This window comes from Mesoplodon bidens (assembly GCF_964165515.1).
Source record: "Mesoplodon bidens genome assembly, chromosome: 9".
NCBI classification, from domain to species: Eukaryota; Metazoa; Chordata; class Mammalia; order Artiodactyla; family Ziphiidae; genus Mesoplodon; species Mesoplodon bidens.
In genome coordinates, this window is record NC_138166.1 from 47,044,394 (window position 1) to 48,061,764 (window position 1,017,371).

Below are 1,017,371 nucleotides of genomic sequence, written 5' to 3' on the forward strand. Positions count from 1 at the left end.
ATGAGGAAGAGAAGATATGATAGGCTTCCCAGGTTGTTTTTGTTTCTTACAACAACACTGCTGGCTTCTTCTTGTGTATGACACAAGTTCTCTTTTAAACACAAAGTGTGGTTTGGGGAGCTGTTAGCATACCACCCGCCCACAAACTCTGCCGCTCAGTCCTTGATGTAACACACTTACCTTATACTTGCTTTGAGTTTCACTGAACTCCCATGCTGCATGAGTGCACCAGAGTTCTGTGCCCACGGGGCATTGTGAACACTGCCTACAAATGGGACAGCTAGGAAGGGTGGGACTTACACTGCACATACCCCCTCTGCTCAAATGCATGCTTTATTGTCCCATCAGACTTCATGCATGAAACACAAGTTCAAAGATAAAATTAAGAATTTCAAAACAGAGACAACAGAGAAATAAAACAAGTGTGGGGCACTTTTGGGCACAGGGCCATGTGCAGTGGCACAGGTCACATGCCCATGAAGCCAGCCCTGGAGAGAAGGTTGGACCTAAGGGAATTCAGGCCACAGATTAGCAGCAAGGAAGGCTGAATTCCAGGATAGTGGTCTGAAAGGGAGGGACAAGTGGTGGAACAACTCCTTATTGTTGTTTTAAGCAACTACTCTCACTTTTGCCAGGATGTTAGAGTACCAACGATAAATGGGCCTTGTACCAACACAACACCAGGCTGGCAAGGGTGTTAGAGGTGACTTACTCCTCTATAAATATGAAGTAATTCTTCTCAAGTTGTTACTCAGAGTTGTATGGACCCAATTTAGCCTTTGTGCTAAATTACGTTCCATTATGCACAAAAGTAGTTGAGTTTTTGCTACATCTTTGTGGGCATTTGGCAATAACCAGTCTGGTTAAATAAAAGTTTATTATAATTTCTCAACTGATTTAGTAAAATTGGTATAAATGTGTAGCTTTGGTAAATTAAACAGCTTTCAAAGACCTTTAAATTCATTACCTTTAGAGTTTACAAAGTGCTTTTACCTACCAAATCCCCCATTTAACCCCCATAATAACACTGTGAGGTAGAATATGCAGACATTTTTATCACTGTGTGTGGGTGTGTTTACCAGAACTATCAATTGGATTACATGAACCTACATCCCTCCATGGTCTCACCTGATTGGAAAGGTGGAAGCACTTAATGGAAGGAAACCAGACGATAAGCTAGACAATGAATGACCTAAGTTCTAAGAGGGAAGTTTATAGCAATACAATCCTACCTCAAGAAACAAGAAACATCTCAAATAAACAACCCAACCTTACACCTAAAGCAATTAGAGAAAGAAGAACAAAAAAACCCCAAAGTTAGCAGAAGGAAAGAAATCACAAAGATCAGATCAGAAATAAATGAAAAAGAAATGAAGGAAATGACACCAAAGATCAACAAAACTAAAAGTTGGTTCTTTGAGAAGATAGACAAAACTGATAAACCATTAGCCAGATTCATCAAGGAAAAAAGGAAGAAGACTCAAATCAATAGAATTAGAAATGAAAAAGGAGAAGTAACAACTGACACTGCAGAAATACAAAGGATCATGAGAGATTACTACAAGTACTTATATGCCAATAAAATGGACAACCTTGCCCAGGAAGAAATGGGCAAATTCTTAGAAAAGCACAACTTTCCAAGACTGAACCAGGAAGAAATAGAAAATATAAACAGACCAATCACAAGCACTGAAATTGAAACTGTGATTAAAAATCTTCCAACAAACAAAAGCCCAGGACTAGATGGCTTCACAGGTGAATTCTATCACACATTTAGAGAAGAGCTAACTTCTATCCTTCTCAAACTCTTCCAAAGTAAGGAGAGGGAGGAACACTCCCAAACTCATTCTACAAGGCCACCATCACCCTGATACCAAAACCAGAGAAAGATGTCACAAAGAAAGAAAACTACAGGCCAATAACACTAATGGACATAGATGCAAAAATCCTCAAAATACTAGCAAACAGAATCCAACAGCACATTAAAAGGATCATACACCATGATCAAGTGGGGTTTATCCCAGTAATGCAAGGATTCTTCAGTATACGCAAATCAATCAATGTGATAAACCATAGTAACAAACTGAAGGAGAAAAACAATATGATCATCTCAATAGATGCAGAAAAAGCTTTTGACAAAATTCAATACCCATTTATGATAAAAACCCTCCAGAAAGTAGGTATAGAGGGAACTTACCTCAACATAATAAAGGCCATATATGACAAAGCCATAGCCAACATCGTTCTCAATGGGGAAAAACTGAAAGCATTTCCACTAAGATCAGGAACAAGACATGGTTGCCCACTCTCGCCACTCTTATTCAACATAGTTTTGGAAGTTTTACCCATAGCAATCAGAGAAGAAAAAGAAATAAAATGAATACAAATTGAAAAAGAAGTAAAACTGTCACTGTTTGCAGATGACATGATACTATACATAGAGACTCCTAAAGAAGCTACCAGAAAACTATTAGAGCTAATCAATGAATTTGGTAAAATTGCAGGATACAAAATTAATGCACAGAAATCTCTTGCATTCCTATACACTAATAATGAAAAATCTGAAAGAGAAATTCAGGAAACACTCCCATTTACCACTGCAACGAAAAGAATAAAATACCTAGGAATATATCTACCTAAGGAGAGAAAAGACCTGTATGCAGAAAACTATGACATTGATGAAAGAAATTAAAAATGATACCAACAGATGGAGAGATATATCATGTTCTTGGATTGGAAGAATCAACATTGTGAAAATGACTATACTACCCAAAGCAATCTACAGAGTCAATGCAATCCCTATCAAACTACCAATGGCATTTTTCACAGAACTAGAACAAAAATTTGCACAATTGGTATGGAAACATAAAAGACCCCGAATAGCCAAAGCAATATTGAGAAAGAAAAAGGAAGCTGGAGGAATCAAGCTCCCTGACTTCAGACTATACTACAAAGCTACAGTAATCAAGACAGTATGGTACTGGCACAAAAACAGAAAGATAGATCAATGGAACAGGATAGAAAGCCCAGAGATAAACCCACACACATATGGTCACCTTATCTTTGATAAAGGAGGCAAGAATATACAATGGAGAAAAGACAGCCTCCTCAATAAGTGGTGCTGAGAAAACTGGACAGCTACATGTAAAAGAATGAAATTAGGACACTCCCTAACACCATACACAAAAATAAACTCAAAATGGATTAAAGACCTAAATGTAAGGCCAGACACTATCAGACTCTTAGAGGAAAACATAGGCAGAACACTCTATGACATAAATCACAGCAAGATCCTTTTTGACCCACCTCTTAGAGAAATGGAAATAAAAACAAAAATAAATAAATGGGACCTAATGAAACTGAAAAGCTTTTGCACAGCTAAGGAAACCATAAACAAGACGAAAGGACAACCCTCAGAATGGGAGAAAATATTTGCAAATGAAGCAACTGACAAAGGCTTAATCTCCAAAATTTACCTGACTCATACCAATCCCTTTAGCCACACTGACCTTCTGTTAGTGCTTGGAGCCCATCAAGTTCTCTCTGTCTCAGGGACTTTGCACTTGCTAGTCCCTCTGGCTGGAATATTCTGCCTTCAATTCTTTGCAATGCTTATTTTGAAATCACTTTTAATTTAAATGTCACCTTTACAGGAAGGGCCTTCACTGATCGTCCATCAGAAGTGATTTCCACCCCCATTTATTCTCTATTCAGTTCCTATTATTTCCCATCATAGGCCTTATCACAATCTATCTTATTTACTAGTGTCTTTGCTTGCTTATTGACCTTTTCTGCCATCACAAAGTACATTTCATTAGGGCAAGGACCTTGCCTATATTGTTTATCACTGTATGCCTAGCACATGGAACAGTACCTGGCACATAATAGGGGCTTGATAATGTTTTATTTAAATGAAGAGTAGAGAGGAAGTCAGATGGACATATTAAAGTTGCTGATGCACTTGTATTTGGGGCAACATTATGTATACTGAAGACTATGTACAAGCAGAGGAAATAAAAATTATGTATAAGCAAAGGAGAATGGGGACATGGAAAGGATTTCAGAAATAAGCCAAAATCTGAAAAAGAATGAATATAGACCCCAGAGGTGTCTTCAGTGAGAACAATGTCCCAGTTATTAACTCAGGACAGCGGTGTCCTGACAATAAACTGCTTTTGTCAGATACCAACCAATGTCCCAAAGTTTTTAAATTAGAAAACTGAAGGTAATTCTGTAGTCTTGTCTTCTACAACTGTGGTTTTCATCAGAAGTCTTTTAGCTACAAATAACAGATACATAATTTAAGCTATCAAGAATAAAAAGGGGACTTTTATTGATTCATAAATCTAGGAAACCTGCAGCCATGGATGATTTCATCTTGGCTGGACCCAGAAGCTCAACTTATGTCATTTTCTCTCTCTCTCTGTCCTTTCTCTCTCTCTCTCTCTGGATGGATAGATAATAGATAGAACATACAGACACACACACAGATAGACAGAGATATAAATATCCGTCCCTATTTCTTAAACTTCCTTCTTTCAGTGCTATGATTAATTCTCCAACAAGTTCTCACCTTTCAGATGAAAACACAACCATAGTCCCACCCAAACTCACATTCTTACAACTCTTCATCAGAAGGAAGAGATACTCTCCCCCAGTGTCCTTAAGTGAATTTCACAGGGCTGTTACACCTGACAACAAATATTCTGAAAAAAAAAAAGAAACTTTGTTTACAATAGCATCAAAAACAATAAAATACTTAGGAATAACTTTAAATAAGAAGATGAAAGATCTCTACTCTGAAAACTACAAGACATTAATGAAAGAAATTGAAGAAGACAAATAAATGGAAAGGTATTTCATGTTCATGGATTGGAAGAATGAATGTTGTTAAAATATCAATACTACCAGAAGCCATCAATGCAATCCCTATCAAGACTTCAGTTGGTATTGTTTATAGAAGTAGGGAAAAAAACACTCCAAAAATTTATATGGAACCACAAAAGACTCCAAATAACCAAGAAATCCTGAGGAGGAAGAACGAAGCAGGAGGCACCACACTTCCTGATTTCAAACTATACTATAAAGTTATAGTCATCAAAACAATATGGTACTGGCATAAAAACAGGTCAGTAGACCAATAGAACAGAATTGAGAGCCCAGAAATAAACCCAAGTTGACTGTATGGTCAACTAATATGTGACAAAGGAGCCAGGGATACGCAATGGAGAAAAGACAGTCTTTTCAATAATAGTGCCGGGATAATTGAATATCCATATATGAAAGAATGAAAATTGACCCCTATCTTATACCACTCATAAAAATTAACCCAAAATGGATTAAAGACTTAAATGTAAGACTTACAACCATGAAAGACCTAGAAGGAAACATGGAACGAAAGCTCCTCAACATGGGTCTTGGTAATAATTTTTTGGATCTGACACATAAAGCACAAGCAACAAAATAAAAAAATAAACAGATGGGACTATATCAGATTAAAAAGCTTCAGCCCAGCAAAAGAAGCCAATGACAAAGTGAAAAGACAATGTACAGGGAAAAAATATTTGCAAACCATATATCTGATAAGGGGTTAATATCAAAAATATATAAAGAACTCATTCAGGGACTTCCCTGGTGGTCCAGTGGTTAAGACTTTGCCTTCCAATTCTGGGGGTGTGAGTTCAATCCCTGATTGGGGAGCTAAGATCCCACATGCCTCGGGGCCAAAAAACCAAAACATAAAATGAAACAATATTGTAACAAATTCAATAAAGACTTTAAAAATGATCCACATAAAAAAAATCTTTAAAAAAAAAAAAACTCATTCAGCTCAATAACAACATCAACAAAAAACCAAACAGCCCAATTTTTAAAATGGACAAGGGACCTGAATTGCCATTTCTCCAAAAAAGATATACAAAAGGCCCACAAGTAATTGAAAAGATGCTTAACATCACTAGTCATTAGGGAAATGCAAATTAAAGCCATAATAACACCTCACTCCTGTTAGAATGGCCATCATCAAAAAGACAAGAGATAACAGATGCTGGCATGAATGTTGAGAAAAGGGGACTCTTGTGCACTGTTGATGGGAATGTATCTTGGTACAGCCACTATGGAAAATGGTATGAAGAATTCTAAAAAAATTAAAAATAGAACCACTGTGTGATCCAGAAACTCCAGTTCTGGGACTATATCGGAAGGAAATGAAAACTCTAACTTGAAAAGATATCTGCACCCCCATGTTCATAGCAGCATCGCTTGCAATAGCTAAGACATGGAAACAACCTAAGTGTCCATTGACGGATAAATGGGTAAAGAAGTTGGCGTATATACATACAATGGAATATTATTCAGCTATAAAAAATGACAATATGGATGGATCTTGAAGGCATTATGCTAAGTGAAATAAGTCAGATAGAGAAAGATAAATACTATATAATCTCACTTATACGTGGAATCTAAAAAAAGAAACTAAACAAAAAACCAAACCAAACAAACAAACAAAAAAACGGACACCAAATTTATAGAAAAGAGATCAGATTTGTGGTTACAGAGGCAGAGGGTGGGAGCAGGGGAAATTGGAGGAAGGTGGTCAAAAAGTACAAATTTCCGGTTATAAGTTAAAGAAGTACTAGGAGTGTAATGTACAACATGATGACAATAGCTAAGGCTGCTCTGTGATATATAGGAAAGTTGTTAGAGGGTAAATCCTACGAGTTCTTATCACAAGGAGAACATTTTTTTCCTTTTATCTTTTCTTCTTTTTATTGTATCTATATGAGAAGATGGATGTAAGCTGACACTATTGTGGCAATCATTTCACAATATATGTAAATCAAACCATCACTCTATATGCCCTAAATGTATACAGTGGTATAAGTCAATTATTTCTCAATAAAACTGAGGGGAAAATTGCCTGGGTCCAGGAGGCTAAGTCACTATGAATGGTCATCCTAGATGACCTGTCCAATCCTGTGGCCAGCAAGCCTGGCACAGTGACAACACACGAACCTGGCACAGTGACAAAAAAACACACAAAGCTCACTTGGAATGGGTAAGGTGTGACTTCCCTAAGAGATGCTGGCAGAGAAAAGTGACCTATCCTCTGATACTCTATTCCAGCCCCCTCCCAAATGCCTTTCAATTCCCTGCACACACCATGTTCTTCTATATGATCAGCAATTTGCACATGCCCCTGCCTTGGATTCCCTTCTCTCTTAGCTTCCTGGTGAACTTGAGATGAGATAGTTAATCTCAAAGCACTCCATGCATACCTCCACCACAGCCAGCTCACTGCCCTGGGTTCTTTATTTTTGTTTACATCTGTCTTGTTCAATCTGTGAGCGTCTTGACTTCAAGGACAGTGAGTGGGTGCTCAACAAATAGGTGTTTCACAAACAAATGGATGTGTGACTATTTCACATTCAAAGGTCCCACTGCTAATGAATTACAGAGCCAAGATTAGAACCCAGTGTATTTCCCTCGGCCCAGTATTCAAAACTTGTGTAGCATTATAATTATATAAGACTCTTATGAAGAAAAGCTGTAACTTTCTCAGCTATTGCAGGAAAAGCCTTAGTTTGGGCATTAATATTGAGAAAAAGAAAAACAACTCTCCACTGAATAAATAAATACAAAAGGCCTTAGAATGTTTTGCTGAAGTAAATTGTATTATTGGAGTTGTGATAACTCAGGAAACTTTTCTATTTTAAGCTCTTTTCATTTCTTGTAAACGTTTATCCAGTGAGCACTTATTTAATGGATGCTAAATAGGACTCTGATTGTACTAGTGACTGGGGACAAAAAGATAAGCGAGGCATCCCCTGCCATTGAGGAGACACAGTCAATGAAGAAATCAGACACAGCAGCCTATATGATCCTTTAACATCAGGTAAATCGTGTCACTCTTCTGTTCAAAACCGCCCCCTAGTTTTCCTGCTCATTTGTGGTTATCTCCAGACTCCTTACCACGACCTATAAGACCCTCACAGCATGGCCTCCCCCTACCTTTCTGACCTCATCTCCCACCACTCTAGCACAACCAGCTTTCTGCCTCAAGCCCGTGAACTCTTTCTCTGCCTGAAATGTCCTTCCCCAGGTATCCACAGTTAAGTCCCTTACTTCCTTTATAGTTCTCAAATGTCTTCTTATCAAAAAGGGCTTTCCTGACCAGACTCCCCATCACCCAGTTCCCAACATCATTCTCTAACCCTGAACCTGGTTTTCTTTATATTCAAGCACTTACTACTAACTGACATATGTTTATTTTTTTATATTAGCTCTCTCTCTCTCTCTCTCTCTCACACACACACACACACACACACGATTGTAAGCTTCATTAAATAGGAATTTGCTGTTTTATTCATATTCAACAAATAGTTGGGTGACAATGAATACCGAATATTTTTTATTTTATTGAAGTATAGTTGATTTACAATGTTGTGTTAATTTCTGTTGTACAGAAAAGTATTCAGTTATACATATATATATATTCTTTTTCATATTCTTCTCCATTATGATTTATTACAGGATATTGAATATAGGTCCCTGTGCCATACAGTAGGACCTTGTTGTTTATCCATTCTATATATAATAGTTTGTATCTGCTAATCCAAACTCCCAAACCATCCCTCTCCTAACCCCCTCCCCCTTGGCATCCACAAATCTGTTCTCTATGTCTGTGAGTCTGTTTCTGTTTCATAGATAAGTTCACTTGTGTTGTATTTTAGATTTCATGTATGTGATATCATATGGTATTTGTCTTTCTCTTTCTGACTTACTTCACTCAGTATGACAATCTCTAGGTCCATCCATTAGCTGCAAATGGCATTTATTCTTTTTTATGGCTGAGTAATATTCCATTATACACACACACACACACACACACACAAACACACATACATATATCACATCTTCTTTATCCATTCATCTGTTGATGGACATGTAGGTTGCTTCCATGTCTTGGCTATTGTAAATAGTGCTGCTATGAACATAAGGGTACCTATATGTTTTTGAATTATAGTTTTTTCCAGATATATGCCCAGCAGTGGGATTGCTAGATCATATGGCAACTCTATTTTTAGTTTTTTGAGGAACCTCCTTACTGTTTTCCATAGTGGCTGTAGCAATTTCCATTCCTACCAACAGTGAAGGAGGGTTCCCTTTTCTCCACACCCTCTCCAGCGTTTGTTATTTGTAGACTTTTTAATGATGGCCATTCTGACCGGTGTGAGGTGATACCTCATTGTAGTTTTGATTTACATTTCTTTAATAATTAGCGGTGATGAGCATCTTGTCATGTGCCTATTGACCATCTGTATGTCTTCTTTGGAGAAATGTCTATTTAGGTCTTCTGCTTATTTTTGATTGGGTTTTTTTTGTTGTTATTGAGTTGTATGAGCTGTTTGTACAATTTATTTTGGAAGTTAAGCCCTTGTTGGTCATATCATTTGCAAATATTTTCTCCCAGTCTGTAGGTAGTCTTTTCATTTTGTTTATGGTTTCCTTTACTGCACAAAAGTTTATAAATTTGATTAGATTGCATTTGTTTCTTTCTGCTTTTATTTCTATTGCCTTGGGAGACTGACCTAAGAAAACATGGGTACGATTTATGTCAGAGAATGTTTTGCCTATGTTCTCTTCTAGCTTTATGGTTTCATGTCTTATATTTAAGTCTTTAAGCCATTTTTGAGTTTATTTTTGCATATGGTTTGAGGGTATGTTCTAACTTCATTGATTTACATGCAGCTGTCAAGCTTTCCCAACACCACTTGCTGAAGAGACTATCTTTTCCCTATTGTATATTCTTGTCTCCTTTGTTGAAGATTAACTGACCATAGGTGTGCTCTCTATTGTGTTCCATTGATCCATATGTCTGTTTTTGTGCCAATACCATGCTGTTTTAATTACTGTAACTTTGTAGTATTGTCTGAAGTCTGGAATACCCAGTTTTTTAATACAAACATTTTCAAAATACACTGTACTCAATTATAACAATCATTCTCTTAAACTGCACTGATGATAGCTCTTACTAATGAGAACTGAATTCCAATGTTTAGGCTAGGGCCTGGCTCCAGTTGATGAGGTATTTCTTATTTCTAGTGAACCATTAAAGGCAAGACACTGGATCAGATGTTGAGAAGGGCACCAATGGGGTTAAAATAGGATTCAGAATTTAGGAGACTTTGGTCCAGTAGAAAAGAGAAAATCCACCTCTGATCATACAAATGCAGTCAGTAATAGGAGTCTAAAGACAGAGCATGTCATGAAGTCTCAGAAGAGAGAAAGAGAATTCTTGTTGGGAGCATCACAGAAGACCTGAAGGATGAACTGATGTTTCACTTAGGCACTGAAGAATGGGTAGACACACGAGAATGACAACTGCCCACAGAAGAGACACAGAAAACAAAGCCATGGGAGCATAAGAGAAAGTCTAGTCTCTTCCTTGACTCATGCTAATGGGAGTAGAGGATATAAAGATACAATGATCCTTTGAGATCATAGAAACCTGTGAATATGCTGAATAGTTTGGAGAGATGGGCCTCGTGGACAAATCTAACATTTTAAAAACTGGTTCTTCAGCAAAATTGAAATATCAATACTTATCAGAGTTCTAACAAAATAACTTTTTTTTTTTTTTTTTGCGGTACATGGGCCTCTCACTGCTGTGGCCTCTCCCGTTGCGGAGCACAGGCTCTGGACGCGCAGGCTCAGTGACCATGGCTCACGGGCCCAGCCGCTCCGTGGCATGTGGGATCTTCCTGGACCAGGGCATGAACCCGTGTCCCCTGCATCGGCAGGCAGACTCTCAACCACTGCACCACCAGGGAAGCCCCAAAATAACATATTTGAAAGCACTGCCACATACTATATTTCATTAATCCTGGTTTTTGTTTGCTTATTATTCAGAAGACATTGTCTATTTATGGAAACAATTTGAACAAAGAAATGACATAATCAGAGCTTTTTCTTACTAACAAATTACCTGAGAGATCTGGTATGATTTGGTCCTCCCTTGATCAGATGTTTTTGAAATGCCAAACTCAATTTCCTATTCCCCTACATGTCAACCAAAGACATAATGATAACATTAACCTCTTCTCCATATGCAAATGGACATTCAAAACTTTTTTAAAAAAAGTTATGAGGTGGTAAAACCAAACTGCCTGGGTTTGATGCTGCCTCTTCCATGCAATAACTGTGTGACCTTGCCCAGGACACTTGACTTCTCCATGCCTAGTGGTTGGTGCTGTGAGAATTAAATACGATACTGTGTATCAAGTACTTAGCACAGAGCCTGGCATATAGCAAATGGTCAATAAATATTAGTTATTGTGATGCCATTGATGTTCTCTTAGATCCTAACTAGATAAGGATATAAAATTTAGTAATTTGGTTTTTATGATTTTTATTAATAACTTAAGCTATAAAAATTGGAGATTTGAACAGTAGGATGCACCTAAGTTTGAAAGATATGAAAAATTGGACTTCATCAAAAGTAAAGACCTTTGTGTATCAAAGGACATTATCAAGAAAATGAAAAGACAACCTATAGAATGGGAGAAGATATTTGCAAACCATATATCTGATAAGGGTCTAATATCCAGAATATATAAAGAACTCTTACAACTCAACAACAAAAAGATAAACAATTCAATTTTTAAATGGACATTAAAAATTGACATTAACAGACATTACTCCAAAGAAGATATACAAATGGCCAATAAGCACGTGAAAAGATGATCAACATCATTAATCATTAGAGAAATGCAAGTCAAAACCATAATGAGATACTGCTTCACAGCCACTAGGATGGCTATAATTTAAAAAAAAAACAGAAATAACAAGTGTTAGTGAGGATGTACCTTGCTGGGGGTGATATAAAATGGTTCAACTGCTGTGGAAAACAATTTGATAATAAAGTTTAACTCATAAAGTTAAACACAGAATTACTATATGATCAATCAATTCTACTCCTGGGTAAATATCCCCCCAAAATTGAAATTAGGTACTCAAACAAATACATGTACAAACTTGTTCATAGCAGCATTATTCAAACTAACTAAAATGTGGAAACAGCCCAAATATCCATCAACTGATGAATGGATAAACAAGTCATGATACATACAGGCAGTGGAATATCATTCAGTCATAAAAAATGAAGTACTGATATATGCATGCTACAATGTGGATAAACCTAGAAAGGCTAAAGAAGCCAGACACAAAAGATCACATATTGTATGATTCCATGTGTATGAAATATCCAGAACAGGTAAATCCATAGAGACAGAGAGCAGATTGGTGGTTGCCAGGGGCTGGGAGAAGAGAGGAATGAGGAGCAGCTGCTTAATGGGGACAGGGATTCCTTTTGGGGTGAAGAAATTTTGGAACTATATAGAGGTGGCAGTTGCACAACACTGTGGATATTCTAAATGCCACTCAATTGTTAATTTCTAAGAAGTTAATTTTACCTTATGTAAACCTCATTTCAAAGAAATATGAAAGCAAAATGATTATTTCCATAAAAATATTAGAATTACAGTCTTTTCTAATTAATTTGTCCCATTTTGTAGTCCCGTAGCATATGTTTCCTCCATCATAGCATACACTAGTATTCCCTGTATTCTATTTTATTTTGTATACACATCTACTACAGGGCTCAGTAAACTATGGCCCACAGGCCAAATTTGGCCCACTGCCTATTTTTGTGTGGCCCACAAACTAAAAATAGTTTTCACATTTTTAAATGGTTGAAAAAAACCAAAGCAAGAATAATATTTTGTAACACATGAAAATAAAATACAAAATTCAAATATGTGTCCATTTATAAAGTTTTATTAGAACATGGTGACTCTCATCTTTTGTGTATTGTCAATGGCTACTTTCATTCTACAGTAGTTGACAACAGAGATTATATGGCCTGCAAAGCCAAAAATATTTACCATCTGCCCCTTTACAGAAAATGTTTTTGACCCTTGATCTATATTAGATGATAAACTTTTAAGGGGAAGACGTAGCTCAAGTTCCTAGCCTAATGATTTGTATATTGCAGAGTTTTGATAAATGCCTCTTACTTTAACACCACTGTAAATTTTTTAGTATTCAAATGTGTGCCACAGGATTCCTGCTTCTATGTGCTAATAAAATTGAAAGCACTAATTTCCTTATATTTCTACAAAGTTTGACACTTACCTAGTTTGATATTTAGCATATGAATTCTACAAACGATTTTTTAACAGAAATTCCATGCTGCAATAGGAATTTATCATACCCAAAAAGAGAAGTAATTTTGCAGTCTTTCTAAAAAAATATAAAATAGATGTTCATGTTGAAATCTTGAAAAGTATGCTTATGTGCCATTCAAACTTTAGATGTCAGTACATAAAACTATGTTAGTTTTCTAGCACAAAAATAAATTAAGGATTAAAAAGTTCTGATCCCTGGCATTCCACTCTTGAGAATAAATTCAAAACTGGTATAACACTTGTTTAAAAAAAACTTCTATATTTAACATTTAATTTATTAGGAGATATAGAATTCTGTTATTGGTTTTACAAAGTGAGACACCACATATGTTCAGGAGAATATAGGTAAAGACGTAAACACTAAACATTCCAACAGTAGATTTGAAGGAAAAAAGAAGCAAAAATAACATAGAGACTAGATCTTTTTCCTTGATTGTAGGTGACAAATGAGCCAAAATCTTTGTAAGATAAAATGATACTAAGCAGAAATCACTTAAGTTTCTCAGACATTTTTCTAGCAAAATTTCTTCCTTCTCTGACTTTTAATATCTTTCACTACTTATATGTCTCTGTTTTGCTCAGAAGATTGTCTGAGTTGCATGGGACTGTTGGTATAATCAATTTAGCAATCAATTCAGTGACATTGATGTTGAGTAAAGAATAGCCTATTGGAAGTTCAGAGATCTCAACCAGAAGCCAAGTGACCTTGAGCCTGTTCTTTTACTTTTCATCATCTATGATAAAGAAGGTGACTCTGTGGTTTCTGAGCGTCCTCCATTCTAACATCCTGGGTAGCTAAATAATAAGTTAAATTTATTTTTGACATTGTGATTGACAAGTTACTCAACAGATTTAGGTGCATCACATTTTTTATAGTAATATATAGATTTGGGCCTTTGTATTTCTTCTTTCTCAAATAATTTATGTGCACCTACTAGTGTAGTAGCCCTATATTTAATAGGTCAATGTAAAAGAGTTTTCAAAGGGTGAAAAATCTATACATGTAAATTATTATTATTAAATAAAATCATACAATATTAGGGTTAGGCAGTTATGAAGTTCACCTACATGACTTTTTCACTTCACAGATGAGAAAACTGGATAAGATTTGGAGTAAGCGCTAGAGATTTGAGATTTTCCATTATTCTATGTTGCCCTAGTTACAGCTAAAAAGTGCATTCCAAATCCTTGCTGTTCCTGCAGTATTTGCCTGTATTGGCTTCCTCAATCATAATGTTTTTCAGGCAATATTCTATTTTCTCACACTCTTACTTTTTTATTCCCATGGCTTGATTTCAACCTAGTCTCTGTGTCTGCAAAACATTGCATTCCCTGGTTGGGTTTATCAAACAGTTATATCTAAGTAGTGTATTTATATTTCATCCAAGCATAAGAAGTATATGGCTCATTAGAATTCAGGGATAATAACATAAGGTGAAGAAAAATAAACAAAGATGAAATAAGGGGGAAATTTTTGTCTTATCTCAACCATTTTGAGTCAGATTCTTCTTCAAAACTATGGTTTTATAAAAGAGAATAAATTAATCTGGCAAATTATATCTAGGTAACCAGAAAGTCAGCAACAGTAGCAAGATACTTCTGGCAAGAGTCCATTCACTCAGTCATGTTCAGCAAACATTTATGGAGCCCTATAAATAGCAAGCCATTGTAGGAGATCCTGACTGAAATGAACTGATTAATGAGTCCCTTCCTTTCTAGGAAAAAAGTTAAGAAATAATCATTATAACTCAAATTTATTGACTCCTTACTATGTGCCAGGCTGTGTGCTGAGTATCTTACATGAATTATCCCTTTTGATATTTACAGCAATATGTTATATATTATATTGATATCAAGATTAAATGAGATCCTTGATTAAGCTTCTCGACCAAGCCTGGAGCATTTTTGATTCTCACAAAATATTAATTTCCTCTCTGTCCTCCTTTTATTTCACAGGAGACGTCACTATCTTTCCTTCTAGAAAATATCTCCCAGATAGAAGTGGATTTCCAGAGCTAAATGAATAATACAACCAAAAGTACCTGCTGACTGAACATAAGAAATATCCCTGAATCCAAAGGGCAGCTTAGATAGAGAAGTGAAATGAAGCTCAGCTGAAGGCAGAAATGGAACAAATGCTCATCTGAGGCACCAGGGATGGATTAACACAAGAGATGCCTGGAGATGGGAGGTAAACAGAGAGATTCTACCATAAAGTGCTGAGACAAGAAGAGGTCTGGGCTCTGCTTAGTCATGAAAAGGCTCATACAGTTGAGGAGGCCTGGCTCCAGGGAACACACTGAAGGAAGCGTGGGCAGAGGCACAAATGACAGATTTTGGAGCCTGTCTCATGATGCCCCAGCCTAGAGCCTTCAGAGCATGGCTTCCAGAACCACAGCAGACCAACACTTTCCACAGAGATGGGGAGGAAGTTGCTAGAACAAACACTGTCCTGAAACTTGCCCCAAATCTGAACCTAATCAAACCCCAATGTTTTCTTGAGGTTAGAAAAGGCCTGGCTTAGCATTTTTAAAACAATATCTATTTGCCTTTTGTCTCCCATTTGTAGCCAGAAGTGGAAGTTCTAAAAACCCATTAAAAACTTTGGGTTTTATTTTGTATTTATTTCTTTACTATATGCTTTCCCAGCCAAAACCAGAAAATGCTGGGACGGCACAAGCTCGTTCTCCTGAGATATCCAGATCAAAGTTGTTTGGAACTGCCTTGGCTAAGCAACTGAATTTTTCCATTCTTATCCAAACCAATGCTTCAAACCCTTGCAATTTACTCATATGCATCCACCTTCTCAAGTGTTCTGAGGCATTTCTTTCAGCACACATGTTGGCCTTCAAAGGGTAATAAGCAATTGTGTGCTGGCAAAAGTTGCATTTTCAAGTTTGTACCCCCGTACCATCATCCAACAAAGTGAACAAGAACTTCTGGCAACTTTGTCCACTCTCTATATATTCCATACAGAGTCAAAGTATAGGAAAATATAGGAAAAGCAACATTAAAGACCCTCTTGCAGAGAAATGAATTATTTTCAGAGTATTTTGCACTGCTAAATTATCCTCTTCCTTAAGTATAGAACTCACTTTGGCCAAGTAAAATTGTAAGACAACTCATGTCATTCAACCTGCAAATTTACTGGAAAACTGGTTTCATTCCTCTCTTAAGGCCTTAGAGAGATGTCCCTTGGCAGGGGGCAGTCACCCAAATTTGCCCTATCAGAAAATTTGCATGTTGTTGAATAACCCATAGTTTACATTTATTACTCTATAAGTCATCCTTATTCTAAATGACTTTGATCCATAGGTACGTTACCTTTCGGGAAATTGTTGAGTACAATGTGTCGCATGCCACAATCTTAATTTTGTCTTCACAAAAAATACAGTTTATCTATAGTGATTTTGCTATGGCAATTCTTACCTTGATTTTCTTTTTTCCATGAGATACAAGAGCAAACTAGAGTTTGTATTACCAAAAAATCAACTCTCAGGGTACTCCACATTTTCAATAGGATGAAGAAAATGTATGATGCTGCCCTACTCAAAGCTGCTGAGAAAACATCACAGTAATGCCCATCCTTGCCTGTGACCTGTTTTAGCCTCAGCTTCTCTTTGGATACAAAGGTATTTCTTCACGGATTTTACACAGCCTTGGCTATTCCGGGCTCTGTATTTGAAGCCTTGTTCATTATCACAGTGTTTTTTAATGCCAAATGAAAACCATTTTTATGATCAGATAGATGAACTTCTAAGGTCAGCATCCCTGTCTCAATTACTGATGTTTCCAAAATATACAAGTGATTCTTTAGTTTTATAAACCTGCACCTGCTTCTTCCTTTCATGTAATTCACCTTTGTTCAGTTATTTTGCACCACCCCTGCAGTGTTTTCAAATATATTTCAAATCCCCCAAGCAAGCCTATTTCAGTTGATTGGCTTCAGAGAACTCTAATGCTGGCCAGGCATTTTGCTGCAACCCCATTTAGACTCAGCAGGAAGAGAAGATTTAAAAGGCAGATTACGTTTTTAGCTTTTTAAAACCTGCGTTATTAGAGAGGCTAAAAGCCACAGTGGTGGTAAGCTGAATTCTTTTGAAATACAAGCAACTTCAAGACATCTAGAGAGCAGTTCCTTGCCTGTGGGGCTCCTCCCTTTGGGTTTCAGTGATGGCAGGGACCAGCTGGCTCCAGGCATTATTCTTAAGGGTCTTTGTGGGTCCAACAACAGAATCCATAAAAGCACCAAAGAGGTTTCATTTAAGGGTCAGAGGTCTTTTAAAAGCAGCTCACCAAGATTCCCACCCCTGGACTTCTAGTGGGCCATTTTGTGTGAAAGGTTTGGTTAGGTACTGACCTCCATTAATTGTAGAGGTTGGCCAAGGGACAGTAGATAGAGAGCCATGGTGAGGATGTGAAAAGCCACTTAGAGAAGAAGAGAGAATACCTGCAGGCCAGACTCCTATGGCAGGCAGCTGGGATTCTAAATGGATGGATAGATAGATAGATAGATAGATAGGCAGTTAGATAAATAGAAGCCATAGCACATATCACCTTAAAACAAGTTATCAGTGTTTTCTCTTTCACTTATTTGGAGCTCTTTTTGAATTATACCAGGAGCTGCTTGTAAAGTGGCTGAGGGCCTATGAAAGGAGGTGGGAATAATGAGATTTCAAGAGAGTCAATGAGATTCCATAAGGTTTTGTTTAGAGGTTTTGAGATGAGATGAACACTACTGGGTTTCAAGAATGTTTATGGAGAGAGTGCACTGAGAAGCAGCCTGGGTCCTATTTAAAGTCAAGATACAGGCTTAAACCAGAGATGTAGCTAATCAGAGAGGACAAATACATGGCATCTGTGCTGCCACCCACTCCCTCTGTGGCCAAAGAGAATATCAACAACTAATGATAACTCCTGTGCCAAGCCCAGCCGGCCTTAGAATCCTTATTAGCAGGCTGCTGCGGTCCTGGATTAGACTGCGGATACTCCTAAAAATGTCTATGGATAAGTTTAGAACCCAACACAAGTTTCCGTGGGTGGGGCAAACAGGTGACAGAACTGAGTAGAGCCAGCACAATGGAGACTATCAGGGTGTCCTGTGGAGGCTCCATGTGAGCAGGGGCAGCAGGTATTCAGCTTCAGATGTTACCCCACAGGAATCTGGGACCCGTGTGACCAGATTTTTCAAGAGTAAATAGAAATCCAATTTTGACTTGGAATCTCTTGATTTTTGAATGTTGGATCCAAAAAGAGGGAAAAATGAGTGCTGTGTGGGCCAAACCGAATACATATGCAGAAAAAAATAAAATTAAAATACACCAATGGGCTAGCGTAGCTTCCAGGCTTAGATGAACTGAAGAAAGATTCCAGTTTGCTCTTATCTTGCCTGAATTACCTTGCTACCATTTGCAGCTTAAAAACAAAAGAAAACCATCTCACCAGGGCTTGAAGAGGGCATGTGACAAATTGCAGAAAATTATAGCCAGCGCTTTGTGGTTGCTGAGCTCCCCCAGGTTGCACACTAGCAGAGTCCTGAAAAAGTAGGCAAACTTCAAAGATCAAACTTGCCTCGGCTTCAGAAGGGACCTTTCAACCAGCTTGCTTTTGTCCGGATCCTCCCTTACCCCAACTCTTTTTTTTCAATCACAAAGCAGTTGTCTCAAAGCTCAGATTCTGATATTGTCAGAGGCTAATGACAATGTCAGAGGCGTTTGCTCGTTGCTTATTTCAGTATTCCAGCCCTCTCAGTCTTGGTCTCCCTTTGGGCTGTTTACATACAATTTCCTTCTGGGTGGAACTTTGTTTTTCCTTTCCTTCTTTTGAGGCTGTTGTTTTTTCTTAAAATAGGAGGTCATTTCAGGCAGAAATGTGTTTTCGTCTCCTTGCTTCCTCTATGGCTGGGACTGGGGCCTTTTTGGAAAGAAGGAAATTTCCACTTTGTTTACAAGGAGGGATTGGTTTTCTTTGGATATCCCATTAATTTGCTGGGTAGGGAGTTTGGAGTTCGTAGCATTATCTAAGGAGATCAGGAAAGTTATTTTAAAGGCATTTCTTTGAATTTTTTTAATGTTATACACTCTGCTTTTCTTATTCTTTTTCTCAAACCAGTTCATGTTTTTCCAATGAATCTAAGCTTCCCATGTGTCTGTCCCTGCATTTCAGCTCTCTACGTTGTCTTCCCAAGATCTTTAAGCTTTAGTTGTCAATCTGGATAATTTGACCAACATTCTGGAACAATTCCAGCATGAGTCATAGTTTTATACTCTGGGTTGGAAAAGTAATTTTCCCTTTCCCTTCAAAATGCAGCCATGACCCATTACTGTTACTGGAAAAGACAGACTTGATCATGCATACCTTTCTTCACCCCATCCTCGCATCTTCACAGGCTACATCTGTCAAGCAATCTATCGCCCACGTCAAATAATGTAAATATGCACCCAAGTGGGTGTTCTAGGCACCATTAAGAGTTTAACCTGGACCTCTGGAAGAATACATTCTAAGACAGAACATTAACTGAAAAAAATTTTCCAAGCATCCCAAAGCCAAACAGAATAAAATTGCTCTAGGTGAATCTTGTGATGACTTTAGTAGGTTTGATGAAAAAGAAATATTAATTTTAAAATAATTTATTCAAGGCGACTCCCAATATGTGATTTATTTAAAGGACCATGTTCACTAACAAATGCCCAAAAACCTCATTAAATGCAGGCAAACTATCGGATCTCAATTTTGATTTTTCAGTGCCATTCCATTTCATAAATGCTTTGTTTATTCTAACCCTGAGAACAAAGGTAAATAACGAAAACTAGGATAGGTGATAAGAAGGATTGAAATCAGGAAATATGTGACCAAAGTGGCTAAGGATGGAGGTTAGGACCATGGATTTGGAGCCAGACAGGTGTGGGATGGGTTCTCAGCCACATTGGTACTAGCTAAGTGGCCTTAGGCAAGTTACTCATTTTGTCTATTTAATTTTCTCGTCTGTAAAATAAAGATAATAATAGTACCTGCTTCACAGAGTTGTTGTGGATTAGTATGTTAAAGACATAGTTAAGTGCTCATCACCACCAACACAGAAATAATTCTAACCTTTATAGGGCACTTACTATGCATCAGGTGCTGCCTTTACTTGAATAACTCTATGAAGTAGGTATTATTATTATTATCCTAATTTTACAGATGAGAACATTAGGGATCCAGAGAAGTTAAGTAACTTATCCAGAGCCACAGAGCTACTAAGTAACCAAGCCAGGATTCCAACCCAAGTGGACTGGCATTGAGCCTAAGCCCTTAACCACTATGTAGATTTTATTATTAATGTCTTTTTAATTTGTAATGAGTCTTCATTATTCTAAGTGATGTTCTAAAGGTTATTTCTTCATTAATTCAATTTCTTATGTTGCCTGTGACTGTATATATAGTGTTGTACACTGAACAGAGAAGTTCAAAGTGTCAATTCTGTTCTCCAAAATATAATAATAATCTCTTTCTCTCTCTCCCCACCCCCTGCCTTCACACGCATGCAAGCACACACACATATACACACAGAGATTTGGTTATCCTCATTGGGCTCTACTTCCTAAATCAGAGAAGTAAATAATGTATTTCAAAAATATTGTCTATAGTATAAAAAAAGAAAGGGGTTTCTAATGCATTTTTGCCTTTTAGTTAACCAGGAATAAGTTATTTAAAACCTCTTAATCCTCTTAGCATTCGGGTTAACAGAGATTTTCTGTACAACAAAATAAATACCCATGTCTGATATTACAGAGTCAAATAGCTTCAATTCCAAAAGGTACAAACTGCTCTAATTTTTAGTTTTTAAAGAAGCGAACATTTTAAAGTAAATTGTTGGTGAAAGTCCAATTTTCATTGTTCTGAGCAATGAAATTTGAAGAATTGGAAGGAGTGGTAAAGTATGACATCAGAAACAGAAATATGAAAAAAGGCCAGAAGTTTGTCCCAGTAACATATTCTAATAATGAAGAAATTAAACATCACAGGATGTGTTTGCATATGTATAACAATATGCTGTCCTCGAATAAAGCGTACATTTTACTTTACCATGTGTGACCTCATTTAATTTCTACAGGAGAAATAATATTTAATATCAGGTGAGAAGAGAGTAGAAATAGTACAAATTCATTTTATGTAGGAGGAAACTGAGGCTCAGAGATCCAGTTGCTTGACCTAGGTCACACAGCTGGTTACTTACAAAGCCAAGACTTATCATTTGCTGCTATTTCTGCTAAATCACAATTCCCACTGGCACTTTTGCTGAACTTAGTCTGACAGTTTATACTAAGACCAGGATGGCTGTTTCCCAAGGTGTGGGAACCAGGAATAATTTCTGTGTGGAAACGTCCAGAAAAAGAGGTGGTAATGCATATGGGTACACCACTCCCAAACCAGTTCAGAAGGCCCAAGGCAGTGTTGGAAGAAAAGAGGTCACTGGCAGGAGAGAGAGACATTACAAAGGGCAAGTGTCCCAATTTTCCCACATCTGGCTATGCTCATCCCACATTTTATTTTATTTTAAAACTACTGTCTCTCCAGTCAAACTGCAGGGATTGAATCCTGTCTCCACTATTCACTAACCTCTTTTTGCTTCATTTCTTTGTTGGTAGAATAGGATCCATAATAGTACTGATTTTGTGGGGTTGATGTGAGAATTCAACAGGAAAGCTTATGTAAAAGGTTTAGCATTGTAACTGATGTGTGGTGAGTACTTAAAGAACACCAACAATTGTCATCATAATTATTTCATGCAGAGATATAAGTGGAGGAGCCAGAATTTGAACCTAGTCAACCAAACTCCAGAGACCATTTTCTTAACCACAGTCCTATACCACCTTCGTACTTGCTCTGTCCCTCCATCTGGAAAGCACTTTTCCTAGATACACATCGACATGGCTCCCTTCCTTTCTCCATTCAGGCCCCTGCTCAAATGTCACTTCCTCTGAATGACCTTTCCTGGCTGCCTGATCTAAAACAGTATTCCTTGTGACTCTCTATGCCTTTAATCTGCTTCGTTTTTTTTATCACACTCATAGCAACCTGATACAAGATTAAATATTAATTTGATTGTTCATGGAAGGCTTTCTCCACCATTAGAAAGCAAACTCCATGAAGGTAGGGAGCTTGGTTTGGCTCACATCCATAGCCTTATTGCCTAGAATATGTCCAATTATTTGTTGCATACATGTATACATTAATAAGGAAAACACTCATTAGCAGCAGCAGCTAACACATTGAAACACTATCAACAGATGAACCAAAATATGGGTAAGATCTGGTTTCTACTCTTAAGGGACTTGCACTTCAGCTGGGAAGGGGATGTGGAAAGGTGAACAGAAACACGCCTAGCCACTATAATAGGGCATGCCAGGCTGGTGAGTGGTGCCAGAACTCTGGGCACTTACATCCTGAGTCTTATCTTCTTGCTAAGGTGCTGACTTCTCCACCAAGTCAGTCTGATAGTCTAACCTTCCCAAATGAAAAGTTCTGGAAGCAAATCTCATAAAATCAAATGAGATAATTTCAGAAAGCCATTTCAAAAGAGTTTAAGTTCTCAACCCCACTGTCTCTATGAAATCAGACATATCATTCTCTTGGGGGTGACATTCCCCAGAGAGCTGCAGATAAGGTACATTGAAGTCTACTCAAAATACATTTCTTCTGGGTCTAATCTACCCCCAAGAGTAAACTGGGGAAGTAGATACTTTACAGTTGCTAAAGGTCCTGGGAGAGTGAAAAGCAAAATAGGCACTCAGCCTCATTCAGCCCAAACTACTGGACCTTGTCTCCCGTGTGTGAGTCATTAATCAATCCCATTAAGTTCTAATCCTTTGCCAAGCTAAGAAAACACAACCCAAACAGTAGCGAACATTTCCTCCCCTTGCCACTTACCCCTAAATAGGAAGAGCAGCCTTCTAAAAACTTCAGTCTTCCTGAGATAAGCAGGTCTGCAAAATGTCCATAGGATTTTCCGGAGAGAATATGTGCCACATTCGATGAAGTGAGAGAACACTGCTTGATTCTGACCACTCACACTCGAAACTATTTCCATAGCCCAGATAAAGCAATGCAGAACTACACAGGATGACATGACTAAAATAAAACAAATCATTTAAAGCATGATTTCCCGCTGAGTGGTATTGTTAGCCGTCCCATGGTGGATAACTGTTAGCTAACACAGAACAGACCCCAGGCTCTTGAATAGCAAATCCTTTTATATGACAAATGACACTGTGTTGATGAATAGTGACCACAGGAAAACAGCATGATATAATGGAAGACTACACTGTAAAAAAAAAAAAAAAAAAGACTACACTGTACTTCATCAGAGAAGATCACCTTGATCAGGTGTGATGGACCAAAGGGATAAATAGCCACTGGGACAGTCAAATCCACACTCCCAGGCAAGGGCATAGCGGGGGCCTGATGTGGTTTATTTAAAGGGCAACACAACACAATGGAACATAATTGGTCAAGGGTCTGGTATATGCAACGTTAAGGGTTAGGGGTTAAAGAGATAAAGATGCACACAACACATGCCTGCTATTAAGGAAGACGAAAGTACTAACTTAAAACCTTATTTAATTTGGTTTTTATAAGAATCTAGTAGGGTAGACAGAGCAGTTCTATAAACCCCATTTACAGATAATGAAGCTAAAGCTCAAAGTGATAAGTGATGTGATCGAGTCTTACCCTGAGTGAGGTCTGGAGCTGGAACTTGGCTCTGAGTCCTGGGCTCTTACTACTAAATCACCCTGCATCTGGCTCCATCTTTAGACAACTGAAAAAAAGGAAGCCTTCCTACAAACCTAATCCTGAGGTATGTTAGAATTTGACAACTCTAAACTTTTAACCACTTCAATACATCATTACAAAGATTAATAACTTTCTTTCATAAAACTGTAGTATGCTCACATGATCAAAATAGCCAGATGATCTCAAAGCAGAAGCTCTGGGCTTCCCTGGTGGCACAGTGGTTAAGAATCTGCCTGCCAATGCAGGGGACACAGGTTCGAGCCCTGGCCCGGGAAGATCCCACATGCCGCGGAGCAACTAAGCCCATGCACCACAACTACCGAACTTGCGCTCTAGAGCCTGTGAGCCACAACTACTGAGCCCGAGTGCCACAACTACTGAAGCTTGTGTGCCTAGAGCCCAAGCTCTGTAACAAGAGAAGCCACCCAATGAGAAGCCCACGCACCACAAGGAAGAGTAGCCCCCGCTCGCTGCAGCTAGAGAAAAGCCTGCACGCAGCAATAAAGACCCAAGGCAGCCAAAAATAAAAATAAATTAATTTAAAAAAACAAAACAAACCAAAAAAAACAAACAGAAGCTCTGCTTCCATTCACAGTACAGTTCAGGATCCAAGGATGGCAGGCTGGATCCAAGGTGCCAGGGAGATCAGAGGGTTCCTGCCCTGGGTTAGATCCTAAACAGTTATAAGTGGCCCAGAATTAGTCTGTTTACTCTCTATGGTGTATAGTTGCATCTGTCTTTCACCTCCTTTACCTAGATTCCTTTCAGTGAGCTTTTATTGCACTTTTGGTTCAAATGCCATTTCCTGACATCTTTGATCATCAGAAGGTGTTGTGCCTTCATCATTGTGATCATAGTGACACTTTTATCTTTACTTCTATTTCTAGTGAAACAATGTTTTCTACCCCGTATTACTGTTATTTATGTATATTTTTATGTCACCTCTGAACATAAAAGTCCTTGAAAACAGTATCTGTAATCGAATATTATGTCTTAACTAACCAGCACAGAGTCTTGAATTTGGTAAGTATCCAGTTTGTTGAATAAATGAAAGAATCCTTCTCTGGTTTCCACTCACCCCTATATCTTCTTCCAAGGACTTCTGCCTGACTTGAGTCCAGTCTTATCTATAGAAGGTCTCTTTTTACTAGTTGTCCTTTTTATTTCTCCAGCTCCATGATATTTGTTTATTTTAAGCATTTCTTGAGCCCATCTTGAGGAAAAGCTTATAAAATTTCCAATTCTCTCAAAATGTTACTGATGATCCAATCAAACCAGGATCGTCATGAGTAAAGAAAAATTGCCTATCAGTATTTGAAGCAGAGATGCTTTTCCCCAGAGCCTTGAAATGCCCCAGTGAGCAAAGGTTTTAGATTTCCCTCAGTCCTGAATCTTTGGATCTACTGGAAAACTAGGAATTCCTGGCAAAATACAACATAAGAAGAGAGATGGGAGTTGAGAGAGATAGTAGATCATGTAATTCAATTTCATCATTTTACATATGAAAAATAGAAGTCCAAAATGGTCATGTAATTTATACAAACTTACCCACCTCCTTAGTAAAAAGGCCCAGAACTAAAACCCAGTTGTCCTACCCACTGGTCCTCTGGGGTATTTTTTTTTTTAATCTACCATCTCATACTAATATTTTACTTCCTGTTTTTATTGGATTGGCTTGGTTCCTTGAATCCTCCTCCTGTTCTCATGCCTATCCAAAGCACTAGGCCACTAAACTAATAGCCCAGTCCTCATGGCTCCAAGAAGCCCCATCTAGCGAGAAGGCACTCACCTCACTCCTTTGAGCAGTACCATTTTCCCTACTTAGACAGGAGATCCCTGTTTTAATCTGTCAGCCTGGAGTCCTACAATAACTAGCAGAGATAAGAAATCATGCCCAGACTTATGTTGGCCAGGTAGAAACTAATCTACAACCTGTGGGTCAGGTAACATTACACTCACTCTGGCATACCTTGATTTAAGAATCAAATAGTTTTATCAGAGTCCTTTGTGATTATATTACCATCTTAGCTACCTCATTTTTCTAGCCCTACTATCTATTTTTAAATAGAAATATGCCTTTCTCACATGTAGTTTTATATTTATTCACTTTGAGATATGATTATTTTGTGGAATATTACTTGAATTTAAAAGAAAAACCTATTTATGTAAAAAGGATGAATTTATCAAATTCAATATATTAGAGCAAGCTCTGATCAAAAGAGCCTTAGATCTGAAATCAGAAGACTGGAGTTAAAATCCAGCCTCTCACCAGCTCTGTGACTTATGTCGATGACTGAACCTCTCTGAGCCCCAGTGTGCCCATTTGTAGAATGGAGCAAATAATCCAATGGCATAGAGTCTGGGAAGTTGAGTGAAAAGTCTTTCAGTGGGTCAGGTGTGGTGCCTGTTATGGTACATAGGCTCTCACTACATTTTGACTCAATTTGAAACTGCAGGATTTTCAGGAACATAAGAGAAATTTATCAGTTTCTTTCACCGTTGCTCTACTTTCTCTCTTCATCAGCACTTTCCATAGTGTTTTAGAAATGCCAATTAATTTTTAAAAATCAAATTTAAATGAAATGGAAAGATATCATGATGCATATTACCAAAAAACTTATTACATATGTACCTCTTAAGAGCTTAGTAAAGTATTTATTCAAGAGAAATAGATTAAATAGTTGTTAAATTCAGGCAAGACTTCCCTGGTGACAGAGTGGTTAAGAATCCACCTGCCAATGCAGGGGACACAGCTTCTGGTCTGGGACGATCCCACATGCCACAGAGCAACTAAGCCTGTGCGCCACAACTACTGAGCCTGCGCTCTAGAGCCCTCAAGCCACAACTACTGAGCCTGCGTGCTGCAACTACTGAAGCTGGCATGCCTAGAGTCCACGCTCCGCAACAGGAGAAGCCACTGCATTGAGAAGCCTGCGCAGCACAACGAAGAGTAGCTCCTGCTCTCCGCAACTAGTTTAGACATCATTCAGAGAAAAACATTAAACAGCGTGAATACAAAATCTTTCAGAGTGTATTAGAAAATAAAAAATCTACACTAAATTGAACGTTGAAGAGGTCCTGGATTATTCTTCTTTTTTATGGGGATCAAAATGGCAGCTGAACAACCATTTTTCAGACTGAAAAAAAAGCAACAATGTTTTTCAATGCAATTCCAAAATAGTATTAAAGGTAATGTTATCAGCAAGCACATGACCACAATCCCCATATGTTACTACAGTTTACCTTCTGCTTGTGCATAGATTTTAGATGTTTAATCATATTTTGAATTATACTAACTCTCCCTTACATTTTATTACAAATATTTTTCATTTATTTAAATGACTGCATAATATAGTTCATCATGCTGCTGAGTCTAAATTTAAGTAACTCTTCCCCTAATCCTAGACATTTATTTGAAAGTTCAATTAAATTGGGTGATTAAGAGTTGTATAAATAGTTCTTATAGATTTCATTTCAGAATTCCCCTGCATTCCCAGTCCCAGTGGCCATTTCAGTTATGCAGAGTATGACAGTGACGCATAAAACAAAGAGAAGTAGAAGATAAGCCCCTAAAACTACTATTATGGTGTGTGGGTGGGTGGGGGGCAGTGAAGAGCAATAGAGGTACAACAACAAACCAAAAAAGCACCTTCTTTTAATGTTTGTCTTCAGTTATTGGACTAAATGATTATTTGGTTCCCTTGTGGAGATTTATTTCACCAGCCACTTTTTCTAATTCTGTATTCCTTTTGGCCAGGTAGAAATAGACTAAAAATATGTGCAGGGAAGAATTCTGGACATATTTTAATGTGTGTCTATCTGCATTGGTTTATGTTCTGTCTTGTTATAAAAAGGATTTAAGGCAGCTCTGAAGGACTTAAGGTCTTTAACAATGCAGTTTTCTCTGTTTTTTTCTATTCCTAGAGCATTTCCATCAGTAATAGAAGTTGAATTATACTTCTTAGAGTCTTACCTCATATTACTAGTACATAATATTTTGATTCCTTTTTATTTTACTCTCTATAGAAATCAGCAGAACGTGAACAGTTTCATATCAACATTCAGAGGTTATTACAAATGGTCCACATTTGTCTTTGTTATATCTCTTGTGTAATTACAGCCTGGATGGAGTATTATTTGTTCAAACTTCTGAGGTCACAGAGTAGTCTTTTCTGGTTTATGTCTGTGCTAATCAGCTAAGAAGCAGTGGGTTAAGTTATAAAAAAAAATAATAAAATAAGGGTAAATGTTGAAGTTTTCTGAATGCAGGCCTTGACAATAACATGCAATTAGCTGGGCTTTGGAACTCCAACTGTATAGGACAAGGACTGTCCCATTGTTTGTTGCAATGTGAGATCATTCCATCACAATATTTGCTCTATAACTGCATGATTTTTTTTGTTTCTTTGTTTTAGTATTTACTGTGAGTCAACCTTTTGTATTCTGTGCAGTGGCAGAGTGGCGTTTAGGAAATGGGAGGAAAGGTATCTGATCTCTAGCAAATATAAATCTTTGCACTTGTATGGAACTTTAGAATTGAAAGGATGTTTTCCACCTATGGCCTTCACAACAACACTGTGAGAGACATAGGAAAGGAATGATTATCCTCATTTTATAGGAATGAAACTGAAACTCAGGTTTTGTGACTTACTCAAATCCATCACAACTAGAAAATGGAAGACAATGGGCTCCATCCCAGATATTCCTGTTCCTAATCCAACCTGCTGGATTCCACCATTCACAGCTGTAATTAAGACTTTACTAAGTAATTTCCCTCTTTGAGAGTTTTCTGTAATTTCTAGTTGCAAATTACTTTTACAACAATCCAAGTCAAGGACAAATCTGTGTGCTTATGAAATGACTTCTTCCTTTGATGTACTTTGACTCTCCATGGAATGGACCCAACAATTAGTTCTGTCCCCGACTAAAGACCTCATGTTGTTTGTTGAGATGGTACCCAATAGAGAGTGAGACTTCTCAAAGCAGCTAATAGATTGGGGCTTCCTAAACCACATCTTGAGGGTCAAGAAACATTACCCTCCCTGGCTGGTGGTAAATCTTCAACAAATTCAGGTGGCTTTTCTCCTAGGTTCCCATATTTCCTCTCTTCACTCAGCCAAAGTCCACATTCCTTTCCCTGTCACCACACACAGTTTGACCCCCAGATCAGCGTGGCAGTTTCCTCCATCCCTTTGAGGTCACAGCCAGTGCTGCTCTGTGGACTCCCTGGCAGTGGGTATTTGGGGACAGCCACTGCCCAAGCCTTAAGCAGCAGCCCCTGAACCTTATTGACAATGATCTTGTGTTCTCCTTGGCTCCCTGGGGGGAAGACATCCTGCTCAGCCCAGGCCTCCCACCAAGTGTGTTACTTGAGGCCCTCAACCCAAACAGGATGGTGGTTGAGTGCTGGAAGTTACTTGACCACCATTACCTCCTCCTTGCCCCCGCACTGCTCAGTTCAGCCAAAGATGTCAGGAACCCACATCAGAAAGGTTTGAGTTTACTGTGAAAAATTGTGAATATCTTCTAAGTCTTTTTCCCCCCCATGCTGCTTTGAAAAGACATATGAGATAGGCCCAGTGCAAAGAGGTATTTTTGCATCTAGTCTGGGAAAAAAATGTACTTGCCCAAATAGCTGAGAACATTTTTATTATGAAAACCTGGCAGGAACAACTATGAGGAAGATTGATGTCCCCATCAGCAAGGTATACTGGACAGAGGACTGAGTTCCTTGGTGGTGGTCTGTGCAGTGGCCCTGAGGAAAATACGGCTGACACTGTGGGCTAATATACAGAAAGAGAGGCCATAAAAGAGGACTCTGCTACTTCTACCTTCAGAAAATCCCACAAGAGGCAACTGCTATGGGGGACTGTTCCCAAAACAAATTCCAGATCTTGAGAGGCACCCTTAAAAAAATTAAATTTATTCCCTATATATCCATACCACGCCCATCTAGGTACTCTCACTTTTATGAGGCCGCCTCCACGATCAACACTTATTAAACACCCTTTCACCTTGACACCCACATATTCATTCCTTTATTTATTCATTCAGCACCAGACTCTTTGCTAGACAGTGGGGCCAAGTAAGACCTAACATCAAGCCTTTCTGTGGGCATCCAGGATTGGGCTTGGGCAGGAACCTCTGTTCCCACAGTTACACTATCAACTTCCTTTCAATTCTTGTCTTTGCCTTCATTTTCCCTCTGAGATCTGTTCTCTGCCTAGTGGAATATTGGGGTGACCACATAAATTAACCAGGCTGCTATATTAACCAAGTAGTATATTTCTTCTCCCACGTAAATTCAAACTCTTGGGTCCTTAAGAAGGCCATTCAAGAGTTATCCTAATGTTAAGATCGTCAGGCAATTTGACAAATACAGGGAGGATAAGGGTATAACGTGTTGGATCTATGTCCCTCAACCAATCATTGTAGTCAGTGGCTGCCTTTTTAGTTCATGCAAATGGCCAGCTCTGGTCAACAGGTTAAAACACACAAAAAAGCTCAAATTTCCTTAGGCAGAATTACTTGGTATGAATGTATCTTTTTTTATTTTCCATTATTAATGAGTGTGTGTGTAAAAATGTATAACCAAATCTTTAAAATCAAGTAGGCTACAATGATATCATCAGGAAAAGAAAGTAAATAATAATACTGAGGCAGAATACCTCTCTGTAGATGTTGAGGAAATGAAGGGAAATAAACATCTGAGCTATATCCACACATTATTAGAATAAACTTTCTCCCAAATAGAGATTATTTGCAGAATCATAGAGGGTAATTGCCCAGGACTTCCTAACACTCAGTTGAGGCAGAGTCCAAAGTATGGTATAGACTCAAGGAACTGAAAAGTTTTCAGGATCTCCTCTTTTCATGTCTCTCCAAGAGCCAAACCAACCCAGACCAATAATAGCAACTTTATTATTAAACATTTTCTAGGGAAATTGATTTTATATGTTGTTTTATAGTCCCATTGCAGTAGTTAAAATATATGCATCATCAAAAATATTTCTAACATCTAATTTAAAGCTCTAGATTAAATTTAAACCTGTATTCTAGGGGGGAAGGGGACTGAGAAGAGGTAGAATAAAGATGGAGAGAAACAATCAGTTAGCCTCTTCTTTGTTATAGCACTGGTATTCTTAAAGCCTGTGTCTAATTCCATTTATGAAAATTTCTTTTCCATCATAAGTAATTCTAGATTAATAGGTTGGTTCAAATTAGCCATTGTCTCTTCAACTTTTCTTTAAATGTGTTAATAATAACTCACAGTAGTATGGCAAATTCTAGTCACAAAGCACCTTCTTAGGCTTTATCTGTTGTCCTTTCCATTTATTCAGAAGAGACTGATGGGGGCTTTGAATATTTGTGGACATCTGTTAATTAATCCTCCCACTAACTTCTCTGATTAAGAGTCACGGGTTTCATAATTTGAAAAGATACATGCATCCCAATGTTCATTGCAACACTGTTTACCATAGCCAAGACATGGAAGCAACCTAAATGTCCATTGACAGATGAATGGATAAAGAAGATGTGGTACATATATACAATGGAATACTCAGCCATAAAAAAAAGAATGAAATAATGCCATTTGCAGTGACATGGATAGACCTAGAGATTGTCATACTGAGTGAAGTAAGTCAGACAAAGACAAATATCATATGATATCACTTATATGTGGAATATTTAAAAATGGCACAAATGAACTTATTTACAAAACAGAGATATAGTCACAGATGTAGAAAAGAAACTTATCATTACCAAGGGGGAAAGGAGATTGGGGATAAGTTGGGAGGTTGGGATTGACATATACACACTATTACATATAAAATAGATAACTAATAAGGACCTGCTGAATAGCACAGGGAACTCTACTCAATACACTGTAACGACCTATATGGGAAAAGAATCTAAAAAAGAGTGGATATATGTATATGTATAACATATTCACTTTGCTGTACAGCAGAAACTAACAAAAAATTGTAAATCAACTATACTCCAATAAAAATTAATTTAAAAAAAGAAGGGGGGCTTCCCTGGTGGCACAGTGGTTGAGAGTCTGCCTGCCAATGCAGAGGACACAAGTTTGTGCCCTGGTCTCAGAAAGATCCCACATGCCGCGGAGCGGTTGGGCCCGTGAGCCATGGCCACTGAGCCAGCGCATCCGTAGCCTGTGCTCCGCAACGGGAGAGGCCACAACAGTGAGAGGCCCGCGTACTGCAAAAAAAAAAAAAAAAAGGAGGGCTTCCCTGGTGGCGCAGTGGTTGGGATTCCACCTGCTGATGCAGGGGACGCAGCTTCATGCCCTGGCCCGGGAGGATCCCACATGCCACGGAGCAGCTGGGCCCGTGAGCCATGGCCGCTGAGCCTGCGTATCCAGAGCCTGTGCTCCACAATGGGAGAGGCCACAGCAGTGGGGTCCCGTGTACCTCAAAAAAATAAATAAATAAAATAAAAAATAAAAAAAGGAGTCACAGGTTTCAAATTAAGCCAGTTGACTTATATTTCTAATGTCTGAAAAAGATGTGGAATTTGGAGATGATGGCAGTTGTGTTGCTAGAAATAAGATTCTCCAGTTGTCTACATATTTTGAAAGGTGTTTATTACATAGAGGGGCAGTTTCTGTTGAAGGTAACTCTCCCATTTGTTATAGGGTGGGTTTTCCTCCTGTCCTGGAGTTTCTGTGTTTGAGACTCTGGAACAGGAAGTCTATCATCCACACTGATTCCTGCCTGCAGCTTTAACTTTCTAGAGATCAAAGTGGATCTCTTTTCTATGTTGTCAAGAGTGACAGGCCAGAGTTCAGCACCACCAAACCAGCTTTACAACAAATGCTAAAGGAACTTCTCTAGGCAAGAAACACAAGAGAAGGAAAAGACCTACAATAACAAACCCAAAACAATTAAGAAAATGAGAATAGGGACATACATATCGATAATTACCTTAAATGTAAATGGATTAAATGCTCCCACCAAAAGACACAGACTGGCTGAATGGATACAAAAACAAGACCCGTATATATGCTGCCTACAAGAGACCCACTTCAGACCTAAGGACATATACAGACTGAAGGTGAGGGGATAGAAAAAGATATTCCATGCAAATGGAAATCAGAAGCAAGCTGGAGTAGCAATTCTCATATGAGACAAAATAGACTTTAAAATAAAGACTATCACAAGAGACAAAGAAGGACACTACATAACGATCAAGGGGTTGATACAAGAAGAAGATATAACAATTGTAACTATTTATGCACCCAATATAGGAGCACCTCAATACATAGGGCAAATACTAACAGCCATAAAAGAGGAAATCGACAGTAACACAATCAGTGTAGGGGACTTTAACACCCCACTTTCACCAATGGACAGATCATCCAAAATAAAAATAAATAAGGAAACACAAGCGTTAAATGACACATTAAACAAGATGGACTTAATTGATATTTATAGGACATTCCATCCAAAAACAACAAAATAGACATTTTTCTCAAGTGCTCATGGAACATTCTCCAGGATAGATCATATCTTGGGTCACAAATCTAGCCTTGATAAATTTAAGAAAATTGAAATTGTATCAGGTATCTTTTCCAACCACAACACTATAAGACTAGATATCAATTACAGGAAAAGATCTGTAAAAAATACAAACACATGGAGGCTAAACAATACACTGCTTAATAACGAAGTGATCACTGAAGAAATAAAGAGGAAATCAAAAAATACCTAGAAACAAATGACAAGGAAACACGACGATCCAAAATGTATGGGATGCAGCAAAAGCAGTTCTAAGAGGGAAGTTTACAGCAATACAATCCTACCTTAAGAAACAGGAAACATCTTAAATAAACAACCTAACCTTGCACCTAAAGCAATTAGAGAAGGAAGAACAAAAAAACCCCAAAGTTAGCAGAAGGAAAGAAATCATAAAGATCAGATTAGAAATAAATGAAAAAGAAATGAAGGAAACAATAGCAAAGACCAATAAAACTAAAAGCTGGTTCTTTGAGAAGATAAACAAAATTGATAAACCATTAGCCAGACTCATCAAGAAAAAAAGGGAGAAGACTCAAATCAAGAGAATTAGAAATGAAAAAGGAGAAGTAACAACTGACACTGCAGAAATACAAAAGATCATGAGAGATTACTATAAGCAACTCTATGTCAATAAAATGGACAACCTGGAAGAAATGCACAAATTCTTAGAAATGCACAACCTGCCGAGACTGAACAAGGAAGAAATAGAAAATGTAAACAGACCAATCACAAGCACTGAAATTGAAACTGTGATTAAAAATCTTCCAACAAACAAAAGCGCAGGACCAGATGGCTTCACAGGCGAATTCTATCAAACATTTAGAGAAGAGCTAACACCTATCCTTCTCAAACTCTTCCACAATATAGCAGAGGGAGGAACACTCCCAATCTCATTCTACAAGGCCACCATCACCCTGATACCAAAACCAGACAAAGATGTCACAAAGAAAGAAAACTACAGGCCAATATCACTGATGAACATAGATGCAAAAATCCTCAGCAAAATACTAGCAAACAGAATCCAACAGCACATTAAAAGGATCATACACCATGATCAAGTGGGGTTTATTCCAGGAATGCAAAGATTCTTCAATATATGCAAATCAATCAACATGATACACCATATTAACAAATTGAAGGAAAAAAAACATATGATCATCTCAATAGATGCAGAGAAAGCTTTCGATAAAATTCAACACCCATTTATGATAAAAACCCTGCAGAAAGTAGGCATAGAGGGAACATTCCTCAACATAATAAAGGCCATATATGACAAACCCACAGCCAACATCATCCTCAATGGTGAAAAACTGAAACCATTTCCGCTAAGATCAGGAACAAGACAAGGTTGCCCACGCTCACCACTATTATTCAACATAGTTTTGGAAGTTCTAGCCACAGCAATCAGAGAAGAAAAAGAAATAAAAGGAATCCAAATCGGAAAAAAAGAAGTAAAGCTGTCACTGTTTGCAGATGACACGATCCTATACATAGAGAATCCTAAAGATGCTACCAGAAAACTACTAGAGCTAATCGATGAATTTGGTAAAGTAGCAGGATACAAAATTAATGCACAGAAATCTCTGGCATTCCCATACATTAATGATGAAAAATCTGAAAGTGAAATTAAGAAAACACTCCCATTTACCACTGCAACAAAAGGAATAAAATATCTAGGAATAAACCTCCCTAAGGAGACAAAAGACCTGTATGCAGAAAATTATAAGACACTGATGAAAGAAATTAAAGATGATACAAATAGATGGAGAGATATACCATGTTCTTGGATTGGAAGAATCAACATTGTGAAAATGACTCTACTACCCAAAGCAATCTACAGATTCAATGCAATCCCTATCAAACTACCACTGGCATTTTTCACAGAACTAGAACAAAAAATTTCACAATTTGTATGGAAACACAAAAGACCCCTAATAGCCAAAGCTTTCTTGAGAGCTAAAAATGGAGCTAGAGGAATCAGGCTCCCTGACTTCAGACTATACTACAAAGCTACAGTAATCAAGACAGTATGGTACTGGCACAAAAACAGAAAGATAGATCAATGGAACAGGATAGAAAGCCCAGAGATAAACCCACACACATATGGTCACCTTATCTTTGATAAAGGAGGCAAGAATATACAGTGGAGAAAAGAGAGCCTCTTCAATAAGTGGTGCTGGGAAAACTGGACAGGGACATGTAAAAGTATGAGATTAGATCACTCCCTAACACCATACACAAAAATAAGCTCAAAATGGATTAAAGACCTAAATGTAAGGCCAGACACTATCAGACTCTTAGAGGAAAACATAGGTAGAACACTCTGTGACATAAATCACAGCAAGATCCTTTTTGGCCCACCTCCTAGAGAAATGGAAATAAAAACAAAAATAAACAAATGGGACCTAATGAAACTTCAAAGCTTTTGCACAGCAAAGGAAACTATAAACAAGACCAAAAGACAACCCTCAGAATGGGAGAAAATATTTGCAAACGAAGCAACTGACAAAGGATTAATCTCCAAAATTTACGAGCAGCTCATGCAGCTCAATATCAAAAAAACAAACAACTCAATCCAAAAATGGGCAGAAGACCTAAATAGACATTTCTCCAAAGAAGATATACAGATTGCCAAGAAACACATGAAAGAATGCTCAGCATCATTAATCATTAGAGAAATGCAAATCAAATCTACAATGAGATATCATCTCATACCGGTCAGAATGGCCATCATCAAAAAATCTACAAACAATAAATGCTGGAGAGGGTGTGGTGAAAAGGGAACCCTCTTGCACTGTTGGTGGGAATGTAAATTGATACAGCCACTATGGAGAACAGTATGGAGGTTCCTTAAAAACCTAGAAATAGAAGTACCATACCACCCAGCAATCCCACTACTGGGCATATACACTGAGAAAACCATAATTCAAAAAGAATCATGTTCCAAAATGTTCAGTGCAGTTCTATTTACAATAGCCAGGACATCGAAGCAACCTAAGTGTCCATCGACAGATGAATGGATAAAGAAGATGTGGCACATATATACAATGGAATATTACTCAGCCATAAAAAGAAACGAAATTGAGTTATTTGTAGTGAGGTGGATGGACCTAGAGTCTGTCATACAGAGTGAAGTAAGTCAGATAGAGAAAAACAAATACCGTATGCTAACACATATATATGGAATCTAAGGGGAAAAAAAGGTCATGAAGAACCTAGGGGTAAGACGGGAATAAAGACCCAGACCTACTAGAGAATGGACTTGAGGATATGGGGAGGGGGAAGGGTAAGTTGTGACAAAGTGAGAGAGTGGCATGGACATATATACACTACCAAACGTAAAATAGATAGCTAATGGGAAGCAGCTGCATAGCACAGGGAGATCAGCTAGGTGGTTTGTGACCACTTAGAGGGGTGGGATAGGGAGGGTGGGAGCGAGGGAGATGCAAGAGGGAAGAGATATGGGAACATATGTTTATGGATAATTGATTCACCTTGTTATAAAGCAGAAACTAACACACCATTGTGAAGCAATTATACTCCAATAAAGATGTTAAAAAAAAAAGAGTGACAGGCCATCATTGTACAGCACAGTAGATGAATTCATAACACAAAAATAATAGTACGTCTTCCTTAACTTGTTCAATAATATCAAAGTGATGGTCTCAAACAATTTAATTTCATCCTTCATGGGCAAGTCATTCTTGAGCCTAAAATTACTTAAGAGAGGGATATGTTGTGGTATAATTGCTTCTGGATTAAATATTTTCCCCGTTATCCATCAATTTAACCCTATTTTTGTCTGAATCTAATCATCATTTGAAAATATCCGTCATGTGAATATTTAAAAAATTAAAAAATGAAGGAGGGAATTATTCTGAATGAACAAGGATAAGGTATTTGTATTCCTTAAGTTTAAAAATAGTTGTGAGCCTTAGAAATCCACTAAGTATTCCAGCTAGGGACCCAATCATATAGTTGTGTAACCATTTTTCTTAAGTGAACTTTTCTGGTCAGTTATTACCACTTTCAGAGCATTCAGTTTGGTCCTTAACCAACAAAGACCAAGCATTTTAAAGTCAATAAAAAAACATTTTCAAGAAACAATGTCATTCTTTTTTCTAATAAAATCCAAACCTTTCAGTATTTCCATACCAGATGCCACATTTTACTGCTATAGATTGTACCAACTTTTCTCATAGCCAATATTAAAACTGCACATGTGTGTACAGTTTGAGTTCCACTTTAAGAAATATATTCAATAGAAATAATTGGGCACTACACAAAAATATATGTACAAAAATGTTCATCACACTATTGTTTATAAAGGTAAATATTGGAAAAATTAAATGTCCTTCAGTGAAAAAAACTGATGATACATTCATGAATTGAAATACTGTATAACCACTGAAGATGATGAAATCTATCTCTATAGACAATGAAATATGTATATATGTGTGTGTCTATGTATTTTTTTCAAGATATGTATGTATCCAGGATATCTATAGTTGCATAAATAAAGTATGAGGTTATTTTTTTGCTTTTCTCAAAACATGTTTTACATGATATGTAGCAGAGTGTGTGCATAGAAAAATACTTCAAAGAAATATGTGGAAATGTTAACAGCAATTGTACCTGATGTACACCAGCAGTTGTACCTGGGATCACAGGTAAATTTATTCTTCTACTTTATATGCTATATAATTTTTTTTAATATCTTTAAAAACTATGAAAGATGGCATGTATATCTTCAGTAGTTTTTTTTTTTTTTTTTTGCGGTACGCGGGCCTCTCACTGTTGTGGCCTCTCCCGTTGCGGAGCACAGGCTCTGGACACGCAGGCTCAGCGGCCATGGCTCACGGGCCCAGCCGCTCCGCAGCATGTGGGATCTTCCTGGACCGGGGCACGAACCCGCGTCCCCTGCATTGGCAGGCGGACTCTCAACCACTGTGCCACCAGGGAAGCCCTCTTCAGTAGTTTTGAAAGCTATTTTTATTTTGGAGGAAAAAGAAGCTCTTAAGAGAAAATATTTTATGAGGGTTTTGTTTCTTTAAAGGAAACCACTCAAGTCAGGAAAATATTCTATGCACAAAATACAGTGAATTTTATTCATCAGGAGTGATTAAAGAATGGGGCATTATCGTTAAATGATAGTAACTACATGTACTTTATGTGAGTATAGGTCATGGGCATATCAAAAAGGGCACTACAAAGTGGATTTCATCCAAACTTTTAAAACCTTCTTTTTGAAATTTCAGCTTACTTTGTTTTATCCGAAAGTTTCTTTTTTTTTATTGAAGTATAGTTGATTTACAATACTGTGTTAGTTTCAGGTTTACAGCAAAGTGATTCAGTTATATATACATATTTTTTTCAGATTATTTTCCATTATAGATTATTATAAGATACTGAATATAGTTCCTTGTACTATACAGTAGGATGTTGTTGTTTATTTTATATATAGTAGTGTGTATCTATTAATCCCATACTCCTAACTTATCCCTCCCCTCTTTTCCCTTTGGTAACCATACATTTGTTTTCTATGTCTGTGAGTCTGTTTCTGTTTTGTAAATAAATTCATTGGTATTATTTTTTAGATTCCACATATAAGTGATATCATATAATATTTGTCTTTGTCTGACTAACTTCACTTAGTCTGATAATCTCTAGGTCCATCCATGTTGCTGCAAATGGCATTATTTCATTATTTTTTATGGCTGAGTAATATTCCACTGTATATGTGTACCACATCTTCTTTATCCATTCATCTATAGATGGACATTTATGTTGCTCTTGGCTGTTGTAAATAGTGCCATTATGAACATTGCGGTGCATGTATCTTTTTGAATTAGTTTTCATCTTTTCCAGATATATGCCCAGGAGTGGGATTGCTGGATCATATGGTAACTCTATTTTTAGTTATTTAAGGAATCTCCATACTGTTTTCTATAGCAGCTGCAGCAATTTATATTCCCACCAACAGTGTAAAGGGTTCTCTTTTCTCCACACCCTCTCCAGCATTCATTATTTGTAGACTTTTTGATGATGGCCATTCTGACCAGTGTGAGGTGATACCGCATTGTGGTTTTGATTTGGATTTCTCTAATAACTAGTGATGTTGATCATCTTTCCATGTGCCTATTGGCTATCTTTATGTCTTCTTTGGAGAAATGTCTATGTAGATCTTCTGCCCATTTTTGTTTGGGTTGTTTGGTTTTATGGCATTAAGTTGTATAAGCTATTTGTATATTTTGGAAATCAACCCCTTATCAGTTGCATCATTTACAAATACTTTCTCCCAGTCCATAGGTTTTCTTTTCATTTTGTTTACGATTTCCTCTGTTGTGCAAAAGCTTTTAAGTTTGATTAGGCCCCATTTGTTTATTTTTGCTTTTATTTCTTTTGCCTTGGGAGATGGGTTTAAGAAAATACTACTACGATTTATGTCAGAGAATGTTTTGCGTATGTTCTCTTGTAGTTTTATGGTGTCATATTTTATATTTAGGATTTTAAACCATTTTGAGTTTATTTTTGTGTGTGGTGTAAGTGAGTGTTCTAATTTCATTGGTTTACATGAGGCTGTCCAGCTTTCCCAACACCACTTGCTGAAGGGACTGTCTTTTCTCCATTGTATATTCTTGCCTACTTTTTTGAAGACTAATTGACTGTAGGTGTGTGGGTTTATTTCTGGGCTATCTTTTCTGTTCCATTGATCTATATGTCTGTTTTTGTGCTAATACCATGCTACTTTGATTCCTTTAGCTTTGTAGTATTGTCTGAAGTCTGGGAGGGTTATGCCTCCAGCTGTGTTCTGTTTTCCTCAGTGTTGCTTTGGCAATTCTGGGTCTTTTGTGGTTCCATATAAATTTTAGGATTATTTGTTCTAGTTCTGTGAAAAATGTCATAGGTAATTTGACAGCGATCACATTAGATCTGTAGAAAACCTTCTATTTTTAATGACTGGACCAAAACCAAAAATAGGCATCTTTGGATTCAGCAGTTGTCACTAACGTGAATTGATTGGCTGTAAACATACCCAATTCCTCCTCTCTCTTCTCACCCACAGATTCTCATATATGAAAATGACTTGAAGGACTCTAGCCAGTGGTATTCATGCTGGGTTTCACAAAGTTGCTGACCTGGGCTTGTCATCAGAGCAGAGAAGGGCTGAGGTCCCTCTTTTCCATCTTTTTAATCCTAGAACGATGCATAATGCTTCTTTTGAAAGAAGGGGTCTATGGCAACAGCAAAAACAGAAAGCTTTGAGACACACCTTCATACTACAAACAGGGAAACTGATGCCTAGATGGACTAAGTTACTTATTCACCAGAACAGAAATACCAGGACAAGAATGCAGGATTCCTGACACTTGTTCTGTTGGTTACTATTTTCACAGCACTAGTTAGGCTCCTCACAAGAAAGAATCTCTATAGGACAAGCAACGAACAGAGCCAGTGAAAGAGGAGTGTCTCTGTCCCAAATCTGAGGTATTCATATTCTGGCTGAAAATAATTAGCAGTGTTTCAAACTATTAAGATTCCTATGGAAGGCAGCAAACCAAAATATGAAAGTCTTTAAAATATCTAATGCAAGACCTCTGAACAGCCATTGTGTTAAATGTCACAAGAGATTTTCATCTTAGTATTTAGTGGCTGGCAGGAGATGACTCAGTGCCATGGAATTTAATTTTAAATTGTTTTCAAATAAATTCACAGAGTCCAATAGCATGAAACCTTGGAAGGTGACGGGGTGGCTTTAAAGATTTGAGAGTTTTTAAAGCCATGTATCAAAGGTTACCTCTGACAGTTATGGGGATTTATCGTGTTCTCAACCTCAATTGTTTCTATAAGCTCTCAACCATGATTCCCTATGCAAGAAAATTAAGTTTGGATATCTTGCCATCTTCGCCTGCCTGGGACCTCAAAATATCTAACCCCATGTACCTAGAAACTGCTCAAACATTCCTTTCTAGGGGCTGTCATTAAATCCCCATTTTCTGGATGGGGACACAGAGGGTGCAACCATTGGTCAAGGTTACCCAGTGAGTCAGCGGCAAAGCTGGGAATGCAACCCAGACTTTCTGACTCCCTTGCCCGTCCTCTGACCATCAAACCACATGCTCCTGACCAGGATGAAACAAGCTTGTCTGTCTCAGCATTTGGAGGGAGCTGAGTCAAACTGCAGTTTATCCATTTCCCTTTCGAACATTCATATGCCATTTATTTCATCGGCTAATGGGCAAATGGCTCCAGATCATTTTTCATTCTAAAACACTTATTTTTTATTAATTTTTCAAGGAAAGGCTATCTTAATTTGGAAAAGCAAGAAAGACTGCTTTTTCCCCCCCATCGTATCACATTGTGTAACACTGGCAGTGTGGCTGCTTCGAAAACCCACAGAAGCTGCTTCCTTTGCCCTGCCGATGGCCAGTTCCTTTGCCAGCTTCTCCATGTGGCCTTCCTTGTACTGGGGTCGGGCGTCCCGTGGTTCCTGGCAAAAGCAGGTCCCATGGACAAATCAGGCCTTGACGTGGCTGTTCCTTCTCCTGCTCTTTTTTTTTAAATCTCTGGCTGCATTGGGTCTTCGTTGCTGTGTGCGGGCTTTCTCTAGTTGCGGTTCACGGGGGCTACTCTTTCTTGCGATGCACAGGCTTCTCATTGCAGTGGCTTCTCTCGTTGCAGAGCACGGGCTCCAGGCGTGCAGGCTTCAGTAGTTGTGGCGCACGGGCTTACTTGCTCCGCAGCATGTGGGATCTCCCGGACCAGGGCTCGAACCCTTGTCCCCTGCATTGGCAGGTGGATTCTTAACCACTGAGCCACCAGGGAAGTCCTCTCCTGCTCTTTTAAATGTTCCTTGACCACAAGAGAACCCAGTTCTTCCACCAGCTACACCCCACGTGCCACTCGAAATGTAGTCAGTGGTGACGATCCAAAAGGGCGCCAGCCAGAGTCCAGAGAAACTTTACTAGGGACTAGGGAAAAGCAATACCAGGTCTCCTGCCAGTGAGTACCATCTGCTGCCAAAGACCACAGCGGGGAGAACGGTTTTTAACACTCTGAGCAGTGGAAAGTGCTCTCTCTTTTTCTTGCAGCCCATACAATTGTTTCTCCCAGCGTTTTATACCTGTCATGTTTAATCATAAATATTTCTTCCTCGAAATGAACTAAATTGTTTACTCCCAAAGACCTGTTGCCATTTGGGGGACAACTTTCCAAACTCTGGGTTAGGGTTTTTGACCAGCCCGCTCCATGCCCTCTCCTTCTGTTGGCAGCTCGTCATCATACTCTGCAACGACTTTGCTCCAGAGGCTGTCAGCAGAAGCATGGAGCAGCAGAGAAATGGAATCAGGGGAGGAGAGAGGTGTGTCATTATGGTGCTATCTAGGCTGCTCTTTCTCCTCCCTTGCCTTTGTTAAACCTGTCTAGTCCAGGCCAAGCAGGCCGTGGTCCGGTGAGATTCCCTGAAGTCTCCTCAAAATGTAGTGCTGTGCCCTAGTGAAGTGCCACGCCTTCCTCTGTGCCCAGCCGCCTGTCCTCTGACTGCAAGAGACTTGAGGGCTGAAGGCTATCTCACTACATTTCAGAACAAAGTCCCCACAGACACACAGGGTGGCCTGAAGTCAGTCTCCCTAAAGGTCTTAAAATTGTAAACACTTAAAAAGCTGATTCTGCTTGTCATTCCCATCACACATGGCTCCAAATGCACCATATCCTCCTATTCTCTAGCTCTTTCTGCACAAGCCATCAGGCACTGGGGTCCCATGAGAAGAAATAAGTTTGCTTAATGTGACAGCACTGGGATGTTCTCCAGGGAGAGTGACAACATAATTTTGTTTACTATTCACTCCAAGTTCTAAAGAAGTAAACTTCATTAACTTTTCTGATAAAGCACAAAGACTCTATTATTTGCCTTACCCACAAAATTAAAAAAGGAAAAAAAAAACTTTGATGTCTCCAAGAAGGCAGGCTTTTTTTGAAGTTTCTATTGCTCTGCCCAGGTGATCTAGAGGCTGATATTGCTTCAGTTGGCCTCTGACCTGTGATGGAAACGCCCAGGTCGGGGATTCTGTGCAGTGCTCAGCCGAAGCCTGTCTGCCTACCCATGTAGATTTAATGGTCCACCTGGCATGGCAGCTCGACTGCTGGAACAAAGAGGTTTTACATCTCTGGCTAACATTATGTATATATTTATGTATAGAGAGATATAGAGATATGCATTTAGATAGATAGAGATTTTTCATTCATAGGGTAACAAAACTATGCAGATAGGTATTCAAAGCAGCCTCCCAATCAGAAAATAAGGGACTTAAAAATATAACATGGCCCATGGAAGCCTGACTTAAGTCATAGACAGGCCTAGAGAGACTGAAGCCCCACGAGGGGAGAGTGGGGAGGACAAATCAGCCTGGCCCTCCACCTTCCAAATGTGATAGAAGAACTTATGGGCCCTGTTTAGGCTTGTGTCTTCTTGATTCTCTGTCCACAGTTGGAAATCTGCTCTTACGATAAAAGATCATGAGAAAAACTATCTGGAAAAATGATAATTTTTAGAAAACTGCTTTCAGTTAAAAAAAATTAGCTAGAAAACCAAACCAAACCCCCAAATTAGATATTGGATCAGATTACTGTATTTTTTTATACCCTTTTTTCTTTCTGCTGAAAGGAAACGATCGTGTGTATGAGTGTGTCAGCAAGCACAGGCCCCAGCCTCTGACTGCTCAGAGAAATTAAACTGCTTTCAAAGGGAGTAGCACGCAAGACAGCCCAAGAAAAGGAGTTTAAGGACTTTTGCATTCATTAAAATTTATTTGGAGCATGACAGATCTCCCATATACGTCAAACAGTCATGTTTTCTCCTTTATTTTAAAAGCGGCATTTGAAGATCTGAGAGTAAAGAACAATGTGGAAGTTTCCTTCACAGAACTTGTTCTTTTTCTTCCCCCAGCCCCCCAATAAAATGGTGTTTATGGCTTAATATTACAGAGTTGGAAAGAAAGGATGTGAGTGGGAAGACATGGGATTTAAAAATCTACAAACTGTAGAAATAGAACTATATTTGGAGGTCGAACTTTTTTTTAAAAAGGCAAACTTTGTTTTTTGATTTAATTTTTTTACTGTGGTAAAAATATATATATAACATAGTATTCATCATTTTAGCCATTCATAAGTGTACAATTCAGTGGCATTAAATTCATTCACAATGTTATATAACCATCACCACTATCTATACCCAAAATTTTTTTACCATCTCCAGTAAAAAAATATCTATGCTCTGGGAATTCCCTGGCAGTCCAGTTGTTAAGACTCAGCGCTTTCACTGCTGTAGGCCCAGGTTTCATCCCTGGTCAGAAACTAAGATCCCACAAGCCGCGTGGCACAGCCAGAAAAGGAGAAAAAAAAAAAAACCTCTGCTCCTAGTTATTATTTAACTAGCCCAATGCCCCTGGTAACACCTCTATTCTTTCTTTCTCTATGAATTTGTGTATTGTAGGTATCTCATATAAGTTGGAATCATACAATATTTGTTCTGTGTCTGATTTATTTCACCAAGCATAATGTTTTCTAGGTCCATCCATATAGTAGCATGTATCAAAATGTCATTTCTAAGAAAAGCAAACTTTCACCTGTAAAGAGTCAGAATTTTGATCTATTTTCTTCTTATTTGCAGCCCTTGTTCTCTGGAGCTTGTTAATGCTCCATAAAGGAAAGCAGAGGTCTTTGATCTTATAGGGCTTTGCTTTACTTACAGTCTTCTGAGCACTTGCAAGTCTTTCCTTGTTGACTGAGAAGCCGAAGAGGTTCTGGATTTTGTTTTTATTTTGCTTTCAGATCTTCTGGTACTGTGAACCGACAAACTCCTGTCTTAAAACCAAACGACTGAAAAATCTGACACTGAGGCACTTACGGTCAACCTCAAAAGCACATTTTTTGACCCTCCTTGACCTGAATACTTGTAATTTTCCTTCAGTTAAACTGAGGAGGGGTACAATGTGTAGGCAATGGGCATTTTGCACAACCCACATTCATGACTCTCCCTTTTTTAATCACCTAGTGATAAAAAAAAAAAGTCTAGTGTTTCTCAATCCCAATGGGACAAATGCCACCTTTTCCAAATATTTTGTTAATCCCCCTTTAAAATCGTAAAATGAAATTCATAGGCAATATAACCTATATACACCCATTACTTTTTTTTAAAATCAAGACAATGCCTTAAGCATGATATAAATTAGAAATAAAAGAACAATAATTTCTAATAAAATGATATATATTCCAGTAATACGTTTCCCAATTTGCTTGGGAATAACTACATTGAAAGACATAATGAAGTAGTCAGAAGCTGGCATTTAGAGGGAGAGTCGCTCTTGAATTCAACAACTACAGCTACAAACAAAGACAAATGTGTTATATAGACAACTAAATCCCTTGAAAAATGTTGCAATTTTCCAACAGTTATGCAAATTTCCAAATCAATGAACAACTTAGAAAAAAGTTCTGGACAGAGTATAAAGTTTTATTCTTAGAAAGTTTAGGATATGTTAAAGCTGTAATAAAATATTTTGTGCTTGTATGTAAAATGGAGTTAGATTTTCAGTTCAAATAATGCACAAGTTTGTCCACATTCATGACTGTCCAGCTGGACATACGAAAGTCATATATGGAATGCAGAACAATTCTTTGTGTAGGACTGCCCCAAACATGCATAACATTGACATCCCTAACATTTGCCCAGTAAATATGAATGGCCCCCAATCAGTGTGACAGTCAAAAAACCCACAATTAAAAAAATAATAACCCAGAGGTAGAAGTATAACTGGTCTAGTCTTTTTAGAGGTGGGAAGCCAGCAGATAATTTTAAGTGCCTCTAAGAATTCCCAAGTATGTTTACATGCCCCATTTCCAGAGTGGGGTCTGGAGAGAGAAATGCTCCAGGGACAAATTCGGCAGGGAGGCTATTTGGGTGGTTGCCGTTTTTGGAGTGATTTTCTCATGTCCTTGCCCATGCCGTGGGCCTAAGAGCTTACCCTTTGCCTTTCTCTTTAGACGCTCTGTCCACCACCACCTTTGCCAAGCTTCATAAATGTAGGAAAGTACATAAACAATTTTACTGTGGCATGGTGGAAGCTCTGGGGTTGAACATGCAAATTATGTCGTTACAGCTTGAAAAAAGGTTCAGGCTCTTTCCTCCATTTCATTTTCCCTTCTAAGTTCACCCTTAATTGCAGACTCCAGACCAAAGCTGCAAGTCTTGGCATAGCTCCCATACTATTAAAAACTCTAAGAATTCCTTTCTATATGTGTCTCCAATCCTACCTCCAACTTGGTTCCGTGCCCACACTAGTAGTTTGTCTGAACCAAACTTGGTGGCTTCCTGCATTCTGTGCTACAGTCACCCTGGAAACTGTAGTTTGCACTCTCCAACAGGACATCCCTGGGCATCTCTCAAACAACCTTGCCACATTTCAAAAATATGTTCCAAAAGAGCCAGATTCCTTCTATGCCTCCACAGAATCTAAAATGTTTCTCCATCCCCCATCACTTATGTTGTCTGCTCAGATCCTCAAGATAATCCTGTAAAGTAGATCAGGGAGATAGCATCTTATCACTGAGGTCACTGAGGTACAGATTCATTGATTTGCCAAAGTTACACAGCTAATAAGTAGCAGAACTGGGAAAATAACATAGTTTTGGGGTTGCTTATTTGTTTTTGTCTTTATTTTTTTACATTCAATTCAGTAGGATTTTCAGGGATTATTTCACTAACTCCATTAAAATAAAAAACTCTTTGGTGAACTATGTCATATTTACCCTTTCCATATTCATTTGAAATTTTGAAAATCTCTCCAAAAGCTTTCTTGCTTTTCTTGCTGTCAGTACAGTTGGAAAACCCCTCATTTTCTAGTCTATCATCATATCCCCAGAAGTGCCTCTGCCCTTCAGATGGTTTAAGGTGCCCTTCCTTTGACCCTTTTCACCATTGTTATTTTTTCTGGATACACAGAAACCAGAATTGCCACACTGAAAGATATGTATGGCCTACATTTTGGTGATAGAGGAGTGATAGTATTTTCTTTTTTATTTCTGAAGCATACTGTAGGCAGAAGAATACTCTGAACTTGAAACTTCTCAGAACGGCAATTACTCTGTTCACCATTCACTGAGGCCCCAACTTCCCATGCATTTCACTCTGTTCCTAAAGCCCTGACTGCTCTTCAGCCTTCTCCTGTCCTAAAATCCCACACAGACTTCAAGGCCTAGTTTGCATGCTGTAGCCTCTATGAAGCTTTCTTTAAACTTCCAAGACAATCCTTCTATTTCTCCCATAGCACATCGTCTAAAACTTGTTTAGCAGTTATTTAATTCTACAGGATATTATAATTAAATGCTCACAAAGGTTTGTTTTATATTCATTCTTATTTATGCTTTGCATTAAATTTCACACATTTCCCTGCTCATCATTGTGATTGTATCTCATTGCTTCTTCCTGACTTCATGTTTCTTCTTCCTGGTATAAACTGTCTCTGAGAGGATCTGTAAATGGTAAATTTCTTGAATTCTATGTTTCAATTAGGAAATTTTTGGCTGCAAGTAACAAAAATCCCTACTCGAATTGTTTAAAAACATAAAGGAATTCAATTATCTCACTTACCACCAGGTCCTGAGATAAGTGCAGCTTCACAAGCAAAGACATCACATAAAGGAAGTTTCTTCTTGCCATCCCACTCCGCCATCCTCCGCCTTTCTATTCTGCTCTGGGGTTGACACCCTTCTTGACAATGGCTGCCACAATCCCAGGAATCACTGGCAAACATGACAATGTCCAAGGGAAGAGCACTCTGCCTCTTTTCCCTATGATCTCTTGAAAGGAAAAGAGACCTTTCATATAAGCCCCCTGGCAGATTTATCCTCACATCTTATTGGCCAGGACTGAGTCACCCAGCCCTTTCTATATGTACTAACCACTGTCAAAGGGAATGGGATTACTGTGATAAGTATAGACTAATTAAGATTTACCCTTTGTCAGGCCAGAAGGTAGGGTAAACAACACTATCAACTTGGGACATAGATAACACTTGGCTTTTGGACAACACTTACAGGAAGAACTTTCCAGAATGCACTTAGTCCCCATAAGAGAGTTCTTGAACCAGGCAAAGCAGGATGCACCATGGGTAGTGCCCTGGGGCAGAGAGCTGGTGCCTGTGCTGCTTTAGCACGTATAAAGAAGCGAGGGCAGGAATACCTAACCAATCCTATAGCAACAGGAGTTTTCAGTCAGAGCACTGGTCTTGATGGTGAGAATATGTGGAAGCAGGACAACAGCCACGTGGAGGAGTTTTCTTTCCAGTTCTGGTGTCAGCTAGAGATCTCATAGTTCTCCTCACTGAGCTAGCTTTTTGCTTGGTTACCTAAGGAAACAGGGTGAGAGAATTTGTCTTGCCTCATCCCTGAATCACATGGAGGAAGAATGTACACCTCAGTAGAAAAAAAAAAGGGCTCTACCAGCAAGAGAGAAAGCTCTTTTTAGTAGTCTATTGATGTGCCTTATACCTTGAATGCTTGAAACCCTTACCGACTATGGTTAAATCTTAACTTTAGAGTCAAAAGTTCTTTTCCTTCAATTCTCTGATGATTTTGCTTCAGTGTCTTCTCTTACCCAGTACTGCAGATGAGAAATCTGTGGGTTATCTGTTTTGATTCTCTGGAGGAGCTTTTGCAACTTTTTAAAATCTTTTAAGTATGAAAATGTCATAATTTTGTGCGAATTTGTGAGGTTGTTCATCCTGTTTGGCACACGGTGTTATCTTTCGATCTGAGAGCTCTTTTCTTTCAGGTGTTATTTATTTGTCATTTACTTGAAGATTTCCTTCGTTATCTCTATTTTATTCCTTCAGACTGGCCCAGGGGAACCATGCATCATTAAACAGCCTTTAGAATTTGCAGATATCTCATCCAAGTCTCCCAACTTCTCTTGCACATTTTTACCTATTTGTTGCTTATGCTCTCTTCTGTAAGGACAGTTGACCCAGTTTTTAGCTTATTATTTAGCTCTTTAGTTTTTCTTTTCTGCTGTTCAGTCCTCCATTTAGTTTTTCTAATAAACCTCATTATTGAATATAACATACATAAAGAAAAGTGAATAAATCCTAGGTATACAGGTTGATGAAGAATCACTAAGTGAACACACATGTGTAACCCTCACAGGTGAAGAAAGAAGACAGCACCAAGAATGCTGTCTTTGCTTCATTTTTTCTTTTTAAAATTAATTAATTAATTGATTGATTTTTGGCTGCGTTGGGTCTTCGTTGCTGCGCGCAGGCTTTCTCTACTTGCAGTGAGCGGGGGTTAGTCTTCGTTCTGGTGCATGGGCTTCTCATTGCGGTGGCTTCTCTTGTTGCAGAGCACAGGCTCTAGCATGCAGGCTTCAGTAGTTGTGGCACGAGAGCTCAGTAGTTGTGGCACACGGGCTCTAGAGTACAGGCTCAGTAGTTGTGGCAGACAGGCTTAGCTGCTCTGCGGCATGTGGGATCTTCCCGGACCAGGGCTCAAACCCATGTCCCCTTCATTGGCAGGCGGCTTATTAACCACTGCGCCACCAGGGAAGTCCTGTCTTTGCTTCTTTAATATATAGGGTATATATTTCTGATATGGAAACTTAGTAAAGTGAAAAAATAAAGAGACAGTGGAAAGTACTGCTAGAATCAACTTTAACTTAGTTTGCAGTTCAAGCCAAGTGTTCATTCTGTAAGTACAGCCATTCTGGTCCTGAGACAAAGTAGGGTTTTTGTTCAAATGAGAAAAATGTGAGATCCTCCATCTCTATAATGATCCAGTTCACAATGATATTGCCGACAAATTTTCTAATTATTCCATCTTGCTCATATGATTATTTTCTCACTCATCTTCCCTCTCTATAATATTAGTTCATGATTTTTTTATGGCCAAACCAAAGAAAGTGGAAGTTTTTCTGACCACACCCTCTCCTAAAAATCTAAGGATGGATTATTGTGCAAGGACCCTGCTGTGGCTAAGCTCCAGCCTGAAAAGGGGAGTTGGGAAGGTTAAAAGAAAATGACTATCTCCTCTCAGTAAGAGATACATGGAAGTGTCCACTCTCCCTAGACCATCAAGTAAACTAGCTCGCCCATGCCCTCAGGAGTAATCTGGGAGGAAATGGTAGAGAGGTATACTCTCTTCCTAGTCTAATGCTCTGCTTGCTGCCCCCAAAGTTATCGTCATTCATTCTTCTTGTTGAGGACTGACCGTCTCAAGAGAAGAAAGATCTCAAGGAATTGATCACAACTTGCAGCTCTTATGTGGATTCAGTGAAGTCTCAACAAATATCCAGGTCATTCAGTGGCTGGAAATCTATGTGATTAGTTCAATTCAACAGATGCTTTTGGAACACCTGTCATTTTTTTTTATTCATTCAACAAATATTTGTCAGTCACCTACTCTGCACCAGACTCTGTTTTAGGAGCCATATAATGAGTACAATAAATAAGATGAGACCTTGCTTTGAAGGAATTCCAATTTAGTTGGAAGGAAAAGGCACACAGAAATAATGAAAACCAATAACAGGAAAAGGCATGTACCCTGGAGCAGTATAAACAAATGACACTGGGGGCAGGATGAGGGAGGTCAAGAAAGGGAGATCATAATCAGATCAGTAAACCAGGATGGCTTCATAACCTTGAAGCTAGGTAGGAATTTGACAGAGATGCAGGAAAGAAGAGCGTTCCAAGAGAGAAAACTGCATAAAGAAAGGCATGGAGCTGAAGGTAGGCAAAATAGTTGGGTGTGGCTGGAATGAGAATAGAGACAAATAAGCAGAGGTAGATTGTTTTTTAAAAAAGAGAAAAAGTTGGTCTATGTGCACCATACGTATAGATCACAGTCCTAACCAATAGTCAGTGGAAGCTGTAACATCCAAAACAAACTATTTTATAGAAGATATAGAGCTCCTGGTTAAAAGTAAATGATATTTTTGTTAATCCAATATAACCTGGGTTAAATGCAAAGTGCTAAGATGAACGCTTTCCTCAAGGAATCCTCTTTTTAATAAATGAGTTAGAGGAACCAAAAACTTGCCCAGTTTTCCTAGATAAAAATATGGATAAGTTAAAGTAAACATTAATGATTGAAGAGTTAGTTCTCGCTGAAAGGAACATGGAAGGCTCTGTGGAAAATGCATATTTAAGCATGGTTTTGAATGATGGGCCAGGAGCTAGAGAAGACGGAAGTGAAATCAAGCTCCTGGTTCTATTTGTAATGCTCATGGACAACAAGCATGGAGCTTGTGGAATCACTTGGAATCACATAGACATAGCTACAGAAGCACTCTGACCCAGCCAGTAACTGTGGGTATCTAATGAACGTTTCATTAGCATAAATTGCTATGATGGATAGAAACTTTATGAATCCTATGCAGCTCTCTAGGCATTTAAATAGGGGCTTTGTTTGTCTTCTGAAATCATTATTACAAAATAGAGGAATATTTATAATGCAATAGTAGAGGAAGGCTAAAGGGGGGTAGTGACCATAGATGAGGTATGAGCAACATGTTCTAAGGCCTTAAATGCCATCTTAAAAAGTTTAGCTCTTATTCTAAAGACAATGGGAGTCATCAAAGCATTTTGAACCAGGAGCAGGCTTTCACTTTAGAAAAGTCACTCTGGCAGTTGGAAGAAAGAAATGAGTGGTAGGTGGACTGAAGACCTAGCACCCAGTCAATATTCCACTATAGCTGGGCAGCCAGGGCAGGGTGGGCTCGTAACATGGCATAGTAACTAAGACTGGTTTCAGAGATGGAGAAAGCACTTACTGCGAACCGTCTGGTTACGTCGTTAAGGTCCCTCACCACCCCCTGTTTGTCAGAACACTGCTCAAGCCAATTTTTTAAACCAAAAAGCTTAGGAATAAGAATATCATATACACTGAGGAAATTTTAATTTAACTTTCCTGAGAGTGGGAAACCAACCTCTTGCAAAGTTCAGCACATTCCTCAAAGCTGCTCTCACTTTCCTGCCTCGCTGAGTCAGGCAGCAAAAGGGCTTCGTTGCTAAGACAACTCCATACAAGGCCCTCCATGCCGAGCTGCCCTCTGCAGCCATCTCTGGCCAAACCCTTTGGGGTTGCTTGGAAAATTACAAACCAAAACTGGCAAGCCTACTTCTTCACATATCTTTTACAGAAATCCCACTCAGATATCCCTTTCTATCAACCACTTTATTTCTGTTGTCAGTCTCTGCAGCCCCAAACTCTTCCTTCTTTGAAAGGAAACATGGGCTTTCCAGGCAAATAAGATTTTATTTCCTGATATCTTCAGACCTCATTTCCTATTCTTCCGTTTGTTTGAAACTTATCTAAGGAAGGAGTAGAAAGCGAGGGAGAGAAGCTACATCTGATCTACTATACGTCACTCAGGGCTGGGTGTTCTGATGCATGAAAGTACCACATTTAAATGCATTTCCTTGTTGAAACATATGACGTCATATATTGAATAAGAGCAATATAGAGCATCTGGCTTTCAAAAAGGTACCTGGCAAAGTTTCAGGATAAGGAACAAGGTGAAGAAATGGGGACTGGATAAGGTTATGTGGTTAGAATGATTCAAATCTGATAATACCCAGAGGATGTTGATTAATGAACTACTGACATTTTGTAAGAAGGGCTCTATTCTTAACCCCCTCCTGTTCATCAAATTCATAATCACTTGTATAGCAACACATGCTATTAATTTTGCAGATGACTGAATACATTTAGTGCAATGCTAAGCACTTAGTAATTGCTCAATAAATGTTTGTTGAATTTAATCGAGAGGAAACTGTTGATACTTTACATGACAGAATCACAATTCTAAATTAGTTCATCAGGCTGAAAGAAAGTAAAAATACAAATACAATAATATTGAAAAGGGATGGATGAATTTTGTGCTCTTGGGCTCAAATAATCAATGGTACAACTGTAGGACTGAGAAAGCCCAATTTAACATATGAAAAAAAAGTTAGAATTTAGTTGATGATAAGCCAAATATGAATTAATAGGCTGATTTCCTCTCCTTACAAAAGTAATACAGGCTACGTAGCATCATGGACAAATCAAGGGAGATAACAGGGTTTGCCATTGCACTATTTAGACAACATCTGGAAACTGTGTTTCATATTAGGCACTGTGTTTTAAGAGGATCATTAATCAAGAAACTGTGTCCAGATGAGAATGGGCATAATGGAAAGGGGCTCCCATGAGAAAAATGTAAAGACATTTGGATTATTTGTCCAAATTATAAAACAAAATGTATGCAGGTGTAGGGGTAATAATAGGAGTCTTCATGATAGCTACTTTCACATGTTGAAAGGCTATCATATACAAGCAAGATTCACATTATTCTTGGTTGCTCCAGAGGGCTTAGCTTAACTAAGCTAAGATTAACATAGCTTAACTAGGACCTTGAAAAGAGTGAAAACAAAGCAAAGTTTGGCTGTAGATAAGAAATAATCCTTTACCAAATAAAATAGTCAACAAATGAAACAGTGAGTGCTACAAAGTAATATTGAAAAGCAGGTTACTTTTAGAGAGAAGTATCACATAAAGTAGTTTGTTGGATTTTTAAAAGGACTCTATATTTTGAAGTCCCTTCCGTCTCTAAAACTGCCTGATTGTGATTATAATTATATTGTCTGAAAGCAAAAAACAAATAGTGGTAAACCACCATCAATCAACTAATCATCATGCAGATCAATATGACACATGAAATACTCATTCAGCTGAATTCCACAAGTAATTTTTGACTGCTTCTTTTGTACTAAGCACTTTGTAGGTACTAATTTTTTAATTGAATAAGACTTAGTGATTTACCACAGGAAGCTTACAATCTTGTGGTGAAGAATGACCTAAATAGATAATTTCAATATGTTTCTTAGGCACTTGCACTAGTTTCCAACTGCTACTGTAATACATTACCAAAACTTAGTAGCTTAAAACATCACAATTTTATTGTCTTACAGTTCTGAAGGTCAGAAGTCTGAAATGGGTGTCACTACGTTAGAATCAAAATGTCAGCAGGGCTGGTTCCTTCTGGAGGCTCTAGGGGAGAGTCTGTTTCCTTGCCTTTTCCAGATTCTAGAGGTCACCCATATTCCTTGGCTTGTGGCCCTATTCCCCCAAGTTCAAAGCCAGAAATGTCAGGCATAGTCATTCTCACATTGCCATCTGTCTGGTTCTCTATATTCTGCCTCCCTCTTCAGAATTTAAGGACACGTGATTATGTTGGGCCCACCCAGGTAATCCAGGATAATCCCCGCATCACAAGGTCAGCTGAATAGCCATGTAGTATTTAACTCAGTATTGTCACATACTCTAGTTTTTCAAGGGAAGCTGCAGATTTGGATAGTTATATATAAAATACCAGAAAATTTTACACTGCAAGATATGGCCCATAGGCTACTAGTTTGCAACCTCTAGTCTAAGATGAAGAAAGTTTTTGACTGATTAACCAGCAGTTCTTAACCTGGAGGCCAGGATAGAATTCAGGAGGCCAGGAGCCTGAATGTGGAAAAAATATATCTCCATTTTTATTTATATAACACGACTTACATATCTTTTAAATATCTGTTTAAATATCTTTATATTAAATAATAGAAAATAAATTATATGCTTTAGTTTTTACTAACCTCTAATAGAAATTTAGCATCTCCTTTTTTATGAATATCAGCAACAAACCACAGTAGTATTAGGAATACCTGTAGCTATCACCCATGGAAATTACAAACACTTTTATGTTACATTACAGTGTTGCAACATCTCAAAATATCTTCTGCGCTCACCACTACTTTGAAATTATGGCAATTTGTAGATCCATCCTAGATCTACTTGTTTAATGTATTAATAAAGCAGCACATATAATACACATATAATACCACATCACAAATTTGCTTTTATTTAAATATTTTGATAACTGTATTTCATCATATTTGGTTACTTTTACCATGCTGTTTTATTTTATATATTTAGGAAGATTATTCTGAGAAGAGTTCCATATGCTTCACCAGACTGCAAAGGAGTCCATGGCACGTGCAACACACACACACACAAACACACACACACACACACACACCCTTGAGCCAAATGAGGGGAATGAAGGAAAAAGGCAAGGAGAAATACGACTCAAAGCCAACACTCACAACTGTCCAGCTTAGTTTACACTTTGATAAAATGCTGGTATGTGCCCAGGGGGCACTTGTCAATCTCTGTCACTGAGGCAGTGACATTAACTCTTTCAGGCTTCGCAGGTACTGCAGTTAAGTCTAATTTCAGCTACCAGGAGTGACTTGAGTCTTGGTGGAAACTGAAGCCTGCTGTTGTTAAGCTCTATTATTAAAGTAATAGCATCTTGTTCAGTTAATAGGTTGCACAGGAACGTCATGTAGTTAGACATGAAGATTTTTTGTTTAGGGCTTGCTGGGCTGAGGAGCTACTGAGTGTTTGCTTGCATCCCGTTTAACCAAAGCCTCTCTATGCTGGTGGATGATGGCTGGCTGCTTTGCAGGTCTGGGAAATGTGTTTGGCCTACTCCATTCTGGGCTGTCTGCTCTGCTTGCTTTGGTTTTGCAAATCTGAGCTCAGCTGTGGGTTTATTTAGTTCCAGGAGACTGGCGTTGGCTTTTCACATTCCTAGGTCTCGTGTGTCTGAAGACCTTCAGTTTGGCTTTACAAATGATCCTATGGTGTAACATTAGCTCCTGAATGGTAACATAAGTTTGGTAATAATAATAAAACAGAAATAGGGAGCTATCAGAGATTATTAGTACTGGCATGTGAATTAAACCATATTGCAACAAATCTGTTTCAAGGGTAATAATCTTAGTTTGGACAGAATTGAATTCAAGACCTCAGCCTCGCTGGCATTTCCCACATCCACTTCCTCTAACTTTGAAGCTTTCCAGATCACTTAAATGGTGTACGCTCTCCGCTAGTCTCCAATAGTCCTCTAAAAGGAAGTCATTCCTATCAACCTCTGTTTGCAAATGTCTTGACATTTTTTGTTGCAGGTAGCTGAATGCTCCCAAAGTTATAAACAAGAGGGTCTCCATACCTGTCTGTGGTTCCTAAAGGCAGATATTTGTCTCCTTTGTTCATTGTGGCATCTCTGCCTGGCACACTGATAGGTGTTCAAAAAGTATTAGTTTAGTAAATAAATGAATCAATGCAACACAAATACTTATAGTTACAATGCTTCCTTCAGAGGTTATTGAAAGGATTATTTAAGATACCATGTTAAAACCTTCATAAACTCCTAAGTCCTATATAAGTGAGTAAATTGAATTCACTAGTGCCATAAACCATGGTTAACCTCATCCCCTCCTTTCATGTTAAGTCCAACGAGAAATGCAGAAAATACATTTATACTAACTTTTGGTTGTATAAGAGTCTTTTGGTTATATAAAAGTCTGTCCCTAAGCAAAACTGTATAATGGCATGCTGCCATTCCAGTCTCCTTTTATCAAGACTTTGGGGGAGCCCCCAACTTCCAGGGGTACAGGGACTCCCAAAACCTTGTGCATTTGACATAATTAGTTTTGAAGATACTTCTATCCTTATAACAGGCACAACATTTCTTAGCATCGCCGCATCACCATCAAAACTTTTGTTTCCATGTGCTATTCTTTCTCAGCATTACAAAGCTAACCTGAAATCCTTAATGTGTATCAGTGTGTCATCAGCAGGTTTCTGTTCAATGTGATATCTTGGGTGGTGCACATGTCTTTCATTAGGATCAGATACTTCAGCTATCCTGGCAAAATGGTGGGAGAATATTGGCTTTTCAAGATCATTTAATGTTATACTGCATTGGCCCACATTGTTATACCTATTTTATCTGTGCATAGATCCAACTGGGTAACACACATTGAGGCTTATTTTGCCTCTGCTCTGCCCTGGTACACTGGGAGACTTGGGCAAATTGCCCCCCTCTCTCTCTGCCTGAGCTACTTCACCTAGAAATTGAAAAGGGAGGAGGGGAGTGCCCCAGATAATCTAGTCCTGTCTGCACCTAAAGGAGCAATAATTCTGGGGTTATCTGTACTATGCTTCAGATGAAATAAATCAGGTTAAAAGAGAAATTTATAAGAGATGCTGCTGTTTTTCTCACCTTCACTTGGCATCACACCCTTAATGAAATAGAGTAATTCAGGAGCCAAAGATATGATACATATACACACACACACACATACATATATCAAAGTGATAAGAAGACAAAAAATGATTTTTGATTTTTGAACAATGACCAAACTCACATTCTGCAAAGAGAACAATATAAATTTACTGAACTAGAAAGTATATACCTCACATTGTGTTCTCATAACTGTTTTTACTTCCCCCACTTTCAGAATCTTGTGACACTCAGAACGGTTCTTCAGGCCAATTACTACTGGTCACATAGTTCTGTGCAGGTTTCAGTATGTCTAGCCTGAGCTGTCTGAGTCTTCAGTCTCATCAGGATTATCATCTTCACTACCCATCAATGGGACAGAAAGGTCTAAATTCACATTTGTTGTGGAGGAATTACTTTCTACTTGAGATTCCTTCAATATGCAAAAGCATGGATAGCACCATACTTCCTGTTTAATATCATTAAATATGCCTGTCATATTTTATGCCTGAAGAGCTTGGAATGCTATTATTCAGTTGCTTTGTGTCCTGCCTAGTGTAGGCACATATACACATTTATGTTAGTGAGAGTAAGGCTAAATTTCTGCATCAAAGAGACCCACACACACACACAAAAAAAGAATTAGTGGCTTAAAGAAACAAATTGCCTTCTCGATCATGTACCAGCCTGAAGTAAGTATTGCCAGCTGGTGAATTTGCTTACATGATGATCATTCAGAAACCCAGGCTAACAGTGACTCAGCTATCTTCAGTATTTGCCTCCAAGTAACACCCCAAATTCCATTTATGAGCTTAAAAATAGACCACAAACTGATAATTTTATCACTTTGTAGTTTAAAATGTGACACATAAATCTACTTATCTCCACCTAAAATTTGCCTTTTTAAAAAAAAATTATTTATTTATTTTTGGCTGCATTGGGTCTTCATTGTTGGGTCTTCGTTGCTGCACACGGTCTTTCTCTAGTTGCGGTGAGCAGGGGCTACTCTTCGTTGTGGTGCGTGGGCTTCTCATTGCAGTGGCTTCTCTTGTTGCAGAGCTCGGGCTCTAGGCACACGGGCTTCAGTAGTCGTGGCACACGGGCTTCAGTAGTTGTGGCACATGGGCTCAGTAGTTGTGGCTCGCAGGCTCTAGAGCGCAGGCTCAGTAGTTGTGGCGCACGGGCTTAGTTGTTCCGCAGCATGTGGGATTTTCCCGGACCAGGGCTCGAACCTGTGTCCCCTGCATTGGCAGGCGGATTCTCAACCACTGTGCCACTAGAGAAGTCCCTAAAATTTGCCTCTTTTTAAAAAAAAAATCATGGCATAGTGACTAATTTAACGCTTCAGGTGTAGCAGGCAAACTGTTGATAAAACATAGAGAATTTCCATTTTTATTAGCTCCATTGACAACCAAATAAATGAATCTGGAGGCTTATTTATTATATATATGATTCTTCTTTATTATATATACGATTCTTCTTCTGTTCAATAAAAAATGTCAAAACTGGTAATAAAGTCTGTGTTTTTTAATGTCTGTTTTTGCAATCATGTTAATATGCCAATGTCAGGCTGTCCTTTCTATAGAAGGAACTAAACGTCAAAATGTAAACAAAGGAGTGAGTTCCTTTGTATTCCATTTTTGTTGACACTGAATTTTCCTTCTGAACAAAAATAAAGCCCTTTTTTTCTCATAAGTAGTGACTTTAAATTGACCAGAAAGGAAAAATAAAAAGACAGCAATGTGTTGGCAAATGCCAGGAGAGAGTGGTGACTGTTTGTATTTTTATAGTGCATTGTGAAAGACATTTAACAAAAAAAATTTGAAAGAATACTAAGAATAAATACTTCTAAAGGTCTCTGGCTCCCTTTTAAAGAATGACTTGAAGGATGATCAGCATTCATCTCTGATAAACAGATAGTCAAGATAAATAGGGATAAATAGAAAGTCAAGAAAATAAATCAGCTTATAAATGAGCATATTTACCAAAACCCAGAAAATTAAAAAAGTTATGCTATTCACATTGATAGAATACAAGTTTGTTTACTGCCATGGAGAGACAAGATATTTTATTGGATACAACTGCCATATGGTTTCCCTGCTGGCCTAGATCTCTTAGGCAAGTACACCCACAGCAGCTGAGCAAACACTCTGGAGCTTTATGTCGCTCAAGATCACCGCAAGGGCTGCTGGAGGAGTGGAAGGCAGCCACCCTGTGGAATCTGAGGGAGAGGTTTCTGAGAATGAGGTGGTCTTGGGGCATCAGAAGCCTGCTCTGGACTGAATGCCAAGGTGTTGAGATTCCCAGATCAGCAAGGTCCCATTCTCACAGACCCCTGAGATCAGATAAAGTCTGGGGACCCCTGCTTGCCTGTGTCAGACAGCCAACGGCACTTGGTGCTAAGTCCCAGCAAACTGCTTCTCCGCCCTCCCACGGCTGTCCCACAGTAGTTTTGGCCCAGATTTGTTCCTGCTACATTTCCTTTCTCCACTGCCATGTAGAAAATTGTGATGGGGCATGAAAAATAGTATTGAAAGCCAAATAATATACTCTATTTGAAATGACTGGCCTGGTATCCTTAAATAAAAAATAATTTTGCTTCTAATCTCAAATGCCAGTCTACAAACTTGCAAGAAACCCAAAAGACCACAGGATGAGGTGGTATAGACTACAGTGAGGTAGAGAACAGAAAAGGGAGATATCATAAGAGCCTGAGGAAAATGTGGATAATTAGAAAATGTGGCTGCTGTGTTGGGCTTTGAAGGCATTCAGCTGTAACCAAGGCCTTCCCATGACACAAAAGTGTGAGACAAAGTTAGTTATACATATAATCTTCTATTAAATTCGTGAAAGTTAATTATACCAGTGTAGCTTTTAATCTTTTTTTTAAAGTTTATTTATTTATTTATTTATTTACTTACTTACTTACTTATTTTGGCTGTACTGGGTCTTAGTTGCGGCATACAAGATCTTCGTTGCGGCGTGCATGATCTGTAGTTGCGGCATGTGGACTCTTAGTTGCAGCACGCATGGGGGATCTAATTCCCTGACCACAGATAGAACCTGGGCCCCCTGTATTGGGAGCATGGAGTCTTACCCACTGGACCACCAGGGAAGTTCCCTAGTTTGTATTATTAAAGACAGTGATGATGCAGCCTGAAATCTTGTAGTGAATCCAATATTAATAGAAATAGTTACAAACTAAGGTTATCTAATATATGAATATACAATCAAAGCAAAATATTCTTTTTAAAAAAATTTATTTACTTTATTTATTTTTGGCTGGGTTGGGTCTTCGTTGCTGCACGCAGGCTTTCTCTAGTTGTGGAGAGCAGGGGCTACTCTTCGTTGCGGTGTGCGGGCTTCTTGTTGCTGTGGCTTCTCTTGTTGTGGAGCACAGGCCCTAGGCACGCAGGCTTCAGTAGTTGCAGCACGTGGTCTCAGTAGTTGTGGCTCACATGCTCTAGAGCACAGGCTCAGTAGTTGTGGCACACAGGCTTAGTTGCTCCGTGGCATGTGGGATCTTCCCAGACCAGGGCTCGAACCCGGGTCCCCTGCATTGGCAAGCAGATTCTTAACCACTGCACCACCAGGGAAGCCCAATGCAAAATATTCTTGTCAGGTAATTCAGTTGGAAAGCAGTCACTCTTCTTCTGTAACCTGTGCCCACATGTGCACTAGCGTGTGTACACACATGCAGAATGCTCAAGGAAGGACTGAAAAGAGAAAGATGAGTATAGAAAAACAACTAAGGAAAATGTGAGGCAGAATTAGAATCAAAACAAACTTACATCTGAAATGATGTGATTAATTAAATGATGTGGCCCTCAAACATCAAAGTAATGCAAGAACAGGGATGTTTTCCAAAGCTCCTTTGTTGAATAAGGGAATCATTTCACTGTATGAATTACAATATACACGACACTGGTCCTCCTTACTAGTCATAACAAAAATTACCTGAAACATATACAGAGTGAAGGAAAGAATTTCGGTTTTGAATACTGAGAATTCAAGAAGAGAGAAGTTATTTCCTCTAAAGGCTGAAAATTTACCATATATATATATATATATTCTGTGACTATAAGTAAAATCTTTTTCTCCTTTCCCTTGAGAGTCTGAAATAGTTTAATCTTTTTGTAATTTTTTTTTTAGAAAACAGACTGTAAACATTCACATTATTAAATATATATTTAGTGGATAGAAAAGAACAAAAATTTCAGCTGAGGAATTTCTGGCAAGAAAATATCTGATTGAATTTTCATGACGCTTAGAAAAATAGAGTATGCTGTATTCTGTACATTAATGCTCTTTGGAAAGTTATAGGCTGGATTTTAAATCCATTTTATGATAATAATAAGTCACTTTAAGTATTGTCATTATATGCTGTTAAGTTAAACATAATTATTTAAATTAAATCGTAAACTGAAGTTTCCTTCTTTTAAAATAGGAAAATCTAGGGCTTCCCTGGTGGCGCAGTGGTTGAGAATCTGCCTGCTAATGCAGGGGACACGGATTCGAGCCCTGGTCTGGGAAAATCCCACATGCCATGGAGCAACTAGGCCCGTGAGCCACAACTACTGAGCCTGCGCATCTGGAGCATGTGCTCCGCAACAAGAGAGGCTGCCATAGTGAGAGGCCCACGCACCGTGTTGAAGAGTGGCCCCCGCTTGCCACAACTGGAGAAAGCCCTTGCACAGAAACAAAGATGCAACACAGCAAAAATAAATAAATTAATTAATAAACTCCTACCCCCAACATCTTACAATAGGAAAATCTAGCAGTTACCCCTTAACAAAGTGGTCAAATGTAGCATCCCTAGTAATGGGACAAATCGTCATGATGTTACTCTTGATGGGATGCTATTGGAAGTACATAATACAACCTACATGGTATTCTCACCAAAATGTTTAACCTGAACATATTCACAAGAAAACAACCAAATCTAGACTACAGGACATTCTCTAAAAGAATTGGCTCTGACCCTTAAAAAAAAGTTAATGCCATAAAAGACAAACAGGAGACGGGACTATTCTAGATTAAAGGAAACTAAAGTGATATGGCAACCATATGTAAATGCATAATCATTGACTGGATCCCGGATCAAAAATAACTACAATAAAGATTATTTTGTAAACAACTGGAGAAATTTGAATATGGACTCTATATTGTATAGATCGTTATTAAATATCTTGGGTGGTTTTGTAGAAGAAATAAGAAATACATTCTTAAGAAATACATGTTGAAGTGTTTGGGGTAAAGGGTCATGTCTGCAAGTTGCTTTCAAGTGTATATACAGATGTGTGTGTGTGTGTGTGTGTGTGTGGAGAGAGAGTGAGGTAAAAGCAAATGTTGTAAAATATTAAGAATTAGTGAATCCAAGTAAAGAGTATATTGTACTATTCTTTCAGTTCTTTCAAATTCAGTGGATTTGAAATTGCTTAAAGACACTGGGTTACTAAATCATAGATGAAGGCTATTTCTCTTTAGAAAGCTTTCAGGTAATAAATGAAGAAATGATAGAATTAGACTGTCTCCATTTTGTAATATTTAATACACTCATATATCTAAGCATTGAGCATCAATGGTCATAAAAGGAAAAGCAATCAGATATTAAATGCCTTTTAAAAGAACCACAATTTATAAAGTGGCTTTGAGAAAAAATATCAAACCTGAAACTGACTAACCCTCTAGGTCAGCTGGTCTAAAACAGCAGCAGAATCAGAATCACCTGAAACGCTTGTTAAGCCCTGACTGTGGGATTGAAAGCCCAGGGTTTCTGATTCTGTGGGCCTGGGGTAAAGTTCAATAATTTGCAGTTCTAACAGGTCACTGGGTAAAGCTGAGGCTGTGGTCCAAGACCACCCTTTGAGAAGAACCTCTCTAGATCAACATACTAATTTACAGGAGCTACAAATGACAGAGGAACATGTCAAATAATATCATGGAGATGCTATCAACAAAACCAGACTGTGGGTAAGTAAAGGAAAAAACACTGTTTCTTAAATAAATCAATTGCAATTTAAATAAAGATGAAGGGGAACGTACAGGTTAAAAGATATACCAATCAATTGCAATATGTAAATTTTTACTTGGATTCTTATTTAACTGCATTTTTAAGTATTTATTACATTTATGATGTTTAAAAATTTGACTATTGACTGAATGAATTATGGTTAATGTTTTAGGTGTATTATTGGTATTTTTTTAGAAGAGAGTTCTTATTTCTCAGATATACATATTAAAATATTCACGAATGAAAAAGTTAGAGGGGAAAAAAGTTTAAAAACATAAATAAAGGGAACAAATCTATAATTCTCAGTAACTTCACTGATTTTTATTCTCCGCCAAGAGTATTTTTACCCTGCTTGTTTCATCTTTAATATTCCTATTTAGCCCTTTTCTATCTTCCTTTCCCCTGCTGGTGACTCAGCTCTTGGAAATCTGAGATAGCCATCACAATTATTTTCACAGCTAAATTCTCTTTGCTAATCTATGGTACACATGTATTGATTTCCTCATAATTTTGACATTCTTAAATGTCAAAATACTAAAACAACAAGTACACCCATAATCAATATAAGTTCTATTTTAATTACAAGCAAAAATATCAAAAATTAAATTTAGTTTTATTGTGAAAATATCAAATATAAAGCGTGTATGATGAACATAGAGCTTAAAGGATAACAAATGAAAACCTGTGCATCAACCACCCAGCTTAAGAAATAGGATATTATCAGTACCCCTAGAAGATCCCTGTGTGCCCCCATCTAAATCACCTCCCCTGAAAGTAACCACTATGCTGAATTTTGTGCTAATTATTCCTTTGCTGTATTACATAATTTTGCTGCCTAACACAATAGTTTTGTCTATTTTGATATTTATATAAGCAGACTCATACCATAGTCATTCTTCTGTGTAGTTGTTGTTGCTGCTTACAACTTTATGTTTTTGAGATTCAGCCAGAAAGATAGGTACAGCAGTAATCCATTCATTTTCACTGCTGGATTAGTATTCATTTGTACAGATACTCCAAGATTTATTTATCACTTCTTGTGTCGATGGATATTTTATCTCTCTCTTTCCAAATTTTGCACCTCCTTATTTGATTGTACTATTACCTCCATTACAAGGTTACCCTAAAATGATGATGCAGAGCTGACTTTTTAAAGTCAGTTCTTCCTAACTTGAGTAGCATGGCTGCAGTGTTTCCCCTTAATTGTGGTGCTGGCTTTGGGGCTCAAATATATATTTATATCATGTTAAGGAAATATTCGTCTATTCTTAATTGAATGTTTTTGTCAAAAATCATTGCTGGATTCTGTCAGGTACCTGTTGAATATTTATGGAGATGCTCATGTGATATTTCTAATTAGTTCTTTCAATTTAATAGTTTTTTAATATATAAATGTTATTGATTCATGAAATAAACTCCCCTTGTTAATGATGTTTTAATCTTAAATTTTGTTGCTAGAGTTTATTTTAGAGTTTAGTACAATATTTATAAGTGAAATTGGTTAATAGGCCTTTTTTTATATAATCTGTCAGATTTTGGAATCAGTATCACTTCGTAAAAATAATTTGGAATAGAGCTTTTTTTTTTCTTAATGTTGTGGCTATCTAAATAGCACTGTTACTGTATTTCCTTTAAAGTTTTGGTATAACTTTCCATAGAGTCAAATGGCCCAGGAGTTTTTCTTAGTTGATTTTCTCTATTTCTTCTAAGGCATCATTTTTTTTTTAGGTTTTTCTATATCTTCTGATCAGTTTTGCTATTATATTTTCCTTAGAGTCAAATGGCCCAGGAGTTTTTCTTAGTTGATTTTCTCTATTTCTTCTAAGGCATCATTTTTTTTTTTAGGTTTTTCTATATCTTCTGATCAGTTTTGCTATTATATTTTCCTAAATGAAAGTTATTCTGTTCATCCAAATTTGCAAATATATTTTCACAGAGCTGAGTGTTCTCTTATTTTTCTTTTAATTTCCTCTGTTTCTGCCATGATTTCTCTATTACCATTTCCTTTTTATTATACAATACTCTGTTAGTTCTTGGTATACAACATAGTGATTTGATATGTCTATACATTTCAAAATGATCACCATGGTAAGTCTAGTTATAATATGTCACCATACAAACATATTACATAGTTATAGACTATATTTCCCACAATGTACACTTCATCCCTATGACTCATTTATTTTGTAACTGGAAGTTTGTACCTCTTAATCTCCCTCACCTATTTCTCTCCTCTTCCTACTCCCCTCCCCTCTGGCAACTGCCTGCTTGTTCTCTGTATCTATGACTCTGTTTCTGTTCAATTATATTTGTTCATTTGTTTTGTCTTTTAGATTCCACATATAAGTGAAATCATACAGTATTTGTCTTTCTCTGTCTGACTTATTTCATTTAGCAGAATACCCTCTAGGTCCATCCATGAGGTCACAAATGGCAAGATTCCATTATTTTTTATGGCTGAGTAATAGTCCATTGTATACATATATACCACATCTTCTTTATCCGTTCATTTATTGGTGGGCACTTATGTTGTTTCCATATCTTGGCTATTGTAAATAATGCTGCTAAAAACATTGGGGTGCATGTATCTTTCTTATATAGTGTTTTCATTTTGTTTGGATAAATGCCTAGGAGTGTAATTCCTGGGACATATGGTAGTTCTATTTTTAATTTTTTGAGGAATTTCCATACTGTTTTCCAGAGTGGCTACACCAATTTACATTGCCACCAACAGTGTACAAGGGTACCCTTTCCTCCACATCCTTGCCAAAACTTGTTATTTGTTGTCTTTTGGGTAATAGACATCTGACAGATGTGAGGTGATATCTTATTGTGGTTTTAATTTGTATTTCCCTGATGATTAATGATGTCGAACATCCTTTCATATGCCTGTTGACCATCTGTATGTCTTCTTTGGAAAAATGTCTATTCAGGTCTTCTGCCCATTTTTTAATTGGGTTGTTTGGGGGTTTTTTGTTTGTTTTTTGATGTTAAGTTGTATGAGTTCTTTGTATATTTTGGATATTAACCCCTTATTGGATATATCATTTTGCATCTCTATACACTAACAATGAGCTATCAAAAAGATTAAAAAAGAAAACAATCCCATTTACAATCTCATCAGAAAGAATAAAATACCTAGGAATAAATCTAACTGAGAAGGTAAAAGACATGTACTCAGAAAACTGTTAAGACACTGGTGAAAGAAACTGAAGATGACACAAACAGATGGAAAGATATATCATGTTCCTGGATTGGAAGAATTCATATTGTTAAAATGATTATACTACCCAAGGCAATCTACAGATTCAGTACAATCCCTATCAAAATACCAGTGGCATTCTTCACAGAAGTAGAACAAATAATTCCAAAATTTATATGGTAACACAAAAGACCTTGAATAGCCAAAACAATTTTGAGAAAGAAGAAAAAAGCTGGAGGTATCATGCTCCTTGATTTCAAACTATATTACAAAGCTGCAATTATCAAAACAGTATAGTACTGGCATAAAAACAGACACATAGATCCATGGAACAGAATAGAGAGCCCAGAAATGAACCCATACTTACATGGGTAATTAATCTATGACAAAGGAGGCAAAAATATACAATGGAGAAAAGACAGACTCTTCAATAAATGGTGTTGGGAAAACTGGACAGCTACATGCAAAAGAATGAAACTAGACTACTTTTTCACACCATGCACAAAAATAAATTCAAAATGTCATAAAGACTTAAATGTAAGACCTGAAACCATAAAACTCCTAGAAAAAAACATAGGCAGTAAGCTCTTTGACATCAGTCTTAGTAATATTTTTTTTTGATATGTCTCCTCAGGTAAGGGAAACAAAAGCAAAACTAAAACAAATGAGACTACATCAAACTAAAAAACTTTTGCACAGCAAAGGAAACTATCAACAAAATGAAAAGGGCACCAACTGCATAGGACAAAATACATTCTTATGCCTTTTATTTATAAAAATGTCCACTTACATGTTCTCAGTAGAAACAGAGAAAAGGTAAAAATATGTAAAATTTTAACCTAGGGTAAGCAATGATCTGAGTGTAATTGCATATTGCCTAAGAAAGGCAACAAATATTACTTTAACCAAGTTTCCCATGCTTTTTGACAACTCAGCTAATTTTGGTTCTTTTGTTTTACTTGGCTAAAATATTTATTCTTGTCCAGACATTAATCAATTACTATGTATGTTATCTCCTTGTCAGATATTGCTCCTGCTCAATTTATTTATTTGTAACAATAGGTAGATGATGTAAAGATACTGAGTAGTTTTCATAAGTTAATGATCCTAGATTTCAATTTGCTTTAAAAATAATTAGTTAAAAATTATTTAAATTTTTAAACAAATTAGTTGAAAATATTTATTCTGTTATCTAAAGTGTAGTGTAGTTTTAAAGCCACAGTATCTGGTCTTCTGACTAAGGCTCAAGAAATACTTGTTTATAATATGATGTAATGAGGAATAAGCAAAGTGATTTCCTTAATTTTGTGGGGTTACAGATATTTCATAGACTTTCACATAAGAGAATAAATGACCATTGAAAATAACAGAATAAATACCACCAGCAGGAATTTGTGAGGAAAAAAGAGAGTAGTTTGAAAAAATGATGTTTTCCAAATGTTCCCCATATTTAATTCAAGGCTCATCTCTCATTCACATTACCTTATTGTTTTTAAAAATGTTTTGTGCTTTTTTGTATGTGATATACTGAAGGTTACTGGGTGATGAATTGTTTTTGCAAATCAAATGTTCCTTTAAAATTCAACAAATTTTCAATGAGGGTTAATTAGGCAGAGAAATGGTTCGGAACTCATTTTAAAATATGCATGATAATTAGGGAACATCAAAACGTATTGTTAAATTCTAAACAGTAAACAACATACTGTTAATGATTTAACAAATTCCAAACACTAACCCACAGAGCAGAGAACTGACCTTGTTTTTTTAAGGCAAGTATAGATTAAGCTAATGATTTACTCAATTCCTCTTCTCAAAAAGTAGGTTCACCAAAGGCTACATTTATCATTGCAAGGGTCAAAGTTCATGCAATTTTGGAGCTGAGAGAGACATTAGGTATCTCCCCATCCATCAGCAAATCCACCAGCAGCTGAGAAAACTGACATGGCCAATTCATATTTGGTTACCAACAGGCTGAACTAGGATACAGTTTTCCTGGCTCTCAACCTAGGTTACTTTCTACTATATTTTGCTGTGTCTGTATTAATATATGTAAAAGCACTCACAACACTAGCTAATAAGTTTACTATGGTGTATTATTTTTTTAATTGACATTTAAAAAATCTTTTATTTTGAGAATCACTGTGATAAATAACAGGGATACACCAATGAATGAGGGGGAAAGTTTCTCTCTTTCAGGAGTCCATGTTCTGGTGGGAAAAACACATATGCTTGATTAGAAAAGCATTAGAGCAAGAATGGGGAATCTTGCTAGGACTGATTAGTTTTCTCCCCGGGCCTGTTAGGAGTGGTGGAATGTCTGGCTCATGTCGTTTTTGCCCCAAGATCTACCACATTTTTTTTTTTTACCACATTTTAATTACAATTATAATCCCTTAAACTTCTGTGGCCCTTTTCAGGTTTAAAAATATGTCTCCATTACTGTATCTGATTCTTACAGTAAAATGTGACACAGAGATTATTATCTCCATTTTCTAATTTAAAATCTGTAGCTAAGACTGGGTGACTTACCCAAAGCCTCACAGCCAGAAAGTTGTAGAACCGGTTCTAGAATCCCAGGCTTCTGGCCTTTAGTCCAATGAGTTGGTCGTAATATTAATCAACCTGAATTTCCAAAATTCCAAACATTTAGTTTACCGGGAATTCTGAGGTTACTTTAGAAGGGAGATCCTTCAGTGGAAGTTTGGGTAACCTAAATATCCAAATAATAGCATGCTTTCTTGGAAAAGGAAAATAGTAGCACCCAAAAATTCCATGGAAGTACTTGTGGCTCTTAATGAACTGTGAGGATGGCGTTTTGCTAGAAGCATGAAACCACAGTCAGCTTTGAGTTCCTCGGTTTGTTTGTTCCATTTCTTGTCATGGGGATAAGGAAACTTGAAAATAAAATATCACTGAAATTAAATGTGTCTGGAAAGAAGTTTACCAAAATGTTACCAGTCTCTGGGTGGTTGGATTACAAGTTAATTTCATTTTCTTTTTCTGCATTTTCCACATTTCCTACAATAATTGTAACTTTTATAATCAGAAATTATATAATTCATCTATAGCTATATATGATTCCCAACCTATTCAAAAAGGGAAAGAAATTTAAACTTTCTTAAGCTGGATACTTGGATGGACAGACATTTGGAAACTCTCCCAACGAATGAACACCCTTTAAAAAAAAAAATCAATCTGTGAGTAAGCTAAAGAATTCATTCAGGCATTCATTCATTCTTATCTAAAAGATATTTATTGAGCACTACAATGTGCCTAGCATATGGCACATTGTAGTGGGACTGGGAATATAGCACTGAACAAAACGGATAAAAATTCTTGCCTTCAAGGACCTTCCATTTTAGAGGGAGAGACAGACACCCCCAAAAAAGATGAGTTTCATAGAATATGTTAAATGGTGCTAAATGATTAGAAGAAAAATTAAGCAGGAAAGGAGAATGGAGTACTTGGGGTAAGGGCATTTTGGATAAGGGTATTCATGGAAGGTGTGACTGAGAAGGTGACCTGAAAGAGATGAGGTAGTGAGCCAATGGGTTTCTGGAGGGAGAGAAATCCAGGTCGAGAGAGCAGCAAGTACAAAGGCACAGCGCAGGACTGTGCTTAGCATGTTCTAGAAACAGCAAGGTAGCCAGAGTGTCTGGAAGACCATGAGCAACAGGGAGAAGAGTAGGAGATGCCATCAGCAGGAAAGGAATGTGATCTGACCTATGTTTTTGGATCACTTTGGCTGTTGCGGTAAGCATAGATTAAAGGCAAGCAAAAACAGGCAGGGGGAGACAGACTGAGGACCACTGCAAGACCTCCGCAAGTGGTGTTGGTGGCTTGAACCAGGATGGCAAGAATGAAGGTAGTGAGAAGTAGATAACCTCTGGATATATTTTGAAGGTGGGGCAAACAGGATTTGCTTATGGATTGAATGAGGGTTTTAAGAGAAAGAGTCGACAGTGACTCAAAATTTCCAATTGAGCAACTAGAAAATTGGAGTTGTCATTTTCTAAAATAAGGAACACTATGGGAAAAGAAGATTTGAGGTAGACAGAATTGAGAGCTCATTTTTCACTATGCTAAGTCTGAGGTGCCTATCCTCTACCAAAGTAGAAATGTTGATTTGACACTGAATATACTCGTTGGGAGTTCAAGGGAGTAGTATGAGCTAGAGATAAAAAGTTGGGGAGTTGGGAGCACAGAGATGACATGTAAATCCAAGAGGCCAGGTAGGAGCAACAAGGAGCAAGTGACACTAGGTAAAAGCAGAGACCCAAGGAGAGCCCTGGGTCCCATGTACATACAGGGAAATGGGGAAAACCAAGAGAGAGCACATTCCTGGAAACCAAGTGAATAACAAGTTTCAAGAAAAAGGACATGATCAGTTTGTGATAAGTCAAATGCAGCTGAGAATGATTGTGCTTGAGGCCAGTTATTTCTCAGAAAAAAATGGATAGTGTCTGTTCCAGGGATTAACGATCCATAACAGTTATGCCAGAAGAAAAGCATTTTAGAGACTATGGTATCACTTCTTGACCTTCTGACTAAGATCAAGTGTAGAGGCCATGGTATAATGGAAGGATGAAAGATGGAAACATGGATTTGAGGACCAGCTTCACCACTTATTGGCTGTGTGATCTGGAAAAGTCATCTAAACATTTCAATCCCAGGTTCCTGCGACTATAAGGTAGAAGCAATACTAGCTATCTCATTCTGTTGCTATGAGGAATAATGGAAATAAAACTCCTATCACTGTTCCTAACAAACAGTAGGCACTCAATAAATGTTAGCTTTCTCTTTGTTATTAAATGGCATAGTTGTTGAGGTCAATGTAATGGGTAGGAATATGGACAGAGCCTATAATATATTTTGGACTCTATGAAATTCATCCTTGGTGATCCAACTCCGCATTTCTCCCTCTTTCTAATTATTCAGGTCCCAACCATGTGTCCCTTGCTAAACTTTTAACTTGGCTTCTAAAACCAAAAATTCCCAACTGAGGAATATTCACAAAATAATTGCCTAATGTTCTCCATGTTCTTCATTTCATGAAAACAAAGAAAGGCTTAGAAACTGTTCTAGATTAAAGGAGAATAAACAGACATGACAAATAAATATGATATGTGACCCTGGACTGGATCCTGGAGTGCTATTGGAGAAAAGGAGGCTGCTCTGAAGGACATAATAGGGACAAAAATGAAATATGGACTATATATTTGAATATGTATTTTTAATATGTTAATAATGTTAAATGCCCTGAATTTGATAATTGTGCATGGATGTCTATGAGAATATCCTTGATTTAGGAAATAGCACTAAGGCACATCAGAGTAACAATCATTAAAAGTAATTATATATAGAATGGAGAGAGAGAAAACGAAAAACAAAAGTGACAAAATGTTAAAAGTTGGATAAGGGGTATTTCTGTATTATTCTTGCAACTTTTTAATTTTGAAATGTTTTCAAAATAGAAAGTTAAAAATATCCCTGGAATATGCTGTTAATCACTTCATGCAAAAAGCTTCTTTCGCAGATCAGTTTTGGGACAATTTTTCTTTCACATACATTTTATATATTCTTTTATATATGTGGCAAATTTCACAACAACAAAATAAAAAATAATGAGGAATGTGTAAATGTCTGAATTTACATGGAAATGTTGTTAGGTGACACAGGAAATTGTAGATCCTTGACTTGAACCCCTTTGGTTAAAAAAAACATCACACAGGGCTTCCCCGGTGGCGCAGTGGTTGGGAGTCCGCCTGCCAATGCAGGGGACACGGGTTCGTGCCCCGGTCCGGGAAGATCCCACGTGCCACGGAGCGGCTGGGCCCGTGAGCCATGACCGCTGAGCCTGCGTGTCTGGAGCCTGTGCTCCGTGAGGGGAGAGGCCACAACAGTGAGAGGCCCGTGTACTGCAAAAAAAAAAAAAAAATCACACAGATACACACACACACACACACACACTAGTTATGCTCAGTTAATGTCTGAAAAGATACAAAAATAATTTAAACAGTGATTACCTCTGAAGAGTCCAATTGTAATTTTCTCTCCAAAACTTTCTTTCCCCTTTGAATTTTTAAAATGATGATTGCTTTTCTAATTGAATATTTAATTTAAGGTGGTTAATAAATGATACTATTAAAATTTGAAAGCCAAATATCACTGTTAGAATTTGTGACCCAATAAGAAAGGAGTGGTTTTGAAAGAGAGAAGCAGAGCATTTTTCCTGCTGCAAATACAAAAATAAGAAAAACTAGAATTTGTCAGTCTTTGCCTTTTGCCTAGTATCTCACTGTGGCAGGAAGCAGAATTATCACCAATCATTGACAAAGCAACTGTTATTTAGGACTTCAAATGTTTAGGTAAATTATTCTGTACCCACAATTTTCTGGCTTCTGAAAATCCAAGCTTCCCCATGATTTCTACTAATTCCCGACCTTCAGATCCTGTTTTTCTCTGCTCCTCCATCAAGAGCCACCTTGTTGCTGCCTAGAGTTGCTCTGCTGCCTTTTATGAGGAATCCTGGCACATTCATGGTTTAGAATTGAGTCACTTGAGTAAAGGCTTGAAGAGTGGTGGAACCACCTTCACTGGGCATTGCCAAGCCTTCCACTGTCCTCCTCTTTCACATTTCACTGATTTCCAAAAATGTGTGTCCCCACCCTGTGACACTGCAGATGTGTGCTTACATTCAGAAGTGCAGTCAAATTCTAGGCTTCAATTGTATCTCTCTAGTGGACCAGCCAGGCCCAGCCAACCTCCCAGTCCCAACTCCCCTTGGAATTCTGGTGAATAAAGTGCTTGTCAATGAAAGTTTATGATTATGGTTTGTAAATGAAGCATTTGATCAGGCACAATTGTAGCAGGAAGGGGAACTAATTCATGGAAGCCAACAGGTCTTTGAGTCATCTAAACACTCTTCCTGAAATGCCCTGTATCTCCTCTTCCCTGACCTCAACCCTCCTCATTCTTTAGGACATGAGCCTGGGCTCACTTTTTGCTGGAAGCTTTTTGTAACTGTCTCCCCCTTCTTCAGGCCCATCATCTTTAGACACACATATTAGTTGAAATCATGCAGTTAAATGGGATGGTCCAAATGGTCCATGAAATACAAAAAAACAACAACAATAATAAAAATAAGTAACTTTGAGATTAGAGATGCAGGCTATAGAGCCGAGCTGCTAGAATTCACTTCTGGATCCCCTACTGAATAGTTTCATCACTCAGACTTTTGCTAGACTAAGAAGAGGTAAAAGAGTATTATACATATTCCTTTAAAGATTGTGAGGAATTCATTTTATTTATTTTCATGAAAATGAGGATATGTAGGGAGTTGGCAGAAGTTTATAAGGATATGTACTGACAATGTTTAATAAGTCTTCCAATGAATTGCTGGCCTTGTTTCTCATCCTTAAGTATTCCATACCTATACATTCTTTTCACAGTTATGGTCCTTGACCAAAACATCTGTGTTTGTCTCTCACCAGACCAGGAAAAAAAGTCATGAAAGGTCTTTAAAGATCTGTCTTAGTAGGAGTCTTGTAGCTAATTAAAATCCAAAATAGAAGAGTAATATTTGCCTCCAAGTTAACATCTGTCCTATCCATCTCAACTATGAAACTCCTCACCAAGTACGGTAGGCAGAATAATGGCTCCCCAAACATGTCCTCATCCAAATCCCTGACCTTACATGGCAAAAAGGAATTTGCAGATGTGATTAAATTAAGGAGATGGAGCGATTATCCTGGATTACCCAGGATAATCATGAAGTCCTTATAAGTGGAGGTAAGAGAGTGAGAGTCAGGGAAGAGATTTGAAGCTGCTGTGCTGCTGGTTTAAAAAATATCAGAAAAAGGAACTATGAGCCAAGGAACACAGATGGCCTCTAGAAGCTGGAAAAGGCAAAGAAACAGGTTCTCTGCTGGAGCCTCCAGAAGGAACACAGTCCTGCCAACACCTTGATTTTAGCCCAGCAAGATCCAGTTTGGGTTCTTCTGAATTCCAGAACTGAGTGATGATAACTTTGTGTTGTTTTATGTTACTAAATATGTGGTAATTTCTTATAGCAGCAGTTAGAAACTAATACACCAATTCACTTATGTTATTTCCTTCTCATACTTCTCCCTAGCTGAAACTTTGTTGTGCAGTTGATTGGTTTGTTAGTTGTTTCCACATCACTCCACTCCCTCAGGAATATAAACGCCACAAGGTGAGGAGGGGTAGCCCTCAGACTGAGCCCACTGCCTGTCCCACTGAGTCAAAGGATTATTAATGATGTCAAAATTGTTTGACATTACTTACTAACACCAGAGACCAGGAACATGGTATTCATTCTGATGTGTTCTTGGGAATCTACTGTGTCCAGGGACATGGGAAGCATCCAGATGAAGAGAGATATAAACAGCTCCTGATACCCAGGAGATACCAGTCCAATCACATGAAGTAACAAGGTAATAGTGATGTAGGATTTGTTTGAGCAACTAAAATGCAAATAGAATAGCAATATTTTAGAAGTCTGTGGTTTAAAAGAAAGGCATGATGGGGCATAGTGGTGAAGAGCAGTGGCTTTAGACTCCAGGCATTTAGTTGAGAATCCTGTCACTTCTTTCCCCAGGGTGACCTGGGGTACTTAATTTCTCCAGCCTGATATCCTTGTTAGTAAAGTCGGGACGATGAGATCCATGCCACAGGTTGTTGCGATAATTATTATAAATGAGAAAATGTATAAAAGAGTCTTTAGTGTAATGCCTGGCATAAAATAATAGCTCAATAAATCATAACTTAAAAGTCTGATTCATTTCTCAATATTCAAGAGCAATTTTTACGGAACTAGATGGTTTCTCAACATTTCCTCATCAGGATCCTCTAGAGCTGAGTTATCTTATTTTGAAGAGCTCTCCTTCCTTCCCACATCTCCCCACTCCTCTCCCCACTCCTAAATCCATAATTTCTGCTCAGTGCTGAAATGATTTGCCAAACCAGATTCTGTCAGTTAGAGTTTCCCTTTGCCTATTTTCCTTCAAGAGATGGACTCCAGCCAGAAAAAGGGTTTTGGAGGTTAGTTAGGAGACTCTCCAACTAAAAACACAAATGTGGTTTGGGGAGGGTACCATAAGAAGGCAGAAATATATGACACAATGATTCTTTCTTTGTGGTCAAGATGGATGAGCTATATTTGTTAGGGCAATTTTGTTTGCCTATGTTCTTTTTTTTATGCTGTATATCAGTATAATATCCCTCATTGTTCATTTTCTACTGGACCTTTCTCAATATAACTTTCACTGTTTTCTTTCCAACCCCTCACTGCCAAGATGATTAGAAAGGCAGCTGATTCTACCTCTCAAAGGTTAAACTGTACAGTTAAACAGTTTTTAACTGCACAAGATTTTCTCTTTAACACATATATGCAAGATTTTCTCTTTAACACATAAAAATGCCTTGTTTTATTTCTCTTCCATCCAACCCAACACATAAAAATACTCAATCTCATATTCTGAATTCTCACCAGCTAATGAAAGGAATAATTAGGAATGATCAACAGACAAATAGACCTATGGAACAGAATCAAGAGCCCAGAAATAAACCCAAGCATATATGGTCAACTAATATTTGACAAGGAAGCCAAAATACTGAATGGAGAAAAGACAGTCTCTTCAAAACATGATGCTAGGAAAATTGGATATTCACACGTAAAAGAATGAAACTTAACCCCTATCTTACACCACTCACAAAAACTAACTTAAGTGGATTAAAGACATAGATGTTAAGACCTGAGACCATGAAACTCCTAGAAGAAAACATAGGAAAAATCTCCTTGACATCGGTCTTGGTAATGATTTTTTTGGAAATCACACCTAAAGCACAAGCAACAAAATAAAAAATAAATAGATGGAGCTACATGAAACTAAAAAGCTTCTGCATAGCAAAAGAAACCATCAACAAAGTGAAAAAACAACCTGTGAAATATGAAAAAATATTTGCAAACCATGTGTCTGATAAGGGGTCAATATCCAAAATATATAAACAATTCACATCTCAATGGCAAAAAAATCAAATAATCCAATTAAAAAATGGGCAAAGGACTTGAATAGACATTTCTCCAAAGAAGATATAAAAATGACCAACAGATACATCAAAAGATTCTCAACATCATTTGTCATTAGGGAAATGCAAATTAAAACCACAATGAGATATCACCTCATGCCTGTTAGAATGGCCATCATAAAAAGATGAGATAACAAATGCTGGTGTGGATGTGGAGAAAAGGGAACCATTGTGCACTGTTGGTGGGATTGTAATTTGTACAGCCACTAGGGAAACAGTATGGAGTTTCCTCAAAAAATTAAATATAGATCTACCCTATGATCCAGCAATTCCAGCTCTGGGAATATATTCAAAGGAAATGAAAACACTAACATGAAAAGATATCTGCATCCCCATATTCATAGCAGCATTATTTACAATAGCCAAGATGTGGAAACAACCTAAGTGTCCATTGATGGATGAATGGATAAAGAAATTGTAGTGTGTGTACATACACACACACACACAATGGAATATTATTCAACCATAAAGAGAGAGGCAATCCTGCCATTTGACAACATGGATGGACCTTGACAGCATTACGCTAAGTGGAATAAGTCAACAGAGAAAGACAAACACTGTAAGATCTTACCTACATGTGGAATCTAAATAAAACAAAACAAACAAGCAAAAATGAACAAACAAGAAAAACTCACACCAAACTCAGAGAAAAAGAAATCAGATTTGTCGTTATCAGAGGTGAGGGTCAGGGAGGGGGAATTGAAGGAAGGTGGTCAAAAGGTACAAACTTCCAGTTATAATATAAATAAGTACTAGGAATGTGATGTACAACATGATAAATATAATTAACACTGCTGTATGAACATAGGAAAGTTGTTAAGAGAGTATATCTTGAGTTCTCATCACAACATTTTTTTATTTTCTTTTTATTGTATCTATATGAGATGATGGATGTTAACTAAACCTACTGTAATCATTTCATAATATATGTAAATCAAAATGATCATGTATGCCTTACATTTATACAGTGATGTATGTCAGTTATTTCTTAATAAAACTGAGGGGAAAAAGAATGATCAAATCCTTTGATTCTTAGAGGGTTTAAACGCTGTTTTTACATGTGGGGGCAGATGTATCTCCTTTTGTTTGTTTCCCAAATATGAAGAAATCAGGTAGCAGTCCCAGTCCTAAAGCCAGAGCTGTGCAATGGGAGTTATCATCTGTAATCTCCTCATATGCTGGAGTCTTTCAGAAAATCCAACCTTCCCATTGAGTGAAGGGTCTCAGTAAATATGGCATATCTCCCCCATTTATTTTGGCAGCTACCCAGAAATCTATAATAGGGTCATTTTCCTTTTGGAGAGGTGGGAAATTTGAGGAGAGTAGTCTGTGGATTCATGCTTGGAAGGATAGACCCCTTGAAGAGCTCTCGTAATTTATGATGGGCAGTGGCCGGGGGCTATGGTTAACCGTGGCACAGCCACCCCCGGAGAACACAGTGACTCTTCAGTCAGCCTTTCTGGCTCGCCTGCTGAGACCCACGTGGAACCTCAGTAGGCGCAGTAGGTGGTATGTAATTCCTGGTCTCTCAGAAGGCAATGGAAACCAACTTCAAACGCTTGCAAAAGAATTCAGGCTGTTTAACAGTGGGGATCTTCCAATGGAGGAGGGTGAATGAATGTCAGCCTCTCTCATTTAGAAATATAAACTGTGGTATATATTTTGCCAAGTGTGTAAGTGTGTGTGAAGACTGGAATCTGTTCCTATCTCAGGCTACTAAATTCAATTCAATTCATCATAACTGTGTATTGAAAGCTTTTCGTGTGTATAGCTCTGCACATTATTTTGTGGCAAATACAGAAATGAGTAATGAAGACAGAACGAAAGGAAAGTCATATTTACAGAGTTCATTCTATGTATCTGCTTTAATTAAAAAGAATTTTTCTCACAACAACAGTGAAAGGCTGGGCAGTTTAGATGAAAAGTCCAGACTCATGTAATAGAGGGTCAAAATTACAGGGAGTTAAATAAAGTAGATATTTCTCTTTTTTCAATGTCAGAGTCCAGAAGTAGGTGCTCCAGCACTGGTATGATGGTTCTGTTCCAGGGACCCAGACACTTTCTACTTGTTGCTCAGCCATCTCTAGGGTGTTACTTTCATCCATGGTCCAAAATGGATGTCCACCCCATCTACATTCCCACCCCTCGCATACATCGGTTCTGCTCACAGCCTGTTTGCCAAAGATTAGCCTCATGGCTAAATCTACCTGTGTAATATAGACTTCATTATGGGCAGTCTCAGGCCAGGCTAAAAAGCAGAAATTCATTTACATGAGAGAAAAGGCAAAAGATATTGTGGAACATAGGTAATTATGATGATTCTCATTTTACAGTTATGAAGCTGAGATTCATACGGGTCAAATAACCTTCCTAAGATCCACGACTTCACTATACTATACTGCCTCTCTGCTGTGCTGCACCATAGTCGCTTTAGGCTTTTGGTTAAGCTATTCCTGCAAGAATAGAGCCCTGAAATGCCAGAAGTATGCCTTTCCACAATAAGTTCTGTATCCTTTATGTAAAGGGAAATAACGTTGCGATGGAAATCATTTATGGTAGAGATTTAAGATGCTCAAGATCTCTCACTTAGCAAAGGAAAATAAGATTTTAAGTAAATGGAAATTCCACTGAACTATGGGAAGAAGTCCAACAAACCAAGCAGCCAGGGCAGCAAGGTGGGTGAGACTTTTCTGGGAGAAGTCAAGGCAGGGCCCTCCCTCTCTATGGTTTTATAACCTCATCATGACAGTGGTCACTGTCACGACTACTCAACTCTGCCATTGTAACATGAAACCAGCCATAAATTAGACAATACAAAAGCGAATGGGTGTGGATATGAGTATAAGGATGTTCATTATAGTATAGTTGGTTTTTTAAAAAGGAAACTTTATTGAGCTATAATTTATGTACCATAAAATCAGCTCGTTTAAAATATACAAGTCAGTGATTTTTTAGTAATTTACAGAGTCATACAACCATAACTAAAATCCAATTTTAGAACATTTCTATCACCCCTGAAAGATACCTCCTGCCCATTTTTAGTAGCTCCCTGTTTCCACCCCTAGCCCTAGGTAACCACTAATGTACTTTTGTCTCTATAGATTTGTCTTTCCTGGATATTTCATTTAAGTAACAAATTTTAGCTTTAATTGGGACATGCTCAATACCCAACAATACAAAGTTTCTTTCACTAATGCTCTAGTACCAGCTATGGACATGATTTTAAATCATGCTTAAATTTAGCTTAAAGGCATCAAGAAAACAGTTTCAATAAGGAGAAGATTAAAGGATATTAACACCATGTAAGAGAAATTGGTATTAACACATTTGCATGTATACTGTCTTCCTTTAGAATTTGATAAGCAAAATCAGTTAAACTTTGTCCTAGAGAAACATCATGAAGCTGTTATACTGTTCCCCATTCATAAGGGTTGCAAAATTGATCTGTGTATTTTCAATGTGGGAGGCATTGGTACTTTGACAGAGTTCTGCTACAGTGACAGTGTTCTGATTATGCCAAATGTCTAATGTACACCTAATGATTGTATTATACACAGAAAGCTGCTATGCACTGATTACCAACTGCTGTTTATAATTTTTTGAATACATTTTTCTGATGCTGAAAAAAGGATGGAAAAAGTCACAAGAGGGAGAAAATGGAAAAGAAAGTGATCCATAAACAATGGGGCTTCATATAGCTCCATGTGGCTACATCCAGACTCATGATGTCTGAGAGTCTCTGACAAGTTTTAAGAGCATGATAAATGTCTAGGTTTAATAGCAATAAGCAAATAGTAGCCTCATATTTAATATGTACATGGGTGTCAAGCTTGTTGTAACACTTGATATCATGAATCCTTGGCGACTTAGGCCTGCCGGCAACTGCTGAGCCTACTATGCCCCAACCATAAATCAACAGTCAACATAATCAATAAGAGATCAATTTTTTTCCTGTAAGGAAACTGCTTATTTAAATGTTCAGGGCTACTTTATATGTTTGTTATGATCCAATTATATTTTCAAATATTTGAGATGCTCAGTAGAGAGGGAAAAAAAAGGACTTGGTTCCTTTGAGCAGGGTAGGTGTAATCAATACTGCAAATTAAGCCATCATGTGAGGAAAGCAAGAAACAAAGAGTAGTCCCAAGTGGGACTAGATTCTGAAACTCTACTATCTCCTTTCCATGTGGCATTAGAAGGCAATCATTTTAGAAGAAAGTGAAAGAGTAGTAAGATAGAGGAACATCTTCCCCATGATGTGAAGAACATCTTCCCCGTGGTAAGAACCAAGGCAAGAGAGTGGGGGAAGAGTTTAAGAAACTGAAATTAGTTCAGCTTGACTAAAGCAGAGGTTGCAGTAAGGAAAGTGGCAAAAGATGAGGCTGAAGTGGTAGCCAGGAGCCAGTAAGCTGCGTTAAGGTCCTAGGAATTTATTTGAGGACATTGGGGAACTGTTAAAAAATTCTGAGTAAAGGAGTGGCCTGATGAGGTTTGGATTTTTAGGTTTCCCTTTGGGCACAGGGTGGAGAACAGTGTAGAGGAGAGTGAAGTTGGAGGCAGGGAGCCCAGATAAGAGATTCTGTAGAAATTCCCTGGAAGAGGTGGTCTTGCTCGCACTACCACAGTGGTGGTGTAGAGAGCAGAGGTAATTACATGAAGGAATCTACAGCACTTGAACCTACAGTGGCTGAACGGGTGCAGAGGGTGAGGGAAGGAGAGGAGTCACAGATGACCTCCATTTTTCTGGCTTGGGGAGTAAGGTGGCTGATGGTGCCATTCATTGAGGCAGAGATCAGAGGGGAGGAATTGGTTGGGGTAGTGTCCAATTTGGACATATTGAAGTATTAATGACCAGAAGGCAAATACATAAGTAATTATTATGAGTCTGAGGCTCAGGAAGAGAGATAAAGAAAGAGGTAAAGATTTGAGAATCAGACGTCGAAGCTACAGAGGTAAATGAGATGAGACAAGACTGTAGGGAATCTGGGACCTAAAGAGGGTAAAAATGTCACAGAGATAACATTATAGGACCTGGGATCACAGCCCGGGTCTTCGGACTCCCAGTAGAGTGGTCTTGCCTAAGAACCAGGTGGGAGAACAGCCCGACATGGTAGTTGAGAGCCCCAAGTCAGGAAGCAGAGAGAGTAGTTTGAATCCCAGCCTGGCTACACATAAACCAAATGATATTAGGCAAGTGACCTAGTCTCTTTAAACCTTACTTTCTTAAGTTATGGTCAGGAGATAATAATAATATCAGCCACAAAGGTGCTGGAGATTAAAGGAAAAAGCATTTCTAAAGCATCTATCTCAGTGTTTGACATATAGTAGGGAATCAACAAATAATCTTACTATCATGTCCAATAAACAGAAGGAAAAGGTTGGTATTATATATAAAAACAGTAAATTTCTCTAGAAAGAATAGGGTCTATATCTGGAGGGCAAAGTTCCAACAGCATGGCAGTACTGTTTGATATATTTTGGGGAGGAATAGGCCCATCCAGAAAGAAAATGATAAATATGCTAAGTTTATACAATATGTACTCAGTGATAAATATTCTAAGCATGTACTTCAATAATTCTCTCATCAGAGCAGCCTTGTTACCCCCACCAGATACTGATAATTAATCAACTGAAATGAATCTTTACAGAATAAACAAATCTGCTATACATGAATGATGATTATGTCTCTCTCAGTTGTGAAGGCTTTTCATAACTTATTCATGCCAATGTTATGAAGAGTTTTCCCTTAGGGAACAAAATCTTTTTGGTGAGACCTTCTTTTAGACTGTTTCTGCTGATCATTTCAGCCATATCCACAGGATGTAGGTAACTGTAAGGATCATAAGGGGGTTCTGGGGTGCTAGTCCACTCTGTTCTCCAGGAGGCAGAGAGTGGGCCCCTTAATATGTTTCACAAACTCTTGAAGTCCTGCTGACAGAGCTGGGATGGTTTGCCCTAACTGCACTCATGGACGTGGACACCACAACTATTGTATCCAGATGCAAGCAGATGGCCCTACTGAGAAATCTCTGCATAAGCTGCAAAGGCATTCACTTCTGTGGCTAAGGAATATGGAAAGAAAGTAGATTGTGCCAGACAAAAAGAGACCTCAGCCTGGTCCTGAAGAAAATAACAACAGCCCCATGAATTAAATGTACACATACACTCTAACTAGTTCCTAATACCATCTTCTTGCTCATTTTAAAGAACATTCTCCACAGGTCTCTTGCATTTTTGCACATCTTATGAGCAGAGGCTCTGATGGCCTTGCTCCAAATTATCTTATCAGGACATTTGTTTAACAAAGGGCCTTGGAAGCTCCTGGACACCGAACAGCATACTTACTGTCCCTTATAAAAAGAGTCAATTTCCCTAACTAGGGTTCCCCTCCTGTAATGCAACCCTCTGCTTGTGCAGGTATCATGTAGCCTCTTTGCATTGCCCTGTGGGAGTTCAGGTATAGGGAAACCAAAGCTGATATTCTGGCTGTTGCTTTACTGTGAGTAATAAACTGCTCTTTGTCTCTGACCCAGGAGTCTCATGTCTTCTGCCAGCATCCATGAAACTTGCTAGCTTGCAAGCAGACTAAAATCTCAGACACTTTACAGTTCTTAACACTAGATTTCACCATGTCTAATATTTAATATGAGTCATTTTCAGTTTTAATGTACCTTAAAATTTTGCCTTTGTGTGTTCCAGTCCTTCTAAAATGAAATTTAGGACACCAAGGATCGATCTGAAGGCAGTAGAAAGGAAAGATATTTCTGAAAGAGACGTGGAAAGCCAAATAGTCAAAGTATGTTCTAAGTCATCCACAGTAGAGAAAATTAGAAATGCTTGTCTATATTGTCTTTGACAAAAAAAAAAAAAACCCAAAGAATGAAAAAAATAGACGAATATTTTTCTAAAGAGTCAGCCATAAAAGTTCAGAGTAGGAAAAGAACTTACAAAGTTGATTCACTGATGCCCTGCATTTAAAAACAAAAAGACTAACTCTCATTTTCTTCCTTTGCATTCTCCATAATGGCTTTTATAAACTTCCTCAATTTTCCTTAGAAACTTAAAAATTTGATGTACAAATGTATTTATCACATTCTACTTATGCTAGATAAAAGTGATAAATGACTTAAAACACCCACCCATTAGAGAGTGGTTGAGATGCTGGTAAATTCTTATGATATAATAATAGGGAGCCATTCATAATTATGTTTTTCGAGAATACTTAATAGCATGATAAAGTTTTTATGACATATTGTTAAGTGAGACAGTAAGATGCACAAATTATGTTACCCCAGTAACACAACACATCGTTATAACACACACTCATGCATACAAAGAAAATAATGGGAAGAAAATTACTTTAAAATATTAAAGTAGTTAAAACTGGGTTAGGGGAACATGGATGATTTTTTTTCTTTGTTGTCTTCTATGTTGTCAAAAATCCCTTATAGTCTAATCAAATATATTTTTTAAAATTTCCCTTATACAATAGAATCAAAATCAGAATCTTATTCTGGGATAAATAACTTACACTAAAGTTCAATCTTTGTTTAATCCACCATGGGGCTCATTGTAGCCTTTCTCCTTTCCATTTGTAACTCTCCTCACAGTGTGAAGTGCACTGGGCAGTGCAGTTTTTAGGGGTGTGGGGGGAGTAACACCATCTAACTGATTCCTTGGCCTCCTACTCCAGCCTGCCCCTCCTACCCAATTCATCATACCCTACCCTCATGTGAAGTCATATATATGGAAAATCCCTGGAATTCCTACCCCTGGGACCTCCAGCCTGTGCCCTGGCATTGCCAAATTTTTCTAAGCTGGCTGCCTAATGGTGCAAATGAGTGCAAATTGGGGGTATACTAGGCAAAATGTCTTTGTGACTCACTCCCATCTCCTCCATCAATCTTTGCTGCATCAACTCCTCCACCTTCTCTCTCTCTCTCCACACACACACACACACACACACACACACACACACACACACGTAACTCTAGCTCTAGAACAGCACGATTCAAGAGCAATATAATGCGAGCCCCTAACTAATTAAAATTTATCTATTAGCCACATTAAAGATATCAAAAGAAACATATGAAATGAATCTTAAGAATATATTTTATTTAACCCAACATGTCTAAATTATTACTATTTCAACATGTCATAAATTTAAAAATTATTTAATGAGACATTTTATATCTGCTTTTCCATACTCAAATCTCTGCAATCCAATGTGTATTTTATATTTTCAGCACATCTCAGTTCACACCAGCCATGTCTCAAGTGCTCAGTAGCCACATGTGTCTTGTGGTTATAGTATTGGACAGCAAAGATCTGGAGAGATCTTTTCCCTCTACAACTTCTGTCCCATGTCCCTTAGCCGGGGGCTTCCAAAAGTGTAAATGCCTCGTGGTAGCTTTTGGGACTGGCTCCACTAGGACAGCTATCTACAGTTAACCTGGGGCTTTAGAGGAAATTTCCTGTCACAGATTGTGACACACACCCCGAGGGAAATTGGGGCCTTTTGTGGTTCTGCCACCCAGAGTAGGCAGTCACCTATCTGACCTATGAATCTTGCCAGGGTGGGGAATGGATCAAGTGGAGGTCTGTTCCCTTATTAAGGGACACTTTGGAACTTAAGTACAGAGGCCATCACTGTTCTTAATCGATACCACCCATCCCACCCTCTCCAGAGTAAGAAGATTCCTCTTCTACCTCATGCCTGAGCTTGGCTGGCTGGCTGACTGGCTGGCTGTCGAAGCAGATCAGGACAAGGAGAATGTTAATTGATTGAACCTCTTCAAAATCAAGTGAGCTCATTTCATTGGTGAAGCAACTGAGTCCTGGAGAGGAGAAGTGATTTGCCCACGGTGGCACGGCTGCTAAGTGGCAGAATTGGATGGGAACTACAGATCTCCTGACACTCAGTCCATTACATCAGGCCTCAGGTCACTTGTTTGCACAATGTTGATAGAACTAATGAATAAGGTCACTTACTAGCAGAAATTCGAGGATCTACCCCAGAACTATAGGCCATTTACCTGTCCCATCTAGGTCAGTTTCCCTTTCCCAAGTCAGCTTTTCACACCAAAGTTAAGAAAACAAACAAACAAACAGAAATAATTACTCACTGTGATAAGTGCCAAAAGGGCCAGAAACAGGATGCAGAGATAGAGAATAACAAGGCGTTTCCTGCTTCAGAAGGGAGGTCAGGGCAGGTCCCTAAGGACCTGAGGGATGAGAAAGAAGGCCTGGAAGAAGGGCTGGCAGAGCTCCAGACAGAGGGAAAAGCAAGTGCAGAGGCCCTGGGGCAAGAAAACAGCCTGTAGAGGAACCAATGGCAGTCAGGAAGTGAGGGATGGGAGGACCTAGGAGGAAGGGCGGGGGGGCTGTGTTACATGGAGTCTTACACAGAAAAGCTAGACATTCAGTTAAAATTGGATTTTCCTGCCTCTTTTGATATACGGTGAGTTTCATTTTAATTTTAAATGTTGATGTTTAAAGATCTTCTTTGCTGCATTATGACCTTAAGAGAATTATCTCTGCCACCTGCAAGAATCCTTGGGGGCTGAATGTGAGGGCCTCTGTTTCTAGCAGTGGATCCCTAATGGATTCAGGCGGTAGTGGCAGGAAAGAAGAAAAAGCACCACAAAGGCTAGTGGCCCTGAAGCTGGACTTGTGATTGTGTCCAACTGACAAACAAGTTCAGACATGAACGATTTGATCCAATCTCTTCAAATTGGAAACTGAGAACTAACACTAATAGGTTGTTCTTAAATACTCAAGTGCTTTCATGTTCTCTGCCTCACTGGAGTTTCAATCTCCAGCTTCGAAAGTAGATTTTCCAATCTTTGTAAATTGATTTACCTCCCTCTTTTCCCCCACCTCTATACTTCCCTACCTTTAAAAGATTCTGAGACAGTGAGCCTAGGCATAAATAGTCTTCATTTGTGTGATAGAATGCTCTTAGAAGGAGTAACATACAATAGAATTATAGAATACCGGAGTTAGAAGGAATCTCAGAGGACAGCTGCTCTGACCCTCTCATTCTATTATTGTTATTATTTGTAACATATTCCTATGTGCCATATGATTTATATACATTCAATTCAATATCTTAGCAACCTTGCAAAATGGGTGTTTTTATTTCTCTTTTACAGATCAGGAGACTGAGTCTCAGAGAGGTTGATAACTGACCAAGTGTTGCACGGCCACAAGTGGCAGAGCTGGGACTCAAATAGTCTGTCTGATTTCTTTTTTTTTTTTAATGTATTTATTTATTTATTTTTGGCTGTGTTGGGTCTTCATTGCTGCACGCAAGCTTTCTGTAGTTGTGGCAAGCGGGGGCTACTCTTTGTTGCAGTGCATGGGCTTCTCATTGTGGTGGCTTCTCTTGTTGCGGAGCACAGTCTCTAGGTGCGCGGGCTTCAGTAGTTGGTTCATGCGGACTCAGTAGTTGTGGCTCACGGGCTCTAGAGCGCAGGCTCAGTAGTTGTGGTACACGGGCTTTGTTGCTCCGTGGCATGTGGGATCTTCCCAGACTAGGGCTCAAACACGTGTCCCCTGCACTGGCAGGTGGATTCTTACCCACTGCACCACCAGGGAAGCCCCATCTATCTGATTTCTAACTCACCATGCTAGCTGAAGCTAGTTAGACAAACAGATAGAGAGAGAGTTTGATAAGGAAATAATAATAAGAGCCAGTGGTAGAATCTACATACTCCAACTTTTTTACATTGTGATTAGCTGTAAAGAAGAATACAAAAGAGAAATAACATCTGTATAGAGTTTTACTGTTATTGCTGTTGCTTTATTTTTTAAATAAAAACATAGGTCTCATTAAACCAGTTTTGGTAAGATTGTCTTACTGAGCATCTGATTTCTTCAAAAATTATAGAGCTCTTGATAGTTTCAGGAATTCTTGCAAAAGAAACTGCTGCACTGGAAGCAATGCTGCAGGTGGCCAGGCCCGAAGAACTCATTGTATGAATCGCTGGCTGTTGCTCCTTCCTGCTGGTCAGACACTGGCAGACTGAAGCACCTGCCTCTTCTGATACGTCCCTCCTGAATACACTGAGGGGCCAAGGCGGCCTAAGCTTGATTCACCACTACTTTGAGTGGATTGCTGGGCCCAGAGAACCTCAGCCAGATTCACAAACACAGACTTGGACTTGGTGTAAGACCCTGAGGTTTTCTGCTTCTGCGCCATAGAAACTGGGCTCATCCTCTTTAAAGACTTTTGATGTAAATCCCCCTGAGTAGTCAGTTTTGCTTTACTGGGATTGTGTGGGACTATGATAAAAGGTACCAAATATTCTACTCTAAGAACTCTCATTTCTCTAGATTTGCTACACCAGTGAGAGCATTATCAGAACAAGGTGTGTTAGGCAGAATCATGGCTCCCCAAAGATGTTCACATCTCTAACCCCAGAACCTGTGAATATGTTACATTACATGGCAAAGGAGACTTAAGGTAGCAGACAGAATTAAAGTTGATAATTGCTGTGGGCTAAATTGTCTCCCCCTTAAAAGTCATATGTTGAAATACTAACCTCTAGTGCCTCAGAATGTGGCTATATTTGGAAATAACCACATTCTGAGGCTAAGTGTGGCATTTACATAGGTAATTAACGTTAAGTGAGGTCATTAGGGTGGGCCCTAATCCAATATGACTGGTGTTGTTATAAGAAGAGAAGATTAGGACAAAGATATGCACACAGGGAAGAGCATATGAACACACAGGCAGAAGATGGCCATCTACAGCCAAGGAAAGATGCCTCGGAAGAAATAGACCCTGCTGATACCTTGATCTCAGACTTCCAGCCTCCAGGACTGTGAGAAAATAAGTTTCTGTTGTTTAAGCCACCCAGTCTGTGGTACTTTGTTATGGCAGCCTCAACAAGCTAATTAATTGACCTTAACATTGGAAGGTTATCCTGGATTATCTGGGTAAACCTGATGTAATTACAAGGGCCCTTAAATGTAAAAAAGCAAAGCGGAAGAGGAAATCAGAGTGATGTGACATGAGAATGAAACAGGAGGGAAGTGGTCAGGGCACAACTTTTAAAAGAATGACATAGGGACTTCCATGGTGGTGCCATGGTTAAGAATCTGCCTGCCAATGCAGGGGACATGGGTTCGATCCCTGGTCCGAGAAGATCCCACATGCCGCACAGCAACTAAGCCCAGGTGCCACAACTACTGAGCCCTCATGTCACAATTACTGAAGTCCATGTGCCTAGAGCCCATGCTTTGCAACAAGAGAAGCCACCGCAATGAGAAGCCCACGCACCGCAACAAAGAGTAACCCCTGCTCACTGCAACTAGAGAAAGCCTGTGCACAGCAATGAAGACCCAACGCAGCCAAAAAAAAAAAAAAAAAAAAAAAAAGAATGACATAGCCATAAGACATGACTAAAACTGATTAAAACTAACTAGATCCAAAATGGTGGAAAATTTGAATTCCAGTGGACCTTGAGCCTTATTATACACTCATTGTAATACATTAGCATCTAAATTACACACCTACCAGTGCCATGACAGTTCTGAGGCTGACCATCAAAGATCAAAAAGTGGGTGGTGGCCCAATTTCTGGAAATCTCTGCCCCTTCCCCAAAATAACTGGAATACTCCTCTCATTCATTAGCCTATGAAATTACCCACCCCTATAAAAACTGACAGCCCCATACCCTGGGGCCGCTCTCGCCTTCTGAGATGGCCCACACTCTGTCTGTGGAGTGTGTTTCTCTCTAAATAAATCCACTTCTTATCTATCAATTTGTCCCTCACTGAATTCTTTCTATGACAAGACATCAAGAACCTGAGCTTCATGGACTTCCCTGGTGGTCCAGTGGTTAAGAATCTGCCTGCCAATGCAAGGGACATGGGTTCAATCCTTGGTCTGGGAAGATCCCACATGCTGCAGAGCAACTAAGCCTGTGCGCCACAACTACTGAGCCTGCACTCTAGGGCTCACGTGCCACAACTACTGAGCCCGTGTGCTGCAACTACTGAAGCCCACATGCCTAGAGCCCGTGCTCTGCGACAAGAGAAACCACCACAGTGAGAAGCGCATGCACCTCAACGAAGAGTAGCCCCTGCTGCCCACAACTAGAGAAAGCCCACATGTAGTAATGAAGACCCAACACAGCCAAAAATAAATAAATACATACATACATACATACATACATAAATAAAAATTAAAAAATAAAAGAAAGAAGGAAACTGAGCTTCGTTAAGTCCTGAGACCAGGTGTGTGATCTTAGTTAAAAGACTGTGGTTCAAGTCCCAATCTGGGTTCTGGCTGGGTTCAAGTCCTGGCCCATGGGTTCAAGTCCCAATCTGGGTTTTGGCTGGATTTGAGTCCTGGCCCTGGGTTCAGGTCTCAATCTGAGTTGCAAGGTTTCAAGAAGAGTTGGACCTGCTGTTGCCGGTTTTGCAGATGGTGAAGGAAGGTCATGAGCCAAGAAACATAGGTGACTTCTAGAAGCTGAAGCAGCAAGGAAATGGATTCTCTCCTATAGTCTCCAGAAAGCAACATAGCCCTGCTGATACCTAAATTTTACCCTTTTTGGGCTTGTGAAATATAGACTGTAAGATAATAAATTTATGTTGTTGTGTTTTTTTTTAAAATTGAGTTTTGTTTATTTACAATGTTGTATTAATTACTCCTGTACAGCAAAGTGATTCAGGTACATATATATATATATATATATATATATATATATATATATATATATATTTCTTTTTTTAAAATATACTTTTCCATTATGGTTTATCATAGAATATTGAATATAGTTCTCTGTGCTATACAGTAAGACCTTGTTGTTTAAACACTGAGTTTGTGGTAACTTATTATATCAGCAATAGGAGACTAATACTGTTACTGAATACAAGTTCATGTGCCTGATGCACAGTGAGGCCAAACAAACCAAAACATTGGTGTTTGGAGCAGAGAAAGGTTTATTGCAGGGCCAAGGAAGGAGAATGGGTGGCTCATGCTCAAAAACCCCTAACTCCCTGATGGTTTTGTGGGAGACGTTTTTAAAGGCAAATTTGGGGTGAGGGCCGCAGGGTATGTAACTTTCTTCTGACTGGTTGATGGTGAGGTAACAGGGAGGTGCTCCAGGAATCTTGTGGTGAGCCTGAAGTTACCATCTTCCACCTGGGTGGAAGCCTTAGTTCCTACAGGAGAACTCAAAGATATTGTTATGTATATTCCTTCAGGAAGAACTAGGACTGTGTTCCAAAGCTGTATGTACTATTGTTTCTTGACTGCTCCTCCCTTGTTTCTGCATTCCCTCCCTTCTCTGATGAACAACTGTTTATTTTTTTAATAAATAAATAAATTTGTTTATTTTTTAAATTTATTTATTTATTTATTTATTTATTTATTTATTTATTTATTTTTGGCTGTGTTGGGTCTTCATTGCTCTGCATGGACTTTCTCTAGCTGTGGGGGGCAGGGGCTACTCTTTGTTGTGGTGCGCAGGCTTCTCATTGCAGTGGCTTTCCTTTTTGCGGAGCACGGGCTCTAGGCACGCAGCCTTCAGTAGATGTGGCTCGCGGGCTCTAGAGTGCAGGCTCAGTAGCTGTGGTGCCCCGGCCTAGATGCTCCATGGTATGTGGGATCTTCCCAGACCAGGGCTCAAACTGGTGTCCCCTGCATTGGCAGGCGTATTCTTAACCACTGCACCACCAGGGAAGCCCATTAAATTTTTTTTTTTTTTTTTTGGCTGTATTGGGTCTTCCTTGCTGTGCATGAGCTTTCTCTCTAGTTGCGGTGAGTGGGGGCTGCTCTTTGTTGCGGTGTGTGGGCTTCTCACTGCGATGGCTTCTCTTGTTGGGACTTCCATCGTGGCACAGTGGTTAAGAATCCTTCTTAGCTTCTGGTGGTACCTGTTGACCCTTGGTGTCCTTTGGTTTGCAGCTATGTCACTCTAATCACTGCCTTTATTGTGTGGCTTCTCCTGGTGTGTTTCTGTGTCTTCTTATAGGGACACCAGTCATAGTGGATTAAGGGCCCATTCTACTCCAGTATGACCTCATCTTAACTAATTACATCTTCAATCTCCAAATAAGTCACATTCTGAGGTCATGGGGATGTGTTTGGGGGGGGACACAACCCATAACATGGCCCCTTCAGTCAAAATTCAGTGCCAGCTACTTTTAAATGGTAGGGAAGAGGGTGGTCTGGGGACAGACAGGAGGGACAAGTATGACATAAGTCACTTATTAGGAGGGCACCTAAGCCTGTCAGGACAAGACAAAGTAGCAGGTGCCCAGCCAACTTATACTTTATCCTTTCAGATGATGTTTCACATTGTTTATAGGTCATGTGGAAGTCAAGGAGCATCCTTCCTATTTCAGAGCTTGTGACAGTTTAACTTTTCAAAAATTTCACATTTTGAGGAATTCTAGAAGGAAGAAGAAAGCTTAACTGAGTCTGACTCCAAATGTAGGTTGAAATACACTTTTATTCATATGTGGTTACATTTGCATCCATAGTTTGGTAGGTTTGGTGGGTGGACTAATGGCTCCCCCCAGATGTCCACATCCTAATCCCTAGAGCCTATGAATGTTACCTTATATGGCAGAAATTTTTTTGCAGATGTGAATATGTTGAGGATATGGAGGTGGAGGGATTATCCTGGCTTATCTGGGTGGACCCTAAATGCCATCGTAAGTGTCCTTATGAGAAGGAGGCAGAGGGCTATCACAGACAGAAGAGGCAATGTGAGCGAAGCAGAGTCAGAGAGAGAAGTTGTTATGTATGCTGGCCTTGAAGATGGAGGAGGGGGCCATGAGCCTCTGGAAAAGGCAAAGAAACAGATACTCCCCTAAACCTTCTGGAGGGAGCACAGCCCTGCTGACACCTTGGGTTTAGCCTCTTAAGACTCACTCTGAAATTCTGACCTCCATAATTGGAAGAGAATAAATTTCTGTTTTTGTAAGCCACCAAGTACGTGGTCACTTTGTTGAAGCAGCCATAAAAAACTTACATACAGAATGTGATTCCTTGTATTTAAATTCAAATATGACTCTCTCTACATACACACATAAAGACATCAAGACTTGAAGAAAACAACAGTAAAATGTTAACAGTAGCTAACTGGTGGAAGAAATGTGAGTGATTTTCTTGTCATTGCTATGATTTCCTGAATTTTCCAAGATTTCTAGAAAACATCTACAGATTCTTGATTCTTTTTCTAATTTTTTCTTTAAAAGTTAAGGGAATATTATTCAGTCTTTAAGAGTCTTGCAATTCTGACACATGCTAAAAACAGATGAACCTTGAGGACACTATGCTAAATGAAATAAGCCAGTCACAAAAAGACAAATACTATATGATTCCATTTTTATGAGGTACCCAGAGTAGTCAAATTTATAGAGACAGAAACTAAAATGGTGGCTGCCAGGGGCTGGGGGGAGGGAGGAATGACAGTGGTTGTTTAATAGGCTTAAAGTGTTAGTTTTGCAAGATGAAGAGTTTTCGAGATTGTCTGTACTACAGTGTGAATGTGCTTAACACTACTGAACTGTACACTTAAAACTGGCTAAGATAGTAGATTTTATGTCATGTATAAGTTTATCAACATTCAAAGTTTTTTTTAAAGTTCATTGATATTACAAAAGGAGAGCTTCAGTGATACCCTTAAAAATAGATATGCAGTATACGATGTGATCTTGGTTGCATGAGGTTGTATTTTCTCTGCACCTTTTAAAATCCTTTACAGCAGCCAGGGCTACCCTGTAAGTGAGCTTTAGACTTGTCCCGCGCTATCCTTTTATCAGTTCTCCTGTTTTTGCTTTTGTCTTTATTCTTTCCCTCCTTTCATGGTCTTTCTCTGCTGCCTGTGAACACATTTGAGGCTTTTGGGTCTTTGTTAGACTTCCTGAGAGTATGTTAATAAATCACTCCTTTTTGAAATGCTTATTTCTTTGGCTTTTGCAACGTCATTTGTATATTTCACATACACTCTCCTTACAGAGAAGAGGCACACACTTCAAAACACTCCTCCTGTATTACTGACGGCTGGAGTCTTTCTAACATCTACACCAGAGGCCACTGTGCAAGACTGGGTGAGTTCCTTTCTCTCTCCCACCCCCACATATAATCAGGTACCACGCTAATTTTACCTCTTATGTGTTCCTCTAACCCTATCCCATCTCTGGTTTCAGGCCCTCGGCCTGTCTTATCTGAATATTCCAATAGTTTGGTCTTACCCCATCCTCTACACTGTAAGCAGAGGGATCCATCTATACTGTAACCCTGGCTACACCACCTCCCTTAAAGCCCTTCAGTTAAGGTGCACACCCTTCAACATGGCACCCAACATCCTCCAAGACATGGTCCCAACCTGCTTGCTCAGACTCTACTTCCACCAGTTCCACAGCCTGTTACCTTTCATGACCAATCACTTTCATAACTTGCTGTGTTTCCTCAGCAATTTCTGGACCTCCTGCTTCTCCTCCTTATTTTCTCTGGCTGGAAAACCATTCCCCTCCACTTCACTGGACTGATGCCCATCCACAGCTTAGGCATCATGTACTCTAAGAGGCTTCCCCAGTCCTCAGCGTTCCCATAGTGCCCTGGGAAAAGGTTGTTGCCTTAACAGTTTATATGGACATTAACTGTTTGTGTGCTTGCTTTCCCACTAGCTCTTTAAGGGCTGGGACCATCTCTCAAGTCATTCTGGGGTTCCAAATCCTAACACAGTGCCTCGCATATAGTAGGCACTCAGTCAGTGTTAATTAATTAAAATGATTAGTAACAAACACTTTTGTTGATAGGTTATATCCATATCCATAATCCACAAAACATTTAAAGCCCTTTTCACTGACCACCATTGCCTTAATTATAAATTTTGGTAGCAGGGACAAATGAATGAAATTCTTATAAAGAGGAAGAAGACCTCTGGGGATTATACATTCGATTTTTCGATTAAAATTTTGACGTGTTTATTTTAGTAGGGCCTATTTTGGGGCGTGTGTCTTTGACTTCTACAGCCCTACTATGCACGTCTGAAATGAAGTAGCTCCATGTTCTTCACTACATACAGCTGTTTGGTCCTTCGAGTTTGCCAGATCTGACCTAAAAGTAGACTTGCCAGAGCCATTATTTTGCTATTTCCGATAGACTAGTCAATGCTTCGGGATTCCTTATAGCAGAGAGGAGCCCCTTTGAAAGGGAACACCTGGCTACACACGGCACCAAGTGTAGTTCTCAACTTCCCCAGGCTGTGTGCCCCGCCTGTGGGTCTCGAGGGCCCTGGAGCAGCCCCTAAAAGCAGCCGAAGCCAACAGCTTCCCTCTTGAGGCCACCTGATCCCAAGAAACAGGCTTGCACCCCGCCACCCGCCCTCGGCCCCGCCGCAGAAGTCGCAGCTGCTGGACAGCGGAGCCGGGGTCACGTGCGCGGGTCCAGTCCACCGCCCCCAGACCCGGGCCCGCCCCGGCAGAAGGGCAGAGGCCATCCGGATCACGCGCGCCCCGGCGGCCCGGGCCGGGCCCAGCCAATGGGCTGGCGGCGCCCGCATGACCCGCGCCGGCGGGAGGGCGTGGGGAGGCAGGCCGGGCGCGCACGCTGCCAGGCTGTATCGCCGCTCCCGCCGCCGTCGGGACTGGAAGTGAGCGGCCCGGGCCCGCAGCGCCAGCGAGCCGGTGAGAGCGTCCCGCAGCCTTCCGCACCCGGTGCAAAGCATGGCGGCCTCCAAGGTAAGCGTCGGCCCGTTGGCCGGCTGCCCCGGGGGGCGCGAGGGGCCCGGGCGTTCACGTGCCGGGCTGGTGCAACCGGGAAAGCAGATAGAAAGGGGCGCGGGGCAGCTGTTCCACCTTGCAGCAGAGGGAGGAGGGAGGTGCCCGCCCCTCCCGGGCAGCACAGACGGCCGGTGCGGAGAACGGGGACCGGGGCCCGACCTTGCAGCAGAAACTTTGCTGGCTGGACCCTCCCACTTGGCCCGGGCGGGGAGTCAGTGCCTGGCCTGCGCCCGGCGGGCCGAGCCAAAACCGGTGAGGAGGAGCGGGCACGATTGCGTCCCGGGGCGGGGGAGTGCTCGGGGTCTGCAGGTCCGCTCTGCCACCCCAGCGCACTCCAGCTCTTGACCCTGATAGTTGTTGACCCGAGCTGCTTCCTGGGGTTCACAGCCCGCGCAGAAGCCTAATCCCATTCGGTTTCAGAGGCTCCGCCCTCCCACGGGTGGGGAAGTCACCTTGACTTCCGTTTTGGAGACTGCTTGAGAGAGTTGGCCTGCGCGTGTGTGCGTAAAAACTCCAAAGCACCCCCATCCCCCCAAGCCCCCCGGTTCTCGTCCTTCTCTCCGCATCTGACAACACTTACGTACCGGCCTCTAAGCGTTTGAGAGGCTTCTTTTTAGAAATGACAAAACAGATTGACTTGGGAGCCTGTAACTCCTGTGAAGTTCTACTTAAAAGGAATTCTGCGTAAGGTGACTCATTCACTAACCCAGAGGAAAGGCAGCTCCGACAGCTTGACCTTTCCTCTTTTTCCATTTCTTGAAACCTGGACACCATTTCAGCTTCTTTGGACTCCATTTCAACTTTTCTGGCAGAATACCATATTTAGTCCCAATCACTTGAATCATTGGAATTTATTGCTTTTAATTTTAAGTTCATGAAGGCAGCCCTTTAATCAAGCCTATACAACTTCTTAGCTCATTTTAAGCGCAGTGAACTTAAATATACCCAACATTTCAAACATTTGTCCTTAATCAAAACTCTGTGATAACCCTCAAGAGCAAAATATGGCCAACACATCATATTCCTATTTATTTGAGCAAACTAATCACATTTGCAATGGAAATTGTAAGCAGACAGATAGATTTAAATGCTGTTCTATGACTTAAGTTTCTCTAAGCTTCCCGAAATCTGCAGGCTTTTCAGTGTTCCTAGATGATGTGGCCTAAGTGGCCTTTCTCTTTTCCTTAATGACTCTGAGTTCCATCCTAAGGAGTGTGCTCTGGGTATGCATGTGCAGACACATGGGTGTGTATATAACTGTTTTAGTTAGATTCTCTGAGGATCACTGGGATTCATTTTTGGAACCTACATTATCCCTTTCAAACCCAATAGCCCTTGACCTTTTCTTTGCATTGAATTTGCATGCAATCAGAGTACAAGGCATGAATTATGTTCCCTGAAGGTGACTTCTTCCAGGAGAGTAGGTGGGAGTAGATACCCATACTTTACTGTCACTTTTATGTCTGTAGATGAGTTAAATAATTTTACTTAATTTGGAGATAAAGTGAGGAACTTAAATTGAGGAGTATGCATGTAAATGGAGTATAAGACTGATTAACTAGTTTGAAATAAAATAAATGGCATGGAAGGAGGTTTAACTTGTTGGTTGTAGTTTTATTAAACTGTCACTTCATATCAATAAGTGCAGTTGAATTTTAGCCAAGTAGTGAGAGTCAGGGAAAATGAAACATTTCATTTTTACTCTTTGGGAACTTGTGTTTTTGTTTATTTATTCATTTAAACTTGCCTCTTTTCAGGATTTCTGATGGCTCATGTCATATATACATATATTTATAAACCAACAAGACATACCAAAATCAAGTCAAAGTAGATGAGAAAAACAGGATAAAGGGAAAATAAGATGAAGCCAGGACTAAGGTTAGTGGAAAATCAGGATGTATGTACTTGCTAGAGGTGACTGGATTTTCTAGCAGCCAAAGCAAAGAGGAAGCGATCATTGAGGTCAGTTACTTGGGAGAGAGGTCTCCTTTTTCTGCTATCTGAGGGCAGTTTCTCCCCATCTGGTTTTTTTTTTTTTTCGGTACGCGGGCCTCTCACCGTTTGTGGCCTCTCCCGTTGCGGAGCACAGGCTCTGGATGCGCGGGCCCAGCGGCCATGGCTCACGGGCCCAGCCGCTCCGCGGCATGTGGGACCCTCCCAGACCGGGCACGAACCCGTGTCCCCCGCATCGGCAGGCGGACTCTTCAACCACTGCGCCACGAGGGAAGCCCCCCATCTCTTTTTCTATGCAGTGAGCAAACTGCATTCAAAACTACCTCATGACCACAAATGTATGTTTGTGGATTCCATAAGGCCATTTCTTACAGTGTTTCTCATTTTAGCTCAAGGGCGGTAAATGTAGGTCCCCAAATGGGCTGTACTGGTCCACCTTAGTCCAAGAATACCCCTTATTTAGTTGCCTTTGGACTCTTATTAGGGTGAGGTGATTCTGTCCTCTATTAGGCAGTGCTGGGCAGCCCCAATTAAAGGCCACGCTCTTTGCTTTTTCCTAGAGCACAGATATTCCATATTGAACACAGAGCCATAGGTTTAGCAATCTTAATCTGGGGGTAGGATTGACATCCCCTCTTAAAACTTGAGGAGCCTGACTAGAAGAGAATCCCATCTCAGTGGAATGTCTAAGATTCTGGAGTGCCCAGAATCAGAAACTGGTCTTTTATTTATTCTTTTTTTTTTGGCCACACTGGGTGGCTTACGAAATCTTAGTTCCCTGATCAGGGATTGAACCCAGGCCCTCGGCAGTGAAAGCGCAGAGTCCTAACCACTGGACCTCCAGGGAATTCCCTTTTATTTATTCAAATGTAACTAATTTTTCATGTCCCTCTTCCTTTAAATAGTATAAATAAGAAGGCTGAGAATCTGTTCTTTGGTCTGCTTTTATTTTGATTTCTGCTTGATGGTTACTACTTAATGCAAAAGGTATTTGTTTTTTCATGAAATAACATTGATCTGAAACTTGGTCTTTTGAGATGAACTCAGAAAACTTCAATTTTCTTGCTGCCGCCTTTTGTAGGAATAATCATTATGGGTTCCTTTGGTAGATGGTAGATGATAAGTGGTCTGCCTGTACTACTAGTGTTATTTTGAGTATTTCTTTAAAAAACTTCCAAGCACTGCCCTACATGTATTGAAATGAAAATGAGTTTTTAAAATTCTATTTTATATATTTCCATAAAAAATTCATTTTTAAAAAGTAGTATTAGAGAGGTTATCCTTTTCTTGTAGTTGTAGTCAACATTCCCTTTTCATCACTGGTTGAGTTTATCCATTAAGAATGACGAAATTAAACTAGGCAAAACTGTTAAAAGTTGGAGATTGCTCACTGGAGTTCAGGTGTGAGAGATGTTCAGGTATAAAACTGGACTCCAATAATTTGGGTGAAATTAGCCTAGAACTAAAAGAAGAACATTTGGAGACAAGCTAAAGCATTCATAATCATGAAAATTTGGTCTGTAGTGCTAGTACACTTAGTATTGCTATTCCATTGTTGGCTGAGTTGTTGCCATGATCGTTGAGTCATTTAGAATTGTGTGTATTGTGTTCTTTCTAATGTTGCAAACGGGAATAAACTAAGGATATGAAAATGAACTGGACTCCGTTTGGACCTTCAAGAAAACCACAACCATACCACAGGCTAAACCCTCTCATGGAAGTGCCCCAAGTAGGGTTAGTGCCATAACAAGGGCTTATGGGAGCATCAGGGAAGGAGCCCGTTTCTGTCAGGGGAGGGGAGGGAACGTCTGAAAGGTAGTGGTATTTCAAAAGGAATAGTCGGAGGAAGAGGGAAGACCATTCCAGTGATAGGAAACAGCAAATGAAAGAAAGAGAGGTGAGAGCACCTGCTGCGTTCAGGGGATAGCAGGTAATTAAATAAATAGGAGAGTAGCTAACACTTATTGTTTACTAGATGTGAGATTCAGTTCTAAATGCTTTTCATTATTAACTCGCCTAATGCCCCTAACAGTCCTGTGAGTTACATACTATCATTTCTGGTTTATAGATGAAGACTGAGACACCAAGGGGTGATGTAAGTGGCCTAAGATCTGATAATTAAAAAGTGAAGAAGCTGGGTTTCAAATCAGCCAGTCTGGCTCCAGGGTCTGTGCTCTTACCCTGTCCACCATATTGTCTGCCTGGTAGTTTAGCATAATGGAGAGTAGAGTTTATGGGAGAAGGGGGAGATGGCTCGGGAGGGGAAATTAGATGCCTCTTATTTAAGACTTTTATTTAGGTCTTGTAACTGTAAACCAGACTTTTATTTTTGAGAACCACTTACACAGTGCTTACTGTGTGCCAGGCACTTTCCCAAGTGCTTTACAAATAATAACTCCTTTATTGTTTATAATACCAAAAGTAGGTGTGGTCTGTTTTTGTCCTCATTTTACAGGTGAGAAAACTGAGGTCTGGAGAGGTTAAGTAATTTCCTCACGGTTATACAGAGAATAAGCAGTACAGCTTGGATTTGAACCCTGCCAGTCTGTGCTCAGAGTCTCTGCCTCACCTGCCCAGGCCTTAAAAAGGAATTCCATTTGCAGAGGTGCATGTGAGAATTCACATGTTATCCGTTATGGGCATGTGTATTTCCTGATCATTCCAGTCCAGTAGTTTGTATCTGTAGAATGCTTTGGCACTCAGTATATGCTTCATTGTTAAGTGGTTTTTGAACCAGATTGAACAGGCCAGAAATTGTCATATACTTTTTTTTAGACAACTTTATTGAGATATAGGTCATATGCCATACAAGTCACCCATTTAAAGTGTACACCTCAGTGGTTTTTTGCATATTCACAGAGTTGTGCGACTATCATCACCTTTGTAAACATTTTAACCCAGTGTTCACTAATTAGGACTTGGGCTATATATTTAACTTCCATGTTTTTCATGCTTCTCATCAATAAAATACCCTCTTCAGAGGTTTGTTACTGAGGATACAATGTGATTGAGTTTATTAAGGATATTCTTCAGGTTGAAGGTTTTCTCTCCCATATGGTAAAAACTGCTAGGTATTTGATGGTATAATACTAGTATAATCAAACAGATCAGTTTTTTGTACTGGACAGGAAGGAAAGAATGTTTGAGTTGTTTTTATGCAGCCATGATGCTGGTAAGTTTCTGTGCTACTACTGATGTTTGGATTTAGGGTTTCTTAAATTGGTGGTGCTGGATAGGCCTTGGGGTTTACATAACACAATGTTCCTCACTCCTCCCTTCGTTAATCTTGTTCCCTTTTACCAGGTGAAGAAATGGAGTCCTAGAAAAGTTTGTAATTGGTCCAAGTTCCCTTGAAACCCGTTTGCTTTTTGCTCTGTTGTAGTCCAGGGGTTCTCAGCACATTATAGTCCTCTGGACTGGTATAAAAGTGCTGATGCCTGGGTCTCACCCAGAGGTTCTGATTAGGTTGGACTTAGGTGTGGCCTGAGCCTCAAGGTTTTTGAAAGCTCCCCAAGCGAATCAGATCTGCTTCTGAGGTTGCCAGCCACTGCTCTAGGCGGTTTTCCTGCTCTTTGCTTCAGCTGATCCTCTGATGGTTCCTTTTTGGAATAAGGAAGGAATGCAGTGAGATAAATGCAAGTCTCTGGTGTGTCAATTCAAAGGAAGGATACATACGGGTCCCTACAAGTTCTCTTCTTTCTTGACAATTTCTTTTCAGTCCTTCTGCCCTGTTTCACCTTCGTGCTTAGGCATCAAGTTTATATAGTTTTGTAGTTATCCTAGAATGTGGGTTTTATCACCAAATTGATTGAAAGCTCCTTTTGTCTCCTGTAAGTCTGAGTGGTTTTCTCTATCAGTGTAGGTGCTTGAGGGGGGAAGTGTTGCAAAGAGCAAGGTATCCCTGGTCTTGCAGCCTTTTCCCTGGCTAAGCTAGTTGGGTGCCCACGTGTTGTCAATGTTCCCCAGTTGGGTCACAGGGCTTTACAAGTGTTGTTTAGCAAATAGAGAACTGGGGGTGGGGAGAGGGATGGGAAGGGTTGAAAGCCCTGTAGGGTAAGAAAATCGGGGAGCCGGTCTTCTTGGATATCGAGTTCTTTTATAATTGCTGGAGTTGCTCAGACTCCTTCTGCCTCTTTGACCTTTTGTCCTACGACTGGTCTCTGCTTTTTTTTTTTTTTTTTTAATGGAAACACATTTTTAAAAATTTTTATTTATTTATTTATTTATTTTTGGCTGCGTTTGGGTCTTCGTTGCTGCATGCGGGCTTTCTCTAGTTGCGGCGAGCAGGGGCTATTCTTCATTGCAGTGCGTGGGCTTCTCATTGCAGTGGCTTCTCTTTTTGCGGAGCATGGGCTCTAGGCACGTGGGCTTCAGTAGTTGTGTCGCGTGGGCTCAGTAGTTGTGGCTTGCAGGCTCTAGAGCGCAGGCTCAGTAGTTGTGGTGCATGGGCTTAGTTGCTCCGCAGCATGTGGGATCTTCCCGGACCAGGGCTCGAACCCGTGTCTCCTGCATTGGCTGGTGGATTCTTAACCACTGCACGACCAGGAAAGCCCCAGCCTCTGCTTTTGTTGAGTTCTTAGATGGAGGCATTCCTTCCTGTGTTCTCCACTGTCTGTGAGTATTAGCTCTGCTGAGCATGGTCCATTCCTACTCACCCTGCTCATCATTTGCTGCTTCATAGCACTTATCCTTCCCACCATGTTTCCTTGGATCCCTTTGTGTGAATCTGCTGATGTGGTTGCTTCTGCTTGGGATGTGCCCTTGTCACAGTGATGTAATTCCCTTGGCAAAGTACTTAATAGCAACTGAGCAAACCTTTTTTTCATGGCCTATTTAACCAGACCCTCTTGTTAGGTCAAGTCAAGCCCATCAATGGTGGCTCTGGTCTCTTAGCTCAGAATTATTCCCAGTGGCTGATTTGTAGAGTGGTGGTCTGGTTTGTTGGTTGGAAACGTTTAAAAGATAGTGTACTCATACTCACCATTTCCTTTGGAAATTTGCTGTGTAGTTGCATGAGTGAATATAGGCCTGGTGATTTCTTTTGACTTTAGGTGCTGACAACATAGCAAAATTGGCAGTGTAGAAATTCTTAGCAATTCACGTAAATAAACCACTCTATTTAATGGCTGTTATTAGGCTGGTAGCTTTGTCTTGATTTCCACATGTAGTCACAGTTTCCACATGTTTTCCATGAAAACTGTTGACTTGATATGAAAGTCAGATATTTCAATATACGCTTACTGTTTTATGGTAAAATGTCTTTTGCATAAGACATAAGATAGTAACATTTGTAAGAAAATTGTCTAAGTAAGTGTAGGGGAGGAAAAAGTTTCCCTCAACTCTCTTAGGGTCCCTGGCTGGGTCTGAAAATTAAAATGACAAAGACAGATTAACAAAAGAAAAGTATACAATTTTTGCTGAATTTTTATGTGTACATGAGAACCTTCGCAAGAGAATGAAAGTGACCAGAGCAGAAAGCTTTAAAACGTTTTGGACAATGAAAAATAAATTTGTAAAGAATTGACAAGACAAAGGGGTTTGGGTTAGGGAAGTAAATGGTGAAGAAGTAACTAGGAAGATAAGGGTGGGTTTAACAAGGTTTGTGTGTGCAGGTTTTTCGGCCCCAACTTCCCCATCTTTGGTGATAAGATTGTCTCCTCTCCTCCTGGAACAGGGACGGTACCCTTTGTAGGGGAGTTTATGACCTGTTTCAGGAAAGAAGGTTGGGGTTGTGGGTGGGGATGGTCAGAGTGACTTTCCTGTTTCTGCTGTTTTCTTAAACTCCTTCAACTTAAGATACTGAATATGCCAAGGTGCCGCGTTTTGGGGTAGCATGTCCTGAACCTCGTCGTAAGCCTGATTTGAACAGGTTTTTAGACCTGGGCGCATATTTAGTAGTTTTTCTGAGTTAGACGTGATTTGTGTCTGTCTGATCCCAGCCACAGTTGTAGTCTGAGATGTAGAGGACACCCAACTGCTCAGTCAGCACCACTTTCTCATGTGGGAAAATGCTTCAAGAACTTTTTTTTTTTTAATTTTAAATTAGTAGCTCTGGTTTAGTGAAAGAGCCCTGGACTAGAAGGCAGGAGAATACAGGTCCATTGCTTCCACTGATGGTGAGAACGTGGACAAGTCTGACTTCTCTGGGTGCTCAGTATCCCCCTGCAGCAAACACGGCCTATCTGTGATGTCTGTGATGAGCAAATGAGGTATAACATGGGAAAGCACTTTGGGGATTATGAAGTGCTATAGGGACTGTCAAGTGATGTCTGTTGGAGACTGTGGGACATTTCTACCCAACTGAAAACTAGGGACATAGGTATTATTTGACCTACCTGAACAAAAGATGGTGTGCTTTTCTTAAGCTCATGATCTACTAAATAGTCACCATAATGGCTAGCCAGTCTGGCTGTTTCAGTAATCAGATTCTCTGAGTGGTCCCTTCCTGGAGCCTTGCTATTAGAAGTTTATGGTCCAAGGACCAGGAGCATTGGTTTTACTCGGGAGCTTGTTAGAATTGCAGCATCTGTGGACTCATCCCAAATATTCTGTTGCATCAGAATCTGCATTTTAAATAGATCCCCAGGGGATTGTATACACATTAAAGTTTAAAGAATATTGGTCTGGAACTCTCATTACTGTGTAATTAAATGTAGCTGCCTTTCTAAACTAAGGGTACAGTACTTTTTGATTTGTTTGTAAGTCAGTCCAACTTTTTGCAGAATTAAATACATAGTGATAAAACCCAGTATAAATTTTAGGATTCTTTGGGTTACTTTTGATTCCATTGGGGCCAGGGTATTATTTTGGATGGCGTCTCTGAATTATTATTATTATTATTTTTTTAATTTTGGCCGTGTTGGGTCTTCGTTTCTGTGCGTGGGCTTTCTCTTGTTGCAGCGAGCGGGGGCCACTCTTCATCGCGGTGCGCGGGCCTCTCACTGTCGCGGCGTCTCTTGTTGTGGAGCACAAGCTCCAGACGCGCAGGCTCAGTAGTTGTGGCTCACGGGCCTAGTTGCTCCGCGGCATGAGGGATCTTCCCAGACCAGGGCTCAAACCCGTGTACCCTGCACTGGTAGGCAGATTCTCAACCACTGCGCCACCAGGGAAGACCCTGAATTATTAGTTAAGGGTTGTACTCTTCTCCATTTCTTTACTACCCACCTGTACTTAAAATTCCTGAAAATGAACTTATGCCTATTCTGTTTTTTGACATTCTCTCCTTTGGGTCACCAGTGACCTCTGTTCTAAAACTGTTGGCCTGTCCTCCTTATCTCTGGCCTCACAGGACCCCGTGTCCCACTCCTTCCTTCCTGGAGCACCTTCTGTCAGCTTTCATGATGTGCCCTCTCCTGCTTGGTCCCTTAACTCCCTTATTCTCCTTGGCCGGCTTCTTGTTGTCCTTTTGCTCTCCCCTGAAATGTTGGTGTTCCCCAGGCCTCTGCCTCAGATCCTTTTCCTTCTGACAGGTGATACTTCATGGTACTCCCCATGGGGCAGCTCTCTCAAGCACTGGCCTTGCGTTTTTGACTTTTTGTTGGAAATCTCAACTGGTTTGTCTCAAGGATATTTCCAAACTCTATTTACTAGAATTGAATTCATCTTCTTGGTCTTTCCTTACTTTTAGCTGCAGTTTAACTTTCCTACTAGTTAAAGTTTCTGGTTAGTTCGCTAAGTACTTGGGTGGGCAACCAGGAGAGACACCATTGGCAGGAACTTGGATATGGGCAAAGAGATGGGTCAGTCAAACCCTTCTCATTCCCTGGAGCAGGTGTGTCCCATCTCCTCCATTTATGTTCAGGTCCTCATTCCTTTTTTTTTTTTTTTTTTTTTTTTTTGTGGTACGCGGGCCTCTCACTGCTGTGGCCTCTCCCGTTGCGGAGCACAGGCTCCGGACACACAGGCTCCGCGGCCATGGCTCGCGGGCCCAGCCGCTCCGCGGCATGTGGGATCTTCCGGGATCGGGGCACGAACCCGTGTCCCCTGCATCGGCAGGCGGACTCTCAACCACTGCGCCACCAGGGAAGCCCCTCATTCCTTTTTAGGTCCAGCATTGCCATAGCTCCAAGCTGGTTTTGCCTTTGGTCTCTTCTCTGCACTTTCCTCTCCATTCTGCCCAGAACTGTCAAAGGAAGCTTGTAAGATTGGCCCTTGTGTCCCTGTTAAGAGCAGTCCTTTGTTCATGAGCACAGCACTGAACAGTTTTTAAAAAGTGCATTCAAGTGTGTTATTGATTCCAACTATATGCCAGCTCCTATGCTGAGTGCTGGGCTTCCCCAAATGAGTAAGCTATTGGACTTGTTTTCAGGAAATTACAGTCTACAGTGATTAAAATGACCAGATAATGTGAAGACCCAAGCTTCATTATTTGATCTTTATAATCATCTACAAGATAGCAGGGAAGGTGTCATAACCTCATTTGACAGAGAAACTTAAGGTTCAGAAAGGTTATGCAAATAACAGTGACAACAGCAGCTGACACAAGCCAGATACTGTTCTAGGCACTCTGTATGTGAAGTAATTTAATCTTCACAACAGTCCCACGGCATGTAAGCGCTATTATTGTCTCCATTATACAGATGGGGAAACTCATCTGTACAGAGTGGTAAGTCTCTTGAGGCACAGAGAGATTACATGACTTGCCCAAGGTCACACACCTTTCAAGTGGCAGAGCTATGACTGGAACACAAGCAGCCTGGCTGCAGAGTCCATGAACATAACCACTGTACTACATTGCCCTCTTTAATTTACCTTGCTGCACAGTGTGGCTTCATTATGCCTAAAGAATAATATTTAATCTCATTAGTCAGTTTATTCCTCCTTGGTCTTGGCTCTTGTCTAACTTTTCCAGTATTACCTCATGCGCATTCCCTTCTCATATCCTTCATAGAGGTTTGTAAATGTGACATGTCCAACCCCTGTTCAGATTCCGTGCCATAAGTCTATGGCAACAGTGTAGCAGGAAAAAAGAGAGCCTGTTTGTTTGTTTCACTTAGAGCTCAGTCAGAGACAAGGATGTTTCTTGTCATTCCTGTATATTGGTGGGCAGATTTTGTTTGTTTTTTTAGTATTTTCCTTCAGTTTTAGGGAAAGAGGTCTTAGTTTTATTTCCTCATTCCTTGAAGTATCTGTAAGGATGTTAAATCCCATGTCCTAGGTTTTATAGTTGGTTTGTTCTAATCAAGATTCAGACACAGTCTGCACATGGCATTTGGTCGATATGTCTTTTAACTCTTGTTAATCTATAGGTTTGACTACCCATCTTTTTTTGTGTTTCCTTGCAGTTTATTTGATGATTGAATTGGGTCATCTTTCCTGTAGTTTCCCACAATTTGGAATTTGCTGATTGCACCCCCCTGATGTTCGTCTGTCCCTAGTGTTTCCTGACAATTGATAGTTAGGTCTGGATGCTTGATCAAGTTTAAGGTTTTATTTATTTTTATTTTTTGTTTTTGGATAGAATACTTCCTAGGTAGTTGCTGGCTTCCTCTCTCAGGTCACTGGATCCTTGGTACTGGATACGCCCATCAGGAGGCACGTAATTCCTGGTTGTTTCCTACGTTGTTATGTTTGGTGAGTGGGTTTGGATGTTGCCTTCCTGCTCCACCAGCATTTTGCATAATGGTTTATTTTAGTTGGGTAAGTTTTCATATTCACAATTGTTCTTTGTGGTGCATTGTGATGTTCATCCTTTAAAAACACACACGTGTGCCTGTGTGTATACACATATGTATGTATATATACATATATATTACAATGAGTGTATATCACAGTTACAACAAATGGTGGCTATTAAAATCAACTGGATATTAATTAATGGGTACAGAGTTTGTGTTTGGGATGATGAAGTGGATAGTGCTCCTGGTTGTACAACATTGTGAATGTCCTCAATGCCATTGAATTGTACACTTAAAAATGGTTAAAATGTTAAATTTTATGTGTTTTATCACAATAAAAACAAATCAATTGAAACTGGATTGTAACATACTGAATTTTTTTAAAAAATTAATCATTCCATGACTATTATTCTTTCCCAAAAAGAGTCAAAGTGAGATGGAGGTGGGGAGGTAAAATTCTTATTGACTGAAGAATGCCAACTAATCAGGTAGAAGGTATGATAGAATTAGAAAAAGAAGACAGATTATTTGGCAACCTGCAGGTAATTGATTCAGGCACGTGTCCTCAGTAGATGCTAAAACCTTCAGTAAAAGATTGTTGGAATTCTCCCTGTCTCAAAGTATCTCCCTATAAATTACTAACTATAAAGAGGAAAAAGTACCGTTATAAGGGAGGGCTCGGCCTCAATCCGTGATCCAATTTAACATCATCAGAAGGAGGGAAAAGCTAGCATGGCGCACCCACTGGTGTGATGCGATGAGAAGTATACAACGTGACCTTTAGAGATTTCTTGCCCAAAATGTTGAATCTGAATCTAATCATGAGGAAACAATTAGACAAATCCGGAAAATAGGACGTTCTGTTAGACCTCTGGTCTGACTTTAAAAATGCCAATGTTATGAATGAAAAGGCTAGATTAAAGGAGGCTCCCAAAGAGACATGACAACCAAATGCAGTGCTTGAACGTGGATACAAAATAAATAAAACAATGGCCCTGTTGGAGCAACTTGAATAAGGAGTTTATATTAAATTATACTGTAATAGTTGGCTAGGGCTGCCATAACAAAGTACCACAGAATGAGTGGCCTAAACAACAGAAATTTATTTTCACGCAAATCTAGAGGCTAAAAGTCCAAGATCAAGGTGTTGAGAAGGTTGGTTTCTTCTGAGGCCTCTCTCCTTGGCTCATAGATGGCCTTTGTCTCCTTGTGTCTTTACATGGTCTTCCCTCTGTGTCTGTGTCCTAATTTCCTCCTCTTATAAGGACACCAGTCTTAAGGGATTAAGGCCCACCTTAATGACCTCATTTTACCTTAATTACTACTTTCAATATCCTATCTCCAAATACAGATTCATTCTGAGGTACTGGGGTGTCAGGGCTTCAACACATGAATTTTGTGGGGACACAGTTCAGCCCATAACAGATATTAAATCATTTTTAAGGTGTCTTGGGTGAGATAGTGATATTGATGTTCTGAAGGAAAATGGTCCTTGCTGTTTCATATATTTTATGTTTTCCACTAGATTTTAAACTGATGACAGGGACCTCAAAGTACCTGTTACATAACATTCAGACACCGTTTGTTGAATTGTTCGCTTACTTGGGGGTGCCACCCATGGCAAAGTGAAGGGGAACAGGAGATTTCTGCTGCATGCGTGTGGTTTGTTGGAAACTTCTCTTTTTCTAATAAACCATTTTCTCAAGCCCCTCCATCCCTCACTAAACTAAAAAAACTAATAATTTGGAATACTTGAGGAGTTGTGCATGGGTAGCCTCCAGGAGAGCGCATGGTGGAGAATCATAGCTACAGAGTAAACCTCAGCAGGGGTTGGGCTGTTCAAGGTAGATGAATCTCCATGACTACAGAGAAGCTGCTTCAGAAGGAGGCTCCTGGAGAAATGTGCTTCCTTTTGACTAAGGAGGTCCAGCTGCATTATAGCGAGACATTCCCAGCAGATCCAAACAGTATGTCTGCTGATTCAGACCAGCTGGTCCCAATAGCCTACTTCACCCTCCAGGTGGCTTGACAGGAAAGGCTGGTGATATATCCGGTCTCTTATCTGACTCTGCCAGGCCCACTGGCAAGGACTTTCATTCCTTGTGGGTCTTCACGAACTTACTTTATTGCAGGTTGATGTTGACTCTGCATTCAAGATTCCACTTTCTGTTCATTGTGAACTGAGATGGGCATCTCAGTTCCAAAGTAAAAGCTCAGCTCCTGGTTTCCTTATGGTGCTTCTTGGAGGTTTTTGTTAGCCCATTTTGGTGTCCACCAGCAGTTTAAGAAGAGCCTGGTCTTGACCTTTGCCCAGCTTTCCATTGGGTTATTTGCCTTCTCATATTGACTTGTTCTAAGAGCGCTTTTAAATTAATAACCTTGGCCTTTTTGTCCTGTTACACGTTATTTATGTTTATTTTTTGCAGTTGTTTGATGTTTAATGGGTTCATACACACTTTTGATTTTTAAAACTTTTTATGTTACATATTTATTAATCTTTTCCTATGGTTTCTGCATTCTGGTTTGTCTGTCATGTTTAAACACAGCTTTCCCACTTAGTATTACATAAGAAACCACTTATGTTTGATGTCAGATGAAAGGTAGGAAACCAGTTTAATTTTTGTTGTTGTTGTTCAATCCCAGGAGGTCATGAACCTTCACTAGTGCCACTTCATCAGCCAGCATGACCTACTGCCAACTCAGCCCAGACCCTCTGCTGGCTCAGATTCTTAAGAGGAACTCTGACTAGTTCAGAAAGCCAAGAGAGCCTTCCCTTAGGGCTCAGCTGTCCACTGATGACTCAGTCAGCTGGGCCGCTATGAATATGGAAAGGATACAACAAACTGGCAAGCAAGGCACTGCTAGATTCTGTCCCAGCGTATGCTACTCTCATTCAATCCTGATTCTCACTCACTCTCTCTCTAACAGGTGAGAAAATAGGAAGTCATATTGCTGGTTAGCAATAGAGTCAGAATTCAGACGTCCATTTGCAAAGTCCATAAAAGTAAGTGTAAATAGCATTCTATGAGGGAGATCTGGTTAGAGAATCTGGAAAATCTTCCAGGAGGAATTGGCATTTGACTTAAGCCTTAAAAAAATAGTAGCATTTTTTAAACTTCTCATTATGGAAATTTTCCATAAAAAATTAGAACAGCGTAACAAACTCCCATGTCCCTTTTTTTTTTTTTTTTTTTTAATTTTTTTTTTTTTTTTTTAAACCCACATTTGTTTACTTATTTATTTTTGGCTATGTTGGTTCTTCACTTCTGTGCGAGGGCTTTCTCTAGCTGTGGCAAGCGGGCACTCTTCATCGCGGTGCGCGGGCCTCTCACCATCGAGGCCTCTTTTGTTGCTGGAGCACAGGCTCCAGATGCGCAAGCTCAGTAGCTGTGGCTCACAGGCCCAGTTGCTCCGTGGCATGTGGGATCCTCCCAGACCAGGGCTCGAACCCGTGTCCCCTGCATTAGCAGGCAGACTCTCAACCACTGCGCCACCAGGGAAGCCCCCCATGTCCCTTTCTAACCAGTTTCAGTAATTATCAGTTTTTGGCAGATGTTGTTTAATTTATACTACACCCTCTCATGTCCTCTCATCCCTCTGAGTTTTTCAGAGCAGATCCCCAACATCATATCTGTAAATATCACTGTGTATCTCTAAAAAAGATTTTTAAAATGCACAACCAAAATATCATTGTCACATCTAAAAAAATTTTAGTGCTTCCTCAATATGATCAAATATCTATTCTGTATACATTTTACATATTTCCCCTATTGTCTTACAATTTTTTAAAATTGTTTTTTGAATTGTCATCTAAATAAGGCCCAGGCATTGCAATTGGTTGATATGACCTAATTTTCTTTAATCTCTAGGTTCTCTGCTTTCTTAATCTCCTGTTCTCTCTTTTTTCCTTCTGAAAGTCATTATCACATATGATTAAAATCATGGACTCTGTTCAAATTATGGCTCTGGGCAAGTTACTCTACCTCTCTGTACCTCAGTTTCCTCATCTGTAAACGGGGCATGGTTGTTTTTACTTCCTGGGTTATTGGGAGGGTCAATATGCTCTTGTTTCTAAAGCTCAGAGCCAGGCCTGGACATAGTAAGCTTTACAGAAGTGTGGGCTTTCAGAGGGGTTTGGAACCAGAGCACTTGCTCAGAGTCATGTTGAAAATCGTGGGAGAGGAAAGAGGAGGGGTTGCTCCAGTGAAATTGTGCCCAGTCTTTGGGACGAAGATCCCGGCTGTGCAGAGGGCTCCTGTTCATTTTCTTTTAACTTCCTCCTGGGTTCTTGACTGTTCTTCAATTATATGATGTTGATGCACAGCAGAATTTTGAACAGGTAAGGTATTATTTAGTGGAAGCAACTTTCTGTTGTCCTTTGATTTGCTGCTCTCTCTTCTCTGTGTCTAATAAGTTAGCTATTCTCTCAGCCATTTTACCTTTCTGTGGCATTATCTGGGCTCCAGCAACTTGTGATCTCCTAAGTAGAACCTTTCAGCACTTTATAAATACGTCATATACTTTTTATATTCCTTTGTTCCCCATCAGGAACATACACTCCAGTCTTCAGAACAGCACAATCAGTTTTTATTCATTTAAGGAGCAGTAGTAATTTGACAGTTGCTAATATGTAACAAATTATATTGGGAGTGGTAATTACAATTGCAGCTGGTTGCTAATTACACTGTAACCTTGATGCTTTAAAAAAAAATTGAGACTGAGTTCAGCACATAATACTGAGAATAATATTCTCCATTAGGTAAATCTGGCTTCCACTGAACCACAGGTATTTATGTACGATAATGCCAAATCAGAAAGACTTATTTTAAGTGGCTTTCACCTGTAATGTTGTCCAGTAGCACCATTCATAAGGATAGCTTAAAGTCCCCATCTTTGATTGCCAAATTCCTGGCACATCCTCCAGGTAGTATAATTAGTATGAAGATGACCTGGGCTCTAGGGTCATTTTTGGCTCCGTGATTGTGATTTACTACTACTCATTTAAGACTAAGTGTCTTACATGCCGCAGCTTCCTCATCTGGAGACTGGGATGTTAATGACTTTTCACCTTGAATAGTTTTAGTAATGTTTTAAGTGAGAGCAGGCATAAAGCCTTTAGCACATGCCTAGCATAGAGTTAAGGGCCCAGTAAAAGTTAACTGGTCAGTGTGAACTGCTGTAATCAGTAATAAATAACCCAGCTCCAGGACCTTACCTCTGCCCCCCCTGACTCCAAGAGTTACCAGAGTTAGCACTCTGATTTGTGATAGCATGTAGCATCACACACTTTGTACCAACCACTCGTTGATAAGTCTGTCGTTCCCCCTCAGGGGGCAGGGTCTCTGGTTATTTGGCGTTGTCCCCTAGTGCCCAGTACATGGGAGCCTTCCCATAGGCGATCGTGTTGCATGAACGAACAAGTGGAGTGGCGCTGTCTCAGGCCGTGGTTCTCCTCTGGGGGCAGGGTAGTTTTGCCCCCAGGGGAGATTTGGTAATGTCTGGAGACGCTGTTGGTTGTCACATCTGGGAGAAGGGGTTGCTACTGGCATCTAGTGATTACAGACCAGGGATGTTGCTAAACATCCTACGATGCGCCCGACAGCCCTCTATAACAAAGAATGATCTGACCCAAAACAGTATGGCCAAGGTTGAGAAGCCCTGGTCTAAGGCAACTTGACTGTATTAGGTTGTGGCTCTGGGGGAAAGTCGTGGGGCCTGGGGCCCATCAGCTGTTTGACCTGCAGTTTTCTCAACTACAAAGGAAAAGAATCCAACCTACTTCAAGGATTCAAAGACAGGGAGATCATACAGATGTGTGCCTAGTGACCCTGCCTGCTTAGTTTCATCTTGATGGTCCTGGCTACCCATGATCTTTTTTTTTTTTTTTTTTTTTGCGGTACGCGGACCTCTCACTGTTGTGGCCTCTCCTGTTGGGGAGCACAGGCTCTGGATGCACAGGCTCAGCGGCCATGGCTCACAGGCCCAGCCGCTCCACGGCATGTGGGATCTTCCCGGACCGAGGCACGAACCCATGTCCCCTGCATCGGCAGGCGGACTCTCAACCACTGCGCCACCAGGGAAGCTCTACCCATGATCTTTTTTAAAAATAGACTTTATTATTGTTGTTTTGGAGTGGTTTTAGGTTCATAGCAAAATTTAAAGAAAGGTTCAGAGATTTCCTGTACTCCTCCTGGCCGCCCCCCGCACATGCATAACCTCTCCCGCATTACCGTCATCCCCCCATCAGAATGGTACATTTGTTACAATTGATGAACCTACAGTGACATATCATTATCACCCAAAGTCCGTGGTTTACATTAAAGTTGACTCTTGATGTTGAACAGTCTGTGAACACATTTTATAATGATATGTATCCATCATTATAGTTTCATACAGAGTCTTTTCACTGCTCCAAAAGTCTGTGCTCTGCCTGTTTTCCTTCCCTATTTGGCAACCCCTGGCAACTACTGATCTTTTTACTGTCTCCATAGTTTTTCCTGTTCCAGAATGTCATATAGTTGGAATCATACAGTATGTAGCCTTTTCAGATTGGCTTCTTTCACTTAGTAATGTGCATTTAAGTTTCCTTCATGTCTTGTCATGGGTTGATAGCTCATTTTTTAGTGCTTAATGATATTCCATTGTCTCGGTATACCACAGTTTATCTGTTCACTGACTGAAAGACATCTTGGTTGCTTCCAGCTTTTGACAGTTAGGAATAGAGCTGCTGTAAACATCCATCCATCCAGGTTTTTGTGTGGATGTAGTTTTAAACACCTTTGGGTGAATACTTAGCAGCATGAATGCTGGATCGTATGGTAAGAGTATGTTTAGTTTTGTAAGAAACCTCCAATTTGTCTTCCAAAGTGGTTGTGCCATTTTGCATTCTCATCAGCAAACAATGCAAGTTCCTTTTGCTGCACATCTTCACCAGCATTTGATATTGTCAGTGTTCTGGACTTTGGCCATTCTAGTGGGTATGTAGTGGTATTTCATTGTTGTTTTAATTTGTATTTTCCTGATGACTAAAGATGTGGAGCATCTTTTCATATGCTCATTTGGTATCTGTAGAACTTCTTTGGTGAGGTGTCTGTTAAGGTCTTTGGCCCATATTTTAATCTTAATTGAGTTGTTTGTTTTCTGATTGTTGAGTTTTAACAGTTCTTTATATATCTTGGGTAACAGTCATTTATTGGCTATTCTTGTGCAAATACTTTATCCAAGTGTTGGCTTATCTTTACATTCTCTTGACAGTGTCTTTCACAGAGTGGAAATGTCCATTTTATTGAAGTCCAGCCTATCATGGATCATGCCTTTGCTGTTATATCCAAAAAGTCATCATCAAGCCCCAAGGCCATCTAAGTTTTCTCCTTTGTTGTCTTCTAAGAGTTTTACATTTAGGTCTGTGATCCGTTTTGAGTTAATTTTTGTTAACGGTGTAAGGTCTGTGTCTAGAATCATTTTTTGCATATCGATGTACAGTACCATTTGTTGAAGAGACTATCTTTGATCCTTTGTCAAAGATCAGTTGACTATATTTATGAAGGTCTAGTTCTAGGCTTTTTATTCTGTTAGATTGAGGATTATTATGTCTTTTTGGAGACTTGACCCTTTTATCATTATATAATGTCCCTGTTTATCCCTGTTAACTTTCCTTGCTTTGACATGGGCTCTGTCTGAAAGTAATATAATTCCTCTGCTCTCGTTTGATTAGTGTGTGCATGGTGTATCTTCCTCTGTTCATTTATTTTGATCTATATGTGTCTTTATATTTAAAATGTTTTTTTTGTAGATGGCATATAGTTGGGTCTTATTTTTTGACGCATTCTAACAATCTGTCTTTTAATTAATTGGTACGTTGATGTTTAAAGTGATTTTGGTTATCTTCATTGGTGTATCTGATCTTTGTGTATCTGTGGTTTGGGATCTGACATTGATTGGGTGGAAATTCTGAATCATTATTATTTCAGATATTCCTTCTGGTCCTTTCTTCTCCTTCTGGTATTCCCATTACATGTATATTACACTTTTTGTAGTTGTCCCATGGTCTTGGATATTGTTCTGGGTTTTTTTGTTGTTTATTTGTTTGCTTTCAGTTTTTTTTCTCTTTGCTTTTCAGTTTTGGAGATTTCTATTGAAATATCATCAGACTCAAGAGATTTTCTCCTCAGTTGTATCCAGTCTACTAATAAGCCCAGCAAAGGCATTCTTCATCACTGTTACAGTATTTTTTTTTTTTTTTTTTTTTGCGGTACGCGGGCCTCTCACCGCTGTGGCCTCTCCTGCTGCGGAGCACAGGCTCAGCGGCCATGGCTCACGGATCCAGCCGCTCCGCGGCATGTGGGATCTTCCCGGACCGGGGCACGAACCCGTGTCCCCTGCATTGGCAGGCGGACTCTCAACCACTGCGCCACCAGGGAAGCCCTGTTACAGTATTTTTGATCTCTAGCATTCTTTTTTAGTTCTTCCTTAGAATTTCCATTTTTCTGCTTACATTGCTGATCTCTTCTTGCATGTTGTCTACCTTATCCATCAGAGCCCTTAGCATATTAATCATAGTTGTTTTAAATTCCTAGTCTGATAATCTCAATATTCCAGACATATTTGAGTCTGGTTTTGATGTTTGCTCTGTCTCTTCAAATTGTGTACTTTTGCCTTTTGGTATGCTTTGTAATTTTTTCTTGATAGCCAGACATGAGGTACTGGATAAAAGGAACTGCTGTAACTAGTCGTTTGGTAATGTGGGCGTAGGGTGTAGAGGGAAAGGAAGTGTTCCTAGTCCTATGACTAGGTCTCAGTCCATTAGAGAGCCTGTGCCCCTGGACAGTGTACTTCACAAGTGTTTCTCAATTTTTTCTTCCCCTCAGGTGGGAGAGGATGGCTGGAGGTGGCTGGAGTTGGGTATTTGCCTTCCCTCTGGTCAGCTGGCTCTGGTATTACTCCAGTGGGTTAGACTCCTCTGAAATAATTTCTTCTGAGGCAGACCTTCTTATAAAGAACAGAATGCTCTGATGCATTTCAACTTGGTTCCTTTTCCTTTCCTCCTACTGGAAATGCCAGGTGATTTTTCTCTGATATTCACTGAGAACCAGGTTGAGTTCCAGGAGGTAACATTCACAAAAGTGTGGGGAATCCACTATGTCTAGGTCCACCTAGAGTTTTTTAAGTCTTTTCTTGTCCACACTGAGCCTCCAGCAATTGGTCATTGTGATCCTCTGGTTCTCCCTTTCTGTTTCTCCATTTTGGGGGGCAGTGGTTTGCTTGGTGACATCACTCCTCTGATGGATCTGGGGAGAGTAGTTGATTTTTCAATTTTTAAGCTTTTTACTTATTTTTAGGACAGACTGGCAACTTCCAAGCCCCTTACGTGCTGGACTGGAAACCAGAAGTCTCCCCATCCTCTTTTGACTACCTTTCCTATATTGGAGAAAATCCCCACATTACAAGGCCTGCCTGCTAGAACATATGAGTCAGAACTCAGTTCCCATCTTTCCCTGCAGCCAGGGCACAAGCATGTCATCTAGCTTTGCCAATTGGATGCTCATGTGTGACTTTGACTTGGAAGACGGCAACACAAGGAAGCAGCTTGTGTGTGAAATTTCCATTTCGGCTGAGATGATAGGCAGCCTAGGCAACCTGCTTTTGTTGTGGGATCAGAGGTGCATTTCTCACCAGGTGACTCTAGGATAGTTTGGGGCATCACTGGTGGTGCCTTAGCCTTAAGCTGATTCTCCAGGCTTCCCAACATGACTGTGATCATCCAATACAATTTTAATACACTGTTTTTCTCCTTAGCCTGTTACCTTTTATTGCTTATTTCTAAGTTGGATACATGTTGGACCTACCTCCTCGTCTTCCTTTTGTAGTTGGGATTAGAAATATCATATAACTGTGTTTACAGCTTACATTTTTTAAGAGTAGCTATTAATCACTACCAACCTTATGTATCATTTTAGGATTCACAGAGCACTTTTTCTTCATTCTAATGAATCCTTAAGATAACTTTATGAAACAGATAAGTAGATTTTGTCATTTTGCCCTTTTTATAGATGAGGAAACTAAAACTTGGAGGTGTTAACTGACTTGTCCAAGATCACCAAGTTAGCAATACATTGGAATCCAAATCTTTACTCTAAATGTGGTGATGCTTGCTTATGACAGGGTGAGCAAGCATCTCTTTCACCATAAGGAGTTGAAAATATAAACAGACAAATGTCTATTTCAGAAGAGACTTATATTGTCTCTTGTCAAATTTTTAGTCTTGGGAACATTTACTGGAATGTTAGCTTTAGCTTAATAACAATAATAATAAAATCTAAAATTAGAGCATTTAAAGTTATTTTGACCTAACAGAACCCACAGCTAAAACACCACCATTCATTTCTTAACTGCTGTACTCTTCTTCATACAGAATTTTAATGGTGATGGCTTTATTACTGTTTAATGTTTGTCTACAGCACATTTCACAAGCTCCTGAATCCTTCTGATAAATATCTCCAGCATCCCTGAAATTACCCACTTGCATAATTACTCAGCAGGTTAACATTTGTGGTGTCTGGTGCTTTATAAGTCAACTGTTGAGTGATATGAACATTTGAGAGTTGATTACACAGTAAGGTTGTGGTTAGAAGAATGCTTAACATGGCATCTTGTCTGTATATTAATTTGTATTTCAGTAACTTTTTTATAATGACTGCTCTTCATTCATTTTTTAACATCTTTATTGGAGTATAATTGCTTACAATGGTGTGTTAGTTTCTGCTTTATAACAAAGTGAATCAGCTATACATATACGTATATACCCATATCTCTTCCCTCTTGCATCTCCCTCCCTCCCACCCTCCCTATCCCACCCCTCTAGGTGGTCACAAAGCACCGAGCTGATCTCCCTGTGCTATGCGGCTGCTTCCCACTAGCTATCTATCTTACGTTTGATAGTGTATATATGTCCATGCCACTCTCTCACTTTGTCCCAGCTTACACTTTCCCCTCCCTGGGTCCTCAAGTCCATTCTCTAGTAGGTCTGTGTCTTTATTCCCATCCTGCCCTTAGGTTCTTCATGACCATTTTTTTTTTTTTTTAGATTCCATATATATGTGTTAGCATACTGTATTTGTTTTTCTCTTTCTGACTTACTTCACTCTGTATGACAGACTCTAGGTCCATCTACCTGACTACAAATAACTCAGTTTTGTTTCTTTTTATGGCTGAGTAATATTCCATTGTATATATGTGCCACATCTTCTTTATCCATTCATCTGTTGATGGACACTTAGGTTGCTTCCATGTCCTGGCTACGGTAAATATAGCTGCAATGAACATTGTGGTACATGACTCTTTTTGAATTATGGTTTACTCAGGGAATATGCCCAGTAGTGGGATTGCTGGATCATATGGTAGTTCTATTTTTAGTTTTTTAAGGATCCTCCATACTGTTCTCCATAGTGGCTGTATCAATCTACATTCCAACCAACAGTGCAAGAGGGTTCCCTTTTCTCTACACCCTCTCCAGCATTTATTGTTTGTAGATTTTTTGATGATGGCCATTCTGACTTGTGTGAGGTGATACCTCATTGTAGTTTTGATTGGCATTTTTCTAATGATTAATGATGTTGAGTATTCTTTCACGTGTTTATTGGCAATCTGTATGTCTTCTTTGGAGAAATGTCTGTTTAGGTCTTCTGCCCATTTTTGGAGTGGGTTGTTTGTTTTTTTGATATTAAGCTGCATGAGCTGCTTCTACATTTTGGATATTAATCCTTTGTCAGTTGCTTCATTTGTAAATATTTTCTAACATTCTGAGGGTTGTCTTTTTGTTTTGTTTATGGTTTCCTTTGCTGTGCAAAAGCTTTGAAGTTTCATTAGGTCCCATTTGTTTACTTTGTTTTTACTTCTATTTCTCTAGGAGGTGGGTCAAAAGGATCTTGCTGTGATTTATGTCATAGAGTGTTCTGCCTATGTTTTCCTCTAAGAGTTTTCTAGTGTCTGGCCTTTCATTTAGATCTTTAATCCATTTTGAGTTTATTTTTGTGTATGGTGTTAAGAAGTGTTCTAATTTCATTCTTTTACATGTAGCTGTCCAGTTTTCCCAGCACCACTTATTGAAGAGGCTGTACTTTCTCCATTGTATATTCTTGTCTGCTTTATCAAAAATAAGGTGACCATATGTGCGTGGGTTTATCTCTGGGCTTTCTATCCTGTTCCATTGATCTGTATTTCTGTTTTTGTGCCAGTACCATACTGTCTTGATTACTGTAGCTTTGTAGTATAGTCTGAAGTCAGGGAGTCTGATTCCTCCAGCTCCGTTTTTGTTTCTCAGGATTGCTTTGGCTATTCAGGGTCTTTTGTGTTTCCATACAAATTGTGAAATATTTTGTTCTAGTTCTGTGAAAAATGCCCTTGGTAGTTTGATAGGGATTGCACTGAATCTGTAGATCACTTTGGGTAGTAGAGCCATTTTCACAATGTTGATTCTTCCAATCCAAGAACATGGTATATCTCTCCATCTGTTTGTATCATCTTAAATTTCTTTCATCAGTGTCTTATTTATTCCTAGGTATTTTATACTTTTTGTTGCAGTGGTAAATGGGAGTGTTTCTTTAATTTCACTTTTAGATTTTTCACCATTAGTGTGTAGGAATGCAAGAGATTTCTGTGCATTAATTTTGTATACTGCTACTTTACCAGATTTATTGAGTAGCTCTAGTAGTTTTCTGGAAGCATCTTTTTTAGGATTCTCTATGTATAGTATCATGTCATCTGCAAACAGTGACAGCTTTACTTCTTCTTTTCCGATTTGGATTCCTTTTATTTATTTTTCTTCTCTGATTGCTGTGGCTAGAACTTCCAAAACAATGTTAAATAATAGTGGTGAGAGTGGGCAACGTTGTCTTGATCCTGATCTTAGTTGAAATGGTTTCAGTTTTTCACCACTGAGGACAATGTTCGCAGTGAGTTTGTCATATATGGCCTTTATTATGTTGAGGTAAGTTCCCTCTATACCTACTTTCTGGAGGGTTTTTATCATAAATGGGTGTTGAATTTTGTTGAAAGCTTTTTCTGCATCTATTGAGATGATCATATTGTTTTTCTCCTTCAGTTTGTTAATATGGTGTATCACATTGATTGATTTGCGTATATTGAAGAATCCTTGCATTCCTGGAATAAACCCCGCTTGATCATGGTGTATGATCCTTTTAATGTGCTGGTGCATTCTGTTTGCTAGTATTTTGTTGAGGATTTTTGCATCTATGTTCATCAGTGATATTGGCCTGTAGTTTTCTTTCTTTGTGACATCTTCATCTGGTTTTGATATCAGGGTGATGGTGGCCTCATAGAATGAGTTTGGGAGTGTTCCTCCCTCTGCTATATTTTGGGAGAGTTTGAGAAGGATAGGTGTTAGCTCTTCTCTAAATGTTTGATAGAATTCGCCTGTGAAGCCTTCTGGTCCTGGGCTTTTGTTTGTTGGAACATTTTTTTTAAAATTTTTATTTATTTATTTATGGCGGTGTTGGGTCTTCGTTTCTGTGCGAGGGCTTTCTCTAGTTGCGGCAAGTGGGGGCCACTCCTCATCGCGGTGCACGGGCCTCTCATTATCGCGGCCTCTCTTGTTGCGGAGCACAGGCTCCAGACGCGCAGGCTCAGTAATTGTGGCTCACGGGGCTAGCTGCTCCGCGGCATGTGGGATCTTCCCAGACCAGGGCTCGAATCCATGTCCCCTGCATTGGCAGGTAGATTCTCAACCACTGCACCACCAGGGAAGCCCTGTTGGAACATTTTTAATCACAGTTTCAATTTCAGGGCTTGTGATTGGTCTGTTCATATTTTCTATTTCTTCCTTGTTCACTCTGGGCAGGTTGTGCATTTCTAAGAATTTGTGCATTTCTTCCAGGTTGTCCATTTTATTGGCATATCGTTGCTTGTAGTAATCTCTCATGATCCTTTGTATTTCTGCAGTGTCAGTTGTTACTTTTTCATTTCTAATTCTATTGGTTTGAGTCTTCTCCCTTTTTTTCTTAATGAGTCTGCCTAATGGTTTATCAATTTTGTTTATCTTCTCAAAGAACCAGCTTTTAGTTTTATTGATCTCTGCTATCCTTTCCTTCATTTCTTTTTCATTTATTTCTGATCTGATTTTTATGATTTCTTTCCTTCTGCTAACTTTGGGGTTCTTTTGTTCTTCTTTCTTTAATTGCTTTAAGTGTAAGATTAGGTTGTTTATTTGAGATGTTTCTTGTGTCTTAAGGTAGGATTGTATTGCTATAAACTTCCCTCTTAGAACTGCTTTTGCTGCATCCCATAGGTTTTGGGTCATCATGTTTTCATTGTCAATTGTTTCTAGGTATTTTTTAATTTCCTCATTGATTTCTTCAATGATCTCTTGGTTATTAAGTAGTGTATTGTTTAGCCTCCATGTGTTTGTATTTTTTACGGATTTTTTCCTGCAATTTATATTTAGTCTCATAGCGTTGTGGTCATAAAAGATACTTGATACGATTTCAATTTTCTTAAATTTACCAAGGCTTCATTTGTGACCCAAGATATGATCTATCCTGGAGAATGTTCCATGAGCACTTGAGAAGAAAGTGTATTCTGTTGTTTTTGGATGGAAGGTCCTATAAATATCAATTAAGTCCATCTTGTTTAATGTATCATTTAGAGCTTGTGTTTCCTTATTTATTTTCATTTTGGATGATCTGTCCATTAGTGAAAGTGGGGTGTTAAAATCCCCTACTATGGGTTGAGAATCTGCCTGCCAGTGCAGGGGAGATGGGTTCAAGCCCTGGTCTGGGAAGATCCCACATGCCACGGAGCACATAGGCCCTTGAGTGACAACTACTGAGCCTGCACGTCTGGAGCCTGTGCTCCGCAATGGGAGGCCGCGACAGTGAGAGGCACACACACCGCGATGAAGAGTGGCCCCCAGTCGCCGCAACTAGAGAAATCCCTCACACAGAAACGAAGACCTAACACAGCCAAAAATAAATAAATGAGTAATTAAAAAAAAAAAAGCCCCTACTACGATTGTGTTACTGTTGATTTCCCCTTTTATGGCTGTTAGCATCTGCCTTATGTATTGAGGTGCTCCTATGTTGGGTGCATAAATATTTACAATTGTTATATCTTCTTCTCGGATTGATCCCTTGATCATTTATTTAGTGTCCCTCTTTGTCTCTTGTAAGAGTCTTTATTTTAAAGTCTATTTTGTCTGATATGAGAATTGCTACTCCAGCTTTCTTTTGATTTCCATTTGCATGGAATATCTTTTTCCATCCCCTCACTTTCAGTCTGTATGTGTCCCTAGGTCTGAAGTGGGTCTCTTGTAGACAGCATATAGATGGGTCTTATTTTTGTATCCATTCAGCCAGTCTATGTCTTTTGGTTGGAGCATTTAATCCATTTACATTTAAGGTAATTATTGATATGTATGTTCCTATTACCATTTTCTTAATTTTAGGGGTTTGTTTTTGTAAGTCTTTTCCTTCTCTTGTGTTTCCTGCCTAGAGAAGTTCCTTTAGCATTTGTTGTAAAGCTGGTTTGGTGGTGCTGTGTTCTCTTAGCTTTTGCTTGTCTGTAAAGGTTTTAATTTCTCCATCGAATCTGAATGAGATCCTTGCTGGGTAGAGTAATCTTGGTTGTAGATTTTTCCCTTTCATCACTTTAAATATGTCCTGCCACTCCTTTCTGGCTTGCAGAGTTTCTGCTGAAAGATCAGCTGTTAACCTTATGGGGATTCCCTTGTATGTTATTTGTTTTTCCCTTGCTGCTTTTAATATTTTTTCTTTGTATTTAATTTTGGATAGTTTGATTAATATGTGTCTTGGCGTGTTTCTCCTTGGATTTATCCTGTATGGGACTCTCTGTGCTTCCTGGACTTGACTATTTCCTTTCCCATATTAGGGAAGTTTTCAACTATTATCTCTTCAAATATTTTCTCAGTCCCTTTCTTTCTCTCTTCTTCTTCTGGGACCCCTATAATTTGAATGTTGGTATGTTTAATGTTGTCCCAGAGGTCTCTGAGACTGTCCTCAATTCTCTTCATTCTTTTTTCTTTATTCTGCTCTGCAGTAGTTATTTCCACTATTTTATCTTCCAGGTCACTTATTCATTCTTCTGCCTCAGTTATTCTGCTATTGATTCCTTCTAGAGAATTTTTAATTGCATTTATTGTGTTGCTCATCACTTTTTGTTTGCTCTTTAGTTCTTCTAGTTCCTTTTTAAACATTTCTTGTATTTTCTCCATTCTATTTCCAAGATTTTGGATCATCTTTACTATCATTATTCTGAATTCTTTTTCAGGTAGACTGCCTATTTCCTCTTCATTTGTTTGGTCTGGTGGGTTTTTACCTTGCTTCTTCATCTGCTGTGTGTTTCTCTGTCTTCTCATTTTGCTTAACTTACTTTGTTTGGGGTCTCCTTTTTGCAGGCTGCAGGTTTGTAGTTCCTATTGTTTTTGGTGTCTGCCCCCAGTGGCTAAGTTTGGTTCAGTGGGTTGTGTAGGCTTCCTGGTGCAGGGGACTAGTGCCTGTGTTCTGGTGGCTGAGGCTGGATCTTTTCTTTCTGGTGGGCAGGTCCGTGTCTGGTGGTGTGTTTTGGGGTGTCTGTGACCTTATTATGATTTTAGGCAGTCTCTCTGCTAACGGGTGGGGTTGTGTTCCTGTCTTGCTGGTTGTTTGGCATAGGGTGTCCAGCACTGTAGCTTGCTGGTCATTGAGTGGAGCTGGGTCTTAGGTTGAGATGGAGATCTCTGGGAGACTTTTGCCGTTTGATATTACATGGAGCTGGGAGGTCTGTGGTGGACCAATGTCAGCTCTCCCACCTCAGAGGCACAGGCCTGAGACCCGGCCGGAGCACCAAGACCCTGTCATCCACACGGCTCAGAATATAAGGCAGAAAAAAGGAAAGAAAGAAAAAATAAAATAAAGTTATTAAAATAAAAGATAATTATTAAAAAAAAATTTAAGTAATAAAAGAAAGAATGAAAGAAGAGAGCAAGCAAACCAAAAAACAAATCCCCCAATGGTAACAAATGCTAAAAACTATACTAAAGAAACCAAGAAAAACCAAAAAAAAATGGACAGACATAACCCTAGGACAAATGGTAAAAGCAAAGCTATACAGACAGAATCACATGCAGAAGCATTCACATACTCACAAAAAGAGAAAAAGAGAAAAAAATATGTATATCGTTTCTCCCAAAGTCCACCTCCTCAATTTGGGATGATTGGTTGTCTATTCAGGTACTCCACAGATGCAGGTACATCAAGTTGATTGTGGAGGTTTAATTCGCTCCTCCTGAGGCTGCCGGGAGAGATTTCCCTTTCTCTTCTTTGTTCGCACAGCTCCCGGCGTTCAGCTTTAGATTTGGCCCCGCCTCTGCGCGTAGGTCGCCGGAGGGCGTCTGCTCTTCGCTCACAAAGGACGGGGTTAAAGGAGCAGCTGATTCGGGGGCTCTAGCTCACTCAGGCCGGGGGGAGGGAGGGGTACGGAGGGCGGGGCGAACCTGCGGCGGCAGAGGCCGGCATGACGTTTCACCAGCCTGAGGCGTGCCGTGCGTTCTCCTGGGGAAGTTGTCCCTGGATCCCAGGACCCTGGCAGTGGCGGGCTGCACAGGCTCCCGGGAGGGGAGGTGTGGAGAGTGACCTGTGCTTGCACACAGGCTTCTTGGTGGCGGCAGCAGCAGCCTTAGCGTCTCATGCCTGTCTCTGGGGTCCGCGCTTTTAGCCACGGTTCGCGCCCGTCTCTGGAGCTCCTTTAAGCAGCGCTCTTAATCCCCTCTCCCCGCTCACTGCAAAACAAAGAGGCAAGAAAAAGTCTCTTGCCTCTTCGGCAGCTCCAGACCTTTTCCCGGACTCCCTCCCGGCTAGCGTGGTGCACTAACCCCTTCAGGCTGTGTTCACGCCGCCAGTCCTCTCGCCGCCAGTCCTCTCGCTGAGCTCCGACCGAAGCCCGAGCCTCAGCTCTCAGCCCCCGCCCGTCCCGGCAGGTGAGCAGACAAGCCGTTGGGGCTGGTGAGTGCCGGTCGGCACCGATCCTCTGTGCGGGAATCTCTCCGCTTTGCCCTCCGCACCCCTGTTGCTGCGCTCTCCTCCGTGGCTCCGAAGCTTCTCCCCCACTCCACCACCCGAAGTCTCCGCCCGCGAAGGGGCTTCTAGTGTGTGGAAACCTTTCCTCCTTCCCAGCTCCCTCCCGCTGGTGCAGGTCCCGTCCCTATTCTTTGGTCTCTGTTTTTTCTTTTACCCTACCCAGGTACGTGGGGAGTTTCTTGCCTTTTGGGAGGTCTGAGGTCTCCTGCCAGCGTTCAGTAGGTGTTTTGTAGGAGTTGTTCCACGTGTAGATGTATTTCTGATGTATTTGTGGGGAGGAAGGTGATCTCCACTTCTTACTCTTCTGCCATCTTGAAGCTCGGATCTGCTCTTCATTTATTAGAATGTAGGGAAACTGTAGGATGAGGAATGAGTGACTCAGTGAAGTCAATGAAAAATTGTTTTTCTTAAATGTGATGGGACCTCTCTTTTTTTCTTTTCCAGTTAATGGTAACTGTGTTTTGGGGGAATTTCTTTTAGAGTTACTGATTGTATCAGTCAAGGTTCACTTGCAGAGCACAGAATTCACACTTTATCTTTCTGCTTTTCCTTGCCGTGCTTCCCACTGCCCCCCTTTTAAACCAGTCATTGAAGTTATGTTATTCTTGGCTGTTTTTATATTTGTATTTGGGATGTACCTAGCTGGTATATGTGTCTTGCAAATGCTATTGCTGTTATTTATAATGTTTGTCTAATCAAAAATTTTACATATTCAGTGTTCCTCAAATTCTGCCCCGTGGAACATAGATTTGGGGAATTGACCTGAAATTTCAATACTGTCTTTAAACAAAGGTTAACTTCTCCCAGTTTATGGAAAAACATATAATGCATAGTTTTTCCAGTTTCCCCCCCCTTAACCTCCACTTGGTGTGAATGTTATGTGCTTGTGTATAAAATTCTCTTTTGAATTAAGTAGCAAATGGTGATAATTCAGTCATCTGCCAATAATCCTTTTTCTTCTTGGTGATTTACTCCCTAACTATGTTTGAAAATTACTTTATTTAAATCTCTTGATATAAATATTTTGTTTTAATGGTGGCATCTATTCTTATAAACGCAAATTCAGAAGAGTAATGATAAAGCAAATCAGGCAATCAGATTGTAAGAATAGTATCTGTAAATATTTACATGCTATTAGTATATGAGAAATATATGCATGTATATAAAACAATGAAAATCAGCCTTTTGGAAAAACTCTAGAGTTTGATGAATCTTCTGAGAAGCCCAATGAACTAAGGATTGTCAGGTGATGCAACGTGCCGCTTGCCGAGCAGGTGTTCTGAGTTGGCTTAAAAAGGGAGGCTACATTTCTTGGCTCCCTTTTTGCAGTTCACAGAACTTGCTAGCGCCTGGTTTTGCCATCAGGTAGACTCCATCTCAGTACACCTTCGGAACGCTGGTATGTCTAACTGTAACTTAAGTGTAACTGTAACTTAACTGTAACTATGAAGTGTTCTGTACACATTAGGTGACCTGACTTAAAAGTGCTGGGCCGCTATATGGATTGTTTTCTCCTGTGCCCTCCACCCTGGGAGAGTTACAGAGTGAAAGCTTTCTTTCTCTCACAGAGATGTAGTCCTGGTGGTGCATTTTGGGATTAGTAAGTAGAAGAACCTGTGGGAATTTAGGGCGGGGTTGGGGGGGAAGTTCACTCTGAAACTGCATTGCCCAGGGAAGGCTTTATGAAGTGTGTGGCATGGTGAATTAATTTGATTTTAAAGGATGTGTTATTCAGATGGAGCAAGAATAGTTCACTTTGTGGAAACTTACCTTTGCTTTTAAAGGTAAGCAAATTAAGTGCTGAGGGTCACCATATGCCTTTTAAAAAACTGTTACGGTCTTGAGATGTAGAACTCGAAGGGAATTTCTTTGCTCTTAAAGGAGAGGATATAGAGGCATTTCATGCTGGCTCATCTTCTCTGATAGCGTTTGTCCTACGCCACCTTTCTCAGAATATAGACCCAAAGGGAGGGAATCTTCTGAGACTCTTAGCACTATCATCAACCTTAGGTTGGTTAGCAGTCTGTTTTCTTCTCGTTAATTGACAGCAAAGAACACTCACTAATTGAGGATTTTAAAGAGATTACAAATTCTTAAGGATAAAAATAGCATTGGTGGTTACAAGTACTCAGCTGAAGTTAAGAGTTATCAGTCTTGCTTTGGGAAACAAGGTGACCAACTAACTGGTTTCAGGAAAACTACCTCTCCTATTCCAGTGATTAGTTAATAAAATTATTCCTGACAGTGGCAGGCCAAGAAGCTCAGGCAGTTACATATTTCGAGACAGAGAACCCATTGTCCAAAGGTCTCAGAAGAGCCTTTGCAAACACATAGAAAGGATTTAGAACAATTTGCATAAATTTCCCCATGGATAGCGACATGGCTCCAGTATTGGGGTGGTTCCAGGAACCCCTCCTTGGCTGTATCGTGGGGTGACGCTGTGCTTGGTGAGAATTCAGTCTCCTGACGGTTTTTGCCAGCCGGATGGGGTGATGGGACGCTGAATAAGCCTACTGTTTGGTTCCACATAAGGACTCTTTTGTGTTGGCCTGGGGCAGCCATGTTCAAGTTTGTCTTCTTTTTCCCCAATGATGTTTTTGGACTTTGTGGGCTGGTGAATTAAGCACAACACCTATTCTGAGCTAATCTGTCAAACTTTGCTCTGAAAGGTAACCATAGCCCTTTGTATTCTAGAATGTGGTAAATAATAGTCATACATATGGAGACTTAGGATTTTTTTTCGTTGAAGTGTAGTTGATTTACATTATTAGTTTCAGGTGTACAACGTTGCTATTCAATATTTTTTATAGATTATACTCCGTTTAAAGTGATTACAAAACAATGGTTATATTTCTCAGTGCTGTATAATTGGAGATTTCTGGTTTCTTAAAAGTAGGGGAGAGGAGGAGACTGCTTGGCATGACCAGATAGCTGGGCATTCACACCTGTCCATTGTGGAACTGTGGGAAGTAATTCCCTTCTATTAATATTGTTTGCCTTACTCACTAACTTCTCTCAGAACTATGTTCTCTTACATAGTTAATGAACAAGTTGTACTTTAATATTCGCCTGTGAAAGGTGTGGGTCACGCTGGAGTGTAGTTTAAAATGCCAGGTGGTTACAAATCTGTTTCAACTTTTCTTTTTTTCTTATTCATTTTGGAAAAACAATGGTATATATTAAACACTACATATTAGGAGCTTTCCTGGTTTCTTGCACGGAATGTTACCATTCTAGAAACCACATAAGGAGTCTAATTTAAAATCCAGAGAGTAGTTTATGCACTGGGGAAATTTAGTGCTTTAAGTGTAAAAATGAAATCCACTGATTTCTAACCTGGAGTTTATTTTCTTTCAGTCTGCTAGCTTGATTTCTCAGCTTTGTTCTAATAATATAAACATTTTTATGTTTATTTATAGGTGGCTTTAACCAAGAGAGCAGATCCAGCCGAACTTAGAACAATATTTTTGAAGGTCAGTATAAAGAATCTATTTTGTTTTTTGTTTGATTTGTGTTCTGTAACTCTGAAGATTATTTTTGAGCAGCTCTTAATTTCATTGTTATATTTAAAAAAAAAAACCCAAACTATCTTAAGATGTATAAAAGAGATCCTTTACAGTTATATCTATTTTTTAAAATGTATCAGATACTTGTAGGCGATTGTTTGTGATGGCTGCATGGTTTATGTTTTACTTTCTTTTGTCTCACATGGTATTAGGTATTGAAACAGAGTTGCCGGGTGGTGGTGGTGGGGATTTAGTCTCACAACCCATTTACCTTTCCAGGATTGACTTGTGCAGTTTGATGATACTAATGCTTTTCCTCCTAAGAAGTTTAAAGCTCTTCGTAAACATTTTAGTAATCCTTCTTTCATCCATAGGGGACCAGCCTTGTCTCTCCTTAGAGCATTGTTGTTGCTGTCATCATCATCATCTTCATCATATCATTTTATTTCAACTGTGGTGCCCTTGAAGAGGCCCCAGTATGAGTAATAGTAGATACTACATCACAACAGACAGCACACAAGTTTATTTCCTTAGTTTCTTATGCTTGCACCTACTTTGTGACATTAGGCACTGAGTGATTAATACTCTAGTAAAAGCCTACCTCAGGTCCCAAACACTGGACCACTTTTAAGGTTATTTAACTGGCAATGAAACACTTAAAAAAGAAAGAAAAGGCCGCTTTTGCAAAGAAAATTAAAATATATATATATGTGGACCTTTTCTAAACATGGTGAAAAGGTAGCTGTGCTATATATAAAGAGGATCAAGCCTTCAAGTGAGAAACTTATTATACTGCTATGTATCAAATATATGGCTTAGGAAGTTATCAATTCTGTGAGCATCACTTTCCTCATCAAACTGTGTCACTATTAAAAAACTGAGGAATCAAGGAATTTGAATACTGATAGGATTATTTGATATTAAAGAATAGTTATTAATTGATTTTTTAGGCCAGGTAATGGTATTCCGAATATGGGAACTATAGAGTCTTTTTCTTTTAGAGGTGTACACTGAAATATTTACAGATGAGATTATGATATCTGAGATTTGCTTTTAAATAACCCAGTTTTGGTGAGGTAGGAGAAATAAGTGGGCAGTATGATGATAATTTTTGCAACTGGGAAATGGAATATTGGGTTTATTATACTATTCAATCTGCTTTGTATATATTGATATATGAACATTTTCATAATGTCATAAAAATTTGTAAAGATTCAATGAAAAAACTTATTTGAAAGTGATATGCATTAGATATGCACATGATATGCATCAGATATTGATTCAGTAAATGCTTGAAATTAAATAATTCAAAAAAAGAGATGGACTCCAAGAGAAAATGGTTAAAAATATGAGCAAAATATGAGAAAAAAAATTTATAAGGTGGATTGTATTATATATAAGAAGGCAGAATTCTTTATAAATTTGTTTTTTGCCCAGAAAGGTCAATACAGTGTAGAGATTCTAAGGTGGAAAAGAATTCTGGATAACGAAAGTCCAGAAAACAGAAACACATTTCTTTCTCACCTAGACTAGTGTTTGTTGCTGTGCACGTTGGGCCCCCCATGATTGGGCTGAGGTGTGTATGAGTGAACCATAGACATTTTTTTTTTTTTTTTTTTTTTTTTGCGGTACGCGGGCCTCTCACTGTTGTGGCCTCTCCCGTTGCGGAGCACAGGCTCCGGACACACAGGCTCCGCGGCCATGGCTCACGGGCCCAGCCGCTCCACGGCATGTGGGATCTTCCCAGACCGGGGCACGAACTCGTGTCCCCTGCATCGGCAGGCGGACTCTCAACCACTACGCCACCAGGGAAGCCCCCATAGACATTTTAAAGGTGTGTATTTAAGGTCTACTCTTATGATGTAATTCTGGAAGACCACTTGCAGAAGAGCACGTGAATGCGTTGCTAACGAGCCTAGAGAGATGCATGAAACTTGTTAACTCTAGCTGGCAAAGTCATCATCATTCCTTGAACTCAGCATCTGTGTACTTCCCATTTTCTAAACCAGCAATAGCTGTGGGCATCCTTCTGATGGGAAATGGGAACAACTTAAAGTGTCTCAGTAGATGGTGCATCTTGGATACTTACTGGTCTTTTTTTTTTTTTTTTTTTTTTGCGGTACACGGGCCTCTCACTGTTGTGGCCTTTCCCTGTTGTGGCCTCTCCCATTGTGGAGCACAGGCTCTGGACACGCAGGCTCGGCGGCCATCGCTCACGGGCCCAGCCGCTCCACGGCATGTGGGATCTTCCCGGACTGGGGCACGAACCCGTGTCCCCTGCATCGGCAGGCGGACATCCCAACCACTGCGCCACCAGGGAAGCCCCTTTACTGGTCTTTTGATGTGATCCAGTGCAAAGGCTCCATGTAAAAGCCGTGCCCGCTTTTTGATGGCACATGGTGGCTGGTGAGGCTGGGTTGAGATTCTGCTTTGGAACAACGTATCTTTTCCAGCTGCCACATCTCAGTAGCAGGCAAGTCTTTACTGGAGACAAATGAGATTGGTCAGGTAGACCCAAGGAGGGTAGCAGTCCAGGCAGAGTTCTGGAGAGCCACCTGTGGGGCTTCTGTGTCAGTGGGCCTGAAGGCTGGGCTGGAATCTTTCGGACCAGATAGGGGAGTGCTGCCTTCTCTTGGCGTGGCTGGGACTATGTGGCTTTTGAGTGAGAGTTCCATATGACTTAGAGTCCGAGAGGATGATGTGGGGCAACTGTCCCCAAAGAAAATAGTGGTCAGCAGTTTCTGGAAGGGATTGTGGATCTGGCAGAGGTTCGGGTGATCTCATCAGGCTTGGGTAGTGTGGTACCAACACAAATCCACCTTGGCTCCACACGCTGAGGATCTCTTGTTTACTCTCTGCCGCAGACGCTGTCATGGGGGAAGAATAGGGAGCGAGGCGCCTGGGGGCTGGACCAGGCGTGTCTCTGCTGGGGCTGGGCTTTTCAGTTAAGCATGGATCAGCAGTGAGCATGCTGTAAACCTGACTGCTTTGCTGACTTTCTACGACTCTTGCCTGACTTCCCTTATTTATAAATATCCCAACCTTCTCTCTGCTAAACTAGTTAGATGATACTTCTGTAGCTTAGGGGAGGTGGAGAGAAGCTTCACTGTACCCTTTGGACCAGATGTGCTGGTAACAGGGGAGTGGCAGCTGTGAAGAGCAGAGAGAGCTAGCAGAACCAAAACAGATAAGGAAAGAGGGGTCCTGGAGGGCTAAACTGGGCCCAATTCTGGCTTATTTTAGTTTTTTGAAAAGAGTTAAAATCAATTCCACTTCGTTTTTTGAAGCTGCTTACTGTATGTTAAGTACAGTGTCAGGTGTTGGGGATATAAAGATGCATTAAATCATGGCTCCTGCCCTTAACTATCTCACTTGTGTGTGTTTAAGTGTAAAAAAATAAAATGGTTGATCTGCATTATATAGCATTAATTAGCAGGGAGATGATGTGGGGCTAATTACATCTTCCTAGAGAGGGTCATTAAAAGTTGGAGCAGGTGGTGATATTTGAGCTGGTATTTATCAGATGGAGAAGGTGGAGGAGGGTTGTGGAGCAAAGGAAGACCGTTCCAGGCAAAGGCAATAGCATGACCAAAGCAAAGAGCTCTAAGAGCGCCAGGTGTGGCAGTGGCCTGCAGCATAGGGCCTTAGGCAATGGTACTAGAATGGTAGGCAGGGTGGAACTTGGCATAAAGGATCCCCAGCCTAAGGTGTTTGAATTTTTTTATGCAGGCTTTTCTAGTGATATGTGGCGGGTAATGTTTTGTCTGGATGTAGAAGTTGAGGTCTAGGTGTAGTCAGTTTTGTTTCTAACCTAAACGTTGACATGGGGTTTTCCTCTGCCTAACACTTTCCGTGCTGCTTCATGTTAAACAGGTGTGTATTTGAGTGCTTACAGTTTAAATAAAACCCCATGGAAATTCGCAGTGAGTGGGATGTGCAGAAAAAGGAGACCAGATTTACAGGCATGCAGAAGGTAAAAAAAATCTTAAGTCAGCACAGTCAAGGGTCACTTGTGTGGTTAAAGCAAATGCCACAGGAAATGGGAGGAGGGAGCAGTCCCTGTGGCGGGGAGAGGTCAGAGAAGGCTCCTTGGAGAGGGAACTTGAGGAGCCCCGGGGTTGCATGGGAGCTGGGGAGGCACTGAGGAGGGCAGCCGAGGCTTCTGGGAAACAGGACCACGTTGGAGGGAAGGCCTGGAGGTGGGTTTGGGAGCAAACAGCCTCCAGATGGAAGGATTCCTGCTCATTCTTCAAATGTTTATTTAAATTCAACTCTGTGCCAAGGAGTCTGCCAAGTATTACAGTGTGGGGGTGACAAAATTAGAAAGAGAATTGGGAGTTTGCTATTTCTGCTAAACAATAGGAAGCCATTGAAGGTTTTCTGAGTTATCCAGCGACATGGAGTGTGGGTCTGAGATTTGATTGGTGCAGCAAGACCATGAGTTAGGCAGTGATGGATATAATTGTGGTGTGAGACCCTAATAACTTGATGAGGGTTTTGGTAGCAGGGAGAATGGAGAACGGGCAAGTTAAAGACATTTTGAAGGACCATTTGATTGAAAATGACCAATCTTTTATTCTTTGTCAACAAAAACATAATATATACTTAAAAAATGTTTGTAGGCAAAATTGGAAAAATAATTCCTTCTTTGAAAAACTTTTTTCTTATGACAAAACAGTTCCTGTGTTTTGAAAATTTAAAAGGCAGATGTGTGTAAAGAAATGTAACTTGTGATCCATATATTTTATGTCTATATGTTTATATAGACATGTATCCATTTCCCTCTCCCTGTTTGTCTCTGTGTATGAATATAATTATTTTCCATAACAGGAGGAAAAATACATTTTGTATCCATTTTTTCCCTCACCTAAGATGTTATGAATACCTTTTCCTATAATTGAAAGCATTTCTGCATTATTTTTACTGCTATCATATTACTGTATATGGCTGTTTTACCATAATTTATCTAGCCACTCCCTATTATTGGATGTTTAGTTGTCTTCTCCACTCTGCTATCATTAACAACACTGTAATGAATACCCTTGAAACTACATTTTTGCATATAGCTAGCATTTTCTTAGGATAAATTCATAGAAGTGGCATCGTTGGATTAAAGAGTGGGTTTACAACACTTTAAGGCTTTTGGTTCTTGGCAGACTGCCTTTCAAGAAGATTGTATCAGTACTCATTTTTGGGAGTATGGGAGTTTTCATTTCTCCACATTATGACGTCAACTCAGATTATTAAAAAAAATACAGCAGCAGCAACAAAAAACCTTTCTGCCAACTTGTTAGTTGAAAAATTGTATCTTCTTTTAAATTTTTATCAACAGCAATATATCTTTCTGTATTACCTTTGTGATAATTGTATTTAAAATTTTTTGTTATAATTTACAAATATACAGAAAATAGAGTAGTACAGTAAACACCCACATAACCACCACTTAATTTAAATTAATATCTGTCATATAGTTTCACATATATATATTTAATGATATATTTCAGTGTAAGTTAGCTGTCACCATGATTCAGCCGAAATACTTTGGCATACAGCTCCAAATAATAAGAACAGTTTCCCTCATGGCCATAATATATATCACTGTGCACATGATGAAATTAATAGTAATTCCTTAATAACATAAAATACTTGATCCATATGCAAATTCTTAATCATACTTTATTCCACGCCTATAACAGAAAATCAGGGTGAAGAATGGTCAGACGTAGTGATCAGGTGTGCACAGCATTTCTCTGTGGCTAGAAAACAGTCAAGGAGAATTTTCCCTTCAGCCATCAGATGTGAATGATTTGTGGCAAAAGTGGGTGGCTGGATGATTATAGTTCTGGTGTGTTCACAGTTGATAGACTATTTTGTTCAACCAGTGGTGAGCAGGGCAGTTAGGCCCCCTGGCCTCTGAGCATACAGTGTAGTGACACATTCCTTTCCTTTGCTACTGTATTCTTTGGGTGTGGTGGTGCGTCTTCATGTTGACAGTTGGTTTATTAGTCAGGGTTCTCCAGAGAAACAACCAGTAGGAGATATCTCCATCTCTAGCTCTAGCTATTTATCTATCTAATGAGGAATTGGCTCACACCATCCATTTTAGAGGCTGAGGAGTCCTATGATATACTGTCTGCAGTCTGGAGACCCAGGAAAACCTGTGTTGTAATTCATCCCCAGTCTGAAGGCCTGAGAACCAGGGAAGCTGATGATGTAAATCCCAGTCTGAGGGCCAGAGAAGACAGGTCCCAGCTCAAGCAATGGGGAAGGAAAAAAGGTGTGAATTTTTCTTTCCTCCACCTTTTATTCTATTCGGTCCCCAATGGATTGGATGAAGCTCATCCATATTGGGGAGGAAAATCCACTTTACTGAGGCCACAGATTGAAATGTCACTCTCATCCAGAAACACCTTCACAGACACACCGAGAAACAATGATTAATCTGGGCACCTGTTGGCCAGTCAAGTTGACACATAAAATTAACCATCACAATTAGTATTATACTAGGTTGTGCAAGGAATCCTAAAAGCCTCCCCATTTTATAAGTATATATGTTTAATCATATTAAAACTTCCAAAAATTGTAAGGGAGAGAAGCTTCAGGTCATTTGTAAAATGTATTACCAAAGAAGGATTAAATAACATTTCAAAGATGTGGTAGCTGTAAGGTATAGTCCACTCCCCTGACAGGGACCCTCTGTCCATCAATCTAAGGAAATCCTTTGACATGTTTACTTTAATCACAGGCAGACCACCCCAGCCTTGGTGATGAGCTGGTTCTTAAAACTGCAGAAAACTGTGTTCTTTGTGTCCAAATTAACATGTTCTTACATTTAAGAGATGATTTATCACCTCTAAAATAATGAGGCAGATAAAATATCTGAGATTTTTAAATGTAAACTGTTTACTGAGGGTTAAATGAAGTGCACAGATCATAAATGTACAGCTCCATGAATGTTCACAAAGTGAGTACACCCATGTACCCAGCACCTCAGAAGCCCCCTGATGCTCTTTCTAGTTAATACCCGCTCCTTCCAAGAGTAACTAGTTGTCCGACTTCTGTCACCATATATTAGTTTGCCTGGTTTTCAACTTTATATAAATAGAATAATACAATATGTATTCTTGTGTCTAGTTTCTTTCACTCTTGCTTTATTTGTAAGATTCATCCATGTTGTCGTGCGTAGTTAGTATTAGTTTATTCCATTGTGTGAATATACCACAGTTCATTTAAGTATTCTACTGTTGACATTAGAGTTATTTTCCATTTCTTCACTATTCAAAATAATACTGCTGTGGGGTGGGACCAGCTTAGTGCTGTGGCCCCGATCCAACCCCCCGGCCCCGATCCAGCCTCTAACCAAGGTACACACATGGGGGAAGAAGTGAAACCCACACAGAAATGCAGCCCTAAAGCCCTCAGGCCCTGGCCATGTCCCAAACCAAGGCAGAGACTGCTGTCATACCCAAGAGAAACCCAGCTCCCACCCCCAATAGAGCTGTGATGACCACTGAGCAGAGAAGCCCTGGCTTGCACATGGCTCTGGCTCTAGCCCCTCCAACTCCAGCTCCACCTCCTACCAAGGCGATAGCTGCCAGTACACCCTGGAGAAGATGCAGCCTGTGCTCACATCAGATCTGTCTCTCCCACCAAAGCCACTGGGCACGTGCAGACTGCATATGGATGCTCCAAGGACACGCCTTCAAGGCCAGGAGAGGTAATTGTTTTACCTAATTTCATAGAGAAAGTTAAACAAAATGAGAAGACAGAGGAAAATGTTTCAAATGAAAGAACAAGGAAAAAAAACCTGGAAAAAAACACTAATGAAACAGAGATAAGTAATTTACTTGATAAAGAGTTCAAAGCATTAGTACTAAGAATCTTAACTGGGGAAAAGAATAGATGAACACAGTGAGAATTTTAATAAAGAACTAGAAAATATAAAAAAAAGAACCAGCCAGCACTGGAGAATATAATAACTGAAATGAAAAAAAATACACTGGAGGGAATTAACAAGATATGAGGTGATATAGAACATATAAGTGATCTGGAAGATAGAGTAATGGAAATTGCCCAATAAGAACAGCAAAAAGGAAAACATTGGAAAAACTGAGGATAGTTTAAGGAACTTCTGGGACAACATCAGGTGTACTAACATTTGCATTTTAGGGGTCCCAGAAGGAGAAAAGAGAAAGGAGTAGAGAGGGTATTTGATGAAATTATGGCTGAAAACTTCCCAGATATCCAGGTACAGGAAGCACAGAGGGTTCCAAACAAGATGAAGCCAAAGAGCCCCACACCAAGACATACACTTAAAATGGCAAAAGGTAAAGGTAGAGAATTTTAAACGCAGCAAGAGAAAAACAAAGTCACATACAAGGGAACTGCCATAAGGCTGTCAGCTAATTTTTCTGCAGAAACTTTGCAGGCCAGAAGGGAGTGGCATGATATATTTAAAGTGCCGAAAGGGAAGAACTTACAACCTGGGATACTCTACCCAGCAAGATTATCATTAAAAATTGAAGGAGAAACAGAGCTGCTCAGACAAGCAAAAACTAAAAGAGTTCATCAATACTAAACTGACCTTACAAGAAGCATTGAAGGGTCTCCTTTAAGTGAAAAAGAAAAAGCTCCAATAAGAAATTATAGGAAGGGAAAAATCCCACTGGTAAAGTATATAGTAAAGGCTGTAGATCAGCCACTTAAATAAGCTAGTATAAAGGCTAGAAGCCAAAAATTGTAAAATTAACTAAACTACAATAAACAGTTAAGAGACAGACATGAAGATGTAAGATATGACCTCAAAAATAAAATGTGGCAGGGAGGAATAGAAAATGTAGATCTTTTAGAATATGTTTGAACTTATATGACTTAATCAGTTGAAAACAAGTAGATACAGGTCAACATATATGAACTCCATGGTAACCACAAGTCAAAAAACCTACAGTAGATACACAAAAACTAGAGAGAAGGGAACACAAATATATCACTAAAGAAAATCATCAGGCAACAAGGGACAAGACTAAAAGAAGAAGAAAAGAACAGAACAACTATAATACAAAACAACCAGAAAACAAGTAACAAAATGACAACATACTTATCAATATTGCTGTGGACATTAAAATGCTAAAGCATGGGGGTTTTGTTTTTTTGTTTTTTTGGTGTGAAATTGCTGGGTCTCTGCTTACGTGTATGTTCAGTTATAGTAGATATTGCCAAGCAGTTTTCTAAAGTGCTTCACCAGTTACATTTGCTTCACATTTTGCAAACATTGGTTATTTCTTTTTAATTATCTTGTGTATGAGTAGTGGTATCACATTGTACTTTTAATTTCCATTTTTGGTGGAATTTTTTTAGGGGTCGGTAGCTTGACAGTGATTCTAAAGATCATTTGGGGAAAATCAAAGAGTGATTATGGCCAAGAAGACTTGCAAGAGAAAAATAATGCAATGTTTTGTTTTATTTTTATTGGAGTATAGTTGATTTACAATGTTGTGTTAGTTTCAGGTGTACAGCAAAATGAATCAGTTATACATATACTCTTTTTTTAGATTCTTTTCCCATGTGGGTCATTACAGAGTACTGAGTAGAGTTCCCTGTGCTATTCAGTAGGTCCTTATTAGTTATCAGTTTTATATATAGTAGTGTGGGTATGTCAATCCCAGTCTCCCAATTTATCCCTGCCCCCGTTCCCCCCTTGGTAATCATAAGTTTGTTTTCTACATCCATGACTCTATTTCTGTTTTGTAAGTAAGTTCACATTCATTTGGCGGATATTTATTGAACATGTTTCATTATCTGCCAGGCAACAGTCTGGAACTTGAGGATATAGCAGTGAGAAAGGAAAACAGTCCTGTCCTGGCAGAGCTTTCCTTCTAGTTATAGCAATTAAGATGCATGTAATCTTGCAAGAGTAGATAGGTCAGTGCCTAGGATAGACCTGAAACATTTCCTGCTGCAGTGATGACAGGAGCTGTCTGTCAGCCCATCCTGGCATTCTCCCATGGAGTTTGGTCAGAGTACATCTTGACCTTAGGAAGCCATTGACGACTGATCAGAAGTGGTACTGAAGATGGACTTGCTTGCCAAGCCTTTCCCTGGTGACCATATGATAATTTAGTATGTGGTAAACATTACATCCTAAATGGGGGAAGAGAGAATGATTTGATGTATGATCCTAGGACAACCAAGAGAGTAAGTATAAAAGACTCAAGGTGGAGGATCCTTTTTCAGACCACATAGAAAAACAAAGTACCAATAATGTACTGAAACTTAAAGGTAAAAGATAAACCTATTCAAGAAAAGCTAAGAGAACGTGGGTGAATATTTAGTCTTGAGATGAGGAAGAACTAGTTTCTAAACTTAGAAGTAATGGAAGAAATTGCAAAGGAGATAAAAATCTACAACCTCAATTATATAAAAATATTAAACTCGAAAAATATTTACAACAAGTACGATAGACAAAGGGGGAAAAGGCTATGTTCTCACACTGTTGGTGAGACTGTAATTGATACAATCTTTCTGGAGAGCAGTGTGTTAAGTATCAAGAGCCTTAAAGATGCTCTCCTTTGACTCAACAGTTTCTCTTCCTTGAGTCTAGCCTTTGAAATTTGCCAGGAATTTGGACAAATGTTACATACAAAGCTGGTTACCTTAGCTTTTTAAAAAAATACCCCAAACTGGAGATAATCCAGTAATCTAATAATGTCTACTGATGGGAGGAGAGTTAAACTGTGTTTTTAAATAAATGAATTATTCACTACTATAAGCGAACATAGGTATAATTCTAAATCATAGGATTGCTGTAATTAGAAGTGACATTTCCTTTATATTTCAGTCTTGTTTTGCCTCAGTTAGGAAAATCAAAGTATAATCCTTCTATGTTTGCAAAAAGCCAAATTCATTGCTAACTGAAGAATAGTAGGATTAGTGGGCCGTCTTTGAGCTTTTCTTTTGTACTGTGCTAAAAAATGTTAAACAAAACCCAATAATCTAGAACATTTATAAAATACCTGTTGTGTGTAGGGCATTGTGCTAAGTGCGTTACATGATTGTTCATTTATTTCTGGTATCAACCTTAAGAGCAGGTCGTGTTGTTATCCCCATTTTACAGGTGAGGAACCAGAGGCCCAGAAAGCTTTAGTTACTTACCTGAGGCCCTACAGGTGGTTAGAGGCAGAGGCAGAAGCAGAGCTCTCTGCAGCCCAGGCCCGACAGACTCTAAAGCCCGTAACTGAGTATCTAACCAAGAGCTTATCCCACATTGGAATGACTGAAATGTAGAGATGACAAGTGACTTTTTAAAAAATTAATTAATTTATTTTTATTTGTTTATTTTTGGCTGCGTTGGTTCTTCGTTGATGTGCGTGGGTTTTCTCTAACTGTGGCGCATGGGCTTCTCATCGCAGTGGCTTCTCTTCTTGTGGAACATGGGCTGTAGGTGCGCGGGCTTCAGTAGTTGTGGCTCTTGGGCTCTAGAGCGCAGGCTCAGTAGTTGTGGCGCATGGGCTTAGTTGCTCTGTGGCATGTGGGGTCTTCCCAGACCAGGGATCGAACCCATGTCCCCTGCATTGGCAGGCGGATTCTTAACCACTGCACCACCAAGAAAGCCCTGACAAGTGACTTTTTAAAACAGTTTTAACTGGGATTAACTGCAGTTATAGAGGGAACAGAGATGCTGTCATTGCCCCTCTGTTCACTGTGCTCTCCCATCACTGTGGCTCCTGTCACCGAGCTGGCTCTCTTCTTGTAGTTCATGGTCCTCATCTCTCCACCCCCCAAATCACTGTTTGATCCCAAGGATCAAGAGGACCTCCCCTGCTCCACGGGGATATGTGTGATCCCCATGTTGTTTCTCAGCATTTCCCACAGCCCCCAGTCCTTCACAGAACAGAAATGAGCAGGTTCCACTTATGTGAACTGGAACGTCTTACAGGGAAGACCTGGGGGAACGCTGTGAAAAAGCATCACATGCCACCTTATTCTCTTTTTTTTTTGGCCACACTGCGCGGCACAAGGAACTTCCCTCACCAGGATTGAACCTGTGCCCCCTGCAGTGGAAGTGTGGAGTCTTAACCACTGGACCACCAGGGAAATCCCACCACCTTATTCTTGTTGACCATTTCTGCTCTAGAATGGAGAGGACACTAACCACAGCAGCATTTCTTACCTGCTTCCATAAAATCTCACAGCAGCCATGCTGTTAACAGTTTGCTCTCCAGCTTATCCTGTTTGTCATCCTCTTTTTTTTTTCAACATTATTGCCTTTGAAACAGGAAAGGAGGCAAAAGAATTGGGTTGTTTTCATTCATGATTTCAGAATTCTACTTTTTTTTTTTTTTTTTTGCGGTACATGGGCCTCTCACTGTTGTGGCCTCTCCCATTGCGGAGCGCAGGCTCCGGACGCGCAGGCTCAGCGGCCATGGCTCACGGGCCCAGCCGCTCCGCATCATGTGGGATCTTCCCAGACCGGGCACGAACCCGCGTCCCCTGCATCGGCAGGCGGACTCTCAACCACTTGCACCACCAGGGAAGCCCTACTTTTTTTTTTTTTTTTTAAAGCTATATGTTCTTGCTAAAGAACAAGACAAAATTTGTCCTTCCAAATTTCTGTAAACCTGGGTTTCTCAAGCTCAGTGCTGTTGTCAGTTGGCTGGGTGACTCTGTTATTGGGGTGGAGGGTCATCCTGTGCATTGTGGATATTTAGCAGCATCCCTGGCCTGTACCAAGTAGATGCCAGTTTCTGCTTCTGCCCCTCCCCCCAAGTTATGACAATCAGAATTGTCAGCAGACACTGCCAGATGTCCCCTGTGGGGAAACGTGAAAACAGGCCGCTCAGAGCTAGAGAACTCCACCCCAGAAAGTCAGGTAATGTACAGAGAAGGCTAGTCCTTGTGATTGGGGACATTGGTGTTTGTAAGCTGGACAGTCAGGCTAAGCTGCCTGCAGTTGAGAACCGCTGGAATAAAAATAAAACCCAGCAAACTTAATGGGGTTTTGCTTTTTATTTGGAGCGATGGGAAATGACTGTCCTTGTGAAGAGTATATTGTCATGTCTGATATTTTATCCATTGAATATTCTCAGCTTTTTCACATATTGGTTATATACTTTTGAGTACAAAATATATTTTCTCTCCTTTTTTTAAACAGTATGCAAACATTGAAAAAAATGGTGAATTTTTCATGTCTCCCAATGACTTCGTCATTCGATATTTGAATATTTTTGGAGGAAGCCAGCCTAATCCAAAGACTGTGGAACTTTTAAGTGGTGTGGTGGATCAGACCAAAGATGGGTATGTTTATTTTTAATTATCTCGTTTAATTGTTTTTTGTTTGAAACAGCTTTCTGTTGCTTTAATGATTAGGAAGTCAGTGTTTACCTTCCCATCTCTTAAGAGCATTTTCTCTCCCTATTACAATTAATACGTTATTTTAGAAATAATACCCTTAACATTTCCTTCAGTGTTCTTATCACAGTTGGGGATTCTATATGTGTATTTTTTATTTTTATTTTTTTTGCGGTACGCGGGCCTCCCTCTGTTGTGGCCTCTCCGGTTGCGGAGCACAGGCTCTGGACGCGCAGGCTCAACGGCCATGGCTCAGGGGCCCAGCCGCTCCGTGGCATGTGGGATCTTCCCGGACTGGGGCACGAACCAGTGTCCCCTGCATCGGCAGGCGGACTCTCAACCACTGCACCACCAGGGAAGCCCTATATGTGTATTTCTTGACATAGTTTAAACAACTGTTTACAGTTTCACAACTCTTGTAGTTGAATGGTGTGAAGATGCACTCAAGTGTATGTAGTATATTGGTATTTTTGAAGGCCACTGTAAAAATTGTGAGTAAATTTAAAACATAGCTCTGTGAACATAACTTTTCTATAGTCTTTCTCTCTGCTCAAGTAACTTTTAAATGTCACATATGATTAAATGCTCTAAATCTAACAGACAGAATAATGATTCCAAATCCTCAAGAAGGGCATTCTGCCCAAGCTGGAAGAGAGACACTGGACCATCTAAAATTAAATAGGACACTTTGCAAAATGCCTTTGAATTTTTTTTCCCTTACCAGTCTTTTCTGTTTGCATTTTAAAAAATGAGTCATTCCTAAGTTGTATAAGAATGCAGTTGGCTTTTACCATTAAGTGCAGAATTTTGGGCTCCGAAATATTGGTAATATGACCACCAGTGTCCCCTAATAACCAAGTATAATATATAAGAAGTAGCCTTCTCTATATAAACTGTAGTGGATCCAGCCATCTGGCCTTGCCACGTGCCAGCACCCCCTTTGATAGATTAGCCACCTGCCGTTCTGGGGTGGTGTTCTTTAGCTCTGAACATTCTCTGTCGGTCCTATGTCTGATTTTCCCACATGCATGGGTTTGAGAGGCAAACAGAGTAAACTCTAGTGCTGCAGTGCGAATGCTCTCAGTTTTACCAGCACCTTCCTTTTCTTGCTTATGCACCTGTTGTTCCATCATGTATGGAAGTAACCTCCTCTAAAGTGGAAGTCTTGCAGATGGGAGGGGAGTGCGGAGGAAATTGGCAGTTATACGTCTTGTAATATGCTGGCAGATTGCTGCATTATACTGTCTCTGTTTGTTCCAGTAGCGGTTACTTGGGCTACTTCTGTTTTCTACCTCCCCAAGGTAGGTAGGAAAATGTCTTTGCTTGATAGGAAAGTGTCATGTATGACCAGGTCTTCCTTCCCTCACAGGACCTCTCTGGGGAGGTGCAGGGTGAGGCAGAGGTGTATTTCACAGTAGTCCATTCAGGCTAAAGCTAGACAGAACATAGATTTATTCTAGCAAACATTTTTTTTTTTTTGAGGAAAGTTTGGTTGCTTCCACATCCTCTGTGCTTACAAGATTCAGAAGAAGTGTGACCAAGCTCACGTGCAATATGAATTATCAGACTCAATGTTTAAGATCATTTTTTTCTTATTTGATAGTTAAATTTTTTAAGCTACAGGAAATTGAAAGAATTCAGTGAATGCCCAATAGATACCTTTCATCTAGATTGACTGTTAACATTTTTTTTTTTTTTTTTTTTGCGGTATGCGGGCCTCTCACTGTTGTGGCCTCTCGCGTTGAGGAGCGCAGGCTCTGGACGCACAGGCTCAGCGGCCATGGCTCACGGGCCCAGCCGCTCCGCGGCATGTGGGATCCTCCCGGACCGGGGCACGAACCCGTGTCCCCTGCATCGGCAGGCAGACTCTCAACCACTGCGCCACCAGGGAAGCCTGACTGTTAACATTTTTAACACCTGTGTGCCCTTTTTTTTTTTTTTTTACATATGCACACACATTTCCTTTTTTGGCTGGACCATTTAACTATAAATTGCAGGCATCAAGATACTTCAGTGTTTATCTTCTAAGAATAAGAACGTTCTTCTTACCATTATCATACTTAGGAGGATTAACAATGATGTGAAATATATAATATCCAGTCTATTTAAAAATGTACCAGATCTCTCCCCTCACTCCCCACCTCAAATGGCTCATTGCCTTTTGTTTTTTAAATCCAGGATCTAATCAAAGTTCTTGTATTACATTTAGTTGTTGTATATCTTTTAATCTAGAACAGAGCCTTTTATTGTTCTTTCATGAAATTGACTTAAAACCCAGGCCCAGTTATTTCGTTGAAGGTCCCGCATTCTGGACTTGTCTGATTGTTTCCTCATGACTTGGATTCATGATAGATTTTGGGGTACAGGTTAGGAGAGATTCTACTGCCTATTGTATCTCCTCAGGAGGTACCTCGTCCCGGCATTGATGACACCATGGGTATCCTGTTTCCCAAGCAGCCTTTCACCCAGTCATTTTGGCATCCATGGTGATCCTTTTCTGATTCAGTTATTACATTGATGTTTGAAAAGTAGTGATTTTTCTAACTCTTTATTTGTCCTCTATTTATTGTCTACCATTCTTCGGTAGAGAAAAGCTTTCTTCCCTCCACTCCCTTTTCTTTCTCTCTTAATTTTTTATATCAGTATAAACTCATGGAATTCTTTATTTTAAATTCAGTGCATTATAATCTATTACTGTGTTCTCTGACTTGTTCAGATTGTCCCAGTGAGGTCAGTGGGAGTCTCTTTAAGCTGGCTTGTACCCTCAGCCTTTGAGTGCTCTTTGCTTTTGGTAAATAGGATGTTCCAGGCTCGCTTTGGATTTGTCCTGCTTCTGGCCAGGAAATTACCCTTTTCTCAAAGAAGTCCTGGTTCCTTTTGTTTGGGACTGGTGCTTGGAAACAAGGAGCTAGGCACTGGCTCATTGTTACCAGGGTAACTTTTCAGTGGAAAGAGCTGGGAAATATACTTTTAAAAAGTTCATAATGATATTTCCTATTTAAATTTAACATTACAGGAGTTTTCCTTCTCTTCTATTTTGTACCTCTTTCTTTCAGTGAACATTTTGGTTCCTAGATGCATTAATTTTGTATAATTGTAGTATCTTGTAATGTACTTTGCCTCCTTTCCATCCCACTCCCATTAACACACATGCTTTTCCTATTTCTTTTTACATATACTCTTCAAAAATAGAGGCTTAGATTCATTAGACGTCAACAATGTAACATGCATTTAACATATATAAAGTAACATAACATGTATGTTTTTTCAAGAGTTTATAACAAACCTGAAATGTTGGTTTTCTTTTCCTGATTTCCCAGGTGAGAACTGAGGGATCAAGCTGCTACCAAAAGGTGCCCAGGCTTCCTTCCCACTGTTCTGAGCTGCCTCTTCTCTCATAATCTCACAATCCTCTTTAACTTGACATTTTCTTTATGATTTTTTATTTTCTTAAATCTTAGCATTTTACTGTGACAGAGAAAATCTTAAATGGTCTCAATCCTTTGCCCTATGACTAACTTTTCTTTTCTTTCTTTTTTTTTTTTTTTTTTTTTTTTTTGCAGTATTGACAGTGCATAGCCAGGGAAAAGGGAAAACCATCACCCACAACCTTCTCAGCTTGCCACAAATATTTTGAATTTTTTAGTATCTTCCATAATTTGTTAACCTGTATCAATGTTTTTTATAATTTGAATTCATTTTAATTGTAATTCTCTTTTATAATCTTTTCGACTGTATCAATTTTCGTATTTCCATATGCTGTTCATATGAACAGTGTTAAATAGCTTCATCATTTTCTATCAGATTAATATACCATACTTTATGAAATCATGCCCTTATAGAGTTATTTCAGTTTCTTCTTTTCTATAATAGATGCTATTGGAGTGAATATCTTCATGTATATGACATTTTCCCCTTCTGTTTAATTACTTCCTTAGGAAGAACTAAGAGAGGGATTCCTGGGTCTAAGGGTAGAAATATTTTATAGCTCACCGTATGTATTGTGATAATTCTTGCCAAAGGACTGAGCAGTTGAAGAACTTGTCTCTGGTATTTAAGCTGACCAAGCTAGTAGCATAGGACCACTGTTTAAGACCCATGCAGATGTTCCTGTGCTATTTTCCCTAACCCTGACACACAGCTCCACAGTATTTACTTCAAAAATAGATATAATCATACATCTTTTCTCAGTGTAACATGGTGAATGGCCTCATTTCCCCTTCCTTCACCTTTCCACAAGTCACACATCATCCTCCCAAATCAATTACTGTTCCTTGAAAAAATTACATGACAGAAGCCACACAATGGCCCACAAAAGCACAACGCACACGCTGAATGAACAATGAGGAAGTGCTGGAGGGTGTGCCATTAATCTGGTCAGGCTCTTTTGGGGTGCGATCACCTAGCTTGACTGGCCAGAGGGATTTTAGTGTATAACTTTATTAAAATTTAAAAAGCTATTTGTAAATTGACGACTTTAGGATTTAAAAATAATGACAGCTGTGCTGGCCCAGATGTCATGGTGTCTTGAAATACTCATTTTTAGTTAAGTACTGGTCCCCCAGCTGTGGTTTCTTGAGTCCCAAGGTCCAGGTCCTGCATGTTTTACTATCTCCAGTGTCTAGTCCAATATCTGGCCTCTGTTTTGCATGAATTTGTTGACTAAACTTAGGTAAATGTACTAAGAAGTTTTTGCCCCCCTTATGTTATGAAAGCCCAGGAGTGTTGGGAAATGGAAGCTTTAGTTCAAATTCTAGGTTGCTCATTGTTGGAGGCTCAATTGTGGCCACCTGAAGATACCGAGATATAATCCCTGGAATTTGGAAATGTGACCTTGTGGAAAAAGTGTCTTTGCAGATGTGGTTAAATTGAGGATCTTGAGATGAAGAGATTAGGACACAACACTGGCAGGGGCAGGGGGCATTGTGACCACAGAGGCAGAGATTATAGAGTGATGGGGTCATGAGCCAGGGAACACCTGGGGCCACCAGAAGCTGGAAGAGGCAAGGAATGCTTCTTCCCTAAAGAATCTCCCTTTGGACGGAGCGTGGCTCTGCTGACACCTTGATTTTAGATGTCTGGTTCCCAGAACTGTGATAGGACGAATTCCTGCTGTGCTGAGCCACCCACTTTGTGGTCAGTGATTGTAGCAGCCCTAGAAAATGAGTACCCTCACATAGATATTTTCTTTGGGTAATGAGAAGGCCTGTAGTTGCAAAGAATTTTGGGGGGACAGAGACCAACCAGCCTAATACCGAAAAGGAGCATTTTTTTTCAATAGTAGCTTTTGGCTAGAACCAGGCATTTTCCAGGCAGAGACCCCTGCTGTAGACTGTCTCCTTGAGGGCATGGCCCTTTCCGGAAGGCTTCAGCTCTGTTTAGGGTTGGGCTGAGCTTTAGCATGGAAGTTAAACACCTGTGCACTGCATGAACTTATGGGCTTGTTGGCAAAGGGACCTTGTTTTTCTGGAGCCCTCTTGACGCTAATTTAATGACTCTTGAGGTTGTGGCTTGGTCAGCCTTCCACGCTGGGAGCATCTTGTGGAGGCCTGTCCACTCAGTCATTCAGCAGCTGTTTGAGAACCTTATCTCTGTGCCTGGCACCGTTCTGTATGTGCAGGATACCATGTTGAGTGGGAAAAAGAGTGCTTGCCTGCTTGGTGCTTCTAATTTAGTGGGGCACACAGGTGTTAATCAGAGAACCACAAATAAATGTGAACTGATGTTGTGATGGGTGCTATGTAGGAGAGACATGGTGTGAGAGATAGCAAAGGGGGCTTCATGCCGACTGGGAGGTCAGGAAAGACTTCCACTGAGTGACATTTGAGCCATGGGAGTTGGGAAGGTGACAAGAGGTGGGGGACAGAGGACAACATTGTAGACAGAGGGAACAGTGGCTGCAAAGTCACATTCTGAAATGCAGAGGCTGGCAGGCCTGGAGCATGGAAAGTGCAGGGCATGGGGGGCGGGGTTGGTGGTAGGCTGTGGCCAGACTGTGTGGGAACTTGTACTTCATATTAAGGATTGGGAGTCTTTGTCATAAGAGCAATGGAGAGCCATCAAAGGATCGTGTGAGTCTGGGGATTGATCTGCCTCTGTTAAACATGGTCCTTGCTGTTAATATTCTGTTGTGTTTAGATTTCCCTGCATTCCACTGTTTTAATAGATTTAATGATGAGTTGAATCAGTTTGTGAAGTTCCTGGAGGGTACCCGGGCCTGGAAGCCTTTTGTAGGTGGGCCTCTTTTGGTGAGGAGGGTTTTCTGAGCCTCGGAGGAGGGAGATGTTGGGTTTGTCTATATAATTTTTGAGATATCTTTTACATTTGGTTGTCATTATGTTTTTGTTTAAAATGGGAATGAAGCTTTTTTAACTGCAATTTTAATACATCATTCACATAGCTATCTACTAAGAGCAGGGGAAAAATAAATTGTGTGTGTGTGTCCCTTTGAGCTTTGCCAACATGTTTCTAGTTGATGTTCATTAACTGAAGTCTCATTAGAGAGGCTGGGGCTCAAAACCTATTTGACTAGTACCTGGCCTCACTTGGGGAGACTAAGCATGGCCTGAATAAGCCGGAGGTGTTGGCTGCCTGGCCTCTTGGGCTCAGGATGCTTTCTGCCTGTTACAGGTCCTACCCCTGTCTATGTTGGGTGGGCACTGGGCAGCTCTGGTATCTAATTTGTTTGCTAGGATTGCTATTTTCCATCTCAAGTGTGGAACCTCTTTGCACTCCACGCAAGAACAAAAGTTGGTTCTTCTTTTGAAAAAGGGAATTTCAGAAATCCTGATTTCTTTGTTCTTTTTCTCGGACATTTTAATTATGAAAAATTTCAGTCATACACAAAAGTGAAATCCTGATTTCTTAGTGACAAGCTGACGCACTCAACACCTTGTCAGCCCCTATTCCTCATTGAATCAAAATGATAATGTAATCGTCATCCACAAATAAGTCTTTTCTCTTCAGAGTACAGAGAATCAATCCTGGGACAATTCCCATTTTGAGGCATGAGGAATAAGGGTGTCAAAGAAGAAAAGATTAAAAAACCCTCAGGTTTTAAAATGTGTGGCTATATAAAGTGTGTTCTCTGCCTTTCCTATGTTCGCTATTTATCCTCCTGAGAAGGAAAAAAAAAGCTCCTTTAAATACTTCACAAGGTGAAGGAGGATATAATAATGTTGTTGATGATAAAAGCATTTTTATATACCTGTTTTCACTCTGCGAGGCTGTTGCAATGAAATCCAGGCCTTGGCCGCATGCTGGGAGTTAATGAGGTTTACAATTGTCAATGCTTAAAGAGTATTAGGGTAATGTATTTAAACATCAGCAGTTCACAGTCTGAAATGCTCATCATCTGTCAAATACAATCCAGAATCAATAAGAGGAGGTCTTTCAGTTTGCTAATGAGGAAAGTTTTCTACACTACTGGGGTGGACACAGATTTCAGATAAACACCTGAAATTCATAAACTGTAGAATTAAGCAAAGGCATTTCTTTAATTAAAAAAATTGGTACTAATCAACAGCAGTCACCTGAGAAGCTTAAATTTTCTTCTTAGGCATCAGACTCCCAAATTAATCTACCAAAACAAAAAGCCTCATTAGCAGCTCTCGTTGAATCAGTGTCATTTTTTTCTTTCTCTCAAAGTGATTAACCCCCTTTCTTTTTGCATTACTCACTTTGTGTTAATATTTGATGTCTGAAATCATGGGGGGGGGGTGCGTGCAATGTGGTGGCTAGACGCTGTCTGTGCAGAGTAAATTAAAAAGAATCCTTAAAAAGGTTTGTATTATGTCGCTGGTATATTAGAAAACCTTTAGGAGTGTCAGGTGCCTGGGTTTATTTTTCTTCTTAATTCCAGAAAGCATTGACTAATGAGTAGGTGCTGATTTCACTCCTCATTCATATGTAGGGATAGCCCTCCTTCTCTTCCCCCTTCTCCTACTTACCAAGCCAGGCCCTCAGTTGGAGACTTTTGCTTTCAAGGGAAGGTGAGAAATGGGCCGTTGCTGGAGGTGGAAGGGAGGTGAAAGGGAGGGTCTTTTTAAAATGCGTAGAGGGGGGGCTTCCCTGGTGGTGCAGTGGTTGGGGGCCTGCCTGCCAATGCAGGGGACATGGTTTCGAGCCCTGGTCCGGGAGCATCCCACATGCCACGGGGCAACTGGGCCCGTGAGCCACAGCTACTGAGCCTGCGCGTCTGGAGCCTGTGCTCTGCAACAGGAGAGGCCACGATAGTGAGAGGCCCGCGCACCGCAGTGAAGAGTGGTCCCCACTTGCCGCAACTAGAGAAAGCCCTCGCACAGAAACAAAGACCCAACACAGCAAAAATAAATAAGTAAATTCATAATTAGATGGTAAAAAAAAAAAAAATGGGTAGAGGGCAGTGTAATGCATGCTGATGGGAAGGACTACAGAGAGTGGAGAATTGACACTGTAGGAGAGAAAAGGAGGAAATTCTGATACATTCTGAGAGGGAGGTGGCCTCTTGTGGTAACATGGAAAGTTCATCTAGAACAGCTGCTCTCAGAGTGTGGTCAGTAGACCTCCGGGGGTCTCGGAGACTTTTCTAAGGAGTCCGTGAGGTCCAAACTGTTTACATAAAAATACTAAGACATCATCTGCCTTTTTTTGTCCTGTTGTATTTGAACTGATGGTCTTAAAAGCCACGGTTTATGGAACTGTTGGTTAGCACCGATTCAGCAGTGACCCCAAGCCCAGCAGTATGAGTGGTCATCATAGTCTTCACTCGCACGTGTTCACAATCATGGTAGTAACGATGATGCCAATTCTGTTTCAGCGTGTCCTTGAAGAAGTAAAAATTACTGATTTTTTAATTAAATCTCACCCTTGAATACATGTCACTTACAAATTCTGAGTGACTAAATGGGAAGCATCCATAAAGACTGCTGGTTACTGTCCTGTGATGGTTGTCAGAGGAAAAGCAACTCAGGTGCTTGCTGAGCTAGTCATTTTTTAAATGGAACACACTTTTTGAGATAATTAAAATTTTCACATGACAACCTTCTGATACTTAAAGCCTTTTCTGATGTAATTAGTGGTGATAGTAATAATGTGGTTTTTTAATGTAGTATAATGCAATGTGCCAACGTTTGGAAGATCTGCATAACTTAGGGAAACATCTTTTCCAGTTGACCAGTACATGGTGTTAGAGAATCATGTATGAGTCCAAGGTCTATTCGACCAGTACATGGTGTTAGAGAATCATATATGAGTCCAAGGTCTATTCGACCAGTACATGGTGTTAGAGAATCATGTATGAGTCCAAGGTCTATTCAAAGTGCAAGATAGACCCATGGATTTTAATGTAACAAGGTGGGAAAAGTTCACTGATACAGTTTCAGATTCCACATTGCAGCTAATCTTTAAGAAACTATCCCTTGTTGGGATTTGGTGTTGTATCATAGAATATCCACAAGTATCTAAAAAGGGTATTAAAATGCTCCTTCCTTTTCTAACTGTGAATCTGTATGAGGCTGAAATCCTTCATATCCTTCAACCAGAAAAACATATTACAGCAGATTGAATGCAGCTGTCTTCCATGAAGTCCGATATTTAAGAGATTTGCAAAGACATAATACTGCTTTTTTCTCACTACATTTTTTTGTTTTAGAAAATAGTTATTTTTCATATAAATATGTTATTTATATTGCCATACAACAGGCTTATTCACTTTTTAATGAATTAATATTTTAATTTATCAGTTAATTTCTCACACAGTAAATACGATAGGTACAACCCACATAAATAAAAGCCCTTTGGGATCCTCAATAATTCATAAGCATGTAAAGGGGTCCTGAGACTTGAAAGTTTGACAAATACTGAGCTAGAGAAATGGAAGATAAGGTACTATATGGGGCAGAGGTGTTGTATAGATGTGGTGGTGGGATTTGGGGGACGTTTTCTTCTGATCTCCTTGGTTTTTCTCTGGGAGATAGATGAGAGGGAGGATGCAGGTGAGGTATTGGCAGTTTGAGGAGAGAGGAGAATATACTGCATATTCATTTACAAGTGAATGGATAAAGGAACACAGCATGGCTGCTGGGTTGGACCCACTTGAGGTCCCACCTGAGGGCTTGTGGTCATGAAATTCAAAGTGAGACCAGTTAGTGTGGCTGTTTGTTTTCTAGCTACTGAGGCCAGCTGCTTAACTCCTGGCATGGAGCAGGAAGTGTTGGCTATGACCGAGGTTGGGGGCTTGGCCATTGATTAACCCAGAGTAGGTAAGGGCATGCAGGGGAGCAATTACAATGATTGACTATAGATTTAATCTGGATAAGGGGCAAAGAAAGGACATTGGAATAGCAGGCAGTGAGAAGGTGGTAGGCTTAGTGAATTGTTGACTTCAGTGAGATTGAAGATTGTTGAAGTTGGGGTATAGAAGGGAGTGAGCAGGAAGGCTAGAAGATAGTGGCCAAAAAGTGAGATGCACGAAATTGAGAATAAGGAGGTATTGCAGTTACTGGTGATGGCAGAAGTCTAGAGTCTGACCGTGGGACTGAGTGACTGAGAGTGGATGGAGAAAAGATCATTGGAAGAGGCAAGTTCAAGTAATTGGGAGGCCTGGGTGTTTGAAATTATTGAAAATATTGAGAATTAAGGTAGGAGTAGGGTTGGAGAGCATGTCAGTGAATCAGGAGTTAAAACATGTTGAGGAGGAGGTGTGAATCTGGAGTTATTAGGTGATAGAAACAAGTCGGGGTGCTGAGTGCTAGTTATATGGTGGGAGTATTTAAACTGGGGGTTAGGAAGGAAGGATTGGGGGATGGTCTGGGAGAGGCAGTGGGAAGGAAGGAGTACACCTCCCCTGCTTATAAGCTTGATGCAACCCAGAATTGCAGAGGAAAGCCCCTTGCTGCTTCAGAAGCATGGGCCTCAAGGAAGAGCCAGGTGTTGGTTACAGCAAACAGGTGAAGGGATATTTAGAGGACTCCTCTGAAAGGAATTCCCTTTAGAGATGGGATTGAGGATGAGATTTTGCTCACCATGTGCTGTGAATTCTAGAGGGCACAGTGGGAAGGGGTTTCTGGGAGATGGTGGGTGACAGAATAGGGAAAGTGCAGAGCCCCTGTGGAGATTAGATGTGGGTGTTAAAGGGTAAGCTGGGAATCTGGGGCTGCTGGCGGGCTGCTGTTGACATGTACAGGACAAAGGGCACAATGAGATTAGTGCTGATGAACTCCAGATTGTGCCTGCTGGGAGACAGGGATCTTTGCAGAGAGGCAAGGAAGCTTGGGGAGGGGCAATCTTATTACTTGAAGATTTTTTTTTTTTAATGTTGAGCCTTCTTTTAATTTATTTATTTTTATTTTTGGCTGTGTTGGGTCTTCGCCTCTGGGCAAGGGCTTCCCCCAGTTGTGGCAAGCGGGAGCCACTCCTCATCGCGGTGCGCGGGCCTCTCACTGTCATGGTCTCTCTTGTTGCGGAGCACAGGCTCCAGATGCGCAGGCTCAGTAGCTGTGGCTCACGGGCCCAGTTGCTCCGCGGCACGTGGGATCCTCCCAGACCAGGGCTTGAACCCGCGTCCCCTGCATTAGCAGGCAGACTCCCAACCACTGCGCCACCAGGGAAGCCCTTGAAGAATTTTTAAAGCAAAAATATTCTGTGGGATTAGAGCTCTGCTGATGTTTTTATCCTAGATGTTTAGAGTAAAGGATGAAAGAAGCAAAGAGTTACCGAGCACATATAGGGTTCCAGATCTGGTGCTAACAATTTCCACCCTTTTTCTTATTTAATCCTCATAACAAGTCCTTAAAATAGGTACTTTTACTCTGCCAACTCTAACCTTACAGAGAGAGGTGCAGAATCATAAAGTTTAAATAATTTTCTTGAAGTCATAGATCTAGTGCTGGAACTGGAGTTTGGACCCAGTTCTCTTTGGTTTGTGCCCAATCTGCTCTGGAACTTTGTGTGTTTAGAGGAGAATATTAAAAATGGAGCTTTGAATGAGAACTTTGCATATGTCTTTGCTTAGAAGTTGTGATACCCTTTGCAAAGTTCTTAGTCCCTAAGACTGATTATTTGACCAACTTAAGGTGGACCTAAAACCTTCATGAGAGCTATCCCAGCTATCATCCACACCCACAAACTTAGGGAAAACTGTCCTCACATTCCTCACATTTTTATTTTTTAGGCCAGTATACTGGTATACTCTTCCCCTTTTACTCCTCACGGACTGAACCTTGAAAGTACCATTGCACACCGTATTCTCAGAAGGCTCACCTTTATTGGGCCAACTGAAAATACCAGCCCTTCTTCCCAGCATGTCAGGATGCTCAGAAAATGTTTGAAGAGCAAATACTGTTCCTTCCCTCCCCCTTGCCTTGTTTGGTTGTCTGGTTTTGCTTTACCTGTACCATAGGTGTTTAAAATTCAAATCTAAGATTTTAAAGGAAAGGAAATCAAATGTAAGCTCTGTTTCCTGGCTACTTGCAAACATATTTCTCTACAAATGTCAGTGTCATTGGCACAGGATGTGGCAGTTGCTTGCCACATTAAGCTGGCATTAAGCTGTGAGGAATTCCTGAAGTGAAATGTGAGGAGATATGCTTATTAACTTTCCCTTTGATTGTGGCATAATTGTCAGTGAGTCACTTCCTAATAAACAGAGGGAGATTCTCAGACTTTAATGAAGGTTTTGGAGGGTAAAGCTTCCATAGCAACCTGATGTAGAGATTTGGGGATCTTCAGTCTGGAAAAGTAAGAGGTGAAAGAAGATAACTGTTTAACTTTCATAGAAATTCTAGAGAAACTTTATTATATTATTTATTGTAGAGTCTCTGTAATAAAGGATATATGATAGCGTGGCCTTGTGTTCTATACCTGAGAGAACCTGATACTTTTTAAATATGTCAATTTCAGATTTATTAATTCATTTAACAAATATTTATTGACACCAACTATGTGCCAGGCACTGTTCTAAACAAAACAGATAAACGTTGCACTCTTATATAGCAAATAGACAGTGTAAACCAATAGACATATGTGATAGAGAGGCAGGTGGCTGTATCTGTTTGCACAAGGGAAGGAGATGGTGAGTGGCCATGGGCTCTGGGATACTACAGTCGATAGGGTGGTCGGGAAGACCTCTTTGAAGTGACATGTAGGTAGAGACCTCAGTGATAGTGAGCCATGTGAGAATCTACGAGTTGAGCTTTCCAGGTAGAGGGAATGACAGATGCAGAGAGCCTGAGATGAGAGTGTGCTTGATATCTTTTTTTTTTTTTTTTTTTTTTTGCGGTACGCGGGCCTCTCTCTGTTGTGGCCTCTACTGTTGCATAGCACAGGCTCCAGAAACGCAGGCTCAGCGGCCATGGCTCATGGGCCCAGCCGCTCCACGGCATGTGGGATCTTCCCGGACCGGGGCACGAACCCACGTCCCCTGCATTGGCAGGCGGACTCTCAACCACTGCGCCACCAGGGAAGCCCAAGTGTGCTTGATATCTTTGAGATGAAGCAAGGAAACCAGTTTGATTAGAGGCTGGTAATGAGCAGGAAAGTGGAAGAAGTCAGAAAGGTATGCAGGAGCCAGATTATAAAGGTACTGTAGTATTTTATTTCAAGTGTAGGTAGAAGTCACGAGAGAGGTTTGAGCACTGGACTGACGTGATCAGAGTAACAGTTTGAAAGGATCTCCCTAGCTGATTTGCAAAGAATAGAATGAAGTGGGCAAGAGTGGAAGAAAGAAAAAAGATAGCAGGACTGGAGAGCTAGTTGTGGAGATGATAAAAGTGATTGGATTTGGGATTTTCTTGATAGATTGGATATGAGATATAGGAAAGAGCAATCTAAGTGACTGAGGGGATTCTGAGGGAGGAATAGGTTTGGAAGCAAAACTAAGCATTCTTTAGGACATGGTAATATTCAGGTGCCTATTAAACATGTAATTGGAGACAGAATGATAGATGTTGGGATCTGGATTAATATTAGGGGAGAGGTCTGGGTTAGAAATGGGAGTCAACCAAATTACTTCCTTCATCTGAGCCAATTTTCAGCATCAGAAGTTAATGTTGTAATAACTTCTGAAGGTTCAAAGAGTTGTGTGTTATTTTTTTTTGTGGGAATGGGAGCCTTTTTTTTATATTGAGTATTATGAGCTCAAAGGGCTTTTATGCATTTGGTATTTTTTAAAAATTGAGGTATAGTTAATTTACTATGTTGTGTTTGAAGTGTACAGCAAAGCGATTCAGTTATACATATGTATGTGCATATATATATATATATATATATTTTTTTTTTTAGATTCTTTTCCATTATAGGTTATTACAAGATATTGAGTATAGTTCCCTGTGCCGTACTGTTGGAACTTATTGTTTAACTATTTCATGTTTAGTAGTGTGTATATGTTAATCACAAACTCCTAATTTATCTCTTTCCCTGCCCTCCCCCCCCAACACTATCCCCTTTGGTAACCATAAGTTTGTTTTCTATGTCTGAGAGTCTATTTCTATGTTGTAAATAAGTTCATTTGTATCATTTTTTTACATTCCACAAATAAGTGATTTCATATGGTATTTGTCTTTCTCTGACTTACTTCACTTAATATGATAATCTCTGGGTCAATCCATGTTGCTGCAAATGGCATTATTTTATTCTTTTTAATGGCTGAGTAATATTCCATTGTATATGTACACCACATCTTCTTTATCCATTCATGTGTCGATGGACATTTAGGTTGCTTCCACGTCTTGGCTATTGTAAATAGTGCTGCTGTGTACAATAGTGAACACTGAGGTGCATGTATCTTTTTGAATTAGAGTTTTCTCCAGATATATGCCCAGGAGTGAGATTGCTGGATCATATGGTAACTCTATTTTTAGTTTTTTAAGGAACCTCCATACTATTCTCCATAGTGGCTGCACTAATTTACATTCTCACAAACAGTGTAGAAGGGTTCCTTTTTCTCCACACCCTCCCCAGCATTTATTATTTGTAGACTTTTTAATGATGGCCATTCTGACTGGTATGAGGTGGTACCTCACTGTAGTTTTGATTTGCATTTTTCTAATAATTAGTGATATTGAGCATTTTTTCATGTGCCTGTTGGCCATCTGTATGTTTTCTTTGGAGAAATGTCTACTTAGGTCTTCTGCCTATTTTTTAATTGGGCTTTTGTTGTTGTTGTTGTTGTTTTGGTATTAAACTATATGAGATGTTTGTATATTTTGGCAATTAAACACTTGTCAGTAGCATTTTTTGGAAATATTTTCTCCCAGACTGTAGGTTGTCTTTTCATTTTGTTTATGACTTCCTTTGCTGTGCAAAAGCTTTTAAGTTTAATTAGGTCCCATTTGTTTATTTTTGGGTTTTTTCCCCCATTACTCTAGGAGATGGGTCCAAAAAGATACTGCTGTGATTTGTGTCAGAGAGTGTTCTGCCTATGTTTTCCTCTAAGACAGTGGTCCCCAACCTTTTTGGCACCAGGGACTGGTTTCGTGGTAGACAGTTTTTCCACAGATGGGGGATGGGGGCTGAGGGTATGGTTCAGACGGGAATGTGAGCGATGGGGAGCGGCAGATGAAGATTCACTTGCTCACCTGCCGTTCACCTCCTGCTGTGCGGCTCAACTGTTGGGGACCCATGCTCTAAGAGTTTTATAGTATATAAATGTATATAGGGGCTTCCCTGGTGGCGCAGTGGTTGAGAGTTCGCCTGCCGATGCAGGGGACACGGGTTCGTGCCCCGGTCCAGGAAGATCCCACATGCCGCAAAGCGGCTAGGCCCATGAGCCATGGCCGCTGAGCCTGCATGTCCAGAGCTTGTGCTCTGCAACCGGAGAGGCCACAACAGTGAGAGGCCTGCATACCGCAAAAAAAAAAAAAGGTAAAAAAAATGTATATACTTTTATATATATATATATAAAAGTTTATATATATATATATATATATATAAGTATATATGAAGTATATAGTTTTACATTTAGGTCTTTAATCCATTTTGAGCTTATTTTTGTATATGGTGTTAGAGAATGTTTTAATTTCATTTTTTTACATGTAGCTGTCCAGTTTTCCCAGCACCACTTGTTGAAGAGACTGTCTTTTCTCCGCTGTATATTCTTGCCTGCTTCATTGTAGAGTAATTGATCATACGTGTGTGGGTTTATTTCTGGGCTTTCTATCCTGTTCTGTTGATTTATATGTCTGTTTTTGTGACAGTACCATACTGTTTTGATCACTGTAGCTTTGTAGTATAGTCTGAAGTCAGGGAGCCTGATTGCTCCAGCTCCATTCTTCTTTCTCAAGATTGTTTTGGCTATTCAGGGTCTTTTGTTTCCATACAAGTTTAAAAATTTTTTTCTAGTTCTGTGAAAAATGCCATTGGTAATTTGGTAGGGATTGCATTGAATCTGTAGATTGCCTAGGGTAGTGTGGTCATCTTAACAATACTGATTATTCCAGTCCAAGAACACGATGTATCTTTTCATCTGTTTGTGTTGTCCTCAGTTGCTTTCATCAGCCTCTTACAGTTTTCAGAGTATAGTTCTTTTGCCTCCTTAGGTAGGTTTATTTCTAGGTATTGTATTCTTTTTGATGCGATGATAAGTGGGCTTGTTTCTTTAATTTCTCTTTCTGATCTTTCATTGTTAGTGTATAGAAATGCAACAGATTTCTGTGTATTAATTTTGTATCCTGCAACTTTACCGAATTCATTGATGAGCTCTAGTAGTTTTCTGGTGGCATCTTTAGGATTGTCTATGTATAGTATCATGTCATCTGCAAACAGTGACAGTGTTACTACTTCTTTTCCAATTTGGATTTGTTTTATTTCTTTTTCTTCTCTGATTGCTGTGGCTAGGACTTCCAAAACTGTTGAATAATAGTGGCAAGAGTGGACATCCTTGTCTTGTTCCTGATCTTAGAGGAAATGCTTTCAGCTTTTCACAGTTGAGAATGATATTAGCTGATGTTTGTCCCATATGGCCTTTATAAAATGTTGAAGTATGTTTCCTCTGTGTCCACTTTATGAAGATTTTTTATCATAAACGGATGTTGAATTTTATCAAAAGCTTTTTTCTCCATATATTGAGATGATCATATGGTTTTTATTCCTCAATTTGTTAATGTGGTGTATCACATTGACTTGTAGATATTGAAAAATCCTTGCATCCTGGGATAAATCCCACTGATCAAGGTGTATGATCCTTTTAATGTATTGTTGGAGTTGGTTTGCTAAAATTTTGTTGAGGATTTTTGTGTCTGGGTTCATCATTGATATTAGTCTATAATCTTCTTTTTTTGTGTGATATGTTTGCCTGGTTTTGGCATCAGGGTGATGGAGGCCTCATGGAATGAGTTCAAAAGTGTTCCTTCCTCTGCAGTTTTTTGGAATAGTTTCAGAAGGATAGGTGTTAACTCTTCTCTAAATTTTTGGTAGAAATCACCTGTGAAGCCATTTGGTCCTGGACTTTTACTTTTTGGGAGTTATAGAATTACTGATACAGTTTCAGAACTGGTAATTGGTCTGTTCATATTTTCCATTTCTTCCTGGATTCAGTCGTGGGAGATTGTATCTTTCTAAGAATTTGTCCATTTCTTCCAGGTTGTCCATTTTATTGGTGTATAGTTGCTTGCAGTAGTCTCTTATGATCCTTTGTATTTCTGTGGTTTCAGTTGTAACTTATTTTTCATTTCTGGTTTTATTCATGTGGGCTCTCTCCCACATGAATAAAAAAATAGTTTTTTTTCTTGATGAGTCTGACTAAAGGTTTATCAATTTTGTTTATCTTTACAAAGAACCAGCTTTTAGTTTCATTGATCTTTGCTATTGTTTTTTTAGTCCCTATTTCATTTATTTTTGCTCTGATCTTTATGATTTCTTTCCTAAGAAAGAAACTAAGTTTGGGCTCTGTTTGTTCTTCTTTCTCTAGTTGCTTTAGACGTAAGTTTAGTCTGTTTATTTGAGATTTTTCTTATTTCCTGAAGTAAGCTTACATCAGTATAAATTTTCCTCTTAGACCTGCTTTTGCTACATCCCATAGGTTTCTGTTTGTTGTCTTTTCATTTTCAGTTGTCTCTAGGTACGTTCTGACTTCCTCTTTCATTTCTTCAGTGATCCATTGGTTGTTTAGTAGCATACTGTTTAGCCTCCATGTGTTTGTGTTTCTTTAGTTTTTTTTAAATCCTGTTTCCAGCTTCATAGCATTGTGTTCAGAAAAGATGCTTGATATAATTTCAGTTTTCTAAAATTTGCTGAGGCTTGCTTTGTGGCCCAGCATATGATTCATCCTGGAGAATGTTCCATGTACACTTGACGAGACTGTGTATTCTGCTGCTTTTGAATGGAATGCTCTGTAAATATCAGTTAAGTGCATCTGGTCCAATGTATCATTTAAGGCCTGTGTTTCCTAATAGATTTGTTGTCTGCATGATCTGTCCATTGATGTAACTGGGGTGTTAAAGTCCCCCACTATTATTGTGTTACTGTTGAATTCTCCTTTTATGTCTGTTAACATTTGCCATATATATTCCGGTGCTCCTGTGTTGGGTTGTATTTGGCATGTTTTAATCAATTGTATGTATCTCATCTTTGGCCAGTGGGAACCTTTTTATATTTTCTCCTTTGTCCTTTTTGATAGGCTCCATCAGTATTGGAGTATTTCCTTGCTTTATGGCAAAGCAGGATGTTATTCTGTGTATTTCCTGCTCCAGACCTGGACTCAGCCACACATCCATGGAGCTGTATTCTTTTTCATGGGCAGCTGTATATAGAGATGTGCTTTGAGGCCTTTTCAGTGGATAGAAGGAGGAAAAAGTTCAGTTTATACTGGTTTTTTTTTTTTTTTTTTTTTGCGGTACGCGGGCCTCTCACTGTTGTGGCCTCTCCTGTTGCGGAGCACAGGCTCCGGATGCGCAGGCTCAGTGGCCATGGCTCACGGGCCCAGCCGCTCCGTGGCATGTGGGATCTTCCCGGACCGGGGCACGAACCCGTGTCCCCTGCATCGGCAGGTGGACTCTCAACCACTGCGCCACCAGGGAAGCCCCTATACTGGTATTTCAAAGTTAAATGGACAAAATTAAAGTCAAAATATTTTTAGTCTCTGATTTTAAAAAATTTATCTCTATTCTTTCACTGAAAATCTTGATTACCAGCAACATCACAGAATTACATATTTGCAATATGTAGGATGTATTCAAAATAAAAACACCAGTATTGATGCTAACAGTTAGATACTGAAGGAAGGTTAAGATTTCTTTTTAACTCTATTTGTGCTTAGACTGCATCCCACTAAGTATATACAGTGAAAATACTGTGTTCTAAGGTTATTTGAAATAATTCATTTCTCTGTGTGGTTTTGCCACCAACTTGATGTATGGTTAGGTTCATTCATTTCAGTTTGTTTTCAATTTTTAGGGACTGCTGTTTTTTCTTTTAGATCTAATTTAATTGTTGTGTATATAAAAAAAATGTTTCCTAAGTCACAACTATATAATAGAGGCAAGGTATACTCAGAGAAGTCTAGCTGGAGATGCCTGTCTTCCTCCTGTGTCCACCCTCCCCGTTATAGCTCACCCTTTTTTCCTTTAGTTTTTGTATTTTCCTTCCACAGGGTGTTTCTCCCCCAAATATAAATAAATTGGTATGCATGCATATTCATGTTCATATTTCTCTCCCCATTCATACCCAAAACCAGCCATGTAAACTCTCTCTATAGTGTATATATACTGTAGTATTTGAGTTCTTTACTACTGTATATGCTATAGTGTATATAGTATATGCACATGTGTGTGTTTTAGTCAGGGTTCTCCAAAGAAACAGAATTAATAAAGCATATCTGCAGTTGACCTTTGAACAACACAGGGGTTATGGGCACTGACCCTCCATACAGACGAAATTTGAGTATAACTTATGGTTGGCCCTGTGTACCTGCGGTTCTTCCATATCTGCAGTTCTGCACCCTTGGATTCAACCAATCTTGGACCATGTAGTACTGTAGTGTTTACTATTGGGGTCGGGGAACTATGTATAAGTGGATCCTAGCAGTTCAACCCATGTTTTGTTTTTGTTTTTTCAAATAAAAGTCTCTCCAAATTCGTTACTTTCAGGCAGTAAAAGATTGTCACATTTAGCAACTGTCTTATATACACCAAAAATTCCAGAGAAAAAAAACAATTTGAAAAACTGTAATAAATGGAAAGAGAACTTTTCTCAGTTACCTTATACCATTTCTAATATATGAACAGTTACATAGACTATAAGAGTAGAAAACAGTAGAAAATTGTAATGTATTGACTAAAATTATTAGTCAAGTGAATGGACCTCTCAATTTATTTAGATTATCTAAAATCCTTGGCCTGTGAAATTTGTAGAGAAATTTTTCACTATCAAGGCCCCCCACCATTTCACGGTGTTATTCAAAAAAATAAACTGATTTTTCTTTTGTAAAAAATTGGATTTTTGAATCCTGATACTAGCAGGTTTGCAGAACTTTATTGGGTTGAAAAGAAAAGAAAAAATTTTAAAACACCAATCTTTTCTGCTATTCCACTCAAATTTTGAATTGAGTTTTACATTGTTTTTTAAAATTTAATTTTATTTATTTTTTTATACAGCAGGTTCTTATTAGTCATCTTTTTTTTTTTTTTTTGAGGTGGACCTTTATTTATTTATTTATTTTTTTGTGGCACGCGGGCCTCTCACTGTTGTGGCCTCTCCCTTTGTGGAGCACAGGCTCTGGATGCACAGGCTCAGCGGCTCAATGGCATGTGGGATCTTCCCGGACCGGGGCACGAACCCGTGTCCCCTACATCGGCAGGCGGACCCTCAACCACTGTGCCACCAGGGAAGCCCCTAGTCATCAATTTTATACACATCAGTGTATACATGTCAATCCCAATCGCCCAATTCATCACACCACCACCACCACCCCGCTGCTTTCCCCCCTTGGTGTCCATACATTTGTTCTCTACATCTGTGTCTCAATTTCTGCCCTGCAAACCAGTTCATCTGTACCATTTTTCTAGGTTCCACATATATGCATTAATATATGATATTTGTTTTTCTCTTTCTGACTTACTTCACTCTGTATGACAGTCTCTAGATCCATCCACGTCGCAACAAATGACCCAATTTTGTTCCTTTTTATGGCTGAGTAATATTCCATTGTATATATTTACCACATCTTCTTTATCCATTCGTCTGTCGATGAGCATTTAGGTTGCTTCTATGACCTGGCTATTGTAAATAGTGCTACAGTGAACATTGGGGTGCATGTGTCTTTTTGAATTATGGTTTTCTCTGAGTATATGCCCAGTAGTGGGATTGCTGGATCATATGGTAATTCTATTTTTAGTTTTTTAAGGAACCTCCATACTGTTCTCCATAGTGGCTGTATCATTTTACATTCCCACCAACAGTGCAAGAGGGTTCCCTTTTCTCCTATCCAGCATTTGTTGTTTGTAGATTTTCTGATGATGCCAATTCTAACTGGTGTGAGGTGATACCTCATTGTAGTTTTGATTTGCATTTCTCTAATAATTAGTGATGTTGAGCAGCTTTTCATGTGTCTCTTGGCCATCTGTATGTCTTCTTTGGAGAAATGTCTGTTTAGCTCTTCTGCCCATTTTTGGATTAGGTTGTTTGTTTTTTTAATACTGAGCTGCATGAGCTGTTTATGTATTTTGGAGATTAATCCTTTGTCCACTGATTCATTTGCAAATATTTTCTCCCATTCTGAGGGTTGTCTTTTCATCTTGTTTATGGTTTCCTTTGCTGTGCAAAAGCTTTGAAGTTTCATTAGGTCCCATTTGTTTATTTTTGGTTTTATTTCCATTTCTCTAGGAGGTGGATCAAAAAAGATCTTGATGTGAATTTATGTCAAAGAGTGTTCTTCCTATGTTTTCCTCTCAGAGTTTTATAGTGTCCGGTCTTACACTTAGGTCTCTAATCCATTTTCAGTTTATTTTTGTGTATGGTGTTAGGGAGTGTCCTAATTTCATTCTTTTACATGTAGCTGTCCAGTTTTCCTAGCACCACGTATTGAAGAGGCTGTCTTTTCTCCATTGCATATCCTTGCCTCATTTGTCATAGATTAGTTGACCATAGGTGCGTGGGTTTATCTCAAGGCTTTCTATCTTGTTCCATTGATCTATATTTCCATTTTTGTGCCAGTACCATATTGTCTTGATTACTGTAGCTTTGTAGTATAGTCTGAAGTCAGGGAGTCTGATTCCTCCAGCTCAGCTTTTTTCCCTCAAGACTGCATTGGCTATTCGGGGTCTTTTGTGTCTCCATACAAATTTTAAGATTTTTTGTTCTATTTCCGTAAAAAATGCCATTGGTAATTTGTTAAGGATTGCATTGAATCTGTACATTGCTTTGGGTAGTATAGTTATTTTCACAATATTGATTCTTCCAATCCAAGAACATGGTATATCTCTCCATCTGTTGGTATCATCTTTAATTTCTTTCATCAGTGTCTTATAGTTTTCTACATACAGGTACTTTGTCTCCCTAGGTAGGTTTATTCCTAGGTATTTTATTCTTTTTGTTGCAGTGGAAAATGGGAGTGTTTCCTTAATTTCTCTTTCAGATTTTTCATCAGTATATAGGAATGCAAGAGATTTCTGTGCATTAATTTTGTATCCTGCAACTTTACCAAATTCATTGATTAGCTCTAGTAGTTTTCTGGTGGCATGTTTAGGATTCTCTATGTATAGTATCATGTCATCTACAAGCAGTGACAGTTTTACTTCTTCTTTTCCAATTTGTATTCCTTTATTTCTTTTTCTTCTCTGATTGCCATGGCTAGAACTTCCAAAACTATGTTGAATATTAGTGGTGAAAGTGGACATCTTTGTCCTGTTCCTGATTTTGAAAGAATGCTTTCAGTTTTTCACCATTGAGAATGATATTTGCTTTGTCATATATAGCCTTTATTATGTTGAGGTAGGTTCCCTCTCTGCCCACTTTCTGGAGAGTTTTTATCACAAATCGGTGTTGAATTTTGTCAGAAGCTTTTTCTGCATCTGTTGAGATGATCATATGGTTTTTCAACTTCAATTTGTTAATATGGTGTATCACATTGATTGATTTGCGTATATTGAAGAATCCTTGCATCCCTGAGATAAATCCCACTTGATCATGGAGTATGATCCTTTTAATGTGTTGTTGGATTCTGTTTGCTAGTATTTTGCTTAGGATTTTTGCATCTATATTCATCAGTTATATTGTTCTGTAATTTTCTTTTTTTGTAGTATCTTTGTCTGGTTTTGGTATCAGGGTGATGGCAGCCTCATAGAATGAGTTTGGGAGTGTTCCTTCCTCTGCAATTTTTTGGAAGAGTTTGAGAAGGATAGGTGTTAGCTCTTCTCTAAATGTTTGATAGAATTCACCTGTGAAGCCATCTGGTCCTGGACTTTTGTTTGTTGGAAGATTTTTAATCACAGTTTCAATTTCATTACATGTGGTTGGTCTGTTCATATTTTCTGTTTCTTCCTGGTTCAGTCTTGGAAGGTTGTAGTTTTCTAAGAATTTGTCCATTTCTTCCAAGTTGTCCATTTTATTGGCATAGAGTTGCTTGTAGTAGTCTCTTAGGATGCTTTGTATTTCTGCTGTGTCTGTTGTAAGTTCTCCTTTTTCATTTTTAATTTTATTGATTTGAGTCCTCTTTTTCTTGATGAATCTGGCTAATGGTTTGTCAATTTTGTTTATCTTCTCAAAAAACCAGCTTTTAGTTTTATGGATCTTTGCTATTGTTTTCTTTGTTTCTATTTCATTTATTTCTGCTCTGATCTTTATGATTTCCCTTCTGCTAACTTTGGGTTTTGTTTGTTCTTCTTTCTCTAGTTCCTTTAGGTGTAAGGTTAGATTGTTTATTAGAGATTTTTTTTGTTTCTTGAGGTAGGCTTGTATAGCTATAAACTTCTCTCTTAGAAGTGCTTTTGCTGCTTCCCATAGGTTTTTTGTGTTTTTGTTTGTTTGTTTGTTTTTTTGCAGTACACGGGCCTCTCACTGTTGTTGCCTCTCCCGTTGCGGAGCACAGGCTCCGGACGCGCAGGCTCAGTGGCCATGGCTCTCGGGCCTAGCCACTCTGCGGCATGTGGGATCTTCCCGGACTGGGGCACGAACCCGTGTCCCCTGCATCGGCAGGCGGACTCTCAACCACTGCGCCACCAGGGAAGCCCTTCCCATAGGTTTTGGATTGTCGTCTTTTCTTTGTCATTTGTCTCTGGGTATTTTTTGATTTCCTCTTTGATTTCTTCAGTGATCTCTTGATTATTTAGTAACGTAGTGTCTAGCCTCCATGTGTTTGTGTTTTTTACGTTTTTTCCCCTGTAATTCATTTCTAATCTCATAGCGTTTTGGCCAGAAATGATTCTTGATATGATTTCAAGTTTCTTAAATTTACTGAGGCTTGATTTGTGACCCAAGATGTGATCTATCCTGGAGAGTGTTCCCTGCGCACTTGAGAAGAAAGTGTAATCTGCTGTTTTTGGATGGAATGTCCTATAAATATCGATTAAATCTATCTGGTCTATTGTGTCATTTAAAGCTTCTGTTTCCTTATTTATTTTCATTTTGGATGACCTTTCCATTGGTGTAAGTGAGGTGTTAAAGTCCCCCACTATTAATTGTGTTACTGTCAATTTCCTCTTTTATAGCTGTTAACAGTTGCCTTATGTATTGAGGTGCTCTTATATTGGGTGCATATATATTTATAATTGTTATATCATCTTCTTGGGTTGATCCCTTCATCATTATGTAGTGTCCTTTCTTGTCTCTTGTAACATTCTTTATTTTAAAGTCTATTTTATCTGATATAAGTATTGCTACTCCAGCTTTCTTTTGATTTCCATTTGCATGGAATATCTTTTTCCATCCCCTCACTTTCAGTCTGTATGTGTCCCTAGGTCTGAAGTGTGGGCCTCTTGTAGACAGCATATATATGGTTCTTGTTTTTGTATCCATTCAGCAAGCCTGTGTCTTTTGGGTGGAGCATTTAATCCTTTCATGTTTAAGATAATTATCGATATGTATGTTTCTATTACCATTTTCTTAATTGTTTTGGGTTTGTTTTTGTAGGTCCTTTTCTTCTCTTGTGTTTCCCACTTAGAGAAGTTCCTTTAGCATCTGCTGTAGAGCTGGTTTGGTGGTGCTGAATTCTCTTAGCTTTTGCTTGTCTGTAAAGCTTTTGATTTCTCCATTGAATCTGAATGAGATCCTTGCTGGGTAGAGTAATCTAGGTTGTAGGTTCTTCCCTTTCATCACTTTAAGTATATCATGCCACTCCCTTCTGGCCTGTAGAGTTTCTGCTGAGAAATCAGCTGTTAACCTTATGGGAGTTCCCTTGTATGTTATTTGTCATTTTTCCCTTGCTGCTTTCAATAATTTTTCTTTGTCTTTAATTTTTGCCAATTTGGTTATTATGTGTCTCAGCCTGTTTCTCCTTGGGTTTATCCTGTATGGGACTCTCTGCGCTTCCTGGATTTGGGTGGCTATTTGCTTTCCCATGTTAGGGAAGTTTTCAACTAGCATCTCTTCAAATATTTTCTTGGGTCCTTTCTCTCTCTTCTCCTTCTAGGACCCCTATAATGCCAATGTTGTTGCATTTAATGTTGTCCCAGAGGTCTCTTAGGCTGTCTTCATTTCTTTTCATTCTTTTTTCTTTATTCTGTTCTTTATTCTGTTCACCATTCTGTCTTCCAGGTCACTTATCCATTCTTCTGCCTCTGTTATTCTACTATTGATTCCTTCTGGTGTATTTTTCATTTCAGTTATTGTGTTATTCATTTCTGTTTGTTTGTTCTTTAATTCTTCTAGGTCTTTGTTAAACATTTCTTGCATCTTCTTGATCTTTGCCTCCATTCTTTTTCCAAGGTCCTGGATCATCTTCACTATCATTATTCTGAATTCTTTCCTGGAAGGTTGCCTATCTCCACTTCATTTACTTGTTTTTCTGAAGTTTTATCTTGTTCTTTCATCTGGTACATAACCCTCTGCCTGTTCATCTTGTCTATCTTTCTGTGAATGTGGTTTTTGTTCCACAGGCTGCAGAACTGTAGTTCCTCTTGCTTCTGCTTTCTGCCCTCTGGTGGATGAAGCTATCTAAGCGGCTTGTGCAAGTTTCCTGATGGGAGGGACTGGTGTTGGGTAGAGTTGGCTTTTGCTCTGGTGGGCAGAGCTCAGTAAAACTTTAATCCACTTGACTGCTGATGAGTGGGGCTGGGTTCCCTCCCTGTTGGTTGTTTGGCCTGAGGCAACCTGACACTGGAGCCTGCAGGCTTTTTGGTGGGGCTAATGGCGGACTCTGGGAGGGCTCACTCCAATGAGTACTTCCCAGAACTTCTGCTGCCAGTGTCCTTGTCCTCAAGGTGAGCCACAGCCACCCACCTCTTCTGCAGGTCACCCTCCAACACTAGCAGGTAGGTCTGGTTCAGTCTCTCCTGGGGTCACTGCTCTTTCCCCCAGTACACACTACTTTGTGTGTGCCCTCCAAGAGTGACGTCTGTGTTTCCCCCAGTCCTGTCAGAGTCCTGCAGTCAAATCCCGCTAGGCTTCAAAGTCTGATTCTCTAGGAATTCCTCCTCCCATTGCTGGACCCCCAGGTTCGGAAGCCTGACGTGGGGCTCAGAACCTTCACTCCAGTGGGTGGACTAATGTGGTATAAGTGTTCTCCAGTTTGTGAGTCACCCACCCAGCAGTTATGGGATTTGATTTTATTATGATTGCACCCCTCCTATCATCTCATTTTGGCTTCTCCTTTGTCTTTGGTTGTGGGGCATCTTTTTTGGTGAGTTCCAGTGTCTTCCTGTCGATTATTGTTCAGCAGTTAGTTGTGATTCTGGTGTTCTCACAAGAGGGAGTGAGAGCACATCCTTCTACTCCGCCATCTTGGTTTAGGCTCCTCTCAACCCATGTTGTTGAAGGGTCAACTGTATAGAGGGATGAGGAGGAAAGGGAGGGGAGTTGGGGGTGGGGAGAGAGGGAGAGATTTATTAGGAGGAATTGGCTCATGCAATTATGAAGGCTGAGACCTCTCACTGTCCACCATGTACAAACTGGAGACCCAGGAAAGTCAGTAGTGTAGTTCATTCTGAATCTGAAAATGTCCATGCCCTCTTCAGGCACACCACCCTCCCAGCCCTGTCATGTGCTCACCAATCTGGAAGCTGCCTGAACCCTGTAGTTTTGAAATTTTTATGGAGGCCTCACGATCAGTTATTTAACTCCTTTTCTAACCCCTCCCCCCCCTTTTTTAAATTGGAGTATAGTTGCTTTACAGTGTTGCGTTAGTTTCTGCTCTACAGCAAAGTGGATCAGCCACATGTATACATATGTCCCTTTTTCCTTGGATTTCCTTCCCATTTAGGTCACCACAAAGCATTGAGTAGAGTTCCCTATGCTATACAGTCTGTTCTGATTAGTTATCTGTTTTATACATAGTAGTTTATATATCTCAATCCCAATCTCACAATCCATCCCACCCCGCCATTTCCCCCCTTGGTATCCATATATTTATCCTCTACGTCTGTGTCTCTATTTCTGCTTTGCAAATAAGTTCATCTATACGATATTTCTAGATTCCACATATATGCGTTAATATATGACATTTGTTTTTCTCTTTCTGACTTCACTCTGTATGACAGTCTCTAGGTCCATCCATGTCTCTACAAATGTCCCAGTTTTGTTCCTTTTTATGGCTGAGTAATATTCCATTGTATATATTTACTACATCTTCTTTATCCATTCCTCTGTTGATGGACATTTAGGTTGCTTCCATGTCCTGGCTATTGTAAATAGTGCTGCAATGAACATTGGGGTGCATGTATCTTTTCAAATTATGGTTTTCTCTGGGTATATGCCCAGGAGTGGGATTGTTGGGTCATATGGTAGTTCTATTTTTAGTTTTTTAAGGAACTGCCGTACTGTTCTCCACAGTGGCTGTATCAATTTACATTCCCACCAACAGTGTAAGAGGGTTCTCTTTTCTCCACATCCTCTCCAGCATTTATTGTTTGTAGATTTTTTGATGATGGCCATTCTGACTGGTGTGAGATAATACCTCATTGTAGTTTTGATTTGCATTTCTCTAGTACTTAGTGATGTTAAGCATCTTTTCATGTGTTTGTTGGCCATGTATATGTTTTCTTTGAAGATATGTCTATTTAGGTCTTCCACCCATTTTCTGATTGGGTTTTTTTCTGTTATTGAGCTGCATGAGCTGTTTGTATATTTTGGAAGATTAATCCCTTGTCATTTGCTTTGTTTGCAATACTTTCTCCCATTCTGAGGGTTGTCTTTTCTTCTTGTTTATGGTTTCCTTTGCTATGCAAAAGCTTTTAAGTTTCTTTTTTAAAATAAATTTATTTATTCAATTTATTTATTTTTGGCTGCATTGGGTCTTTGTTGCTGCGCGTGGGTTTTCTCTAGTTGCGGCGAATGGGGGCTACTCTCTCCATTGTGGTGCGCAGCCTTCTCACCATGGTGGCTTCTCGTTGTAGCGCACGGGCTCTAGGCATGTGGGTTTCAGCAGTTGTAGCACGCAGGCTCAGTAGTTGTGGCTCATGGGCTCTAGAGTGCAGGCTCGGTAGTTGTGGCGCATGGGCTTAGTTGCTTTGTGGCATGTGGGATCTTCCCGGACCAGGGCTTGAACCTGTGTCCCCTGCATTGGTAGGCAGATTCTTAACCACTGAGCCACCAGGGAAGCCCTGCTTTTAAGTTTCATTAGGTCCTGTTTATTTATTTTTGTTTTTATTTTCATTACTCTAGGAGGTGGGTCAAAAAAGACCTTGCTGCAATTTATCTCAAAGAGTGTTCTGCCTATGTTTTCCTCTAAGAGCTTTATAGTGTCTGGCCTTATATTTAGGTCTTTAATCCATTTTGAGTTTACTTTTGTGTGTGGTGTTAGGGAGTGTTCTGGTTTCATTCTTTCACATGTAGCTGTACAGTAACAACAAAGATCACAAAGAGAGATTAAGGAAACAATCCCATTTACCATGGCAACAAAAAGAATAAAATAACTAGGAATAAACCTACCTAAAGAGGCAGAAGACCTGTACTCAGAAAAGTATAAGATGCTGATGAAAGAAATCAAAGACAGCACAAACAGATGGAGAGATATACCATGTTCTTGGATAGGAAGAATCAACATTTTGAAAATGGCTATACTACCTTTTCCCCTTTCTAGAGAATAGGGGATGGCCTGAAAATTTCAAGCTTCTAATCATTCCTTGGCCTTTGTGGTAACCAGTTCCCATCCAGGAGTCCACCAAGAGATGCTTAGTAGAAGACTCATCAGATTGATTTCTAACATAGAGTCCATGTTCAACCTACACCAGAAAAGTTGGCAATGAACCAGCTGCTGGTAAAGATGATTAAAAGGGGAAGCAGGATAGCAAATGTACATACCACTGTAGTTCTGCTTCATTTTATTTTTATTTATTTATTTTTTAAATATTTATTTTATTTATTTTCCTTAATTTTTTGGCTGCATTGGGTCTTAGTTGCGGCGCTCGGGATATTTTCATTGCGGCATTGGCTCTTTGTTGTGGTGTACAGGCTCCTCTCTAGTTGTCGCGCGCAGGGTTCATAGTGCTCAGGCTCAGTAGTTGCAGCATGCAGGCTCTCTAGTTGAGGCACGTGGGCTCAGTTAGTTGTGGTTCGCAGCATGTGGGATCTTAGTTCCCCGTCCAGGGATCAAACCCACGTCCCCTGCATTGGAACGTGGATTCTTTACCACTGGACCACCAGGGAAGTCCCGGCTTCATTTGAATTTTCTCTGCAAGTTCATCTAAATGTACATTTTCAAAAAGAAAACTGTATTAAATGAGCAAAAAGAAAAAAGGGAAAATATTAAAAGTGTCACTAATTCACCCTGTAATGGTGCAAATTCAGGCTCAACACAGCTGGTGATTGGCACATGGCCCCCAGGTGGCTAGTTCTGTAGATTCATTCCTGGTGAATAATTGAACTCCCAATAAAGTGACTCTTCATTTTACATGATTTAGTTCTTTTGATTCCATTTGTAGCATTATGGAGGGATGTTACTCTGTATCCGGAAGGTGACCACTTCTTACCACCTTTGCTGAGAGGCATGACCATCTCTCACTGAGATTATTGTAATGGCCTCTTAACAAGTCTCCCTGCGTCTATTCTTGCTTCCCTGCAGTCTGTTCAGCACAGCAGCCAGAGTGATCCTATTAAGACCTAAGTTGGGTCGTGTTACTCTCTGGCTCACACTCTTTTATGGCTCCCCATGTCACTCCCAAGTAAAAACCAAAGCCCTTACTGTGGCCATCAAGGACTTACAGTGCCCACTCTCTCCTTCCCTTACCCTTCTACTTCATCTCCTACAATTCCTCTCCCCAGTTAGTCTGTTCCAGCCCCAGAGGCCTTCTTGCCTGAACACACCATGCTCAGTCTCACCGCAACACCTGTGCACTTCCTCTTCCCCCAAGAAGTAGGTCTTCGTGCTGATGACACCTTCTTAGGGAGGCTTTCCCTGAACGTGTTGTTTTAAATTGTACCCCCAACATGCCTTTCTCCTTATAGGGCAGTGTATCTCATAGTGGTTATCTTGTCACATAAGGATTTTATTAATTGGTTTATTGTCTCCCCCCTCTGCCTTCTCACACACACTTGGCTGAAGCTCCAAGAAGGCAGGGATTTTTGTCTGTTTGGCTCACTGCTCAATCTACAGATCCTAGACAGTGCGGCTGGCACACAGGAGCACTCTTGTCTGTATTTAGTGAATGAATTTGAATGGATTGGACACATAAAGTGCTATGAGTGTGGGAGGTACGATTATCAAGGTGATGAGGGGATGGGATTCTCAGGCTGTCTTCTGGTTCCATATTGAAATTCAACATATTAAAACCCCTGGTTTTCATTTTTTCCTAGGAACTCTATGATATTTTATGCAGTCTCTCTCTGTAACAGGTGCTGAAACTTTTAGCTAATCTTTTTTCTTATCCTGTTTTCACTTTTATCTTCTCCAAATAGGCTGGTACCACAGTAGTCTGGGGTCATTCTTGTTTTTGTAAAATTACTGTGAGCGATTCTTTCTATTGAGAAAAACACCCATATGATTAGGTTCTTGATCCTTTTGAGACTCCTGCCCCTCCCCTTCAGCACCCTATGAAGGCCAAGGAGTTGGCCAGCTGGGGACCATTTGGCTCTGCCCCTCTCTTCCCTGCTTATGGTCTGGTGAGTCACAGCTTTCTTCAGCAGAGTCGAATAAATGCGGCCACGTCTCTTCTCTTTTAATAGATTTTAGTTCACACCATTCTTCCAGTTATTAACTTAGAATATAATTTTTACAATTCATTAAGGGGGTTGCATTTCCATCTAGGGAAAACCTCCCTTGAAAGTACCTGGGATTCGCTGAACATGGAAAACCTCTTTTTGTGGCTTTCTGATTTCCTGACTAGTGCTTTCTTCTAGAGTTGTTTTTTTTTTTAATTTAAATCAGGAAATAAAAGTTACCAACTTAAGGAAAAAGCATTAAAATACTGATGTTGCTTTTCCACAATTAGCAGTAATTGTACCTAGAAGAAGCAAAAGTCTCAGAAGTCTTGTAGCTGAATTTGCTTTTGCAAAAATATAAAAGTACTCCCAACAGTTTCTAATTTTTATTATTATTATTTTTTTACAATTGCTATTCTGTGTTGTAATTGCCTACTTAAAAAAAACTTGATATTATTATGAGACCTTTAGAAATAGGACTTGCTAATGAATGCAGAGATAGTATGGAATAGGATGGGGAAACATATTGGACAGAAAATCTTTCTATTCTTGCCTTTTTTTTTAAATTTATATAGGTTCTTCCAGAGAGTAAAATAAACTATAAACCTAAGTAGAGCAGGCTTACATAGCTATAATAAATGCTTTTGGTTATTTTAATGAGAATCTACGTTCATGGGTGGCCTGTGTTAATAGGTGTATTTATTGTGTTTTGTTAGTGATTATTTGTATAGCAAAACGTAATTAAATATGAAAAACTTACATTTTTCTTTACCAGATCTTGTACCAATTCTTAAGTGAATTATGTTCATGTAGTAAAATTTAAATTAATCTGTATCGAGGATAGGGGTGGAAATAGCATTCTGTTTATTGTAGGTATTGGGTAAAATCCAGAAATACTACTTAATCAGAATATTGTAAGCAGAAATCACTTTTTGTTTCAATTCTCATTAGTAATGTTTCTTAAGTTTTTAGGCTACTTTTCTCAGCAATGACAGTTTTTATACAATTTAGTTTTAACTTTTAAGTTTTATTTGAAATCCTAGAGTGTCTTAGATAATCATTTAGAAGAACATGAATCGTTATAGAGGCATCAGAGATGTGACTGAGTCTATACTGATCCCAGTATACCTTGAACATGTTTTGCTTAAAGATTTATCTGTGCTATCAGTTTGTTTCTCATGATTTACCTCATTTCAGAGCAGAATGTTGAAACCAAAATGGGGTATACATTTAATATCAAATAACTTTTTCCTTGCCAACCACATCTCAGCCCCTGGACTGAACATGGTGGTTGAGGTTTTATTCAGTTACGTGAGTATTTGTGGAGCAGTGGGAGGTGGAAGCATGGCACCTGAGGCTAAGTCATTCCATTTTGTGTGGCCATTTCTTCCTTATTTTGAATTAGGAAACAGATGTGGGAAGGAGAAAGAAGATCCCAGTTCATCATCATAGTTATTTCTGGTACCTCAAGCCTCACAACCAAGAATTTATTTGTTCTTGGCCGAGCTGTCCCTTTACTCTTAGGTTGACTGAGGACAGCTCTGGGGCTGCCTCCTGAACCTTACTTGATCAGTACCCCCAGCCCCACTTCCAGCGTTTTGGAGCCTGCCTTTCTCCTTTCCTGGGAAAGGTGAGAAAGCACCTTAGAGATGGCTGTGCCATTTGATGATTCGTTTTCTTTTTGCATGTGTCCTTTAAAATTAACATTGCAGATTTAGAGGCCCTTTGTGATGCAGGTGATAGAGGACAGTTGTTATTGTTTACAGGCTGAGAGATTAGGCTTACATGGAGTTATGATGTGTCTCAGAAAATCGTAATTCCATGGTTTAGGAGCGATAATCTGCTTGGGACTGTGGGTGGGGAGGTCAAGGCTCCAAGTGTTGAGACCATGTTTGCGGGGCCAAGTACATTGTTTTTCTTGGACAAGGATGCGTATTTGGGGTGGCATGGGATGGAGGGCTGATGGAGATTATTGGGGACAGCTGCCATTCATAATGCAGGCATTTCTCTAGAACATCCTGCATAAACTGCATATTACCATTTCTATACTATAGAACACCTCATTAAAATTTTAAATTTAAAATATTTTAGATAGTGCATGATTTATCCCATACTTTTTCTTTCTTACTATGTGCCTTGATTTTTAAGGATCTTATTCTTTAAATTAATTTTGTTACCAAACTTGAGTGCTTTCTCTCTCCTTGTTAGAAATGAGAGTAAAAGTACTTGATGGTCTGAGATGGAATTGATGCAGTTATTTTACAACTTTGAGTAAATTTAAAGTAAAATTTAAAAACCTAAGCCTTCTTTGCTTGCACTGAAATATTATGACCATATAGATGAGAAGTGTTGCCCCTGAAACTTGGTCTGAGTTCTCTTGTTAATATAAGAGAAATTTCTGCAAATTCAATTTGGATTCAACATGTGGGCCCTTTTAAGATTTCTTTTTCATGATCTTAAATACAGAACATCATAATCTATTTTAAGCTTCTTATAAATGATGGAGCACTTGTTTACATGTGTAAAATGACTCTATCTAAGTAGTGTATTGAAGTTCATGTTCATGTTTGCTATTTAATGACACCTAATGATATTCAACGAAGGGTTATGCTAAACCAAAGAGAAAAATGTGTTACCCAGGCAACTGCCTCAGGCAGACTAGAGATTCAGGCATATGGCTCTGTAGTATACATTATTTCAGCATCTTTAAGCATAAAGAACCACACATGTAATTGACTGTGAAAAATTACTGCTCAGTTACTGTATTGTGTGGTCATAATAGAAGTAAATGAATACGTCATTGTTATTGGAACAAGTCTGTCGGGAACCACTTGTAGACTCTACTATTTAAGAAGCAAAAATACAATAAGAAGAAAATAGCTGGTTTAATTAACATGTAAAATTGGGTTAATTTGAATTCAGCTGGCACAGCAGATATTAATGTTGGCTTTTTTTGTGTGCGTGTGATATTCTGGCTCAAGCTTATGTACTTCTATTTCTTCTTGCCCACACCATGAATAATTTTATTTAAAAAATATGATAAAGGCTATTTCAGTCATTGAATTTTTGCTTTGCTAAGGGCTTATGTTCTGATCACATCAAAAAAGGTTTTTGCGTGTATCCATAATGTAAGTTTTATAAGTGACAGAAAATGTTAAAATATTTGAGTAACTGATAATGTTTTTTCAAAGGGCAGTCAGTAAAACTTGATTTCATATATTTTTTAAAAATTTAGTTTACTGCTTTTTAGTCAGAGTGCCTAGCTGGACAGTTACTGCATTGGCAGATGCAAGACAGTAGCACATTTGCTCTTGTCACTTTTTGTGTGTCTGTGCTTATTTAGATGCTTCTTACTTGTTTCCGAATATCATTTTTATCATCGTCACCTTGCTTCAGAGTTTCAGAAAACGCATTGAGAAAGGCATTGTGTTCTGATTACAAAATGATTTAACTCAATCAATTTTTGGTGTTTTAAAATGTTATTTGGGCAAAGAACACCCATAGATAGTATGGGCCTGCGAAGATTGTTCCTTGAGCTGTCTACTGTGCCGTAGGTACTCACATAGTCTCTGGAGTGCAGGGTGCTTTTGTGTTTTTCGGCTCTAAACTAATCAAACTGGAGACTGAAGTCAGATATGCAAAGGGTTTGGCAGCATGTACTCTACTGGAAGCATTTAAAGTATGTAACTGGTTTCCAGTGGCAATCTAACAGCTAACCTGCTACTTTATGCAGTGATAGGCCAGTGTACAGTGGTCCTTAAAAAATGCTAGTTAACAAATTTACTTCCCTGCTGGCTTTTCAGTTACTGATTTATTGGGCTTATCTGCAGTTTATCTCCCCGTTATCCTTCTTCATTTGCCATTTTATTTATTTTCATTTTTATTTATTTATTTGTTTTTGGCTGCTCCGCGCAGCATGTGGGATGTTAGTTCCCCGACCAGGGATCAAACCCATGCCCCCTGGTACTGGAAGCATGGAGTCTTAACCACGGGACTACCAGGGAAGTCCCTTTTTTAAAAATTTATTTTTATTTTTTGGCATTTGCCATTTTAATAATGTTGAAAGCCTTCTCATCCAGCCTTGAAAGAATAAGGGAAGATCTAGGAAACCTAGATTAAAAAAAAAAAAAAATCTACTTTGCTTACCCAAGTGGATTTTCCAGTATGGTTTATAACTACTTCTCCCTTTTTTCACCACTGGTCTTTCTCCTTTTCAGCTGTTTCCCCCATTAAAGGCAACCCCCAATTTAAAATGAGTTGCTCATAGTGTTTTTAGTAATTTTGTATGCATTTTATTTTTATAGTTATTATAAAATATTGGCTATATTCCTTGTGTTGTATAGTATATCTGTGTAGCTTAATTTTTACATGATAATTTGTACCTCTTAATCCCCTACCCCTATATTGCCTCTCACCCCTTCCTTCTCCCCAGTGGTAACCACTGGTTTGTTCTCTATATCTCTTGAGTCTCCTTCTTTTTTGTTATATTCACTAGTTTGTTGTATTTTTTATATTCCACATATAAGTCATATCATACAGTATTTGTCTTTGTCTGATTTATTTCACTTAACATAATACCCTCCAAGTCCATCCATGTTGCTGCAAATGGCAAAATTTCATTCTTTTTTATGGCTGAGTAATATACTGTGTATGTATATTTGTGTGTGTGTGTGTGTGTGTGTGTATATCTCAGCTCTTCTTTATCCATTCATCTGTTGATGGACACTAAGGTTGCTTCCATATCTTGGCAATTGTAAATAATGCTGCTATGAACATTGGGGTGCATGTAACTTTTAGAATTAGTGTTTTCTTTTTCTTCAGATATACACCCAGGAGTGGAATTGCTGGGTCACATGGTAGTTCTATTTTTAGTTTTTTGAGAAACCTCCATACTGTTTTCCACAGTGGCTGCACCAATTTACATTCCTACCAACGGAGTCCACTTTTCTATTAACAAAAACCCAAGTCTTTGGATAGATATCAAAATGCTGTTTACCCCATGATGCAATAAAGAGTATCTGTGGGACATATTACTGAACTCATTATTGGTAATTATTCAGAATAGGAGCAATGTAATATGATAAGATAGCTTTTTGAAGGTTTTTTTTTTAATAATGATATATTTAAGAAATAACAGGATAGAGTCTTATGGAGATAGAGAATATGATTGTCTCTAGTTGTAAACACCCTGCGGTGGTTCTTTTCCTTGATGCAGCCTCACTCTTGTGGGGATTGTTCATGATTAAAGTGTTTTTATAATGCAAGGTTAAAAGATGGGAGGTCGGGGGAGGTGGCTGGACACAGGGACAGATTCTCCTGAAGTTATTGGGCGGTATTATTTAACAGGGAAGGAAAGAAGCAATGGGGTGTAGAGCATGTGTAGGTGAAAGACACTTTTCAGTGTGTAATTGAGAGAACTATTAGCAAAAGTGAAGTAGAACGGGGATGGATCATACTTGCTGGACATGTTTGATCCCGCTGATAAGGAAGAAAGTGTTAGAGGTAGAAGAACACCCTGTATAAATGCCAGCAGTCGGCACAGTCCGCCCTGGGCAGCTCGAGTACTGTTTGAAATGAACTGCAAAGCAGTGGCCAGACAGGTAGATCTGGAAGCATGGGCATATCACTCACCGAGTTAAGCTCGTAATTACGAGAGCCTATATATTTATCTTCTTTGGGCAATATGGGGGCAGTGATATATGCAGAGGTGGTATTTATAAGCTAAGTTCATGATAACAGTACAGTAAAATTGCTAATAAAATCTTTATTAGGTTTTTAAAGCCAGGCAGTAGCCTGCTTGTTTGAACAATATTCAATCTGTCAGATTTCATTGGAGCCAATGAATTTAAATAGCCCCTTGGCGAACGCTGCACTGAGATTTGAACCTGAATGCACGGTAGGGCTGAGGAACCCAGCTGGCCTCAGGACAGATGTACTCCTGGGAATGCCAGGCCGGTGCTGGAGCCAGGCTGGACACAGATCCTCCCTCTGACTGAAGACGGAAGAAAATGGGATTGTAGCGTGAAAAGCACTGGAGAGAGCACCTGTAAGAGATCAGGAAAGAGGGTCTGTTCCAACTTGCCCACCAAGATCATGCTGCCCGTCAGGCAAGGGAAAACTACAACTCGAGCCTCTTTCTACCTTATTACTGATGGTTTTTAGAATATAAAATGAGGTAATAACTCATTGTCTTTTTCTAGAATGTGTTAAGAACAGTTACGTTAAATTTACATAATTAGGGCCGTTGAGGCTTAGTTTGTTTGCTCACTGACCATCAACTGGAATATTAAATAAAATCTTTATTTATGACCTCTTTCATCATCTGCCTAAGTAGCGGTTTTTGTAACCTCAATAACTTCGGGGCCTCAGAGTCTGTGCTTCTCTGGCGGCTGCAGGCCACCGGGCATCCCCAGGGCACACCTGACGTGCTCCTGGGCTTTAAAAGCTGTGTGCTTTGACTTCTAGGACAAGCCCCCCAGCTCTGTCTAGAGAGCGTATCCTGGATTTGATCACTTCTGTTTTTCTCTCTCCTGCTATGACCCCGGTCCCGCCCACTGCAGCCACTTCTAACTGGACTCGTGCTCCAGGGTTTCCTGAGTGTTCTTTCCAGGAGCTCACATCACCCCCCTGCATAAAACCCTCCAACATGGTTGTTTCCCATGCGTGCTTGGAATGAAGTCCACACAGCCTGTATGCCCTGCACCCTCCTTCATCCCCATCTCTCTCCCTGCCCCCCACCCCTCTACTCTCCAGCCACTCAGGTGTCTCCCTGTGCCATGGAACTTGGCAAGGTTGGCTGGTCGTAGGTCCAGCCCTCACACTGAGGTTTCTTCCACCAGAATACCCTTACTCCAGATCTTCCCGTGCTTCCTCCTTTTCATCATTCAGATCTTAATGCCACTCCCCAGGAGGCATTTCCTCATCACCTATCCCCATCATTCTCAAGCTTGGCTGGGTGGGAAGTTAAAAAACAACAACAACAAAAAAAACCAGATGATTGCTCTGACCCCTCCTCATACCCGTTAAATAGGCTCGCTGGGGCTAAGAAGCACTATCTTTTTTATTTATTTTTTTCCTGTACGCGGGCCTCTCACTGTTGTGGCCTCTCCCGTTGCGGAGCACAGGCTCCGGACGCGCAGGCTCAGTGGCCACGGCTCACGGGCCCAGCCGCTCCGCGGCATGTGGGATCTTCCCGGACCAGGGCACGAACCCGTGTCCCCTGCATCGGCAGGCGGACTCTCAACCACTGCGCCACCAGGGAAGCCCGAAGCACTATCTTAATGTATTTCTCAGTTTTGTCCTCTACACAGCAGTTATCTGATCTAGAACCATCTCATCTTTATGTAGGTATGTTTGAGCTCATTGCCTGCCTTCTCCACTGGAATGGAACTCCTTGAGAACATGGATTCTGTCAATCTTATTCATTTTCATAGTACCCTTAGTGCCTAGGGCATTGCCTGGCACATGATAAGTGCGGGGTATGTATATGTTTGGGGGCCTGAACAATGTATATTTCCAGGGCATTTGGGAGGGAGATAAAAGAACTGGAAAACCCCCAAAGCTATTAAAGATGTTAAAGTCATGGAGGCCAAAACTGTTTTGATAAACTGGCCATCACAGGAGAGCCCAGTTCTGTTTTTTTTTTTTTTTTTTTTTTTTTGCGGTATGTGGGCCTCTCACTGCTGTGGCCTCTCCCGTTGCGGAGCACAGGCTCCGGACGCACAGGCTCAGCGGCCATGGCTCACGGGCCCAGCCGCTTTGTGGCATGTGGGATCTTCCCGGACCGGGGCACGAACCCGTGTCCCCTGCATCGGCAGGCGGACTCTCAACCACTGCGCTACCAGGGAAGCCCTGTTTTGGTTTTTTTGTTTTTTTCTCTTGACATTCACAGATACTTGAACCTGGGTGGTCTGGTGGTTGGAACCCAGTTTTTGGAGCTAGATTTTACTTTTATCTCTGCCATTAATCCTGCACAGTTGTTTGGCTTCTGTTGTAACACACGCAAGAAGGTTATAAGGAGAAGTTATTTTTGTGAAGCACTCTTATGGTTAGGAACCTTAAGGAAAAGTGGTAATTGGATTTTGATATGCTGCATTGTCTATTACCAAACTTCCTAAAGTCTAAACAGATCAGCTCCTTATGTGCAGTTGCTTAAATTTTAATAGCCGCGGAGTTGGCCTGGAGATAGGAGCCAGGTGGGAGATGAGAGGGACCACACAGGGTACAAGCCATTGCTGAGCGAGAGTAAGCAACAGCAGGGAGGAAGAGAACTGGAGCTTATCCACCTTGGATGGCCAGAGTTAGTGTGAGTCTTTCGATTGTTTGCTTCTTTTTTCAGCTCTCCCCACCCCCACCCATTTTATTCAGTCCCTCTGCCACTACCCAAACTTAGGTGCTTGCTGTTTTGTTTCATAGAAATTTTTATTCTCTTCCTTACTACGCAAATAATTCAATGTGTGTGTTATTGAAAAGATTAGAAAATATGGACAAGCAAAAAGAAAAAACCTTAAATTTCTAATATTTTAACTACCTGGAGATACACCCATGACTAACACTTTGGTGTTCATCCTTCAGACTCCTTTTGTGTGTGTATAAGATACCATTTTTGTCTGTTTTTAACAAAATGGGCTTGTTTTCTACATACATTTGTGTAACCGATTTTGTGCTTAATAACATGAATTTGTTTATTGCAGTTTGTAGTGGTTGGACAGTTCTCAGTGTATGAATGGTCCTTTATTTAATCAGTCATGAATTGTTGCATATTGAGGTTGTTTTCACTTTTTTCACTGTTATCAACAATGCTGCTTGATCCTTCCTGTAGATAAAAGTTTGTACACATTGGGCTTCCCTGGTGGCGCAGTGGTTGAGAGTCCGCCTGCTGACGCAGGGGACACGAGTTCGTGCCCCGGTCCGGGAAGATCGCATGTGCCGCGGAGCGGCTGGGCCCGTGAGCCATGGCCGCTGAGCCTGCACGTCCGGAGGCTGTGCTCCACAACGGGAGAGGCCACAACAGTGAGAGACCTGCGTACCGCGCCCCCCCCCAAAAAAAGTTTGCACACATTAATTGATTATGTTTTAGGGTAAATTCCTGGAAGAGCGATTGTGGTGTCAAGGAGTGTGGGCATTATCAAGACTCTTGCTGTATTGTTGGATTGTCCTCCGGAGAGTGTAGTGCCATAAACTTCTATCCTCTTGTCGTAAGGAGCCTTTCTTTCTCCTTCAGATCTTCATGATTCTTCCCTGGATTCAACCAACAATCTACCCAACTCCAGGCTCTTCGCCCTCCAGTTCATTTAACTCTCCTCTGCCAGATTTAAGGGTCTGAAGCACAAATTCATCATGTCACTAAAAGTTCCAGATTTTATCTGCCATTATGAACTCCATACCTTCCTTTGTGCTTGCCCTCCCTCCAGCACACTTGCACTTCTTGTGGCTCTTCATCTCCAGCCTTCCTTCCTTGGTTCCTGGCTCACCGTTTACCCACCCAGACCTCCAGTTGTTTGGGGCAGAAATTGCACTTTTCATCTATGTGTTCCCAGCACTGGCCTGCACTCAGCACATAGAGCAGGCACTGAATTGGAGTCTGTGGCCTTTCCTTTCCCCACCTGCCATCTCTACTTGATCATCTCCCCTCTTTTACAAGACTGATGTTACATGACCACATGGTCACATCTTCCCTCTGATGTCATGTGTTCCTAATTTCACAGACTTTCTCCATCTCCTCCTTTTTCTCAATATAACAACAATCTTTCCCTCCTCTGAATTCGTGGAGTAATTTATCTCCAGTTCTCGTATATTACCTACCATTTTTTTCTATAATATCATAATTTTCCATCTATATTCTCTATTATAAGTCTTTCCAGGCTGAGAGCTATCCCTTGCAAAGTTGAGAAGGGGCGGGGAAGGAAGCCTACAGTTATGCTAATGTAAAAAGCACTGACATCATTTTGGTATGTATCCTTTTAGTATCTTCCTCTGTCTATAGTAGACATGTAATCTTACATCATCCTAAGCATAATGTCCAGAGGCACACCACTTTTAATCCTTTCCTCCTTGGCTCAGTATATGACTGCAGTATGTAGTGCTGTAGCTGTTTTACCGAGACTTTAAAGGACTTGTAACGTAGCTGCTGTTATAAATGGCTTTCAGAAGAACAATAGCTCTGGTGGTTTGGAGAACAAAAATGACTTGCTTAAAAAAATCTCTGCTTGTGTCGGAACCATGAAATAGAGTAGTTGGAAACCTACTCTCCCCTTATCTTTTTTTTTTCACTGGTTTGTGCACTTTCTCATAGATGTACTTTTTTTTTAAACATCTTTATTGGAGTATAATTGCTTTACAATGGTGTGTTAGTTTCTGCTTTATAACAAAGTGAGTCAGCCATACATATACATATATCCCCATATCTCCTCCTTCTTGCATCTCCCTCCCACCCTCCCTATCCCACCCCTCTAGGTGGTCACAAAGCACCGAGCTGATCTCCCTGTGCTATGTGGCTGCTTCCCGCTAGCTATCTATTTTACATTTGGTAGTGTATGTATGTCCATGCCACTCTCTCACTTAGTCCCAGCCTACCCTTCCCCGTCCCCGTGTCCTCAAGTCCATTCTCTACATCTGCGTCTTTATTCCTGTCCTGCCCCTAGGTTCTTCAGAACCTTTTTTTTTCAGATTCCATATATATGCATTAGCATATGGTATTTATTTTTCTGTTTCTGACTTACCTCACTCTGTATGACAGACTTTAGGTCCATCTACCTCACTACAAATAACTCAGTTTCGTTTCTTTTTATGGTTGAGTAATATTCCATTGTATGTATGTGCCATGTCTTCTTTATCCATTCATCTGTTGATGGACACTTAGGTTGCTTCCATGTCCTGGCTCTTGTAAATAGAGCTGCAGCGAACATTGTGGTGCTGTTTTTGAATTATGGTTTTCTCAGAGTATATGCCCAGTATTGGGATTGCTGCGTCGTATGGTAGTTCTATTTTTAGTGTTTTAAGGAACCTCCATACTGTTCTCCATAGTGGCTGTATCAATTTACATTCCCACCAACAGTGCAAGAGGGTTCCCTTTTCTCTACACCCTCTCCAGCATTTATTGTTTGTAAATTTTTAGATGATGGCCATTCTGACTGGTGTGAGAGGTTATCTCATTGTAGTTTTTCTTTGCATTTCTCTAATGATTAGTGATGTTGAGCATCCTTTCATGTGTTTGTTGGCAATCTGTATGTCTTCTTTGGAGAAATGTCTGTTTAGGTCTTCTCGCCATTTTTGGATTGGGTTGTTTGTTTTTTTGATACTGAGCTGCATGAGCTGCTTGTAAGTTTTGGAGTTTAATCCTTTGTCAGATGCTTCATTTGCAAATATTTTCTCCCACTCTGAAGGTTGTCTTTTTGTCTTGTTTATGGTTTCCTTTGCTGTGCAAAAGCTTTTCAGTTTCATTAGGTCCCATTTGTTTATTTTTGTTTTTATTTCCATTTCTGTAGGAGGGGGTTCAAAAAGGATCCTGCTGTGATTTATGTCATAGAGTGTTCTGCCTATGTTTTCCTCTAAGAGTTTTATAGTGTCTGGCCTTACATTTAGGGCTTTAATACATTTTTTTTTTTTCCGGTACGCAGGCCTCTCACTGTTGTGGCCTCTCCCGTTGCGGAGCACAGGCTCCAGATGCGCAGGCTCAGCGGCCATGGCTCACGGGCCCAGCCGCTCCGCGGCATGTGGGATCTTCCCGGACTGGGGCATGAACCCATGTCCCCTGCATCAGCAGGCTGACTCTCAACCACTGTGCCACCAGGGAAGCCCTAGGTCTTTAATACATTTTGAGTTTATTTTTGTGTATGGTGTTAGGGAGTGTTCTAATTTCATTCTTTTACATGTAGCAGTCCAGTTTTCCCAGCACCACTTATTGAAGAGGCCGTCTTTTCTCCATTGTATATTCTTGCCTCCTTTATCAAAAATAAAGTGACCATATGTGCATGGGTTTATCTCTGGGCTTTCTATCCTGTTCCATTGATCTATATTTCTGTTTTTGTGCCAGTATGTCCCCTAATCTTGAGTGGTGTAAGCCTGTGAAAATGTGACTTCTGTGTTTGCTTCCATGTCAGCTGACCCGTATCGCGCTATTAGTTGCTGCAGGTGAGCATTAGTGTCATATTGTGACTGTTCCTCTTAGATGCTAGTTGCAGAGCTCATCAGAGCTGTGTGATTTATTTTAGAGGGCATCTAACATTGTCAAAGAAGTTTGGGAAGTTGAGGGCGGAAAAGGAACTAAGTGAGCTCACCAGCCAGGTCTGAACTTGATTAAGCTTGTATCCTTTGTTATAACTTACGTTAATACCCATAAAATCTGTAAAGCAAGACTGGAATACTGTTTACACAAAAAATATATATACATATATAAATGTTTTTAGCTATCACGCTGTAAATCAATATAGTACTATATAATTATTCTGATAGCCTTCTAGTTAGATTACCTTGAAAATCCAAAATGATCTTGATGAACAGTAAAACATTATGATTTCATAGTTCATCTGTATACCTCCTACATAGATGTATAATACTTGTATCTAACAGGATTACCAAATTACATACCTTTTTGGTATCTGTAACATGCCTAAAATACCAGAGCATTCATTGGCCAGTTATGGTTTGGAAACCACACTGACATTGCCAGAGGAGGATCTGTTCGCCGATATAGATGGCCTTCAGGTTTCTCATACCATTTTGAGAGAAATGAGATCCTTTTTCTGGTATTTAAGCCTTTCTTTATTCAGATGATTAAATTTAAGAAATGTCCTGTTTCTACATAACACACTGTGTGATTCGTCTTAACTCACCCACCATCTATGCAGAGATAATTTATCGAATGTGATTGTTTTTTGCCTTGACAAACTGCCAGCAAGTTCAGCTGATGAGTGTGTGGCTGTATGGTTGTTGGTGCTGCTCTGAGGAGGTCCTGGGGTGTGAGGAGTGGTGGCGAGAAGAAAGCAGCCAAGCAGAAACACATTTCTCCTCTGTGCTGCTGCTTCAGTGGTCTGGAGCTGGGCGAGCGTGCATCCCTAAGTGAAATGCTTCTGGGCAGTATCATTCACAGCTTTAAGTAGCCTTTGTTTAAAAACTCCTAGTTCTTTGTTCCCAGTCTTGGCCTATGTATTAATATTAGTTTGCTAGGGCTGTCATAACAAAGCACCACAAACTAGGTGGCTTAAAGAAAAAAAAAGAAAAGAATTTTATTGTCTCACAGTTCCAGAGGCTGAGACCAAGGTGTTAGCAAGGTTGCTTCCTTCTGAGGGCCTGTTCCATGCTTCTTCCCTAGCTTCATTTGGGTGGTTTGCTGGCAGTCTTTGGCATTCCTGGGTTTGTAGAAGCATCACCCTGATCTCTGCCTTCATCTTCAAGTGGCGCTCTCCCTGTGTGCACGTCTGGGTCCAGATTTCCCCTTTTCATAAGGACTATAGTCATTTTGGATTGGGTGCCCACCCTACTCCAGTAGGATCTCATCTTAACCAATTACATTTGCAACGATTGCATTCTGAGGTTAGGACTTCAACGTGGATTTTTGGGGGGACATAGTTCAACCCATATTCACCTTTCTCCTGAGGTCCACACTAGTCCTTTTGGTTTCCTGCTGGATACCATACTTCACTGTTCCATGGGTATCTCCAGTTTAACACGGTTAGAGTTGGTCTTACTCTCTCACGATTCCCTTATTTTTCCTTTTTTATTTTTTATCTTTGGTGGTGGTGTCATCATCCCACTCCATTATCTAAGTTGTATTTCTCCACTTTTCCCCTTTCTCCAATGCTAGTGCTCCAGCTCTGGTTTAGACCCGTGCTGTCTCTAGCTGTCAGGCTGTCTCCCCGCATCTCATCTTTCCTCTGTTAAATTCATCTTCCACAGCAGTTCCTTTTCTAAAATAAAGATATGAACCTGGTATTTATTAACCCTAAAAACCTCCAGTGACTTCTCGCTGCCTGCAAAAAAAAAAATGTCAGGATGCTGTAACTGGCCTTTAAAGGCCTTTACAGGTGGCTGGCATGATAGCTCAACCACTCTTTGACTCGGCAGGACCATTAGATGCAGGGTCAGTAACACCTTTGTCCTTCTATAAATACAGCACACCCCTCTGTACTTAGTTCTTTCCTCGGTGTGGATCGTCCTCCCCCTACCCTTCTCTCTTTTCTCCTCTCTCCATCCTCCCATACTGATTGGAATTCTGTCTCAGTCAAATGGGACCCAGGACACTTGGTTTTCCGGCCAAAATGCCAGAAGCCAATTGTTTCACCGTGCACGAGCCATAACTTCTAATAGTTTTCTCAAAAGTAAAATGAGGAGGTGGAAGGAGATGATCTCTAAGATCTTTTCAGCTTTAAAATTTGTTCTTTAAATGCCACAGATTCGTGGAGCATTCCTTAATTTCCTTAGATTTATTCCTTAATTTATTATTTATTTATTTATTCCTTAAGGCAGAATAAATCACTTCTCCTCTGTGCCCCTTGATGCTTTATTTCTTCTTCTACTTTTGATACTCAGCTCGCGTTCTGGTGGGGTTATATGCACATGACTACCTCTCCTTCCCCCAGCAGGCTGTCAGCTCCTTGAGGCCAGCCGGGAAGCTTCCACTCATATGTGTTTCCCTTGCCATCCCCACCTGCCCCTGGTCCTGCTCACACACACAAGATTCTCAGTGAGACAGACTCTATAGTCGAGGAGAAAATGTCCTGGGCAAGTGTTCTTCTGTAATACGTGCCGTTCCTGAATGTTCCCCTGCGTTCGGAAGGATGTGTTTTTGGATGGTGAATGACATAGAGACCATGTAATGAACACACCAGAGTTTTCCTTTCTTTGTGGCATTCTTATAATCAGGTGGCATTCTGGGAAATAGCTAAGTTAATGTTGTAGCACTTACTTTGTATAAAAATGTGTTCTCTCTATAAGATTTCAGAAGTAATTAAGTGTCCTGTGAAACATGGGAAAGCACTTCTGTTTTCTTTCTCCTTCTATATCCTAGAGACTTGGACTATCCCAATGTATCATTGAAATATTTGTACATTTAAAATACAAAATAGTGGCAAAGAACTTAGTTCTAAGACAGCCTTTGTGGATTTATTTACTTCTTGGAAGTCAAAGCATCTGTGGCCTGTTCTGCACCTCCTAATGGATAGATGTGATCATATCATGACCCTGCTCAGAAACTTGCATCTCTGAACGTCTGATCTCATTTCACAGTGTTCTCTTATGTACTTTTCTGTCCAGATAAAATTAGTTCCTCACATTTTCCTTGCACACTCCGTAGCTTTCTTGCACCTGCCTTTCTGCAGGCATTTCCCCTGCCTAAGGTGACCCCCTTTCTATGCCCATTACTGCATACCTGAATTTCACTAATTTTTCGAGACCCAACTCACATTCCATCTCTGCCACAAAGCTTTCTTTGGTTTCCTACCAAAATTCTGTTATCATCATCTTGGTTCCTGTCTTATGGTTTGTCTTTCCTGTATAGTATTCTAGACTAGTGTTATCTGTCTTACCAGACTGAAAGTGCCTTGGGGTCATATTTCATGGCCAGTTTCATGGCCCGCCCCAATATCATCCTTTAGTTCAATCCTCATGTGGTCAGTGGATATCAGTAATGAATGAATCTTTGTGAACCATTTTTACATGGTGTAGGAAGGTATTAATGAATGACTGAGCTGGTCTATTTTGTTGTTAACAACCATATAGTAATCTAAAGTGTCTAAGCTTTATTTTTAGAATTAATGTGTCATCATATCTTCAAATCTGTTGTGTCTTTTAGATTCTGTGTGTTGTTATTTCAGTCCACTCTGTAAAAGGAAATGCTAAGTGTTTATATGTGTTTTTAGGTGTGAATTTTATTTTTTGACAGTGACGTTTTATTTTTTTCCCTTAGTGTATATTTGTGTATGCTTTTATCTTCCACAAGCTACTGACTTCATGCTTTGTACTTGTTTTGTGTTGCAGATTAATATCCTTTCAAGAATTTGTGGCATTTGAATCTGTCCTGTGTGCCCCAGATGCTTTGTTCGTGGTGGCCTTCCAGCTGTTTGACAAAGCTGGCAAAGGAGAAGTTACTTTTGGTAAGGGGCGTGAGTGTGTGCACACCTAAGGAAGTGCAGACCTGTGTGAGCGGTTTGGTTTTTTTCCCCAAGAATGAAGTGTATGGAAATGGTTTTAAGAAGTTAGCCTATCCCTTTTAACAAAGATATCTCGGTGTTTTGAGGCTCCAGTTCTTGAAAAAAAGTCTCCCTTCGTGAAAACTTAAGTTTCTGGCTTAGTAGTTTTGATGCTCTGCTTTAGTTGTAAGGTGAGGGAGGATGGAGCACAACTGAGTCGCAGGGTCATAGAAGGTGAGAGGCAGACAGGACTTGACCGTCCGCTTCTTTCCCTTCACAGTCAGTAGTGCTTTCCATGGTTAGAATGAAGACATTAATAAAGTGCCTAAGAACAGAAGGGATTCATGTTCCCAGTACCTTGTGCCCTTACCTTGTCCTCATGGAGTAGCTTGAGTCCAGAGGCAACGTGCGAGATGGTAATTTGGAGCGGTACGTGGGGAACCCTGTTCTTCTCAATAACACGTTCCCCTCTGGCTGGGCTGGCCATGTCTGCTGTGCTGCCCCTGCCTTTATTTGGGGACGCAGCACCATCTTCATGGGGCTCAGCTGCCAAGCTGCAGAAAACCCTGAAGTCTCTTAAGCATTAGGAGAAAGGGAAAACCAGGACATGGTGGGGCAGTGGTACGTTCTTGTTTAAAAATAAACTGGTTACTGAAAATACATTGGACAGAAGACACCACGTTTCCCTCGGACTGTGCTGTGTCCAGCGTATGTCATCTGTGCATGTGAACCTGGTGTAGAAAGCATTGCGGTGGAGAATTTTGGAGCCCTTTTGGGGCACACAGATTGTGCATTCAGGGGAAATGGGTAATGCACCCATTTTAAATGTCTTTGTTCCTTGTCTCTAATTTATTCAGACTTCTTGGTCTTGTCTTACTTGTACGTCGTGAGGAATGTACAGATGGGGGAAATACAGATGGTGTAATAGAGCACCATCTGTTCTGGATGGTTCTGGAATTGGAGAGACTTAGCTCCTCCCAGCTCTGCCACTTCTGTCTCTGAGTCAAGTTAATTATCCTTTCAGGTCTTTATTTTCCTTATCAGAAATGAAGATAATAACTACATAAAGTATAGGTAAGGCAGCCTTCCCCTCCCCCACCCATTCCTCCACGTTCATTTGACAGGACAGTTATTTAAGGCTAGATCAGCCAGGGCAGAGGCAAAAACACATATATTTACCTGGTTTTGTTTCATGTATTCTAGAAGCTCAGATGCTTTCTGTTAATACTTCATGAGGATTATTTGATATTTAAAAATCCCTAGAATAATTTTAGTTTTTTCCTCTCCCATCACCCAGTTCCTCTAGCCACAGCTTTTCAACGGAACACCAATAAAAATGTTCCCATTAAAATCTCCAAATAATAAATGAGCAGCTAGCTCGTGGTGGTGTTGATTTACCCAGTGGAAGTCAGTTTGATGAGAACGTTATGATGACGGGTAAAGCAGCAGAATGTGGGAGATGGGAGTCATCTGTGAATTGTAGGAAGAACGTGGCACGACAACTGTTTCTGCTTCTCACTAGCTGTTTGTTGATGGACAAGTCATTTCCGATTTCTGAGCCTTATTTTCCTTATCTACAAAATCAGGGTAATAACCTACCTTCCAGGACTATTGCACATAAACGGGCCATGTGGAAAACAAAGGCCTTTATAAAAATAATATTACTGAAAGAAATAATGTGAGAGAACAAAGGAGGATTTTCTTCTTTTTCTTCTTCTTCTTTTTTTTGTTCTTTGAGAAGCCCTTTATTTTAACTTGCAGTTTAACCACTGGTCAGGTAGCTGGGAATTCTTCTTACTATCTATGCTGTGTTGAACAATGTCCCATCTCTGAAGACATACGAGAGTGCGTAAGAAATCGGGGCTTCCAGGGGGCTACAATTCTGCTTCTGTCCTCGGCTGCATATGACTGGGGTGGAAGAGTGCATAGCCCATCTCTCGATACCCTGCCTTCTGCAGGTAATTTGTTCCAGAATCTGCCTGTCTCACAGAACACAAACAGGGTATGTCCTGTATCTATTTATGAGGAGCCAGTGGCGTCCTCACCCTGTGGGTGTAATAAAATGTAGCCTGGGCTTTTCTGAGCTGTTAATCCCCATTTAGGATTAAACTGAAAGAACTATGCGTAGTACAAAGAAGATACTCAGATGACCATCAAATTGCAAAATGATAGCTGACTTAACATTTTTCATGAGGTCGGGTAGAGTCATTCAGTGGAGGTGGGTTCTGTGTACAACAGGCTTTTGCCAAGTAAACACAATCATATGGGAGGTGTGGCAGCCTTAGGAGTGTTTTGTCAGCAGGTACCTTTAGAAGAAGCTAACAAATAAGTTATGTTTTTCAGGAAACTTGTAATGGGGTTGAAGAAATTTTTTAAAAAATGGAGCTGGGCAGAAAAGTGGACTTACCGAGTCAATCCTGATCTCATAGCCCACAGTATTATAAGGGAATCCAGATCTGTGCCCTGGCTGTCTGTCCATATGAAGCTGTTTGAGAGACACACAGTGGCACTCTTTGCTCTGATTACTTCCTCAGCTCCCTGTAAATCCTTCGCTCAAGAGTGACCCTTCTGTATATCAGAAGGTTGCCCTCCTGAGTGTGCGTCTTTGGGAGGAGTAGGCATGGAATGGCGAGAGAGAGGAAGGGCTCCTTTTTTAACCTCCCAGGTTGGCATGGTCAGCTGTGGTCACGGGGTGAGCACGGTACTTGCACTAAACAGTGGGTCATCTGGGGCCTTCCCGTGGGCTGCAGGGAAGGCTGGCAAGTGGCCTCAGATCCCCCATGTCTCCCGGCTTTGCATTTCATCCAGAGGAGAGCAGTTACACTCTTTATCTGTTGACATATTAGGTTTCTACATAAGAGCTCATTTGAAGCAGGGCTTCTAGGACTAAGCCCAGTAAGCACCGGTATTTGTCAACAAGCAGGCAGTGTTAACGCTCCCACTAATGCTGATTCTGATACACACTAAACAAAAATCAGATGGAGCGTTTCAGTGTCGCATTTCAGTGAAGCCTTGCCCCGTGTTCTCTGAGGCCTTGTTGATGTTTACCATATTTTCATGTCTAGATCACTCCTTGTGTTTGCTACAATGAAAAGATCTTGATGAGGCCAGTTTTGTTCCTTTGATATCTAGTTCATTATGTTCTCCTGTTTCCTTTGAGGGAAAACATATCTCCACTCTTCTTGTTCTCACCATGTTTTCTTATTTTGATACCCGATATTTGTAAGTGCATTTTATGATGCCAACAGGTGTATAACATGATATCAGTATAAGTAGAAAATTCTACTTAACAATTTGCAATTCTGTGTGATTGGAAAAAAAAGTATTTTGTTCTAAATCTTTTCATTTGCATTTTTAGCCTATTTTATATGATAGTGACTTTTTACTCTTAATTTTTTCAAGTGTACTTTATTGAAGTAGAGCATACATGCAGAAGGATGCACGAATCCTAAGTGTACATTTTGATGACTTTGCACAGTATACATACTTGTTTCACCACCATCCAGATCAGAAGGAGAGTGGTACCAACACTCAGTAGGTCTCTTCCCAGTTACTGTTCCAATGGTAGCAAGGGATATTTATCACCATCAATTGATTTTGCTTGCTTTTAAACTTAATAAAAATGGAGTGATACAGGATTTATTCTTTCATTCTCACTTCTTTTGCTCAAATTTTATTTGTGAGATTCATCCATGTTTTTGCTATGTGTATTTTAATTTTGTTCTTTTCCTTTGCTGTGTAGTATTCCATTGTATAACTTTACCCTAATACGTTTACTCATTCTACAGTTGATAGACACTTGCACATTTCCAGTTTTTTTTTTTGGTTTTTTTTTGCGGTACGCGGGCCTCTCACTGTTGTGGCCTCTCCCGTTGCGGAGCACAGGCTCCGGACGCGCCGCCTCAGCGGCCATGGCTCACAGGCCCAGCCACTCCGCGGCATGTGGGATCTTCCCTGACTGGGGCACGAACCCGTGTCCCCTGCATCGGCAGGCGGACTCTCAACCACTGCGCCACCAGGGAAGCCCCATTTCCAGTTTTGATTGCTACTAATATGCTTTGAACATTCTTTTATGTATTTTGGGGTGTGCATATGTGTAGGCATTTCTAGGAGTAGAATTGCTGGGTTGTAGAGAGCTTCCCTGGTGGCACAGTGGTTAAGAATCCACCTGCCAATGCAGGTGACATGGGTTCAAGCCCTGGTCCAGGAACATCCCACATGCTGCGGAGCAACTAAGCCCGTGTGCCACAACTACTGAGACTGTGCTCTAGAGCCCGCGAGCCACAACTGCTGAGCCAGTGTGCTGCAACTACTGAAGCCCGCATGCCTAGAGCCCGTGCTCTGCAACAAGAGAAGCCACTGCAATGAGAAGCCCGTGCACCGCAACAGAGTAGCCCCCACTCGCAGCAACTAGAGAAAGCCCACGCGCAGCAATGAAGACCCAACACAGCCAAAAATAAATAAAATAAATTAAGAAAAAAAATAGAATTGCTGCGTCTTAGAAAATGTATATATTTAGCTTTCAGTAGATCTTACCAAACAATTTTCCGAAGTGGTTGTACCAGTTTACATTCATACCATCAGTGTATGAGAGTTCTAGTTATTCTACTTCCTTGCAAACACTTGCTGTTATGTTGCTTTCATTTTAGTGATATCTCATGCTGTGGCTTTAATTTGCATTTTTCTCATTACTTATGGGTTGTACAACTTTTAAAAAACTGTTTATTGGCCACTTGAGTATCGTTTTTACTATGTGTCTATTTTCTAGATACAAGGGCTTTGTGGGTTGTATATTTCCAGATGTTTTTACTCTGTGACTTGCACTTTTATTCCACTTCATGGAGTCCTGAGGAACATAAGTTCTTAATTTTAATGTAGTACAAATTACCAGCATTTTCTTTTATTGGTAGTGCTTTTTTAAAAAAAAATAAATAAATAAATTTATTTGTTTATTATTTTATTTTTGGCTGTGTTGGGTCTTCGTTGCTTCGTGCGGGCTTCCTTTAGTTGCAGCAAACGGGGGCTACTCTTCGTTGAGGTGCGTGGGCTTCTCGTTGAGTTGGCTTCTCTTGTCGCAGAGCACGGGCTCTAGATCAGGGACAGCAAAGTTCTTCTTTAAAGTGCCAAATAGTAAATATTTTGGGCTTTGTGGGCCATAGGATCTCTGTCACAACTACTCAACTCTGCTGTTCCTATGGATGCATGTAGCTATGGTCCAGTAAAACTTAATTTGCAAAGACAGCTGGTGGCCAGTGGAACAGTTTGCTGACCCTTCCACCAGAGTATTAACAGGAGCATACACAAGTTGATGATAAGACTAGGGATTAAGACACTTAGTAGAATGGGTAGGTTGTGGTGATATTTGGGTATTTGTAATGAGCTATGAAACAAAGAAGGTTCTTTTCTTTGTGTCTAATATGGTTTGGTTAGCTTCATTGAGAAAGTGACTTTTGAACACAAATTTGAAAGAAGTAAGGCAATTGATCTTATAGAATAAGGAAGAAGGAGGGGAAGAGACTGTCCCAGGTGAAAGGAATGGCCTTTGCCCGGGTTGGAAGGCTGGAGTGTTCTTGACACATTTGAGGAAGAGCAAGGAGGACTTATGTGAATTGAGTGAGACAGGGGGTCCTGGTAGGAGAGGAACTCAGAGGAGTAATGGATCTGATCAAGGAAGGCCCTGTAGGCCAAGGTTAGGACTTGACTTTGATGGTAAGTGAACTGGGAAACCATTGCAGGAGGTTTGTTTGTTTGTTTTTTTAGCAAGAGAGTGTCATGATCTGGTTTATATTTTAACAGCATCATTCTGGCTGTTGGTTGAGAATAAACTATAGAAGGGCAAGAGCAGGAAGAGAGAGAACAGTTAGGAAGCTATTGCAATAATTCAAATGAGGCATCATGGTGGCTTGGGCAGGAGTGAGGTTAGGGATATATTGAAGAGAGAATCAATAGGGTTCTCTGATAGGTTGGACGTGGCCTGTGGAAGAGAGAAGAGGCAAGAAAGATTCTAAACTCTTTGGCCAGATCAACTGGAAGGGTGGAGTTATCAGCTGATAACCTGGAGGACTGCAGGCTTGGGGATGGTGGGGGAAAGAACAGGAGCTCACTTTTGGATATGTTAGTTTGATGCCTTTGGATATTTAAGTGAAGATGTCAAGTAGGCACTTAGATATCTGAGTGTGGAATTTGGGAGATAGAAATTTGGTAGTTATCAGCAAATAGATAGTGTTTGAAGCCATTTAACTGGATGAGTGAGTTAGAAGAATAAGTAAAGATAGGGGTGTCTATTGAATGCTTACTATGTTGTAGGACTGGAGATACAGCAGTGGCAAGACTAAAAAATCCTGATCAGATATTTTAGGGAGAGAGACAGTAAACAAATAGAACATGACATCATACTTTATATTCTCTATCTACAAGGTAAAGCAGGCTAGGTAGAGAGGAGGGATAGAAGCTATCCAAGCAGACCTGGAGGAGTCTGTGCACCAAGGTGACGTGATACGGGCTGTGTATTGCAGGAAGAGATGGAGCTACAGGGTCTGGAGGTGATGGTCACTTGAGAGGTGCTTCGACAGTCTAGGCAGGGGTAATGCAGGCCTGGACTGGACCCCACCAGGGCCGTTCCAGAGGATGAATCCTCTGACTTGGCTCCTGACTGACTGTGGTAAAAAGGAGATCAAAGGAAAGAAGAGGGACCCAGGAGTAGCTACTGAGTTTGTTCTGTTCCAGTGACATGTGGTTTTACATGATCTCTCGAGAGAAGGGATATAGCTGTCATTTTAATCTTGAAGTTTATTGATCACTTACTATGAACTCGCCCTGAGCTAAGTGCTCTATATGTAATTGATTATTTAACCCTCAGAACCTAGGAGGTCTGTACTATTATAATTCTCATTTTTCTGATGAGGAAATGGCCTTGGGGAGGTTAAGTAACTTGTCTGTGGTCCTGGAGTTGCCTGTGGTGGAGCCAAGGTAGCAGCCAGAGGACGGCCAAGCGTTACTCACTGTGCCACACTGCCTCCCTCTGGTGATGGCTGTGCTCTGTGAGGACGGCCTGCCTTTATAATCTAGATAGGTGCCGATTTATCCTTTGTGGTTTCAGTCTTTATCAGACGTTAGAGGGATTTAATAATTTTTCATGAAGAAGTAGAGAACAATACACGAATGAATTAAGATTTTGTTTATATGACCATACTGGAAAGTAATTATAAGGAAGAATGTACCTGGATTAGAGTTCTCAGTACATGTAGAAAGTTGCCTCGGTTACAGAGACGTCCAAGGAATTTGTTGAAATGCACTTGTTGTGAGCTTTACCCAGGAGGCTTTATCTTTTGATGTGAGCAGAATTTTGAGTGGAGGGGGAATTACAGAGTGGTGGGAGGGGAAGGAGAGTTGGCCTTTGCGCAGATTGAGGATAGTAGAGGAGACCCTTGATTGAAATGTGGGTGCTGGGAGCCAGGGCCCCATGTGATGGTGCACCCACCACAGCCCTCTAAGCAGGAGTTTTAATTTGATAGGAGAGGCAATTGGGAGTCCTGCAGGGTTGTTGAGAGGACAGGGACAGGATCCGAATGATGCTTGGAAAAGGTGGGTTTTGTTACATTGGTTGGAGTGGGGCAAAGCCGGAGGCAGATGTGTCTGTGATCCTTGTTTAAGCTTCCCATACCGCTGTGAAACAGGCAAGTGGATGATCACTCCCATTTTGTGAGTGGAAGAACTGAAAGTCAGGGTTCGAAAGGACTTACCTGCCCTCTGAGCAAGTTGGTACAGGGTGGTTTTCCAACACTTTCATTTTCCCAAGTTTCTTATTTGTTGATGCTGGGAAAGCAAAGCATTATTGTTAGGAATTTTAAGAAAGAGAGTGTGTGTGTGTGTGTGTGTGTGTGTGTGTGTATTTAGTGAAACTGTTAATCTGATATATTTAGTGCACCCACCAGTGATTGGTTTTTTCATGATGCTAATCTAACATTAACTATTCCTATTTATGAATATTTCTTCAGTAGTTGCATCTGCAATAGATGCCAGTAATAGCCTAACTCAATAGTAGTGGAGGACCTGAATCTTACCTTTGTCTAGTGTAAGTCACAATTGACCTTCTGAAAATTCAGAGTATATTGTATACCAGAATACTTCCTTAAGTTGAAATGTAAAATTTTTATTTGCTTAATGCCATCACATGTTTTTCTTTTCCTTTGACTTATCTTTTTCATTACTCTTGAACAAAATTTCATGAAATGTTTATATGCAGTTGTAAAGCTTGCATTCTTAGTATGTGAACATAAGCACCCAGTTTCATTATCGTGGTGGTGGCGGTGGCGGTGGTGGTGTGTGTGTCCGCCTGCAATTTTTCATTGAACTTTAGCAACAGGGATTCTCAACTCTCTGGTTCTGGATAAGTGTTAGGAAGTCCATGAATGGCCACAGTTGTTAGTTGTGTTTTGTCTAAATGAGCATTTGCCTTTAGCAAGTCTGAAAGGAGTCCTGCCAAAGGATAGGAACTGCTTTTTAAAGAGGGACAGCTAAATGAGTAGACATATATCTTATTTAAGACTTTTCCAGCATTGCTGTTTAAAAACTTCAATTGTAAAATAATCTTTGCCCTGAGCTACACTGGGAGACTTGGCTGCCTTGCTGCTTCAGCTCTGTCAGTTGGCCTGGAATCCAAAAGAAACTAGCACAGTATTGATTTTGTATTATAAGCTGCTGTGGCCTCTTGTCCTTTAATCTTAACTATTGAGTGATATTGTGAGTTTGGGTACTTTAAAGTGGTGTCTCCTGTTAACGTTGTGTGAGAGAGGATTCTCCTATTAGACAGTCATAAGGCCCCAAAGTTTTAATCTACGAAGGCTCTGAGAAGTCCTGCAGAAAAAGTAAATTAACTTTGTCAAGCTATTTGAACAGAACCTACCTTTCTTTTTGTATGTGAGACGTAAACAGAATCCACAGAACTAATGAAGCGATTTCTAATGTCCTTCTCTAGTTAATTCTTTGACGTGTATGTTGGTGTTCGGAGGGGCCCTTCCTGGGTTCACAGTTGGATTTTGTGCAGGAACACCTGCTGTGATGAAAGTGAATTGGAATGCCCTGGGAAAACGGACAGGCTAGATGACACAAGGAACTATGTGGAAACAAACCGCTTCAGTCATTCTGATTCAAGTTGCAGAAAATGATGAGAGCTAGAAGTGCGCAGATCAGTTTTGAAGGTAGACACTCAAATTTAATAATAAATGTAAAAAACTAGAGGAATGCAGGTACTGGAGTAGAAGAGGACAGAACTTTAGCCATAGTTTTTTCAAGCTCACTGCAAAGAAGGTCACTTATTAATACCTTTGCAAAGACACTGAGAAAATGAAACATTCAAAACGATAACTGAGGGGAAAATGGTTCTGAGAGTCCGAAGGACCAATTATTTGAGCAAAGTTCTTTGTTAATATTCATTCTGATTTTGATGTTTCACAAAAACAACAAGTTATTTTGGCGAGAGGACGTTATTGCCCGATAGTAGATTTTATTCCATATTTTGGGGGGACCCACGTATATTTTCTTAAGACACATTCCAATAGAGAATGAGAATATTGAATAAGAGCAGTGTGAGTTTTGAGAGGAAATAACCTCAAGATTGATGAGGACTGTGGCGTGCCCAGGGACCGAGTGTCTTGTATGAGATCCTAGAGACTGTGCAGAAGCTGTTCCAGTTCATTGGGTCAAAAATCTACTACTTACGAAAAGCTAAATACGGATTTGCACGATTGACCATAATGGCTTCAATTTTGAAAGATAGTGGTATCAGAGAGCACTTCCAGTTGGTGGGATAATTTGAGAATCATCTATGCTCAAATGGCTAAAATATTGTACTTTTTGCTACTTCATCACCCTATTTTAAAAATAGGGAGCGGGGAAAAAAGGCCTGTTGAGAAGGTGGAGGAATGTCAATTGGAGAGAAAATCACAATAACCATGTGAAGCCTCTCCTTAGTGAATTACCCTGAAGGTTAAGCGTTCTTTAGAAGACTGTCGGTATGGAGAGGTCGAATCAGGGGATGTCTGCCCCTGTGTGTGTGTGTGTGTGTGTGTGTGTGTGTGTGTGTGTGTGTGTGTGTGTGTGTGTGTGTGTGTGTGTAAGATGAGAAGAGAACTTGTGAATAGGAAAGAAGGTGTGGAGAACAGAAAGCTAACAGTAAATCCTAAAACTTGGAGCACTGGGAAAATTTGACTATTTTAAACTGTACTGCTCACTTAAAAATAGTAAAATTATACCATTATTCTTTCAGTATAAGAGGAGATAAAAATATAGTTTTTCTAAATTGGAAAATTTGCTGTAATCTTGCTGCTAATGACTGATTTCTTCCAACAGTTGCAAGGCTGTTTTTGCTCTGATAGGTTGATAAAGGAAACAAAATCAAGAATGTATTGGAAGTTCTCAGAGAAAATTACAGTTTAGGTATATGTTGGGGGTGGATAGTTAGACATTTTAATTGAAATAAAACAGTTTTATACTAATAAGGGATCACTGTGGGTGTACATTTGTAGTACATTTGCTCTTGAGCATTTAAGTAGGGTTAAATGTATGTTAATGCTTTTGCAAGAAAATTATTTTTGATAACATCCGTCTAAGGAAACTAGCTTAGGAAATTGGTGTTTTAAACAATAGAGATATTATACTTGCATTTAGGGAATGAATTAGGATTCTTTGTACTGCTTTAAAAATTTCAAAGAGTTGGAGTCTTTTGGTGTGTCACTCTCTAGTGGTAAGGAAAGTTAACAATAATTAACACAACAGACGATTAAAGCAAGCTTACACATCTGGACAGTGACCACAGTCTGCTGTATACCTCCAAACACCATTTTAACTGACCTAGTTTTTTTTGTTTGTTTGTTTTTGTTTTTGTTTTTTTGCGGTACGCGGGCCTCTCACAATGGCCCCTCCCGTTGAGGAGCACAGGCTCCGGACGCGCAGGCTCAGCGGCCATGGCTCACGGGCCCAGCTGCTCCGCGGCATGTGGGATCTTCCCGGACCGGGGCACGAACCCGTGTCCCCTGCATCGGCAGGCGGACTCTCAACCACTGTGCCACCAGGGAAGCCCCTAACTGACCTACTTTTGATTTTATGAAAGACTGCTAATGATTTATTCTGTCCAATTGAAAATAACTTTTTTCTGGCAGATAGATTGAAAACATCTCAGTTGGCCTCTCTTGCTGTTTGATTTAGATAGTGCATGTGATAGAAGATTAATATCGAATGCTAAATAGCTGCCAGCCTTTAGCATTTTTCATTGTTAACCAGCATTCACTGTGATGAGTTACATAGTGAATTAATCTTGAGGATTTATAGATCCATTAGGCTTTAGAATAGGAAGGATTCTTATCAATAAGGCAGAGCACGAGTTCTCGTTGTAATAGCGTGGGGGGAGTTGTTCATGACAACTGCAGGCTCCCTGGCTCCATCGCAAATCTGCTGAATCAGAGTATTTGGGCGTGGGGCTTGGGAATGTGTTTTGAACAAGCTCTCCAAGGGAACGCGTTTCACACTGCAGCTGAACAACGGCTGGTGTCATTTATGGCTTTATTTCATGGATGTGGAAACAGGCACAGAGAGGGGACGGTGACTGGTATCGTAGGAACCACAGCTTTGTCTTCCAGCACTACTAGATGGGTGATATTGTGTTCTAGAATGCCACATGACCTCATATCAGGGTAGTCCCATCCCTCTCTACGTACAGAACTGGAAGAGGTTTAAGTTAGCCCTAATTTCTACATGTACCAACACCACAGATGACTTCGCAAGAACATTCAGCTCAGCTTGACTGTGTGTGTGTACGCAAGCGCTACGTCTGCCTGTGTGCTCATTTTTTGAAAGATACTTATCACCACTGTACCCGCATGTTCAGAATGATAGTAATAATAATGCAAAGTTTACAGGGGCTTATAGAGATCTCAATTTAATGAGAAGAGCTGAGTGTGTGAAGTACTTATTCTGTACTTACTGTTTTAATGGCACCCATTTTCCCCCTAGAACTTCCTGGAGCAAGTCTGAATTGTAGCCAGAATACTTCTTTCCTCTTCAGACCCTTAACTGTGATTAATAGAAAAAGGCACTTGTCAAAAGGGTTTGAAATGGCAAACCTTGATATTGGCCCATGTGGCAGTAGAGATAGGTCTGTATCCACTTACTCCATTATGCTATTTAACTTCCGAATTCAACAATTTGTCTTGTGCTCCCTGCTTAAAAGACGATGGCCATATAAGCTGTTGTTAACCATATCAGCAGGGTGAAATATTATTTCCCTTCAAACGAAACCACAACTTTCTTTGAGCATTTAGCACACATTAGAAAAAGCACCCCAGTGAAGCTGCTGAGAAATAAAGGGCACTGTTCAGCAACTCTCCCTTTGCCTCTGAGAGGGATGGATTACTTTCGGGTTTAACTGAAACATCCTTTTTGTGTTTATTGTATTAATGAAATTTTTAGGATCCATGAGAGAGAGATTGTGGTTCAGTGTTTGAAATAATGTAGCTTGATGAACCTTTTTTATTTTAATGGGAAACTTGTTTTCCTTGATTTGCAGCTTCAAAGAGTGAATCTTTTGGAAATTAAAGTGCATTAATTTAGTTATTCTGTATGGAAACAAAAACATAGAAAGTAAAAATTTGCATAAGTGAAGACCTCGATGATTTCAGATTATAGTGTGGTAGAGGTTAAGGAATAAGAGGCCATAGAATTTGTAAAAACAAATTCAGTCTAACCACTTAATGGCATGTGCAAGTAATTTGCCAATTAAATATTTCTAGTATCTGAAAGATCTTCAAAGTAAAGAGTGGTGGTTCTTAATCCTTCTTAATTTCATACTTTCAGAAACATAATGGGAAATTACTTAGTTTTTTTATCACTTTTCATTTAAAATTTTAATATATGAGCTAAAAGAGGATGATTTTAAGTATTTGAGGGAAATTATTGCTTTTTGAGACACGTATAAACTATGATATTTCCAATCACACTGTGCCTGATTTTTTTTTTTTTGTATCTTTTGTAAATATTTGGTGCCCCGATAACAATCTTCATTATAATTAAGACTTTAGATTTTGGAATTTTACCATTTTAATGGTCACCTACTATGTTTAGAACATTGTACTGGGCACACTTGGCTACAACCCTCGAGTTACTTTACTCCCATTTTACACATTGAGAGAATGGAGTCAGAGTAAGTAATTTGCCTAATATCACTCACTAGTAGGAAGCAGATTTGAGGGTTCCAGGTTTTTTTTTTTTAAACACAGCTTTATTTAGATATAATGCACCCATTTAAAGTGTATGATGCAATGTTTTTTCATCTGTTCACATATTTGTGTAACCATCATCAGTTTTAGAATATTTTCATCACCCCAACAAGAAACCCCGTACCTTAGCAATCCTCACTCCCCACTCCCATTTTCCCCTAGCCCCTCCAGTACTAAGCAACCACTAATCTACTTTCTGTCTCTCTGGATTTGCCTATTCTGGACATTTCATATACATGGAATCATACAACATGTGGTGTTTCATGACTAGCTTCTTAGTATAATGTTTTCAAGGTTCATCCATGTTGTAGCATGTAATAGTACTGTATTCCTTTTATTGAGGATGTCACATTGGTATAGATATACCACATACTGTTTATCCATCCTTCAGTTAATGGATATTCTGGTTGTTTCCACTTTTTGGCTATTGTGAATAATGCTGCTATGAAATTTGTGTACAAGTTTTTATGTGAGCATATGTTTTCATTTCTCTTGGATATATACCTAGGAGTGGAATTGCTGGGTCACATGGTAACTATGTTTAACTTTTTGAAGAACTACCAAACTCTTCCAAAGTCACTGCACCATTTTTACATTCCCACAAGCAGTGTATGAGGGTTTCAGATTTTTTCACATCCTCACCAACACTTGCTACTTGTGGGGGTAAAGTGATTTCATTGTGATATCTCATTTGATTTGCATTTCCTTAAAGGCTAATGATTGGAACATCTTGTCATGTGCTTATTGGCCATTTTGTCTTTGGAAAAATGTCTGTTCAAATCCTTTGCCCATTTTAAAAATTAGATGAATTGTCTTTTTATTATTGAGTTGCAAGAATTCTTTATATATTCTAGAGTTCTTTATCAGATATGTGATTCGCAAAACTTTTCTCCCATTCTGTAGTCTGTCTTTTCACTTTGTCGATGGTATCCTTTGGAGTACAAAAGTTTTCAATTTTGAAGATGTCCAATTTATATATTCTTGTCCTTGGTTGCTTGTGTTTTGGGGTTTTTTTTTTTTTTTTTTTTTTTTTTTTGGCGGTATGCGGGCCTCTCACTGTTGTGGCCTCTCCCGTTGCGGAGCACAGGCTCCGGACGCGCAGGCTCAGCGGCCATGGCTCACGGGCCCAGCTGCTCCATGGCATGTGGGATCTTCCCGGACCGGGACACGAACCCGCGTCCCCTGCATCAGCAGGCGGACTCTCAACCACTGTGCCACCAGGGAAGCCGTGCTTGTGTTTTTGATACTATATCTAAGAAACTATTTTCCAATCCAGAGTCGTAAAGATTTATGCCTACGTTTTCCTTTAAAAGCTTCACAGTTTTAGCTCTTATATTTAGATCTTTGCTCCATTTTTGAGTTAGTTTTTGTATATGGTGTGAGGTAAGGTCCCACCTTACTTCTTTTGCATGGTTGTCCCAGCACCACTTGTTGAAAAGACTAATCTTTCCCTATTGAATTGTCACCCTTGTTGAAAATTAACTGACCATAAATGTAAGGGTTTATTTCTTGACTCTCAGTTCTATTCCATTTGTCTTATATGTCTATCTTTATGCCCATACCACACAGTCTTGATTACTGTAGCTTTGAGGTAAATTTGAAATACAACTTTGTTCTTCTTTCTCGAGATTGGTTTGGTTATTCTGGGTCCCTAGAATTTCCATATGAATTTTAACATCTGCTTGTCAATTTCTGCAAAGACATCAGCTGGAATTTTGTTAAGGATTACACTGAATCTGTGTATCACTTTGGGGAGTATTACCATCTTAACAGTATCAAGACCTCCCATCTATGAACATGGAATGTCTTTGCATTTATTTAGATTTTCTTTAATTTCTTTCAACAGTGTTTTATAGTTTTTAGAGTACAGGTTTTGCATGTCTTTTGTTAATTTTTTTCCTAAGTATTTTATTCTTTTTGAGGCTATTGTAAATTGAATTGCTTTCTTAATTTCATTTTTGGGTTGCTTACTTCCAGTGTGTAGAGATACAGTTGATTTTTGTATATTGATCTTGTATCCTTCAACAGTGCTGGACTTAGTAGTTCTAATGGTTTTTAAGTGGATTCCTTAGGACCTTGAATACACAAGATCATGTCATCTATGACCCAGCTTTTAAAAATCACAACTCTTTCCACTACAACCATACTGTGTAGCCTGGGAAACTTATTGGGGGAAATCAGTTGACTTTTTGAGGTTATATTTAGGTAAGAAAGGATTACCACTTTGTAATTATCTTTTTATAATCTTAAAAAAAAAGTGCAGCAGACTTTCAGGCTAAAAACATTTGTGGAGAAAGCAAAGTCCCCAAAAATAAACCCAAAGGCTCTTTGAGCTTATTTGGTGAAGTCTTGCTTTAAATACTATCACCATTATTTGGCGATATTATGGGAACTATAGACCTTCCAAACATAGTTTGTTTGGCACATATTGAAATAACAATGATTATACTTTGAGATAAGCACTCTAAGTTGTTTTTACTTTCAGGAGGAGTGGCTGAGCTAAGAAAACTATGATTTTAAATATCCAAAATATATATCTAGTGCTTCATTTATATTTCATTGCTAATTCAGTTTTGCTTCTTTGCCTACATGACCTCAACCTGGGGGTAAGATTTTAAGACCTTGTGCTTTAGACTAGGAGAGACCTTCTAATTTTTTTAAGTTAGTAATAAATCTGCTAAGTGATGCTTATTTGAAAGCCATCAGCAGGTGCGTTATGAATTATAGTCGTATTTATTTATTTATTAATTTATTTATTTCATGGAACCAAGGGACCAAAAAGCGTCCTCTCCAGGACTGCAAGTTAGGAAGTTAGGTTTGAAAATCTCAGGGAATGGTAAAGATTTAGTGATAGGATGACCCTAAGATGGACTCCTAGAGTCTTTTATGGTAAAGCTCATGGAATTTTCCATGAAAGTGAGAGTACAGAGCAGTTTTGAAAATCACTTTGGTTTTTAGTTTCTGATTTTCCAGCTATATGATGGAAGGAGTACTCTTACCTCTCATTGTCTCACCAAGGCATGGAGAAATCTTAAAACAATCAAATGTTAAGTGAGAAAGCTATTTGAGCCTCCTAAAAGGAAAAGAGAATATTAACCTGAGATGATATTACAGTGTCTTCCAAAGTGAGGGGGGAAATTCCAGAACCCGTTGTGACTATTGGGCTTAGAGCTGTTTGTTTTCATGAACGTACAGGAAAATGTTGAGGCCAAGCATTTCAGAAAATCAGTGCCCCAGAATGACTTCTTGTAGCAGGATGAAGTATTCAGACTTATGAATCTATAAAATATTTTCAGAGAAAAAATGTGAGTTTTCCAGAGTGACAAAATTTAATATTTTAATTTCTTAAAAGAGTTGATTAGCCTTGAAAATGGCTATAGAAATATTGGTAGTTTTCCTCTTTATCAATAATAATAATGCTCATATCATTTGGTTTGTCCAATTAGAATGACTTGGTAATCTTATGATATTTGAGTACACAAGCCTCTGTTAGGTAAGTTAGGAGAGTGAAAAATAAATTTTGTAGAGATTGTATCAAGTGGTAAAAAAACTCCAGGTCTTTTTTTTCTGCAGAATTCCATGACCAACTGTTCTTCCCGTAGCAACCTTTTCTTCACCACAAATGTAGCATCAAGTCCTTAGGGTTTGAAAATAATATTTGCTGCTGGCAGGTGATGCCAACATCTGTAAGTGCCTAGACCAGGATCTGTCCTGTCTCAGTGGCTTTGGTCCAATATGTTTTGATTGGACCCTTAATTCACTTCAAAAGAAATGAACCCTTCTTCATGCTGTTGCTCTTTACTGGAAAACTCCCTCACAGATTCATCTGAATAAATCCTCCACAGCCTTTAGGACCCAGATCAAGTTTTACCTTCTCCAGAAAGCTTTTTTTTCTGCCACTGTTGTAAATGCATCCTTCCTTAAACTTCTGTTTCCTTGCCAAGAGGAACTGTTGCTGTTTAGCACTTAATCCAGTATACTGTTTGGATGTGTTTAGTTATTTCTTGTGGATTAGACTTGGATTCAGCACCGTGTCTTCTCCTGCCCTTCTGCTTCCCGCAGGACCTAATACAGTACTCCCAGCTGTGCTGACTAACTAAGCACTGGCATTCTTACAGTGGCCAGTGTGTTAGAACAGCTGAGAACTGAAAATGGACCTCATTCTCAGGGTCGTGTAGTTTGTAAACTGTCCAACTCTAGGGAGCACTGGTCACATAGGCCATGAAGTGAATGTCAGTCGCTGGATTGTACAACTTGCACGTCCCCTTGGGTCTACAAGTGGCCTGTGTGTACACCTACTGCATTACATTAGCTCTTCTGGAGAATCTTTCCTACCTCCTTCCTTTCATATTTTTTTGTCTGTTTCAATGGGGAGTTTAAAAACCCTTGTATAACTCTTTAGGACAGCGTTTTTCAAAATGAGGTTCTGGACCCTTGAATTAGAAGAACCCGGGAGGCTAATTAAAATGCAGGTTCTTTAGTTCACTTGAATCAGCCTAGGCCTGGGGCTGGAGACTTTAATAAGGAAGACTGACAATTCTTTGCACTTCACTAAAATCTTAGGAAATGATTGTTGAAATGGCTTTTCAGTAGGGTGGAAACTGTAATGCCTCAAAGTGTTACCACTGTCCTTAACCTGTTGCACTATTGTAAACCTTTTCTTCCTCATTTAAGTTCAGCCACAACTTAGCGAATAGTTGCTCTATGCCCACCATTGTGCAGGCACAAGGGGACAAGCAGATGTGAAAAATATGGCCTTTGTTCTGAAGGTGCTAATAATCTATGTAGAAAGAAAAGATGTATAATTAATGTGTATACTCACGCAGACCTATCTGCATACCTATACAATACTATATAGAGATATCTTTTTAAAAACACATCAGTAGTGCAGGTCTGTAGGATTGACAGTTTGTAGAGTTGAAACATGTTTTAGAGATCACGTATAGCTCTATACTTCAGGGGGACTAGATTTCAATACTTCAGGCAGGCATTTGCATGAGAGAGACAAGCTCTCATGGAATAGTGGAGAAAGCTCTAGACTTAAGGTTCAAAGTTCACAGTTTTGAATTAAAGTCAGAGCTCTAGTAAGCAGTGAATGATAGTTAATTATAGGAAAAATAAGATTGTTGGTTAGAGTCAGTCACATTTTAAATTCATTTACTAAGTTTTGAGTAACCTAAATTTATTATATATATTTATAGTTTTATACCATATAAATATTAAAATGGATAATAAATGCCTTAGCTTTATATGCCAATATTGGGTTAATACCTTCTATTACTTTTCTTTGTATTAATACATGTAATTTGCATATATTTAGCCTAAAACACATTTTTACTACATTTAATTGATTTGAATATCCAGCTGACACACCCTTTTTATAACATGCCTGCTTTTGTAAATGTCTCTCATCTTGCTTACGGTGGTAGCAGGAGATAATGGAGGGTCTTTTTGGGTAACTTCCTCATCACTGCTGTGGGAGTTCCTGTTGCTCATTGTAATAGTTTGCTGGGGTTGCCATAACAAAGTGCCACAGACTGGGTGGCTTAAATGACAGAAATGAATTTTCTTACAGTTCTGGAGGTGAGAAGTCCAAGATCAGGTGTTGGCAGGATTGGTGTCTTTTGAGGCCTCTCTCCTTGGCTTGTAAATGACAGTCTTCTCCTTGTGTCTTCACATGGTCTTCCTCTGTGCCTGTCCGTGTCCTAATCTACTTTTCTTATAAGCATGGCAGTCATATGACATTAGGAAATCCCCCCCCACCAACAACCTCATTTTAACTTATCTCTTTGAAGAACTTGTCTCCAAAATATAGTCATATTTAAGGCCCTAGGGGCTATGGCTTCAACATACATACGCAGCACAGCACGTAGATCTCATGTCCTGTCACCTCTGAAGTCTTCTATTACAACATACCAAACTTTCATCGTGAACTTCTGTCTTTCCAGCTCTATCACTAACTTCATCAAGATTTCCAGTGTTGGACTTTTTAATCTCCAGAGTCATCATTTCTTTATGACTTTTACTTAAGCTTCCATCCACCCATTTCTCCAATATTGGGTTAATACCTTCTGTTACTTTCTATAGGACGTTGAAGGAGAGGTCAAGAAAAGGAAGGACCTCGTTTTTGACAGCTATCCCATGGTTATTGCATTGAAAAGTTATTTTACCAGAATGCTTGGCAGAGAGGAATCTTTATTTCACCAGCTTGGCAGAAAAATGGCCACAAAGTCATTTTTGTTTGTATATTTCTCTAAAATTTTATTATAGTATATAAACATTTTTTATAGAGTAAAAAATTGTGTTTTTTTTTTCTTTTGGTCACATCTTTGTCATTTGAACATCGTTTCTCATTAGATCATTTATTGGTCTTGATTAGAAGATTGATTAGAAGATTGTGGGCCTTCCTTGAATCTATCCTGGGCCTGCTTCATACAGAGACATAGAAATTTAGAATGGGAAAGGAGCTACAGATTATCTAGGTTAATATCTATTCTATCACATATAGCCACTAGAATAATACCTAGCACATGGTAAGTGCCTAAGAAATTTTAGCTACTATTAGTAGTAGAATTTAAACCCAAGTAATTTGACTTTCAGTTCAATAATTCCTTCTCAGAGGTTTTAGAGCCAAAAAGAAACTTGCCGAGTCTCCTCCTACTTCGTTCATTTCATTCATCACCCCCCACTCAGATCCTCAATTCTTGATTCACTTCATTTTTCTTATGCCCTTTGTCTCTTTTTTTTCTCTTTTTTCCTAAAAGTGGAGAAGACAGAATAAATTCAAAGAAATTGAGGGTTACGCTTAAAAACTTCTTATTTTGTTGTCCTTATCAGGGCCAGCCTGAGGTTTTCTGCCATCTTTTATAAAATTTATGCCTGGCATAATTCTGATATTTTACTGCCTTCTTCGTGCAGATACACACCCAATCTTATACTGATGGCAGCACTACTCTTTCTTCATGGCAAGGCTTTTAAAATTTCTGGAAACTTTAAAAGCATGGAATAAAAACTTGTGAGTGTAAGGGTGGATGGAAGTAGGAAATTTGGGGGAAACAGTGGAAACATGTGCCAAGATTTTTGGCACCCTTTAGAGAATTAGAGAATTTACTTCCTTTTTTAAATAGTTGCAAAGGGAAAAAAACAAGGTAGCAGGCACAGTTTGCTCATAAAGGTGAGCAGGTTTGGTAGAGATATTTAAAGATGTGAAGGCCAGGACAAATTCATTAATATAATTTGTGTCCCTTTACCCTCCAAACATACACTCATGTTGGGAGGCGGGGAGACTAGTAAATAAAAACGTGAAACTTTAGAAAAGTAAGGTTTTTCATACTGTTGTTTTCTGTTCTCTGTCAGTCCTCTTACAGTTTTGTGGTAGAGGCTAAAAAGAGGGGTAGAATCAATACTACAGTACATTTGGTAGCCCATCTTAAAATGGGATTATTTGGACCATTTGAGAACTTCTGTCAAGCCAGAGTGTGCAGGATAAAGTTAAAGGATTGGGCTGTTGGCTGTTCCTCCCATTACCTTTAAGTGTGGCCTGATGAACAGTGGAACTTTTTAAAGCTTAAATAGTCTTAGTGCTGTTGAATATATGCTTCAAGATTTATATCTAACTGATTTCTAAATCCTCAAAAACATTTTAATAGCTTGTTAAAGAGGACTGTATTTAAGACTTGTGTAGTGTTCTGTGTGTTTCTGTATGTATATGTGTGTTTCCTGCCACTAAAGATTGAATTATATCCCCTGTGCCTAGAAAATAACATTTGTTGAAACAAAAACAGATGATGATATGAGATTTAGCTTATTACTTTGGTTTGCGACTGCCTTTTAGGGCTTTTTGTGTGTGTGTGACTTCTTGATTTTTTCCTTTTATTTTATTGGGTGCATTATTAACTTTGACTTCATGAGACTCCCAGTTCTATTTCTGCCGTGATTTTATAATCTGTGTTTTTAAAGTTGAGTTACTTTTTATACAAAGAAAGTAGCAATATCCATTTAATAACAGGTTTTATAAGGAAGAACCCGATGTGCTTTGTTTTAATCAACCTTTCTTTTCTCTTTTCAGAGGACGTTAAGCAAGTTTTTGAACAGACCACAATTCATCAACATATTCCATTTAACTGGGATTCAGAATTTGTGCAACTACACTTTGGAAAAGAAAGAAAAAGACACCTGACATATGCGGAATTCACTCAGTTTTTACTGGTGGGTCTAGCCCTTATAAAAAGTTAAAAAGAGTGAATAAGTAAAACTAGGATCATGATGCACATTTGCTAACCCTGGCCAAACCATCCTATTTGGAAGTATTTCTTTATTAGTATGTAGAAACTATAGGATTAAATAGACTCTTACAGACTCTGCAGAACCCCTTCCTGCTTAAATGGAATACACATTGAGGACCCAGGAAATCAAGTGATTTGCTGAAAGGTCACATAAATCAGGAGGGACAAAATCAGAACCTGAACTCTTGGCTTATGACTGGTTCCACAACTACTTACCAGTATTTTGTTTTTCCTTGGGAAATGGACAGGTGTCATCATCAGCATCTAACCATAGAATCATTTCACCTGAGGCCTTTTTGTAGACAAGACACTGGATCTAGACCTTGACTGCATATTGGAATCACCTGGGGAGTTTTAAAAACTATTGTTGTTTGGGTCCCCCATCGCTAGAGATTAGATTTTGTGTGTGTGTGTGTGATGGAGGGCAGGGAGGGACTGCTTGGGCCTTGGGGTATTTAAAGCTTTTCAGGCACTTGTATTGTGTTGCCAAGTTTGAGAATCACTGTTCAGAGCACTAGCTGTCGGTATCCGGGGTTCAGCTCTGTGGGAGTTATCTACATTTCTGGGACGCCCCTGGCCCAGTCCCTCCTGACTTCCTCTCTTCACTCCCTGCTTCGTGATAATTTCACTAGGCCACTGATGATACTAACAGAAGGCTAGTAACAAAATATGATCACAGTTTAGTTTTCCTCCTGAAGCATAATTTTAAGACTGTGTTGATTCAGATATTGTTTAGTCACTAGAGATCAATATCTAGATAATGTAGAGGTCTATGTGATAAACCACTCTTTCTTTCAGATTTTTATGCATTTGTTTTGTTTCTCTAACAATTTTATTTTATTAAATATAATATTTAAAAGACTTGTTTAAGGGAATTAGTTTGCTGTGTTTAAGTCGTGGGTCTTGAGGAAAAATTTGCCAAGGAAACCATCTTTTTCTTCTTTTTTTTAAAAATTGAAATGTCGTTGATATACAATATTGTGTTAGTTTTAGGTGTACTATATAGTGGTTTGACATTTGCATACATTCTGACATGTTCACCATGATAAGTCTGGTAACCATCTGTCCCCATACAGAGTTATTACAATATTGACCATATTCCTAATGTTGTGAATGACATCCTTGTGGCTTCTTTAGTTTATTACTGTAGGTTTATAGCTCTTCATTTCCTTTGCCTATTTTGGCCCCACCCTCCCCCATCTGCCTACCCTAAACACCTTCTCTTCTTTGTTATTAGTAACATCAGCAGTGGGTATCTTGGTGGCCCTGCATCCTTCGTGTGCCTGTGACCTTGCCAGAGTCTTCTGAGGAGTGGTTGGAAGCACAGCTGTGGGGCGGAGGTGGAGGGTACAGGGACACACGTGCACCGTGCCGTGTGCTCGTTCACTCAGCATTTTGTGGTCTCCATTCATAGGCACAGTGTATGTAATAGGTTGACTTTAATAGGTGCTTCTCTTTTTGACTTTCACTGGTATTGTTATGATATCTAAAATGTCATGCTTTGTAGTTTGCTTTTATTTTCCCAGTCTTTGAAAACTTAAAAAACAAGATGTCTTAAACATGCCTTTGTATTTATTTTAAAATGTGTTAATGTCTATGAATTCCCATTTGCAGTTCTATATAAACATAAACCTGCTTAAATAACTCAGGTGGAGAATGCAATGTGAGTTGTTAGGTTTGTGCTGTTGTTTATACAAGACATCGTGTGCAGTAGGAGGTGGTATTCATTTTGATGAGGAATAATTACAATAATGCTATTGAGACAAATGCCTCCAGTTGACTTTATGGAACACAGCCTAATTAACTTTTAGTCTTAATGGGATGTTAGCAGTGGTAAGGATGATCGGGTTTCCCTTTAAGCAAATATCAATTATGCCGAATTGAGTCAGCTGTAATCCACTCAGCTGCTTCTAGGCCTTCCTCAAGATATGGACAAGCCAGAGGCAAAGATGAGATGACTCAGGGATTACTGATTAGGTTTCCAGCTGCAGTTTGTGGGGCATTCACTTGTATTGGACTCCATTCTATACTGGTGAATACACTCATCCCTCAGTGTCCTGCATGGGACAATCTTGACTTTGTAGCCAGAATGCAAGTGCTAAACTTTTACTAGATTAAAATGGTCTTGGTAGGTAATTAGGGCTTTGCTTTTGTGTCCCACTCCAGGCCCAGAGTTAAAGGAATTAATAGATGTATCATGACAGACTTGCTATGAATGAATGCCAATGAAATGCCAGTTTTGGTGTCTACCATTGGGTCACTGTCCCACTGCCCCCATTCAAATGCTTCCTTTGCTTCCTTTGAAGTCTTTTCTGAATGAAAGTAGAGCCTCAGACCCCAACTTCAAACACTTTGTTCTTTGGGGCTCTTTTCTGGATGCAGGGACCTTCTTAAAGATGTAAGTAAACGTAATCTCCTATGTTTGGGGCTCTTGCTTTATCAAGAATGTGCCCGCCTTTCTGCTGTGGGGCAGGGCTCAGAAACACAGGCACCAGCTCCCTGGCTGGTGCCAAGGTCCTGAAAGAACTGCCACCATGCATGCCACTTGCCTGTCACCTGAGGAGGAAGAGGAGCAGCCAGCCGTAGGGTCAACTTCACAGTGCTTGTGACCTCAAGGAGCCTGTTGTCGAAAACACTGGTCAGTCCCACTGAAGGGCCTAGAAGGTATCAGCCTCACTCTTGTGTGTTAACCTGTGCTTATGTATGTGCACGTGTTTGTGCCTGGTGAGCAGTGCAATTCTCTGCAAGGCCAGTTTTTTTCCCCTTTATTTAAAAAATATTTTATTTTATTTTTAATTAATTAATTATTTATTTATTTGGCTCTGTTGGGTCTTTGTCGCTGCGCACAGGATTTTCTCTAGTTGTAGTGGGGGGGGCTACTTTTCGTCGCAGCGCATGGGCTCCTCATTGCGGTGGCTTCTCTTGCTGCGGAGCATGGGCTCTAGGCACGCAGGCTTCAGTAGTTGCAGCATGCGGGCTCAGTAGTTGTGGCTCGTGGGCTCTGGAGTGCAGGCTTCAGCAGTTGTGGCGCACGGGCTTAGTTGCTCTGCGGCATGTGGGATCTTCCCGGACCAGGTATTGAACCTGTGTCCCCTGCATTGGCAGGTGGATTCTTAACCACTGTGCCACCAGGGAAGTCCTAAAAAATATTTTACCATAGGGAAGCTGGTGTGAGTTTGTTATAAGCCACCATGTGGCTGTGAGGGCTCCACATGTTCGTCTGGGTACTGTCTGAGGTGGTTGGTGCCGGTCGTGGGCATCTATTGAATGCTGAGCTGGAATGTTGTTTTCTGTGCTTTGGTTATAAAATTCATAAAGTGGTGAATCAGCTTGATATACTTGGAGCTAAATTTGCCTTGTTTGTACTTTGTATCTAAATGATAGTGTTGAAGCAAGTAGCAGGGATGCAAAGCCTCCCTTGTAGTAGAGTCTTGGTAGGGAAGGATTGCAGAATGGAGTGGAGCCACAGTCCTGTTACCCCATCCTTAATACTGTTGCATCCACTGCTGCTATCTTTTCTGTGCCGGGTTCTATCATCTCCACTTAACTGCATGAGTGATGGTGTGTACATGTGAATGTGAATATAGTTTTATATGTTGCAGTGTACGTGTGTGTATTTTAAAATAGTCTGTAAGCCTTTCCAACATATCTGTACTCTCAGCTCGTAGGGCAAAGCTCTAATTTTATGGTTACTAGTTGAAAAATGGATTTTAATATACTGAAAACAGTATATTTAGAAAACAGTTCTGAGAAATTTTCCTATTCTATACCTGCTGGAACTCCTGTTCATAAATGATATTAACATAGAACTCTCTACCCTGTTTTGAAGTATTTTTGTGATTGTTACTCGCATGAGGCAAGCCACCCAATTCATCTAATGTTTGCTGAGGATGTAGGCTTTGTCAAGAGGCCTTGTGCAGAAGGCTCAGAGGTGCAGAGGTAACAACTTCTGAAATACTTACAATGTACAAGTCTGGGTGGGTGTTCCTATGTTTATTCGCCTGACAGCTCAAAAGGCACAACTGCAAACAGATATAAAATATATACCCTATGAGGATGCTCTTTTATAACAAAAATCCTTAAGGGTTTGTAGCATAAACCCTTATGGCAGGTGTAAACCTGAAACCAACATTCAAAGTGTGGTTAGAGCAGCCGTCCAAAGTACAAAATTAAAGGGCCAGATACTACTATAAGGTCTATTTAACAGACCCATTTTACAGATGAAGAGTCTGAGGCCTTTTACTTTAGAGTCTCTTAGCAGCATCCCATTTGTGATTTTGATTTGCATTTCCCTAATGACTGATGATGTTGTGCATCTTTTCACGTACTTGTTGCCACTTGTACATTTTCTTTGGAGATGTGTCTGTTCAAATCCATTACCTTTTTCTTATTGGATGGGAGTCGTAGGCAACTGTGAGCACAGAGTGAAAGAAAGGCCTCTTAAGTTTTTCTGCCAAATTATTCTGTAAAGTCGGTACTGAGAGTCACTCTCAAAACAAGAAGTAATAATAACAACAACCTTTATAATTTACAAAGTGGTTTTAAATATCCTGTTTCTGATGCTAGCATCCCCCAATACCCTGAGAGGTAATTATAATTATTCCCTATTATATACAAAAGAATAAACAGACTCTAGGGTAAAATTTTGCATTTACAGGTAATTTTATGGGGAAATGCTCATGGCTTTCAATAGGGTCCCAAAGGAGTACCCCCAAAGAGTACAGACCCGCTGTTCTAGAGCTTAACTTCTTCCATAAGATCACAGACATGTGAGGGATTAAAAAATATGATGCCATTACCACTGTACTCCACTATATTGTCTCCAGGGCCATGGCTATGAAGTTAGTTTCTCTTCCTGGAAGGGGCCATGTTTCTGAATGGGGATGTACAGTCATGCATTACTGGACATTTAGCATTCCTGATCCCGGCCATTAATTGCCAGATATGATTATAAAAAAGCCGTAGTAGGGGTATGTGTTACGGTTGTTTCCAGTTATTTTTTTTTATTTTGTTTTTTTTGCAGTACGCGGGCCTCTCACTGTTGTGGCCTCTCCCATTGCGGAGCACAGGCTCCGGACACGCAGGCTCAGCGGCCATGGCTCACGGGCCCAGCCGCTCCGCAACATGTGGGATCTTCCTGGACCGGGGCACGAACCTGTGTCGCCTGCATTGGCAGGTGGACTCTCAACCACCGCACCACCAGGGAAGCCCATCCAGTTACTTTTTTTTTTTTTTTTTTTTTGGCCACACCGCACGACTTGCAGGATCTTAGTTCCCCGACCGGGGATCCAAGCGTGGAGTCCTAACCACTGGACCGCCAGGGAATTCCCCTCCAGTTACTTCTTGGTAATGGTTTATAATCATGGGTATATATTTCACATATAATTATTACAGTTTAAAAATCATCTACACATAGGAGTTTCTAACGGCTCTGGTCTCAGGATATAAAAGTCTCAGATTACTACCCAATGCGATATGCTTGTTAACTGGAAAACTGTTGCTGTTAACTACCTCTCCTGTAGCATTTTCCTGCTTAGAAAGTGCTTTGGCTTGTGTTGGTCTTTACAATTGCCTTAGGTGTTAAGCAGTTGCTATTGTTTCTGTATGAAAGATGAGCACGTAGAAGCTTGGAGGAGTTTTTGTTCAAGATGAGACAGGTGGAACAGAAGTTGGTTTTAATTTTCCTAAATCTGTAGCAGTGTTTTCAAATTTTGTGTAAAATGCTTCTGAAGTGATTTTAAAAGGCGGTGCCCTGGGCCTCTGTCCCCACCAAGGGTCTGATTCAGTAGGTCTGGATAGGGCCTAAGAAATTGCCTTTCAAACAGGCGTCCTGAACTGTGATATTCCAAATGGTCCGAGGGCCACACGTTGAGAAACATTGGTCTAGATGACAAAACCCTGACTGTTTAAAAGCAAAGAATCTGGTGTTCAGGTCTCATTCTAAGGCTGATGGGGAGCTAGGAGAGGCAAACATGATCAGATTGGTGTTTCAGAAGGACTGCTCTGGCTGTTGTGTGGACAGTCAAATGGAGAGGGATCTGACTGGGAGAGGGGGATCATCTGGCCATTTTCCAATCCAAGAGAGAAATGACTATGGCCTGGGTTGGATGGTGATGGTGATGAGCTAAAGAAAATGGGTTCAAGAAAAGTTCAAGAGATGGGCCTGACCAGGCTTGGTGATCTGTTAGGATGGGGACAGTAAAGGATATGCAGAACTCATGGTTCACTCCTGGATTTTAGGCTTGGGCAAGTGGGAGGATGGTGGTGATTTACCAAGACTGGGAGCACAGGGGGGTGGGATGGAGGACATGTTGGTGAAGGCCTGTGAGGAGTGCTTTGCATGTAATCACCACTGATCATTTCATGGAGCCAGGAAGTTTCTTCTGTTTCCAGAGGCCTTCCTCCTATTACTGTAGGAAGAAGACTCATGCAGAAATCAGCAGTGCTCTAAATTGGTGGTGAGGCCAGATTTTGAAGGTGGGATTCCATTAGTTAGCCAAGAAATGGGATAGCTGGCTTGGGAGGGAGTGGGGCTAAAAATCCTCTCTAATATCTTCTCATCAAATAGAGTTTAAGAATGAGGGCTTTCCTGGTGGCGGCAGTGGTTGAGAGTCCGCCTGCCGATGCAGGGGACGCGGGTTCGTGCCCCGGTCCAGGAAGATCCCACATGCCGCGGAGCTGCTGGGCCCGTGAGCCATGGCCGCTGAGCCTGCGCGTCCGGAGCCTGTGCTCCGCAATGGGAGAGGCCACAACAGTGAGAGGCCCGCGTACCGCATTAAAAAAAAAAAAAAAGAATGAAGTTGCCTGACCCAACAGAAAGTCCTCATCACAAGGGTGTGAGTGTTTTACCATAACTTTATTCAGGTCCTCCTTTTGTCAGGAGATGGATGATGAGACCCAGAGAGGTGAATCGTAGTTGGGAGAGCTAGGAGTAGAACCTGGGACTCAGAGCTGTGTCTGGTGTCCCGACCAGCCGTTCATATTTGTTAGGACCCTTGTCATCAGATCATGTGAGCCCCAAGCTAGCCCTGTTGGATGCCAGAGCACATGCATGCAAATAAGGCAACTGACAGTTTTGGTTCTTTTCGTTAAATCAAACCAACCAGTATTTTGGTTTATGGGTCAACGTGGCATACAGACCAACCTAAGTCTTTTGTGTGAAATGGACATATTGGTTTTCACGTTCTGCGCCCTAGAGAGCAGAGTTGTGTAAGTCAGCAGCCGCAGGTGCTGGTGGTTAACCATGCATCCCTCTGGAGGCCAGAGATTTGCTGCTCCTGGTGAGCTGTTTTGAGTCATAGGGTTGCGACTATGTATGTCAAGGTATCCTGGTTTAAGGCAAAACTTTCAGCACAAAAGGCTGTGTTGTTAAAAAAGAAATTGTTCCCCCTGCCAGCCCAACATCACCACCAAACAAAAGAAAATATAACCTTCAACCATGGCAACATCAAATTCTCAAGCTTTGGAATTGAAAGGGCATTTCAGGTGTTAACAAAAAACAATCCTTTGTAGTAGAACTTGCTGAAGCCACAATTGTTTAAACAGGTCAGTGGACCACTAACAAAATCCTTACTTAGGATTGAGTAACCCAAGCCATTTGTGGCCCCCCCTTGGGTACCCCAACTTGCCATCTGTATTAGTTAAAATATCTAGACCCTGGATCCTTAGTAGCCAGAGACCATGATTATATTTGCATTCTTAACATGGGTGTGATTTTTATGTTGATTTTAAGTTGGACCAGATGGGGTCTGTGATACAGCTTTGGTACTGCTTCGTAAATACAGTACCACTTGATGTTCCAAAATGAAATAATGAGTAAAGGCAGCTAATGTTGTTTGCCCTCAGCTTCTCAAGAGATGAGATTGTGTTTTGTGTCCAAATGGAAACCACTGCTAGTTTGGCGCCGAGTGACCAGAGATGGGGGAATAGCCTGGTCACTTGGAGAATTAGACGCAGGATTCTTTTCATTCGCGCTGCACTTTCTGCTCTCTGGGCAAAGGAAATCAGAATTCATTGTGCTGTTGTGTCCATGGTGTTCATCACCTTGCTGTTTTGTTGAGTAGCCTGTTGTGCAGGCGTTTACAGTAACATCCTGGTGAAAATGAACACACCATATAGCTGTTACCTACTGTGAAGTTTAATGTTGAATCAGAAGAGGAAGGAAACTGAGATAGAAAAGCTCTGTACTGGTTGTTGCCAAGGTGTTGCTGTGTGTGCAGTGTCACATGCAGCACTGCTACTAAAGACCCTTTTAATTAGAGACCCCACCCAGTGAATTGGAGATGAAATTTCACGCTGAACCCTGGAAGTCTGACTGCATAGGCTGAATGTGGGGAGCACAGAAAAATGTTGAGAATGGGAACTACTTATCTCTCTACCTATTCCATTGCCAAGTTCCATTTTTCACTCAGTTTAAAAATATGTGGATCTTTATTTTAACTAGAATTTTTTCCTCTAAATTAGCATAGGATTATGAAAATGATACTTATATATTAAATAGTAGAGGTCCTGATACTTGATGTAATATAGAATTTATTTGAAATAGGGCTAAATATAATACCATATTTTATAAGCAAACCTTCTTTATACATTTTTATTCCTCATTTTCATAAATAATTACCTGCATTTTCCCCAGAATTCTTCTACCACCACCCCTAAAAAGAAATTCTTTTGAATTATATCTTTGTTGATAACCTGTTGCTATTAAAATTTTAGATGTATATTTTTTAATTTCAAAACTGTACAAAACACAAAAATGCAATGTAGTCAAGGGTATTTTTTGGTGTTCTTGGCTTTATAATATAAGTCTAATATAAATCATCTGGATCTGCTGCTTGTTTTGAGGGTCTGTTGGTCTTTTTTTTTTTTTTTTTTGGTTCCTGATAAATTGTTTTCAGGCTGAAGCACAAACTTGCGCGTCTGAATAGAGGTGGAGAGAATTTTTGCATTCAGAATATACCCCCTTGAAAATTGGAGATTATTAAGGAAATGACAGGCCTGGAACTCTTAGAAGCATGAATGTTAAACCAAAAGTGGTGTAACCCCTATATATGTGTATTTCTGTACAGCTAGCGACTCTGAAGAGTTTGTACAGCTAGCAAACTCTGAAGAGTTTGATTTTTTTTTTTCCCCTCCTGCAGCATTCTGAATGGGTGTGTTAAAGTAGTTGGAAACTGCTACAGTAGAAGCCTAGTCCATTAATCATCACATACCAGAATAGAGGGAACAGAAAACAGCTCACTGGCAAATGTAAAGAGAAACTGGGCCTCCTTTCACGTGCTGGAGCCTTAGAGGTGGCCGTCCAGCTCCTTGCTCTGTGACCTTCTGGCCTTAGGTGAAGGAGGGCCCTTTCTCTTTACAGTCTTTCCTGGCTCCATCAACAGCATTTAGGAAGCGCCCTGTGGCCTGTTACTGATAAGAGCTCTCTCGGGAGAGCCGTGCCTTCATCCCAGCTCTCTGGGTTTTCCACAGGGTCTCAGGCCATCGATTTTATTGTCTGTACTCACTTATTTAGGTATTGCTTCCATTTTTGTCATCTGCCTGCTCTTTCTATGCATTGTAGGATGATCTCATCCATTTTTACAACTTTATTTTTTTTTTCCTTCTGGTTTTTGGTAGGCCTTCCCCTAAAAGGAACGGGCAGTCCACGTAGGATAAGGATATGGCTCTGGAGCCAGACCGCCCGGCTGCATATCCAGTTTCATCCTTAGCGTCACGCGACCCTCAGCTGCTCTTTACCTAATTTTTCCATCTACAAAATGGAGGTGGTGGGTAATCCCACCTTATAAGGTTATTGAAAAATGAAGCAGGAAAATGCAGCTGTCCCTGGAGCATAGCCTGTGCTTAACAACAGTAAATGTTAGCCTTTTGGGGTTTTTTTCCCCCTAAAATCCTGTTGTCTGCATTTCTCAGATTTACATTTCGACCTGTACCTCTGACTTTCTTTTGTTTGTAGCTGGAGGCAAAGCTCATCTCACTCCAGGTTTCTCCCCGTGGTCAACTACCTCATCTCTTTCCCCTTAAGTATTTTCTTTGTGGTAGATTCTCCTACCTCTCCCATCATCCAAGGTGAGAATTCTTTAAGAAACTCTTGTTCCTTTTTTTTTTTTTTTTTTGCAGTACGAGGGTCTTTCACTGTTGTGGCCTCTCCCGTTGCGGAGCACAGACTCCGGACACGCAGGCTCAGCGGCCATGGCTCATAGGCCCAGCCGCTCTGTGGCATGTGGGATCTTCCCGGACTGGGGCACGAACCCGTGTCCCCTGCATCGGCAGGCAGACTCTCAACCACTGCGCCACCAGGGAAGCCCCTCTTGTTCCATTTTTATATATAAATCATCACCCAAACGTTTCTTAAAATCTCTTTTCCAGTTATCTGTCCAGATCACTTATGATCCCCTTACTTATGGTTTTACCCAAGGCAGCATAAGTTAGTGGTTGGAATTCTCAGGTTTGGAATCCGACAATACTTTGGTAGAGATCTCAGCCTCTCCCACCTCCTGGCTGTGTGACGTTGGACTAGTTACTTAACCTCCCTAAGCTTCGGGTGCCTCTGGAAGATGAAGGTGTTATCACTTCACAGGATTATCGTGAGGCTTGAATGAAGTCCTGTCTTTGAAGTTCTTGGCAGAGCCCCTGGCCTGTAGAAGTGTTCAGGCACTCAGCTGTTACTGTTATCCTCCACCCTAACTGGTCTTCGTCTCTCTGTTCCTGTTGTTGGTTCAGAATGACTTAGCAGAACTGCTGTTCCTTACTTACTAGGTGATTTTTTTAAAGACTCCAAGAACTTATATTGGAACGGACTTTAGAGGTTTTTAAACCATTCACCTTGACCAACATCAAAGCTACTTTATATTAAGTGCCGGTCACACGTGATGTCTAGTTTTTACTACTCGGTGCAGTCAGGTGTTGCTGAGGCTCTGAGATATAAACACACTTCCCTAAGCCCTCCCAGCTAGGAGCGCCATGACTGATACTTGAACTCTGCCCATTCCTGTCCCAAACTTCAGATTGGTCATTATAACAGATTGCTTCCACAACCCCCTGTATAAAATGAAATAAAATAGAATATGAAAAAATAAAAAAATAAAATTCCTTGACGTATGTTTCTCAGCCAGTAGTTGAACAGGTATTTCCAGTGACTGGGACCCCCCTACTTTGCAAGGTGGCCCATTTCATTGCTAAATAGTCAGGTTAAATACTTCTGTGTTTTGTGCTGAAACCTGATCCCTCTATCTTCTCTCCATTGATTTTTTTTCTTTAAGAAATACAGAGGACCAGTCTAACTTCTTTTTTACCTGATAGTCCTTTAAACCTTTAAATATTTGAACGTAACTATTGCTTCTCCCATTGTTCTCCTCTCCCCCGCACGAAGCACGAGTTTATCCATTCTGGTCCCTTTTGTTTTGGAAATGAATTGTAACTACCCATGCTCTAGACACCATGCATACCAAAAGCTCGCCGTCCCAGCTTTACCGCCTCTGGACTCAGATCTAGGATGCTTCACCATCTTGGTAGCCCTGAATAGGGTTAGGTTTTCCTTAAACGGCTGTAGAGGTGCCAATGGAGAGCTTTGATGTTAAGTCAGTCTACCCTGAATAGTGAGCCTGGCTATTTGTTTCAAAGGTCATTCATTCTTGAATTAAGTATTTATAGAGTACCTGTGTGTTAGCTCCCCCCAGGCCTCCTTATTGGTCTTTCTCCTCCTCAGTCTCTTGAGGTTGTGAGCAAGGCTGGGAGAAGGCCCTTTAGATTTGGTTTCTCTCCTCCATGGTCTCTGCTATTGTTAGGAGGACAATCCTGGTGTTTGAGAGCGCATCAAAGACTTTTGCCTTAATGAAAAAGTTTTGGGAATTTTATTGCTTTCTCATGAAAATAGGCTACAGAAAAATCTAGAGCACTGGAATACTTTAAAAGCAAATTGAATGTTTATCTTCTTATAGCTATGAAGACTCCTAAGTGTCAAATAATATTTTGGGTTTTTGGGTTTTTTTTTTTTTGCGGTACGCGGGCCTCTCACTGTTGTGGCCTCTCCCGTTGCGGATCACAGGCTCCGGATGCGCAGGCTCAGCGGCCATGGTTCACGGGCCCAGCCGCTCCGCGGCATGTGGGATCTTCCCGGACCGGGGCACGAACCCGTGTCCCCTGCATCGGCAGGTGGACTCTCAACCACTGCGCCACCAGGGAAGCCCTCAAATAATATTTTGTAATCAAATTCCTGACAGCAGCTTTATCCAGGCTTCCCACGCAGTATAGTGAGGTATTAGGAGCAAGGTCAGTGCAGCGGGACTGCCTGGGTTTGAATTCCAGCTTTGCTGCTTCCTGTCAGTGAGACGTTCGTTTCCTCAACTGCTACAGTGGGCTTAATAATAGTTCCTACCTCATAGGGTTGCTGTCAGCATTAAATCAGTTTATCACTACAAAGCACTTTAGAACACTGGCAGGTAATGTATGCTTACAAAATGCTGTTATCGTGGCTGTTTTATCATTTGAGGTAATAGTTTTCATTTCCTCACCCAGAAGAAGAAGTAGTCATGGCATAAACAGATGTTCTTCAGAAGGCAACCCCCATCTTCAGTAAGCTACTTTTAAGTTTGGGGAAACACATAACTAAACGTTTTTACTATACTCTACTATTAGAGAACTGCCTGGATCTACCTTGCTTTTCATGGAATTTAGTGTCCCCAATCTTTAAGAACTGTTGGAAACGTGTTCTCAAGTTGTTCTTTGTTAGGGTTAGAAGTGCTTTCTTGTACTGTGATTGCGGGATTCCCGCTACTAAATGTTTAATCGTGCACAGAAATGCATAGTGAGGCCACTTGTCCTCATTACAGACGCACCCCCTGTCCTGCAGTGGGAGCATCAACCCCACTTGGGTGTCTGTGTCCCAGTTAGACATTCTGGATGGATTGGTATTAGTGTTCCGGCTTCCTGCTCTCTGAGGAGTTGGAGTGACCGGGGAAACTGATGCTGCTTTTGATAGAATGATCTGAGGAGCCCCGAGACTATTTTAGTTATAAACTAGGGGAAGTGGTAAATAACTGAACGCACTTTCTGGTATTGTTGAGAGTAATCTTGGCTTACGATAGCTTTAGCAGTGGGTCTAGCAATTCAAAGAAGACTGTGTTCATTTACTTTCAGTTGAATACATACTGTGGTCATTTTTCACTACGGGGTGTTTAACAGTTGGTTTCATCCTTCCTTTTAAATTGGAGACACTTGTACAGGGGACCCCTTTTTGTTCAATACATTGTAATTTGTTCACTCAGTTGGTTTTATACAGTACCTGTCACTGAAGATTATGTCCATGGTTTATTGAGTACCTGCTATATCTAAAGCATTCTGCCCACACCGTAAGTAGGATGAGCAGGACACAGTCTCTTTTTCCTGGCAAGGTGGGGGAAAGACAGGAATGTAAATAACTGATTATAATGTAGGATGGAGTAAGACAAGTCTTTTTTTGCGGGCCTCTCACTGCTGTGGCCTCTCCCGTTGCGGAGCACCGGCTCCGGACGTGCAGGCTCAGCGGCCATGGCTCACAGGCCCAGCCGCTCTGCGGCATGTGGGATCTTCCCGGACCGGAACACGAACCCGTGTCCCCTGCATCGGCAGGCGGACTCTCAACCGCTGTGCCACCAGGGAAGCCCAAGACAAGTCTTATAATTGAGGTTCAAGCAGGAGGCCACATGATCAGGTCAGTTATTTTCAGTTAGGAGGCCTGGTTATATTTACCTAAGTGGTGGCATTTGAGCCACCAAGTGGTAGGATTTCAAGAGCTAGAGCAGAAGGCTATAATCTCCGCCAGGTGGAGGGAAGAGTGTGGACAAAGGCCCGGATGTGTGGAAGGTCTGTCCAGGCTGGGCATGGGGTGCCCTAGACCAGGCTGAGAGTAACTCCTTGTAGGGTCTGGAGAGCCTTGCTTTCGAGATAGATCTTTACGATGAAAGGTTTCAGCTGAGGGTGATTGAAGTCAGATTTGAGATGCTGAAAGGCAGCTGTTGATGTGTGCAAGGTGGATACAGAGGTCAGAGAGGAGTGCCAGACTGACAGTTGGGCCCATGGTGGCCATTCAGCCGTGGTCTGAGGAGGCCTTGAACCAGTGGTCAGGAATAAAAAAGGGAAAGATACATTTGACTGAACTTTCAAAGGTCCAAGTGGCTTAATGTAGTAACTGGTTTACTCTGGGGGAAAGGAAGCTGGAAGAATTGAAAATGACAAGTTTCTAGGGTAAGTGACCGGGAAAACAACATGCTAATAATTAAGCTTTGAACATGGGAGAAGGACCAGGTTTGAGGGCTGGGTGGGAGACATATAGTAGTGGATTTAGCAACGTGTAATTTTATGGCCTTCACAAGATACCCCCATGAGTATATTCGCTAAGCAGTTAGAAATTCTGGCACAGCAGATAGAGTGAGAGACTTGGATCTGGGAGTCAAGCCTTATAAGAAATCTTATAAGAAGACCTAGGGAGGGGAGGTCTTTGCCTAGGAGAGTTGAGTGAGAAGACCTGAGGACAGAGGGCTGACACGTGCCTCCTATTTAAGGAGTGAGTGGAAGAAGCACTAGAAAGATTAGGGTCCCAGACTAGAGTTCCAGCAGGGATAGGCTGGATCAACACTGGCAGATGCTATAACCGAGAAGAGGCTTTTGAATAGGATAAGAACTCTGATTCTTATTATTGTTTTGCCTTTAAAAATGTTTTATTGTAGACACTTTCAAACCCCATAAAAGTAAGAATAAAGATATGATGACCCACCGTGTTCCCACTATGCAGCTTCAATTATTATCAATATTAGTCTTCCTTTATCTCCCCACCTTTCTGGGGGAGGAGAAGGGAGATAGGATCCTTCAAGGCATTTTCAGATTCATGTCATTTCTCCCACACTTTAGTTTGCACTACTTCATGAAGACAGTTTTCATAAAACTGTAAGTCATTATCTCACCAAAGTTAAAAAAAAAAGTTAATTCCTCAGTGTCATCTAATAAAACTTTTAAATTTAAATAATTTAAAGTCCTTGAAAGCCACATCTGGGTTGCCTTTTAATTTCATAGAGATTAGATCTCACTCTAAGGGCCCATTTGGGAAATGGACAGAGTGTCTTGAGGAAGAGCATATAATACTCTCTGCAAAAGGGATGCTTCTCCTACACAGCACATGATGGGTTTTGACGGGAGACCGTGTTTTAGTTTTTGATACACTTATCCCCTGAGAATAGCAATAGAAATCTAAGGTTGCGCTTCCTGTCCTTAGATCATATGAATTAAAACATGTATCCAATGGCACTGCCACAGTTTTGCCACCTCTGATGCATGTACCATCCAGTCCCTAATTCTAGAGTGTTGGTCCGCAGTCGGGACATATAGTCCTCTCTGGAGACATTTTTTTTTTTTTTTTTTTTTTTTTTTTGCTGTACGCGGGCCTCTCACTGCTGTGGCCTCTCCTGTTGCGGAGCACAGGCTCCGGACACACAGGCTCCGCGGCCATGGCTCGCGGGCCCAGCCGCTGCGCGGCATGTGGGATCTTCCGGGATAGGGGCACGAACCCGTGTCCCCTGCATCGGCAGGCGGACTCTCAACCACTGCGCCACCAGGGAAGCCCTGGAGACATTTTTGATTGCAGTGGCCTTGCGGAAAAGGGGCTACCAGCATCCAGTGGAAAGAGGGTAGGGATGCATAGGACAGCCCCCATAACAAAGGCTTAACCTACCGCAAATACCAATAGTGTAGAGGAGTAGCATATTCCTGAGCAGAACCACCCTTTTCAGTCTGCTGTTACATCACACGTTTGTGAACCAAGTTACCGTTAAAAATTTTTCTCTGTTCTTTGGAGAGAGGTTAATGTCCCTGTAGGTGTTTTTCCTTTGATCATCTGCATCCCCTAAGCAGGGTTTGTCCAGATCTTTGAGCCTGCCAAGCTTCATTCTAGTTTTTATTTTCCTTGTGTCTTTGGACTAGAGCAGAACATGGAAGTGATTTGGTTTCTTTGGGTAAGAAATTTAAGGAATGTACTTTCTCAAGACATGTTCACCAGTCTGAACAAAGTTCTCTCTTTGGAAGGAGATAACTTGGGAGTGCTATTGAACAAGTGTGGGGCTTAGTAAATCAAGATATAATGTATATATTTCTTCACCCCGATTTGAAATTGAGCAGTCATTTGTAGTAAATGGGAAACATAAATGAAGTATTTCACCTTCTTTGTTTGCAGGAAATACAATTGGAGCATGCGAAGCAAGCCTTTGTTCAAAGGGACAATGCCAGGACCGGAAGAGTCACAGCCATTGACTTCCGAGACATTATGGTCACCATCCGCCCTCATGTCTTGACACCTTTTGTAGAAGAATGTCTCGTAGCTGTAAGTTGTTTTTTAATTTTTATTGGAGTATAGTTAATTTACAATGTTGTGTTTGTTTCAGGTGTATAGCAAAGTGAATCAGTTATACATATATCCACTCTTTTTTTAGATTCTTTTCCCATATAGGTCATTACAAAGTACTGAGTAGAGTTCCCTGTGTTATACAGTAGGTCCTTATTAGTTATCTATTTTATATATAGTTGTGTGTATATGTCAATTCCGATCTCCCAATTTATCCCTCCTCCTAGGTTGTAACTTGCCATAATGAAATAGCTTATTCTACCTGGTGTAAGCTCAGTAAATAAGGGATTGTAAGAACAAGTCTTACAGATTATGTAGAGTTTCTTCTGTTTAAACACTAACATTTTTAAATTTTCTTAGTGATATTGCATCCATTACCAAACTTACAGCGAGTGCTTTGCCAGTTTTAGTGCGTAGGTTAACTTGTTACCTGGATGATATGGACTATCTTAAAGAAATGTATTAACTGGCTTTTTTAAAAAGGAAAAACAGACATATAATCGCATATTAATTTGCTTTATATTTTGAGGTATGTCAGATGCTGATCTTTGCTTTTACCTGTTCTCCAAGGCAAAGTGGTTTTTCTAAACAAGTAGTGCGCATAGATGTATTTGAGGTGTCAACAGAACAGGAACTCTAACCCTTGGATTCACTCATTCATTCAGCATGTGTGTGGAGGCGACACTGGCACATGCAGTGGGTGGAGCCTTGCTGTCCTGTGTCGTGGAGCTTCCCTCCTAGTGGATGTCCAGCCACTCTCCTCCTTCATGGACCCTGAGGGTGTCCTGGAACATTCCATGGTGGTGGTTCCCAAGCCTTGGTCACGGAGCTTAAGAACCATCAGGGATAGTTATTAAAAGTGCAGATTCTGAGGTCTCTTCCAGGCCTACCCATTCACCACCCACAGGTGGGAAGGTCCTAGAATCTAATTTCTGAGGCTTCCTAGGTAATTGTGATGATCCCCCAGATTTGGGACCCTTATGCAATGGTAACTCTTCCTTTGTTAATCCCAGGGAGAGGACTTTTTGAGTGTTTTCACCATTCCCTGAGTCTGCCACAATGCTTACCATAAGGAAGAACTCAGGGGAGCTTTTCATTTTTCCTCTTTTTCTTTCTGGTCTCTCTCTTTGGAGATGCGGTGATCTGACAAGGCCTTTTTCACTCCGGCACTGTGTTAATCTCGCTCCTTTTCTTGGCCCCCCTTCGCTATCCCAGCTCTCACATCAGCTATTTCAAACGAGTAGTAAGTGAAGATTTATGTGATTGTTACCTTATAAAGAAGTGCTTTCCTAATAAAAAATATTTTGCCTTGTTAGGGAAGGCAAAATATTTGAAACCTCAAACTGAAGTTCCATTCATAATGGACATGCTGTCTGTTTTCCTTGTCTCCATGAAGAAATATGGTTTCTTACAAATTCTGATTATCAGAATTCTGACCAGTCTTAACCCTCATCAAAGTGTATGACATCTCATAATTTTACCATAATATGCTTGTTTGCTAGAAATCCTACCAATACAAAGTCTGTACTTAAATGCTGATTTATTACTACTTATAAGTAACATGACAAATCATGATAGTAATGTTAGATTGACCACTTTTCATAGTATGTTTGTGTTGGTATAATAGAGTTTTACATGTATAAGAATACACATGTGTGCATGTGTATAATAGAGTTTTGCATGTCTAAGCTTTTAAGGATTGCTCATTGGATGAAATAAACAAACATAAAACATTTCCAATTGAAATTTGAACTCTGTAAATTACTACTGGTTCTGTTGTTATAATCCTACACATGTATTTAGTTTTCTAGGACTTTGTGGAGAGTACAAGTTCTGGTCATGATTAGTTGCAGTTACTTCTAAAAATCATTTATAGCTTTTTTTTAATGTGAAAGAAAAATGCTTATAAACATTTCTTTCTATACATGTTTTCTTGATTACTTCCAAAACTAGCATTTGATGTACATACTTCTGAATCTTCTTCATTCTATAAATGCTTTGTTTATTTTTCTTCTCCCCCCTCTTATTTTCAACTTATTTGAGGCTGCTGGAGGTACCACGTCCCATCAAGTTAGTTTCTCCTATTTTAATGGATTTAATTCACTCCTTAACAACATGGAACTCATTAGAAAGATCTACAGCACTCTGGCTGGCAACAGGAAAGATGTAGAGGTGACTAAGGGTGAGTGAGAATCTGAATTCTTGCCTGCAACTATCTTGGTGAGTTATTATTAGGGTAAAGAAGGCAACTAGGAGTTTATGTTATAAATTTTTCTGTCCCACTGACACATATTAACCATATGGTGCATGTGTGTTCTCCACCCTTAGATCAGACAAAACAATCTTCAGCACATTTTAAATAAACCCAAGACAGTCTTTGAATGAGGGAACCATGTAAAGTTTCTTAAATGTTTTCAAATCTTACTAAAACCTGAGCTAAATTGGCATCCTCTAAAGTGACCTTCAAAAGTACACAAGGAATTCCATAAACTTACACTGCTGACAGTGGGTGTTGATTGACAATCTCTGATCAAGATATCAGCATTTTAATGGGATTTTTTTTTTTTTTTTTTTTTTTTTCTTTTTGCGGTATGCGGGCCTCTCACTGCTGTGGCCTCTCCCGTTGCGGAGCACAGGCTCCGGACGCGCAGGCCCAGCGGCCATGGCTCACGGGCCCAGCCGCTCCGCGGCACATGGGATCCTCCCAGACCGGGGCACGAACCCGCATCCCCTGCATCGGCAGGCGGACTCTCAACCACTGCGCCACCAGGGAGGCCCGGGATTTTTTTTTTTAAACAGAGAATTCCCTTCGGAATTCCACAGCTTCATTAATATTACATCCTGGGACCTATGCATATTGAGTTTCATATCTCCTTCCTGGTTTTCCCTGACCCGCAATTTGAATGGCTTCCTGTGTCATTTATTCAAAGCCTTTGGATGACACCAAGCTTTTAGAGTCAATATTAGAGAAACTATTCTGCATACTCTTTCCAGATAAATGAAAGAACTGCAAAAATTCTTACCCTATTTGGATTGACTTGAATTCTACGACTGTTAATAATAAAGTTTGGTGATGTTCGCTCATTCCTGTGCCTTGAGTTAATGCTGCATTTAGTGGCTATTCCTTCTTGAATCTTTCCCTTTTAACTCTTTTTCCATACAGAGGAGTTTGTTCTGGCAGCTCAGAAATTTGGTCAGGTTACACCCATGGAAGTTGACATCTTGTTTCAGTTAGCAGATTTATATGAGCCACGGGGGTAAGTTGCTTTTTTTTTTTTTTTTTTAATTAGCTTAATAAAGGGAGGTTAGGAGGTGGGGTAGGAGGACTGCAGCAAACCTGGAGAAAAAGAAGCCATATTAAAGATGACTCTGAAATATGGGAAACAAGAAAAGAAATGTTTTAAAATTCCATTACGTAAATTTTAATAAGTTTGTATTTTGTTGTTGCTTGTGCTTGCTTTTCCCTCTAGACGTATGACCTTAGCCGACATTGAACGGATCGCTCCTCTGGAAGAGGGAACTCTACCCTTCAACTTGGCCGAGGCCCAGAGGCAGGTGGGTAAAAGGGAGCACACTTGCTTCCTGGTGTTTCTTTGATAGGGTCACCCAACCCTTTTTCACATGCAATTGCCTTTTGGACACTGGCCTCTAACCTACCATTTCTTTGTTTTGCACCAAAAATCCAGACCATTTCAAAAGGCTGGAAAGAGAAATTACTTAGAGATGTTCTGAGACACAGATAATTGGCATTTGCTTTTCCTGTGAAAGATGGGGTGATTTCTTAGCCGCCTTAGAAGCCTAACCCTCCCAAAAGAGGCAGAAGATCTTCTTCCCTCAATCTTGTGCTGGGAGAGGTGGGGCTGGAGTCCCGTTTTGGTGTCACCGTCCCAGCATCGTGTTGTGAAATGAAAGCTGGGCTCTGCCCCACAGAGAGGCACTTCATCAGGGCATCGCCCAACTGCCATGCCTGCCGGTTTTCTGAATATCAAAATGAGATAATTTTGTTTAGTCTGGAGTCATAGTTTGAAGGCTTTTAGACCTATTTTCTTTGTGAAAGAACTCATAAGTTATGTGGAAACAATTTGAGGAATGCTAAATTTTATTTTATGGTTAACAGAAACCAACCTCTTGAATTTGTGGAAGTCAGAAACCGAAGACCTGGGACCTCTTACATTTAACTCTTACTCGGCTTTCTATAGGTCAGGGTTAGAGAATAAAAGCCTCCAGAGCATGTGTTGTGCTTACATGGTGTTTGTAAAATAAATCCGCTCACAGACGAGCGTCGTTTTAGAAAAATACCTCCTTTAAGGCAAAGCCATCTCTGAATCCTGTGAGACTTAACAGTTTTTGGCTGGGAGCTCCGGGTCTGTACAGAGACGCCAGTTTGACCACAATGGGTTGATGCGGGCTGCATTTTTAGGACGGGCAGGCCTCGGGCCAGGACGCCCTCCTTTCAGCTCTTTCCCACCCGATGGCAGCGGCAGGTTTTGTGTGCAGCGTGTAACTCAGAACGGTGGGTGTGCGCTCAGTAAACCCTAACTAGGCACCTCTGGAAAACCAGCTGGCTGCCGTTAAAAGAGGAAGCCGATTTCCCCGAGTGCAGGAGAGAGAACTGTATAATCACGTGCAGAGGTGGAAGCAGCTCCGCTCCCCCCCCCACCGCCCTCCGCTTTGATTTTTAAACACTGCTTACCAGATGGTTATCTCTTCGTCTCTGTGCTACGACGAGCTCCTGTAGAAATTTGGGGATTAAGAAAAAGCAGAGAATTTTTTTTTTTTTTTAAGATTTCTCCTGTTCTCCAGCTGGCAGTGGTATCCCACAAGTTTTCTTCTACGCAATCTGCAGCTTTGGGGAGTTTCAGATGATGGGTGCTTGTGGATCCTGGCCATGAAAGGGTTAGACGAGATTGATGAGATTTATAGCAGGAAATGATTGGCTGCTGCTTAGAGGTTTAGAGCAATTCACTGGGGCCTTGCCTGGAATATTCTTTACTATGTGAACCCCAGTGGGCCTGACAACATCGACAGACTCAAGCAATGGAGGTCACCTACCTGGTAGGCTAGGTGCCAACATTTATCCTCCACAGAGGAGTGCAGGAGGAGGAGTCTGTCTTGTGTCATTTTGTGAGCACGCCAAATGTCTAGCTTTAGGAAAGTTAAATGAAAGTCTGGGATTTCATTTATTTTGTCTTTGGATGAGTTAGTGATAGTGGTAGGTTCCTCTCCCCACCAACCTATTATTTTCAAAGTATTTTCACTCATTATTTTGATGCCAGCACCTTTCTAAGTAGTGCATATTTATATCCGTGTAAATAAAACATTGCCTTTCTAACGGATGCATCTGTCAAAACGAAGTTACTGTGGTTAACAGATATAGATGGAAATCATCCATCTATACAGAGATAGCATTGGATGCACCCCATGGAATCTGCAGAAGAGGTGTTTTACTTTCTTAAAGATGCATATTTCTATGTAAAGCTGTTTTCAGTTAAATAACTTTGAAGGAGATTCCAAATTATCTCATTGTATTAGAATTGTGCTACATTGACAGCAACTAAAATTCAGTGGGTTTTGAAAAAACAAATGTTACTGAATGTATTTATTCATTCAACAGGTATTTATTAAGCACCAGCTATATGCCATCCTCATGTGACAGCTCTGTGTGACATAAAATTACTATTTTATTTATGTAGACAGAGAATGGAAATACTCAGAAATGTTCTGGCCTCAAAAACACTGTAAGAATATTAGGTCAAAAGAACAATCATAATACGACAACTGACTAGCCTGAAGTATGAATTTAGAAAAGATGGACAAAAAAGGGGAGAAAGTATCAAATCACCTGTAGTACAACCACCTAGTTGTAGCCACTGTAAACATTTGGATATCTCTGGGTGATGAGATAGCCAAAATGTTAGTGTTATTATTATATGCATATACATACCAAAATAACTTTTTAAAAAATAGCATTTTCACACACAGTCTTTAACATTGGTTTTAAAAGATTATCATGAAACATTTCAAACATTTTAAAAGGTAAAGAAAATCATACCATGAATACCTGTCTACTCACCATATTCTTTTTAGCCTGTTTTTGCTTTATAATACCTTATGAACACTTTTTCTGAGCATCAAATATCTTTTACAATATTGCTTTTTAATGACATACAATTTTGTTTTAAAGCTATATTTTGTTTTAAAGCATTATTTTTAACCAGTCCTCCATTATTGGACATTTAGGTATTCTCAGAGTTTTTGCTCTTAACACAGTACTGCTTTTTAATATTCTTGTAGCTTGATCCTTGTTTATATATAAGATTATTTTCTAGCCTAACTTTTTATAAGTAGAATTGCAGGGTCAAAGTTCAGGTACATTTTAAGGGTTTGGGTGCGTATTGCCAAGTTTCCCTTCAGTTTATGTTTGATTAAATGGCAGATTTGAGAAGCTCTGTTTTTTTTATCATCTCTTACCAGGTTGGATATCGCCATTAAACAAACAAACAAAAAACCCCCAAACCTACCAATTTAACAATTTGATGGATGAAGAATGATGTCTCATTAATGTTTTTAAATTTGTATCACTTTGATCACTAATGAGAATTGAACATTTGAAAATGGGTTCATATTCATAACATTTTGGGGGGCACATAACAGCTTTCATTATATTCAAACTTGATTTTAAAAATTAATAGCAATAATTACTTTTTATTAATAAGAACTTACAAAATCTAATCATACCTTCCTCTTTGACATTTTAGTTGTATCATGAGTTTAGAACCCAGTTGTAACTTCAAAAAAAATAGTATGTGCTCATTTTTGTTCTGTCTTCCTTTCTGTCTCCTGTTTTCTCACTCTGCAATTCCTGTGCGTGCAAAGAAGAAGGCCTCAGTCGATTCATCTCGACCAATTCTCCTACAAATTGCAGAGTCGGCCTACAGGTTTGGTCTGGGTTCTGTTGCTGGAGGTGAGTCATGGATGAGTGCAGATTTTTCATTTTTGTTATTCCTCTTTTTCCTCTGATTTTCCACCTTGAAATATTGAAGGACAAAGCCTCCTCTGGTCTTTCCCTGAGCTAGTTACCAGTCTGTATCTGTGAGATAGGATAATAACAAAGGGAACTTTTCCTTGTACCTACATCTGATCCAGGGACTTAGAAGTGACTTTTTTCTTTTATTTGTCTGCAGATAGGCTTTCTAGAGACAGGTTAATAATGAGGTTAGGCTGTAGTGATGTGCTTTTTAAAATTTGAACTGTGTGTGATATCCTTTTATCAGGAGAGACTTGAATGAAAATCCACAGTTGTTTATTAAGGGTGTAGAGAGTTTTAAGACTTGTATATACAAAATTTGTTTTTTTCTTCCATCCACATCTTCTCTTTGATGTTAACCAACTCCCCCTTTCCTCCGACCTTAATTTCTTCTGAAATATTGTTATTCCTTGATTTTAGCTGTTGGAGCCACTGCTGTGTACCCTATCGATCTGGTAAAAACTCGAATGCAGAACCAGCGATCCACTGGCTCTTTTGTGGGAGAACTTATGTATAAAAACAGCTTGGACTGTTTTAAGAAAGTGCTACGCTATGAAGGCTTCTTTGGACTGTATAGAGGTTAGTGCCATGTGCTAAATTCATGAAAGGGGAAATAGTAGTCAGAGGTTTGGTTTTTCCATCTGAATGCCTGAAATGTATTAGAGAGACTGTGTTAAAATGGAAATACAGCAGATTCTCAATTATCCATGCTAATGGGCGTAGGCTGGAGGCATCTAGGGCATGGCTAATCAAAACAGCCCATAATCTGAAAGCCATTTATATTGCTCTGCCATATGTTGTATTTCTTAAAAGTAATTATTTTCATAACCATCTCTAGTGAGTTTTTAAAAGGCTTGTATTGTTTGTGTTCTTGAACTAACTCTACTCACCACCTAACAGGGAAAGGCAGCTGGGGGACAGGACAGAGCCTACTTGGGACTAATGATTCTCCTTGACTATTCCACAAAAAAGCCCATCAGGCGAGTACCCAGGAGTTCAGTGCAGCGCTCGTTCCTTGACTGTCTCTTTCTGAGTTAAGGTTGCCCCTTTCCCTTCCTCTGACTCTGAACCCAATGGAGTTGATTCACATACCACTGTAGCCAGGCAGTCCTCCTCTGTCCAGCTGCTTCTGTAATCATCTAAGACTCATTAATCAACAAGAACAGTAGCAAGAAGTATGTCATCACAAATGGAAAGGATCCCACAGACCCTGACTGCTTGACCACTGGCACTGGCCTAAAGGACATGACTTAACTTCCCAGCCACTCCCTCTGTGATTGCCTTCTACAGAGAGAAGAGAAGTAACTGTATTTGCATCAGCTAAAATCCAGTATCGTGAGGCAGTTCCAGCTGAGCCACTTTGCCATTTGGCGACTGCAAAGCTGACGGGGTCTTCCCTCCCTTCCCCTACCAGGAGATAGTGTTTAGTACTCTGCAGAGACAGACCTTGAAGCCGTGTAAGCAGCCGTGTAAGCCTGTGCCTCTAGGCCTCTTCTGCCATCTGCTGATTCTGGTCTTCCTCTTAAGCACCCAAGTTAAAAATAAAACAACAACAAAGACCCCTCTTGAAATCTCTCACCTTAGAAATGAGGAGGTTTCAAACTCCAGAGAAGTTCCATTTTGCAGGTTCTTTTGTGGAGGGAGATAACCTCCATCAAAGGCCTTTTGATCTTTCCTCTGCCCTCTTTCCCTCACCCCCTGCGTCTTCTCACAATTGGGAAGGTCTTTGACCCCAGGTGATTGATGATGACCCTTACAGGGTCACTGCCTTTCATTTGAAATACTTTTCCCTCCTGGTGACAACAAACCTCGAAAATGAAATGTCTCCCGAAATGTCTCCCCGAGTAGTACAAGGTTAATGTCACAGTTCCTGCTTTGCAGTGATTCAGGCAAAGGCTACTACTACCTGTTCATGTGGGTTGTTTTCTGTGGGGAGAGCTTTGAGCCTCAAACCCGACAAATGTCTCAGCCTTGGCATTGCTTCACAAACTACTTTTATGGGCCTCCCTTGGTGTTGGATTAAACGTCAAGGGTGCCTTTAGAATTGTGAGAAATAATTTTTGTCCTGCTGAATGCCTTTAATGTGCTTGCGTTGACCTGGTTTGTTTGAATTTTGAGTCCCTTCTCTTTCCTCTTTGACCACACCTGGCGGGTCTTGATTCTTGGTTGCATATGGAATTCCTTGCTCAACCTATCCTTTTGACCCCATGGACAAAACAGCTTAAAGCCTACCTGAGTAGTGAGCTACTGTGGGCCATCCCGTAAACCTCATGCTGTTTCAGTTATATCAGTGAGACTGGAGGAACTGGTTTTAACTCCTCAGGGAAGGGGAGTAAGCCGGCCTGTTAGGCAGACATGGAGGCTCCCTTTGAACACCAGAGAGGCAGCTCCTCATCCTTTTCCTGGTTTAGAAAGAGCCATTTATCTAACCTGTTTTGGGTGCCTGATCCCTAAGGGGTTCTCTTGTCAGAGGATGATAAGTAGAGTGTGAATATAAGATGATTAGTGCTAGGAGTCACCTGTGTTCATTTCTCCCTGACTTCTTACCTCTTCTAGTAGACAATTTTAGAACAAAAGATGTACTATAAAGCTTTGTTTAGTTTCTGTTTCGTAATTTGGATCTTGAAAGCAAAGAGATGATTGGCAGTTTAGGTTTTTGAAAAAATGATATATAGTCTTGCTTCATAAATGAATTATTCCTATTCTTGATTGGTTGGGGACTAATTCCCTTTAGTGCCTTGCACATAATCATTGATGAATAATTATGTGTAACCGTGCCGCGGAGTGGCTGGGCCCGTGAGCCATGGCCGCTGAGCCTGCGCGTCCGGAGCCTGTGCTCCGCAACGGGAGAGGCCGCAACAGTGAGAGGCCCGCGTACCGCAAAAAAAAAAAAATAAAAATAAAAATAATTATGTGTTACTGTGTATTTGTAAATGCTTATCATTGGACAAGAGAGGGATCAGATGAAAACGGGAAACTATCATTACCAGCAGAAACTTATAATAGAAACAAAAAAGACCCCAACTGTTTCTGAGAATCAGTATTCTAATCTTCGTGTAGAAGGTCAAGATATAAAACACCCAACATGTGATTCTTTTTTTTTTTTTTTTTTTTTTACGGTACGCGGGCCTCTCACTGCTGTGGCCTCTCCCGTTGCGGAGCACAGGCTCCGACCGCGCATGGCTCAGCAGCCATGGCTCATTGGCCCAGCCGCTCCGCAGCATGCGGGACCCTCCCAGACTGGGGCACGAACCCGCGTCCTCTGCATCGGCAGGCGGACTCTCAACCACTGCGCCACCAGGGAAGCCCCAACATGTGATTCTTTGACTATAAATTTCTTATTAAATGTAATTTTGTTTAAAATTTTAATATTCCAGGGGAAAACAGTTAAATTTTAATTTTGAGAATTTAGAATTGCTGCTGTTCACACTCTACCTAGCAATACCTGAGAAGGTGACAGAGTACATCTCTAATTTATAAACTTGTTTCAAAATATTGAGCCTATTTTTTCCTATTATGGAATTTTGCTTAACATGTAATTTTTCTGCATCAAGACATATATAATTGCTAATATTTCCCGAAGAGTATAATTTGGGAATGTTGCATAAGTAAGTTCTCTCCCCTATTGTAAAGTTATCTTTATGTATATTTAGAGGAAAAGTTGGCAGTTGGCCCTGAAAGAAGGTGCTTGCAGCATGCATCCTTATTACAAGGTTAATGTAGCATCGCTCTCCCTCTCTTTTTTTCCTTCTTACAACAAGAATACGGAACTCTAAAGGAAGCGGTTTTGTATTTAGAAATAGTTCCCTGTGGAGCTCTGAGAGTGAAGCCTCTTTTTGAAGAACTCATTCGGCGCGAGTTGTTTTCCTCTGTCCTTTCTCTGGCAGTTGCCAGTGTCTGTGCACAGTCCTGGAAGTTATCCCATCATAAGCAGGGACCACATTTGAATCACAGCCCCGTCATCAAAAGGTGACTGATAACAGCTATGGGGATTTTTAGCACTGTCTTCAGTTGATGCTGAGTCCTAGGAATTTTAGTGTTGTGAGTTGGTAAGGTCTTTTCTCCATGTTTCTGTGCAGCTCCCTGCTTCTTTGTCTCTCAGAGCCTCTTATCTTTGGGGGGTAAGTTTGGTTGTTAGAAGTGATCCCCTTAGAAATCCTATGAGACTGACTCTGCAACCCCTTCTCTATAATGCAGACTACTTTCTTTACAAGAAAATTATTGATTTTCCTAGGTTTTTCTGTAATTTTTGAAATTCAGACCCTTTAGGCTAAGTCTATCTGTATCACAGGAAATAACACCCAAGAAAATCCAGATCTCCCTGAAGTCACTTGTAAAAGTCTTCCTCTATTTCCTCCCCAGTCTCCAGATTGATTTAATGCACTCAGGTGTTTAAAATCCTTAATGAATTACCTGACAGCTCATTTGGTTTGAATGAACTACATGACCAAAAACGAGTCAGTTATTGGCTAGCTGTAGACTTGGCATATCAAAGAGAAACAATTGATTGGGTAATCATCCATAATTAAATGCTCTTAACGTTCCAGGAATAACTAATTTCTGCCTCTAAATTTTTGCTACACTCTTCTCTCTCAGATGCTTCAGGTAACGAGATGAGTACCCTTAGAAATTGGAGAATGTTATGGGGAGGGAGGACCATGGGGAGAAAGATGGATTCAGGAGAAATACTTCCTAAAGGAAGGTTTTAGTTTTTATTTCTGTTCGTGGGAAAAAAAGAAAATCTGCCAGAAAGGGAAATTAGATCACTTTGTGAATTAAACTTAATTTGGAGTACTACTTAGTCTTTGAGGCAGTTGGCAAAAAAAAAAAAAAAAAAATTTTTTTTTTTTAAAATCAGCCCATTGACCAGGCTTGCAGAGTTTTAAATGTGTCTATTTCGGGTTGCCTGCGTGGTGCAAAAGCAGTCGTCTTCCATCCTGGAATGTTCTCAAGGTGACATCTAGAGGATATTGTGGTGATATCTCAGGAAGTTTTGTCAGATAGCTAGTTTAAGCTATGTCTCTTGTGTGGTTAATGGTTCTATAGAAGGCAGTATCCAAATTATGTGGATCCACAGTGAGATTCCTTCTTACTTAATTCTTGTAGATAAAAATAAGTTTAAAAATTTGATCACCAAAATAAAGCAATTGGAGGTTGTACAAGTCTATTTTGCATAACTTAAGAAGCCATGCATCTTGGCACAAACCACAGTGAATCTGTACACTGCAATGAGTCATGGTGTCCATTCATGTCCGCTAAAGCTTCTAACGAGTGCAGAATGGTTTGGTTTGAGTCTTATTTTCTTGGCCAATTTCTGCACATTTTTATTTAGGGTGTTAAGTTGTGAGTAGATCAAAAAGCAGATATTTGTTTATAGGAAATCAAGTGAAAATGAACAAAAGACTTGGACAGTTCCTGAGCTGGGTAATCAAATCTCCAGAAATCTACCCTGAGCACAAAGCATTGAAAGGGGAGACTAAGGTGACAAAAACTTGGAGCTAAAGTGAGTGGGAATATCGTCAGAGGCTTGAGAGGGCCGGATGAGAACAATGATGAGCTTAGAAAATTGGGAAAGATGGAACTAGATATAACCTGGAGAAGAGAAGATTAATTAGTGAACGAATTAGTTCTAGGCCTCAAGAATGATAATTTATTACCAGCTACTGCCAATGCTGAGACTGAGACAAGGGAAATAGATTAAACCTCAGCAGCAAGGAAATTTAGATAGAAGAGAAGATAACCAAGACCCTGAAAGTTGCCATATACTAGAGTGAAAACCTGAAGGAGGAGAGGGTATGATTCTTCTTCCCAATGATCTTCACTTCTAGAAATCCTCCAAATAGAGGAGGAGTCACAGGAACCAAGGTTTTTCTAGACCATAACAGTATCATTCCGTCATGCTTTAACAATCAGTCTCCCAAAGGCATCTCCTGAGCCATAGCTAAAATAATAGATGGTTCTTGACTTTTTTTTTTTTTTTTGCGGTATGCGGGCCTCTCACTGTGGTGGCCTCTCCCGTTGCGGAGCACAGGCTCTGGACGCGCAGGCTCAGCGGCCATGGCTCATGGGCCCAGCCGCTCCGCGGCATGTGGGATCTTCCCGGACCGGGGCACGAACCCGTGTCCCCTGCATCAGCAGGTGGACTCTCAACCACTGCACCACCAGGGAAGCCCGGTTCTTGACATTTTGAGCAAAAATATTTAACCCAGATAAACAAGCATTTAAATCTTCATATCTGCCATGCCCCCAGCTCCACTGTACACTCAGCTTGGAGTGATATCCTGAGAGCTGGCGGAAAATCGGATAGTAACGAGGGCCATGAAAGGGGATAGTGTAGTTGGGAGAGGAGGGGCATGCCTCATGCCTGGGGGCTGTGTGAGTCAAAAGCAGACAGACACAGGAGAGGGGCGGGGTTGGGGGGGAAGAAGAAAGCTTGAACAAGTGAAGAGAGAAGGCCATGGAAATAGGAGCAGGAAGAAAAGCTGTGAGGCAGGGCACACAGAGTGCTGATAGCTCCAGAATAAAGGTTAATCTGATGTTGAAAGCAAGGAGGGCTCTCTGGGAAGATGGGGATAGGTGTAGGGGCCTCCATGGTGAGGTCAGGAGGCTAAGAATTTAACATCGGAGGGGTCGCCTCTGGGTTGAAACTAGATAACACAGAAAAGTGCTAGATGTGGTTTCAGCTACAACAATAGGAGTATTTTATGCATTAATATCCCCTACCAAGCTCTACTGCCTGTCTCTGCCCTGGATGCCTTGGACGCTGTCTTACGTGCTTTAAGCTACCTTTCTCAGGGCTGGGCTGGCCACTCTTGAACTTGTTTTCTGTCTGACCTGAGACAGAAATGCTGCTTTAATGATGGGTTTCTCCCTTGCTGTGGCCCGACATCATCTGTGCCCCTCCGTGTCTTGTCCAGTGTGGTCTGTTGGGACAGCTGCCGCATGGCGGTTACAGTTGTTCGTGGACCCTCAGCCCGGCTCCTGACCCGCTGCTTTCTCTGAGCCTCGTTCCCCAGTTGAGCCCTGACTCCCACTTGTCCACCAGGTTATAGTCTGCAGCTCAGCTCTGCAGGTCAGTGCCTTCTCCTGTGAGAGCCTCATATTCTCTGGAGAGAGAGACGTGGAGGCAGATGTGGGGGCCCACCACATAGCCGCCCTCCTCTTACTGTGTGAAAGGGCCCAGCCCTGCAGCCTGCTAGCCCAGCGTGAGTCAGCACCCAGAGAAAAGTTTCAGAACATTCTGGGCTGGAAAGAAATGCCTTTGTTGGAGCCATAAATCCACTAGAGTGCACAGGGAAAAGCTGAGCATTCCAGGGCCGAAGAGCCCTGCTTTGGGAGGCATCATGGACCCGAATTCAACTCAGTGCCACAGCACGGTCACCAAATAGCGAGGGACTTGGGAGAAGCTGCTTAGCCTCTCTAGAGCCCAGTTTCCATGGACAAAGGGGAGGATAGTGATGCTGATGAAGGTGAAGAACAACAAATAAACACCTCTGTAGTACTTACTATGTGCTTGGCACTCTTCTGAGGGTTTTGTGTATATTAACTTGTTTCATCTTCGAAACTACCCCATGCACATGGTACTGTGTTTATCCCTATTTTACAGATGTGGAAACTAAGGTACAGAGAGGTTGGGTAACTTAACCACAATTACACAGCTACTAAATAACAGTGAAAATTCAAACCCAGCAGCCTGGCTCCAGACTCCATGCTCTTCAATCGCCCGGCTCTTCTATTCCTCAGGAGAAATGACATGGTAAAAAGTTGCTTATCATCAGAGGTTGAGAACTGTTGTAGTTCTTAACTGAAACATTTTAAAGACGTAGTTGAAGATGTGGTGTTATGTCTGTACTGCTTCCTTATCTTTGCCTAAAGTAAGTGGTGCTGCTAGACACTGTCAGACCGCGTGTGCCCTCGCTGCTTGGCGACCGCTCTTCTAAGAACGGGCATAATGCCATGGCAAACAGCATTGTACTCCTAACCTATTTCCCTAGTTCCTATACTCCCTTAGTCACCTAATTCCGGACTGTGAGCATTATTCAGGATGAATTGCCTCTTGTAAGCAAGAGGATAATCAAGAATATGCCTTGAACAAATAGGTAGAAAGAAACTTTCATCACCTTTTTTGAATACATAATATAGATTGTGAACAGTGTCTGGCTCCTCGTATACATTTACTGATATCATTATCATAATAAACCAATGAGTCATAATTGGCATCCTTGGTTTACTAATGAGGAACTTAGAGTTCAAAGAATAATGTCCCCAAGATCACTCAGCACAAAAGAGGTGCAGACCTAGGATTCCCGCCCAGGTCTGTCTGCCTCCATGGCCCGTGCTCCAAGCCATTCATTTTGCTGCCGAGCCACTGGAAACAAATAGCTTTAATTAGGCCAGCATTATTAATGAGTTTCTTTCGTAGTCCCTTCTAACTCTGAGATTCTAGAATTATATTTCTAAAAACTTTTTGAGCAAGACTACCGCTTAGTAGCCCTCTGATCAGCACACTGCCCTCGGGAACTGCCTTTTGGGGGTTCTGTGTGAAGCCTACAGTGGAGGTTCGTGGTATGGGCTTAGTTCCCACACCTCCAGCTCAGTTCTTTCTCATTAGGTTGCATGAAGAATGGGAATCAGAGGGGATAGTGTGATTTATATCTCAACCCCATGAAATCTCAAGGCAAAATACTGTATTAATATTGTACCCTGTAAATCTTTTCTCGCATTAGCAGCCTTCTGGTGACGTTTGCCAAGGAAGCATTGCCATATGTGCTGATGGAGCTGAACTAAAATGAGAAGATTAGAAAACTAACCACACTAATAAATTTCATTTGAGGCAGTTGGAAAACAGACTGCTGTTTTGACAAGTTAGAAACAACACACACATCCATTCTCTGTTTCTAATGGTTAAAATGAATTTCCAGAATCCAACAGAAACATCTTGTATTAGAAGCCTAATTTTTCTGCTGAGTTACCCAGACGTCAAACATACATGTGCTTTAAACTCCAGTGTGATGGCGTTGAAGTGCCTTCACCAGCCACACTTCACCGAGCCACACTACCTACCCTTCCTCCCTCTGAGGTCAAGGAACCCGGAGGTTTATTGAAATTCCCACCTCTCTGACTTTCCTTGTCCTGCAGGTCAGGGCCCCTCCCCTCCCAACGGGCATTTGCCCACAACTAATGGTGTCAAGGCCCACATCTCTACTGGCTCTCAGATTGTCATCCACAGCTACCCTTTGTTCCCTAGTTTGCCAGGGTTGTCACCACAAGAATGGTACGCCAGTACCTCACTGAGTGCCAGCCTCTGGCCCAGGTCGTAGGAATGGATTTGTACTTTGGTTTTGTTCTTACGGGTTGAAGTTACTCATTTAATACAGTGGAACTCAGGGCCTTAGATTAAATTACTTTAACCTCCTAATTACTCTTCGTGCCTTGGGTCTCTGCCCTTACCATCTGTCCTTCACCTGCCTCCAGAACTTTTTACTTTTTGAACTTGACTCTTTAAAAGCCACCCCATGTGTCTACTGAATTTTTTCCAACCCCCTTAGTGTGGCCTGGGGAGAAGCAGTGCAGTATACCGGCCAGGAGCACCCCCTTAGAGCCAGATCACCTAGGGTTGAACCCCACTGCCCCACCTAACAGCTGAGCAACCTTGGGCGGGCTCCGAGAAGTCTGCCTCAGTTCCTCATCTGTTGATGGGATAAAAATAACATGTGCTGAGTTATTGTTATTGACTACTTGTGGTGTAGATTAAATGTGTTGATTCACACAAAGCGCATAGAGAAGTGCCTGGCATGTACCGGCTGTTGTCCTTATCGCTGCTACCATCGTTTGTTACAATGTCTGTGATCTCACCACAGCCTCCAGTGACCTCGCCCTCACCCTGACTGGGCCATGGTCTTGAGAAATTTTGGTGCCTTTTTAGCTCTGTCCCCTCTGCCTGGATCACCTTGCCCTCTGTTCTACTCATGTCTCTCTTCTCCAGTGAACCTCTGCTTATCCTTAAAGAATCAAGTTAAGTATCTCCTCTTCTTTGATGCTTTTCTCCCTCCTGCAGGCAGAATAACTGGTTCTCTCCACTGTGTTCCCATAGTACTTTGGTGCCCCGGGGCTGTGATACTCAGCACTCTGTTTTTAGGTGGTGTGTCTCCTTTCTGGCGCACAGAGACCCCTAGGGCTCCCTTTTCTTCTAAACTGACACTGGCTCCAGGGGATGCCACAGATCTTACGATGTTCATCCCAGTTTCTTCCAGTACCAGGCACAGAAAGCATTTGGTAAATGTTTGCTGACCAAATAAGTATTTGCTGCCCTATATATAGTTTTAAAAGCAGGGTTTTCTCTATTGTTTTGTTTTGCTCTCTGCTGTTCACAGTGCATTACTAAATTTGTAGTGAGAAATACAAAACTCCATAGCTTAAAAGGCTGGCTGAAGTGATTGTATCTAACGCTATAGTCATGTGGCTCTGTGGGCTGTTTTTTATTAGTCATTTGAAAAGACCATCACAGGGTAGTTAAAGAGACAAGAGATCATCATTTAAATCACGGTGCTATCAACCCATCCATGGCTTGGTCTACAATTTAATGATGAGAGTAACACATCTAGCAAGTAAATATTTAACTAAACATTTTGGTACTTGACCTGAATGCAGAGAGTAGAATGGAAATTGGAAATGTTAAGATGTAGTTTAACCAGCTTATCCCTGAATTTTACTGGTCGAAATTAATGTTGTACTTTCATAAAGTAATAATAAAGCCTTTCTCCTCATAGATGTTATCTCGTGGTATAAGTAAAGGATTAATAAGTGAGCATAGTTTAGGAGGAGAGAATTCTTACTTTGAATAAGAGCGTTTGCTTTGCCCAGATGGTTCCATATTCACATTTTCTTTGCTGTTTTGGTTCATTTAGATTAAAAAGAGTATAGCCCATACTCAAGCTAGCAGAAGCATAGGGGAACTTTTGGTAAGAGTTCACATGAGAGAGAAGGAAATCCGAGATCTCATAGGGATCCCAGGGCAGGAGTTTCGCTGGAATCTGGCCTCAGTGGGACCGGAAGATGGTCAAGGCCGTCCCTCCCACCTGTGCACCTTTCTCGGGCTGTGTGTTTTCTCTCTCTCTGGTGTCTCCATTCTATTTGCTACACATTTTCTCCTGCCAGTCTTCTTCCTTTTCGTATCATAGTTGCTACTTCCTTGTGGCATTATCACACACGTGTCTTCAACTGGCCACTTTCCCCACTCCATCTGGCACCTTCTCCGTTTGTGCCTTTGTGCTGACTGGCTCTCACCTTTGAGAACTCTGTCACGCTCCTGGGAGAAGGATCCTGACTGGGTAGCTCTATTCTTGGTGCCAGGTCACAGGGCCCAGGGTGCTGAACTCATTGGCTGTACATCTTCTATGTGTCTTGCCCTTGGGGATGAAATAGGCTCAAAATAACGGCTGCCTAGAGAAGACGTTGCAAACCCAACTGTTTATAGGATCCAGGCAGCTTAGTTATATCAGTGAACAAATGAGGCTGGATGTGAAAGGCAAATACACATTCGCCTGTCAGGCAGAGGACAGAGTTGGGTGTTGTCTAAAGGCATAGACTCTTGAGGAAGATGGCTTAAATTTGAATCCCAGTCTCACTATTTATCATCTGGGTAACTGAGAACAAATTACTTAATCTCTATATGCCTCAGTTTCCACTCTACAGGGTGGTTTTAAGGATTAAATGAGTTAGTAAAGTGCTTAAAATGATGCCTTGACACACAATAAACAATATGTTGGCTGTTTTTAGAGGAAATTTTGATTAGCATCAGCATCCTTATCATTTAGTTTTACAATGAAATGAGCTTTCTCCAATTCTGCCTAAAACATGAAGCTGTCTTGGTCTATTTAGTTTCTCCCTTTTTGTAAAGCCATAAGCCCAGAGAGGTATTTCTCTATTGTGAGGATATCAACGGAGCAAGAAATGATGAATGATCATTGGCACTTGTCCTCATTGCCATGCTGGCGTTAGGGCATGGCGGAGACCTTGCTGAATTGATGCTTGGGTCCTGTCTAAAGGGCAGAGCCTCACCCAACTGGAGATAGATTGCTGTGATGTCAGAAGGAGGCCCAGAGCTGCCAGATCCATTAATCAATCAATTGATCAATCTAGTCATCCATTCAGCCATCTGTCTATCTATATAATCTCAAATTATGTTTAAAACCTGTGCTACTCAGCAAAACACATCTGCAAGCTGGATGCACACATCCCTCAAGCTAGTGACTTTTGGCTGTAGGCTGTTTCTTTAAGAAGATGATGTGGGCAGGGCTGGTCTCTCCGAAGAGGCTGAGGGTGGACCTTTTAATATAGCGAATTAGGAAAGTGTACTTACTGGTGACGGATAACACCATGAAGACCCTCCCAAGGACAGCAGCATGACACGGCAACAATATAGTCTGATCCTTGGGGTTAGCTTACTGAGTGTTTCCAAGGAAAGGCATCTGTCTTGGATTTGATTTTCTTAGAACAGATGAAAAAGGTAACTTTTTTTTTTTAGTTCAAATATGTAGGTCCACTACTGTCATAACTGCCTTTCCTAGAAGTGGCCCTTTCCTGTCAAAGACCACACCTCCTCCTCGTGCTCTGATTCTTAATTTTCCACTCCACCTATCGTGTCCAAAACTGAGCTCAGCCGTCTTCATCTGTACCAGGTGTTAGTGCTAAAAACTGAGCTCTAGCAGTCAGAGCCAGTTACACACACACACACACACGCACACACACACACACACACACACACGCCACCCCCCCCCCCACTATACCCTGTTTTCTGCACCACATCCAGAGTGGTCTTTTGAAAATATGAAGTAGCACATCACTCTCCTCCTAATGGAAACCCTTCTTACCTAACTTGGAGTGTATTGGGCTTCGGGGTCCTGGTCTGCAGCGTGGCATCGGGCCCCACCTGTGCCTCTCCCTGTGCCTGCCTCCTGCGAGGTGATGTACTGACACTCTCCCTCATTTTGGAGCACACCAGGCTTGTTCCCACTCTGCTGTCTTTGCCCCGTCTGTTCCCCTTCCCGAAATGCAATGCATGTTTCCCCAACTTTTTCAGCAAGGCCTCTCCCCTCCTTCCATCTGAGACCAGTCAGAGGGAGCCTCGTTTGTCTTGAGCTTGTCACAGAGTCATAGTTGCTGAATGTATGAATGGCTGAACCGTGGGCAGTGCGGGGGTGAGGAGCTGAGAAAGGTGTCAGAGAAAAAGAATATTTTCACTAAAGTCCACTGATTTAAGAGGCGGGAGGGAAAAAAAGCAAATCTGTGGAATAATGAGATTTCCTGTATCACTAATACTGTTGATTTACCCAATGTGCAAACGATCCAGAATGTGAGGGGGAATTTACTCAGGCCTGATGTGGCTCTTAGACCTTAGTAGCTAAACGTTCCATTTCAAGTATTCTCATTCAAGGTAAGAGCAGAAAATGGCAGCAGAGATTGCCCCAGTTTTTACATTGTGATCCCCGTCTTTAGAGCTGTTGATGTGTTTAGTTAATGTTAATTTATTTAATATGCTTCTACTTTTTGTTGTTTTTCAGGTCTGTTGCCACAGTTATTGGGAGTCGCCCCAGAGAAGGCCATAAAACTTACAGTAAGTCTTTTGATTTGATGCTTCAGATGAAGGGAGTTTGCACACACTCAGGAATCTAGCAGAGATTCTTATGTGAAACAGCAGGTCTGTGTTTCCTCAGAGGCACTAACTGATTTGAACATAGAGGTGCTCACCACACATAGCTTTTTATTGTTCCCCATTTAACAGTGAACATCTGAAAATGTGATGATATACTTGAACAAGATTTTTGGTGGTTGCCACCACCATCATCATTGTCATCATCACTATAGTAGTGGCAGCAACAGCAGCTAAATTTCCTTCAGTACCTACCATATTAGGTGCTTTCCATGTATTATCTGTTACTGTTCTAATCTCAAGCAAGGTGTGACCCACAGTTTACAAGTCAGGAAAGTGAGGCCCACGGGGATTAAGTATTTACCTGTGTTTGCACAGGTCATTAGTAGGAAGATGAGAATTCAAAACCAGATTTTTCTGACTCCAAAACATATTGTTCAAGTACACATGCTATTTACAGAATTCATGTTCGGGGTGTATTCTGTACACATTTGCCAAAGTGACACGTTTAGGGGTCTGAGTTCTAGTTTAAGTTGATCCTCCATCATATTGGTTCTCCAGTGCCTGACTCCTGTCTGACAGGTGGTAAGTATTCAGTATGTATTTGTGCAATGGATAAATAATTTGCATTTTCATCACCAAGGTCATAAAGTCCCAGAAAGTTAAACTTTACTTTTGGATTGGGCTGTGTAGCATTGGTGCTGAAATTCTTCTTTTACCATCTTATTATGTGATCTTGGGACAGCTAATCTTTTGATCCTTAAAATTGCTTGTAGTACATACCATTTTGAGAATGTTATACTTAATTAATTAATGCTCTTGATGTTCTCTGAGAATCCTTGAGAAGTTTTTTTTTTTTTTTTTTGCGATACGTGGGCCTCTCACTGTTGTGGCCTCTCCCCGCTGCAGAGCACAGGCTCTGGACGCGCAGGCTCAGCGGCCATGGCTCACGGGCCCAGCCGCTCTGCGGCATGTGGGATCTTCCCGGACCGGGGCACGAACCCGTGTCCCCCTGCATCGGCAGGCGGACTCTCAACCACTGCGCCACCAGGGAGGCCCCGAGAAGTTTTTTAAATACTGAATTTCTACTAAGCTAAAAGATCTGCTCAGCCAAATTTGTCTCGATGATGCTGTTTTAGATTAAATCTTGTTGGAAGACTTGAAAGTGATTTTTTAATCAAATCCTATAAAACAGTTTTTAAGTTATAAAATGTATGTTTTAATTTTGTCTCTGTTGTTAATATGTCTCTCTTTTTATGCTATTGTAATTGCAGGACATATTTGAATTAAGCTTGTAAGCCACCTCTCTTAATTGTTTCTCCGTGAAATATCAGGAATACGTATTTATATATTTTACCTTTCAATAACTATGTATATGCTATTAAGAGCAAACTCTTAAGATACTTCATTTATTCAGTTTATGATTACTCCAATACAGTGACAGAGAAAAATAACATTTATTTACAGTTGTATATTTATATGTGTTTAATGGCTTTCTCTATATTTGTCATCAGCTTCTATAAATATTTTTCTTCAAGGTGAATGATTTTGTGAGGGATAAATTTACACGCAAAGATGGCTCAGTCCCACTCGCAGCAGAAATTCTTGCTGGAAGCTGTGTAAGTACCTTTTGCGGATCTCTACATTGAAAAGACTTGTTTCACATACATATCACAACCGTGCTACACAAGTGTGGACTAAGGCTTCTGTTCACCACAGGTCCCGTTCAAGGGCAGAGTCTACTAGGGCACCTCGGCTTCTCCTAGACAGGTGGACCACTCCTGAGGTGGAAGGGTAAACGTCTCTGGTCTTACTGCCTGTTAAGTCATGCCTGTTAAATTCGCCATTGCTAGCAGTTGGTTTTGCAGGAGAAGTCATTTGTGGCAGAAGTGTTTGGCCTTTGAACAGATCTTTGCTAACCTTTTCTAGAGTTTATTTTTCGTACATTCTTTCCTCATGGCACCCTCTGCTGGGTCAGGCACTGAAATTTATAGTTTGAAATCGGCAACCATAGCTCTCTGCTTTGCTTTACTTCACAAATGCGAGCAACTCTTCAAGTTTCCCAGTGCTTCCAGGAGAAGGATGTGGGAGGTGACTGGCTGAGTGCACTCCGCATTGTCAAAAATGCTTGGAACTAGTATTTCTTTATATGGATGAACAACCTGCATCTTGTTCTTGAGCTCAACAAAACATCATGTCTTGTTTTATTTCATATACAGGTTTGTTCATGTGAATGTAAATGCCTTAAGTAAGTTAAACTCTTATACAAAGACTGGTGCTATTTAAAGATAAGGTTGGTTAAATAAACGGTCTTTGATCACTAGGGCAATAAATATTGGTATATTTTCCATCTACACCTGTGTTTCTTGTACAAAAGATGAGGTCACTTTTTTTTTTTTTTTAATTCACTTGTTCTGTGCAGGAAATGGTGTTCATAAAATGATCTTTTCTTGAAAAGTCCTTGAGTTTAGAAGTTGGGGAAAACACCCGAGAATATTAAACCTTTGTCTGGAGAGGGCTTATTGTCCTAACATTGAATGGGGTTCCCTGAATATAGCAGGAGCTACAGAGTCCTGGCTCCTGGTAATTCTTAAGAGATGGACGGAATTTGGCTACAGCCTGACTTTCTGTTTGATCACTGACCTGTCAGAGACGGCCAGGTAAGATCCCCTTGTCCTGTAACTTTAGGAGCATTCAGGATGGAAAAAGGGAGCCTTTAATGTCCTAAATAAAAAGGGCACACAATAATAATCAAAAAGAATATTAGGAGTTGCAGAAATGGCTCTTGCCGATAAGTACTCGTCCTTTAAAACAACTGTAGTTTCCAGTTGAATAACTAGATTTTCTAATTTTCTATAGGCATAACCATGGGCTATACCTAAGTCCATCCTTGAAGCTATTACAAGGGTCCCGAGAGAGTAGGGCATTTCAGTAGGTCAGGGGGGTTTGGGTTTTTTTTTAGAAGTCAGGTTTTAAACTTTCTGAGAAGACATGATTACATATCTCTCTAAGAATTTAAAATGGAAAACTAACTATGTGATACTACTCAAGATTTTGGCAATAATCTTGAGGTTTATTTTCTTTATAATGAAAGCATTTTGCCCGCACACAGGCCTGGGTGCCAAGGAGATTGGTCGTGGCATGTATCGTCTGCTGTAGGTGGTCTTGTTTTCTCGTATGTGGTCGCCCATTTCAAACACAAAGCACCGATTGGCATCAGACATGGTGCCTAGTTATTGCAAAGTGGTGCAGCCCTTTTCAAACCTGATCTAAACACAGGCTTAAAATTGGAGCCACTGGGGCTTTACAGCTACTTAAAATATCTGCGAAGTGAGGTTTGCCATCCTTCATCTCAAAGGTGGGGAGACAGTGGTCCTCAGTGTTTCAAGTCTCCTGTTTTGACTCCCCCCTACTCCTCCCTCCCCCCGAGTCATTGCTTTGAGAAGTAAGAGTTTATTTCTCAGGTAAGCAATTCTGTTGGTGGCAAACAATCCAGGTCCTTTAGATATCTGAGTAGTGGGATGGCTGGTTCCACTTCAGCATGTGTTTTTAAAGCAGTAGCAGCATCTTTCTCTGCAGGCTCTGACAGAGCTGTTGTCCCTGTCGTTCAGAGCCAGTCACACACCTCCTTAGAGAGTCCTTGTGAGTACCTCTGCCTCACTGTCCAGTTAGGACTACAGAGGGTTTAAAAGGTAGTGTTGCATGGGCAGTTCCCCTTAGTTCACCCAAGCATTGCCAGGCATTGCCTTTTAAGTCCCTGGGGAGCTCACCTTACTTTATTATCACCGAGAATTAGGAATATGGCTAACTTTTGCACTTAAAACCTCAACTGCTGATTTCTTTGAAGATGGCTTTTTTGTTTATTTTATAATCTGTTTTCTACAAAAACAGGGAAAAGATGCAAGGAGGTCCTTGTCTGCTAACCTTAATCGTCTCCTAGCTAAACTAAGGCTTGTTTTATTATTTTTTTTCTTTAGAAAAACAACAAGAATGATAGTAAATTTGAAGGAAAATGTTGGAGGAAAAAGAATAAAATTGATCTCATTCATTAATTTTTGATATAATGAAATCTGTGACTGAAGAGCTTTAAAAACTCTTTTTAAATACTCTTGTTTCATTGGTGTATGTAAAAGGATGAATCTAGCATTAAACTTACTTTTTGCACTAGTTTAGAGCACTATTAAAAATTTGACCAGTTTTCTGAGCATTTTTGTAGATTGACACTTAACAGTGGTGATATATTCAGCACAGCTCAAGGCTACACTAGGTGCCAAGACTGGGGTTTATAAACTCTCATTCTGAAAGGTGTCTTGTGGTTTGTGTTTTCTGCATAAGTTGGTTTTCTACTTTCTGAATTAGACTAGGAGTTTTAGGAGTTTTGACAACTTGTTTGACAACAGTTTTGACAAGTTGTAGGAGTTTAGGTCTTTGACAAAGACCTGGAGCCTCAGGTGTTCCTGCACAAGATATATACCTTCTGTTTTTTCCATCCTTTCTTTCCTTTCCTCGGTCAGGAGCTCAGCCCTGGAGGGAGATGTGACTTAGGGAGGTCACTGTCAGCAACGGTGGAGGCTCCCAGTAAATGGGGCAGAGGACAGAGGGCCTGTCACCACTACCCATCTCCAGTTAGGTTCCCAGTGACTTTAAACCTGACATGTTACCTCTGAGTACGTTGTTGTGATTGCAGTATTGCTGCTACTTTAAGAAAAAGTAACATATGTAATACCATGTGGTCTGTAGGTTACAGTCCTTAAATTCTACAAAGTGAGTCTTCTATGCCTCTAGTGGAATAGAGGGTTGAACTCCTGGGGGCACTGGGATCTTTAGTTTTTGATCCTTTGATCTTAAGCTTGACCGATAAGGAAATACAAATGGTGCCATGACTGGTTTCAGGGAAGATATAAATATGATTAATTTATTTGGCATGAAAATCTACATTGAAATGAAAAGAAAAGAAATGATATTCACTGGGTGGGAAAATATGTCAAAAAAGGATAAACCTCTGTCTTATAAAGCTTGTATTTAGTAAAAATTATTTGTGTACCAATAAAAATTAATAGTATTCCATAATAATTTTTGGAAACACAAGTGAACATGCTTCCTGAACAATAGTCCTTTGATAATGGATCCACTGTATTTTTCATTCTTTTTTATTTTAATTTTATATTGGAATATAGTTGATCAACAATGTTGTGTTAGTTTCGGGTATACAGCAAAGTGATTCAGTTATACATATACATGTATCTATTCTTTTTCAGATTCTTTTCCCATTTAGGTTATTATAGAGTATCAAGCACAGTTTCCTGTGCTATACAGTAGGTCCTTGTTGGTTACCTATTTTAAATATAGTAGTGTGTACATGTCAATCCCCAATTCCCAATCTGTTCCTCCCCCCGGTAACCATAAGTTCCTTCTCTAAGTCTGTGAGTCTGTTTCTGTTTTGTGAGTAAGTTCATTTGTATCTTTTTTTTTTTTTTTTAGATTCCACACATAAGTGATATCCTATGATATTTGTCTTTCTCTGACTTACTTCACTTAGTGTGATTATCTCTAGGTCCATCCATGTTGCTGCAAATGGCATTATTTCATTGTTTTTAATGACTGAGTAATATTCCATTGTATATATGTGCCACATCTTCTTTATCCATTCACCTGTCGATGGACATTTAGGTTGCTTCCATGTCTTGGCTATTGTAAACAGCACTGCAGTGAACATTGTGGTGCATGTATCCTTTCAAACCATGTTTTTCTCCGGATATATGCCCAGGAGTGGGATTGCTAGATCATATGGTAGCTCTATTTTTAGTTTTTTAAGGAACCTCCATACTGTTCTCCATAGTGGCTGTACCAATTTACATTCCCACCAACAGTGTAGGAAGGTTCCCTCTTCTCCACACTCTATCCGGCATTTATTATCTGTAGGTTTTGTGATGATGGCCATTCTGACTAGTGTGAGTTGATATTTCATTGTAGTTTTGATTTGCATTTCTCTACTAATTAGCAGTGTTGAGCATCTTTTTATGTGCCTCTTGGCCATCTGTATGTCTTCTCTGGAGAAATGTCTATTTAGATCTTCTGCCCATTTTATGATTGAGTTGTTTGTTTTTTTGATATTGAGCCGCATGAGCTGTTTGTAAATTTTGGGGATTAATCCCTTGTCAGTTGCATTGTTTGCAAATATTTTCGCCCATTCTGTGGATTATCTTTTCATTTTGTTTATGGTTTCCTTTGCTGTGCAAAAGCTTTTGAGTTTCATTAGGTCCCATTTGTTTGTTTTTATTTCCATTACTCTAGGAGATGTATCAGAAAAGATATTGCTGCAATTTATGTCAAAGAGTGTTCTGCCTGCGTTTTCCTCTAAGAGTTTTATAGTGTCCGGTCTTAAATTTAGGTCTTTGATCCATATTGAGTTTATTTTTGTGTATGGCGTTAAAGAATGTTCTAATTTCATGTTTTTACGTGTAGCTGTCCAGTTTTCCCAGCACCATTTATTGAAGAGACTGTCTTTTCTCCATTGTATAGTCTTGCCACCTTTGTCATAGATTAATTGGTCATAGGTGCTTGGGTTTATTTCTGAGTTTTCTATCCTGTTCCATTGATCTATATTTCTTTTTTTGTGCCAGTACCATACTGTTTTGATGACTATAGCTTTGTAGTTTAATCTGAAGTCTGGGAGCCTGATTCCTCCAGCTCCGTTTTTCTTTCTCAAGATTGCTGTGGCTATTCGGGGTCCTTTGTGTCGCCATACAAATTTTAAGATTTTTTGTTCTAGTTCTGTGAAAAATGCTATTGGTAATTTTTCTGTCGAGATACATACATGTGCATTTGGGTGTGGGTATATGTGTAAATATATCTAATGCTTATGGGAGCTTATATTCATTTTAAGTGGGAAGAATAATTGACATGCTCACATCACTGGTTCTGAAAGGGATTGGTGAGAATATCACCATGGAAAAACATGGCATGAAGAGCAATCTTAATTGCTCTCCCCTGCAAGTAAGTGTGACCCTAATATAGTGGCCTATGTTCCCATTATTGTGGTGATTCTCATATACATGGTATTTTTTGCTTGTTTGTACAGCCATGTATCAGATACCATTTTTAAGGAATTTTTGTTTTGTTTTGTTTTGTTTCGCGGTACGCAGACCTCTCACTGTTGTGGCCTCTCCCATTGAGGAGCACAGGCTCCGGACGCGCAGGCTCAGTGGCCATGGCTCACGGGCCCAGCCGCTCTGTGGCACGTGGGATCTTCCTGGACCGGGGCACGAACCCTTGGCCCCTGCATCGGCAGGCGGACTCCCAACCACTGCGCCACCAGGGAAGCCCAGGAACGTTTTTATAACTGTTTATTTTTTTTTTTTTTGCATTACGTTCAATTGCAGTTAATTTTTATGATTTTTGTAAAACAAAAAGACACACCCATGTGCCGGACACTTAGTTTAAGATGTCAGACTTGACAAATGCACCCAGAGGCCCTCTTATATTTACCTGTCCCAATAGCTTTTTCCTCCCTCATCTCCCAAGAGATAAAACTATCCTGAAATTGGTGTTTTTCATTCCCATGCCTGTTTTTTATACTTTTTGTGACATCTGAGTGTATCCCTAAGCAAGATGAATGTTTGCTTTTGGATGCTTCATTCTGACCCAGTGCTACAGGAACATAGACCCAATGATTCCCATACTGATGCCTTTGCATTTTTTTCTTACTAATGCCTTGCTTGGAAGAAAAGAATAGTAAATGGGAATATTACTTTCAAGCGCTATAATGTGGCTGGCATACAATGAGTATGTCTTATAGATGTGTGGATATATATGATTTTATATAAATATAGTTGGAATGGTATATTTATGTAACCAAGTGTTATGTAACTTGGAGTTTCTTCGCTAAAGTCATTTCTTCAATCCTACCATTTAAACTCATGACGAATACTGAGTAAATTGAAAATTGTAACCCTCCCCACTGCCAATACACACGTTCCCTACCTGCCTTACTGTCCCCGCTCCTCCTCTTCTCCCTAATGGGAATGATTTCAGTGTTTCTCTATCACTGAGGAGGAGAGGTGTTCTAGTTATCTATTGTTGTATAACAAGTCATCGTACAACTTAGTGGCTTCAAACAGCAATTTATTATTATCTCTCCTGGTTCTGTGGGCTGACTGGGTTCACCTGGGCAGTTCTCCTTTGTGATCTCCATGTGGTGACAGGCAGACAGCAGCTGGGGCTGGAATCATCTGAAGGCTCCACTGGAATAGATGTGCAGGATGGCTCACACTTGGGCTGGCGGTGACGCTCACTGTTGCCTGGGAGCAGCTGGGGCTGTGGTCCAGAGCACCTACTGCGTTCCTCTATTATGTACCTTGAACTTTTCAAACCTCGGCTGCTTGATTCTAAGAAAGCTTCCCACAAGCAGGCATTCTAAGAGTCCTGGGCAGAAACTGCAAAACTTCTTATGACCTAGCTTTCAGTAGCACTTCTTCTGCATTCTACTGGTCAAACAAGCCACTTAGCCCAGCCTGGATTCAAGAGGAGAGAAATTAGACTCTACCTCTCAATGAGAAGAGTAGCCAAGAATCTTTAAACTACCACTGGAGGGTTCAGTAAGCAGTGTTGTAGGATGGGAACATCCTCATTGCCCTCCACTTTATGAAGATTTCATAGTTAATCACATGTCTTCTCCAAGGACCTGTTGCTGATTCTGGAACCCATTCCTGTCCCACATTGCTCCTGGTTGAAGGGAGCAGAAACTCACTAAAGAAAAGCAATAACTAAATGAAAGTCTCCCTGAAGGGTGTACATGAAATGAAATCAAAGGCGCTTGAGAATTGAGGCAGCTCTGTGCACTGGCAACTTTCTCTATTTTCTCTGGGCCTTCTTGGTCTCTCTCACAGGGACTTTGCATCTCTCTGCATATTTTTTTAAGACTTTACTTTCTTAAGAGCAGTTTTTGATTCACAATTTTGAGAGAAAGATACAGAGATTTCCCATATACCCCCTGTCCCCACACGCGCATAGCCTCCCCATTACCAGCATCCCCACCAGAGTGGTACATTTGTTACAGTTGATGAATCTACATTGGCACATTAGTCATTCAAAGTCCGTAGTTTACCTTAGGGTCCATTCATGGTGTCATGCATTCTACGGGCTTGGACAAATGTATGACATATATGCATCATTATGATACCATGCAGAGTGTTCTCACTGCCCTGAAAATCCTCTGTGGTCTGCCTCCCTGCCCCACCCCTAGCAACCGTTGATCTTTGTACTGTCTCCATGGTTTTACCTTTTCCAGAATGTCTTATGTTTGGAACCATACAGTTTTGTAGTCCTTGCAGATTGACTCCTTTCACTTAGTAATGTGCATTTAAGGTTCCTTCATGTCTTTTCATGGCCTCATAGCTCATTTCTTTTCAGCACTCAGTAATATTTCTTTGAGTGTACCACAGTTTATTTATCTGTTCACCTACTGAAGGACATCTTGGTTTCTTCCAAGTTTTGGCACTTGTAAATAAAACTGCCGTAAAGAACCTTGTGCCAGGTTTTTGTTGACAACGTAAGTTTTCAACTCCTTTGGGTAAATACCAAGGAGTGCAATTGTTGGATCTTACTGTAAGAGTATGTTTAGTTTTATAAGAAACCTCCAAGCTGTCTTCCGAAGTGGCTGTACCATTTTGCATCCCTACCAGCAAGGAAGGAGAGTTCTGTTGCTCCACATCCTTGCCAGCATTTGGTGTTGTCAGTGTTCTGTGCATCTTTTTACTTCACAGATCCATTTCTTCTCGTCCTCATGGTGTTCACTTCCTCAAGAATTCCTGTCATGCTTTTACTGGCCAGCTGGGCGCTCACCCTATAGTATGATCTTCAGCTTCTTTTCATCCTCAGCCCTAGCTAATTGCTCAATTTTGTTTTGTTTTTCATTTAATTTTTGAGAGGAAATTTGATTGGCATTCCTCATCTTTGTGTGCCCGGTTGTAGAGCAGTAGTCATGACCCACCCAGATATTAATAACTTTGCTTAACAAATCCATTTGTTTCAACTATTTATAAATGTGTTCAAACCCTTCTTGTACCATTTTGGTTTTAGCTTGAATTCTGTAAGTATCCTGTGAATAGTAGTTTAGGTACTTTTGTTATAAAATATACCCAAAGCCTTATTCCTTATGTCTGAGCTTGAAATCACTTGAGATTTCAAACCCAGTCATATCAAACCAGGAAGAAAATTTCCTCATGTAATGAACACGTATGCTCTGGCAGTCAGAGTGGTTGAGTCAGAGTGGCGCAAGTGGATTTAAGTCGTACTTTTGTGATCTTTCTCTTCCCAGGGCTTTCTGTGGAGATGTGGCCTCATGGTGTAGTTTTCTGTGAAAGTCTCTGTGCACATATACTACTTAATAAATATAGAATGATATGGGGCTCAGTCATTAAGTTGTATTTCTGTGAGGCTGCTGTGTAACGTGTCAAGTAGCCATGATTTATTATGTGTTATAATGATGCTATGGAAATAAGGTTATTATTTTTTTAATGCTTAACATCATTATAATTTATTTGTAGTTTAATGAAAATCTAATGGTTAGTTACATTGTTTTCAAATTTTGTTATTATTATTTGGAGTATCTCTGGGAGATTTTTTTGCATACCCCCAAAATGTAAGATCATATTGTAAGGTTTTTTTTACCCCCAATGGTAATTTATAGTTTAATAGATGACTTCCAACACGATTCTAGTGAATTAACTTATCCTTGTTTCATAAGCTTTACATTATTTAAGATACTTTTCATTCATTTCTGTATTTTTACAAACGAAAATAGTACCCAACATACATATTTTATTTTATTTATTTATTTAATATTTATTTATTTATTTGGTTGCACCAGGTCTTAGCTGTGGCTCGTGGGCTCCTTAGTTGTGGCTCACCGGCTCCTTAGTTATGGCTCGCCAGCTCCTTAGTTGCGGCACATGAGTTCGTTAGTTGCGGTTCGTGGGCTTCTTAGTTGCGGCTTGCCGGCTCCTTAGTTGCAGCATGCAAACTCTTAGTTGCAGCATGCATGTGGGATCTAGTTCCCTGTCCAGGGATCGAACCCGGGTCCCCTGCATTGGGAGTGTGGAGTCTTAACCACTGTGCCATCAGGGAAGTCCCCAAACATATGTATTTTAGTCAAGTTCATATCATAAACATTTTCTGTCTTTCAACATATGTTATAATTGTGATTATTAAGAAAAAAATAACCATATTAAAGCTAGGGTAGAAAACAAAGCAAAAGAAACTGCCCATAATTCTTCAATTCTCATATCATAAGTTTTCTTAATCTGTACTTAATGCTTTATCCCTGACTTCCAGCTCTACTGACTGCAAGGCTTAGAGACTATATCAGGTATTATGTATGACCTGTTGTCTTTGTCAAATGTGGTCCTGCTTTGCCACTTGAGCTTTTCCTTTATAACTGTGCTGACAGCTAATTGTATCCTGGGGACCTTGGGTAAATGTTGATGGAACTGAGACATCTATAAATGTGCAGGACAGGACCCCTGTCTCACTGTTATGCTCTGTATCTAGCCTTGTGTCTGACACATGGGAGAGGCTTAAAAATAGTTGTGGAATGAATAAATGCTTGACTAGAAGGTGTTGGTGATGAGGGCAGTAAACATAGGGTAGTCATTTGATACACTCTGTTGCTGTTACCTTCCATACAGATGGGCAGTGAACACACAATGCCTCCAGAGATTGGAGCAGGGCACAGGAATTGATGGACCTTAAGGAATAGCTGTAACATGCCTACATATGTACATACCCAGGATGTTTCACAAGTAATGTTTTCATTGGTCACTCAGGAAAGGAGCCAAAAAGCTTCTGTTTATTTTATTTGGCTTCATTTCTAAAAATGGTAAATAAACTAACTCACAAATATATGCAGAACCTTAAGAACAGGATGAAGATAAACAACTTGGGGCACTTGGTATAACTTATTCATTATTGCTTATGGTCTTAGTAGAAAAGATTTTATCGAATGGTTAACATGTGAAATTATGTCAGAATCATGAAGGAATCATATAAAAGAGTGGCTTTAAAAAAAAGACTAACAACAGTGAGATACCACTATACGCCTTTTAGAATGGGTGAAATCCAGAACACTGATGATATCAAAGGCTGGTGAGGATGTGGAGCAACAGGAACTCTCATTTGTTGCTGGTAGGAATGCAAAATGGTGCAGCCACTTTGGAAGACAGTTTGGAAGTTTCTTACAAAACTAAACGTACTCTCATAGTAAGATCCAATAATTGCATTCCTTGGTATCTACCCAAAGAAGTTGAAAACTTATGTTTTCAGCAAAAACCTTTACAGCTGCTACAAACTGTATGGTTCGAACTCTAGGACATTCTGGGAAAGGCAAAACTACGGAGACAGCAGAAGGATCAGTTGTTGCCAGGAGTTGGGGGGGGAGGGAGGGATGAACAGGCAGAGCACAGAGGATTTTTAGGGCAGTGAAAATACTCTGTATGATATTATAATGATGGTAATATGTTGTTAAACATTTTTCTAAACCCATAGAAGATGCAACTCCAAGAGCGAACCTTAATTAAACTCTGGATTTTGGAGGATTATGAAAATAATTTTGCTCCATCACAGTTTGCCCAGTAAGTCTTCTGGGGGATAGGACTAAGGCACTGGGCTGCGATAAGAATTCTATGGCCTGCCTGCTTCTATGAAAAGTTCTTTCTCCATACTTTTACTTGAACTTGGAGCAAAAATAAAAGGTATCTGATGACAGTAAGGGTTCATAGCACTGGCCTACCTGGCTAAGGGCTGCCTTTGATGGCTCAGAAACGTCATCTTACTAGAAGCAAGTTCATCTCGTGATAGACACTGAGCCAGCCAGATGTCTCTCTTCTGTTTTCCTCCCTTCCCCTTCATTGTGAAAGTCTCGGAGTTATTTGACTCAACACAGTTCAAACGCTGAACCATCCTTCTGGTTTTCTAATAAATAGGGGAGGGGTTTGTTATGATATGAAGATATGAACAAAGATTCGGTCACAGCTTTCATACAGTTAAGATACTTTAGACATTGAAGGTCTGTAAATCATTAAGAAATTCTGGTAGTAGTAGTCAAAATAGGCATGTATAATAGGCAGAGCCCAAATGTGAATGTATTTGACAGCTCTGTAACTTAATTACTTTTTAATGTCAGTCGAACAGATTCCACTTTGGTTTCTTGGCCAGGCTTCTATAGGCCTGTTAAAACCCTATGAAGTTGAAAATTTGAAACTTAGTATTCGTAAAACATGTAAACAGAGTACCCTTTTCCTCTCTTACCATGTAGTTAAGAAATTAAGAATAGGAAATTTCAATTTGGTATCTGTCTCAAAAACAGTTAAGTGGTGAGAATCTATTTTCAAAGTTCTTAACAGTCAAGTCACAGAATTTTTTTACTTAAGAGCTTAATTTACACATCACATCAAAGGAGAAAATCCCATACTGCTTTGTGTTAGAGGCATGGATTTAGTCAGTTTAACTAGGTGTATTCGTTTTTAGGGCTGCCATAACAAAATGCCACGGGCTGCATGGCTTAAACAACAGAAATTTTTTTTCTCACACTTATAGAAGCAGGAAGTCCAAGATCAAGGTGTCTGCAGGTTTGATTTTCTTCTGAAACCTCTCTCCTTTGCTTGCAGGTGGCCATTTTCTCACTGTGTCCTCACATGGTTACCCCTCAATCTGTGTGTTATCTTTATCCTGATCTCTTCTTCTTCTAAGGACTCCAGTCATGTTGAATTAGGGCACACCCATATGACCTTGTTTTACCTTAATTACCTCTTTAAAGGCCTCTCTCCAAATATAGTCACATCAGAAGTACAGGGTTAGGTCTTCAGCATATGAATTTTGGAGGGACACAATGCAGCCCATAACACTAGGGGTTAAGATAAAGATTCTTTTCTCAACTGCAATAAGGACTCAAGTTCTTGACTGAAGCAGGGTGATGACCCCTCGTGAGGGCACTGGGTCTGACACTTTCCCTTCAGAGCTTGATAGAGTGAGTGGCATCTCGGCCTCATGCCTCTCACGCTTGCCAGCTTCTCTGTGAGGTTGCTGAGCACCTGCCTGTCCTCAGTATTTGTGAACAGCAGCTGAGTGCTATTGGGCACTGTGTTTTAATTTAATTCACCCACTGTTATTTGCAGAATATCTGTTTTGTACATGTGATCTTTATAGACCGTGATAATACCCGCACTGCGTACAAATTATTTTCATGTCTCCATTTAACATTGGAGTAGAGAGTAAATGGAAAATATGTTGAAGCTTAGATTTCTTAAGAAATCTGTTTTCCAATTTATTCAGATATCACATTCCATTATCACTTGAGTATTCATTTTATATGTAATGTAAATCATTAGACATTTACTAGTGTAGACCTTTTTTTGTAGTTACAATTTTATTTGTATCAAAATAATCAAAATAATGTACTTGGGTTTTAGTTTAAAAAAATTAAATTCCATATCTTCATATTAATCTATTTTTGACACATTTAAGAACACATTTTAGAATGTCACTGTGCAATTAGATATTCTTAGCACATGTCACTTGTGAAAAGCACTTTAAATCTAAGTACATTCAATTGAGCATAATTAGAATATCAAGATACATATTCTTCGTATACATTTTGCCACTTAATTTTTTAAGTAGCTATAAGTATCTACCATGTGAATTCAAATTAAAGGGAGGTGATTAAATTACAGTTATAGTTAATGCTTTTAGTTTAAAATATAGCAGGAATAACACCATTTTAAAAAAAATACACTGCTACGTTTTCTGTGGACAGCAGATTGAGGACAGAATCGATTTTTTGTTGTTGTTACATGCAAGACTGTTAGTATTCTCTGCATATTCTCAAGACTGTTGCCGAGAATGGTGGGGGGAGGGGCAGGAGTCACAAGGGCTTTTTCGTCTTGTGAGTTCTTTTGACTTCACCCCCACCCAGTGCCGAGAAAGAATGTTCGAGGATAGTATCTTGGTTGGTAAAGAAGCATTAGAGAAAGGCTTGTAAAGAAGCATTAGAGAAAGGCTTGTTTAGTTCATAACAGGTGAGAAAAAAATGGATTATAGGGAAATATGAACTGGGGTTCCTGAGCTGATCTTCTAGATCATGTACTTAGGCTGCTGATATGTCCTGTGATTGTAATAGTGAGCAGATGACCTTGGCAAGTCATTTTTAATTTCCATGTAACTTTGTTGTTGTTGTTGTTGTTGGGGGGCCATGCCACATGGCTTGTGGATCTTAGTTCCCCAGCCAGGGATTGAACCTGGCCCTGGCAGTGAAAGCGCAGACTCCTAACTACTGGACCACCAGGGAATTCCCTAATCCCATGTAACTTTAAAACTTACTTGTTCACAATCATTGGACCTAAAGTATGTTAAGATCATTTTTGTGAAGATCACTGTTCTTGGAATACTTAGAGAAATTGGGCAGTACATTAAGATTCTGGATTATGTTGCCTTTCTAAATATTTGATTTCTTGAAATTCTACTTTTAAGAAAGAAGTATCACTTCCCTCAATAAAGTTAACTATGCAGAAGTGTTAACGATGAAGTTAATCATTACATAATATGGCAAAAGGAATTTGGGTGACAAAAGTGGGAGATAGAGAAGAAGAAATCAAGCTTACAGAAGCACCTGGGCACTGAGCAAAAGCTATGATAGAAGTCAGATTTCAGGTTCTTTGCAGACTATCTGGCTAGCCCATTTCAGAAAGGGGGTATTAGAAGAAAAGAACCTATATTTTACTTCAAGCCCTGAGGACCATATCATGTGAAAAATTCGAGCATTTGGAAAGAGTGATGCTTTGTGTTCATAAGAGTGCCATTCACCTGAGAAGCTTGGTGCTCGGGCTTCATGCTGACATAGTTGTAGCTTCCACAGCCCTGCTTCCCTTTCTGGTTGCTCTCAGCCCTCCTGAATGCAAAGGTGAATTTATGAAGATCATGGACTTTAGACAGGACTCACGCAGCTAGAACTGTCATATGGAGAATGGGCACTTTCATTTGTACTGGTGGCAAGATGAGGTGTCTAGCATCCACTTGGGATAGTTTTAAAGTCCAAATATTAGGACTTGATCTGGAACATTAAGGGTGATTGTGTTACCTTTTCCTTCTAGCAGTCGTATTACCTGGTTAGAAGGAGTGCTCGGTGCGTCATTTTCAGCAGTGGGGAATCTTCTATACTATACCCTATCTAGTCTCTCTCGGTCCCTTTTGTGACCAGCAGTGCACATTTCCAAAGTGGCTTGCCAGTGTTGCGGGCATCCCACACCTAAATGGAACAGAGATCAGTCCACAAACATGGTGTTGTAAATGATGCGGGTTATCTATCTGGCTGTTGTCGTTTTTACTGGGACATGATTATTAACCATTTCTCAGTAACAAATTTTCAGAATTTAAAATACCCACAATTTATTGAATGTCATCTTGAATTTAATTAAATAAAATTGAATGAATTTAAGTTAAATAAAAACCATCTGGTTATGTCGAGCTCTACGACATCACCCATCACTCACTTACATGAGTTCTTCTTTTTTTAAAAAAATTAATTAATTTATTTATTTTTGGCTGTGTTGGTCTTTGTTGCTGCACACAGGCTTTCTCTAGTTGCAGCGAGCAGGGGCTACTCTTTGTTGTGGTGCATGGGCTTCTCATGCAGTGGCTTGTCTTTGTTGTGGAGCGCAGGCTCTAGGTGCATGGGCTCAGCAGTTGTGGCTTGCGGGCTCTAGAGCACAGGTTCAGTAGTTGTGGTGCATGGGCTTAGTTGCTCCGCGGTATGTGGCATCTTCCTGGGCTCGAGCCCTTATCGCCTGCATTGGCAGGCGGGTTCTTAACCACTGTGCCACCAGAGAAGTCCCACGTGAGTTCTTTTCTTCCTTTTTTCCCCTTTTTTACCTGATATAGCTGCTTCCTACCAGTCTTCAGTGTGACTGTGCTTTCCTCAGAAAGAAAGTTTAATTTGCAAGTTTCTAGGGAAAGACAAATTTGAAAACTCAATTGTCCTGGCTTTGAAGGAGTTTGCTAAACTAAATTCACCTAAACAGAGTTTCATCATATATTTATTAATGGTAATCAGTACCACTGATTGAGCACTGTGGTGTGCTAGGCGCTGGAATCAGTGCTTTATATACTTGTTTCCATTTACTCCTCACATAATCCTATACATGACAGCTAGAATATGGGCTCCCTGAGGTTGGGGATCTTTGTCAGTTTTGTTCACTCCTATATACCTGCCTCTGGAGTTGGCACGTTGAAAGCATGAAGAGCATTAATGTCCCTGTGCCCATTTTACAGGTGAAATAAGTTTGGAGTGTGTAGGTTAAGAAGTTTGTCAGAGGCTAGGCTGTCACCCATGGGCCATACTGACTCCCAGAGGCGCCCCCCACTTCTCAAGCAGCTGCTCTGTCCCAGGTACTGTGCTGGCTGTGGTACACGCTACTTTATTCAGTCCTCACAACGAGTCTGTGAAATGCTTTCATCTCGTTGGTATAAATGAAGAATCTAAGTCTTAGTAAGTTTGAAGAATTTGTCCAAGGTCACATACAAGGAAATTATGAAGCCTGAATTAAAATCCAGGTTTCTCTGATTCAGTTGCTCCTATGCTGAACCACTGTGCTATATTTAGGTAAAACCCACACTAGTGTAATTATTTTCTGAGCCCGTTTGAATAAAATTGAAAATAGGTCACTAGTTATATATTTCTGAGTCTGAAATATTCCTCAAGGATTCAGATTTGGTATGATTGGGGGATTTTACCTCCTATTGGCCAGGCTTCCTCATGATTTATTGACTAATCTACAGAGAAAAACTTGATGCATCTGATGAAAATCAATGATATTGTACCTGGGAGAAAACCTCTCTTCCATATTTCTTGATGGACTTCAGTGTCTCTGAAGCATTTGTATATCTGGATCTTTTCATTTATCTAGTCTTGGCTAAATTTTAAAAGTTACCGACACTATAAATGTGTGTTAATGTGGCACAGGATTCTCCACGTGACTTTTTGTTCAGAATGTTCCTATCTTCAAACATCTTCATGAAACCTGGTTGGGATTTTATTTAGGAAGACTGCTCTGAATTTTAAATTAGTTTATGAAAAAATTGACACCTTTACAACTTTGGACTATTACATTCATTTATAGGAAATTGACATTTTTTACATTTGCATTTAAAATTAATTTACAGACCAAATGACACCTTTATAACATTGAGTCTCCCAGTTTAAGAACAATACTTGTTTCTCTAGTATTCAATCTGTATGCCCTTTGTATTTTAAAAATCTATATTTTTCTTCATTTCAGTTCTATACATTTCATATTAGGTTATTTATTGTTAATGCCACTTGTTAAAAAAGTTAATGTGTAAGTTTTTATTTTTTGGTGTAGCAGTTTCATATTTCTCCTCTAAAGATATATAATGTTTTTGAATGTCGGGCTCTTTTTTTTTTTTTAATGCTACAGAATTTTTTGTCACACTGATGCAGGTATTCAGTACAAGTAGGCAGTAAAATATTCTTGTTCAGTACCTGATAATAGCCTGGGTAAGAGTCCACATAGCACCAAACTGAATCATTCCTCACCTACAGTCCTGTGCGTACAGTCAGCTCTTAATAGAGAACCTAGAGAACCACTGTGGAGCTGCCCATGGCTCTGGGTACCCTGGGGCGGGCACAGATAAAACAGCCCTACTCAGTGTTTAAACACTGGCTGCATGCTGCATCTAACAGCCTGTTTCGAGTTGAGGGACAGAAGGCATGAGCAGTTGCATTGGGCTCATCCTTAGACGTCACTAGCTGCTTCATCCTCTTGTCTGTGTTGCAAATCAGACTGACTTCACCATAACTTCTACCTGAGAGCCAGAGTATAATTTTACTGTTGCTTCTGAGGGCTCTTTTGTTGTTGATTTGGTTTATGCTTCAGAACTTTAGTTGTGGTTCCTTATACCAAATCCTGATCCATTTGATTCTATTTTCTTTATCTTTGAAGCCTGTATAGTAAGACTAAGACCAATAGTTTGTGCTCTGAAATAAAATCATCCCACAACTCTGTATGTGTCATTAAAGCAAATCTGCCAGCTTTACAAAACTACCTTCCACTCTTCCTCCTCCTCCACTCAGAACTTGTGCTGTTTTACTTAAGCGAAATACAATTATCCCCAGTTCTATCTTTTCACTCTCCCTAGATCTTTTCTCCTTAATTCCCTAAATTTTCATTCTACTTTGCTTGCTTCCATAAATGACTATCATTCTCTCTTTTCCACTTCCCTGGAGAAATGTAGCTTACAGGAGCTCTGTAATTCCTCAGCATCCCATCCCCTATCGCAGATCACCCCATGTGCTGGACTTCACCTCCTCCTCCTCGTGTCAGCAGCCACTGTTGGCCTTCTTCTCCCTTTGGAAAGCCCCTTTCTTGACTTCTGAGCCTGCATCAGTGTGCACTGTGGTGTATAGCAGAAGATTGTCATCACTTCTTCAGTCTCCACTCTTGGTGTTTCGTCTTCCTCCCACCCTATACAAGCTCCTGCCTTCAGTTAGCACATATGTGGGGTGACACCCTCATCTGTGTCTCAGTCCTTAATTCCCAACACACCCTTCTATTGCCTTCTGGATGTATCATCTCTTTAGGTTCTTTTGTTCCCCCCTTTTACATATATGCAGAAACTCTGTTCCTTTCTTCAACCCTACCCACTCCTTTTGCCCCACATTCAGCATCCAAGCCCTGCTGATCTCAGTTGCATCCGCCCACCCGCTACTTCTTTACCAATGTAATTGTTCTAATTCTGGCCTTTTTTCACTCTCACCTAGTCTGCTAAAACCCTAATTTTTACCCCTGCCCCAGGGCTCTCCCTCCTAATAAACTCTCCCCTCTGCTGCCCGGTCATCTTTCTGAGACATAGATACTAGTCACAGCACCCTCCATCTCCTAAGCGTCATTTGCCAGCTCTCTTCCCACCACAGGCACACACAAAGGCACTTCCCCAGAAGGCAGCCCCATTCCTGAGTGTAGCATTCTAGGCCTCTCGTGATTTGGCCCCAGTAGTCTTATTTTTCACCATCCTCTTTCATACCCCTTCCAGGCCATCTGAAGCAATGATTATTCCATGCTGCCATGATAAGCAGTGGAAATAAATGCTCAGGCCCTGGCATCCAGCAGGTCTAGCTTTGAATCCAGGCTCCACCTTCCTAGCTGTGTGACCTCAGGCAAGTTACGTAACCTCTTTTCAGCCTTGGTTGCTCACTTATAAAACTGGAATAATATTATTACCTACCTTATGACATTATGAGGACCAAAAGAGAAAATTCTTACAAAGCTCTTAGCACGATGCCTGGTACATAGTAACTACTCAGGAAATGCTACGGGACGATAATGTTGATCTCATCATAATTATCATTCTAATTAAAATCTCTTTGGACAGATGTGGTGCTGGGTCTCTTTACCCTCAAGTGTAGCAAGCTCTTGTCACTGTTGCTTTATGTCATTCCTTGCCTGGATTACCTAAATCCTAATTGCACTTTAGTCACCAGTTGATGCATTATCTTACGTGTTTTACCACCTCCCCAGATTATCCAAGTCAGCAGAAATCTCTCCCTCCTTTGAATTGCCATGGCAATGTGTCTGGACTTCAGCTCTTATCTCACTTGTCTTTTCTCACGTGCCATTTTTTGTATTCATAAGGAGTATATTTCTTGGACTCAGTCTTTCCTCTGCTTGCTGGTTGTGTAGCCCTAAGGGTAAGTTGCTGTATTAGTTTGCTAGAGCTGCCATAGCAGAATACCACAGACTGGGTGACTTAACATAAGTTTATTTTCTCACATTTCTGGAGTCTGGAAGTCGAAGACCAAGGTGTCAGCAGGGTTGGTTTCTTCTGAGGCTCCTTTTCTTGGCTTGAAGATGGCCGCCTTCTTACTCTGCCTCACATGGTCCTTTCTCTGTATATCTCGGTTTCCTCTTGTTGTAAGGACACCAGGCACGTTGGATTAGGGCTTACTCATAGGATTTCATTTTACCTTAATTACCTCTTAAAAGGTCCTATCTTCAAATACAGTCACATTCTGAGGTACTGAGGGCTAAGACTTCAGTATATGAATTTCAGTGGAACACAGTGCAGCCCGTAATAGTTGCTTTAATCTTCCTATGCCTCAATTTCCTCTTATGTAAAACCTGGAAAAACATATATTTTGAGTAGACTGAAGATACGTGCAAAGCAAAGATACATGCAAAGATACATGCAAAGCAACACCCTAATAGCCTATGATGGATGCTTAAGGAATATTTATTATCTCTACTCCTGTTTCAAACTCCTTGAGAACAGGAATTCTTTCTCACTCATCTTGTGTCTTTATTGTTGCTAGGACAAACTTTGAACATGATTGCTTATAAATATTTGGTGGATAAATATATGAATGAACGATCAAGTAGGAGAAGTGAGCCTGCAATAGGTATATGTGTTTCTCTTTAGATGGATCCAGATACTGGATAGCAACTAAGATTTCAGTCACAAAGACGATACTGAGAAACCTGAAGACAAGTCAGTCTCCCCACTGTAAACATAATATGCCACACGGAGCCAGTTCCTGTATGGAAAATCGTCACCTGGCCTACTTGTCACAGATTCCAGAAAGTCACAGGGAAATAATTTGTGACAAAATTGCCCACATACAAAAAGCAGTGTCTTCACACAGCCAGAGCCTTCAAGTGATGAGGGACACAGAGACGTCACGTGCACAATAGGTGTTCCTGTCCACTGTCTGCAGATTCAGCTCTCTTTGATCTCTGCAGAGGAGGGACGTGGGTAAGATACTGTGAATGGATAATAGACCAGGAGACTGAAGAGCAGCAGTAGTGCACTGCTCAGCGATCAAGTCGTGATGGTGCGCAGACATCATGCATCTGATGATAAGCATCTTCTCTTGGTGCCTTGGAGTCTCTCATTTCCTTCCAGCTTGACTCCAAAGAGCCGATTCATCTTCAGCCCCTCTACAATGTGCCACTTTGAGTCTGTAGGTTCTTTCTTTCTGAGCCCACCAGAGGTAACTAGTGCGACATTATTTTTTTCTTAGTATCACTGCACTCTTTCTTCCCACTGCCTCTGTTCCCTGCAGCTCTCTGAAGAGAACTTTTGCATCATCGTTAGTGATTAGACAGACTTCACTGTGCGATGCTAAAAGATTGGTATCTGTCAGTTGGCTTGGAGTCAAGGGAGTTGAGTATAATTTCTTGTTTTATTGCATATAATATTAACTTTTGTGGGTATTAGTTACGATATCAGATAATGAATAAGATAGCAATTGTATACCTAACAATCATACCCTTTAATAATGCTACCACTTGGAGATGTATAAAAGGTTTGTTACGAGATCAGATGTAAAACATATAAATGTTACTCTCTGAAAGAATGTAGAAAACTAGAATTAGAAATCACAGCTTTAAGCCCTTTAAGCAGCCTCTCAGAGTTGAAAGGCAGCCTAGAGATGATGCAGTGAAGTAAAATGATTCTCAACTCTCACCACACGTTTTAATCACATAGGAAGGGGCAAATGTAGAAATCTTATTTATCAGGAGTAAGATCTAGAAGTCACTATGTTTGAAAAGCTCTGCAAGCAGTTGTAACATGCCACAAGGGAGGAGAGCCATCAGTTTAGGAGCTAGAGGAGAGGAAACCAATGTGTTTGGAGTCACTGTTTGAGCACCGTGCCGGCTGCTGTACATTTGCCGTGTCTTTGATCCTCGTAACAAGTGAGATGGTACGACCAGTAGTGACTGAGGATCAGTTGTCACATGTGATACTCAACCGCCCCTTTGCCGCTGTTGGCAGCACTTGGTGAGTGTGCGTCGCGTTCCTGTTCTGTTCTTCAAGAAGATCCATGTATATGTACGCTGACTGCTCGCCATTCTACCCGTGGTAGACATGGTCTTACCCACTTCTGAGCTTTTAAAAGTCAGCCTCAGGTTAATTCCAACTCAGCGAATCTTTCCCAGCACTTCTGCCCCATGAAACAATTTTTTAAATTGTATTCATTTTCACAACATGAGAACTCAGGTCCAGAAGCACAGACATAATCCCTGCTGTACCCTCAGTGCTGTTACTAGGCCAGGTCCTTTTCATCTCTTCATTTTGCCTCCCGTCAGCAACCCCCTCCTTATCGCTTGGAAAGATGCAGGTGCCAACTCACAAAATACTCAAGGGCTGCAGGGGTTGGTCTTCCCACCTGCCTGCGGGTCACAGCAGTCTGGGAGCAAAGCATGGCTCTTCTGAGCCCTGGGAGCAGTGGAAGCAGAATGGCTTCGTGTGGACCAGAAGAACACACCAGCCTCTCCCTCCCACTTTAGAAGGGCCTTTTGTGGGCCTTTTCGTGAATACAACCCAGGTTTTTCCTACCACTTCTGTAGAGTCACTCAGGAGAGACGAAGGTGATGGGTGAAACATGATTTAAGCAAGTACAGAGAGGGAGTCTGTGGCAGTCTAAACACAGGGGAATACTGCCTTCTCCATAGTTTGAATGTGTGGAGAGAGGGAAAATCCTAGTCTGTTTTATGTATCTTGACTAAGGTATCAAGTTGGTAAAAATGGAAAAACGATTTGATTGAGAGAGTTAAAAGGATGAACATTTTTCTTTGTTTTTTTTTGGTTAACGTTGCTGCTCATATTAGATAAAAATGAATACTGCTACATAACTTCTTTATAGAAGTAACACGATCTATGCAGAAGAAACAAAAAACACAGCAGAAAAGAAATCTGTAACCCACCACCTCAAAAGCACTACATTGGTGTGTCTCTTCTACATGATGGTCAGGGATAGCAGCAGGAGAGGCATACGTGCATTTACGCATCTGAGAGTTTTTACTTCACAATGTGTATTGAACATTTCCCACCTTATTTTCATTGGCAGCATAATATCTCATTTCAGGAACATACTCAAATGCATTTAATCTATCCCTTCCCAGTGCATGTTTATGTTTCTAATTTTTATTTCCAGGTATTAAACAGTACTTTAAAGACCATCCTTACAGCTGGTTTTGATTAGCACAAGCCATTTTGTGAAGGCACGCACGTTGCTTGATAGGATCAGAGGATCTGGCAAGAAGTAGTTTGGTATGATATTGACCCAAATTGTGCATGTTACCATGATAGCATCTGCTAAGCTGTAAATGTCAGCACCATGTCTGTGGTCTGGTTCGGTGACGTCGCTGTATAATGAAGATTCTGAAGTACATTCTATGTCAGCCTTAGTTTGGATGATATAAAAATATATTTGAGACAAGGAATAACAAGTTGAAGTACAGTAAGAATGTAATTGCTTATAATAAATATAGGCTTAGCTTCAAAATAGCTAGCTTAAAATTCCCCTTATGGTGTGCACTTTAGAGATTTCCACTGATGATCTTAGAGGTGAGGCACCCAGCCATTTGCTGGAATGAACACACATTGTTCAAAGTTTGGGCTGTAATTGATTTAATGCATATTTTTACTACTTTGACATTTATCTTGTATGAAAAGAGCAATTCTATCCACAGATAATACGTAAATATAATACATAAGTCCATAAAATGGTGTTTGATGAGCGATCTGATTTTTTAAGAGAAGAAAAAATAGCTTTCATCTAAGTTTGCATGTCCTCTGGCAATTGTTGAAATATTGACAGAATTATGAAGTACATCATGCGAGAGCCTGTGTCCTCTCTGCCCCCCTCCTGCTCTGACAGGCAGATTCATGTCTCTTTATTTGGATACCACTTGACTGTCATTTTATGGCTGCCTTTGTGTGCTTGGCTTTGAGTCCTGTGGCGGCAGTTGATTGTGCTTCAAGGAATGCTTGTCATTTTAGTGTGAGGACTTGGGTGAGGCCAAAAGAAGCCTCTCTGTGTTGGGCTAAGTCTCTGGTCTTTGCTCTCTTTCACCCTCCACATGAAGGAAATAGAGCCTGACCCAGGTCCTCCCAGGCAGTAACTATATTTTGATTCAAACTCATAATCGCTGTTTTAATTGATGGGACAAGGATTGAAACTACAGTCTGTTGAGAATAGACTGTTCTGAGCTCCTTTGAAGAGAATCACTCATCTCTTTCTGAGCCACCCTGCTTTATACTAAATCTTTTCTTTTTCTCCCTTTTAGGCAGGAGGCTCCCAAGTGATTTTCACAAATCCTTTGGAAATTGTCAAGATCCGTTTGCAGGTGGCTGGAGAGATCACCACTGGTCCCCGAGTCAGTGCTCTGTCTGTCCTAAGGGACCTGGGCTTCTTTGGGATCTACAAGGTAACTCTTTTCAGTCATTTATTTGAGTATATGCTCATCTCCTAAACTAGTAACTGCTCATAGGCATGAAATTGATTCCTCACATTTCTATACATAGAGAAGATCTTCTGCTGGAGCTCATAGGGTACCTTCATGCCAGTTAGAAGGAGGTGTCCTTTCCTGCCATCTGCCAAATAACTGTCCTTAGAAAACATAAATCAAGGATGAGTATGATGTCATGACCCCCACAGACACTGTTCAGTGCACAGCTCTTTGCCGCAGCACTGGGTGGAGTTTTGTTTGGATCTGTTACTGATATAAAAACCTAATTCTCAGTGCTGTTGTCTATGAAAGATAGCTGCCAGGATCACAGGGCACCATCTTTCGGGAGATGGGCTGAGCTCAGTTTACCCACGCGCGCGAAGCCCATACCAGATCAGGAATTTATGTTCTGATCCTGTACATTCCAAACCTATCCCTATGTGTGCCTTTTCATAATTATTTTGCATCTTAACTATTTATCATTTAGAAAACAGTTTTTCAGAATGATCGCAAAACCAAAATTATAGAAAATTCTTGAAATTTGTTATTTACACTCTTCTACCAAAGAAGTTGTAATGAACTAGAATTAGCTTCATATATGCCCTGTTATAAGGCTTCATCAGATATAAGGTGTTCACCGTTTTTCAATGAGAAGATTAAAAAAAATGTTTCATGGCCAACTTGAATAAGTAAACCTTTAGGGATATAGGAAGGTAAGTCAAACAACTACTTAAAATGTTGGTTTTCATTTATTGACACATAGATATATAAAATCACATTACATAAAATTAATATTGCTTTTTTCTATACACACATATCAAGAAATATTTTATTCAAGTTTCTCATATGAATTTTGAAGCAGCGTCTTGATCACCACGTAACCACATTTTAAATCAGCCATTCACATGGTTTTGCAAAGTCCATCGTCTTCATTTTCGTTCCAAGCTGTCAAGAGGAAGTCACTTTTGGACTCTGTGCAATATTGTCCCTAGAAATTTTGTCCCACAGGCACATAACATTACGACAGTTGCTTGCTTGCTTTTCTATTCCCAATTTATCCTGAATGGATATATAGTGGTCCCATATGTAATATATTGCTTTTTAGAGTGAACTTTAAATGCCTTGCTCTGACATTCAGCACAGCATTTGTAAAAGTATTCCCCAGGAATACTTTTTTACCCTTTTCTTTTTAACTCAGTTTTTTAGGTGACCTTGGTAAACATCCAGTATTAGTAATAATTGAAGTTGTTTCAGGTAAATCTGCCTTCCACAAATAGAGCTCTGTACTTCTCAAGGTCAAGTGGTTGGAAGAGTACCCCAAGATCTGAGACTTTGTGAGGATCAAATATTATGTAACATCCTCTTCTCTGAGGTTAGTTTTTTGGGAGAACCTTGCCTTATATTTAGGCGTCTTGTAGTGTTTAGGAATAAACATGCTGACTTTTTTTAAGTAGCACTTAAAATGCTCGAAGTGATTGTGCAGTGGAACACAACGTGATAGCTGTTTCATTTACCAAATTGTTATCCAGCTGTAAGAAATAAACAGTATTGTCATGAGGCATAGCATTCATCAATTTGAAGAAAGATCATCTTCTCTTCTGAATTTTTAGTCTCTTGCAGGCTATCACACGATGTAGCAGCATGTCAGTTTGACAAGCTGCCAAGCAGTCTTTCAGTGGGTTGTCTGGTAAAAAGCACTTAGGTACTATGGCAGTGACTGCTATCGAAATGTCTAGATGGATAAAATGGTAAAAACTTGTTTGCTGACACAGAAACAAAGACTGTTAAACTACCTGCAAATGAAACAAGACTGAGTTTTAGTCCTTTTCATCTTCACAGTGTTTCATAATCTTAATCCCCTTTAACACCCCTTGGAAGTAGTTGGTCTCCTAATTTTGTAGTTAGGAGAATAGAGGTGCCAACGGTGGTATCTGAGCTGAAATTGAGGCTCAGAAGTTTCTTGTTTCCACTTTTGTACTGAAATGGCTTTCCTGAAATGAGCAGGATTGCTCAAGTTTGAGCAAGAGACCTCTCCCATATAAAGTTAGTTTAATTACTAGCCTGGTGGTTTAATCTAGTTCAGAGGCATTCCACAGGCCTGGGTGCTGCCTTTCAAAACACTGCTTTTGGTGTATTGGTAATTACCAGGTGAAGTCACTAACAATTTGAGCTTTGAGCTTCTGGAAACTTGATTGCATTGCGAGAGAGTGACCTGGCAGGCGGTCTCCTCCGTTCTGCTGGCCGTTGGTATCATCAGCTAAACTCCCTGAGACCTGTGAGGCTGGACTTGATTCAGCAGAGTTCCCCTCTCCACTCAGTCTCATTGGTCTTGTATTACCACCCTAGCTCATCCTCATCTGTTTTATCCCACCTTCTAACCTCAGGGTTTGTTTCTTGTAAGTTTCCCTTCTCCAGGCTCACCTACCTTGCCTCACCCCTCCATGGTCAGAAATCACTTTAGTGGTTCTAGATCCCACCTTTTAGGGGCATCACAGCTTTAACATTGCTATGTAGTTTACTACGTTGTTTGTTTGTTTTCCTCCGGATAGCGCTCTTCAGTGGTAAAGCTTTTCTCTCTTCCTAGTCTTGGTTGGGTAGAAAAATGCAAATGACCTGTGGTGACAAATACTTTAAAATCTGATATGTGTCCCTCTGGGTGGGTCTTGAAAAAGAGAACTTCTATCCTAGTTTAAGGTGGGACAGGTAATCTTCCTTTGCCCTCCCTTGGACCTTTTGTTTGCTGTTGTTAACATGACAGTGCGGGACCCAGGAGGGGTTGAGTGTAGGCTCTGTCTGTGTGTTTAGACCCGCAGTGCTCAACCGCACTTAATGGGACTTAACCAGGCTGCTTTTCTCCTAAATTGACTTGCAAAATACCCAACTATTCTGCAACTTCCCAGTAAAAGGTAATTAGAATACTTGCTTTAGAAATACATTTACAACTGAAAAAAAAGAAGTGGATGTGGTAAACATTCCTAACGTTAGAAATAGTTTAGAGCAGAAAGAGCGAACTCTGTAAACAAAGTAACCCCCATTATAGAGACATTGTTATAACCTAGAGTAGGTAGGTGATTGAAGTAAAGGCAGGATAATTAATTGCCTTTGAAAGAGCTGTTTGGATATTATGTAGTTTTTAAAAATCTGCAACAGGTACTACTTAAGAATATGTGAGGTGGTATTTCCCTTTCACTAGGTAACTTTTGTTTTATTACATAAGCCCCTAGAGCATAAGTAAAATAAATTCTTATCTAAGAAAGTGATACACATCTACTTTTGAATGGTACCTTTTCCTTAGGAGCCAACAGAGCTTTAATGAGGAGAAAGATTATACCTTCTGAATGGAATACAACTTATTTAACATTAATTGGCAGCACAGCTAAGAGACTAAAAGATGCATGCTTATGAAGCAATGGAGTAGTTCATGGCTATTGTTGAGAACAAAAAATGGTCAGTGAAGCAATAGTGGCAAAGATCCATCAAGCTTTGTTGAAAATTGTTTTCAGATTGTGTAATCACAAATTAAACATTTCCATCTAAAGCATGGAAAGTCACCAAGGAATATGAGCTCTAGCTACTGTTTTCTAATCAAAGGCCTCTCTCCCACTGCATTTAACAGAGAAAGTCACCCCTTGGTACCCGTGGGGGACATATGCTCAAGTCCCTTCTATAACATGGTGTAGTACAATGAATACAGTTGACCCTCCATATCCACAGGCTTCACATCCAGTTGTATTTTCATCCACATACATGCGTGTTGTGTATGTGTGTTCATTCATCGTGTGTATATAAATGAATCATTGGAGCTGCTGTTCATAATATCAGAAAGCAAGTGATGACATATGTTCTTGATTATTCTGCTAGTTATCTCAAAGGGATATTGTTTGGTCTTTTAAAGTAAAATACAAGTTTATGTTTCAAAAAAATGATATAATTCAGAAATGACTTTAAGAAAGTAAAATTTTCTCTTTACCCCTGACCACCCTATTCTCTCTTTTAAAGGATTACCACTGCTTATGTTTTTTATATATCTTTAAGAAAAGAAAACCTTTCTATTTAAATCTGTATTTATTTCTCTCCTCCCTCTCTCCCTTTTCTCTATCAAAAATTGTACAGACACACACATCAATGGTGTATCTATGTGTTTTAACAAAAATAGAATCCTCCTAAAGACGCAATATATCTTAATTCTCTTTTCTCATTTTATTTAATAACTGTATATAAGTTTCTTTTAAGTTTCTTTTTTTCTTTTTTTTTTTTAAAGCAGTTTCCTATTGATGGGTATTTAAGTTGTTTCTAGTTTGGGGACATTATAGTGACAGGGTGAACATCCCTGCATATAGCGTGACATACTTTTGTGAGTATATACAATGAATTCTTAGCAATGAACTTGTTAGGTCAAGGGGCATGTGCATTTTTTAGTGTTAGTAGATTTTGTCAGATTTCATCAGTTTATCACTTTTATCTTGGTAGCATACAAGTACGTAAGAATAATTTCTCAAGATAGCAGCTTTTAAAAATACCTGCTTTTATGAGCTCATGGCCCCATATGAAGAAAACAATTGTTTAGTCATGGCTTTGAGGACATCGTGCCATGCTAATTTTCTAACACTAAAGGACACTACATGGTTTTACAACCACCCAAGTGGCAGTTCTCTTCTGATTCATCCACCTTTCCCTTTCACCCAGACCTCTGTGAAAGCCTCCTCATGGGTTTCTCTATTTTGATTCTTGATTCCGTCAAATCCGTAGTCCCCACAGCAGCCAGTGTGATCTAGTTAAAATGTAAGTCAGGTTAATTCAGTCACTTGACACACGTCTCTTGAGGTCTGACTGTGTGCCTGGCACTGGTCTAGCCATTTAGAATGTCACTGTGAAAAGCCAAGCCACTGCTCACTTTGGTGGGTAGAAGTCAGCCGTTGAGAAACCAAATATATGACATCAGGTGGAGCTAAGGACCTTGAAGAAGAAGGAGGCAGGGTGAGGGGATGGAGAAAGGCGGAGTCTGGATGGAATTGGGATGTTGCCTTTTAATAGGGTGGCCAGGGAAGGCCTCTCTGAGGAGATGATATTTGAGTAGAAACCAGAGGAAATAAGAAGCTAGTGTGCCCTAGACACAGAAACTGTGTCTCTGGTGAAAAACTGTCTAGCAGTTAGACTAGAACCTCTGCACTTAGACTAGAATCCCAGTTCCATCCCTGCTGGCCCCGTCCTCTTGACCCTCCATTCTGTACCGCCCGCCTACTCTGTGAGCTATGCTGGCCACCTTTCCTTTTCAGGTACTCCAGGCTCATCTGCTCATTTTCAGTTGCCTGAAGGCGCTTCCCCTCACATCTTAGCTCAGCAGATGCCTGTTCAGAAGGACACCAGGTCACTCGCTGTCATCCCCCCTTCCAGGTCTCTACATAGCACCCATCACCATCTGATAGTTCCGTCCGTCTCTGTCTCTCCCTCATCCAGAGTGAACTGTGATACCAAAGACCTAGCTTGCTCAGTGCTGCTTGTAACAGCTTCTGGCACCTAAGTAGACATTTGATAAATATTTGTTGAGCAAATAAATAGTAGGCAAAAGCCAGGTGTTTCCAAGTTACTAGCAATGATATGAAAGCATGGAGAGAGAATAAGTTGACAAGTAATGACCACAGAAGACCAGGATACTGGGGAGGGCAAACGTAACGGAACCAGCCAATTAGATGAAAGGTCGCTTTCCCAGGTTCCGAGGGCTCCATTTATTCACCTGGCAAGCTCTGCCCTGGGCACTGGGAAAATGAAAATGAATTATAGCGCATGTTTTTATAAAGAGTTTACCATCTCATGGGGGCGGTCAGGCAAGTAAAGAGACCTTTGGAATGCAACACATGCAGTTGAGAAGGGCTGTCAGAGTGCTGTGCACAGAGTTCTAAGAGAGATGGAGCTGACTCATAGCAAGAAAGCCAGGGGGCTTTGGAAGGGGAGATGGCATTAAAAGATGAGTCATAGTTAACCAGGTAGAAGGCAAAGACAAATGGCATGATAGGGTTTGTGTTTAAGGAGGGGTAATTCAGCGTCAGTGTGGAGAGTGCCACATGGGAGAGCAAGACAGAAAGCTGGGAGGCCAGTTAGGAAGATATACAGACTGGGGATGGCAAGGAGGAGGGATGACCGTGACCTCAACCAGGGCCTCACGGAGGGGAGAGGCAGTTGGGGGATATATTTAAAGGATGTGTGAGAGTTAGACTCACAAAGTCTTGGAAATTGATGAACGGTGAGAAGTAAAGGAAGATTAAATCAGCCCAGATTTCTGGCCTGAGCACCTGGATGGACGGTGATACTGTAAATTTTATAATTTTGTAATATTTGAGAAGCTGCAAGTAACCTTAAAAGACCTTCTATCTGGTGTTACCTTTATAATTGAGGAATCAAAGCCCAGAAATCGTAGGAGAATCAGCTAGGTGTTTGGTAGGCAGGGCACGGCTAGGCCTGAGACTGCCTCCTGACTCCCTGTCTGGTGTTCTTCTTACTCTACCCTGTTGAATGTAGGACTAGAGCCTTGTCAGAGGGATGCGAACTTTAGACAGTCTTCTGAGGGTCATCCACGAGCATGAAGCTATGGGAGTGGGTAAGATCCCCAAGCCGATGGGACACCAATGATGGAACTCAAAAACTACCCTCATTAGGGTGGCAGGAGTTAAGTGAGTATGGGGGAGAAAATAGCAGAAGCAGCCATCAGGTGGAGAACCAGAAGAAACAGTGCTGTGGGAGCTGGTAGAGAGATGAGATGTAAGCGGAAGAGGAAGAAGTTGAGTGGTATCAAGTGCTGCAGACCAAGGGGACTGAAGTCCAAGAAAAGGCCTTTGAATTTAAAGATGGAGGCCACTGGTTATCCTTAAGAAGTCAATTTAAGGAGAATGGTAGAGGTAGAAACCTGGTTGAGAAAATATTAGCAGATACAGACCATTCAACCTAAAGATTTTACTGTGAAAGAAACAAAAGTGAAAGCATACAGCAACTGGAAGAAAAAGTAGAGGCGAGGGATAACGTTACAGGGGAGAAGAGGCTGAGAGATTTGTGGTTTGTTTTAATTTGTTGGAAGAACCATGCCTGTCTGTAGACAGAAAAAAGAGTCACTGAAAATGGAAGGATTTGAAACATCTGAAGATACAGCAAGATCAGATATGGTGCTAGGGCTTTCAGGAGGGACAGAGGCAGGGTCCGGGCTTAGAAGCGTGTGTGTTTGTTCACATGTGTGTGCAAGCTCGTTAGAGCTAATGTTTGATGAGGGCTCACTTTGTGCTAGGCCCCATGTGTAGAGCTGTATACACTTTACATCATTTAATCCCTACTACAGCCTATTGATACAGATAGGTTTTTTTTGTTTTTTTAGCTCCAAGTTACAGTTGAGGAAAAGAAGGCTTGATGGGTTTAGGTTTAGGTTTTCTAAGGTCATATACCTTGTAAGGAAGTGGGAGGCTGGGTTTCAAACTCAATGCAATCTCTCTTTGAAACATGAGTTATCACCTAGAGATATCTTGAGCCAGATGAGAGAGAGCATATGTCTGATAGATAATTCAGGGAAGTTCAAAGACAAGGTTCTATGCTACACACGGATATGGAGCAGTTGGCAGTTTTGGTGTCATTGTTGATGCGAGCGTGCTAGGAAAATGGAGATGAAAAGAATTGAGAGGACACCAAACAGCACGAATGTGTGACAGCTTAGGTCAAGGTAGTTATATGATCATTTTTTCCTCATTCCTTTTAGTACCCAATACTTTTAAAAACTGTTAGTTAGAATGGCTCAATTTTGCTTTGTTTTGTTTTTTAAAGCACATGTTACCTTAGATCTGATATCAACTCTTTAAATTATAGAAATTAAAATGATTTTATCCATTGCGAGGCAAGAGGGCCCTTCCGTTTCCTTAACTCTTGCATTAACCAGCGTAGCAGTGCAAACCCCACCTGCCCTGCAGAGAGCCACATCACCTGACAGTGAGCCAAGCTGCTACCCAAATGATAGCTATTTGTGTTCTTTGAAAAATAATTTTGTGCCTTCCTGATAACTTTGTCATAAATATCTGCTGTAAAATGAACATTTTGGGCATTTTGTCTTATTAAAAGACAGTTATTTTAGAAATTAATGAGAGGGTATCAGGTACCTCAAGGGGCCAGGTTTTGTATCTAACATGGTGTGAACTTGCAACTAATATTGGAAATGATGTAATACTGTCCCTATTTCTGCTTAGAAATTTGCATTAAAAAAAAACAAACTGGAAAAAAAAAAAGACTTAAAAAAACCTTTCTGTCCCTGTGTTTCAAATGCATTATCGGTAAAAGAGGATAGTAATGATACCTACATTTGGAACAGCAAATAAAAGGAGACATCGTGAAAAATATTATTTCTATTGAACAGTGCTGGAAGAAATGGAGTGTGCTGAAGGGGGCTAGAAAATATTCTTTAAAACATTAAAAAATGGTTAATTTTTTATCATTCACTCACCAAATATTTGTTGAGGACTAACACTCTATGAGGTGTGCTGAGTTACAGAGATGAGTATGGCCTCATTTTGCCTTCCAAGTGATCAGTATTAAGGGAGGTGAGAGAATAATTCTAGTGCCATAAAGTTCTTTCAAAAATTAATTTTAACAGGTAGTATAGCTTATAAAAGGAGAAAATTCAGATATAAAAAAGTATGTAATAATAAAACATTAGTCTCCTAGCCTCATGCTGTGGGTAACCTTCTAGAGGCAAACATTTTTATCCAGTTAGTGTTTTGTTTTGTTTTGTTGTTGTTGTTGTTTTGTTTTTTGCTAAGTGCCTGCAGGATTGGTTTCAACAGCTCTTTTTTATTTTAGTTCATCTTTTGGAATATAACATGCTGTTCTTTATATTTAGAAGTATTGAAAGTGATGCTACCAGTCCACTGTTCATAGAGGGCTCTGAATATATTTTCCAGAAGTGACAGATATATTTCTACTAATCTATCCTTATATTTCTCTGGTTTCTAATTGTGACCAAGTTCTGTATTTAAAAGATAGCTAATTTGAGAAATGTTCATCTACTGTAAAATTAAGGAGATATGTCTTGTGACAGCCATAGTCCCATGTGGAGTATGATCAATTTAGCAAACTAGTTTAAGCTTACTTGATAGGATTAGGTCTTCTGCCAAATAAAAGATTTGCTCTTAGCCTGATAAATGTAGAACTCTCCTGTGATTCAGGTATGAAACCATATAGGAGTCACACTCCAGCTGCCAGTTGTTTAAAGACTATATCAGCTAATTCTGTTTTCCCCTCCTGACAGGACAGTGTGCTTTTCGTTGATAATAGTAATTGTCTTTATATCACCACTTTTTATTGAAGATCCTTGTGCTAGGTATTATACTAGGTACTTTATATTAATCATTGAATTTAAATTTAATTCTTATGTCAGTACAAATATTGCTCAGTTTTTTTGGAGAGGAACTTGAGGTACAGAGACTTGAAGAACTTCGCCCAACATCAGGTAGCTAAGTGGCAGAGCAGTCATCTGAGCCCAGGTCTCTGACTCCAGAGTCTGTATTCTTTCCCCTGCAGTATCCTGCTGTTGATGTGGAGTGGCGGAATTCAGATATAGATCCATATTTAAGATGATACATTTTGACACGTGTGTGTGTGTATGTGTGTGTGTATATATATATATATATATAAAACTGAATCATTTTGCAGTACACCTGAAGCTAATACAATATTGTAAATGAAATATAGTTCAATAAAAAAAAATTTTTTAATGCTCCCTCATACTATCTGGACAGCAACGAAAATTGCTTTGTTTCTGAGTGGAGGGAGAGAGAAGGGGGAGGGGAAAACCCACCCCTAAGAATCAGGAACTCCAAGCTTGTCTCACATAAGTTTGCAGACTGAATTTATATTTCTTGAGGGATATGAAAACTCTCAAGCTGGGAATTTATTTTAAATAATCTTGAATTGGTAATGCCTCCAGCTACCTGGCAGAAGCAAACACAAGTTTCGTTAAGAGGAACCCACCTGGGCTTCCCTGGTGGCGCAGTGGTTGAGAGTCCGCCTGCCGATGCAGGGGACACGGGTTTGCGCCCCGGTCCAGGAAGATCCCACATGCCGTGGAGCAACTAGGCCCGTGAGCCATGGCCGCTGAGCCTGCGCGTCCGGAGCCTGTGCTCCGCAACGGGAGAGGCCACAACAGTGAGAGGCCCGCGTACCACAAAAAAAAAAAAAAAAAAAGAGGAACCCACCTTCAGCCCAGATGTTAAAGAATTTTCATAGATAATGTTCCAAGGAAAATGGGCAGCTCATAAACAAAAGTCTCAAATCACACAAGGAAACAAGGCACTTTAAAAAGAGACGGCAAAAACAACTGACAGCATTTTAAACCTCCAAAGATTTAAAATTTAAAAATTATCATAGCTATAAAGTGAATGTTTTTGTTTTAAAAATTAAAAAGGTGAATATATTTATGACGATTGAAATTTAAAATTCAGCATTTCAAAATTCTTGCTTTAACAGCAGATTAAACACAGCTGAAGAGAGAATGAGTAAGAGAATTACTCAGAATAGAGAGAGAGTGAGACACAGGAAAGTGTGAGGAGGTCTAATGGGTATAAAAGAAAACCAGGAGGAAAGGAGAAATGATGGCTGAAAATTCTCCAGAACCATTGAAAGCTATCAATCCATAGATTCAAGAACTACAGCAAATCCCAAGCAGGATAAATAAAATTAATTCAGACTAGACAATCAGAATGAGACTGCTGAACGCTAAAGCTGAAGAGAAGCTCTTAAGTGGCTAGAGAGAAAAGCAGATTGTCTTTAAAGGGGAACAGTTGAACTGATGGCTAACTTAGAAACAGGAACAGTGGAAGCCAGAAGTCATTTGAATGGTATCTTCAGTGTGTAGAGGAAAAAACCTTTCAACATAGAATTCTATACCCTGTAAAAATGTCTTCCAGGAACAAGGGTAAAATAAGGACAATTTTTAGACTAGCAAAACTCAGAAAGCATATCACTGGTAGAACCGTACCAAAGGTAATTCTAGAATGTACTTCAAGTGGAGGAAAGTGATTCCAGATGGTAGTTTGGAGGTGGAACAGGGGATGAAGAGCAAAGAAAAGTGGTAAATATTTAGTCTAAATAACATTGTCTGAATTTAAATGTGTGTGTGTGTGTGTGTATATATATATATACGCATACATATATACGTATGCATGTATGATGGTAATTACAATGCTTAATGTTATCTGAGCTAGAATTAAAGTCCATAACAATGATAAGATGGAGGGGTTGCTTATAATTTAAGTAGTCTAATGTGCAAGTATTATATAGGAGGAAGGTAAAGATAACAGACTGTAAGTTAAGTATTTATAGTAAAAATTTCAGGGTCTAAACCTTGGGACTAGAAACAAACCATGCAACTTGCAAATAGGTAGCAGGGAGAAGTTGGGGGGAAAGACAGCAAGAAGGGAAAGAAAAGAAAAATTGAAAAGATGGGACTTTTTTACAGATTAGCTTTGTGAAGGGAACAAAGCTTCTCAGGGACCAAAATTCCATGTAATAAAACTCTGAGCCACTTATTGGATTTCCAGTCCATCTAAATGATGAGCATCATTGATGGCAAAGCAACATGTAATAGTAGAACAGTAGAGAATTAGAGCTGGCACACGAGTGGCATTTCCTAACAAAAAACCTTGAGTTACCAAGGTGCTTTTGTTAGAATTGCAATGAAATTAGGGAGACACCAATAATCTAAAAGTCCCTGGACTAAAGAAAGCAAGTAGTAGGCATTGATATTTTATATTCAAATTGAAGTAATTTCAGTGTCACTTATATGGAGTCTCCAATTGTTGACTGGTTGATTTGGCTTTAACGCCAGTGACACAACATAACGGAGCTTGGCACCAGTAATGTTTCTCAGCAAGATACTGAAGTGCACCCTGTTCAAATCCCTAACTGTCCCTTGACTGGGCAGGAGAGGTACTGCCAGGCTGTGTATACAAGGGTTAACTCGCTTGGGAGAAACCAAGAGGAATGCTAAGGGATCAAGACATGACATGCTGCCCATTGTTTGTAGCTCCAGGATCAAAATATACAATTATACATGCCAAATAAATTCTAAACCTGTAAAGTAGGAAAAGAGGGGTGGCTCTGACTACAGGTGCCAGAAGCATTAAATAACCTTCCCAGATAAGGTGCACCACTGTTGTCTTGAATGCTGCAGGTCCCCCCCACCCCCACCCCCGGTCTGGCATTTTCCCCCATGCTAGACAATGTGCATTCACTGCAGGAGTCTCTGTTAAGCCTCTGTCTCCCAGACCTGCTGGCTCCTGGTGCCCAGCCCTGACACAGAGGTGCCTTTGTGAGTGTAATTACCTTCCCCTGTATTAGAAATAGTCTGTTTCAAGCTGTATTTGCAGGTACAGCTAGAGTAAGCAGGAATTAGCATGTGAAAAGACCTGCCCTGGCCCTGACTTCTTTATCAACCACCATCATTCAGGATGGTTTTTTTCCCTCAGATTCAATGGGCAGGTGTGATACCATCCAAGATGAAGAGCTTTAAAGGAAGGAAAAAGACACTGGAGATAGCAGTGTATATGTGTAAGATACAAATCCTGTTGTGTTTTATCTTTTGACAGTTTCATGCCAGACAGAGCTGCCGGAGTAAGCTTGGGTGGATGATTCCAGCAACTTAAGAATTGATTAAAGCTCCTTTGGGCTTTCACCATAGTGTCCACATCCAAAAAAGCATGAGAAGTAAAACAGATATTTCCTTTGCCTTGGCGATACAGTGGCCAGCGTCTCTAAACCTGTCTAATTGGCCTGTGTGCATCATGGACCACTGAAGTTAAATGAAGTTCCTAGACCTTAACTAGAATGGTGACGGAGAGACTTTGGAGGGATATGGAATTGGAACGGAGCCAGAGTTGATAATTAAACTAGATCTGAGTTTTGATTCTAGTTTATTCACATATAGGTCTCCCCTGAGATGCCTTTTATTGTTCCTGTCTGTTTTTAGTGGGCCTTTTATTAAAAAGGAAAAAAAAAATAATTTCCCTTTTTTGGAGAAAGAGTGCTTTAACGAAGAGTAAGAGATCAGATGATTGCATTTTTCATTTATTAATTTCCCCCAAGTGATTTTACTGTGTGTACAAAGGAACTTCAGGGCCAACCAGGGAATGTCCAAGGGCAGGGCTGCCTAGAGCAGGGAAATGTGGGGATTTTTCTTAAGGGGAGGAACATTTAAAGATTTATTTTAGGTGGTACACACTTTGTCATTTATTAATTTTTTAATGGCCAAAGTACTTCTTTTTGTGTTGCTGACGCAGGCTCTTGGGCAGCATGGAATGTTTCCCTTTATTATAAAGTTGCCTGTTCAGAATGGCTGATCACTTAGTAAAAATGGTACGTGGGGCAAGTAGAATTCAAGTCAAACAGGTTTATGTTTTGATGTAGGACTGGAGGATGGGTGTTCACTGAGAAGTGAAGGATTTATCAAGGAATCTGGGGAACATTCTCACTGTTGGAACTTTAAATGCCTTTCTCACATCCTGTCTCCCTTTTCATTGTGTCAAACTGGCACCTGCCTTTGTGTCTTAGGCCTGGAGGAAGTCGGGGGGCGGGGGAGGAGGAGGGGAGGAGACCAGGAAAATGTAATAAGCCTGTGCCTTTTTCTTCAACCCTTTGCGAAGTTAGCTTTCCTTGGGAACTGGGCTTTGATGCCTGGGGTGTGAGAGAGGTGAGAGACACCTCATGACTCAGGAGAAGTGATGTGCTGCCGGGAGATGCCTGAGCAGGTGCTGGGGTGTGGGAGGATGCAGGCTCCGGGAGAGGCAGGGACCACAAACCTCCTCATCCCCACCGGCCCTCACACTTGTCCTGGACTCGATACTTTACATGGGACTTTAATAATTATTTCCTTGTGTATTCCTAAACCCCTGTCCCCCTCTCTGCCCCGAAGAAGGCAACCTTTGGCCATTTTGACAGGAGAGGAAGGTTCAGAGCTCTGTTTCCCCCAGCGCTCTTTCATTACACAGCCACACAGCCATAGAGGGGAGGGTACCTCTCTCAGGTCCCAGGGCTGCTTCATACCTTGCTCAGTGGAAATTAGAGTTTCTAAACGTTTTCACTTGCTGGCTAGATGGTCCTGCCTCTGTGAAGCAGAGATGGTGGCCATTCCACAAGGTAACTTTCTTCCTTCACTTTCCCTTTCCTTCCTGTTTTTCAGATAATCAGAAAACTGAAACGTCTTACAGAGTCTCACCTTGGCTCCAGCATGCATAAATTATTTAAGCACATTGTCTGATCCCTGGTAGGAAAAATACAGCATATTTCTGACCATTTTTCCTTTAGTGTTTCACAGTGTAGCTCCGCCTTTTCCTTAGATGTGGTCTTTCTTTGTTTGTTTGTTCATCTGTGTTTTGATCAAGTCATTTTTCTTCTTAGTCATCTGGAACTGTTTTCAGACATCTCTTAAAGCATATCACACCTCTTATTAGGCTCATATTCTCACACTGATACATGATTTACTGTCATGATTTCAGGAAAGCAGAGTTCCTTCTTGGGAGAACCCAGCTGCTTCTTCACTTGGCCTTACTCTTCTTGTGTCACAGGGATATTTCTAATTTCAGGTCACGTATCAGTGTATCCCAAAGCCTCTCATTTCTCTCTTTAGTTGTGGTGTTTTCTGTGGGAGTTGGCAAAGCCAAATCAGTGTCACCAGGAACATGTCTTAGGCCCTAACAGCCCAAGATTTTGTTGTTTTCTAAATTAAATCAGACAGTAGTTTCTGGCTCCTGGTTGCTTACACTCTGAAATAGGCAACACTGACGTAGGCAGATATACAGCACTGAGAAAGTGTAGACAGTGTGGAGCCATGTGGAATCTGCTCCTTGTCTATCTTCTACTTACTTGGAAAGGGTGGTGTTTGGGTTTAAACGAATGAAGAGGAGGTATTTAAGAGGTTGATGTGCCTAGCTTAGCAGTCATCAAAGACGATGTAGAGTGATAGGTGTGCCTTGATTGATCAGATGAATGGGGCATCGAGTAGCTTTACCTGAGAGGAATCAGGCTGACCAGGAGAGGAAAATGGGAAAGTGAAGTCATTACAAAGCTTTGAGAAGGGTGACAATACTGGGCCTGATCCACAGGACAGCCAAGACCATGATGATGGTGGAGTTTTTAAAACAGCATATAGAAAAGAAATTTAGGCAGTATGGCTGAGGAGATGTTAGACCATACCGCCCCCTCACTCTCCCACAAAAAAGAAAACCAAAAAACTGGATACCATGAATTTAAGGAGAAGAAAAGCATAACTGAACCACAGAAGCATGACCCCGACTATGGAACGGTTGATAATATTACTTTTGAAGGCGATGCTCCAAAACATATATGGTGGTTGCAGTGTTTATCTCTTGCTGGTGAAAATTAAGGGCAACTTAAATTTTTAATACTTTAAATTAAGGCAATTTAAATTTTTAATACTTTACTTTGTCTGTGATAGGCACTTAATATTTTCTAATGGGGGGGGAAACATGTTAAAGGGAAAATATTACCAGCAAAAGAAGAAAAAAAAATGAGCAGAGCATATAGACTGAAGTTCTATAGATGCAGAAATGTGGGAGATGAGGTCCATAGTAAAAACTAATAGATTTAGTTAAAAGCAAAATTTGTGCGAGGAGGAATTTTATCATCCTAAAAATTACTCCAAAGTGATTTGTTTAGTAAGTCAGTAATATGGCAATTTTTTTACTATATTGAAGGAGCCAGACATGAAGAAGATTTAACTGATCTTAATATGAGTTGGTCATTTGGTATTTAATTTGAATATCTCCTGGACAGACTCTGCATGTGAGCAAATAGCGAACAGAACTTATGGGAAGGTTTGTAGGCAAAATAAGGAAAAGGAAGTGAAAATAGACAAACAAGTGAGTGATAGTATTACCCTTACACAGTAACTCCCTGGCTTATAACTTTTTGAAAAACTAACCATCAGGAAAGGATTGGACGCTACATGGATACTGGTGTTATACTGTATTTTCCCCTTGAAAAAACTGGGAGAGGTGGAAAAAACTTGAGCCTCCTGAGTTTTGGACCTGTCTCTGGCACTGCCTCCAAGGAGGTCCCTTAAGCAAGCCAACAGCAAGGCCCTTAATAAACGTGCGATTGATAAGGTAACTGTCCTGGGCATCAATTTGCACATGTATAAAATGAGGAATTTGGGTGTGGTGAATTTTGTAGTTCTTCTTTTCAGTTACGCATTTAACAGTTTGGGTGTTAACAGAAGTGTGGGCTGATTGGCCATACGTGATGGGGGATCTGTACTCAAAGTGGCTAGAATCAGCTTAACACATCCATGGGTGAGTTGATTGAAGAACAACCAACATGACAGAATCCAGATTCCAAGCATTTGTTCTGGTTGGAAGGATGGGCCAAACTCGGATGAAGTTTAATAGGATTAAACACAAAGCCCTGCTTATGTTACTTGTTTAGGACAACTAATTAAGTTACAGTAGACCTAGGTTAATAGCGGTTCATATGGAAAAGACTAAGGGCTTTATTACCCACAAGCTCAGTGTGAGTCAGGAGTATAATGCGGGTGTCAGAAAAGCAAAGGCTGCAGTAACAGATGTGTAGTGTTAAGGAACTTTGACAGATTGGAGGCTGACATCAGGCAAATACCGGAGAGCCAACATCACTAGACCTCAATAAATGTCACTGGGCTTGGCTAGATCTGTGGAATCTGGATGGATTCATTATTTTCCTTGAAGAATCTCTAAATTTGATGAAAATTTTTGGGCATTAGAAATCTGTGAAAGAAATGGTATTAAATCATTGTGTTGAAAAGGGGGGCTTCTGAAGGTAGGTAGGTTTAGCCTACCTAAAACACAGTATATGTCTTGTGGTTTTCATTAGAATTTTATATCATATTTCTGGGCATGCATCAATTTTCAAGGCCTCCCCATGGCATTATTTTGGCACCAGAAACTATTTGGTGAAGACTTTGCCTTAGTTGCTAATTGTTCTACACAGAGCTCTTAAATATATAGGAATTATTATAAACATTTTAAGGCTTTAGGACAGGCATTTATCAATGTTTCATAAGCCCTGGGGCAGTCGGGCTAAGTATATGAATAAATTGGGGGAATCCATGAACCCCTTGAAAAGGTGTCTAATTTTTTACATATGTGTAATTTTTTCTGGGAAAGAGTCCAACATTTTCATCAGAGTCTCAAACAATATGAAAAACAAACCCCTTCCCCTACCATCTTTATAATTTGTCCACTTCCTAGTGTGTAAACACAGAGGTATCTTGGTTTTTGTTGCCCATCTTCTGAGAACAGATCCTCCTTGAAATGCCAGTGACCTGCCATCAATTAGGGATTTAAAAGGATGTGGCAGGCAGAGTTCCGAAAATGTTTTCATCGAAATCTTACCATTAGAATAAACAAGAACTCTCCCCTCTCGCTTATACCACACAGTAAAATGTTTTATTTTAAAATACAAGATTCTGATTTATTACTTGCAGAATTTGGGTTATATATATTTTTTTCTGTTCCCCTTTCAACTTGTTAAGTACAAATTGGGTCTTCTCCAGGAATATTTTGTTCTGAGGGAAGCTCCAAAGAAGTTTGATCTTCTGAATGGGATATGTGTTTCATGTGGTTTTTCTTCCTTTTCAAACGTACAGGGTGCCAAAGCATGCTTTCTGCGGGACATTCCTTTCTCGGCCATCTACTTCCCATGCTATGCTCATGTGAAGGCTTCCCTTGCAAATGAAGATGGGCAGATTAGCCCCGGAAGCCTGCTCTTAGCTGGCGCCATAGCCGGTGAGTGTCCTCAGAGCTCTGTTCCCACTGTGCCACTGCACTGGAATTTTTGCTTATAGTTCTCGACAGGGTACATGTGAGATGGCTTTAGATTGCTTTGAAGAGCTACTAAAATGAAAGGGAAAGAAATGAATCTTAACTTCTGGCAGGTTAGACTATTAGACAAGCTTAATTTCTCAACTCCAAAAAAAGCTCGTTAAAAATTGGTGCATTTGTAGTATTGTTGGATTCCAATTCAGGTTCCATGTCATTTCATAGTTTCACTTCATGGTGTAAGAACAAGAACTGTTCAGTCAGAAGTTTTTTAAAATGTTAATACTTGTGCCTTAAAGGTGTCTAACCAAAACAGTACATAAAACTTGTCCAAAATTTAAGCAGTAGTTATTGTCATTGAGAGAAAAGAAATGTAATAGAACTAGAAACAGCTTGGGTCTATTAGATACCTGATTCCTGCTAGCTGTGCAAGGTTGTAAGATTGGGGGCGGGGGGGCGTATATTGAATCTCAGAGAGAAATGACTGTCTTCTATAGTGCTACAGTGAAAGTATCAAACAGAAGAAAATAGACGCAGACGTTGGCTTCTACATTCCCAGTGTAAATCCTTAGAGGAAATTTGATTATAGCCCCAGCAGGAATGAGTTCATTCTTTGATGCTTCTCCTTGTTTAGAGACCCTAAAGGCTAGAACAATCTGGATTAGCTCTCCAGGTGGTGACAAACATTTAATGAGTTAACAGACCCTAAGGCAGTCATGGGGTGCCTGGGTCCAAACAATTTTGATACAGGTGTTGTTCTCATCAGACATGTGGCTTGAGCCTCTTGAGAACTACCCCCTGCTTTGAGAAGTTGTTTGCTGTTTTGTGAGCCCCGTGTCCTGCCTGTAGCCTGGGGAGCCCAGGAGGCGGGAACCCATGGGGCTCCTCTGTAATTCTTGGTTAATCCCTTTTCTTCAAAGGGGGTGATGTTGGTGTATGAGGCAGGGCTGTCCTTTCCTGGCTGCTCAGGGAGCCTCACTGTATGAGTAGCAGTGAGACCACTCTACCTAAATCAGAAAATCATGATCTCAAGACTCAACCATAGAATTCCCTGTTTTAATCCCAGTTTGGCCGTTGACTCACTCACTGTGTCCTTTATATGTCATTTACAGATGTATAAATGATAATATCTTTTGAACCAAAAGGGTGTATATAATACAATTTATTTCCAGTTATTTACTTGAAATAAGGTAGGACCTACTGGGGAGAACTGACATACCACTTAGTAGTATGTGACCTCGGGCAAGTTACTTAAGCTCCCTGGGCTTGATTTCCTCAGCCATAAAGGGAGATGGTAATTGTACTGACGGGAGAGAGTGGCTATGAGGCTCTAGTGAGAGCACCCATGTGGAGGACTTAGCCTGTAGCCTGGCAGAGAGTAAATACTCAGTACGTGTTAGCCATCATTATGTTGAATCCAAGAGAATCTGTCTGTAACTCACTCCAAAAATCAGCTGCAACATCAGAAGATAAGTATTAGAGCTCAGATCAAAGTCTAGGACATTCTCCAAGCTTTGTTTTCTTTGAACCACAAAAATATTGCCTTTAACTCTTCCCTTGGAGAAGATAGCTACCCAGACATAATTTTTGTCTCTGGGTACAAGTTTTCCTGGGTGATCTGTGCAGATCAGTAATTTCTACAGTAGAAATTACGAGTGGATTTTTTTTTTCTCTTTTAAAGTTTATTGTCTTCTGTTTTTTGTAGGATTATGAAAATATTGACCATTGTAAAATATTTGGAAAGTATCGGAACACGTAAATAAGATAACAGTATCCATTATTCCATGACTCTAAGATAATCACCATTTAATATTTTTGCTAATTTCTCCCCCCCTTGGATGGTTTTTAACAGAACTGTGATCACATTATGGGTATGTGGTTTTCACTTAGTATCGTTTCGGAAGCGTTGTTCACCATCACAGCAAAATGGTTCATGGCATGTGCTGTGGGGTCAGACTATCTGGGTTCAAATTCCAGTTTCCCTGCTGAGAACTGTATGACCTGAATGAGTTACTTAATGCCTCTAGGCTTGTTTCTCCACCTCTATATGGAAATAAAAATAGTCTTAGTCTTATAAGATTATTATGAGGATTAAGTGAATTAATGGATATAAAGATCCAGGAAAGCACCCGGCACATAATAATTATTTTTAAATGTTCAATAATAATATTAATTTTCTTATGTCATTTAAAACTTTGTAAACAAAATTTTTAATTTGCTGCATACTTACATCATCTTCAATCTTAGATAACAAACTTTTTTTTCAAAAAAAATTTAAATACATGGTATTGTTAAAAAACATCTTTGTGCATAAGGCTTGTCCCCCTATTCTGGATTGTTTTCTTGGGAGAAATAAATTCTCTGATGTGAGTTTGCTGGTTTAAAAAAAAAAATTATGATTGTTTTTAAGGCATTGCCATGTCCTTCTTGAAAGTTTGAACTGCTTTACATCCCCATTCTGCTATTATTTTAGCCCTCTAGCCATCCTGTTGTCTTTCAGAGTTGTTTTCCACATACCTTCTGTATTAGTTACTTGTTGCCACATAACAGGTTACCCCAAACTTAGCAGCTTCAAACAACAAATGTTTATTATCCCAGTTTCTGTGGGTTGGGAGCAGCTTACCTGGGGACCTGTAGCTCGAGTCTGTCATGAGGTTGCAGTCAAGACGTTAGGGCTCTAGAAGGCCTGACTGGGGTCGGAGGACGCGCTTTCAAGACGGCTCAGTCGCACGCATGGCATTGGCAGCACCCACGGCATTGGCAGACCGTCAGTTCCTTGCCATAGGGCCTCTCCATAGGTCCTTGGACGTCCTCGTGACACAGCGGCTGGCTTCCCCCAGAGCAAGACCAGAGAGAGAGGGAGGAGGGAAAGGGAGGGACAGGGCAGGAGAAGTTGGGGGAGGAAGGTGAGAAGAAGAGGAAGCACATCGAAGCTGCAGTGTGTTTATGACCAAGCCTTGTTAAGTCGTACTCCTTCATTTCCACACCGTCCTATTAGTCCTACTGATCAGCCCTCCGTAACGTGCACGAAGACCATGCAGAGGCAGAGGTGTGAGCACCAGCAGGTGAAGATCACTGAGGCCCATTTGGGAGCGAACTGCCACGCCGACTACAGAACGTTTACCTTCATTTTATTGTCCATCTTCCCCTTCCCTGTAGACAGGACAATAGAAGACAGACTGTGTCACTGGTTTTTTCTTGAAAGGACAGATAAGCCACAAAGCTTGATGGTCTTTATCTTCCACAAACCTGTATAAACTATGTAATGAGAACTAAGCTACTTTCTTAATTTCATAACAGATATCAGAAGCCAATGGCCACTGCCATAACCTCTGTTCTCATTAAAGTTAGGGATGTTTCTGTTATCCAGTTTTTTAGCCTTATTTGGAGGTTCCAGTCAATGTGGTAAATATGAAAAGGAAGGAAGAGGCATAAATATTAGAAAAGAAGAAATGAATCTATCATTATTTGAAAATGATTGTTTACCTGAAAATCCAAATTAAAATGCCTAAAAATATCAGAATTAATAAGGAAGATTAGTAATTTTTTTTTTTTAGTAAGATAAACATAAAAATCTATATCCAGTGATAAGCAGTTAACTGATGTCCTGGGAGGAAGCAGGGCCACCATCTGCTGAGTGTAGAGCCTTGCAGGTGTGCTCGGCCAGGGAGCCGAATTCAGTGTGGAAAGGGCAAGAAGACTGTGGTCAGAAGTGTGCCCAGCGCAACACCATCAAGAAGGGCAGTGAGCACAAAATGCACCACACGTGTGTGGGCTGTTGGTTGCAAGCCAGTTCAGACCCCATGTTCCTCTTGTGGATACCAGGGGAAGAAAGGCATTTCCTCAGGAGAGGACACAGTGATGGGGTGGGTATGCACAGAAGCCCAGGAAGTAGGTCCCAGGGCCAGAGTGATCTTTGTTGTCATGAAGAGAAAGGAGAAAAGCTGATCTCAAAATAAGCTGTGAGGAACAGTAATTGAGCACTAACTTATTTATTATAAGGAATGTCTTAATGCTATTTTTATATGTTATGTAAAATACACATTTTAATATAAAATATGATTTTTATATTTTATATTTCAATTTATCTCTTATACAGGATACGTATATTTTTTGTTGAACAATACTATTATACATAAGATGGATCTGGGTTCAGTGAACATGATTTTACCTTTTATGTTTTGACAGGAATTTCAGTTATTCAGTAAGTATTACCTTACTTTCTCCAAAAATTTGATTTGATTTAAAGTTAGATTGCTTTAGTAATATACAGCCTTTTTATTTTTTTATTTTTTTATTTATGGCTGTGTTGGGTCTTCATTTCCGGGCAAGGGCTTTCTCTAGTTGCGGCGAGCGGGGGCCACTCTTCATCGCGGTGCGCGGGCCTCTCACTTATCGTGGCCTCTCTTGTTGCGGAGCATAGGCTCCAGACGCGCAGGCTCAGTAATTGTGGCTCACGGGCCTAGTTGCTCCGCGGCATGTGTGATCTTCCCAGACCAGGGCGCGAACCCACGTCCCCTGCGTTAGCAGGCAGACTCCCAACCACTGCGCCACCAGGGAAACTCAATATACAGCTTTTTAACAGGTGGTTGTTAGTATTTTAAAACGTAGAGAATATTAAATTTTTTTAGGTCTACGTATCTAGCGATAAACTGGGAAGATATTTAGATACTGGGAACATCTCCATTAATTCACAGGATCGAGTTAAGACCAACAGATATTTGAATTTATGTTCATTAGCCAAAGTGCCTCATGTGTTGTCAGAAGGTGAGGGTTGAAGCAAGGGGCCTGAAATTAAGGAACCAAATTCTGACTCACTCTAATTAAGTGTTACTTTTTTGATTAATGAAGGGCATTTCAATATGGTTTATGGATAATATCAAATGAAGGATATCTAATACTTCTCAAATGTTATAGAGTGACCGCTCATCCCAGATGATCCTGTCAGAGTGGTGAGATAGAGGAGCAAGTCAGACTGCAGTGATGGTCTTGTGATCTTGTCTTTGAATTAATTAGCTTTAGACTAAGTCGTAATTCAGGAATATCTTTAAAAGAGTTATGTGTGTGACTGATCATGATGCTTTTACAAATGTATTAGAAGAATTAAGTTAGGAGAAAAGTACCATTGGCACATAATTATATAAAATGTTAACAATTTTCTAATTATGTAGACATAAAGCTTAAGATAATTTAAAAGCAATTCTTAGATCCTTAAAAAAATAAGAGTAATGGAGAGGTTGGATCAAGGTAATGGACTGAGCATGTTGATCCATCTCTCCTCCCAAATACCTTAAAATGTTAGAAAATACATGTTATAAAACTCCTTATTGGGCTTCCCTGTTGGCGCAGTGGTTGAGAGTCCGCCTGCTGATGCAGGGGACACGGGTTCATGCCCCGGTCCGAGAAGATCCCACATGCCGCGGAGCGGCTGGGCCCGTGAGCCATGGCCGCTGGGCCTGCGCGTCCGGAGTCTGTGCTCCGCAACGGGAGAGGCCACAACAGTGAGAGGCCCGCGTACTGCAAAACAAACAAACAAACAAAAAAACTCCTTATTAGCACCAGCCTTCAGAAGATAGGAACCAAAACCTGAAACAAGTGAAAAATGCCACAGCCCAGAACACCAGCAGGAGAAACTACTTTTATTAATTTAAGAGCAAAACCAGATAATTTTAACCTCAGAGTGAACAATAGATAAAATGCTTTGAGTGTTGGGGGAGGTTTTAGGGTAAATCATTAACAAGAGTTAAGGAACTGCATTTACTGTGGGGAGGTCGGCTTGCTCCTCTCTCTTCTCCTTTTTATATGGAACTTCAGGCAACATTTGAAAGGAGGCTAAAAGCCCAGAGCTGTATTCTAAAGGAAGGGAACACTTGCCTGGAGAGGGCGGTTGTAAAGAACTGAAAGAAAGCAGGGCAAGGCTTAACGGTAATTCCAGACCTTTACCACAGATGAGGGGGGTGGGGGGAAAGAAATGAACTAATAGCAGCTCTTCCAAAGAGGGGTAGAAAATAATTCCTTCTACCTCCAGAGTGAAGCACCCCGCATTGCAGGATTCGGAAGGTCCCTGCCCTGCCAGCCTATCTTAGCCCCTGCATGCAGTTACGGGCCTCACCCATTTCACAAACTCTCTCCATTCAGGAGAGAGGCCTGTGGGTGAGGCCGGCCCAGAGTGCAGTGGAAAGCTGTCCACAGCACAAATCAGCCTGTCCTTTGAACTTGAATGTCAGTAGACAGCCAGGGGTCCCCTCAGACAACAAGGAGCAATAAGGTAAGTAAACAGAAGAATTACAGAGAAAACAGGCAATTCAGGGAACAGAGGAGAACTTTTAAGAACTATAATTCGGGTCCTCAGATTTGAAAGAAACACTCAGTAAGGAGGCTTTCTTGAAAGTTAATAAAAAGATTGCCAAACTTAGAAATCCATAAAAAAAACACACACCAAATTTGACACATGGAAAATAAAGTCATGGGAAAAAACAAACAAAAAACTCTAGACTATGGATCACAAATACATAGATGAAAAATAACAGAAAATTTAAGAGATATGTAGGATGAATCCGAGAGGTCTAACATCTGTTTAATAGGAGTTATCCAGGGAGAAGCAATAAGGAAAAGCGGACAGAAAACCAATCAGTAATGGAAGATTGGCTTCTCATCTGCGGTGCTGGCTTCCGTCAAAATGCCGAGGAGAGGAGGTCTTGATCTGCAGTTATGTTCCCAGCAGGCACGCTTGCCTTCAGGAGCAGAGGCCAAACCAGGGTAGTCCCTCCCAGCCAGGACTCACAGGTGCCCCTCACAGACCTCTCGGAGGCCAAATGAAAAGTGAACTTAAGAAAGAGGACACTGGGGGGTATATGAAACAGAGCAGATACAAGTTAAACCCGAGAGTCGGTCTGAATGACTGCTAACCTTGGCTTATGTGTTTTTGTACAAGAAGCGTCGTTGGGAGGCAAGTAACATAGAAAGGGAGACAAAGGGAGGGGGCACCGCCTCCTCAGCTTGCAGAGATGTCAGTGCTCATTCGTTGCACACACTGTAACTCACACCTGTGTAACAAACGCTTATGATATTTAGACAAATTGAATTAGTCAGGAAAGGGTGGAAATCAAAAGGGAAACACCTAGAAGCAGAGAAAATAAAAACCGTAACTAACCCAGGATGGCAGAAATCAGTCTGCGAGCCACAACTGAATGCGTTCAGTGCCCCTAGTAAAGACAAACAGTTTTAGCCAAGTTGTGAAAGAAAATCTAGTCATCTGAAATTCGAGAAAACAGTGACATAGAAAGATGGAAAGAGAATGGATTGAAAAATATGTACCAGGCAAATACCAACAATGAGCAAGTGTAGCAATATTAATGTCAAACTAAATGGAATTCAGGGTTTAAAAATAGCATTCAGAAGCACAGAGGCATATTTTACACTTAGAAAAGGTAAAGTTCACTAAGAAGCCTCTCTGTATTATCAACATAATATCGTCTTATAAAACCTCAAGTTAAAAGTATGACGAGAATGTGGTATTTTCTCTTTCTAAATGAAAATCTTTACACTTTTCTTAGAAACTGATACATCAAGTAGATAATATAAATAAGGGTGCAAAGGGATTCTGCAAACTTAACCTTGATCCAAAATACATAGATATTAACTGTGTCCCATAAACAGAGAAGCACATTTTTTTTTACAAATACTAATGGGATATTTGTGAAAATTAAGGCTGACTTACCCCAAAGTTGTATTTTTTGTCATATGATATCTTTTCATTGGTCCTTGCTGGGTTTTTGTTGTTGTTGTTGCAGTACGCGGGCCTCTCACTGTTGTGGCCTCTCCCGTCGCGGAGCACAGGCTCCGGACGCACAGGCCCAGCAGCCATGGCTCACGGGCCCAGCCGCCCCACGGCATGTGGGATCTTCCTGGACCGTGTCACGAACCTGTGTCCCCTGCATCGGCAGGCGGACTCTCAACCACTGCGCCACCAGGGAAGCCCCTGGGTTGTTTTTGTGTGTGTGTGTGTTTTTTTTTTTTGAGGTAGAGTTGAGGTACAATATTATATAAGTTTCGGTTGTACAGTATAGTGATTCACAATTTTTAAAGGTTATATTCCATTTGTAGTTATTGTAAAATATTGGCTATATTCCCTGTGTTATACAACATATCCTTGTACCAAAGCTGTGTTTTGCCAATCATGCTTTCTTTTTGTTGTAAATGACCTTCTACTCTCTAGCTGCTGGGCACCCCCTTAAAGAGTTATAATTTTTTTAAATTTTTATTTATTTATTTATTTTTGCCGTATGTGGGCCTCTCACTGTTGTGGTCTCTCCCGTTGCAGAGCACAGGCTCCGGACGCGCAGGCTCAACAGCCATGTCTCACGGGCCTAGCCGCTCTGCGGCATGTGGGATCTTCCCGGACCGGGGCACGAACCCGTGTCCCCTGCATCGGCAGGCGGACTCTCAACCACTGCACCACCAGGGAAGCCCAAGAGTTATAATTATTTTATTGGCTGGAGAACACCCAAGTTGTTCCAGTCACACAGGTAGCAGGTGGCCCCAAGTTCTCACCATTTGTCTCATCTCTGAAGCACCAGCTGGGCAGTGGTCCCCTTCCTGTTGAGGAACCTAAAAGCTGCCTCCCTGTTGCCTAGCCTTCTCTTGTTCTCCCATCTTTGGGAAGAGAGAAAACTTGACCTCTTGTTGTTGTTGTTGTTGTTGTTTTTATTTGGTTGCACCGGGTCTTAGTCGTGGTACGTGGGCTCCTTATTTGTAGCATGTGAACTCTTAGTTGCGGCATGCATGTGGGATCTAGTTCCCTGACCGGGAATCAAACCCAGGACCCCTGCATTGGGAGCACGGAATCTTAACCACTGCACCACCAGGGAAGTCCCAAGACTTGACCTCTTGCTCAGCATTGTCTTTACCCTTTTGCAAGCCGGGAGAGACCAGGCAAATTGGCTCAGAGTCTTTGCCATCCCTGACCCCCCAAATCAACACATCTCCGGTGGCCAAGCTCTTCCCGGTGGATGCTGCCTTCCTGGCCTTGCTTTGGAGCAGCCTGATGCTATTCTCCAGGTGAATTTAGCAAATCTCCACACCAGAAATCCCCTGTCCACAGGGATATCCACAGTCCCTCCGAGGCCCTGGCAGCTGTCCTCCTAGGAGAGGTGGGAGCAGGGGGTGGAGAGGATGAGAGTCGTGTGCAGGCTGCCATGTTTCCAGTACCCCGCCCCCGCCAACACACACACCAATCACTTTTTACCAGACAACTTGCTAAACATCTTACACGTTTCTCTTGGCATTTTTATTCCACTGATAAATGTCTTTCCTCCCTGCCCTCCCCAATACTTCTCTCTTTTTTCATAACAAGTAGCTATTTATGAAAACTGCCCTAACTGAAGGAAACTTTTCACCCATTTTATTGCTTGTATGTCTTTCATATTCACACTCTGACATGCCTCCCCACCGTTGTAAGGAGGATTTTATTGCGTGTCTAAAGCAGACAGCCTTGCTAAACTCTTTCTAAACCAGGAAGTGAAACAAAATTGGTGGTGTGAACACAGTGGGTTTCTAAGCATTTTTCATGTTTCCTTCCATTATGTTGGAGGATAAATTCCTGGCTCAAAGTTGAAATAATTCCTCTAAGCTAATAGGAAATTCAGTATGACTTATCCAGTAAAGCACTGGATATAAAGTGAGCTTTCTCATATGCAAAAACGTGATGCATTTTTATAAAAACTGTTAAAATGAATGTTTGAGGAGCTTAGTATAGATGGAAGAGGAAAAGATACAGCTTAGTGATATAAATGCAAACGTGTACTCTGCAGATTTCCCCCCGGGCACATACGCACACACTGTAACTTTAAAGCTGCCTGTTAGAAGGATGAGATGGAGTTGTGAGCCAGACCACGTTGGTTTGGACAGAAATTCTTACAGAATTATTAAGCCTTAAAAAAAGCAAAGGAGATTTATGCATCTGCATTTGACCAATTTGGTTTGGAATAGGTTCATAATGGAAAAGTAATAAAACCATAAGAGACAGTGTCTTCTGAGTACAGTCTCGCTTTTAAAAAATCTAAACATGGGCTGCCCCAGTTTGGATAAAATGACTGTTGAAAAATTTCCCATTGGTAATTTTGGGAGGGTTGTTGTTGTTGTTGTTGTTGTTTCTTTTTCATTGATTATCAGCCAATGTAAATTTTAAGCTTTCTGTCATATTTTTTCTGGGGATGTCAGTCATAGGAAAGAGGAATCCTGAAGTGTTATCTGTGGGTGCCTCCCCTTCAGGTCACTCCACACACACACGCGCGCACACACACACACACACACACACACACTTTGTTTAGCTGTCAGTAAAGTCTTTCTCTGATGTAAATGAAGAGGTGAGGGTTTGGAAGGTGGGGGGTGGTTGAGTGTATGTGACAAGGCACCGCCGACTGCGATTTCCACAGGAAAGCAAAAGAAGAAACAAACAAACAAAATCTTTCTCCGTTCTCAACCACTCGAAGTCATCGTCTTGATAAATAATTCCTTCAAACTATTTAAGAATATAAGCATAACAAACGGAGGTTGGTGATCTGGAGACGAGGCGTGTGCTCCTCTAGGTGTGTTGGAGCCTCCTTCACTGCGGACGAGAGTCACAGCTGTGCTTCCCAGAGGGGACAGCAAAGAGGCATTTGATTTCATCCGATTCTTAACTTTCTTTCCACGGCCGGCAGTTCAAAGCACAGTTCTTTTTATACAGGGAGAATGTGACTGGACTGCGAAGGTGTTGTCTTTCCTGCAGGTATGCCTGCGGCATCTCTAGTGACCCCCGCTGATGTTATCAAGACTCGATTACAGGTGGCCGCCCGGGCCGGCCAGACCACTTACAGCGGAGTGATAGACTGCTTTAGGAAGATCCTTCGGGAAGAAGGCCCAAAAGCTTTGTGGAAAGGAGCTGGCGGTATGGAAATAATTTGCTCTTAACTAAACCTTTGGTATCAGGTGAATTTTTAAAATCTCATTGCATCTGTTATTTCTTATTTCTTTCAAAGCTCGTGTGTTTCGTTCCTCCCCCCAGTTTGGTGTAACTTTGCTGACCTATGAATTGCTGCAGCGATGGTTCTACGTTGATTTTGGAGGAGTGTAAGTATCCTGCTACATTTCAGCTGCTTCTGATACTCTGTTGTCATTGAGAAAGGTATGTCTGTTTAGTCCCTATGATGAAGTCGAAAAGATGTAGGAAAATACTGAAGTCATGTTATCAGACTCATTTCAAAAGGGAATATACAGCTAACTAGAATTCCACAATTCCTCTCTGATCCAGACTTTAGCAGTTTTTGAACGTTGTTTTTACCAAGTTAAAAAACAAAACGAAAACTCAGGTTCTCGCTCTATTTTCTCTCCTTTTAGGAAGCCCATGGGGGCAGAGCCCGTCCCTAACTCCAGGGTCACACTGCCTGCTCCCAACCCCGATCACGTTGGGGGCTACAGACTGGCAGTTGCGACGTTTGCAGGGATTGAAAACAAATTTGGGCTTTACCTACCTCTCTTCAAGCCATCAGTATCTACCTCACAAGCCATTGGTAGAGGCCCGTAGGACCGTCCCTGGGCTATTGCTGTGGCTTTATTGCTACTGCAATGAAGAACTCCCCATCTTGGATTGAAGCAACACTTCATTCCTTTCACTTCCATCTCCTGTTTAAATTCAAGTCGAGGCTTTTTATAAGGTGAAATCATTTATTTTCTGTGTGGTTTCTTAACCTAGATCATTGTGAAAGTTTTCATAATTATTCTCTGGGCCTCTGTTCACAAACCTTTGTGTCTGACGTTTGCTGGGATTTGGTCAACACTAACCTGATGTGGAGGAAGAAGCAAGTCTGAATACAAATTAGAACCGTTCTCCTTAGGGTTAGGATTATGGCCCCGAAGAGGCTCTTGAGAGGGAATCGTGGTGCTCAGAGCAAAAGTGTTCCATGTCTATTTAACCTGGTAGGAAACTGGGTGCATATTTGTGAAAGTAAAAAACACTGGAAGAAATGAACACATTATCAGAAATAGCCAGCTTGGCTTCAGATTTTAAGCATGTACTAATTCTGTCTCTGGATTATATTATGAAGCTTTTATGTGAAACATGTTTTTTTGTAATGAAAACCACATTGAAGATGTTTAATAATCATATTCTTTTACTGGTACGAAGACTACTAGGGAGAAGTCTTTTGTGCTTTAGCGAAAGCACTGTTGGCACTGCACTCTATACATGGAGAAACCAGGCTATGCAGCATCTCTCCTAATTTGGGGTAACTACTCATATGAAGCACATGTGCTGATTGCTGCCTATTTCAATAAACACTGTAGAAAAACGCGTGCCTCCCTGTTAACTGGTACCTACCCTCGCCCCCTCCCAATCCCCTGTAATTGGCATCCATTTGCTTTTAAAATCCATTTTATCTTGAATCATGGAAGAAAAATACATTGCAATGTAAGTTTTTATTTAATTCGTGGTGCCCTGCACAATGGTCGGAAGGCTCATGTGTTTGTGAAGAAGGAAATAAACTATTTTTAAAGCTACTGAATTGTTTGCTCTTGTTATGTCACGTGGCGAATGACCGCAATAATTGTCATCATTGGACTCTCTGTGTTTCATTTTGAGGGCGATTTGTTCGTATTGGCACGGATATGTCCTCGTCTTTCAAGGTGACGTGTACCCTTGTCTCCAGTATGCCAGTGTTCAGCGTGAATAAGAGAAACTACATTTAACCCCAGAGGAGCGAGGAACCTAGCAAACTGACACTTGTTCTAGTCATTCTCGGTGCTTTTGGCAGTTTCTTATCGTGAGAATTAATATAAAGCTTCACTGGCAGTTGGGCGTGAAAACTGGTATGAAATGGCAATGGTATTTTCTCATTTTCTCCGACTCTTCCTCATACCAAAACCATATACCACTGTGTCTGACCTTTGGTAATATTTGGCCAACACTGTAACAACTGGTGGAAAGGTGTTAGTCTTGAACAGAACTTAGGGCTCTTCTTCTTAGGCTGCAATCGTGCTCCTGAGGGGGCTGCTGAGTAACTTAGCAGTGAGTTTGAACTTTCTGTTTCTCTGAAATTCACCTCCAGATGGCACAGCCATTTTTCAGTCTGTCTTGCTGTAGGTCAGCAGGTTGGCATTCAAAGTTATTGTTCAGAATTGGAAAGTGTCTGTTTTGTTTTGGTTTTTTCAGTGAACAAAAGCTTTGTTATTCTCACCAGAGGTAGGACAAATACATACATGGCTCCCCCATGGTTTTGGTTTGGCAAACACCAAAGAGAAACCCCTCCGTCTCCCTGAACTCACCCCTAATCCCTGCTCAAAGTGACAAGTGGTATTTATATTGTAATCTCAAAGACCAGTCACAAGACTCCAAATATGTCTTAGAAATTTAGGTGGTGTTACAATAACAAAGCACTCAAGCTTTGGTATTTTGAATACCAAAGTGTATTTTGAATACCCCGAGTGTAAATCACTGCATTCCTTTTCTTCACGTGCTTGAAATTTTATAGAATATCAAAGTTTCATTGTATAAACACTGACCCACGTCTCAGACCTGGTGCATTGCCCTGCTTGCTTCTTTAGGAGATGCTGCATTTGTTGGGAGAGTGTCTTGGCTTCCCTTAGACGTGCCTGTAGCTGAGGGCGATTCTCTTTAGTAAATGAGAAAGCTGAGGTACCAGGAAGCCAAAGGAGATAGTGCCACAGGGCTGTGTTTCTTTAAAACCCCCGGCTTAATCTGTTCAGGGATAGGCAGTGACTTGAGACACTTTGAAGGAGGCCTAATTTCCATCTGAGTTGTGCTCAGTGGGTGGTGTGACTGTGACATCCTTGAATAGAACTGCAATCACCGTGTGGTGAAAACCACGTCAAATTTGTTCTGGGTTTTTCTTCTTCCTGAAGGGACAGCACAACTCGTTGGCAGTGCTGTGGCTGCCGTTCCTGCAGCTGCTCCTTTTCCTCCGTGCTGAGGAACTGAAAGCTGTGTAACTCCCACCCATGGGGACCAGCCTCCCCGCTGCCCTGCCAGCGCTGGAGTGTCTCCCTCTGCGCTTGGTCCACCTCATGATTGCTTGGGGGTGGGGAAGAGGCCTGACTTTTGTAGCAGCCTTTTTTTTTTCTAGGAGGGGAAAAAATGTGGAGCTGACCACAGAATGAACACACTGATTCTTGGGTTCCAGTCGTGGCTGGGTTTCTTGAGGCTGGGTGGCATGCTGTCGCCAAGCTCATGCTACACCTCATAACCCACAACCATTCGCTGTGCTCCCTGGGGTCGCCTTAATCCCAAGCAGCCGGGGTTGCACAGGGGAAAATAAGAATTCTGGCACAGAAAGGAGTCATTTAAATGCTTATTGCATTTCAAGCTTCAGTTTTTACTTAGCTAAAATATTTACCATTGCTGGAAAACAATGTTTAAAATTTTGTGCTTATATGTTATTTAATGGTGTGGCCTATGTAAACCTCAGGATGCTTACATTTTGACAGTCTTCTGGAAATGTTTAACAGCACATAACTCAGTGAGCAGGGAATAAAAACCGGGAACAAATTGTGCTTGAAACTTTGTAACCTCCCCTGGCTAGGTATTCGGCAAGGCACCTTGGAATTCTTCAGGTAGAGGCAGGGAAATCTCCAGTAATGGAATTTGGTGAATCCTGTCCTGTGGCCCCATTTATCAACCTTCTAGATAAACCCTAAGAGTCATCATGTGCTTTTTACCGCAGAAGCCATCCTTGTGGGGATGAATTTGTGTCTTTGCCACTGAGCAAAATCCCATTTTAAATTCAGGGTAATCAAGACGCTTTCAGGATGTGGATTTTTCCGAAGATTTTTAGAAGACACGTTCCCTGGTAAGAGCAGTGAAATGTTCTTTGCACAAATGGTACTGCCCACAAAGGGGGCGTGCCTTTTGTTTTACCTTTTGGGAATAACCCAACCCTCACCAAAGAGTTCTGTTTTTGATGTTATGAGGACTACGGTGGGGGGAGGGGGTGTTTAATGATTTCATTTTAAGGTCTGAGGCAGCAAAAAGCATTGCCACTTCTATCTTTTAAAACAGTGGCATTCTTCAGCTTGAAAGCCCAGATTGGGCTCCATGAGGGTAGGGACTATGCTTTGATGCTAGTTCCATAGTGCCTGGAACTTTTAGTAGACTCTTATTATTTGGATGGATGGATGGATGGATGGATGGATGGATGGATGGATGGATGGATGGATGGGTGGGTGGATGGGTGGATGGATGGATGGATGGATGGTTGGATGGATTTTTGAGAAATGGTTTTTTTTTGCCAGTGAGTAATCTCTATTATTTTCCTATTTTATAGGCCATTTCAGTAGTGGTTTTAATGGCTGGAGTTAAAACCATAACTGAAAACAATTGTAATCTTATGTATTGTTCAGTTACTTTAGAAGTCATAAGTACTTCTTTTATTAAAGCAACTACAGCTATTTATTATTGGTTTTAATTAGTTGGTTACTTTGACTCAGGAACTTTCATATAAACTATATGATATTTAAATTTCCTGGTCATGGTTAAAAATAAAGTTAAAAAATCATATCCTTTGAGATTAGTGTTACATTAGGGTTGAGCTATATCATTAAAAAACAGTTTTTGTCAGTAAGTGTTAATTATTTAGAACTCATTCTCTGTTCTTCACTGTCTTGACGTTTGTGTCCTTAGGAGCACGGTGGCGAGCTTTCCTTTAGAAGCTGCCGAGGACCACGGGAACTCTCTTTCAGAAGGGTTTGTTTTTAGCTAATGCATTAATTGACTCCAAAAAGAGTCCAGATGGGACACTCTGCTTTCATCTGCTGGGGTAACCTAATAAAATAATGTTGTTTGTTTTTAGATTCCCGGCTGTTAAGGGGGTTTTGCTCAAGGCAAAACCACAGTCCCCTCGAATAACTTTAGAAGGAGAGTTAAGAAGACACACTAATTGTGCCTGTCTGAGGTTTGCTCCTTCGAGGGTCCAGACACACCCCTTGCACACTGGTCTGGCCACCAGGGCTCTGGTGCCCACCGCTGAGCTGATTCCATTGGACAGGGCTCCTGCCCCTTTGGAAGATGTTTGATTTTGCTGTGAGCAGTTCTTAAGGGGATTTAAAAATGGACTAAGCTCTTGGAGCAGACTTGGGCAAGCACGCTGTATATGCTATCCGTCTGTCCTACAGAATGGAGAAAGGGAAACACAACTTAATGAAAGAAGACTGATTATAACATGCTCCTTACCTCCCATCACCCCCTCCCCCATCCTTTGCTACTTAGCCAAGCTCTTGCTCTGATGTCTTATTGGGCTGCTTTCAAATGAGAGGGGGACAAGTAATCCTGCCCCCCTCCCCCCGGAGTTCTTTGGCCAGGAAGAACTCACTAAATATGAGTATTACATGCCAGGCATGCTCTCATTAAATCCTTCTCCTTCACACGTCCCTTGAAGTAGGTACTATTTTTTTCCCTGTGTCACAAATGAGGAAACCAAGACTCAAGAGAGGTTAAGTATCTTGCTCATGGTCTCAGCTAGCAAATAAGGATGCTAAGATTTGAATCCAGGTCTGAAGGCCCCCCAAGCCCTATTCCATATGAGGATTTCTCAACAAAACTCAGTACAGGAAGTTTTTATGATAGTCTATGCCCAGAATTTCTTATTGTCCCCTGGTTCTCAGTATCAGATGGATCATTCCTAGCTTAGAGTAGAAGGGAAGAGTGATCTCAGATTATTTACCATAGTAAGTGCATTTGCTATCAGAGAATTCCAGTGCCTGAGGACCTGGTGAATCCTGACAAGCCTTTTGAGGTTCGTCTTAAACTATTTTACAGCCTGTTAAAGTCAGTAAAGAGAGAATTAAGGTAAACTTGAAGCATTTGCCCCACCGGTTTAAAATTGGAAGGTAATGTGGAAAAAGCAGAGATAAATTTACAAACTGTTACAGTGCAATGTGATATGACATGAACTGAATTGGACCATCTTAAAAATCTCTACTATAATTAGAAAATGACGTTCTTCAACAAAAGTTGGAAATAATGGAAAACCAACTTAAAAGTAAATATCTATGGGTACTTGGCTTCAAAGTGTGTCTGGAGGGAATGGAGACAGTTTACAGAATGTGGGATTTGCTGGAATTACTTTTGGACATAAAATCTCCATCACGCCTAATGGTGGAAAAGTCTTACTCTATTCCCAACGAGTTACCTGTTATCCCTAAAGTTAAAGGCGGATATCTACCACTGCGTTTTCCTGCCCCCTCACCCATTCTTAAATAAATGAAAGCAAATTAGTGACTAACCCACACCAAAAATTTATAGCATTTTTTTCCTGGGCAAAAGGGATAAAAATACATACATACATATATATATACATATATATATATAAAATATATACACACACATATAAGTATATATAAAAACATATAAATACATATACATGTGTGTGTATATGTGTATTAAAATGTCATATTCCATTTTCAAAAGTGATATATTTCAAAATGTGAATTTCTGTTTTGAAGCAGAATTTACCTATGTAAGTTCTAAGTATACAGATATGCTTTATCAGTTTGAGAATTTATGGAGAATTAGCCACTCCATGTAAGAGGCTGCTTTTTCTGATGACCTCTTCATTTGGGCCAGCTCCAGTGTTATAAAAAGCTTACACTCTGTTAAGAGTACCATCAGAAATAAGAAAGATTGGGGATGGCAGAAATTGAAATAGGCATTCTTTTTTCTTCTGAAGACAGAAGTGAAGTGATTGCCAATGTTTGTTGAATTTTATTACAGTGAAAGCAGAGATTTCTCCACACTTTCGATCTCAGCCTTTGTCCAGCCTCACTATGCAGTGTATGTATCACCTTCTGAACTAAAGAAGCAGTTCACACTTGACCTAGAACTTCAAGTTACCTGTGACCACTACGTATAAAGTAAGTGACTTCTTTCTTTTTTTAAATAGTTTGTCTGAGAGTGAAAGTAGAGAAACCATCATTTCTGTCCTTTTCTGGGACTTGAAATTAAGTGTGGCATTTTTTCCTTTTACTCCATTTAGAAAGTGTCTTGATTGGCTTAATAACTAACCCTTCTAACACCACACATATCTGGCTAAGTTATTACAAATTATAATGGCATTTGACATGAGTTGGTTATAAAGGATAACCACTGTCTTTTATTAAAGCTGTCTAACAATAAATTTCAAAATAATCATTATTTTCAGGGCCCTGAAGTAATTATTAAATAAATGCTTTAACCTCTATAGACAGTAAACTCAAGTTTACTTTTTTCTACCTTAAAAATTATACCTTTGGGAGATTTCTGCTTCTGGTCATGATGCAATAGTAGGGAAAACTAGAAAACTGGGTGAAACATATGACACAGTAGTTTTAAAACATTAAATATGAGGCAAAATAGGACTGTGAACTCTGAGGCGGAAAAGGAAACAAACAAGGTGAGACCTACCATTGCACCAGCTTACTGCCTGGGGGCAGGTTCCAGCCACTGTGTAGAGAAGGGGAACCCAGACAGGGCCCAGCCGTCTCCCCGAATTGAAAGCCTGGAGCTCAGAAATCAGGGGGCCAAGATAGCTAGAATTTTAAGACAAACTACCAAACAGGAGGGAGCTGCTCTGAGAGCTCTGGAGTTTTGCAGAGAGTTCCCCAATCTTTGAGTACTGATCTGTGCATTTGTGGGAGGAAACAATACCAAACTTGGGAAAGAACCACTGGAAAGGAAGAAGCAGAAAAATTCTGGAGTTCACAGAGGAGAAAGAGTTTGTGTTCCCACCAGCAGGAGTAGAGATTCCTTCATAATACATAGAACATCAGGTAGAATCCTCAGAAAAATGTCATATTATGAATAGCACTAAATAAGAACTATGATGAAGGCAGCTCTGCTCTTAACAAAGCTTAAAAGCAGACCTCACAAAGATCTGATTCCAAGTAATTTAACTGCTTATCAGAACACAATTTGATACTATTTCAAACAATATAACAAAAAAAGCCCACAACCCACTATAACAAATTTAATTTAAAAGTCACCCATCATAATAAGGAAAATATAAACCATAAAAAAGTGAAAAAATCAACCAACAGAAATGTATATCATGATGAAGATGGTGAAAACAAATGATAAATAGAAAATCTTAAAAGTTTCCAGAGGAAAACATCCCATAACCTACAAGGAAGGATGATAATAAGAGAAGATTTCTACTTGGAAACTATTTAAGGCAGAAAGCCACAGAGTAACATCTTTAAGATATCTAAAAAACAAGGCCAACCAAGAAATCTACACCCAGTGAAAATATCTTTTGAAAACAAAGGCAAAATAAGGTAGACAACAAGTAAGAGAATTCACCAGGCAGCTAGAATTGCACTAAAGGAGATATTAATGATAGGTCATCAGGCAGAACAAAAGTGATATCAGATGGAAATTTAGATCTATACAAATAAATGAAGAGTTCCAGAATTGAAAATAAATGGATAATTAACTTTTTTTATTTTTAATTTCTTTAAAAGATAATTGAGTCTTTAAAGCAAAATCAATAATGATGTATGGTGAGTTTTACAGCATACATAGCAGTAAAATGTACAATAACAGCACAAAAAAGAAGAAAGGAAAATGAAAATACACTGTCAAAAAGTTCTACTACTACTATACATGAAGTAGTATACTATTATCTGAAGGTAAAGTGTAGTAAGTAAAAGATGTATGTTGTAAACCCCAGAGCACACTAGAAAATGAAAACCAAACAGATTTAGTTAATAAGACATTAGTGGAAACCTTAAAAAAAGAAAAATCCAAAAGAAGACAGGAAAAGAAGAGAAAAATAAAAAAACAGATGGAGTAAATAAAAAAGAGCAAGATGGTAGATTTAAACCTAACCATATTCATAATTACATTACATGCAAATGGCATAAACACTCCAATTAAAAGGTAGAGATCAGATTTGAGGGGAAAAAAAAGCAAGGCCCAACTATATTGCTATCTAAAGAAACTCACTTTAAATATAAAAACACAGATAGATGGAAAGTAACTTAACAGAAAAAGATATGCCATGTAATCACAAATTTCAAAAAAGCTAGAGTAGGCTATGTTGATATCAGCCAAAGTATATTTTAGAAAGAGAACTAGTAGTAGGGATAAAGAAGAATATTTCATACTGATAAAGATGTCAAATTATGACAGAGACACAAAATCCTAAATGTATATGTACCTAATAACAGTGCTTCAGATACATGAAACAAAAACTAACAAAATTAAAGAACAGAAGAAATACACAATTTTACTTCCAAATTTCAACACACTTCTCTTGATATAACAGGTAGAAAATCTACAGTATATAGAAGACCTGAACAAATTTATCAAATAATTGACCTTATTCATATTTATAGAACACTCCACTCAACATCAGCAGAATACACATTCTTCTTAAGTACACGATAAATTTTACCAAGATTAACTATAATCTGGGCCATAAAACAAGTTTCAACAAACTTAAGAGGATTGAAATCACACATTACATTCTCTGGCCATGACAGTATCAAACTGGAAAGGAATAACTAAAAGATACTTGGAGGGGCTTCCCTGGTGGCACAGTCATTAAGAATCCGCTTGCCAATGCAGGGGACACAGGTTTGATCCCTGGTCCAGGAAGATCCCACATGTCGCGGAGCAACTAAGCCCGTGCGCCACAACTACTGAGCCTATGTTCTAGAGTCTGTGAGCCACAACTACTGAAGCCCATGTGCCACACTACTGAAGCCCGCATGCCTAGAGCCTGTGCTCTGCAACAAGAGAAGCCACCACAATGAGAAGCCTGTGCACCACAACAAAGAGTAGCCCCTGCTTGCCGCGACTAGAGAAGAGCCCGTGCATAGCAACGAAGACCCATCGCAGCCCAAAATAAAAATTAATGAATTTTTTAAAAAAGATACTTGGAAATTCCCCATGTATCTGAAAAATAAATCATATAGTTCCTAACAACACTTGAGTCTAAGAAGAAATCACAAGGATAATTAGGAAATATTTTAAACTAAAAAGAACACAATATATCAAAAATTTTACAATGCATTTAAAACAGTGCTTAGAGGGAAATATATACTATTAAATGCTTACATTAGAAAAGATGAGAGGTCTCAAACACTTATCTCATTTTCCACCTTAAAGCAAGAAAAAGAAGAGCAAATTAAACTCCAAAGATGCAGAAGATAATAAAAAGCAGAAATCAATGAGATAGAAGACAGGAAAACAATAGAAAAAAACAGTAAGATGAAAATATTTCTTTAAAAAAATCCCAAAATTTAGAAACCACTCATAGGACTGATCAGAAAAAACAGAAACAAAACAAAATAACAACAACAAAAATAACAACTAATGTGATAAAAAGGGAATGCTATGAACAAATTTATGCCAATAAATTAAACTACATAGATAAAATAGATTTCTTGAAAGATATATACTAGCAAAGTCACTGAAAAAGAGAGATTGTTACTACCTCTATTTCAATAATCAAATTCTTAGTTAAAAACTCTTGTCCCAAAGAAAAATCCAAGCCTAGATGCATATAAAAGGGACAATCCCTTATGACCAAATAGGGTTCATCACCAGAATGCAAGTTAGGTGTAACATTCAAAAAAAAATGTACTATACTGATTAAAAAGAAAAATCATGATTATTTAAATTAGATTCAGAAAAAGAATTTGGAAAAATTCAACACCCATTTAAAAAAAAAAACTCACAAGCCAGAAATAGAAAGAAATGTAATCTGATAAAGGGCATCTACCAAAAAAAAAAAAAGCTATAGTTAATATGATACTTTATGTGAATGATTCAATGCCCTAGCCAGTGCAACACGATAAGAAAAAAATAAATAAATAAATACACTGGGGAAAAAGAAGTAGAAGAGTATTCAACTGCATATGCAGAAAATTTTAAGAAATCTACAAAACATTTATTAGAACTAGTAAATGAATTTAGCAACACCACAAGATACAAAGTCAGTATATAAAACTCCACTGTATTTCTATATACTACCAACAGTATCTGAAAATAACATTTTAAATATTTAAAAAATGGGGAAATAATAGTCTTTTTTACAAATGTTGCTGGAAAATTAATTATGTATATACATAAAAATTAACCTTAGTCCACAACCACACCATACACAAAATTAAAGATGCATCATACACATAAATATGAGTTAAAACTATAAATATTTCATAAGAAAACATAAGAGAAAATCTTTATGACCTTGGATTAGGCAAAAATATTTTAGATGAGTCAAGATTTTAGAAAACATTCTTAATGAAGAAAGCACTGTCAAATTGGAATTCTATATCAAAAAAAAAACCTTCATAAATAAAGGCAAAATAAAGACATACTTAGACACACAAAAACTGAAATTATTCTCTTGCAGAATCTTACTTCTGGATATGCCAAAAGAATTTCATTGGCTGAAGAGAGATGACACGAAATGGAAAGCCCAGATCTCCAGAAAGAAATGAAGAGAACCAGAAAAGAAAAATGTGAAAGTAAGTAGTTTTTAAAACCTTTTAGAATTATCTTTATTTTATAAATACTTTTAATTCATAAAAGACTATTCACTGAAGCAAAAATAATAGTGTATTTTGGGATTTATAGTAAATACAGAAGTAAAATACATGACAACCCAGGAACAAAGGACAGAGAGAAGGTAAATGTATTATTCTGTTACATCATTTGAAGGTAGTCTGTTAGTAGTTAAACATGCATACTGCATTCTTGTGAAACCACTAAAAAGAATAAAGGTCAACAGATGAACTGTAATGCAATACTAAGAATTATTTGGACCATCAAAAAGAAGGCAGAGGGGAAGAATAGAAGAACAAAGAATGAATGGGATCAATAAAAAACAATTACTAATACAAAATAAAAAATCAACCATGCCAAAAATTACATTAATTGTACATGGACTAAATCCTCTAATTAAAAGGCAGAGACTATTAGACTGTATTTTTTTTTAAAAAAAGAAAGAAGGACCCAACTTTAAGCTGTTTACAAGAAACACCCTTCAAATATAAAGACTTAAACAGATTAAAAGTAAAAGAGTGGGAATGACATCAGCCAAAATGGCAAAGTAAAAGCCTCCAAATTCTGCCTTTCCATAAAAGCAGTAAAAAACGGGCTGAAACTCAAAATCAACTCTTGTTCTTGAACTCTGGAAATTAACCAAAGACTTGCATCAACTAAGGGAACACTGACTGAAGAGCAACACGGATTCTCTGAAAGAATCATGAACTTTGTGTCATTTTAACTTACTCTAGTCCCATCCCCCCTCTGTAGTCCAGCAGCAGCTCTGAAAATAACAGCTCACATTCCCAGTACGACAGGGAGCAGAAAGTACTTCATTCACAAAGGATTCTAATTATTTGTTCTGACCTGTCTGGTTCCTCCCTGGTAGACAAAATACGTGTCTTTATTGCACCTAACTTGGAACTGGTGTAGTACTAAGGCTGCTTCCTGGTGCGAGGGTATTTGTCCAAAACATTCACAGGCTAATATCCTAGTTGCTGCTGGCTGAGGTAATAAATAACAGTTAAGACAAACAATAGACTAACAAAAAACTTGAGAGGACAGACTAGGGAATGAGACCTTTGAGGGCTATGAATAGCTCTGACATATGCCTGGGAATCTGGACAAACACACACACACACATACTCAGAACTGTGCACATGCTCAGGAAAGTCCTAAGAAGGCCCTAAGATCTCACCTTCTGTTGACATTGAGGCTCTGTAGAAACAGGAAGTGAAGGCCAATGCAGAATTGTAAACTGCCTGGCTGATAAGTGAAGATGCACCTCAACACAGAGAGACATACAGAGTCCTTTGCCATAGACTAAAAGAGTTTTTTGGCTCCAGGCATGTAAGGAGCCAATCATTAGCTAAACATTAAATTAACAGAGACTTCAGGGGCTGCACATAACACAGAATACAGACTGCACAGAATTAGTTCAGAAAATTTGGTAAATAAACAACAATTACAATAAGCAGCAACAACAACAAATCCTGGGGAGGGAGAAAATCTGATTTCCAGAGTTGCACATTACAGTATTATAATTACTGGATATATTACAATATTAAGTTTTCAACAACAAAAAAGTACACATGCAAAAAAATAATGAAGTATGGCATATACAATGGAAAAAAATCAATAGAAACTGCCTGAGAAAGCCCAGATATTGGATTTTTCTAGACAAAGACTTTAAATCAGCTATTATAAATATACTCAATGAATTAAAGGAAACCATGTCTAAAGAACAAAAGGAGGGGACTTCCCTGGTCATCCAGTGGTTAAGAATCCGCTTTCCAATGCAGGGGATGCGGGTTCAATCCCTGGTTGGGCTAAGATCCCACATGCTGCGGGGCAGCTAAGCCTACATGCCGCAACTACTGAGCCCGTGTGCTCTGGAGCCTGTGCGCCACAACTAGAGAGAAGCCCATGCACCATAACGAAAGATCTCGCATGCCGCAATGAAGATCCCATGTGCCACAACTAAGACCTGATGCTAAATAAATAAATATTTTAAAAAAATAAGAAAAAATTAAAATTTATTTTAAAAATTAAAAAAACGAAGGAAAGTATGAAAAGGATGTCTCACAAAATAGAAGATATCAATAGATAGATATTATAAAAAGAAGCCACGTAGACATTTTGGAGTCAAAAAGCACAATAAATGAAATGAAAATTTCACTAGGGAGCTCAATAGCAGATTTGAATAGGCAGAAGAAGGCAGAAGAAAACAAGAAGAATCAATTGAAAGTATGCAGTCCAAAGAACAAAAAGATGAAAGATAGAAAATTTAAGAGACCTGTGGGACACCATCATGCATGCCAACATACACACAATGGAAGTTCTAGAAGGAGGAGACAGAGAAAGAGTAAAAAGAATGCTTGAGGAAATACTGGCTAAAATTTTCCCAAATGTGATGAAAAACATTAATCTATCCATTCAAGAAATTCCATGAAATCCAAGTAGGAAAAACTTAGAGATCCACACCTAAACACATCATAATTAAACTGTCAAAATCCAAAGCTGATGAAGGAATCTTAAAAGTTACGAGAAAGAAGCAACTCACTGTATCTGGAAACATAGAGACCAAAAGGCAGTGGGATGAGATACTCAAATTGCTGAGGAAAAAAAAAAATTGTCAATGAAAAATTCAACTTCTGACAAAATTATTCTTCAGAGATAAAGGAGAAATTAAGACTTTCCCAGATAAGCAAAAGCTGAAAGTTTGTCCTAGCAGACCTGCCCTACAACAAATGCTAAAGGGCGCCCTTCGGGCTGAAATGAAACACTAGAGGGAAATTTCATAATAATAAAAGGGTCAGTTTATTAAGAAGATATAATAAACTTAATATGTATGTACCTAGTAACAGAGCTTCAAAATGCAAAAATAAAAATGGAGAGAACTAAAGAACAAGTAGACAAATTCAGAGCCATAAGTGGATATTTTAATATCTCCTTGGTCACTGATAGAACTCATAGAAAACAGTAAGATTATAGAAGATTGAAACAATACTGTCAGCCAGTTTAATTTATTTGACATTTTTAGAACCACATACCCAACATACAAAGAATTCACATTTTTTCAGGTGTACATGGAACATTGACCAAGTTAGACCATATCCTAGGCCATAAAATAAATCTTAATAAATTTCAAAGGATTTGAAATACAGAGGATTTCTTACTCTGTATGTTTTCTTACCAAGCAGAATCAAACTAGAAATGAAAACAAAGATACCTGGAAAGTTTTCCAAATATTTGGAAATTAAACACACTTCTAAAAAAGTAACTCATGAGTCAAATAATACCACAATGGAAATTAGAAAATATTTTGAACAGAATGATAATGAAAACATAACATATAAAAGTTTCTGGAACACAGTAAAGGCAGTACTTAGAGGGATTTTTATAACTTTAAAGGCCTAAATTAGAAGAAAAGAAGTGTTTTACAACCATGATCTAAGCTTCTACTTTAGGAAATAAGAAAAAAGAAGAGCAAATTCAATCCAAAATAAGAAGAAGGAAAAGTGGACAGACACTAGAGAAACTCAGCAACTCCAAAAGCTGGTTCTTCGAACAATGAATAATACTGATAACTGGCAAGACTGTTTTAAAAAAGACAAATTACCAATATATCAAGAAGTAAAAAGGGGACATCACCATGATTCTATATTCATGAAAAGCTAATAAGAGGGATATTATGAACAACTTTATGTTAATACATCTGAGAAATTAGATGAAATGGACACATTTCTTGAAAAATACAACTTACCAAAATAGAATCAAAAAAGCAGAAAATCTAAATAGCCCTATTCTATTCAATAAATAAATTTGTTACCAAAAACCTTCCCACAAATAAACCTCTGGGGCTAGATGGTTTCACTAGTGAATTCTACCAAACATTAAAATATTACACTCTTTCACAAAAGAGAGGAGCTTGGAACACTTCTCAGCTCATCATATGAGCATAATCATGTTCCTAAAACCTGACAAAGACATTACAAGAACAGAAAATTACAGACCAGTATCCCTAAGGAATAATTACGGGAAAATCCTTTAAATGAAAGAAGAAAAAAAAAAAAAGACCATATCCATGGATGTAGAACAGAAGCATATGAAAAAATTCAGTACCTGTTCATGATAAAGCTTCTTAACAATCTAACAATAAAATGGAATTTCCTTCATCTGACAAAAGTGAAACATTGAAACTTTTTGATACTAATATTAGGAAAGAGGTAAAGATGTCTGTTCTTATTTCTTCAGTACAACATTGAGCTGACACTCTGAGCTAGTGCTGTAGGGGAAAAAATTAAAAATAAAGATTGGAAAGAAAGAAGTAAAGTCTTCATTATTCTCATATAGCATGACTATGTACATAATCACCAATCGATTACAAAATCTACTAGAAGTAGTAAGTATATTTAGCAGGGTTGCAAAATATGAGGTCAATATACAAAAATAAATTTTAATTCTGAAAACTAGCAAAAGTCATTTGAAAACTAAAATTTTAAAATAACATTTATAATACAATGAAAAATTGAAGTATCTAGGAATCTACAAAAAGAGATAAACAACTATACACTGAAAATATTAGTGAGGTAGATTAAAGAAGGCCCAATAAATAGGAAGATACACTTTGTTCACATATTAGAAGATTCAAAATTGTTAAGATATCCACTCTCTCAAGTTGATATATAGATTAATGAAATCCCAACAGAAATCCAAGCAGTATGGTTTTCTTTTAAGAATTTGATTCTAAAATTCATGTGGGGGCTTCCCTGGTGGCGCAGTGGTTGAGAGTCCGCCTGCCGATGCAGGGGACACGGGTTCGTGCCCCTATCCTGGAAGATCCCACATGCCGCGGAGCGGCTGGGCCCGCGAGCCATGGCCGCGGAGCCTGTGTGTCCGGAGCCTGTGCTCCGCAACGGGAGAGGCCACAGCAGTGAGAGGCCCGCGTACAGCAAAAAAAAAAAAAAAAAAAAAAAAAAATTCATGTGGAAACACAAAAGGCCTAGAAAAGCTAAAACCATCTTTCACAATGAATAACAAAGCTGGAGGACATACACTACCTGATTTCAAGACTCAGTGAAAGCTGTAGCAATCAAGACAATGTGGTATTATATAAGGACAAACTCAATGAAATAAGAGTAGTGGGTCCCTAGACAGACCATTAAGGTAAATGTGACTTTCTGGCTACTGTGGTTAACTGCCGCCACCTAGCCAATGCTACTTCGAGGTCTCATCATTCCTACAAATGTTAAAAAGCCCTGCTCTATGACTGTCTCTCCTACTATCAGCTCTGGCCTGGCCACCACTGAAATTCCTAGAGATGCTTATGCCTCTATCACTAGCTCCTTGCTAATGGCTTTGGGAAAGGGGGTGAACTCTGGGCGTTCTTAGGCACCCTAACTCTTGGATGTGTCTTCTAGCCTTATATATAATATATCCATTCTAATCTCTCCACTTTCCTCAACCTCTTTATTCCTATCTGTACTATCAATCAGGGCAATTCAAACACTTTCATTTCATTAAGTGTAGGCTACAGCTTTTTCAGACTTCTAAGAGCCACTGTAACAGCCATCCTATGCCTTGGGGTCCTTGCCAGAGTATAAAATCACATATTCCAAAAGAGTGTCTCAAAGTCAATAAATTCTTAATCCCTATCTGATCTTACATTCTGGCCCCCTTAATCAAACTCCTCAAAATCCAACCCCAGTGCTACTCCCCTGGCCCCTAATGGCACATGCTAATTCTTGTAACTCTTTTGGTGTCTAGTCTCTTTACTCCCTAATCAGGTCACATGTCCCCAGCCAGGTTATGCTAGGAGAGCCATCAGAGTGGTGTCAATCTGACCCTAAGAAGGAGAGAGGGAAAGAAGGGAGGGAGGAAAGGAAAGGAGGGAAGGGAAAGGAAAGGAAAGGTTAGTCTTAGACTGAAGTACAGTTCCGAGAAAGTTTTAGCAATGCTGGCAGGGAGTCCTTGAGAACTCCTTTGAGTTCTCCTCAGAGAACTCTTGCATCTCCCAGGAACAGGCCTGCCTTACTATCCCTGGTATGCTCAGGCTTGGCTGAGAAGCATGACATTGGTCAAACATGCTGGTGGATTTTAGAGCAAAGCAGCTGGAGCTGTCAGTCAATTATGTTCTTTGCAACAAGAGATCTGAGAGGCAAATTGTCATGGCTACCACATTCCATCTGGGACATCAGCTGGGAGAACTTGAATGGCTGTGGGCTGGCTGGATATCTTTCTCTATATCCACATGGCCACTCTGTGATGAGCTTAGGCCTTTGTACAGCCTAGAGGTCTTAGGGTAGTTGCCTTTCTTACACAGTGGCTTGGGGAATTAAGCGTGAGTGTGCCAAGAGACCCAGAAGGAAGCTATGTCTTCATATAACCTTGTCCTGAACCCCATATAGCATCACTTCCCCCATATTCTATCATTATCCAAGGTCATCCCAGGTTCATGATGGGAAAACACCACACAGGAAGTGGGAGACTATCTTGGAGAGTAGCTTACCATGGTGGGATATACCCATATACAAGCTCTTATAATTCTTTATGTGCCTACTACAAGCGACTGGCCTTAGCACTTTTCATAGTCCTCACTCATTGAATCATTCAGACTTTGGTCTATAACAGCTCATGGCTTATTGATTTGTTCTAAGGTTCTTTAGCATATGTTTGAGAAAATTCTTTCCCCAGTACTTTTCATTGGATTGCCTTTTAAAAAAATTTTACTGGAGTATAGTTGATTTACAATGTTGTATTAGTTTCTGCTGTACAGCAAAGTGATTCAGTTATACATATACATATATTCATTCTTTTTTAGATTCTTTTCTCATATACGTTATCACAGAATATTGAGTAGAGTTCCCTGTGCTGTACAGTAGGTCCTTGTTGGTTATCTATCTTATATGTAGTAGCATGTGTCTGTTCATCCCACGCTCCTGATTTATCCCTTCCCCACCACGTTTCCCCGTAAGTCTGTTTCTGTTTTGTAAATAAATTCATTTGTATCATTTAAAAAAATTAGATTCCATATATGAGGGATACAATATGATATTTGTCTTTCTCAGACTTACTTCACTTAATATGATCATCTCTAGGTCCATCCATGTTGCTGCAAATGGCATTATTTCATTCTTTTTTGTGGCTGAGTAATATTCCACTGTATATATGTACCATATCTTCTTTATCCATTCCTCTGCCAATGGACATTTAGGTTGCTTCCATGTCTTGGCTATTGTAAATAGTGCTGCAATGATCATTGAGGTGCATGTACCTTTTTGGATTATGGTTTTCTCTGGAGATACGCCCAGGAGGGGATTGCAGGATCATATGGTAGCTCTTTTTTTTTCTTTAAATTGGAGTATAGTTGATTTACAATGTTGTGTTTCAGGTGTACAGCAAAGTGAATCACTTATATCCACTCTTTTTTAGATTCTATTTCCATATAGGTCATTATAGAGTATTGAGTAGAGTTCCCTGTGCTATACAGTATGTCCTTATTAGTTATCTGTTTTATACAGTTGTGTGTATACGTCAATCTCAATCTATCTCTCCCACCATCTTACCCCCGGTAACCATAAGTTTGTTTTCTACATCTGTGACTCTATTTCTGATTTGTAAATAGGTTCATTTATACCCTTTTTTTAGATTCCACTATAAAAGCGATATGATATTTGTCTTTCTCTGTCTGACTTCACTCAGTATGACAATCTCTAGGTCCATCCATGTTGCTGCAAATGGCAATTATTTCATTCTTTTTAATGGCTGAGTAATATTCCACTGTATATTTGTACCACATCTTCTTTATCTATTTCTATTTCTCTAAATGTCTGTTGATGGACATTTAGGTTGCTTCCATATCCTGGCTATTGTAAATAGTGCTGCAACGAACATCGGGGTGCAGGTATCTTTTTGAACCATGTTTTTCTCTGGATATATGCCCAGGTATGGGATTGCCTGATCATATGGTAGCTCTATTTTTAGTTTTTTAAAGAACCTCCATACTGTCCTCCATAATGGTTGTACCAGTTTACATTCCCACCAACAGTGTAGGAGGGTTCCCTTTTCTCAACACCCTTTCCAGCATTTATTGTTTGTAGACTTTTTGATGATGGCCATTCTGACTGCTGTGAGGTGATACTTCATTGTAGTTTTGATTTGCATTTCTCTAATAATGTTGAGCATTTTTCATGTGCTTTTCTTAAGATTAGCCATTTGTTTGCTTTTTTTTTTTGGCTGCGTTGGGTCTTAGTTGCAGCACGCGGGATCTTCATCAGGGCATGTGGGATCTTTCATTGAGGCAGGCAGGCTCTTCGTTGTGGTGTCTGGGCTTCTCTCTAGTTGTGGCATGCGGGTTCCAGAGCACAGGCTCAGTAGTTGTGGCATGCAGGCTTTGTTGCCCCACAGCACGTGGGATCTTAGTTACCTGAGCAGGGATCAAACCCACATCCCCTGCATTGGAAGGCAGATTCTTTACCACTGGACCACCAGGGAAGTGTTTATAGACCATCTGTATGTCTTCTTTGGAGAAATGTCTGTTTAGATCTTCTGCCCATTTTTTGATTGGGTTGTTCTTTTGACATAGAGCTGCATGAGCTGTTTGTAAATTTTGGACACTAATTCTTTGTCAGTCACATCATTTGCAACTATTTTCTCCTAGTCTGTAGGCTGTCTTTTCATTTGGTTTATGGTTTCCTTTGCTGTGCAGAAGCTTTTAAGTTTAATTAGGTCCCATTTGTTTATTTTTGTGTTTTTTTTTCCATTACTTTAGGAGGTGCATCCAAAAAGATGTTGCTGCAGTTTATGTCAAAGAGCGTTCTGCCTGTGTTTTCCTCTAAGAGTTTTACAGTGTCTGGCCTCACATTCAGGTCTTTGATCCACTTTGACTTTATTTTTGTGTATGCTGTTAGAGAATGTTCTAATTTCATTCTTTTACATGTAGCTGTCCAGTTTTCCCAGCACTGCTTATTGAAGAGACTGCCTTTTCTCCATTGTATATTCTTGCCTCCTTTGTCATATATTAATTGACCATAGGTGCATGGGTTTATTTCTTGGCTTTTATACTGTTCCACTGATCTATATTTCTGTTTTTTGTGCCAGTACCATACTGTTTTGATGACTGTAGCTTTGTAGTATAGTGTGAAGTCAGGGAGCCTAATTCCTCCAGCTTCATTTTTCTTTCTCAAGATTATTTTGGCTATTAGGGGGTCCTTTGTGTCTCCATACAAATTTAAAAAAATTTTGTTCTATTTCTGTGAAAAATGTCATTGGTAATTTGATAGGGATTGCACTGAATCTGTAGATTGCCTTGGGCAGCATAGTCATTTTGACAATACTGATTCTTCCAATCCAAGAACATGGTATATCTCTCCATCTGTTTGTGTCATCTTCGGTTTCTTTAATCAGTGTCTTATAGTTTTCAGAGTACAGGTCTTTTGTCTCATTGGGTTGCTTTTAAACCTATTTTAGATACTCATATTTTAGCTTTAAAAATTTAATGTTTTTAAAGAGTTTCAATATTAACACACTGTATAGCACTTAGAGAAAAGCATATCATTATTTCAAAATTAAAAGAAATCTCACAGTTCAAGGAATCCCTACCAACAAAGCACCATGGAAATTCTCTTCCTAAAAAGCCAAAGACTGTCTTCAAATGTTTTTCATGACTCAGCCACTATTTATTTTCATTCTCTCTAGGCAAGAAATGACCTTTTGAAAAAAAATCCTATCAAGTTGTTCAGAGATATTTCCTAGTCCAACAGTAATAAACATAATTTTCTGGTATAAATTAAAAAATAATGAAATGTGTGGAACAGTTGGTATTTGTTCATCTTAACCTGTTCTTCCTACTCCCAACACTTGAAATAGTCTTTGGGTAAGAGTGGCTCTGGTGAAGGAGACAAGAAAATGCTTTCCAGAAATAGCACACACGTTCCTTCATAAAAATAAAACCAGAGTCTTGGTTTAAGTCCAGCCAGGTTGGCTGCCTATAAATTCATTATCAATCTTTAACACGGCCCTAATGTATCTCCCCTACCCCCTGGCCACAGAAGAATTTTAATCAGGCAGTTCCCAAGCAAAGGATTTATCCACGCTGGAGCAGACCTGGTTTGGAACATTTTATTGGCAATACTGGTGTCATATTTAGGAACCACAGACTTTTGTCAGACTGGGTTAGCTTGAATGACAAATATCAATGATCAACTATATTTGAAATATTGTTAAAGTACCTAGAAATAATAGGCATTAAAATTCATTCCATTCACTGCAGCAAACCTCTAAAGATTTCATGTCCTCAGTGGAACCGGCATACTGTAATTGTTATTTGGAACTTAATGTAACCTCAACAGCAACAGAGAGACAATGCAGTCCTCTCATTATGCACATGCTCTAGGATCATTTATTTTAATGCTTTCAAATAAATATGTTCCATGCAGCACACCACAATAAATAAGGAGCAGCAATGTTCTTCTAGTAAATCCATTCATAATGTGAGTCACCGTGTAAAACGCCACATCTCAAGTCTTTGGCCCTGTACCATAGCATGACACCACATCTGTACCTAATCATATCTGGCTTCATATGGATTTAATAGGACTATGCCAGAAGTGCGTGTAAGCACAAATTTAACCAGAGGTTTCCAGCTATTAAATACAGCTACTAAGTAGTTAAAAGGCAACAACTCAACCCAAAAAGGCTCCCACCTCCCCACCCCCATTTTTGAGACAGAAATATAAAGATAGAAATGCTCTGGTGAATTTCAGGTCAGTGGACAGTATACATCTGGAATACTTGGAGCAAAGCTGGCACAACATGGCACCCAAACGGTCACGGCAATACTGATACTGAATGGACACTGAATACAAGCAGACTTGATGACTGCAGATGCTGAGCTCTAGAAGGTCAAGGTGGGGACGGCTCATTTCCACTAGGCAGATAACTCAACGGTGCCTTCCTCCTCGCTGTCAGCTCTGTTCGCACGAATCTCCACGAGGGTCCTGGCAAATCGGGTCCACTCATCATTGTGGGGAACTGCAAGCTGCAAAACAAATTAACGGAAAATGGTGAACAAGATATCTTTCATGCTGAAAGCCTTGAAGCCTGCATGACTGTTCCTCTTGAAACAGATGATTCCCTTGGAATGTAAAGGAAATCAGATAGTCTTCCTTGAATCAGATCTCTGAAGCGTTGCTCTTAAACTGATAATTTAAGAGAATAATGTCACTCTCAAAAGCAAAATTGCACGTGGGCTTTATAAAACATTAAAAACGTATGTAAACTATACAGTTCATACAGTATCCAAGTTAAAGCACTTGCAGTAAGAAGACCAGAATTACAGCAAACACGACAAATAAAAACTGCATTACTAGGAATTTGAAATAACAGTGGTATTGTCTTCCTAAGTCAATGCTATTGATCCTTTTCTAAAAAGTGTTGCTAACGTGCCAATATATATATGACAAGAGTATAACTTACATATTCAAAGAAATCTTACTACTATAATATGCATTTTGGCTTTTACAGCAAGATCATATATGATGATGCCAATGAATAATAGTAACTAAGATTTACCAAGAGTTCTGCTCTAAGTACTTTACATGTATTCTACTTATTCCTCACAGCAATCCTATGTAGGATAATAGCATTTACATTTTACAAAAGGAGAAACTGAGGCACGGAAAGATTAACTCATCTTGCCACGGTTGCATAGCCAGCAAATATCAGTGCCAATGTCATCTGGTTCCAGTAATTACATGCTTAGCCAGTATGCTATACTGAATCACCAAAAAGAGGGATTATAAAATTTCCCCAAAATATCTTCTCCTGTGCACAATTCAGTAAGGAGAAAATTAACCCCACCTGACACAAATTGCATGTATGGATTTTTGTTAGGTGATTTAAAGGATAATGATTTCTCTACATGGCATCTAAAAATGAATTGTTTAAAGGTATCATGCAAGTGTTTGGAATAAAAAAGAATTATTTGAAGATGAGAAGCAGGATCAAGTACAAGTCTGAATGGTTTTCATGTAATAAAATTTGTTTCGACTGTAGAGCCATTTTCTTGGAAGATTACCCTGTAAGATGATGTAATACATCTACAGATACTAGTGCTACACATGCTATCCATATATTCCATAAACATTAATAACACACAATCATCCCAGTCAATATACGTTTTCCAAAATAAAAAAGAAGCAAATAAATCTAAACTTTGAGATCACTTTTACAGCTGAAAAATTTCTTACTATATCAAGCCAGACATTTAGGACTTTTAAAAATTTAATTTTATTTATTTATTTTTGGCTTCATTGGGTCTTTGCTGCTGTGTGTGGGCTTTCTCTGGTTGTGGTGAGCAGGGACTACTCTTTATTGTGGTGCGTGGGCTTCTCCCGTTGTGGAGCAGTGGCCCCAGGCACGTGGGCCTCAGCAGTGGTGCAGGCTCAGTAGTTATGGCTCGCAGGCGCAGTAGTTGAGGCGCACGGGCTTAGCTGCTCCGCGGCATGTGGGATCCTCCCGGACCAGGGCTCGAACCCGTGTTCCCTGCATTGACAGGTGGATTCCCAACCACTGTGCCACCAGGTAAGCCCCTAGAACTTTAAATTTTTATTACAGTTGATGATATTCTCAGATACGATCTATCCAAGACAACTTATTGGAGGGTGGCATCATCATCCTACAAAGTACCGTCCTTCAATTAGTGTTCTGTCCTGAGGTTAAATGTTTCAAGGATTTAATTCTGGAAATTATATACAGGTGGGAGAGGTTTTTTTTTTTCTTTTAACTTTTTTTGTACTTCTTTGTTATTTCTTATTTGGAGAAACGGAGTACTAACAAGAACTCTCATTTAGTCATATGAGTGAGTTCTGAATGGTTAAATACTCCCCTAGTTATTGAAATGAATCCAAATTCCTTTTTAGACAGTGACACAAGTTCACAACAGTCTTGAATGGCACTGTTACCCCTTTGCTCAGTTCATTTTCTCTACTTTGAGTTATTTTCCTATGCTCCACTATTCTTCATTTTTCTCTTCAATTTTACAAAATACTGCACTGGGGACATGAAGTCCTCAAAATAAATTATACAAAGAGCTAACAAAAAGTATGAGCAGGAAAAGGTTGGCAACATATTTATATGAAAGAATAGGTCCACTCTTTCTTGTCTTTTCTCCAGCTCCTGACCAAGCCCTCCCAGAAAGAACCACAAAAACAAAACAAAAAGCCCAAGAAGATACAAAAGCGAATCCTGATTACATAACTTTTTCTCATATAAGGTGAGAATCAAGTTAAATCTAAAATGCCTCGTAACTTCACGTAACGTTAAATATTGGAAAAAAGCAGGTCTCACTAGTAAAAGTGATATACTCTAGGGGTTTGGCTTCTAAACGTAACACTGTACTTATTATTGGTTAAAATGGCACAAATTTAAGTTACTATATGATACCATATGTAGTGTTTTATTGATAGCAATATATAGAAACTATATACTAAAACAAGAAAACAGGTCAATGTGTTTACATAGTTTCATGTAGTGGTAATGGCAAGACTTAAGAAACAACTCTAATAAAGATTATGAAACATTAAGGGTTGAATATGTGTCCAGATACAGTCTGGGACAGAACTGAGTATCACTGATGACATATAAAGTTGCGCATCTAACTTTTCAAAGACAAATTTTTTGGAAGCCTCGTTCCTTTATTTGTTAAAGAAATCAAAGTAATTTTAATATTTACCATTAATAAAACATTAAATTTAAAGGGTTTTGTAAGTAAAATCTTTGAGGTTTTTTTAAAAAAATTGAAGTATAGTTGAGTTAAAAATTGTTTCAGGGCTTCCCTGGTGGTGAAGTGGTTGAGAGTCTGCCTGCCGATGCAGGGGACATGGGTTCGTGCCCCGGTCCGGGAAGATCCCACATGCCGCAGAGCGGCTGGGCCCGTGGGCCACGGCTGCTGGGCCTGTGCATCCGGAGCCTGTGGTCTGCAACGGGAGATGCCACAACGGTGAGACGCCCCCGTACCACAAAAAAAAAAAAAATTGTTTCAGGTGTGCAGCAAAGTGATTCAATTATATATACTTCAGATTATTTTCTATTTTATATTACTACAAAGTACTGAATATAGTTCCCTGTGCTATTCAGTAAATCTTTGTTGCTTATCTATTTTACATATAGTAGTTTCTGCCTTTTAATCCCATACTCCTAATGTATCTCTTCCCACCCCCATCTTCCCTTTTGGTAACTGTACGTTTGTTTTCTATGCCAGTCTGTTTCTGTTTTGTACCTACATCCGTTTCTGTCATTTTTTAGATTCCACATATAAGTGATATTATGATATTTATCTTTCTCTGGCTTAGTCTACTTAGTATAATAATGTCTAGGTCTTGTCCATATTGCTGCAAATGGCATTATTTCATTATTTTTTTATGGCTGAGTAATATTCCACTGTGTATCTATACCACATTTTCTTTAGCCGCTCATCTGTCAGTGGACATTTAGGTTGCTTCCATGTCCTGGCTATTGTAAATAGTGCTGCAATGAACATTGGGGTACATGTATCTTTTCCAATTAGAGTTTTCATCTTTTCCAGATATATACCCAGGATTGCTGGGTATATGGATTGCTGTGTGGGACTGCTGGATCATATGGTAGCTCTATTTTTAGTTTTTTTCAGGAACCTCCAGACTGTTTTCCATAGTTGCTGCACCAATTTACATTCCCACCAACAGTGTAGGAACGTTCCCTTTTCTCTACACCCTCTCCCAGCATTTAGTATTTTTTGACTTTTTGATGATGGCCATTCAGACGACCAGTGTGAGATAATACCAAGTTGTGGTTTTGATTTGCATTTTTCTAATAGTTATGGATTTTGAACATCTTTTCATGTGCACGTTGGCCACCTCTATGTCTTCTTTGGAGAAATGTCTATTTAGGCCTTCTGCCCATTTCTTTGATTGGGTTGTTCGGTTTTTTTGATACTGAGTTGTATGAGCTGTTCATATGTTTTGGATTAACCCCGTCAGTAGCAGCATTTGTAAATATTTTCTCCCATTCCATAGGCTGTGTTTTCATTTTGTTGATGGTTTCCTTTGCTGTTATAGAAGTTTAGGTCTGATTAGGTCCCACTTGTTTATTTTTGCTTTTATTTCTTTTGCCTTGGGGGACTGATCTAAGAAAATATTGTTATGATTTATGTCAGAGACTGTTTTGCCTATGCTCTCTTCTAGGAGTTTCATGGGGTCATGGCTTATATTTAGTTCTTTAAACCATTTTGAGTTTATTTTTGTATATGGTATGAGGGATATTGTAATTTCATTGATTTACATGTTGTCCAGCTTTCCCAGCCCCACTTGTTGAAGAGACTGTCTTTTCGCCATTGTATATTCTTGGCTCCTCTGTTACAGAGTAATTGACTGTAGGTGTGTGAGTTTATTTCTAGGCTCTCTATTCTGTTCCACTGATCTATGCCTGTTTTTGTGCCAATACTACGCTGTTTTGATTACTATTGCTTTGTAGTACAGTCTGAAGTCTGGAAGGGTTATATCTCCTGTTTTGTTCTTTTTCCTCAGGATTGCTTTGGCAATTCTGGGTCTTTTGTGGTTCCATGTAAATTTTAGGATTTGTTCTAGTTCTGTGAAAAATGTCATGGGTATTTTGATAGGGATTGCATTAAAGCTGTAGATTGCTTTGGATAGTATGGCCATTTAACAATATTAATTCTAATCCAAGAGCATGGATATCTTTCCATTTCTTTGAATCATCTTCAGTTTCCTTTATCAGTGTTTTATAGGTTTCAGCATGTACGTTTCACCTCCTTGGTTAAGTTTATCCATAGGTATTTATATTATATAAATGTATATATATTTTATATATATATATATATATATATATATATATATATATATACACACACACATATACACTTTTTTTTTTTTTGGCTGCACCCCACAGCTTGCGGGATCTTAGTTCCCTGACCAGGGACTGAACCCAGGCCCTCAGCAGTGAAAGCACAGAGTCCTAACCACTGGACCACCAGGGACTTCCTGATAGGTAACTTATATTTTTGATGCTATTTTAAATGGGATTTTTACTTTCTCCTTCTGATATTTCATGCAACAGATTTCTGTGTATTAATCTAAGAATGAATTTTATCAAATTTAAAAGTTTCTGATAAAAATATACCCTACGGTGGAACTACTGCAATACATTTGACCTTTTCCATGGTGATGGAAATAATAGTACTATATTTGTCCTTAAAAATACAGATTCACCCTCACAAAATGTTTCACAGTATTCTAACATATCTTGTCTTTTTGATCTGTGAAAGTTTCATTTAGGTTGGGAAGATATTAGAAGTTTGTTGGGTTTTTTTTTAAATTGCTCTGCCAAGCATTTTCCTCTCTAGAATACCATAAACTTCACAGAAAAGTTAGCTTGCTTTGGTTCACACACACAAAATTCTTGATTAGAACAGGATGAGAACACAATTGCTTCTAGAAACTTAAATTGATCTACCTCATCCTATCACACTTTTTCATCTAGCGGACTATAAAAACAATCTAAAATCATCGTAATGTTAGAAGGTGAGGTGCACACTGCCCCATTTTTAGAGTTAAATATCACCATCGGGAAGCACTTTAAGTATAATCTTAGCTTGAATGTGTGAATGTGTATTCACAGGCTGCTTCCACACCCAAAGTAATAATTTTTGGCATCTGAATTACTTGTAGGTAAGACCAAACAGGTGTCCTAACAAACAAGACCACCACTCTCTTCATTTTACAGCTTTGACTGTAAACAGCATCTGTTTGGACAGAACTGTGTCCTTCTTACCCTTGGCAGTTCCTGACTCTTCTCACCTGGTTCTCTCTGATTAGAAATGTCTAGAAAGGAAGTTCATGGGCTTAAGTGCATCTGAAACTTTCTCTAGGAGACTTTTAATCCAATCTTACCTTAATCATTAAGTAGGATAAAAAACTCTGCTCATGTTTCTTTGGCTAAGAAAAAGACTGCTGTCGTGCCCTTCTAACTAGCATATATATATCTATTCAATACTGATTTAGTCATCATGGACTTAGTACCAGCTGTATGGCAGGCACTATGGTAGGACAAAAGATACAGGGATGAGTCATTTTGGCATATGATGACTATAAATATTAATTATCGTGTTTTCTTAGGTCAAAATGTGTGAATACTGGCATAGGGTGTTTTTTTTTAAACTTTACTGATATTCAGGAAGTGAGTTAACCTAAAATTTACCTTCTTACAGTGATAACTGCAACATTTCCTGGTATGTGTTGTGTGTCAAGCGAGTAGCAGGGAAGCAAATGGCATGTTAATGACATGGCTTCAGCATCTCTTCAGGTTTCTGTCAAGGCATTAAGGCTAAATCTAGACCATCACAATGGATTTTTCCCCCCTGAAAATAAGTTTAGAATAATTTTCAAACAATTTACATTTCTGATAGGAAGAATATTTACAAGTGTCTAATGGTGATGAACAATTTCAATTAATTAAAAAACATTTGAGAAGCAGTGTGAAGGAAATAGCCCATAGTTATATCAAGGGACTACCATAAAAAAGGGCCCCCAAAAATTGACCAGTATTGTCCTGAATCAAAGTGGATCTGGAAACATTTTGGGCCTTCAGATTCATCCACCAATGTCCACATCCTAGGTCAGAGATGACTCAGATTCTTCTTCTGCTTCATCCAGGGTTCACCACTCGCCAGTTTGCCACCCGCCCTTCGCAACTGGATGACTGTTTTCTAACTTTTTGCTAAATGTATAAAGCATTTTTGTGCCAAAAGCACTCAGGGAGCTGATTCCCGAGATAACAAAATCTTAGCTCTAAGAGTAAGTGCCTCTTATAGCTATGATATGACCATACATTTACAGCCGAGGGAACTAAAGCCAAAGGTAGTTTCTGAAGCAGTAATTTGGCCCTGAGGAGGAGGTAAAATGAACCTTAGATTTGGACAGGAAACTTAAGTCCTGCTTTCATCTTGGTTACTGGCCATGGTCAGGCACTTAACCTCTCATTGCCTCAATTGTAAAATGGGGATGATGGTGTCTGACCCATTTATCAAAAGAGATGTGGAGAGGATGAGAAAGGTAATCTAAGTGAAGAAAGTACTGAGTTCAACACAGAATAGTCATGCATTCTTGTTCTTTGAACAGTTGCTCAACTGAACATGTTCCTAAAAATGACATATGTGAGTGGCATACGTATCAATTCAATATCATTTTTGTGGTTTTGCTTTAAGAATTAATTCTAATTTTGCTATGTGAGGACATTAAGAAGCAGACCTCTCTCTGACAGACAGGAAACAGAAGGACAGGGAGCTGAATGATTTGCTCAAGACCATGTAACTTACCACATGTCAGTGTGGGCAATCAGGAGCCTCACCCCTTTAGGAAATGCCAGCATACCATGGCAGAATGGCAGGCAGGTAATGTGTTTTGAGTCACCTGCTAAAAATTCTAAATATTTTTAATCTTCTAAGATTCCTGGAAGATGTAAAGGTCAGAAATAAAAAGCAAAAGTGCAAAAGTTGTGGAAAAATTCATGAAAATTGATCATTTTCATCCTCCCCCTTCATCCCCCTAGTTCTGAGGCTGTGTCATGGGTCTGCCCCCCGCCTGAATGGAATGGAGGGTGCCCTTAGAGCCTGCCCTACCCCATCCCCAAATAACGAATTAGGCTAACCACTGGGTGTCCTGCCTGGGCTTCTTGTGTACCTAAAGGGAGGCACAGATTGCACGATAACTAGATTTTGAGAATGGAGCCAGGGTTGACTTTTTTCCACCTCAGACAGCACCCAGATGATACGGTTTCTTTCACAGCTCTGCCAATAATTTCCTGGGTGTCCTTAGGAAATGTATGTTTTAATATCTTCACTTCATTTGTGAGAAAAAGGAATTTTTCCACTAACTCCTAGGACCATTGTGAATATTAAACAAGATCTCCCCCCAAATATAAAAAGCTTAATAAGCTCAGTGTTTGGCACATTATAAACCCCAGATAGATGATGTTGTTCGCCCTATATTTTTCCTTCTTAATGTTAATTCCCTCTCCTCCAATTTTTTTCCTTTTTTCGCTTCCTTCCCTGTTTTCTTTCTTCCATTTTCTTCTTTTCACCTACATAGAGCACTGCATTTTTTTAGAAGTACACCTTAGATTTGATATTTGCTTTCTTAAAAACCCATACAAATCATTTCCTAGATAGCTATTATTAAATGTATGACTGAGTTTCACGAACTGGGTGTGGGGAAAGGGTTCTTTCAGATCACAAGCAAAATCCTGTCAGAGGACATCTTGTTAATTTAGAAATCAAATTTCAAGTATAATTATTCCTTGTAAATATACACATACACATGCATCTTTTTCATTTTTCAAATATGACCAATACAGCTTTGTCAAGCTATTTTTTTTAATTTTTTTAAATAAATTTTATTTACTTATTTTTGGCTGCGTTGGGTCTTCATTGCTGTGCACGGGCTTTCTCTAGTTGCAGCCAGCAGGGGCTACACTGCGTTGTGGTGCACCAGCTTCTCTTGTTGTGGAGCATGGGCTGTAGGTGCACGGGGTTCAGTAATTGTGGCACGTGGGCTCAGTAGTTGTGGCTCATGAGCTCTAGAGCTCAGGCTCAGTAGTTGTGGTGCACAGGCTTAGTTGCTCTGCAGCATGTGGGATCTTCCCGGACCAGGGCTCGGACCCTGGTGTCCCCTGCATTGGCAGGCGGATTCTTAACCACTGCACCACCAGGGAAGCCCAAGCTATTTCCTTTTTATGGCACTTTCTATGGTGGGAAGTCTACATTTTTAGCTCAAGTTGTAAGGCCTTGTAACCACTGAACATGCTGTTATAAAAATCAAATGACTTTTTATAACCAGGGTTAAGCACACAAATATCATTCATGGGTCCCTTTTTATAAGCACATGGCTAACCATTCTAAACAGTCCTCAGTCAAGCCTCCCTCATTTGTTAGTAATTTTAAAGGGTTTATAATATACCTAGCAGCTGATTTTAAATAGCTGCATTATCTGCAGTAACTCCTACCAGCCCAATGCTGTATTTTTTATGTTAAAAAAGTATCTGTCTCAGGCATTGCCTAGTATAAAAGCAGGTTACTTTTAAAAAATATCTTGGATAATTAAGACAGAAAGGCATTCTGTAATTTCAGTGTGCCATGCTTAACGTATCTGAGAAACCAAACAAATTAAAATGAGTAGGACTCCAGGTTTCAGGATGAATATTCCAGGATGTGTGGTTCAACAGCATCTCTGTAATCTTTCAATTAAATGGAGTCATTAAAAAAAAAAAAGTCTGAGACAATTACGTTAACCATAGATTCCAAAGAGATACACAATTCAGCTCCTGTATTAACCTAAAAAGGAAAGTTTTGTTTAAAACGATATCTTACGAATTACCTTTTCACTTTAATGCACACTGATTTTGTTGTCCTTGTTGCTAATGCATTGAAAGAAACCGTGGACGTGAACATGGGTTTCCACAGAACAACTGCTAAACCCTTCTAAGCTCTAAAAGCTTTTTAAAAAGTACAACTGTTAATGGCACCCCAGTTCAGGAGATTGCGAACTTACTGGTGTACAAACACACATTTGAGTTCAGAGAAAGCCTATATTTTTTAGGACACTTCCCTTTGCCACACACACACAGAGGGAAGCAAAGCGGGAGGTCATAAGCAATGAAACAGCCGCCAGAACAGAACGAGACCAAGCTCCACTGTATTTAACTCTTGGGAGAGTCTAGCATCACTGGTAACAATGGATGAAACCACGAACCAAAATTCCAAGCCAGAATGCAGTATACAGAGCGTATAAGTATACTACAGTGCTCCACCACGAAAAGATATACTGTGTGGTAACTTAGTATTTAGAGCAGTTTGAGAGACATCCAGAAAGTAGAGTTACATTAGTCTCCATTCTGTAGCATCTGCTGTTACCAGTCAGTAGGTCAAAATTTCTGTGAAATTTAGCATCATGCTAACCTGTGGTAGTGTGATGATATCTGATTATTTTTTGGTTAAGAAAGAATTTCTTTTTTCTGAAAATCCCATCTAAGGGAACCCTCTATCCACCCATGAAGCTTGAGATCTTTCTGCTTAAGTTCTCTTCCTAGTATCTTTAATGAGTGGTTGACTTTTGTAGCATGTTTGTTAGAACAATACTTTTCAAAAATCCATTACCACCCAATTCAGAAAAAAATAAAGTTAGGACATAAAAGTCAAAAGTAAACAGTAACAAATACGAGTCTATATCAATTTCAATAAGCCAGCAAACATTGAAGGAAATAATTTTAAACATTCTTAAAAAGTGAACATTTAGAGCTATTCTTCATGTTAAGATTTAGCATCGTGGGAAGCATGACAAAATTCTGAAGTTTTTACCTGAGGGGGGAAAAACCCACACAGCTGAAAAAGAGTTAATTCACTATGGCTTAAAGATGACCTTGTTCACATCTGTATTAAAATCTTGTCACTCTCTTTTCTTTAGAAATGTCTTCATTATTTTTCTATTATTTAGAACAATCTATTTCTCTGTCCAAAAGATGGAAAAAATTGCTAAAAACATTGGCTGATGGGCAACAATGGAAAATAAACTTTTTTTTTTTTTTTTTTTTTTTTGTGGTACGAGGGCCTCTCACTGTTGTGGCCTCTCCCATTGCGGAGCACAGGCTCCGGACGCGCAGGCTCAGCGGCCATGGCTCACGGGCCCAGCCGCTCCGCGGCATGTGGGATCTTCCCAGACCAGGGCACGAACCCGTGTCTCCTGCATCGGCAGGCGGACTCTCAACCACTGCGCCACTAGGGAAGCCCGGAAAATAAACTTTTTAAACTTCACTACCATTCTTTGTCCATAACACAAACGATCAAGAAACTGACGGAAATGAAAAAGCATATGCTACTCGAACTGATCTCTCATACCAGCTGACTAAACATATATATCCTTTCTCTTTCTGATATTAACTATAGGTTTTCTAGTAAATTTCTAGCAACCACTGCATCTAAGCAGTTTTGACAAAAAGAAGGCTTATTGCTAAACATCTTAAAAACATTTACCAAGGTAATAAAAGAAATGTCATTCCCTCCTACTGAATGTTTGGGCATAAAAGAGGTATTTTTATAATGTAGTTCATGATTTACCATATATATAGTGTCCAAAAAAAGCCCAATGAAAAAGAAGCATTTTTCCAGTGGTTTGACGACTATTTGAATAAACTGTTCCTCTTTTGTTACCTCTAGTGACCAACTGCTCACTTTCAAAAGCAAAGGAGGGGAGAGTGACTGGGATAGAGACTGGAGAGGAAGGACAAACACTCTTTTCTAAATATATTTTCTAGGTATCTTTTACCATGCAAATATAGTTAAACCATTATTTTTCCTGTCCATTCATCTATAGCCAATGTGGAGGCTGCCCTCTGAACTCTTCACACCATTAAGCTTTTCCTTAACCTTCAACTTTCACACGTGCAACATTCATTCACCGAATTATTTACTGAGTGCCTGTTATGTGCCAGGCACTGTGCTAGGCCAGGTTATCCTGTTCAAATAGACAACTGGCAAGTAAGTACCTATGCTTCTGTGGATGTGGCACTCTAAAGATCAGAAAAACTGAGGAATGTGATTAGCCAAAGGAGGGCTGCCAAACTGGTTTTTTCCCCTAAGTCAAAGGGTGCCTAGTTTTTAGGATACTAGAAGATGTTCACTTTTTTCCTAAGGGTCCTTAATGCCAAGACAAATCAAAATAGAAGATCCTGTCTAGATGTTGAGAAAGTATTGGCTGGCCATGAGGACAAAGATCTTAGGGAATGGACCACTGATCAGTTTTACCTGCCAGCCTAAAAAGTAAGAGTGCAAACTTTCTTCTATAATGTTAAGCTTTGATATTCCCTAAATGATTGATAAATAATTCATGTTTTAAAATGGAAAAGATGTTCTGATAACTGACATTCTCAAAAATTCATGCAGACCTTCCTTGAAAGTAGAATATAATGATTCATTCACTTCCTCCCTTTGCCAAGTCCAGCCTATATGGCATATAAATATTTATACATCAACATGTATAGGCAGATATTTGATTTCATATTCTATTTTAGATATACCAATGGTAACACACATACTCGCAGAAGAAACAAATAACTCTTCATATCTATACAGGCCAGTGTTCATCTAGACTCACATATGACTGAAGCAGCTTCATGCTCGGGCTGGTCTAAGCTGTGATTTGAGGCTACTATTCTAAGCAGTAATTTTTCAAGATAAAATTTAGCAGTTTTGAAATTCTAAAACTAAACACAATTTTGTTAGACATAAAAAAATTAACACTATAATTAATGACTGCTTCAAAATCCAAACCGCTATTGAAGATGACAGTTTGAAACCACAGAAGAATCATAAAGATGATTAATTATACAAACTGATACTTGTTTCAGAAGGTTTATATTCAAAGACCATTTATCACCAAAATGGGAATATATTAATTTCATTGAATATTGCAGATTACTCTGCACACATTAATTTGGTTTTTATAAAATTAGATATTAGTGTTTTCACTTAATCAACTACTCCATAATATATAAAAGTCATTAAGTATTATCAATTCAGAAAAAAAGTGGCTTGAAAATATATTTAAATCCATTTTTATACACTACTGCTACCTGAATAAGCACATTATTTATATAATAATTAGTTTAATCATGGTCTTTTACATATGTAATTATCAAAATAAAAGCCACTGTGACTACAGTCACTATAAGATAAATAATTATAATATTAATTGGAATAGCACTTTTTCTTTTTACACTTTCCCTAGAAGAAATCAAGTTAATACTAAAATTATAATCATCTATTTTAATCAGATTATTTTATTTCAAATATAATTAATTATGACATGGAAATGAATATATGATTTCAAAGTAGCTTATTTTATATAATTATATTTATTAGCACCCCAAATCTGCCCATGCAAATATATGCCTTTGTGCTTTTGACTTAACTGCACAGGTTTGTGGCTATGATCATAAAAATTCAGGTTAAAAACTGAAAAGTCCAGTTGAAAAATCCCAAATGTTTTGCTTCTATATCATCAAATACCTAGATATTACTGGCAGAACTAAGTATCTGGATTTTCAGTTTTTATCTGGATTTTGGCATCACAGAATAGTTTATGCCAAAGTCTTTGCAATGGAGGGAAAAACCAAAAGAAGTGTTTAGTATCAGCAAGATAAAAATATTGTTTATCCACTGAAGAATAAGCTACTACTTAAAAGACCTTCAAGAGTCTAGCAACTTATGGCCACACTCATTTAATGAGAAACACAAGTGTTTTGGGTGATTATAACTGGACTCTGGTAAGCGGAGCCTGGCTCTGCCCTTCTCTTCTGGAGCCTGCCAGAGCTTAGCTATGCTATCAGGCTCGTCATCAGCAGGGGATAATGGCTTTCATAGAGCACAATAATTAAATCGACTGATTTCGAGTGCAGTTCTTTTTCATTAAGGAACTCGTATTTGAATCAACCCCCAAATTTCAGTTCAACTTCTTATTTTGTGTTCTGCGTTCCCCCCTTCCCCACGGAGGGGGATTATTTAGAGCACAAATTCCTGTGGAAAACTGATGTAGGTACTGTCCTACTGGAAAACATGAAATCGTTCCACAAAACAATTATTGCCTCAGTGTAATCGACTTAAAAACCATACATGTATTGTTATTTATTTTGTGTTGCTCAAACACTTTCTGACTCCCAGTACTTCCAGTTTATCAGGTGCTCCTATGTAGAACTGCTATTTAAGCTGCAAGGAAAATGGCTCGTGGAATCTCTTTCCTTTTATTCTTATTCTAGCTGGCTATGAGAATGGTTTGAGGCACATTTTAATATTCCTCTTAACATTATACCTTGACCATCATTCTAAAGTATATTGCATAGGTCATTTTTCCTATTGGGAATCCAAGTAAACTTTTCATTCTAATTTTTAATTTCAGCTTTAAAATATATTCAAATGAACATTTAGCAACTAAGATCTGATGCAGCCAAAAATAAATAAATAAATAAATAATAAATCTTTTTTAAAAATGAACATTTAAATTCATGCTTACGGTTTTAGCAGTTGCATTTGATCTCTCATATTCTGCTGCCTTTTTCCTTTCTAAAAAAATTTCAAGGCCTTTTTAACACATTGACAAATGTCAAATTCATTGTATTTATTAAAATTTGTAATAAAATGACTGCCATTCTTTTGGCCCCAAAGAGTCATGTCAAACAAGCTATATGAAATGTTGCCAAAGCTCAGGTTTAAACTTTAAAGAGTAATACACATTTCCTTAGGTAATTAGTGAATGGGATACCGAGCAAATAAAGCTGGGACGATAAGATTTATTCATCTCCCAAATTACAGTTTTTAAGTTGCCATTTTATTTTTCAGATTCTACTTTAAGCTGAAATGATTTTGGAATTTTATCATTTGACTACTGTAAAAACATAATCAGGGATTTGAAACTTATGAGGATTTATCACAACTGAAAACAATCTTCTCTAGAAGAGGTTAATGGAAAAAGAAATAATAGGAGGTGGAAGAAAAACTGCTTCTTTCACAACTGGCGCTGCAAACAGCATTCTAACTAATTCAGATAAGCAGCAAACATAGTGGTTAGGGGATATTTATGACAGCTGCATCTGTGTGACAGCAATGAAGCATTAACAATGGCAACGGGCTTTCTATAAAACACATCTGCAAGAAAGACAGGTAGCTAGGCTGACTATCAATCATCAGGACACGTGAATAATTCTATACTCACTGGCCCATGTGCTGTTAAAATCAGCTCCGTATGTATATATAGAGAAAAGCTTGCTATTCGGTAAAGAGCCACAGCAGTGAGTAATTTTTATTTTTAATTCTTAAGAATATGTGTGTTCACACATCATTTTAAAAAATCCAACAATGATTAACAGGTCTCTGTGAGTGTATTCTGAAGAAGAATACACTCAACATTTTCAGGTTATATTTGTAGTTAATTTATGACTTGTTATCTTACCCATCTTTCAATTAATTTAATGGGATCATACAGCTCCAAAACAAACAGATTGCATCCCACAGTTTGGGGAGCAAAATCCTGGAAACTTATTCAAGAGCTAGGCTCATTTTCAAATTTAGATCTTAGAAAATTTAAATGGTGCATGCAACCACTGTCTATTTAAGTAACCTTTAAGATGCATGAATAGAATTAAAATTATAGCCAAATAATAAAAGGGGTCTCCTCTGTCTTTCACTGAATTCACGTAACTTCCATTTATGCTAATGGAAGTTAAGCACCTGCTCTGCAAAGAAAATAGACCCCTATCTGTGAAAATAAACGTGTACAGTATATTTTCCAGATACAATGCTCAAATCAACCAAAAATGTATGCTATATAAACAAAGCATCATGTGGCCTACCTGAAAACACTTCTGTTTTATATTTTACCTCCTTAGTCGTAGACCTTGAGATATTACTCATGCCTTTGCTATTTAAATGTACCAGAAAGAAAACAAAAAGATGGACAAACTCAATCTGGTGATTTCAGTGAGCTCATACACAATCCTCTGTTTACCCCTTCAGAAGTTCATAATAAATTGTATCAGTAAATCTGGATTCGAGCCACTGCTCTCTGCCATCATCTTAAAAGTCATGGAGGACAACCGTACATAAGAGAGGAGGGCATGATCGTGGGCGCACTGTGCTGGGACAGGAGATGAGGCAGACGATTGTTAACGACTGTGACACCAGGGTCCCTTTCTGCAGCGCCCTTCTGGCTGAGTGTGAGGTCTCACAGGAAGGCACGTCTACCTGGACTTGAATGGAGCCCTCTCCATTGGCAGTCACAGAAGTCACAGAACCTCCAGCAGGAGGTTCTTGACACTGAGGTGGACAGAGAAAGGCTGCCCCTCTCAACTCCACCTAAAGTAGGCATCATAGAGATCCTTCCCAAAACTCTATTATACTTTCAGTTAAAATTATGATGTGATCAAAAGAGGGTTGTGGGGAGGTGAATTAGAATATCCACCAAATATCCAAATATCATGATATTTAGAATATAATGTCATTGCTATTCTCATCCAACATTTTAAAATAGTCTTAAGGAATAGGTAATAATATCATATGGCATGTACTACATTTAACCATATCTCTATAAAGATTTCTCCTTCTTCCTAAAGGTCTAGGTCAAGGCCAAATTTTTAATTTCTGATCTGCATTGTGAGTGGTATTGAAAGCAATACTCTTGTGGACAGGAGGGAATACAGAATTTGAGGGGCCCAGTGCAAAATGGAAACATGGAGCACCTTGTTGAAAAATGTCTTAACAACTGGAAGACAATGACAACAGAGCATTAAACCAAGCTCAGGGCTCCTCTGCACGGGGCCCTGCAAGACGGCACAGGTGGGACAACCATGAAGCCAGCCTCGCTCTGAAACAGGACCTTACGAAAGATAGCCTGTGCCCCCTCCTCACTTCTCGTCAGCCTAACAGAGGTCTCGGTCAAGTAAACCATGGGAGAATGAATGTAAGATGTCCTCCGGTAGACAGACACCAGTTCTATGTACTGAGGTCTCAAGGAAAATGGAGCAACAAAGTGTCCTCTAAAAACTACCATTTACTTCCTGATACAAATTGTAAGGCTTATCTGAAAGTGTTCCATCTTCTTCCTAGAGGGTTCCACAAAGGTTTTCTAGCCAAAGGCCAGCGTGACCCTGGTGATGGGCTCTGTTTTAATGGGGACTGGAGGACCAATTTTGGATAGTAGCACTGTCTCCTGGCAATCTGATCCTCAGTGACATATTTTTTCTCTTTCTCTGTATTTTTTCCTTTTAAAATCACTTCCTGCTTAAACCCTTTCCCTCTCATCAGTCATGCACCAGCGTCGGATTTGACCTCAAATTCTAAATGGGCCCGGTTGCCGTGAAGGCGCTCTGCCTGCCTTTCTGCAGTGTAGGTGATTAGGAAGGCTGGGGAAGCACTGTTTAGGGGGTGCCCTTCTCTTCTAAGGACAGCTGTGCTCTGTCAGGTCTAGATTGAGTGAACGAGACAATAGTAATTACAGTAATGGCAGCATTTGCCTATGAGCTACCATCTCTCCAAAGTGGGCTTCAGCTAAACTCAGCTGGAGGAGTTGTCTTTCCTTTTAGGATGTGGAACCTCTACAGAGTTGGTCTTCAGAGACTTAGAACAGGCTATAGAGGCAAGCAAAGAGAAACAGAAAAGGACCCCTTTATTTCTCCCCCAAAATACATATAAATATTTTTTAAGGTATTTACAAATTTAAGAGAAAAACTATACTTACAACAAAATTATCTTGTAAAATCTGAGTTCTTCTGAGCTATAGGTTACTCTTTAGGATCAAACAATACAGAAAGAACTGTTCAAACGTATAAGCTTATCCTGATTTTCAGTCGTTCAGAAAAGGGCTAGAAGATTATAATATTACCTACTCTCAATAAAAGAGTATATGCCCCCCCTTTTTTTTTCCTGGTAGTGAATTTGTAGGGATAAACAACCCTACAAATTATTTGGCCTATTATATGTCACAGAGATTTTTTTCTATAGCCTGTCTAGACTCCAGACAATAGGTGAGACTGTCCTAGAGTTGCAGACATTTCCATAGTCTGTAATGTCCCTTAGAAAAGTAAGGGCAATAATACAAAAATGAAAACCAGCCTGATCTGCTGGTACGATAGGAGAAATATGAGTATGAGAACACTTTACAACTTAGAAATGATGACAACAACCTAGGAAGAAGTTTTAGCAGCCATATATCAGCCAAAGCAACTTTTACAAAATCATACATACTCCCCAAATATGAGTCATATTCAAGTAATGTTGTCCAATGGCTATAAAATCACTTTATTGCAGAAAATTCTGTATATATGTTATGTTGTATTTTCTTATTGCCTAGAGGTGGTGTGTGTGAATGTATATTACATATATATGAATATATGACCACAAGTTATTTGTGGTCAACATACAGATTTTTCAAAATGCCTTACTTTAAATAAACCAGATTGTTAGACTATTCTGCTTTTCAGCCCTCTTGGATAAAACAATTAATGTTGCATATAGTCTTAAGAGAATTAAGGGACGTTATGTATAAGCAAGGGAAATGGAGAAAATAGTTTTTAAATTTCATCTATTTTCTACCATTTCGTCTCTGAGCATGTCTCCATACCTATTTTCTCTCCTACAATTGTACTTGTTCTAAACAAAGGAAAGGAAGAGAGAAACCTTTTGTTTCTTTATATTCTCCTTCTTTGCTACCTTTAAAATTTTTTAATAAATGAACCAATGTAGAATAAGTGTTTTTGTTGCTTGGTTTTATGATGATGAAGACCATGAAAAAGATGCCCTGATTTTAAATATTCATTGAAGAAAATATTGCTTTAAAAATACTGGCAGGGCTCCCCTGGTGGCGCAGTGGTTGAGAGTCCGCCTGCCGATGCAGGGGACACGGGTTCGTGCCCCGGTCCGGGAAGATCCCACATGCCGCGGAGCGGCTGGGCCCGTGAGCCATGGCCGCTGGGCCTGCGCGTCCAGAGCCTGTGCTCCGCAACGGGAGAGGCCACAACAGTGAGAGGTCCGCGTACTGCAAAAAAAAAAAAAAAAAAAAAAAAAATACTGGCAATATTTTTAATTTAGAGGGTATTCTCTTTCTCTAAGACTCCAAACTACGTCAATAGTCACTGGACCATTTGCATCTTCACCACTGGGGATGAATATTAACAGAGTCTTTGTCACTGTTAGAATGACTCAGCTTATGACATCAGGAGTAGTTGAGGGGCAGTGGGGGGACGGTGGGGGGGGTCTAATGAAATAGACGGCATGCAGTGAAAATGAGAGATTCTTCTAGCTGTTCTCCTTAGAGTTGTACATCCCCAAACAGAAAACTCCCATCTCTGAAGTCATTTAGTTTCTGTCTCTGGCCGAATTAAAACACATACATACACACACACACAAACACCATCCAGCTTGTTTCAACACAACCAGCTCTACCATATAGCATCATCAAAGTTCCATTGTAGAGCAAACCATCTAGGATTGCCAAAATTATAGAAAGCTCATTGATGAAACCATAAAGAACCCTTCTCAGTGTGATCAGCTATGCCCATCCACCAGGCACTCAAAGAGCACTCCCTAGGTCTAGGACATTATATATACAAATGCAGTATATTTTCTACCGGAATGCAAATGTTAGATTCACATTACACGAAAACAATTTACACAACACTCTTATTTTGTTTTGCTTGAAAGTTCAGTATTTTCTTTGTCTTTAAGAAATAACTCTTTAACCTCATCAGAAATGAAGGTTTTTGTCAATACTTTCTCATAGAGTAAAAACAAACAGATATGCTTCTGTAAAATTGACTGATAGTATAACATTAAGTATAGTATGAATATTCAAGGAGATTTATATTTTAAAAATGTAGTTTTTTCTTTTGATATGTACCATGATATTCAGAATGACTTTACATGTCATATAACAGGATAAACCAGAGAAGTATACGCTGCATATAATACCTTTGAATATCATGAAAACGATATGAAGTTCTGATTCGCCTCAGCTTTTTTAATTGGCTACTTTTAATTAAAGAGTAATAGTATATACCTTTTCATTGAACACACCAACCAAAGCTTGACTTTTCAAAGTACGAATTCCAAATTCAATGTTCACATGATGAATTTGGCAAACTTTTCATTTTCATGAAACTGGGGGAAGTGCCATGCTTCATCACAGGATAGCTGGGAATTCTACAGCACTCTGAAAGAAGCCCAATCACTAACTAACGCATGGTCCTGTGCGTGGAGACGAAGACCAAATTAGGCCCTGAGGAAGTCTCACTAAACTCCCACTGAAGTCAATGGAAATTTGCAAACGCACTCGAGAGGGCTCTCAGGGCCCACAAGGTGCTGTCAATAATTTCACAAGGTCTTCAAACCAAATACACAAGCAAAAACAAAAAAAACTGAACAACAAAAACAAAATCAAAACACCCAAACCAAATAACATGTACCTCTCCGACATCATAGATCCAAATACGGCCTTCTGAGTCCCCAACGGCAACTTCTTTGCCACCTTGAGCCCAACGAACACGGTTTAGGGCGGATGCCCCCTCAATGGCCACACTTGCTGTTGGAACCTGCCAAAGGGGTTAGGACAAAGAATCTCTGAATATGAATTTAAATATACGAACTCACAACGATACGTTTAACTGGATGAGTCACCACTGCCTGCATGTGCATTAAGTACTATATATCCCTTGTGCAGGGGTGAAAAGGATTCATTGTTCTTAAATCATATGCTCCACTGAATTAAAGAGAGAAGAGACACTTTAACAAAAAAAGGAAAAGAGGGAGAGTCTTTTTCCACAGTCAATGGGCAGTGAGTGACATAAATATTTCTTCAGATTATGCAGGGTGCACAAACAACATACAAACACAGCAGCTAAATGTGATACTTCTTGATCAGGTCATGATTTATGGATCAATGGAGGGGGAGATTCCAGGATTTACCAAGATTAAGGATACTATAAAAGGGGGAATGGGGTATATGGTGGAATAAAAGTCACATTAAGGGTCTTCAGGGGAAAAAAATGTATTGATCCCTCAAAACCTCATCAGAAGAAGAAAAAGCAAGCAGGTGAAAAACTTCAAAACTGCAAGTTCTCCTTTCTTTTTTCTTTTCTCCCCACCCCCCTTTTTTCTTCCTCCTAGCAATACCAAGGTGTAGGAAGTTCTCCATAACTCTGAAAATGTCCTGAGGGTGATATCCTGGATAGAATGTAGCACTTACTTGTAGAAAAGGCCTTACATCTCCTTTAATAAACACCTGAAATCTGACAATGTTGATAATTACAATATTAATCATTAAAGTGAACCAGAGGTGCTGAAATGGAACCTGCAGTATTTGTTACAAGAACCTTAATATTTGGAAAAAGAATTTTAGTGGGTCTACCCGTTTTCATCATCAGTTGTGTAAACACTCATCTTGAAGGTTGAAAGTTTATAACTGATAGATCAGATCTCCAAGCCTTCTACAAGAAAGTTGAATAGGAAATGACAACAGCCCATTAAAAATGAAAAAAGGTAAATGTTAAAACAAAAAAGGAAAAAAATACATAGTGAAAAGAGGGCCACCAACATCATCTTATGCCACTGTTTTAAGACCTGTGTCTAATAAACATGTCCTATTAGGATGGAAACACCACATGTACTGTGCCTTAGCTCCCCCTGGCATTCTGCTATTCAGGGAATTGAAACCATCTGTTTATAAGACATTACTGACCCAATACCTATCTTTAAAATAGCAATAAAAACTCCATCATATGTAAGAATCTATGTTTAAACTTAATCTTGAAATCAATAAAAATTCTTTTACCTGCTTAAACCACTGTATGTCAATTGACAGCAAAAATGTAAACATCCCCAGCTCATTTATTTATTTTTTTTAATACACAATTTCTATAATAAAGGGACCTGCTGTGCAGTGCTGGAGACTGAATTTTTAACCAAACTTTTTAAAGGCCAAAACAATATGAATTTAGTTTGGGCCATAATTCTGTCAATGCACTTTATTATTAGTGTGCTACTCAGCAAAGAAATCTGCGATTCAGCTATAGAATTTCAGAGTTAACTTTTAACTCCATAATTTAGAGAGATCATACAGGATCCTACTTTCTCTAACGCTAGTTAATATCAGATTTTATCTGTGAATAATCTCAAAAATTGAATAAGAAGTATTTAATCTTAATATAAATATAATAAATAATTACTCAAAAGAAGGTGATTTTTTGATACATTTTAAATTATGCCTAAAACATTTTAAAGAATTTTATTTATTTGGAATTAAGTAAAGTAGCAAACTGGAACAATTAATAATTTAACCATTTAAAAATATCTTCTTTTCATAGATATTATAAGTGGTTTAAAAAAAGGCTATCACAGCCTGTAACATGTGCTAAAAGAATTATCAAATGCATGAAGAAAATGACAAAAATATATTTTATTAGTTTGACCAGTAATGAGCTTTCAGAAGTTGATGAATCTGTAATGAAAATAATCCATATATTGTCTCTGGCTTTCTTACTCTTATATCTCAGTTTCATATATATTTTCAAATTTTTTTAAAGACTCAATCATTTTAATTGCAAAGACAGGATGTACATACATAATTTACTACATTGTGTAGAGGTCAGTGACACTGAAGTAGGTGAATATGAACTATCCTTGCATAGGAGCAGTCGGAATAACTTGGTTTAAAAGCACGGTATTTTGAACAAGGACAAAGAAACACTGAGACTTCAGGTTTTTTTTTTTTTTTTAACCTAATTCCTAATCGGACAAATATTTGAAAAATCTTATTCAACTTGATAGAAGGCAAAAATGAGGGTTTTAAAAAGTGTTCGGTTCATTACTGGATTTGAATCAGACTCAACGTATCTACTATTATTGTGAAAGCAGAACTACGATCACCGCAAAACTAAGCGATCTGCGTGCCAAGTAACAATTTTTAAAAATGGTTAGCAATAAAACACTTATGTGGTTGTCTCTTGATACCTAGAGCGAGGGAAGGGAAAACACGTTTGGCAATGCTGAGATATTAATTTTGTTTTACCTAAAAAGCCGATTAAAACACAAAACTAAAGGAGAAGAGTTACAGAGGAATTACTATGGACTTGGTAGAACACTCCATTACATCATAGTTGAGTATCACCTGAACTCACTTCTACTAAATCTGATTTCTGACTGGGTCTCCTAAATCAATCTGGAAAATGTGTTTTTGGTTGTTTAGAGTGAATTGAGTTTATTCTAGCAGATAGAAACAATATGATTTTAATCAACGGTGATGAAAGACTTTGGGAAACCATTACATCGTAGAGTAATAACACCTTTCTATAAAAGCAATAATGTTATAAACATTTCAACATCTGAAATGATGGGCACTGCACGTATTCATGCCCTTTATTTCCAAAGATGCTTCATTACATAACTCTTGTCCTTGTCATACACTTCTGGTAGCCAAAAGGGAAAAACAGACGTAAATAGAAAGTTTTTTAAAAAGACAACTATTTGGCAGTGGTTTTAGGTGTATATAATCTTGCAAGATACAATGACTCAATAATAACACCTGAAGGATATTTCCCTGCCCCCTCCCAGAAAAAATACTAGGGGAGCCTGTTCCTCCTCATATCCTCCAGCTGTAGGCTTCCTAATTAAAAAGGCTGAGCTGTTTCCTGCTCAGAACACTTCAAAAGACCTCTCTCTCGTTCTCCACTTGACATGTAGTTTTCAGCACTTGTTCTTCTTACCTGTCCATTCTTATTGATGGAGAGCTGCCCTGAATCACAGACCAGGAGATGACGACGAGACCATTTTATTGTATTAAACTGAAGGACATTTAATATTCACGTTTTTTTAAAAAAACCCAACCAAAAACTCTGCTACCTGAATTAGCACCTCAATAATTTTGAGAAAGTGTAAAAAGGGAATAATATATGTGGCATAATTTTTAAAACAATATATATAGCAAAATTTTTAAAAAGACTATTTCCTTATTGTTAATTGCCTTTTGAAAAATTTTTTCACTTGTGAAGGACTCTAAATGTGACATGTTAAAATCTCATTAAAAATTACTGAGTTTAACATACATGTTCAGAGTTAGAAACTTATAAAAGTCTGTCTGTGAGTTCGGTATCTTAGTCAAGGATTATTTACCTTGTAAATTTCAAATGGAGACTAGATCTAAACATAAACAGTCAAGAGAATCATCTTTTATGGATTTAAAACAGAAATTGTGCAAGTAGCAAACACTGGCAAATAGCCCTTTTAAAAAGCCCAATCTCAAGTCAAAGTCCACAAAAGCTTACTTTTCCAAGTGTTTGCCAATAGAGTTATTTCAACACCCTGAAATATGCTCGAGTGTCCTTTCCCGCAGTAAAAGGCGTGAACACGTATGGTTTTGCTCTTTGCAGAGAAGGGTCGTCAATTGTCCAAGATTCCGCCACGGTTTAGGGATGAAGTGAGATTAAATGATTTGGGGCCAACGCATCTGCCAATACCTGCACAGCAGCGGAGAATGGGGGGTCGGCAGCCCAGCTGCAATTGGAGGGTCTGTCCAAAAAAGGCCATTTCACAGAGAGTGGGAGACGGTGAGAGGCCGACGGCGCCCCCCTCCCAGCCCGCCCGGCCCGGCGCCTGCGCCGCCGCTCACCTCGGTGTCATTGTTGAGGTTCCAGAGGTCCAAGCGCCCCATCCCGTCCACGCAGGCAAAGAGCGCGGGATGCACGGGGGACCACATGACATCGTACACATAGTCTGCATTGTCTTCAAAGGAGTAGAGCGGCTTGTTGTGCTGTAAAGCAGAGAGACCGTGAAGACTTGGTGGCGCTGCGGCTGCCTCGGGCTGTCTAGCGAGCCTAATTAAAAACTTTGCACATTCACAAAGTGTCATAAAACTTCCCGAGATGAAAGTCCTCGAGAAGGTGGACCGCAGCTTTAATGTTACTAGAACTGTCCACTGGCATAAGTAAATACGGTGGGGGGAGGGTGCGGGGGAGGCGGGGAGGGACTCTTAAGGGGCTACGGGCTGGGGGCTGGGACGGGCGGGGGAAGGCGGTTTCAGACACAGTCGTGCGAGACATTCCAGACAGGTGGCCGGGGCTGCCCAGGAGCTCGGAGTTCTGGCCGGGCTACGCTCTGCGAGCCGCTCAGGGCCCGAACCCAGGCGTGCTCTGCCTGCCGGGATCAGACCCGCGGGGAAGACCCTGGAAGCCCCGGCGGTCCCGAGGACCCAGAACCCTTGCCACTGAAGGCAACGCCTGCCACCTCGCGGTCGTTTTCTGTAGCTGCAACTCTGCTTCCAATCCAACTCGAGGCCAAATTTACACTTTAATGGCTCCTCTGCGGCGGGGATGGGGATACATATTTTAAAGGGATTTGTAGCTCTTCTGGGAGGTGAAAAATCTCACGGTTCTGAGTCTCTGGTCTCTCTCTCCAGGGCCAGTTCACCCAAATCAGGTGGACTGGCGGGGCTCAGTGCAATGCCCCTGAACCTTCGTAGGAGGCGGACCACGTTTTCTGGATTACTCAGTATTTCTAAGTGCCCTGAAATCGGTGTTTTGGGGGAAAATGCACTAGTACACCCCTACTGCATACAAATGCTTCCCCTTCGGAGGGATACAATAAATTAAAATGGCACTCTTGATTTCCTGTGAATATTGTCACATCAAAATAGCACAGAAGTCAGAGGCAAGTTTGAAAGTACACCAGAAATAAAACGTAATTGGACTTCATGAATTATTCATTCCATCTGGCTTGTCTTATTCTAATTTCTGCATAATGGCTTTACTAATCCCTGATCAATTAATGTAAAATGAAATTTAAATGATAATGAAAGCCCTAGAGATAAAAGAAATTAAGCATTCTTATATCCTCTGACAGAAATCTAAACAATGGGAGTTTTTCCCCCCAATGTCTTCTTCATCCAGTCAGCTGTCTGTACTCTTTTCATGGGTTCAGCTGAATGCCTGTACAGGCCAGAGTAATAAGATCAGAAAACGGTAACATACAATATGAACAATCAAATACTTTCCGCAGAAAATGTTCAAAGAATGTACCTGTGGGGAATCAGCTCCAAATATTCGAGCAAACTCCCCAAATGTACTGTGAGTGAAAATAAAATGCACAAAATGCGTGTGCTGAAATCAAGGTGAGAAAAATCATGGGAAGACAATAAAACTCCCACAGCCTAAACCTAATGCAAAACTTTGTTAAGGTAGTGACTATATGTGATTTCTCTTTCCAGGAATTATCTTGCTTTGGCGTTTCTGAGACGTGAACACAACTGTAAGACTATTAAAGCAACGGAAGATTTTAGATGGGACATTGTATGTGTGGGGCGGGTGATGTGTGTGGTCTTATTTTTAGTTTAAGAAGTACATAAAACGAACATGTGACATTGAGATCTCAAAAAGAATTAAATGGACATTTAGCCTTACAGTTTTGTATTTTAATACCCTATACCTCTTTTATGCCAAAAAGTTCATTATATCCCATATGTGCACTGTAATTTGGAGCTAAGATTATCTGCCTATTTGCTATTTATGTAGCTTTTTTTCTTCCTCTCACTGCTTGGACGAGGTGATTCAAACTACCTTCTTCAGTAAATCTGAATACCCAATGACCTTAAATTAATATGATTATATCATCTTTTTTTCTTATTAATATAAAAAAAGGCAGGGTGGAGTAGCTGCTCCTTCACTGACTACTTGTGAATATTAAATTCTAAGTCTTCGTAGAAGATTATTCCTGCCCCAAATTCTTGATTTTGTAGCTAGCTAGTCACTATTTGTTAGAGAATATGAGTAACACATTTTTATTAAAATCAAAGAGTAGAAAAGACTTACACATGCTTTAAAAAGTCAGTTCTCAGTATCTTCTCTTAATAACCCAGCTGATAGCATAACTGAGTACATAGAGGTCTAGACATAGATGCACACATACATTCAATACACACATAACTCATCTTCAGTCCTTGCTTTGATCAATTAGAAAACCATCTAGCTTTAAAAAGTCATCTTCTAAGCAGTTGATATTATTCAATATGTTAATTCTCTCAAATTATACTGCTAATCTCTAGTGTTATTTCTTTCCTTTTTTCTTTTGGTGTCTTCCTTTTGAAGAAACTTGGTCAAAACTCTAGTATATCCTGGAGATTTTACTTTTTAAACATCTGGAAATAACTGCTTTGTTCATCTTACCAAAAACCAATTTTCTCATGTTTAACAGTATTGTATTGAAATGCTATTATTCCCTAGGTTTTCTTCAGCTCCCTTATCACCTCCCACCTCCAAGACTGAAGTCACTGTGCAAGTAATTCTAAGCTACAGATTGTGCATGTTTGGGGCAGGGAGAAGGATTTATATTTTCAAAGGCTTTGTTCTATCTAACCTTGATAAATTCACAGGATGAAGAAGTCTTGGTCGAGATTGAAGGCATTTTTAGGGTACCAAGGGGACCAACATCTATGAAGCAACAGTTCCCACGTTTAGAACGGCACATGGCATAGGCATAGACTAATGCCACTCTTATAAGAGTAAGCAGTGCTATTCTGAATATTAAGTGCAGTTTTTTCAATAGAGGAGTTTTCCATTCTATCTTATTTGGGACTCAAAAGGTAAGCTGAAAACCTCATTGAAAATTTGTCTCAAACACTTAATATAAAACATTTCATAATTTACGTACATATCATGAAATAGTAACAAAATATATCAAAAGCACTAGGGTCTAAAGATTCTGTTTTTGAATTTTGAAACATGTTTGTATCTACAAAGTTGTTATAGCTTACTATTGCATTATCACCGATTTTAGAACACTATAAGTTTTGAAAAGGTGGAGAGTGTAGGGGCAAATGTGACCAATGATTTTTGAGGAGGATCCTATAATATCATTTATATATATTAAAGATACAGAAGAGTTTGGTGATTTTAAATATTAACCCTGCAAAATACTCAAGGCCATTTAATAAATTAAATATCATTCCACCATGTGTTACCGTAGAAAGCATTTTTTAAGACAATCAAATTTCACTAGACACAAAACCCTTCACTTGCGTGTTCTCTTTTCTGATGCCCTGTTTGGTATCAGGGACCTGTTAGAGAACAAAAAGGAAAACTGCCTTGTAACGCAGACTACGGCATGTGTGACACATGCCAATGAAATAAAGCTGTGACGCCCTGTGTTTTAGACGGGTTTCCAGAACTGTGCCAAAATGTTAAAATATCCAGACACCGACCAGCATGATTTTAATGCCCTGATTCTCAGACAGAGCGGAGAAGCAGGCTACCAGTCACCTCGCAGACAGACTTGAAGGGCAGGAAAGGGTACATTATTGGGTGCTTGCGTGTGCCTGACTCTATATACACATTGTCTAATTTAATCCGCATAAAACCTCTGTAAGGTAGACGGTATTTACAGAAGAGAAAATTATAGTTCAGGAAAGTTAGTAACTTTCCTAAGGCCACGAAGGTTGTTAAGTGGTGGTGTTGGATTTGGTTCTCTGGTTTTTCTAGCTGTTAAGCAACATCCTCTATATGCTGGAACCGTGTGGTCCTCTATGAAACACAGTGAAGGTCTTCGGTCTTTACAGAAAGAGCAAAAGATCTGTTACCTCTCCACTTTGCTGTCCCCGTCAATTCAACCAGTACTTACTAAGCACACTGTAACTTGTAGAAAGAGTTCAAAAATATCACATGCACAATGTTTCACTTCCTGAATCGGTTATTAATAATCCTGAAGAGGGCTTCCCCGGTGGCGCAGTGGTTGCGAGTCCGCCTGCCGATGCAGGGAACACGGGTTCGTGCCCCGGTCCAGGAAGATCCCACATGCCACGGAGTGGCTGGGCCCGTGAGCCATGGCCGCTGAGCCTGCGCATCCGGAGCCTATGCTCCGCAACGGGAGAGGCCACAACAGTGAGAGGCCCACGTGCCGCAAAAAAAAAAATAATAATAATAATAATAATCCTGAAGATGTGTTACCCATACAATTCCTGGCATCCTCAGCACCTTGTGACACTAACAGAAGTCTTTCTTTCCTGAAAACTAGGAGACAGGATGGAAATAGGCCTTTAGCCAGCAGAGATTAAAGCAGGCCATGCATTAGAGAGCAGAATAAAATGATGCTAAGAGGCAAAGATCCGGGTTCAAGTTCACTGAATGTCTATTCAACTTTGGGTGAGGGACTCATCTGATAGATGGGGATAACACAGGGAGCATGGAATAGAAAAGGAAGTAGGAGAAAGTGGAAAAACTACAGACCTTGGGACATTTAACTTAACATTCTTGGATGTGAAGTTTATTTTTCATCTGTAAGATGGAAAGCTAGAGCAACTGACCTCAAGGGTTCCCACTGGCTTTGTGATTCTATGACTCTGTTCTGTGGTAAGGGCTGAGTGGAATAAAGCATGTGAAAGTTTCACAAAGAGTTATTCAAAACTAAGTATTATAATTAAAGCCATCTTCCATGATGTTCTGTGGAATTCATATCATAGTGATTCTTTTTTACTTTGTATTTCACCAAAATACACAAAGATGTATGAGGGTAGTTTTCAGTGAGAAAAATTGAAATAATAAAAGTTATAAAAGACCTCTTATTTGACCAGAGAAGGGGTAAAGAATATTAAATTTACATGAGAGAGGCAGGTAGTGAACTCTGTTCAAAAATGAACAGTTACAACATCCATCAACGTTTTACAATAAAGACGATCTCTGGATTGAGCTTTGATTTTATAAGTATACTTCTGACAATGACTGGAGCTGCGTATTTTTCCAATCAGTTAACTGTAAAATGATTTCATGAGAGGAGAATTTCTATTTCTGACGTTAGAAATGTACCAAAGTCATATCCAGGGAATATAGTGTTTGTTTTATTTTCCTCTATATGATTTTTTCCCCCCTGTCAGGCAGCTCAAGGCATCCTAATGGGCTTTAGGGTTTTTTTGCAGGTTGGTGAATAGGAAGATTTGTGTTAAAATGCCTCCTAACACCTCCAAACACTGTGGTTCTTGAGGTTGCATTTGCCTGTAAATGATTAGCTCTCAAAGCCAACTTAGAAATGCCTACCCAAACCATGAACCTTTCTTTTGGTGAGGGGGGAGTGGGGAAGGGGGTATTTCATGGGTAGGTCAGGTCGGGGTGGACAACTAACAGTAGAATTTCTATATTTTTATTCTGAAATAAAAGGAAAACAAATGGAATCTTACCTTGAAAACTATATCTTGTTGGGGGAAAAATGATGACCAAAATACTAAACAATGAGTAATAAGAAAATATCCTTCAAAAATTGTCATGTGGGTTCCTGTGAAGTAATTAAAATAAATAGCCAGCTAGTTCTTCCAGGAAACATTAAAATGTGAGACCACAATATCACTTTTTAAAAAACCACCAAAGGACCCCCAAACTTCAAGCTCACACAAAAATGGATGCTTCTACCATAAAAAGAAAGTGCTTAAACAAACAAACAAACCCAAACTCACAAACCAAACCAAACCAAACCACCAACTTTCTTGGCCCAAAAGAAGTGTTGCGAATTTGGTACTATGGCTGGAAAACATTATTTGCAACTTAATGTAGTGTCTTTCTAAAGCACAAAGTATCCTGTATTTATCTTAATTTCTGTGGCTAATATTGTAACAATACTCATGATACCCAAATCATATCTTTACCTGCTTCTACCATGGTCAGAAATTCAAAATCAGGCATAAACACTTTGGGTGAGCTATTCTTAACAGAAGATGTACAGTGGGTCTGTTTGTTGTTTGTGTACATTAACCAAAAATACATTTAAGGACTTTAAAACTTGAATTAGTTAAAAGAATTACAAAGAAGGTTATAGAAATCCAGGAATTTAGCATTTGCCTCTCTATAAATGTAGAAGTTTTGCTAAATAAGTACTGAAGCCACATAAAAGGTGTTCTTTGCTGCACTACCTTCCTCTATGGCTTATTTGCATGGAAGAATCCTTCTAATCCAGGAGGCGCCACCAATAAAGAGGATAAATCCATATAAAAGAATGTATACATATTCACAGGTTCTGACTAGTATTTGAGTGTTTCAAGCCACGGGAAAAGCTACCAGCTTTGCCTCTCTCATTCAGAAAAGGAGTATTTCCCCACACCAGCACGAGTTTTATGCATATCAGCTCCACCTAAAGGTTCTCCTTTAAAACAGGCATTTTAGTGAAACAAATCTGTACAGAATCCTTGTGAAGACACTCAGCAAGCAGGGGTGCTCTTCTGAATTGAGCTGTCTGCATTCACCTCAGCTGCTAGGGCTCTTTTGGTAAGTTCTGCCTCTGGGCTTATTTGAGTCAAGGCAGGGCAGAGACGGTCACTCGACAGTTGGCTCGTTGGTACCATGTGGGTGGCCGTCCTCTGGACTGACCGTCTCTCTCTGACAGACTCTGTGGCTGTAGAAGGAAGCAAGCAAGTCCAGAAGAGCCTCTCTTTGGTTACTGCTGCTCCAATTCTACTCCTACCACGGCCAAGTGGTTTCATAGGCAACATGACGTTAGTTAGAGAAAGAAACATTCGATATGAAATGTTCAGGTGGATGAGAGCCTGTATGAGGAGGCAGGCGGGACGGGATGGAGACTGGTGTGAAGGATTAGCCGGTGTAGAGGATGACCTAGGGCTGGACCTAGAAGCAGCCAGAAGTGTGGTTGTAGCCGTGCCTTGAAAAGTTAGAAGGCGGAGCTAGTATAGACATATTTGCAGGCTTAAGCAGCTTTATTTATTTGTTCCTATTGCGGGTTAAACTGCACAACTGCATTTTATTAGTGGGTAGATTAAGTGGCAGAATATTTCCACTCTGGTCCTTAAACTGTCCACCTCCATCCACTCTAGCATCTGGCTTATAAACTCTCTCCCCATTGTAAACAAATTTATATTTAATATATATTTATAAATTATATACATATATATATATATATTTACAAACATATAATTCTTAAAAATTTAAAAAGATAAAGTTATAAACCTAGATCCATTACACCTTGATTCTCCCTTCATCACTTATGTCTAAATTCCCCGGGTAAACACTTGCCAGTTCTCAGAGCTAATCTGACGTTAGTGGTCGCACTACATTTAGTAAATATAACATTTAGACAAATTTCATTTCTTTTTTTTGAATTTTTGAATTTTATATACACTAATATGTATAAAATGGATAACTAATAAGAACCTGCTGTACAAATTTCATTTCTTTTCAAGAAGTCACATACCCAAATACCCAGGTTTAAAATCTAATGGTAAAATTGTCTAAGTAATTAAATATTTCATTTTACTTGCTCAACAATCTAATGTATATCGTATACATTCAATTGTTATATATGTGTCCTACATACATGTGAAGGGCACATTTTCAAAGGGTCAAGGCAAGTTTTTTGTGGGTCTGCACCCCTGTGTCTCCTGGTGTTGAATGCAATGTATCTTTTACATTATATTCAGGAGTAGGATAGCTGACAGTTGTGTTTATTTTAACGGTGGAGAGAACTGGCACAGAGAATCCCACACAGCAGAAGTTCAAAACATTCAGTTCAGACGTGGAATACATTTGATATGCTTCCTGCTTTGCAACAGATCTGCTTACCTTATTTTATTTTGCCTAAACCAAACTGAAATCAACTTCTATTCAAAATGGAAACACCAGCTAAGCATGAGGTGAGGTGATTCAGGATACTAAAGATGGGCATGGGAAAATAACCTAGTATTAATTATGAACCCTGGACGATTTGCAAGGCTAAGAGGTCATATGAGGCTGCCCAAGATGGACCTACATTGGTCTGATCCAAACACAGCTACTTTGGGGAATAGAGATGAGTTTTCATTTATCTTCCAACATCAGACATGACATGCGGGTTAGATCAGGAGGTGGGGGGGGGAGGTATCTTTGAATCTCATAACTGTGTAGATAGTTGTATCTGTTATTTGTTACTCTCATTCTCTCTTCAAACATTAGTGCTTAGAAGGAGAAGGCTGGGGAGGGCAACTCACGCAGCATATCCGTGAAATGAAAAGGCAAACACTTCCGCTCTGGTTAAAAGAGCAAAAGAAAGGATTCAGCAAGCCCTTCTCGCACAACAATAAAGCCCAGTCAGCTGGGTGAATTTTAAGTCTCAAAAGTGTTTGCACTTATATGGATTATTCACACATGGCTGTATAAATATTTAGCAGCTATAGTTATGTGTTGGTGGGTGAATACTTGGCGGGGTCGTGGTGGGCTGCTCAGGTTGGGGCGGGGTAAAAGGACAGGAAGTATGAACACAGGCTAAGTCTGGCTGTGACTTGATGATTACATTCTTGTGGTTTCTTTCAAAGTTAAAGTATTCTCCCTGAGTGAGCTTAAAACAGGAATCCCCTTCTTTCCCCCCAGCCCCTGCCAAAAAAAAAAAAAAAAAAGGGAAGAAAAGAATCTGATGACTGGCACAGGTAGCTTATTGAAAGCCGATTTTAATGTTTGCTACCTTATGTTAGGAAGGGGGAGTGAAAATGAGGATAAGGGAAGAAAAAATAAGTCAGACATCGCCTGAATGTCTTGTTTACCACAGAGGCAGCTGGCAGGGCTTTGGGCTTGTGGGAAAAAACGCACTCTGTCATCGGTCAGTGTTCATGGCAGTAAACTATTGATTTCATTAATCTCCTTGCTTGTGTTAAGTGTTATGCTTAGATACTGTAATAGCCAAATCTTTCACTTTTGGTTTTTTGTGTGTTTTCCTTCTTCTGATATTTTAAACATTTAACAAAATGCTAGCAGAAATAGATATACTCAGGGCCCTTTGTTAGAATTATGTAATTTTTAGGACGTGTTTCCAACACTGTTTAAAATAATACAACCTACCTTAACAAAGTACATTATTTCACTTAGGATATCTAAAAGTATTGATTCATCAACAATGATTTACTGAGGACCTACCATATGCTTCCTACTTTGGGAAATCAATAGAAATACAAGATCTGAGTGTTCATGAGGACTTGAAATCCAGGTAGGAAAATGAAAATTATGAAATAATAAGAAGAAATTGTTTACTTGGGAGCCTATTTTCTCGTTTTGTTCCAAAAGGACTTATGTTGTCTTACAAATTAAATATACTGCAAAATTAAGAATACACATACAACAGAGGCAGATAGAATCGATAGCTAATGCTAGGATCCTGATGATTACAATCTGGTAATGAATCAGCTCTAAATTTCCTGATAACTAAGACAAAGGGGAAAACACATCGTGTCCCAAGGAGGTTTGTAGATTTCCCCATATGAAGAAAGGAAGAATATAAATTCCTCCTCAAAGACACATTCTTGGGAAAAACTCAAGGAGGAATTTACCATGTCTGTGAATCCCTGGAAGAGAGACTGGCTTTCTGGTTTGTTTAAACCAAAGAAAGCGAACAAGTAGGTAGCCAGGTGCTAAATTCTGTGGTACAGATGTTAGGTGCCAGAGGAATTCGGAGACTGGGGCGATGGCATATTGCTGGTTACTTTAGTCTGATGTGGTCAAGGAAGGTATTATCTAGGACAGGTGATAGGACCGGCCTTGAAAGATGCATAGACTTTGACAGATGGTAAGGAAGCCAGTCGGTGGGGAGGGGTGGGGGAGAAGCAAAGCTACAAAGACCTGGCTGTGGACATCAGCATGGAATTCCCAGGTGGAAGGTGAGAAGTGGGGACAGCCCAGTGGACTCTGAGGATTTGTCCTAAGGAATAATAGGCAATAATTTTGGTTTTGATAGAGTCGGAGGTAAGGACATGTTATGAATGGTCTTGAGTATAGAGTTAAGACTTTTTAATGCAATAAGCTACTCATTTATTAAACATGTACTGATAAATGTGCAGAGCATTGTGCTATGTGCTAAACAGGTTCAGAGATGTCTAACATTCATGCAAGAGTTTTCAGCTTTTCTATGATAGAAAAGAGAAGCAGCAGCAGAGTAGGGGAGGAAGATCCGATTTGTACTTTAAACATGGTACATTTGAGTCTCTGGAGATGACACTTACGTTAAGCAGGCAGTCGAAATGTAGGTCTGGAATTGAAAGAGGGGCAAGCTTGAAGCCTGTGCCAAAGAATCATTCACGAGAGGTGCTGAGGGAGAGGAGAGAGTGCTGCAAGAATGAGTAGCAGACAGTATGATACAAGATGAGTACTAAAAAGAAGCCAGCACACTTGAAATTAGGGGTTTACCAATGGTCTTGGAGAGAGAAGTGTCAAAAGGCTAAGAGGGTAGGTTGAGGAGTGGCTAGGGAATACGGCAGTGGTTGGTCTGCATGCATGTTGGCTCTTCAAGTGGTTTGTCAAGCTAATCCAAATTTTCGGACATGCCAGGACTTCCCTGGTGGCGCAGTGGTTAAGAATCCACCTGCCAATGCAGGGGACACGGGTTCAAGCCCTGGTCCGGGAAGATCCCACATGCCGTGGAGCAACTAAGCCTGTGCGCCACAACTGCTGAGCCTGCGCTCTAGAGCCTGTGAGCCACAACTGCTGAGCCCGTGAGCCACAACTACTGAAGCCCACGCACCTAGAGCCCGTGCTCTGCCAGAAGAGAATCCTCGGCAGTGAGAAGCCCGTGCACCGCAACGAAGAGTAGCCCCCACTTGCTGCAACTAGAGAAAGCCCGCACGCAGCAATGAAGATTCAATGCAGCCAAAAATTAATTAATTAATTAATTAATTATTTTAAAAAAGAAAAATTTTCAGACATGCCTGTGATACTTTAAGCCAACCCATCCTATCACAAACCACAAATCTCTAAGAGGATCCTAATATTACTGGTGTTTGAATCTAGGTCTGCCTTCTTTATTTCTTAAGACCACCCACTTGCCATTTTGATGTAACATCCTTGACATTTTGGACAATCTCTTATGTGGCTTTATATCTCACACTTGGCATTGAGCCTGGCAAACACTGCATCTTGAGGTAGACAAGATGCATTGAAAGTGGATGCTGAAGCAGGCAGCATCTGGGTGCAGTCCCATCTCTGCCTGACACCTCTGAGCAGAGCCTTGAACTTTCCCCTGATTCTTTGGGCTTATGATTCTTTCTTAGTCTCCCCAGGGTTGAACCTCCACTTTTCCTGATGGGTTTTTGATTCAGCATCCTCCTTAGGCTCTTATTCTAGCATGCTACTTTGGTTTGAACCTTTCCCCCAACTCTGCTACCTTAAATGTAATCTCTGATGAAGACTACCCAGTCATGGAAAAGGTTTCAGCGTGTTTGTAAACCATTGGCAATGAACCAGACATAGGGGACTGTTTTTGTGGAGGAAGGTGATATGAAAAAGAGTAATAAAAAATTAGGCTTGGACAGTAGGAAATCTAGTCAGGCCTTCCTGTGTATTATAGGAACAGGATATTGGGAATTGAATGTCTGATGAATGTTACCTCATTAAAAACAAACATGGGCTTCCCTGGTGGTGCAGTGGTTGAGAGTCCGCCTGCCGATGCAGGGGACGCGGGTTCGTGCCCCGGTCTGGGAAGATCCCACATGCCGCAGAGCGGCTGGGCCTGTGAGCCATGGCCACTGAGCCTGCGCGTCCGGAGCCTGTGCTCCGCAACGGGAGAGGCCACAACAGTGAGAGGCCCACATACCACAAAAACAAACAAACAAACAAAACTTATCCTGGGACGTAAAATATTAGTATGTACCTGAGATTCTTTTTAACACATACATACATTTTAATTGGTGTGTGTGTTTGAGAGAGGAAAAGAGGAAGACAAAGAGAGAGAGATTGATTTGAGAAGGAGATTAACATACTTTTTCATGGAATATCCTTACATGTTTATTTGTCTGGAGAAGAAGAGTGATGCCTGAAAACAAGAGAATGCTGTACTGACCATAAGAAAGCCTGAATCCAAATCAGCACCACACAGTGACTAGATACCCTGCACCAGTTAATAAACATATTCTGAACATGGTGATAATGATGAAACAGGTCTTTGGATTCAGCATCAACAAACTTACTTCTCTATAGAGCTACCATATGATCCAGCAATCCCACTCCTGGGCATATACCCAGAGAAAGGATACATGCACCCCAATGTTCACTGCAGCACTATTTACAATAGCCAAGACATGGAAGCAACCTAAATGTCCACTGACAAAGGAATGGATAAACAAGATGTGGTACATATATACAATGGAATACAATGGAATATTACTCAGCCATAAAAAAAGAAATAATGCCATTTCAGCAACATGGATGGACCTAGAGATTGTCATACTGAGTGAACTCAGTCAGACAGAGAAAGACAAATATCAAATGATATCACTTACATGTGGAATCTAAAAAAGGGGTACAAATGAACTTATTTACAAAACAGAAATAGAGTCACAGATGTAGCAAACAAACTAATGGTTATCAAGGGGGAAAAGGCGGGGGGCTAGGGATAAATTGGGAGATTGGGATTGACATATACACACTACTATATATAAGATAGATAACTAATAAGGACCTACTGTATAGCACAGGGAACTCTACTCAATACTCTGTAAGGACCATATGGGAAAAGAATCTAAAAAAGAGTGGATATATGTATAACTTATTCACTTTGCAAAAACTAACACAACATTATAAATCAACTATACTCCAATAAAAATTAATTTAAAAAAACTGCAGAGATAACTACTTATGTTACTTCTGAACTGTGGAAGAAGCTTCTATGCTATAAATCCAGGCATTTAAAGATGAATCTATTAATATAAGTCCATGATTTTCATGCAAAAATAATATTCACAAATGCCAGCAATTGGAAATTAAATGTATTAAAGTCCTGCAGGAAGCAAAAAAAAACCCCCACAAAACCCAAAAACAAACAGACAAACACACTTACTTCTCACATTAACCATAATGCATCAACTGTTCCTGCAACTTTCCCTCAACATCCACGGGTCTTTCAGGGCTTTACTGCCCCCTGGGAGCCAGCCTTGGAGGGATTGGAGCCCTTCAGGCACTAGGGGTGGGGTGTGTGTTGAAAGAACCTCAAGAAAAGCTCATTATTATTAACTTCTTTGTCCATAACCAAGGGTCAACTGTGATAATGAAATAACTTTAGTTTTTGTTATAGGCTGAATTGTGTTGGCCCCAAAAGTCATACGTTGAAGTTCTAACCCCAGTACCTCAGAATGTGACTTTTTGTGTGTGTGTGTGTGTGGTACGCGGGCCTCTCACTATTGTGGCCTCTCCCGTTGCGGAGCACAGGCTCCGGACGTGCAGGTTCAGCGGCCATGGCTCACGGGCCCAGCTGCTCCGCGGCATGTGGGATCCTCCCAAACCAGGACACGAACCCGTGTCGCCTGCATCCACAGGCGGACTCTCAACCACTGCGCCACCAGGGAAGCCCCAGAATGTGACTATTTTGATATAGCCTCCTTAAAGAGGCTATTCAGGTTAAATGAGGCCATATGGGTGGACTCTAATCCAATATGACTGGTGTCCTTTTAAGAAGAGGAGATTCAGATACAAATATGCACAGAGGGAAAACACAGGGAGAACAGGGCCACCTGCAAGCCAAGGAGCGAGGCCTCAGAAGAAATCAACCTTGATCTTGGACTTCTAGTCTCCAAAACGGTGAGGAAATAAATTTCTGTTGTTGAAACCACCCCATCTAGGATACTTTGTGATGGCAGCCCTAGCAAACTAATATAGCTCTCAAAGGAGAAGAGAAGGAAGGCTCTCTTTTTTCCCTTAGCTTCTAATGCACATCCACATGGGCACATTTACCCTATGATTCTGCGTTTATGGAACTGCCCCCAAGAGCGCAAGGCAGAATGCTGTTTCTCTTGCAGTCTTCTGGGCTTTACTGTGTCTTCCACTGGAGAGGGTCTGTGGTGAATACAAAGCCTCTCTGGGGGCAGCAGAGCCTCTTTTTAATTTTCAACTTCGCTTTACTTCACGCCTCTAGTTCTGCAATGTTGTTGCGACAACGGGGACAACCGAGGACCCAGAGTGGAAAACTCGATGCTCCCTCGATACCAACACGCCCAACCACTGCAGGGACCCAACTGAACGTGAACCAGAAACGACACTTCTGCCTGACTCAGTCCGTCACTTTTGCCTGGATAGAGAGCTGTTTTTCCCCCTGAAACAAAGTCTGCTGTGCTTGAGGTGAGAGTTGATTTTGGTTTAATTTTGTCACCCTCTGCAGGCTCCGTCTTGAAGTCCCTTTCTTTTAGAAAAGGTAGCTGGAGGGTGAGGTGCGGATGGGGTGAGAGGGCAGGAAAAGGCGAGGCAAGCAGGCAGGGTAGCTGAGCACGACATGGGTCCAAAAGCAGAGCCCTCTTACCCAGGGCCTGGGGTTAACCTTTCACCTCCAGAGCAGGCAGGCCCCTGCCGAGCTCTCCTTACCAGCCTCCTTAAAGGCTAATTCCTGCTGAATGGGTTCCTGAGGCTGGAGAAATTTCAAAGAATTTCTGAATACATCTCTACAGCCTCTTCTCTTAACAATAGGATCTATCAAACAGCAGGGGAAGGCTCCGTTTAAAAGCACCGACAGGAGATCACAAGAATGTGTTTGATTGCCCAAGTGACTAATTTATTTTTACACAGTATTAATGATGCTACAATAACTAATATCTACAGCCTGGTTTTGACAGCTTATTGCAAGCGTTCCCATTGTTTAAGAAAGAAGGAAAAGGAAGCAAAAAAAGAAAGTACGAAGGAGAGTGTTTTATTTTGCTACATTTCCATTTGTTAACAAAACTCCCCATAAGCAAAACCAGAGGTCATTAGCAAACAACCAAAACATGCCTGTCTCCAGAAGAATACAGTTCCCTCATCATTTAAAATACAGCTCTGCTGAAAACCTGAATCAGGACAAATCCTTAACATGAAAAATTCAGTGCAGACTTGAAACCACCTGACTTTACTTTGGGTTTGTGCTCCTTAAAATTACCTAGAAAATACCATAATCTTCTCTTCATGCGCTGGATGCGGGCCAGGGCCCTGGCTCCAGAGGCAAAGGGTAAAACTAAAAATCATGTCTGAACAGACAGCTCCACCCTCTCTCCCAAGTCCACTTGGCCTCCTGACAAAAAGTGAGGTCTGAAGCACATTCATCCAGGGCCTGGGGTTTTGGCCAAAACTCAATACTCTTATAGGACAAACAAAAATGAAATCCAAAATGTTATCGCCCTCGCCTTTAGAAGTCAAATGGGCTTAAACGATTGTACTGCATACGGCGAGTGGTTCCCGTTTGCTATGTAATAGGGAACCAATAGAAATGTATTAAAGTGTAGCTTTTTGTTTAGGAAAAGGATCCTTAGCTGAGAGTTTAAATTCCAAAGTGTTTTTTAATAATTGTGTGTGCGTGCAAAAAATGAGATAGAAATTGAAAGAGAGGGAGAGAGAGGAGAGACAGATTTTCATATGGAACCAAACACTTTGGATTAAAGGTCACCTATGGGGGGCGTGGAGGGCACAGGGACCCCACGGTGGGGTGGGGCTGCTTGCCTGGCATAGGTGCCCCAGAGTGTGGGTAAGCCTCTCTATGCCCTTCACTCTCCCTCACTGAACGCTTCAGCTCTTAAGGACTCTCTCTCCCCAATGCCCACCCACTCTGACACCCCTACTCTCCCTCACGCTTTGGATGGGTGAGAGCCAGGAGAGACTGTCAAGTAATTTTTACCTCCTGCTGAGCTAGTGACAGGCTCAGTACAAATAGCTACATCAAGAAAGTACCTCCACGCCACAGATCCCAGAGCCAGGGCTCTAACAAGACAGTCCGGGGCTATGAATACCACCATCTGATCCCACTGGGGCAGATCAGTGCTGAAAGGGCAGGACCATGCGTTCCAAATGTGCTTTCCCCCTCGTCCTCTAATCAAAACCCTCTGCTCCAGCCAGTCGGCTGGGTTCACAATCCCCGCTGCACACTGGAACCCTTCTGCCCTTCAAGCCTTTACTCACGCTGCTGCTTTCTATCGCTGGAGAAAGAACGACCAACAAGGGATTAACCTCCAAAATATACAAACAGCTCATGCAGCTCAATAGCAAAAAAACAAACAACACAATCAAAAAATGGGTGGAAGGTCTAAATAGACATTTCTCTAAAGAAGACATACAGATGGCCAAGAGGCACATGACGTGATCCTCAACATCACTAATTTTTTTTTTTGTGGTACGCGGGCCTCTCACTGTTGTGGCCTCTCCTGTTGCGGAGCACAGCCTCTGGACGTGCAGGCTCAGCAGCCATGGCTCACGGGCCCAGCCGCTCCGCAGCATGTGGGATCTTCCCGGACCGGGGCACGAACCCACGTCCCCTGCATCGGCAGGCGGACTCTCAACCACTGCACCACCAGGGAAGCCCATCACTAATTATTAGAGAAATGTAAATCAAAACTACAATGAGGTATCACCTCACACCGGTCAGAATGGCCATCATCAAAAAGTCTACAAACAATAAATGCTGGAGAGGGTGTGGAGGAAGGAGAACCCTCCTACACTGTTGGTGGGAATGTAAATTGGTACAGCCACTATGGAGAACAGTGTTGAGGTTCCTCAAAAAACTAAAAATAGAGCTACCATATGATCCAGCAATCCCACTCCTGGGCATATTTCCAGAGAAAGCCATAATTCAAAAAGATACAGGCACCCCAATGTTCACTGCAGCACTATTTATAATAGCCAGGATACAGAAGCAACCTAAATGTCCATCAACGGAGGAATGGATAGAGAAGATGTGGTACATATAAACAATGGAATATTACTCAGCCATAAAAAAGAATGAAATAATGCCATTTCAGCAACATGGATGGACCTAGAGACTGTCATACTGAGTGAAGTAAGTCAGACAGAGAAAGACAAATATCATATGATATCACTTATATGTGGAATCTAAAAAAGTGGTACATACAAACCTATTTACAAAACAGAAATAGAGTCACAGATGTAGAAAACAAACTAATGGTTACCAAGGGTGAAAGGAAGAGAGTAGGGATAAATTGGGAGGTTGGGACTGACATGTACACACTACTATATATAAAATGGATAACTAATAAGGACCTACTGTATAGCACAGGGAACTCCCCTCAATACTCTGTAATGACCTATATGGGAAAAGAATCTAAAAAAGAGTGCATGTATGTATATGTATAACTGATTCACTTTGCTGTACACCTGAAACTAACACAACATTGTAAGTCGACTATATTCTAATAAAAATTAATTTTAAAAATATACCTTTACTTCATTCCTGAAGTGTTTGGTTTTCCACATATAGGATGGTTTTTTGTATTTGTGTTTTTTATTTTTAGCTATTAGAGCAGTTTTAGGTTCATGGCAAAATTGAGAGGCAGGTGGAGAGAGTTCCCATATACTCCTGCCCCACAGCCTCCTCCGTTATTAACATTTCCCACAGAGCAGGACATTCGTTACAATCGATGACCCTACACTGACGCATCGTTATCACCCAAAGTCTATAGTTTATCTTAGTGTTCACTCTTGGTGTTGCACATTCTATGGGTTGTGACCAATGTATGATGACATGTACCCACCATTGTAGTAGCAGAGTAGTTTCACTGCCCTAAACATTTTCTGTTACAGCAAGTTTGGTCAAACAGTCCTGGAGGGCTGCAGATTTAATTATTGGTGGGGAGGGATGGGGGACTCCTAGGGGTTCTCATTCACTGCTGGTGGGAATGCAAGATGGTACAGCCACTTTGGAAGACAGTTTGGCAGTTTCTTACAAAACTAAACATATTCTTACCATACAATCCAGCAGTGATACTCATTGGCTCATTGGTATTTACCCAAAGGAATTGAAAACTAAGGCCCACAAAAAAATCTGCATACAAATGTTTATAGCAGTTTTATTCATAATGGCCAAAACCTGGAAGCAACAAAGATGTCCTGATGAACTGATAAACTGTAGTGTATCAAGGCAATGTTATTCAGTGATAAGAAGAAATGAGCTATCAAGCCATGAAAAGACTCAGAGGAACCTTAAATGCATTTTTACCAAGTCAGAGAAGCTAATCTGGAAAGGCTATGTATTATATGATTCCCAGTATAGGACACTCTGGAAAAGGCAAAACTATGGCGACAGTAAGAGATCAGTGGTTGCCAGGAGTTGTGGGGAGGGAGGGATGAATAAGCAGAGCACAGAGGATTTTTAAGGCAGTGAAATACTCTGTACGATGTTATAATTATGATTGTATGTTATACTTGTACAGACCCATACAATGTACAACACTAAGAATGAACCTTAAACTATGGACTTTGGGTGAGTATGAAAAAAATTCTAGACTGTTATTACATTCTTGCATGTTTTGCAATGACGACATGTAGGTTGATATGTAAACATTCATGTGTTCATGTCTGTACAACTGATTGGACAGAAGGGGCAAAAATCAATGGAGTAGAAAAAAGGTGATAAGCGGAGAATGCGATTGTCAAAAATATCAATTAAGAATGGACAGAGGTGTCTTTGCAGGTCCATTTGTGTTTGGGGTGCAGTTATGTTTCAGTCACTGGGGTACCTGAATGAGGATTAAAATAAATTTGCAGTAAATATAAAACTTCAGAGTTTATCCTATGATTAATCAGCAACATTACTGCTAGTGGCTTAATTTAATTTATATGTAATTGGTCAATAAGATAATCAGCCTGTGTTATATATTTACTACTCTGACTGAAAGCTGCGGGGAATATAGAATAGACCTCAAGAAGCTCATGTCTCAATAAAAAGTGGGAAACAACAAATACATTAAAAGACATTTACATTATATTAAAGTGCTGGGTTTTTTGCTGCCAGTTAAAATTATTTTATGAATAGCGTTATGACAATAGAGTGAGGCATCATTAAGCAAGAGAAAATTTCAAGATATTCCAGCATTTGAGTCCCCTACTAAATGGCAAATAAAAATAGGTGCACAGGAGGAGGAACCAAGATGGCGGAGTAGAAGGACATGCTCTCACTCCCTCTTGCGAGAACACCAGAATCACAACTAGCTGCTGGACAATCATCGACAGGAAGACACTGGAACTCACCAGAAAAGATACCCCACATCCAAAAACAAAGGAGAAGCCACAATGAGATGGTAGGAGGGGTGCAATCACAGTAAAATCAAATACCGTAACGGCTGACTCACAGACTGGCGAACACTTATACCACAGAAGTCCACCCACTGGAGTGAAGGTTCTGAGCCCCATGTCAGGCTTCCCAACCTGGGGGTCCAGCAACGGGAGGAGGAATTCCTAGAGAATCAGACTTTGAAGCCTAGTGGGAATTGACTGCAGGACTTCGACAGGACTGGGGGAAACAGAGACTCCACTCTTGGAGGGCGCACACAAAGTAGTGTATGCATTGGTACCCAGGGGAAGGAGCAGTGACCCCAGGGGAGACTGAACCAGACCTACCTGCTAGTGTTGGAGGATCTCCTGCAGAGGCGGGGGGTGGCTCTGTTTCACCATGGGGACAAGGCAGCAGAAGTTCTGGGAAGTACTCCTTGGCATGAGCCCTCTCAGAGTCTGTCATTAGCCCCAACAAAGAGCCCAAGTAGGCTCCAGTGTTGGGCTGCCTCAGGCCAAACAACCAATAGGGAGGGAACCCAGCCCCACCCATCAACAGTCAAGTGGATTAAAGTTTTACTGAGCTCTGCCCACCAGAGCAACAGCCAGCTGTACCCACCACCAGTCCCCCCCATCAAACCTCTTAGATAGCCTCATCCACAGAGGGCAGACAGCAGAAGCAGGAAGAACTACAATCCTGCAGTCTGTGGAACAAAAACCACATTCACAGAAAGACATACAAGATGAAAAGGCAGAGGGCTATATACCAGATGAAGGAACAAATAAAACCCCAGAAAAACAACTAAATGAAGTGGAGATAGGCAACCTTCCAGAAAAAGAATTCAGAATAATGAGAGTGAAGATGATCCAGGACCTCGGAAAAAGAATGGAGGCAAAGATCGAGAAGATGCAAGAAATGTTTAACAAAGACCTAGAAGAATTAAAGAACAAACAGAGATGAACAATAAAATAACTGAAATGAAAACTACACTAGAAGGAATCAGTGGCAGAATAACTGAGGCAGAAGAACGAATAAGTGACCTGGAAGACAGAATGGTGGAATTCACAGCTGAGGAACAGAATGAAGAAAAAAGAATAAAAAGAAGTGAAGACAGCCTAAGAGACCTCTGGGACAACATTAAACACAACAACATTCGCATTACAGGGGTCCCAGAAGGAGAAGAGAGAGAGAAAGGATGAGAAAGGACGAGAGAAAATATTTGAAGAGATGCTAGTTGAAAACCTCCCTAACATGGGAAAGCAAATAGCCACCAAAGTCAAGGAAGAGCAGCGAGTCCCATACAGGATAAACCCAAGGAGAAACACGCCGAGACACATAGTAATCAAATTGGCAAAAATTAAAGACAAAGAAAAATTATTAAAAGCAGCAAGGGAAAAATGACAAATAACATACAAGGGAACTCCCATAAGGTTAAGAGCTGATTTCTCAGCAGAAACTCCACAAGCCAGAAGGGAGTGGCATGATATACTTAAAGTGATGAAAGGGAAGAAACTACAACCCAGATTACTCTACCCAGCAAGGATCTCACTCAGATTTGATGGAGAAATCAAAAGCTTTACAGACATGCAAAAGCTAAGAGAATTCAGCACTACCAAACCAGCTCTAAAACAAATGCTAAAGGAACTTCTCTAAGTGGGAAACACAAGAGAAGAAAAGGACCTACAAAAACAAACCCAAAACAATTAGGAAAATGGTCATAGGAACATACATATCAATAATTACCTTAAATGTGAATGGATTAAATGCTCCAACCAAAAGACATAGGCTTGCTGAATGGATACAAAAACAAGACCCATATATATGCTGTCTACAAGAGACCCACTTCAGACCTAGGGACACATACAGACTGAAAGTGAGGGGATGGAAAAAGATATTCCATGCAAATGGAAATCAAAAGAAAGCTGGAGTAGCTATACTCATATCAGATAAAATAGACTTTAAAATAAAGAATGTTACAAGAGACAAAGAAGGACACTACATAATGATCAAGGGATCGATCCAAGAAGAAGATATAACAATTATAAATATATATGCACCCAACACAGGAGCACCTCTATACATAAGGCAACTGCTAACAGCTATAAAAGAGGAAATAGATAGTAACACTATAATAGTGGGGGACTTTAACACCTCACTTACACCAATGGACAGATCATCCAAAATAAAAATAAATAAGGAAACAGAAGCTTTAAATGACACAATATACCAGATAGATTTAATTGATATTTATAGGACATTCCATCCAAAAACAGCAGATTACACTTTCTTCTCAAGTGCGCACAGAACATTCCCCAGGATAGATCACATCTTGGGTCACAAATCAAGCCTCAGTAAATTTAAGAAAACTGAAATCATATCAAGCGTCTTTTCTGACCACAACACTATGAGATTAGAAATGAATTACAGGGCTTCCCTGGTGGCGCAGTGGTTGAGAGTCCGCCTGCCGATGCAGGGGACACAGGTTCGTGCCCCGGTCCAGGAAGATCCCCCATGCCGTGGAGCGGCTGGGCCCGTGAGCCATGGCTGCTGAGCCTGCACGTCTGGAGCCTGTGTTCCGCAACGGGAGAGGCCACAACAGTGAGAGGCCCACATACCGCAAAAAAAAAAAAAAAAAAAAAAAATGAAATGAATTACAGGGAAAACAACGTAAAAAACACAAACACATGGAGGTTAAACAATTCATTACTAAATAACCAAGAGATCACTGAAGAAATCAAAAAGGAACTCAAAAAATACCTAGAGATAGACGACAATGAAAACACGACAATCCAAAACCTATGGGATTCAGCAAAAGCAGTTCTAAGAGGGAAGTTTATAGCTATACAAGCCTACCTCAAGAAACAAGAAAAATCTCAAGTAAACTATCTAACCTTACACCTAAAGGAACTAGAGAAAGAAGAACAAACAAAACCCAAAGTTAGCAGAAGGAAAGAAATAATAAAGATCAGAGCAGAAATAAATGAAATAGAAACAAAGAAGACAATAGCAAAGATCAATAAAACTAAAAGCTGGTTCTTTGAGAAGATAAACAAAATTGACAAAACATTAGCCAGACTCATCAAGAAGGAGAGGACTCAAATCAATAAAATTAGAAATGAAAAAGGAGAAGTTACAACACACACCGCAGAAATACAAAGCATCCTAAGAGACTACTACAAGCAACTCTATGCCAATAAAATGGACAACCTGGAAGAAATGGACAAATTCTTAGAAAGGTATAACCTTCCAAGACTGAACCAGGAAGAAATAGAAAATATGAACAGACCAATCACAAGTAATGAAATTGAAACTGTGATTAAAAATCTTCCAACAAACAAAAGTCCAGGACCACACGGCTTCACAGGTGAATTCCATCAAACATTTAGAGAAGAGCTAACATCCATCCTTCTCAAACTCTTCCAAAAAACTGCAGAGGAAGGAACACTCCCAAACTCATTCTATGAGGCCACCATCACCCTGATACCAAAACCAGACAAAGATACTACAAAAAAAAGAAAATTACAGACCAATATCACTGATGAATATAGATGCAAAAATCCTCAGCAAAATACTAGCAAATTGAATCCAACAACACATTAAAAGGATCATATACCATGATCAAGTGGGATTTATCCCAGAGGTGCAAGGATTCTTCAGTATACACAAATCAGTCAATGTGATACACCATATTAGCAAATTGAAGAATAAAACCATATGATCATTTCAGTAGATGCAGAAAAAGCTTTTGACAAAATTCAACACCCATTTATGATAAAAACTCTCCAGAAAGTGGGCATAGAGGGAACCTTCCTCAACATAATAAAGGCCATATATGACAAACCCACAGCAAACCTCATTCTCAATGGTGAAAAACTGAAAGCATTTCCTCTAAGATCAGGAATGAGACATGGATGTCCACTCTCACTACTATTATTCAACATAGTTTTGGAAGTCCTAGCCATGGCAATCAGAGAAGAAAAAGAAATAAAAGGAATACAAATTGGAAAAGAAGAAGTAAAAGTGTCACTGTTTGCAGATGACATGATACTATACATAGAGAATCCTAAAAATGCCACCAGAAAACTACTAGAGCTAATCAATGAATTTAGTAAAGTTGTAGGATACAAAAATAATGCACAGAAATCTCTTGCATTCCTATACACTAATGAAAAATCTGAAAGAGAAATTAGGGAAACACTCTCATTTACCATTGCAACAAAAAGAAGAAAATACCTAGGAATAATCTACCTAGGGAGACAAAAGACCTGTATGCAGAAAACCATAAGACACTGATGAAAGAAATTAAAGATGATACCAACAGCTGGAAAGATATACCAGGTTCTTGGATTGGAAGAATCAATATTGTGAAAATGTCTATACTACCCAAAGCAATCTACAGATTCAATGCAATCCCTATCAAATTACCAATGGCAATTTTTAAGGAACTAGAACAAATCATCTTAAGACTTGTATGGAGACACAAAAGACCCCAAATAGCCAAAGCAGTGTTGAGGGAAAAACACGGAGCTGGAGGAATCAGACTCCCTGACTTCGGACTATACTACAAAGCTAAAGTAAGCAAGACAATATGGTACTGGCACAAAAACAGAAACACAGATCAATGGAACAAGATAGAGAGCCCTGAGATAAACCCATGCACCTATAGTCAACTAATCTATGACAAAGGAGGCAAAGATATACAATGGAGAAAAGACAGCCTCTTCAGTAAGTGGTGCTGGGAAAACTGGACAGCTACATGTAAAAGAATGAAATTAGAACACTCCCTAACACCATATACAAAAATAAACTCAAAATGGATTCGAGATCTAAATGTAAGACCAGACACTATAAAACTCTTAGAGGAAAACGTAGGAAGAACACTCTTTGACATAAATCACAGCAAGATCTTTTTTGATCCACCTCCTAGAGTAATGGGAATAAAAACAAAAATAAACAAATGGGACCTAATGAAACTTCAAAGCTTTTGCACAGCAAAGGAAACCATAAACAAGAGGAAAAGACAACCCTCAGAATGGGAGAAAATATTTACAAACAAAGGATTAATCTCCAAAATATATAAACAGCTCATGCAGCTCAGTATTAAAAAAAACAAACAACCCAATCTAAAAATGGGCAGAAGAACTAAATAGACATTTCTCCAAGAAGACATACAGATGGCCAAGAGACACATGAAAAGATGCTCAACATCACTAATTATTAGAGAAACGCAAATCAAAACTACAATGAGATATCACCTCACACTGGTCAGAATGGACATCATCAGAATATCTACAAACAATAAATGCTGGAGAGGGCATGGAGAAAAGGGAACCCTCTTGCACTGTTGGTGGGAATGTAAATTGATACAGCCACTATGGAGAACAGTATGAAGGTTCCTTAAAAAACTAAAAATAGAATTACCATATGATCCAGCAATCCCACTACTGGGCATATACCCAGAGAAAACCATAATTCAAAAAGACACATGCACCCCAATGTTCATTGCAGCACTATTTACAATAGACAGGTTATGGAAGCAACCTAAATGCCCATTGACAGATGAATGGATATAGAAAATGTGGTACATATATACAATGGAATATTACTCAGCCATAAAAAGGAACGAAATTGAGTCATTTGTTGAGACGTGGATGGATCTAGAGACTGTCACACAGAGTGAAGTAAGTCAGAAAGAGAAAAACAAATATCATATATTAACACATGTATGTGGAACCTAGAAAAATGGTACAGATGAAACAGTTTGCAGGGCAGAAGTTGAGACACAGATGTAGAGAACAAACGTATGGACACCAAGGGGGGAAAGTGGCGGGGGTGGGTGGGGATGGTGGTGTGCTGAATTGGGTGATTGGGATTGACATGTATACTCTGATGTGTATAAAACTGATGACTAATAAGAACCTGCAGTATAAAAAAACAAACAAACAAAAACTAATACTAAACTTTCTTTGGGTTATTTGTATGGAAATATGTTAATATAAATGTTTCAGACATTATATGAAATTTCTAAAAATCTTATATGTTCTGGTATAATGTTATAAGTCATAATTCTAGTTATTACTTTAAAATGTATATCTCAGGAATAATTAAATTTCCTTGTCAATTGCATTATTATGAATTTTCATCAAATCTTTAACCGTGGTCATTTTTAAAGTCTTTTGTCATTTACAGACAGTTCTGGGTGTACTCTGATGCTTTTGCAAAAATGTTCCTATAAAAGGGTTTCATCTTCAAGGAATTCATGGAAAAGACTCTGACAAGCACAGGTTTCTGGTAACTGACTGTACTGCTGAACTGAATGAATAAGCATTTTCAGAACTCTAATGGAAAACTGATGAATGCATAAAAATGCTAACAAAAGATCAAGATGAAAAAAAATTAATTACATGGGACTGAGTGAACTGATGAGGATGATTATAATTTTTGTGACTTTCTGTTTGAATTAAAAAAAAAGAAAAATCCCACAAGGGCTCAGAGGCAAAAAATATACAAATCAATTTTCACTGCAAAGTAAAGGAGCTGTTACAGTGGAGGATTACTGGACTGAATGTCAATATTATGACATAGTATGAGTGTGTCTTGTGTTTGGTAATTGCAATCATTGTTGCTTTTGTTGTGGTCATCCATTTACAATGTTTGGTGTCAGTTTATTTATCTCTCATAAAAATAAAATACAGTGAGTGTGTGTGTAAAAAAAAATAGGTGCACAGTTCAAAATGTTAAAATCATTTTTTTTAAAAAACGCACTTATTTCTAACTGGCTCAATTACAATCAATGTGATGTGGAAAAAATATGCAACTAAAAGAATATCTAAATCACTTCTCTCTATACACTGGTTTTCTTTTCTGTAATATTAGGGAATTAAATAGGGGGTCTGTAAAGTACTCCTCAGGTCTGATTTCTATGACTTAAGCCATATTTTCTTGTTGCTCTCCTTTCTTGTTTCCCGCCCACGGACTTTGGTTCTATAAAGGACATAAAGACTGTTTATAAGAAAATAAGTGGTATATTTATTTAATCATTATTCCAAGTGGTGCTGGCATCGTACCTGTCTTCATGGAAAGCTCCTTGCATAGCTTTCAGAGCCTGTCACGCCTCCATCTCTAAATACTATTTCTGGACATTTAATTCTTCCTTCCTTTCAGCCTCTCTCTCTCTCCCCTCTCTAGAAATTCAAGTTCATTAATCATCTCTATACTTACTGATATTTTTGTTTAATTGTTTGACATTTTTACTGGAAAATGCAAATTGGAAAGAGTGCATTTAGAACTTGTGGGACTAATGGGTAGATGCTTGTCCAAGTGAGTGGAAAACCATGAAATGCAGGTTGAGGTGTTTGAAATGATTAGGACAGCAAGTAGAGCAGTGTCCATCAGAGTTTCCAAAGGTACGTTCCAAGGAATACTGTTCTCCCACTGTGCCTGGGTAAAAATGAGTCCCATACCCAGATGAGTTTGGGGACCTTTGCATGGCAAAAATCAGCCCATTCCTGAAGAATAAGTTAAAAAGGCCTCTTTGATAAACATACTTGTTCACTGTAACTCTTTCTGTATTGCTTTTAAATCACAGAACCTCTTCTCCTGCCTTTTAAAAAAATGCCTGTTAAGATTCCACAGAATACAAACACTGTTATGTATTGTAGGAGATGGCATAATGAAAGGTGTGTTTTATTTTAGGAAGATTATCAAAGAGGATTATGTAGGAAGAATGAGCATGGGGAGAGACCAACTTCAGAGAAATAGGTAAAAAATTTGTCATAGGGGCTTCCCTGGTGGCGCAGTGGTTGAGAGTCCACCTGCCGATGCAGGGGAAATGGGTTCGTGCCCCGGTCTGGGAAGATCCCACATGCTGTGGAGTGGCTGGGCCCGTGAGCCATGGCCACTGGACCTGCGCGTCCAGAGCCTGTGCTCCGCAACGGGAGAGGCCACAACAGTGAGAGGCCCGCATACCGCAAAAAAAAAAAAAAAAAAAAAAATTGTCATGAATTTGATAAAGAAGACATGGTCATTCTCTGCTCTCAAGGAACTATTTTTTCAAATAGACTCCTCTGGGGGACTGGGGAGGGCATTCTTAAAGGAGAACATGCCTGTTCTCATTTATTACAGATCTAGATACACACAAAATACTGTAAAAAGAAGAAACAAGATCACACACACACACTGCCAGACATATAAAGATACACACCTTTCATGTTGGCAGTCCATGGATTGCAATACTGAAAAAATGGTCTTAACAGCAAAAGACTAGCAAACCTCAGTTCATTTACTAAATTTTGTTAAAGGAGGGCAACTGAGAGAGAGAAAAACCAAGCCAATCAGGCATAAATTAGGTTCCATAGGTGGGTGGAAGCCAAGAGTCTCAAGTATAAGCCTCCTCGATTGGGGACCCATTACAGCTCTTAACGCAGCTGGGCCTGGCAGAGTGGTAACGGGGAAATCTGGTTTAAAAGTTACGTTTTTAATCATTAAGGAAGGTCCTAAGTGAGAAGGAAAATGACAACTTATAAGAGGCTTCTTACTTTTGACTTGGGTTTAGTTCAAGCCAATGAACAGAGGACAGGAGAGAAAACTATTTCACTCTACCGCCAATTCCACAACATTCCTCTCCAGAAACTTCCACAGCACTGGTGAGCTTCCAGTAGTAAACACTGAGGTCTGTTTCCCCAGAATTTATGAGAGGGCCTGTTACTCTACTTTGGAAGGAAAAATGAGAGTTTCCAAAGATTAATTATATTTATTTTTCCTCTACAAAACTTTTACTTATTGTTTACAAAGGACGAGAAGAATGAGAACAATCTCCCAATTTGTATTGTCCCAAGTTGATACAGTAGTAATTTGTCCTAATGGTCAAATTCTACTCATCCTATATTGTGTGTAATACTGGCAAACTAACATATATGAGACACAGGATAAGGATGACCAAAGAAATATCCTTCTCTGAGAAAGAGTGTATCAATACATACTAAACAGACAAGTTAAAGAAATAACCTAGAAATTGTAAAAGTAACTGATATTAGAATATACTAAGAAAAATCCTCACATGTGCTTTTTTTAGCTTGCCATATTTAAATCCCCTTTGCGAGGTCAGGACTCAGTGGGAAGCAGGGGACAGGTGTGAAAAGACTGCGGTGACAGGGTAGGTTGGAGCTAAGAAGGACAAGGACTTGGCTCAAAGATTTTAAAAACAATAATAAGTTGGTAAAAAGAAAAGTCCCATTGAAGATACCACAGAAGAACAAGTAAACATCAAGCTAGCAGAAAGGTCAGATGAGACAATTAAGGGGTCACGTGGCAGTATGTTTACAAAAATATACTTAGCATTACCTGATATCACTGGTACAATACGCAGTTGAATGCAACTTCTATTATTACGATGATTACTACCATTATAGTCTTTACCATCATGGTTGGGCTTCATCTGAATATTTCAGTGTAGTAGTGAATTGGGAGGGGAGTCCCATGAAGGGTTGCAAAAGTAAACATTCTGGTCACTCGAGATGCTACTACTGAATGTGGTAGAATGGAATGGTGAGAGTGTATATTAATAATTCAACCAACTAATGTTGAGATAAGAGAGATCTATGGGCTGAATCCAGGGGTTAATGTGGAACACAAGTATTGCCGGTAATCTGATGAAGCGGTAGCAGAGGTAGAACATAAGGTTGACCCTGTGGTTCCAAATCCTGAGGGGAAGGTGAGATGTCTTTACTGCCCAGTCTCACTCAGTATGACAACAAGCAAGAGGCAATGAGGCCCCACTTTATAAGCCATTGCCCCTGTCATTTCCAGAAGAAAGTCTACACTCTATCGCATGGCACCACAGACCGCCTTTCATCCCCGCTTTTTGCCTCAATTGCTACCCTTTCATTATTCCCTTCCAGTCACCTTGAACCCGCTGCTCCAGTTCAACTACACTTTAATATCCAAATAACAACAATAGCAACAATAACACTATTTAATAGTAATGACAGTACTGCTACTTCTTTCATAGTGTTTACCCTGTGCCTGGCACTGTTCTAAGAGCTTTATGTATACTAACTCATTTAATCTTCACAAGTACCCTATGAGATAGGTAGTATTTTAATCCCCATTGTATAGATGAATAAACTGCAGCACAGAGAGGTTAAATAACTTTCCTAAAGTCACACAGCTAGAGTGTCAACTATTCCATGCCTCTGACTTTGAATACTCTGTTCCTTTTGCTTGAATTCCCTTCCCTTTCTCCCTTTACCTAAGTCCTTCAAACCTCACCTTGGACGTCACCTACTTTGAGAAGCTTCTTTAGTGCATTTCCTTCTCTATCCCCTCCCCACTGCTTTAGTTTGAGTTAAGAATTTCTTTTATAAACTATGATTTAGAGAAGAGTTGAGCCCCCTTCTTTTGGAGAGAATCACTTCCCACAAGAGACAGACTTTCCCAGAGGTATCTTTAGAAAGAGTGTTCCTGCATGTAACAGTGAACCAAGGGACAACTGTCAGGCTTGTTCGGGAACCTCTTCCCTTGATCACTTGAAGAAATACTCACCACCTTGAGTGAAAGGGGTGGGTAAGGACACACACTCTGGTTGCCCCTCTCTTTGGATCATTCTTACAAACTAATTGGAATTCTAATCACCTACTTTGTAAGAAAAATATTAGGAGGCCACTCTACTCCTAGGATGGTTGCCTTAGATTTTTTCCCCAAAATTATAGTTGCTTAAATATTTCCTAATAGGATTTTGAGAGCTTAACCTCAGTTTTCTAATTATTATATTTATAAATTATGGTTATGAATTTTACTGCTCAAAACCACTAACTAATATTTGCTCCAGTATGTCTTTAATGTACATCTTTAAAAGATCCAGGGATTATTCATCCATGTATTAATTCAATATTTTATTAAGTGCCTTAGCAGGTGCCAAGCCCTATGGGGATACAGATGGAATAACATGGGTCTACTCTCAAGGAGCTCACAGTCTTACAGAGAAAGGGTAGAAATTCTACACATACTAAATGGGACTCAGTGAGCAAGACAAAGCTGTTTTTATTGTTGCATTATCTACAGTATAGCCACATTTAACATTTATTATAACACCTAATCATTTTTAACGAATCCATTTTAAAGGTAATAACCAATGTTTTTCCTTAGAAACAAAATTTTTCCCATTTCTTTTACTCATGAAAAATTGAAATGATCATTCCTCTCTAGTAGTTAGGAGGGGGGAAAAACCCAGCTAAGATAGTCATCTTATATTTTAACCCTGGCAGAGGATGTAAATGTGAAATAGGTGATATTTATTGATTTCACAGTATTGCTTGAAAATTGAAGATTATCTTTCAAATTTGTGCAAAGTCATCACCCTTCAGTCACTTAGAAAATTTTGTTCTCAGAGTCACTGCTTCGTTAAAAGCTTAGAGGACTGAGACGTATGTAAACTGCTAGGACAGATTATACAATGTCAAGATACACTCAGAGGAAGTCAGTGATTTCCATCAATCAAATGTGTGCCCTGAAAGGTTCTTGGATGATTGCACCCCAGGGTGCTGTCCAGGATCCACATCAAATACCGACATACTGACACATGGGTTAAGTCAGGCCATACACCTGACCAGTCAACATAAAGGAATTGCATTTTAGAGACCAAAAGTTCTAGTGCAGGAAGGATTTAGAGAATATTATCAACACGAGTGGAAGAAACGAGCCCTTTGAGGTCTAAAGGAAGGGGCTGACCTGGCAAATACGCGAATAGTATCAAGAACCCAAATCCTTGTGAAGCTGTACCAAAATAAATATTAACCCAATGTTTAACTGGAATCCACTGAAACTTTCTGAACTGGATGCAATGATAAAAAGTCCAAAGACTCAACTCATAACTTGTCCAGCCACTAAACTACAGTACAGGAAAAAAATTATCCTAAACCTCAGCAAACAGAAAAGCTGAGTGGAATAATGAATGTTTTAATCCAGCCAAGAGTTCATACTTTATTTCTAAGCACCAACTCCAGCATTTCTTGATGGATGGGAAATTTAATGTGCTAAGATACAATAAAAGGTAAGAGTTGATAGTCAATAGAATTTATTCAGGCAATGCTTTTTTTTTGATTGTTTAGAAGGATCATCAAGGATAGACTTAAGTATACAGTTTTTTACTGTTCTCTTAAAAACAGCTTGATATATTTAAAGAAGAATTTTCCAAGGGACTAATCAACATTATTGAAACAGCAAAGTCATGAAAGGAAATGAAAATGGCAAAATGACCTTGGAACAGGCAAAGATATCGGGGCAATTTGAAGGAGCAGGTTTGGTGGTGATCATGGGCATAAAGACAGTGTAGGGGGCTTCCCTGCTGGCGCAGTGGTTGAGAGTCTTCCTGCTAATGCAGGGGACACGGGTTCGAGCCCTGGTCTGGGAGGATCCCACATGCCGCGGAGCAACTGGGCCCGTGAGCCACAACTACTGAGCCTGCGTGTCTGGAGCCTGTGCTCCGCAACAAGAGAGGCCGCGATAGTGAGAGGCCCGCGCACCGCGATGAAGAGTGGCCCCCACTTGCCACAACTAGAGAAAGCCCTGGCACAGAAACGAAGACCCGACACAGCAAAAATAAAAAAAATAAATTAATAAACTCCTACCCACAACATCTTCTAAAAAAAAAAAAAAAGGCAGTGTAGGAGGTAAAACTGCAGTTTGGTAGGGAAAAAAAAAAGGCAGAAGATAAACCGGATTGGAAAGGGGCAACACGGTCAAAGGTGGGTATCTGTGTTTTGCTTTTTCCCCCAATAAGTTGGAGGGAAGGAGACGTCAGGCATATAGAGAAAAGGGACATGATGCTAATGGTGGGAATTCACATGGGAAGATCTCCCATGGGAGGCCTCCACATGGAGAGGTAGAGGACCTACACTCTGTATCTTCCAAGCCCTGTCCCACACCCCGGCTGGGACACATCTGATTGTTTGTTCTACTATTTATTTGGACTCTTCCGTATACTGCCTATATGGTAGCCAACCATAACAAAACTACTTACTACACATGGTTATATTTCTATGCTTTATCCATTGAGGCAAGGGTCATATAGTTTATTTCCTTTACCTCTCTTACAAGGGGTTAAAATATGTTGATAATTTAGGTGATAAACAAAGCTCCTCTCACTATTAAAAATAGTTGCATTCCTATGCTTTAAAAAATGTGCCTTTAATTATATTGCCTTAAATTTCTGACCAAAAAACCCCCCAAAACCAAAAACCAAAAACCCTCTAATGCCTCTGTCACTAACATGCAATTACAATTGACCCTTGAACAACACAGGTTTGAACTGTGTGGGTACATTTACACATGTTGCACCTGTATTTTCATTTTACAGATCTTTCAATTAACTAAGTGTGGGGAAAAGTTTGTGTTCAATTAGAGATCACAATATGTAGAATCTAAAGAACTAAGGTTTGAGTCCTGATTCTATCCAAACTTTCAGCTTTCTGCCCTTGGGTGAGTCATTTATCAAAAATTCCTTTTTTTGTTTTGTTTTGTTTTGAGGCAGAGATAGCAGTCCTCAGATTTTCAACTGTGAGAGGGGTGGATGGCCCTCACCCCCATGTTGTTCAAGGATCAACTGTACTTATTTTCTCTTAGTAAGGCAACTAAGCTAATGAAACTAGAAAGAATTGTTTAAACTTTTCAAGATTCTATAAGCAATGTGGCTATCTGGTGTTCATGAGCTAAATCACTCTTTGGGGGAATGTTTAGAAGCCCAAACCTCCAAAAATATGCCACATTATGTTCTTTCTTTAGCCTTTCCCCCAAATTTAAATAAAATCATACATAAAGTTAACGGGAATATTAGTTTTTCAAATCACAAAGAGAGTTGACAATGACTGCATTTTCCTCCAAATATACTTTTTAATTTAACTAAAATATTTCTAAAATCCTACGTAGAGGAATTTTATTTTTTAGTCTTGATCTTCAAAATCACAGCTTCTTCTAAAAGTGTGTGAAGTGCTATTGTCTCTTTGGTAATCACATTACTTATGCAAAGTAAATTGATATGGACTTTGCTACAGGCATCAAGATTAGATTCATTTCACTCAGGGTGCTAATTCCAGCATCACATTCTCCCCTGGAATACAGATTTTCTTTGCTAATATTATCTTTGTGTTAGAAATATAAATTCTTGGTCAGTAGAATGTACAAAATGCATGTCTGTGTTGCCAAATTTCCCTGTTGTTTGGTTTTCCTTTAAACCTTTTTTTTGGGGGGGGGGATCCTTTATGAGCTACACAGTACTTATTTTTATGCACAAAGTATTATATTGAAGCCACTTTAAAAATCTGACTTAAGGATTCTTCCTTATGTTATTTAATTTGCAATCTGCTATGGTCTGAATGTATCCCCCCAAAATTCATATGTTGAAATCCTAATCCCCACACATGATGGTATTAGGAGGTGGGGCCTTTGGGAGGTGATTAGGTCGTGAGGGTGGAGCCCTTGTGAATGGGATTAGTGCCCTTCTAAAAGAGACCTCCACAGAGCTCCCCAGGCCCCTCCATCAGTGAGGACATTGTGCTGGCTATGAACCAGGAAGGGGACCTCACCGGAATGTGACCATGCTGGCCCTTAATCTTGGGCTTTCCAGCTTCCAAAACCGTGAGAAGTAAATTTTTGTTGTTTATAAGCCACCCAGTCTGTGATATTTTGTTATAGTGGCCTGAATAGACTAAGACACGATCTTAAGTGTGAGGGTACCACTAACTCGATTATCGAGAAAGCCTCCATCATAACGTTCTTCACCTTTGTTTAAATGATTAAAGAAGTCTTAGTTATCCAGTGAGTTTAAAATAAAGATTAGCAAGGTAACCATTATTGTCAGAAGGAACTAAAAAATAATTACCCATCTTATTTCTTTCTGAAAATTCTCATTGTCAACAAGAATTTAAAAAAAGCAAAAACCAAAAGCCTTGATTTCCAGTATTTTCAAAACAATATTTATATTTTCACTTTGCTCTTTTTATTAATATAAAGAAGGTTATGTTCAGGCATAGTCTTGCAAAAGTCGCTAGTAATTTTAGGAGGTGTTGCTACCGTTTCCTTTCAATTTTATGTGTGTTCAGATTATGAAGAGGAGAAAGACCCTACCTAATGTTGTCAAGAGTACCAAGTGTAACCATTGTTCCCAGTACATCACCACAAAAGGTTATGATTAATTCGGGGTTTCAAATATGCTCACAGTACAAATCTCTGGGCAGAACACGTAAGGTACTAATTATATCATGAAACCTGGCTGGGAAGTGGGACAGTAGTTTTTGCTCTCCTACCTGAATCCTGAACTAGCTCTCTAGTCCCTAACACAACCTTGAAGAGAAAGGAGAGATTCCTGAAATAACTGAACTGCCCCCCCCACGCCCCCTCCCTGGCTCTGCAGGATAGAGAATTTGAAACAGAACTTCACATTGGTTTAGAGCACAGCTCTTCAAATTTTAGCAGCATCGGGATCTCGTAGAGGGTTAATTACAACACAGATTACCAGGCCTCACTCCCAGCGTTTTTGATGCAAAGTTCTGGAGTGGGGCCCAGAGAGTTTGCATTTGTATTAAGTCCCAGCTAATGCTGATCAAGGGGCCACACTTTGAGAGCCCTTTGTTTAGAATTGTAGACAAGTGGTAGATCTCCCACTCCTGAATTTGTCAACCTGCTATGGTAAGTTGGGGACAGGTTGTGGACAGTTCTGAATGTCGGAGTCAGGAGGTTTTTAAAGACCTAAGAGATTCATCAATGACAATTTTCCACAATTCTTAGCATTCTTGTAAAACTGAAATTAGACATTGCCTGTGAAATGCATCTTTGATATTTAGCTCTAGCAGGTCCTCAAATTGGTGCAGTTCAGACATCCTCTGGGGTCAGGGCCCTGTCTCATCTCTCACAGGACCTGATCTAAACCTCCCCGCTCTCCCTGCCACATCCCAGTTCCCATCAGAGGTAAAAGTGTCTCTGACTTCACCAGAAAATAGGGACCTTCTGTCATTCTCTGCTTCCCCCTCCGCTACCATTACCTAAATCTATCCAGAAACCTGTTTTCTCCAGTCTTTCCGGTGCCCTGACTCTTCTCCACACCCCAACCCTGCATGGGCACCTGGTATCACCGTTCTCGATTTTTCAAACCATCCACTGTTGATCTATACATTTCAATGGCTCCTTCTCTTCAGGCCACAAACATGCTCAAGTCTCTCAAAAAGAATAATAACCAAATCCTTCCTCGGCCCGGCCTTCCCTGCTGGCCCCCACTGGATGCCCCTCCGTTCACGGCCTGATGGCTGGAAGAGCGCTCTGTCTGTTTGATGTCTACTGTCTGCCCTCCTCACTCCGCTGCCACCTACAATCTGTCCCCAAGGCTCCACTGAAATTGCTCACTGAGCTCCATGCCACCTTCCTCTTGCCTTGTTTATTTATTTATTTATTTTGCGGTACGCGGGCCTCTCACTGTTGTGGCCTCTCCCGTTGTGGAGCATAGGCTCTGGACGCGCAGGCCCAGCGGCCATGGCTCACGGGCCCAGCCGCTCTGCGGCATGTGGGATCTTCCCGGACCGGGGCACGAACCCACGTCCCCTGCATTGGCAGGCGGGCTCTCAACCACTGCGCCACCAGGGAAGCCCCCTCTCGCCTTTTTGATCTGGGTACTCCTCCTCATCCTGCAGCATCATCAGCTCCAAGGTTACACCCTTGTCATCTTCCATCCACAGTCTATTCATAATTTTCTCCCTTGGAGTAAATGACTAACTGTATGCTGATCACTGTCATAGCTGTAGTTTTAACTCCACTCTTGCCCCTGAGCTGCTGTTTTTGCAATTACCTGCGAGAAAGTTTCAGGCGCCTCAGTTGGAGTGTGCCTCAGAATGCTAATTTTCTACCCCAACTGAAGCCTGCTGCTCCTCCTCTATTTCCTGTCTCAGTCAGTGGCGCCACCGTTCTTTCACTCAGATGCCAAAGGCAGAAACATCAGGATCGTCACTGATTCCCCTGTCAAGTCAGTTGGTCATTACGTGTGCTTGATTTTCTCTCTCAGACTTGTGTTCTCCTGCACAAGCTCACTGTTTCTGCCACTGCCAACATCATGGCTCTCACCGGGATGATCTAACTAGCCTTGTAACTGGATTTCCTGTCTCTAGGCTTAGTATGCTGGTGTGGAAAAGGACATGTTAGGGGGTCACACAAACCTGGGTTTGAATCCCAGTTTCCCCACTTTCTCACTGAGCACAGCAGGCAGGTTATTTAAGCTCTCTTATGCCTTTTTCCTCTATAAAATGGAATAATACTATCTACTCATAACTTTACTGTGAGGACTTTGTGGACTAATGTATGTAACACTGTATGTAACATTTAGCACAATGCCTAGCACACACTATGACCTCAATAAATGTTGGTCCCTCCTCCCCGACCCCTCCAAATCATTTTCCATCAAAAACTCCCTAAAATTAAATTTTGATTCATTCACAAAATGACGTGTCACTGTTTATAAAATAAAAATAAATCTACACAATCAAGTATACACTTATCTTTCCAGCCTCACTGCATGTCATTTCCTAACTGGATACCTGCTTTCAGCCATTTAGGTGAAAATGGCTGCTCATTTGTTAATCCAGCTGCCAGGAATGCAACCTGGTCCATGGTTTGCCAGGTAAACTACTCCAATGAAGTTTCTGCTTCAGTGGGAAGCCTCCCCTGACTGTGGTTTAAAGATGAAACTTGGTGGGGGGAGGGCAATGTAATGTGTTTTAATCCTCTCTCCCTTCATGCTATCCTCACTAGAATTTGCAAAATTAGCATCCTGTTTGGAATTTAGTTTTTTCATCTTTCCTCCTCATTCTGGTGGTCTCTCTCATAGCATTTTCTAGAAATCTCTATTAGTACTTATTTCACCTGAACCAACCACTCACTGCTCCCCCTCTTTTCCAGATGTTTCCACCATGCCCTCCGTATCTCATTCCATAGTAAATTCATGTGCCTCCATTCTCAGCCTTCTCACTGAAAACTCCCTTGACTGCCTGTCTCAAACCCATCACCTCCCGTGCCATTTCCTCAAGTAGAAGCTGTTCATCATGGCGTATTCTATTTCACAACAGTGAGACAGACAGTCAGCTTCTTACTTGCTCTCCAGGGCTGTTTCAAGGCTCTTCAGCCCTCCAGGAAAAAGTCCTGCTTCTTTTAAGCTCAGGCCACTTGTCTGTACCACCTTTTACCTCTTTTGATCTCTCTTCCTAATTCACTGAAGACTTTAGCACCTGGATCACCATATTCTTCTCTATTCTTATTTTGCCATTATTATCCCGGCCCACTTCAAAGCACACAGCATACTAGAACCCTGACCTTTTATTTCCATGACTACCTCATCTCCAGTGAACTACAACTTCACTGGACTTCAGCTACAGACATGACCACATCCTGGACCCTTTTTTCTTTTTTTCTTTTTCTTTTTTTTTTTTTTTTTTTTTTTGCGGTATGCGGGCCTCTCACTGTTGTGGCCTCTCCCGTTGCGGAGCACAGGCTCCGGATGCGCAGGCTCAGCGGCCATGGCTCACGGGCCCAGCCGCTCCGCGGCATATGGGATCCTCCCGGACCGGGGCACGAACCCGTATCCCCTGCATCGGCAGGCGGACTCTCAACCACTGCGCCACCAGGGAGGCCCCTTTTTTTCTTTTTTTTAAAAAATCACTTGCAATTATTTCAGTTGTGAAATGTTAAATCCAAACATCCCACTTTTTTTTTTTTTTTTTTTGCGGTACACGGGCTTCTCACCGTTGTGGCCTCTCCCATTGCGGAGCACAGGCTCCGCACGCGCAGGCTCAGTGGCCATGGCTCACGGGCCCAGCCGCTCCGCAGCACGTGGGATCTTCTCGGACCGGGGCACGAACCCGTGTCCCCTGCATCGGCAGGCGGACCCTCAACCACTGCGCCACCAGGGAAGCCCACATCCCACTTTCTAACAATTTATTAATTCTAACAATTTCTAAAAATTTACTAATTCTCTTACCCAATTACTGTCTTCATAATGTTCTTTGATCTTATAGGGCCTTGCAACCCCCTAATCCCTTTACTTTCTTTTTTTTTTTCTAATTTATTTATTTTTGGCTGTGTTGGGTCTTTGTTGCTGCACGCAGGCTTTCTCTAGTTGCGGCGATCAAGGGCTACTGTTCGCTGAGGTGCATGGGCTTCTCATTGCAGTGCCTTCTCTTGTTGCGGAGCATGGGCTCTAGGCACGTGGGCTTCAGTAGTTGTGGCACACGGGCTTAGCTGCTCCGCAGCATGTGGGATCTTCCCAAACCAGGGCTTGAACCCATGTCTCCTGCATTGGCAGGTGGATTCTTAACCACTGCTCCACCAGGGAAGTCCTACTTTCTTTCTCTTTTCATTTCCTTCCTGCTCCAGCTTAGAATCCTTAGTCTAACATCAAACACTGTCTTGTCCACATCTCCAAATCCTATATTCTGTTGTCCTTCCATCATATTATGGCAAGCCTCCAGCCTAGGGTCCAACTAACTGTCCATCTCATCCCTGTCCATATTTGTGCTGCCAAGCTCTCTCAGAGGAAGTCAGCCCTGAAGACTGATGCCACTGAAACATCCTGGTCTCCAACCCAACTGGGTCCTCCACACTGCCCGAGTCCATCTTTGTTTCCCTAATCAGCCCTTCCTGTTCTCTTCTGTGACCAACTGAAACCTGCTCCCTTCAGCGCCTCCCTTCTGCTCCCTTCAGCACTTCCCACTCAGCAGAATACTTCATCTCCTACCTCACTGAGAAAACAGAATCAATCAAGAGTTCTCTCTGCTTTCATTCACCAAACCTACACACCTATGTATATTTGCCCCCATCCTTTCCTGTTCCTCTTTTACACCAGAAAAAGGTGTCACTGCTCAAATGTAAAACTCACCCCCTGCCTATGCTATGCATCCCATTCACTCCAACATTTTCGGGATCTTCTCTCTGCCTTATGCTTATAGGTTTTTTCCTACTCTTTTTCTTTACTGGCTCTTCCACAACAGCAATATCCTCAAGAGTCTCTACAGTCTTAAAAAAAGGAAAGAATAGAAAGAAGAAAAACCCTCTCTCCACTTTCCATCTTCCTCTCCCTGTAGCCAAGCTTCTGGATTTTTCTTCAGCACTTCCTGTTTTCCTCTCACTCCTTACCTCCTTAATCTGTGTTCCACTCTCAATGCACTCCAATGGGACTGTACTTGCCATGGGCACCAGTTGAGTTGCTAAATACAAGGGACATGTGGCAGTCTCGATGCTACTTCTCTGAAGTATTTGTTACTGTTGATCACTCCCTCCTCTTTTGCCTTCTTAGTTTTATTATAGAAAATTTCAAACATATTTAGAAATAGAATATCCAACTTCAATATTTATCAATACATGGCTCATCCTATTCATCTACAACCACAAGCTCTCCCCTTCCCAAAAGATTACTGTGAAGCAAATCCCTGACATCATGTAACTTCTTCTGTAAATATTTCTGTGTACCTCCTTAAAGGTCAAACCACTTAAAATGATCACAATATCATTATGACACCTAAAATAATAATTCATATTTATCAACAAATAGTCAGTCAATATTCACATTTCCCTAAAAGCCTTCTAATTTTTTAATGGGCTGTTTGCTTGAATCAAGATCTATACAGGATCCATGTTTTGAGACTGGTTGAAATGTCTCAAGTTTTGTTTTGTTCTATTTTGTTTTGGCATATAGCTTCCACCTCTATTTTTTCTTTTTCCTTGAAAAAAAATTTTTTGGTTTTGTTGCTGAAATGAGATCAGTTGTCTTACAGATTTCCCCAGTTTGGATTTGGCTGATTGCATCCCTGTGGTATTACTTAACATTTCACATCTGTATCTCCTATTGCCTCTAAATTCAGAGATCTGGTAGATTGATAAGATTCAGATTTGATCTGGGGGACAAGCCTACTTCAAAGGTGGTATTGTATACTTCCATAACTATGAAGGTGGTTTCTATTTTTAAGACGTTATCAGCAATAACCATTGCTTAGATCATCAGTGGTTGCAAAATGATAATATTCAAATCCTATCATTTCTTCTTCCCGTAATAGCTGGAATATGTCTATAAAGAAAAACTACTCCCATCAACTACTTAGTAACCCTGCAATACAAATCACAGAAAAAACAGAACAAATCTTTGACTCTTTCAGAATAAATGACTGATTCTTTCCTTTAGTTATTAGTGTTTTGTTTTGTTTTTTTAAATAAATTATGTAATTATTTTTGGCTGCATTGGGTCTTCGTTGTTGGGTCTTTGTTGCTGCGTGCAGGCTTTCTCTAGTTGCAGTGAGCAGGGGCTACTCTTCGTTGTGGTGCATGGGCTTCTCATTGCAGTGGCTTCTCCTGTTGCAGAGCTCGGGCTCTAGGCACACGGGCTCAGTAGTTGTGGCTCACAGGCTCTAGAGCGCAGCCTCAGTAGTTGTGGTGCATGGGCTTAGTTGCTCCACGGCATGTGGGATCTTCCCGGACCAGGGCTTGAACCCGTGTTCCTTGCATTTGCAGGCAGATTCTCAACCACACCGCCACCAGGGAAGTCCCTAGTTATTAGTTTTTAAAATAATCAGTTGGTCTCCCTAATATTCTCCAAAGATGACCAATAAGGTTTTTTTTTTTCTTTTTTCAGTATCATTATGAACTCAATCTATTACTTATAGACAGTAAAAGCTTATTCAGCTTGGCTTCCAAACTCTTTGACAAGAAATTTATAGCATTTGCTAGCTTCCTTGCTTTCTATTAGGATGAAATAGTCCAAGCTCATTTTCTACATTTCCTGCTCCAGATCTAGAATCAGTCATTTCTTCCAGGATCTCTGGTTTCTTTTAGTGGAACTGGTATTTAGAAAGCACAATCTGGACCACAGAAGAATCATTGCTATTGGATTGGTCATTTGTTTCTAAACCTTTTTGGTAGATAGAGCTGTGAATATGTATTCTTTTGGATTTAGAGGTAACACACACCATGAGTTCTTACTGATAGGTCCAACTCAAATTTAGGATTATGACAGAGTTTTTACCTAACTTTGTGTATTTGCATCTCCTTTCAACCCTGCTGTTAATATGAATTCTCAATGATATCAACTCTCACAAACATCAACATCAAGATACAAATGCAACAGTATAAGAGAGAGTAACAATATGACCATCAGCAATATGAGTACTAGAAGTAGTTAAAGATTTTTGAGGGGAGTCCTTTTTATCCTTAAAATATATCTCTTTTGGAATGTATAGTCAAAAATGCAGGGTTTTGAAGTCATTTAGAATTGTCCCACACTGTAAGGTTCTGCATCCAATTTGAGCCACACTAAAGCTGATTTCATGTTACTTCAAGGAAAAAGAACCAATTGTAAAACTTATTTTGTTTTATAACTATGTAAAATATTTACATAGTTCCCAAACCAAACTGCCAAGGTATATTCAAAGAAGTATGGCTGTTCCTTTCAGCCTCCAGTCTTTAAGTAATAATTTTTGTGTGTGTGTGGTTCATCTTTCCAACTTTTAAAAATGTGTAAGTAGATATTTCATTTAGGGGAAGAGGCAAGATGGCAGAGTAGAAGGACTCGAGCTCAACTCCTCTCATGAAAACACCAAAATCACAGTTGACTGCTATACAGCCATCAACAAAAAAGACTTGAACCTACCAAAAAAGATATTCTGCACATAAAGCCAAAGAAGAAGCCACAGTGAAATACTAGGAGGGGTGCTTTCACAGTATAATCAAATCTCATACCTGCCAGGTGGGCAATCCACAAACTGGAAAATAATTATATGGCAGAGGTTCTCCCACAGGAGTGAGAGTTCTGAGCCCCACATCAGGCTCCCCAGTCTGGGGGTCTGGCATCGGGAGGAGGAGCCCCCAGAGCATTTGGCTTTGAAGGCCAGCAGGGCTTGAGTGCAGGAGGTCCACAAAACTGGGGGAAACAGACACTCCACTCTTGGAGGGCACACACAAGGTTTCATGTGCACTGGGACCCAGGACAAAGTAGTGCCTTCATAGAAGCCTGGGCCAGACCTACCTATGGGTCTTAGAGGGTCTACTGGGGAGGCGGGGGTCGGCTGTGGCTCACTGGGGGGGCAATGACACTGGTGGCGGAGGCCCCAGGGAATATTCATCTGCATGAGCTCTCCTGGGGGTTACCATTTTGGCACCGAGACCTGGCCCCACCCAGCAGCCTGCAGGCTCCAGTGTAGGGATGCCTCAGGCCAAACAACCAACAGGGTGAGTACATCCATCCATCAGCAGACAGGCTGCCTAAAGTTGTCCTGAGCCAAAAGCCACCTATAAACACAAACACACCCCTTGACATGGCCCTGTCCCATCACCAGAGTGACAAGACCCAGCTCCACCTACCAGTGAGTAGGCACCAGGCCTTCCCACCAGGAAGCCTGCACAAGCCCCTGGACCAATCTCACCCACCAGGGGGCAGACACCAGAAGCAAGAAGAACTAAAACCCTGCAGCCTGAGGAATGGAGACCACAAACACAAAAAGTTAGGCACAATGAGACGGCAGAGAAATATGTTCCAGATGAAAGAACAAGATAAAGAAGAACAGCTAAATGAAGTGGAGATAGGCAACTACCTGAAAAAGAGTTCAGAGTAATGATAGTAAAGATGATCCAAGATCTTGGAAAAAGAATGGAGGCACAGACCGAGAGAATACAAGAAATGTTTAATAAAGAGCTGGAAGCTTTAAAGAACAAACAGAGATACAATAACCAAAATGAAAAATACACTAGAAGGAATCAATAGCAGAATAAATGAGGCAGAAGAACAAATAAGTGAGCTGGAAGACAGATTGGTGGAAATCACTGCTGCAAAACAGAATAAAGAAAAAAGAATTAAAAGAAATGAGGACAGTCTAAGAGACCTCTGGGCAACATTAGATGCTCCAATATTTGCATTATAGGGGGCCCGAAAGGAGAGGGGAAAAAAGACCTGAGAAAATATTGGGAGAGAAAATAGCTGAAAACTTCCCTAACATGGAAAAGGAAACAGTCACCCAAGTCCAAAAAGTGCAGAGAGTCCCAGACAGGATAAACGCAAGGAGGAACACACTGAGACAAACAGTAATCAAACTGACAAAAATTAAAGACAAAGAAAAAATATTAAAAGCAACAAGGGAAAAGTGACAAATAACATACAAGGGAACTCCCATAAGGTTATTAGCTGATTTCTCAGCAGAAAATCTGCAGGCCAGAAGGGAGTGGCACAATATATTTAAAGTGACAAAAGGGAACTTCCCTGGTGGTGCAATGGTTAAGAATTCGCCTGCTAATGCAGGGGACATGGGTTTGAGCCCTCGTCCGGGAAGATCCCACATGCCGTGGAGCAACTAAGCCCGTGCACCACAACTACTGAGCCTGCATGCCACAACTACTGAAGCCTGCTTGCCTAGAGCCCATGCTCCACAATAGGAGAAGCCACTGCAATGAGAAGCCTGCGCACCACAATGAAGGGTAGCCCCCGCTCGCTGCAACTAGAGAAAGCCTGCGTGCAGCAACGATGACCCAATGCAGCCAAAAATAAATAAATTAAATAAATTAAAAAAAAATAAAGTGATGAAAGGGAAAAACCTACAAGCAAGAATACTCTACCCATCAAAGCTCTCACTCAGATTTAACAGAGAAATCAACAGCTTTACAGACAAGCAAAAGCTAACAGAATTCAGCACAACCAGACCAGCTTTGCAACAAATGCTAGAACAACTTCTCTAGGCAGAAAAGAAAAGGCCATAACTAGAAACAAGAAAATTATGAACAGGAAAGCTCACTGGTAAGGGCAAATATACAGTAAAAGTAGGAAATCATCCACACACAAATATGATATCAAAACCAGCAGTCCTGAGAAGAGAAAACAAATGTGGGATATTGGAAATGCATTTGAAATTAAGAGACCAGCTACTTAAAACAACCTTGTATATACATAGACTGCTATATCAAAACCTCATGGTAACCACAAACCAAAAATCTACAATAGATACACACACACGAAAAATGAAAAAGCAATCCAAACACAACAACAGTCATCAAATCACAAAAGAGAACAAAAGAGGAAGGGAAGAAAAAAGACCTACAAAAACAAATCCAAAGCAATTAACAAAATGGCAATAAGAACATACATATCGATAATTACCTTAAACATAAACGAATAAGTGCTCCAACCAAAAGACATAGACTGGCTGAATGAATACAAAAACAAGGCCCATATATGTGCTGTCTATAAGAGACCCACTTCAGATCTAGGGACACAGAGAGAGTGAAAGTGAGGGGATGGAAAAAGGTATTCCATGCAAATGAAAATCAAAAGAAAGCTAGAGTAGCAATACTCATATTAGACAAAATAGACTTTAAAATAAAGACTGTTACAAGAGACAAAGAAGGATACTACATAATGATCAAGTGATCAATCCAAGAAGATGATGTAACAATTGTAAATTGTAAATACATATGCACCCAACATAAGACCACCTCAATATATAAGCCAAATGCTAACGGCCATAAATGGGAAAATCGAGAGTAAGACAATAATACTGGGGGACTTTAACTCCCCACTTACATCAATGGACAGATCATCCAGACACAAAATCAATAAGGAAACACAGGCCTTAAATGCCACATTAGACCAGATGGACTTGATATTTATAGAGCATTCCATGCAAAAGCAGCAGAATACACATTCTTCCAAGTGCACGTGGAATATTCTCTAGGATAGATCAAATGCTGGGCCATAAAGCAAGCCTTGATAAATTTAAGAAAACTGAAATCATATCAAGCATCTTTTCTGACTGCAATGCTATGAGATTAGAAATCAACTACAAGAAAAAAAACTGTAAAAACCACAAACACACGGAGGCTAAACAATATGCTACTAAACAACCAATGGATCACTGAAGAAATCAAAGAGGAAATTTTAAAAAATACCTAGAGACAAATGACAATGAAAACACAACAATCCAAAACTTATGGGATGTGGCAAAAGCAGTTCTCAAAAGGGAAGTTTATAGCCATACAATCTTACCTCAGGAAACAAGAAAAATCCCAAATAAACAATCTAACCTTACACCTAAAGCAACTAGAGAAAGAAGAATAAGCAAAACTCAAAGTTAGTAGAAGGAAAGAAATCATAAATATCAGAGCAGAAATAAATTAAATAGAGATGAAGAAAACAACAGAAAAGATCAGTGAAACTAAAAGATGGTTCTTTGAAAAGATAAACAACATTGACAAACCTTTAGCCAGAATCATCAAGAAAAAAAGAGGGCTCAAATCAATAACATTAGAAATGAAAAAGGTCAAGTTACAGCTGACATCACAGAAATACAAAGGATCATAAAAGACTACTACAAGCAACTATATGCCAATAAAATGTACAACCTAGAAGAAATGGGCAAATTCTTAGAAAGGTACAATCTCCCAAACTGAACCAAGAATAGAAAATATGAATAGACCAATCACAAGCACTGAAATTGAAACTGTGATTTAAAAACTCCCAACAACCAAAACTCCAGGACCAGATGGCTTCACAGGCGAATTCTATCAAACATTTAGAGAAGAGTTAACACCTATACTTCTGAAACTATTCCAAAATATTGCAGGGGAAGGAACACTCTCAAACTCATTCTATGAGGTATCACCCTGATACCAAAACCAGACAAAGATATCACAAAAAAAAGAGACTTATAGGCCAATATCACTAATGAACATAGATGCAAAAATCCTCAACAAAATATTACTAGCAAACCGAATCCAACAATACATTAAAAGGATCATACACCACAATCAAGTGGGATTTATCCCAGGGGTGCAAGGATTTTTCAATATCTGCAAATCAATCAGTGTGATGCACCACACTAACAAACTGAAGAATAAAAACCATATGATCATCTCAATAGAAGCAGAAAATGGTTTTGACAAAATTCAGCACCCATTAACGAAAAAAAGCCTCCAGAAAGTGGGCACAGAGGGAACCTACCTCAACATAATAAAGGCCATATATGACAAACCCACAGGTAACATCATACTCAATGGTGAAAAGCTGAAAGCATTTCCTCTAAGATCAGGAACAAGACAAGAATGTTCACTCTTACCACTTTTATTCAACATAGCTTTGGAAGTCCTCTAATCACAGGAATCAGAGAAGAAAAAGTAATAAAAGGAATCCAAATCTGAAAAGAAGTAAAACTGTCACCATTTGCAGATGACATGATACTATAATCAGAAAATCCTAAAGATGCTACCAGAGAACTACTAGAGCTCATAAACAAACTTGGTAAAGTTGCAGGATACAAAATTAATACATGGAAATCTCTTGCATTTCTATACACTAACAACAAAAGATCAGAAAGAGACATTAAGGGAACAATCCCATTTACCACTGCATCAGAAATAATAAAATACCTAGGAATAAACCTACCTAAGGAGGCAAAAGACCTGTACTTTGAAAACTATAAGATGCTGATGAAAGAAATTGAAGACGATACAAATAGATGGAAAGTTATACCAAGTTCTTGGATGGGAAGACTCAATATTCTCAAAATGACTATACTATCCAAGGCAATCTACAGATTCAATGCAATCCCTATTAAATTACCAACGGCATTTTTCATAGAACTAGAACAAAACTTTTTAAATTTGTACGGAAACCCATAAGACCCTGAATAGGCAAAGCAATCCTGAGAAAGAAAAACGGAGCTGGAGGAATCAGGCTCCCTGACTTCAGATTATACTACAAAGCTACAGCCATCAAAACAGTATGGTACTGGCACAAAAACAGATATACAGATAAGTGGAACAGGATAGAAAGCCCCAAAATAAACCCATGCACCTATGGTCAATTAATCTACGACAAAGGAAGCAAGAATATACAATGGAGAAAAGAGAGTCTCTTCAATAAGTGGTGCTGGGAAAACTGGACAGCTATGTGCAAAAGAATGAAATTAGAACACTCCCTAATACTGTACACAAAAATAACTCAAAATGGATTAAAGACCTAAATGTAAGACTGGATACTATAAAACTCTTAGAGGAAAACACAGGCAGAACACTCTTTGACATAAATCTCAGCAACATCTTTCTGGATCCACCTCCTAGAGTAATGAAAATAAAAACAAAAATAAACAAATGGGACCTAATGAAACTTAAAAGCTTTTACATAGCAAAGGAAACCGTAAACAAAACAAAAAGACAACCCACAGAATGGGAGAAAATATTTGCAAACAAAGTGACCAACAAGGGATTAATCTCCAAAATATACAAATAGCTCATGCAGCTCAATATCAAAAAAAAAAAAAAAAACCCAATCAACACAATCAAGAAGTGGGCAGAAGGTCAAAATAGACATTTCTCCAAAGAAGACATACAGATGCCCAAAAAGCACATGAAAAGATGCTCAACTTTGCTAATTATCAGAGAAATGCAAATCAAAACTACAATGAGGTATCACCTCACACTGGTCAGAATGGCCATCATCAAAGTCTACAGACAATAAATGCTGGAGAGGATGTGGAGAAAAGGGAACCCTCCTACACTGTTGGTGGGAATATAAATTGGTACAACCATTATGGAGTACAGTATGGAGGCTCCTTAAAAAACAAATACTAGAACTACCATATGATCTAGCAATCCCACTCATGGGCATATATCTGGAGAAAACCATAATTTGAATAGAAACATGCACCCCAATGTTCACTGCAGCACTATTTACAGCAGCAAAGACATGGAGGCAGTCTAAATGTCCATCAACAGAGGAATGGATAAAGAAGATGTGGTACATATATACAATGGAATATTAGCCACAAAAAAGAATGAAATAATGCCATTTGCAGCAAGATACGTGGACCGAGAGATTATTATACTAAGTGAAGTCAGAGAAATACAAATATCATATGATAATACTTATATGTGGAATCTAAAAAAATGACACAAATGAACTTATTTACAAAACAGAAACAGACTCACAGACTTCAAAAACAAATTTATGGTTACCAAAGGGGAAAGGTCGGGGGAGAGATAAATCAGGAGATTGGGATTAACGTGTACACACTACTTTATATAAAATAATCAACAAGGACCTATTGTATAGCCCAGCTCAATATTCTGTAATAACCCATATGGGAAAAGAATCTGAAAATGAACTGAATCACTTTGCTGTATACCTGAAACTAACAAAACATTGTAAATCAACTATAAAATAAAAATTAAATTTAAAAAATATATAAGTAAATATTAAATGGTGACAACATACTATTTATGTTTCTCATTTAAAAATACAGTGATCTCTATATTCTAGAGATCACTTCATAATAAGCATATGGACATCTTCATTTCTTTTCTACATCTGAATAGTACTCCTTCATGTGGATGTATCATGCTTTTGATTTGTCCAGTGTCCTATTGATGGACTTTTGGGTTTTTTCCAATGATTTGCTATTCAAGGCAGTCTTTGAACAAATATCCCTCTGCATAAGTCTTTTTCTTATTTATTGCTAGTACATCTTTGGCATAGAATCCTAGAAGCGGGAATTGCTCTGTCAATGAGCAAATATGCATTCATTATTTTTAGATATTGCCAAATTCCCCTCCATTAGTGTTGTACCATTTGCATTTCCAATGACAATGTATTAGAATGGTTGTTTTCTTTCGGTCTCCTCACAGAGTATGTTATCTTTTGGATTTGTGTCAATCTCATAGTTGAGGTTTCTCAGCTTGGTTTGAGTTTGAATTTCTAAGTGTGGTTGTTTTTCATACAGTTAAGAGCCAATTCTGTCATCTTGACACAGCCCTATCCATTAATACCCAGGAAGCCCTATACGCAAACAATTCTAACTTTTTCCTATTTCTTGGGTTGTTACTTTTTAATCTTTTTTTTCTACTTCCATTTCTCCTGTTTATTTCCTAAGTATTTCTCTTTCTCTGCATTGTGTTTTAGCATTTCTTTTAAAGTCCACTCCTTGGACTTAATCATCATTGTTCTGATTGCAACTAGGTCCGTATGAGCAGCCCAAAGCGCTCCCTCTGCTTCTGTCCCAATTATCAAACTGCGTAGTGAAGGCTGTGAATTGTGCCTCCCAGCCACCTTAAATACGACCTGTACATCACTCCTCAGCAACATGCGCCTCCTTGGGTGTTCTCCACCGCAATGAATGCCACCACAGATCTCCAGTTGCCCCAGTCTTAAACATGGGTTTTTTCCTGCTGACTCCCTCTCTCACCTTCCTTGTATCAAATCAATCACCAGTTTCTGTGGCTTTTACCTCATAAATGATTCTCAAATCCATCTACGTCTCTCCATTCCAAACTACTGATCTAAGCCATTGTCATTTCTTCCCTGGATTCCTGCACCTTCCTTCTAGGTGGCTTTTTCTAGTTTTTCTTGCTCCCAAACATGGTCAGAATTACTTGTGAAAGCACAAATAGGATGGTGCCATTTACTAGCTTAAAAACCATCAAAAACTCAAAAAAAACCCAAAACCAAGAAACCCAAGTCCCAAGTCCTGTATTTCCATAGGTACAGATGTATGTGAGTAAGTAGTGCAATGCTCTGGACACTCAACACTAACCTGATAGCAGAGGGTACCTGGGATGGAAGGCAATGAAGGCGATGTCATGGGCAGGCTTAGTATTGGTGAAGGAGGACTTGTTTTTATCATTATTTGCATTGTTTGGATTTTTACAGAGTGTTCTCCAGTATTACTTATATATGTTAAAATAAATAAAATGGACTGAGAAAGTAAGGCTTAACTAGCTCTGAGGCAGGTCGGGTTCACCAGAGGTTGTACAAATTCCTAATGCCAGGTCTCCTGGAAGAGACTTCAGGCTCCCTACTCCTCCCAGGGGACAAAACTGTCCTCCTCCCCTGTGTATTACCTGGGAATGTAAATCAAGGTTTTCTTACCTTTGTGGTCCACAGTTTGACGGTCCAGTCAAACGACGACGTGACAAACAGGTGTGAAAAGTCGATTGGGCCCACTGCCATGTGGCAGTTAATTCCTGTCACTGGCCCTTGGTGGCCTTCGAAGACTTCCCCAATACCTGCTTTGCTGCACAAAGACCACACAAGAGCAGAGTTTCAGTGACCTTCGCAAAGCACTGATTACTTTACAAAAACCAGGCTTGTTTCTGCGTGATTACTTCTCCATAATTTAGCACAGCCATAAACCATCAGAGATGAAACCACTTTCACAGTTACCCTGAGAGAAATAAATGCTATACTACTCTTGGTGATTAACAATATGGGGCGATACCATCTTTTTAATCTTCAGAATTTAATATCAAATTTTTATCATTTAATCCTTTTTCAGGAGTGCCTCAAAGCCCATCACTGTGGTTGCAGCTGCTTTGATGCAAAACACATACAGCCGGTCCTCTATAACCGCAGACGCGGAGCCCACGATATGGAGGTCTGACTGTACTGAGCCGTTTTATAGAAGGGACTTGAGCATCCTCGGATTTTGGTACCTGCAGGGGCTTCTGGAACCAATTCCCCATGGATTTGGATACCAGGGGATGACTGTACACTCAGATCTCAGAGCTTTCATATTTATAATAAGATGATTCTACTCTTGTGGTGACTTTGACACAACTCCCATTTTAACTCCTTTCGGGGAGACTATTGGCTATAAAACTCCATATATCCTTGAATACATGCATTTACCCTTTTGAGAAAAAGTTCTTAAAACTAAGCTGACGTACCTGAAAATGTAAAACTTTGTGGAAACCCCTGTCACCACAAAATAATAGGCAAAATAACTTAAATGTCATATGGAGAAAATGATGTTTTCACTGAAAGCAGAAGAGTAATTTACAAATCCACTAAATGTAAATTCCGTAAGGGCTGGTGCCTTGTTTAGCATGTAGTAAGTGCTCAGTAAACATTTGTTGAACAAAACAGCAAAGAAAGAGGCAAACTTATGCCTTTTTCCCCAACAGGAGCACATCTGAGAAATGGCGATACACAGTTTGAAAGTTATCCGCAGACATATATCATTTATTTAACTAAGCTGGGATTGTTCCCAGCCCCTGTTATCCCACAATAGTCTGCACACAATCACACCCAATTAGAAAATATACCAAAATGCTATATTTTAAAAATTCATGTGCACAAGGTTATAAATATGACAAATACAAAGAGATTGTGGAATCTATATATTATGTCACAAAGAGTGAAAATGTATTAAGTTATTAAAGAATGCGGGCTTCTGGAGCACCAGTAAATGTCAGTGTGCTAAGCAAAATTTGAAATCACGAGCCAAGGGCTGCAGCATGTGTTCCATGTAACAGGCACTCAAAAATTATGCCTGGTGAAACTGCTAACAGCAGTTCCACACGTGATCATTTACATTTGCTCTAGAGAACATGAGGAACTGATCTTTGAAGTGGCCCCTGGTGAGACTCCATTTGCTCTTAACAGCATCCTGAAAGGCTTTATAGGGTGCAAAATAAAGAACTTATTTAATTTATGGAAGTGGATTTGCACCTTTTCCATGTCAGGTGAAACACAGAAATTTCACACCTCTCCCCTGTAGCCCTATATGACCCACTTAAGATCACTATGAAGCCCAATGCCTACAACTCTACTGAGATCTGTATTTTATATTTCAGATAGATGGACCAATGTAAAAAGCAAAATCAAGCTCATTGTAAAATGATTTGTGGTTTGTACCTTAGGTACCCTTCTTTTGAACCACAGTGCATCTTCTGATTGTGCTCAAAAAGGACAGTAGCCACAGAGCAAAAATATTCACCGTGTAAACGGTTATTCACATTAGAGAAAAATTTTTTAAATCTGAAAGTTATCAATGAACATGTTCTATAGCCCTCACAGATAATTAAAGCCTTGGGTTGTCAACTGAACCTGTGCCCTGTCGATTCCCAAAAATATGTAGATAAACCTGTGAGTTTGTTTGGCCCAGTGTTGCTCTCTGTGCCTCTCTCATGCCCCTTATGACATTCTACCTGTCTTGCAGACGTTTGTGTGCTTACCTTTCCCACCATCATCAGTTTCTTGAAGACAGGAACAGGTTTAACTGATGTCTGCATGCCTGGCAACATCTAGCAATGCACTTTGCTGACAGTAGTTGTGCAGTGAACGTTGCCATGAAGGAACAGCTCTATCAGATCTTTCTATGCTTTCATAAAACTGATGTGTGGTTTTAGCCAATACTTATGAAGTAGGACTATTGGGCATGGAATTATGAGGCACATCTTCCTAGTCATCTTTTACTCATGTGAGCAGGGAAAATACTGCTTGTTTCTGTGGAGAGCACAGTAGGAACATCACAGCCTGTATTGTGTGAATGGAAAAATCATATAGCTGAGCCACGGATGCCTGTTATTTCTACAAATCACAAATACACCGGAGTATGAACTTGGAACAATTTCTGGTTCCTCATTCAATCTAAATAGCCTGTGATGAGTGCAAGAGATGAAAAATCAATTGAATTAGAACTATTAAAGTGAAAGAGAAATAACACACCAAGGTGAACACAATGAACCCTTCAAAAGCTGTGAGTCCATTCATTAAGTCTTGCATGTAATTTTATAACCCAGTCTAAATTATTGAATTCCACTTTTTCCTGAGATTTTTCCACGAGCACCTGCCAATCTCTCAATCAAGACAATTCTTATCCCCTGGAATCTTCATTCTGCCTTATGTATCTCATACTATTTCAGCCTCTGATTGAGAGGAAGGGCCCTAAGGCACTTCTCTATATTATTTAGTTATTGTCCTTCTTTATTCCCCATGTAAATTTTTAACTCCTCACTTACTATGTGCCAGGCACCAGGCAGGAAACCAATGATGAAATGGAAATAGTAAGAGAAAAATGGCAGATGACTGAATAGTTGAAATATAATGTGATGAATGCTAATGTAGAAGTGATATGAAAATATATAAAATAACAAACCTATCTGACAGCTTGTAGTCCTATCCCATTTATTCTACTTTAATTTTCTCCATAGTACTTATCATCTTAAACCACATATTTACCTGTTTACTAGTTTGCTGTCATTCACCCTCAACCAGAATATGAACTCCAGGTCTGTTTTGTCCCTTACTGCATCCTTATGACATGATGGTGCCTGGCACATGGTAGGTTCTTAGGAAATATTCCTTGAAAGAATGAATGAATAAAGGGAATGAAAATGCTATGGAAACATAAAGAGGGAAATGATTTTCTTTGTCCAGGAGAGTCAGGAGAGCCTTCAGTGTGGAAAGACCTTTGTTCTGGCTCTTGAAGGGTGAGGAGGAATTAACCAGGCCAAGAAGGGAGAAACACCAGACCCAGCGGGAGAAACCGAATGTACAACCTCACAGAGGTGTGGTGGGATCAGCCGTACTGGGGGATGGCTGCGTGGCTGGAGCCTGAAGGCTGAGGCTGGGCAGGGGCAGGTAGTCAAGGGTAATCAAGAATCTTCTATGATACGCTAAGAAGCTTGGACTGTTTTCCTCAGGCAATGTGAACCATTAAAGGCTTACGAATGGCTAAAGGCTTACAAATGGCATCCTTAGAGCAGAAGGATGCTATAAAACAGTGAAGACATGAGGCTGTGATTTGCATTTCTTCAGAAATGCCTTTCTCATAATGCAAGGTGGTTATAATCCAGAAAGCGATAACAGACTTTTGGAAATGAAGAACACGTCATGGGTAAGAAAACAGAAACTCACCTTCCATGACGACAGGCCGTGTAGACTGTACCCTCCTCGCTGCCAACCACGAAGTTATTGACGTCTCCCATTGGGAAAGCCATTCCGGTAACAGCCACAGGCTTGGACTTATTGTACACCAGCTCCATGCTCTCCTACCGAAACATGGCGTGGTTACATTCCCTCTGTCAACTCCTTGCCACGCCAAAGATAGCACGGAAAAATCATTTGACTAAATCGTCTGTTTGCTTTTCACACAGCGTTACAAAAGACCCCGGCTGTGCCAGAAACCACGCTTTACTGCCCCTGACATTCATGCTTCTGTGTATCTCTGGTTTCAGGCCGGCTGTATTGCATCAGTGTGTGCTGCTGCTTCTGAAGTCAGGCAGAGATGACAGGTGAGAATTTTGAAACTAATGGTGCAGAAACTAAAGATAATACTGTAATGGTTACACTTGTCAGCCCCAGGCTTTAATACAACACACAATACCCTTATATTTACAAACATTCTCCACATCAATTGTTCGTGAGAATACACTTGTATTAATATCAGATGTACTAAGCACGTGTGTCAAAGCAGGAGTGTGTGTCCTCCATGGACTAAAACCAGAAAGTTGTCACTCAGGTCATAAAAACCAGATTTCAACAGGGACTAGATTTCATAAAGGCAGACATTGGGTGTGTAGGCTCTAAGCCTGCAAAAAACAATGTTTAAATAAGTCTTTAAAATGGTAAACGAGAGTCTTTATTTTATCTAAGATGATTTTCAAAATTGGGAATTCAAGTGTATTTTAAAAGACATTCTGCTGAATTAAGTTTAACGGCAGTGAAGAATAGTTAAGTATAACTAACATCCTTGAATATTTCTGGCTATTTACATCAAATAGCCTGCTTTGTGCACCTAAAGTAACTTTAAAAAAAACATTCTAGGGGATCATGTCATTCTGTTTGGAAGTTTAGTCTTTTTTTATGCAAACAAATAAACCTAGTCATCGCAGCTAAGGAGTCCATAAATCGGAAGCACATGCTAACAGTCTGGGAAGTGCAGACCATGTGGTCATGTGACACGCTTGCAGTCTGTGAGATCCAGACGCGGCGAGTGCTTTAGTGAGGGGATGCTGTGACACTGTAATACAGAAACCTGGACCATCCGGTGGTCTGCTCCATGGCTAAAATTAGCAGAGGGAAGGTACAGTCTCTTGGTCACCCGCTTGCGACAGAAAGGGAATAGGGCAACTGTTGTCTGTTCCCATGTCTGCCTGCCATCCACAGCCATGACATGAAATGCTCCATCTCTGTACAGAGACAGGCGTCTGCAGGCATGCCAAAACTAATAAAAATGGTCATGTAGCCCCCGTATGACTGGCTTTAACCTAAACACACACACATTTAATCAGCAAAATGGTCAATTAAAAATTCCTCATTAGAGGGTTCACTCATATCTGTTTGCTTTTAAAAGAAAACAACGTATTGCTGAGAAATTTAAGACAAAGCTATAAAATACCCACACACAACTCCCAACTTGTATAAATGTTAAAGATCAGTAAAACTAGAGAAACTTAAATTGTAAGGAACTTATTAGCTCTCCCCCCACACTACAATTATAAAAATAACTTCTTTAGTCTTAGTATTCTCTTCATCTGTATTTTGTGGAAACTTGTGGGAAGTTCTTTTCAGTTTCCACATTTCCTTATGTATCCTGAAACTTCTAATGTCTTCTAAAATTGTGACAGAGACATTCCAGGATTGTTATTCCAGGAAAGGGAATAGGAAAGTTAAAATTGAGAAGTATCTCCTAGATATCTTTTACAATTTTCTTGATGTTTCCTCACGTTGTCAAAGGCTATAACAGGAAATTCTTCTCTGTTTTTAGCTGGAGGACAGTGAAGTACTTTTTTCCCCAAGAAATGTGGAAAGAGTATGGATATGTGTGTATTTATCTGTGGACGTAAGTGTTGTCTTCTGTGTGCGTGTACATACATGTATTCTGGAAGTTGCATTTAGACGCCTCCCCCAATGGTCTCTTGCACTTCTGCTCCTTTGTTTAGCTCCCATTACTGTAATCAGGAGCAGTTTGGAAACCTTGGAACTTTTTCATTTTCAACTTCTTGTTTGTTGAGCAAGGAATGGCAGGAGCCACCCTAAGAAACATTCCAGAGGAGAAAACAGATGGCTGGACAAATTCTTCAAACACACAAGGCAGTTGTCTAGGCTACAGATACAAGCAAGGGCTTGGACTTCTGTTTTGCTGGGATACCTTTTCTCCAAGGCAAGGACCCATCAGGGATCGCTCTGCTGAGCTCCAACCCCGTTTATATTTGTTTAACAATGCAGTAGGGTAAGTACAATTCCTACCACGGCCAACTTCCATAATTACTATGCTTTAAAATGGATTATTTCATTTTCACTTGAAACTGACCTAAGGATTAACGTATTACAATAATTACATGATTTGCGGTAAAGGAAATGGGTTTTGGCTTCAAGAGGAGGCTGCTGAAAACAGGCCCCACTCTTTCAAGTGCACACATTGATTTTAGGTCCTATAGGATGTGAGGGTTTGGCTTTTAGGAACTCCGTTCCATTAGGCAGGTATCTCTTTTAACCAAGATGCTCTTATGTGTAGGGGAAAACAAACCCACCTGTGGAGTGGAGAGCATGTCCAGGCTCCAGGAACACATTTTACCATCGGTAGAGACGGTGATGAGGTTATGAGCATTCTGGGTCCCAACAACATTTACACAGTACACGGGATGCTGCAGAAACATAAACATGGAGGATCAAACTCTGATCCAAGAGGAAATGCTTACATCTGAGTGTCAAACACATTACTCTAAAACAAGGATTAAGGAGTGACATAATCCCACAATAATACAAGCCTCAGATCATTTGCCACTTTTGATTTGAACCTGATTTCTTTTTAAAAGCTCTGGCAGCAACACGTCGTAGTGGAAATACTCAGAAAGCTTCACCTTGCTCGGTCAGAGGCAGTACAACGGAGCTGAAGCAAACGGGAGCAAATGAGGATCGATGGGACAGACGGTGCACAGGGAGGTGAACGTGTATTTCTTGAATGAGGCTCCACTGCATAGTCTGGCTTCTAAGCTCACCACGAGTGACGGAAAAAGACAGTCTTCAAAAGGGTAGAACAATTGCCTTTGGAAGGAGTGTTACTAACTCTGGAGTTTAGTGCATTATAGCCACAGTGCCAAACATTTGTTAACATGCTTTATAAAAAGTGGTTAATATTCATCAGCCTCTTTGATTTGAGGGAGAGATACTGGTGGTGGAAATTATTGGCACAAGGAACCTAGTAAGATTAAATCAGATTTCTTTATGTTGCTGCAAAACCTAGGATGATGATAGGTTTATTTCTCAAAATATCGTTTAGGGTAGTATGGAGGCTTAGATTTGGCCAGGGCCTTGAGAAAGGTCACTTAAACATCCCAGGAATCATAAGCAAGATGCTCTAACCTTTTGTCATAATGCAAGAAGGTTATTCTACTCTGTAGAATCCTAAATGGTAGGCTAAAATCATTTGCAGCTGCACATTAAATACTAAATGGAAGGTTAGCAAAAGCACAACCTAGCAATAATTTGGGTTAGATTTCAGGCAGCTTAGCCATCAGTGGCCAAACCACAATTTAGTCAATGCTTCTCTGTACAAACAGCTGACAGTCTGAGTCTTTCTCTTGATGAGTTACTGTCCATAATACCTAGCCACAACAACAATGAAACAATCTCTAATACTGCAAAGTTGATATTATATAAAGGATAGTTCCCAAACTATTATTATCATATAAACTCCTGGTGAGAAGGAACTGTAATAATCATAAGTATAGCTGTTCATCTGCCTGTCCCAAGAGGTAGTCCAAACTCTGCTTAAACACCTTAGCCAGTTTTAGCACTAATTCTTGGGCAGTTCCTCCTTCTACCAATGAGGATGAAGAAAGCTCAAGGAAATACTTTTAGTGAAGTGCCCTCTGACATCATATACATCAAGTCAAATAATACGTATGGATTGTTCTTATATTACCCCTCCTCCCCCCAGTCTTGTCTTGCTCTGACTAATCATCACCAATTCCTTCAAATGCGTTGAGGACCTGGTTTTCAATACCTTCCTCAACCTGGACACTCTCTTTTGAATACACTATATTTTGTCCAAGTTCCCCTTCCAGTGAAGTTCTGAGACTAAAACATAACCCTCTACGTACATTCTGACTAACTGAATACAGAAATACAGGGAGCACTGAATTGTCACTTCTCATGTGATAAAAAAAAATGCCTGTATTAATGCATCTTAAGATTTACACTTGCTTTTTTGGCAACTGCATCACCTCTTTTACCCATGCTGATGGAGAGTCAACCAAGTCCCTATGTCTTTTTCACACCACGTTCCTGCAGAAACCTTCAAATGGATCAGCTTTAGTAGATCTGGACAGTGGTAAGTACAGCAGAGATCTGGAACGAAATATTCTTCTGATCTGGTCTCTAAATACCAAAAGGACTGACTGGTTGTGGGGCTGTGGACAATGCTTTTTCCCAAGTCTCTGGTGTATGTGGAACGTACAGCAGAGTACAAACTCAAGGGTGAGTCACATGGCGCTCTAAGCTCTGCATGCAAATAAACTGGAAGAATGGATAAGACATTCTCGCCTGAAAATGGCAGACTCAGTAAACTGAAGAATGAGAAAGCAAGGTCCAAACATTGTTATGAGCCCCAAATCTGCCTAGTGTTTTTTTAGCAAGAGTCCAATAGGGTTTCTTTTGTTAACCACAGAGCATCAACACAAATCTCCAAAACCCTAATGGATCGGGACTCCTAAGGGTGGGTGTAGTAGGGAAAGAAGGCATCTAGAAGGATGTAGAGAGCAAATGCCCTGAGAAGGAATGTGTGTGGTAGCCCCTCCCTGGCTTTAATCAGTACTACTGGCCTGTGCTTTCAGGAGTAATAAAACTCAGTTTACAAGAAAAGAGAAATGTAAAGAAACCAGAACAGAAGCAGACACGTGGGCATGCCTACTTATACACACACACAAACACACATCACTCTGCTTAATGGAAAGAAAAAAGCAATGGTACCGCTCATTTTTCCAGTATAGAAGCCAGATTGTTTTTATTTATTTTAGGAATAAACTTACTGTGTGCCAGAAGGTTTTTGCTTTAATTAGGATTTCCTGTTGTCCCAAATGCATATATGTGGTGGGTGTGAAAGGAAATTAGTTAGTAATCTGTGGTGGGACCCTTTTTCCTTAACCACTTTTGATCCTGGTACCAATCAGCCAGGCATGAGTGGAAGTTGAAAGACAAGTCACAAAATTAACTGTGCTCTTTGAGCTGTGGATTCAACAAAACACAGCAAAAGAGAAAAAAACTGTTATTTTCTTTTCTAACAGAAATAATGTCACTCTGTTTGATAATAACAGTATTTTCGTTGTGAAGATCACATCCTAAGTTGCTTGGAAAAGAGATGAATACTTTGGAAGAGCTCCTGCGTTTGGATTCTCCCCAAAAGCTTCGTGCTAAATGTTGTGATATCTGGATTTATAACTTCTTGAAATTTCAGGAGGTATGCTCACAAACGCACCAGATATACACACATAGGGCCAAGAAATGGCTTCATGCTCCTTGAGCAAACACCTGCATCAAGCCCGTCTCCTCTTGGGTCACAATTTTCTGTTATTAGTTTGGAGAAATGGGGTAGGCAAGAGCAATTTTCCAAGATTCCCAAGAACTAGTTTCACCTGCATGTGTGTTAGGCCCAAGTCAATCAGAATTAAGGCTGACTTGGTACTTGTCATTTCCCATCGTCCATCTTACAAGAGTGGAAGAATTTTCCTCTTCATGGTCTTGGCTAAAGCAGCTAGCGGTTCTTTTTCAAAGCTAGATGGTTTTGAGGCCAGCAGATGAAACAAATGAGGCCACCACATTAAGGAATTTGAAACAAGAGTAGAGCTGTATCCTTGGGCATAATTTGGGCATTTCAGAGAAAGGACATCAATTCCCCTGAATGTCAGGGTAGCAGAGATTGATGGAGACATGCCTGTCTTCTTATTCCTCCTAACAATTGCTAAACACACCTGTCATTCTCTTAAAGGAAATGACAGACTAGTTGTCTTATGAACACTATACTGAACCTCTTCTGCTAAATTATGGGTAATGGTTTTGAGATGTTGACTTTTAACCCTAGGGATTACACTGTCACTGTAGACTTTATCGTTGAGACTTACACCATGCATTCCAGAATTTAAAGTCACAGCACTCCCTCAAATCACACGTGGAAAAGGCCTATTGGCAAAAGTCCCATATGCCATCCCTAGACAGAACGTGCTTACTCTTTACGGTCTATTTGAAAATATGAGTTTCCACCTTATAATGTAAATGTGAAGAGTTGCTTTGGGAAAACAATTTCACAGATGCTTCTTCCAAGGTTTCTCCCTGTGGCATTTTTTAGTTTTAAGTTATCCTCCCTGGTAGCTTTTGGGACATCCAGAGAGATCCTTTCTATGTGTTAAAACTTGTAGACCGTTAAGAGAGTCCTCTAAACCCAGCGCTTCCTTCATCGACTTTCCACTCGGCTTCCCTTTAGTCAGTCAGAATGCAATCACTGTAAGTTAGATACTTCGAAGTTGGAGTTACTAACAACAGCCGTACCTCTGTCAGTTATCCCCTCTTTCAGGGCTTGGATGGCTGACCGGGATGTGACAAAAGCTTGACTTACTGTGTGTGCAGCAGCCGACAAGGGTGTCCGCTGGACCGGCGTCCTCCGATGACTGCGATTATCCCACAGGACAATCTGGCCCGAGTAAGTCCCACCAACTACCAAATTGGGATGGAAACGAGCAAAGCAGACCGACATCACAGAGGACTGTGGGAGGAAAGAGAAGAAAGGTATCCTGTGAAATGGTTAGAGGAGGCTTGTTTCTTCCTGAAGAAAAAACTGCTCATCACATAAACTCAGCACATCCTGGAAAACACAAAGCAAATGTTAAGCGCAGAGTGTGTAGGACATTCTGTACACAGACACAGAAGTTCCCTGGAGAGGTTGGCCGATGTTTACTCCTTGAAACTTGAAATCTGAAGTCTCGGCCACGTCACCAAATAGGCATAAACCCTATCTAACGTACATCATGTTTTGTGGTCTGTAAAGCTCGGTTTGTGGATAGTTCCCATTTATCAATAAAATCACATCAGAATTAATATTAATTCTCCATTAGTCTTTACAAAACAATTCTTTATTTGAGGGCATGTCCGCATCCGTGTACAGTGTTGGCAAGGCTTTGAGGACTCTGAGACTGGGTACTTTTTTTTCTTCTTTTTGGCTTAATGTAGACTTCTAGGAAGTGTACTGATCTCAGACTGATCCAACTGGTTCCTCCCCCCAAATTCCCTTGCCTCCCATGGGCATTCCCCTGACCTTTATCCTGCCCACTTCAGACAATTCTTAATGTTATTCTTTGCCTATTTTAACAGTCAGAAATGGATTTCAGTCCAACTCTGCCATGGCCTGTCAGAGCATCATGAATGTGGTTTCTAAAATTCCACAGAAGACTACTGGGCACTACATTTTATAGGAAATTACTTAGCTGAGCAAGAGCCATGATACATTTAAAATCAGACAAGCTGGCTGTTCCACATTTGCTAAGAAGTCCACTGTGATTCCTGTTGTGCTTTACATGGTTGCATGTATACACAAAAATAATTGTTTTTAATAAACACATTTCACCCTTTCAGTTAAATTCAATGAGTGATCTTATGTGTAAGGAAGGCATTGTACCAGGCATGGTGGGAATACAAAGGTAGTCATCGCCCTCGACAAACCTGTGCCCTAGGAAAGAGAACTAAAAAGCATGCATTCGATGAACATGCTGCCGCTGGTCCCTACATGCTAGTCCATAATTTTGTATGGAATAAAAATAGGTGCCTCTCTGCACAACCTAGTCACATGGGCGTGCGCCTTGGCAAGTGGGGAGGAAGGTAGATTTTTGTCCTCACTTGTCCCTTGGGTTTGAGATGCTTATGCAGGTCACAACTTGCACACACAAGCAGCAGCCCTGAAGGTGATATGGGCCATGACTAGATCATAGGATCGTGTGTGTGTGTGTGGTGTGGGGGGGGGGTGAGAAAGGTTTAGTTTAGCTAGGAGAGGGGGAAAAAAAGAGGGGAACGGAAAGGGTGGGATGGTTAGAAAGACCTCATTCATGAAAGGGAATGCATCACCCTTGATGTAAATGTGGAATGTTCAACAAGTGGAGAGGAAAAGAAACAGTGACCCCTGAGAGATGGGATAATGGGAAGACAAGACTGGAGGCTCCAAAGCAGAGGCTGGTGAACAGCCACAGTCTGGTTTGGCTGAGAAGGAGCTTGCATGGAGGAAGCAGGGGGTAGGAAATGTGACTGAAGGGTTCATCTGGGCCAGACAAGAGAGGACCTTGAATGGCAGGCACTGTGTGGATTGTTTTCTGTGGGCAATAGCGAGAAATCACTGCTTTCTGAGCAGAGAGGGAGAGAGGGAGAGAGGCGGAGAGGGGGAGAAGGAGAGAGGGAGAGAGGGAGAGAGAGGGGGAGAGAGGGGGAGGGAGGGGGAGGGAGGGGGAGGGAGGGGGAGAGAGGGGGAGAGGGGGAGAGGGGGAGAGGGGGAGAGGGGGAGAGGGGGAGAGGGGGAGAGGGGGAGAGGGGGAGAGGGGGAGAGGGAGAGAGGGAGAGAGGGAGAGAGGGAGAGAGGGAGAGAGGGAGAGAGGGAGAGAGGGAGAGAGGGAGAGAGGGAGAGAGGGAGAGAGGGAGAGGATCAATGGTTGTAACTGATAAGCCAGTAAAGCAAAGAAGTCATTGAAAAACAAATGATGACCTCTTTCTGACTGGGAAGCTAACTGTCCATTAAAAAATAAAATAAAATAAAATCAGATCTACTATCAGCCTAAGGCTAGTTCCTAGTCAGAGTCTCAGATTCTCTGAAGTACCATAAAGAATGTAGACTATTTTTCAATGTCATGTTTTCCCAGTTTGAATGATTCTCAATTCCAATTCCTTGAACATGATTCAATGGGGAGTATGCTTGTGCCCCAACCTGGTTTTCATAAAGTTCAAGAATAACTCTCAATAATGGTACTGAACTAAAGAAAAAGAAAATAATGCTGGTCAGCTTCTTGTTTTACACATCTCACAGAAACGATTCTGAGCTTTCAATTGATGACATTCTTATTCTGCTTGAGCTATGTTGGAGACATTTTCTTTGAAACTTCAGAAAGCCTTAAAATTATCCAGGTGATATCAACAATTGAATTTACCAAAGCTCCAATGGATATAGATAAAGAAATGTCATTAAATTTGAAAAATCAATAATTAAACCACTTAATAGCTTTTCACTTAAATCTCAGCAAATACTGCTCCAAACCTTACACAGTTTGTTAAGAGACTAAACTACAGAAAAACGAACAGTGGAGGTATTTCTACAAAACAGAAATACATAGTTGGTGATCAACCAGAATCCAACACCACAAGGTGAGAACTTAATTCCTACTTTTTCATTCATTAGCGTGTCCACTTTTCATTCATTCAACACACAGTGCTAAGTACTAACTAAATCATTTCAAAAAATGTTAAATGTCAGAAAAGCACCCCCATCTCGAATTCAGAATTCTCTTTACATTTGATAAAAAGTCAAATTACTGTGAAACAGAAACAGACTCATAGACACAGAAAACAAATTCATGGTTACCAAAGGGGAAAAGGGTGGGGGAGGGATAATTAGGAGTTTGGGATTAGCAGATACAAACTACTATATATAATATAGATAAGAAACAAGGTCCTACTGTATAGAACAGGGAACTATATTCAATATCCTGTAATAAAACATAATGGAAAAGAATATGAAAAAGAATATATATATGTGTGTATAACTGAATCACTTGCAAACACAACGTTGTAAATCAATTATACTTTAATTTAAAAAAGTCAAATTAGTGCTAAAAAAATGAGTAACGCCACTTTGGAGCATCAGAGTTCTGCCATTAGAGTCTACTTTGTTTTGCTGAAAACCAATCTTTACAATACCTCCATGACAAAAAAAGAGTAGAAATACTTATTATTTTATGTTTGGAAGATTAGAAATGATGGAGAATTTGTGATTCATCAATTGCACTTATTTTTTAAGCTCAGTATGTTAATTATAGTAAATATTCTATGTATTATAGACTATGTATAAATGTTAAAAATAGATCTCCAGGGTATGCCACATTTGACATAGTATTATTCATATGGAAACCCTAAGGCAGTATGATCACAATTATCTAGATGTAAAGTTTAGAATTTAGTCATTTCTTGAGATGTTTCAAAGTACCCTGATATTTGATTTAATGGTAGCAAACACTTGGTTGATAGACTGAATTTTTAATTTTTCATCCAAATGTTTAGGTTCCTTTAGACACATGGGAACAGTCCCCCAACTACAGTCCTGACAGAGACAGCTCCTCTTCTAATTTGGAAAGTCTGCATCAAACCACGAGTAGTAAAATGTCTTAGAAAAATCCCTGCAACCGTGCACTGTTCATACAGCTACTGATCTAGTTGTTGTTGCCAACTGTCATGGAATTTATTGACTGTCAGCATAAAGAGCAAAGGATGATATCATCCTGTCAGTTATATCTATTGGGTAAAGGGTAAAAAAGCATTCCAGAAAAATGGATTGACACTACTAAAACATGTGGCTTTCTGTTGTTCTCATATTTAACAGTACATTTTCTGAAGACATATTCTATGAAAAACATCAATAATAATGCTATCTTAAAAATTTCATCACTTTCCTAGGCATTTAAAATTTTGTATTCTCTCAGTTACTCAGTGTCATAATAAAGCATTACATGATTAATACAATTTAGACAGACAAATTGGAAACAAGAAACTTCCCTACCCTTGTTATTCTTGGCTCTGTAAGAATACATATCTATATAGTTTGTAGTTTTAACTTTTTACCTATTTTATTTTATTCTTTAAAATATTAGAGCCTTGAGAGCTTCCCTGGTGGTGCAGTGGTTGAGAGTCCGCCTGCTGATGCAGGGGACACGGGTTCGTGGCCCGGTCCGGGAAGATCCCACATGCCGTGGAGCGGCTGGGCCCGTGAGCCATGGCCGCTGAGCCTGCGTGTCCAGAGCCTGTGCTCCGCAACGGGAGAGGCTACAACAGTGAGAGGCCCGTGTACCACACACACACACACAAAATTAGAGCCTTGAAATTATTTTGGAAAATAACATATGGCCTTTAAACATTCAAATCAAGTAGTTTACATAAGTGGAAAAATAATGACAAAGATGATGAGAATTTTGGGACAACGCTGACTGTCTAATCAAAGTAAGTTTTCCTGAGACTACAGTCAAACTGTTTTAACAAAGCTAGTGATTTCATTTATGTGGCCATGTTGATAGTCAAATCAAGCCCCAGAAATATGATAAGCTCCTATGTTAAAAGCTTCGTGTAAAACTGGTGAGCTTGACCGTCTATATTCCAATCCAAGTAACACAGAGACATTATTACACGAGGAACCACTATTTCCAATAGGACGAGCATGCCATTTTGATTATTTTACATACTATAGTGCCCCCAAACCAGGACAAGCAAGGTGGTGAGACTATGTCTGGAGGATCAGGCTATCTCTATTGACAGTTTCTGGTGTCCTCCACAGACGTGGGTGCCCAGAGGCTCCTGAGGAAACTGTTTATTTTCTAATCTTGTGCAGACTGCCTGGTGCAAAGGCAGCCCTCCTCCTTAACCATATTGCCACACGGCCACTTGCACACGAGCTGACCCACTAGAACAGGGTTCCACGCTCTCATCATCTATTTTGAGACCAGGCAGTTTATTTCACCCCGCTCACTAAGGGAATTCCCCAGAGATGAGCCGGGTGGAGGCTCCATTCTCCACGTCTCCCTCCTCGCACTGCACACCAGTTGCATTCAATTCCAGTCAGCCCCGAGCCCTCTTTAAGTGGCTGTGGGGCTGTTTTCTATTTTATAGAGTTAATCCAGGCCAGCTTAAGGATGGTACTTTCCCTTAACCACAGACCCAGATGCCCAGGGCAAACAGCCTTTGGTCACTGCTGGTTGGGCAGCTGGTGCCATAGGTTCACATTTGATCTGGTCGCCCGGGTCCTTTTGTGTGTAGCACTCTGCCCGCCCCCCAGCCATCATGCCTGGGCAGGAGGGATAGGGGCCCTGCATTCAAAAGCATCTCTTATTTCAAGTACCATCTCTTCTGGGGAGAAGTTAATCCTTGAGAGGGAATGGCCATATTGTTGCCATATGCTGTTTAATGGTGGCTGACATTTTATTTGCCTAAAAGCTAATGCTTAGCTGTCAGAGGGTTGTGAGGCAGACAGATCAGATGCTTCTGGCTACTAGTGAGCTAGTATATATTTCTGCAAGTACCTAAGAAACCCTCAAAGATATTTCTTATGTTAATGGAAACAAATGTAATTGGAGAACACTGCTGTCAAAACACCTCTTACAGGCAATCAGGCAGCACCAGGCATCTGACAATGTAGAAGGTTGTGAAGGTGGAAAAACCAAGACATGAGTCATGAGTTGGGCATTTAACTTTAATTGAGATGAAGGGAAAGGGTCTTTCCTCCTTCAGAGCTCTCTTCCTATGCCTACGTCTCTATCCTAGGGTACACACGTCACTCTTCTAAACTCTACGAGTAACCATCTATGAAAGTTACCACCCCATTAGTAATGGGGTGTACAGGAGCAAAAGCTGAATTAGCTTGCTTGCTACTGCTTGACTCAGTTTGTATTTTAAAAAAATGAAAAGCAGCTGATTCTAAAATCTGATTTCTGGGAGATTAGAAACCACTCATTCCAATGACCTTTCTTCGAATCCCTTGGAATTTTCGTGCATCTCAGTATTGTGCATCCCTAGACCTGGGCTGTGTGCTGAGTACACAAAAGTTAGTGCGCAAACCACAATGAGGTGCCACTTCACACCCTCTAGGACAGCTATAATTTTTAAATGTTTACATGTCAATTATACCTCAGGAAAGCTAAGGGAAGAAACAAACAAAAAAGGAAAATAATAACTGTTGGTGAGGCTACGGAGAAATTGGAACACTCATACAGTGCTGGTAGGAATGTAAAATGAGGCAGCCACTCTGGAAAACAGTCTGGCAGTTCCTGAAACCATTAAACATAGAGTTAACATCTGACCCGGCAATTCCACTCCTAGGTATGTACCCAAGATAACTGAAAACATGTAACTACTCGAATTGTACATAAATGTTCATAGCAGCACTGTTGATAATAGCCAAAAAGTGAAAACAACCCAAATGTCCATCAAGTGATGAATAAACAAAATGTGGTGAATCCATACAATGCAATATTATTCAATAAAAAGGAAGGAATTACTGATGCATGTTATAACATGGATGAACCTTGAAAGGACGCTAAGCGAAAGAAGTCACAAAAGGTCACATATTGTATGATTCTATTTATATGAAATGTCCAGAATAGACAAATCCATAGAGGCAGAAGGAAGATTAGTGGTTGCTCAGGAATGGGGGTTGGGGGAGAATGGGGAATGACTACTAATGGGTCTGGGTCTATTTTTTGGGGTGATAAAAATGTTCTGAAGTTAGACAGTGGTGATAGTTACACAACTCTGAATACACAAAAGAAACTGAATTGTACACTTAAATATAATGAATTTTATGATGTGTGAATTATATCTCGATTTTTTTAAATAAAAATTTTTTTTAATTAAAAAACTTTTAATTAAAATTTTAAAAATATATACATTGCTTATATGTGGAATCTAAAATATGGCACAAATGGGACTTCCCTGGTGGCACAGTGGTTAAGAATCCGCCTACCAACGCAGGGGACACGGGTTCGAGCCCTAGTCCGGGAAGATCTCACATGCCGCAGAACAACTAAGCCCGTTCACCACAACTACTGAGCCTGCACTCTAGAGCCCGTTCACCATAACTACTGAGCCCACGTGCCACAACTACTGAAGCCCATGCGCCTAGAGCCCCTACTCCGCAACAAGAGAAGCCACCGTGATGAGAAGCCCGCGCATCACAACGAAGAGAGTAGCCCCCGCTCGCCACAACTAGAGAAAGCCCGTGCGCAGCAAAGAAGACCCAACACAGCCAAAAATAAATAAATGAATAAATTTATAAAAAATAAAATATGGCACAAATGAACCTATCTACAAGACAGAAACAGACTCACAGACATAGAGATCAGACTTGTGGTTGCCAAGGGGGAGGGGGCAGGGAGAGGGGTGGACTGGGAATTTGGGGTTGGTAGATGCAAACTATTACATTTAGAATGGATAAACAAGGTCCTGCTGTATAGCACAGGGAACTATATCCAATCTCCTGGGATTAACCATAATGGAAAAGAACATTAAAAAAAGAATGTACATATGTGTGTAAAACTGAGTCACTATGCTGTACAGCAGAGATTGCCACAACACTGTCAATCAACTATCCTTCAATTAAAAAAAGAAAATAAAAATAAAATTAAAAAGAATAAAAATTCAATCCATTAATTAAAACTCTTCCAACAAAACAAAAAAGTCGGTGTGCTGACATGGTCCTAATCTCATGAACCTTAACAACCTTATTTCTTATCTTCAGGACAACTGTCTGGACTACTTTGACCACTCTTTCCTGAAATAATTATTCTCTTTACTTCCCCCGAATAGCTTCTTCAGTTTCTACTCCCTGAGAGGTTCTGGAGGTGGAAAGGGAGGGTTGACACACTTGGAATCTCGAGACCTGACTTCCTGCTCTGATACCTACTAGTTGTATACATCCTCTAAGCCTTAATTTTTTTGCACATTTGCAATTTATTTATTTATTTATTTATTTTTAAAATTGTGCTGAAATACAGGTAACATAAAATTATTAACTATTATTAAGTGTACTGTTCAGGGGCATTAAGTACATTCACATTGTTGTGTAGCTATCACCATCATCCATCTCTAGAACATTTTCATCTTCCCGAACTCAAACTCTGTATCTATTAAACACGCATCCCCCATCCCCACCCTCCTCTCAGCCCTTGGCAACCAGCAGTCTACTTCCTGTCTCTATGAATTTGACTACTCTAGGAACCTCATATAAATGGAATCAGAGTGCCTTTTGTGACATTTGTCATGTGTCACTTAGCATGTCATAAAGGTGTTATTATACCCAGGTAGCACTACTAGTATTACTGCATGTATGCTGTGGCATATAACAGAATTTCTTTCCTTTTTAAGTCTGAATAATATTCCATCATATGCATATACCACATTTTGTTTATCCATTCATCTGTCAATAGACACTTGGGTTGCTTCCACTTTTTGGCTATTGTGAATAACGTTATTGTAAATATACAATATTTACAAATATTGTAATTGTATACAGATTATCTCTTCAAGACCCTGCTCTCAATTCCTTTGGGTATATACCTGAGAGTGGAATTGCTGGATAATATTCTATTTTTAAATTTTCGAGGGACTCTCATACTGTTTTTTATAGTGTCTGCACCATTTTACATTCTTACCTGTAATGCACAAAGGTTCTAATTTCTCCACACCCTTACTAATCCTTATTTTCTGCTTTTGTTTGTTTTGTTTTATTTTATAGTAGCCATCCTAATTGAAGTGAGGTCCCATTCTAAGCCTGAATTTTCAATTCATGGCAGGAGCATGAGAGTTCTTGCCCTGCCTAGAAACAGGGCATTTTCTTTGCCTCTCTTCCCTCGGGCCATTGCAAGATTTGAATTAAGCAATGCAGTTTAAAGACGATAAACAATATTGCATGCCCCTATATAGAGTTAGAAGTGACTTCTGTGACTTGAAGAAACATTTCCAGAGAAAACAAAGGTCCAGAGACATTTTCATTTTGCTCAATAAATCTTTTCTAGGCAGTTCTGATAGTAATGCTAGGTCCTGCCTTGATGATCTAGGTTGAGAAACTGTCTCCAGAAGTTTTACTGCACCTTTTCTTACATGTTTTAACTCTTTGGAGTCCTTATTTTGACAACCCTCCGCTCCTTCCTGGGACACTGAGTCTCTCTAGTTTAACAGATCTTCATGCTTGGTTATAGCTCCTGTTGTTGATGGCAATTCTAAGTCCTGACAATTTACTGACTTTGGGTAATGAGGAAGAGGAAGAGGAGGAAACTGTGAAATATTAGCACCAGAGATAACTCTACAGTGAAAGCCAAGACGAGATTCATGCCACATTATCATTCAGGCATACTCATATTGCAAGCACCGCCAATTTAGGAGAATTTAGGCTCTAAATCTTAGTCCCTTCGGTGCAAGAACTCTTGAATACAACAAAATTCTAGGGCAATGGGATAATCTGCATGCTAATCCAGAAAGTTTTCTGAAATGGGATTTTTCTTATGTTAACATATTTCACACTTCTGAGTCGAGCTGGGACTTACTTATCTGTGATGTGACTTTACATCTGATTGTTATTATTCATCATTTGCAGGTGCATGGATCCCTCAAGCTATTTTCTAAGTCAGTGTTACTCCAAACTTGCCTGTACCTTAGCACCATCTGAGGACCTATTTAAAATTCCCCAGTACTCAAGCCACAAACCATACCAATTAAATAAGAATTTCTGGGGGTAGGACCCACGCATAAAGATTTTATAAAATTGCACAGGAAATTCCCACATGCAGTCAAGTGAACAGTATTGTTTTAAATCAATGGTTCTTGAACTTATCTGAACATAAGTACTTAAGTTTATTAAAAACACAGATTCCTGGGTCCCAGCCTGGATCTACTGAATCAGAATTTGAAGAGGCTTGGAGGTCTGTGCTTTGTGTCACTGAGAAATTTGGAGGACCTGCAAACAATGAATTAGTTGAGTATGGCTGAAAAGTCACTGTGAGATGAATCTCCTTTTGCATCAGTGTAGGCCATGCCTGGGATGTTTCCTTCACGGGATCACGCACCCATTTGCACAACCTGGCCAACTGAGACAATATGATACAATAAAAGTTCCTCTGCCAAAGTGCCATTGCTTAATTTCCTTCAATTTGACTTGCCAGTTTTTACATGTCTCCTGGCTTCCCCTTCCCTCCTAAGTGATTAGGCTCTTAGAAAGAGATCACTGAGAGGGACACGAAAGGTTTAGGTCCCAAGTTCCCTTCAGCATCATGTTCCAAGCTGACACTGAGCACCTGAGAGTTTTCTTGTTTATTATTAGGAGGGCTAATGAACATCATCACTGTCACAGTAGATTACATGGTTATTTACTTGTGGGCGCATTCCAAATTTTTGAGCACCTACTAAGTGCCAAGCACATTGTATACATCTCTCTATCAGTCCTATTAGGTGGGTCATTTTGCCTCTTTTTCTTCAGATTAGAAAACCCAGACTCAGGTAAGCAACGTCATGGGCTTAAGATCAAATGAATAGTAAGTGGCAAAGCCCAAATCTGAACTATGGCCTGGCTGATTTAGAAGTCAATATACTGTGAAACCTTGCATGAACTGAATGCAGGTGCACTTTCTCTTTGAGATATACAATCCTCCCCCTTCTGACTTCATGCCATGGGACGTGGGACTCATGATCACAGACGACCTCATGCATCCCTACAGGGCAGAGAGGGCTTTTGGGCTCCCTGTCTGCTACAGTGGCTTTGGCATGGAGTCTCCAACCCCTTTCCAGCTGGACTTCTGTTGCTAGTATAGAGATCGATCACCTGACTCAACAGAACTAATTAGCACCAATGGTGGTGATACCTACCATGAGGTGGGTTCTTCCTGCTGAGAACTGATTGAGACCAAATAATCATTTCATGGGAGTCTACTGAACAGCTAACAGCTGGAAACCAATTGGGTCACTACTAATAAGCTCTGCGTTTACTGCCACTGCTTTGGGAGAAAACGCTTTGTTTTCATCTTGTCACTATGCAGCCAAATCAAAAATGCCATTTCAATAAAACCTTCTTAAATGAGTGTTTATACCCCGAAATAATTATGTGAACTGTTATTAACTCTTGTGAAAAGGGGAGAGTGCCCCCATGTGCTTTAACGAACAAAAGATACTTCCTACTTAGAGACAGACACAGGAACCCAGGGAAAATTCTTCTGAACTCAAGAAATATGAAATACACATACATTTTTAAAATAAGAGGTTCATTAGGAGATGGGATCCTCTTGGGTAAAATGGTCACATTTTGGAAATGAAAGATAAGGATTACGCTAAGTGAAATAAGTCAGACAGAGAAAGACGAATACTGTATTTTATCACTTATATGTGGAATCTAAAAAATACAACAAACTAGTGAATAAAACAAAAAAAGAAGCAGTCTCACAGATACAGAGAACAAACTAGTGGTTACCAGTGGGGAGAGGGCAATATATAGGTAGGGGGAAAAAAGGGTTATTATGGGATTATATGAAATCATCTGTGTGAAACTTATAAAAACTGTAAAGCACTATAGATTTTAAAGAATCTTTCATTCAATAAAAAAATTTAAACATTAAAAAAAAAGAGAGGGCTTCCCTGGTGGCGCAGTGGTCTTGAGAGTCCGCCTGCCGATGCGGGGGACGCAGGTTCGTGCCCCGGTCCGGGAGGATCCCACATGCCGCGGAGCAGCTGGGCCCATGAGCCGTGGACGCTGAGCCTGCGCGTCCGGAGCCTGTGCTCCGCAACGGGAGAGGCCACACCAGTGAGAGGCCCACGTGCCACAAAAAAAAAAAAAAAAAGAGAAAGAAAGGGATGGCCTGTGTTAAGGAGAAAGTTCAAAAACAACAATCAGTGAAAATTTTGAGGTGTATTCCATCCTCACCTGTACCTGGAGAGTCTCTTAAAGATCCATACAATGCAAGACACATACAGAATGGCCATCATTAAAAAGTCTACAAATAAATGCTGGAGAGGGTGTGGAGAAAAGGGAACCCTCTTACACTGTTGGTGGGAATATAAATTGGTGCAGCCACTATGGAAAACAGTCGGATGTTCTTCAAAAAAACCAAATAACAGAGTTGCCATATCATCCAGCAATCCCACTCCTGGGCATATATCCTGACAAAACTATAATTTGAAAGATACATGCACTCCTATGTTCATAGCAGCACTATTTACAGTAGCCAAGACATGGAAGCAACCTAAATGTCCACTGACAGAGGAATGGATAAAGAAGATGTGGTACATATATACAATGGAGTACTACTCACCCATTAAAAAGAATGAAATAATGACACTTGCAGATTATCATATTAAGTGAACTAAGAGAAAGACAAATACCAGATGATATCACTTATATGTGGAATCTAAAATACGACACAAATGAACGTATCTATGAGATGAAAACAGACTTACAGATAGAGAGAACAGACTTGTGGTTGTCGAGGGGGAGGGGGGAGGGAGAGGGATGGACTGGGAGTTTGGGATTAACAGATGCAAACAACTATATATAGGATGGATAAACAACAAGGTCGTACTACAGAGCACAGGGAACTATACTGAATATCTTGTGATAAACCATAATGGAAAAGAGCGGCTGGGCCCGTGAGCCGTGGTTGCTGAGCCTGCACGTCCGGAGCCTGTGCTCTGCAACGGGAGAGGCCACAACAGTGAGAGGCCCGCGTACCGCAAAAAAAAAAAAAAAAAAACGAACAAAAAAAACTACCCAACAGCAAGATGGAGAGTCTTGGTAACAAGTTCTTCAAAATGCCAAGCCACTCTTAGGAAGTAACTGCTTCAGACTATCAAACACAGTGGTGTTGAAAACCTTCCCTGTGCCAGGTGCCAGACTAGATATGACCCATGTGTTACACTGCCAAACAACTAGGAAATTTCTATTTCCTTCTTTGTAAAAGGAAAGTTTGTTTCCCATAGAAGCTTTATTTGTAAAAGGAAAAGTGTTTCTCACTCCTATATCAATCCTTACAGCTAGTAAGAGTTCTGTAGAGAAATCAGCACAAAAATCATCATTCTTAATTTTTTAATAAACTTTATATAAGTTTTAGATTTGCAGAGAAGTTCTAAAGATAGTACAGCTCCTATGCACCTCACAGGCTGTTTCCCCTAATGTTAACATCTTTCCTGTTGCTACATTAGTATGAGTACATTTGTCACAACTAATGAACCAATATTGATGCAATATTACTGAAGGCCAAACTTTATCCATAGGTTCTTAGTTTTTACCCAATGTCCTTTTCTTATTCCAGAATCCCAACCAGGACACCACATTACACACTTAGACATCATGTCTCCTTAGGTTTCTCTAGGCTGGGACAGTTTCTCAGACTTCCCCCCCTCCTTTTTTTTTTTTTGCGGGCTTCTCACTGTTGTGGTCTCTCCCATTGCGGAGCAAGGCTCCGGACGCACAGGCTCAGCGGCGATGGCTCACGGGCCCGCCCAGCCGCTCCGCGGCATGTGGGATCTTCCCAGACCGGGGCACGAACCCGTGTCCCCTGCATCGGCAGGCAGACTCTCAACCACTGTGCCACCAGGAAAGCCCTCCCTTATTTTTGATAATGTTAACTTCTTTGAGAAGTACTGGCAGTCAGGTATTTCCTAGCATGTCCGTCAATTTGATTTGATTTTTTTTTCCTTGTAATTAGGCCTAGACATAGATATTCTAGGTCTTAGAGAACATTTGAACAACAACAACAACAACAACAACAAATCCAAGAGTTTAAGATCAGTTGGTGAAAGGGGATTATAACACACCCACATTCAATTTTTATACATTAGGTTATTTCAAAACTTTACTGTGAATAAAGCAAGGTGGAGATATGCATCATTTTTTTTTTTGACAGTAACGCTCAATGAAACATGCACAGGTCAAAGAAGCTTTTTCAGTCTAGACTTCCAAACATTTACTAACCATTTAGCATCTCCTTTTAAGGAAATATGAAACCCAGGTTGCTATGCCTAAGCTGGAATAGGGGTGTGGTACAAGCTGAAAGCAAAATTTTGCTTTATAAAAGGGACAAAAAAGAATAGGAAGAGATGAATATATGGTTGTTTTATGTTAAAAAGCACCAGCTTTCTTCAAATCAAATGTCTAAATCCTGCCTAATTAAAAAAAGGAAATTGATACTTGGATATGGCATGTGTTGACATCTGCCCCTTTGATTTGTATGAGTATGAACTAGAGAGAATAGATTATTCAAGAGAGAAGAAAAAGAGTTCCAATTTGACAGGAGAGAGTGTAGGCAGCATTAGCTTTAGTGCTTGTTAAAACATGAAGGATTAATAGCAAAAAGGGAGGGAAGAATTGTGACTGTTTCCAGTTTAGTATCTTCAAAAATGCTTGGGGTTTCTGAGAATGGCTCACCCAACCACATGAAAGTGATGCTAAGGGATTCAGCCACACGACTTCTCTAAATCCAGAGCTGAGACTGCTCCACTTTTACCATCAAACCATTTACTTAAAGTGTAGCCACAAATTAAGCTTATTTTCTCCTGAAAAAGTACTAAGTCCTAAGTCCTTTCGAAGGGGGCAAACACAGCATTCAGGAATATGGGTCTCCCCCGGCCCCGCCCCTGCTTCCTGCCTCCTACTCCCTCCTCGATAGAGTAAGTCATGAACAAAAAAAAGAGCCAACTTCTTAGTCTATGAATTCTTCCTTGGCTATATAAAAAAGTCAACAATGGCTTTCAGCTGTAAAATTCAACAGAATTCAGTGACCAGGTTTTTTTTTTTCTTTTTACAAACAAACAATAAATAGGCTAATCGGATTCAGAATTACTGCACAGGCAAGAAGGTCTAGAAACAATTGCATGACAGATCTGTGTCTTGCTCTGTGGGCAATTTCTTTCTGAAGTTGTAGGATTCAGGTTTTGTGCTAGAGGAGGTCCAAAAATGAGGAAGAAAATGCAGTCTCATATGTCACTCGACAACCCCCTGCTGATAAAATAAATCTACATTTGGAGAATCCACCCAAGGAGTCATGGAACATCCCACATTAGATCATTACCAAGCCACTTAGGTTAAAAATTACAGGGGGACCATTAAAAAAAAAAAAGACTAAAGTGTTCCACTACACATAGGCTCTTGACATGGGTTTTTTTGAGTTACTGTGGTGTTTTTTTTTTTTTGCCAGCTGTGACAGATCATGAAATCAGTTGGATTATTCTAAATTTAAGAAGGTAAAAGAATTTGTCAAGAAGAGGTGCTTTCTCACATTAAAACTATATGGTGAATACAGATCTCAGGGAAGCAAATGAAAAGTGAGGTCCTACAGCCAAGAAGCAGTGTGGTACAAAGGCAGAAGCTGTCTTTGTCTCTTTTTATCTGCCTGGAATTACTTAGATATGCTTATGCCTAAGGCAGGGAGATGAACCAGATGACCTCTTAGGACTGTGTCTAGCTTGCTGGTTCTATTGATAAACTGCTACTTTGAAGTACTGAAAAGGACTAGAAAAAAACTGAGTTTAAGTGCTTGCTAAAAGATCAATGCAAGAGACAAGGGTAAACTGATTTTTGTGACTGTCACCCAATCCCAAGTCTCACCCATCCCCCAATTTCTACACCAGTGCTTTTTTCCACTAAAGATTCTTTGATGTTTAACAAGAAACCCAACGACTGAGAGTGAGTAGAGTGTGGAAAGGGACAGAAATCTGTCCTGGTGGTTCATTTCTAAGCTGAGATAAATCCTCTCTTAACATAACATTTATGTATACTTAGAAGACCAATGGATAAATGGGTATCAATTCCCAATTGTGCAACCTGAGCTAGTTTTTCAAAGACGGACAAATAATAAACAAACCCAGAGACAAACAAAAATGTATGAATAAAAATTTCCTTTGGGATCAAATGATTAAATTTACAGCACTTGAGATTTTTCTGTCCTTTTTGTCCCCCAGAGGAAAAATCCTCTCTCTCAAGACTTAGAATGCACAAATTAAAGGCCATTTACATGGAGTTTGAAGTTCTCAGTTCTGGAAAAAGAATCTGGAGGCACAGTCAAAGCCTTCTGTCACTAGAATTCTGTCTGAACCTTGTCCTTCACTGAATTCTATGGGTGATAGTGCTGGTCAGCTAGAGGAAATGTGATCATACTTCTCAAACACATATGTCAGAGGACACTCAATATGTGTGTCAGTCAATTATCACAATGGAATGTGTAAATAAAAATACACAAGGACAGTATTTTTTTTCCTTTTCCCTAAAAAGGAAAAAAAGAAATGACTTCTTTATGTAATGAATAGGAGCAGTTTTCATAGTAATCTGAGTTTTGTTTACAGACTTGTGATGATGAGTATTTTATCTTGGGAACCGGTGGCTCTAAGATTCACACAGTACCCAGTGTACTTTTCCAAGAGTTGAAAAAGGAATGGTGTCCCATGGTCCTGGAGAACCAGGAACAATATGAAACCAGATAATGAAGAGTTAAGGAAAGCTTCTCAGGCTGCTAATGAACTCCATCTTGCCCTGGTGAGACCACCCTCCTTTTAAGTAAGAGGTAATTTAATATGCATCTAACTCAGTTGTGTTTGGGCTTCATCCAATCTAAGAGTATCAGTGTGATAAATTATAATGAATTGTCTGCAGTGCTTCACAAAGTGACTATAACAGACCTGAAAAACAAGATCTCTAAGCCTGATTTTCCAGCTCCCTTTGAATGCTTTTCGCCTGATTCCTTTCACATGCACCACTCCAAAACTTGAGAATGCTTCTTATAGCTCCTCCACGCGAAAAGTGATGTGCTTCTGGCCCCATTTGATTAGATCCACAGTTGTTGGCTGTCTATTACACTTGAACATGACACCAACAGTGAGACCCTCCAAACACTGCAGCAAGAGCTCCTTTCCTTTCCAAATGGTTTTTCTATGTTAATTTCCTTTTGTAATCCACACAGTGCGCTGGGAAGTCGGTTAGTGAAATAGACTCGATTCATAGTTCAGATTCTCAAAAAGCAGCTGGATCTAGGCACCCTAGAGTCTGTAAGGAAAATGGGCAGAGACTGAAAAAGGGGTCAGGAAACTCAAGTTCTAGCAGGGCCTGGGACTATAGCTGCGTGACTCACCTCCTTTCGGAAGTAGTTTCCTCATTTAGGTTAGCAACCACTGCCCTAGAGAAAAGGCCACCTCCACTTCATTTCCTGACTTTAGAGAGTCCCAGCTCTTCAGAATGCAAAAGCAGGACGGTTATTCTATAGAAGATCCTTCACAAATACAAGAGATTAGATTGGGGTTAAATGGTTTGTTGTGCTGGTCAGAGGACAGCAGCCTTTAGGGTAACACACAAAACTTGTGTGGGAGGGGCAGGATGGGATTGCTTTTTTCCTATTCATAGGATACAGATGTTGTTGTGTAAAGATCCATGGACTGGTAATCAAGATGATTTTCTGTGAAAATCACGTTAATTCTATCAGGCTTCATTTCTTCATGGGCAAAATAAAATGGGCATGTTGAACTTGTAAGCTTCACTCCCAAGGGCAGGGGATGTGCTTCTCTTTTCTGTGTTGTGCTTTGTGCCCAAGGCACTTCCTGAGGACTAGGAGGTATTTGTACTTGTTTCCTATTGCTGCTGTAACAAATTATCCCACATTGAGTGGCTTAAAACAATACCAATTTATTATTTTAGAGTTCTGGAGGTTGGGACTAAAATCGAGGGGGAGGCAGGGCTGCATTCCTCTCTGGAGGCTCTAGGGGAGAAGCAGTTTCCATGCCATTTTTCCAGCTTCCAGAGGCAGCCTCATTCTTTGGCTCACGGCCACCTTCCACCTTCAAAGCAGCAATGGCTGGTTGAGTCTTGCTCACATCTCATCACTTTGATTCTCCTTCCATCATCACATTTCCTTCTAAGTCTGACTCTCCTGCCTCCCTCTTTCATTTATAAGGACCCCTGTGATTACACTGGGCACATCCAGATAATCCAGGACAATCTCCCCTTCTTAAGAGCCTTAATTTATCACATCTGCAAAATCCTTTTTGCCATGTGAGGTAACACACTCAGTTTCCTGGTATTAGAAGGTAGGTAGCCATTATTCTGCCTACCCCATTGTTCAATAAATATTTGATCAACTTGTAAATATTTTGAGAAAATGGTAAGCTAAACACTTTGAATTATTTATAAGGTTAGCTAATTTCCATGGCTCAGCACTAGCCAAAGTCACGGTCACAGGTATACTGGACATATCTGACCCCTCCCAGACACGCAACCTTCATACTCATTCAAGTTTATGTGCACTTCACCTTGTTTTGGCTGTAAAAGTGTACTGTGGTTCTATCCAACTCTCTTTCACCTGGTAGACAGAACATAATCTGTTGTGACAGATTTTTCCCAACCAAGTTACGCGAATGGCTCACTGTCACACAAAGATATAGCCTTTCCACTTCCCTTGCATCCCATTTCATACTGAACTCCTTTCTCCAATTACCATTTCAGACAGATCAACCAACAAAAAAGAGGAGGTGGTAATCTTCAGGCAGGAGTAAAGATGCACAGAGCATACTGGAATCCTACCAGGAGAAACCCAAGCTGTCATTATTAACACCCTGAGTCACACATCTTCTTCCTCCAAAATGAATCCTTCAAATCTAAGTCACGATCAATGAACTACTCTCCCACTAGAGGTGCTACCAGCCATCATATCAAGATTCAGACACTGTCTGTCAAAACTTTTTCAAATTTGTCCTCACGGCATTAAAAATATGACAATAATCTACCTCTAACTGTCACCCAACCCTCCTCCCCCAATGCAGGTCAAGTTTCAGGGTGATTTTGGCAGGTAAGCTAAAGGAACTTGAGTGATGGACAATTACATATTTTCATTTTGAAGTTTTTCAATTGTTTTAAAGCAACTGACATTTTATGCCTGTTAGTCTGTATCACTTGGGCAAACTTTTACCAGTTCTTAATCAAAACAATTACAGAAACCCTGTCATCTTTAACTTAATTGTAGCATTCAGAAAGAGATGACAACTCAATATTTGCCCTATTCCCAGTTCTATCCATGTATCATATATAACTGGTGTTAAAGAGTAATTGGGAATAATTGGAAATCAAACACTGTACTTGAGCATGTTGATAGAAAGATAAGTATTGAGAACTAGATTGACGTGAAACAACACTTCAGAATTTGATACCCCAGGCATTCTCTTCTTTTAAACCTGGCAAAGATACCAAATTATATCAAAGACAAAGCCCATAGGTTTACTTACTGATTATCTTAAGTACAAACAGAATGTCTTTCTGTGGCCTAGAGGAAATAACTGTACAATACTCACAAGACACAAATTCTCCTGAGCAATTTTTCCTGCAGTTCCAGCAGGTCATTAAAGATTTAGCACCAGGACTTCCCTGGTGGCTCAGTGGTTAACAATCCGCCTGCCAATGCAGGGGACACGGGTTCGAGCCCTGGTCTGGAAGATCCCACATGCCACGGAGCAACTAAGCCCGTGCACCACAACTACTGAGCCTGCGCTCTAGAGCCTATGAGCCACAACTACTGAAGCCCGCGCGCCTAGAGCCCGTGCTCCGCAACAAGAGAAGCCACCGCAATGAGACGCCCGCTCACCGCAACTAGAGAAAGTCCTGGCGCAGCAACGAAGACCCAACGCAACCAAAATTTAATTAATTAATTAATTTAAAAAAAGATTTAGCACCTACTGTTTGCACACGTAAACCTCCGGAGGGGGGTTTAACAGCACATAGCTCTCACTGAAGAATGTGAATTTCTATGGGAAAATCTAGTTCAAAGGTAAACCAATCTGTAATACATTTTCTTTTTTCCTTATTTCATTCCATATTCTTAAACACGAGCTTTAAAATGCAAAGAAACTGGGAAAACTGATATACATTTACTCTCAAGAAGCAAGACAAACACAAAATAAAGTTGAATTTCTAAATAGCTGCTTTAGAGTCCGAAAATGTCATAACTTGGTAGCAATAATACCTTTCATATGGCAAATACAAGGTACTGTGGAAAGTTCTGTGTCTACATTTGCCAGGTCAAATGCAGAGTTGAAGAAATTGGTTGAAATGCCAAAAAAAAAAAAAATTAAACTACTTTCTTCCAAGGCAATCAGGCCAAAGAGGCAATAAGAGTTTCATTTTCCTGTATAATTTGAATAAACTACCTCAGTTTTACACACACACACACACACACACACACACCCTTCCAAAATGTAGACAAGGGCTATATAGCTAGCAACAAGTTGTCACACATCTGGAAGACTATTTTAAAACACATTCAAAATGTTTTGACTACATGATGCCAAGCATCTGGCAATACAAACTTCTCTTAGGAATTTTTCTTCTATAGAATTCAGTCTTGTGTAGGGAGTTCATTGTGCCAGATTTTGAACTACACGTTTTTATTTGTGGAATGACTGTGTATATATACATATACACACACGTATATATGCAAAAATATATATATACACATATATTTATATGCAAAGGCAAGGTTTTCCTTATGATTTTGATTTAGGTAGATTTAACTTAAATGATGTTAACAGAGTTGCCACTGATTCTTGCGTTACTTGAACTACTCTCTAGCTGTGCCCTCCCCCTGCCCCCAAAAGCCATTCAGTGGCCTCTATTGGTCAGTCCCTCCCCAGGAACATTCTCTCCCAAATGAACAGCACTCACTCACTTGTCTAAATAGTAACTGACTTTATTGGTTTCATTCCTCAGCAAGGATGAGGAAAAGCGAGGCTTCTAGCTTTCCCTGTCTAATAGGAACCAGCCTTAGGAATACCTGTGGTTCACCAACCATCCCCAAACCATCTGCAGGATCTTGAGGTAGGAGGTAGGTATTCTTCATGTGAGGTCGCCTCCCTCCTCAGGCGAGCTAGCTCAGATTTCCAAAGGCCTTTTCCACAAACTAACCTAACCATTCCTATCTCCACTCCACTTTCAACCTTTCACACTAAGTCTTAAGTCGGGTGACACCACGGTGGGAGTGTTCTGAGTAAAATATGCACCAATTATTTCAGTTTTGTAGATTGCAATGACCTCAGATCACTCACTTTTGCTTGTGATCCAGGCGAAGAGGGATAAATTCCTCATAGGCAGGTTACACGGTGCTAGGCATGATAAGTGTCTGTTGAATTCTTCTGCATAAAAATGCAGACTGTCCCATCATTGAAGTAAAGATGACCGTATTTCAAACTTGAAATAAAATTAAACAGGTAGTCAGGTTTCAGCCTAAGCAGTGTTCACCATTTGGGTAGTTGTGAATAGCAGATTAGTGGGGACAGGTTCACCAGAACTCTATAGGCATTAGGGTGTTACCGGTAAAATATAAAGACTGTATGTATGAGGAACTTTGGAGAGAATGGGGTACCAGCTTGCCTTATTTAGGCTTCCTTGACACAAAGAATACACACTTAGGGGAGAAAGTCATTCTGTCTCCTTCTTTATGGAACATGCCCTGACCTGACAGGCTTCAGTTCTATAAGTCACTGGACTGTTCAGGGCCCTGAAGCATGGCAGCAACAATGATGCTGCAGCATAGAAACCAGCACATGGTTGTGAAGCTCGTGCTGGAGGGAGTGAGGGCAACCCCTGAGATGTTTCATGGGGTCAGAGCATAGGGGAAGGTGGTGGCGCCTGGGTGCTGGAGCTCCAGCCAGCTGCCTTCAGCGTCACAGGCAGTCCGTGGAACCTTATTCATGCACATACTTGCAACCTCTAGAAGCTTCCAGAAAAAAAGTGAGAGAATTTGAAGAACTTGGAAATCTCAAATTGCAGATGGGATGAGAATTATAGAAATACAGTTTATACTATAAACAAGACCTCATTTAACCAGTCTGGTGTGGCTTGGGAAAACCTGAGATTTGATAGGTAGATAGATGAATTGATACACAGAAATAGGGACAATGAATTTGATGACATCAAGCAACATAATATATTGCTACTTTATAATATATTTAATAGCATAAGATATTGCTATTGCACTTTAAAATATAATCTAAATCAAGTATTTGAAGAAGCTTCATGATCTGAAAATATACCTGAGAAAAAAGTAGAAAGGCTCCTTAAAGGGTTAAAATACATTCTTCACCTGGGAATTATTAACTCAGAATTCCTCAAGAAAAGCAGCCTTCTCTGCAGGTTTTACAAATAACAGCAGTTGGTGGCTAATATTTCTAACCTTTAGTCAGTTTTCTGTTGATGAAAAATCAGAATCAGGGATTATTACTTTTACAAAGAATGTTTAGACATCCCAGTGACATGATCACTATATAAAATATAATTCAAATTATCTCAGTTTAAACACTGACTTTGACAGTTAGTAAAATCATTTAATTTTCTGCTATGGAAACTATTTTAATAATTTTAACCACTTTTTAGATTATATCAATTCTTTGAGATGAAGTACGACAGAGAATGAAAATAATCTTTGTAAATTGAGCTCTATTGCAAGAAATGATTTCCATTCTTCAGTAGGGATATTAACGGATAACCTTTTGAGTGCCTTTTCCTTGTATTTCTCTTCTTCCTCTACCTCTCGGCTTCCACAGCTCAAAGAAAACCTAGCTCATGAAAACAGACTCTACTTAATGATCCCTTTCCCTCTGCCATTCTCTTTCATTCACATTCCCAACTTTGCATCTCTGTTCTCATTTTCCTTTTTTCTTTCCGGGGAATGACCACCTCAAAGGATTAATTCAGAACAGGCAGCAGAAAATGGTAACAAGAGTGGGCAAATCAGGATGTGGATTTAAAATCAAGAGGTATTTTAAAGGAGGAGAGTTACTCAAATTAAACATATGTTAAAAATATGGGTTTGTTGTTCATGGCATACCTGCTGCCTGCGATCCCACCCTCATCGGATCAGCCTTCAAGGGCAGAGCATTCCCTAGTGGAATAATAAATAGAACGGCTTGAGTGGATATGGATCTGAGCAGCCCAGCGAGCTGCCTTTCCTCTCGGTCTGACTTCACTGTTGGAACACAGGTGGTAACTGAACTAGCTGAACTAGTGAAATGGATCGTGGGCCCCTCAGGCTCACTCACTGCCAGAGAGAGAGAATCGAATTCAGGCTCCAAGTAATCAGGCTTTGGGCGTAAAAAAATTCTAATATAGGTCTTAGCATTTATACCAAACTTTGTTTTAACTGATATTGCCTGTTTTCCAAGGGATCGTCTTTCTTACCTTGATGCATGTGAACTAGGCAGCAAAAATCCACTGGTCTTTTAAAAAAAAATGCTGTACAGATGCTTAGAGTGCTTTTCTTTGGGATGACCTGCCATCAACCGAGGGGTGTGGCAAATTGTATTCTGCAGGTAACAACAAAAAGACTTGCCCTATTTCTGCACTTTCATTCTCCCCAATGTACCATATTTTGCAGCTCTCTGCTTTCTCAGAATTATGCTCCCAAACATTATTGATATGAAGTAGCCACATCTATACTCATTAAAGGTTGTCAGTGGGAACGATGTAGAATAGCAATATATGATTTACTTGCTCATTTATATCCTTCCTTGCTGTAGAGGAGTTCTGAAGTTGACAGCAGCAACATAAGACACTTATGGGTTGCATCCATTCCACTGATAGGCAAGATTCAACAGTCTTGGGTCTCTCAGGATAAGTTTCCATGATATGGACAACATATCCATAAGGGTTTTGAAATAATATGGGTCTGAGAAGACATTGTTTCTAGAACACAAGAACCACCTAACTAGCTGTGAAATTATTACAGGATAATAGAGGCTAACTGGTTTCCCTTTATACTGTCTATGAAAAATACTACTTGCTAATGAAATGAATAGTGTGGGGTAACAAACAGTTTCTAAGTCCCTCAAGCATTTCATATGTGTCCATTATAAACCATCATATACAAACGACAAACCTTTTTAACTGTTCATTAAAGCAATCAGGCCCCCAATGTTTGTTTACTAGTTCAGGTTATCACATACAGAAATATATTAACACCAAGAGTAACAATGTCCCAAATCAGCAGATATCATATCAGAGGACCTAATATATATGAAAATTACTATTTGTACAAAGGATAGTTTGAAGGGTATGATTATTTACTTTTCAAAAAATTCATTTAGTTATCCAGGTCTCCTCTAGCAAGCCATATCTGATTTAAGAACTGGCCTCCTTTCTCCAAGCTGTCCGAATTGGTGATGTTTTACAGAACTTGGCTCAAATGTCCCTCTTACAAAGGGGAGAACCTATTGTAATGTTCTGAAGGCAGGAGGTTTGTGTTAAGCCTGTCACAGCAGCTTTCACTATTTAAAGGGGAAAATCAGGTGAAACCCAGTTCTGAAATTTAGCAAGTCCTCACAAGTTGACCATATTAAAGAAAGTGCCATGGGGCTTCCCTGGTGGCGCAGTGGTTGAGAGTCCGCCTGTCGATGCAGGGGACACGGGTTCGTGCCTTGGTCCGGGAAGATCTCACATGCCACGGAGCGGCTGGGTCCGTGAGCCATGGCCGCTGAGCCTGCGCGTCCGGAGCTTGTGCTCCGCAACGGGAGAGGCCACAACAGTGAGAGGCCCGCGTACCGCAAAAAAAAAAAACAAAAAAAAAACAAAGAAAGTGCCATGAAACAGGTATAGGGCATGATCAGAAGTGTGGCTTGGCAGGTGGGGGAGGTGGAAGGAGGTAGAGCACAGGTACAACCAGGTTGGTGGGCAGCAGGCAGAGCTTTTCCTAAGCACCTTCCTCCAAAGGGAAGTCTTTTCAAGAATTTTAATGGCAATAAGATTGACACATGTTGTCAATGCCTTTGATGACATGATGTAAAAGGAAGCAGGTGAGGACAAAGATGGAGAGACACATGAGAAGGTTGGGGCAGGGGGAGAACAGGCAGTGTTGTATTTAAGTGCTTTCCCACTCCCAAGGCAACCCAAAGCCTGCTGCCCTGCTCCCGGACTTGCTCCCCTTGACATTCCAAGGTGATTTTGCCTGTCTGTGATGAGCTGTCCTTTAGGGTGGAACGTCATTCTGCCGCAAGCTCACTGGGAAACTGCAGCACTGGCCAGAGACGGGGCGATCTGCCCTGGGTCAGGGGCAGAGCCATGTTCAAGCAAGGCAAGACGATGACTTGGCAGGGGAAAAAGGAATCATTCAAGAGAATTCAGGCATGAATAGGTGGCTGGTCCAGAAAACCACGAAGGTATCTCCAAACCCTGAGATTCTACAATTCTACATATTGATAGGTCTCGTGGACAAAATATTAACTCATACGAGAAACAAACACCCGAAAAACAAAATGAAAAACAAAAACCAATCCCCTCCCCACCCAATACAGCAGAACACGGTTAGCCTCTCTGATAATGGTAACTGGACTGAAATGGAAAGGCAAACCCCAGCTATCTAAAAAACTATTAGAAGATGAAACAGAAATACAATCTCTGGTTCCAAATATTAAGTGAGTATGGACGCAGAACTCTGGATCAGTAGTTAAGATTCGCTAATACAATGTCTCTGTTGCTAAAACAAAGTTAAATTAATTGTGAAAATCTCCATGAGCCCACACAGATTCTGTTCACGGGACCTGCCCACTCTCCCCGATATTTTTCTTTGTATGTGTGTGTAGTGTGTGTAGTGTGTGTGTGTGTGTGTGTGTGTGTACTTTGCGGCTAAAGGAGCACATTTGCTTTGATTGTGGAGCTCTTTCCAGACATTAAAAGCCACAATTCTAGTTTTTATACCTAGAAAATGCCAAAATGTGTTCCTTTCTGGGGGAATGAAACACTGTGCCCCCTTTAAGGGCAAGCCCTTAGGAGCCCATCAAATGTTGTTTCAAAACTTCTGGCTCTATTTTTGTAGAATCTTCATCCCGTATTTTCTGAAAGGCTCTTGGATGAACATTCTTCTAGCGCCAATTTTAACACAGCTGAATGCTTTTATTTGTGCTGCAGGTAGCACACATGGTAACAGACATCACTAAATGAATTTCATTCCCACACAGAAGTTCTTTTCCAGAAGTTGTTTGCCGGCTGCCCAGCTGTGGGATCAGAGGGTGGGATACTTCTGATTTTAGACATAAGGAAGGGGACAGTAGGAGCCGGGTTTTTAGTGATGGAGGCTTTTGGGGCCCTGGGGTAACTGTTACACATCTCATGCCAGAGAACACAGTGTGTGACATGACTGTTCACACAGAGCCCCTACCAAGATTAAAAACCACATATACAGCAAAATACTTTACTAAAATGTAGACCAAGAGTACCTTCCTTTAGAAATAGCACATGCAGGGGGAAAAGCTGAGTAAGCCCAAGGGAAAACCTGTGCATAAGCTGCTTATGGGTTATTCTTAGCAAGGTGAGGGGATCCTGGCCACACTTTGTGGACTCTAAGGACATTTTGGTCTTTCTCTGCATCATGCTCTGGAATTATTTTTTCCATTTTTTTTTCATGCTGCCTCTGTAACACAACCTCTTTACATAGTTTATCTCAAGAAATGACAATTGGCTGTCGAATCCCATACAAATTGATTGGATATGACAGCTTAAAGGAATAAATATGCTGCAGAGAAGAAAAGTTTTTACTTAGACTCTTGTATTTTCAATCTCTTTACTCCTTCTTAATTTTATTATTTCAATTAGATCATTTAAAAAATCAACACATCACATACCAACCTCCCCTAAGAGCAATCATAAGATTTGATGATTTTTCTGATACACAGGCTAGGGTTTCAAATTTGCATTATTTTATCTACTGAATTAACTATGAATTCTAAACCAAACTAATGCTGCCATGTGTTTTTAAACATCTCTAATCCAAACCATCTGGAGAGGCATGGTTTTGCAAAGGCATCCCTTCCAGGACACTCTGTGGATTTTGTCACTGCTTGAGGTTTTGGCAAACCATCAACATTACTATAATTCTCTTTTATAAAATATAGCTTTTGACTAGGATTTTAGAGTCTTGGGTGTGTGCGTGCAGACACTTTTTGCTCTTGTCCCTTTCTCTTTCCAGAAGACCATATTTAAAACAAACTTATTTTAAAGAAATATAGGGGGTTTTTTTGTATAAGGAATAAATTTAACTTCAACTATTCAACATAATGCTAGACAACGTTACCAAGAAGCAAAGAACACACCTTATTGTACATAGATGCTGGAAATACTTTTTTTTTTTTTTTTTTTTGCGGTAGGCGGGCCTCTCACTGTTGTGGCCTCTCCCCTTGCAGAGCACAGGCTCCGGACGCGCAGGCTCAGCAGCCATGGCTCACGGGCCTAGCCGCTCTGCGGCACATGGGATCTTCCCAGACCGGGGCACGAACCCGTGTCCCCTGCATCGGCAGGCGGACTCTCAACCACTGCGCCACCAGGGAAGCCCCTGGAAATACTTTTTAAAACAAGTCAAAAGGAGAAAACTTATCTTTAGAGAAGAGCAGCTACAAAAAGTATAAATATAAAATGATTATGGCAAAAATGATTTGTAGCATGTAACAAACTCAATGCATTTATGAGGAGATTACAATTAAAAACTGACCAAGCTAAATCTTTCGCCTAAGAAAAGCAGTATCTCGTTTAATTCTTTGGCTACTAATGAACACATCATTTAAAAATTATAAGTCAGGGACTTCCCTGGTGGTGCAGTGCTTAAGAATCTGCCTGCCAATGCAGGGGACATGGGTTCGATCCCTGGTCTGGGAAGATCCCACATGCCACGGAACAACTAAGCCCATGTACCACAACTACTGAGCCTGTGGTCTAGCTCATGTGCCACAACTACTGAAGCCTGTGTGCCTAGAGCCCGTGCTCCACAGCAAGAGAAGCCACCGCAATGAGAAGCCCACGCACCACAACGAAGAGTAGCCCCTGCTCGCCGCAACTAGAGAAAGCCTGCACGCAGCAACGAAGACCCAATGCAGGCAAAATAAATTTATTAAAAAAAAAATATAAATCAGATGTAAGCATGCTAAAAGCAAAGGGTGGACCACTTGTCACAACAAAGGTTAAAAAAAACTTTTCCCGGAAGTAAGGATGATGATTCTCCTTCCACAAATTTTCTTTGATAATAATGCTTTCAAATAATTTCAAAAGTTAAAGAATGGAAAGGTCAGCTTTTTTGCTGAGCCACTGTCTGAAATAAATTAGACACAGACACAAAGTAGAAGGTTTTGGTCAAGTTTATAAAGGGGAAAAATATCTATTCTTTAGAAATAGATGGCCTGAAGTCCAGAGTGAGTCTGTGCCTAGAATGTAAAGACGCCAAAGCAATGCACAGGCACTCACTCAGAGGTGGTGGCATCCTAGAACACTCCTGGCAGATGCTAACATGATCTGGGGTACCACGACAGTCCACTCCTGGCTTCTGTTTCCTTTCCTGGAATGGGTTCCTCCACACCCACACCTCTGAGGGACAGGGTTGCCTTTCTGAGACTTCTCTTTCCTTTTAGGCCACCTGGTATAATTTAAACCTGCTCCTGCCTAAAATGTTGTAGGATAAAGGAAAAGCACAATCTGAGATTTCAGAGGATGGAAGATGGAAGCCCCACCTGGGGGGCCTGGATCTAAGTCTTTAGGAGAGATAGCTCTTAACAGAGATGCTAATCTAGTCTTAGCTGAAGGTAGAACATCGGTCAGCCCCCTCTTCCTTACTCTTGCTTCAGGGTCTACAGAGTGAGTCCAGCATGGCAAATGGCCAGCGAGTCTATACAGAATTCAGTGCAGCCATATGAGCTATGTTGGAGACCAGTGGGTTCCGTTATAAAGCCTGTGCCTGAGGCAATCAATCAGTGTAAGTAATTAAGCCACGGAAGCAAATGCATCTGTACCCAGTACACGGTGGAAGCAGAAAAGCGAGGATACTACTTCAGCCATGTGTACCAATACACCAGTACCAGTTATCAAAATATCGAGATTATTTTGTACTTGTTAGAAAAATGCTTTTCCGCACATCCTCCCAGTGCTCCTCTGCTGCCGGTCACCCTGCACCCTCCCTCCTGCACCCTTCACTCATGACCTCCCCCACTCAGCCACTAAAGATGGAATGCTTGACACAAAGGGGGCCCTAATCCATGCTGCCTGGACAATGCCATACAGATTGTTACATATTTTGAATTACAGTCTGCATAGTAGATAACTGTAGCTGACAATTACTGGTTACTTACTCTGTGCCTGACACTAAATGCTTTATGCGTATTCATTTATTTGACACTCGTGTATGACTTGCCCAAAGTTATACAGCTTCTAAGTGGTGGGACCCAAATTACAATCCCAGGCTGTATGGCCCTCTAGCCCACTCTTATCCACTACGTGCTTAACTGCCTCCTAGGACTCAGTAAATATCTCATCATCATTTAGTTATGAAACAAAAGTTTGACTGGGAAGATAGAACTTTGGAATTGCCTCAGGTTTCCTCTTCACTTGTCATTTACGTATTAAAAAGCACACACAGGGGGCTTCCCTGGTGGCGCAGTGGTTGAGAGTCCGCCTGCCGATGCAGGGGACATGGGTTCGTGCCCCGGTCCGGGAAGATCCCACATGCCATGGAGCGGCTGGGCCCGTGAGCCATGGCCGCTGAGCCTGCGCGTCCAGAGCCTGTGTTCCGCAACAGGAGAGGCCACAACAGTGAGAGGCCCACGTACCGCAAAAAAAAAAAAAAGCACACATAGGGATCTAACCAATGAGAGAGGAACTGGCCAGGTGATGGCAACTGGGGTATGGCAGGGATGGGGGCAAACTGAAGAGTTCTTGTGGAGAGGGGACAGCCTCTTCTCAGCTCTAGCTTATTGTTGCTGTGAGGACCTGGCCATACTGGGTACCCCATAAATGTCTGTTGAATGAATGAATCTAAGTTAGGTGAAATTTCTTCGCAAAATACTCAAGCAAGGAAAATAAGAATACCAAAGTTTAAGCTTCCTTCCATGGGATGGACTAAAATGCGGTAATAGGGAAACAACCAAATGTAAAGAGAATACTTTTATCTTTTCAAAGTATGTTCACCTATTGCTACACACGGAATTATGTTCCCTTAATGCCCAATGTGATGGTATTTGGAGATGGGGCCTCTGGGAGGTAATTAGGTTTAGACGAGATCATGAGGGTGAAGCCCCTGTGATGGTATTAAGACATCAGAAGAGCTCACTCTCTTATCTTCATGTGAGGACATACCTAAAAGGCAGTAGTCTGTAAGCCAGGGAGAGAGTCCTTACCAGAAACCAAAATGGCTGGCACCTTGATCTTGAACTTACCAGGTCCAGAACTGTCAGAAAATTATTTTCTGTTGTTTAAGCCACCCAGTCTATGATATTCTGTTATGGCAGCCTGAGCAGACTCATACACCTATATTATCTCTTTTATCCTCACAATAATCCTAAGAGGTAAGGAGAACCCCATTGGTATTCAACCCAGACCCCTGAAAACACCCATTTCCCTTAGACCAAGCTCTTGTGACCTCAGTGAATGGCCAGGTAGCAGGGTGGTGAGGACAAGGGGAGTGAAAGGCTGGAAACCTTGCTCATGCTGTTGTCTGGAGCTCAATGCACAGCACCAACAATTACTGGGCAACTCCTTGATGAGGCACAACCACAGAAAGCCCAGTTCAGGCCGTTTTAGCACAGGGCACGGCAAGAGGAGGGAAGGGCATTGAGGGAACTGAATGAAATCTTCAGTGTTGGGTTCTGTGCCTCCAACTTCTTTGCACATGAATGGTGCAGACCAAACGCTCTTAAGTCCTAGGTAGCTTTGTAATAACGTGAAACTTCAGCTTGAATTTAAAAACAATGTGTTCGAAGGTGGACTCTCATGGCATCCCCTGCATCTAATAGCTCACTTGGTCACGTGTCACGTACACAGCTCCCTCATTGCTATTTCCAGATGAGGAATCGTCTCTGATACAATCTCTTGGCTGTAATCCTGCTGCTAACTCTAATCTCCCTAGATGTATCCCAATGATCAGTTTTGCTTCTTCTTAATTTTTGGAGAAGATTCTGGAAAGCAGGCAGATAAAGACTGAGAGCTGGCAAGGCAGTTTCTCTGCTTCCAGCTTCCTGGGCCAAAACAGAAAAAGAAGTTCCTGCTGTTTGGTTTAATAACAATCAGTGTCTACCTCAAGCCTCACTCGTCGGACCAGTCATACTCAATCGGCATAAAAAAAAAGTGTTTCCGGGTGTCTGCGTTTCATTTCAGCATGTACGTGTAAACTCCCTTTTCTTTTTTCCTAAAGACGCACAATAGCCCTGCTGTGCTGCTGTTTTTGTCTGATCCATATAATCTGCATCTTTTATGTAAGAGTTTAATTCTACCTTTATGTTGCATGTATTCCTTAATTATCCATAATTGTGTACTTTGAAATGTGTATCACAATCTATACAACAACAGTGAGGTTTCCTCTTTTGGGTTTCTCCATCCTGCAGTCCACCCAGCACTGCCTTTGAAAACTAGGTCTTACGTTACTTAGCATGTCCTTTTCTGTGGAGTTTGTTCTCTAATTACTAAGCACCTATTATGTGCCCTCACTTTGTCATCCCAGGAACTCATATTGAATACATAACCCTAGTTGTCAAAGAACTTTCTATTCATTCATCCCTTCTCTTTTCTGACCTCTACTGAGTAACCACTCCTTGCCACACTGAAGAGGAAAGCTTAGAAAATGACTTCTTAAAAAAAAACAACAAAATCAGTCAGGCCGTAAGGAAGTTACCTGTCCTTTAATTAAAAAAGAATCCTCAAGTCAAATTCTAACACTTCTCTGGTCATAATATACCTAGGAGAATTCATTTAATTTATATCTTTGTGTCCATAGCTGTTTGTTCGTTAAGATTGTAGCCCACAGTCTGAGCCGGGGGAGGAACAAAAATTGATGGGAGAAGAAATCAAGTTTAATGCAATAAACCTCACAGTTCCACCAGAGACCAGGGGAAGTCTTCTCTCCACCACACGACAACAATGCCTCAACAACTGTCCCAGGGTCACTCAGCAGTGTGGTCAGCTAGGAACAGAGCTGCCAGTCCTGCCTTTCTGTCCACTCCCCTCACCAGCAGCCCACGTTCTCTCCTGTGTTCCCATCACTCCTCACAGCGAGGGTGGGGGTGATGAGGTCAGCAGGAACCTCACACACAAAACCGAGCACTGGATGGCTAAAGCTGTAGCTGCAATCTCACCTGTAACCTTTATAGAATCTTAATGAGAAGCGAAGCCACACATGGGGGGAAAAGTCAGCTGAGGATTTTAAACACTGGCTCAAAGGAGGTTAGTTCACTTCACATTCTACTTCCCCCCCACCCCCCACCCTCCGAAATCAGGAGAGCTTCAGGTCTGTGTCAGTTTCAGGTCACTGTCAGATAATCCTCAAAAAGAGAATGCCAAGAACAAAGAAACCAAATCAGGAAAAAAATAAAAGTAAAAATAAAAACCTCTGACCAAGCCAAGCCTCTAAATATAGCTTTTCCACTTACCTCAATGCAGATAATTCTAAGATATATATTTCTGATTCTATTCATTGCATTTAAAAGAGAAAGACCACACCAGGGTAAGCAATGCAGGGTGGTCAGACACATAATCTAATGACAGTGTGTGGAAGCCACTACAGAAGACAGCAGGAGCACTGCCAGATGGTGCGGTGGGGCTGAGTGGCTGATTTCTATGCAGAGTTGCCGATGTTTTCCAAGTACGGATGGCTCTCATTGAAATGAAAATAGAAAATGCAGGACCAGAGCCCACACTAAACATTCAGTTTAGTAAAGACAGAAAACTGCCCACGAAAGTGGAAGGTACTTGGCCTTGCTATATTCTCAGTAGAGAGAGAGGAGCCTTCCCCTCCTGCAATCTTTTTACCATTAAGCTAAAAGCCTGTCAGTCTTTGCAAAGGAAAACGGAACTGATAGCTGCGTCTTGTGCATTTGTTTTCTAGGGCCTGAAACGATGCTTTTCTGAGCCATAGGATTTGTTTGCAACTATACACTTGCGAAAAATATGAAGAATCAAGAGATCAGCAAGAAATGGCTAGCTAATGTGGTTATTCCAAAATGATAAAAGTACAGTCATCATAAGGCACCCGTAGCTCCTTACCTCCAGTCCTCTTTCTTACTAAGAAAACTAATTTTGAAATTATTGGATCATAGGAGAATGTGGAAGCACATTCATTCTACCCAATTTCAGTGAGATAATGTCTGCAAAGGACCAATTGTAGTAAATAAGCTTCACCAACGAACAGGAAGGATACAAGAAGAAAAGTGATAAGTCAGTGAGCGGCGGTTTTGGTTTTTCTCATGTGTATTTTAATTCTGTGGGCTCTCCAAACTCCCCCCTGCACTACCATGGTTAGCGTATGGTAGCCAAACTGCCCTTACTACTTTTTCCCTCCACCTCACCTCCATCCACTAAGTCACCTACCCCTTCCCTGGCTGCCTAAGTTACCCCTGCTTTGGTCTCCCAACAGCTCAGTCATACTCAGTATCACGGCACTTTTGTTTTCTTTTGGCAGCCACTGGTGTTTACCTGGAGGTGATCCGAACTTCACGGATATCAACTACAGCAAGGTGTGTCATTATCCCAAAAGAAATGGCACTGTCCAATGCACGTTGTGTCATGTTCAATGGAGTCTTGAGTCCACTCCTGGAAAAACAACTCTGGGTCTTCTGACCACCACAGAAGCCGATCCCACTAATAAGTGAGCTCAAGGAAATAAGTGTGTGTGGGAGGAGGGGTGGGGCGTGAAGGTCTCCACCCCCTCCAGGTGAGGTGAAGCGGGAAGGGGAAGGGAGTTGGTAGGAAATTTCTCAAATAGGCTCAGGTGGGAGGGCATCAGAGTAACAAAGGCAAAAAAACGCCACTCTAGTTTGGGCCAAAGGGGAAAAAGGAATGGTGGCCATACTTCCAAATAAAGGAGCCAACTGGTTTCATCACCTATCATCCCCTTTCTTCATCTCTTCTCTACATTCCAGTGGTTTTCAACTATTGCTGCATCTTCAACTCACTTAGGAGCTTTTAAAAATGACCAGACTGTGCCCCAGATTAGCTAAATCAGAATCTCTGGATGAAACGCAGGTATCAGGAGGTCTTAAAGCCACCCAGGTGATTGCAATGATCAAGTAAGATGGAAAACACACCTCTGTTCCATTTTTCTCTCTCTTCACTTCTCCCCAGACCCCCCTGCCACACACCTGCGTGGTGTTAACTGGCTGAATTCCTGACTAGTGCAGCAGGAGGCAATATACGGGCTTCAGAGTAAATATGAGCTGACTTCAATCCTGGCTTTGCCATTTACAGGCACCTGCCCGGGTTCATGGCCTCTCTGAGCCACAGTTTCTCATCTGGGGAGTAATGGGAGCTTACCACGATGAATGTAGATTCTTAAAACATGTTAATATCTTTTTTATTTTCAGAGATCAATGTCACAGAGACATGCCCCATGTCCTCAAATTAGTGTTTTTTTCTCACCTCTTAGGAAAGCTCCCACTCAAGGTCTAATAATTTCAAAGTTGATCACACTAGGTATATTTGCTTATTAGCCCAAAGTGATCTGAAATCAGTAGGACTTTAGGAGTTGTGAAAGGTATTAGTTTCCTGGATTGCTCTGAGGTGAAATCCAGGTATGATGGTTAATTTTATGTGTCAACTTGGCTAGGCTACAGTACCTAGTTTTTTGGTCAAATACAAGTCTAAATGTTGGTGTGAAGGTCTTTAGATGTGATTAACATTTAAATCAGTAGACTGTTCTTTTGCACATGTCACTTAACCCCAAAGTTTAAAAGTGTTAGAATTCTCCCCTTTCTCAGTGAGAATGTTAGTAGAGTTTAGAACCCCCAGCTGCTTCTGGTCACCAGATGAAGTGAAAATAATTGTAGGAATCTGGGGAATACAGAGATAGTTTAGTCAGCATCTTTTGTTAGGCTATTCAGAGTACTTCTGACTTAAAAAAAAAAAAATCAAGGGTATATCTTCTAAAACACATATATTGGAGCATTTAAGGGGGCAACTAAAAATAAGGTTAAATGCATTTCGGTGAAGCTTTTAGTAAATGATCCCAAAGATACCAGGAGATGAAAGAATGCTCCTTTCAGTCAATACTTGTATTAACCATTGTGTGATAAAACAGATAATTTGAAAATTCCAGTTAATTCCAAAGACTTTTGGAATTTGCCTCTTCACTCAGCATTATTAGTTCCTACTGACCTGTTGCTATGCAATGTTGTGAATATTAAGCACATTATCAAATTGTTATTACCACAGGCTATCTTTCGTCAGTTAATATAATAAAAGATTTAAATTATGATAAACATTATGTACTTCGACCAAAACAATATAGTGTCACTTCTTAAATTTAAAAAAATTCAATATATGCTTTATACAATATCAAAATAGCTTAAATGGCACTGTTTTTCAAAAAATGTGCTTCTGCTTATCCCATAATCCTTTTAGTATTTTCTTGGTAATTCAGCAAAACTCTTTAAACTGAATAAAATTAGGATTTTGTGCTTCTATGTTTACAGAAAGAGCATATCAGACTGACAAATTTGATAATCTAAAAAAAAAGAAAGAAAAAACTGTTCTTATTTCAAAGGTTCAAAAAATAAAGGTTATTTACTATGCAGACCAGGACTTCTTGTTTTTAAGATAGCAAATTAGAAAAACATGGTAAGAGTTAGAGGTTACTCAATCAGGTTGAAGCTGGGACTTTTACTCCAGCAGCTCTTGTTCCCCAAATTATATCTGATAATGTTCTAAAGTCTAAACATATTTTAGTTCAAAAAGATACACAGCTCTTAGATATAAAATGGCACTAAGCTTCCAAATATCAACAGGTTTACCAACCCTCTTCAACTAACGTATTTGTTTTCAGAGTAATCTGCCACTCAGGACCTCTGAATTGTAATATTTAAGGAATCGAAACTTTGAGCTATACTGTTTGTTTGCATTTTCCTGTGCATAATCACAGGAGAGGGGCATTAATAAAGGGGTTTGTGTATTGGCCACTACCAAGGCCTATTATTTCAGCAGAGTCATGGCAACAGGGCAAAGCCGAGTGTGTGCAACTGTGACATAATTTCAGCCTGTATTGGGCTGAATGGAAGAGAAGACCAATGTGTCAGCAGATATAAGCAGTAAAATATCCCAGACTAGTTGCAAACCGGAAACAGTATCTATATTCTCAACAATTCAAGAAAGACAGTGATAAACCTTACCCTAAACTGGCTACAAAAGTATTATTACCTGTAAAGCAAGATGGCGCCTGTAAACTTAAAATTGGCGAAATCCCATTGAACTGCATTTCAGAGAGAGAAGGGAACTTGAAATGGTACTGTTTTGAGGGTGTCCAAGAGGGTGGGCAAGCATATGTTCCTGCTAAGCAGAGGAAGTGGTACACCCGGATTTCTTCCTAAGTGCGAGGTCTTTATAAACTCATCCTCATGGGGGCTGTTTTAAATGGAAAGAAAATGACACACAGTCCCCAACTAGGCTTCTGAACTGTTTGGAGAGGGTTGCCACTTTCCCTAGACATTAGGTTACTGTGGGGGAATTTTCCAAAATTGTCAACAAGTCCATTTTTAAACTCAGTTCTTCTTCTCCACATAAAACAGATGCGGGGCAGCATGAACTATTATTTGGTCTAGGAGGAGATGTAAGTTTTTTTTTACATTGCTGACTCCTACCTGACAGTGGAAGACATATTCTGGTGTGGTTTTCTTAAACTTCATGTTCCAAACCAAGGCCACTCCATCTGGTTCATGGGGAGCATCTTCGTTGTTGTTGTAGGAAGCGACCATCAGCTCAGGGTACTGGATGGAAGAGATCACAAGGATGGCTTATGCCAAGATGACAACCCAAGGAAAACATTCTTATTCCAACAGACACATGCTATATTACGTACTTTAAATGGCACTTTCTTTTTAAGTTGTGGCATACTTAATACCAACTTCACGTCTCAACCCACTGCAATCTGGTTTCTACTCCCAACAAACGTTCCACGTGTGCTGCCATAGTCACTAATGCCTACTAAACTGCATGCACTGCTGGATCTCTCTGGGTTATATGACATTTGGGCTACTCCCTCCTTTCTCCTATGTCGGCTTCCATGACATCTTTCTCTCCTGATCTTCTTCCAAACCACTCTTTTCAGTCCCTACAGTTTCTTCTATTACCTATATTTCAAGGGGGCTGTTTTCTGCCCTTATTTGTCTCTATCCACACACTGTCCCTGGGTGAACTCATCAATAGCTTTAATAAGCATTAATATATTGACAATGTTCAAATCTTTATCTCTAGGCTTGATTTCTCTCTGAGGTGCAGATTTTACAGCTACTGGGGACTTCTCAAAGCTGTCCATAGACACGTCAGATGCAATGCATAGGAAAGCGAGCTTGTTGCCTTCTACAAAAACCTACTGCTCTTTCAACATTCCCTCTTCCAACATTTATCCCTTTAGTGCTTTGAACTGACATTACCTAGCTGTCCAGGCCAGACACTCCACGTTCATTTTTTACTCCTCCCTCTTTCTCATCTTCATATACTGTGTTTCACTACTTCCTCAATGGTAACTCAAATGCATGTTTTCTTTCTATCCTTAAGATCAGAGGGCTCCTAAATGAATTTCTTGTCTGGATGAAGACAACAGCTTTCTAAATGGCTTCCTGCTTCCAGGCTTGCCATGCCCTACCCTCACCTACTCCACTCTTCATCCTTTGTCAATATTTTACAAAACATACATTTGGCTAAGTTACTCCTCTGCTTAAAATATTTTAATGGCTCATCATTACTTTCACGATAAAATCCAGGTCATATAGGATCCTTCATGATCTGTTATTTTCTACTTTCTCTGCTTAATCTCTTACAACCTTCCCTCCCTCCTCCCAACCCCACTCTATGACCCAGACTCACTGGGCTAGTTCTGAGGTTCATAGGTACAGCCTCTGTACCATGAGTCTGATACTCACTCTCATTGGAATGTCTCTTCTGTGTTGGTTATACCATTAATTTATTCGTTAAGACTCGATGCAGGCATCAAGTCCTCCAGACAATCCTATCTAACTATCCACCACCCCTCCTTGCCTCTCATCAGCTCCCTTAGCAATTATGTGTGTCCCCCTATTAGAGCACCTGTCAAACTGTATTATGGCTTTTCCTGGTCTATGTCTATTACTAGATTGTAAGCTCTTTGAGTATAGGGACTTGTTTTGATTGACCTCTGAATCCAGAGTATAGTAAGTCCTAGCACAATAAACTTGTGCCAAAATCTGTTGAATTACAAATGCTCTTTCTTATGTTAGTAACCCTGCGCTCAGTGGCAAGGCCTTATCTTTAATCCTTTGTTGTTAAATACCGCCAACAATTAAAAGCTCAAGTAAAAGAAACACAAGTAGTAAAATAACAAAGAGGACTCTACAATGAGTACAAATACCTACTCACCATACATGAACTCTATGCTGAGTGTTATAAATAAACTGAGGCTGAATCTCGTGGCAGGTATTTATGAGTTAGAGTACATTTCATGAAAATGTCATTCCTACCTGGGATTCCCATAAGGCAGCTCCGTTAAAAATAGCATCAGGATTATAGCAGATCATATCAGTCTTTGCTCACAGGTAATTTTTTCCTTCTTTTTCACTACACTGCATATATTTAACATAAGATTGTCTGTATAACTTTGAACATCAACTTCTTTTCTATCAAAAATAATTAAACCTAAGTCTTCTATGTGATTGTAGTCATTCTTTGAGCTCCCTCAACTTAAGAAAGCTGCAGAGAGTTACAACTTGCCCGTTGGTACAGAGAAAGTATAAACCTACAACCACACACACGTATGTGGCCACCAGGGGAAAGTAATCATTCTTCATTAGAAAACACTCCTTAGCGGATGAATCAAAGGCCTGTTAAGAAAGGCCTTTGATTCGAAGTCCATTCAAAGAAACTAACATCCAGATAAACACAGAAGTCTCCAGACTGTCCATCTGAAGTTTAACTATGTCACATGTGAAAAGGCAACTCTATAAACATCAACACCACTACCATAGTGGTCAACGGACAGCCAGATGTGTCTGGAATAATATCCCACAGCTTCACATCTGGGTCTCATCGCTGGCTCCCACTTGCAGTTCTTCTTTTTTCATTAAAAAAATATTTTACATTATTGGGTTTAAAACTCCTTTAGAAAACAGGGAGAATTTCTGTAAAATACCAGTGAAATGCTTTTGGTGAAATATCTATAACTAGGATCAAAAGGCCTAAAGATACTGATTAACTCTTATCTCTTGAAAGTGTTTGTGATTTCAAAGTCTCCTCTAGTATGTTTGTTTGAACATGACTAATCATATTTTCTTATTTTCCAATAAGAAGTAGTAAATCTCTGCACGATTATTTAAACTTTAAAGGTTAAAATTATTATCTTAAAGGGAATATTAACTACTAGGAAGTTTGTGATTACTAACGGGGCTGAATTATCTAATATTTAACCTAGGAGAATTTTACCCGGAAATTACCAGATCTGCTCTCAAGCTGCTTTTTCTTATAAAGAAATAAAATCTGACATTTATTGGCGAGGAAGGAACCAACATGTTTTAAGTGCCATTATGTGCCAGACACTGGGCTGGGGAAACATGTTCACTCGTTTGATCCTTACAATTCTCTAAAGTAAGCAATGGTTTTCCCACTTCTACAGACAAAGAAGCCAAGGGTCCCTGGGTAAGGAACTTGTTCCAAGTTAAGTTGCTAATAAATGATAAAGTGAGACCCTGCTTGAAGTCTATTTGGTTTCAAAGACCATGTCCCTTCCGGCCCACTGTGGCATGCGTCAAGTGCCCCCTTCCCACCATGCATATGAGAGGCACTGGTGCCAGGTAAGATGTGGGACACGAATTTCAACAGTAACATGCTTTGCTTTGTAGGAGCTCATCACTTAGCAGAGGGAGGTGAGACACATGTATGAATAACTACAACACAAATATAAAAGCAGAACATGCTAAGATGGAGATACAAAAGTTCTATCAAAGCACAGAAGAGAAAATAACTACTTTAGTTGGAATGGGGTATGGCAGGGAGAGATATTGGAAAGGACTTCTGAGAAGAAATGAGACTTGATTGGGCCCTGTTAAGTGGCTAGGTGATTAGGAGAGAAGTGAGAGGAGAGTATAGACGAGGGTACAAATATTGATGCAGGAAATCTCTCTTGGGTGTCTGCCTGGTTCACAGTGATTCTCCCAATCTTTGGAGATCACCTCAGTACACAGGTGTCTAACTTCCCAGGGACAATTAATTCATTGCAGGGTTCATACCTGACCCAGCTGGGGCAATCACATTCTCTAACTTGGCTACTGTAACTTTTGAGCTGAGACACAGAACTCAGCTTATGACAGCATCTTATTGGTGAAGCCTCTCAAGCTGCCCAGATTTATACTCCAGAGTCCCCATTCTTCATCTCTTCCATGGATTCCCTGAGTACCCTAGTAGCTCTCGAATAAATTTCCCTTTTTCCTTAAGGTAGCCAGGGGTAAAGTTTTCTTGACTAATGCAGTGGAGAACAAATTCAGGAGACAGTAGGTTATAGCACCTGGCTGGGAGGCAGGTGATGAGAAGAGATGAAAAAGATAAAAGGGCTGCAGATGCCTCTTTGCAGGGCATCTCTGCAGGGCATCCTCAGAGAAGTCACTGAGCACAGGCTAATGATTTTAGACTTCACTCTGGGAGTCATACTCTGCAACTACTAATACTACTAATTCTACTACTACTTTAATATTTATTGAGTATTTTTTATATAGTACACAGTTTTAAAACTCTAAGTGTTTTAAATACACTTACTCATTTAATACAATAAGCATGTGAGCTAGGTATGATTATCATTTGATGAGTGGGGAAACTTAAGCCAAGAAAAGTCAGGTAATTTGCTCAAGGTGACACTGAGAGCAAATAAGTAATCTTTACAAATAGTAAACTGAAAAGTACTTACAATGACTCAACAGTGTAGAGAATTGAGGCAGGGAGACCAGTTAGGAAGCTATTTCCTAATATAAGCACAAAGTGGAGGGCATGATATAAAGTAGGTATCGACTCCACATGTAAGTGGATTTGAATTGATCACAGTGGGGGTCTTTTTGCTACCGTAAATTTGATTGGGTTTTGCAATTAAATGAGCTATCAAAAATTACTTGAAGAGGGATGGGGGAGGAATGGAGTAGGAAGTTGGGGTTAGCAGATGTAAGCTGTTATATAGAGAATGGATAAACACCAAGGTTCTACTGTATAGCACAGGAAACTGTATTCGATATCCTATGATAAACCATAATGAAAAAGAATATAAAAAGAATGTATATATATGTATAATTGAATCACTTTGCTGTACAGCAGAAATTAACACAACATTGTAAACCAACTTTACTTCAATTAAAAAAAATTACTTGGCTTTGTATCTTGGATGATTCCAAGGTTAGAGGATGAAACTTACATATGAGAAGAATATACATGGTGGGAGTGAGATCACAAGTCTGGTTTTGTGTATGTCTGCCAAATCTGTCATGTGATATGTGGATAGTATTATTGACCCCCTGTGCTAAACAATATTCAATAAATAAATAGCAAAGTTGACATAATTCCCCAAGCGCCCAAATGTCTTCCAGGGAATAATGTTTGGTGGATATTTTGCAAATATCACAAAGTTAAAGTGCTCTTGTTTAAGAAGTACAAGAGGTCACAGCAAAGCTATGCAGGAATCTTACAGTTTCTTCCTTTTTTCCCCTCTGTTCCATTCTGTTCCACTCATAATCATCCTAAGCATACATGCCTCTACTAGACGCTAAGACTATGCCTCTATCCTTTTCTTCTTTCTTAATATCACTGGATTGCATGTAGATTCACTCAGAAAGTCTCTTCATTCCATACGTATGTAAACCTGGTCCTTTGAACCCCAAAATTGTTATGATGTAGGAACTAAGGGCTCTAATTCCTGTTTCTTATGCTCCAAAGAAAATACATTTTTCAGAAATGCAAACCCCTTCCCCACAGTGTAGATGGCAGGTTACACAAAAATGGGGAAAAAGAGATGCAGTCTCTCTATAGTGGAGTTCCTGCCCTTTCCAGTTTCACCTCCTGCAACAAAAACGACACACAAGATCCTGTGTGGAAACAAACCTATCCACAGGCAATAGGGCCCACCACACGCTGAGGCCAGGCAGGGACCAGCCCCGCGGGTGAGCCCACTGCCGCCTCCTCAGGGAGAGTTGTCACTGAAACCTGCCTTCGAGGAATGTGTCAGATAAGGCTCCTGTGTAATTTCCAGACTCTGAACAAGTGAACAAGCCGAGCTAAGTGTCTCCTCAGCCTTGGATCTGCTTTCTACACACACACCCGAGCGTGCTCACAGAGCATCCACACACTGGTGGGAAGTGGCTGGGCACACCCTGCCTGTATTAGCCTCTGCACGACCATGCCCTGCGTGCTCTCTTGTTTGGATGTAAAAAGAGATTCAAGGGGAGAGAACACTTGCCCACTTTGTGGCTGTTGACAGTCTGGTTGCAGGGGATTACATTCCTCTTCAGTGTTCCTGTTCTCGACATGACTAAATGGGGCTCTTCACATCACCTGCTTTACTGCTCTGCCTAGAACACACTCTTCTCCCCTCCATCTGTCTAATCCCAGTCTTCTAAGATGCCCTGTCCAACCAAAGACAGACTCCAACCTCCACTGAATCCTGAAAGCACTTGCTCTCGGCCCTATGTCACTCAGCCCTTAGAAGCTCTTTTGGTTCCAGATTCATAAGCCCTTTGTGGGAGGCACTGGTAAAGAGCATACGCCTGGAAGTGCTGAAAGACTCGGGTTCAAAGCCCTGCTGTACCACATCCTAGCTGAGTGACTGTTAGTAAGATACTTAGTTGCCCTGAGCCTCAACTTCTTCAGCTATAAAATTAAAATAGTAACAGTGGCTGCCTCACTTGATGTTGTGAGGGTGAAATAAGACAATGCCTCCAGAGCAGCTGGCACAGTGCTTAGTATATAAGAAACGCAAATTAAAAGCTAGCCATGACAATTATTCCCAATAAAAGCACAGACTATAAGAAAACAGAAACTGCACTGTGTATAAATGCCCAGTACTTATCATTCCTATTTCCTTCATTGCTATTATGTCATTGTCATTACAGGAGGGGACGTAGCATGGTGATCAAGAATGTGAGCTCAGGAGTCAGACCACCCGAGTTCATATTCTGACCTCACCACAATTAGGCTGTGTGCCTTTATGTGCATTAAGTAACTACCCAGTGCTGGGTAAATTATACACTAATTGAGTAGGCCATTAAATTGGCTTTTGGTAAATCTGCCTGCTTTCACTATGAATGCTACACTGGGGAGTTTAGATTTTTTTTTTTTTCTTGCAGGCAATAGGGAGTTTTAATCCAGGGAGTGAAGTGATCAGATGTGCATTTTTAGAAAGATTATTTGGCTAGATGTCTAGAGGGAAAACTATAGGTGGACAAGTTTGGATGTAGAAAGAACATAAGAAGGTTAGCAATACTACAGGTGTAAGATGATGAACTTATGAGTGGTGAAACGGACAGTCTTGGTGACAGACTGGGTCTGGGAGATAAGGGAGAGAAAGTTTCTAATGTTAACGACGAAAGTTTTGCTTTAGGTCCTTGGGTATATTGTGATGGCTTTAACATAGAATAGAGGAGGCAAAAAAGGATTTCAGATGTGTGGAAGTAATAAGTTAGTGATTAGTTTGAGATTCTACGGGACACCTGAATGGATCTGTCTGGTGTGTAAAGTGGAATTCAGGAGGGAGATTGGGTGGGGGATAGAAAAAGGCTGTCCACGTGGTTGTTGAATCCATAGCAGTGGAAGAGATCTCCCACAGAGAGCATGTCGAGAAGAGTAAAGGTTGAGGGTGTGACCACGAGGACCACGAGGGTAGGAGAGGAAAAAGAAGTCTTGGAGGAATTCGAGAACTGAAAGAGAGTCGAGTTGTGGAACTCAGAGGAAGGATAATATTTTTACAAGTATGGGGAAGTCAACAAAGCTGGATGACAAAGAGAGGTCAGGGCAGATTAAAGCTTAAAAATATCCACAGGATTTGACAAGTAGGAAATCTTTGGTGACCTTAATGAGAGCAGTTTCATGGACAGAATGGCCTGGCTCCTTGTCTGGTACCTAGTAAGTACTCAATGTGTATGAATAATAGAGTGCAAATTTTAAACTGAAACTTCAGTAAAATGAGAAAGAAAACCAATAGGCACAGAAAAATAATTGCAAGTTAGTGAACATATCCAAAATAGTGGAGCAATTCTCTCTTATTTTTTTTTAAATACAAGTCCAGTTTGTCCCATCCAGCAACAATTCTTACCTGGAGAGACCAGTCCATACAAGTGACTACTCGGTGCTTGGACCAATGCTCATCATAGAACTGACGATTGAAAGAAAGGTTGGCTCCAGCCTGGACATCCCTAGGAGGGTTTAAACATCAAAGACAAATATGATGCTTCAAAACGGGGCTTTATCTCTAGTGCTCATACTGAAAGAATGAAATGGAAAGAGCACGGTGCACAATACTCTCTAAAGCCAAAGCATCAATTTAGACAGCAAACTCTGATCATAAATGAACTAAAGGTGGTCTCCTTTCTGCAAAGCTCTAACCTGGCCCAGAAAAGGTCCACATGTTGTTCCAAGCCTGGTGCGAAATGTCAAATTTGTTTCAGGTTCCTATCTTGAGCAGTTCTAAAGCATTCTCCTCCCCCTAATAAGCTCTGCCTTGAATCAGAGTTTACAAGAAATTTCCCAGCTCGCATGGAAGCACAGCACATTTGGAGATTCTTTGGTATCAATATCACCTTATCTGGCCTTAGACCAGAAATGATATGCATGTTTCTCTTTACCTGTAATTTCTGATTGAAGGTGGCAGTTGCCTCCTTGCTCAATAGTAAGTGAAAAGTTCCACCGTTGAGACAGGCCTGCTGGGGAGTGAGGGATTCACCGAGCATCTTATATACTTAACACAGACCAAAATATCATCTGGGTGGAGGAAGATTACACTTTGGCTAGTGTTTACTTGGCTGATATTCAACTGGCTGCAAAACCTCCTCTGAAGAACTCTGCACTAGTCATGCATTTGCTCCACAAGACTGAGTGTTTAAATTGAGTCATACTTGTTCTGTGTCAGCAGCTATGGGATCTGCATAAAAAGCTGCCTATACTCCTTGGGCTTCAGTTCAGGAATTCTTCCACACTCACCTTTTTTTTCTGTTCATTTGCTTCATTCCATCGCCTTGCATCCTGTATCACTTGTCCTATATAGTTCTTGTTCAGACTGGGTGACTTGACCTCAGATTAGGTATTTGGGCTCCAAGCAGCTGACTTACTGACTTTTTTTTTCCCCTGCTAACCTTTCCTCAGCTCCACCATTGCAAACTCAGGCAAGAGGTACATGCACCCAAGTATCTGCCAGGAACCCAGTATAACACTGTGTCAGGCACCCAGAGGGAAAGAGGACTCAGAAAACTAACTGAGCCATAGAGTAATGGCTTTTTAAAAGAAAACAAATATAACACATATATTCAAAATGTTATTCTCTTTGATGTAGTCTAACAATGCTGTCAACTGTTTAGAACATTTTTAGAACTCCCTTTTGAAACTGTTTTCAGAGCCACTGTTACATTGCCTTGAGCATCTTCAATGATGATAGGTTGGCCTTTGACAATGTATTTGAATTTTAGAAGTAGTAAGATGTCAGGTCTAATGAAAAAGGCAGGTAATCTCATCTTTTCATATTGTTCTTGGCCAAAAGAAATTGGTGGCTAAAAACCAGCTATATCTCTCACAAAGCTCATAAAGTGCCTCCAATTATCCACATGAAGATGGTTGACGGCCCCTGCCGAATATAATACATATGTTGCAGTCACAGGCAAAGTCACTTGGGGCCATTTACTTCTAACGGTTAGTTAAAAGTAAATGGCACTTGTATTTCCTAAAAGCCACATACACATAATCTTATGGCATCAAAAGAGGAAAGAGTTCCCAGTCTCTGTTTGCTGTCTCCCACATCAGTTAAGGTCTCCCATATCTCATGTTTATTTTCTTCGGCTTCCTGTTTGCTTAGACATCAAAAATAGATCTACTGGATATAACACAAATCTCCTTTTGCTGCTTATGTTTTCTCAGAGGACAATGTACATGACTCTGCCAGTCTCTATCACCTGGACTGTTCCCCAGATATCAAGTTCAAAAGCATTTCATGGAAGCACATGATAATTACAAGGAAACTCTAAGCCAGAAGTCATAACCAAAGCCCTTAGTCAAAGCTGTTCAGCAAGATCAGCTCTGGAATTTCATTCTCCTCTGATTTGTTAGGCTTGGAACTTGCCTACTCAAAACATAAGGGAATTTAGAATCAACAGATAACTTATCACAGTATTTTTTAAAATGCACACAAGAAACTAACCCATCTTTTTCCTCTAACTCTCGACCACTATAGTCAAAGAAGATATCGGAGTCTTCTGCCAGCGCTCTTTCAATTACCCGTATTGTCCGATCAAAAAAGATGAGAAATTCCTCTGAGTGAAGGATCTGCTGTTTTTCTTCCTCTGTCAGCTCCCTTGGAGGAGCTACTTATGTAAAAGAGATGGTTGGGAAAGAAAAGAAAAAAGGGATAATTAAAACATTTCAAGAGGAATCCAACTCTTGAAAGACATTGCTTATCAAAAGAGTGATAAGACACAGTGAAATAAACCATTGTTAATATTAATTCTAAATTACTCTTAAGTTCACACCAAAGGTTTTTGCAGATGTCTTCACTGACAATGTTACAAAAAGATTTCATATCTGGACTAATTACTATTTTGAAGAGTTGAAAAATATTACAAATGAAAATGATTGGTGTGTTTTAACAATGAGTTCTGAACGTTATTTTCTTTAGAACTGAACTTGAAAAACAGCTCAAATAGTACATAATAGAGAAATCTATAAAACCATGTATATTAGATTGTAAAGCTGTGCATCCTAAATAATTAAGAACTATCTATAATATGATCTAGATAGCACCTTTCCTCTTTCTACTGATAAATTCATTTTATTTTAGATAGTTACTTGATAAGGCTGATTGATTGTTATATAGATTCTCCTCAAAAACTGAAACGTGTCCTTCCAAACCCACCTTTACCCAAGATATCGTTTGCTTTTAAACAAACACATGGAACAAATAAATGCTATAAGACACCTCATAATTGTTATTATGCCTTACTTTTCCAGCATGATTAATCTTATAAGACTAAATTTGAAGATACAAAATAAGGCAAAGAGAGATTAAATAACTAGCAATATGTCATAGTGTCTGAAAGTCAGCTCACCTCAGAGTCATGATTAGGTTATATAAACTGTTCCTTCAGTAGCAGGGTTTACAGAAAACTATAGAGGAAGGATTAGGAATCCCCCAGAGTGAGAAATCCCTAAGGGCAGAAACTGTCAGCTGAACCTTTGTGGTTCTTCAGGAGCCCCAGTTCAACTTTTGTGCAGAGAGACTTCAATAAACGTTTGATCAATTACCCTTCCAGTAGGACCAGAAGCTCCTGGAGTTTAAGCTACAAGAGGAGGGTAGTGCATTAAAACCATAGGGGTCCCTGGTGGAATGACTCACCCACAGGATTTCCCAAACACTTCCACAACCATCCTCATAACCAGGACTGATTTCTACCTGGCCACATGGTCAGAGGAATCATTTAGGTACAGCCACCTATAGCATAATGTTTTATGGAAGTGTTATTTGATTTGATTAATGGTATCTTGAAGCCACTGTCCTGAGAAATCTGAACTGTCAAGAAGCCCTCCTGCAGAGCCATCGAAGTAGATCTCAAGTTTTAATGTTCATAATGTCTCTCCCCTTCTGGCCTCCCCTCCCCTGCCCCAGACTGAAAGACAGAAGGGTCTGGAAAGACTCCAGGGTCTGTATTTGTACAAGAAATTAGAATGATTATGACGTAGTTGATTCACACCTTGAGAGACAGAAAAACATGATTCATCCACTACAGCAGAAGATTATCTCCAAATACAGTTCACCCCAGTGTTTCTAGCAGCCGTAAATATAGCCGGAAATATTTCTTTGTTGCTGAAGTCTCCAGAGCCCTAAATGTGCCCATGTGTATTGGGACTCTCCAAAAACCTCCATCAACATCTGCTGAGCAATGCTGCACAGACACTACTTTGAGAAATGGTGAAGTGGGCAATGTGTAAACTGTAAATAACAAGAACTCTATAAAACCAACCTGGAATCCAAAAGTTACTCCGCCATTTCCTAGCTTGGATTCTTTAATCAGTGAAAGCTCTCTAAGCCGCAGTGTTATCCATAAAATGAGGCAATGATACCTAAACTTTAAGTCTGGTTTAAGACTTAAATATACTGACAAATAGTTCAGCATTCAATAATTAACAGTTATATATAATTTGTCTACTTTCTAAAACACCCATAAATGAGGCATTTGAATTTTTTCACCTTGATATAAGTTCAAGAAAATGGTAAAACTACTAAATGTAACTAGGTAAAGGGGAAAATGCTAGGGTCCTTTTGTTTTGGTCAGTACTGTTATATAAATAAATAAACCTCACTAAACAAGGACGCTACAGGACCAAGAAGAATGTCTTATTTTAAAAGCTTCATTCGGCTTTTGTCACTGCTGATGGATGACTTGAGACACACCTGAAATTAAGCAGAGAAATAGGAATTTTTTCCCTTTATTCCTGTTTTTACATTTTAAAAATATCTATTCTATTCTCTGTTTATCTTTTTGAGCTACTTGTATTCCACCTGTATATTTCCTTACAGGTCCATTACCTTGAATAAAAAACAGTTCCTGTGTAATTTTCTGTAATCTTTTTCTTCCCTGTAGCTTACTGTCATTTTGATCTCAGCTTTCAAGACATACAACTTCTTCTCTAAGAGAAACATAAATGGCTGATCAAAGTGTATTTGCAGAGGCCAAGTTCAGGTAAGTGAAGCAGTAGCGTCTCCAGATATTATGTTTGGCAATACAATATTTGGCTTGAAATTAAATTGCTACTGAAGCAAAACAAAGAACATATTTTATATTAAGCTTTGATGTCTAACAGGGATCAAATGACATGATTTGTTAGCACAAAATAATAAGATGCATGTGCAGATGAGTACTTTTTAAAAGTCATAAACAATATTCAACTCAGGAGTTAAACAGAGCTATAGTTATTTTCACTAAAACCCCAAACCTCTCATATTTAAAAGTCTTTAAATTGATGTGTTATTACAATGTAATGAAAACATAATGGAGTATCCAGGAACCACATCCAAAATCTGTATTTGGAGGTAAAACCTCTCCAGACATCATATTTCATGAAAAAAAATTAGTTGATTAATGGAGTCCACAAAATTTAAAATATAAGCATAAACAATTAAAATCAGAATTGTATTACTCCAGGAGAGACCACAAATTCTCCCTAAAATCTCTTGTTTCTTCAGCTTTTCCCTATCCCTGGAACCTAAAGAATTATTTTCAACAACTTCTCTGCATAAAAAGGTAGGAAGTAATTTAATAGCAACAGGCGTAACAGAGCAAAACAAGGGCAATGATAATGTTTGATTTTTCTTACAAGTTAAGCAGAAATTGCTATTATAGCAGGTTTGTTGCTTGTTTTTGCAACATGGAGTATTTCTGCCAAGAGCTAACAATATTTTATGCATTTAAAGTGACTTTTTTTAAGAAATACAGATTCTTCAGGAAAAGTAGTACATATGGATATGACTTACATATGAGCCAATGACAGAACAATTTTCAAACTTACCAAAATTTACCTGAACAGTTTATATTTAGCTTGAATAAGAAGCATGAAAACAATGTACTAGAGTCATGAAACTCAAAGTTTAGAGAACTGCCTAATTCTATGAATTCATGGCCTGCAAAATTAAAATCTAGTATGAATTTTATTTTAGGGTCTACTTTTAATTCTTTTTATTATAGAAATGTTAATTTGTCTTGGTATTGTACATGAAAATACTTTTTTATGTGTCTCTCATGTTGATTCTATCCTATTTGTTATGCTTCTTAAGTTTTCTTATTGACCTGAATGTGTACTTTTTCAATTTCTTTTTGATTTACTCTATTTACTAGACACTATATCTTTTGATTTCTAGAGTTCCTGGATTTTTTTTCTCTGTAAAAATGTAAAATCCGTAATGGAATCCACAATTTATATTGAGTATTTTACAATCTCATCTTTAGGTCAAAAGTAATTTTTAAAATATCCATTTCAGAAATGTCTTGCCTTGTTTCAATGATGTAGCTTTAATTTCAATATAAAAATTACATCTTTTAAATATTTTTCAGGAATATATCAAAAAGATTAAAAAATAAATAAGTAAACCCACATAACTTAAATATTAAATCAGATTAAATAGGGACAGTAGCTCTTACTGAATTTTACAGTGAAATCAGTTCAAAAACAAGGGCAAGAAAACCAAACCAAACTAATAAAGAATGATGTCCTTCTCTGAAGTTAATGTGAGGTTTATGAGTTAATGTGCATTTACAAGAGTCACGTTTCCGATTCTGTTGCTTTAAATCTCTAAACATGAAGATACTAGGACACTCACATATAGAAATTTCCTAAAATTTTATTGAAACCTAAAAGCTACCTGCTGTTTTCCCTACTCTGTTGTGGAAAAAAGAGTGAGAAGAGTAATAAATCAAACCCATATTTCTTTACTGTTTAATGCATTTTTGATGTCACATGGGCAAAAATGTCAAAAGCTAGTGAGCACTGATTTTTTTCCCATCTCCCCCTCAGCATTTTTTTTTTAACTCCAAAAAAGGCCAGATTTCTCAAAAATGTGTTGCCTGGTTTGAAACTGTGTATGTCAAGTTTCAGCCCAGAGCAAATGTTTATGGCTAAGTAATAAATCCCTGAAACTCAGGGTTCCTATGGAAGTGCTGACACAGCCCTGACTACCATGCAGCTGTATGAATGGCGCCACGATTGTATCTGCTAGAGATTCTTTAAAAAGTTTGCAAAATACTGTCTTGCTTAAAAAAAAAAAATAGCCAGAGAGAGTTTGATGCCAACATAAACATGCTTTTAACCCATTATGTGCTAATTTGCAGAAAAGCCATTAATAGAGACTTAAGATGCACGGCGCGGCAGTAACAGGAAATGCACTTTCAAACTTCTCTTGGACTTTTAACAGGACTTTAATCAATTCCATGAAGCATGAGTGAGAGTCAAAACTGGAGGGTGTTTTTGCTCAGAACTTAAGAAGGAGGTTGCAATGCTTTGCCAGAGAAGAGAATTTGGAGATTGGGGTTGGGGGGCAGGAGGGAATCCGTGCCAAGACACACAAAATACACCCTGGCTCCTATCACCCAGTACATCTTAAGGATATTTTGCAAAAAAAAAAAAAAAAAAAAGAGGGTGAGGGTATTTTAGTAAACTTTGACTTATTTTGTCTCTTGCTACACCTGTGTTAATGATATTCTATTCACCAGCTTAAATATATACATGTTCTTAGTAGGAGGTTTAAATGTGAACTTGCTTCACTCAAATCCTTTTAGAATCTCTCAGAAAGAGTAACTTGTGCCTTCTGTGGACGCTACTGTTAAAGATGCTGAATCTACTGCCTGCCTACGGCCGTACCCTAGAACTTGACAGTAATCCACCTCACTCAATGCCTGGGCAGGTTGAGGTGAGTACCTATGACCAGTACATACTCACTCCTACGAAGTCCCCGGGGACAACCATGTGCCATGCACTTCGCCAGAGCCACGGGCAAATCGAAAATTTAAAAATCAAATGAAATTCTAATTAGACTTATGTTGCTCTAAACTTGGGACATTTAGTAGGAAATATGGAAGAATCTTTTTAATCTACACTCCATTCTCATGGACACTCCATTTCTCAATAAGAATGACAATCTCAAAATTCTCTTTTTCTCCATAGGCTGAAAATCTCAAAGGGACACAAAATTAGATTTTTAGGGAAACATCAGCTATAGCATTTCTTGCCTTCCCCTTTCTTTTCTTTTTTCATTATTGTTTTCTTGTTTTTTGAAATCCAGTGCTATTACAGGAGGATGGCTTTGTGGGCAAGTGTATAGGCTTTGGAGTCAACTCCAAATCCTGGATCGTGTACTTACACATTGTGTATCCATGGGTACATTTTTAAACCTCTCTTTTCCTATTTCTCGATCTATAAAATAGGGAAAATAATAGTATCTGCTTCAAAAGGATGTTGCGAAGGGTACATATTATCTCTGGAGTGTTAAGGAGAGAGCCAAGTACCTAGTAAGCCCCTAATAAATACTAGTCATTGTTATCACTGGAGCATGTAAAGGCTGCTCCTTCTGCTATGGGCAGAGTGTGGAGGAAAACTTTTAATAGTCTAGTTAATAGTGATGATCACGGTTAATGTTTCTCTGTAGATCACACAAATAAACCTCAGAATTCAGTGACATAATAATTATACCTGCTCCTTTCCTTTACTGTTATCATTGGGAATATATGATGACGTGAACTAGATAACACGTCAATGGATAACAAGTGTCTTATTTTACTGCTATTTAGTAATAATTTTACTGGAAATGTGACTGGACTTGTTGCTGGACTTGTGGATGGTTCGTATTTTATTTGCTTCTGTCAGTCAAAAAAATAAAGGATTACAGTTTATGTTGCTAAATGTCATGTATTGATCAGTCACAGAAAACCTTCCATGCAGGAGGTATACATTTAATTTTTACTTACCTCGATAGTCCCTTAGGTTGGTTAAAAAGACAGCAATAAAATGATGACTCAATTTAGCTCCCACACCATACCTTCCTTCACCTCCTGTGTTTTGTCTTGATTTTCCAGTTCTGAATCCTGGCCAACTTTAGGTTCTACCATTTCCTCATCATCCTCATCCTCTAGAAAAAAGAAAGAGAAAAATGCATTATATTCTTTCCTTCAAATCAAAGTGTCTGGCTGATGGTGGGAGATGGGGGCAGAGGGTAAAGTTCCAATCATTTAGGGCGGCTTCTAAGTAAATCAGTCCACGATGAATGCCCAAGATATACGTTCAGGAATATATGAATACATTATCTCCAAAAAGGGCCTCTTTGAAAGTACCCCACACTTCTGAGAAAACCGCCCCGAGTCGGCACCTGCTACATCCATCTCCAGGCCCTCACCACATGGGATGTCTTGGAATTGCCTCTCTGACCTCTGAAGCTTCTTCGGAGATGGGCCAGGAACAGATCTTAAAATGTTTCCACCTGTAGCACATTCTCCACAGGGGACACCTGCTGTACAGACGACTCATTTCCAATTTCATTCTCACCAAACTAATTTGGTTTTGACCTACAGGAAAGGGTTAAATACAGGTCTGACCCCAGGTCAAATGCCATTGGCAAGTAAACAACCTGGGGTAGGGCCCCAAAAGTCATTGCCATTGGCCTGGGAGAAAGCAACCAACCTGAAATGGCATTTACACATTCAGAGCAGTTCATGCATTAATGTGAATTTAATGAGCACTAACAAACGGTACCAGTCGGCCACCACCGCCAGATGTTACAGTGCCCTTCCTGCCCCACACAAATGTGCTCCTACTCTCTCTCTCTCCTCCCAAACTGCCTTTCTTGGAGGTCCCTTTCAGTGCAGAGTGCCTGAAATCATCAGTCACGGTGTAGAGGATGGAGGGGCAAGACAAAGTGTCACAAGAAAATCCAACTTACAGGAATAAAACAGTGTAAAAAATCAAAACTTGCTCCCATGGTTTGTAAATATATTACCTTCACTCAAGTATTATATTGATTTCATTGGCTCAAATGGAGTTCAAAAGAAATGACTTCACTTCCTCCACCCCCATCATTCATTCATATATTCATTCATTCAACAAATATTGATATTTACAGATGTTCTATAAGATCCAAAGCTCTATGGAGAGTCCCATTTCCATCACAATAAATTCTGAGATTTATAGTAACTCAAAATTTCAGCTCTAACCACTTAGAGAATGCATTATATATGCATATTTAAATGCCCAAACAAACATGTATAGCCTGAAAAGCAGCTCTAAAAGTTCTTCATTATATTAAGCAAGTGATTTGCGGAAGGAATATCCATTTTAAAAATATGGATATGTAAAGTATAGTATTGCAATTTAGATATTGAAATACAGTAATCTATATGCATGTGTGTAGATTATGGAACCAACATCATTACCTTATAATCACACTAAATACATATTGGAAAGAATGTAAAACACTTTTGAGGAAAACTGTCATTTATTATTAACACATTAACACAGTTATTAGTAACACATTATTACTAACACATACCTGTGAGACAAAAATGTGCACTTAAAATTTTGAAAAGTACACTGTTACCCAGATCTTTAGACAAATAGACCTTTAACATGTTAAGTTATAAATAACACATGTAAATCTTTATATACAGAGATATTTCTGCTATCTTCCCATTAAAAACCAGCTTGGAAGGTACTGAACAAAATATTCACCTCAACATGATGTATATTCCTGACCCAAAGACCTAACACAAAGCCCAGTGAGGCACTAGCGAGAGGGAAGTTTCCTCTTCTGGTAAACCTTGGATGGAGAGGCAATTTTCAAAAGGCCACTAATCTTCTGGGAAGTAGCTCCATCTCTGAACCTTCTAGAGACAAGTATTTAAATCCAATGGATTCAGCAGCCGTTCCCTGGCACTTACTAAATACAAGTAAATACAACAAATGCAAAGGTGACAAAGCCCACCTTATGGGTTGAACTGTGTCCCCCTCCCCAAATTTGTATGTTGAAATCCTAACCCCCAGTACCTCAGAATGTGACCTTATTCGGAAATAGTGTCATTGCAGATATAGTAGGTTTAAGATGAGGGCGTGCTGGAGTAGTGCGGGCACCAAGTCCAGCATGACTAGTGTCTTTATAAAAAGAGGAGATTTAAACACAGATTCACATGCAGGGAGAATGCCATTGAAGATGAAGGCGAAGACTGGGGGATGCTTCTACAAGCTGAGAAGTGCCAAGGCTTGCCAGTAAACCACCAGAGACATAGAACAGATTCTCCCTCATAGCCCTCAGAAGGAACCAACCCTGCCAGCATCTTGATCTTGGAATTCTAGCTTCCATAACTGTGAGACATTCAATTTCTACCGTTTAAACTGCCCAGTTTATAGGACATTGTTATGGCAGCCCTAGCAAACTAATAAAGCCAGTAGTGTGCCTTACCTTCTATGATCTTATAATCTAGTAGAAGAGATAATGAGATATACAATAATAACAACTAAAGCAGTGATGAATGCTTTACTTGTATCATCTAATTTATTTATCTGAACTTGGTACTACCAACCTAATTTTATAGATGAGGGGACAGAGTAATTTCCCCCAAAGAAACTCCCAACCATGTTGAGCTTCAAGTTTTGTCTGGTTCTGCATGGTTTTTGTTTGTTTGTTTTGTTTTGCAGTACGCGGGCCTTTCACTGTTGTGGCCTCTCCCGTTGTGGAGCACAGGCTCCGGACGCACAGGCTCAGCGGCCATGGCTCACGGACCCAGGCGCTCCGTGGCATGTGGAATCTTCCCGGACCGGGGCACGAACCTGTATCTCCTGCATCGGCAGGCGGACTCTCAACCACTGCGCCACCAGGGAAGCCCTGGTTCTGCATGTTTTGATCTGATCTGATCTTTAACCATTACGCATACTACCTCCCTACCCGCAGCTGTCATGAAATAGAAATGCCGTGGAGAAACGCCTGAAGCACAGCAGGTGCGCTGCTCAGCTGCAGGGTAAGGAGGGGTGTGTGGAGGCTCTCAGAGGTGGACATCACATGGTTCGCTCTCCCAATTCCCGGAGGTCAGCGCATGTAACACTCAGCTGAGGAGAAGTTAGGTTTCACACCCTTGAGAGCTAAACAGATGGGTTGCTTTATTTATCAAAGCTATATATGCTACACCCACACTCTATTCTTATTTACTTTGTGGAATACACTCTCCTGAGAGCTGACCAGCAACATTTACTACAAAGCATTGCTGTATTCCTTCAGCCAGACAGATTCGCAGCTTGGGTGGGAGCAGCATTTCAAGGGAAGTAATTGGTCTGAGTTCAAGGCTGGAGTCTACCACTTGCCAGCCCCTGACTTTACATAGTTCGTAGAAACTCTCTGAGGCCTTTTTCCTCATCTGCTGAATTGGGATAATAACCCTGTCTTAAAACACAAATTTATTGTGAGAATAAACAAAAGTATTGATGTGAAATTGCTTTTTAAACCACCAGGAGAGTTGCAAACATCCATACAGAGAAACCGTCAAACAAATGTTGCCTTAGCTTGTATGTCAGAAAATATTTACTGAGCACTTACTATGTGCCAGGTGCCAGGCACAGGACAGGGAAAAAGACAGACAAAAAAAAAAAAAAATTCTGTGCTCATGTCACGGAGCTTCCATGAGTTAGGGGAGAGAAACTGCAAACAAATAAATAAACAAAACATACACTGTGTCAGGTAAGTGGGATGGGGACAGAGAAAGCTGAAAAGGGACATTTGGCATGCTGATAAGGGGAGGAAGAGGTGAAATTTTAAATAGAGTGGTCAGGAAGGGCCACACTGAGTAAAAACTTCAAGGAGTTAAGGCGTGAGCCGCGGGAAGATCTTGGGGAAGTAAAACTAACGACAAATAGATTCTTCCATCTCACTCCATAGACCCAAAGGGTAGAATAGGTCAAGGTCTAAATTACTTTATTATCAGCTCATTTGACTATGGAAAACAATTGTGTTTTTATTAGAATCACCTAGCTTGTACATTCAAATTTTTTGGTTCTTAAAACAAAGTCAGTTTCACCAAATGACTTTGGCTAGTCAGCTTTAAATAGTATCAAGTTCTCACCTTTCTCAGCTATAAGGATTTTTGTTTTAAAAAATCCTGGAAGAATCAAAAGCAACGTCATGACAGACAGTCATGAGCTTTTAGGAAATATATTATTCTATAAGGGCCTGGCTATAAAAAGGGCTAGATTGTGATAGAAGTGTGTTAGTTTATTTTTGAAGTAGGTGGGGAAATAGCAGGTTATCTAATTCTTTAAATAGAAAATACTTGCCCAGAGAGTATGTTTTCAATGAGTTTTTTTTTTTCCAATGAGTTCTTATAATATGTGTAAAGTCCCATAATGAGATACTGTGAATAAAAGAGAAATAAATTTAAAAAACAGTACCTGCCTTTTAAAAGTAGTTACAAACCAGTTGTAGGCATTAATTTTTAGTGGCCACAGAATTCTTTGTCTATCATCCTTTTAAAGACAGAAAGTGAGTGTTTCAGTGGATTTGTTAAGGAAATAAAACACAAGAGACTGGTTTGTTTCTCTGCATACTGATATGTTTGCCTTGCTCAGCAAAGAGAGTATATTTTTCTTTAAGACTCTGGTTTCCTTTCTGGTGCAATTGGAATTACTTCTGTTGAAACCATTTTCAAAACAGTTAAATAACTTTAAAGAAAAGGATTTATGTAGAACCGCTACAGACTACTGACATATGAGTTGTGCTACTAGTTCATACCCAGTTACATTTCCTCTGAGATTGGAGGGAAAAAAATTACCACCCATGTACAGTTTCCTGTACCAGGTACACAAGAGACATTAAACTACTGGCAGAACTTAATTGCCTGTCAGCCCAAGGGGCTAATTTCAAACAATAGCATCTTTTAGAAATTATTTTATTTAGCACCCAAATTCTACCGTCTGCAGTTGTTGCCTTCTTTCTCCCTAGTTGGAAAAAAGTTTGCTCATCACTGTCCTCCTTCCTTAAGATTTTCTCAAGGTCTAAACACAAGTAATTGCATGCTTGGCAGCAATTATACATAACACACTTAGCACAAGGCCTCACCCCTTATATGAGCTCCCAAAAGGTTAGTTTCCTCCACCAGTTAGAATGAAGTCAATGTCACCAATCTGAATACGCCACAGTCCTCTGAGTGTTGAGCTGCTCTGATGGCCTCACAAATTTGAGACTTTGGAAAGGAAGTGCAGGGGACCGTTCGTCACTGTTGGCAATATAACATCAAAACCCCTTTCTGTCATGGCGGGGCGGGATTCCCCCTGCACTACTGTTGTATTGGCGCCTTGCTGGACCCTACTTTATTCTCCTGATGCCCTGGAGAGACATTTTCCTGCTCTCCATTTCCTGGTGACCAGGACACAGGCAGGATCTGGACAGTGTCCTAACAGGGGCTTTGCTCCTAACAGGGGCTTTGTCTCTGGAGCCAGGAGGCAAAGCTGAGGGGACAGTTAGTATTAACGAGGGGCAACATGCAGTGGTGTCTGACATCCCGGGCAGACTATTCCAGAGCTCCACGGTCTGGGTTCCCTTGGCCTTGCCCTTTTCCAAACCTGTTCCTTCTGCCTCCTGTTGATTCTGTGAGTACCAGATGTCCTTCCAATAAATCTCACTAGAGGTGGTGTCAGCACCAGATTTCCTTCCAATAAATCCCACTGGACTGGGTGCCTGCTGCTTGCAACCAGAATCCCAAGTGATATGGGGTGGCCCTCTGTGAAGAGAAGGGCTTGTGTTTTATGAGGTCAGTGGGTTCTTGCTTTCCCTGGCTCTCTCAGGGCCTGCAAAACCCCGGCATAAGAGGGTTTGAGTGCCTGGCCTGAGCCCTTGACACCCGGCTCCTGGCTTTTCACAAGGGGGCTGTGGCCTCATGGAGGACCGCTAAGTCAGGTCAGGGGGGGAAGGACAGCAGGGAGCAGAGTGGGCCATCTCACTACATCCTTCTCGAATTACCATATGACTTCGAATCCAACAGGCCAAAGACTGTAAGATACACAATTACTTTATGTACCACTAAGAAAACTGATTACTGCTAATTAAACTATAACATACATCAATTCCAATGTGAAAAATTGTGAATGTTGAAATTGATAAAATAATTAGTGGCTTAGAAATGAATAGAACACTAGCTTCCAAAAGATAAAAGGATGGCAAGAACACAGAGTCAATTCTAAATCAAACTCACTGCTGTGCTACTGTTGGTGAACAGACTTGGCGAGATACAAAAGCTCTTTTTTGGTTTTTTGTGTTTTAGATGTATTGCCCTTAACTTAAGAGCAAATGCCCTAGTCACTTTTATATAAGTCTATGTATGGCTATGTCAGATAGGGATTCTTTTTATAACATATTTAAAATTTTTCTATAGAAAAACAGAGTTAATCTCTCAAATTAAAATTTATTTTCGATTTAAAAAATAATTCACCCTAATGAAGATATTCTTCGCAGTTCTGTCTTCAGCTTCATCTTTTCTCATATCAAATGCCACTCTGGATAATATTTACATCTGTCTTCCATCATCACCCACAAATGGATGTCTCCTGCCAAGATATCCCTTCTAGGCTCCAGATTCTGTATTGTACATTCCAACATGAATGTCCCCCAGGCACCTCTCACTTGACATGTTCAAAGCAGAACTCCCACCTTCCGCTGAGATCTGCTCCTTTGACTACATTCTCCATCCCACCTATGGTACCACCTTACACACAGGTTCACCGTTGGATATCACAGTACCACCTTTAATTCATCTTTTCCATCAGAGCTTATGGGGTCTCTAAGTCCTTTCAATTCCTCCTCCAAAATCTGTCTTAAATCCACCTCTGTCTTTTCTGCACTGCCCTCATCCAGGCCATTGCCATCTCTCTCCTGGAGTACTACAATAGCCTTTTGACTGTTCTTTCTACTACTACCAGTCTTGCTCTGTATTTCTAGTAGTTTCATTTTTATTTAAAAAATACATCTGTTTATCCTCTCTCCACCAAAAAAAATTCTGTAGTTTCCTATAAATTTCAGTATAAAACCCCGTAACTTCTCGTCTCTTCTACCTCAATTTGCATTTTGGACAACGCACAACCACCCAAAATCCCAGTAGGTACATGCCTCAAAGGCAATGCGCATTATTTTTTTCTGTCTGTCTTGGTCTTCCCTCCAATGTCCAGGAGGTGATTATTACTAACTCTTTGTGATGCATCTCTGGAGCTTTAACACTTCCCCCCAAGCAGATTTGTTGACCCCTTCCACTGTTCCCCCTTGTATCTCTATGATAACACAGCCGAGACCACTTGAAATTAGGTTTTGCATTTATCTCCAGAACCAAAAAGTCCCTCAAAGACCTACGCTTGTTAGTATCATCAACGTCAAGTACGAACTCTAGCAATAGCAAGATGGGTGATTGTTCTGGAAAGGTAGTGTGAACCACACCATGTAGGACCTTGAATGACAGAACAAGTTTGGACTTCTTTCCGGAGATCAGTATCCCCCTTTTTAATAAACATACATCTCATTTAATCCATAAATATTATTTAAATTTTCAAAAGGAATTCAAGGCACTGGAGATGCTAAATATATATGACTTTTGAAACCTCACTTATCTCCTTCCCAGCCAGCTCTTTATGTATATTCTAATATATCTAAGGGGCGGTCTGACCTTTGATGAAAATTATTGCTGCCATCCAGCCCTGCAGAGAAACCGGAGGCTTTTAAAAATTCAAGAGACACGGTCTGATTTTGTTTAAGAATATGGAGGCTGGAGGGGAGTGGGAGAGCCTGGAATGAGGGGGACAGTTAGAAGGTAAGCTATAGCCATAATCCAAGAAACAGATGATGAGAACTTGGCTTAGCATGGTTCAGTTGCCAGTAGGCGTGATGAATCAGACTGTGAATGTAGACATGTGTTTGTACAGCAGACAGTGAGGGCTCCCGTACAGAACTCACTCAAGTCACCTTATCCTTGGACCAGCTTCATGTACAGTTTGCCAACTTCACCAGGAGTCCAAAGAGAGGCACCCTCCCGATACGTATCACGGCCGCCAAAATAAAGTATAGCATGCACCACTGAATGCTTACACAAACCAAGGTGAGCGCCTCTGTACTTTAAAAATATGAGGCAAAGACATATTTTGTGGGATTTTCAGTAAGCACTTTGTTAAATATACTACATGCTAATATTTTTAAAAACCTTCACTTTCTGGTCTAGAAAAATCTGGCCAGAGTAAAGAAAACATACATTTCTCATCGTAGAGAGCACTCCTGTTAACACTCTAGGCCACATCAGTTCTCTCCTAAGGCTACATGACAGTACTTGGAAAGGTTACTTCCTGATGGAATGTCACACAAGGCACTGCAAATGGGAGGAAATGAAAGAAAATATTCAAAACAAGAGAGGAAGCCAGAGAACAGTACTTTTTAGCAGCTGTTTCTGAAACTTGTAACTGTGCTGATACATAATGTGTGTGCAGTAAATATGTGCTGAATTGAGTTGATGTGGATTAGTCAGCTTGCATGGAAGGACAGAGACCAGGAAGGGAATGCCCTTCTAGAGATGTCCAGGCAGGAGCTCATGGGTAACTTCAGCATTTGATGTTTGGGAATGGGAAGATGTGATTGATCTCTATTTCCATAAATTTTCCTCCTTAAAAACCATCAATGGCTCCCTATTTCCTAGAGCAACTCAACACTTAAGGCCAATCACAAGCTGACTTCAATTAATTCTCCAGCATTGCCCAGAGCAGAATAGTCCTTAGCTCACCTGTGTATGAAATAGGCCAAGTTTGTTGTCAGAAACCACCCCCGCACCTTTCCTCTCTTTATTCTTTTATATTTTTCCGGTCCCCATCTCCTAAGCTTTCTCAGAAAGTCATGGAGCCTTCAGCCATGATCAGTTGAATGAACTAATTCATACTAATGGATTAGAGAACGGTAACCCCAATAAATTAATCTCTAATGGTGCAGGAGCTGGGAGGGAGATTTTGAAACAGCCAAGCCACTCCTCAAATCAGTCCTCTATTCTGCATCCTTGGAAGCAGAACCATCATTGCACAACTCCAGAAAGAGCACTCCCATTGTACTCTATGTTAATAGGGACTCCTTGACTTGTACAGGGCACAGGCTCTATATCTATTCTATATCTAGCTTTATTTGTATAGAGGCATACACACACACACACACATTCTGGGCAATAATTCAAAACACTAGAAAATGCAATTCTTGTCTGCTTGGAAAGGGAGAAGGGACTCCTAGCTTTCTTTTCCAGACTTAAATCCCTTTTGCTGCCTACTTTTGATTTTGGACAATCCCATACCCTTCTCTTTGTTTCCTCTATCACTTCTTCAAATGTGTAATTTTGCACTTCCTCTCAGTGGGAGCATGGCTTGTGAAAAAGAAAACTGGGGTCACAGGGACAGAGATGTTATCATACCTAACTCTCAGCAGCAACTATAGATATGTCCCAGAAAAAAGTAAATCTCAAGGACTCCAGGTACTTAAATGGTTGCTGTGTTATGCTAGCTCGTAAAAACAGAGTAAAATAAGTAGAAACCATTTAGAAACATTATTTTGCTTGTAAAGAAATTGTTCGTAAGGAAAACATGGTACCTTTCATCTTTAAGCCTGTCAACTCTGACATTTAATGTCAGAGCAGTCATCACATCCACCACCGCACATAGAGGTCATCCCACTATTACATGTTCTCTAAGTGACTCAGTTATACACACACACACACACACACACACACACACACACATATTCTTTTTCATATTCTTTTCCATTATAGTTTACCCCAGGACATTGAATATGGTTCCCTGTGCTACACAATAGGACCTTGTTGTCCATCCACTCTATATGTAATAGCTCGCATCTACTAACCCCAATCTCCCAGTCCATCCCTCCCCCTCCCGCCCTCCCAACCACAAGTCTCTTCTCTATGTGAGTCTGTTTCTGCATTCTTTTTGTCAATAAGAGAATCAAATCTTGTTAATTCTACCTCTTTGTATCCCCTTCACTTGCACAACTGCCTCTGTCCTCTCCATTTTTCTCCCTCCTTCTCTTTGGTAGAGGCATCGTGGTCGTTTATGTGGCTTACTGTCAGGTCTCCTAGCTAGCATTACCTCCAGCTGCTCTCCATGCCTACCCTTGACAGTGTATGACAATCTACACTCTCAGATTAATGCTCTAAAAACAGAACTCTGCTCATATAAATTTCCCAGTGAAAGCCCTTGATAGTTCCCATGACATGCAGAATAAAAGCTGGATTCCTTGGCCTAGTCTTCAAGTCTTCCAGGGTCTGACTCCAACATGTGTTTCCTGCTGAACTGCCTCTACCATGTTAATCCCCTCTCACCCCTGTCAGTACACACACTCCAGTCAGCTGACACTGACACTGTGACTGCTGCACCAACTACCACATTCTATCTGTCCTTTGGTTCATGTCACTCCCTGAGGCAGACTCTTTCCCTCCCTTCCCTTTACAAAATATGAGCACAGGTTGGTTTCTCTATCACGGGCAACCAAAAAAGTATGAATGGTCAGGAACTAGTAACTACTGACTACCTACTTTGTAGGTACTCTCTATTTCTCTTCATGATCTCTTTTAGCATGCACACCAGCCTGCAAGGTAGCATAGGGTTAAATGCATGAGTCCTGCTGCTCAAGTTCAAATCCTGATCCTACCATTAGGTAGTAACCTTGGACTACTTACTTAACCCCTTGTGCCTCAGTTTTCTCATCTACTGATTACAAATTACTCTCCTTGGTTAATGATGATTCTTTAATGGCTTAAGACACTTAAAGCACATTTTATTATTTTTTATTATTATTGATGCGGAAACTGAGACTCAAAGAGGTTAAATAAGTTTCTTTAAGTCAGAGAGCTACTAAATTATAAAGGCAGATTTTTTAACCCAAGTTTTTGAGGTACCAAATTCCATTCTGTTTCAACTGTGTCTACACTGTCCCAGTTGCTTGGACTAAGCTGTGAAGGATGGAGATGTCTCAATGGGTTTGGAGGTAAGCATAAGCATAGCCAGTGGAGAGGAAACGCCATGGAAGTGGCAAAGCAGTTTTGGAGCACAGTTGAAAAAAAAAGTTGCCACCCATATTCATTCACACAGACCCCAGCTTCTCTTGCCTGTCCCAGTTTCAGTATTGTTTTAGCACAGTGAGTGGGTTGCTTCACAATCCATGTGTAGATTCAGAAGTGTTCCCACCTACTGCAGGGAGGTCTACTTGAACAATCTTGTTTCCTCCAGCACGAGACTATGCCTACAGGATGTGCCCTGCTCCATCTCTTACTAAATGGGTTACTCTGCCCTTTGCCAACCCTGCTTCAACTGAGCTAGCTTTCTAGCTTTTCCTGATCTTGCCAAGAACTCTCATATCTCATAGCTTTTATATTTGCTGTCCCCTCTACCTGCAGTACTCTTTATCCAAATATTCACATGTCTTTCTCATGATTTTCTTAGAGTCCCTGTTCAAATGTCACATCAACTGTGAGGGCTTTCCTATGCAACCTACATAATATAGCAACATGCCTCAGCCCATTCTGTACTGGCACACGGCACTTGTTTTCTCCTTATCCTAAGTTTTAAAAAACTTCATAGTACTGATAACTATCTGATTTAATACATTTATTTATGTATGTATTTATTGTCTGTCTCCTACTACTTAGAATGGAAATTCTACAATGTCAGTGACTGTGTCTCTTCTTTGCTCTGTACAAAGCACTTAGAAAATAGCTGAGTAGGTGGTAGGTGGCAATAAATATGTGCTGGACCATAAGATGACTGAATGCACAAAAGGACAGCAAGGCAGCACTGCATCTTGAAACCAACAACATATAATTCCTTAAGCCCTCAGAGTGATGGCAGTCCCTGTTATGGAAATCAGGGACCCCCCTCCCCCAGCCTTGTCATGGATGCTTACAACCCCACAGATCTGGTTCCCTGAAATGAGTATTTTCTATCTCTTTAGCACTTTCATTCTCTAGAAGATGAAAATGGGATCTTCTGAGTGCTCTTTGCTGACTTCCATTTCAGCATTTTCTTGTTCTGGTGTTCCACCCCCAACCCCGAGAGAACTGATATATTTTCCATCTGGAAATACATCAAAATTCATCACAGTCCATTTCTCAGGGAAGATCATTAGCACATTTGTTTGCTTTTATCCTGGCATTAACAACTCTATTTGGGGCTAAATTATTTCCCCTGGTTTCAACGTCAAGTTTTCCCATTGGCTCAAATACGAAGTCCCTTGTCTGTCAATGTAATAATTTTCTATTAATTATGAAAGAAGAAAGCTAGCAGTTTGAGAGTCTTAAGGGAGGCATTTGCCTAATCCAAGAAACTGATTTTTCCAGTTACTTGGACTAAGTACAACTCTCAGTTGTGGTCAGATTCACAGATTTCAAAGTGCCCCTTGTTTTTACTTTCTGGTCAGTCTAGACAGACATGGTTCATTCCTTCATTTTTCAAGCTGTTGAAACATCAAGTTGGTCAAAAGAATCTGAATCTCTCAAGAATGAACTGAGCAGCACTTCACCAGAGACTTCATAACTTTCTACTGAATATCACTTCAAACAGAAGAACCAACTCAGTGGTACTAGGAGAGATTTCACTTCAAAGGCTCAATGTGAGTGTGAGATTGAAAGTGTGACAACAAAAATAATGACCATTATTGTCCTATCCAGAATGGAAAAATAGTCTAGTGTTTAGGACATGCAGTCCTGAATTTTTTTGCCTGTTCTCAGCTATTTCAGTTTCATCCGGGTGTCCTCACCCAACCTAAATTGCCCCCTTTAATAATAATGCTTCTATTCATTACAAATGGACACATGCTCTTGAGAAGCTACCATGTGCAAGGCATAAGCTCCATCTTATGGGGCCACAGAAATGAATCAAGAGAGATGCTTGAACTCAAGGGTCTGGCATTTGGGCAGGGAAATGGCCACTGTATGTAAATATCTATATCAGAAGAGAGAATGCTTGGAGATCTGCTCTGGGAATTCCACAGGGGTAAAGTTAACTTCTCAAGGGAGAGTATGGGCAGGGAGAGACGAAAGGGAAGCAGATTTTTCAAGGAGTTTAATTTGAGCTGGGTCTTGAGGAGTGGTGAGGTCTTCACAAGGATATAGAGATGGGAATGCAGAGTATCATTCCAAGAAGAAGAAAGAGCATGTATGAGTACAGAACAATGGAAAGGTGGGCACAATGGCAGGAAGTTCAGTAGAGGAAGTAATGGAAAAACCTTAAATACCAGGATAAATACCAGGATAAGTAGAGTCACACACATTTGCTATTTGATTCTCAAATTGATTCTCAGCTCTGTTGAGAAGCATTGTGAATTCACATTGCTTTAACTCATGTCAAAAGAGGCTTTTTAAGGATCCCTGGGTACTTAGCAGTGTCATGACTCAAGCGAACAATTTTCCCATCAGAAATTTTGCAGCAGGTAAATTACCTACATATTTTCCCCAGAGATAGCATAGGGAAAACATGGTCTTATTCATGACCATTTGCTATACAATATGTGAAAGATAGGTTAGTTCCTTCAAGATTTATTTTCTCATCTGTAAAACAGGGATGCTCATTTCTGTGCTACTTATATAACAAAGTTGTCATGTGGAACAATGATATAGTGGAGATAGAGATGTTTTGTCAGTGGTAAAGGGCCGTTACATGTTAGTTATTAAGGTAGGGTAATTGTAGTAATAATTACAGCTTCTCGATGTCCAGTGGCCCACCCAGCCACAAAAATGTGCAAGGTAGGAAGAAGGTTATGAAACAGAAAAAAGAAGGGAGACATTCCAGTTAGGGCTCATGATAGAAACAAAGGGCTGGAAAGATCCACAGAGATAGTTATTGTTGGGTTGTGGCGGAATTGGGGGATGAGGAGTGTAAAGCAGCGAGTACAGTTCAAATAACAGAATACAAAATAAGGGTTCAATTTACCAAGGCTCTAAGTCTTGTTGACACTAGACAGACAGCACATGTAAGCTGTGGATCATTAAGCATTTAGGTGGAGTCGGTGCTTACTGCAGGCATGATCTTGGCTTTAAAGGACAGGTAAGAGTATGATGGGCAGGGGAAAGGGTGTTAGCATCTATGTTATTTAGCTTAGGTGTTCTGGGCTCCCACTGCACCCTATACTTCCATCTTTAAGGTACATAAACATGGGAGCATTAAATTAAGTTATCTCTGTACTACCGGCTCTCTGTCTAATGCTTCACCCATAAAGGGACTACTTACTGGTGTGTTGAATCAGGCCAGGTACATGATGAAGGAGGGTGTAAAGTCAGGAGATAATGAGCACACATTCAAGGGTAAGGGAAGAAAAGCCATGTGAGAAGGAAGCAAGGGACAAGAATGGTGGCAAGGCTGGAAGATATGTGATAGATAGCTTGGAAGCTAGGCTAAGGCCTTGAGTTTTGATGGAGCAGAGAGAACAGGGAAACAAATTTAAAATAAGTAATGTATGGTAGCCACGTACTGGACATGTTACCACTTCAGCCCTAGCTGTAATGCAGTCGCCAGGTGGACCAACCAGGGAGAAAGAACCAAAACCATGACCACCACGATTCGATCATGGTATTCCAGTGAAATCGATTTTTCCACCACATATGCCGGTCCCCACTCCTGTCCTCAGTCACTGTTGAGGCAGCCTCAAGGTTTTAAAATATCACCTCCTATTACACAGGAAAATTTTGGCTCCATCTTCTGCCATTCCGTTTTATTCCTAGAGCTTTCACATTAACTCAGACTCATAAAATCATACAGCTGAAAAGATCCATAAAGACAGCTATGGAAGTATTGTGAGATTTAAGGATGGAGTGTGTAAACCACATAGCACGATGCTCAGAGAATTAGATAAAAAACAGGTAAGTAGAAATTTCTTCTTTTCTTCCTCTTCCTTTTCCCTCTCCTCCTTCTCCTCCCCTCCTAATGATCTAGTGTAGTCTTTTCACCTAATGGATGAGCTATTGCCGTCCATATAGTTGAAGTCTCCCTAAATTCACACAGCCAGCTAATGGCCAAGCTTGGATTAGAATACAGATTTGCTGGCTCTCTTCCCATTGCTCTCCCCACACCTCATGTTGTGGCAGCAAGACTGTCCCAGAGACAAAGAAAAGCCCCAGTTCCAATTAGATTTGAAGGAGAAATGTGTTTCAGCAGCCGATTATCTGACATGCCCTCAGCAAGCTTCACGTGTCAAGACGGCTACTACCTCATTTATTTACTCCATTTCTCTACTCCAAATTTATCTTTCTGAATGAAGTCATTAAATGATGCAAAGTCATCAAAGCACCCTGTGGCTTCTGGCCAAGCCACTGCAGGCCATCCAACCCTCACTCCTAGGGCCCGTGCTTGGCAGAGGGCAGTCTGCTATCACAACTATGTGCCATTAAAATTCGAAGATTCTTTTCAGGACAGGCTAATTAGACCAAATCACTCCAACAGGTCTAGACGGTGCCGAACAGAGTTTAGTAGCTGGATCAGAGCCTACTGTGTTCCCAAGGGCTTGGCCACTCCTATCCACTTGCAAAGGCACGTCCTTCCCTTCTTTGCAGTGTTGAGTATTGGCCTTTTAAGGCCAAGTGAAACCTGGACCCACATTATCTGCAGCTGTAGGGAAAAAGGATATTTCATGCTGATATGCTTGGAACACCTCAAGTTGCTATCACTGTTTTACTTCCCCTTTACATGGAAGCAAGCCAATCAAGTTGACAAACTTGAGTTTTCAATACACTTAAGAGGGAAACTAGAATAAAGAAGGCCGGTGGGAACTTTTCTACCACCCCTTTCCTATGGTGTTAGTTCAGCCCTTCCAGACTGCTGCTGAAGTGATTATTGGGACATGAATACTGGGACATATCATCTCCCTGCTTAAAATCCCAGTATCAGCTCATTCCCCACACAGGATAAAGGCCAAACTCCCTAGCCTGGCATATACAATCTCCTGTGGTTTAACCCTTGCTAGTTTGCTGTCCTTATATCACACCACTCTCCTCGTGCAGGCTATATTCCAACTGTTTAATCTAAGTGCACTTGCCCCCAGGAGGCAGTATATTAGAATGGTTAGGAGGACAAGCTCTGAACTGAGGTTGGGCTACGTGGACTCAGGGTTGCTGCGCTGCATAACTCCCGAAGGACACTCTTCACACTGTCGCTAACATTAATTGATGCTCGCTAAGTGCTAGGCATAGTTCTTCCTGGTGGTCATCTCATTTCAACCTTATAATAACCTACCAAGTAAATACTGTTATCAGCCCTCCTTTAAGATGTGAGGAAGCCAAGGCCTAGAGAAGTTGAGTCCAAGCAAGTTCATGCAATTGGTAAACAAGAGAAATGGCATATAAACCAGGTCGAATTTAATTTCAGAAGGTTTGAACCAGGCCATCATGCTGTTTCATTGTTCTCTCCCCCAAACCTCTCTTCTTCCTGGATTCTCTTATCTTTGGGATTGAGGACCAGCCACTGAGCCACCCTAGCTAGAAGCCTGAGATCCATCAGAAATGTCCCTTCTGTGTCAAGTTCCTATCTCCAATCAGCTGATAGATTTGATCTTCTCAATCTCTAAAAGATCTCCTCCCCCCGCCCCTTAACCATGCCTTGATTTCGGTCCCTATTAATTTCCTCCTGACTTACTGTTGCTGCCTCCTAACTGGACTCTCTGTTGCTGGTCTGAGGTCTACAATGTTGCTGAAAGGAGCTGCCAAAAGGCCCTGTCCTGCCCCTGCTAAAATTCTGCCAGTGCATCTCCACCGTGGCTTCCAGTTCAGCACCCAAAGTCCTGCAGGTTGTGGTATGGACTCTCTCACTTCACTTTACATTCCTGCCCCAGGGGATCCCTTTGCCCAGGCATTCAGAGCCTCTCATAGCCATATTGTGTGGCTTCATCTGTCTGAATCTTCATACACATCGCTCCTTCTGCCTGGGGTGTCCTTGTTCACTTCTCCTTCCAGTTAACTCCTATTCATCCTTCAAAACATAGCTTCATAGCTTCAACTTCACCACCTGTAGAATGCTTCCCCTGATACCTGATGTAGCTGCTTCTCCTCTGTGTAGAGCAACTTAGCCATGTATTATTTGTAATTGATGATTGTATGTCTGCCTCAATTATGCTCTAAACTCCTAAAGGAGAGTAATCATGTTTTATTTGTCTCTGATTGCCAATGCTTGGTCAAATGCCTGGCACATAGTAAATCCTCAAAAAAGATTTCTGGGGCTTCCCTGGTGGCGCAGTGGTTGACAGTCCGCCTGCCGATGCAGGGGACACGGGTTCGTGCCCCGGTCCGGGAAGATCCCACGTGCCGCGGAGCGGCTGGGCCCGTGAGCCATGGCCGCTAAGCCTGCGCGTCTGGAGCCTGTGCTCCGCAAAGGGAGAGGCCACAATAGTGAGAGGCCCACGTACTGCAAAAAAAAAAGATTTCTGCATGTTGAATTAACAGACAAGTCTTTTAGGGTACATTTTAGGACAGCATCAATATTAATTTCTACTCATGTGTTTTTAATATGATTTATCTTCAGGTTCTCTATATGGCAAGAACTGTCATTGATCAGCTTAGAAAATGTATGTCTAGAGAAAACAGTTTGATTGCTTTGTTTAGAACTCAACTGTGTCTCATACAAGTGAGTGCTTATACAATATAAACTTTTTGCTTATGACATAATGTATACATTCCTTAATCATTTTCCCAGAGACTCCTAGAAGAAAGCTACTGAATCTTACTGAGAAATGGCGGCACATCTGGAATCCTATGAGTGTCTCCATATGGTAGCGGTTCTCAACTCAGGGTGTTTTTGCCCACTGACCGCCCCCCCGCCCGCCTCCGCCAGCCCAGGAGACATTTGGCAATGTCTGGAGATGTTTTTGGTTGTTATCACATCTGGGGTCAGTTGCTACTGGAACCTAGTAGACAGAGGCCAGGGATGCTGCTAAACATCCTACAATGCATAGGACAGCCCCCCACCGCAAAGGCGTAATCAATCCAAAATGCCAGTAATGTCAAGGTTGAAAAACTCTGGTTTATGGTATCCAGATCCACTCGCTCTTTGAAGATATCCATCTGCAATTGTGATGAACTGGGTAACACTCAGACTATACTTCTTTCTCCCAGGAGAAGCTCTCATGAATGGTGATATTTGATGTGGGTGTGAATGTGGCTTAGAGACCAAGGCCAGAAGGATGAGTTCTATGATCTTGAGGATGGAGAACTTCACTTCTTTCAGCACCTACTCCTATATGTGTCCTTTCCTGTAAATTCCATGATTAGCAAAACATTTCGTTGCTCAAAATTAGCCTCCAGCTCCTGACTGCTGCAACCAGATGAAAGCTTCAGGCTGCAAGAGTCATTTCCCCATCCTGACACCTCCAGTTCATGCAAGGTAATGGGCAGAGAGAAGACCCACATGTTTGCAGGGTTTCAGCTTCCTCCTTCCTCGGGGTGATAGGGCCCCCAGTCAAGAACTCCCAGACAAGACCCGAGCCCCCGAGAGTGGGAGCTTCTGGATAATGAATAACTCTGAAATCCTGAATCAATGAGTAAGCAGCAGCAGACAATAAACAGCTTGAACAATTAATTATTTCGGGAAAGAGTACTGATTTTAGGGGGACTTTTGTGAATCAAAGAAATAAAGGAGTGGGGTGAGGCAAACAGATTGCTCTGAGATCCACATTCCAAGTACCAGGTTTTAGGAAGTTGCCACCAATTCTGAAAATCTAAGCAGCAACTCCCAACTTCCTCTGACACTAGAAAGTTTTACGAAAAGGTCCAATGAATACTGCCTAACTGCTGGTAGTAACATTTCATGCAGTAATTGTTTTAGCCTTGTTTCATAGTATTTACAATCATTTGTCCATTATATCATCTCTAATGCAAACCAATATTATCATTTTAGAGGTAAGGAATAGCAATAACCCAGAATAAGGGTTTTTCTGGTTATGTAACAAGTCATTGACCTAGCTGGAACTTAAACTCAATACATCCAGGACTACGGAACAATTAGATGAAGAAAATGTCAAGGTAGTAATTTGGTAGCACACTGAATGAACTAAATGACTGAGCTGCTCATTAATATGTGTTTTAATAGCATCTTGTAGTTCCAATAGCCAATTAAATGTGCACTCTTATTGAGCATCCACTGTGCAAGTTGAGGAAGATAAAGGTGGCTGAATATAGCTCCTTTCCTTGGAGAACTCAGGGTTCAGTCAGAGAAGCTAGCAAATAAGCACTTAATGCTACATATTATTTACTTAGCAACTCAACATGCATGTGCCATGTAGACTCTGGTCTTTCTGCTGAGTGCACTGAAATGTGACCAGGTACTCAGGGATGGAATTAGGACAAGGCTGAGGATCCTCTTGTTATAAGGTATCCGCTCACATCACAGAGAAATGTCTCCTTTGTGCTGAGATACAGTCATGTATCTCCTTTTTCAATTCAAATGCTGTAATACTTTTCAAATAGTAGTGACTGTTACCAGCTGAAGCACAAATCTTCCCAACTTGGCCAAGTGTAATAAACAAGTACCACATTACTCTCGATAGCAGGCACCCGTTCCCCTTCTTCTGGTCTAAGCTCCCTGAGATAGAGAAGGTTATACAAAAAATGGAGCTAGATTTATAGAAGAGAGCACTCAGCACTAACATCCTTCATACACACTGAAGAGTGAACGAGAAAACTACTATAGATTATGTTTACAGTTATGCCAAATAATTACATATTTAATATATTTTTTTACTCTGAATTGAGCTTTTGTTCCTTTCATTTAAGCTAGTCCTGTCTGAAATTCTTAGGTGAACTGTGTTTCCAAAGGTGAAACTTTTCATACATCTTTGCTTCTTAACTCTGTGTGGTGAAGGGCTAGTTTCTTGTTTTAAAAATTTCTATTCTGTCGCAGACCGATCTTTTCATAAAATACAATCAAGATGAATGACTGGATGTCACAGCAATGCTGAATCCTTACAAAAATGTCTAAATGCATATTCTCAGTTTCTCTCCCTCCCTCACTGTAGATTGATAGCTAATGGTTTGTAGCCTAGACCCTCTGGGAAGCACATGTTACAAGGCACTGATATATAGATATTCAAAGACATTTAAGACAGCAAAGAAAGTAATTACCCATGAATCTTTAACAGAAAGATACAAAATCAGAACATGCAAGATGGAAACATCCTTAAATTTTAGCATCTGGCTCTTACTGCCTATATCTTTTAAGTATCTGATCAATGTAAAGGTGTCAAATGGCTAGAGACCAAGAGACATTCTACAAACACTATCAACCCCAGCACTGGCCAAGAGAGATTTCTGTGCTGATGGAAATGCCCTGTCTGTGCTGTCCAATGCAGTAGCCCCGAGCCCCATGTGGCTATCGGGCACTTGGAGTGAGGTTACTGAAAATGGAGGAACTGGATTTGAAACTGTATTTAATTATTTTAAGTTTAAACAGCCTCATGTGGCTAGTGACTCCCAGTCTGGACAGTGTGTACGTGTAGCTGACTTTTAAATGACCAATTTTTAAAAAGAGGTGGCATGAAAAATATGAAAAGAGTGGAACTGCTTCTTTCTAGAAGGATAACACATCTGAATCCACAAGCCCTACCACTCCCTCCCCGCTAATCAGCTGCTCCCTTCTAGCCCGCAATGTTCTGGCCCTATGACTGCCTTGGAATTCATGTTTTCTTTCCGCACCCACAGCGCTCTTGCCCTCTTGCCAGAGAAGTGAATGGTGACCAGAGAGCATGTGAACCCCTTTTCTTTGCAGCAGCTCAAATTAATGGGCTCTCTGCTGCTCTCAAGACAGTCAAGGCCGCCTGGCCGAAGTGTTGAACCAAGGTGTTTGTACTTGCACAGAATTAAGTCACAAGTAAAGCACTTATTTCTGATGGCAGATTTATAAGAGGAAAATCTCAGCAGGAACAAAGAGTTGGAGACCCCAGCCACAGGCTTTTCATAAACTTTGCCTTGATTTAGTGGCTCAAACAACCAGCAAGAAAGGCAAACTGCAGAGGTAATCCTATCATCTTTTCTCCAACCAGCACTACTCCATCTTCTTGGCTTCCTCACGCTGCTAACGTGAATTCAAATCATCTGTGTTTAAAGTTAAACTCGGTGATTGACAGTTCTTTATAGTCTCAGTCCTATTGAAGATTATTCTAGATATCTATCAGTTATTACTACAAGCACAGTATGATATTCAATGCCGACAGTGAAAATTGTTTTTAACAGTGTAATGTCTGATCTGTTTTGAAAGCGATTTTAAAATAAAGAACTAACCATAACCAGGTGGTGAAAATCCAAACATGTTTCTTTTTTCTTTTTCTTTCTTTTTTTTTTTTTTTGCCTTTTTTTTTTTTGGATAGGGGCAAGGCAATGGGGGAAGAAGAGAAAGTAAAACACATACTGCAAGAAGCTGTTCCACTAACGTAAAAAGAGACAAAAGTATTTCACTTTAGTTTTGCAGCATTTATTGCTTAAAAAAAAGATATATAAAATTGAACAAAATGCTCACAGCCACTAAAACTTTTGGGATTTTATTTCTAAAAGATGTTAGAATCACTTGTAAAAACTGCCATTGCCCAAGAGATTGTGAAAACGTACTGTAACATGTGAAGATCTGTGTGAAGGGACACTTGTCTGCTTTGTTCTCTGTAGTGTTCTCAAAGCTAGAACAGCCAGGCGCATGGTAAATGCAAATATTTGCGGAATGAATGCATGAACTTGTAAAGACATGGACCAACTGCTATAATTCATGGTAGTGCTTAACAAAGGCCATTGGCTGCTTTGACCAGCACATTTCTGCCCCGTGGAGACCAGAGTAGTTTTGCGGCCAGGCTTTAAACTGAGCTCTGCTGGATGAACAGACCCTGAAGGTATGATGTGATCAATCATTTCGTAAGCTTGAGCTCTGAACTCAGCCACACACCTCAGCAAGGCCAAAACTGAAGAAAGGGCGACACGATGACTAAAAGAAGGACCGAGAAGGAAGGACGGGAAAGACGAAATAGGGCTGCAAAGTGGAAATACACTGAAATGTTGGGTTTTTTTCTTTAAAGCTTATTATGTAGCACCTACAAATTTTATAGCTCCATGTACACAAAAAGGTTTTTTCCCTGGTAGAGAAATAACATAGCGTTTGCTTCAAAACAGGCTGCTTGGGGGAGAGGAGCATAAAAGCACTGAGCGGGGTAGTGTGTACCCCTGGGCTTGCGGAAGGTTTTCAGCTAGAACCTCCAGGTCAGGACACAGAAAGAGATTACTCAGGTTTTGCTAGTAAAGTGGGGATAAAAGGAGTGGAGGAGGGGACATCTAGGGATCCGGGCTTGAATGCATGTCTTCGTCTTGATGAGGCATCTCTTGTTGCTGAGTTCCCAGTGGCATTTTCAAGATTCCTCTAATCACTAGTTGTCACTCTCCGCCATTAGTGAAGGAAGGGAGTTGCAAAGGGGAGGAAAATATAAGCTAAAAAAATCTACCACCTTATGTCAGAAGTGATAAATGCATTTACAGCAATTGGGAACAAATCTGAGAGTCAGAAGGATGAAAAGATTCCATCATGAGGAAAAGAACATAAGTGGGCGATCTGGGGGCAAACTGGCCTTAAAACAGCTAGAGTGGGGAAGGAGGAAAGGAGACAAGGAAAGAGAGAAATGGGAGATGAAAGGAAAGATGAAAAGGAGGGAGGAAACAGTAAGAGAGATTCTTATGCTCTATTATCAGACTCACTCAGTTGGAGCACAGAGCACCATTTCAGAATCAAATAGGTAACCAATTCCAATTCCCTGTTTGTCAATTTGCTTTTTTTTTCCAATTTCAAATAATGAAACATAAATGATTCTGAGGGAAACTGAAAGGAATATGTTCCATGAGGCTGTGGAGAAACACAGAGAAACATACACAGAAAAAAAGCATCAGGGTGGGGTCCTTCCTGACCTCCACTCGGTGTAGTCTCCAAGGCGAGAAGCATGAAAGCAGGTACACAAGGAACCCTTCAGAACTGCAACTCTTTGCTGCACGAACGCACAACACACAGAAAATCTGCTGTGTAGGCGTGCAGTCCTCCTACTTGAAAAGAGATGGCGATACTGCCATGTCATGGAAAGATTTTCCTTCTCATTTTGTGAGCTGGAGGCATTTGAAAAGTGGGTAAAGCATGAGCTTAGGACTGTGCCGTAAGAAAAGATATGTTAAACCTAACCTCTAATAAAAAGGTTATACTGGATGCATTGTTTAAAACTGTAAAAGACAAGTACTGGTAGTGAGGAAAAGGAAGAAGAAGAAAAAAAAAAAAAAGACCTCGCAGGTTCCAAGCAAACTTTCAAAAGCCAAATTCAGAGAAAACTATCCCATACTGATCCTCAGTTGGACCACCCCATGTTTTATCATAACTGTAAAAACATAAGCATCATTGCCTCTCCCATAGCACATCTTAGCCTTTGTAAATACTGCCCATGACCTTTAAAGCCTTAACAGTTTTGTGAAGAGGAAAGCCAAGGCTATGTTAAGGATGAGATGGAGAGAAGTCATGTTTTCTTCACCACAGATTAGGGGGCGGGCTCTGGGGGGAGAGCTGGAGCCTCACTGAAGAAATATCAAATATGCTGCTTAGCAAAAAAAAAAAATCAATTTCAATTATATCACAAAACTTCTGGAACTGGTGCTGTCTACCGAGCAGAAAATAATGATAACAGTAAAGTGCTAGTTATGAAAACTTTAAAAGGTATAATCATTGTCACCAAAAAACACTGGTCTATTTTATTCAACCCCATTCATTCTTAGCTCCATAGACCATTTTATTTTGAAGAGTTATGAGACAAGGCTCAGGGAGAGAAAGACTAGAAGAAACAGTGATGCTTTGCAACAGGTAATGAATTTTTCACATACCCTGAGGTAGAGGTGATTTGAACCTTTATTGTGTCACGATTATTCTATATTGGGTTAATTGTTATGGTCTTTATTGCTGGCCATTTTTTTGGTTTGCTTTTGTTTTGGTTTCTAGGCTGAACTGGTCCTGATTTTCACTCCTGTTTGATGAGTATAGCTGCATTTGTACCCTTCCCAACTGACCAAAGCCTTGCTTCTTTATCCTTCACTTGTCTCTTCGTCTGAGTCTGACCTGTTGACTCTCTGGTCATGACTCTTAATTCAGTTTTGCCAAACTCTGCTGTGAGAGCTGCAGATGTCAGAACAGAACAATAATAAAGGAAACTTGTGGTTCATCATTCTTTACTGGCAACATAAGCTACTTATTTATATAAGACTCAATGGCACATATTGAACAGGTACATCAAGAAGCATTTTCACTGATTTTCCCACACGAAAGTATATTTTTGGTCAAAAGAATTAGATGTGGATAAGTTTATGCAAATCCATTCATGTTCACAGGAAAAAAACAAGTAAGCAAATGAAACCAAACACCAAAAAACACCCCAAAGTGAACCAAAGCAAAACAAAACTTTCAAAATATGCCTGAAAAGGGTGAGGAGTAACATCTTCATATTCTAAGGATGGCAAGTGTTTACCATTATATGTCCCTAATGCTCTTTTAATAAGCATCCTTGTAGAAATATAAAAGTCTCACAGGACCCTTACATTTTCTAAGCAACCATTTTCCCCATTTCCTTTATGGGACACTTCTTTCTATGAAAGAAATAGCAAGTTGCCTAGGAGTGTGATAAACATTTGCCAAGGGGGAAAAAAAGGAAAGAATTCAAAGTGAGCACATCTAAAAATCAAGGATTTCTAACATGCCAGTTAAAGTATTTTGTAGAAAAGATTAATGAAAAAAGAAAAGATGAGAGATTAATGGCAAACCAGTCCAAGGCCCTTTATTAATCCTCAGGCCAAAAGAAAACTAACAGGTGCACTGTTTGTGGATTTATAGAAGACATCTGTCCATTTGGACTTCCACTATTGAGGTCCACTTTGGTTAGGATGGATGCAGGTTTTTAAAAGAGCAGGGTATTTATGTCAACTGAAAAAAATACATCTCCATCTCTTACACTTATCTGCTAATTAGAGTTCCTGGCAGTAGTATAGAACAAGAACAAAAACCTCTTAAATCCTCACTGGTGAGAGCTCCCTGCTAAATGACTTTCATCTTGGCATTTAAAGGAAATCCAGTCAGGCTAGTGAACAGACCTCATCTACCAGTTCTAACAATTCCATGGAATTTGCTTTTCCCTTTTCCAACAACCTTAAGAATTTTTCTTTCAGGAAAGCAGTTCCTCATTAAAAGCCAGCCACTCTTGGGAGTCAGGCTTAAGTTAATGGCCGTTGAAAGCCAAACATTCAAATGTGCAGTAAATTAGCCTTCTCCAAAGATGGTGTTTCCAGAAGGTGTATGTACCACTCCCCCACCCTTCAGAGGCCCCACCTAGGGCAGTAATGGGTAGCTAGTTGTTCTAAGGATTAGTGCACTTGCATAAGTGAATGTATAAATTCCAAAGAAGAGTTATATGCACACTATAAGACCAGATCCTGAAATGGATCTCCAGAGCCACATTTTATGCCTAAGTACAATACAAACACCTGCTTTAAACACAAATTCTTTTACCTTGACCACATTCTCTTTTTGGTTCACCTCAATTTGATCTTTACTCGAACGCAAGCCTCATTTATTTCCCCACAAAGCCCAAGTTGTTCCCAACTTTCATCATCATCATATCTCACTCTTGCCCAGAGTGGGCTACATACCCTCCCATGCAGAGCAGAATTGCAAAGACAGAGGAAGACCTAGGACCTGAGAAGAAACGAATTGGGAGACTTTATGGTCCAAAAGGAAACATTAGACAGATGTAAATGAAATTACATCATCATCCTATCAGCCTGACGGAGACACTAGCATCTGTATAAAGCTAACAGCTATCTGCTATTAAAGAATGGGAGAAAATATCTGCAAATGATGCCACCGACAAGGGATTAATCTCCAAAATTTACAAACAGCTCATGCAGCTCAATATCAAAAAAACCCAAACAACCTAATCAAAAAATGGGCAGAAGACCTAAATAGACATTTCTCCAAAGAAGACATACAGATGGCCAAGAGGCACGTGAAAAGATGCTCAACATTGCTAATTATAAGAGAAACACAAATCAAAACTACAATGAGATCTCACTTCACACCAGTCAGAATGGCCATCATCAAAAAGTCTACAAACAATAAATGCTGGAAAGGGTGTGGAGAAAAGGGAACCCTCCTACACTGTTGGTGGGAATGTAAATTGGTACAACCTCTATGGAGAACAGTATGGAGGTTCCTTAAGAAACTAAACATAGAGCTACCATATGACCCAGCAATCCCACTCCTGGGCATATATTTGGAGAAAAACATGGTTAGAAAGGATACATGCACCCCAATGTTCAATGCAGTGCTGTTTACAATAGCCAAGACATGGAAGCAACCTAAATGTCCATTGACAGAGGAATGGATAAAGAAGATGTGGTACACAAATATAAAGGAATATTAGCCATTAAAAAGAAGGAAATAATGCCATTTGCAGCAACATGAATGGACCTGGAGATTATCATACTACGTGAAGTAAGTCAGAGAAAAACAAGTATCATATGATATCGCTTATATGCAGAATCTTAAAAAAATGATACAAATGAACTTATTTACAAAAGAGAAATAAACTCACAAACTTAAGAGAATGAACTTATGTTTACCAGGGGCAAAGAATGCAGGGGAGGGATAGATTGGGAGTTTGGGATTGACATGTACACACTGCTATATTTAAAATAGATAACCAACAAGGATCTACTATAAAAAAATTAAAACTTTAAGAAATTAAAAATAAAAAAGAAGATGTGGTGTATACATAGCTACAAAGGAATATTACTCAGCCATAAAAAAGAATGAAATACTGCCATTTGCAGCAGCATGGATGGACCTAGAGAATATTATGCTTAGCGAAATAAGTCAGACAGAGAAAGACAAAAACTGTTATCATTTATATGTGAATCTAAAAAATAATACAAATGAATGTATATGTAAAACAGAAACAGATTCACAGATATAGAAAACAAACTTGTGGTTACCACAGGGGAGAGGGGAGGCAGGAGGGACAAATTAGGAGTGTGGGATTAACAGATACAAACTACTATATATAAAATAGATAAGCAACAAGAATTTACTGTATAGCACAGGGAATTATAGCCATCATCTTGTAATAACCTATAATTAAGTATAATCTGCAAAAATACTGAATCACTATGCTATACACCTGAAACTATTATTGTAAATCAATAATAATAAAAAAATGGAAAACAATTGCTGAATTGGCTGCTTCTTCAACTCCCACTTCTCCTCACAAAATTCCCCCTTAGTTCTCTTATTTATTCCATGTGTTCCAGTTTCCTAAAACCTATACTTGGGTCAAATTATGCCTCCTCATCAGGAACAACAATAACAGTACTTACCTCAAAGAGTTGTTGTGAGAACTAGATGACTTAATGCAGGTAAAAGCCTGGCACAAGCCTTTCCTCACACCATATACTCAATAAATGTTGGCATTAATATTATAGCTAAATGATGTATGGCCCTGGACACAAATAGTCCAAGGCAGCTACCCCAAACTCACTCCCTTTCTGTTGTAAGGAATCAAAGATGTTGATGCAAGACCAAGCCAGTGAATTGTTGAAGTTAACTAAGCCATGCCCACTGAGCCACTTCTGAGTGTGGTCTTGGGACCTCAGCAATGCAGTTTGAGAATATGCTGAATGATAGGAGCTGGTCCATCCAAGGACACTGACAAATATGGACATCTCCTGTCTGTTGTATCCATCATCTGGCCCGCCCAAAGTCCCTCTCAGAATTTCAGTTTCAGCCTGACTTTCATGTTACCATCCCGAGAGTTCAGAGTCTTTGTTGGAATGCTGTCCAATGCAGGTGTCATGCACATGTGCTTGTCAACTGAGGTTATCCTCCTCCTGAAGATCAGTATACTATTGGCTTGAAACACTCAATGCCCTTGAGAGACTTTTGAGAATTTCTCCAGGATGAAGAGATGGTCATCTCTGGCTCCTGCTGCCTGCCTCTGCAGAGTTCTTTCTCCCCCTACTATTAATCACAGGGCTTTTCATTCATTTCTGCCCTAATGTTGACCCTCAAATGGAACTCACCCCTTTTCTTTAACTACTACCCAAACGAAGCCATATACAAGGATCTGTTTTGTAGAAGACTTTATCGAAGGTTTCAGGAGATGAAAAGAATTTGTAACGCAGCAGTGTAAACTTTTGGTCTTTTCTGTTCTTAGAAAATGCTTTTTGGTCTTTTCTATTCTTAAAAACTTCTAAGCCACACTGCCATAATACTTGGAGAAGTGTTTTTCTACATTCTTTTCTCTCTTCTCTTCCTCTCAGGTGTAAACCCCCATTCTGCTCCTAAATTTCTCCTACTCTTTTATGCACAGCATTTCAGCTGCCTTAGTTCCTGTGCCTGCCTAAGCTGGAAAAGAAGAAACTGGAGAGTGAGATCAGGGTTTAAAGGAGTACAGAATGGAGAATTTGGCCCACCCCCCTTTATGGAGGCATGAATTTCCTAGGGATGGATGGAAGGGAGCTGGTCTGGAGCTCTCTTGAGCATAGCCCACCCCAAAACCTGCCATCTATAGGAGAAGATCTCAGCAGCAGGAGGCTCTGGGGTGGACTAAGAGTGGCAGGACCTGAGAAAGACAAGTGAAGCATGAAGACATGCTTCATGTAGTTGTTGTTCATGGATATCTTTACTGTATAACACAGTTGGTTGCCTTAGTGTTTTCTGTAGCACAAATTTGGTAATGACTTTGGCCTTAGTGTTTAAAAGACACATTACTGTCAAGGAAGAGAGACTATAATAATGCAGACAAGCACATACATCAACATGAACAGACATTTACAAAAGAAAGGCACTGAAGACTGACAGAGCAGTCACTATGTGCTGGGCTTTTTGCGCACACTATTTCATTTAATCCTCATAAACTATCCTTCCCTATTGTACTGTTATTTCCATTTTGATCACAGAGGAAACTGCAACTCAGAGAAGTCAGTTATCTTGGGCTGTCCCTCAAAGACACTAAAATTGCTACCTGCACCAGAGCCTTTGCATCACCACTGCTTGGAATCATTTCCTCCAGTAATCCAGGGCTGTCTCTGTTCCTTTCTCCATGCCTCCATTCTAACTTTAGCAGATGAGTGATGTTTTTGCTATCTATCGTATACAAAAGAACACCCTCCTTCCGTCTGGCTTTCTCTATCTCTATCTCTTTTACTCTGTTCTTTTCTCCTCTATAACACCCAATCACCATCTGACATACTCTACTTGTTTAACTTATTTATTGTATTTCTTCCCTTCCCTCCAACCAAGAAGTAAGTTCCTTGAAGGCAGGGACTGTGCCTGCCATGTTCACTATAGTGTCCTTAGTACCTAGAACAGGGCCTGGCTTGGAGTAGACACTTACTAAATATTTATTGAATGAATGAATGAGTCATGCACCCCATTAATTCTTCACTAAAAACAACAAAATAAACATCTACTCCACTAATTCTCCACTATAAAAAGATGTGTTCATTTCTCATGTATTATATGTCTCTTGGGTTACAAAATACCCGACGTTTAATGTTAAGAAAAAGAACAGTGCCAATTTAATGCTTTGGAAACGTGTCTATTTCCCAAAAGTATCTTTTAAAATGAAGAAAAAACAAAGATATTCTTAAGTGAGTTTACCATATGAGACAGCTAGTCTTACATATGGCTCTTTCAGAACACTTACTTAAAAGGAGTACAATTTCTCCTTTATAATCAATACTCAAGAATGACAACAAATACGAATTTAAATTGAAGAAATAGTTACTGCAAAATTAGGAATCTTGAGTAGAGACTGAAAATGCTTTAAGTTTGGTAGAAATACTTTATTTAGAAGACCTTATTATTAAACTGCTATTGCATTTTATAATAAAATAAAATCCCTTCCAGATAATAAAATACAGAATAAACATTAATTTTCATTATAAAATTTTGTGAGCATACCTCTTTTTCCCCCTCTACTTCCAAATATATACAAATTATCTACAGTGAAAGGACACTATCAGAAATGCATCTGATTAAGATCCAACTTTTATCCACAAGGACTTTGTCTTAAAATATAAATGTCTCAGTAGGATTACGCACTACTAATATTTCTCCTACTATTGATACTATTACTATTTATGCTATTGCTACTAATTCTTGCTACTACTACTATTGCTACTGTTACAACCCACATCTCCCCCACCATCACTAGCACTATATAGTTGACAAAAAGCTTTTAATATAGACCTCATTAAATCCTTATAACAGATCTATGAGATTTCCACGCATACCTCAAGATTCGTATTACAGATGAGAAAACTGGGCAGAGAGAATCGTAACTTGGCCAAGGTTAAAAAGCAGCAGAGCCATTATTTGAAGCCAAGTCTATTTGATGCCAAGTGGCCTTATTTAAAATTAGGATATTACAATAAAAATATTCTATATCTCAAAGCCATAAATTGCCATATGTGATTATTCCACATTTTCCCTAATATGCTAACCACCCCCTTTACCCCCAGTCTTTATCTTTTCACTATGAAAAGCAATCCTTTATTGCATTAGCTAAACTGCAATGTAGCCGCAAGCAATCAGCTTCTGTCTTTGGAGACTCAGAAACCTTATCAAGTTCACCACCACCATGAATGTTATTATAATTTGAGAAATAGGTAATTTATCAGATTAGCCTGCTAAATAAAGTATCGGTGAGCAAAGACATGCAGCCAATTTGTTATGTGTAAGATTTACCAATCTAGATAAAAATGCTCTTTGCCCTTCTAGGCTAATGTAAATGAGAGAAAAATGTCATTGACAGCATATATGATAAGAAAACATAACAAACTGCCAATGTCTCACCAAGAGGGAATTCAGACATACTCTAAGTTAAGCACACTTAAGGAAAGCCTCAGGCACAAGGAAGAAGAGGAGTACCTGAGTAATAACAAGTAAAACTCCTTTCACTAGAGATGAGAACAAAAATTACAGTTCATGCATACAATGCAATGCTATGTTCAACCATCAAAATGACATTATATGGTCAAGATGTTTAATGTGAAAAGATAATCTATTTATATTACTAAAAGAAAAATATGTATGTGTGTTACGTATGTATACATATGTTATAAATATATTAGTACATAATACATACTATAAAAACTATATATACACGTAACACCAAAGTGTTAGCAATCCTGGGATGAGTTGTATTTATGGTTGTTTGTAAACATTCTTTGTTTGTTTTTCCATATTTTCCATTTGTTCTACATTGAAAATGGATTGCTGTCACAAAGAAAAAGTAAAATGCAATGAAAATTTTGCCTATTTTTGTTTTAATATTTTGCTGAACCTTTTAGAATGTTTCAGATATCATCACACTTTCCTAATTCTTAATTCCAAATTACTTCAGCAAGCATCTCATAAAACAAGCACATTGTCCTATTAACCATAATGCCATTACCACACCAAAAAAATTAATAATATCCTAATATTGACTAATATCCAATCTATATGCACATATCTTTAGCAGTCCCTCAAATATCTTTCATAGGGCTTCCCTGGTGGTGCAGTGGTTGCGAGTCCGCCTGCCGATGCAGGGGACGTGGGTTCGTGCCCCGGTCTGGGAAGATCCCACATGCAGTGGGGCGGCTGGGCCCGTGAGCCATGGTTGCTGAGCCTGCGTGTCCGGAGCCTGTGCTCCGCAACGGGAGAGGCCACAACAGTGAGAGGCCCATGTACCGCAAAATAAAATAAAATAAAATAAAATTTTTCATAGCTGCTTTCTTTTGGAGCCAGGATCCAATAAAGGTTCACACACTGAATTTGGTTGTTATGCCTCTTTAGAATCTTTTAACCTAATAAAACCCTATCCCTAATCTTTGTTCCACCCCTCCCACACATACCTTTTTTAAAATGACAGTCCCTTTTAGTAGACACTCCCATTCTTGTAGAATGTTTCATATTCTGGCTATGTCCAATTTTTTCTTCATGGAACTACTGTATTTTAAATTTATAAAATTCTTTCTTGTTCTCCATGCTTTTTCTCACATCATCTTGTTCTTATTCTTAGGGTAGAATGATCTTTTAGTGCTCAAAATCTATTACCTATAGCACCATTTTTGGGCAATTTTCTTCCGTTGCTTGCGTATCTTTTTCCTCCAGATTATTTTTTTCTATTTGTTTTTGCCTCTGCTTTGGGTATACATTTTTTAAACACACCCCATTTCACCTGAAAAACCAGCTACAGATGAAAACCCATCCTTCTGTGATTGTCTCTATAAATCTGGACACTATCTTAATGCCAACTTCCCAGAGTCTATGAACATTCCAGTATCTTATTTTTAAGAAGAACTGTTTAGCTTGTAGCTGTTTGTGACTATTATTGAGGCAAGTCCAGGGAAATAATTTTGCTAACAACTTAGCTACCATTTTGGCATTCTGGTGTCCCAACCAATTCCCTTTCCTTCTCGGCATATCAGCCATGTATATAATTGAATCATATTAGCTTCCTTATTTTATACAGCAAACACATATACTTCACTAATTTCACAATAACTACTTCCCTATAATAACTATTTTTATTGCACATACACCATTCTGACTTTAATATTTGTTTGCCTATTTAGTAACTGGAGAAGAGCATCATGGCAAATTTGGAGTATATGTGGTCACACCTGATTAGCTCCTTTAATGGGGAGGAGGAATAGATTATCTGTGATATTGTATACTTCAGCTGAGATTTTTTTTAAAAGCAAACAAAAAAGAACTTCAGTTTTTTTTAAACTTTGAGACGCTATGTGTACTTTTTTTAATTGCAGTTTCATGTATATTTACCTTCTTATATTTTTCTTATGCTAATATTAAAAAGGGTGTGTATTCTCAAGTGATGGTGTGTGGTGAAGGCTTTAAAATTCAAGGAGAGGCAAGGGGAAGTCAGGCTGGGATTTTAAAAATTTATAAGTAAAATCCACCAAGTGGACAATATTTTTGATGATATTGGCATTTGACTAGGTGACCTTAAAGTCCCTTCCAGTTCTGGGGGTTCTTCATTCTATGACTTCAGTATTTTATTCTATAACTTTGGTTTTATTCTATGAATGGTTGCCTTCATTCTCTGTCTACAGGTAGCCAAAACAACAACATAATTGTGTTCGTAAGAAAGAACTATTTATCAGACCATTTTATTTGTGAATATATAACTGATTGGTTTTCAATGAGCTGTTTCATTATTTTGTACATTCAGCCAGTTTTAAATAATGAAGCCTTACGAATGTTGTTCCTCACCCTACTAAGAAGAAATTCCTACTTGCATGTTGATTATGGTTTGTTTGCCTTGCTTTTCCTAGTAAGGGCTATAATTTAGGAAACAAAGCTCTTGTCTGTAATTTAATACATACCCCCTAATACCTAATAATGTACCTTACAGGAACTCTAGAAATACTTAGTGACCATCTATTAATCTGACAAAGTGTCCAACGTTGTTTCACGTCTTCCAGTCACTGAGACTAACCATAGCTGGTTGTTTTCAGTCTGTTTTCTCTATCTCCACATGGTTTCTAGGCCAAGAAACTGAATAGCAGAGTTCGCTCTAGTCATTTCCCTCTTTTTCTCTATTCCAAGACAACCAGGCAATTACTACTGGCACTTAAACAAAGACAATTATCAGTGGCAAAAATCTCTTGTGTTCTACTGTAAAGAATAGAGATTGTGACAGTTTTCTAGGCAAATCTTCCATTGGCACCAATGGTAACTCTAGACTGAACTTATGAATTAAGAAATAGGTGGTTCTGAGTATTGGGTATTTCGTATTACTCCTTTTACTACCACCAGGCTCAAAATAAATCTAGCTAAGAATAATGAAGGAGAAAAGACCATGAGAGGCTATAGCAAGAGAAACTTAAAGGTAAGAGTCTCATCAACATTAAATATTTGCCTGATTTTATTATGTGAGGTTTAAAAAAAAAGTGTTTGCTAAGTGAAAAAATTAGACAGAGAAAGACAAACGTTCTATGATTTCACTTATATATGGAATCTAAAAAACAAAACAAATGAACAAACATAACAAAACAGAAACAGAGTCATAGATATAGAGAACAAACAGGTGGCTGCCAGAGGGGAGAAGGGTGAGGGGGATGAGAGAAATGGACAAGGGAATTAAGAGGTACAAACTTCCGATTACAAAATATATGAGTCATGGGTATGAAATGTACAGTGTGGAAAACACAGTCAATAATAATGTAACATCTTTGTATGGTGACAGATGATAACTAGACTTATGGTGGTGATCATTTTGGAATGTGTAGAAATATTGAAACACTATGTTCTGTAACAGGAACTAACACAGTGTTGTAGGTCAATTATACTTCAAAACAAACAAACAAACTCATAGAAAAGGAGACCAGATTTGTGGTTACCAAAGATGGGGGATTGCGGGGGGGGGGGGGAGGAAATTGGATGAAGGTGGTCAAAAGGTACAAACTTCCACTTATAAGATAAATAAGTACTAGGAATGTAATGAGCAACATGATAAATATAATTAACACTGCTGTATGTTATACAGTAAAGTTGTTAAGAACCCTTAACAGTTCTCATCACAAGGAAAAAAATTGTTTTAATTTTTCTTTTACTTTGCAACTATATGAGATGATGGATGTTCATAAACTAATTGTGGTCATCATTTCATGATGTAAGTAAGTCAAATCATTATGCTGTACACCTTAAACTTATACAATGCTGTATAATTATATCTCAATAAAACTGGAAGAAAAAATAAAATTAAACAAACAAAAACCCAACATTTCACTACCTTTAGTGCAGTTTCATGTCACCTCTGTAAGAGTTTAGATTCAAATGGTGTGTCTATTATGAACACAAATTGTGACATGTTTAAAAGACATGTCTTTGTGCAAATGCAGGTTTTGCCAGATGTTGGTGTCATTTCTAAGCTGCCAAAAATGTTAATTCACATGAGCATCAACTTACTGTTGCTTTACTAGAGGCAATGATTTCCTTAGAAGTCTAGAAAATATTATGTTTCTGTATTGGATTAACCCTTTGAGTCATATCAATGTGCTAAAATGACTTCAGCTGAGGATATCTATTTCTTTTCCAATGAGACTTTAATGTACACGAACAAAGGGCTTGACATTGTCAGGAACAAGAACTTCCAAACAGCTTAGGCCACGGATTAGTTTGGACTCTTTTTTAGTTGTGATGGCCAAAGGGATGACACCTAACATTTTCTCAGAAACAAAACTACTCTCACATGAATTTTCAGACTTAAATCATGTATTTGAAACGCCTACAAATACAAATACCCTGACAAAGTATAAAACCTACCAATGATGTGCTACTGTAAGTCTTATTCTTCCTGAGTTTTGAAAATCAGGTATTTCAATTCTAGGTCACTGGAGTTGGAGTCAGTGGATAGGCTAAGTCATGATCAAAACCTACTACTATGACCTTGAATAAATCACTTAACCTTTGTGGGGCTCAGTGCCCTCATCTAAAACTGAAAGGGCTCATTTTATCATTGTAGAGGTTCCTAGAAGCTTGATGTTCAATGGTTTCATATTTCTAACACATACACTGTAATCTTGACATTTTCTCAGGCTACAGTTCAAGTGAGGGCAAGCTTATGAACACCCTACCTAAGGACACTTCTAATGGCCTCTTATGTCGTTCAGTTCCACTCAGCCTTTTCCCAGGGTAGGTACTGTCTAGCAATGGGAAACATAAAACATCTGTCCTGAGTACTGCCCACTGTCATGTTTTAAGTCCCTGATCAAGTTAATTCACCCCCCTTTCTTTTATATTAGCCATGATTACCATGCAACTTCTCTGTTGTGAAAATGTGCTACTATATTGTGTGTATGATTTTTCAATATGGGTTGGGAAAAATAAAGATTTTTTTTGCCAGGTTTTATCACTGCATTCTTGGACCTAGAGTCTGTCATACAGAGTGAAGGAAGTCAGAAAGAGAAAAACAAATACCGTATGCTAACACATATATATGGAATCTAAAAAATAAATAAAGAACCTAGAGGCAGGATGGGAATAAAGACGCAAACCTACTAGAGAATGGACTTGAGGACACCAGAGGAGGAAGGGTAAGCTGGGACAAAGTGAGAGAGTGGCATGGACATATATACACTACCAAATGTATGTAAAATCGATAGCTAGTGGGAAGCAGCGGCATAGCACAGGGAGATCAGCTTGGTGCTTTGCGACCACCTAGGGGGGTGGGATAGGGAGGGTGGGAGGGAGACGCAAGAGGTAGGAGATATGGGGATGTATGTATATGTATAGCTGATTCACTTTGTTATAAAGCAGAAACTAACACACCATTGTAAAGCAATTATACTCCAATAAAGATGTTAAAAAAAATAAAAAATAAAATAAAAGGACTAATTTCAGCTGGAAAAAAAGAAAAAAAACTGAAAGTAAGCTGCATGTTCACCAATAGAGGGTGATAAAATAAGTTTAACTCAGTCCTACTATGGACAATATGCAACAGGTAAATAAACATTATGAGATAGAGCAACATGTCTTGATATGGATGACTGAACATGAAGGCAAATTGTTAAATGAAAAAATGTGAGGAATAGAACAAATGTGATATGTGATACCATCTATGTAAAAATAAACAAAATTATATGTATATATGAACACTACATATAAAATTCCTATTACTCTAAATATATAAAACTGCTAAAGAAAAAATATATAGTACAGGGGTCAGCAAACTTTTTCTGTAAGGGGCAGTTAGTAAGTATTTTAGGCTTTGTGGGTCACATGGTCTCTGCTGCAGATGCATGACTCAGCTATTATAGTGTGAAAGCAACCAGGGGCAATATGTAAACAAATGGGTGTGCCTGTGCTCCTATAAAACTTTATTTACAAAAACAGGCAGGGAGCTGAATTGGCCCTTTGGCTATAGTTTGCTGACCCCTGATCTAGCATCATACATACTAACTAATGAAAGGATTATCTACTGGGAGGAAACCAGAACTGATGAGGAGTAGTCAAGGGGATATTTTTCTCTAACTGCATTGTTAGATTTTGATTTTACATTGAGAATGTATTCATGAATTACTTGTATAATTAAAGACATTTTAGAAGAATAAGAAAAATAATTAAAAGAATAAAAATTATTTCACTTGACAAACTTTTCTAAGATCTTCCCAATAAACATCCCATGAAGCAATCTTCCTGCCAAGGCTTTGTTCTCTTATCAGCTCTCTGGGGCACATTAAAGTATGGCAGCCCAGAGCCTGCAGAGCTAAAGGACAAAGAACACTGGGGCAGAATCCCACTCTAAAGAGCTCACGGAGCAACCAACCTCTGCAGTAAATGAGGACAAGCTGCCCTGTGTTATGTTTCCTTTTCAAATATTTCTTTTTACATCAAAAACACATTGCAGGGGAGTGAAGACTTCAGGGGCATCCTACAAAAACAGGATGCATAATTCTGATATTGAAAGCCAGCCACGTTTTAATTAACTGCCAGTACTCAGCCACATCCTTGAGCTCCCGATAGCCAATAACAATCTTGTAATTTCTAAATGTGAATGCCACTCAGGTGGAGACCAAATAGTGAAGGTTTCAGCTTACCTCTTAAAATGTAAACATGAAATTTCAGATATCCATAGCAATGAGACCTCCCTCCGCCTTAGACACTTTCTTCAGGGGAAAAAAAAAAAAAAAGGAGGAAAAAGCATTTCTGTGGTGGGTGGCATGTAGACAGTTGCCCATTAAAATGATAACATCGAAATATAAACAGCCAAACCTTTTCATCATTTATTGACAAATGACTGATAAGACTGCTAGTGAAATCCTTTCAAAAACCTTTTCAGACATGTTGGAAATTAAGACACCAGCAGCAAGTTAAATTGACAAGTAATTACAATTAATGCCACCACAATCATTAGTAAAACACATTTAGCTATATATTTGTATGCCAATATTTAACGGCAAAACAGAATCCTAGGAATGCCATCCTGCCCAAAAGTGCCCTATCTGATTTTTACCAATTTTGCAAGCAGCTCGGTTAGAGCATAAAAAGAATTCATGAGCCGGGAAACCGAGGTATCCTGATTCTGAAAGACCTTGCCAGCTCTGGAAATCAGGAGCCTTTAGTCACTGCTTTTTTCAAAGGGTGAGAAATCAGGGCTGCCTTTCTAGCATTCATAAATGTAACCTTCTGCCCTGTCATCCCTTCCTGGGGAAATGTTTCTTAAGAGGCAGACATTAGTATTCGAATTCGTTCACAAAACAGTTACTTTCAAGTGAAACTTCCGCAGTAGAATGAATAAATAAACAGGTTTACACAGTGGGATACTATATAGTCATGAAAGAAAATGAACCACAACCAAACACAACAGTATGAATGAATCTCAAACATAATGTTAAACAAAAGAGCTAGCCATGAAAGAGTACATACTGTATGATTACATTTGTAGAAAGTTCATTCAGGCAAAACTAATCTATGATGTTAGGAAGCGGGACAGTAGTTAACCCTTGGGGGAGCAGAGACTAAAGGTGAACCTCTATGTTTCTCCTAATTGGCTCCCGATATTACTCCTAATACTTCATCTGGAGGCTGGTTGCCTGGTTGTTGTTTTTTTTTGCGGTACGCGGGCCTCTCACTGTTGTGGCCTCTCCCGTTGCGGAGCACAGGCTCCGGACGCGCAGGCTCAGCGGCCATGGCTCACGGGCCCAGCCGCTCCGCGGCACGTGGGATCTTCCCGGACCGGGGCACGAACCCGTGTCCCCTGCGTCGGCAGGCGGACTCGCAACCACTGCGCCACCAGGGAAGCCCAAGCTGTATACTCTTGATGTGAGCACTATTCTGTATGCTTATTCTGCTTTCAAAGAATTTATAAGAACAACAAACAATCCCAATACAACAGGTATTGAGCAGCATATGCTGCAACTAGGATAAATATAATAATCTCTATCCTCCAGAAATGTAGAGTCAAGTAGGGGAGATGAAGTTAAAAAACAAAACCATATTATTTGGTATGGCCCGGGCTATTAAAGAGTTAGGTGAACGGCACTACGGGAGTGATTTCCTCTGTTCTCAAGGTGAGGGGCATCCACAGAAGGTGACACTGGGCCAACCTTGAGCGACGAGCTCAGTCAGCACTGAGTAAAGGGCAAGGGCACCACTGGAGCTCAGGGCCTGGGAGGATGATGGGAGAACAGGATACACATCGTGTTAGAAAACGACAATCACCCCGCCACCCGGGGTGCTCATCTTTCTGTATTCGTTGAGTAATTCACAGTTTTTCAAGGAGCGCTTTACTCATATCCAACTTCAAGGCTCTCATCCTCAAAGAAGCAGTGTCTCTAAAGACAGTTGAATCAACTATGCAACACCAGTAAGTCTGGGGAAGGAAGGGAAGGAGAAAGGACAGAAGCCAGGCTGCAAACATTAATATTCATGACAAGCACAACAACAGTGGTGATAACCACCACGTACGCTTCCTACTTGATACGCATAGTCTGATACATTTAATTCTCACACCAATTCTATGAGCTGGGGACTCTCATTATCTCCATTTGGTAGATGCCGAAACTGAGGCTTAGTGAGGCTCGCTAACCACCCGCAGCTATATAGCCAGTAAGCAGCAGAGCCACTATTGGAACCTGGCAGGTCTAACCCTGAGGCCTGTCTGCTCAGCGAAGGTCCTTGCATGGGGACCAGCCTTGGTTGTCAGGCACCGACTCTCTCCTCACAGCCTGTGCAGCACTGGGGCACAGGGCAGGCTCAAGACAGCTGCAAACCCACCTCAGTCAGGACCGCAGCTTCTCTAGTGACCAAGTGACCACCCTGGAGATACTGGGAGAGGCTGTGGATGATTTCCTTCCCTCCACATCCTGTCTTCCCATGCTTCCCAGCCTGAGCAAGAGAATCAACTTCAGTGTTTCTGCTTCCTGGAGCTCCCAGTTGGGAGCAGGGAAAGATGGGGACTGGGCACACCTCTTTCCGGCTGCTGCTCCTAGCTCCTCGAGCTAAGACGGGGCTGCTTTCCTCTCCTGGAACATTCTCATTCTCACTGTCCTCATACCCTGCTGAGGGATCTTTAAATGTGTAGCACCCTGGAAAATGTGTTTCTTGAATAGAGGTGGCTTGAAAAGGTGATGTATGTGAACAGCTCGGGTCTGAGCCACACTGAGAAAATACCTGGAGGAGGTTATCTGGAGACCAGAGATGAGGACTTGGCATGCTTTTGCTGAAGCTCCAATTTAATAATGATGACAGGGAACGGACTGGAGTGTCATCTGGGAAATGTCTTTAAAGAAATGTGTGCTATCCTGAGGGAGGACGCAAGGCAACGTTCAAATGGAGGCAGAAAGCTTTGTTTTCTAAGTCAGACTCTCCATTTTCTTTGCCCTGGTTGTTTTTTCCACAGGGAAGGGTCTGATAGCAAACTGCTCAAAGCAGCCAAATGTGGCTGGGCGGGCACGGCTTCCACCCCTCCGCACGACACAGCCCTCCTGCTATTTCAGGCCTCGGGTTCCGCAAAACAGACGCCGCTGCCCTCCATCCTGGGTTGTGTGAAATTATGCGGTGGTTTGGTGAAGTCAACAAATAACTAGAATGAACCACATTTTGGGAAATAAAAAAGCAGCTGGCATCAGTTCTGGTCCTCAGAAGGCAGTAAATAAGGACAGCTATCCTCTGTTGCCTCTTATCTGAAATCTGGCTTTTGAAAAACTTTTTATTGGGAAATGCTTTCAAAGGAGCAGATACGTTGCAAAAAATAAAAATAGTACAAAGAACATCCATATGCCCTTTACCCAGATTCATCTACTGTTAATATTTTATCCCATTTGCTTAATCATTTGTGCTGTCTCTGTCACCTCCACCCCCGCCACATACTTGTGTATTTCCTAATTAAATAGATATACTTGCACATACCACAGAACAGTTATCAAATTCAGTAAATTTAATATTAATATAATATTTTAAACTAATCTAGTATTGGTATGCAATTTTATCAGTTAGCCCAATAATGTCCTTCCAGCCCAACACAAATGCTACCTTTGCCACGATCCTATTCCTAACATTTCTCTCTCCTTTTGTGATACTTCTTTAGCACTTAGATTTCCTTTTCATGAGACTATTATTATGTCCTGCCTTGCGCTGTATGGCCATTTACCTCTTCTATTAGACTGTAAGCTTCTTGAAGACAGGGCAAATATCTATTGGATGAATTGCTAGGTGTATATATGTGTGTGTATATACTAATAAGTGGCTGTAGAGTTAATTAATTTGTATTAGATGTTTCAAGACTTCCATGTCGTCATTTAAAAAAATGAATACCTTTTTGCTTCTTAGCCTAGAAAGATTCACATACAATAATAACCTTTAAACAGAACCATTAAACTACAACAGTCTGTTCGTGAGGTGAGTTTGTGGAAATATTTTTACAAAAATTTCATAGCACTGTCACATGTTTTGAGCATATGAGAGGACAGATTGCAATCCCAAAGCACCATAATAAATGAAAGAAGTATTTTGAACAGCACAGTCCATATCTGGCTATGCATTGAGCAGTCAATTAAAGATAGTATGTCAGGGGAATGATGTCAAGTAGAATCTACATTGAAAGCATGTCAGGAGCGGGTGGGTGGATCATTATGATCATAAAAGATCAAGGTCAACAAGGTAGCTATTAAGGCAACTACTAGACAGAAAAGTTGGTTTGAATCACAAGGTAATTCCTTATATCCCTCGCCTGTGTTTTATCCTTACTACAATTTTATGTACCTTTTATTCATCTAACCACATATAGAGGGAGGACGAAGACTTGAATATACTCAAAAAGAGTTTCAGGAAACTGTCTATGACCCAAAGTTGTTGCACCTTCTCAAACAGAAGGAATAAATAGATTTTTTTAAACCCTCACAATTCTAACATCCAGATATAACTACCATTAATACTCTGGCATAATCATTTCAGTCTTCCCTCTGCATATGTATAAAATAAATATTATTTTATCAGTATCAAATCACATTCACATACATTTTTGTAACCTGTTTTATTTTTTTTCTTCACTTAAAAGTATATCATAAGCTGTCATTTTTAGATGATTTTTTTTTTTTTTTCCCTGTACGCGGGCCTCTCACTGTTGTGGCCTCTCCCGTTGCGGAGCACAGGCTCCGGACGTGCAGGCTCAGCGGCCATGGCCCACAGGCCCAGCCGCTCCGCAGCATTTGGGATCTTCCCCGACCGGGGCACAAACCCGTGTCCCCTGCATCGGCAGGCAGACTCTCAACCACTGTGCCACCAGGGAAGCCCCATAAGCTGTCATTTTTAAGCTAAATAGTGTTTCACTGTATGCAGGCATCTTAATTTACATAACTAGTTCCCAAGTAATAGATATTTCTAGGTTTTTAATTTTGCGATCAGGAAATTTAAAAAAGCAGCTGGCATCAGTTCTGGTCTTCAGAAGGCAGTAAATAAGGACAGCTATCCTCTGTTGCCTCTTATCTTAGAGTTGGCTTTTTAAAAATCTTTTTATTGGGAAATGATTTCAAATGAGCAGATAAGTTAAAAAATAAAAATAGTACAAAGAACACCCATATGCCCTTTCCCCAGCTTCTTCTATTATAATATTTTAAACAATGCTGCAGTGAGAATTCTTGTAGTTTAGTTAAATTTTTTCTCTCATTCTTGATTACTTCCCACAGGAATAATTCCTAGAAAGGAAACTGCTCAGTTTGTACATTGTTTTAAAGCTCATAATGATAAGTATTACCAAGCTGCCTTTCAGCAATACTGTGACAATTTAAAATCCTGAAGCAATGCCAGAGAGAGGCCCTTCAACCATACCCTTGGGAATTATCTTTGACAATTAAATATGTGCAGTGTGGCTCCTTGTTTAAATTTGGATTTCTTTGATTTATACATCAAGTTAAACATTAAATAACTTAACTGGAAATTTGTACTACCCTTTTATGCGTTTGGGGTCATAAATATTTAAATGATAAAAAGAAAAACTAAAGAAGATAAAATAATATTCAAAGTATATTTCACATCTAGAAAAATGCAATTCCACTCCATGTAATAAAACAGGCATAAGAAGAAACAAGGAAGGTATGTTCCAAGTTTAAGCACAAATGTCACTTGTGAATACAGCTCTTGCTCTGCATCTACGAAAGACCAGATCATTTTGTAAAGTGCCTGTCAAATTTTGGCTATTTTCTATTTTCTAGAGAGCTGAATGTTAAAAATCAATAGAAATGTTACGGCATTCATGCTGCCTTTAGAAGGGTTAGACAGACCCATGCCCACAACATTCAAAGCCATTTCTGTTTAGAATCTTGGGAAGGAACCTATTCCAAACTTCCAGAATCACAGCTGGCAGGCTATAATTTAGAGTTGCATACAGGATAATGTGTATTAGTCCATTACTAAGCTGTAAGTTGACACCAACCTTTGGAATTGCTTTCTCAGAGGAAATGCTGAAGAACCAAATGCCTCAATCATTTCCAACGGGGCTGGAAAAAACATTCAGACAACCCATTAGATCCTTTCATCTCACATTTTGATGATTTTCATCAAAAGGGAGGTGGAAAGGGGGTGATTAGACACGAATTTTCACTCTGGTAAAAATCCAAACATGTACTTTTAAGCTCAAGGCATTGATAACCAATTGGCAAGTTCTTGTCCCCACTTATGTGAACCATAGCAGCCACCCAGACTATCCTAATGGTAATGAACATGTTCAGAAAGAGGAGATGGGCAGCAGAGTCTAAAGCAAATACTGCAATCCGTATTTGACAAGCAAAGGGCATTTTTGTGAATACCAGCAGAAACCTTAAGTCACCAGGGATTAGGTTTGAGACTTTCATTTGCCAAAGGCTAAGCTGAATTGCACTCTAGCTGTGAGATCGAAGAGCTGTTCTTTGGTGATATATAAGAGTCTGCAGTGGTCACACGGGTTTGGCTAAGGCTGCATTAGAGTCAACTGAGGGACTCAGAAGAGCCTGCTTTGGAACGGGTCAAAGATGTAGGCCCTCTTCCTGCCCACGCCATCTGGGCTGATTCTGCCGCAGTTCAGGATAGGACAGATACCCTGGCTCCAGACGCTACAAGCTGAACCACTGTGCTGTACTAGGTTTCCCCATCAGCTAGCTCCAAGTTTTATCTTTGAAAAAACAGAACTTGATCTAAATCTAAGCCTTCCATCAAAATGAGCTGAAATTTAATGCACACTGAACATTTTTTTCTAATGTCTGACCTAATGCGTTTCTTCTTTCCCCATTCTCATCAAAAGCAGAAAAATGTTACTCTCCAACCCAGCACTATCCAATAGAAATATACTGTGAGCCACAGATGTAATTTTAAATATTTTTTTGTAAAACTTTAAACAAAATTAAAAACAAAAAAAAATTTAATTAAAAACAAAAGTTGAAATCAATTTTAATAATATAGTCTATTTAACCTAATATATTCACCATGTTATAATTTCAGTATGTAACCAATGTAAAAATTATTGAGATAGTTTCCATTTTCCTCACTCCAAGTCTTCAAAATCCAGTGGGTATTTTATACTTAGAGTGCATCTCAATCTGGTCTTGCCACATTTCAAGTGTTCAATAGCGCCATGTGCCTAAGTGGCTACTGTATCAGAAGGAACACAGATCTAGAGATTAAAATGTGGATCAGGACCACCAAAGCAATATAAGGACAACTCAAGATGCAAAACACAGAAGACTGATCTCATGACCACTATGCTCACTTCATAAACACAGCAATGCAAAGAAATGGGATATGCTCTGGAAATCATCCATTCAATGCCCATGTGTACTTTCTAACAAGCTTGATAACACCTTATTCTAATGGGGAAAATTTTTCTCAATAGTAGCCCCCAAATGCAAAGCAATGAGCCTCTCTTCTTTTTCCTTGGCAAACACAGCTGTAAAGTGGTGCCCAATGTGAAGAATGTAAAGGTGAGGAACATATAAAACTGTTTCCATGCCATCCTGGTGCCAATTCCTGATAGCCATCATGCCAACATTAAAAGTTCCTATACATAACTGTCATGCACAGCCTGAATTAAAAATATATTAGTAATACTTCATTATAATTTCCCCCTTCACTCAAATGTCGTTTGTACAGTGAAGTTACACAATTTCCAAATGTGTGCATCTTGTTCAAGGCAATTTAAAAAATGATGAACAGATATGAGAGAGTTTAAATTTCTTCCCCATAATGGCATACCATTGTTTTAACTGTGTAGAGAACTTTTGCAAATAAGCTATAAAATGTTGTTACCCCACAAAAATGATTCTTCAAGCACAGTCTTCCTCCATATAACACAACCTATAATTTAGTAATAATAATAACACTTTACAAGTGGATAGTCCTTTTCTGTTTACAAAGCATGGTTTAGGCTGTCTCATTAAGCGTCCCAAGAAACCTTGTGAGGCATAGATGGCAAAATAAACAAAATACAAGTTCTTTGTCACTGGCTTTCTTCCAACATTTTACTTCCTTTGGGTGCACTGACTACTTACAAGGTCAATATAAGGAATCTCTCTTTTAAAAAAAAATACTATCAATGAATCTTTCAGATTGCTTGATAAGCTATGTCCTAGTAGTCATTTGGTTTTCACACTGAATAAGTCAAAGTTCTTGTCCTACTCAATCTTAGTCAAATAAACTCTACTCGAATCTCAAATAAAGCAATTCCCTTACTATTCAGTTGACTCTAAGTTTTAAAAAATGGTGGGCTGGGGCTTCCCTGGTGGCGCAGTGGTTGAGAGTCCGCCTGACGATTCAGGGGACATGGGTTCGTGCCCCGGTCCGGGAAGATTCCACATTTCCACATGCCGCGGAGCGGCTGGGCCTGTGAGTCATGGCCGCTGAGCCTGCGCATCCGGAGCCTGTGCTCTGCAACGGGAGAACCCGCAACAGTGAGAGGCCCGCGTACCACAAAAAAAAAAAAAAAATGGTGGGCTGAAGTCTTGACCCAAACACAAATTTACCTTTACATCGCACTATGTATAGACCTGCCTGGTGTAGGAACAGCTAAGCCTCTGAACAACTGCCGCCCCTCCCCACGACCCAACCAAGAAAAAAGGTGTGAAAATAAAAGGCCCCTGAAGAAATTAAAACTCTGAAGTCAAAAGACTAACTTAAACTTTAAGAAAAATCTGCTGTGAGATTAGAGTCAAGAGAGAGGTTTGATGAGAAGAAATAAAAAACTCAAATGGGAGTCTTTAGACACAACAGTGCTCAAGACCCGATAACGCAATCTTATCGTCAAGAAAAAATACATATAGGGAAACGAAGAAGGCTTTTAAAATTATAAAATAATTAATTAAACAGCTCCACTTTTTCTAGGTATTTAAACATTTTTCAGAACCTGGAGCCCCGGCTTGCCTGGGTGCTGCTTTTCTATACCTAGAAATCAAGGAAGAAAATTGAAGGGAGCGTGTTCATGCATGGAATGAAAAATAGACCATTTTGTTAATTATATATCTATCTGCTACATATGTCCCAGCTCGCTGTCTTACACATAAAAATGTGGGGGAAGTCTGGGTATCCCCCAAATAGCCCCTCTCCCCTAGCATGGAAATAGGAAGGAATGAGAAGGGCCTGAACTTCATGTGTGGCTCCTACTTTCTCTTGTTGTAAAGGCCACACATGGAGTGCAGTAAGAACAACAGGCCAGGCAAGATAGGTTTTGGTTTCCTTAGTTAAACAGCTCAGTAGACTTGGAAGTTCCCTCATGCCAAAGCAAGCTAACCGATCAGTCCTTCTCCGAAGAGCTTTGCCCTCTGTGTCTTATAGAGATATAAAGGTTACTCACTTTGGAGGGACATTTGAAATACATTTCAAAATAGACTGGAGCATGTTTAAGGAGCTTTTGGAATCACTGAAACCACCTTTCGACCGACTTATATTGAAAAAGAAAAGAAAAAAATTCCTGAAGAAAAATTTGATTTGTCATTTGATTTGAATGAAGATTAAAAATATAACATAGCAGCTGTTCAATTTTGTGTCATTGAAATTCCCATTTCATATTTTTTAATTGCTACTACGAAAAATTCTTTGATTGCACTTGATGAAATTAAGTTTTGCCGTTTTAATGATTAAACGGGAAAATTCAAGTGTGTTCTAGTTAAGAATTTTAATTATTGTGTGTGTTTAAAACATGAAGTTAAATCAAGGATTTACTGGGTTAAAGGAAAGGAAACTGTAGGATCACAATGCTCATAACCATATCGTGACAGGGTTGCTTTACAGATGGAAAATGACATATTTGTCATCAGTTGTTTTGTGACAACCCCCTGAGTCACTGGTCAGTTAACACACTCATAAACATGGTGCACATTCTGCTCCCGAGATTTCATTATGGAAGATGACCAAGGTGTTTGAAGACAAGAGAACAACCAGGGAGCCCACTGGCTGCTCAAAGGCCCCCAGATCCCATAAAGATTTTTAAGGATGAAACCCAGACCATGTGTTTATTACTGTAGGCAGAAACACTTGTCCCAGTCTGCAGCTGAACACTAAAATGGAAACAGTGAAAGGCGGTAGCCTCTGAATACAAAGAAAATAATGCATGTGAAATGGGACCACTGGACCACACAAAAGAGCTCTCCCAGAAAATGCCTCTTTGTCCTACAGATGTATGGCATGTTTAGAGATGTGTAATATATTTGAACTTTTCGCAGTCACAATAGCGTGCTATTTGTAGTTATGACATAATAAAGCCTCAAAATTTTTTGATAGGTTTATCAATATCCACAATAAATTTTACATCTCTTATGAATAGTTACAATGTGGGGATGAAAAATTCATTACTTCATCTCAAAAAGAATATATTTTACTCTCTTTTTAAAACACTGTACTTATTAATGCAAGAAAATACAGTGCAATTTTGATAATGACTATAATATAAACGATTTTTTGAAGGTAGCTATCATATTAGCAGGGATTGTGCCCAGAGAATGAGAGAGACCATTTGATTATTATTATTTCTAAACGATCCACTGAAAATTATCTAACTCTTGACTGAATGCTAAAGTGGCCCCTCACCACTAAGTTACTCAGAGTTCCCTCCCCTGTGGGTGGTCATGGTGGTCCTAACTATGGAGAGCAAACTTTCTCATACCTTGGGTCCCTAATAAACACTTTTCATAAAGTAGAATATTGAGTCTTTTATAAGCAAAGGCAATCATGATATTCATAGCTCCATAAATGGCACCTTTAACAATTATAAATACATAAAGTAGTAAAGCTTGGAGAACATGTTTTATCCAATTTAAAGTCATCTCTTAAAAATCAACCAAGGGTTAGGAAAATAATTACATTGAGATGTAGGGCTAATATATGAAAATAAGGATTACCTTTTTTTTTTTGCACTACGCGGGCCTCTCATTGTTGTGGCCTCTCCCGTTGTGGATCACAGGCTCCGGACACACAGCCTCAGCGGCCATGGCTCATGGGCCCAGCCGCTCCGCGGCATGCGGGATCCTCCCGGACCAGGGCATGAACTCGTGTCCCCTGCATCGGCAGGCGGACTCTCAACCACTGCGCCACCAGGGAAGCCCATGGATTACTTTTTAAAAAACTTTACATTTCAGAATAGTTTCAGTTTTACAGAAAAGTTGCAAAGATAGTAGAGAGTCTTCTCGGATACCCCCAACTAGTCTCCCCTATCGTTAACTCTTACATCAATATGTCACTTGTCACAACTAGTGAACTAATCTTGATACATTATTATTATCCAAAGTCCACCCTTTATTCAGATTTGCTTAGTTATTTTTTTTCTTTTTTTTTTTTTTTTTTTGTAGTACGCGGGCCTCTCACTGTTGTGGCCTCTCCCGCTGCGGAGCACAGGCTCCGGACGCGCAGGCCCAGCGGCCACGGCTCATGGGCCCAGCCGCTCCGCGCGGCATGTGGGATCCCCCCCAACCGAGGCACGAACCCGTGTCCCCTGCATCGGCAGGCGGACTCTCAACCACTGCGCCACCAGGGAAGCCCCAGATTTGCTTAGTTTTTACTTGATGACTTTTTCTGCCCAGGATCCCGTCCAGGAGATTGCATTACATTTAGCCATCATGTCTCCTTAGGCTCCCCCAGACTGTGACAGTTTCACAGACTTTCCATGTTTTTAATAACATTGAAAGTTTCGAGGAATAGGGTCTGGTATTTTGTAGGATGCCCCTGGAATTTGTCTGATGTTTTTTTATGATTAGGCTGGGATTATGTGTTTGGGGGAGGAAGCCTACAGAAATAAAGTGCCATTCCCGTGTTATCATAGTAAGGGTACATGCTATCAATATGATTTATCACTCTTGGTGTTGACCTTGATCACCTGGCTGGGGTACTACCACCCGCTCCCCTTCCACACCATACTCCCTGGAAGAAAGTTACTGTGCTTAACCCGCGATGAGTGAAGAGTTACTCTCTACTTCCTTGAAGATGCAGTATCTACATAAATTATTTGGGATTCTTTTGTATGGGAGATTTGTCTATTCTCCCTAATTATTTAGTTATTCCATCATTTGTTTATATCGTTATGGATTCGTGAATAGGTATTTTATACTTTGAGTTATAATCCAATACTCAACTTTGAGTTATGAATGTAATCCAATCCAATCCAACAATTTACTATTTATTTTGTTGCTCAAATTATTCCAGCTTTGGCCATTGGGAGCTCTTTCCATTCCTAAATGTTGCTCCTAAATACTACTTTTTAAAAATATAGGGCCTCCCTGGTGGCGCAGTGGTTGAGAGTCCGCCTGCCAATGCAGGGGATACGGGTTCGTGCCCCGGTCCGGGAGGATCCCATATGCCGCGGAGCGGCTGGGCCCGTGAGCCATGGCCGCTGAGCCTGCGCATCCGGAGCCTGTGCTCCGCAACGGGAGAGGCCACAACAGTGAGAGGCCCGCATACCGCAAAAAAAAAAAATAAATAAAAAATAAAATAAATAAATAAATAAATAAAAATATAACTACATCTTCCCTGTTCTCACTTAATATTTTTCCCCAAATTATGGGAAACACATGCCAATTTTCATATTGATTTTGTACTGTTTTAAATGTCAAACCCAGATTCTTAACTTTGGTATCGATGGCTCACACAAAGAGGACATCGAGTTTGTTCCTTAGTTGGTAGACAATCAGATTCTTGCCTGGAGCCCAGCTATTCCTCAGAATGAAGAAAATGGACCATTCCAGCTTTTCTTGTAACTGTCATAACTTTTTCTCTTTTACCTTGTTTTACATATTTTCCTGTGGAGTGCTGGCTATGCAAAGAAGCTGATTTTTAAATGTTTACAAATATGAAACATATAAATATGAAACCTAACTAACCCTATGTTTGTGGAATTAACCTATATTTGTAAAAACAGAATGGAAATCATGTGACATTTAGAGCTGAAATTAACACGGCCTACTTCTAACTAGAAAATCCAGAACTAGCTTTTTTCCCTTTCTTTGGAAAAAAACCTCTAGGTTGCTGACATTGGGTCAATAATCAAATTCCATGTCTGGACTTTATTTTACTTCTTTGGGATAGTGTAACTTGTAGAAAATACTATTTAGATATTTTGGTAGAATTAATTGCTAATTAAACAAGAATGTATGGCCTTATATAAATATATAAGAATATATATCAAAATTCTGAGTTTACGATTGAGAAAAAAAATCAGCCCGAAGTAATTAACTTTTCATTTCACGAATATTTCTGGGTTGCCTGCACTATGCAGAAGTAACAGCTTTCTCAGTGTCCCACCATTTGGTCTTTTAAGGCTAGAGTAAAAAGGTTTTAAGAGCAGTCTCTTTAAGAAGATCTCCCAAGATTTAAATTCTGGTACATTGCCTATTAAGATGGAAAAAGCATGAACTCAAGGAATTCTAGGCTGTCCCCCAAATGAAAACATTTGTGATATTTGTTTAAAGGAAAAAATGTGAGAGTGGGGAGATGGCAAACAAAAGCTTTGTCCTAACAATAAAGAATTTAAAATAAGCAATACAAAGGAGCATAGAGAAAAATCAGCGCTACGTAAATGTCCCCCAAGGCCTCAGAAACCTTCTGTTCACCTCTAGAAAGTTAGTTCATTCTTTTTCCTAAGGAATTTTTTTTCAGCCTGACTGCTTTTAACAGTGCCAACAGCAGCAAACCATGACAAAAAAGCCAACTGCTAAAAGACACACACACACACACACACACACACACCTGCTCCTGCCTTTCTCCATTCACACCTTCATAATTTCCCTCATGAACCCAGAGCTGTTCTGTCTCCACCAGGAAGGGTGGGAGCACCTTAGACCTCTCCCTGGGAATCAATTTAGATTGATTCTCCTACGAAACAGAAAAGTCAGGTTTTCTGCCTTTTTTTTTTTGGTTTGAAGAAAGGGAAACAGAGGCAGAAAGGTCAGTTGACCTTCTGAAGGCCACCCAGAGAGCCTCAGCTTGGGCCTCAGCTTGGGCCTCAGCTTCTCTTTAAAATAAAAGTTTACTTTAGATACTCAAAGACTTTTTTAACTGTTGTGCAAATCTAAAACCTCAACCACTGGTCCCATGTTTACAGTTCAGGATTATACAAATTTCCCTTGGTCCTCTGAGGCCTCATCTAAGAGACTTGATTGATGCTCTCCTGCAGCCCCAGGACAAGGCGCAGGATGCTTCATGGAGAACACAGCCATTAGCTAATGGAAGACACTTTTCATCCTGTGGAAGGATGGTCGACGGCAGCCAGCTACACGGCCAGCCAAAAGTGGCACCTACCAGCTATGAAGGACACAGAGTCCCAGTGCCCATATGACAAAGAAAAACCACATTCAGCAAAGTTCAGGTTCACCAAGAACTTTACCAGGATGTTTGGACACTCGCTGACACCATCATGAAAGTGAATCGCAGATGCGACTACGGTGGCAGTTCGATATTTTCGATTTCGTCATAACATCTTAAACATCTTGTGAAAGTTCCTGGGTAGCTGGGGTGAGGGGAGGTCCTGCAGAAGATACCTATGTAAGTGTTGGAGGTTCTAGGATTTCTTTGTCAGAAAAGCTTAGGTATAGCATTTTCTTTGGAAGGAGACTAGGGAGAGAGTTGGGTAGAAATTTTGACTTGAACCTGTGTTTGCATAGCAGTTTATAAAATATCGAGGGACTGTCAGAGTAGTTCATCTCAAAGGATGAGGGTGCTGGTGGAGAGGTAAAAAGTCCCTTCCCAGATCACTTCTGAGCACGGCCACTGTGCGTAAGGGGGTGCCCCCAGAAGACAGAGTACCTCTGGGTCTACAAGATTGTGCCCTCCTCCCACTGACCTCTCCCTACCAAGGCCTCCAACCCCCTCCCCAGTCCACACCCTGGATGGCGAAGGTGGCACAGATATTTCCTCATCACTGTACCAGGTCAGGGGATAACTGGCAAGGCTAGTTGGCAAGTGAAAATGTAAACAGGTTCTTATTTTCCCCTTCTTTTGGCTCTCTATGAATAGAACGTTCACATAAGAACCTCAAGCTGATGGAAAAATTAGATAATCACACCCGGTTGCCCTGAACTCATCCTTACGGTGGGTCAGCTAAGGGCTCTGTAGATGTGTGAAGGAAAACGAATTGCCCACTTTTATAGATGCCTCTGGGGAGATGAGATGGCAAAAGACATGAAGAAACAATTTTGACAAATTTAAGACAGTTTTCTCATCTTGATTACTTTGACTCAAGAAAAATAATTTCCATATATGTTTTTTAAAGTGCTGAAAACAGGCAGTGAGCCGTTTTCTTTAAAAAGTAAGCCAGCAACGCCCTCTGCTGGCTGTTTTTCTGCAGTGTGCAGGATCTAACACGGAGCAACGCGGCAAAAGTGGGTTTCAGAGACACAGGATAATGTTCGAGGGAAGAGTACAGACATGCCTTGGGAAATGATCCATACTTGCGTATTGAAGGTTAACTGTGAAATTGTAGCTGCTTCTAAATGTTCAAGTAAATACCATAAGATACAGGAAAACTAGACCCTTAGAAAAGAAAATACATAAAGAAAATGGATAACAACGTATTTCTAATAGAATACAAATGTCTACTGATTATTCTATCGTTTTTATAAATAAACAGATCCAAATATTAAACAAAATTTTCTCCTTTAGAGGAAACTGTACAAATAAACACACAGCGATATTTCTGAAATTCACATAATTTGAGCCAGTTTTTCCACTCATATTTAAGCTCTGCTTACATACTCCAGTTTCAAATTTAAGGCAAAGAAAAGCTCGGCAATCAGAAGCTTTTATTGGCAATAGAAATAAAGTCCCAAAGCCCACAGCTAACTGACTTTATATGGGAAATATTTGATTTTGTGAAATGTTTTTATACTTGAGAAAGATAATTTTTAGTTAGAAACATTTCCATCTGAGGCTTGTTTCTTTTAAATAAATATTTAAAATATGGGGACCAGTATGACTTCTAAATGTTCTTTGTTAGGCAGTTCAGAGACAATGTTATAGTACTGAGCATATAGTCCCAGAGACAAATCAATTCCCAAAGCTTCCAAGCCCACTGATTCTTACAGTGGGGATAACTGGCTATTTACTCTAAGGCAAATCAATCTCCTTTCGCAAATCAATCTCCTTTCATTTTGGTGAGTTCACTGTTCTCTGTTGTTGAACACACACTAATGAACAGACTACCAAGCACAGTTTGTTTCTCTGCCTGTGAGCTGGAATGGGGGGGGGGGCGGAAATCACCTTTTTATTGACACATGCCAACTTAAAGCAAAGAAATATTCTAACCTAACTGAAAAGCAGATAAGTAAAAATATTCTGATTTTGTTAATGTGGGGATTTGTCTTATATACTTTTATAGGCTTGTAAAGTGAAACTTTCTGATTTCATTTCATTGACAAAAAGGAACTCTGTTCTATGGATTCACTGATCTTACTTGACTGCAAGTTGCCAGAGGCCAGTAGTCAGCAGGCATTCAAGAACATACATTGAATATTTTGACAGTTTCTCAGGCAGGTCGGTTTATATAACTTTACAGTCGTAAGGGCACAAAAGGATTATTTGGTCTAACCCAGCTCCCTCAGAATGTGGCTCCACTTAGTAGCCAATATATTGTTTCAAAAGTAGCTTTTCCAGAAGTGTATAGAAATAAAACATAAATACTCATTAATAACTTAAAATACAAATTAAATGGAAAATTAAAAGCTTTGGAGATATACGGAGTTTCAAATCCCAGCATCACAACTCTTTCTAGCTATGTGACTGTTCATGTTAGTTAAACCTCTCTGATACTCCAGTGCCTGATCTGTAAATACCTGTCAGGATCTTTGTATTGGAGATAACATGTATAAGGCTTCTGGCACATAAGTGCTCAACGAATAGTAGCTGTTACTATATCTGTTATGATCATGTGCGTGTTCTCCTTGGCTCTCTTTGTGACTCTACCAAAATCTCACGTTCTCTGAATTAGGAAGAGCTTAACCATCGAACTAACATGGAAGGAAATGATAACAGAGTGCATTCACTCGTCTCATTTAGGATATAACTGAGGTCATTCATTTCAGGGTCAGTGTATCTCAGAGGGTGAAGAGTAGAGAATACAATGCTGCAAGATTTTCCCTTGAATCAAAAATCTCATTCTGATGAAAAAGAAAACAAGTGGGTCACTTTAAAAGAAGTGCATGGGTGATTTTATTGGCTCAGTTTCCCTTTTCAGATGTGACCACCAGACTTCTGGCTGCTTGAACAACACGGCTATCGGCTACAAAACACTGCTATCAGCTGGCTTACACAGCCAGCACCCAGAGGAGAGAATACAGAGTAGACCTCATAAGGAATCTAAGGAAAAGAGGAATCAATGCAAACACCAATTCCTGACAGGCAGACTTCATTCTCAAATTGCACACCAGTGGACACACTCATCAATCATTAGGTATCTTCATTTTGAAATGCCAGTCCAACATTAATTTGACCATATGATGTTTTCAAAGGGATAATTATCATTCTCATCTTGCAGATTGATCATCACACTTAAAAAGGAACATCATTTCATATTATGACTAATATCATATTAGGTTGCCAATGTTAATAGGTGAAAATATTCTGTCTGCATACAAAAATGACACGACTGACCCAATATTGGCAAGGTGTGTGTTTACAGTTTCCTTTTTTTTTTTTTTTTTTTTTTGCAGTATGCGGGCCTCTCACTGTCGTGGCCTCTCCCGTTGTGGAGCACAGGCTCCGGACGCGCAGGCTCAGCAGCCATGGCTCACGGGCCCAGCCGCTCCGCAGCATGTGGGACCCTCCCGGACCGGGGCACGAACCCACGTCCCCTGCATTGGCAGGCAGACTCTCAACCACTGCGCCACCAGGGAAGCCCTACAGTTTCCTTTTTTAATTATTTGCTCCCTCTTTTATCCACAACCCACACAAAGGATTTCAAGTGGCTTATAAAAAGAACCAAATTACAAAACCAGGGAATTCTAATGAAAGGAAATAATAAAGCCATGGACAAGAACAGCGACCACATCCTATCCAACTGCTAGAAGTGGCTCAGAGCTTCCTGGTGGGTTAAGGAAATAAAACATGATTCACGGTGGCCGTAAGATAAAATGTTCTTTGATTTGTTTTTTTCCAGGAGTCACAGGTCAGCTGCTTCTATCAGCCTCCTTACCTATCAACCAGGTGCCGCCTGGGTTAGTGTATATAGTTTTGGCCATGACATAGTCAAAGCTGAAAGGCTGGAAAGTGGATCCGATTCTGCCCAAGATCAGAGAGCTTCTTGGCTGATGTGTGACTCACAAGCATGTTGCGAGCTACTGACCTCCTCAGCCTGGGATGAAGATGGGTTACCTCCTCCCTCTACCCCAGTGTGCCACACAAATATTGTAATTTTGATGTGAGAAATATAGGGAAGCACAGCTCTAAACAACTGAGCTAATAAACCATCGCTTTATTTGTGAATAGAGTGAAAGTCAAACTCATCACCCCAAAGATGGGGTAGGATACTGTTCCCTTAATTCTGTGTGTTGGCCATGCTTGACATCCCTTATGAAGCTCTTTTTCATTACTTGAAGTTCTCACATCATAACTGCCTTACTTGGAGGCAAGGGTCAGTTTACGGAATAAAGGTCAAGGTTCAACTTCAAAAGAACTCACAAATAATATCCATCTATCCATCTACTTGCAAAACTTGTTCTCATTTCGTGAACATGGGGGAGTAGCTATTTCCAAGGATCCATGAAACCAACCCATGGCCACAATACTAACACACAGGAAATCCAGCTTAGTCTGTGCCCCACAGATCTCCTGCCCTCAGGATGATCCTCCCACTTTTCAGAAGCTGATCCAAAGGCAGAGGAAGGACAACAGCTGTGGGATGTTAGCCCCTGGTGAGGGCTGGTGCTAATGAGAGTCTTGACACAGACAAAGACTGTATCTCCTGCTCCTGCCTCCAAAGCTGGCTGGCACCTCACTTCACACAGGTCCAAAGAGAGGGGCAAGATCGTGTGCCTGGTTAGGACAGTTCCTTCTGCTGGAGAGCTGCCTGAGGGAGATGGTTCTGGTGAAACAATCTTCACAAGACGAAAACAAGACTAGTCTCATTATTAGGCACTCTTTACACCACTGCAAATCAAGAGGCAGGAAAGATGCACTTTCCAACCTGAGCCACATGCATGGCACACCGTGAACAGGAGGAATTCCGTGTCACCCGTAGGCAAACGTCTTCATGCTATGGGGTACAGAACAAACCAAAGTAACACCTCCGTTCTAAAACTGCCTCTCTGCTCCTTTCTCAGCATCAGGATGTTCAAATGATGAGCGCAAAACGAGAAGCCTTAAAAACAGCCTGGATTACGTGTTCATGGAATTTGTCCTAGAGATGAGGGCTATCCTTTAGAACCTCTGAGGTTTCCTTATACATGATTCATAACTAGTTTCAGTGGCCTTGAAACATTAGCTATATATTTTTTTTCTAATTTTTCTTAACGGTAGTTTAGCCCCCTCTTAAGAGTATTGGTTCTCAAAGTGAGGTCCCTAGACCAGCAGGATCAGCTCCACCTGGCAACTTATGGGACAGTCAAAGGATGGCACCAGCAATCTGGTTCTAACAAGGCCTCCAGGTGATTCTGATGCTCGCTCAAATTTGCTTCAGAGTATTCTTTCCTGTTTTACTTACGGCTTCAGATTACTTTGCTTTGGTCACTGACAAGTTCAAACCTCCAAACCTGTGAGCTTTCCCTAGCTTCAAGATCCCACCCGGTCCTAATTTTTGACAACTGTGGGATGATCCAGTTTTGTTTGCCTGCTTTTTATACTGTGTCTGCCCCCATAAATCTAGCTGTTGGCTGAGTTCCAGCTGTACCCAACACTTGGGTGAGATCACCTGTCCTGATGAGACCTAAGGATGAACATCAGTGGGCCATTCTGAGAGCTAGAGAAAGGGTATGTTGGGTGGGGTGAATCAGGACAAAGGCTGTGAGTCGGTAAAGGACTTGGTGCATTCAGGAGGAACAGAACAGCAACCTATGAAGATGGGTGATGGTGAGCAAGGGAGAGAGAGAGATGATATAAGGATGGAGAGCAAAGCTCTGATCAGGCAATGCAGGCCTTCAAGGATATGGTAAGGAGCTTAGATTTGATTTCAAGGGTAAGGAGCTTAGATTTGATTTGGTTGCTAAATGCTTGCTTTTAGGCTGAAATGTGAAAAAATAACTTACTTGCTGAACTAGAGTTCTCAATGATATAGTCCAATAAACAAACACTTGAAGCCATGGGCTGGGGGCAGGGGGGGTGGTAAGTAAGAGAGTGCTGTGATTTATTTATATTTATACAAAGCACTCCAGCTGCACCTCTCCTTCTACCAGTTCCTGGTCCTTCTCCTTCCTCTCCTGTTCATGGTTCAGCATCCAAATTCGTTCACATTCCAGGACAGCAGAGAATGTGAGTGTGTCAGTATTACCCATGCTGTGTCCCCAACTCCCACACAGGGAGGCACATAGAAGAGGCTCAATAAACACGTATTAAATAAATAAGGGACAAACTGAATCTGCACGTATCTTTATCTTACATGCAATCTGCAATGATGAGGTTCTTACAGCCAAGGATGTGGTTAGAAAACATCCTCATTCCTACTAGAAAAAAAAAAAAGTGGATATTTTTAGAGCTCGACTCCCCCCACCCCAAATGTCCCCAGAGTTTTCAGCTGTGCTCACTTCGCTGTTTTGTTACTGAACTCCTCTCTTCCTCCCCCACGAACCTTTGTCCTGCCATTCTTTCCCTTTCACTTAGAATTGTTTTTATTCGAAGTCTCTTTGGTATTTCATCATTCCTTGCATCATCCCTTTTCTTTCTGTTCCAGTAACAGCCCCAGTCCACTGTCTGGAGAGCTATGCCCTACTCTTTAATTTTTTGCCCTTGCAGTGCCATAGACCTTCCCTCAACCCCTACTCCCTGTCTTGTAATGCAGTTTATGTCTTGTCTTAAAAGAAGTCTTTTGGTTTTTTAAAAGTCAAGGTCACATTTAACAAGGTACATTTTACTAGTGACTCTTGATAATGCAGAAGGCTAGTTTTCCAATACTACTCCACTGGGAGTCCCCTGCAGCTCACTATGTACTTAACCCTGGCAGACTCTTTATAAGACAGATACCAGGGAGAATCACATCCAGGAATCCTAGATTCCTGGGCTGCTTAAGAACCCTCAAGGGTTGTGGATGCCCTCCTGTATCTGGGTGTGGAAGAAAACCTTTCACCCCCTAAAAGAGGCCGGATCACTTGCCTAAATCCTACAGATCAGTTAGAAAATTGCTACAAACATCAGAGTTGAAGAGTTGTTTAACCAGTAATATTTAGCCATTTGGTGTATTACCTCCTTCTGTGGAAACACCATGAGTCAGTTATTTTTTTATTGCTTTCTGTCACAAAAGGCTGTGTTATTTTCCCCAAAACTCTTTTCATTATCTCTCATCGATAGTGCCTACCAATGCTTTTAAAATATTAGATATTTAAGGTTATAATATAATCTGGATAGATGCCAAATCTATTTGTAGATCACTATTTGGTTGCTAAATGCTTGCTTTTAGGCTGAAATGTGGAAAAATAACTTACTTGCTGAACTAGAGTTCTCAATGATATAGTCCAATAAACAAATACTTTTGTTTTATGAAACTATACACAAAAGTGTGTACATTCATATCAAAACTTCAGAAGTTATCAGAAACACACTCTCCCTGTGTGTGGTTGCTTTAACAAGGTTGGAGAACATTTCATTATTTTCTTCCTTAAAAATAAGATACTCAGGGTGGCATAGGGGGAGTGGGAGGGAGGGAGACATAAGAGGGAAGAGATATGGGGACATATGTATATGTATAACTGATTCACTTTGTTATAAAGCAGAACCTAACACACCACTGTAAAGCAATTATACTTCAATAAAGATGTTAAAAAAATAAAAATAAGATACTCAGACTGTTTAACTGACTTGCCCCAACACCATTCTGTATTTATTAAAATACAAATTATAGAAAGTAAAAAATATTCAACCATTACAAAAATCTCCAGATCACATTTATTTGAATTTTTTTACTTGCATATTTTTCAAGACTGTTTTCATTCCTTTTTTTTACTCTTCATCTTAAGCATATCTTGTTTAAAAAAACTGAACTCAATTTGCCTACGCTTTTCTAATTTTCTACTTGATAATTCTGTTAAACCATATTTACTGAGTGTTGAATACAGAAAACATTTCCTAGGACAAAAAAGTTAAATAAGACACATTCTTCTTCAAGTAGACTATATTCTAATTAAGAATTCACAGAACAAGGGCCAAACTGACACAGTCATGGTGAAAGCCAGAGAATAGGGACATGAACTTGGACTAGGGAAGACTAGGAAATCCATGCGAGGATATAGGTCTTGGGCTTTGAGCAATGGAATGACTAGAGTTGGGGAAAATTAAACAACAGAGGGAAAAGCAATTGAAGAGTTGGGAACAGCAAGACAACAGGCACGGGAAAAAGAATGTATGCCAACTTGAGTGAAGAGGCCAGACTAGCTGGAGCCAAGGGCTCACGTGTAGGAATTAAGGGGAGGTTAGGCAGGCAAACTGCAGAAGGTTTTGAGTGCCAGCTCACTCTCCTGGACGACAGAAGACCTGACATTTCTTCTCAAAATGCAGGGAGTCATGCTGGGAATCATATGATGGCTTACGAGAGCACTCATTACATGACCTTAACTCATTATCAGATACTCACGTAACCTCATGAGAATAGTGTCCCTTAAGCACTAAGACGTGGGGCAAGAATATGTGCTTTTACCCAAATATTTTCCACTGTTCTTGCATTACCTGAGAAGAATGGGACAAGATAAAGCAAGTAGCTCAGAGATCAACAGCCCTGTCTCTGAGTGAGCTGCAGATTTCAAAGGAGATGCTCTGCAAGCAGATCTCAGCAAGGAAGCTGGGAAGCACAGCTGCTTGGAGAGCTTAAGTGATTTAGCTTAATTCCTCTGTAAACTGTATTTTAAATGACTAGGAAACCACATTTCTGTGACTGGTATTGTTTAAGGGGATGGAAGCCCAGTTAAAATGCTTTGGTTTTCTTTCATAAATATTCAGGCTTATTCTACTGAAACTTCCTCCCACCCCCCTTAGTAGTCTCTGAGAATTAGCCCCTTGCAAGTTATGGAAAGACTGGATTGCCCACTGTATGTTTTAAGGGCTCTGTGTTTGGCACGTGCATCTTATTTTCTTGGAGATCTAGTGGACTGTGATCTTTCAGGTTGCTTAATAAGGTGGCTTTCTATAAATAAAAGAAACAAGAACGAATTCATTTCACCCTGATTCCCAAAAAGATAAATGTTACCCTGCCCACACCCCCAAATATAAGCATAAAGCTTAAAGGTCTGTTTCTTACATAGGAATAAGTAGAAGTAGAAGATAAATCCTTCACCATGATCAGAGACCCACTGTGAGCACATGTCGGAAAACCTCCAAAGGAAGTGTTTTTAAAACCATCAGAAACTTTTCAGTAAAATAGAAGAGCTACATCTGTGTGAAAAAAACAGGAAAAGGCATAAGAATTGAGCTCTCACTCTGTAGCAAGTGATCAAGACTTTTTACCTACCTCTCATTTAATTTTCATGGCTAACATATGCAGTTTTCCCACTTACAAATGTGGAAACTACAGCTCAAGGAAGACGATTAAGTAACAAGCAGATTAAGACATAGGAAGATTAAAATACAGTTTATAAGAGACAGTATATTAATACTGAAGTGAGTGGTGGAGACTACAAAGTGATCCAGTTGAGAGAAAGGAGAGTTCCTTCTACACTGGGCTGGTCAGTGGAGAGGCTGAAGCAAAGGTGAGACTGGGCTTAACATTGGAGGATGGGCAAAATTTTAACCCGCTCACAATGCTGGCAGGATGAAATGTCATCAATGAAAAGGAAAAGACTAGGACACAATGGAGCATTATCAGGAGTCCAGTCCCAATATCTGCCCTTAAGAAAGACAAAGCCCCCAGAGAATGACTCAAGCAATGAAGTGGGAGATAAATCCTTCATATGATCAGGAACCCCGTGAGACAATGAGGCACAAGTCAGACCAGAAGCAGGGCCAATACTAGAATGAATCTCTGAATCTATAGTTGCTAAGCCTGGGAGAAAAAAGAAAGTGGCCTCTTTAAGAAAAAGGGCCCAGAGAGTATGGGCCTACAGCTGAGTAGGTCTACAACTCAAATTATAGAACTCTGTCAGCACTCAGATTTTTAGTCCTGGGAGCTATCCAAGGTACTGACTGATTCCATACTAATTTCTGACCCACTGGACCAAGGTCTGTCCTACTGTTTCTGCACATGTAACACATGAACCTCTTTACTTCAACCACTCTCCAGCTAACTGCTATTTGCAACTTCAGTTACTTTCCAAGCCAACTTACACCTTGTCTGTTGCCTGCCATGGTTTATGACTCTAGGCCATCAACTTTACACTCCCATTGTCAATCAATCCACTAGGTAAAGAAAATAGTGGAGCCATTATAAGCAAAAATAGCATTTTAAACAAAGGTCAGAAACAATAAATTGACCTATTTGTTTAAAACTACTTGCTTTTATAGGGAAACTGTAGAAATGAACCTTGAAATGTAGGTTGAAAGTAGCTTATGAAAAGTGTTGATTTCAATGGTAAGAAATTTTGCCTTGTCAAATGCAACAGGCAATTTCAAAGTTCTGAAAGTTATTGAATAGGACATTGATGTGACAAAGAAGTGTTGGGGAAATCAGTGTGGAAGTATCATGCCAGTGGATTAAAAAGGAAAGATTCAAGAGGTAGGCAGATATCTCCTCCTTTGGGCTGAAATACTTTTTAGAATATGTATACACACACACACACACACACATATACTGTATATACATATATACATATATTCCTAAAAAAAGTCTTTTCAGGGATTTAGGATTTTAAGAAAATGATTTTCCAAAGATTAAAGATCACATTGAACGCTTCTATGTACAAAAAGTACATTCTTGAATCTAAATCTAGTTAGATTTAATCAACTTTTAAATCCAAAAAGAATGTTCTTCTGTTGTGTCTGGTGCCTGTCAATTGACTGATAATGCATCTTTGCATCTTCCAGTCTCCTGCTATTTTTATTATAATCCAACCAATTTCTCAATGCTGGATATCTGTCACTACTGTTTGCAAAATTCTCCCCAGACAAAGCACATCGCTTATGGCTCATTGTTGTATATTCTTGAAACATTACTTCCTCCTCTTTCCAGGAGTCCATTGGGCAGTTGCTGTTAAACCCTGCTGGCTCCATTCTCCATAGATGGCCAGGGAAAGAGGACCTGGGGATCAAGAGCCTAAGGTCTGGCTACAGCCCAGGTCCTTGTTAACAGGACTTTGGAAGTGATATAGTGTGGATTCTGACGTTTATGACACTGTACCATAAGGTAGTTGCCAGATGTGGGGCAGCCTAAGTCCTATACATACTTTAAAATAAAGGGCTAACCAAACCCAGTTATCAGCCAAATAGTATCTACGTCTCCAGTACAGCAAGGCAAAACTGGACTCAGAATCTTTCATACTAGCCACAAAATGTTGCCAATCTGTCAACACATCCTCAGGACGCCGCCGCTGCCACTCTCCAACTGCCTTTGTCTCTAGGCAATTTGGGCGTTGCTTTCTGCCCTAAGCCAAATTCTCCCACAGGAACTGCCACTACTGCCTTGCATTCTGACATTCAACTAACTGCCCCTTGCCAAGAATGCATATCCCCATTCTTCAGAGTCAGACAAAGAAGGATTCAAATTCTGCCTCTACTATTACTGGTTGTGCTCTTGGACAAGCTGGGCAACCTCACTAAGCCTCAGGTTCTTATCTATCAAAGACGAGTGATCAGACTTACCTCATCGAGTTGCTGCAAAGATAAAAATCAAATAAGGGATACGAAGCCCTTAGCGAGGTCTGGAAAAGGGACGCACTCAATAAACTGTGAATTGTGGTGGGAATAAAATGATATTTCTTGTTCTGACAGAACATTCACATGAAGGCCAGTTTTCAATGGGCTGCAACACTAAACTTCTAAGTCTCTCCTCTAGTCTGCCTCCTTGTCTGTGGTTCCATCTTTTATCATAGCTCTCTATCTTTTCTTCATCTGGGTTCCAGCCCTTGGCATGGATTACTCCTCAGCTAGAACCAGGTATGACTAGCCTTGTCACTCTCCGCTGGGGGTAGATAAGAATGCTTCCGAAAATACAAGGTGCCTCACTCTTCAAAATGAACATTTTCCGTACAGGTTTAAAGCATCAAGGTAAAATAGGGCAAAGCACTTTGGAAAGACAGAGTTTGAACAAAGCTCAAAAAATGTGAAAATGGGACAAGGTAGATGTGTTCTTCTTTCCCACCTTCAGTAGCCTTACTACCAAAACACTAACTATTAATTAAATTGTCCCACACTTCAAGTTTCTTCTCAGTGGGGGTAAAGGTAGCAAAGAATACTTGCTACCAAGATGTGGCTGTGGAATATTTTAATTTTGTGCACTACAAGTGGGACCGCGCCACTGGGATATCTCATGTCCGTTAACAATTTCAGAATGCTCCTGACATAAATGAAGGTCCCTGAGTCAGCCTGGAAATAGTCAGTGCTTTTTTATAAACAAAAAAGACCGAACCAACTAGAAAGATAGCTTTCATACTGTTCTCCAGGGAGGAACAGTGAGGCAAAATTTTCACATGTGAATTCAACCAAACTGAAATAAGATGGCCCATTGTTTGAATAAACTGAGGGCATGCAGCTGGGTTTTTCCTTGGCAGTAATTCTAATAGGCTAAATAAAGAACATGTTGAACTACCTACTTTGGGGAGAAAGCCCCTGGAATATTTCCTCAGGAAGAGGAGACAAGTGGATTTAAAACATATCATGTTTTTAGAAGACTACATTTCCCTTGCATGGAGGCACAGTATAAATGTTACTTTAAAAATGCCATGTTTCTTAAAATGCAATGGTTTCCCCAGTATATAATACGAATGTAAACAAGATGCCTGTCAAGCATGGCTATAACATACTGCTTAACACACCAAACTTATAATATGCACCTATTAGGCTTGGTTCTCTTAATGAGAGGAACTAAGGACACTGCATAAATTCTTCAACACATGTTTCATTTCTCCAGCTGCCTTGGGCTGTAGAACATCATGTTAACAAGAAGTGATGCTAACAAGAAGCTAAAACCAGTGTAGCAAATGGGGCATTTAAAATATATATAAACATACTGGCCTTCACAAAGAAAGGAGCTATTTGGGGGGAACTAAATGGATCCCTAGACAGACATATTTTAGTTTAATATTCCATGTATTTTTCTACATGCTAACCATGTCAGTTCTTCTCAATGGCAGAAAAATATTCTGTGAGAGAACAAGAAGCCAGCATGCAATTATCCCCTGGACTCATACTCTAAACACAATCATTTGGGGGGAAGGGTAAAAGGCAGCCACCTGAATTTCACCAACTTTCTTTGGTCACTTTAGGGCCGTTTTTAAATACCAATATTTGCAGATAGCAGCTAAAGAAACCAAAGATTGCACTGCTTATTCTAAACAAACCACCTGGCAGCTTGTGTGGATTCAGAGAAGCTGGCCATTTTATGCACTGGTCCACCAGAGCTGGAGGATCAGTCTAGAATCTCACTGCTTACTCTCCTAAATGCTCACCAGGGAAATCACTTCTCATTGTTCATTGAGGCCAAATCTATATAGCAGTAGTTTCTAGTATAAATTCAGAATGAAGAAATGACTGGTCTTTTAGCCCAAATCATCCAGGTGTTTAACCAACCCTGAAGCAAATGGTGGCCCTCATCTAACCATGAATGGCTTCATTCGTCCACTCGTGTCCTCCAGGTTCCACAGCCTCCATCAATAAGCACTATCAGTAAGCAACTCTGTTGCAGAGAATGGAATATCTTCAAAATGGTATTTTTTGTCCATTAAAGCCAGCTTCATATTTAAAGGAGGATATGGGGTCCATATAAAGGCAATGTAATGAAAACAGTTCAAGAGCAACTGCTTGATGAGGGGTGGGGGCTGCCTGGAAAAAAAGTATAAATTATTCGTAAAATGAAATGACTTGTTGAACTTACGGGCTATTAGAAGTGATGTTGAGTATATATCCTACTTCAGCCTGAAGACTATATAGTAGAGCTCTCATTTGTTTGTTATTATTCTTTTGTACGGTAAATGAAACAGCAAACAGATGCAACAGTACATTCTATTAAACATTCAGAGAACTCTGTCCCTTTGACTACAGCCTGTATAATACCGCAGGCTCCAGGAAACTGGTCTGATTTTGGCCCAGCACTCCACTGGCAGTCAAAGTTGGTCTGAACAGGTTCCAAAAGAACTCTGGTCCAACCCGACTGGGCATTGGTCAATTACTGCAGAGCATCATTTAAGTTGAAAGGGATAGTTATCTAGGCCTAAAATCAGCTGGAAACGGAGTTGCTGCCCTGTCAGCAGTCTGCCTTTCCCGGAGGCTCCAACACACTTAGGCTGGCTCTTTGGTCACCAGTCATCTGCATCCAAGCTGACGTGGTTGCTTAAAAAGAGAGGATGCCAAGTTTGTTTGTCACACTTCATTTCTTTTTCTCCCTCCTCTACATCCAAGAAACAACCAAAGAGGAAATTAAAGACTCTTAATATTTAATATTTTTATACCAATTTAAAATGGGGAAAATAATACACTCAGTTTCTCTGGAGGGACCCAGAGTGAAGTATAAACTGATATTCTTTTAACAATGTACAGCTCATTCCCTATATGTTTACATTGAAATTCCCATGGAAGATACATGGTATGAATAAAACTTTTCATTCAATTTTTACTAGGATTTTTTTTAGAAATGGAGGATGGATGGCAAAGATTAATACTATAGAAGCTGTTTTCCAAATAAACCAAGACTTTAAGAAAAGCCCAAGTCTGTTTTGGGATTAAAACCTTTGTATTTTTCCTGCTCTGATATCATTCAAAATAAGTTTTATTGGTGAGTGGATAGCTTCCACGAGGCAACCATTTTCCACACAGATTTCCAATTCCAAATCTCCTTAGCAATGACCTCAGCTTGACTCCAAATTTAACTGTACACATCTAACCTCAAGTGCAGCTTCTCCAGCAAACCCCAGGTTGTCCTTATTTTGCTTTCTAAAGCAATGTGTGTATTGTAACTGGTCCATGATGATGGTGATTATTATATTAATAAAGCTACTGTTCCCTGGAGATGTGGCTTTGTGGTTTACAAAGAGCCTTCTACCCTAGCCAAAAAGCAGGCAAAATTCTTGTATGGGTTGTTTTGCAATGGTTTGTGGCACAGAACAGCAGAATGTCATAAGAAGGAAACAAGAATTAAAAGGGAAGGGAAATTTGAAGAAAAACACAAACTCGGATTCCTTTCCAGTGGGTACGCTGAACACAGGCTATGGAGTACTACTAGAAATAAAGTAGGATGACCCTCCCAATCCATGTAGCCTCAGGCACGCTCTATAGATGAATTTCCCAAGCTTGTGTCCAGAGAAGCCAATGGAAACGCATATGTACATTCTTTCTAGATCTTTGTCAGAGTGATATCATGTGCTCTGTGGAACAGATATATCCTGTTTACATAATACAGATGAGCCCTTACCATGATAAAAGTATATCATTTACCTGCTATTTCTGCAAGCTGCTCTAAAATCAAGAACTTTCAGGAATAAGAAAGTGAGTGAGATACAGAGGTAGAATAGAGGTCAGATAATAATGAGGAGTTAGAAATATCTGGGGGATATTCATTAAAAAATAGAATATTCAAAACTTGCTCTAAGGAAAAAAAAAACAAAAAACTAGTGATGTAGTTTTTCTTCCCTCTGCCCTGAATATTCTAACACACTGAAGACCTCAGATGAAAGCGGTAGTTTCGAACACACTCCGCATGTCAGGTTATCCTTACCTGTGATTTTCTTTTGTGTGTGCATAATTTATATTCCATACTTATTAACAGTGGACATCAAAATATATTACATTGGATTTTAAACAATAACCTGTGTGTTTTTTATGATATACTTTTACAAAAACAAATAGAAAAAAAGCAGGCCAAAATAAGCTTTTGTTCTAGTCTCACAGAAGTGAACTATCAAGGGAGAAGAAATGCCTTAAGTACAATAGTAATGGAAACAGATACCATGAGCACATCCCAGATAATACTGTCATCTAACTTACAGCAAGTAATTCCATTTGTTCTTCTTTTGCTAGGTTATTTTAAATTTTAAGTGATTTTTGTTTAAATTATTAGATGTCAGTTTTTAAAGATGATTAATATTTAATGACAGGATAAAATAGAAAATGTAGTTACAAGCTTTTCTCGTTGACATTTAATGTAAATTGTACACTAGCCACATAGCATACTATCAAGTGATTTTATGGTGGAGATCAATTTTTTGGGAAAAAAAATAAAGTCATACTTTTTTCTTCTTACCTTTGACCCCCTTCACCCATTTATCTCAAACCCCTGTCGCCCACCTTTGGCAATCATCAATCTGTTCTCTGTATCTATGAGCTTGGTTTTTTTTGCCTTTTTTTTTCCTTTTAATAGATTCCACATATAAGAGAGGTCATATGGTATTTGCCTTTCTCTGTCTGACATATTTCATTTAGCATAATGCCCTCAAGGTCCATCCATGTTGTTGTGAATGGCAAGATTTCATTCTTTGTTTATGGCTGAATAATATTCCATTATTCATATATATATATATATATATTTATATAATTGTGATTATATATCACAATTTCTTTATCAATTCATCTATCAATGAACACATAGGTTATTTCCATATCTTGACTATTGTAAATAATGCTGCAATGAACATGGGGGTGGGGGCATATATCTTTTCAAGTTAGTGTTTTTGTTTTTTGGATAAATACCCAGCACTGGAATTGCTGGATCATATGGTAGTTCTATTTTTAATTTTTCAAGGAACCTCCGTACTGTTCTCCATAGTGGCTGTACCAATTTACATTCCCACCAACAGTGCACAAGGGTTCCCTTTTCTTCACATCCTTGCCAACATTTGTTATTTCGTCTTTTTGATAATAGCAATCCTAACAGGTGTGAGGTGATATCTCATTGTAGTTTTGATTTGCCTTTCCCTGATGATTAGTGATGTTGAGCATCTTTTCATGACATGTTGACCATCTGTATGTCTCCTTTGGAAAAATGTCTATTCAGATCTGCCCTTTTTTTTTTTTTTTTGTGGTACGCGGGCCTCTCACTGTTGCGGCCTCTCCCGTTGCGGAACACAGGCTCCGGACGCGCAGGCTCAGCGGCCATGGCTCACGGGCCCAGCCGCTCCGCGGCATGTGGGATCCTCCCGGACAGGGGCACGAACCCGCATCCCCTGCATCGGCAGGCGGACTCTCAACCACTGCGCCACCAGGGAAGCCCAATCTGCCCATTTTTTAAAATCAGATTGCTTTTCTGCTATTGAGTTGTATGAGTTCTTTATATATTTTGGATATTAGCCCCTTATCAGATATACGATTTTCAAATATTTTATCCTATTCAGCAGGTTGCCTTTTCATTTTGTTGATGATTTCCTTTACTGTGCAGATTTTTAGCATGACACAGTCCCATTTATTTAGTTTTGCTTTCGTCATTTTTGCTCTTAGTATTAGATTCAAAAAATCATCACCAACACCTATGTCAAGGAGCTTTACTGCCTATGTGCCTATGTTTTCTTCTAATTGACCATATATTTGTGAGTTTATTTCTGAGCTCTCTATTCTGTTCCATTGATCTATGTGCCTGTTTTTTATTCCAATACCATACTGTTTTGATTACTATAGATTTTTAATATAGTTTGAAATCAGGGAGTGTGATGCTTTCAGCTTTGTCCTTCTTTCTCAGTATTGCTTTGGCAATTCAGAGCCTTTTGTGGTTCCATACAAACTTTAAGATTATTTGTTCTAATTCTGTGAAAAATGCCATTGGAATTTTGATAAGAATGTTGCACTGAATCTATAGATTGCTTTGGGTAGTATGGACATTATAACAATACTGATTCTTCCAACCCATGTGTACAGAATATCTTTCCATTTATTTGTGTCTTCAATTTCTTTCATTAATGTCTTTTTTTTTAATTGGGTTATAGTTGTTTTACAATGTTGTGTTCTTTCTACTGTACAGTGAAGTGAATCAGAGTTCCCTATGCTATACAGCAGGTTCTCATTATTTATCAATTTTATATATATTAGTGTACATATGTTAGTCCCAATTTCCCAATTATTCCCCCCCAGATTTCTCCACCTTGGTGTCCATATGTTTGTTCTCTACGTCTCTGTCTCTATTTCTGCCTAGCAAACTGGTTCATCTGTACCATTTTTCTAGATTCCACAAATATGTGTTAATATATGATATTTGTTTTTCTCTGACTTACTTCACCCTGTATGACAGACTCTAGGTCCATCCACATCTCTGCAAATGACACAGTTTTGTTCCTTTTTATGACTGAGTAATATTCCATTGTATATATGTACCACAACTTCTTTATCCATTCATCTGTCGATGGACATTTAGGTTGCTTCCATGACCTGGCTATTGTAAATAGTGCTGCAATGAACATTGGGGTGCATGTATGTTTGTGAATTATGGTTTTCTCTGGGTATATGCCCAGTAGTGGGATTGCTGGGTCATATGGTAATTCTACTTTTAGTTTTTTAAGGAACCTCCATACTGTTCACCATAGTGGCTGTATCAATTTACAACCCCACCAACAGTGCAAGAGGGTTCCCTTTTCTTCACACCCTCTCCAGCATTTGTTGTTTGTAGATTTTCTGATGGTGCCCATTCTAACTGGTGTGAGGTGATACCTCACTGTAGTTTTGATTTGCAGTTCTCTAATAATTAGTGATGCTGAGCATCTTTTCATATGCCTCTTGGCCATCTGTATGTCTTCTTCGGAGAAATGTCTATTTAGGTCTTCCGCCCATTTTTTGATTGGGTTGTTTTTTTAATACTGAGCTCCATGAGCTGTTTGTATATATTGGAGATTAATCCTTTGTCCATTGATTTGTTTGCAAATATTTTCTCCCATTCTGAGGGTTGTCTTTTTGTCTTGTTTATGCTTTCCTTTGCTGTGCAAAATCTTTGAAGTTTCATTAGGTCCCATTTGTTTATTTTTGTTTGTATTTCCATTACTCTAGGAGGTGGGTCAAAAAGGATCTTGTTGTGATTTATGTCCAAGAGTGTTCTTCCTATGTTTTCCTCTAAGAGTTTTATAGTGTCCAGTCTTACATTTAGGTATTTAATCCATTTGGATTTATTTTTGTGTATGGTTTTAGAGAGTGTTCTAATATCATTCTTTTACATGTAGCTGTCCAGTTTTCCCAGCACAACTTATTGAAGAGACTGTCTTTCCTCCACTGTATATCCTTGCCTCTTTTGTCATAGATTAGTTGACCATAGGTACGTGGGTTTATCTCTGGGCTTTCTATCGTGTTCCATTGATCTATATTTCTGTTTTTGTACCAGTACCATATTGTCTTGATTACTGTAGCTTTGAAGTATAGTCTGAAGTCAGGGAGTCTGATTCCTTCAGCTCCATTTTTTTTTTTTTCCTCAAGATTGCTTTGGCTATTTGGGGTCTTCTGTGTCTCCATACAAATTTTAAGATTTTTTATTCTAGTTCTATGAAAAATGCCATTAGTAATTTGATAGGGATTGCACTGAATCTGTAGACTGCTTTGGGTAGTATAGTCATTTTCACAATATTTATTCTTCCAATTCAAGAACATGGTATATCTTTCCATCTGTTTGTGTCTTCTTTGATTTCTTTCATCAGTGTCTTAGAGTTTTCTGAGTACAGGTCTTTTACCTCCTTAGGTAGGTTTATTCCTAGGTATTGTATTCTTTTTGTTGCAATGGTGAATGGGATTGTTTCCTTAATTTCTCTTTCTGGTCTTTCATTGCTAGTGTACAGGAATGCAAGAGATTTCTGTGCATTACTTTTGTATCCTGCAACTTTTCCAAATTCACTGAGTAGCTCTAGTAGTTTTCTGGTGGCATTTTTAGGATTTTCTATGTATAGTATTATGTCTTCTACAAACAGTGACAATTTTACTTCTTCTTTTCCAATTTGTATTGCTTTTATTTCTTTTCCTTCTCTGACTGCTGTGGCTAGGACTTCCAAAACTATGTTGAATAAGAGTGGCAAGAGTGGACATCTTTGCCTTGTTCCTGATCTTAGAGGAAATGCTTTCAGGTTTTCACCATTAAGAATGATGTTTGCTGTGGGTTTGTCATGCATGGCCTTTATTATGTTGAGGAAGGTTCCCTCTATGCCCACTTTCTGGAGAGTTTTTATTATAAATGGGTGTTGAATTTTGTCAAAATCTTTTTTTGCTTCTACTGAGATGATCAGATGGTTTTTATTCTTCAATTTGTTAATATGGTGTATCACATGGATTGATTTGTGTATATTGAAGAATCCTTGCATCCCTGGGATAAATGCCACTTGATCATGGTGTATGATCTTTTTAATGTGTTGCTGGATTCTGTTTGCTAGTACTTTATTGAGGATTTCTGCATCTATATTCATCAGTGATATTGGTCTGTGATTTTCTTTTTTTTTTTTTTTGCGGTACGCGGGCCTCTCACTGTTGTGGCCTCTCCCGTTGTGGAGCACAGGCTCCGGACGCGCACGCTCAGCGGCCAAGGCTCATGGGCCCAGCCGCTCCGCGGCATGTGGGATCTTCCTGGACCAGGGCACGAACCCGTGTCCCCTGCATCGGCAGGCGGACTCCCAACCACTGCGCCACCAGGGAAGCCCTGTGATTTTCTTTTTTGTAGTACCTTTGTCTGGTTTTAGTATCAGGGTGATGGTGGCCTCATAAAATGAGTTTGGGAGAGTTCCTTCCTCTGCAGTTTTTTGGAAGAGTTTGAGGAGGATGGGTGTTAGCTCTTCTCTAAATGTTTGATAGAACTCACCTGTGAAGCCATCTGGTCCTGGACTTTTGTTTGTTGGAAGATTTTCAATCACAGTTTCAATTTCATTACTTGTGATTGGTCTGTTCATATTTTCCATTTCTTCCTTGTTCAGTCTTGGAAGGTTATACCTTTCTAAGAATTTTTCCATTTCTTCCAGGTTATCCATTCTATTGGCATAGAGTTGCTTGTAGTAGTCTCGTATGATGCTTTGTATTTCTGCAGTGTCCATTGTAACTTCTCTTTTTTCATTTCTAATGTTATTGATTTGAGTCCTCTCCCTCTTTTTCTTGATGAGTCTGGCTAAAGGTTTATCTATTTTGTTTATCTTCTCAAAGAACCAGCTTTTAGTTTTATTGACCTTTGCTATTGTTTTGTTTCTACTTCATTTATTTCTGCTCTGATCTTTATTATTTCTTTCCTACTGCTAACTTTGCGTTTTCTTTGTTCTTCTTTCTCTAGTTCCTTTAGATGTAAGGTTATATTGTTTACTTGAGACTTTTCTTATTTCTTGAGGTTGGATTGTATTGCTATAAACTTCCCTCTTAGAACTGCTTTTGCTGCATCCCATAGGTTTTGGGTCATCATGTTTTCATTGTCATTTATCTCTAGGTATTTTTTGATTTCCTCTTTGATTTCTTAGTGATCTCTTGGTTATTTAGTAGCGTATTGTTTAGCCTCCATGCATTTGTGTTTTTTTACAATTTTTTTCCTGTAATTGATTTCTAATCTCATTGCATTATGGTTGGAAAAGATGCTTGATACAATTTCATTTTTCTTAAATTTACTAAGGCTTGATTGGTGACCTAAGATGTGATCTATCCTGGAGAATGTTCCATGCGCACTTGGGAAGAAAATGCAATCTGTTGTTTTTGGATGGAATGTCCTATAAATATCGATTAAATCTATCTGGTCTATTGTGTCATTTAAAGCTTGTGTTTCCTTATCAATTTTTTGTCTGGATGATCTGTCCATTGGCGTAAGTGAGGTGTTGAAGTCCCCCACTATTATTGTGTTACTGTCGATTTCCCTTTTTATAGCTGTTAGCATTTGCCTTATGTATTGTGGTGCTCTTGTGTTGGGTGCATATATATTTATAATTGTTATATCTTCTCTTTGGATTCATTAATGTCTTATAGTGTTCAATATACAGGTCTTTCATGTCCTTGGATAAATTTATTCCTAGGTATTTTATACTTTTTGATGCAATTGTAAATGGGATTATTTTCTTAACTCTTCTTTCTGATAGTTTGTTATTAGTGTATAGAAATGCAACAGGTTTTTGTGTATTTACTTTGTACCCTGCATCTTTATTGAATTAATTTATTAGTTCTAACTAATGGAATCTTTTTTTAATGGAATCTTTAGGGTTTTCTACATATATCGTGTCGTCTGAAACATAGCGACAGTTTTACTCCTTCCTTTCTAATTGGATGCCTTTTATTTCTTTTTCTTGCCTAACTGCTCTGGCTAGGAGTTCCAATATTACACTGAATAAAAATGGCAAGAGTAGACATCCTTGTCTTGCTTCTGATCTTACAGGAAAAGCTTTCAGCTGTTCACCATTGAGTATGATGTTGACTTGTCATATAATATAGATTTGTCATATATGACTTTTATTATGTTGAGGTACATTGCCTCTATATCCACTCTGTTGAGAGCATTTATCACAAATGGATATTGAATTTTGTCAAGTGCTTTTTCTGCATCTATTGAGATGATCATATGATTTTAATCCTTCATTTTGTTAATGTGGTGTATCACTTTGACTGATTTGTGGATGTTAAACCATCATTACTTTACCTGTGATTTTTCAATTGGTTTGTTGTTTCATCTCACAATGTGCCTAAGAGAACAGTTTTGCTCTCCCCACCAATTGCTGTTCCCATCTTCATTTTTCAAGTATTGTTTGAGAGCCTCAAATTTACAAATTAAAAACATCCTGAATGATTTCTGGCTTGGTGGGACCAACAGATCAGACCCGGCAGTCTGGAGTGGAATAAGCCTAGGATTCAATCTCATGGGTGCCTGGTGTGTGGAGAGGCTTACATCAGACATTCACATAATTTTAGCTGAAGAATAACCAACAGAAGATTCTGATTTAATAGCCCAAGGAGGGATTCAGGCATCAGGTTTTCATTTTTAAAGCTCCCTTGGTTATTCTAATGCACCAGCAGGGTTGGGATCCCTTTTTCAGAGAATGGTTGCTATGCTTGGGGACTCTGTGCCTCCAGATATAACATGGTCCCTTCTCCATCACTTTGACACTTTAAAAGTCTAAAGGAATTCATTCATTTATTTAATGAATGTTAATTGAGTATCTATAATTTGTAAGGCACTGTCCTAAGTGATACAAATAAGCAATGAACAAAACAAAGTCCCAGACTTGTAGAATTTACATTCTTCAAGGTAAAATATTTTAAAAGTGCTTGGAGAATCACAAATTTAAAAGCCTCCCTTTACTTAGGGACAAAAAAAAATGCATATTTGTAGCCAGATTGTTTTCAATAAGGAATAATTTTTTAAAATAGATTCCCATTCCCAGGATGAAATCTTAGGCCCTAATCACCAGGATAAGAGAAACAGTCCTTATTGTTCAAGGCATTGAATTTAATCAATCTCCTCTTCAATTCCATGAAAGTTTCTTCTCTTTTACCTGCCTCAATATGAAAGTAGTCATTTTAAAAAGAAGATACATTCACGAATTAGAAGTAAATAAATAATTCATTCTGTGTAATCTCAGACTGAGGCAAATCAGGGATTCTTTCCTTTGCAAAGGCAGATTTTTTTTGGATTTTTCTTTCAGATATAAAACAAAACAACAACAAAGCACAGTGTAGATCCTTCCACTGCCTACTGTTTTACCCACACCCTGAATTTCTGTAGCTGTCTTGGTCCACAGATCTGTGAGCAAGTGCCTGCTAGGGTATAGTATAGAACCACTCATCCTTCATACCCAATCACCCCAAGATGTTATATGTAAATAGCTCATGATCATGAAGCACAGCAAAGATAGAGAAATGGGTTTAGGAAAATTCAAGAATTTTAGTCATGTTTTCTACACCAGGGACAGATCAGAAATACCACGGAGTCTTGGAACAAGAATCCAAATTAAACAGTGAGACCATCAGTTGAAAACTCTGTGGGACATCCTAAATTAACACAAAACCCAGAGCCCCCAGCAGGTGGCCATGTTTGACATTTAAATCACTAACATTTTGCATGTGGAGTTTTTATTAGGACAAGTTTACCACATGATAGACAATCTGTGTATATTTGCAGATGTGTGCATGGCCATCAAACCTGCATGGAGAGGATAATTCTCAGCAATCTCCACCTGACTGTTGTTGAAGGCAATGTCCAATCAAAGTACAGAGCTCAGCGAATAAATGAGTTGCTTTGACAGGAAATTCCAACAGCAATTTTAATTCTGATCAGGCTTCAGGAAATGGAAAGAATAAAAACACATCAATTATAGTGACTGGAAGTTTTAAATCACATGGCGAGCAGCTGCTGCCAAAAGACGTGTCTGCCAGCTTTGTTAAGGAGCCTGGTATTTTGGTGTGACCAAAATTTTACACCAAAATGTTAAAGGCTGACATCACTGCCTAATTGCACGTTATCTCTCTACAAGGGTAAAGAAAATGACACGCTACTGAAAGCGTATTATTATTACGGGGAAAAGAAATCAACTTACCTGTAAGAGTTTGGAATGCATTAAAAAAAATGAACACATACAAATATATTCCTCTGCACAGAAAGCAGATCTGCCTGCCAATTAAGTCACAACTGTCCACAGCTAATTAAAATCTTGTTTAATCAACACTCAGGGATAAGTACTCATTTCATTTCATGACAAAGGGCTAGATTCTTCTTTCCTGCCCTTTGGGTCTCATTTCTCTTTATAGTGTATTTCTTAATACTTTTAAGCTAGGTCACAGGGAAAGGATGTAGAGAAGAAATCATGAGCAAGAAGCAAGTCAACCCAGAGTGGTCCATACAGCTTGTGGGGGGGCGGGGGAGAGGTGATTTTCTACACAGTATATCAAACAGGCTCTATCTTCAAAAGAGTTTTAACTCAGTCACTCTAGACAAGTTATAACATAAATTCATTTTCCTAGGATTTATAAAGCACCTTTCTATAAAGTTCAAAGGGGGCTCAGAACTTTCTCTGGTTTGTTGCCTTTCCTGCTTCCTGCATAGGAAACTGGGGATAGATGTTAATGACTGTGTGCTCATAAATGGCCCATGGAAGAGGTTATAACTCAAATTCTACTTTTCTTCACTCAATTAAAGGCTTCCCCTTTTCCTGAAATTTCAAGGACTCTGGCATATTCTTCCCTTCTTAACTGATAAAGTCCTGGTGTAGCCACCTCCATTAATAACATGAAAAAGTTACAGATTCTCCATGTTGGTCTTACAAGTTAGAAGCAATGGCATCAAACACGTATTTTGAAATCCAACTTGTAAGTAATTTTCAATATTCTCAGTATGTTATACCAGTACAGTCAGTACACGTAGCAACATTTACTAACATTTGACATATGTCAGGCTTTAGAATTTTAAAAATAAGATCTTCAGTTGGATACAAACAAAGCAAATTTTACTTTTAAGCTTTTGTATGAGGCTAAATACAACAAACAGAATTGATGGGAAAGATCGTGGATTGACATTCTAGGTTCCTGGAGGGTAGGTATAACTTACGGCCATCGGTAGTACCCACAACCTGTAGCAACCTATTATGAAATAATAAGCAACTTGCTTTCTGATCTCTCACTGGCCTTTCCTGTGTTTGTTTACAGGCCATATGATTTAGTGGAAAAAGTATGAGATACTGATTCAGACTGAGCTATGTGCGAACCCAGTTCCAAGTGTTTAGTAGCTGTGTAACTTCAGGTAAGTTTCTTATTTTCTCTTTGTCAGCTATCTGATTTGAAAGTGGGAATAATAATGGTATTTAACTCATAAGGTTGCTGGGAGGATTAAATGAAACACTGAATTTAAAGTACTGAGTATAAGAGTTGACATATAGCAAGTATGACATTTGATGATATTACCACATTTATTGTTATTAATGTTGATATTAACAATCCTGTCCAGTTTACCTCTTTGCCTCATATTTTGCTGTGAGGTTTGTGATGTTCTCTAACTTGGAACACTTCTCCATGAAGACCTTCCTTTTAGCTAAAATGACACTAGTTTAGGGCTCAGAGCTCTTCACCGGGCAATTCTTAGCCAATGGTCTTCCTGTTCTAGTCTCATCTAAATCCCCTACATGCTGTGTCTGGAACTGCCGGAGAAAGCAGCCCTCTGCAGTTAGCAAACTATTGCCAGCCCTAGTTTTCCTGCGGTGGCCCAGCTTCTGCTATAATTAGCGCAGCAGCCAAGACTTCATAGACTGTGGAGGCTTAGTGCCTTCTGCTGGCTCTTCTTGCAAATCACTGCCTTATGAAGGGTAGAGTGCAGAAGATGGTTTCTCTCACCTCCCTCTCCAGCTGACTCTGAACTTGGAGTCCTTCTCCAGGGCCAGCCAGCCCTGATTTCATTATGAAGCCCTTAGGTCCTAACTAGAATAAGATAGGATTCTTACATCATTATTACCTAGAAGAATGTCTGAAGAAATGTCACTGATGAGATTTAGAAGAAGAGGCATACTTGTACACCCTATGCTTGTAGTGCTAAAATTTTGGGGTCTCCAAGGATGCTGGGTCTGGATGGATAAGGGACAGGCAGGTAATCACAACATGTTAAATAGTGAGCAAATTTCTTCACGTGCAACAGCAGAAGACAAAACTCCAGGCTTCATCAGACATTCTACATTGTTTGGCAAATGGTTATCCACAGAGGCACCAAATAAATTTTCACTTCACTTCCAAAATCTTTATTTCAACCCTTCATAGGGCAGACTGCTTCAAGAGATTCCAAACCCAATTCTCCAAGTCCCAACCCAGTCAGCACATTGCTGTTTCATGTAATATTTTTGTTTCCTGTTCTTGCCACTTGGCTTTGTTTGACATCTGTCTATATTAACTATATTCTCCATTGATATTACTAGCTTTGGCAGGTCAAAGAAACAAATCTTTTGAGCCTGGCTGTGCTATTCTTCGGTATTTCCTAGATCTCTAGGTTTTGCCCCATCAGCAGTCTTTGATACCTAAATCTGTATGCTTGGAAGTTGACATTCATGGAGTGCCAGCGATGTGATGGACGCTGGACAGAAACAGGAGTAAAGCTCATATTCTTAGCTAAGCCAATTTATGAGACTCTAAAGCCCAGGCAACTTTTCTTATTACACTGAACTTTAAGGGAGTTATTGGGAGTGATGTTTCTTATGTGTCATTTTTAAACTCTTCAAGGACTAGACATTTACAAACCCAATTGTCTGATACCCAAAGGACCCTTTCATATAGTATCACTGATATTTCTCCTAAACAGACATCATATACTGCCCATCCTTCCCTTCTGATTATAAAACCAGGGAAAAAGATCAAGAAATGAACAAGACATTCTCATGTCACAAGTCCATTTGTAAGTGCTAATTAATATACTCCCTTATACATAGTTCTCCAATTATCTTCATATAATAGGTGGATTTTTTCTCTGAAAATCATAGTCCTTAAGGATGAATAAAGGTAAGTTACTTTGGAAATTAGCTTGACATGAGAGAGTTCTAAAATATGTTAGTGTTTAGTAGCCAAAACCAGGAAGTTATTTTTTTAACCCTCTCTTTTCAAAACTCACTGTGCCAAAAATATATAAAGATTATTAAGAAACTAAGAAAGGGTGAAACAAATTCAAGCACTTTCATGATTACATTTCTCTCTGTTTGCTTCTCTTACTTTACTGCTGGTTCTGATTTTTCCTTAGACCAAATACAAAATGGTAAAATAAGTTTTCTGAAGTTTTTGAAGTACACCATCTGTATTAGTTTGCTAGGGATGCCATATCAGAGTACCATAGACTGAGTGGCTTAAACAACAGAAATTTATTTCCTCACAGTTCTGGAGACTAGAAGTCCAAGATCAAGGTGTCAGCAGGGTTAGTTTTTTCTGAGGCCTCTCTCCTTGCCTTGTAGATGGCTGTCTTCTCCCAGTATCTTCACCTGGTCTCCCTTCTGTGTGTGTCTGTGTCCAAATTTCTTCTTCTTATAAGTACGTTAAGTCATATTGAATTAGGGTCACCCCAATGACCTCATTTTAATTTCACTGCATCTTTAAAGTCCCTATCTCCAAATACAGTCACGTTCTGAGGTTCTGGAGGTTAGGTGATTTCAACATCTGAATTTTGGGGGTGACACAATTTAGCCCATAACACCCATTAAAAAAATCTTTTGCAGGTGTACCTTCTATTACATTATAGATTTGTTTCTTAAAGCTATGTTCAGGTGGAATTTTAATAAACAAGAAGTTCTCAACCTAGCAGCATCAACTTCCCCAGAGAACTTGTTAGAGATGCAAATTTGGGGAACACACCTCAAATCTCTGAATCAGAAATTCTGAAGGGAGTAGGGGCTGAGCAACCTGGGTCTTAACATACCCTCCAGGTGATTCTGATGCATGCTAAAGTTTGAGAACCACTGGAATTAACCAAATGACAATTTAAACATACTATAAGAGGTATTTTGAATGGAATACTGCAGTAGGTTTTTTTAATATAAAGCAAAGATCCTTTTTTAAAATGTGAATCCTCACCTGCTAATTTTGCATTTTGGAAATTCTGAATTTTAATGCTAGCTTTTTTTCATAGGGAGGCACATCAGTATTTCACTTCATTAAGTCTAATGTTCATTCCTGGCAATTATTTTTAAATATATATATATATATATATATATATATATATATACACACATATATATATGTAAACATGTATGTGAATATATATATATATATATATATATATATATATATTGCTAACCCATATCTTTAGCTTATTAATTTCTACTAGGTTCACTAGTTACTGTCTCTCGTGTGCTGTTTCTATTTATTCAGGTCAAACTCCAATTGTAGTTCCCTCCAACTACTGCTCCCAAGCATTTCTCATTCCTTGAAAGGAGATCTCCCATGCTGAACTGAGCACCGATCAAAATTCCTTACATCATATTACCTCAGAATTACCAAAATTACAGATTTAAGTGGAGGTCCTTCCAGTTTTTTCCCCTTACATTCTAGAATTACAAATCAGTTCAATCGAGAAGACAGATGTTTTTCTAGCTATGTTGTGCCCAGGAATAGAAAAATTACTTCTAACGGCTACTAAGTCATGTTTTGATTGCTGTTGTTTTAGTCCTAAACATTTCAGCAGCAAATAATGAAACATAAGAAACTCAGAGGTGGCCCACTGAAATTAATTTTATCCCTTTTGCAGACAACCAGGTCTTTGGCAACTTTTGTCCAAGCAAAACTATATTTTGGCAAAACACTCATACAATACACACACACACACACACACACACACACTCACTCACTCATACATGCATGTGAGCAGTTTTCTCCTGTGAGTTACTGGTGAACAATGGCAGGGCCACTATTCTTTTATCATCTAGTCAAGCTGGAAATTCATACTTTTCTGACTAATAACAAAAGCACCTTCAATGTGATTTTATTTTTTATTTAAAAAGTACTTAATCATCCAAATGACAGATGCTGTGTTTTATTAGTCTTTAGACTGATGATAGTTTCATGAAGGCATTCAACGTAAACAGAGTTGGGTGTTCCAAAGCTACGCTAGCATGGCAGAAAGAGAAATGAAGCATTAGTGAACAACAGACGGGGCCACTGTCATCACTGCATGCTGCGTTACGAAGATTTATTCTCTAGAACAGTAAATCTTAAGTCAGTGGATCACAGATGGGTACCTCTGATACCCTGATTAAAACCACGGAAGCTTTCCTGAGAATAACACACCAGGCCCATACACCATTCTAACTACCCTATCAGGGGGCCCCCAGACTCTAAAATAAAACTTTCATTGTTATGGGATAGACCTTGAGTCTAGTCTCGGACTCAACACAGACATCATCAGAAATGGGAGGATGATGTTAACTCTTTTCTCCAAGGATCTGTGTAAAGATTTTTTGTAATATTTGAAATATATGTATTTAATTTTTAATTAAGACTTCAGTGCAAAGAAATCAGTAAAACTAGTTTCTGCTCATGAAGAAAGGTGATAGGAGGTTTTGATAGGAGATATAGATGCTATAATAGGGGCACAAGCACATTTTGTGAAGAGTTTAAATGAGAGATGTCATTCCACTAAAGGGGACGGGGTAAGAAAAGCTTCAAGGCATTCGAGAGGGGCCTTACAGGATGGGAAGAATTTAAAAGATGTAGTTGGTCAGAGGAGGAGGTGGAAGGGAAGAAGAGAGAAAAGGTATTTCAGGAGAAGGGAAAAACCTCAGGAAAAAGAGTCGGGAGGCTGAAATAGTTTTCAGAATCTCCTTTGATTAGAGCAGTGATCCTTAATCCCAACTGTGCATTCTAATTACCTGGAGAGATTTTAAGATTCCACCCCAGACCAATTAAATCAGAATTCCTGGGGGTGAAGCCCAGACATGTGTATATTTTTAAAGCTCCCCACATGATTCTAACATGCAGCCAAGGTTAGGAACCACTGGACCAGAGCATGGAGACTGAGTTGTGGAGGGTGGGAGATGAGACTGACTAAGTAGGTTAGTGTCATATTCTGGAGGGCCCCCTATGCTCACATAGCATTCTGCACATAGCCAGAAGTCATGGAAAGTTTTTAGGCATGGAGGTGGCATGATCAGATCTGTCTTTTTGAATTATGTTTTGTTGAAAGCTGCCCTGTCATAGACATTCAACACTTACAGACTGAGTAAATAGAAATGGGCACTCTCTCCTCCATGTCTAGTTTCCATGGAAACAGAATACCATCACTCATAAAGGGCATGTTTCCCACTTGTTCTTTGTGACTATTGCTGCTCTCTTCCATATGTTCTTCAGTGAGACTGAGGTATCTTTTTGCCTATCATGCCTCAATTGTCTGGAGTTTCCTCAACCTTTTTTTCTACTTTGCCTTCTTGGCGAGGGTTTGTGCAGTCAGTCAAGCAGCACTGTTGGTCAATTCACTAAAGTCAACATAAGACAACCTTGAAAATGCCTTGGGAAAAAAATGTGTTTTCTTCAAAAGGAAAGAGGCTATCTGGTTTGAGGCAGAGTGATACCATGGGAAGAAGCTTAAAGTTAGGAAGTGCAGAGTATGAGTCCTGGCTTGGTTATTTGTCCTCAAGTTAAGCTCTCTGAATCTTAGTTACTTTATAAAACGTAGAGTAATGCAATCTGTTAGGCAGAGGAGCGAGGACCATAGAGAAACGATGTGGATAGCATGTCATGCTTAGCAAGTTAGAGGGGCTCAATAAATGGTAGCTGCTATTATAAATTAATGTCACCCAAATCTTAAAAGTAGGATTCATAATATGACTTTTGAAAGCTCACAGAGAAATTATTTTCATAAAAATTAGGGGACAAAAAATGAAGTGCAAGGAATAAATATTTTTAAATGTCTTTCTCCCTATAACTCAACGAGATTCTGGAAAGAGATATGGCTACCTAAAATGATTCTAGTTTTGAGAAGCTAAGACCAAAACAAAATTTCTAAAATAACATGCCATTCAGGTCTGGAGAAAATAAAGGGGTTCTAGAAGTGAAAGAATATTTGGTGATATTGAATAAATGTGTGAAATATTTCACGGAAACATTAAGACATCTAGTTAGAATGTGTGCAAATGGTAATTTTAAGCTAAGATTTATGAATACTGATAATAAGTATTGTATATCAAGCATTTTGGATGGAATTTTTTTACATGAATTATTTGATATTCACTACAACCCTATGAGGTTTCTTGACTTGGAGAAACTGAGGCTCAGAGAAGTAACAGAGGACAGTGCTGTGTATGCAGCCTGTAAGCTGTTTTTGCCTTTATTATCCTTTTAACCTCTCTTCACTGTTCATGCCAACTGTCCATTTCATTGACTTCTCAAGAAACCACAGTCCCGGATTCCCATGGTCATGGAACCACTTCCTCTCTACAATCTTACAAAGTCTTCTAACTGCGGTCCCTACTGCGTTCTACAAAATCATCAAACATCTTATTATGTATTTAATAGAGATGATATAAAAGACTGCATTCCTCTAGTATTTTACCATTTTAAAGGACTAAATATGGGGGGACAATGGGTCAAGATGAGTGTTCTTCCCTGCCTTTCTCTTATCATTACCATCAAAAATCAATTTCCAGAATCAGAATTTGAGTCTATTAAATCTCAGGGCTTCACTGACACCCTCCATAAAATTTTATTAAACAATTCATTCTTTAAAAATATTAAGAAAATGCAGATGTCTTTATATTTTAAAAAGACATTAAATACACAATAAAAGACATTAAGTTCTATCATTGAAAATCTTCCAGCACTATGTTTAAAATTGATGCTGAGAACCTTCTTTATATATAATTCTTGTTTGTTAGGGGAGAATCACTGAAACCACTTGGCCAAATGAACTAAATTTTAAGAGGAAATTCCATAATGGCTGGTATTTTTTTATATACTTCAAAGAATAATACATATAGCAGATCTCCCAAAGTGTTGCCAGATTTGAATTTCTTAAAAATCTTTCACCATGAACATATTGCTGGTGTTGAAATACAACCCATGTCTCTCACAGCTTCAACAAACATATTTAACACACTTATGCATACATTAGTTAGTGTAAACATGACTCACTTAAGTAGAAAGGGTTTTTTTTAATTTTAATATTTCATCACCATGTCATTCCACGGAAACTACCTTGGGGCTACTATGAAGCAGTTTCAAACATCTCTCATATAAAACATCATTACACATTAGCAGAAACTCCATTCAGTCAAGAAGAATGGCATACTGGCTACAGGCAACTCTATAAACCGCATACAGTTTTAATTAAATTCATTAGAAATGCTATGTCTCTCAGTAGATTTGAGGGCAGATAGAACCACTTAACAATAGCCAAGACCTAATCCAGTTTGTCAGAACTAATAATAACACAAATGCAATTTCTCACACAGGGACACATCCAGAAAGTTCACGAATGAGCAATTGTGATGCTATTTTTTAAAGTAATATTTATAAATTATTGCAAGATGTTGCCAGCTTCAGACCATGGTTGCAATGTCTAATTCCAATGAGCTGATAAAAGGTGCTATTAATAAAAAGGCACATTTTGGGCAACTGACATAACTAATTGATCAAGTAATTTGAGTAAAAATACAAGATTTCACTAGGAAACCCGGACAGGGATGAAATCACTCAATTTACTGAAAGCCAGAAGGCCTTGAAAAAAGAGGAGACCACAGAACACTTTTATGTCTAACCAAAACCAAATAAAATGATCCCAACATACAAATAGGCTTCAGATGATATAATATGACGAGAGATTTCAACTATGTAGGCAAACCTTTCATTTTCTTACCCAAATATGCCAAGCCAAAGATTACCAAAATAGAGAGGGAGGGGAAAAGTCCCATTTCCTCAGTCTCTGTAAGAGTGGCAAAGAACATTTTTTCCCTCCTTTTCAAGTTTCACCGTACCTCACTAAACTAATGCTCAACATAACACTTGGATCTCAAGATCTGGGTTAAATTAAAACAAAATGAGATAAAATGGACCCAGATGAACATGAATTTACCTAGGCTGACACTTCTAGTAATGGTTACTGGAAGATGCATCACCACCAGCCCACCCAAGAATCCCTCCAGCAGCCAAAATCACTGCTTGTCTGGAGCACCTGAAGATGACTGGGACACTATGTAGTTCTGCTAGATGGCTCTGTTGAGGTTACCGCTGCACATGAACTGAGGAGAGAAGGAAACAGCTGCTCAAACTCTATTCAGCTGCCCTAAGAATATGGAAACTCTCTCTGTCCTCTTTTAAATGGGTTTTTTTTGGTTTGTTTTCTTTTGTTGTTTTCGTTGTTGTTGTTGTTTTGTGGTACGCAGGCCTCTCACTGTTGTGGCCTCTCCCGTTGCAGAGCACAGGCTCCGGACGTGCAGGCCCAGCGGCCATGGCTCACGGGCCCAGCCGCTGCGTGGCATGTGGGATCCTCCCAGACCGGGGCACGAACCCGCGTCCCCTGTATCGGCAGGTGGACTCCCAACCACTGCGCCACCAGGGAAGCCCTCTCTGTCCTCTTTTTCTTGGGAAAACAGGCACATCCCAAAACTCATCATTATTAAGAAATCCCCAATATTGGCCAGAACACTGTCCTGGTCCATTTTAGGAGGGGAAAATTGGTATCACATATATATTCCTTCAGGCCTCCAGCAGCAAAATCAATCTCTATCACTGAAATAATAGTTTAAGGAAAGGCATCGTCCAATCATTTTCTCATTTCATCTTCATAACATCCTTTTACAGAAAGGGCTGAAAGGAGATAGGACTTTTATGATGTCCAAACAAATGAAAATGGTGGTTCAAGAGAAGGACGATGCTTCTGTCAGTAGAGGCTACCATGGAGAAAACAGAAATGGAAGGAAATTTCAATGGTATCCCTGAAGATAGGAAAACACATGCTAATGTGGGTGTCCTCAGCCAGAGCATGTATGGAACCAATGGGAAGTATAAGATCCATGATGCACAAAACAGATCTTACCCTCTGTGAACAGTTAATAAATTACAAACTCGTACACATTTCATTAAGTTCATATACATTTCATCATATTTTGTGTCTTGCCTTGAACTGATTTTATCCAGTGCACCATGCATGCATGACCACATGCCTGTCCCCAAATGCTTACTTCATCAGGAAGTGTGAATGGGCTGCCAGCGCCTGCCAAATGACACTAGAGAACAACCAAGTAGAGAAGATTAAACGTTATCCTCACTTTCTTTGAGCCAAGGCTCAAGCCTTCCTCCCGGTACCAGGAAAAAAAAAAACATCCTAAGCTTTCAGTATGCTAAACTCACAGTGAGAACAGCCACTTGCGCTATTGACCACAAGGAAACAAATTTCACAAGTTTCGGGCTGTTAAATGAGATCGACTATTCTCCCACAGTTCAAAAGTGGCCTTATTTTATGAAAAGGAAAGGTTCTCCATCAGATACATGTTTTCCTGCAACAAAATCATCTGACTTGGGGCTTCCCTGGTGGCGCAGTGGTTGAGAGTCCGCCTGCCGATGCAGGGGACACGGGTTCGTGCCCCGGTCCGGGAGGATCCCACATGCCGTGGAGCGGCTGGGCCCGTGAGCCATGGCTGCTGAGCCTGCGCATCCGGAGCCCGTACTCTGCAACGGGAGAGGCCACAGCAGTGAGAGGCCTGTGTACCGCAAAAAAAAAAAAAAAAAAAAAAAAATCATCTGACTTGTTATCAAAACTGGAATCTTGTGCTGACAATTTTATAGGAAATCTTATTTCACATTAGGACTCTGTGATAATAATGATCAGGGTTTTGTGTTGTTGTTTGTTTTTTTTAACAAGTCATCAAGAATAACAACCTCCCTGGATCCCTGCCTTCACAAACCACTTTCTAATTTGCACAGTTAGTCCTACCACACTGGTCCAGCACTGACACACATTTATGGAGAATTAAAAGGAGTTCAGGGGCCAACATTAAGTTGACTTTACTACTGGTTCCACTCTGACCTTGAGATCCACTTCTATAAATGAGCTCTTTTCTCCTAGCTAGAATGTAAACCTCTCCCCTTAACATCAGTTACTCTTTTTTTGTCTAGCTACCTACTGTCATTAATATTATTTTCAGTACTTTGATCACTCCAGAACTGATACCTTGCCATGATATTCCTAATACTTGTTGGGCTTCTTAGAGGACTGAATAAACTGCACCCAAATGAGAAATAAGGCAAAGATAACAATGGAGCGAGGCCAAAGTAACACTTTCATCACTGATAAAGACTGAGTGAGAAAGCTTACTGAGAAAGCCAAATGGACCTGCTAATTGATTTCCTAAATTAGGCAGATTTATTCACCCACTTACAGGTAAGACCAGACTTGACAGGCCTCCCCAGCTGAGTGTGACTCGAGTATGACCAAAGGCACAGAGGAGCAAAAGGTAACTTGTATGCTTACAGGTATGCTTGCTTCCCCCAAAAGAGAGAGGAGCTGGCTTGAAACAAGTCACTGTACCTCCTCTGGGGATGGAGGCTGGGGGGAGGGCAGGGTAAAGTGAGTAAAGGGGTGGCAAGAGGCCAGGAGTATTATACTAACTGTGCTTCATATTGAAGGAAACATCAGATGTGGGCAGGAAATGCATTCAGTTGATGGAATTCTCTTATGTGGGAGGCTTGGATGAGATTTTGAGGCTATGTACCAAGATGTTGGGGTCTTGAAGGGTCAGATTAATAGAACCCCTCTTTCCTGTCCAAGTTCTGAATTAATTGAGAGATAAAACAAGAGACAAAACAAAAAAAGCCCTAATTATCATCATTAATACTGATAAAGGATATGTTGGCAGTTGTAACCTAGGTGTAACTTGCTGCACCTTTCCCCCAGATTCTAGACCCCGGGACAGTTCACATCTGACAGAGCCAGCACTTTTACACACGTCACTACCTCTAACTGGTGTGAGGATGACAGTAGTAGGAAGAGGTCAAATTTCCCCTCCTAAGGACCACTGATAAATTAGTTCCATCCAATCAAGAAAAGTTGGCCAATTATTGTCCACCAACCTTCCTACAATTCTACCTCTATTAGGAGAAGAAAAGAAAGACACAAGAGTCAAGAGTTTTGAGGGAAGCTCTTTCTTCCTGGAAACCAGAAGAAGGGAAAGGTGGGCGTTTCTCTCATACAGTACCTCCTCCCTCATGAAACCCAGGTCATACGGTTGAATTTCTAATGCCTTCAACTGTATGTCCCAGATTTCAAGCCCTCAGCCTGTCTAAAATGTATGGGGACCAAATGGAGTTCTCTTGCCCCCATTTCCATGCCCTTGGCAAGTTATTTGTTTACAACTTTCTTTCTTGCTTTATGCCGCAAGAGCTGACCATGCTTCTCTTTCTACTTTTTGGTCACTTCCTCTACTTTTGCAGCTCTTCTTCCCTGAAACTGTTTTTCCCTTCCTCACTATCCCCCATATATAAGTCTCCTCTTCATGCAAGAGTTTCAATGCTAGTTACTGTAGACCATAGGAAATCAGCGAAGGAAAATAGTACATAGGAGAATTTCTTTAAATAACAAGGTACTCAAAAGAGTTATTCCATAGCCTATATATATAATAAAATGTAAAAGATAACAACTCTGAGATTCTCATTGCCCCAGTCCTGACACTCTTTAAAGATAATTTTAACCAGTGTTTGCCAACAAAAGGCATGCTTACTTTCCATCTCACGCCCATAGAAGACATCTTTAATTGAGATGAGGTAGAATGGAATCTCAGAATCCTTCTCAACGCAGCAATCCACTTAGTCACTATCAACAGATTTCAGTTGACTCTCAAGATAAAACATATTTCTATTTTGGATAACCTCATACTGTCATTTTGAAAGAATTTTTCACCTCCCTTCAGACATTGACACTATGCTACTTTCACATGCCATATTTTCTGCCACCTTAGGATTTTCTCCATTTTTTTCCCCTACTACTTTCCCAATACCTTTTTCTACTGCAAACTACATTTTCCTCCTGGTGCTATAATCCACCCTGGGACATCTCTTTGCAGGCCACTGCATTATCTCTTTTGGTTATAATTTGCTTGCCTGTACTGTTACTACATTCTGCCATCACCCGCACTTGTCCAGTATCTGTATCTTCTCAGCCAGGATGCCTATGGGTCCATATCTGGCAGATTTGGTTTCCTCAGGGTGCCCACGCCCAACCCCACCCCACCACTCACTAATATACTATAGTGGGATTTATAGCTGACATTTTATTTTTGTCTTCTGTATGTCTTATGTCGTTTTTTGTTCTTCTATTATTCTCTTATAGTTTTCTTTTACATTAAGTGAATATTTTCAAATATAACACCTTAATTTTTAATATTTTTCCCACTAAATTTTTTAAAAGTTATTTCCTTAGTGGTTGCTCTAGGGCTTACCATATACATCTTACCTCATCAGAGTCTGCTTCAGATTTATACTAACAATTTCGATGAAATACAGAAACGTTATACCTATATAGCTCTATTCCCTTTCTCCTTTCAATGCTCTTATTGTTACATATATCTATATATGTTATAAAGCCCACAATGCATTGTTATAATGATTACCTCATATGACTTTATGTATTTTAAAGAAGTTGAGGGGAGAGCAATGATATACTTAGAGCCTTTGTTATTTAACCTTCGTATTTGGTTCTCTTCATTTCTTCCTGTGGATTCAAATCACCACTTGGAGTCATTTCCTTAGGCCAAATGCAGCTTTGCAACCTACTTCCTTTGTGTTATTACTAGCAAATATATTACACTTCCATATATTATAGGCTCAGCAATATAACTATATGTATAGTACTTTAGATAATGCTATTTAAATCAGTTAATGAAGAAAAAGAGGAAGTATACGCCTACACTGTCTTTTATGGTTACATAATTATCTTCACTTGTGCTCTTGGTTTTTTCCTGTGAATTTGAATTACGATCTGGGTTCAGTTGCCCCTAACCTGAAGAACTTCCTTTAGTGTTTCTTATAAGGTGGGTGTGCTAGCAGCAAGTTCTCTCAGTGCTTGTTTATTTGGTTATGTCTTTATTTCACCTTCAGTTTTTGAAAGAAAGCTTTGCTAGGTTCACATTTATTGGTTGACAGTCTTTTCTTTGAGAACTTTAAATATGTTATCTCACTGTCTTCTGGCTGCCATGGTTTCTGATGAGAAGTCAGTTGTTAATCTCATTGGGTTCCTTGTAAGTGAAAATTCATTTTTCACTTTCTGCTTTCAGTATTTATACTACGATCTGTCTTTTCTAGAACTCCTTACATTTATTCTACTTGGAGTTTGTTGAGACTCTTGGGTTCGTGAATTAAAGTTTTCAAACATTATTTCTTAGAATATTTTTTTCTATTTTTTCTACTCCTTCCTCTCTCACCTCTCCTTCCAGCACTCTCATTATGTATGCTGAGTCATCTAATGGTATCCCACATTTCTCTGAGGATCTCTTCATTTTTCTTTTTTTGCTGTTGTGCCTTCTAATGAATCTTTCTTTTCAGTTTTTGTACTTTCCAAATCCAGAATTTACATTTGTTTTTGTTTTTTTAAATAATTTCTACCTCTTTATTGATATTCTCCATTTAATGAAATATTGACGTTTTTAATCTGTTTTCACAGGCAGTTTCTTTTGCCTTGTGAAACTGGCTATTTTAGGTAATACATTGTAGTGAGTCTGGGTACTGGTTGATCTCCTTTCCCTTCCCTAGGGGTTGGTTATTGTTATTTGCTTGTTTATTTGTTTAGTGACTGAATTATTTTGGTGAAGTCTGTTCTATCCTCTCAGCCCATAGTGTAAAGCCTCTGATATTGCTCCTCAGATGGTGCAGCCTTGGGCATCTGCACAGTCACCTTGGGAGGACAGTATTTTGCAGTCCCTTTAACTGTCCCTGTCCCTGACCACACCCAGCAGTTAAGTTCCATTAATTGCTGGCTGATTGCTCTGTTGCTGTCAACAGTGCCCTGGGACACAAATTTCTCCACAGAGTGATCCAATTAAACTCAGGCTCCTTTATAGAGATAGTTTTTGAGTTCAGTTTTTGAGATCTGTCTGATCCCAGGAAGGCTCTTAGTTGTCTGTTTCCTTGGCTCTGGCAAGTAAACTAGCTGGCCTATGACTTAGCTTATATCTCGTATGCATCTACCAGTTGACTCTGAATTGCTTTATAGCACAACCTCCATTGTTTTGAGGATGTCATTAGGCTTGAATATCCCCACAGTCTATTGCAAATGAAGTCAGCTTCTTTGGGAAGAGATTCTAACCTCTCTGTTTTATGGCCTACTTCTTCCTCTGGGCCAATGCTCTGGAGCTGGAGGAGGGGACAGTGGCATACTTCTGAGTGACACCTATGCTTTCGGAGCTGGGTGCTTGGCAGAGTGGGGTCCTGCCATAGCCTCTGGTCTATTTGGCTTGCCTCTCCCTGAATGGAACCTCTGCTTTACACATGAGCTGGTGATTAGGGCCCCAGTATTTTTAGCATGCTGCCCCCAAGGTAAAGTCCCTATTTCTCAAGTCTGGGCTAGGCTAAAGAAGAGAATATCGGCCTCTCAGTTGCACCTGCTTGAAGCTTAGGCTCTGTAACTGGTATCTGGGGGCAGAAACGGAGATTGTTAAGTCCTGCCCCTCCCAGGAAGATACAGTAGCCCTCCAACTGGGAGCTGGGAGGACAGGCAGCTCTGTGTTCTTTTCTGCACCCACCTGAAGAAGAGTTTGCTCCAAGCTGAACTGGGAAGAGGGAGCATAGGAGTAGGCTGTGGTTCAAACACCGCAGACTCTTCCTGTTCTTACCAAGTTTTAGTTAAGTTTTCTTCAATAAATGTTTTTTCATTTGTTGTATGCCGTTGGTACCATTTCCAGAGACTTTAGTGTTTTGGTTTTTGTTTTTTAAGGATTTTCACTAATTTTACTGGGAAGCAGATCCACAGAGCTCTCCATGTTGCCATGCTGGAAATGGAAACTTTATATACTTCTTGACTTAGTCAACATATCAGTTGTATTTCTCCAAGGAATAAAAGCCTTGTTATACACTGTAATGTTCCTTAATCCTGATATCTCTTGACTCTATCATTGATCAAGAGTGATGAACAAAAACAATGTCCTGCTCATTTTGATCAGCAGTGAGAGTTATGTTTGAAAAGTATTAATGTGCTTTTCTATTTTTCTTTCTGAACATAATAATCTCCAGCCTAGTCTACCTGGGGCATTCATTTGCTAGTAGAGACTTCAGAATTTGATGCAGAATGAAAATAAAATGGCTAAGGTAACATTCAGCTCCCTTCTCAAAAAACTGGATTTTGGAACCCCACAGTACGATGAGAGTCAGGATTAACTGAGGGAGAAAAGACATTCCAAATTTCTTTTCCTTACCATTTAGAATATCAAAAAAGAAGAACAAACAAACCCATAAAGATCACTCCTTCTGTCCACTTCTTTCCCCAATCTATGTGGGAAGTTAAACATGGGAGTTTATTTTTAGATAAGTGGCAAGAAAAGGAGCATTTGGGGAGAAGAAGTGGAGATAAGTTTTCAGATACATCTGGATTTCCACCTTCTGAGGAGAAGCATTGGGAGGGAGGAGTGTTAATAAACCAAGAAAAAAGATGAGCACAGGAACCACTGAACCACATTCCTTATTTGGGAATCTACGGAGACCACTATGCAACAGGTCTCACTCACCACAAGGCAACAACCCAGCTTCGTTGGGAGTGGTTGGCATAAAACAGAGAGAAGAACCAGTGAGTGCTCCTAAGCCTCCATCAGATCATCTGAGGCATGGAAACTCAATTGAGAGCCAGTCTGCCACAGGGTCTGCTGTGGTGGATAAAAGGACTACATGGCCTGGGCTGGACATGGACTTCTAGGCCAGGGGTTGAACAGAAGGCAGGGCATTGACTCAAGTTCTAGAAACAATGAAAGCCGAGAAGAGACCAAGTCATCAAGAGCAAAATGGCCCATGCTTCCTGGAGACATTGCCAAGCCAAAAGAACAGACACAAGTTCACCAGCTCCATGCTGTAGCACTGGGTGCCAGTGCCCAGGTGGATAAAGATCAGGGCAGAGAGGAGCAGATGTCAGCCAGCATACTGCCAAGGACTTGACCGAGGCCAGAGTCCCTCTCATCCCTCTCTACTCCACCAAGGCCATGAGATCATGTAACCTCATCTCTCTCCCCTCCAGTTTGGCCATGATCTCAGGGAGAGAAGCAGGTGAGAGTGAGGTTCTATAAGGGTTGGAGCATTTCCAGTCAATTTTAACTGAACATACCAACTGAGACTGTTTACAGTAAGAGACTGCACTCAGGTTTATTGCATACCTTTTTTCTATTTTCCCCTAATAGCGAATAGTATTACAGACAGCTGAAGACAAAATAAAGGAGGTGCATTGTCTTTGCACTTCTGATTTTTAATTTGAGTAAATTCTGTAACAACACTGCAAGAACAATAATGTTTATGAGTGTCACATAAACACTGAGTTATGCACATAATACATAAAATTTTTTTCTTTACCTCCTCTTTTTTCTTCTCAGCAGAGTAGGCACTTTTCAAATATATATTTTTGGCTGGCCAGCACCCAAACACCCTCTTTTAGAGGAGAGTATACCAAAATAGATCAAAGTAAAGTCACAGCCTCCCCTAATATTATGGAAGCCAGGCTGAGCAGTTATTCCTCTGCCTGACCCTCACAGCTAATTCAGCGCATGTAACCGAGGCCTGCCTAGTGGACCCCTTTAAAGCTCAAGGGAGCACCGTCAAGGTGCAGGGAGAAGTAGAGGTTTTCAAGGCAGCAGTGACAACAGAATTTAAATCCTGAGCCTAATGGCAGTGCCCAATGACAGGAAGTCCAGGAGGTCCAGGTCGTCTTATCAAGCTGATCAAGTTCAGAGGCATCACCTTGCTGTGTTAGCTGCTGTCTCTGTCAGCTCAGACTGCCACAGCGAAATGCCATAGACTGAGAGGCTTAAAAAACAGAAATTTATTTTCTCACGGTTCTGGAGGCTGGGAAGTCCAAGATCAAGTTACCAGCCAATTGAGTTTCTCGTGAGAGCCCTCTTCCTGGCTTGCGGAGGCCTCCTCACTGTGTCCTCACATGGCCTTTGCCTGGTGCGTGCACACAGAGAGAGAGAGAGAAACAGATCTCTCTCCCTTCCTCCTCTTATAAGGCCCCAATCCTATCAAATTAGGATTCTGCCCTGATGACCTCATTTAGCCTGAATGATGACCTCATTTTAGCCTAAAAGCCCTATTTCCAAATATAATCACATTGGGGGTTAGGGCTGCCTTCTATTTCTGACCTAATTCTTTAACTTTTAAAATCCATTCTATGAAGTATCTAATATCTTTCCCACAAATCCCTTTTCTGTTTAAGTTAACCAGAGTTAGTTTCTATTGTCCGCAACCATGAACCTAGACTGATTAGAAATTAGTACCAGAAGACAGTCACTCAGGAAATTGGTGTTGGTTATTCGCCCTAATAAGGGCTAAAGAAAATGAAAACTCAGAGTTTAGAAATGGGAAGCTGTCAGCCGTAACAAATCGCTAGATAATTTTTCTTCTGCGGTGATCTTTAATGAAGTGTCCACTGAAAAGGATTTAAGGGATCAAATTATCACTGCCATTGAAGAGTGTGAAGGGCATGAAGAATTTAAAGATGCTATAGGGTGAGGTGGCTGCTTCTAATGAGACTGGACAGCTTAAAGAAGAGAGGACAAGCTCAAATCTCTATATTTTAGCTCAAGGCATAGACCCAGGACATTTCTCTGGTTGTGATAAATGTCTTCATAAATGTCTGCAAAACTCAAATGCAAATTTAAAATTCTGTGGGTGCCTGGATAAAGTCCATTGAATTTCCAGCCTTACCAAGTCACTTATGTGAAAGTGATAGTACTGATCAGGAAATAGTGAAAAGTTGAATATACAGGAGAATACGGAGGCCTGGAAGTACACCCCCCCACACACACACCAAGCCACACTCTATACCAAGCCTTGCTTGACAGCCAAAGAAGACCCACCTCATTTCTCTTTGCATCTTCATCTTATATCAGGGTTGAGCCAGAGAGCTGGCTTTACCTACAGACCTTGATCATCTCACCTTCAGCACAGGGCATCATGCTAGCAAGACCTGAACAGTAAGCTGGATTGGTACCTTCAGTACCTTGTTAAGACACAAGTAGGCTACAGGATGGGAGAAAAGTACTTGAAAATATAGAGATCTGCTACTTCAGGAAAGTTGCTATGGGTCTAGTGATCATAAACTCCAAAGTACATGGCAAATATCTTGTTTCTCTAATAGTAAGAGTTGTCATGCTTGGTGGGCCATTCTGGCTTTTGCAGGTCACATATTCAACATTTGCATGTACTTATTCAACCCATTTACCAGGTGACTCAAAAGGCTTCTACTTTTACATGGTTATATTACCTAGAAATTTTGGTCCAGCAGATCCAATGATGCCCAAAGTGTCTGTGGAAAATCAAAGAGCTCTAAAAGGGAAGTACAAAACAGGTCCCTAGATTTTAGAGCAACAGTGTAGCCTCTTTACTATGTTACTAGCCTTTTGAGGGATAGGTGTTGGTTTGCCCAACAAGCAGACCCAAGTAGAGATACCAGGTGACTATGGAAAATATGCATTATGAACTGGAGCACTATCTGATCCATCTGGCCAGAAATCTGGCCAGGATCAGGTGGATCCACCGCTAGCTCGCTCATCAGCGAGGGCTATATACTGAGTTGTGACAAGCAATCTCCCTGAGCCCGCTGCTCTCACTCTCATGTTCTTACTCCTGCGGCAATGCCACTCCTCCTGCAGCCTAAAGAGAAGTGTTGGGTGACTAGCTGTCTGAAAACATTTGAGCCTGGACTCTGGAAATTTCTAAGTGATAGGCTGGCAAAAGCCAGAAGTGGACGGCTGACAGGACACCTCCATTTAGGCGTAGGCCTAAAGTTCAGTGGAGAAGAAAAACCACTACAATTCCACTTGGATGAAAAGAGTTTTGATCAGCATATCTCGTTGCCCACTTGAGCTGGAAGAGTAGACTGTTTGAGAAAACAGTCTAGCTAAAACTAAGCCATGAGCAATGACTGAAAGGTCACATGTAGAGGCTACCAATGGCAAAAGACTTAGGAAAGAGGTATATGGTAGGACCTTCCAACATAGACTTACAGTGACAGAATATTTATGTACAATCAAAAGTTATGCACTGTGTAACTAATAACGACTGACTGTATAGCACAGGGAATGCCACTCAATACTTGTAATGGCCTAAATGGGAAAAGAATTTTAAAAAGAGTGGATGGGGGGCTTCCCTGGTGGCGCAGTGGTTGAGAGTCCGCCTGCCGATGCAGGGGACACGGGTTCGTGCCCCGGTCCGGGAGGATCCCGCATGCCGCGGAGCGGCTGGGCCCGTGAGCCATGGCTGCTGAGCCTGCGCGTCCGGAGCCTGTGCTCCGCAACGGGAGGGGCCACAACAGTGAGAGGCCCGCGTACCGCAAAAAAAAAAAAAAAAAAGAGTGGATGTATGTATATGTATAACTGATTCACTTTGCTGTACACCTACAACTAACACAACACTGTAAATCAACTATACTCCAATAAATTTTTTTTTTAGAAAATTTATGCACTGTGAAGGAGGCTTCTAATAATCAGGTGGAAGAGTGGATACATTCTATTCTACAATGCCAGTCATTCTCCTGTGTCCAGCTGTACAAGTACTTGCTCAATGGACTCATAAAGTATCTATAGCTACAAGTATGTACAGCTAGGCCATACAAGGACACAGTTGCCCCAACTCAAGATGCCTTGGCTACTTGCTCAACCAGAGATCAACTGAAACTCCCAATATTGAACTATTTCTCAAAAGAAGGACCAGCCAGGTTGATCACATTTTTCTGTTGTGTAGTGGGGAATCCAATTGTCTTCACTAGAATAAATGCTTATTCTGGATTTTTTTCCCCCTGCTTGGCATTCTTCTCCTAGGTTCACTGGTCACAGACTTACTGAAAATATTACATACTGTAAGTTTGGGCTGTGTTCTTGACAATTAGCTTCTCTGCCTGTTTTCTGAGCCTGCCTTTTCAACCTTCAGGTTGATTCTGTGATTTACATAATATCCTTCTACTCAAACTCTTTCCTGCTTAAGTTAACCATAGTTTATAGTGTCTGAAACTATAAATTCTGGCGCACCTCCTCCCATGTCTTACTCTTTGACCTACTTCTCTTTCATTTCTTCCATCATCTGGCTCATAAGGCGAACAGTTGAGGCAACTCTATGACCTAAGCCAGGTCACCCATTCATTCCCACACCAAACATCAGGCACTATGCAGGCACTAGTGATACACAGAATCAATGTGTCTGTTACCAGGGATGAGGACCTATGAGAAGGGATGCCTTGGAGATCAAGGAAACTGGATATGTAAATGAACTTGGGAGAAGCAATCAGTGATCTATGATTACGTATTAACTTGATATTAGGTCTATAATTTGGATATTAGTTCTTTCTTCAGTAAAACATGCTTAGATCATCTACCTGCAATGTGTGAGCCTTGGAGTCAGACAAAAATCTCACAGCCCCTTTTGCGTTAATATGAGCTTCCAGGTCCTTAGCTTCAGTTAAGCTTCTTATTCATCTTTCTGCTCTGAAGAGGTTTTCAAAGATACCTTCCAGTTGTATGAAAAACTAAAGGGATGGAGTCATCGAAACAATATTAGAAGGACAATGTTTTTATTTTATGCAAAATCTTTTACTTTTGAATGCCATGACTTTACAAAGCACATTAACCCTTGATGGCCTAGAGACTGTGATATGTTGTTTAATTGATTCACTCATGTTTAAACAAAATTCTCAAACCATCTTCCTAAAATATAAGTTTGTTTTCTAGTACAATACTGTAGCCAAGATATAATCCTATACTGAGCCTAAAGTTCACAGGATGCTCTAGGGCTAGTCTTCTCAATGGCCCTCCCCTCGCTATAGACCTGTAGATTACAGAGGTATAGTAAATAAGACAGTGCCCACCGGCACCAAGTCTTGCTCTGCATTTTATCTTTTTATTACATTTCTGGTTTCATTTTGAGTTGTCATTAAGCACCCTTTTGTTTTTGTTTTTGTTTGCGGTACACGGGCCTCTCACTGTTGCGGTCTCTCCCGTTGCGGAGCACAGGCTCCAGACGCGCAGGCTCAGCGGCCATGGCTCACAGGCCCAGCCACTCCGCGGCATGTGGGATCTTCATGGACCGGGGCATGAACCTGTGTCCCCTGCATCGGCAGGCAGACTCTCAACCACTGCACCACCAGGGAAGCCCCCACCCTTTTGTTTTTTTATTGGAAGGAATATTTTGGCTAAAATGAGCTTATTTGACTGAGATTTGATTGTACCATCTCTGGCACTCTCACTAAGTACTTTTTAAAAATAAATTAACTTTTAGCATGAGGCTTCTCCTTTGGAATATCAAGACCAGCTACAGTCTAAGCCAATATCTATTTTAGTGTCTAATATAAATCAAGAACTCAACCATGAAAGCTCTCCTCACCAATAGCTGGAGAGGTGGTTGAGAGATAGAGAAAACTATTTTTTTTTTTTTTTTTTTGCGGTAGGCGGGCCTCTCACTGTTGTGGCCTCTCCCCCTGCAGAGCACAGGCTCCGGACGCACAGGCTCAGCGGCCGTGGCTCACGGGCCCAGCCGCTCCGCGGCATGTGGGATCCTCCCAGACCGGGGCACGAACCCGTGTCCCCTGCATCGGCAGGCGGACCCTCAACCACTGCGCCACCAGGGAAGCCCGAAAACTATTTTTTTTTTAACTAGAAAGTTTTGTCTATTTGATACAAATAATACCTAAAAAGTAATGTCTGAAATGTCTATGTTCCTTAGATAGCCCCCCACCCTTTTTTTTTTTTTTTTTTGTCTTTCAAGAGTCTTGCCAAGATGATATGAGATTAACATTGTTAAAGAAAACTAATATCCCAGGAGAGGATCCCTGATCTTGTTAACAACAGGCCTGGAGGCTCTACAGTTTGTTCTGAGAGAGGATTAACACTTTAACCAAGTGTAAAAAGGGAAATAGTAGGCATATTCTAAGGAAGCAAATTGTGGCAGATGTCACTATCTCTCTGGAATAGTGTCAGTTCTTATCTTAAAAACAGAAGCTAAAAATAAGATTAGGTGTGTCATCTTCAGTAGGGGGTTTTAATTTGCATTCAGATGCCACCATGGATTGTCACAAGACACATGGTTGTTCTTTAAATAGTAAGTTCAGAGAAAGTGTGTTAAGGTCCAGGAAACTGAGATCCAGTTGGAGAGTCAAGGTTATGACACCATACCCTGTTTTCTCTCAAGTCATCTCCAGGTGTTTCAGGATTGGCTTCCATTGGGAAATTATATCTCTAAGAACTGTCTGATTTCAAACTTTAGGTTCCAAATAAATATTTCCACTTAGATCCTACGGTAGATGTCTTTATTGGGCAACTTTGTATCAAAGAATTATGTTCTTGGGACCACCAAGGTGTAGGAGGCCTTAGAATTCAACTATCTGAAGTTTAGAACTCAAATATTTTTTTAAATGAATTATTTATTTATTTTTGGCTGCGTTGGGTCTTCATTTCTGTGCAAGGGCTTTCTCTAGTTGCGGTGAGCGGGGGCCACTCTTCATCGCAGTGCATGGGCCTCTCACTATCGCGGCCTCTCTTATTGTGGAGCACAGGCTCCAGACGCGCAGGCTCAGTAGCTGTGGTGCACAGGCTTAGTTGCTCCGCGGCATGTGGGATTTTCCCAGACCAGGGCTCGAACCCATGTCCCCTGCATTGGCAGGCAGATTCTCAACCAATGCGCCACCAGGGAAGCCCTAGAACTCACATCTTAATTCTGATCTCTCATCACTTCATGCAGAAGGACAGGGGAGCAGCAGAAGTGTAGATAACTAACAAGGAGGTCATACACGGTCTTTAGAAGTCCTTTGGGCAGCATGAAGACAGGGTAGAAGGAGTGAATATTCTAGTCTCTGAACTGCGGACCATGAAGGGAGAACCCAGAGGGGTTCTCACAACTGCCTCTAATATGACAGGGTGAGGCTTACTGGAGGACTTATCCTGCTGGGGGTACAACTTGGATTCTGTCCAATCATCTAACACTTGCTTGGATATGGCTGACTTCACAAAAAGGAGGAGCATCTACAAAGTCATCATTTACCTAGAGGAGTTCTCTACATGTCAGGGAGGTTTCCTCACCCAAGCCCCTCTGCCCAGCCATGGTAAAGTGGAGATCAGCCTGGCTTGTGGGTCTCAGCATCTGACCTGCATCATGAGGGGTCATGGTAGACCTGAGCTGTCCAATTCAAAAGCCACTAACCCCCTGAAGTTATTGAGCACCTGAGATGTGGCTAATGCAACCAAAAAACTACATTTTAAAATTTAACTTTAATTAATTTAAGTTTAAACTTAAAAACAAATATTTGATCCAATTATTGAATAGCTTTCAAATATGTTTGGAACAACAGTGATATATGAACTTAATTTTTCAATTGTAAATTTTATGAAATCTTATTACAGTTCAAGTATTTCCAAGGAAAATTTAGTGTTTGAATTGGGATATGCTGTGTCAAATACAAACCAAATTTTGAAAATTTAATATAAAAAAAAGAATGTACTGTATCTCATTGATAATTTTTATATTGATTATACGTTGGAATAATAATTGTTAAACATACTGGGTTAAATAAAACATTACTAAAATGAATAATGGCTCATTATGTTTTTATTGGGCAGTGCTGGACTAGTTTATCCTGGGAAACTATCTCTATATTTGCAGCATCTATACTGAATATATGCCGGAGAGGATGGGAAGACAAGGTAGAAATTCCCCTCAAGCAGCCAAGAATTCCCCTCAACCTTCCTGCACACCTGTTCCAAACTCAAAGTACTTTCTAAACAGTATCTCTGCACAGTACAAACTTGGTGACTGCTTTGCTCTTTCCTGGGCCAAGCCAGGTGGCCTCGGTGACTTTCTCCTTCAGTTCTCATAACTGTGTCATGTTCATGGCAGTAACGCCTGCACCAGCCTGGGGACGGAAATACGGGCCTGGTGGAAATAGAAACATTGAACTCCCCTCCTTACACACTCTCATGACTTTTCCTTAAAAACCCCATAAAACCAGTGTAGCCTTAATGCATGGATCATATTCCATCCTCCCCAGAATACAATGAGCATCTTCTCTTCTTTCTTATTCGTCTAGAATCATTTCATTCTTCATTTCTTCCACTGATATCTATTGAGCCCTTTCTTTGTGCCAGGCACTGTGTTGGGCAAGGAGGTAAAGAACACACACCTTCTAAATGTCCATCAATGGAGGAATGGATAAAGAAAATGTGGTACATATATACAATGGAATATTACTCAGCCATAAAAAAGAACAAAATAATGCCATTTGCAGAGACATGGATGGACCTAGAGACTGTCATACTGAGTGAAATAAGTCAGACAGAGAAAGACAAATATCATATGATATCGCTTATACGTGGAATCTGAAAAAAAAAGGGTACAAATGAACTTATCTACAAAACAGATATAGAGTTACAATGTAGAAAATAAACTTATGGCTAAAAATATTTTAAACATAAAAGTAAAACAGGGGGAGGGATAAATTGGAAGACTGGAATTGACATATACACACTACACACTACGATATATAAAATAGATAACTAATAAAGACCTACTGTATAGCACAGGGAACTCTACTCAATATTCTGTATTGAGTAGAGAATGGCCTACATGGGAAAAGAATCTAAAAAAGAGTGGATATATGTATATGTATAACATATTCACTTTGCTGTACACCTGAAACTAACACAACATTGTAAATCATCTACATTCCAATAAAAGTTAAAAAACAAAACACACTGGCTTCCCTGGTGGCGCAGTGGTTGAGAGTCTGCCTGCCGATGCAGGGGACACGGGTTCGTGCCCCAGTCCGGGAAGATCCCACATGCCACGGAGCGGCTGGACCCGTGAGCCATGGCCGCTGAGCCTGCTCGTCCGAAGCCTGTGCTCCGCAATGGGAGAGGCCACAACAATGAGTAGCGCGTACCGCAAAAACACACACACACACACACACACACACACACACACACCCCAGGCCCTCAAGGAGATCCAATCTAAAAGGAAGACATTTAAATAACAATTAAATATATTAAATAAATTAAATAATAGCTTGATAAGGGGAAGATGGACTATGCCCATGGTACGAGGAGAGACATCAACCATAAGTGGACCTACCAAGGAGCTGTCCCTTGGTTTTGGTCTGGAAGGAAGGCAAACAGGAGAGATGGCATTCCAGGCGGGAGACAGTAAGTACAAGCGTGTGGAGGCATGAGGCTGCATGGTGCCTTGGAAAATGCAAGTGGGTTGGTCTCTCTTGGATATAAGAAACAAGGCATAAGAGGGAAGTCAAGGGGGGGGTGGCCAACACGGGGCCACTAAGTTCCCATTTATAAGATATCACGGGGGCTTCCCTGGTGGCGCAGTGGTTAAGAATCCACCTGCAAATGCAGGGGACACGGGTTCAATCCCTGGTCCGGGAAGATCCCATATACCGCGGAGCAACTAAGCCTGTGCGCCACAACTACTGAGCCTGCGCTCTAGAGCCCATGAGCCAAAACTACTGAAGCCTGCCTCCTAGAGCCCATGCTCCACAACAAGAGAAGCCACCGCAATAAGAAGCCCACGCACCACAACGAAGAGAAGCCCCCCTCGCCGCAACTAGAGAAAGCCCGCGCACAGTAATGAAGACCCAACGCAGGCAAAATAAATAAAATTTAAAAAATAAATTAATTAAAAAAAAAGATATCACAAAGAGAAGAGGAAGATCAGAGAACTCTTCAAATGATCAACAGGTTATGTAAGTTTCCTCCTCCACTCTCCAGATTGGCTTATATTTTTCCAGCAAGTTAAGAAGTTCTCATTCTCCTAGGGGTCACTGCAGAACCTGGTGCTTCTAAGATGTCTGGCCTCATTCTTGTCATTCAACAGCATCTGCTGGGAGCCTAGAATGGGCCAGTCACTTTCCCACTATAATAAAGATGCAGAAGACTGGCTTCCTAACGAACCTCAGGACCTCACGGTCAGTCCAGCAAGATATTAATAACACAAAGCAGACGTAGTTTGGAAGGGAACCATTATTTTTTTCCTTTCTTAGGACCTGGGAATAAGAAGCACGTGTTTAAAGTGTTTTGGAGATAGAGATATCCTGCTCCCCAAATCACTGTTACCTATTCTCAGCCTTCTTTCTCTGCAACTAATGACCTAAGCAGAGAGGGAAGATCTAAACTTGTATTGAAAAACCAGTGTTTGTGCGGACCTCATTCCTAAATCTCCAGGGCTTAAATCATTCTCTGGACTGTTTCTCATACATAACAGGTCATTATGATCACAAATTAAGAGAATGTTCATTATAGTACATAGTAGAGAAGAGAAGCTTAAGCTTGGGCAAGTCCAAAGTACCTTCCCTTTCATTTTCAAGAGGAAAATGAGAACATGTCAAAAACTGAACACATAAGAACTCCATTAGATGTAGAACAGATCAATGTTCTGAGATCAACAGTTTGAATATTGTTCATAATGACTTCAAAAATAATCAGCGTTCCTTCATACACTGTGGGCAATAATGAGCTAAAACAGATCTTATACGCACCACAGCTTTACGTATTATCCATCCAAGAGCCTCACTGTGTCATGAAATTCAGTAGTTCATTGTTTCCTGACCCTGAACGGCTGCAGTCGTCATGAAAACACTGCCATGGCCCAAGCTCCCAAATTGGAAGCCAGTCCAAACCTGCCACGTGGTAGAGCCTCCCCACTTCACTCAGCAGGTGAAAGGCAAGCATGGGGCACCCCCCGTCAGCCAGGGGCTGGACGACACCGGGCAGCCAGAGGTCAAGGAATCATCTATGCTGAGAGGATGATTTGCTGAACTCAAATCCAAAGTTCTTCCTGTCTAAACCCATCGGGGATTGCTTTACTGTCTAGAGCTACGGTAGCTCACTTTGAGTTCAAATCTGTATTGTGGAATTTGAACCATCAAAACACCCATCACCATAAAAAAGCTCTGTGAGTCCTGTTAACAAAACAGAAAGAACTTCTGCCAAGAGCTGAGAAATAAATTCCTTCTTTCATGCTGCTTGGACCACAGCATAATGAGGGCTCCCAAGCTCTCTCTGCAGTAATAAAATGGAATGCCCAGGCTTCTCCTTTTGATGTGTTCCAGTTTAAAAGTTTAGAGTTGATGCCTTTTCATCCTTAATTTATCTTCCCTTGTAAATATTTCTGTACCATTTCCAATATCTAAAGTCTACACATTTCCAAAAAATAATTCATTCCTTCTCCTATTTCAGTTGTATAACTCTATGTTATGGGTCAAATTTGGGGCTAAATAAACATACCTCAGGCTACAGCTCTGCAAATACCTCTGGCAGCAAATTAACTCAAACAAATGTTTTGGTTGGGTGACGAGGTTATTTTTAATGATCTTCCTGATCTGCCCAGAGGCCCAAGGATAGACTAGGTGAACTCCCAAAGGCTTTTCTAACTTTGTATTTTCTGCCACATTAATATACAGTTCTCAAGTTCATTGAAATAGTTGGTTTAAAATTTTACCACCAGAGGGTGCTACTTGTCTGCTTCTAAAATTCATTTCTTATCACGTGAAAAACAGAGGCCCTGCTACCAAAGAATCATCACCACGCCAGACAGCATTTACCCAAGAAAGGTTTTCAGAAGGCCTGTAGGCAGCGCTCTACTTCAAGGAATCCAATTTCACTTGTCTTGATGTTATGTGTTTAAAACCAAAACTGAAAAGCTCTGTAACTTGCGCAAACCAAAGTGCACTGATTTATATATGCTGTAAACCAAGCACGGAATGCGAATCATTTTTCATTTTCATGGCTTTTGTTCAGTATTTACTACACAACAACAATGAACCCAGAATGCTAACAGCCTCTTCACCACACCAGACAATAAAATAACAAAGTAAAAAGAGAATCTGCTTAGCTATAAAAACAGTGCTATATTCTCTAACAATGCAACCTTCACTTATCCTGTTTTAAGTGCACACATCTCCTGCTTCTGCTTTGGAGTAATTTTGCTTTGGTGTAATTTTTGACTTCTAGGAAGCATTTTGATTGATTAGCTTCAACTTCTCTTATTAGTGTATTTTCACAATTTATTGGGATTTGCACATACATTTTCCACTTGCTATTTTCGGATATGCACGAAGGAGGCATGGAGTTAATTCCCATTCACCCACATGGAGATCGCATGGGAAGTCTTTTTAAATCGTGGTATATTCTAGCGTGTTGCCATCTGAATCAGCAAAGCAAGTCAGGGGTCAGCAAAGTTTTTCTGAAAAGCACCAGATTACAGTAAAGATTTCAGGCCATGTGAGTCATAAGTACTCAACCCTACCACGTAGCAAGAAAGCAGTCATATAGACATGCAGGACTGGATATGGCTGTATTCCAAAACACTTTAATTTGAGGAATACGTGGTTGGCTACAGTTTGCTGACTCCTGCAAATGCTGAATCTTGATGTACACACTCTTCTTATCAATAAAATTCAGAGAAGTTTCTATTACATTATCCTTTGATGATTTTCCCCCTCCTCACACAAAGTTGACAAACTGTGGCCTCATTAACTTATCCATTTTAAAGTTCATGGGCCCTTTGGAGGAATACCACTGGGTTTCGTCTCCAGCATTTCCAAAACCAGAGTCAAAGGAGACTTAAGCTTTTGGTGTGTCATTATATTTGTGTCCTGTGAAGATGTCTTATGGTAAGATATGAAATCAACAAGAAGGATGTAACTCCCTGGCAATTTCTCCAGAGATCATATGGAAAGTGAACAAAAGACATAGTTTACCTTCGGACTGATGTGTAGCCAGAGGAGTCTGGGTCTCCTTGGAGTAGGACACTACCTCCCTGGGCAGGAAATCCACTTGGGTAACCTTCGACACACCCAGCTTATGCAGTCTTCGTCTAGAAGTAACAAAGGACAAATGCTTAGAGAGGGAAGGCATTCCTAGCAGAAGATCTATCAGGAATAAAACAAACAAACCCCAAATACCCACAGCTTCTCAGTACAAGGGGCAGCGTCATGAAGTTGAACTGGCCCTGGGCTGCAAGTCTGGACACTTGGGGTTTTGGCCCACTTTGCCCCTGTGTTGCTGGGTGGTGTCAGATAGGTCCCTCAGGCTGACCCTCAGCTTTTCTATCTGCAAAACCAGGTCTTGTCCACTTCAAATGAGACCCCTCCACTCTGAGCAACTCTGATTTTTCTTGATTAAAGGTTATAAAGGGAATTTTCATTTGTAATACAGGATTCTAGTCCCTTAGGCAAGAGGGACAAAAGAAAAGTAACGCTTCTCAAATCTGAAGAAAAAGAGATGATTAGTGGAGTAATTTGTTCTCTATAATAGTAATGAGAGGATGATATTCCAAGGGGGAGTATAACATCTCCCATTTCTCCAGAAACGAAACTAATACAGATCAGCATGCGAATTTGTTTAAAGATACGTTGATATAGCACAAATTGACTGAAAAGGGTACCGGGCTAAGAGTGATAAAGTTTTAGTTTAGAATTCCCAAATGAGCAGTGACCATGTTAAAAAAAAATCCTTTCTGAATATTTATGGAGCACATCAAGAATTTTCAGATGTCTTTCACATCCATGATGTCAACTGTCTTCATGACACTGCTATGAAGCTTCTGGGCAGATTATCACCATCTCCATTTTATGGATGAGGAAAGTGAGATTCAGTAGGAGACATTCCCAAGTATATGCAACTCGTAAATGGTAGAACCAGGGAGAAAATTCTGTTGGCCTGAGTCCTGGTCCAGTGCTTTTGCCACCAAGTCAAACTCCTACCTGAGGTTCTTAATGGTGAGTTCTGAGTTATCCCCCAGATCTGGAGTGTCTCCTGCGTCACCCAGGAAACATCCACTCCTGGAGGCAGTAGAGTCTGGTCGTTAATCACATAAGACTAGCCCACACTTACCAGCTATGTGTGTGATCTTGAATAAGTTACCTAATCTCTCTGTGCCTCAGTTTCCTCATCTGTAAAATGGAGATATCACTAGTTCTTAGTACTAGGATTAGTATGGGTAATGTCTATGTACCACATACATATAATGCATATGCCGCATATACGTTATATATACATATGTACACAATTTACACACATATATATTTTAAAATAGTTTCTGAAACATTATTTTAGTATATAGATTTAGTATCAGTATCGGACATATTTTACTATATTTCTTTTAAATTTCCAGGAAATAGAGCATGTGTGTGTCTCTCTGAGAGAGAAAGGCAACATAACCATTTAGCCACAATTCCACATTCCCTAGCTCTCTAGGACCAACAGAAGCATACCCTTTTCGTATTACTTTTTAAATTATTACTAGCAATGGCACAGACTCATTGTATTTTTTTTCAGCAGTAGTAATAATAAAATGAAAGAAAATGCATACCACAGCTGGGAATTTCCATGTACAATTTCCTAAGCATTCTAGGAAAACAAAAATTTCTTCTTTTCTATGAATCACTAAAATTGAGGTAAAACCTAAGATGAGCACAGAGTACATACAAACAAACAAAGGCTGGTTTAGAAACAAGCCCAGCTGGCTGTCTCTGCAGCCCCACTAAGCACGACTGTAGCCTAAGCTCCACACAGGCCTGGGCCATGTGGGCCTCACTCACTCAGATGTCTGGACCACAGAGCATACAGGAGGGTCAGGCTGGGGACCCAGCACTTCCTCCAAACCTTCTCACACAGAATTAGGGGAAAACACACAAAATATACTAGAAACAAAATTACCAAACAAGGTAAAAGGCTCAAGGTTTCAAAGCAAGAAATTCAGGTATTATTTTAAGTCCTTCTTGTGTTAAAGAAGTATGTTTTTCTTCCTGAAATGGGTCTTTCTTGAAGCATCTGAAAAAGAAAACATGACTAGACACTCCAGGACTGCTTGAGACAAAGCTCCCTCTGCTGTTTAATGGCCTGGAGCATCTTTCTGAGGCCCCAAGTGGTTCATCTTCATCTTAGGCAAAGAGATGGAAAGGAAACATGGGCTGGTAATGTACCACCACCAATTCAAAATGGGGTCACACCCAGCATGGAGAGATCACCCTGGAGTTTAGACTTCCATGGGCATCTGTGTGAGGCCCAAAGATCTCCACAGTCCAATTAAGAAATACCTATACCTGCAGCCAGGGATTCCAGCGCATCTTGCTAATAAGATGCAAGCATAAGCTGCAGGCCTATCTTGTTGGGTGACCAGCCATAGGCACTGGACAACGGAAGCTGATCTGTAATTTGATAATCCACAAGGCAAATTGAAACCAACTAGTGAGGCAGCATAGCATAATGGTTAAGCCACGTGCTCATACAGAAACTGGGTTCAAATCCCCTCTTTGTCACTTATCAGCTGAATGGTATGTAAAAGCTTTGGACAAGTGACAAACCCCTCTAAGCCTCATGTTTCTCATCTATAAAATGGGTACATATCATTGAATTGTTATGAAGATTAAATGAAGCTAATACTTGTAAAATACTTAATTTAGTGTCTGGCACATAGTAGGTGGCTCTACTTCTATCTTTTTGACTGATTATAATAATGCTTATATTTGTTTCAAAAAATCTGAGAAGGCAGATTTATGAATGCTCTAAATTGATTTTCTAAAACAGTAGATTTGAAGATTATCCCTGACAGTAAAACATAAGAATCACACTCCTAATTTCTTTGTATGGTACACGGGTAGGTTTTGGCTGCTTGGGAGAGTCCATTTGGTTTTCCTTTAACTTCTCGGTTTTCAAAACTTTGCTTAAAGTGGTGTGAGTACTACACAACTGTTCCCAGCCCTAGCTGTTCCAGAAAGTCTGGCAGAAGGTGGCGCCCCTCCATGGCAAAGACCTTCCTCTTAGGTGTGTTCTCCAACTGTGTCCCCACTTCTGGGTCTCTCCCAGGCCAGCCTTAGGGTCTGCATGTCTCAGCTGATCCAGGATCTATCAATTCATACAACCCTGTGATAGAGACTTTGAGCGTCCCTAAGATACTTCTACAATTTTATCATCTGACAAAATTATCATATAACTATGTCTACAAGAGGAAATATATAGTAGTTATTTTCTTTAAAAGTACAAACACTGAGCATTGTGTTTCTTATTTTTGCTCAGTCTTACCAGCTCATAATTCTTTTATTCAAGGGTGCAAATTAAACTACTTAGCAAAGGAGGGGGGGACAAACCCACATTGTATTGTAGAATTAATGCTACTCTAATTCCTTTTCTTTCTAATTAGGCTCTAAATTTCATGCAGGCTCTTCTGTTCTGACTCTGGGATACCTTCCCCACTGTCCCACCATCCCTCCTGCAAAGCTCATGCCCTCGCTACTATACACACAGACACACACAGGCACACACAGACACACACACAGACACACACACATGCTCTCTTCCACTATAGCCCCTGTTACATGTCACTGTCCTCTTCTCATGTCTGACTTGACTGAAACTTACTTATTTATCCCTGACTGAGTTATCTCTGTACCCTGGGGCTTAGTTCTGTGTCAGGTACAGAGCTGGCACTAAATAAATGTTTGAGGAAGAAAGGGAAGGAAAAAGAGAAGAATACAAGGAGGAGAAAGAAGCATGATGCAGAAATGTAAATCGAGAATTCAAGTATCTACGCCATGGCGGCCATGGCATTACTATTAAATTATAGGGTCCAGCAACTTGTGTTTTAATTACCCACTTTAGTGGACGCTCACTAAAGGCTGAGTACCTACCACTGATTTAGAAATATTAGAGTGTAAACATAGAAGCTTCATTGTTTCTAGATTCACTTGGGCCTCTCCATCCTGCAGCTTAGATGATGAGGCCTCAGTCCCACAGAGCGGAGATGATATCTCTTGACCAAGATTATAAAGTTCTATGAGACAGGCTGGGAGCAAAGGTGAACAAAGATGAGAGGGTAAGAGGATGAGTGTCAGACTGCAGTGTGCAAAATATTAAGGGCCTAGCACAAGGGTCTATCCTAGATCTAAAACTAAAATGTCAGGCAGGGGATCCCAGAGATGCTGGGCAATGGAACCACGGATCCCTTACTCGCTGACCTGACCTGGCCCTGAAGTGACATGGGGCCCACATCTCCCTGGGCCAGGGCTGGACTCCCCACTAAAAGTCCTGGAGACTTCCTCTCCAAATGGTCCTGTCAATTTGGCTGGGCAAGCTGGCTGAGCAAAGCCATACTGCACCAAAGTTGAAATGTTTCTTCAGAAAAGAAAAATAAGGTCTTGATAAAGAATAAAAATGGAAGGTATTTGAAGTTGAGAAGGTTATTTGCCAGGGCTCAGGGTGTTGAGATTTATGATCCACCACTAGCATAGTCTAATGCACTCAGGTCTGTCCACTTGCCCTCAGTTAGACATTATGCATCACAAGAAGAAAAAAACTCCCTTGCATGAATCACTGTCTCCATTCCCCTTTCTGGTTTACTTGTAATGTCTTTGCCTATCCACCATAAGGTTAGCATGACTTTCCTAGCTACTTGCAAAGTTTCATTATCCAAGGAAGATGAAGCTCAAAACGTGACTTCATCATGGTCTATGATGTTTACCAACGTGGAAGAAATTTACGGGTTATACAGACTTACTCCCAAATAAAAGGATGAGAAGCATATACATAGCAGTTGGAATTCTAATAAATATAAACTCTTTGGCTCTTCTCCCATTTCAAAGGTGAAGGAAATTTTAAGAGAAACCTTACTGACATTTTAAAATGCAGTTAATATTTAAACATTATGTTTAATAATACAGAGAATAAATACTTGCAAAGCATTGATTTATCTATTAAACTGGGATACCCTGGTTTTGTCCCTATTTTTGAAAAGACCTACATTCCTTTGAAAGCCATGAACAACAGAACTTCAGCTTCTGAAGTCACTGCATCTGTGACCTGAAAATATGCAATCACTGTTTCATGCATACATGTGCAGTGCTAAAAAAAAAAAAACTAGATTTCAAAGAAACTACTGTTAAGCTGCCTTTAAGAATTAAATAGGAAAATGATTTTTTTTTTTTTTTGCAGTATGCGGGCCTCTCACTATTGTGGCCTCTCCCGTTGCAGAGCACAGGCTCCTGATGTGCAGACTCAGTGGCCATGGTTCACGGGCCCAGCCACACCACGGCATGTGGGATCTTCCCGGACCGGGGCACAAACCCGTGTCTCCTGCATCGGCAGGCGGACTCTCAACCACTGCGCCACCAGGGAAGCCCAGGAAAATGATTTTGACATGACAAAGATATAGGTGGGGGTTGGTTTGGGATGGCAAGAATCAAAAAGCAGAGCTCTTTGATCAGAGACTTAAGATCAAGGCTGTCTTAATTTTTTTTTATTGAAATAAAATTTACATACTATAAAATCTCCCCTTTAAAGTATACAACTGAGTGGTTTTTAGTACATACACAAACTCATATAACCTCACCTATGTAATTGCACAACCTTTTCGTTACCTCCAAAAGAAATCCTGTACTCACTGGGAGTCACTCCCTCAATTCTCCCTCCTTCAGCCTCTGGAAACCACTAATCTACTTCTGTCTACTTTCATATAAATGGAATATTACAGTATATGACCTTTCAGGTCTCACTTCTTTCACTTAGTTTGTTTTAAGGTTCATCACTTTATACCATGTATCAGAATGTCATTCCTTTTTATTGATAAATAATATCCCATTGTATGGATATACCACATTCTTTTTAATCCACTCATCAGTTGGTGGACACTTGGGTTGTTTCCATTTCTGTCTATTAAGAACAATGCTGCTATGAACATTTGTGTACAACTTTTTGTGGGGGTGTATGGTTTCAATTCTCTTGGAACTGAATTCTTTTTGAATTGGTATATAGCTAAGAGTAGAACTGCTGGGTTATATGGAAATTCTATGTTTAACTTGTTGAGAAACTGCCACACTGTTTTCCAAAGTGTGTACCATTTTACATTCTCATTAGCAGTATACAAGAATTCCAATTTCTCTACATCCTTGTCAACCCTTATTATTATGTCTTTTTGCATTATAGCCATCCTAGTTTGTGTGAAGTAGTATCTCATTGGGATTTTGATTTGAACTTCCCTGATGGCTAATGATGTTGAGCATCTTTTCATGCGTTTATTGTCCATGTACATAGCTTTTTTTCAAGAAATGCCTATTTAAATTCTTTGCCCATTTTAAAATTTGGTTATTTGTTTTTTTATTGTTGAGTTGTAAAAGATTTTTATATATTCTGGATACTAGACCCTTATCAGATATATTATTTGCAAATATTTTATCCCATTCTGTGGGTTGCCTTTTCACTTTCTTGATGGTGCCTTTTGAAGTACAAAAGTTTTAAATTTTAATGAAGTCCAATTCATCTATTTTTTCATTAGCTGCTTGTGCTTTTGGTGAAATATCTAAGAAACCACTGCCCAATCCAAGGTCACAAAGATTTACAGCTACGTTTTCTCCTAAGAGTTTTATAATTTTAGCTCTTACATTTAGGTCTCTGGTCTATTTTGAATTAATGTTCCATATATGTGAAGTAGGGGCGTTCAACTTCATTCTTTTGCATATGGATATCCAGTTGACCATGCTTAATTTTTCTTAATGTTCAGTGGCAAGATTGAGCAGGGGAGCAGAAAAAGGCTTCATCATGAATACTGCTCCTTGTTGATGCCCATGGGCCCCAAGCAGTAGCCAAATCTGACTGTGGGAGGACAGATTCAAGAGGAGGCACCTCATCACTTGAGAGCTTCCCAGGGGTCATGAAAGACTTCAGAGCACCTGAGCATGTCATCTGTCACTGGCATTATCATCATCAAATTCTTCCTGAATCAGTTAGACACAATACAACTCATATTCTGATGCTCTAATTTCAGACCACAGTGAATTATATACAGCAAACTTGATGTTCCTGCATTTCGTACTCAAATAAGTGAAGGAAACTGCATTAATATTGTGGTACTATCTCTATTGGACTCATAAGGGAACCCAATAATATCGGAGATCTGGCTCCAGACTACTAAAGTATTAAGCAAGAGGCTGCTGTGGAAATTTCAGATGCCGTCAGCTGATCCTCAAAGATGCACGTATATCAGAGTGGATGATTCATTTTCTAACCTATCACCAATACTGGGAGGTAAAGCTATATCACCAATATTGGGACGTTGACTACCCTCACACTAGAATTTTTGTTTTAATGTCACAGTACAAGAGCCTATGTGAAGACAAAGAAAAGCCACAATAAGAATATACCAAGCGTCTAAGAAACTCTTCCAATTTTACAAATTGTGAATCACAAAGACTCTCAATAATGGTCTCTGAATAGCAGTCTCACAGTGTTCAGTGACTGGAAATTCTAATGTTGAGGATACACTGGTTAAACCTGGTGGCAGAAGTGTGGGCCGTAAGGTGGCAGAGTCAGGAGCTCGGATCAGAAGCCAGTGTGCGGCACTCAGAAGCCAGGAAACAAAAGGGGTCATTGTAGGGCTTCCCTGGTGGCGCAGTGGTTGAGAGTCCGCCTGCCGATGCAGGGGACACGGGTTCGTGCCCCGGTCCGGGAGGATCCCATGTGCCGTGGAGCGGCTGGGCCCGTGAGCCATGGCCACTGAGCCTGCGCGTCCGGAGCCTGCGCTCTGCAACAGGAGAGGCCACAGCAATGAGAGGCCCGTGTACCACAAAAAAAAAAAGGGGGTCATTGTACTAATGGGTAGTCTCTGGAGCAGGGAAGAAACCTGGAAATCAAGCAGATAACACCAGGAGCAGATGTTGCCAGAGACAAGGAGTTATTTGGCCAGATGCCAAAGTAGGTCAAGGCCAAGGAATAAAAGAATGTCTGCACTGGTTCCAGATTCAACCCTGCTGCATTTTATTCCTGCTTATTTGCATGTGAGTATTTCATCCCCAACACACATTAATGGTGCTGACAGTGACTTTCTTCTCCTGGTGCTGCTTATAAAATTCCTTGAGGTTTCTCAGAGAAGAGCCCCTTAAGACAGTGAAAGTGATAATGGTGCCACTTTCTTCGTTGTCCAAAAATTTTATGTGGGTACCCACAAAGTACTTGACAACTGGCACAGGAACTAGTTTCAGCCAACATCTTTATCAGCAACCACAAACCATTTTTGAAGCACAGAACCATGCCAGATCCTTACAATAAAGAGATGATGAGGAGATTGAACATATACAACAAAAAGCAAATAAGAATGAAAGGTAATTAGAGCCAACATGAGCAATGCACATAATCAGTGGACAGGAGAGTATAATAGGCAGATTACTATGTGTTTGGGTAAATGAAGCAAGTTTCACTGAGAACCAAGGGCCTGGTGTAAGTCTTGAAGGATAGGCAGAACTCAGTCGTAGAAAGGAATGAGAAGGGTGTTCCAGGGAGAAGGCGCTATATACGCAAAGATATAAAGACTGAATTCATATCTTATGCCTGAAAGACCAGGTTTTCAGAATAGAAGTTTTACACTGAGTAGCAGTGGAAGGTAAATTTAGAGAGGTACACTAAGGCCAGATGATGAGAGGGCTTTAAATCTCAGGCTAAAGATCTTGCACTTTATGCTGTAGACAATGAGGAATTACTGAAAGTTACTAACAAACTGACGGCTTCAAAGAGACATTTAAAATGAAGCAACTATGTGAAGAATGGAGTCTAAATCTCCCCCTTTGACAAATGAGCAACCAGAGCCTACGCATGGGGCCTTAGAAGCTGAGGTGGAGAAAAAGGGGAACTGAGAAAGGATCTACAAACAGAGGCCAGATGGGTTCAGTGACTAAACAAAGAATCCAGGCAAAGCACTAAATCAAAGTCGGAATGACTACTGGATTTGTGGAAACGTGGTCCAGGGTGATAAGAAGGCACTCAGTGGTGATGCCACTGGGAACAGAAAGAAAATGCTGTAGTTTGGTGATGTTGGAAAAGAATTAAGGCAGTTCATTTGGTATGGAAAGTGAAAGAGAAGGAATAAATTGGAGATTATATCAAGGCTTCATGCCTTATGGGAAGAAAAGTAGTGTAACTGGAAGACATTGGGGAATCCCGAGAAAGTTCTGCTTTGGGATAAAAATGAGTACCTCAGTGGATGAGTTTATAGTGAGGAGTTTTCCAGTTGTATGAAGTTTAAGACCAAAGCTATGAAAAGAAGACAAAGCAGAAAATGTGGTCCTGGCAACCACCCACCTAGAGTCACGTGAGGAAATACTGCATCCATAGAAGAAGAGCATATAGAGACCTAAGGACATAGAAACTCATGAAATACGAAAGAAGTTTTTAAAAATGACAAAAGGTCAACTTGTTTTCCCAACACTGTATACTGGTGTAATTAGGTGTGAAGGTGTGACATATTGAGGACTGGCTCCTAGAGTCGAGAATGGGACACCACACGGAGGAAAGGTGGAGATGGGGTACCACACGGAGGAAGTGAGCCTAGCATTGCAGCCCCTTCACACACAATTTAACCCTTCTGTTCAGAGAGGGTGTTTTTCTCCAAGGCCTAAGAAGCAGCTTGATGGTTGACCTTTTCCAATTACCTCAAGGAGGATCAGTTTCCATTTTCTGTGTTCACATTTAAAAAATCATTTGAGGAAGTATTTATCTCATTTCGATGATATTTGCTTCTTACTGTGCAGAGATATTAGTCTGGCAGCGAAACCATTTTTCCTGAACAGAAGCAAATGTCAAGTCTGGCTCAGTCAACAGGCATAGTTAAAGGGTCTGCCTTAAACTTCATCACACAAGTAAATCTTGCAAACTCCCGGGATGAGAGAAGAATCAAAATAGTCATGGTTATAACAGAGCTTGGCAATATTGGTGGGAGTTCTGCTATCAAGTGCCCACTTTACAAAGGAAACTGAAAGTTCAGAATTATAAGATCAGAAGGTACGGAAGTGTGTTTTCTCCATTACTGCATATAAAGGACAACAGTGATATAAAAATTTTATAGATTGGCCTTTTATTGACTTGACATTTATGAAAAACCTTCTGTAGAAGTTGTAACTTCTAACTTTATAAAGCTATAAAATTATAGAAATCTTTAAGTCACTGAGTACCAAACTATAAGCATTCATCCCTCCCAACTGACCATATTAATTTTTCTGAAACGGAATAAAAAAAGGAATATTGTTTTATGAAAGTCCAGTTGCAAGTGTGGAACAGAAAATATCCCATAATTGCTTACTCAAGGTTCTTGAGGGTAGAGAACAAAGTCAGGCAGGTAACAGCTCTCAAGAAATGTTTGGGGACTTGATAAAGGAATATTATAAGAGGTAAAGAAAGTGTTTTCTCCCTCTCCTGTGACAAAATTTTTATTGGATCTGTTAAAACCAATTTATTGAAGTTTTTCATGGGTCAGAATTCATTCTATGTTTAAAGATTCTGAAATGCATTTTACCATTACCTTTTTTTTCTTATTTATTTATTTATTTTACCATTACCTTTTGATACACACACACACCCCAACCTGCTGTTTCATATTTTAATTTCTGTAGAAAGTGTGACTAGGTGTTATTGAAAAGGCAGAGATTGTCAGTTTGATAAAAATACAATCCACATCATTCTCAAGAAAATTGCAGGCACTGTGTACATGGGAAACCTTAAAAATTAATTGAAACCAGAGATCTAAACATAATGCATAACAAAATTTGACAAAACATGGAGAATAAGCCAAAAGAGGACTACTTTATCAAAGGCTAATGAGAGGGCTTCCCTAGTGGCGCAGTGGTTGAGAGTCTGCCTGCCGATGCAGGGGACACCGGTTTGTGCCCCGGTCCGGGAAGATCCCACATGCCACGGAGCGACTGGGCCCGTGAGCCATGGCCGCTGAGCCTGCGCGTCCAGAGCCTGCACTCCACAACGGGAGAGGCCACAACAGTGAGAGGCCCGCGTACCGCAAAAAATAAAAATAAAAAAAAGGCTAATGAGGTTATTACTGTTCTGCTAGGCAAATGAAAATAACTTGAAAACATGAAAAGACCTCTAGAACTGGCAGGTGAGATTTTCTCAAACACCTACCACCATCTTGAAGGATATGTGTTTTTTCTGGTGCCTTTAGAGAGTTGGTTTAACTTCTGTTCTTAACAGAGTGATCACTCTGTTCTGCCACAGCAGTTTGGGATGGTGCCTGGTGGATTCAGGAGTAATACTCACCCTCCCTTTCAGCCAAAACAAGAGGCAAGAGGCAGAAGAGAAGGCTGAGAGAAGAAGAGGTCACCACCACCTTCTAACAAAGTCTCCCAAGGACTGAAGGAATCTCTAAGTTCCTCCTTGAGGGAAGGAACAGCCAAGTCCTTCACAGCTTCAGTTTTTCCTCATTCTCGCTTTGCTTCCAAATATTTCAGGGTTTAAATATACTAAGACATGGAGGAAATATAATTGTGAGGCTTCAATAAAATCGGAAGCCACTAAATATTCCTATATGTTACTGAGCTTAACAATTTGATGTGAAGGGCCACAAAACACTCTCATTACTCACTGATGTCTGCTCATCATTGAGAATCTCTGTCTCCCTCCCCGACTCCCCTTTTGCTGACTCAACACATCTCCCTAAAGACCGGCAATCTCATGGTGGCATTTGCCCGTATGTTCCCTTCATAAGACAACAAAAAACATTTGAAATATAATCCTTCCCTCAAACTTGCCCATTGCAACTCCAAATTTCAATGACATTTATTCACTTCCCAGTCAATATAGACTTTCTATCCCATGATCTTTTAACTTACTCTTTTTATCTCATTATTTCTTTTTTTACTTCTACCATCTTCAATTCACTCAATTATTATAATAGCCTAAGAAATAAAAGTATTTTGGGTACTTTCATAAGCAGCTGCCCGGTGAAAAATAAGATGAGTTACACTTATTTTCTCACTTTATTTACAATTTTCTTGAAGTTATTTTTTTCACCCTGATTTCTTTATGTCGCCACTTGTTCTGCTGATCACATAGCTAACATACAAAGCATACAAAAGTGAAACATTTGTGCTTCTGGCCAAGATGGAGTAACAGAGACCAGATTTATCCTCCACCTGAAACAACCAAAAACAAGGACAGCAGTTGGAATAAAACAACAGTTTGCAAGACACTAAAAGGTCAAGCAATGAAGGAAAGGGATACGTGAGAGCAGGGAAACGTATGATGAGTCTTATAATTCCCCATACTTACTGCATTGAGAGTTTTAAGGCCATCTGTGATGCAGGGAGAGAACCCAAGTGAAATCCAGCAGACTCATTAAGTTGAGGAGACAGGGCTAAGAGTCCAGGGAGACCACGGCAGCTAGACTTTACAGTACAAAATAACAGAGAGAAGAAAACACACAAAGAGAAAACCTACACCCTCAGAGGATACCCTTGAGGATCCAGCTGAGTACTGATCAGCACATGTACGTGAGGAAACTACCTGAGGCCAAGGGAAGAACCACCTGAAGGAATTAGAGGTAACAGTTCTGGGCACTCACAGAGGAACAGGAACGTGCCTGTTCCCACCCACCTGTTCCCAGTCAGGAAAACCTCAAGATGTATGGGGCATTGTATAGAATGCACATAAGGGTCTTGCCTCAATAGCAGAATTAATTAGCCATAGATTAAGTACTGCTCCAGTCCCAACTAACAAATCATAAAAACAAGACTTGAAAGAAAGTATCTCCAAGCAAATTGACTGTATCTCAGAACAAATCTCAAGATTTATAGGAATTCAAATATATCTAACACCTAACCAAGTAATATTCACAATGTCTGACATCAATCAAAAATCAGCAGACATGCAAAGAAGAAGGAAAACATAACTACAATGAAGAGATAAGTCAATCAATTGCAACTGATCCAAAACTAATACAGATGATGGGATAGCAAGTGAGGATATTAGTTAATAAAACTGTATTTCATGTGTTAAAATTTTGAGTAGAAACAATGGAAGATTTTTTTTTTAAAGACACAAATTGAGGGCTTCCCTGGTGGTGCAGTGGTTGAGAGTCCGCCTGCCGATGCAGGGGACACGGGTTCATGCCCCGGTCCGGGAAGATGCCACATGCCGCGGAGCAGCTGGGCCCGTGAGCCATGGTCCCTGAGCCTGCGCGTCCGGAGCCTGTGCTCCGCAACGGGAGAGGCCACAACAGTGAGAGGCCCGTGTACCGCAAAAAAAAAAAAAAAAAAAAAAAAAAAAAAACAACAATGCAAGTGAGAAGACAATGAAGCAACATTTCTGAAGTACTGAAAGAAAAAGACTGTCAACCTAGAATTCTATACTCAGTTAAAACATATGTCAAAAATAAAGATATAACAAAGACGTTTAAGACATAAAAAGCTAAAAGAATGCCTTAACAGAAAATCCTAACTATAAGAAGTGTTAAAGGATATCTACCAGACAGAAGTAAGATGATGCCAGATGGAAATATGGATCTACACCAAGGAAGGACATCAGAAAAGTACTGACTACATGGGTAAATATGTAAGATATTTTCCTTATTATTTAAATCTCTTTCAAAGATAACTGGCTGATCAAGATGGTGGAGTAGAGGGATGGGGACTCACCCCACACCATATACACATCAAAAACACATCTACACGTGGAACAATTCTCACTGGAAACTAGCAGAAAGACTCCTGTACAACAAAGGTTGTAAGAAAGATGGAATTGAAAAAAAAAAAAAAAGAAAGAAAGATGGAATTGGGTAGGAAAGGAAGAGATGTCATCAGGTCAGGACCTGTACCCCTGGGAGGGGGTTCAGAGGACAAGGGAGATTACATGGGTGGAGATCCTCCCTGGGAGTGAGTTCTTCAAGCCACACGTTGGGCACCCCAGCCCTGGGGTCCAACACAGGGAAGATGAGCTCTCTTGGCTGATTGGAGGGCCAGTGGGACTGGCAGGAGGGCTGTGGGAAGCATAGATGAGTGAAGCATGAGGAGCACATGCATGAGTGCTTACTCCCAAAGCAAGCTAGAGAAGGCGTATTGGAACCACGCAGGCAGCTGACTGGTTTACTGCAACTACCCTGGGTGCCTGCCCCTGCCTGAGTCAAGCTAATGCTCCAGCCCCACTTACTTCACATTGCAGCTCCACACTGGAGCGAGGGCTGCCACAGCTGAGGAGAGAGTTCAGCCATTAGACACAGTGGTGGCTCAGACCTGAGGCAGTGTCTGAAAGGGGCAGGGGCAGCCATTACTGGCACTCACATAGGCAGCGCATCAGAAGCAGCCCTGACCTCTGGTCATGGCCCGACCACTGTAGCCCATGCCACAACACATGTGAAGGGCCCACACGGGCACTGCCTGCCCTGCAGCACAGCTCCACAACAGGGTGGCAGTGGTACAGACTGAGGGAAGAGAATGGACATGAAGGATAAAGAAAACTCAGACCCCAAAGCAGGGTCTGAGCAGGGTGGGGGCAGCCATTACTGGCAACTGCACAGCAGAGCATCATAAGCAGCCCCAACCTCTGTATGGAGCCACACAGCTGCAGTCTGTTTCCCACCACACCAAAAGCCTGCACGGGTGCCTCTTGTTCCAGCACTGCTCCCCTCTGGGGCAGAAGTCCTGGTGCTGGGAGCAGGAAGAGCTCACACTTAAAGGGGAACAGAACCAGCACAGACCTGACCCCTCAGAGCTTCTGCTTCAGCAAGTTGGGACCTGACCCTGCTCCCGATAGGGTGGAGACAACCACTGAGCAAATGGTAAGCCTGGGCTCACACCTGACCCCAGCCAAAGCCCCTTTCTCCAGCTCCACTTCCAACCAAGGTGATACCTGCTAGCACACCATGAGGAAAGACATAACTTGTGTTCACATCGAATCTAGCTCCCAACCAAAGCCACTGGGCACACATAGACAGTACAGGCACACAGGCACACATAGACAGTACAGGTACACAGCCACACGAGGACACCCCTTCAAGACTACAATAGGTAACTATTTCACCTAATTCCATAGCGACAGAGAAAGTTAAGCAAAATGATAAGACAGAGGAACTGGTCTCAATTGAAAGAACAAGAGAAAAACCCTGAAAAAAATAAATAATGAAATAGAAATAAACAATATACCAGGTAAATAATTCAAAGCAGTAGTAATAAAAATGCTAACTGAATTAGGGAAAGGAATAAACAGAGTGAGAATTTTAACAAGGAACTAGAAAGTATAAAAAAGGATCAGAATTGACGATTACAATAACTGAAATGAGAAACACACTAGAAGGAATGAATAGCAAATTAGGCAATACAGAAGAATGCCCAAGTGAACTGGAAGATAGAATAATGGAAATCACCCAATTAGAACAGCAAAAAGAAAATTAAAATTAAAAAATGAGAAGAGTTTAAGAGATCTCTGAGATACAATGAAGCATATCAACATTCACATTAAAGGGGCCCCAGAAGGAGAGGAGAGAGAGAAGGGGATCAAAAACGTATTTGATGAAATTATGGCTGAAAATTTCTCAAACCTGAAGGAAACGAATATCCAAGTACAGGAAGCACAGAGGGTCCCAAACAAGGTGAACCCAAACAGACACATACCAAGACATATCATAATTTAAAATGGCAAAGGTAAAAGAAAAAAAGGGAATTCTAAAGGTAGCAAGAGAAAAACAAAGAGTCATATACAAGGGAACCCCCATAAGACTATCTGATGATTTTTCTGAAGAAATTTTTCAGGCCAAAAGGGAGTGGGGCATGATATATTCAAAGTCCTGAAAAGGAAAAACCTGCAATCTAGAATAGTCAACCCAGCAAAATTATCATTTAGAATTGAAGGAGAGACAAAGAACTTCTCAGACAAGTAAAAACTAAAAGAATTCATCAATACTAAACCTACCCTATAAGAAATGTTAAAAGGTATTCTCTAAGTGGCAAAGAAAAGGCTATAACAAGAAGAATCTATAGGAAAGAAAAAATCTCACTAGTAAAGGCAAATATATAGTAAATGCTAAGGATCAAACACTTAAATAAGCTAGGATAAAGATTTTTTTAAATCGTTAAGTATAACTACGATAAACAGTTAAGGGATAAACATGAAAATGTAAAATATGACATCAAAAACACAAAAGAGACAGGAGTTAAAAAAAAATCTAGATCCTTTAAAATGTGTTCCAACTTAAATGACTACCAGATTAAAACAAGTACATATAGTTAAGGGTCAGCATATATGAACTCCATAGTAATCACAAATCAAAAACTTACAATACACAAAAACAGAGAGAAAGGAACACAAGCATACAACTAATGAAAAGTATCAAACCTCAAGGGAAGAAACAAAAAGAAGAACACAGAAGAACTACAAAACCAACCAGAAAACAAGTAATAAAATGGAAATAAGTACATACCTATTAATAATTACTTTAAATGTTAATGGACTAAATGCTCTAATCAAAAGACAAAAGGTGGCTGACTGAATAAAAAACAACACCTATCTATATACTGCTTACAAAAGACTCACTTCAGAGCTAAAGACAAACACAGACTGAAAGGGAGAGGATGTTAAAAGATATTTCATGGAAACAAAAATGGCAAGAAAGCAGGAGTAGCAATACCCATATCAGGCAAAATAGACTTTAAACAAAGTCCATAAAGAAAGACAAAGAAGGACTTATATAATGATAAAGGGATCAATATAAAAATGATATTACACCTGTTAACATATATGTCCTCAGGCTTCCCTGGTGGCACAGTGGTTAAGAATCCACCTGCCAATGTAGGGAACATGGGTTCAAGCCCTGGTCCAGGAAGATCCCACATGCTGCAGAGCATCTAAGCCCGTGAGCCACAACTACTGAGCCCACGTGCCGCATCTACTGAAGCCCGTGCACTCTACAGCCCACGCTCCACAACAAGAGAAGCCACTGCAATGAGAAGCCCATGCACTGCAACAAAGAGTAGCCCCCCAGGCTCGCTGCAACTAGAGAAAGCCCGTGCACAGCAACAAAGACCCAACACAGCCAAAAATAATAAATAAATAAATAAAAACATATATGCCCTCAATATAGGAGCACCAAAATATACAAAACAAATACTAACAGTCATAAAGGGAGAAATTGCCAGGGATACAATAATAGTAGGAGACTTTAACACCCCACAGACATCAATGGACAGATTTTCCAGACAGAAAATCAACAGGGAAACACAGTCTTAAATGACACACTAGACAAGTTGAACTTAATGGAGTCTATAGGACATTGCATCCAATAACAGCAGAATACACATTCTTTTCAAGCACACATGGAATGTTTTCCAGGATAGATCACATCCTAGGCCACAAAACTAGTGTCAACAAATTTAAGAGAATATAATTATATCAAGCATTTTTTTCTGACCACAATATGAAACTAGAAATCAATTACAGAAAGAAAATGGGAAAAACACAAACACATGGGACTAAACAACATGCTACTAAAAAAAAAAAATGGTTCAATGAAGAAATCAAAGAGGAAATCAGAAAATACCTTGAGACAAATGGAAATGGAAACACATGTTCCAAAATCTAAGGGATGCAGCAAAATCACTTTTATGAGGAAAGCGTATAGGGATACAGACCTTCCGCAAGAAACAAGAAAAATCTCAAATAAACAACATAACTTACCATCTAAAGGACTTAGAAAAAGAACAAAGAAAGCCAGCGGAGGGAAGGAAACAATAAAGATCAGACAGGAAATAAATAAAATAGAGACGAAGAAATAATAGAGAAAATCAATGAAACCATGAGTTGGTTTTCTGAAAAGATAAACAAAATTGATAAATTTTAGCCAGACTCATCAAGAAGAAAAGAGAGAGAACCCAAATAAACAAAATAAGAAATGAAAGAGGTGAAATAACAACCAACCACAGAGATAAAAAAAATCGTAAGATATACTATGAACAGTTATATGCCAACAAACCAAGTGTTGTCAAGAATGTGGAGGAACTGAGGCTCTCATACACTACTAGTGAGGATGTATATAATGGTAAAACCACTTTGAAAACAGTTTGACATTTTAAGTTAAATATACATTCTCTATACAATTCAGCCATTATACTTTGTGATATTTACCCAAAAGAAATGAAAGCATATTGCATAAAAATATTTCTACATGAATGCTCATAGCATTTTTATTTGTAATGGGGAAAACTGGAAACAACACAAATGTACACCAAAAAGTGGCCAGATAAGTGGAACCAAAGAGTTGGCACTGCACGCAATACCTTTGTGGACTGTGTGCTCCTCAAGGACAAGGAAATCAAAGCAGAGCAAAGTGCCTGGAACATAGGTGTGTGCTGTTTCTCATTCGAGTCTGGATTTCTACCCACCAGAGTTCTTCAAAACTTAAAATATAAGATTGAGGTATTTATGCCTTGTGTCTTTTTTGCACCTTAATTCACTGGCAAGCATCCCTCATACCAAGTTGAGAGCCATGTGGCTGACAGGGTCTTGGTGCTCCGGCCGGGTGTCAGGCCTGAGCCTCTGAGGTGGGAGAGCTAAGTTCAGGACATTGGACCACCAGAGACCTCCTGGCCCCACGTAATATCAATCGGTGAGAGCTCTCCCAGAGATCTCTGTCTCAACACTAAGACCCAGCTCCACTCAACAACCAGCAAGCTCCAGTACTGGACACCCCATGCCAGAAAACTAGCAGGACAGGAATACAACCCCACCCATTAGCAGAGTGGCTGCCTAAAATCGTACTAAGTTCACAGACATCCCAAAACACACTACCAGATGCGGTCCTGCCCACCAGAAACACAAGATCCAGCCTCATCCACCAGAACACAGGCACCAGTCCTCTCTACCAGGAAGCCTACACAACCCACTGAACCAACCCTACCCACTAGGGGCAGACGCCAAAAGCAACAGGAACTATGAACCTGCAGCCTGCAAAAAGGAGACCCCAAACACAATAAGCTGAGCAAAGTAAGAAGACAGAGAAATATACAGCAGATGAAGGAGCAAGGTAAAAATCCACCAGACCAAACAAATGAAGAGGAAATAGGCAGTCTACCCGAAAAACAATTCAGAGTAATGATAGTAAAGATGATCCAAAATCTTGGAAACAGAATGGAGAAAATACAAGAAACATTTAACAAGGACATAGAAAAACTAAAGAGCAAATAAACAATGATGAACAACACAATAAATGAAATTAAAAATTCTCTAGAAGGAATCAATAGCAGAATGACCGAGGAAGAAGAACGGATAAGTGACCTGGAAGATAAAATATTGGAAATAACTACCACAGAGCAGAATCAAGAAAAAAGAATGAAAAGAATTGAGGACAGTCTCAGAGACCTCTGGGACAACATTAAACACAACAACATTCGAATTATAGGGGTCCTAGAAGAAGAAGAGAAAAAGAAAGGGACTGAGACAATATTTGAAAAGATTATAGTTGAAAACTTCCCTAATATGGGAAAGGAAGTAGTTAATCAAGTCCAGGAGGCACAGAGAGCCCCATACAGAATAAATCTAAGGAGAAACATGCCAAGACACATACTAATCAAACTATCAAAAATTAAATACAAAGAAAAATATTAAAAGCAGCAAGGGAAAAGCAACAAATAACATACAAGGGAATCCCCATAAGGTTAACAGCTGATCTTTCAGCAGAAACTCTGCAAGCCAGAAGGGAGTGGCAGGACATATTTAAAGTGATGAAAAGGAAAAAGCTACAACCAAGATTACTCTACCCAGCAAGGATCTCATTCAGATACAAAGGAGAAATTAAAACCTTTACAGACAAGCAAAAGCTAAGAGAATTCAGCACCACCAAACCAGCTTTACAACAAATGCTAAAGGAGCTTCTCTAATTGGGAAACACAATAGAAGGAAAAGACCTACAAAAACAAACCCAAAACAATTAAGAAAAAGGTAATAGGAACATACATATCAATAATTACCTTAAATGTAAATGGATTAGATGTTCCAACCAAAAGACACAGGCTTGCTGAATGGATACAAAAACAAGACCCATATATATGTTGTCTACAAGAGACACACTTCAGACCTAGGGACGCATGCAGACTGAAAGTAAGGGGATGGAAAAAGGTATTCCATGAAAATGGAAATCAAAAGAAAGCTGGAGTAGCAATTCTCATATCAGATAAAATAGACTTTAAAATAAAGAATGTTACAAGAGACAAAGAAGGGCACTACATAATGATCAAGGGATCAATCCAAGAAGAAGATATAACAATTGTAAATATTTATGCACCCAACATAGAAGCACCTCAATACATAAGGCAAATGCTAACAGCCATAAAAGGGGAAATCGACAGTAACACAATCATAGTAGGGGACTTCAACACCCCACTTTCACCAATGGACAGATCAACCAAAATGAAAATAAATAAGGAAACACAAGCTTTAAATGATACATTAAACAAGATGGACTTTATTGATATTTATAGGACATTCCATCCAGAAACAACAAAATACACTTTCTTCTCAAGTGCTCATGGAACATTCTCCCCGATAGGTCATATCTTGGGTCACAAATCAAGCTTTGGTAAATTTAAGAAAACTGAAATCGGACTTCCCTTGTGGCACAATGGTTAAGAATCCACCTGCCAATGCAGTGGACATGGGTTTGAGCCCAGGTCCAGTAAGATTCTACATGCTGCAGAGCAACTAAGTCTGTGTGCCACAACTACTGAGCCTGCACTACAGAGCCCGCGAACTACAACTACTGAGCCTGCACGTCACAACTACTGAAGCCTGAGCGCCTAAAGCCCATGCTCTGCAACAAGAGAAGCTACTGCAATGAGAAGCCCACGCACTGCAACAAAGAGTAGCCCCTGCTCTCCACAACTAGAGAAAGCTCACACGCAGCAACGAACACCCAACACAGCCAAAAATAAATAAATAAATAAATTTTTTTTAAAAAGAAAAGAAAATTGAAATCGTATCAAGTATCTTTTCCAACCACAACACTATGAGACTAGATATCAATTACAGGAAAAAAACTGTAAGAAATACAAACATATGAAGGCTAAACAATATGCTACTAAATAACCAAGAGATCACTGAAGAAATCAAAGAGGAAATTAAAAAATACCTAGAAACAAATGACAATGAAAACACGACAACCTAAAACCTACGGAATGCAGCAAAAGCAGTTCTAAGAGGGAAGTTTATAGCAATACAATCCTACCTCAAGAAGCATGAAAAATCTCAAATAAACAACTTAACCTTACACCTAAAGCAATTAGAGAAAGAAGAACCAAAAAACCCCCAAAGTTAGCAGAAGGAAGCCATAAAGATCAGATCAGAAATAAATGAAAAAGAAATGTAGGAAACTATAGCAAAGATGCATAAAATAAAAGCTGATTCTCTGAGAAGATAAACAAAATTGATAAACCATTAGCCAGACTCATCAAGAAAAAAAGGGAGAAGACTCAGATCAACAGAATTAGAAATGAAAAAGGAGAAGTAACAACTGACACTGCAGAAATACAAAGGATCATGAGAGATTACTACAAGCAACTGTATGCCAAGAAAATGGACAACCTGGAAGAAATGGACAAATTCTTAGAAAAGCACAACCTCCCAAGACTGAACCAGGAAGAAATGGAAAATACAAACAGACCAATCACAAGCACTGAAATTGAAACTGTGATTAAAAATCTTCCAACAGGGCCTCCCTGGTGGCGCAGTGGTTGAGAGTCCGCCTGCCGATGCAGGGGATACGGGTTCGTGCCCCGGTCTGGGAGGATCCCATATGCCGCGGAGCGGCTGGGCCCGTGAGCCATGGCCGCTGGGCCTGCGCATCCGGAGCCTGTGCTCCGCAACGGGAGAGGCCACAACAGTGAGAGGCCCGCATACCGCAAAAAGAAAAAAAAAAAAAAAAAAAAAAAAAAAATCTTCCAACAAACCAAAGCCCAGGAACAGATGGATTCACAGGTGAATTCTATCAAACATTTAGAGAAGAGCTAACACCTATCCTTCGCAAACTCTTTCAAAATATAGCAGAGGAAAGAACACTCCCAAACTCATTCTACAAGGTCACCATCACCCTGATACCAAAACCAGACAAAGATGTTACAAAAAAAGAAAACTATAGGCTAATATCACTGATGAACATAGGTGCAAAAATCCTCAACAAAATACTAGTAAACAGAATCCAACAGCACATTAAAAGGGTTACACACCATGATCAAGTGGGGTTTATCCCAATAATGCAAGGATTCTTCAATATACGCAAATCAATCAATGTGATACACCGTATCAACAAATTGAAGGACAAAAACCATATGATTATCTCAATAGATGCAGAAAAAGCTTTTGACAAAATTCAACACCCATTTATGGTAAGAACTCTACAGAAAGTAGGCATAGACGGAACTCACCTCAACATAATAAAAGCCATATATGACAAACACACAGCCAACATTGTTCTCAATGGTGAAAAACTGAAACCATTTCCACTAAGAGCAGGAACAAGACAAGGTTGCTCACTCTCACCACTATTATTCAACAAAGTTTTGGAAGTTTTAGCCACAGCAATAAAAGATGAAAAAGAAATAAAAGGAATCCAAATCAGAAAAGAAATAAAACTGTCACTGTTGCAGATGACATGATACTATACATAGAGAATCATAAAGATGCTACCAGAAAACTACTGGAGCTAATCAATGAATTTGGTAAAGTAGCAGGATACAAAATTAATGCACAGAAATTTATTGTATTCCTATACACTAATGATGAAAAATCTGAAAGAGAAATTTAGGAAACACTCCTATTCAACAGTGCAACAAAAATAATAAAATATGTAGGAATAAACCTATCTAAGGAGAAAAAAGACCTGTGTGCAGAAAACTATAAGACACTGATGAAAGAAATTAAAGATGATACAAACAGATGGAGAGATATACCATGTTCTTGGATTGGAAGAATCAACATTGTGAAAATGACTATACTACCCAAAGCAATCTACAGAGTCAATGCAATCCCTATCAAACTACCACTGGCATTTTTCACAGAACTAGAACAAAAAATTTCACAATTTGTATGGAAACACAAAAGACCCCGAATAGCCAAAGCAATCTTGAGAAACAAAAACGGAGCTGGAGGAATCAGGCTCCCTGACTTCAGACTATACTACAAAGCTACAGTAATCAAGACATTACGGTACTGACACAAAAAAAGAAATATAGATCAATGGAACAGGATAGAAAGCCCAGAGATAAACCCACACACATATGGTCACCTTATCTTATCTTTGATAAAGGAGGCAAGAATATACAGTGGAGAAAAGACAGCCTCTTCAATAAGTGGTGCTGGGAAAACTGGACAGCTACATGTAAAAGAATGAAATTAGAACACTCCCTAACACCATACACAAAAGTAAACTCAAAATGGATTAAGGACCTAAATGTAAGGCCAGACACTATAAAACTCTTAGAGGAAAACATAGGCAGAACACCCCATGACATAAATCACAGCAAGATCCTTTTTGACCCACCTCCTAGAGAAATGGAAATAAAAACAAAAATAAACAAATGGGACCTAATGAAACTTCAAAGCTTTTGCACAGCAAAGGAAACCATAAACAAGATAAAAAGACAACCCTCAGAATGGGAGAAAATATTTGCAAATGAAGCAACTGACAAAGGATTAATCTCCAAAATATACAAGCAGCTCATGCAGCTCAATATCAAAACCACAAACAACCCAATCCAAAAATGCACAGAAGACCTAAATAGCCATTTATCCAAAGAAGATATGCAGATTTCCAACAAACACATGAAAGAATACTCAACATCACTAATCATTAGAGAAATGCAAGTCAAAACTACAATGAGGTATCACCTCACACCGGTCAGAATCGGTCAGAATGGCCATCACCAAAAAATTTACAAACAGTAAATGCTGGAGAGGGTGTGAAGAAAAGGGAAAACTCTTGCACTGTTGGTGGGAATGTAAATTGGTACAGCCACTATGGAGAACAGTATGGAGGTTCCTTAAAAAACTACAAATAGAACTACCATGTGACCCAGCAATCCCACTACTGGGCATATATCCTGAGAAAAACATAATTCAAAAAGATTCATGTACCACAGTATTCATTGCAGCACTATCTACAGTAGCCAGGACTTGAAAGCAACCTAAGTGTCCATCAACAGATGAATAAAGAAGATGTGGCACATATATACAATGGAATATTACTCAGCAATAAAAAGAAACAAATTGAGTTATTTGTAGTGAGGTGGATGGACCTAGAGTCTGTCATACAGAGTGAAGTAAGTCAGAAAGAGAAAAACAAATACCGTATGGTAACACGTATATATGGAATCTAAAAAAAAAAAAAAAGGCTCTGAAGAACCTAGGGGCTGGACAGGAATAAAGACGCAGACGTAGAGAATGGACTTGAGGACAGGGGGAGGGGGAAGGGTAAGCTGGGACGAAGTGAGAGAGTGGCATGGACTTATATACACTACCAAATGTAACATAGTTAGCTAGTAGGAAGCAGCCACATAGCACAGGGAGATCAGCTCATGCTTTGTGACTACCTAGAGAGGTGGGATAGGGAGGGTGGGAGGGAGACACAAGAGGGAGGGGATATGGGGACATATGTATACGTATAGCTGATTCACTTTGTTATACAGCAGCAACTAACACAAGAATGTAAAGCAACTATACTCCAATAAAGATGTTAAAAAAAGAAAGAAAAGGGACCAGATAAACAAACTGTGGTATGTCCATACAATGAACTAGTCAGCAAAAATAAGGAATCAACTGCTGATACACACCTACATGAATGAGTCTTGACATAATTATTCTGAGTAAAAGAAGTCAGTCAAAAGAGTACCTACTGCATGATTTCATTTATATAACATTCTAGGAAATGTAAACTAATCAAGAGTGACAGAAAGCAGATCAGTTGTTTGGGGGGTTGAGAGAAGCAGGAGCGAAGATGAAAAAGGCACAGGAGAAAACTTTTGGGGATGATGAATATGCTTATTATCTTGATTGTGGTAATGATTTCATGAATGTGTATACATTAAAATTTATCAGTCTGAATACTTTAAATGTGTGTCATTTCTTTCGTGTTAATCATACTTCAATAAAGCTGTTAAAAAAAATCAAGTGACAGAGCCAGTTAACCCCATGCCAAAGAGCAAGAAGAGGAAGTAAAACTGTCACTGGAAAACTCTTGTCGTCTGAGGTAAACTTCATAAAAAAAACTTCACAAAAAAAAACTTCTTAAAAAAACTGAGTTTTTGCCTGGAGAACAGATATAAATAGGAAAATTCCTAACTGTTCCACACCAGCAAGTGTAATTTACCAATGTCACAATCTGTCTAAAAAATCTGTTAATTTAAGTGCATAAGGTAAAGTCTCTGCCAGTTCTAGCCTCCATTTTTAAGAAAAAAACACAATGAAATATTGAAGAACTACAGTCTGAAATTCTCCTCAATAGTAACATACTAAGTATTCAGAGTTTTTCACCTTGATTTAAGCCATATTTCTTGGTTATTTAAATAATACAAATGGAAATAGAACATACAATGAACTATATAACTAAATAGCCACAAATTTAGTAGTTCCAAAAAAAAGAGTGTATCAGTTACCTGAAGTGTTAGGATATTACCTTGGCTTAGCAGTGTTGTGAGTCTGCAGAGAACTTTTGCATACATAAAAGGACACAGGCAGATGGCATTTAACCTAACATACAGAGAGCCCTTCAACCTTGAACGCCTACAGTAGGCACTGAAATTGACAGAAACCCACAGATACATGCCCAGGAATCTCAGAAATTCAAAATAAATAATAAATAAATAAACACCCACTTTGGGATTCATTTGGTTGTATTTAGAAAGAAAAAGTAATAGCTTCACAAAATACTGTAATAAAAATTTTCACATACTGAGGTACCCAGTGGCGTGTTGGTAAATGTTCAATAACTGGCTTGAGGGAAAGGGAGCAAGCCCTGGTTTGCAGCATTTGCCAATTTCTGTGGTGTAAATACCCTCACCGTGGCTGGTTTCGAGCTGATCTGAATTCACCAAAGCAAGCTGAAAAGAGAAGCACACAATCGGTGTGCCTGAGCTTGAGCACAGCTAGGACAAGCACCCCACTGGAAATATCTCAAGTGTGAATATAAGCTAACTCCAACCCTATAAGAGAAATAAACTACGTTTCTAGGAAACGCCTGTGTGTTTTATTCTTTGTGGATGACTTTTCAATGCTGAAGCTACCTTTTAACATACACTTCCACTTGAAAAAAATGATCTTTAGGATGCAGGAGACATTACCCATCATCAAATATTTGAGATTTCTTAATACTGAGGCATTCAACAAATCTGCTTTTTCTTTAACAGGAATCTTTAAACATTCAAACTTGATTCAAATTAAAGGCTAACTGTGAGTCCCCGAAAAGTGAAAAGGAAAGGAAACAAACAAGATACAACATTTTCATACTGATTTTAGACAAGGATTAACTTAAGGTAACTTGTTAGTCAAGGGGAGGATGGTTAGGATTAAGTTAATCATCTCTGCCGTCACAGAACTTGCGTGCCCCACCTTGCAACAGAGGTGTGGGGATATGTTTGTAATTTTTGTTTGGGGGGAGGGCTATTCTGCAATAATAGGAATTAGAAGGGGAGATCAAAAGCCATCTTTTTGTGGTGTTTTCCACAAAGAGACTTTCTTCAAAGCATAACTTCATAAGGAAAACTAACAGAAGGAAATAAACTTATCAAACTGGAAATTCAACAGAGAGGGAAAAAGCAAGAGCAACAACAGCTCCAGCCATTTCAACACAACTGTAGCAAAGAAATAATAAAAGGAGTAACAAAAGAGCAGACATATACCCAAGTTCTGAGTCTGACTGCAGCTGGAGCACTGAGGGGTCTGTGTCCCACTGCAGGGTCCTAATCGTGCAGCACAAAGGAAAAAAGAACACAGAGAATTAACAAAAGGGGAGGGAAACAAACCAAACCAAACTATGTCATTCATCAAGGCAATGGCATATACAATGTGTACACAGAACATCTCCCCACTTTGTCACCCCGGCAACCCCCAGGAGCCAGGAAGACCTGGTGAATATCAAATGACAAGAGAAAGTGAGGAGCTGTCCTTTCCTTTGAACAACTGTTTGATACTGGAAGCTATGGTTGTTTTCATGGAAGGAAGCCCAGAGCTAAATATTCAAATATTCATCCACTCACACACCCCCTTTTTGCTTTTGTTTCGTTCTACACTGGAGCCTGATTGATTTCAGCATGTAAACTGCTTCATGTATACCCCAGAGCCCAGTCACACCGGGGAGCAACAAGCATCTCCCATGCAATGATGAGAATCAAATGCAAGGGTTCGAATGGGCCACAGCAGGAGCATCTGGGGAAGTCTGGCCAGGTAGAACACGACTGAAGAACCAGGAGAATAACTGGCTTCCTCAGGTCAGTTACTGCAAATACAACGCATTAGATTTCGAGGCTCATGGGTATTTTGTTGTTTTTTATTTATATATTACACCAAGATGGTGACCAACAATAATATCATTTGTCTCTAAAGATGCCAGGGATATCTTACACCTTCTAAATATTTCACAAGAGATAGCACAAAGTATCAATAGTTACCAAGGTTACCAATAATTATCAATTTCCCTTGTTATTTCTCCATCACATAAAAGGAAGTAGCTCTTCCATGAACAGAGTGCACACAAGGACCTCTCTCAGGCAGGACCTTTAAATTCCCTGCACGTTAAGTAGTTACAGGTGAGCCAGGCATAAAGTTACCTGGTAGACAACCAATGGACAGTAGGGACTTTGGGGTCAGGCATCTGAGACTCAAATCGTGCCTCTGGGACTTACCAGCTGTGTGACATTGGGCATGTTGCTTAAGTTCTCAACCCCTGCACCCTTTTACTTGCTCTGAGTGTGGCCCAGAGACCAGGAGCATCAGTGTCTCAGGGAGTTTGTTGGAAATGCCAAGACTCGGGTCTCACCCAGACTCACTGACTCCACACTACAGTTTAATAAGGCCCCAGGTGATGTGATTTGCGGGCACCTTGAAGTTTGAGAAGCCCTGCTCAGTTTCCTTGTCTGTAAGGATTTACCATGACTTATGAGACAGTTCATGACCTGGCTTGTAGCCATCTTCCCAAATTATCTCTAAGTGCTGCCCCCTCCCTCACTGTGTCTTCCCTGATGTTCTTCCCCCCAAAGAGCTGTGTGGCTCATGCCTTTGCTTGTTTCTGTCTTTTGGCTCAAATGTCACCTGCCCAGAGAGGCTTTCCTTCTCTCACCACCCTACCCCAAGCAACACTTCCTTGTCACTCTTCATCCCGTTCTCTTATCCTGCTTTTTACTTTCTTCATAAAGTATCTTTACCTATGATTTTATTATACTTCAGTTTATTTATGACTGTTTGTTGTTTAACTCTGGACTTAAGCCTCATATGACAGGAGCAGCTATATCTCCACATTATAGGGATATATGCCTAGACCCATGCGTGGCATACATGTTTATATAATACAGTATTAGTTGAATGAATAGATGGGTGGATGGACTGTCTCTCTCTGGATTTCTATAGGGACTACATGCAATTATACCTATAAAATATAAAGTAATTATTTGATAAACAGTAGCTGCTCTTACTATACCACATCCACTATAACTACTCCCAATGTTTCTTTGAGTCAGTGTCCCACATATGTAAAGATTCCACCTAAGCTCCTCCTGTAGAAGTATTGGAATGCAGTTTCATAGCTTCCCTTATTAGTTCTGGTCATGCTCCTGTCCTCTTACCTAAATGCACTGAAAGATGACAGCTAAAGTGAGAACACAAATTGGCCATTGTCTCTTAGACCAGTGCTTCTCAAACTTTAATGCACAGATATCTGGGAACATTGTTAAAAATGCAGATTCTGATTTGGTAGGTCTGGGGTGGCCTGAGATTCTACATTTCTAACACCTCCAAGGGATGCAGATGCTGCTGGCCTGTGGACCACACTTTGAGTAGCAAGGTCTGGACTTAGATCAGTAGTTTTCAAATTCTAACATGGATCAGAATAACCTGGAGGGATTGTTCAAATACAGATGCTGATTCTCTACCCCAGAAATTTTGACTTCAGCAGTTCTGGGGTGGGGCCTGAGCATTTGTATTTCTAACAAGTTCATAGGTAATGCTAACAGCTGACCCTGGAACCACCTTTAGAGAATGATGGGGCTAGACTATTGCTTCCATTAGTCAGCAGGCAGAAAGCATCACTGATCCTCAAATACATCAGTATCTAAACCAGTGATTAACTCAAGACTGGCCTAAGGTCCAGGCCATTTTCAAACCAATTAAATCAGAATGTCTCGGGTGGGACCCAGGCATCTGGATTTTTTAAAACTCTCCAGGTGATTCTCATGTGCAGCCAGCGGTGAAAACTACTGCTCTGCACTCATTCTCTGTCCAAGGAAAGCAACTGTCTCTGGCTCTGCACGCTGATTCCATCACCTCCTTTCAAATCGGGGAAGTAAACGAATCCATTACAGTGATTCATCCTTGCTGTTCACCTATCGCTGGGGATCAAACCTTTTATCTTTATGGATATTTCTTTGGCTACAGACAGAGGAGCAACCTCTGGCTCTGGATCACTGTGAGAAGCATTCCCTCATAAGGAATGGGACCAGCTCCTTTGCCCTCAGGTTTCTGACGGGACAACTTTTATTGGCCTTTTTTCGTTCCTCCTAGGCAGGTGAAGAATGCGGCAGCTCCCAGGTGGTCACAGCTATTCTGCTATTTATCCGACAGCTCACCTGAACTCACTGTATCCTTAAAGAAGTAAAAACGATGATTCTCTCAGAATCACTCACTTCAGAAGTCCACAGATGAGCAGTGTGGAGTTTGCATTTTACTCAGCCAGAACAACAAAGGAGGTCTTTGGCACTAACCCACAACAGTCCTGCCCTCCACCCCAGTCACGCATGTGTTCCTCAGTAAAAGAAATCAGTCATTGCCATTAACGAGCAGTGTGGTAAGGAGTCAAGCCGAGGATGCTATCGTGTGTGCTAAATTCTTCTTCTCATTTTTCCCATTATTATCTGTGGAGTGGTCAGACTTACACAGAATGCACTTTTTCTTTGAAAAGGAACTTAGAGTCAGTACACTGAATAAACAATGTGTTTCCGAGGGTAGCCTAGGAATGTGTATTAAATGTTTGCTGAATTCCTCCTGTGCAAACTTGCAGAAAAACTTCCCTGTAGATAGCAGCACCTTGGAGAGGGCCTCACCTCAGCCTAGGGGTCTTGGCTTGTGTTCTGGGCTCGGCTCCACTATGTGTCATCAGAAAAGTCTGCTGTCCTTAGCAAAAGGAGGGTGCAGGCCTAGAGGCCTTTAGGGTTCTTTTCTGCCTGATTGTTAAAATGTCAGATGACTATTAAACTGCCTTTCTGCTTCCTCTTCTCCAGCTGGAATACTTTTCTTTAACCAACTGACATAGTTCTTATTTTTTAACCATCTTATCATCAACTTACTGTATCATTGAAAGTAAAATGATGGTTTCCCCACAGCTTCTTGGACAGTTTGAAACCTTGCCAGGTAGTTTATTTTTTAAATGAAAGAAGTAGTAAAATTGTAAGTAAATATATGTGAACTTAATACATTATCACAAAATATTTTCATATAGAAATCACCCTGTTTACTATAGTAATTAGTTCTAGTTATCAGTCCTCTGGAATGGACCAATCAATGCATGCAGGGACAGAATATTTTTATAAAAATATTCATTTAATTGTTCAATAAATTCCTATTAACAGCCTAATATGTAAACTACTGTGCTAGAGGATTAAAAGAACTCCTAAGGAAACTGCAACTCTTATGGGGAGATAAAACATATAAACAGTTTCGCAGAACAAGGCAGAAAGTAAAACAAGCCATGTAAGCGCCACAGTTATGCTGTGGGACATGGGACTTGCACTTAAGAATCTTACATTTTAGTAAAGGAATGAGACCTATGAATATTTATACCTAATGATATGCATAGTGATAATATATACAAGGAAAAAAAGTAGTTCTAATCACTTGCCCAGGGCCTGGCAAAGTTTAAAGTTTCAGTCAATGTTAGCTGGAAAAAAAAAGTAAATGCCATAAGAAAGATTAATACTAATGATAGCTATAATTTCCTTTCAATGAGTGTTTATTCTGTGCCAGCCAGCCAGGCACTGGACTATACTTTCATTATCCTTTGGAAGCCAGAGCAGGGAGACACCTTCCCTCTTGAAAAGATCAGAGATTCCATTCGACCTGGTTTTTGAAAGATGGAGCAGGACTGGGACATAACAAACTCATTTTTCATCAGTGCCTTGTTTATTTTAGGCAGCTGAGTTAGTCTACTAGTTCTAATAAGACTTCTAGATCTAGTAAGTTGTATTTTAGATGCCAATTTACCAAGTTGTCATGAGAACAATAACTGCCAGGCAGAGCAATTATACAAGCCTGACAAAGTCTTCTCCCCTTGAAGACCAGCTTCCTGGGAAGCCAGACAACTTTAGCAGCACTTTAGAATTAGAACAAGTGAAGCTGAACGTTTAACTATTACGGCTTCTCCCTGTCCTACGCCCATGTCCACATTTTTCAGCAAGACTAGACATACCTCCCTCACTTCTGCCAGAGCCTCCATTTTCCCTAATTTCTTGGGATGACCAACAGAACCTGTTTTGATGAATGTAATCTTTCTTTAATTCTGTCAATTAGATTTTGTTCAGTGTTCCTGTCTGGGAAACCATCTTGGTTTTGTTTGCTTATTTTTAAGAGTTGTATTTGTCTGCTCGGATCAATTGTAGGTTGATTTCTTAGGTTAGCTCTCTGAGGGCCCAAGGGAGGATCTCTTTCATATGGAACCTGCAATTTGCACAGATCCTGAATAACCCAGTAATTCCTTACCTAATCTGGCATCATCATGGCTCTATGGTCCCATGGTTGGATCGGCAGTTCTGGACACACCGTTTAAGGTCACATTTCCTAACTTTGTTTCAAAATTCTAGGTACAGGAGCTTCCCACACCATGGAAAATAATCATTCACCTATTTGATCCTAAACATGCCAAACAATGTAGGCTCTGGCATCTCATCTAAAAAGGCCTACCATGTAACAGTTAGTTTATAATTTGGGGAAAATTTGTTTTTCAATATTTCTTTAAAAAAAAAAAAGAATAAGCAAAACACCAAAATTCTTCAAACTCACAGTGACCTATTAAAAGACTAACAGAACTTTATATTTTAAACCTTTTAACAATTCATCACTATCCAGCTTCTTAATAAAATTCTCCCTACATTGGCCCAATATTACTTGCTCAGTTTCAGTTTATTAGATAGAGGGAAGTGAAAATTCAAATGAAACAAACAAAACAAAACAATCCCTGGCCCTCAGCTGAAAGTATAACTTAGGAGTAAAAGACATGATGTCTGTTTTGTGTAACCTTGTTCTCTGATGAGTCGTTAATTTCTTCCTGTTCAGCAGCAAGTTAGTGGTTTCCATTCTTCTTCCCATCTTTTTTAGACTCCAGAGTAGACAGCCTTAATATTCTTCCCTTAAAGAATATCTTTGCTCTTACCTTTTTTTTTTTTGGTTTTGGTTATAAGAAAGAGATGTCTGATAAATACTTGGAAAGCAGTAGTAAAGAACTGTCATTTGTAATGCTAGTATTCAATGCGGCTGAGGCACGCTCATATACTGCTGGTGGCATTTTAAATGAGTACAGTTCTTTGGGAAAGCAATATGCCAATATGGAGCAAGAATCATAAACACAGAATTACTCCAGGACTCGTTTCACTTCCAGGAACTCAGCCTACGGAAATAAAATAACACAAGCAATAATAACAAAAATGATGATGTTGATGATAACAATGACCTCCAAATTATCAAATCCCAAGGCTAATTCTTCTTTCTCAGCCTTGATCTCTATGATTCTGGTGACTATTTTCTCCTTCATAGCATGTTATTTCTTTTCATTTTCCTGACCCTAAAAATCTTGTTTCTTTTCCTCCTCTCTCACTGTAACTTTGGAAGGGTCCTTATTCTGTCCATCCCCGTAAAGGCAGACATTCCCCAACCAGGGTTATTTCTTCTCCCCTCACCTCTATACTCTAACTGTAGGTGATCCCAAAGATGTCCATATATCTTCAGCAAAAAATAACCCCAACGTCCTCATCACCCTTGAACTCCAAGTCCCACCTTTTCACATGCTTTTTGGACATATCCATCTGTAACACCAAAGCCATTTCACCCTTCCTTGTCTCATCTGTCTTTCCCTTCCTTCTCTATTGCCACAGTCCTCGTTCAGACCTTCGGTCCTTTTTATCAGACCAATGGTTCCCCCAAACTCATCTGCAAATCTTGAAAGCATTATAAAAATGCAGTGGCCCAGATCTCAACTCAGACCTGTGCCCTAGGTATCTGTGTTTTTAATAAGCTGCCAAGTAAATTCAATAGATAGCTACCAGATATGGAAGCCGGGAATCTGAACTATCTCCAAGGCCATAATTGCCTGACTCTGATCTCTTTTCATACTGCCTCCTTCACATGCATTCTACATCCCATATTCTTCCTTCCCCCACCATTTTCCTTTGTTTTATCTGGAATGTCCTTTATCTGGACATTATCTGGACATTATACATTCCATTATCTGGAATGTCCTTTCTCCCACCTCTACTTGTCCAAAGCATAGGCACTATTTAAGGCCCAGCTCAAACGCCTTGCTCTCTAAATATATTTGTCCTCAATAACCTCATTCACAGATAACTTGTCTCTCGATGGGACAAGAACGGAGAAATACCTGCACCTCTTATCTCAGTTCTCTTTGCCAACCTACAACCCACTTGACCTCAATAGTAGCCCTGCATCACGCTTTAAGGCTACGTCTGAAGATGGTCTAAAGGATGTAATAAGCACTGTTACAAAGCCCAGGGGCCTCAGCATGAAGACAAACACACTGTTAGTCCTACCCTACCTTTTTACCCTGATCCCAGTAACTGGATTTCTGCCTTGTTTCTGTGAGAAATCCTCGCCTTGCACCTCAGTCCTCTAACCACTGCCAATGGTTCCCCTTGAGTAAAGTCCACCTTCTGGCAACTAGCCCAGCAACCTTGAACTACCTTGCTATTACCTGGGTCCTCATCTCTCCACTCATCCTGCACCCATCCTATTCAGTTTTTTGCAAGCTGTGCAAGCGTGTACACACATGCACACAAACACACACATCAATGAACATCTACCTAGTACCTAATATGTGTTAAGACTCTAGGTAGGGTAGTAATGAATCAAAAGCACGTATCCCACAAGAATATACAAGTTAATTATAGATGATCTGGGAATAATGCTTTACGACGTTATTGCTTATCTCTATGTACAAATACTTAAGAGCTGTACTACATAGAAACATTTCCTTAGATGGCTTCAAATTAAATATGTCAATTTACTGGAAGTGGGATCTTTAGAAGAAGAATTCCTCCATCTTTGTATTCCTTGCAGGACTAGCATTTATTGTGTGTCATACAATAAATTCTCAACTATTTATTGAATGAATGTGATGAATGAACGAATAAATGAATGGTCTTTACTTGCCTTTTCTGCAGATGGGTGTGAATTGTGAGGGCAAGCTGATTCCCAAAGAAATAGTTTTTATTTTCTTTATTAAAAAATTAGAGAATAAATCAGGGCATGTCTGCCTAACTCCCTTCATCTCTACCAAGCCACTTACACAGAACTCAGTCTTGTATGGCACGATGTCACCACATGGTGCCAGGAGAATTTTCAGGCTCACTTCCACACTGAAGAAGGACAGCCTATCTTGAAAATGCTGACCTCAATGCACGAATGGATAAAGAAGCTGTGGTATGCACACATACATATAATGAAATATTATGAGGAAATCCTACTGTTTGTGACAACATGGATGGACCTTGAAGACATTATGGTAATTGAAATAAGTCAGACAGAAAAAGACAAAACTGTATAATCTCAATGATATGTGGAATCCAAAAAAACCAAACAAACTCATAGAAAAAGAGATCACACTTGTGGTTATTAGAGGCAAAGCGTGGGGGAGCGGGAATTAGATGAAGGGGGTCAAAAGGTACAAACTTCCAGTTATAAGATAAATAAGTACTAGGGCTGTAACATACAACGTGATGATTAAAGCTAACACTGCTGTATGATATACAGGAAAGTTTCTAAGATAGTAAATCCTACGAGTTCTCATTGCAAGGTGAAAATGTTTTTTCTTTTTTTCTTTCTTTTCTTTTTATTGTACCCATATGAGAAGATGGGTGTTAGCCGAACCTATCGTGCTAAACATTACACAATACATGTAGATCAAACCGTCATGCTGTGCACCTTAAACAGTGATGTATGTCAATCATTTTTCCATAAAACTGAAAAGAATGCTGACCATAATGCTAGTTTGTGCTGCGAATGAAAAGAAGTCCAGCTACTTTCTCTACCAATTGAACTTAGCAACTTTGTTAGTCCATGAAGCAACCACCTTGGAGCTCAAATTGTCATCTTCTTTTCTCTTTAAGGTGGAGAGACCTCTCGAGGGCAGAATACCAAGCTCCCCTGAGTCCCACAGTTTTTCTGGACTCTTGTTCACGTCTTCTCTTTCAAACAAATCACTAGTCACTAATCAGATAAAGAAAACAGTTTGGGCCAATGTGAGCATAGTGCCAAACAGAAAATCTCCAGTCAGTGTCATCCCCAAGCTCTTTTTCTAAGTGCCATTTCCAAAAGTAATACAGTGAATAATAAGGACATTTTAAAATCCATCACATCACTTAATCTGCCAGAATCATTAATGTGATGTCAATTAATTAAGAATGACATTTAAATAATGAGTTAATGTTTTACTTCCCAGACTCAATGATTTCCTTACTTTGGCCTGGCAATGACAATGATAAAGATTTTTTCCAGTGTCAGGAGTAAAATTGGAACAGTGCAATACACACTTATACCAGGCTCTTTTTAAAAAGCCTCTTTCTTCATTTACTGTGTGAGAATCTTCCCTCTGTTGGCTAAAGCCCTAACATGGAGCTCTGATATGGGCCACGCTAAGCCATACAGGGAGTCCATTGGAGCTGGATTCAAAAAAGAAATGCAAGACTTCCCATCACAGAGCAAGGATGTGTTTTCCCCAAATCTTACACAGAGGACCTGCTGTCAAGCAAGCAGTCTCTCTAGAAGAAATCTCAGCAACCCCTTGCTAAAAATAGATGTTTACCCTATAACTATAACCATATGGGTATATACAGCACTCTCTGCCTGAGACAGAGTGACAGGATATCAACAATTTTTAACTAATCAGTCTATGTGCTACATAAAGAGAAAACCCTATAGTGTACACTTTATTTCCTAGAGACTGACTTTTTTTTTTTTTTTTTTTTTTTTTTTGGCGGTACGCGGGCCTCTCACTGTTGTGGCCTCTCCCGTTGCGGAGCACAGGCTCCGGACGCGCAGGCTCAGCGGCCATGGCTCACGGGCCCAGCTGCTCCGCGGCATGTGGGATCTTCCCGGACCAGGGCACGAACCCGTGTCCCCTGCGTCGGCAGGCGGACTCTCAACCACTGCGCCACCAGGGAAGCCCGAGATTGACTTTTAATCAGCCTCGAATCAGTGATTTCAGTCTCCCTGAAGTCCAACTAGCTGGTAGCATCCTGTCAACTTCTCTTTACATAATGATCAGTTAAGGAATTTTGGATGCACAAAATCTTACTAGTCTTATTAAATTTCCCCCAAGGTTTTGCATTATTGTATTGTACTTTTCTACCTTTACTAAAACCTCCTTACAGTCTTCCCTTTAGCTTCTGATTCATCAGAGCACCTTGAAAGATAGTGATGTTTTCACCAAAAAGAGTTAAAAATCCTTTGAGGTTCAGGTAGTGCCAGAGAATCCTACGGAGTCCAATTGTGGATGAAGTTAAAAGTCCTGAGGATTTTCTGTCGGGCATTAAGCGCACGTGGTCCCTGAGCACATTTTCCTCTCCTCAAATTACAAGAGAAAAGTGGTGACCAGGTGCAGCCAGCACAAGCTGACCATGAATAAATTATTCTAATTTCCTTATTTGTGAGTTCAGAGTTCACTAGGCAGTAAGTAGGTCAGGGAAAGGCAGAGTTTATCAAATATCTGAATTTTACCCGAAGTATTTTGTCAACATAATACTTAATATTAACTATACAGAGACCTAATGTTCAAACTGAACAGGAGAGGATCTGCAGACATCTGTCCCAGTTCTGATCTGGAGTCCACATGAAGCTAGAAGCCTGAAAGACCTCTAATCCACTCTGTATCTTTGTTCTCCTGTTAAGTGTTTCAGAAGACATTTCTTCTGTTGCCGCATCTAAGGTCCCCTTGGGAGGGGCTTTGCCTCTCTAGAGAAAATCTATGGATATAAGCGTTTTGGTTAATAGGTGCTGATAGCTGGGAAGACAGGCGTCAATTTTAAATATAATGGGATTATGGTGGGAGCAACTGGGGAAATTTGAAGATGGTATAGATACTAGATAAGATGAAAATGTACCGAAATGGAAAAATAGAGATACCTGAATAGAAAAGCAAGTTCAACAGTTTGTACAGTATGATATCATTTATCATATATATGATGACATATATATTGTGTGAAAGAATATACACTAAGGTATTAAGAGTGCTGATGCATATTCTCTGTAGGAATATGATTTTTTTCTATTTTTGCTTGTCTATATTTTCTAATTGTATAAAATGAACTGACATTGTTTCTATAATAATAAGAGATTATTAAAAATAAAATGCAGTGGTACTTGAGTGTCCTTGATTGATTGGAAAGTAGAACTTCGTGATGGTGTTAAGGCTACAGAGGGTCCAAAAGGAAGAGAGAAATCAACTGTATTACCATCCGTCCACCCCATGCCACTTGTCACAAAAGACAAGCATGAATATTCTCCCCTATGACTATTTTTTTTAAGGATGTTACAGGATGGGTGTTATTGTAACAAGAGATTGCACAATACGTTATCACATTGAGACATATTTTATCTTTGAAATCCTTTTCAAAGTCTTCCTCTTGAATCAGGTTTGGGACAGTGTGTAGCCTATGCTCTGGTATACAGTAAATTTTATGATGTCAATACTGTCCTAGTTTCCACAGGCCAGTGCAGCCTCTAATTTAGTTTTGTCACTGAGACGCCTAAGGAATCTCAGCCAAACATGAGAAGAGCCCTAGTGCAAAGTCCCTTGTGAACCATCCATGTGAATAAGAATAAATGTGGGCTGAATGATTCTCACTTCGATTCATTTCTGGTTGAATATCTGAAGGTTAGGGATTAAGGGCTGGGCTAAATCAAAGTATGAAAAAAATAACAGTAATAGCTAAAACTCACATATACTTAATATATGCCAGCCTCCTTTCCAAGTGCTTAACAGATATTAATTTGTTTAATCACAGTAACCTAACTGAGTAGGTTGTGTATCACTTATATCGATTGTCGTTAGAGCTGATGTAGGGTTGAGGTATAGATTGTGGAAACTTGTATCATCCTGCCCAGGTTCAAACCTAGCACTGTAGCTATGTCCTGTGTGAGCTTGAGAAAATTACTTATTCTCTCTGTGTCTCAGTGCCCTGATCTGTAAAAAGCAGGAGGATACTTGATTCATTCAACAAACATTTAATGAATACCTACTATATGGATACAACCGCAAATATCACTTACTCCCTGCTCTCAAGGACCTGTCATTCCCTGAGGAAGAGAGACATGTATTCAACTAACCATAAGTCATTCTTGTTTGAGAGCTATAAAGTGCTACTGCTTCACTCTCATGTATAAAGGATGTAAGCTGTTGGTTTGAAATTAATATTCTTTATCATATTGAGAAAAACATTTCTATTCCTAGTTTACTAAGTTTTAAAATACGGGACTAGATGTTTAAGTTTTGCAAGTACCATTTCAGAATATACTGCAATATTTACTTTTCCCTCTTTGACCTTTTCATAGGCTGAATTATGGTAACATATTTTCCTATACTAAAATATCCTTGAATTATTTAATCAATCTCAATTGTTGAGTCAATATCCCAAGCATAACATTGTATCCTTTTAATATTGTGTTGGATTCCAGCTGCAAATAGTATGTTTAGGATTTTTTCATCTACATTTGTTTGTAAAACTAGTCTTTTAAATTTTTTATTAATAAACTGATTTTTTTGAAACCCAAGAGCTTGTCCCTTTGTCCAATATATTTAAATGAGCAATGATTAATTGGTTCTGCAAAAACTAATTAAGAGAAAGAGAAAGGTACCACAAATGTAAGTTGCAAATGAGAAGCAGGCCATAACAACAGAAGGAGAAATTGGAATACAAATAATGACACTGTAAGTTTAAAAATTAAATCACACTAGTATAATTGAAAAATTATTAAATATATCTACTCTATTCACTCAATTTAGAAAATTTACTTAACTGCTCTTAAAAATCAATAAAAGAAAATTTTGTTATACCTGATTTTTTAAAGCACTATTTTAACCTTCTCTTTATAATAGGGTACCTTAAGGATGCCCATTTCCAAATTAACCACTTACAGGTCTTATATAAGAAATGTTTCCCAATTTTGGCTCTGTAAAGAAAATTGTAGTTTTGGTTTGAAATGTTGGCAAATGAATGACAGAATTTATGTGCCCCTTTAGGTAGGACCAGATATGTTGATTTGACTCCTAAGTTATCTTCTGAAAGAGTTTCCATTTTTCAAAAGGTCCAAATTCTATACAAATATGCAAATTTATGACTATAGAGTTACATTCTTAGGAATTACCAAGTTTTTTCTCAGCCTCATGTTTTATGAAGTGTTAGAGTTAATAGTAACTTTTCAAAAGACGTTTCTTCTACAGAAAAAGACATTCCAAGTGGAATTTTAGAAACTGAAATATAACATTCTTCTGAAATTTAACTCTCATATATATTTCATGGAAGCAAAAACATAAATTTGAGCAGAATGTTCCTAAGTTCAAAACAAGGGCAAGATTTACTAAGCTATTCCTAATGCTGTCTCCTCAAGCCAATTTTATGCTTAGTTTTTCTGAAAATCATCATTTCCTCAGTGCCAGTTTCCTTGCATTTCTATGAAACCTGCACTTAGCAAGGGAGATACTCATTGACTTCTAGTTGCCTACTCTTGCCAGAATGTTCCTATAAAGAATTGAAGCTAGTTGGAGTTTGTGGAGTTTGTGTGGGGTAGGAGTAGACAGCGCCTCTTCCAAAGTGATTAAGTTAAAAAAACATGTAAGAAGGGGAAAGAAATGAAGTGATGTTCTCTCAGAAGGAATAACTGCTGCTGTCCCCAGAGTGCTAACAGCATAGGTCAGCTTTCTCTAGAAGTTTTCAAAAGGGCTCATCAACTATGAAGTCAGTAATAGTATTTAATGCTGCCAACTGCACCCCTTGACACTAAGCATCACTGACACAACACCATCGTTGTACAGAAACAGGCAAATACATTAAATAATGACAGGCCAACGACCCCCTAAGGAATGTGATTATATTGTGCCTGCTCTTGTATAAATGTTAGATGGTACATGCTGTGTTATTACTTTTTTTCCCCCTCAAAGACCTTTTGAAGTGTTCAAAGCAAAAGATGAGAGAAGACGTGTGCTACCCCAAATCACAAAGGCGATATACTAACATAAACCAGCCTGGTGCCCACAAAAGTCTCTACTTTCACTTTTCTCAAATTGAAAGCAGTGTCCACTGGTTTCAAAAGGCCCTATCAAAACAAAACACTCAAGTCTGAAACACAGCAACAGGCAGATATTGGTGAGACCAGTTCAGTCTTACACGTTGGTTTCAGAAAGCAAAAAACAGGCCTACAGCACAGGCTAATACTATTCTCATTTCCATAGTTTTCTCTACCAAAATTGCCTACGCTTTTCTGGAAACAATGGACTTTCAGAACATAATGCTTGTGATAATGTGTTAACAGAGGAAAATGCAAAATTGTATACCTCTCCTCCAGGAACATATATGGTAGCAAGAAATGTACACAGGTAGACAAGGATTGAAAGGTACATTGACAAGGCAAAGGCTGATTTCTCAGAATGGTGGTGTTGTGGATGACTGTTTCTTTTATTTGAAATTTTATTAAAATATTTCATGATTTTTAAAAAATTAAGAGTCAAAGAGAGAGGTCACAAATTGTCAACAAGATCTGGCCCACAACTACTTTTAACAAAGTCATTAACAGTTAACATTTAGGAGACTGTTGCACAAATACTTGAATTTTTAGCTTCTCATGAAAACTTGAAAGATGTGGAAAAACTGGGTCCATGTTCCCACTTGAGCTCAACCAGCCTGAGCTGTGAGGAGACATCTGACCTTTATAAAGGGAGTGTTTGCTAACCAGCTGCCACGGGCCCCCTCCCCACTCATCTCTATCACCTGCCTATAGGCACCCTCATGTGGGAATCCTGCTGAAGGCACCTGCATTAAGAAAGTTTCCATGTCTCCATGCATATTAATGAGCCTTCTCCTTTCTCTCGTTGCATCTTTACATTTTGGATGTCCCCTCAGTGGTCAAATTAGAGAATGCCTATATCCGCTTTGAGAAGCTAATTACATAATCTTGGAATATACCTAGTATAATAAAAATTTGGCAATTGACAAAAACAAAGCAGTCAATCCTGATGATTATAATAATTAGTAATGATAATAAAAACACTTTGGGGACCCAGTTCTCAAATTAATCAACTCTATTAAGCAAATAAACAGGACTTTTGAAAAATTAAATTTAGGGTTAGAACATCTCAGCGTTCTAGTTGCAAAGATTCTCATGGAAACCAAAACCAAAGTGGAATAAGAAGAAGCTGGATATATATTCCATTTGTCTTTGGTCCTTCCCTGCTTTCTTTTAGGCCTAAGCTAATGGATATGTTTGTGTTTGTCAAACAAGATACATGGTGCTAAATTAGCCCATTCACGGAAGGATAATATATAAGTTTATCATTTCTAGGGTTCAAATTCAATGCTATGCCACCAAAAATAGCAAGTCACCATAAATGTAAACATAAAATGACTGATACTTTGAAGATGCATGCACATTTAACAGTGTACAAAAGAATGATGTGGTTTTCAGACCTTTTTTTTGGTGGGGGGGGGGGCTTGTATTATTGACACCCCACCATGGCCTTTGTAAAGGGAAAATTCTTACCTTGTCAATGGTCCCAGGTCACCTGAGTCTTGGCTTCCAGCTTCACTGGGAGTGCTCACTGATTTCGAGGAGGGAGACATAGGGGTTGGGACTAAATAATGAAAATAACAGGTATCCCATGTTAAAAAATGCAGCGACTGCACTGGGGAAGAGCAGCGTCAGACAAATCAAAACAAATGGGCCCAAATTAAAGTGGTTGTATGGCCAGGAGAGATTGAGATGGGATAAGGAAAAAAAAAAAAAAAAAAGGAAAGAAAAGAAAAGGAAGAAAGTCAAGTGAATTTTTCATATTTTGGAAATTAAAATTTGAAATGAATTTAGACAGAATTAACTTAGGGATTCTAAGGCCATGTCCACCTTAACAAAGTAAAATGGAGAATCAAAACAGTTATCCAGATAATTCAAGTCAAATCTCTCTCTAGCATGAACTATCCAGATAATTCTAATTCTCCACTTTATTTTGTTAGTATAGATGTGACCTATTAAAAAATAAAATGAGGTGTCTATAAAACTTTAAAAGATTATAAAATAAGTGATTCTGAATAATTTTAAATGGTCACGGGGAGTCAGAAAAGGCTGTTGTATGTCTGCATTTGGAGGGAAATCTATTGTGCATGGAGTATAAACTGCATTTGCTGTGAGAGACTAAGTGACAGAGAAAGGGTAAATGTTGAACCTGGTAATTTAAAAATCTCTTTCAAAACAAAGCAAAATGCCAGGCTGCTTTATTTTTACACTTAATTAATAGTCTCATCCCATTGTAATGTTTACTGTGTTTGTGAATTGTGTTCCTTTGTTCTGGCAGCTCTAGAAAGCACTGCCATGGGCACATAAGCAAACTGCCATTCTGCAGACAGGAGAAGCAAGTTCAAAGATCAAGGTCAGTGCAAACTGAAAGTCTGAGAGCAAGGATAATAAAAGAAAAAAACTAAAGGAAATGCAAACGTATTTTTTTTCTCTATCCTTCAGGAACAAGCCAAATGTCCTTCAGATAGAAGCTGCACCAAATAGCCAAGGTGGCTTCAGGCCAGATGAGAACGGGTTCTCAATATCACACATGCCAAAGAAGCCATATGGGCAGAAAGAAACTTCAATACGTAGTGTAGATTCCCATTTGGTTTCAATCATGTGCAATTTCCTTTTATTTATTTAATAAGGTAAAGGGTTTAACTATTTTGTCCAAATCCTATAACACAATGGCAGATCTGTCAAGTAACTAGGAATTTTCATGTGGTTCTACCATTAATTCACTGATTACCCCCTGCAATAAGTCAGAGGGTCAGTCGGAGAGATGGATGAAAATTGAAAATGGAGTCTACCCTTGCCAGGGCCCTTTGGCAGGGATGCAGGGATAGTTCAGAATTTGGTCATGGTTTAGGGATGTTTAAACTGTTTTGCTCTTAAGGTTTAATTGCTGGCTTTATGCAGGTTAGGGGAGAATAGATATTCTACTATTGGGTTTAACCAGTGTTCACATTGCAGCAGAACTTCAAAGGCTATTTTGAGGCAAAAATACAATTGCAAAGTGTCTAATATATATCACTTGTCAACTAAGTAATAAAAAAATTTGTCAGCTCCTCAAAGAAGGTCCATCACTCAAATATCCCATAGTTTACCTCCTTCATACCACAAAGAAGCTAACAAAATAATCAACGTCTTATTTGGGTTTATTATATCATTGTTAGACATATGATTTTACCTACTACAAACTGAAGTTGAGTATAAAATGCCTTTTCATGGTGTTTTAGTTTTGTGTGTATGTATTAAATTATATTCAGCAGTACTCAATAATTTGTATGCTTATGATATATTGCTCTTTTTCTTATTTATAGTGATATAAACACTTGCCATTTTGTTATACATGGGATGATTTTTATTGTTAAGAATTATGGAAATACATGAAAATTTATTTTAATATAAAAGCCAATGATGGAAATAAAAGAAGACAAACCATTGATAAAAGGAGACCTGTACTGTATTTATTTATATGTATTACTTTTAAAGTTTTTGTTTTCCTATATTGGATATCACGTAGTTTTACAGACACCCTAGGATTACTCTAAAATGTATGGAAAGCAAATGGATAAAGAAAAATAAAATAACTTATCACATGAGTGATATATAGTTAAGTGACAGAGTAAACACATTATGTACAAGTTACCTTCAACACAAATAAAACAAATAGTTCAATATCCAAACCCTGGATAAAATGAGGTCATGGATAATTAACTAGGAGTGAATGAGTTGGAGGAAGGGTGCTGCAGCAAAAATGCCGATGAGCAATGAAACCAAGATACACAACAGAGTCAAAGAAATTTAAACTTGTTAATTAGCTGCTAATCTGTCACCCTGCTAAGTTTTCCTTCAAATTTCCCATCGAGCATTCTGTTTTCATCATGGAATAACTATGTCTGTGGTGGTTATGAAATTCATAACCAGATTCACAGTATTTAGGTTGGCAGAGAGGCAGGGATTCAGCAATGACAATGAAGAACAATATTTTTTTCTTAATTTCGAGATTTCTTGTATTTACCATGTGGCAACTCATTTAACAAATAACACAGTGGAGAAGGTTGACCGCAGAATCAGCCAATAAGCAGCAAACTGCTAACAACTCTACAACCTGTCCTCCTATTTCCTTCCAGCCCCCTCAATTCCAAAAATAAATACATCTGACCCATAAGCCAAAGCATTTTTTACAAAATAAAAACAAAAATAGACATAAAAGAATAGTAAATGCTGGACATGGTATATCCCACACAAGTCAAATCTGAGGAAATAGTAACACAAAACACTTTTAAGTACCTAGAGGGGGCTCCGGCGATATCCCGATGCTTTGCAGCAAAGCCTCTGTCTCTCGGCGTTTGCGATCCAGGTCAGAGTCATCCTGAACTGGTTCTTTCTTCTGCTGCATATCAGCCTACAGAAAGTAGATGCCAGTAAGAAAAGTGAATAACAGAGCTAAAGGTATGCTTTTCCTGGCTGAAACTGAAAATGGTAAATGCATGGCAGCAAACACCAGGCAAAAGCCCTAAATAGATACAATCATGCGTACAAAGGATGAAAAAACATTGTAACTGCTCCATTTAATAATCACTAACCCAGTACTTTCTTTGGTTGAAGGCTTCTTCCTGTCTCTATCACAGGGTATGAGAGTTTTTCTCACTCAGTTTCGGAAGAAACCATCACGGCAAAATATTTCTAACTGGGATGTGATTTAAAAAAAAATTCTGTCTGGTTTTTTAAAACCCCTTGTCCCTTCTGGGAAGACATATGATCAGTTCTTGATGAGTGTGTTTGTAATATTCATGGCTCACTTTTGGAATTATGCAAACAAGGAATTATTGGGGTCTGGCTAAAAAGTAAAATTAGTTATGAAAATCCATAACTGTACAATACACTATTGTATCAGTAATCTAAGTTTACCATGGTTTAAATAAACCAGGCTAGAATGTTTATTAAAGCATGTGAACAATACGTGAATAGGTATTGTTGCTTAATTCTGATTTTCATAGGCTTCCATTATACATATTAACTCAAAGGAGAAAATTATCATGTAGAAAAATACAAAACAAAAAATCATTTAGGAGAGAGACATTCTTTCCCCAAGTTCTATCTTAAAAACACATCTTGTCTGAGCCTCTTATAGCCAGATCCAGTTTGTCTTTTTATAGGATAGCAACAAGTCAAAATACAGGTTAAAGAAGGTTAGTGGTGGAATTCTGGGGGGAGTTCTCAGGTCTCTTTTCTTTTTCATAACACAATTACTACTTGAGACAAGGCACTTGCCCCACATCTGAAACACGATAACATCCTATTTGATGTGCAGCTACCTCACGACAAGGCTTTGTGAGTTTACAGGCGTGAAGTTGTCTTAGAGCTTGTCAAAAGCCAATTATCCAGTTATCAGACACACCTTTCTCCTCAGGGGCAAGCTGGCCCCCCTAACAGACACATTACATCTTTCAGGAGTGCAAAGTACATTTCAAAGCAGTGAAGCATAATTTCTGTTGTGGCATCTAAAGCAGAAAGAGTTCATGCAACCTTGACTTACTCCCAGATGGTAACCTACACCCCAATTATAAGTAAAAAATGCATCTTTGCACATAGTGCTAGGCTCAAGGCTTCTGTTATTATTCACCTCAGGCTTAAAATGCAGTCATATGTTTGAAGTCTACCTGTCATCAGAGGGAAAACTGCCATTATGGGGATCGATAAGGGCTAATGAGGATACTAGAAGATTCAGGCACTCTCATATAACCTAAAATTCTGAAGCAGCAGTTTAATCTTGGAAGATATCAAAGTTCACGTTCTTTCCCAATTTTAACATTTAAACTAGCAAGTTCCAAAGTTTATGCAAACAACAGAGGCAAAGACAGAACTAAGAAAAAGGACCTTGCAGAGTGAGGATCTATATCAGTATTCACATGCCATAAAATTAAAAAAAGGACTGAAGGAAAAGGGGGAAATGAAAGAAAAGGGAATTACCACTGCCACTGCTAAAATACAAATGAAAAAACGAAGATAAGCAAAATTCATCTCAGGAAGCCAACACAGAATAGCATGGTTTTACAGTGAAGAGTTAAGCCATAACTGGACTGTCAGCTTCGCTGAGAGCAGATAATGTGTTTATTTTGTTCACCACTATATCCACACATCCAGATCAAGGCTTGACACAGTTGATGCACAATTATCAATAAAAAATGCGTTCAATGAATGAATATTCTGCCTTTGGTAATTGCTCTTCTATAGCTATAGAATCTAAGAATTACACACCATTCAGAGCAGTTTCCACCAGCTATATCCCATTCAGTAAGCCCCTTTACACCACCACTGTGAGGAGGAGTCATCTAAGTTTCCAGCGACCCAGTGCTCATAACAAAGCCACTTTTCCTCATCCTTTCAACAAAAACTTATTTAAGGACAACGGAGTGCCGGTGGTAATGAACGTGAGAGATTCTAATGGAGCTTATGTACAGTGAACGGAAAAAGATCCATCTAATTTTCCTTTTGAATAAACTTAAGGCATAATATCTATAACCTTCTGTCATGTATGTCCTATGCAGAAAGGCACAGAATCTGGGTTTTAAAAAATTTATTCTAACCTTAATCATTTTTTTAAATAAATTTATTTATTTTTTTATATTTATTTTTGGCTGCTTTGGGTCTTCATTGCTGCACGCAGGCTTTCTCTAGTTGCAGCGAGAGGTGGCTACTCTTCATTGCGGTGCATGGGCTTCTCATTGCAGTGGCTTCTCTTGTTGCAGAGCATGGGCTCTAGGTACATGGGCTTCAGTAGTTGTGCAGCGTGGGCTCAGTAGTTGTGGCACACGGGCTTAGTTGCTCCACGGCATGTGGGATCTTCTCGGACCAGGGATCGAACCTGTGTCCCCTGCACTGGCAGGCAGATTCTTAACCACTGCACCACCAGGGAAGTTCTAACTTTAATCATTAAGCATTCAAAAAACGTATTAGAACATAAACCGCGTGTCAACACGCACGGCCAGACACGGTGCAAAAATAGCACACCCGAACTCCACCTCCAATGTGTCACTCCCACGATACAAGGTGTCTCTACAACTCATTCTCTGCCTTCTGCCTTTTTTAATTCTTAAGGAAACAGACAATATAATGACAAATATTAGTAAGGATAAATGTCCATCTAGACGTAACAGAAGCTTAGGAAAGCTATCAACACTCAAAGTTGACCAGGAAAAATGCAAAGTTAGGTAACTGGGACTTATTGGAAATAAAGGCAACTAGCACCTTAAACTAAACAATGTGTTACTTCATCCAAGGCAGTTATACCAAGCCCTAATCATGAAACCTCTGGTTTTTCCCAAGTAAATACTACAGAGTCCTAATACATTTTAATGACTCAACAAGGAGTTTTTGCATACTAGTAATTTAAAATATGTTCGGTGTCTCTCCCAGCAAATGGTATTTCTGTTTGTGAAGAGTCATCACAGCTGAGACCCAGAGAGGGTATGTGAAGAAAGAAAATTTGTCAGCCGAGAATTGTCAGTCATTTTTCCAAAGACAGCTGCATAGCTGTTAGCCGAACAAGTGAGGAAAGGTCGGGAAGCCTCTGTCCATCTTACCTTGCAGCAATTTGGCAGAAGGCCAAGGACAGGACGAAATTTCAGGGTGGCCTCATTAAGCACACCTCATTGCTTTAAGGCCAATTTTTCATGACATTGGCTCTGTGTCTTAAATGGTGACCACTATATTTATTTTAAAATCAGATTTCATCCATAATACCACAACCAAGAAAGCAGTTGACATCCAAAGATGCAGAGAGTGTAATTTTATACATGTACACAGTTTTCTGGATTCTGTAGAGACAACCAACCTGGGTGGTCCCAATTCACACTAGTTTTCAGTCCTGGCAAAAAACTGTCACTCAGATTAGCATTAAAGAACATTTCGTTTCCTTTTTATTCTAAACTTGTTTTATTTAAAATATAAGCCTAAATAAAGTTTGAAAATATCAAACTTATAAGCTTAAGGCTATTTCTAACTCTCTACAAACAACACAAAAACCAGAAAATCTTAAACTTAGGAGTCAATGACCATGGCCAGTTAACTAGAGCATTCCACAGACTCGGGATCTGAAGCTTCCAAGGAAATTTGCAGAAAAAAATTGCGGTCCTTGGAAAGAATGTCTGTGACCAGCATCTCAGACCTGCCCTAACTAGTTTAGGTGCTCATTCATTCATTCACTCGTTAATTCTATAACCCTTTATTGAAGGCCTACTATGTGGCAGGATCTGTGCTGGACATTGACTCAGTGATGAAAAAATACAACCCTGTCCCCAAAAGCTTGTGCTCTATTAGGAGAAAAAGACAAATGAACAAGCAAATGGTGCTAAATAATTTGATAAGGTCAAGGATAGGGTACAGGACTAACTCAGTCATGTGTTAGAGAAAGGTATTAGAGAAGGCTTTCCAGAGGAAAAGACATCTGAGATGAGAACTGCAAGACATGTGGTTAACAGAACAGCAAAAGCCAAGGGAAGAGAATGTTCATAAATTTCCTGTCAACAGAGAGCATGGCCCATAAGGTGTAATGTAAGAAGCTGAGTCTGCCTGTAATGTGGATTTAGGGGAAAAGGAGATGGAATGGAAAGGGGAGAGCTACTGTGCCTGTCTAGGACCCATGATCAGTGTAAGCTGGAGACGGGGTGGTGAAAGAATGACCCCAGGTTTCTGATTTGGACAACTGGCTTGGATGGAAGAGGGGGTCCTTCCTGAGACTGGAGATAAAGGGGGACCACTTCTGAGGCTTAGCCCCCAGGGGCATAAGAGCATTTGAAAAAGAAGGATCGGAAGAGATTATTTCCAGGTTTCTTTCAGCTACAAAATGCCATCATCCCAGGAAACTAGGGGCCTTGAATTATAAGACCCTTCTAATAATGGGGCATTTTTGAATAATGGCCTCCCTAGCATTGATCCGGACGAATGTATGCAGCCGTTCTACGGGCCCCATTTAGGGCCCATCTCAGGAGCAGAGTAACAGCTGTTTCTCACCAACCAGGTCCTCTGCGTCTTTCACTGCTCTCCATCATCTCCTTGGACCTTCACAGAACTCCATGAGGAAGGACCCGCTCTTCTCTCCGTTTTACAGAAGGGAAACCAGGTTCAGAGAGGTCCCAGACTCACTCAAGGCCATTCTGCGAAGGGCAGAGCCAGGTTTCCTAGCCACATTCAACTTGAAAGCCTCTGTATAACCACTGAGTTCTACTGCCTCTGCCTGACCACACTGGCTTCTCAGAACAAACCAAGTCATCATAGTCTGACCCAAGGAAAGATCTTTTGTTGGGGAGGTGGGCTATAGAGGGACAGGACTGAAAGCCAGGACACACCTTCAGGATGATGCAGTGCAGTGGATCCCCAAATCTGGTCCTATTTAGATATTTCAAATCAGAGACTCTGGGGAGGGGAGGCTGGGATTCTGCACTGCCATGGGACTCCAAAGAGCAGAGTCAGGCTTCAACCACCCTGTCAATTTAGAAATGAGGAAACTAAGACTATGTACAACTTTAATTCCAGAACTAGGTAGAAGCCCAAGAAGGCCCAGAGTCCAGGTGTTCCACACGCTCCACCACCTGCCGTCCCCAGTCTGCCAGGGCCCTGTCTGTTGCCTAACAAGCTAAATCCCCATCAAAGCTGCGTGGTATAGGAACAAAAAGGGTGGCCTGTTTCTACCAGTCTTGTTTGCCTGTAATTTCCCCCCAAAATGTGTAAAATGACGAGGATGAAGCAGACAGCATAATTTGGAACCAGATTTCCCATATCACTTCGCATTTTGTGGTAATTCTATGGAATTCAAGTTGGATATTAGAATGTCAGTTTAAAAGGAAACCGGTTATTAGTAAAGGATAACAGGTGCTTTAAAACTACAGTAAGTGTTGACATCTGAAGGAAAGGGAGCATAATAACTTAATGCTTTTTTTGGCTGTGCAAGGAAACGAATAGCCATTCCTTGTCAATTCTCACCTCTACTTCACTCAAGACTGCATATGTAACAGCAAAGATCTGTGAAGGAAAAACATTACGCTCACTGTCAAGGACAAATAAACTATGACATCAATCAAAGTGTAATGGTACCAAGAGAAGCAAGATACCAGAAGGCTAGAGAACAACTGCAGTTATGTTTTACTTTGTTGGAAAATAATTGTTAGAGACCTTTTTACCTTGTTCTCCCAGCCTTATAGTGTGAAATAGCACTTAGCTTGTAAGGCATCAAAACACATTCTTCTTTTTGCTTAAAGAAAAACTCTGGGGCTTCCCTGGTGGCGCAGTGGTTGAGAGTCTGCCTGCCGATGCAGGGGACGCGGGTTCGTGCCCCGGTCCAGGAGGATCCCACATGCCACGGAGTGGCTAGGCCCGTGAGCCATGGTCGCTGAGCCTGCACGTCTGGAGCCTGTGCTCCACAACGGGAGAGGCCACAACAGTGAGAGGCCCATGTACCACAAAAAAAAAAAAAAAAAAAAAGAAAAACTCTGAGTAGGAAAGCAGCTCTGGTTTGTATACACACAAGCATATCACTCTGTATGTAGTTTCCTTCTTAGAAAACTACTCAAAAATATCTGTGGCATCTGGTTTTTGTACAAGATGTGGGCTATTTCTACACCACCACAGCAAACTGGAGAATTAAAAATAAACTATTTGTTGGATTCTGATAGTAGAAAAAAACATGATAGGGCAGCAAGGCATTGAATTGGGAATCAAGGGTCCTGGATTTGGTTCTAGCAGGCAGAAAAGCTACATTTCACCTCTGGGTTTCTGCTGCTTTGTTGGCATAAAGAAGGACCTTAGTGGAAGGGCTCTAAAATCTCTAGATTTAACGTCTCACATAGCAGGGTCTACTATACTATCCACCCCCTTACCAAAGGAGAAAAATGCAGCTTTCCCTTTACCAGACCTAGGATTCTTATTTACCCTGAAAAAAATATACATTTAAGAAATCATGGTAGTGGGATGAATTGGGAGACTGGGATTGTCATATATACACTAATATATATAAAACAGATAACTAATAACCTGCTGTATAGCACAGGGAACTCCACTTTGCTGTACAATAGAAACTAACACAACATTGTAAAACAACTATACTCCAATAAAAAAAATTTGTTTTAATAAAAATAAATAAATGGATGGAAAATACTTTTAACTTTAAAAAAAGAAAAAGAAAAGAAATCATGGTAATCCACTGGCATCACTGTCTATTTTTCTCCTAAAATGTTCTGGCCAGTAGTTTTTTTAAAACCTTCCCTTGACATTAACACTTATTAAGTAGTAACTATATCCTAGGTATTGCTAAGTGCTTTATAAGATTAACTTTTTTAATCCTCATGATCAGACAAAATAAACACACTGCTATTCCCATGTTAAGCACAGGGAACTGAGACACAGAAAGGTTAAGGAATTTCTAACAATAGCATATCACAGACCACTTTCAGGGTTCTATTCAAGTCTGGGGTAAACCAGGGGTTTGGGACCTCTGGACCAAATGCTATCTACCATTTATGTGGTGCCTGGCCACTACATGGCAGATGTCAATGACTTTACTACTCTGAGTATGTAGACATCACTCATGTTATTCAGGTATTGTAAAAGCATTCGTTTACAGGGTCCTCTTTATCCGTATGACTAGCCTCTCGGAATCAAGTGATTCTCCTTTCCCCCTACCCCCCAACACCCAGCACCCAGTACTTACCTCTTTCTTTTTCCTCTCCTCTTCCTTCCGTTTCTTCTCTTCTCTTATCTGTGCTAAGCGCTGTTTTTTGCGCTCTAGCTCAGCTTTTAAGTCACTTTTGTCAGACATGTTGGTTTCCTTGGAGCAAAAGAGGAAAAAAAGTGAATATACACAAACAACTTCTCTCTATTATCATCGCAAAAATCATTCAAAGGGAAATCAAGCTTGAAGATAGAACTTTCTGGCAATAACAGATTGTATACCTTAGCCTCTGTTGATGAATCAAATAAGTTAGATCTGGTCTCCTTCTATATAAAATCTTCCCTTTTCACGTACACATAAATATTTGAAAAAATACAATGTTATAGTCTATTCTGGTCTGAAGAATAATAGCAACTTACTTCAGAATAAGTAACACATTTTCTGTACAAGTTTCTTAACAAGTAAACAAAAAGTTAATAATAAGAGAATCAAAAAAGAACCATCACCATGACTTCCAATTTAGACGACAATGGACCAATTCACACTGAGAAAAGAAAATAGGCTGTCATAAACTCTTAGACACATGCCCTGATCAAATTTCTATGGGCTCAACAAACATTCCTCCACTGAGACTGGGCACATGGAGATTTCATTTTGCCTAATATTATATGCATCAGGGAAGACAGCCACTGAAGACCTAACATGTTAATCTTTTTTTCCTGTAAAACTCCTCCTGAACTGTCACAATTAATTTCATCTCCAGTACAAACCTATTTCTATAAAACTTTCATTTGCATACTGAATGCAATATTGCTTATCCTGGCACTTTCCCTTTTCAAAGCAAAAGATATTTGTGAACACATGAATGAGGAGACAACACCATGGCAAGTTCTTGGGACAATTTATCTGAACAAGATTTTTAATGTTAATGGTGATGATGATCCTAGTGGTGACGGTGCCAGAAATTTCAAATAAAATGAGTTTGGAGAAGATTCTCACCAATCACAATGATTATATTTGTCTCTTTTCTGCTCCCAACTGGAAACTAAGAAAATGGAGACACTGAGACATGAAGAACTCTTCTCTGACCCAAATTCTTAAAATAAAGTAAAAAAAATGAAAAAAAACTAACCATAAATGTCACGAGTATTCATTTGCATATTACTTGTATGCAACTATGATGAATATATAATGTGTCCCTGAGTAGATGACAAAATGAGGGAAGGCAAAAAAAAAGCACACAAAGCAATGAAAAATCCTCAAACTTACTGTCACTGTCTTTACAAGGTAATCAAGAACCTGCAGTCACCCTAAGACACTTTCAGATGAATACACAGAGCTGGGAAGTGTACTGTGTTCCTACTGTCCTACCATACACATTCTTGCTCATAATGTGATGGCAAAGATTTGTGAAATAATAGCAATAATCATTATGATAATCAATCTCTGCTATTCATGATCATGCTCTTCATTTTTCAACAAATATGTGTTGAATATTTAATCTGTGCTAGGCATTCTCTAAGGTATCGAGTACGAAGATGAGCAGAGCCAGATTCTTTCCTTCAAGGGGTACATAACTCAACTTTGTGAGAGTGTGGTATGGCTGGAAATGCTCTTTGAGAGATTGGCTTACTGATTACTGAGTGCCAGATACTTTACATTTATTATCACATTTAATTACAACAATCCAAGGAGACCAATATTATTATGAATGCCTTTTTCACAGATAAAGGAGGCTCAGCAAGACCTAAGACTGCATAGTCCATACATGGAAGGACTTCAATTCAAGCATGTCCGTGCTCTGCACTACTACACTCCACGGATCACCAACGTACAAGTGCAGAGGGGATGCAGAACAAGAGAATCATCAAGATCTGGTGGAGTGGGCGAGGGTGAGCTTTAAGGAAGAAGTGAAATTTGAACTGGATATGGAAGGAGGTCAGGAACTAGCACAGGAAAGGGAGATAGAGACACACAAAGGCCTGCAGAAGAGAGATCCAGCAGGCTGTGTACAAGAGACGCAGATGAATCCACGTCAAGAAATACAAACTTTAGTTGGTAAGAATGGACCTGTGGAGGCAAGTGGCAAAGACTTGAAAATACAGAAGAGTGAGTTCCATTGGGTGTAAAGAGGGTTGGGAAATCAGCAGCTCTTTGAAAGAGAAAGTGACAAAACAAAAACAGAATACAAATTTGCTTAAGCCTATTCTTGTCCCTGCCTGGGAAACAGAGAGGAGCAGAAACTAGAAATACGCAAGCTGCGGGGAGGCTGGTGCCAACACCTATCTGGGTCGACTGCACCTGCACCGGGATGGTAGGTGAATGTACAGACAGAATGTGCTGGGAATGTGGACTGAAGAGAGCCCAGCCAAGAAGGAAGACATGACTCTTGGTAGCCTTTAGATGTGGAAGCAAATGAGAAAGATTCAGTAACAATTCAACTTTGAGACTGTCAAGAGGATGTCAGTGAAACTGGGACGAGAAGGCAAATAAGGAAGTGATGAAAAAACTTTCAGTGTGTCATAATTTAAGTGTCAACAGGACTTCTGAGCAGAAAGAACGCAGAGATACAACACTGCAGGTGGGATGAGAAGCTGGATGGGGACTGGGGCTGTGGAATGGAGCGTGAAGGCTCCTGCCAAGGCCTATTTAAACCTGAGTCACAAATTCATTGTCCTACAGGTGCCAAGTAGATAACTGAGGAAACAAAGCAGTGACTGAGGCCAGCCAGAGAGGAAACATTCTGCCTGCAGGAAGCAGCTCTATCCGGTTCCAATTTGATGGTTGACATGGAAGAACGTGGACCCAAGCAGTTAGATCTGATTTTTTCCCTAAGAGAAGCCATAGAACTGATAAAAGTAACATTTACCACTAAAACACTGTTAGCCAGTAATTTTCAACACCAAAAAACCTGACAGGAGAAAACTAGAACCTAATTCCAGAAGGCATCTGAGAAGTTACATATATTCTTCCCCAATGGGAGCCAATCTGATCTCTGTTTTTGATATTTTTCTGCTGTCAAAAATGAAATGTCTGATCAGAAAAATTACTGTTAAAGCAATAATTGTGTCATCCTATGTTCAAAGCAGCCAGTGGAAACTTCTTAGAAAAACTTTAGAATTCTCTAAGAAGTTTCCCTCTCCTCCACATTCCCTAACTTTTACCTCCCTTTCCCAGTCCATCAAAAGTATCTGGCATGACTTCAGTTACATATTATGGTGGTTAAAGAGCAAACCATGTAACAGAACATCCTGTATTTGTTGTGATTTTCTTGTGAAGGACTTCATTCAACAGTGGGAAGTAAGGTGTATTCTCAGTACATTTCTGCAAAGGGCAAAGGTCTTCTTAAAACTGATAAATTTGTCTAACAATGTTGGTCATTTAAGTTGGTGTTACCAGCCATAGAGCCAATATTTTATTTTATTTTTTATTTTTATTTTTTGCGGTACGCGGGCCTCTCACTGTTGTGGCCTCTCCCGTTGTGGAGCACAGGCTCCGGACGCACAGGCTCAGCGGCCATGGCTCACAGGCCTAGCCGCTCCACGGGATCCTCCCAGACCAGGGCACGAACCCGCGTCCCCTGCATCGCCACGGACTCTCAACCACTGCACCACCAGGGAAGCCCCCAATATTTTAAAAACAAACAATAACACCAAGGGAACTTAAAAAAAATTATGTTACATAGTGACGTTTCAAATAACACTTCACTTTTTTTTTTTTTTTTTAAATATAATAGTGTTTATTTTTACTTGTTGACAGTTTGCTTTATTTATTTATTTATTTTTGGCCGTGTTGGGTCTTCGTTTCTGTGCGAGGGCTTTCTCTAGTTGTGGAGAGCGGGGGCCACTCTTCATCGCGGTGCACGGGCCTCTCACTATCGCGGCCTCTCTTGTTGCGGAGCACAGGCTCCAGACGCGCAGGCTCAGTAATTTTGGCTCACGGGCCCAGTTGCTCCGCGGCATGTGGGATCTTCCCAGACCGCGGCACGAACCCGTGTCCCCTGCATCGGCAGGCAGACTCTCAACCACTGCGCCACCAGGGAAGCCCAACACTTCACTTTTTAAAGGCAGTAGAAGCACAACGTTAAAAGACAGTTATAGAGAGTACCTTCCACTTATTGATTTTTGGATCTATCCCAAACTAGACACTTTGCATCAACACCTGGGAGAATAAGAAATCTCAAGAGAACACCTTGTAAAGGGTTTGGAAAGTACACATTAGAGTAAATGAATGGGCTTTTACACACAGTGAAATGGCTTAAATAGTGGCACTAAATGCAGTGTCAGCACTGAACTCCACAGGCTTTCCCGGGGGGGGGCTTGCCAGTCTGACCCACTAAATCTCCCTGCACATTAAACAAAGCAAATCGAGGAACAAAGAATGGAGGACATGAGTTATAGAGCTTCCTGGGGCTAATGTAGGTCATTGCAAAGGCAATTTTGGTGCTCCCAGTTTAAGAAAATAAGAGTCAAAGCTACCTGCTGCTAATTATTGCTCACTTGCTGCACACACATAAAAAGCTGGTCTCTTTCATTTACAAATGGCAAGGGGTCAAGTAGATAAATCAAACCCACCTCTAGGTGTATATCGCCTCCCTGTCTGATCATCCACCTACTCTCCCACCCACCAGCCAACTACAGCTCAACTCTACCCTGGCTTAGGAACACTTAGAGCTGTCTCGCCCCAGCTCCATGCATGCCGGGGTCAGCTGATGCACTGTTTATGATGCCTGCCCAGCTCTCCTCCTAGCAGAGTCCCATGTTCTGAATTTGCTTTCCAGGGTGACATTCCTTTTGCCCACATTCTCTCACAACCTACCTGCACTTGCCCGATTCATGCTTCTATTCCCTCCCACGTCTGCATCTCAGCTCTTGCTCTCCTGCAAGTTCACCAGCTATCACTGAGTACAATCCAATGTCACCTCTTTTTTTTTCTTTTCTCATCCTCCAAATTACCCCTACCTGACAACAGAAATCTCAACAGGTACTCCATTTACTCTGGACTCCATACCCTAATTCCCAATTGTAACTTTTTTCAAATTTAAACTCCCTGCTTCTGATTTCCCTCTTTTCCCCTGGTTCACCTTATATCCCCTTGTTTCACTATGACTCATCTCCATCCATCCTCCCAAGTGTTTCAGTTCTCACATCTTTTGTTTCAGCCCATCTTTGAGCTCAGTAAACTGCCATCGTTATCATCCAAGTAAATGAATCAATATAAGTCAAGAGCTTAATACTGTGCCTGGCAGATATTAAACACCTAAGAAAAGTTGTTTGTCCTCTTCCTCCTTCTCTTTCTGCCCCTCTTCCCCCTTCTTCCTCCTCCTCTTTTTCTACTATTATTATTACTATTACTATTTTTTACCCGGCAAACTCTTTCCCCCAACTCCACCCTAATTCAATATCCAAAGCCATCACTCAAAATTCACTGCAAAGGATCTAAACCTAAAAAAAACTAACAAAAAACAAACAAAACAAATCAAGCTCATAGACACAGAGAACATATTGATGGTTCTCAGAGCTGGGGGTGAGGGAATGAGTGAAATGGGTGAAGGTACAAACTTCCAGTGAGAAAACAAATAAATCATGGGGATGTAACGTACAGCATTGTGACTACAGTTAATAACACTGTACTGCGTATTTGAAAGTTGTTGAGAGAGTATATCTTAAAAGTTCTCAACCCAAGAAAAAAAATTATATAACTATGTATGGTGACAGATGTTAAACTAGACTTATTGTGATCATTTCACAATGTGTACAAATGTCAAATCATTATGTTGTACACCTGAAACTAATATAATGTTTTATGTCAGTCGTACCACAATAAAAATAAATTAAATATTAAAAAGTTACAGTGAGAAATACATTAAAGGTATAGCATGCTTCTCAATCTAAATGGGTTACAAAATGGAATGCACATGGTTAAAGAGATGTGACTCGAAGAAAAAACTATTTTTAAACAATTAAATGTAGTCATTTAATAGTAGTAAAATTCTTCTCCATTTTTCTGTTGAACATAGGGATTACATATCAAGCTGTCCCAGGCAGGCATCCTCCCCATCTTACCCACTTCCCCCAGAATGGAGAGGCACATGGAGAAATGGTTTCTTCTCTAGTTAAGTTAGTTACTGGGAGGGTCACTCCTGCTGTTCCATCATAAAAATGTCTCACGGTCCTAAGTCTCAAAGAGGAAAGAACGTAGAGAGGAAGGAAGGAGGAAAACACGAGAGAACAACATGGACACTCAGGAAGGTAAAAACAAAAGTCATCTCACGCCTGCCCTTTTCTTCTCAATTCACCCTGCAACTCCTTCAGATTTCTTACTCCACACACATCCATTAAGAAAGGAAAATGCTCGACTTTTCTTGAACCCAACAATGAGACCCGTCACCTTCATTTCCATTTCTGCACATATGGTCATGGGATGGTTTGATCCTGTTTAGAACCAAGCGTCTAACAGAGAAGAAGCAAAGGGTTTAGCTCTGTTTACACAGCTGCCAAGCAACAGAACCTCCTGAGGCTTAGCTTTTCAACCATCTAGATCTCTATTTCCTTTCAGTTGTCTAAGTTGGCAGCAGTTTGAGATTCCATTTCTAATGCTGGCATATGCAAATGTATTTTTAAGCTTAAAGTCAGAATCCTAGGAGGTTTAAGGCATTGCCCAGCTGTTTCCAGACGCATTGAAAAAACTACCTAGAAACAAGTTCTCTTTTCCTGCCTAAAAACAGTTGTTCCTGTCAGCTCTTCACTATCAGCTATTGAACTTTTCATCTGCCACTAGGTACATGTAAGAAATTTGATCTTTCACAACCTCCTTCCACCCTGCCTGACTTCTTATACAATATAGCTGCCTCCTTCCACTTGGATGGGAGGCCAAGGGATGAATGGGACCACAACCATTTTTACAGCTATATCACACTGTCAATAAAAAGAGGGTGAGAGAAATCTCAGAGGGAGCTGGCTGGTGAAAGATGTGGGAGGGTTATATGCTAAATTTGTATAGCCATCAGTATACTGGGAAAACAAACATTTTGATAAAATCCATCTCATGGGGGGTGCCCAGGCCTCGTCTACTCGTATTGTAGATGAGTTCTCAAACGTTTGGTCTCAGCATCCCTTGAGACTCTTAAAAATTATTAGTGACCTCAAAGAGCTTTTGTTTATGTGGGTTATATCTATTAACATCAACCATGTTAAAAATTAAAACTGATAAAACTTTAAATACCTAATAATTAATTCTATAATAACAACACTAACCTTTTACTTAACATAAAACTTTTATGAAAAAATAGGCACACTTTCCACGACAGAAAGAAATCATAACAAGAGGGTATTTCTTTTATATTTTCACTTCTCTTTTTAATATCTAGCTTAAAAGAAGTCAACTGGATTCTTACAGGTGTTTGTGCATTCAATCTATTGTGATGTGCTATTTTAGTTGTAAAGAAAATCTGGTCTCACATGAATGTGTATTCTGAAAAACAATGAGTATTTGAATAGCCTCTCGAAGTAATCTTTGATATTACACCAAAAATCAACAAATGGCAGTTTCTGAAAGTTCAGTTGCAATCTGAACATGAAACCACACCAGTCAATGAACTTTTTTTGTACTTTGTTACATTAAAGTCCATTGGTCTGTTTTAAACTTTGAATGAATCTTTTATTCATGTATGATTTTATAACATTATGCATTGGTTATTTAGAAAATTATGCAGACTTCTCAAATATCAACACATTCCATTGTACAACATCCAAAAATCACATTTGGTACTATCATTACCAAACTCTTCAGAAGGGTCTTTAGGTATGGTAAAGCTGTACAACTCATGGTAGCAAATATAAGTTTCCCAAAACTCTAATTTTTGCTTGAAGCTCAAATTTTATCATTAGCAACAAATATTGTCAATTGTGTTCTTGAAGTGGCAAGCTCACATCATGGATTTTTCAGAAAATTTCTGCCAAATAACCAAGCCTAAATAACCATGGTTTGTCTATGAATTGTAGTTTCAAGTAAAAAATAGTGTTTCTTGAAAAAAGGCAGCTAATTTAGCTCACAACTCAAACACTGCACAAATGCTTTTCTCTAGACAACCACTGGACTTTGGTAAGCAGCAGAAGTGCCTTATATGCCCCCATTTGTCACACAGAAAAGACGTGTGCTCAAGGTTAGAGATTTAATGTAACTAGTATTTTTTTTCCACTTCATGAAGGATACTCTTAAGTGAAACTATTTGTCTTTTTAGCTGCAAGTGTGTGGCAGTGAGGTGCGACTCCACTACTAGGAGTTTGGCGCCCTGTCTCAATTCATGCTAAGGTACTAGCAGTTTGACCTACCATCACTTTCACACAATCCTTGCAAATGTCAATATGGTGAAAAAGACAAAAAACATTTTAGCATTATTATGAAAATAATTTTGACCTTACAGACCCCTGAACACATCTTGGGATTCACAGGGATCCTCAAACCACACTTTGTCTTAATCTACTTCTGATAAGATGGAGTTGATTCTAAAGTCTATAGAGACATTTACTTAACAAAATTTTGCTAAGAGTTTATTTATATTGGCAACCTAAACAGAGGGGGTTAGAGCTCTTTCTTTTGCAGAAAAGAAAAAGTAAAAGATAACAGGAATAAAATCACTGAGCATAGAAAATTCAGATTAGTCAAGAAACTACAATGATTTAGAAATATATTTATAATGATTTAAAAATACCAGGAAGATCTAAGACGTCTGGATACATCATTAGAAAGACTGGATTTAGGGAGATGAGGCCTTGAAGAAAAGGTTCCATAGAGCTTTGTGTAAAGGATTTCTTATTCCTCACTTGCCTACACCAGGTAATAGGTAAGGAAGACAAACTAAGAAGCCTTCTCTCACTCCCCATTCTCCTCCCCCCATAACACACACACACACACACACACACACACACACACACACACACAAAATTAATGGGTCTTCTTCGCCTTGCGAAGTGAGTGAACTAAGATGGTTGTTAATAAAGTGAAGGCTTCTCTGTTATATGAAAAGTTTTTATTCTTTTAATTTTGCTGCTTTCACAATTACAATTACACGTTTGTTTCAAGATAAGAAACTTTAAAGGTTACATAATCCAGTACCAGTATTTCACCCATAAACAGGGAAATTGAGCTGCATTTATCTAAAGTGTACAACTATTAAGTGGACGAGTCAGAACTGGAAACACCAAAACTCTTGAATATTTTTCATTAAACAATGCTTCCCTTTCAGGGTTTACTTATTCAGGATTTCACTCCCTTTAGTCACAAGACAGCTCTTCTTAAAAGGCACTTACGGTGGATCCTGATCAGTCTACTTGCAATCACTCTCTATCACCACCTGGTGGCAGCAAATGTAAATTGCATGGGAGAGCTGACAGGAGAAAAGACTTGGCCTCTGAAATTCCCAGCCACACCTCCAAGCCAATACTGGGTAGTCCCAAGCACCGCAAGAGTTTCATCTACATAGGAAGGATCTATTTATGTTAATAGAGAACAGGTTTGGAGGGAAAAACGTCTTAGTATATACATATAGTTAAATATTTATGTTGAGTTTTCGAGGCTCCTCTTAATTTTATTCATATTGGGTTGGTTCCTGACTAGGAAATCAGGGAATATTTCCACAGTAAGCTGTTAGTATCTCTCTTCTTGGGTTTGTGAGCTATATTTAAGACTGTGTCTGCATAGTGTCTCTAGCCCTACTTTCATCACTTCAAGATTCTGAGCGGAGCTACCCAAATTGTACTGGCTCAGCTGTAACCTGAGCACTGGCAATCGCAGCGCATTAAACAGGAGAGCCTCTCCAGCACTCAGCACAGAGGCCCATTATGCTAGAGAGAAAAATCAATCCATAGGGTATCTGCCCTCTCATCTAGTTAACAGTAGAGACAAGAGCTCTTAAATTTTAAAGGACTCAAAACCCACTGTCAGCTTTGCCAAAAGTTCTGCAAAATTTTGAGTCATTTCTGACCCCTACAGCACATTCCATCCATTTAAAGACTCAACGTGCTTCTCTTTGGAAAAGGAATTGTTCCTCAATTAAAAGATTCATTCATTCATTTCTTAGAGCATCTTCCCTTGGGAAACACTCAGATGATATCAAGAGTCCTTAGGAAATGAGCATTTCAAGGACCATCCTTGAAAGAATGTAAAACTAAAGATGGAACAGTTAGGACACTGGAAGAGCAATATTTTGGCATTGGGTCCCAAAGAATCAGGGCAGAAAAGGGACTGGAAAATAGAATCAGAAGAAAGGAGATGGGAGCCTTCTGGACAATATCATAAGGAAAACTAGAGTGAAGCAAGAAGTGAGGCCTTACACGAAGGATCCTGTAAAACACCTAACCTCAGGTTGAAATAGATGGGAAAGATGTATCACCTGCCTAGGCCAGGTACCAGTAAAGAAGCCAAACAAAGAAGGCTACCACCACTACTACACTTTATATGAGGTTATGTATCTGTGCTCCTAGGGGTTCGAAAGCACTTCAAAGCAAATAAAAACGAACACTCTCAGGGAGCACGTGCAAAGTGGCAGCTTCTCCACAGACCTGATGTGAGCTTCCTTCGGCACTTGCACAGTGGCTCCTCAGCCTGAAACTGAGCTCACAGTAGACTTTCAATAAACACTTGCAGCTATATAAATGGGTTAAAGATGGTCCCTGTGTACTGGCCCCTATGTTGTTTACTTCTTATCAGGCTAGGACCACTAGATTTGAGCACCCACCAGCGTCAAACACAAATTCTTACACATCCAATCGCTTTAAATATAGCTCAAACAAGCACATTTTTAGCCACTTAGAGATCTTCTGCTTTGCATACCCTGCAAAACTGCACCCACTACCTGCCAGTCACAGACAGGACAATGCTGTGGCTATGAGAGACCTTTAGCTGCCCTTCGGCGCTCTCTGATCCACAGGCTCCCCACCTTGAGCTAAGCAGCACCACCAGAACACATGGCCTCCCTCTGATTCCCTCTTCCCTTTGTGGGTGGTGGCCCCATGCTGCTGTCCCTGGAGGGTCTCCTTCTATCAGGGACAATCCCCTCTCATGCAGTCCTATCCAAGTGCTGCCCATGTTGTGCCACAATGCCACCTCGTGATCCTGTTTTTCCCTCGATCAGCCCTGAAATCCTTGAACTCACCATACCCAACCCCAGCCAATTTTCACCAGTCCTCCCAATTTTACACCTAGTATTTCCAAGCCTGCCCTCACCTATCCACGCCAATCCACACAGCCCAATGCCAGGCTTCACATCACTCGTCTGACAACTGAAACCCTGTCTCCGTGCAAACCTTGCTCCCCGATGACCCTCCCCATCCTCCACAGGGAGTCAGAATGAGCTTTCTGTCGTTCAAATCTGATGAGGACACTCCCTTGCCTAAAACATGTCCATGACTCTCTTTTAGTTGCAAAATGTGTCCCAGCTCCCCATCACGGCCCATAAGATGCTCTTATTGCCCACCTCTCGATCCACAGAGGCCTCCTCTCCCTATTTCACATTTTACTGGCAGGTACCAAGCTGTTTCCTCCCTTTGTACCTTTGCAAATTCCAGAAATGCTCTTCTCACCACTCATTACATGATGATGCCTATTCATCTTTCTCTGTCGGCTCAATCACATCCCCTCCAGAAAGACCTCCTACGGTCTCAAGACTGGGCTGAGCACTCTCCCTGGCGGCCCTAGAGCACCTGAGGCTGGCCTGCTGAGACATGAACCACATGTTCCACCTATGTGTGCCTCTGTTCTGTTCATACGATGCTGTCCTCCTGTTACACCAACAGCTCCTCTAAAGGAGGGGCCACATCTAATTTATCTCTGTACTTCTAGTGCCCGGCAATAAGGGCTCAAGAATATCCCTTGAACTGCTAAATTACCATTAGACAGAAGTGTGAAATTTTCCACAATTACACTATTGGGATTTTTCTAATCATCAGTACGTTGGGTGAATGCACTAAGGTCTTCAATGATCCAACTCAGAAAAGTTCTTCCTTATTCTGCAACAAGTCTTTATTTCCATGGGCATGGGGGTGGGAATTGATTTTTTTCATCCATTAGGACACAGGTGCATCGAACCCACAATCCTAGCATTGCCTCATTCATTGTACCATCTTTTCCTAAATCACTACATCATATACCCATTGATATAATGTTCTCCTGCCTGGCTTACATTTTTAATCTTTGTTTTTTGACTCTAAAAGGATTATTTAGCAAAATCCATTCCATTTATAATTGACACCCTCCATTGTTTATCTCAGCCAAAAACTCAGCAATCTAGAAGCCCAAAATGCCTTGAGGATAAATCATCATGCTGATAGTTGGGCTTTCTCCTTAAAAGTGATGTAAAAATATCAGTGCTTTGGAACAGACCCATCCATTGCACTTGAAGCTGTTTTCTCTGAGTTGCCAAGATGATAAATGAACGTGTCTAAAAATAAGCGACTCTCGGGTAACCTGTGGGGCTGATCTTTAAAACAACTGATAACAAGCAAATCTTCAGACATGACTAACTTTAGCTTTGACTCCTAGTCCTTGCCTACCATCCCTATAAAGAGGTCAGATGTTCTGCACAGCAAAGTTAAATCAAGACAGTCCTGGCTGCAGAAGACCTAAATAGACAGTTCTCCAAAGAAGATATACAGATTGCCAACAAACACATGAAAGAATGCTCAACATCACTAATCATTAGAGAAATGCAGATCAAAACTACCATGTGGTATCACCTCACACCAGTTAGAATGGGCATCATCAGAAAATCTACAAACAATAAATGCTGGAGAGGGTGTGGAGAAAAGGGAACCCTCTTGCACTGTTGGTGGGAATGTAAATTGATACAGCCACTATGGAGAACAGTATGGAGGTTCCTTAAAAAACTAAAAATAGAACTACCAAACAACCCAGCAATCCCACTACTGGGCATATAGAGAGAGAGAAAAACATAATTCAAAAAGAGTCATGTACCACAATGTTCACTGCAGCTCTATTTACAATAGCCAGGACATGGAAGCAAACTAAGTGTCCATCGACAGATGAATGGATAAAGAAGATGTGGCACATATATACAATGGAATATTACTCAGCCATAAAAAAAACAAAACTGAGTTATCTGTAGTGAGGTGGATGGACCTAGAATCTGTCACACAGAGTGAAGTAAGTCAGAAAGAGAAAAACAAATACCGTATGCTAACACACATATATGGAACCTAAAAAAAAAAAAAAGGTTCTGATGAACCTAGGGGCAGGACAGGAATAAAGACGCAGATGTAGAGAATGGACTTGAGGACACGGGGAGGGGGAAGGGTAAGCTGGGACGAAGTGAGAGAGTGGCATGGACTTATATACACTACCAAATGTAAAACAGATAGCTAGTGGGAAGCAGCTGCATAGCACAGGGAGATCAGCTCGGTGCTTTGTGACCACCTAGAGAGGTGGGATAGGGAGGGTGGGAGGGAGACACAAGAGGGAGGAAATATGGGGATATATGTATATGTATAGCTGATTCACTTTGTTATAAAGCAGAAACTAACACACCATTGTAAAGCAATTATACTCCAATAAAGACATTTAAAAAATGTTATATAAATAGAAAAAAACCCATTAGTCTACATGTAAAGGTCACTACTTTATGTGAGTATCACTTGTCCTACATACTAAAAGGTCACTGTGAATTTCATCACCACGCATGTTGGTGTCTCTAAAGATTGTGCACTCATATCTTTACCTGTTGAAATGAAATGACATCTATTTGTTTCAGATACATATATTATCATTTTTCAAATATTCATGGATGTAGTAAATTCATAAAATTTATATTTGTTCAAAAAAAAAAAAAAAAAAGATAGCCCTGGCCAATAGGGCTGCCTATTGAGGGCACTCTATCCTGATAGAGGATACAGGCAAATTCAAGCTGCCCAGAGGTTCTTGCAACTCACAAATGAAAACGAATTTAAACTCTCATACTAAAGGAAATAAAATAAAGACACATTGATAAAAATAAGGGAAGGAAAATTTTAATGCTTAAATAATAAAGTCAAAATAGATTTTTCTCAATATATATGTTCACAAAGTCAATTTGTTTTTAATCTTCTAAAAATATAAGTTATTAAGGTATCTCTACATCTTCAAACCATTTCATTCAATACCCTCCCAAATTAACTACAAAATACAAATTTGTAATTAAGTCTACCTAATTTTAAGGATGACTGATCTTGGTTGAAGTTATGATGAGTGGAGAAACTCACATAGAGAGGGACCTGTTAAGTAACACGCTACCCTCCCACCAAAGCAAACAACTTGACATGTGAAAAGCCAAGATTCAAACCAAAGTCTCCAGGGGCTCTTAACTACTGCCTGTGCCCACGCCTTTATGTTTTTCTCATCTTCCCTCACCCCACACTATTGGCTTTAACATCTGTACTGGTTTATTCTATTTCCCTTGTATTCTTTCTCTGCCATTGTCACCCACTTTATGTGAGCAGTTTCCCTTCTCATGTTTGTTCTACAGGTGATAAAGAATAAGACAGCTGAGAAAAACACAGGACTACTAAAGATCTTATAAGTCAACATAGTCTGTAGCACTACTGTGCTCACAAGAAGGCAATAAGAAGGCTCCATAGAGTTGGTGACTTAACAAACCATCCCAGAGGAAAACCAGACCTGCGGACAGCAGAAGGTGAGGGGTGCATCCCAGGCAGAGGGAAGTGTGGACAAAAGCGGGGAGATAGGAAAGAGAATGGCCAGTCTGTGGGACAAGTAACTGGATATAAATGGAACACTCCGTGCAAAAGAAGATGGAGGAAGATGAGGATGGATGTGGATCTCATCTCTCAGAGATGAGATCCCACAGGCTGAGTGACCAACCGTCCCAGTCTGCACAGAGATCAGGGGGTTCCCTGGATGCAGGACTTACAGCGCTTCAACCAGGAAAGCCCCAGGCAAACCTGGACAAGCTGGTCACCCTACAGCCAAAGACCTGCTATGCCATACTTTAAAGAGGTCTGAACTTCTCTGTAGGCAGCAAGGAATTACCAAGGATTCAACCAAGTACAAGACTAGATCATTTATCCCTAGCATGTAATACACACAGCCTTTTTAAACATGGGTTGCAACCCACTGATATGTTACAAAATCAAATTCGTTAGTAGTCTTAGGGAGCAATGTTTGTGATTAACATATTAGAACTACTAGAATGCACACTGCACACAGTAAGGACAACTATTGTTTCATGGAACTTGGTTTTGGACACACAAACATGCATTGTGACATATACATAGTATTTTTTTTATTGTCAATTGGGGTTAAAAGAGATTGAAATATATTGGGCTACATCAATTGTAAAATCAATAAACTTTCAATTATAAACTTGTCTCTACCTTTGTCTCTCCTCAGCCAATATTTTGCAATGGCATGACACCCACAAATCATGGTGATATTTGCACAGTTACGCTGAGGTGAACAGAGAAAGCTGTTCACTACCACAGGAGCCTGACCCGGGCTCTGACTATCATGAGGGCCAAGAGATTAATATCTGGGTGCACATGCAGCCTGCAATCCATTTGCAGGGCACTGGTGAGGAAGCACTTCCACAGAATGACCAAAGCAAGCTCAGCAATATTTAAGTCTACCAGAGAAAGAAAGTGAAAAAGATACAAAATAAATTCCTGGGTGCTTCAAGGCACAAACGTATCAAGGTGGATGTACTTACAAAGATCAACCCGCTTTTCCAGCTACCCTAGTATGCCCATAAGAGTGCAGAAAATCAATACTGTCGGGAATGCAGGACCATGGCATATTTCCTGCAGGCCATGTCAGCACAAATGCTGACTGACCCTAGGATTTGGATGTTTGCCATTTGTCTCATCAGCACAACCTTTATATTCCTTTTAGAAAGCAAATACCCATCTGAAAAGCTTGGCTGCAGAGTCCCCAGCCTGACCTGCACATAGCATTCTGCACATGAATGGATAACTCAGTGGAATTAGGCAGTATTCAGAACAGATTTCTCAACTAGTCCTTAAAGGCTTAAACCCTTCTGATACTCATGTGCATTTTTTAAATTCAAGACTTCTCTTTTTTTAATTTAGCTAGAGTCAGTTTCAACCATCTGTCTCTTTGAGTGAAAATAGGAGACAGGCTTGTATATATGAGCTTTTGAAGAAAACCAATTTTGGCAAAAAAAATTAAAGTGGAAGAAGAATTATATCTCCATTTTCGAGACCATGCTAAGGAGTAACAAATTATCCAAAGTAAGGAGGAACTTACATGAACACATCTATCTCCTTTTCTACCTGTTAGGCTGCCCCCATTCCTGACCGTTCCTTGACAGAACTTCACTGCAAGTAGACCTCTGCCCCCCAGTCATCGCCTTGAGAAGTAGCAGAGTGGAGACATGAAAGTGATTTCCTGGATTTGAGTGACAGCATTTAGGGGTGTGGGAGACGATAATGGTACGTAGTCCCCAAGAATTTGGAAATAATGGGACTAGAGCATGATCACTTTCTGAAAGTTAAACTACACCTTATCTTTGTTTTTTAACTTTTTATTTTATATTGGAGTATAGTTGATTAACAATGTTGTGATAGTTCCAGGCGTACAGCAAAGTGATTGTTATACATTTTCCCATTTAGGTTGTTACATAATATTGAGCAGAGGGCTTCCCTGGTGGCACAGTGGTTAAGAATCTGCCTGCCAATGCAGGGGACATGGGCTCGAGCCCTGGTCCGGGAAGATCCCACATGCCGGGGAGCAACTAAGCCTGTGTGCCACAAGTACTGAGCCTGCACTCTAGAGCCTGTGAGCCACAACTACTGAGCCCGCACGCCACAGCTACTGAAGCCCACACACAGAGCCCATGCTCCGCAACAAGAGAAGCCACTGCAATGAGAAGCCCACGCACACTGCAACAAAGGGTAGCCCCTGCTTGCTGCAACTAGAGAAAGCCTGTGCGTAGCAAAGAAGACCCAACGCAGCCAAAAATAAATAAATAAAATTAAAATATATATATATATATATTGAGCAGAGTTCCCAGTGCTACACAGAAGGTCCTTGTTGGTTATTCATTTTAAATATAGCAGTGTGTACATGTCAATAAACTAGTCCTTATCTTAAAAGACAGGACATCTCCCAACTCAAAACGTCACACAGTGCCAGAACATCAAAGCTAGGATTGACCAAAGGTAATGCAAAACCACCACATAAATTAGGAGTGAACAATTGTAAATCTGTTACAATTAAAGGAGAATGAAGTCTTAAATGACAGGAAAAGGGGGTGTGAATTTATCAGGTTTTCTCTAGTGCATCCAGGGAAACAGATGCTCTGACCAGTTGACGTCATCATTCCCGTGCATCTGTTAGGAGAGTCACCACGATGGCGCCAGGCTGCTACACTCCAGCATCAGCTGTGACAACTGCTCCCCATGCTCTGGTTCCATGTACATCCAACCTTCAGTCTTCCACACTCCAGTTAAAGGCAACTCCAGCCTTCCAGTTAACTCAGACCAAAAATCTTGGAGTCATCCCTGTTTTCCCTTTCTGTCAAATCCCACATCCAATTCAGTACCGAATTATTTGGGGTCTACTTTCCAAGCATTTCCAGAATCTGTCTACTTTTCGTCACCTCCTCTGCCATCACCCTATCCCAGCCACCATCATCTCCCATCATATTATGGCAAAAGCCTCCTAAACGGTCTCCTTGCTTCTACCCTGGGCCTGTCCCCCCGCTTTACAGTCTATTCTCAGCTGTAATGGTAATTCATTAAAACACAAGTCAAATTATGTCACTTCTCTGCATAAAGCTCTCCAATGGCTCCCATCTCAGAGTAGAAGCCCAAGTCCTGCCATGGCCTCTGTGGCCCTACCCAATCCAGCCCCATCAATGTTCTGATCTCATATCCAGGCAGGCTTCCCTGCTGTTCTTCAAGCATATCAAGTACACTCCTACCTCAAGGACTTTGCATCTACTATTCCTTCTGCCTAACGCACTTTTTATCTCTAAAAATCCAAAAGATTTGCTTCTTCAAAACTTAGTTCAAATTTCATCTCATCGAGGTCTTACTTCGTCACTCTATTTAAAAGGGCAAACCCCTCCCCCCACTGCACATGCATCTCCAAGTCTTTCCCATTGCCTTATTTTTTTCATTATGTGTATTACCACCTAACATAACCTATAACATATTTAAATATTTTTCATTGTTTTCCCCTTCTCCTAACTCCAATGAAGGCAGAGATTTTGTCTGTATTGCTCACCAGTGTGTTACCAACACTAGAATAGTGACCAGTACAGAGTAGACAACAAATATCTGTTGGACGAATGAACAAATTTGGCTTCAAAAATTGCCTGAGTGAGCTCCTTCCTCACCTCCCAGCCTTGTTCTCCATAAAAAGGGTCAAGGTTCCACTGGCTTTGAGATTCTCCTATGTCTGCTCCCTGACCCTCCCTCTCAACCCTTTTGCTGTGATCTGGTGTCCTTAATGGCTGTATCATTGCCACACCTAGATTCTACCTCCCTTCCTGGTCCTTTTGAATGTATTACATAATTATACCATCTGCTTGATTTTTCAATGCCCATATTACCTCTGGACTTAGCCTTCAGGATAACCCTTAATGCCCACAGGCTAGTACTGTCCCAACCATACCCAGCTCGGACCTCTGAGTCCAAGGGCCTAAGAACCCAAGTTCTCAGGAGACCACAGAGTACTAACCTATAGGCAAGGACATAGTGATCCCATGGGAAGAAGCTAGGTTTCTCCTGGCAATCAGTAAGTTGGCATTTATGTTTGTAGCCTAATATGTAACCTACACTTGCATTGGGTTGTGTAAATTCGTCACTAAGTTGCTGGACAATTTTGGCTACATAAGAACAATCTAATATCTATACCCTCAAAACTAAGATTCAGAACTTAATCCTGCCTCTCTGTCTAGCTGATTGCTGGCTGGCCCTGATCACACCTCTGTCCCCACAGCTGCAACATGACAGGTGACTACAGATAAGAATGTTGATGCCCGCGAGTACTGCCTGCTCATGTCCTCAGCACATGAGCACACACCCACACATATGCACATACAATCCTCTGACCCCAAGTTCCTTCAGCAGACCAGAAAGTGCTTCTCCCCACCGCTGCAGTCCATGTTGCATAGTGGCCATTTGCAGGAAAGAAGCAGGGGGCGGAGGGGAAGTAAGGGGGATGATTTACCTGATCCAAGGGGATGTGAGAATACCCTGGGCATCTGAGCAAGATCCCCATACATTTGTAAAGGAGGGAGAAGCACACTAATCAACGAAATTTTCTAATTTGCTAAGAGCCAGGAAACCCAAGTAGTTGGCTCCATGAAATGTATCTTTATGTTAATGCAACTTAATGGGTACTTACTGAGCCCCTGTAAAGTGCAGAGTGCTGTTCTGCGTGCCATGGGACTTACACAAATGATTAAGAGGAAAGTGACCAAAAGGTACAGACTCACAGTTATAAGATAAATAAGTACTAGACTACATTTAACACTGCTATATAGTAAAGTTGTTAAGAGAGTAGATCCTAAGCGCTCTCATCACAAGGAGAAATTTTTTTTTCTTTTCTTTTTATTGCACCTGTGAGATGATGTATGTTAACTAAACCTATTGTAATCATTTTACAATGTATGTAAATCGAACCATCATGCTGTACACCTTAAACTTATATAGTGATGTATGTCAATTATTTCTCAATAAAACTGGGGAAAAAAAAAATCCCAGAGGGGAACACTGGGCTAAGTTGTCAGGCTAAGACACCCTCCCTGCTGGGAGTGTTTGGATAGGTAATACCAACATTTACCACGTACCTCTTCCTTCTTTACACTTTCAAGGCTAACAAAGTGCACGTCTGATTTTTTAGCTATATTAATCTATGCAAAAAGTTATAATACAGCCCTTTGCCCTGGAAAACTACCCTTTGCTTTTGGAACAACAGGTTAGCAGTAAAAACAGTCTTATTCCCAGGTTCTCAGAGGATTTATTAATGTAGTGCCCTTGTCAGGTAATAATAAAAGTAACATATTCCTAATTCAGCTCTTACTATATGCTGGGCACTGCTGTAAGTCTTTTCCATGTGTTAACTCATTTAATCTTTTTATTACTATTCCAGTTGGAAGAAGCAGGACTCAAACCCAGGAAGTTTGGGTTTTAGACTTCCTTAACCACCAGTAGTCAACTTTCCTTAATTGCCATTATACTAATATATAAAAGAAGAAAACAACAACAAGAAGAGCCTATGAATTTAATTTTTTCTATAATAAATATGTCTAATTTCTCTAAGCAAAGGAAATCTGCTTTTAAAGGTTAACTTTTTGACTGCTTGTTTATGACCTGTCCCTCTTTACTCCAAATCAAAGTCCCTTGAGAGCCGAGACTTTGGCTGTCTTGGTCACAGCTGTATCTCTGGTGTCTGGAACAGACTTAGGAAGTGCTCATTAAATACATTAGCCATGCTTCTGTTTCTTCCTTTTTTCCATTTTATTTCTTTTCAGAAAAAAAGGGCAGGGTCATGATTTGTACAGTGAATTATATGATCAACTTATCCATAAATATTTGTTGAATGAATAAATTATCTGGAAAAAAAAAGAGTCTGTCTCAAAAAGCTTACACTATGGTAGGGTCTGAAAACACTAGCTCCACCACGAGGGAGAACAGAGCAAGTACAGGATAAAGGTTTAAAGCACAAAGGACAGCTTGCAGGAACCAAAGCACACAGTGGGCTTCAAGAAGGAGGGGCCACGAGAGCTGGATATGGAAATGTGGGTCAGATGGGAACTGGGAAAGCATTTCCTGTGGAAGGAGAGTGAGCGTGAATGAAATGACAGGGGCAAGAAGCAGCAGCCGTGTTTGGGGAATGGCAAACGGTTCAACTGGACTGTGGTGTGTGGTCAGATGGGCCCGAGGCAGCAGGGGTGCTACGGGAGACAAGCTGGAAAGGTGTGTGTTTGGTGCAAAACTCTCAGGTCTTAACTGACCCAGGTCAACTGTTTCTGCCCTTTGGTCCTTCCTCACTTTAGAAAAAAATTATTTATTTTTAAAATATGTAAGGGACTTGAAAAAATCAAACATATCCATGTTAAACCGAGCCAATCTATTCAAATGTGTTAAGTAATGCAAACAACGAGAATTAACACTTTCCTTGCGCATCACACCTTTGCTGTATATAATGAAAAAGTGAGAAATTAAGCGCTCAAAATAGGTACCTTAGCATTTGTAACACATTCTTTGCATAAGATAAGCATTCAGGGTGGAAACTCTATTCCCCAAGTAAACTCGTAGTTTTCTGTTCTTCACACTACAAAAGGAATATGGTAGTTGGGTATTCTGGCAAATGCCTTTGAATGGACATATTTATCTAGCCTCTGCTGGCAGGATGGCTCAGACTTGGAACATCATCAGGGTACATTAAGAGATTACTGGAAGAACAAATAAATGAACAAATGAAAGACTGAGCCCTCAAATGCATGATGATGTGGCCAGTTTGGAAAGATTGAGCCCTCGAGTGTATGATGATGTGGCCAATTTGTGCAAGCATTTTTTGTTTGTTTGTTTGTCTTTAATGGTTGTCACAAGCTGTTAAATTTTCTTCAAGCTGGCCTGACACTGCTATAGCATTCCCAATGTCTGGCAGGAGTTTAAGGAATATTTGTTAAATGAAGGAATGAATGAACGAATGTTACAATTTGAACAGTTATGTGGGAAAGGAAGTACACAGAGATTGTCATATTTATTTTTCCAGTCTGGCACCTGCCCTCTTATTTATGCAGGCCCCAAGGGAATGGCAGAACCTGGCCAGAGATGAGAGTGATGCAAGGCTCTATCTAGTATACAAAATCGGAGCTTCTTAAATTTGGAGAAAAAATAATGTAGAGCTTACCAGAGGAATCTCTGGTCTGATCTCTCATGGATGCAATAATCCCGTCACAGAAAATCTGCACTGGAGGTGGCACGTTTGAATTCTCCTGGACATTGGGAACTCACTACCTTATAGGCAGCCCAGTTCTTTTTTGAACAGCTTGAATCAATCAACAGTTCTCTCCATTATGCTGATATGAACTCTCCTTTGGGGCTGCAATAGATAAGTGTCCTCATACCTACTTACCAAAGACAGGGTCCCCACGCCCATCCCTTCACCTGCTTACAGCCCAGAAGCTCTCAGCAGCACCACCTCAAATTCATCCACTTTGTACTCAAGGAGTAGTGGGGGAAGAGGAGAGCCAGAACAGAAGAGAGAGAGGGTGTGCACTGGCCAAAATGAGCCGCACGGTCTCCCACCCATCACACCCAGCCTCTAGCTCATCAAGCTTTTACCTGTGGTGCTGGCCCCAAGCACACAGACCTTTTAACTTTCTGGACTCAAACAAGCAGAAGGCCTCCAGGATTTAGCCACAGTGGCTTTGTATCACATTCGCATCTAATGTAACATGACTTTGGGGTGGTGGAGTTAATCGTGGGGCAGGGGGAGATTGGAAATGTGTCCTCGGCAGACCTGAATTCCAAGATCAGAATAGATCTCAAGCTGCTTCCAGTGGGTAGAACAGGAGAGCACCTTTCCTTCGTGAATATATGTCATCTGGTGAAGAGAAATGGGTGTGTTTCTTGTACTTGAATAAGACCTGTTGTCTTTGTTGTTGAACTCATAGGTGCAGGAGTCACGTCTCTGTTTATGAGGCAACAACCACTCTCTGCTCTGCAGTTCAGAGAAAACACTGTCATAACCCATGTGCAAGTAGGTGCTCGATAGCAGCTCTTAGAGAAAAGGCTGAGTTAGAGGACCTCAGGGCTGAAAGGACCGTCAAGGTCAGCTAGTACCTCTTCCTCTCTCATCATGCTGTGACCCATGGAGGGTGACTTTTGTTAAAGTTCATTTGAATAGAGAATTAAAATAGGCACGTGAGACTAATTAATTTTAAAAATCACATGAACATAGTAGCCCCAAACAGAAAACAAGGCAAATATCCCTCAACAGGAGAATGGATAAACAAAATGTGGTATGTTCATACAATGGAATACTATCCAGAAATAAAAAGAACAAATTACTGATTAAAAAAAAAAGAATAGAGGCCAACTTGATACTCTACAGGTCTCCGGACTAAGGTTGCCTCACAGGCCAGAAAAATGCTAACTGACCATCTGGCCCTTACAACCCACTCACCCTGATCTATCGAGCACAGAAAGAAATGCTCAACGTGATCCAGACTCAGGAAGGTAAGACTTCCAGAATCCTAGGAATTATCAAGCACACATTCATTCTGGGCCCAGACACTCAACAAGTGACACATTTCAGGAAGTCAGTGTTTGTACTAAACACACCAAAATGATCCAGGGAGAAATATTTACACACTATAAGAAATGTAAAATTAAGTAGGATTTATTCTTTCCAATCTCACCACAACACTAGGAAGTGGGCACTATTATGATCAGTCCTGCTGCACAACTGAGGAACAGGGAGGCAAAGTAACTTGTCAAGGTCACGCAGCTAGTAAGCAGTGACACCAGGATTTGAACCTTGGCCCCAGAGGTCACGCTCTCCTACTACCTCTTAATCACTGTTACAATTTGTTTGGGATCAAACCAGGCCCAAGAACAAAAGAGGAAGAATGAAGATAACACATTAATACTAATGGTTCTGCCTGGTTAACACTGATGTCTGGTCAGCCTACACATTCAAAGAAGTGATTATTCACTTAATTATTAACAACTTCCCTTGTTTGAACCTCCATTACACTTTGTTATACTTCTATTAGGTATTTATCACATTTTACCTCATACAATAACCATGTGATATATGTGATAACATAAAACCCTATGTTACGGATATTAAACTTTCCTATTTTTCTCTGATTAGACATCAGCCCCTTAGGTCTATACCTTGCTCATCTTCATGTGCCTACGAAGCACCAAGTCTGGCTCATGGTTGCCACTCCCTAAGTACTAAAGAATGTTCCAGACTAGAACTGAAAAACGGGGCTTCCCTGGTGGTGCAGTGGTTGAGAGTCCGCCTGCCGATGCAGGGGACAAGGGTTCGTGCCCCGGTCCGAGAAGATCCCACATGCCGCGGAGCGGCTGGGCCCGTGAGCCATGACCGCTGAGCCTGCACGTCCAGAGCCTGTGCTCCGCAACGGGAGAGGCCACAACAGTGAGAGGCCCACGTACCGCAAAAAAAAAAAAAAGAAAAAGAAAAACTACTGAAGGAAGATAAATTCACCCCTACACATATTTATTTTATTCGTTATCATAAAATCTAGACTCCTAAGCCCACTGATTCCAGGACCCTGTTATGACTCATGATGTTGAAACCATTCAAATGCACTTTATATTCTAAATGGGCATTCTTTCAGGTGCTACTAAAGTTGGGTGTTGAAACAGCTACACATGTGGTTGTATCTCAGTGAGCTTCCCAGGGATGCGGCGAGCAGCGCGAGTGGGCAGAACTCAGGCAAGCCCCTCCCTTCCAGTCATTTGGACCAATTACAAACATTCCTGTTCCCCTCCTCCAGGACCACGCTTAACAGCCCCTGGCCGTCAAGGACAGCCATCTGATCTGCTTTGGCTAATGAAATGGGAGGGACTGGGGCGCACTTATCATGACGAAACCTCTCTCAGCGTAAGTCTCTGAGTGAACAGGGTCACCAGGGCTCCTTACTGACCCACACTAGACATGTAACACGAGTGAGAAAAATCTTTCACCGTGCTACTCTGTGCAGGCTTGGGAGTTGTTTTTTACTGAATCATGATGCAGCCTAACCCTATCAGTTCACTCCCATGGCCCCAACACACTCCAATGATCCAGCATTCTGGTTACTTTTCACCTTTCTTGATTGGGTGTTGGCAGCTTCCAGTACCCTCCTTTACCACCCCCCACCCAAGCCTGCTGGGGACTGCCCTCTGAAAAGGGGGTCACGAAGACTCTGTCCTTGACCAAACCCTAGACAGGTTCCTCCTCCGAGTGGTTTTCAACTAGGCCCAGTCTGTGGGCATGTTCTCAAGAGCCCAAGTTTAGCAAGAGTCCTGAGAAGTCAGTTTAGCCAGAATCCCCCACCCGCGGTATCTGAACACCAGCACCTGATTGATATCTGATTGGATTCCTCACACCCCACCACCTCCCAAGTGATAGCTGATCACCTTGGCCTGCCTTTATCAAGAATCCTATTAGGTTCGTTTAGCCTGAATCCCTGCCCTTATCCCTGATGTTTCCTCTTAATAATTTTCCATCCGCTGATCCCCACCCGGCTACTTGGCTATAAATTCCCACCTGTCCTTGTATTCAGAGTTGAGCACAATCTTTCTCCCCGTTGCAAAACCCCATTGCAGTGGTCCTGATATCTATCACGATACATAGTCCCCCTGAACAAAGCCTGCCTTACCATTTCTTTAACAAGTATTATGAATAAATTTTTCTTTAACAGGTGTAAAGACTAAGAAAGCACTAAGTGTCATTATTAAGCATATGGCTGTCAGAACACGTGTCCTGGTTAAAGTAACTTTCATTCTGAATTTTCCCCAAAGAGTTTACAAAATATTCTTTTCCACTTGCTGCCCAGATCTACCTTCCCAGTGTTTAGGAAGGCAATGGTGGGGTTGACATTGTCAAGGGGTGTCAAAAAAAAGAGACAACAAGCCCAAAATTGAGTCACTTGTGCTAAGTCTATGTCACCAAACCAAAACTTGATACCTAACTTAATTAAAGTTTCAATCCCTCCCAGGAGCAGAATCTTAAACTAGTCAATCTGGAATTACCTGATCGGCACTAGTGAGGCAAATGGGATGCAGCCTGATGCATGAATCGTTGAATAAAGCCAATAAGATCTTTAAAATTTACTCAGTTGAATTTTGTTTTTTAACAGACTTGGTGGCGGCAGTGGGATTCAAAAGAAACTTTTCACAGCTTCAGGGATGATGAGAAACACAGGCATGGTACCCACAAACCCTTTGAGTTCTCTTGTTTCTCATCATCTCTGAGGGCTGTGAGTAAGTTCCTCTCAGTTCTCAGCTCTGCTGTCTTTGTGCCGAGGTCCCAATCTAACTGACTTTCCAGTCCAGGGCTTAGCTGGTCACCTTCAGCTGGCAGACAGTTCCATCTGGAACCCAAGTCCCTACCCTTGCTTTGATCCACATTTCCCTATTTGACTAAAATCCCTAGTTCCATGTTGGGAACTGCTGGTGATTCAGTCTGCAATTCCTCATTTGTCTGGAATCCGCAGTCACTGCCTGTTGGGGGTCTGCTGATCCAGTCCTTTCCCCAGTGCCCAGTATCACACTGAGAATTGCTGGTGGTACACACAAGGCCAGTCCACAGGAACATGTCTTTGGTGCTGCTGGTGTGCTAGTGTGCACATGTTTGTTTATCTCGTTTATACAGATAGAGGCTATTGCTAATGGAATCTCAGAAGCCAAAAGCTGCAAAACTGGTGGGGCTGGATTGAGAACTTAAAAGCTGTTAGAGTGCTACCTAACTCTAAGACTCCTGTGCTAGATAAGTTGGCCACAGAATGGCTAGACTGACACTAGGTCACCCACTAAACCCAAGAAAATTTTCGTCCAACAAGGTACATTGTAAAACACTACACAATCCCTGGTCTAGCAGCACATCCCTCTTAGGTACTGATTTGGCTCGGAGAGACCCAAGACTTACCTATAGCCTAAAAAAAAGGCGGGGGGGGGGGGGATCTTTAAGTTCCAGAGTCGAGCATGCCACCTTCTGGCACATCTGCTCATTTTCTCTAAGAACTATAGCCCTGGAAACTGTATATATCTACAAAAATTGCAAAATCTTACTAAAAACAACCTAGAATTACAACGGCCATGATAGGAAATGTTCCAATTAGATTGACTGTGACTGTGACTGTTCATTTAAGAAGTACATTTGAAAGCATGAGTTCCCAAATCAACAAACAGAATGGGATACCTATTTCAACGGGTATGCAGAAGCTTCCAAACAGCTTCAAGATTCCAAAACAGCATCATTAAAAAATTCATTGCAAGGGCTTCCCTGGTGGCGCAGTGGTTGAGAGTCCGCCTGCCGATGCAGGGGACACGGGTTCGTGCCCCTATCCCGGAAGATCCCACATGCCGCGCAGCGGCTGGGCCCGCGAGCCATGGCCGCGGAGCCTGTGTGTCCGGAGCCTGTGCTCCGCAACGGGAGAGGCCACAGCAGTGAGAGGCCCGCGTACAGCAAAAAAAAAAAAAAAAAAAAAAAAAAAAAAAAAAAAATTCATTGCAAAAGCTTAATTAAAAATTAATAAAGAAGCAAGAGGTACCTAAAAGACAGTAAGACACGCAACTCCCACCGCTCCCCTCTATCCACCTTTACCTGAGCGCTCATGCTCTCTAATTCTCTATCTAAACTGCCCTTCCACCCTGGGCAGTCACCTTTTAAAATAAACCACCCATCCAAGGCTGCAGGAGATCCTCCCCAGGTATCTTTCACTCCTCGGACAAAGACCAAGCTAAGGACCATAATTAAAAAATTTCCTAAACCCACGGAGGATCCCCAAAAGTTTTCTGAAGTATTTAGAGTCCTCATTGGAGCCTATGATCTGGGGCTGCCAGATCTTTATCAGCTCGTGCACATGCTGGTAGGACCTGGTGAAGCTCAAAATTGTATGTCAGAAGCAGGATGGCGTAACCCTACTGATGATATTCGAGATCCTCAATCTTAATCACGGTCCCCTTACGGAGCAGAAAAAGCTTGCAAAATGCAGCTGATCTTCTAATAGCCATTCCTAGAGTCTTCCTTGCCCGCGATGATTGGTCTGTTATTCATACATGCAAACAAAAAATGAATCTGTGGCCGACTTCAAAACCCAACTGGGGGCTTCCCTGGTGGCGCAGTGGTTGAGGGTCTGCCTGCCGATGCAGGGGATGCGGGTTCGTGCCCCGGTCCGGGAAGATCCCACATGCCACGGAGCGGCTGGGCCCGTGAGCCATGGCCGCTGGGCCTGTGCGTCTGGAGCCTGTGCTCCGCAATGGGAGAGGCCACAACAGTGAGAGGCCCGCGTACCGGAAAAAAAAACAAAAAAAACAACTGGAAGCTCTCTTCCTAAGGCATCCTGGGTTCCATACAATATATGATGTCACCCAACCTGCTCTAGTAGTTGCCCTACTTGTAAATGGATTATCTCCTGAGATTAGCAGATTGATAAAAAGGCAGAAAATAGGACAGGAGGCCACTGGTTTGACTGAACTCATGACCACTGCTGAGCACTTTGAAAGGACTTTGGAATAAGACCCTAAACAAAAGTCTGCCAAACTATTAGCCTTTACAACTACAATAGTTCCAAGGCCAGATACCTAAAATAATACCTGGGCCTCCCACAATGCACCCTCCAAGAGGGTCCGTCAACAAAACATTGGCCTAGGGATCCATGTCTCAGTTGTAATCAACTGGGGTGCTGGAAAAAAGATTGCTCTCATTGATCCCGTAAAAATTCTTCAACATCAACTTAAATTCTCTCATATATTCCCCCAAAGGGGGGCCCTCATATGGGCCCCTCCAAGAGTTGACAGGACTCTGACAGATTCTCTGGTAAACTGCCACCAGTAATTCCTTTACATAGCCAAGGGGAAATTAAAATTTAATGGGAAACCCTGCCAAATTGTGATAGATACCAGAGCTACACTCTCTACTTTAAACCCCAGAGGACAACAAATGCTTTGGAGTGAAAAAGAAGTTTCCACAGTGGGTATCTAATAAAATTCTATCTCAATCAGTACAAATGACTCTGGGACCTTTCACTGAAAAACATTCCTTTTTGCTATGTGATACAGTTGTAGTCAATCTATTAGGTAGCAATCTCCTTTCTAAATTAAAAGGGCTAATAAATTTTGCTTCTAATGGAGACCTCACCTTAGAATGTCCTGACCAACCGGAACCTGATCTTTTATGTTCTTTACAATCTGTCCTTGATATAGAAGAGGAAGAATTCCAGCAAAAGACCTCTAACTTAATCGAGGTGCCTGAAAATCTGTGGGCTACCTCTAACACTGACACTGGGAGAATAAGAAGTGCAGAGCCTATAAAAATTCGGAGAAACATAACTAAACCTCTTCCTAAACTGCCTCAATATCCATTAAAACCTAAGACCACACAAGGCTTCACACCAATAATAGAAGACCAATTCACACAGGGGCTAACCATTCCCTGTACCAGCTCCTGTAACACCTGGTCTTATCAGTCCCAAAACCTAATGGGTGGGGATGGCGATTTGTCCAGGACTTGAGAGCTATTAACAAGATTCCCCATTTTCCAGTTGTTCCATGCCCCAAAATCCTTTGTCACAAGTTCCATCAGACACAAGATGGTTCACCATTGTGGAGCTTTGTCTTCTTCAGCATCCCTGGGGACCCCAACAGCCACTATCTATGCATCTTTACTTGGAACAATCAACAGTACACCTGGACAGGCATGCCTCAAGGGTTCATTAAGGCCCCTTCTGATTTTTCCCAAGTGCTCCACCAAAATTTATGTACCCTCCAGGTTCCTAGGAAATCAACCCTTCTACAGTAAGAATATAGATGACCTTTTGCTATATTCAGTTACCAAAGAGACATCCATAAAGAATTCCACTTACTTGCTACAACAGTTAGCTAAAAAAGGACATAAAGTCTCCAAGGAAAAATTACAATTATCTCTAGACACTACTCATTACCTAGGTCATAATCTAAGCGCTGAAGGCATCTAGCTGTCTCCAAAAAGAACTAAGCTAGGGCTTCCCTGGTGGCGCAGTGGTTGAGAGCCCGCCTGCCGATGCAGGGGACACGGGTTCGTGCCCTGGTCCGGGAGGATCACACATGCCGCGGAGCGGCTGGGCCAGTGAGCCATGGCCGCTGAGCCTGTGCGTCCGGAGCCTGTGCTCCGCAACGGGAGAGGCCACAACAGTGAGAGGCCCACGTATCGCAAAAAAAAAAAAAATTAATTAATTAAAAAAAAAAAAGAATTAAGCTAATCCAAGAATTCCCTAGGCCAACACCTAAGCGACAACTTTGTGGATTCCTAGACCTGGCTGGTTATTGCAGACTATGGGTTCCTAATCTTTCTCTCATGGCTTTCCTGCTCTATGAACTCACTAAAAACTCAGTCCTTGAACCATTTCCTGGGGAAGATAAACATGAGCAGGCCTTTATCAAACTAAAACAAGTGCTGCAAGAACAGCCTGCCCCAGGGCCACCCAACTTCAAAACCTTTCCCCTATTTGTACATGAAAGAGATAACCAACCCCTGGAGAATGCTCACACAAGAACATGGTAAACATAGGCCTAGTGCTTATTACAGCACACAATTTGATGCAGTTGCTCGTACCTATCCCAACTGCCTTAAGGCTGTAGCTGCAAAGTTAGCAGAAGCCTCAGCAGATTTAACCCTAGGAAATGACATTTATTTACAAACTCCACATATTGTCCAAGGTCTTCTTAATTCTGAATTGACTCAACATTTCTCTGCAAACAGACTAACCTCCTATGAGATCCTGCTGCTTTCACCACCTAAATTGCATCTAAACATTATAAGGTCCTTAATCCTGCTACGTTACTACCCCTGCCTGAAGAAGGTGAGGCCCAAGACCTCGAGGTAACAACATCCCATTCCGTGACACCACGTCCTGTCAACGAGAAGCCATCACAATGAGAAGCTCGCACACTGCAACAAAGAGTAGCCCCAGTTCACCACAACTAGAGAAAGCCTGCGCACAGCAACGAAGACGCGACGCAGCCAAAATTAATTAATTAATTTAAAAAAAAAAAAGAGCCCTTGTTCTAGACTTTTGCCACCCCGATGTCCTTGCAACAGGCAACAGCCTGCTTCTGAGTCAGAGAAATCACAATGGGCAAACAATGGTTGTAAATTCAATGACCGGTCAGGGCTACAGGAAACCCAGATGGTGCCTGGCTCTTCCTGACTCCCTGGCAAACCCCATTTTTTGGTTTTTGCATTCCTTCACCCACCATGGTGCAATTAAGATGACTGAAATCATGAATAAACACTGGTGGAGGGCCTTCTATAAAATTATAAAAACAGTTTACCACCAATGTCTGACCTGTCAGGTCCGTAATCCTGAAAAAACTATGTCTGTTCCCAGAGGCCACAAACCTCCTCCCTCTGGACCCTTTGAACACCTGCAGCTGGACTTCATTCAACTGCCACCTAGCCTGAGTTATCAATATGTTCTTCTTATCGTATGTATGTTTTCTGGATGGACTGAAAGCCTTCCCCTGCGGCAAGGCCGATGCCTTCACAGTGGCAAAGAAACTGTTAGAAACCGTGTTTCCCACGTGAGGTGTACCTTCCACAATCTTCAGCAACTGGGGTAACCACTTCACTGGGCAAATCATATAAGCTTTAACAAAACCTTGTAAACTTCTTGAAATCGTCACTGTCCCTATAACGCTCAATCATCAGGCAAGGTTGAGAGAAGTAATGGATCCTCAAATTCAAAACCTCCAAACTTGCTCAAACTGTTAGAGTCCCTGGGCCTAAGGTATTGACTCTGGTTTTGCTGACTATTCGCAGTACCCCTTTTGGGAAACATAAACTGACTGCACATGAGATGGTCACCAGCAGACCAATGTCTACTGTGTACAAGTTTTCTGTTGATCCCTTGTTATTTCACATTAACATGACCAGCTACTGTAAGTCTTTAATGTCTTATGCTGAAGCTTATCACCAACAGATTAAAAAAAGCCCTCCCAGGGCTTCCCTGGTGGCGCAGTGGTTGAGAGTCCACCTGCCGATGCAGGGGACACGGGTTCATGCCCCAGTCCGGGAGGATCCCACATGCTGTGGAGTGGCTGGGCCCGTGAGCCATGGCCGCTGAGCCTGCGCGTCCAGAGCCTGTGCTCCGTAGTGGGAGAGGCCACAACAGTGAGAGGCCCGCGTACCGAAAAAAAACAAAAGCTCTCCCACATCCCAATTCAAAGGATCCTGTTGGCCACAGTATGGAGCCTGGGTATTCTGGAAACATCATCAGAGGAAGACAGCTCTTGATCTCGGTTGGAAGGGATCTTACCAAGTGCTCCTGACTGCTGACACCACTGCAAAACTAAAAGGCATTGAACCCTGGGTACATATCTCAAAGCTTAAGAAGGCTCCACCTGATATCTGGTCCTGTACAAACACTGGAGACCTGCAAATCAAATTGACTAGGAAGAGAAGTAGCCAACATCAAGATAGACTGCTTCTACCAAACACCAGATCAAGACTTCATACTTTAAGTAAACATACACCCCTTTCTTCTTCCGTGTCTTTCCTTCACTCTGGCATTGGCCTGGAAAGATAACGCCATCATCTGTTATCTTCCAGGCCATTGTGAAGGGGGATAATCTTTCAGACTGTTGCATTTGTCATCAAAATCTCTGATCTGTCCATGATGCGAGAGACCCCCTAGTCCTCCCTGTGACCAATTATTCTTCTATTCCCAACGTCACCACAAACTATAATTGACTCCCCTTAGAAGGCACTTACAGAGTCCAACTTTTATAGCCAGTGCTTGTTTTAACTTTCTCCACTGATAACTCTACTTGACCAATTAGACACAAACACCTACACAAACTGTAGTACATTTGCACACTCACATTCTTATGATGATCTAAATCAGACCTTCCCACAATCATGAAAAGATCTCACCAGCAGCACCCATTTTTGCAAGGAATTTAGAGCAACTTTTTATTTCAGGTTAGGAGATTTACCTCCCAAATGCACTGGAAACCTAACTGACCCTTGTCGTGAATGGGTAAATGCAACAAACCCTTCGAATGAATTCATCGAGAGTGCCACATTAGCGGAAGCGGTTTGTGTCCCCTCAGGATTTACCTTTGTCTGTAGTGGTTATTATTCTCCTTGGGCCTACGAGTGTCTGGATGGCTGGCATATAACTGGGCAATGCCTCTTAGGTAACCTAACTGTGCCCCTAACTGTTCACAGACTGACACAGCTCATTGGTCACCTCCCCTGAATCTACATCATTGAGTTAGAAAAGACCTACCAGAAGGTGCTCATGATTCTGGATTTGCTTCTGTTGGCAGGTCCCTACTTCCCTGGTTCAGAGTGAGTACAAATGAAGCTATGATTAAGAATCTCTCCTTAACTCTTGAAAACACTGCAGAATCCACTTCTAAAGCAAGAGCTTCCCAAGAAAAATCCTTAGACTCTCTGGCCAAGGTTGTTCCTGATAATAGGATAGCTGAACTAGGTGTCTGTGCTATGGTCAACACCACCTGTTGTACCTGTATTCACACTTCTGGGGAAGTTGAAACTCAGCTATACAAGATCACTGAGCAAGTCAGTTGGCTTAAGAAAGTGACTACTTCAGTGGGGTCTTTCTCTTTGACTTAATAGATTTTGATCAGTTGGGTCTTGAGGACCATGGCTCTGAAGTGCACTCCAGACATTGGGAATTGTCCTGTTTATAACAATCATAGTAATCTCCCTGGTACGATGTATTCTCACAAAAGCTTTAAATGCATGTTCACAGCAACCGACCACCAAGCAAATGATTTCGCTAAGACTGGAATTTCAGAAAAGAAGCAAAGAAAATGACTGATGTAAAAACTGTGAACTTGAAGTTGTGACCTGTGAATACCACAGAGAGGATGAGTTAAAAAAAACCATGAGAACTTCAGAGTGGTAGCTGGGAGTGGTGCTAATGCCTTAAATTTTGATCACATCTCTCAGTAAAGCTAAGAGTCTGATCCAAAGGCAGGAATTGTTATTAAAAAAAAAAAAAGAGAGAGAGAGAGAGACAACAGGACCCAAACAGAGTCACTTGTGCTAACCCACATCACCACACTGAGTCTTAATACCTAACTTAATTACAGTTTCAACCTCTCCTGGGAGTGGAAACTTAAACTGGTGTATCCGGAATTACTGATCAGCACTAGGCAGGTAATCTGCCTCATAGACCCTGCCATCCCCTAAAGGAAGGTGACCTTGCCACAAACAATCCACTCTTTCCCTAGTAACTTCCTTGTCTCGCCCCCTTCTGCCTACAAAGGTCTTTCATTTTGTAAAGCTCTTCAGAGCTCCTTTCTATCTGCTAGATGGGATGCTACCCAATTCATATTTTGCTGAAAAAAACCCAGTAAGATTTTTTTTCTTTTTTCTTTTTTTTTTTGCGGTACGCGGGCCTCTCACTGCTGTGACCTCTCCCGCTGCAGAGCACGGGCTCCGGACGCGCAGGCTCAGCGGCCATGGCTCACGGGCCCAGCCGCTCTGCGGCATGTGGGATCTTCCCAGACCGGGGCACGAACTCATGTCCCCTGCATCGGCAGGCGGACTCTCAACCACTGCGCCACCAGGGAAGCCCCCAGTAAGATTTTTAAAATTTATTCAGTTGAATTTTGTTTTCTAACTGAAGTGATGTTTCCAATACCCTCGCCCATCCCCCAAAGCAAAGTTCTACCCAGTTTACTGAGGTAAATGGCTCTGTCTAGGCACAACGTACTTGGGAAAGGGAACATGTGAAGAGAGTATCCTTCTCCTCTCCTATAACTGTTTTGTAACCCAGCTTTTCTATCTACTTTAAACTGAAATCTGCAACTTGGCCTTCAAATTTTAGTAATTCATATTTCTTTATTTTGAAAAACAAAGGGCTCTCAAAGGAAATGAGTACAATTCCCCCCTTTAAAGTTCATGGCAAAAGATATGAGATTTCATCCTTGCTTGATATGCCAATTACTTTTCAGCAGCATTCAAAAAATATTAAAAAGCTTAAAAGAGGAAGCAGGAAAATCTGTATTCAAAACCCCAAACCTGGCCTTTACGAAGTCCCTGGGTGGTCCATATTTGCATTGGGAGATTTAGTTTGGCATTTTAACTTAGGTAAATAGACTCTCACTTTCCTCTGAGCCTGAAAACATTCAAAGAGAGAGGATCCTCTTTCGGAGCCAGTGGTAACCTATACCTTCTGAAAGTGAACAAAGTCACACTTTTCAAGGAAACAAGCAGAGAAGTTTTCTGTTATTCTTTCTCCCACAAAATACACACCAATTCCCACAACCCCTTGCTATTTTGATACGAATGGGGGGGATGGTGAAACAGGAGACACGCTTCATTTTAAAAGGGGACACTGTCAAAACACACATTCCCCACAGGGCCTTCTATCCTTTCAGCCACCCACACCCAGCAACGACTAAAATCCCACAAGCTGATTCTGAGACAGAATCCCATGATCGTCCTCTCCACATGGGCCCACTATAACATTCAACAACTTCATCAACTTTTAAAGGCTTACATATGTGCACAACAGGATCTAAACTACTTTGAAAAGGAGAGGACTTCATTCCATTTCAATTACTAAAACCTCCAGCTTGTCAAACAAAGAAATGGGTACTATTTCAAGTTAGAGCGGGAAAATCTGTATCCTACAAGGGAAACTATAGGCAAAGGATATAAAATATTGTCATCATTTATTCATTAGAGCTATTTAAAATACATATGTTACTCTTGGTTTCACTCTAGATATTAGCATAAAATAGAAATCAGACAAATGAATCAAAATTTCCCCTCCCCCTCCCAGAAAGGAACCCAAGTACTGCCCTGCTCAGAGAGTGTCAGATCAAAGCCAGATCAAAAGAATTAGACCAAGGGACTCATAAAGGAAAACACAAGACTCAAACCATCCTACACGTCACTTCTAGAATGAAAGATTATCTTCCTCAAGACTGCCCTTCCCCCAGCAGAAATGTTCAATGTGATCCTGACTCAGGAAGGCAAGGCGTCCAGAATTCTAGGCATTACCAAGCCCACGTTCATATTGGGCCCAGACGTGCAATAGCAGCTACATTTAAGGAAGTGAATGTTTTACTAAACACATTAAAATAATCCAAGGGGGAAAGAATTAAATTTTATAATAAAAGGAAAATTAAGTGGGATTTATTCTGGCTAATATTTCAGGTCAACAAAGCTCGTTGAGGGCTTCCCTGGTGGCGCAGTGGTTGAGAGTCCGCCTGCCGATGCAGGGGACACGGGTTCGTGCCCCGGTCCAGGAGGATCCCACATGCCGTGGAGCAGCTGGGCCCGTGAGCCATGGCCGCTGAACCTGCGCATCCGGAGCCTGTGCTCCGCAGCGGGAGAGGCCACAACAGTGAGAGGCCAGCGTAGCGAAAAAAATAAAATAAAAAAGCTCGTTGAGATCTACCACGTGTAAGACCCTCTGCTGAAAGGTACAAAGGATGCCTCAGGGAGCCTAGTGTCTTGAAGTGGAAGGAGGCAGGTACATAGCATAATTCATTTTTTAAAAGCATACCTTTGGTTCAAAGCAGGGCAAGATCACACAAGTCCCTGAGAAGAGAAGGCTAGAGAGTGATATCACGGCTGTTGAATAATAAAAAGTATCTTCCACGCATTGAGCATGTACCACATACTGGACCCAGTACTCTCATTATCTGCAATCCTTACAATAATTTTGCAAGCCAAGTATTGTTATCCCCATTTCACAGATGAAGAAACTGAGGCTCACACAGGCAGTCAGTGGAATATCAGGCTTTTTCTTTCCTTTCCCTTATGCTGCCTTTTAAATGTTATGCTCTTCTTATCTTGCAGAAGACCAAAGAAATGGACTTAAATTACAGCAGGGAAGATTTCAATAGAAAACCAGAACATCTAAAGCAGGGCTTCTTAACCTTGGCTGCTCTGCATTGTAAGCTGTCCAGCGGCACCCTGATCCTTCCCACTACAGATGCCTACAGCCACGCTCTCTCCCCAAATGTGATAACCAAAACTGTCTCCAGACATCGTCAAATGTCTCCTGGGAAGGACAATCACTCCTGGCTGAGAACCAGTGATCTAAAAACACTGGAATGGGCAGATCTCTTCCTGTAAATCACTAAATAGAAGAAAGACAACTATCCATACAGTCACCTGCCTGAGGGCAAGAGATGGGACCAGTGGCTCTGCTGTTCTTTCTGGCCCTGCCACCTTGAGTTTGAGCCACATAGACGATGGCCATGGACCTGACTCCCGGCACTGGCCCCGCAGTGACCTGTAACACACAGCACCTGTGCTAGATAAATATGTGCTCTTCAAACTGGCATTGTGTGCCGCTGGCATCCATGAGGCTTTCTAAAGAGCATGCAGGAATGTTATTATGAGCTAATAACATCGTAATTTCGAGATCCGGAACTTCTGTCTGTAGGTTTTCCAAAAACTGACCCACCAGAGAACACACCTGTGGTTGTACGATCATTCAGGGCCTCCTTTCCCACCTCCCTCACCAGGGGGGAAGAAAGGAAACCCAAATCTTACTGTGATGCTTGACCACAAGGTATAAAAATACCCTTTTGTTGAAGAGCTTCTTCAGGTACTTTTTAAATAGAGGTTGGTATAGCACTTAGATTTTAATTTGGATTCAAAGAATGAGGTCATCATTTTATTTTTAAATGTCAAAGTTTACAATATTATGGAAATTACATTCATTGTGATTCTTTAAACTAACAATAAAAATGTTAGATGCCAACCTAAAATGTGTGGGGGTGAGGGAGCAGTAAACTTTTTAAAAACCTTTAGAGGTTACAGGAGAGAAAAAAGGTTGAAGCATAATGAAGCACACTGGTGTCTGTTCCCAGGCCAATCTGCTGATCAAAGGCAGCCATCCTCTACAGTGCCTGAGACTCATTTTTATTATAAAGAATGCTCTTGACTCTAACATAAATTTCCGCTTTATGTGTTTGCCACACTGATGGCATTAGCTGGTCTGTACCCAAAAATGAAACAATGGGGAAGGATCGCCGGATTGACAAGAACCAAAAACTAAAGGGCATGTAGGTCATCTGGTAAACAGAGGTCCCCCCAGGATTAAGTACCACGTTAGTGTTCCAGATCACGACGAAGCCACTATATCAAGTAAGCCCCAGAACACCGCACAGCTTACAACTCAGCTTTGAAATAAGTTAATTTTTGCAACGAATAAAGTCTTGCAGCTACCCTGGCAAAACCAACCAATCAACTCTCTGGGCTTGGTTGTAGACTGCTATGCATGTGCTGCTCAGCAAGATACCTGGGCACACCTAAGAATCAAATGTGTGGGGCATGAGCACACACCTCAAGGGAAAGCAGGGCTCGCTTATCCTCTGCCATGCTGAGAAATGTCTAATTTTCTTGTTCCCCTGTGATAACACATTTAGGCTTTTCCTATCAGCATGTGAGAGTGTTCTTGAGGAACTCTCCGTCCTGCCACAATAAAAAGCTACACTAAACAGTACTTTTTGGTGTCCCACATAGAGAAACAATGAAATATGTTGGGAAGAGTATAAACAGGCTTTGGACTCTGGCCAACCTACATTTGAAATCCATCCCTTCTACTAACTGGCCTCATGTGGCCTTGACCGAGTGGCTTTATGTTTCCAATCATCTGATTCCTTGTTTGTCAAATGCAGATAAAAATGTCAGCCTTACAGGGATGTTGGGAAGATTCGATGAACCCTAAGTGTCAAAAGGGTAAGCGCCTAGTGAATGGCGAGCAGTGCTAGGGCTGCCTGAGGTCCTGGAGACCTCACTTGGTTGCAGCATGCATTAGTATATGTTGTACTTGGACCTGGGCACTCTAGCATGCCTCTGTAGCGAAATGGCAGCAATGTCCTGATAGCCAAGAACATTTTTTCTTGGCTGGTTCTAACAGGATAGTTTGCCTTGTTTCCAACACATTTCAGCAGAATGGCCTCTGCTCCTCCGCCTTCCTGAACAGTGCACTTGAACCAGTGGTTCTTAATCTCTTTTTAGTCACAAATACCCAGTCTTTCCCTACAAAACTGCATTTAGCACAAATGCATAAAGTTTTGCATCAATTATATCGGGTTCAGTGACCACCTGAAAACTCTCATATGCCTGCCCTCCATGGTGCCTATGACTCCTGCTTAAGAAGACTCCTCTAGGGCTTCCCTGGTGGCGCACTGGTTGGGAGTCCACCTGCCGATGCAGGGGACGCGGGTTCGTGCCCCGGTCCGGGAGGATCCCGCATGCTGCGGAGCGGCTGGGCCCATGGGCCATGGCCGCTGAGCCTGCACGTCCGGAGCCTGTGCTCCGCAACGGGAGAGGCCACGAAGTAAGAGGCCCGCGTACCGCAAAAAAAAAAAGAAAACTCCTCTAAACAAAGACTCAGGAGATGCTTTATAAACATGTGGCTCCTCAGCTGGCACCTGGGTAGTGGCGCCTATGTTACGATGTAAGCTTCACGCTGACAGTCTGGTGCCAGGCTCCCCGCAGAGAAGCAAAGGAAACAAGTCCTGGGTACCATCGAAGAGCTCCCAGTCAAGAGGACTCATTTTTTACATGGACCTGGACAATGGTTTATAAATTTCAGAGTAATGAGAGTGGAGTTAACTTTAGTTAATTCTCAAAAGAAGTGAACCCTAGAAGTTCACGGTCCCAGCAAAGTCCCCAAAACAACATACTTTGTCACATTTCCTAGGGAATGTAGAAGACGCAACAGTTTCTAGTAAAAGGGATCCCTGATCAGTGGAACAACTATTTACATGGTATTTGAGATCCACAAAGTATTATGGGGAATTACTAGTTTCATTAAGCAGACAGAATAAAGGCAATATCTGACTTCAAAAGAGCTATGGTCGGGCTTCCCTGGTGGCGCAGTGGTTGAGGGTCTGCCTGCCGATGCAGGGGACACGGGTTCATGTCCCGGTCCAGGAAGATCCCACATGCCGCGGAGCGGCTGGGCCCGTGAGCCATGGCAGCTGAGCCTGCGCGTCCGGAGCCTGTGCTCCGCAACGGGAGGGGCCACAGCAGTGAGAGGCCCACGTACCGCAAAAACAAAACAAAACAAAAAAAGAGCTATGGTCCTACGTTGGTTTTGCCATATCATCCACACCTACCAATCAACTGGCAAAAAAGTATGGCTACGCTTAAGGCTTAAAAGAAACAGCAATGGCTCACAAGGAAAATGGGCAACAAACTCAAACGAAACAGACAAGGTCAGCTTTTTTGTTTCTCTCAGGGGACGCTAGCTAAAACGGATGACTACTGGTTTTAGAGTCAGACCTGATTTGAATCCTACCTCTGCTATGTATTAAATATATCACTTAAGTCAGTTTTTCATCATCTGTAAAATATGGATAATAGTGTCTACTTCATAAGATTAATATAGGGATTGATGAGATAACGTAAGAGCCTGGTATTCAATATATGAAAATTAACCAATATAAACTGTCCTATAGAAGAGTACTGTCAGATTGCCCAGGTTCAAATCCTGGCTCTACAACTTATTAGCCGAGCAATTTTCAGAAAGTTACTTGACATCCTTGTGTCTTAGTTTCCTTGCCTGTCAAATAGGATTACAAATAATATCTACCTCATCAGATTTTTATGAGGATTAAAGAAGTTAATACATGAGAAGTAGTTTAAAGTGCAATGCCTGGTCAAGTGCTCAGTACATTTTAGTAAATGTATTGGTAATATAATACATTCAGCAAAGGCAGTGCAATACATTTAGGAAATGTACTGAGCACTGCTCAAGTGCTCGGAATATTATTATCAACCTTTGTTTTATTTGATGGGGCAAAGTATAGAGAGAACAAGGTGATGAAAGAACATACTTAAGTTTGCAATGCGTGTGTGTGACCTTTACATTTGATGCTATTAGGTGACAGAACGAAACAAGGTGACCAGGGAGGATGAGTGGCCCACTGATGTAACTGCTGATGAAGCTTGTACACATTTGTGCTAAGAGACGTGGCTGGATTTAAAAACTTGGCATGTATTTTACAAGACTCATCTACATGGTTGTTTTGAATATGAACAGAGCAGCACCCAGGCTTTATCTCCAAGAATTACTTGACTCAGCACTGGAGTCACGGAAAAGGCTCATTTATTAAATGTAGACTCTGGAAGGAATCTTTGGGGAAGCAGTAGAGGTGGGAACAAAGATCATAGAGCCCCCTCTTAGACATGAAACATGATGAGAAATGCCTGATAACTTCTTCTTACTATCTCAGTTCATTAGAAACTAGGGACCAGGGACCACCACTTGTGAGAACTCTGCTCCACTGTTCTGTGGGTTGAGTTTCTCTTCTCCGCCCATATCCCTAGTGGTGATTATACCTAATGATATAGACCTGTAACACCAAAAAAGCTTCAGGACTTATTTCTAGTAGGAGAGAAGGAAAGGCTGGGTGTGGGGAGGGGCTGAACCATCCCTCTCCTCCAGGGCACTGTGCAGAAGCTCAGCAACCCTGAGGTCCAAGAGAGAGGAAGCAGGTGCATCAGTGCCTGAGACAGGGAAGAAAAAGAGAGATGTGGAAGATGTTATGGGCCAAAAATGGGGCCCAGAGCTGAACAGGCTGAAAAAAGCCTGTATTGGGCCCCCAACTATATTAATTAAACATACCAGTGATGATGCTAGAAGATTTTTAAAAGAAATGGCTCTTGGAGCACTGGATCCTCAAACCTTAAGAAAGATTGGGGAGTTGGTTCCTATGAAGAGAACATTTGATGACTTAGTGGTAGCAATGTATGATTTTATTTTACTAAGAAACATAGTCAGAAGAGCAGAGTTTGGGTCCTTTTTTACCAGGCCGAAACTTGCACTGAGTGCAAATTTCAAATTTACTAATACTGATCAACGTGTTTCTCTATAATTTCCACAGTGAAAATGTATACAGAGGCAGTCACCCATATCTGTGCTAATATTACCCATATGATGTCTTCTGCAGCTACCATGCCTTACTGTTGGTTATGCTTTCTGCGAATCTGGAATATGTGGAAGCAGTTTTGCACAACCCTGAACTACAATAAGTCTACAGTGCCCACTTGAAAGGCATTCCAGGCAAGAAAATGGCTGGCTACTTGTTCTGCCCCTTACCTAGATGTGGGAGAGTCCAGGATAACGAATATATTCCATCTGCTGCATTTTGCTGAGCCTCTAATTTCCTAAGTAATTTCCTGTCCTGATCCTGGGTTTCTGTTCATCCTTATTACAAGTCATGAGAATCCCGCACTCAGTTCCCATCAGTGTCGCCAGGGTCACTGACCTTATGATGACGACGCACGGATTTATAAGGCCAGAGCGATGCGGTAGTGGGAGTGGGGGAAGGAGAGGCACGCGGCCTCGAAGGTGTTTACTAAAACACATCCCCCAGCCACACTTTTTTTTTTTTGCAGCAGTGAGAGAAACTGGCACCTTCTTGCGCGTGTTTAATTAATGCCTTGCTGGAAGTACATTCGCTTCCTTCGACTTGGCGGGTAGCAACAGCATTTTAGAGCTTTGCAGACAGCTGAAAATGTACTCAAACAGCATCCATTCCCCTCCCTCTGCAGCTCCCCCCTCCCTCTGCAGCTCCCCCCTCCCTCGGGGGCCGTCAGCTGGTTGCCCTGAGGGGTGCGGATTTCACTGCCGCTAACCTTCTGCTCCCCAGGAGAAAACCGAGGCGGGGCGCACTGGGACGCCCCTCCCAGCCCACAAGGTGATGACACCACTACTCACTCTCTCTCATCTGCTCTCGCCTCCTGGCTCAGCCGGGAGAGCCGCAGCAAGGGGCTGCCGCTGCCGGGCGGGGGGTGGGGGGAATTTGGCCGCTTTCGGGCGCCGCGGAGCACGCAGGAGCCCGGGGAGGGGGCCGAGGCCAAGGTCCGGCTGCGGCTGCCACAGCCGCACTACTGCCCAGCAGCTCCAGAAGCCGACAACCCGGGGGCGGGAGGCTTGAAGAGGGGCGCGGAGGCGGCGGCCCGGGGAGCGCGACCACCCGCCTCCCGTTTACCTGGACGCGGTCGTCGGCGGCGGCGGAACTGGGCTCGAGAGCGCGGCCACGGCTCCCCGGCGGCGGCGGCGGCGGCGCTCGTGCGCTTCCCGAGGGCGGCGGGCCCGGCGCGCGCAGGATGTGCTGTCTCACGCTGCGCCGGCCGCTCGGCTCACGCTCCTCCGGGACCTACAGCACTTCCTCCCTCTCCGGAGCCTGACACTGACAGCTCCCTGCGAGCACCCAGTCTGCGGCTTGCCCCGCCCCCGGCCCACGCCCTCCACGCCCCGCGCTCCTCCCGCGGGAGGGCCCTCCGCACCCGGGATCGCGACGAGCGGGTGGCTCCGGCCCAGAGGCTGATGGCAGCAGCCGACCTGGGGAGGTCTATCCGTCTACCCCTGTGCCACCGGTAGGACTCGCCTAAGTGGCTGCAAACGGAAGAGCTTCAGTGTTGTGAGAGCTCCTGCCGACATGCCAACATGGAACAACTTTCACTCCCTGACAACTACTTTAGGTTATTTAAACAGAAATAGAGAAAGCTCAGATCCATCTGTTACGCACAAAGACTTATAGATTTGGCCTTAATTTTTCCCAGAGGAAAAAAATATATATTCAGCTTGTCTCCACAACATTGCTTCTTAAAGTCCTAGCTTTTAAATATCTGTATAACAAAATATCCTCCATATGCTAAGTGAAATAAGTCAGACAGAGAAACACAAAGACTCTGTGATATCACTTGTATAAGGAATCTAAAAAATACGAGGAACTAGTGAATATAACAAAGGAGCAGACGCACAGATATAGAGAAGAAATTAGTGGTCAGTGGGGAGAGGGAAGGGGGAGGGGCGTTATAGGGGTAGGGGATTAAGAGGTACAAACTATCATGTATAAAATAAGCTGCAAAGATATATTGTACAACAAGGAATATAGCCAATATTTTATAACTGTAAATGGAGTATACCTTTAAAAATTGTGAATCACTATATTGCACACCTGTAACATAATATTGTGTAAACAAGCAGAACCGAATGGGGCCTTCCCAGGGACAGACCCCTCCCCCATATCCTCTGCTTTAGCTCCTCTGTGAAGTGCCTAGGTAACAGTATCTGATGCACATTTCCTGAGTTGTTTTACAGACGCTAAAACCCCCAGGTGGAAGACATTAACTAGTTAACTACTCAATGACCGAGAGCACGAAGCCCCCAGGCCTATTGGCGCCTAAGGACAACCTCTAAACCTAAGGTTAACCCCTGTGACACCGCCCTGTTACCTCACCATTAACCAATCAGAGAATTGTGCACGAGCTGATCAGGTACCCTGGGGCTCCCCTCCCTCACCTTGCCCTTAAAAATACTTTGCTGAAACCCATTGGGGATTTCAGGCTTTTTGAGCATTAGCTTTCCCAGACTCCTCGTATTGTGCCTTATAATAAACGCTGCCCTTTCTTTCCTTCACCACAACCCGCTGTCAGTAGCTTGGCTTTACTCTGCGCGGGCAAGCAGACCCAAGTGTGGTTCAGTAACGATTGTATACCAACTATACTTCAAAATTTTTAAAAAACAGCACATATGAAAAAGAAAAAAATTTTTAATAAAAATCTGGATAACCATTCTTGGACTCCCCCAAAGCTGCCGTAACAGCCGAGTTTTAAGGCCCAGAAATGGATTGGGGGATTCTAATTGATGCAGGTTTGGCACCATTTTTAGGTAAGCTTTTCATCATGTTTCTTAGATATCTGTGGGGTCATTGTACACATTAGAATGAAAGTAGAGAGCAAGGACTATATCTCATTCACTGCAGTATCCCCAATATCTACAACAGTGTTTGATGCATAAACGGGTGCTCAATAAATATTCATGAATTTATTTAATTGACAAGTACTACAGTATTTTCAAAATAAATATAGATCTGATTGTGAATACAATATCATACCTATCTATAAAATGGCCTTCCTTGTTCCAATTTTGCCTTGCTGACAAATTATTGCTAGCATAAGTATGGCTAAAAAAAGAGAGAGTTAAAATGTCTTTAGTTAGAAGGAATTCAAACTATTCCAGAAGAAAAATTCTATGAAACAAATACTTGCCACTGCCATGTATTAGATACTTAATATATGTCAAACTCTACATATATTTTCCTTTAAAATTTTTCAGTAACACTATGTAACAGATACAATGCCATGCCCATAGAAAATGAATCTGAGTCTCAGAAAAGTTAACTACCTTGCCTGAATTCCACAGCTACTGAGTGATTCACCTGAGATCAGAATCTGTGTCCACCTGACTTCACAGCTTATACATTCCCACTTGGTATTACTGTCTCTCCAATATGAGGGTTGATGAATGTCCACTACCTGCAAAGCATTGTGTTATGTTAGGAGTTTCAGATGGTCCAAAATTGAGAATATAATCCCTTTTCACAAGTAAGGTTAAAATCCAGTTGAAGGTGGAAAAAGAGATAAAGGCAACATATAATTAAAGACAAACCATAAGGAAATGGTCAAAGCCGTACAATGTGTTAAGAGTACTCAAATAAGAGCCCATCTGGTATGAGTGGGGGAGATTGTAGGAGGACATTAGTATTATGAATATGGATAATATTTGAAATGGGTAGGTAAGGTTTTTAACAGTAGAGATGAAGAAGGGAGAACATTTTCAGGCATAAACAAAGCTCCAAAGAAGAGAAAGCACTATGTATACTTAGGAAATGTTGAGTGAGCCAGCTTTTGGAGCATAACAGACTCATAGGGGAGCAGATTTGGGCCTTAAGAGATGCTGAAGAGCAGATAATGGACTACCACCATTACAGATATTTGAGCAGGAAATGACACTTGAGGAGAGTCACCTGAGGGTATCTAAGTATAGGGGACTGGAACAAGCAAAGTCTGAAGAGACCAATTCGAAGTTCATTGTAAAAATCCAGGCCAGGATTAAGAAGGTCTAAATTTGTCAATCGTATTCATGACGAATAGCTTGAAATACGTGCTTGGCACAAATTAAACCCTCAATAAAAAGCAGTTGTAATTATTTTTATTATGTACTCAGGCATAGTACAGATATTGGGTGTGGGACTGGAAATGAATAAGAAATAAATGGTCTCTACATTCCAGAGACTCAAAATCTAAAGAAAAGAAACTGGCTTAAATACCAAGCAGACTAGGAAAAGCAGAATAATTAAAAACATTTGCCATGAGATCGAGAAGGAGAAAATGCATTCCAATTGGGAATTTTTGTGATCTGGAAGGTCTTGTTGAAGAGGTTCTGGGTGTTTGTGTTTAGTTAGATGCAAATTTTGACATGTGGTGATACGCACTTGAGAATGAGGTTAGAAAACAGGCACAAAAAGAGGTATAGACCTTATGTTTATTGATAGATCTTAATTTTTTAGAGCATTTTAGGTTTACAAAAAAATTGTGCAGAAAGTACAGAGAGTTCCCACATACCCCCGACAAATTATAAACTGGTCATTGCAACTAAACTGTTTCACCTCTTAATCTAGCTATTGCTTCAAAGTTTGAAAGGTCTTCAAGAACAGATTAAAATGGCTACCAAAGAACATAATGGGCAAATTCCTAACTCGCTATAGCCATTAGGAGGTTGCTTTAGTGCCTCCAGAGAGACAGTGGTGTGGCTAAGCTCCCCAGTTCTGGAATTAGACTGTCTGGGTGTGAACTTGTCTACCACTTACTGCTTTTGTATATTTGTACACGTTACTAGACTCCTCGAAGACCCACGTCTCCTAGAAGGCAAAAAGGGGCAATGAGTTAATCCGTGTGAAGCACTTGACACAGTCCCTAGCATGTAATTTAAAATGCTCAATAAATCTTAGCTATAGTTTGCTATAATTAATCCAGCCTGCATGAAAAGTACAAAAAGTAGAGCTTTGTGCCCTCTAAATTCAGTGTCCAATCTTGACATAACCAGACTTGAGGTCAGACCTTAGAGTCACTATTAGCCTTCAAGACAGAGATTCCTTTGCCTTTGTGCACCTGTCATTCATTAGTGCTGAATACAGGCAGGGTCCCTCAGCTGGCTCCTTTGTCTGACTTACTTTCCTAGGGCCCCACTTCACAGAGGTTCCAACAGAACTTCTGTACACCAGATGCCCTCACATCTGCCAGAGAATCTCCTCTGGAAGTTATTCCTCAGTTAATTATATCTTGGTTGCAGGAGATAAACTGAAAATCCTCCTCAGTGGTCCAAAGGCTCTAAAAACACAGAAAAGAAATGTGAGCCATCAGAATCAGCTATTTAAAATGAAAGGGGGAGTGGGGGGGGCTTCCCTGGTGGCACAGTGGTTGGGAGTCCGCCTGCCGATGCAGGGGACAAGGGTTCGTGCCCCGGTCCGGGAAGATCCCACATGCCGCGGAGCAGCTGGGCCCGTGAGCCATGGCCGCTGAGCCTGCACATCCAGAGCCTGTGCTCTGCAACGGGAGAGGCCACAACAGTGAGAGGCCCGCGTACCGCAAAAAAAAAAAAAAAAAAAGAAGGGGGCCCAAAGAAGAAAAAATGCTTGAAAATGTTCTCTAGTTAGGATGACATGTGCTCTACATCATGTTCAAAATAAAAACCTGTGAGGAAACTAAAGCACTGCCCAATGTCATAGCACAGTTTTGTATGGGATATATACCAGGTAGGATATATTTTATGCATTTTTCTATTATATGACTGAAGTTGGTCTGTTTGTGCCAAATCAAAACAATAATAGATGTCCCGAAACAGGTGCATTATTAGTGTTTGAAGATTTATTAGAAATTAAAGAGTGACTTATTGGGAAGTCAATGATTCCAATGTCTAAAGCAACTCCTGCTTTTTGTCTTCTGGACACTTTTCATCAAGGGACATTGCTTATGTTTTTATATAGTAGGTGCAAAAACCCTGCAATAAATAAATACACACACAGAATTTGCCTTCAGTTTTGGAAGAATGAATTCAGAGGTGTCTGCTGTATAGCTTTAGATTTCTCTAAATGCTTTTTGAATAACTTCCAAGTACAACACCAATTCTACTATAATTACCTATATTTGTAATATAATTGTATTATAATTACCCATACTTCCACCTCCTTCACTTTTGCCACCATGTGTCTTTGCCCCTCCCCTTCCTCCTTACATTTCCTTCCATCAGCTTTTGTTTTGAGGACGATGCTAAGCCAAAATGCATATGTTTTTAACAATCAATCATTAAATGCAACCATGAAAATATCTATACAGAAAAAATAGAAGTGTTTGGATCTTAAAAAAATCGTTTTAAGCACTTATATGTATGGAAGAAAATCCAATGATTATAAAACATAAATTATTTATGTCATTTTAAATTCACATTCCATCAGTGTCTAAATATAAATCTTTATTTTTTCCAGCTGTGAAATCAGTATCTACATTCTTCATTGTGTTCTACCTCGTTACATGTTATTTCAAATTTCTATTTCTAGGAATCAAATAACCTACCTTGCCAAAAGAAATTAAACCACAATTTTGGTAAATTACATCTCTAGATTATTTCCTAGAAACATATTTTCATAGTTCTTGTAATTGCTCCTTGGAAAGATTGATCCTAATAGCTCTCCCAATGCTTTAAAAAAGTCATCTGTGTTTTTTAAAATAAATAATTACATATGTATAATAATTACAATGTATCAATATACATTGATACTATGTGCCTTTAACCAGAAAGTCTGAGCATTTTTTACGATGCTTCATTATTTGTTATTTCTCATGTGCTAACTCTGAATATCGTGACCATTTGAGAAGTGAAATCTAAATATTTTATGTATTTTAGAATACAAATTTTGTATATTACGTTTCTCACTCCTCTTCCTTCATATGCTTACTTCATTATAGAGTTATACTTTAAGAGGGATTATAAAACACACCTTATAAAATACAATTTTCTAGTATTAAAGGCATGTATAAATCAGAAATATTACATTGAAGTCAAGAACATAGGCTCTGGAGTCAGGCATACCTGGGTTAAAACTAGTGCCTATGATTCACTAGCTGTGTGATTCTGTCCAAATTGCTTAAACCCTTTAAGCCTCAATGTCTTCACCTGTAAAATGGGCATAATAGGGCCCATCTCTTAAGATTTTAATAAGAACTGAATGAGATGATGCTTATAAAGAACTTGGTATAGTGATCAGCACCAAGTAAACACTAAATTAATGTTAGACATTATTATTATGTGGATGCGCATAGAAAAAAGACTGAATGGTTACACAAAAAATGTTAACAGTGGATATTTTAGATGATAAGATTATGGACTTTTTTTCTTTGGAATTTATCCTTACTTTCTAAATACATATGATGTATATGCATATGATGAATATGCATTATGTGTTCCAACAAGCCTGTTAGATACCAGGAATAGGCCGGTAACAGCATTAAGTCACTTAAAAGAATAGAGGTTTATATTATAACCTTCTTCCTTTTGAAATTCCCTAAAGGTACTCGAAATCTTATCATATGGCAGTGGGTATGATATACAATTTAGACATTAGAAACAATAAGCTGTGGATACATGAAGTGCTAAAAAAGGAGTCAGGATAAGGATGGAGCGAGGATGGATAGAGATGATTGTGCCTTCTCACTTCCTGGATAAATACCTACTATCACATGCCTCTCTTCCTGCACACCACTTCTGGCACATACCACTTAGGTGGTTATTGTGACACTCTGGTTCCATTGAGATGCAATGAGCCATGAAGGAATCCTTCCCAAGGGATCTTATAATGATATGCTACAGTCTTCTCTGGAACTGAAAATGTACACTGCCCTTGTCTATCCTCCAGGGAGGTGTCCCACATGGTAGGGATGACAGGATAGAGCCATGTGGCCAGTGGGTGCCCTTGTGACCTCCAGGTCCTTGCTCTCTTACATTTGCTAAGTGTTCAGATTAAATTCTTTGTAGAGGGTGTGTTGGAGGAGGTCATTGAGAGGACATGACTGCCTGTTGACACAAGAGCTGAAGCGAGGGAATCAGGCAATGGTAGTTTCCTCACCCCGTCCCTTGTCCTTGGAATGCATATTCTGCTCACTGTTCCCACAGTGGGAGCCATTTCAAGGACACAGCCTTGAGAGAGCAATGTATTGTTGAGGCCATCTGGACTGAATATGTGACTGAATCCAGTTAAGGGCTCTATATCAGCTTTTAAGATTCTGCCTGGTAGATGTGGAGATCTACTTATCTTGTGGCCGCCAAGACAAATGCCATATGTAAGTTCCCTTGCTTATTAAAACTGCCACCCGCCAATCTGGAGTGGCCTCTGTCTTTAGTCTCTCCTTGCGCTCTGTGTTTGAGGACCAGTTTGGAAACAAAAGGATAATACAATTCACATTATTGGCCAGACTATTTCTAAAAATATGGCCTAACTGTAAAATATGTTTAGTTTATGGGAAGATAGTGAAAGAGATCATCTTCCACTTAATAAGTTTTTAGCATGAAAACCAATTAACACATTAGAAAGCCTTTAATGTTTTAATATTCTCCTATAAGAACAAGATCTTAAGGTTCACTTGGAGCATTTCTTTGCCTCTTGGTTGTATCTACCATATTTTGAAAGATTTTCAAATTGATATTTTGAAGCGAACTCGTTATTGTTGCAAATACACATGTATGTGCATTCAAATATTGAATAAGTCTGAGGTTGATAAAGGATGATTCATAAATATTTTTAAAAGTTAGCTGTATGTCCATTTGTCATTGAGCCTTGGGGTCATCTTTTTGCTTTGCTTTTCTTACTTTGCATGAAACTATTTAACAACAGTAATGAATAAATTTTTTCATAGTATTTTGAAAATTAGACTTCAACTTTTAATCTTTTGTTAGTGAAATTATATTTAACGGTCTCTTTTTAAAATATCTTTTCTTGTTAAGGTTTTCTTGCCATATTGACTAAAAGTGATAGAATATAAAATATCATAAGCTGCCTAAAGCTATAGTATGTCTTTTATTACTTTGACATTCTTAATATTATGTTATCATTTTTAAGTCAAACTTTCCCCCTCACCAAAGGCTCAGGTTGATGGAGATAAATTGCTGAACTGTTCAAATAGTTTCATAACATTCTAACTTGTCAAATAGGAATAAGGTCATACAAGAGAATGCTAAATGGGATGATTAGCCATCGTTAATAAGAGTCTGAAAATCTATTTTTCTTTACAGTCAAAGAACTACAAATACAGATAAATATGTGTATTTTGAGAAAACTCTTTTGAAACATTTCAGGTCAACAAATTAATAGGCATCCAAGTAATGTTCAACAAAGCCAACAAGTAATATATTTCATGTTTCATTTCTATAGTGGAGTGGAGAAAAAGAGAGACAGAAAATTTCCCAGAAAAGTTGGAAATTTGACAGAAGTTCCAAAGAATCATAAATAAAGAAAACAAAAGAAAAAAAAATAGAGACAGGGAGTCAGTAAACTTTGAGATTCGCTCTTGTGTAAGATAAAGTACACGGTCACTTATTATTTCAAACACTTTTGTACATTGGATAGATGTTAATTGGCTTACTAACAGTTTTTAAATGTTCCCATCTCCTTTGGGAAGCTTATGGTTTGCTTTTATTTTCAGACATCAAGATTCATCACTAAACATTTTCCAATGGAATTCCAGGAATTTTACCCATGTGTGAAGAAATAACTTGGAGTTGACACATTCACAAAAATAAAGGGTCCTATTCATGAATTTACTAGATACATAGCCTCAGTGGCCCTTTGAATTTCACAGTTCTTTAGGTTTCCTTGTTTTTTTTTTCCTGTGTGAAATCCTACATAGACGTCTCATACCACAATGCCTAAGGTCAGAATCAGAACCAACATTTTGAGCCATTTTCTCCAAATCAGATATAGATTTTTGCTCTACAAATATTCTCTCAGGTATCATTTATGGATGAACATTATTTAAGGCAGGAAAAAAATTGGGGAAATCAGTATTTTAACCACTATTCATAAATTGCCACCTATTCTTTAAACATTTGGATATCCTGTAAATGAGCATGCTACTTGTGGCAGAAGAAGGGGGAAAGGGAGACCATTTTTATTGGTTGAAACATAATCATTAAAGCAATATCAGTGTATTTTATGCTTTATGGATATGATACATTCATAAACCTCAAGTGTTGGAGAAATGAGGCGGTTTTGAAAGACTAAAAAGGCAGTCAGGCTTGGCTTTAATAAATCACAATTTTGCTCCTCTTGTCACTATGTGCTGTTCTATTATGGCAACTGACATTCAACAAATATTTTCCAAGCACCTACTATGCGCTAGGCTCTTTCCCATGTGTTAGATTTCATCATCATCATTCCCAGGCCCAGTGAGGTTAAGTAACTTGTTCAAGCTCTCATAGCATGTAAAGAGTAAAGCCAGGACCCTAAATCAGGATGTTTGATATAAGAACCCAAGTGCTTCACTTGCAATATAGCCTCCGTGTATCTTACTTTGGGGTTTTATCAAGACGGCTATGACTGGATTTTGCACGCAGACTCCTTAAAATTAGAATTTGGGCCAGGGTGCCTAATCATATAAATATTCACTTGACCTTAGACAAGTTACTTACGTTCTCTGTGCCTCAGTTTCTTCGTTTGTCAAATAAGGATATTGACAGTACCTACTTCACTGGGCAGCCCTGAGAATTAAATGAGTTAGCATGTATGAAGCATTAGAAAAATGTCGCATACATAGTGAGCTTTATTATTAAATCTTGTGAACTATTTATGATTTTGAATTATGTTCTTAGAATTGTGTTCTTATAGAGTTTCATGTCTACATGGATATTTGGTTTTTGTCTTGTCTTGCTTGGTTTTAATTCTCTATTTCTGATGTTGGGAGATGGTGAATAAGACAAAACAGTAGCAGCTGTTGAGCTGTTAGTGTTAAAGGAAGAAAGCTGCACAAAAAGGCAATGGGAAAACATAATTACTTCAAGAGATACCAAAAGGAAGGGGAAAAAAAGAATAATATCCCATGTCAGAAGGAGAGTTCCTAAAAACTCCCCTAGAGTAACACACATGCATGCATGCATGTCCTGATAATTGTCTCTATAGAAATCAAAACTTGGGGAGTTGGTGGTACAAATCAGCACATTAAATCCAAGACAATAAATATGAGGGGTCGGGTAAAATGAGCAGAATATGATAATACACTCGCATCCTCAGAGGCCTCCCCTGCACTCATTCCCAGCCATTTCCTCCCTGCCACCTGCTCCTGTCCCTGAGGCAGTCTGTTAGGGGCCGTGCTTAGCTGGGTCTCTGACCTCCCACTACCACATCTATATGCCTCCTGCAATCACCCTCCCTCGCCCGTCTAACTCCACCCCTTGCTGCACACTGGCCCTTTGAAGGTTTTAATCAGGCACCGATGCTGAAGTTTGTTATTCTTACCAATAGTGGTGATCAAAATCATGGGACGTACTCTGAATCCTAAACATGGTCAGCTTTGCAAACAATGTTTATGGACTCTTTTGTAGCACTGAGTGTTAAGGAATAAAAACATACCAATCCTATCTGCAAATTGCATGAGACTGGTTATGAATGATTAACCATTGCAAAGACAATGGAGAACGTGCTCAGACTCTCTAAAGGCAGTGGAAATTAACCATTAAAAATGGCCTCTTAGCAGAGGGCTACTTTTAACTTCACTCTACGTTTATTTTTTCAGTTTTTATTTTTTCATTTGTGTGATGAGCTTTGACCTTTTCATGGAAAGTTTTGATCATTCTCTTTAAATTCCTAACTATGGGGGCCTTTCCTTTCCACGTGAGAGTGTGTGTGTTTGTGTGCACCTCCCCCACATGTACATGCACTTGGTAGGGGCAGGTAGAAAGATAATGACACTCTGATACATATTTTTGAGCAAATTTTTGAGATCTTGGTTAGGTCACTTCCTCACTGAAGGCAGTATATTTCTTTTATCACTTTCAGAGCCAGTTTATATAATTTTTAAAAATATGAAGTATAGTTGATTTACAATGTTGTGTTAGTTTCTGGTATATAGCAAAGTGATTCAGTTATATATAACATATATACTCTTTTCCAGATTCTTTTCCACCATAGGTTATTACAAGATATTGAATACAGTCCCCTGTACTATACAGTAGGACCTTGTTGTTTCTCTATTTTATATATAGTAATGTGTATCTGTTAATGCCAAGCTCCTAATTTAACCCTGCCCAGGTTATATAATTTGATGGTTCTATGATCTGATAAGAGCTGTTCTCAAGACTCATAGAGGTGCTAAGCACCTCTACTCAGTTTCTGACTATAAAAAAATTGCAATGTCTTTGTTAAACTGAAAAAAATATATAGTCAATCATTTAGGTTACTAATTTACAAAATAAAAAAATCAGAGGAAAGTAAAATTCCCACCTGCTAAGTCACTCTACTTTTTACTAAAATCTGTGTTATAAGCTTGGTCAAAGGCTGAGGCAGTAGAACCAAAGGGTTCCAAAATACTGTGGTTTAAAGACAATGGAGGTATATTAATCTCACATTGTATCTGTTCAGTGAGCACTCCAGGCTGGGGGGCTCTAGGTAGCTCTGGTCAAGGTGCTTACTCAGAGACTTGAGTTCCTTGCACCCTGTTGCTTTGTCAGAGCAGGTCTTCATCAGCCGAGTGGAAGCTGAGTCACAGGTGAGGGACCTATAGTTTGCAGGAAGTGAGAAAGTGACGTGCAAGCCCACTGTCTTAGGCTTAGATGTTGAAACAGCACAGGTCACATCTATACACACTTCACTGGCAAGAATTCAGTCACATGACCTCACCTAGCTAAAAGAGCAGCTAGAAAAAGTAGTCTCTAGTAGGGCCCACGGGAGCCCAGCCACAACTCTATTGTATAGAAAAGAGAGATTAGAGTTTGGGGGACAATCAGCTGTCTATGTCACATCCCCTTAGTTTCTAAAGCTAGACTTTGGTAAATTTCTAGATATTATGAGCCATATTTTTAAATATTCAAAAATAGAATCAAATAACTGTTTTGGAAAAAATAATAATACCAAGTGTAAGATGTAGGATGACAGGAGTTGTATAAACAGACAATCTCATATACTCTGAAGGGTAAGCATGTTTTGTATCTTCTGTTGCATATCTGGCAATTATTCCAATACAACTTCCTTAATAGTGGAAGTAGAAGTGATACAGTCAATTATTAAACAGCTTTGCTGCTTGGTTGTCAAACACACACACAGACTGAAAAGAAATATTCTGTATTTCAGATTAAAGCTGTATCTTCCAACACCATATGAATCCAGAGGAGTTCAGAAATTTGGAAGTGGCTCCTTTACTCTCTTCTATTTGTCTTCACAGCTACTTAGTATATTTATGATCTTTTATCTAGGCTGACAGGGCTATCCCATATGCCCAAGCCTTAATAATCCTTGGGGAAAATATCTTTCTATCCTCCTTCAGTCAGTAATTTGTAATTTTTACCTTTTTGACCCCTTTCCCAGAATCTGGTTCCTTTAGCAAAGCAGACTGTCAATCATTCGGGTTCATCCAGATCCACTCTGGATGAGGTGAGGCTGAGTGAAGTACTGCAAATGGAGTACATGTGAAAAATCAATCAGTTTATACTGCCATATTGATCTCATCTTAGCGTAACTCTTTTTTTAAATTAAATTTATTTTATTTTAGCGTAACTCTTGTTCATGGTTTTGCTTTTAAAAAAGTTTCCTTCTCTTCCTCTGCGTTAGGTCTGACTCAAGGTTTAGAAATAGGTGAGGGAAGGGGGTGCAGAGTGACCTCCAGAGGCATCCCCAGCTTATCCTACGTCAGATTAGGTCTCGCTAGATTTCTTTCTACCCCTTACAGGGAGCTGTCCTTTGTCCTCTGCTTCAGAATCTGAACCACCAACCCATCTCCAACAGTGCCCCACCTTTTTCTTTGTGCTTTTCTGCATCACACTGATTAGGTCCAACAAGTCTAAATTTTAGCAGCTTGAAATTTAGATCCATGGAAGAGGCCTGGCCTCCTCTTCTTGCTGGGGTGATAGTTATACCATCCTTACCCAAGGTTGAGCGTTCATGGTCCCCACATCACTCTCACCTTGCTCCTTGATACCATTCCTCTTCTAACTTCTCCTCACAGAGGTGAGAGGGGCTCCTCTTTGGCCTCACCGAGAGTGTATTAATTCTGTTATGGATGTTGGTGTCAGTGTCCTGAAGCCAGGTATTTTCCCTCTCTATCAGCTCCTGCAGGGGTAAGAAGCTTCTACATAACAGATTGCACTTCAACCTTTACTTGTTAACATGGATTCTAATTAGTTTACTATTAGGGTTCTCTCCTAGCAGTCAGGTATGCCTACCTGAAATCTTGGCACTTTTCCTGGATGACCAGGTATTTGATTTTCAGTGTTATATATTCCTATAGTAACAGGCAACCTCTTAGCCTCTTGGAGTTTTCTCTTTATTTAGTCATATACGAGAGTGAAATTATTATTTTGTTCCCTTGTCATAAACAGAGTTTAAAGGAAAGCTGGTGCAACTTTAAGAAATTGAAAAGGAAACTAGAGAAATAGCTTCTTAGTAGCATTGTTTTCATGAACTAGGAAATATATTTATGAGTTTGTCTTTTTTTTTTCTGGATGAAGAGTTACTGTAGTTTTTTGGACTTTGAGACTCTTTGGATGATGAAGGCTAAGCTTAGATTTTTTGATAATCCATAAAATGGAAGATAGTCTAAAATATTTCAATCCTTTAAAATGTACTGAGATTTGTTTTATGGCCCAGCAAATGTACTTTCTTTGTAAATTCTACCTGCACTTGAAAATATTGCATCTTTTGCTATTGTTGGTTGGTGTGTAGTATAAATTTCCCATTAGGATAAGTTGGTTGCTAGTATGGTCCATGCCTTCTAAATATTTTTTCTTGATATAAGGGTAAGAGTGATGACTTCCAAGCTCTTGACATGTCACAGCTAAAACCAGAAGTCTCAAGAAGTGAAGATTAAAAACCTGTAAAATAAACCCAAAGAAGCAAAAGGAAAGAAATAATAAAAATAAGGTAGAAAATAATGAAGTAGGCAACAAGCCTCTGATATCAAAAATCACCAAAAGTTTGTTGAAAATTGATAAACACATAACAATACTAATCAAGAAGAGAGAATGCATAAATATAAGAATATCAGGACTGAAAAGGATGAATCTCACTAGAGATCTTTAAGGCATTAACAGTAAATAAGAAGATGTCAAGATATTATAAACAATTTTATGCAAATAAATATGAGAAAATAGATGCCATAGATTTCTAGAAAATACCACTTATCAAAACTTACAGAAGAAATAGATAACCTAAATTGATCTATAATAGTCAAATATTCACAATTTCTATGAGGTAGACTGATGATAAAGAAACTAAATTATTAATAAAAATCCTTCCCCAAAAGAAAACTCCAGGCTCTGATAGATAGGAAAAGAAGTTCTATTTTTTGAAAAGTAAGTAATAAATAACTCCAATACTTCACAAACTTTCCCAGTGAAGTGCAATTATGAGGGGAAGAATGCATGTGAGATATTGGGCAGTCAGTGGTGTGGTGGGAATAGGTATTTGCCAGTGATCTTTGTGCAGCAAATAAATCCCATTCATATTGTTTAAAACAAAAAGAACTCACAGCACATGAGTGTTTGTAAGAGACAGAAGCTTTATCCCACCATGAAAACTAAAAAATACCAGATGTTTCCTTCCTTACCTGGCATTTTGAATGTGGAGGAAGAAACAGGAAGACACAGAAAGTTAGAGATAATCCACAGTGGTGGAGTCAGTATGGGCTCAGTCACTGCAGTGCGACCCTGGGGTACAACCTTAGATATGTCGTCTGCTTTCCAGTCTTGCTGGAATCCTGCTCATGATCTGAGCCAAGGTCTTTAACTTTCCTGTCAAATCTGTGAGATACATAACAGAATTGTAATGTATATATTCCTCTTTTCTTCAGTTTAGCCAGAGTTCAGAGGTACAATCACCATGCATTTCCTAAGTACCCTGAGGTGATACTACTGAGAAAGTACCAGTGCTTTCCACAGCCCATTCACAAGGCATTCCAATACCTTCTAAAAACCCTCATTAGTGTTAATTTCTACCATTCCCAGAGTAGGGTTCTGGCCTTTAGAGAAGATTTACAGTTTCCCCACTTGAAGACTCCACTACTTTCTGTCACCTTGAATCTTTTTGCTGGGCTCTTGGCCAGACTTCCCCTCTCATTTGGGATGACTGTCAAAGTTTTAGATTACTGAATTCATGGCTGCTGATAGTACAATCTTCAGGATGCAAGTCTTTCCCATCCCAAACGGCAATAGAGAGAGTATCAGAGATCTGAGCCCAGCAGTGGAATGGAGCATCTAGATTTCTGTTTTTCAACTTTGACCAATCATAAGACCAAAAAGTTCAGTTTCTTGAGTTGCTATCCATTGCTCTCTATTCATGCCCAATTTAGCACTCATAAGGACATTCACAGTGGTTTGATATACAAATATACTATAAAAGGTATCGCAATTCATATAAATCTTAAAAGTTGACTACCGTATACTTCTTCACATCTAAGAATTTTAATTTATGAGTAGGTAGCAGATATAATTGTCTGGCTGGATCAACCTAGCTAATTCTTTGGTTTTCTCTATTTGAGGGTACTGCTGTTATAAGAGCACTTCAAGACTTCTAAACTGGCATTGATGTGAAATATTGTTAGGGTTGAGAAAATTCAATATGTAACACAAATGCTCAGAATGGCTGCTCTCAGACCTCTTCCCACCTCTCTTGCTGAAGGATCCAGAGGCTCTCAATATTCTGAACTCAGAAATCTTCCCTGGCTCTGGGCTCATCCCCAGTTGAGAAACAGTGGGTTCCTCATACGTCACAAAGTTTCAGCAGCAACTTTATCAAGATCACTTCCAACCCTTATCAAGATCAGTTCCAACCCTGCTCCTCCAAAGTCCTTCTGAGGACATCAGAAGTTTCACATAGTTTCTATCCCCTTCCTCTGATGAAAGGTTGCTGGGCCTTGGAAATACCTGAGTCACTCTCAAGACTGGAAAATTCTACCAGACATGATTTCTCTCTTCTCATTATTCTCTGAATTCATGAGTATCTGACAATAAACTTGTATAAAACCAAAGATCCCAGGGCTTCCCTGGTGGCGCAGTGGTTGGGAGTCCGCCTGCTGATGCAGGGGACGCGGGTTCGTGCCCCGGTCCGGGAGGGTCCCGCGTGCCGCGGAGCGGCTGGGCCCGTGAGCCATGGCCGCTGAGCCTGTGCATCCGGAGCCTGTGCTCCGCGATGGGAGAGGCCGCAACAGTGAGAGGCCCATGTACCGCAAAAAAACAACAACAAAAAAACCCAAAGATCCCAGCCAGCCAGTCTGCTAAATAAAGTACAGTTTATTGGTTAAGCTTTTGTTCAGTTCACGATATCTACCAAATCCTAATTTCTCCAGAGTTCATGCAAACCATGATGATTAACTTCATCTAAAGATTTCAAGACATGATTTTTCTATCTTTAATTAAGAATTTAAAGATACGATATCTTAAATCATTTATCTCAGGATGATTTTTCTAAAACGAATTTCCTATTGTGTTGCCCTGTTTTAAATTCCTATACTATACATTTTCTCTTAGAGTGCAGGTTTAACTTTAATAATTTCCTGTATTCTTTGGGCCCCAAGGAATTACCAAGGACAAAAACATCTAAACTAACGTCTGAAGGTCCTTTACAGATTTCCCGCCTCTATGTACCTTCTATTTGACTATGAGCACTAGCACACAGAACAGGTTCTGAGATTATGCTAACAACCAAAATAGGCTAACACTGAATAACATGTGTCTCAGCCTGGCTTTACTAGAAAGCAGAACCTGAGAAAAAGGCTTATGTGCCAATACCTTATTGGAGAGTATGCCCCAGGGGGCAAGAATGAGAGACAATGGTAATAAAGCAGGAAGAACCAGAAAAAGAGATGCAACATTGAGTTGGCTCTCTCCTATGTGTGACTGGTTGCTCAATCCCGTGGGATCACCTAAAATATTAAATGTTAAATTTATTTTAATCTGATTCAATTTAAAAGTTAAATGTTAAATTACTAGAGAATTTATCCTCTAGCCACAATGATATTAAATTAAAAATCAAAACAAAAACTGGAAACAACTCAGATATCCTTCAATGGGTGAATGGTAAACAAACTATAGTACACCCATGCATTGAACTACTACTTAGCAATGAAAAGGAACAAACCAGGGACTTCCCTGGTGGTGCAGTGGTTAAAGAATCCACCTGCCAACACAGGGGACACAAGTTTGATCCCTGGTCCGAGAAGATCCCACATGCCGTGGAGCAACTAAGCCTGTGCACCACAACTACTGAGCCCGCGCTCTAGAGTCTGTGAGCCACAACTACTGAGACTGCGTGACACAACTACTGAAGCCCGCGCGCCTGGAGCCCATGCTCTGCAACAAGAAAAGCCACCGCAATGAGAAGCCCACGCACCACAACGAAGAGTAGCACCCACTCACGGCAACTAGAAAAAGCCCACATGCAGCAATGAAGGCCCCACACAGCCAAAAATAAATAACTTAATTAAATTTAAAAAAAAACCAAACCATTGACACACAATGACTTGGATAAATCACTAGATAATTATGCTAAGTGAAAAAACAATTCCAAATTTTATAGAGTGTATGATTCCATTGATATAACATTCTTGAAATGACAAAGTTGTAGAAATGGAGAACAGATTAGTGGTTGCCAGGAGATAAGGAGTCTGTGGGTGAGAGAGGGAAGTGGGTATGGCTGTAAGAGAGCAACATGAGGTATCCTTGTGGCAATGGAAATGTTCTGAAATTTGACTGTGACAATATCAATATTTTGGCTCTTTTATAAGATATTACTATTGAGGGATAAAGTGTACATTGGATTTCTCTGTGTTTCTTACAACTTCATATGCATCTACATTGATCTCAAAATAAAAAACTCAATTTAAAGACATGAAAAAAAAGCCCTCTCCACAATTCATATGATTATCATTATTCCACTACCATTCAGGTGCTAAAAGCAAAGTATAATCCCCCAAATCTTACTTTCCACCTGTAACTAACTCCATTAAATCACAGATGAGAACCTTAGTAATTAAAATGCCACTGGCTGCCAAAGGTTATCACCATGCCACATGGTGGCATACTGGGTCCTCAATATACAGAGTCTGAGACAAAGCTTAAATGCCAATACTTATTGGGGAGTGAGATCCAGGAAGCAGGGCTTCCCTGGTAGCGCAGTGGTTGGGAGTCCGCCTGCCGACGCAGGGGACGTGGGTTCGTGCCCCGGTCGGGAAGGATCCCACATGCCACGGAGCGGCTGGGCCCGTGGGCCATGGCCACTGAGCTTGCACGTCCGGAGCCTGTGCTCCGCAACGGGAGAGGCCACAACAGTGGGAGGCCCGCGTACCGCAAAACAACAACAACAAAACCTTAGGAAGCTCTGTCACTCTTTCCACCATGAGAGGACATGGCAAGAATTAGGCTGTTTGTGAACAAGAAAGCCAGCTCTCACCAGACACTGAATTTGTCAGCACAGTGTTTTTGACTTTTTAGCCTCTAGAACTGTGAGAAATAAATCTTTACTATTTAAACCACCGGTCTATGGTATTTTTGTTTTAGTAGCCTGAAGAGACTATGACAGTCATCAAAATAGACACCAGAGTAATTAAGGTAGATAGTGGGACATGGATGAAGAGAAACCTGAGCCAAATAGCGACACCATTTAGGCCCAAGCATGGAGTAGAAGATAGGGATGTTGTGAAGGTGGTGTCCTTATTGAGATTGGCTGCTGGTGCCTGGCATGCATTTTACACCAGCATCCATATCCTTTTTGAAGCACTGTGAGGTCAGGCAGACTTCCCTGGGCCCTCTGACACATTTTGTTTCTTGTTCTTTTACTTTGAATCCCAAAAGAAAGGTTCTTTTTTTGGCGGTACGCGGGCCTCTCACTGTTGTGGCCTCTCCCATTGCAGAGCACAGGCTCCGGATGCGCAGGCTCAGCGGCCATGGCTCACGGGCCCAGCCACTCCGCAGCGTGTGGGATCTTCCCAGACCGGGACACGAATCAGCGTCGCCTGCATTGGCAGGCGGACTCTCAACCACTGCGCCACCAGGGAAGCCCCCAAAAGAAAGGTTCTTACTTGCGCCTCTTCTTTGACACAGATGTGCACATCTATGTTCATACGATGGGCTAGGTCCTGAGACCTGGAAATCCCCAGCCTACAGGAACATCATCTTTGGAAGGTAGATTGTCCTCTCCTGTGTGGTGGTGGGAGATACTTCATTGCTTCTCCTTTCTAGCCTTACCCTCATTTGTAGACTCAATGGGCTACAACCTCCAAGTATTATGAACCTCCTTTTTCTTCTATTTACTATCCTAGATCCATCATTTACTGGCTGGGAAATCATGGGTCAATCATCTGACCTTTCCTTGCTTCTGATTCTTCATTTATAAAATGATGATAATAAAAACATAATTTATAGGGCTGTGGTTTGGCTTAAATGGGTTAATATAAGTAAAGTGTTGAGAACAGTGCCAGACCTAGAGTGTCTGCTATAATGACAACAAAAACAACAATAATAACAACAATATTGCTATTATTAGATGGCAAAAGATCAACTCAACCTAAAATATAGAGAATTTATTAAATAAATTATAATAGAGCCATAAAATGGAATATCATGTAGTTTTTAAAAAATGAACAAGTTTTATAAGATATATTAATCTGGAGAAGTTGCAGAAAAGCTTGTATAATACTGTGTAAAACAATATGGCAAAGTAATATATACTTACATTTGCTTGCATATGTGTAAGATTGCTTGGGGAAGATACACAAGAAGCTAATAATAGTAGTTTTTCTGTTGGGGTCATAAAACCTTGGCAGATGGGTGACAGTGGTAGAAGAGAGATTTTTCAGTGTACATCTTTATACTTTTCAATTTAAGAACCATGTAAATGTATTATCTAGTCAAAAATACAGGCAATGCCTTAAGAATGAAAATATAAAAGAGAGAACTCAACTAATTCATTGGAGCTGGGGAACTCTAACCTATGTGTGAGAGTCGTGATCCTGAAATCTAGGCTGCATAAAGGGCATGGTCAGTCTTTTTTCTTCAAGAATTTCTGATCAGTTGCACTACTGAGAGATGAATTCTGAGAGCTCAAAAGACCTATCTGGTGGCAAGGGTGACACCTGCAGGACAGACTGAGAATTTGTCGAATTATTTATCTTTGCTGAGCAGAACATTACACCTGGGGCATGGCTTCAGGCGACTGATCATGGATTTCTCATCGGAATTGCTAGACAAAGAAGTTTACATAAGTACCAATGGAAATACTGCAAACAAAAGCATTTTTATATAGGAAATCTAGGAAAGTCACTTCCCACTCACTAGCTGTGTCTTTCAGCAAAGCCATTTAACAGCCTCAGAGACGCGGTTCCTTCAGGTGTAAAATATGGAGAATGAGGCCCATTTTTAAGAGTTGTATGGATTTGAAATAGGTATGTAAAGTTCATTGTTCAGCTCCTGGCACATTATAAGTGTTCAGTAACTAGTATCTACTGGTATTGTTAATTGCCACTGTCCACTGGACTGATTCCTTCAGCCAAATACCCAGCTTGCTGCAAATCTGCCCCTTTGCTACCTTCCAAATGAATCCAGTCACACTAAATACAACAAGAGTTTTGAGGTTATGCTGCAGAGTCACAAACCAGATCACCTGGGCAGTGATAAGGATCCCATCCAGGGCCTTTCTCCCTTGTAGCACTTGGCCTCTGGAACTCCTGTGTCCTTGCTCCAAGATTTCCCCTGACACAGCAACTCCCAGTCTTTGCCTCCTTCTCTCCCTTCTTACTTATGCAGATCAGTGTATCTCTACTTTACATTTCTGTCAAATAAAAAGCAAATTTGGACTTCAGGAAGCAGAAACCTTATTTAAAAAAGACTACTGCAGGGCTTCCCTGGTGGCGCAGTGGTTGAGAGTCCGCCTGCCGATGCAGGGGACGCTGGTTCGTGCCCCAGTCTGGGAAGATCCCACATGCCGCGGAGCGGCTGAGCCCGTGAGCCATGGCCGCTGAGCCTGTGCGTCCGGAGCCTGTGCTCCGCAATGGGAGAGGCCACAGCAGTGAGAGGCCCACGTACCGCAAAAAAAAAAAAAAAAAAAAAAAAAAAAAAAAAAAAAAAAGACTACTGCAACAGTGAGAGGGAGACTTTGCAATAGGGAGAACAGAGCTCCTGACCCTAAGATCTATAAGCATCTCAGTGGTCAGGGAGAAAGATGTGTTTGTTTTATGGGGAGGCATAAACAAGGCCAGAAAGGACAGGAACTAAGGTAGTAGAGGAGCAGGTGGCATGATCAGACAGTTAAGCAGGTGATGTCGTTAAGGAGGAATTATTCCACATTCCAGCGCGTAACCCCTGGGGCCAAATTTCAGGGCTCTGGGGAAGGACAGAAGCCTAACTAAAGTTTGGTTGAGGTAAGTTAGTGGGCATTTTGTTCAAATTGTTCAGTGGGGACAAACAGTTCAGCAAATCTTTTATGACAAAGAATGGGAATTTCAAGGGTTTGTGTCTGGCTTTGTCCTAATTAAACAAGGTGGTGTTGGGCGGTCATCTTATTTAAGTGATATGGGGAAGGGTGTTCTTTGCAGTAAGTCTTTTCCCAGAACACGAGAGGATGAGAGGATTTCTTAATCTGCAGTTTTCCGGGAGCACAGGGATCAGGTAAAGTGCAATGTTATCATTTCCAAACTAGCAAGTCACATCTCACCTCCACTGCTGGCAATTTGGGGTCATTTATTCACCATTCTCTGTCTCTGTTTCTTCACCCATCTGTATTTTCTAGGAAAAAAGTAAATTATTAAATATCTATATCTGTACCTCTCTCTCTCTGACAGCAAGAGAAATTTATCTATAAATCATAGAAAGTCGCATACATCATACACATTACCCTGAATACTTCAGGATGCCTTTCCTAAGAACATTCTTCCATATAACCACAATAACACTAGTCCACCTAAAAATTAACATCAGTTTTATAGTATCTTCTAGTACCCAGTCCACATGCTCATTTTCCTAATTGTCTTCCAAATACTTTTATTACTCCCCCACCCAGACCTCTTGAAACAATATCCAACCTAGGTTCACAGGTAACATTGGATTTAATGTCATTTTAGTTTCCTTGAACTTTGCTACTCAAAGCGTGATCCATGAGTCAGTATTATCAACATCACCTGGAAAGGAGTTTGAAATGCAATCAGGCCCTGCCCAGACCTAATCAGAAGCAGCTTTTGAACCAGATCCCCAGGTGATTCGAATGTGCCTTAAGAATTGAGAAGCATTGCTCCCGAACAGTGTTTCCACTTTCCCCCCATGATACTGAATTTTTGAAAGGTCTAGATCAGTTGTTTGTTTTTTTCACCACCACTTTTATAGTCACTTATCTGAATATAAATTCACTTACATCCATTCTAGAAGGTTTGGAAAAGGGTGGTTTTGTTTTGTTTTCTACTTCGCACTTTTCTGTGTCTGAGTGTGCTTTAGTATCTTAAAAGCATCTTTTTCCTTTTTTCTCCTTTCTTTGGATCATGTAAGCAATAAATGAATGAATTTTATTGTAAAACTTTACATGATTTAGACATCTACAAAGAAAAGTCTACATCCTTCTTTATTTTTCCTATCAGTTTTATTCCCCTCCTCAGATGTAGCTACTATCAACTGATTTATATTTATCTGTATCATTCAGGGTTCAGTCATGGGAGCAGAACCATGATGCACATTTTGGAAAGAAGACATTTATTGCAGGAATTAGACCTTACAAAAATGCTGGAAGTGAGGAAGTGAAAGTCTGGAAGGGGAGTCAGAGATCAGGTGCTTGGAGCAGGGATGGGGAAGCCAAGCCCTGGAGCTTGTAGGGAAAGCTGTGAAGCCAGCCAGACATGTCCAACCAGCAGTGTGGGCTCAGGAGGGGACTATGGGAGGCTATTCCCTCTGTGTAACTCCTTCCCTGTGGATCCATAGCCAAGCATCTTCTGAACAACTCAGAGTTGCTATTAGACATCAGGGCCAGAGATCAGAAAGACCAGATGGACAAGGAGCTTTGACCCACAGTTCATCAACACATCTGACCACAGTGACCTTCTCAGAGTAATGGCTGCTGTTTTGCTTTTGCCTTCCAAATCTTATATAAGCTCCCTTATGGACAACTATAGCCTGGGTTGGAAAAGAAGGCATAATCCAGCCCAGCATTCTACCCACCCTCTTTAAATAAGTATATATGCATACTCATTCTTTGTAGAAATGGAATCACATGGTACATATTGTTTGCCACTTTCACTTGTCACTTCAGTCTTTTGAGGTCTGTCAGTACATATTGCACAGTACACCAAACCACTTCTTTTTAGTTTTTGCATCCCCTTGAGGCAGCTTTTTTTTTTTTTTTTAATTAATTAGTTTATTTATTTTTGCTGTGTTGGTTCTTCGTTTCTGTGCGAGGGCTTTCTCCAGTTGTGGCAAGTGGGGGCCACTCTTCATCGCGGTGCGCGGGCCTCTCACTATCGTGGCCTCTCTTGTTGTGGAGTACAGGCTCCAGACGCGCAGGCTTAGTAGTTGTGGCTCACGGGCCTAGTTGCTCTGCGACATGTGGGATCTTCCCAGACCAGGGCTCGAACCCGTGTCCCCTGCATTAGCAGGCAGATTCTCAACCACTGCGCCACCAGGGAAGCCCCGAGGCAGCTTTTTTTTTAAACCACTGGTGGCATCTCTTAGTGGTTCATGGAATTAACTAGTGTGTCAAAGCACCATTAAAAAGTATGGGATAGAACAGAAAATATAAAAGTGCATCTCCCTCTGTAAAGATAACTACTGCTTTGTGAAGCATTCGTTTCAGTTAAATACATGTGTGTGCAGCCTGAAATATATAGCCTTCTGTGGGTAACAATGGTTAAAAAAAAACATTGCCTTGGGATTTTGCTTTTCTTTCTTTTTTTCCTCTTCCACCACCTCTCCATTTTTTGTTTGATTATTTATTTTGACTAATAACCTTAGTTTGGAAAAAATAGGCTGATATCTGGGGCTAAGGGTTTTTGAAATAGAGTGAGACAGAATTGAATTCACCTTAAAAAAAAATCATGCTATGGTTATAAATAGCATCTTATCTATTCCCAGTACAAAGTTGCTAGCGAGCATTAGAAGAAGATTCCTCTTCAGTAACATGAATGAGAAAAGATTGATATGGTCAGAAAATCAAATGATGTTGCCTCAAAAGTGTAAAAAACCTTCAGTTTGTGAACTTCCGCAACCAACAGTAAAACATATGCTCATTTGTTTGGTAACAGAGACCTCTAGAGAGCTCATATTAGAACTGCAGCAAAACCTTTTAAAAAATTATTTATTTTTTATTTTAAGAGTTGACTTTGGTTGATATCATAGATTTTTGGAACACAGAAAGAATTTAGAGATCATTTAATTCCATATACTTGGATGCTCCTAAGACTTATTACTTACCTTTTATATGCCAAGCACTTTTATAAATAATATCTAATTCGGTCTTCACAATTCTGTGAGGTAAATATTACCACTTTCAATTTGGTTTTTAAAATTTATCTTTAAGTTTATTTTTAATTTAATTTTTATTTTATTCTTATTGAGCTATAATTGACCAATAAAAATTGTGTATATTTAGATTGTACACTGTGGTTTTTTTTTTTTACAGTGTATTGAAGTATAGTTGCCAAAGTTGTGGCACTTTCATTTCATAAATGAAGAAACAAAAGACTCAGGAAGTAAAGTGACATGTCTAAAAGCAGAAAGCTAGAAAGTGGCACAGCCAAATCTAAAATTCAGGATTCTGGATTTTCAGGCCAGCAGTTTTTCTAATATACTACAATATCAAAGTAGTACATACTTTTTAAGTGAAGAGGACTTAGCATTTAGTTCATTTTCTTTATTTCTAAATGGAATAAAAGAGACACAAAAAGAAGAGCAAATTGTCTGGGGTTACATAGCTAGTAAAGAGCAGAGCCAAGGTTAGTATAAGTGAAACAGCTGGAGATTGAAGACCAGGAGACAGGCGTGCTAACCTGGTTTTCAATCTCCAGCTGTTTCACTTATACTACATGCACGGACAAAATACATCCTACTTAATAATGTAGAAAGACCCATTTCTAGCAAAATGGCAGAATGGTTTAAAAAAATCACTTCTTAGAAATTATTTAGAGAGTAAATATATCCATATGCACTCAAGTGAAATTTATTTTCTATAACTGATTTTATTCATATGGAAAAGAAAATATATCTCAGAAACTGAAATGACAGAATAAAATAAGTGATTAAAGTGATGATATTGATGTGCATTGTTGATCAGTAATTTATTTGTTAAAATATACAAGTGCTTTTTACAATGTAAATTTGCCATTCAGCTTGAACACGTACTATGGGCAAAAGTCAATGTACATGACTGGGAATGAAACTGAGAGAGGTGTGATTTTTGTCTCCCTGGACTTGCAGTCTTTGAGAGATATTTCTTAAAAAGCACTCAAATAGCATTTAACTAATTGCAATTTTTGTAAATGCTATGAAGTAAAAGTGTAGGATACTATAGTTCTATTAAAAAATCACTTCTTAGGAAAAAACTCTAAAAAATCTAGATAAAATATTTAAAAATAAATATTCAGTTCAGGAGAGTTAATTTCCTGAAGTTGAAAGCTGAAAATTTTTAAGTGAAGGCAGGAAAGTATCAGAAAATTTCTAAGAGCAAAAAGGAGTGGAGAGGGTAATTAATCAAAGAGGTGAGGAATTCAGAGGCTCCAGCCTGCTCAAAGGGCACCTCAGAATTATGGTGACCTCCAGCTTTCTGGCTGGTGGTCTCACAGGACATCAGAGCAGGAAGCAAACCTTCAGGACTCCTAAAGATGGAAATTCAGACAGGACCCCCACTGCATTAAGCTGGGACACCAATGGGTAAATCCTCAGTTGGAAGGGTGAATTGAAAAATCAAAGTCACTCCACAGATGGAAATAATGAAACAGTTTGCCTTTTTCAAACTTGGGCCTGGGTTGGGGGACGGGAGGAATGCCTCTCAAGGGAATTTGTGTATGTACTTTTTTTAAAAGTCAGGTTTATGGAGGCTTAATTTCTGTAAAGTAAAATTCACTATTTTTAGTATGTAGTTCTATGAACTTTGATAAATGCCTACGCTCTTGTAACCACCACCTTAATGAAGATGGAGAACACCTCCATCACCCCGCAAATTCCCTTGTGTCACTTTCTAGTCCAACCTCCTCCCCTACCTCCAGCCTCTGCCACCACTGATTTTTCTGTCCCCACAGTTTTGTCTTTTCATGAATGTCATGTAAATGGAATCACGGAATATTGTAGTTTTTGAGTTAGCTTCTTTCACTTAGCCTAATGTCTTAGAGGTACATCCACATCATTTTGTCAGGAGTTTGTTCATTTTCATTGCTATGCGGCATCCTGCTGCATGGATGTAACACGGTTTGACTGTGCAGTCACAACTGAAGGGTATCTGGGTTGCTTCCAGTTTTTGGTGATTATAAATAAATATTATAAACATTCATGATTAAGTTTTGTGTGAACATAGGGGTAGGGCTGTTGGGTTATGTGATAAGGATGTTAAACCTTATAAGAAACCATTAAAATGTTTTCCAGAGTGGTTATGGCATTTTGCATTCTCACCACCAATGATGAGAGTTCAAGTTGTTGTGCCTCCTCCTCAACACTTGACACGGTCATTTTTCAAACGTTAGCCATTCTGATGTGCATGTAGTGATATCTCATTGTGCTTTTAATGAGTACTTCCCTCATGACTAATGATGTTGAACATCTTTTCATGTACCTTTTTCCCATCTGTGTATCTTTATGGATATGTATGTTCAAATCTTTTTGCCATTTTTGATTGGGGAGTTGGTTCAATTATTATTGAGTTTTGAGAGTTATAATTGTATATTCCTTTGCAGTTAAACTTTTATGTTGAGGTAATTGTAGATTTACATGCAGCTGTAAAAAGTTACAGAGCTCCTATGTGTCCTTTACTTAATTTCTCCCAATTAGAACATCTTGCAAAATGTTACTATATAATACAGTATAGTAACCAAGACATTGACACTGATACACTCAAAATACAGAACATTTCCATCAACAAAAGGACCCCTTATACTGCCCTTTTATACCCACACTCACTTCCTCCTGCCTGCTCCCCCTCCTTAGCCCTTTTTAACAGCTAATCTCTTCTTTTCTAAAATTTTGTCATTTCAAGAATGTTATATAAATGGAATTACACATTATGTAAACTTTTGGGATTAGGTTTTTTTCACTTAGCATATTTCCTGGGAGATTTATCCAAATTGTTTTGTGTATTAGCAGTACTACTTTTGTTTCATTCTCTCTATTGTTTTTCTGTTTCCAATTTTACTGATTTCTGCTCTTATCTTTATTATTTACCTTTCTCTACTTCTTTATTTTTCTCTTTATTTCTGAGTTATTGAGCTGAGCTTAAATTTGATTTAAGTTTTTTCTTCTCTGATTTCTAATATATGCATTTAGTGCTATAAATGAGGTTTGTGTGATGAGCCAGGACATTTGTATGTCTTCCATGTGCATTTAAAAAGAATGTTCATTCTTCTTTTGTTGCTTGGATTGTTCCTTAAATGTCCACTGGATCTTGTTAGTTGATGGTGTTGTTGAGTTCTATATCTTGCTGATTTTCTGTCTGGTTGTTCTATCAATTGTTGAGAGAAGTGTGTAACAGTCTTCAGCTATAATTGTGGGTTTGTCTAGTCCTCCTCTGAGTTCTTTCAGGTTTTGTTTCACACAATTTTCAGCTCTGTTGTTTGGTGCCTACCCATTTAGGATTACTATCTCTTTTCAGTGGATTGACCCTTCTATTGTTATATAACTGCCCCTCTCTGTCTCTGGTTATTTTCTTTCAGAGGAAGTCTATCTTATCTGGTATTACAGAGTCATTCCTGTTTTCCTTTGATTAATGTTTGCATAATATATCTTTTATGTTTATTCTTTCAACCAGTCTGTATCTTTATATTTGAAGTGAGTTTTTTGTAGACAGATGATAGTGGGTTATGTTTTATAATTCACTCTGTACATTTTTATCTTTTAATTATATATTTAAACTATTTACTTTCAATGTAATTATTTGTATGTTAAGATTAAAATCAGCAGTTTACTCTTTTTTTCCCCTTATTTCTGTTTTGTTTCTCTATTTTTTTTCCTGCCTTCCTGTGAATAAATGGAACAAATTTTAGAATTCTATTTTGAATTATTTATCATGTCTTTGAGTGCATCTCTTTTGGTATACTTTTTAAAGTGGTTATTCTAGATATTACATTATATGTATATAACCCATCATGGTCTACTGGCGTCATCATTTTACCAGTTCAAATGAAATATAGAAACATTACCTCCTTTTGTGTTCCCTTTTCCTCTCCCATTTATAATGTAATTTAAAAAATATATTTTCTGAACATAGAGGACATATCAGACAGTGTTATAATTTTTGCTTCAACCATCAAACAGTTTAGAAAACTCAGTGGAGAAGAAAAACCTATTGTATTTACCCATATTATTTGTTTACCATGGTTTTTTGTTGTTGTTGTCCCTCTTTCCTAATATTTGAAGGTTCTTTTTTATAATTTCCTTTCTATTTAAAGAGATTCCTTTAGCCATTCTTTTAGGGTAGGTTTGCTAGTGGCAAATTCTCTTAGTGTTCTTTCACCTGCGAATGCCTTGATTTCTTCACCATTTGAAGGATATTTTCACTTGGTAGAAAATTCTGGGTTGGCAATTATTTTCTTTCAGCACTTGAAATGTGTGGTGCCACCTCATTCTGGCTTCCATGGTTTCTGATGAAAAATCACTATCATTTGAATGTTTTCCTCCTGTAGGTATGGTGACATTATTCTCTGACTGCTTTCAACATTTTTTCTTTGTCTTTAGTTTTTAGAAATTTATTTATGATGTATATTGGTGTGAATTTCTTTAGGCTTATCTTGTTTGGAGTTCACAGAACTTCATGAATCTATAGATTTATGTTTTTTGCCAAATTCAGAATTTTTTCAGCTATTGTTTCTTAAAGTACTTTTTCAACTCTGCCCTCCTTATCCTCTCTATATATAAGTCTGTTGGCACAAACGTTAGCTCTTTTTTTATAGTCCTACAGGTCCCTCTGACTCTGTTCACTTTTTAAGTCTCTTTTTCTCTGTTGTTCAGTTGGAGTAATCTCAATTGTTCAATTCACAGATCTTTCCTCTCTCCTCTCCACTCTAGTGTTGAGCACATCCACTGAATGAATAAAAATCCACTGAATTTTTATTTGTTATTGTATTTTTCAGTTCTAATAATATAATTTGATTACTCTTATCAATTTGTATTTCTTTGCTGAGACTATCCATTTCCTTCCTGAAGCTTTATATGTTTTTAAAATGTATTTTAAGCAGTCTCATGATTTCTTGTTGAAGCATTTTATCATGGCTTAAAAAATTTTTTTTTCAGACAGTTTCAACATTGCTGTCATACTGATGTTGACAACTATTTATTGTCTTCTTTGCATTCAGTTTGAAGTCTTCCTGATCCTTGTCTGACAAGATTTTCTATTTATTTATTTATTTTATTTAAATTAAAGTATACTTGATTTACAATATTATGTTTGTTTCAGGTGCACTGCATAGTGATTCAGCATTTTTATAGATTATACACCATTTAAAGTTACTACAAAATAATGGCTGTAATTCTCTGTGCTGTACCATATATCCTTGTTGCTTATCTATTTTTTTAGATAGTAGTTTGTATTTCCAAATCCCATATCCCCTCTCTTGCCCCTTCCTACTTCCCTCTCCCCACTGGTATCCACTAGTTTGTTTTATGTATCTGTAAGTCTGTCTCTATTTTGCTATATAATTTACTTGTTTTACTTTTTAAACAACACATATAAATGATAACATACAGTATTTGTCCTTCTCTGTCTTACTTATTTCACTAAGCATAAAAAATACCCTTCAGGTTCATCCATGTTGTTGCAAATGACACAATTTCATTCTTTCTTATGGCAGAGTAATATTCCATTGAATACATATACTACATCTTCTTTATTCATTAATCTGTTGATGGACACTTGGGTTGCTTCCAAATCTTGACTATTGTAAATTGTGCTACTATGAACATTGGGCAGCACGATCTTTTCAAATTAGTATTTTCATTTTTCTCCCCAGATATTTACCAGGTGTGGAATTGCTGGGTCAAACAGTACTTCTATTTTTAGTTTTATGAGGAACCTCCATACTGTTTTCCATATGGATGCACCAATTACATTCCCACCAACAGTGTACAAGGGCTCCCTTTTCTCTACATCCTTGCCAACATTTGTTATTTGTGTTCTTTTTGATGATGGCCATTCTGACAGGTGTGAGGTTATATCTCATTGTGGTTTTGATTTGTATTTCTCTGATGATTAGTTATGTTGAGCATCTTTTCACTGTTGGCCATCTGTATGTCTTCTTTGGAAAAATGTCTGCTCAGCTCTTCTACCTATTTTTAATCAGGGTGTTTGTTTTTCTTTGAAATTGAGTTATATAAGCTATTGATATATTTTGGATATTAACTGCCTGTAGGTCATATCATTTGCAAATATTTCCTCCCATTCAGTAGGTTGTCTTTTCATTTTGTCATGGTTTTCTTTACTGTGCAAAAGCTTTAAGTTTAATTAGGTCCCATTTGTTTACTTTGCTTTTATTTCTTCTGCCTTAAGAGACAGATCAAAAAAAAATATTGCTACAATTTGTCAGTGTTCTGCTATGTTCTCTTCTAGGAGTTTTATGGTTTCAGGTCTTACACTTAGGTCTTTAAATTACTGTTCATTTATTTTTGTATATGGTGTGAGGAAATGTTGTAATCTCATTCGTTTACATGTACCTGTCCAGTTTTCCTAGCACAATTTATTGAAGAGACTGTCCTTTTAAAATTACATATTCTTGCCTCCTTTGTCATAGATTAATTAACCATAGGTGTGTGGGTTTATTTCTGGACTCCCTATTCTGTTCAATTGATCTATGTGTCTGTTTGGGTACCAGTATCATGTTATTTCAATTACTGTAACTTTTTAGTACAGTCTAAAGTCAAAGAGCACGATACCTCCAGCTTTGTTCTTTTTTCTCAAGATTGCTTTGGCATCCCTGTCTTGTTCCTTTAGAGGAGAGGCTTTTAGCTTTTTACTGTTGAGTATGAAGTTAGCTTTGGATTTGTCATAAGTGGGCTTCTTTGTGCTGAGATATATTCCCTCTATACCAACTTTGATGAGAGTTTTTTTTTTATCATTAATGGATGTTGAATTTTGTCAAATGCTTTTTCAGCATTGAGATAATCATGTGATTTTTCTTTTATCCTTCTTTGTTAATGTGGTGTATCACACTGATTAATTTTCAAATATTGAACCATCCTTGCATCCCCGGATTTAATCCCACTTGATTATGGTGTATGAACCTTTTTATAAATTGTTGGATTTGGTTTGCTGATATTTTGTTGAAATTGAGAATTTTTTTTTTTTCTTTTTTTTTTTTTTGCGGTATGTGGGCCTCTCACTGTTGTGGCCTCTCCCGTTGCGGAGCACAGGCTCCGGACGCGCAGGCTCAACGGCCATGGCTCATGGGTCCAGGCGCTCCGCGGCATGTGGGATCTTCCCAGACCGGGGCACGAACCCGTGTCCCCTGCATCGGCAGGCAGACTCTCAACCACTGCGCCACCAGGGAAGCCCGAAATTGAGAATTTTTGCATCTATATTCATCAAAGATATTGGCATAGGGCTTCCCTGGTGGCGCAGTGGTTGAGGGTCTGCCTGCCGATGCAGGGGACACGGGTTTGTGCCCCAGTCCGGGAAAATCCTACATGCCGTGAAGCGGCTGTGCCCGTGAGCCATGGCCACTGAGCCTGCGCGTCCGGAGCCTGTGCTCCACAGCGGGGGAGGCCACAACAGTGAGAGGCCCGCATAATGCAAAAAAAAAAAAAAAAAAAAAAAAAAAAAGATATTAGCATATAATTTTCTTTCTTTTTTTTTACTGCCTTTATCAGGTTTTGGTATCAGGGTAATGGTGGCCTTATAGAATGAACTTGGGAATGTTCCCTCCTTTTAATTTTTTTGGAATAGTTTGAGAACAGGTTTAAGTTCTTCTTTGTGTGTATGGTAGAATTCCTCAGTGAAGCTATCTGTTCCTGGACTTTGTTTGCTAGGAGTATTTTTACTACAAATTCAGTTTCACTACTAGTGATCAGTTTGTTCAAATTGTCTGTTTCTTCCTGATTCTTAGCATGCTGTATGTTTCTAAAAATTTGTCCACTTCTTCTAGTTTATCCAATTTGTTAGCATATGACTGTCGTAGTAGTCTCTTATGATTTTTTTGTATCTCTGTGGTATCAACTGTTATTTTCCTCTTTCATTTCTTATTTTGTTTATGTGTGTCCTCTTCTCTTTTTTTAAATGATTCTTTTTTTAAACCATTTTTTAAAATTAATTAATTTATTTATTTGGCTACATTGGGTCTCAGTTGCGGCGTGCAGGCTTAATTGCCCTGTGGCATGTGGGATCTTAGTTCCCCGACCAGGGATCAAACCTGTGTCCCCTGCACTGGAAGGTGGATTCTTAACCACTGGACCACCAGGGAAGTCCCTCTCTTTCTTCCCTTCTTGATGAGCCTGGCTAAAGATTTATCAACTTTGTTTATCTTTTCAAAAAACCAGCTCTTGCTTTCATTGATCTTTCCATTTTTTGTCTCTATTTTACTTCTCCTTATCTTTGATCTTTACTATTTTTGTAATTCTGCTGCCTTTGGGCTTCATTTGTTCTTCTTTTCCTAATCCCTTTAGATGGTAAGTTGTTTATTTGAGTTTTTCTTATTTCTTGAGGAAGGCCTGTATCACTATAAGCTTCCCTCTGAGAACTGCTTTTGCTGCATCCCATAGATTTTGGAAAGTTGTGTTTCCATTTACATTTGTCTTGAGGTATTTTCTGATTTCCTCTTTGATTTCATTAACCCATTGGTTTTTTAGTAGCGTGTTGTTTAGTCCCCATATGTTTGAACTTTCCCCATTTTTCTTTCTGTAATTGATTTCTGGTTTCATACCACTTTGGTTGGAAAAAATGCTTGATATAATTTCTAACCTCTTAAATTTCTTGAGACTTGTTTTGTGGCCTAGCATGTGATCTATCCTGGAGAAGATTTCATGTGCACTTGAAAAGAATGTGTGTTCTTTGCTATTGGTTGGAATATTCTTTATATATCTATTTGGTCAACTTGGTCTAAAGTATAGTTCAAGTGCAGTGTTTTCCTGTTGATTTTCCATCTGGATGATCTATCCATTGTTGAAAGTGGGGCACTGAATCCCTACTATTATCGTATTGTTGTCTCTTTCTCCCCTCAGATCTGTTAGTATTTGCTTAATATATTTAGGTGCTCCAATCTTGAATGTGTATATATTTACAATTGTTATATCTTTTTGGTGAGTTGATCACTTTATCATTAAGTAATGACCTTCTTTGTCTCTTCTTACCATTTTTGGCTTCAAGTGTAACTTTAAGTATAGCTTATATAGCTTATATTAGTATAGCTACCCACACTTTCTTTTGGTTCACAGTTGCATGGAATATCTTTTTCCATCCCTTCACTTTGAGCCTATATGTGTCCTTAAAGCTGAAGTGAGTATCTTGTAGGCAGCATATAGCTGGGTCTTATTTTTTTAATCCATCCAGCCACTCTGTGCCTTTTGATTAGATAATCCAATCATTTGCATTTAGAGTAATTATTAATATGTAATGACTTACTAATGTCATGTTATTAATTGCTTTCTGGCCATTTTGTAGTTTCAGTGTTCCTTTTTTCCTCTCTTGCTGTCTACCTTTGTGAATTGGTGATTTTCCATGATGGTACACTCTAATTCTCTTCTCTTTATCTTCTGTGAATCTACTACAGGTTTTTGCTTTGTGGGTATCATGATGCTTACACAAAACATCTTATAGATTAACATTCCAGTTTATTCTGATAGCAACTTAACTTCAATTGTATATTAAAAACTATCCTTTTATTCCCTCCCCTTTTATATTTTTGACATCACAGCTTATCTCTTTTTATATTGTATATTTGTCACAAATTATAGTAGCTATAGTTGTTCTTAATACTCTTTTTCTTTAACCATTATTCTATAGTTAAGTGGTTAACACACCATCATATTAAAGAATTAGAGTATTCTAAGTATGGCTGTATATTTAAGAAAAAGAAGAGCAAATTAAATCTAAAATAAGTAGAAGAAGATAAGTTTTTAAAGTTAGAGCAAAAATCAATACAATTGAAAACATAAAATTAATAGAGAAAATAAATTATACCAGAATCTGGCTCTTTCAAATGTTCAATAAAACTGATAGGCCTCTGGCCAGGCTTACTAAGAAAAAAGGAGAAAGGAAAGAAATTACTAATATCAGAAATGAAAGAGGAGACATAACTACAGAGTGTATTGATATTAAAAGAATAATAAAGGAATACTATAAACAACTTTATGCCCACAAATTTGATAACCTAGATGAAATGGATAAATTCTTTGGAAGCTTCAATCTGCTAAAACTCACACAAGAATAGACAATACAAATAGGCCTATTTCTATTTAATCAACAATTGATCCCCTTCCAAAAAAGAAAGCACCAGGGACAGATGGGTTCACTGGTGAATTCTTTCAAACATTTAAGGAAGAAATTACACCAATACAATCTCTCTCAGAAGACAATAGCAGAGGGAATACTTCCTAACTCATTTTATGAGGCCAATATTTCCTAATACCAAAACCAGACAAAGACATTACAAGAAAGGGAAACCACAGACCAATACCTCTCATGAACAGATGCAAAAATCTTCAGTAAACTTGAAGATAGATCAATAAGAATTACACAATCTGAAAAAGAGACAAAAAGGCAATTGAAAGAAATGAACAGAACCTTAGGGACTTATAGGACAATAACATAATGTATAACATTTGTATCATCAGAGTCCTAGTAAAAGGGAGGAAAACATGTGGGGATGAGAAATTTTTTAACCAAAACAGTGAAAAACTTCCCAAATCTGGTGAAAGACATAAACTGCAGATTCAAGAAACTGAGTAAACCACAAATGAGATAAACCCAAAGAAGTTCATTTTAAGACACATCATGATCAAACTTCTGAAAACTAAAACAAGGAAGAAAAAAATCTTAAAAGATCCAGAGAGAAACTACATATTTTATTTTATTTTATTTTATTTTTTTTAATTTAATTTAATTTTTTTTTTGAAACTACATATTTTAAATGACAGTTCAAGTAACAGAGAAACTCTCATTAGAAACCATAGGGGTCACTGCTAATCCCAAACTCCCATTATAGCAGAGGCAAACTGTTATATATAGGCTGGATAAACAACAAGGTCATACTGTATAGCTCAGCGAATGATATTCAATATTCTGTGACAAATCATAATGGAAAAGAATATATATATATACAGTTAAATGTATAACTGAGTCACTTTGCTGTACACAAGAAATTAACATAACATTATAAATCAATTATACTTCAATAAAATTTAAAAATATGTAAATAAACTATACTTCAATTTAAAAAAACCCACAGGGGTCAGCAGGAAGTGGCAAAATATATTTAATTGCTAAAAGGAAACAACTATCAACCCCGAATTTTATATCTAGCAAAAATACCTTTCAAGAAAAAAAGGTGAAATAAAGACATTCTCAGACCAAAAAAAATAAAAGAATTTGTTGTCAGCAGACCTGATCTAAAAGAATTGCTGAAAGAAGTTGTTACAACAGAAAGAAAATAGTAATAGAAAAAACCTGGAACATCAGTAATAAAGCAAGAACAATGAAATGGGTAAATATAACAGAATATCATTCTTCTTATGAGTCTTTAAAACTATTAGACAGTTGAAAGAAAAATTATAATGTTGGGCTTCCTATCAATACCAATTTTGCCTCTCCAATAGAACTATATATACTGCTAAATTGATTTTGTTTTCTCTAATATCTTGTAATTTCTTAATTCTGTCTGTTCCAATGACTCATTCAGAGTTTGGAATTAAGGGATACTTCATGAATTCCAGTAAGGCAACTATCTGGTGTTAGATCTCATTTTACCAAAACTCCTATTGATGTGGTTCTTCCAAACATTTTAAATCTTATCTTTCTTTTTCCTTTATGTATACTTGGCCATTTTTCCTGAAACTATTGATACCTGTGGTCATGTATCTAGTAATCCTAACGTTTTTAGTTCAATTACATTTTAATAGATTAAATAGAAAAACATTTTCTTTTCTTTCTTTTTTTTTTTTTTGCGGTATGCGGGCCTTTCACTGTTGTGGCCTCTCCCGTTGTGGAGCACAGGTTCCAGACGCACAGGCTCAGTGGCCATGGCTCACAGGCCCAGCCGCTCTGCGGCATGTGGGATCTTCCCAGACCAGGACACAAACCCGCATCCCCTACATCGACAGGCGGACTCTCAACCACTGTGCCACCAGGGAAGCCTGAAAAACATTTTCTAATATGGGAAGATAAAACAATGCCAAGTCTCTAGTTTGGAGCTCTAGGTTTGTTCTTTATCCTTGTTCTAAGCTTTTCCCTGGTCTCTTTGATTGTGATAGTTCATTCCTTCTCTCTGGTTGTTGGAATGGCAGAGGCTCTTTGTTTTGGGGTTGCATGACAGCCATTTGTCCTTATGTGGTCTGTTATTCTGCCTCAGGGGTTGCCTGTCCATAAGATAGATATAATGCTTTTCACGTCCGTAATAAAGTCTGCGGCAGGTGTGTGTATGGGTGTCTTTCTTTTCTTGTTTTTTTCTTATCTTTTCTTGTCTTGTCTTTTCTAATAGATTTCTTATATGCTTTTTTCCTTCTATTTCTCTAAGTCTACTCTGGTACGCAATAATCTCCACATCTTTCAGTAGTCTGTGTCCTAACTGTGCCTATCTCAACTGGGATATCATTACACCCCACCTGTACTTTTAGTTGCTCCCATAATTGTAATTATTTCCTGGGGAGATCCTGCCTTATAAATGTTCTAATCTTCATTTTATCTCTGCAACAATTTATTTTACATGTATTTTTTATGCCCAGGCTATCCTAGTTTCATCAGTGTTGTTTTGCTTTTCTATAATCTTTCTGCAGTTTAGCTCTTAAACTGTTGTTTGGGGTTGGTCACCTAATTTTCCATCCTGTAAATATCAATTCCAGTAATGACCGTCTCTGTCTAGTGACTTCTATGGTGCCTGAATGTCAACCCTCACTTTGTTTTTAACTTCAGAAATATCAGGAACACGATATCCATATATTGCCATGTGGTTTATGATTCTCTAATTTGATGCCTGAATTCTTTAGCAATTTTTATCATTAATATCAATATATTACTACTATATTTGCTGTATAATGTTTCCATTTTTCTGTGGTTGAGCCTATTTTATGTCCACTACAGCATAGATTTTTCAGTAATCATGACTAGTCACTCTCTGTAATTCCTGTCATCTGGATTGTTGAAATGCCTCTTTAGAGTATCATTTGACCAGCCTAGAACCCCCTGGGTCATTAGCTTCATCACAGCATTTATGATATGCAGCACCATCTGCTTGGAAACATGATTCTTTCTACCCTTGCTTTTTCTTAATTCTTTCTGGATCCTGCACTACTTCAATCATAATCATCACATCCTTTACTGTCTAGTTTTCTCTTCTCTAGTTGGTCTAAACATCATGGGAGCAGGGAATTACCCTCCTTCTATTTTAGGCTTAAACATAACTCTGTATTTCTTTTCTTTAAATAATCATTCCTGTCTAGTTTGTTACCCTAGTAAATATTCTATTTACTGACTTACAAAACCATTAAAATATATTCATAGTATAAAATTACTAATGAATTTCTCTCAGCTCTTGATCTCAGATTCTATTTTGCTTTAGCCTTATACACATACGAGAGCATATCACTCTAAAAATGTGGTGCTGTGCATATAGACATAAGGCCAACAGAGATTCAGAAGAACCTTTATACCCTGAAGGTGAGGAAAGGCCAGGCTCAAGTTTAATTATGGTCCCGAAGGAGAAAATGTCATTTTATTATGTGGATAAATACACGTTAGTGTCAGTTAGGTTAAAAAAAGTTTAAACATAATTCGTAGTATTTTTCCAGAAAAATGAAACAGACACGCCAAGAGTTTAAAAAAATGACCCCAAATCATGAGTGCAGTGAGAAGTGGGGAGATGAGGCTATGCAGGTTTGATATTAAGAGATTCAAGAAAGCTAAATTGTGCTTGGTGTGATGTGCTTGCTTATGGAAAGTTGAGAAAAGCTGAATATGCATCAAAGTGGGGAGTGGGTTGAAAAAGTGAGTCTTATAGGGAGGTCAGCCTCGAGAGTGCACTGATTATGAAGGATACATAAAGTACAATAATACACTGGCTACTGGCTATGAGAACTATGTGCCGGGCCCCATATTCAGCACATTACATGTATTCTTTCTAATATTACTCTAACTGTGCAAAAGGGCCAGGTTTGTGCATATGAAGAAACTAAATATGTGAAGAAACTAATGCTCAGAGAGGCTGCAGTTCATTTACCTAAGGTGACACAGAGAAAATATTAAGCCAAGTGTATAAGCCTCTGCAATCTGTATTTATCTTACTACTCTACACTTCCTACCTGGTGTGACCTGTGTAAATATGTCTTTGGGATAATTTCATCAGTCCTTACTAGAACTTTTCTGCTTAGCTCTTCCACTGGGGACTCAACATTCATTCCTTCCAAGATTTCTCAGAGAAAAACTGAAATTGACCAACCAAAATTCTCAGCTTGTCCTGTAGGTGCCACCATAACCATAGAATGTCTCTTTCTTGCTCGTCAGCTCTTATTTCTCACGGCTGCGATAGACCAGAAATTCTAGAAGATAGAAGAAGCCAATTTACGTGGCTGATAGTTCATATTGGTAAGCCCACCCATGTGTTTAGAGTTCTGTGGCTCTAATATGCATTTTTCCTTGTTTTAAAAGACTTCTAATTTTTTGAAGAGAGAATATTTTACATGATACCAAGATCAGAAAGTATAAAAAGGTACATAATAATCTCCCTCCCACTGCCACCCCCATCTGTTCAGTTCTTATTCATGACCTCTCAAAGCAGGTAACCACAGTTATTAGTCTCCTGTATCATTCCAGAGAGTTTTAACACACACACATATAAATATATAATCTTGCTTCTTTTTTATTATACAAAGGGCAGCATATTATACAGACTATTATATAGACTATTCTGTACTTTGGTTCTTTTTCCCACATAAACACATATATAGGAACTTTCTATAGCAGTGCATAAAGAGCTTCTTTACACTTTTTAAACAACTGCATAGTATTTCACTGTACAAATGTACAGTTATTTATTGATGGGTATTTAGGTTGATTCCAGTTTTATTGTTTATTATTATTTATTAACAGTAATAAAAATAGCAATCTGTATTTGTTTTTTGAGGCTGCCATAACAAGTTACCATAAACTTAGTGACTTAACTCCATTTATTATCCACAGTTCTGTAGCTCAGAAGTCCAGGTGAATTTGACGGGGTTCTCTGCTCAAGGACCAACAAGAACAAAGTTAAATTGTTGGCCCAGTGGGGCTTTTACCTGGAGACTCCGCTTCCAGTCTTACTTGGGTTGTTGGCAGAATTCAGTTTCTAGGGGTTGTGGGACTGAGGTTCTGGTTTCTTTGCGGGCTGTCAGCCAGGAGCCACTCTCTGATCCCACATGTAGTACAATTCCTTTCACATGGTCCCTCATATTCCAACCAGCAGGGGCATGGCATCAAGTCCTTCTCACTCGTGGAATCTCTTGGACTTCCCTTTCTGCTATCAGCAGGAGAAATCGTTCTGCTTTTAAGGAGTCATATGATTGGATCAGATCCACTCAGATAATCTCTCTATCTTTTAGAAATTCTTCTTACCACACTATCACTCATCTTGCACTTACAACATTTTTCTATGTGCTTTATTTATATCAGCTCATGTAATCCTCACCACAACCCATTAAGTTCAGTTGTTATTTCCATTTTACAGATGAATAATCTAAGACAGAGTGGATAAGTAACTTGCCTTCGGTCACAAAACTGTGAGTGATGGAATCAGGAGCCAAATGTGGGCACTCTGTGACCAAACCTGTCCTCTGAGTACTTCCCCCTACTGCCTGTTGCAAATGGAGCCATAATGAATAATTCTTTGTTAGTCCCTGCATCAACCAGAGTCCTGCAGGAAACAGAGGATATGTTCAAAATTAACTGCTGAGGGCTTCCCTGGTGACGCAGTGGTTGAGAGTCCGCCTGCCGATGCAGGGGACACAGGTTCGTGCCCTGGTCTGGGAGGATCCCACATGCCGCGGAGTGGCTGGGCCCGTGAGCCATGGCCGCTGAGCCTGCGCGTCCGGAGCCTGTGCTCCGCAACGGGAGAGGCCACAACAGTGAGAGGTCCATGTACCGAAAAAAAAAAAAAATTAACTGCTGAGAATGTAATGAAGCAATGATTTACAGAGGGATGGGAAAGATTAAGGGAATCTATAAGGGATGGTGAAGATCAGATATAAGCTAAAATCCACAGGAGGTTGTTTTACCATCCCTAAGCTTGAAGTGAAAGAGAAGAAAACTGTGTTACTTGAGGCTGGCAAGAGCTGGAGCTGGGGAAGGTGGCTCCTTGCCAGGAGCTGTGACCATAGAGGAACACAGGCATTTCCAAAATCAGAGCTAGGCAGGGAAGGAGTAGGGGAAGGCAAGGATAAGCCCCTCGCCTCTCTCTCCTCCTGACTTCCAGTGTCCTTGTATTGGCCAATTCCAAGTGGAAGCCAGAGGGCAAGGAAGCCTTGGTGATGCACTTAAAGCTTAAGTGCTTGGGCTCAGAGTAGGGTATAGAAGAGTAGAGAATGGTTATGAGTTAGGGGATTGGATAACATAGCATCTTGGTGTCCTTTGGTCAGAAATTCAGTTTCAACCAGGGACCAGTAGCAAGCTAGGAGTGTTTGTTTAAATGGGTAATAGGTTGTGACCAAAGAGGCTTTCATTCAAAACCCTCCAGACCTGCCCTGTGATGTTAGGTCTTGAAGACCATTCATATAGCATCCCTATCTGTCACTGTCATGTACTAGTGGGTCTGCTGGATGGTAAGTCCCAAGAGCAAGGCAGTTACACCTTAGCCTTGATGTATGGTGTGTGGATCTAGCTCATACTGGCTGGTGAGAACCAACTTGTAAATTTTCAGGAATTTTGTGAGTTAGTTGATGTCACTTTGGTAGCTCAGAATTAGCTATGATGGGAGTATTTACACCATAAAAGGTAGCAAATGCTACAAATCAGGCTCTTTTGTTTTTCTGGAGAGCTGGTTATTAAACACTGACCAGTATGCCACTGGCCTTGGCCTTGACCATCTCTCGCTCTAGACCCCAATAAAACTGATTGTTTTATGGGTTACCCAAAAAAGGGGTCTGGAGCAATGCAGCCAAACATGGAATGTCTTGGCACTAAATTCCAAAGAAGCTCACTATATATATATATATATATATATATATATATATATATTTTTTTTTTTTTTTTTTTTTTTTTTTTTTTGCGGTACACAGGCCTCTCATTGCTGTGGCCTCTCCCGTTGTGGAGCACAGGCTCCGGACGCACAGGCTCAGCAGCCATGGCTCACGGGCCCAGCCGCTCCACGGCATGTGGGTTCTTCCTGGACCGGGGCACGAACCCGTGTCCCCTGCATTGGCTGGCGGACTCTCAACCACTGCGCCACCAGGGAAGCCCGAACTCACTATATATTGTCCCTATTCATTTGCAGTGATGTTGCCAAGTGTAACAACTTGTATCTCACACAGATGTCCAGACCAGTTGTTGCTGGAAACTTCATCCATAGAGCAGGCTTCTGTGCTTTCACGGGGTTTTTATCTCCTACTATATGTTTTACTGTATGGCATCAGGTGTCTTCTCAGGTACTTATAGTGCTTGCTACTTCCTGTTTACCAGCTCCAATTAGCCATGATATCAATTTAATGGATCTATGAGTCAAAATATTCTGATTACCACCCAGACCCTGTGACTTATTAAAGTAATCACTCCCATTTAATCTCTGATGGTCAAGCAGAGCCACTTGGCATCTACCATCCCAGAATCTTCTTATTCCCATTGAAATCAGCACCAATTCTATAGATGCATATCTCATCATTATAACATGCCTAATAAATCTAACTTTTTAAATAGTGCTTTTTGCTTTTGCACAGTAGAGGAAACCAGTGACAAAACAAAAAGACAACCTACTGAATGAAATATTTGCAAATGATATGACCAATAAGATGTTAATATCCAACATATATAAAAAGCTCATACAACTCAACATCAAAAAAATAAACAACCTGATTAAAAAATGGGCAGAAGAACTAAATAGACATTTTTCCAAAGAGGAAATGTAGATGGCGAACAGGCACATGAAAAGATGCTCAACATTGCTAATCATCAGGGAAATGCAAATCAAAACCACAATGAGATATCACCTTTCACCTGTCAGAATGGTTATCATGAAAAAGAACACAAATAACAAATGTTGGCAAGGATGTGGAGAAAAGGGAACCCTTGTACACTGTTGGTGGAATGTAAATTGGTGCAGCCACTGTGGAAAACAGTATGGATGTTTCTCAAAAAACTAAAAATAGAACTACCATATGACCCAGCAATTTCTTTACTGGGTATATATCCAAAAAAACCCAAAAATACTAATTCAAAAAAGATACATACGGGGCTTCCCTGGTGGTGCAGCGGTTGGGAGTCCGCCTGCCGATGCAGGGGACATGGGTTCGTGCCCCGGTCCGGGAAGATCCCACATGCCGCGGAGTGGCTAGGCCTGTGAGCCATGGCCGCTGAGCCTGTGGGTCCGGAGCCTATGCTCCACAATGGGAGAGGCCACAACAGTGAGAGGCCCGCGTACCACACACACACACACACACACACACACACACACACACACACACACACACAAAAAGATACATGCACCCCAATGTTCATGGCAGCATTATTTACAATTGTCAAGATATGGAAGCAACCTAAGTGTACATCAACAGGTGAATGGATAAAGAAGATGTGGTATGTGTACATATCACAAAGGAATAAAAAGAATGAAAATTTGCCATTTGCAGCAACATGGATGGACTTGGAGGGCATTATGCTAAGTGAAATAAGTCAGACTGAGAAAGACAAATATTGTATGACATCATATGTGGAATATGAAAGTACAACAGTGAATATATAGTGAATATAACAAAAGAAGCAGACTCACAGATATAGAGAACAAACTAGTAGTTACTAGTGAGGAGAGGGAAGGGGGAGGAGCAATACAGGGGATTAAGAGGTATAAACTATTAGCTATAAAATAAGTTACAAGGACATACTGTACAACATGGAGAATATAGCCAATATTTTATAATAACTATAAACGGAGTATACCTTTAAAAATTGTGAATTACTATATTGTACACCTGTAACATATAATATTATACAGCAACTATACTTCAATTAAAAAAATAAATCAGTATTGCTTTTTAAGATGCTGATGCTCCCTTCATCAAGGCATTCCTTAATGCTTCAGTAAATAAATGTCTTCTAGTTCTCTTGCTGCTTATGATTGAGGATGGGAGGTGGCTCTTCAACCTATGTATAAATACAATAGATCCACTTTAACATTCTCATCAACTTAACCTTTGAAGTCTGCCCTGTACACCTTGCTCAAAAAATCCAGCATCACAGCCTCATGGTAGGCCCATTGCCAAGGCTTCAGAGAACCACACCCAGGTGCTTGAGCCAACACACTAAACCACAAATCCTTTGTGAGGATTCATATCAAAACATTTGGCCTGAAACAACCTTATGTTTCATCTAACACACTCAGAAGCAATACCTGTGTTTGTTTCCTAGATTCCTGCTAATACAAATGGGCAAGTATACTTTATCTCCTCCTGCAGAAGACCTTACTCTTCTCTCTTTGGGCTGTGCTGGCATTTAACTCTCACTATGGATCTGGAAGTAAATAAGGGATGGTGAGGATGGGTGGGGGAAGAGCTGGCTCCCCTTGTGAGGTGACTGTCCCAAGTTAAGTCAACAAAGGAAATTTATGAAAGGAAAGCCAAGCTTCCCTGGGAAAGAGCTGGGCTGCTTACTCAGACAAGGAAGATTCAAGGAGATTTCAGTGTTCCACATTTTCAGCCTCATGTCTAGTTTTCCAAATATTCCTATTCTAGGTCTCAGAATCCCACCCACCCTCATTAACTACTGCCTTGGGATAACTTGAAGAGGCTGAACATTTAAATAGTGCTATTTCTCTGTTACACATATGGTTAGTTTTTGGACCTAATTTTTGGTCATGTGTGCCCTGTAGAAAATAATCTTTTTAAGGCCAGCATTGAGGCTTTTTGATTTTCTTCTTGTTCTTCGACTTGAAGGTTCAAGTCTTTACGCTTGGGACTTCCCTGGTGGCACAGTGGTTAAGAATCTGCCTGCCAAAGCAGGGGACATGGGTTTGAGCCCTGGTCCGGGAAGATCCCACATGCTGCAGAGCAACTAAGCCCGTGCGCCACAACTACTGAGCCTGAGCTCTAGAGCCCATGAGCCACAACTACTGAGCCTGCGTGCCACAACTACTGAAGCCCGTGTGCCTAGAGCCTGTGTTCCACAAGAGAAGCCAGGGCAATGAGAAGTCCACGCACTGCAACAAAGAGTAGTCCCCGCTCGCCACAACTAGGGAAAGCCCACGTGGAGCAACGAAGACCCAACTCAGCCAAATAAAAAATAAATTTATATATTAAAAAAAAGTCTTTAAGCTTAGATTCTTCCTCCTTTTTGTAAGCTCTCCAAGGCAGTCAGGAGCAGCCAGGCCACAAATTATAATCACCATCATTGCCAGAGCAATTAAGAGCCTTAGTCATTTGATCTTGCCTTGCCATCCACTTGTACTACATCCTACAACAGCGCTATCTTGAGTAATCATGATATTGCTACATATCAGGGATTACTATTATCCTACTTTCCCCTGGGAGAGAATATCTGTGAGCTTATCAAAGATATGGGCAATGGAATCTCGGAATCCCATTTTGAGGGTTTGTTTCCTTGAGCCATTTTTTTTAAATGTATTCTTTTTTTTTATTGAACTATAGTTGGTGTACAGTATTATATAAGTTACAGGTATACAAAAGTGATTCACAATTTTTAAAGGTTATACCCCATTTATAGTTATTATAAAATATTAGCTATATTCCCTGTGTTGCACAATATATCCTTCTTGTTTTCTAAAATTCAAGCATTATTCATTGCAGCACTATTTACAATAGCCAGGACATAGAAGCAACCTAAGTGTCCATTGACAGATGAATGGATAAAGAAGATGTGGCACATATATACAATGGAATATTACTCAGCCATAAAAGGAAACAAAATTGAGTTATTTGTAGTGAGGTGGATGGACCTAGAGTCTGTCATACAAAGTGAAGTAAGTACGAAAGAGAAAAGCAAATACCATATGCTAACATATATATGGAATCTAAAAAAACAAAAAAAGGTTCTGAAGAACCTAGGGGCAGAACAGGAATAAAGACGCAGATGTAGAGAATGGACTTGAGGACACGGGGAGGGGGAAGGGTAAGCTGGGACGAAGTGAGAGAGTGGCATGGACACATATACACTACCAAATGTAAAATAGCTAGTGGGAAGCAGCTGCATGGCACAGGGAGATCAGCTCAGTGCTTTGCGACCACCTAGAGGGGTGGGATAAGGAGGGTGGGAGGGAGACGCAAGAGGGAGGGGATATGGGGATAAATCTATACGTATAGCTGATTCACTTTGTTATACAGCAGCAACTAACACAACAGTGTAAAGCAATTATACTCCAATAAAGATGTTAAAAAAAAAGAAAAAAAAAATCAAGCATTAAAAAATACAAACACGAATAGCTTAGAAATGTGAAAGTTCCCTCATAATCCAAACCTCTGCTGATAATCACTGACAGCCATTTAGTATTTCTCATCTTTGCTAGTCTAAAAGAGCTAAATAGTATCTCCAGTTTTCTTTAATTATCCTTGAACAATTTTTGATACCAATTACTGTATTAGTCAAGGCCCCCACAGGAAAGAAATAGCATACTTGAGGGGTTTAACTGAAGAGGATTTAATGACGGAGATATTTTAAGAGGGATGATGTATTAGTTAGGGTTCTCCAGAGAAAGAGAAATATATATATATATACATATATATATGTATATATATATATATATATATATATAGAGAGAGAGAGAGAGAGAGAGAGAGAGAGAGAGAGAGAGAGAGGGCAAATATATAACCCTAAGTAATACATCACCCCTCTTAAAATATGAAAGAGAGAGAGAGAGAGATTTATTATAAGGAATTGGCTCACATGATTATGAAGCCTGGCAAATCCAAAATCTGTAGACCCAATATCCCAGTTTGAGTCTGAAGGTCAGGAGCTGCTGTAAAATGAGGAAGAGATGATCTTCTAGTTTGAAGACCTTTGGCAGGAGAATTCTCTCTTACCTGGGGTACAGGGTCAGCCTTTTATTCCATTCAGGCCTTCAGCTGGTTGGATAAGGCTCACCCACATTATAGAGGGAATCTGCTTTACTCAGTCTACTGATTAAACATTAATTTCATTCCAAAACACCTTCACAAAAATAGCCGGTGTAATGTTTAACCAAATATCTAGCCATTCTGTGGCCCAGTCAAGTTGAAACACAACATTAACCATCACAGATGAGTAGAGTTAAGGGAACTGAAAAGAGATGGTGAATACCCAGAGATTAGCTGCAGCAGAAATCTGTTATCAGCATTTGGCCTACAGGGACAATGAGGAAGAATTGATGTTATCAGACTCTGGTGATGGCCATAGCCATGGAAGAGGTCATTTGATATTAGCTGTGGTGACAGAGAAACAAAAGCTCTTCCAGAATCACTCTTGTCAAAACAGGAGTCAGTGGAATGCATATCTTGACCTCTCTCTTCTCTCCTTTCCAATCTCTTGCTGATGGCCCACCCATAAATTAATCCAACCTAGAAAGAAGTCAGAGGGTAGAAGAACTTGTGTGAAGCATTCAATAGAGGTCAACCTCTGTTGAAAAAAAAGAGTGAAAATGGAAATGAGGTGCAGAAGCAAACAAAGAATAACCAGAACATTGGTCTTTCTCTGGTACAAGTGTATGTTTACAATAAAGTCATAGAAGTGGACTTACTGGGTCAAAGGGCAGAGGCATTTGTAATTTTTATAGATTTTCTAATCTCCCCACCACTTAGGGATTGTAGCAACTTACATTCCCTCTAGTCCTACATGTGAAGGACTTTTATCACACAGCTTGTCCAACCATGTGCTATCAAAAGTTTGGATTATTTGGGCTTCCCTGGTGTCGCAGTGGTTGAGAGTCCGCCTGCCGATGCAGGGGACACGGCTTCGTGCCCCGGTCCGGGAAGATCCCGCATGCCGCGGAGCGGCTGGGCCCGTGAGCCATGGCCGCTGAGCCTGCGCGTCCGGAGCCTGTGCTCTGCAACGGGAGAGGCCACAACAGTGAGAGGCCCACGTACCGCAAAAAAAAAAAAAAAAAGTTTGGATTTTTGACAATACGGTAGGTGAAAAGTGTTGTCTCTGTGTAGTTGTATTATGTATTTCTTTTTTTAATGAATGAATATATCATCTTTTCATATAAGTTAATAAGAACTCATTCAATTTCAAGTGGTAGAAAACTCAGCTTAATCTGGTTTAAGCAACAGAGAAGAAATAAGATTCACATAAAAGTCAGTGAGTATATCTAGAGACATCCCTTGATCCAAGGACTCAAAGGATGTCATCAAACCTGACCTACCCCTCTCTGTCTCTGTCCCTCTGTATCTTTCTCTCTCAGTCTCTTTGTCTCTGCCTCTCTCTCTCTGCATTTTCCCTTTGCTTGGCTCTGTTCTCAGACAGTCTTTCCTCTTGTAGTGGCCCCAGGCAGCACCAGGCTTTCATCCTCAAGCTCCAAACTCAGCACAAAGACCTATGTCTGACTTTCACTGAATTCAGTTGTATTATGTACCTGTCCTTGAGCTATCACTGTGGACAGAGGGATGTCCTGCTCCATTTGCCCAGGCCTGAGTCACAGGACCATACACCCTTCTATCCACGCATGCATCTTTAAAGACACCCATATCAAAATAATGCAGCTATACTAATCACAGTAAAAACTGTGCTCATCTTCATCCCAGAAGGAGATGAGATAAACAACCTCAAGCTCATAAATAAACGAGTTATTGCTCTAATCCAGAATCTCTAGGTTATGAGTATTCTTCTTGGTCGGGTCCTAATATGGCTTCTTGTAGTCCAGCAAACTGTGATTAAATGAAAACCATAACTCACCATTATACACTTATAGGGAGAGATAATGACAATCGAAATAAAACCTTCCATTTGAAAAAGAGGAGAGTGGGAAACTGACCACAGTGGTCTCTGACCTGGAACACTTCCTAAGACCCCTGACCCTAGAGTGAAGTTGAGCTCGTTAGTCATAATGTGGCCACTCTGGAAGGTGCTCTTTTCTCCTTATTTTCCTTGGCCCCATTTGAGGTGGTGACCTTAGGCAAGGATGCCCCTTCTATGGGTTGCATTTGTTTAGCATCTCATTTCCTGAAGGATTAGGTTCGAGGGCCTGGAATGACCTTGGAGATTGAACAACGGCAGGCTACTCTTTGTTAGGTTTAAGGTTTTTCTGGCTGTGAATCTCTCTTAAAACGTTAGGAGGCAATAACCCCATAAGGTAAGTATTATTATTCTTATTTCATAAGTGTAAATTCTATTGCTCAGAAATGTGAAGTGGCTATGCCCAAAGCCATACAGCTGGGGAGTGACAAAGCCAATATTTGTAACCAAAAGAGTCTACCTTTATCCCTCTATTTCATACTGCTTCCCTGTGTACCTTATATTAAAATAGTTTTGTTTGCAATATCTCTATCATTATTAGCAAAACCTTCATATCTAGAAACTCTAGTGGGAAATTCATTCTCACTGCCCTTCCTCCATGCACTACTAAATTTCTGTCAGTCAGAAGAAAATAATGAAAAACAGAAGAAAAATGGAAAAATTCTCAGTTTGTCCTGTAGGTGCCACCCTCATCATAGAACATGTTTCCAGCTTTGCAGCACAACTCTCAGGGCTGCAATAGACTCAGACATTCTAGGATTCAAGAAGTTGCATCCAATTTATGCAGTTCAGTGCCAGCACCCATAACCTGTTTTTATTGTTTTGTATGTAGCTCCTGGGTTCTAGTTAGGACTTTTTCAATTTTTAATTCATTTAATTGTTGAACAGGTAATATATTTATAATGGCTCAAAAACAAATAAAAGTGTAAAAAGAATATAGTGGAAAAACTTCCGTTTCATCAAGTCCACACCAAAAGTTATCAGTTATTAGTTTATTTTGTACTTCCAGAGTATGTCTTATTCATATACAAGAAAACGTATTTTTTAAAAACTACCTTGTTTTATTTTTCATGATAGCACACTATAACATTTTTTCTCCATCTTGATTATTCCATTAATACTATATCTTGGAAATCTTTTATATCAACACATAAAAATTTCTCTCTCTCTTTTTTACTCTTTTTTTTTTTCGGTACGTGGGCCTCTCACTGTTGTGGCCTCTCCCGTTGCGGAGCACAGGCTCCGGACGCGCAGGCTCAGCGGCCATGGCTCATGGGCCTAGCCGCTCCGCAGCATGTGGGATCTTCCCGGACCGGGGCACGAACCCGTGTCCCCTGCATCGGCAGGCGGACTCTCAACCACTGCGACACCAGGGAAGCCCTCTCTCTCTTTTTTATAGCTTCAGAGTATTCTCACTGTATGGATGCACCTAAATTTATCCACTCAGGTCTCTAGCGATGAGTATGTAAGTCAATTCTTTTGCCAGTAAAAATAATGCTAAAATAAGTAGCTTTGCATATAGTTCATTTTGCATGTGTGTGAATATATCTATCTGTAAGTATTTGAGGATATATGCATTTGCAAAGCTTATTGACATTTCCAAATTGCCCTCCACAGGGCTTGTACCAGTTTATGCACCTGCCAGCCATGTATGAAATTGTCTATTTCCCCACAGCTTGGCCAACACAGTGTTTTGGATTTTTGCCAATCTGAGAGTGAAAAAAATGGTATCTCAGTTTTACTTTTTGTTTCTTTTATTATAAGTGAGTTTGAGTCTCTTTTGGTTTAAGAGCAATTTAAATGAGTTAGAATCCTTTTGATTGCAGGTGACAGGAAGCCCAACTTCCATGGCCTTGGCAAGAAGATGTTTGTTTTCTCATGACTAAAAAGTCTGGAGGTAGATGTAGAATTTCCAGTGGGCCTTAATCCAAAGGCATAAATGTTACTGAGCCCTGTGATTTCTCTCTCTCACTCTTTTTTATCTCTTTCTGTCTTTTTTTTTTTTTAAGGGCTTCAAATGCTTGGATTATTTACTTACTTACTTACTTATTTATTTATGGCTGTGTTGGCTCTTCATTTCTGTGCGAGGGCTTTCTCTAGTTGCGGCGAGCGGGGGCCACTCTTCATCACGGTGTGCAGGCCTCTCACTATCGCGGCCTCTCTTGTTGCGGAGCACAGGCTCCAGACGCGCAGGCTCAGTAGTTGTGGCTCACGGGCCCAGCCGCTCCGCGGCATGTGGGATCTTCCCAGACCAGGGCTCGAACCCATGTCCCCTGCATTAGCAGGCAGATTCTCAACCACTGTGCCACCAGGGAAGCCCCTCTCCTTCTGTCTTGCTCACTCACTTGCTTCCTTTCCCTCTTCCTCTCCTGCTTCAGTTTCCTTCTGTCTTGACCCTCTCCTCAAACAGGCTCTGATTGCCCCATGCTCCCAGACCTGCATTGGACAAGGGATGCAGTGCTCTGACTGGCCAGGCCTGAGTCATGTGATAGAGCCCAAATCCCCCCAAACTAGATGGATTGAGTGAGAGGTGGGGATTCTGGCTGTCCAGTGAAAGGTCAAAGTGGTGTTATGTAGAGAAGAATCAATAGGCACTGGCTGGTGAACACTGCGGATTTGTGTGGTCATCCATTCCTTTGACAGCTCAACATCCACACACCCTTCTACACCTTCAACACACACACACACAAACACACCCCTTAAAAAACAGCCATGCTGTAATTGTGATGAAGCCATAATTGCATGCTGTGAAACTGCACTCACCCCCTTCCCAGAGGGAAACTGCATAGCAACTCATGTGGTTATTGCTCCAAGTTCAAGATTTCTGGGTGATGTGCAGTCTTCTTGGTCAGGTCCTGATGTGGCTCCTCCTGGCCCAGCAACCTGTGGTTCCTGTATAACCAAAAGGCACATATGAAAGGACAGAGAAAGAACAGAATAATAACAACAAAACGCCCATTTAGTGAGGAGGAGAACAGGAAACAGCATAAAGTGGACTCTGGTCCAGGATTCACAGGACAGGAAGAGCAAGATGTCCTTGACCTGGAGGTAATGTGAGCTCCTTAGCTAACCTGACTGCTCTGGCCTGTGATCTGGAATCATCACCTTTCTCCTGTATTTCCACAGCCCCTATGAGTTGGAGACTATGGAGGAGGAGGTCCCTTCTGTGGGGTACATCTCATAAGCATCTCTCTTCCTGTTGGAATGGACTTGGGGTGTTTAGGTTTGCCTTAAAGATTAAATAATCACAGGCTGTTGTTTACCAGATTTTGAGTTCCTCTAGCAAGATATGTCTCCTAAAACACTGTGAGGCTCCTGCGCATATATTGGGAAAAAACTATAATTCGAAAAGATACATGCACTCCTGTGTTCATAGCAGCACTATTTACAGTAGCCAAGACATGGAAGCAACCTAAATGTCCATTGACAGATGAATGCATAAAGAAGATGTGGTATAGATACACAACGGAATACTACCAGCCATAAAAAAGAATGAAATAATGCCATTTGTAGAAACATGGATGGACCTAGAGATTATCCTACTAAGCGAAGTAAGTCAGAAAGAGAAAGACAAATAACATATGATGTCACTTATATATGGAATCTAAAATAATGGTACAAATGAACTTACCTACAAAACAGAAATAGAGTCACAGATGTAGAGACCAGACTTGTGGTTGCCAAGGGGGAGGGGGGAGGGATGGATTGGGAGTTTGGGATTAGCAGATGCAAACTATTACATACAGAATGGATAAACAACAAGGTCCTACTGCATAGCACAGGGAATGATACACAATATTCTGTAATAAGCCATAATGGAAAAGAATATGAAAAAGAATATATATCTGTATAATGGAATCACTTTGCTGTATAGAAAAAAATTAACACAATATTGTAAATCAACTGTACTTCAATAAAATAAGTTAAAAAAAACACCATGAGGCATTAACCTGTGATATACATAGCATATTTCTTGTTTTACAAGAATAAATACTATGGCTCAGAGATGTTAAGTGCTTTTACCAACAGCCATACAGCCGGGGAGGATCAAAGAGTGAGTGACAAACCCACTATCTGTAACCAGCTCTTAAGTCTAAGCTTTCAATATGTTTATATGAAAAATTATGCTCACAATAACTAGCAACTCTGATGGGAAAAATCACCATTCCTGCCCTGTGCCCTGCTAAACTATTCTGATGCCCCCTCCCACAGATCCCCTCCTCCTCCCAGAAAGCACAAAGAAACAAACTGAAATATTCTGTTTTTCCTGTAGGTGCCGCTACTAACCACAGGGTATTTCTTTCCAGCCCTGCAGCCTGATCTCTTAAGGCTGGAAAGAATCAGAAATTCTAGAAGATGGAGTCCAGTCTACATACAATTCAGTCTAAGGACCCCCACTCACAAGTTTAGAGTTCTATAGCTCCAATATATGTTAGGGTTTTCTTCTCCTGAAATATTTAGTTCATTTTTGAATAGCTTATACATTTATAGGTTTCAAAAATTTAAATGTACATAAAAATCTTATTTAAAAAAAATCTCCCTCTATCCCTGTCTCTTATCCACCAACTTCCTCTACATAGCATTTATGATGGTATTCTTTTTTTGTCTATTCTTCTAGAGATTTTAATATGTATGCAACTATGAACATAGATTTCTTTCCCCTCCCTTTTTAATGCCAGTTATTCACATTCTTCTGTTCCTTTTTTTCTTTTCTTCTACATAGCTATATATTATGGAGAGATTTCCATTATCAATTCCTAAAGAAATTTATTCCTTTTAAGAGAGAGTCCTCCACTGTGTGGATGAAACTGATTCTCCCTTGAGGAACATTTAGTTTGATTCTTATTGTTTGAATTTCCAAACAATGCTGCACTGAATAACCTTGTCCATGCCTCATTTTGCAGGCGAGGATATATATCTGTGGGACAAAGTACACAATAGTGTAATTACTGGGTCAAAGATACATGTATTTGCAGTTTAACAAATAGATTTTTACCTTCTTTAGGGATGATTAAACACATTCTCACTAGTAAAATAAAATACTTCCTCACAGTTCAGCCAACATAGTATGTGATCAATTTTAATTTAATTTTTGTCAATATAATTGGTGGAAAACGTTATCTCACTTTAAATTCAGAGTTTTATTATGAGTGGGGTTGAGCAACTTTTAATATGCAGCATTAGAAATGATTCGGGGTCTTTCAATTACAAGCAAAACAAAAACAAAAACCCTCAATCTGGCTTTAGAGAAAGGGTTTTATTGTCTTTACAACTGAAAACTCAGGGATAAATGGAGAGTTTCCAGTATGCCTGGACACAAGGATTCAAACGGTGCCCTCACTTGCTTTCTCTCTTTCTCTCACTCTTCCCCTCTCTCCATCTCCCTCTCTCCAGTCTTCCTTCCTTTGCTGGCCAGGGAGGCTCAAGGACTGCATTCTCATAGCCTCTTCTGTGGGCTCTATTTATTTAGCATCTAACCTCCTGTTGATGCAGGTTCAGAGGCCTGGGGTTGCCTTAGGCATTGAGCAACCACGGGCCATTTGGAGGGCAGCACTGATATTCCTTAGGTGACATAATTCACTTAAAATATTAGTAAGCAACAATACAACAAGGTCACAATCATCCCCATTTTACAAGTGAAGAAACTATGGCTTTTAAAAGATATAAGTGCCTTTGCCTAAAGCTATGCAGACAGTAAATGATAGGGACAGTATTTGTATCCATGTGTATCTGACAGTAAATATACAGTGATTAGCAAACTGCTTTTGTTCAGGAACTCCAAGGGAAAATCAATCACCACCTCCATTCATGCTCGACCACCAACTCTCAGAATAAAAAAAAAGAAAGAAAAAAACAAATGAAAGGTTCTGGATGTGTCCTGTAGGTGCCACCATTACCATGGGATATCTCTTTTCAGCTGTGTAGCACAGGTCTCTTTAAAGCTGAAATTCTAGAAGATGGAAGAAAACCTGCTCTTTCAATTTATGCGACTGACATTTCACGCTGGCACCTCACACATAATTTAGAATTCCGGAACTCTGCTGTGTTGTTATTGTACCTTTCTTTCTAAAAAATATGCATTGAAAACATTTGTGAAGAGTTTATGTAGTTCCAAATTTTTTTAAATACAGTAAAATAAAAGGTATACAGTGATAAAATCTCCCTCCCAAACTTGTCTCCTAAATCCCATGTTCCACTGCCCCTTCCCCATGGATAACTACTCCTCTCAGTATTTCTTCTCTTTTCTGAGACATCCATACACATACAAGCAAATATGAAAAGACATTTCCTTTCTCCCGCCTGTTTATATATATTTCACAAATATCTGCACTTAAAAAGTTTTTTGTAACATATGTTGAAGATGAGTTTGTATTAGCCCAAAAAGAAATTCCTCATTCTTTTTTTTTTTTTTTTTTTTTTGCGGTACGTGGGCCTATCACTGCTGTGGCCCCTCCCATTGCGGAGCACAGGCTCCGGACACGCAGGCCCAGAGGCCATGGCTCACAGGCCCAGCCACTCCACGGCATGTGGGATCTTCCCGGACCGGGGCACGAACCCGTGTCCCCTGCATCGGCAGGCGGACTCTCAACCACTGCGCCACCAGGGAAGCCCTCCTCATTCTTTTTTACAGCTTCATATATTCGCCTGTATGGCTGTACCATATTTTTTCATTTATCCAGACCCTATTGGTGGAGATTTACATTGATGTTTTCCTATTACAAACCATGTTGTAGCGAATAAATGTTTCTTCATTGTATATGTACAAGTGTAGTTGTAGAATAAATCCTAGAAGTGAAATTGTTGAGCTAAAAGGTAAATGCATTTGTAATTCTGATAAACATTTCCAAATTACCTACCACGTGGATTGTATCATCTTAATACTCGCACCAACAAAGTATGATAATTCCTGTTTCTCCATAAATTGGTCAATTACAGGGAATTATCAAGATATTAGACATTTGCAAATCTGATAGGTGAAAACTTGTATGTCTGCGTGGTTGTATTTCCCACATTTTAAGTGAGATTAAGCAGCTTTTCATTTACTGAAGACTCAGGGTATTTAGTCGAGAGTTTTTCACTTGCAAGGTTAGAAATCCCAGCTCATGGAAACTGAAGCAAAAGGAAGAAATTCGTTATTCACATAACTGGACATGGATGTTCTAGGATTTCGAGATCTCTCTCTCTTTCCCTCTCCCCCAGCCTCACCCCGCCCTAGCTCCTCTCTGTCTTAGACAGGCTTCTTTTATGTGGTGACCCCTGGCAGTTTCATACTTATAACCTCACAGCTCCAACACTGGCAAAAAGTTCTGGACGAGATCCTCTTATTATTAAGTTGAATTGGATTATATGTTCATATTCTTGGGTGTAAAGATTACAGTGCTCTGATGGTCCAGGTCTGAGTCAATTTTTCTTTTTGAGCCAAAGATAGAGTCAACTTTACTCACACTGTGTGGATTGAAGTTTAGGGTTAAGGTTCAGAGATTAGGGTTATGCCTTTCTTGAGGAAGATTGGAGTCATACAACAAAAAGGAAAATGAATGAGCACTGAAATGGGTATGCAGCGTGTCCATACTTATCCTTCTTCCCATATATACATCTTAAGAAATGCTCATATCTACAGAAAAGTCTAAAATCACTCATCCCCTTGCTAGAGGAAGGCAATCTAATTTTCACATCTAGGATATCTAGGTCATATGCATTCTTGGTTGGATCTAGGCTTGGCTCCTCCCAAGAATAGGCATTATAGTAATTTATAGTGAATAATTATATTTACTGTACATAAAATATTATAGCAATTTATAGTAAATCATAACATCAATCACCCTCAAGAAATACCCAGACTATTCACTGACAGAGAAAGGACAATATAATTACGATTAAAAACTCCATTGTAAATGCAGAAAATGGGAAACACAATAGTGATAACTAGAATATTACCCAAATTATGTCTTAGAGTGCCTTAATGAGATAATCTGGCCATTCTGATTTTTTATTCTAGAAAGTTTTTCTTTGTTTGACGTGGTCTTTGTTGAGCTCAGTTCCTGTTGGAGTGAGTTTGGGGGACCTGAGATTGTTTTAGGGGTTGGACATCACTGACCTGTAGTAGTTGCGAGCTTTAAAAAGCAACACATTTATAAAGATGGTAATATTATCTAAAAGTGAGGAAACTAAGGCTTGAAGAGGTTAGGGACTTTTGCCATGAGTGACAAGGAGAGTATCAGAATCCAGGTATATTTTCTTCTTCAGCATACTGCCATCTCCATCTGCTCTCTATAAAGTGGCTTTGTTTGCAGTGCTTACATCAGTAATTATCAAAACTTTTATTTCTAGCAACAGCAAAGAGAAACCCCAGCATATGTTCTAAACTCTTCTCCCTTTAAAGGGGGAACAAAGTAACAAAAAATTTTCTGTTTGTCCTGTAGGGGCCATCTTAATCAAGGAATATTTCTTTTGGGCACTGCAGCCCTGATCTTTCAGAACTGCAATAGACCAGAAATTCTAGAAAGTGGAAGAAGCCTGATAAGACAATATATATCACCAACAGTTCAGTGCCAGAATCTCTACACACATCCTTGTTCCGATGAATTAGTTAGGATGCTATTATTTTCTTTAAAAGGAAGTTACTGGGCTTCCCTGGTGGCGCAGTGGTTGAGAGTCCGCCTGCCGATGCAGGGGACACGGGTTCGTGCTCCGGTCCGGGAAGATCCCACGTGCCGCAGAGCGGCTAGGCCATGGCCGCTGAGCCTGCGCGTCCGGAGCCTGTGCTCCACACTGGGAGAGGCCACAACAGTGAGAGGCCCGCGTACTGAAAAAAAAAAAAAGGAAGTTACTGAAGTTTTGAATAAGTAATATATTTATATGGCTCCAAAATAAAAAGAATAAAGGGATATTCAGTAAAAAAAAATTCTCCCTTCTAACCTTGTCCCCCATCTGCTAAATTCCCATGCCTGCTTCTCATATATGTAATGACTCATTAGCTTCATGCATATCCTTCCAGAGATTTACATATATATGAATATATATTCTTCCTTTTTTACAGAAGTGATGGCATAAAATTAGCTGATAGGCAAAGCAACGTATCTTAGAAATGTAACACGTCAAAATAAAAATTCTAGACTTTTACAGAACATCTTTATAGTGTTCCACCATATGGATGTACCATACTTTATTTAACCTCTTGACAGGCTTATTCATATTTCTCAAGAGGTTGATTCATATCTCTTATTGTTACAAACAATACTGTAATGAATATCTTCATCATATGATGTTTTTCAGATGTGAAAATATATTAATAGAATAAATTTCTAGAAGTGGATTTGCTGGGGCAAAAGTTCACACATTTGTAATTTTAACAAATAGTCCCACATTGCCCTTTGTAAACATTGCAAACACCTTATACTTCATCAGTAATGTGTAAGGGTACCTACTTCCTCACAGCAGGTCCAACACAGCATGCTATTGAATGTTTGGATTTTTTAATCTTATAGTTGAAAAATGGCATGTCTTTCCATTTCAATTTGTTTCTCTTGTTTTGGGCAAGATTGAACAATCTTTTATAAGTTTTAGAGGCAATTGAAAAAGCCCTAGCTTTTTCAATTGAAAGTATCAGAAAACCAAACCCATTTGGCTAAAAGAAAAAAATGATTTTTTTTATAAGTCCATGTAGATATTTCATTTTACCTTTCAGATTTCTGAGGCCTGGCCTCTAGGTAAAGGAGACCTCTGGGAAGCATCTAGGTTCGGTCTACCCCTCAGCCCCTGTGCTAAGGGACAATTATGCCTTCTTGATCTGGGGTTGTTGTTCTCCCAGATGTTGATGGTCACCACCAATGGTGTGACTCTGGGGCAAACAGCTTGCATGGAAGTTTGAGGATGAGCTTCATACATGATTCATTCCACTTAGGACTGGATTTTTCTACCCTTTCCTTTGCTTCTACTCAACCTGTAGAGGAAATTCCTTGCAGAGTGAATATACTCAGTCCCAGGCTCCAGTTCAAGATGGTTGCTGTAGTCACCTTGCCACCCCAAGATAAGGTTTTCTCTTTATCCTGAACTGAGCATAAGTAGAACCCACTGAAATTTTTCTATTTCATCTGTTCTCTTCCCCAGAATGTGGTCTTCCTTTCTTTCTTTCTTTTTGGTCAACCATTTCTGCACTCATCTCTTCCCTCCATCCACACTGTCTTGCATTTCTTTTCAAAATCACCACAACACACATTTATCATCATGTATATGCTGTTGTATTTATTACACAGAACCATCTCCACTTGTTTGCTTTACTTATCTAGTTCCTATAGCTGCCTGTCCTTGTGACCTATAGTTCACCTTCTGTGTAATTTGAGGAAGCAAAGCACAAGAAAAGCCACACTTTCAAATTCCAAGTCCAAATGGAAAGAGGAGAAAATATTCCTGGAGTGTAAGGCTATGACCACATTGATGCCAAATTAACTATTCAAAAAGAAAACTGGTGTCCCTCCAAGAAATTTATTTATCTTTTAACAAATTGGTTTAATTGGCCAACTGTTTTGCTTTTAGATGAACACAACCTCAGAATGCTGTTTTATAAGCAAGTTAGTGGTCACAGACTAATTAGAAAAAAAAGGAAATCCATGACAAGCTAGAAAATACTTCAAAGTACTAGAGGGGTTTGCTTTAAATGGCATATTTATTATAGGCTCTTCACAAATCATCTTTGTTTAGAAGTTGTACATGTTAGTGTGGGAAGAGCATGAGATCTGGAGCCAGCAAACCTGGCTCAAACATAGCCTTGGTCACATTTTTTTTTTTTTTCTGTGATGCTTGGTAAATCATCAAACCTCTCTGAGCCCATATATAAAATAATAATCTATTTTCATCCCATAAATATTAATTGAGTCCACCACAATGTAAGCTCCATGACATTTAGAACATAGAAGGTAGGCAATAATATTTGTTGTAGAGTCAACTATACCCCAGACATTGTGTAAAAGCCTACATAAACAAGTGGCAATAAAGACACAGTTCCTTGCATCCAGGGAAGTTTAGGAACTATTTGGTCAATCAGCTAAGAAAGCAGGACGTTTCAGTACAACTGGGGGGTGGGTACAGAATTTAGGAAACCCAACAATTCCCTATACCTATATGGTAGCATAAGGGTGGAAAGGAATAATGAGCTGTGAGTTCAGAGAGGTAAGGCAGGGGTATATCATTTAGGATCTGGAGGTCCGGGCAAAGACATTTGGCTTCCATCCCAAAGCAAAGGGATGGAACCCTTAGAACCCCTGAAGGGTTCTAAGCAAAGAGGTGTCATGACTGGGTGTGTGTTTTAAAATGTTCACTCCAGCTGCTTTGCAGAGAAGGAATGGAAGGGGGCAAGACTCTGTAGAGAAACCAGTATAGGCAAGAAATAATAGCAGCTTTAACCAGGAAATGGCAGTGGAGATGGAGAGAAGTGAATGAAGGTGAGAGATGTTAAAATGTAGAAATTAAGTGTTAACAATTGATTATATAGAGTCACTAAGAGAATGAGGGGAGGAGGGGAGGAAGCTGAAATTTCTAACTCTTGTAACTATTCACACAGATAGTAAACACAGGAAGAGGAACAAGAATATTTAGGGGAGGGTGAAGAAATAATTTAAATTGCATACAATAATCACGAGTTGTCAATGGCATATCTATTGGAGCTGTCCAATTGGCTGTAACATATATGGGTCTGAAGTTCAAGAGAGAGGTCTAGAAGATATCAGTTTGAAAGTCATCAGTATGTAGATGCTTACTGAAACTAGGAGCAGATGAGATTAGTCTGGGTGAATGTGCAAAGCAGAAAATAAGAGTTGAGAGTCTACAATGGCCTTAGGCCCAGCAGTACTTAAGGCAGTGTCTGTGAACCATGGCTGCATGCTAGAGTCACTAGGAAGCTTATAAAGAATCATGATGCCAGGACCCCACGCCACACCAATTAAATCAGAGTCTCTGGCCTAGGCACCACATTCTTTCAAAGCTTCCCAGGTGATTGCAATATACAGCCATGGTTGAGAGCTATGATTTGAGGAATAAATAGAGGCAGAGGAGAGTTTGGATAAAAACCCAGGTGATATGGTGTCACAGAAGTCCAAAGAAGAGAGTATTTGAAAGAAGAGGAGTGGTCAACAGTGTTATATGCCTTGAGGAGTAGCAAAAAATAATCACTTGAACACTATTAGGAAGGAAGGAGGATTTGCAGATTGCGGTAGAATATTAGTTAGGACTATGATGCTAACCCCCCCCCCCAAAGGCATTGGCTTAAATAAGACAGAAGTGTATTTTTCATTCAAGTCTAAGAAGTTGGGGATAGTTCAGTCCAGAATGGCTTCCATTGTTTCAATTCCCCAGAGCATTCTATCTTGTTCTCATGTCATGTATGTTTCCATTCCCAAATTTATCTCATGGTCTATGTCAGCTGCCAGTGTCTCAGCCATTTCATCCACATTCTACCAGCAGGAAGGAGGAGCAGGACAGGAATAAAGACGTAGATGTAGAGAATGGACGTGAGGACACGGGGAGGAGGAAGGATAAGCTGTGACTAGTGAGAGAGTGGCATGGACATATATACACTACCAAATATAAAACAGATAGCTAGTGGGAAGCAGCTGCATAGCACAGGGAGATCAGCTCGGTGCTTTGTGACCACCTAGAGGGGTGGGATAGGGAGGGTGGGAGGGAGACGCAAGAGGGAGGAGATATGGGGATATATGTATATGTATAGCTGATTCACTATGTTATAAAGCAGAAACTAACACACCATTGTAAAGCAATTATACTCCAATAAAGATGTTTAAAAAAATCTAAAAAAAAAAAATAAGAAAGGCATACTGTCTCTTTAGAACATTTCTCCAAAGATACACATATCACTTCCATTAGCATCCATCATTCAGAACCTAAAGTCATGGACACACAGAACTGCAGGAGAAGCTGGGGAAAATAGTCTTTAGGCAGTGAAATTGTGTAGTATAGAGATAAGTGCTCCCTTACTCTATATAATGCTTTCCAACTTTGCCATGCCTATACATAATCCAAGGTGCTTGCTACAGACAGATTTTACCTACTTTCAGAGACTCCACGTCAATAGATTTAAAGACAAGGTCCATATATTTTTTAAGCATTCTAGATGATTCTGATGCAGTTGGTCCATAGACAACACTGAGAAATAATGTTCTCCATCTGAGCCTCTTTGCAATTAACATCCCTGCTGCCTTTGCTATTCTACTTGGTATTCTACTGGAATTCCTCTTTTCACCAATTGTTGACTTAAAATCCCAGTTTAATACTAATTTTTCTAAGAATTCTTAGCTATCAAATTTACGCCATAATTAATGTACTTCTTCAGCATTTTGGTAGAGATGCCTACACAATTAAATGCACAGTGGTACCCTGTGCTTCCTCGTTATGTCATGTGAAATTACGTTCCCCAGTCTCCCCTCACCACTTTCGACTGCGATCTCCCTAAGCACAGGGACCCTGACTCTGAGCAGAGCACTCTGTGATGCTGGAAGGCGCCCAGTAACCGTATGTTAAATGAATAAACGAATAGGTGAACAAGTATGAAAGTGTACACAGACTCACAAAACAGAAAAAGTGATGGGGATACCGAAAACAAGCAGTGTAATGGAAAATAAAGATGTGAGAAACAGAATAAAGTAAAGAAAAAAAACCAGGTTTAGCAGGAGGAGAATCATTAGAGCCGGGAAGCAATGTGGGTGATTTAATCATAAATAGTTTTAAGAAACATGGGAAAAGGAGTCTACCGGCAACGTGAAATAGACTCTTTAAGTCGCTGACAAACCTGAGAAAAATAGGTAGTGAGAAAATCAATGCATCGAAACCCAACAAAGCTTCCATGTACCATCCCTTTTCAATCACTTGGAGGGAAAATTATGTGTTTAGTACATCCTCTTTCTTCATGTTTGGACTTTTAAATAGGATATTTGGATTCACAGACTGTACCCAGCTCAGATCGTCTCTCCTTCCAGCACACTGCTGTACTTTTTAAATGACACCAGGCTTCCAAGCAAGATTGATTGTAAACCTGAAAAGGTTATATGTGATGTAATGAATACACATGCTACTCCCTCAAGTGCATCTCTGGAATGATACAAATCCAGGATACTGTATGATCTCATAGTTTAGAAAAGATTGGGAAGAGATCTCGCAGGCAAGTACCAAAAGAAAATTTCCTATTATGTTCACTTAATAAACTGCTCTATCTTGAATTCATTCACTCAATGAATACACAGTAATTAAAAACTGACTATTTTGGCATTCCATAAATGTTTGTGGATGAATGGGTAGATGAATGGATATAATGTGCCAGTCAAAGTTCAAGGTGCTATGAGAATAATAAAATAACTCAAACATGGGACCTGCTCTTAATAGAGACTACAATCAAGTAAGGGAATCAAGACAATCAATAACCCCTTTTGAGAAAATGTGGCAAGTGCCATCCCAGAGGTATACATTTTACTATGAGAATACAGAATATGAAGGAAGAAGAGATTGTTTCCAAGTGGAGTGCTAGAAAAGAACTTTTGCAAGAAGTTGTGTTTAAGCTGAACCTGGAAAAATCTAGATGTGCAGATTTTGGGAAAAGATATTCGGGGCAAAGAAAGAATACGAGATGGACTGTGTTGATGTGTGGAAGATGGAGAAGAGTTTAGTTTGGACAAGATCTGAAGTTTATGAAGGACAATATTGGGCAACAATGTTGAAAGAGTACATTGAGAGTCTGCATGGAAGTCTTTTAAAGTTTTCAATGACTTAGCACAGGACAGTTAATTGTTAATATTTATTGAGTGCTTACTATAGGCCTGGCACATTGTAATTACATAAATTATCTTAATTAAGGATCACAATAACCTCCTATGTAAGTTCATGAGGTCCTTCTTATCAAAATATAATTGATGCTGGGAAAAACCAGTTAAAAGATCTCAGTTGAAGTGGAATTTATGATTTCATGGCAAATTACAGGGGGGAAATGATTAGAATATTATCTTTAAAAATGACTAACATTATGACAAACATTTAGTTATCTTTCGTCAACAACACATATATATTATAACTGTAAGTTTGCACTAATTCTTTTTTTTTATTTATTTTTATTTTTTTATTTTTATAAATTTATTTGTTTGTTTGTTTGTTTATGGCTGTGTTGGGTCTTCATTGCTGCGCGCGGGCTTTCTCTAGTTGGGGCGAGTGGCAGCTACTCTTCATTGCTGTGCGCGGCCCTCTCATTGTGGTAGCTTCTCTTGTTGCAGAGCACGGGCTCTAGGCGTGCGGGCTTCAGTAGTTGTGGCTCGCGGGCTCAGTAGTTGTGGTGCACGGGCTTAGTTGCTCCACAGCATGTGGGATGTTCCCGGACCAGGGCTTGAACCCGTGTCCCCTGCATTGGCAGGCAGGTTCTTAACCACTGCACCACCAGGGAAGTCCCGGCACTAATTCTTAAAACTAAGAAAGAATAATTCAAATGGGTTTTTTTGGGGAAAGGCATATTTTTCCAAGAAAACTACATGATTGCATAATACAATATTCTTCACTTTATATTTATATTTTCTTTCTTTTTTTTTTTTTTTTTTTTTGCAGTACGCGGGCCTCTCACTGTTGTGGCCTCTCCCACTGGGGAGCACAGGCTCCGGACGCGCAGGCTCAGCGGCCGTGGCTCACGGGCCCAGCCACTCCGCGGCATGTGGGATCTTCCTGGACCGGGGCACGAACCCGTGTCCCCTGCATTGGCAGGCAGACTCTCAACCACTGCGCCAGCAGGAAAGCCCTCGTAGTTCTTTTTAGCAAGGTCTTATAAGTGATAAAATTTTCTAGTTCTTTGCTTGAAATAGATTCTCAAGTAACAATTTAGCTGAGTATACAAATATAGGTTGATAGTTACTTTCCCTTAACACTTTGAATGTATTATTCCACTGTTTTCTGATCTGTATTTTTGCTATTGACACATTTTTGTTTTTGTGTAATTTTTGTGCCTTTGTTGGTTAAGTGTCTCTTGTTTGTTGTTGCTTTTAAGATTTTAGGTTCTACAGCTACACTGTGATGTATTTAGGTGTAGATTTCTTTTTTCTTTATGGTTTTTGGAAATCATGTGGTTCTTGATTCTATGGATTCATGTATTTCTTCATTTCTGGAAAATTCTCACAGCCTTTCAAGAGTGCTTCTTCCCCCTTTTTCCTATTCTATCCTCCTGGAACTCCTAATAGGTGTATGGGGACCTTCTATTTCTACCTTCCATGTTTCTTAAATCTGAATCTGTTTCCTTTTCCATCTCATAATTTCCCAGTGCTACATTCTATTTGAGATCCTAGTTAGAGCTGCCAGTTCACCAGTCTTCAAACATCTAATCTACTGTTCACTCATCAGTTTTAAATAAAATTATCTATGTTTTTCTTTCTTATTCTTTTATCTAATGTATCTACTATTTTTTCATATTTTCTTGTTCCTTAGAGTTTCAATTCTTTCATGTCTTAATTATTTTAAACATAATTTATATTCTGCTTCAGATTATCATTCTATTATCTCAAGTTTTGGGGTGATAATTCTGCTGTTTTTGCTCACTCTCACTCATAGTGAATGTTTTCCTTGTGTGGCTTGTAATTTTTCTTATCATGAGCTCTCTTCTTTAGCATGACTATTTTTTCCTATGAGAACTCCATATGACCTGTATTGTGGGAGTGTTTCTTTAGAGTGTTTGGTTTGGGGCAGGAACTTGGGGTACTTTTGGCCTAGGGCCAGTTTTATATTAATTCCTCAACCTGGGGTGAGAGTTTTACCTTCTTGCATAGGCTAAGTTCAAACCCTAAATCTATTTGAGGCACAGGTTTGTGGTATTAAATTATCAGAGATAACGCTTCTGTTTTGATTTCTCTACACAGAATCAAAGTGGAAACATATATGAATGTATCTATTGTCTCCCTTTGCTAGGGAACAAATATATTTCTTAGTCCACCCTTTCACTTATGATGCAGCCTTTTCAGGATATCAGCTTTATGTGGGAAGTAGTTCCAACTTTCTTTCTTATTTGATCCCTGTATTAGTCTACTCCGGCTGCCATAGACTGGGGGGTTAAACAGCAGAGATTTATTTTCTTAGAGTTGGGGAGATTGGAAGTACAAGATCAGGGTGTCAGCATGATCAGGTTCCCTTCCTGGCTTACAGATGGCTACCTTCTTGCTGTGTCCTCATATGGCAGAGTAGGGAGAGGGAGAGAGAGGGGGAGAGAGAGAGAGAGAGAGAGAGAGAGAGAGAGAGAGAGAGAGAGAGAGAGAGAGAGGGAGGGGCAGTGAGCTAGCTCTGTGGTGTCTCTCCTTAAAAGGACACTAATCTTATCAAACTAAGGCCCTACCCTCCTGACCTCATCTAACCATAAATACCTCCAAATACCCCATCTCCAAATACCATCAATATTGGGGGATAAGGCTTCAAAATATGAATTTCAGGGGGACACAAACATTCAGCCTGAAACAGGCCCAGTCTTTTGTCTACTGTCCTCTTGTGTATATTAAAGCCAGACTTCTAGTTTACCAAGAGCAAGGTCCTCACTCACCCCACACCTTGCTGCAGCATCAGCTCACAGCAGCAGCTTAGTGCTCTAGTCTTCTGTTTCCACTACATTTCTAGAACCTAGGGACTTCATTTCTTTCTTTGAGTCAACTATCCAACATGTCTAGGATTTTTCAGGTCTTCTAGTGTTGTCTTATTGCCAGAAGCAGAAGTCTCTCACACCCAGCTTTTTCCTTTCATTTATGTGATCTAAACAAGTCATCTGAATTTCCATTCCTTTCCTATTAAAAAAGGATGATGTACACAAGTCTAATTTTCATTCATCTCATACAGTAATTCTGAGAAAGAGCAATTAGAGATAGCAATATGTTGCCAATTAAAAATGTTAAATATAACAAAAGCAAATAGAGATTCTCTAATAATGCATTTTAATTATAATGCATTGATATTTAACTTTTTATTTGAGGATATTAAAGTATATTATAACTACATTATAATTCCTTGAAGAGACCATGAATGTTTCCAACCCAGCAATCACAGAATAAAGGACCATTTGAGATTTGATTGTAAATTTAGTATCATTGACTCCCTTTTTAAAGATTATAGGTACAATTTCTAGAATGTTATCCTATTGCTGCAGAGAAGGGCATTTTTCTCAGGACATGAGTTGAACAATTATAGTGGTTTATTTCAAAGATGGCTCCTACAGGGCAAACAGTTCTGGGAAAAGTGAGGAGTTAAATATAAAAATGATCTTGGTGGGAGGCAGTATAAACATTGGGAATCGGGGGCCTTGAAGTCTATTGTCTTGCTATATCCCAATGGCTCTGGGACAGATCATATTCTCCTGTGCCTTCATTTTTTCCTCTAGAAATAAAGAAAAACAAGATTCATTGAAAAAATTATTTGTTATTAACCATGAGGTCAAATCTAGCATGGTTAGTACCTGGAGAGGAAGGAGAATGGGGAAACTGAGCTGGCCTTCTTCATGATTTACAAAGGCAGAGTCCGTCTGGGAGTTCAGATCCATGGTTAGGTTAATAAGAACAGGGCTAATATCATGGAATCAAACTGGCTTCTACGGTATCCTCCAGAACAGGAGTTAGTTCAAACGCAAGCCAGACCTTCCTTTGGAAACAAGTAAGGCTCAACATTAAGGACTGGTTCACAAAACTGTCTGGGAAAGGAGCTGATACTAAATAGTAGTGCCAGCTTATGAAATCCCTCAGGCATTCTCCCTGCTGGTTTTTAGGGGAGAATGCTCCATTCTAAATACCTAAGGATGATATTCAGTCAATTATAAGGCCATATCAGTTCCTAAAATATAGAGACTTCTACACTAGTTGGTAAAAAGCAACTGTCCTGAGTGTCCAGAGTTCCCTGGTCACTTAGGCCCATTTTAGTTTCCCCGCACCTTGCAACCCACATCTCTCTCTGCAATAGATTTGCTCCTGGCACAGCAACCCCAGAGTCCTACACAAGCACTAGAGCCAGAGTCTGCTCTGATAAGATGGTGCTGTATTGTTGATAAAATGTTTTGCTTGTTGTCCTAGCCTAAGCCTGTAGGCCTGAATTGCACCAGAGCCTCCAGGTTCCAACCTTTAGTGCTTCCAATGTATGTATCTTAACAATCTGACTTTATGGGCATTCCAGATTTTTGGCTTAACAGGCCTGTTTGACTTCCTATCTTCCTGACCATTACTGTTACATGTTCTCAATACCAGTGGATCCTAGAGTTTTAGATTTGACAGGTTAAATAAACAAATATCAATGTTTAAATATTTTGCAGACTGATATAATCTAGAATCCACTCTTTATTTTGCCAAGTAAAGACCATTAATTTTTAAAAAATCATCTTCTGCTACCATTATGCTATGTAAGAAAGAGCAGAAGGACACAAATTCAGAATAAACCCCCCTAAAGAATTTATCCTATGAAAAACTCACTATATTGTCTTTCTCTTTCTCATTTTACCAAAGACTAGTGATAAATTAACCATGGACGGGTAGTGATCAGTGATATTTGCAAACCTGCACTGTACTCCCTATACTAATGTTTCCAAGCTTAGCCCTAATGCAGCTCACCTGATTCACTTGTTTTACTTGCTCCAGTCTGGTCTGGTGTTCCAGATCCTGGACTGCACCCTGATTCTAAAAACTGAAGTATAAAATGAAGACAGTCTTAGCATTGCTTAAGTCCAATCATTTCTTCCCACACTACTGGGGATGGACAGGAGCCCTACAATTCTAACATTTAATCTGTTTCTCTGTCCTGAGTTCAATATTTTATAGCTTGTCCTTTTCTCCTTTCCATACAACACACTGGCATTGTATATTTACTTACATGTGTATTGTCCAGTAATATTGGTGCTTTCCTGGTAACATGAATTACTTCATTAACACTACGCAAATTTGTAGTCAGGGCTTGATACCAGGCAAAATAGTCAATACCTATCCTATAGAAAATAGTTCTCTGGCTTTGAATAAAGAGTACCTATAAGGACCTTTCATCTATATACCCAACAACATCAAAGAATGAGTGCTTCAAATGCATATTATAAAATGCATATTTATATATTATAAAACTACAGAAAAAGAGTTTTATCTGACACTTGATAATTTTACTAAACTCTGTGTGGAGGAAAGAAAAGGCTTCAGTAGCAAAACAGAAAGACATAATTGATTACACTATTAGGAAGCTGTTACAACATGAAACAAACATCGTAAGATCGTAAGAAGACTCAGCTAATAATGTATTTCTGACATCAATAAAATTAGCTGTTTTTCATCAGTGTTGTGAAATTTCTGATCTGTTTTAGCCTCGCATATTATTCTATTATGGCATGATGATTCTCATTATGTTTCCCTAAGCCCTATCACCAGATAGAGTCTAGACTCTATCTCTATATTTAGTCAAAATAGTCAGGCTTCTGTTTTCAGAACAGTTAATGTATTTGGCTCATTACTGTGAAAACACTGAGTACAGTTTAGCTCCCTAAAAACGCATCCAGCATTAGCTTATGTAAGGAGCATTAAGGTCCACTGTGTGATGATTTTATTCTTTTCCTACGGCAGTGAGTCAGGAAATAATAGCTATTATTTTTGATCACTTATAATGTACCAGACACCGTGTTCACCTGTTATATGCATTATTCACTTAGTTCTCACAACAACAAATTATTATTCCCATTGTACACGTTTAGAAGCTCACCTAGAGTCATGCATTTAGGAAGTGCCGGATGCAGGACAGTCTGATTTCAAAGCCTGAAGTCTTAACCACCATATTATAAAAAGTACTTGATTCCATAGACTCAAACTTTATGTCTGATGTTTGTATAGACCACATACAGTTATGTCCTCAAAGAGATGGAACCTAGTGTTTCCAACCCTGACATAAGGCTACTTTGGACATGAAGATGGCATTCATTTTTATTTATTTCTCCAGGAGGGTTATTCCCGTGATCAACATCCTTGAATGAATTTTCACTGATCTTGGATAAAAATTCCAACATCTATGAGTTCCTGGACACTTGGATTCTCCTCCATTCCAGGCTCCTTTACTTACTTGGTTCAACTACTCTGGCCTTCCACGATCCCTCCAAAACTCCACACCATTTCCTTTCTCAGGGCTTTCTCCCATCTTCCCTCTGACTCAGACATTCTCTCTGCTCGTACTCATACCTCCAGCCTCAGTTAAATGTCATTTCCAAAGAAGCCCTTCTGGACTTTACAGATTACATCAGGTTCTCCTGTACTGTTTTCCCATAAGACCCTTTGTAGTCATCATCACAGGTTATAAATGTATCCTTTATTTTGTGATTATTACTTTTTCATTATTTTCTTTTATTTTTTCTAGTTTTATTGAGATACAGTTGGCACATATCACTGTATAAGTTTAAGGTGTACAACATAATGATTTGTCTTACATACATCATGAAATGATGACCACAATAGGTTTAATGAACATCCATCATCTCATAGAGATACAACATCAAAGAAATAGAAAAATATTTTTTCCTTGTGATGAGAACTCTTAGGATTTACTCTCTTAACAGCTTTCACACATAACGTACAACAGTCCTAATTATGTTTATCATGTCGTACATTATATCCTTAGTACTTACTTATCTTACAACTGGAAGTTTGTACCTTTTGACCACCTTCATCTAATTTCCCCCTCTCCCACTAAAATGTAAGATTCAGTAATATCAGGGGCTGTGTTGGTCTTGCTCACCATTATCCAGCCCCTGAATCCTGCCCCCATACTTGTTGCTAGGGATTATTGATTGAATAATCAATAATTATTGATTATTGATTGAATAAATGAATTAATAAATGAGTGCAAGATTAGTGATGGATTTATGTACTTCCATTGTCTTTTTAAGCAGATACAAGCTAAGGTTAGTCTGTATCCATGGAACTGAGCAAAGCTGTATGATTCCATGTGCTTGAATCTATGCTTTTTGCTCTGGCACTTGACTGAACATTTTAGTTAATTCCTGGGCCATTTCTCTGAAACTGCTATGCAAGAAAACAAAAATAAGCAGAGGACTAACCATTCTCAGGAAGTTTCTGTAGTGCTACGAGCATGATGGAAGAGGAAAGAGAGGAGACTCTGCCTTATATTTTTAGAGACGGTAACCAGAAATGTCACATTTCTTCAATACTGACCACAATGATTAAAGAAAACATATAAAAAGCTAATTGTTAAGATGGTGATGAAGAAGATATGTTTTTAAATTCTGAGACTAATTTCTTCATCGTTGCAAATAGCCAAAATAAAATATGTATATGTAGGATTAAATAACTATATATAGGATTATAGAATCAACAGCATTTTTAGAGAATCTGATAGGAACAAAAGGAAATTGGTGGCTTTGAGGTAATTCAATATTAATGCTTAAATCTATAAGCTTTGAGCTTTTTCTATGCCTATTAAGCATTTACTGTTATTTTATAGGTATAATTGGGTTGAAAAGGGGCAGAACAAAGGGAGAAATTCTCTGTTCAAATCTATTTCATAATGCACACTCCCATCAAAAATTAGCTTTTTTTTATTACAAAGATAATTCATCCTCATTATAGAAATTTTAGAAACACTGAAAAATATGAACAAATCATTCAAATCCCAACAGTTTCAAGAAAATCTTAGGTAACATATGCTGTATTTCTGTTCAGTCTTTTTGCTGGGTATTTTTGTAACATAGTTGCAATAAATTTGCATCATACAAGATTGATTATAGTTTTTAAAGTTTACCTTTTATGATTTATAACAGGAAATATGCCTGCAATTATAAAATATTTTGGGAAAATAGATAAAGAAAAAAGTATTACCACATATGGCACTACCCATAGATAACTACTAATAATATTTTGGCATATGTTCTTACAATCTTTTTCTAGGGTATTTTTCTTAAGTTGTTATATCATATATACTGATTTATAACAGAGTTAACACAGATATTCACAGATCCTAGAATGTTGCAAAATAATTTCTAAGGGCTAATAATTTGCTGCCTATTTCATTTCACCTGAGTCTACTAACATGGCTCAATGAATAAAGCATTCTACGGCACCATGCATTTAATTTTAAAGCTATTTTTATTGAGTTTTTATTGATTTTATTGATATGAGTGGGCTAATACACAAGATCACGTTGTCAAATCAGACTCACTTGAAGAATGCTTATGCAGTAACAAACTTCACTAATAACTGCAGGATATGGGCAATCAAGAGGCATGGACAAAGCAGACAGAAGGCTGGGACATCAAAGGTGGCTCCATGGGTCCTTTTACCCCACATCAGACATGTTCTCTCTGACTCAGAATAATAGATGAAGTTTCAGATAAGGTTTTGCAGGTTTACCTCACACAGCATGAGGAGTGCTTAACTTATGAAATATCTTCATTTTATACTCCAGAGAGTTGTATACGTTATGTGAGATTCTTCAGAGAACCATGCATTGTAGATCTATAGATTCTAGGTTTATTTACTAAGTAATCCTTAGCAAGGACATTGTGCTAAGGCTTTCTATGATAAGGACCCTTCCCTTTAGCAAATATTATTAGTCTATTTATCTGGAGTTCCAGTTGACAAAGAGATTAGACTGGATTAACCTGCCTTTTTCTTTCCCCTGGAGTTTCTCTCAACACCCTCAAAGAAAGTGAATGGATCTCTGACCAGACGTTAAGACTCTTTCATTATCAGTAAGCAACAGGAAAAGAGAAAATCAGTCTCTACAATTTAGCTCCTCATTTTCCACGCCTAATTCCTGCACAGATGTAATTTTTAGTGGGTGCATAGTCAATGGTTCTATTCCTCCAGTACCTTTTTTCCCCACCTTCATTTTTGAAAAACTCTTAGCCATTCCCCCCCACACCCCCAAATTGTCTGTAATCTGTTCTCTCTTTCCTATCCCAATTAAACTCCAATAAAAAGGATGTTAGAAACTCCCAGAAGATAACAGAAGAGAGAACCTAGATGACCTTGGGTACGGTGATGTTCTTTTAGATACAACACCAAAGGTACAGTCCATGACAGAGAGAATTGATAAGTTGGCCTTCATTAAAATGAATGAAAAAGACACTTTTCTGCAAAAGACAATGTCAAGAAAATGAAAAGGCATCCATAGTCTGGGAGAAAATATTTGCAAAACACATATCTGACTTATCCAAAATATATAAAGAACCCTTAAAATTCAACAGTAAGGAAAACCTGATTTTAAAATGGCAAACAACCTGAACAAAACTTCACCAAAGAAGATATTCAGATAGCAAATACATATATAAAAAGATGCTCCACAGCCTATGTCATGAGAGAATTGCGAATTAAAACCACAGTGAGATACTACTGCACACCTATTAGAATGGTCAAAATCCAAAACACACAAAAAACCCCCCAAAATGATGGCTAGGATGTGGAGCAATAGGAACCTCATTTATTGCTTGTGGGAACTGACAGACACTTGGAAGACAGTTTGTCAGTTTCTTACAAAACTAAACATACTCTTACTATACGATCCAGCAATCATGCTTCTTAATATTTACCTAAATGAATTGAAAACTTATGTCCACACAAAAACCTGCACATGAACGTTTACAGCAGATTTATTTGTAATTGCCAAGACATGGAAGCAACTAAGATGTCCTTCAGTAGGTGAATGGATCAATACATGCTGATACATTCAGACAATGGAATATTATTCAGCATCAAAAAGAAATGAGTTTTATGCTGTGAAAAGATATGGAAGAAACTTAAATGCATATTACGAAGTGAAAGAAGCCAATCTGTAAAGGCTCTGTACTATATAATTCCAACTATATGACATTCTGGAAAAGAAAAAACTATAGAGACAGTGAAAGGATCAGAGGTTACCAGGGTTTAGCAGGGAGGGAGGAATGAACAGGTATAGCACAGAGGAATTTTAGGGCAGTGAAACTACTCTGTATGATTCTATAATGGCGAATACATGTCATTATACATTTGTCAAAATCCATAGTTTACATTAGGGTTCACACCAAAAGTGACCCTAATGTAAACTATGAACTTTGAGTGATTATGTCCATAGTTCATATTAGGACTCACCCTTCGTGTCTTGCAGTTCTATGAGTTCTGACAAGTGCATAATGTCATGTATCTTCCATTACAGTAGTATAGTAATAGTTTCACTGCCCCCAAATCCCCTATGCTCCACCTATTTATCCCTCCTCCTCACCCCCCACCCTTGAGCCCCTGGCAATCAATGATTTTTTTACTGTCTCTACAACTTTGCCTTCTCCTAAATATCGTATTTCAGACTTAGTTCCTTCACTTTGCAATAAGCATTTAAAATTCTTTCATGTCTTTTCACTACATAAAAGTTCGTTTCTTTTTAACCTTGAATAATATTCCATTGTATGGAAGTACACATTTTATCTGTTCACCTACTGAAGGACATCTTGTTCACTTCCAAGTTTTGGCAATTATAGATAAAGCTGCTATAAACATTTGCATACAGGTTTTGTGTGGACATAAGTTTTCAACCCATTTAGGGAAATACCTAGGAGTGCAGTTGCTGGACTGTATGGTAAGACTATGTTTAGCTTTGTAAGAAACTGTCAAACTGTCTTCAAAGTGGCTCTATTATGTTGCATTCCCACCAGCAATATATGAGAGTTCCTGTTGCTCTACATCCTAGCCAGCCAGCATTTAGTATTGTTAGATTGAGATTTTGTCCATTCTAATAGGTATATAGTAGTATCTCATTGTGTTTTTTTGTTTGTTTGTTTGCGTTACGCGGGCCTCTCACTGTTGTGGCCTCTCCCGTTGTGGAGCACAGGCTCCGGACGCGCAGACTCAGCGGCCATGGCTCACAGGCCCAGCCGCTCCACGGCGTGTGGGATCTTCCCGGACCGGGGCACGAACCCGTGTCCCCTGCATCAGCAGGCAGACTCTCAACCACTGTGCCACCAGGGAAGCCCTCACAGTTGATTTTTGTCCATCCTGTGTAACCAGTGCCTGACAGTTCTTTCACAGGATTGACATCTCCCAACTTAGTCGACTCTCATCTGAGCCATTACTACCTTTCTCCTGGGCTCCCACTCTGTGATCTTCCACCTCTGGTCCATTCTGGGCATTGCCTCCATTATTGAATGCCCTTTAAAAGAATCCTTCTCAATAGAAAAAGCCCAGCCTCCTTAACCAGTTGTTGTGTAAGCCCCACATGAACTTCCTCTAGGCTTTCTTTTCAGGCTTGTATCTCACTCTACACAGGCATCAGGCCAACTCAACAACTTGCCAGTCTCTGACACATTGTATACTTTTCTACTTCTATACTCTTGTACATCCCATTTATGTTCTGGAACAGAGCCCTTACTGTACCTCTCTTGAAATCTAATAATGCCAAGACAAATTCTAAATATCACTATGTCCAAAAAACTTCCCTCTTCACGCTAGCCTTTTTTCCCTAATACTCATGTAATCTCTTATATATCAGATTGAACCATATGAGATTGAGGTTTTTATAGGTCAAAAGTGGTTGTATGTTGGCAATTTCATTTGAGTCAAACAAAAACCTAGTTCAGGGCTTTGCATAAAATTAGCATGTATCTAATAAATACTCACTTAAATGAGTAAGTGAACATTTTGACAAAAATAAGCAATGTAGTCAACAGTGAAAGAAGATAAGTCTAGCTGAGAGTAAGAAGAATTAAAAATTTTATGCTTTTAAATGTATGAAGAATTGTCAGTGTATACGCATACACACACACATACACACAGAGTACATGAAATTTCTCAAAGAAATCAGAAATTACTACAACTAGATTTCAGAGAAGAATAAGGATAATAAAAGTATCAGAGTTACCAATGTTTGCAGCTCATATTCATTCCATGAATGGAAACTGATAACCTAAGTATAACCAAATCCACTTTGAACTAATTGAATGCAAGGGACTCCTTAAGAATAAACTGTTATTATTGCAACTATACTATTGAAATCATCATGTGGTAATTGGAAAATAAAATCAGGAACTGCAATTTACCTTAAAAATTAAAGAATATTCATTTAAGAGCTCTCTTGGCATTTCACTTCTTGTTGCTAAGAATCTACTTTTAAAAGCCAAATTAACCAGATTGTCCATTAACATTGATCACATGAGCTAGATCATTGCTAAATCTCCATCTTACTTATGCTGTGTAAATGCAGCATAATGTGAAAGTAAGGACAATGTATCTTGATGCATAAAATACCCTTTCCACATAAACTTCTTTTACAATTTTAAAGCAACCCTCTCTGCCATGTCCCTAGCGTTGGCACTGCTTTATATTACATAAGCATGGGGCATAGCCATTAGCAAAGACTTTGCTGATGTCATAAAAGCAGTGCCTCTGCTTCGCCCTCTCATGTAAGGAAGGACAGAGTTCACAGATAAATATGAATGGGATTGCCTTAGTAGTACTTATAATAAAGACTCTAAACTGGAAGGCAAAATCCTCCTCCTTTTGCTGAATTGGCTACTTCAGCTGGCAGAACTGTCCTTAGGGCTGAGGCTTTTTTATCACTGGGGAAATGAAGAACGTACTTTGGGCTCAGTGCTAATCTGCTGCAACTCTCCCTCTTAAAATAAAATGAGTACATTTTGTACCACCTGCAGAACAGGAGTAATTAAACAATAACTGAAACAGATGATAACAACTTTGATACTTTAGTCAATGAACTGATATATATCCAACTAGAAAATCAGGAATTTTACCTTTGACAGAATATTTTTTTAAATAATTATGGTGATGTTTTTATTTTTGTGTGATATTGTATTTACTTTGCTTTTAATTTGCTCAGGATTGTACCATTGGTGGAGAAAGGCTATTTCAAATCAGAACTCTGATGCATAGTTAATGACCAACCAGAATGTTCACAGTGTTGTATAAACTTTTAGAGCATGTCTGCTGGGGAAATATAAAAACAGAAACACAGAATCAAAGGCCTGAGTTTGATTCACCATTACTACTAATGAGGTATATAATCTTCAGCAAGGTTTTTGACCTATTTTTTAAACTTATCTCCCTTTCTATAAGATTAAAATGAGACCATGCTCTTCCCACTTTATTAAGAGGTGTTAGGGATTAAAGTATATTTCATAAAAAAACTTTTATAGGGTGTGATATAGCTTGCATACATAAGGTATTACTGCTGTTAATTTCTCTCCTAGAAAGATAAAAATGTAATGAGAACAAAGAATAGTTTGGGAACTATCAGTGTTATGCATCACTTACTAACAGTTTAGTTTTATTTCCCAAATTACTTTCTTCTGTTGTTCTGCTACTACATTATTCAGACCATTAAGGGAAGATGGTACATCCTGTGAACAGAATTATGTATGGCCTATTCTGTAATGCAAGTGGGAGCTCTGTTCTCTGGTTGCAGCATTATATTCTCCCATTATAGCAGGCACTATGAATCATCCTGCAGACAGAAGACAGGGCTGGATCCTCAGGTAATCTGTGAACAGTGACACTCTTTATAAGGTTACACCACTCTGTCCTAAGCATGACGGAGGTGGCTCCAGCATACATGGCACTACATTTCCACTAGACATTTAGATATAACGATCAATAAAAGGAGATCTATTTCTATTCCATGGAGCAGCTTTTAAAAGGGGTACAATGGGGCCTCCCTGGTGGCGCAGTGGTTGAGAGTCCGCCTGCCGATGCAGGGGATACGGGTTCGTGCCCCGGTCTGGGAGGATCCCATATGCCGCGGAGCGGCTGGGCCCGTGAGCCATGGCCGCTGGGCCTGCGCATCCGGAGCCTGTGCTCCGCAACGGGAGAGGCCACAACAGTGAGAGGCCCGCGTACCACAAAAAAAAAAAAAAAAAAAAAAAAAAAGGGGTACAATGAAGAAGATACACATTGAACAAAATATCAGACTGAGCACAGACGATACCAATCAAACTAACAATGAAATAATATCCAACACTTGTATGGCACTTTTTGATAACAAAAAAAGAGCTTTCTTGTGAATAATTTTATTTGATTTTCACAACAACCTCGTGGGGTAGGTAAGCAAGTTAAACGTACTGTCATTTTTACAGATATTTAGAGGGGTTAAGTGACTTGCTCAAGCTCACAGAAATTGCCTGATTCCTACTATAGTTCTCTTTCTAATATTTCTGATTATGCAAAAGGCAGACAAAAAACATTCCACTGATTATGTTGCTTTATTAACATTTTGTGTCACTTTTTCAAATGGAGTTTGTGACTAGGTGAAGGTAATGAGAAGTGAAAGGACAGACAAAGAAGAAAATGCTAAAATAGTGTTCTTCAAACTGCATAACATTGTAATGCATTGTGTTCACACATTTGGTTTTGAAGAGTCATCTAAGATCAATGTGTGGTATGGACTGGATATTTTTCCTGTAATTAAAATTAATTTAATTTTGATAATTTTATTGTAACCTTTGTGTAGGCACCTTAAGAGACATTGAAATTAAAATGATCAATTGCTTGTTTTTAATGATTTCTCAATCTGGATACCTACTACCACTTTGCCATATATCCCTCCAGATATCAGATACTCATGCTACTTTCCATGCCACTCCCAGCAAATAAATAAGTGATAAATACTTGCATGCATGTGTTAAGAATTTACAATTGGTCAGATAATTTTCTAGGTTCTTTCACAAATATTACCTCTTCCATGGCTTGAGGGAAGCTTAGGTTTTTTGACAGAGAAGGATCTCTTCATTCAGGGCCTGAACATTTTGGGAAACAGTGGTTTGAAAGTGTCGAATGGAGAAAAAGTCGATGAATGAAGATAATAAAATCCATAACTCTGGGACTTCTACAACTAGACTAGGGGGTAGGTGTATGACAGTTTTTTCCTGAGTCTCTGCTCTTTAGACACCTGGCATGGGATAGGTGCTTGGATATATTTGCTGAAGTTTGGTTAGATGGATGGATAAATTAAAGATGATACACTCCAGGTGTAAACTAGAAACTATATTTTAAATTTCTCTTGTACTTTTGAGCCCCAAAATGGGCCCTGCCGACCCTTCTTGGGCAAAATCATCAAAAATTAATATTGTTTTTCACTCACCGTTTATTTGCCTTCCTGTCTCTTTGACCCACACAAAGCACTAAAGAACAAGTAGCATTTATTAATTTCAATGCAGTTTTATATAATATCCTTATGACATATGAAGGGCAGACTTTATAATCAATACCTTTTCAAAGACTTGTAAACTAATGCTCAGAGAAAGCAGTGCAGCCAAGAATTTGGTCCGAGTCATCTGAATACATACCCTGTATCTTCCCTATCAGATACTTCTTTGCTATCTCAGGATCCTAGAATCTGTCAGTTATCTATCAATTAACCCTCTACTAGTTATATGATAACTAACGATAGGTGTTCAGACTTAGGCTTCCCAGAGGCACTTAAAATCTGGAAAATAGTAATGTTTTTAAAAATACTTCAGGATCCAAAGGAATGAAATTATAAAGGTCAAAGGACAAATTGGAGAGGTTGATATGTTTAGCCAGGAAATCCTACCCAATGCTCTTGTTAAGTCACATTCTCAAAAGTACTTTATTGATTAATTTTGTATTTATGCACACAGGGAGGAAGGGCAACAAAAGCAAAACAAAGCAAAATTTTATTTACCTCTTAATGTCACTTTCAGCTTCTAATCCTGACCCTACAGAGATATCCTTCATAATATTCTCAATAAAACACGTAATTCAGAGGGACCTCATAAAACAAAATTATATTTCTTCAGTTAATCAGCTTGTTTGTAAGCATATTACAATTTGAACTAAGGTTTTGTCTAGAAAACATGATCTATTCCAAATTTCAGCATTTTCTGTGTCTTTTGAGTATTGCTCATAAAGGCCACTGGGAAAAGGTTTGAACTTATTTTTGTTTCTTGTCTACTAGCTCCTCCCCGTCATTACATTTTTCTTTACCTCAGTCAAGGCCACCTTGACTTTAAACTTGAATTTGGACTATGAAATCCTCAGGCAGCACTAGGTGTTGTACTAGTTAATGAATAAATATTTATTTAGTGCAGAAGTTGTTTGCATTAAAAAAGGAAAGAGGTAAGATATTGGCAGATTTGAAAAGTGTGTTTCAACCAGTAATATAAGATATGTTTAGAGAACATTTCCTGGGTTTGCAGTCATCACTTTTAACTGCTGATGTTGAATTTTTAACTGGGTGATGTAACTAGTTAGTTGACAAAAATGGTGTAAAAAATTAGTTGCGAAAACCAAACATCTTAGTGGATATTAATATGTACTATGTCTTTCCCAGAATCTCAGTTTCACAGAGATCAAGCAAAGCAGCCTGAGTATTTCCTATGGCTGTACAAACCACTTTGTGAGTATGAACTAAATATCAAAGTTCAATCTAAAACATACACACACATACACAGAGCAATGTAGTGATGAGTTAAGATTTTCTTGAATCTTATTTGTAACAAAATAAATTTCTCTTCCTATTTCTCTTTCTTCTTCAAGGGTCTATGGATGTAATTCAGGGGTCCATGAACTTGGATGGGAAAAAAGCTATATTATTCTTTTCATTAACTTCTAACTGAAATTTAGCATTTTCATCAATTTTGAATGTAGGTAACAAATCTATTTCTTTTCCACCAATAGAAATCATAGTTATTTTCATATTATATTAACTTTTGGCAGGTATCTTAAAATATTGTTTGCATTCTTTTCTACCTTAAAACCACAGAAGTTATCAGAACTGTCACAAGATCTTGCTATTTAAAATATTTATTTTAAAAATACATATATTACTACACTACAAATGTGGTTTTTAATATTTTAATAGCAGTATTTTAATGTAGTTGGCTTTCTTTGTAATCCTAGGTATCTTACTCTATGTTTTTAAATATATTTTCCTGATTTATGAGCCTGTCTCATACTGCCAAAGGGTCCACAGTACAAAGTAGGTTAATAACTCTTGTTCCACATGCTGCAATATTATAGGTCAGACAGAAGATAACAGCTCCAAAACACACATTTACAGAAATTTAGTAATTTAGACACAAAAGGGCCTCTTTGTTGTGGTGGTGAAATAAATTAATTTAAAATAGAGGCAGAAGAGGAGGTTGGTTCAAGGTGGTGGAGTAGAAGGACGTGCGCTCACTCCCTCCTGCGAGAGCACCGGCACCACAACTAACTGCTGAACAACCATCGACAGGAAGACACTGGAAGTCACCAAAAAAGATATCCCACATCCAAAGGCAAAGGAGAAGCCACAATGAGACGGTAGGAGAGGCGCAATCACAATAAAATCGAATCCCATAACTGCTGGGTGGGGGACTCACAAACTGGAGAACACTTATACCACAGAAGTCCACCCACTGCAGTGAAGGTTCTGAGACCCACGTCAGGCTTCCCAACCTGGGGGTCTGGCAACAGAAGGAGGAATTCCCAGAGAATCAGACTTTGAAGGCTAGTGGGATTTGACTGCAGGACTTCAACAGCACTGGGGGAAACACAGACTCTACTCTTGGAGGGCACACACAAAGTAGTGTGCGCATTAGGAACCAGGGGGAGGAGCAGTGACCCCATAAGAGACTGAACCAGACCTACCAGCTAGTGTTGGAGGGTCTCCTGCAGAGGCGGGGGTGGCTGTGGCTCACCACGGGGACAAGGACACTGGCAGCAGAAGTTCTGGGAAGTACTCCTTGGCGTGAGCTCTCCCAGAGTCCACCATTAGCCCCACCAAAGAGCCTGTAGGCTGCAGTGTTGGGTTGCCTCAGGCCAAACAACCAACAGGGAGGGAACTCAGCCCCAGGCAACAGCAGACAAGTAGATTAAAGTTTTACTGAGCTCTGCCCACCAGAGCAACACCCAGCTCTACCCACCACCAGTCCTTCCCATCAGGAAGTTTGCACAGGCCTCTTAGATAGCCTCATCCACCAGAGGGCAGACAGTAGAAGCAAGAAGAACTACAGTCCTGCAGCCTGTGGAATGAAAACCACATTCACAGAAAGATACACAAGATGAAAAGGCAGAGGGCTATGTACCAGATGAAGGAACAAGATAAAACCCCAGAAAAACAACTAAATGAAGTGGAGACAGGCAACCTTCCAGAAAAAGAATTCAGAATAATGATAGAGAAGATGATCCAGGACCTCGGAAAAAGAATGGAGGCAAAGATCAAGAAGATGCAAGAAATGTTTAACAATGACCTAGAAGAATTAAAGAACAAACACCTAGAAGAATTAAAGAACAAACAAACAGTGATGAACAATACAATAACTGAAATGAAAAATATACTAGAAGGAATCAATAGAAGAATAACTGAGGCAGAGGAATGGATAAGTGACCTAGAAGACAGAATGGTGGAATTCACTGCCGCAGAACAGAATAAAGAAAAAAGAATGAAAAGAAATGAAGATAGCCTAAGAGACCTCTGGGACAAAATTAAATGCACCAACATTTGCATTATAGGGGACCCAGAAAGAGAAGAGAGACAGAAAGGACCTGAGAAAATATTTGAAGAGATGCTAGTTGAAAACTTCCCTAACGTGGGAAAGCAAATAGCCAACAAAGTCAAGGAAATGTAGAGAGTCCCAGGCAGAATAAACCCAAGGAGTAACGTGCTGAGCCATGTAGTAATCAAACTGACAAAAATTAAAGACAAAGAAAAATTATTAAAAGCAACAAGGGAAAAATGACAACATACAAGGGAACTCCCATAAGGTTAACAGCTGATTTCTCAGCAGAAACTCTACAAGCCAGGAGGGAGTGGCATGATATACTTAAAGTGATGAAAGGGAAGAAACTACAACCAAGATTACTCTATCCTGCAAGGATCTCATTCAGAGTCGATGGAGAAATCAAAAGCTTTACAGACAAGCAAAAGCTAAGAGAATTCAGCACCACCAAACCAGCTCTACAACAAACGCTAAAGGAACTTCTCTAAGTGGGAAACACAAGAGAAGAAAAGGACCTACAAAAACAAACCCCAAACAATTAAGAAACTGGTCATAGGAACATACATATAGATAATTACCTTAAACGTGAATGGATTAAATGCTCCAACCAAAAGACACAGGCTTGCTGAATGGATACAAAAACAAGACCCATATATAAGCTGTCTACAAGAGACCCATTTCAGACCTACAGACACATACAGACTGAAAGTGAGGGGATGGAAAAAGATATTCCATGCAAATGGAAATCAAAAGAAAGCTGGAGTAGCAATACTTATATCAGATAAAATAGTAAAATAAAGAATGTTACAAAGAAGGACACTACATAATAATCAAGGGATCAATCCAAGAAGAAGATATAACAATTACAAATATATATGCACCCAACATAGGAGCACCTCAATACATAAGGCAACTGCTAACAGCTATAAAAGAGGAAATTGACAGTAATACAATAATAGTGGGGGAGGTTAACACCTCACTTACACCAATGGACAGATCATCCAAAATGAGAATAAATAAGGAAACAGAAGCTTTAAATGACACAATAGACCAGATAGATTTAATTGATATTTATAGGACATTCCATCCAAAAACAGCAGATTACACTTTCTTCTCAAGCGCGCATGGTACATTTTCCAGGATAGATCACATCTTGGGTCACAAATCAAGCCTCAGTAAATTTAAGAAAATTGAAATCATATCAAGCATCTTTTCCGACCACAATGCTATAAGATTAGAAATGAATTACAGGGAAAAAACGTAAAAAACAAAAACACATGGAGGCTAAACAGTACGTTACTAAATAACCAAGAGATCACTGAAGAAATCAAATAGGAAATCAAAAAATACCTAGAGACAAATGACAACAAAAACACGACAATCCAAGACCTATGGGATGCAGCAAAAGCAGTTCTAAGAGGGAAGTTGATAGCTATACAAGCCTACCTCCAGAAACAAGAAAAATCTCAAAAAAACAATCTAACCTTACACCTAAAGGAACTAGAGAAAGAAGAACAAACAAAACCCAAAGAAGCAGAAGGAAAGAAATCATATTAATCATAGCAGAAATAAATGAAATAGAAACAAAGAAAACGCTAGTAAAGATCAATAAAACTAAAAGCTGGTTCTTTGAGAAGATAAACAAAATTGATAACCATTAGCTGGACTCATCAAGAAAAAGAGGGAGAGGACTCAAACCAATAAAATTAGAAATCAAAAAGAAGAAGTTACAACAGATACTGCAGAAATACAAAGCATCCTAAGACACTACTACAAGCAACACTATGCCAATAAAATGGACAACCTGGAAGAAATGGACAAATTCTTAGAAAGGTATAAGACTGAACAAGGAAGAAATAGAAAATATGAATAGACCACTCACAAGTAATGAAATTGAAACTGTGATTAAAAATCTTCCAACAAAAGAAGTCCAGGACCAGATGGCTTCACAAGGGAATTCTATCAAACATTTAGAGAAGAGCTAACACCCATCCTTCTCAAACTCTTCCAAAAAATTGCAGAGGAAGGAACACTCCCAAACTGATTCTATGAGGCCACCATCACCCTGATACCAAAACCAGACAAAGATATTACAACAAAAGAAAATTACAGACCAATATCACTGATGAACATAAATGCAAAAATCCTCAACAAAATACTAGCAAAGAGAATCCAACAACACATTAAAAGGATCATATACCATGATCTAGTGGGATTTATCCCAGGGATACAAGGATTCTTCAATATACACAAATCAATCAATGTGATACACCATATTAACAAACTGAAGAATAAAAACCATATGATCATCTCAATAGATGCAGAAAAAGCTTCTGAAAAAATTCAACACCCATTTATGAAAAAACTCTCCAGAATGTGGGCATAGAGGGAATCTACCTCAACATAATAAAGGCCATATATGACAAACCCACAGCAAACATCATTCTCAACAGTGAAAAAGTGAAAGCATTTCCTCTAAGATCAGGAAGAAGACAAGGATGTCCACTCTCACCATTATTATTCAACATAGTTTTGGAAGTCCTAGCCACAGCAATCAGAGAAGAAAAAGAAATAAAAGGAATACAAATTGGAAAAGAAGAAGTTAAACTGTCACTGTTTACAGATGACATGATACTATACATAGAGAATCCTAAAAATGCCACCAGAAAACTACTAGAGTTAATCAATGAATTTGGTAAAGTTTCAGGATACAAAATTAATGCACAGAAATCTCTTGGATTCCTATACACTAATGATGAAAAATCTGAAAGAGAAATTAACTAAACACTCCCATTTACCACTGCAACAAAAAGAATAAAATACCTAGGAATAAACCTACCTAGGGAGACAAAAGACCTGTATGCAGAAAACTATAAGACAATGATGATAGAAATTAAAGATGATACCAACAGATGGAGAGATATACCATGTTCTTGGATTGGAAGATTCAATAATGTGAAAATGACTATACCACCCAAAGCAATCTACAGATTCAATGCAATCCCTATCAAATTACCAATAGCATTTTTCACAGAACTATAACAAAAAATTTCACAATTCGTATGGAAACATAAAAGACCCCAAATAGCCAAAGCAATTCTGAGAATGAAAAACGGAGCTGGAGGAATCAGGCTCCCTGACTTCAGACTATACTACAAAGCTACAGTAATCAAGACAGTATGGTACTGGCACAAAAACAGAAATATAGATCAATGGAACAGGTTAGAAAGCCCAGAGATAAACCCATGAATATATGGACACCTTATCTTTGATAAAGGAGGCAAGAATATACAATGGAGAAAAGACAGCCTCTTCAATAAGTGGTGCTGGGAAAACTAGACAGCTACATGTAAAAGAATGAAATTAGGTCCCTTTCTAACACCATACACAAAAATAAACTCAAAATGGATTAAAGACCTAAATGTAAGGCCAGACACTATCAAACTCTTAGAGGAAAACATAAGCAGAACACTCTTTGACATAAATCACAGCAAGATCCTTTTTGACCCACCTCCTAGAGAAATGGAAATAAAAACAAAGTAAACAATTGGGACCTAATGAAACTTCAAAGCTTTTGCACAGCAAAGGAAATGATAAACAAGACCAAAAGACAACCCTCAGAATGGGAGAAAATATTTGCAAATGAAGCAACTGACAAGGGATTAATCTCCAAAATTTACAAGCAGCTCATGCAGCTCAATATCAAAAAAACAAACAACCCAATCCAAAAATGGGCAGAAGACCTAAACAGACATTTCTCCAAAGAAGATATACAGACTGCCAACAAACCATGAAAGAATGCTCAACATCATTAATCATTAGAGAAATGCAAATCAAAACTACAGGGCTTCCCTGGTGGCACAGTGGTTGAGAGTCCGCCTGCCAATGCAGGGGACGTGGGTTTGTGCCCCAGTCTGGGAGGATCCCACATGCCACGGAGCGGCTGGGCCCATGGGCCATGGCTGCTGAGCCTGCACGTCTGGAGCCTGTTGCTCTGCAACGGGAGAGGCCACAACGGTGAGAGGCCCGCATAGCGCAAAAAAATAAAAAATAAAACACCAATGAGATATCATCTCACACTGGTCAGAATGGCCATCATCAAAAAATCTAGAAACAATAAATGCTGGAGAGGGTGTGGAGAAAAGGGAACACTCTTGCACTGTTGGTGGGAATGTAAATTGATACAGCCACTATGGAGAACAGCATGGAGGTTCCTTAAAAAACTAAAAATGGAAATACCATAGGATCCAGCAATCCCACTACTGGGCATATACCCTGAGAAAACCATAATTCAAAAAGAGTCATGTACCAGAATGTTCACTGCAGCTCTATTTACAATAGCCAGGACATGGAAGCAAACTAAGTGTCCATCAATAGATGAACGGATAAAGAAGATGTGGCACATATATACAATGGAATATTACTCAGCCATAAATATAAACAAAATTGAGTTATTTGTAGTGAGGTGGATGGACCTAGAGTCTGTCATACAGAGTGAAGTAAGTCAGAAAGAGAAAAACAAATACCGTATGCTAACACATATATATGGAATTTAAGGGGAAAAAAAAGGTCATGAAGAACCTAGGGGCAAGACGGGAATAAAGACACAGATCTCCTAGAGAATGGACTTGAGGATATGGGGAGGGGGAAGGGTAAGCTGTGACTAGTGAGAGAGTGGCATGGACATATATACACTACCAAATGTAAAATAGATAGCTAGTGGGAAGCAGCCACATAGCACAGGGAGATCAGCTCGGTGCTTTGTGACCACCTAGAGGGGTGGGATAGGGAGGGTGGGAGGGAGGGAGACGCAAGAGGTAAGAGATATGGGAACATATGTATATGTATAACTGATTCACTTTGTTATAAAGCAGAAACTAACACACCATTGTAAAGCAATTATACTCCAATTAAGATGTTAAAAAAAAAAAAAGAAAGAAAGAAAAAGAAGTGAGGCCAAGAACAGAAGCAAGTCCTCATCTTCCTTATCAGGAAGTCAGTTTGTAAGTCTACAACTGAAAAATAGAAAGTAGCAGTATAGGAGTGCTTTTTATAAATAGGCTATTTTGTAAGTGAGTGGAGGAAAAAAATTGAATAGTCATTTATAGAAAGATTTTTCTTTCAATAAGAGAAATAAAGAATGGCTTCATGGAGGAGATGTTTTTGTTAAATTTGTTTTGGTTGCAAGAAACAGAACCTTGCCTGACTTGCCAAAGTAAAAAAAAAAAGGGGGGGTGGGGCTTTTACTATACAAAGATACAAGGGCAGTTCTTGGAACTTAAGTGTGGAAAGTACAGCTGAGCCTAATGAGAAACTGGAAACAAGAATCTGGTGCCAAACAGAACAGAGGTTACTATAACTAGCGCATCAGTCAATAAAGTCTACAATCTTTGCTTTTCTCTGTGCATCTATCTTCATTTCTATTTATGGAATGGCTTCTCTACTTCTGAGCATGGTTGCTACAGAAAGACATCCTCAACCATAAAGCCTACACCACCCAGGTCCAAGGCGGACCACTGGAGACTCACTAAAACTTCTGAATCCCAGTTCCAAACTCCAGAAGAGGGGATCTGAGTGTCTCAACTTTGGTCAGGTGTCAGTCCTGGTCGTATTAGCAATGGTAAGAGTAGAAGCATTGTGTACAACAAGCAAAGCGGCAGGAGCCACTGCTGTGGTCAGAGGATGAAAGGAACTCAAAGAAGGAGGGGCATAGGCTAGGCAGAAACCCTAACAGGCAAACATCATATATTTTTAGGATAGATATGTTTTGGGCAAAAGAGATAGGAGAAAAGGTAGAGGAGAGGATTGAAGCAAAGCAAACAAGTGCAGGTCCTGTCTGGATACCAATACATGGCTCTGATTAAGCAGCAGGGAGAAAGTGAGGGAAGGCAGTGTAAAATAAGTTTGGAAACATAGATTCTCTGACCTTCAGACCTAATCCCACTCCTCATCTTTGCCCCCTGTTTGAAGGAGCCAGGGTTCTGTTTGTCCTTTTCTGATGGTTGCTGTGCTTTGTACTGGTAGATTGCTTAGAGGATTTGAAAACCAACCTGTTCAGACCTGTCTGCAAAAGCTTATGGAGGTAAAGAAGTAAAAGGTTTGTATGAGCACCCAATTTGTCTCCTACTTAAGAGTGTACAAGGGAACATTTAATATCCTAAATCCTCAATTAAACTGGTTTCATAATTACTTTTCCAAGTGGAGTTCTATCCAAATTTATACTTAAGAAGCATTTAAAGTACTTGTGAGAGAAAAAGTGATTTTTCAAGTGTCCAGTATAATATCAAATCCTGAATGCCATTGCTTGACAGAGGAAATAATTTTATAAGAGACTAGAAAAATTGCCTGGAAAAATACAAGGGTAAAAAATATATCAATATTCTTTAACATAACAAATAAAATGAGCAAAGATATCTGAAGATAAATTTTTGAAAAGGTGAAAAGACACTAATAAACAATTTTAGAAATAAAATAATCTGTGATGCTTCAAAGATTAAAAAAATAGTAAATAGGCTAAGAGCCTACTCTATGTGATGCACTTAAAAACTCAGATAAAATGGATAGACCTCTAGAAAAAGTATGACTTACCAAAATTTACTTAGGTAGAAATAGGAAATGTAAACAGTCATATAACCACAAAGGAAACTGAGTCAGAAGTTAAAAATCTTCCTACATAAAAACCTTGTCTAGTCAGTGGGGCCAGCAATTTCCAGTAAATAGTCAAAGAAGAAATAAGTCTGCAAACATCCAAGGAAAAAAATTTCAATTTCACACAAACTATCTCAGTGTATAGAAAATTGGGGATATCCCTAGCTCACTTTATTAGGTTACTATAACTTTGATACAAAATCCAGTGAAGCATGAGAGCAAAACTGCAGCTCATGAGCACAGATACAAAAATCAGAATATTAATAACACAATCCAGAAGTGTGTGTGTGTATGTGTGTATGTGTGTGGGTATTAAGATAATGCATGAGTTGGTTGATTCCAGGAGCGCAAGTTTGATTTTACATAAGAAATAAATTAACTAATGAGAGGAGAAATAATATAATCATCTCAATAGAAATCGAAAAAGCAACTGATACAATTCCACATCCTTTTCTAAATTAAAAGAGAACATCCTTAAACTGACAAATGGTAGCTACAGAAAACCTACAGCTAGCATTGTATTTAATTATGAAATATTTAAAGCATTCCCTTTGAGCTTAAGAAAAAGACAGTATCTGCTAGCATTATTTGTATGATATTGTACTGGAGTGCTTAGCCAGTAATCAGACAAGAAAGAGTAATAAAAGGTATGAGAGGGCTTCCCTGGGGGTGCAGTGGTTGAGAATCTGCCTGCCAATGCAGGGGACACGGGTTCGAGCCCTGGTCTGGGAAGATCCCACATGCCACGGAGCAACTAGGCCCGTGAGCCACAACTACTGAGCCTGCGCATCTGGAGCTTGTGGTCCGCAACAAGAGAGGCCACGACAGTGAGAGGCCTGTGCACCGTGATGAAGAGTGGCCCCTGCCCGCCACAACTAGAGAAAGCTCACTCACAGAAACGAAGACCCAACACAGCCTAAATAAATAAATAAATAAATAAATAAATAAATAATCTTAAAAAAAAAAAAAAGTTTTGACAGGACTTCCCTGGTGGTGCAGTGGTTAAGAATCCGCCTGCCAATGCAGGGGACACGGATTTGAGCCCTGGTCCGGGAAGATCCCACATGCCACGGAGCAACTAAGCCCGTGTGCCACAGCTACTAAGCCTGCTCTCTAGAGCCCGCGAGCCACAACTACTGAGCCTGCGAGCCACAACTACTGAAGCCCACGTGCCTAGAGCCTGTGCTCCGCAACAAGAGAAGCCACCGCAATGAGAAGCCCGTGCACTGCAATGAAGAGTGGCCCCTGCTCACCATAGCAAGAGAAAGCCCATGCGCTGCAACAAAGACCTAACACGGCCAAAAACAAATAAATGAAATAACTAAATTAAAAAAAAAAAGGTATGAGAATTGGAAAGAAAGAAACGAAACTGTCATTTTAAATTTGTGGATATAATCTGTATGTTAGAAACCTAAAAGAAACTACAGATAAATTACTAAAATTAATACGATAATCTAGCACAGTTACAAAATTTAAAACTCAATATGCAAAAATAAATTTCAACAAGCATAAATGAAAATTTTAAAATATATCTACATCAAAATTATAAAATATCTAGTAATAAATATAACAAAATTGTTCAAGAACTTTATGAAGAAAATTATAAAACTCTACTGAAAGACAAAGAAAACCTAAGTAAACATAGATATATACATCATGTACATGGATGAAAAGCCTTGATGCCATAGAAACACTAATTATTCTCAAACTGGTTAGTGATTTTGATGATATTCCTATTAAAATCCCAACAGGCATTTTGCTGTACTTGACAAGTTGATTTTAAAATTTATAAGAAAGAGCAAAGGGCCAAGAAGAAAAAGAAGAAGAAAAGGTACTTATTTTATCACATACTTAGAATTATTATAAAGCCATGATAATTAAGACAGAGGGTCTTATTATGGAACAGTCAAATGAAACAGAATAGAAAGTTTTAAACAGGTTTACTAGTATATGGATCTTTAATATATGACAGAAGGTGTGTAGCAGGTCATTAGAGAAAGAATGTACTTTTCAATAAATTATCTTAGCACACTTGGGTATCCACACGTGAAAAAATAAAATTCTATCCCTCTCGTACACTATATTCAAAAACCAGTTCCATTAAACTAGTCTTAGATGAGAAAGGCAAAGCTAACAACAGAGGATAGTGTTTTTATGACCTCCAAATGGGGAAGGATTTCTTAAAACACACAAACCATAAAGGAAAACAAATTCTATTGTTTTATTCAAAAGATATAAAAATAATTAAAAGAAAATACACAAACTGGGAAAAATGATTTTTTGACACACAAAACCCACAAAAGATTAATCACCAAAATATATTTTTAAAAAAATGTAAACCAAAAAACCTCTTACAAATCAATTAACAAGAAAGAGAACAATTTAAAAAAAAGGGCAACATTTTGAACAAGAACTCACAGATTAATAATCATAAATGGAAATAAACATGAGAAAAGATGCTCAACTTTATTAGAAATGATGAAGTGTAAATTCAAACTACAGTGAGATAAAATATCACACCCACAATGGAAATTAAAGTCTAGCAACATTACACGCTTGTGAGGATGTGGGAAAAAGACGGATTTTATACAGCTGATAGAAGTGCCAATAGCGGCTACATCCACTTTTGAACACAATTTATATTCTAATAAAATTGAAAATGTGCATACCCCATGACCCAGGAATTCCACTCCTGGAAATCCATGCACATACTTGCCAAGAGAAATACCCTAAAATGTACCTGGTAGTACTATTTATTATTTCAACAAACTCTGAGCAACCCAAATGCCTATCAACAATAGAACAGATAAATAAGTTGTGTGTTATTGCAATGAATTACTACTATGGACTAGAAATTTAATGGATTTCTGCTATATAAAACAACATGAATTTTTTAAAAATTTGATAAAAAATACGTATTGCGTGATTCCATTCATTTAAAGCCAATCTGTTGTTTAGAAATTCAAGGAAAAAGTAATGCTATTATGAAAAGAAATCAAATTATAAGCATAAAATGCTGGGTCATCGTTATTTGAGAAAGGAAATGGGACACAGAAGAGAAAGGAACACACAAGAAACTTCAACATTCTTGGTCATGTTCTGTTTCTTGCCTGGACAGTGGATAAGTGGATTTTCACCGTATTTGTTCTTTACACTTTACACATATTCCATAAATATTTTTGTATTTATGGAACATCTCAGTTTTAAAATTCTTAAAAATTGTTTAGTATATCAAGCACAATAACAACTTTTCAACACTCTACAGTAGAACCGTCCAAGAGAGTCAGTGCCCTGGTCCAAGGATTCAACCAGCCCAGTGACAGGCCAGTGACAGCAAAGTTCCAAATGCAGAAATGGATGCATTGAACCACTGTAGCCTATCACACTCAGTCACCTCAGCTAAGTTCTCTTGTTCCAATTCTTATTTTGTTAACCCATATCCCAATTACAAATTTAACATCCCACATAGATTTGCCCACAGGGAGAGAGGGTACTGATCAAGAAACATTAGTCACCAGAGAGCTTGAGAGCTCCATTCCTCACTGTAATTTAAAGCTGGCATTCTGGCTGATATTTCAAGTTCTGTAAGCATCCTCAGGGACAATCTATGCCTGTCGAAAAGATGGAAAAATGAATAATTCCAAGGACAAGTGGAGGGGGAAGCTGAGAAGGAGGCAGAGAAACAGAAGGGAAGAAGGTGGTCGTCTAAGCCATGTTTCAGATGCAATAACAAGAGACTTTATTAGAGGGGCACTTAAACTGGTTGCAGGCTGAAATTTGAGTGTTTACAAAGCCAGTATATAACTTATAAGGTAGTAAGTGCCATTATGAAAGACAGCATCTTGTAGTGGAAAGAGCAAAGTTTTGAGAGTCAAATTTGACTCACATATTGGATTCCTCACTCACGGTGTGCCTAAGTCTCTATATACTCACCTGTAAACAGAGTTAATAATATTGGTGATGATTAAAGATAATATACTGCTCTTTTCAAAGGAAGGCAGCTTGGTAAGATGGAGATGCTCTGGTTTTGATCCCAGACCCCACCCAGCCTGATTCCAGCTTCACCACCTTCTGGTTGTATGCTTTCCAAGACTCATTTTTCTCATTGATAAAATAGGGTAATGAGACCTACCTTGGGGATATCGTGAGACTTAGAGATAAGCCCAGTATTGACACTTCAGAAGTGTTCAACATAGCTTACATAATATTATTGTTACTGGATGTGGATTTGCTATTTTAAAAAGCAAAATCAGAGATGGCTAGAACAGAGAGAGCGCGCGACATGGGGCTGGCTATGGTAGAGTAAGGAGGAAGTGGGCATTAGTGACTCAGACATGGAGACTTCCACCCGAGGACACATGTCGATTCACTGGAAAGAAGGGTGGGAAGAAGCAGTACTGCCAGTCAGTCCCAGAGAAAACTGAGTAGCAGATGGGTAATCAAAATAAAAACTCTGATCCAGATGTAGCTGAGAGTCATATAATATGGGGACTTAGATGGTAGCATAAGTCAAAAACCTGTGGCATAAGTCAAAGCATTAATCACATATTCAAAGCTAGAGGCCACAAGATCAGCGTAAGGCTGACAGATGCAGAGCTGGCTTTGGCTTCTTAAATGTTCCAACCAGGATAAAGTAATCATTTTCTCCTCTGCGAAAGGAATGCTTAGGAGCTCTGGGCTGACCTGGGGTAATGTCTGGGGAATTCATGCTGGCAGGGGGATGGAGCATTGCTTAACCTGGGGCTACAGTATGTAGAGCAAAGGGAAAAGTTCTGTGTGGCAGCATACTGGACAAAACCTAGATGCTGGGCAGCCACACCATCCAGAATACCAGAACACCATCCAGGCAGAGTCCTAGGCATTAGGATGGAAAGCTGGTTTCAAAAACTGTGCTGGTAAAGGTTTCTACAAATGACATTTTATAGGAATGTGGGGGCTTGAGAAATAACATGTGGATGGGAACAATCAAAGTCACAGAATTTGTTTGACACCACTGTGCAAATGTCTACAAGTCCTAAAGATGAAGGGGTTTTATCTGCAAGGAGCCAAGCACACCCCATTTTCAGAATGGCAGGAATTGGCAATAAGGGCTCACAGTGGAGTTGAGGTCCATGGCATGCCCCAGTCCCAAACCCACACTCTTTAGCTTGAGCCAGTTCTCTGCTAGTTCTCAGGAAAGACAGAGCAAAATGTTATGCACAAAGATGTCTGCCCCTGAGTTCCTGGCTATGCTGGATGCAAGTTTGGTCTTTAAAGAATAAAGATCAGGGCTTCCCTGGTGGCGCAGTGGTTGAGAGTCCGCCTGCCGATGCAGGGGACACGGGTTCGTGCCCCGGTCTGGGAAGATCCCACGTGCCACGGAGCGGCTGGGCCCGTGAGCCATGGCCGCTGAGCCTGCGCGTCCGGAGCCTGTGCTCCGCAACGGGAGAGGCCACAACAGTGAGAGGCCTGCGTACCGCAAAAAAAAAAAAAAAAAAAAAAAAGAATAAAGATCAATTTCCTGAAAGAACTCTGTACAAAAGAGTGTGTCATCTCAAGGTACTATGAAGAGTTCTATAAGTATTGTTGACTTGGAAAATCATTTTGAAGGGAATATAATTGTATTTCTTGAATGGGGCACTAATCCAATTTCAGAATAACTTTCAAGATCATTTTTCTTCCCTAGTTTCCTCTCACTGAGGACCTTAGAAATGTTCTAACATGGTAACAATGTGCTTTCAGCTGCTTAGGTTTACTCTAGAGCTTTAATTTCAACACATTCATTGTGGTTTGAGTTGCAGTTTACTTCTTGGCTTAAATGTGATTCCCTACTCAGGGCACCAAAGAGTGCTTTGATTTTACGTTTGGTAGGACCGGTAGTTCTTTCCTCTACCATTTGTAATCGCTTTACTTAATCATCAGCATTGCCCACACCCCGCCCCCCAAAAAATCACCTGGATGCTTTTGAGCATTAATAACAAAGGTCTGCTTTTTCCAAATGCCCTCGAACTTGAAATAAATCCCCTCAAATTCTACCTCCCACACCAGGGGGTTTATTCCATCTCCAGTTAGAGTGGGGCACAAACTCTTGGGGAAATAACTAGATTTTCTAATCCCAGTGTGAAAAGTTTAATGTCTTAGTGTACATCTCAAGACTTTTAATTAATAATACTGCTCTGTGGTTCTTCTATTCACCCTTTCTTTTACCTGACTAAATATTCAATGCATTCTAAAATGTCTATTTATTTCACCAAATACGACATCTCTAAGCCGCAAATTTTTTAAAAAATTAATTAATCTATTTATTTATTTATTTATGGCTGCATTGGGTCTTTGTTGCTGCATGCGGGCTTTCTCTACTTGTGGTGAGCGGTGGCTACTCTTGGTTGTGGTGCACAGGCTTCTCATTGTGGTGGCTTCTCTTGTTGTGGAGCACAGGCTCTAGGTGTGCGGGCTTCAGTAGTTGTGGCACGCGGGCTCAGTAGTTGTGGCTCACGGGCTCTAGAGTACAGGCTCAGTAGTTGTGGTGCACAGGCTTAGTTGCTCCGTGACATGTGGGATCTTCCCGGACCAGGGTTTGAACCTATGTCCACTGCATTGGCAGGCGGATTCTTAACCACTGTGCCAGGGAAGCCTGTAAGTAAAGTTATCATAATTGTAAATTCTGGTGTTTGTTTCTCTCTAGTACCTTGGGGGGAAAATCCTTTTGTCCTTCCTTTGGTCTGGCTTGGACTTAAGTTTAAATATTAAACTTATGTTTTAAAAAACATAAGTTTTTTAAACTTATGTTAAACTCTTCCATTAAAAAATCTATCTATAAAAAATTAAAAATCTACCTATCTATAAAAAATCTATCTAAAAAATTTAAGTTTAAACTTAAACTCTTCCATTAAAAAATCTATCTGCACCAGGCTCAGCCTCTGTGGCCATCCAAAGTCCTGACATTTCTCTGGAATACTCCTTGGGTTTCAAACTTAAACTAGCTCCAAGCCTATTTTAAAGAATTGGACTTTTGTTTATATATGAGGAAAATAAAATTGCCTTTTTTTAAAAAAAAGTGAACACACTGGAGCTGTGTTCTGAATGAGTAGCAGGATTTACCACTTTTATTTGGGAAGACTTGTTTCTGGGTCTTAGTGTCATTCTGTTAAAAAAACTGCTTGTGGGCTAGTCTGGAAGAAAGAAACTGAGAATAAGCAGGAGCTAAACTGTGTTGCATTATAACATTACAGAGATTCCTGACTTGCCCTTGGCAACTAGAGGGGAAGGAAGTATTAGGAACCCCAGGAAACATGAGGAAGTGGGAAGACGGAAAATTGCAGACCCCAGCAACCTGAGGCATTTGCGGCTAAAGAGAAAATGGCCCTGAGAGACTCCCCTGTGTAGGGATTGGCCGAGTTCTTTAGGAATGGTGAAGTCAGCCATTCAGTTAGCTTCTTCATCTGTGCTGGGATCCTTCTATTATCCCCAAATCTTTATTAAAATCCTGTGATAATAGCAGCTGTGTTGTAGAGCTGCCTTGAGGAATGAAGAAGGTGGCTTACGCACATTTGGAGCAAAGAGGAAGAAGGGAGAGATCAGGCAGCAAGCGTGGTGACAAAACATGCATGGGTGGCTAAGGCAAGGCCAGAAGAAGGAATTCTGAGGGACAGATGACAACCAGCAGAATATACACTTCTCCCACCCCAGGAGCCTCACGAGTATTAAAGAAGGAGCTGAGCTTCCCAAAGCTACATGGCAAGGGTATGTAGCTGAAGTAAGACATGTACCCAGAATACTGGAAGACTCAGAGATCTATGAATTATGTATACACACAAATCTCTTTTTTCTCTTTATAAAGTCAATATTGTTTCACTTTCCTATGTGGAAAACACTCATTGACATGCTTCTTATGGTTTACTTTCTTCAATCAAAAGCAAACTAATCCAAAGGAATTGGTTATTCTCTTCCAATCCAACTCATGAAAGACTTGTTTTGTTGGACACTGACAAAAGAAACTTCTTCTGTTTCACACCTTGTGGTGATATCCCTATGAAGGGGAGAACTCAGAGCTGAATCGTGTCGGCTTCTGGCTGCTCCGTTAGCCAAAGTGCTCCTTCCCTTCATTCCTTTCAAAGATGGAAGCAAGGAGATAGTTATGACTCTCCACATCCAGGTGACATAACATGAGGATGAACTTAAGAAATGCCGTTAACTCCCACCTCACAGACATTGAGTTCTTTGCTGCTAAGTCCAGAATCAGTTTCCAGATTCTTCTCCATACCAGACTCCCGGCAGCCACTTTGAGTGAATCAGAACTGGCATGTGAGATGTAATGAATTCCTCCTGTGCCCTGTTTCTTCCTCTCAGCTCACCTTTTACTACAGGCATTGCTGCAGCCAGTGCCTTTGTACACAGGTGTTTCCTGATAGCACCTCATATTAGCTTCACCACTTACCTGTTACTTTCTCACCTGTGGCTTTTCTGCCACCACCTTGAATGACCCTTTGGGAATCTGTCACACTCCCTCACATGAGCAGCCTGGAAGCACAGGGGGAGTTAATACTCATAGGGCAACTCTTGACCACTGGGGAATGCAAGCCAGTGGATGAGTGCCAAGTGCCCCCCTTTTCCAACCTCTTGGTGGTCCACTCTGAGGCAGAGTCTACACTGCTTGTCAGTCTCACTTGCCCACAGCAGTGACCAACTCAAGAACACACACTTATGCTAGTTCTCCCTCCTTTCCTCCTTTATTCTCCATTGCCCTCTGCTCCTATTTCTTGGGACCACTTTCCAAAATTAACTACCTACTTACATGCCCTCATTTTTTGAGGAGAAAACCAGGCTAAGCAAACTATACCTTAACAGGTGAAACAACAGTGAGCTTTATAAATAAAATAACTTGATATTTATTTTGTTATTCTTCTTTTATAGTTTCTCCCTCAAGAAATCCAGAAAGGATGTAAACATATGGTATGACAAATTGTCCTTTACACCTCTTCATTGCCTGACATAAAATACTGTCATGTGGATTAATTTATAATCACACACTAATTAGTTTCATTTGCATTAAAAATAATTTACAGATGTTTGAAATATTTGCACTTGGTTTTGTCTCTGACAATTTAAAGTAACAGAACTTTCTACTTCTCTTTTAATTTTACTTTAGATCTGGCTTAACATTTATTCCTATAGAGTATGTTGACATATTTTTATACTTGGCGCTTGTTTTTATGGATTATATAAGATTGTTTTGATAGAACCTGATGTTAAGTTTACCAGAACTGTCCCTGCCCTCCTGGAAATTCTGGCTGTTAATCCATGTCCTGTCCTCATGCTTTAAATCAGAAAGGAAGATCTGAGATGCCTCAGGACAATCAAGACTTGGGATTTGTTCTCTGCTGTTGCTGCCTGGTATCTGGGAGTTCATGGAAATGGGAGTTGGAGGGTCAAAAGTAAGTAATTATGATATACCTCAGTAGTCAGTTGTGATGAGGGCAACATAAGTAGGTAACTAGTATTTGTAGCATTCCAATTCCAAGTCTTAATATTAGAATATTGCCCCTTCTTTTCTGGCCAGCGAAGGCAAGTTTCTTTGTACCTGTTTTGTCACTTCACCTTCGTTCATTCTCATGTTCATCATTCAGCAGCTGTCTCCATTCCCATTCCACTGCTGCACTGAGAAGGATACATTTTTCAATGTGGTTCTGATACCACCTGCTTGGAGAGCTGGCCATCACAATCTTTCACCTATTTAGAGCGTCTGCAGTGGGGATAGGGAGTGAAGTGGTGGTTTGTTTCTCAGGGCCACAAAAAAAAAATCACCCTTTATCATCTTTAACCATTTGTTTTATCTTTGCTCTTTTTTCTTAATTTTTTCCTTTTATTTTTGAGACATGATTGACATATAGCACTGTGTAAGTTTGTGTACAGCATAATGATTTGACTTTATAGCATGAAATGATGACCACAATAAGTTTAGTGAACATTCATCATCTCATATAGATACAAAATAAAAGAAAAAAATTTTTTTCCTTGTGATGCGCACTCAGGGTTTTCTCTCTTAACTTTCATATGTAACATACAGCAGTGTTAATTATATCTATCACGTTATATATTACATCGGTAGTATATACTTATCTTGCAACTGGAAGTTTGTACCTTTTGACTACTTTTGTCCAATTCCCCATCGCCCCATCCCCTGCCTCTGGTCATGGCAAATGAAGACCTTCATCCTTTACTCATGCTATTAAAGACTCCTCTCCAATCACCTGGGCATTGCAGCCACTATGGAAAATAGTATGAAGGTTTCTTTAAAAATTAAAAATAGATCTACCATATGACTCAGTAATTCCACTCCTGGATATTTATCCAAAGAAAATGAAGACACTAATTTAAAAAGATACATGCACCTCTATGTTCACTGCAACATTATTTACAATAACCAAGATATGGAAGCAACCTAAGTGTCCATCGATAGATGAATGGATAAATAAGATGTATATATATATGTAAAACGCAGCCATAAAAAATGAAATATTGCCACTTGTAACAACATGGACTGAGCTAGGGAGTCTTATGCTAAGTGAAATAAGTCAGACAAAGACAAATACCATATGATTTCACTTAAGAGTTTTAATTCTTAATAACTTGTCTTATTCTCTTGTAATGTAAAATGACTTTTACATTATTCCAAAGGCTAAGGGAGAAGCCCCTTTAAGAAATTAGTCTGTGATATCTTCTGATAATTTGACTTGACTTTGTATGAGTGAGGTAGGAAGAGCACAGGAAACCAGTAGATGTTATGTGGTTCCATTTTGAGAAAGGCTACTCTGAGCCAACAAGAAGTGATGATTACAAGATTGAATCAATGGAAAGTAGGCTAAGCTGACCTCTAAAATGAAGTAATGAGCAATTAATGGTCTTAGGAAACACAAATTTTTATAAGATTACTCCTTCTTTAGGTGTGAAAAAGAGTTAAGACCAATCCTGGACCATAGCTGTGGAAGTCTTGAGGCAGCTCAGAAATGAGGAAAACAAAAGTGTTTTCCTAGAAAGGAAAGCCCATATATATATATATATATATATATATATATATATATATATACACACATACACACACACACACACATATATATATACACACACACATACTTATATATGAAATTTATAGCAGTTTCTCAGTAATAAGTGAAATAATTGATATTTGGAGCATTCATAGCCTTTAATCTAAATTCCACTTCTGGAATTTTTCTTCAATACCATCTAAAAAGCTATATAAATAAAAAGATACTTGCACCATTATTTATAATAGTGAAAAGTTAGAAACATTACATGTTTATTGGTTAAATATATTATAATCTACCAGTTCAATGAAATATTTTGCAACCATAAACGTTAAGATTATGAAGACCATGTAGCAACAACATGGAAAACATTTATGATATTTTGTTAGAAGGCAAGTTTTCTCAACCTCAGTGCTATTGGCATTTTGGGCCAGATCATTGTTGTTGCGGGTGGGGGCTATTTTGTGCCCTGTAAGACGTTCAGCAGCATCACTGGTCTCTACTCACTAGATGCCAGTAGCACCACCACCCCAGCTGCCAACCAAAAACGTCTCTAGACATTGCCTAAAGTCCCAGGCTGTGGGTAGGGTATGGAAAAACTGCTCATGGTTGAGAATTATTGATAAAGGGGAAAATGAAACTACAAAATTGCTTCTATGCTATGATTAAATCTTTGTGAAATTAAGTACACATCTAGATCAAAACAAAGATTAAACACAAAAATTGGAGCACTGATTTATTAAGGTGGGGGATTTGGAATGATTTTCCTCTTATAAATTCTCAATAAATAAAAATTGGGGGCTTCCCTGGTGGCGCAGTGGTTGAGAGTCCGCCTGCTGATGCAGGGGACACGGGTTCGTGTCCCGGTCCGGGAAGATCCCACATGCCGCGGAGCAGCTGGGCCCCTGAGCCATGGCCGCTGAGCCTGCGGGTCCAGAGCCTGTGCTCCGCAACAGGAGAGGCAACAACAGTGAGAGGCCCACGTACCGGAAAAAAAAAAAAAAATTGTAAGGAAAAATACCAGAATTGGAGTGACAGAATATTGCAACTGTATTATTCTGCAATAAAAATGAATGGTTTGAGTAAAAGAAAAGCATAAGAGAGTCAATTGCTTTCTTACCTCTAGTCCTAGTAAAGTCTACCCACTGGACCATAGTCACCTAGGACAAAATTCATGATTTACCTTCTAGCAGTTTCCTACTCTCAGGGCTATGATTACTGAAACATACTGAGCTTTGTACTCTTGTTTTTCTCAGTGATGGAAAGTCAGTGTATTAGTTTGCTGAGGCTGCCTTAACAAGCACCATAGACTAGGGGGCTTAAACAACAAAAATTTATTGTCTCACAGTTTGAGAGACTGGAGGTTCAAAATCAAGATATTGGCAGAGTTGGTTCCTTCTGAGGGCTGTGAATGAAGACAATTCCAGACATCACTCCTTGGCTTATAGGTGGCCATCTTCATGTTCACATGTTTTTCTCCCTATATCTTTACATTGTTTTCTATTTGTCTTCTAATTTTTCCTTTTCATAAGGATACCAGTCATATTGGATTAGGATTCACCCTAAAGACCCCCTTTAGCTTGATTACCTCTTTACAGGCTGTATCTCCAAATAAGGTCACATTCTGAAGTAATGGGGATGTCAGGACTTCCACAGATGAATTTAGGAGGACACAGTTCAACCCATAACAGTCAGATTCTCAAGATGGGTAGAAGGAGCTCTTCCTAATTGTACACAGAGCCCTGAAAATTCTGATCTGCTCTTCACATATTTCTTAAAAATGGACACATTTCTTCCCCTGCCTGCCCCAATCCCTAAGGGAGCATCCTGGCTTGAGAAATCACAGTTACCAGTGAAAATGTGTGATATCTTACAGGGGGTATTTGGGCAAAGCAGGAACCACTGGTCTTGGGGAATGTTTTAATAACCTAGACAATAAATATTTAATATGTTATTAAATTAAGATTTTTTTCTGTATATCAACTATATGTAGATGAAAAGCTGAAAATAATTTTTTTGCGGTACATGGGCCTCTCACTGCCGTGGCCTCTCCCGCCGTGGAGCACAGGCTCCGGACACGCAGGCTCAGCGGTCATGGCTCACGGGCCCAGCCACTCTGCGGCATGCGGGATCCTCCCGGACTGGGGCACGAACCTGCGTCCCCTGCATCGGCAGGCGGACTCCCAACCACTGCGCCACCAGGGAAGCCCTAATTTTCCTTTTATGGCTTCAGAACAAAGTGGAAATTTTACATGCAATGGCCATGGGACGGATTTATTTCCATAAAATGGCATTCTCTGCAGTTTCAATTTCATGGAAAGAATTCTAAGGGTTTCAAATGCTACTCAACAGAGCCCTGCTTATTTGATGTGCAGTGAAGGAAACAGTTGTGAATTCTGGCTTAGTTTCTAATCTAAAAGGATTTAAGGAAAAGTGGTGTTTTCAGCTCTAAGGCTTAAAACTTAACCATATTCTAGAATTAGATCAAACAGAAGACATAGATTAAGATTTTCTATAGATTATATGGAGCCAGATTCAAAAGTTGATGTTAACTGAGACCATTTCACAGAGATTCTAGTGTACATTTTTAATGACGTGGACATGAGTAATTATCTTATTAAGTAGTATTGGGACCTTTCACAGACAGCTCAGATGTCAGAAGGGGGCCTAAATGCCTGTGTTCATCTATGCTCTTCCCATATCAACCTAGTGGAAACCCAGATTTGGAATTCAACCCCTTCCCAAATTTCCACAGGAATACCAATGACTTCAAGTATATATTTGGATATTGTACACACATTGAAGATCCAGGGATTACCAGGAGCTCTGAGCACAGCGTTCTGCCAGTCCCTTTCCTCCAACTCTCTTTTCTTGCTTTCTCATTTTTATGTTTTCTCCACCCTTCCCCCATCGCCAAGCCACACCATCCCTTCAGTAACAATGCCAATTCCTCCTCTCAGTTTATGCACAGCATGAATTACAGCATATCAAATTATTACCTCAAGTAAACACAGTGCTTTCCCTAAGAACAAATAGGAGAACAAACTTTTCTCCATTCCATTACACATTGACCATGGGTAACTTACTTAACCTCTCTAAATCTAACGGAATACAGTGAAAATCGCCCCATAAGGTGAATCTGGCACATGACTGGCACTGACTTACATCCTCTGATCAGCCCTTTCTTAATCAGGAAAAGCTAAAGTTTATTTGGGTGGGAAGAAAAAAATGAGTGACACCAGAAGAGGAAATAGTAAACAACCTCAAACCATTTGGGGAAAGCCGGGAAAGGAAAACAGATCTCTGAATCCCAAATATTCTCTTGGCCCAAACTGGCCAGTTAAATAGGAAACTTTAAAATACCAAACTTCAGCAGGCCCTGGGTAGTGTGGATTGCACACTTGGACCCTGGAACTTCCTGCATTTCATTAATCATGCAATAAAATGACTTTATATTTTACACAACTGAATTTTTAGACCTCACTTATCATACTGTGGTGGGGTTTTATATGAATATGGAATTTTTTAGGCCTTATATATCTTATTAAACTCTCAAAATAACTACCCCATTTAACAGTAGAAAAGAAAAAAAAAAACAGACACTTCTGAAGAAAGTAAGAGACTTAACAAATTGGTAACAAGAGTTGGGACTCCTACCAGTTCTTCTGATGGCAACTAGATTAATTCTTCCTGGACAGCATGCTTCCTTCCCCAGGAGACTTCATCAAGACTAGATAACAGAAAATTATTTTTCCTCCAAAACACTCGTTTGGAATGATACTCAGTTAATTATCTCATGTTTCACCTGGCCTGTGTCCATATGTTTTAGAAACTTTGTGGGTGCATGCCTTCCTATTGGTGGCATCCAACTGCAAGCTGGATCTAAAGCAATCTGGCAATATGGTAAAGTCAATCAAACAAGCAGTCATTTCAGTTAAATAAATAGAATGGGTAGTTCTACGTCAGAACCACCCCCCCAGTGAAATTTTCATTCCGTACTGGTATAAAGAATTTTGCAATAACATCAAGGTTGAAAGTGAGGAAAAACTGGTTCTGTAGTGATTTACAGGCTAAGATGTATAATAGTAATAATAATAGTGAGAAGAATAGCAAGAGATTCTATTTATTGAGTGCTTACTTTGTTCCAGGTACTGTGTAAAACACATTGTAATTTAATCTTAATGAGAAACAATTTTATAAATCTATTTTTGTCTTTTTCACTAGAAATGAAGAATTTTGCATTGATGATACAATAGCTAACATTTCCAAGAAAACTCTAGGCTTTGATGCCTACTCCCTGTTCAAATAGGTAGATGTGAACAATTATGAGTAAAACTTCCAGCACTGCTGTCATATAGAAGAACAAGAACCACAAGAAATGACCATGATATCTGATTTAGTATTTGCTTCTTAAACAGATGTTGCAACATCTGTTTTCTCCATTCAACTACCCTGCAGGTGTAAGTTAATGTTTCTTACGTATTGGCTATTTCTCACATGACAGAAAATACTCATATACTTTATGGAAAAACCTCACTCAAAGCCAGGAGCAAGTTTCACCGTGATACTCTAGTGTAATTTGCCTATGTTTATGGCATTGCTTTCTCCCTGCTCTCACAAGAAACTTCAACCTGTCTTCTAGACAGAGATACTGGAGCAGTTTCAGTCTTAAAGTTCCTGTAGCATAATTCTTTAATGAGGACTTCTATATTTAACCCCCAAACCATGTAGTCTGTTGGTATGATCAGAAGAAGGATTTGGAAATCAGAACAAAAATAGTGGCCATCAAGTGATAGACTACATGTTGGCATTTTGATGATAGGCAGACTGGGTTTGAACCTGCCTTCTGCCGTTTATTAACTGCGTGACCTGAGATGTTTTACTTGCCTTCTCTAAGCTCTAATTTTTCATCTTTAAAATGAAGATAAGAACAGTGTCTGTCTCATAGGGTCAGTGTGAAGGTTCAGGGAGATAAGGCACATAGAAGTGTTAACATAGTGCCTGGCACATAATAAGAGCCTAGTAAAGACTACTTATTATAATCACTCCTCTCTCTGCCACTTTGTGCAAATTTGGCCAAGTCATTCAACCTCTCTAACCTCTGATGCTATAAGGAAATAGATTAAACTAGATGTCCTCTAAAATCTTTTTCCGGGGGGCTTCCCTGGTGGCGCAGTGGTTGAGATTCTGCCTGCCAATGCAGGGGACACAGGTTTGTGCCCCAGTCTGGGAAGATCCCACATGCCGCGGAGCGCCTAGGCCTGTGAGCCATGGCCACTGAGCCTGCGCGTCCGGAGCCTGTGCTCCGCAATGGGAGAGGCCACAACAGTGAGAGGCCTGCGTACCGCAAAAAAAAAAAAAAAAAGAACATAAAATCTTTTTCCACTCTAATTTTCTATGAGTCGAAATCATTCTGCACATTCATAGGAAATATAGTTAGCACTCACCAAATACTCAATATGTTCCTCTACATTTCTCAGCATTTTACTTGAGTTGAGACCTCATAACCAGTTCTGGCCAATGGAAATTTGAGGATAAATGATGCCCAAGGCTTCTCTGGGTCCAAGGCAGTTAAGAGCATGTGTGAATTCTTGCATTCCTGTTATTGCAATATGGAAGCAGCTGGATCTCTGAGATACCACTAAAGAAAATTTGCCTGGCCAGCACTTGACTGTGACAAGAGTAAGAAATAATTCTTTGTTGTGTTAAGTAAATGAGATTTTAAAGTTTGACTGTTAAAGCAGCTAGCAGGTACTTGCCCTGACTTATATAGTACTCAAAGTCCTCCACAACCTATATCTTAAAATTGTTATGTAGGTAAAACTTTTTTTAAATAAGGCACACTATTCCTGGGGAGGGGGTGGAGTCCGGGGGAGAAGAAAGGAAATGTAATTAAAGATCAACATGTGGCCTGAGAGGCATGCATGAAAAACATGAAGAGGCCAAGAAGCTAAATAGGGCATTGTTTTATGTGTAGCTCCAGGCTTTTTTGGCATTTACTAGATGCCACCCTTTTCCCCATTAGCTTGGTTTATTTCAATTAGGTGTATTTCACTGTACATGAAGGATGGCTCTGACTCTTAAGTTAGAAATTCCTGAGTCTGTTTTTACACCTTAACATTTCTCCTGGTTTTCACTGGGCATTGCAAAATCTTAAAGCATAATTAATTTTACTATAATTACACTAATTATAAGAAGAAAAACATTTCACACCAGAGGTAAAATGGAAAGGCACACAATATCTGGTGTCCCTACCTCACAAGATTGTTGTAAAGACCAAAGTAGATACCAGAGGTTGAAAATTATTAAGTGTTACACAACAAAGTGAGGTGGGTGATGTGATGATAGAATGAGAGGTATATTGCAAAGACACTAGAACTTATGAAGGAGGCTGGATATCTGATATGGGAAACCTATATTTTTAAAGAGAAGACACTTGTGAAAGTCAAAATACGAAGCATGGTTAGAGATCTACACAGGAACTTTAATAAGAAGAGCCAAACTTCATGCTACAGAGTATACCTCATTTCACTAACTATTCTCTTCCTTTAAAGAGAAAGCTACTAAACTTAATATATATTTGAAAAAATAATAACACCTTCTTCAGAATAATCGAAATTATAAGAGCAGTGAGAATGGCCTTTCTAAGCAGCTACATATTTACACATCTCTGGATAGTTTAGGGAAACTGGGATTCTTTGAGAGTTTGCATTCATATTTTCTTAACAAAGAAAATAGCGTTGGTAGGCACACATCAATGTCATTTTATTAATAAAGATTGATTTAAATGTGAATTTCAAAAGTAAATAAACACCAGTGATTCAGCTCTCCATGTCATTTATCAAGATGGATTTATCCAAGCCACTTGTGATTTGGATGGAATGTTGGAACATTGTTGCTCCATAACAAACAAGATAGATGAAAATCTCAGATGACTGTTGACCTAATACAAACAAAATATCTCCTAGTTGCATTGGTTGTTGCCAAGTCTCAGTGGAGTGCTAAGAATAAATACAGCATAAGTGCGGAAAGGGGTCTGCTTGACTTTCTGTTTGTGATTGTGCAAGTGGATGAGTGATAGAACTGTGAGCTGATCTCTGCCACTGCATGGAAGCCACTGGATCATTGACGTCAGTGCTCAGAATGCGGTGTGCTGTGAAAGCAGTAGTCCCTCACAACATAAAAGGGAAAAGTAAATAATATGACCTGAAGAAGAGAACGAAGCTTGAGGCAATACGTCAGGTCATTGAGGCAGGAATAATACTTCACTGTACCAACAGTTACCATCCAGTGAGGCCCTGCTTGGACTCTGATAGAGTGGGTTTTCCCAAAAGGGAATTGGTGGATGGTCTGAAAAAGCACTTAGCAGTATCACATTCATTTTAGAAGAGCAATGATCCATGTATTCTCCGAGACTCTGAGCTAGGTACATTGTGTAATTTACAGGAGACTTGCTTCTCCAAAGTCTGGCCAACAGTGGCCGGTTCATCTCATATTCAAGCTGTATATAAAGAGGCAAAAATTCAGATTGAATAGTTGTCAGTGACTCTAGATTAGATGTAACTAATTGCCAAAATGGTCTCACCACATGGATATACTAAACAGCTTTTTTCCTCCTCACCCAGTGTCTAGCAATCAGTGAAGGGGTCACTGCCAATAGGGATAGAGAACAGGGAATGGGAGTGAGAAGAGTGAAGTACAAGACCTGGAGAAGGGAGAGAGTGGGTGAAGAACCATGGGGGCAGCTCTGATCCCTGCATTTCAATAAGTTGGTCTTCTGCTGACCACAAATTCCCTGAGTGGAGACAGGGAAGACTTGTTAGCAAACTGGACATGCGTCTCCCTGAAACATACACACACACACACACACACACACACACTGAGGAACATGTTAAGTATACCTCAGTTCCATCTTAAAAAATTCAATCTTTTCAAGCCAGAAAAAAAGATTCTCAATATAGCCTAAGACCCCAAATCTGTTCAATATCAAGTTTGATCATATTGCCTGATACCTTGATATGAAATATAAGATGGTTGAATGGGGCTTGGTGACATTCTTATTTTATTCAGCACATGTACAATTTTGTTGTTTACTATTGCTTCTTGACTCCATAGATTTCTTCCAGGTTTAATTTCCTTCTTGCTGAATTAGATCAATCAGTAGTTCAAAAGCAAAGAGCTATGTGTAGTAAAAATTACTTTTTAGATGTCTGGGATGTTTCTATTTTAATTCTTCAATGGTAGGCTAAGTAGTTAGAGTTTTAGGTAAAAGCTGATTTTTTTCTCAGCACTTTAAAGACATTTCTTTGTTTTGTGGCACCCACTGATACTGAACAGAATTGTTTTGTCAGTCTAAATATCATTCCTTTATAAGCAATATGATTTTTCTGTTGATCAGCATTTAAGGTTTTCTTTTTGCCTATTCTGCAATTGCTCCTTCTCCCTGAGCTCCTTCAGACTCGGGCTTTTGATCTATCTTAAGTCATGGAAACTACTTAGCCATGATCAATTTTTTTAGTATCTTCTTTTCCTTTATTCTTTATATTCTCTTTCTGGCACTCCACTAAGATATATGACAGAGATTCTCAAACAATGTATCTCTTTCATGTTCTCTGTTTCTTGATGTTTCTGTGTTGCATTCAGAGTGATTTTCTCAGGTCTGTCTTTCAATTCATTAATTTCTTCTTCAATGAGTGTAGTCTACAGTTAATATATTATTAACTTTTTTGTAGCAGTTTTATCAAAATATAATTCACATACCACACAATTCACTCATTTAAAGTGTACAATTCAATGGTTTTTAGTATATTCTCAGAGCTGTGTGAACATCAGCACAATAAATTTTAGAACATTTTCATCACTCCAAAAGAAACCATGTTCTCTTTAGGTATCACTTCCCAAACACTCCCAGACCTAGATACCCACTGATTTACTTCTGTCTGTATGGATTTGCCTATTCTGGACATTTCATATCAATCAAACAATATGTGGTCTTTTGTTTATGGCTTCTTTAGTTTAATATATTTTCAAGATTCATCTCTTTTGTAGCATGTGTCAGTACTTTATTCCTTTTTATTGCCAAATAATATTCCATTGTGTGGCTATACCACTTATTATTTATCCGTTCATCAGTTGATGGGTATTTGGGTTACTTCTATCCTTTGGATATTATGAAGAATGCTGCTCTGATCTTTCATGGACAACATTTTTTGGTGGACATATGTTTTCTTGGGTGTAGGAATGGAGTTGCTGGGTCATAGGGTGACTATATGTTTACCTTTTGAGGAATTTCCAGGTTGTTTTCCAAAGCGTACAATTTTACATTCCTAACAGCAGTATATGAGGGTTCTAATTTCTCCACATTCTCTCCAATACTTACTCTTCATGAATTTGTGTCATCCTTGCACAGGGGCAATGCTAATCTTCTCTGTATCATTCCAACTTTAGTATATGTGCCTCCCAATCAAGAACTTACCCATATTTTAATTATATATATATATGAAGTGGTATCCCATTATGTATGATTTTGATTTACCATTTGTATATCTTTTTTGGTGACATGTCTATTCAGACCCTTTGTGATTTTTAAAATTAGATTATTTGTCTTTTTATTTTTGAGTTGTAAGAGTCCTTTATGTATTATAGATGCAAGTCCCTTATTAGATTTATGATTTGCAAATATTTTCTCCCATTCAGTGGGCTGTCTCTTCACTTTTTTGATTATGTTTCTTGCAGCACAGAAGTTTTAGTTTTGATAAAGTCAAATTAGTCTATTTTTTTCTTTTGTTCCTTGTACTTTTGTTTTTATATTTCAAAAATCATTGCCAAATCCAAGGTTACAGATCTATGCCCACATTTTCTTCTAAGAGTGTTGTTTTTTTATTTTTATTTTTATTTTTTTTCCCCAGCAAGTCAGTTTATTGATGGTTCAGTAATCCCTCAATTCCTTGAATTGAACAACTGGGGATTTTTTTTTCTCTTCAGTTGATAGATGTGTCTGCCTCCAGACTCAGAAGTTACCTAAAGCTCTTAAAGGATAAGTGAGTGTTGTATTTTTAGCTCTTACATTTAGGTCTATGATGCACTTTTACTTAGTTTTTGTATATGATGTGAAGTATAGGTCCAACTTCATTTTTTTGTGTGTGTGTGCAGATATTCAGTTGCCCCAGTATCATTTATTGAAAAGACTATTCTTTCCCCCACTTAATTTTTTTTGGTACCTTTGTCAAAAGTCAGTTGACTATAAATGGAGGGTTTATTTCTGGACTCTTAATTCTACTCCATTGATCTATATGTCTGTCCTTATGCCACTGCCACACTGTCTTGATTATTGTAGCTTTACAGTAAGTTTTGAAATTGGGAAGTGTAAGTCCTTCAACTTACAACTTTGTTCTTCTTTTCCAAGATTATTTTGACTCTTCTAGTTTTCTCAAATCTCCATGAGTTTTATGATCAGCTTGTCAATTTTTGCAAAGAAACCAAGTGTAAGGTTGATAAGGATTACATCGAATCTGTAGATCAGTTGGGGGAGTATTGCCATTTTACCAACATTGTCTTCTGACACATGCACATAAAATGTCTTTCCATTTATTTTCATCTTCATTAATTATTTTTAACAATGCTTTATAGCTAGCGGAGTATAAGTTTTACACTTCTTTTGTAAAATTTATCGTATTTTATTATTTTTTAAGCTATTGTAAATAAATTTCTTCATTTCATTTTAAGATTAATCATTGCTAGTGTATAGAATTACAATTAATCCTTTTAAATGAGGTATAGTTGATTTATAATGTTTTATTAGTTTCAGGTGTACAACATGGTGATTTAAAATTTTCATAGGTTATACTCCATTTAAAGTTATTATAAAATATTGGCTATATTCCCTCTGCTGTACAATATATCCTTATAGTTTATTTTATACATAGTAGTTTGTACCTATTAATCCCCTACCCCTATCTACAATTGATTTTTGTATATTAATATTACAACCTGTAATCTTTCTGAATTTATCACTTATAATAGTTTTTAGTGGATTGCTTAGGATTTTCTAAATACAAGATCATGTAATCTGTGAATAGAAACAGTTTTACTTCTTCCTTTCCAATTCTGAAGCCTTTTATTTCATTTTCTTGGTTAAATGCACTGGCTAGAATCCCCAGCACAATGTATACTAGAAGTGATGAGAGAAGACATCTTTGTCTTGTTCCTGACTTTAGGGGAAAAGTCTTCAGTCTTTCATCAATAAGTGTGATATTAGCTGTGGACTTTTCTCTGATGCCCTTTATTGGATTGAGAAAGTTCCCTCCTATTTCTAACTTTTAAAGTGCCTTTATCATGAAAGGGTATTGGATTATGTCAAATGGGTTTGCTTCATCTATTAAGATGATCATGTGGTACTTTGTTCTTTATTAATATTACAGATTACATTAATTAATTTTCAGATGTAAAAACCAACTTTGCATTAATCCCACTTGGTCAAGGTATATAATCCTTTTAATATGTTGTCAGATTTGGTTTGCTGTATCTTGTTGAGGACTTGCATCTATATTCAAAAGAGATATTAGTCCATAGTTTTCCTTTCTTCTGATGTCTTTTTCTGGATTTGGTATCAGCATAAAAGTGGTCTCATAAAATGAGTTGAACTTGTTCACTCCTCTTCTATTTTTTGGAAGAGTTTATAAAGAATTGGCATTAATTCTTTAAATATTTGGTTAAATTCACCAGTAAAACTGTCCAGGCCTGGACTTTTCTTTGTGTATAGTTTTTTTGGTTACCAACTAAATTTATTTATTTATTTATTTTTTGTTACAGGTCTATTAAGATTTTGTATTTCTTACTGAGTCAGTTTTGGTAGTTTGTGCCTTTGTAGGAATTGGTCCATTTAATCTAACTTATCTAATTTATTGGCATATAATTGTCCATATTATTTCCTTTTAATCCTTTTTTGTTTCTGTAAAGTTGGTAGTGATGTCCCCACTTTCATTTCTGATTTTAATAAGTTGAGTCCTCTCTTTTTCCCTTGGTCAATCGAGGCTAATTTTTGCGAATTTTGTTCATTTATCAAAGAACCAATTTTTTATTTCACTGATTTTTCTCTACTGTTTTCCTATTCTCTATTTCATTAATTTTTGCTGTAATCTTTATCATCAAATGAGAAGGAAGGCATAAGCTATCTTCCTTTTTTAACTTTTTATTTTATATTGGAGCATAGGTGATTAACAATGTTGTGTTAGTTTCAGGTATACAGCAAAATGATTCAGTTATACATATACATGTATCTATTCTTTTTCAAATTCTTTTCCCATTTAGGTTGTTACATAATATTGAACAGAGTTCCCTGCGCTATACAGTAGGTCCTTGTTGGTTATCCATTTTAGGGAGTTTGAGATTGACATGACAAGCTATCTTTTTTGTAATCCAGTCTTATTAATGAAAATAAGCAAAGCCCTGAACTTGTACTATAGGAAACTAATTATTGCTTCAAACCATCCCTAGACCTTCAAGCACCCACTGCAGAGGTTGGTTTATGTGTATAGGAGTCTGGAATCCAAAGGCTAGGAGGAAGAGAAAAAAAATGTCACCCTTTGACAGTGCTCCTCATCAAAATCATCACATAATACAATAAGGCAGTCTTCTGCAGAGGTAGGACCTCCACCCTTCCTCTCTCTCTAAAGTAAGTTTGTAAATGCTTCACTAATCGGCTAAATTTATTTCATCGGCTCCTACCCAGTGTCAGTGGAGTCTTTAAAAGATTTTGTCTACCAAATAAGCTTCATATACATTAAACAATAAACAGTTTGTTCTGCCCATATTATTACTACGTTTTGGTCAATGTTCATCCAGATTTCAAATGATTTATTAGTAGTAAAGCTTATGATAGTATTATAAAATCACAAAAATTACTAAATCACTGTGACCTGAGAAAGTTTTGCAACCTCTGGATTATCTATTTTCATTTCTCCCCCACAGTCTTCTTAAGGATAACTGCATGGGTTTTATTAAACTTTCTGAAATATTAAAAAGAGCTCCAAGAACCTTTCTAACCTCATGAGCCTCAAATTGGTAACTGATTGATGAAGTTGTCTCTAAAATCACACCAATAGAATAAAACTGTATTTTATTGGTAAGTACATGCTCCATGGTGATACCATTATGGTGATATAATACCTCCTGCTCTTGATCACATTTCCCAAAGATATTTTTCTAGAGGTAGAGAAGGAGCAAAAGGTGCGATTAACTTGTTAGTGTCACGTTTGGGAACACTTTATTTATTCTACAAAAATTGATTGAGCATATACTGTGGCATATACTGTGTGCCAGACATAAGTGAACAAAACAAAGAAACCCTGACTAATATTCTAAAATCTAAATGCTTAATATAATATCAGATAATGGTAAGTGCCGAGAAGAACATGAAAGAGGGGATTCACAGTGTCAGGGAGTGAGGTATGCTATTTTGAAAAGGATAGTCAGGAAAGGCCTTGGATATGAGAACATTTAAGTAGAGATCTGAATGAAGAGAGAGCCACATAAGTAATTGGAGAGAGTTCCAGGCAGAGGGTTCCAGCAGGTGTAAAGGCGAGAGCATGTATGGCATTCTAGATAGGAGTTTGCATCTTGTAAGTTTTCATCTTTTGAATTTGACTCTCAGATAACAGTTAACTTATAATATTAACTTTGTGAACTTACAAAGCCAAGAGCCACCTTCAGGCATGTGTCAGTGACTTGACCCAGATGCAGACGCCCCATTAGGCCTAAGAGAAAGAGCCTCCTATTATTTTAAAACAACATTTGTACTACACTAAGTTGCAAGATTGGATCTGAAGGACAGAATCAGATACTCTATTTTGTTAAGGTACTTTGGGAAAAACTTGTGATGTCATACCTGTTAGGAAATTATAAGACATCATTTTTTTCTGAGTGATGAGGCCAAAAGTGAATTGTACTTTCTTCTTTGCATATATTCTATATTATTTACATTTTTATTGAGCATTTTTTTAGTAATCAGGAAAAACATCAAAGCCTTTTTCATATTCATTTAAAAAATGAGTTATAAAACAATACTATATGTAGCAAAATCCCACTTTACATAAAAATATAGAACATGTGTAACTGTGTGTTTCTACATTTATAAATGTTTTTTGTAGGTTTTTTTTGGGCGGGGGGTGGGAGAAGATTGGTGTCTATGTAGATTTACTTGTACATAAAAAGAAAAAAATTTAGAAGAGCAGAGACCAAAATGTTAATAGCAGTTATACCTGAGTGGGTGACTTTTGGGTGATTTTTAAAAAGCATCTTCAGTATCATATTTTAAACTTTTTATTGAAGCATAACATGCATAAAGAAAAGGTGTAAAACATAAATGTATAGGTCAACTAATTATCACATATAACTACCACTGTAATCATCAACCAGGTAAAGTAATAAAACCTGCTAGCACCCCAAAAACCCCTCATGCCCCCTCATTCCATCCCTTATACCTTAACTTGCTGCATTAAAGTTTAATTTTAACTGGCTTTGATAGTGAGATAAATGGAGTCATATAATATGTACAGCCTGGGGTTTAGCCTCTTTCCCAGTGCCTCGTTTTGTCAATTAGTCTTTTGTGGGTTGAAGGCAGCAGAACTGTCCCAATTCTTTTCCATAATATTGGCACAAATTACTTTCAAATAACTTTACTTTTTGTCAAGCATTCACATAGATACACATTTCAGTGAATCTAAACGAGTATTCCTGAAACAAGTATTCCTGTCATCATTATCCTCATTTTTTGAGGTGAGAAAATAGAGATGAGGTAAGTTGCCTATAGTCTCACAGCAAATTGTGGGTGGAGACAGAATAGGATTCCAGGCTCCTACCTCTGAGTATAAACCCCTTACAACAGCTAGAGAAGAATACAGCCTGATTCTCTAAGGAATACTGTGACACCCAACAAATTCTCCTTTTAATTTAGAAAACATGATTTTCCGACATGGCTAAGGGGGAAAGCATCTTGTGAAATCTTCTTTGATCTGTATTGAACAAAGAAGAGAAGAGTCTGGCTAACCTTAGCCTCTGGGTGAGTACGTTCCTAGCCTCCTCCTGCCCAAGGAGTGCAGTACACAGAACATCTCACAATCTCCTACCCTTGCTAACTTCCTGTCCTTCCTTCCTTCCCTCCCTCTCTCCTTTCTTTCTTCTTTCTTCCACCAAATGCTTATTGAAAGTCTACTATACACCATCCATTATTCTTGGTACTTATGATCCAGCAGGAAATAAAACAGACATGGTCCCAGCTTGCTTGAAATTTACAGACTAGCAAACTAGGGTCATTTGTAAACAGAAAAAAATCCCAAGTGTGATAAGTATTAAACACTTGTGCAGTGAACCTGGCCCAAATTAAGAGATAAATATTTGATCAATGAATCAATGTTCGAATGAATGAACAAATGAAGAGATGAATTGACTGACCTTTAAGATGTTATTACTCTGAGATTCTTACCATCGCAGGATAATTAGAATTTTTTTCTGATTCCAATTTTCTATTCCTATATTGCTACAAGTGAAAAATGTTGAGGAAGAATTAAACTAAATCTGTCAGTCAAAAAACTTCATAAGAAAATCAATTAACTAGCTCAAAATCATTTCTGTACTTTCAGAAAAAAAGAAAGCAGCTGCCTGATGATATTTTTAATTGAATTCAAAAGCTATTACCTATGAGAACCTTTAATTTATTCTTACTCAGTCAATCGAAAACAATTTAAGCAAAGCAGAATCTGTTTTCTTCTAAGTTGCAACTGAGCTGAGAGCTCTCATGCCAAGTTTCACCCAGTGTGAATTTCAGGAGCTGAATGATAAACACCAGTAAAAGAAGCCCTTCCCTACAATGCCAGCAGGACCGCTTTGCTACTAGGCAACAATCTAAGAAAACCAATATTCTGTTGTAAATTACCCATTTAAAAGGCTAGAGAGGAAATTACAGAAAGAAGCAATCTTCATAATTCCCCCATCACCCCATCCTGAATCATCTCTTACCCATGAAAGGGTGAATATAGTATTTTCAGAGAATCTCAATTCTCATTAAAGTGAGGATTAGAGAGATTGCCCTCCTAAAGAAATGGGCTTAGCAATTCTAGGCAAAGGCCTTACCCCCATAGAGTATTTACAAATGTAATGGGTGAAAGTGACAGAGGGAAGGCTCTGGAGGCTGAAGTTGTGGGAACCACAAAACTCAAGTTGATGTCAATACTGTCAGCCACATTGCAGCCTAGTCTCTACTGGTTCATCCATTCATTCAACACGTGAACAAGACAGAAAAGCTTAGAGTCTAACGTGGAAGTCAGATGAGAAATAGGTACACAAACAAACAAGATTGCCAAACATAACTGTGCCCTGAAGAATACTTCCAAGGTGATGTGATAGCGAGTAACTTGAGAAGACTTATTTAATAAGGTGGTTAAGAAAGGCCTTTCAGAGCATTCTTCTAAGAGTTTTACATATTACAAATGTTCTCCGTGTTCTTTTTAAATAGGGCCTAACCATGCTCCTGTCACATTAGCTGATATAGACTCCCAATAACTGGAAGCTTACTGTCTTTTCCAGCCAACTCATGATGAGTCTGTGGAAAGCAAGGGAACAGGGGAATGTCTTAACACAATGGCTGGAATTAGCCAATACAAGAATACAAGGGGAAAACTCACTTCTTCCTTTACGACCATGGGGTAGGCAAAAAATTCCTTAGGATGGCTAAAAAAGCAAGATTATAGAAAAAATTGAAAAGTTGGCGTTTTTTCAAAATTTGAAGCTTTTGTTCTTAGAAAGACACCGTTTAAGAAATTAAAAAGCAGGCCACAAACTGGGAGAAAATATCTAATATATATCAAAAATATTATGAGTGTGTATATCCAATATATATGTGTATAAACACGTTGTGCATGCATATATAAATGTAACATATAGGACATATGTGTGTATCATATGTCGTATATATCTAAAAGGACACGTCGTATAGAACATATAATGAACTCTTAAATATCAATAATAAGAACACAACCAACCCAGATTTTAAATGGACAAAAGATTTAAACAGGAGCTTTGCAAAAGAGGATACGCAAATGGCCAATTAGAACTCAAAAAAATGTTCAACACCATTCGTCATCAGAGAAGTACAAATTAAAACCACAATGAAAGGGACTTCCCTGGTGGTGCAGTGGTTAAGAATCTGCCTGCCAATGCAGGGGACATGGGTTCGATCCCTGGTCCAGGAAGATCCCACATGCCATGGAGCAACTAAGCCTGTGCGCCACAACTACTGAGCCTGTACTCTAGAGCCTGTGCTCCGCAACAAGAGAAGCCACCAAAATGAGAAGCCTGCCCACCGCTTGCCGCAACTAGAGAAAGCCCGCATGCAGCAGCAAAGACCCACAGCCAAAAATAAATAAATAAAATAAAACCACAATGTGATACTCCTTCTCACCCATTGGAATAGCTAAGATGAAAAAGAGTAACCATATCAAGCGTTGGTGAGGATGTGGAAAAATGAGCTCATACACTGCTGGAGTACACACAAACTTATATACGATGTTCATAAAAGCTTTATTTCAAATAGCTAGTAACTAGGAACAGTCCTACTGCCCATCACAGATGAATGGATAAACGAACTGTGTTTTATCCATACAGTGGAATACTACTCAGCAATAAAATGAACTACTAATACATACAATAACATGGATGACTCTGAAAAACGTGCTGAGTAAAATAAGTCAGGCACAAAAGTACACGCTGTATGATACCATTTATATGAGATTCTAGAAAAAAGGAAATTTAATCTATAGCAATAAAGAGCAGATTAGTGGTTGCCTGGGGCCAGGGGTCAGAGCAGACTGACTGTAAAAGAGCATGAGGGAAATTTGGGGGGTGATGGAAATGTTCTATATCTTAATCGTGGTTGTGGTCAAAACTCTAAGAATATACCCTTAAAAGGATCACATTTTATTGTATGTGAATAACAATAAAGTTGACTTTGACTCAATAAAGTCAATTTTTTAAATGGGTTCTTTCAAAAAGGGATCTTAGTGTTTGCTCATAGCACTGGTGGAGGCATGTCATGCATTAGATCAATTCACGGTTGGAAATCTAGGCAGATATGGAGCCAATATAACCACGATAGCCCCAAAATATCCACTGACATGGTTTTACCAAATTTACTATAGCAGTCTTTTTTTAAAATAAATTTATTTATTTATTTATGGCTGCGTTGGGTCTTCATTGCAGTGCGCAGGCTTCTCATTGTGGTGGCTTCTGTTGTTGTGGAGCATGGACTCTAGGCGCATGGGTTTCAGTAGCTGTGGCACACCGCCTCAGTAGTTGTGGCTCGTGGGCTCTAGAGCGCAGGCTCAGTAGTTGTGGAACACAGGCTTAGCTGCTCCGCAGCATGTGGGATCTTCCCCAACCAGGGATCGAACCCATGTCCCCCACATCGGCAGATGGATTCTTAATCACTGTGCCACCAGGGAAGTCCTACCTTACCAGTCTTGAAAGATGCTCTGTGAAGAAGTCTCTGTAGCCCAGTAAATTGTAGAAAGACTGAATATTCTATAGATTCACATTATAACAATACCATAAATATGGTTCTGAAAGTCCTAGAGTAAATAAGTATTTATTTATGCTGGCCCTTCTTATTTTATCAAGGAATATCTACTGGAACACAGTTTGGGAAATGCTAAATTCATTGATCAATGTCAATCTGGAGGGAAGTTTCTTGGAGATTTTAATCATCAATATGTATTTTAAATCTCAAAAGAGTGTTTTAGTATGTAGCATTTTCCACATGTATCTGAGCGTGGTACTCTATTTTCAGCTGCATCTTGCAAAACTGGTATTCTATTTTCTTCCAACAACAGTTTTCTAGGGTTCTTCCAAAGAGCTTGGTCCTTGCCTCTATCTTCCTTATAAGCAACTTAGCCAAATGGCAAATACAGGATTGTAAAATTTTCAGATGACACAAACTAGTTTTCTTTTTAAAGATAGTCAATACTACAGAATTTGAATTCACTGAGATCTGGACAGGCAAGATTGATGAAATTTTTTAAAAAACTGTCGAGTTTGAAAAATCAATTAAGTGTGTACATGTTTTATGAGGGACAGAGGGAAGCAGACTTTGGAGTTTTAGTTGGCAATAAACTCAACCAAAAGTATAATGTTGTGTCATCAAATGCTAGTTCAACCTTAGTCTACACAATTAAGAGAATGGTGTTAAGAATAAGAGAACCATTGTAGGTGAGTACCACTGTAGATCTACAAGATGGTGAAAGAACCAGGAATGTCAAAGAAAGAGTGTCCAAATTCTGGGGAAAAGAATACACAGGCAGAATGGTATGTGCCTCCAAATATGGGGAGAAATTTCATGGAAAGTCACTCAAGCATCTTGATTGCCAGCTTCTAGACCTATTTTTAAAAGCTCTGATTGCACCCAACCAGGACTATCTTAATCAGAATGGAAATTTGTCCAGAAAATTCACAGGACATGGGAGGATCAGGTTCAGAAAAGATGGCGGGAGCTCTGGGATGGGGCAGCCAGAAGCCCCGCCGGGGCTACACCCAGAAGAAATCCGGTCCTTACACCTGTGCCCCTAGCAGTAATGATGGATGAGCAGCACCTGCCCCTGTGTTCTTGCAGCTGCAGCCTCACTCAAGATTCAAAACCCCATTACAGAGCATTCAATGAGCCGGAACAAAACCCTGTGCCTAGCCCTGACTGGATTTATTTTGAGATATTCCAGAGAACAGAACTAGCAGCAATGAGATGGTTGTTGGTCCCAGACAATGTCAGAATGCCTCTGCTTAGAAAAGGAGTTTATACTAGTTGAACACTTGCCAAAGATTTTTTCTCAATGTGGGAAAGGCAGCAATTACTCAGACTCATTCAGTGAGAATTTTAAAAGTGATAATGGGCAAACAAGAATGCAATGCACATTAGAGGTCATCTACAACAACTCTTGACCTTTACCAACATGGAAACTCATCTAGAGAGAGCAAATGATTTTTTTGAGGGGATCTCAGTGAGTATCAAAAGAAATGAACAGAGGATCCCCATGACTTCAACTCACCCTTCTTTGTTATAAAATACTGCCTCCTTTTTCAATGGAACCGTCTCAGTTAGTGATAGAATTGTAAAATTTACTGAGATCAAAATATTGTTGTGTCGAAATATCCACTCATTGTTGTTAACAGAATTAATGTGAACACAGGAAAGTGTGATCATGTGCGGAAGGGAGAGGAGGTTAAGGAGGGAGGTGGGGACAAGATCAAAAATTCATTCAAACCTAACTGAATTTATTTTTCTGATGTGACCTCTAATTTACCAACATGTTCTTGGTTTTGATGCTAACCTTTTCCAGTAATTAAAGTTTGACTGTTTAAGGAAGAACAATGCCTTTGACTACAAACAAGACTTTAGGAAAATGTCACTGTGAAGGCAAGTTACTTTTCATCGGCTTAGTAAACTTTTTGACTGATGAAAAGTCAGTACTTCAATTCTTCTTGCAGGTGTTGTTTGTCTGTTATGTCTCCTATGTCATCTGGAAACAACAGTTTAAACATTACTTTAATGAGAAAAATCGCCCATGGCTGGTCTGGTTCTGCCTTAAACGGATTTGTAGCTGATCAGTGACTGATAAGATGTTTGCTTTAAACATTTTTTGATGGACAAATCCATTATTTGTTGCCAATTTTTCCAAGGTCCACGGAGAAATTAGCTTTAATTATTCCTTTGGTTGCAGGAACATAGCAAACCTTCTTTTCTTAAGAAAGAAGGACAAACACTACTAGTCATTGGTTTTCAGCAATTCTTTCATAAATCAAAATATGGAAACTAGTGAATCAAACACTTAGGTTTCTCTGAAGGATAGAGTATATTATATTAATTCTTCCTCCTCAATACAGAAGCAGAAGAAAAGAGTTTCCTTAAATATTGTGTCAAAATATCAAGATAAAAACTGGACACCTCAGTCATTCAGAGATTCCATGTATACATCTAGTAACACTGTGGCCTCCCACTTCCTTTCAAATTGATGTAGGGTATAGATTCTCTAACTGCTACCATCCTGAAACATAGTGTCCACTAGCAGACAAGGAAGTAGCATAACCAGAAGCACTCATTTAAAAGAAACTCAAAAGAAAAATCAGAAAGAAGAAAAAAGGACATTAACAGGGAAAAAGAGGCCCCCAAACTGGAACGAATCCCTCATCACTATTCCTATTTTCTCCATAAAATTTCTGGGTTTGCTATCTAATAGCAACTTAACAGGCCTCTATTGTGTTACTCATCATCTCCAGTGGAGACACCCCTTCCTCTCAGAGTATGAATCCTACTATTTGGCTGATTCTAGACATGGTCAGTGACAGCCTGTGACCACCCCATAATACCACGGGTCACAAGGACTATCATGGCTGTGTCTTAGCCAGATTAGTTTTCTTAGAGTGGAGCTCACGCTGGCAAGGTTCCATCCAGACTTGTAAGCAACCAATTACTTTCTCATTCGAATTTCTCATTAATTCACCTTGAGATCTTGGTCATAACCTCCCCTTACATTTGTAATGTTTCAAGAGTAAATGTTCATACTAAACTAACTCTGGGAACCATGTGGGAGAAACACTGCACAGTGCTTTTCAAGATAATATCATGGCATCCTTCCCAACTCACAGCCACAATATCCTGTGGAATCAACAAAACTATTTAAAAAGCCAACAACCGCTTCAAATCAGAACAATTCTGTGGAGGCTCAAGGCAGCAAAGCTTTTATTCCTAGACTCTAGAATACTGCTGGTCTTCTTATATCACGACCCAGATAGATCTGAAACAAAAGTTTCATCCCCCCACTACTTCTCTTATCACAAGCATGCTTTTTTTCTTTATTCGATTTCATTTTAATGCTGGTTATGACCCACTAAACTGATTTCATGACCCACTGATTGGTCATGACCCACAATCTAAAAAGCACTGCTCTAGAACGTGGAGAACTTCTCTCCTTATCTGGAGTCATTTCAAATGGCCATGTTTTTAAGATTCTAAAGCAATGCTACACATTAGATATACTCTATAAAAATTAAGATGGCTGGGTACCCCAGCTAGAGATTCTGATTCAACTGGTACCAAGCATCAGTCATTTGTAAAAGCTCTCCGGGTGATTTTAATGTGTGGCCAGGATCAGGACCCATTGCTCCGGTCTAGAGCAGCTAATAAGAAAACCTATAAGTTCCTTTATTGCAGTATACTTTTTTAAAGAATCTCTTCTTATAAAGTTATTTTACATAATATGAATTAGCCAGTCAATAGGCTGTGTATCAGTTTGCCACATTTGGTACAGGATGGTCTTTAAAGCACTTTACAATCTCTATTTTTCCACTTGAGCAGCAGAATTCCTAAAGGCCAGGAGGCCTGAGCACTTGGCCTCTTGCCTTGGACACAGCATCACAGCAGGAGTGGGTTATTACAGAGCCGCCTCTGGTCTGTGTGACCTTTTCCCTACTGAGCTTTATTTCCCTGAACAGAAACTAGATGCCTGAGAATGACGCATGGAAAGTGACTGCAGCTCCACAGCGGTGACCCTTCACCTACTAAACTTCCTCTGTTGACTCCACTGCCAGGCGAGGGCAGCTCAGGCTGTGAGTGTGGGACCGACCTTTCACCCAGTTAGCCTGCCAGCAAGAGGCCTAGGATCGGCTTAGCTTCTATAGGACGGGCTAGGTGTTTTCCTCCAAACACGATGTTGATGAAAACTGTGCATGGCAGAGTAACTTTATTTTTAAACAAGAAATGAATTTATGAATTCATGCCCTAGCAAAGGAAAATGATCCCTTTGCTCCAATACACAGTACATTTTGAGGTACCCGTCTGTTGAAAGCAGAGGTGGGAGAACCCTACTGTGGAAGGGGTGAAAGAAAGAGCAAAGTGTCCTTTTTGGATTCAGCACTGACTACTGAAACACAGCGAGGCCCTTCATCAACCAAGAACATAACATAACCAGGTTGCTCAAACTCAGCATTGTCAAATCCTCAAGTTTATTTTCAAAAGGGAAGGACTGAAAGGAAAGGAGTATGTGTCTGTGTGATTACTGTTAAAGCTAAACATGGTCTAATTTCCTCTCTGGCAAAGTCTAACCTATACCCTACATATAAGAGGACACCAGAAAAAAAAAATCAGTGTCAAAGAAACAAGCTGTTGAGTTTCCAGCATGTTTTGGGGTTTTTTTTTTCCCTCAAATTTAGTTTCACACAGTTGTCTGGTTTGGACCAAGAGGGCAAACAGGCATTCTTAGTTCTAAAAGGTCAGAAAGGCTCATGTGAAAAAAATCTTAAAATTGCCAAGCCCCAGAATAGCATGGCAAAGATTTCAGTTTAAACTGACATTTAGAAAACTCATATGTCCTACTATCTATGTGACTTAGGTGACTTAATGTCCCCACTGCTTCAGTTTTTCCTCTGCAAGTAAAAGTGCTGGATTAAACGAATGCTTTTCGTATTTGTCTTTGACAGTCTAACTAAAAGACAGTTCTTCCAAATGGAAAGGGAAGGGTAGAGGCAGGGAGGCTGAAACGTGGAGGCCACTTGGATCCCTAGCCCAGGAATAACAAGGATTTGTATCTCTCAAACCTGATTCACTGCTTCTCTGATCTCTGGAGCGCTGTGTTGGAAAGAATCCTGAGGCCAAACCAGACCAAATAGGAAAGAATGTTATGATCTATAATTGGTGGTGTCAGCTACAGTTGGAGAGGGAGGGACTAACCACTTGTACAATATGTACTTGCTTAAATTGGTATTTTCAAACAAACAGAAAATTTTAGTATAACATCTGGGTATGTCTTTTTACTGCTAAGCACATAGCATTGCAATGCTATACTAATGCATTGCGTATACTAATAGGCCAGTACACATGAATTGATTGAATTAATCAGGTAGTATGGAATTATTGTGTAAATGACAAAATGTTCCCATTTTTAAGTGGATATCCAGTGGGGTGTTTAGACAGTGTTGACCATCCCCTACACTGGAATAAGCAAAGAAATGACAAAAGGAAGTGACCTCTAAAATTTGTCTTCCAGATGACCTGATACCTGATTGTGTCCTTTTATTATCTGGAACACCACTAAAAGGTTGTCTAAGGCAGCCAGTCAGTGCTACACAAACCAAAGCTGGACCTTGGCAAAACTTGGGGTTTTCCAAGTAAGAGATTTCTTTCTATTTGGACTCTGTTAGGGGTAGGGGGAGGGGGAAAGAAATATCCTGTTTGGTGATAATCTCAGGAAATTTAGGCAATGATCAGCCATCAGAGAAAAGGAACAAGTCACAGAACCAGAAGCAAAGTTTCAGCTGACAGTAGCTTGATATCAATCTACAGGTGACAAAGGGCAGGAAGGATAAGGGAGAGAAAGAGCTGAATTCGGGCTTCTCAGGTGTACAGTCTCCAAGCCTCCTGGTATGTCCAAGGGGTTAACAGAAGGCAGGAGAGTGATTAACCCAATTCCCTGTCATGATCCTGCCTTCCAATTTCGTCAAAAGCCTATTTTAACAGATCTCTGCCAAATTCTTCTGCCTGTTCTTTTGCTACATATGTTTTTTTTTTTTTTTTTGCGGTACGCGGACCTCTCACCGTTGTGGCCTCTCCCGTTGCGGAGCACAGGCTCCGGACGCGCAGGCTCAGCGGCCATGGCTCGTGAGCCCAACCGCTCCGTGGCATGTGGGATCTTCCCGGACTGGGGCACGAACCCGTGTCCCCTGAATCGGCAGGCGGACTCTCAACCACTGCGCCACCAGGGAAGCCCCGCTACATATGTTTTTATTTCAACTTTTGAAATAACATTTATAATTAAGAAGTAACACATGTTTCATTGTTTAACATTTGGAAAAGCACAAAAAAAGCAAACATAAATACCGATAATTTTACCACCCAAAAATAACCATTATGGACCTTCTGGGCTATTTTCTTTATACATGTGTTTATGTATATGTTTGTGCATATAATATTCAAAATATTAACAATCTACATTTTCCACCTACATTTCTTATTATCCAACGACCCCCTCCCTCATTTGGACAGCTCAACCGTGACTCACAGAAGAAGCCCAAAATACTTAATACAAGTTTGGGAGATCCGAGAAATTGAGATATATATTTTCTTTTTTCCTAAAAACCTATGTGTGGTTTTTATGATCCATCTACTAACTCCTTCTTAAGGTTCATTTGAGCTGTTGTCAAGTTTCCTTCAACTTTTATTTTCTTCAGTACTCCCCAAACCAGAGAATCTCTTCTAGTTTGAGAGGTAATAGTGGGAAACTTGATGTGATTTATTGCATATTCACTATGCTCTAGATCCCTTCAAGGCCTGGGCCTTTGAAACTCATTTTCTGCACCAAGACCCTAGGAACATAGCAGGAGTAGAAATGGCTGCATGGAATATTAGGCAGCCAGGCAAGAATCAGCCTTCTAGAGTTTCCTGTAGCCCCAAATGGTACAGTCATAACAGAGGGGGCACTGAGGTAGATGGGGTATGAGACTAGGGTCCAGTATGTTTCAGGAACAGCAGGATAAAATGTTGCCCATGTATGGGCTTCCCTGGTGGTGCAGTGGTTGAGAGTCCACCTGCCGATGCAGGGGACATGGGTTCGTGCCCTGGTCTGGGAGGATCCCACGTGCCGCGGAGCGGCTGGGCCTGTGAGCCATGGCTGCTGGGCCTGCGCGTCCGGAGCCCGTGCTCCACAACGGGAGAGGCCACAACAGTGAGAGGCCCGCGTACCGCAAAAAGAAAAAAAAATGTTGTCCATGTAGCCAAGAGCAGAAACAAGCCAGAGAGAGAGAGAGAGAGAGAGAGAGATAGAAACAGAGAGAAACAGACCCAAATAGGTCTTTTAGATGGGAATGAGGGATGATATCATAGCAGTTTACATGAACCAACAATCTAGAGCCAGATATAATGAGAAACATCTCAATGGAAGCTAGCATGGTTAGATGACACCAGGCACTAGATCTCCACCTGCCCTGAGACCTTGGCCTAGATGAGCTCCTGAGAACACAGATGCAGCCCTGGGGGAAAGAATGGCAAAATCTCCCATTAACCAAACAGACTTATTGATACTATGTATAAAATAGACAACTGATGGGAACACACTGTATAGCACAGGGAACTCTACCTAATGCACTGTGGTAACCTAAATGGGAGGGAAGTCCAAAAGGGAGGGGATATCTGTATGTGTATGGCTGATTCATTTTGTTGTGCAGTTGAGGCTAACATAACATTGTAAAGCAACCATACTCCAACAAAAATTTAAAAAAAAAAAACCCAAACAGCCTCGTAACTGACATTAAGCTGACTTACAGAAAATTTCAACACTTGCACATCTGACATTTGTGGACTGAAATTTGTACCCACTCTATATATTTAAAATGGCTTAACTAGGGTTGGTTCACCTAGTGAGAGAGAGAGAGAGAAGAGTTTTCCCAAGTGCATAATTATGGTGTTGGACCATGGAGTACATACTGGATAAGAGGAGGAGAGATGACGTAAGAGGAAGGAAGGCACAACTGGAGTCTCAGTGAGTTTGAGGTAATGTACATGAGAAGATGGCTGAGTCAAATACTCTAGGAGTATGGGAAGTGGTATACAGGGAGTTTTTGATATATTTACATGTGGTAGTATTACTTGTGAGGATAAGTTCTAGGGTGTATTCATGGGAACGGGTAGCTGAGGTGGGATATATAGATAGATACTGATAAGGCGAAGAGACTGATGAATTCAGACTGATGAATACTGAATCCTTTCAGTAAAAGGATAAATGGATCGTTCACAGTAGTGTTGAAATCAACAAGAATGATAACAGGAATCATACTGGCAAGGAAGTAGCCATTTACTCCATAAAAGGCAGTGATAAAAAAGTAGTAGGTGGGGCTTCCCTGGTGGCGCAGTGGTTGAGAGTCCGCCTGCCGATGCAGGGGAAACGGGTTCGTGCCCCGGTCTGGGAAGATCCCACATGCCGCGGAGCGGCTGGGCCCGTGAGCCATGGCCGCTGGGCCTGTGCGTCCGGAGCCTGTGCTCCGCAATGGGAGAGGCCACAACAGTGAGAGGCCCACATACCGCAAAAAAAAAAAAAAAAAAAAAAAAAAAAGTAGTAGGTGGTATTATCCGATGCCTTGTCTTCAAAGGTCCTGTGATTTTAAAGGAGAGTACAGGAGTAATGTTTTGAATGCAGAGAGGTAACAAACAAGGTGTGGAAAGAGGAGGACACTCATCTCACCTTCAGGTCAATATACTTTGAGTTAAGGAAAAAAGCCACCTACACTAAGAGGTTGCATAAGACATGATGTCCTCAGGTTGTGGCAAGAATATAAAAATATTTAGAGAAGAAATTGGTGACACAGGAAGTTTGTAGACAAATGCTGAGTTCTAGAAGGCAAAATGGAAGTATTTGGAAGAAGGGCAAAGAGTGTGACAGGCTAGGTCAGACGGGGAGGTACAAAAAAAACAATCTGGAGAAGAAACTAGGCAAAGATGGATGAACTGAGGGGAAGAAATGTCAGGTGGTACCTGAGTTAAATCACGACTTGAGACATGGCAGAACTGGTGCAGGTAGGCTCTGAGGTCCAACAGTACAACACAGAGTCCAGGGAGTCATTTAGCCTACCCATGTGGAAGCAGATGGCCATGGCTCACTCCTGCACTGAGACGTGTTATGACAGGGGGTAGGATATAACCTGGAACACAAGACTTAGGGAAGGCCTGGGGGCTTACTATCTCCTACAGTGCTATGGTGTGGTAGACAGGGGGGAAAATCTCACAGATAAAATAAAGATGCCTTTTCCTCAGTTAAGAGGTAGTAAGACAGAAGCAGCAGCAGAACAAGAAAGGGATAAAGGTGAGAATGAATCAAGTAATGATGCAGGGCATCTAGGGTGGATAGGGAAGAAATGGAAAACAGAAGATGAATGACATACTGTTAGCAAAAGGGAAGGTGGAAAGATCTTCATGAATGCCATGACAGGATTAGAGAGAGCAAGGGAATAAGCCAAATGGAAAAAAAGGAGACAGTGGGTTGGGATCAGGGGCATTCATGTTTTCAGAGGCAAGGTAGTCCTGACCAAAAATCAGATATGTGAAGTGGTCAGGGGAATAAGTAACAGAAATAGAGTAGGTGTCAAGGTCACTGGGATTAAAGAATTCAAGGAACTATGAGGACAGAGAGTTAGGTAATTCATCCACATGACTTTTGAAGTTGCCTAGGATTATACTGCTTTCCAGAGCCCCAGTTCTACCTTTCAGTTCAGTTGTAGTAGACCAATATACTCAGGGCTGGAGCATCACCACCCACTGCACAGCATTTATTTCTATAAATGCTCTTTCCACCTTACCCTCCCAATTTGTTGCACTCAGGCAAAACACAGTCACACAGGACCACTGGAATTGGCAGTAGCATAGTTAGAAATAGCAGTGGTCTAATTCCTAGCTGCTTCAATCCACTTTTGCTTCATCCCCAAATCCCGTAGGAGAAGAAAAATGTAAGGGCTAACAAGTGACAGGGAACAATCTTTCCCAGAGTGGTGTTATTTTATACACTGTTCATTTGGCCAAGAACTATCACTTTAGTGTATAAAGCACAAAGCCATGCATCGTGGAGAACATAATATGGAGTATAAAGGAAGAAGTGAGAGTTTCTGCTTCCACACACCCCCAATACCATGACTGTTTGGTGTTATTCCTTCCCAGACCCTTTACATGCATATAAGAAGCCATATTCAAATATTGTTTTTATTATTTTTTCTTTCTTTCTTAAATAAAAATTGGACCATACTATATACATATTAGTCTGAGACATGCTTTATACAATTAGCAAAATATAGAGGACAATTTTCCAATATATAGACAATGTCAGTATAGGTCCTCTGGGACAAGAGTGCAAGAGGTTTTGGGTTTTTTTGTTTGTTTGTTTTCGTAGAAACAAAAACGTACACTCACCAAATCTGTGACTATATAATGTGTACCTGGGACCATATTAATCTGCTCTAGAAAAAGTACCACATCCAGCACAGCAGTTTCCATCAGGGATGCTACTCCATTGGTTTATAGTAGTCCATAACCATTCTCAAAGAACCATCCAGTTTCCACAGATGAATTCAGTGGAGATATGATGGAACCACCACCCTTAAGATACTTATAAGAATGAAAGTAATGTCTGTCAATCCCACCAGGACACCATGTTGTTTCATATTTGTTTCAGAAGCTTATACTTGGCTTTCCCCCACTTTGACAGTTCTAACCCCATAGGCCAAGGACTTACTGTGGAATTATTCCAGATGCCAACTGCCAAGTATGTAAATCCCAGTTATACACTCAAGGACCAGAGAAATTATTCTATCCCTAGGACTCTTCTAATGGGAAATGTTTGCTCCAGCACCCCCAGCTGGGTCTGTGAAAGGCTAAGGGAGAGGAAGCAGTACTGGGTAGGGAAAATTTTTAGATTGTGGTGCATATATGACACTTGTGAAAGAAAAGGGGACATGGGAAGCAGAACTGCGCAGGGACAGACTCAGACCATGATGCAAGTCTGACAAAACCTCGGCCAACCCTGAGAGGTCCTCAGAGCAAAGGATTCCCATTAGCAAAGTCCCACATTGAGGAGAAATGGCCAGCCCTAGGTGCTTATCCGTCACAGGGGCTTACAGGGGAAAAGTGTAGCATTGATTCCTATACTATGTGGATCCCAAAGGTGCTGCAGCTGAATGCTGTCAGCTAACTGCACACCTTGCAACTAACAGCAAGTATTTTAGTTCATGGGTGTTATTTATTTATCCATTCCCCCATGAGTACACAAGTTGATTTGTTTTCAAACTTTTGTTCTTACAGGTAAACTGCAATGAACAATCTTGTACATTAATCTTTATGCTGTTAGTAAAACTGTAGGATACGTTTCTAGAAGTGGAATGGCTGAAACAGAGGTAACTCTCCTTAAAATTTTTAGATTCTGCCAATTGCCTTCCAAAATAAATTGCCCATTTTACACTTCCACAAATAGCACAGGAGAGTGTTCATTTCCCCAGGACTTGCCAACATCAGATGTTATCAGCATTTTCTGTCATTTGCCAGCCTGACGGTAGAACAAATGATGTCTCATTATCTTATTATTTTTTATTTTCCTACTCATTCATTAGTCTCAGAATGTTTCCACATGTCTGGTTTTTTCTTTAGTTAATTTTTTATTTCCTTTGCTCACCTTCTCTTATTTTTTTGTAAATGCAAACATTAAACACAACTGAGAAATTTCTGGGGGGAAATGAACTCTAAGCCTGTATTTGGAGCTGAGGCAAAATTCTTCTTGTTTTCCCGTGTAAAGTCAAGATGTGTTAGCTTCAGGATTCACTTGCTTTTTTTCTGATAACATTGGAGCTACAGATGAAAAAAAAGAAGAAGGAGAAGGCTTTTGCTTCGGTGTTGCTTTAGTGAAGGGAGGGATTTTGACCTTGGTAAGTGTAGGGAGGCCAAGAATGAAACCAAGGACTGCTCCAGAAGGAAATATTGTGCACAGAAAAAAGTGAGACATGGCTGTAGGCTAATAGTAGAGGGGAGCCTTGTGTAAAGTAAGTGGAGAGAGGCTCTTACTCACCTACCTTCACTTCTCTGCAGTGGCTTAATAGCCTTTGAGTTCTCATCTTCCCTTCACCAGTCATTAGAGCCGCGGCTGTTTCCCCAGTGGTTTCTCGTTAACTCAAAGTGTTCCCAAATTCATCATTTGTGTTCCCCCCTCCTCAGTCAACCTATCCTTTCCTCCTGACCCTTCTGACTTCTTGCTTCTATTGTTGAAATCACCCCCTCCCAGTAGCACAGGCTCAGAACATCAGAGAACGGTTTTTTCATTCTTCCTTCTCAGATTTGACAGAGCCTAGAGATTTTACCAACAAAATGGCCCTTTTCATTTCCTTTCTCCATTGCCCCGGTATCTTTCCTCTTTACCTGTGAACTTCTATTTTACCTTTATAAATCAGATGTGTCACCTCTTCTAGGAAAGTCTTTGCTGACCGCTTGCTCTTCCCCCAACTCCAACACATACTTTATATGCATCAGGCTATTTTTTCTTTAGATTCAGTAAGTCCCCTACATATGAACCTTCAAGTTGCAAACTTTCAAAGATGCAAATATGCGTTCGCATGTCCAATCACGTCAGGCGTGAGTGAAATTGCAGCTTGCCCTGTCTCCTGTTGCTGACGATCCTTCAGCTCTACCATCTCCCACGTCCTCTCCCTCCTCCAGTCAGTAACTCCCCTTGCCTGTTCACTCGATGGCAGCTCCTGTGTGCCAGCTGCTGTACTATACTACTGTACTTTTCAAGGTACTGTACTGTAAGATTGAAACTGTTTTCTTTTTTTGTTTGTTTATGTTATTTATGTGAAAAGTATTATAAACCTATTACAGTACAGTACTATATAGACGATTGTGTTAGTTGGGTACCTAGGTAACTTTTTTGGACTTACCAACAAATTGGACTTACGAACGTGCTCTCAAAATGGTACTCGTTTGTATGTAGGGGACTTACTGTATTTACATGTCTTTCTCTAATCCTTGAAGAAAGGAACTATGCCATTTTCATTTTTATGTCCCCAGCACCTATCATAGTGCCTGGTACTTAATAGGTGGTCAGTGAAGTTTAGTTGCATTGAATTGTTTAGCTGCTAACAAATTTGCACAGGGAGCTCATTGCTTGTTACCTAAAAGACTTCAACAGTTCCATGTTGCCTACTCCAGGAATAGCAAAGTCCTCATACCAGCACTTAAGGCTTTCATGATATAACCCAATCTTGCATTTCCTCCCCACTTTGGTAAACTAGTCATTATTTCTCTGCTATATCCCTAGCTTGTACAGCTGTGCTTTTTCTCTGGCTTAGACATCCTTCCACATTGTCTACCAGTAGTTTGCCAAAAACTTCCTCATCCTTCTAAGCTTGTCTCAAAAAGTTGTCTCAGAGAAAGCATTCCCTGACCTCCAACATAGCCCTTCCTCCAAACACGCCCGAGCACTGTTAGCATCACCACCAACTTGACACATTGATCAAATCTCTTTTATGAACTGTTTTCTAGTGCACTGATTGTAATTTTTTTGCTCTGGGGATTAAATAAAAGTCCCATAAATTAAAAAAAAAATTGACCATTGTTTTCTATCACCCACTATTAGTCTGCGATACTTGAGAGAAAATGGTTTTGCACCCACCAATGCATCCAGTCCAACTCCTGATAGCTAGTATCCTCTAAAAGCACCAGTTATAAGAAACATCAGAGACCAAATACTGATTTAGGCCTTGCTTTCCTCATCTCTTCACCAATATGCTTTCACCAATATTCCCTTCTCATGCCCCAATGGAAGGCTGCTCCATCTCTTATAATTGTTACTTTCTCAGAGAGACCTTCCTTGCCCACAAATCTAAGGTAGTTACAGCCAATTATATTCGTCATATGAATTTTCTTCATAACCCTCATTGTCCATTTGCTTTTGTAATGCCTGTTTCCCCCACAAGTCTAAAATCTCCATGAGGGAACAGATCATGTCTATTTTGTTCTGTGTTGAAATAGCCATTTCTTAAGAAATCATTTGTCTGTTATATACTTTGAAAATATTTTCTCCAAGTATGCTGTTCATTTTTTTAACTTTAAATATTCTGTAGTCAAATCTGTTCATCTTTCCATCATGGCTTCTGAAGTTCCTGTTACGTATATTTTTAATTGCTTCTTTGGAATATGCTCCTAGAGATGGAAAAGTTGAATGGGCTTCTCCTCTGGGTCTTGATACATTCTGTTCCGTTGGACATGCCCAGTCCTTTGGCAAAAGTGTGACTTGCACTCTTGAAGCTCTACCCTTTACTCAAATGAATGTGCAGATTTGTCCATACACATTGCTCCTAAGTAATTCCCTTTCCTTTACTTTTATAGCAACTGGATCACCTCCAAGTTCTGAGGTCAGCCTGAGGATAGAAATGCAACTCTCTTTCCAGGTCACATTCTAATCATGGTGATACATAGCACCTTAGCCAACTGGGTACACAACCTGACCTGTCTATCCCAGCCCAGTTACCATAACTGTTGCCAGTCCAAACAGCAGTTCCTGTCATAGACAAATGACAGAGAAGAATGTAATGTACTGTGAGAATCCCTGGTAAATATTGTTGGATGGGATGACATGCACACAAAAGTTTGGTGACCTCAGTTCATATTTAGCCCTTAGCCATCTCTATGAACATCATATGACTTCACCTGATCTTTAGTCACCCCACCACACATATGGGAGCACTGCGGGGGAAGTCAGGTCAAGTGATCAATGGGGCTTTCCTAAATTAAACCTGCTTATAATGCATCATTTCCATTGCCTTTCCTCTCAGATTAAAGAGTAGAATTCTTTGTAATATATATTTTTGCCTATTCCAGATCCCACACACAGGGTAAGAAAAGCAAATGAATGCTTTTCTTTTACTTCTATTCTTAGGATGCATTAAAGAAAAAGGAAGGGATTTTTTACCTTAAATTGCTTCATCAGAGAGTTTTATTTAGTCTTTTGACTTCTTGAACATTTTTGTTGTTGTTGTTGTTTCATGGAGCTATGCACATATGTAAAAAAGGATTCAGAATACAAAGATATAAATCATAGTGGTATCAAAACCTATCTCCAAGTGGAGATGCAATGTGGAACTTTCCCCATGTTTCCACAACTGTCTAATCTTGAGTAGCAACAAAGCAGAGTAGGAATCAGAAAGATGCATCAGAGATGGTCCCAAACCTGATCTCTTTCAGGGGAGAGGTTCAGAAAGGGACAAAACAAGAACATAAATAGCTACAATATAATGTCATAAGTGACAAAAGCCATATTTGTAAGAAGGAGCAGGGAGAGGCAATCAGGAAAGATATCTTGCAGCACACAGTTTGTGGTGGACATTTACTGGTATAAAATAATGTCTTAACCAAAGATTTGGATAAAGGACATTTCATACAGGAGGACAGAGTAAGCAAATGCTCTGGAGAAAAAAAAAGAGTCAAACTGACAAATCAGTCCCCTTTAAATCTTGTTTTTAATTAAACGAGTTAAGTCTAATGGAAGGAATGTATTACCGGAAGGAAACAAATTGATGGCTTTTTATCGCCACAAGAAAAAGTAAACGTACTTTGGGCTGCTCCTCAAGTCCCAACAAAAGGAACTTCCAGTTCCCGACTTGTGCTATTCACCGATGGAGAAAAACGCTGTAAGAACTCTAGGCTGTTTATTCTTTTCGCTGTCCAATGGCAGAGAAGCCCATACTTCTGGACGCAGCTGATTAGCTACTGTAAAAGCCCCGCTCCGAGCAAGGACCAATGACATCTCCGAGCCCAGATTCTTGGAAATAGCTTCTGGCTTGGAATGCGTGACATTGAGACAGGCTCTCACTTGTAAACAAGGTCGAGTCTGGGCTGGCCCCAGCCCACGCTACCCGGGGTCCTGTCCCAAGTGGCTGATCTTGAGCCCACGTACCTCCTGACGGCTGCTTTGGCTTCCTGCTGTCCCCTTACGCCTCACAGCTTCGGGTGCCAGGCCTCCGCGTCCTGGAGGCGGGGCCCAAAGTTCGTTATCTGAGCTGACGGGCACGGCTCCAAGCTCAGGAAGCTCTCCAAGTTCCAGTGGCTCCTCCCGGTTGGAGCTTCGCGGGCGGGGGATGCGGGGGGGCGGGGGTGCAGGGAAACAAATAAAACCTCCGGAGGCGGCGGGTGGTGACTGGACACGAACTTGAGTCTCAAGCTACCTACTGCTCCATCGACTCACTACCCGATTCCTCCACCGCGAAGCACCCCCGAACCTCAGCCCAGGCCGGGGAGCACGAGCCCGCCAGCCACCTGCTCTCCCCGTCCGAACGCGCCCCGCCCCTTCAAAGGCCCCAGGTCCTGCTCCCCGCAGCCTTCACCCCACACACCAGCCCCAGCTCGTGCCAGGAACGGTGGGCATCAAGATGAAGGCGGCACGCTTCGTGATGCGCAGCGCCGGCTCCCTGGTACCCCGCGAGGTCGAGCATTTCTCGCGCTACAGCCCGTCCCCCCTGTCCATGAAGCAGCTGCTGGACTTCGGTGAGTGGGGACGTAGGGCCCGGGCGGGGACTGGGGAGCTGCCTTAACTTTCAGACCCGGTGTAGGGAGGGGTGGACTCATTACTTAAAAAACCTGGGGTCCGCTTTCCTGCTGAACCCTGGAACCTTGAAGCCAGCACACCTTGCCTTTCTTAGATCTGCCTTCTTTCTGACAGTTTGTGCCTGCAGGTCAAGGCCACTTGCAGCCCCTGATGCTGGATGGTTTGAGCTCATCTTTCCTATTCTTTCTGTCCAAAGTTTTCAATCAAAATAGTTTTTGCTTTCAGTCACCATTTAACAATGAACTGGAAACTTCATCCCCTCCTTCACTGCATAGTACTTCTTGGAGAAGATTCCTAATATTATAAAGTAGCTTTGAATTAACCGAGATTTTATCCTATAAGCCACCCTCCACCCCTCCACAGGGTTCATCTCTCTGTATTCCTAACAAATTTCTTTGTCTCTTTAGCTTTATCGTTATCTATATATTTGCATTACTGCTGAAAATATTTACAAACTTTCTGCAGAAATCTTATAAAGAAAATTTCAAGGATTTAAATGTGGTATTATTTATCACTAGTCTGGAAACATCAGGACTTCTACCCCACCCCTTTTCCCTTCACTGCAGTTTCATATCTAGAACTCTGTGAAGGATGTTGTCTCCCTGACATTGTGATTTGACTAAATCCTGCATTCTTTTATGAATACTAAGAGCCTTGGGATATTATGACTTCTTGGAAGTGAATCCTCATCAAAAAGAGAAAACAGTAATTCCCATATTTGGTCACTTTTTAAAAAAGAAAGAAAGAAAAAGACAAAAGACAATAAAGAAGATGCTTACTCCTGAATTATCTATAAGCAGTTACCCAACTGAGAGTGAAATATAATTTTGTAATAGATATATGTGTGTTCACTATTGGATAGTTAATGCTACTCAAATATATAATTTAGATATACTTTTTTCCAAAAACTAAATAAATGCAGTTTATTACAGGTTCAGAAAACGCATGTGAAAGAACCTCTTTTGTGTTTTTGAGACAAGAGTTGCCTGTGAGGCTAGCCAATATCCTGAAGGAAATTTATATCCTCCCTGATGGATTAGTAAATACCTCTTCAGTGCAATTAGTTAAAAGCTGGTAAGTGGTGAACCATTCTGAAACAATCTCTAGTTTTAAGATAGTTATCTGAATATGAATTCTTATAATATATTAACATCGTAATTGGAAAACAGGTGGTTTGAAGCTTAAATACTTTGAAAGATATATTTTCTATTAATTTAGGGTAAGTTTGATATTGCAAAAAGAATCCTGTCCTAGAAATAGATACTAATGACTACTATTTAGAGAGGGCCTAATCTTTGTTACTTACAAACCAATTAACAAACCAATTAACAAAGCAGGCCCGGGATCAAATCATGCCTTCCTCTTTTCCTAGTTGTGGAATCCTTGCCTAGTGTCTTATCTCTAGGCCTCAATTCCCCCATCTATTATTGAGGAGAATAAAGTATATGTCTCAAAGGGATATCTGAGTGTAATTAAATGAGGTAATTCATTTTAAAAGCACTTAGAACAGTACCAGGCACACAGCCAGCACTCAGTGTCAGTAATTATCTCCTTTTGCAAATAAGGATACTGACTTAGAGAGGGTAGGTAAACCAAAGGAGCAGATTTTCAGAGAACAGAGCCAGGTTATGCACTGAGGCAGATATGCACCAGACCTTCACCCTAACCCACTGACTGTACAACTTTTTGTTTGTTGATTTAAAAAATATATGTATTATGCACCCATTAAACAATTGCAATCTGAAACATATTCAATCCATAGTATTTACTGCTGCTTTCAAGGCTTCTTTCTATTCACCTATGAATGAATACAGGAGGAAAAAAATATGAAGCCTTTCTGTAAAAGTCATTTCTAAATGCTTTTGCTATAAAAATAAAGACATTTGACAAACAAAACAGAAAACTGAATAGTGATCTAGGATAGTTAAACATAAATTTTAAGTTAGCAAGTTGAGGGTTAAATTTGTAGCTTTCTTTTTTCTAAGACATATGTTTTCCAAATGTCTTGGAGGAAAGTTTTCATTTTAAACATAATACGTTCTCTCTTCAAATCATTTGGAAAAAAGCAATCTGTTTTCAGCCACTTGTAAGTGACTATTCAATTTTAAAACTTAAAGCACACCTGTCGCTTTACAGGTATATCCAGAGCCTGATGGAGTTGGTGGAATTCCACGAGAAAAGCCCAAAGGACCAGAAAACACTATCAGAGTAAGTTTTATGCATTAGAATAAGTGTCTAAAACTTTGACTATTTTTAAACATCAGATTTTTTTAAGACCTCACTTAAAGGATAATTTATAATAGTATCCTGAATAATAAATAACTACCCCCTTACAAATGACAAGTTTGGGCTTGTTGGTTTTTTAAAAGCAATAGAGAATTATGGCATTGTAAACGATGCTGAGGATGAAAAGTGTAGAGGACTTTTTAAGAAAGGAAATCTATTTTTACTCTAAATTTAGTATGATGATTCGATTTGTAGAAGGATTTACTGTTACATAATATCAATGCACGTTGGTGTCATTGTAGAGTACACATTTTCTTTCAGAGTAATTGACAGTTTCTAGCTATAAGAATGAGAAATAAGAATCTTTTCTAAATCTTACAAGGAATTTGAAGTTTTTTTCACAGTGGCATTCTAGAGCCATCTTAAATATTACTTATTTTTTTAATTATATTTTTTTAAAGAGAAAGCTTAGTGAACAACTGGAATGAACATACCACTCAGAGCTGATATTTTACATGTAAGCTAAAAGCAAAATAAATCTGTTTATGAAGCTATCTCCTCTACTGTAGTCAAAGAATCTGTAGGGAGAGTCTTAGTAAAGCTTCATCCAAACGTTGTATGATTTGATTTGCTTGGATGGGTACTTGAGAAAGGCTTTACCTTCTTTGAAGTAATCTAAGAAATATAAATTAATGAAACTTATTTGAACTTCTACTAACCATATGTGTGTTTTGGCTTAGTTTTGTAGATACTCTCATCAAAGTTCGAAATAGACACCATAATGTAGTTCCTACAATGGCACAAGGAATCCTAGAGTATAAAGATGCCTGTACAGTTGACCCAGCCACCAATCAAAATCTTCAATATTTCTTGGATCGATTTTACATGAACCGTATTTCTACCCGGATGCTGATGAACCAGCACAGTAAGTTGGTTCATCATGGTCATGATATATAGAGATGGGTGTAGAATATAAGCCATACTCTAAGTAGATATTTCACTACTTGGTGGATCACATTCTTTCTCAGAGGTAGTTCTATTCATTATTATCCTGATTTTTATAACAATATTCTTTGTTTTTATTTTTCAACAGTCCTTATATTTAGTGACTTACAGACAGGAAACCCAAGCCACATTGGCAGCATTGATCCAAACTGTGATGTGGCAGCCGTGGTCCAAGGTAATTTCTAGGTTTCTGCATTTCCCTTATTGATAATGTACATTATCTGATTGACACATCTACTGTTGAGGTGACTCTGAATGAATTACTATTCAGAGTGCTCCATTTATGTTTTTATAAATACTGTAATGAAGGTCCTTTGTTTTTGAGAGTCAAGTGTTTAAATACTCACTTGTATTATAAAAAATCCAAACATCAATAGCTAATGTGCTATATTCTCATATATTATATTTGATATCTGAAGTGCACATATTCCTATAGCAACAGCTATAACTTAAACACTGTGTTCATTGTTTTCTTCAATAAAATATTAAAAATTTATTTTTCCATACACATAAACTTGTACTCTAATGAATATTTTGGATTAAGGGTAGTGTATACACTGAAGATCACTTGAAAATTTTACTTGGCATAAATTCACTTAATCATTACAGAAAAAAACCCTTCCATTCCAGATGCCTTTGAGTGTTCCAAGATGCTTTGTAATCAGTATTATTTAACATCTCCAGAATTAAAGCTCACACAAGTGAATGGTAAGCTATAAATTAAATATATTTTTATCTATGGAAAATTCAGTGTTCTCCCAGTATGATTACTTCTTGTAAATACAAAGCAATGTCCGTGTTCCTTTTTTGTCTTCTGAACTTGCCTAAAATTTGTACACATTTTGTTTTGAAGCCAAGGTTCTCTTTATCTCAACTGGAAAGTTCCAACTGAGTATATTCAGTTGCTAATGAAAATTCATAAAGAAGAATGGTTTGAACAGATAATTTAGGATTTAGAGTAGCAGCTAAGTTTCAATATCTTTGATCAAAGAAAGCTTGCTTACTACAGAATACAGGAATAAGGAGGTCAGATTAGGAGGAATCACTTGGTAGTGGAGATACGTGCCTAAAGAGGTTACTTATCAGATCTGAAAACAAAAACACTTTAAATTGCACTATAAGAAAAAGCCAGTCACAGAAGGACAAATACTTGTGATTGCACTTATATGAGGCATCAAAAATAGTCAAGCTCATAGAAGCGGAGAGTAGAATGGTGGTTGCCAGAGGCTGAAGGAGGCAGGGAGATGAGGAGTTGCTATTTAGTGGGTATAAAATTTCAGTTATGCAAGATGAATAAGTTCTAGAGATCTGCCGTACAACACCATTCCTACAGTTAATAATACTATATTGTACACTTAAATATTTAAGAAGGTAGATGTCATGTTCAATGTTCTTACCAATTTTTTTTTTTTTTTAATTTTCACTATAAGTATATATCACTGTTTTGGAAGCAGAGCATACTTCAATAGCTGCAACTCTAGGGTACCTAAAAGGATAAGGTCTTCCCACACTGAATGAAGTAATTACAGGATGAATGCAAGGCACTATTTTTATCTTATCCCATAGTTGCTTCTCAAAGCAAGACAGTACACTTAAATTGGAATAACCTCCTTTCAACTCAAAGTAAACATCTTTTTCAAGTAATAGTTATACAGGAACAATGTTTGTTGGTGAGAATTAAAATCAAGTTGCTCAAATTAAGAGTAGCTTAAACTCATGGATTGGGGATAGGGAAATGTAATGGATTGCTAAACTAAAAGTAGGAGTACAAATAAAGATTGAAAAATATTTTTAAGCATTAACAGCATTGTTGCATAATACTTGTAGATAAACTGCTTGAACTGTTTGATGAAATAAAGAGGGAACTGTGCCAGACCTTGTTTTCTGATTCAAACTTTGCCAAGGCCTGGAACACCAAAGAATAATACTTTTATTTTTCTTTTCAGAGTATTATGAGGTTTTTGTTTCTATTTTCTTTAGCCTCTTGGTGAAATTTAAGCATATTTAGCCTATGGGATTTTATGTTTAGTTGATAAAAATCAAGAATAATCAGATGGGGCTTCCCTGGTGGCACAGTGGTTAAGAATCCACCTGCCAATGCAGGGGACGTGGGTTCGAGCCCTGGTCCAGGAAGATACCACATGCCGTGCAGCAACTAAGCCCGTGAACCACAACTACTGAAGCCCGCGTGCCTAGAGCCCATGCTCCACAACAAGAGAAGCCACCGCAATGAGAAGCCCATGCAACACAACGAAGAGTAGCCCCCGCTCTCCACAACTAGAGAATAGCCTGCACGCAGCAACAAAGACCCAATGCAGCCCAAAAATTAAATAAATTAATTTAAAAAAAAGAATAATCAGATGTGTTATTTTCCCATGCATTAAAATTATAGCTAGCTAGCATCAATTTTGATGTTATTCTGTAACTTACATTTTTCTTCTTTTTTAAGATGCGTATAATTTTAACTCTGCAATTGTCCAGTACAAAAGTTTTGAAAGTAGAAATAACTAATCCATGTCATCTAATTTAGAGCACCCTTGTTTTGCATTTATCTGACTTTATGCATTTGTAGAGAAATGCAAAAATTAATCACAGAGCACAAGGTAGCAACTGTAATAGCATTTTGAACATAAGCCAGTTGTGGTTACTGTTTAAAGGGAGCTTCTAAGGTAGGATTTGAGTGAGGAGGATGGGGAGTATTCCAATTCTGTTTAAATCTAAAATATTGATCAAGTAGATATGAAAGTTTATTTTAATGAAATATTTGTTTCATTTGAAATATTAATATTCAAATTAATATTAATATTTGAAATATTAATTCTAAATTAGCTTAATTTTTTCTAGGAAAATTTCCAGGCCAACCAATTCATATTGTGTATGTTTCGTCTCACCTTCATCATATGCTCTTTGAACTATTCAAGGTAAGACACTTCACAATAATTGCAATTTTGTTTTTTTTAAATGTTAACTGGTTACATTTTTATTTCCTTTATCATTCCCTACTGAACAGGAGCCTCACTGTCTTCTCCCAGGCATGCTTCTGTGTCCTAACAAAGAGAAGCTACAAATGTTTGAAAGGGTACATGCAGTTCCTTGTAGCATCAACACGTATTTGAGAATGCACAATATGAGTCACTATATCTCAATGCTCCCTGTTCCCATTATTTTTTCAGGTGTCCAACAAAGCACTAGTCATTCATGCATTCTTTAAGGAAGGTCGTGGGGTGAATGCTTCAGTGACTGAGGCCTTGTTATCTCCATCCCCATAGGCCAGTCCAACTCTAAATCCAGAGGTTCAGGTCCAGAATTACTGGAGGTGGCAGGGTCCCAACCTATGACTAGAATATACTCAAAGGACAGTCAGTTCCTTCAGTGATCTACTTTAATGTGCATATGAATCACCTGGGGGTTTTGTTAAAATTCAGATTTTGATCCAGTAGGTCTGGGATTGGGCCTGAGATTACTAACTTCTAATAAGCTAACAGGTGATGGCTGCGGATCCATGGTCCACACCTTCCATAGCAAAACAGTAGGGTAGGGCTTCTCAAACGTTAGTGTGCATTAGAATCACCTAGAGAGCTTTTAAAACACAGATTCTTAAGCCTGTCCCAGACATTTTGATACTCTTGACCTGAGAATCTACATTTCTAACAAGCTCTTAGAGGATGTGGATGTTACTGGTCTGGGACAGCCAGGTACTAAGAATCAAATCCTGTCCCAGGTTCTGAGCCCAAACTGAAACTCTATACTTGCACCAAAAGATAGGAAAACACCTGAAGCTTTGTGATGGTTCCTAAGAGTCCCCTGGACTGGAGAGGAGGAAATCTTCAAAAAAAGTGAAATCCTCTTCTAATTCTGATGTAACTCTTCCCGGAACCTACTGTTTCCTAACTTATTCTAATGTTAATGCAATGAGGTATTGATTGTACTACAAACATCTGATCTATTTTATTTCTCTTCAGCTAATGCTTAGAGCTTAACATTATTGTATAGAAACCAGAAAGCAGATAACCTATCAGAAGAAGGGTAGAGAGGAAAATGGGTAAAATAAACCAAAACTTTATCTGTATGAGACTCATCTACTTATCTGAAAACTTGTTTGAGCTTCTTCTCTGTTCAAGGACAAAAGATGCTTTTTTGTTGATTTGATTTACTTTTAAATTGAATGGTCCAACTCATACAGTTATTTTGCCATCATTGGTAAAAGTTGATAATCAAATGCAAATTGAAATTTAATTTAGAATTATTTACTATCCTTTTAAATAGTAACAACCTTTTCCCAGCAAATTTTATAAAAGCCAATAAATTGGTTCAATGATTCACTGTTTATTTGTTATGTACCCGTCTTTGGTGCTTAGATGTAAAATGTAATGGAAAGTCAGAAAAGAGAAAAGCCAGGAAATGGACTATAAAAACCCATTTCTACATTTAAATTAAGCTTACAAATAAGAACTTGACAGCTAGCAGAATTGTTTTTCCATTAGACATTACTCCCAGTAGCTATATTACATGGTAAATGAATACTTTTCATTATACCTCCTTCATGACACAATCATAAATGGCTATTTACAGAGCTATTTTACTACTAACTTAAAAAAATAAAATAAGAACTTTGAATTACCCTCTGTGCTGCTTTCATTTTAAACATAAAAAACAGTTATTTATTGTCCCTCATCCTCCTGCCATTGAATTCCTTACGGTTTTGCTTTCTTTAGAACGCAATGAGGGCCACAGTTGAACACCAGGAAAATTGGCCTTCCCTGACACCAATTGAGGTGATTGTTGTCTTGGGAAAAGAAGATCTTACAATTAAGGTAACCATTCTGTTTTTCTTTTGAGTCTTTCTTAAGAGAATTTTTTAAAGAGTCAATAATAATAAAGCTCTCTGCTTTGAACAATAGATCAAAGTCATGTACACCAGGTGACTTTTAAATGAAGGAAAGACATTTTTATATAAACAAATGCGTATTGTTTTTAATGTGTAGCTCTGATGACTGGTTTGTTTGTTTAAGATTTCAGATAGAGGAGGTGGTGTTCCCCTGAGGATCATTGACCGTCTCTTTAGTTACACGTACTCCACTGCACCAACGCCTGTGATGGATAATTCCCGGAATGCTCCTTTGGTAAGACCAATTATATGGCTAAGTTCATCCCAGCCTCCTACTTCTAAATGTAGAGCAAGGATTACAAGGAAGTATTTAGGCAAGTTATAATCAATTTAGTTAAATTGGGCATGGGGGTTATGAGAAAGCATTTGGTATTCCTGTGATCATGTTCACCACTTTGTCAGTAACTGATCTTTCCCTTCTAGGCCGGTTTTGGTTATGGCTTGCCGATTTCTCGTCTCTATGCCAAGTACTTTCAAGGAGATCTAAATCTCTACTCTTTGCCAGGATACGGAACAGATGCTGTCATCTACTTAAAGGTATCCTTTAAATCCAAAAAAAACACAACATATTTCTGAAAAGACTGCTGCTTTTACAGCCCTGAGTTCTACGGTCCACAGTGAATACCCAAACTGAGTTAGTGCAAATAATGACCACAAGTCATTATATTTTCTATTTGGTATGTGTAGATATATTATTTAATATTTAATGTGGTAACGTATCAAAAAGGAAGTGGGCCAGGCTACTTGCCTCAGTGAAGCTAAATTGTTTCCCAAGAAGTGCATTAGTTTCTGAGTGAGGAGATGCTCATTTGAATTTTTTAAGCCAAGTCCTATCGGCATCTGTAAGAATAGCTATACTTTTGTTTTACTTAGACTTGTGGGAAATACATATATGCTAATAATATTTCAGACTAGAAAACAACTGATATCAAGATACTCAAGACCTTAAGCTGACCTTGTTAGAAATCCAGGGAGAGGAAAGCTGACTGCTCAGAAGTTGTCAGTGGGGTGCCTGGCATTTCCTGTTTAAACTTTAAAATTTGGTACATGTTTTTTCCACTTCTGATAAAGCCTCAATTTATTTGTTAAGGTCACTGTCCTGATGCTGTTAATCATTTGCCAACTATTTCAAATGAAAATATATTCACAGTTATTAACAACTAAAACATTAAGCTTCTAGGCTCCCATTTTGTGCAAGGGAAAATGGGACCATTTGCCGCATGGTCTTAGAACACCTGAAATTAGTTATTCATTTCTTAAATAGTAAAAATGTCTTCAAAGTATTGGAAAAGGTTAACATATTATAGATCTATAGTATCAGATTTTAATAGATCAACAGTATCAGGTTAGGACTCTCACTTTATCACACATACAAAGGTTTTGCCTGGAAAACCTATTTGCCTATTGCTATTCAACTCTATGGCATCAGCAATATCCAAACAAGGGACATGTGTAACTATTGAGCACAAATACTGTTACCTAATTTATAACTGTATATATATTATTTTAGCCCCTATGGGGTGCAGATAATACTTATTTTTCAGTTTTCTTTTATACAGTGCCTAGCATACCATGGACCCTGGTGTGCTCTTATTACTAAATCAATTAAAAGAATGTATTTGAATGTTTGAATACTTACCTCTGAATTTATTTTGAATAATCACTTCAGGTACAAATTATGTGGTGAATAATTTCTTTGGTTTTTTTCCTCCCCCTTCTTTGAGGCTTTATCTTCTGAGTCTGTAGAGACACTCCCAGTCTTCAACAAATCAGCCTTCAAACATTATCAGACGAGCAGTGAGGCGGGTGACTGGTGTATCCCAAGCAAGGAACCAAAGAACCTGGCAAAGGAAAAAGTGGCTGTGTGAGGAGGGACCCTCAGGACGCTTAAAGGGATCAAAGTGGGTCTATGCCAGTGCTGCTTCCTGAATGTTTGCATGTGAACTCTTGTTTTCTCAAAAACAAACAACAGCAACAAAAACTCCTTGGTCAGAACACTGATGTGAAGAGGAAGAAAGCTCCTTTCTGTGACCCAGGCGAGCACAGTGCAGGACTACAGGAGTTCATGGCTGGCCAGCTCTTTATTCTCTTAACTTAGAATAATGTATGAGTTTATATCAAATCCTGAAGAAGAAATAAGCCTCAGTTTTCCATCTCTTTATCAGCAAGAATGGGAAAGAGTGAGAAGTGAAGATGTAGGCTAGCAGTTTCAATGACTGATATTTTAGGCCACTGGTTGATGTTACAAGATACTGGTATTTATGGATTATCAAGTGTCAATGTACCAGTACTTTCCTGTCATTCAAAGGACTAGGGCTTATTTTATACTATATGATTAGAAATGTATGTAAACATACATTTCATATATATGTATGCACTCTAGAGATGAAAAACCAGTGACTGAAATAACATTTACTCTGAATGAGGAGGAATGAGCGAACACATTTTATTCTAAGTTGCAGCCAAGGCATGGGCCTATGTAAAAACTCAGAAGAAAGCCCCTTCTGATAAATACAGTGCCTTTATTATGCTGCTTTTCCTGTTCACACCTCAAATAAGAAGTGAACACTTATTGCCAGGTGCCTTGTCTTGGCTGAATTTTAAAATATGCACTGATTTCAGGATGTTGGCGGTTGGAGGGAGAGAAGAATTACCAAAGTGATAGCAAAATCTCACCTTGCTTTGTTTATAAATGAAACAGAAGTAGATTGGAAAAACCAGTGTTAGGGAAAGAAATCATGCATTCAGAACCTAACTCAGTAGGAAGGGCTGTTCTCTACACTGCAGTGGTGGTAATCCGAAGGCATCTATTTTCTAGGCTTAAAAAGATGTATTTTTTATATATTTAATTATATTCTCTACACTTCACCATTAACATGTCTGATAAAAATTTGTAATTAACCAATAGCTCAAGAACATTAGAATTTAAATACTTCTTAGAGTATTTTTAACAAATAGCCTGCAAGTAAGAGGTTTTCATGCTATCGATGCTGATGCTTTCATTTGTGAATCATTGTGAATGAGAGCTAATGCATGAAAGCTGTAATGCATATGGAACTTTGGGGGAGTTCAAGTATAATATGCAGGTTGACAGGGCAGTCTAGCACATTCCTCTTAGAGAAGAAATGAAAAAACAAAGGAAAGTAGTAAGGAAGGAAGGGAGGGAGGGAAGAAAGATGGGAAGGAAGGAGAGAGGGAAGCAGAAGGCAAGCATCTTGCTATATTCCCCACAAATTATTTCAAGAAATGACCCATATTATCATGGATAAATTATTTGCAAGAGAATGAATTGGTGTCTTTCAAAACAGTATGGCTTCTTTAAATGGTTCTCTCACTCTTGGAAGATAATAGGCTTAAATGAGATAATAAACTCTTCTGTGTCAAACTGATGTTTTAAACCAGGATATCGAAAAAAACTAGCATTTCCTGTTTTGTAAAATAATCAGCACTGTCTATATGTTGAATTTAACATTTGTGTTTAATTTTCTCATGGCCTAGTGTTGTGGTGCTTCTGGTAGTGGCCATAGAAGCCTCAAACTATTTGTTGTGGATTTCAGATTTTATCATCAGAAGTCCTGGAAGTGACTTTTCTTGATGGTGAGACTCTGGCTCATGCATTTATTGATTATACAGAACTATTTGCAATAGGTTATTTGACTTTTCAAAATTTTAAACATTTTTGCATGTAAATTCTTGTATTTACCAAAGATTTAAAGCAGTTAATTAATAGTTAACTCAAACACTGTGAACTATCTTTAAAACACAAGAGAAAAAGAAATGTTGGTATCTCAATAACATCAATTGTGTAAATGGAGTTCTATAAAATAGAAATAGTCCACATTGGTATTTGTGAAATCTATGGAAGAACTTTAGGATTCTAGTGGATGGAAACTGAATGTTCAGGCCCACTTAAATTATTAATGTATAAATTGTGTTTTTGTGTCTAGGTTATGTACAGAGAAATGTGACAATTTTTATAATAAATATTTTTTATTATAATGGTAGATGTAATCTTTTAAAGTTCTTTTCTCAAATTAATGGAAAGTACTAAGAAGAATTTGAGGTAAAGTTTTTCCTCACTTTACACCAAGTCTAATTTAGCTACATATGGGGTATAGCCTTTAAAAAACAAAACCTTAAAATCTTAATTTTTAAAGAAAAGATACTTTATAGCATTCCAGAAATTTCTGGTTCTCCTTTGCTTTCTTGGTTATGCTCCAATAACACATAGTACAATGTGTGTTTATCTACATGAATAAATTCAATAATTGTTTTTCCAATGCATACACTCTCTACTTTTTTTTTTTGTAAATTTACTTAAGAGTCTCACTTAGTGACTGTATTTACATAGCAAATACAGTGGAGTATCAAAATAATTACCTAGATAATTTAGGTTCCCAAACAATTTCTAGATTAAATATCTGAATAATAATAAGGTAGAAATAGGATAGGAAGTACTAAATTAAGTGGTGACATGTTTTATCTTTGCTATCTTCACACTGTCTTTCTTTACTAATTTAATCCTACTTTATCATTAGACAACATTCTCTGCCTACCTCCATAATGCCCTTATTGCAAAGTTTTGCAAAAAAACAAAAAAGGAATGGAGGGAGGAAGGAAGAAAGGAAGGGAAGGAGGGAGAGAGGGAAGAAAGAAAAGCAATTAGAATAAAATAAAATTAGTGGAATACGTTTGTCATGACTGAATTCTAAAATCTTGTCAGAATAATCATATGTAAATAAAAAATGCCATCAACTATGGCATTAGACCCTAAAGAACCTATACTGAAGCCCTTCAGCAATGACATGCTTCTTCACTTGACTACCTTCATTTCTTCTTCTGTCAAGGAAGTACTGCACTGTGTCTAAAGGAAGCCCAAGAGCACACACTCGTACATACCTACACACACGGGATTAGCTGTACAGTTCCCTTGAATTAAGCAACTTGGGAGGTAGGGAGTTAGCATGTGCCCTGGGCTCAGAACCTTCATCCCCATTTCCACAAAAACTGCAAGACTTCAAGTCCCACAATTCTCCATTTATGGACATGTACATCTTTTCAACTCAATGTGTGTACCCCCAAAGGATACTAATTTTCAAGTTCAACAAAGTGGGCTGAATTTTCATTAAAACTGTCTTTACACCATTTCTCCCAAATTTCAAATTTGGCTCGAAATGGTAAGAGCATTTGATCTTAACTACAATAACATATGCAAAAAGAGATTACTGTGACCTAGTAGTTTAAGCATTGGCCTTATAATTTCTTTATTCTCCTACTATGCTTTCAGGTACCATACTTACACTTAGATGTGTAACAACACTGCAAATGTGCATGAAATCTCCAGGTCACTTTGGTCTGTCTTGATGAAAGTATTGAGGAATTTTCATAATTTCACAGGAGCTTATATAAGAGGTCCCCAACCCTCCACCATGAACACTTAGAGCAGTAGGCTTCTATCTCCATTAACATTCTATCCATACATCTTTTAGGGGATTTTTTCACTTTTTACCTTGTATCACAGTTACTTAGGCACTCAATAAACATTTCCTGGATGGATACATGAATAAACACATAAATAAACCTCTACCTTTAGAACAGCATCCCTGCGTTTAAAAGCAGATTGGAACTCTGTGTTAAACAAACATACATAAAATTTTATAAGATTTTATGCTTTAAATAGTATTCTAAAAGTTTTACAACATTGCAGAAACTCTGGAATATTTTTCCAAGCCAGAAAAATGGCAACTGATCTTGTTTAAAGTAGCTCTACATTGGTGGCCTTTGGCCATTAAAAATTATCACATATTTCAAAAGAAATTAAATAATGGATAAAAGATAACTAACTAATGAAATTTGAGCAAATGGGTTGGTATTTCAGATTTTATTAGTATTCTTCCTTCTTGTTCACCTTGGACTCAGATTAAAAAAAATCACCATTCATACTTCATGGCCTCTTAATGGAAATGAGCAACTGTCTTTTAATGAGATTTTTCAGTTCCTACTGAAGTGCAAATAAACATAAAAAGCCACTCAAAATCAACAGAAATGTCAGTAGCCTTGAAAACATGTTGAATCTATTAAATGATGCGAAAATGATGTGAACTGTCTTAGTGATAAATCCAGCAATGAAATAATAAAGTTTATCAGCAGATTATAAAACATCATTCTCATGTTTACTGCTATTATTCAATGTAATGAAAATAACACAGAACTGGTTGTCAAATAATGCAATATAGCTAGGAATTATTTATGAGCATATTATTTTCCATAAATGTAAAAGGATGCTTTAACATATAAGACAAATAGCCTATTAAATGGCAAAGTTTTGGGTTTATTTTATCGATTCCATTAAAACACTGCCCTTTAATGTGTTTCTAGCCCCCAAAATACACTTCGGTATTTGGCAGAATTGCCCTTAACTCGGTCTTTTTCTTTTAAATTCACTTTTAAGAATAACAAAATATGTTTGAAATTATAGCTTTGTGACCTGAAAATGAAATAAAAAATTGAAAACAAAAATGAAAAACTTATACCATATTCTTACGCAATTCTCTTTACCTATTTGAGTCCCAGTTTTCTCTTCTACCTACATGAAATAACTAAATGAATTCTAGTGCTTAAGGAAGACACTTTTAATTCTAAATTCTTTGAATCTATTCTCATAACAAGCAAAAACATTATTTCTTTAATTTTACATTTATATGAAATGATGGATGTTTACTAAACTTATTGTGGTAATTATTTCATGATGTATATAGGTCAAATCATTATGTTGTACACCTTAAACTTATGCAGTACTGCATGTCAATTATATCTCAATAAAACTGTAAGGGAAAAAATGAACTGTCACATAACTGAATGAATGAATGAATAAATAAAGTTTTTTAAATACATTAACAGTGATGAACTTTATTTTAAAAATTTTAATTTTATATTGGAGTATAGTTGATTTGCAATGTTGTGTTAGTTTCAGGTGTACAGCAAAGTGATTCAGTTATACACATACATATATCTATTCTTTTTCAGGTTCTTTTCCCATATAGGTTATTACAGAGTATTAAGTAGAGTTCCCTGTGCTATACAGTAGGTCCTTGTTGATTATCTATTTTATATATAGTAGTATGTATATGTTAATCCCAACCTCCTAATTTATCCCTACCCCCTTCCCCTTTGGTAACAATAAGTTTGTTTCCTAAGTCTGTGAGTCTGTTTCTGTTTTGTAAATAAGTTCATTTGTATAATTTTTAAATTCCACATATAAGTGATACCATATGATATTTGTCTTTGATTTACTTCACTTAGTATGATAATCTCTAGGTCCATCTATGAATGAATGAATGAATGAATGAATGAAGTTTTTGAATCTATATTTTCTAATAATTCTTTACTGAATACCCTGCCTCCAATTTCTCTTCAGTCCAAACTAGGCTTTGCATAATATCACTGTCAAGCTCAGAATCTTTTGCTGCCTTCCCAGTGCCTAAGAATCTGATATTTATAGTTTTCTACAATCCAACCTACACAATCAACCTTACAACCTATACTTTCTGTTACTGAACTGTTTAGTATATTGTCTTCTAAATATGCAACGAACATTTTCCTTTTGATCACTGTAAATATGCCTGCCTGAAATGCCCTTCTTCTCTGCCTTTTTCCTAAAAGCTGCTCAACCTTCTAAACCCAACTCAAATTCCCCCCTCCATGGACTGAGCATCCCAGTCCAAAGTGCCTTCTCTCCCAACTTCTTCCTCTAAGCTCTCACGTGGTCAGGACCATTTTAGTATTTAGCATGTAATTCCTAAGGTTGCTAGTTAAATGTTATAGAGAGGTATAAAATCCAGAAACCCAATTAGATATGTTTTCCCTGCAATCCAGGACCATGAATTACACATACCTATATGAAAACCATGATGTTAAGCCTCGCTCATGTATAGTAGACATCAAAAATATTTCTTGATTAATATATTTTTGATGAGTTGAGAAAACAGAGAAAAGCAATGAAATAATTCCTGATTGAGAAGATAATTCTACTGATCTAAAACCAAAGCCACCCATCATAACATCAAGGGCCCTCAGCATTTCTTCTCAGTCTGGGAAGGGTCCATGTTTATTTCCAGATGGATCGTGCCTATAATATATACATACAAACTAACTTAAACCTTTCATTTCAGGCTTAAAACTAGGTCTGTGTCCCCAAGGAGCTTAGAGTCCTGTTGAAGAGTTAAAGAGACACAAATGTGTGAGAAGTTAAATCATGACCAAAGATTTTACTAACAGTTCAAGTCAACAGTAGAGGAGATGCCATAATTCCTAATATACATAGCCAGGCATATTCACTAACATTAACTGCTATAGAAATTTAAAGAAGGAAAGGTGATTTCAAGCTAAAGTGACTAGGTGGAAAGAGGACAATTTAGGGGAAGTGGGGAAAAGACCATGAAGAAACTATCCAGGGGGAAGGTGGGAAAGGTATATTGGAGCTCAACTAAATATAGTCTAATGTCTAGATGTGGTATCTGGGACATCAAAGAGCCATTTACTAGGACAGTAAAAGGATCAAAACAGTTCTGTGGACTAAAATCTTAAGATCATATGTCTCACTGTCAGTTTATTTACAAAATAAAGTGCAGCAATCAGCACAATCTTCTTAAATGAGAGATTAATTTAATATTTGAATAATTAAAGAGAGAATCTGTGGTATGTTGACTGATGAGTGAAAACAGTGGGTTTTCACACAAGTGTCATACTGGTCAGACATGTAGGACTCTGGAGCCAGGCTGCCTATATTTCCATGCCAACTCTGCCACTTAATAGCCATGGGAAGTTACATAACTTTTCTCTGCTTAAGTTTTCTGATCTGTGAAATGGGGATAATACTATAGCACCTTCCTTATAGGAATGCTGTGAAAATTCAAATGAGTTAATATATCTAAAGCATTTATAACATTCTTTGGCACATAATAAAATTTATATAGATATTTGCTATTTTATCAATAATGTTATTTAAGTATTAGATACTGGATCCTTCTATTAAGTTCGATACAAATAAGTGGATAGCAATAAAAATAAAGTACTGTTCTTCAGACATGAAGTCATACAGTGTGAGCATGCAATATCAATGATAGTAACAAATTTGCTCCAATATGCCCTACTGCCCGATTATGACGCTGGGATTAGATTTTTAGGTCAAAGTATGGTCTGTTGATCTGAAACTGCTGAGTAAGGCTAAAACCTGTTCAGGAAGGGATCAAACGCAGACCTTGACCTCTTTGGTGATGCTGTCCAACCAAAAACTGGGTGGATGGTGATGCCATGTGTTAGCTAATGAGATCCATTAACTCTTTTAGGTCCCTTTGAGAGCACTGCACAAGGCTGCACCTCCCAGAACACAGAGAAGAAGCTAGCTCACTGCACATTATAAACAAACATATAGCACTTTGCCCAAAGCACACTCTCAATAATTGTTTGTCGAATGGATGAAAAGAGACTTAAACCATAAAAATAACAATTAGGCTTCAGTTGTTCCCCAGGCAGCCTCCTTCCCCTTCTAAATATCATATTTCATCTTGTGAAAGCAGAGCTCCAAATGATAACAAAAGCAAGCACAAAACACGATTTTTAAAAAGCCTTTGAAAACAGTTCCCTGGCATATTGGAAAGTAGAATATATTTTCTTTTTTTTTTTTTCTTAGAATGTCTGACAATGGTTCTTTGTAACTGAAAATATATCCTGCATTCTGTTTAGAGTCAGGTGTGATTCTTATCTTCACCTAGTCCAGGTAGTTCCAGGCAGGATTTTACTTACCATGCACTAATTTGGAGGAAATTATTTTAGGGATAAAACTTGCCACTGAACTTGAGGAAACAATTTTTTAACCACAGATAATTTACTGGTTATAATATTGACTTGATCTTTTTAAGCTATTATTTCCATTGGCAGAAAATATTTATTTCATGTATTAGAACAGAAATTGGTTTCACTATACTTCTTTCTTCTCTCTCTGACCCCTTTAAAATTGAACATTAAGTAGGCAAAAAAGAAAATTCTACAGAATTTATTATGTGACAGATATTTTTCTAAGGATTTTTTTTTTCCCCCTCCGGTACGTGGGCCTCTCACTGTTGTGGCCTCTCCTGTTGCAGAGCACAGACTCCGGACGTGCAGGCTCAGCGGCCATGGCCCACGGGCCCAGCTGCTCCACGGCATGGGGGAATCCTCCCAGACCGGGGCACGAACCTGTGTCCCCGGCATCGGCAGGCGGACTCTCAGCCACTGCGCCACCAGGGAAGCCCTAAGGATTTTACATTAATTAATTTTTCCCTCACAACAACCCTTATATTATTAACTCTTTTGCATAAATGGACTTCTTTTATCCTCACAACATCTGTAGTGTTATTATCCTACCCATTTTACAGTTAGGAAACTGAGCCACAAAGCAGTCCAGTAAGTTGTCCCTATCAAGGGACAGAGCTGGGATTTGATTCAAGGCACTCTATACTCCAGAGCTTTTGCTCTGAAGAAACAGTCCTTCTTTGAGAAATTCAGGGAGGACGGCAACAAGTCAGAGTGATGCCTGAGGTCATGCAAATGTGTAACCCATAGCTAGTCTACAAGGCAGAGGGACACTGTCACTGACCTCATCACGAGGAGCCTAACCAACCAGCTGCAGGTCCCTGTATTTCTTCAGACAATATTTTCAGAAGTCCCTACCTACTTGCAGAGCCATCAGAAGTTTGGGTTGTTAGACCAGCTCAAGCTTTCAACTGAATGACACTTAACCATTCTTCAGGCATTGAGGCAATTCACTTACTTATTCAACAAGTTATCAGCAAAGATTTCTTAAGCACCACATGCTGCCACGCACTAGGAACACCATAATGAATCACAACGATTTCTATGCTCAAGGACATTATAGTCTATTTGTGAACATAGAAATTAGGTTTCTAAATATTGATATGTTTTAATATCTTTATTTATTCATATTATCCTGAGAGTTAGATACAAGATTTCTGGGGCAGGGACAAACTATTTATACTTACTTACAGTAAAAACTGCATCAGTTCCCCTGGCCCCAATCTTTCCCCCCTCTAAGGTGATTCAGTGAGAGCCAGACGTCACATTACACTTACTGGGATTTGTACTACAGGTGAAGAACCCCCCCAAAATCTGGGAGTTTATCTGGAAGAGGAACAGCTGTCTCCCACTCCCTCTCTTTGTGAGACAGTGAGCAAAAACTCTGCTCCCTGATGTACACAAACTCTCCTTCAGGAAAGAAAAGGAAGGATCCTGTGTGCTCACCCTTTGGAATGTAAATAAATATTTCCGGGGGCCATATGACAGGTTTTGTCCTGGCAAAGTCCACTAACAATTCCTGGGGAAATAAAAATAGAATCTGGATAATAAAATAAAGTCTGACCTTTTTTACTTTTCCTTTGTGCTTCATCCAGTTTCACTTGTTCACATGAGGCCGCATGCAGAGGCCTTGCACCTGAGGTTGCACACGACACCGCAGTTCAAGACGGCAGCCGAAGGCTATGTGCAAAGACACTACACCCGGCACTGCCATGTGGAGCCACGCCCAACCTGCCAGAACTCCACCCCTCCCCCTGCTGTGAAGTACCCTATAAAGCAGCTCCTCCTACAACCTGTCCGGGAAAGTGTGTGCCCTAGAGCAAGAGCTTGCACCTCTCTTTTCTTTGATCAAACAATAAAGCTTTCCTCCGCTTACGAACAGAATTCAGTCTTGTTCTATTGGTTCGAATGACACCAGGCAGCAGGACCGTCACTGGGGAAGTTTCTCTGGAAAGAACTCTGCGTAAGGGTCTTATTCCAAGACAACACTTGGAATGTCTCCAGGCCCAGCTTTGGTCAGGTGCCTTTTTTCAGAATCAACCCATGTAAACATGGGGGTGAAATGTTCTAAGTGTCCAAGGCTTAATCATGTGCCTACCCACAGGGCTAGAGGGTTGTGGTGATAACTGATCCAATTTAAACCATATAGACTGAGAAGGATAACACAAAATGAGTAGAGATGTTTCCCCGAAGGAAAGGATGGTAGCAAACCAAAAGCGTGTGTCCACTACAGCAGGAAAGTGAGTCAGAGCACAGGTGGGGAGAGTTTTACTAGGTAGGGGGAAAAACGTGTCCTCCATTATAGTAAGAGGAAATCATGTGAGTTAGATCACGTTTTGGTTGTTAAAGCTTATCTGTAGAGAAGGGAAAGATGAAGTGATCGGAGGTTTGAGGACAGAAAATAGCTTTAAAATAATTGCAGAGAGTAGGAGGATAAGCTATGAGAGAACATATAGTTAGGTACAGTGGGGAGAGGAGAGAGGTTGTTGACTAACCCGCTCAGTTGTGTGATATCTCCCGTAACCTACTCAAGAGTCTGGATTAGGGGTCAGCAAACTGTCTGTTTGTTTTTCCTGTCAAGGGTCAGATAGCAAATATTTTAGGCTTTGTGCACCACATATGGTCTCTTTCACATATTTTTCTTGGCCTTTTAACAAATCTTTAGAAATGAAAAAACTTTTCTTAACTCCTTGACTGAGCTGTAGTTTTCTGGTTTCCATGCAGGCAGGGAAAACATGGAGGGTTACTTACATCTATGGTTGTGAATTCGTCCAACAGGTAAAATGAAAATAAAGAGACAATAAAGTTTAGAGTATTTGTGAACAAGTGAATGAAACCGAGTCCACTAGACACTGAAGTCACCAATCACTCATTATTTATTGATAAATTCAATTAACATTGCTTAGGTGTCTGTCGTGTGCCAGACACAAAGCTATGTTCTAGGGATACAATGGTAATCGACACAGGCATGATCTCTACCTTCATGGGGTTTAGAGCCTAGTGGGCAAATACAGATTAATTTTAAAATAACAAATAAAAATGTATAATTTATACCTGGATCAGTGTATAGTATATACAAATTTTGCAGCATAAAAAATTCAAGAAATATAACATTCTTCTATTCTTCCAAGTCAAATTTAACTTGCTTTGAGTCCCTATACTATGTCATACCCCCATCCCAAATCATTATGAGTTTCTCTCCCTTCAGGGTTGTACAATGATTCAGGAGTCTTTCACAGTCCAAAACAGTCAACTATGGCCCTTTGGCCTTGGTATTATGCAGATAACTGCTGTTTTATCTGCTTTCCAAACCTGACTGATGACTGTAAAGGAAAGAGAGGAGATGGAAGAGATCTGTGCCTTCAGTGCAAAGCTTGAACCTGGAGATCTTTACTAGCGATCTCCCAGCAATTTCCTGTGTACAAATGCCTAGGTCATTCAACTGCCACCTGTACTGTATCTGTCCAAGGAATCAGCTATTTCTACCTCACAAAATTCAGTTTCTTGTTTCCAGCCTCCCCAACTCTGGTACAGTGCCACATAAGTCCAATGAACAGTCAAATATTTCTTAAATTAAAAAAAAAGAGGTCTGGGGAAGGACCGGTTCCAACTCAGAAGTCGGACCGGGTCTGGGAGCTGACTGGGTTCAGCTTAAACTGGACTGGGCCCAAGCAGCCTCAGAAGCAGCGGATTAAAGCTCCACAATCAACTTGATGTACCCTGCATCTGTGGAATACATGAATAGACAACAAATCATCCCAAATTGAGGAGCCAGGAGTCAGTGCTGTGCCTCTGAGGTGGGAGAGCCAACTTCAGGACACTGGTCCACAAGAGACCTCCCAGCTCCACATAATATCAAATGGCGAAAATGTTCCAGAGATCTCCATCTCAACACCAGCACCCAGCTTCACTCAACGACCAGCAAGCTACAGTACTGGACACCCTATGCCAAACAACCAGCAAGACAGGAACACAACGCCACCCATTAGCAGAGAGGTGGCCTAAAATCATAAAAAGTCCGCAGACACCCCAAAACACACCACCAGACGTGGACCTGCCCACCAGAAAGACAAGATCCAGCCTCATCCACCAGAACACAGGCACTAGTCCCCTCCACCAGGAAGCCTACACAACCCACTAAACCAACCTTAGCCACTGGGGACAGACACCAAAAACAATAGGAACTACAAACCTGCAGCCTGCAAAAAGGAGACCCCAAACACAGTAACATAAGCAAAATGAGAAGACAGAAAAACACACAGCAGGAGAAGGAGCAAGATAAAAACCCACCAGGCCTAACAATTGAAGAGGTAATAGGCAGTCTACCTGAAAAAGAATTCAGAATAATGATGGTAAAGATGATCCAAGATTCTATGTCCCAGAGACCTCTGGGACAACATGAAACACACCAACATTCGAATTATAGGGGTTCCAGAAGAAGAAGAGAAAAAGAAAAGGACTGAGAAAATATTTGAAGAGATTATAGTTGAAAACTTCCCTAATATGGGAAAGGAAATAGTTAATCAAGTCCAGGAGGCACAGAGAGTCCCATACAGAATAAATCCAAGGAGAAATACGCCAAGACACATATTAATCAAACTGTCAAAAATTAAACACAAAGAAATTATATTAAAAGCAGCAAGGCAAAAACAACAAATAACACACAAGGGAATCCCCATCAGGATAACAGCTGATCTCTCAGCAGAAACTCTACAAGCCAGAAGGGAGTGGCAGGACATAATTAAAGTGATGAAGGAGAAAAACCTGCAACCAAGATTACTCTACCCAGCAAGGATCTCATTCAGATTTGATGGAGAAATTAAAACCTTTACAGACAAGCAAAAGCTAAGAGAATTCAGCACCACCAAACCAGCTTTACAACAAATGCTAAAGGAACTTCTCTAGGCAAGAAACACAACAGAAGTAAAAGACCTACAATAACGAACCCAAAACAATTAAGAAAATGGGAATAGGAACATACATATCGATAATTACCTTAAATGTAAATGGACTAAATGCTCCCACCAAAAGATACAGATTGGCTGAATGGATACAAAAACAAGACCCATATATATGCTGTCTACAAGAGACCCACTTCAGACCTAGAGACACATACAGACTGAAAGTAAGGGGATGGAAAAAGATATTCCATGCAAATGGAAACCAAAAGAAAGCTGGAGTAGCAATTCTCATATCAGACAAAATAGACTTTAAAATAAAGACTACTAGAAGAGACAAAGAAGGACACTACATAATGATCAAGGGATCGATCCAAGAAGATATAACAATTGTAAATATTTATGCACCAAACATAGGAGGACCTCAATACATAAGGCAAATACTAACAGCCATAAAAGGGGAAATCGACAGTAACACACTCATAGTAGGGGACTTTAACACCCCACTTTCACCAATGGACAGATCATCCAAAATGAAAATAAATAAGGAAACACAAGCTTTAAATGATACATTAAACAAGATGGACTTAATTGATATTTATAGGACATTCCATCCAAAAACAACAGAATACACATTTTTCTCAAGTGCTCATGGAACATTCTCCAGGATAGATCATATCTTGGGTCACAAATCAAGCCTTGGTAAATTTAAGAAAATTGAAATTGTATCAAGTTATCTTTTCCGACCACAATGCTATGAGACTAGATATCAATTACAGCAAAAGAGCTGTAAAAAATACAAACACATGGAGGCTAAACAATACACTACTTAATAACGAAGTGATCACTGAAGAAATCAAAGAGGAAATTAAAAAATACCTAGAAACAAATGACAATGGAGACACGACGACCCAAAACCTATGGGATGCAGCAAAAGCAGTTCTAAGAGGGAAGTTTATAGCAATACAATCCCACCTTAAGAAACAGGAAACATCTCAAATAAACAACCTAACCTTGCACCTAAAGCAATTAGAGAAAGAAGAACAAAAACATCCCAAAGTTAGCAGAAGGAAAGAAATCATAAAAATCAGATCAGAAATAAATGAAAAAGAAATGAAGGAAACGATAGCAAAGATCAATAAAACGAAAACCTGGTTCTTTGAGAAGATAAACAAAATTGATAAACCATTAGCCAGACTCATCAAGAAAAAAAGGGAGAAGACTCAAATCAATAGAATTAGAAATGAAAAAGGAGAAGTAACAACTGACACTGCAGAAATACAAAAGATCATGAGAGATTACTACAAGCAACTCTATGCCAATAAAATGGACAACCTGGAAGAAACGGACAAATTCTTAGAAATGCACAACCTGCCAAGACTGAATCAGGAAGAAATAGAAAATATGAATAGACCAATCACAAGCACTGAAATTGAAACTGTGATTAAAAATCTTCCAACAAACAAAAGCCCAAGACCAGATGGCTTCACAGGCGAATTCTATCAAGCATTTAGAGAAGAGCTAACACCTATCCTTCTCAAACTCTTCCAAAATATAGCAGAGGGAGGAACACTCCCCAACTCATTCTACGAGGCCACCATCACCTTGATACCAAAACCAGACAAGGATGTCACAAAGAAAGAAAACTACAGGCCAATATCACTGATGAACATAAATGCAAAAATCCTCAACAAAATACTAGCAAACAGAATCCAACAGCACATTAAAAGGATCATACACCATGACCAAGTGGGGTTTATTCCAGGAATGCAAGGATTCTTCAATATACGCAAATCAATCAACGTGATACACCGTATTAACAAATTGAAGGAGAAAAACCATATGATCATCTCAATAGATGCAGAGAAAGCTTTCGACAAAATTCAACATCCATTTATGATAAAAACCCTGCAGAAAGTAGGCATAGAGGGAACTTTCCTCAACATAATAAAGGCCATATATGACAAACCCACAGCCAGCATCATCCTCAATGGTGAAAAACTGAAAGCATTTCCACTAAGATCAGGAACAAGACAAGGTTGCCCACTCTCACCACTCTTATTCAACCTAGTTTTGGAAGTTTTAGCCACAGCAATCAGAGAAGAAAAGGAAATAAAAGGAATCCAGATTGGAAAAGAAGAAGTAAAGCTGTCACTGTTTGCAGATGACATGATACTATACATAGAGAATCCTAAAGATGCTACCAGAAAACTAATAGAGCTAATCAATGAATTTGGTAAAGTTGCAGGATACAAAATTAATGCACAGAAATCTCTGGCATTCCTATATACTAATGATGAAAAATCTGAAAGTGAAATCAAGGAAACACTCCCATTTACCATTTCAACAAAAAGAATAAAATATCTAGGAATAAACCTACCTAAGGAGACAAAAGACCTGTATGCAGAAAATTATAAGACACTGATGAAAGAAATTAAAGATGATACAAATAGATGGAGAGATGTACCATGTTCTTGGATTGGAAGAATCAACATTGTGAAAATGACTCTACTACCCAAAGCAATCTACAGATTCAATGCAATCCCTATCAAACTACCACTGGCATTTTTCACAGAACTAGAACAAACAATTTCAAAATTTGTATGGAAACACAAAAGACCCTGAATAGCCAAAGCAATCTTGAGAATGAAAAATGGAGCTGGAGGAATCAGGCTCCCTGACTTCAGACTATACTACAAAGCTACAGTAATCAAGACAGTATGATACTGGCACAAAAACAGAAAGATAGATCAATGGAACAGGATAGAAAGCCCAGAGATAAACCCACAGACATATGGTCACCTTATCTTTGATAAAGGAGGCAGGAATGTACAGTGGAGAAAGGACAGTCTCTTCAATAAGTGGTGCTGGGAAAACTGGATAGGGACATGTAAAAGTATGAGATTAGATCACTCCCTAACACCATACACAAAAATAAGCTCAAAATGGATTAAAGACCTAAATGTAAGGCCAGACACTATCAAACTCTTAGAGGAAAACATAGGCAGAACACTCTATGACATAAATCACAGCAAGATCCTTTTTGACCCACCTCCTAGAGAAATGGAAATAAAAACAAAAATAAACACATGGGACCTAATGAAACTTAAAAGCTTTTGCACAGCAAAGGAAACCATAAACAAGACCAAAAGACAACCCTCAGAATGGGAGAAAATATTTGCAAATGAAGCAACTGACAAAAGATTAATCTCCAAAATTTATAAGCAGCTCAGGCAGCTCAATAACAAAAAAACAAACAACCCAATCCAAAAATGGGCAGAAGACCTAAATAGACATTTCTCCACAGAAGATATACAGACTGCCAACAAACACATGAAAGGATGCTCAACATCTTTACTCATTAGAGAAATGCAAATCAAAACTACAATGAGATATCATCTCACACCAGTCAGAATGGCCATCATCAAAAAATCTAGAAACAATAAATGCTGGAGAGGGTGTGGAAAAAAGGGAACACTCTTGCACTGCTGGTGGGAATGTGAATTGGTACAGCCACTATGGAGAACGGTATGGAGGTTCCTTAAAAACCTACAAATAGAACTACCATAGGACCCAGCAATCCCACTACTGGGCATATACCCTGAGAAAACCATAATTCAAAAAGAGACATGTACCAAAATGTTCATAGCAGCCCTATTTACAATAGCCCGGAGATGGAAACAACCTAAGTGTCCATCATCGGATGAATGGGTAAAGAAGATGTGGCACATATATACAATGGAATATTACTCAGCCATAAAAAGAAATGAAATTGAGCTATTTGTAATGAGGTGGATGGACCTAGAGTCTGTCATACAGAGTGAAGTAAGTCAGAAAGAGAAAGACAAATACTGTATGCTGACACATATATATGGAATTTAAGAAAAAAAATGTCATGAAGAACATAGGGGTAAGACAGGAATAAAGACACAGACCTACTAGAGAATGGACTTGAGGATATGGGGAGGGGGAAGGGTAAGCTGTGACAAAGTGAAAGAGCGGCATGGACATATATACACTACCAAACGTAAGGTAGATAGCTAGTGGGAAGCAGCCGCATAGCACAGGGAGATCAGCTCGGTGCTTTGCCGCCTGGAGGGGTGGGATAGGGAGGGTGGGAGGGAGACGCAAAAGGGAGGGGATATGGGAACATACGTATATGTGTAACTGATTAAATTTGTTATAAAGCAAAAAATAAAAAATTAAAAAAAGAGGTGGGACAACACATGCCCACAAATTTTATTAACTTAGATGAAACTGACCAATCCCTTGAAAGACAGAAACTACCAAAACTCAGACAAGGAGGAATAGATATCCATCCCTACATCCATTAAAGAAATTGAATTGCTAATTAATAACCTACCAAAAAAAGAATGCACCAAGTGTATATGATTTTACTAGTGCATTCCACCAAATGTTTAAGGAGCAAATAACATCAATTGTCAAACAACCTCTTCCAGCAGATAGAAGCAGAGGGAATACTATCTAATTCATTCTATGAGAGCAATATTGCCCTATAACCAAAACCAGATAAAGACATTGTAAGAAAAGAAAACAGATCAATATCTCTCATGAACATAAGTGTAAAAATTATCAATAAAATATTTCCAAATGAATTCTATCATAAATAAAAAGAATTATATACCACAGCCAAGTGAGACACACTCCAGGTAAGCAAAGCTGGTATAACATTTGAAAAATCAATCAATATAATCCACCATACCAATAGGCTAAAGAAGAAAAATCATATCATCATATTAATTGATTAAAGAAGAACAAAGTTGAAAGACTTATATTACTGGATTTCAAGACTTTAAGGACTCTAAACCTACAATATAAACAATACAGTGTGGTATTGGCAAAAGCATAGACACATGTTATCTATGGATCAGACAAGAGAGCCCCCAAAATAGTCCCAAACAAATACAGTTAACTGATTTTTGCAAATGTCCAAAAGCAATTCCATGGAGAAAGGATAGTCTTTTCATCAATTAATTCTGGAACAATTAGAATTCATTCTAATGAAAAAAAAGAAAAAAATTAAGACATATCTTACATCTTGTACAAAAATTAATTCAAAGTGGATGACAGAACTAAATGTAAAACACAAAACTGTAAAACTTCTAAAAGAAAACATAAAAGAAAATCCAGGTGGCCTTGGGTTTGGTAGAGTTTTAAAATATACCAAAGCATAATCCATGAGAGAAAAAAAAATTGAAAAATGGAACTTGGTTAAAATTAAAACCTCAGCTCTGTACAAGATATTGTTAAAAGAATAAAAAGACAAGCCACAGACTGGGAGAATTTGTTTGCAAAACACATATGTGATAAAGGACTTCTATTCAAAATACACAAGAAACCCTTAAAACTCAATAATTAGAAAATAAACACATTTTAAAATGGGGAAAAAATCTGAATAGACACTTCACCAAAGACAAATGGCAAACAAGCATATGAAAAGACACTCAACATTATTTGTCTTTAGGAGAACGCAGTTTAAAACAAGATACCACTGTACACCTATTAGAATGGCTAAAATCCAGAATACTGACAATACTGTATGCTGGCAAAGATGTAGAGTAATAGGAACACTTATGGAATTTGGAAGACAGATGTCAATTTCTTACAATGTTAAACATAGACTTACCATGTGTCCAGCAGTCGTGCTCCTAGGTAATAAACCAATTGATTTGAAAGCTATGTTTACACACAAACCTGCTTGCAAATGTTTATAGCAGCTTTACTGACGACTGCCAAAAACTGGAAGCAGACAAAATGTCCTTCAACAGGTGAACAGATAAACAAACTCTAGTGGATTCATAAGATGAAATACTATTCAGCAATAAGAAGGAATGAGCTCTTAAGACATGAATGAAAAGACATGGATGACTCAAATGCATATCACTAAGTGAAAGAAGTCAGTTTGAAAAGTCGGCGTACTATCTGATTCTATTTATATGACATCTGGAAAAGGCAAAACCTTAGAAGCAGTAAACAGATCAGTGATTGCCAGGGATTTGGGGGTCGGGGCTGGGAGAGTTGAAAAAGTAAAGCACAGGATTTTTTAGAGCAGTGAACTTCTTTGTATGAAACTACTTTGTATGTAATGGTGCATACATGACAGAATCCTTCTGTCAAAGACCACAGAACTTTACAGCACACAGAGTGACTCAATGTATGCAAATTAAAAAAAAACACTTAGAAGGTCAGAGGAATCCCAGGATGGAGTGCAGAATATGATGGAGAAATCTAACTGTATTACTAATGTTAGTAATGAAACAACCTCCCTGAAGAGGGTAGAGGCTAAGGTCTGCTCTAAGTGACTTTGGAAATAGAGTCTGTGAGACTAAAGGCAAAAGGAATAGTACATAAGAACTGCACTCTAGTTGATAAAGGTTTAAATTCTGAAACCACTGTACATGTATCAACAACTGAGTAAATGGATGACAGATGGTGGGAGGCAGATTTCTCACTGTTGGAGTGAAAAGTTACAGATAAGCAAGGGAAGAAAATTAGGATTAGAGTTAGAGATATAAACATAAACTCATGATTAGTGTAATACAGATACAGAGGGACACATATTGGAAATATTCATATATATATACATGTGAGTATACACACACATATTTCTTTTCTCTGTCTGCTATGAGAGCCTAGAAGTAATGACACCCCAATAGCAATGAGCACACCTGGTACCCAGATCTTAGTTTCTAATTGGCCTTCAGTTAATAATAATGTACCAATATAACAATAATGTGTCAATATTGGTTCAGTGGTGACAAATGTGCCATAAAAATGTAGCATATTAATAACTGGGAAACTGAGTGTGGGGTATATGGAGACTATGTACTACCTTCAAAACTTTTCTCCAGACTTAAAACATTCTAAAATAAAATGGTTATTTAAAAAATAAAATATGAGAAATCTCTGTACTTTCCTCTTGATTTTGCTGTAAACATAAAACTGCTCTAAAAAAATAAAGCCTATTTTTTTTAACTTTTAATTTTATATTGGAGTATAGTTGATTAACAATGTTGTGTTAGTTTCAGGTGTACAGCAAAGAGATTCAATTATATATATATATATATATATATACATGTATCTATTCTTTTTAAAATTCTTTTCCTATTTAGGTTGTTACATAATACTGAGCAGAGTTCCATGTGCTATGCAGTAGGTCCTTGTTGGTTATCCATTTTAAATATAGCAGTGTGTACATGTAATCCCAAACTCCCTAACTATCCCTGCCCGCCACGCTTCCCCCACAGTAACCATAAATTCCTTCTCTAAGTCTGTGAGTCCATTTCTGTTTTGTAAATAAGTTCATTTGTATCATTTTTATATCATTCTTATTTTTTAGATTCCTCATACTGAGCGAAGTAAGTCAGAGAAAGTGAAATATCAGATGATATAGCTTTTATGTGGAATCTAAAAAATTAAAAAAACAAAAATAAAGCCTATTTTTAAAAATAAAATAAGACAAGAAGAAACTTAAGTTCTCTAGCCTAGTAGCACTTCTTTTAATTCAGCAACATAAAAGTCCTTGCGCAAAAAAAATCCTAAACCTTGACCATATGTTTGGTTGGGACAGGGTGAGAATTCCCTATAGACATAAGAGCACACAAAAATTATTTTTTCAGTATTTTTTTTCTGCAAAAAAGGCTATAAAACTAAAAGTACACTTTAATCTTACATAAAAGAGTACCTAATCTGGTCATTGTCGGCTAGGAAAGCCTTCCTTAAGAAAGGATATTAGTTAACTAAGTAAAGTAGAGACTGGGGAAAGTGTTCCTGATTAAAGGAACAACATACACCTGAGGTAGAATTAAGAGGAATCATGGTCCGTCAATGATGACCAGTGTGGCCAAAAGGCAGAGTGGGACAAGATGGAAGCCTGAGAAATTTTAAGCATAGGCCCATCACATGTGGCCCTGTTGACCAAATTAACAGCAATGGTCTTTATCAGAGATGCAGCAGGACTCTACCGATGGGTTTTTAGGAGGGAGAAGGACATGATCAAATTTAAGCTTTGAAGATAGCTCTCTGGCTGCACCACAAAGAAGGAATTGGAGCTGGGCCAGAGTTGAGGCAGAATAAGCATTAAGAGATTAGTTTGTACTGTTCCTGATGATGGAATACAGTGACTTGAAATAGGGTAGTAGCAATAAATATGGAGGAAAATGAAAGATTTAATGGCTATTGAGGACTTAAAATTGAAAGGACTTAGGTCAGGAGGAAGGCTAGGATTTCTACTCTTACCACTACTATTTAATATTGTGCTGTAAGTTCCTAGCCAGTGCAGTGAACCACAAAAAGATATAAAGGACATACAAATTGGAAAGGAGGAAATCAAACTGTCTTTATTCACAGATGATACATTCATCAATATAGAAAACCCTATGGAATCTGCACACAAAAAAATTCTACTAGAACTAATAAGTGAATTTAACAATGTTGCAGGCTATAAAATCAACATATAAAAATCAGTAGTATTTCTATATTCTAGAAATGAATCAGAAATTAAAATTTTAAAAAATACCATTTCAACAGCATCAAAAAAACACAAACTACTTCAGAATAAATTTGATAAAAGATGTACAGGATCTGCACACTGAAAAACTACAAAACATTGCTGAGATAAAATAAAGATGACCCAAATAAATGGAAATATATATATCATGTTTATAGATCAAAAGATTCAGTATTTAAAAAAATTTAATTCTCCCCAAATTGATATATATATGTAGATTCAATGCAATCATAACCAAAATCCCAGTAGGCTTTTCAATGAAAATTGACTAGTATAATTCACACAGAAATGCAAGGGTCCCAGTATGGCCAAAACAAATTTGAAAAAGGAGAACACAGTTGAAGGACTAACCAGTATCTGACTTTAAGACTTATTATAAAGCTATAGTAATCAAGACCGTGTGGTTTTGGCATAAAAATAGACAAATCAGCTGATGAGACAGGCAGTTTAGAAATAAACCCACACATACCTAGACAACTGATTTTTGACAAAAGTGCAAAGGCAATTTAATGGAGGGAGGATAGTCTTTTAACAAATGAGCTGGTGCGACTATCCATATGCAAAAAGTTAAATTTCAATCACAACATACCCAAAATTAACTCCAAATTGATACTGACTTAAATGTAAAACTATAAAATATCTAGGAGAAAAATCCTTGTGTCTTTAGGTTAGAACAGATTTCTTAGAGATGCCACAAAAGCATGACTCGTTTTAAAATGAAAGATTGGACATGATCAAAGTGACAAACTTCTCTCTTTGAAAGACATTATTAAAAGAATAAAGAGATAAGCCACAAACTGGAAGAAAATATTTGTATATTATATATCTGATGAAGGACTTATATTCAAAATGTATTAAAAGCCTTCAAAGCTCAATAATAACAAAATATATAATCCAGTAAAAAAGGGGGCAAGTTTGATCAGACATTTCATCAAAGAACATTTGTGGTAGCAAATATTCTCAGGAAAAAATGCTCAACATCATTAGTCATTAGGAAGTGCAAATTAACAACATAAGACCCAGCTATATACATATCAGAATGACTAAAATTGCAGAGTCTAACTATACTACTTGTTGGCAAGAATGGAAAACAACTGGAACTCTGGTGGAAATGCATAAGCATTTAGGAAAATGTTAAACATACATCTACCCCATGTTCCAGCCTTCCCACTCCTATCTATCCAAGAGAAAAAAAGCAATGAATTTATGTGAAGATTGTATGTGAATATTTACAGCAAGTTTTTCTCCCATAATCTCCCCAAACAGCAGTCCTATCCAAACAGAAATGCCAGTCAACTAGTGGATGGAACAAATTTTGGTACATCCATACAATGGAATGCTACTCAACAACAAAGAGAAATGAAGAAATGATACACACAACGAGAATAAATCGCAAAAGAATTATTCTGAGTGAAGAAGATAGCTCCCCCCCCCAAAAAAAGAGAAAGAAAGTATATATGTTAGGGCTTCCCTGGTGGCTCAGTGGTTGGGAGTCTGCCTGCCGATGCAGGGGACACAGGTTCGTGCCCCAGTCTGGGAGGATCCCACATGCCGCGAAGCGGCTGGGCCCGTGAGCCATGGCCGCCGAGCCTGCACGTCCGGAGCCTGTGCTCCACAACGCGAGAGGCCACAACAGTGAGAGGCCCGCATACAGCAAAAAAAAAAAAAAAAAGAAAGAAAGTATATATTTTATGATGCCATTAATATAAAACTCTAGAAAATGCAAACTAATCTTTAGTGAGAGAAAGCAGATCAGTGGTTGATGGGATGATGTGGGAGAAGGGGCAGAAGGGAGGAGATGACAGAAGAGTATGAGGGATAGTTGAGGACGATGGTAATATTCAATATCTTCATTGTAATGACAGTATATATGTATATTTTACAGATCAAATTGTACACTCTAAATATGTACAACTTATTATATCTCAATTTTTTAAAAGTATATGTTCTGCAAAAACATTTTAAGACGATAATATTAATGGAAAAACCCGAACGAACTTTTTGGCCAGGCCAATAGATTGAAAATGCTTGGAGAAGAGAAAGGTATCGAGAATGATTCCCAGGCTTCTGGCTTATACACCCAGCTGAATGATGGCACTATTTCTGAGATAAGAAGGAACAGAATAGAACCACTGGAAGTTCTAGGAATGGGAATGAAGGTTATGAGTCTTGTTTTGGAGAGCATGATGTTAGATTTACGGTGGAGAGGAATACAAGGAGCATGTTCCAGTGTGACAGGGACAGAGGGAGGTGTCCCAGAGACTGATGGAAGAGAGTAATAGGGGGACAGTGGTATATAAGCTGCAAAGTTTTAGGGCTTTTTGATGAAAGCTTGGGGGAGCTGTGCCAAGGGGACATAAGAAAGGCATGAACCATGTACCCCTGCATTCTGTCCCCCTCGTACCTGTGTCAGGAGACTTTCAGGAGAAGTGATTTGGAAGAAGTCAAGTTTGTATGAACGTAACAAAGTAAAGAAATGTTCAGTTAGCCAGTGTGTAGGGCTGAGTTCCAGAAGACACAACAAAAGAGTTTGGAAAAGAAATGATATTGTCAAAGGAGGTGAATACTAATAAAGGTCAGAACACAGAAGATGATAAATTGAGGGTCTTGCCTCAAAGGATGACAAAGAACAATAGGGATTTGAAGAACTGCTATTTTAGTTTTGATCCCTGCATGAGAACGAGTCTCACAGAATTCAGACTCAGAGACAGCGGAAGTAGATACAAAGCTGGGGAGGGCCATTTCTTCTCTTCTTGATCCACAGGGATGGTGATGGCTACAGTGGCTGCCAGTGGGCCGGATTGCCTTTGTCTACCCAGGAGAAGGGAGTTGGTGGGCATTTTGCCAGGTAAGATTCCTCATATATGGGTGATTTGCATTGAGCCATTGCTGCAGCTCTCTACAGAGAGATGGAAACGGAGCTGTTGAAATTGATGTTTGTTTATTATGCTCCATCATGTGTCCAGGACTGTGAGAGATGCAAAGGAAGCTTAAAAAATTATAGCAGCCTGTATGTTCATAACAAAAATTAGAAAGCACTATGAAGTGGTATTTAACCAAGCACCAGAGAGCATAAATTTAAATAGGCAGCAGGAATAAGAAAATGGATGGACAATGTAGGTAAAGTTCATCAGAGGAGCTTCATAGAAGGAAATGCAGCTTTTCAAGAAGTTTAGGATCTAGCTAGGAGGAAAAAATATAAGCAGACAGCAGAAAAGAGGAAAAATGTAAGTAAAAGTCCCAGGCCAGAATATATACAGAGTGTGTGTGTGTGCACGTGTGTGTATTTTGTGCATAAACCCATATGTGTTAGAGTTGACAGAGGGGGAGAAAGGCAATAAAACAAGGGAAATAAATTTTATGATGGGGTAATGTGAAATAAAATTTGGGATAGATAAGTTGGGTACAGATTTTCAAGGATCTTGAAAAGTGTACACATGATCTGAAAAACTGTAGCAAGCCATAATCAATTTGACCAAGGAGCTGTATGATCAAAGTAACACTTTATAAAAATTAGCACTGTATTTGTGTACAGGAAAGTCTGGAGAGGAGACAGGCAGTTTTATAGTTCTGAAAAAGTGCCTTTGAAAGTCAAAACATTTAAAAATCTTTGTAGAGCTAAATTGAAGCACTCCCAAAAACATAATATTTTCTTTCTTTCTTCTCAAAGGAATGCTGACGTAGCAAGTTAATAGTTTCACCGTGTCTTTGTACTTTCTTTCTAAAAGGAAGATTAAAGAATTGCTATACTCTTTTAATCTGAGGAGCTCCATATACAGGGACTTTAACTTCTATCTAGAAATTTACTGTGGGAAGCTTTCCTCTCAACATGCACACTACTTATTTTTACTTGATGCCTTAATAATTCATTTCCAGTTTGGTGATTTTTATGTTAACATGGAGAAATTGATGAGGGCTCCCTGCCTAAAAATTCAAATGACTAAAGGTTGAAAGCTAAAACCTTTAGGGTTAGAGGAACTATGGTTATTTAGTGAAGACTAGGGAATAACTTAAAACTTTTCCCCCCAGTGGACATAGATTTATCTTAGATAGATTTATCTTATTACATAGTTTTTAATCTCTTACTAAAGGTAATGCAAGAACAAACACATTTGTTTTGAAATATGTTTTCAAGGAGAGCCCAGAAAGAATTTTCTTACAGTAAGTTATACACTGGAGCAGATAGTAAGGAATGTTATAGATTTTCCTAGAAGAGTTTTGCTAAGGTCCAATTTGAGTTTAGGCAAGACTCAAACGTGTTAAAGGCAGAAGTGGCAGAGGTCTAGGGAAATTAGGGTTAAAGAAATATTAAAATAAATACCCTTTGACTTTTACCTTTAAAAGAGACTCAAATTTCAGGGAATGACTGGTGGTCTAATGAGGTGGATATCATAAAAACATATTCTGCAGGGTGATATGGTAATAAACCAGTTAAGGATAAGGAAACTCAGTAAAAGAAAGATACAATTTTGAGTATAGGATGTTTTCTGTCACTCATATTTGTTTTCTAGCTCAGTTGCCACCAAATATATTTTTAAAAGATAAATGTTAAAAAATACTACAAATGCTTTGACTTTAACTTTTTTAAGCATTGGGTTCCACGCTGCACTGCTCTGGAACTCCTCTATCAGAATGGTGAAGGTCCTCCCCCACTGTATGAGTTTCCAGGGACAGCTATAAGAAAGTACAACAATCTGGGTGGCTTAAGCAATAAAAAGTGATTGTCTCACAGACCTGAAAGCTAGAAGTCAAAAATCAAGGTGTCAGCAAAGTTGGTTCTTTCTGAGGGATGCGAGGGGAAATTTGTTCCATGCCTCAATCCTAGCTTCTGGTAGCCTTGGGAGTTCCTTGGCTTGTAGATGGCATGATCTCTGTATCTTCACATTATCTTCCCTCTGTCTCTATTTTCACATTTCCCCTTTGTATAAGGACACAGTCATATTGGATCAAGACCCACCCTAATTACCTTATATTAAACTGATCATTGACAAAGACCTTATTTCCAAATAAGGGGGCATTCACAGATCATGGGGGTTAGGACATCAATGTCTTTTGTGGGGACACAATTCAATCCATAACACCCACATCACTGACCTCACCACTCACCCTAATGCAGCTTTGGCACCAAGAGAGTGCTAGTACTTCTGAGGTGGAACAAATGCAAGTGTGGGAGAAGTGTAAGGTAGAACAAAAACAGAGGAATTGCTGGCAACAAATACAAATTTTTTAAAACATTAGGTGGATTAAAACCATTTGGTGGATATCTAGGGACTATCAAAGCCTATCAGTTTGAAAAGTCAGCAGCAAATTTTACCTAAAATCTACCAGACATAAAATACTTGGAATGCTAATTCGACTTCTCTTTTAATGTTCCTGTTTTCCTTGCAAGACCTAGATGTGACTTTTTAAAATCCTTTATTTAAAATATATGAGGAAATTGGTCATGATTCACCATAAAATTTTGTTTACCTTGGAAAAGAAGGCTGTTACTTTAAAAGAAAATCTTTTTAAAGCTCTACTTTTCTCTTTCATCCCCCAAAGTGAAAGAAAATCATTATATTCATCAAAAATATGCTACTGGGAAGATCCTGTAATTAAGTCTAATTTATAGGAAACAACCAAAAACAAGGAAAACATCTGACTCTGGAAAGTTTTATGAAAACTCATATACTTACATAAAGAAAAATCTACAGAACCTAACCCATTTTCTTTTTCTTTCTTTTTCTTTTTCTTTTTTTTTTTTTTTGCCAGAAAAGGAAAGCACTGGGAGTTGACACTGACCTTGTAAACAGCAGAGCCAAAGTTTCTGTAAAGCAAGGTTGCAGTTTCTCACAGCTAAGGGGTGTAGAGGCCAATATCAGAATCCAGGTCTTCTAATCCTCTGTGTTGCCTCACTACATAGTGCCATGAGCCATATATTCCACAACCTTTTGCACTTACAGAGTAATTCCCTGACTATAGTAAGCCCTCCTTATTTGTACCAGTTAGGAATACTTTCAGTAGCAAATAGCAACACAGTAGCCTAACAAAATCTTAAGTAGATAGGGTTTGGAGGCAGGAGTGGTTTTTGTTTTGCTTTTTGCTTTGTTTTTCCATAACCCACACTCTGAAATAGAGTCCAGGACATGAGTGTTGATCCAATCTTGTCCTTAGGAATTGGGCTCTTTCTACTCTTCCTTTCTACCATTCTCAGCAAATTGACTTTTGGTCCTTATTTTTATCACTTCATGGTTTCAAATGACTCTCACAGCACCAGGCATCCTGTCTTTTAGGTTAAAAGAAGCAACACCAGGGACCAGTGAGCTACATTTTCATTTCTGTTGTTTTTTAGGGAATAAAGACTTTCCCATAAACCTCCAACTTATCCCTTTTTGGTCAGATCTCAGTCACCCTTAGTTAAAATGAGGATGGGAAATTCAGTACATGGTAAAGGGACATAAGATCATCATGATTTGCTTAGACTAAGGCTAAAAACATCATGACACTGAACCAAATCATGGTTCTGTAAGCAAGGAAGAACAGAGAAAATGCCTCTGGGTATGCCAAAACAACTTTGGGGGTATTTCAGAAGGCTTTTGAGAATCCTTAAATGATAACCCATCACTGGAGCCTGAAGGAACAACAAAAAAGATGATTAAAACAATTAGCTTGGGGTTCCCTGGTGGCGCAGTGGTTGAGAGTCCGCCTGCCGATGCAGGGGACACGGGTTCGTGCCCCGGTCCGGGAGGATCCCACATGCCGCAGAGCGGCTAGGCCCGTGAGCCATGGCCGCTGAGCCTGCGCGTCCGGAGCCTGTGCTCCGCAACGGGAGAGGCCACACAGTGAGAGGCCCACGTACCGCAAAAAAAAAAAAAAAAAAAAAAAAATTAGCTACAAGAACAAATAAGAAAAAATAGGGACTACTTCTCACTTTGGGAAGCTCAAGAAATACCACTGGATAAAAGCAGAGTTCCTTATGATAACAACAAAAATTGACTAAATTAATAATCCACATAACAATAGCATTGATAGGGACACAAATAAGTGTTTGCTGATCCTTAATGGACATTTGCCATAACATATTTAAATGCTAAATGGAATCATTTCAACAAGTGGCCTTATAAAAAATTTTACAACATCAAGATGGGGCTTTGAAAACTCTAATGTGCTTACAAATCACATGGGAATATTGTTAAAATGTAGGTTCTAATTCAGTAAGTCTGGGTAGGGCCAGAGACTGAATTTCTAACCATTTCCCAGATGGTGCTAATGGTTCTGGTCCATGGGCAATACTTTGATTAGCAAGGATCTAGAAAACAATTAATATCTTTTCAATTATTTCAGCAAAGGGGCTTCCCTGGTGGTGCAGTGGTTAAGAATCTGCAATGCAAGGGACAGGGGTTCGATCCCTGGCCCGGGAAGATCCCACATGCCGCGGAGCAACTAAGCCCGTGCACCACAACTACTAAGCCTGAGCTCTAGAGCCCGCAAGCCACAACTACCGAGCCCACGTGCCACAGCTACTGAAGCCTGCGTGCCTAGAGCCCGTGCTCCACAACAAGAGAAGCCACGACAATGAGAAGCCTCCACTCGCCACAACTAGAGAAAGCCCGCGCTCAGCAATGAAGACCCAACACAGCCATAAATAGATTAATTAATTAATTAATTTAGAAAAAGAAATCAAAGGGGTCTAAATAAATAAATAAATAAATTCAGCATGATATGAAGTTTACCTTTGGTTGACATTTTTGCAAAAAATCATTCTTGCTTTGGGTGAGAATGTTTTTGTGTGGAAAACATTCCCTGGAATGTTAATAAAAACCATTTTGGGGCTTCCCTGGTGGCGCAGTGGTTGAGAGTCTGCCTGCCGATGCAGGGGACACGGGTTCGTGCCCCGGTCCGGGAAGGTCCCACATGCCGCGGTATAGCTGGGCCCGTGAGCCACGGCCACTGAGCCTGCGCATCCAGAGCCTGTGCTCCGCAGCGGGAGAGGCCACAACAGTGAGAGGCCCACTACCGCAAAACAAACAAACAAACAAACAAAAAACATTTTGAATAATTAGTTACTACAAATGTCACTTTTGCTTCTTTCACATAGCTTCACTCTCAATCAAGTACTAGTCACAAGTGATTTTTCCTCTTAATATTATTGGGAAAAAAAACATTTTTTTCTTTTGGTCGTGCCACGTGGCATGTGCGATCTTAGTTCCCCAACCAGAGATCAAACCTGTGCCCCCTGCAGTAGCAGCGCAGAGTTTTAACCACTGGACCGCCAGGGAAGTCCCCAAACCATTTTTATTATAAACCCAAATGCCTTCTAAGGATAGAAGAACCTTAGAAATGGACTCAGAAACCCCCTTTGTTCTGTGAGCATTTTGATAGGTCTGGCTTTGAGGTTTTAAGCCAGAATCCCTTTAAATGTAGACCAATTATTTAATGCTTCTGGGTTTATTACCTTCAGCACACCTTCTAGATAAAGCATGAAATTAGGGGCAAGTTTTTTACTCATTTGTGTGCAGTTGCTTGAAAATGACCTTTCAGTCCCCGGCTAGGCAGGACCAGGGTTGGGGAGAGGAGGTCACAATAAGACACAGTAAGGGAAAAGAGGCAGGGCACGGACCCTCTTTTATAAGGGTGGAGTCAGATTTCAGAGCTGCACCCTGGGAAGACGGAGACCTCAGCACCAGGCAGCAAGAAAAGAGCTTTGGGACGCTGTCCAATACTGTTTTGCCAATCCCCTCTCCTCTCTGTCTTCCTGGCTTCTGCTCCGACAATTACCTTTCTTGTCTGCCCCATTCTGTTTGTACGATTCTGGGCAGAGGAGGAATAGGGCTCCAGAGAGGGCCCAGTCTAGACAGGCCAGGCTATGGGAACACTTGTTGGCTGAGTGGCCTTGGCCAAGTCACTTCATGGTTAGAGGGTCACAGCCCTTCCTCTCTGAGCTGAGACCTCCTTTCATGTGATTTCTGTTCCTGCAGTCACTAATCAACAAATATTTATCGAGTGACTACTAGGTGCCGGGTGATGTGCTTGGGCATGAGGATACAGCAGAGAAGACAGGCACAGACTCTTCCCTCAGAGAGCTTGTCATCTGGGTTGGACAGGGCAGGGGAATCCAAAGAGACAATAAGATCACTACAATAGACGAAGCTGACTGGCTGGGGGCCGTGGAGGGTGCTTTGGCAAAGCCAAGAAAGAGCAATTAACCCAGTGTGGGAGGTTGGAAATAGCTGCCCTATTTGGTCTGGGGAGGGGGGAAGGGAGCCTTGTGGCTGGACGGTATGGGAGAGAATGACCAGAAATGAGTGAAATAAAAGTCCCCTCAGGCTGAAGTGTGGAGAATGGATTCCCACCATTCCACACTCTTTTCCCCTCCCATACCTATCTTCCCCTGCCTGGGCTACAGACAGACAGGTGACAGACAGATCCACGGATGCCAGTGGGAAGCATTGCAGTCTGGGCATGGAGAAGCTGTGCTTCCACCGCACTCACCCTCACTTACACTCACACTCACAGTGACACTCCTGCCCTGCTGCAACTGGGTCAAGTCTGGTGCACGGGAAGAGGAGGCCTGGTCCCCAGGGCTTCAGTAATTCACATCCCTTCACTCAGATGCAGGGCTCTGTCTGTTGTATACTCAACAATTTGGCTTTTGTCCCTGGTCCCTGAGAGGGAGACTCTAAATCTTTGGAATACCTCAAGTAATACGAGTGTCTTTGTTATCTATGAGTCCCTCGGCTCACACCTGAGTTGATGCTAAGAGATGAGGTGACTTGGGCTGAGGCCTGGTCAGCAGAAAGACCAACCATATCACTGCAGAACTGGGGTTTTGAGCCAATCCGTCAGAGGAGATCGAGTCATGTTGCCAACAATTCATTCCTGCCTATGTATGAAATCTCAGTAAAAACTCTGTACACCAAAGCTCATGGAACTTCCTGGTTGGTGAACATATTGATGTACCAGGAGGGTGACATGCCCTTTGTGTCTCCATGGGGAGAGAGCATGGGAGCAATGCACTGAGACCCTCCTTGTGTGTCTTTTCATTTGGATGTTCCTGATATATGTACTTTATAAAAAACTAGTTGTCAGGAGAGCACTTCCGAGTTGTGTGAGTCATTCTAGTGAACCATTGGACCTGAGGGGGGTTTGAAGACCTCTGGACTTGTAGCTAGTTAGGCAGAAATGCAGGTGTCCTGGGGACCCCACTTGTGACTGGAAGCTCAAGTGGAGGCAGGCTTGTTGGGACTGTGCCCTTAAACCTGTGGAGTCGAACACTGGCTCTGGGTAGTTAGTGTCTGCATTGAATTGCAGTACATGAGTTGGCAGCAGAATACCTTTCCACTGAGTGCACTCCCCACTGTCTCCATCTATCTGGAACCTTTTCTCCCTTTCATAACTCCTTAGTAGCCTCCCTGTCCCCATTTCCCACTCTTTGTCTTTAGCTCTGAGAACCTCAGCACTCAACATTTTGGACAAGGGAAGTGGGTTGCATTGTCCCTAAAAAGAGAAAGAAAAAAAAAAAAAAAGACACAGTAAGGGATCGAGGTCTACTAGAAGGACATCAGAAGTTATGCAGAGCACACAGGCTGAGGCAGTGACCTAACGTTTGTTTACCCCTCCCGAGTGTGCAGGGAAGACAGGAATTCCTCCTTGCATTACAACTCTACAGACACTGCATCTTTCCTTATCTTTGAACAATAAATTCCTTAACATGGTACACATTTTGTTAAGGTTCTCTTAATGTTTGATGATGCCCAAGAAGTCAAATTCATTTAGGTACATTCAGGGTTCTGTGTTTCTTCATGGGTATTAGCTATAAGAATATGTGCTAAAAGTGACTATCAGATTTAATGACTGTGGACCCTGAACGGCATTGTATCTAAGAGCCAGAATTGATCTCCCTCGTTTTCTGTCTGTGTGTAATGGATGGAATATTTGTGTCCCCGCTCCCAGATACATATGGTGAAGCTCTAACCATCAATGTGATGGTATTTGGAGATGGGGCCTTTGAGAGGTAATTAGAGTTAGATGAAGTCATGAGGGTAGAGTCTTCATGATGGGACTAGTGGCCTTATAAGGAGAGGAAAGACTTCTCTGGCAAAGCTTTAAAAAAATATTATGAGTGTGGCAATGGTCGTTTCCTCAGAATAGTATTCCCTCTAGCTGGTTTAAGCAAAAGAGGTTTTTGTTTTGTTTTGTTTTAATAGAGCAGTAAAAGGCTTACAGATTAATTGAGAAACAGTCTTGAGGTTGAGAAATTTCCAAAGCCACACCACACAACTGGGCCACCTGGGAGCAGGGCCACAATAGGAAGTCCGATTATGGCTGCTGACTACACACCCAGCCCCTGCTACAACTGTGTCTTATGCCTCTCACCTCATTTCCTTCAGTCCTGAATTCAAGTTTTTCACGAGTGCATCTTTTTGGCACAACCTGAATCATAGCCAGAACTCTAGCTGCGTTGGAGTCTGGAACGTGTTACTTTTAGCTTTCCAGCCTCTGCAGTTTAGGAAGGAGGTTGAAAAGATTATTAAATAGTTAAAACCATAGTATCAGCCATAATAAGCAAAACAAAGTGGGCAAAAGTTTCAAACTCACTTAAATCAACTTATGAAATTCTAGCTTTTGGCCCTCGGGGAATGTCACCCTAATGACACACTAAATTACCCACTTGCCTAGGACCCATTCCCTCTAAACAGGCTTGGTTTTTCAACATCCGTTTTCATCCCTGTACCAGACCTATCTCCTAAGTCTCCTCACGTCCTCGTGGCCTCATCTGTTCCCTAAGCGCTGCCTGCCCTGATTCCTGATTAAGAGCAGGCCAGCAATGGTGGACTCGCTCATCCCATTCCAGTAGTTACAAAACCTTGAGGATTCACCATTTAACAATGGTTATCTCAGACTCCACTGCAAATTCTGGGGAGAAAAGGCCAGGCTCTGATATGGCCTCCATCACCTTTATCATGGCAGAAACCACAGCCGCTCCAGTAGCTGGTGGTCCAATCCCACCAGCTGTCCGGAAGGAAGATGGGAAAGTTAACACTGGCAAACCAGAGGTTAGAAACAGGATACAGAAAGAAGTCTGTGGATAGCCTGTTCTCCCTTCTTAACATAGAGGCCTGTTCTGAGATGCTGGGAATTCATGAGCTCTCTCTGGAGTTGTTCTGCATAACTGAGCAACCATTTGAATGTCCTATAACTAGATCTCCCTAACATGATTTTTAAAATTTATTTCTAGCCTTCCTTTTTGCCTCATTCTTGCTCCCCCAGGACTGCACTCCACAAGAAAACATGTGCTCATGAGATTAACCTCAGACTCTTTTCTCAGGAACCCAGGCTAAGAGAACACCCTTGCATATAGCAGTCTCTCAGTATAGAAAGACATTTTCTTTTTGCTAACCACATCCAACTTCTTAAAATCTGGCTCAAAATATTCCCCTCTAGAGAAACCCATACTTCACTAATCATTTTATTACTTTTTTTTCTTTTCTTTTTGCGGTACGCGGGCCTCTCACTGTTGTGGCCTCTCCCGTTGCGGAGCACAGGCTCCGGATGCACAGGCTCAGCGGCCATGGTTCACGGGCCCAGCCGCTCCGCGGCATGTGGGATCTTCCCGGACCGGGGCACGAAGCCGTGTCCCCTGCATCGGCAGGCGGACTCTCAACCACTGCGCCACCAGGGAAGCCCCATTTCATTACTTCTTATCCAACCTCATTTACTCTTAATTTTTTCCTGAATGTTTCCTATGATTATATTAATTTGTGCATTTCTTCACATCCTTTGTGCATACCGTCACCAGCAAAGCCCACTGGGGTCCCAGAAAAAAATAAGACGGAATCTCGGTGGTAAGGTCTAACCTGCTCTTTCGCGCTTCGTCTAGTTTCACGTACAGAGGCCTCAAACTCGGCGCTTCATACCAGAGTTTCTCACGAGAAATGGCCAGCGGACACCTCAGCTCCTGGGTCCTGGGCGGAAGCGCTGTGCAGTACACTGCAATTCAAGATGGCGGCGGCGTGCAGAGAAGCTGCGCCCAGCACTTGTGATCTCGAGCAGCGAGCACAGCTGCGCCCACCTCTGAGAACTCCGCCCCCTCCCCCGCTGACAAGATCCCGGTAAAGCAGACACACCCACCGTGGCCTGGCCCCGGGGGGCATGTGTTCTAGAGGCAAGCTTGCGCCTCTTCTTTCTTTCATCAAAGAGTAAAAAGCTTTTCTGTGCTCCTGATCCAAATCGGGTCTCATTCCGTTGGCCCCAGTGACACAGAGCAGGAGGACGCCTGTTGGAGGCAGACTTGGGAGGGTCAATAACAGTATTAGGTCTGATTTTCTCCTTTCCTCAAGCTGTTAAGAGCATGGACTGTCACTTTTTTAAGATACATTTTCTCAGTAATGCTTAATACAAGGGCTCTGCCACAAAGTGTGCCCAGTGTAAACGTGGTTTGAGGTTTAGAGAGGAGGTGTCCGTCCACCCTCTGGTGCTTCCCTGCCTGCATTAGCATTTCTTCTAAGCCCACTTTGTCTTCCTGAGGCAGCCCCAGGCTTTCCAGGGCCAACCTGCTGCACGCCCCCCACCCCCACCCCGGTTCCGACCTCCAATAGGAATTATCTTCCTCCTGCATGCTGTTCTCTGTCCGCTGCTCAGCCTTGAAAAACAACAGACTTGGTCTGGGTCCGATTCTTGACTACTCGGCTGATATACAATTTATGCCAAGTCATTAATGACTAAAGGGAGGACACCTGAGGTGAATTCATGTATTTAAGGATATCCTGTAAACAGCTGCCTTAAATCGATGTGGACTTACTCTAAAAATGAAATTTAGACACTAAAGTAGCTTAATGAAGGAAAATTTTCTGAGCAAGATGATTTAAATTAAGTGATTGCAGTGTTGAACTGCAATATTCTAGAACTCCAGTATATCATGCTATTGATTGTTAAGAACCACTCTTTTTGTTGGTGTGATACCATTATTTTAGTATTTAAAAAATCTGAAATCTGAATTATTTATGTCTTGAGAAGTACCTAGAGAGTTAAACCCAGCATTGAAAGGGAGGCTTTACAATTTCTCAAGGTGTCTAGGCTAGTGAGTGAAAAAGATTGGAAGTCTTAACATAGATTTTCCCAAATCAAATTCTTTCTAGTTCTACTTCTTGAAAGAAGTATTTTTAAAAATTATTTTTAGCATTAACCTGAGTATATAAAGAAGGAGAGTCTCCCTAAAAGAGAATTATAAAAAACAGACTCAGTCTTACCCTCAAAATATCTGCACTTCGAATGGGGTCAGGTTGATAGCAAAAACAATCAGTGTTCAGTGGTGGAAACTCCTTATCTGTTTGATTGATTTGTTTTGTGTGTTTGAACAAAGGCTGTTTCATAGCAGAAATTAAGAAACAGGCATCTTGCAAATCGACCGCTGGGCCTTAGTAACAAAAACTACAGCTCACTGTCAATAAAAATATTGAAGTCTTTAATAAAAAATAAAAATTTCTAAAATATTATATTAGCACATAAAGATAAGATTACTTGTAGGTAAAAGATGAGAGAAAGAAATTTGGATTTAGTTTATATTTAATCTCTTAACTGTTCCTCCAGCTAGTATAAAATATGAAAAATCATTCCTAGTGGCTAGAAAAATTTGCCCCCAAACTAGGCTCACCATCAAAGATGTCACCATTGATACACATGGTTCTTAAGATCAGACCTGCAAAAAAAATCAAATAATTTAATTCAATTTTCAGGATTTATTTTTTTCACTTTTTGTAATGTTAGCTTATTTGGTATAAGTACTATTTTATTGCATTTCCCCTGCTATTAATTCAAAGTAGAATGGTAATGTATGTTTAATATTTATATTTTTGAAATTTAAGTTTCTTTAATGTTATGTTTATACATTTTATAGGTGACATCTGCCAAATACTTAGTTTCAATGATTTAAAAAAATTTTTCTGAATTCTGAACAGTTTTTAAATAAACAACAGGTATTAATACCAGGTTATCAATACATTATGAAAGAGACTTCCCTGGTGGTACAGTGGTTAAGACTTTGCCTGCCAATGCAGGGGCTGCAGGTTTGATCCCTGGTCAGGGAGCTAAGATCCCACATGCCTCACAGCCAAAAAAAAAACCAAAACATAAAACAGAAGCAATATTGTAACAAATTCAATAAAAGCTTTAAAAATTGTCCACATCAAAAAAATTATTTAAAAAATACATTATGAAATAAATATGAAAATATCAGTATGTCATTCTGCTCCAATAGTGTCATCATGATTTTCTGTGGCTCTTCTTAATAATGCCACTTAAATGACCACCAGTTCTCGTCGGCTGAATGTGCAAGTGAATGTTCAGTGTATTTTTTCTGATACTCCCCTCCCCAATGCCTCTCTCCTCTGAACAACTCATTATTTCTTCTTCCCAGGGGTGTCTTCTGACCCTGCAAACTCGGAAAGGGGAAAACAGCTATTTCTTGAGCATCAACTCTGTGCCTAGCACTGTGTTCCATGCTTTCCATAATGATCTCATTTAATCATCACAATTATTCAGTGTGGTCCTTGTCAAAATCTCCATTTTATAGCTGAGGAAATGGACGCTAAGTGGTGTTGAATAGCACATGAGCTATCACATTCCTGAGAAGTTGTCTGGCTCCTCTGTGCTGAGCCCAGTGTCCTCTTCCTTTTGCTTCACTACATCAGGACTCTCGGTCTCCTCTTTGTGTACTAAGTCTGCAGAAATTGCTTTATGCACACCTACACAAGATACTTTGTTTTTAAAAACTTGTAAGTATTTTTTCAATAATTAAATAGTATTTTATCTTCAACTAAGTTGGTGGGAATAGATGACCTTTATGATCTTCTCATTCCCTGAGGGGGTCTACGAAATGACAAAGAAGGCAAATGCCTAAAATAGCAAAAGGAATGTGGTGAAACAACCCAGAAAACATCCTGAGAAGCCCTTCATGAGGAAAACAGAAACTTGAAGACATAATGAACATATTATGCTTTCTCCTAAAGCAAAAATACAAATTGAGCATCTTACTTGCTCTTTGATATTGAAACATGTAGAGATTTTCTGAATATTTATTCTCTTTAGGTGATTAGGATTAATGATATCTTCCATTTGTGAAGCACTGTTTGCTAAGCACTTCAGATTTGTCAGCAGTTTACTGAACATTGTGAACTCAGCAGGATTCAAACTCCATAGGGTTTTATTTTTCTTCAATCACTGCTTTAAAACATGCTCCATCGAATCTCCCCTTCCCAAGACTTTATGGTGTCTCCGGCAGATGCCAGTTTTCTGAACTTTTCAGGTTGTAAAAGATATACTCCAGTGCCATCCACTTCCAAGGAGAGGGGGCATCTCTTGATGATTTCCCCCCTTCCCCACCCCACACATCTTCTGAGCCCTTTGCTGTGTTGAAGACAGGGAGACAGAATTCTCAAAGGGAGCGGAAATGTTTTTACTTACCGGTTGCCACTGTGATCTCTGCCCTCTCCCAGGGCAACCATCCAAATCTGTACCTCTTGGGAGACACCTAATGATTCTCTGGAAGGCTCTTCTGCAGCCTCTTCACTGAGTTGCCACCTCTCATGGGAAATTAGCTCCAGTGGACCTTTTCCAATCTCCCCCAGCTCCCATCCCTATATAATCCATTCTACAAGCTTCTGCTGCTGGGGTCTCTTCTTAGTCACACGTTACGGTGGGGTTCCAGTAATTCAAGATTTCCATGGTATCCACTTGACCTAGAGAAGTCTCATGCATCTTTTTCCTGCCAGATAATGGAAATGTGCCCTATTCCCCTACTGCTCCTTTTCTCTACCCTGAGTTTTTTCCCTAACTCCCTTTCCCATTGCTTACATAGGCACAAAGTGCAGTTTAGCAAATCCATTCATTGCATAAGTAGGTATCCAACTGAAAAATGAGATTCCAGGCTCAACTTCTTGCCAGCACCCCTGTCCCCAATCTCTACAAATCATTCTCTCGGGGAAACCCGTTGTTTTCTTTTAGAAGGAGCACCCTCCAAGGGTGGAAGGAAAAGACGTGGAACTCTTTCTGAAGCTGAAGATTACAATTCAGTAGTTCCCCCAAGATTAGATTAGTGAGTAGAGAGTGATAACTGAGGCAGCAGAATGAATTTGCCTCTTAATAAATCTCAATCATCTCTTTGTCCTCTAATTATCATCTATTTTCCCCAAGTTTGGAGCCAAGTTGCCAGTTCTGAGACAATAAGAAAAGTCCCACTCAGTATCTTATCACAAATGCAATGTATATGAACTCCACACAATTCTGAATGATAGGTATTATTATGACTTAGAGTGAAGCTCAAAAAATAATCAGTGTTATGCTGTGAGGGGAAGAGAATTTCCATCATCTCATACCATGCTTGGCACTACGGCTCAATAAATACTTATTGAATAAATAAATAATGTGACTGAATAGCCAAGGTCATGCTTAGGAAGTGGAGAAATGACATTCAAACTCAGTTCTTTTTGCCTATCAACATCTCCCTAAATAAAGTGTCATCCTCACACCAACACTGATTATAACCACAGCCCAGTGTTATAACATCTCCTTCTGTCTGACTCAGATGTATCTTTCAGAGAAATTATCTCATTTCTCTCCCCATATTGGAATCTAGCCCCAGGAGGGTTCCATCCACATACATGTGAAACCAATTAGCAGGTCCTAAGAACAGAATGAGCTTATCCTGCCTGAGCTTGGCTTTCTATATTTTGCAGTTGCATATGGTTGGTGAAATCACTCCATGGCAGAATTTTTAACTTTCACACAGATCATTCTCCCCTGAGCTTTTCTGTTTTCAGTTGCTTAATAAGCAATAAGGATCTGTGTGACATTTATCATCTCTTAATTACTGTAGGTTCTCAACTTCAGTGTCTTTATAAGGCTGGTGAGTTACTTATAGGGACTTTAAACTCAAAAAGTATTGGGTGGGTGAATGAGTGAATGGATGGATGGATGGATGGATGGATGAAATGGGTGAATGCCTACATTTCAGGTAGTTGACACCACGTAAACGTATCTTGATTAATCGGCATTTGTAAACCAAAAAGCAGCTGAATCTTAGAAACTTAGAGAACTATGCAAACAGTGCTCCAACAAGAAGCTATACCCTATACAAATATAGGAAATATATGAAAAACTCACTTTAAAATACTTACTTAAAAATTGACACTTGCCAATTATAGAGGAAAAAATATTTTAAAATATTTGGTTATAGATAGAGCTGAGCCAAATGGAGACACTGAGGATTTGGGAAGAGCACCTCTGAGAGAAGATAAACGTTTTCTTATCACCTTACCAGCACTGGTTGAATCTCAAGTAACCTTTGTGTTCCTTGCCAAAGCTACAGCAGAGGGCTAGCTTGGGAGGGCAGCAACTCAAACCCTGCCTGTACCTGTATGAAATGGGACAGGTTGGTGGTTATTCTCCTCAGGCACTGCTTCTAAGGTCCAGGGCCCAAGGCTATGAGATGCAAAATGAATGAAAGTACAAGGAACATATTTGCATTTGGCTTTGAATAGCATGATTACGGTGGCCCAAAGATATGTAGTGGTCTCTAACAATCATTTAAAAAACAGCAGAAACTAACACAACATTGTAAAGAAATTATACTCCAAAAAAGATGTTAAAAAAAATTTAAAAAACTAACCAAGGTGTTGAGAAGTGCAGGGAAACAGTTTGTAGGCTTGGTGTGGAAGGCTAGAGGATCAGGGAGGGGTGGTGGCCACCCAGCACCACACAGGGTCCCCTTCTGAGACAGGAGAGAAGCCTTGGTGTCTATTCTTGGCATTGATCTGACTCTCTCGTAAGTTTCTGGCAACCTCCCAGAGAGAACAGCGTGTTCCGGGCTGAGCGTATACAGGGCTTCAAAAACATGTTTGTGCGTGCAGCCCAGTAGGCAGGGGCTGGCTTAGTCAATCCTCGCCAAGTACTGCCTCTCTGGACTGTCAGGAGGAAGACTTGGACTCAGACCTGCTGTGCAAGTCCTGGTGTTTCTGAGATGCCCAAATAATCGGTGCAGAGATCAATTTTTAGGGAACCTGAATGTTCCTGTAGACCATGGTCCAATAAATATTCTGTTGCAAGGAGTAAATATAGACTGAGTTTCAGCTAACCTCCTATTATGGTCACAAAGGCCTCCTTTGGATACTTGCACCTGTTTTCCAGGGTTAATTCTTCCGGCTGGGCATGATTACTCACCCTGTGGGAGCTAAGATAATGCAGATTAGCTCCAGCCCTGGGTACTGCCAGCCTGAAGGGACTGACTCATTCCCTGCTCCTCACACGGCCTTTTCAGGAGAGTGAAATCTGAGCAGAAGGGATTAGTCAGCCTGACCTAAGGGACCCATGAGGGGGTGTTTGGGGTTTCCAGTAAACAGAAAAGGGGTTATCAGAATGACCTTGGGCTCCTGGGCCCTGTGGGCAGGCAACACAGGTTCACTTGTCTTGGACTCTAACAGCAAACAGCAGCCAAAATATTGTGGAATATCTTAGGGACAAACTATTGCAGATCAAAAGGCATCATCATTATAGACCTATTCTTGTAGACAAGGTAGGTCTATAAAAAAATGGGGGCTACCATAGAACTTTCTGAAATCAACTGTTGGAATTTCTTCATCTTTGAATATAGCCAGCCCTTTCTTTAACTACTCCTAACACATCTTTCCTAGTATGGTCTTGCACTGTAATTTACTGAACACCCAGTCTTACCACACTCCCCTCTCCCCCTTCCCCTGCCCCCCACCTCCACCAGGAACTCTCTCCTAAGTGTCATGACTCCACTGGACTTCTCCATCCCACTGTTTTATTAGCCCCTCAAATTCAACTTGTCCAAAATTATTCTTGTCATAAGAAACAGTATAGTATAGTGGTTAGGAAGCAAAACAAATCACATAGGTATTGGTATGGGACCAACTGAGCTCGAATCCTGCCTATACCTCTTAATTAGCTATGTGATCTTAGGTAATTGCATAACCTCTCTGTACTGAAGTTTAATTGTCTAAAATAAACACAGCAGTACTTTCGTCACAGGGTTGTAGTGAGAATTAAATGAGTTAAAACATGTAAAATGATTAGCACCATTATCTTTGCCATATTAGATTTGCCATAAGTAATAGTTAAAAGAATCAATGAAGTAACACATTCAATGGTGAATTCAATATTAAATGCTCAAGCTATTAATAACAAAAAAAGTCAAAAAGTGAAATTACAGAATTGGAGAAGCCCAGATTGGAGCAGCGATTTTGACAGTTAGTAACCAGGTAATCTTGGTTAAGTCACATAACTTTTCTGATCCCCAATTCCACACATATAAAAAATAGGGATGGTACTAGCAGCTGACAAATGCTGGCTGCTGACTATGTGTCAGGCATTACTGAAGCACTTGAGAAGCATTATAAATAACTAGACAAAGATTTAATAATCATTTCAGAATAATCACTGATGATAGAGAATGTAACATTCTTCTCTTCATTCATTCAATAGTTATGTTAACTCCTACTAAACACTAGGAGTTGAGATTCAAAAGGAACAAATTGCAAAATATTTGAACAGGCAGTCCACCAAAGAAAATAAACAAACAGCCAGTAAGCACGTGAGAAGCTGTTTAACATGATTAGCTCTCAGAGAAATGCAAATTAAAACTGCAAATACATATCACTGCACACCCATTGAAATAGCTAAAATTAAAAAGGCTGACACCACTAAATGTTGACAAGAATGTGCAGCAGCTAGAACTCTCATATATTGCTGATGGGAGTGAAAAAATGTCCATCACTTTGGAAAACTGTTTGGCCCTTTCTTATCAAGTTAAATATATGCCCACTGACTGACCTTTCTATTCCACTCCTAGATATTTACCCAAGGGAAATGGAAACATGTCCACAAAAAGACTTGAGCAAGAATGTTTACAGTAAGTTTGTCCATTGCCTTAGTCAAGGTTCCCCAGAGACACAGAACCACTAGGCTGTGTGTATATATACAGAGAGAGAAAGATTTATTTTAAGGAATTGGCTCATGTGATTATAGGGACTCTCGAGTCTGAAATCTGCAGGGCAGGCTGGAGACCCAGAGAAGAGTTAATGTTTCAGTCCTGAACCTGAAGGCAGTCTGGAAGCAGGATCCCTTCTTCCTCTGAGGACCTCGGTCTTTTTCTTGTAGGCCTTCAACTGACTGGATGAGGCCCACACATAATATGGAGGGTAATCTGCCTCCATAATATGGAGTAAAATGAGTTTGAGTACACTCAAAGTCTGATTTAAATGTTAATCACTTCTAAAAAAAACACCTTCACAGCACCATCTAGATTGGTGTTTGACCAAATATCTGGGTACCATAGTCTAATCAAGTTGATGCATATAATTAACCATCATCCATCATTACCCCAAACTGGAAATAACCCAAATGTCTGCCAACAGGAGAATGGATAAACATATTGTGGTACGTTCATAAAATGGAATTATTACTAAGCAATAAAGTACTTCTGTACTAATAAAGAGGTACAAACTATTGATACATAGAAAAACATGGATGAATCTCCAAAATATTATGTTGAGAGAAAGAAGCCAGACAACAAAGAGCATATACTATATAATTCTATTTCTACCAAGTTCAAGAGCACGTAAATCTAACCTCTGGTGATAGAAATAGCACAGTGTTTCTCTTGGGAGGTGAGGATTTGCTGAAAAGAAGCAGAAAGGAACATTCTGGGGTAATACATGTGCTCTTTATCTTGATTAGAGTATTGATTACACAGGTAGATATGTTTATAAAAATTCATCCAATTATATATTTAAAGATTGTGCATTTTGCTATATGTAAATTTTACCTTAATCTTTTGAAAAACTGAAGAGATTACAGTTTCCTTTAAGAAGGTTATAGCCTAGTTGGGGACACAGTAGGCAGACTGCTGATACAACATGGTATGATGCATGAGGCACTTAACCTAATTAGCTTACTAAAGTTTTCAAAAGAGTCAGTGGGGAGTGAGCACAAGTATTTCTTAAAGTGCCCCATGAGGGCTTCCCTGGTGGCACAGTGGTTAAGAAACCACCTGCCAATGCAGAGGACATGGGTTCGAGCCCTGGTCCAGGAAGACCCCACATGCTGCGGAGCAACTAAGTCTGCGCCACAACTACTGAGCCTGTGCTCTAGAGCCCACGAGCCACAACTACTGAAGCCCATGCACCACAATTACTCAGCCTGCAGTCTAGAGCCTGCACACCACAACTACTGAAGCCCACACGCCTAGAGCCCCATGCTCCGCAACAAGAGAAGCTACCGTAATGAGAAGCCAGTGCACAGCAATGAAGAGTAGCCCCCGCTCACCGCCAATTAGAGAAAGCCTGCGAGCAGTGACAAAGACCCAATGCAGCCAAAAATAAATAAATAAATAAGTTTTAAAAATAATAATAAAAAAAAATAAAGTGCCCCATGAGGTCTAGGACTTTGACTACCATTATTCACCTTTGAATCCCCAGCACCTGGTACAGGATCCAGCTCAACAAATACTTGTTGAATAAATTCTATACCTACACACACACATACACAAACACACATATGCACACAAATGGAAAAAAAAAAAAAAACCTGTGCCAGTAATTATCACCTGCTTTCTACTTCTTCCAGGTTTTATTTACATCATGTATTCTCATGAATCTGTGAGAACCTTGAGAATAGAACCCAGAGATGACAAAAAGTTTCCCCTTGTCTATCAACTCCAAGCACTTGGCAGTGGCAGTCTACACACCATGTTGAGGAGGATTCAGAGGCTGAGTCTGGGTTAAACAGGAGAGAATAACTTGATTGGTTAGAATTGCCTGCCACAGATGTGAAAAGTGATATGCCACACTTTTGCCGTCTCAAGAGAGCTCAGACTTAAGCACCATGTAATATCTGAATAAGAAAGGTAAACTATACATATAGAGGAAGAACATGTTCCGTGAGTTAGTCAGCCCTGTCCCAAGGCAGAAAAAAAATGTCAGGACTATTGAAAACCAACTCAAATATCAACACACTGCAAGAGGTCCTATCTTGATTTATTAAGTTGTGTCTTGTGTTTAGAAATGGACAGATTTCCTCCTGTGGGCTGCAACCCATACTGATGGCATTTTCTTGAATAGATATATTCATACATTCTATTCATTTCTGTTTGCTAGATGTGTGTGTGTGTGTGTTTAAACTTTTCCAGCATGTGTGGGGTCTACGAGTTACTTATAAACATCTAGAATTCAGCTGGAAAAGGCAAGTAGGGTATGATTATAATAATAATCACCATTTATTAAAAGTTAACCATGTGGGCTTCCCTGGTGGTGCAGTGGTTAAGAAGCCATCTGCCAATGCAGGGGACACGGGTCCGAGCCCTGGTGCAGGAAGATCCCACATTCCACGGAGCAACAACTACTGAGCCTGTGCTCTAGAGCCTGCGAGCCACAACTACTGAGCCTGCGCTCTAGAGCCTGCGAGCCACAACTACTGAGCCTGCGTGCTGCAACTACTGAAGCCCGCGTGCCTAGAGCCCATGCTCCGCAACAAGAGAAGCCACCGCAATAAGAAGCCTGCGCACTGCAACAAAGAGTAGCCCCCGCTCACTGCAACTAGAGAAAGCCTGCACACAGCAATGAAGACCCAACACAGCCAAAAATAAAAATAAATAAAATAAATTTTTAAAAAAAGGTTAACCATGTGCCTGGCATTGTACTAAACATGCTCATTTTATTTACTTTCCCATCAACTCTACAATGAGGTAATTACTGCCCCTAGTTGTAAAGAGAGAAATTGTCTCAGAGTGAGTGGGTGGCAGAGAGGAATTCTAATCCAGTGTGGATGACTTGGTTTGTTAGTCTGTGTGACCAGCAATTCGGCTACATGATCTCCAGAAGCAACTCTTGTGCTTTTCCAAAAGAGAGTATCTTGAGACCTCACTGGTAGAGTTGTCTGATAGTGCAGCAATACGTGGGATGCCAGATTGGGAGATCAGGTCCCCTCTCTGGCATTGCCAGGACAGACCAGAATTGTGCAGGTCTTGTTTTAGAAATTTTCTCATTACCTCTCTGGTAGTTTTTGCTTCTAGCTTGACCCTGATCTCTAACCTGTAATCTATTGTTAAAAAGAAAACAAATTCTTCCATAATTGTGGCTTTCAGACTGGGCACAAAAAATCAAAGAATTAGAGAGTGAGAAAGAAGTACAAATTGTCCGTTTCTGGATGACTTATGTGTCACTTTCATGCATCCAAAGCAAAGTTACAGAAGACACTGGTCTCATCAGTGGTTGACAGTCCCTAGGAATACAATAGCATGGCCTCTGCATGGCTCACACTGAGATCCTGGCCAAGCAGAGGTAAAAAATACACTCAAAAATGAGGAAGAGAGGGCTTCCCTGGTGGCGCAGTGGTTGAGAGTCCGCCTGCCGATGCAGGGGACACGGGTTCGTGCCCTGGTCCGGGAAGATCCCACATGCCGCGGAGCGGCTGGGCCCGTGAGCCACGGCCGCTGAGCCTGCGCGTCCAGAGCCTGTGCTCCGCAACGGGAGAGGCCACAACAGTGAGAGGCCTGCGTACCACACACAAAAAAAAAAAAAATGAGGAAGAGAGATAAGAAGGGAAGGGAGAAGAGAGGAAGGGAGAAAGCAAGAAAGGGAAGTAGGTCAGAAAGAAATGAAATCAAATAAATGGAATTACTAATGAAACTGTCCATTTCCTTGCTACACAGAGAGAAACTAACTGCAATTTTATTTTTCTTCCAGATTATGTAAAGACAGGATAGAAACTGTGATTCTAAGACCTCTTCCTGATTCCCAGATCTCTCTCCTATGAAGGGCAGAGCAGGTTTGTTTGAAACTGTAACCAGGAGATTAACGAAAGTTGCCACAGACCTTTTTGTCTTCCTTGAGCTTTCCGGTTGAGTTTTCTTCAGAGCTGCATTTTTTAAAATTTTACTTTTTTAAAATTGAAGTACAGTTGATTTATAATGTTGTGTTAGTTTCTGGTATAGAGGAAAGTGATTCAGTTATTCATATAAATATATTTTTTCAGATTCTTTTATAGTTTATTGCAAGATATTGAATATAGTTCCCTGTGCTATACAGTAGGACCTTGTTGTTTATATATTTTGTATATAGTAGTGTGTATCTGCTAATTCCAAACTCCTAATTTATCCCTCCTTACCTTTCCACTTTGGTAACCATAAGTTCATTTTCTATGTCTGTGAGTCCATTTCTGTTTTGTAAATATGTTCACTTGTAGCATTTTTTAAGATTCCACATGTAAGTGATATCATGTGGTATTTGTCTTTTTCTGTCTGATTTACTTCACTTAGTATGGTAATCTCTAGGTCCATCCAGGTTGCTGCAAATGGCACTATTTCATTCTTTTTCATGGCTGAGTAGTATTCCATTGTGTGTGTGTGTGTGTGTGTGTGTGTGTGTGTGTGTGTGTGTGTGTACCACATCTTCTTTATCCATTCGTCTGTTGATGGACACCTAGGTTGCTTCCATATCTTGGCTACTGTAAATAGTGCTGCTCTGAACATTGGTGTGCATGTATCTTTTCAAAATAGAGTTTTCTCTGGATATATGCCCAGGAGTAGGATTGCTGGATAGTATGGTAACTCTATTTTTAGTTTTTTAAGGAACCTCCACACTGTTCTCCATAGTGGCTGCACCAATTTACATTCCCACCGACACTGTAGGAGGGTTCCCTTTTCTCCACACCCTCTCCAGCATTTATTATTTGTAGTCTTTTTGATGATGGCCATTCTGACTGGTGTGAAGTGATAACTCATCATAGTTTTGATGTGCATTTCTCTAATAATTAGTGATGATGAGCATCTTTTCATGTGCCTGCTGGCCATCTGTATGTCTTATTTGGAGAAATGTCTATTTAGGTCTTCTGTCCATTTTTTGATTTTTTTTTTTTTTGATATCGAGCTGTTTGTATATTTTGGAAACTAATCCCTTGTTGGTTGCATCATTTATAAATACTTTCTCCCAGTCTGTAGGTCGTCTTTTTGTTTTGTTTATGGTTTCCTTTGCTGTACAAAAGTTTATAAGTTTGATTAGGTCCCATTTGTTTATTTTTGCTTTTATTTCTTTCGTTCTGTGAGACTGACCTAAGAACACATTGCTACGATTTCCATCAGAGAATATTTCGCATATGTTCTCTCCTAGGAGTTTTATGGTGTCATGTCTTGTATTTAAGTCTTCAAGTCATTTTGAATTTACTTTTAGAATTGAGAGCTGCTGGTAGTTCCACTGCTCTGATTCCTGGCAGGGAGAAAACTCTCCTACACTGCCTCCTTCAGGCCAAACAGCCAAGAGCAGAGAACCTTTAATGAAGTCAGCCTGGAACAGTTTGCCTCAGAGAGTTTGTACCACAGGAAAAAAATCATTGCAGTTAAAATGCAATTAAAAGCCCATGGTCCATGCCATGCATGTCTTAGAAACTCTATATGTCCTCAGGCGTATTCCACACAATGTCTCCCACCCAGCAGACGCATGTACCATGTGAGCATTTATTAAGGTTCAACTATACACAAGACACTTTAGATGCTTTACATGCATCATTTCATTTAGTTCCCAAATCAGGTAGTTAATCACTACTATCCAAATAAAGAAATTGACACGTGGGTTAAGAAACTGGCCCAAGTTCACACAGTTAAGTGGCACAATCAAGATTAAAACCCAACTACTGAATTCCAAAATTCAGATTCTTCCCCCCACCCCCACCTCGTGTCACACTGTATTGCTAATGCACAGGAGCAAAGCTTTGCAGTTTCTTTGTATGTATCTTTATCGTAGAATCAGCCAAAGTTACTTAGAAACAACGCTGCTGCCTAAGCTTTTCTCTGATGGATCATCCAAAGAAGAGGCCTTTCATTGTTCTTCTGACTTCAGCAATACTGGGAGTTCTGGGGCTCCTGAAGGACTGTAATTATGTCAATGCTTCTGTAAACAATCTATCCCTTGAACACTGCTGTGGCGAGAATTACAAACAGCGCTCGAACGCCAAATGTTGCCTCTGTCCCTTCATCCTCTTTTGTCCTACAAGAAAGGTTTCCTCTTTTTTCTTTCATGCAATTAAAAAAATTCTTTAGTTTTTTTTTTTTGTTTGTTTGTTTGTTTTTCTGTACGCGGGCCTCTCACTGCTTTGGCCTCTCCCGTTGCAGAGCACAGGCTCCGGATGCACAGGCTCAGCGGCCATGGCTCACGGGCCCAGCCCCTCCGCGGCATGTGGGATCTTCCCAGACCGGGGCACGAACCTGCGTCCCCTGCATCGGCAGGTGCACTCCCAACCACTGAGCACCAGGGAAGCCCTCTTTAGCTTTTTGATATTAAAAAATGCAAGGCAGGGCCTCCCTGGTGGCGCAGTGGTTGAGAGTCCGCCTGCCGATGCAGGGGATACGGGTTCGTGCCCCGGTCTGGGGGGATCCCATATGCCGCGGAGCGGCTGGGCCCGTGAGCCATGGCCGCTGGGCCTGCACATCCGGAGCCTGTGCTCCGCAACGGGAGGGGCCACAACAGTGAAAGGCCCGCATACCGCAAAAAGAAAAAAAATAAAAAATTTAAAAAATTTTTTAAAAATTAAAAAATGCAAGGCTATCATTCCTTTTTACTCAAGTAAATTATTTCATTTGATTGGAGTGTTTTACATGGGAAAAAAAGGAATTATTAATCTTTTGTTTAGATTTTTTTGACATCTAAATCTTCAGAATTGTATATATATATATTTTTGGCATGGAAGGAGAGTTGAGGTTAATGGTAAAGGCAGTTATCTGCATTAAGCCTCATAAGATGCTCTTAAAATCATATCATATAAATGTTATGTAGTTGTATCATAATTATTATTACTATAAAAGTTATAGGGTTGCAAAAGAATAATTATGGTAATAATAATATTCCATTGGTTTCCCATGCTGCTTCCCCATGGTTCAAGATGTTTCATAATTTTTTTTTTTTGCAGTACGCGGGCCTCTCACCGTTGTGGCCTCTCCCATTGCGGAGCACAGGCTCTGGATGCGCAGGCTCAGCGGCCATGGCTCACGGGCCTAGCCGCTCCGCCGCATGTGGGATCCTCCCGGACCGGGGCACGAACCCACGTCCCCCACATCGACAGGCGGACTCTCAACCACTGCACCACCAGGGAAGCCCAAGATGTTTCATAATTTGATCCCACCCAGCCCTGCCAACCTTATTCTCTACCCTCTACAACAGATGTTCATCTTCTACTTGTGTCAAACTTGTCTAATTGGTGACCGTGAATGCTCATTGTATGTTATAGCGTTAACCTTTCACTGAGGCTACTCACCTTAAACTCCACCCCTTCCGCTGTCCTACTTTTACTCAAATTATTACTCAACCCCACCCTTCTTCAGTTCACAGCTCAAGTCCACCTGCCTGACCACTGGTCCACAGTGACCCCTCTCTTCCCTCAACACTGACAGCACTTACTATACCCACCAACTGAGCTCTCATTGACTTATCACAGTCTTATGTGTTTGTGCATTTGTCAAAATCCCTATAGGAAATAAACTGCGTACTCAATAGGGGTGATTGAAGAGAATTTCACCAAGGAATATTTATAGAAATGTAGATAGCAAGGAATGATGAAGCACCTGGGACAGAGGCAACAAGAAGAAGCCTTGACTACCCTAGGTCTGAAGGAAAAAAGTGGAGAACAGTAGCTAAGGAGAAGGGCTCATAACAGGAGCTGAGGCCTTGAGGAAGGAATTCAGCCACCATCAAGAGAAGGCTCAGCAGGGAAGGAGCCTGGAAGTGTCCCCATCTCTGTCTCCTCTTGCTCTTTAGTCTACGGCTGGTTTTCCCACTGAACCCACCAAGAAGCCAGGGGAAAGGAGTTTGGCTCATGCAGCCCATGAAAGTCATCCTGCCAGGACCCTGAACAGGGGAGAGAGAGAGAGTTTGTGTTCTGAAAGGCAGCTATGTGTTTTTGTCTTTCTTCCTGAATTAAATTGATTATAATCTCCATTGGTTCCCACCTCTTCTCAATTAAACAGGTTCCCTGAAATCTGATATGGGGCAGTGAATAAATGTCTTCCCTTGTGACTCTGGGCAATGTCTGGGCTCCTGGGCCTTAGGAAGACCCCTGGTACCTAACTTCTACTTCAAAATCACCTTAAATGCCCCACGATGATAGTTCTGTTTTGTCAATTCTTCTGTGCTTGATTAAGCACTAAGAACGAATCCACTGGTGTCTTTAATTTAAAAAGTACAAGGTAGCATCATTATTATATTTCCTTAGCTGGATTAGCATATATTTGCATAGTTGTTATACCATATCATTGAAGCATACCTCTATCTGAGAAAACCAATTACTAAAGAAGAAATTTCAGCACACCTAATCTACTTAGTGTCACTAAAATTAAAAAAAAAAAGAAAAAGGAAAAAATAAGAAAAGAAAGAGAATAATCAACTGCCTCTTGAAGGATGTTTTTGCATATTTCATGCATTGATTCTCATCAGTGACAAGTGTGACCAAACACAGGAAGAAGGCAATTTATCAATGAAATATAAATTTTGAAAATTATTTTTTTTATTTTTATTTTTTTGTGGTACGCGGGCCTCTCACTGCCGCAGCGTCTCCCATTGCGGAGCACAGGCTCCGGACGCGCAGGCTCAGCGGCCATGGCTCACAGGCCCAGCCGCTCCGGGGCATGTGGGATTTTCCCGGACCGGGGCACGAACTCGTGTCCCCTGTATCGGCAGGCAGACTCTCAACCACTGCGCCACCAGGGAAGCCCTGAAAATCATTTCTAATCAACCGTTTTATGGCAGGCTGACAGAAAAATAGCTCAGTTAGATAGCATCTAATTTTAAAAACCCACTGTATACCTTTTTTTTTTTTTAACATCTTTAATGGAGTATGACTGCTTTACAATGTTGTTAGTTTCTGCTGTATAACAAAATGAATCAGCTATACGTATACATATATCCCCATATCCCTTCCCTCTTATGTCTCCCTCCCACCCTCCCTATCCCACCTCTCTAGGTGGTCACAAAGCACTGAGCTGATCTCTCTCTGCTATGCGGCTGCTTCCCACTAGCTATTTTACATTTGGTAGTGTATATATGTCCATGCCACTCTCTCACTTCGTGCCAGCTTACCCTTCCTCCTCCCTGTGTCCTCAAGTCCATTCTCTACATCTGCGTCTTTATTCCTGTCTACCCCTAGGTTCATCAGAACCTTTTTTATTTTTTTTTAGATTCCATATATATGTTAGCATACAGTATTTGTTTTTCTCTTTCTGACTTTCTTCATTCTGCATGACAGACTCTAGGTCCATCCACCTCACTACAAATAATTCAATTTTGTTTCTTTTTATGGCTGACTAATATTCCATTGTATATATGTGCCACATCTTCTTTATCCATTCCTCTGTTGATGGACACTTAGGTTGCTTCCATGTCCTGGCTATTGTAAATAGATGTGCAATGAACATTGTGGTACATGACTCTTTTTGAACTATGGTTTTCTCAGGGTATATGCCCAGTAGTGGGATTGCTGGGTCATATGGTAGTTCTATTTTTAGTTTTTTAAGGAACCTCCATGCTGTTCTCCATAGTGGCTGTATCAATTTACATTCCCACCAACAGTGCAAGAGCGTTCCCTTTTCTCCACACCCTCTCCAGCATTTATTGTTTCTAGATTTCTTGATGATGGCCATTCTGACTGGTGTGAGGTGATACCTCATTGTAGTTTTGATTTGCATTTCTCTAATGATTAATGATGTGGAGCATTCTTTCATGTGTTTGTTGGCAATCTGCATATCTTCTTTGGAGAAATGTCTGTTTAGGTCTTCTGCCCATTTTTGGATTGGGTTGTTTGTGTTTTTGATATTGAGCTGCATGAGCTGCTTGTAAATTTTGGAGATTAATCCTTTGTCAGTTGCTTCGTTTGCAAATATTTTCTCCCATTCTGAGGGTTGTCTTTTGGTCTTTTTTATGGTTTCCTTTGCTGTGCAGAAGCTTTGAAGTTTCATTAGGTCCCATTTGTTTATTTTTGTTTTTATTTCCATTTCTCTAGGAGGTGGGTCAAAAGGATCTTGCTGTAATTTATGTCAAAGAGTGTTCTTCCTGTGTTTTCCACTGTTACCTTTTATTCTTACTACATAGTAAAAAACAAACAAGCAAACAAAAACTTTGAGCTACTGAAAGTGAATCTTGCCATGAATTGGTACCAACACTCCCCTCTTCCTTCCACATTTTGCACAGAACCACACACATATTAGTACTGAATAAATTATTGAAAGTGAAAGAATAATTAAATGAAATCCGCCAATCCCCCCTGTTCATTCATTCTGATATGCGGTAACCCTCACTGCTGGGAATCTCATTGCCAATCTATACTCCTCCTGCTACAAAGTTAACCTTCACTCACTCTTCCCTCCATGAAGATGGAAACAGCTGATCAACCCTCTTTATCCACAGGATACATTTTCAAGTGACTCCACAGCCTTCATTAAATAGTAAAAGGAGTGATTGCATCCTTGATAAACCCACTTACAGAAGGGCAAAGTTTCACAAATTAATCAATTTGCCTCTTTGCTAATCCTCCACATCAATGTTATTTCCATCTCCATCCTCCACCTCAAAAAAGCCCAGGAAGGTCAGGGACCTGGTTTACCTTGTTCTCCCTTTGATTCCCAGCAGCCAACAAAGTACCTGGCACATAGAAGAAGCTCAAAAAGTATTTCCCAAAGTGAACAGAAATCCACCACACATCACCTTCAGCTGTAGCTTCACTCTAAGAAAATATTAGTCACTGGTAGAAAGCTCTCCCTAAATAATAACGATTATGACAATAACAAAGACAATAATAATATTAAAACGCTTACTGAATGTCATGCTCTGTTCTGTGTGCTTTAATGTACTAACAATTTAACCGTCTGATGGGGTTCCAGACACACTGTTCCCACAGACAGCACCTTGGCATAGTGACTAATTTAAGCTGAAGGAGTTTAAGAAAACAGCAGAAGCAGGAAGATCACTCTGACCATCCCCTCCCCTTCTTCCCTGAAACAAATCATAAAACCCTCCCGTGGGAGGTGCCCTACCTAAATCTGGAGGAAAGGTGCATCCTTATCTTCTAAGACAAAGGAACACGAAGAAGAATCCTAAGGAATAGGTCCCAGTTTCCCCCAGTTTACCACACTGACCTCATACTCCTTAACCTATCATATTGCTACACAACTGTCCACTCATCATCAAACCTAGCATAAAAATACTCAAGTCTGTTTCTTCGGGGTCTTCATTTCCTTATGAGGGCTCCCATGTCATGTGAAACTTATATTAAGTAAATTTGTATGCTTTCCTCCTGTTAATCTGTCTTTGACCCAGCCAAGGACCCTAAAAGAGTCAAGTAAAACTTCTTCCTCCCCTGCACCTCAAAACAATCGTATAAAAGTTTTATGAAGTAGGTACCATTATCATTCCCAAAATGAGGAAATTGAGGCATGGAGCAAGCATGTCATTTTCTCTAGATAATGGGTCAAATAAGGATGAGAGTCAGGATATAAACCCGGATAGACAGGCACCAGAGCCAAAATTCTTAACATCTAACTGTAATGAATCTGTTTATACTCCAGAGGAAGTGACAATGAATTCCTTCCATATACTAGCTATGGTGTCTGTATTTCAAAGAAAATAAGTCAGTAATTGGATTTTTCACAAAAGTTTTGAAAGTGTGCCGTTTGAAACTTCAAGAGTTCTTCATAAACAATCGGATGAGTAACAAAAATATAAAGCTCAGCTGTTTTTTCCAACATTGATAAGCCACTGCAAATAGTTTGTTACTTTTCTCATCCTTACAATCAGCTTTTTACTGCTGTGTTTTTTATTAGAGGCCGCTGGGTTCAGGATGGAAGGACAAAGTGACAATGTAACACTAGGTGATTAAAAAATAGAACTCAAGTGTGTCTACCTCCTGAGAAGGGAGAAAACTGGATGGATGGTCTTTCCCTCATATCAAAGATCCTTCTTCCCATGTAATCTACAGTCATTAAGTGACTATTTACAAAAAGTAACAATGGTATCATGAGGATATAATTTCCTCTGTTTCTCCTGCCCATGGTTGCTTGAATGGTGAGGATGAAAAGAAATTAGAAACCCAGGAGGACAGAGATGGTGACAGATGGAAGAGTAGGATTCAGTACAATTTATTATTATTAAAATACTCTTGTTCCTATAGCAATAGCCTGTGTTTTATTTGTGTTTACCCTTTACTTTCTTTTGAAAGTATTACTTATTTACAGGCACATTTCCTCATTCTCTTTTTCTTTCCCAATGTTGAATAAAGCAATGAATCATGAAGAGTTCTTCAGTCTAACTGCTGAAAAGTCAGCTAGGAAAAAGTCTTATCGGCAAATAACTCACAAAGATGAAAGGAAAGAGAAGAGCTTTATTTAAGTCCTCTAAATGAAAGTTCAAAGATGAGAAGAAATAACTTTAAATCCACAAATAAACCATTCAAAGCAAGTAGTCCTGTATCATATGCTAGATTAACACAGAATGTTTAAGCACAGCAGGCCAACTGAGATATGTTACTTCCCCATGCAAGGAACATCCTCTCCCAGCACCTCTGACTGGCATTCTAGAATGTGTTCTAACACCACTTGCTGCAAGCAAACTGTTTTTTGAAGGATCATATTTTATATGAATAGTTCATACAAATACAGTATTCTATTCCATAATACAGATCTTATTTTAGTATAAAATATTTCTCCCAAAATATCTGAGTAGAACTGATACTTCAGAAAGATTATTGTATCCACTTATGATTTTTCCTACACGGCACCAGGAATATGCAAATCCCAGTATGGGAAGCAGAGTCTAGGTGTCAGGCTAGTGGAATATTTGACATCATCTCTACTCCAAACTCAAGCATCTAAGGTTAAACAAGATGGAGAACCACACACACACCACAAAAACAACAACAACAATAACAACAACAGAACCCTGCTCATAACTGTCAGATTTGTTTGTGCTTAATTACTTCTGCTGTAACCTCTAAAAGGCAATGCTAAGAGCCAATGAGCTTATCTAAAAGTGATTAGCAAGAACAAAAAGTGAAGCGAAGTTGGCCTCATAAACCATGAGGTCCAGAGGTTAATCATCTACGTTTCTCTTTCTGCAAACTGCTAACAAACCTGATTAACGCACTAGTCTTTCCAAGTTTCTCAAACTTTTACCATTTTCAAAAAGTCTTTCCATGTGCTTTCTGCAGCTGGCCATCGCCAGCAAAGTGCCCCTTATCTTCTAGCTAAAAATGCTCTGAAATGTCAGTCTGTTACATAAAAAGACCAAAGTCATCAACCTAAGTCTTTCCCTTCGCACGTTTCCTTGCACACATTTTCCTAAACTTCCTTGTCACACACACATGGGAGTCACTGAGTGTGCAATATTTTCCCCAGGGAGTCTGGGAAAGCACTACACACAAAATCATTCTGAAATAAAAATAAGTACATGTGCCTGGAAACTTAAAATGCATCCATTTATATTTACACTCATAGCAGCCGGAGATCTCTCTACTACACACAATCCCTTCACTCTTTATCATCATGCTTCAAAGAAAACCATACTTCATGTCAGAAACGTGACTTTGAAAGGCAAGCACTAAGAATGAATCTGCACCTCTACTCTTGCCCCTGACATCTGACACTGCAGTTCCCTGCTTATGTGTCCGGATCCTCTGCTAAATGGTGAGATCCTGGAGGGCAGGAGTCCTCGCTTCGGACTCATCTTTGCATCTCCAGTCTTTGGTTCAATGAGAGTGTTAAAATGTCCATTTTGACTTTCAAGTGGACTGATCTTTGTTTTTCATTTCTAATTTGACTCAAAGATTTCTTTGTTTTGAGTATGCTTGTGCTTTCTTCACTAAAAGTAAGTTGAGGAGCTTAGTATATGGAAAGGAGTTTGCAAAACTAGCCACAGTAATTTCTGCTAAGTGGGAGTGGGTGGAGGACACCAAGATTAAGAGGCCCATCCTAAAGCCTAGCATTTTGCCAACTGAACGTTAATGTTAACTTATTACTGATAAGGGAGAGAATGAAATTGGTTGTAAGGAAACCTGGGTCCCATTTCAAATGAGATAACATATGAAAAATCTTACAAAATTATAGCAGGCACCAAGTAAGAGCACTATACATATTAATTATTATTGTTATGTCAGGATCTTCTGGATATGCTCTTGTTTTTGAGACTACCTTAACTTTACCTCTTGTTTATTTCCCCTCACCGTGATACTCTAGGATTAATGACATAGTGTTTGTAAAGTGTTTTTAAATCCCTGAAGTGTTATAATCAACCCAAGTACCATTTTATTTATGCAAACTGTGTCTACTCAGCGAGTCCACTTAAACATCTAGGATTGGGATCTTCTGTCTCATAAGGCTTAATAAATGATTCCCTCTGGCTCTAAAAGCAAGTACTTTTTCAATGACAATGGGAGGGAAAGCAAAGGAATTACTCTGTGACATCTGCTGTGTAACGTTCTTCGAATGGCACATCTTGTTAAATGCATGAGAGTCCTTGGAGAGTTACTGCACACAGTGAAGAGAGAGTGGTAAAAATCCCAGTATCTCTGAAAAGGAAGGCAAGACATGTTAAAGTCAGAAAAGCCTCAGAGTTTACATCAACAGAAATCAATAGTGATGTGTTTAGTCCCTACTTTATACATATGGCAGCTTTCCATGGTCTGTGATGGGGAGGCAAAATTAAACATGAATAATGAAGCTAAGGCAGGTTAAGTGACTTTTTAAAGCTAAGATAGCTAATAAGTAGCAGAATAAGGTTGCACCTAAGCCATTAGCCTCTAGGCCCAGCGAGCTTTGTACTCTGTGCCCAACATCTCTCCCGTGCTGGGGACAGCCTGTGACAGCTAAAACCAAGAACATGAGGCTAGGTGGAAGGGCTGGTTCACAGAGGCAGCAAAGTCCATATGCAGCATGAGGACTCAGCTTTGCCAATGGCTTTCTGCATGACTCATCACAAAGTTGTTAATACTCTGTTACCTGCCTATTACAGACTTCAGGTTATTTAAAAGTGAATGAAATAATCTATATAATTAATTAATCTATGTAATTATTAATATTAATTAATCTCTATAAATAATAATAAAGCAATTTTTTAAAGTGAGTGACATAATCTACACAAAACAATTTAATCTTCTGATAAAAATGCTATATGAACAATCCCAAATATTCTTATTATTAAATTCATCTAAATTGATGGGAAGAAAGTAAAACTGTCACCTTTATATAACTGTTCAACTTGCCCTTAGATGGAGAAACTCCCAAGATGCTCCTAAGCACTACCTACTTATTTATTTATTTATTTATTTATTTATTTATTTATTCTCACACCTGCATTTTATAACCCTTTGTCTTGTTGTATTTGAGTAGCATCCTCAAATTCTTAAAAGCATTCTCAAAACCCATTTTTTGAATTAGAATTTCCTGCACTTCCATTGCAGTATGGAAGCACTTTAGAGCAAAACCCACAGGAAGTGAATTGATGCTTTACCTCCAAGTCATCATCAGGGATAGCTCTTTTCCACTTGACGTTCCACCTGATATGTTCATAGGCATTGACGACAACTTCGATTGCTCTGGGACAAGAATGGCAAGCCTGTATCACCTGCAGAGACACCATAGAGTTTCATCTGTTCAATGCACATATGTGATTCATCTTTTCCACGCACAGAGACATCAAGACTTCATGGACCGATAAGCCTCTTTGGAGCCCTGAAATGCTTTTGAGAAGTCTCATGCCTTTGAGTATTCAAACACACTGTCAGCCCCCATGGTGGATGGGAGGATTAATAACATAAGACTAATTTCCTTCATCATCCAGGAGCAAGTGAAAAAGAGTTGCTAACAAAGAGGGTGGGGGCCTGATGAAATGCATCCCCTGCTCGTAAAAGCAATTTTGAGAGAGGCTGGTCTCAAAATACACTTCCAGCTGTCTGGGAAATTCTCCTAGTTCTATAGAAAATTTTATTAGCAAAAAGCTGAATGTTAGTAATCCAAGAATTCAAGCCTACTGGTGACTATGAGGTAAAACAAACTATAGAGTAACATGAACGTTAACCAAAGCTGTCTTCCCAGGGCAGTGCCTGAAGAGGACTAATGTCACGTACCAAATCACCCTCACTGGTATTTTAACCTTCATCAGCAATAAAAGTTCACATGAAGATTAGTTACTTCATTAGCACACTCCGTTCGACAGTTCATTGACCAACCAAAAAAAACTGGAAAGCCGAGTCGAGGTGGCCAGCATTTCCACAGGAGGCAGAAAGATTTAGCTTTAGGTTTTAGACTAAACTGGATATTTAGCCAACCTTTGATGTTACCATGAAATCTGGACATATCTGATTAATCAATCATGCAGCCTTTATTAAGTGACAATGGAGGAATATATGAGACATACCCCAAAGTAAAACACACTGGTTTCTGGTGAGAGGCTTACTCTAAGAATGAGAAGCAAAAACACGTAAATGAAACAAGAGAAGATCAATGGAGATGTATGGTTGGTTCACATACATAAGTGTCAGATTATAGGGTTTGAAAAAGAGGAATTATAGAAATTCCAAGAGGGAGAGCTGAGAGAGTTGAGCTAACCAGGAATGATTTCTTGGAGGAGATGAGTTCAACCGTAGATCCTAAATGGTAGAAAGGTGCGTGCGTGTGTGTGTGTTGTGTGCCTGCCCTCATACACTTATAGGCCTGTCTACATGTGCAGCATCAGCAAATGTAACAGTTGTGTTGAAAGAGAGGTACTTCAAAGGGTAAAACAAAAACACAGCTTCATTATCGCTTTCTCCTGCTCACATAAACCCACTGCCTGGAACCCTTCTCCACTCCTGGCATGATACCTCAGGCAGGACTCACACCTGTTTCCACTTAATTTTTAATAATAAAAGGTACTCCGGTCACTCTAGATAGGAGAAAAATGTCAGTTCAGTAATAAAAACGTCCATTTTAGTTGAATAATTTTATTTAAAAGTTTCTCCTCTCCCATAGCCTAGGCTTGTTTCAAGCTGCAGTTGAAAAGGAGGTATTTGTGGGTGTGGTATAATAAGAAATACATGTTTGGTCTTTGCCTCTGTTCTTGACAAAGAGCTCCTTTCCACCATTTCAGTTATGCTAATGAAGTGAGTCTTAATGGGGCTCCTAGAGAGCTTCAATAGGTGGACTGGTTACTGGAAAGACCAATCCTTCATTAGAGGACTGGAGCTTTTACACACCTTGCCTCCTACCTCCAGGGAAAGAGTTTGACTGAACTCAAACTCCAACATCCAGGGTTGGAGTTTGAGTTCAAACACCAATGGCCAATGATTTCATTAGTCATATCTACATAATAAAAGTCCCTAAAAGATGGGGTTTGGGCAGCTTCTAGGTGGGTGAGCTCATCAAAGTACTAGGAGGGTGACATGCTCCGAAAGGGCATGGAAGCTCTGTGCACCCTCCCCATGCCTTGCCCTATGCATCTCTTTTAATTGTCTATTCCTGAGTTTTATCCGTTATAATAAACCAGTATGCCTACCACTAGAAAGGAGGCATGCCTCCACACTTACAGAACTTTCTCCCAAGAAATTTTCTTCCTAATTTCCTGGTCCTTCTCAACCTCCAACCTCCACCTATTGGTATTGGGCAAAAAGTCACAAAACTGGTTTTCCCCACCTCCTTTACAAGTCCTTCTTAGGTGGTCTAGCATTGCATTTTTCAATGTGAGGTGGTAAGTACCCAATGTCTTGGGACTTCAGGCAAAACTGAGACAGAAGGATGAGTATTTTAATACCCAGTTGTGTGTATGTGTGTGTGTGTACCAAGGTCACCTGAATGAAGGGCCCATGTCAGGAAAGAACTAAAGTTAAGAGCAGATAAGATGGAATCAGCTGACAGTACACCTGGAAGGCCAGTCTGAAGAGCCTGGGATTAGGCAATAGAAAGCTACTATGTATTCTTAATAAGAAAGGGTTATATTCAATCAATTTATTCCATTGGGAAACCTTTATTGAGCACTGTGTTTAGCACTGTGACAGTAATTCTGAGTTTATGCCCTGCTTTTGTCTTCAAGGAATTTACAACCTAGTTGAAGTTGTAGAACTTCAACCTAGTTGAAGAAAAAAGACATAGGTATTTCAGAGTTCGAGAGCAATATAATTCAGTAAATAATAAGAGGCTAGCTTAAAGATCATCAGTGTCCCTTGAGCACCATGAGCAAAAGCACAAAGGGAAAAACAAAGGATATCAAGGTCAGAGAGCCCTGAGGAGGCTGAATGGGAGTGCACCAAACGGCTTCTCAGCTAGCTTCACCATTAGTCACGAGAAATGAAGCTGCAAGAAATAAGTAGGGTTTAATGACTAATCAGATATAGGGAGTAAAGACTGCAACTTTGAAGCCTAAGATCAAGTACAAACAGGGGTACCACCGATGGAAATGAGGAAATAGGAAGGGCATACTAATTTGAGGATGGTCAGAAAATGAGCAGGAGGATATTTCCTATGTTATGTCCTAATGTCAGTTAAAAATGTGCATGATTGGGGCTTCCCTGGTGGCGCAGTGGTTGAGAGTCCGCCTGCTGATTCAGGGGACACGGGTTTGTGCCCTGGTCCAGGAAGATCCCACATGGCACACAGCGGCTGGGCCCGTGAGCCATGGCCGCTGAGCCTGCGCGTCCGGAGCCTATGCTGCACAACAAGGAGAGGCCACAACAGTGAGAGGCCCGCATACAGTAAAAAAAAAATATGCATGATGGATGCTCTAATGAGAAGGTCAAGATGGAGACGGAGATTTGTGCATCATCAAGGAATGTGCTGGTTAGGGTCAATCATACTCTAAATGGATATAAACAGAAAAGGTAGAGAACCATGGTCTGAAGCTTGGTGCATCCTAATAGGCAGGAGAGAGGATGAAGGAAAAAAATTACAGCTACCGGGCCTCCCTGGTGGCGCAGTGGTTGAGAGTCCGCCTGCCGATGCAGGGGATACGGGTTCGTGCCCCGGTCTGGGAGGATCCCATATGCCGCGGAGCGGCTGGGCCCGTGAGCCATGGCCGCTGGGCCTGCGCATCCGGAGCCTGTGCTCCGCAACGGGAGAGGCCACAACAGTGAGAGGCCCGCATACCGCAAAAAGAAAAAAAAAAAAAAAAAAAAAAAAAAAAAAAAAAAAAATTACAGCTACCATTTTTTGAGGACTTATCATGTGCCAGAGCCTATGTTAAATCTTTGCATGTTTAGCTTGCTAAATCTTCAGACAACCTATGAGGTTATTCCTATAATTATCTCCACTTTACAGATTTAAAATCAAAGGGTGAGAGAATTTAAACAAGGGTATTTAGCTAGTAAATGACAGAGATAGGATTCAAACTCAGGACTGTGTGACTCCAAAAGTCAAAAATATGTTGAATAAAAATGGTGAGGGGCTTCCCTGGTGGCGCAGTGTTTAAGAAACCACCTGCCAATGCAGGGGACACAGGTTCGAGCCCTGGTCCAGGAAGATCCCACATGCCATGGAGCAACTAAGCCCATGCGCTACAACTACTGAGCCTGTGCTCTAGAGCCCACCAGCCACAACTACTGAAGCCCGTGTGCCTAGAGCCCATGCTCCACAACAAGAGAAGCCACCACAATGAGAAGCCCGCGCACCGCAACAAAGAGTAGCCCCCGCTCGCCACAGCTAGAGAAAGCCTGCTCACAGCAATGAAGACCCAACACAGCCAAAAATAAATAAATAAATAATTTTTTGAAAAAAGTGGTGAGAGTGGGCATCCTTCTCTTGTTCCTGATCTCATAGGAAATGCTTTCAGCTTTTCACTGTTGAGTATGATGTTAGCTGTGGGTTTGCCGTATATGGCCTTTATTATGTTGTGGTATGTTCCCACTATGCCCTCTTTCTGGAGAGTTTTTACCATAAATGGATGTTCAATTTTATCAAAGGCTTTTCCTGCATCTATTGAGATGATCATATGGCCTGGCCTCAGGAGGCATGGCCTCACCTCAGGAGGCATGGCCTCACCTGAGGACTGTGTCAGCCCCAACAAATAGAGCAAACAGAAGGGGCTCTACCGAATAGAGGTTTGAGTCAATGGTGTACTAGAAAATGTTCAACAACAGGCATTTTGTAAAAAAAAAAAAAAAAAAAAAAAAGACTGTATATATATATATATATATGTTTATAAGTTTATTATAAGTTTTGCTAATATAAAGAATGTGAGGCCCACAATTTACAAATAATAAAATACCCAATATAATTTATTTCCTATTCTGTATAGCCAGTTAGTACTCTAAGAATGCTATCACTGATTTTTATATCAATTTTGTATAGATATGAGTTGTATTCATAGCCAACCTGTGTCTGCAACTGAAGCGTGCATGTAGTTCCTATGTTTACGTTGGTTGACATTTTTATTACATTAAGGAGTAACTGTTTCACAAATGTGAAACAATGAAGACATATATTGGAAATTCACTCACTCATCAATGACGTAAGTGACTTCTATGTGGAAGCGCTTAATAGTTTTTTGAATATTGGAAGCATATTTCTCAATTTTTTGCACTATTCACAATGTAAGAGCTACAGACACCACACACTACAAATATTTAAGTTTAATCTACATTAGTAACATTCTCTCCATCAATTTCTGAAGTCTAGACATCAACAAAGCAATAAGTTAAGGTCTGATCGGTAGCATTTGCTGATTTCTGTGGTGTAAACACTTGCATCATGGCCTATTTGAGGTCCCTGAATGTATGGTGGGGAAGAGATGTATAGTAACATCATTATATAGTGTTTCCACCATATAGATCCAATATATGCAAATAATATCAGGAGCATAGATATGTAGAGTAAAATAATTGGGAGGTTGTGTGTTTTGAATATTTATTAACTTTTTTTTTTTTTCCGGTATGCGGGCCTCTCACTGTTGTGGCCTCTCCAGTTGCGGAGCACAGGCTCTGGACACGCAGGCTCAGCGGCCATGGCTCACGGGCCCAGCTGCTCCACGGCATGTGGGATCTTCCCGGACCGGGGCACGAACCCGTGTCCCCTGCATCGGCAGGCGGACTCTCAACCACTGCGCCACCAGGGAAGCCCTATTTGACTTAATTTTTAAAAATCGTTGCATTTAACAATCAGCTCACAAAATTCCTGATAATTTAACAATCAGCTCTCGTGAGCTACTGTGAGCCAAATTCTAGCACACAGCTCCTTTTAATTGTCCCCGAATTTAAAAAGTGCAGTCATAAGCCATTGCAGACTAAATGTGTATATTGAAGCTCCAAACCAGTGAAGGTATCAGAACCATCCTGCCCAGTGGCTAGGTCCAAATGGGCACAACATAAATACTTGTTTAAAGAGACGATCCATTCACACACATAGTCTGGGTACAGTGCACAAAGCTGACCTGCTGACAAAGGCTTTTTCAGCCAGGTCTACTTTAATAGAGAGTAATCCCTAAGGGGATAAGCAGGTGGGCTAGACTTAGACATCCATTGTTGTGGGACCTCTGAAGAGTCAGCATTTCTGAGTATATGCAAAGCATAACGAGAAGGATTTCTCCATGGGTACAAGATTGTCAAGGTGGGCAGGTAATTTTTCCAGGACCTTGGTCTTGGGAAATTGAGGCAAATGGGGCTGCTCTTTTCTCTGCAGTTGGGATGAGGATGGCAGATATGTAGCTCTATGCAAAAGAGACAGACAAAGCCTGAGGCTGACTAATTGCTCTGAACACTAGTTTATAAACTACCATAACAGCAACATAGACTGTTAGGGTTGCAAAGGACCCTAGGAATTATCTAATCTCCCTAACTTGGAGATGAGGAAATTGAAACCCAGAGAGGCACACAGTAAGAGAAAGCATGGTTTTAGGTCTTCATCTGAGTTTAGTGCTCTTTCAAATATATTCTGATGATCTTATTTTAATCCTTAAGTAAGGACCAGTGAAATGAATTGTTTAAAGACACAGATCCTATTGTACAGATATTTAGAACAAGAAACACTCTTTACGAAGATATACAGATTGCCAACAAACACATGAAAGAATGCTCAACATCATTAATCATTAGAGAAATGCAAATCAAAACTACAATGAGATATCATCTCACACTGGTCAGAATGGCCATCATCAAAAAATCTAGAAACAATAAATGCTGGAGAGGGTGTGGAGAAAAGGGAACACTCTTGCACTGTTGGTGGGAATGTAAATTGATACAGCCACTATGGAGAACAGTATGGAGGTTCCTTAAAAAACTACAAATAGAACTACCATAGGACCCAGCAATCCCACTACTGGGCATATACCCTGAGAAAACCATAATTCAAAAAGAGTCATGTACCAAAATGTTCATTGCAGCTCTATTTACAATAGCCAGGACATGAAAGCAACCTAACTGTCCATCGACAGATGAATGGATAAAGAAGATGTGGCACATGTATACAATGGAATATTACTCAGCCATAAAAAGAAATGAAATTGAGTTATTTGTAGTGAGGTGGATGGACCTAGAGTCTGTCATACAGAGTGAAGTAAGTCAGAAAGAGAAAAACAAATACTGTATGCTGACACATATATATGGAATCTAAGAAAAAAAAAAAGGTCATGAAGAACCTAGGGGTAAGACAGGAATAAAGACACAGACCTACTAGAGCATGGACTTGAGGATATGGGGAGGGGGAAGGGTAAGCTGTGACAAAGTGAGAGAGTAGCATGGACATATATACACTACCAAATGTAAGGTAGATAGCTAGTGGGAAGCCGCCACATAGCACAGGGAGATCAGCTTGGTGCTTTGTGATCACCTAGAGGGGTGGGATAGGGAGGGTGGGAGGGAGGGAGACACAAGAGGGAAGAGATATGGGAACATATGTATATGTATAACTGATTCACTTTGTTATAAAGCAGAAACTAACACACCATTGTAAAGCAATTATACTCCAATTAAGATGTTAAAAAAACACTCTTTACTATAATCATTATAGTAATTATAGGCTGGATTTTGTTGAAAGTTTGAAATAATTCCCTTTTTAATGCAAAGATGTTGCTTATAATATGAAAATAGCATCCATCAGACCTCTATACACATCCTTCTCTAAAGACCTCCAGATACATTCTTTCTAGAAGGATGAGCCATGTTGAAAAGTATGCTGGTAATCAGATGAGTAATCCAAAATGAAGATTTAAATTTAAGAGTTACCAGGACAGAGATGACAGCTGACATTAATCCAAGGCCTGAATCAAGAATATACTTGCACTGGAGTTTTGAAAACAGAGAGCATGCGGAAGTCAGAAGCTTGTAATGAGGCTCTGCACATGGTTTAAGTGTCCACTCAGAAAACTGACCTGTGCTCTGCATTAATTCCCGGGCTACACTCACTCTCCATGGAAACCACACTGGTTATGTTTAAAGACACATTGCCCACCTACCCAATACAGGTAATCTGTCCCAAGGTATTCCTTACCTCCTCCTTCCTGCCAAAGCCTTGTACACAGAGGAGATGTGGCTAAAAGTTACTCTCCTCCTGTAACACATTACTCACCTCTCAACTAGGGTTTCCAGGTTTAGCAAATAATAATAATGTAGGTTACCAGGTAAATTCGAATTTCAGACAGACAACAAATACTTTTTAGTATAAATATGGCCCCAATATTGCATGGGACATATTTATACTAAAAATTACTTATTAGTGATGAATTTCAAATTTAATAGAGCATCCTGTATTTTGTTTGGCAACCCTATTCCCAGCCCCTATTCAGAAACAGTTCAAACTAAGTTATGTATACAGGAATATAATTCATTCATAGTTCAGGAGCCCAACTTCACACATTTGGTGCTTCAATTTGCACCTGGCACACTCCCATATATCACCTGGAGATAACCTTTCATTAGGATAAAAAAAATTGAGTAGTTCTTAACCTTCAGTCTTTAGATGCACAAAGTCCAAAGTTCCCACTGCCACATTAGGTTTTTCTGACACTGACTAGCAAATTTTCTGCTGACAGAAGATGGTTCTCACAGCAGGAAAGGCTCCTTTTAGCCTGACACTCCCAGCTCTCTTAACTGACACGCCTAGCTTCCAGAATGAAGACAGCTGATCACGCCTTCTTTCAGGCCTCAGTAATTATTTCACCAGGCAACAACAAAAAGAGATCCCTTAAGAGAGAGCAAACTCTAAATAATCACTCTATGATGACTCCCAGGAACCTTGACCATCAAATGAGGAAGGACTGGTGGACCCAGAAGGCAGAAGCTTCTGCTTCTTCTTTGTAAACCTGGGAAACAGAAAAGGCTCAATGACCTTCCTCTGTGCGTCTCTGGGGTCTCTATTCTCCCTTCCTAGAAGAACAATTGGACAAAAGGTAGTGGTGGCAACTGGAGAGACCTTAAGACCCTTCCCCATCATCTGACCCCTAAAAGCATAAATTAGAAAACAGATTCAAGATAAATCTCCCTGCCACCCTTCCAGTACAAGTGCCACCTGTAAGCCACTTCACCAGAGAAAATCTAAAGCTACCTCTGCCCTTTTATATTGATATATTTGTGTGCAGAAAGGTACTTAATGATCAAAGAGACTGCTTATACCCTGGGCTTCATATACAGAACTGTTTAACAGCAGAAATCATCTTTACTTCCCCCAAACTTTCACATACCTTTCCCTCCCCTAGAAAAATGTCTTTCTTGTCCTACAAGAAAACCCAATCTTGGCTCCCTGGGGTGTCACTTCCTTCTGAATTATGCTGAGAGAAAAAAAGTCAAATGTCCTTTTGTACCTTGGAAAGCAATTGCAGACCCTATAATTCTTTTTTTCCCCTTATGTAATTTATACATCAGCTTTCAGTGAAATACACCCTCTACAAATTTGCTTTGTATTTGGAAGACAGCATCTTCAGCTCTGACCTTGTTCCTTGTAAATAAGGAAACTGAATTCCCCATCCACAAGAGAACAAATCACTTTATCTTCTGGATAAATGAGTCAGTCATTTACTTGCGTAAAGATGACTTTCTCTTTGGAAAGTCGGGTTGTGAAGTAGTTGTTCTAAATCACTTTATAGCATCTGCATAGTAAATTGAATAGTTTTTCTTTAGTTTTCCCTTGGAAGGGGGCCAGTTCTGTTATATAGTCTATTGGGTAGCAACAAAAATGTTTAAAGGACCAACCATCCACCAGTAGCCAACTGAATCCTAAATCTCTTTAGCATACAGCCAACCTAGAGGAGCTCAGAGGAGCAAAACAGAACCGAATAAGAAGATGGTAACTGTGGAGAGAGTGTTCCCTGGAACACATAATTGTATACTATTCTACAGGTGAGTAGAGCCACCAAAGTAAGTCTGGTAGGAAAGACTCCTATAACGGACCAAGAGTACATTTTGGGAGGAGGAGGAAAGGAAATGATTTTGTTGAGCACCTACTAGTCTCAATGATTTACATGTCTTACTCACTCCTCAGACAATCCTGAAAAGTTGATATTTTTCTCTTCATTTTCTCTTGGATCTGAGAGATTAAGGGACTTCAAAATCTCACAGCAAGTAAATGGCCAAGCTAGAATTCATATCCATGGTTACTAAGCCCCTGTTCCTACCCCTCCTCGCTGTTATCTCTCAGAGAACTGCCTTTGTGAACAGGACCTGGGACCTTCCTCACATTTGCAAGACTTCCTGCAGGAGAACAGAAAATCCATTTAAAGGCCTATTGCCCCTAGTCTGACACTTCTTTAAAAAGCACTAACTTCAGTTTCAATGCAGTTTTTCATCATAATTGTCCTACAAACCTCAAGAAGTTGCATCTCCAGGGGAGGGGTGTTCTGTTGCCCAGAGCCACAGGGAGGCCAGAATAGCTACCAATCCTTTCTGCACAATAAGCTGCAGGGGTTCCAGAAGGCAATGTCTTTAGTTCAGTGCTTTTAGTGAAGTTACATTCCCCAGCTCCACAGATAACATTTTGATAGGATTTCTTTCTAAAAGTAAAATTTTCAAATGCTTGTGCTCTCCAATCCCAGAAGGAAGTGTTTTCATTCTATTATACCAGAGGTCTAGCCAAGTAAGTTTGGCAGTAAGTGAAAGAAATCTTCAGGAATCAGGCAGAGGGCATGTCTTTGAAGAAGCAATTGTTTGAGGTTGGGAACTTTAAAGATCCTTCCTGATTGGTGAAGACCACTTTGACTCTAAAATGGATGAAGAAGAAACGATGAACACCCTTGGGAACGTCTTCGGAAGGGGAGGCAGGTGTGCTCCCAGCCTGACCACTGCTGCTCTCCAGATTGGCAACCCCACGCGGAACCTTGTAGGAGCCACTTCCCTTCACCTGTGAGCCAGGAGGAAGCAATCCTCCGGGACCAGGCTCAGCCTCCACAGTCTGGAGCCACCTGTGGCTCCACCCCACTAGCACCACGCTCCTGGGGAGGATAGCAGCAGCCCAAACCCTAAAGTGGCTCTTACAGGGGAATGGGGAGAAGGTCTTTTACTTACTTTTGCAGAGGCCTGTTTCATCTACAGTCAACCACCAGGGGGTTTCAGAGTAAAACTCAACATTTAATCTCTGGGCATTCTCACACATTGTCTCTCCTGGTTGGAAAGGCCCCTGTGGGTAAACCAGGCCCAGGAGCACGGATTCTACTGCTCAACAGATATGTAATGATAACAGTTATAGTCATCTTTTGTTTAAAGGTTGCCATGACCAGAAATGATAAACGCTTTCTTTTTTTTTTAAGATTTTTTTTATGTGGACCATTTTTAAAGTCTTTATTGAATTTGTTACAATATTGCTTCTGTTTTATGTTTTTATATTGCTTCTGTTTTATGTTTTGGTTTTTTGGCCATGAGGCATGTGGGATCTTAGCTCCCCAACCAGGGATTGAATCCGCACCCCCTGTATTGGAAGGTGAAGTCTTAACAACTGGACAGCCAGGGAAGTCATGGTAAACACTTCTTAAATATTATCTTGTTTCATTCTCAAAACAACCTTAGGAGAAGGATATTATTATCTATGCCCTCTGTCCCTCTCTATCCTCTTCCCTGGAAGGAAGGTAGCCTTACAGCATAAATATACACAAAAGTATGCATTATGAAGTGAGCTGTATTAGAAAGAGATCGATTGTTTGTCTTCTAGAAGTCCCACTATGAAGAATGACCACTCTAGTGAGATGTGGGTAGAGAAAAAAGTGGGAGGTAGCCCAAGGAAGAGATATTTATAGATGCAGGATGAAGGCTGGGGTGAGGAATTGGGGGAGAGACTTTGTAAGGACTGACAATGACTCCAGAAAGAGTAAGAAAATGTTTGGCCCATCCTCTGGGCTCTGAGTATATTCGTGGTGTGCTGTAAGATTAATTTCTTTCTAGTGAAGGACTTGGTCTGCATATTATTGCCAAGGCATAAGAGTATGTCCATTTCACAGGGCAGGAAATTTAGGCTCAAGAAGCAAGTAATTTATTCAAAATCACACTCTTAGGTGAGTGGCAGGACCCAAATTTGTTTGACAACCCCCCTCCAAATTCCATGCTTCTTTATTCTTGACAGCATAGCATGACATGTCTAGAATGAATGAGTTATGAGTGATAAAGCAGAGGTAAGATTTTTAAATAGGAACCATTTCATATGTAATTTAAAATGCTGGGTTGTATATTCACTCTAGAGATTGTTAATATCTATTGTTTTAGCCAAATCTAGATACCAGTGTGTATGATCCAGAAAATGGATGCAAACTAAGCAGTAGATATTCATAGCTAAAAGCTATGGATCACTGTACTTTAAATAAAAGTTGCTGAATTTTTCATAGAATATAACCATTTGATTTTATTTCTAAGGCTGAAATATGTATAACAGTTCAAGTAAGAAAATATTCCTTCGATCCAGCCTTAGCATGAAAAAGTATTTTAAAATTCCAAAGCCTACTGATCAATGAGAAAATTGCAAGGAAGGTGAGATTTAACAACTGAGGTCAAACAACTACCTTCAACAGCAGATTTCATGAATATTTTTTTCAGGCCATTTAGGTAGCAGTCTTTCCTCAAAATTTATAGAGAAATTATAAGGGTTAACCGTTGTCCTAATTCTCGACCTTTTCAGACATACCTTGACCAAGATCCAGAGGCAAAAACAAGTAACAGCTAAAAAAGAAGCCTTAGGTACAAACTGATACAAAGATTTAAGGATTTAATAGGATGCATATGAGTTATTCCAGGTCAGGAATAAGAAGTAGAGGATTAGTTTCGAATATTTACCAAAAAGAAAAAAAAGTGGGAGGGACTCAGGAGGGACTCAGGGGTGGGAGGGGGCGGTGTTCCAAAATCAAAGAGACACCCAAGGAAGGGAGTGCTGTAGAATCTGCCTTCATGGAGATTTGCAAATACAACAAGAGCACTATTTCTGCCTAGAGCCTTGAGAATTAAACAAAATGACCTCTTTAGGTCTTTTCTTGTGTTGTGATCCTTTAGGTTTAAATACATTTCCTGGGCAATATCATAAAACACAGCAGAAACTGCTAAATCTAAGGGCTTAGGTTCAGGAGTCAGACAGACGGCATTCTGAATCAAACATATGACTATTAACTTTTAATGGGCTTGAGCCACCCAACAATCCTATTACATTTCCCAAGTCCATCTGCTCCCCAAGGTAAACATCTCACACCTTCACCTTTGCCCTTAAGTCTTCAAACCTCTTCTCCAACCACTTCTCATTCTAAATGAGAAAATAGAAGCAATCGTAAGAGTACTTATATAAACTCTTATTAACATATCTACCAACATCCCTGCATCTGGGCACACAGGCGCTGCCTTCCCTACTGCTATGATGGATGAACTGTCTGTGTTACTAAGACCAACACCTCCATTTGTGCACTAGATCCCATCTTCAAGATGGTGCTCCAGTAATTACCTGCAGCAAATTTTCTCCCCTTCCTAGAACACTCCCATCAGCCAACAAACATATCAGCTATCATTCCCTTCTAGCTACTCTTGCATTACAAGAAAATGCCTCAAAGGCCTCACTGTTTTCACTTGCTTTTATCCCTTTTTCCTTTGAATCCACTTTAACTAACCTTTTCTCACCAGTGATCCACCAAAATAACCCTTGTTGAGGTCCCCAATAAAATCCATGTTGTGTAGTCCAACGGCAACTTCTTAGCCCTCATCTTATTTGAAATGCCACCTATATTCAATCCAGCTGATTCCGTATCTTCCTTTCTCATGTTCCATCTTGGATTCCAGGAAAACATTCCATCTTGATTCTCCTCCTAGCTCAAGGACTTTCTACAGTTTCCTTCACTGATTCCTTTTCATCTACCCAAACTCTAATCGGAGTGCCCCATAGCCCAGTCCTCTGGCCACTTCTCCTCTTTCTCTACCCCCATGCTCTGGTTGACCTCATCTGTCCTCATGGGTTTATACATCATATTCACGATGAAGACTCCCAAATTTGTATCTCTGGCCAGGACCTCTCCCTGAACACCAGGGTTATATATCAAACTGCCTACTTGACATCTCCACCTGGATGACTAACAGGCGTCTGAAGCACAGCAGAACCCCTGATCTTCTCTTCAAAAGCAGCTCCACCTGCACAGTTACTTTCTCAAGAAATGGCTCTTTTATTCTTTCTATTCCCTGGGCAGAAATCCTCAAAGTTACCCTTGATCCCTCTCTTCTTCTCACAGGTCACAAATAATCCATCAGGAAACCTATGGACTCCCTTTTCAGAGCTTGCCCCAAATCTCACCACTTCTCACTACTTTCCCCACTTCCACTGTGGGTCTAAGCCACCCTTATCTCTTATCTAGATAACTGCACTACCTTTGCCCCTCTCCCCCGTAGAGTTATTCTCCAAAAGGCGGTCAAAAGGAACTTTTTGGAACATAAATCAGACATTTTTTTTTTCCCTCACTCAAAATCCTTCAGTGACTTACTCTCTCATTCAGAATAAAAAACCAGGGATATCAGCACAGTCTACAGGGTCATATATATGGTCTGCAAATCACCCTCTTATGCTTCTCTGACTTCTCCTCCTCCTTTCTCACCCCACTTCAGGCACTCTGGCTTCCTCAGACATGTTTAGTCCTCTCCTACCTCAGGATCTTTGCACCTGGTTTTCCTTATATCTAGAATGCTCCCCCCACCGCCACCCCTGCTCACCCCCAGCTATTCACATGACTTGCTCCTTCACGTCCTCATTTTCTCTAATCAGCCTTTGTAAAACAGCACATACATAAACACCAAAGAAAGCCCACATTCTATTATTATCTTTACCTTGCTTTACTTGTCTCCATAGCACTTAACATATCAGAGTATATTTATTAGTTTGTTGTTGTTTTTTTTTCCTGTCTCCCACTAGAAAGTATCTTCCATGAAGGCCTTTGTTTGGTTCATTGCTCTATCTCCAACTCCTAGAACAGTTCCTGGCACAAAGTAGTGCTCAGTGAATACTTGTTAAATAAATGAATGAATGAACTTGACCACTTACTCTGTGTGACTTTAGGAAAATATCTGAATTCTATCACCTTTTAAATGAGGATAATGCCAGCGCCTACCTCAGAGATTATTATAAAATAAAATTAAATAATATGTATAAGCCTATTTAGAGCTCAACAAAGGACATTATTGTAACATTATTATTTGTTATCCTATTCCTAATCAACATAATCTTTTGAAATTTTCTATAAAATTAAAGTTCCAGGACATTATGAGTATTACATAAAATTTTAAGGAAAAAAATTACTTGATCTTCCATTAAAACACTGACAACCAAGAGAAAATTCCTTACTGAGATCACATAAATCATTGAACTCATCATGTCTACATTGGAAGTTTCTGTGGGTTGTCTATCTGGAATTTTCTGAGTGCACTCCCCTTAAATTCTTTAGTGGAACTTTTCTTTCAACTAAACTTCACACTGCAGGACTTCAGACAAGTCTCTGACATTTTACCAAGGTAGGAGGTAGAACTTGTCTGTGAATTTAGTAAAACTTCTATCAACTAGCTTTCTGTGACCCTACATTAGTTAGCTAGTTTATATATAAAACTCCTCTACTGCGTGTTAATTTTTTTTAAATAAGTGAGATCCTAGGTAAATTATCATTTTATTTCTTTATTTAAGGTGAAATGCATTTTGCTTTTCAAATTAATGACCGTCATCAACCTAATGCAAAACTCTCTCTCTTCCATGTGCCTAGAGAACCCTTTATTCCTCTACCTTGTCATTTACCACAGAATATTAAAGTTATCTCTTTATGTGTTTGCCTCTCTCACTAGATCCTAAGCTAATTGAGGATAGTTACCATGTCTTAGTCATGCTAGTATTGGTAATATCTGATCCCTGCTAGCCCATTATAGATTATCATTAAATACTGTTTAAAAATAAAGGCTGTGCAGTGTCATACTATAAAGCTAAACACTAGCACCAAATGAACCAAGGTTGAATACTGGCACTGCCTCTGTGTGAGATCAGACAAATTACTTAACTACTCTGTGCCTCAGTTTCCTCCTCTATAGAATAGGGATGATGATATTATTTACCTTATCAGATTGTTATAGAATTAAATAAATTAAGAAGTGTAAAATGCTTATAACAGTGTGCTTAATAAATAAAATTCATTATAATAAATATGACTATTAGTTCTTAATAAATGTTAGCTTTCATTAAACTAGAAAACTGAGTGGCCCTTTCATGTCTACAAACTAATTCCAAAGCAGGCTCAATCATCTTTAGAGAAGACATTCTGCTTAAGAGACGGCAGGAGGGTGCCTGTGTCCACACCATTCACCTCTCCTGCAGACGTAAAGTGGTCTTCTGATCTTTTTCACTCAGTCCCCCAGGAAGCCACTACCAGTTCACTGGTGTTCACACAAGACATGGAAAATTATCTACTATCTTGCTCTCCTTCTTTGCTCTCAGCCCCAAATTTCAAACAAACTTGGACTAGGACGAGATAGCTAGGATTATATGTGTAAATGGAATGTCAGATTGAGGATCAGAGGCAGCCCAAAGACTCAAGCCTCAAACAAGCTTGAGTTACTTGGAGATTTCAGACCAAGCCACCCTTTGAGTCCCCATTACCCTGCTGACGACCCAGTTCTCCACTTGGCACCCTAGGACTCAGCCTCACCTTGTGGAATTGTGGAGGGTATATTCGAGCTGCCCCATGGTTCAACAGCAGCTGGTAGCAGATCTCAGGCTGGGCGTTAGGTCGCACAGAGGTGACCTTCAGCACATACTGGATGGCAGCACAGCCATTGATATCCATGAGATTGGCTTCTGCGCCAGCTTCCAGCATCATGTGCATGAGCACGTGGTCACAGTTCCAGGCTGCCTTGTGGAGCGGAGTTTTAAAGTCGTCATCCCGGGCGTTGACCTCGGCCTTGTAGTCCAACAGCATGCGGCAGATGAGGTGATGCTCCCTGCTGAACTCCTGCTCTTTAAAGCGGAGGGCCCAGTAGGTGGCGATAGCCAGTGGGGTCTCCATGTGGGCGTTCACACTGTCCACTATGGCCCCGTGCTCCACGTAGAAGGCCACCAGCTCCGGGAGGCCGAAGTGGGCAGCCGTGTGCAAGGGCGTCTCCTCATCCTGGTTGTTGGTCTTCATGTTCACGTTCGCCCCTAGAAAGGGAGAATGAGGAAGACAATTATTTAAACATATTTTGTCATTTTCCACAAGATTCATTAAACAGGCCTTTTCTCACTGCTTCCCCTTCAACCTCTCCTGCTGTATACCACCCATTTTTCCAAGTTCCGTTTCTAGACCCCATGGATGCCACTGCTTTGAAACAACAGCACCACCTCCTGGACAACCAGCAAATGTACTGAGGTGATGGGAGAGTGGGCCTGAGAGCAAAGGATTTCGGCTGGGAGGCTGGAGCACTGTCAGTTGAGTTATAGTTCCTACTCCTAGGTGGATTTGGAAATACAAAGTGATTCCGATAACCAAATAGCTTTTATCAATAGAATAGCAAATATCATTAAAAATGAAGGTTATATCACAATCTTTGAGGTTCATACATGTGGCTTTAAAAGTCTTCAGTTTCTTGATGAGATTTCTTCAAAATAATCTTTTTCTTTTCTTTCAAGGGAACTAAACCTAAATGTTTGGTCCAAGGAACTTCAGTGGTATGGAAATTGCTCAGCCCTCTGACTGAACACTGCCAATATTAAGCTGCCGAAGTCGGTGAGGTTCCTTTGGAATACAACTGGGGCAAAAACAAAAAACAAAAAACACTTTGACCACCAAACTAGACTAAGGGTCATATTTTGAAAGGAAAGGGATAGAAGCTAGTAAAATAAAATACTCATTAAAAGAAAGACAATTGAAGACTGTATGTAACATGTCCAATTTTTGGTTGACAAATGCTGTTTAGAAATACAGATTATTAGTGCTTGGAAATCTTAGAAATTATTTAATCCAACCCACTTGTCTAACAGACAAGGAAACTGAGTGAATTTTATTTTTTGATAGGGAAGTTAAGTACTAGAATGGTCAACTTGAGAAGCTGAAATTTTCCTTCTCAGCCTAGTTTAATTAGGGTGAGCTAAGTGACCCCAGGGGGCCTATTCTGTGATCAATTTTACTGGAAATTTTTATAGTTACTTCAAGAATAAATCTGGAAATACTTTTATTATTATTATTATTATTATTATTATTATTATGCCAGCAACTAATATTTATTAAGCACTTGCCATGTACAACATTCTGAGCTAAATGCTTTTCACATATTGCCTCATGGAATCTTCCTAGCAACCCTTGGCAGGAGGTGCATTTTTTTCCTAATTTTACAGATGAAGAAATTTGTTTTTAGACTAATGGCTATACCAAGCTAAGAAGCAATAGAACAGAGGTTTGAAAGCAGACAGCCTGGCTTCAAAATCTCTCACCACTGTGCTATTCTACGTCATTATTTTTCTAAAAAAATTTTTTCTGTACTTTGCTCTCTTTGGATATTTGAAAACTTGAAAGTAACAGAAATCATGTTGCATTTTGTTAATTAAAAAAATCTGTTCTCTGTGTGTTGCCCCTTTATGCCCTTTTTTATGGCACCCTCTGATCATATGGAACACATTTAAGAAAGACAATACTCCTACAAACTTACTCGGTGTCATAAAAAAGCCACCCCTCAGTGAGGTTTCTGAAAGCACATTGCTCTGTAAATTCAGAGACTATCTCTGCTCCTAACTTTCAGGAAGCAGAATTATAAGTAAAAATCATCCCTCACAACAATCTGCCATCTGTGTTCATCAGTATTCTGCCCTGGAGAAGTTCTGGGTCAGATCTCCCTTCAGGTCAGCCCTTCTTTGCTCTGGAGTGAAATGGAATGAATAAGAATGTCTTCCCAGAAGCTAATGCAGGGTCACTTCAGATGCTGGATAATTTCCAGTAAGAAAGGGAATCAAAGGGTCAGGATGAAAATTTTATAGGCTAACTTGGAAGTAACCACGTCCTTTATTTTTTAATGTACTTGGACATTTACAATGGATCCCTGACCTCTTGCTACAACTAGATATACTGCATAGTTTCCTTTTCTGAATAGGAGAGACTTATTTTTTATTTGAATTGTGATTTTGAGTGTAACTTGTCCAGGGACTACATAAAGTAGGATGATTTGACTACTTTTCTATTTTAGATTTTGTGATTCATTCAAGAAATTAGAGACCATAAACATAAATCCTTGGGAACTTAAAAAAATATTTTTTTAATGTGAAAATGCAATGTATTAGTTTCCTAGAGCTGCTGTAACAAAGTACTGCAAAGTAGTACCGCAAACAACAGAAATTTGTTCATGGTTCTAGAGATTGGAAGTGAAATTACAGTGTTGATGAGAGTGGCTACTTCTGAGGGTTTTAAAGGAGAATCTGTCTCATGCCTGCCTCCTAGCTTCTGGTGATGTCCATCAATCCTTGGTGTTCCTTGGCTTGTAGATGTATCACTCCAAGGACTGCCTCTATCTTCACATGGTTCTCTCTGTGTCTCTGTGTCTTCACATGGCTGCCTTCTTATGACACCAATCATACTGCATTAGGGACCCATCCTGCTCTACTCATCTTAACTAATTACATCTGCAACAACCCTATATCCAAACAAAGTCACATGCTGAGTTGCAGGGGATTAGGACTTCAACATATCTTCTTTTGGGGGGAAGGGAGGGGATACAATTCAACCCATAGTATATAACATGCATTACATAATATATAAAAATATATATGTGCAGTTTAAAAAATATTGTAAAGCCATCACCAATGTAATCACATCCCAGGTCCAGAAATCAAACACTCCCTGACCTGGAAAAGCCCTCTACTGTCCAATCTATCCTTCCACCTCACAACTCCACCATCCTGCTGGAGGTAATATTATTCTGACTTTTATGATAATCATGTCCTTGAATTTCTTTATAGTTTTACCACACTTGTATATACCTCTAAACAAGATAGTTTAGTTTCACTTATTTTTGAACTTTATATAAATGGAATAATCAACACATATTCTTTCATGACTTGCTTCTTTCACTCAACACTATGTTTGTGAAAATGATCTATGTTGCGAGGTTTAGCTCTTGTTTGTTCATTTTATTGTGTTCTATCTCACAGTACAAGTAATACTACTAGTGACAGACATTTACAGTTTCAGGCTATTCCAAACACTGCTGCCATGAGTATTTTTGTACATTCTTGTACCCTGGTGCTCATGAGCAGGGTTCACGGGGTTCTATACCTATGAGTGGAATTGCTGGCTCATCGGGTGTGCTTATCTTCAGCGTCATTAGATGGTATCAAATAGGTGTTGTACCAGTCTACACTCCCATAAGCCATGTGTGAGGGTTCTTATCAACATTTGGTATTTTCATTCTATTTAATTTTAGTCAGTCAGATGGGTGCACAGTGATATCTCATTGTTTGAATATTTAGTTCCCTAATTAACAATTAGGTTAGACATATTTTAATATTTTTATTAAACAAATATTGCTTTTTATTTACTATTATAAAGCATTTCCATATTGTTATATTATCATTTAAAATATCATTTAAAAATAACGACATAATATTCCATAGTGAGTTTACCCTCCTGATGGATGTGAAGATTTTTTTCCAAAGTTTTGATCTTATGACTAATGCTACAATTGATACATTTGTGTGTAAATCTTTGGATTATTTCCTTAGCATAAATTCCCCCAAAATAGAGTCATTAAGCTGAAATATCTGAGCTATTTTAAGGGTCTTTATGAATAATTGAGGAATGTTATATTTATCTATATCTCTATATTTATATACATCTCTCATTGATGTATGAGTGCTATTTTACTCACCAGTATGTAGTTACACAATTTAAAAAATATCTTTGCTATTTAGAAGTAAAAAATGGTCTCTCTTTTTCTTTTCATTTGAATTGATTTGTTTATTAGAGTTTGAACACTTTGTAATTATTAACTAGTGGCATTTCTTCTTTAGTTATTGTCCAAATTTTTGTCCTTTTATACTTTGAACCCTTTCTGCTTTGTTTACATTTATATGAGTCATTCATTAAAATAATATTTAAGCCTATGCTCTCAGAATTGGTATACATTTTTTAACTAGTTTATTTTGATTTTTAATACAATAATGTTAACTTTATATGGTCAAATTCTCCCTTTGTTTTTTTGTTTTTGCTTTTGTTTTTGGTATTAGAATGTCCTACTCCTCTCAGAGGTTTCATAACTTATCCAGATTAATTATAATTGGATTTTTAATAGATTTTAAGAAATGTTTAACATTTAATTCATGTGGAACTTATTGTGGTGTACTTACCGATTTAGGAAGAATTGATATTCCTATAGCATAGAGTTTTTTCTTGTAGGAACATGGTCTGTTTCTCTAAAAAGTTTTCTTTACATTTCTGTAAACTATGCCCCCACAAAATTTGTAGCAATTTTCATTTTAGGGAAGACGGGTAAATTATTTCTGGGGTAAAGTAAATTTTAGTGAGAGAAGGCCCTTCATGAACCTTCTAATTTATGCAAGATGGACTCCAGAACTAGCCTGAAATGGTTGCAAATTAGATGGAGAAAAATTTGCATTTTCATTGCCTGATAAAGAACAAGAACTTTTCAGATTTAATCTGTGGGCAAAGGAGACAGAGATTTGATTGCACTGAGAATATGATGAAAAGGGGACATAGGATAAGAATTGCACAGAAAGAGTGGATGCTGGCCACAGAAATGGTACTGTGATACTCCGGAAGCCAGGAATATAGGGACACAGTGCCACAGGAGGGACACAGTGCCAGTCAACATTCAATTTTTTCTGTTCTTCCATACTGTATGATAGTATCCATTCATTACCCTCCAACAGAGAGAATCAATTTCATGAATCCTAGTTATGAGACCTCACATTTCCTTACTTTTTTCCCAAATAAAATTAAACTGCCTCCAAGTGCCCATTTGTTGGCTTGGCTGATCATCCGAGATCAGTCATCATGTGGCTCCCTCTGCTGGGCTTTGCTACTCCCTACATTCTAAGAGTTGGCCCTCAGAGGCATCCTCTCCAAAGTATCCACATTCCCTCACAGTTCTGTCACCTCAAAAGCTACGTGAGAGTCGGGGCAGGTCTCTGTAGAAACTGTCACCTCTCCATCTTCCCAGACTCAAGGAATCCACATCTTTACTTCATCCCTAAGCCCGCCCTGCCTCCCTCCCTGTCCTAATGAACTTGATTTCTCACAGAGCCTGTGTGTAAGTGGGGAGATCAGTGGGGAGATGGAGGACGAGGCCAGAACAGTGCTCTCAACCCTTTCAGGCATGCCCTTCCTATTCCGCAATGAAGTCGAGAAATAATATCATCTACCTTCATACATAATCTTTTAAAAATAAACCCAATGCCTAGCTAACATGTAAAGGCAGAATGAAAGTAGTTGCTAATAATTTTAGCTACAGTTATGATTGCCACAAATAATATAAATTGCAACGACACAGTGTACATTTTAATGTGTTATTGACTATACTAGATGACACAATGAAATGCTTATTTGCTTGAACCCATATGTAGACTCCAAGCAGCTACATCATTGAACCGACACAGGTGTTTTGTATTGTAATTCAAATACCATAGATGTCATTGCCATAATGAATGCTATTCCAAAATGAGGAAATAAATCTTGGTCTGGTTTTGCCTTGACTTGTAGCATAGTTGCATTTCTGGAAATTTCCATATTTATTTACAATTCAAAAGTATTTTGCGTTTATATGTAAAATGCAGTTAGGTTAGAAATCTACTGTGTTACTACATCTAAATATCTGTTATTACATCAGCACTAAATCTAAGATTTTTTTACAAATTATGAAAGAATTAAAAAATACAGAAAACCTCAGAAAATATAACAGACATCTATATACGAGTACCCATATTTGACAGATATTAATCTTTGACATATTCTCTTTGGTTTTCTTTTTTCCAAGATAAAATTTTACAGAAAAAAACCAGCCCATTTCTCTTTCCTTCCCTCACTTTCTTTCTCCTCAGAGATAATTATTATTCTAAAGTTGACTTTGTCATTCCCTTTAAATTTTTGTTCTTTTATTACTCACATATGCATCCATAACCAACGTATATACCATTATTTTGTGTTCTTAAAAACCATGTAAGTTGTACTCACTTTTGCAACCTGTTTTTACCAGCCACATTATGTTTTTGAGCAGAGAGCTGATTTTTTCATTTCAACTGCTGAACAGAATTACATTGCATAATTAAACTACAGTTTAGCCGTTCCTCTACTAAAGACAGTTAAGTTATTTTAGCTTTTTCATAATAACAAATACCTTTCAAATCATGCAGGAGTTTCTTTAGAGAGAGAAACCGAATTAGTGGGTAGTAGTATACAAACATTTTCAATTATATTAAATTATACTCATCAGTGGTTGTGTCAATTCAAATGTCCATTGGTACAGTTTAAAGGTTCAGCATCATTTCCAACACTTTGTATTGTCACACTGTTTAATGTTTGCCAATTAGATGGTATGAAATGATATTGTGATTTAATCTGCATTCCCCTGGTTATCAGTAATGTTTTCTCATATGTCTATATGGGCAACAAGATTTCCACTTGTATGAATTGCCTATTCATAGCCTCTGCCCATTTTTCATTGAATTGTTTGTGTTTTCCATATTTATTTTTTAGGATATAAACAAGATCTTTGTGGAGAAAATGATAAAAACTTTACTGAAGGCAAAGGACTTAAATGGAAAGTTCTGCTATGTTTGTGGATAGAAAGATTCAATAGTATAAGGATGGCAATTCTTCCTGAATTAACCTATAAATTCAATGTAATTCAAACATTTTTTACATAATTTTCAAAGAGTAAAGAACAAATCAATTTTGTAAAAAAAAAAAAAAGTAAAAGAATGAGAAGGAAAGAAGAATGATGAAGAAGGTGTACTTAGCTTACCCGATATCCAAGCAAACTATAATTAACACCATTGGTGGGAAGGTAAATTGGTTCAGACTTTATGGAAAACAGTATGGAGGTTCCTCAAAAAAGTAAAAATAGAACTACCGTATGATCCAGTAATTCCACTCCTGGGTATATATCCAAAGAAAATGAAAACACTAATTTGAAGAGATACATGAGGTCCAATATTCATAGCAGCACTATTTACAATAGCCAGGACATGGAAACAACCTAAATGTCCAACGACAGATGAATGGATAAAGAAGTTGTGGTACATATATACAATGGAATATTACTCAGCCAAAAAAAGGAACGAAATTGGGTCATTTGTAGAGATGTGGATACACCCAGCATCTGTCATACAGAGTGAAGTAAGCCAGAAAGAGAAAAACAAATATCGTATATTAATGCACATATGTGGAATCTAGAAAAATGGTACAGATGAACCTATTTGCAGGGCAGGAATAGAGACGTAGATGTAGAGAATGGACATGTGGACACGTGGAGGGGGAAAGGGAGGGGGGATGAATTGGGAGATTAGGATTGACATATATACTCTACCATGTATAAAATAGATAGCTAGTGAGAACCTGCTATAAAGCACAGGAAGCTTAGGTTGGTGCTCTGTGACGACCTAGATGGGTGGGATGGGGTGGGGGAGGGAGGTCCAAAAGGGAGGGGATACAGGTATACAGACAGCTGATTGACTTCACTGTACAGCAGAAACTAACACAACATTTTAAAGCAATTATACTCCAATTAAAAAAAGTTTGAATTATTAGCCCTGAATGTTCAACTTTTGAATTGAGACTGACTTGTGAGACTTAAAGTGACTATGTAACTTTTTTTGTACCTAAGAATTACCAGAGAAGACACAGACCCACTTGAGTTTTCCTCCCACAGTAGGGGAAAAACTAGACCCTCTGAATAATTTTAAAAGGCACTGGAAAACAAAAATAACATTGTTTTATGAATACATCCCATGATCCAGTTAATAGTCATGTGTCTAGCAAATTTTTTAGACAGGGCACCTTTTAGCATATTTTCTAAGAACTCAAATATTGGACACTATTTTTAATTGTCATCACACATTAAAAATAATATTCTTGGGTAATTTTCTCCAAAATATTCCATACGTCCATTCTACTCTTTTTCTAATACTGAACATCATGGAGAAATGGGAGCCCACCAAGTTTTTTGTTCCTTTATAAGCAATCTACTTTTTGTTTGTTTGTTTTGTTAGTGATAGTGTTAAGTTTCCTTCCTTCCTTTATTTATTGAGGTATAATTGACTTACTATATTATATTAGTTTCAGGTGTACAACGGTGATTCGATATTTCCATAGATTACACACCATACAAATTTATTATAAAATATTGACTATATTCCCTTTGGTAAACATTACATCTCTGTGACTTATTTATTTTATAACTGCTAGCTTGCACCTCTTAATCCCCTTCACCTATTTCACCCCTTCTCCCCTCCCTCCCCTGTGGTAACCACAAGCTTGTTCTCTGTATCTGTGAGTCTGTTTCTATTTTGTTATATTTGTTTGTTTTGTTTTTTAGATTCCACATGTAAATGAAAGCATACAGTATTTGTCTTTCTCTGTCTGACTTATTTCACTAAGCATCTCTCTCCCTCTCTCTCTTTCTCTCTCTCACACACACACAAACACACACACACACAAAAGAATACTAGTCTGCCATAAAAAATAATGAAATCTTGCCATTTGTGAAAATATGAATGGACCTGGAGGGTATTATGCTTAATAAAACAAGCAATCTACTTTTTATTTATTCACCTATTTGTATACTTTTACTATTTTTATTGTTGAAAGTTGATGTCTTATTAAAGATATATCTAGGCTCAGTTTTTTTTTATTGATTTTACCAGGAACCAAACCAACCCATTTCATCTCCACATAATTATCTGTTCTTTTATACAGGAAATTTTTTCTTTATCCTGTTTTTAAGTTTTGGTCATATTCAAAAAGGAAACATTTCTTTATGTATTGAAAGCTATAAAATATTTTTTTGCTTAAAATTTTCATCACCCACTAACTATCAAGTTACAGTCATTGATGAGAAAGCCCCCCTCACAATTTTTTTTTTCGGTACGCGGGCCTCTCACTGTTGTGGCCTCTCCCGTTTCGGAGCACAGGCTCCGGACGCGCAGGCTCAGCGGCCATGGCTCACGGGCCCAGCCACTCCGCGGCATGTGGGATCTTCCCGGACCGGGGCACGAACCCGTGTCCCCTGCATCGGCAGGTGGAGTCTCAACCACTGCGCCAGGGAAGCCCCTCCCTCACAGTTGTTTTTTTTTTTTTTTTTGGTACGCGGGCCTCTCACTGCCATGGCCTCTCCTGTTGCGGAGCACAGGCTCCGGACGCGCAGGCTCAGCGGCCATGGCTCATGGGCCCAGCCGCTCCACAGCATGTGGGATCCTCCCGGACCGGGGCACGAACCCATGTCCCCTGCATCGGCAGGCGGACTCTCAACCACCACGCCACAAGGCAAGCCCCCCTCACAATTTTTTAAACCCCAATCCTCAAGTGCATGAGTGAAAAAGTGGTAAATTACTTATGGCATTCTTTTTAACATTGCCTTTAAAAATTACACTTTTCTTAGAAAAAGTGCTAAACAGGGTGAACAGTAGTTAGGCTCGCTGATTATAGTGTCCTGCGGTATGCATGAGAACAGAAGGAAACATGGAGAAAACATTATCATGGGTTATAATAATAAGGATTTGAGATGGAATTTTCTTCAGTTTATTAACTTCAGGTAGAAATTTAGAATCCTCAGTAGCTACTTGTTTTGTCTGAAATTCCATCACCTCCATCAGCTTAAACTTCACCTGCCTCAGTTCAAAATAATGCTAAGGTTTGCACAGGCTTTTGTGCAGTAAAATCACAGTTGTTCAGTGCTCTTTTATGAAAATATTAATAATGCCTGCTATTTTTCAAACACTCACTAGGAGTTTTACATATATTGTCTCACTTATGATTAACAGTAAGCATTCTTTAGAAACATCTGTTATTCAAAGATTAGACTTCTTTTTTCATATTCAGGACTTTTTTTTTCCTGCAAGTTCTGCAACTGTTTCTCAGGTCTGCTTCTTTGTCAAGGATGCAATTTTGTGCAGTGTCAAGTTTGTTATTAACTGTCACCAAAGTAGCCTGCTTTGTTCTAGTTTCAATTTTGCCCTTTCAATCTACAATCTTTGGCAAATATATTTTCCTGTATCTTTCATAGTCTTATCTTAAATGAAATCTTAAATGAAACACCATTTCCCCTAAGGCCCCATTCCTATACACCCACATTCTCAAGGTCTGGAGTTGAGGACTACCTTCTAGATCAACAGCGGTGCTTCTGAACCATTACTCTCTCAGTCTTGTGTACAACTCCTCATCGGTTAAAGTTTATGTCACCCAATGAAGTTACTCTTTATCCCTTTTCATCTGCGATCTCACAAATTCCCAGTCACTCTTCCGTTTTCAACAAAGACACAGGTATCTGGCTCAGTCTTTATTTTATCTCTGTCCTGACATCACCCTGCAATACCGTCGCAGATGACGCATTCAACACATTTGCACTCACAATTCCTAAATCTTCTGGGGCAGATTGCATTACCGTTACCAAATATCTTATTGGTCCTTCTTGCAGTGGCTTCCCTGCTGAAGGTTCATACACCTCTACCCTGTTGAACTCAGTTTGAAATACTGGTTCTTGTTGCCCAGTTGCATCTCTATCCTTCCCTTAGTGAAGTTTTTCAACTCTTTCTTGATTGCCAATATATTCTAAATTTTCCTTAGGCTAGGATTTAATCAGGATAGACTAAATTATGGTGCTGTAACAACACTCAAATCTCAGTCGCTGAATGCAATAAAAGTTTATTTCTCACTCTCACACTGTCTACTGTCGCTCCAGAACCAATGTCCTCTATTTGACCTCTCAGAATCCAAGCTACCTGGATCTTCTGCCTTCACCATCTCTACCTGGGGTTTCCTCCAGTATCACAACATCATGGGGAGAAACAGATTTTAAATATCCTATGTGGGCTTTACATTGCCTAAACCTGGAAGTGGCTCATTTCTTCTGTTCACACTACATTAGGCAGAAAGGATATATGATCCTGCTGAACTGCAAGGGGACTAGACTAGAAAGTCTTCCATGAGCCCGGAGGGGAAGAAAACTAGATATTGATGAGCACTAGTTATTTCTACCGCTGCTGACTTGAGTTTCCGTGAGTAACAGTAAGACAAACAAACAACAGTTCTGACTGATTCAATAGCGATGTTTACCTTCTCCCTTTCACGTTAGGGAAGGGGGATCTCTCCTCCACTTCAAGACAAATAACTCCATCTTTGTGACTGATCATCTTCCCAACAGTCAAATGTTGCTCCACAAATAATATCTCTTTACTCTATATCAAACAGCTCTCTCTCCATCAACTTTTTGTCCTCCTCTTATAAGCATACTTAAGTTTCTCCCAATCCTTTTCTCCTGTTTAACTACCTTCCAATTTCTTTTGATCTCTTTTTAGCCAGACGTCTTGAAAGTGTGGTCTCTGCTTCCTGCACCCACTTCCTTACTACCTGTGATCCCCTTGGTCCATCACAACTTGCCTTCTGTCCCCACCACTACACTGGAACTGCTCTGACAAAGGTCACCAGTGGCTTCCAATTGATCATTCCTATCTACAGTTTTCAATCTTCATCTTACTACACTCCTTTGCTGCATCCAATGGTGTTGACAACTCACTTCTTAAATTCTATTTTTTCAACTTCCCTGGGATGCTTTCTCCTCCCTCTCTGGCTATTCCTTCATTATATTTCTATGATTTCTCTTCTCCTCAATTCCTAAATTGTGTTGTTTCACCTGGGTATCATTCAGTTTCTGCACTTCTTACTGTATGTAACTTCCTTGAGCAGTCATAACTACTCTTTCCACTTTATTTATGAACAGATGACTCTCAAAATTATATGAACAGGGCTCCCCTGGTGGCACAGTGATTGAGAGTCCGCCTGCCGATGCAGGGGACACGGGTTCGTGCCCCGGTCCGGGAAGATCCCACACACCGCGGAGCGGCTAGGCCCATGAGCCATGGCCACTGAGCCTGCGCGTCCGGAGCCTGTGCTCCGCAACGGGAGAGGCCACAACAGTGAGAGGCCCGCGTACCGCAAAAAAAAAAAAAAAAAAAAAAAATTATATGAACAATCATATATATAACGGACTTGTATCTGGAATATATAACTTACATCTCAATAATAAAAAGAGAAATAACCCAATTTAAAAATAGGCAAAGTATATAAATAGTCATCTCTACAAAGAAGATATATAAATGGTCAAGAACCACATGAAAAGATGCTCAGTGTCATGAGCCATCAGGGAAATGCAAATCAAAACCAGAGTTTGATACTACCTTATGCCCACCAGGATGGCTATGATCAGAAAAACAGATAGTATAAGGGGGAGGGGCAATATAAGTGTAGGGGAGTATGAGGTACAAACTGTTAGGTGTAAAATAAGCTACGAGGATATATTGTACAGTATAGGGAATATAGCCAATATTTTATAATAACTATAAAAGAAGTATAACTTTAATAAACTGTGAATCACTATATTATATACCTGTAACATATAATATTGTATATCAACTATACGTCAATGAAACAAGCAAAAAAGATAGTACCAAGTGTTCGCCAGGATGTGGAGAAATGGGAATTCTCGTACACTGATGGTAGGAATGTAAAATGGTACAGCCACTTTGGAAAACAGTATGGCAGTTCCTCAAAAAGATAAACACAGAGTTATTACCACATGACACTGCAATTGCATTCCTGGGTATTTACTCAAAGGAAATGAAAACATATGTCCACACAAACATTTCTATGTAACTGTTCATAGCAGCATTATTCATAATAACCAAAACATGGAAACAATCCACACGTCCAGCAACTGGTAAATGCATGAACAAAATGTGGTATATAAATACAATGTAATATCATTCAGCAATAAAAAGGAACAAAGTACTAATACATTGTTTCATTTCATCACTTCAAAAATCATTGAAAACACTATGCTAAGTGAAAGAAGCCAGATATAGAAGACCACATATTGCGTGAAAGAAGCCAGATATAGAAGACCACATATTGCATGATTCCATTTGTATGAAAAGTCTAGAATAGGCAAGTTCATAGAAACAGAAAGTAAATTAGTGGTTGCCTAGGACTGAGGTGGTGGGGAATGGGAGTTGAAGGAAAATGGAGGGTGATTGCTAAGGTACAGTTTTCTTGTTGGGTGATGAAATGTTCTAAAACTGTGGTGGTGGTTGCATAATTCTGTGAAAATACTAAAAGCCACTGAACTGCACACTTTAAAATGGATAAATTTTATGTAAGCGAATTACACCACAATAAAGCTGCTAAAAAATATATGACCAGTCTTGGGCTGACCCCTGAGTTTCAGATCTATATCTACAACTGCATTCTGAACAAATTCAGTTGGAGGTCCATTGAGCACTAAAACTTACCATGTCTTAAACTAAACTCTTTTCCTTCTTATTCCTGTTACTCATATAAGCTATATTTCAATAAATAGCAATGCTATGGCTCCAGCAAATCAAACTGAAAGTCAGAAAATTCCTCCTCCTTTCTCATTCCCCTACCCCTTTTCATCAGTCACCAAGTGTTGACACTATAAATTCCTATCCTATTACTACTGCCTAGTTTGTACATTTGCATTTCCCCCATAGGCTACCACATGCACAGATTCATCTTCCAAAATTCTGACAGTAATGTATTTATTTATTTATTTATTTTGACAGTAATGTATTTAAAATGCATACCTGACCATATTGCTCTGTGTCTTAAAATCCTGTAATGGCTCTCCATTTTCTATATGATACAGTCTAAGCTTTTCGCCATGAGAGATAAAGCCATTCAAAATCCAGCTCCTACCTCTCCAGGCTTCTATCCTGCTGTCCTTTGTCTCACACTTTGCTTTAATTACTGAGCATCCTGTAGTTCTGTGCAAACACCTACGTGCCTTTGCTTATGTTGTTTCCTTGACCTGAAATGACTTGAATTTCTTCTTTGACTAATTAACTTTACTCCTCCTTCAAGGTCCTGTGCCATGTCTTCTAGAAAACCTTCCCTTACCCCCCGGCTGTGCTACTTGTCCCTCCTCTGTAAAAAATTTTATCTAGAGTGCTAAGGAACAACAAGTTTGGGTGTCTTGTTCCTCGATTTAAGATCCATGAGAACTGATGCAATTTTTACTTGTCTTTGTGTTCCTAGAGCTTGGTACGTTCATTCATTCAGCAAATATTTGTTGAGACACTACTATGTACCAGCTTCTGTTAGAGGCTCTGGGAAGACCATAGTAAATACGACAGTGTCCCTAACTTCATGTACTTTACATGCTAGCGAAGAAGATAGACAAAAAAGTTAACTCATATATATATGTGTATATATATATATATATATGATAAAATTATAGGTAGTGATATGTTGTGAAGAAAAATAAAGCTGGGTAAAGTGATGGAGAATGATGAGGGAAGAAGGTGAAGCTTTTCACGTAAAGGTTCTGACTTTTGTGCAGCAAAGAAGTAAGCCACCTGAAGATCATGAAGAAAAGCTTTCCTGGAAAAGGGAAAACAACATGGGAAAAGGCTCTGAGGTAGGTAAAAACAACCTTGATTTGTTCAGAAAATGCAAAGACAAGCATCAAAAGAGGTGAGTAACGGAGCGGTAGGAACTAGCATTGGTGAGGCAAGCAGGCACAGAAGGTCACAGGAAAGGCTTTAACTTACATTCTAAATGTGGGAGGAAGCACTGGGGGTGAAATGATCTGATTCACCTTTTGTAAAGATTACTCAGGCAGGCTGTGCGGAGGGTAGACTATAAAAAAGGAAAATGTAAAAGCAGGAAAATTATTGGAAGTCTGCTATTGTAGCCAAGAAGAAATAATGTGGCTTGGGTTAAGGTGGTCCCATCGTGGGTGGTTTGAAGTGGAGATACCACTTCAGTGGTCAGACCAGAGATATATTTTGATAGCACCAACAGGTCTTCTGGGGTGTGAGGTGTGAGGGAAAGTGAGGCAACACAGATCCCTTCTAGGCTTTTGGCTTGAGCAACTGATAGAACAGAGTTGCCATTTATTAAGACAGAGAGCATTAAGGTGGACTGGAAACACAGTTACAGTCTGGACATGGTCAGCTTGAGATGCTTATTCAATATCCAGTGGAGATGGATTATATATAGTCAGATAGGTGAGCTGACGTTCAGAGGAGCGGGTCAGGCTGGGAGATACAAACCTGGGAGTGAGCACCATTCGATGATCTTATCTAGATAGGATAAGATAAGATCACCAAGGTGAGTTTTGATGGGAAAAGTGTGTCTGACTGAGCCCTGGGGCCCCCCAGCTTTTTAAACGTGGAAAGGAGAAACAAATCCAGGAAACAAGACTAAAGAAAGGGCAGTGAAGGAGTAGAAAAACAGCATGACTTTATAAATGGTCATTAAACCAAGCTATTTATCACACAGTCTGTTCTCATCACCAGTTTCTTCTTCTTTAACAGCTACCTGTCTTTTTTTAAAAACATACTGAAAACAGGAAGCAAATATCACAAACTATTTCCTTCTGTCTCCTGAAGCGAATCTTCTTCATATCAAAGCTTATCAGCCAACTCCTCCGATTATTGCTTCTCATCCCGTGGGATGCAGACTTCTTTTCATAGAGCTCATGTTTATTTATTCTTGTGTTTATTTTTAATTTACTCAGCCTTAAGGAAAAGATACCTTTCTAGACGTGAACAACCCACATGCAGGCACTGAGCTCAGTCACCTTATTTTTATTTTGTTTTTTATCTTTTTGATTCCAAGAAAAACATTGATTAAGATTTAGCAAAGTAACCATAGATAAGACTGAACAACTCAGACTTTGAAAAACATACTATTATCATATTATTTTGCTCTAATCTTGTTGTGCTCATGAAATCAGACCGTATCTTATGATTGGGATAGTGTTTTCACCGAAGGAAATGAATGCTGCTATCGTCATTCAACTGACAAAGAGATTAATCTTGGGGAAGACTGTTGAGGTTTTGCGGGTTTTTTTTTTTAAAGGAGAAAGTGAACAATGACTTCTTCCTCTGTCCAAGGACAAAATTCTGTTTGCTCTGGCCTCAGAACAAGGGGAGGCCTGGATCAGCCTCAGGGGTGGAGGTGAATGGCCCTGGCTACATGGAGGCAGGACTGGAATGAGAAAGGGAGATGGTGATGTATTGATGGGAGTGGTACCCCCACTCCCGAGGCAGAATAAGGTTGGGGGACAGCAAGTGGTGGGTTAGGTTAGCAGAAACCAACTGCATGAGAAAGAATTAGTCAAGAACAATGGGCCTTCCCTTTGCAGTGGCTGCAGGGCAACAAAGCAATGGTGAAGCCCTCTCTGGAGCAGCCAGCATACTGGACCATGAGTGAGGATTCCTTTAGTCCAGAGGGAACACCTTTCTACATCCAGTGGCTTACAGAAAGAACAACTGCTTGAACAAAGGTAAGTCACTGCTGGGGAGTCGTACCAGGAGAGGGTATTCAAGGGAGAGACTTCCTGCTAATACAGTCTGTAATGGATTAGAGTTGTTTTACCCTGAGTACATATGTGTGATATTGTCTGTATCCAAGCTGGTGAAACTGGAGCTATGACTACATAAAGGTTTGGAACAGCCCCTGTGGTTGATGGATGGGGGAAATTATTGCCCCCAGCTCCCTTTGCATTTCTGCCTTTATCTCTGCTTAGGTTTCTTAGAGGCCATGTCCCCTTCAAACTTTGGATGGAATTAAGCAGAGGGCTTCAATCTTTCTGTTTCTTGCAGGAAAGCAGTTGCAGAATTATCTTTTCCTGAGTTGTCAGGGTAACGTTCCTTCCCTGTGGGGCAGTGTATTTTTCATAGACCCCCAGTTGGATTCTTGTTACCATCTTCACACTTGAGAGGTCTGTAAGACAGGTAGTGACTAATCATCTGAGAATACAAGATCTTCTCTAATTCCTGACATGTTACATGCTGTGAGTTGTATTCTCAATGGTTACAGACTGATGAAGAACTTAAGGGGGGAGGAATTTGTGAAGCCAGGTACTGAACATTAGAGTCAACTTCTTTCCCTAACTCTTGGGGGGCCACCTATCCTATTTTGTTTAAGAAGGTATACTATGTAGCATCTCCACAAAAATGTATATCCCAATCCAGTCCCTCTGATGATGTAATTAGTAGAAATTTCATTCATTCTTTGGTTTATAGTTTGCTGATATATTTAATTTACATAGCTGTGGCTAAATGGTTTTTTGTTTGTTTGTTTTTCTGATAAAAATCATGATTTATTTTACAATCATAGCCCATGAAAGGAAGACAATAGATGTATTTTTCCTAACTCCAAGAGAATCTGAAGAGTCCTTTATACTTGTTGAATTAATTACAGTAAGATCAGTTACAGTTTGATGAGTTAATTCAAATTGAACTTCCTGTAACAAACAATGAGGAAATAAAATTTCTCAAAGCAAACAAGTAAAGCAAGCAGCATTGTCTCAAAATTAAGGATAATATAACAATAAACTATTGTAGTTAAAAATCAAGATGTAACTGGTGGGGACTTCTCTGGTGGTCCAGTGGTTAAGACTTCACCTTCCAATGCACGGGGTATGGGTTCGATCCCTGGTCAGGGAGCTAAGATTCCCACATGGCTCATGGCCAAAATATCAAGACATTAAAAAAACCCAAAAAACAGAAGCAATATTGTAACAAATTCAGTAGAGACTTTAAAAATGGTCCACATTAAAAAGAAATCTTTGGGCTTCCCTGGTGGCACAGTGGTTGAGAGTCCGCCTGCCGATGCAGGGGACATGGGTTCGTGTCCCGGTCCGGGAAGATCCCACATGCCACGGAGCAGCTGGGTCTGTGAGCCATGGACGCTGAACCTGTGCGTCCGGAGCCTGTGCTCCACAATGGGAGAGGCCACAACAGTGAGAGGCCCGTGTACCGCAAAAAAAAAAAAAAAAAGAAATCTTTAAAAAAATGATGTAACTGGTGAACTTTTTTTTAACATCTTTATTGGAGTATAATTGCTTTACAATGGTGTGTTAGTTTCTTCTTTATAACAAAGTGAATCAGCTATACATATACATATGTTCCCATATCTCCTCCCTCTTGCGTCTCCCTCCCACCCTCCCTATCCCACCCCTCTAGGTGGTCACAAAGCACCGAGCTGATCTCCCTGTGCTATGCGGTTGCTTCCCACCAGCTATCTATTTTACATTTGGTAGTGTATATATGTCCATGCCACTTTCTGTGTTTTTTTAACTTTATATTTTTTGTAGATAGTTACCAGTAAGCAGGAATTAGGTGTATTAGCTCAGGTCTGTGTTAGCTCAGAAGAACCCTGCTGTGTCAAAGAAGTAATAACGTTGGTGATACAGTAGTACCAGTCATCAACCAGGATGCCCAGGGTGAGGAGGGAAAATAATGAAGTGAGGAGGGGTTGGGACATCTGGACTGAGAGAGGTGTAAGGACCTGGAGTCACTATGTCAATGAAGATCTGGTAAGGTGTAACTGAGGGGATGACGGCTGAAAAGATAGGAAGTGAAAATAATGGAGCAATGTCAAAAGCCAGGATGCGATAATGAGTGGATGGCTGAACCGGAATGAGATGAAGGTTGTTAGCGTTGAGGAGGTCCAGGAGCTGCGGCTGAGTTTGGGCTGGTAATCTATGTCAGAATTGGAATCCATCCCTGATGATGGAACTAGGGAAATGCACCAAAACTGCAGGACAGATGACCAAGTCCTCAATAGGAAATGACTAGCATTACAGTTGATGGCAATCCTTATAATGGGTAGAAGGTGAATGTATTAGTTCCTGATTGCTACAGTAACAAATTACCACAAATTTAGTGGCCTAAAACAACACAGATTTATTACCTATGGCTCTGTAGGTCAGAAATCTAACATAGGTCTTAGTGGGTAGGATGGTTAATTTTATGTGACAACTTGGTTTGGCCACAGTGCTCAGATATCTGATCAAACATTATTCTGGATGTTTCTGTGAAGGTGTTTTTTGGGTGAGATTAACATGTAAATCAGTAGACTTTGAGTAAAGCAGGTTACTCTCCACAATGTAGGTGGGCCTCATCCAATCAGCAGAAGGCTTAAGAGAAAGGACTGCAATCCCTAAAGAAGAAGGAATTCTGCTCCAGACTGCCTTTGTCTCAAACTGCAACTTTCCTGTACTTCTGCAATCTCATGAGCCAATTCCTTAAAACAAATCTCTCCTCTCCCCCTCTCTCTCTGTTGGTTCAGTTTTTTGGAAAACTAATACAAGTGTGCAAAGATCAGGAGTCATTGTGATTCTCTTTAGGAGAATCTGCTTTCTTGGGCTTTCCAGCTTCTAGAGCCCAGCCACATTTCTTGGCTCATGCCTCTTCCTCCATCTTCAAAGCCAGCAATGGTGGGTGTAATCTTTTTCACATGAAATCTTTCTGACCTTCCTACCATAGTCACATTTCCTCGGACCACAGCCAAAAAAGATTCTCCAGTTTTAAGGAGATGGGCCGACTCAAGACAGTCCAATACCATCTCCCCATCTTAAGGTTTTTAATTTTTTATTTAATTTTTTTTTTTTTTGCAGTACGCGGGCCTCTCGGTGCTGTGGCCTCTCCCGCTGCAGAGCACAGGCTCCGGACGTGCAGGCTCAGCGGCCATGGCTCACGGGCCCAGCCACTCGGCAGCATGTGGGATCCTCCCAGACCGGGGCACGAACCCGTGTCCCCTGCATCAGCAGGCGGACTCTCAACCACTGCGCCACCAGGGAAGCCCTCAAGGTTTTTAATTTAATCACATCTTCAAAATCCCTTTTGCCATATAAGGTAACATATTCATAGATTCCAGGGATTAGCATGTGGACCTCTTTGGAGGGTCATTATTCTGCCTACTGTAGTGAAATAGAATTTGCCCTCAGATGGGAAACTAGAGGGAAGACTGATGTACACAAGGTTAAGTGCAATGCCTGATGCACCAAATGCGAGCTCCCCTTCTAGCTATAAACCCCAATCTCATTCTTCTAAGCCATTATTTCCCAAAGCCTGTGCTGTGGCATATTAGTACTGTAATATTCATTAAAAATAAAAGCTCTGTAGTTAAATAAATTTGTAAAATTTGTGTCCCTTGGTGTAGTCACAATTCACATTAGCATATGAAGGATTCTGAAAAGTCCTATGGTGAGGAAATCTGTCTAATTTAACATGCATTTTCCCAAACTTATTTGACCTAGAATCAGCTTGGATTATTATCAATATCCCCATTTGGTAAATGAGGGCTGAGATTCAAAGAGGTTAAATCTTGCCCTCCCTCACGTAGGTAGTGAATGGGGAAGGGGGTCAGAATTTGAACCCAGGCGATCTTACGCAAGAACCTACACTCTTAAGACTATACTTGAGTTCATATTTTCATATCAAGTCATAGTTGAGCCCCTTGGCTTGAATACCACCTCTGGTCTAATGGGCTGTGGTGGGGAAGGATCCAGTGCTTACAGAACTTAACAACTTAAGCCTTCCCTTCATCAGGGGCTGTGAACAAGGCAGTTCTAGAAGGAGCTGAGGAAGCAGCTGGTTTATTGACTGACATGTCCAGCCTACAGCGGAGACAGATTCACAGAACTGGGCAACTGGGCAGTCTCAAGATTAAGTTACATTATTGGCAGGATTCTGAGTAGCAAAGGAGAGGCAGCCCCACCTAGTGGAAAAAGCAGTTGCTCTGCATTGAGGTCAACCTGCATTCAAAACCTGGTCTTACCAGTAAGCAACTCGCCTAAAGCTCAGTGCTTTAACCTGCAAATGGAAATAATAGTATTGCTCTCATAGGATAGTTGTGAGGATTAAATGAGAATATGATAAAATGCCAGGCATGCAACAGAAATGCCATATCCAGCTGTTGTTACTATTATTATTACGCTCAAGCGGACCTTCCCCCAGGACTCTTATTCAGTCTTTTCCTCCTGCCCCAACCCAGGTTAATTCAACTCTGCTTGCAAGAAGAGGATTTACTTCCTGCCTTTACCACTTGGTTCTTTGCTTGGCATGGCCCTCTTAACTGAAGTGAGTTTCAGAGGGCTGCTGGTACTTCTAAGGCACAAGGAACCAAGGCAAAGGACGCTCTAGGGGCCTCCCCGCAAGTATTCAGCCCTCAGTGGCTCTCAGTGGGGGTTGGCTAATACCTCTTCTGACTGCCAGGGAGATGTTTTATCTCAGAAAAGAGGGGATCCACTTTATTCTCTTCCCATTAGCTTTCTAATTAGTAGAAACTTTTTCAGGAAGCTGGCGTATGCTAGAATCTTAGCCTCCAGTTCTGATGCTTTTGCCACTTCCTCTATTTGGGTGTTTTCTTCATTAATTTAATAGAAAACTGAGATGGAGGCCCTAGGCTCTTGTTTGACTTAACCATTTTACCTCCAAATCGGCCCTGGGAGTCTCTTATTAAAATTGTTTAGATTATCTTCCATAAATTATTACTTATGGAGATTACAAAGAAAACACTTACATTTCTGTTTATAAAGCTGATATCTTTTGCTAAATGGTGTTTAAACTGTTCAGAAGGTAATAAGATCCAGCCTCCTCTAAGTAAGAACAAATTAGAGAAGTGATGATAGAAAAAAAATAAAGCAGTGCAAGCCCAAGGAAATTTCATCCTTCAATTTCTGGTTTCAGATGCTGCTAGTTATAAAACAAAGATAAAATATCCAGACTGAAAACTTACAACTCAGGTCACATATGGCCTTTGATAGGAGAATTTAAAGTAGAGAGAGCCAGTCGGAGAAGGAAACCTATAACACTAATGGGAGAGAGGGCTGGAATTAACACTTTCCTGCTGAAGAAACACTTGGAAATTGTCTGGGGCAGCAGTAAGCAACGCAAATTTAAGGAAATAGACTTAGGATATTCATTTTCATATAGTTGAGACCGAAACAAGTAGTATTTGAATTAAAAGACATTGCTAACAGCTAAGTTTAGTGACAGGGATATTTAACTTGGACCCAGTTGTTTCCATATATTTTAAACCTTGCTATATTAGAAGCAGGAATTAGAAACTGATCAAATTAGAAATTGATCAAATTGCTGTATTAGAAGCAGGAATTAGAAATTTATCTTTTTAATTAAAGGATTTAATTTTAAGGAAAATGAATTAATGGATTTTTAATATATCTTTTTCTATCACTTATCTACACCTTTGTTGGAGCAAAGCCAGAAAACCCAAATAAAGGCATTATACTTAGAAGAAAAATATCAGCTTCTGTGTTAAGGATCTGCTTTGCAACTCTAAACCTTCTTTTTTAAATTTATTTTTTAGCATATATGTAAACATGTATATGCACATGTACCTTGTATATACTTGCAAATAGCGAGTTTTCTTCTTCACGTCTCTTAATTAAACACACGTTTAATATACCCAGCTATCTTCTCGGGGTTTTTTTCCAAGAAGAGCCTTTAAAATCATCTTGTGATGGTGAAATTTTTTTAAGCTAATGGAATTCTAATACAGCATTTAAACTGCTCTTTTATATAGGTAGTATCACCTTAGCACAAATTTTTCTCCTAATTTTTCAATTAGCCAAAAGTCCCAGAAGAATAAGCAGTATGCAATTTTCAGCAAGGCATTGTAGGACCACCCTGGAGCCCAATTGGTTAGAACGGGGCCTGGTTAAATTCTACCAATTGTGTTAGCTGGGGCCTTATTTAACTACTGAGTTTCCAATTCCTCATCTATAAAATGAAGAGAATAATATGAATAATAAGAACAATCTCACATGGTGGTTGTGAGGATTAAATGAGACATTTTATTTTAAAGTACCTGACATTCCACATCGCAGACACTTATATGTTTCCTTCCTTTCCATTTTCCCCTTCATGTGCATATATACCAGCGACATCAATTTCCTTTATATGTAAAGCCAATGCTGTTAACTTTATTAGGCTAGATTTTCCATTAAGCATTTATCCTTATTCATTAGCTAGGAGGACTGATGCACAAAGATATTAAATTATTTACTCAAGTTTAATGAATGAAATTTAAAATCTTTCTCCCCTGCTTAACATGAATGTGCCCTTTTCAGTATGCAGAGCTTTGTTGCCTTTATTCAGAAGCTATTGCTAAGTGCTTAGTTTGGAACACAGGATTCATGAGCCCAGAGACATGGCGCTGGTCACCATGGCAACCAAAGTAGCTTTGCCCTATTCCAAGCTGAAAGAAGTGATTCGGGATGCTTAACTCTGGCCTGCAGTATATAGCTGGGTGTTCTTTTTTATATCTCTGACTCGCCATTGATGCTTCCAATCTTTCCCTAATTCTCTTGAAAAAAAGAAAAAATAAAAAGAATATCACTGCTTCTTTGGGGCTCTGCTTTTTCATCGATACCACCTACCTTCCTTCCTGAATACATTTATCTCCCCATCAGTTTCTGAAGACTTCGGCACCTGACTCACATGATCCCTCTCCACACAAATTCTGGGTGGCTTTAACAATCACTCAGATGACCACTTAATGCCCTGTCTCTCAGTTTCTCGATCTCATTCTCTCCTGTGACTTTCTCCTCCTTTCTGATCTGGTGACTCCCACCTATAGACATACCTGGACTGAGTCATTACCCTGAAACTGATCAGTCTCCAGAAATCACGAATTCCCAAATCCAACTCTCTGACCAAAACTGCCTATCTTTGTACCTTGGTTTCATTAGAACCCCTCTCCGTGATCTCTTTGTCCATTAGACGGTCCTTATACTCCTCCCTTCCCCTTCCTATCCAGCTGAGTTCCATTCTCCATCATTTCAATCACTCTTTTGCCAAAACTTTAAACTATCTCCAACTCTTCATAGCGCCTGCCTAGTGCTATGAATGAACTTAATCCTGAGTGAACCCAATTATCTACTGTCTCAGCACCTGCACCTAAGCAGCTGAGAGCTATATGGCAAAAATCACTACAGATGCAGTGCCACCTGTACAAGACCGGTACCACCATAAAATCAAACGTAAAAACTCCATTGGGGCTTCCCTGGTGGCGCAGTGGTTGAGAGTCCGCCTGCCGATGCAGGGGACACGGGTTCGTGCCCCGATCCGGGAAGATCCCACATGCCGTGGAGCGGCTGGGCCCGTGAGCCATGGCCGCTGAGCCTGCGCGTCTGGAGCCTGTGCTCCGCAACGGAACAGGCCACAGCAGTGACAGGCCCGCGTACCGCAAAAAACAAACAAACAAATAAACTCCATTGGGTCCTTGAGACTGCTCAGCAAGCCAATGTTTCTCTACTCAACTTATTTCCCCACCCTCCATAATAATAACTTAAAACCTTTTTAACTTCCTCAATCTTTTAACCCTTTTCCCTCTCTTTTCACTCTCAGATCTCCTCACCTCTACTTTACATAGAAAATACCTTTCAGAGGGAAACTTCCTTAAAGTCTGACTACCCAGTGTCAACTCCCATCCTCTCTCTTTTTTTGCCTCCAACTACAATAGAACAGGTGTTCTTCTCTCTAGAGTCAATCCCTCTGCCTCGTTCTAGATCTCATTTCCCAAACTTCTCAGAATCCTCATACCATAAACTATCTCTCCTCTACACTCTGTCCTCAGTGTCTGCCTCACTAGTGAGTTCTGTCATCAGTTTCTTAAATGCTCAGGTTTCTGTTATCTAGAAGAAAAAATTTCTCAGCACCATTTCCCTCTTCATCTGCCTTCTTGCCTCCTCTTCACAAACTTTAAAAGTCTTGTTCACACTCAGACTATCTCTTTTTCATTATCAATCCCCTCTGTTCTGATTTCTGCATCTTCACTCAATTGATTACTACAGCCTCCTTCCACGTCACTGAATCCAATGGAAAAATTTTAACTCTCAATGTACTAGATTTCTCAGTAGTATTTGACACTTCTGACTTCTCCCTCCATCCCAGCTTGCTCTCTTCATATGGGAAAAGAATAACCCAGAGTTATTTTGACAGTAACAGTCATGGAATTGCCCTGGTTCAAGCACACTTGTCCTCCCTAGTTCTAGTAGTTGTTCTTTATTGAACATTCAATAAACATTCAACAATCAACAATCAATATGTATTATGCACGGGCTATGCTGAGAAAAACTCTGTTCTTATGAAACAGAGTTTAGTGAGGGGTGTAACACTAATAAAAGGATTAAGCAAATAAAGTATAGGGGCCACAAAGGAAAATTACAATGTGCTATGAGAATACAGAATAACATAGGGACCTAACTTAGTTTAAGGGAATTCAGGAAGAATGATCTTTGGAACTGATGTCTGAACTAAAGCCTTAAGTGCTCTAGAAGTTAGCTCAGCCAGGCAGAGCATTCTAGAATGCATGTATACCACATTTGCATTCCAAGTCCTCTTCCCCACCTGGGAGCCTAGAATACTGGCATCCAGGCCTTGGCCCTCCAGAAAGAAGCCAGGTAGAGATTTCTTTGGAGAATCTGACCAGCCTAAGAAAAAAGATCTAAAGATACGATGTCACCAAGTCCTCAAATTTCAGGTCCCATTAGATCCCTTAGAGTGAAGTCAACAGTCAACTAACCCCACTCATACATATAGATTCCAAATCAGTGTTTAGTCACTCAATTTTAAATATCAGCAGACAGCCAAAGATTACAAAACATCTAAGGAAAGCCTTTAAGATGGTAGAGACAATAAGCAACTAAGAAAAATAATTGGGAGTAAATCTCCTAGAAAGTAGAGCATTAAGATAAAGCAATGTAAAACAGGAGAGACAATATAAGACAATTAGAAGAACAGTCCAGAAGGTACAATATCCAAATAATAGCAATTCAAGGAAGAGAGCATACAGGAAACAAAAGAAAAGAATTCAGGTAAGAAATAATTATGGAAGATTTCTCAAAACTGAGAGACATGCACATTTTGGGGTTGAAAGAACCCAGTACAACAGGTGAAAATCAATCCATCAAGGCACATCATCATGGAATTTCAGAACGTCAAAAAACAAAAAGAAAATCCTAAACCTCTCAGAGAGGAAGACATAAGTCACAAAGAAACCATGAGGAAATAAAATGGCCACGGAGAAATGCCTTCATCATTCTAAAGGAAAATGATTATCAATCTAGAATTCTGTGCCAAGTCAGGGTAAAATAAATGCATGAGCAGTTTCTTGTGCCCCTTCTCAGAAATAACTAATGGAGGCCCAAACAGGCAACAAACCAAGATCTAGAAAGACCCAGGATCCAGGAACAGGAAATCTAACATAGGGAGAGGCAAAGGGACTCTCCAGGATGATGAGAGAATGGAGATTTCAGGATGACAGTGGTTGGAATAGAACTGAAGTCTCCAGAAGGGACTTTTTTCAAGAAAATAAAACTGATTAGATACCTGTTAAATTGAAATATTTTCAGAAAAGATTAAAACTATTGGCAAAAGTTTTGGGGTTAAAATAGTGGTGATTCATTAAAAAAAATAAGCAAATTAATAAAATAAGACAATTAGCTCCAGGGAAAACAAAATGTTGTACAAAGAAGGAATGGTTATCCTAGTTTAGTACAAGCCTCATAGTTATAATGTCATTATATTGTGAGGATGGAGGATAGGAAAGATACTTGTATGGGGAGGGCAGGGAGGAAAAGGAGCCAGATCCATCTTCCATTATGATAAATCAATAGATTATCAGAAAACTGTTTATGTTGCTACTTATTCTTTTCAATTTTATGCATAAATAAATGGTATTTATTTAGCAATATGGAGATAAATATCCAACTAATCAGCTAAAAGAAATGAAAGTGGTTGCCTCTGAGGAGCAAGTAATCAAGAAATACATTTTTTGTAACAAACCTTGAATGTGGTATCCTCTTAATGTCTTTTAATCAATTTTTATATTTCTTCCACCCTTTGCTGAATACATTTTCTAAGTCCCTTAAATTTCTTGTGGTTTTGTAAATACATCTTTTCTTATTATAATTTCTCACTGCTTGTTTCTGGTATATAGAAATACCAGATTTTTGATTTTTTGATTTTTGTATATTGATCTCAAATGCAGTACCTCTTCTGAATTCAGTTATGAATTCTAACCATTTGACCTTAAATTTTCTTGTTTTTTTTAATCTAGACAAACATATAGTGTGAAATAATGGCTGTTTTGCTTCCTGCTTTCTAATCTTCTTACATCTTATTTTTCTTTTCTCTTTGTGTCAGCTAGGACCTCCAGGACAAAGGTGTGAGATGTTAGAACAGCAAACTTATTCCACTCCTGATTCTCAAGGGGAGGCTTCTAAAATTCACTACTAAATAGACCATCAACTTTACAAAGCCCTGCTTAAGGCAATGCCTTCCCAAGTGTGCTATGATTTTACATGGGACATTCTTTACTGGGCTGGAGCACCTGCTGCTTGACTGGACGTGGGAGATGACCTGCAAACAAATTTCAAGTTCATTCATTCAGAGCAGATGAATTGAAGATAATGCTTCTAGAAAAAATAGCAACCAAAAGACGAGGATTTTTAAAGTCATTCTCTGCCATTTGAGAAAAGAAGGTCTCTGGGCTGACAGAGGTCAAGAATTTGATCGCTCATTTTTTACTGTTACTATTACCTTCTATGTACAGCAAGGGATTTTGGCCTTTTTTTTTTTTTTTTTTGGCGGTACGCAGGCCTCTCACTGTTGTGGCCTCTCCCGTTGCGGAGCACAGGCTCCAGACGCACAGGCTCAGCGGCCATGGCTCATGGGCCCAGCCGCTCTGCGGCATGTGGGATCCTCCCAGACCGGGGCACGAACCCACGTCCCCTGCATTGGCAGGCGGACTCTCAACCACTGCGCCACCACGGAAGCCCTGACATATTTTTTATAGTGATGAATTAATTTTTATAGTGATATAAAAGTTCCTTTAAAATTAAATTTAATAAGTAATGTCAATTTAAAGAAAATATTAAATTCTTATTGTACAAGTGTATGTCCCATACAGCATATGGGACAAAAATCCCCAAGGTTATTTGCAAGTGACTAGGAGGGTCAGATTTGTACTATTACAATATATAACCTAAGAGATGGAAAGACAGAAGGTGATGGACTGGTGAGAGAGGTGTCTGTCAAGCAGGCATATCTATTTCTTGGCTACAGTGAAGTCCAATGACATCTTGCCTTACTGTGTTCACATCACTGAATAGGGAATTTCCTAACGTGCAGGTAACTCGTGCCACTGTCACACCAAGTAGCACGGGACAGTCTTTTAAAAGCCATGGTCTCCTTTACATTGCCCTCATGCTACATTCTGCTAGGAAACATTTGAATTTTTATGGCTTTCCTGCAGTAACAAATTTTCCTCCAACTGTCAGGATTTGCTTCATGCAGAGAAAAGCAAGCAGCTTTCATTTTCCTCTTACGAAAGGGAATAGGTAGAAATAATATGCTGCTTTTCGGACAGCTAAACCTGACCTGACTCTCTTTATTTGTAGGGAAATGCAGGATTCACAGAAAGGACATTTTCACTGAGGTAAATAAGCCTTCTCAACTGATGAACACTATTATACTAATACCAAAGGAAACAAAGGCCAGAAGATGGGGGGCATTAAGTAGAAAGGCAAACAGAAAAATAGCAGACAAAATCCAGCCTGAGGACAAAGCAGGCTCTGCAACATTGAAAAAATAGGGGGAAATCCTTTAAGAGAAAATTGCATGCAATTTTTTGGCCTCAATTAGCCTTTTCCACAAAGAGCACTTTTCCACAAAGAGCCCATTAAATAGCAAATGAAATTACATCGGTTTTCAGTTGCCATGGCATTGGTTTTCCTCTAATGGACTTCTCTGGTCCTGAGCTTAACGTTAGCCTGACTTATTTTCCTTGTCTGTGTGCTGTCTCAATTCCCTCTGTCCAGCTACAAAGTGATGTATGTGACTTCTCAAAGTGTCTATCACATAATCCTGGAGAGAGAAAATTCATCCCTCAGCTATCTCCCTAGAGACTGAGAGAGTAAAACTGACCAACAGCAGCATTTAATTAACTGTGAACATAACAGTTTCCATTTGCTAGATGGCAGTAGTTCCCTTCCATGCACTCAGGGCTCCTGGAGTCATTCCCAGATCAGTCAGAGACCATTTATTGAGTACTTCCTATGTGCCAAGCACTGTCCAAGAAACTGAAGACATAAAAATGCAAAAGAAAGGCTGCAAGATGCTGACAGTTTTCTAGAATTTCCAGACTAGAAGATTACCTCCAAGCACTTCTCTTCTCCTTTTCTCTTTTTCTCCAATCATAAAATGGGTGAAGTTTTACCCAATTACCTGATTTACAGTTTTATTTTGTTTTGAAATATTTTCCAGGTACCACACTTAAAAAAAACACTTATTCTAAGAGTAAGGATCCGACATAACAAATTTGCTTTTTTGAAGTTACTTAGCTACAGCTAAATATTACTTATGCTCTCAAGTTTGACTCATAATTCAGATATTATTTTCTGATATGCATAATAATATATAATTTTTAGAAAAATAAGTTTATGCAGTTCATACACTCCTATGAACTTATTTGTAAAAAATCTTTCTATGTCAATAAACATTCTTTTACAATATCATTTTTGATGTCTGTATGGTATGGAGGTAACAGCTTAAGTTTTTCTATTATATATAAAAATATTTTTAAGTATTTCAGTAATATAAATGACTCTGAGGGCAAAAAGAAATCAAGCAACTTTTTTGAGACTCTAAGTACATTAAAAAATTAAAAATGCCAATATATATCTTTTAAAATTGTGGTATATTTTAAATGTATTCCTTAACCAAAGCTTTTATTGCAAAAATATAAAACAAAACACACTATAACTACACTATTTTGAAGATTCTCATAGAATTAGGAGAAGTCTCAATTTCTAGTGTACTACAGATCACGTGACCAAGCACAATTCTGTTACATGATAAAAGTCTTTCTTTCTCATCAGTTATCTCTGACTCAGTGTATAACCTTGTTTAGAGATATATCCAAAGTCTGAATTTGAGGCCCTACATCAATGAGAACCCTGAGTCAAAAGGTGCTGAATTAGTCCCTAATCCTAGAGGCAGAATTTCTGAGTTTAAAAAGGTTTTAAGCTTTTGATATTCCCCTCAATCGTATGCATTTTCACTCCATTAAGCCTGTGTGAGAGCACTGCCCCACGTGTTTGTCAACATATGTATTATCATCTTTGATATCTTTGTTAATGTAATAAACACAACAAAACATCTAATTCTTATTTTTAATTGACATTTTACTGATTACAATACAAGTGATCATTATGTTACCTTTATTTGTCGTTTATATGCTCGCCTGTTTTTTTTCTGAAATACCTATTCCTGTTCTTGGTCCCTTTGTGCTTTTTTTTTTCCTCTTAGCTGTTACCCTCCTAACTTTAATTTTTAAAGTTTCTTTACATAGTAAGGATATGAGCCCTTTGTCATATAGTCCCAAATACTTTTCCGTTTTATGACTGCTTTTTTTTTTTTTTTTTTTTCGGTGCGCAGGCCTCTCACTGTTGTGGCCTCTCCCATTGCGGAGCACAGGTTCCGGACGCACAGGCTCAGCAGCCATGGCTCACGGGCCCAGCCACTCCGCAGCATGTGGCATCCTCCCGGACCGGGGCACGAACCCGCGTCCCCTGCATCGGCAGGTGGGCTCTCAACCACTGCACCACCAGGGAAGCCCTATGACTGCTTTTTAATTTTATAATCTGTTTGCCACACAGATGTTGAAACAAACGTTTTTGTGTTCTCTAATTTATCTTTCTTGTTATGGCTTCAGTCTTTGATGACATGGTGCTAAAGGGTCAGTTATCTTTAACAGACTTCCTTCTACTCTTCCTCTCCGGTTATCAGTCCAATTCCTTGTGTCAGCCTACAGGGGGCGTTGCTCAGTCTCCTCCTACCTCTTTACTCCTCCCTCTCTAGGTAGGTCTCCCTCTGTCGGCAGGGATAAAGCACATGGGGAATAACTGTGTCCTCTGGGAAAGCTGTGTGGTAACACCTCTGAGGAAAGACGAGGTCGGGAGCTCACTGTTAGTCCATGGTTGATGAAAAGGCAGCGATATAAAAGATCAATAACTAAACAAATATATAATTTCTTAACTTTCCAAAAATTTTGAAGATAAACAGCTTAAAAGTTTAAATTAATTAGTTAAAATGTAGATTAAAAAAAACTAAATCTAAAAATAAATGTATAAGTAAATATGAAAGGTGGTGACAGCCCCATGCAGGAAGGTAAAGTGGATAAGCTCCAATGGATGCCTGTCCTTCTCCAAGCATCTCTGCACTAGGCCCTTCCTCCCAGGGCAGGCAAGAAGGAGAATAAGCTGGGGTGATTTTTTTTCCCCTTTAGTTCTCACAGGTTGAGAAGACTATAGCATCTTCAAGCATGTCCTCCCATTCTTTCCCCATGACCTTTCCATATCTTCCCCTCTCTCATCCAATTTCCAGTCTTTCTGCTCTCATTTTGGCTGATGACTTTGTACCAGATAAGGACTCCCTCATCTTACCACAACCAAATCTACAAGTGCTTTGGCATTAAAACCATCTTTTACTTTGGCTCACCTGCTGAAAAGGAGGATGTGTCTCAAGGTCTCTGGATTTCAGCCCATCTCAGCTTCTCTGAGATTTGGACCTTTCAGTCATCCTGTTTCATGCATCTTCAACTGTTTGCTTTCTATAAATCATTTCCTTCAGCGTACAAACATTTCCTTTTTTTTTTTTTTTGGTTGCACTGGGTCTTCATTGCTGCGCAGGGGCCTTCTCTAGTTGTGGCAGGTGGGGGCTACTCTTCATTGTGGTGCGCGGGCTTCTCATTGCGGTTGCTTCTCTTGTTGCAGAGCACGGGCTCTAGGCGCGCGGGCTTCAGTAGTTGTGGCACACGGGCTCAGTAGTTGTAGCTCACGGGCTCTAGAGCGCAGGCTCAGTAGCTGTGGCGCACGGGCTTAGTTGCTCCACGGCACGTGGGATCTTCCTGGACCAGGGCTCGAACCCATGTCCCCTGCATTGGCAGGCGGATTCTTTTTTTGTTTGTTTTTTTGTTGTTGTTGTTTTTGCATTACGCGGGCCTCTCACTGTTGTGGCCTCTCCCATTGCGGAGCACAGGCTGCGGACGCGCAGGCTCAGCGGCCGTGGCTCACGGGCCCAGCTGCTCTGCGGCATATGTGATCTTCCCAGACCGGGGAACAAACCCGTGTCCCCTGCATCGGCAGGCGGACTCTCAACCACTGAGCCACCAGGGAAGCCCGGCAGGCGGATTCTTAACCACTGTGCCACCAGAGAAGTCCCCAAACATTTCCTTTTATCTTCAACTGTAGATAATAGTCTCCTGTGACAAACCCCACCCCCACCCCCAAACCCCCTTCAGCAATCATGCTACTCTTATGCTCACATTTGCAGCCAAATTTCTTTTAACAGTTGTCAGCATATGCCATCTCTAGTTTCTAACCTCCCATTCACATCTTCTGATCTGGCTTCTACACCTACCATTTCACCAAAACTACTTTTGTCAGTGGTAACTCTGTCACTTACTTCATCTAATGAACATCTGATTAAACCTCTCAGTAGCTATCAATACAACTGACCACTCCCCCATTCTTGAACCTGCCTTTTTCTTTGTTTCTCTGATGCCAAAATTGCTCTTGGATTTTCTCCAACTTCATTTATCAATCCATTTCACTCTTTATTTTTTTTTTAGTGTGGAATATATTTTAACACATTCTTAGAAATAAAGAATTATAGAGGAAAGTGGTTATCACAAGGAAGAGAAATCAAAACCCTAGAATAATTTCACTCTCTTTTATTGCCTCCTCTCCATCCTGCTAACATCGAAACATAAGAATTTGTCAGAGCTTGGTCCTAAGTTCTCTTTTATCTCTCTACACTGTTTATCCAGGTGAGTTAATTGATTTCCTTGGCTTCAAATATAATCTATAGGCCAATGGCTCCTAAACTTACTGCTTTAGTTCAGAGCTCTTTTCTGAAATATATACTTTTATATCAAGTGCATCCTTGACTTACTCACTTTGATGTCTCAAAGAGGTCTGAAACCTCTCATGTTTAAAACTAACCTAGAAGGACTCAGCCTATGTGCTTTTGAGACTTGATATAAAGCAACCAAGGCAGTGGAGGATTAGCAAAAAATAGATATATAGATCAATGGACCCATACTTATTTGGCCAATTGACTTTTTTTAAAAGATTTTTTTAATGTAGATCATTTTTAAAGTATTTATTGAATTTGTTACAATACTGCTTCTGCTTTATGTTTTGGTTATTTGGCTGTGAGGCGTGTGGGATCTTAGCTCCCCGACCAGGGATCGAACCTGCACCCTTGGAAGGTGAAGTCTCAACCACTGGACCACCAGGGAAGTCCTGGCCAATTGGCTTTTGAGAAAAATATCAAAACAATTCAATGGTGAAAGAATATTCTTTTTAACAAATGAGGTTGAAACAACTGGCCATCCATACACGAAAAAGATGAACTTTAACCCGTACCTCACACCATATGCAAAAAATAACTCAAAATGAATCAAAGACGTAAAAGTAAGACCTGAAATTATAAAACTTCTAGAAGAAAAACGTAGGAGAAAACCTTTGTTACTTGGGTTAATCAAACATTTCTTAGCTAGAACACAGAAAGCACAAACCATAAGAGGTAAAAATTGATAAACTGAATTTATCAAAATTAAATACTTCTGCTCTTTGTTTTTGTTTTTTTTCTGTGGTGCACGGGCCGCTTACCGCTGTGGCCCCTCCCGTTGCCGAGCACAGGCTCCAGATGCGCAGGCTCAGCGGCCATGGCTCACGGGCCTAGCCGCTCCGCGGCATGTGGGATCCCGGACCAGGGCATGAACCCACGTCCCCTGCATCGGCAGGTGGACTCTCAACCACTGTGCCACCAGGGAAGCCCAATACTTCTGCTCTTTTAAAAACACCGTTAGAAAAATGAAAATCCAAAGAATGAATTAAAATATTTGCAAAACACATATTTGACAAAGGGCTAGTATCCAAAATATATTAAGAACTCTCACAGATCAATAACAAGAAAACAACCATTTAAAAAAAAACCCAAAAAGCAGCAAAAGAATGAACAGATATTTCACCAAAGTGAACACACAGCTGGCAGATAAATACATGAAAACATACTCAATGTCTTTGGTCATTAGAGGAATTCAAATTAAAATCATAATGAGATGCTATTAATACTTATTCTAATGGCTAAAACAATTTTTAAAAATCTGACATTACGAAGTTCTCACAAGGATGGAGGATAACAGGAACTCTTACACACTGCTGGCGGAAATGCAAAAGGGTACAAGCACTTTGGAAAACAGTTTGGCAGTTTCTTATAAACTTACCAGACAACCCATCTTCCCATTCCTAGGTGTTTACCCATGTGAAATGAAACATGTCCATACAAGAACGTGTATGCAAATGTTTATAGCAGCTTTTTTCAAAATTGTCAAAAACTAGAAGCAATCCAAATGCCCCTCTACTAGGGAGTGAATAAGCTGTGTTACATCTATACACGGAATACTATTCAGCAGTAAAAAGGTCTGATTTACCGGTGAGTGCAGTCACATTGATGAATCTCAAATGCATTATGCTAAACTGGAGAAACCAGCCTCAAAAGGTTACATATTGTATAATTTAATTAATATGACATCCTGAAAAGATGAAACTAAAGGGACAGAAAACAGATCAATAGTTGCCAGGGGTGGGGGGCGAGTGAGGGAATTAACTACCAAGGGCATCGGGGGATTTTTTGAGATAATTGTGGTGAATGGTTTCATGACTATCTATTACTCAAAAACAGTGAATTTATGGTATATAAATTACACCTCTGTAAACCCAACTTAAAAAAAATGGTATAATGATCTTCCCCACATACATGCTTTTCCCCCAAGTTTTCCCATCTTAAAAAATGGCATCACTATCCAGCCATTTTCTAAAGCCAGAAGCCTGGCAATGATTTTTGAAACTTCCTTTTCTGTCACCCAGCCCCACCCCCACCTATATCAAATCCATCTCCAAGTCCCACCAATTCTGCTTCTAAAACATATTGCAAAGCCATTTTCTAATTTTCCTATCCAAGCTTTCCCCTTAGTGCAAATCATCATCCCCCTCACCTACACTATTGCAGCAGTTTCCCTGCTGGTCTCCCTGCTTCCATTCTTGGCCTTCTCCAAACTAGCTTATGAATGACCCCATACTGATGATCTTAAGTGAAAATTAAACCGTGTCATTGCCTTGCTTTAAACTTTTCAGTGGCTCCATTTCTAAACCCCACACTCGGCACCCATCAGGCCATATATGATCTGACACATCCAATGTAATCTGGCGGCACTACCCTCTACTCTCTTATCACTCCCACCCCTCCCCCATGATATTCTGGCCATACTGGCTTTCTTCCATGTGTTGGATATTCCAAGTTTTTTGCTCCCCTAGCAACTTTGCACATGCTATTCCCTATCCCTAGACTCTTCTTGTTTGCTCTTGTTTTTAATGGCCAGCTCCTTCTCATTATAAAGTTTCAGCTTAAATATCGTTATCTTTAGAGAAGTTTTATACATTTTATAATAGTTTACTCCTGACGTTCTCTTTCATAGCACCTTATTTTGCTCCTTTCCCAATTTACAGTTATGTATTTATAATTTATTTCCTCAATATTTATCTCCCCTACTAGAATATAAGCTCCTAGAAGTCAGAAACTATTTTCTCTTTTTACTTTCTTAGCACATTACCTGACATCAGAGAAGCTAATAAATATTTGTTAAATAAATGTGTTAATTACGAGACTCCTACAATTAAAACAGTAATAAGAATTCAATGTGATCATCACTGAATGACCGGGGTCAACATAACTATCTCTCTACATATTTTTAGGGCCCCCTGAATTAGGCTTAATGAATAGAGATACGTACTACATTGCTGGAGGTAAGTAAGGGTCACCAATTTTCAAAACCATGACTGGGCAAGTAGATGACAATGTCAGCCACCCAGAAAGGCTTACCTCTCCAAACCAATTGCTTGGCACAGAGGATGGAGCTTGGAGTCGTACAGAAGTGTAAAGCTGTGTGTCCACTTAAGGAGTAGCAATTGAGCTTTGCTCCACGGTCACAGAGGATCTTAACACAATCCAAGTTGGCCATTTCACAAGCCACATGAAGAGGGGTTTTCCCATTAGGTCTACAGTTGATTGTAGCATTGTGGTCCAGTAGCACCAGAAGACATTCCACGTGACCAAACAAGACAGAAAGATGCAGGCCCGTGGCCCAGGAAGACTTTAATTTGTAACTAGGCAACCAATAACCTGAAAAAAGAAAGGGAGAGAAAGTTTAACTTTTTGGCCTAGGATTTCTCCCTGTGAGAATTAGTGAGGATTTTTACAAAGTATTTTACTTTCGTCACATTTATAAAATTGGGGGATGATTTGGAAGTTGTAAACTAGTGGCTGATGGATCTGCAAATGTTTAGCTTAGTGGTGTATTTGGATTACTTAAATGGGACAGGGGCTCTCTACTATTCTGTATTATCTTGGTCCTTCATTTACTTTACCTTCCTGGCTGTCCAAGGCATTTGTGTTTGAGACCTTCATTTATGTGATTGCATTTTATTTTACGTGATGATTTACATGACATTCTTATTAAAGAATTTTTTTAACTCCCAATCATGGTCTTGAATGATTGCAAAGCTGTTACTTACAAGCTTATAATTTTCATTCCATCACAGTTCTTTTTCCCTCTAGTTGTTGCTATTGTCAAGCTAAGGTATGAATGTATTTGATGTCTTTAGAAAATCTGTCACACCAAGATTTTATTTGCCTATCAGTTTATACAACACCTCTTTCCGAAGAAGAATTAAGAAGAATTTATAGCAGCTTACAAATTTTACACAAGATTTTTTTAATGATCTAGAAAATAAGGGCAAAGGAAAAAATAAGGAAGGAAAATAAAAAGAGGTCCAGGGTCAGATAGATACCCAAAATATAAACTGTGTTGTATATATGCTAGAACCACACTGTAAATTTGCCTTTGAACTTCCCAGCAGCCAAAATAAACAGGAAAACATGATATGCTGCACAATTAACTATTCCCACAAGCTATACACAAATTAATTGGTCAGGAGAAGCATAATTGTTCCTAGAACTGAGATCTTAAATAAAATTTTTCCATTTGTTGTTGGAAATCTCTCTCTCTCTCTCCTCCCACCCTCCCTCCCTCTCACCCTCTCTCTTTCTCTTTCCTTTTTCCCTCATACCTCTGACTTCTAAACACTGAACTAGTCCTTTTTTCCCAAGTGTCCAATGATTGCCATTTTGACAAGCTATAACAAAGATAACTTTATAAATATTTTTTTCAATGTCAATACCCAGAGCCAAGACATTAAGCTCACTATGAGTGGAGAATGGAAAATAGGTTCAGAAAGATGGAAATATTTAATGGCAAGATGAAGATGCAGATATAGCTCAACAGCTTAGAAGAAACTCTAGGGTGGAAACAACAATATAAATTTTAACATGGATAAGTCAGAAGTTTGTTTTTACAATAGGTTGTAAAAATTCCACTACGTGAGTACAAAGTAAGCAAACTTACAAAGTAAGTTACTTACAAAGTACTTACAAAGTAAGTTTCTTTTTTTAGATTTTTTTTGGAAAGATCGTCTTTATTTATTTATTTATTTAAAATTTTGGCCACACCGCGTGGGATATGGGATCTTCGTTCCCCAACCAGGGATCGAACACACGTCCCCTGCATTGGAAGTGTGGAGTCTTAACCACTGAACCACCGGGGAAGCCCCAGCAGATTATGATTTAATGGTAATTTATTTGAGGAAAAACCTAAGTATTTGAGTTGACAATAATCTAGAAATGAGCCAACAGTAAGATGAAACTGCCCAAATGCTGATACAATCTTTAGCTACATTAATAGGGTATAGCACCCAGAACAAGAGAAATAAAAGTTGTATTCTTCACTGATTAGATGAGGTCAGAAAAATCTAAAATATTGTGAATACTTCTGGGCAACAAAAATGAGCATCTGGAGGGCACTCAGAGGATGATGACCACGTTAAAGGTGGGCCTGGTGATCAGGTATTAAAAGTCTCTCATTTAAGTGAAAAGAACTACCTACGCACCACTCCTGGGTATTTATCCTACAAGTACATTCACTCATGTGTGAAATGCCATATAAGGGCCACTGTATTACACAACTCCCAGGAACACTATTTGCACTGAACTCTTTATGAAGAGTATGAAATTCCCGGGAGTTATAAATCCTGGTAACCTGGCCCAGGACAACAACATGCACTACACTACAGCATTGCTCTTAATGGTTAGTGATTGGAAACAACCTCAATCTTCATCAATAGGAGACTATTTAAATAAAGTATGTACATCCGTACAGTGGAACACTATACAGCCATTACAAAAAAGGGGGCAGTTCTGTGTATACTGGTATGGAAAAAAATCTCAAGATATATTATTGAGTGAGAGAAGCAGGGAGGTGAAGAGTGTGCATAAAGGCTAACATGTAAGAAAATATTTATAAACACCTAACACAAGAAACTGGTTGTACTGGTGGGGACTGGGGGACAAGAACATAGATTTACTTACCCTTCAATGCTCCCCTTGAGCTTTTAAATTTAGTACCCTGTGCATGTATTACTGTTTATAAAAATAAATAAAATTAAAATAAACTGTTGTGCTCCTGGCCAGGGGGAAAATAATTTAGTTTTACAAAGGCCATTTAGGGCTTCCCTGGTGGTGCAGTGGTTGAGAATCTGTCTGCCAGTGCAGGGGACACGGGTTCAAGCCCTGGTCCAGGAAGATGCCACATGCTGTGGAGCAACTAAGCCTGTGCGCCACAACTACTGAACCTGCACTCTAGAGCCTACAAGCCACAACTACTGAAGCCTGCGCGTCTAGAGCCTGTGCTCCGCAACAAGAGAAGCTACTGCAGTGAGAAACCCGTGCACTGCCAACGAAGAGTAGCCCCCGCTCACCGCAACTAGAGAAAGCCCATGCACAGCAACGAAGACCCAACGCAGCCAAAAATAAATAAATTGATATTTTTTAAAAAAGAGGTTATTTATAGGGTTATGCACAATGCTGATTAATCCTGAGGGAATGAATGCTCCCAACCAGAAGTTTGTTTTTCTATGGCTCACCCTCCAACCTAGACAGACAGACAGACAGGCAGACAGACACACACACACACTCACACGCACTTTAATCTCTTTTCATCTCACTCAGAATTCTAGGGCCATTTTGCTTTCTCATCCTCCCAACTCTCCCCTTATCCAAAGTTGTTCTTTAAAAAGAAATCCAAAGTTAATTTACACTAAGGTCTAATAGACTGAGGATTATTTAAAGTGTGACCCTTTTAGGATTATCTGAATTTATGTAGGAATCTGTATTCATACAATAGAATTAAGTTCTAAGATACAAATTCCAGACTTCAGACACTGAAAAGGGAAGGTATTTGGTGATATGGATTTTCCCTGGTAGAGACAAATAGTTTCACAGACAGTCTGGACTGGGGAGGATCAACCCTGTGCCTGTGTGTGTGTGAGTGTGTGTGTGTGTAAATAGATATACACACACAATACATTTGTATATATCCATATATACATCTCCATTTAGCTGTGCACATTGAATCTGTGTTCCAAGCATAGTTTTTAAGCTATATGGTATGCAACCTGCTTTTGATAAGGAATGAATCACTTAACACCAATACTTAGTCATCTTAATACTCAAATTTCCTCTACAACCAATTTGCAAAGACAGCCTCTTCTAACTCTCTTGCAAAGAAGCTGGTTCCAGATCTGAAAACTGGAGTGTGTTTTGCTTGCCAATTAACGGCAAAGATTAGGCAGCTCTATGCAGCAACTGATTGGAAACTCAAGTCTGCTTCTGCAGTGGTAAGAAAAATGATCTCAGAAAGGAAGCAGCAGAGAGCTGATTAGGAAAACACCATTTTGATGTAAAATCAAAGAAACACAGAATGTTAGCGCTGGAGGGAAGATTATCCAGTCCAAGCCTTTCATTTTCCAGATGAGAAAACTGCCACTTTTTCAGCCTGCTAGAGCCATAAGTCGTCTGCCTCAGTCCAAGCTAATGGACTCAGAGTATCTGCAATGCAGGGTTTCCATCTGTCTTTGTCTTTGTGGAAGTAGAATAGGTTTAGCGCCAAGCCTGCTTCACAAATCATAAGGAAAGAAAGAAGATCCCGAATTCATCTATATGTCACATCTCTGATATGGAGATACATTTGCTGGTTGATTTTTTTTTTCTTCCTCCTAAATTCCCAGTAGCACTTAGAGAATCTATCCTACCTGTTTATTACATGAATCGGTCATCCTTGACCTCTCATTCAGTTTCATCTCCATGTCCTATAATCATAATCATTAACCAGCAAATTGGGCTCAGAGATGGCCAGGTGTTGGAATTCAGCCAACCTCATAAATGGAATTGTGCCTACAACTCACCTCTCCTAGAAAGGAATGTGGGTGGTAGGAACGTAGATGGGTGGGTGGCAGCAAGACCCCTTAGCTGGTGCCCCTAGGAAGCTGAGTGGAGAGATAGGAAGAGAATAGATAGTCGGATACAGATCAGGGTCTGTCGCAATGTATCTTGAAGCTGCACTGCAGAACTTTGGTGGGGGGTAGTGGGGAGGAGTTTCTGGATAATTCAAGCCCTTGCAAAGCAGGAAAGCCCACTGCAGAGACAGAAGTAGTCCACAGCAAACAGGCCACACACAGTCACCACCTTTAAATGACGATACGGCCACAGGTCACTGTGTACCAAGTGTGGAAACAAGCAGGAGTGTGCTTTCCACCACACCTACCCTCACTGAGAACCAAACCTGAGGTAATGCCATTGCCAAAAAACCACAGTGATGCAGCACCCATTAACACACTTGTGTTGATGCTGGTATGTCAAGAGATCAAAATTTGTCCTGCAAAATGTAACCCCCAATGGTCACAGCATGACAGAAATACAGTTAACTAATCAGGCAGATTCATTTTGTACACTCTCCCTTCTTTCCACAGCAATATTGTCCCAGGGCTTCAGAACTCAAAATGTGATTTATTCTTTGCATTTGTCTTTCAAAGGGCCCCCCTCTGCTCACTTCTGCAGAGTCCAGGATGCCCTTTGACTGTGTGCTCAGACTGCACAAAGGACTGTGGGGAGGGAGTAAAACCCCGGAACAAAGCCCTTGATGGGGCCAGAGGTGAGGAAGGCACTGCTTCCCCTAATGTAAACTACTTGGTTCTCACCCCGGGTCTGCAGTTTGTGGGCAGTGATGCCTTCTGCTTGAGCTCTGCTTGAGCAATGAGCTTAACTGAGAAGAAAATACAGATTCTTTCTCCTAGGAAAAAATCCCAGAGAGAACTCTCAAATATAGGCCACACCCATGTGGATTTATAGCATCTACCATTACTTTTTACCTTCCCCAGACCATGACACTTAATCTGTTTATATAATTTCCCCTTCAAAACACTGAAGATTATCAGCATGCAGGAGATCTAGAGGGGGTCTTGACAAAGCCTCCACTTTACAAATGAGGATAAATATCTTGTAGAGATTAAGTAGCAGGAAGTGCCCATGTTTGTATACCTAGTCTCCCCCAAATCTCTAAATAGCCATCAATGATCTGAAAGCTACATGCAGTCCACCTCCAAACCAATATCAATTCTCCACAAAGTTCTAAAGGAATTTAGGAGTTATGCCCCTACAAAAATACACAGACCAATCGCGTGTGTGTGTGTGTGTGTGTGTGTGTGTGTGTGTGTTTAATTTAAATCTGAATCCAGAGATATGCCTGAGTCACTGAGTAGAAAACCCCCGGCTCAGGAAATATAGTAAGGAGCGAAGTGTTTGGGCCACCTTTTGGAAGAAGGGTTGATTCTGCTCCAGTGTTTGGGGGGATATACACATCTCTGGTAAATCTTCAGCTAAGCTCGGCTCCGCCACAGTTATCAGCTGTAATGTTATCTGAGTCCAAAGAACGCCACACACAAGAAGCCTCTGTTATTACAGCCAAAGGTTACACACACTGCTCGTGGCTGGATAAGCAGACATTTGCTCTGCTGTGTCCACGTATTTACACAGTCCTGAAGGATTACAGGCTGGAGCACAATTCTTGCCTATTTTTTAATAGCTAATATTTTCAGGATAAATCTCAGAGTTTCCCCAGGAGAGAAAAAAAAAAAAAAAAAAGCTTGAAATGTAAAATTTTAAAGAAAAAAATTTGAACTAGGAAAGGAAAAGAACCCTGGGATGGCAATAGGAAAGTAGGAGAGTGAATTTCTGGCAAAGAGGAAAATTAGGTGATAACAAGATGACTCATTAAGAGAGTGAAAATAAGAGCTTTCAAGATATTTGGAAGGCAGTTGCTACTTAGTAAAGTAGATAGAGTACCTGCCAGAAAGTTTTCCAGTGAAATCATTCATTGGTTATTTTAATTAAAAATATGACTATCAACCCAAAGAACCTGTGGCTGTGGGCCATAAACGAAGTACTTAAAGTGCATTACGCTGATTAATAAAAGGACTCTGATTAACCTTGCTGACTAGGGAATTCCATACAAAGAGATAAGTATGATATTCTGCCTGTAACATTAATGAGCAAGTATGATATTCTGCCTGTAACATTAATGAGCCAAGGCTCATGCATCTGAAGGAGAATCAAATGTGTGGTTGAAAAACCTTTGGAAACAGCTTTATGGATATTCACGTTTCCCGTATGGAGATCGCCTAGTGAGAACCAATATGAATTAACTTTGCATTTTCTTAGAGACCCACTTTCACTATAAATACTGTGTGCTTGACTCATAACAAACTTTATATCATTGACATCCCTTGACTATTCAACTGCTAATTGCATTTGGCAGTTAAAAGTTGTTCGTGTATTTAACTTTTCTTCACTTCATTCCCATTTTAAAGTGGTCAGCTGGTAGATGTAATTTTGCTTACTTGTTTTACTTTTCAGACCCATGTATCTGCTATTCTCTAGGAGATAATGCAAATGCCAACCAGAATGCTTCTTTTTTTTTTAAAGAGTGGCTTTCTTTTAAAAAATTTTTATTTTATTATTATTTGGATGCGTCGGGTCTTAGTTGCAGCACGTGGGGGCTTGTCTCTAGTTGTGGCTCAAGGGCTCTATAGTGCGCGGGTTTCGTTCCCCACGGCATATGGGATCTTAGTTCCCCCACCAGGGACCAAACCTGCGTCCCCTGCATTGGAAGGTGGATTCTTAACCACTGGACCACCAGGGAAGTCCCAACCAGAATGTTTTTAATGTTTGCTTTACAAAGTGTGAGAGAAATATTTTTAATTGATAAAACATAATTTTATCTGAAGATTTGATTATGAAGTTTAAAATAACTTGAAAAAATAGAATGAAATGTCTCAAACTTTAAGAATCATTATTAGGTGCTGGGGCTAGGCAGGGCTCGCCATCTGAACCTGGATGCTGGCTTCTAAATCTGTTCTCTGTCTCACAGGTGAGAGAAGTTACTCAATGAGATGGGGAAGCAGAAGTGAATTTCCAGACACTTTGTTTTACCTTCCTCACAAAGTCCATATTTTATATTTGCTTAGGAGTCAACTTTTGATTATTAGTGTACCATTTAGATTGTGGATTGGGGGTTGCAATGTTTAGATTCCAAGTTGATTTCCTCACCAACAGACTTTTGAGTTGCCTTTACAAAAAGTATAAACTTGCATTCATACTGGCTTAAACATACCATAATTAGGGGAGAAAATGTGGTCACTTTAAAAAATCCTATGTCCTAAAAGAAACAAAAATTATTTGGGATTAAACGTACCACTGTTGATCTTCCACAGGACAATCAAATGTTGAATACAGATTACATTACTAACTACACAAGCAAATTTAAAGGTAGCATAGTATGTTCTAGATTTTACACATTGTCTTGCTTAGTAAGCCCAAAATTACTAAAATCTGAAGATTCCCACACTTTAAAAGTAAATAGGTAATGTTCTATTTCTTCTTCTGGATGCTGGTTGCATATGTTTGTTTATTTTGTGAAAATTAATCAAGCTTCACACTTATGATTTGTGAACTTTTCTGTTGTAGAGATTTTTAAAAGTGCTTAAAAAAATCAAAAACTAATGCATAGCAATTCAACAGCATTCAACATCCAAAAAGTCTGCTGTGATTTAATAAAGTCTCACAAAGTTTAATCTAGTCACATACCCTTCAAGACCACAAAGCGTCTCATTCCTTAGAATTATTCAGAAAGGAAGTAACTAATTCTAACTAACGAACAAATGACCAGTGTAGCCTGCTCAGCTCTACACTAGTCCCTGGGAATTCCTCTGTGACTTAGAAACTGATATAACCACTTAGGTCTACTTTGCTTGGCTAGCAACTAGGATTCTATGCATCACTTCCATTCCTGACTAAAATAAAAAGTTTGATAATTAGGCTGGAAGCCATGTGAAAATATCTGAAGAAACTGAAGAAAATGAGGCTTCAATCTGGGATTAAGATTGAAGAGACAGATTCTTATACCCATATTCATATTAAACAGAGAGTAAGTTTATTTTTTTCTATATGCACATGTGTACGTGCACACACACACACACACACAATTTCCTGCATAAACCCTGAAGATATGGCCACAGATCCTAACATTTCTTGCATTCATCCACCTAGCATGCATAAGAATGTTACTGTTCTCTTTTTTTTCCCCCAGATCCAGAGAGTGTAATTTGCTTTCTCCCTAATTGAAAGTCCCATCCCACAGTCCTATGAAAACACCCACTTGCATGAATGAAAATTTAGCTCTATGAAGACCATAGGGAGTCGGCTCATATTGACAGAAAGATTTTAAAATGCATTTTTTTCTCATTCAGGGATGATAACACCATTGGAAGCAAGAGAAACAGCACCCTTCTTCTCCAGAAACTGCCACTAAAACTTCCTTTCTCACAACCTCTGAACCTTTGCATGATCTACGCAATTTGGCATGCTCAGATGAGAAAAGGCAGTCTTCACAACTCAGGGTCAAATAAATTACCTGCTGACTTGGACACAAGTATTTTAAGCTAGGCACGAATATAAGTTTTAAAAAATACCTTAAAAATGTATTAAGCATTCAGGCAGTCTTTCACTGAACAAATCCATAAGATGAAAGTAATCTGATCATATAGTATACATTCTTTCTTCTTAACAGAATCTCCACCAACCACTTTTTAAAAAACAGACCTCTTCTTTATTTCCCAATCACGATAGCAATGCCAATTTATAATAAAACCCTGAAGTAAAAATCATAAACACAGTAACTGGCCTCAACTATTCCATCCTTCCTTCAGAACTGATAGTAAATTAATGTAGAAATATATACCATTAGTATTCATTTCTGAAAATTGATGGTGCTGATGATTTATATACAAATGGAAAGTATTTTAAACATAAAAAATGATCTCTCTTTCTCAATGCTGTACACAAGACCTTATCACCTATTTTGTTTAAACAGAAGTGATGTTGAACGTGGTGTTTGTTTGCAGTCCGCTTACCAGATGGCCTAGCTACTCAAATTTCCCATTAACTAGCTGATTTGGGAAATCAGAATTTGCTCACTTCTAATTTATTTCTGACTTATTAAGCATGGGTTCCAGAAAATCCCGTGATAAAAAAAAATTCACTTCTAATTTTTGCTATCCTTAGTTCTTCATAAGGCAGATACTCTGTGTTAGGTAGATCTACAATTTTGATCTATCACTGTAGTCACGGAAAAAAGTTAACTTTTTGGCTTTTCTGGTTTCAGCTTTTCTGCCTGAACTGAAAACTCATTAAAATGACAAGGATCATAAAGGTGTATCACGGTACAGCCTTACCCATTTATTAACCCTTCAAATAGGGGCACAAATCCTCTTCTCCCTCCAGGTGGATGTAGAGATGATATATCTTTAAGTAGCCCTGTTAACAGAGGGCTGGCAGCCGTTCCCAAGCCAGTCATACTGTCTGGATTAGATCTCAGCAATCTGTTTAGCCATAATCTAGAGATGGTTTCTTTATTCTATGTACTTATAAGAAGAAATAAAGTTAGAAATAGAAGAAAATTGCACTAATAAATATGATTATCCAGAATTTCAAATTCTAGGCACAGGGATACAGAAAGAAAAGAGAAGGAAAGTAAAGAGAAGAAAAAATATATTTATATATATATATACCAGCTCATGATTTTGTCTAGTTTAAAAAGAAAGAAATGATTACATTAGAAATATTTTTAAGTATATATTTAAAGAAATAATAAGAGCTACCAGTTTAGATTGGGTGACTAATGCTGTGCATTAAAAAAACAAATCCATTTTCTATCGATTTTACAATTACACCTATAATTTTTACCTTGTTTATAAGATGCCAAAACCATATTCTCATCTTCAACTTCAAAAACTGTGTCCACATCTATTTGCCTTTGGATTAAAATGGCCTTCAATTTTCCGAAGTCATTTGACTTTAGAGCCTCAAGGAAATTTCTCTTAACTAACTTGGCAGCTGCAGATTTAGTGATAGGGGCAGCCATGCTGTCCATCCTTCCTCTCCCTCTGGAAGCTGTGCTGTGGTTTATCAGGAGAGCGGCACCAAGCTAACAGGCACATGCTAGAGAGCCCACAAACTGTCAGCTAATTTTATCCCAAAGTTATGCTGATCCGTTCTATTTATATAGGGATCATTTCAAACTTCAAAATATCCTTCTTGGCTGTCACTGCACTCTCAGGTCTTTTAAACTGGTTCTATACTAACTAATTCATTGAATAACATAGTGTATCAATATGAAGGAAAACCCTCATAATACATTTCAGAGAATGAAATGTCACTATTATTTCTTATACAATCAAAGTAATAATGTAAGATTTAAAAGCTCTTAACTTTTATTTTTTTTTCCCTCAGTAAAAACATCTGGTGCCCAACTGGAGATCCAATGTCTTGCTCTGATTAACCAATAGCCACAAATGAAAATTTGTTACAGTTGCTGATACATGTGCTTCTGAAAACCTGTAAAATTCTGTAATAAGAGCCTGCAAAATCAAGCATGGTCATACACATTTGAAAACAAACAGAAGGTTATCAAGTGACTTAGACTTGAAAAATTTCAACATCATGAAAGAAAGCAGGGTAGGGTGATGGTGGTAGGGGACTATTTTAGGTAAAAAGAGACTAAAGAGACAAAACAGCTAAATGCAATGACTGAGTAAACTTTATTTAATCTTGTGTTTTAAAAAATCAGTTAGAAAAGACTATATTGGTACAGTTATGGAAATATGAATATGGACTAGATATTACTTGATAATATAGAGTTATTGTTAATTTTTTAAGGTGTGGTAAAAGTATTGTGGTTATATAGAATAATATTCTTATTCTTAAGGGGTAAACTGTCATGATGCCTAAAGCTTCTTTTCAAATAATTCAGAAATACAAAAATAAATGTGTATATATATGTATACATATATACGTGTATAGATATGTGAGTGAGTGTGTGTGTGTGTGTGTGTAAATAGAGAGAGAGAGAGAAAGCAAATGTGGCAAAAAATTAAAAGTTGGCAAATCTAATGAGGGATTTATGGATGACCATAAAATTATTTTTTCAGCTTTTCTGTAAGTTTGAAATTTTCCAAGAGAGAAAAATACTCAATTTTTAAATGTACAAATCATTACAAATTAAAAAAATTGTGATAGTAAATGTTAATTTGAACATAAAGAAATTACACTTTATATATTGTCTGTGGGAGTCAAAATTGGTGCAAACTTTCTGCAGAATAATTAGCAACATGAATTTTAAAAAACAAAAATGATAATAGCATTCAATTCTTAGAATTTACATAAGCATATAGACATGGATGCAAATTGTAACATAGTATTTTAACTTATTTCATTGATGTGTAACACAAATACAAGAAAGTAGAAAGTGACAAGTCATAAGTATACGGCTTGTCCAATTTTTACAAAGTGAACACACCCCTGTAATCAACCCCCAGGTCGAACCACAGAGTAGTTCAGGTACACTTGAAACCCCCTTTATGTCACTTTCCAATCCAAACACTCACCTGACCCCCAATGACAATGATTATCTTGACTTCTAATATGGAAGATTAACTTTTTTTAATGTTTAAGATTTTTGTTAATATTCTTAATTTTAAGTCTTCAAGAAGATAAATTTTCAAGCTTAACATAGTGTAAGGTATTTGTCCTGAAATAATGGATGGATAAATGAATAAAAATGTATATATAGATGATTATATTGTTAACAATAGTAAAACACATGGAAGCAATCTAAGTGACAGTAAAAAATTTGATAAACAAATTATGTCATATCCATGTAATGAAACACCCTCCAGTCATTATGACTAGGTAGATATATACTGATTTTAAAATATCTATGAGATAAGTAATTTATAAAATAGTATATGTAGTATAAATATTCTTTAAAAATATCTATACTTACATAATGTACAAATATATATGTATATATTTACATAATTTGTATCTATCTATATAATGTATAAATATGTGTACTAAATGCACACGTAGGAAGAAAAATCTGTATGCATGCATCAATTCCCAAATATCATCAGCTTTTATCTCCTAGTGCTAAGATTACATCTGATTTCTTCTTTATCTCTTTCTTATTTTCTGAAGTCATCTACAATGAGCACAACTTACATTTGTGATAAAAATGTATTTCTGCACTGAACTTATTAATAACGATAACTTGGTAATGCAGCATAAGCACAGAACTGTAGATTCCATAAAGTAAGGAACTAAATCATTCTTCTGCCCTCAGTGCCCAGTATGAATGGATAAATGAATAAAGAATTATTCATTGATTATTTACAACGTCCTTAGCACTATGCTTGGTTGAGAATAAGATACTGTTCCTTTTATGTCCACATGCGTGACTCAAGTATAGCAACTATTGATTGATATGTTTTGGCCCTTTTTGACAAACCTAAGAGAAAGAAAAGCATTCCCGGTAGAGGAACCAGACATAGAGGAGTTTTACTTTATTGGAGGATAATTAGTCCTGGAAAAGATAACCAAAATTCACACTACCTAAAATTAAGACTGAATTTCACAGTTGGGGGGTGGGGGTGGGGTTCTCTTAATTCATCTTGAAAAAGAAAAGCAAAAATTATAGGGAACATATTTTCATCTAATATTTAACTTGTAGGTTGACAGTTACTTGTATAATTCATAGAACCACAAAATACAATGTTTACTATTTTTGGAGAAAGATATTTAATTCTTCTGATTAAATTTCATAATAACATGAAGCAATATACTTTACCTTTTGAATGGTTTTTGTCAAACTAATATATAAAAAGAATCATATTTACAAACGTACTCAAGAGCTTCAACAGATTTGCCAAGGGCCTTTCTTCATCCTTTGATATTCCAATGACATACAAACTCAATGGCTGGAGTTCCCTCTAAAACACCAATCAAATCCTCATGCTCTCAAACTTTTCTTATTCAATTATTAACAGAAACAACACTGACAAATTGCCATTAGTAAATGGTTTTGTATGTGATTTGGGCAGTTCTCCAACGTTTTCATCAACCTCATGAAATCTTCGCTGATTTACAAAATTTGCAATTTCACTTTGTGATGGACATCAGGAAACCCAAGTGAGATATAGACCCAATAGTCAAGGGTATGTTCTCATATTTGAGTTTACCACCTTGTGACCTGAGGGACTAAGATAATGGGTGATCAGTTAATAGGCTCCATAATTCTGAACAGTAATAAAGTTTTTAATCTAACCTTACCATTCCGAATTTTACATTTTCTGCTTTCAAGGATAAACAATAAGTTGAGAGGGAGGGAGGCAAATACCAATGAATATTGAAAAGAAAATATCAGATAATACATAATTAAATCTCACATTGTGGTTCACAAAGCAATTCATTCCATTATTGGAAAGTAAAAGTCAGAGCTTCTTTGTTGTATTGAGTCAAAATCTGCCTATTCATAATTTCTTCCCATTAAGTCTAATCATGAACATGCAATTATACATTTACAATTATACTCTTTCTAACATCTGGAAATAGCATTCTCTCTCATTAATCACTTTTTTCCTCAGGTAGTGTCAACTGTTCCTTTTTGGGGTGATTTTCAGAATTCTCTTGTCCTGCCTGTTCTCTTCCGGATCCTCTTTAGTTGATTGATAAATGCCCCTCTTAAATTTTGGTGCCTAACATGGAACATAATATTCCTAGAGGGAGGTGAAAACAAAGGATTCTGATGGATGACACCAGGGACACTCTGTTTTTGTTGAAATTGTATTGAGATTCTTAGAGGGCACTTTGCAAGCTTGCCTCGTGTTACAGTTGTAATTCCTTCAACAAATACCTACTCAGACCTTCGATATGCCAGACACTTATTCAGAGCACTGCAGTGGACAACAACAACAAAAATCCCTGCCCATGTGGAATTAAGCTAATGGATTTAAGTAGTAATGAAGTCCCTGATCTTTCCAATCTCCTGTACACTGGAAACTGTCACAAAGTTGTAATTCACTGAATTTCATACAGAAATAATATAGTTTGTTTATATGCAATTAATTGATCTGGTCCCCCTTATGGGTTTTCTACATAACTTAGTGGCAAAGGGAAGGACAACTTAATTTGAGTCCAACTGGATATGCTTAGTCTGATCCAAATATTTAGCAGTCTCTTTAGGTAAATCCTCAGTCTCTTTGGATAAAAGTCTCTATCTTTGAGAATTTTGAATTTCCCTGTAATATGGTCATTTCTAATATGGCTTTCCCTCTGAAAATATGGGATATGTGTAGGAGCAATAATAATTCAAAATACTAATACTTAGCATCCAGAATCAATTAGGAGAGAATTTAGCCATAAATAACCAGTAATGGCTAGACCAGTGTACACCAGATGAAGATCAGTCAGGGGTAGGAATTCAGCTAATATGACCTCATGAGAGGAGAGGCAGTCCTAAGATGAACTCATTGTCCTCTAGACCCTCCCTAGAGGAGGGAGAGGAGCAGAGTGGCTCCTCTAAATTGGTCTTGTCTGGGTATATTCAGGTTTCTGGCGTCCACCACTGGAGAACGTGATCCTAGTCATTTGCCTCCAATCTTGAGGTCCTCAAATACCACAGCCTCTGGCTATGTTAGTCCAATATATGCTCTGAAACTCTGTGTCCTCTCTCCAGGCACACTGCCACTCTCTCACACTTCATACAGAGACCATGAAGAACCAGCAGCTTTCTATAGCCACCTTCTTGCCATCTTTTTGGGGCCAAATTGGACATGGACCTAAGCTGAGGGTTGGGGTTGGGGTTGGGGTTCTCCAGGGGGTCTACATTCTCCCTGATGCTGAGCCACTGCTCTCAGCATCTTCAGACCTCCTCAGGCATATCTTATTACCAAGTCCCCTCTGCTCTCCATGGCTCCACCAACGTTCAACTCTGAAACAAGTGTGTGACTAGGGATGAGAACGTGGCATCTAACCCCTCAATCAACCTGTATCTCTTCTCATAATCCCTCAAGACTTCCAGGCTTCCTGACTAAAAGGGTCCAGTTTTAGACTTCTTATTTCCTCTTTAACTTTTTCTTTGTCTCCCTAGGTCAGCAAGCTTGTTGACCTCCCTCCATAGGTGGAAGAGCTGTCATCTTTGCATTGTGGAAGAAACTTTGGATCCTGAATCCTTTGAGCATGGTTCTTGATATATTAAAGAAGGAGATACAATGATTTAGAAAACAATCCTCATTTTCTTAAAGCCTGATTTTCACAACTATTGCATTTCTAAAAGTCAGCGCTGAGATTTAAACCTTATCAAAGGCCAATGTATCCTAGGGTGTTCTCATACTTTCTTTCCTTGGGTTGATAAACATCAAGACTTGGCCCTGAAGGCTGAAAGCTACAAAGTACACAATTTAAGAATGAAAATTAAAAGCATTGATTTAATGTTTGGAAACAAATTTATAATTTTGACCTAAAGAAAGGACTTTAAGTTTTCCCACAGAAGCTATTTCGGTCCCATCTCATAACTATAAAAATAAATAAATGTAAATTCTGCAGAATATTTTGAGAAAACAAAGCAAATTTCCATGAAGAAATGTAGAAAATTGAGAAAGTCATCTGGATTATTGTGCTAAAAAATCAATTATTGACCAATTTATCTGAGCGGCAGAGGAAAAAACTAAGAGATTATTATTTGCACTTAGAAAACAAATAGCAGCTTAATTAAAATGCCCCCAAGGTCATTCTAATATATAGGAAGTAAAGTGACCAATGCTAATAAAACACATTTGAGAGCTTTCCACATTATCCAGACCACTGCTTCAAGCCACCATCTCTCTAGGCCTCAAGAGGCAAAATTACACAGAGACTATATTTCACTCTGTCTATTCAGGCGCATCAGAAATTCCTGTCTCCTCTGATCTTAAAAATAAAAATTCCCCACCCCGTAAGAAGAGTTTTTTATTAGCATTTCACAACATGCTCAGGACAGTGTCCTCTCCTCTTGGAGCAAAGTGAAGAACCTTCTAACAAGGTGATGATATTGTGCAAGGGGCCTGGAAGACCCTCTTGTACTCTCTGAGGACCTATAGGGGAGGCAGCAGGCACAGAAGCCCGGCTGCTTGTGTTCTTGATGTCTGTGTACAACATAATCTGACCACCTGGAGTGTCTTCTCTGAAACACAAATAGCTCCTTGGTCCCTGAAGGCATTGAAACATGAATTTGATGCTACTAAGCCAGCAACTACCCATCAAAGGCAACCATAGAGAAGAAATCAGAAGCCACGGCTTCTAAGATATACCTACAGAAACCAAAACTTCTGTGAAAACAGAACCCCTTGGGCCTCCCTGACTTTCCTAGGTAGATGAATTAGGATGTCCTTGCCATCAGCCCACAGAAATTGTTGATAAGGTGGTCTGATATCTTTTTCTTCTTAGCTGCTATACTTAAGTCTACCACGCAGCATCTTACTGATTACATGTCATCTTGTTTTGTTTGTTATTGTGTCATATATGTTAGTGTTAATGTTTTGTATAAAGATTGCTTTTGGTTATAGGTAACACCAACAACTGAAACTGACAAATAATAAAAAAGATTTATCGGTTTACAGAATGGACAATTCCAGTTAAAGTATGGGTTTCAGGAGAGCTCTGATCCAGGGATTTATAAAGTCATCAGGGCACTTTCAGGTTGCTGGTACTGTTAGTGGTATAATTACAATTGTCATCATTATTTCTAGTTTACAGATTAGGAAAACTAAGAACGCAAAGACTGTAAGTGAATTATACAAGGTTAAATGACAAATAAATGACAGATCCAAGATTCAAGCCTACTCCTTGAGACTCCAAACCAATGTTGCTATTGGAGCAAAGGCTTTTTATAGAGTTTGGTGAGGCATTGTATTATGATCACTGAGTAACCTAGGAAAAAATCTGCTTAATTTACCTCTTCATTCAATAAACATTGATTAGGAACTTACTATGAGCCAGGCACTATATTAGTCATCTTTTGCTATATAACAAGTAACCCCAAAACGCATGACCTTAAAGCAATAATAATCACTTATTATCTCTCATGGTTTCTGTGGGTCAAGAATTCAGACAAGACACTATGGAAAAGGGAAAGGCTTGTCTCTGCTACATGATATTGAGTCCTCTGCTGAAAGACTCAAAGGCTAGGTGTTAAAGGATCCTCTTTCAAAACGGTTTGGTCACTTAGCTAACAAGTTGGTGCAGGTAGTTTGGTTCCTGTCCATGTACTCCACGGGGCTGCTTCAATGTCCTCATGACATGGCAGCTGGCTTCCCCCAGAATGAAGAACTCGTGAGAGAAAGTTGGAAGCTGCAATGCCTTTTATTACCTGACTTAGGAAGTCATACACCACCACTTCCACCATATTTTTTTGGCCACACTGAGCTGCCCTGATTTGATGTGAGATGAAGATAAAAGAAAGGCATGGGGGACTTCCCTGGTGGCCTACTGGTTAGGATTCGGGCTTTCACTTCAGGGGCCCGGGTTATATCCCTGGTCAGGGAAGATCCCACAAGCCACACAGTGTGGCCAAAAAAAGGAAAAGAAAAAGAAAAAGAAAGGCATGAATACCAGGAAATGAAAGTCATTGGGGGTTCATCTTAGCCACTACTAGTGCTCTTCTTAAGCACTGTAAACACATGAAGAAAATTCCTACCTTTATGGAGCTTGTGTACTAGTGAAGGGATCACAGGGGAATCAGACAATTAAAAAAACAGTAAAAAACATAGTTTGTCAGGTGGTAATACATGGCATAGAGAATAATAAACTAGGGAAAGTCTAGGATCCCAGCCAGCCCATAAGTCACCCATGTACAGATCAGAAAAATGTATGTTCCTTTGGACCAATAAGTGAAAAAAAGCATCCTCCACTTCCGGGCTAGTCCTGGGAAGGTGTTATGGCCTTGGAAAGCACGGCAATTTCAAATATATGATCAGAGAAGTCCTCACTTTCCCTGAGCAAAAACTTGAAAGAAGTGTGAGAGCAAGGCATGCTGATATCTAGGGGAAGAGCTTTCTAGGTCACGGGAGCAGGAGATGCTAGTGCCCTGAGATAAGGAAAAGGAGGTGACCCTAAAAGGCCATCCTCATTCAGATACCTTTACCTCTTTTCAGGTATTTTTTAAGCTCAATAAAGTTTAACAGTGGAACTGATGTATGTCATTTATTTAATTTCTTATACTTCTTGAACCCAAGTCCAATTCTCTAAGTTAAGCCTAAAACAGCATTTTTGTATTTGCTGTGTGTCTGGTCTGGTAGTTAAGTTCTCAAAAATGGCTTATCATTGATGATAGTTTTATATTTTCCATAAATAAGCAGAAAAGTACATACTTTTTTATTTGTGGATATTCAGTATTCAGTGGAGCAAACACAAAAATTTCTCAAACTATAGTAGGGTTTCAATTCTCTGTTCTCCACGGTCCCTATATCACCCTTCATGTCGGGGCACGGCAGACGATTTATAACAGAGACCTCGTAAACTAGTACCATTCCAGCTATACTTTTGTAACAATGCAGATCAAGTCTGTGTGCTAAGCATACTATTTCATAAGAACAATTTCCATGGTTGAAAGAATCAAACCAAACAATGTATATAAATGTGATTTGTACATTGTAAAGCATTCCAGAAGCATTACAGGATTACTGTTGCTGCCGTTCATATCAGTGAGAGCTAACAGAACATCACAACTCTCCTGAGAAAGAAAACTCTCCTGAGTAGCTCCTGGTGTTACTGTAAAAGAGCACTGGACTGGGAAACCTGGTTGTGTTCCCAGCTCTGGTGATAATTAGCTGTGTGTGTTTCAAATAATTCAAAATACCTCTCAGTGACTCAGTTTCCTCTAAATCAAAATGAGACTTACTAGACCCACTCCTCAGCCTTTAGTTTTTCTTTTTTTCTCTCATTGAATTCGGGATCTCCTGGATATTGGCAAAGCTTGACAGTGTTTTACAAGGGCAGAAGTCCGTGCCCCATTCTCTGAATGGGCTGCCCATTGCCCTTGCCCGCAGAGAGGGTCAGTTTCTGTCTTCAACCAGTTGGGGGCGCTGGAAGAACTCTTAAAACCGTCTCAATTCTAAAGTTCTTGGTGGAATTACAAACTGGAAGCATGTGTTTAGCATAAAATCTGTTTTTAAAAATCCCACAAATGACTGAAATGATTGCTTTGTAAGCAACAGGGCTCAAAATCCTTCTCAAGCACATCTTCGCTTAGAACTCTATTTGTGGCCTGGCACCCTTCTCTTTGGAATGCTGAAGCCATTCTTTAGCCACTACTACACACTTGGAATTAATATCAGCGAACAAACCAGCTGTCTTCCATGTGAGAGTATTTAGACTGAATTTGTAGTGCATCACTTGGAGCTTTTCTAGAGCTTCTTGGTCGCTGGCACCATGTTACATTGTTCTCTTTCATTTGCTCCCTTAATGAGTGGTGGATGACAGAATGGCTGGATTGACACAAGCAATAACCAAGCTCTGGTCCACCTGAATTTTGACAGACTACATTTAATGTCATCGTTGACTGTGAAAGACAAGGTTTCTTGAGATAAAACATCCCTGCGCACACAGGGGGGCACTGATTCTGTGCTCCAGGTCTCCTAGCAACTGGCCTGCATTTACATGCCCTTCCAGCATGGTTCAAACACCCAGCGCAGCTTGTATTTCCATCCCTCACCCTGTTACACCATCACAAAATCAACTCGAGGGAATCATTTACCACAATTTTGTCTCATCAGAACATACGCAGCATTTGCATCCGCTTTTTAATTTTGACAAATTTGCAAAGCAAGAGGGAAGAAAACTGCCCTTCCCTTTCAGGTGTTAAAGACATCAGACTGTTCTGAGTTGTCTTTTCTAACATTCTGGAACGTCCGTTAAGACCTACAGCTCTCAGAAGCCAGTAAGCTGTTTACCAACTGCAAAGATTCCTCAACTTTATGTTTGTGGAGATACTAAGCTGTGAATGCCCACAAAATGCATGAAAGCTGTTTGTGCTGGAGCACTGCTGAACATAATACATAATCTCTGGGTTCTTACAGAGAAAATTTTGCATGATGAGTCATGCAGACAAAGCTTCAGTTACAGGAAAACCATAGGAAAATAATCTACCTAAAGAAAAACAGCATTCTTGCTTTTTCAAGAACTTATTTACTTGTCAAGTAGAATCACAGAATTTTAAACTAGAAAACAGTTTTGACTTAAGTGTATCAAACCTACTTATTTAAGGAAAAGAAGTACTGAGACCAGATAGCTTGTGTGACTTACTCAAGATTCTACAGTTAATCAGTGGCAAAGTGGAGACTCAGACTTAGGGTCAAGCTTCATACTTTAGTTTTTCATGCTGCCTCCCTACAGCTCTCATTTTATACCTCCTCTCGCCGAATGGACTTAGCAGTGTGAAGAAAAAAGAGGCAGCCGCTTTAGTGCACACGAGAAAGTCATCCTCCTCTCTTTAAAGTGGATAAATTTATGAAAACTTTACACATTTGTAAAACAAGCAGTGTTCAATGATTATTTTATATGTGTGATATTCTGTTGTGGTCGCTATGTATTCAGGGGATTCAAAAGCTGACACAGAGTTCATCCTTTGGCAGATATTTAAGAATGCTCTCTTAGAAAGAAATCCACAAATACAGCTTCTAACAACAAAGCACATTTAAAAGCTGCAAACATTTTTCTGGAGAGAGAATTAAAGCCATGCTGTTAGTTGTCATTTATGTGCTGTCTTTAACACACCAGGCCACATGATGGCAGTGTTCCTCGGTAAATGAACCTGGAAAAACAACTGCAGTATCCCCTGGAAAAAAAAAATCTACGCCAATGCAGATAAAACTTGATCCAGATTAAATCACAAATATGGGTTAAAAATTTGGGGATTTTATCCACTTAAACCATATCTTTTATGATCATATTTTCCTACAATGAATTTCTCTGTTCAGGATTTGCCATGGGTCTATGATGTTATAGAATGAATTTCAAGATGTGAGTGCTTAGCAAATACATAAATATAAGTTAAACGTTGTTTGGAGGGGGAGGACGGTTGTCGGTCTACTGTTTGTTTTCACTGCGATGGTATTAAGGAGAGCACTTAAAATAATAAACTAAATATGTTTTGTACCGTGTGTCTTTAGATTCTTTCCAGACCGTTATTGTCTTATGAGTCTCTGTCTTTTGGTGTGGGAAAGCAAGGCAAGCTTGCTTCTCATGCTCAGAATTTTCCTCTTAGGCTGAAAATATTCCCTCTAAGACGAGAAGGAGATTTCCTGAGTCTCTTCTAAAAAGGCGTGAAGCCACAGATGGAGGTGAAAGCAGCAGCTACTGTCAGTCAAGGCCCCAGGCAAGACTGTGAAATCAAAGATTTGTTCCCGTTTCCCAGCCCCGGTCCTTTCTAGTGTCTCTTAGGCTGGCCCTTGATAGCGCCAGGGGGTAGAAGAGCTAGGCTTGTCCTCTAGATCTTTATTTCTTGATCCTTCCTAGGTGGATTTTGTATTTGAAACACGGGTTGTGAACTTTCTATAAATCTTACAAGAATGAATGTCAGTTACCTGCAAGGGAATATCTGGGGACAGGCATGCAATATACACCCAACTCATACAGCTAACAGACTTGGCCGGAAGCTGTCAGATGACTCTCTGGGCTTGACGGGCAGTCCGGCCACCGCATACCACAATTCAACAACTCTTGACAGAGTTATTATTTATGTGTCTGACACTCTGGTAGAAGTGGCAGCAGGAAGAGTAGCAGGATGCAGCCCCCGATCTCAAGAACTTACAGTAGAATCAAGGAAATGAGAAGTGCAGACTACACAACAGGGCAGAAGAGAATATACTGTGAGAGTATTATGGAAGGAAGAGCTCACACCTTCTGCTTGAAGGCTCAAAAAGATTTCATAGAGGAAATGATATTTGACATAGGATTTTGATAGAAACCGAAAACATCAGGTGTTTGGTTACACTGTGGCACCACCTAGGAATGCGCTCTCCCCTAAATCTCCACTCACTGAAGGCCCTTCCCAGTCTTAACCTATGTCAACTATCCCTCATGGCAGGGAGTGAGGGCATAGGGAGAGAATGGTAATCCAATTTTACTAAAATAAAAAGAATCTCAGGGCTTCCCTGGTGGCGCAGAGGTTGAGAGTCCGCCTGACAATGCAGGGGACACGGGTTCAAGCCCTGGTCTGGGAAGATCCCACACGCCGCAGAGCAACTAGGCCCAGTAGCCACAACTACTGAGCCTGCGCGTCTGGAGCCTGTGCTCCGCAACGAGAGGCCGAGATAGTGAGAGGCCCGCGCACCACGATGAAGAGTGGCCCCCGCTCGCCGCAACTAGAGAAAGCTCTCGCATAGAAACGAAGACCCAACACAGCCAAAAATAAATAAATAAATTTATATAAAAAGAATTTCAACCGGAGAAATAGAAGATAACACTGGACACCTGATTTGGGTCTATAACTATAGGAGGCCTTGAATGCAAATAGAGCAGTTCATGTTAAACCCCACCAATAATGGGAATCACTGAGGAATGCCAATACTCTGGGTTGTAATTTTACATCCAAATTCTGTATCCAGCTGGGCATAGGGAGAACTATGTAAGAAAAGATAGTCATTAAATCTAACTGATGACTTATTCTATTCTATTGGCAGCCTGAATTATGATAAGGGTTCTCAAACTTTAAGGTACTTCAGAATCATCTGGAAAGCTTGTTACATTGCAGACTGCTGGGCCCCAACTCTCAAAGTTCTGATTAAATTTGGGTGAGACCTGAGAATTTGTTCAGTGCCAATGCTGCTGGTCTGGGGACAACACTTAAAGAACAATTAGTTTATGGGCTCTATAGAATATGTCGGGTTAGAGAAAGTTACCTCGTCCTAAGGATCATACCACAAAAATACCTCCTAAGCCCTTCCCTGATTATGGTTTCTATATTTCAATGATTGGGAACATCAGATAATTTTTATCTTAACCACCCACATGCCTGTTCTGAATTTTAAAAAAAATTTGCTGTTGAAAACATGGTATGCATATAATATAAAAATGAGTTTTTAGAATTTGTTTTATTTCCATCACAGACCTCATTGATTTGAAACTGTATGTTAAGTGATCATAACCAGCTATTGGGGGCTACAGTAACTTAGAATGTGGAAGAAATATATAAAAACAAAGACCCAAGAAAAGAAATTTAAATGATAATGAGTGAGATGACTGACTATCCCATTTGATAAATCTTATTTCTTTAAAATATCAAAACATATAAGATACTATTAAGTGCTATAGTCTATGTATATCCTATTTTTATATTTTGGCCAAAAAAACAGAGAAAAATACAAATGGCCATTTATATATATAAACGGTTGGGGTAATCATTCAATTGAATAGCCAAGAAAAGCTAATGGGCTACAGTTCAGGACACGTATGCTCTTGGGAGCTAACATGAGGTCAGGAAACTGTATCAACCTGATCATGTGATGTACAGTCTGGGCCCTATCTGTTATAGGTGTGCCTCTGCTTTTAGCAAATACCACACATAAAAAGCCAGCTTTACAGAAAAGGTCAGGATTCATTGAAGAATCCTAGAAGAGTCTTTGAGATAATTTATGGCTTTATTTTACAGTTGCTGAAGGTGAAGTATAAAGAGGAAATGTGTCCAAAGCCACCCAGTTTCTTCTTTCCATCCCCCATCCCATCTAACCTGATAGTCAGTGAGTAAACACCTTCCTTTCTTTGATTTCCCACACCCTTTGCTTCCACCAGCCCTTGAGTCTCTCACTATTGTTCCCCATCTGTTGGCTCTGTCTATCCAACAATGATTACAAATGCCTCAAAAACAGGAGCCGCTTCTTCATCCCTCTCCTGAATTCCCTATGGATACATTAAGGGGCTGATTATTCCATTTATTACAAAAAAAAAAAGAAAAAGAAGAAGAAACCTCCAAATTACAAAAGCATTCACAATAGGATCTGTATTCTATAGGCTCTTTCAGGTTGCAAGAGCAATGGAGACCAATCGTGCTTCCCTCATTAATGGGGGTTTATTGTGAGGACAAACAGGACGCAGACTCAGCAGCTGCACACACAGCCGGCCCCACCAGGAACTCCTCACTGCCTGTTATTGTCCTGGATGAACCTGTGGCTCCTACGGCCGAGGCCGCGCAGCTGCTCTCCTGACTTAACTGCTTACCCTCTCTGTGCCTCAGGTCCTTCACCTTTAAAATGGACATCATCATAATACCTACCTCGTTGGCTTGTTGGGAGGATTAACTGGGTTGACATACGTAAAGCTCTTACAAGGGTATCTGGGGCATAGTAAATGCTAGAAGATGTTGGCCATCACTATTAATTCAGCCCCTCCCCAATATCTCCTTGAATATGAGGGTTCTGGCTCCTCTGAAAGATAGAGGCACAAAATTCTCTTTTTGTCTTCTGTGAGAAGTTGGCTTTTCCCCCCCACAGAATTTCTGCTCACTGGTATCATTACTGCCCTGGTGCAGAGAATCAGCTCATTGCCCTTCACTTCACAAAAGGCTTCAGGAGCGACTGATTCCATGGAAACTCGCCACTGGTGAGCAATCATTTATTCTAGTGCCAGACTGCTGGAGGGTTGAGTAAGGAAATGGAGGATTTATCAGATTAGCTTCCTTGTACTGAGGCGGTTTGAATTTTCTCTACAAGTTTTGGCAAATCTTGACTTAACTATAGCATGGCTAAATTCTACAAACACTTTGAGGTGGGAAATAGAAGTTTCCAGGAGGACCTGAGCTGAAATTGTAGAGTTGGACCTGTGTGAGTCTGCAGGAGCACTGCTTGGGGCCGGTTGCAAATCTAGCTGAGGTGTTAATGTTTTATCATTCTGCAAAGAGGCTCTCTTGTAGTTAGCCCCGCTGCTGAATGTGGAGTCTGTCCTGAGCCTTTCTGCTCAAGGCTATGCACGTGGACCTAGGCAGAACATCCTTAAAGGCCCTATTAGTGAGAGCTGACTGCTTTCCCCTGTGAAGACAAGCATTACATTGCAGTAAAATGCAAATCCACTGACAGGCAACTGCAGATTTATAGCACTGCAGTTCCAGAGGAATCACAGGAAATAGAACCTTGTCTCTCCTGGTAAATCGGAGGTACAAACTTCTCCAGATTGCTCAGGACTCCATACAGGAATGGCTACATAATTTGCAAGGCTCACTGCAAAGTGAAAATATGGGATCTCCTGTTTAGAAATTACTACGACTTTCAAGATGGTGACAATAGAGGATTAATACAAGTGCTGGATCTTTCAGAGCACAGGGCTCTGGGCAACTGCCCAAGTCACATGCCTATGAAGCTAGATCTGATTCCAGGTGTCATTGAAAAATGGCACTTACGGTTTAAACACATCATATGGCCTATGGGGGGAGGATATGAGTGCAGGGGTCAACCTTCTTTCCCCACCTCCTGCAGCCCTGGGGGCAACCACCCCATCAGATGGGGGTAGAATCAAAACGGACCGCATTGCTGAGCCCCGCCTAGTTTTACTAGTGATATTGTGTCATGCTGCCACCACCACACACCACACACCACCCTTTGCTGTGAGTCTGAGGACACTCACACTCCCCCTCTGGTCCTTGTGGTTTCTGCTTTGCATTCAGTAAGAGATCGAGTAGCACAGTGCTTGAAAGTACAGACTCCGTACCATGGCTAGTTGTGCAACCTTGGGCAAGTTATTTAATCTTTCTGTGACTCAGTTTCTTCATGTATAAAAATGTGGGTAACAGTAGTAGCTGTCTAAGAAAGCAAACTATGTTAGCACACATAAAATACTTAGAATTGTCCTGGGTACACAGTAAATGCTCTATGGTATTAGCTGTTATTAACCTGCCACCTTTGTCCCAATTGAAATCTTCTGTTGCTACCATCACTGTCCTCTGGACTCCTGAAGTTCATGTTGGGGGTAGGGGCATTCCTCCACTGAGGCAAGAGGGTACTGGGCCAGGACTTCAAATTCATTACAGGCCAAAAATCAGACATTTGTTTATATTTCCAAATGAGGTTAGATACATATGTTCACAGAGATACATTAACAGCATTGGAGGGCCTCTGTTCCTCCTACAAAAGTAATTGCTAAGTGTAAATATTTTAAGTTCAGTACAACCCTACTTTGGCATGTCTTCATTTTTAAGTATACCAGAGGCTGTGGAAATAGAGGGGGCTTCCTCAGCGTGTCAAGCAAGGGTCCTTGACACGGCCACTCCTGACCTTCCTCCTCTTTCCAGTAGTTAGAAAAGCAGGAACTGGAATCCACATTATTTTGCAAATGAGGAAGCCCACAGGAAAGAGAAGGGAAAATAACATGGGCCCTGAAGCAGGAGCTCTGGGGATCAAAACTGACTCAAACTCCAGCCCTGTTTTCTGTGAGGCCAGCCACGTTCGTTGAAGGGAGCATCTGTTTCTCTGTAGAATAGATTAAATGTACCTTCTTCCCTAAGTCACAGGGCTGCTGGCATTCGGGAAGGACAGATACTTCAGAAAACACAGTAAGAATGGAGCCAAAGGGGAAAGGAAAAAAGGAGACATTTCAAAGAGGTCATCGACAACCAAGTCACTCTGGTGTCAATGATGGCTGAAAATGGAAATATGGCATAAAACAGGAGTTGAATTTAAAGCTCTAGAAGAAAACAAACAAAAGGTTGAGCTTACTTTGTAAGCAGGGTAATATACTATGAGTTATGTGTGAATTTCTTTCTCTTGTTTGGTGACAGATTAGAAAGGAATTTTAAATAAAACATAAATATCTTTCCTAATGGGGGGGGTGGAGAGGGAAGAAAACCCTACCTTTAGTTTCAAATGAATTAATGGATGGGGAAGTGCAAAAATTATCATCAGTCTTTCTTCTTACCATCAGTCACCACAGCTGCAATGTCTGTCCACACAGCAAACAAGAAATGAGAAAGTAGCCGCAGATGCAGCCTCTGCAAGGCTTTACTGTCCTCCTGGCGGTGCAGGGGTAGACAGGGAATCTTGAGCAAATCTGTGTACTCTCTGCTTGATAGATAAAAAGAGAATTTTATTGCACAAGGCTTATAAATGTGGCCCTTGCTACACATGTTTGTTCATTTTTAAAAAATTTTAATGGAAAAACAGTAATTTGCTTAGATCTATGCATTTTAAGAGTCTTAAAAATAAGCGTAAAAGAGCTTTTACTGCAACATAAAGATCAAAGAGAGTCGATTTCCTCCCACAGCTATTTCTTCAGGTGTTTTTTATTCTGAAATGTTATCTTCTTCTTTTCAAAATGGTGCCCAGAATGAAAAAGCGATCTGTATTTAAATATTTGCATTATATTTCCTTCGCTTTTCAAGAAACTGTGTGCGCAGACATTTAATGGTCAGATTACACTTATAACGAAACTAGAACAAAAATTCAAAAATTGTATACCTGTAATTTGGGGGAATGTGTTTAAAATTAAAAACAAAAACCAAAAACTTTTTCCAAGAAGAAGCTCTGTGCACTGTATTAGGATGGGCTACTCTGATTCAGAATCTGTTGCCATGGTGACCAATCTGGGTGCCTTGTGGGCTCTGTAAAACAGGCTAGTGTGGTAATTATATAAGCTGAAGTGCTGCTGAATAACCCCAGGAAGGCAGGACTGCCTCAGTGCAATTTCTAGGAAACCACTATTTTAAAATTCATACATCATAATGCCTTCTTCTTTTATATGGAAATCTACCATTTTGTATTTTTTGTATATAAATCTGATAAGACTGATAGAGTAGAAAATAAAATTTACTAACTTCTGAACATCAGAAATATGCCAAATTAACTGTATTTTATACTAATGAATTTATTTCCAACAATTCTATTTTTTTATGACTGGACAATGAACCAGCAATTAAATGGCCTACTGTTTGTCATAATATGCCATGTGTGACTTAGTTTTTTTAAAAATATGTAATATATAATAATTATAAAAGTATAAGTAGGTAATTGATTAGAACAATAAATCAATGCCATTTTTAACCTAAACAGACAATTAGTTAAGTGTGAAGTGCAATTAATACATAGATTTCAATAATTTCAATGAAAAATATATTTAAGAAGAAGATACATACAAATCTTATCAATCTTTTTCATATTTTACATTTCACATTGTCACACGTGGTCATACACCATGCTTGCAAGAGATAGATCATTACTTGGCACACAGGAAATTGGTTTCTGATGATGATGTAATGTTATTCCTTCATTCAGCAAACAGTTACTTAATGAGAAAGCTAGATATTTCACCTTAAACAAGTATTTTCACCTCCTCGGGTCTTCAGTTTCCACATCTGTAAAATAAAAGTTCGTATTCAGGGCCTTTCCAGATCAAAAATTCCACAGTTCTAGAACTCACAAGATAAAATAGTCTTCATTATCAGTTGTCTAGTACTTTTACTTTGAAGTAAGAAAACTACTATTTATTCAATACTGACCATATCTTGACACTGTGTTTGACATTTTACTTATACTACCTGTGGTACTATAAGGTAGGTACTGTAATCCCACTTAACAAAGAAGAAAGAAGAAACAGGGTATATAATTTGAATCTAACTCAAATTTCATGTACTTTGTATTACACCATGCACATTAGTGAAGAATCTTCAGCTATCTGTATGTATGGATGATTTTTTTGTGATGATAAAAAAATGTAAAGTACGATTGTATGACATGTCAGAACTCTGAAAGCATTGATTTTCTTAATTATTAAAGAATGCTGAAATCAATGTGACAAAAGACTAAATTGAACTGTCATGAAATAGGGACTTGCAGATTCTTCCAAAGACAATGGGATGTAAGAAGTGGACACTACTTAGTGCAAGAACAATGCTAAAAATGGGACTTAGACATTCTCTTACTGTTTATTAGTACCCATTTTTATCTAGTCATACTTAGGTGATTAATCATGTAGGTCTGATGAATTGAATTTTATAAAAATTAAATGCTGGTAAAAATAACCATTGTAATGAGCACTTAAAATGACAGATATGACTTTTAGTATAGGCTTTCTTCATTAACCTGAGTGTTTTTTCTACTACTCCTCAGAAAGCACTTTCTCTCTCCCTGTATTTGAAGATGAGGCTGATAATCAAGTGGCTATTCAGGTGTCCACATTTATTTGCAAAATCATCGCGTATTCCACAAACTCCCTCCATTACGTACATGGTCTTCTGTTCAGTAGTTTTACATACTTTTTACTGAATCAATACTGGCCCTTTCCTGTTCTGTCCAAAGAAGAACCCCCCCCCCCAATGCTTTATAACTCAATGAATGCAGTTCTGGCTCTTTATCTTGGAGACTTTTTTGCCTCAAGTCCCAATGTTATACCCCATCTTGTTTTCTGTTGTATGAAAGAGTGGTCTGATGACAGATTTCATTTCCCAGAATTTATTACCTATTGTGTATATTGCGGTTCAGTCACAATGACCCCATCTGCATTTAGGTTGAATGGGGGGCCCCCACCCTGACCCAATTTAATAAAAAAATAATGAGGCTACTCAAAGCTCATAGATGTGTCAGCACTATGAAAAGGGTCTATAATCAATGCAAATGTGATGTTTTCCTGCTTTGTGGAGCACAGAGGTTTGACACCCATCTCTTTTACTGGATCAAATCAGACTCTCTCTTTGCTTTGAGAATCTAATGAAAGGTATGGACTTTCTTCTTCCCTCAAAAAAAAAAAAATGCATGTGGCTGGATAATTTATTGAAATGTTAATTGGTGGGTTGTTTCATGCTCTATTTTTTCCTCCCTCCTGTTTCAGGAATGTGGTCAAGCCTCTTGAGATGTGAATTGTCCCCCTGAGGTTGTACAGAGCACAACCTGCCAATCCATTCATGGGAGGCCTCCCGGAAAGTTCGGGAAGCTTTGTATTGTCCAAGGATGGGGCTGGGAGAGTATCGGTAATGACCGAGCTCGGATTTCCTGCCATCCAAGGCAGAATGGGGGCTTGAGGTCAAGTTTAACTTGATTTAAAGTTTATTGCATAATATGATGTTTTTGCACACTTGTGTGTAGATGTAGGTTCCCATCCTCTCTATAATTCTATGTACCCACATATAATTTTACACAGTATTTCTGAGGGTTTGTGACCTCCATCCCCCAATTCATCCTACCCCACTCTCTGAGGTCAATAGTAAGAATTTTAACGTTTATTAAGCGGTTACTATTGAGTTTTAACACAGAATAATTCATGTATTTTTAATGAAGAGGAGTAAGGGTTAAGAGGTTAAATAACTTTCTTAAGGTCACACAAGCCGTATTGATGGAGGCAGGATTTGAATCCAGACACACATGGGGTAAAGTAAGCTATACTGTTGCACAAAAGCCATTGCTCTAGGATGCTATCCTCAGGACTTAATTTTATTTCTTTTATCTTCCTTAGTTTCCTAAAGACACACTTTAGTAATCCATGCCTCTGAACCTGGTCATAATGCAACAAATCCTCATACAGAGATCAGTCACCATTCACACTCTGACATATTAAATGAGGCCCCTGCTATGTGCCATTACCTGTTGGACCCAAGTCCCCACCATGCCATCCCCACATCTTAGAAGAACTCTGTGGCCTTGACTGGCTATTTCACCTCTCCAAACTTCAGGTTCCTTATCAATGAAATGGGGATGATAAAAATACCTATGATATGAGATTGGTGTGTGAATTATATCAAAAGCAGGGCATATTAATTACTTGGCATAGGATAGGGCCTAGTACATAAGAGTTCAATAAACGGCAGCTCATTGTTATAATTAAATTGCATTATTCTAACCATGAAGAATTGCCCTCAGTTGATACTTCTTTGAAAGCAGACAAGGCCAGGGATCTGGAAGGTCTTCTGTGACTCCTTCAGGCTTATAAATTCTTCCTTTGCACTACCATAGTATTTTTTTTTTTTTTTTGAGGTACGTGGTCCTCTCACTGTTGTGGCCTCTTCCGTTGCGGAGCACAGGCTCTGGACACACAGGCTCAGCGGCCATGGCTCACGGGCCCAGCCGCTCCGCGGCATGTGGGATCTTCCCGGACTGGGGCGCGAACCCATGTCCCCTGCATCGGCAGGCGGACTCTCAACCACTGCGCCACCAGGGAAGCCCTACCATAGTATTTTGAACATACTTCATTGTTGCATTTTGGATTCCATAAAAATTATGTTTTCACATATCTGTTTTCCATAACTGGACTGATAGCATCATATTGATTGCTGACATCTCAGTATCTAGCACAGGATCAAGCACTTAGGCCAGGAACTCCAGGAGTCCACCCCAGTTGTGCCTGGCTGTGACTGGGTATGGCCAGAATAAAATATGTCTATAATAATAATGATTTTGTATGTAGGAATACTAGGTATGAAATAATATTTGAAATGGAACAGAAAAGAATGAAGTACTATAGTTTCACATATTTTACCATTAGCATTTTCCCCCAGTTTTATTGATATATAATTGACACATACATATTACTATTTTTCTTATTCTTCTCAGGGACTGTTTAATTTTTTTACTGTAACAGAAAACACAGAATATAGCAATATTGTAAAGGTAACACACATCCAGCCTTCAAGTGAACTAAAGATTTTGTTAGATGTTCTTTATAGGATTTAAGTTAGAATTTAATATTGGAAAAAATAACTTATCATTGACAATAAATATACGACTTCTTACTTTTCCCTAGTCTGTGTAAATTGAGATCATTTTAAGTCAAGATTGGTAGCATAAAATGTCTTCAAAGCTGGTGCACAGAACTCCTGTACCAGTCATTTAAATGAGTTCTCAAAGAGTTGAAAAGAATCCTGATTTCATTCAATTTACTACTGATGTGTCTCATGGAGAGAAAGGTTGACTATTAACAAAATAGTCAGACTTGAGGAAAGGTTTTGAAGAAAGAAAATGAAAAGCATTTAAAATTTAAAATGTAAATCAAGTTTTTAGCTTTAGAATAGAATATTAATTCAGGCCAGACTAATTTCAAATTTATGATAATTTCATTAGCTGCATTGAAGCTTTCCTTGAGCCAATCTGTAAAAGAGTAGTTTGCTAATTAATAATTACAAAATATGGGAGATATTTAAGGCATTGTTTTCAAGCACTATTTGCATTTGTTGTTTTCAAGCACCATTTGCTCACAAGCTACTAATTATAATTTAAATTCATTTATTAACTTAGATCCAACAGAATCTTTGGTAATGTTTTACTATTCATTACTAATGTTATTGTAATTACTTAAAAGTTATATAAATGCATTTACGTTCCAATAATATAATTCAGAATTTTTAAAGTAATTAAACTTCATTTTCTGGTATAGGTTACATGTTAGTCTTTAATTTACTAAAAAAGATGTAATAGACAACCTCTAAATTAATACTCTCAACTATATAGTGAAGGACTGAACTGCTATGGAGAAGTAAATAAATAAAACATTCTTACAAGTATGTTGAAACCTGTCAATGTTTCTTTTTTTTTAACTAAGCTACAAAATTTTTATCCATCTGTCTTAAACTCACACTAATCAGATAAAATAATTTGTATAAGCTCTTTAATGCAATAGGGCATCTTTCCACTTTAATTTATATCCTTACATGCCCATAACGGTCATAGTTTACACCTTTGTTTCTCAAATAGTCCATGTTAATTTCTGTGGTAAAATTGTAAGTAATAGTAATTATTATAATGGATGATTAAGTTGAAGACAAATATCAATCCATGGTTCTTTTCAAAATGGTACTTTTTTTTTTTTTCTATCTCAGTAGTTATATAGAGCTCACCGATCCTCCAGTCTTCCTCTTAAACCTCTGACAAATCTTTTTAGAAGTCCCCCTGAGACCCTTCTTCTTTCTCTTTTCTCTGGGTTTTACTTGGGATTCTCACCTAAGTTCTTTCTCTTCCCCCTTTGTATTCACCTTTCATCTCAACTGTTGCCATGGAGTCAACCATAGCAACGATTCCCCAATCAATAGCTGTCTGATTTCTCAAAAGCAGCTCAATCCAATAGCTCACTTTGTCTCTGTGGTATTTCTTTATATATATAAAGCTAGAAAAAAAATCCCAGTTTTAATCATTCAAATGCTTTATTAATTGATGCATATATTTTTGCTGAAATTAGTGTTTCTTTGCATGTAATTTTGTTATTCTCAATAAGCAGGATTTGTTAAGAGAGTTTTAAATAATTTAAATTTTATATTTTATAAGCCCTTTACATAAAATAAATTCACAGAAACAAATGTTCTTTATATTCTTGTTCTAGAGGACAAACTGATCCCATGTGGAAGCTCTCCCTTCCATAGTGATTAACTAGAAATAACAGAAAAGATGTGTGATTTTCAAATCCATTACCACAGAGGAAAACATAAATGGGTAACTTTGGGGGAATCCTAGAAAAATTTAAAAAATGGAATTAAGTATGAGGAAAAAAACCCAAAGGGTGCTGCTCTGGAGACTGCTGGTTCCAGACAAAATGGTGTAAACACATTCCATTTTATTTCTCCCACTAATCACAACAACAACAACAACAAAAATCTTGGGAAAAAAAAATGTAAGACACTTAAAGAAGACTCTAAAGGAAGGAGAGAATAAAGTGGAATGGCTAGGGACCTTGGAACTTGAGGAACAACCTGGCAGTAAATTCTCTGAGTTTTTTCTTGCCTCATAAATACCTCAGCCTGAATGCTAGAGAACCTAGAAACATCAACAGTCACAGACAGAAAACAGCCCCAAGAAAAGTCTGCTTTCTCTAGCCAGAGGACCAGGAAAAGGTGATCCAACAAGACACAAACTCCTTAACCATACCTGCCTGTTCTGGGTGGGGGTGAACATTAGGAAAAGCACCACTCCTCTCCCCTACCACACTGGGCACTGCAGTGGCAGACCAAGGGGGCAGAGCTCTGTTTTCCACTCTTCCCACTGTAGTAACAAGGAGATGACCCTCGCCACATGAGTCAGAGGGTGAAACCGTGTCTTCCAAACTTGCCATGAAACAAAGAGGTGGTACCCTTCCATACACCCAGACAGTGCTGAGAGATTGTGGGATGTAGTACAGTCATCTGGGTAACCGAAGCAGAGCAGATCAGAATAGCATGGCAGAGTCTTGATAAACTAAACTGATATTTGAACTATAGTACACCAAAAGAGTAACAGGATATGCATTCTGAACCTAAATAGGTTGTTAAAGAAGATGACTTAATAGGAACCAAAGTCTCATAACAATACTCAAAGTGTCCAGGGTACAGTACACAATTGTCATACCAAGAACCAGGAAAGTCTAAACCAAATGAGAAAAGACAATCAATAGATGACAACATCTACATAACACAGATGTTGGAATTGTCTGAGCAGGATTTGCAAAAAGCTGTCTAAAATGCTTTAACAAGCAACTGTGAACAATTTTGAAACAAATTTTAAAAAACAGAAAATATTGCAAAGAAATACAAGATGTAAAGAAAAATTAAATGGAAATTCTAGAACTGAAAAATACAATAATCTAAATAAAAACCTCGCTGGACAGGCTCAATAACAGAATGGAGACACAAGGTAAGAATCAGTGAACTTTAAGATAGTTTAACAGAAATTATTTAATCAAAAATACATAGAGAAAATGTTTTTTGAATAAACTGAGCCCTAGGGACCTATAGAATAATAACAAGAGATCTTAGATTCATGTTATCAAAGTCCCAGAAAGAAAGAAAAAAAAATGCAGTATTGAAAACAATTCAAAGAAATAATGGCTAAAAACTTCACAAATTTGATGAAAGATATAAACCTACAGATTCATGAAGCTGAGCAAACCACAAACAGAATAAACTCTCCAAAATCTATACCTAAATACATCACAGTCACAGACAAGAGAAAAACTTTTGAAAGCAGTTAGGTAAAAATCAACACATTACCTACAGAGGAACAATGATTCAAATAACAGCTGGTTACTCATTAAAAATCATGAAGGTCAGAAGAAGTGATACAAAATTTTTCAAGTGCTGAAAGAAAAGAATTGTCAAACCCAGAATTATATATCCAGTAAAAATATGCTTCAGGAATAAGAAGAATTTGAGGATAAAAAAAAATTAAAGAGAAATTATCCCCAGCAGAATGAAAGAATAGCTAAAGGAAATTCTTCATACTGAAAGAAAATGATAACAGAAAGAAACAAAGAACATCAAAAATGAAGAAAGAACAACTTAAAGGATAAAATATATGGGCAAGTCCAATAGATTATTTTTCCTTGCAATTTAAAAAAATCATGTTTAACAGTTATAACAGTGTCTGATATGGTTCTCAGTGTATGTAGAAGTAATATTTTAAGACAACTATATTATAAAGAGGGAGAATAAAGTGACCTAAATGATGGTGATGCATCCACATTACACTTGAAGTGGTAAAATACTGATGATAATAGACTACAATAAGCTGCATATACTTATTGTAACACCTAGAACAACCACTTAAAAAAACTGAATGAAGAGACAGACTCAAGAGATAATACTGTAGATAAATCAAAATGGAATACGAAAAAAAAAATGCTCAAGCAACACCGAGAAAGACAAGAAAGGAAAAATCAGAAGAATGAAAAGTAAAGAGAATAAACAAAGCACAGAATAAATGGCAGACATGAATTCTGAAATATCAATAATTACCTTAAGTATAAATAGCCTAAAACACATGAAAAAGGGAGCTGCAAAGTACATGAAGCAAAAACTTACAGAAATGAAAGAAGAAATAGAGAAATCCATAATCACAGTTGGGGACTTCAATACCCCTTTGTTAAAAGTTAGTAGAAATAGTAGAAAAAAATGTTAGGAAGGATTTAAGAGAATTAAACAATACCCAGCCAAAGAAATCTAACTGATATTTATAGGAACATTCTACCCAACAGCAGCAGAACACACCTTCTTTTTAAGTGTGCTTGGGACATCCACAAAAGACTATTTCTTAGATCATAAAATGAACCTTAAGAAATTAAAAGAATTGAGATCATATAAAGTATGTTCTCTGATCATAATGGAGTCAAACTAGAATTCAATAACAGAAAGAAAGGAAAAAAATCACTAAACACTTAGAAATCAAACAATCTACTTCTAAATAATCCACGTGTCAAATAAGTAGTCCCAAGGAAAAACTTTTTAAATCAACTGAATTAAAATGAAAATACAGCACATCAGAACTGTAGAAAACCACAATGAGATATCTATCACTACATATTTACTAGAATGGCTAAAATAAAAAATAAAAAAATAATAATGACAACACCATATTCTGGCGAGGATCTGGAGAAACTGGATTTTTTCATACATTTCTGGTAGGGATGTAAAATAGTACAGCTACTTCAAGAAGCAGTTTGGCAGTTTCTCAAAAAACTAAACATGCAACTATCACATGACCCAGCAATTGCATTCCTGGGCATTTATCTTAGAGAAATGAAAACTTATGCTCACACAAAGACCTATAGATGAGTGTTCATGGAAGCTTTTTGTTATAATCAAAAACTGGAATCAGTCCAGATGTTCTTCAACAGGTGAATGGTTTAACAAACTTTTACACTGTTACAGTTACACTGACCATGGAAAACTACTCAGCAATTAATGTAAAATGAACTATTGATATATACAACAATTTGGATGAATCTCCAGGGAATTATGCTAAAAAGCCAATCCCCCAAAATTGCATACTGTATGATTCCACTTATGTGACATTTTTTTTTTTTTTTTTTTTTTTTTTGCTGTACGCGGGCCTCTCACTGCTGTGGCCTCTCCCGTTGCGGAGCACAGGCTCCGGACACACAGGCTCCGCGGCCATGGCTCGCGGGCCCAGCCGCTCCGCGGCATGTGGGATCTTCCGGGATAGGGGCACGAACCCGTGTCCCCTGCATCGGCAGGCGGACTCTTAACCACTGCGCCACCAGGGAAGCCCTGTGACATTTTTGAAATTGCAAAATTTTATAAAAAGAAGACAGACTAGTGGTTGTGAGGAGGTGGGGAAAGGAAGGATGAGAAGGAGAGAGGTATGGCTGTAAAAGGGCAACATAAGGGACCCTTGTGGTGGTGGTAATGGAACTGCTCAGTGGTAGAGGATACGTGAACCTACAAAGGTGATAAAATTGTATAGTACTTAATACACATACACATACAAATGAGTACAAGTAAAACTGGGGAAACCTGAATAAAATCAATGGGTTTCATCAATGTCAATAACCTAGTTGTGATATTATACTATAATTTTTCAAAATATTACCATTGATGGAAACTGGGCAAAGTGTATGAGGGATCTCTCTGTATTATCTCTTACCACTGCATGTGAGTCTACAATTATCTCAATAAAAATTTCAATTAAAAATATCTGTGGTATGTAGCTCAAGCAGTGATACAGGGAAATTTATGGGAATAAAATGCTTAAACTTTAGCCTGTGTTGCTAGTCATTTTTGCTCAGAAAGTCCTGATTATGCAGAAAGATGAAAATATTAGTTGCTTCTGGACAAATATATCACAGATTTAAATGTAAAATGTAATACTATAAAACTTTTAGAAGAAAACATGAAGAAAATCTTTGTGACCTAGAGTTGGGTAAAGAGTTCTTAGATATGACTCCAAAGGCATGATTCATAAAAGAAATAATCACTGAATTGGAGCTCATCAAAATGTGAAATGCTTGCTCTGCAAAATACCCTATTAAGAAGATAAAAACACAGAACAAAAACCGGGAGAAAATATTTGCAAATCATGTATTCAATGAAACATTCATATCCAGAACATGTAAAGAGTATTTTAACCTCAACAGTAAAGCAAACAATCTAATTAGAAATGGGTAAAAGATTTGAACATACACTTTACCAAAGGGAATAGAAAATATGTACACTTAAAATTTTTCAATACCATTAACATGGTAGGCAGAATAATGGCCTCCAAATGGTGTCCACCTTCTAATTTCTGGAACCTGTGAATATATGATCTTACTTGGTGGAAGGGACTGCAGATGTGATTAAAGTTAAGGGCCTTGGGACTGCCCTGGCAGTCCAGTGGTTAAGACTTTGCCTTCCAGTGAACGGGGTTCGGGTCCAATCCCTGGTCGGGGAGGTAAGATCCCACATGCCTCGGGGCCAAAAAAACCAAAGCATAAAACAGAAGCAACATTGTAACAAACTCAATAAAGACTTTAAAAATGTTCCATGTCAAAAAAAAAAAAACTAAAAAAAAAAAAAAATCTAAAAAAAAAAAAAAAGTTAAGGACCTTGAGATAGGGAGATTATCCTGGGTTATCCAGGTAGGCCCAGTTTTATCATATGAGTCCTTAAAAGGTGAAAATCTTTTCTGGCTATGGTCAGAGATACACAACAACAGAAGGGTCAAAGATATGTGATATTGCTGGCTTTGAAGATGGAAGGAGGGCCAGGAGCCTCTGGTGGCCTCTAGAAGCTAGAAAAGTCAAGGAAATAAATCTTCCAAAAAGGAATGAAGCCCTGCCTACACCACGATTTTAGCCTCATGGGACCTGTGTCAGACTTCTGAACTACAGAACTATAAAACAATAAACTTGTGCTGTTTTAAACTGCTAAAGTGGTGGTAAGTTGTTAGGGCAGCAATAGAAAACTAATACAATCAGTCATCACAGAAACGCAAATTAAAACCATGATGAGATACCAATACATGCCCATTAAAACAGCTAAAATAAAAAGTACTGACAGTAGCAAACACTGGAGAGGATGTGGAGAAACTGAATCCTCATAAATTGCTAGTGGGAGTGTAAAATGATACAGCTACTCTGGGAAGCAGTTTGGAATTTTCCTTAAAACCTAAACACGCAACTATCACATGAGCCAGAAATTGTACTCCTGGACATTTATCTTAGAGAAATGAAAACTAATGTTTACACAAAAACCTATAAAGTAATGTTCATAGAAGCTTTATTTGTAATAGCCCAAAACAAACAGGCAACAATCCAAGCGTCCTTCGATGGGTGAATCAATAAACGAACAGTGATATACCCATACTATGAAATAATTCTCAGCAATAAATAGAAACAAACTACAGATACATGCAACAACTTGGATGGATCCCAAGAGCATTATCTGAGTGAAAAAAAAAAGTCAGTCTCAAGGAGTTGAATACTGTATGATTCCATTTGCATAACATTCTCAAAGTGACAAACTACAGTGATGGAGAACAGGTCAGTGGTAGCCAGGGGTTAGGGTTGGGGAAAGTGTGTGACTATTAAGAGATAAAATGAAGGACTTTATCTGCAATGATGGAACATTGCTGTATCCTGGTTGTGATGATAGTTATCTGAATCTATGTCATAAAATTTTATAGAACTACCCCCCCCAAAAAAACACAGTATACAACAGCATCATTCATAATAGCCAAAAAGTGGAAACAACCCAAATGTCCAACAACTAATGAATGGATACACAAAATGTGGTACATCAATATAATGAAATGGTTTTTGGCAATAAAAAAGAATAAAGTACTGATACATGCTATAAAATGGATGAAAACATTAGGCAAATATACAGAGACAGAAGGTAAATTAGTGATTGCCTAGGACTGGAGGATAGAGAATCAAGAGTGACTGCTAATGGGTATGGGTTTTCTTTTTGGATGTAATGAAAAGGTTCTAAAATTAGATTATGTTGATGGTTGTACAACTCTGAATTTATGACAAATCAGTGAATTGTGCACTTTAAATGAGTGAATTTGTGGTATATGAATTGTATGGCATATGGTATATGAATCATAATTTCAGTAAAGTTATTTTTTAAAAAAAAGGAGTGCATGTCAAAACTGGTGAAATCTGAATGAGGCCTGCACCTGAGCTAATGGTATTGTGCCAAAAGGAGTTTCTTGGTTTTGACAACATTGTACTGAGTGAAGGGTACATGGGAATCCTCTGTACTATTTGGCAACTTCTTGTGAGTCATAAATTATTTCAAAATTAAAAATATATTTTTAAGGAAAGTGTGCTGCTTCATGCACTTGGTTGAAAGACCTTTGAAGCAGGAGGGAGCCCTGGGGCAATGGACAGAAAGATGACAGGGTTACTACAGCGGGAGCAGTCAAGTATGTCAACCACTCCATGGTTCTCCCTGTGTAAAGAAACAAGCAAGAGTGGTGCCCACCGTCAGGCAGCAACAGCACATGTAGAGGCCTCCACTGGAAAGGAAGTACTAGGATCTTGGAATAATGGTCACAAACAGGAGGAATGAAGAGTGTCCATCCCTCCTGTAGCTATAGGTACACCCCAATCAGTAGTCTATTCTGCCTCTCCCACAAGTGACTGCAAGCAGTCTGCCAGTCCACTCCCAGCATCATTTCATGAATCTCCCCCATATGTAGGCTGGAGTAAACTGATGGAGCTTTCCCAGGATGGCCAAACAGGGCAACACAAATACAAAGATACACACACGACCACTTAACAGTTGAGATTAGCCAGCATCATGAGAAAGAGGTACCATGCATGAAAGAATGCACACGTGAAGAAATAGTTAATAGAGCTGGCAACACTGGACTTTAGACACCATCACTACTTTATTTACCACATATTTCCTGAGCTTCCTTGTTATGTACCAGGTACTTTAATTTCTGGAGATACCACAGTAAACACAACAGGCAAGGTTGCTACCATCATGGACATTTCAATTTTTCCTGGTCGAGACAGACAACAAAAATATAAACAAAAGAAAATATCAGAGCACAAAACATGTTTTGGACAAAAATAAAGCAGAGTGGACCTTCCCTGGTGGCGCAGTTGTTAAGAATCTGCCTGCCAATGCAGGGGACACGGGTTCAAGTCCTGGTCCGGAAAGATCCCACATGCTGCAGAGCAACTAAGCCCGTGCACCTCAACTACTGAGCCTGTGCTCTAGAGCTTGCATACCACAACTACTGAGCCCACATGCCACAACTACTGAAGCCCGTGTGCCTAGAGCCCGCGCTCTGCAACAAGAGAAGCCACCACAATGAGAAGCCTGTGCACCGCATGAAGAGTAGCCCTGCTCACTGCAAATAGAGAAAGGCTGCACGCATCAACGAAGACCCAACGCAGCCAAAAATAAATAAATAAATAAATAAAAAATAAAGCAGAGTAAGAAAGGAGTAGAGGGGAGAGAGAATATGTCTTTGAGGGTATTAAGTGCTGCTTTGGATAAGGTAGTCAGGGATTCTCTCTCTGATGGGGAGGTATCCTTCAAGTGGAGATCTGAATAGTGGTGGGAGCAAGTCTTATAATGTCCGGCGGGGTGGAAATAGGGCAAGCAGGGGAGGGAAACAGGTATCTGTGTGTGGAGGGTTTGAAATTTTGACAACAGCAGGGAAACCAAAGTGTTTGGAGCAGAATGGGCAAGGGGGGAAAGTTCAGAGAATCCACAGGAGTCTGATTGTCTAGGACAATCTAGGCCATTTTAAGGACTTGTAATTTTATTCTAAGCTTAATTGATACAGTATATTCCAAAAGTATTTTAACCAGCAATTCTTTAAAAAGAATCAGCCAGCAATCGTGTGAATTAAAGGCTTCATCTTTGAAATGAATCATTCAATAGATGAGTAGAATAGCAGATGGGACACACAAAAAGAGCAAATTAGTGAGCTGGAGGAAAAACCCAAATATTTTTTTTCCAGAATACAGGACACACACACAATAAAAAAGATGTAAAGTAAGAAGAGGAAGACAGAATCTCAAACAATCCATCCAGAAGGTCCAAATTTTATCTAATAGAAGTTTTGGAAGATACTATTAGAAAAGTCCTTTTAGGAAAAATGGAGAAGAGACAATGTTCAGAGCAATACAAATATAAATATATGCTTAAATAATACCATTAAGAAGTTTCAATTTATATGAAACAGAGCAAATTCTGCACCTAATAAAGACATAAATATTTATCAAAAATCCATGGATCATTACAAAATATGACCATATACTACACAAGAAGACAGTTATTTTATAAGACTATTACAATCTCTAAATGTAAACAAGGCAAATCCTGCCCAAGAAAAAAATTAGAGGTCAATTTCACTTAAGAACATAGAGGTAGAGTCCCAAATAAATATTAGCAAATCAAATCTGGCAGTGTATTTTTTAAAAATGATGAAGTAGAGTTCACTGTTTTTTAAAAAACTCTGTATGTAATTTATTGTGTTAACACATTAAAAGTTAAAGCAATATGATTATGTCAAATGACATAAGTAAAACTTTAGGTAGATTTCAACATTCATTTAAACTTTAATTTTTATTTTTTCAGCTACAAGAGATTTATTAAAGAAAGGCTTCCTAGAGACATTAAGCGAATGGGAAAAGGACAGGGAAAGGGAAGAAGCCAAAAATGGATGTGATTTCATGTGAAGTCCCAGCCTGATTCCAAGGGGAACTCTGGAGCATAAATTACTCCTTAGACCATGTCCTTCCTTGAAGCAGGGAAAGAGGGCTTGGTATTCTCTGCACTTCCTGCAACTGTGGTTTGGTGTCTGACATTAATTTGGGGTAAATCTTCAGTCGTTATTACTTCAAATATTGCTTTTGTTCCTTTCTCTCTTTCTTCTCCTTCTGGTATTCCCATTATGCATGTTAGATCTCTTGTAGATGTCTCACAGTTTCTGGTTATTCTGTTCTGTTTTCTTCAGTCTTTTTTTTTTCTTTGCTTCTCAGTTTTGGAAGTTTCCATTAGGATATCAAGTTCAGAGATTCTTCCCTCAGCTGTGTCTAGTCTACTAATGAACCCATCAAAGCCATTCTTCATTTCTGTTATGGTGATTTTGATCACTAGCAATTCTTTTTGATTCTTTCTTAGGATTGCCATCCCTCTGCTTACATTATCTGTCTGTTCTTGCATGTTATCTAGTTGTTCCATTAGATTCCTTAATATATTAGTCACAGTTGTTTTAAATTTCTGGTCTGATAATTCTAATATTCCTGCCATATCTGACTCTGGTTCTGATGCTTGTTCAGTCTCTTTAAACTGTGTTTTTGCCTTCTAGTATGCCTTCCAGCCTCTCTGGGAAACAGTGCCATGGTAGGAAAACTTGAACTGTAATCATTAAAGACTTGCTAGAGGATTAGTATGGACAAGTACGAAAGTTAAAAACTCCAAGGAGACCCAGTCATGGGGGGCAGTCCCACACTTGTAAATTTTATCACTAGGAGCTCCAACAGGTCCTCACAGTGAATATCAGAGAAAATTCCCCTTGTGCTTCTAGCAGCAGAGGGGAAAAATAACCTTTTTGAAATGTGTCATTGCATTCTATTCTTCTTAACAAAGGCTGCCCTCGGGGATAAACTATTTTACCAGAGAGTAACCTGGGGAAGGGAAACACTCAACTCCAGACTCCTGTAGCCATCCTCTCCCAGCTAAGAAAGGGGAGGTGGGGGGGACTTAGAAGCACTGGTGAGGTTCACAGTGCAGGGGCAGAGGCTCACCAAAAGACTGAGACCTAATCATAGGACTATAGAACACCTCCTTTCCCACACCTCACCACCACATCACTAAAGGCCTACTTACAACTGTTCCTTTTACTCAGTATACCTAAATTAGTGGATAAATACCAAGTTCACGGAGGGTAAGATTTGCCATTTTAAAGATGTCAATTCTCCAAAAATGAATCTATAAATTCAGTGTATCCCATATCTAAGGTCAATAGGATTTTTCATAAACTTTTACATGCTAATTATAAAATTTATATGGAGGTGTAAGATTTTAAGAACAATCAAGATATTTTTGCTTTAAAAAGGTAACTGGTTTGGGGTAATAGAATCGTTCAATCTAATATGCAATTGTATTATAAATCTATAGTGATTTATTAAATTTTTAAAAAATTAATTAATTTATTTTTGGCTGCATTGGGTCTTTGTTGCTGCACGCGGGCTTTCTCTAGTTGTGGCGAGCAGGGGCTACTCTTTGTTGCGGTGCGTGGGCTTCTCATTGTGGTGGCTTCTCCTGTTGCAGAACACAGGCTCTAGGCATGCAGGCTTCAGTAGTTGTGGCACATGGGCTCAGTAGTTGTGGCTTGTGGGCTCTAGAGCGCAGGCTCAGTAGTTGTGGTGCACGGGCTTAGTTGCTCTGCAGCATGTGGGATTTTCCCGGACCAGGGCTCAAACCCATGTCCCCTGCATTGGCAGGCGGATTCTTAACCACTGCGCCACCAGGGAAGCCCCTATAGTGATTTAAATAGCATTATTGGCACAATAAGAAAAAGAGATCAATTTTTTAAAGAATAAAAATTCTAGAAACAGACCCATGAATACATAAGAAAGTCAAATTGCAGAAGAATTACAAAGATAAATGAATATCCAAAAAGATACTTGGTCTCACAAAGATTCAGAAGCATACAAATAAAAAGGAAAATGAAATACCTTTTTTTGTGCAACAGGCAAAAATAAAATGTCCAATAACATCAATTGATTGGTAAGGATTAGAGAGAAAGGTATTTTCATATTGTTGTTGTGTTAACTTAGTATAGCCACTCTGGAGGACAATTAGGCAGTGTAGTAATCAATTAAAACTGAATATATGCATACTCTAAGACTCAGCAAATCTATTTCTAGGCATTTACCCAATAGAAACATTTTTACTTATGCACAAGAAATCACATGCAAGATTATTTATTGCATAATTATTTGTGATAGCAAAAAATTTGAATATCAATTAGAGTCAGTTAAATAAACTAAAGCACATTCGTGCAGAGGAATATTATGCATCAAAGAATAAAGTACTCCTGTGAGAACTAGTAACATGGAAAATATACGTAGGTGACCTCAAGTTCAGAGATATAATTTAAATATTCATAAGAGTTTTATATGGGGCTTAATGATAAGCAATATTGATAGACAGCATATGAAAAGAATTCAGGTAGGATTCATGCAAGCTCAAAGATCTTTAGAGTTAAATGGAACTGCATTTACTTATTTTAGCCTTAGGAATGCAAGCTTTAATCAAGTGATGTTGCCCCCTGTGTAGGATTTCACAATCTAATCTGATTTAAATCATGAGTAATTAAAAGGTTAATTTTGTGTCAATTTGGCTGGCCCAGATATTTGGTCAAACATTATTCTGGATGTTTCTGTGAAGGTGCTTTTGTGGGTTTTTCTTTTTTTTAGTTTATTTTTATTGGAGTATAGTTGATTTACAATGCATTAGTTTCTGCTGTACAGCAAAGTGAATCAGTTAAACATATACATATATCCACTCTTTTTTAGATTCTGTTCCCATATAGGTCATTATGGAGTATTGAGTAGAGTTCCCTGTGCTATACAGTAGGTTCTTATTAGTTATCTATTTTATATATAGTAGTATGTATATGTCAATCCCAATTTCTCAATTTATCCCTCTCCACCTTTCCCCCTTGGTAACTGTAAGTTTGTTTTCTACATCTGTGACTCCATCTCTGTTTTGTAAATAGGTTCATTTCTACTAATTTTTTAGATTCCACGTATAAGCGATATCATATGATATTTGTCTTTCTCTGTCTGACTTAACTTCACTCAGTATGACAATCTCTAGGTCCAACCATGTCACTGCAAATGGCATTATTTCTGTGAAGGTGTTTTTGAAATGAAACTAACTTGGTGGACTTTGAGTAAAGAAGATTACTCTCCATAATGTAGGTGGGCCTCATCCTATTAGTTTGAGGCCTTAATAAAACAAAGACTGACATCCCCTGAGCAATAAGGAATTCTTCCTGCAGACTGCCTTTGGACTCAAACTGCCCCCTCTTTCCTGGGTCTCCAGCCTGCTGGCCCACTCTGCAGATTTTTGGACTTACCAAGCCTCCACAATCACATGGGCCATTTCCTTAAAATAAATCTCTCTCTATGTAACTATGCATAGCCTATTGGCTCTGTTTCTCTGGAGAACCCTGACTAATCCAGTAATGACAGGACTCAGATCCAGGCATGTAAGCTATGTCTGTGGCCAGCTTACTCTTGAAGTTTTGGAGTCACTGGCTTTTCAATTTTTCATATAAGTAAGGACCAGTGCATAACATCATTGTCACAGTGATCCAATTATGCAAGTCTATAACCTCTGTTTGTTGCAAAACTCTATCAAGCAAAGAAAACAACCCCAAAATTATATAATAAAGTAACCCCCAAAATCATGTGAAATAACATAATTTTTCTTTAGTAGGTAAGCATCTTTCAACCCTAAGAGAATTTGAAGGTAAATATATAAATGTCAAGATAAACAAATCTGTGTTTTCAATAATTTAGTATTCAGAATTTTGCATAATTTTATATTCCATATACCTGTAATATTCAAAATTTGTTCTGATAGAATAATAGCTTATTAGAATAGCAATCTTGTGATTCTAATTTAAAATGTATTATATAATTTATTTAGGCTTGTGATTTTAATTTAATGTCTGTGCTTCATAAATATTAATGGAACATTAAGAGAATTTAAGAATCATCTATTTATAAGTACAATTTATTTCATATATGAGCTATTTAACTACTCCGGAAAATTTTGTTTGTTAAATCAGACAATGTAGAACTTTAAAAGGAAACAGAATATTAGTTTCATGAATACAGTTTGGATAAAGAAGTTTAAATACCTAACTCTATAAATTGGTCTTAATATTAATCAAAGACCTCTTAAAGGGATTGTTGAAATTTGCTATGAATAGAATACTAAGATTTGTAATCTCTTCTTCAAGCATAAGATATAGGTTTCATAATCTATAACTAATAAATGATCAATTATTAAAAACAAAGATCACCTCTGAAGAGTGTTTTCTGTGCTAAAAAAGTCATCCTCAAGGCACCAGAAAAACTAGTTGACAATATCGCTTCATGAACACACAATCACACAATAATACCATATGTTTCTATAGGTACATATATAAGAAAATAATAGACAAAGAAAAGAATACATATGAAACTAAGCAAAGTATTTTCCCATGGACAAAGGGTAGGGAGATTTTAATTTTATCAGTAACATTTGAATATTTTGCAGTGTGAAAGCATACATGTGCTGCTTGTGTAAGAAAAAATAAATTAAAGAAAATCCTTTGTCAGGTCATGTGTACCCATTCCGGGTTCAATAATCAGGGGTTGATATACTTCTGACTCTCTATGTTGTCTCAAAACGAGTCTGTGTCAGGAGTTAACCTTGCTCCTTTCATACTAACACAAAGCCATTCTCCTAACACTACCATTTCCAACCACCTTCCTATCTGAGGGGCTTTATATAATGGGTAAAACTAAAATATACAAATAAGACTCCAAATGTAATTTTGGTACTAATGTTGAGAGTTTTGTTGGATTTGTCAGTATCACCATGGCAAGAGGTGAAACATAATAGTTTAGGGAATATCAACGAAAGTAGGAGGGCATGCTTGTAAAAAGGCTCTGGGGTGGGGAGCTCCTGACATACAAGATCATATTTTCCAAGTGTAGCCTGGAGAAGAAACTTGTTATTTTCAAAGAAAATAAAGGTAGAATTCCTCTTGAGGTGCTAAGACTCTTGTTTTTTTGCTAGAAAAGAACCTGCAGCCAGGCTGGATGTGAAATGACAGGCTTTGAGACATGGTCTGGAAGAGAAGGCAGAACAGAGGGAAAGTGAAAATCCTTGGCATAAAGATTTCATTCTAGAGCAAAACTGGAGGGCCCTAATATTGAAGTAGAGTGTCCTTGGGTCAGTGTCCTTTTAAAATTACCATGTATGATCCTTTCTTGAAGAACAAATAGGCAAAATAAAGTGGCATTACTGGAGCTTGTATACAAAGGTTTTTGAAAGATGAGATATTTAATTAAAATTGCTGCTATCCATTAACAACTTGTGCTTAGAAAGTTTTTAGAAAAGTTTATTAGGTTTCAAAATTATAGGGTTTTAAATTTTATTTATTATTATTATTTTTCTTAAGAAATAGGTCAGTAATGCATATTGTCTTTCCTGGCTAAAGCTCTAGTAATATCTGACATGACCATAAAACTCCTTGCTGAAATCATGTGTAGAAATTTGCTCAGCACAGGAGATAGTTCCACCCTGACCTAGAAACCAGAGCCAGGAGCTGAAAGATCTGATCCAACCTTCCTTTGCTCCTACATGTTAAGCCTCAGAAGAGGGAAAGTCCCCAGCTATCCAGGTGAGCTGCACAACTCCTGGGCAGAACTCAACTCTGAACTCTGCAGGACCCCCAGGTAAGCAGTGGCTCTCCTCTGCCACCCTGCTGGAGGACAGTGTCCAGGAATGGTGGCAATAAAGATCATTTCTGTTCCCACATAGTCAGGATGTTAATCATCAAAAGACCAGTTGGGATTATTACAGAGAAACACCCTTCAGTGCTCTCCTGGAACAGTAAGAACACAAGAAGAATTTTGGTTTTACCCTTGGAAACCTGAGAGGGAGAGAGACGCTGGAGAAATGGACTGATGGCCCAGCAAAATGGTGAGACAACTGGGTGGAAGGAAGAATGAGGACAAGAAAGAAATGTCCAGTGAGGAAGGTGACTGGGAGTTAGAACAAGAAGAGGTGGAATAAGGCTACTTAATAATTACTTTTATACTGTTTATTTGGCTGTACTGTGAAGTGACTCTCCTCCATCCCCCAGCTACCTGAATCTTCAGTGCCAAAATGTATTAATTGTCTTAATGGTTCTTTGTAGATCCTTAAAGGAAAGGGAAGGTAGTTGCATACTGCAGGGTGGAAGGAAGAGAAGAGACACAGGAAATAAGACACACAGCAAAGGTGGAGAATTTCAAGTAAGCAAGAAAGAAGGGTGATCCAAGCCCCTGAACTTCATGCCAAGGAATCTTTAGGGAGACTTAGAGCAACCCATTACATGAGATGGGGTTTGAGCAAGTTAAAAAACCTATTAAAGAGAAAGATAACTCCAAAGTTTGGAGGTGTGAGGACCACCCAGGAGGCTATCACATGTATTACACATCACTGACACCAGACACGGAGAAATGAAGAGGTCAAAGACTGGTTCTATGTATTCCAGTGGACTCTGAGATTCATTATCTACTTTTTGTCCATGCATCTATCCACCCATCTATCTGTCACTGATTTTATCTATCAAGTTGTTCACTCCCAGTTTTCCTCAATATCACTATTTCCTTTAAGCTTTGAATGGTTTCTTCAGTATTGAAGGGAATTTCTTTTCTAGTTAATAACAGGGGTAGAATTAGCAAGCACAAATGCAGTCTGTGGCCACAACCTAAAACCAACAAAACACAAAGAAAAACACAAAGAAAAAAGTGCTTTTTCTTGCTATTTCCCTCTTTGGTGGCAAGAGTTTGCTTACTAAAGCTTTAGGAGATGGCCTAAGTGAGTTTCTCTGTAGCCCCCTGGGGGTGGGGGTGATGGGGACAACTTCCGGTCCCAGGTCAGCTCCACAGCCGCCCTTGGACTAGAGGAGTTCAGCTGTCAGCACTCATGGATGATCACCAGCCTGGAGTCTAGCAGAGACTGCTCCCCCACAAGCCCACTGTCCTCTTTCATCCCTTCTTCCTGTGTGCTCTTCACTGTTCAATTCTGTCCAATTTCCCCCACCAGGAATTTTCCATTATTCCAGTGGCCTGGACAAATTCCTGTGATTTCTCATGACCTATGGGCCTCTATGCAGTGCCTCATGTCGCTAGAATTGGCTTCATTTTTCACTTTTAAGATATTCAAGTAACTTCAATTTCTTCTCACTTAGAATAGTCACACGACTTACTTTCTAAATTTTGGAATGTAGGAGAGGTTACTTGAAATGAAATATAAGGTTATGAAGAATACTGAGGACTTAATTAAGCATCCCCCCTCCATCTCTGCAATTTAATCATATTTCATGTAAACAGTCATTATGTTTTCAAGTCATAAAATATTAAGTAAACATGGATGATAACCACTATCTGTGTTTGAAATGAGAAAGAGCCCTGCCCCTAACTGCCACACCAAAAGTGAGCTCATCTTCCCCCAAGGCAGCCAGGCAAATTCAAGCTCCAGAGCTTCTGTGAAATATAAAATAATGAAAAGAAAATGCACAGGCTTAAAAAAAATAATGATAATAATAATAAAACTCTGCTTGCAGGAAAAATAAATGAAAGGCAGAAAATGAAATAGGTCTCCAAAAGTAATTCCTTAAGACTCTATGTCAATTCTCCTAAAATAAAACATACCAAATAAAATCTAAATTCCTCCTGCTTGCCTGTGCTGTACACACATAGTCCATTAGCAAAGGGGATGGGGTCCCTGGAAACGGAAGCATCAACCCAGTGAGCAGTGCCTTGGTCTTTATAACATTGCCTCTAGGAAGAAAGTTCTTGACCTCTCCCACCACCCATAATTGTCCCTTCTCTGACCCTAGAAATGAGTGCTTTCAATTTCCACTTGTTAAAATGCTGGCCTGTCTTCCCAAGCTGCAGTTAGGTTCATGATGTCCCCTACAATGTCAAGGGCTGGCCCCAGAATCTGATTATCTGCTAATCTTTACTTCTGTTCCTCAGATGTCTCCTTGAATGGGCTTTGAGTCTCTCGCCTAAAACTGTGATACTCTTCCTGTTTCCTGTGGCAGGCCCAGTTCTATCACTTGCACCCCTTTTTGTCAGCCTGCATGACAAAGCTGTTCACCAGAACAAAGAATAAATGGCAGGAAAAGGTACTCAAAGGAAGAAATCATGCATTTTTCAGAAAACTTACCAACTTGATGAAATTATCAAAATTGTTTTTCAGTAGTTCTTACTAGATACAAGTATATGGTAGCCCTCAGAACTTAGGAAAAACATATATACTTACAGTCTACTACACTGGATTTATATATAGCTATTTCAGTGAAAAAGCACACTATAAAGAATCAGCACTATGCAAAGTGGAGTGTTTGGGGTGAAAGGCAACCATTTTAAAAAACAGTCAGGTATCAAACAAGGTCAAAGAATTTTTCAAAAAGTGGAGTACCAGAAGGAATGAGCTAAAAGATAAAAGATGGTAGCTGGAAAATGAAATTTTAAAAGTAAGACTTTAGAACTGTTGTGATTAGTGGTAATAGCAAAATCTTAAAGTATAACCATAGAAGTAGGCAGTGAAGTAGGGTAGAGACAAGGTCACTGGAGGAAAGGCAATTGTGGAACTGAAAATGTAAGTGTGGAAAGGTTACACACAAGGATGTTAAAATCACCGAGCATTTTGGCAGTAGAGTATAAAAGGGAGTGATTGTGAGCGGGGGCAGAACCATCTAGGACAGATGGGGAAGTATCCTGGGGTTGGGGGGTCAGTAGATAACACAGAAAGTTGAAAAGAGTATTTAGAGATGATGTTTCAGAACATAGGGGATTTTGTTAATGACTGACTATGGGTTTCAGAGGACACAACAAAAGTGTTTTGGAAGTTGGGGGTGGGGGAGGATAGGGAGATGGGAGAAAGTACCCTGCCATATGGGAAGAGTCTGCAGGATGAAGGCTGACTAGGAAGCCTGGGCTTCTCCACGTGACCACATAACATAGGGATAAAGGGCCTAATGAGATGAAACATATATTGGAGGTGAGGAGGTGAGTTGTTCCAGGGCGCTCTTGTCACTCTTGTCCATGGAGGTACAGAGGCCAGGAGAGGGGCCGATTATGCCAAGCAGAGATAACTCTGGAGATTTCTTTCCAATCCTCTATCACCTCCACTGTCCACATTGTTCCCAGTCCATATAAAGGGACAGATAGCAAATAGGCTGCATTCTCTATGGTCAGGGAAGGACTGCCTGGAGCACTGTGGTATAAAGAACTTCAAGGCCACATTCAGATTCAGGAGACAAGGAAAATGATCACCTCTATGCCAGTATCTGCCTTCCCTAGCTTAAGGTGATCCCTAAAGCTCAGTTCAATGTCTAATTCTCCATCCTACTTCCTACTTTTCAACCTGCCTCCTAGCCACTTAGGAATTTTACATATGTCACTTTGCTTCAGGCTACAACCTCAACCCTTCCTGAAGATCCTCTACACAACTTGCTGTGCTCTCTGCTAACGAACCCCCCGTTTCCATGTCCAGACAAGACCTCATTCCTAAGCACTAAAAACTTGTCTGCAATCTTCTCCTGGGCTTGGAGCACATCAAAGGTGCTCATCAATCTTCCCTGTCCATGCCACCCCAATCTGTTCCTCTCCCATCCCAGTTAGTGTATCCCCATTTACACATTTGAACAACCCAAGTCATCTTCAATTCTCCTTCTCCCCCACGTCTTATCAGTCACCCATTTCCATCCCTTCAATCTCTGAAATTCCTTAAATCTGCTCCTTGTCCTCCCTCCCCACGGCCTCAACCTTGTTCACATCTTCTCTCAAGGAGACTTAGGAAGTAGACTCTACCCAACTCACCCTCCAACAGCCATCAGAGTGACCTTTGTGAAACACTGTTTCTCCCTTCCTTAAAAGGCTTTTGTAGTGTGCTCCAAAAACAAAGAAGATAAACTCAAAGGGCCAATATTGCCAGAACAAAGAGTTACAGGACTCCTATCACTGTGTCACAACGTGACCAGTGCAGTGTCCCAGAGCCCTTGCAAGCAGCATGCCCTGTCCCTTTCCCATCCCATATAAGGAAAGACATTTGCCCCGTTTTTCTCCCTCTCAGCACACTGAATGCAAACATACTCTGCCCAGTCAGCAAATGACTTGCACATTCCCTGGCTATAAAAACAGACAAGCAACCCATGCTCATTGTCGACTTTCCCTGACTACCAGGAAGTCGGCCTGCTATTCTTGCAGCGACCCTTCTCTTTAATAAACTCTATCTTCCTTACATTCTGCCTTGTGTCTGGAAATTCTCTTCCAACCTGTGCTCCAACCACGACAGCTTTAGTGGCTTTGCAGCACATACAGGATAAAAATCAATGTTCTTAGCCCTTGACAGATAACATTGTACATGTTTGTTCAGGTGCCTCCTCTCCCACTAGATTATGATCTCCACCAAGGCAGAAAGGTATGCCTCCTTTCTTTTGAGTTCCCAGTAACTTCTTAGAGATGCAGAACATACTCAATAAATGTGAAGTGAAGTAGTGCAAGCAGGCAGAGGAAAAGTATAAAAAGTAACCCAATTTTAAAGATGCTCTTTCATGAGAGTTGACATGAGCGCATTTTCTATAACTCTTGCTATAGCTAATTCACTTCTGCTCTTCCATAAATAGCAAAGGAATAAATATTTTTTAATTTGACAATTAACAAAAAATATATCTGGGTGGAAATGAGGGTTTTTTGTTTTGTTTTGTGTTTTGGAAATGAGGTGTTTTTTGTTCATTTGTTTAACTTTTTATTTTATATTGGAATATAGCCAAATAACAATGTTGTGACAGTTTCACATGCACAGCAAAGCGACTCAGCCATACATATACACGTACCCATTCTCCCCCAGACTCCCCTCCCATCTAGCCTGCCGCGTAACATTGAGCAGAGTTCCCTGTGCTATACAACAGGTCCTTGTTGGTTATATGTTTTATTTTTATTATTGTTTTTATTTTTTTTAACATCTTTATTGGAGTATAATTGCTTTACATTGTTGTGTTAGTTGCTGCTGTATAACAAAGTGAATCAGCTATATGTATACATATACATATATCCCCATATCCCCTCCCTCTTGCATCTCCCTCCCACCCTCCATATCCCACCCCTCTAGGTGGTCACAAAGCACTGAGCTGATCTCCCTGTGCTATGCGGCTGCTTCCCACTAGCTATCTGTTTGACATTTGGTAGTGTTTATATATCAATGCCACTCTCTCACTTCGTCTCAGCTTATCATTCCACCCCCGGGTCCTCAAGTCCATTCTCTACGTCTATGTCTTTATTCCTGTCCTGCCCCTAGGTTCTTCAGAATTTTTTTTTTTTTTTAGATTCTCTATATATGTGTTAGCATATCGTATTTGTTTTTCTCTTTCTGACTTACTTCATTCTGTATGACAGACTCTAGGTCCATCCACCTCACTACAAATAACTCAATTTTGCTTCTTTTTATGGTTGAGTAATATTCCATTGTATATATGTGCCATATTTTTTTTATCCATTCATCTGTCGATGGACACTTAGGTTGCTTCCATGTCCTGGCTATTGTAAATAAAGCTGCAATGAACATTGTGGTACATGACTCTTTTTGAATTATGGTTTTCTCAGGGTATATGCCCAGTAGTGGGATTGCTTGATCATAGGGTAGTTCTATTTTTAGTTTTTTAAGGAACCTCCATACTGTTCTCCATAGTGGCTGTATCAAGTTACATTCCCACCAACAGTGCAAGAGGGTTCCTTCTTCTCCACACCCTCTCCAGCATTTATTGTTTGTAGATTTTTGGATGATGGCTATTCTGACCGGTATGAGATGATACCTCACTGTAGTTTTGATTTGCATTTCTCTAATGATTAGTGATGTTGAACATCCTTTCATGTGTTTGTTGGCAATCTGTATATCTTCTTTGGAGAAATGTCTATTTAGGTCTCCTGCCCATTTTTGGATTGGGTTGTTTGTGTTTTTGATATTGAACAGCATGAGCTGCTTGTATATTTTGGAGATTAATCCTTTGTCAGTAGCTTCGTTTGCAAATATTTTCTCCCATTCTGAGGGTTGTTTTTTCGTCTTGTTTATGGTTTCCTTTGCTGTGCAAAAGCTTTGAAGTTTCATTAGGTCCCATTTGTTTACTTTTTATTTCCATCTCTCTAGGAGGTTGGTCAAAAAGGATCTTGCTGTGATTTATGTCATAGAGTGTCTGCCTATGTTTTCCTCTAAGAGTTTTATAGTGTCTGGCCTTACATTAAGGTCTTTAATCAATTTTGAGCTTATTTTTGTGTATGGTGTTAGGGAGTGTTCTAATTTCATTCATTTGCATGTAGCTGTCCAGTTTTCCCAGCACCACTTATTGAAGAGGCTGTCTTTTCTCCATTGTGTATTCTTGCCTCCTTTATCAAAGATAAGGTGACCATATGTGCATGGGTTTATCTCTGGGCTTTCTATCCTGTTCCATTTATCTATATTTCTGTTTTTCTGCCAGTACTATACTGTCTTGATTACTGTAGCTTTGTAGTATAGTCTGAAGTCAGGGAACCTGATTCCTCCAGCTTCATTTTTGTTTCTCAAGATTCCTTTGGCTATTCGGGGTCTTTTGTGTTTCCATACAAATTGTGAAATATTTTGTTCTAGTTCTGTGAAAAATGCCATTGGTAGTTTGATACGGATTGCATTGAATCTGTAGATTGCTTTGGGGAGTATAGTCATTTTCACAATGTTGATTCTTCCAATCCAAGAACATGGTATATCTCTCCTTCTGTTTGTATCATCTTTAATTTCTTCCTCAGCGTCTTATAGTTTTCTGCATGCAGATCTTTTGTTTCCTTAGGTAAGTTTATCCCTAGGTATTTTATCCTTTTTCGCAATGGTAAATGGGAGTGTTTCCTTAATTCTTCTTTCAGATTTTCCATCATTATCATATAGGAATGCAAGAGATTTCTGTGCATTAACTTTGTATCCTGCTACTTTACCAAATTCATTTATTAGCTCTAGTAGTTTTCTCGTAGCATCTTTAGGATTCTCTATGTATAGTATCATGTCATCTGCAAACAGTGACAGTGACAGTTTTACTTCTTCTTTTCCGATTTGGATTCCTTTTATTTCCTTTTCTTCTATGGCTGCTGTGGCTAAAACTTTCAAAACTATGTTGAGTAACAGTGGTAAGAGTGGGCAACCTTGTCTTGTTTCTGATCTTAGAGAAAATGTTTTCAGTTTTTCACCATTGAGAATGATGTTGACTGTGGCTTTGTCATATACGGCCTTTATTATGTTGAGGCAGGTTCCCTCTATGCCTACTTTCTGGAGAGTTTTTCTCATAAATGGGTGTTGAATTTTGTCAAAAGCTTTTTCTGCATCTATTGAGATTATCATGTGGTTTTTATCCTTCAGTTTGTTAATGTGGTGTATCACATTGATTGATTTGCATATGTTGAAGAATCGTTGCATTCCTGGGATAAACCCCACTTGATCATGGTGTATGATCCTTTTATTGTGCTGCTGGATTCTGTTTGCTAGTATTTTGCTGAGGATTTTTGCATCTATGTTCATCAGTGATATTGGCCTGTAGTTTTCATTTTTTGTGACATCTTTGCCTGGTTCTGGTATCAGGGTGATGGTGGCCTTATAGAATGAGTTTGGGAGTGTTCCTCCCTCTGCTATATTTTTGAAGAGTTTGAGAAGGATAGGTGTTAGCTCTTCTCTAAATGTTTGAAAGAATTTGCCTGAGAATCCATCTGGTCCTGGGTTATTGTTTGTTGGAAGATTTTTAATCACAGTTCCAATTTCAGTGCTGTGATTGGTTGGTTTATATTTTCTATTTCTTCCTGGTTCAGTCTCGGAAGGTTGTGCTTTTCTAAGAATTTGTCCATTTCTTCCAGGTTGTCCATTTTATTGGCATATAGTTGCTTGTAGTAATCTCTCATGATCCTTTGTATTTCTGCAGTGTCAGTTGTGATTTCTCCTTTTTCATTTCTAATTCTATAGATTTGAGTCTTCTCCCTTTTTTTCTTAATGAGTCTGGCTGATGGTTTATCAATTTTGTTTATCTTCTCAAAGAACCAGCTTTTAGTTTTATTGATATTTGCTATCATTTTCTTCATTTCTTTTTCATTTATTTCTGATCTGATCTTTATGATTTCTTTCCTTCTGCTAACTTTGGGGATTTTTTGTTCCTCTTTCTCTACTTGCTTAAGGTGTAAGGTTAGGTTGTTTAATTGAGATTTTTCTTGTTTCTTGAGGTAGGATTGTATTGCTATAAACTTCCCTCTTAGAACTGCTTTTGCTGCATCCCATAGGTTTTGGGCCATCGTGTTTTCATTGTCATTTGTTTCTAGGTATTTTTTTATTTCCTCTTTGATTTCTTCAGTGATCTCTTGCTTATTAAGTAGTGTACTGTTTAGCCTCCATGTGTTTGTATTTTTTACAGACTTTTTCCTGTAATTGATATATAGTCTCATAGAGTTGTGGTCATAAAAGATACTTGATATGATTTCAATTTTCTTAAATTTACCAAGGCTTGATTTGTGACCCAAGATATGATCTATCCTGGAGAATGTTCCATGAGCACTTGAGAAGGAAGTGTATTCTGTTGTTTTTGGATGGAATGTCCTATAAATATCAATTAAGTTCATCTTGTTTAACGTATCATTTAAAGATTGTGTTTCCTTATTTATTTTCATTTTGGATGATCTGTCCATTGGTGAAAGTGGGGTGTTAATGTCCCCTACTATGATTGTATTACTGTTGATTTCCCCTTTAATGGCTGTTAGCATTTGCATTATGTACTGAGGTGCTGCTATGTTGTGTGCATAAAATTTACAATTGTTATATTCTTCTTCTTGGATTGATCCCTTAATCATTATGTAGTGTCCTTCTTTTCTTTTTTTTTTTTTGCGGTACGCGGGCCTCTCACTGTTGCGGCCTCTCCCTGTTGCGGAGCACAGGCTCCGGACGCCCAGGCTCAGCGGCCATGGCTCATGGGCCCAGCCGCTCCGCGGCACGTGGGATCTTCCCGGACCAGGGCACAAACCCATGTCCCCTGCATCAGCAGGCGGACTCCCAACCACTGTGCCACCAGGGAAGCCCTGTAGTGTCCTTCTTTGTCTCTTGTAATAGTCTTTATTTTAAAGTCTATTTTTTCTGATATGAGAATTGTTACTCCAGCTTTCTTTTGATTTCCATTTGCATGGAACATCTTTTTCTATCCCCTCACTTTCAGTCTGTATGTGTCCCTAGGTCTGAATTGGGTCTCTTGTAGACAGCATACATATGGGTCTTGTTTTTGTATCCATTCAGCCAGTCTATGTCTTTTGGTTGGAGCATTTAATCCATTTACATTTAAGATAATTATCGATATGTATGTTCCTATTACCATTTTCTTAATTGTTTTGGGTTTGTTATTGTAGGTCTTTCCCTCCTCTTGTGTTTCCTGCCTAGAGATTTCCTTTAGCATTTGTTGTAAAGCTGGTTTGGTGGTGTTGAATTTTTTTAGCTTTTGCTTGTCTGTAAAGGTTTTAATTTCTCCATCGAATCTGAATGAGATCCTTGGTTGGTTGTAGGTTTTTCCCTTTCATCACTTTAAATATGTCCTGCCAGTCCCTTCTGGCTTGCAGAGTTTCTGCTGAAAGATCTGCTGTTAACCTTATGGGGAATCCCCTTGTATATTATTTGTTGCTTTTCCTTGGCTGTTTTTAATATTTTTCTTTGTATTTAATTTTTGATAGTTTGATTAATGTGTCTTGGCGTGTTTCTCCTTGGATTTATCCTGCATGAGACTCTCTGCACTTACTGGACTTGATTGACTATTTCCCTTCCCATGTTAGGGAAGTTTTCAAGTATAATCTCTTCAAATAGTTTTTCAGTCCCTTTCTTTTTCTCTTCTTCTTCTTGGACCCCTACAGTTCGAATGTTGGTGCATTTAATGTTGTCCCAGAGGTCTCTGAGACTGTCCTCAATTCTTTTCATTCTTTTTTCTTTATTCTGCTCTGCAGTAGTTATTTCCACTATTTTATCTTCCAGGTAACTTATCCGTTCTTCTGCTTCAGTTATTCTGCTGTTGATTCCTTCTAGAGAATTTTTCATTTCATTTAGTGTGTTGTTCATCATTGTTTACCTGCTCTTTAGTTTTTCTGGGTCCTTGTTAAACGTTTCTTGTATTTTCTCCATTCTATTTCCATGATTTGGGATCATCTTTACTATCATTACTCTGAATTCTTTTTCAGGTAGACTGCCTAGTTCCTCTTCATCTGTTTGGTCTGGTGGGTTTTTACCTTGTTCCTTCATCTGCTGTGTATTTCTTTGTCTTCTCATTTTGCTTAACTTATTGTGTTTGGGGTCTCCTTTTTGCAGGCTGCAGGTTCGTAGTTCCTGTTGTTTTTGGTGTCTGCCTCCAGTGGGTAAGGTAAGTTCTGTAGGTTGTGTAGGCTTCCTGGTGGAGTGGACTGGTGCCTGTTTTCTGGTGAATGAGGCTGGATCTTGTCTTTCTGGTGGGCAGGACCGCATCCGGTGGTGTGTTTTAGGGTGTCTGTGAACTTTGTATGATTTTAGGCAGCCTCTCTGCCAATGGGTGGGGTTGTGTTCCTGTCTTGCTAGTTGTTTGGCGTAGGATGTCCAGCCCTGGAGCTTGCTGGTCATTGAGTGGAGCTGGGTCTTAGCGTTGAGATGGAGATCTCTGGGAGAGCTCTCGCTGATTGATATTACGTGGGGCTGGGAAGTCTCTGGCAGACCAATGTCCTGAACTTGGCTCGCCCACCTATGAGGCTCAAGCCTGACACCCAGCTGGAGCACCAAGACCATTTCAGCCCCACGGCAGTGAATGTGGCAGTCTCCATTATGAAGTCAGATTATGAGGGTCTACAATAGCTGTTCAGCTAGAACAGGCTGACTTGTGAGCAATTTGTCTATGAGGCTGTCTCCAGCAGCTCGTGTCTGAAAGAGTAGGTCTCCACCATGTGCTGCGAGAATCTTAAACGTTTATATAGAGGTCTTCACTCGGTTCAGTCACGGATTCAGTACAGATGGTCTCTGAAGAACACCTTACTCTCTCAAGGTTGTGTGCTTGAAACAGCTCCTAAGCCTGAGGGTCTACAAGCTGCAGGAAGACGAGACTGCCCGGGGCGGCCTGCAAGCCGTGATTCTTGCCACGAGCCTTGCTGCTGCTGTCGTGGAATCCGGCTTCCCCCACCACCCACCCTGTAGTGAGTTTTCAGTGAAGCTTTCTCTCTGTGCTGATGAGATTCAAGCTACCTGAGTTGTGCAAAGCCACAGAGAGCATAAATGTTGGGGCGGGGGTACAAACCCAGCAAATCTGGCCCCAAGGTCTGTGTTACGTCACCCAACGAGAGTGGGGAGGCCATGCACCTAAATGCCTCACCCCCGCGAGCCACCTCCTCAAACCCGGAACACCACAGGTGGTTATCCTTTTTAAATATAGCAGCGTGTACATGTCAATCCCAAGCTCCCTAACTATCCCTTCCCTCCACCCTTCCCCGCTGGTAACCATAAGTTCATTTTCTAAGTCTGTGAGTCCATTTCTGTTTTGTAAGTACGTTCATTTGTATCATTTCTTTTTAGATTCCACATATAAGCGATATCAAACAATATTTCTCTTTCTCTGACTTACTTCACTCAGTATGACAATCTCTAGGTCCATCCATGTCACTGCAAATGGCATTATTTCTGTGAAGAAGATTACTCTCCATAATGTGGGTGGGCTTCACCTATTAGTTTGAAGCCCTTAATAAAACAAAGACTGATGTCCCCTGAGAAAGAAGGAATTATTATTATTATTTTTTTTTTTTGCGGTACGCGGGCCTCTCACTGTTGTGGCCTCTCCCATTGCGAAGCACAGGCTCCGGATGCGCAGGCTCAGCGGCCATGGCTCAGGGGCCCAGCCGCTCCGCAGCATGTGGGATCTTCCCAGAGCGGGGCACGAACCTGTGTCCCCTGCATCAGCAGGCGGACTCTCAATCACTGTGCCACCAGGGAAGCCTGGAATTTTTAACATGTATTTTCTTATATTGGATACTGGTTCCACCATTTTCTAGGTGTGTAACCCTGGGCAAGATATGTAACCCCTGGCCTCAGTTTCATAACTCACAAATTGGAGATAATAACAGTAACTAATCCAAATGGTTGTTATAGGAATTAAATGAGGTCATGTATGAAAAGCCTGTTGGAGTGGGAAATGTTCAATAAGTAACAGCTGTGGTAGTTACTCTGAAAGAGGTTGCACATATGGTTTATTTATAGATAACTAGAAATATTATTGCTATTATAGACAATGGGAAACATGCATGTATTTCCTAGAATGGACAGAACATACCTTAACTTTTTCCATAGAGTTCAGGTCATACTGAGTCAGCCTCTGAAGGAGATTGGGAGTTTTTGTTTCTGGTCTCCCCAACTTTTCTCTCTCCCAAATTTTCTACCCTCTGACCTCTCCATCTGGGGTCCAACTGCTCCTGGAAGAGAGGCAGCAAATCTGACAGCCCTCTGTAGAAAGAGGCTTGGGTCTAGTGGACCATCTGGTTAACTTTCAACTTTAACTCAAAATTGTTTATTCATCTTTTCTAGAGATACATTGACACAATTGAAAAAACTCATTCTTTTTTTTTTTTTTTGCTTTTGAACTTACACACTGCTCTTTTCCTCTTAGCATCTTACCTTAAGAAAGTTTAAAGTTATCCAGTATCTCTGCTGTCTTTCCACACATACAAGAACATTAGGATGATTTAACACAGGTTCCACTTCCTCTTTCTTGTTCTTATCCAGAATTTTAAAAACTCATTCATTTTACTGGGCCACTCCTCCTGTAATAAACCAGGAATATTTTTTACAAAATGCATAATTATTTTGTGACTAGCACATAAAATTTTATTTTACGTTGTGTGTTTTTGACCTCTACAAACAGCAAGTTCATATTGTTCAACCTAATATTTGAAGAATGTTAATTTGTTGACTATAAATATTTTAAAATATATACAATAATTTTCTGTTTCTGTTATGGCACTTCTTCACTTTTTAGTATACTGGAATTCTCAGAAAATGACTTTGTGGTGGGGAAGTCTCCTTTACCCTCCAAGAAGCCCTAGTGTGAAGCCTCTACAAAGTAGATCTTTCTTTTACTGATAATAATTATATTTTATATAACACCTTTTCCATGTATTTTTGTGTTAAAAGATCTAAAGAGCTGACTCCTTTAAAAAAAAAAAAAGAGGTAAGGAGAGGAAGGAAATAAAAAAGGATGTGGAGGGACCAATGCCCCATCATATATTATACAAAATGACAATAATCACAAGAAACCTATTTCACAAATTACTGGGAATATTACACGTGATAATATACTGCAAAGAACTTTAAAGAGTTAAAAGTACAATCATGAAAGGCAGTCCACTTATGTGTTTGAAGGACCATTTTTTGTCTGTGAATGCTTTGTTTCTGGTCCACGGTGACATAAGTATGAAAATTTGAGAGTAAGCATTTAGAAACTGTTATACAAATTTGACAAAGTAATTTTACATCTGTTGAATCAAATAATAAAAGATTTGGGCTTGTATTTTGTATGCCTGAATTTTTACTTCATTCTCTAGTAATTCACTTTCATTTTACTTTACAAAGGCAAAGAAACCCTGTCCTTCACCACACATAGTTTGAGAAACATCGATAAAAGCTATTATTATTTCTGAAATTTTGCTTAACAACCATTCATTTCTAATTACAAACTAGTTATACGTCATTATTTGAGAAATACTCTTTCAAACCAAGTGTAAGGATACAGCATACAAACAAGTTCCAAAACAAGTTTGTTTTGTATTGGGTAACATGGTTATTTGGGAGTCAGACACCATTTTTCCCATGAAATAACATTAGCCGAGGGTTAGGTTCTTGGTGTAGCCTATAAATCCCAGTTATCTCAAAAGATGGGTAAGCTATACAATAAAATGTAATCACCCGTATATACTATAAAATTTAATGACCAGGCTTCTCCACCCTCTTACGATGAAGAAATTAGGCTGCTGATTTCCAAATCAGAAAACATCTCTCTTCCCCACCCAGCCATGAGAAATGGTGATTCTTAGCTCTGGCAGGGTGGTAGGGATAGGGATAAGGATGGTTATAGGGTTACTTTTGCAGAAGTTGCTTCAAGAGCAACTCAGAAAGAGGAAGAGTAATGGAGCTACAGTACTCTTCACACAGAGAATGGGGGAATTAGGAGATCAAGTTTGAGGGAACTCACTGGTGGAGTTAATAAAATTAAACTGAGGATTCTCCAAGATTCTCTGAGAATGAGGTTTGGTAGGTTTTGCTGGACTTGAAAGACTGGTTCTTTACCACAAATGCCTCCATCCTAAACCCCAGGGCATTGTGGTGGCCCAAGACGGTGAGTAGGCTTCATCCTGAATTGAAATCTGTTAGCGGCTACCTCAGAGATTTTTATTTTTCTTCTGTCGTTGTTTGCAAAGATGTGAGGACAAGTTTAGGCTTAGTGAGAAACATTGGTAGAATCAATTAGTGATATCTGCCACGGGCAAGAAGGGGAAGTAAGCACAAAAGCTGTATTTCGCTACCCTGAGTATATCCTGAAAGAAACAGACCTTTGGCCCTTTAATTTCAGCTGAAACCAGGATGAATTATTAAGCACATGACTTTTTTAAATGCCTGGGAATAGCAAAAGGGGAACAGCACACAACAAGGTAATCTTATTTACAATTTATAGTTTCCTCATTTTGTGATACATTTAAAAGACATAGGAGCCTAGCTCTTGACCTAGAGTCCAAGAGGAATCGTTTTATATACTAGTCACTACCCAGAAACCTTGGAACAAGACTCTCAGAACTAATACAGAAGCCCTGGCCACAGGCCTTCTTCTTTAGGTCCTCATTCTAAATTCTGATTTCATATATGAGATTCTTCTCTGTCCCTAAAGATTGACATTAAAAACGTCCCTAGAGAAGAGATCCCACCCCCACGTATCCAGTCATAGGGTAACTATGGTGAAATTCTTAACCAAAATGGTCCATGGATAGAATCTGGGGGGTTCATGACCTTGAATGAAGGGGAAAAAATCTTGATTTCTAAAGGAATTTAACATTTCCTTCAATTATGAAAGTAGAAAACAAATCAAATCTCAGAAGCATTAGCAATACTTGTGACTTTGTTACTAATGTAAATAAGGGTTATGTTCATTATTTCATTATAGTGCTGTAGACATCTTGAAATAACATTTATGCGCATCGCTATTTGAATGTTGCTAGATCTTGTTATTTAATGTGTTAATAATGTAGCACACATTACACTATTATATTACTATAGCACAAACTTTTAAAAGACTACTTTGATAATTGCATTTGAATGTAATTGGTCTCCTTTGCAATCTGCACCTTTTAAAAATAATTTTTAGAATTATTTATTTATTTTTGGCTGCATTGGGTCTTCGTTGCTGCGTGTGGGCTTTCTCTAGTTGCAGCAAGCGGGGGCTACTCTTTGTTGTGGTGCATGGGTTTCTCATTCCGGTAGCTTCTCTTGTTGCAGAGCGTGGGCTCTAGGGCACATGGGCTTCAGTAGCTGTGGCTCACGGGCTCTTGAGTGCAGGCTCAGTAATTGTGGCACAGGGGTTTAGTTGCTCCGCGGCATGTGGGATCTTCTTGGACTAGGGGTCAAACCCGTGTCCCCTGCAGTGGCAGGCGGATTCTTAACCACTGCGCCACTAGGGAAGCCCCACGCCTTTTATTGCATGCATTTATGTTATTCTGTGAAGTATCTATAATTTCACTACTGCCAGAGGGGTCCATGACATAAATAAAAGGTAAGCCTCCCGGACTTTCAAAGGACAACTATGTTGCTGTCTACCATGCAATATAACCTAATATCCTTTAGGGCTGAATCAGAGACATACAGAAACTGAGGGGTCTCTTTTTTTTCTGGGTGCAGAACAGGTGAGAAACTGGCATCTGCTTTTATTTACTGGTTGTTAATAAAACCGATGTTTGTTGAAAACTGGCAATTGTGACCATTTCTGCCTACATACTACAGGGTGGCAATTAAGTACTGGCAACCATCAGAAGCTTGTTTCAACCATACTCACTTATTATAACTGTCTCAATCTTAATGGGGAAGGTTCTCTTTTATACTTTTTTCTTTCTTTATTCACGTTATGATTGTTAAATTTTAAAATGGGGTTTGTTTCTGGTGTGGGTTTTTTTTTTTTTTTTGTCTTATTCCCATAAACTGAGTTTACAGCAAAAACAGTGTCCAGGTGAACTTCCCTGGTGCTCCCAATGCAGGGGGCACGGGTTCAATCCCCGGTCGGGATTCCGCGTGCCGCAGGGCACTGACAAAAAAAAATAATAAAATAAAATAAATAGTGTCCAGGTTTTGAGGTCTCTAGTCTAGATGAAGCATTACGTAATAGAATGTTTCCTTCCTCCCATCTACATCCTGTTATAAAAAGCAGTGATTCCAACATGACGTATTTACAAGACATGGCCCACTATCTTTTCCTGTAATTAAAAAAAAAAAAAATCTTTAAAACTGTCCTCCAGAAGTTTCTTACCGGCCTAGGACGGAAGGAATGTCTTCGAAGATTAATCGAGAACTGAGAAAGGCCTGCAGCCTGCTTGAGATTCCCGTGGGGTTGTCTGTTAGTGAAGGGAGGTGAAGGAATTCAAAGTGTCATGCCCTTGACCTAACCAGGGGCGGGAGAGGACGGTTCCCACTGCCGGGAAGGTGTCTCAAGAGGCAGGTTTGCGGTGACAAAGGCCAAGGGCCGCGCGGAGGGCGGAGCCGCCGCGGCCTGTGAGCAGGAACCGGGCTCGCCGGCCTCGGGGCGGAGCGCGGCCCGCGCGCAAGAGCCGGACCGCGGGCGCCGCCCACAGTGCTCCCGGGCCCGGCCGAGCGAGGCGGCGCGGCTTCCGCGACATGGGGCGGTTGCTGGCTCTGAGCTTGCTGGGGATAGCGCTGGCGTTCCTGGGCGAGAGGCTCTTGGCGCTCAGGTAGGTGGGGCCCTCTCGGGTCCCCAGGCTCGGGATGGCCGGGGCTGCGCGCGAGCTGGGACCCCGGAGCCGGCGGCCGCGGAGGACCTCTGCATCGCTCTGCTCCTCGGCCGGCGGAGCTCCTCCACCCCAACCCCCAGCCGCCAGCAAAACCCGGCACAGTTTGGGCTGAATCGCGAGACTTCCTTCATAGCGAGTTTTTGTCAGCTTTTGCTGCGCACCCAGGTCTTTCTTACCTAAGTTGACAAGCGAGTGCTTTGCGATTTACCCAGGGGCGAACCTAGTGCTTTAACTTGAAAACAAAACTATTACTCATGCACTGAAACTTTAATTATAAAGATTTATTTCAGGCCATTGGTGCTGCTTCCCTTTGTTGCCCAAACCAGCCTCCGTCTTTAATAAAGTTGTTCTCCATCTCTCCCCTGCAGAGTTTGAGAAACTCTTCCTCTGCTCTCTAATCTTGGCACGGTTGATCAAAGATACTTAAGATAGTCAGCTATTGTTCTTACATCACTTCCTTATTTATCTCTTCGTCTGGGAACACCAAAGCCAGAATGCCAAACAGGACACGCCTAGTCCATCTCATGTTTTAGTTATAAGGAAAAAACGTGGGTGATCAGACGTCATTGTCTCTAAATTATCAACTCAAATTACGTTAAGCCTCACGTGAAAGAATTCCAGAAGTGTTGAGCACCTTCTCTGTACGCTGTGCACTCTTAGCCTCCTGTAATAGAGTAAGGCACCGTCCTTACCTTTAAAGAGTTTACCCTATTAAAGGGAAGGAGAGAAATAAAACAAAGAGATAAATTAGGATGTTCAGGACAGGTACAAATCAACCCCTGTTGGCTTAAGGAGGAGAAGTTACAACTCCTGAAGATGGAGTTCAGGAGGAAGAGACACCTGACACTAGCCTTAAGGGATGGGTGAACCACAAGTGGGGATGAAGGAGGCAGTCCCAGATGGAGAGTGCAGCGTGAAGAAAGGGAATGGCGGGGGAAGTTTAGATTTGGGCAGAGCATAAAGTTAAGGGATGAGAACAGTAGGAGTAGGGTTTTGAGATGGTTAAACCTACGTTGAAAAATTGGGGCCTGCCTAGATAGGCCAAGGGGAACTAGCAATGTTTGTTGTATGTGTTTTATTTTTTTAAACAGGAACCTCTTTAAAACATCTAAAGCATAACCAGGTGGGCTGTGTAGAGATGACCTGGGAGGCTGGACTGGAGTAGAGCAGGGGTTCTCAGTCCTGGCTGAGCCTTAGGATCTCCTGGAGGCCTGCTGTCTGGGCTGCACCCCCAGCAGTTCCGATTCTGTTGCTCTGGGTGGGGCCCGGGCATGAGTATTTTTTATTTAAAAAAATTCTCCTGACAATTCTAACATGCAGTTGGAGTTGACAAGTACCAGAAGAGAGAGCAAATAGACCTGGGGAAACTAGTTAAAGTCTTGCAGTAGATTCGCCCAAACTCTGGAACCCCAGGGATGAGGGGTAAGGCCAAGGTGATACTACAGTTTCCAGCTCTGCTGTCTTAGCTGCAGCTTCATCTGCTCATAAAGGGATGCCAGGAGGAGGAACAGTGTCTATGCAACAGGAAGCATCAGAGTTGGAGGAGGAACATTTACTGGTAAGAAACGGACATGTTGAGCTTAATTTTCATGTTATATAAATGACCATCCTGTTCTGCAGAACGTTATCGAGTTGGGTGATTTTGTATGATCTGTCCAGCTCTTGGTTTCAAAGGCAGGACCACTAAAGTTCTCAAGCTCATTAAATTATCCCTAAAGTTCAAACCACCAGTGTTTCCATAAGTTGAAGTTTTCTCAATTAGCAGTCAATTTTTTCTTCTTACTAATCTTAAGGTTTTAAATTTAAGTCCCTTTAAATGATAAATGTAGATGCGAACCTAAGAAAAAGTAAATAAAGCTTATTTAATTTACATAGAACGCACCTGATAAATCATTTAAATTTGAATGCATCTTTTCTTTATAAAGACTTGACTATAATAAACTTTATTGAGCAGTGACTTCATAGGGTTGTAATCTCATTGGACAGTTGAAGGCTTATACTGGCTGATGTGAGAATGTTGGGGTGAATGATGGGTGGCTAGATCTAGCAAATAAAAATGTAGGACACCCGGTTAAATTTGTATGTCAGATAAACAACAAATCATTTTTTAGTATATGCATATCCCATGCAATATTTGGGATATAATTAGACTAAAATAGTATTCATTATTTATCTGAAATTCAAATTTAACTGGGCATCTTGCATTTTATCTGGCAACCCTATGAGTGCAGAATATCAAGTGCCTGCTATTTACAAAGTTTGGTGGAGTGCTTAAATGCATAATATTTCTCCTTTCAGACCCTTAGAGTATTTTGAAAAGCAGCATGTTCCCACCTCCACATAAAGAAAGGCCCTTCAAAAACAGGTTTTTGGTTTGTTTTTTCCTCTCATCTGCGGCCTTCTATTTCATTATTCTATTTTTAGAGATGGCACTTTGGCACTCAGGTTATTTCTCTCCCCCAGGGTGCCCACTTAAATTTCAACTTGGATTTCAGGTAAACAGTGAATGATTTTTTAGTATAAGTATGTCCTGCATGGATAAATGGAATCAAGGTTGTCTCTTTCCTTCTGAACTATAACTGGCTAAGGTTCCCGGGGGAGGATGGCATGTCACACCCAACTTTTCCACTCCTCCCTCGTGCAGCAATAAAGGAAAAAGTAGAAATACAAACATGTCCCCAGGCCAGTGCTCCCTGTTGCAAAGCACACACCCTTGAATGAATCATGAGACTTGAGTATATCAGAGACCTATGCCTGAGCAGGAACTCCAAATACAAGCATCTGAACTTTTTGCTTGTTGCCTGACACCCTTTATGACAGCTCCACCAAGAAGCTATCCAGTCAGCTTTTGAACACTTCCGAAGGGGCAGACTTGTTTTCAACCACCATCCTCCTTATCTATTGTGTGACTACTGTGTGCTGGTCTTTGTGTTGAAAGTATCAGCAGTTCATTATATTAAACTAAAACATACATTTACTGACATTTGGAAAGAAAGCCCTTTTACCTTCCTGCCTTCTTCCAGTCTTCATATATGTCTTCCTTCCTATATTATACATAATATTAACTGAGGCTTGGAGAGGCTGCCTAGTTAGTTCAGAAGTTAATGCCAAACCTGTGCTCTAAGCCAGGTCTTCTGATTCCAAATACAGTTTGTCCCAGCTCCACCACGGCCTCCTCTCTTCTCTGCCATTGGAGCAAACTTTCCCCAGCTTTACAAGCCTAAGCACAAATTCTTAATTAAGTAAGAGCATTACAGGGGACCAAGTGGTGAATTCCAAGGGGTTTTACAAGTCTGTTTGTGAAAGATAAAGCCCCAGTTTGTCTGAATTTAAGTCTGTACGTAAAAGATAAAGCCCCATCAGTGGTTTGTAAATTCAAAGGCAGTGAGATATGGAACAAACCTGGTAGTAACACTGTGTTCCCAGTTTGCTCAAAGCATACTGGCACACCAAACTGGTGCATCCTTACTGTTACCACACGATGAGGCAAGATAATCAGTAACTGCCCGTGACCCATTCCACTTTGGATGGGTAATGCCTTTTCCTGAGTGAAGGAAATAGAGATTCATTTCATGGTAATGACTGTTGGTTAAGGGTTCATGCTTTGTAGCCAGGTCGCCTGAATTCTCCACTATTTACATGAGACCTTGGCTTTTATTTCACCTTTCTGTGCCTCAGTGTCCTAATCTGTACGATGGGGATAATAGTACTATATGCTCCATATAGGGGCTGTAAAAAATAAATGAGTTCATTCTTGTAAAGTGCTAGAACAATGTCAGACATGTAGTAAGTGATCAATAAAGTTACCTATGATGACAATGACGTTGGAGCAGGGGTTCTTAGATTCTTTTGTGCCATAGATCCCTTTGGTAGTCTGGTGAAGCCTTGACTCCTTCTCAGCAAGCATCATGTTCCTAAATGCATAAAATAAAATACATAGGATTACAAACCAAACTGAAATACTATCTAAGTTAATACTAATTTAAATACTTAAACTCTATTGCCAAACTATTTAAAAGATCTAATGTAGGATATAATAACATGGCCTTCTTTATTAAAGCCTTAAGTAGATCTAGAAGTAGTTGAATACCTAACAGTAGATACTGTGAAGCAGAGATGAGTATAAATGGTATTTTGAGATATCTACAACAACTAAAATGTGATGAAACTGTCTGTAATTTCTGTTAGTGACAGAGTCACAGGTACTGCTAGTAGAAAGCTCAGTGGTTTGTTGCCTACACTCATCATCAAAAGAAATATTCAGTTTCAGTCAGAGGTTTAACTAAAGATGTGTATTTTTCTCCCCATCAGAATTCAGAAACCCCTGAATTTTACCCATGGACTCTGTGAGGGTCACTGGACCCCAGATTAAGAATCATGATGTACATGTTTCTGATGGGGGTCATTGGAGGAATGATTTCTGGCTCAGTTGAAGGAAGGCAGTATGCATTCTTTCCTGTATTATACCTATCATATACTCGTAACTAAAAGGAAAATAACCAAATTCTAATGAAAAGGAAAAGGAAAGTGAGAAAAACAAAAGGAACCTAGAACAAAGAAAGCAAATAGCTTTCATCTAGAGTGTCCATTTTAATAGACTAGTAGTGGTGGCCTGGAACATTGTGTCTAAGCTGGCTCTGAGTTAAAGAGAAAGAGTGCTGTAATTGATTAGCAATGTCTGCATGACAACAGAGTGGCAACTGCCACACCATCTCTGATCTAGTACGTTCATAAGCATGCTGTGGACATAAAGTGTTAGGGAGCAAATAGGCTGCTGCAAAAATATGCCTTATTTGTGTTTGTACCACTTATTTATTTATCTGTTTTTGGCATTAATATATATAGGCTTATTGATCTGCTAGTCCAGAGAGTTTGCATAGCTTTCTCTTGTATATTCTCCAAACTTCTTAAACCTGTTACCATTTAGGAGTGCTTTCAGCTGCAAGTAGCATACACCAAATTAATGGTAGCTTATACATATTGAAGCTTGCTTCTCTCACATGATACAAACTCTGTGAGTCATTCATCCTAGAGCTTGTCCATTGAGTCAGTGATCACATCAAGGAACTAGGTTCTGATGTTTTTGTTCTTTGATCCTCCACTGTTGGCTTTGTGTCCTCATACTTGTGTTAAGGATGCTGAATGATTGCTGTAGTCCCAAGTACCACATACATGGTCAAATCATGAAGAAGGAAGGAGTGTTGCCAGTTAGCGCTCTTCCTATGTCTGCCCTTTCTACCAGTAATAAATGTATCTTTCCCAAAAGGCTGGGTCATATGATTACCCCTAAAGTACAAAGGGGGCTGGAAGCAAATATTTGGCTTGCCTGCTTCTGCAGTGGAAAAGAGCAAGGAAGAAAGGGGTGTGAATGGCTTTAGGTTTGTTAGCTAATAGTGGCTGCCACTCTGGAGTACAGAAGTCCACTAATGAGTAGGGGACTGGTAGTTCTGCCAGGCAAAAAGCCTAGCAGTTTTCTCCTGAAAGTCTTGATGGGCCACAAAGGATGGAAGCAAAATCCTCTCTCTTTAATCATAAAGGAAACACAAGAAAAAATGACTTGATTAACTAGTAACAGTCCTTGTGTTACTCTTCAGTTTTAATAGCGGGCAGTCTGCATATCTAGATATGATATTGTACAACTAAACTAGCTGATGAAGATCACCCTGTCAGCAAAGTGTAACCATTAGTCATTGACGCAAACCTAAGTTGTCTCTGAAAAATAACCCATACCAAAGTGTCCGAACACATATGAATTTTATTTTATCCATAGAATTTTTTGAGAAAGGTAGATGGTAATCAACATTACCCCATCTTTGTTTAGTCAAATGGGCATAAAAGTAAGTTGTATAAAATTGACACCCAAACCAACACATGATACAGAAACTTGATGAAACTTCAGCTGTGACCTACTGACTTAAATTTACATCTGTTTCTGGAATCACACAATGTCAGTAAACCTTGGAGGTCATTTAGTCTCATCCTTATTTTTATACATAAAGAAGACTAAGGCCTGCAGAGATTAATTGACCTGCCGAAGGTCATGCAGTCTTGCTGCTATGACAGAAACGTGGTCTCTTCACCCCTTCCTGAGAAAGATACAACAGCAGATCAGAGCCTCTGGGTGGAACTTCCTGGCTGGGTGCTGAACTTCAGGGAAGTCATTTTCCTTACCTCTAAAATAGGGATAATGGTACCTACTTCTTCGGGTTGTTTTAAGAATTAAATGAATTCATTCAGGTAAATCACATAGAACAGTGGTAGGCTCAATACATGTTGGCCCTTCTTAGTATTGATTTCCTTTTACCACCCATGATTATCAGCAGCACCCTCCTCACTAGTATTACTTCTACTACTTATGTAAGGCTAAGCGTACTTGTTTTCCCCTTTAAATCACTGCTGGGACTCGTAGACTTGAGATTTTTTTGTATTTTTTTTTTTACTGCTTTATTTAAATTTTTTATATGTTATTTTCTTTATTTTTTCTATTAATATATTATATATATATGTATATATATATATATATATATATATATATTTTTTTTTTTTTGCGGTACGCGGGCTTCTCACTGCTGTGGCCTCTCCCGTTGTGGAGCACAGGCTCTGGACACGCAGGCTCAGCGGCCATGGCTCACGGGCCCAGCTGCTCCGTGGCATGTGGGATCCTCCCAGACCGGGACACGAACCCGTGTTCCCTGCATCGGCAGGCGGACTCTCAACCACTGCACCACCAGGGAAGCCCTATATCTTTATTTCATTCATTTATTTTTATTTTATTGCTTTATTGCTATGTTGTTTCAAGAAGTTTAACAGTATTTGAGTTATATGATTCCAAATACATACTGATTAACAGTTTAATTGGAAACTTTCATATATATATGGATATATATATATGAATTGCCAAAATATATAGTTGCCACCACCTGTTGGTAATTCTGGGTTGTCCAGGCCTCGGCTTCTTCCATCTCGCCAAGAAACCAGTAGCCTTCCCCATATTCGGTGTCTAGAAGTCCGAAGCTGGCAAGGATATGAATAGGAGAGAGACAACTGGCAAATTGTCATGTTGTCTCTTAAACGTGTGGTACGTGTGAATCACTTTGAAACATGTAAACTACTCTGCAGGCACGCTTGTCATTCTTTGTGGATGTGGAGAACAGAAAGAGAAGGTGAGACAGTGAGAGCAGGGAAAGCCTTCAAACAACAGAGCCCAGATGTGTTTGCCCACCCTGCTTGGTGGCCCTGTACTCCAGGGTGGGAAGGAGGAGGGAAGATGCTTTATTAGAACTCAACATTTTCTCATTATGTCTTCACTTCCGTTTTTATGAAATTACAACAGCAAGTAGTTTGGCTAGAGTAGTTGGTGCTCTCCAACCTTCTCACCCCAATAAACAGTCACGGGGATGGGACTTTCTCCACTTGTTTCTTAATATCTATTTATGAGGTGTCTTCTGTGAGCCAGGCTCTGAACAATGCCATTTTCTCTTGGCCTGCTTTCAGTCACTGTGTCATTTTGCAGAGTCTGGGCATTTTATAGCCCCTCTGGGTCCTCAGAAGGAAGACAGGGCTTCTGGTTCTACATCTGAAGCTCTTCCCACAACACAAGAGCTGTGAGAAATGGGACCTGGTGCCGTGTATACATTTGCGTAGGAACTTGCATTCCAAGTTGTATTTGTTGAATTATTGTTTTCCTTTTACGACCCATGTTCACATATAGAACTTTGTGATATGCATTTTTATTTTATCTTCATTTCTGGTGCTATTTTATGTTCCTACCCTTGTTTTCTGTCTTCTCTTTTATCTGCTTTAGATTTATGCTGTGTTTTATGTATTGCTGTAAGCCTCTTTAAACCCTTTCTGCTACAAAGCAGGGAATATGTAAACAGATAGATTTTTTTTTTTAACAGGAATCGACTTAAAGCCTCCCGAGAAGTAGAATCTGTAGACCTTCCAAACTGCCACCTGATTAAAGGAATCGGTACGTCTGAGAAAATGCTTGTTACACAGCTTACATTCCTTGGCCCACAACACTAGAAAACTCATTAACAGTATTTTGGCACATAATTACTGTTTATCAGAGGAAAAGTCACATTAGATCAGCAAAAACCTTTTCAGTCAATCTCTTTTGATCTCATACACCCTGTATTTCTTCTTCTCTCTTACTCTCACTGTGATTTATTAATTATTTGTACAATCCTATGTTTGTTTTAGACTTCTTGCTTGCTTAGTGACTTTGCTGAACTCGTTTTGTCGTCTGTATTCTGTATTTTGTCAAGTCTGTATTTTTGTCAAGTCTGGATTATGTGTGGCCACTGAATTCTGTGTACCATTAGCCCAGGAGTCAGCTGGTGAAGTTAAGTCAGAAGGAAGAGAAGTTATAAAATAGAAAATAAAAATCTCCCAACAGGGCTTCCCTGGTGGCGCAGTGGTTGAGAGTCCGCCTGCCGATGCAGGGGACACGGGTTTGTGCCCCGGTCCGGGAAGATCCCACATGCTGCAGAGTGGCTGGGCCCGTGAGCCATGGCCGCTGAGCCTGCGTGTCTGGAGCCTGTGCTCCGCAATGGGAGAGGCCATAACAGTGAGAGGCCCGCATACCACACACACACAAAAAATCTCCACCCCCCACAAATATTACTGAGCCATGAAAAAGAATGAAATAATGCCATTTACAGCAACATGGACTTAGAGATTATCATACTAAGTGAAGTAAGCCAGACAGAGAAAGACAAATATCATATGCTATCGCTTATATGTGGAATCTAAAAAAAGTATACAAGTGAACTTATGTACAAAACAGAAATAGACCCACAGATATAGAAAACAAACTTATGGTTACCAAAGGGGAAAGGGGGGGAGGGATAAATTAGGAGTGGGATTAACACATACACACTAGTATATATAAAATAGATAGGGACTTCCCTGGTGGTGCAGTGGTTAAGAATACACCTGCCAATGGAGGGGACACGGGTTAGAGCCCTGGTCCAGGAAGATCCCACATGCCGCGGAACAACTAAGCCCATGCGTCACAACAGTTGAGCCTGCGAGCCACACTACTGAAGCCCACACATCTAGAGCCCGTGCTCCACAATAAGAGAAGCCACGACAATGAGAAGCCTGCACACCGCAATGAAGAGTAGCCTTGGCTTGCCACATCTAGAGAAAGCCCGTGCGCAGCAATGAAGACCCAATACAGCCAAAAATAAATTAATTACTTAAATTAAAAAAAAAAAACAAGGTTCTACTGTATAGCACAGGGAACTATAGTCAATATTTTGTAATAACTTATAATGGAAAAGAATCTGGAAAAGAACATATATATAACCGAATCACTATGCTGTACACCTGAAACTAACACAACATTGTAAATCAACTATACTTCAATAAAATATAAATAAATAAATAAATAAAAATCTCTACCTCCCTCAAAAATAACCTCAGAGATAGAGTTTCTGTTTTATCCTTTCTGGTATTTCCAGTGCAAATGCAAACAAATATATGCATATACATTTATATCTATTGTTTTCACAAATGGCATCTTAGTATAAGATTATATTCTGTAACTTGCTTTATTCTGAACACAGTGTGAACAGATTTCCACATAAGCACATGTAGATCTACCTCATTCTTTTTAATATTTGCATGTACCATGATTATTTACCCAGTTCCTTAATGCACATTTGAGTGGTTATAGTTTTTTGCAACTACAAGCAAGTCAGTGAACTTCATTGTACATATAGCTCTTGCATTTGTTTATCTGAAGGATAAATCTTTAATAGCAGGATTATTGTTCAGTTAGCACATATGTTTAAAGTTTTGATAGTCTTTGCTAAATTGCTCTCGCGTTGGCAACACTAATAAACTCAGTACCCCATGTTTATAACCACATTCACTCCAGACAGGATTCATAATGCTCTTTTATCAAAAACAAAGTAGTGAGCCTTTTCTGGATCACACAAAGAAGGCTTCCATTTCATGGAAACTATTTGTTTTCAGAGAAGCCTTTTCTACTTCAGAGCTTCTTTCTGCTCCCTGCTCCTCCTGTACACATCTGTTTCCTCTGTGCTCTTGTCCCCTTTTCCCATTGCTACTTTTGTACTTTTTCCCAGTCCTATCTCCCTTCACAAGACTCCTGGACTTCTCTCTCCTGGGGTTTCCCCTCTTTGTTTATTGCCCAAACACTTAGCAGGAGGATACAAACTCAGTGTCAAATACCAGATTGTCCAGATTGAAAAGGTCTGTGCAGGATAATGCAGACTGTCCTAGAATTAAGGTTGTCTGGAGTCCCAAAAAACCCAGCAACTGCATCCTGCCTTCTGGCCGCAATCACAAAGAGTCCCCTTGGAACCGGTCACTAAGCAAAAGCCAGATGGCGTCTGGGAGGGACGTTGTACAGGTTGGGAGGTTGAGTCAGTGATCTCGGAGGTTACTTTTGCTACTGAGTTAATAAATGTCAAATTATTAAACAGCCCTTGGCCCTGTGAAGCCCACCTTCTGCGAATTCAAGTCTCAGAGTAGACAATAGGGCACAGCCAGACACATTACTGTACAAACTGCCAAGTGTATTGCTGCTACAACTCACTGGAATGGAGGGCTCCTCAGAGAAAAACAAGTCCAACAACATTTGTATTCTGAACAGGCATCTGTCTGTGTTTGTGACCTTTATGTTGTGATGTGTGTGAGCTGCTGTCTGGAATTGGGAAGAATGAGGAAATATGTCACCTATGGCCCCTCTTGTGAAGTGTTTAATGCCTCTGAGGCACTTCAAAAGGCAACAGAGCGAAGACGATGAGTGATTAGAAGCACATTTGGGATACTTTTTTTTTTTGCGGTACAAGGGCCTCTCACTGTTGTGGCCCCTCCTGTTGCGGAGCACAGGCTCCGGACGCGCAGGCTCAGCGGCCATGGCTCAGAGGCCCAGCCGCTCCGCGGCACGTGGGATCCTCCCGGACAGGGGCACGAACCCATGTCCCCTGCATCGGCAGGCAGACCCTCAACCACTGCGCCACCAGGGAAGCCCCTGGGATACATTTTTAGATCTAATTAGAACTGTGCTTTTTCTCTCCCCCTTCTTTGCTTTTGCTCTGTGGTTAGCATACACTATATGAACATTCGTTGAATGCTATGTCAGTGATGCATAATGGTTAATAATAGCTTGTGGTTATACGTTTTTAACAAAAGTTGCTTATTCAGTGGCCTTTGACTACAAAGGAATAACAGGGCCTACTTTCCCATAGGCAAAAGCAATGTCCCTTGGTAGGCAGCAGGAGTAGAGGGGTTCTCTTTTTTAGTTTCCACTTTGGAAACAGTAGCAGCCATGCAGTTGAGGCCAACTAATCCCTCCAAGAGGTAAGGGGACAGGTATATCCCCTGTCCCCCCAGTTCCCATCAAGACAAACACACACACACACACACACACACATAAAATAAGCCTACATTCACCATGACTAGAAATGAACTCTTTGCAATTCTTAGGTGCTTTATACATATCATATCATCTCATGTCTTTCTGTTTTAATAAGTAATAATCACTACCACATATCATATAGGATGTGTGCCTTCAGGGGGTCAGAAAGTAAGCTCACTATTTATTCTATTGTATTCCTTTCCAATGTATCTAACAGACAGAAACTAACATTTGGTATAATATCGACATCTAAATAATAAAAATTATAATTAAAGAGCTATTTAACTCTATTTGAGGCTTAAAAGTTTAAAACATTTTAAAATGTCTTTGAAAATGCTGGCATTCAGAGTCCTGGACTAAAACAAAATTTTGAATGGATTATTTCTCGAGTTAATAAATGATTTTATACACTTGGCAGTCAAGATCTTTATAATAACTGCTGCTTGAGAGATTTTTTTTAAAAAAAGCATTAAAGTTTGTAGCCCTTGTCGTCAAGTACTTTACAATCTACCTATGAAAAGGAAAACAGAAAAACCCACTATGTGAGATATAGACGTATTTTTTCTTTTTATAGCAGATAAGGACCTAAGGCTCAGAGAGGTTAAATAACTTTTGCAATTTTTTTCCCAATATAGTATTTTCTCCCAGAGTGATTAATACACACATCTGATTAATGAACCAAAAACATGGAAAATAATAGGCTACATTACATTTTGGATACTCTGTTGGGTATGGCAATGGCTGATTTGCTGTTATAAAGTTACAATAAGTAACTTAGAGAAGAGAGAAATTGATTTTCTTTTATGTGACAGTCCAAAGATAAGCAAATGACCTCGGGTGATTAGATGACTCTGCTCCGTGTGGTCATTCTGGGACAAAGGCTGATGAAGCAGCACAGCTATCTTCAACATATTGCTTCCATCTTGGTATAAGACTAGAACTCCAGTTGTTGCCATTTCCCAGCAGGAAGGGGTAGAAAGAAAATTTACATGGATATTTTTACTTTATTTTACCCAGTAGTTGCAAGTAGTTTACCTTGTACTCTCATGTCCCATTAACCTGAACTCAGATAAATGGCCACCTCTATCAGCAAGAAGGGGTAGAAAATGCCTGTAGCTATGTTGCCGTGTACCTGTAGCTGAAAAGAAAGAAGGGGAGTATGGATACTGGGGAGCAGTTGGCCATCTCTGACACAGATAGATAATTGCTAAAGGAATAAGAAGGGATCAAAATCAGATATGCTAAGTTAGAAGACTTTCCACAGAAAGAGTGTTTGAAAGAAAAGTACAGGATATGAATTGATGAAGATCTTGGTGAAAGGCATGGAAGCAAACATTTTGGGGGAAAAGCCAACATATGTAATTGACCACAGTTGGATTTACAAAGTAAAGTGTCTTCAGAGAGGAACCAGGGGATGGTTCTGAGAGAGAAATTTCATTAAATGCTAGGTTGTATTTTTTCTATGCACTTTTAAGTCAGAACAAAAGACTTGAATCCCAGCTTCCCAGTTTGTGACCTTGAACAATTTACTTACCCTTTCAACGGCTCCATATTCTCTAGTCTAAAATTAGAGATAATAATATTGCTTCTTAGAGTTACGAAAATTATATGAATTAACATATGTAAAGTACGTATAAGGAGCCTGGTACTTGATAAACACTTAATATATGTTAGTAGTTATTACTGTTACTACTCACACTACTACTATTTCTATTATTGAATTAGAGGAGAAAAAATTAGGTGTTATGAGATGATAAAAGCCTACTGTCATAATGGCTATAGAAATAAAGATCGGGGAGAAGATCTGGAAAATATTCTAAAGAAAGCTACAGATATGACTTTTTTTCCTTGGAATTAGGCAACGGGATTAAACAGAAAGAAGCAGCAATGTGGTTGACATGAATGTATCTTTTAAAAAACATTGTTCTTTTCTTGTTTATTAAAAGAATATGATTATTTGTAGAAATTTTTAAAACAAAGAAATCACTCAATCCCACCACCCAAAAAACATTGTTAGTTTTTTTCTACATATCTTTTCTTTGTCTATGTGTGTAAGCATGCACACGTTGAAGTTAAATTGTCTTAAATGATTTTTCAGGAACAACAAATTTTAATTAACTGAGCTCCTACTCAGTGGATCTAGAAAGCAGAACTTGGACTAGAATTCTGTGTGCAGGTGTGTGTGTGTGTTCGTGTGTTTGTGTATGTATACATGGTGAAGTGTTCCTTGGTCCTTGCTCTTTATCAGTTGAGAAACACCATGGCACTAGAATCTAGAGGTTTTTAACTTTTGGGAGGTATTGCAGACCCTTTTTTTTAATCTGCTGAAAGCCAAGAACCTTTTTCACAGAAAATGTCTTATCTGTACATACACAAGACATTTTGCATTGCATAGAATTTCAGAGGGTTCATAAACTCTTTGAAATCCATATGTGGTTACTTAGGGGTCCACAGACCGCAGGTTAAGAACTCAAGCATACAATACTTAAACTTATATCTGTCTTCTTTCTGAGAAGCAAGCATATGGGTCATCTTTATGAAGTGAAGTTTTGGGCTTTTTTTTTTTTTTTTTTTTTTTTTTTGCTTTTCTCCACTATGATGGAGCCAGCAACACTGGAGGTGGCCAGCCAAATGCAAACTGAGGAATCAAAATCCATATAGCTGGATAGATGCTGTTTGTTTTTGACAACCTAGAAATAATCGTGGAGAAATCCTTTGGAGAGGGCTTAAAGTGGAAGGTTGGATTTTGTGGACTCAAAGAATGTGTCATGATTTGGCTTAATCTAAGCCATTTTTATTCCTCTTTTCTTGTGTTTGGGTCTATTCTGTCTGTGGAATTTACACAGCGAGACCACTGGCAAGGTCTTATGTCTAATTATTTGCTGTGCTGTGTGGAGTGTACTGCAGACAATCGATAAACAATCAATAGTAATTGTAGCCTGTTTCAGAGACACTGTTAGAAGTTTCACCTGGCTTAGGTGCATGGTATTTTTCATTAATCTTCTTTTGCTAGTTTTTTTCCTGTAATTTAAAGCCTAAATTTAAAGATTAAACAGAAAGCTTTCTTTGCTTATGAGAACAAGCAGGCATTGTTTTTTAAAGAGGGACTATATAATCCCAGGTGTTTTATCTCTGTTAATGAGAGAAATGTCTGTGTTTGCTTCCGATTGAGTGAGCCGAGAAAGGGACAAGAATATTTGCATGGTTAAATGAAGATGAGCCCTTCATTCTGAAAGTAATATTCCCCTGATGTCAATTACTTTGGTACAGACATCTGGATGTTTATCATAAGAGTGTACAGATGTCAACTTTTTCGGTATTATAGCTGGAAATGTGGTGATTACTTGACTTTGATTTGAGTAGACATAAAATCTCTAACATTTAAAGTCAGAAGTTCACTGCAGGAAAGGATTTAGACTGACGTTTATTAAAGAGAGTGGTTCCTTGGAAGAAAAAATCGGAACCATTCCGAAAAATACAGATACTGATAAAGTAAACAAAGCTCTACCTAACAAGTCACAGAATTCGAACATGACATTTATCTATTTCTTGAACTTAACAGAAGCCGGCTCTGAAGATATTGACATACTTCCCAATGGTCTGGCTTTCTTTAGTGTGGTGAGTATCTTCCTTCCCCCCCACCCCCCAGTCTCAGTGGAGGAGGTACAAGGGAGTTTGATGAGGCCTTCAGAGCAGTAACTTGTTTTTAAAATTCCTGACTTTCAAAAAAAAAAAAAGGTCAAACAGGATCTTGGAAATTTTCTGAAAAAAAAAGACAGGTCAAACAGGATCTTGGAAATTTTCGGAAAAAAAAGACAGGTCAAACAGGACCTTGGAAATTTTCCTCCAGCTTCTCTGAATGTAGGGATGAAAAAGTCTTTGCCAATTGATTTATTACTCTTTATGTTCCCACTGCCTTGCACTAAAATATTCCAATGCGATCTGTGTTCTAAAAGTTTGTTACTAAAAAGGGTATTTCGGGCATTATTATGGATATTTGATACTACATTATGCTATTTTAAATACAGCGTCTACCTTTCCATTAGATATTCAATTTGAAACTAGTATTCTTGCTGTTATTATTTATTTTCAAACAATATACCAACTTTCCTAGACAAAGGCCAGTGCTTTTGCTTTCTTTCTTTTTCCCCAAATAGCCTAACTTAAGTGGAATGTCATTGACTGAGCTTATTTATACCCTTCACTTTTGCCTTAATTTTTATAAGCTGAAAAATAACAACCTTTTCAGGCATACATTACAAAGACTTTAAAATTGATTGGCCTGAGTGATGCTAGGCTACACCAATATGCATTCTAATTAGAAAATTGTATATGTGGGCCAAGGAGGAAGTTCTGACCACCTCTCTCTCCTCCCGGGAGTGGGCCAAGGTGAGGGACCTTGGCATCTTCATGGATTCAGTTTTTCTTGAGAAAGAAGTATCCAACTTTGAAGGCAGCCTGTAGTTATTCTGTTCCCTCTCAGCAGCCATTACTTTCAGGCACTGAGACTCAGGAAAGATGTGAAAAACTTGGAGATGCTTCAGAAGAGAGTCACAACACTAATAAAATAGTTGTCAGACTTAGGAGAAAGGTGAGAGAACTCAGCTGAGATGAGAATGAGGGTTAGAACACTCTTCAGGTTCCTGATGGTTTTTATATGAAAGGCTGTGAGTGGCTGGTTGTTTACCACAGAGGGAGAAAAGAAATACTGTAGACTTTGGCAGAAACATTGATATTTACGTGGGTTGGCCAAAAAGTTTGTTCGGGTTTTTCATAGCATCGTACAGAAACCCCAAACGAACTTTTTGGCCAGCCCAATATTAAATTTTAAAACTATGGCTTTAAAAGTTTTAGTTAATTACCTACGCACAATGAGTAAAATGGCATTTCTAGGAGGACTCTGGGTTTGTGTAGAAGCACATGCTTGCGTGCATATCTTATATTCTTAGGAAAAAACACTGAGACTCCTAGTCAACATTATTCATAACTAAAATGCAAATATCCAGAGTAGAGTAGAAGGCAGTTGCTTTTTTTTTTTTTTTTTTTTTTTTTGCAAAGAAGCTGTTTTCAGAGATTTGCGTAATCCAGAAGTCACCTATTTCAAGATTTTCTCCCCACAGGAATAAATCTGAATTAGGAGGGGTGAGGTCTCCAAGCCCAATAAATCTACAGCCATTTTAGCTAAGAGGCTTAATATAGTCACAGTGACCTTGTAGCCAAGTCAACAGAATTTCTTCTGCGTGTTTTTCTCTTATCCTTCCTTGGTTATATGACTTTTCTTTTCTTTTTTTCAAATTTAGAAACAATCTCATTTTACTGATGTTTTTTAATTTACTCAGCATTGTCTCTAATATTTCCCAGAATGCACTCCTTTCTAAATGAATAACCCCTATATCATGGCATTTGTTTATTCTTCCAAGCATTGTAGCCAATTAGCCCATCCTATTCCACAGTTATAGGCTTGAGGGGCATCTCAAAACTAACATCACACTTAATGAGGAATTAGATGACACAGAATAGAAAAAAGATTTAAATGACAGTGTGAATGTACTTAACACTACTGAACTGTACACTTAAAAATAGTGAAAATGGTAAATTCTCTGTTATGTATATTTTACCACAGGTGGAAATAAAATAAAATTTGAAAAAGAGAAAAAACAGGTTAAAATGATAGGGAGTGTTAAAAGATGGGGAGTATTACAATAACTATGGAGAGTTATTACATCCCTGGTAGAGCTTCCTGAGCATTGAAACCCTATCATTTATGGGACATTAATAAAGAATACAGATTATTAACCACTGAATTGGCACTGCCATGTAGCAATAGCATAATTGCAGTTTATTCTACTTGTTGGGCCTTGAAGTTGTGTAATTTTGATAGATTTTTTTTAATTGGAGAAAATTTCTATTAAATACAATTTGTGCATAAAGTGAGATTTTTTTGGTACTCTTTTAAATTTGCATAAAGTATGACTTGAAAGATTTAAAAGAGAAAAGACCTCGATTATTTTAGTGAGTGCTGAAAAAGCATTAAATAAAATTCAACTCTCATTCCTGATTAAAAGCTCCAAAATAACTAGAAGTAGAAGGAAACCCTCCAGAAACCTATAGCAAATACCATTCTTAGTGGTGCAACATTAACTGCCTTCTCATTAATGTTTAGAAAAGGAAGAAAATGCCCTAAAATACTGTAACTATCAGTAATCTACTAGAGTTCTTAATAACCCAAGAAAAAGAAATTTGAGGTAGAAAAAAAGACAAAACTGACATTATTTTCAGATAGTGTGATTACCTGTTTTTTAAACAGTCCAAGAGATTCAGCTAACAGACTCTTAGACCTAATAGGAGAGTTGAGTGATATGGTTGTATTCAAAATGAACATATAAAACTCAACGGCTTTCCCATGCACTAGGAAAAAACAAATAGGAAATGTAATACTACTACTACTACCAGTAATAGTAAGGTTCCATTTGAACAGCAACTTAATTTCTGAAATTTATACAGAAAAATAAATGAGCAGAAATATTTAAGACTATTTTGGAAAGGTAAAGCAATGTGGTGTGGGATGTGAGGACTTGCCATATATATATATATACGTATTGTATCTTATAAATAAAGTTACAGTAATTAAAAAGTGGCATATTATCACAGGATTTAGGCATGAGTCCAAACAGACCAATATGTAAACAGGGATCTAGTACATGATAAAAGCAACATTTGGAATCAGTAGGAAAAGGACAGACTGACTACACGCCAAGCACTGATCCAGGCCTTGGGGTCTAGCAGTGAACAAATGAGACGAAGTCCCACCTCATGTTACAATGGGGAGAGAATGAATGTGCGTCAGATAGTGGCTTATCCCCGCCCTCAACTCTGTGTTATCTCCCAGTCCACCAACCTTCTGGTTACCCTCTGAAGAGACTAAACCCTTAGTCTTCTGCCTCAACTCAGAAATATCAGTTATTGCTCAGCTTTCAGCCTCCCAGCTTCCAATTATTTTTTTTTTATTGTTTCCTCTCTGCTCTCTTTGTGTTTGCAGGTTTATGCCACCACCTTTAGCCAAAGTCTCTATCATTTATTTATAGTTGCCACTTTAGCTTAAGTAAAAATACTTAAGCCTTTATATTTAACTTTTTCCTCTGTTTTAAAAAGGGTCTAAAATGTCCAGGTCTCCACAGTTTTGCACCAGATAAGCCTGGAGGAATACTAATGATGGATCTAAAAGAAGAAAACCCAAGGGCACTGGAATTAAGAATCAGCCGTGGATTTAATTTGGCTTCATTTAATCCACATGGTATCAGCACTTTCATAGACAGTGGTAAGAGCTGATGAGCTACCAACATTAAAAAAACTTACAGTGGTTTGCAAATGACTATGGAAAATAGATTTGGATCATATCTGTAGTAAGAGAACAATTAACTCATGAATTACTTCTGTATTCTTCATACAAATAAGTCCATCATTTGCCTCTTCAGCTGGCAGTAAGTTATACTACATTTAGAAATTTCTAACGGTTAACACCTGAAAGAATGTTTAGATTTCATAACCTTTTCAAATATTATCATTACATTGAAAAAGAGCTATATTTGTGAATTCAACTATTAACAGATTATTCATGAATTCTGTATATGGAGTGGGAAACACTCTTTCTTAAAGGTCAGGGGACCAATGATCAGAAATAACACCAGACAGACAGTGATGGGAAAGACGGGAAGAAGAATGATCTGTTAGGTCGTCTAACAGCTTATACATTCAACCTTTCCTTGCTCGTGGTATTTAAATGTCAGTGTCTGCCCAGAGGTCCTATGGTTATATCTTGTAAATTAACTCTGTTCTTTCAATCCTTTAGATAACACAGTTTATCTCTTTGTTGTAAACCACCCAGAATTCAAGAATACAGTAGAAATTTTTAAATTTGAAGAGGAAGAAAATTCTCTTTTGCATCTAAAAACAATCAAACATGAGCTTCTTCCAAGGTAATTAGTCCTTTTGTTCATTCTCTGATTTATCTGTAGCATTTTCAAATATTCCCTATGATGGTCCTTTCACCTTTTGTAAGAGCTGAAATACACATATATATACACATAAACAAATACATGTATTTATATGTGTATGTGTGTATACATAGTTTCCTTGCAGAGCAGGGAAAGTCGATATCAGTGTTCTGTGTGGGCTCCCTTGAGAAATAACGAAATGCTGGACTACCGGGGATTTGCTCTTCAGGGACATCTTAAGAGTAGAAGACAAACCTCACCATTTTTCCTTCTGTCACCTCCCATTTCAGATGACTCACCATCCAAATAGTAATAACACCTGTCCTGCCAAGGAAGAGTAGTCTGCTTTATATGGAGTTTGTATGCTTAGTATGGGGCTAGCAAGAACTGTTTTCACAAGGTAGCTGTGGGCCAATGGCCCTGCAGAATTGGAAGTGGGTCACTGCTATTTCAAGAACATAAAGCTGGTTGATAATGTGACTAAAAAAGAATGATGTGCCCCTCCCTGGCTCAGCTGCATCTTTTAAGTTTGAACTTGATGAATATTTTTAATTTCTGTCACTTCCCTATCTAGGACTTAAGTGTGTAACTGCCAACCATTCTTCCAAAAATTCACTTCATAATAAACAGGAGCATAAGTACCATCCAGGCAGCCTTTGTGTTAGGGCGCTGTTTCAGAGAGGGGACCCACCTTCCCTGTAGCTCTGTTTTTCCTTTAACAAAGGAGAAAGCCACTCTTTCAGATATTTTTGCATAGGATAATTGGAATTTAAATTTAATAACACCCTTACCTAACTGGTTTTAAAAATGTAATTGTTCTTAGCATATAAATCTCTCACCTGAAGCATTTCACTATGGCAATTTCATCATTCATCTCATCTCTCTGCAAGTGTTTATTGAGCGCCTGTTCATTCTCGGCAGGTCGGCTTTGTGAGTCAGGTAGAAATTGAACAGTCAACCTTAGTTTGACTAATAACTAAGCAAAGGAACTCAGGAAAATCCAGCAACTGAGAAAATGGAAGCTACATAAATGTTATTGACAGCCCAATCAGCTCACCAGCCAATGAGGCTCCACCGAGCTCTCTCCCTTGGACAGCTGTGTCTTTTCGTATTGTTGTTAAACCCTACATTTCTTGCTGTCAAAAAACACACTCTGTTGGCACCAAGTTCTTTTTCCTTTTATAATAACCTGCCATAATTGCTAAATGGCCTGTCTTCAAATTACCTGGTACCATAAAAAATTGTTCTCCAGCAAATGATATTATAGTAGATTACATATGACTATAGCCATGTGATTTTAGCTGAGCTTTTCCTGGGAAACCTCTCACCAAAAATTTAAAGCACATATTATGTAAACCTTCTGGAGACTTAATCTTTAATACTGAGACCAACTGGCTTTTTATTTTCTCTCACATGTTATTTTTCTCTTCCAGTGTAAATGATATCATAGCTGTTGGACCAGCACATTTCTATGCTACCAATGACCACTATTTCTCTGATCCTTTCTTAAAGTATTTGGAAACATATTTGAACTTACACTGGACAAATGTCGTTTACTACAGTCCAAATGAAGTTAAAGTGGTAGCGGAAGGATTTGATTCAGCAAATGGGATCAATATTTCACCTGATAAAAAGTATGGTCTCTTATAGAAGTATTTTCATTTCTTCTCAGTCATGGTGCTGGGCCAAATTCTTTACTTTGCTTTTTTTTTTTCAATGTAGAAATAGCTTACTTGATATTTTTGGTCTATGATAAATATACTATATATAATATTTACAAATATTACTATAATATAGAATACATATATTATATGTAACATATTATTAAATAGATGTTTTATATAAAATATATACATATATGTACTATATATTTACATGTAATATATAAATATATATTTATATACAGTATATAAATTTGGTATATATCATTGTAGAATTTAATTTTATAAATGTAAATTTTTATAAAATGGGTTCATATTTATATATTCATATTAAAGTATTAGGTAGGTGTTTTCCTTTTAAATAAATATATCATTGTTTTATTGGCTGCATATTATTCCATTTTCAGGATGATTGTAAACTAATTTAACCAATTCTCTATAAATGGATATGTAGGGTTTTTTTTTTCTGTATAAAAACCAATTTTTTTTTTTGGGAGTTTTATTAATTAATTTATTTTTGCTGTGTTGGGTCTTCGTTTCTGTGCGAGGGCTTCCTCCAGTTGTGGCAAGCGGGGGCCACTCTTCATCGCAATGCGCGGGCCTCTCACTATCGCGGCCTCTCTTGTTGCGGAGCACAGGCTCCAGACGCGCAGGCTCAGTAGTTGTGGCTCACGGGCCTAGTTGCTCCGCGGCATGTGGGATCCTCCCAGCCCAGGGCTCGAACCTGTGTCCCCTGCATTAGCAGGCAGATTCTCAACCACTGTGCCACCAGGGAAGCCCCTAAAAACCATTTTTTATTCCTCATTTACCACTGAAACTTATCCAAATATTTTTAAGGAAAACCCCCCCAAGGGAGAATTACATACAGCATACTGGTTAAATCTTCAGATTTTGGAGTCATATAGACCTAGGTTCAGATGCCCACTGGGCACTGGCTAAATGTGGGGCTATGAGCGCCTCCTCTTTGCACATTTGTGCAAGTGTTTCTGTAGAACAAACCCCTCAAAATAGAACTACTCACTTAAAGGGTGCTCCTTTTAAATGTTAACTTTAATAGATACTGCCAAATTGCCCCCCCAAATTTTCTCACTATTTTTATATGTCCAACTGTAACCTATAGGAAGGATATTAAAGTCTTTATTAACTTTCCCTTTTACTACCTTAGCACACTGAACAATTTAAACTACTACAAATATAACATGAAATAAATCTGGCATTCTGTGACAACTAAATGTCTATTTTCATGACAATTTCTTCTTTCTTGTTGATTACAGAAAAATGAATATAGAATCATTTAATTTAAATTGTCTATTATTGATCCAATCCAACCTCTCCCACCAAATCTCTTTTTCTCCTCAACTCTCATCTTTCAGTTATGAGAGTCAAACTTTCCAGTCACCCAAGCTAAAAATAATAACAATAGGGCATCCAGCTTTAGCTCCATCTCTCTCACCATTCCTATTCAGCCATTGAGCAAGTCACACTGGTTCTATCTGTGCTTCCGTCCCTGACCCTCACCCCCTCTTCCTTCCCATTGACACCTGCTTGGTTCAGGTTCTCATCCTCTCTGGCTGGAGTATTACACTTTCTTCCCACTTGTTTTCAGTCCACTTCCATTTTTCGCACTGTTGCCAACTTTGTCTTTTATACTCCCCTGCCCTTTCAAGATATCCAAAAGAGGGACCTCAGTCTGCTTCATCTTTGAATCCTCATACTGAGCACAGCCAGTCACAAAGCACATGCTTAGTAATTGTTGAACAGAACTGACCATTTGATATCATGCCACTCTGTTATTCCAGAAATTCAGTGGACCCCAGTTGCTTATCAAATCAAGGCAGGCTAATGGGTTGGACTTTCTTTAATAAGCTAGTTCCAACCTCCCTCATCTACTGTTTCCACACTTACTATGCTTTAGACAAGAACTCATTATTTTGCAAAACTGCCTCTCATTCTTGCCCCTGTGCCTTTGTTCACATGTTTTCTTTTGCCTAAAAGATGCTTTGTCCTCATATCCTCAAATCCAGTCTCTCTTTCCATGTCCACTGCAGATGCCCCTTCCTTTGTAAGCCCTTCTGTTTTTTTAGGAGTTAGAGATTTCTTCAGTCTCTAGACCTGAAATATGTCTTACGGTACCAATCATGCTGTATTATTTGTTTAATGTGTCTAAACCATCTGATCACCCCAACACACTACAAACTTTTCAGGAGAAAAGGCTGTGTCTTCTTCATGTTTATATCTGTCACAATACTGAGTTCATGGCTTTACACACTATAATTGCTCAATAGAACAGTTGCCATGGAACAGGCAATTCAATGAGAAAAATTACCGTGAAGTAGTCCATTAATTCACCCTCCTTAGATATAGACAGATTGTTCTGAATAGATACTTATTTCTAACTCTTACATTTCTTGATGTTAATATTTATTAAATATTAATAAGTATTAATATTCTAATAAAATGTGTTCTGTTTTATACCATATGTTTCTACATGTAAATGATCCCTTGAAATATCAAATTATGTTGTAGAATGTAAAAGCTTTTTTTTTGAAACCAAATATTTGTTTTACTGTCCTTTCAGTGGCAAATATCACAGACTTTATATTTTATATGATGTCCTATATTATTTTTCCTTACAAACTTTTTGGAAAATAATTTAACAATTCCGTGATTGTTGTAGTAACACTGAATTGATTTTGAAAGCTTACTTTTTAAATAAAAATTGACCTTTATCAAGCATTCCTTGAGGGCCCATCATTGATTAACTTCTTGGCAGGTTATTAAGACTTATTCATCATACTGTGTTAATGAAGCTTTATATTAGCCTGGGGCTCTAACCAGTATGTCCTTCCTGCAAAGGTACATCTATGTTGCTGATATATTGGCTCATGAAATTCATGTTTTGGAAAAACACCCTAATATGAATTTAACTCAATTGAAGGTAAAATATTTCTTTCTTTATCTAAGATAGACATTAATCTTGAAATTACATAGTTATACTATAACAATTCCTCACTTAAAACAGAATAGCCAGTGTTGCTATTCTGGCTTTTTCACTGCTTCCTCTCTGTAACTGGCCAAGTCTCTTGTTTCCCACAATCACAAGAACTGACTGATTACATGCAGCAGTGTGTTGGGAGGGATATTTGCATCAGATTTAGAGCCCATTCCATGAAGTACTGATGGCACCTGATGAATTCCAATAAGAATTTTCACAATTGAAAAGACTAATAGATGAATTCTGAAATGAAGATTTATGCAAGTTGTCAGTTCTTTCAATAATAAATGAAGGTAGAAATTGGGTTCCACACCATTATTATTTTCTTCCTGCTTGACAACACATATTTTAGATTGATTAAGAATTTCCTATTTTGCTTTGAATGAATTCCTTGAGCTAACTGATCACTGTGCATCTTTTAAGGGGAAAGGAATTCATTTTTTAGAGAGATTGATTATTGCCCCAACTTTCTTAATTTTAGGAAAAATGAAAAGTGACTCTAAACCAGTGTATTAAATTTATTTTAAGCAATATTGGTGTTAAAGGGTGGAAGCAGGAGATGGGTGAACTTTCCCCATATGCATAGGGGCAAGAAAGTTTAGCCCTAAATTATTTAATCAAATTTCTCATGGCATTTAGATATTACATTTTTTTCATTTGGAAGGTACTCAAGTTGGATACACTGGTGGATAATTTATCTATTGATCCTTCCTCGGGGGACATCTTGGTAGGCTGTCATCCTAATGGCCAGAAGCTCTTCATTTATGACCCGAACAATCCTCCCTCATCAGAGGTGTTTATATTTTTTAGCTTTTCAACCTTAATTATTCAAGTCCTTTTAAACTAATAATACAATAAACTTATGTGGTGATTGGTTTTGTAATTGCTTTAAGCCAATAATTGGCAGATTTTCACATTGTTCAAATACTTTTAGAAAAGTAATCTTTTGATGTATTAAATTATGGTGGAAACTAGTCAAAAGACCTTTTTATAAAGACATGCGCCCTCCTTGTGTGGTATGCTGGCAATTTTTTAAATACCTGGCTTATTGTCAGCTCTCCACATGTCACTACTTTTGTTCGTACTAAAGTAGTGAGAAAGTAGGCACATTAGTGTGGAAGTATTTCTATTAATGCTCAATTACTATAATAACACTCAATCCTGTGTTGGCATGCAATAACTAGATGGTTTAAGAAAGTACTTTCTTTGAAGGTTTAACAAAGTAACTTAAACATTTAAAAAATTGGTAACTGCTATTTTCAACAGCATGTCCTCTTAATCATTGTGTCTTTGTGGAAGATTATTGGTGACTGAGTGACATGGGTGGATGGTGGTTCTATATTAATCCTTTGTATCTCCTGAATAGGTTCTCCGCATCCAGAATATTCTATCTGAGAAGCCTACAGTGACTACAGTTTATGCCAACAACGGGTCTGTTCTCCAGGGAAGTTCTGTGGCCTCGGTGTATGATAGGAAGCTGCTTATAGGCACTTTATACCACAGAGCCCTGTATTGTCAACTCTAAATGGTCCTTTTGCTATGCAGGCATGCTAGCTTCTCTTAACAATTTTTTATGAATTGCTAATTCTGGGGGACTTTAACCAGCAACGCTGACCCAGAAATGTATGACATGTATAGTAAATTTATTTCAGTAACGAAAGCCCCCCTTCAGTTCACATAGCACTTTTAACGTAAAAGGAAAGTGAACAGTTTTTTAAATTGCCAAGTAAAGGTGAGAGAAGAAAGCTGCTTTCGGTAAAGTGAATACACTTTGCATAAAATAAGCCTGCTTTCCAACTGCCAGAGCATGAATTCCACTGAAACAGGGTAGATTATATTTCCTTAAAATGTAAGTGACCTCAGCTCCACCAGTGTGACCACTGTGACTCAGAACTACTGATAGGTAACATGTTTTGATGTTTTGTACTTACATCTTTGTTTACTATTAAAGAGTTGGAGTTACATTAAAGACTAACTAAAATCCAAGTTTTGCCTGTGCTTAATTCTCAAGGCATATCCTCAGCGGGGGAATGAGAAAGTGGCCACTTCTTTGCGGGGTTTCCTTGGGATGTGCAGGCATGGCAATACTAATTTTTCTCAGCTGCAAAACTAAACTATTTGAATGAAATAAAACAAAGAATAACTAAATATGGCAACTGGAATTCTCAATTAATATGGAGTATTCCATCAGCTCTATTTCTTAATGGGAGCCCAACTTGCATACAAAGAGGAGATAACAGGTTGGAGCTGGAAGGTCAATCATGCCCCCTCCTTATTGAACACAGCCGTGAACTTCATCAGGTGAGATGAAGTCAGCTATCCAGGCCCACATGGTTAATCCCAGCAACGTCAGGATCAGGGTCTGCCTCATAGAGAAGCGTTCTTTCCACTCACTGTACCTCCTGTACATTCATCTTAAACCCTGAAAAGAGACTTTCACGTGTCTCTTTCCATTGTAACTTATCAAAGCACTTCACTTCTCACACTCTCCCCCATCTTTAGCATCATTATAATCAAAATATTTGTCAGTTACTTATAAAGTGAAAGACAATGCATCAAAAATGGTACATTCATTATCTCATTTAACCCTAATTACAGCCCTGAGGGAGTACGTATTGATATTATATCACTGTTAACATTTCACAGATGTTCCAGGTCACACCTGGTAAGAGGTGGCTCTCAATCTATTTCTGATGTCAGAGGCTGTTCCATTATCCACTGCACGATGCTTCTGCTATGGAACTAATGAGGATCTCGTTATTTACTCTTCTTCCTAATATATAGTTTCTTCTGTTTTTATAGTTATCAACTTGAGTTCTGCTTTTAGATGGATCATTTAAAGACTTAAATGTAAACTGCGTAAGTATTCTTAATCTTGGCCTCTGTCCATTTGGCCTGTGTTCTTATTTACATTTTTAAATAGTCTGTTACTAATGTATATTGGATGTATTTCATGCTAAAATAATCATCATTTTCTCTGTTTGCATTATTCATGGAGAAAACATTAAGTCACAGGTGAATAAAGCAATATTAATTATTATTCATTAGGGATCCAAAACCAAAAAGCATATGTTTTAGATTTTAGACTATGAGCAGTGCCTATCTAAAAAGCTACATTCACGAAAAGTACCAGAATACAGTAGGCATAAGGTAGACTTTTTTCCATTGTATTTATTAGAAATTTTATTTGGACAAAAGTAAATAAAAGTTAATAGGCACATGTATTATTTATCTTAGAATTTAAAAAAAGTTTTTATAAAATAAACTCTGGTTTTTGGCGGCCTCTATGGGCCATGAGGGATTCATAAGTATATTGTGCACCTATTTATGGTGATCTTACTGGGATCATACACTGAGTTTAACAATTTGGTTGATTATTAAGAGATCAAATCATTCAAAAGGACTGAAACTGCAATTGGGATAGGCCACCACTAGGTGGATTTAGGTCTCAGGTGGGGGTGTGTGTGTATGTTTTAATTCTGTTAAATCTGAGATCCTGTTCAGTGACAATAAGTATCTTTTTCTTTTCCTTTCTTCTTTTTTTTTTTTACAAAACCTCAGCTCTTTTACAACAGCTGAATGTGAACATGGATACCTAATACGGGGAGCAAGGAAAATTAAATATAAGCTATACTATTTCTTTTTCTCATTTTGTGTATGGATTAATTATTAATGACAACTAATCTAAGGGTGATCCTTTTTCTGGACCGGATTTGCTCAGTTTGAATACTCTCTCGGAGACACAGCTTATCTAGGCTGATGAATATTTACTTGGCAAAACAATGAAGAATTAACAGCACCTACCAGCACACCACCCACATCCTTTCTCTGGCCACCTGTAGTTTTCCTTACTCCCTCGGCTTTCTACAAACATTTCTGGGTGTGAGAGGAGGGCTGGAAGAATCCCAGTAGCGCTCTATTAGCTTTCTGCTTCTGGTTTTCAAGATTTTTTATTCCATAAAGCAGGAGGCAGAAAAGAAGGAAAAAGAGCCTAGTCTAATTTTCATAATTGCAAAGAATAACTTTCAGTTCACTTAAAAAAGTTTTTAATATACTGAATGACTTTTCTGTAACCAGCCCTGAGCTTGGTATTAATATACAACAATGAACCAGATACAATGCCTATATTCTAGTAAGAGATTCAACAAATGAGAAAATAGATGATAGACGATAGATAGATGGACAGATAGGCAGATAGGGTGATTAGAAGGAACTAAACATAGAAATATAATTAGAGAATAATTTAGGGCTTCCCTGGTGGCGCAGTGGTTAAGAATCCGCCTGCCAATGCAGGAGACACGGGTTCAAGCCCTGGTCCGGGAAGATCCCACATGCCACGGAGCAACTAAGCCCGCACGACACAACTACTGAGCCTGCGCTCTAGAGCCTTCGAGCCACAACTGCTGAAGCCCGTGCTCTTAGAGCCCGTGCTCCGCAGCAAGTGAAGCCACCGCAATGAGAAGCCTGCGCACCACAATGAAGAGTAGCCCCTGCTCGCCACAAGTAGAGAAAGCCCGCTCACAGCAACGAAGACCCAACACAGACAAAAATAAAATAAATAAAATTAATTAATTAAAAAAAATTAGAGGGCTTCCCTGGTGGCGCAGTGGTTGAGAGTCCACCTGCCGATTCAGGGCACACGGGTTCGTGCCCCGGTCCGGGAGGATCCCACATGCCGCAGAGCGGCTGGGCCCGTGAGCCATGGCCACTGGGCCTGCGCGTCCGGAGCCTGTGCCCCGCAACGGGAGAGGCCACAACAGTGAGAGGCCCGCGTACCGCAAAAAAAAAAAAAAATTAGAGAATAATTTAGAGAAACCTAATTTCCCCAACCTGCACCACTTTTGACATGTTTAAACCTAGAGAAAAATTGAAAGGGTAGTTCAGTGACTGCCTATATACCCTTCACTTGTATTCACCAATCACCAGTTACCATTTTGCCACTTCTGCTTTACCTTTCCAAGTAAAGATGCTTTTATTTCTCTGCACCATTTGAAAGTAAGTTGGAGATATCATAAAACTTCACCTCTGCATACTTCAGCTTGCATCTTCTAAATATGAGGGCATTCTTCTACATAACCACAATGTTATTATAACACCCACCAGCATCGGTGGTGCCATCTAATACCTGATCCAGATTCAAATGTTCTCAGTGGTCTCCAAATGCCTTTAATAGTTGCTAACCCTCCCATCTCCCACCCCACCCCCAATCCAAGATCCAATCAAGAATCATAATTCACATTTACTCATGTCTTATAAAAAATCCTTTTTAATGTAAAACAGCCTTTCTATCCTTGTTTTTTGTTTTTCATGACACTTTTTCTCAGTGCAAGCAAGATATCTTCTGGAATAACCTACATTCTGAATTTATTTCTTCCTGGAGTCCTTAATTCACTAGCCCTCATATTTCCTGTAAATTAGAAGTTACTTGAGGCTTGATTAGATTCAGGTTAAACAGTTTTGACAAGAATACTAATAAGTGACATGTACTTCACATTGCATTGCATCAGAATATAAACACAGGTTGTTCCACTCTTTGTGATGCTAAATCTGAGTAACTGATTAAGCTGGTGACCACCAGATCAACAGGGTTAATTTTTCCTTTCTCTTTATAGATCCAAGTGAATATTCTGCTCCCTAAAACTTTTCATGTTTGGTTTTAGCACCCATTAATGATTCTTGCCCAATTATTATTATATTGGAGTTGCAAATGGTGATTTTACTCCTACTATTTCTAACATTAATATCGATAGGCAGTATTCTATTTCTTAAAAAATTCTCTGTTGGGCTTCCCTGGTGGCGCAGTGGTTGAGAGTCCGCCTGCCAATGCAGGGGACTCGGGTTCGTGCCCTGGTCCAGGAAGATCCCATGTGCCACGGAGCGGCTGGGCCTATGAGCCATGACTGCTGAGCCTGCGAGTCCAGAGCCTGTGCTCCGCAACGGGAGGGGCCACAACAGTGAGAGGCCCGCGTACCGCAAAAAAAAAAAAAAAAAAAAAAAAAAAAAAATTCTCTGTTATTGAACTCCCCTTCTCCCTCTTCTACATTCTCTCTTTTTTTTCCCTGGAAATTATTTCCTATCAGTTTATAGAGAGCCATTCCTTATCTTTTTTACAGATTTCTACCTTAATTTCTATCTCCAAAATCAGGATAATATTTATTTTGTAGGAAATTAGTACAATGATCTAATAAAACAGAAAGTCTCTATCCCATTTTCTTTCCCAGTGATTTAAAACTCTACATGGATAAATCCTCCAACTCATACCTTCTCAGTGCCTTGATTCTTCACTCCCAATACCCTTTTCTTCCACTACCTCAGCTACCCACTCCCATGGCCATCTTCTGTATCAGAAACTTTCTCACTGTAAAACCTTTATTTCAAGTCTGAGACTCTCCAACAACCACCTCCTGCATTTCCAAGTCATTTGCTCGGGTAGTGCTATTGTTCTAAAATGTTTGAAATTGTTCCAACCTCCAATCCATTGACAACGCCTGCCTCAGAACTTTCTCCCCTTCCAACTGTCCCCACTCTGCATAACATCTCTCCTTGCCCAATCTAGCTCCCATCCTTTAATCACTTCCTTGAATATACTCTCAACCCCTTGGTACTTCTCTCCTAGTGTCTTGTGGGGCAAAACTCAAACCATTTCTTTACTTCACACATGCACCTGAGCAGCTGTATGTTATTTGGGAAAATCACAAAAGAGCTGAATGCTTTCTCTTGAATGAATGTCAAAGCTCATATTCAGTACTCAAAATGTCAAGCAATCCTCAATTTCTTTAGCAGATTAGCTTTTCTCCTTTTAAGTTAATAATTTTATACCTCCTCCTTTTCCTCAAACTTCCCACCATCCCTCATCTACTCACACTTGCCTTATAATTCATTGAGAAAATGGAAGCAACCAGACGTGAGTCCCCTCACATTTCCCCACCAAATCTACACCTCTCACTATAGCTACATCCATCTCCTCCTATCTCTACCGTTAGTGGAGAAGGTGTCCTCCAGCTGTCCTTAGGATTTCACTTTTTCTATTATCCCGTCTCTCTTCTGCTTCATCAAACTCTTTCCCTACTGATTCACCTTCATCTTTCCCTACTGATTTCATCAGCACAAAGACATACTAATTGCATCTCCCACTTTAAAAACAACACTCCCTTGAGCCTACATTTCTAACCACCACATCATTTTTCTGAACTCCACTGTGGTGGCTTAAAATATGTCCACAAATTTGACATTCCTCCCCAAAAGGGGAGCCTAATGCACTGCTCCTTAAGAGTAGGTTGTATTTAGTGGCTGACTTCTAATAAACAGAATAAGGCAGAAGTGACAACATGTGACTCGGTCATAAAAGGCAGAGGCTTCCTCCTTGCTCCCTCACTCAGGTCACTCACTCACTAGGGAAAGCCAGCTGCCTTATTGTGAGGACATTTCTCAGGCAGCCCTGTGGCAAGGTCCACGTGGCAAGGAACTAAATCCTGCCAACAGCCATGCAAGTGAGTCATGTTGGAAATGCCTTCAGATGACTGCAACCTTGTGAGTGACCATGAGCCAGAAGCACTTCACTAAGCTGCTTCCAACTTCTGACCTACAACAATGCTGAGATAATGTATTTTAAGCTACCTTGTTGGGGGATAGTTTAGTGCATCATAACACGTAATTAATACACCCGCGATAAGTAAATTATTCGAGAAACACAGTCTCCTCTTACTCATTACCCATTCACT

General features: G+C 39.6%; 5 protein-coding genes and 1 long non-coding RNA gene across 22 annotated transcripts; 4 read left to right on the plus strand and 2 right to left on the minus strand.

Annotated features, from left to right (window-relative positions):
- Nucleotides 1-95,336: 95,336 nt before the first annotated feature.
- SLC25A13 (solute carrier family 25 member 13) lies at nucleotides 95,337-303,893 on the plus strand. Its single transcript, XM_081243704.1, is given in 19 exon segments — nucleotides 95,337-95,661; nucleotides 95,663-95,743; nucleotides 128,861-128,914; nucleotides 142,098-142,240; nucleotides 189,470-189,585; nucleotides 210,961-211,100; nucleotides 227,379-227,525; nucleotides 229,590-229,728; nucleotides 230,710-230,803; nucleotides 231,017-231,101; nucleotides 234,423-234,510; nucleotides 234,994-235,152; nucleotides 248,136-248,188; nucleotides 249,763-249,843; nucleotides 273,361-273,501; nucleotides 291,185-291,323; nucleotides 302,128-302,286; nucleotides 302,378-302,468; nucleotides 302,736-303,893. Coding segments are annotated over 19 exon segments (2,214 nt in total). The 5' UTR covers nucleotides 95,337-95,544; the 3' UTR covers nucleotides 302,923-303,893.
- A 5,264-nt stretch (nucleotides 303,894-309,157) lies between these two features.
- Nucleotides 309,158-327,448, plus strand: LOC308622363. The gene is made up of 3 exons (XR_014016614.1): nucleotides 309,158-309,257; nucleotides 313,742-313,856; nucleotides 327,052-327,448. It is a non-coding gene; the product is annotated as an uncharacterized lncRNA (long non-coding RNA).
- On the minus strand, nucleotides 323,984-808,620 carry DYNC1I1 (dynein cytoplasmic 1 intermediate chain 1). 13 transcript variants are annotated; one of them, XM_081243712.1, is made up of 19 exons: nucleotides 808,534-808,620; nucleotides 715,260-715,388; nucleotides 621,295-621,411; nucleotides 619,572-619,610; nucleotides 613,878-613,992; nucleotides 611,073-611,163; nucleotides 595,733-595,792; nucleotides 568,796-568,911; nucleotides 462,758-462,847; nucleotides 456,377-456,539; nucleotides 454,286-454,385; nucleotides 446,616-446,741; nucleotides 409,855-410,001; nucleotides 405,776-405,889; nucleotides 403,158-403,291; nucleotides 399,387-399,531; nucleotides 349,128-349,268; nucleotides 344,932-345,057; nucleotides 323,984-324,916 (listed from the first exon to the last, which is right to left on the minus strand). In XM_081243712.1, exons 2-19 carry the CDS (start codon nucleotides 715,281-715,283, stop codon nucleotides 324,806-324,808), a joined length of 1,959 nt encoding a protein of 652 aa, XP_081099838.1. In that variant the 5' UTR covers nucleotides 715,284-715,388; nucleotides 808,534-808,620; the 3' UTR covers nucleotides 323,984-324,805. The 13 variants fall into 13 exon arrangements, with proteins under 13 accessions (XP_081099838.1, XP_081099831.1, XP_081099837.1 ...); XM_081243705.1 differs by having other exon boundaries at nucleotides 456,377-456,542; XM_081243711.1 differs by lacking the exon at nucleotides 808,534-808,620 and adding an exon at nucleotides 767,277-767,392 and having other exon boundaries at nucleotides 456,377-456,542.
- PDK4 (pyruvate dehydrogenase kinase 4) lies at nucleotides 798,370-810,898 on the plus strand. Its single transcript, XM_081243719.1, has 11 exons — nucleotides 798,370-798,714; nucleotides 799,708-799,849; nucleotides 800,912-800,983; nucleotides 801,742-801,926; nucleotides 802,095-802,181; nucleotides 802,637-802,714; nucleotides 804,851-804,927; nucleotides 806,722-806,820; nucleotides 807,019-807,129; nucleotides 807,318-807,431; nucleotides 808,619-810,898. Exons 1-11 carry the CDS (start codon nucleotides 798,600-798,602, stop codon nucleotides 808,760-808,762), a joined length of 1,224 nt encoding a protein of 407 aa, XP_081099845.1. The 5' UTR covers nucleotides 798,370-798,599; the 3' UTR covers nucleotides 808,763-810,898.
- A 53,143-nt stretch (nucleotides 810,899-864,041) lies between these two features.
- ASB4 (ankyrin repeat and SOCS box containing 4) lies at nucleotides 864,042-985,303 on the minus strand. Of its 4 annotated transcripts, XM_081244301.1 has the most exons (9): nucleotides 985,104-985,303; nucleotides 981,215-981,360; nucleotides 980,874-981,012; nucleotides 948,387-948,430; nucleotides 946,999-947,141; nucleotides 919,603-919,902; nucleotides 883,268-883,758; nucleotides 866,702-866,815; nucleotides 864,042-865,760 (listed from the first exon to the last, which is right to left on the minus strand). In XM_081244301.1, the coding sequence occupies exons 3-9, from the start codon at nucleotides 980,886-980,888 to the stop codon at nucleotides 865,572-865,574; spliced, it is 1,296 nt and encodes a 431-aa protein (XP_081100427.1). In that variant the 5' UTR covers nucleotides 980,889-981,012; nucleotides 981,215-981,360; nucleotides 985,104-985,303; the 3' UTR covers nucleotides 864,042-865,571. The 4 variants fall into 4 exon arrangements, with proteins under 4 accessions (XP_081100427.1, XP_081100428.1, XP_081100426.1 ...); XM_081244302.1 differs by lacking the exon at nucleotides 980,874-981,012; XM_081244300.1 differs by lacking the exons at nucleotides 948,387-948,430; nucleotides 980,874-981,012; nucleotides 981,215-981,360; nucleotides 985,104-985,303 and having other exon boundaries at nucleotides 946,999-947,297.
- A 103-nt stretch (nucleotides 985,304-985,406) lies between these two features.
- On the plus strand, nucleotides 985,407-1,011,636 carry PON2 (paraoxonase 2). Of its 2 annotated transcripts, none has more exons than XM_081244305.1 (9): nucleotides 985,407-985,542; nucleotides 993,504-993,574; nucleotides 1,000,563-1,000,618; nucleotides 1,004,153-1,004,318; nucleotides 1,004,886-1,004,976; nucleotides 1,006,428-1,006,628; nucleotides 1,009,512-1,009,593; nucleotides 1,010,315-1,010,443; nucleotides 1,011,017-1,011,636. In XM_081244305.1, the coding sequence occupies exons 1-9, from the start codon at nucleotides 985,469-985,471 to the stop codon at nucleotides 1,011,173-1,011,175; spliced, it is 1,029 nt and encodes a 342-aa protein (XP_081100431.1). In that variant the 5' UTR covers nucleotides 985,407-985,468; the 3' UTR covers nucleotides 1,011,176-1,011,636. The 2 variants fall into 2 exon arrangements, with proteins under 2 accessions (XP_081100431.1, XP_081100430.1); XM_081244304.1 differs by having other exon boundaries at nucleotides 985,408-985,542; nucleotides 1,004,850-1,004,976.
- The last annotated feature ends 5,735 nt before the right edge of the window (nucleotides 1,011,637-1,017,371 follow it).

Excerpts from the sequence above, each read along its gene's own strand:
- DYNC1I1 (XM_081243705.1), bottom strand. The coding sequence starts at position 715,283 with ATGCAGTTTCCCTCTGGGAAGGGG. Across the intron at positions 621,412-715,259 it reads AGTTTCCCTCTGGGAAGGGG|GAAACCAACATGTCTGACAA; the intron begins GTGAGTGCAGTT and ends TTTTGCTCCAAG. Across the intron at positions 399,532-403,157 it reads ACGGCCTGTCGTCATGGAAG|CAAAGCAGGTATTGGGGAAG; the intron begins GTGAGTTTCTGT and ends GTCTTTGTGCAG.
- PDK4 (XM_081243719.1), top strand. The coding sequence starts at position 798,600 with ATGAAGGCGGCACGCTTCGTGATGCGCAGCGCCGGCTCCCTGGTACCC. Across the intron at positions 802,182-802,636 it reads TGTGGCAGCCGTGGTCCAAG|ATGCCTTTGAGTGTTCCAAG; the intron begins GTAATTTCTAGG and ends CTTCCATTCCAG. Across the intron at positions 804,928-806,721 it reads TGCTCTTTGAACTATTCAAG|AACGCAATGAGGGCCACAGT; the intron begins GTAAGACACTTC and ends TGCTTTCTTTAG.
- ASB4 (XM_081244300.1), bottom strand. The coding sequence starts at position 947,206 with ATGTGTAGCAAGGGCCACATTTATAAGCCTTGTGCAATAAAATTCTCT. Across the intron at positions 883,759-919,602 it reads CAAGCAATTGGTTTGGAGAG|GGGCGAACGTGAACATGAAG; the intron begins GTAAGCCTTTCT and ends CTCCCTTTCTAG. Across the intron at positions 865,761-866,701 it reads TCCCTGATGATGACTTGGAG|AGATACTGGGATTTTTACCA; the intron begins GTAAAGCATCAA and ends CTTCCTTTTCAG.
- PON2 (XM_081244304.1), top strand. The coding sequence starts at position 985,469 with ATGGGGCGGTTGCTGGCTCTGAGCTTGCTGGGGATAGCGCTGGCGTTC. Across the intron at positions 993,575-1,000,562 it reads CCACCTGATTAAAGGAATCG|AAGCCGGCTCTGAAGATATT; the intron begins GTACGTCTGAGA and ends TGAACTTAACAG. Across the intron at positions 1,000,619-1,004,152 it reads GTCTGGCTTTCTTTAGTGTG|GGTCTAAAATGTCCAGGTCT; the intron begins GTGAGTATCTTC and ends TGTTTTAAAAAG.